General features: G+C 36.8%; 13 protein-coding genes and 1 non-coding gene across 39 annotated transcripts; 4 read left to right on the forward strand and 10 right to left on the reverse strand.

Annotated features, from left to right (window-relative positions):
• The first annotated feature begins 8,586 nt into the window (after positions 1-8,586).
• On the forward strand, positions 8,587-19,636 carry LOC138706749 (uncharacterized). Its single transcript, XM_069836392.1, has 3 exons — positions 8,587-8,711; positions 14,163-14,251; positions 19,118-19,636. Exons 1-3 carry the CDS (start codon positions 8,598-8,600, stop codon positions 19,260-19,262), a joined length of 348 nt encoding a protein of 115 aa, XP_069692493.1. The 5' UTR covers positions 8,587-8,597; the 3' UTR covers positions 19,263-19,636.
• A 6,609-nt stretch (positions 19,637-26,245) lies between these two features.
• Positions 26,246-63,533, reverse strand: prtp (thioredoxin domain-containing protein pretaporter). Of its 2 annotated transcripts, none has more exons than XM_069836390.1 (8): positions 63,231-63,533; positions 54,369-54,518; positions 54,178-54,286; positions 52,296-52,433; positions 47,803-47,958; positions 47,392-47,582; positions 33,222-33,354; positions 26,246-30,194 (listed from the first exon to the last, which is right to left on the reverse strand). In XM_069836390.1, the coding sequence occupies exons 1-8, from the start codon at positions 63,374-63,376 to the stop codon at positions 30,069-30,071; spliced, it is 1,149 nt and encodes a 382-aa protein (XP_069692491.1). In that variant the 5' UTR covers positions 63,377-63,533; the 3' UTR covers positions 26,246-30,068. The 2 variants fall into 2 exon arrangements, with proteins under 2 accessions (XP_069692491.1, XP_069692492.1); XM_069836391.1 differs by having other exon boundaries at positions 47,392-47,578; positions 47,799-47,958; positions 63,231-63,519.
• A 22,311-nt stretch (positions 63,534-85,844) lies between these two features.
• Positions 85,845-98,737, forward strand: Dnali1 (Putative inner dynein arm light chain, axonemal Dnali1). Its single transcript, XM_069834280.1, has 6 exons — positions 85,845-85,989; positions 86,608-86,757; positions 89,104-89,236; positions 90,907-91,052; positions 95,110-95,307; positions 98,450-98,737. Exons 1-6 carry the CDS (start codon positions 85,894-85,896, stop codon positions 98,483-98,485), a joined length of 759 nt encoding a protein of 252 aa, XP_069690381.1. The 5' UTR covers positions 85,845-85,893; the 3' UTR covers positions 98,486-98,737.
• Positions 98,738-104,433: 5,696 nt separating this feature from the next.
• On the reverse strand, positions 104,434-413,012 carry scrib (scribble planar cell polarity protein). Of its 6 annotated transcripts, none has more exons than XM_069836394.1 (37): positions 412,643-413,012; positions 412,298-412,415; positions 303,843-303,921; positions 298,705-298,794; positions 298,158-298,278; positions 295,666-295,740; positions 294,923-295,140; positions 293,294-293,427; positions 292,753-292,864; positions 289,537-289,712; positions 268,884-268,987; positions 264,653-264,766; positions 264,464-264,580; positions 261,064-261,384; positions 254,690-254,777; positions 243,428-243,609; positions 241,785-241,931; positions 237,857-238,063; positions 235,952-236,110; positions 233,320-233,400; positions 226,591-227,379; positions 203,724-203,834; positions 201,344-201,523; positions 188,644-188,802; positions 188,438-188,552; positions 188,232-188,356; positions 185,710-185,847; positions 183,640-183,795; positions 140,929-141,834; positions 138,061-138,163; positions 137,904-137,960; positions 133,508-133,607; positions 133,343-133,430; positions 127,506-127,619; positions 121,518-121,640; positions 113,853-114,053; positions 104,434-105,933 (listed from the first exon to the last, which is right to left on the reverse strand). In XM_069836394.1, exons 1-37 carry the CDS (start codon positions 412,802-412,804, stop codon positions 105,730-105,732), a joined length of 6,474 nt encoding a protein of 2,157 aa, XP_069692495.1. In that variant the 5' UTR covers positions 412,805-413,012; the 3' UTR covers positions 104,434-105,729. The 6 variants fall into 6 exon arrangements, with proteins under 6 accessions (XP_069692495.1, XP_069692497.1, XP_069692494.1 ...); XM_069836396.1 differs by having other exon boundaries at positions 226,858-227,379; positions 268,884-269,095; XM_069836393.1 differs by having other exon boundaries at positions 268,884-269,095.
• TRNAN-GUU (transfer RNA asparagine (anticodon GUU)) lies at positions 381,571-381,642 on the forward strand. Its single transcript has one exon. It is a non-coding gene; the product is annotated as a tRNA-Asn (tRNA).
• A 14,456-nt stretch (positions 413,013-427,468) lies between the features above and the next one.
• Positions 427,469-681,997, reverse strand: LOC138706753 (diacylglycerol kinase theta). 12 transcript variants are annotated; one of them, XM_069836403.1, is made up of 21 exons: positions 681,618-681,997; positions 593,956-594,035; positions 545,359-545,461; positions 520,993-521,213; positions 517,864-518,020; positions 511,457-511,564; positions 484,152-484,259; positions 475,537-475,569; positions 466,004-466,138; positions 463,042-463,174; positions 460,925-461,118; positions 455,986-456,198; positions 451,272-451,406; positions 449,155-449,329; positions 445,640-445,788; positions 440,168-440,344; positions 437,364-437,499; positions 435,310-435,465; positions 432,780-432,936; positions 430,245-430,352; positions 427,469-429,731 (listed from the first exon to the last, which is right to left on the reverse strand). In XM_069836403.1, exons 1-21 carry the CDS (start codon positions 681,751-681,753, stop codon positions 429,600-429,602), a joined length of 2,946 nt encoding a protein of 981 aa, XP_069692504.1. In that variant the 5' UTR covers positions 681,754-681,997; the 3' UTR covers positions 427,469-429,599. The 12 variants fall into 12 exon arrangements, with proteins under 12 accessions (XP_069692504.1, XP_069692503.1, XP_069692507.1 ...); XM_069836402.1 differs by having other exon boundaries at positions 437,364-437,496; positions 517,849-518,020; XM_069836406.1 differs by having other exon boundaries at positions 427,469-430,062; positions 437,364-437,496; positions 517,849-518,020.
• A 36,302-nt stretch (positions 681,998-718,299) lies between these two features.
• Positions 718,300-773,919, reverse strand: trus (programmed cell death 2 like trus). 3 transcript variants are annotated; one of them, XR_011334070.1, is made up of 6 exons: positions 773,707-773,919; positions 742,904-743,064; positions 739,948-740,305; positions 737,254-737,645; positions 720,598-729,701; positions 718,300-720,539 (listed from the first exon to the last, which is right to left on the reverse strand). XR_011334070.1 is itself a non-coding variant. In XM_069836415.1 (6 exons), exons 1-5 carry the CDS (start codon positions 773,812-773,814, stop codon positions 729,437-729,439), a joined length of 1,284 nt encoding a protein of 427 aa, XP_069692516.1. In that variant the 5' UTR covers positions 773,815-773,919; the 3' UTR covers positions 718,300-727,094; positions 729,392-729,436. The 3 variants fall into 3 exon arrangements, 2 of the variants coding, with proteins under 2 accessions (XP_069692516.1, XP_069692515.1); XM_069836415.1 differs by having other exon boundaries at positions 718,300-727,094; positions 729,392-729,701; XM_069836414.1 differs by having other exon boundaries at positions 718,300-729,701.
• A 2,950-nt stretch (positions 773,920-776,869) lies between these two features.
• Ubc7 (ubiquitin conjugating enzyme 7) lies at positions 776,870-778,874 on the forward strand. The gene is made up of 4 exons (XM_069836416.1): positions 776,870-776,944; positions 777,696-777,777; positions 778,346-778,464; positions 778,541-778,874. The coding sequence occupies exons 1-4, from the start codon at positions 776,902-776,904 to the stop codon at positions 778,801-778,803; spliced, it is 507 nt and encodes a 168-aa protein (XP_069692517.1). The 5' UTR covers positions 776,870-776,901; the 3' UTR covers positions 778,804-778,874.
• Positions 778,875-790,901: 12,027 nt separating this feature from the next.
• Positions 790,902-827,813, reverse strand: Socs16D (Suppressor of Cytokine Signaling at 16D). 3 transcript variants are annotated; one of them, XR_011334071.1, is made up of 6 exons: positions 827,532-827,774; positions 826,152-826,326; positions 803,429-804,973; positions 803,182-803,350; positions 799,521-799,945; positions 790,902-791,235 (listed from the first exon to the last, which is right to left on the reverse strand). XR_011334071.1 is itself a non-coding variant. In XM_069836417.1 (5 exons), the coding sequence occupies exons 1-5, from the start codon at positions 827,561-827,563 to the stop codon at positions 799,578-799,580; spliced, it is 2,289 nt and encodes a 762-aa protein (XP_069692518.1). In that variant the 5' UTR covers positions 827,564-827,813; the 3' UTR covers positions 792,013-799,577. The 3 variants fall into 3 exon arrangements, 2 of the variants coding, with proteins under 2 accessions (XP_069692518.1, XP_069692519.1); XM_069836417.1 differs by lacking the exon at positions 790,902-791,235 and having other exon boundaries at positions 792,013-799,945; positions 827,532-827,813; XM_069836418.1 differs by lacking the exons at positions 790,902-791,235; positions 827,532-827,774 and adding an exon at positions 826,811-827,209 and having other exon boundaries at positions 792,013-799,945.
• A 2,921-nt stretch (positions 827,814-830,734) lies between these two features.
• Positions 830,735-866,630, reverse strand: LOC138706758 (probable cytochrome P450 4aa1). The gene is made up of 7 exons (XM_069836419.1): positions 866,433-866,630; positions 851,701-851,861; positions 851,480-851,586; positions 849,025-849,304; positions 843,645-843,693; positions 843,447-843,573; positions 830,735-838,550 (listed from the first exon to the last, which is right to left on the reverse strand). The coding sequence occupies exons 1-7, from the start codon at positions 866,594-866,596 to the stop codon at positions 837,825-837,827; spliced, it is 1,614 nt and encodes a 537-aa protein (XP_069692520.1). The 5' UTR covers positions 866,597-866,630; the 3' UTR covers positions 830,735-837,824.
• Positions 866,631-880,885: 14,255 nt separating this feature from the next.
• Positions 880,886-907,392, reverse strand: Cyp4aa1 (Probable cytochrome P450 4aa1). Its single transcript, XM_069836420.1, has 7 exons — positions 907,235-907,392; positions 895,008-895,168; positions 894,783-894,889; positions 885,844-886,123; positions 881,993-882,041; positions 881,795-881,921; positions 880,886-881,611 (listed from the first exon to the last, which is right to left on the reverse strand). Exons 2-7 carry the CDS (start codon positions 895,153-895,155, stop codon positions 880,886-880,888), a joined length of 1,437 nt encoding a protein of 478 aa, XP_069692521.1. The 5' UTR covers positions 895,156-895,168; positions 907,235-907,392.
• Positions 907,393-920,141: 12,749 nt separating this feature from the next.
• qsm (Zona pelucida superfamily protein qsm) lies at positions 920,142-987,130 on the reverse strand. Its single transcript, XM_069836421.1, has 7 exons — positions 986,875-987,130; positions 939,681-939,782; positions 933,710-933,813; positions 927,875-928,008; positions 926,455-926,836; positions 924,562-924,706; positions 920,142-922,643 (listed from the first exon to the last, which is right to left on the reverse strand). Exons 1-7 carry the CDS (start codon positions 986,933-986,935, stop codon positions 922,426-922,428), a joined length of 1,146 nt encoding a protein of 381 aa, XP_069692522.1. The 5' UTR covers positions 986,936-987,130; the 3' UTR covers positions 920,142-922,425.
• Positions 987,131-1,002,363: 15,233 nt separating this feature from the next.
• Positions 1,002,364-1,045,915, reverse strand: LOC138706762 (chaoptin-like). 3 transcript variants are annotated; one of them, XM_069836424.1, is made up of 10 exons: positions 1,045,763-1,045,807; positions 1,035,650-1,035,788; positions 1,025,166-1,025,406; positions 1,020,391-1,020,916; positions 1,018,141-1,018,387; positions 1,015,225-1,016,278; positions 1,012,463-1,012,563; positions 1,010,418-1,010,613; positions 1,008,049-1,008,529; positions 1,002,370-1,002,936 (listed from the first exon to the last, which is right to left on the reverse strand). In XM_069836424.1, exons 3-10 carry the CDS (start codon positions 1,025,404-1,025,406, stop codon positions 1,002,603-1,002,605), a joined length of 3,180 nt encoding a protein of 1,059 aa, XP_069692525.1. In that variant the 5' UTR covers positions 1,035,650-1,035,788; positions 1,045,763-1,045,807; the 3' UTR covers positions 1,002,370-1,002,602. The 3 variants fall into 3 exon arrangements, with proteins under 3 accessions (XP_069692523.1, XP_069692525.1, XP_069692524.1); XM_069836422.1 differs by lacking the exons at positions 1,035,650-1,035,788; positions 1,045,763-1,045,807 and adding an exon at positions 1,032,627-1,032,780 and having other exon boundaries at positions 1,002,364-1,002,936; XM_069836423.1 differs by lacking the exon at positions 1,035,650-1,035,788 and having other exon boundaries at positions 1,002,372-1,002,936; positions 1,045,763-1,045,915.
• A 16,956-nt stretch (positions 1,045,916-1,062,871) lies between these two features.
• Positions 1,062,872-1,136,300, reverse strand: LOC138706763 (uncharacterized). Of its 3 annotated transcripts, none has more exons than XM_069836427.1 (10): positions 1,135,980-1,136,300; positions 1,083,458-1,083,497; positions 1,079,379-1,079,504; positions 1,076,219-1,076,581; positions 1,074,808-1,074,944; positions 1,070,849-1,071,003; positions 1,068,371-1,068,612; positions 1,066,916-1,067,084; positions 1,066,726-1,066,785; positions 1,062,872-1,066,488 (listed from the first exon to the last, which is right to left on the reverse strand). In XM_069836427.1, the coding sequence occupies exons 3-10, from the start codon at positions 1,079,430-1,079,432 to the stop codon at positions 1,066,319-1,066,321; spliced, it is 1,350 nt and encodes a 449-aa protein (XP_069692528.1). In that variant the 5' UTR covers positions 1,079,433-1,079,504; positions 1,083,458-1,083,497; positions 1,135,980-1,136,300; the 3' UTR covers positions 1,062,872-1,066,318. The 3 variants fall into 3 exon arrangements, with proteins under 3 accessions (XP_069692528.1, XP_069692527.1, XP_069692529.1); XM_069836426.1 differs by lacking the exon at positions 1,135,980-1,136,300 and adding an exon at positions 1,114,094-1,114,124; XM_069836428.1 differs by lacking the exon at positions 1,083,458-1,083,497.
• Positions 1,136,301-1,139,518: the final 3,218 nt, after the last annotated feature.

Here is a 1,139,518-nt window from a genome sequence, read left to right on the forward strand (position 1 = left end):
CTGACAACAGAGTGCTTAGTGCTGTGAGGACAAAAAGTCAGGGGTGAAAAAAGTAATAGAATAAGCACAAGGAGAGAAGAAAGTTAGTGGAGTGAGACGGATATGGAAACAAAGAACTAAAGTAGATAAGATATAATAGTAGGCGAGGAAGAAATGATAGTGGATAAGTGATGAAATATAAAGATGAACGGGACAATAAAAAGAGATAAAAGCTTAGGATGGAGGAAGTAGTAAAGTGGTTGTTAAGGGAAATAGTAACAATAGGAAAATTAGTGTGTAGATACTGAATAGGAATGATGGCAGTGACGTAGCATCAATGTATGCTAAAAAGCTCAGCTTCCCCAGTTAATAATAATTTCATATCAAACTTGCAGTTTATGAACAAAATTATTTATTAATTTTAATACAATTTATGCGGCAGCTCAGGATGACTTGTGATGCAGCAGTAAACATGAAGTCTGCACACACCAGCTTCCAATACCCTCATTCTTCTGTGTAACCCACCCCGTAGATTTTCCATCTCTTTCTAACAAAACTACCCTGGTCGCAAGATTCGCAAAAAGCTAGCTTTAACATTGAAAAGAATTTAGTTTCCGAGTTATCCCTTTCGTGAGTTGTGTTCAGTTGAAGTGTTAGTGTGCATTGTGGCTGATATAATAAATAATGAGTGAAATAATAGTTCCTGACACTAATTTACTTGAATTTTTAGGACAGTTCTATTATCAACACTGACTTATGAACAAAAGTGTGATTTAAAAAACAAACGACCGACTCCCTTGCTGTCAGTGAAGAACACAACCAAGACAGACGCATACTTATGTAATTACTAATACTGTATTTATTGACCGTTAATATTGTGATTTCTCTAAATATGACAGAGAGTGAGCTAATGTTAAATTATACGTATACGTGTCTTTTTGTTAGAGATATGTATAAACCATGAAATCATATTTTACTACGTACCATTTGAGGTGATGCCTTATTGGTGTTACTTACGAGGTTCCAGCCAATCTTCGGACCACTGACTTGACATTGACTACTATTTACTTTAAGGCTACATGTTTCCAATACGTTATCTCATATGTAGGCTTACATGGAAGACAATTTGAATTAGCTTCCCCTGCTCAAAATTTCATGCTACGCCACTGAATGATAGGAAGTAGTATGCAAATTGTAATAAAGTAGGAAGTATAGAATAGTATTAGAACAAAGATTAGAGAGAGGAGGTTAAAGAGTATGAGTATAGACTCTGAAATGATAGTAGGGGTTAGAGTTGAGAAACTATAAGGGAAGAGGATATAAATGTAATAGGGGAAATACAAATGAAGTGTTAAAATGATAGCAATGTCAATGTAAATAAATGTGATGATGGGATCATATACAGAAATGTGAGAGCCATCACTACATGTAGATAGATAGATAGATGTAACAGCTGTTGACAGTAAATATTCATATGTATTAAATTGTTTTACATTGTGTAAAATTTCATTTAATTATTTTTAATAGTATTCAAAATATAAAGGTTTGAAATATTCTAATTCACAAGTGCCTGAAGCACCCTCTAACTACGCAATGTCTTTAAACATGGTTTGTTGCTTGCTGGTACTGGCACCTTCGAATATCGTCCTAATCTACCAAAGTAAACACTTTCGTTTCTTGAGTGGGCCATTCATAAAGTGGAATTCATTACCCATGATCGCCGGATGTCAACTAGTAGAACTGAATGGTCTCCTTAAGAGGTGCCATGAGGTCTGCAGAGTTGAATACATTTTATGTCGATTAAAGGTAAGCGTTCACTACATTGTATCGCACTCATCGGACGAATCGCACGGATCGGAAAAAGACTATCTTTGCTGTAATTGTTATGTAACCGCGTTCACTACATCGTATCGCATGCATTGCCTCTCAGCAAATCCGTCCACGTTTTCGGATGAGCAACTTTTCCGATGCGTGCGATCATGGCCTTCTTTAATAAATCAATTTTAGTTGGTCAACTGTTACTATTATGTTGTGCCATGTTCAGTATCGCGCCAAAATGGCAGACGGAAAACTTATTTCGCTTTTAGAAAATTGCAAAGAATTATATAATTTGAGGCATTCCATTTACAGTAATCAAGTCATTTCTTGCATATATATTATGTAACCAATATTTCTTTCGTTTCTTCCTCTTCAATTAAGACGCATGAAGCTATTACAAATTCTTATTCGCTAACAGACGTAATTAATAGACCTAACCTCAACTCCTCTGCTTTCAGCAATGTCAATATCGTACGACGTCATGTTTTAAACAGCTGATAGGGGAATCCGATGAGGCAATGAGGTGGAGCATTACAGTGAACGCACTGCACTTAAAATATCCGTTGCGTGCGATTCGTACGAGGAGTGCGATATGATGTAGTGAACGCTTACATTAACAGAGTACACTTAAATTTCAATTCATAGCTGGAATGAGAGTTTTTATGTAGGTATTTCTTATGCATGATAGAAGTAAGCTCAATTCCAGTTACTTTCAACAAGTTCAATCATAAAGAAGAAAGTGTGAGAAATTCGATACATTTACTTGTCCTTTATTCCTTGTACTTCTTTGTCTATTCAGATTTTATTAACAACAAAATTTATGCTTACTTTGAAAGTAATGATGTGAATTCCTGGTGTGCTACAGAGAGTCAGATCGTTTTTATTTTTCCAGAATCATAATGAAAACAATCTGCAACCTTACCCCATGCAACAGCCACAGCAACCTCCCGTGCCCCACCAACACAAGACAGTGGAGGTGCAGGTGTTTGCAGACAAGAACTGCGACTTCCAGCCCGTGCCAGGGCCCCCGCAGGCGGACGTCGTCAAGAGCATCGAGGTGCACAGCTACGAAGACAATCGCGTGGATGCTTCAAGTGTCAGCAACAAGACAGCCGAAAGCAGCTCGCCACCTAGTGATAAGGACAATGAAATCAGGAGGGCCAAGAGAGACGTGGGTAGTAAGCCAGTGGCGGACAGGTACAAGTTAAGGCAGTGGAAGACCCTGAGGAACCGGGCATACAAGACGAGCAAGCTGGCATCCGGATACAAGACTAAGATAAACCCAAGCATCCCACCACTCGAGAGATGGCGACGCAGCGTCTCGGGGGTGGAGGAGAAAGAAGCAATCGAAATAGGGCTGGATTATGAAGAAATGCACCATGCAGCATTACCTGCTGACAGTAATAGGGACAAGACAAAAGAAAAATTTACAGGGCTTAAAATTAATAAAATGACATCACAATCCGATGAAAGCTACAAAGATATGACTGAACGTAATAAAAATAATAGAGGCCGGAAGCCAGTGGAAAGAGGCAGCAGTGAAAAAATAGATTTCTTAGAATCCTATGGATATGATAATGATGACAAGATACCAGAAAAATCTGTTACACTTGCAAGAAATAGAACAATAACAGAATCTGATAAAAACTATGAAGTTGGAGCTGAAAATAATGCAATGAAAACTAATCAGAACAGAAGCAGAAACCCAGTGGATCTAGGCAGTGGCAAAGAAACTGATTCTTCGGAATTATATGATGACAAGATACCAGAAGAATTCATTAAACTTGGGAGAAATGGAAAACCTAAGGAAAGCTATGAAGTAGTAGCTGAGAATAATACAAAGGAAAGTAATCAGAACAGAGGCAGAAACCCAGTGGATCGAAGCAGTGGCGAAGAAACTGATTCTTCAGAATTATATGATTATGTTAACAATGACAAGATACCAGAAGAATCCATTAAACTTGGAAGAAATGGAAAACCTAAGGAAAGCTATGAAGTAGTAGCTGAGAATAATACAAAGGAAACTAATCAGAACAGAGACAGAAACCCAGTGGATCGAAGCAGTGGCGAAGAAACTGATTCTTCAGAATTATATGATTATGTTAACAATGACAGGATACCAGAAGAATCCATGAAACTTGGAAGAAATAGAAAACCTGATAAAAGCTATGAAGTAGTAGCTGAGAATAATACAAAGGAAACTAATCAGAACAGAGGCAGAAGCCCAGTGGATCAAAGCAGTGGCGAAGAAACTGATTCTTCAGAATTATATGATTATGTTAACAATGACAAGATACCAGAAGAATCCATTAAACTTGGAAGAAATGGAAAACCTAAGGAAATCTATGAAGTAGTAGCTGAGAATAATACAAAGGAAACTAATCAGAACAGAGACAGAAACCCAGTGGATCGAAGCAGTGGCGAAGAAACTGATTCTTCAGAATTATATGATTATGTTAACAATGACAAGATACCAGAAGAATCCATGAAACTTGGAAGAAATAGAAAACCTGATGAAAGCTATGAAATAGTAACTGAGACTAACACAAAAGAAACTAATCAGAACAGAGACAGGGGTCCAATGAAAAGAGAGCAGTGGTCAGACAGTCAGGAAGAAATTGACCCTTCAGAATTTTATGGTTATGTTAATTATGGCAAAAAGGCAGAAAAATCCATTAAACTTAAAATAAATCCAACAGTAACGGGACTTGATGAAATATATAAAGAAAACGTTTCTGAAAGAAGACCTACTAACGACTATATTAATCAAGATGAAAGAGGAAAACCAGAAAACTCAGAGAAGTCACCTGAAAATCAGAAAGAAACTGATCTTGAAGGGATATCCGAGTACCACAGCAAGGCAGTGAAGAAAGCAGAAACCCTCACTAAACCTAATAAAAATAACAGAACAAGGGGAAGGAAGAACGTCAAGATGTACCAAGTGTATGAGGAGAGTGATGACGAGCCTAGAGCAGCTTACGTGGTTAGGAGAAGGAACGTCCACAGTGCAGGCGATGAGGCACACTATGACGATGGGGAGACCGAGGAGGGACAAGCCAGGCTGCTTGCTTCACCTGAGGGAGAAGCTTTGGAGAAGGTGGAGACTACAACTGGACACAACAGTTCAGAAGAAACAGGAACACAAAGTGATGAGGAAACAGATGCTGTAGGCACTCACAACGATCACCAACCAGAGACCAAGGACGAGAGGGAGGGGAGAGAAGAGGATGAAGAAACAGGGGTGTACGAAACAATCAGCAAAATTCTGCAAAAGAAGGACGCGATTTCCAGAGACGAAGAGGTGGTTGGAAGAGGAGGCAACAAAAATAAGGACGCCAAAGAAGCGGACAGGTACCGCAACTTCTGGGTGCTCGAGTACTCCCATCCTACAACAAAGGATTAATCCCAAAATTTTAGTTCCTGATCGTATTGTGTAGATAAATTTTTCATATTGAAAATTTTATTGGCTACATTGGTTGGTAATGTAATATACGCAATTTGGATTTTAAATGACTCCTGAAAGAGTAAGTTCTATCGAGTTGGAATGAATAGTAACATTTCACTGCAAACAGCCAATGCTGTTTTATTGAAAGTTATTTGATTCATGTATATTTTATAATTATTATTGAAGACATTGCATATCGTCGGCCAACAGGTGAAACACACTAACAATAAGTCAGTTTTTTAAATAATTGATTACATGGCGATCTTACTCATGTTAATTATGTAAGCGTGTGGCTTACAGCTGTTTCGGTGCTATTCGACACCATCCTCAGAGCCTACTAGATCTCGGCGCTATCTCAACTTCGCTGCCTGTTGTGTGGGTGCATTCGTGTGATGAAGAGTTATGTCAAATAGTGTGTGTGTTCTGAAACACAACAGGCAGCGAAGTTGAGATAGCGGCGAGATCTAGTAGGCTCTGAGGATGGTGTCGAATAGCACCGAAACAGCTGTAAGCCGCACATGCTTACATAATTAACACGAGTAAGATCGCCATTTAATCAATTATTTATATTCAAGTGTTAAAAGTAGTGTATGAAAGATTCAACATGGATTATCAGTTTTTTAGTAATTTCAGGTTTTGGATATTCCTTATCCCAGATTATCCTGACCTCCTTCCAGAAGGACGGAATGCTGGGCTTAAGAAATAGTTCAGGAACATCTGGGTTATGTAAAATTTCGTGGTCTTTCGTCTGGTGAAGTCCATTATGTCGTATCTATAATTCTTTATGAGATAATCAGTAATTTGAATTTCCACTAAGTGCCAAATGAACGAAAATAAACACGTGCAACATGCTACGTCCATTAGTCAATTGTTCAATTTCCGTCTTGTTTTATGCAGTTGAAATCAAACCTTACATTTAACACTTGACTTAATGTTTTTCATGTAAATATTATTGATTATCTTGAAAAGTTTTGGGTTGCGAAAGTGGAGATTTGCATCAAATATTTTATTATTTATGTCCATTTTCATTTATGAGTTGTACTAAAAACATGCCTGTGCATATTATTTTACTGTTTATTGGATAATAACTCGATTTGCAGTGGTTTAAAGAGACAAGAAGATGATAATGTTGTTTCAAGACTATTTGAATACCTCTGACTGAGGTTCTGGCTGATATGTACATCTATTATCAGGCAGCACATCTCACTTGACGATATGTGTCAGAGGAAGAACAATTGTTTGTATGCATCTGAAGTCTGACTAGTGTAATATGTAGCTAGTCAGCGATGTATGCATTAAGTCTCAACAGCTCTTATTAATTTAATATCAATAGCACAAAATAATTAACAATTAGTAATTTTTTCCTGCAAATTATAACTAACATAGATGTATGGCGATACCTACAAAGAAAATTTGTTGAAATGTTCGTAAATATAGCGGCAAATACAGTTTACATATTAAAGAACTACTCAATCGCCTTTACCTCAAAACTATGATTTTCGACTCAGTGTGTTTCACCTGTAGGCCGACGAGATGTTAAACAGCAATTCGATTTTGAAAACTGTTTTAATTATTATGGAATGTTCCGTAACAGGGTGTCAAAATTTAATAACCTCTTGTTGAATGTAATATCTGTTGAAATAAAAATTAATGTATAAATATGAGTCATTCATTCAATGTTCTGCCCAAGGGCAGGCCTTTCACTGCAAACCCACCTTTCTCCAATCTTTCCTATTTTCTGCCTTCCTCTTTGTCTCCTCATATGATCCATATATCTTAACGTCGTCTATCATCTGATATCTTCTTCTGCTCCGAACTCTTCTCCCGTTCACCATTCCTTCCAGTGCATCCTTCAGTAGGCAGTTTCTTCTCAGCCAGTCACGCAACCAATTCCTTTTCCTCTTCCTGATCAGTTTCAGCATCATTCTTTCTTCACCCATTCTTTCCAACACAGCTTCATTTCTTATTCTGTCTGCCCACTTCACACATTCCATTCTTCTCCATACCCACTTTTCAAATGCTTCTATTTGCTTCTCTTCACTTCGTCGTAACGTCCATGTTTCTGCCCCCTACAATACCACACTCCGTAGAAAGCACTTCACTAGTCTCTTCCTTATTCCTTTTTCCAGAGGTCTGCAGAAGATGCTCCTTTTTCTATTAAAAGCTTCCTTTGCCATTGCTATCCTCCTTTTGACTTCCTGGCAGCAGCTCATGTTACTGCTTATAGTACACCCCAATTATTTGAAGCTGTCCACTTGCTCTACTGCCTCATTTAGAATTCGCAAGTTTACTTTCTTTATTTTCCTTCCCATCATTCTTCTATACTGTCCATCCATAAACCACAAAAGAAGTAAATTAAAATCATCAGTACCAGTTGCAGAAGACACAGTCCTGCAGTATATATTGACTACACCCCAACTCTGGCTACTAGCAACAGGCGTCTATAATGAACACCGATCAAAATACCCCTCATTTCTCGTGAAAAACAACAACTGAAAAGATTACAGTGGACTATAGTGGACTTTATGTTGTCAGCAAACAGCTGGATACATTAAGATGATTGATTGATTGATTTTCCTTCCTATGACCATGGTCTTCGTCTCATTTGTATTTATCTTCATCCCATACTGCTCACAGCTGTCATTTAGCTCCAGTAGCATATCCCTTAGTATCATCTCCTCTTCTGCTAACAACGCCACTATCATCAGCAATCTTATGCATTTGACAAAGATAAACTTTTGGATATAAAGTAATTTCTTTATTGTATTAATGCTACTTGAAATAAGGTCAGTGGTTTTACTGAAGACTACTTTTCAATAATTAGCTCATACAGGCAGAATTGAGGACCGTTTTTGCAAAACTTGCTAACTGCAAAATTGAGATTTTGATGGATTCGTTAACATAAGGCAGGCCTCTACATGATGTTCAAAGCATCTTAGTAAAATTGGGTTATTTCTCTTCATTGTAGTGTGTCAAAGTGTGATCGTTTTTTCAAAACTTGCTTTCTCCTATAAGTGAGAGATACAGCAAATCTTGCTTACTATATTGTTTTGTCTCTCCTGTAACATTCAATTTTTTCAGTTAGCAAGTTTTGCAAAAACGGTTCTCAATTAGAACTGAGAGCAGAAGCTCTCGAGTTGCTTTTGCTTAATATGTGCCTACGCCAATACAATTTCCTACACAGGTTAGGATACGTCACCAGCACTGATATAAGGAAACCTACAAATGCATCATTAAATTCGTTTATATACACGGACGTGTAGCAATTAAATTACGTATAGAAGACAGCAAACGAGTCACTATTGTATTCTTCTGCAGACATCAATTTTGCGAAACCCAACAAGTTCAAGCAGAGATGAAGTCTCTTCTCTATATAAGACACGCAACTTTATTTATAAGGCGACAAAGTGCTGAACAGAGCCTTCACCCAGAACCACAGACGACTGCTCTGCCACAAGTTCCTGACATGGTAAGTTGAGCTGAAGGTGGCAGGGTTATCCCTGAAGTACTGGTTTGTCCTTATCCCACGAGAATATGTTTCAGAATCAGTAGAAATAGAGCCGTCTTTGAACGAAAAGTTCCTATGGGTTCTTCCTTGTCCTTTGGTGGCAACTCTCCTCTACATTTTAAATAAATTTATAGACTAATTGTTGCATAGCATATCTTAAACACAGTTCCAAATCGACGTTTTCACGAACCAGAATACTCTGTTCTCTTCGTGGGCATTGTGGCATTGATGACGACGACGGAATTGAACAGTGAGATGAGGTCGAGAATTACCATGCTAAATAATTATACATATATATCTTATGTAATATTAATATTGAAATATTTATATACCTTTACTCACAAATGGCTTTTAGAGAACCCGGAGGTTCATTGCCGTCCTCACATAAGCCCGCCATTGGTCCCTATCCTGAGCAAGATTAATCCATTCTCTACCATCATATTCCACCTCCCTCAAATCCATTTTAATATTATCCTCCCATCTACGTCTCGGCCTCCCCAAAGTCTTTTTCCCTCAGGTCTTTCAACTAACAATCTATATGCATTTCTGGATTCGCCCATACATGCTACATGCCCTGCCCATCTCAAACGTCTGGATTTAATGTTCCTAATTATGTTAAATGAAGAATACAATGTGTGAAGTTCTGAGTTGTGTAACTGTCTCCATTCTCCTGTAACTTCATCCCTCTCAGCCCCAAATATTTCCCTACGCACCTTATTCTCAAACACCCTTAACCTCTGAACAATATCAAGGGAAAAATTGTTCTGGGGCCAGGTATTGATCCTATGACTGTTGGCTGAATGCACCAATGCTCTACTGACTGAGCTACCCAGGAACTTGAGATGGTGTTGGGTGAAATTCCTGGGTAGCTCAGTCGGTAAAGCATTGCTTCATTCTGCCAAAGGTCCCGGAATCGATACCCAGCCCCAAAACAATTTTTTCCCTTGAAATTGTTCAAGTGTTTTTCACAGGGCACTTTACCTGAAATCTAGATTTGCACCCTTAACCTCTGTTCCTCTCTCAAAGTGAGAGTCCAAGTTTCACAACCATACAGAACAACTGGTAATATAACTGTTTTATAAATTCTAACTTTCAGCTTTTTTTGAGAGCAAACTGGATGACAAAAGCTTGTCAACTGAATAACAACAGGTATTTCCCCTTATTTTTTCTGCATTTAATTTCCTCCCGTGTGTAATTTATATTTGTTACTGTTGCTCCAAGATATTTGATTTTTCCCAACTTTTCAAACAATAAATCTCCATTTTTTATACTTTCATTTTATACTATGTTCTGGAGAAGAGACATAATCATATACCGGTACTTTCTCCTTTCGAGATTTACTTTCAAAACTATCTCTTTACTTGCTTCAAGTAAAATTCCCATGTTTTCCCTAATCATTTGTGGATTTTCTCCTAACATGTTCACGTCATCCACATAGACAAGCAGCTGATGTAACCCATTCAATTCCAAACCCTCACTGTTATCCTGGACTTTCCTAATGACATATTCTAGAGCGAAGTTAAAAAGTAAAGGTGATAGTGCATCTCCTTGCTTTAGCCCACAGTGAATTGGAAAAGCATCCAACAAAAACTGGCCTATACGGACCCTACTGTAGCCTCTCATTCAATCCTGAACAAATGGAAAAACTATTTTTGGCAACTACTAAATGTACATAGGCCAAATAGAAATGATAGCGACGAAAAATTCAAATACAAAACCATTTATAATCGAACCCACACTTTCTAAAGTCGAAATTGCGATAGAAAATCTGAAAAAGTACAAGTCTGCAGATGAAGAAAAACAGACGAAATTGCGCTATAATTTGAGTATTCTCCAAAGAAATCTATTGGGTTGATGCAAAAGTTCCTAGTGTTTTTTTTTTTTCGCTGTGACAAAAGTTTTTATTTGAGATAAAGAGAAAACATAAATTAATGAGTAATATATTCCCCTACATTATCTATGACTCTCTGCCAATACTGGGGTAGTTTTTCGATTCCACATCTGAAGAAATCTGCTGGTTTGAGGTTAAAGAAGTCGTCAAGGCAAGTTTGTGAAGTATCTTCGTTATCAAAGAAGTTTCCCTGAAAATTGTTTAATAGAGAATGGAAGGCGGTAATCTGAGGGCGCAAGATCGGGAGAATATGGTAGATGTGGAATCATCTTCCAACCAATAGCTACTTTCGTCATGTTACTGGAGTGTGGGCATGCATTGTCATGTTGCAGCAGCACTTGCTGCAGTCTTCGCAGTCGTTTTTCTTCTATTGCGGCTGAAAGGCATCTGATTTGTTGGCAATTAATGTCAGCAGTTATGGTTACATTCCTGGGAAGCAATTCGTAGTACACCATGCCTACTTTATTCCACCAGACACATAACATAACTTTTATACAGAGTGTTGCATGTTGAAATGACAGAACCATTTTCTTGCAGCGCTTTCTCCGATGGCATTCTCCCCATACATGGCACAAATGTTTCGAGCCGCCTCCGCTGCCTTTGCTCCTCTATTAAACTCAAACAGAAGAATATATCAGAAGTGTTCTTTTTTTTTCACTTTACACTCCATCTTCATTAGTCTAGTCAACAAATAGCACAAACTTTCTTCAAATCAGCAAAATTCAAGACAACATTCCAAATGACAAATGATAAACAATTTCCTAACAATGCACTATTGTAACGACAAACAAAAACACTACAAACTTATGCATCAACATAATACAGAGTCCAGTGAAAAGCTCTGACATTTTTAGGTTGGCAGTAACTAGTAACTGTGGCTAAGACAGCCGTGCTGGAGTGGGAGGAACGCCATTATTGATGCCTTTCAGTTGGAATGGATTTGTGGAATGCATCGCTTCAGGCATTTGCTTGGAGATGTTTTTCAAAACAAATGATTCAGCAGTTCTTACGCAGCGTAGGTTCTGACAATATTTCAATGTGGGTCGACATGGGCGAGTTCCAAGCAGTAACACAATTTTATTGTGGATAAACAACATTAGAACAACTTCTTCAGCATCAAGACGTAAGCCAACAGAAAGGTCAAGGACCGCCCGTACGCCAGACACGTGGTAGGCAGGGCAGTGCTGGACTTGAGTCAGGCTCCACGAGTGCATTAGAAAAATGGACGTCATTTGGAGGGTGTAATTTTCAAAATCTAATTTTGTTCTTTTGCATCAGTAAATGACAATAATGCCTCTTTTCCATAAAAGAATAAAAACCAACTTACATTAAAATGCAAATGTGTTGTCTCATTTCAAAAAAATGTCAGATCTGTTTGCTGGACCCTGTACATGCCATGTCTCACAGGAAGTTCAGTCCATAAAGCTGTTAAACTGTTACATTTGAAACCTACAGAGTGGCTGTAGTCCAAGAATTAAACCACAAGACGATGTAAGTGGTGTGAATTTCTGTAACTGGGTTTCACAGAATATCACTGACGGTGCTGTTGATCCATACTTCATAATTTTCTCGGATGATGCTTGATTTAATTTAAATGGCTGTGTGTGTTCACAAAACTACAGGCACTGGAGTGCAGACAATCCTTGGTTAATTCACGAAGTTCCTTTGCATGATGAAAAAGTTGGGGTGTGATATGCTGTAATTGCAAGGTGAATAAAAGGCCCATATTTTTCCAAGACACTGTAAATTCAAAGAAGTACTTACTTACTTACTGGCTTTCAAGGAACCCGGAGGTTCATTGCCGCCCTCACATAAGCCCGCCATTGGTCCCTATCCTGAGCAAGATTAATCCATTCTCTATCATCATATCCCACCTCCCTCAAATTCATTTTAATATTATCCTCCCATCTACGTCTCGGCCTCCCCAAAGGTCTTTTCCCCTCTGGCCTCCCAACTAACACTCTATATGCATTTCTGGATTCGCCTATACGTGCTACATGCCCTGCCCATCTCAAACGTCTGGATTTAATGTTCCTAAATATGTCAGGTGAAGAATACAATGCGTGCAGTTCTGCGTTGTGTAGCTTTCTCCATTCTCCTGTAACTTCATCCCTCTTAGCCCCAAATATTTTCCTAAGAACCTTATTCTCAAAAACTCTCAATCTCTGTTCCTCTCTCAAAGTGAGAGTCCAAGTTCCACAGCCATACAGAACAACCAGTAATATAACTGTTTTATAAATTCTAACTTTCAGATTTTTTGACAGCAGACTGGATGATAAAAGCTTCTCTACCGAATAATAACAGGCATTTCCCATATTTATTCTGCATTTAATTTCCTCCCGAGTGCCATTTATATTTGTTACTGTTGCTCCAAGATATTTTAATTTTTCCACCTCTTCGAAGGATAAATCGTCAACTTTTATAGTTCCATTTCGTACAATATTCTGATCACGCAACATAATCATATACTTTGTCTTTTCGGGATTTACTTCCAACCCTATCGCTTTACTTGCTTCAACTAGAATTTCCGCGTTTTTCCTAATCGTTTGTGGATTTTCTCCTAACATATTCACGTCATCCGCATAGACAAGAAGCTGATGTAACCCGTTCGATTCAAAACTCTGTGTTATCCTGAACTTTCCTAATGACATATTCTAGAGCGAAGTTAAAAAGTAAAGGTGATAGTGCATCTCCTTGCTTTAGCCCACAGTGAATTGGAAAAGCATCAGATAGAAACTGGTCTATATGGACTCTGCTGTAAGTTTCACTAAGACACCTTTTAATTAATCGAACTAGTTTCTTGGGGATACCAAATTCAATAAGAATATTATATAAAACTTCTCTCTTAACCGAGTCATATGCCTTTTTGAAATCTATGAATAACTGATGTATGTACCCTTATACTCCCATTTTTTCTCCAATATCTGTTGAATACAAAAAATCTGATCAATAGTCGATCTATTACGCCTGAAACCACACTGATGATCCCCAATAACTTTATCTACATATGGAGTTAATCTTCTCGAAAGGATATTCGACAAAATTTTGTACGACGTCAACAAAAGTGATATTCCTCGAAATTTACTACAGTTAGTCTTGTCCCCCTTCTTAAAAATTGGTACGATTATGGACTCCTTCCATTGTTCTGGTACAATTTCCTTTTCCCAAATTGCAAGTACAAGTTTATAAATTTCGCTAGATAATACGCTTCCACCCTCTTGTATTAATTCTGCTGGAATTTTATCGATACCTGGAGACTTGTACTTTATCAGATTTTCTATCGCAATTTCGACTTCAGAAAGTGTGGGTTCCGGTATAAATGGCTCAGCAGAAGTGCCACACCCAAATACTGCCATTGTTTTAGCAATTAACCGATAATGAAAGACAATACGGATATTTCCAACAGGATTCTGCCACAGCCCACACTGCTAGTGATACTTTGCAAGATTCCTAACCGAGCCACTTTCTGATAAAATATCTCAGGCAGGAACTACCATGTGGCGTTCCATGACTGCTTGCAGGTGAGCCACTATGTGCTGCTCTGCCTGGCCTCTGCGATCTTGCTGTGGGCCAATGATAGCTGGGCCGGCAACGTGGGCGTCTGCATCACGTGAGCAATACTCTAAATAAATGTCTTGTTACCTAACCTGTGTGAAGTCATTACTGAGCAACCTTACTGGTACGACCAGAACTCTAATTCCAAAGCAAGGGCCATGGTATGACAACGAAAACTCTATATAATTTTCTGTGCAGCAGTGGCGGCTGATTGACTGAGGCAAGTGAGGCCGGGCCTCAGTCACTTGGCTTAACTGAAATCAAATTTTGTGTTTTTATACAATGTATTAGTTATTTGAATGAAGCATATATCACTGTAGAAGCATTTGAAAACTTTGTGATGTATATAGACCTGTTTTGCAGTAAAATTTGCTCCTGAGGCCAGGATCGCTTGTACCGGGTTTGGCTTCTGAATTTCCTGTATTTTCGCGGGCTTTGAGCTTGCGCTTAAAACGTTGTAGCCGAGGCACAATTCGTCTGGCCTCGTGGCCTGGTCAGGTTTCACTTCTCTCATCCATGGGCTGGCCTCAAGAGTAGTGTGGGGTGGGAATAGCAATGGTGACTTGTCTTCCTAAATAGGCCATAAATAACACAAATTCCAGCTCTTTGGCAGGCAGAGACCCACACTATTCCCTGCCCTTATGTCTTAGTTTATGACTTAAGCTAGGGTGTTGTACTATTGTAATTCGTAATACAGTAGTGAATCCGGGCCAATGTTATGTATTTCGAGAAAATATAAACAGAAACAAATGCGAGAAATAATGCTGGTGTAGTTAATTCATTGTTAGAGTGTCCTTTTTCGAGAAGAAATAATATTGAAAGAAAGAAGTTCTAAATAAAGAGAGAGTCTACCGAGATACCTACGACATCGCTGACAATTTTTCTGACAGATAATCTTAAAATGCAAGTTTCAAAAGTATTGGAAAGCACGACTGCTAATGGCTTCATTGCCACATGCAAGGCACTAGACAACAACAACAACAACAACAACAGTTTCTATTGCATCTGGGTATGGGCAACATAAATGGTTAAGTGGTAATGTGGTGCAAAATAAATTTCTCTGTTGGCCTTGTTCATTGCTGTCAAAGGAAAAAAAAAAATTAAAGAAAAGAAAGAAAGAAAGAAAGGGAAATTTCAACATATAATGTGGGTTGCTTCATCACACTGAAACAATCATTGAAACTCACAGAATAACAGCTTATTTGGTGAGTGAAATTATTATTTTTCATTAATAGTAGGCTAATAATAATAATAATAATAATAATAATAATAATAATAATAATAATACAGTAATAATTATATTAATAATATAATAACAATAATAATTAATATCATAAATAAAAATTTCCTATCGGAGGCACTTAAACTAGTTGCATCTGGCCTCACCGAGGATTTCGATCACCAGCTGCTACTGCTGTGCAGTGGCAAAAACATTTTCTTCTCTGGAGTCAATTTGCTATAGTAAGCTTATTCTGAATGTCGTTTGTAAATATCACCTAAAGTTCAACATAAAAAAAATAGATATCCTTTAATATAATAATAGTATATTTAAACATTTTAGACTGTTCTTTTTTATAATTATGTCAGAAATACTATACGTTCATTGTTTTCATAAACATTTGTTGCTATTGTTATTTCGTAATGCGATTTTGTAACTGCTTTGTGAATTATCTAGTACTTATTAAGTTATAACGTAGAATAGAGAGAGTTCTCATAGTACACTGATGTCGATACAAAATTATATCGTTTTCCAAGAACTTTAGTAAACATGGATGGCGCAGTGGAAAGCTATTTTCCTGAGATTAGTTATTTAAAACATCTAAATACGACTTTTATAAGAAGTTCACGTTATTATTTAATGTGAATTGATTTTAAATTATTCATTCTACTTTTATTTTAGAACATGAAAATAGTGAAAGTGCAGTTTATATTGTATTCCACAGCCTTCCTTATTATTCATGGATGTTGTCATTGTTACAATCAATACATACGGTCAGTTACATTTCATATTGTGCACCAATATACCTGGTTAAATCCCAAATCTCTCCGCAGTGCATATGAAGGGAAGGCATATGTCACTGTTGATAGTGATTCATCTGTCAGATGGGGACATTAAGCCTTGCGACCCCCTTGGTGCTCTTCGACAGGAGTAGGCTATGTGCCAGCACTGGGTTTCCCCTTCTCCCTTATCACCTTTATCATCATTCTTACCCATTTCCTACATTACACTTACACGAACACTTAATATACATTCACCCTAGTACACAACATTACTCTTCACAAATACACATCATGTTAAGAAGTGCCTTCTAGCTATATGTGACAATTTATTTTCTAAATTTTGCTAATTCAGAACAGATTACAGGTGAAATAAAACAACAAATAAACCTGCTTGTATTGATAATATGAGGTGCATCCAGAAAGTAAGTTTCCCGATTTTTTCCCCTTTAAAGTAAACGTTATTTGCCGTGTCAATTGCGCATGCATAACAGATCTATGACGTATCAATCATATGCCAGCTGGACAGGTCCCGCTTGGTGCCAGTAGCGTGGCAGCAGTGGTCCGAAATGGAAGCTCTTATTCCTGTTCCTTCTCCCGCCACCTGCGAGGTTCGGTCGGTGATAAAGTTCTTTAATGCACAAAGCATTGCGCCAATTGAAATTCATCGGCAGCTCTGTCAGGTCTATGGGCCGAACATCATGAGTAAGCACATGGTGCGTTGCTGGTGTAGGCAGTTTTCCGAAGGTCGTCAAAGTGTCCATGATGAAGAGTGCAGTGGGCGACTGTCCCTCATCAATGATGATCGTATTGAGCTGGTGCGGGAGCTGAGCAGCCATTTTTCGCAGATATCGCGATCCTTGTTGCATGAGATTGTCACTAAGCATCTGCTGTTCAAAAAAGTGTGTGCCAGGTGGGTGCCAAAAAACCTGACACCTGAACACAAAATGCAACATTTAGGAGCAGCACTGACATTTCTGCAACGGTATCACGATGATGGCGACGAGTTCCTCGACAGGATCGTTACGGGCGATGAGACTTGGATTTCGCACTTCACCCCGGAAACCAAGCAGCAGTCAATGCATTGGCGGCATAGTGGATCTCTGGTCAGGACGAAATTCAAACAGCCGCTGTCGGTACGGAAAGTGATGTGCACGGTGTTCTGGGACAGGAAGGGCATTCTGCTCATTGACTTCCTTCCAAGAGGTGAAACAGTGAACGCTGACCGTTACTGTGAAACACTGCGAAAATTGTGCCATTCAAAACAAGAGGTGTGGAATGCTTACTGCAGGTGTTGTGCTCCTCCATGACAATGCTCGTCCACATACGGCTCGGCGCACAGCAGCTGTTTTGACGGAATTTGGCTGGGAGTTGTTTCATCATCCACCCTACAGTCCTGATCTTGCTCCCAGCGATTTTCACGTTTTCTTGCACCTCAAGAAATTCCTGTCCTCCGGTGAGCATTTTGGCAACGACGAAGAGCTGAAGACGTCTGTCACACGCTGATTCCATTCACAGGCGGCAGAGTTCTATGACAGAGGGATACAAAAGTTGATCCCAAGATACGACAAGTGTCTCAATTCTGATGGTGGCTATGTTGAAAAAAGCTGAAACATTGCTGTACCTGTTGCCAATAAATGTTTTCCTGAAAGTGTGCGTTCTTTTTTTTTTTAAATAGGGAAACTTACTTTCTGGATGCGCTTCGTATATATAATCATATTATGATTTTGTAGAAGAGTAAGAGTTCGCCCTTCAACTTCAAAATACCAGTAATACGTGTTAGTTCTGTTACTTTACATTGAAATAATAATAATAATAATAATACTAATAATAATAATAATAATAATAATAATAATAATAATAATAATATACCAAATAATTTAATAAGTAATAATCGTTAAGCTTCAATACTGTAAAATGCATTGTGACTCTCAGTAAATTACTACTGTATTTCTCACTTTTGGACCTCCTCTAATTTCTAGTGAATACCACTCATTTAGACTGTGTTGCAGAGTGTTTTATTGTCAACTTCTTAAAAGTAATTTCCATGTTTAAGTTCAAACATTTTCGTAATGATTTACATGTTTAAGTAGGTACAAACTGTTTTCACGACTTACATATTATAATAACGATTTTTATTTCACGAATTATAGTAGTTTCACTTACCAACTTCCATGTATTTTTTTCCTCGTTTTATGGTATCCCTAATCATAACATACTCGGTTTTAAAGTTATTGTTATAAAGTTGTATATTATTATTGTTTTTGATAATGCACATTTTAATTACCGTGGCACCTAACACGGTATTTTGAATTTCTGGTACCATGATAACTTTTTCTACCCTAACTTATAACTTAATAGGTACTAGATAATTCACAAATCAATTACAAAATCGTTTTATGAAATAACAATAGCAACAGAGGTTTATGAAAAACGAAGTTGAAGTATTGGTGGCATAGATCATAAAAAAGATCTAAAAAAGGTCTAAATTGTTTAAATATATTATTTTTATATTAAAGGATAACTTTTTTATGTTTAAATTTAGACGATATTTACAAACAAAATTCAGAATAAGCTCACTATAGCAAATTCACTCTAGAGAAAAATATGTTCTTCTGACCACCACACAGAAAATAAAAGCAAGTTTTCGTAAATATAATTTCAGGAAAAATTCCGCTATTTAGGCCAGAGTGGTACTAATAACATCCAAACAAGTCTATTCAGAGAGGGACATTTTCTTTCCATAGTTGGCAATGAACACAGGAACGCTGAAGTTGGGGGAAAAAAATCCATAAGGGCTTCCTCCCTCCCAATTCTAACACTGATTATAGTAATCTCAGATATTTGACTTATTATTTAATTTTTAGTTCCTATCTGAAGCTTTGTGTATTTTCAGCATTTTTAAATGTAACTTATGTTGCAGGAACTGTGGACAATGCAAGCAAATGTACGGCCACTACTTCCAGGGCCAGCTGTGTGCCGAGGCATGCCTGGAGAGCAACGGCAGGCTACTGCCTGACTGCAACAACCCCAACACCCTCCGCGGCTTCCTCAAGCGACTCTACTGACAATCTCAGTAGGAGGGGCCTCCTCCAACACCTCAACCTGTACTGTAGCGTTCTGTCTCTGAAATATCAGAGCATTCACACTGCGTACATTCTTCTCTTATTTCTGCAATTGTAGAAAATTAATGTCTTCAAATGATTATAGGTGACGTCAAAACTACTATGCTATGCAGTTACTAATAAAACAAGCTCTCAATGAACATGAAATAGAAGCTGCTTTAATTCAATATGGAAAATTAAGATTTCCAAAGTTTTCGACATTAAAAAAAGATTACCCTCCCATATCCAAATAGGATTTAATTCCTAAAATCGTCCTAAGTTAATTATGTAGACCATTACTTAAATCTTTCTTATGAAGTAATAAAATCTGATACATCAACAAATGTGTTGAAATCATTAGCTTTAGAAACCTTTAATACAAGATTTCCTACTCATGCATGCTTCGTATTTTTTCTGACGGATCTCCTTTATCTACTCAAAATGGTGTTGGTACTGTAGCTACGTGTAAGTGTTTTTCATTCTACAGTTCTGTGGGATAGTATTTAGTATTATTATTTATTTATTTAACCTGGTAGAGATATGGCCATCAGGCCTTCTCTGCCCCTCTACCAGGAGATTACAACTATAATATGAAGAATAAAATTATAATTAATATTAAATTTACAATTAAAATTACAATAAAAATTAAAGTACGACAAGATTACCTGATTAATGAAAGCTAGACAATTTATCATAGAAGTTAAGAACAAAGAATATTTTTGTATTTACTGAATTACAAATTAAACCTAGAACAACAAGGTTCTATAGTGATAAAATTACCGGATATTGAAATATTGTGTGACAGATTAAGAGAACTATTTACAAGAAACCAGTCTGAACGAGTCTCAATTCCTGACCAAGTGCCTAGTAAGTTTGCGTTTGAATTCAATTTTATTTCGACAGTCCCTGATGCTAGCAGGTAGCGAATTCCAGAGTTTTGGCAGGGCTATTGTGAAAGAGGATGAGTATGAGGAGGTGCGATGGGATGGTATTGTTAGTATTGTTTCATGGCGAGAGCGTGTGTTCAGATTGTGGTGGGAAGAAAGGTAAGTGAAGCGAGACGACAGGTATGAAGGAATAGAAGAGTTCAAGATTTCGAAGAGAAGGAGAAGTGAATGTAAATTTCTTTTCTTATCTAGTTTAAGCCAACCTATTGTTTCCAGGGATGGGGTAATTTGATCATATTTACGAACATTGCTTACAAAATGTACACACAAATTATGAGCACGTTGAAGTTTCGTTTTGTTGTCGCTGGAGAGGTCAGTCAGTAAAATGTCCGCATAGTCGAAATAGGGAAATACAAGCGTCTGCACAAGGGACTTTTTTAAGCAAGAGGGAAGATGAACATTTATCCTTTTTAGCACATGGATAATAGAATATACTTTTCTGCAGGATATGAAGCTATATGTGTAGCACTACTATCATACAGGGGCAGGGGCGTATTTTGCGGGCTACCGGCGGTAGCCCAAGGAAATTACAAAAGAAAAAGTTTATAATATAACATAATGTAATAATTTTGTATTATTAGTTTTACCATAGTAATTAAAATTAAAGTAATTGTTAGATATATTTTGTGTAATAATAGGGTCAGCGGTAGCCCAAACCCTTTAACCAGTATACGCCACTGTACACGGGCGATTTCTCAGGGCATGCTATGCTTGCTGCGCAAGCCCAATATTTATTTCTCAAAATGGGATTACGTACATTAAAATTTATTTTGATTTTTGGAATATTGTATAGGCGTAATACCATCCGCAGGTTGCACACTGCAAGTATTGAAACGCTTGCTCGTTTCTCAGAGCTACAGAAAAGACGTAGAAACAGCGAGAATATGATGCGCGCGCAAGTGCCTTCCTCCTTGCGCACATGCTTCTGTTATGTGTTGTTTGAAGCTCTGGTCCGAGAGCTACACCAACGACTATTTAACGTTACACAGAGCAGTATTGACAGCGGGAATGTGCTGTGATTTGCGAGTGCAATGTAATTGTATGAGCGGAATGCATGTATTAGCTGCTCCATGTATTATTAATTCTTAATCATTAATTTGAAGTGTTGCAATGAGTTCGGAATTGTGTGTTATTGAAACCTTATTATTAAATCCATTTTCCCGAAGGACTATTCAAGAGAAGACAGACATTATAGAGAATATGTGCTCAATACAACAATGTGCATTGGTTGGTAGGGTCGAAAAAAACTAAATAAACTGTTTTGTTGGCCATGTTTGTTATATCATATCGAACTTCTACATCTGATAAGCGAATATGATCCATGACTCATAATGATTTCATAATTATAAAATAAATTATTTATGCGGGTCTGATTATTTTTATTAATTATGAATTATATCCTCCCATCTTCCTCTATGAATAAAAGAGCAAGCCTAACTTTCGTGACTAGCATTCGCCCCTGCTATCATATTACCCTGTTCGATCAAGCAGCTATTCTGCAGGATTCAAGAACAGCAATTATAGCCACAACATCAAAATTAGCTCCTAAAAGTAAAAATATTCTTAAGTGTTCGAAAATTATACACCACTTAAAAACATTAAATAAAAGAATACTTATTCAGTGGATACCTTCACACTGTGGAATTGCTGGCAATGAGACAGCTGATCTTCTTGGAAGCAACATCACGCAAAAGAAAGTAACATATTTACCTTTCCACTCCGTTAAAAAATTAATTAATTAGTTCAAAATTCACAACAATGAATTCTGAATATTACTCCAAATGAGCTATAAATTCCTTGCAAGAATCAAGCTGACCAGCCTGTCACTCAGATTACTTGCAAGTCACGACTGTTTGGTGAAGCATCTACACAGAAATGAATTATATTTTCCGTCTCGAAGCCCACCTTGTAACCTTCAACAAGAAATGGATCAAGATCACCTTCTCCAATGTCTGGCAGTTGCTACAAAACATCTGTACTGTACATGAAAAATATTTGCGTGCTAGAGAACTATTGGCTCTAGTATTAGTAACAACACTATTCTTCTGTAAGCACTTTAGTACCTCTTACAGGCTTTACTTTTACAGAATCCCCTAATGTGTGTCAGCATGGTACCTAGCCAAGACAACACAGGATGTCACTGTGACATCAAACATCATTGCCATACAGTTGGCGTGGTATAGCGGTAGTGACTGAGTTCGAGTCCCACTGGGGATGTTTACCTTCTTGGGTTTTTCCAAATTTTTCACCAACTGTAAGAAAAATGTCAGGTAATCAATGGCGAATTCTCAGACTTATCTCACTTATCACTAGAGCTAGGATTCGTATGTACAAAGCGTGTTCTTAAAGTAAGTTCCAAAAGGGTGTAGTAAGTAAATGGGAAGATATTTTTGCAAACCATTTTTGTTGCATTATATTCCCCACAATTCAATTACTTCTCAACATAATCTCCACCATTATTGAGGCATTTATCGAGTCGTGGCACAAGTCTTTCTATCCCCTCATTGCAGAATTCGCCCGCCTGCGATGCGAACCACTCCCGCACTGCTGTTTTCACTTCGTCGCCATCAAAAGTTGACCATTGAGGAACTTCTTGAGGTGCAGGAAGAGATGAAAGTCACTTGGAGCCAAATCCGGGCTGTAGGGGGGATGGTCACTTTGTTCCCAGCCAAATTTCGAGATGAGATTTTGGGTATCGTCGCCATCAAAACGTTGACCACAGAGGAACTTCTTGAGGTGCAGGAAGAGATCAAAGTCACTCAGAGCCAAATCCGGGCTGTAGGGGGGATGGTCAATTTTTTCCTGTCCCCATGGATTTTTTCATCGACAACACGCACCAAATCGTCATTGATCAAAGATGGCCGACCGGTATGCTGCTTGTCATGCACAGAGACGCGGCCCTCGTTGAACTTCCTAACCATCTCCTGACCATTCCACCACTGATGGCATCATCACCATACACCTCACAAAGTTGACGATGAATGTCAGCTGGTTTGATGTTTCTCGCATTCAAGAAACAGATAACAGACTGCATCTCACAGTTGGCGGGGTGCTCGATCACTTTAATCATTTCAACTGATCACAACTAACCACACACACGGACTGAAGCTCTGGAACTGCATGCACAGCTTGCCTGAGGACTGAAGAAGAAAACAAGCATGCGCAAAATAACGATTGCAGCGATGTGACGGTATAATTGAAAACGGAACTTACTTTAAGAACACGCCTTGTAGTAGAAGCTAAAATTTTTAGTCGGTATAGTTTATAAAAATGCAACTCATGCCCCCCACTCCTTATACTTGTTACTCAGTACTTCCATTAGTTAGCGCTAAGGGTCTTTAATCCTCTTAACCACCATTACAAAACAGCGAGGGGTTTAAAGGCTGTATTGTCTAGTCCTTGTGTCTTTTCTTGCATTTCGAGTCTTGTCAACCAGGCTTAAAACCTTCTGAACCGGCATCACATCGACTCAACTAACTCGAAGTCATTCTTAACTCTTACTACATATAAATCCTAGCTCCACTTATCACCAATTCCACTGATACTACATATCAGTTCCCAGATTCTTATGTACTAAAAGTTAATAATGACACTGAGTATACCAGGGAGGATGTGATGTCGGTTAGAACTGTTTTGAGGTCTTGTGTACAACACACTGAAATCTAACAGACAGTTGGGTCACAAAAAGAGAAGAATGCATCTCGTGAAGTGACCTTGTCACTTTGTAACAAACAGTTCAGACCAGTGGTGGCTCGTGGGTATTGAATTAAGGGGGGGCTGCATACAAAAATATGCGAGCTTAGTGGTTGAGTGGAAGAGAAGGCCTGATGGCCTTAACTCTGCCAGGGAAAATAAAACTATTATTACTAAAACTATTATTAGTAGGCTATTTTGTTTAGTGGCTCTTCCCATTGTGAGATTCAACTGATGGGCACTTAATTTCACATTTATCCTGAATTGTTAAGGTACTGAACTGAATAGACTGTAAATATTGTACAGAATTAAACATTGTTACACTTGTTATACTCACAACGTTAAAGAAAATGTATTTAAAACTGCGCGCTACTGACAAACTGCTGCAAATTTTGCAGCGCCTGGAAACTCTGGATTCATGGCGAGGGGCTAGCAGGGGGAGGGGTAAAACTAACGCGCAAAGTTTCTGAGACGAGACTGGCAGCTCCAGGGGAGGAAGTGGCTTCACCCTATAGTCTTTGTCTTTGGTTTCGCTCTGGCAGCACCAGGGGAGGAAGTACTTCATTAACGATTGCGTGCATGTCAATGAGAGAGAAATTTTTTAAAAAAATTCGAGCCGCTAAATAAGACTGTATAATAAATATATTTCACAACATAAAACGAGACAAGAACCACAAATGTCTGGAGGTGCTGCAGCTCCGCAGCCCCCCTTCGAAAGCCACCCCTGGTTCAGACCATTCTATTGAACTTGAATATGAAAAGCTAGAACCACACACTAAAACCACCCAACAAGTCTAGGTCACGTGGAAACTGTAGTCAATTCCACAGCAAAGACAAACTCACTACTTCTTTCAAACACGGTGGCATTTATAAACATTCTTTGGTGAATACACACGCCCACATACAGCTCATCGCGTGTTTGTTACTCACAGAGCTTACTTATGCCATGATGCTGATTCCTAGAAGAGTGATAGACATAATTAAATATCTATCAGCTCGAGATGGGGAACATTAGAAATCGCCAAGAATCATCCAACCACAAAAATCACACTGTGACAAAACCACAACTTTCTGTCACGGTGATTTTTACAGAGCTGTTGCATCCCACCTCTATTTTACATAATATGAAACATTACAAGGGTAATACAATGTTAAAATTGAAATATACCGTCTATACTTATCTAGTTTTTAATATAATTGATTATAACATAAACGTTTTCGGCACTAATGTGCCATTTTCAAATGTATGAAAATCTGCCTAATTACATATTCAAATAGATGCACATGAACTGTGTAAATGAAACATATAATGTGTACCCTTGATGATCTCATATCACATATAAAACAATCTATATGTAGATGATTAAATAATTAAAAATTAAAAACACACACTTATTACTAACATTTAAAATCTGTTTTGATTTTCTGCTGCAGTTATCCATCATTTGGTGGAACACTGCGGTTATCTTGACGTATTATGTAGTCAAATGCAGTTATTCAATTACTTAAAATGTTAAAAAATTGCACTGAGATACTAACTGTTAAAATATTAAAAATCCTTTATGTTAATTTATTGTTATTGCACCAAGATTCCTTGTTTTTTTGTTCACTTTCACATATTGAAGCACTTTACCATGATTGAATGTGGTGCGTAATATAAGTTACATTGATACCTGGCTATTGTTTTCCTTCGGTTTGCCGTGGTTGGATTATTACATATTCATGGTTGTCACCGTCCGATTATCAGTCAAGCCTTTACACTGCGAACATAAAATATTGTTGTTACGTATTTGAATATGCTGATGGTTAAATGCATTGAATTGAGCTAGTGACTTACGTACAATGGCTGGACATGTTGCGTGCTCGACGTTGGCCAGGCTACGACTGAGAGTCGTTCGATGCTCACAATGGTTCTTATCTTAATGAACATCTGGCGGAACCAGAAGTAATGTTAGTAATAAGTGTGTGTTTTTAATTTTTAATTATTTAATCATCTACATACAGATTGTTTTATATGTGATATGAGATCACCAGGGTACACATTATATTTTTCATTCACACAGTTCATGTGCACCTATTTGAATATGTAATTAGGCAAATTTTCATACATTTGAAAATGGCACATTAGTGCCGAAAACGTTTATGTTATAATTAATTATATTAAAAACTAGATAAGTATATACGGTATATTTCAATTTTAACATTGTATTACAACTTGCTTATCGGATAAACCATACAACATGAAATTATTACAAGGGTAGTTTGGATGGAGGAAGCAGGCTTTTGTATAAAATAAAATAAAATATAAACATAGCAAATTCGGTCAACTTCATTATTCTGGCATCTTTACTTTTACACTCGTGCTAATTATAAAAAAAAAAAAAAACAAACTTACAGAGTAGTTCAATTCATAGAAACGTTCACACATTCAAGTTACTGTATCAGTCCGCTGTGAAGATTTACAAACTATTCTGACAGCAAAGGTTAGCGTACTTGTAACTTCTAACGACAACGAGGTCTGTATCAAATAGAATGTCGCACTTGCTCAGTAAAGGGGAAACACTTCAACAGTTAGAACATTCATTCATATCGAAACAATAATTCTTAACAGACATTGACTGACATGTACTTTCATTAATTGGTTATGTCTCTAAAAAATCTCGTCAACACAGTCCATCAATCAAAATTGTTATATTTCAGAAGACACACAGATGAACAAAATCTCCCAAAGGAACTGAGTCCAACAATACTACTAATATTTTAGTTAGCTTATGAAGAACAACCTAGTCCAATCAACTGTGAAAAGTGATATGTACTAGCTATTGTCAGTTTATTACGTATTAGTAAGATTAGTGCATCATGGGAAAAAATTTTAACCACAACAGAAAATTAAGATAAATCATTACGTGAAAGAAGACAGAAGATACTTATTCTGAAAATATCAACACTTATTCAACGTTACAATGAATATCTATGTCGAGCAAATCTACTGATAATTCAGAATTAAAACATAAAAATATTTCAAATGCATGCTTTAGAGCAAATAAGTTCGTTGAGTTTGTATACAACTGCAGCCTATACTGAGAGACTGTTGTTATTTTGTTGAAAAATAACATAATATAGTATTGTATATGGCACCGTAACATACCACACTGACACTGAAGTTCACTAGGACACATTTCAACTGTAAATTGAGAAACAAAAAACCTTATTTCCAAAAATATACATATGTTTTTTATATATCTTGATTACACAACTTTTAACACTGTATCACTTCGGAATATTTATGATAAGAACTTTCTTGTGTTAAATATTATTAACGTACCTTGTTAACATGTTTCGACCTATTTTCGGTCATCTTCGGAACTGGTCGTTGTTGGTCTTGGCGCCTCTTGTTTTCTGTGAGGGTGCGTTCGTAGTGTAGAGTCAAAGAGTGTATGTGTTTTGAAGTTGAGTTGTGTGTTGAGAATATCGTTGGGTGTGTTTTCGTGTGTCTGTATATTTCATATTGTTCTAGTGTGTTTAGTTTCTGGCTTTTTGGTTGGATGTGCAATATTTCCATGTCTGTGTTGGTGTCTTTGTAGGTGTGGTTGGAATTTGTGATGTGTTCTGCATATGTGGAGGTGTTTTGTAATTTTGTTATGGCTGTGATGTATTCTTCGTAACGTGTTTGAAATGATCTGCCTATGTAGAAGTTGTTGCAGGTGTTACATTTGAGTTTGTATACGCCTGTATAACAAACAAACAAATACAACCACACAGGCGTATACAAACTCAAATGTAACACCTGCAACAACTTCCACATAGGACAGACAGGCAGATCGTTTCAAACTCGTTACAAAGAACACATCACAGCCATAGCAAAATTACAAAACACCTCCACATATGCAGAACACATCACAAATGCCAACCACACCTACAGAGACATCTACACAGACATGGAAATACTACACATCCAACCAAAAAGCCAGAAACTCAACACACTAGAACAATATGAAATATACAGACACACGAAAACACACCCCAACGATATTCTCAACACACAACTCAATTTCAAAACACATACACTCTTTGACTCTACACTACGAACGCACCCTCACAGGAAACAAGAGGTGCCAAGACCAACAACGACCAGTTCCGAAGATGACCCAAAATAGGTCGAAAAATGTTAACAAGGTACGTTAAAACTTAACACAAGAAAGTTCTTATCATAAATATTCCGATATGTTTTTTACGATATACTGCATATTACACAGAAATTACGATATTAAGACTGACCGAAGATGATAACATGCAGATAAACTTAAGTACTCTGCCAAAACTGATCAACATGAAAGTCTGTTCACAGATTACCTGTAGGCATCGAGTACCACACTCCGTGTAGGTATGTATATTACTAATAACATCATACATACAGTAACTCTTAAACAAGCACTTACTGGTATGCCATGGCATCTATCAGTGAAATAACGTAAAGTAATTTTAGATTACTAGTAAAATATTGGATTAAATGTATAAAAATATGCCAACAAAATAAAATATACTGTATACAAAATTGATTCGAAAAAAATGTCATATTTAAAAGAAATCAAACCTATGCACTTTTCAAACTCTGAATGAGTGAATATCCGCAAATTAATATTCAGTTCAGAAATCGTAAAAAAAAATGCATTTGTATATTAAAGACAGAAAAACTGGAGAGAGGAGGAGAAACTCTCAAGTAATGTGAACTTTAGGTTTGTGGAATCGGATGATAAAAATGATATCAAGTCCTATGAAATTAGACGCAGTGTTACACCGAACTTGAAGACATATGTCAGTATATGGTGAAACTTTATTCAGAAATAGGCTGCCTCCAACTACCTGAGTACGAACCATTACAACTGTGCTATGTATCGCTCACATCAGGAATTGATGCTAAAAACCAGAATATTATTAGTGTAATCTAATACAGTATGTACTTATTTCCTCAAACCATCTTCCACGAATCAAACTCATCTTATGGAAATGGACAACGTGAGACAGCTTGAACTATACAAATTTGTATCAAATCGACAATCAATTCATCAGTTACAAAATCAACCTCGTGACTATGTTGATGCAATGTGCCTACTGTCACGTCTACAAAGGATCAGATACTGACAATCAAATACTCCCTGTTATTCAGCCAAGTGTGCTGTGGAATCAAGTTGTACACAGCTGTATAAACGTACTATAGTACTCAAACTAGGACCAGGAATGTAACATGTGGAAAGCTGTGGTCCCAGTTCCTTTATGCCAGTCTACACCTGTCCCCCATACTTGTACTACTAAGCAGTCCGTTAAAAATAGTATGCGGTCTAACTAGTTACGATTCGACAGAACTCGTAACAATGTAACCCACATTAAAATTACGGTCACTATTCTCTTATCACATTTAGTTGGGGAGAGGGGGAGGCTGTGAACACTACAATGTCATTTCAAAAATTAGAAAGAGAAAATTGAGCAAGAAGATGATCTACGAACACACATCTGTACACTTTCTAAGGAAACTTCTAAATCCATACCCACAGTAATAATTTGGAATACAGGATGTGTTTGGAAAGTGTCAAACATTTCATAAAGGAATCACGTTTCATCGACTACAACATGAAACAACAAACTGAGAGATGTAATAAACCGACAACAATTTATATAATTTGACTAAAAAAAAAATAAAATAAAATCCTTAACAACAAACAACACAAGAAATATTGTTTCATTCCTGTTGACCTTCAAGAACACTCAAACCAAGGTGAAGTACTCCAAGTACCGATGAATATTCAAACAAGAAACTCCATACGAAAATTTTCTTTGATCTGTGTTGTTTTTTAAAAAACATCTTTGTACTGGGAAATTTGAGATCAAAGACATGAAGATACATCCCAAAAAGTGTTCAAATGATCTATTCCCATTTTACTATGTACTGAAACTGTTCCATCGATGAAGAGAGATTTTTTAGATTGTGGAATCACCCAAACTTTTGCTTGGTAAAGTATCAGGTGCACATTTTAAAACTATTTTTCTTAATCGAAAATCAAGGTGCAGCATTACAGCTTCCAGTCTGTGGAGTCCAGCTCTACAGCGTAACTGTCAAGCCAGTGCAGTCAGTCTACAGCTCGTCGTGGGGCAGATGCTTGGCAACGAACTCGTACAGGTCGTCCAGATTGCGGGAGCCAGTGTACTCCGCCACCTTGGACCCATCTTTGTAGAGGTACAATGAAGGAAAACCGTCCACCTGAAATTTAAAGCACATTCTACTCAGCTCTTATGCGCCTCCCACAACCCTCTTATGGCGAAGTGTATCAACATCGGTTAAAAACGCAGGAATCGTAGATTATGAAACGACGGTTAAACAGTAGCCGTGGTTAAAATGTAATTTGTGTGCACCATTCATAATCACAGATTACTTAAACATGGCTAGCTGACACCTCATTTAACCAGAGTAAAGTCTATGCTGGTGTACTGTTTCTACAAAATGACTAAAGGAAAGCATCCATACCGCTGCAAAGATAATAGTCAACGTGTAAAAATGACTGTGCTCACTCCGTTCTATATCGAAATGAACGTGTCCTACATTTTCGCTTTGCATTTGTTTGCCTTTGGGCGCTGTTATATTTGCGAGTTGCATTTCTTTGCTGTTAGGTTAAAATCGTACAAAATAGAAAATTGAATGCAAAAATGATTATATCCCAATGTGTGGTTGAAGTGTCGCTAGACTTAATTACTAGAATTTAAATATATTATATAAAAAGATGGAATATCTATAAAGGAAAAGTATGCAGATGATTAATAGCAATGTGTATACGATCAAGGACCTCATTTACACGAGGTAACTGTTCATTATCCTAAGATCCATAAATAACCTCTCTTTGTTCAGCCAGTGATATAGAGAAAGAGATATTCGAGTATTCCCTCTTAAAATACAGAAAATATCAGTTACATAGAATCGTAATAAAAGCAGCCGAACCATAGGAGAAATATGACTTTTTGTGTTATTTCAAGTGATCCATTTGTAGATTTTGATAAACGAAATCCCTCCTGAAATTTTCTGTCACCTAATTCCTCGTAAGAATTCTCTCTTTCCACTAAAGAAACTTCACGCTCACGCTCTATCCAAGTAATTCAAGTACTGTATAATAATAATCGTCTTCGAAATAAACATCTGTGGCTCTGGCCGCCATTTTGCTTTACTTGCTCTACTAATCACTGGTTATCTCTTTTAACCGCTCGAATATGGCCAATTAGAGATTACTGTGGTTAATCTCCTATTTAAGTCGTAACCGAGGTCGATCCACTGTAAAAATGCTTAACCAGAGGTTAGGTGACAATTTTAACCGGTGGTTAAACTAACCGACGTTGATGCACGTGGGCATTAGTATTACAAAGCAACTGTAACATGTTCGAATCAAAATGCTATATTGGTTTCTCTTAGTTCTACTAATTTGCTTCAGTCACCTGCATATTCTTTATACAAACTTCTACACAGCCGCACATTCTGTGAAAACAGTAATCGTATTCACATTGTAGGGAGCAAGCAGTGTGCAACCCAGCAGTATTCCTCACTGATGCCTTATTTCATAAGAATGAACATTTCTTAAATGCTACAAAGATTCGTAACCTTCTGAGGAACAGAGAATTTGATATTTGGTGTCGTCATCCACAGAAAGGGAAAGGCGTAGTTTTATTTAAACAATATCGTGGTCCCAACAAATGGATTTGTAAACACGAAGGACTCTCCAACAGCGAATGGCGCGATGGCAATAAAATGGTTGGAAATGTTGCTGCAGTATGTGCTGTGCCGGGAAGATCTCAGGACAACCATTGTAGGCATTGCCACAACGAGGCTGAAACTCTTGCACACGTCCTGGGATCCTGTCCGCACGGCGAAGCTCTGCGAAACGCTAGACACCACCAAGTACAATCAATTATAGCCACTGCCCTTAAAGATGCCGATTACAAACCTTTGAAGAAGTACATGGTCTCTCCATCACTGGCAGTACACGGCGCATAGATATAGTAGCTTTCAAGGAATCTACCAGATCTGGATACATAATTGATCCCACTGTGCGTTTCGAAACGGATGAGGAACAGCCAGCAGAAGTGGATAAGGAAAAAAAGAATATCTACAATCCTACCATTCCATATTACCTCCAAAAGTACCAGTTAAAAGATCTTGAAGTAATCGGACTTCTGGTTGGAGCAAGAGGTACCGCTACTCTCTTCATGAAAGATGTCTTTAAGAGGCTTGGAATACCTACATCTATTATTCCGATTGTAACTTTAGCTGCATTGAAAGAATCACCTATATTCGAAATCAAACTAAGTTCAGTAGCATTCTTTACTTTTTTGTAACACTTACCTCTCTAAAAATAGGTATATTTCCTCTAATCTCACAAAAATTATTTGCAGCTATGTACTTGTAGGAATTTCATTGTCAAAACAAAATCAATGCTTCAATGAACTTGTAAAAATTTCTGTGGTTAAGTACTCTTTGTCCCTTGTAGCAGCTCACGAATGGTGAGAAGATTTATAAATATAATACACCAGCGATATTGTAAATAATGTACTGCAAAATGAGATCAACACTTTGCACATGTATTATAAATGGTTGTGCTTTCAACTATAACACCATAAGTACTTATAAATGAAAGAACATAACACATAATTAAAATTTATCAGTACAACCAAACCTAACATAGGTGCTTACTCCATTAGCATTTTAAAACGAACAAGAAAGTGTCTAATATCAACTGGTGTCAACTTTCTTGGTAACCACATAAAATGCAGTGTTGCCTATTTTCAATTAAGAAATTACCCACTCTGGAGGTATAGGAATTACATGCCTAAACTAACAGGTTACATCTTTGTTATTTTAGTTTGTTATTTAACAACGCTGTATCAAGTACTAGGTTATTTAGCATCAATGAGATTGGTGATAGCGAGATGATATTTGGAGAGATAAGGCCGAGGATTCGCCATAAATTACCTTGCATTCACATTACGGTTGGGGAAAACTTCGGAAAAAACCCAACCAGGTAATCAGCCCAAGCGGGGATCGAACCCATGCCCGAATGCAACTTCAGACCGGCAGGCAAGCACCTTAACCAACTGAGCCACACCAGTGGTTCTGTACATCTTCCATGCATATTAAAAGGATAGACTTATCCTCAGAAATTCCAACACACTTCGTTAATTAATACTGCTGGTCACAGCCATGCTACAAGAACAGGGTTAGTACAAAGGCTCAGCTCCCTGACCTCACCTCTTGCTCACTGCAGAGCTCTTTGTTCATGTCCAATGTGCAATCCACCTTTGCGATCTTGACAAAAGGATTCCCAATGAATTTTTTACCCAACTCTTCCCATATGGGCGCCAGTCTCTTGCAGTGGCCACACCTACACCAAGAAAACACTGTGTAATTACGTCATACTCTATTAATTGAACACAGAATTAAGTATAGTGGTTTCCAGATGGTAGCCTGTAAGTTCACACACACTCTTGAAAAATCCAACAACATGAACTGTAACCAAAGTGTATGAAAATTAATTTAAGACCTTTGTAAACACTCAACTGAGATGCACTGACAAGTTAGATAGTTACTAACAGAGAAGTCTGCCAAGTCACACTGGCTCTAGCCAACACTTCGTAGTGTTCTGTAAAAATCGTGATGGTGATGTGGTCGAGATGAAATATTGTGGATTACACAGGATTCAAATATACTGTATATAGATATCGTCCTAACATGTCCTGAGAACTATATAGCATGTGTATGTTTCACTGAAATGTGTAATTTGTTTATTACTTCCTTCACATATGAAGTCCAGGATAACAGAGAGAGTTTGGAATTGAACGGGTTACATCAGCTGCTTGTCAATGCGGATGACGTGTATATGTTAGGAGAAAATCCACAAACAATTAGAGAAAACACGGGAATTTTACTGGAAGCAAGTAAAGAGATAGGTTTGGAAGAAAATCCTGAAAAGACAAAGTATATGATTATGTCTCGTGACGAGAATATTGTACGAAATGGAAATATAAAAATTGGAAATTTATCTTTTGAAGAGGTGGAGAAGTTCAAATATATTGGAGCAACAGTAACAAATATAAATGATACTTGGGAGGAAATTAAACACAGAATAAATATGGGAAATGCCTGTTATTATTCGGTTGAGAAGCTTTTATCATCCAGTCTGCTGTCAAAAAATCTGAAAGTTAGAATTTATAAAACAGTTATATTACCGGTTGTTGTTTATGGTTGTGAAACTTGGACTCTCACTTTGAGAGAGGAACACAGGTTAAGGGTGTTTGAGAATAAGGTGCTTAGGAAAATATTTGGGGCTAAAAGGGATGAAGTTACAGGAGAATGGAGAAAGTTACACAACACAGAACTGCACGCATTGTATTCTTTACCTGACATAATTAGGAACATTAAATCCAGACGTTTGAGATGGGCAGGGCATGTAGCACATATGGGCGAATCCAGAAATGCATACAGAGTGTTAGTTGGGAGGCTGGAGGGAAAAAGACCTTTAGGGAGGCAGAGACGTAGATGGTAAGATAATATTAAAATGGATTTGAGGGAGGTGGGATATGATGATAGAGAATGGATTAATCTTGCTCAGGATAGGGACCAATGGCGGGCTTACGTGAGGGCGGCAATGAACCTCCAGGTTCCTTAAAAGCCAGTAAGTAAGTAAGTCACATATGAAGAAACTAGGTCACAACATAGAAAGTTCAACATTAAGCATCATGCACATTGAACATTAATAAGTAAAATGTTCTAGGTTATAAAGCAACACAAGTATAATAAAATTAAAACAATTCTCTGTTCCCATGGCGGCACACCAGCTAGCTGAAACAACAGGCTGTATTTTGAAACAGTACAGTAATAAAACAGTCATGAAGTCATACACCATTACTCTTAAATAGTTTCGCGTCTTATTCATACACCAGAAAAGTTAATGAACTGTGACACATTACTTCATTTTCTTACAACAAGCAACATAAAAATATGCTCTTCTATAACTGCCACAAACAAGCTGAGAGAAATCGATGTCAGAAATTCTGCAGAAAGAAACGTATTCACTCAAAGGACCTTCCTAGCACATTACGTCACTGAGTTAACACAGTTCCTTGCAAACTGATGACTGTGATATGGTGAACTTCACAATTTTAAGTAGCAGTCATGTGAAACATGAGGCAGAAGTGCAAATTCTACCTGGCACTGAAATCATGATCTAAGTCGGTCAATTATAATCTTTTTTTTTAAATAATGATGTGAGAAACATGTAGAGGTAAGTCTCCAAACTGACGGTGTCAGCTTCCTCCTGAATACACCGAGTATTATTCTCACTGTGACATATGCTACATCAGTTAGGTTAACAACTTCATGTTGGCCCATGCAGGGCACACAAGACCAGGTTTTTCTCTATAAATTCATTTTCGTCTGTCACTTGTATTCTGTCATTCATCCATGGCAGATGTTAAAAACTATTATTTTATTTATTTTTACCATTGTCTCATTTTCTTCATATTATGCCCAACGAAATCAATGACTCGAAAGTTAAAAAATATTGTTGAACAAAAGTGTTGTAATAACAAAATAAAATAATACCTGGGTGAACACTGTGTGTATATTATATAACTATATTCAGCGCATTTCGAACTGGCAGATCAAGATCACATACAAACCACGCACAAGTCACTGAACTGAAAACTGTAAACTGAAGCACTGGTAATTTCGGATGTCCCAGATGACTTTAGCTATTATTATTATAATAATTTATTTAATCTGGCAGAGCTAAGGCCAGTAGGCCTTCTCTTCCGCCCAGCCAGACTCTAATTCTAATTAAATACATTTGCTTACATAGTTATTACATTAATATCTAGACCATAAAACAACATGAAAGTAAATAATGAAAACTGGATAACTAATGTTAGTGTGACAATAATAAACACTGGTAAGAAATAGTTATAACAATAATGATGATAATAATAATAATAATAATAATAATAATAGTAATAATAATAATGGTAATAATAATAATAATAATAATAATGATGATGAGATAATTTAGATATTTATCTGTGATATATATAACTATTAAACATTGAGAAACCTGAAACAGCTATTATTGTTGACAATAATTGTTAGAAAAATATCTTGTTAGCCTATTCTTAAATTGATTTGATGTCTGACAGTCCCTGACATTACTATGGAGAATGGTTCAGGAATGGGGTAAGCAAGTGTGGCAAATCACATGATCTGGGTGACCATTCTGTTGTGCCACGATGGTCTATCTTGCTAGTGCAAGAAATCCCCACTCCTAGACTAAAATGAGTTCGTGCTCCATCCTGCATATCATCAAAACGAGGGCTGTTGACGCATGAACATGGTTGCCAACCCATCACTTTTTACCACTGGCTATTCGTTTATTCAAGTTATGACATCTATATGTATGTACCAGTATGGAACCTAAGAACGAATATTGGGGAAAGCAACTTTTGACCACCTTGTATATCCCATACTGAACTTTATTATATTTTAAAATACAAAATATATTAACTTCAATTAGCATATCACGAAAAAGTATGAATAGTCTGAAGTACAAAATATAGGATTTGGCAGAGAAATGGGTTTTTGGTATGATCCTGTTCCATGGAAGGCTTGGACTCTTGAATTTATACAATCAGATAACTCAATTGGAATGACTAGGATGATTCGATTGGTCTGAGATGCTGCTCCCATCACACATGCCACTATTCTGTCTTTCTATTTCTTAAATCACAATCTTTTTTCTGTTTTACCTCGATCACCTTTACTTCTGGTACACGCGACCTCAGAGCAGGTTCTGCTCAGGGATAACTCAGTCTCGCTTGCAGATCACCTTTTGCTTCAATATCTTGACACAAATCCAGCTGGATTTATTGCATTACTCAGATAACGTTGATTAAGATGGCATGTACAAGGTCCAACAACAACAAAGGGCTGGACTTTATTCCCTGCATTGTGACTGACCACCATATCTCAACCTCAGCAACATACTTGGGCTGTTTTCATCCAGAACAATTCTGAGGCCCAGGAGCCAGTGAGAAGTTAATGCCATGTGACGATACAGAAAACTTGGAAAACACTATTTTGCACATGCCTCCATGCAGTTATACACAGCTATCATAATGGAATTAATATATAGTGATTGCCTTTGAGAAGTACCACACAAAGGTTATGTACTGTAACCTCCTATAATGTGTGTACACTTCCAATCCTGTCATTTTAAGTACATACAAAGCATAGCATTTAATGTAGTGTAAGCTTAACTGCATATTCAAAACGTACTTTTCTTTAATCAACTTCTTATGCCTGCATTTTCTTTACAAAATACTTAGGACCCTGAAAAATGGTGAATAAATTCATGCAAGAGTGGTGTAAAAATGTTGGTCATAGCAAGTTAAATAAATGCTGTAAATTTACAAAACATCAGCACAATAGACTATATATCTAACCTGCACAATAGTCTCTCGTTAATCTGAATTCCAAAGACCTCAAAAAGAGTCAGTCCGGTTTAATGAAGTTCGACCTAACAAGGTTTTAGTAAAAATAGGTCCCCATTATCTAAAATGGCAAAATAAGTCTGTTGAGTTGATTTCCGTCACTGTGGGTAGTCAGCACTCAACTGTTTCATAAACACGGTGCAGCGTACTCTATCAATAAATGAATACTTACACAATATTTATTTCTGCCCTTTTTTTTTTTTATTAATTAACTTTCCTAGAAATCATACTGCCTACAGTAAATATCCTCCTGATCATCATTTCAATAATACAATTTAGTGATAGTAGGCTTACTTACTGAATAAGTGCAACACAATCAAATCAAATCAATCTTCTTAATGTATCCAGCTGTTTGCTGACAACATAAAGTCCACTATAGTCCACTGTAGTCTATTCAGTTCTTTTTCACGAGAAATGAGGGGTATTTTGATTGGTGTTCATTATAGATGCCTGTTGCTAGTAGCCAGAGGTGGGGTGTAGTCAATATATACTGCAGGGCTGTGTCTTCTGCAACTGGTACTGATGAGTTTACTTTACTTCTTTTGTGGTTTATGGATGGACAGTACAGAAGAATGTGTTCCAGATCTTCATCAGGATTATTGCACCACAGACAAGTAAGATTATCAGAAATGTGAAATAGGTGTAGGTACAATTGAGTGACAATGTGACCTGTTCTGGCTCTTGTTAAAAATGTTTGAACATGTCTGGGCAAGTTTTTGTACATTTCCAGGTCATTTGGTTTCTTTTGTACAGACTGTAAAATTTTTCCTTTGTCAGAAGAGAGCCAATTGTTGATCCATAGGTTTGTAAAATGAGACTTTACTGAAGCAAAAGCACTGGATAGAGATATCACTTGAAGAGGTGCAAATATGTTGCCTGTTTTGCAATATTATCGACTTTCTCGTTTCCAGGTATACCACAATGACTAGGTATCCATTGAAATGTTATTTCCTTTTGGAGTTCTTTTAGTTTACTTAGTTGTTTCTGAATCGGAATAATTCTATGTGCATATAGGTTTGGTACATATTTAATTATATTAAATATAGCCCCTTGGAATCGATAAGTATGCAAATAGATTTTTCAGAAATTAGAGTAACACACTGAAGAGCAGCATCAATAGCTAGCAATTCAGTGTCAAGACTGGAGGAGGATGAACATGGTATGAAATAACTTTCTTGATATTTTGGAATATAATACCCTGCTCCTGATGTCCCATTATTAGGATCTAGAGATCCATCTGTATAAATTTGAAGGTGATCCTTATATGTGCTACAGATTAGTACCATGGCATCTAACTTAAGAATGTATGGAGGATCATTTTTGGAATGATTTCCTGGAAAGTGGAATACAATACTACAGTACATTTTAAAGGTACTGCAACAGACTGAAGTTTCAATCAGAATTAAGGTATTTCAAGCTATGGAATTTGCAACAAAGAATAATGAATACGTACAGCAGAAAACTAATTAGTACATTATTTTCTTATCACTAAAAATCAGTAATTGCCGTTTGACTACTACTGCCCTCAACATGACAGTATTCTCTGAAGAGACCAAATCCAGAGCTGCCGTGCAGATGGTAGGAGGATCTCACATCACCAGTCAAAGTCTACAAGAACAAGATTTTATTTATACTGTATTAGAAATTATAATAACTGAAATACATATTACCCTACATCAGTGGTGGGCAAAATGAACGCAACCCACAAGACAGGATTTAAATGGCAACTACATACTGTGGGAGGGGTTGCACTCTACAGTGCAGTGACGGATTTACAGACAGTTGCGCCACTACACTCCTACCTACCATATGTAATTCACGTGATATTTAATTAATCATTTTTCAAAGCAATTTCTTGGAAATTGGGATTCATATCTGTGCATGCTATTTTCAGTTGTGCAAGGAGATGAGCATTGCTTAAGCGGGATCTCTGGCTGGACTTCATAAATTTCATTTTAGAAAACAGCCGTTCGCACTGGTAGGTTGATGAATACATACTGTCATTTCCCATAACTATGGTCCTGGAACACAACTATGGTCCACGATACAACCATTCAAAGATCATTGTAGAAGTAACATAGACCGTTTGTAGATAGCTGCAGTGACTTGAATTCAAACTACAGTACAGAAAGAATATAGATAAATGACGTAGGCCTACTACGTTATGAAGTACAAAATTTAAATAGTTGTATCGTGGACAATAGTTATGTTCCAGGACCATAGTTATGGGAAATGACGGGACTCATTATTTTTGAAGCAAACTGTCTAAGCAGTGGATATGTAGTACAGGAAATCTTTTAAAAAATTTTAGCCCCCAGTAGACCTTCACATTCTGCTTTCAAGAAGCCATCATTCTGCAAATCCAGTACCTCTAACTGCAATTCTGGGATAACATTTTCAATTTAAACATGAAAAGGAGTGAAAAAATATCGAAATCTTTCTCCATCCTTTGAAAATCACTGAATCTGTGTTCTTTGAACTCGTATAACAGGTGATCTATTTTAAGAATGTACATATTTAAGTTCAGGCAGCCAGGTAGCTCAGTTGGTAGAGCAGCTGGCTACGGACTGGAAGGTCCGGGGTTCGATCCCAGGTGGTGACAGGATTTTTTCTCGTTGCCAAACTTTCAGAACGGCCCCGAGGTTCACTCAGCCTCCTATAAAATTGAGTACCGGGTCCTTTCCGGGGGTAAAAGGCGGTCAGAGCGTGGTGCCGACCACACCACCTCATTCTAGTGCCGAGGTCATGGAAAGCATGGGGCTCTACCTCCATGCCCCCCCAAGTGCCTTCATGGCATGTTACGGGGATACCTTTACCTTTTTTTTACATATTTAAGTTCGAGTCCTGAATAGTTGTAACTTATCCTAAACATGAGAAATTAAAGAACCGCCTTTCTTGTAAGAGTGATATCCTCTCGATTCATATGATTCTGCGAAAGACATTGTGTCACTAATGAAGCTCCGAAGTACAGCAATCCAGTATAATCCGCCAGATACACACGCAGTATTTTCATGGAGTGGGGGAAGGGGAAAGTAGGGGGGCTTCGCTGAGGTCTGACATCACTGCGGCAATGCCGCAGGAATGCCCACCATTGCCCTACATTAAATAAATATCAATACAGCTAAGCCCTGAAAGCCCCGAAGGACGAAATACTTCTGTACGCTATACAGTACGTTCAGTTTAGCCAAGGAATAACTTGTGGAATATCCACTGAGGGGACAAAATTTCAACTCATAGTACGGTTTATCCAAAATTCGGTTTAAACGGTGGGTTTTTCTTTATTAATTCAGCTGGGACCAAACAGTTTGTTCGATTTATCTGGTTTCAAATTAACGAGGATCTACTGTAGTTGCAAAAATTACCGAGTAGCTTATGTTTATTACACCAGGAATTACGCATTTAACACAACCATTCAAGTTCTAACTTGACAATCCTAACCTAATCTTAAAATTAACAACTATTTAGACTTAGACCCATGCAGATATACGGGGAGGGGGGTGCATAAGTTGGTTAGACCATAGTAGATCCATTATGGACTCATGCCAGCATTTTCGTGGTCTTCCCAAATTTCTCCTTCCTCTTGGTACATAGGCAAGAATTTGTCTAGGCCATCTAGTGTGATCCATCCCTTCGACATGTTTCTTCCACTGAAGTCTATATTGTTGAACAAAATGAACTAAAGGACCTATTTTTAGTTCTTCAGTATGTCTTCATTTTCACAGTGTTCGAGCAATGAGCAGCCTGTTGTCCGTCTCATAAACCTCATTTCAGCTGCTGTTAGTCTTTCCTCATCAGCTTTTCTGATTGTCCATGCCTCACTGACAGAAGTCAGAACTGGTCCAGCTAATGTTTTATAGACTTTTAGCGTAATATGTTTTTGAATTTGGGAGGGTTTGAAGACAGTGAGATTACTCCAGTGATTTTTATAAATTGAGATCCTTTGCTTGCCACATCTTCATCAGTAATATAAGATAATGCATAAGTAGGAATACAGCAATAAAATATAGTTTTATGAAGTACAAATGAGGATTACATATCACTTGTAGTTACATGACATCAATCAACATCAATTTAACTGCCTGATCGTTCCATTATCGATTGTAATCCTTATTTGTGCTTAATAAAACTATATTGTATTACGGTCTTACTAATAAAAACTCTATATACAGACGTTTAACTGTCTTATACTTATACAATGAGTAGCTCGTTTATAAGTCGTGTGTAAATTCCTTACTAATAATCACTACATACGTCGTGTATAACAGTACAACTGTTACACAGCTACGTCATAGTCTCGTCATTACTTCGTTACGAAAGGTATTAGAATATCTGAGATTCTCTATTGCATCCGGTAGAGTGCTCTAGTGTGCCGTGTTAAGAATCGATAGTACAACTGGCTCTGATCGATTACAGACTGTATTTTGGACAAAGAGTACAGCTACAGCAATAATATTCTACTTATTCTGTGCTCTTTGGTGTGTTTTTCTATGGTTACAAGCATCCATCATCATAAAATGACAGTCGATATGAACAGCTGTTAGAGGGGCAGCCATTTTTTCTCTATATACAACGCTTAAACAAGGGGTTTCGTGTATGTAACTACTGCAAAGCAATTCCCATGTATAGTTACAGCCTGTTTATACATCCATCGCTTATTCACGGTTTATTAATAACGTTTTCTTTCTCAATGCTGCATAAGTCTCGAATAAAAACTATACACGGTTTATTAGTAAGACCGTTACTGTATACCTACTTATGCACCATCTTGTATTGTAATCTTCATGACGCTACTACATGAGTCATAATAAAGTCAATATAGTGACTGCCTTCATAATGCTACTATGAAAGCCATAATAAAATCTTATAAAATTATATTTCGGGCGAAATATTATGCGAAATCACGAAAAAAATCTTATTTCACTTAAAGAGGCCTATCATATAAAAAACTAAAAAGTTCAAAATTTCGCGAACATAAAATACATTTTACAATGACATCTTACTACATCAAACGAGCAACTTTTCTGCCTTAAAAAAAATTCGTGCCAGAATCCATTCACAAAATACCAGGATTCCTAATAATACTTCAATGGAACAAAAACCAGCAACGAATTTAATTACTGCCAGGTTATGACACTAATTTATTTACATTATATTTTCTGCGTGTTTTTAGGACTGCGAAAATACACTAAAACAGACAAAAAAAAAATGTGTACTATTCCACACAACACAATGAGATTGCTTTGCACTCACCTTTCAGAGCAGATCTCGGTCTCAGATGCATAAATAATCTTTATTGATATATTATTGATTTCTAAAATTTTACATGCAGCATAGCAGCAATCACCTTCTCTAACAAACATGCAGATGACATACATTTAATACGTTCTTGAGAATTTTTTTATCCAAAACATAACAAATGCTGGAGTCGCCTTAATACACAGGAGTAGAGTAAAACCTGGTACATGAAGCAAGACATATCTCAGACACAAAGTATGTCTACCAACAAGCCAATACGTATGGAATAATTTTCAGAATTCAGATACAGTAGTCAATTCAAGCAATTCAAGTTCAATCACAATTCCCTCAGTGGCGGGGTGAAATTACCATTTCATGCAAACATACAAAAAAATGTAGCAGGCTATGAATGTCAGATAAACATGATGGCTTATCTACGTTAACATGTAACGCACGAACATTATCATGTGAGCAGGAAATAAGCAGCTCTGCAAGTCAGCAGAATTCGATGTATTGTTGGACCATCGGATCTGTGCCCCTTCAGCGCTGTCGTCGTTCTTGAAAAAGTTAACGCCTGTACTCACTCCATTCCACCGCTTTCCTCCCACCACGTTAAACAGCAGGCCACGAACCTTGCCGAATAGGGAAGTTGCCAAACTTCCGTCAAACAGTGTCATGCTACAATATCGTTTCTTTCAATCAAAATACATCTTGTATTTCTACATTTTTTAAACCTAAATGCCATGTCTCGAATCACTTTCCGTAGCGTTTCTCTCCAACCTTGAAAATTGTTGCTTCTCTCGCAACCTTCAGTAATTTCTTCAATGTTGGAACTTTTTTCTGCATGGTATAAAATTCTTGTAGACTTATTGAGAGATGATAGTATTAAATGGCTTTATGAATGTCGCATAAAGGAATATCTTCAAAAAAACAAAATCTCGGATAATATAGAGGAAGAATGGAACAACTTCACAGATATTTTAAAAAAGGCTGCATTTGAAAGTATTGGCGTAAAAAATATTAAGCAGAAGAGAAAAAGAGGCATACTGAAATGGGATGAGGATATCAAGAAGGTGATATGTGATAAGCGAGAAGCATACCTCCGATTTTTGCAAACAAAAAAACTTGAAGATGAAATTGAATATAAAAGAAAGAGAGCAATTGCAAAACGGGAAACAAGAAAGCGACACAGAGAGAAATGGAGTGATTTCGTCTCAAGATTAGAAAGAGATTTAACATTACCAAGACCCAAAACTTTCAAAATTTTAAAGAAAATAAATTCGGAGATAAAAGAAAATGTTGTTATAAACCCTATTCCTAACGAATCTCTACTTGCTTACTTTAAAAATATATGGTTTCACAAAAACATCTCTCTTACATTAAAGAATTCCAACAACAACACAACAGATATTATTACTTATGATGAACTCATTGAAGTATATAAACGTTTAAAAAACGGGAAAGCCCCAGGCGAAGATAATTTAAATTTCGAGCTTTTTAAATACGCTGGAGAAGAATTTACCTATCGATTTTTATATTTCTTAAACAATATATGGGCAGGATTAAACCCCCCAGAAAGTTGGCAAAAAGCCATTGTAGTACCCATTTATAAGAAAGGAAACAAAAAACTATGTGAAAATTACAGGGGTATAAGTCTTCTCAATTCTGGATATAAGATCTATACAGCCATAATCAAAAATAAACTATCACATCTTTACGAAGACAAAATCACTGAAGAACAGAACGGATTCCGAAAAGGAAGATCATGTTGTGACAGCTATTTCACCATGAAGATTTTAATCGAAAAGCACAGAGAATTTAATATTCCAACCCACTTAGCTTTTATTGATTTCATAAAAGCTTTTGATAGAGTTGATAGAAATAAACTTTTAGAGATTTTACGCTATGATAATGTGCCAAACCAAATCATTCTCTCCATTTATAATTTATATCAACAAAATGAAATTGCCATAAGAACTGAACGCAGAACTACTAGCTGGACTTCCATCAACCAAGGTGTTAGACAAGGGTGCGGTCTTTCCCCTCTGTTGTTTATTATATATATGAACCATATTTTATACATCTGGAGGCAAAGTCATCATGCTGGAATTCAAATTAATCGAAACACAGTTCTCGATACACTAATGTTTGCCGACGATCAGGTTATTATCGCTAAAACAGAGGATGCTTTACAAAGAGCCATTTATAATTTGCAAATAATCGCCTCTGATTTCAATATGGAAATCTCAAAAGAGAAAACAAAAGTCATGGCATTTTCGGGAGAGAACCCAATTCCAAGTAAGATCATGATAAATAATACTTTAATTGAACGTGTTAACTCATTTAACTATTTAGGTTATAACCTCTCTTACATCACTGATGAAGATATGTCAAACAAAATATCTAAATTTATAAAAATCACTGGCGTCATTAACGCCGTCTTCAAATCCTCCCATGTTCAGAAACATACAAGGCTAAAGGTATATAAAACACTAGCTCGACCGGTCCTCACTTACGGTAGCGAGGCATGGACAATCAGAAAAGCTGATGAGCAAAGGCTGACAACAGCTGAAATGAGGTTCATGCGACGAACAGCGGGATGCTCTTTGTTGGAACACCGTAAAAATGTGGACATATTGCAGGAACTCAAAATGGATCCTATAGTTAATTTTGTTCAACAATATCGACTTCAGTGGGAAAAACATGTTGAAAGGATGGATCGCACTAGATGGCCTAAACAGATTCTTACTTATGTACCAAGAGGAAAGAGGAAATTGGGAAGACCACGCAAGCGCTGGCATGAGACCGTAACAGATCCTGTAGGGTCTAATACGTGAGGGATATGATGATGATAAAATTCTTGTATATTTCTTCTTAAAATACATCGGTTCATATCATCTACAAGAATTAAAAGTTCCCTTGGTCTGTTCTTCCCTTGTGATTCTAGCTTTTCATCTCCTGCACAGACTCCCTCTCTCCTGATTTTCTTTATTAAGAGCTCTGACCTGTCTATATAAATTATATAAAATGTTGTATTATTAGTATTAGTTAAGTAAGTAATTTTAACACATAATCAATTGAAATAAAATAAGCCTCACCTGTGATAGGAGCTGCTCTTTTCGTTGCCTGATTTATAGGAAACAGATATTGACCTGTTTGTTTCTCTTCATCACAAAATGCTATTACGTACTTGCTTAATAATATTTGTTTCGCCACTCCGTGCTACAGTATTCATGTTGAGTTGACAACACTGGACTGCAAGTGCAAATATTGTAAACTGTCCCGCAAGAAGGCCAAAATTGTGAGTAGTGGGGGACAGAAAGGGAGAGAGATAGGAATGCAGGAAGAGAAATGAATTACCGAGGCTGAGAAGGAATTAGAGTTCAGTTCGCATATCTTATGGGGGCACAGATCCGATGGTCCAACAATACCAATCACAGCAGTTTCATTGAGACTAAGCCAAATATGGTCTAAACTTTTTTTTTGCTGCATGTTTCACAATTTATACCAGTATGTATTTACCAAAGTTCTACTATTTTAAATTAATTTAATCTAATCTACTTCTCTCTAATATGATCTAATGCAACACACATTTATTAGCATATATGTCTAAGAGTCTCATGCTCAAGAAGATAAAGTTACAAGATGGCTCTTAGAGTCCGGGCAACAGATTCTTCTTGCAAAGCATCTAAACAATGTGACAAAAGAAAAAACTGTAATTAGAACACAAAACAATCGAAGAATCAACCTCTTCACCTCACAGCTGTCCGTCCATTCATCCTCCAGAATTAAGCTTCAGTTTGTTTGTCTCGAGTTGGTACAACACTTTGAACTACCTATACTACAGATACATTCATGACTGTTTAAATCATCAAAATGAAATTAGTGTCCTCAAGATGATACACTTTACGCATTTTGCAACAATGTCATTCTTTCCTTAAACATTATGATGCAAATTACATTCCTATAGTTTCTTTTCTTGAACTAACATTTCAAAAACACATACAAAAGGAAACATTTACTGATCATCTACTCTTTTCATTTTCTGGACTGCATACAAAAGGCTATTGTATGTCCTGTTTAAATGTAAGACATCAATTCTGTTCAATTTCACATCAAACAGCTTTCATATATCATAATCACTTCCAATATCACTTTCGTAATTGAAAGTAATAGCAATATTAAAAGGTAACCACAGGTAACCCAACATCGTGGATTGCAACCAATGCTACAATGTATAGCTTGTCTTTAGAGGTTGTGTCTAGTTGCCTGTATATCCTAAGCTCTTCAGGCTAGTGTCATATTGTTTGGTTATTGTTCTATTAGCTTGTATGTTATCATTTTATACAATTTGTTATTATATTAAAGCTTTTTTATTTTTTATTAATTATTATTATATTTATATCAATTTATTGTTATTAAATTATTTAGTGAATAGTATCCATTATTTTTATCTTGTTATGAGACAACCTTGATCTTGCCACTATTAGATCCAACAGTCCTTTATTTTAGGGTGGTCTCACCCCAGTAAGCACATTTCCTAAAAAATTAAAAGCTAAAATTGTGTTTTAAGAGCCATAAGAGTTCAAATAGTGTAAATTTCGGGTTTCAGTTATGAATATAATGACCAGATCTTCAAATCTTACCATGGGGCGAAGAATTTTGTAAATGCAATGCCCTTAGCAATGCCGTGGTCGAAGTTTTCCCCTGAATAGGAAACAACTGGTCCGGGCTCCGAGCCACTCTCTTCATCGGCAGCCGGCTCGCTTGCACCCAGCTTCTCTGCCACAAATGCCTTCAAGCCATCCTGTGTTCGCTGTCCTTGGTATTTCTCTACCTGCAAGAAAAAGAAAATGTTCAAAGTGCAACCAGAAAGAAATAACACATACTTCCCATTTATATGTTCTCAAGATGATTTCTTCACACACGTAGTTTAGTCCTAAATATTACTTTCAACTCATTTACATCTTTAAAAATTTCCAGTCTACAAACGAGTTGAAAACTTGACTTACTGATTTTCACCATGACCTACAGTAAACGTTACATGAGGCACTTGCCTTCTTCCCATCCTCGATCCACAGCAAGGTCGGGTACCCCTTGATGTCGAAGGTGTTGCAGACTGTCTTGTGGACAGTGCAGTCTACTTTCGCAATGGTGACTGTGGTGTCGTGCTCCAGAGCCTTGGCAAGGGAGTCCCATGTGGGCGACAGTTTCTGCAAAAATTCAAGCTACAAAGTTAACACCTGGAAATCTACTTCCATAGCAGCTGAACTTTATCTTCGTCAGTAGCAATGCCCAGCTCTTCACAACTTCCTGACACTCAGATTCAATTCACACAAAGAACGTTATGCACCAGCGATGTTCCATTCTTTTTCCAATGACAGGCTTTTATTCTCCAACAAAGGGATATTCTACATGCGGTAAAACTGTCAACAGTTATTTTCTCATGGGGCAGAAGAGAGACATATTACCATTATGGTAGTGAACATTCCCACAACCATTATGGTAGTTGTTGTTTTCTAATGCCAGGCATTTGACAATAAAGTCATTTGACCTCTTGCACTCCAATATTTTTCAAAGATGTTGTCATGGTCAGCCACTGGAGCACAGATTTTGAGGTGTTCCAAATACATTTCTAGATTTGAATTGCACAATGGGCAGCTACGCGATTGATATATGAATATTAAATTTTGTCTTTATTCATTTCATTTATTATACTATATTCTTGCAGGATGATTTATTTGGCAAATAATAATAATATCATAGTTAGTATTGTAGCTCTGAGATGAAGAACAAGTAAAATATTATTTTAAAAAATATAATACATAGCAAGCATATTAGTTCAATTTACAAACATAAACAATACATCAGTTGAGTAGAAGATATGAGTATGCAGAAATTTTGTTAATTCTGTTCTGAACCTTTTCTTTTGTCCCTTCAAAGCTTTCAAATATCAGGCAAATGCATTGAAGACCGTAATACAGTGAACTTCATTTTATAACAGCTGAGACTTACAGAGAGTTGATGAAGATCTGATTTGTGTATTGTATTAAGATTATGAATGTTTTGATTAGTACAAAATGTTGTTGTTGTTGTTTTCTAATGCCAGGCGTTTGGCAATTAAGTCATTTGACTTCTTGCACTCCAATATTTTTCAAAGATATTAGTACCAAATGTATCTTGGTTTTTAATATGAAACATTATCAGGAAAAAAATGTACTCACAATGTAATGTCAATATTTAAATTTTGAAATACGAGAAACATTTTACACATACTTTTACGCGCAACTGTCGTTATTCTTAGAGCTTTCTTTTATAAAACAAAAGTATGTTCAATTTGGGAAATGCGTGTTATTATTCGGTTGAGAAGCTCTTATCATCCAATCTGCTGTCCAAAAATCTGAAAGTTAGAATTTATAAAACAGTTATATTACCGGTTCTTCTGTATGGTTGTGAAACTTGGACTCTCACTCTGAGAGAGGAACATAGGTTCAGGGTGTTTGAGAATAAGGTGCTAAGGAAAATATTTGGGGCTAAGCGGGATGAAGTTACAGGAGAATGGAGAAAGTTACACAACACAGAACTGCACGCATTGTATTCTTCACCTGACATAATTAGGAACTTAAAATCCAGACGTTTGAGATGGACAGGGCATGTAGCACGTATGGGCGAATCCAGAAATGCATATAGAGTGTTAGTTGGGAGACCAGAGGGAAAAAGACCTTTAGGGAGGCCGAGACGTAGATGGGAGGATAATATTAAAATGGATTTGAGGGAGGTGGGGTATGGTGATAGAGACTGGATTGATCTTGCACAGGATAGGGACCGCTGGCAGGCTTATGTGAGGGCGGCAATGAACCTTCGGGTTCCTTAAAAGCCATTTGTAAGTAAGTAAGTATGTTCAATTTCAGACAAGTTGCCCGAGAATATTAATTCAGATTTCATTATAGAATGAAAATATGCAAAGTATGCCATTGTAAGGTGTTTATATGTCCACAGACGATAAGGGTCTTAATATATAATAGACACAGCTCAATTTAGGAGTAATGTATTCTATGTATGATTTCCAGTTCAAGTAATTAACAAATTCCAAACTAAGAAACTTTGTATATACCAACATAAAAGCTGTATTCTATGTCGATATTTGTTTTCTGAACCAGACTATTTAAAATATACAGTATTGTTGCATTTCAAATAGTGATATAATATATTATATATAACTTTCTCGAACACTTCTAAACGTGTTCTTAGTAACAAGGGTCTATAATGTGCAATAGTAGATTTCACTCTCTTCTGGTACATCATACTGCATTGACAAATTACATAAATTATTTAGGAGGAGAAAGTATTTCAGAATGACTTTTATAACTTTATGTGATATACAGTGCGCCAGGGAAGTCTCTCTGCACTGGAGACAGTGGGACGTATGCGCTAGCAACTGCAGTTATGTTGGCAGCAGCTGGAACTTACGCTAGGAACAAAACGTAAACTGTGTACTCACCACAATCATAACAGATGCTGGAAGTGTTTCCCTCGTTCTTGAAAGCACAGTTCGACTCTTTAACACTGATTTTCAAACACTTTCACTAATTTTTCTTTCGTAATTGACTGCACTGTTTATGGATTATTACCATATACCGAAGATTTTTCCGCACTCCAATGGGTAATCTTTTCGTAATCACTTTCTCTTAATTCATGAACCACTGTAATTTTACAGGGGTATAACTGAAGTTAGCTTCTTACAGCCTTATGTGCACATTAGAGAGATCCCAGCCTCTTGTGTTAATTTGCGCATTGATTTTGTAGTACTCCACAACATTATATCCGAGATTTCATTAAGTTTTTCTGTCGTTAAAATTGTAGGCCGGCCACTTCTTGGTGCATCAGGAACTGACCCCACTCTACGGAATTTACTGATCAAATCACGTATAGTATCGTGATTTGGAATTAGGAAAACGCATACGATTTCTGTTTCACATTTTCCATAAACTTATCACCTTCGCAAAAAACATTTTCCACCAAAAACGCTCTTTCTTCAATAGAAAGCATTGTCACCAGTAGTCTTTAGCCACCACTCACTCACAATTAGACTGCAGTACACCTCATCTGCCCTCAACCCCCCCTCACCCCCACTCAAGAACGTGGCAATGACCCGGCCCAGCTGATCCTACCAACATAATTGCAGTTGTGAGAGCATACACTCCGCTGTCTCCAGTGTGGACAAATTTCTCTGGAACGCTGTACAGTGAAACCTCTCCTTACGGACACCTCTCAGATACGGACACTCCTCAAATACGGACAGATTTTTATGTCCCAACTGAAATAATACAGAAATAATGATAAATTTAACTCTCGTTTACGGACACTCTCAGACACGGACACGGACAGCTGTTTCACAGTCCTAAAGCTTGCTTTACCTCCTGACTGTGAACAGAACTTGGATTTCAAGACCTAATGTGTTACAAAAATGGAAAATTTAGTTTGAGAACTGTACAGAAATTCCTTAACATGAAAGAAGACAATAAGGGTCTCATAGGCTACCACTAGCCCAGCCAGCTATCCCTTGTTAGATGGAAGCGGGTGGATAAACAAAATCATAAAATCTAACCTGTCTGATGGGTCCAAGGTTTTCGCGATCGTGAAATTGTATTCGACACATGATGGGGTTAGTAGGATTATTCTCTTCACTTCAATCAGTTGTACTGTTTCGAGAGACATGGCACCTGAACGTAAAGGTTAAGTTGAAAACTGTAAATTACAGTAATGCATAACTGTAGACCTAGAATAAAACTCGCATGGCACAGTACTGTATTTTCCTTTTTCGGTCTTATCCAAAGTTGCAAAGAATTTACTGTAGTACAGTAGACTGTATTTAGAATTAATCTACAGTAATACATTTCATTTAAAGCGTGAAGGGATACATATAAATTTACTGTTAGATTGGGGAGTCTCCCTCCCAATTAAGGACACCTCCCAGATGCGGACAGATTGTTACGTCCCTTCAATGTCCGTAAATGAGAGGTTTTACTGTATTATCTATCCAGAGGAATTTTTGCTTTTAGACATTTTATCTCGAAATAAATTTGAGACCTGGAAATTCAGTGTCAAATGTATCTGTTAATTAACGAATTGCACTTCTACACAAAGTTAAACGTTTAAGTTGTCATTTGTCAATGACATTTGTTCATGAAGAAAGGTATCTTTACATATGGTAAATCTACTAAATGGGGCCAACAGATTCACTTCCTCATTTGATGGAAGCCGGACATGTTCCCACCCTTCTCAACAATCATTACAGTGTGATCAGAGAACAGAGTAATGGCGGCCTGGACATAGAATTTTGTATTTATGCAGGTCAATGGCTTTACATCCCCATTCATTGTATTCATCTCCCTTGTCAAGGTCTGAAGTCACAATACTCGAGTCCAGAAGCAAACACTAGATCAGTGAGGGCAATGTTAAGCAAAGAGAAAGGGCGAAGTTACGTAAGAAGGAATAAAATAAAAAACACTAAAAAATGAGTTTCTTTAAACCAGTGAATTCTCTGTACCTGACAATGTCCGCACCACGGAGCATAGAACTTCACGAAGTGCTTTCCCTGCTCGACGTGCTTTGAGAATGTGTCTTCAGTCAGTTCCACCAAGCCATTCACCGGCTCAGGAATTTTGGGTTTGCTTTCTGCTGGTTCCTACAATAAGCAAACAATTCATTTCAGTTCAGTAGGCAACTTATATTACCAAACAAAGTTCCACGTATCTACACAGAGTAATGAAGTAACGCGATACCAATCAATCCAGCTGTTTGCTGACAACATAACGTCCACTGAAAAGACTACAGGGATATTTTGAAGTAACGTGATACGAATATAAAAATAACACTTTCACTGAACAGACAGCATTAAATACAAACTGATTTAACTGCTAAATAAAATGCATAAGTTCATGGTAACGCTGTTACTGCTTACAAAAATGTCCACAACGTAAGAAATAAATAACAACATAAAACCTGATGATATTTACCCATACAACAGAAAAATAATTTTCAACAATTAAACCTGTACGTAAATTAAAACAAAAATGTCTTTATGCTCGACCATGCCGAAATGTAGTAATTATACACCTGGTAGTAGCCCTTTAACGCACCTCATTAAAGTATACCTATTCATTATAATTCAGTTGTTCAGCAAATGAGAAATCACCATTGTACCATTATGAAACCGCAAGTATCGATTATTCTCGGATATGCAATCGAAAGACAACTAGCAAAAAGTCACGGAGGCTGGAAATCCAATACTGTCGCAGAAGGTTATGTTCTGTTACTATAATAATTAGCGTTAATTGTAAATAATATTCAAATAAATTCAATTTGTCATCTCGTTTTTCAATTCTAAATCAATTTCCAGGTTATATCAAGCCTAATGTTCATGTTATTCTCTAGATTATATCAAGGTCAATGACACATTCGTTCCTCGGAAAAAATCAATTCTTTCGAGTCTGCGCACATCTCACAATTCAGGTCAGTTCTGCTCCTCACTTACATAACCATAACATGAATACTTACGAATAATTTCAAGTTAGAAATATGGTCGAGCATAAAAAGTCGTATGAAACTTGCCTATAATGGTAGTAATTAAGACGCTCGTATGAAAATTATGAAACGAGCGCAAGCGAGTTTCATAAACGAACATACTCGCGTCTTAATTACTACCATTATAGGCTCGTTGCATAATGTACTATTCTGACATTGTATGCCAGTAGACAATTCATTTGCCTAGGGAAATTAAAGACATCCTTGCATAGATTTAAAAGAAATATTAAAGGGATTTTAATTGACAAACACTTTGATTCCATCAGTAGCTTTTCAATGGTCGTACCCACAGTTGTTCAGATGTAGCTTATGTAGTCTGGAGAGGTCACTCATTCTCTCGTGAAACCAAATGCATGTGTGCACCATAGCTCATAGTAAAAACCGTATGGTTTGCTAGCTAGCTGCAAATGGAGGTGTAGCGAAGGAGGAAAGCTTCCCAATCCACTTTCTTCTTCCCTTCACGCACAAGTTGGTTTCACGAGATAAAGAATGGCCTGTATATGTATATATCTTATGCTTTTAATGATATTTTGATGCATCCATCCAGTTGTATGGCACTGTATGAAAAATAGTCTGAAACTAAAAGGAACTCAGTTCCTTGAAATAAGCCATTAGCCAAACAGATGTTGGTCTGTTATAGTTAAGTAACTAGAAACCTCACAACCCAGGATTCCCAGGTGAATCTAACTGATTTGAACACTACAGTACCCTGGTTTCTGAACAAAATACATTTTAATCTGTACTCTCACATAGACATATCGATCCCCCCTTTTGTATGTGCTAACCTATAATCCATTTAGCTAAACTTATCGTGTATTTGAAATGTCACTGAAGTAAAAATTTACCTCCTGAACATTTCCAAGTTGTTCATTTATAAACACAGTAAGTGAAGATATGTCACGGGCCCCACGAAACTTGACTGCTTCAGATTCACCAGCTTTGAAGAATTTCAGTCTGGAAGCCAATACAAGATTACTAGCAACCCTCCTGTACAGTGGATAACAATGAATGCGGTCAGCCTGATGTAGTCACTCACGTGGGGTAGCCTGTGACGTCATGGTCGGAGCACAGGGATGTGTCAGCAGTGCAGTCCACCTTGGCTATCTTCACCTGGCTCCCCTCGTCCTTGTTGAAGGTCTCAGCAAGCTGCTCCCATGTGGGTGCCAAGCGATTACAATGGCCACACCTGCAACATTACATGATCTCTACTACCGCAGCTCGCTGTCTCCTGTTTTTATCTGTTGTCTCATGAGAGATCTTGCAATCTCAACTAAGACCATAGACACATCAGTCATCAAAACAAGAAACAATAGGCAGGAATTTTACCTGACAAGAAGTTTGTGACCTGGAAGTGAAATATTTTAAATAAATACTAGGCTGTACAGTTAAAGAGCAGCCTATACTCCAACATACATAAATTACAGGCATACAAGATCCGCAATTCTTCCAAAGAAACTAATCCCCATTTCAGTTTGGTTGATAGGCTTTCTCCTCTACTCACACTCTTTACCATCCGTGAAGGGGAAGATGCTACTGGCTATCTTACTAACGTTCCACTAATTGACTTTGAACATAGTGAAAATCCTTATTATTGAAAAGGTTTACTGATAATATATATTTCGAAAATCTATACTAAGCATTTATATTTCATTATATTGCTATTTATATCAACTGGTACATTAAAAAGCTGCTGACAAGAGAAGATAAAAGTTTTCTTCACCACTAGTTGCTACTCTACAGCATACACAATGGGACAATCTACACTGTGTCACTCCCCCTGACTTCATAATAATACAAACTGACATTTCTTAATTTAATTAATTATTAGTTGAAAATATTGAAAGAACGACACTAAAATATACTCAAACATGTAATTGTCAAACATCTGTGTCACTGTATTTTATATCCATTTATGTACTTTATTTAATATTTTATTTTCTTGTGTGTACAACTTAGGGGGTGCAGGTATAAGAGGTAACAGCTACCAGTCTGTTACAGACGGACTCAGGGACAGTAGAAGGGGAAAGAAATGCCTTAGCATCCTCTCAACTTGCATGAAATGTCGTTTAGGTGCTATTGAAACCAGCATGTGTCCTTGGGCGATTTGTCTCTACTAATTCAGCAGATGCAACTCAGCTTAAATTAATGTTTAATTCCTGTAACATGACAATACTACCCTTCCTACCAACACATCACACTGAGACGCTACTTGACCTAATTGTGACCACTCACTCACAGAGGATCCCAAGACACGGACAACTACCAGTGCCCAGTATCTCAGCACATAACTTAATTTACTTAGAATACTCGCTTCAGTGTCTTTTTTTTTTAGTTATTTTATGACGCTTTATCAACATCTTAGGTAAATTAGCGTCTGAATGAGATGAAGGTGATAATGCCGGTGAAATGAATCCGGGGTCCAGCATCGAAAGTTACCCAGCATTTACTCATATTGGGTTGAGGGAAAACCCCGGAAAAAACTTCAACCAGGTAACTTGCCCCAACCGGGAATCGAAACTGGGCCACCTGGTTTTGCGGCCAGACGCGCTAACCGTTACTCCACAGGTGTGGAGTGTCCTAAACGGAAATTCAAGATAATATCTTATAGGGACATGAATGACATTGGCGAAACTCAACTTACAGCTGGCCCTTTAGAAATGCCTTGGAATTCTATTTGGAACTTACATACTGTTAATGAGAAAGTGGAGGTTTCAATGATATGATACTACAACTATACGACAAACATGCACCCTTAAAGACTAGACGAGTATCCAGACTTCCTGCCCCGAGGAGACAGACACAATAAGATGGCGAAAATGGACGCGGTTTTTCGTACTTTTAAGATTCATAAAACCCAGTGGCGATTTCTCTTAAGGAGCAAAGGAGCAGTGCACCACCTCTTCAAATAACGCATGTTTTTAAATTTATATCAATGAGCTGCAGTAGACTATGTGGGCGACATGATTCTTTATTATAATACTATGTAAAAATAACACTGCACGTGTACTGGTCTTGTTGACGCCTGGGACTTACGTTTCCCGCTCGACACTTACGGCACACTGTTCCATTGGAGCATGCGCAGTAGTGCTGTTTCACTGGCAGGCTTTGGAGCATGGTAGGGAGGCAATACAATGTGCATAAGAGGGGTTAGGAGCACTTTCAGATGTGTTCTCAAGCTGTCTGCAGTAGTCGTTAGATCGTTACATCACAAATGTTACAATGAATAGTGTGCAAAATCTTTTAAATATGTAATTTTCTGTAAGACCTTTACACGAAAAGATCAAAATAAAGAAGATGGGTACACCTGCACATGAATTAAAATTAAAAGTGGCGAAGCATAGTAATAGAGAAGAGAAAAGAAAATTGAACATTCAGACTTACGAAAAGCAATATGCGGCTACAATATAAAAGACGCTGTATTTTGTTTTGCTTGCCAATTGTTCGACGGCGATAATTTATTGACAAAAACAAGTACGTTTTATGAATTTTATTTATTTTTCTGTTTGAATTTAGGACTGTGCTTAGTAACTAAATAATTTTGATTATCGTTCTGCAGGTATGATTGATTTGAATCACATGAATGAAAGAATTAAAAAACACGATTCTACAGCTGCACACATCAACAATAATGTTAAAGTAGCAGTATTGGTTCAAACAAACATACAGACACAATTGGATTTTTAATATTGGATTGCTGAACTTCACAATGATAAAGTTACCAGATTTTGTGGAGCTTTTGAGTTGGCTTCAAGAGGTCACGATGTCGGAGACTCATCTTTAAACGCTAGTATTTTTCTTGACCTCATCAATTTAAAAGTTCTGAATTAGACGCACTCTTAAGGAACATTTGGAAAGAGCAAAAGTGTTTAAGGACACATCAAACACTATACAGAACGAAGCCCTTCAAGCCATTTTGCATGTATGCCATGATGAGATTTCAAAGAAATAAAGAATGCTGTTGACTTTTTAGCAGTTAAGGCTGATGATGAACTTTGTTATAAAACGCAATATAGCTAAAACAATATTATTTACGGTGTGTTGCAATAGAAGTTCAACATTTTACTTTGCTATTAATGGACCTACATAGGAAACTAATTAACTGCAATTTCTTGACTAACAAAATTATGTAAATCTATACCTATATAACATATATTAATAGTTATGGAGTAGTTAGTACAAATAATGATAATGATAATAATAAAAATAATAATGATAATTACGATAATAATAATAGGGTGTAATAATAATAATATGATAATCATAATAAATATTTGTGCACCACCAGGATTATTTATCACCACACGCCACTGATAAAACCACTAATAACTTGCAATATTAGAAAAGCCCGAGAAACAGAATGACGCAAATAATACGTAATGCCAAAATCCAGCATAGCTACAGACTTATCGAACCTGACACCACAGCAAAGAACTTATGGAAAAACCTATGGACAATGCGGCTAGGTAAACAAAAACCACAGACGGGGACTATTAGCATTTCACTCGACGAACTAAATGACCACTATACTTATTTTTTTTTTATTTTAGTAGATTATTTCACGACGCTTTATCAACATCTTAGGTTATTTAGCGTCTGAATGAGATGAAAGTGATAATGCCCGTGAAATGAGTCCGGGGTCCAACACTGAAAGTTACCCAGCATTTGCTCATATTGGGTTGAGGGAAAACCCCGGAAAAAACCTCAACCAGGTAAGTTCCCCGACCAGGAATCGAACCTGGGCCACCTGGTTTCGCGGCTAGACTCGCTAACCGTTACTCCACAGGTGTGGACACTTATACGTCATCACCACCCATTTGTCCTGACAGTGTCACAAAACAACAAGTTATAAACGAACTCACCTCCGCCTATACGTGAGAATATTTAGGCTAGTATTAATAGAAATTTGCTATCATTTTTCAAAACTTATATAGCCTAAGTTAACATATACTATTTTTCAAATACTCAGAAATTTCTGTTTTTTTAGATCCTTGTGGTCTGCCAATTTTATTGTTCTGATGTTACTCAAATAAAAAATACTGCAGTTTTTATAGTTAGCAGTGCTAGTTTCCAAATTAGTACAGTTTACATGTTAATTAGTTAAAATTCAATTCCTGTATGTCTGTAATCTGGATCTGAATGGTCACCTGGCAGATCTTTCCCTTTCTTTGTGAGAAACTATTATTATTCAAGCCAGAGACTGGATAGTTACGATTTATTCACAACTGTCTGCATTGCTTAACTTGCTTCACTGTATTATTCTATGACAAAATCTAGTAATGTTTATGCTCAAAGACAGTGAATTTTGCACTTCCAAGGACACAGTCATTTATTCAATAGCAAAGAAATTGTGGCGTAACTATTAATATATTCCATGGAATAAATTTAAAATGTTCTTGAGGGTGAAAAATTCACTATCTTTGAACTTTAAACAACAATATTATTTACTAAATTTTAAAAGTTATATTGAGTTCAGATAAATTTGTGAAATAATATCATTTTGGCACATGGTACGCCAAGATGAGAAGGCCACATCATCTGAAAACCTCCACTGTACATCTTTCATATTATGCCTCTCACCACGGCGAATAGACCAAGATTTTCTTTTACATCCACTTCACTACAGTCTTCCAATATATTGAACGTCATAAAGAACAAGCCTTAGCCTTCAGTTTTACATAATAATAATTTTAAACACTTTAATTTTACAACTCTGGCACACTGTGTGCCCTTTTTAATATATTGTATAAATTATAATTATATCCACTGGAAGGTTTTCTATCTGAATGTTAATTTAATACCATGTACACCATTTAACCACTTTCAGAAAAGTATGCATGGTTATACTATTTATTTGTGTTTTATAGATGTGTTTAAATATTTTTCACCATGTTCAAATGTTTGTTTTGTTAGTAAACTATCACTTGAAGATGACTTGAAAGTAAGTCGAAAATATTCGTGACGTATATTAATACTGTATCTTGATGTAACAGAATCCATTTCTGTCATCTTAACATGAGAAGTGATTGACTGAAAATAAAAACTAATTTATATGATAATATTATTTACGGTTGAAATTTTAATGACTGCCACACAATAGAGTTACAAGTAGTTATGTTTGATTTTATCATAATTATTCCTCTATGTGTAACAAAGTTTTGTTATAAATTATCGTTTTCTTTCACTCCTTCCACATTAATGTTTTATACGCTCAATTAATAATTCCTTATAGACCACAAAGAAATTATTACAATAACAGCATAACAGTTTTCAAGTTACGACACTTGCCATTGTTGATCACTATGCATGCAAATACGGAGTAAAATAGCTACTATAATGTACAGAAGGTCTAATTAAAATACAGCACTTACAACAATTAAGAACGTGGGTTACAGATATCTGTAATTTTTTCTGTTTCCGTTTTGTAAAACAGTTCATCTCTAAATCATTCACAATTCTCCTGATCCAAACCAAATTCACGGCACACATCAGCTTTCTTTTTACCACACCATATATTGTTTTACTCCATCCTCCACACATAAAACGTTTCTTCTATTGCACCTTGCTCCTCTGTACATGTACATCTGTCTGCAAGTATTATAGGCAAAGTAACGTTCAATTTTTAACCTCCATACTTAAAACTTTTCTGCTAAAATGGAGAATTAGGTACAGCAGCTTTCAACCGTGCTGTTACGATGACAGACTATTACAACTAATTAAGTATTGGCGTTACTAGCATTTGATTATTGGGGGGAGCAAGCAACTGGTTTCAACCAGACCCTTATCTGAGAGACCCGGCAGTCATCCTCATCAGACGTGCATACTTTTTTGTTCTGCATTACAATTAATGGAAATCATAATACAGTGAACTCTGGATATAGTGAACATTCGGCTATAGTGAACCTAAATCGTTGGTCCTGACCCACATATATTAAAAAGTACCTTAATATTTCCGTAAGATGAAAGAGTAGTGGAACGGAGAAAAATTCTCTCCGGCACCGGGATTTGAACCCGGGTGTTCAGCTCTACGTGCTGATGCTTTATCCACTAAGCCACACCGGATTCCCATCCCAGTGCCGGATCGAATCCTCTCAGTTTAAGTTCCACCTCTTGGGTTCCCCTGGGAATCCGGTGTGGCTTAGTGGTTAAAGCATCAGCACGTAGAGCTGAAAACCCGGGTTCAAATCCCGGTGCCAGAAAGAATTTTTCTCCATTCCACTACTCTTTCATCTTACGATGACGCAGAAAATCTACAAGAAAACATCATATGTACTTCGGTACATTAAAATAATATAAAAAATAATAATATACATTAATATTTCTGTTTATAAAGAACCCTCACTTCGGTTATAGTGAACCTTGTATCCTGACTAATTCTTATTTGAAGTCAGACCTTCTCGTATAAAATTGAAAGAATGTGTTGAGAACAACATTCTAAGTTTCTTACTCCTTTAGTCAAAGACAAAGGTAGGATTAGTGATTCCTAGACAATGAGCTGTACTGTACTGTAAATCCAGGCAACCCGTGACGACCATTCCTCACTTCACCGTCGAAGGGTTGACATTCTGTTCTCAGACTACTCTACTCTACTGTTATTTCTAATCCTCCACCGTCAAAGGGTTACCTTTTGTTCTCAGAAACATTTCCATTATGACAGATTGCATCGAAACAACGGAAAATGAAATTGCCTTCTTTTATTAAAGGGGGATGGACATTATGTCCAGAGCATAAATGAAGGTAAGATTTCGATGGCTTTCAAACTCTATCAACCTTCTCCCAGTTTCTTTTAAATGACCTGGGAAATTCCAAGTCACACCATAACAGCGTTTGTCATTTCTACCTAATCATCTGTTTCTAGTGTTCCAACAGTGAATGTACTGTATAAAAATGTCGAATCGTAAAGTGTTTTCTTTGGAAGATAAGGCGAATATTATAAGTAACATTGAACGTGGTCTTTCGCAAGCAGATGTGGGTCGACAGCATAGTTTAAGTAAATCAACTGAGTAACAGTATGCAGTGTAATCCATTCCACAAAAATGGAATATTTTATTTTCTTGTTCACAATTTCATTCATTTCTGTCATTTAAGGTTAGGGGAGAGACACTTCAGATATAGTGAACCTCGGATATGGTGAACGAAATATGCAAGTCCGCATATATTCCCGTAAGTATTTTTCAGCCCTTGTTCATCTAAACTGGGATTCGGATTTAGCTTTACAATAAAGATAATTGATAACCTTCTTAATATTACTGAGAGATAGCGCCACTGTTTGTGACAAGGTTAGGTAGGGTTTGATGAGGTAATATATTAGTGTCAATTAGATGCACTGCTACTGTCAAAGTTAGATAGAGTTTGATGAGGGGATACATTAGTGACAAGTAGGCCTACTGTCAGTGAGAAGATTATGGTACACAACTTGGCCGCCTATTATTTGTACAGTGGCACGACAGAAGAAAGAGTTTGGTCTATCCCACACTACACCCTCTTTTCTTAGAATTTCAATAACTGAAAACGGTATTGATTACAGATCTCGTATTATATCTCTGCCTCTATGCTGTGAGGAGGAAGAGAGATAGCAAAAGGTTGTATTAATCTGTGAGAAAAACTGTGTCTAAATTCTCACCTTAAACTCAAACAAGCGGTGACTGGAGCATTGGTATGAGGGCAACCAGATAACTTTTGTTTTATTTTTTTAGTACTCTGATGCCCACGATCAAGATAAACCACTTCAAACGCAACCGTCAGTCACCCGCTCAGATATAACATTAAAGGTCATTGCCAAATAACACCCAAAAGGGTAGGCCTGATTCTCCAGAAAAGCCACACTGATAAAATCACAATTTTCTTTTGTTTCACTGGTTCGTGTGTGATGTAAGCCCCTAATAATAATAAACACATGGCTTTAGTTAACACCCACAAATACTTTCAACATAAAAATCGTTTTGTTGTACTGTATTGCACCTCCCCCCCTACTTGTTACAAATATAACACTCCGATGGTACAGGACGCAATACTAGGGAAATATTTCCCTAGTAATTCGTCCTGGACCTCTCGCATGTTACTTCGATAATTAGTAAGTGGGGGAGGGGGCTACAACTGTGCATTTAGAATATTCAGGTAAGTATCAAACGATTTTTATGTAGAAAGTAATTGTGGGTGCAAACTAAAACCATGTATTTATCGCTATATAAGTTACATTTCACAAAAACGAATGAAACAAAATAGGTAAATGTCTTCTTCAGTGTAGCTTTTCTGGAGAATTACCTCCAAAAGTAGACCCACTGTCAGTGATAAAGTCAAGTTGAGTTTGATTGAAAGATTAGTAACAAGGGGCGGCATGACTTCATTGTCAGTGATAAGGTTAGACAGAGTTTCATGAGAAGAGAGAACAGACACGTGATTCGAGCAAAAAGGACGCAAGTGAATGACAGGCCCATTATCTACCTTGATCTAAATGTTTTTGCATTACCCATTTCAAATTGATACATGAATCGGTATACCCATGAATCTTTCAACATAATAAAAATTAATCTTGCACTATAAACATATCTGCAATTAATTATACCTACCTAATTTTATCCATAAATAGCAAAACTAATTCAAACATAGGACTTAATAAGTGAAATTCTGGGCAGGTGGGGGATGACATAAAAATTCGAAGACAATCTCAGGCCTATATTACACAATAGGCTACTTACTATGTATGAAGCACAAAATCACGTGCTAATAATGACTGGATTATTATACCTATAATTAATATTCTTTATATCATCTTGTTGGGTTCAAAGGTTAATTTTTTTACATAAAATTATTGCTGATGATAAATATTTTTACTTGAATAGTTATTATATACAGTAAAATATTTCACATCGCTCTAGTATACAAAACAGAGGTTACTTACCATGGTGCAAAGAACATTACAAAGTGATTTTTTTTAGGCACTTCTGTAGAAAAGGTATCACTTGTGTACTGGACAGTGTGAATGTCATTATCATGTGCTGAACTAAGAGCAACACAGCTTATAAAACACAACCAAATCTTCCACATTTTGCTACAGGAAGGATATAAGTATGATAAATAACCTATATTACACTGACGAATCACTTTCAGCAACACCACCGGCTTCTACGAGTATAACGTATAACCTACACGCCGAATAATGAACTTTCAGCTGAGCATATATATATAACCTATGAGCGTTCTGCTTTGCGCTGTTGTTCGTATTTCGATAACATATGATCGGTCAACATCGGTTATACTCGGTCCTGATTCCTTTTCTTCGAATAGATTGTGCCCGTGATAGGGATTATCATTATGCGAACACGCGAACATTCTTGCAATGTTCATTATTAATATTTCACAAAATATGAGTGTCATTCTTCTATTGAATATGTTCATATTCTTATAGTTTAATCAGAATATTATGAAAATATATTTCTCCAACAAGACCTATATTTGACAACTTGTGATTCGTATGTCGGAAAAACATGTATGTAACCGCATATTTATTATGTATTCACTCTGACGATGCTATGAAATCATTGTATTTCCTAAGGCTAATAAATATCTATCTATCTATCTATCTATCTATCTATCTATCTATCTATCTATCTATCTATCTATCTATCTATCTATCTATCTATCTATCTATCTATCAATCTATCTATCTATCTATCTATCTATCTATCTATCTATCTATCTATTGTTGCGAATCATATGTTCACTATTTCCATACTTCTGGAGAAAGTAAAGTAGGCCTAATAGCAACAAATTCTAATTTTTTTCATATTTCTACCGAAATATACGTTTCAAGGCATCCAAACCGTATAATATGCACAGAAAAAAATGTGTGTGTGCTTGTGAGTGTATGTGGGCGCGTGAGTGAAATCAGACGATTTTTTTCCTGGGTTATTTAACGACACTGTATCAACTACTAGGTTATTTAACGTCGATGGTATTGATGATGGCGAGATGAGGCCGAGGATTCGCCATAGATTACCTGACATGAAATGAGACGATTTCAGACTGTTTTCCCTGGAGGATGAAATATGAATTAGCGGGGAAATGAAGGGGGGGGGGGCGGATTAGGGTGACCAGAAATTTCTTGACAAAAAAAAAGTATACTTTATGCCTGGATGAAGGGGAATCGAGTCATCTTCCTGTGCGTGATGAAACAGTTGAGCGTGTAAGCCAGTTTCGCGTTTGCATTCATGATTTCTTAAACACCAGATTTTGAAATCCATCACGAACTGCTATCACGGCCTCCACGCTCTCCCAACTTAGCCCCTTTGTGACCTTTATTGTGTAGGAGTATGTGAAGGATTCAGTGTTTGTGACATCATTTCCGGCTGATCTGCTTGCATCATTAACGCCTGTGCAGTTTGCTGAAATTGATAAACATGCTACACAGAGTGTGAGACGAACTCTATTACAGAGTTGATGTGTGCAGTCACTAGAGGGGCAGATATCGAGCACCTGTAACATGACAAAAAAAACCTTCGTGATTTTTCTATGTACAGTATACCTGTGCAGGTTTGTGATTACGGTATATGTTAAATAATATACCTACAGCGATTCTTTGAAACCGATTCAGTCAATTGTAAATACCCCGTACGTAAGACTGACTAACGAATGAGAGCGCAGGAGAATAAATTGGTTTAATGTTAAAATTAACTGAATGGCTTATACTTAAGTACTTAAATAAGCTTAAATTAGATTGTTATTAGCTTTTAACTGCACTTTTTGCATTTGGATTCGGAATTTAAAAATGACAAGACATTCAATTACAAAATAAGTTAGAAGTTTCACAAGATAAAGAAAAGAGTATAAGGACATAGAAAAGAGTAATAGTGTATTTGGACCTCTAGAAGAGTATAATACTCTTAAAAAGAGAATCTCTGGTCACTCTAGACTCGATAGAGTTAAAATATTAGCCAAAAGTATATTTTTGTGACAGCGCTTTGTATTTTCATTAATTTATTTTCTGCCCAATGGCACGTCCTTCACTACAAACCCAGCATTCTCCAATCTTCCCTCTATGAATGATTTTCTCCAGAAGTAAAGATCCAGCTCTTTGCTTTTGTAGTAAGCATTGCCGCCCTCACATAAGCCCGCCATAGGTCCCTATCCTGAGCAAGATTCCATTCCCTACCATCATATCCCACCTTCCTCAAATCCATTTTAATATTATCCTCTCATTTATGTCTCGGCCTCCGCAAAGGTCTTTTTTTCCCTCTGGCCTCCCAACTAACACTCTATATGCATTCCTGGATTCGCCCATACACGGTAAGGGCGAAGGGCTAACAACCCATCGCCGCAAAAAAGAGCTTGTTACGAAACCCCAAAATAATACAAGCAATATGTGCAATAATAAAACATATTTTGTGCAGTAATAAAAAATACAACAGAATACGTGAAAGTGAAAATTTGCTTTATATATTATTAAGTTACTTGATACAATTACAAAAGTAAATGTAATATAAACAATTATAACAGAATTATGTAGAAGTAATGTAAAAAATTATCTTGTAAGAGTCATTAATATCTTATAATTTCTTGTTGTATTGTATTGTATTTATTAACATTCCATTGTATTCACACATTGCTTACAGCTAGAATATGGAACAAGTCAAAAAACTTAATCTATACTAATAATAAATCTGTAGACGAAATTTTTCTGGTAATTTTCGATTTTCCAAAAATAATTGGTCCTAACATATATAATTAACCACCCTGAAACCAAAAATCGCATTTTTGAAATTTTTGTTTGTATGTGAACAGTTCCGATTTAGTGAACAGTTCCGATCAGTGATAATTTATAGCGTCAATGAAATGTGTTCTATAGTGTCAGTGAAATGTGTGCTAAAGTGTCAGTGAAATGCGTCATAGTGCCACTACAGGGAATGAGACGAGAGTAAAGTGAAAGACTATTGAAAGTTATGTAGGTGTTTTTTTATGTTTTATTATTATTGTGTTAAATTGTATTGTGTATTCTTATTGTATTGTGTATAAAATTGTATATGTGATGTAAATTGTATTATGTATTGTAAATTTGATTGTGTATTGCTTATCATTTTAACTGTGTATTGTTAATATTGTATATACCACTGCCACCGGGTGCTTGCCCACTTGCAGTGTAAATAAATACATACATACATACATGTCCGTCTGTATGTTTGTTATCTTTTCACGCGATAATGGCTGAACCGATTTATATAAAAATTGGAATATAAATTAAGTTCGTTGTAACTTAGATTTTAGGCTATATGGCATTCAAAATACTTTATTTAAAAGGGGGGTTATAAGGGGGCCTGAATTAAATAAATCGAAATATCTCGCTTATTATTGATTTTTGTGAAAAATGTTACATAACAAAAGTTTCTTTAAACATGATTTCCGATAAGTTTTATTCTTTATAAAATTTTGGTAGGACTGATATTTAATGAGATAAATGAGTTTTAAAATTAAAATAACGCCATCTAAGATGGTGCAATGAAATAACAAATGACTTCGTCTATAAGGGGCCTTGGGCAACAACAATCGAAAAAGGGGCCTTGGATAGCAACAATCGAAAGCTATTAAACTATTCCTATGCACAGAAAATTTGATAGGCTTTTTTGTACATTCGTTTTCTGTATTTCTTAAAATAATATTTATGTACACACTCATTTTAATCTCAGAGAATTAATGAACAACGAGAGTGTATTGATTTAGTATGCAGTAATAGTACGTTAGCTTAGCAATCCATTATTTTATAATTCAAATTTTAACTATGCTCAATAGAATCGTGTTAAAATACATAAAATAGACTATATATGCAATAAATGCAATGCAAAAAAAAAATGGGTAATGAGCCAAGCAGATTATGTTGCGCTGTTGTAAAGGTTGTTGCTTCTGAGATTCAAGAGCCCCCACAACAAATTAAAAACTTTCTTATCGGAGTACATCCGTTATCAACGCAATTTTTATATAATATAATATAATATAATAATAAATATGTAGCCGAAAATTTTCTGGTAATTTTCCCTTTTCCAAAAATAATTGGTGTTAACATGTATAATTATTCATCCTGAGACCGAAAATCGCTTTTTTGAAATTTTTGTTTGTATGTCTGTCTGTCTGTCTGTTTGTTACCTTTTCACGCGATAATGGCTGAACGGATTTCGATGAAAATTGAAATATAAGTTAAGTTCGTTGTAATTTAGATTTGAGGCTATATGGCATTCAAAATACTTCATTTAACGGGGCCTGAATTAAATCGAAATATCTCGCTTATTATTGTTTTTTTGTGAAAAATGTTACATAACAAAAGTTTCTTCAAAAATGATTTCCGATAAGTTTTATTCTATGCAAAATTTGATAGGTCTGATAGACTTTTAAAATAATAATACAATACGTTTTCACCGCCGCCTCAGATTGTAGCGTTGTTGTTCCTGCAGTAATTCCCATGTGCAAAATATAAAATTTTTGAGTAGGAAGAAAAATCACATTCATTCATTCCATGGCAATGGTACATAGGAGATCGTGAATTCTTACATTTTCGAAAGAAAGAAATATAATTACATATCACTGTTTATGCTGTATCACTATTTAAGTTATTTGAAGGGTTCAGAACCATAGTGGGCCAAGCGCCATTTACTGAAGACGTAGAAAACAAGGGTTAAAATTAAGTTATTACCATAATTCAATGGAAACCTATAACAAGTAAAATAAAATATACACATTAAATCTAAATGATGTCAATCTTCATTAAACTATGGTTGCGTGTAATAACAAATAAGAAACATGTTAAAGGAATTGTCATTGCACCAAATGAGTGTCTCTGGACCAAAATGATCGCAATTTAATTATTTAAATACAATTTCAATTAAGTAACATATTAAACGATTTATCCTTCTAACAAACACGAATGTTCCCTGGATCAAACGTCCTATTTTAATTATGTAATTACTTTATATTTATTTCTAACAGATGCAGCGGAGCGCACGGGTACGGCTAGTACTATTATAAAGTCTTAATTTATAGTCACAGTTTAGATGAAATATATACAGACGAGATTTACAATATAGTCTACTAGTACAACACATAGTTTTAGTATCAATTTCATGGAGTGTTATTGAATGTCATGAATTCACCTACAGAATAGAAGGCGTGAGAAATTAGGTACTTCTTTAATTTGGCCCTAAATAATCTTATGTTTTGAGTTTCATTTTTTATATCGATAGGGAGGCTATTAAAAATGTTTACTGCCATATAACGCTCTCCTTTTTGATAGCACGATAGACTTGCATAAGGAGTATGACTGTTGTGGCGTTATCCTCCTGCGAGCTGTCTTCTAGACATTCCTCGGCACGGCTGTGTACGCCAGTGAAGCGTGCTCATTCAGAATCACCAGACATTAAACATTAAACTAACTCACCAAGTTGGCAACCCTGACCATTGTTGTTAACGCGTTCACTAGCCACTCGATTTTTAAAGAATAGTTTATATTATGCAGTTGAACTCTACAAATGTTGTCGTTTTTACGTATTATTTCCGGAGTCTGGCGTTTTATGAAATGAGTTCCATTTAATATTTGAAATAACAATAACAATAATATTAACAATCAAAGTCATTCCGTCAATTTCGGTGCCGATTTGTGCAATAATAAAAAATTCTTTAAAAACACCTATGGATACTGATGACACTTCATGCTCAACAGGCATTTTTTTAGACAAGAAATTATAGGAAAGTCTGTCCATTATGCTTTTGTTATCTTATCGCTTGCTTCTAGACTAAGAGAACTGTTGTACCGACATTAACATGTTTTCCTAGAAACTTCGTCACTTCGGAATCAGTTTCGAATTGCATACTTTCTTTTTATGCAGTTCGTCACTCATTTACATAATAAAAGTACATTAAAAGTATTTTACTACTTTTATTTTGATACATAAAACCGGAATAGGACGATACATTACGGAACCAGTCTTCTCCGACCATTGTAATATTGTTTCCTTTTAATTTGATATTATTTTATGTCGCATTTCGACATTTGGGTAATAATGTGACCACAAACATGGTATGTACAGGGTTTTAGGGGCTTTGTTTGTTTAGTAAATTGTCCGAAGAGAGGTTTGAATCCCATAAGTGACACCAATAAGGCATCATTCATGAGACAAGTAAGCCAGGAAAATTATTAAAATAAAAAGAAGCTTTTATAAACAATATATATATTTTTAATTTTATTGGGTTATTTTACGACGCTGTATCAACATCTAGGTTATTTAGAGTCTGAATGAAATGAAGGTGATAATGCCGGTGAAATGAGTCCGGGATCCAGCACCGAAAGTTACCCAGCATTTGCTCGCATTGGGTTGAGGGAAAACCCCGAAAAAAAACCTCAACCAGGTAACTTGCCCCGACCGGGATTCGAACCCGGGCCACCTGGTTTCGCGGTCAGACGCGCTGACCGTTACTCCACAGATACGGATTAAATAATATCACATTCACTTCTAAGGAATCACGAAATAAAATAATCTCACAATTTATTATTAAAAGTTAATACCTTTTATTTTTTTAAACTACCGGTAGTGTGCAAACATACATACATACATACATACATACATATATATATATATATATATATATATATATATATATATATATATATATATACTGTATTTACGTTCCACGATTGCAGATTCTCCTGCTGTTACGTACATTAAATGAATATCGGCTAATTCAGCATCAGTGAATCCTTCCATTACGTCAAGTGAACTTCTGCAAAGTTAATGACCCGTAACTGACTTAGAAGTGTTTATACTGGAGTACAAGTGATCGAAAGACGTGCATATAGTCTAAACTGACAGGCGTTTCATATTACGATCGTTCAAGAAACGTCATACCCTACCGTGAAACACGTGACATTTATGGAAAAACTATTAGGGCAAGGGAAGAGGCAAACAGGGTGTTGTTTTACATGCATTTTTCTTAAACAAATATCAAAACATTTGCACTATACCCCCAACATCCTGTATTAGCATTAAAATACCGGCAGTTCGTTTATATACATAATTGTGGGCCATTGAGAGCCTCCACCAACCTTCGGGGTGTCGCATGATGAGGGAGAATGCGTGAAAACAACCCGAATAATGCTGAGATCTTACATTGAGCTATTGAAGCCACCATTCCATTATCTCCTGGCTTCGTTGCCTCATAAGTGATGCCTTATTGGTGTCATGAGGTTCCAACCAGTCTTCGGAATGTTAACTAAACATACATACAAACTAATAAAAATATTTCACTACCATTTTATATACATAACTATAGCCTAGTATTTAATATATAATTGTTTTCATGCTCGACCATGCCGAAATGTAGTAATTACACACCTGGTAGAAGACCTTTAATGGACCTCGTTAAAGTACACCTATTCATTAAAGTTCAGGTGTTCCACCAATCAGAAAATACCATTGTACCAATATGAAAGCGCAAGTAACGATTATTCTCTGATATGCAATCGAAAGACAACAATAAATCAATAAATCACCTATATTTGAAATAAAGTCAGTTCTGTTACTATAATAATTAGCGTTAATTGTAAATAATATTCAAATAAATTCAATTTGTCATCTCGTTTTCCAATGTCTAATTCAATTTCAAGGTTATATCAAGATTAATGTTTATTTCACTTTCTAGATTATATCAAGGTCAATGTCGACATTTGTTTCTCGGAAAAAATCAATACTTTCGCGTCTGCGCACATCTCACAATTTACGAGGTATTGCACAAGGTCAGTTCCGCTCCTCAGTCAGATAAGAATAACATGAATACTTATGAATAATTTCAAGTTATAAATATGGTCGAGCATAAAAAGTCGTATGGAACTTGACTATAATGGTAATTAAGACGCTCGTATGAAAATTATGAAACTCGCTTGCGCTCGTTTCATAAACATACTCGCGTCTTAATTACTACCATTATAGGCTCGTTGCATAATGTACTATTAATATTCGGGGACATTTAATAATGTAACAACCCGAAGTTAGCGATTGCACTGATTTCAAAACTTTGTTCTGTACAGTAGTGGCAAGAAAACCGGACCGATCCTTGTAGCTGATTTCAGAGCCTTGGCAGCACGATAGACTGGTAACTAAGACTTTCGTGGTTCGAATCGTGCCTGGGAAGGAAACTTTTTTTTGTTCCTTATTCAAATTTATTCCCAATGCTTTTCGATTGCAGCGATATTTTACTACTTAATTAACTTATTATTCCCAGAACATGAATTTTACCAGCTTATTTTATAATGGCTTTCATTTACCAAACCGTTAACCAATATACTTACCAACTCCAAATCATATAAGTATTTCATGTCATTCTTGAATAGAATGTTCATGAAACTGTAAAATGTGAAATTATTCCGGGTAAAAAAAATCGTATTAGTTCTAATCAACTATAATGAAACTGTAAGTCTTCAATTTCGCTACTATAATATTGTACTATTGGTTTTAATTTTTATTTTAATTAGGCATTTGATTTCTAATTTTGAGCCATTTCTTGTAATACCTGATTATTGCCAATTGTTGTTACTAAATAATGTATTTAATTCGTAAATTTTAAGCCATCTCTTAGTATAGCTATTTATTGCTTCTAAAATAACATGTTTAATAGCTATTATATACATATATATATATATATATATATTTCTTCCTATAACCATTAGATATAAATATAGAGACATGCCTTGAGGCTTTATGAAACGATCCATTCTTTCATTAAGGTGCATTCTTGTACATAATTCATGTGAATTGTAACCTTGACCACAATTTTGTATTATAATTTTATTATTGTTTATTGCTTATAAATATGTATTTTGATACCAACTATAACCCTAACTAATATACCTCAGGGTGAAATAGGGTTTATTAAATTGGATTAAAAAAAAAAAAGAAATGGGCTACGTCAGCAGTCGAAACTACAACAATTTCAATAGATTACTCGCTATCTTCTGAATGCGGGCGTGGCATGCGCAGTGGCTCATTTCGGGGACTTTGATTATTCCGTCGGTCCGGTTTTTTTGCTACTACTGCACGTACAGTATTTTGTGTTCAGAGTAGCCATCTGGTGAAGTGCCGTAACATGAGAGGGGAGGCGGGTTCACGTTATCAGTCTGACACAGATATTCCAATCCGAGGAGGACAGTACAGGGTGGGCACGAAGCCCGCTATAAATATACACATCCTTCATGTAATTCCGGTCGTAATGCAGACATAAGTTACATCCACTTTACGCTAAATGTGTGTCCGAAGAGTTAGTATGTCTCTCATAATAATCTCCTCACACAAAATAATGAGTCGCCAGATTCTGTGTGACGTCCGCCTCAGCATTGCTGGCGTAATCTGCTGGAAAGCGCGTCGCACGGCGTCCTTCAATTCATCAACGGTGTCGTACCGTTCCTGCGCAACATTGCTCTTGATGAAACCCCACAGCGCATTGTCACAGGTTGTGAGGTCAGGGCTGCGAGGTAGCCAATCGAGAGGAGCTGGTGAGATGGGTGACACATGGCCAATCCAGTGTTGTGGAAACACCTCAGTCAGGTACTTATGAAAGGAAATGGCGTAATGTGCAGGTGCACCCAGCGAATAGGGATTATAAAGAATGGACACTTCGCGTCGGTACCTTTGATGTAGCCGGACCGATTTCAATGACCTTCAAGCCAGCTAGAGCGTGAGATTCTGCTTTCTCCCTGGAGTTGGCGCTGACATCACACCAGCTAGCAGTCGACACAGCGGAAATATAACACATACAATTAATACATGTAGGTACATTATGTACTCAAATAAAATAAATTGGATCCATAAAATAATAAATCCTTCATTAACTGTAATGTCTAGACTCTAGAGTTCCTTTATAATGAGAGTTCAGACGTTGACCCCAACAACAATTAAAATACTGTATGTAATGATTTGATAGCGCTGAAAATGGAAAAACAAAACTCTTACGAGAAGTAAAACCATATACCTATATTATATTATATACAAATATTAAACGAATTCGATACTTAATTTTATAATGTATTATATTATTTTATAATATAATTTATGATATCTGAAATATAAAATATTATTATTACAACTAGTTTGTCACTGAGAAATAAGGAAAAGCTGTTAACTTGAATTTATTTGAAGCAAAGCGTTACTGGATTATGCAATAAGGTAGGCGATGTTTGGATCCTGTGCCTTAATTCTATTCTCAATTATTATCTTAGCGTATGCTCGATTACACTACCTCTAGCGCTTGAAAGTGGAACTAGCCACTGGCGCACAGAGAAACAAAACACAGGAAAATTCGCCAGTGTCCATTCTTTATAATCCCTATTCGCTGGTGCACCTCTCGACTGGCCATCTCGCAGCCCTGACCTCACAACCTGTGACAATGCGTTGTGGGGTTTCATCAAGAGCATTGTTGCACAGGAACGGTATTTACACGACACCTTTGATGAACTGATGGACGCCGTGCGACGCGCTTTCCAACAGATCACACCAGCAATGCTGAGCCGAATGTCACACCGAACCTGGCGACGCATTGTTTTGTGTGAGGAGAATGAAGGGGGACGTACTGACCCTTTGGATACTTATGATACACAGTTAGTGTAGAGTGGATGTATGTCTGCGTGTATATTTGAGGTATTTATATGGGGTAAGGGACTTTTTGCCCACTCTGTACAATAAACTGTTTGTCGTGTTGGTATTATGCAAATACAATGAAATGAACTTTGTCCAGCTGTTGCATTAGTGTGCCAAGTATACTATAAAAAAAAACAATAAGTACTAACATACTATTGGTCGGATCTTGTTCGTATTCAGCAGCCTATCTGCGAGTAAATTTGTTTGGAAATGATGCATATAAAATATTATTAAAAATTAATTTGCTGAATTTTAAATGAGAAAAACACAATAACGATCCCGCTCAAATCAAAGCAAGCCTTTTTTTTTGTTTTTTCGTAATTTTTCGTATTCTGTAGAATAAATTTAAATTCAGCGGCTACCGAACGAAAACCACTGGTCTATGAGAAATTGTTGCGCACAGCATTATGTCTTACTTACTTGTTTACTTACTGGCTTTTAAGGAACCCGGAGGTTCATTGCCGCCCTCACATAAGCCCGCCATTGGTCCCTATCCTGACCAAGATTAATCCATTCTCTATCATCATATCCCACCTCCCTCAAATCCATTTTAATATTATCTTCCCATCTATGTTTCGGCCTCCCTAAAGGTCTTCTTCCCTCCGGCCTCCCAACTAACACTCTATATGCATTTCTGGATTCGCCCATACGTGCTACATGCCCTGCCCATCTCAAATGTCTGGATTTAATGTTCCTAATTATGTCAGGTGAAGAATACAATGCGTGCAGTTCTGTGTTGTGTAACTTTCTCCATTCTCCTGTAACTTCATCCCTCTTAGCCCCAAATATTTTCCCAAGCACCTTATTCTCAAACACCCTTAACCTATGTTTCTCTCTCAAAGTGAGAGTCCAAGTTTCACAACCATAAAGAACAACATTATGTCTACTTGTCGTAATATACTATTTATTTTACTCCTCCTGACCACACGCAGATAATTTTATTTAGGGCCACACGTTGTTAAAAGATTACTGGTCATACTTGTAAACCACTCTGTTATACTGGTTGAAGCGAAGTTTTAGAATGTGAAGAGGGAGCTACCCTTCGGGTCGCATTATAACCTACTGATACAGAGTGTCCGGGCGAACACTACCGATAAGAAAGTTTTATAACTCAAGGACCAACAAATTTATCCAAATGCCGTTTGCTGCAAAAGGCAGATAAACTCACCAAGTTTTTATGATGATCAATTAGTCTCCATATTGTGCACCTCGTGTGGCTCCGCAGACTGAACAAATGAACGTATCAACGTGGAAATGTCAGCAACAATGGATGGAATAACATGAAACTTATCAAGAATTGAACACATAGTGGAAATGACAAGGAATGGGATTATGGTGTTGCCAGCATAAAAACTTGGCGAGTTTCTCTATCCTCTGCAGCAAATAGCATTTACATAAATTTATTAGTTACTGAGTTATACAGTTGTTATCGGTAATGTTCCTGTAGCCTATATTTATCATTCAGATCACATTTAAATCCCTCTTTTGAGGGGCGACAGAGAGACCTCTTCCCATTACAACGTTTTTCAAGATAGCCTTTATACTATACTATACTATATTATATTACCTATACTATATTATATAGTATATACTATACTATATTATATTAACTATACTATATTAATGCTATAAACTTTGAACAATTGTAAATATATGTCTCAGTTTTGTAACATGCGTATAACCACTCAATAAGCAAAATATTATAATCACTATAATTATAATTACTAAAAGTGTATATATGTAAACAGCGTAAATAGAACTAGTATCATTAACTGAAAGATAGTGATAGTGAACAATCAACAGTGAATAACATAAAATAACATAATAACATAATGAATATAAAAAAATCACGAAACAGTGATGCAAAAGACAATGGGACACCAATGAACACATAAGTGATAAACAAGTTTCTATAAACCATGTAATATGACTATACGTTATGGGGCATGGTGATAATTAAACGAAATTAAAAAAAAAGATAGCCTTTGGACATCATGTAATAAAAATTACAGACAAATATGCTTCCAAGTTGAAAAATTACGAACGCTGAGTTCAGATTTGCTCATTTAAATCGCAGCATTGAAAAATATGCTCGTAAATGGGATTTAAGAGTTACAAGTAGGCCTATCAAATGAAAAGACGGCACTGTGTTTAATTCTATAGTTACGAGAAAGAAAATGAAGGCTCTATGGAATCACTAGCCTATATAGAAACATAAATAGACATAAAAAATATAACGACAGTAAAACTATTATTAAACATTTATTTTTGAATTCCCGAAGTAGCTAAATAGGCTACAACTGTATGACTGCATTATCATCTATTCCTTTTTAAAGAATCTGTTACATTGACTATTTTATAAACATACTTTGCTATTTCCATCTCATCAATTAATTAAAACAGTCAATCATGATCTTATCAACCTAATTGATGTAAATCCTTGACTTGTTTCCCATCTTGCCTAATTGAAGAATTTTAGATAACACACTATTGTGAACAGCTGATGTCCTGGTTGGTGCGTCGCTGTAGTTTGTACAGCCCCTGACTTGACGTGATTTCCATATTTTATATTCATTCCTGCGAGCTCAGTTAACAAACTCCGAATTTCTATCTAGCATTCCTAAACTTTCTCTCATCTACTCTCTATTGTCCAATTGTTTCCTTGATGACCCGTTGTGCGTCGGGTTTACTGATCGCTGGGCTCGGTAAATATAGTGCATAAATTTTATCTTTCCACGCCTGCGGATGTAGAACGGACCCGGCAGTGCACGGCACAGCTTCATACATGCGAGCGTGGAAAGATAAAATGTATGCATTGTAGATCAAAACACAGGATGTAACGTTCAGACTCACCTGGAAATGCTGTCCGTAAACAATTACAAAATCGAGAAAAAAATGTTCATTCAACGGAGCTTATCATTTGAAAGTGATACTATATCCTTCCCAATGTCCCGCGCCGTGGCGTCGTGGTCTAAGGCATCCTGCCTAGGACTCGCGTTACGGAATGCGCGCTGGTTCGAGTCCTCATGGGGGAAGAAATTTTCTCATGAAATTTCGGCCAGTGTATGGGACCGGTGCCCACCCAGCATCGTGATGCACTTGGGGAGCTACGATAGGTAGCGAAATCCGGTTGCGAATACCAGCTATAACGGCTGGGGGGATCATCGTGCTAACCACACGATACCTCCATTCTGGTTGGATGATCGTCCACCTCTGCTTCGGCATGTGGGCGTGAGGCCAGCAGCCGGCTGATCGGTCTAGGCCCTTCACGGGCTGTAGCGCCACGGATTATTATTATTATCCTTCCCAATAGTTCCTCCAATGCGTGTGACTGCTTTTGTAAGTCTTACATTTAACTATGATTCTCTCAAAATAAAAAAAAAAGAACTCAGGTCAAGTAGGGGGAGTGTGGCGGCCATAATCCAATATTGATAACTCATAACTAGACTTAGTTGACTTGCCACACACAGCATGGAATCAGGTTGCCGATGTACGGTAGTATAGAGGAGGTGAGCGACCGCTCGGTCTCGTAGTATAAGCAGTTCATGTTAAGAGTTGTGACCGGTCCAAATAGATAGAGCAGCTACAGCTAATGTATACCTATGTAAGCACAAGTTTTTGCATTACTGTGGTTGGAATAGTCAAAGCTTAATATTTGTTCAGTGCAGACAAGAATTCAATCAAACATACTACAATGAGTGTGTTTCTGTTCCAAATAATTGCCCCTGGAATACCCTTACCCCCGCAGGCAGTCTTGACCCGTTGGGGAACGTGGTTAGATGCTGTTAATTATTATGCACAATATTACGACAAAATAATGGAGGTAATTGATGCATTGGATAGCACAGACAGTTCCGCTGTTGCAGCTGTAAAATCATTGCCTTCTGAACAGTTATTAGAAGATATTCTGTTCATTGAGTCTAATTTTAAAATCGTGTCCAAAAGCATTATCGTGTTAGAATCGTCTAAACTACAACTCTCAGAAGCCCTTAATATAGTGGATAAAGTATCACAAACCGTTATCCAAAATAACAATTCACTAATTTCGGAAAAAGTGAAATGTAAGTTGAGAAACATTATTGCTAAAAATTCTGCCTATTCACACCTTCCTATTATAAATGATGTACCATCAGGTCACGACAAGACATCTGAAGTTGGTGACTAAAAAGTGGTGACTTTCCGTTCTTCAAATATGCACGTATTACATCGTGCGATCTTGAACGTACATTTTCCCAAAATAAAAACTATTTTGAGTGACCATCGGAGGAGCTTACTTTGCAGTCGCTCAAAATGTAAGTAACTCTTCACTGCAATGCACATATTCAAGTATGATGTGAGTATCTTACATTAAATTTTAAGAGTTAATATATCTCACTATAAAATAATTGTGTATTTACATGTTTAGACATTTCCTACTTCAAAGTTCATTCATTATATTTCTTGAATGCAGGATACAGGTTTTATTGTAACCGCAGTATACTCTTCAGTGTTTACATTAGAGGCATACTCCATCCTTTGCACGCCCCCTACTCATACAGTCTATACCGCGTGCGTAGTAAACCTTGCGATTCTCGTGGCAATTCCACGAAGTCTACTCATAGCCTTATCTTCAAACACAGTTCATCTTATTTGACTCACCGAAGCCGCTGCAGTATGAACAGTGGCGGATGACGACATGTCGGCGTTTGTAATCAATGAAATGTTCGTCCCGGATATTTTATTTTTCTGGTATCCGCCATATCTGGTTAGATGGGAACAGAACCTCCAGACGAGAGGTGAGAAACAGAATAAATAATATTTGTGCATTATTTCATAAGTTGGTTTAGATCAGGGAAAGACAGCATTATGCTCTGTCTTATTGGCATGAACGAGTTAAAGCTTTGTAAGGGTGGAGACAAGATGGGATAAAGTCAAGCAAGACGCACGAATGTAATGGGTACACCGCGGAAGTTTATGTACTAAAAACCTGAAAACATGCTTGCAACTGTGCAGTAAAAACTGTTGAAATATGCGCTAAAAATTGAAATATATATGCAGTGAAAATACACTTTACATATTTATTTGGTTTAATAATATAATGTGAATGAAAATAATTTAAAGTAATAATTGTCATCAAGCCATCATCATTTTTATTAAAACTATTTTTTTCTATAAATGTATTAATTACTTAATTTCTATACATATTTGAACTGGTACATTTTAAACTAACTTTACAACTATTTTTTTTAATTTCTTTGTCTTTTACATAATTAGGCCTATGTCTTCAGAAACCCATTTCTTCAATAAAATTGTTTTTTTCTGCTCCTTTTTCTTTCGGCATGTCGTCGGATAGACTTGTAAGCAGATCGATCATGCACGGTTCTTCGCTTGGTTGTGGAGTAAAGCTTGTTCAAATAACAATCTAAAGTACACATGACGTGACTTCATCGCAGCTGTTTAAATACATTCAGTTTTATTTCTATGAAATCAGAGCAGCATTGTAGTCGTAACAATTTCTTGACCTCAACAATACGTGACTTTATTGTCGCAGGTGTCTAAATACATTCATTTTTGGATCCACGAAATCAGAGTAAAAGTCTGAATGAGAACCAGGCGACGCGTATTTTCGCCCTGCCTCCTGAAACACTAGCCTACATTTACACGGCTAGTATGTAGAGCCCGATTGCAAACTCGTGGCACCTGCGCGAAAGACGAATTGGCATCCACTTACATGGACTGGCCCAAGAGTCTTGCTGGGGGGTGTTTGAACAGTACGCTCTATGTGTAAGCAGTTGCTCGCTCACACATAACCCCCACTTCATGGACCAGGCGTCAGGCCTGGTCCGGTCTTACAGCAAATCTTTGGTCTTTCGATATCTCTCTTGCCTATAGGATTATAGGTACGTATGTATCAGCCTGGGAAGCGCAGTCGGTATAGCGCTGGTCTCTATGCTCGAGGTTGCGGGTTCGATCCCGGCCCAGGTCGATGGCATTAAGTGCGCTTCAAAGCGACAGGCTCATGTCAGTAGATTTACTGGCATATAAAAGAACTCCTGCGAGACAAAATTCTGGCATACCGGCGACGCTGATATACTGTAACCTCGGCAGTTGCGAGCGTCATTAAATAAACCATACTTTTTTTATAGGTATGCATTCTTTTAGGTAATCTTGTCAATTCCATTCTTCCCAATATCTCTATATTCTTGAATCGGGTTACTTATTGCGTAAACATTCAGTTCAGTTATAATGTGTTCATTCCTAATTAAATCTAATCTAGTACATCCTTTTGTTCTACTCAAGAATCTCATTTCAGTACTCTGTATTCTAGATTGAATTTTTGTTGTAGGGACATAAGATTCACTACCATACAAGAGGACAGGTGTGGCCATTGTTTTATAAAATTTTTTCAATACTCCGAATCAATAAAAACATGCAATCACATGAAGTCTCGTGTCTAGTAATGAGAATAAGACAGTAGAATTAAATTATAATAAAACAAAAGATCAAAATAAAAATAAAATCATTAACCTCTCGGAATCAAAATGAACATTTATTTTCTGTTTCAAGAAAGTGTGATCATTAAACATTAGCACCCCAGATGAACTTTATTGTGATAATTTGCTGGATTTTTTTTATTCTCATTTTTGCGCCCAGTTTTCGATATTCGAATGCAGTGACTGGGCGACATTCATCCAGAGCCTGTGCGTCTACGTGTCTGATATTGAATGCATTTTGATATTACTATTTTCATTATCGTTCGCACATGTATGTACACAACATAGTGCAGGAAGTCTTAACAATCTAGTAGGCCTATGCGGAAAGTCACAAGCTCTTTCTTGTTATATTATCTTTCAACGTGTCGTCACACTGAGCTCCAATTAGTCCATTGCTGCACAATAGTAACGTCGTTTGCTTTTGAGATTAAACACTTCTCGCTCAAAGATTTTTCTGGTGTAATAGCATTGATTTCCCCCTACTGTACCGCAACCTGCTACACTAGTACAAGTCTCGTGCTCGTCATAAGCAGCTAGCTTAAAGCACTTCTATGTCCCGAAAGAATAATGTGATTGCTTACGAATCTCGTCTGTACACCTCCAAAACTGCCAGGAATGTGAAGAATCGCCTAAACATTAGCACCAGATAATCTCTACACCGGACAAATAATGTGCCAGGGTTGTCATATTTAAAAAGCGAACTTTACTTTCACCTTTAAAATGTGCAGAATGAAGAAGGGGCAAAAATACATTAACTTCCTCGCATTAGATGATGTAATAAAATAATAACGTAAAACTCTTCAACAATCAAAATACTTAGTTAATCAAAAAAGTAAAAGGCTTGGTATAATATGCTACATTGTTATAAATAAATAGAAACTCATATTACTAAAATGTTATTGCTCCCTTTTCATCACGTAAGCAAATATAACTACTCTGCAAGTAAATATGGTTATCAGTACCTTAAAAATCATGTAGGTAGCCTATTTACGTTCAACACTCAACGTCTGATTAATATCTACTTACTTACGAGGTTGCCAAATCTTTCCTGGCAGAGGAACCAACGGAAAGACATGGCTATTGTTGCGTATAGGGAAGTTAAATCATTTTCAAACAAAATTATTTATACTGATATACAGTATAAATTTATCGTAGCATATATTCAAAATACACTTCCACCTTATGATTTTTTTTTTCAACATTCACCATTGTTGCATATCCGGTATAACTGGTAATAGGCTACTAGCACAGTCTAGTATATACAGTCACGAAGCTCAATACGTAGGGAATATGCATCCATAGATAGATAGTTGCTAACCACTAGGATTGCTACTATCGCCTTATCACAGACAATGCGAAATAGTCTATTGTTCATAGTATTCTCATCACCTCAAGCTTCGTGACTGCATATACTAGACTGTGCTATTAGTATTAATAGTAATAACAGGCTTGCCAATAAAAAAATCTGCAGACATGTTTGTGGACTGAAGTTCTTCAGTCACCAAGGAGGCAAGGAATTTAGTGCAAGGCAGTATTGTTACATAAAACGAACTTCAAATACCAAACTCTGAAGCAAAGGCAGATGGGAACAAAATGCAATACATACTAGATTGAGCGAAACGCTTCGTCCCTGACATAGCCTACGATGAAACAGATGCTTCATTCAATATCAAACTAGCCGAACTGTAAACTTAAACCCATTTTTGTATAATATTCAATTGTTTTATTTTTAACCCGTTGAGCTGCGGTACCCATCAATTGAAGAGAATAAAACCGCATGAGAGAAAAGAAAACGATAATATTTTTTTTTTTTTTTTGTTCGCTAAAAACAGGGACATTAATGCGTCCCAGAAATCGAAAATTATTTTCGGGACGCCGGGACACATTTGGATTTCAGTACGGTTCTGGAAATTCCAGGAAGTATGTATGGCAAGCTTATGTACTCAGTCTCTTATACACTACAATCTATTCCAGCTATATTTCTCTCAGATATAACACTTGAAGAGTCCACTGCAAGAAGATGGATGTCACTTTCTTGTCGAAAATGAACCAAGACTATCAATGCATAGCTTAAGACATATAGAATGTACATACAGAGTTATATGGCATTAACACTGATAGTCATTGTCCAGGAATGATTGGAAAATCACAGTTAAGCTTTGAGCGCTAAGCATTTCAAACTTTCAATCGCTTCTCCTGCAAAATGTATTCCAAATGACATCCATCATTCTTGCAGTGGACTCTTCACTTGTTTTCCTCGGTATCTTGCCATAGTTACAGCCCCTCCAGAGTAATCATGTATCGACCAACTCATCGACCTCGACAATCCTCTACTCCAACCAAGGCCGCCGAGCCATAACAATACCGGCAAGATTCGTAAGTAACGCGACAAAATAAAATATATTACGTAGATGTACACTCGCCGGAAAAAAAAAGTGGATCACTTTGAAAAATTTTGTTTTCGTTAAAATTTTAAGGGAATGTTTAATTGTGAGTGTTCACATTTAAATACTGCATTTTAACCATTTTCCCCGGTTTATTGTGAACGAGTTTAAACTCTTCCCAGAATGAAAACCCTACTGGCGTACTCAAGTACAATCAGATTATTGGTTGTGTGGATTTCTGCATCCATTAATGTTGTTACTGCATGCTTGGAAATTAGTGACAAAGAGCACAGCTCCATGATCATTGTGGTGGCACGGAATTACAGAATTGTTTGTTGTGCCGTCACCTAGTTTCCTATCTGACGAAAGTTTTTAATCCTGATTGATCACTGGAAGCACAACTTGTGAAATATCTGAAGCCGCAGGATGAGCGGATTATAGGCTATGATAAGATAAGAAGAAACAGTTCAGATCTTAAGTAGGGCTAAGCCCGCGTTCAAGAAAATGTAAGTGCGAAATGTTTGGTGCTTGCAGAAAGCTGCTTTATAACATAATCTACAAGTAGACCTACTTAACGACTTCATAATCGGGGAAATAGATAAACGGTGACCATCTGTTGCAAACTGGAGATTGGATTTTGAAAGCACATTCAACAGATACTTTCGCCTTTCTTGTCTTCCTGACAATGAACTCGATACGATCTCAGGGACATTGGTTTTATCTACATCAGTGATTCACAAAGTGGGGGTCGTGTAAGGAGCTGAGGGTGGTTACGAGATGATTTATAAATAGTAATAGTCAACAATTTCTTATTAACAAACTTTGAACACGGAGAATTGCTCCGAATCAACAGACATAATACGGTTCGTTCTCTCATCGCATCTTCAATCCGTGAGAATGCTTCCTATGAGGTTTATGAGGAGGTTGGTTGCGTCTCTTCTGATGGCTCTACTAGACGTGATGATATCATCATAATTGATCGGCAGAAGGATAAGGGTGTCATTCTTGATCCCACAATCCGTTTCGAGATACACGAGCAACAGCCACAAGAGGTGTGTCGTGAAAAACAAGCCTTGTCAGCATCTTGGAGCACAATACCACATCACACATTGGACAGTTTTTGGGCTCATGTTCGGTGCCCGTGGCACAATCCCACGAGAAACTTTAAATCAACTTAAACACTTTAAAATTTCTGATGCAATGATTGATGCCATAGTATCTCATGTGTTAAAATCATCCTTAGCTATAATTAGTTATCATTTGTACCCAACAAACTTTTATTGTAAATGATTTCCTATGTTTTCATATCATTTATCTTAATGTTTTCTTTTTCGTTTCAAACTGTCACACAATTGGTTTTAATGATTATTCTTTAAGAATTGATTAGTAGGCCGATCTATTCGAACCCTTATTTAGGACGGCTTTTTTATTAAATTAGTTTGTAAATAGAAACATAAACAACGTTGAAGATAAGATTAAAAATGTTTCAGTTGTTATAAAATAAATAATAAACTAATTAATACAATTAATGTGCCTGTTTTCCAGAAAGTTGCTTTTCAAATCTGGACTCAGCATTCCATACACACAGTTCAAGGAAATTTCTTACTTCTGTTTTGATGGTGATCATAGACGAGAAACTTATTTTGCATAAATACGAGGTTGCAAATATTAAAAAAAAAAATAATTACGTTTTTTGCAAGCTCGAGGTATTCTTGCATTCTTTTGATTCAAAATCGATCTACGCTCTGCAACAAAAAAAAAGTCGAATGTAAACATTCCATCAGTAGGTACGTAGCCTATTTAAATGAGATTTTCCTTATATTTTCCGGAATTTCAGTCAGTTGAACGCAACTGTCTAAAAGCGGATTCAGTATCCATCTGTGACTGTCGTAGTTGTTTTCAGTTTCTACCGGATTGTTGATTAAAATTGTGGAAGCTTAGTTAGCCCTACATGTTCGCGAAAAACCATCCTACCATCATATCCACCTTCCTCAAATCTATTTTAATATTATCCCCCATCTACGTCTCGGCCTCCCCAAAGGTCTTTTTCCTTCCGGCTCCCCAACTAACACTCTATATGCAATTCTGGATTCGCCCATACGTGCTACATGCCCTGCCCATCTCAAACGTCTGGATTTAATGTTCCTAATTATGTCAGGTGAAGAATACAATGCGTGCAGTTCTGCGTTGTGGAACTTTCTCCATTCTCCTGTAACTTCATCCCTCTTAGCCCCAAATATTTTCTTAAGCACCTCATTCTCGAACACTCTTAACCTCTATTCCTCTCTCAAAGTGAGAATTCAACTGGTGCAAAAACGCAACGCTAGGATAAAATAGGTTTTGACTTTTTTTAAAGAGTTTATTTACCGCCGCTTTAACCAATTTTGTTGGTCTTAGCGCGACATCAGAATTTTTACAAAATAATAAATTATAAAATACGATGTTACCTATGTATGTGCATATCATTGTACATAACAACATTACAAGAGATAGGATATCAACAAAGCAGAATGGTTCGAATTACAATATTACTACTGCATACATATGAGGAAAATGATTAAATATACGGTAGGCTACAAGTTTCAACTTTTAAAGAGGTTATCGATTAGGCCTAAATAACGGTAGGACTACTCATGCAATACATATTCCGTGCCGTGTTCATGATTAGATAAGTCTACATAATTACCACCGTGGATAAATGTATTATATAAATATATTATTATATTTATTCATGTTACCACTACTGTCTTCATACTATCATTTGTCTTGGCAAAATCTTTACTAATAATCATAATCATCATCATTACTGTTAGATCAAGATTTTCCTCTAACGCTTATTTCATTGAAAATGATCGATCTATTCTCTCTTCTTATCGCTAAAACCAATAATTTTGTCCATGTCTAGAAAACACGTCTAGTATGGTCGAAAAAAAAATTATATGATTATTTCTCATTACTGTCGTCATAGCAACGTTGCCAACAAACAAGATGGCGACTGGAAACTGTACTAAACCGTCTTTAAGTTGATATTTATTGTTTGCACGATGTCGGAACGGTTAGTGCCGCCCGCGAATACACTTGTGAAGTATGACAACCCTGTTTTGGTGTCGAAGCATCCAGAAAAGAAGCCAGTACTTAAGGTAACTGTAAGTTATGCAGCCCAATTCGTTCATGCCATTGTTATTTTTATCTTGTCAAAAAGACGGGTTCATATTATTTTATTTCCTATTACCAGTCTTGAATGAAACAAACGTGACACCATCTATGGCTATAAACTATGACTTCAATTACTTAGCGATACATTGAAACAGAATAGTCTAACAAGAGAAGCAGGGTGTTTAAATGAGTGGAAGTACGGTACGCTGAACCCCGCACTCTCGTAGTGTAGGAAAAGGCGTCGTAAGACGTGTAACGCGGTTTCGACTCCGTGCGGGGCAAAAGTTACCTCTCTTCGTCAGAATTGCTGGAAGGACTTCGAAGTCCAGATTTTACCGCGAAGGCAGAGAGATCCGAGCCTGCCGTAGCTGCTCAGCGGATAATTTATACCAGTAGGATCTGAGTTCGATCCCTGATAGAATGTTTCGGTTCGCTCGCCAAATTCAGCTTGCACGTATTCGTCTTTACGGTTCAAAAGACACAAAACAAGATATTAAGTAGGACCACGTCGTACGTCGCACAAAAATATAACAGCCCTGCTTCATTTCGTGGTTTTGAAGCTGTGTTAGCTTTATTCTCCATTGAGGACTGTTTTCCCGCAGTCATTGGCTGACAGGGGGGACTCTCCTCTCGCGAAGCCGTCGAAGTCTCCGCCGCTTACTGCCGAGGCCCGCAGGGAGACCGAGGACATACTCAACTCCATCCTGCCGCCGCGGGAATGGGAAGAGGAAGGCCAGCTCTGGAGGCAGCAGGTAAGCATACGGGCTTATAGGCTTTGACGGTAACAACTTTTGTCAGCAAATTAAGCTCTCAGGAATAACTCCCTGTAAAGTTAATTTGAATAATTTCGAGGGAAAAATTGTTCCGGGGCCGGGTATCGAACCCGGGACCTTTGGTTAAACGTACGTACGTACGTACGTACGTTTAACCAAAGGTCCCGGGTTCGATTTTCCCTCGAAATTATTCAACTTTTGTCAGGTTTACTATGCTGCCATCTAGTTGTTACATAAGAAGTCACGTCATAACTCCCATTTAACCAACCAACCAACATCTTGTTGCACTGAAAGTCTATATGAACGGAGATCAAGCTGACTTGCTTTTGACTCCTTCTTTAATTTATAATCGCTTTGAAATTGTTCATTCTAGTTTTTCAGTCCTTGATGTTAACCCATGATGCATTTATAAAAGATATGGCTGGTATAACTTGGGCTTTATTCTTTATGCTTGATGATTAAACTTCTGTAGCAGAGGATTTGGATGATTTTTCAATGTTTGTATAAATTTGAGCTTTAAATTTTCCGAAAACTCTTCAATTGATGCTATGTCCAAAACTTCATGTAAAAATTTATTGGATGTTGTGTAATCAGCTCCAGCAATTGTGCGCAGAACTGTTCTTTGTACACCACGCAGTCTTCTCAGTAGAGACCCATTGACAGATGACCAAGCTGGATATGCATATAGGAGGCTAGCTCTGATTATTGTTATATAGAAAGTTTTCTTAGTCCACAAACTCAGCGATGGCGACTTGAATAAAGGATACAAACGTTGAAACATAGCATATCCTTTGGCAGCAATTTTATTCATGTGAGGCTTAAAAGAAAGTCTATGGTCCAAAAGTATTCCCAAACAAGTTGTTTCTTTTTGATTTGGAATTACTACATCAAAAAGTTTCAGTTCAAATGGTTCTTGCGGTCTTCTTTTAGTGAAAATTACTACGGAACTCTTAGAGGCACTGATTATTTTCCAATTTATGAGCCAATTTTCTATCTTGTTTATTAGCGACTATACTGCCATCTCGTGTTCGTTTACGGTGGACGTGTGGCGATCCTGGTGGTTGTTCTCTTCGAAGTGCTACCGATTTTAACACAGGGATGATCAATCTGTTATATATGTAATCTGGGGCATAACACAGAAGTAACTACTTGTATGGCTTGGGCACCTTTGCGGGCGAATGGGGAGGGAGAGATCTTTATGTCCGTCGTCCCCACGAAACAATTCAGCTTCCAAAGGGTTGGATTTAATTTATAATTAGGCCTACTTAGCACTTCACAAACATTTATGAACAACATCCAAGTTGGGTCGAAGCATTCAATTATTTCACCCATAGACCGCTCGAAACTTTTCTTAATGTCGTACACTCGTACGCATGCGCGATGAATTCGCTCAAGCTGCAGCTACGCAGTTCAATTTTCCATGCGTACGCATGCAACCTGAGGAGAATATTGAAAGAATCAAGTTTAAAACGCACATTCAATTAAGATGCATGCAAATTTTGTGTCTACATGGTGTGCCGTGAGCCTTGTAGATTTCCAGAGCGAATAGCTCATGTTGTATGTAACAAAAAACTATAACATCATATTGGTGGAAAGTTCATAGTTTTTTTTTCCAAATGTTTAACACTCTCTTATTCAGTAACTATTGCGAGTAGGATCGCTAATTTTTCCATATCGATAGAAAATCTGAATTTATCCCTTTGGCTTATTATTTTCAATAGCATGAACGGTTTTCGTGTAAATTTAATTTTAAAAACCTCTAAATTCAAGCCACTGCACGAAGCGAGCAAGTGGCAACGTCTTGGCAGACAGCAGCTCACCTATCGAGACACACCGAGTTCGTTGACCTCTTACATCTGTATCACGAGTAGTGTGTGTTAGCGGCGATGTTACCGGACTGCTGAAACTTCAAACTCAATTTTCTAAATAACCGTGCATTTAATCACAAAACGTAATATAGGTTTTCTATTCTTTTACGTGCACCACAGCGTCCCTTTCAATCTTCAGAGTTATTTCACTTCCATTCTGTATATAAATTCATAAATATTAAATATCAATCCAATACTTATGTCTAGTTGATTGGCAAAATTGTGGTCCAAGATTTTCTGAATTTTTTATTTAACATTTTACGTCTGCATATGAAAAACTTACTGATAGCTAAAGTATCTTAAATATATGATTGGTTCGTTAATTCAGTAAAGCACTGAAGGAAAATGTGATGGTAAAAAGCCAATAATTCATGCTCTAGGAAGATTAATATTCGCACTTTTCTACGAGTGTACGTTTTTAGAAAATAAACATATTTCATGTGGCCATGTACTGCAGGTATCCAGCACACCTGCCACCCGCCTGGACGTCATCAACCTGCAGGAGCAGCTGGACATGAGGCTGCAGCAGAGACAGGCCCGTGAGACAGGCATCTGCCCTGTACGCCGCGAACTTTACACTCAGTGCTTCGGTGAGCTACGAGAAATGACATGGTGCACAAGTAGCTAGATTCCTACCTACAAATCCAGGACGCAAAATTCGATTCCCACAAATAAATGTAATTTCATCTGATTCCGTTTAGGAATGTGTATGTTTCTTGCATTGTCATCATGAGGCCAGAGCAATGGCGTAGCTTGGGGGGAGGGGTACAGGGGTAGTTGCCCCAGACACAAAATATTCGTAAAACTTTTTTGTTATTTACAAGAAAGAAGATAATTGATTAAATGGCGATCTTACTCGTGTTAATTGTGTAAGCATGTGCGGCTTACAGCTGTTTCGGTGCTTCTTCACACCATCCTCAGAGCCTACTAGATCTCGGCGTCATCTCGAACTTCGCTGCCTGTTGTGTGGGTGCGTTCGATTGTTGAAAAGTGTTGAAATGTGGTGTCAAATACTGTGTGTGTTCTGAAATTGATGTGTGTTGAGAATTTGATCAGGGTGTGTTTTAGTGTGTCTGCATATTTCATATTGTTCTACTGTGTTGAGGTTTTGGTTTCTGGGTTGTATGTGTAGGATTTCCATGCCTGTATTTATGTTATCGTATGTGTGGTTAGCATTAGTTATGTGTTCGGCATATGTAGATGTATTGTGTCCTCTGGTTATTGCTTTAATGTGTTCTTTGCATCGAGTTTGGAATGATCTGCCTGTCTGTCCAATGTAGAAACTGTCGCATGTGAGTTTGTATACGCCTGTGTGGTTGTATTTATTTGTTTGTGTGTTGAGATGTCTTTGTAGTGTGTTTTCTGTTCTGTATGCTATGTTGTATTTCTGTTTTCTGAATGAGGATGCGATCTTGTGTGTGTTTTTGTTTTCGTATGTTAGTGTGATGTATTTCTTGTGTTCTTGTGTTTGTATTGTGTTTTGTGTGTTTGTTGAGTTTTTGTTTTGTCTTCCTTATGATATTGTCTATTATGTTTGGATTGTAGCCGTTTTCTTGTGCTATGTATTTGATCGTGTTCACTTCTTCATTGTAGTGTTGTTGGCTCATGGGTATGTTGAGTAGTCTGTGTACCATTGTCCTGAATGCAGCATGTTTGTGTTGTGTGGGGTGATTAGATGTGTTGTGTATGTGTGTGGTGGTGGTGGTTGGTTTTCTGTATATTTTGAAGGTGTGTTTGTTGTCAACTTTTGTTATGGTGATGTCTAGGAAGCCGCACATGCTTACATAATTAACACGAGTAAGATCGCCATTTAATCAATTATTTATATTCAAGTGTTAAAAGTAGTGTACGAAAGATTCAACATGGATGAAAGAAGAATTTTGTTAAATACATATTGAAAGAGTAATTATGTTTTCAACAATTTTAAGAAGTACGCAACTATTGAAGGGTTATTTCCATCTTTTTGGAGATATTGTAATACAGTTTCCTTAGTAGTGTTGGAATTTCAACATTCATTGAAATATTGGCGAGGGAGGAGGACCCTGACAAATGTTTGTGGTAGGGCCCATGGGTGGCCTTGTACAAGGTCATACCAACAATGACAAGTGACAAACTCTGAACCAAATGCACCTATAGCAAGGAGATAAATCTTATCTGGCATTCTTCACACCAGAAATTGAACCTTCTGCCTCCAGATTTTGCAATCACAGCAGATAATGAAATTTTCTAAAGCTTCAAAACTGAAAAACCTTTGCCGCAGATGAAGTGATACGCCAAGTGACAATCAACTGTGCAGAGCGCGGACTGTTGCTGCTGCGAGTCAGGGACGAGATCCGCATGACCATTGCGGCCTACCAGATCCTGTACGAGAGCAGCGTGGCCTTCGGCATCAGGAAGGCGCTTATGGTGAGCTCTTACTTTGAAGAATGAAGGCATGTTGCAGCAGAAATGCATTTTATAATAATAGACAATATCATAAACTGATATCATGAATATGACATATACTTTCTCAAACCAAACTCTGCCATTAGTACTGGTACTACACTTGTAAGAAAAAAGAGAGATTCTTCGAATTTTATCTTTTAATGTGTTTAATCAATTTTTAAATATACTGTTGATATAAATTTATTATCCACTATTTTTCACTGATATGTGATTACGAATTTCGTAATTTTAGCTTGCAGAGGATCTGACATTCATGTCTACTGAAGGCTGCATATGGATACTTGATAAGAAGTTTGTACCAGACAGGTCACAATAGGCAGCAATTCATTTTAGGAAATAAAAACTGAATTTACCTCTCAATATATATATATATATATATATATATATATATATATATACAGTAACAATAATAATCCGTGGTGCTACAGCCCGTGAAGGGCCTAGACCGACCAGCTGGCTGCTGGCTTCACGCCCACGTGTCGATGCAGAGGTGGACGATCATCCAACCAGAATGGAGGTATCGTGTGGTTAGCACGATGATCTCCCCAGTTGTTATAGCTGGTATTCGTAACCGGATTTTGCTACCTATCGTAGCTCCCCAAGTGCATCACGATGCTGGGTGGGCACCGGTCCCATATACTGGCCGAAATTTCATGAGAAAATTTCTTCCCCCATGAGGACTCGAACCAGCGCGTATTTCGTAACGCGAGTCCTAGGCAGGATGCCTTAGACCGCGACGCCACGGTGCGGGACATATATATACAATAGAAAATATAAATATAAAATGTACAAATACACACATGCATACACACATAGATAGATACACTTTAAGTTTAATTCCCTTACAAAAAGAGGTTATTCATTTCTTCATGGACTTTAACACAAAGCTTATAATTCGGATATTTTTCACTGAAACGTTCGAGAATCACAAATAGCTTGAACTTGTTCGCTCAGTGTATACGTCAGAGATGTCATTCTTTTCAGACCAATTTAAAGGTGTGCCATCCACCCTCTTAGCTAGGTAAATTTCTCAGGTGGAATGTTTGTAATAAAGGAATGTACGGTATTTAGAAAAATCACACCCTGTTCTATAAAATGCATTAAAACTTCAATACGATCAAATGCTTCAGATTCTTATTAAAATATCACCTCGGAATATGTATGATAAGACTTTCTTGTGTTAAATTCTAACGTACTTTGGCCAAGACCAACAACGACCAGTTCTGAGGATGACCCATAAATAGGTCGAAACATGTAAAAAAAGGTGTGTTAAAAGATGTGTAATCAAGATGTATAAAATATCACCTTTGGCACTTTTAATTTAGCAAGTGTTTGTACTTCTGGAAGTGTGTTTGATTCTTTCAGTAATCATTATTTCATAACTATGGTGCTCATAAATTAACATTACAATGACTTTAACATTTCACTCCTCAAATTATAAATATAAAACTTAAGGCTTTCTGAAATTGAAGATAAAATTGTGATTACTCTCGGCTCCACAAGTAAAGAACCCTGGCCTCATACCACTTCTACACAGATGACAGTGATTGACAGGTCAGTTAGGGGAAGTTGTCTTGCTAAAACTTTCAGCTGTTGCCATGTTTGCTCTTGGCTGGACTCTAAATGTATTTTCTTTTGCAACTGATTGGATTCTTTTCAATGTACTTTCTATTTACGGATAAATTAAATCAGTTGCATAATAATAATAATAATAATAATAATAATAATAATAATAATAATATAGTGTATTATTATTACTACTACTACTACTACAACAGGTCATCACCGATCGAGTGGTTAGCATGTCTGTCATTAGATTAAGAAAAGTGAACAATACGTATCTGTTTTTGTGCCATCGTGCATTGAAATGTTTATATTTAGTCTACTGTATAGGCTATAGGCTAGGCCAAACTAATTTAGTAAACAAGATTAGGTTCTATTAAAAGTTATTTGCTACACAAAAGTAACACTGAAAACTGTGATAAGGTGCATTGTCATATACTATTACAGAGGGCTCCTGTAGCATTTTCAGGACACTCTTCGAAAACTGCAGAGTTCATTGTGCCAAACCGAACCCCCCAGTGCACAATAACAATTCTGTCATCCTTTGCACCTAATATCGGTACCACATAGTTTTCGGAGTCGTCTGTTCAGTTTTTCATGTCGTACCAGGTTTCGTCTACAAACACATCATTGTAGCCTTGTAAACGCAAGTCTTATCTGTTCGAGATACGAGTGCCACCAGGCAATGATGTTACTGGCTTCAGCTCTAGTGGATTTTCTTTGCACTGTCTTATATAAAAACCCCATACTTAGGAGTAATCTACGAACAGTTATTTTCCCATAAAGAAATTCGTAGTCAGTGCCACTACTTTTCTCATGCATAGCATGCATTATGGACTCTACTGTCGGTCTCTTGTAGCACTCGTACACTGTTTGTCACACAAGATCATGTGTAAAATCGATTCTTAACATTTTGTACTATAAGTACGCTTAGTCGGAGTAATTTCAGAAGAAGGCCCTGGTTGTGGCTGTGGAGGCACTTCACTATTATTATTGTAGTTATCCACGGCCAAAAGAAATTAAACATTGTAAATTCACCAGCGTACTGCTGACAACCACAGCGCGCTGTTACTAAGATACAACTTAAACCGTAATGCAGTGGCAGGGATATTCTTTCAAAAATGGAAAATTCACAACACAGCATTCTCGGCAGTCTCCTGGCGGTATCTTTATTCACGGTTTCAATAATTGGGGGAGCATGCCAGTCAGATTTATGGCTTGCTGAACCCAACCCTGGAACGAAGGTTCTTTACTTGTGACACCAAGAGTACGTAGATAATTTTGTAACTTTTGATTCTTTTTCCTTTCGCATGAAAGACTGAGTGAGTTTTAAATTACTGAGAAGAGATACGAACAGGAATTCTTAGAGTACAATATCTACAGAAAAGTAGCAGTCTATTTTGTTCTATTCCGTACTGCTCAGCATTATATCAATAACCCAAGCCCCACAATTTGTTTCATTGCAAGCGTAAGTATGTCATCAGTGACCAGTCTTCAGTTCAAGTAAATACACATTACATTTTTAGCAAATTTAGATTCTGATCGTCATTTCAAAATTAACTTTTTGATATTGCATGATAAGAAAACCTGAGTATTATGTAGGAGAAATTGTTTAACACAGAGGACATGCACAAACCCACTTTTCTTGGCCTTAGGGATGCTGAAAACTATGCATTTTCACGAAAATTTCGAAACATTTTTTTTGCAGCACCACAAAACATTCTGTAATGAGAAATTAAAACCTATAGAAAACATTTTAAACAAAACGACTATTTGATTTATCAGTGCTTCTAATGAAATTGAATTTCTGGAGGGGGGGCCACTATGACCCAGCACTGCGACCTTTCAAGATCTATTGTGCTTACCCTCAAGCTAGGCGCATTCCCAAACCCACACTGGCTGACTATACTAAGGTTTGCTGTGTACCCATTTGTGTCTAAGCCAGCCCCCTCCGTGCATCGCCAGTAGGTGTTTAGAGAATGTTATGAAATGACGTAGCTGCGTAATAAGGGGAAAAGGAAGAATTCTGAGGAAAACTCCAACTACGACCTTGTATACGTCATAAGTGTCACTATGGATTTTTCAATGACAAATCCCAGGCCTGACTGAGACTCAAACCTGGACCACCTCTAAGACAGGTCAAAGGTCTGACCATTCAGGGAATGTTTTGTAACCGAAACTGAACAACATATGATCTACAGTGTGGATCATAATGGTAGTTTTAATTACTATCATAAACATTGACTGCATTTTGATCAGCCATAAATGTACAAAACAGGAACCCCATTTCTATTCCTCTCTAAGAAAGTCATGCTAAGGATCTGTATTGACCTTGGCCGGGTTCGAACACACAAATCTTGGGAGTTAACAGCAGGCAGAAAACTTTATTACGTCATAATTTTGTGATCTGTGGATAGGGTCTGAGCTAATATATTTTTGATTTTGTCATTAACAGACTGAGGAAGGTAAACAAGAACTGGAAGAGGCAGTGACGTCACTTCGATCAGAAAAGTTTGAGCTGGAAAAGCAAGTTGTGGAGCTGCGGTCGCGTGCCGAGATGATAGAGCGCCGGGCCAACGAGCAGAAGCTGGCGGAAGATAAGAAGCACGTCGAAGAGATCACGTACCTCAAGAAGACCAACCAGCAGCTAAAGGTATTGCAGCAGCCAAATTACATTTTCGTGCACCTCTTCATCAGAGATTGTGTTGTTTAACATCGATTGTTAGCTCTCAGTGGCTTAGTTTCTTTCGGTCTCATCAATGCCTATTATTGCCAAGGTGGTGGTGTTTTGGGTTCAGAATCAGGGGTCGAAGTCAAGTTTGAGTTTGTGCAGGCGGAAGTAGTATAGAATCTCTTTCCTATCCTATTTTTACTGAATGATTAAATGCAACAGTCTTATAGCCTTATGATGATTGTTCTATCTGATATATTCACGTCCACATCTGTGGAGTAACGGTCAAACCATCTGGCCGCGAAACCAGGTGGCCCGGGTTCGAATCCCGGTCAGGGCAAGTTACCTGGTTGAGGTTTTTTCCAGGGTTTTCCCCTCAACCCAATATGAGCAAATGCTGGGTAACTTTCGGTGCTGGACCCCGGACTCATTTCACCGGCATTATCACCTTCATTTCATTCAGATGCTAAATGACCTAGATGTTGATACAGCATCGTAAAATAACCCAATAAAATAAAAAAAAATATATTCACAGTTGTTTTTACAACGTTTCCTAATTTGTACATTATGATATTTTTGGATGGAACTGAAGTCTCTATTACCGTCACTGTCTCAAAATGAACTTCATGTGTTTTGTTGCAGATATCTCATTTTTACTCTCAAATCTTCCCTGTCAATGTGATTTTCGTTGCAATTTTGTTCTTGAATGCTAGCCATGTTTTGTTTGTTGTTCATGTGGACTTCCATATATTTGCTTTTGATTCTGTGGTCTATAGTCATTATCGATGATATTGATAGTTGATATATCCAGTATTATATAACTATTTATCATATCGATTGAAGAATTAAAAACAAAATAAAATAAGAACTTACTTACTTACTGGCTTTTAAGGAACCCGGAGGTTCATTGCTGTCCTCATATAAGCCCGCCATTGGTCCCTATCCTGAGCAAGATTAATCCATTCTCTATCATCATATCCCACCTCCCTTAAATCCATTTTAATATTATATTCCCATCTACGTCTCCACCTCCCTAAAGGTCTTTTTCCCTCCAGCCTCCCAACTAACACTCTATATGCATTTCTGGATTCGCCCATTCGTGCTACATGTCCTGCCCATCTCAAAGTCTGGATTTAATGTTTCTTATTATGTCAGGTGAAGAATACAATGTGTGCAGTTCTGTGTTTTGTAACTTTCTCCATTCTCTTGTAACTTCAACCCTCTTAGCCCCAAATATTTTCCTAAGCACCTTATTCTCAAACACCCTTAACCTATGTTCCTCTCTCAAATTGAGAGCCTATGTTTCACAACCATAAAGAACAACCGGTAATATAACTGTTTTATAAATTCTAACTTTCAGATTTTTTGACAGCAGACTGGATGATAAAAGCTTCTCAACCGAATAATAACACGCATTTCCCATATTTATTCTGTGTTTAATTTCCTCCCGAGTATCATTTATATTTTTTACTGTTGCTCAAGATATTTGAACGTCTCCACCTCTTCAAAAGATAAATTTATAATTTTTATATTTCCATTTCGTACAATATTCTCGTCACGAGACATAATCATATACTTTGTCTTTTCGGGATTTACTTCCAGTAAAATTCCCGTTTTTTCCCTAATCGTTTTTGGATTTTCTCCTAACATATTCACGTCATCCACATAGACAAGCAGCTGATGTAACCCGTTCAATTCCAAACCCTCCCTGTTATCCTGAACTTTCCTAATGGCATACTCTAGAGCAAAGTTAAAAAGTAAAGGTAATAGTGCATCTCCTTGCTTTAGTCCACAGTGGTTGTGCCAGAGAATCAGTCCCATTCCGAGGCTTATTTGAAGGATTTGTAACAAGCTGTTTTCTATGGTGATGGGTTGTTAGCCCTTCGCCCAACCCCCAAGCTGACCACCCCTCATCAGTTGTCCGTGACTGCTTAGTCACAGCTACACTCCATAAAATAAGAACTGTATTACTTATTTAAACAATATGACATTGTAGCACGAATTACGGACAAATGAACCAGTCATATTATTATATCCTTCAGAGCGACATAGGGACTTCGATGGATGAAGAACATCCAGGAGAAAGAAACACACAAAATATGTTTGAAAGTTTTGAGATTGATTAAAAAAATTTTTTTTTGATGTTCATAAATATTTATTTATGTATCACATTGTTCCATGAGGAACCAAAAGATTCTCAAATTCTTAAATGCTCCAATGATTGTTACTGGAGGAACTCAAAAATCTATATATAATTATCAACCACTTTATCGATTTCTAGAAAGCATTTTAAGCTGATCTGACATATGGACAAGTAGGGTTGAATACTTTCATAATATATATTTTATGCTCGACCATGTCGAAATGTAGTAATTATACACCTGGTATCAGCCCTTTAATGGACCTCATTAAAGTACACCTATTCATTAAAGTTCAAGTGTTCCACCAATCAGAAAACACCATTGTAACAATATGAAAGCGCAAGTATCGATTATTCTCGGATATGCAATCGAAAGACAACTAGCGAAACGTTACAGAGGCTGGAAATCCAATACTGTCACAGAAGGTTATGTTCTATTACTATAATAATTAGCGTTAATTGTAAATAATATACAAATAAATTCAATTGTCATCTCGTTTTTCAATGTCTAAATCAATTTCAAGGTTATATCAAGATTAATGTTTATTTTACTCTCTAGATTATATCAAGATCAATGACATCTGTTTCTCGGAAAAAATCAATACTTTCGCGTCTGCGCACATCTCACAATTTACGAGATATTGCACAAGGTCAGTTCCGCTCCCCAGTCAGATAAGAATAACATGAATACCTATGAATAATTTCAAGTTAGAAATATGGTCGAGCATAAAAAGTCGTATGAAACTTGCCTATAATGGTAATTAAGATGCTGGTATGAAAATTATGAAATGAGTGCAAGCGATAATTTTCATAAGAGCTTCTTAATTACTACCATTATAGGCTCGTTGCGTAATGTACTATTGTAGATAAGGTACGGCCAATATTAATTTGAATACTTTCGATATCTTGTTTAATACTGACCCCTCCCACAATTCACGAGCATTGCTGTTTACACATAACTGACTCAGTTTTGGCTTGTTTCAGTCGCAGCTTGAAGGGATAATTGCACCCAAGAAGTGATGATTCCAGCTGTCAAGGTAAGCCACCACCAAGCTGGTGCAGCGCCATGTCTCAGATGCAAAGTATTTAAATTGACAAATTACACAGGACTAATACTTTAAAGACAGGGAATCAATAGATCAGGCTTGCTATTCAGATTTCAACTTTTCGTGAGGTAATGCACAGAAACTATAATCAGGTGTGAATGAAGATGTCGATGCATTAATATTCTTATTTATTCTGTGTGAAGAATTTGTGGATGTTTGTGGCTTCTTGTTATAAATATATTCATTATTAGCGCTTTCTTATTTCATTCCCCTCGAAGCAGCGAGCAGCAAGAAGATGGACACCAGTTGCTATAAGCTTTTTCAAATTCAGATTTTACATTTATGAAATAAAAAAAATATTCACAAAGTGAATGTCTTGAATCTGTGCAGCAGTCCGTTATTACAGCAAATGCTGGCTGACGTTGCTCAAACCTTGCCGAATTGCATTAATATGGAGACTTCAAATTAGGACAACCTTCAATCATGTTAGTGCAGGTTGTCAATAGACACCAGCAAAAGTCGACCAGGAAATATTACCTTCAAGTAGTTTCTCTGTAAGTGAGCTTAATATAAAATGTAATCCATTTTGAATCTTGCGTACACTGCTTTTAACACTTGAATATAATTAAATGATTAACTAGTGGACTTACTCGTGTTAATTATGTAAGATTTGTGTGGCTTATAGCTGTTTCAGTGCTTCAAGCACCATCCTCAGAGCCTACTAGATCACGGCGTCATCTCGAACTTCTCTGCCTGTTATGTGGGTGTGTTTGATTGTTGAAAGGAAATTTAATGTCAATTCATACTCTCTGCATCATAATCCACAGTTAATTCCCGATTTACCACGAAAGTCGTCTGTAGCTGCATTCAGATTGGCAACAGGTCATGATTGTTTGGCCAAACACCTGCATAGAATTGGAATATATCAGTCCCCTAACTGCCCATTGTGCAACTCAAACCAAGAAATGGATTCTGAACACCTCAAAATCTGTGCTTCAGTGGCTGACCATGATAATATCTTTGAAAAATATTGGAGTGCAAGAGGTCAAATGACTTTATTGTCAAATGCCTGGCATTAGAAAACAACAACAACACGTCATGCTGTAAGGATTTGTTGTACTTCAACTTATTTAAACAGTAACACAAAAAATGTTAACTCAGAACATCGATGATGACTAAGCAACATTTTGCCATGTTTCTTTGAGATACAATCCACATGCAAGCTGTCATGGCAGTCTAGTGGACAGAGTGCAGGACTCATAATCCTGATGACCCTGGTTCAATCCCTGGTGAACTCCTGATTTATGACCTCCATGGTCGAGGTAGCACACCGGTTCCCTGTGGCATTCCAACAAATCTCCATCATTATCTTATCGGGTGTAGCGTAGATCAGCCTCCTATGGCGCATCTGGGCAATGACTGTCGGTAAATTGGTCTGCACAACTACCAGTTCATATGGGGGAATGACGAACAGTCATGTACCCGCTAATAGTTATATATACTCGTATATAAAAATCCAAATGTTCAGCTTCAAATTATCCCCGAATTTATGCTGTAAGAAAACATGCAAAACACTTCAGATCAAGCTGACAACTCGCTCTATTTTACTATCACTCACTCCTTTATTCTGCATACCTGTAAGAAGAGAGAGCTTGATATATATACATACATACTGAAATCAAACATGTAGTACTTTGTAGTACTGTTTATGCACGTATTTAAACATATATGCTTTTGGTAATGTTTAATTTTATATTACAGACCTTAGTACAGTTGATAATGGTTAGATAGAAAAACCAACTTTTTACACATACACTGCTAAATATACACACAAGTGCACACGACCCTTTACTTAATGGCTTGAAATAAGTGAATGCTATTGTCATCTCCTATATTTTATGGGTCTAACTTCTTCTAGTTCATAATACAAAGAGTTAAAGTGGAGAATTTCATGGATGTTTTAAGAAGAACAAATGCACAACTTCAAGAGAATTAATCTTCTCATGCAGTCCAACGCTATTTCCTACACTTACTTACTGGCTTTTAAGGAACCCAGAGGTTCATTGCCGCCCTCACATAAGCCCGCCATTGGTCCTTATCCTGAGCAAGATTAATCCAGTCTCTATCATCATATCCCACCTCCCTCAAATCCATTTTAATATTATCTTCCCATCTACGTCTCGGCCTCCCCAAAGGTCTTTTCCCCTTTGGCCTCCCAACTAACACTCTATATGCATTTCTGGATTCGCCCATACGTGCTACATGCCCTGCCCATCTCAAACTTCTGGATTTAATGTTCCTAATTATGTCAGGTGAAGAATACAATACGTGCAGTTCTGTGTTGTGTAACTTTCTCCATTCTCCTGTAACTTCATCCCTCTTAGCCCCAAATATTTTCCTAAGCACCTTATTCTCAAACACCCTTAACCTATGTTCCTCTCTCAAAGTGAGAGTCCAAGTTTCACAACCACAAAGAACAACCAGTAATATAACTGTTTTATAAATTCTAACTTCAGATTTTTTGACAGCAGACTGGATGATAAAAGCTTCTCAACAGAATAATAACAGGGATTTCCCATATTTATTGTGTGTTTAATTTCCTCCCGAATATCAGTTATATTTGTTACTGTTGCTCCCAGGTATTTGAATTTTCCTCCTCTTCAAAGGATAAATTTCCAATTCTTATATTTCCATTTCGTACAATATTCTCATCACGAGACATAATCATATACTTTGTCTTTTCGGGATTTACTTCCAAACCTATCTTTTTACTTGCTTCCAGTAAAATTCCCGTGTTTTCCCTAATCGTTTGTGGATTTTCTCCTAACGTATTCACATCATCCGCATATACAAGCAGCTGATGTAACCCGTTCAATTCCGAACCTTCTCTGTTATCCTGGACTTTCTTAATGGCATACTCTAGAGCAAAGTTAAAAAGTAAAGGTGACAGTGCATCTCCCTGCTTTAACCCACAGTGAATTGGAAACGCATGACAGAAACTGACCTATACAGACTCTGCTGAACGTTTCACTGAGACACATTTTAATTAATCGAACTAGTTTCTTGGCAATACCAAATTCGTTAAGAATATCATATAAAACTTTTCTCTTAACCGAGTCATATGCCTTTTTGAAATCTATGAATAACTGATGCACTGTACCCTTATACTCCCATTTTTTCTCCATGATCCATTGAATACAAAATATCTGATCAATGGTTTGAACAAGAATTACAGCTTGAATAGCTTAAAATTCACAACTTCATTAACAAACACGGTATGAAAAAGATACATGTACAAACTTACACAATAATGAAGTACAATTTTAAGGTTTCCACAGGTGTCGAATACTTGTGACATTCTTTGGGTAATAGATGCAGTATGTTAGATCTGTTCTTGAGGATTGAATGTGAAGTGAGTGTGTGTAATGGAGAAAAAGGGCTGGTCTGTAAGAATAGTTGTCATTGGTCACCATCCAGAACAAGTGATAAGGGTGAGGAAATATAGAGAAAAGGAAAAGATCATACTGAAATCTATGGTCAGCTCTTTCCAAGGGCCAAGAAATTTATGCGAAAATGGGAACAGACGGAGTACCATGGGTTACCATTGGCATTGTCCAAATAATAATTTCTTGGCATTCAAGAACGCATAGTTATGATTAATAAGGTTTTCTCGTTAATAAACAATGACAGTTCTTCTTTTTCTACAGGGTGCATCTAAATTCAACCAACAAACATCTAGGAGTTGTAAAGGACACCCAACTAAACAATTGTAGTTAGGAAACTAATGGTCTGAAACCAATTACTCACAAGATACAGGGTGTTAATTATTTTTATTTGAAAACTAATTTATGCTTTATCACCTTATTTTTAACTTTACTTGTAACACAATCATAATTAGTTTAACAAATCCTAATAATTAGTTAACAAAAAATATATTTAATACCGTAGAATTGTACATACAAAAAAAAAATTGCACAATATTCCAGCAAAAATAAATTACTGCAGATTTTGTTCAAACTGTGATCCTCTTCATGTGGTAACATCTCTGCACCTTCTAATTATGGGCTGTCAGGGATTTCTCTTAACTCTTGTGCTGCAGCAATGACTTGTGCCACAAGCAACTGGAGCACAATGTACATCAATCTTCACATAACCCCACACAAAAAAAGTCTAACGGGCTTAGATCACGTGTCCTAGCAGGCTGGGATACTGAACCACCACACCCAATTCATCTATCACAAAAAGCATCATCAAGGTATCTGTGTATATACGTCAGCCCGAAAATGTGATGCGCTGTTTGGGTAGTGGACAGAGTTGAGGTACAGTGCGAACACATTATGTCCTACAGGAAATAATTTTATTCTCGAATTCTTCCTTGGACACTTTCATCCTCTGTTGCAAAGTAACAAAGGGTTTCTGGCATGAGGTTTACTACCTCAAAATAATTTAAATGATGTCTCCTATCAGCCAACACAGTTTGTCGGTTGAATTTAAATTCACCCTGTAGGCCTATAATTCCAAATAAAGGGTGCGGCAAAACATCCTCCCTAATTTAAAGTTGAAATAAAAAATAGATGGACCAAAATAAGGAAACTTTATTAATATGAATGGTATCTTACAGTGGGAATTTTTCATTTTTTGAATAACGTGTCTCTCAAGTAGTCTCCTTCACTATCAATGAATTGTTAAATGCGACTTCGGAAATTCTGCATCACTCTAACTAGCATTTCTTGAGGAATAAGACCGATTTTTTTCCTGTATTGCATTTCTTAGGTCTGGCGAAGTCCTCGGCCGATGTTTGAACACCTCAGCCTTAAGATGCCCCCGCAGGGTGCAAGGTCTGGTGATCGTGCTGGACAGGGGACGTCGCCACGTGAAGAAATTAAGCAGCCAGGAAACATCTGTCTCAGGACTTGAGAGAAATCTGAGCTATGTGAGAGGTGGCTCCGTCCTGCCGAAACCATACCTGGTCAATCTGCAGCGCACTGAGTCTTGGTGCCAAAAAATTGTTGATCATAAAAGTGTACCGCTGAGAGTTCACTGTCACAGTAGCACCATCCTCTTCAAAAAAGTAAGGACCAAGTATCCCAACCGCGCACCATACAGTAACACGGTGTTATGTAGAGGTTTTCCATGAAGTTCACGAGGGTTCTGTCCACTCCAATATCGGAAATTTTGATGATTCATGCATCCCGATAAGTGAAAATGTGTAATGCAGATGCTGAAGATGCTGTGATTCTTTTTAGTGATGAAGCACGATCACCGGACCTTGCACCCTGCGATTTTTTTCTATGGGGGCATCTTAAGGCTGAGGTGTTCAAACATCGGCCGAGGACTTTGCCAGACCTAAGAAATGCAATACAGGAAGGAATTGGTCTTATTCCTCAAGAAATGCTAACTTAGAGTGATGCATAATTTCCGAAGTCACATTCAACAATGCATTGATAATGAAGGACACCACTTGAGAGACATGCTATTAAAAAAATGGAAAATTCCCACTGTAAAGATACCATCCATATTAATAAAGTTTCCTTATTTTGATCCATCTGTTTTTTTATTTCAACTTTAAATTAGGGAGGATGTTTTGCCACACCCTTTACTTCACAGAACATGTAGTGTCAGATGATAAGCATCGTGTTCCTTTTACTTTTACAATAAATTTCAGTATTTCTTCTGGCTGATACATAACACACCTCTTTCCTTCCTCTCTTCCCCATATTTATGTGATTCTCTTCTATAGACACCCCCCCTCCCCACCCACATTGCATTTCACGACAGGATCATCCTCCCCTTCTGCAGCTCTGCATCAAATATCCAATTCACACCAGCACGGAGATCAGGAAGGGGAAGCATGAGCTCTGCTGGGAACTTTGAGGAGGTTGTTTTGAAAGAGTACAAGCCTCACTGTGAATCTGTGAAAGCTTGTCTTGTATGTTATAGTCATTTTATTCATTATAAATAGCACCAAGGTTGACACAAACTGCAGCAGCTGGCAAAGAAACCAGTTGAAGGAATCCATTTGAAATGTACAATCAAGTAACAGCTGCTCCTTTTACAACACAATATAGCTGCACAAAACATCTAAATTAATCCATCTTCCCTGAAATGTCTGCCATCTTCTTCACTTGCACTGCCCGAATTCAGTATCGTCCTTCAACCTTAAAAGTGAAGAATTCCGAAGACCAAGGAGGCCGCCATGTTACGATGCACTAATAGGGAGGCTAATGAGGAGATTTCATCGTCAATAAAAACTTTATCTCGATATCACTGTAAATATATTTTTAAACAATCTGTCTTTAAAATCTGTAAATACATATGTCCAACTAATAAAACACCAGGAAATGAAGTGTCTCTACATCAACATCACAGAAAATGAAATCAAAATGTTCAATTTATATACTGGTATGGGACTGACACAACAAAATTTACACTGTACATGCAATCCCCACACACCCGAAGCTGCAGCACTCAACACTTCGCTCTCACAGAACTGAAGCAATACTGTATGTAGTACCAGCGGTATCGGCTCTTCCACTCCACGGTACTTGGTCATCCCGAAAGTTCATTAAATAATGTCTCTATCAATGCTATACTTTGTACAATTGTTTTGTATTATGAGATAGATAGATATATATGAAATATGAATATGTTGGGTTAAATATTTACTTCTAGAAGAATGTGTTAAAATCATTTGTTAATTAAATTATAAGGTTTCAAATTCCCATACCATTAAAATTTGTGATGTGTTCAACAGATCATCCTCGTAAAAAAACATTCTTTTCCATCAAAAATATTATTTGGGTCAAATATAATAAAAACATATAAAATACTTTTGTTACAAAAAATGAGAGTTATGTAGGGGGGCCAATCACTGCAACTAACCTGCTGATGTGAGTGGAACAATCGTCTTCGATGATTCAGATACGAAGGAAGTTCATTTTAAAATATATTATCGCTTAATACAGTAAAGTTTTATATAATATATGAGATATAAAAGATTATTTTTGGTCATTTCTAATCGGTTGATGTAAATCAAGGTGATGTATTAGTTTCTCACAGGTCGACTGATTGGACCCATTACATAGCATCAGCTCAGTCACATTGTTCTACTCCCACACCGACCACCGTTAAAACACAAAACTAAGAGCGTGATATGCCTATCACATTGTTGTGACATTCAAAGTGATGACTTGTGTGATACAATGATGTGAGTTTAAGTTAGTGTTTTCCTCTTTTGGAACGTTTGCGTCTGCGCTTCTTGCTGCCTGCGGGTTCCTCTGAAGGAGTCGGGGACACGGGAGAGACAGGCGGCTCCCCGTCCCCTTCTTCGTCGTCGCCTCCATTCACTTCGCCGTCGCCTTCCTTCTCGCTCTCTGCATTTGATAATTCTAGTGAAATTATCTTCTCCTTTAATGTCTCCACCTTTTAAAAGAATAATACAGGAATTACAAATTACTGCATAAAACAGTACATTATGTACGAAAATTACAGCTGTACGACATGAACTGGAATGATGAAGAGAAGCATGAAGTCACAACTTCATAAAAAGCCGCAGTATAGAGTGATTAGGCTAGAAGTAGAAAAAGATGCAGAGACAATCAATCACGTGAAACAACTGGATACATGTGTATGACTGAATGCTATTACAAACATTTTTTTAAAATAAATCAGAACTGCTGAAAAATAAATATACAGGCACCAAATGAGGCTATCAAATGCAAAACTCACCTTATCCAGGTAAAGTGATTTGTCAGAAAACACGAAAAACCGTTATAGATATGGACAGTTTTGCATTTGAGCCGTTCAGAGCAAAGGTGGTGTAAGTCAAAATTGGGTAATGAGGTTTAAAGTAAAAATTCTGTAAAATACAGCGCAAAGTAGCAAATAATATGGCCTTCTTGCTATCCACTGACTACTAACAGTTTTAAACAAATTGAATATTAATTGCTACTTTGCGATGTATTTTACAGAATGTTTACTTTAACACTTATTACCCATTTTTGACTTACACCACTTCTGCTCTGAACGGCTCATTTAATAGTAGTTTTCTGAGCTCTATGGAAGAGGAATTAGACAAGATTTGCACAAACCGACTGTATCAGTAGATAGAGAGCTGCAAGAAGTACAACATCCCACACGTAATTCATTTTTTTTTAAATTCTGGATAAGGCGAGTTTTGCACTTGATAGCCTCAATTAATATTGAGCACACACATAGTGCAAAAGGAACTAACTGTGGAGACCCCAACCACAGAGAAATCTTTGCAATGCTGAAGCAGACTTTGAACTTAATGTCGGCAACATTTCAAACATTCAAACTACATACAAGTTTGTCATCAGATCGTATCTACTTGTCCTAATGATGGAACCTGTACATAATTCAGAAACATTGAAAATATAAGTTCCAGCTAAAAGTCTACTTATCTCCACAACAGTTTCTTCAGCGAATAGGCATTGTAAAGAATGGACAATGAGTGAATTTCTTCTGCACTCATGCGTTCCATTAGCATATAATTCCACTTTCAAATGCTAGAGGTCAGTGTAATCGAGCACCCACGAATGGTGCAACACCAATCCTGATTCGCTGGCAAGTCTGCTGAAAAGTATTTCTGCTGTCGACTGCCAGTGAAATATCAGCACCAACTCTAGGGAAAAAGGAACGCAGAACCTCCGGATGACAAACATACACTGTAAGATTATCTGTTTAGAGATAACAAACACACTGAAAAGGAGAACCTTAACTGAAAGATGTACTATTACTATTTAATACGAGAAAAATTCGTACAGGCACCGGGAATCGAACCCAGGACCTCTCAGCTCTGCGCGCTGAGCGCTCTTTCCAACTGAGCTATGCCGGGACACGATACACGGCGCCGGCCGAACCCCTCTCGTAATGCTTTTTCTCGTATTATATAGTAATAATACACATTGGCTACTTCATAGTAGTCATGTAATATTCAATGAGGTGGGCGAGACCTCATACATAATGAATATGCGATGTATTAACTGTTAGCAGTTGTCACAAACTGATGTTGAATATGGCCATAAAGTCATTTAAATATGCGCTCCTGCATATATGACTTGTATAGTCTCAAATGCAGGTAGTAAGGCCGTAAAAAAACATTACGAGAGGGGTTCAGCCAGAGCCGTGTATCATGTCCCGGCATAGCTCAGTTGGAAAGAGCGCTCAGCACGCTGAGCTGAGAGGTCCTGGGTTCGATTCCCGGTGCCGGTACGAATTTTTCTCGTATTAAATAGTAATAATACACATTGGCTACTTCATAGTAGTCGTGTAATATTCTATGAGGTGGGCGAGACCTCATACATAATGAATATGTGATGAAACACGTACATTGGAAAGTAATAGGACGTCTGCCCATGGTCAAATTTTAACAATCAAAATCAACAAAGAAGACACAGGCGTGCTTTTTTCATACATTTTGGGGAACTTTATATGAAAGTCTCTAGTATGTGAAAACCTTCGTTACCAGAAGAAAACAGAAAGGAAGCTGTTCAGATTAATAATCAGCAGAGCTTCCATGAAACAAATGAATATGCTGAAGAATAATGGCATGCCAGTTCTTTAGTAACAGTAGCAGTAGCAGTAGTAGTAGCACAGTCTAGTATACAGTCACGAAGCTTGAGTTGTTGAGGGTACTAGGAACAATAGACTGTGCAGGTACTATTTCGCATTGTCTGTAATGAGACAATAGTAGCGATCCTAGTGGTTAGCAACTATCTATGGATGCATATTTACTATGTATTGAGCTTCGTGACTGTATATACTAGACTGTGGTAGTACTATAATGTGTTTCACGAATAGAGAGGGTTGACCTTAATAGCATTAGAGGCTACTTGACCATATTCCTGGAAAACCTGCACGTTACTGTTTGTGATGCAGATATAGGGAGGGTTGAAATAAAAGTCGCTGATGTTTCTGTACTTCCTATTGCGTACAGATGCTACAGATGTTTTTTGTTTTCCCACAAATATGGTTTCATGAAAATATCGACACGTTCATTTATATCAAAGATAGTGTTTACTGATGAAGGAAACTTTTATATTAATGGAGAAGTAAACCGACAAAATGCTAGCAAAGTAATGGCTTTATGTGGCATTTAGAAGATCTGCATTGTTTCGCTGTTATTCATTGATTAAAAAAAAAAACATCTACGAATATGCATTAACGAAAACAGACATTATAAAGTGAAGTACACTTGTTGTTGACAGTTAACATTTCATGAAAATGGTTAAAAGTATCTCAGTCACGTCACATAATTTAAAGAGGCCCAGTTGAAATTTCAAAGTCGCATCTAAGATATTATGGCTTTCAACATTGTGCAGGGTTAGGATTATTGCCTCTCGGTTTACTCTCCTAGCTTCACATCATAATCGTAATACACGTTCACAGCACAATCTGTTGCTATCAATATCATGTCATCAGACATCTCTGTACTCAAGTTCTTTCTCAATAGCCATGGCCCGCTCATGGAATTCGCTGCCGCTGGAAATCAGGGGTAGTCTTAGTCCTCAGTTGTTTAAAATTAGGTTGTTTAGAAATATTTTAAATGCACAGAACTAGTTTTTTAGGTATAATTTTTATTTATTATTATTATTATTATTATTATTATTATTATTACTACTACTATTATTATTATTATTATTTTTTTAACTACTACTACTATTATTATTATTATTACTACTACTACTATTATTATTATTATTTTTTTAACTACTACTACTACTATTATTATTATTATTATTATTATTATTATTATTATTATTATTATTATTATTATTATTATTATTTTACACAGTCATTACTTTATTTTTCCATTAACACTAATATCTAGGTAATTGTCATTGTCTCAATGTAACCCGTGCTGTGCTGATCATACTAATTCTACTATTCCTTTAGTTGTGAGATTATATTCATATATATTAATTCTTTTTTTTTTTTAAGTTAATACTTGTATACTAGAATGTATTTTCCTGTTTGTGATTATGTATTCAGTCTCTTTTTTTTATTATATATATTTTTTATTCTTGTTATTTTAAAGTTAATACTGATTGTGTATATGTATTCAATCTCTCTTTTTTACTTAATTAGGTTTATTATTATTTTTAAGTTAATATTTGTATACCGGTATGTATTTTTCTGTATGTGATTTGATCCTGGTTGAGTGGAAGAGAAGGCCTGATGGCCTTAACTCTGCCAGGGAAAATAAAACTATTATTATTATCGATTCTTTGGTCTTATAACTAATGGTAACATCTGTATTAGCCTAACAAAGTGTAAGGTGGTTACATATTTCTGGTCCATTCTGTGGCTCCATTCCCATAGCAGAGAACTGAGCTCAACAGAAAACAGGATCAGTCACACACCGCTACTCTTGCTGCAGCTGCACAAGTTGTGTGTTGTGTTCACAAACAAGCCGGAAGTAGCATGCAGTGCACTCCGCAACCCAGGGCAGCAGCTGTGTGATCATCAGCTACACGTGGAACTAGGAAGCTGGAGTGATTACTGAACTTAGATAATTATGTGCTTAAAATTCCATAAATATGTTTTTTACGAGTTTAAAAATGAAAAAAATATACGCTTATGAAATTTCTCAAGTGGAAATATACATTCTTTTATGCACAATACATGCACTTACAGCTTACAAAATATATTTTTAAATTAAAAAAAAAAAAAAGTAAATATTTCTGTCATTGCCAATTTGAAAATAAATTAACGATGAATATTGGTGAAAACCTCTGCCCTGTTGTTCATAGAAAGCTTACATGAATCAGTTCCGTGGTATATACCAGAGTTAGAATATTTTCTACTCTTAGGTTTAAATTAATAAGACACATGAAACATGACAAAAAAAAAACTACAAACTACAAAACACTGACGTTTGTTTTAAAAATAAAAAATGTATTTACTTAAGTACACATGCTAAAATATGTATTTAAGTTTTCAGAATGCCAAAATACGTAAAAATACGTGTTTAAAACATCTACCAGAGTAATTACCTAATTTTCAAATAATTTTAAATAACCATACGTTTCACTAGTAAACTAAAAATATACAGATCTATTTACATAATTATCCGAGTCCTTAGAAATAAATAATGTGTACGAAATTTGGCAAAATCAGCAATAGATGTCGGCCAGATTTAATTCGATGGTGTTTAGGCAAAGGGAGATACAAAAATGAGTACGGAAATAAAAGAAAATTAAACATCGGACCCATATTGCAAACAATTTCCTACACAAATAAAACATATAAAATGCTAATATTGTTGAGTTTTTTGCACACCCACTTGTAGAATTTAACTTCAGTATTCACCTGGGGAACAAAACTCCATTTGTCCAAAAAATGACACCTGAACACCATCGAATTTACTTTCTTACTTTTAACTGTTCTTTACTGTATTGGGCCAAAAGATAGTATATTTTCTCAACATCGTCTTTCAACATTTTCATTTCATTTTTCGCTGTGGTGATTGGCACTTAGCAAATTCACATCCATTCCCTAGCATGTACTACCTGCGTATTTATTTTTCTGTGCTAATTGATATTTAAGGTCGATATTTTTACTACAAAGTCAGCAATAACAACCCAAAATACTTCAGTAAGAACCAACAGCACTGTTCTCGTAAACTCACCTGTTTGAAACTTTGCTATAAAATGTTAAATACCATCTTCACATATATAGGTATACTCTATGTACATTATATATTTAGCACCAGCCACAAAGCCTTTATTTTCATCGCTTCAAACACTAAAATACAGAGTGTCCAAAAATTTAAACATCGATTTTGTAGAACTAGAATGTTTAGAGGTAAGATGTGTATGGTAGAGAATTGCAGGTACATTACATATGTACAATGTGTAGTTGCAGCTGGAGTCCGTGCATTGGTTTTGTGACAACAGCTAAACATGTGTTCTGTTCAGCATACTAGAGAAGGTGCTATTGTGATGTGAAGGGGTCGTCGTATGGTGACATTCTGATGAAATTTCAACACAGATTCCATTAAACTGAACCCACAGACAAAACAATTCACACCAGAGGTCTGCATCGGACATTTTCGCTTGAGCGCCAAGTAGTTCATAGCATAATCCGATAGGTGGCGTACATGCATGATGGGTAAAATTGTCACGAGCGATAAATCCTCAAACGGTATAAGCCGAGCGTTAGACATTCGTTCTTGTTACAGTGATGAACTGTGTAGTAACATCATAGATGTTTATCATTTCAAAACTTTGCAGTGTTTAACTAACCTCTCCATAGTACAACTACAAAACTTCCTTTAAAATGTAATATAAATGTTGTAGGTAAATGTGTTTTTTTTTTTTTTTTTTACACAGGAGTGATTTTGTTTTTGCCACATCTGATAGATGTTATTGGATGTGAATGTAATTATTATAAACGGAGAACACAATCACGATAATGCAAGAACAGTATCAAGTTTTCTAGTAATAATAATAATAATAAATAGTGTATCAATCTTTGCGTCTCTAACAGTTCTGCAGCATGATTATTCGTTTTATTATATTTTCTGTGACGTTATCTCTGTACTAATATTGTTATTAATCTACTGCTATATCTATAATATTTTGTAAAACGTTTCTACATTGTCGCAGTATATAGGCGGAACACTATGTATGGACCTATCATATTATATATGTGGTAAATCAAATATTGAATAATTATTAATTAGCAATAATAACTGTATATCGAAGTTTTTCATACTATTTTATTTATAACTTCATGTTCCTGTTTTGGTACGTTCCATTCAACGTTTGTCATAAACGCAGAAAATAAAGCCTTATTTTTACCGTGTGAGCAAAACATAAGTGTATCTTATCTGTCGCCTTCCATACAAGATAAGACATGTCGGTGAGATGACCTTGTACTGTGCTTCTATTTATTACGAGCGTATCATGACCGATCTTACCTCACTCGAGGGTGCGACACTCGACAGAGTTCAAGTGAGCGATTAAATCCAATGCAGCACTCTGGTGTAAAGTGACCCATCCAATGGCTTCAACGTCATTGTCGCGGCCATTCCAGCACAAACTCGTTCACTATGGTTTTGTCCGTGAGTCCAGTTCAATGGAATCAGTGATGAATTTTCACCATACAACGACCTCTTCATCATCCACATCACAACAGCCACCCTCTCTGGTATGCTGAACAGTTACGACGTTGTCACAAAGTCCAGCAGTAATACACAATGCACTACCATACACATCTTATGCCCTGTTTTCACAAAATCGATACTTAAGTTTTGGACACACTGTATATAAAAACAATATTTATATCTTTTATGCTCGACCATTAAAGTACACCTATTCATTAAAGTTCAGGTGTTCCACCTATCAGAAAATACCATTGTAGCAATATGAAAGTGCAAGTATCGATTATTCTCGGATATGCAATCGAAAGACAACAATAAATCAATAAATCACCTATATTTGAAATAAAGTCAGTTCTGTTACTATAATAATTAGCGTTAATTGTAAATAATATTCAAATAAATTCAATTTGTCATCTCGTTTTTCAGTGTCTAAATCAATTTCAAGGTTATATCAAGATTAAGATTTATTTTACTCTCTAGATTATATCAAGGTCAATGTCGACATTTGTTTCTCGGAAAAAATCAATACTTTCGCGTCTGCGCACATCTCACAATTTACGAGGTATTGCACAAGGTCAGTTCCGCTCCTCAGTCAGATAAGAATAACATGAATACTTATGAATAATTTCAAGTTAGAAATATGGTCGAGCATAAAAAGTCGTATGAAACTTGACTATAATGGTAATTAAGACGCTCGTATGAAAATTATGAAACTCGCACTCGTTTCATAAACATACTCGCGTCTTAATTACTACCATTATAGGCTCGTTGCATAATGTACTATAATGTTACATTTGGGTGAAACATTTCTCCTAACTTTTGCAAGAGTTTCAATAAAACCAACATCAAAAGTGCTGTGGTTGTAACCCTGGAAGCTGTTCACAAATCACTACTGAAGCTGGCTCAGTAGCTAGTGCAGTGGAGAAGGAAATGCATCAAGAACACACTTACCATGAGGTGACCAGAACAGAAAGCACAGTACCTATTGCAACATGATGATTGATATCATTTACAAACTCACTCAAGTTCCTTGTATACCGAAGAAATGGTGTTGCAATTTAATCTAACAAGACAAATGCTTATGCAATCCTAAGTCAAAAAGCAATCAAGATAAAAGACATGCCGAGTGCGCACCCATGCACTAACTACTCTGCTGTTAGTGTGCCGTGCATGCACTAACTACTGTTATGTGTACAGCCACAATGTTATGTACCTCTCGCTCAATCAGCTTTTCGACATACTCTATGGTGCGGACTTTGATTTCCCCTGTTTGCTCGTCTACGTACTCCTCTGTTCGCTGTGTCACCGTTTCCCCGACAACCCTCTCCGACTCGCGCACCTTAGTTGCGCCCTCTTTGGCACGCAGGGAGAGCTTGGGGAAATCGTCACTAGAGGGCCGCAAAGGGGTGCGCAACTATCGGGCAAACACGGGTATGGACTGGTTAGTGGTGGGAGGTTAACATCTACATCAAGAAACATTTCACTCATCTATATTAGTAAACTCAACATTAGATAAAAGAACCTCTTTCTTTTTCATACATTAAGAACTCTGTGTGCAATGCAAGATGTCTGACTTGCTCTTAACTCACACATTAAAACTTACTGCCAATGAATACAGGGCGATATTACAAGGACATTCCTATCAATTTTGTTTTCAAACAACAAACTGCTCCTGCTGGTGAACTCACTTTACGACAGTGAAAAAATGTCAATACAATAATCTGCAGCTGAGCTACTGGAAATAGTTATTTATGGTACTTGTGAGGTAAGTCCATCTTTATTGCGTGAGTGGAAAGATTTAAGCATGAGGCATAAGCCTCGTGCTTAAATTACACGAGCTCAATAAAGATCACGCTCACAAGTACCATACGTAATTTTATCCATGACCATAACGAAAAATTCTGTTTTATAAAGAAAATATGTTGAAAATAAGTCCTCATATAATCACATTTATCATGGCATGGATTTTAGAATCGATACGTGTACTAGGTAGGTTATGATGTAGGAGGCCATGATTAGTGAAGAATGGTATCTAAGGTGTTAGATAAATAACAAATTATAATTAATTATATAATTTTAATATATATATTTTTTTCATTTTAAACGTGTATTTTCATCTTTTTGAAGTTTCTGGGATTATTTAGAAGTGTTCACGGGACTAATGTGGTTAAAATAATTTCACATTTTACTTCTGTAAACTTAAGAGGAATATTAAAACTTAATTAATCGTCGTGTCTGTTTAGCTCAGTTGGCTAACACGTGTTGTTTTAAAATCCTATAAACCCAACTTTGCAGGTTCAAGTCTCCTCACATCCCAAAAGGTAAAAAAAAAAAAAAAAAAAAAAACACGCACGCACACATACACACACAAATATTAGATATGGATGCAATGCACAAATTACGACGTAGTTCGGTGCCCGTGGCACGATCCCACGTGAAACTTTAAATCAACTTAAACAATATAAAATTTCTGATGCAACGATTGATGCCATAGGATCTCACGTGTTAAAATCATCCTTAGTTATAATTAGTAATCATTTGTACCCAACAAAATTTTTATTGTAAATGATTTCCCACGTTTTCTTATCTAATGTTTTTTCTTTTTCTTTCCAAGTGTCACAAAATTGTTTTGTTTACTTATTATTCTTTATGAATTGGTTAGTAGGCCGATCTATCGAACCCTTATTTAGGGCGGCTTTTGTTTAAACAAATTATCTATATTAATAAAGAAGTAGAGGTAGTGACATCTAGTAACTAATATATTAACTTCTTGAGTAATAGTTGAATGGAAAAGTATACGTGTGTACCCGGGTACTAGGAAAATACTAATGAACTGTGAGATAAAGTTCAAACTGTGAGGTAAAGTCTTTATCTCACTAGTGAAATAAAGTAATGTTGAATAAAAGCCTACTTTACAAACGCAAAAGTATTTAGTAAAGGCATGTTTTTCATTATGGTCATGGATAAATATTTTAATATATTAAAAAATAAATGCATTAGGAATTGGGCATTTATTCACAATTACGACATAATCCTAGAAGTTGGGTTTTGTCAGACCTTACAGCTACAGCTGCAGAGCGAAGTGCAGTCACTCAGCACCCTGCGAAGTGAGCTACACTGCTACACCTACCTGCCAGTCTTGACTCCGTCAGCATTATCAATTAAATGACATTTGTTCCAACACCCGGCAATTTATTACATACACGCACAAAAAGCTACTCACTAAACAAATTAATCCAGGAATGAACGCATTCTTCCTACCACTTGTCCCTGTGATGAACTTGGGCACAATGATGTGTTGGGATGGATTTCGGGAATTTTATTCCTATAAATTATTTCATCAACTTCACGAACAGAAAAAATATGCGCAGAGTATTTGCATATATACTGTATTTTGGAATACTTCTCATTTTAAGTAATATATGGGGAAAATAACAACTAACTATAGACACCTTTCTTAAAATCATACCCTTATTTTATGATAATTTGGTAGGAGAAACATCCTGTCTCATTCCTGAGTGGTTATGCCACTGCACTTGTTCCAGTCAGATTACATTACTGCAGCACAAAGAAAATCACGTGATTTGGGAAGCTGAACCACAGTCTACTATATACAGTCGCGAAGCTTGAGGTGATTTTTTGCAAATCTCGTGATAAAGCGTTCCAAGCGGTTAGCAACTAGAAACAATAGACTGTCCACGTCGACTTTGGACTATGTCGTATTTCCATCGAGTGCTAGCTCGTTGCGTATTTCACATTGATACTTGTGAAATGTTCGTTATTGGTTGTAATGAAAATGTTAATGGCTAAAATACAACAATTGGAATAATATTTTACTAGAGACGTAGAAAAATTAAGTTTGTTTTAATGAAATTTATTGATCATGTTTTATTTTCAATTCTGTTGGGATTATTATTGCTTAGGCCTACTTTTTTTTTCAAAGGATATGTTTTTAATTATAGTTGTTAATTTTGTTGTTATTTTTATTTGTTACTTTACTAGAGACGTAGAAAAAGTCTGTTGCAATAAGATTTATTGATCACTTTTTATTTCCAATTCTGGTGTGATTATTATTGCTTAACCTCATCCCACTTTGTTAACTACGTAAGCCTACACTACAAGTACCGGTACACGTAAGTTACTCCATTAATTCATATTTCCATTATTATTGTTGTAAAGGGAAATGCAAATTAATATTTATTGGTTTCATAGTTAATTATCGCTATAATCTTGAATGAGTGAAGCGATTATAGTAAATTTCAGTTAGTTTTGCACAAACAAAAATAATATTAACCTATTTCTTGCAGGTATCTTCGAGTTTATGGTGGAATTTAATATGCTTCATTAAAATAATAAATTAACTTTATGCATTTAATATTTCAATAATGGAAGGAAGGTGTTAATTTTTCCAAAAGAACACAACGAAAGTGTAACATATTTTGTCGTCTACTAGGAGAGAGATCTGTGATGATGAGGCGATAGTAGCGATCCTAGTGGTGGGCAACTACCCATGTTTGCATTTTTACTACATATTGAGCTTCGCGACTGTATATAGTAGACTGTGGCTGAACCACGTTGCTCATGTTGCAAGACGGAGTTTATCAAGAACTCTGCGAAATTAGCTGCAATTATTAAATTCAATTGAACTTTGTATATAAATTAATATGTTTAACAAAATGCAATATATTTCTGAAGGCATAACAAATTATCGAGGTTTGTAATACATGCCAGTGTAAACTGTTTCATGGAGAAAGACACAGACACTGCTGGTCTTCAGTAGACTACATTTCAATAAAAACTTGAATTCTTTCTCTCTTCCCCAACCTCAATAAAGGATATGGTACAAGCCACATCTAGGATTTGACAGAGTCACTCAACTTCCAGGAAAGAAGTCTGACTTCCAATTGGCACTGTACATTGATAACACAAAACTGTGAAGTTACTTCCATCACCACAACAACAACACTGTTAAGTTTACATGGATGCTACAGTATAAGACTACAAAAACATCCGCCTGTACAGGAGCTGCAATGTAACTGGTAATTATTATGTTACAAGGAACAACACCTGACGTCAGGGAGTTAGTTTGGTAGTTCACAACAGAGGAAAATGGACAGGTGCGACATTCTTAAACACAAAACTTCTGTGGCATGTCAACACAATACTCACCACAACTTGCAAGATGTCAAAGGATTCACAAGATTTATGAGAATATAAATAAAAATACATTTAAAAAGCTAAATTATTTGTGGAAATTTATAACAAAGTTTTTTAATTACCAGAGCAAAATTTTTAACTGTGGTGAGCATGCAATTTATTCCACTACACACAAATAAGTTTGGGCATTATTTAGAGCTTCGAAACAAAAGAAAGCAATTCGTTTCAATAACTGTCCTTTATCCTCACAGAAACTCACATTAGTCTTCAGTACATTTCTGTTACTGTTATTAATTGAACATTCACCAGTATCAAGTTTCCTGGGACAAAACAGATTAATTCAGTTAGAAATGATGCACATTGCAAACATGAACCTGTAGTGGCTATTAATACCCAAGATGCATTATTCTAGATCATTTCAGTAGTTTTGGCAAAGGTAAGAAAGTATACAACAACTTCACCAATTACATATCCCTGCTCTTTAGACATCTTCCCTACACACGTGCCAGTATTCACTCCACACAGCAAACACTGTAGTGCTCTTCACACTACCAACGTCTGGCTCTGACTGGACAATTTAATTGGTGTGTTGCACAAAAGGCGACGTCATTAGCCAAATGGTTGGTGTGTTGCCCTTCTACACTGTGGTCTCAAGTTCAAATCTCGCATGTGATTAAATTGAGGACCGTTTTTGCAAAACTTGCTAACTGTAAAATTTGCAAAATTGAGATTTTGATAAATTCGTTAACATAAGGCAGGTCTCTATATGATGTTCAAAGCGTCTTAGTAATATTGGTTTATTTCTCTTCATTGTAGTGTGTCAAAGTGTGATCGTTTTTTCAAAACTTGCTTTCTGCTATAAGTGAGAGATACAGCAAAACTTGCTTACTATAGTGTTTTGTCTCTCCTGTAAAATGTAGTATTTTTCAGTTAGCAAGTTTTGCAAAAACTGTCCTCAATTACAGTTATTCACACTTTAATGAGTCACAACTGATTAAATGTGTACAATAACAACACTGAATGCAGAGTGGTCTGTTTGCACACGACGATCTCACATCTAAACAACAACCATGAGTTCACTGTTCTTTCAAAAAATGGGTCCATTTTTTAACAAATATGCAGCCCCTAAGTTGCTAAAAATAGTAAAATTTGTCTTGTCCATTCCTGTCAGTAATGTGCATGTAGAAAGAGTGTTTTCTTTAATAAAAAACTTCACGTAAAATCGGTGGAAAGTTTTTTTTTATTTTATTGGGTTATTTTACGACGCTCTATCAACATCTAGGTTATTTAGTGTCTGAATGATATGAAGGTGATAATGGCGGTGAAATGAGTCCAGGGTCCAGCACCGAAAGTTACCCAGCATTTGCTCATATTGGGTTGAGGGAAAACCCCGGGAAAAAAACCTCAACCAGATAACTTGGCCTGACCGGGAATCGAACCCGGGCCACCTGGTTTCGCGGCCATATGCGCCGACCGTTACTCCACAGGTGTGGACTCCGTGGAAAGTGAACTTGGTTAAAATACACTATGATATGAGTTATGCAAGTCTAGTTTTTCAGGTAAAGCTCCCAGTGAAGCAGACTTGAGTAATATATAAGTTACTGTAGGTACATTAACAGAAAACCACAATTTCAAGTCACACAGAGTTTGTGTGCACTTGATGTGGGTCTCTGGCATCTTGTCAGCTCACTCGAGTTGTGTGGATATAAGGGGAAAAATTGAGACAGTGTTGGGTGAAGTTCCTGGGTAGCTCAGTTGATAGTGCGCTGGTACGTTCAAATAGAGGTCTCGGGATTGATACCCAGCCTCGGAACAATTTTTCCCTTGAAATTATGATAGGAGTTATTCCGAATTTTATCAATATGCTGTACATGAGAAACAACTTCTAAAGGCCGCTGCATCAGATAGGAATTAGGTCTTTAAGTTCCAGCCTTCGCCTCAGCCCCGTGATTTGTACAAGGCATCATGTTCATACTAAGGTAAACATAATTAATTTCAATACCTTTACAAATGTTTAATACAGTATTTGTACTTTATTTTGAATTTAAAGTACAGTAGAACTTGGTTATAGCGACCTCGTTTTGTGCGACACCTCGCCTATAACGTCAAATATTCTGTGGTCCCAACTAATTCCCCATAAGACATATGCTTTCCTACCTTGCTTAATACGACAAATGCATATGCGTCTACCTCGCATATAACGTCATTTTCAACCTCAGTTTGGAATAAGATTTTCTAAGAACCAAAGTATTTTAAGAAATATTTTGTTGAAATCTGATCCTGACAAATTCTTTACAGTCTCCTTCTGTCACAGACCTCTGGAATGCAGGCGGATTCCCCACCCCATTGTAACCTGCCCGAATTCATGCGGTATTAGATCAGTTTCGACAGAAAGTTGTCACTAGGTACACGCATTTTAACGCAGTATGGCCACTAAAAGAAGTGAGTGACGCTTTAGAAGTCATTAGAATTATGAACATGTTCTATGAAGCTAGGGAAGGGAGCAGTGAAATTGCAACTGAAATTATGAACACAGAACGTAATTTAGTCCTAGAAAGTGTGTATTGGGCAAGTAGAAGACAACAGAGTAAAATGACTGATTACTTCACTTCTAAGTAAAGTAGTTTGGTGAGTACTGAACAAACTGTTTTAATACAGAATACTGTATTTATAATTGTAGGCCTACGTGTATTTTATTATGTTCACTTTAAGCTTAAAAGTCAATACATAAATCTAAAATAAGTCTAAGTTTGTTATTTTTCATTTCCACCTCACTAGATTGATAATGTGAATCTCGGTTACTACAACACTCGTTTATAACAACATAATTTTTAAGGTCCCATGGATGTCGTTATAACCAAGTTCTACTGCATTTAATATTCAAAGATAAACCACACATGTTGGGCCAATTATACAGTGTTCATAGATTTGATAAGAAACGTAAAAAATTATATATTACAGTTATATGAACACTAATAAATATAATTATTAAAAAATTAGTAAAAGTCAGACATGTTTCGGAGATGCTTCTCCATCCTCAGTGACTTTACCATGATGGCTGGTTCAGGTGATCAAACCGCATTGTTGCTTGGCAGGTCAGTCTCCTTTAAGCCAAGCAACAACGCGGTTCGATCACCTGAACCAGCAGTCGTGGTAAAGTCACTGAGGATGGAGAAGCATCTCCGAAACATGTCTGACTTTTACTAATTTTTTAATAATTATATTTATTAGTGTTCATATAACTGTAATATATAATTTTTTTACGTTTCTTATAAAGTATTTAAAGTTTAATTTGTAAAATGGAATACTGCTTGCTTTAATCCTGACTTTTGACTTCTTCAAGGTGACAATCCTAGACATCAAGACGACGTATAAACACAAGCCAGACACGGAATGGGGTTTACGGGTACCAGACACAGCAATTTGAAATCTGATCTACAGAAAGGAATTGAAACAAACATTGACTGACTCTTATTCTTAACAGTAGTGATGTGTGCAAATGTAACACTGTAACAATTCTTGGTCTATTCTTTTCTGAAACATAATTATCATGTCGTCAGTAAACTAAAACCAAACAATGACATTATTAATGTGAGTTCACAACTGATTATTGGTATTGTTATTGTTTAGTAATTCGATTTTTTTAAATACTTATTGGACGATTTGTTACAAGCTAGCTCAGCTACCACACTGCCGACCTATATTACAGAATGGCACTCACCTCCACGTTGTTCTCCTTGTCTGGAATCATCCCATTGTTGTTGGACAGGCTGTCTTGACCGGCAGGTTTAGCATCTATCATCTCGCTCATCTTCTTTATCACCATCTGTGCTTGCAAAGCATCCTGCACATAGGAACATACCAGTCAATAATTACCTGCTAACTTTGCTATCTTCTTAATTATTTCTGCCGTACGTTTGTATTTTCAAGTAAAAAATGACTTCACACTGTTCCCTGCATATTCCTGCTGCTACTGTCTGGAATTTTGGATTGGTCAAATTGCCATGGAACCATATTTTTCAATGAAGACAGATAATCCAAACGAGATTGCTGCCCATTCTAGAGTACCGTAAAATGGGGTAACTTTGCACCATTTTCTAGTTAAAAATTTGTTTTCAGGCTGTATGTATTCTTTAAGTGTCTGATTTTGAGATGGGCATTTATTTTATACATTCCAGGGGCATGCGGGAATGTATTTAGCCAGTCATATCTTCGAAAATAAATGTCTTTTGAAATTTATAATCTGCCAAAAAATTGGTGCAAAGTTACCCATAGTTGGGGGGTTACTTTGCACCGCCAGAGTTTTAAGAGGGGTGGTGCAAAGTTTGCCACTGCTGGTGTTATATTGCACCATACACATATTAAAAAATAAAATATACTGTATCAGGAACAGAGAAAATGGAAACACAGATTAAAAAACTGTTATAAATAGTAACACGGACCAAAAAAAAAAAAACTACACAAAATTTCAATACAAGTGGTCACATTCTTCTAAAATGTTGTTTCAAAAATATTTTCAGTTCTTTCGAATGACAAGTAGAGGCAACAGCACGTGAATAACTGTAAAAAATTATATGTATTATTTTGTGTCAAGTTCTGGAATGGAATATAAGCAAGCCCTTTCTTGATACTTTCTTGGGTGGATTTAGTCTCCCAATTACATCCTCCCATTCATATTCCATAATATCCTCCCTTTCAGGTCATTTGCACTTGTATCCTTCTCAGCATTTTCCTTTGGCATATTTGCAGATTGTTACCAAGTTTGCCAGTGAGAGACCATGTATGACTTTAGTATGTAATAAAAAGAAAAACAGATTCAAGTAATTTAGCTGTAATACAAAGTGTGAATTATAGTAAGCGTTTTTAAACTTCATGCAATTAAAATTTAAAAAATCTTAGTTTGTGTTATGGTGCAAAGTAACCCCAATTTAGTCTCAAATTCACCTTGATTAGAAAATTATTCTGCAACACCATTTGCCAACAAAACAGCTGCACAAACGAAACTAGAAAGTCTAAATGGATGAATAAGGAACAGATACACATATAACTTATCTTGAGATTGTGCACACCATCTGTGATGAAAGATAATTAATTTGATCTACATTTCAATCAAATTATGCACACGTTCTGTTGTTAAGGTACAGAAATACCATAAACAAATTCTGTTACCATGAACAGTGGAAAAATACTGTACACACATACCATCTATTGGCGGAAGTGATGAACAGATAAATTCGGTTCACATAAACATCCCTAGACCTATATAAAAAGTTTTTCATAGATGGTGCAAAGTTACCCTGGAGGTGCAAAGTTACCCCATGTTACGGTACCTAAAAGATTCATGGCCGGTTTCACCAAGCTTCTTTAAATCAGCACAAACGACTTGTCAACAAATGGATCGTTTAATTTTAACGGAATCTTTAAAAGTTGACTATTTCACCAAGCCTCGTATCTTTAAAATTAACAGGCGTTTACTAACGAGGGGATTTTGTACTTGTATCTTGCATGTTTTGTTTTTCATACGACCATGGCTTCGAAATCGCGAATTTCATTGGTTACATATGATCATGGCTGACTTTGTTTGGCATGAAGAAACAATCATAGGCAAACGGGTAAGAGGCAGTAATTTTAAGAACATCTTCCTAAATACAGTATGTTGTCATACCGCAATTAAAAAAAAAAGACAGCTGCTTCCAAATGTAAATAATAGGAATGTAGAGCAGTTAAATTGTAGCTTCTAAAGGAAATCTGAGAAAATTTAGCTGACTACAAGGTCGACAGCTTAAAAATTGATGCCACAATTAATTATATACAAAGCATTCTAAGCAGTTATATTAGGCCTAAATTTAGGACGGGAAATCGCCTCTTCCATAAATTGCATACTACTTTTCCACTGTATTTCATGCAGATTTATTAGTACCCTGTAACAGTTTTGCCATGCTTGTGTGGCAGGATTCAGGAGAGATGTCATTAAATTGGATTTTAAAGGGTATCCATTGTCTCCTAAAAGAAAATCTCTTTGCACCCTTTTCATTTAAAAGGCATCCTCCTTTGGAATGTTGTGCTATCCGTGTAGACCGTAACATTATCTTAAACCGAGAAGAATCTGTTGGAGAGGCGTTAAGTGGGTGATTCCTATCTGTCGTATTCTAACCTATTACAATTTCAATAAACTAGCGCTGAGGTAGTTCTGAGGTAAAAGTGAAAATCGTTGAACTTATAAGGGATTTTTTTGTGGTAATGCAGTTGATCGTATATGCAAGGCATAACAAAAAATTAAACTAATCAAACATAACCTGTCACAGATTCGTATGTGCAAGGTGTATAAGCAGAGTACGAAGGAAACTACCTCAGCGCTAGTTTATCCACAAATTTTCTATGCGGAGCGTTACATAGGCCTATGAAATTGTTTGCATATTGAAGGAAAAATAGGATCTTCTATTGCAGAATCTTTTGGCTATATTACTGCTAGGATATACGATTGGAACATGTACACAATCTATGTTGTCTATGACAACATAAAATTTAGCTATAAGCTTATTAGGCCTATAGAAATAATGACTATTGTAATGTTGGTAGTACGTCTGATAATTTATTCACATATCTAGACAATACAGCTTTTGATACCCCGTTCATATCATCAATTACTATTTCAAAACTTCCCGCAACATTATTTTAAAACGAGAAGAATCTGTTGAAGAGGCGTTAAGTGGGCGATTTCTATCTGTCGTATTCTAACCTATACAGTATACCGGTATTCAGTTTCTTTTAGAATCATTCTTACTACTTATTTCCTTAATGTGTAGCTTTCGTGGAATTCTTCATCACTTAAATCTTCAAAATGATTATTCCGAGTGTTATTACAACATATAAGTTCGTCGTTGTGTTGAAGTTCTAAATAAAGAACTTCATCATCGAATAATTATGTCCGCCATGTTGTTGACTTCTTAACGCATCGTTACTGTTTTAACGCGACGAATAGGTCCTAATAAATTAACGATGAATTTAAAGATGCGTTAGCAATAATGATACTTGGTGAAACACAAAAACTGACTAACGTGTCATTAAATTATTTAACGAGACGTTATAATGATAACGAAGGTTGGTGAAACCGGCCATCAGCCTACTTATAAATACAAAAGAACCATTTAACAATCAACGGATTAAAAATAGTAATTGAATAAAAATTATAATTATATGTATAAATAATTTATAAACATATAATAAACTTATGTTGCATCAGTGGGCAGCTACCGCCTTGTTATTAAAGAAGAACGAAATGCATTAACTAGAACTGCACAAATCACTATGTAAAATTGTCAGCAAGTCTTTAAGAACTTACAAGCCCATCTGATGTTAAGTTCAAATCTTCCGAACACTGAGATAGCAAAGCTGGGAATCATTCCATGAGCATCAAAAAGAATTCCGATGACTTCCCAGGATTGAACGCTGTATTTTTCTGCCATGTAAGTGCAGCAAAATTGGTATTGTTGTTTCTTTTCTATATCAACGTCCTTTACTGGTTAACAGATTTTTTTTTTGAGGGCCAATAATATAGCCTTTTTCTTGCACTTGTTGGTTACTATTTTTATAGAATCTGTATCTGAAGCACAAACTACTTCTCCAGGTACCTACCTCATAATTTTCCATGTTGAATCTTTCGTACACTACTTTAACACTTGAATATAAATAATTGATTAAATGGCGATCTTACTCGTGTTAATTATGTAAGCATGTGCGGCTTACAGCTGTTTCGGTGTTTCTTCACACCATCCTCAGAGCCTACTAGATCGCGGCGTCATCTCGAACTTCGCTGCCTATTGTGTGGGTGCGTTCGATTGTTGAAAAGTGTTGAAATGTGGTGTCAAATAGTGTGAGTGTTCTGAAATTTATCTGTGTGTTGAGAATTTGATCAGGGTGTGTTTTAGTGTGTCTGTATATTTCATATTACATCTACATGTGACGAACACATAACTAATACTAACCACATATACAATAACATAAATACAGACATGGAAATACTACACATACAACCCAAAAACCAAAAACTCAACACACTGCAACAATATGAAATATACAGACACACTAAAACATGCCCTGATCAAATTCTCAACACACAGATCAATTTCAGAACACACACACTATTTGACACCACATTTCAACACTTTTCAACAATCGAACGCACCCACACAACAGGCAGCGAAGTTCGAGATGACGCCGAGATCTAGTAGGCTCTGAGGATGGTGTGAAGAGGCACCGAAACAGCTGTAAGCCGCACATGCTTACACAATTAACACGAGTAAGATCGCCATTTAATCAATTATTCATAATTTTCAGTATTTCTAAAACCGTTTGCAATGGATTGTTTGAGGAATTTTTTTCTACCATTCTGCTAGTATGTGATGTCCCAGTCTAGCCTTCATAGAGGGATTGAAGAACGAATTTATCGTGGAACTAATAAAAAGAACACTGAAAATAACTGACTGCTTACAATGAAACAAAACACTTGGAAATGGTCGCATGGCATATTTAAGGAACAACACTTTTTTAAAATATATTTCATACTGTATTATGAAGTTCTAAATTTTTTTAAGTTTGAAACTTTTATTTATTTATCTTTTGTTAAGTTTAAAAACATAAAATTGCTTAATCACACGTTAATAAGTGTTAAAATTAAAAAAAAAGGTGTAATATACCTTCAACAGACGGCCTGTTTCGACGTGATGTTACGTCTTCATCAGTGTCTCTTGAACTACTGGTGATCTTGAATTCTGCGATGTGCATTTGTCGATTGTAGGGGTGGGGGTGTGTTGTTCTTATGGTGGGGGCTGGTTGTTTGTGTGTTATGACGTATTTTGCACATCACACCAAAAAGTTCACAGTTAAACATCTTAGAACAATACGAAATATATAAACATACAATAACATACCCACAACATATACTTAATACACAATTACAGTTCAATACCCACACATTAATCGACGTCATGATACGTCATAACACACAAACAACCAGCCCCCACCATAATAGCAACACACCACCACCCCTAGAACTGACGAATGCACATCGCAGAATTCAAGATCACCAGTAGTTCAGGAGACACTGATGAAGACATGACATCACGTCTGTCCAAGGTATATACCTTTTTTAAAAATTTTAACATTTATTAACGTGTGACTAAACAATTTTATGTTTTTAACAAACAAAGTGTTAACGTGAACTTTAATCAATGAATATTAAGTTTACTTATACATACTTTACCATCTGTGGTTATATCACGTATTAGGATCTGTGTGTAGCTAGTAGACCATTTTTACTATTGTTGAGTTCTTGTTTCTATTGTGTATTGCAGATAGCTTGTGTTCATGTAACTGATTTTAGATTTTTGATTAATGTTTATGATGTTGGTGATCGAAGCGGAGATGAATCATGGTATAGGCCTACAAATTTCCAATCCGGCATTTGCCTTTATGACAGAAGGAAACCATGAAAAACACCAGTCAGATTGGTCGGCCGCAGGGTTTGAACCCAGAACCTTCTGAATGTGAATCTCATTTAATTTATTTATATATTGAAAGGGTTACAAAGTGAATTGAAATCTCTGTTATAGACATATGTAACATTTTAGCAAATTAGATGGTTCCATAAAAAATCCACTGACAATAATCTGAGGAAATAGCTCCACCTACAGTATGGCAGATTGCATACCTGCTCAAGTGACTTCAGCCTTGCTTGCCGCCATGCTGCCCGCTTCTCAGCCTTCAGCGCCCGCTGCTCTGCTGGCGACAGCTCTTTGTCGTCGTCCTCATCGGTTAACAATCCCTGCATAACACGAGATTCAGCTAAAAGCATTACATTTTAATCACCTGCTGATTTTGGGAAAAGTGAGTAGTGCTAAGAATTCCTGGCAAAATGACTTTATTTTCTAACCTACTGTTTGTAGTAGTCATGGAAGAGAAGGCCTTAACTCTACCAGATGAACAAATACATGAATGGAAATGAAAGAATAAATGAATAATAATACATAAAAATAAAAAATAAACATAAGTAAAGGAATAATTTTCTAGAAGCAAACTTAGTTCATTAGCTGGCTGGTTACTACTGTGATCAACTAAGACTCTTCTGAAAGTTCGAATAAAATTGCATTTCGGAAATGACGCCATCTGTGTGGTAAAATTCATTATCCATAAAAAAATTAATCCGTGACATGACAGCCTATGAAGGGCCAAGGCCAACCAGATGACTCCTGGCATCATATCCACATGACTCAGCAGAGATGAACGATCATCCAACCGGAACAGAGGTATTGTGTGGTTAGCATGATGATTCTCCCAGCCATTATAGCTGGTTTTCGTAACTGGATTTTGCTACCTATCGTAACTAATAATAATAATAATCCGTGGTGCTACAGCCCGTGAAGGGCCCAGACCGACCAGCCGGCTACTGGCCTCACGCCCACATGCCGAAGCAGAGGTGGGAGATCATCCAATCAAAATGGAGGTATCATGTGGTTAGCACAATGATCCCCCCAGCCGTTATAGCTGGCTTTCGCAACCGGATTTTGCTACCTATCGTAGTTCCCCAAGTGCATCACGATGCTGGGTGGGCAACGGCCCCATACACTGGCCGAAATTTCATGAGAAAAATTATTCCCCCATGAGGACTCGAACCAGCACGCAATCTGTAACGCAAGTCCTAAGCAGTATGCCTTAGACCACGACGCGGGACACCTGTCATAACTACTGGCCGAAACTTCATGAGAAAAATTCCTCCCCCATGAGGACTTGAACCAACGTGCAATCTGTAACACTGGTCCTAGACATCATGCCTTAGAACACAATGCTATGACTATTAGCCATAATAAAACAAAGGCTAGAAGGCACCAACAGAACTATCTGCGTCTGAAAGAGGGATGATGCTGTAGTCGTTTTGAGAGAGTTGCTAATGACAATCAGTCAAGTGTCGTATCTCTCCACTGGCAGCTCACACCTACACGCTGCAATGTATTTAAATGAGAGTCAGCGGAACAACACACCACGGCATGGCGTGATCAGTATTCATTGTGAAGAATAATTGTGATGGCGCACCAGGCAGATGCTCAGGTTTTTCTGTTTGGGCTGAACTGTTGAAAATAACAACAGTCAGGTGTCTTTTTATCTCTTATATTTGTGCATCTTAACTTCTTATAGCTTAATAATCAAAATAGACAGTGAAGAACTCATTAATTTTGCGGAGAAATATACATTTTTATGGCAAAAGCCACAAATACTATTGCAATACTAAAAGTAAACTGTATGTCAATGATTACCAATCACCACGAAATGGTCATGTAATAGAAATGCAACCCGCAAATCACTATTGCAGAGAGAGGGGTGGAGTGGGTATCTTCTAAGATAATGCTGTGAATATCATTTATATCTGTACATTCGTCCAGAGGCGGAAGATATGTTATTAACTGAGAAACTTTTATTTCTATTTCATTTACAATTGATTTGTAAATATTACCTACCCTTTTCTTCACAGTGTTGGAGACAAGTGAATCTTAATGAAATTATTAACCTGCTCTGGACATGTTATTTCAGTGGCACCACGCAAACACGACTTAACAAATCGACCACATGTTCCAAGTTTCATAGATTTTGCAATTTTGCAGGCAATAAAACTGCTAACAGCTAGGTAGAAGTTGTTTGTTTATTTATTTATTTTTTGCTTCATTGTCGGGATTGTGATAATTTCGTCATTAATGTTGCACATGAAATGTCTTTTTTCAAATCTTAGTGTTTTATTACTAGGGACCAGATTTTTATGTAATTACATATTATATTCCTCTCAACCTAACCGTATATAAATAACAAATCTTTGCGAATCTTGTAATTACTATTAATATATTAAAATTTGATACTACGTATTTTTACATATTTACCCCACATTACATATTATGGCTTGGTATTACATAAATCTACGTAGTTGGGGGTTTTATTCATTTTTACTTCTCTGAAAGGAAAAAAAAAACTTCTGCTGGGAAAGTTTACAAATCGAAATACACAGATTTAAAAAGCCTTTTTACCTACCCAAGAAAGGATATATTTCGGGACGAAACATAACGTCCTTAGTTCCAGGAAGTAATAGGGCACTCACCCCATACCACCCACTGTAAAGATGAGTGAACAAAAGGCAACCTTTCTCATACAACTACCTTGTATTGTAAAAAAATCTCTCAGAAAGTAGCGTTGCCTTCGTGTGGTGGATGGGACGAGGACGACATGATTTATCTCGAACTATAATTCTTCCACGGAAAACCCGTGTCAAGTGTGACATGAGACTTCAGGTTATTGCTCGACCTCTTTATTTTAAATTTAGTAGACCTATATGAAAATGGGATTTTCCGAGCAATTAGAAAGTATGGTTCTCGGCTGGAATAATCCTACCCTTCTGAATGAGACAGGATGTCACTTTTCAAACGACAGTTTGTAAATACCTATAGTTTGAGATTTTAGTAGGTACTTTGTTTCTTACAGGGAGCAGCTAAAATGCACATGTCCCACATCTCCTCTTATTTTCTCCTAATCCAGTAAAGCGAAACAGTGCTTGCAGTTCTGTTGTGTCATTCATTTCACTCAGTTCTCTAGTTTTAGTACTTACAGTATAAAGTGCAAGTGAGTTTATCTACTGCTTTTAACAAACTAAAATGGCCCCTGTATCTTCAACCCTAACGACAAAAATAAAATCATGAATTGCAATCTTTCATTACAGATGGAAAAATAGTAATGTGTCAAGTGTGCATTAAAAAAAGTCGGGTTCTCTATGAAATCACAACTGGAGAGTCTTAGCTATCCTATACCTGACAGATATTGATATTAAATATTTTCATGATTTTACATATTTTGGTATATATTCAGCTTATTTTTCTTACATAAATATGTACATATTTCACATTCTGATATTACATAAAAATTCGGTCCCTATTTATTACTGAAATAAGAAAAACGAATTTGAAAATACCCACAATATTGGAACAACGTAACTGAGCACAGGCACTTCCATATTTTTATGTAACAAGACCGTTAACAAATAACACTGAAGGTTGCCCCTATTTATAAGGCAACACGTTTGTCAAGGAAGTATTTAACTTACAGGTAATCTTTATGTCAAGAAGAATAATAACGACACACATTTTACAACAAATTAAGCACAAACGAAAAACTGTTCCTCATGTGCTTCTTGAAATATGCATCTTTGTTTTCTGTTCTGAAGGAAACATTTTGAGACGCAGTATCCTACACACAAGCAATATTACAAGCATACGTCTGCTGGATATCTGTCTGCTTACTTGTAGCGAAGTGAAGAGGGTGTGGGGTATGATGTCGTTATGCTTGAGTAGAGGCAGGGACATACGTCACGGCAATGATAATAAGTAGGGCTAGGATTTTGATGACCTATAAATCATGAAAAAATGTCCTAAAAACAATGCATTCATGACCTAAAAATCTTAAAAAAAAAATGCCCTTAAAATTGATCTTTGCTTAGTAGGAAAAGAGGTTTTGTACTACTTAATATTTAGACTAGTAATTAAATTAAATTTTACATAATTTTTTCTAAGTAGTACACTTTAATTAATTATTTTACATGATGTAGTTTCCATGTATGATCATTCACCTCTGTGTCGGCATGTGGACGTGAGGTCAGCAGTCAGCTGGTCGGCCTTGGCCCTTCATGGGCTGTAGCACCATGGATTTACTTTACTTTTAGTTTCCGTGTAGTCTACCACAAGGCCACTCTTATCCGGAATTAGCAGGTATAGAGGAATCTATATTGAAAGGGTGGTTGGACTGATCCATTACATGGGATGTACTACGTTAAAATGGCAATATTTGTGTAGAAAAACGATTAAAATATTATACAAAATAATGGGTATTAATGGACAAAATATGTAAAGAAAATATCAAAGGAAATATACATTATTTTACATTAATAATGGGATTTATGGCCAAAATTAAATGAAAATGCCTAAAAAATGATCGAATAAAACAAAAAATGCTCTTATGAGTTGAAACAAGCAAAAGAATGCAAAAAAAAAAATGCCCTAACAAATATGTCTTAAAACACTCAGTTTATCACATCTATATATATATATATATATATATATATATATATATATATAATTTGAACTGGTAATGGAAAGTACGGGAAAACGGCTGAACGGATTTTAATGAGTGATCCTTCATTTTCATGCCTGGCCTCCAAAGTTTTTCGGAAAAGTAGTAGTTTTCAGTGAAATGTCAATTTTCCTACATAATTTTCCTATTTTCCAAAATCCATCTGTTGTCAGTTTTGAGAACTAATTTTAATGAATCACGGCCGACTTGATTGAATTTCAGAACAAAACACACACTACAATCAACAATAGGCTATTACACGAAGGCCATGACCTGCAGGATTGCCGACATATTTAGAGCTCAATTCAATTTGTTATTAAAAACTGATTCTGCAGTGTATAATTTTCTGAGTACAGCTGTGTATTGGATATTCAAATCTACGAAACTTGAGGTGGTTTGATGACATTATTACCATTAGAAATTAAATATTATAATAGTTAATATCATGATGTGACTATTTTTCATTAATTATACATATTAATGCTATGTTGATGATATGAAAGTGAAACGTTTTGAGGTTATGTAAGTAAATGTAGAGAATATCTTAATTTAGATCTTCATTTCTATAATTTACTGAGTGACTACTATATATAACTACAAAACTTAAGTAAGATAATAATATTGTTATTAAAAATCAAATATTTTTATACTTATTAAACCCGTGGGGTTGGGTCTTTTTCATATACTTAATGGCGGTGTAGTGTAGATATTGATATGTGTAATTGTCTTCAGTATTGGCTCGAGAGATAAAAAGGTATTACTTACTGATAAAATAAGAGGCCTAGAAAATTTTGTAGTCTCCAGATAATTTCAGCAAGATCTCTTAGTAGGATAAAATGATTTTACACTCTACATTTCAAGTTCTACATGCAGCAGCTATACGAAAATGCTATTGTTCGAAAGCTTAACAAACCTGACATTCCACAATGACCTGAAATAGCTACTGCTATCGTCCTGACATTGATACTTGCATTTTCGCGTTGAAACTCAAAAACTGAAGTTGGATAGGTTCAAGAAAAAGTATTTGGCCTAAAAAAATCCATTCAGAGGGAGTATGTTTCATTATTATGGAAGCAAATAACTATCAAAAAGACAAGTATTCTTCATTGAAAATAAATCTGAAAAATTTTTATTTGAACGTCTAATGAACTTAGTTTGCAGCATTTGCTGCACAAGCCACTAGTAACATATAAATACTAAAGCAGCTATGTTTCTGGCTTACTAGAAAAAAGATGCAATTTCATCAAAATCCTAGCCCTAATAATAAGTAGCATACTAGGGACACTACAGGGAGAAACAATCATGTTTAGCAGTGCAGCACGACGCATAGGTGTGAGCTTCGATTCTATCCTATAGTTCTTTAGTTGTCAGGGTAGGAAGGCAGGTTACCTCCTGCTGCAGCCTCTCCTTCATCCTGCGCTCAGCCTTGGCGGTGCGGATGCTGCCCATGCTCACCAGGCCACTCAGCGAGCTGGACCTGCAACAGATGCGCGTGTCAGCACAGCAGCTGTCACCGTCACTGACACTACACACGGGTGACACAACCTCACTTACTTGTTCGTAACATTCTCAGCATCTTCGTCATCGTCGTAGGCTTCATCCAGTTGTGTCCAGTTCTTCAGTTCGTCTTTCGAGAGGGCAGCTATCTTCTTTTCTAAAAATCCAAGAACAACAAAAGGTTAAGTTTTATCATAAATGTGACTGATTTATAGAAGTAAATTTGTCGCGAGTTTTCGCGAAAATCGGCTGTTTCCGAGATAAACACGAAAAAAGGGCATTTCTTTTTCAACTATTTTAAAGAAATACAACATATTAGTTTTCAAGACGTTAGCTACAAAACAATAGCATTATTGGGAAATTATTTGGGAATTCTATTACTATCTTTAATGATCTACAGTACCATTGATGACAAGGTTTCTGTATAAAACTTAGTTAAGCAACAATAAGGCTGATTTACAAAGGATTATTATTATTATTATTATTGTTGCAAATACAATGCTGCATACAAGATGATAACTAATTAAGATTTTGTATGAATGCATAACATTACATGGTGAAAAAAATAATAATCACGGAATTTTCACGAAATTACTGTCATATTTTTAACTGTAAGTACGATATTTTATTCATTTTTCACGAAAATTTTGAAAATGTTCACCAGAAAAACCTGGTGCTGCTTATGTATAGCAAAGCTGCTGCCTCTTTGCCTTCTTCCAACTTCTGCTTAGACGTGACTAGTAATTGAAAGGTCCATGTTCAACACATATTCAATCATTCTGTGTATGTTTTCTTATTAATTAATATGTTTATAGACGCTTTTTCCCATGTTTAAAATACTGTGCCATCTTTGTGAGTGAAAGTTCGGTGATTTTCGACAAATGAATAATAATGAAACACTAAAGGTCTTCATTAAGAAAAAAAAAAAACAATATCGCTCTCCCTTTACATTTTAAACATACGAGAAACACACCCATAAATGAGCTACTGAAATTATTTCTAAACACAGAATAACATTGCAAAACAAAAAAATATCTGGAATTCAGGATAACAGGTTAAATAAGAAGGCAGTAGACTGAAACTTTTGCTGCCAATAAATTGGGAATGCCTGAGAGTTATACAATTTGGATCTGCTATATTTTGTTTAAGAAAATTAATTTTCAACCCAGATAGCCTCTTCAATCCAACTCTTCATGCTGTTAAAGGTTTGTTCCAGCAAGTAACTCAGAATGCATTCCGAACTTTTTTCGATGCATGCGCCAGTTGTGTACAGTGTCAGAACTAGTTCAGGATTTTACGTTCTTGGAACATTTCTTGAACTCTTCTTTCACGGCCTTCGGAATTTCTTCTCATATTAAAATTATATTCCTCTTCCGAACTTAATTCTTCGTAAAATATATCGCTATCACCTTCCAAATCACTCATGATCAGAATTTTGTTAAGGGAGGGGGGGGGTCATTATTAAAAGTGTTTACAATTTACATTATCAGTATTTTAAATTTTGTGTATAATAATGATTATTATTTTTATGTTACAGTATATTTATTAATATTCTATTATCCTACCTACTTGTAATCTAATACCAATATGTATTCCAATGTGTTTATTTTTATTTTTTACTGTGTACATTTTTTATTGAATTATCGGCTTCTGCTTTTGTGTGATTCATATTTGATTTTAACAACATTAATATGTAGGCTATTCCACTATGTTTATTTTTATTTTATGAGGTAAATTTTTATGTAACTACCTCTTTTGATCTCATTATGTACCTAAATCGTATCAGTATGTAATTACTTAATTCCGATTCAGTTGTATGTTCAACTATGTAAGCAAGTTTTAATCCTGGTTGAGTGTAACAGACGGCCTTATGGCCTTAACTCTGCCAAGTTAAATAAGGCCATAAGGGGGTAAATCGTATCCCCTCATCATCCCGTTGTTGTGCCACTGGAAATATAATTAATTATTGTTTCATCTTAAAAAGTTCCATTGTTCAAGTGAGCATGTTAATAGGCTACTCTTTCTTATAATTAATTGAAAAAGGGACGAGGGTGTTGATCTTTACAATATCAACCAATTAAATTACCTCACACTTTCTGCGATATTTTCTTCTTACACTGTGAGTAACATTACGATGAAAAGTGAAAATCTTACCATAGCCTACATTCGCCTGCGAGTGTAGAATTTTCCTTTTGCGTGTAACAGACGAAACACTAGATCCACTTGAATCCTTTCAAGAGACATTGCTACTGTACGTAATTATTATTGTTCAATACAGGCTCTTCAGTAAACACAGAAAAAATCCACGTCTGAACTTAAATCAAATCTATCTCTGTTTACAGCGAGAGACTTCACAGTATATGGTGTTAAGGCTTGGATGTAATCATTGTTTAGTCTTCGATAACATGCGATCCAGTTTAAGCGATAACATGCGAACCAGGAGAGTAAGAATTTCGTTCTTGTACCATCAGATTCAGATTTCGAAGCTCTATGGAATGACAGAGCTTAAAATACAATCCTGAGTATAAATATTGTGCGCGCAAGAAAGAAAGTAAGACGTGACGCATCAGCGAGACTTCACGACGATTTAACTAGGCAACCCACCAATCTGAACTAGCTCTGCCTTATATGCCTTCTTATTCTGAAAGCGTTCTAGCCACGATATGCTGGCTGGACATATCTTGTGCGCCTTAAACCGCTCGGCTAACGAACCCAATACCATGGATAAATATGTAACAGGATGCAAAACTGCGGTCAGCACCATCTGGCGGCGGGGGGCTGAAATAAGATGATCAGCACCCAACGTCGTAGGTGGTGAACATTAGAACTACATGTTGGGTACATTACCCAGAGTTCTCTATTTATCCGTTCGAGATATTGCTCGAGGAAACGAGATGGCAGACAGAAACTTGCTAATAAGTGAACATAAAGTGATACGTGTGTGTATAAGCAGTGTATGTTAAACAGTGATGTTTATGGACGTTGTAAAAATAGTGTTGTTGAATGTATTGTAAAGTAATAGTAATATAATAAATCGAACTATGTAAGCAGTTCTTACACACTTTTCCATTGCACTGTACAATAAATACCCAAAGAATATAATCCCAATTATCTAACCTTCTGCTTTATTTTTTTTTTGTCTCTGTCTGGTTATACTTTAATCGTGTAGTGTAAAATAGATCGTCTCTTTTATCTTTCTGTTGGCTCCGGTAAGAATTTTCAGTAGAAGATGCTGTGAGGAATAAAAATGTAAATGTTTTATTTTAAATTGGGTTAGTTTTGAATATTGATGAGGGTGGGAGTGAATACTTTCTGCTCAGTTTAACATTTTCGTCACTAGGTGCGCTGCTAAATGCATGGAGTAATTACTCTTTTCGCCACTTGGTGCGCTGCTAGATGTAATAACGCCCCTCCCCCCAACACGTGGCAGCAAGCTCAATTTTTACAACAGCGCCTCTAGTATGTGTTATGGGAAACTCAGTAAGTTTCGCATCCTATTATATATTCATCCATCCCAATACTGTCGATGACACAGCTCATCTGCGCCGAACCTTGGGGAAGTTAGGGGTGTGAGGCTAACTTTGGAGCAAGCGGCTGGCTAACGGTACTTTTGGTGTGAATACACTCTGCTTAATCCCCTTTCTATTTTCTCCAAAAAACATTTCTCTCTCTTCATTTGTACTTGGAAGACGAAGGTGAACATTTGCTTAATAGAATTGCTGGTAAATATATATATATATATATATATATATATATATATATATATATATATATATATATACAGAAGTTAAGACGTAGCAATATAACTTTCATGTGTAGTGTACTCCATAGTAATGTGGCGCGGAATTGGTAAATCAATGTTTTTATAATGCATGCTACATTGTATTTCTAACTTTCTCTCCATCCACTACTAGTGCGAAACTACTACCCCAACCCCGCAGTCCTTCCAGGGCAGATGAACTGTGTCACTGACAGTACAACTTTACCCGATTATGCAGGTATACGAACTCCAAGTTCAAACTTAGAAACTTGCATGGAACAGTGGTTTAAGTCTTCTGGACTCGAAGTGTTAAGACACCATCCCACCACAATATATTTTTAAATATTCTGTATTGTTCCGTCTTTCACGCCAGTCACATATCATGACATCACAGGTTGTGTTGTGACTTCGTCCTCACATAATACCAAAATGTCTCATTAGGGAAATGATTTTCCTATCTTACAAAATGATAGCCTAGACCCAACCTATCACCCCTAAAAATTCTATACTTATCCATTTTTGTTCTCTATTGTTTTCTTGTGATACCTTTTGTTGTCAGTAGTAATGTAGCGCCTGGACAAAGAATTTTTCCTTCACTAATCTTCCTCCAAAATAATCTACTTTCCTGCCTTCACTCACTCACTCACTCACGCGCACACACACACAAAATTTGATATGTTGAACATATTATACCTTCTTCCTGCTTCATCCGTTCCACTTCATCCTGGCTCAGAAAGCTGAAAACTTTCTCTGCAAATAAGAAGTCAATAGAAATCATGTATTAAAACTTTTCCAATAATTTTAAAAGTAACCTCCGAGTTCTCCTGTTACTACAGACATTGGACCTCACCTGGCTTTGGAGAAGGTTGGTGCTGCTCTTCCATGGCTTTCTCGAAGAACTTCATCTTGTCACTCACTGACATCTTCTTCACTACTTCTGCATTGTTCACGCCCTGTGTGATGACATCAATGGTCTTGTATACAAGAAGAAGTGGACATATTCTAATAATTCCAACACACTGCTATTAATCTGGCTGAGATACAAAAGAACAATAACTCTAATTTCCAACAAAGCTTTCATACTGTACTCGAAAATCAAATTAATAATTTTTCCTTTGATTTAAAAATAAAAAGTAATTTCGGTTTGTTTCTGAATGTAACAAGCACAAATATAAGCGAGGGAAAGGTGTTTATTGACTGACCATTACAAGTAACATTTCTTTGTTTATAGGCATCCACCTACTCCACTGATTCTTCTACTAGCTACAGGAGGATGGCACGGCCTCAAGCAAAGAACTGCAGGTCAAAACATGTCAGTACGAACTCAGTAACAACAATAATTGGAGCTACTGTCTACTAACAATGCATGTGGTCGCCAATTTTCTTTGTTGTTTGCACTCAATGAATAATCCCATCCATGACAGCCTGCCTTTGCAATGGAGCAGTTCAACAGTTCAATTAATTGTCACTCTGTAATTTTCTGAAGTACATATAATTTAATTCTACCTAGTCTCATGTTCTTTGGTATTAGCCATATAAACAATTCACAAAATAGAACTATAAAACTTTAAGTTAAAACGTTAAAAATCTTAAAAAGGTGATATATCTTAATGACAGGGGGGCCCATTTCAACACTATTTTGGTGTCATCAAAATCAATGAATCATAAAATAGTAAGAACAATGACTGTTACAATGAACACCAGCATAATTTTCCCCAGATAGGCCAACATATACTTTTTCAATAGATCAATTATGTTTTCTTAACCTCCCTGATATTATGGCGAAACTCACGATGATTCCAAGTCTGCTGGCTGATGACTCAATAAAGTGCAGCAGGGGCTGCAGTATCAGGCGCTTCCTTGTAACTCTTAATATTCATCTTTAACTGTCAATTTTGTTCTGCCCTCTACAGCAGCATTCTCAAGTTTAGCTTTTTAAAGAAGTTGGTAATGTCCATCACAAAACAATATTAGAGTAACAACTTTAAATACTAAACATAACATTACTTGCACAACTGGGGTTTGAGTCCAAAAGTCCCTTGTGTCACAACACATGAGAAATCTCACCCATAGTTGTAGTCATGATTTACAGTTTTAATTACATATTTTACTTTTTCTACAGGCAGGTACTTGACTTTGCATCCCTATCTATGAGTGACATGCCACAGCAGGCATTCATCCTGGTGCACCTTGGAAGTACCCCACAAAAACCTACCACCAAGCACCATCTTTGTTCAACACAAATTCCACTTGGACCGGCTGGGATTCGAATCCAGGTTACCAACATGGAAAACTGCTGCTGCTTGGTTAACAGTGCACACTATTTTCAATTACAAACTAGCATAAAAACAGAATGTGCTTATGTGCAATAGTAATGACGCTAATATGAATCTTAAAGCAGTCTTCTCCCGTAGTTACATTCACTGATTCAAACATAGGTAGGGAAATTATAATTATATATGCATCTTTCATTTGTAAAGCAGAAGCAAAGTAGCATAAATTTACAACACAGAAGCAAAACATTGTAATACATAAAGTAATTTAATATATTCTAATAAATTTAAAAATGTAAATGCTGTTTCAAATATTAATGGCAATAGTCACTCCATTGTGAAACTTTTTGGTACCTTGTAAATTCTCTCTATTCATTAAGCTTCCAGGCAGAGGCATTTTATACAGCATTTGAAAAAAAAAGTTTGAGTCAACTGACATCCCTTACCACCCCACTACAGGCATCCACGATGTTTACTTTATCTCACCAAACTCACAAGTCGGCAGTACAGGGAAAATAGCAATACTCTTAATATGCATTATCTGCAGTGTTGCAACGTCTACTGATTTTAGTGTGCTGTTTTTCAAATAATGTAGCCAAATAATGTAGCCCTGAATGAACTTGATATTTAGTCATTTCATGGCCAACCTAACCAAATTCAATAAAGATAAAATTATCTGCATCCTATTATGAATATTCTTTAAGAATGTGGTGGCCAAAGACCTTGGATAATATAATAAAATCTGGTAGAATACTTGTTAATGTAGCCTATCAGACCTACAAGAAAGTCATAAAATGGACAGAGAATCCAACATTTTTTCACGTTTTGTTTCGATAAGAACTTTAACATCAAAGTGTGTATTTGTTTTGCACTACTCAGCAAGAAACACAAAATTAGTTCATAATTAAATGAGGTTACATTCAACACAATAATTTGTCGTATCTACTATTAGACTGAAGTAAGAATAACGAGGGTTGGAGTTATTAAACTGTGCTTTTTATGTAATGAGTGCAAACACCGTGACCTGTTGACCTGGCTGTTTAATTATGAACTAAACAGCACGTGAAATATTTTATATTTTGAAGAACAAAGGAACTTATCCACACAGACACCAACGATAAATTCCTGCTCTGTGTTCTGAAATATTTACAATTAAATTTACTCTTGCAGAACAATGAAGGATATCCAATTGCAAGAATGGGCTGAAAACAAAAAAATTAAAAAAGACTGAATTTTAAAGCAGACAGTAAGTACCAAACTCAACTAACACTTTTTTATTTCGAAGTAACGAAACTGGTAAGACTGGACTGCTGATTTGTCTGTCATGTGATGGCATTTAGTTTCTTTGTCCAACACAGCTGCATGCACAAGATCCCGTCACCTGAGAAGTATATCATTTGCTGCCTACGCTTCACCACCACCTTACACATTAATCATAGACCCACCTCCATCGGGTTGATCTTCTTTCCAGAAAGTCGAGCATTTGGTATGCGGCTGCGAGCAATGGGATCCAACAAGTCGTCGGTGGAGGAGTATAGTTCTTCCTCGTCGGACATATTGGTGGGATGAGGAAGGATGGCAGCACTTGTCATATTGGATAGAGGTTGGTTCGTGTTGTCCTGACTAGGGAAGGTGGAATAGTTGGGAATGGGGGGGGCATGTCCCTCACCAACTACAGGGATCCCAAGGGGAAGGGTGCTGTCAGGTGCGGGGGGCATACCGTAACTCGGAACCTGAACAGCATAGTGTACAGTGGCGGGAACTGTGGCCGGGTAAGAGCCTTGATTTATGAGGGTGGACTGTGCATAGGGAGGTACTGAAGCATGTGCAGGCAGAGCTGTGTACTGATGGGGTGCTGGGCCAGTCTGGTATAAGGTGGAAGGGAGTGTGTGCTGCTGGGAGGCTAGATTAGCCTGGAAGGGAGTTGTTGCAGGTGTCTGTGGTGCATTTGCTTGAGATGCTAGATTAGCCTGGAAGGGAGGTGGCTTTGGCACACTTGCTTGAGGTGCTAGATTAGCCTGGAAGGGAGGTGGCTTTGGCACACTTGCTTGAGGTGCTAGATTAGCCTGGAAGGGAGGTGGCTTTGGCACACTTGCTTGAGGTGCTAGATTAGCCTGGAAGGGAGGTGGCTTTGGCACACTTGCTTGAGTAAGTGTTGTAGCATATTGTTGGGGCACTGAGCTAGCTGCGTGTGAATTTGGCAGGGGTGGTTTGGGGCCACTTGCTTGTGGAGTGGAAGGCAGTGTTCCATAGTGCTGGGACGCCGGTTTAGTTGGGCAGGGGGCTGTGCGGGGTAGCGTAGCAGAGGGGGGAACAGGTGGTTGAGCAGGCTTCGGCCCACCAGAAACAGGCTGCATGGCAAATCAAGGAGAAAGAAAACAAGGAGTAAATAACTTGCGTTCAAGAAAGTAAAAAAATTAAAAAAAAAAACAAAAATAAAGAGGCATTCATAAGATATCCTGGCAGCACTACAAAACTATAAGTGAAGAAGTTAAAAATTAAACAACAGAATACTGCAAGGCACAGGAATATTAAAACATAAAATATAATATGGGCACCTGCATGCACCCACACGTACGTGCAAGTTGCTGAAAACTCAGGATTTTAATTGGAAATAATAGGCACTGCATCATCCACTGACAAAAACTGGCATTACTGTGAAACTCTAAACAGTTCATAAATCTTGTTAATTACAAAGCAGGGATGTGCAACACATGGCCAAGCAAGAAACAAAATGAGCAGGTTTCAGTTATAAATAATTCCTTACGAAAACAACTGAACAATGCATGGGCACTTCAGCGTAGTGGGACTGCGCCAGATAGTACAGAAATGTGATTTAAATATTCATTCATTTCATCATACACTGTTCAAAACTATTTTACTGCAGTGAGAGTTTTTGGCACATTCACAGAGTAATGGTCGGTTTTTCCGAGTATTGTTAGAAAATTTAACAATTGTAAAACTCTAAACAGTTTGTTAATTAATAAAATTGTATGTTTTCAACACCAGTTTGGTTTAACAGATTGCTAATTTTAAGTGTAGGATTTCGGGCAGTTAACTCGTTTAACAGTTAGTTAAATATGGCCGATGTCTCCACAGCTGTTCGAACAGAAGTTGCAAAATTAATATTTTGTGTCTCTCTGTAGGGAATGTTTAGCATATGACTGGTAATATAACATTTAAAAAAATAGTTTGGATTGTTTAAATATATCAGTGTTATTTTATTTCTTTCGTATTTCGTATCCATAATAGCAATGAGGAAATATAACCTTACTTTGTAATTATTATTCAGCACGTCACCCACAACTTTCATTTGTCAACTGTTTGTTTATGGAGCATGGTATACTATAACAGGTTGCCATTTTATGTAAGTTTCATGACTCACTCTATAATATAGAATTTAAAGATTAATTTTAGCCAATCAAAAATTGTCTTACATGTGTAGAATCATTACCAACTGCTCTTAAAATAGTGCTAACAGACGTTATAGTTAAGTGTTGGTTATCTTAAACAAAATTATGTTGAACAAATGGAAAATACATTAACAAAGCGTTAAAAATAAACAGACTGTTAATTTAACATTCGTTAAGCAAAATTAAACATTACTTGGACAAACTGGCCATAAGTGTTTTAGATGAAGTACGACTTCAAATTTCTTAAGTGGTCACATTGTACATCCCTGCTATAAACAGACTTCTGCGAAAAATAAAACATTTAGTAACCTAATGGAACTAAAATATGCATGGATTATTCGTTTCAATTCATATTATGTAGTCATGCTTTTGTCTGTAACCTCAAACCAAAAGTGAAAGATATGAAACTGAAGAACAACCAAATACCATGCGGTGCATGCACACACATCTGCTTTCTGTCTGTTGGTGTAAGTAGCAAAGATTGAGGTTAGGGTTAGGAACCTCTGCAGCACAAGAGCTCGTCATTGTCATGTATTGGTGGCAGCAACAGCAGTCATATAATTGAAGTAAAATAAATAATAATAATAATAAATATATTTTTACATTTTCAGGTAATATACAAATAACAAATAAGACAAGAGGCTCCATTTTTTCCATCATAAAATAATTCATAGAGAAGTAACTAGAACATTTATCAAAATACTATACAGTTTTTTTTTTTCTGGGCTACCAGCATTCAATTGATACTCTGTTTCAACAATAACAATTCCTACTCTATGCAAGAGACACCCCACCCCACACTTGATATTTGTTTGTGTAAGATCAGTTCATACATCCGACTGCAGCAAAGTGATTCCTTGCTTATGAAGATGTACTTTGCTTATCCAAATTAGATTACAGTTGTATGAGAAAAAAGGCGCTTGAATTGGTCATGACTTGTTTGGATTTAGGAAAAACTATTAACTACTAGATTAAAAGGATTCTTCGCAAAGTGCATTTCCTCATAACAAACAAGGAATTTCAAGAATACGGACAACTAGATTACACAATCCATGGAGACTCTACAAATTAAGGTCAAGATAAGAAGAATGACTAATTCAGCAACACACTCAAGTCTGATAAAACCAAGCAAGACCTAACTCCACCACATTTATTTATTCATTAATCATCTATTGCACTTGAATGTACTCATTCCTCACGAGTTTCCTGAATTTCTTTAACAATCATCATAATAAAAAAATCTCTCGCCATGATATCACAGTGAGAGATTTTTAATTTTTGCAATATTTCATGGATGTAGTGAATAAGATTCCCATTTAAATAATTCTTTTGATGTTATATTCATTTATGTATAGTGATGACAATCACCATACCAACTTCATACTTTAAAGTTGATGTTACTTGTATTTGGCAGGGACACAATGAAAACAGAATATTATAATATTCCATGCCTATCGGTCTGCAATATGATCCTAAGAGATACACAACAACAGACCAAGTCATCACCTGTATATGGAATTGATCTGGTGAGTGTGAGATGATTGAATCTACTCTTAAGTGCAACAGCAGACGCGAATCATACAGCCACATTTGTTCTTTGCCGTTGTGTAATGTCACGATTTTCTAAATAGTACACTATGCAACGAGCCTATAATGGTAGTAATTAAGACGCAAGTATGTTTATGAAACGAGCACAAGCGAGTTTCATAATTTTCATTCGAGCGTCTTAATTACCATTATAGGCAAGTTTCATACGACTTTTTATGCTCGACCATATTTCTAACTTGAAATTATTCATAAGTATTCATGTTATTATTATCTGACTGGGGAGCGGAACTGACCTTGTGCAATATCTCGTAAATTGTGAGATGTGCGCAGATGCAAAAGTATTGATTTTCTCCTAGAAACAAATGTCATTGACCTTGATATAATCTAGAGAGTAAAATAAAGATTAATCTTGATATAACCTTGAAATTGATTTAGACATTAAAAAACGAGATGACAAATTAAATTTATTTGTATATTATTTACAATTAACGCTAATTATTATAGTAACAGAACATAACCTTCTGCAACAGTATTGGATTTCCAGCCTCCGTGATGTTTCGCTAGTTGTTTTTCAATTGCATATCCGAGAATAATCGATACTTGCGCTTTAATATTGCTACAATGGTGTCTTTTGATTGGTGGAACACCTGAACTTTAATGAATAGGTGTACTTTAAAGGGCTGCTACCAGGTGTATAATTACTACATTTCGGCATGGTCGAGCATAAAATATTGATTAGATGATCAGCTGGTGTAATACTGAAAATCAAACAAGATACGTTGAAGAATAATGAAGAGAAGCTGTTTGTAAGGATGAAATGAATCCATAAAACAGTCAATCTCTTATCAGTGCCATCGATTGCGATCATTCCTAATCCGAAGAAGCAGGCAGATGCATGAACCGCACTTGCATCTTGTAAACAGATCTTACACTCTGGTCTGAGTACGAAGAGAGGATACATAGACAAGAATCTGTGATTTAGGTCAACACATAAAATGAAACCATTCGCAAGTCTGCATCCGTAACTACAAAAATGATGTTCTATATTTTCCTTTAAGCAAAGCATGGCTAAAAATGAGTGGACCTACCGAGCTGTAAATTTTGCTGAAAACTTCAAAATCAAATTACATTAAGGGTAAGACACGATTAAAGGGCTTGTTTCAAGCCACTTCGCGATGTTAGGCACTTGGGACTGGGTCAAGTGTCTGGAGGTTAGTCCATCTCATTTTTTCATTTTGAAAAATACAAAACACTTTTTGTATCTGTCCAATTCCTCTAGTCAAACAGAATCACACTAAAGACATTTACATCATCATAAGTCAGCCTAACTGTAGGGGAGAAGTAACCAGAACGCCAGCCAGATGCTATTTACAAGACTCCGCTCCATTTTGTTTGATAGCTCCTCTGGTACATATAAACACACATACAGTATAATATGCTCACCACACAACTAATGAAATAATTAAAAAGTAACAGGTAACACAGACTGCACCCCAGTCAAGCATGGCACGTAGCACCTCTCTAGGAAGTACAGGGCAACTTAATTAAATGCAAAAGTTTTGTACATGTACACGAAAAATAACGCGAGCCCATCTCCAAATGGAAGAGGAGAAACGTCTTCATCATTTAAGAAAGTGTCCGATTTTCAACTGTGTTCAATGCTTTCAGAAGTGTTCTCGCTTCTAGAGATGGGCCGCCATTCTTGCTTCGACAAACTGAAATCTCCACAATGGTCTTTGTACTATTTTCGCAGTAAAAATAAAGTAAAGAAACAAGTAGTCCAGGAATAGGTTCCATGTCTTCATGCAAAGAGGGTGTGATACGAAGTCGCTTATGACACTCTTGTTTGCAACTTAGAATGATAATATGTTTCCAGAAACATGACAAAATAATGATAAGAAATTTCGAATAGATATAAATCTTTTAAAATCTTCCGCAGTGACTTCGTTGATCAACCCTCAACAGGTGCAATCGACCACATTTGACGTCCCTTCATATCTGCTTGCATGACAGATAAGTTTTCAGCAAAGATGGTGGAAGGCTGAAAGTCTTTCTGCTCAGTTTGGTTTTAATTCATTCCAATCTGTGAGGTACAGCTTGCCCACATAACCAAATGCAGGAAAATTTTTATATATGGGTAAATGGGTACTGTCAAAGATTACAGTTAAAAAGTAGAGAGTAATTGTATAGAAACACTACGAATGCAGCATGCTCCTCTTGAACAATCAGGTGCTAACTAGTAGCAGTGTGCAGTGTCAAACACATGCATCATTGTGACAATGAATTCACCCAGATCTCTGCTGTTGGAGTGCGATGAGTAGGGCTAGGATTTTGATGAAATTGCATCTTTTTTCTAGTAAGCCAGAAACATAGCTGCTTTAGTATTTATATGTTATGTGATAAACTGTTTGCATTTTTTGCCTGTTTCAACTCATATTATTAATATAAAATAATGTTTATTTCCTTTTATATTTATCTACATATTTTGTCCATTAATACCCATTATTTTTTTACTTGGTTATTTAACGACACTGTATCAACTACGAGGTTATTTAGTGTCGATGGAATTGGTGATGGCGATATATTTGGCGAGATGAGGCAGAGGATTCGCCATAGATTACCTGACATTTGTCTTACAGTTGGAAAAATCCAGGTAATCAGCCCAAGCGGGAGTCGAACCTGCGACCGAGTGCAACTCCGGATCGGCAGGCAAGCACCTTAACCGACCAAGCTACGTCTATGGTTAATACCCATTATTTTGTATAATATTTCAATCGTTTTTCTACACAAATATTGCCATTTTAACATAGTACACTCCAACCACCCCTTCTAGATTCCTCTATACCTGCTAATTCCGAGTAAGAGTGGCCTTGTGGTGAGCTACATGGAAATTACATCAGGTAAAATAATTAATTAAAGTGTACCACTTAGAAAACAATTATGTAAAATTAAATAAACTTATATGTTGGTACTACTTGTAGAATTTAATTTAATTACCGGTCTAAGTATTAAGTAGTACAAAACCTCTTTTCCTACTAAGCCAATTATGTTAAGATCAATTTTTAGGGCATTTTAAGGGCATTTTTGAAAGATTTTTAGGTCATAAATGCATTGTTTTAGGACATTTTTTCATGATTTATAGGTCATCAAAATCCTAGCCCTAGTGATGAGTCATTCTCAGATTTTCTACATCTCTCCCTGAACTACATTTTATTCAATACTACTCGCATCTCACACTGCAACAAATACGATTGTCACATTTATGGGAATGTTACAAAATTGATTTCAATTTTGCTTTCAATTATTTTAAATAAAATAATGCTTTTAAGAAATCAGAGCTTTAGAAGGAAAAAATCCATTACAATATGCATTTACATGCACAATCATGAACATTTTAAAATTGAATATTCCCTGAAATAAGGGCTAACTCAATGGTGGAAACATATTCCTTTAATCTGAACAGACATCCCATTTTCATACCTTCTTCCTGGCGTACCAACAGTTCTTGGTGGGATGTATATTAGTCCTGAACAATTTGAATAATTTCAAGAAAAAAAATTGTTCCGGGGCCAGGTATAGAACCCAGGACCTTTGGCTGAGGACGTCAATGTTCTATCGATTGAGCTACTCAGGAACTGTACCAGATACAAACTCAATTTTCCCTTTATATCCACATACCTCAAATGGGTTGACAGGCTATCAAGACCTAACATTGAGGCATGTGGATATGAAGGAAAAAATTGAGTTGGTGTCTGGTACAGTTCCTGGATCAGTCGGTAGAGCATTGGCACACCCAGCCAAAAGTCCCGGGTTCGATACCCGGCCCTGGAACAATTTTTGCCTTGAAATTATTCAGATCAGCTTCACAGGGAGCTAGCTATAACTGAAAGCCAGATTTGCACAAAATTAGTCCTGTTTTCGTTCGAAAGATTCCCAAAATGGAATGATGTTGAAATCTGTATAGATATCATTACAAACGTTTTTTGGAGATTCCAACATTGATGACAAAGCTACATCAATGAATTTATGTGAAGTAATTTGCTTGTGCAAAGTCACACAATGGAATAGAGAAACGAAAGAAGTCTGTATGAGGTGCGTAGAAATATTCAGCATTTCTCCTTTCAATATTGCTAACATTGTAGAATTTGGCTTATCCTTGCCTGGAACCACTACTCTTATAGAAAGTTTTTTTGCCAGAAAAAAAAAATGGAAATCGGGTAAAATACAATTCAAGGTTTTGTTAATTATCAAGGTTAATTTCAAAACACTTTCTTTGATTTCTTCAATTTCTTGAAGGAGAATAAGAAACTTCATATGGTAATACATTCACCAGAAAAATACGTCCAATATGAGTTTTATGATTATACCGGCTTTTTTCTAAACATGAGACATGACATTAGTTCTGTGATCGGAAAAACAACTGAATATCACATAGTTTGAGATGCCTGTTGCTATGGTAACAACGGTTGAGTTGCCAAAGTTACAGTTTCCACGTGGTGAGCATACCTCTCTTGGCAACATTTGCTGTGCACACTTCAGCATTAATGTGTTTCGTGTTTCCGACTCCGTCGATTTTTTTTATACCTTGGCCAGAATGAATAATGTTAGGTATCCTAAAACGGTCTGGCAAGCAAGAATACAAGGAAAGAAACCCAAAGGAAGACACCAACAAACTTGGGAAGTCCTCATGAGAGAAAGGAGAAATGAATGCTCTGGATAGAACACGATGAAGGTCTCTCTGTAAACCCTCTACACCAGGGCTTGCCAAACTTTTCATAGTGAGGGCCACATTAACCATCCAAGAAAGAATCGCGGGCCAAGTCACGCAAGTTTAAATTAAGTCTAATAAACAAAGCTCATAAACAACATTAGTATTCAAATTTTGTGTTTTATTGACCTAAAACCTACACTTTCAAACTGTTTCCTTATTTCATTCAACTGGCAAGTTATGTTTTTGGCAATATCTTCCACTCTGCGAGCAACTGTGTGTAGGCTACTGAAAGGCTAATTTTCTTATATAAATCTACTTTCTCAGGACAAATCTCCTTTGCCGCCATTATCACGCACGATTTAATAATTCACCATCACTAAAAGATTTTACCCTTTTCGCCAGTTCATGCGAAACTAGCCGCTGTTGCTGCTTCATTGCCTGATCTCTGTTTCTTGAAAATATCCTGTTAAGATGATAGTCCATGCTTCATTGTTTCAAATTTATCATCAAGCAACTTCCTCGTAAATTGTGAAAATTTTGAAAAATGTTTGATTTCATAATGCCTGCGAATATTACATTCTTTAAAGACAGCAACTGATTCGTTACAAATCAGGCATAATTACTTTATTACCAGTTTGAATCATAAAATAGTTCCAACTCCATTGTTGTTTAAACACAGAACATTCACTGTCCATTTTCTCTTTTTTCTTCTTTCCCTGCCATAATTGAAGTTAAGTTATGCTGTAAGAACTACTAGTACCGGTAAATGCTTGTAGATTAACTCAGAGTGCCAATACTATTCTTAACTGGATAATATTTATCACTTCACATTTCTGCTGCTCTAATATGTGTGAGCGTGTACTGAAAGAAGTCGCTGTTGTCAGCTTACAGCAGTGCAATCTCTGGTTGCTCTGTTGCCACACTTCGTGCTTGGGCTGGACAACCCACGGTTGCCTGGCGGCTGACCGCTTGCACCAGTAACCTATATTGTAGCAACATCATTGTTACCGCAATATATGAGCAATTTGTTTAACAATCTGGGCCTCTGATTTGATTTCATCAATCAAAGTTCGTCAATAAATTAATATTCTTTTTATTCTTTTATTGACTTTTAATTTTTTTTCAAGTTAGTAAATGGGCCGAACAAAAGTACCTCATGGGCCTGATCCAGCCCGCAGGCCATAGTTTGGCAAGCCCTGCTCTACACCATTAGGTAGAAGAGGATCGACTAAGTAAGTATACCTTCTCATCAGTTTGCATTGAAATTTTAACATTAGCCAACAAACATTGACTGTTAGCTCACTTCAGCTAATCTCGTGGTCGTCCATATTGGCAACATAGTGCTGTAATTCCAAGCTCAACCTCTTCACTGTCATGTCCCATCTTTAAAAAAAAAAACAGGTATAGGCTGGTGTTACGAGTAATGTATTTTTCTTCTTTTTTTTTTTATTTTGTTACATATACGATAGATCTTAAATAGTTAATGTGTACATTGTGTTCATATTATTTCAAATTAGACTTAAATTTTTATTTGCGGTTCTGAAAGTTGTATGGCAATTACAGACAATTTTCTGCGAAGCTGTACAGTAAGTGCTTCGTTTTGAACTTCAGAAATTCTCGTTCACATTAATTCCTTCGACCCTCATTCTGGAGGGGAGTATTCAATTATCGACCCAGGTATTTATTTTAGTAGATTATTTTATGACGCTTTATCAACAGCTTAGGTTATTTAGCGTCTGAATGAGATGAAGGTGATAATGCCGGTGAAATGAGTCCGGGGTCCAACACCGAAAGTTACCCAGCATTTGCTCTTATTGGGTTGAGGGAAAACCTCTGAAAAAACCTCAACCAGGTAACTTGCCCCGACCGGAAATCGAACCCGGGCCACCTGGTTTCGCGGCTAGACGCACTAACCGTTACTCCACAGGTGTGGACTCGACCCAGATATAATTTCTCTTTATGCACATGCAACATGCATATCAACACAGACCACAAAACATTTGCAAATGGTTTCGTTTGAAATGGTCACCTTGTAGATTTACATAAGAAAGTTCTGAATTCTTCCCGACATAGTTTGACTTATGTGTAACAGTCAATCACATGACAAAGGCAAAGCAAGAGATTAATTCTAATGGCTTCAATCAGCAATGTGATAAATGAAAACCTGATTTGTAGACTAATGTAGAGACATGAATTTTTCTAACAGATGCTGCTGGAATACAGATTGAGCTTCTTCAGACGAGGCCACTTTGTCGCTTGTGAATAATGGATTTAAGTAGAGGCCTTCAGTCACAAAATAGTCCTGCTACAAATGCTCTGAGTGGTTGGCTTCCCATCGCGATACATGAAATTAAATTGTAGGTTTCAGATGGGACCACAGCGAGGCCACTATTTTAGTGGCACATCTGTGGCGCTGTTAACGGACGACTATTGCGCCACCAATTCCTTACACCGCTACAACAGTATACAGCCTACTGTGTCATAGTGTCTTTTTTTTCGAAGTTAATTAGTAATTCCTACTAGAAGCTTTTGAAATGATTTCTTAAGCATGCGAAAATACGGGGAAAAAAAAACTGATGTAAATCATCAAACAAAGTACGAAATAGTCCTCGATCCTGTATTTCCAAAACCAATCAATGGACCCAGACTCTTCTTCTATCTTTAAGTCTCCATATGAGCAAAGTTTCCAAAAGAATATCTATCTCTTTCTATGTCGATGTTCACCAGAAGATTGAAAAATTTTCTACAAAAATTTAGTGTACCCTTTGCGGTCGGATTTAAATACCGCAATCAGTCTGTGCGAGAAATGTGTCGGATGCTGCCAGCCGTGGGACTGCAACGTGGATATTGCAGTGGCGGATGTCACCCGACATGGGACACGGATTTGAATATCGCAGTCACTTTGCGCGAGAAATGTGTCGGATGCTGCCTGCCGTGGGACTGCAACGTGGATATTGCAGTGGCGGATGTCTCCCGACATGCGACACGGATTTGAATACCGCAGTCAGTCTGCACGAGAAATGTGTCGGATGCTGCCCACCGTGGGACTGCAACATGGATATTGCAGTGGCGGATGTCACCCGACATGGGACACGGATTTGAATATCGCAGTCACTTTGCGCGAGAAATGTGTCGGATGCTGCCTGCCGTGGGACTGCAACGTGGATATTACAGTGGCGGATGTCACCCGACATGCGACACGGATTTGAATACCGCAGTCAGTCTGCACGAGAAATGTTTTGGATGCTGCCCACCATGGGAATGCAACATGGATATTGCAGTGGCAGATGTCACCCGACATGGGACACGGATTTGAATACCGCAGTCAGTCTGCGCGAGAAATATGTCGGATGCTGCCCACCGTGGGAATGCAACATGGATATTGCAGTGGCGGATGTCACCCGACATGGGACACGGATTTGAATACCGCAGTCAGTCTGCGCGAGAAATGTGTCGGATGCTGCCCGCCGTGGGAATGCAACATGGATATTGCAGTAGCGGATGTCACCCGACATGGGACACAGATTTGAATACCGCAGTCAGTCTGCGCGAGAAATGTGTCGGATGCTGCCCGCCGTGGGACTGCAACGCGGATATCGCAGTGGCGGATGTCACCCGACATGGGACCCAAAAGGGTTAAGCAGAGCCACGACGCACCTTCAAAGCATAACTAATGCGCGTTCACAGCATCACTAACTGTGGCCTGGTCTGAAGGGACCCTTGTTACTTGATCAACATGGCTGTACAAGAAAATCCTAACCCAAAATGCAGATAAAGGAACAATTTCACCTTTAATTTATTAGTCTACAAAATGGTCAGGCGAAAATTGCTCTGTAGTATATTTCGTGCAGCATGAACTCCGAGCTCTGTAATAGTGCATATTGTTCTGACAGAACTAAAACATTTCAAAATATGCATGCCAGTAGTCTGCAGCTGTTCTGAGTTCAACACTTACCTTCACCTTTTCCTTTCCACTAGGAAAAATTGTGATCTGAAGTCCAAATATTTGTGATTCCCATTTACAGAAACTACACATTTTTATCAAATGATGGCCACTAATTTTTTCATATAAAAATGACTATGAGAATTTTTTAGGATACACAGCAGAAAGTCTCTCTTCTCGAGAACTTAGTTTTAAAATACTGATAAAACACATCATTACCATTTTTACGTCACATTTTATGTCTAAAATTAGATGTGACACCATTCTTATTTGTATGTAATACTAAGTTATCTGAAGTAAATAAAAAATAAATAAATAAACACTGTAGCTGTTATGCATGCAGATATGGTACGAATAATGTTGCTTAATCACAGTCTCAGAGAAGTGTCTGTTCACCTGGACACTGACTGCATGACCACTGTGAGTAATTTAACCACATAGTATGTACAAGACTCCATTCCCGCTGTTCTACAGAATTCATATGAAACACTGCCACCCACACATCTGTACCACATGAAATGCACACAATGTATTCATTAAGAACAACCATGTAATAATGACACAGATAATAATTGATTGGTTCTCAATTTCCATTTCAAAATTCAATATTTATACCAAAATTATATTTCATTTCTATCAATTCATATGCATGGCAAATAATAATAATAATAATAATAATAATAATAATAATAATAATAATACGATGAAAGAGTAATGAAACGGAGAAAAATTCTCTCCGGCACCAGGATTTGAACCCGGGTTTTCAGCTCTACATGTGATGCTTTATCCACTAAGCCACACCGAATCCCGGCCAACAAGTCACTCATAACGAGTGCACCTCAGCACATGTGTGGACTTCAGTCCTACGTTCATAGACATCTATGACGTGGTGCAGAGGGCAGCCACTAGAGGGAACCCAAGAGTTGGAACTTAAACTGAGACAATTTTGTCTGACACCGGGATGGGTATCCGGTGTGGGTTAGTGGATAAAGCATCAGAACGTAGAGCTGAAAACCCAGGTTCAAATCCCGGTGCCGGAGAGAATTTTTCTCCGTTCCATTACTCTTTCATCGTATTATGATGCAAAATATCTGCATGGAAATATCATATGTACTTCGGTACATTAAAATATAAATAATAATAATAATAATAATAATAATAATAATAATAATAATAATAAGCTACAAGTCTCGTGCAGCATAGAGGTTTTTGAAATGAAATGAAGCTGCTTATAGTAATTTCACTGAACCCAGTCTTGCATGCATTTCATATAATCCCGCTAAACCCCTTGTTACAACCCCTTCTTGCCTGCGAACTTCAAGTACATACAATATGCATCCTAACAGTGCCAAAGCATCTTATGAGCTTGAAGGCTAAACCTATTCACTTAAAAAAGAAACAAATATGAAATATCCCTGAAGTCGAGGCTTTTCTGTATTAGCCCTTTTTCAGTTCTGTTAGGAAGATAAGAAGTTACAAAACTCGTCTCAGATTTACTTTTTACACTGGGGAGATAACAGACCATGTGACGCATTCCCAGCAAATGCCATGATTGAGATCAGCGGTTATGGCCAATCAAGAGCTTTTAAACTAATCACTTGTAAGTCTGCAAGCATAGAGGCTAGTTTCACACTACAAGAAGTGGCACAGCAGTGTCTTGAGAATTAGACCAAACATGAGCGTCACATCGCAACAGTGCCTGCTACTACCATGATATGTGCTGCAGAAGCAGACTGGCCCATTGCTAACAGTCATGTTTGATCTCGCACCAAGTGATCCCTTTTAAGACGGACAACAGTATATAACACTCTCAGTCACTGTTTTTGATAATGTTCTAGGCTATGACGTGGCAGTAAATATGGCACCTTATAAAACAACTCGTCTTTTACACCTCATTAATAGTAGTACAATGTTATTACTGGAAAGCGAACATAGAAAATGCAGCTGTTTCCTTATTTGCCGCATGATTTCACTGAAGCAGCTTTTCCTTCATGGAGGCTGATTTGTGATAGTCATTTGTAAACAATTATCTTTACAAACATTAAAATTCAGTTGCAATGCAACATGACAGTGGTTCAGACTTACTGCAAGTCTGGGTAGAAGAAAATTCATCCAAGTGAAGAGGGTGCCACTTGCCTCAAGCATGGGCACTGTTACTGGAATGCTTCGGCTGAAATCTTTGCATTCTGTCACCCTCAGTACAATTTAAACTTGCGCTTTTTATTCATAAATTCCTGTGAAATTTATAAAGTGGCTCCTAAATTAGTTTTAAGTGTGGCGGAAACAAAATATAATTTCGGAAAATGGACATGTAATTGAAAAAAAAAAGGTGTCTATTTTTAACCAAATAGATGCCTAATAATACTACTCAATACATTTAGTTCATTTTGCCGAGATTGTGAAGATCATGAAACCCTCAAGATTTACATTGAAAATAATTGTGTATACTTAATTAATGGGAATGTAAACGTGATGTGGGCAAGACAAACCTTCAGCAGTTTCTGTTGTCATTAGGGTCCAACGAATTGAAAAGAGTAAGACAAATCAAATGGTGAAATGGCGTGATCCTCGTGTAACATTAAATTCTCCTAGTTTGAAAAGAACTGAAAGTCATGTGTCAAATTTCAGGCACTGGAACAAATTCCGGAAATTCATACTGCTTAACTGTCCAGTTGCATCATACTGGACAGTGACTCAGTACAGACAGCAGCAAAGTGCGGAAACTATCCATGTAAAAATGACAGATTTGAATCCAGGTCTTAGTGACGAAATTTGATATGCAAGCTAGCACTTGCTAACAGTGTCCCCAGGAAACCAACAGAAATTGTTATCCTACTACATGGGTTACCAGATACAGAGTGATTTATATAGAACTGACACATTTCTTTCTTTAATTATTCCGTTGGAAATTCATTCAATGACCCAATTTTAGCACCAAATTAAGCAGAATGTTCTGGAGTTTCGACTCCTTGTCACTAGATGCGCAGATGTTTATGTTTTATTCCTATTGCTGGCAGCACTGACCCAATTTTAGCACCAAATTAAGCAGAATGTTCTGGAGTTTCGATTCCTTGTCACTAGATGAGCAGATGTTTATGTTTTATTCCTATTGTTGGCAGCACTGACCCAATTTTTGCACCAAATTAAGCAGAATGTTCTGGAGTTTCGATTCCTTGTCACTAGATGCGCAGATGTTTATGTTTTATTCCTATTGTTGGCAGCACTAGATGTGCAGATGTTTATATTTTATTCCTATTGTTGGCAGCTGTTTTCGACATTTTGTGTCAACGTGAAAATGCAGTACACATTAAATCAACGACTCTTCCTTGTGAAGCAATACTGGATTACGAATTCAATTACAGCTACTCAAAGGGCATACCAGAGAGAATTTGGTGTTCGCAATCCTCCCAAAAGAAACACAATACTGGGACTGGTAAACAAATTGGAAACAACTGGATCTCTGGTGAGTGAAAAGGGCAAGCATCGTTCATCTAGGCTTCCCACGGTTGTTGTTGACGTAAGAGCACGACTGGAGCAGTCACCCAAAAAATCATTAAGACGTTTGTCGCAGGAGACAGGGTACACCTACTCAATGTGTCAGAGAGCTGCGAAAAGTGCAGGCCTAAAACCAAGTTTCTTTGACGACCGAATAATTTCCAGGAACCTGTGGCCACCGAGATCTCCGGATTTGACAACGCCGGACTTCTTTCTATGGGGTTACTTAAAAGACAGGGTTTACGCCACACGTCCCCAGACATTGGACGATCTGAAGCACAACATCACACAGGAGATTCAAGCTATTGACAACAGAGTCCTCCAACGAGTGTCCAGTAACATGGAACGACATGTTGAGTTGTGCCTTATGCAGGATGGAGGACATTTTCAACATTTGCTATAGAGGTAAATAATCTCCCAAAATTCCTCTACATTTTAGGTATAATAAGTTGTCGCTAGCACAATTCGTTTTGAAACAATTAATGAAAGAAATGTGTCAGTTCTATATAAATCACTCTGTATAAAGTCCAGGATTATAATGTCCATACGTCAAAATGTCCATGGGATTATGTCCACGTTGAAAATGTCCATGTTAAACCGTCCAGAGTCAAAATGTCCATAGTTCTGTAATGTCCACTTCACTCTGATGTCCAGAGTCATGTCCATAGCTCTATAATGTACACTATATCCATTGCCCATGGTAGTTATAGTAACCTATGTAAAAATTTTTAAATGCAGAACTAATCAGAACTGAATTTTTTTAAAACAGAACGAAATCCTCAGTTAGTGCCATCACAGAAGGGTAAGCCACTTCTTTCTCTTCGTGGATACCTGTACCAACATTATGACTTTAATAGAGATAGGACAAAAATATATTGGCGATACAGGAACATGAACCTCCCAAGCCAGAAAGGTATGCAGCACACAAACAACGCGGTAGAAGACTGGCACAATCTTCTTCAATGCGTGATGGCTGTACATCCATCCACTTGGCAATTTATAGTGCCTAAAGCGCGAAGAAAATGGAATTTGGACACAAATATTGCAAGCAAGAGGGGGCCATACACAAATTAAAGAGCCGGGAATGAAACGTATTTGACGAATCAAAGACAAATTCTCCAGATTGTGAGAAACTACAACAGGTACAAAGAAAAAGGAGAAATTCTCTTAAATCTTAAAAGTGTTAGTTACCATCTTAAAAGTGAGGCTCTGGTTCCCGATGATTAATAACTTATTTGTACGAGTTATGGAATAAAATGTATTGTGTTCTATTCAAGCAGAATTTTCCTTTGAACTTGGACATTATGGACATTTTCACCATATGGACATTTTGACCTAACGGACGTTTTATCATATAGCCTTTCTGTCGTATGGACATTTAGTACATGGACATTTTCACCGTATGGACATTTTGACCTTATGGACATTTTATCATATGGACAATCCGTAGTATTGACTATATACGGTGGAAGCACTACATGTATTGTTTAGATCACGTTGCACTCTATCTACCAAAACAAACTGGAGTCATACACATAATCCTCATTTCACACAAGAAGACTTCACATGTAAACCTGTCCAAAGCCCATCCTATAGGCTGCAGAACAAAGAACCTCCTATGGCAATTAGTTCCATGTCTGAAAATATAACCTGTTGTATATTCTGGAAGACTTGGTAGGAAAAACATTTTTTTTTATAAATATGAAAAGGAAGTAAGATATTGTAGCCATTGGAAAGGTAATAAAGGCTGTCAAGAAGTAATTCGATTTGTAGGCACTGAAAGCAATGACCAATGGCAATGGGGCATGATAATGCATACATCACAACCCAAGCTTAATCAGTTTCTGTATGCTCCTTGTACAGTATCAATGCGTGTTGTTAGCGTCCTGTGACACATGATAATGTAGGCTACAATGGTTGAGACAGTTGTAGGTAATTCAAGGCTCAAACATCATCAGGGGAAGCCGTTTAGAAGCGGTTCTTTACCTGATGTGAATGCTTCATAATGTAAGTACTGTACATTCTTGTAAAAATCCCGCACACATTCGATGCTTATGTTAGACTGTTAGTTTAAAATAACAGTCTGTTATGTTACCTCTGACTGAGGTTCTGACTGATATGTACTTCTATTACACTGGTCTACAAAAAAACTTCTTGTCTGCTACTGAGGAAATTTCAAGTGTTCTATACTGAAATTGATGCGCTGATTCTAGATCTGTATTTAGATTTATCATAGCACGTCAGGTTTTTGAGTTATGGGACTGTAACATTAATTCTAAATCTTACTATTCAGTACATACCTGTACCGTGAAGTCAGCGATATAAATTGAGCTTAGTTTATATATTCTTTGTAAATTGTTATATTATATTACTTCAAATACATTTACACGAAGATACACACTTACAACATGTAAAAACTGTGTTAAAAGTGCTTGAGATCTTTGATTTTCTGCTTATGTTGGCATGTGGTAGCAACCAGCAGTAATCACCCATCATGCTCGGACCATATTGACTCTGGTACCTGGATTCCATCGTTGATATGTCCTGATGGAACCTCACAGTACCCGAGATTTCATGGAAAAAAAGTCAAGGTGTGAATGAAGAACGTGCATTTTTAAAGAGATGTGACAACCTACAATCCCGTCGCTCTAATTTCCGGCAGCCAATCACATTGCAGGTCGGCTACATTTAAACGTGTGCGTCTTGTGATTCGCTGATGAAGACGTTATTCATTTCTTAAGGCTCGATAAATACTTAATATAATCGCCCGCCATTTTGGCTTTTTCGTTGGCATTCACAGAAAGCACACGAAGACATTATTTGCTGCTCAATTATTTGCTGAATTACAGTGCGTTTGATTTATTACCATAGAAGCTACGACACAATAATGTTTAATAGTGTGGCAAATAGATTCCTCTTATGGTAGCTCGGCAACGAAAGAACAAAAATGGCGAACGATACTACCTACCTAGACTTTATAGAGCCTTCACTTCCTAAGACGTAAGCAAAGAGGAGGAGTCACGCCGGGAATAACAGCTTCGCGACTATAGATTCTGAAATGTTCTAAGCATGTTATATACTAGCTGAGCATAATTATTAGCTCGATATTTTCCTAAAAACCTAGCTGACACTACTACAAATGTGTCTCAAGCTTCCAGTTCAAGAGCACTCAATTTTGATCTGAATGTAGTGTCACATATCATAATTAAAAATGTTATTTAAAAATTGTTACGTGATAGAAAAAACGGACTTCAGATCTGTAATCAACATACTCAAATTAGAGTTGGTACACTTGTTTATGTTCAGTAACAAAATCACAATAAAATAAATAAAATGAATCTAAATGTATTAAAAATTTAAAAATTAACAATTTTATTATTTTAAAATTGTGACGTGATAGAAAAAAAAGGACTTCAAATCTGTAATCAGCACATTCAAATTAGGGTTGGCACACTTGTTTTTGTTCAGTAGCTAAATCACTGTGGACCAGTGTATCAGGCAGTACATCTCACTTGACGATATGTGTCAGAGGAAGAACAATTGTTTGTATGGGCTATTCCATCTCAAATCGACCGAATTATAGAGAAAATTGACCTTGCAATTTTTAAATACAATGAAACTTTTTCCGTCCGTTGACAACTGTGACACAATGCTTTGTGCAAAGTTTGAGGCATCAGAACTTCATAGTGTTTAAATTAAAAATATTTAAATTTATCGCATTTTCATTAAATTAGCAACTTTAAACTGTTGTGGCTCCGAAATCCTTTCACCCAGTGGTCAAAATCATGGTTTATTTTGATGCTGAGAAGTTAAAGTTTATATTGACATGTAAACAGTTTTTCTTACTTTTTATGGAAATGAAGAAATTTAGATTTTTCTTCATTAAGACGCCTTTGCCCACGAAAAAATATTTATGGTTAGATTCCGCATTCAAAGTACAAATAAACACATTTTTTACTGGTGCACTGTTGATAAGAAAGTATTGAAAATATCAAATAAAGAAAATAAATAGTATGCGCGTGATGTTTCGTCTAGTAGCACATAGCTGGACTAGCTTTATCACAGGTTTTCATAAACACAGGAGTAAAATGACGCCCAACACTCACTTATCTTCAGCTCTCGGCCAGTGCGTGCGGTACTGCGCCGTTCAAGTCTAGGCGTGTGAAAATAATCTATTTAATACCCTCGAAACTTATTGCCGTACCACTAAGCAAACAATGCCGAATCCCTCTTAATAATGCAAGGTTTTTTCTCAATATTTTTTACATTTTTACAAATGGGCAAAAAGCCTGAAAGTAAGTAAAATCAGATTATATGTCTCTCTGTATACAATAAAAGTAAGGATTACTTCTTAACATAACCTACTAAATGTCAGGTTCAAAATGAGCTCTTGTTCAATGTTCTGCAGTAAATGGTTCCAGAGTTCTGAGTGCTGAAAGAGGCTTGTTTTTATAAAATACGCTAAATTTGTCATTCAGTAGTACGAAAACCGTTTGACTATCGATAGTATATTTTTGAAAATGCACTCTCCTCAGCACCTTGTACAAATAGGGAAAAAATTTGAGTATAAAAAAAATGCGAGGTTTTTTACTGATCGATTTAATATGGAATAGCCCGTATGCATCTGAAGTCTGACTAGTGTAATATGTAGTTAGTCAGTGATGTATGCAATGGAAGGGGAAAGGAACTGGCCATCCTACCCCATCATCTCCTGGCCTAGTTGTTGGTATAATTTGTGAGGTTCATACCTGTCTTCAGACAGTTGACTAAATAACAACAACAACATCTGTTATGTCACGTCATCTGTCATTGCTCCACACGTGCCGATGCATGCCTCTATGAACACAGGACCCAGACCATACGGGTCTGGCCACAGAAGAATTTTGCATTATGCTTCTTGATATGTGGAGTCTTCTTACATGGAATGAAGATTAAATACAATGACATTCTCAAACATCAATGGAAAATCTTGAGAACCACTAAACAACATAATGACGGTATCAATTTTTTTTAATTCTTATCTCATAAAAATTTAAATCAAGTTTAATTTGTTATCCGAAGAGTAAAATGAACTCTAATAATTACAAACTTGTGCTGGAAAAGTGAAATCAATTTATGAATAAATTGTAAGACTTAAAATGATTGATACAATCATGGACAAAATGAGAGATTCAGTGAATGGAGGAAAAACATCACATTTCTTAACAAAATCACATGATTAATGTGCAACCAATAATCCATTCTCTCTTCCAGCAAACAAGTCAAAGCACATCAATATTAATTCATTTTTTAATAATTATAATGCCTGCTTTTTATTTCCCATTTTTCTTTCCATTCCTCTCCAATTCGTTAATTCCTCTGTATGCCAAGATGGAACTCTCTGAATTTGATTAGAACTTGCTGTTTCCAGCCTGATCACAGAGTTTTCAGAACGGCTGTCATGTTGCACTGCATTTACACAGAACAAGGTTGTAGTATGATTCAACACGTAGATTGCTTGAAGACAGTCTTGCTGCACTTCACTCCTGGCGCACATATGCACTCACTCACACACAGATTTAAAAAGGATTGCACAAAACAGTCGGAGCAGTATAAGCACCAAGGATGTTGAATGTCTTTTATAAACAGATAACTATGTCCACCGTTAAGGATGAGAAGAGTTCTGGAAAGATTGCAAGTAGAAGCCAATCTGTTACACTACAAGAAACAACCTTCCTCACTCCACAGCTCTAATCAAAATGAAATGAGCCGGTGTCTCCTGTGTAAGAAATTCTTCACACCACCTTTCCCAACACTGATGACATGAATTTTAATCCCATTTAAAGTGAATAAGCAAAATGCTAACCTCAACACACACAAAACAAAATATTTTTTTTTTTTAATTTTATAATATGTATTTCTTACACAAAGATAAATGGTGTGAATACAAATAGCCTCATTACAGTCAGCCTTATAAGTTTCTTCACAATATGTGGTAACACTGAAGCTACTTCCTAACAGCAATCATACGTCCCTGTTATACACAGCACAGAGGTGCTGCAAAAGTCAACATCAGATTTTCACGAATATACATGCTTTCCGCATATCTGATACCGATGAAGCAGTGTTGGGAATGACCTGTTCATTATGTTCAGCAATTACTCTGAAGCTAAAGGCGAATTTTATTCATATTCAGTGTGTACAAGTCATTTATTTATTTTGTTATTTTACGACACTGTATCAACTTCTAGGTTATTTAGCATCTGAATGAGATGAAGGTGATAATGCCGGTGAAATGAGTCGGGGGTCCAGTACCAAAAGTTACCCAGCATTTGCTCGTATTGGGTTGAGGGAAAACTCCGGAAAAAACCTCAACCAGGTAACTTGCCCCGACCGGGATTCGAACCCAGGCCACCTGGTTTCGCAGCCAGACGTGCTGACCGTTACTCCACAGGTGTGGACACAAGTCAATTATACGGAGTACATGAAATGTAGCAAATTTTACTATGAAAATTAATTGGTATTCATAAAAAAAAAACTAATGCAAAATGGTGAAATGCAGACCTGCACAAACGACTTCTTTTATGGAGTGGATTTGTTAACAAATACCAGCTAAGGACAAATAACAGATTTTTTTTTTTGGTGCAATGATGGGGCCCTTACGTTGTTGTCATTCACTGCAAATGTACAAGTGTACATTGTATTATCGTCCCACTCATTCGGTTAACGTCGGCGTAGACTTGTTTTGATTATCACTCGCCACCGTGCCCCCAATAATGTATAAGTTAATTGATTGATTATTGTTTGGGACCGTAAGACTCCTCGTGCAATAAGTTCGATGTTGTAATATCTATGTAGTATTCTGTCATTTCTTCAAGAGATAACGTACTATTATCCTACATAAATGTACAGAACCCTGTTAGGCTATATAATTCGGCATATTATAAGTGAAGTGAATGAAAGTGTTAGTGCATTCATCATACAAGTATATTATATTCATATTATTTATATTTGTGTTTTATTATTACATTACGTTTTAACTAATGTAAGTACTGTTGCGTATTAAAATAATTTATAAAGCATATGCAGTATATAATACTATTACTATACAGGATATCTAAAATATTCCTCCTGATTATCTCGAAAATGACTTGTTTGCAACACAGGTAATAACACTCGTGACTTTTTAACCAGTGCGGATTTCAATGTCATTTCAAAGTCAACTTGATATTTTTTTTATTGGATCACAAAATGTTCATTATATTAAGGATTTAATAGGAAACATGTTTCAGATTAAAGTTTTTTTCGCGTAAAATCAGAAATAATGAATAAAGTTAAGGTTCCCCCCTCCCCCGCAAAAAAAAAAAACATTATGTAGCCCTATGCATTCAGAAGCAACTGAACAATTTAATATTCTGAGTGAATGTAATTTTGTGAAATTAATTTTATAATGATATAATACTATATTATAATAGGCCTAATATAATACTTACTGGCTTTTAAGGAACCCGGAGGTTCATTGCCGCCCTCACATAAGCCCGCCATCGGTCCCTATCCTGAGCAAGATTAATCCAGTCTCTATCATCATGTCCTGCCTCCCTCAAATCCATTTTAATATTATCTTCCCATCTACGTCTCGGCCTCCCCAAAAGTCTTTTTCCCTCCGGCCTCCCAACTAACACTCTATATGCATTTCTGGATTCGCCCATACGTGCTACATGCCCTGCCCATCTCAAACGTCTGGATTTAATGTCCCTAATTATGTCAGGTGAAGAATACAATGCGTGCAGTTCTGTGTTATGTAACTTTCTCCATTCTCCAGTAACTTCATCCCTCTTAGCCCCAAATATTTTTCTAAGCACCTTATTCTCAAACACCCTTAACTTATGTTCCTCTCTCAAAGTGAGAGTCCAAGTTTCACAACCATAAAGAACAACCGGTAATATAACTGTTTTATAAATTCTAACTTTCAGCTTTTTTGACAACAGACTGGATGATAAAAGCTTCTCAACCGAATAATAACAGGCATTTCCCATATTTATTCTGTGTTTAATTTCCTCCCAAGTATCGTTTATATTTGTTACTGTTGCTCCCAGGTATTTGAATTTTTCCACCTATTCAAAGGATAAATTTCCAATTTTTATATTTCCATTTCGTACAATATTCTCGTCACGAGACATAAGCCTAATATAATTATAATATAAATTATTATATAGTTTTAAACAATATATATACGTAATAGGCCTATCAATTCAGCTATTACAGTCCCCCCGTTTCACTGCCGCTTAAACATGACAGCAGTGCTTCCTCATTTCCGAGTTACAGATGCAATTAAACTTTGCACTGTTTATGTTGGCGACGAGTAATAACAAAGACAGACTCTTCATGTCTGACAAGCCAATGTTAACCTAATGAATGGGATGAGAAACAGAGATCACAGGCAATCCCAGAGCACCACAGACAGCGGGTCTACACTGCATTAATATTGATGTGTCATCAGCTACATCACATGTACGAAGTACCCTATTTCTAGTCATTATCTTTCCCTGAAGATATGAAAGAATATTTTTACGTTTCTGAAAGGATAATTACAATGTTTTATACTACTACTACTACTCATATAAATTTGTTTTTATTCAATGATCTGGCATTTTACATGTCAGTTTTGAACAGGGTTACACGCTAAGGCTAATGCCTGATCAGAGTTTTTCAAATATTTTATTTTAACGCGCAACTGGCAAACTTTTCAGAACAATGCAGGATTTTGTAATTTTGTACATTCACATTAGAACAGGAACACAAACCTATATTTATATGGGGTCAATTTGAAATACTGAAATTACAGCAAACATCTCAACTCTATCCAAAACCAGTCAACAACGTCGTCATTCGAGTTATGAAATCATCTATGATAAATGTTAATGAAAATTAATCAGGCAATTTTTAAGGTTGTCAAATCTGTGTCACAAAAATGGTACATTCTTTCTCAATATGCATCTCGATGTATCGCAACAATTCAGTTCTTCTGTCATTGATACTCACTTCTCTTCCTTCAGCTATCACTCAAAATACATTACATGAAACTGTTTCGAGTTCATATAATAAGATAAAAATCTCGTCTCCTACATTGCACACAAAATGCTTTCCCGTAGAGTACGCTATCTCACTTCACTTATGCATAACAGGTGCATTCCTCTTCTGATATTATTCTGCTCCTTACAAACTCTGACAGCAATTTAAAAAGGCATCACAGATTTATTGTGAAAAGCTGTAGCACTGTGTAAGTACATTACAGGGGAGTGTTCAGAAGTAGTAACAGCCATTTCTTTTAAGAAAAGGCAACTACAAATGCACTTACTGCCCCACCTGACTTTTAAATTATTTGCTATTACATCTGTGATTTAGTTTTCAAAGAAGTCAAGTTTTCACAGAAAGTACAATTTTCCCACTCTGTTCCAGTTCTGTAATGACCAGAGTTAGGTTAATTTCAAAAAATAATTCGTGTATACATTTATCTATAAGTCCTAATAGTTTTGTTTAGAAAAGTTTTCAACTCAGGACCTGAGAATAACTTTTCTACAGAAAAATAAGTACCAGTATCTTCCTTTCCCTCAATTTCTGTAAACACCACGAAGGAAACATTAATACTGAGAACATATTCTTATAATAACTATTTTTTTTTTTTCAGAATAAGTTTTCAATTGCAGGTGTTATTATATGGACAATATCAGACAAAAATATTTTCTGGAGATATGTTGTCTATGCTACTTCATTAATCACATTAACTTAAGTAAAAATTACATCAGATTGCCATTTTGTATTAATTTTTAAAATAAGAATCATTAATACTGCCATGAAAATGACTATTTACTTTGAACAAAATATGATTGAGTTTCAGAGGAATCACCGTACAAAGATACTTTTTGATACCAGAGATGTTGACATCATGTATCTCAGTGAAAATCTCTTTGTGTAATGAGGAAGTACAAGTGAGCTTCTTAAGTGTAAAGGGCACGGGGGAGCAGTTTATTACTTTAACCAGATAGAAAATCCGCAAATTATACATCAGAAATAACACTGGAACAATATCCTCTGCATTGGTAGGACATAAGGATCGGCAACAGACTGTGACTTCAATGGTAACTGTTGTTTCAATTATTTATAAAGCTGACATATAATGAGAACTGTCTGGGAAATATACTGAAAAAAAAAATGTATTTACAAACATAACCATAAAATTAGTTTATAAAACACCATTTTCTCTTCTTAAGAACACTAAGCAATGATGTGGGCAAAGAAAAAGGAGCAGAGCTACAAGGTGGAAACAAACGAGTGTGAATACATCAATGTGGTGTTCTCAACTTCATCACAGTTGACAAAACCACCCGATTATGGCTCCAGAGTTTTATGATGATCAACACTGTGTGAAGTTTTTGGGTATTTGCACCATATCTCAGGCACAGACACATCCAATGTTTCGGAGCTACATTTTGCCTCCATCGTCAGTGAAACTTATCCATTGGACTCACTATCCCAAATACCCAAAAACTTTGCACGAAGACTTTTGCTAAACACATGCCTGAACTTGGCTCTGCAGGTCAACAACACGAGTACATCTGAGGAAACAGGTGAGCAGTCCAACCAAGCAAGTTGGTAATCCAGTGGGTAGACAATCACATGTTTCCACAGGGTAGCTACGCCTTTCTCAGGAACTACTGTACGTCACATGCACATCCTACATACGACTTGTTCAAACACGAAAAGCAAGTCATACAGCGGCAATGGGTCTGTCTCTATACATGCTAGAACTCAGGTACATGCAGTCAGTATCCAGCACATGCTGTCAGCAACTACTACACTTCCTCATCATCGTCATCGTGTACCATGCACTTAATACCCAAAATCTCGTTACGTGGAAGTTTATACCTCTAGTTCTTGTTTTATAGCACGCAGGCTTGGCATTAACACTGATGTAACTTATATCACTGCAACTCTAACACAGAGAAGATGTTACGCATTTTAGATCACCAATTTTGATGATGCAGTTTAGGCTGGAAGTTAATGACGTAAAACGAAGTGTGGCAAAGCAAAATTGTACAACACTCAAAGGTTGCAGAGTTATTGGCAACAGAAATTTATATATATTATTTTAATGCACCGAAGTACATATGACATTTCCATGCAGATATTCTGCGTCATCATACGATGAAAGAGTAATGGAACGGAGAAAAATTCTCTCCGGCGCCGGGATTTGAACCCAGGTTTTCAGCTCTACGTGCTGATGCTTTATCCACTAAGCCACACCAGATACCCACCGCGGCGTTGGACAGAATCGTCTCCCAGCGCCGGAGAGAATTTTTCTCCATTCCATTACTCTTTCATCATATGATGACGCAGAATATCTGCATGGAAATATCATATGTACTTCGGTACATTAAAATAATATATATGATATGCGTAAATCACTTCGTGATTTAAGACGGCGCTTATTCCGTCGGATCCCGGCCAACTAGTCACTCATAACGAGTGCACCTCAGCACATGTGTACTTCAGTCCTACGTTCATAGACATCTATGACGTAGTGCAGAGGGCAGCCACTAGAGGGAACCCAAGAGTTGGAACTTAAACTGAGACGATTCTGTCCGACGCCAGGGTGGGCATCCGGTGTGGCTTAGTGGATAAAGCATCAGCACGTAGAGCTGAAAACCCGGGTTCAAATCCCGGCGCCAGAGAGAATTTTTCTCCGTTCCATTACTCTTTCATCGCAACAGAAATTTAGGTGTGCTGCCTTTTTACTTCATGTACCAGACGACCAAGTAATGGAGAACTTCTGAATTCGAAACCTGTTCAGGTTATCATTTCTTTACAGTACAAAGAGAATGCATTGTGTTATTCTTCACTGTAATTCACTTACAGGCATGTTTCTGATGTATTGCTACTATCACATTCACATTTACATCTTCGGAGTTTTCAGTGACTCAGTAGGTTTCTCTGCCCACAGAAGCATCTGCACTATCAGAACCCCTAGGCTTCGAATGCTCTAATGCCGTCGGGGTCGAAGAAAGTAAGAGTTCAGTCAGAGGACTGGATAGGAAAGGGTAAAGAGGGAATTGGGTATTGAATAGAGGAAAATTATACCAAATTCAGTCATTAACTCATCAAGCTAACCAGTGCTAATTGATGAGTAGCCTCTCCCTTTAGTTCAGCTTTCTTTCTGATAATGCAGATGCTTCTGGGAAACGAGAATGCGGATGCTTTAGCAAAGAAGGGCAGCACTGCTATTTACAGACCTGTTACTAAATCTACGTAAAAGATTGAAAAGATTTATTAAATCTACATACTTAGACTTCAACAAACAAAATTTGATAACACCAAGGGAAAAAATGGAACTCTCTGCATCATAATCCACAGTTATTTCCCGATTTACCACGAAAATCGTCTGTAGCTGCATTTAGATTGGCAACAGGCCATGATTGTTTGGCCAAACACCTGCACAGAATTGGAATATACCAGTCCCCTAACTGCCCATTGTGCAACTCAAACCAAGAAATGGATTCGGAACACCTCAATATCTGTGCTTCAGTGGCTGGCCATGATAATATCTTTGAAAAATATTGGAGTGCAAGAGGTCAAATGACTTTACTGTCAAACGCCTGGCATTAGAAAACAACAACAACAACATTATCAGAAAGAGATTATTACCAAGTTACTCTATCGTAAGAAAAAAAATGTATGTGACACAATCTTCAAATGGTAGTGGTGACCACTTAGCAGACATCAGTGAAGTTCAGTGACTTTTGATGATCAAATAATGTTTGAACAGTAAGGAAACAAGCAGGACTCTCCACTACATAATTTGCGAGAACATGTTCACACAGTATACTGTAGTACTTCCTAAAAGGCTAATTTGGACGTCTCTTCAGTGTTGCCAATTAATACCAGATATCACCAAAGAGGGTAAAGCAGCAGCATTATATTAACAATAACAATGTCTTACTTATTTACCACATCTCATCTTTACATTGGGAGATATTTTTCTAAAAGGTTCAATAATTTGTGAAAAAGTATACTTTCCTCCTGTTGGTAATTAGTATGATCTAATATTAAAATGTATTTTGTCTAGCAGCATGAAATTCATTAGTTTGACTAAACAGTTCATGATGCACGAGACCTAATCTAAAAATGTATTTTGTTTGATCACGTGAAATGATTAACACGAATTCCGAAAATAGAATACCACTTTGAAATGTATACCCTAAACTTAGAAAAATGGAGTTATAAGGTTTTCGCAGAAACCCCACGATATAATCCACTAGTATATGTAGTAATAGGGAAAATTGGTTACGTTTCACCCTTAGGGTATGAAGTAACCTGACCTGGACTATAGAATAAAGTGGTGTGCTTGGCATTACAATCTGAACTATTATCTGTGCATTTTGAACTGATGAATAAAGGTAATGTACAAACCATGCACGAGTCACTGAACTAAAACTGTGAATTGAACCACTGGTAATCCCAGCTGTCCCAGCTGACTTTAGTTAAGAAGAATGGTCCAAGATTGGGGTAAGCACACATGGCAAATGCAGTCAGTCCATTGCTTGACCTTGAGCGCCAATTCGAAATACACAGATAATAGTCTTGCAGTTATGGATGGCTAGGTGAAAGGAATGGGGACGATGGCAGAGCACAACATTCACTGCCAATAACTCTGAAGCATTTCACTGCTGTACAATTGTATCTTACTTTTACATCATCAACTTACATTCATCAAAATCAGTGTAAGTAGAAACAGTTCCATCTCTGTGACATCATACTCAATCCCTTATACAAATTTAACCCCTCAGGCCCCAGTTCGCACTTGATATTCATTTTGAACCAAGCAGAATGAGAAGTCCCCACAGGTGCATATAGCTGGTAGTCTTTAGCAATTTTAATGTATAACCTAATCTTGCCTTCACTGCAGAGCTTCAGGTCACTCAGAACCTAATCTGCACACCAAATGGTATCGTTATTCTGGCTGGCAGAGGTGGGGGGAGGCCGATCATTTTTAACCGATTCTCTTCAATCTATCCTCGCCACGTTATTTCCAAGAACTGCTGTTGTAGATATCCTCATATCATTGCACACCTCTGTCTGCAGTCTTCGCCACAGTACGTTTATTTCAGTTTGTGTTTACCAGTAATAGAGATTCGTTGTAGGAATTGCACTGTGCGTTAATTATGATAATTAAAATCAGTTTCCGTTATATTTTAAAAGTTACAATTTTAGGATGTTCCAGCCATGGTTAGTCAAGACCCAAACTAAAAAACGACCTCGTGGTGACACATAATCTCCTGCAACAAGTGCACCAGGTGATGGAACAAAAACACAAGGGTGCAAAGTGAAACTGAGACAACTTCCACAGAGAAGACTTCAACTAAGAAAAGACCTGTAGTACAAAACCAGGAGTCTTGCCACACAAAAAATATCAATAAATCAGTGTCAGAAGCAACAGCAGTTGGCATGACAGCTACAAACTATATTTAAGACTTAGAATCCAGATATTTACCAAACTCTAACGAAGAAACACTTTGTATGATTTGAGGCTTTCTCGGCGTTGGTTCACTAATATGTTTTTGCGGGATATCAGCCGAGTTAAAATTTTGGAATGTTCCAAGCTTTCAACTGCTATCTCTGCAGCCATCTTTATGGAAGTTGTGTCTGGACAGAAAGTCGTAGGTTATATAGATGTTAGGCTGTCTCAGGTGATACGGGATTGGTTGGCGGATCGGCCAATCCGGGGCTGGGAATTATCTTTCCTCGTAAGTTCAGCCCCTCCCGGGATTCTTGTGTGAAGTTTGGCAGGCAGCGAGTCCTGTTCCGCCAGTTGGAATCAGTTACTGTCCTCGGTCCGTGATCTTCGTGACCTTGATTGTAAGCTAAATATCAAAACCATACATAAACCACAGAGTAAAATCCGGAGTCATCTAAGTCAGGTTAAAGATAGTCAGGGCCTAAGGACACCAGGGATTTACAAGATTCCATGTGAGTGTGGCGAAGTATATATAGGGGAGCCTGGAAGCACAATAGAAGACAGAATCAAAGAGCATAAGAGGAACCTGAGGCTCTATTACCCGGAAAAATCTGCAGTGGCGCAACACAGCATAGACAAGGAGCATAAAATACTATTTGACCACACCAAGGTCATTAACAAATCAAGCCACTACTGGGAACGTACAATCAAGGATGCCATAGAGATTAAGCTGCAGAAAAACAACTTTAACAGGGACGGTGGACTGCAGCTCAGTCAGGCATGGACACCGGCCTCGGACCAGCTTAGGCCCTCTTACAATCAAGGTCACGAAGATCACAGACCGAGGACAGCAACCGATTCCAACCAGCGGAACAGGACTCGCCGCCCACCAAACTTCACACAAGAATCCCGGGAAGGGCGGAGCTTACGAGGAAAGACAATTCCTGGCCCCGGATTGGCCGATCCACCAACCAATCCCGTATCACCTGAGACAGCCTAACATCTATATAACCTACGACTTTCTGTCCAGACACAACTTCTCTGAAGATGGCTGCAGAGATAGCAGTTGAAAGCTTGGAACATTCCAAAATTTTAACTCGGCTGATATCCCGCAAAAACATATTAGCGAAGAAATACTTTAGTTTCTCAGTATCTACTCCCTATATTTTATGAGAAAGTAAATGTAATGCCATATTTTATTTTTGTGCTAAACCATTTTATGGATTGATTACCCCTGCCACTGTCCCATGGTCAGTTCAGATTTTGGGAACAACTGAAGAATGCTACATATTGTGTTATGCTGCAGAAACTGATGGCATGGGGAGAGGTTGTCTTAGTATTTAACTACCCTGTTCTCTTATTCAAGCTGATGACAGCTAAAAATGTGAAGTCACTGGTCGTGGTTAAGATTCTCAATTTGTCAAGCTTGCTTATTTCTCAGTCCTCTCCAAAGACCAATCAACTGCTGCAACACATTGACTTCCAGCAACCCTCTTCCAAGTCCTCTCCAAAGACCAATTAACTGCTGCAACACATTGACTTCCAGCAACCCTTTCTGTTTTGTCTATCAGAGGCCTCAATTGAGATGATGTCTCACAAAGCAGGGAACTTGGTGGGACAAGGAACAACTTTGTGTAGAGCCGTGTCTTTCTTTTACCCACAATCTTCGACTTTAGTTTCCCTTCCAAAGGACGTCATGCTAAGATTCTGAGCTCTTAAGAATCCATCAGCTGGGTTGGACCCACAGACTTGGGATCTAATGAGAATCATACTACAACTCTAAATATTCTACAGGACAGAGACTAAATGTCCTATCTTACAACAAAGTCACATAAAGTTGCACTCACAAGAATAAAATCCTCCTCACCAAAAAAGAGCTAAAATCCTCCCCACCAAAATGAATCACAAGTAGTTTTCCAGAAATTGCTTCATGAAAACTTCGTATGAATGATATTCAAAAGTTAAGTAATACTTTATTTGTCTCTGTAGTGTAAAGATAGTTTAATGTAAGGGAAATATCATCCAATTATGTCTTTATGGCAATGAGAGCAAACTAACACATCAGTCTACATGTATAGACCCAGAAACAAACTTTGTTTCTGGATCTGTTCTGTGTGACAGGGTAGTCGATAAATATGCCAATACGACATTTGCTGTGATTTAAATCTGAAGCTTGTACTCAAATGGAATAACAATGTGAACTACACTGTCTTGGACACATTGCTAGACACATCAAAATTCTAAATCATACTCTTGTTATTTTGCTTAGAGAAAATTGTGGTTCCCAAAATATATGCAACAAACTGCATTACAAAGCTTGTATTATGGGCGAGGGGGTGGAGGGGGGAAGGATCAGGAGGACAGAATAATGAATTACTATGGATATAAATAAGTTTCAAGAGTGAAAACCTCAATTTTCTCAGTCTAAACTTTCTGCTTTTTTGGTCTATGAAAATTAGAGAAAATCTAAATATGTCATCATGCCAGATCGGATTTCTGAAAATATGGGTCATATAAGGAGGGAAGGAGAGTGGAGGGGGAGGCGTCAGTCAGATAATTATTCAGTATTGATTCTTCTTATAAAAAACAAAGTGAACACGATGGAATTAAGCTGCAGAGTGCATACTGCATGGATATGGCAACAATGCTTATTGGTCCCCTGTATGACTTTGTAGATCTCTGATAACCCAACATGTAAGAAAACATTTTGTGTAGTGCAATAAATTGCGGAACGGAACATCACTTCTCTATTTGGCTTTTATAAAACTTTCTGGTGTACTCTGATTCCTGCATGAATCTTAAGATTACAGTAAGTCTATTCTTGTAGCCTAACAGAATAAGGACTTAAACTCTGTATACAGACTGACCTTTCTAGCCCTACAGTGTCAAATTCCATTTCTGAGATGGAGCACCCACCTATAATTCATTACCCCTATGACATCACTGGTTAGATTTTACTTGAAGCTCGCTCATTCAGGGACAGGGTTCTTTCACGTGCACAAGTCTGACATAGGACTACAAGCTTTACTTCCTTTCTGAAGGAAGCCATGCTAAATAATTATATAGCTGTTAAAATTCACTGCTCTTGGCTAGGTGTGAACCCGCAAAACTAATACAGTAAACTTCATTTATACATTTTTATGGGGTCTGAAGAAAAAAACGCATAATTGAAATGACACTTAATAACATCTGAAAACTCTATGGGAAGAACGAGTTAAGTAAATTTAGTAAAATTTAGGGGCCATATTCATAGACATTTTTAGCGCAGGCTTCCGGTGGATGATCAGTGAAACTAACGTTTTTCATATTAATAAACCAATGTTAGTGATATGAATAATTCGTCCCTCCTCTGGCAAAGTCGGGGCTAGTTTAGCACGCTCGTAGCGGGGCTAGCGAAATGTCTATGAATAGCAACCTAGAAGTTTAAAGTTAAGCCATCTTAGAGTCTATAACACAGTACTCAAATTTGTAACACATATTTGTTATAAATGTAAGATTATTTGTAGGAAATCTTAGCTGCTTAGATCCAAAGCTGGCTGATACATTACATTTCAAACTCCAGTCCAGAAAATTTTACGAAATTGATTTACTTGGTTCTTCCCACAAAATCTTCATTTAATACCATGTGATTATTTTATATAACAGTCTGATATTTTCAACTGCTTGATCCTAAGAAATAAATACCTTCCAATTGTGATAACTGTTCCATAATTTGTTCAGTTACATCACAATGTGTTAACGTTTCATTTCTAAGGCAAGAACAGCGTCATTAAATTACAAGATTGTTGGAAGCTGACTCATCATGAGCCTTACACAACTTCTGCTGAATGTCTTCAACAGTTTGGAAGACTGTCATGGCTTCATTGGTGCCGGCGTTTGCATCAAATGAAGCCCGATCTCTCACTTACCACAAACAAACACATCACTGTCTTCATCAGCATCACAATAATGTGCTGTATTTTCGCGTTCTCACATTTTCACTACAAATCTAATTTCAAGCAAAATTGATTTAGAACATATAAATGACGTTCCATATCTCCTGGGGTTTAAAATACGATCGTGTGAGAATAAAAAATACGGAAACGAAAAACGTATAATCAAAATAATTTAACACGTGAAGTGTAGGAATGTGTGGAAAATGTGTAAGTGGGAAACATATAAAAGAAGTTTTACTGTATCTACTGCAAAAAAAAAAAAAAGTGACCAATGAGAGCACAGAAAACCTGCGCAGTATTTATATTATACGACTATAATGAGTAAGGAAGATGCAATGTGAAATTATCTCCCCCTCCCCACAACAAGTTAAAACATTCTGTATTCCACATCAATCCTTCCGTACTGATTAGTAGGTATAAAATGCATTCACTGCCTGTTATCTCAGACATGCAGGGCAGTGTCCACGCCAAGCCACAAACAAAGAGACAACAGAACAAACCTTCATGGTACCAGAGACGCCAGCAATCATGACACCTAGCGGAGGAATCCACAACACCAATCGAAAAGAAGAATTACCGTAATTAGATCCCTTTTATTACACTGAGATAGGATGGTGAAGTTTTATGTCCTCTAAGGGAGGGAGATCTACATCTTACAACAAGACATTGCACACAATCAAGACCTGTATGTATTGCTACTTGGGGGAACTCCAAGAAAAATCCTCATAAAGAGATCTAACATATGGGTAAAGAAAAAAAACAAGTAAGGAAATATCAGTCAGTTTTCAAGGGTGGAAGCTATGGTGCTCACTTTTTATGCTACAATTTCCCTCCATCAACACACAGTTTCTGAACTTGCAACACTGATGGAGGATATGAAATGCTATGATACAAAAACTGAACACTAATAAACTAAGCTTCAGTTTCCCTATATAGCTATGAACAAAGTTCAACAAAATTAGTACAAACTTTTCTATTTGCCAATGTTCTGCAAGTCATCTATACTGAGCAAGCAAAGCCTGCCACAGAAGTCAATAAATAATTACCTATATAGTCTACTAAGAAAATATATATAACAAAAAGTAAGATATCTAGACAATATACTGCGCTTGTGTACATTTAATGATTTTAAATAAGAACTTCTATTTGGGAAGCAAAAGCTTGGACATCAATAATTGATGATAGGCTGCCAAAGCTGTAAAGTATTGAAGTTGCTTGTGCAGCACTGGGAGCAAGTGACGTTGCTTGCAAAGCACTGGCAGTTCCTGCATGCAGCGCAATATACCCATCCCGCCTTACAAGTGCAAATTGGATCAAAGATAAAGTGGAGCATTTCTCTTCTTGTCAGAACTCTGAAGATACGCAACAAGTCCATAATGTGGTCTGTACATTAACGACTTCTTGTAATATCATGATACTTAGATATTTGATAGTAACTAACAGAAGTTCTTAAGTGAACAGCAATTAAGAAATATGGATGTGGTTGTTTTTACTATACTGATTAGATATTTGATATTAACTAACAGAAGTTCTTAAGTGAACAACAATTAAGAAATATGGATGTGGTTTTTTTTACTATACTGATTAGATATTTGATAGTAACTAACAGAAGTTCTTAAGTGAACAACAATTAAGAAATATGGATGTGGTTGTTTTTACTATACTGATTAGATATTTGATAGTAACTAACAGAAGTTCTTAAGTGAACAACAATTAAGAAATATGGATGTGTTTTTTTTTACTATACTGATTAGATATTTGATAGTAACTAACAGAAGTTCTTAAGTGAACAACAATTAAGAAATATGGATGTGGTTGTTTTACTATGCTGATTAGATATTTGATAGTAACTAACAGAAGTTCTTAAGTGAACAACAATTAAGAAATATGGATGTGGTTTTTTTACTATGCTGATTAGATATTTGATAGTAACTAACAGAAGTTCTTAATTGGACAACAATTAAGAAATATGGATGTGGTTTTTTTACTATGCTGATTAGATATTTGATAGTAACTAACAGAAGTCCTTAATTGAACAACAATTAAGAAATATGGATGTGGTTGTTTTTACTATGCTGATTAGATATTTGATAGTAACTAACAGAAGTTCTTAAGTGAACAACAATTAAGAAATATGGATGTGGTTGTTTTTACTATACTGATTAGATATTTGATAGTAACTAACAGAAGTTCTTAAGTGAACAACAATTAAGAAATATGGATGTGATTGTTTTTACTATACTGGTTAGATATTTGATAGTAACTAACAGAAGTTCTTAAGTGAACAACAATTAAGAAATATGGATGTGGTTTTTTTACTATGCTGATTAGATATTTGATAGTAACTAGAACAGAGGTCCTTAAGTGAACAACAATTAAGAAATACGGATGTGGTTGTTTTTACTATGCTGACAACACTGTTATACGGTACAAGATTCATAAATAGTCGAGAATGAACTGAGCTATCCCCCACTTTAATATTAATTATATTATAACGTAGGTTTCCTTTATTTTTTATATTACGAAAACTTAGAAGAAGAATGCCAATAAATTATTGAAGTCAAAATAGCATAAATCTGTAGATTGTTGTCAGTGACATGATGTAGTTTCATATAATATGATAATCTTTTGCTGCAGATGTGATGACACTATCAGAGAAACTCTATGGACTAGAAAAATAGATACAGCCATCGTGAAAAAGAATAAGAGAAATTAAAATAACAAACTTCTTTACAGAAATATAACTATACTACAACCTGAGTTATACGTAACCCAGTTATATTGACGGTCTAGTTCAAAAGGGAATCAACTAAAAATTTTAAGTTTTGAGAAACCTGAATTTTAAAGCTTCATGTTGCTGTGAAAAAACCAATTAATACTCATTAATTTGAAAATTATAGTATATATAAAACATCATTAACAGAATATGGAGTAATTTCAACAATCCTTTGATTTTTCATAGCAACAAAAAGCTTTAAAATGCATGTTTCTCAAAACTTTAATTTTAAAATAGAGTTTCAATTGTACGTATGTTTGTTTGATTTGGTACATAATACAGTTTCAATTTAACTTCACTTGATTTGTCTTATGACTCTGAATACATTTTAATAATTTTCCACAATCCTCGAAGTCAATCAGCTGTGGGATATGGGGAACATATAAGCCATGTAACAGTTAAGACCGCCACCTCTTTAATCAGCGATCTCAAGGTTACGGGACTAGTACTGATAAAACAGCAAACTCACACAGCCCAGGCGAATACAGAGCCAGTATGCTTAGTCTTTATATGCTAGCTTATCTTCTTTCTCATGGGACATGTTCCAAACACTTGAAAACAGTTGCAGGTCACTCAATATCTATCTAGCAATCATGTGTGACAGTAAAGAAGTTGAGGCAAATCCCAACAAAAATAAAAACTGAAATTGCAAGAGGTTTGTAAAAAACATATGTAACATAAAAAATTAATAATTAAAATATCTTGAAGTTTGAGTTCATGATTGAAGAAACAATTTCATAGTAAATGTATGTACTGCACTTACAGTAAACATTTTTATTGATTAAAACACATTTGGAATAGTTAAAAGAATCCTTAAGCACTGCTCTGTTAAACTGGTTCCTAGTCATTGTAAAAGATCTTATATTCAGACCTTATTTACTAGTTCTGAGTTGTGTGTGATTTAAATCATTCCCCTTTAGTTACGTACAACTCAGGTTTAACATAGTAAATGAATGTTAATTTTATTCGTTGGGGGGGGTTTTTATGATATTTGTGTGTTACTGCAGTTTTGTACTATAAACTGTTTCTCTCAATTTACACTTTTGCTTAGTCTGCACCAGTTTTCCCTTGGTCCCTTGAAAAATGTAAAAGCGAGATTCTACTGTGAGATATACAGGTATTTCTTCCTAATGGCTACTGTTTGGACATAATCACTGAAGTTGTTAGCAGCTAATTACTTAATTAATGCAACTGTTAAAAATTTCTTCACATAAGGGAGCCGTGAAACAAAATTGCACAGACAATGAAGTTTGGGGATCTCTATCTCAATTCAAGCCTGTAAGAACTTCAACTGGAGTGGCTCACAATAGAAGATAATGTACAGGCTAGCTCTGTATCTTCAGCAAGTGTAACTGCACAAGGCACAGCTTGCTTGCAGTAACAGAACAAGTCACTATCTGACTTGGAACATAAATCAAACATTTATTCTGTTGGCAATAACACACAAAATCACAATGCTACTCGAAAATTAGTACAACGCATTACTACTACTAGGTTAATGGTTTCCAATCTAGAAGTCCTGAATGATTTGTCTACTATTATGTTCACGTTCAGTGGGCATGTGAATGAGATTCTGCTAAATGTACCGCATTTACTCGCGTATTTTTCACACTTTTTGCGGGAAAAATTCGTTCCAAAGTAGGGGTGCATAAATTACGGGAGGAAATAAAAAATGAAATGACATTAATAAGAACAGCATTTATTTCAAAGAAGTGCATCGGAATAGCAACAGATCCCATTTGTCTGCTAATTCCAGCACTTTAGGAGAACCAATCAGGTTGAGGAAAGGAACAAACCTGATGCAAACTGGGTGTTTGGTGACCTTGGCAACAAATAAACCCTTTATACAAATCTGGCTTTCAGGTAGAATCATTTCAAGGAAAAATTGTTCCTGAAAGCCAGATTTGTATAATACATTCATTACTGGAGGTACGTTAACAGAAAGGCACAATTTAAAGTCACACAGTAATTGTGTGCACTCACAGTTGAGTTCTGGCGTCTTGTCAGCTCATGTGAGTTGTGTGGATATAAAAGGAAAAATTGTAACGGTGTTGTGTATAGTTCCTGGGATAGCTCAGTTGGTAGAGCATTCGCACGCTAAGCAAAGGGTCCCGGGATCGATACCCGGCCCCAGAACAATTTTTCCTTGAAATTATTCAAACCTGCTTTACAGGGAGCTACTACCTGAAAGCCAGATTTGTATAATACATTCGTTACTGGAGGTACGTTAACAGAAAGCCACAATTTAAGTCACACAGTATTGTGTGCACTCACAGTTGAGTTCTGGCGTCTTGTCAGCTCATGTGAGTTGTGTGGATATAAAAGGAAAAATTGTAACAGTGTTGTGTATAGTTCCTGGGATAGCTCAGTCGGTAGAGCATTCGCCCGCTAAGCAAAGGGTCCCGGGATCGATAGCCGGCCCCGGAACAATTTTTCCTTGAAATTATTCAAACCTGCTTTACAGGGAGCTACTACCTGAAAGCCAGGTTTGTATAATACATTTGTTACTGGAGGTACGTTAACAGAAAGCCACAATTTAAGTCACACAATATTGTGTGCACTCACAGTTGAGTTCTGGCATCTTGTCAGCTCATTTGAGTTGTGTGGATATAAAAGGAAAAATTATGATGGTGTCGTTTATAGTTCCTGGGGTAGCTCTGTCAGTAGAGCATTCGCGCGCTAAGCGAAGGGTCCTGGGATCGATACCCAGCCCCGGAACAATTTTTCCTTGAAATTATTCAAATAAACCCTTTGTCACAACTGATCAAGGATGGCAAGCCATGGGGTGTGCTGTACTTTCGCATTTTAACTAACCAGTTAACATGAAAATAAAAAGAAAATTTAAATTGGAATTTAAACATTTGGGTGTGAAAATTATGCGGGGAAAAAAACTAAAGTTCAAAACTGATGTTTAAGAATTGGGGTACGAAAATTACGCGAGTAAATATGGTCCTGTCTTAGTTCTCAAATTATTTTAAATCACACATTGGTGTCTGCAGCAAGTCTCAAGTGTGCTGCATTTGCGCCTTTAGTTATGGCCTATTTGTGTAGTAGTGTTTATTTATTAAACTAATATTACAAAATATAACAAAACTTCATTTATACGTTTTTATGAGGATCTGAAGAAAAAACCGCGAAAGTTATTTCGGACTATTTGCCTCTGAGGAATTAATGATGCCCTCAAATTGTGATAACTGTTCCACAATTTGTTCAGTTACATCATGGTTTGTTACGAAAGGTTTCTAAATCAGTAACGGCATGGGCAACTTCAAATTACCGCGAATTTCAAAGTGGGTCACATCTTGACAATGGACAGATCCTGCATTTTCGAGTCCTTAAATTTTTACAGCAAACCTAATGTCAAGCAAAACTGATTTAGGATGTATAAATTAAATTACATTTAGTATATCTTGGTGTTTAAAATACTATTCTATTGTATAAGTGTAAAAAAAAACGCATAAACAAAACACGTATAACCAAAATTAATTAACATGGAAAGTACAGGAATTTTGACAGGGCTTCGGATCGGGGGAGCAGGGATGACGAATAAGTGTGAAAAATGCGTAGTGCAGAACATATAAAAGAAGTTTTACTGTATCTGTCTCTCAAATTTCAAAAATCAAAATCAGACAAAAGGAATCCATATTAGAGTAAGTACAGTACCTATTTTCCTTGCCTGATATTCTAGTCCTTTCTTTCTTTCTTACAGTCCAATTTGCACAATGTTTTCTGTTACTGTCTTTCACAGAATCATGTGAAGAACAATGGATACATGACTATCTGTTTGGACATTTTATTTCAGTAGCATACATGAAACTACACTGTTATGGGTTTGATGAAGGTAACGTCCAGGAAAACTGAAAGGTTTTATGAAATATTTTAGAATAAGCAACAAGATAATATAATTATTTTAAAAACACTAACTCAACATTCTGCTAAATAAAACCATGTTTGAAATATCTGCTACAAAACAAGGTAATCAACATCCAATATGGGTTCTGACCCACAGCTGGGTGCAGGGTAGAAGAAGGGCAAATACATTTCATCAAAATACAGACACAAGAAAATATCAAACAACATCAATAAATAATCAGAGCGACAAACTTGCAGTGAAGAGAACAATGGTTTTGAAATGGAGGTAATGACATGTTATTCAACACCTAGCAAATTCATTTATATAGCAAGCCAATGGAAGTTTGAAGCATTATGAGATTTATACATATGATGATATCCTGTACAGGCAGGTCTGTCACTGGCCCACGATTATGAGATATCTGTACAATATTAACAACAGACTGTAAGCGCACTGCTAGCAGAGGATCACGGTATTGCTTCTCGGGTGAGAAATTCATTTGAAGACTGTATGGATATTGATTATGCAAAATGCTTTCTTTAATTCGTTGAGTACAGAAAACCAAGACACTGAAGGATAAATGCAGATTATGTGCTTTGAAAGATTTAAAACTGGCTTTATTTCTTCAATACAATTTACTGGAATATAAATAAAAATGTTATTTCACCTTCATATTGGGGCTCGTGGACTGAACAAGATAAATTTTGTGTATACAGTAAAACCCCGATAAGATGCTGTTCAAGGGACCGGGTGTAAACCGCGTATTAGACGGGTATACTAATTTTGACTTGTATACAGTATCTATTACCATTTTTCTTTATTGAAATACATGATTCATGAAAGGTAATAAAGTTTATGTAATTACTGTACTGTACGTCAAAGACATTTACAATATGTAGCCTACTGTACTTAATTCTTTCGGAAAAAAAAAAGTCATTTATAGTTGTTTGCTGTGTGCGTGTTCTCCAAGTCCTCATGTTTACCACACTTCAGTTTCCTGCAATATATCCTCCCGACGACGTCGCAACTGTAGTGATTGAGTCGCGATTTTTTATTATCGTCCTTAATGTCGATGATGGGATTCCTAATGAATCAGAGAGTTGTTTCTGAGTAAGAGTACTGTTCTCATCGTACTTTCGTAAGATTTCCAATTTTTCCGACACAGAAAGCGCTTTTCGTTTAACACTCATTGTAATCACATTCACAGACACTTCAATATACTAAAGGACAACAAACTGCCCAGCAAAAATTTCCAGAATTTTATTACGGTCGAGTGAGGAATGCTGTTTGAGAGAGAGGGTTAGCAAGAGGGTGAGGTATTGTAACTGTATGTAGGCTTTAACCACGCAGATAAAGAGTCGAATAAGAGAATGTAACAAGAGGGTGGGGTATACTAAGGTATGAAGTATGGAGGTTTAAATGTGCAGGTAAAGAGTCGAATACCAATACTTTTCAGGTTAATGGGACCAGTGAGTTCAGTGACCAATATGTTTCATTGCTGTTACAGTACATTGCTGAAAATTACATCGAAAATATTCCACAAAAACAGTGTATTATGTGGGACTTGAGCACAACAAACGGGGTATTTTATAAAGGCATTATATATGAAATGTACAGGGACCGGACAAAAAAAAGTGTATTACACGGGATAGCGTAATAAGCAGGCGTGTCTTATCGAGGTTTTACTGTACAAGAATCCCATATAGATCAGTTTTGAATGAAATTAAGGGGCGCACACAGCAGACTGAGTATCATACAAATACTAATACTGTCACATATAGTGTCTTGCTTCCCTAATCATTCTCAGATCGACAATAAAAGTCAAATAAAAAGATTCCTTATATTCCAAGGAAATTCGGAATACTCAAGAATGCATCTTGCACAATCCTTCTCTTCTAGAAAAGATGGTAACCAGAGAGAAAATAATACTGCAGAGGGTCGACTTTACAGTTTCGTAGCAATGCATTTTTGTGAATCAAGAGGGCACTCACCGAGCTGGTCTGGGGGGCGAGGGTATGCTTGCTCATCACGATGGTCGTCGTCTTCAGATCTGTCTTAGGACCTCCTGGAGACTTGGGCACTGTCATCTCTGTCGGACTGGAGGGCTTGTTGACCAGAAGCTCAGCAGCTCTCACCACATCCAGCACCTGCAGTCACACTTCGAAAGTAGGGACACCCGATTTTCACGAACTTATGCTGTGTCAGAGAGTTAACCCTTACTGCATAGGACAGTTTTGCACACACTGGCTTAATACTGAAATAACATAAGTAGTTCTCTCTTTCTCAACTGATGTCACATATGGTCAAATCCAGTTATTCTTCCAGTGCCATATCTGTCCCAGTATGCAGTTTGAAATATTATATGCTTATATTATAAGTTATTGGAAATTTATCTTTTGAAGAGGTGGAGAAGTTCAAATATCTGGGAGCAACAGTAACAAATATAAATGATACTCGGGAGGGAATTAAACACAGAATAAATATGGGAAATGCCTGTTATTATTCGGTTGAGAAGCTTTTATCATCCAGTCTGCTGCCAAAAAATCTGAAAGTTAGAATTTATAGAACAGTTATATTACTGGTTGTTCTGTATGGTTGTGAAACTTGGACTTTCACCTTGAGAGAGGAACAGAGATTATGGGTGTTTGAGAATAAGATTCTTAGGAAAATATTTGGGGCTAAGAGGGATGAAGTTACAGGAGAATGGAGAAAGTTACACAACACAGAACTGCACGCATTGTATCCTTCACCTGACATAATTAGGAACATTAAATCCAGACGTTTGAGATGGGCAGGGCATGTAGCAGGTATGGGCGAATCCAGAAATGCATATAGAGTGTTAGTTGGGAGGCCGGAGAGAAAAAGACCTTTAGGGAGGCCGAGACGTAGATGGGAAGATAATATTAAAATGGATTTGAGGGAGGTGGGATATGATGATAGAGAATGAATTAATTTTGCTCAGGATAGGGACCAATGGCGGGCTTATGTGAGGGCGGCAATGAACCTCCGGGTTCCTTAAAAGCAAGTAAGTAAGTATATTATAAGTTATATGAATATAAAACCGGTATGTGCCATATCTGTCCCAGTATGTGGAAAGGGGTTAAAATTTGTACAGACATGAATGACAATCGTTCTGTAAACACATTTTACAATCGTGGTTAGTCGTGAATTTTTTTTTGTCCGAATTTGACTTTTTTTGTGCTAAACACGATTTATTACGAGCATCTTTAAACTGTATGTTCATCAGCCATGAAATTTCATTATTTTATTTTCGACAAGGAAACATTCAAAGGAAGCATGAAATTAATAGGTTTGTCTTTCATGTTTTATTAATATGTGGAAAGCATGGTTGTTCAGCTGTGATATACTGTATATACAAGTTTTATACATCTACTTTCACAGGACCATGGACCAATAACTAATGGCGGGTACTCACCCATATGGAGCCTGTTATGTAGACCAATTTACCGAAAGAGTCGTTGTCCAGGGTGCACCATAGGAAGCTGGCCTATACTACACCCTTGATGACATGATAATGGAGATTTGTTGGGATGCCATAGGGGGGAAACCCCTGTGTTACCTGGACCACAGATTTGCCCAACACAAGTTATAAATTGGGGTACCCCAGGGATCGAACCCGGGTCCACAAGATTATAAGTCCAGTGGTCTAGCCACTAGACCACCGTGGTGGCTAGACCAATTTCTTGATGGCTGGATTACCATTACTTTCACGTTCGAACTATATATGCAGACTACCATTATATAATTTTGACTGCTGACCACTTTTCACACATGTTGCAAAGATCTGTATTCTGAGTATAGCTGTTTTCCTACCTTTCTGTCATAATTGGATAAAACGCGTTTTGGCTTAGCATGCACAATGCAAGAGTGTTCGCGCGCTAAGCGAAGGGTCCCGGGATCGATATCCGGCCCCGGAACAATTTTTCCTCGAAATTATTCAAATGGAGGCAGTGTTCGCAATTCCGTCTACCATATCATTTCCGTGAATTTAACAGTTGCTGGGAACTCAATGTATGTAACATATCAGTTTGTATACATACCCTTTCTGGAGTTGACTTTTCTCTCGCAGCTTCAGCCAGAGACACTGTCTGCTGTCCTTGATGAATCGCCAGCTCCTGATCCTTCCTGTCTTGCTCCTCCTTCTCCCACTCCACCAGTTCCTGCTTCATTTCCTGTTCCTGTAAGTTTTTTTTTTTTTTTAATCCAATGCCACCAAGTTGTCTTTTCGACATTTCTGATCGTCTCTCCTGGCCGTGGCTTAGTTGTAACCCACTTCTGAGGTTGGGGCGCCTGGAAGGCGGAGTTACATTACCCCGATGATGTGATAGGATGATTATGATAATGTGGTGCCAGGAGAGGTCTTCAATCTAAACTTAACCTAAATTCCAGACCATGGACGAACACAGGAATAATCCCCTTTAAGGAAAAATTCCTGTGCTCTAACCGGGAATCAAACCCAGGACCTCATGAACTATAGCCAGAAGCTCTGACCACTAGACCATGAGGCTGGTCTGTAAGTATGCACAACAGTCAACACTGGGGAAGCTGCACTCGAAACCAGTTTTACGTCGTATCACACACTGTTGAAACCCATTCTGAATAACTTTATGGCCCACAACCTCACTACCGGAACTGCTCTCAGATATTATTTTGCAGGCCAAGAAAATTTACAATTCATTTCGTTTTTCAGACAAGTCAGATATGCAAATTTATAAAATAATCTAGTTTTTCAATCATATTTATCTAGGTTTAATATTCATTAACACTATTAATATATTGATCGCGTGTTAAATATATACTGCTACTATATTTATATACATTGCTTCAATTCAACCACAACATAAATCATCACAATGATACACAGTCAAATCATAAAATATGGAAACTTAACGATACTACATAAAATAGTGATACAAAGTTTTAACTCACAGCTTTAGAACATATAAGATAAACATATACAACCACATGTTAATAAATTGTATGGGTTTTGTACATGTTTTAGATATTTTAACAAATTTTATGCTCGACCATGCCGAAATGTAGTAATTATACACCTGGTAGCAGTCCTTTAATGCATGTCATTAAAGTACACCTATTCATTAAAGTTCAGGTTTTCGATTATTCTCGGATATGCAATCGAAAGACAACGAGGGAAACGTCACGGAGGCTGGAAATCCAATACTGTCGCAGAAGGTTATGTTCTGTTACTATAATAATTAGCGTTAATTGTAAATAATATTCAAATAAATTCAATCTGTCATCTCGTTTTTCAATTCTAAATCAATTTCCAGGTTATATCAAAATTAGTTCATGTTACATTACATCAAGGTCAATGACATTATTGTTCCTCGGAAAAAAATCAATACTTTCGCGTCTGCGCACATCTCACAATATATAGTATCGAAAGTCAAACGGTTTTCGTATTATTGAGCGACAAATTTAGCGTATTTTATAAAAACAAGTCTCTTTCAGAGCTCAGAACTCTGGAACCATTTACTGCAGAACATTCAAAGGGAGCTCATTTTGAAGCTGACATTTGGTAGGTTACGTTAAGAAGTAATCCTTATTTTTATTGTACACAGAGAGACAGATAATCTGATTTTACTTGCTTTTAGGCTTTTTGGCCATTTGTAAAAATGTAAAAAAATATTGAGAAAAAACCTTGCATTATTAAGAGGGATTCGGCATTGTTTGCTTAGTGGTACGGCAATAAGTTTCGAGGGTATTAAACAGATTATTTTCACACGCCTGGACTTGAACGGCGCATTACCACACGCACTTGCCAAGAGCTGACGATAAGCGAGCGTTGGGCGTCATTTTACTCCTGTTTTTATGAAAACCTGTGATAAAGCTAACACAGCCATGACTGCAAGTCAACACATCACGTGTCTGTCTCCTGGCCTTGCTTGTCTCGGCTAACTCCCGCCTCACAGTCAGATGGTTAGTTCACGCACGTACTATTTATTTTCTTTATTTGATATTTTCAATACTTTTTTATCAACATACCATCAGTAAAAAATATGTTTATTTGTAGTTTCAATGTGGAATCTAACCATATATTTTTAAAATATTTTTTCCTACGCAAAGGCGTCTTAATGAGGAAAAATCTAAATTTCTCCATTTCCATAAAAAGTAAGAAAATCTGTTTATATGTCAATATAAACTTTAATTTCTCAGCATCAAAATAAACCATGATTTTAATCATTGGGTGAAAGGGTTTCGGAGCTACAACAGTTTAAAGTTCCTAATTTTATGAAAATACGATAAATTTAAATATTTTTAATTTAAACACTATGAAGTTCTGATGCCTCAAACTTTGCACAAAGCATTGTGTCACAGTTGTCAACCGACAGAAAAAGTTTCATTGTATTTAGAAATTGTAAGGTCAATTTTCTCTATATTTCAGTCGATTTGAGATGGAATAGCTCATGTGTGTCACGACACACGCAGACAGACAGAACTGCTTTACGACATTTATTATATCCATTCACTAGTCGAAAGCTCTTTCTTGTTAGCTGTCACCCTCTAGATTGCAAACATTCACGCTGAGTGACAGCCTTACCTGTCTCAATGTGACCGTGTCGTCGTCGTCCCGGTCCAGGCTGGACACACTCTGAGACACGGACTTGGACTCCTTACTCAGCTTTCCTTCAGCCAGCAATCTGTCAACTTCCGCTTTATCATAGCCTGAAAACAGCAAGTTGACACAAGCAATATAATGAAGGCTGAACTCTCAAGCAAAAGTAATATTCTGACAGTAACTCCTACCCTTGCAGACAACTAGCGTTATCTCGTTCCCTGAATTACGAAGCACGTTCACAGCTTCCTGGTGTGAAGCCCCTAGCAGTGAAACACCATTCACTTCCAGAAGCCTCATCCCCACCTGAAACAATCACAAGCAGTTTGCAGCATGACTCCACAGCTTCACGTTACATTATCTTCCTCAACAAGGTTTATGCCTGATGTATCTTAACCTTCAGTCTGCCATCCCTCTTTGCAGCTCCACCAGAGTTGATTTTTGAAATGAAGACACCCTCATCAGCCCGGTCTAGTGGATTACCTCGGTGACCTCTAAGGCCACCCTTGATATGCATTCCCAGCTTCTCTCCTTCTGTCTTCACTATCTTCAGCTCCTACAACAAACAAATATACGTCAATCATATGCTGAACAGTCTTACTGCATGGAATTCACGAGATATTTGGAGAGAAAGAATAGATATTACTGATGTCACAGTACAGCATACTTAACTACCGTAAACTGGGGTTACTTTGAACACAGAGGAAACTTTGAACATTTTTTCAGAAAATCATATTTATGTTTCTACATGCTGCACTTGTTATACATAGATGGAGGTAAATTTGATATGAGAATGATTTTTATGATAATTTACCTCCATCTATAACAAGTGTAGCATGTAGAAACTTAAATATGATTTTCAGAAAAAATGTTCAAAGTTTCCTCTGTGTTCAAAGTAACCCCAGTTTACGGTACGTAATTATTTAGTCAGGTAATGATATGTAACGGCAAAGTCAGAATCACAGAAAATCTGCATGAAGTCAGGAGACACCTTCAATAAACTCTGCCCAGCGGGAGTGATAGATGAGGATCAACCATGACCAGACAGCAAGGGTCACAAAGAGGATGGGGAAGAGGGGCCGGGAACCTCGTAGAATGTAAGAAGAATACAAAAATAACATGATGAATGTGATAAAGAAGGCGACAAGAGTAGTACCAATTATAAAGACACAGGATTCATGTGGTGATGCTGTGGAGACAATCAAAACAGCCGCGGTATTTATTACTATAACTAGGGTTACCATATCATACCAATCAGACCTTTCCAAGCCCCAAATAACATAATTGATTAAATGGCGATCTTAGTCGTGTTAATTGTGTAAGCAGGTGTGACTTCACACCATTCTCAGAGTCTACTAGATCTCGGCACCATCTCGAACTTCGCTGCCTGTTGTGTGGGTGCGTTCGATTGTTGAAAAGTGTTGAAATGTGGTGTCAAATAGTGTGTGTGTTCTGAAATTGATCTGTGTGTTGAGAATTTGATTGGGGTGTGTTTTAGTGTGTCTGTATATTTCATATTGTTCTAGTGTGTTGAGTTTTTGGTTTTTGGGTTGTATGTGTAGGATTTCCATGTCTGTATTTATGTTATTGTATGTGTGGTTAGCATTAGTTATGTGTTCGGCATATGTAGATGTATTGTGTCCTCTGGTTATTGCTTTAATGTGTTCTTTGTATCGAGTTTGGAATGATCTGCTGTCTGTCCAATGTAGAAACTGTCGCAACTATTGCATGTGAGCTTGTATACGCCTGTGTGGTTGTATTTATTTGTTTTTGTTGTTTGTGTGTTTTCTGTTCTGTATGCTGTGTTGTATTTCTGTTTTCTGAATGAGGATGCGATCTTGTGTGTGTTTTTGTTTTCGTATGTTAGTGTGATGTATTTCTTGTGTTCTTGTGTTTGTGTTGTGTTTTGTGTGTTTTTATGTTTGTTGAGTTTTTGTTTTGTCTTCCTAAGTTCGAGATGACGCCGAGATCTAGTAGGCTATGAGGATGATGTGAAGAAGCACCGAAACAGCTGTAAGCCGCACATGCTTACACAATTAACACGAGTAAGATCGCCATTTAATCAATTATTTATATTCAAGTGTTAAAAGTAGTGTACGAAAGATTCAACTCAAATAACATCTTACAGATACAAATTCGCACAATGAGGCAAAGTCGTTCAATTTCAAACAATTAAAATGAACTAAAATATTTAATACGCTGCGTGTTTTGATACCTGATTCCTAATTATTACAATCTGAGTATGCATATAAAATGCAAGCATGAACTTCAAATTCCTGTCATTCATGTCATGTTCCAATAGAGGATAACTTCATGCGAATAGTTGATATTTCTGTGTTGATGTGGTTTTCTTTGAAGTATCAGAAATTTACAGCAAGTATGAATGAAATGCTACAGAAGTGAAATAACGAAACTTGTACTCCCTTTCACAATGATTCATCTCCTTAAACAACTGCATTTGAATTAAAGGAATGGAAAAATGCTCAGTGAGCATGACAAAGAACTCGCAAACATCAACTAGAAGCTTGACTGAACCAACTGTGTACCGGTATGCAAACTGAGATAACAGGACAAACAGAACCTCGCGTGAGTTGTGAGCAAACCAACCAGTAAAGCGGTAAGAATTAGGAAATGGAGGTGAAATGGTCTAAATCTTCATAGAGTCGAATGCCATTCTGAGCTTCTGACTCTTGGTGAAACGAAGATCCAAGGTATGTTGAGAATCTTAGCTTCCGTTGTTTAAAAGTACAGCATTATTAAAAATTAAATCCACAGATACAATATCTGGACATTTGCATTTATTTTAAAAATTCTTCCCATACAGTAATTTAACACTTGAAAATGAGGATGTATGGTAACCCTAACTATAACACACTAAGAGATATGCCAATTTATTTCTGAACAACAAACTAGGATACTGCCAACTCTCAGCATGCCAGCAAGCTAAGCCACACAAAGCAAGCCAGTTAGTCTACTGGAGTATTGTGCTACTTACTGTGATGGAAATATATTCAACCTCGACCAGCTTGCAACAAGCACAACACAATCCATTACACACAAGTTGCATTTTACAAACTAGCAGTTCTACTCTGATCTCTTTGTAAACGTTCCAATTCCTTACAGTATTACTAAATGACTAAAAAATTCTTATGTGAAAAAAATTACAGTAGAATCCCTCTTAACTGGCATCACAGGGACCAGGCTAGTTCCAGATTCGATATTTTGCCGGATAATTCAATAAATGAATAATTTCAAGGGAAAAATTGTTCCGGGGCCGGATATCGATCCCAGGACCTCTGGATGAACTGAGCTACCCGGGAACTCTACCCGACACCATCCCAACTTTTCCCTTTATATCCACACAACTCGCATGGGCTGACAAAACGCCAGAGACCCACATCGAGTGCACACAATCTCTGTGTGACTTGGAATTGTGGTTTTCTATTAACGTACACTGTGACGTATATATTATGTAAATCTAGTCTTTCAGGTAAGGCTCCCTGTAAAGCAGATTTGAATAATTTCAAGGGAAAAATTGTTCCGGGATCGATACCCGGCCCCGGAACAATTTTTCCCTTGAAAATATTCAAATCTGCTTTACAGGGAGCCTTACCTGAAAGACTAGATTTGAATTCAATAAATATTGGTATGTTTTTTTTTTATCCAATGCCACCAGGTTGTCTTTTCGACAAAAAATTAGTATGTACAAAATAAAGTTCGTATTTCATGGTGCCAGACGTTGAAACTGCAGCCATATAAAGCTTATTTCTCTATCACTTGCGCATAACTGAATAAACATAAAAATTGTGTGGATTTCCCTTATTAAAACACATCACACAACACAAATAATACACTAATTTTAGGAACACTTACAGCCCGAACATAACTAAATAAACATAAAAACTGTGTAGATTTTCTTTATTAAAACACATCACACAACACAAATAATACACTAATTTTAGGATAGAATTTTCACTGAAAATGAAAGTTCGTGCGAACTTCCTAATGTGGCAAAACTGACGGCCCAGACTGTGGAAATATGGCAGATTTAAACTTTTATTTTTGTCTAGCCAAAAATACCGTTGTTTTGGTATTGCCGGTTATGAGGGATTTTACTTTACATTAGAAAAAGAGAAATAGTATTTATAAATCACTTCATGCCACAGCTTACATCATCTTTCAGCAGACGGCCTGTAATGTGGCACAGAGTCCAGGTAAGTAGTAATCAGTCTACAGATATGATTTCCAGTTGTTAGGGATGATATTTACTTACAATAATACAGAGTGTTCGCCTACGGGTGGGGCCAGGAAAGCGGCCTGCCTGCGGTGTCGCTTGCGGGAATCGTCTATCCGTAAGCTTCCGCTTTCTATACTATACTCTGTAGGGTTTTAATTTTAAAAGTTTAGCAGCAGTAAAGACTGATGTTTTTGAAACACTAACTTCCTGTGAAACACGTCTTAGAGATTTATTAGGAGAGAGTGTAAATGATACACTGATTTCATCAATTTTTTCTCCCGTCAATACTCTTCGTTTTCGCTTAGGAATTGTAGCATTTATCGACCCTGTTGTCCTTCATTTGTTAACAAGACGTCTAACAGTTTCTCTACCCTGAATTGGAGCACCCAAATATTTCACTTCAAATTGCCTACCCACCTCTCTACATGACTGTTTTCACATATGCATCATACATAAAAACTCTTTGTTCAAGCGTGAACTTTGCGTTTTGCATTGTTAACAAATTTTACACACACGCTGAATATTTAAGCAACTGTGTCAAGAAACTGCACTGTACGTGTTAAATACTGCAACATCTGGCTCACAACTGATAACTTGTCGACCTTGATTGTCGAGCGTGTCTCAACAACTGCGCGCATAAAGCGGCGTATCAGTACATGCCGCTTTCCTGGCCTCACTTGTAGGCTAACGCTCTGTATAATTGTACTATCAAATGCATCAGTTATTGAATAAAGTGAATGACTTGGATTGGCAGCTGTCAAAGGAAAGTATGACAATGACTACACCTGCATTCATGAATTAAGAACTGTACCTGTATTCACTAGCTTGTCTGACTATTAACTCCATCGCTCTGCTCCAGATCTATACATGAATAATGTTAGGGGACGTGAATATGTTTTCAGCCCACCATAAATATAAATATCAGGATTTAATCGACACTATTTATTAATTCGATATACTAATTGGTATGATCTACAAGCCTTCTTATCCCTGTCAAACACGATTGAGGATTTCTCCTAAAACTAGTCCTTCAATGCATACATCGTATCATCATTGCATTCGAATTTCCTTGCTGTCAAGTCCTGTTTGATGTTTGGAAATAAAAAACAGCATGATGGAGCAAAATCTGGTGAACATGGTGGATGACATCTTTGCTTAACTTCTCTCACCTCTTCAGCTTCAGTTCTTTTAGTCAATATGGTGGATGACACAACAGTTCAAAGCCACAGTCTTACAATTTCACTAGAGTTACAAAAGCTCTGATGAAGGATGACTCTTGCTCAGCTTCCCTTGTCTCCTGAGCTTCAGTTCTTCGCAGGACAGAACAATATTCAGCGTGGCAGTGACACATGTCCCAAGAAATCAACCGTGATAATTCATTGCTCATTCCCAAAAAAATTAGGCTTTTTGTACTCGAAACTTTCTTCCGGCAGGAGAGGTAACTTCACTACAGTAGAACCCCGATTATCTGTCGCTCTATTAACCGATTGACGGATTATCCGACTGTCTTTCTCTCGCCTTTTTTCTACAGAAACTATGAAGTACTACTGTAAGTTATATTTGTACGTATTCTTTCTAGAGAGTGTTACTACAAGCCTTTACACTTACATTTTAGTCTACTGTTCGAATTGTCGTACTGTACAACTTCAAGATAAAATGGATTTCATAAGTGTAAAAAGAAAACTTATTGGTGCCAAGTATCGAAAAAAGTGCAAATAATTGAGTGGTTTGGGGAAAGAGAAACTGTGGCTCATCTCACATCAGAATACGAGACTAATGTTACACTGTGCGCGATTTAATAAAAATCAAGGATAAAGTGTATAGAGTATGTAAATCTACAACATGAGACCTCTACTATTCCCATTTTTCCACTGACCGCCAATACAAGGAGTTTCCTTCCCCCTTAAAAGCACGTCGTTAACAACCGAACTTAAATTAGTGAACTTCTGATCCACTACCTAGCGTGTTAAACAAGACTACGGAGGAAGTTACGAAAGTTCAAGTATTATTCACTTAATTTATTAAAATATTTCATGGTACGGATTATCCGATGTTTTCGATTAACCGTTCGTTCCACCCCCTTCATTACCACGGATAGTAGAGATTCTACTGTATTTTGATTTTTTGTTTCAGGGTTAAGTAGCGAACCCATGTCCACCCACAGCAACACACCTCATCTCTCTGGAAACACTGTAGACAATCTCTCGACAACTCAACATTTCCTGCTTCTGATCAGCATTCAGTGCATTACAATAAAGTAACAGAGTTAAAACTTCAACAGTCAAAGATAGGAAAAGATAACATAAAAGATTGAAGATAATATTGGCCATTCACTGAGTTTAAATATACCAAAACCTCCCTCTGTCATATAATAATTAAACATGCCAAGGGTACATGAGTAATCCTGACAGTGATCTGACTATTGCAATCTGGTCGTCTACACTCACCATGAATGAACAGAATATCACACATTCGATGTTTCAAATTTTTCTATTAATGCCAATATGATAATTGCAAGCATTAACACACATTTTCTCTCTGGATCCTTGATCTCCAGAGAACAAGATGCCGGTGCAGGTGTTACGTGCTGTCTCTTCTCACTTTACATATCTCTTGGGTATGGAACAACAAGTTTTGATGGAGAAATCATTGCAATAAGTGAAAGTCTCAGGAATCTTCTATGCCACATCAATAAATTTAGGAATGCAGTTATATTGTCAGACTCCAAGGCAGCTATTCTATCAATAGTCTCTAAACTCACACCTTCATCTCAAACAGCAGAAATAACTAAAATGCTCTCTCAATTAATATCACTCAATAAAAGAATTGTATTCCAATGGATACCATCCCATTGTGGAATCCTGGGAAACGAGAATGCGGATGCTTTAGCAAAGAAGGGCAGTACTGCTACTTACAGACCTGTTACTAAATCTACATACTTAGACTTCAACAAACAAAATTTGATAACTCAATCCCAAGGGAAAAAATGGAACTCTCTGCATCATAATCCACAGTTAATTCCCGATTTACCACGAAAATCGTCTGTAGCTGCATTTAGATTGGTAACAGGCCATGATTGTTTGGCCAAACACCTGCATAGAATTGGAATATATCAGTCCCCTAACTGCACATTGTGCAACTCAAACCAAGAAATGGATTCGGAACACCTCAAAATCTGTGCTTCAGTGGCTGGCCATGATAATATCTTTGAAAAATATTGGAGTGCAAGAGGTCAAATGACTTTATTGTCAAATGCCTGGTATTAGAAAACGAAAATAACAACAACAACATTTTCTCTTTTTTCATTTTAATTCGTGAACAACAGCTGTAAACAAACCCCATGCATGAACCCAGGTCTGGACTAGACTAGACCAATAAAGACAATACAATACTGTGAGATAACTATTGATCCAAAGTCGTAAATCTCATGTGATCTTCGGTATCATGACAGGGATTTGCCAGAAAAAGGTCTACATTTCCTTTTTCCGGGAAACACTTGAAATGTAGTGAAAATCCCATTTTTTGTTATATTAAAGTCCTATTTGCATCACTTTCCCTAGAAAGCACAGCACACGCTATAGTCCAACAGCCCTACCCAGTATTATCAAGAGTTCGCGGTGAGTGTGTAAAGAAAATGATGGGCAGAAAGCAGCCAGAGATTGATAATAAGGCAAACGAAAAGAAAATAAATGTTTCTGGAAAGTCAGCACATCATGATAGAAGCATTCTGAAACTATAGTCCCGTCGCTCTAATTTCCAGCAGCCAATCACGTTGCAGGTCGGCTACATTTAAACGTGTCTCTCTTGTGATTCGCTTATGAAGACGTTATTCATTTCTTAAGGCTCGATAAATACTTAATATAATCGCCCGCCATTTGGCTCTTTCATTGGCGTTCACAGAAAACACACGAAGACGTTATTTGCCGCTGAATTATAGTGCGTTTGATTTATTATCATAGTACATGATAATGTTTAACGGTGTGACAAATAGATTCCTCATATGGTAGCTCGGCAACGAAAGAACAAAAATGGCGAACGATACTACCTACCTAGACTTTATAGAGCCTTCACTTTCTAAGGCGTAAGCAAAGAGGAGGAGTCACGCTGGGAATAATAGCGTCGCGACTATAGAGACAAATCTGTGCATGAAGTGAATTAGCGAGTGTAAAATATAAGGTGACAGAAACAATACAATGGTGAGTTTGGTTCTTGGCTTGCAGAAAGATACAACTATAGATATCACAAACGTATTCTCTGTGCATGACCACTCTTTTGGCCTATGTGTTCGCAACTTTGACCTCTCAAAAGGTAAAATTAAGAAAATAGCAACTGCATTCAAAGCAAAGCAAAGCAAAGCCACACTGGGAATCAACTGTCATGTGCTGAAGCAATCCAACACCATCTGACTTAACTGTGGATAGAAGTATTATTAAAGACTGGAATGAAGTAATTCTTCCTCTTTATTTCTAGTGAAACCTACCACAAAAGGCATCCAGAAATACTAACATACAAACAAGATGGAGGAATGCTGTGTTCCAATAGCTACAAGCTAGTCAACTATATTCTGTGTCGAGTCTGAGGTAACATCTGTTACTACCTCATGTACATATGAATCCTCAAAAGGGGGCTGTGTGAAGACATGTTCGAGTTCTTCAATAACATTTTGAAGAAAGTAGTTCATAATCCTTAATTTGTGCCGAAAAAATGTAATTTAATTTGTCTTCAATTCTTTAATTTATTCAAAACGTTCTGGGGCTTCCAGCCAGGTAACAAATTGGTGATCCAGCGACGTTTCGAGGATGTTCATCTTCCTCGTCTTCAGGGTTAACTGACAATTAGTGGGATATCTTGCTCCTTATTTATAGTGCAGGGGGGAGTAGTCAGCCGAGGAGCTGGGCGTTGATTGGCTGTCCGTGTTTCATGCGTTGCGGACTGCAGCATGAATACGGCCGACGTGTCGCCTTGTGTTGTGCAGGGCGGCCGACTGATCACGGGTCTCTCGGAAGACCCAGCGGACATGTTCTCATGTGTCCTCTGTTGATCACGAGTTGCCGTCTGGGTGTTGAGAATTTTCTTAACCCTCCTATCCCAGTAGCCTGAACACTTCACCAGGACCTCGGTTTTATTGAAATTAGCTCTATGGCCTTTTTCAATATAGATCTATACTGTTTTCGCTGTAAGAAAAATCCTAATGTAAATATAAGCACGTGGCTGTCATACCCGTGATTGGCTCCCAGTCGAAACACTCACATGACACAGGAAAATATAGTTCGTATTTGGAAACCACAATTTGTATTATTTGAAAATAAAAAATTGAATTCTAGTTGTTAAATACGATGAAACATTTCACTTCACTCATATGTAAAATGCTATGTGAAAGAAAAGCTACTTTTATATTTTGTTATGTACCATGAACGCGGATGAATACCAACAGCAATACCAAGGTAGTCTGTTCTTGTAACAAGCTGGCGTCACTTGAGCTCGTAGTTGTTCACGTAAGCAAGTTGTACTAAAGTATGGCTTCTGCATTCTCAAATATCCATTGTCAAAGCATAAGACTTAAAAATAATTTAATTACAGTAATTATAAATTAAATGTTTCCTAAGCAAAGCAATGCATAGTAGTGAGGTTAGGCCTACTTGAGTAACGGGAAATGTTTAACATGAAACAGAATGTACAACAGTAGGCGGGAACACGTACTGAGAATCTATGGCGCCAAACAGCGGCCAATGAAGCCTCACTTCAGTCACGTGCTATTGTTTATATTAGGATTTTTCTTACTGCGAAAACATTATAGATAGTCTTTTATTGATCTGACCCTGTTCCTAATTTTAGGTGGAGGTTTATGGATTGTTTTTATTCCATGCTTGTGGAGTAGCCTGCTTATCTTTCCCGACAACTTCCCCGTGAATGGTAGGCATGCTTGTGTGGTGGGCTGCTGCTTCTTCTTCTTGTGTCTTGCTTTTTTCAGAGCGACTGCAATGTTTTTAGCCATTCTGCTGGAGAGTGAGTTTCAGATGTTGAAATTCGGTGTCCAATAGCTCCAGGAGTGATACAGAGAGCACTCTATGGGTCAGTGTGTTTAGTATGCCCATCCATTAAGATTTGTGATGGAAACTATTAGCATTTAGATACAAGTTAGTGTGTGTGGGTTTACGGTATACCGCATGGCCAAGAGTTCTGTTATGATTTCTGGAGATAAGGATATCCAGAAAGGGGAGTTTACCATCCGTTTCCATCTCCATAGTGAATTAAATCTGGTGTTGTAGACTGTTTAAACGCCTAAAGAAATCTGGTAATGTGTTTTGTCCATGAAGCCAGATGACAAACGTATCGTCTACATATCTGAAAAAGTGTTCAGGCTTCAATGGCGCTGTAGCTAATATTTCATGCTCCATGTAGTAGTAGAATTAGTAGTCTCTGAAACCACACAACTGCTTTCCAATCAATTTCCACTGGATATCACTGAAATATTTCGTCACTCTCTCACTTCCATATATTTTCTGCAGAACAACACATACTATGAACAGATAGAAGGAGTCGCCATGGGTTCTCCACTTTCACCAGCCATTGTCAACTACATCGCATCATGCTTAAAGGTAAGGTCACATGTCGCTACTTTTGCTGCGCAACTTTTGTACTGTGGCTGCGAAAGTTGCGTGTCGTGTTCACACATAAGCCAGAAGTAGCACGTTGCATGTTATTTTTTGTGCTGCACAATCCAAGCACTGCAAAAGTTGCGACTGGATGTTACAAGGCGCTACGTTTACAGCTGCTTACTTATCACTTCTTTTAATTAGAAAATGAGAACAAAACATTAAACTATAAAAGCAAAAGACGTTGGGACAAAGAAAAAGTAGAAATACAGAACAATTTGAACTTACGATCTTCTTCGAAAACTACGATAAAGGGGATAAATAAACCCAAATGTTACGAACTTTTTGCGAGTATGAGGGTTATTATTTTTTAACCCTTCTTTATTGTGTTGGTTCCGAATACAGTGCGTTTTTTAAACATCACCTTCTGAAATTTGCATTGTACTAGCAATTTCTGCTTAAGTTTTTTACTTTTTGATGGAAATCGGCATTTGTAAATTCCATAAGCACTCTCTTGGTTCAAGTAGGTTTATTATTTATTTTTCTGTTCTAAATAGCATTTAGAAATTTACATTATTTTTATTATAGAGCTATAATTAGAAAAAACGCCTATATAATATACTTCATGAAAACAAATAGCTATATTCTCGTAAGCAATGTTGGCAACCATCCTGTTTGAAACTATGCTTATTTACTTACTGGCTTTTAAGGAACCCGGAGGTTCATTGTGGCCCTCACATAAGCCCGCCACCGGTCCCTATCCTGAGGAAGATTAATCCAGTCTCTATCATCATATCCCACTTCCCTCAAATCCATTTTAATATTATCTTCCCATCTACGTCTCGGCCTCCTCAAAGGTCTTTTTCCCTCCAGCCTCCCAACTAACACTCTATATGCATTTCTGGATTCGCTCATACGTGCTACATGCCCCGCCCATCTCAAACGTCTGGATTTAATGTTCCTAATTATGTCAGGTGAAGAATACAATGTGTGCACTTCTGTGTTGTGTAACTTTCTCCATTCTCCTGTAACTTCATCCCTCTTAGCCCCAAATATTTTCCTAAGCACCTTATTCTCAAACACCATTAACCTATGTTCCTCTCTCAAAGTGAGAGTCCAAGTTTCACAACCATAAAGAGCAACCGGTGATATAACTGTTTTATAAATTCTTACTTTCAGATTTTTTGACAGCAGACTGGATGATAAGAGCTTCTCAACCGAATAATAACAGGCATTTCCCATATTTATTCTGCGTTTAATTTCCTCCCGAGTATCATTTATATTTGTTACTGTTGCTCCCAGATATTTGAACTTCTCCACCTCTTCAAAAGATAAATTTCCAATTTTTATATTTCCATTTCGCACAATATTCTGGTCACGAGACATAATCATATACTTCATCTTTTCGGGATTTACTTCCAAACCTATCGCTTTACTTGCTTCCAGTAAAATTCCTGTGTTTTCCCTAATCATTTGTGGATTTTCTCTTGAAACTATGCTACGGAAAATTAAAAAAAAAATTACTTATATAATCAGCAAATATGTACTGACTGTGTTGTACTGTACATTTAGTAACTGTTACAAGTTATTTATTTTCATCACATCAAACATTAAGATGTATCCAAACAACACAAAATATCATTGGCACATGATGCAACAATGTTTGCAACTGATGCAAAAGTTTCAACAAAACTGATATAAAAAATGGTGCGACTGCAACTCTGAGAACCCTGTTCACACGTCGCTACTTTTAAGTTGTGTGCAGCACGACAAAGTAGCAAGCACTGGTATGGAAGCCGCTACTTTTCGGGTTGCACCATTGTTCACACGTCGCAGTACGAGAGCTGAGCAGTATTTTGTACTGCAGCGCTGCAAAAGTAGCGACGTGTGACCGTACCTTTAGGGATGACTCATTGTATATGCAGCTATATTTGGAAAGCTTATTTTCTACTTCCCTCAGGTGCCAAAGTCATTCACAACTACTGCTAGTGAAAACATCAGCAGTTTAAAATCGAATGATTAGAATATTTCTCACCCAAAACTGCATGCATACTGTTCACAGACAGCCTAAATTTGTGCTCATATAATGACGTACTACACATTTCATCATACCATCCACCCTAACTCCAGCAACCACTCATGACAGAAATAACAATCCTCTTATTATTAAACAGAAGCAAGAAAAATTCGTAAATAAGATTAAGACAAACTGCTAGAGAAAGTCTACGAAATTGGATGGTTCTCTTACGAAATAGAGTACCAACCTCATACCCCTCAGGCAAGGGGTCATGCTGGACGGTGAGCACAATCTCGTCCCCTGGCTTCAGAAGCTTCATCACTGCTTCCTGGTGACTTGATTTCGTCACGTCCTCGTCATTCACCTTCAGAATCCGATCGCCCATCCGCAACTTCCCTGAACGAGCAGCAATGCCTCCCGGAACCACCTGCACAGTGACAAAGAAGTTAGCCTGCTACTCACAACATAGCAACAACAGAAACACTTCAGTACTTTGAAAAAAAAAAAAAATCTCTGAAGCTGTTCCTCTATCACACAGCCCACAATGACTGCCAATATGTTATCATAACTTAGTGGCTTTTGTAACAAACTACTAACAAACTGAAATTTTGTCCCTTGTCACAAAAGGACTTACTCTGTCTCCAGTCTCATCGAATTTAAGCAGTTTATTGAATGCATCTGTTCAAAATTGTGCAGGTTCACTGTCTTAACGTGACAAACTTGGAGTGCTTAAGCAGGTTAAATTTACAGAGCGTGTTAATCACACAATGCTGTATTGTATTGCATTGTATTTATTAACATTCCATGGTATTCATACATTGCTTACAGCTAGAATATGGAACAAGTCAAAAAACTTAATACTATTATAAAGTCTTAATTTATAGTCACAGTCTAGATGAAATATATACAGACGAGATTTACAATATAGTCTACTAGTACAACACAAAGTTTTAGTATCAATTTCATGAAGTGTTATTGAATGTCATGAATTCACCTACAAAATAGAAGGCGTGAGAAATTAGGTACTTCTTTAATTTGGCCCTAAATAATTTTAGGTTTTGAGTTTCATTTTTTATATCGATAGGGAGGCTATTAAAAGTTTTTACTGTCATATAACGCACTCCTTTTTGATAGCACGATAGACTTGCCGATGGAGTATGAAAGTCATTTTTTTGACATGTATTTATGCTATGAACTGTTGAATTAGTTACAAAGTTTTCACGATTACATACGAGGAAGATTATTAATGAAAAGATATACTGACAAGCCATGGGCATTATTTGTAATAATGAATGGAAAAGGTCTCAAAACGGGCACAGAGTCACGGTTTTGTTATAGGTAACATCCAAAGTCGAAGTATTACTATATATATGTGAGCTCGTAACTTCACACAAGTATGTTCTTATGATTCTGTGTAAACTTGAGGGAAAGGGAGTCTAAGTGTAACTAGAAATGTAACTTTATAAAAACTGTCATAAGAAGACACCTATTTGTAAAACTGTAGTGTACTTGTGTGTAAAATTGTAGTGTACTTTGTAAATTTGTAGTGTTTTTGTAATGCAGTTTTTACTCCTAGTTGAGTGTTAGAGAAGGCCGTATGGCCTTAACTCTGAAAGGTTAAATAAATCATTATTATTATTATTTCCTTTTACAACTGTGCATTTCACAACAAATTATCAGTACAAATGATGATGTTCTGTTTGAATAAGCATTCAATATAAAATTACTTACTGAAGTGTACATGAATAATACGATTAACCTTTATTTCCACTCATTTCATCAAAAAGATATGTTTTTACAATCTCAGAAAATAACATGAATTGTATAGTTTAAATAGATGTACTGGTAATTAATTTTGCTGAAATGCACATATGATAGTACCAACATTTTGTATATTGCAATCACTTCCAAATATTATTCTGCCCTTTACGAAAATCTGTATTTAATAAACAGAAACATGAAAAGGTGTCAGTAGTTTGTATGCCCACAGTAAGCATATAGCGAAAGGACATTCCAACTTTCCCTTTCCAAACAACAGTTTATCATGAATAGGGCTCGGATAATTATGCAAATACATGTTTTTAGTTTACAAGTGAAAAGTATGCCCGTTAAATCTTATTTTTGAAGAGAACTTCGGCATTTGTGAATTTTCATAGTCATACACAGACTCAATAACCAAATCCAGTAAACCCCCCACCCTCTCCCTTGGGTACGCCCCTGAATTGAGTCAGTATCTTTTTCCTTCAAATGAAGGACAATTCATTTTTCACTTCAGGTGCGTCACAGTATGAATTTACATGCATTAAATTCCTGCAGTAGTTTGTAAGAAATCGCTGTGTACAGACAGACCACTAGCCAAAAACTTTTTTTTTATAAAGGAGATGCTGAAAGTGTGTATTTATGAGAAAATTGGGAATATGATTTTTCTGTACTACCACAGCATTATAAGACTTAAAATCCATTACAGAAGCTGACTAACAAGTAAGTACGAATTCTTTTGTTCCTCAAGTTTTTATGAACTATGGAATTAACTGGCAGAGCAGTTAAATGTTGTTACGGTGACCTCAATTTACAATCGATATCTAGTTTAAGTCAGCAGCAACACACAGAAAGATACAGGTACTCACATGTGATATGAAAATGCCTGGTTCAGTTGCTCCGAAAGGCATACATGAGTGGTCCGTGCCTCCAATGATGCTGAACCCTAGTGACCCTCCTTCTTTAACAAGTGTCACCTCCTGTGAAGCAGCAACTATATCAGAGAAATATTCACTGCATTGTGTACTATGTAAGACATACAACTTTTCTCTGTCACTGTCTTTATGTCGAATCTAGCAGTCTCTCTCTCCAAGGAATTCAACACCACTCAGTTCTTTTGTGTAGTCACAGAGGTCAAGTGGCCGGCCAAGGTCTCGTTATTATCTGACACAGCAGCTGGTAGTTCACAACCTACGCATAGTGGAGATCCTCCGAGTTTTACTCACCTTCCAGAGAAAAACTGAAGACAGTGTTGTAAAAATTCCAGCCCCTCCTTCAGTCCCCTTCTTGTTATATTTATAATACAGGGTATTTCGTAAGTGATTGATCAATCCGAAAACTGACAAATTTTGATGATTTTTGGTTGTGTTATACATCTCTGTTAGTAGGAACCTTTCCTGATGCCATACAATAGATTCGGTTGCAAGTGTGCCCACCAGAAGCCACTTTTCCTTGTAGTGACGAATGAAACAACCATTACTGAATTCAAAACTTAGAGTAATTGTTATGAAAACATAAACAGATTATGCAGAGATTACAGTAATTATGGCTCATAGTTTTCAACATGTCTGTCACCCTGAAGGATATACAAGTGCAAATGGCGGATCATCTCCTCAGGCACTCTCCGAAGCACGTCAGGAGTGATCATCAGTATTGAGTGCACAATCCATTCAGGGGTAGTTCGTGGTTTAGTTGCATACATACGATCCTTAACAAATCCCCATTAAAAAAATCCACGGGAGTTAAGTCTGGAGATCACAGAGGCCAAGGGATTGGCGATTTTTCTTCTTTGTAGCAGAGTTAAATGCTTGCGTGATATTTTGTGTTCTATTTTATGCCAACAATGTGTCGATACTCTGAATGCTAACTCACCAGATATACCAATGGCATGCATGGAAAAGTGGTGCTTCTTTACTAGGCACATTTGTGACTAGATTGGCTGTATGGCTCCAGGAAATACCTTCATTGGAAAGATATGCAGTATAACATGTTCAAGAATCATTCCTGTCAGTGATCAGTTACTTATGAAAGCCACTGAATATAACTCTCACTGTTCCACTACAGCAACATTACATAAAACTCAGTGAACTGGACACACTTTAGTACTAACAAAAGAAATATGTTCAAGTGTAGAGGTTTACATAAACCCGACTTCAAGATTAAGATTACATCTTGAAATACTTCAATAAGCCGACCTGGTTGGCAAGTTGGTATAGTGCTGGCCTTCTATGCCCAAGGTTGCGGGTTCGATCCCGGCCCAGGTCGATGGCATTTAAGTGTGCTTAAATGCGATAGGCTCATGTCAGTAGATTTACTGGCATGTAAAAGAACTCCTGCGGGACAAAATTCTGGAACATCCGGCGACACTGATATAACCTCTGCAGTTGCGAGCGTCGTTAAATAAAACATAACATTTAACATTTACTTCAATAATTTTATGTTATCAGACCAACAACTGATGTGGTTTTGATTAAGAGATTTTATTTTTTAAGGATTAGGTTGTAAGAATGATGTATGGATGCAAAACATACATATTTCTGCTAAATCCTCAATTTATGATGGTCAAATGTAACAAATGATAATCTGTCGAGGGTAACCAACAAGAAACCAATTGGTGAAGAAATTAACAAGAGAACAAAGACTGGAACCCACAAGGTGACAGAAGACGAGATATGAAGTGAGAATGGTGGCTGGCAATCTAACAGGATGCAAGTCTTTCACTGCTACCCTGTGCTCCAATTGGAGTCACAGAGACTGATGTTGATGTTTACACCAATAATCTGGGTGTTTCATTATAATATCACGTTTATCCGGCACTGAAAAGCTAGGCCATTTAACATCATGAACATGAAAATCGAAAGTGAATTTAAAGCAGGATGCGATTATGTAAAGTTTTCCACAATCTAACTTGGAGGACAATGGCTATGATGCCACTAGTCTTCATTTACAACAAGAGATACATTTTTAGTAGGTTATTTTACGATGCTCTATCAACATCTGAATGAGATGGTGATAATGCCGGTGAAGTGAGTCCGGGGTCCAGCACTGAAAGTTACCCAGCATTTGCTCATCTTGGGTTGAGGGAAAACCCCGGAGAAAACCTCAACCAAGTAACTTGCCCCAATCGGGAATCGAACCCGGGCCACCTGGTTTCGCGGCCAGATGCGCTAATTGTTACTGCACACGTGTGGACCGCAAGAGATACAGGCTGAACTGTTAACATATAAGGAATTCGCTGCATTTACGATATTGTCTCTATCTTTGTCTATAGGCGAAAAACCGAGGTGAAAAGGGACTCCTACTCATTAGGGTCGTTATAAACAACTATTCTGCTTGACTGGTCTGAGATAAGTAGGTAGCCATTTCACTTCCCAAATAAATCTGACAGACTCACTCACCTCAGCCAATGCCGTCCATGCAGACCACATAATCACAAACCACGAATGGTGTCTGCATCAAAATTGTTACAAATAAGCAAGGAAGAAAATATGATCAATGCCAAAGTAAAGTGCTTGCTTCCAGATCCAGCTCTGCACATATGTTTCAGTTGTCATTTCAATGCGATGTTATTCACAGACGTCTGCAGTGTTGCACAATCCCAAAAAATCTCTAGTATGACAATGAAAATCACGTCATAAAGAAAGGGATAATAACCCCTTTGCCTGGAATGTAATCCCTTTAATGTGCATCGTGCAGTGTTGGCCTTGATTGCCACAAATCAAGTGCGGAAGGAGGACTTCAGCTGCTAAGAAAGCAACACGAAAACAGCACATGAAGGTTCCTAGCCTGTGAGAAATGTTCCATTGCCATACAAGCACTAAAACAATACAATGTGCAGCGGGTTCCCTATATCGTCAATTTCAAATCCTTCAGATCAGTGTTTTTCAACCTTCTTGATGACGAGGCCCTCTTTTCCACACTTTACTTTAGTGCGGCCCGCCGTCCTAACAGTAATTCTCATCCGGGGGACAGCAACCCTTTGGGAGTCCAAAGAGCAATTAAAGAATGAATGGCTTAAATTTCTATTCGTCACACTTTTCAAACTAGAGATTTAATAGCTTCATTAGTATCAATTTAATACTTTTTGAGTTATTACATATCGATCGTCCAGTTCAAAAGTGCGACAACTCAAAAATTGCCATTTTTTAGTAATTTATACTACTGAAAGCCCCTTTTGGAGCTCTTTCCGATTCAATATTGAGATAAGTCATATTTACAACCAAAAAGAAAAAAAAAAAAAACTAAATAAACTGCTTTAGAAATAATTATAACTATGGACTTTACTAATTCATTATCAGTACATTTCGAAATGTATCAATAATGAACTGAAAGATTGTGATAAACTCGTCCTGAATACTGACTCATTTTTAATTGCCGTGGTTATGAACCAGAACTCTGTTCCTTTCTAAGTGATTTATTTGAAACTTTCAACTGAAGATATCTCAAAACTTGTTGTTTTGAGTTATTGCACTTTTGAACTAGATGATCGATATTTATTTAATTTTTTTTTTTTTTTTTTTTACTTTTCAAAACATAACTTTTAAATTTATATTGTCTTCGGACTGCTGTGTAAACATACAACATTCTTTAATAATTACATGATTAACAAATTAAAATACATTACCAGTTACTTCAGACCCAACATAATCCTAATCCATTTAGATCGTTGTAATATTTTTTAAATAAGCCACATTTCACATTACTATGTTCTACATTCTACACTTTAGCCAGGGGCTGCACTAAAGTAATGTGAGGGAAAGGGCAGTCTTATCCAAAAGGCCGAGAAACACTGGAGCAAAATGTGTAACAGAGTAATATGAAATTTCGTTATCAGTTTAAATAGAAAACAATCAAATTATGTCTTATTATTAATTTCTTTACAGTTCTCCATTAACTGCTCTTCTAAACTCCTAGAGGCCAAAAATTACTTGCCATGACCACATCTACTATTACAAAATCTGTTGATCGAATTTTTCTACTCCCTGTATATACACGAAAATATGTGGAGAATTCAAGGAAATTGTGCAGGAGTAATGGAGTTAATGAAGAGAATGTGCCACAATACATTTCAAATTCCACAATGGACTCACCAGGAGTTTAATACTGGCCTGCTGTATGGTTGCCTTACATAAATTATTATTATATTGGGTTATTTTACGACGCTGTATCAACATCTAGGTTATTTAGCATCTGAATGAAATGAAGGTGATAATGCCAGTGAAATAAGTCCGGGGTCCAGCACCGTAAGTTACCCAGCATTTGCTCGTATTGGGTTGAGGGAAAACCCCAGAAAAAACCTCAATCAGGTAACTTCCCCCGACCGGGATTCGAAACCGGACCACCTGGTTTCAAGGCCAGACGCGCTGACCGTTACTCCACAGGTGTGGACCGCCTTACATAAAAAGCACACTGCCTTAAATTATCAAGAATTTTGAAGGACATTACAATTTGCATTTTTAAAACAACGCACTGCTGAAGTTAGGGTCCTGCACCCAAGCTTCTGGATCATGCGCGAACAAGCAGGATATCTGCTGCATCATGCTCGTGTTCTAAGTGACAGCTACAAGAAGAACAGCTCTACTTTGTACAGGGCTCAACCATTTGCTTCACATTTCACTACGACCACTTCTGTTGCATCACCATAACAGCAACCAGAACAGCATGAATACAGTATTACATCAGTTGCAGTAAATATCAAGAGAAACCTGGAAAAAAGTGGCGGGACATTACTGCTCTGCATCTCTTTCAATAACAGCAGAACAGCCAAAAGGCTCTGTACCAAAGCTTTCTACACATCAGAGGTTTGCATCAGTTAGGTTTAGTCAGGTTTGATTTCGTGTGCTAGCAAGCAGCATGAGAGTACAGACACGCTTTGACAGCATGCAGTAGGGTCTTGGCCAGAACTAGACAATTACTTTTCGACACTACTGTAACCATGTTTAGCCAAGCTGAGATTCCACCTTTTGAACATCACACCTAACCCCAGTTTTAGCACAGACTTCGGTCAATTGTACCACTCTTCTCCACAAATACAGTTCATGTGTATAAACAAACTTTGGGATCAGTTTTAAGCCAAAACTGTTGTCCAGGGTTCACTGCATTACAACTCCAAGTTGGTAAACAGAAATTTGAGGTAGAATATAGGAAGACTGGCTTCCACCATATATAGTCCATACTACAGAATGTCCATATGTTAAAACGTCCATAAGGTCAAAATGTCCATACAGTGAAAATGTCCATGTACTAAACGTCCATACGGCAGAAAGCCCATATGATAAAACATCCATAAGGTCAAAATGTCCATAACGTCAAACGTCCATAATGTCCAAGTTCAAAGAAAAACACTGCTTGAATAGAACACAGTAAATTTTATTCCATAACTCATACAAATAAGTTATTAATCATAGGGAACCGGAGCCTCACTTTTAAGATGGTAACCAATACTTTTAAGATATATGATAATTTCTCCATTTTCTTTGTACCTGTTGTAGTTTCTCACAATCTGGAGAATTTGTCTTTGATTCGTCAAATACGTTTTATTCACCTGCTCTTTAATTTGTGTATGGCCCCCTCTTGCTTGCAATATTTGTGTCCAAATTCCATTTTCTTCGCGCTTTAGGCACTGTATAAATCGCCAAGTGGATGGATGTACAGCCATCACGCGTTGAAGATGATTGTGCCAGCCTCCTACCGCGTTGTTTGTGAGCTGCATGCCTTCCAGGCTTGGGAGATGCACGTTCCAAATATCTGCACGAAAGTGAAGTGATACACGTCTTCATCTCCTCTCCGTACCTCTGATGTAATTTACTTCTAAATGTGTGACTATATCATCAATACGCTCATCCATTTCTTCACTCACCTCTGCAAAGACTTCTTGTATATCACCGAGCGTAATGAAAGGGAGTGCCATTAATGTGGTGACATCTTTACTATGGACATTTTGACTCTGGACATCAGAGTAAAGTGGGCATTATAGAACTATGGACATTCTGACTGGACGATTTAACATGGACATTTTCAATGTGGACATTATTTCATGGACATTTTGACGTATGGACATTATAATCCTGGACTTTATGTCTGGTAACCGAAGACTGATACTACCGTAAACTGAGGTGAAGTTGGCTGCCCAGATTGAAATTGCTCAAAAATACAGATAGTTATTTTGTACTGTTGTACAATTAAAATTTTTCTTTTGAGAATTTTTACAGGAAAGATTTGGTAGACTGTAACTGTTCATCAGACTACAACCTGTGAGGATGATGATTATAATTGTTAATAAAACATTTACAACACTTGGGGGAAAGATCATTAAATTAATACAATCTTAATGCAGAAATGTGAAATAATTTTTCAGCATTCAGGCACTATCACTGCTCACAGAATGCAGCACTGCTGAGTCAGATATCAGAATTTGGACAGGTTCAGGCAGGTGCACACCCAGCTTAGCAGGGGCTTCATTTTAGTTCACTAAATCCCGCCAATGCAGACCTCTGCTACACATTAGATCTAATTATCGAGGTAAAAGCTAATTTGCATTTTGTACCAATTCCATGCATTCCTCCCATTTCTTAGCAATTTCGGCATGTCACTCTCTTACAGTAATCGTCTTCTATCTACATTCTTAACAAAAAAACTGTCTTATAAAAATTATATTGAAAACATGAATACGCCATATTATTTCAAATATAATTTTTATGCCTAACTTCGAAATTAGATTTATACTCTCAACATATTTATTAGAGTACGTATTTTGCATTATTTTCCATTTGTGAGTTTTTAGCATTTTTGGAAGAGTTTACCATATAGGCTACTAAGGGAATGGGATTTTAAGATTTAAATACATTTACTACAAATCCAGGGGAAAACTTAAAATGTAGCAATTTTGTTGCACTGATGTTCTGACAAAAATCAGACAATTATGTGGTCAGCCATTTTGTGCAGTTTGTTTAAAGGAATTCTCATACATAACTCATCCTTGTTAAATACTTTACTATTCCAAAATGCTATCCTTGAAGATTTTCATGTCTTAGGCATTGTGCGACGTTTTGGTTGTTGTTTTTTTTCTGCATTGCAGCCGCAAGAAACGTACCCTACTATGTATAGATGACATCATACATGGTTTCACATTTCTGATGATGGAGTCAAAATGTCGGATGTTTCTTGTACGTATTATGATGCAGTGAAAAAGTAAATATCTCACACCTACTCCAAATTTAGTCTGTATCTAACCCAATTAATTATATATTATTTTACTCGTGATAAGAACAACTGTGGGAGGGGGGAGGGTGTAACTACACTGTTTGTGCTGAAGATGCTATCTTAACTTTTGTAAGACAGAATTTATATCTAAACATACAAGATGCCAGTCGTTCAAGGCAAATATAAAAAAGTTGAGCCCTGGTTTATGGACCAATGTATTCATGGGAATACGAAACGTGCTGTCTTGTTTGTAAGCAACTGAAAACCACAAATTCATTTACACTTGAATCTCCAACTCAAAAAAAGTGAAAGAAGAAATTCATGTTCTTCAGTTTTTTAAATATTTCCAGGAATAAACAGATTTCTAAACACAGTTCTGCTTTAACATGTTTGCTATAGTGATACACTATCTCAATGCTGATAAATTCACAATCTAATCAAATGGCACCACTGTGCAAGATTCCTTACCCTAAAAGATCCAAAAAGAAGAAAATACAAAGCACTGTAACTTCTGCTTAACAAAAGAAGGAGGAAGAAGAGGACTGCACAACACATATGTGTTAGTGGTTTTAGAATTATATATTTTCACAAGTAAATACAGTTGACTCAGCTGCAAACTTCCTTCCTATAGCAGTGGAAATTTGTTAAGCAGAGGTTAAGCACAGCTCCTACCTTGTAGATGTCATCCTGAAGTCTCCCTCTCTCTCATATTACAGCATTTAGCAAAGCTTTATAAATCAGACAGATTGACAACTACATTTCACATGTTGGCAGACTCTCTGAAAATTTAATGTAACATCCGAGAACGTTTACCATGCCACAATGTTCAAAATGCTAAGAGTACCCCTAGAAGAGGGATTCTGCTTCGAAAACAAAAGAAGTACTAGCCTGCCAGACATGCTGAATGGAAATGTCTGGAACTGCACCCAAAGTACCACTACATGCATCACGTTAGCAGGCGGACAAGCTGTAGCATGCAAAGGCTCCCATTCTCCCTCATTTATTTCCACCCTCTGGAAGGGTGGGAGTATGATAATTCCAGGTGCAAAAAATCGGTAACCATTTTTAACGTTGGCCATTTCAGAACACAATATGGTGCATAAACTGCCATCGTACATAACTGAGGAAGTGTGTCTGTCACATACAAAATCTTACAGTGCATGATGTGTGCACCTCATAACACTCTGCTCTTCTCATCAATTTAGTACGAACTTCAAAGGCCTCATGACTATTCTGAGAATCCGCTCATCATTATTCAAACAACAGCTGGATTACCGTATTTCTTAGCATATATTTTTTTTTGCACGTCCCCCCGCATTTTTGCCCAAGAAAATCGAGGTGCGTAAAATACAAGATTTTTTTTTTTTTTTTCAAAGGAAGTACCTCTAACCCTAGCTACTTAGCTTCTCGTTTTCAAAATTTGTCCTCATATCACGAAATAGATACTCGCTCACAACACCATATCACACTCTCCATTCCTAAACACAGAACATCCTTCTACTCTTCATCTTTCACTGTCTCTGCAGCTCATCTCTGGAACCTCTACCACAACATGTCAGAGACTGTCGGACATTGTCTAGTTTCAAAAATAAATTAAAACTGCACTTTTTGAATTAGAGTCCTTTCAGTTATAAGCCCTTTTCTCTGCGATAGTTTTGTAAAAATATAGGCTATATATTTCTTTTCTTCCTTTCCCCTTTTTGTTCTCTTTACCAATCGATGAATTTATTATCTTACCCTTTTCATTGTGAATTTTATTTAATTTTTATATTTCTTTTCTTTTTTATCATTACATTCCATTTTGTTATATTCTTCCTTACGTTTTTCCATATTAACTATTTCTACTAAATGAGTTGCTTTCACTATATTCCAATGTATTTTACTTTCTTTTTTCTATTATGGTATTATTTTCATGTTGTTTAGTGTCGATTTTATTATGCTATTATTGTTATTATTTTTTTGTATTATGTTAGTATTCTGTTCTTTAAATTTTTGTTAAATTTTAACTGCTTGTATACTTTGTGACCTGGTAGAGTGTAAGAGAAGGCCCTATGGCCTTACTCTGCCAGTATAAATAAAGAATTATTAGGTTATTAGGAAGTACCATTAATTCTTCCTTGGTTCCAAAATGTGCCTATGGAAAGAGACTATCTGATCTGTGAAATGTGCAGGCAATCTTTGGCGCAATGTTGTTCCTCTACTCAGCCATCCTTGAGTAGCCTAAACTCGACAAAAGTAATGTTTTTTGAAGGAACAATATCGGAATTGTGTAACTAACATTTCTCGCGTCGAAAAACAGCCATTGTTCTGCATTTCTTCCACGTACTGCAGTAGTGCGTCCAAGTCCGGGATATTTTCCCATCTTAAGGCCACAAAATGCCCAAATGTTGCTTCTTGCATTGTTCAGTGCGCCTTTTTGCTTATGCAGTAAAAAAAATAAGCTTCCCTCACACCAAATGCTCTTCCTGTCACTCTATTCCCGTTTTGTTCCGCAAAACTGATCATTTTAAGTCTATAATCAGTGGTAAACTATTGTTTTTTCTTCCCATATTCACATATTTCACACGTACTACTACACAGCTCACTTCAACACTAAGAAGCCTACTGAAGTGTCCACACTCCACAACAACCCTCAATTTCTCCCCAATAGCATTGACCAGGTAGCATGTTAACAAAGGACTGGTGGAAAATCCAGACTGACTGACTCAATGCAGTGTTGCCTCCTTCCCAATACTACCTACTACAGAATACATAATTTCCATAAGAAAAATACATGGGGAATTTTTAATTCCCTAAACACATTTTCCTAATACATGGTACGAAAAATATGCCGGAAAGTACAGTATTTCACATTGCTACTTTGAAAAAGAATTTGCGTATGTAATAATTAAACCATACAACTGTAATAATTTTGTATGCTTTTAAAAGTATCTGAACAGAATTTTCACTTTCATGAGAAAACTTACGAGATTACGGTATTTATTACTTCTTGCCTGTGACTTATTGGAATTTCACTTTGCAATATGATGATGCCTATGATATGATTACCTTTAAAATTAGCAAGTAAAACTGTCACAGTATGCATGACTGCCATTAAACCGAACTATCAAAACAAGCACCTAATTTAGCTATTACACTGCAGTGATCAGTTATTTTGTCGTGTTTTACAAACACGAAAACCATACAAAACCTTTATCTAAAAAAAATTATTCTTTATGAACAAAAAATTAAACTCCAGAAATGGCTCGATGTTGAATCTGTCTTGGTCAAGACAATATCAGGTGCACCATTAGCTTAGTTGGCTTTCAAATCCCAGCAAGTCCATCATCTTACATTCCTCCACAAGCCATCAACTTCAAATGAACATTCCAACACACCAAGTGAGTGAATACAACATGCAGCACTGAAAGCAACTATAAAGTATTCTTATGCTGAGCCCAAATGTATGTTCTTGGTTTTATAGAAATACTATTACAACATTCTCTCTAATCTCAAGATATCCACCATGAGGTAATGAAGCCAACTGTAACTGAAGGTCTGTTTTGTTTAAGATATCTGGCATTAGACAATTCTGCAATGCAACATATGCAGCAAACGTGGTGAAAACCCAATCACCATTAATAAACACCAATACAGGAGAGGCAACATTATATTTGTTGCTGCTGTTTGGTCATCTGTCCAAAGACAGGTTGGAACCTCATAACTGACACCAAAAAGGCATCACTCATGAGGTATGGTGGTAAGTTCATTATACAGTGTGTCTCTGCCATTATGGCCGTGGCTCTGCGGCTGAGATGGTGCAACTTACTCATTAAAACTTAATGCATTATGTGACGTCACGTGGCCATGTAGATGAAACCAAGCCTCATCAATAAAAAAATCTATTGGGGATCAAGTTCTTCATTATTTACTTTTTTTAACATCCAATTACAAAAATTAAGCCTGCAATTGTAATACTGGGGCTGTAATTCATGAGATGATGGAATTCTGTATGGTTTTAGTTTCAATAATTTTATTGCCACTCCTGCAGATCCTTCAGAAATTCCTGTCTGGTGGGCTAAACATCTCAGAGACTTGCATGGGCTATGCTCTAATGCCGCATCAATTTCTGTAAGAACACGGCGCTTTTGTTGTCTTTTCCTGTCATTTACAGAACCTGTTCCATTGAACCTATTTAATAACCTTAATATTGTTTTTTTTTTTTAGACACTACTGGATTTTCAGGAAATTTAAGTCTGAATTTTCGCCTCATTGAAGCACACGATTTTCTATTCTTTATGTACGTGTTGTATATGTAATACCCTTAATGAATATCTGTTTACCATGACAAAACGATCTGTTCTCCATCTCATCTAAACGCATACTGCCAGAGGCCAAGTTATAGATAACCTGTTTTATTTATAGATGTCATAGTGTTGGCATGAATGGGAATGGTCTTACTGTGTCAGCATACATGTTGTCTTAGCGACAGAAGCACAGCCTCCCACTGAGCACGCGGCTGGTGAATCATCGTGGACATATGACAAAAACGCATTGTATTTAAGGTCAGGATGGATCATGGCTTGCTGTTGTCGCCGCAGTCCGCATCGGTGGTCGAAGTGTTATGACTGGCTACAGTCATGTTTGGCTCTTGGATGTTACAACACTGAAATGGCTCTTCTCAGGGAACGGATACAGTAGCGTGCAAATTAATCCGAACAACGTAATTACTTATGCAAAAACACTCAAACGGGATAAAAAGGATCTAAGACATACCTCAGTAATCTATGTGGCCTCCCTTGTTCCTAATAACAGCTCTGAGACGATTTGGCATGGATTCCACTAATTTCCCACAAATATTCTTCATTTCTTCATCGCGAAAACATACACCAATGAGGGCAGAAATCATCTTCTCCTTTGTAGAACAATCCATTTTTTGCATTCTTCTTTTGCAAGTTGACCACAAGTTCTCAATGGGGTTGATGTCAGGTGAGTTGCCTGGCCAGGGGAGTACCTGAATATTCTTCTTGTTGAAGAATTCTGTAGTTTTTCGAGACGTATGGCATGGTACCAGGTCTTGTTGGAACACACCTCTGCCATCCAGAAATGATTTTTGCAGCTGGGGTACGATTCTGGTTTCCAATAAGTGAATATATTTGTCAGAATTCATCATTCCCTTGATAGGTATTAATGCTCCAGGCCCTTCATGTGTAAAACAACCCCAAAACGTTACTTTATTTGGGTGCTTGTTGGAGATGAGCTGCTGTTACTTTTTCGGATCCTTTCCGTATGTAAGAAACACGGTGGCTGTGGACCTCGAAATGAGACTCATCGGAAAAAAGTACATTCTTCCAGTCATTCATTATCCAGTGTTGATGTAATTTTGCCCACATTAAGCGTTTTTTGCACATAACAGGGGTTAGCAGTTGTTTCTTAATAGGCTTACGAGCCCTTCGTCCAGCTTCCAAAAGCCTACGCCGCACTGTTGTGACGTGAATATTCGCCCCAGTGGCAGCCATTAACTCGCGGGTTAAGTTGACAGCAGTTAGTCTAGGATTTAATTTACTTTTCCTGACAATTAAACGATCATCTGCAGGTGAAGTCTTCCTTTTCCAGCCACAGTTTCCTTTTTTCTGGGGTGTGATGGAGCCAGTCTCCCTGTATCGTTTTATGATCGAATTAACAGTAGCCAAACCGATGTGACATTCTGCAGCAATTTGCCTCTGTGTCATAGAAGAATGCTCTGCTAATGTTATAATTTTAGACCGTTTTCGTGGAGTTGTATCCATTTGTGAAGACGACAGAATGTACACAGGATTGCAGTATTAAGTCTTCAACACAACTGAAATGCTTATAAGTACAAAACGACAGGCAAAATGTCACATATTATAAAAAAAAATAACGACAGACCTTCAACAATGGAATTACACGTACTACAGACGTCAATTAAAGCAGTATGAGCAGCTGTGAGGCCAACAATGACAGAAAATGTAAAAATATGTCTTGTTCGGATTAATTTGCATGCTACTGTACACCAAACGTGGTACCTGACCCTGAGAAACACACGGATTAAACCGTTCATCCAACAGCTGAACACGACAGTAGCCAATCATAATACTTCGACCACCAGTGCGGACTGTGGCGACAATGGCAAGCCACGATCCATCCAGACCTTAAATACCGTAATGCAATTAGACACAGTCCCAGTCGTTCCTAGCACACTAAGGAGATCTTGTGCCACACCACCGATGATGTCTGCCGGAGTATCAGAAGAAACGTATGGTAACAACAGTTCCAACAGACCACGGCACTTCAGCCCGGATAACATTGATCCCAACTGATGCTGGCCATAAAAGTCTACATTCCAATTGCGTTTAACCTTTATTTTACACTGCCTACCCATGTACAAAATTTCGAAGGAGGTTCCAACATGTTTCTGAAATGTTCCCCTGCTAGGAGTGGGAAACAGCTCGTGGTACGACGTTGTAAGGCCTCACAACATCGCACCCATCTCGAAAAATGATTTTCTCTTTGTACATTCGAGAAATTTCTTAAATGTAATAATGTTCTCTCGGCATTGGTGTTCATTACTGATTAATCGATTTTTACCAATTTATACACCCTTAGCAGCCAATGTTGTAATTCAATGAAGAGACTGAATTCTGGACTGAAGCATACTAACATAAAATTAATCTCAACGCAAATTCATGCAAAATTTGCAACAAGGCAGATATGCAAGGCAGGAAGACAGACATCTTCAAGTGAAATAAGGCGCAAATATTTGTAGAATCATAACAGTCCATAGAAGTAATTTCAAAACAATTACAAAATCTGCTAAAATACAAAAATCTTTGCTGTAAAACACACAAAAAATATTTTAAAATGCCACAGGTAAATATTAACTGTTATCTTAGTAAAAGGAACATTGCACAAAAATTCATGCCAGGAACACACAATGGAGATCATATAATATAAAATCAAAGACAAAGGCAACAACTGTAAAACCAATGCCATGCTCGGTTGTGTGTCCACAGAAGTCCCTGACCTAAAATACTTATTCTAAAATAATTCTACCTCATTCTTTTCTTCTCCTTTGCACAAATTCTTCCCACTCATGAGAGTCAGATCATTTATTGGGTTCATGGCATTACCACAATGCTTGCAATCATGTGCTCTCTTTGTATTTCGCTCAGAATTTTATTTACTATTGGCTATGTTGATCTGTTTCATTATTTTAGAATAGTAACATACTGTCTTTGCAGGCTCTTCTTCTTCACTCATCATTATCATCATCATCATCATCATCATTATTTATACATCCCATCTGTTCCAACTCCAATAAAAACGGATTCTATCAATTTTTTCTGCAGTTTGTCTGTATGTATATCTACTCTCATAATGTTTGCATCTGGCATTCGTTATGAAATGGACGTGCAAAATCGCACATGTTGCCTGAGTTAAAGTGGACTTAATCTTCAACACACCACAACTTTCAATTCAAAGTATGGATTCCTTGAGATGGTAAAGTGATGTGCATTTTCAAAATAATGCACATTTATATACATTGCACAAAATGAGAACCTAATCTGAGTGAATAGATGTGCCATTTTATAATGTTGTGCAGATGAATAACGTGTAGAAAAGAGGACATCTTTGATACACAATGTATATGAAATATACGGAGAGGACACAATTAGCTGCTTTTCCTGTTAGTGCGATCTTTGTTGTTACAAGCTGTGAAACAGGGATTTTTATGCAGCATAAAAACACGCAGGTATTCTGTAGCAATAAAAAATTCATATTGGAAATATTAAATTTTGTTACGAAGTAATGAAGGGGTCTCACAGAACACTAAAGGGAGGTAGGCTATATCTCATTTCGTCAAAAAACCTGACTGAACAATTTCCCAGTTCTGGGGAGTGTGATAGGGGGATGAGGGCATGTCAAGATATAAAAGAGAGAATGTTTAGGAATCCTGGATTTATTCAAATATAATGTTTATAAGAACAGACTGTATAACGAGAATTGAGAGACCTTAAATGTATAATAACATATATCAAAATATAATTAATTATTTATTCCGTCTTATGGCTTAAGCATTGAATTACATATGAAAGGAAAACATTGACGTGTTACATCATATTTAGTCTTAAGTATTAAGACTAAATATCGTCGCCTGAATGCAAGAACTAGGTAACTTGATTTTTCATATTTTGTGACATTGCCTATTTAGTTATTTATTGCACCAAGGAAAATGTCTCGTTTTCTTGTACCTATTTGTTATATTGGAAAATAGATGTCGCTGGTATCGTTTGATCAGTTACCTAGATCTTGCATTACATTTTGTGCGATTTTTGCTATGCTATAAAAGAGGTACCGGTAACTAAAAAACGCAAATTCCGAGTTACCTAGTTCTTGCATTCACGTGACGATATGATGTAAGACATCAATGTTTTACTTTCATATGTAATTCAATGCTTAAGCCATAAGACGGAATAAATAATTAATTATATTTTGATGTTATTAACACGAGGCTTAGCTGACTATTCCCAACATGCATTGTAAATTATTAAATGAATAAGCAGACGCAAAACAACATGCACTTTGCATTGCTTATAGCTTGTGTTTATTTTAAATAATACTTTAATAATGAGCTAGAGAGAGTATGTAGTGATGTAACACTTGATATATTTGCAACATTTTGAGGGAGTGAGAGTCATCTAAGCTGTGGTACCACTCCTCTTCTCTTCTCAAAAGCGATTGTCATGTCCAATTTTTAGTTCAAAGCATCACAGTCATTTTAGCTCAAATTCTACTTCAATTTTTAATGGCGATTTTTTTTCTAAGATCCCAGATTTTCTGCACCCTGTGCCATGAGAGGCAATGAAAAAGGAATATAAGAAAAGTGATTTCAAGACTTATGAATACGTGTGTGAAGAGTACCTTGGTTAGTGCCTTGCCTTATGATTTTATATTAATACCATTAGTTAGTAGCATAAACCACTTCCACAGTTAATGTGCCAGGCTCTTCAGCACTGGCAATTGTTAATATGATGCAAAAACACGAACAATTAACAGCTTGGTAACATGCACCATGTCGCTTGTCAGATTAATTAATAACATGTTACGTACACAATTCAAAGTTCTGAATGTAAATGTCTCATAATTTGGGAGTTGTGGGAAAATTATGTTGTTCGAAAAAAGTTGAGTGAGTGGAACATAAGAACATTTTTTTTCTTAATAGAAAAATCGTCCCAAATGAAAGCTCTGAGCAATAACTTTTGTGATGTTGGAGCTTTGTATTGTCTGCATTTTGCCAAAAGCAAGTATTGTTTTCGTAAATGTAGTAGGAACTTAATTATCATCAAAATAATACAGCAAAGAGCAACAATGGCTAATAAAAAATATGAATAATTTGTAAGCATATGATTACTTCATTTTTTAAATGAGGTCTCTTAAATTATTTAGAAAAAAAACTTCTATAACTTTTTCTGCACTTCAGCACCAGCAATTATTTTGTGATGTCGATTTTTACTAGGTTACACTATTATTACCTTCCCTGCAACTTCAGAAGGGAATATCTGAGTACAGAATGCATGCAGGAGGTCACCTAGATTGTCGGGAGGAAGATTCTTTCTATATAACAAATCAAATAAGATAACAATAATGATTCGCCGAAATCTATACTAATAATAAGTCTGTAGCCGAAATTTTTCTGGTAATTTTTGCTTTCCCAAAAATAATTGGTCCTAACATGTATAATTAACCACCCTGAAACCGAAAATCGTTTTTTTTTTAATTTTTGTTTGTATGTCTGTCTGTCTGGATGTTTGTTACCTTTTCACACGATAATGGCTGAACCGATTTATATGAAAATTGGAATATAAATTAAGTTCGTTGTAACTTAGATTTTAAGATATATATATATATATATATATATATATATATATATATATATATATATATATCGAATCCAGAAATGCATATAGAGTGTTAGTTGGGAGACCGGAGGGAAAAAGACCTTTAGGGAGGCCGAGACGTAGATGGGAGGATAATATTAAAATGGATTTGAGGGAGGTGGGGTATGATGATAGAGACTGGATTAATCTTGCTCAGGATAGGGACCGCTGGCGGGCTTATGTGAGGGCGGCAATGAACCTTCGGGTTCCTTAAAAGCCATTTGTAAGTAAGTAAGTATATATATATATATATATATATATATATATATATATATATATATATATAGCATTCAAAATACCTTATTTAAAAGGGGAGTTATAAGGGGGGTTGAATTATATAAATCGAAATATCTCCCTTATTATTAATTTTCATGAAAAATGTTGCGTAAGAAAAGTTTCTTTAAAAATGATTTTCCGATAAGTTTTATTCTGTACAAAATTTTGATAGGACTGATATTTAATGAGATAAATGGGTTTTAAAATGAAGATAACAACGCCATCTAAGGCGCTGTAATGAAATAAAAACAAGTGACTTTGTCTATAAGGGGCCTTGGACAACAACAATCGAAAGCTATTAAACATAGCCTACTGAGAATGTTTCTGTGTTTGTATGAAGTAATATCGGAAGCTAATTAATTACTAAATGATATGTCAGTCTTCATTAAACTATGGTTGCATGTAATAACAATTAAGGAACATGTTAAAGGAATTGTCATTGCACCAAATGAGCGGTCTCTGGACCAAAATGATCGCATTTTAGTTATTTAAATACAATTTAAGTTAAGTAACATATTAAACGATTTATCCTTCTATCATACATGAATGTTCCCTGGACCAGATGTCCTATTTTAATTATGTAATTACTTTATATTTATTTCTAACAAGTGCAGCGGAGCGCACGGGTACAGCTAGTTGTAAATAAAATGGATAATCTGAATATTGATTAACAGAGGTTCTACCGTGCCTGCCTCTCAGCATTACTGCCCATTTATTGCTGCATGGTTTAAGACCTTCCTCACTTTTTAATCAATTAAAAAGTTGATACTCAAGTTAGTCTCACTGTCCAAGTGTGTGGAAACATCAGTGGTGCGTTATGAAACTATTCCTAGAGGCTACATAGCAAAGATACTTGCTTTGAGCAGTATAAAAGGAGCTCAATGTGTACACTTTCTTTGTACTGTACAGTACAATATGTAAAAACTTTCAACATTTTATTTTAGATAATTACGTTTCGACATTTCATATTACTTATACTAGCTCATGGCAATATCATAACTGGTAGGAAGGGGTAGAAACAACAATGTGTGCTCAACAAGGGACATTAGACTTCAGCTGTTATTCTTGTGTAATGTGTATGGAGTTACAGATAATTACCCAAGTTACAATTCATTAGTTTACCAAGGAACAACAGATCCCCTCTACTACATGTTAAGACTTTAAGTGGACTGGGTATTCTGAGCATATGGCTGTTGTGTACGAGTGAAGAGATTTTGCTATTAGTCTTCAAGTTTTTAATCTATTAATTTACAATTTTTACAACATACACATATTATTTGTAGGTATATTTTGATTTTTAGATTGTCTTTCTATGTCTTTTACTTGATTTTATAAAAAAATTTTAAACCTGAAAAATATGAATTAAATTTAAGTTAAAACATAGATATTTCAGGAACATTTTTTCCCAGAAAATATTTTCATTACAGGTTCCTAAAAATTCAAGCATATTTCCAATGCAGTTGACTATATTTTCAACCATTTTAATCACATTATATATATTCGTTCAATTAAAAAAAAAATATTTTTCATACTGAAAAAAAAATTATTTAAAAATTTTCATATTCTTTAATACTTTTCTGGCTGTGAAATTCATAATAATTTTGATAACCATATGAATTAGGGCTATACCAAATTTCGGCCTGCTAGACCCAGTAGTTTTTGAGAAAAATGTTCCTAAATTATCTATGTTTTTAACTTAAATTTAATTAATATTTTTCGGGTTTAAAATTGTTTATAAAACCAAGTATATGAGATAAAAAGATAATCTAAAAACTGAAGTATACCTGTAATTATTGTGTGTATACTGTGAAAATTGTAAATTGATAGATTCAAAAGTTGAAGAATAACAGCAAAATTTCTTCACTTATTTCACTTACACACAACAGTCATATGCTCAGACTACCTAGTTCCCATAACAAAGTAATGCTGTGCATGCACTTCAATGCATCTCCATTCCATCTTATTGAGAAGGACACGTTGCCAAGTTACTCTCTGATTTTCAACAAATGTGCTATGTTTTCCAGAAGACACAATTAGCAGCACAGTACCGTCTATCAACTCGAGCAAGTGAACGCTCGAAATCTCAAAGAGAACGGCTTGCTCAGGTGATTATGCTGAATCAGGAATACTGTGCATGCAACCTTTATGCTGAAAGTAACGAGTAAAGTACAGTTCAAATAGTATTTACCAAGCTGTTAATACAAAAAGCAAAAACTCTTTGGATGCAGTTTATATATTAAAATGTTGCAGGAGAGATTGAAACCTTTGTGAACATATCAAATTCATTAAGAATACACTGTAAAACAAAATGTCATTACAGAACCAATTACTACAGTCCTTAGTGCTGAAAGATATACACACGTTATTTAAATTATTGTTTGTATGCCTGGAAACATAATTACAAACTGAAATTCGAACCATATAGGCTACACACGGTTATGAGACAAGGACTAGTTATACAAATTTTGAAGAGCATACACTGAACAAAGACAGAAGCACATACAAACAATTGAATCTATTATAAAGACGGGACAAGCCAGAACAATAAGTGTATGTAACAGAATAAGGACATACTGAGGACATTCAGAGACAAGACACAATACAGTTCTTACACGAGACATCTGTGCCAATCACAATCAAACCTCTTGTAGGAATCTGTATTTCCATGTAGCAATGCAATACTTTAAAGTTACACAGAAAATTACGCAAATGTAAATTCCCATTGCAGAATTAACTCTGGTTAAGAACCAATCCTGCTACAGAGTTTATTTTGTAACTTATGTTGTAAAAACGAGGAACATGCCTTCATTTTATTTTCTGCTAAACATGAGTTCTTTAAGGCAAACATAATGCAACCTGATAATATGTACCCTATTTGTTCACGTAAATTGAGCACTTTTTTACTCTATTTGGCCACTGAAAAATTGGGGTGCGTAAAATACGCATTTTTTCATTATATTTTCTTTTTTTTATTTTCGCGCACGCACACACGCACACACACGCACACACACATTTTTTTCAATTTTTTAACAATAAAAGGTTTTCATAATCTTCATTTACCAATCATAATGAACATAATGTGTAATAATAATATCTGTTAAATAGTCCAGAATGAATGATACCATGATAGGTAATCAATTGTCAGTTTATCGATGCAACAACATGATGTAATGCCAACTGCCCAGCTACTTAGGTACTGAAAACAGCAAAATCAATACTTACAAAACCAAAATTCATACCGTACTTAATGCTGGTGCGTAAATTACTAGCAAAATAAAATCCAAAATAATCATTAAGAAAATTAGGATGTGCAAAATATGTGGGAGCAGGGGGGATGAACTACACAAGCAAATTCGATATTGAACTCTACAGGAAAGTTTTCTATCTTTTTTCCTTCATTAAAGTGAGATCAGAGGCCCTCTATTACAAATGTTAACTTAATTACAGTACCTTTATCTCAGAAAGTTCTATACAAAGATATCTCTATGAACATTTTAGTGTGTTTTCTTTATTACTTTAATGTGCCGAGCTCTTGTTTACAAGGTGTATTTTAAGGTATTATTTTTATTTTGTTGGTTATTTTTGTTATAGTTGGCGATGCTTTTTTGACTTTATTAGAGCGTAAAGTTCTTGGATATATTCATATTCGTAAAGGTCCTAATTTTAAGTTTGTTAAAATTTTATTTTTTTAGGTTTTGATTTATTAATATTTAATTGTTTTATTGAAATTTTTTATTAAATTATTATTTATTGGAAATTGCCTTATTATTACCAATAACAATTATTATATACACATCAAGAATTATAATATGAGCAATTATCAGAACAACATTTTTATTAATTCTACTGGCCGGATTATACCATGATAATAAGTTTTTATTTTCATTTTTTGTAACCAACTACTTTTTAAGAAAAATGATATTACATTAATATTCATGCACAACAAAATTTGTATCCAAATGACCTGAAATTAGAGCTTAGCAATCAATGTAACACTATAGGTAAGGTGTAAAAATGTCATGCTTCTACCTGCCTTAGGTTCCAAGAGAAAGGTGTAGGCCTATATAATATGATGTGAAAGTAAATGACAAACTAAACACTAGAAAAACTTACATTTTTAAAAACATAACATTTGTTTTGAAAATTTACAATGTCTATTACTAAAGTCATAAACAGTACCGCCAACTTATGAAATAAATATTCAGCTACAAACAAGCTTTAAACCAGAACCTTAGCAAAATTTTTCAGAGATATATATATATATATATATATATATATATATATATATATATTTATGCAATAGAGCGAGATGAGAAAAAAAGTAGTTTGACACAAACGTATTACGTAATTAAAAGAACTTACAATTAGAAATTTTCAATAAATTACATAACAAATTAAGCAGGAACGTCCAAATAATTATTTTGAACAAAAAACTAAATAAATCTTGATTCCCCTACCAAGATTTTGACCTCTGATCTCACCTTAATAATAATAATAATAATAATAATAATAATAATAATAATAATAATAATAAAGGATATTAAATATCACAACATTTAATTGGTGTGAAGTTACTACTACAGCATCATTTTTTTCAAATCAAGCAACGTGAAACTTTTTATCTACATCCCTAGTCGTTGCTTGTTTGTCTGTTGTAAAAAAAAAAGTTTATATAATTTCTATTCTTAATGAAAAGAAGCACACGACGAAATCTTATGTCTGGTGTATTGTGCAAGTCGCTCTCTTCACTGTTCAGGTTACATTTTGTTTGCCACTTTCACAAATTATTTACATGTCCTGCAATAATATCTGCATAATTTCCAATATTAAAAACAGAGAAAAGCGAGTTTTTATAACTGTCTCGTATAATTAAAACGAATGCAATTAGTAATCAAAGAAGAGTCCATGCCAGTTTTTGCTTTGTGGCCTTGATACTGTGAATTCTGTCCAACAAAAAGCTTATGAATTCACACCTTCCTGAATCCTTCATCAACTACATTTTCGTTTTAGAGACAAGAATAATGCATGCAGCTCACACGCTTTGAGCAGAGCATTACCTCAACAACGGCCATCCAGAACCTGATGCCTAAATGTGTAGACCTACTATCGCAGGAAGAGAAGTGAACTACATTATTATTTGCAATAGAGAAGTGTTTTAATTTAACATAATTAGGGTTCACAGAACTTGGTAAATAAAATGCAGTGCATGTTCCTCATTGGTGTCATTGCAGCAACAAGTGGTATTTGCCCTTATTCTGTTAGACTGACTGGACTGTGCAGGTTTCAATCTGACCAGGCGGAGGCTCAGAACTCAACTAACCTCGATGATGACGGGGAAGACATGCTTGTTCTCCGTGACCCGCGTCACAACCGTTTCGGTGAAGGTGCTCTTTGTGATGGTCTCTGTCACTTTACCGAGAGCCGTTGGGGCAGGAGGGAACTTGATGTCGCCCACAGCATGCTCGGGCTGCTTGATGGTCACCGTCACTGTGGGTCCGGGGGTCTCCTGTGCGGGGTCAGAGGGTTGAAGGAACCGAGCGGGGATCATGGCTTGGAAGTCCTCATTGGTGATGGGCTTGGGCAGTACCTGAACGGGCTCTGCTGAGGGCGTCCTTTCCACCGTGGTGTCCGACGCCACTGTGGCCTGCGAGATGCGGCGGGGCGCGGGTCGTGGGGGCTCTACTCGTGCACCGTCGGCAGTGTTCGTGTGCTGGGGGTCTGGCACCGCACTAACTGTTTTCTTATCACCGTTTGTTACAGTTCCGGACACCTGCGATGTTTCGTTCCTGAGACCCGGCAACTTGCCATAGTTCGCACTGCCGGTTCTTTCACTCTGCTGGTCAGATGTCGGACGCCTATACCCGGTGTACCCGGGCCGATTCGCCATGTAGCTATTGGCACTATACAATCCAGTATAAGGTTTGGGGACACCGAACACACGAGGGGACTTCTCCGAGCCCGGGCTAGGCGAGGGAGACGGGCTGCTACACAAGGACTCACGGGGAACCAACACCTCTCGCTCCACAACCAGACGCACAAATCTCTCGAGACCAGTGAGCATGGACACGGCCTGGTCGTGCCGCGCACCCTCCATGTCAACGCCATTGATCTGCAGGACAAACACACCATGTTGGTTGGATGGCTACATAGACCATGGCAGCTTTATGAACAAAGGGATCTTTTACACGCGATAAACCTACCACCTGGGAGAACAAACTACTTTAAACACTATGCCAATGGTTCAGGCATCTGAAATGGTTGTACATGTACTGAAAGCTTCAATGCAAGTTCCAAGTGCATTATCAATACTAATGTTTTTGTTTTGGTTTGTAGCCAATTGTACAGTATAGGCACTTCTACATATTGAAAATCATAAGCAAAGTGTGTTGCATCTAAATGTAAATTTGAGGTGTAGGAAATATAAACTGTCTCAATTTATTATTACTATTTAATAGAGAAAAATTCGTACTGGCACTGGGAATCGAACCCAGGACCTCTCAGCTCTGCATGCTGAGCGCTCTTTCCAACTGAGCTATGCTGGGACACGATCCACGGCGCCGGCCGAACCTCTCTTGTAATGCTTTTACGGTCTTACTACCTGCATTTGAGACGATACAAGTCATATATGCAGGAGCGCATATTTAAATGACTTTGTGGCCATATTCAACATCAGTTCGTGACAACTGCTAACAGTTATACATCACATATTAATTTTGTATGAGGTCTCGCCCACCTCATTGAGTACTACACGGTTATTATGAAATAGCCAATATGTATTATTACTATTTAATACGAGAAAAATTCGTACCGGGAATCGAACCCAGGACCTCTCAGCTCTGCGCGCTGAGCGCTCTTTCCAACTGAGCTATGCCGGGACACGATCATATTAAATAGTAATAATACATATTGGCTACTTCATAATAGCCGTGTAGTATTCAGTGAGGTGGGCGAGACCTCATACAAAATGAATATGTGATGTGTCTCAATTTACTTTAGTAAAAGAACTATTGATAGTCATAAAAATTAATCATCTTGCATTCCTGACACGTCTTCAACTTCAGTAGAACACTATTACCGTTTTTATACCTCTGAAGATAGGTCAGGTAATGCTCTTGTGTGTGTTGGGTCTCTATTAGATTTTGTTCCTTCTCCCATTTAAAACTAATAAAGATTTTTGATGATTCTTCTCAACATTATGTCTGTTCTTAGGTTTTCCTGACGAATGCATTCAGAAGCACACCAGGCCCAGGTCCTCAAACTCAACTGTTACATTTCAGAACTGCAAGCAGTTCCTTCATCAGAGTAACTAGTCTGCAGGGACTGTTACATGTGGCTGCTCCAAATAACAGTCTATCTGGCTTGCGGATGGAACCAGCATGTAGTTCCAAAACGCTGAAGATGTCAATGAAAACGGTCAAAAATTTTATTCCTTAACTATACAGAAGAACTTGGTTATAACGACATCCAAGGGACCTTAAAAATTATGTTGTTATAAACGAGTGTCGTAGTAACCGAGATCCATATTATCAGTCTAGTGATATGGAAAATGAAAAATAAAAAAACTTAATTAGACTTATTTTAGATTTATGTATTGACTTTTAAGCCTACCATGAACATAAAATACACGTAGGCCTACAATTATAAATACAGTATTCTGTATTAAAACAGTTTGGTCAGTACTCATCAAACTACTTTACTTAGAAGTGAAGTAATCAGTCATTTTACTCTGTTGTCTTCTACTTGCCCAATACACACTTTCTAGGGCTAAATTACGTTCTATGTTCATAATTTCAGTTGCAATTTCACTGCTCCCTTCCCTAGCTTCATAGAACATGTTCATAATTCTAATGACTTCTAAAGCGTCACTCACTTCTTTTAGTGCCCATACTGCGTTAAAATGCGTGCATTTAGTAAAAACTTCCTGTCGAAACTGATCTAATACCGCATGAATTCGGGCAGGTTACAATGGGGTGGGGAATTCGCCTGCATTACAGAGGTCTATGACAGAAGGAGACTGTAAAGAATTTGTCACGGTCAGATTTCAACAAAATATTTCTTAAAATACTTTGGTTCTCAGAAAATCTTATTCCAAACTGAGGTTGCAAGTGACATTATATGCGAGGTAGACGCATATGCGTTTGTCGTATTAAGCAAGGTAGGAAAGCATATGTCTTATGGGGAATTATTTGGACCACAGAATATTTGACGTTATAGGTGAGGTGTCGCAGAAAACAAGGTCGCTATAACCAAGTTCTACTGTATTTTCATTTTATTCTCTGGTGTTTAAAGATTAGCTTGCCAATAATTATTAAATGTCATGGTGTCACACCACTTTTCTTTTCATTTCCCGAAAATTAGAATTTTTTAAAATTTTATTTTTATTTTATTTTCTGATGTATAAAGATTAGGTTGCCAAAAGTTTATTTCGAAATTTCATCAGAAAGTGTTCCAAAATAATAATTATTAAATACAATGCTGCCACACCACTCTTCTTTATAATTCTAAACTTTACGCTTCATTTTCTGAAAGTTACTTTTTTTTTAAATGTACCCATAACTCCAACTGGTGAATTTTACTGGAATTCTGTGCACTGCTTAACTTTGCATATGCTTTATTTCAATGTCAAACAAATCTTCACAGCTGGTATAATTTTTAACTAGCATAAAATCTACTATTGCAAAAGAAAATAAATTTTGGAAAACTCAAGGAAAATCTTAAAAGCTAATCCAAATATCGTAGAAAAAAAAACCGACAATCAATTACTTGACTATAATTGATGTATGAGTGCAAAAAATGTAATTTAGTTTTCTTTTGTTGGTTTTTTTTTCTAATGGTATATAAGTAAAATGAAAATTACTAAAATCCCTTAAGCCATTCTTGCCCAAAACACTGGTTCAATTTTCACGAAAATGGTCATACTTGCTTCATATGTTGTTATAACATCATATCCAAATTTCATAATGTTGTGGCACAGCAATGTACTGCCCTTTCATTGACATCTCCCTTAAGTACCAGGACAAGGTGCAATACTGAAAAATCTACTTCTAATTAACAGTTAATGCTTTTCTTTTTTTTTTTTTTGTTTAGTTTTCTAACAACAATCGCTTTATGTGCAGCATACAAAACAGGAATGTACACATGTATGCAAACACAGACACACACAACCTGAACATGATTTTTTCAACTGCATGATCCAGACATACTAATATACATAAACTAAAACCAGACGGTTGCCTTGTTTTCTCAAAACTACTGACAAGTAATGTTTGGAGTGCAACAATGGGAGCAGCACAGCTTGCATAAGTGATGGAAAAAAACCACCAATATTGGTGGCACTTTCTTATACTTTTCCATCAAATGAAGTTGTCTTCAGGATATTTTTGTCTAAAAGTCCATTGCCAGGTGTGAACCTACTTACTTCAATCTCAAGTATTGCCTGTCGAAATGTCAATAAGTATAAATTTAGATATCAAAGGATGACACTATGAAAACATTTTCTAGTTTACTTTAGGATGAAATTGTGTTTCGTCATCTAGTCGTTTCTGCACTTGCCACTGGAGCCAAGTATTACAGAGTATACGTGCAAACATTTTGATGGAAATGCATACCGTACCATGTTTACTTTCCCCTTGCCCTAACAGTTCTTCTATAAATGTGTGACACAGGCTATTTTACAGTCTAATGTTTTATGAATAGGGACACTCGATTTTCGCAAATGATTTTTTCACGAATTTCTGCCAATTGAGTCATAGTTAAAAGTTTTGTAGGTATGAACAAGACTTGTTCTGTAGACACGTTTTATGATGGCGATTTGTAGCGAATTTTGCTCGTTTTTTTCCCCCATGTTCTGCGAATCTGGCAATTTTCTTAGTTAAATGTTTTTTTTATTTATGGCTATCACTGAATAGTACATTCATCGGTCACGAAATTCCATTATTTTATTTTCGACAATGAAATATTAAAAATAAATGCGAAAATGGGTTTGTTTTTCATGTTTTATTATGTGGAAGCATGGCTGCTCAGCTATAAAAAATGAAAATCTGTGTATCACACATATGCCATACTAGGTTCGTTACACACTAACACAGTAAGAAAAATCGTGTAAAAGATATTTACCACATTTTGAGCAAGAATATGCAACTAAGATTAAGGAATAATATATTTTGGTAATTTGGCAGCCAAGCAGCCTGACATAGTGTGCAAGTGAACATAAGCTTAATGTTTTTGATATTCATGTGACTCTTTTCTGCATCTAGTGTGTAACCAGCCTTATTAATACTGGGGACCCTTGTAGGGGAATGAGTGTTTTATTGGCATTTTTTGAAAGTGATTTCCAGGTTTAAATTCAATATTTCTCACGATTTACATACTACAATAACGACTTATTTGACGAATTACAGTAACTTTATTCACCGCCTTACGGTGTACCTCCTTACTGGCATTAATCGAGGTATATTTCAATAAATCTGTGAGTCAGGACATCTTTTTCTACAGTCTACACTGCTACGTCTTCTGGATGACATTCCACCACAGAAATGTGAAGAGATGCGATTTATGATGGAGCTCCTTCAGTACAGAAGCTCACCAACATCTAGATCATCATTTTCTGAACTGGTGGACTGAATGGGGAAGTTGTGTGGTTGGCCAGCAATTTAAATCTGTTGGATTTCTATTTGTGGAGACATCTCATAGAGTTAGTTCATCAACTGGAAACTACTGATGAAGCAACACTCGGCAAACAATCTGGGATGTCGCTACAACATTCAGCGGTGACACAGACGTGCGGGGAAGGTGAGAGCTTCTTGGTATTGGCACATGCTGTCGAGTTGAGGGAAGATATTTCGAACACTTTCTCTGATTCTTTTTGGAATATGATGATATAATTTTTCTAATAATTTTGTAAACTAGATACAGGATTACTACTTTCTATTAGTAATTCAGAGATTATTGTACTTTCGTATTCTTCTTGCACTTTAATATCTTTATTTTTTTCGGATAGTTTCAACCATAAAAAAATGTAACAGTGCTAGAATTTAGAACACCTTACAATACAAAATTAATGAATCTAATCCCATATATGAATGTAAAAATATATCACAAAACCTATTTGTGTTAGGTTGGATACACACACAATACCTCCACAAGCCTGGGTCTCTACATAACTGGCAGGCTCTTGTAGGAAAAACAAATCGGCTGGAAGTATTAATGAACCTAAAAACATGGTATTTTTTAATGTCTAAAAATAATTTAGAGAACTGAGAAATTTTTACACAATGTGATTCAGTATATTAATCACCAACATCTTTAAAAATATTTGCACGTATACCCCTTACATCCTGCATATTAGGGATTTAACGACAGGCAAAAAACTTCAAGCAGAGTTTTCACTGGAAGGAAATAATCAGGGGATTCTATATCACACCAAGTTTGTGGCACTTCACAGCATTCATCCGAATGTCATAAGTAGAACTGTAAACTAACTGTATTGTTTTACAATTTCTACTTCGAACTTGATGTGGCATCACTGACTAACGCCAATAGAGCCCTCTGGTATTTAAGAAAAGAAACAATGCGAAAATCCACTACTGAAATATATGGGAAGTCGAAGGGGGGAAAAAAATCATGCCCACGCATACATGCACACTCACTCACTCACTCACTCACTCACTCACTCACTCACTCATCCCCGCCCCAAGTACATATCCTTAATATGGTGTATTTGTGAAACGTAACCTGATGGCCTGAGAAGGTTCTTTCCCACAAAATCCTATTCTGCTCTGACAGTTAACATCATGCCAGCAGAGGGAGAAATGGAATTACTCAGCAACCGTAGTTGGAGTCATTAGTAACCATCCAACCAACAGTTCCTTGTTGGGCAGTCACTATATAAAGATTTTATGACAGCATCTTTTTCACAAACATACAATTACCACAAGTCCTGATAAATGGAAATAATAGGCATTCTTCAACACGGACAAGGAAGTCTGAAGCACCAAGCATGAAACAGAGGTTCAATACAGACAAGTATATAGAAATCAGCAGTACATACAGATGTCACTCTGTCTCCCACTTGTAACTTGCCATCCTTCTCTGCAGCTCCACCTTCCGTGATTCGAGAAATATAGATTGCCTGCAAGAAATTAACACAATGCGAGTTATAATTAGTATTTAAAAGAAAGTAGCTTATGTACAAAGTATCATCAAACAAACAAGGACATTACAGCCAATGCTTGAGGCAATACAGATTTTGTCCCTGTAAGCTCCTGATTCTACTAAATTTATTAAATGCTGCTGTGAAATTATCCTCAGGCATACAAGTCGTATTTTTTTAATCACGAACAACAACACGTACATTTCGCAGATTGGACAAGTTTAGGTGGATCAGAAAGTAACACACAATAATTAAAAAAAAAAAAAAAAAAGTTTAATAGGTAAACAAAAATAAAAACTACACAAATAAACTCACATCTTTTAGCTACTTTTCTACATAGGCACGAAGTTTCTCAACATATTTCTCCCATCGTGGTACCAGTTTCAGTGTACCCTGTTCATAGAAGTCCGTTCGGTTGGAGTATAGCCATATGTGGACAGTTGATTGCACTTCTGCATCGGTTGCAAAGAGATGGCCGGACAGAAAATTTCTTCATGGGACCAAACAGATGAAAGTCCGATGGTGCAAGATCTGGACTGTATGGTGATTGCTGCAGCACCTCCCAACCAAATGTATCGATTTTCTCACGAACAGAAGCCGCAACATGCGGACGAGCATTGTCATGAAGTAGTTTGACATCGTCAACATTAATGTTACGGCGTTTGTCAAGACGGGCACGACACAACTTTACCAATGTTTAAATGTTGTTGTTGTTTTCTAATGCCAGGCGTTTGACAATGAAGTCATCTGACCTCTTGCACTCCAATATTTTTCAAAGATATGATCATGGTCAGCCAATGAAGCACAGATTTTGAGGTGTTCAAATTACCTTAATGGTACTCATTTCATATTGGAGTGAAAATGGCAAGTTGTAGCCGATTTAAGTGAACACCATATTTTAACGTTTTGGTGGCTACTTCATTCACACACAACTCCCAGAATGTCTGGAGGACCACACCTGCTGTTGGTCGACGGGTCCATTGGACCTAGCTGGGAGATCTTGTTGATCACCAGCTTTCCCTCCTTAAGCCACTGGAGGACGATTTTAGTGCCATAGCAGGTCAGCACTAGGAACAGAAAAGTAGAAAGAGGAGGAAGGAAAGGGAAATGAACCCCTAGGCCTCGAATGCTCTAATGCCGTCGAGGTCGAAGAAAGTAAGAGTTCAGTCAGAGGACTGGATAGGAAAGGGTAAAGAGGGAATTAGGTATTGAATAGAGGAAAATTATACCAAATTCAGTCATTAACTCATCAAGCTGACCAGTGCTAATTGATGAGTAGCCCCTCCCTTGTAAAATTATGCTTACAACAGCTGCATCACGGGAAGATAGGGATGGGACATTGGGTATTTGTCCAGGTTGGTTCCTTAAAGCCTTCAATGGGAAGGATTAATGGCTCTCCCCCCTGTATCCGACAGATACCCTTTTGCAGCCAAATGTTTAAATGTAGGCTGCAGCAATCACAGTGGTCTCGTGTTCAGCAAAGTCCACCAACAAAACACCATGCATATCCCAAAACATTGTCACAAGCACTTTCTTAGCAGATTGCGTCACTCTGAATTGTTTCTTTGCTGGGGAAGCAGCATGTTTCCACTCCACAGAGGCCTGCTTTGTTTTGGGCGTGTAGTGGTATGCCCAGGACTCGTCACCAGTGACAATTCCTTCCAGAAAGTCACGCTCTTCTGCAGCGTAACGCCTTAAGTGGTCCAAGCATGTCATCATTCACTGGCCCTTGTGGTCGTCTGTCAAGTTCTTAGGCACCCAGCGGGCACTAACTTTATGAAATTTCAATGTGTCATGCACGATATCGTACACCACACCGTATGAAATGTTGAACTGCTGAGATAAGGTTCGTAGTTGAATCTGCCACCTCAATGCCTGTGATATTCCGCTGGGTTGCAGCAGTTATCAGCCTTCTGGAACGTGGCGAATCACAAAGGTTCTCATGGCCATCTGCAAAGAATGCACACCACCTGGAGATGTTGCTACGGTCCATACAGTCTTCCCTGTACACCCCACACATGTCCCTGTCAATTTCACTCGGATTATGTCCTTTAGTCCAAAAAAATTGCATAACACTTTGCTGCTCTTCACAAGTTGACGTCAATAACATGCGCGCCATCTTTGTTGCGTAGTTCACACTTCTCTCGCTAGAACTGCACATGCAAAACAAATTGTGTCTGTAGTGAAAACTTCAAACTATATCTCAGTGAAATGTCAACATCCCAGCTGCAATACCAATGCAGAAAAAAATTATTGTGCATTACTTTCCTATTCACCCTCGTATATTCTTAAGGTTCTCCTGCATTTATTGTTTACAATGCAGTTCTTTTAGATATTTTGAATCTTTACTAAAATTTCTACACTGTAACTAAATATTCATTCTATAACTAGAAAGTCAAATAATTATTCATGAAAGAACCTGACAATTGTGAACTCTTTCAAAAGAACTCATAATAAAGAAGAATTTACATTTGAATTTGCTTTAAAAATTAGAGGACACCTAATCTGGTGTATAGCCAAGTATGCTTACATCTGAGCTGTCCTTGTAGGACGGAGATCCCTTGCCACCAGATATGCTGAAGCCCAAGCCATTCTGGTCTCTGATCAGAGTGGTGTGCACGGTCTGCTTGCGGATCTCCACATCTTTTGTTGTTTTGATTGGCTCTGGTATCTTCTTGGCTGGAGGAGGCTGTTGGAACATTAAAATATTTTTCATCAGCTTCTATTTTATCCAGAATAATACAGAACCTTCTTAACAAAGGACATCTACAGTTGCAATGCTGGGTACTGACTCTCATAAGGACTGTCTCCCTAACAATTCTCTGAACTGTTCACTGTTTGGTTTGATCATCCCCTATCATTACTTTCTTTCTAACACAAAGTTTCGTCTTTCTCTCTACTTCAAAGGAGTTCTTTTATAAGATCTTCCAAATGAAACGCAGATCCAGACTTACACTGAAGAACAGCCTGTATCATTATACATGTGGTTACTATTTGTGTGAAGCTGCAGCCAGTCGAGCCAAGTGCTTTTATTTACTGAGAATTATTCTAACAGCGAAACCATTGTAAAGTTCAGATTATGGACAATATCACTGTTATCCAGGTGACAGTTTAGTTCAGTGAGTGAACGTTTTGCTCTGTGGTGACATTTGCTTCACCAGGTCTGGGGAGGTTAACTGTTACTACATGGCCACATTGGAATTCCTTCCATCACTTGTACACTATGCTCCTCTTAAATTCGCTTCGCCATACATTATCAGTATTCTTCACACACTGACAGATGTCCACTGAATTTATGTCTCGCTTACAGAAAAAAATCACAGCCCTTTTTGTCTACTTGGATGTATCCATGAGCCATCTTAACTGTACATGCTTGTTCTTAGCATGCAGGCTTTCACGGCCGGTGTCTAGTTGAAACAGAGGTTTCGGGCTAAGATGTCATGGTCTACTGGTGCAGATGTTACCAGATGTTTCGTCTACTACTGTGGCAGACATCTTCTTCCCCCGTCTATTCTGGGAAGTGATTGAAATCCATAAACATACCAACAATTTCAACCGTAAAGAAGAGGGCCTGAAACTTAACAACTGCTGGCAACCTGTCCTGAAACGGACTCGTATTAAACCTGTGCGCAGCGACGGTATGACAGATGGAAACCGAAATCCTGCGAGTGCAGTCCGCCACGACAATGGAACACAACAACCAGTCCAAGGCCACCGCAATCCAGCGAGCGAGGACCGCCGCGACAACGGTACGCCACGACCAGCCCAAGGCTACCGGGATCTAGCAGGTAAGGACTGCCACGGCCAGTCCAAGGTCACAAAGATCCGACGGGTGCGGACTGCCGCGACAACGGAACACCAAGTCCAATCCCCGGCTCTATAAATAAGGACAAGCAACCAGTCAAGTTATCAGTTGCTACAGGTATCCCTAGCAGAAGATAGGATACCTAACCAGTGAAGATGTCTGCCGCAGTAGTAGACGAAACGTCTGGTAACATCTGCACCAGTAGACCATGGCATCTTAGCTCGAAAGCTCCGTTTCAACTGTACATGCTCGTCTTCCAACCTCTCACGTCAGGAGCACCGAACAACTTGCACAACAGTACAGCACTACATGGACTTCTGCAGTGGTGTTGAGAAGTCAGACTATTTAGAACAAGTGACAGAGTTACAGCGCCAATCTACGTTTCATTTGAAAGTACATTATATCTTTATGTGAAGAATATTGCCTTTCTTCTCCTCTTTCAATTAAGAAATATTTTTAGAAAAAAAGAAAAAATGAACAAACAGTAATTTAGACAACAATATAAGTTTAAAATTCACACAAGATACCAATCTTATGACGAAACACAGATTGGTGAGAAAGACACAGTCAACACAGTGATTGTGCATCTGACTCCAGCAATAGATGGAATTACACTGTGTTCAACTGTACCTTTGCTTTGTGTTCGTGGTTGTGATCCCCGGCAAGCTGGCCGTTCTCTCCTTTACTGGCACTTTCGAATCCCGACGTGGTGGCGGACACGTGAGACGTGGCACTTGGCGCTCGACTGGTGCCCAGGCTGGAGCAGGCGGAGTCCAGTGCGGGCTGCCTGAAGGTGGGAGTCGAGCCAGGGGACGGAGACGATGTGATGTCAGGAAGCTGTCAGCAATGGATTGTGGGTTTACAGAGTCTATTCATATAGGGACAAAAGTACATATGCCAGTGGTGTCTTGTCTAGTTAGATCAGTCCCGTCATGCAATTGGGATAAAAACCCAATCAGTCACTACCATCTGAGCTCTCTTAACTGCAAACAGTGCCATTAATAAGGAACGGATTCCTATGTAATTAAATATTATTTTTGCATGTGATAAAACACAATTAACAAAGTTAAAAATTCCGAACATGAAGTTTCAAGTTTTATTTCACATAAAAACACATATTTTCACAAAAAAATTAAGTAAATACATATTTTCAGGAAATCTATTATAAAGACATAAATCTTGGAATTTTTTACTTAAATATTTTTTTACAAGAACTTTTAAATATTTTAAAACTAAATCAGCTATATCACTCACAAGTACGTTATCTTTTTTTAGGAATTCTTGGTTGCTTTGTGTTTCTACGTGCTGTGTGGTGTTTCCGTGATACATTTTCGTAATAGTATCGCCTCAAGTTCTGAGAACTGCTAGCCAGCATATCAGTGTTATTATTAGAGAATAAATTAACATGGACAAGGAGGAGAGATCTTGCAAAACATAATTAGGAATGTTTATTGTTGCTGAAGATGATTTCATTCCACGCTTTGTTTGTGAAACACAACAGATAAGAGCTCGGGTATGAACATTATTAAATTTAAACAAATCTCTCGCCTCTCGCTCATGTCTATCAAGTAAGGCAATATATCTTGTTGTGATTTCCTGTTATTGGGCTTCGTCAATCGATATCCATCAAGATATACTGAAAGATGGTTATTGAAAAAACGATTTGTCTTTCCTATCAGCAAATCTAAGCTTTTGTGTGACACCATAAAAAAAACTCGAAACATCCAAAAACCTGTTGTCTGAAACAGTTAGGGAGGTGCGTGCCGTGGGAATTAAACTAGACTTGCTACCAGGTTCAGAAGTACAAGTACTAAGGGACAAATTCCGGAATGTGTTTGGGAAAAACAGCGAATATAAAAAAATGTGTAAAGTTGCTCAAGTATTGGAGGATGTGCCTGTAGGTGAAATTGCCGGTGTATGTGTTTGTGACATTCCTCTCTTTAAATATGCACGTCTGATGTCCTGTGATGTGGAAAGATCGTTTTCACAGTATAAGTCGTTGTTCAGAGATAATCGGCATGCATTTGGAGATGACCTTTGTTGTTCACTGCAATTCTCGGCCAACTAGTAGCACTCAAGTGTGGTTGATGAGTACCTAGTAACATTTTTTTTCCCAAGCTAAGTAAAGTATTTTTGTCATATTAAAAAAATATATTTATTTTTTATTTCTAGCAAATATTTTCATATTTTTAGCACATAAAAAATAAATATATTTAAATTTTTAGCACATAAAAATCCGCTCCCTAGCCATTAAATTAGAAAAAGAACCAGTTGTAAATAGTCATCACAATTAATATCTGTTCCACATTTGTTGCTACATATACAGTACCTACATTTTAATATACTGGAGCTACATTTAATACACTGAAATATCATTGTAAGGCATTTGTGCAGTATTAGTACACTGCAATTTCACTACTGAAGCTGTGCGGTTATCAAAAAACTAGTTCACGAAAATTTCTCTTTATTCCATCACATTTGCTGTCATTCCATACATTTCAATGATATACGATACTACACCAGAACTGACACACAAATAACACCTGGGCACAGTATAGAGACCTAAATCATTTCGTGGGAACAAATTCTGAGTGCGCATGTCATGAAGCAGGGTGTATTATCTGGAACCTCCACCAGATGGATCTCCATCTACGACAGGCTGGCATAATTTAATATTAACTGAAAACATTCATTACTCATCTTTTAATAATTTTAAAGACATGAGGCAAAGGAATGGCAATATAAATATAATAATAATTACTTCCGTATGCAATCATCATGAAAATATTCACTAATTGACGCTAACGCTCAAGTCACTGTTTGAGGCTTATGTTGGTAAAATTGATCCAAGTACAACATAATACATCATGGTGTTCGTTGCGGTGAAGTGCGAACACAAACGTCAACAATGGATATACTAAGTATTTTGACTTCCTAGCGACATAATATTAATGATAGATAATATACATGCAAGATTATTCATATTACTGACCAATAAAATAAATAAATATTTTACTATCACTGAGAACTAGACCTTACTGAGCTTGAATTTAGTACCAACAACATCAAAGGTGCCGACAAGAGTTGTCCCTACTGATTGTTCTTATACTGTGACCTGGGTGTGAATTACAATTAATTCTTCTATTACAATATTAGTTATACAATATGAACAAAGTCTGCCTATGATGACTGTAACAGAAGAGAGTTAATTTTATGTATTAAAAAAAGTGACACACTGAAAATCTGTTTGCGATTGTTATTTTGAGCACGGTTGGAATTGTAAGGAAGTTGGGAATTTGAAATATAAGTTTGATATTTATTTTAATTTGTCTTCATACTCCCCGCATTTACTTCATAATCGCTTCCTCATTCCATGAGGCCTAGTCTGCAGACAACAATGCAGTTGATACTCGAAACGTTTCACAAAACAATATGACACCAATGAGTTGTTTGGAAATACAATGAATTATAAATAACATTATGTCATTATAGAGAAATTAATACCAGAATAAAGAGGTTTAGAATTAGACAATATTAAATTAACTTTGCCTTTATACTCTCTGCATTTATTAAACATCCCCAATTTGTGTATGGATAATTATTTTTGGTGAACTTAAAATTAAGTTGAATATTTCGTTAAGCTTTTACATTTGCTGTTCATATTCAAAGCCTGAGCACAACAGCTCAGCTCTTATCACGGACTGCTTGGCTGACGTCTTCGTGTTAACAGAAAGCTGACAAGATTCCTCAAGTGTTGAGCACATAAGCATCTGAATACAAGGATAGCTACAACTGACTCATGTTCGGGAGCCATGAACTATTCATATTAATTAAATGTGGTTATTATTTTAACACTACGTGTTGAATAAAAACTAAAATGCTACTGATGTTCAAAGTCACCTCAAATAATCCTAGGTCTGTCGCACTCTGCTTTCTATGACATCACACTTCAACTCGCACCTCTTAACGTTAATTGAGCCAGTCAGAGCAGAAGTGGAGTAAGTCAATTTTGACTTACACCACTTTTGCTCTGAACGGCTCAAATAAATAATATACAAAATACAATTCCTACTTTCTCTTTGTTTTTTTTTCTCTCTCTCAATCTCTCTGTTCTTCGTATATACATTTACAGGCAAAATATTCATGTAATTTAAATTTGTATAATAATGACCGAATCATTAGCCCAGTTTATTTTATTTTTTTTTTAGTGGATTATTTTACGACGCTTTATCAACATCTTTGGTTATTTAGCGTCTGAATGAGATGAAGGTGATAATGCAGGTGAAATGAGTCCGGGGTCCAGCACCGAAAGTTACCCAGCATTTGCTCATATATGGTTGAGGGAAAACCCTGGGAAAAAAATCAACCAGGTAACTTGCCCCGACCGGGAATCGAACCCGGGCCACCTGGTTTCGCGGCCAGACGCGCTGACCATTACTCCACAGCCTAGTTTATATGAGCTGTTCAGAGCAAAAGTGGTGTAAGTCAAAATTGACCTACACCACTTCTGCTCTGAACGGCTCAATTAATATGTAGGGGCAATGAACAATGAATTCACCTTTGTTGTAACAGGAACAAGTCTTGGGACCTCTCTGGTCACCACGAGCACCAGCTTGTAGCCTGATCTCTTCAGCACTTCCACAGCTTCGTAATGGTCGACATCCACCACAGCATGGCCATTCACTGACAGCACCTTGTCACCAACCTGGACACAAGTTGTCAACCATCACTATTTTATGAACAATATTTCTACTTGAATAAGTTCAAGGAAAAAATTATTTCGGGGCTGGGTTTCAATCCTGGGTCCCCTCGCTTTAGCACACCAATGCTCTACCGACTGAACTATCCAGGAACTACACCTGAAACTGTCCCAATTTTTCCCTTTGTATCCACACACCTCAAGTGGGCTGACAAGGAGCCAGAAACCCAACTTTGAGTGCACACAAACTCTGTCTGACTTGAACTGTGGTTTTCTGTTAACATATATATATATATATATATATATATATATATATATATATATAATGCAAATCTGGCTTTCAGGTAAAGCTCCCTGTGAAGCAGATTTGTGAAATATGTAGCTTATCAGCGGTATATGCATTGGAGGGGGAAGGGAACTGGACACCCTACCCCATTATCTCCTGGCCTAGTTGCCTCATGAGTGATGCCTTATTGGTGTTACTTATGAGGTTCAAACCTGTCTTCGGACAGTTGGCTAAACAACAACAACGATTTGCAGTCAGAATGAAGTTAAGGACTTCTGAATTTAGATCAGGGGCGATTTCTCAGGGCATGCTATGCTTGCTGCACAAGCCCAATATTTTCGTAGAATGTGTATTTCTCAAAATGGGATTACGTACATTAAAATTTATTTTGATTTTTAGAATATTGTATAGGCATAATACCATCTGCAGGTTGCACACCGCAAGTATCGCAACGCTTGCTCGTTTCTCGGAGCTACAGGGAAGACGTAGAAACAGCGAGAATATGATGCGCGCGCAAGTGCCTTCCTCCTTAGTCCGTCCTAGGCGCACATGCTTCTGTTATCTGTTGTTTGAAGCTCTGGTCCGAGAGCTACACCAACGACTATTTAACGTTACACAGAGCAGTATTGACAGCAGGAATGTGCTGTGATTTGCGAGTGCAATGTAATTGTATGAGCGGAATGCATGTGTTAGCTGCTGCATGTATTATTAATTCTTAAACATTAATTTGAAGTATTGCAATGAGTTCGGAATTGTGTGTTATTGAAACTTTATTGTTAAATCCATTTTCCCGAAGGACTATTCAAGAGAAGACAGACATTATAGAGAATATGTGCTCAATACAACAATGTGCATTGGTTGGCAGGGTCGAAAAAAACTAAATAAATTGTTTCGTTGGCCATGTTTGTTATATCATATCGAACTTCTACATCTGATAAGCGAATATGATCCAGGACTCATAATGATTTCATAATTATAAAATAAATTATTTAGGCTATGTGGGTCTGATTATTTTTATTAATTATGAATTATTATATCCTCCCATCTTTCCCTATGAATAAAAGAGCAAGCCTAACTTTTGTGACTAGCATTCGCCCTTGATTTAGATTAATGATTTTTTTTACTTATTCTCTTGCAGATTGCTATTTTCATAAAGACTAGAATAGTTCATAAACCATCAAACAAAGAAAATAAAAATTCGCAGCAATGCACGTACTCTGAGATCTGCCAAGTCTGCGGGACCACCCTCTGTCACCCTGGAGATGAAGATTCCCTCGTCATCCCCTTTGAAAGGAGTGGAGCCACGGCCCCCTGCGATGGAGAGCCCCAGTCCAGCAGCCGTCCGCTCAATCTGGATCTCATACTGCTCCTCTCTCACCTCTATGTTCGTGTCTAAGTCTGGAACAGCAGCAGCAGCAGCATTACTGAACTGCAGCTAAGACTTTGACAACATTCAAAGGATTATGTACAAAATAAAGACGTGAGTGTTTGAGTCATTTGAAATATTTATACAATAAAAATAAACGATATACATAGTGGCTAAAAAATATGCATACACTGTTTAAATGCCCATAACTTTCAAACTAATTGACGGAAATGCCTCATTTTTGGTACGTAGTTTAATAGTTTAATGTCCTCTCGTTAGGTAGCAGTTGACACATATGCGTTGTTTTGTTTTGTTGTAGTTAGATAGCAACTGCTGCCATTATTGGTTACGTGAGATGGCTGGTGCAAGGCTGACATTCGATGGAAGGAACACAGTTTTGAGGTGGTACATTAAGTACGAAAATATCAATGAGGTTCAACGCAAATGGCGAAATGAGTTCCCAACACAGCCACAGACACGTCTAAAAACTATGCGTATTCGAGACAAATTTGATGGCACAATTACAGATGAGATGTACCTGGAGAAGCTTGAGACATCCATTTTATCTGCCATCCGAGAGCTGTATGAGAACGAAAGGTATTACTTTCAACAAGATGGTGTCCCACTCCACTACCATAATCTTGTCAGGAGTATCTCAACGAAAATCTACCTGCATGATGGACAGATCGAAGAGGTGCTGTCGAGTATCCACCACGTTCCCCAGACAAACACCTCATGGGGGACATTAAAGGACGTCGTTTATCGGCAAAAACCACGCACATTGCAAGAGCTACGAGAATCCATGGTACGTTCCTGTGCAGATATCACGTTACAGTCGACAGTTCGGTGGCATCGCCTGGGTATGGATGTTAATGGTGACCACTTCGAACACCTACACCGATTTCAATACTTTGGACATTAAGCTATACTTTCACCGAAGATGAGACGTTTTCGTCAATTAATTAATTGTGAATTACAGGAACGCCACTTCTTACTTATTTCAAAATCGCTGAAATAAACTATAAAATGAAAGTATTGATTGTAATTGTGAATTAAAAACAAAAAAAATCGTGTTAGAAGATTGAATTTGTGTATTTTTGGTCCAGGGAGCATCCGTTTTTTGGTGCAAAGACAATTCGTTTGGCGTGTTTCTTAATTGAAATTATGAAATGGCATTCCTATGCTTCACATTTAATTAATAATAACAATAATAATAATAATAATAATAATAATAATAATAACCACGTGTTTACCAATGTATATAATAGATCTAGCAACAACAGTTAAAAGATTAATCAACTCAATATAATATCCCACCCACCATTTCCACGAAATTTAAAGTAATAAAAGATGGAAGTGTCTCAATGTACAACAAAATATAATCCCTGAATATCCAAGAAAAAGTGTACTTGCATCCTTTCGATTACTCACAGAGCATGACTGTTTGTCAAAACACTTGAACAAAATTGAAATCTTTTCTTCATCATTTTGTTTTGCAGTCTTGAGCACTGTACAGCCCTTTCCTCTAAACCCACTGTGTGAGAAATATTGGAGAGCAAAGAGTTAGTGGTTTTATTGCCAAGAACTCAGCATTACTTATGCCTCCTTTGGTTCACTTCATCTCGAGAATTACCACGCTGTTTATAATATACAATAGCCATGTTTAAGTGGAAATACTCTTATCTCGAAATGGTAAAAATGTCACAGTTAACAGTATCCAGCATCTGTCTTTGAGATCATTCCCTATGAGAGTATTCAAATATTCCCCATAATATTTGAAAAGAAGTTTGTGTGCACCAATGCTGAAAAATTAGCGTGACAGCTAGCAGGACGAAAGTGGAGAGGTGGGCTCTACAAAGAAGTGGGCTTGGATTTTTAAATTATGACCAGTTTCAATTAATCTTAATGTTACACTACCAAGTGGGTAATTTGCTAGGAGACGTCATTGCACTTAGATCAGTTTTACACTAAACTACGTGTATACAAGGTATACTAAAATCTTGAACTAACCTAACTTGTCACAGATTCAGGAAAGATCAGGTTTGGTTAGTTTAGGATTTTAGTATAACTTGCATAGGGGACATAAAGTTTAAGTTTAGTGTAAAAGTGGTCTATGTGCAACGTCTGCTAGCAAATTACTATAATTTTAGGTATTAGTGTAATTTATTGAGAAGCTTAACTTATAACGAACACGCACTTTGAAGGCAAATGTCAGATCTGCAACTTATCAAATTATGACCTTTTTTAACACGAACTACATAGTGTACCTACAAATGAAATTGTATCTACTTAACCTGTGACGATCATACTTGCTGCATAACGTCATCAAGTGTAGCACTTCTGTTAAACATTCTTTATAATAAAATATGCTGCCAATTCAATCGATATTGACTTCAAATTCTCCTTCTGCTACTTTCACTGGAGAAGTAGGTCAACAATGAGCACTGAATAACGTCGTCAACTGTTCCTATTGTACACACAGTATGAGCTCCTCACTACGGCAATGATGTCACACAACCCACTGTTTGACATCTGCCAGGGTCCCTCCCGCGTACGTGCTTGTGCAATCACAACCTCTGACCAAAACAAGCGATGACTCAGCCATGGTCACGCCTTTGAACTTCACGTGTCCACTTTCACTACTCCAGTAAACAAGCGCTGGAACTGGACGCAGTTTATACTGCCAGTAAGGCATGTCAGACATCATACGGAACTTAATCAGTCCCTCTGTCTCACCTCTATTCATTTTAGAGGCCCACACAAAAGGGTATTAAAAAAAATGTGAATTTCCAAATATAGAAGTAACTCCTAAAGAATTTGCGTAACACGCGGTCTTATGAGATATCACAGACGTGAATTATAAATTTAGGTAGGTATAGCTCGCGCAAGAAACGATTACCGAAAACAAATGGTGGCGTTGCTGTCTGTTATGACGTGTGTATATAGCCACGCCGAGGGAGGAGAGGTACGAGCCGATGGAAGTACTGTCTCTTCCAAGAAGATGAACAAATGAGGACATCGCTGTGGAAATAAAGAACGTAGCAAGAGAAAAATTCGAAGCTAATTAAACGCGCAACATATGTTTACGAATGAAATAATAATACCGTGCGATACAAGACACGCATTGACATGCATTGGAACAAATAAAGACGTAATGTAACGATCACAACGCAAGACTGATTCTATCGATGTCATTTTCTCTTCCGACTGTACTCTTGAATATCATTCAAGTTATATCGTGACCTTTCCTTTCGCCCGCTCTTCCTTATCGCAGTGTTTGATTCGCATTCCTCCCGTCGGTAATCCATGCTTGCGACACCTATACTAATTACTGAATTTCTACAACCTGCAAGGTGCGCGCGCACACACACAATGTACATATAGACAGACTTACACACAGTATCATAGAACTGATATAGTGACATACGTAAATATGATATTGTAGTAAATATCTGAAGCAAGGAGATGCACCATCACCTTTACTTTTTAACTTTGCTCTAGAGTATGTCATTAGGAAAGTCCAGGATAACAGAGAGGGTTTGGAATTGAACGGGTTACATCAGCTGCTTGTCTATGCGGATGACATGAATACGTTAGGAGAAAATCCACAAACGATTAGGGAAAACACGGAAATTTTACTGGAAGCAAGTAAAGAGGTAGGTTTGGAAGTAAATCCCGAAAAGACAAAGTATATGATTATGTCTCGTGACCAGAATATTGTACGAAATGGAAATATAAAAATTGGAAATTTATCTTTTGAAGAGGTGGAAAAATTCAAATATCTGGGCGCAACAGTAACAAATATAAATGATACTCTGGAAGAAATTAAACACAGAATAAATATGGGGAATGCCTGTTATTATTCGGTTGAGAAGCTTTTATCATCTAGTCTGCTGTCAAAAAATCTGAAAGTTAGAATTTATAAAACAGTTATATTATCGGTTGTTCTTTATGGTTGTGAAACTTGGACTCTCACTTTGAGAGAGGAACATAGGTTAAGGGTGTTTGAGAATAAGGTGCTTAGAAAAATATTTGGGGCTAAGAGGGATGACGTTACAGGAGAATGGAGAAAGTTACACAACACAGAACTGCACGCATTGTATTCTTCACCTGACATAATCAGGAACATTAAATCCAGACGTTTGAGATGGGCAGGGCATGTAGCACGTATGGGCGAATCCAGAAATGCATATAGAGTGTTAGTTGGGAGGCGGAGACGTAGATAGGAAGATAATATTAAAATGGATTTGAGGGAGGTGGGATATGATGATAGAGACTGGATTAATCTTGCTCAGGATAGGGACCAATGGCGGGCTTATGTGAGGGCGGCAATGAACCTCCGGGTTCCTTAAAAGCCAGTAAGTAAGTAAGTAAGTAAAAACAACATAGTCATATAACGAGAGTCTTCTCTCTCTCTCTCTCGCTCTCTCTCTCACACACACAGAAACGCACGCGTGCGCACACATTCTTTTTCATCGAACTGACTCTGGTGAGGTATGTAAGATAATAAATATTATTCATGCACTCATTCATAGTTTTCTACCCAAGGGTAGGTCTTCTACTGCAAACCCGACATTCTCAAATCTTCTCTCTTTTCCACCTTCCTCTGAAGGTAGGCACTCACTCACTAGAACAGATTCGATCGGCGTGTTCGGATTTTAATTCTTTGCATTATTTTAAATGGAGCATCGCCCACTTGGCCGTACCGCCTCTGTCCGCTTGACCGGATTCCATCCAGAATTCTGGCTAGAGAACTCCGTAGGGTCCAAGATCGAAATAAGAAAGATCCAGCATATAGTTATGAGATGGAACTCCAAACTTTAGATGATGAGCCGCTTACTTGAAATGAAAGCTGAACTGGTGTTGTCAGAAATGCTAAATACTCCTAGGACGCTAACAGGTCCGTATTTGGAAATCTCTTTACATGGATCAGGTTAGAAAGATTCGCTGGGTAGGTCTCAATTTTAAAATGTATGTAATGTTTAACATTAAGAGCCGCGGATGTGATACTTTTACTTGCTGTCAACAATAAATTGTTACCATTCAAATACACATTGACGATAATCAGCGATGCCATTGTTTTCGTAGTATTAAAATTACGCAAAACATTTGATACGATTTCTTTTTAACTGTTTTAGTGCTATTGTTCTATAAAAAAAAGTCTTGAAATTTCTATACAACGTAAAAAAAACATGCACGCACACGCACACGCACACGCACACACACAACCCCCCCCCCCCGCGCGTAATATTTAAAAGACCACTTGAGTTATATTTTACTGTTTAGATCAAAATATTGAGTTTCAGAATGAAACTAAAGAATCGTGTGGTAATAATATAATTACAACTATCCTTAAGTTTATATCAGCTTACATTTTTATTACAGGGGAAGAGTGGCGCGTTTTTGAAGAGGCAGTTCAAATACTGACACCCTTTAACACAATGATCACAATCCTGTCCGGTGAAGAATCTGAATAAATTATTTTTGACAGTAAACTTTAACCCAGTGATACCACACGTTTCGTTTGTTCCATTCTGAAACTCTCTTAATATATTTTACTTTAAACTAAATCGATTAGAATAATAAATGACAAAAACTGTTTGCGAATGAACGAGTGTTTCCAGGAGAACTATAAATGTTTACATTAACTACTGAAAAGCTTTACTTCTGTATTAGTTGTGGAGTTAGTTTTAACGCTATTAATTTGATCAATGACATAAAACTAATACGTCTTTCCACACATATTATGAATTTCAAAACTAGAAAAAAATCTGTCAGCTAAAGTAGCACTTCAAGCAACACAAGAAAAAATGAGCCGAAGAAAGAGAGAGAGATTAACATAAAGGAGAGAATACACAACAAATTACAACTTATTTTAAAAGATACGCGGACATCAGCGGACTCGAATCACTACCTGATCTGATTAAAGGAATGCTCAAAGGGAAGTGTATGTCTGCGCCACAGCACATATACAACCTGCGCGGCATCAATCGGAGTAAACCGGAGTTCTCTGATTGAAAGCATGCAAACAACTGCTCTGGAGAAAACCTAATCATAAGCAGCACTACATTGTGGGCAGTAATTGTGTGAAGTTTGTGTTATTTTTACATTTTCAAGTAGCCTACATCAATTTCAGTTTTCAGCACAGAAGAAGTTCAGTGGAATGCAGAAACAAAACCTGTCTAAAGCATTCTTATAAAAGCAGTGGATTAAAGAATAAAACCTGTCTAAAGCATTCTTATACAAGCAATGGATTAAGGAATAAAACCTGTGTAAAGCATTCTTATAGAAGCAGTGGATTAAGGAATTTCAGTGGAATGCAGAAACAAAACCTGTCTAAAGCATTCTTATAAAAGCAGTGGATTAAGGAATAAAATCTGTCTAAACCATTCTTATACAAGCAGTGGATTTAAGGAATTTCAGTGGAATGCAGAAACAAAACCTGTCTAAAGCATTCTTATAAAAGCAGTGGATTAAAGAATAAAACCTGTCTAAAGCATTCTTATAAAAGCAGTGGATTAAGGAATAAAACCTGTCTAAAGCATTCTTATAAAAACAGTGGATTAAGGAATAAAATCTGTCTAAACCATTCTTATACAAGCAGTGGATTTAAGGAATTTCAGTGGAATGCAGAAACAAAACCTGTCTAAAGCATTCTTATACAAGCAGTAGATTAAGGAATTTCAGTGGAATGCAGAAACAAAACCTGTCTAAAGCATTCTTATAAAAGCAGTGGATTAAGGAATAAAACCTCTCTAAACCATTCTTATACAAGCAATGGATTAAGGAATAAAACCTCTCTAAACCATTCTTATACAAGCAATGGATTAAGGAATAAAACCTCTCTAAACCATTCTTATACAAGCAATGGATTAAGGAATAAAACCTCTCTAAACCATTCTTATACAAGCAATGGATTAAGGAATAAAACCTCTCTAAACCATTCTTATACAAGCAGTGGATTAAGGAATTTCTGTGCTACAGCCACAGGTGACACCAGCAGATATAACTTCTTTCATATACTGTCCCATTACCTCATGCGAGGTTGAGATGTTTTTCTCTCAGTTGACTGAGACAAGGCATCAATTCACGACAGAAAATTTGGATGAATACCTACACTGTAATACATTGTAACATGCCTGCAGAGTTAATTTAGGATGTCAAGGTTTAGTACCGGTATGATTTTTAATGGTTCCATTTAAAATTTTTTTTTGCGATGTTAAGAGGGGTATTGTATTGTATTGTATTTATTAACATTCCATGGTATTCATACATTGCTTACAGCTAGAATATGGAACAAGTCAAAAAACTTAAAACTATTATAAAATCTTAATTTATAGTCACAGTCTAGATGAAATATATACACACGAGATTTACAATATAGTCTACTAGTACAACACATAGTTTTAGTATCAATTTCATGAAGTGTTATTGAATGTCATGAATTCACCTACAGAATAGAAGGCGTGAGAAATTAGGTACTTCTTTAATTTGGCCCTAAATAATTTTATGTTTTGAGTTTCATTTTTTATATCGATGATATCGGGGTCATGGGTGAAATTTCTATTTTCTACAATTTTTAAGATAGAGAGACTTCATATGTTGTACACTTCATCCACTTGCTATAAGTATTCGTGCACATAAGTTTCATTATGATCAGATGAATGGTTTTTAAGTTATTCAAATTTAAAGAAAAGAAATTTGCATATTTTCAAAATCTATCTGCTCTTACAAAAATCAAGTTTCATAGAGAATCTTTTTTTTTTTTATTTGCAACATCTCTGATGAGATTACAAAAGAACTAAGCATCCAGAATTTTAAATTTACATCTACAAAGGAGAGAAAAATTTTTAAGTACCTATATGCAACTACAATTTTTGGTGTCCACTAAATATGTTCTACTTTTTAATCTCGAAAATATTTAGTTTATCAGAGAAATGATATTGCATTTCGTTAAATATAGTACAAATAACAAGCAGTAAACATTTCATGCTACTAGCATCAAAATTGTAAGAGCTTTTACACTTTGAATATGACGAAATGTGCTGAAAAAAAGTGTGAGAAAACAGCTTATAAAGTTTGCATGGAATTCAAATTCAAGAATGCACCCATTTAAATATTACGTAATTTTTATGCTTCCAAGCACCGTAGAGCACTGAAACTGTTCAACATACAAATAAGAGATTGCTGATGCACTAAAGAGAGAGACAGGAAAACGAAAATGCGATTTTGGCTGAAAATGGCCAAAATTTCACCCGTTTCCCTCCAAAAGAAATTTAGCATCAAAACCTAGACTGCCTATTAAAGTGTCTATTTTTACATTTGTAATGCTTTTTCAGGCTATTTCCGATTCTCGAAAGTTCTAAACTTCGTAATGTTCAACATAATGGCTATGGTATTTGTTTTCAAGTGCTTTAAAAATATAGAGAAAAAAATCTCTCTCTCTCTCCCCCCCCTCTCTCTCTCCATTCACTCACACATGTACACATGGCTGCAAAAGGGTATCTGTCGGATACAGTGGGGGAGAGCCATTAATCCTTCCCATTGAAGGCCTTAAGGAACCAACATGGACAAATACCCAATGTCCCATCCCTACCTTCCCATGGTGCAGCTGTTAGTAAGCATAATTTTACGAGCTGAACTAAAGGGAGGGGCTACTCATCAATTAGCACTGGTCAGCTTGATGAGTTAATGACCGAATTTGGTATAATTTTCCTCTATTCAATACCTAATTCCCTCTTTACCCTTTCCTATCCAGTCCTCTGACTGAACTCTTACTTTCTTCGACCCTGACGGCATTAGAGCATTCGAGGCCTAGGGGTTCATTTCCCTTTCCTTCCTCCTCTTTCTACTTTTCTGTTCCTAGTGCTGACCTGCTATGGCACTAAAATCGTCCTCCAGTGGCTTAAGGAGGGAAAGCTGGTGATCAACAAGATCTCCCAGCTAGGTCCAATGGACCCGTCGACCAACAGCAGGTGTGGTCCTCCAGACATTCTGGGGGTTGTGTGTGAATGAAGTAGCCACCAAAACGTTAAAATATGGTGTTCACTTAAATCGGCTACAACTTGCCATTTTCACTCCAATATGAAATGAGTACCATTAAGGTAAAATTATCCGGAGGTAAAATAGTCCCCCAATTGGATCTCCAGGCGGGGACTACTTTAATGGTACAGAATCAACTAAACATCTTACAATGGAATGCTGGCGGTGTAACCAAGAAATGGATTCGGAACACCTCAAAATCTGTGCTTCAGTCGCTGACGATGATAATACTTACTTACTTACTGGCTTTTAAGGAACCCGGAGGTTCATTGCCACCCTCACATAAGCCCGCCATTGGTCCCTATCCTGAGCAAGATTAATCCATTCTCTATCATCATATCCCACCTCCCTCAAATCCATTTTAATATTATCTTCCCATCTACGTCTCGGCCTCCCTAAAGGTCTTTTTCCCTCCGGCCTCACAACTAACACTCTATATGCATTTCTGGATTCGCCCATACGTGCTACATGCCCTGCCCATCTCAAACGTCTGGATTTAATGTTCCTTATTATGTCAGGTGAAGAATACAATGCGTGCAGTTCTGTGTTGTGTAACTTTCTCCATTCTCCTGCAACTTCATCCCTCTTAGCCCCAAATATTTTCCTAAGCACCTTATTCTCAAACACCCTAACCTATGTTCCTCTCTCAAAGTAAGAGTCCAAGTTTCACAACCATAAAGAACAACCGGTAATATAACTGTTTTATAAATTCTAACTTTCAGATTTTTTGACAGCAGACTAGATGATAAAAGCTTCTCAACCGAATAATAACAGGCATTTCCCATATTTATTCTGTGTTTAATCTCCTCCCGAGTATCATTTATATTTGTTACTGTTGCTCCAAGATATTTGAATTTTTCTACCTCTTCAAAAGATAAATTTCTAATTTTTATATTTCCATTTCGTACAATATTCTGGTCACGAGACATAATCGTATACTTTGTCTTTTCGGGATTTATTTCCAAACCTATCTCTTTACTTGCTTCCAGTAAAATTCCCGTGTTTTCCCTAATCGTTTGTGGATTTTCTCCTAACATATTCACGTCATCCGCATAGACAAGTAGTTGATGTAACCCGTTCAATTCCAAACCCTCTCTGTTATCCTGGACTTTCCTAATGGCATACTCTAGATATCTTTGAAAAATATTGGAGTGCAAGAGGTCAAATGACTTTACTGTCAAACGCCTGGCATTAGAGAACAACAACAACACATGTACACAGAACATGCAGTAACTACATGCTAGCTTGCTTACACACAAAAAGGAATGGGAAGAAATATATCTTTTTTTTTTAAACGTCAAATTAAATTTTACCAAAGACTTTTATCACAGTTCCTCAGACTCACCATCCCAGATGCGAACTCTCTTCGGTGTTGTGGGAGCAGAACTTCCTCGTCCAGTAAGGCAACTGGAATTCCTAGCCCGGTTCCTGTCAAGACTTGCTGCCTGGTCGGCACTCCCCCTCATGGATTTATACGGCACGAAACCTACATTCCGGTGTTTCACCTGACTTGCCACTTTGTTCTCCTGCACCCACACACCTTCATCTTGATGTGATGGTGTATAATCCACCCTGTCTTCATTATGGAGGTTTGCCTCATCTGTTCCTCTCTCAACCAGTGGATCATCCTCTGCAAATTGCTTCTGGTGTGTTTTCACATTATCTGCATCTCCACCAACTGGCTCATTCTGTGCCACTCCTGCCCCCTTCTCCACAGACTCAGTAAGTTTGTCGATGTTCACAGCCTTCAGAGCATCAAAACTATCATTAAGAGTGCTGAAACTTCCAGCCTGCGACCAGTCATCATCAGACGAATAGTTTCCACCTTCTTTCGCCTTTTTCCTACCACTTCCTTTGCTCGTTCCTGACGCACTTGCTGCCTGTGGAGATGCGAGTTTGCTTCTCTTTGAACGCTCAAAGTGCTTTTTAAACAATGACTTCATGCCGACTGTGTACTGAACTTATATAAACGAATTTACGACATGTACGCAAGGTTCAGAATCTGTAAACAATTTGTAAGGTTGTTTTACTTAACACTGTGTGACCTTCAGCGCGATGCACAATGCATACCTTGACTCTGCTCTCCTATGGACTCAGGTGGGGTGGGGTAGAAGCTGCCTTTATCCACATCATCCTCCTTCTTCTTACTATTGATAGCCTGCAACAACAGAGATAAGCAGCTTGTAGATAAAGCAAACTGAGATAACAGGCCGTGCATCTCACAGCTTAATGTTAGTGTGAAGACCACGCACATTTTATCAATAATGCGATCTCATAAAGTAACATACAATTTGCTTCATAATTCAGAACATTAACAATAATAATTATTAAGAACACAGGAAATGTATCTTCAAATTTTCATTCTAAGAGCCAAAAAAAAAAAAAAAAAAGTAAGCAGTAATACTTCTTGGAAACAATCTCAAGTTGTGACACTGTTCACTGTAATATGTAACTGGTAGGTATTCTTTGTCAATAACGGATGTACTTACACAACTCCCTGGCGGCCATAATTCTGAATTTGTAACAATTTCGAAACTAAAAAGAGAAGGTTGCCAATGGGAAAGACAGTACTTTAATGAAATCTGTACCGAATGAATGAATTAATAATTTAACTATGAATAAATTTTCACCCAGTGGCAGTTACAGATAACAAAAAGAAAAACAAGATAAGTATAAAAAATAACAGGGCAATACAACATTTAAGTTACAGGAAGAAGTGCTATGTCATTTTTTTAAAACTGTTTTTTTTTTCTCTCTCTTCCAAATGGTGAAAAGTTAATTTCTTGACTACACATACATTTTCAGCTGTGTGACTTACATTACAGATTAGTACGAACGAAATCCTAGGATCGAATCTTCCTTTCTTCTTCCACTATTTTGTTTGGGTTTTACCCTTCCATAATTCTTACACAGTAATTCCCCCTTATCTCTGGAATCTGTATCCACAGTTAACCTTGGTGACAATTATTATACGTAATTCAGAACCTAGCATCTTAATTTGAAGAGTTTAAAAATCAAGATGGCAAGCACACAGGCATTAACTTTACCCCTGCCTCCCTCTCACACAAATCTTACTGCAACTCTTCCCACAGGACGAATTTATAAATTACGAATTTCTATTGATATACTGTTTCCCCTACTTCTAGAACCAAAGGAAAATATCTAACCTTTTTTCTTGATGTTAATAAACAAATATTTTTTAAAACGAACTTTCCTTATCTTCATCATTATCTCGCATCTTACCCCCTTAAGCTTAGGCAGTGGCAGTTCCTCGGGGGAGGGAAGGGAGGAACGTCTTCCTCACATTTTCTTCTTTTGAAAGTAAATACCAAATAAAATATGTGCCTTGAAATTCGAGGAAGATTCGATAATTTTTAAGTTCACAGCTATAAGAAAAACTCGGTTGATCGAGTTTTAAACGACGCGCGCTCATGTGCTGTAGAAAACTGTGAGAAAGATGCGAGATTGTCTGTGTGGAGGAAAGGCACTCCATTCCTCCTTTACTGCAGCTAACACACACAGACAACAGCACACTAGTGGCCAGAGAAAGAAGCAGAGTTTTAAAGCAAGTAAATGAACGGAGAGGGAGGAGATCCTCCTCTGAATCAGTCATGGGTGGGAAATAGAAACCGACTGGTCGTGCAGCAAGCTCGCTACCGCTGCCACCTAACAATGTTGCATTCAACCGGCCTATAACACATCTAGGAGGAGGCACAATAAAAACAGTTTTAACACAACGCTATGAAAGACACCATGTAAACTTTTTTTAAATTATAAGTCAAAAATATTATTCATTGCATTTGATATAGGCTACTATTCATGGTTTGAAACTTTCGTGGATATTTGAAAGTTAAAGTAGGGTTTATGTAAAACAAAGAGGAAGTAGTTTTACGTAGTTGGCCCCTGAAATTCACTTCTATTCATTGTTTACTAGACAGGGCAACAGCCAAGTTGTCAGTTTTGTACAAATATATTTGAAACTGAAAGTAGGTACTCCAAACTACATCATTTTTAACATAAAAAATTAATCAGCCATCGGCAGCTTTGAACAATAATGATAGTATGACTTTACAAGAACTGACATTCTTCAAAAGTATGTGATACTGAACTTGTAAAATGTACATGTGGCAACACAGACCACGTGGGTGGGTGCAGTGTTCTCGCTTTCCTCAGATTATTTCTCATTCCCATTTCCATTTTTCCGTAAAACGGTTCCGGTTATGAGTTAGTAGCTGGTCTCTTCCAACACGTGTGATGCTGTAGTGTGCTCGAAAAATGCTACGAGGTTGTGAATTTCCTTGTAATTGTTAATTTGTGCAATTATTCAACAATGAATGGAAGTGAAATCATAATATATTTTGGACAATTTAGGAAACTCAGTTTACAAGAACAGATTATTGCTATACAGAAGGGAAGGCCAACCCCAACACTACCTGGTCTTACATGTATGCATGTAGGTTAATTTGTAGCATGTTTCATTCAAGAAGGTGTCATTTCGTGCTGTTAATTTCTTTCCTCCTCTTAAGAAATATGCAGGAGCCGCCACTGAGCTTAGGTCCTGTTGTCCCGTCACTGTTTCCCCTCTCTTCAGCCACACTGACATGCCAGAGGGACGTCGGCGGAGACCAGTGCATGACAATTGTTGCATCATCACCCCACCCCCCAACAACTTTGTCCCATCACTCCACCTGTGACCACAGCAAGAAAAGCCGCACAACAGGGTAGTTGTACACATTTATTTACATTTTGAAGTCCCATGCACGGCTAATCCTTGTTTACCATTACGTAGTAGCCTCATACAGGGTTTCTTGCAAGATCCTTTATATTCTATGGTGCAGATAGAATTTTAGCTCACTTCTCGTGATTAATTGGAGCGTAAAAAGCAGGAAAACTGTAGGATAACCTGATAGATTCTACTGTATACATAATGTTAAAGCCTTGTATTATATCTCTTCCTCTGTGCAACATCACGTTTGCAGTAGGGGGATGAGAGAGGAAGAAAAGTTCACATTGTTTTTAATGCTCTGACGCCCATGACTAAGATAAACCAGAGATATAATAAAACAACTGTACACATTGATTTTATATATCGTTATCATCTAGCCAAGCCTGTTCTTCTTCTCGATTAAGAATGTAGGCTTTTACTATAAAACTTGAGCACAAATGGCCCAATGCGACACCAGCCTTGTGATGCTACTGGGTTTAATTTCCTGAATTCCTCGGGAGACAAAATGTGTTTCCCAAAATACTGATGCCTGATTTAGCTTAGACCTGGGTGATGTCTAAGGACCGGATTTTTATGTAATTACATATTATATTCCTTTCAACCTAACTGTATATAAATAACAAATTTTTGCGAATCTTGTAATTACCATTAATATATTAAAATTTTATACTACATATTTTTACATATTTACCCCACATTACTTATTATGGCTTGGTATTAGATAAATCTACATATTTAGGGGTTTTATTCATTTTTACTCCTTTAAAATGAAAAAGAAAACTTCTGCTGGGGAAGTTGGCAATTTGAAATACAGATTTAAAAAGCCGTTTTACCTACCCGAGAAAGGATATATTTCGGGACGAAACATAACATCTTAGTTCCAGGAAGTAAAAGAAGCACTCATCCCTTACCGCTCACTGTAAATATGAGGCAACCTTTCTCATACAACTACTTTGTATTGTAAAAATCAAGGAGGGAATAATCTCATACGTATAAGCGGACGACATAGTAGTAGAGTCTAAAGACCTTACAAAATTAACAAGAAACAATAAACATTATAGTAAAATGGTGCAATAAAAACAAATTTGATATAAATGTGGACAAGACAGAAATGATGATACTCAGAAACGGCGAAAGAGCACCAGAAACATTAGAAATCGTCATGAACAACAGAAAATTAAAAATTGCACCAGACTACAAATATCTAGGCTTAACAATACAATTAATATTTGCGGAGAAAAATTCGCTCTGGCACCTTGGATCGAACCCGGATCCTTGGTTCTACGTACCAAGCGCTCTGACCACTGAGCTACACCGAATTCAATCTACAGCATTGGATCGAATTCTCCTCCTTCAATGTTTCCCTTTATGGCCTGACTCCATGTTAGGCATATATGTTGACGTATATGTCCAATGTCAACTGCCATTATACTAGGGACGCACTCAGCTGAGTGACTTGTTTGGCCGGGACTCCATAGTTAAGTGCACAGTAATCTGCACTGAAGCTATGAGAATATTATAGATTTATTAATTTGTCATACAGAATAATATCTGTAATATTGACAATTAATATCTGAGGAGAATTCGGCATAGCTCAGTGGTCAGAGCGCTTGGTACGTAGAACCAAGGACCCGGGTTCGATACCTGGCGCCCGAGCGAATTTTTCTCCTCAAATGTTAATTGTCAATATTACATATATTATTCTGTATGATAAATTAATAAAACTATAATATTAACAATACAAACCAGCGCAGATGCTGATATGAAATATTTTCATAATTTTACATTTTTGGTACATATTCAGCTTATTTTTCTTACATACATCCTTCCCCAGCATTTCTGTGCTACAAAATACAATGACAGTACTTCCAAATTCCGACAAATAAAAATGGGCCTCCCACAAGGTGCAGTACTGAGCACAACCTTGTTTAACATCTACATCAACGATCCCCCCCCCCGGCTGTTTCAAGCGCAGAAATAAAGACAGCTCTTTTTGCAGACGACATGGTCATGTGGACATCTTCCCCTCAAATAGTCAAATCCAAAACTTCAATGCAAAAGGCTCTGATCGTATTAGAAAAGTGGACTGACAACAATTTGATGGCCATAAATACTGATAAAACAACGTTTCAAATATTTAGCTTGAAGAAAAAAATCCCAAAACTAAATCTACAGTTCAAGAAAACAAACCTGAGACAAACAAATGAAACGAAATATTTAGGGACAATTTTTGATTCAAAATTATCTTGGAGAAATCATATTGAAGCAGTAGTAGACAAATCAACAAAAAGACTTCCAATTTTAAAGAGATTAGCTAAATGGAGTAGTAATCGGCAGACTTTGAACATCACGTACAAAACATTCATCAAGCCAATACTTCTCTACAATGCGGAGGTATTAATTACGGCAAATAATTTCAACCTGAATCGACTAGAAGTATGCCAAAATCAGGCCCTGCGACTAATAACTGGTGCAGCAAAATCAACCCCAATCACGGCAATGCAAGCCCTAACCCAGAACCCTCCAATATATCTCACTCTAGAGGAGCAGGCACTAACACACCATGAAAAAATGCTACGTTTAACAACAACAAAATGGGAAAAAATAAAGTTACAACCAACCAAGTTGAAAACACAAACAAGTTTCCTGTCCAAAGTCACGGAAATAAAAACAGAATTGAATCTCCCTAAATCTAAAGAAAACATTTTAAGCAGAGAAAAACCTCTAACCTTCGAACCAATTAACATTCAACTAGATTTAGAAGAACCAGTTACAAAATCTGAAACTTCCAAACCTGTACTAAAAGCGCTGGCATTAGAAGCTGTGAACAATAGATACCCACCAGAAGAATGGTTACATATCTACACAGATGGGTCTACTATCGATAACAACTCAGGATCAGGAATTACGTGTGCGTTATTCTCATTTTATCAGCCAGCAGGACATCATACAACAAATTTTGATGCGGAAATAATAGATATTCATATCTCACTCCAACACCTACTATACAGAATAGATAAATTTCAAAATGCTGTCATTCTCTCTGATTCTAAAGCAGCATTATATGCAATAAATTCATATAAAATGATGTCAATCCAAATTAAAGAATGTCACAAAATGATCCAACAACTTCAAAAACTACAGAAAAGAATTCAATTGCAATGGATACCTGCACATTGCGGAATTGCTGGAAATGAAACTGCTGACTTTCTTGCCAAAAAAGGATCCAATTTAATTCAGAATACAAATACAAGCCTACCTTTTACATCCATCAAAAGACTAATTAAAAATGAATATAAAATCAAGCAAAACTAAGCATTATGTACCAAAGCCAAAGATAAAAAATGGAGCATTTTAATAAAAAAAACCAGAAATTATTCCAGAAATCCCACATAAATCTGCAGTAGCAAAATTCAGACTGCTTACAGAACACGATTATTTGGCCAAACACTTGAATAAAATAGGAATTTACACAAATCCAAATTGCCCTCTATGCAACAAAGAAGAAGAAATGACTGAAGATCATCTCATAACCTGTGACGTTCTACCTGATGGATCCACCACAGAGAAATATTGGAGAGCAAGAACGCTAATGGCTTCGTTGCCAAAGCCCAGCATTAGATGATAACAACAACTTTTTACATAAATATGTACATATTTCACACCTTGATATTACATAAAAATCCGGTCCCTAGTGATGACTAGCAAGTGCTCTGACCTGGGCGATGATGGAGGCCACCTTGTTGTGGTCCAGGTTGACGTTGATGCGCTTGTTCTTGAGGTGGTGCGGGGTGTCGCGGCGGTGCAGCCTGTTGGGTCTGGCACCCGGGTCCTCCTCGTCCTCCACCTCGAAGCCCACGTGCTTCTCCATCTCCTCCTGGTCCTCGTCCACTTCCATCTCACTCGCGTCTTTGCCCTCCCCCTCCTCGCTGCCGGACTCCTGTGCCTCGCTCGCTACTTCATTCTCTGGCTCTGGAGAGATCACCATAGCTGAGGCTTCGCTCACCACAACTTGCTTCGCTGGAGTCTTATTGGCCACCTGAAAACAAACTATTACACTGAACAACAAATTTTTACTTTTTGTCTTGCTCCGAAATATAAATAGGTGAATATTACTAATATGTGTGCCCTAAATCTGAATTTCAAATCCAAATTGCCCCATCACGTACCATTTTTATGACAAAACTTATTTGTTTTTAATTTTTCGCTGCTATTGATAAAATTACAACACACTAGGGATTCAAAATTCCTCATAATACTTGAAAAATGTGTACTGGATATAAAAATGATGTAGCATAGTTTAAAACACAACAACAATAAAAATATTTCATGCATATAATGAGAAAAATCTCGGAATTTGAACTTCCATTTAAAATAATTTTCTGGATGACTTCTGTTTATAACTAGATCCGGGACTGTATTTTACAAGGAACCAACAATAGTCTGCAAGCATGCTGGATGATGATCTTCCTTTATATCGCCTTTTCGTTTCAGATATTTCTTGATGAAATCTTTCCCCGTGTTCGTCGCTTACCGCTCCAAAGTTAGGAGGAAAGAAATCCGAATGAGAATGTAAAAGTGTATTTTGAGAGGCATATTACACTTCATTTTGTGATATGCACTTAACATGGTTTCCACAGCAAGTTCTATGTAGTTGTCTGCCCTAGAATTTCCAAGGAAATTTGAAAGTGCGCCATGCCATTCTTTCTGTAATGGAAAGTTTTTCCTCAAACAAAAGGTCAGCCATAACTTTGTGAACTTTTGGACCGATGAAAATGCCCTCTTTTAATTTTCCTTCACTCAAACTGGAAAACGTTTCCTTTAAATACTGAAAACCACACCCTTCTTCGTTCATTGCATAGACCTCACTTTGAACTGTTATCAAATTTACTTAATAGAAGGGGGACCAATATCTGTTTATTTATTAGAACATGCCAACAACCATAATAAACCGTAAATAAGTCATCATAAAATACATTAGCCTTTGTTTTGGTTTACACCCCCAACCAGCGCCAGATGTTTCCTGGGGGAGCGCTTATCGAAAAGTGAAATCATAGTATATCTTAAAAACCTTACGTGACACGAAGAAAAGAGATGCATTTTCGGATTCAGCGCACATCAAACCATAAGGAACACATTGTTTTAAGTCGGAGCAAAATTCTTGTTGTTCAGTGTTATTAGTATTCCAAACACTGCATTCAAAATTATTTACACATATCTCAACCAATGTTCCATTAACAAATAACAATGCAATTATACAGAAACCTAAAGGGATCTGCGCTAGATCACTCCATCCAGTAACTGAAATACAGTAATGCATACTATTAAGCTATACCAGTCAGCCACAGGGAGCCAAGGCTCACAAGTCTCACTAGAGGTGAACGATCATCCAGCCACGAGTGGGTAGCATGATGATCATTGCAACTACAAGCCATACATGTAAGGAGTATTCTTAATGAACATTCTTACCAGCGCTTCTCTACAGCAATAGCTGCTAATGGTTTAGGAGATGCCATGAAATCGAAGTCCATTCATGTCAAGAATAAAGAAGTAAAATATTACTCAATAAATTCTAAACCAAATGACACATATTTATTTATTTATTATTTTGCTAATAATTGTAACATAAAATATAATATATACAGAAAAACTTTAGCTCGCCCCTGAAAGAGTAGAACTCAATTGAGTATATTGTATATTCCGCAGTTTGTAAATTTAAGGGGAGTCATCAAGACTCAAAATGAAAAAAAATTGGCATTTTTATTTTTTGTACACTTTATAAAAGTATGGTTCATTCTGCTTAATTTGGTGTTTGGTTCATTAAAATATTCGAATATTTACTATAGTTACTTACTTACTGGCTTTAAGGAACCCAGAGGTTCATTGCCGCCCTCACATAAGCCCGCCATTGGTCCCTATCCTGAGAAAAATTAATCCAGTCTCTACCATCATATCCCACCTCCCTCAAATCCATTTTAATATTATCTTCCCACCTACATCTCGGCCTCCCCAAAGGTCTTTTTCCTCCCAACTAATACTCTATATGCATTTCTGGATTCGCCCATACGTGCTACGTGTCCTGCCCATCTCAAATGTCTGGATTTAATGTTCCTAATTATGTCAGGTGAAGAATACAATGTGTGCAGTTCTGCGTTGTGTAATTTTCTCCATTCTCCTGTAACTTCATCCCTCTTAGCCCCAAATATTTTCCTAAGAACCTTATTCTCAAACACCCTTAATCTCTGTTCCTCTCTCAAAGTGAGAGTCCAAGTTTCACGACCATAAATAACAACCAGGAATATAACCGTTTTATTAATTCTAACTCTCAGATTTTTTGACAGAAGACTAGATGACAAAAGCTTCTCAACCGAATAATAACACGCATTTCCCATATTTACTCTGTGTTTAATTTCCTCCCGAGTGTCATTTATATTTGTTACTGTTGCTCCAAGATATTTAAATTTTTCCACCTCTTCGAAAGATAAATCTCCAATTTTTATACGAATATTTACTATTTCAAATATATTTAAAAAAAAATAGGCTATTAGTGTATTAATGTTTTAGCGAAAAAAATTTACTACTTTTCACAAAAAAATTATTTTCTCGGCAACCAATTGTCTTAGAAAACTGTGGTTCGGCTTGTTTTGTAGTAAAATTAATGCTTCATAAAGGCTGTATTGCAAGATCTTGCCCATCTTGATGTACTAAAATAAATGTTAAGGATGAATAACTTAGAATATTAATGAATTGTCCAATAACTTGTTCTTATGAAGGAAGAGGACTATAGTAGTATCCATTACACTATTGATATTTCTGCAGCAGATGATCATTTATTAAGGAGCTCAGCCACAACACACGCACACAGGGAGGAGTGGCCCACATAAAATGTGTCTGGTGTGCTGCATTTAGCAATGACTTTGGACTTTTGAATTTTAAATAGATTGATAATATAAGTAATTTTCTGACATTATGATTTTTTCTCAGAAACTTGCAACTTTCATCTAAAACATTTTTCTCTCAAACAGAGTAAGAAGTAACAGGCATTTGAAATTTCTAAGCCATATTTGGTAATGATACCACACAAGTAACAATTACAAAGCTGTTAGTTTATTAAGCACCTCTTTTGTGTCATCAGCATCCTTGTGAGGTTCCTCTGTCTGCAAACTGTGGTCACCGGGAGGAGGTTCTGGTTCAGAGACCTGTTCTTCTGACTGGAACTGCACTTTGCTGGGCTCCTGAAATTAAACTATATTTAAGTACCACTGCCAACATCACTGAAGCTGCAATGCATGTTGCAAGTTGCTTACCGTCTGGTCTGCAGGGGCGGGTTTTCCATCTGCAGTTTTTCCTTTGCCAAACAGTTTGTGGGCCTTTGCCTTTAGTTCCTTCGGATGAGGTGTGTTCTGACGAACAAACGGGGTCTGGAAAACAAAGGATGGTTAAGATTAATATTATGTAAATAAAATAAATAATTCATTGTCACGAAACGCAAAAATAAACGAGAGTTGAATGTCTTCTTAAAACATACACAAGCCAACAACATTGGGAGTGTACTAATTCAAACCATCACAAAGTAAGTATCTCAATGTGCCTGACGAAGTCCGCCAAGTTAGCTCTGTGGTAACGTGTCTGCCTCTAGACTAGCTGGCCCGGGTTCGATTCCCGGCGGGGTCAGAAATTTTTCAGGAGTAGGAGAGATAGTGGTGCACAATTTCTAATCACTAAATTATGCACCAATATGCCTGGATTAAATCCCAAATCTCTCCGCCGTGCATATGAAGAGAAGGCATATGTCACTGTTGATAGTGATTCGTCCGTCGGATGGGGACGTTAAGAGGAGAGGATGGTATTTTTTTGGCGAAAAATGAGTAAATTAAAAAAAAAAAAAAAATCTTTAAAATACCCTGTGATATATGTGGAATGCATAGCATAACATTTTGTGGGTATTTGTGCCCTTATCGGATGTTGAGTCGCCATTTTTAAACTTCCTGCGTTATGGATTTTTAAATCACTCGCCCACTTTTATTGTAGTTTCCGGTAAAATAAATTTTCAAAAAAAAAATTTTTTTTTTCTTTAAAATACCCTTTGATATGTGTGGAATGCATAGCATAACTTTTGTGGGTATTTGTGCCCTTATCGGATGTTGAGACGTCATTTTTAAACTTCCTGCGCTATGGATTTTTAAATCACACGCCCACTTTTATCGGTTTCCAGTAACTTCATTTTTTTTGCTACATTGCCAGACAAAATGGATATAATTTCTGAACTATTAAAGATACATGCATGAAATTTAGAACACACATTCTTTAGACTATTAGGAAACGTTTCTCTGTAACAGAATTTTGTTATTAAATTTTAACTGTTTATTTTACAAACATAGGGACTAATATCAAAATTCTGTTACAGACAGTTTGTAGAACATGCTTTTGCCAATACATTGCAAAAAAAAAGTTTGAATCTATCTTTAAAAACAGTTTAGATATATCGGTTTTAGTACAATCCTGCATTGGATATATTTTTTTTCAAATTTGGGCCCCCAAATAGTTTTTTTTTTCCAAAATATTTATATTTGGTTGAGTTCCCATAGCTATGAGCTCTCTACATACGAAAAATTAATATTTTTCACCAAATAGGAAAAAAGTTAAAAAAAATACCATCCTATCCCCTTAAGTCTGGCAACCCCTTGGTGCTATTCAACAGGAGTAGGCTACATGCCGCACCTGGTTCTCCCTTCTCCATCATCATCCTCACCCATTCCCTACACTACACTTACACGAACACTCATCCTAGTACAAGACATAACTCTTTACAGCTACACATCATGCATAACGTGGTCCATCAAAGTGGTGTGCAACTTGAAAATGAGTCACAGTCCTGCCATTTATCCGCAGTATATGCGGAACCCGAATCACGCAAAGTGAAGTGGGTAGGCATTAGACAAACACACATGTGGCTGACGAAATGACTGTAATAATAGTATGTTTAAATTCACATAGGGGAGAAGTGGGTACAGTGAGACAGGGAGAACAGTGAGACATTTTTTATTAGATAGTAAATTTTGATGTTGAGATGTTGGTAACAGTGGAGTTGTATGTTGCATGAGTAAAGTAACAGTATTTTCATACTCGATTTGATTATAGTTATAAAAGTGAGTGATGAAAAAATAATTCGTAATTTTTCACTCTAGAAGTAAAATTTTGGCTTGTATTTAATGAAGGTTATATTGGATATACAAATGAGATATAAATATGAGTGTTTTGTTACCTAATACTATGGTATTTGAGATTGTGTTCGGCAAAGTTTCGTCTTTCTTGTTTTAATTTTGAAGTGATGGCGTCATTTTTAAATGAACTATGCGTAAAAGGAACAGTGAGACATGCCATTGAAGGGTACACCAAGACGTCTCACTGTTCCCATGTACCAATGATTTGCAAAAACAAGCTGTAATTATATTACATTTACCAGTAACTAACATTAAAAATGAACATACTAGTAACCAATTTAGGAACTGTTGCTTAAAATAATGGATACATTACGTTTTAATGATTTCATAAATAAAAAATTCACAAAATTTAAGAAAATGTTAAAAAATAATAAAGAATTACATTAAATTCTTATAATTATAAGCTTTGTTGTCACCAAAAATTCATTTCATTTTTTTCGCAAAAGCTTGAAATGTCAGGAAAAATTCACTTTTCCAAATGTTCCTGATGTTTCAATGGTTTCGAAGTCAGACATCAAAATGATTCTAAATAAGCCTACAGAACATGGCAAGATAAAGAGACAGCAAGTTTTCCTTTCATTTGAAATAAATGTAAATCATTTCAATGTCTGTTAATAGACACTGTGGTGTCTCACTGTACCCTCCTGAATGGGAACAGTGAGACATTTGCATTTTTTTGACAAACACGTATTGTATATTATGTCCCTTATCTATTAACATTTTTGTTTATGTATTATTATACTCCATGTTTTAATGTCTATTTCTATTGCACTTGATTTTTAAAATACTTGAATTATCACTTGCATACATATGTCTTAATATTTTGTGTCTCACTGTACCCACTACTCCCCTACAATATTAGAGTCCCCAGAGGTAAAATGATAGCTACACAAAATGTGAGGTATATAAAAGACAATCTTACAGAAATGAAATAACTCTAGGAAGAGTGTATTCAGATTTATGCGCAAGTTTTCATTCAGTATGTAAACACTCTCAAATAAAAGTGAACGTCAAAAAATTATGTAATAATATAAAAAGAAAAAATGCATACATGGTTAGTAATTTTAACAAAAACTTTCAAATTTTCCATCTGAACTCCCGTGTGGTCTGATGCAGTACTATCTAGTTTAGCTTTAAATGTTTTAAAACAGCTTTTGTTTGTTCTGCTTCATCCTATTTAACATTTACACATTATTTTCTATAAAAACAAGCTTTACTGAAAACTAAACTAATGTCCAGCATAGCATATCCAGAAATGGCTGTTATGTCTTATTTTTAAAGTGTCACTAAATCAGAAAATAGTACACCATTACAGGAACAGTGTATATTGAGCATATTATGACATTTCAAGATTACAGAATTATTCAATGCTGAGAATTAAATATTGAAGGTCACCAATTTTTCAATACTCAAACCCAAACTCTGAATACTTCCCAAACATTTTCATGTGGAAACCTTCAAATGGAATTCTATAGCTTGACAAGGCTGCTATGGTCACTTCCACAACAGAGTATCACAAGTGCAAATAATATATTGTGACAGCCGGGATTCGATCTCGCGACCGGCAGGAGGGCGAGGTCAGCAGTGGCTGGGCGCGGCAAATGAAGTTGCGCACGCATCTACTGCCAGGGCAAAGCTGTGGGGTGCTTTGCTGTGAAGGGGGGGAGACGAAACCTCCCGAACAGAATCGTGCGGAAACAGGTCCAAGACACTCGAAATCGTCAGTTCTCGAAACTATGGTCTAGTTATAAATAGAGACGCAAGTGAGCTGAGGAGTTGTTGCAGTCATGGCTAGTTTTTGGTGAGCAAGCCAGTCAATCTTGTACAGCAGTGAAGCCAGCTTCGAGGCCGGAGTTCGATTTGAGTGGGTGCCCGCAACTGTCCGAGAGTCCAAGCGGAAGCAACGCAGTTGGAAGACTTGAGTTCGAGTGCAGTGGACTGTCCCCGGAAGTCCTGAGTTCGAATGCAGTGGACTGTCTCTAGAAGGCTTGGGTTCGATATACTGTGAACTTTAGTGACTGAGCTAGAAGAACTAGCCAAGGCAAACGAACTGTGAACTGAGAACTGACAGTTTTGTGTTGTAAATAGTGCTTTGTGGACATTAGTTGAGATTAGAAGTACACTGTTGTTCGCAATAATCCAAGTGAATTGTCTGTCGTCTGTGGAGTGCAATAACGAATACTGTGTTACTGTGTGGCGTGGAAATCCCATTGTTGACGGAAGTGTTTAAATTAAATTGTAGGAAGTGATTATTGTTGTGAGAATAAAATTACATTATTGTTTTGTATTAAAAGTTACAATATGAATAACCTACCTCCTTGTTGAGGTCTTGGTCCAGATCATCGGTGAACTTGACGGAGTGTGTCCTGGAGGCTTCACGCTCCTCCCAGTCTTCGTCCTCGCTTTCCTGCTGACAATCTGGCGACGAGACAGAAGCTACGTTAGCTTCACCGTCACTTGCCTCGTTAAGATCCTCGCCACTAAACTTAATACCATAACGATATAACCGCCCATCATAAAAAGCGTCTAAAACAGAAAAGAGAGAAAGACCAAGGAACACAAACATGACCAAGCCTTGCACAAGCTTTCAGGAACAACATGCAAAGCCACAGAGCTGCGTGGAAAGAGGCAACCTCACAACACACAGTGCAACCTCGGGGGGGTTGTATAGGTACATTCAATGGAAGGGGCAAATCTTCAACCACAAGAACGTGTCCATTTAATACATATTGCATTATCACACCATACAATGACCCAAGGTGTCTGCTAGGAGGAGTAATGATCGAGGAAAACTTTACAATCAAACATTAAAGTTGTTCCATCATCTACATAAAAGTTTGATGGGGCCTACAAGAATCCAGCCTTCCAATTCGAAGCCCTTTGTTGCTGTAATTGCTAGTTTGAATGGTCTGCACAGTGAGTAGTTAAAGTAGTTCGTATAATATTTGTAAGGTCAACTGGAGAAGTGCGAGGTTAGAGTTTTTAAATCTTTTACAAGCTCATGTAAAATCAGGTACAGTATTCACAATAAAAGCATGAATAACTTTCCAAGTCTACTTCTGCTGCAAAATAGCTTTGTGCGAGATCGTGCGTATTTGCTTGTTTTCCGCACAGAACCAATACGCGATAAATGTGAAATACCACATTCAGCATTCCCAACGTAACACACATAACAATTTCCCTCTTCTTACCGCTTAAGCGCGACATTCATTTTACTGCTTTAGGCTTTTAACATATTATTTTTAGAGACATTTAACATAGTAATAATTATAAATTGGAAACTTACCACTGCAATTTCACCTAAATTGCAATGTTAATTATTGTTTTTAAATATTTGCAAAAATTAAGTAAAGTCTACTACTCCACGAAACTTATTGCATTCCTGATACAAGTAACATTAAGGAAGCCGTGAAAAAATCAACGAGATTCGAGATGACGATGATATTACTGCAATATGTTATATAAATAATGTTGTTAAAATATTAAAATGAAAAATAAATCATTACTAGACATCGGATTTTTAGGCACTAAAAATTGCAGTTTTAGGCGCCTAAAATAAGCTCAAAATTTGTAAAATTAGGCTCTATTTTAATGAAAATAGGCATTTTAGGCATATCAAGGTATCATACTTATTTCTTTCACTGAAATTTTTAGTTATACACTAAAATACGCACAAAAAAGTATGTTTAAACATTAAAAAAGAATACTATATTTATAAACAGAGCTGCACAAATTTAATATATTGAAACGAATGAAATAATGATTATTGATATCAAGATTACTCATTTTAAGTTATTGAAATTCAGTTCCATGCTCGACTTTATTATAATTATCTGCACAGTACACCACCAGAATTTTTTCTAAATTCTCCACAGTTAACCTTTGACTTTTGTCACTGAGAATCATTTTGAAAGAAGAAAAACTTCTTTCAACCTAAACTGATGTGAGAGGCGCAAATTTTAAATTAGGTACAATAGAAACATCAATACTTACTTGAACATTTACACCTAATCCTAATTGTTGTATTGCCGTATTTCTATCACAAAGTTAGTGGGTTCGAACAATCAAAATTTTAATGACCTGCAAATACTTTAACTATCGGAATTTAAAAGGTTAAAGTGTAGTGGTCTTAAAAAGAATTATACCTCAGGATAGCTCAGTCAATGTATAAATATTATAGGCCTACTCGTTAAAATTAATAGAATTTATATATTTCAACTATTGTTACATACCTGTTTGCTACAAATCTTGCAGAATATTATTTTTCCATCATAAGTGAATTCTGAATATTCTGTTAGCCATTGCCGGATCAATGTAGATTTTGCACTTATATTTTTCGGTATTATCGCGTTAAACTTCACAGGAAAACGCCCTACCACTCAAAACTTCTCAACACAAATAAGGTGAGGGAAAGAGAAACTGTTAACGAGCATTCAAATGAACCGTTGTTATTGAGATTCAATTGGACAAAAATACAAAGTTCCACTTATTGTTGCATTTCCTGGTAGTGTTAACACTAGGAGGGCCATTCTTTTAAATATTTTGTAACGGTTTACCCTACTAATTCGCAGTTTTACGACTTTTCATAAATATTTCAAAAACACTCTTCCTCCAAAAATTGTGATTTTATGACACTCTGAAGGGCAGTACAGCTAATCGGTTTCAGACCGAAAACAGTCATTTTTATAGTATAGTATATCTCTGAATCGGTAGCAGCACATGTTGTGATTGTTGCCTGCTTCAAAACTAAGGTTGGTTCTTTGTCGGCATTTATGCCTCCAAACATGTTAAATTCGGTGAAATCTATTGCGAATGTCGTGAGATTCAAAACATTTTGTTTCCTTTATCAATGGTTTCATGGCCGGTGTGAAGCAAACTTTCCACTTTTTTAAATGCCTTAAATTTCGCAGTGAATGCATGTATAAATTATAAAAAGTAAGAGTAAAATGCGAAACTTTACAGTGAGTTAGGCATTTTAGGCGAATATTAACAAATTAGGCTCTAATAACCGTTTTAGGGCATTTTAGGGCACTATAAAACTCTTTGAATACCTTTCAATTTCCATGAAACACAAATATTAATAATTATTTTTACTTTTCTCCTAAAGAAACAAAATAGGCATTTGCCCTAGAATCCGATGTCTGATCATTACATAACCTTACCGTTTGTTTTAAGTTCCCATTTATAGACTGGGGGGGAAAAAAAAAGACAGACGTATATCACGGCCTGCTGGAGTATAGTAAACACAGAAACATTTTATAGCAACAATGTTGAAGAAAGATATTTTGGTTTTCCGAAGTTGCCGTCATTAAACAGAAACCAACATGGAGATTTCATTGCAACTAATTAGAAATTCGTCTTTCAGGTATGTAATAAACGATCTTCGCACAAAATAATGTACGATACACGAGCGGTATGTTTGTTTTCATGTTCTCGGAAATTAAAAAAGCACAACTACGTTTCGCTTTTTCAATCTTTTCCTCGACCAAGAAAACGTCAACATACCGCTCTTGTAACGTATATTACTATTCATCTCTGTCATAAAGTTATTTTACACACAAACAGTTGCACAACTATTGACATATTCAATCAACTCTCGTGTGTCACGTACATCTTTGACTGCATACTTATACGAGATGGAAGTTGCACAATGTTCCTGACCTTCACAACTTCCACAGCAAATCGGAGGATCATGGCAACCACAAACCACGACTTGCTATTTGAAAGACATGAATGGCAGTCACTGAAAGATTCGACATATGTGCAGTAGCATAATACTCCTTATTCCTTTCTTCCTCTTCAGCTCAATAAAATATGGGATCAATATTAACCTTACTATCTTTCTTTTTGAGTTTGTCGTATCATAAAATAAAATTGCTCCAACTATCCTGAGAGGACTGATCGTATACCACACCCCAATTTATTTTTAAGTCACGGTGAGGAATTTCAAGTGTTTGACGCAGGTTTTCAACACTCTATTGACGACTAATCTGGCTGTTAATCTATCCAACAAGGTGAAAGCAAGACTCGTCATGAACGGATTATTGAAACCTACTTACAAATGGCTTTTAGAGAACCTGCCATCCTCACATAAGCCCGTCATCAGTCCCTATCCTGAACAAGATTAATTCAGTCTATACCATCATATCCCACCTCCTTCAAATACATTTTAATATTATCCTCCCATCTACGTCTCGGTCTCCCAAAAGGTTTTTTCCCCTCCGGCCTCCCAACTAACACTCTATATGCATTTGGATTCGCCTATACGTGCTACATGCCCTGCCCATCTCTAACATCTGGATTTAATGTTCCTTATTATGTCAGGTGAAGAATACAATGCGTGCAGTTCTGTGTTGTGTAACTTTTTGCATTCGCCTGTAACTTCATCCCTCTTAGCCCCAAATATTTTCCTAAGCACCTTATTCTCAAACACCCTTAACCTCTATTCCTTTCTCAAAGTGAGAGTCCATGTTTCACAACCATACAGAACAGCTGGTAATATAACCGTTTTATAAAATCTAACTTTCAGCTTTTTTGACAGCAGACTGGATGATAAAAGCTTCTCAACCGAATAATAACACGCATTTCCCATATTTATTCTGTGTTTAATTTCCTCCCGAGTGTCATTTATATTTGTTACTGTTGCTCCAAGATATTTGAGCTTTTCCACCTCTTCAAAAGATAAAGTTTTAATTTTTATATTTCCATTTCGTACTATGTTTTGATCACCTTTGGGGAGGCCGAACGTAGATGGGAAGATAATATTAAAATGGATTTGAGGGAGGTGGGATATGATGACAGACACTGGATTGATCTAGCTCAGGATAGGGACCAATGGCGGGCTTATGTGAGGGCGGCAATGAACCTTCGGGTTCCTTAAACGCCAGTAAGTAAGTAAGTAAGTAAGTACTATGTTTTGATAACGAGACATAATCATATACTTTGTCTTTCCGGGATTTAGTTCGAAATCTATCTCTTTACTTGCTTCCAGTAAAATTCCCGTGTTTTCCCTAATCGTTTGTGGATTTTCTCCTAACATATTCACATCATCCGCATAGACAAGCAGCTGATGTAACCCGTTCAATTCCAAACCCTCTCTGTTATCTTGAACTTTCCTAATGGCATATTCTAGAGCAAAGTTAAAAAGTAAAATTATTGAAACCAAATAAAAAATCTCATTTTTTCTTCAAAGTCTGGTGGTGTCAAGTCTGTGCACTACATAAATGTTATACGGTTTTAATGAAAGAAGCTATGTTGCATCATGAACTGAAGTGTTTGACACACTCACCTGTTGTGCTGAATGCCGCAATGACTTTCTAGGTCTAACCACAAATCCAGTACCAATGTCATCTAACTTCTCCTCAGTTAAAATTAAAATGCAGTTTTCTATTTCGCTCTTTTTTTTTTTTTTTTTTACCTAAGACATATTCCGTGGTTTAAATTTCGCACTAATGTGTATACTGTCCTCTTAGTACGGACTGGAGAATCTGAGAATTTTCTATGAAATTTTAGGTGGCGACTTTTAATACATGCATAACAAATAAAAACTCTTTCTTCGAAGACGGTATAGCTCACTGCCAAAACTGTTTAAACTGCACTCAAATTAGTACAAAACAATATATGGCTTACTGAAAATATGGTACTGTGCTGCACCTGATTACAGGAGTTCGCAGATTCTCACTTCTCTCTCTTTTCACATATGCACACAATTCAACTGAATTCACACGCAAGTACAACAGCTTGGAACGAACAAGGGCATATTAAGTGATGTGGAGGGAAGCTGGTCCCAGTCGGGGATGCTTAATGCATTTGGGCAGGGACAAAAAAACAAGACATGCTTTATAATGCACCTCCCTGCAGTACAAAGTGTTAAATACACCTTAATTTGATCTTTATGGACACTATTGTATAGTGAATCTTCTGAAATAACTACATACTTTCACCATAATGCATGAGTAGGCTTCCTCTTTCTGAGATTTCTTTTACAGCAGACAATTGTATTACATTAAAATAAACATTTTTCCCTTTCTACAGTGTGATTCTTACAGTTTTACATGCAGTTCCTACATGTCGATTCCCAGCAAGTGACCTACCAAGCACTCACACAACTTCACGATGTGCAGCTAACGTGAGGCTCCATGCAATAACAGCAAGCAGGTGACTGATAGCTAGTTTATTATTAGAGATGATAAATTAGCAACTTAAAATAAAGAAACTGAGCACTTCAAAACTGATATTTAGCATTTCATAATACTTTTAATATCATAATTTAGCATTTTGCACCTTTCTGGAAAGGAAGATTTGGTGACAGAAATTCAATGCCATCAATGTGTTGACAGGTGAATTTTCTAGAATTTACATTTAAAATTCTTGAAAATAATAAATAAGAGAGGAACATACAAAATTGCAGTGAAGTTGTGAATATTAAGAAGCATGCCAGAAGATATTGTGTAATTTTTTCTTGATCCATCTTATTACTCAATCAAAATCATCTGCTACCACATACAGTACGATTTGTTTGCGAGTGAATGCTGGGCTAGAGAGATCAATATTCTACCACCAGTACCAAACAGATCAGTTCTAAACTCGAGATAACTGTACAGATAACAACGAAGAATAGGTCATATTCCAGTGCTATGCATACTGTAAAAGCTAACATGGAGGGGTGACCAAACTATTTTAAAAAGTGTAAGAATCTGTATGGGGCAGTCTTTAGATAGATTCTGATTTATTTTACAGTAGCACAGAAAGTCTCATAAATTGTAATTTTGCTCTTATTTCGCATTTTATCGCAGATTTAAAAACTATAATATACTTAACATGCTCTTACACGTAAAATTACTTATTTTGACAGCATTTGGGCACATTTCACATTTATCGTTATTGCGAAAATCTACCATCTCTATTTATTACTGCAAGTGAGTGTCTATTATTTTGATATCTTAGCGAAATCCGTCTTTGCACACTGAGCAATTCTTGGCATTCATCAGTGTTTGTATGTTTGTTTTTCATAACATATACGTGTATTCTTGTTGTGATTAAAGGTTTTTCGTGTAACTACTGAACAAATCTGCAGGAAGAGAGTATGAATTCCAATGCATTCCGTGATTCACAAATTAGTGAATAAATTCAAAACGACAAATCCGGTACTGAATAAAAAGGTCGAAAAAATCGTACGCTATTAACACATGAAAGATTCAATTAGCAGAGAAATTGTAAGAATTCCCGAGGATGAACAGCCTCACACTAGAATGCTTGTGTCCACACTAATGGAGAACATTTTGGTACGTCAGATTAATTTTTTTTTTACATTCTATTTACTGATAATTAAGGAGCGGATTCCTATGTAATTAAATATTCTTTTTGCGTATGATAAAACACAATTAACGAAGTTCAAAATTCCGAACATGAAGTTTCAAGTTTAAAACCCGAATTTTATTTCACATAAAAACACATATTTTCACAAATAAATTGTGTAAATACATATTTTCAGGAAATCTATTACAAACACATAAATCTTGGAATTTTTTTACTTAAATAATTTTTTTACAAGAACTTTTAAACATTTTAAAACTAAATCAATTATATCACTCAAAAGTACGTTATCTTTTTTAAGAATTCTTGGTTGCTTCGTGTTTCTAAGTGCTGTGTGGTGTATCCGTGATCCATTTTCGTAATAGTATCGCCTCAAGTTCTGAGAACTGCTAGGCAGCATATCAGTGTTATTATTAGAGAATAAATTAACATGGACAAGGAGGAGAGATCTTGCAACACATAATTAGGAATGTTTATTGTTGATGAAGATGATTTCATTCCACGCTTTGTTTGTGAAACACAACAGATAAGAGCTAGGGTACGAACATTATTTAATTTAAACAAATCTCTCGCCTCTCGCTCATGTCTATCAAGTAAGGCAATATATTTTGTTGTGATTGCCTGTTATCGGGCTTCGTCAATCGATATCCATCAAGATATACTGACAGATGGTTGTTTAAAAACGATTTGGCTTTCCTATTAGCAAATCTAAGTTTTTTTTTGTGACACCATAAAAAACTCGAAACATCCAAAAACTTGTTGTCTGAAACAGGGAGGTGCGTGCCATGGAAATTAAACTAGACTCGCTACCAGGTTCAGAATAATTACTAAGGGACAAATTCCAGAATGTGTTTGGGAAAAACAGTGGATATAAAAAAATGTGTAAAGTGATCTTTGTTGTTGTTGTTGTTCACTGCAATTCTCGGCCAACTACAGCACTACTAGTACTCAAGTGTGGTTGGTGAGTACCTAGTAACATTTTTTTTCCAAGCTAAGTAAGCTATTTTTGTCATATTAAAAAAATATATATTTTTTTTATATTTAGCAAATATTTTCGTACTTTTTAGCACATAAAAAATAAATATATTTAAATTTTTTAGCACATAAAAATCCGCTTCCTACTGATAATAGCTATTCTTTTGTTCCATGCATGCACATTATGCCACTTCTCCATGTGAGTGCATGACACAGTCCCAGATCCCACACTATCACTTGCCTGGAGCCAGTGTGCAGGAACCATGTGTCCATCCGTAAGAATCACACTATGTAGTCCAGAATCATATCAGCTCTCACTGATTTCTTACAGAACTTTCTACTTCATCTGGGTAGACGAAACAATTAAATCACTCACTTGTTATAAATGTCTTTTGATTGTCTGCTGTTTCTGCTAGCAACTCTGTTTGAACTCCTCCATGTTCAATAATGTATTAGGCCTACTAGATGTTTACTTCGTAAAGTCGATTGAATCATACAGAATTTTCAATAAAATGTCCACATTCATTGTATGTAGCATTCAAATTATGAAATATGATCCCTTTTTAGTATAAACGCCATAAATGTACATACATCTAAAGGCTCAAATGCATTTGTTTTACTTGATGGAGGAATTCACACTTCAACCGATGTACAATACAGTGTAAGCTATGTACACACAAACATGGCTTTCTTACAGAAGTAACACTTTGTGCTCAGCCACCGCTATTGCTAGTGGCCCTCCAAACTGCTGTGCTTGTAAGAATACAGATTCAAATGAAACGTGCTGAAGCAATATTGCACTTTAAAATGTGGAGAAAGCTGACCAGAATCACCTAGAACAAAGTGAACAGTGCTACCAAGCAAATAAATCCAACACAGAGACAGTGAATTTATCTTTCTTTGCAACACCGGTGCTATGAAAGCTATAATCGCACTTCTACAATGCAAAGAAAAGTTCGGAAATGAAGTGTCTTGCACAAGACAGCTAAGAGATGCAAATTAAGAATGATCTGGTTCTAAATACCTGATGAACAGATAATCTGCTTACGATCACAAATTTATGTAATCGTAAAAATTTTGCTACACTAGTTGAAATCTGACAAATGCAAATAAAACTGTAAAACATAAATAATAATAATAATAATAATAATAATAATAATAATAATAATAATAATAATAATAATAATAATAATAATAATAATAAAAATAAAATAGTGAACACTAAGCACCCAAAGTGTATAAAAATAATTATCATTTCAAATTAACATCCCTCCTCAAAACTCTATCAAGTAAAAATATACAGAATGTACCTAAATTCAATATCCAAACTTCTAGGGATGATAGAAGAGACCAAAACAAACGTCTTTTGTTAAATGACCATGGGTCTGAAACTAACTGAAGGACCTGACGCAACATAGTGATAAGCCACACTCAAATTTTACAGGAAAACAACTATTAAGGATTTAAGATTTAAGAGTTGGTTTCCTGTAAAATTATTGAATGACAAAACCAGAAACTCTTCTGTACTGTAAGGAATAAGGGCTACAGTTGTAATGTTATTCATGCTTCAAAACCATCAATATTTACATTAATCAGTAAACACGCCGTGATGTCAGAGTGCAATGTTTGTGCTGTGAGCACGCAGTACGTTACTGTTCATTGAAAGTAGAGAGATGGAACAGTTCACTTCCTCCAAGACGTTCCTCTTGATTGTGGTTTCAACATGATGGTGCAACTCCTCATTTCTCTCGTGAAGTCTGAGAACATTTGAACCACAGATTCGGTGAGCAGTGGATTGGCCGCGGTGGGCCCATTGGATGGCCTGCTCGTTCTCCTGACCTCACCCCACTTGACTTGAAGAGCCTTTTGTACCAGACTCCAATTGGATCCAAGGACGAGCTCTGGCTCGGGTGCTTGCAGCTGCTGACACTCTACAGCACATGCCTGGAGTCTTTCAACATGTACGATAGACAATGATACGTCATTGCAGAGTTTGTATTGAAACAGGACACCGCACTTTTGAACAGTTTTTTAAATGGTTTTGAAGCATGGGTGTCATAAGTAACGTTACAACTGTAGTATGTTTATTCTGTACAGTATAGTACTGTTCCTGGTTTTGTCATTCAATAATTAGTTTCAGATCCATGGTCATTTAACAAAAAAAAAAGTTTTGATCTCTTCTATTATTCCTAGAAGTTTGGGTATTGAGTTTTGTTACACTCTGTATTACCATCTACAGCTTAAAAAATTATGGTCATAGTTTTTGGTTTACTGAAAATTTTCTACATAATATCTTTCACTTCATTCAAAATTATATGTACAAGAATCTTCACAGAACCAGCAATTTAATTTCAAAGGTAATTTTAATGCTCACTACTCTCTCATTCTGTAGCAATTTAAATTTATAACTGAACTGCTACTGAAGCTCTGCCATACAATAATGTAAGCAACTTCTGCACACAGAGAAAGGATAGCAAAGAACATTTTTAAGAATTCCTTATATTTACAGCATTGTTTAAATAGCAAAAACATGATCATGATTTTCATTATTGATATCAAAATAAATGACAGCAATAAATCTGTTACAGAGAACCAGAACATGAATAAATTTTACAATAGGAACATTTGCCATTAATATGTAATTTTTTTTATAAAACTAATATTCAAAAAAGATAAATTCTCATTACTTTTAACTGAATGGTGAAAACGGATGACTCTGTTCAAGACATATTTAATTGAAACCCTGTTACAACGACAAGAGAGATTCTTTAAAAATGGACAAACTTTGAATTTGGTGTCAGGCAAGTTCAGGAGCTTGTAACTTGGTTTTACTTGACATATTTTCTTAAACATTCGACTGTGTACATGGCACAACATAAGACCAACATTTTTGTGTATTCAATTTTTAAATCTCGTGGAATTCCTCTAAGAATTTAAAAAAATTACCTGAAACAAAAACATTAACAATTTTCAAAACACAGTCAATCTCAGCATTAAGATGCTAATTCGCCGTTAGTACTCATGAAACAATGAATAAAAGTAACTTACAATTATTATCGAAAGCATTGTTACAGATCTTGTTACTGTATGTATCTCCAGGCATGCGCGATCTGAATTAAGCTACTGTCTTGCTTTTCAGCAGTTGCTTCTAACGCTCTTTCCTCTCGACAGAGGGAAACAGTCAACCAGCTGCAATAATTCTCGAACAGATGTAAATTCTATTTTCATTTTAAAGATAACTCACCACATTTTGGATATGTTTATTAAATAAAATACGGAGAAAATTTAATGATAATTGTAATTGATTCTGTATAGGCATAACATAAAGCACTACTTGAACCAAGAAAACAATATTTTATTCAGAAATTTTATGAGACAGAATACACTGTATCTGCTCCATTACCTATTGTAAAGAGTCAGTGTGTAAGTGAAAAATATCTAAACCAATTTGGCTGCTTGGAGAATACGTAACATCAGGATACACACATCCATAATCAAGAAAGAAAGATTATGGTTTATTTAACAACGCTTGCAACTGCTGAGGTTATGCCAGTGTGCCAGAATTTTGTCCCGGAGGAGTTCTTTTACATGCCAGTAAATCTACTGACATGAGCCTGTCACATTTAAACACATTTAAATGCCATCGACCTGGGACGGGATCGAACCCGCAACCTCGAGCATAGAAGGCCAGCGCTATACCATGGATAAATATATAATAGGCTGCGAAACTGCGGTCAGCACCATCTGGCGGCGGGGGCTGAAATTAAGATGATCAGTGCCTAACGTTGTAGGTGGTGAACATTAGAACTACGTGTTGGGTACATCACCCAGAGTTCTCTATTTATCCGTTCGAGATATTGCTCGAAGAGTCGAGATGGCAGACAGAAACTTGCTAATAAGTGAACATAAAGTGATACGTGTGTGTATAAGCAGTGTATGTGAAACAGTGATGTTTATGGACGTTGTAAAAATAGTGTTGTTGAATGTATTGTAAAGTAATAGTAATATAATAAATTGAACTATCTAAGTAGTTCGTGCAGACTTCTCCATTGCGCTGTACAATAAATATCCAAAGAATACAATCCCAATTATCTAACCTTTTGCTTTATTTTTTTTCTGTCTCTGTCTGGTTATATTTTAATTGGGAAGTGTAAAATATATCGTCTCTTTTATCTTCCTCGTGGCTCCGGTAAAAATTTTCAGTAGTAGATGCTGTGAGGAATAAAAATGTAAATGTTTTATTTTAAATTGCGTTAGTTTTGAATATCGATGAGGGTGGGAGGGAATACTTTCTGCACAGTTTTCGTCACCAGGTGTGCTGGTAAATGCATGGAGTAATTAGTTACTCTTTTCGCTACTTGGTGCGCTGCTCGATATAATAACGCCCCTCCTCCCAACAGGTGGCAGCAAGATAAATTTCTACAACAGCGCCTCTAGTATGTGTTACAGGAAACTCAGTAAGTTTCCCATCCTATTATATATTCATCCATGACTATACCCACTGCGCTACCGAGGCCGACATCAAGAAAGATCCGAAGTTTCTCTGTAAGACAAAAAATCTGCAACACTATCAAGAAAATCCTCCCAACGAGATAATGAGGAATTGCGAGAAAAAATTATGGGTTTCCACACTTTCAAGAGAAAACTACCAAAACTATTTGCAGAGCAGATATATGCTGATATACAGAGTGATTTATATAGAACTGACACATTTCTTTCTTTAATTATTTCGTTGGAAATTCATTCAATGACCCAATTTTAGCACCAAATTAAGCAGAATGTTCTGGAGTTTCGATTCCTTGTCATTAGATGCGCAGATGTTTATGTTTTATTCCTATTGTTGGCAGCACTGACCCAATTTTAGCACCAAATTAAGCAGAATGTTCTGGAGTTTCGATTCCTTGTCACTAGATGCGCAGATGTTTATGTTTTATTCCTATTGTTGGCAGCACTAGATGCGCAGATGTTTATGTTTTATTCCTATTGTTGGCAGCTGTTTTCGACATTTTGTGTCAACGTGAAAATGCAGTACACATTAAATCAACGACTCTTCCTTGTGAAGCAATACTGGATTACAAGTTCAATTACAGCTACTCAAAGGGCATACCAGAGAGAATTTGGTGTTCGCAATCCTCCCAGAAGAAACACAATACTGGGACTGGTAAACAAATTGGAAACAACTGGATCTCTGGTGAGTGAAAAGGGCAAGCATCGTTCATCTAGGGGTTGTTGTTGACGTAAGAACACGACTGGAGCAGTCACCCAAAAAATCATTAAGACGTTTGTCGCAGGAAACAGGGTACACCTACTCAATGTGTCAGAGAGCTGCGAAAAGTGCAGGCCTAAAACCAAGTTTCTTTGACGATCGAATAATTTCCAGGAACCTGTGGCCACCAAGATCTCCGGATTTGACAACGCCGGACTTCTTTCTATGGGGTTACTTGAAAGACAGGGTTTACGCCACATGTCCCCAGACATTGGACGATCTGAAGCACAACATCACACAGGAGATTCAAGCTATTGACAACAGAGTCCTCCAACGAGTGGCCAGTAACATGGAACAATGTGTTGAGTTGTGCCTTATGCAGGATGGAGGACATTTTCAACATTTGCTATAGAGGTAAATAATCTCCCAGAATTCCTCTACATTTTAGGTATAATAAGTTGTCGGTAGCACAATTCGTTTTGAAACAATTAATGAAAGAAATGTGTCAGTTCTATATAAATCACTCTGTATAATGAAGCAAAGTCAGTAACTTAATGTAAATTAGTATACCAAGTTATTTCTTGAGAGCCTAGCAGCCTGAATACAAAAGAAACCTGCTACATTTGTTGCATAACAGGCATGTCTATTTACAAGCACAAGTTATAAGAGAATAATATACATGCATTCGCCATGAAGCTTTTGATTAGTAGTACACACTACGTAACATAGTTCAAGAAAGTAACTGCGTTCCTAAGTCTGCATTCTGCCATGTACACTTTCGTGTAACATTATTTGTCCTGTATCAATACTGGAATGCACAGTTAACATTATGTGTAAGCAGAGAAACATTATCACTAGTAATGGAAACAATCTCCTAAGTCTGAAAACATTAGTAAACACAAAATACTATCGTTATTCATTTAAACAATACTCAAAGTGCTCCAGTATGTAACCTCTGCTTTCACCCTCATGCTTCTTCCTACGATTTCTAGTTTGAAGCTATCTCAGCTTTTCTCCAGTTCGTTAATTTTTAAGCTAAAATCGAGTAATTATTCCCTACTGATACAGTCTGTATTGTGGCACATTACAGAATTTATTGTTCATCTGTTTTCATATTGAATACTGACATACAAAATTAAAGACATTTAGCAAGGATTTATATATCTAGATAATATGACGAACTAGAAGAAAAAGTATGTAAGTAATAAAAATGCACCATGCATTCTTGGTACCAGGTACAGGAAGTATTTGGAAGGGGTTTACTTTGAATTATATAATGATAAAAATACATCATGCATTCTCGATATCAGATGCTTTCACAGCTAAAGAAAGTAATTGGATGGGGTTCATTTTTAATTATTTCTTTTATTCTAAACTAAGTTTGAAAATCATAATGTTTCAAAGTTGCACTTATCCTCGGAATTACAAGCTAAGTAAGCATCAAGCATAAGCATCAAATGTTAAATGCATGCGGTCTATGTCAAAATAAGAGTTACAACTCCTAGCAAGCTTGGCAAGCAACATAATATGATGAGAAAGCAGTTCAATAAAAGGAGGAAAAAGCTATGTACCAGACGCAACTAAGGAACCAATTTACAGTACCAAGAAAAATATGCTATTAGTTAAATCATAAACTGCAAGGAATGTATTTAAACGGAGTTTTCCAAACTGTGACACAGTAGACTTTTACTGGTTCAAAAATAAAATTAAATCCTTGAATGATGATTCTCATGTATTACATTATAAAGCAACCTCAACCTCGAGTTTAGCCAAGAGGAGTGAAACTTACATGAAGGATTAAATGTTAATTACGAAACATACCAACACAAATGCGGTTCCAGGCAATTGGCCACAGAAAATTGGTAACTGGGATAATTGGCCACAGAAAATTGGTAATAGGGACAATTCGCCACAGACAGACAATTTGCCACATTGTCCATTATCCAAAAATAGGACCGTAACAATTTATTTAAATGTGAATTAGTGGCAAATATGATAAGGTTCACATTGTCCTCTGGTTCAAAATACAAATATTTACATTAATAAAATAAAAACTAAAAAGATAGAAATATAAATAATAATATATGAATTAAATTTATTTCTTGAAAAACCAGAAACCATTGAAGCCGAATAACATTTCCAAAATACAACAACCACCTTTCTCCTTGTACGGTCTTGGTGTATCTGTCGGCTATAACATTCAGTTGGTTAATATTCCTTGGTTCAGGTGGTAGGTGCAGCTTCCTGGCACGGCGCACAGTTTTTCTAATAGAGAGTTTCTTCGGTAGATTCACACTGGCTTTGCTTGCAATACGCTGTAACTCATTTTGAATAATGACAGATGTTGGTTCTCGGGAAGTCCTCGCCCTTGCCTTCATGTTCTCTACACATTCCTTTGCCTTAATCCTTCCCCAGTCTGCAGAATGATTCTTGTGTTCAGACGGTTCTTTGACGACACTGCTGCCATCTTCTGATAACGTGACTGTTGCATTACAGCATGTCACAGCGCCAAACAACTCCATTCTTATTTTCTCTAAGTCTCGTGTACATGTAGCCAAGATATATTTATTTGTCAAAGCCTCTTTCTGATTTTGTGAAGCGAATTTCTTCCGCCACAGTTCCTATTTAGTTCACAGCTTCTAGATTTGTCTTGTGTTACCATAGAAATATATTATAAATTGTTGCGAATTTGAGTATTGCCTTGAATTTTAATGTGTGGCTAATTGTCTTTGATACGAATTCAATTATGTGGCGAGTTGCCTCTGTGGCCAATTTTCTGTGGCCAGTTGTCCCCAACCCACACAAATGCAGGTCAAATTAATCTAAGATGTTGGAGGAGTTAAAAAAAAAAAGAACACAAACTTGGTAATCAGTCAACAATGTGAGTATATTGAATGGCAGTGAGACAAGGCACATGTTATGACCTAAATGGAAATAGAAGAATTACTTAAAAAAAATGATATGATAACGACCTGCTGACCAAATTAATAAATATACCGCATATCAAATTTTCATTGTATCTTGATAAATAAAATAGACTTCTAAACGTCAGAGAAAAACTATAAGTTCACCCTGTTGAAGCAGATGGTAAGAAATTCCATTCCCTACAAAGAAAAGAAGCAATAGAAACATTTACAATGTTAAAACACAAGATTATTTAGCAGACCATATGCATTGTCTTGGCATATTAAATTCCAGTAAATGTGAGATAACCAGAAACCCAAATTCTGTTAAAAACACATAACATTTATTGGTAGGTGGAAGTTTAAACAAGATTAAAAGACACACACAGCTTGTACTTGAAAGCAAGGAGATGGTGTGAAAGTCAAATCCTGCCACTGAAATAGACAAACAGTAAAAAAAAAATGAGAAAGTATAAGAAGGAACACTTCGATCCCAGGACCTGATGCCTACTATTCTGTTACGTCAGCCACGACATTGGCACAATGATATAGTTCACACTGCAATTAGTGTGCAAGGTGGCCCATTTTAAAAAAATCAGATTTTACTTTCTTATTATTAGTGAGCTGAAATTTCGCATTTGCGAAATTCGCGAATTTTTAAATTGTGGGATAGAAAATATTTTCCATCATCTGTAAGGTGATTTAGCATGATTTTATAGCAGAATTTGAAGTGTGAAAAAAATGCGAATTTTCTATCAATTGCGAAATCAGAGAAAAATGCTATTTAATAGCAATTTATCAGTAAAATGATGTTTTTCTTTCAAGTTGTACTCTTGCAATTGTCTTTGTATATTCCCTGTTTGTTTTGCTATTTGGTCATTGTAAGGTTAATGACATTTGTCAACTACCTCTGCATTAAACAAATAAATAAATAATATTTGTCAAGCGAAAAGCACATTATATGTATACAAAAATTAAAGGCACTTTTTGAATACTCAAAACATATCAATCAATATTATATTTCTATTAATTACAGTCTGCTCAATTCGATAAATTTGAAAAATGAAGATCCAATAATTGATATACATAACATAATATTGGTTATCAAGTTCTATATTCAATATGGGCTTGGCTAAAATGTGTTGCGTCGGTTTACTCAGCCATTTGCTTTTGAGATCGCAGCAGAGTTGGATAGTTATTCTAGTTATATTGGCAGAGTTTGTTGAATTTGTGAGACACGTGCTCCTTCATAAAATGGGGCCAACAACTACCACTGCTCATAAAAGAGCCCAGCAGTAGTTTTCTGTCAATTCTGCAATTGCCGCACTGAATGGACAAAGAAAGATAGCATTGATGAACAGAAGCACTTGGCAGCATGATGAGACAGCACTAAATTTCAACATCAGCTTCTTCATCAAAACAAACTTCAGTTACTGAAATGTTCGACAGGGCCAAGCAAAGGAGGTGAATATTCCTCTCGAAAAGCTGGAAAATGAAACACTGAGGAAGTAGATAAATAGATGTTAATTTGGAAAAAAGTAGATGCTAATTTCAGGAAAACAGATGCTAAAAATTCAGGTCCCTACTTCATTATACACAGTACAAAGAGGCCCTGCTAAAACAGATTTCAAGATATTCGCATCCTGGCTGCAGAATTGTACTTCTGAGTATGTGTACAGCAATTTCTCTGGGAATGATAAACATGGGTCTTCTTTTGAAAAGCACAAAGATACTCAACGTAAAGGATAAGCCAACAAATGGGGCAAACAAGTTACTATCACAAGAAAAATGTTCTATTGAGAGAAATTATTATTATTATTATTATTATTATTATTATTATTATTATTTATGATTTTCAGTAGGAATTTATGTAAGCAAGACCGCTCAGTACATAAAGACTACTTTTTGCCTCTGTATTGTTAAAGGGTTACACCTGCATGTAGTGAAAACATTTGTTACACGTGAATATGTCAGTAAAGTAAAGTAAGAGGCTGGGTTTTTTCAGATATTCATATTATAAACTACTAACATATTTCTATAAAACAAGGTTTTACGCATTGTAACCAGTTCTTCTTATGAGTTTCATTGCAGGCCTTTATTTAGTAGAGAAAAATATATTGATAATTATAAATGTATATATATATTCAATTGTTTTATTAAAGTGAAAAAAAATAATTGAGTAGTAACTATTCTAAATCCCAGGTTCATAATACTATCAAACAAGGCACAACAATTTATTTGAGAGACCCAATATCAGGTTGCACAAATAAAAACCTTGGCTCAATTTAATAGCTGTGAATATTTTCCCAGGCGATACCATTCTGATGATTTTACTAGATTTAATGTAATTTTAAAGAGTTGGCTTGTAAAATTTTGACTTATTCCACATTTTAAAGCTTCAGTACTACTGTAAGCTCTATGAAATACAATAATTGGGGAAATTTTTTAATAGTATAACTCATTTGGTTTTTAATAAGTTTTAACTGTTTTTTTTTACGTATTATACCTACTACGTGCTTGACGCTATCCTAGTATTTGTTTTATACTGATGACATAAAAAATAAACAATTCAACATACATGATCTTCTGTTAGAAAGTTTGGAAAACCCAGTGCTGAAACAAAGGCTGTATAATTATCAAGTGGACCACTACCAACTACTTCAAACTCTCCAATACGATGCAGCATGTATCTAGAGTGCTTCAATTTGACACTAATCATTACCAACATAAAATTGAGGAAAATCTGAAGACGACCTCCATTGTACCTCCTGAAACGTATACATACACAATATTGTAAGATTAATCACTTTAGCTCTACCTGAAACTACGACACAATTTCGTGGTGTACTCTGAAGAATTCTCCCCCAATCCTGCGACTATTATAAGCACCATCGTGAATATTTTTCCATTGTTCTTGAAGATCAGTCTTGTCAATATGTCTGTACTGTTCTTCATTACAATTTGTTACACAAACGATAAAAATGTTTTTCAAACGAAGAAACATCACATCTTTAAAGACATGTTTTTCCTCAGAAGCCACTCTCTAACTTAGAGAGCAATAAGACACATTCCTAATGACAAGTAATCAAGCAATCTTGTACAAAATGCAACCTACAATATCTACTGCAGGCGGCACTATTTATACCATAACATCAATTTCAAAGAAGTCAAAACAGCACTAAGTTATACCTTATTTTATTTCAAGGAGTGCAGTTCGGTGGCTCCTTTGAACACCCACTTACAGATTTATGACTTCCTACACAAACACCTCTGACAATTCCATACTGTCTCCTCATCCCAACATTGCACAGTTGCCATAATCCTGGTGACCCTGAAATGAGACTGATGGGATTCTTGGAATTCGGAAAAGATGCAGCAACTCTGCCTCCACGTGGATTCGACGAGAGCCTGTCAATTCTTCTGAACAAGGGTTGTGATTGGTTACTGACAAGAGAAGATAAGATTTCCGTCACCGTAAGGAATATATTTATTTATGACAAGCAATTAGTAGGGGGCAGTAGAAGGTCTGTCGGCGAAGTCCATTCTATGAAACTGCACTCCATGAAAAAAAATTGAGTATACACGAAGAACATCACATACTGCTTAGTTTTGTACAGATGAGTGAATTAATGAACATATTTAAGTATATGTGCATGTTCTTGAAATCAAAATAAGAATAATGTTCTTATCAATATGGGGTCGCAAATGCATCTTTATCAGATAATAAGTATTCCAAAACGTCCAGTCAGGATAATTTTGACTTCATACCAGATCACCTGACATCCATTCTGCACACGTTCATCACAGACAAGAGAGTAGTGCATCCAAAGCAATGCCGACGTGAGGTGGTGTGTGAACATCCTCAAGTGTGCACCGATGAAACTTGCTATTATTCCGCCCAAGAAACATTTGCGACCTACTCCACTCTCCCCGAATGGCCCAGAAGAGAAGCTGTTGCGACGTTCATGACTGCCTGGCTAATCACCTCCACCGCCTGGTGTATTATCCAGCCCCACTGCATGCTCTGTGGATGTTCCGACACCATGGACTCAAACCACATCAAGACTTGTCCAGCACTTTCATCTGTCAGCTTTGTGGATAGGTACTGGGAGGCCAGAGACAGAACGCAGCAGTGCTGACATCCTCTCCTTCATAGTTTCACTTGCACATTGTTCACTTTATTTCGTTTTCTTTCCTTTTAGTTTTTATCGCCATTGTACGGCCAATGACTTTAGTCAAGTGCCACTGCATTGAATAAAAAATAGATAAATAAAAAAATATATTTAAAAAAAAACATTTGCGACCTCGTGTCCACATAAACATCTTTTTCATATTTTTCATCCATGAACAGCATACAAAATGTCGTGACTCACAGAGGGATGTCTTGGGAGACAAAGACACGAACTTAGGAGACTCAGAGCCCCACCTTGCAATAGAAGTTCTGCATTGCAAGTAGAAACTTCACAGAGATCGTAACAAAAGCAACAAATTGCAGAATCTGAACATTGCAACAAATATTCTCATAATAAAAACGTATTGCCCAGTGAACATTGTCGCATATCACTTACCAGCTGTGTTCTCTGGGTGGTACTCCAGCTGGGGCAACAAGAAGCACGTCAGCACCTGCTCTCCTGTCTCCTCATCCAGATCAGTCTGGAACTTCAGCATCGGCTGTGCCTGGTTCTCAGACAGCCACACGGCCTTGAGGTTCAGGTTGGTCAGTGAGAAGGGCAGGTACTGTAACCTGGCAAACACCTCCCCATTATTATGCATGCACAACAACTTCAAATTTCTGGTGCCGTATCTATTATCTGTTTTCTGCCGCAACACATTATCGTCATAAATGAGAGAAATTTGAAAATCTGAAACTATTCACCCAATCCTTTTGAAATTTCTACCACACATTCTTATAAATTACAATTAAAAACTGACAAAATTTGAAATCTCTAGGCTAAATAAATAGTTTCTGAGTTACAAAATAATCAATTTTTTTTCTAATTATATATTAGGACACAAACGGCAAACCGACGCTGTAAAACACCTCGACATTTCCCCCCTTAAAGTAGGTACAGTGCATACCCCTTTCAGTTCTTCAGTAAAAAATCTTGGCATTCACATGGATAATAATCTCAATTGGGACTTGCAAATCACAGAAACCTGCAGAAAGGTGTATTCTATTATCCATGTGCTAAAAAGGATAAATGTTCATCTCCCCTCTTGCTTAAAAAAGTCCCTTGTGCAGACGCTTGTATTTCCCTATTTTGACTATGCTGACATTTTACTGACTGACCTCTCCAGCGACAACAAAACGAAACTTCAACGTGCTCATAATTTGTGTGTACGTTTTGTAAGCAATGTTCGTAAATATGATCATATTACCCCATCCCTGGAAACAATAGGTTGGCTTAAACTAGATAAGGAAAGAAATTTACATTCACTTCTCTTTCTCTTCGAAATCTTGAACTCTTCTATTTCTTCGTACCTGTCGTTTCACTTACCTTTCTTCCCACCATAATCTGAACACACGCTCTCGTCATGAAACAATACTAACAATACCATCCCATCGCACCTCGTCATACTCATCCTCTTTCACAATAGCCCTGCCAAGACTCGAATTCGCTACCTGCTAGCATCAGGGACTGTCGAAATAAAATTGAATTCAAACGCAAACTTACTAGGCACTTGGTCAGTAATTGATTTCTTCTAAATAGTTTCCTTAATCTATCACAAATTATTTCAATATCCAGTAATTTCATCACTATACAATTTTGTTATTCTAGGTTTAATTTGTAATTCAGTAAATATAAAATATTCTTTGTTTTTCTATGATAAATTATCTAGCTGTAATTAGTCAGGTAATCTTTTCGTACTTTGATTTTTATTATAATTGTAATTGTAAATTTAATACTAATTGTAATTTTATTGTTCATATTATAGTTGGAATTCCCTGGTAGAGGGGCAGAGAAGGCCTGACGGCCTTATCTCTACCAGGTTAAATAAATACTAATACTAACGACAAAAAATATCCGCTCAGTGTCATAATTTTTTTAATGTGCTGTGGGCTGTGAAGACATTTCCCAGGGATACAGTTTTCAAATTCTTTCTCTCTCTTCATTAGTTTGGAATGTAGTATTTTTTTCTTGTCGGATTTTTCATAATCAAATAAAAATAATCATAATACAAACTTAAACATCTCAAATGTGTACTTCATTAATCTTTGCGTCAAAACACAATACGTACCGTATTCTTGTTCCTCACACTTTTCTTAAGTTACTTGCAAAATTGTGTCTCAACAGGACTAAAAGTACAACACCTAGAACTGTTTACACGATGCAAAACTTGTTCAAAACTGCCCTGCTCCATATGTTGCTCTCTCAGACTTCTTCTTAAATTTTTCTTAGATTTGAAATAAAGAATTGAATTTTCGATCAAATTTGCTCCACAATTCACTCACAGCTTACCTTGAAAGATAGTACAGTAAAAATTCTTTTATACATTTCGAACTTACTTTTTCTGAGATCCCAGCAGAATTCTTATACTTTCCATGTCCATTTATTTCAGTTACACTTACATGATTGTACTTAAAATACGGATCATCATTTACACGTTCTAAATCAAATATTCTCGAAATTAGGCTTGCTATTAAAATGTAAGAATGCGAAAATACAGCACATGTTCACTGTTAAGATGCAGCCCACTCTGAAATTCGTAGAAATTTAAATTCGCCCATGCTTGCCTCTAACAATCTTGGGTCCTTTAATGATTCTATTACAGCTTTAAAAACAGTGAAAAGTTTTGCAACACATCATGATGTAAATGAATAAATTATAGGAGAGTTTCCACAATTTGAGGGCATGGTTTATTCCTTAGAAGCAAACAGTCCAAAACAACTGACTTTTTCTTTTGTAAAATAATCACATGTTATTAAATGAAGATCACAGTATGAAAAAGATAATTCAGTTTCATAAAATTTTCTGGATTGAAGTTTGAAATGTAATATATCAGCCAGTACTGGCTCTAAGCAGCTAAGATTTCCTACAAATCATCTTACATTCTTCAAGAATGTGTTATAAATTTGCAGTACTGTATTGCAGACTCAAAAATGGCTTAACTGTAAAGTTCTAAATTTCTCTTGTGAACATTAGAAGTTCAAAGAGAACCATAAACTATAAAAATAAAAAATTAATTGCGCAAAAGTAAAACACATTAATAAGAGGAAAACACAGTGAATGAAGGAATGTAGAGTATAAGCAGTGGGGCGTTGTACTTTGACAGACGTTTAAGTTTTGTTTTATGACAAAAGTTCCGGAATTTTACAGACAGACCGTGTGCTCTTCAGAACTGAGCAGCTATGCAGATGGTCAGTGCTACACCTACTTTGGTTTATCTTGTCTCAGTAGCAATAAAATCAAGTCCCTTCAAATGAGGGTGGAGATTATAGGAGGGTTGTAAATTTTCAGAATTCCTTTCAAAACCTTGTTATTGTACAGGCTGCCGGAACTCAGTTTCTTGAAAGACAAGCTCAGTGACGGAACTACACAGTACGAAGAGAGATATTTTGTTATTTTATTTTGTGCTACTGAATGTATCAACTAGTCCCTTCCGCCACTGGATGGATGGACGGCATTGCTCCACTCCCCCTATCGCCATAACAACACAGACAAAGTAAGACATACCTCCTTCCTCTCTCTTTTCACAGTGAGACAAGATACATCACACAGGCTTTAATTGTACCGTAATGTTCTGCAGTATAGAAGAGAAGCTTACAAGGACAAGATGCTTACCGATTGCCAGATACATCAAGCACATGTAGTTCCAAACAGTTGCCCACTTCTGAAGGCAGATATTGCAGTTTATTGTCCCTCAGAGAAAGAACTCCGAGCTGTGACAAATTGCCTGTAAAGAATTCAACATTACAAAAAAACTTCAGCATAAAACCACCCATATGGCCATCACACCAATGTTATACAATTCAAGACACTTTCAACATAAACAATAATTTTCAAATTTCACATCTTTTATTAATATTTAAACTAAATGCCAAAATATACGAAAAGAACTAATTTTTCTAATAGAATTTGAATGTTCCCCTTCATTTGTTTAGAAAACAAGATTTAATCAAGATTAAACACCGCAGAAACAAAATCTCTCAGAAAAACATCTGGACACACTTTCTAAGAACACAAAAGAAGCATTTTCTATGGGATCTACAACTCACATTCACCCTTGACTATACTGATGAATACAAACAGCTGGATGTTACAAGAATGGATGCATTCAGGTTATCTCTAAAACACCAATTGGTAAGGAATATGTATTACAAACCTATCTCCTCTGGTAAGCTCTGCAAGTTGTTCCTGTCGACGTTGAGGTTGGTCAGTTTCACCAGGGTCCCTATTGATATTGGCAGTTCCATGAGAAAGTTCTCCGTCAATATTAATTCCTGTAAGTTCTCACACCTAAGCAAACAAATTGACTGAGCTGAACTCACACAAACATACAACATACTTTTTTAATACTAGACAATATCAAAAGGCGGAATTTGTGATTTTATTCACACTACTGATATACATCTAAATACGGACTCATCCATAAAAAAACATTAACACCTTAGCCAGGTTTTATAAAACTTATGCTTTAGCTGAATGTGTGTTGATTTGTGTATTACTAAAAGCTCCCATGACTATATAAACCTGACAAAAAGCATTATGCAACACTATTTTAACTGTCAAAGATTTAATCCTCACAAACACTTCCCTACAGTTACACATTATTCTTTGTGGCTTCTATCTCATTCTTTTCGTTCTTGGACATTTAACATTCTAAAATTAACTTTCTCTTTTCTTTTAAATATTAACAGAATGTGAAATAATAGATATTATTCTACTTGGGAGTGTTAAAATGGCAGCAAAGAACTGAGGGAGAATGTACTTATAGTCGGACCATCGGATCTCTGCCCCCATAAGATATGCGAACTGAACTCTAATTCCTTCTCAGTCTCAGTAATTCATTTCTCTCCCTGCATTCCTATCTCTCTCCCTTTCTATCCCCCACTACTCACAATTTTGGCCTTCTTGCGGGACAGTTTACAATATTTGCACTTGCAGTCCAGTGTTGTCAACTCAACATGAATACTGTAGCACGGAGTGGCGAAAGAAATATTATTAAGTACGTAGTAGCATTTTGCGGTGAAGAGAAATAAATAGGTCAATATCTGTTTCCTATAAATCAGGCAACGAAAAGAGCAGCTGACATCACAGGTGAGGCTTATTTTATTTCAATTGATTATGTATTAAAATTTTTTACTTAACTAATACTAATAATACAACATTTTATGTACTGTAATTTATATAGACAGGTCAAAACTCCTAATAAAGAAAATCAGGAGAGAGGGAGTCTGTGCAGGAGATGAAAAGCTAGAATCACCAGAGAAGAACAGACCAAGGGAACTTTTAATTGTTGTAGATGATATGAACCGATGTATTTTAAGAAGAAAGATACAAGAATTTTATGCCGTTCAGAAAGAAGTTTCAACATTGAATAAATTACTGAAAAGTAATAATTTCCAACATTGGAGAGAAAAACTACGGAAAGTGATTCGAGACATGGGATTTAGGTTTAAAAAATGTAGACGTACAAGATGTATTTTGATTGAAAGAAATGATATTGTAGCATGGAGGACCAGTTATTTATGACACTGTTTGATGGAAGTTTGGCAACATCCCTATTCGGCAAGGTTCATGGCCTGCAGTTTGACGTGGTGGGAGGAAAGCAGGTGGAATGGAGTGAGTAGAGGCGTTAATTTTTCCAAGAACGACGACAGCGCTGAAGGGGCACAGATCCGATGGTCCGACAATATTTGTCGTCATGGTAGTAACAAATGAAGCTCTTCAATAACATCACTATACAAGCTATTTCTTAGGGTACAGAAAAAATTAAAATGTGTTCACTTACTTTCCTATGTTTGGGTTCAGCATTGCCAGCCTATTTTGATCAACTTTAAGAATTGTTAATTTTTGTAAGTTTCCCAATCCATCGGGCAAAGATTCTATTACATTCTGTGACAAATGAAGATCAGTGAGGTTCACAAGCCCTCCAATTTCTTCTGGAAGATCTTCTAACCGATTCTCAGAGATGTCAAGGCAAGCTAACTTTTTGAGCCTTCCAATTTCCTGAAACAACAACAACTCCTGTTAACACGAACATACATACATTACAGTGCATCTCTTGGTGCACTGATACTAGTCAACATTCACATACCAATACATCATTCATAGTTTTCTGTCCAAAGGCAGGTCTTTCACTGCAAACCCAGCATTATCCACATAATACAGCAACACAATTTCATTATTGGTAATGAAATGCTTCATTACTTGAATGAGGTTAAATATTCTTTGTAAGAAAAACTAAATGAACTGTTAAACCAGTACGAAAAAAAAGTTAATATAAGTTAAACAAAGTCTTAAACAGGCGTAAGCAATGGTGGCTCATTATCCCATTTTTTCATTATAAAAGAAACATAGGTAAAAAGTTAATTCTACTTGTTGGGACAATTACGAATGACTAAATCCAGTGACTCCAACTACTAAAATAGTTGTGTTCTATATTTCACTAGCAATAAAAAATTGCAATGCACATTCTCTATCAGGAAACAGTTTATGACACAGTACAACAAGACTGCTTGTGCCGATACTTACAGGAGGTAGATGCTGGAGTTGATTGTGGTCAAGCCAAAGTTCTTGTAGAGAAGGAAGATTCCCAATATGATGAGGCTGCCGAAATAAGCAATGCTAATTTGAATTGTAAATATTTTCAATTTATAGGCATGAAAAAACTTGAAAAAATATTCATCTTAATATATCTCTAAGACAAATGAACTTGATGCAGTCCCAGTTTAATGTAACTACTTAAGAAAATATTCATTTTAATATGTCTGTAGGGCAAGTGAACTAAAAATCATTCCTCATTTTAGAAAAAATATTCATCTCAATACATCTTTAGACAAGTCAGCTTGTAGCAGTCCTGGCTGGTTCTATGTAACTACTTAAAAAAGTTCACCTTGATATACAGAGTGTTTGAAACTTCTTTGGTAAAAAATAATACAGATGATGGAGGAGTCTAAACTGAGTATTTTGACATAGAACCAATGTCTATTTCAGGCACCTCAAGATTTTGAACGAGAAATTGTTTGAGGTACGTTTTTGTAAGCTAACAAACACCTGTCTAACACGTTGAAGTTTGATGGTGCTAGCTTGCTTAACAGTAACACAATCGCCGCAGGTAATATGGACCAGTCAAATGGGTCAACTTGCCCACGAAATGCATGCTGTGTGACGAGTACTGAGGGAGCAACGATTACACCCCTATAACCTGCAAGCACTGGGCCAAATGATTTCACACCCAGAGTTCAGCTCTGTCAATGGTAGTGTACCGAACTCCCTACAATTTGTACTGTTCACAGGTGAAGCCTGTTTCAATAGGGATATCTTATGCGAAGTTTTACTGTTAGATGGCAGGAGCGTTCCATGCAGTGCAACTTGTTGTAGGGTTATATTATGTCATATGCTACCTTTCCCGCTTGTTGGTTTCCTGTGCGTGTCAAAATTATATTTACAATTATTTTGCATAACCTAGTATAATTGAATATGGATTTGAGGGAGGTGGGATATGATGGTAGGGACTGGATTAATCTTTCTCAGGATAGGGACCAATGGCGGGCTTATGTGAGGGCGGCAATGAACCTCCGGGTTCCTTAAAAGCCAGTAAGTAAGTATAATTGAATATAATTCAGTATTTTCTTACCTCATAATTTAATTTCATTTACAATAAATAATAGCATAGGCCTAAACCTGTATAATATTGAGAGATTCCCCGAGATGGGTGGTGAAATCTGCAGTATGCAGAATATAGATACGAGTAAATTGAATGTTCATGAACCTAAACGAGAACTTTGAGAATGAAATGCACAAATAAAAAAAATAGGAACTATGTCGTAGGTGAATATTGCCTTCTTTAATCATTGGTATTTAAGTACCGTAGGTACTCTATAAAGAAGATATGCAGCCACTGATGTGTTTTTTTTATATAGGGAAGGGACTATCGAGATTGAATTCCTCTTATTTTTTTCTATGTTGCAGTAAGATGAAGTGCAATGTTCGATAGGTTGATGTAATATGATCGCAGTAGTATCATGATTTTTCGTGTATTTTGTAGGTTAAGGACATGCAGTTTTGAATACTATGTAGGATGATTTTGAAAATTTGAAGTTAAAACATGGCTTTAATAATTAGGGTACAGTACATTAAAAACATTATTCACGAAATGGATTTCACTATGGATCGTCCTGGATAATAAACATCCCAGTTAATCGAGAGTTTACTGCAGGCGTAAACTTCGGAGACTCCTACAACTACTGCATATAATATAAGCTAACATAGCTCGCTATCGAGGTTGCAAATGTTTTTATTGATTTTTCTTTTCTCTTCTCCAAAATGAAATTGTAGCCAGCAATTCATTACTTGAAGTAGTTACTTTTGTTTAATAGCTAGCACTTTCAATTCGTTATTTTTTTAAGGTTTAAAGCATATATTCACAATATTTCGGGACCTGAATTAAGACAAAAAGCTTTCCCTGGTCTTTACATGTAGGAATATAACAAAAATTTGGCATTTTGAGTTGTTTTTAACAGTGTTTAATATACTAATACACTACTTATATCCTCAATGTTTATATACCGAAAAACAAATGCACACGCAAAGCGCATCCCTCAAAGTACACGTGTGCTATCTGTTGGTGCTAGTTCAGGATATCCCTATAGAGGCAATAGCCATGTCTGGAGTGACGAAAATCCATTTGCCATCCTCGTGTCTAGTCATCAGCAACGAATCTCTATCAACATGCGGGCTGGAATTGTAGAGGATCAACTAATAGGATCTCATCTCCTGCCACTCGGTTTGAGTGATGATTGTGTTACTGTTTTGCAAGCTAGTGCCACCAAATGTTGACACGGTAGGCAATCGTTTGTTATGAAAACTAAAGCAGCTTACAAAATCATTCCTCAAACGTTATTTCTCTCTCAAGATCTCATTTTCGACAATTATTTTCCTATCTCTGTATTATTCTGCATTTGCGTATCTGTAGACAAATGAGCTTGTTGCAACCCTAACTCTCCTCATCTCCCTGCTCTTACCAGTTCTTCAATCTCATTGTCGCCGAGGTCAAGCCTCTCGAGTTTTGAGAGTTGTGATAGTGATTCTGGAAGAGACTTCAGAAGGTTTTCCCTTAGTTCCAGGGATTGAAGGCTTACAAGACTGCAACATAAAAATGAATGATTACAGTACATTACAACAATTCAATTCAAATGCATATAAAACAAATTGATGTACTCCAGCATCTTAGATCACTTTAGAACAGGGATCAAAAGTCTGAAACGACTACACAAAACAGAGCATAAAAAGTGATCTGTCACACAATGCACACACAGTCTTCTCAAAGCTTGTTTCTACTAATTTATGGCCAGGGAAGTATAAGCAAGTTTTATGTGACTGATTTATGACAGTAAATTTGTCGCGAATTATCGCAACAATTGGCTGTTTCCGAGAAAAAAAGAGAATTTTTAAGATTATATTAAAGAAATACAGTACCTATATTAATTTCGAAGATGTTAGCTGCAAAACAATAGGGCTGCTGTGGCTAAAATGTGAGACAGTATTAGGTAATACTGCAGTGCTACTCACCTCCCGAAATCCGGTGGCAGGTTGGTCAGTGACATGTCATTAAGGCCCAGCACTGTCAGGTTCCGAAGCTGCACAAAGCCTGGTGGTAACCTGCAACACATTTCATGCATTATTAATGTTTGTCTATTTAGGACGTAGACGCCAGGCATGAATGCTTAGTCAACAAAACTGGTCGGAACCTCATAAATGACACCAATCAGGTATCAGCAATAGTGGAATGAATCAGTGGCGGCTGATTGCCTGAGGCAAGTGAGGCCGGGCCTCAGTCACTTGGCTTAACAGAAATCAAATTTTGTGTTTTTATATAATGTATTAGTTATTTGAATGAAGCATCGCTGTGGAAGCATTTTAAAACTTTGTGATGTATATAGACCTGTTTTGCAGTAAAATTTGTTCCTGAGGCCAGAATCGTTCGTGCCGGGTCTGTCTTCTGAATTTCCTGTATTTTCGCGGGGTTTGAGCTTGCGCTAAAAACGTTGTAGCCGAGGCACAATTCGTCTGGCCTCGTGGCCTGGTCAGGTTTCACTCCTCACATCCATGGGACGGCCTCAAGGGTAGAGTGGGGTGGGAATAGCAATGGTGACTTGTCTTCCTAAATAGGTCATAAATAACACAAATTCCAGCTCTTTGGCAGGCAGAGACCCACACTATTCCCTCCTCTTATGTCTCAGAGTTATGACTTAAGCGAGGGTGTTGTACTATTGTACTTCGTAGTACAGTCAGGGCGGGTACAGTAGTGAATCCGGGCCAATGTTATGTATTTCGGGAAAATATAAACAGAAACAAATGCGAGAAATAATGCTGGTGCAGTTAATTCATTGTTAGAGTGTCCTTTTTCGAGAAGAAATAATATTGAAAGGAAGGAAGTTTTAAATAAAGAGAGACTCTACCGAGATACCTACGACATCGCTGACAATTCTTCTGACAGATAATCTTAAAACGCGAGTTTCTATTGCATCCTGGTATGGACAACATAAAATTAAGTGGTAATGGGGTGTAAAATAAACTTCTCTGTTGGCCTTGTTCGTTGCTGTCAAGGGAAAAAAATAAAAAGAACAGAAAGGAGAGGATTTTCAACACATAATGTGGGTTGCTTCATCACACTGAAACAATCACTGAAACTCACAGCATAACAGCTTATTTGGTGAGTGACATTATTTTTCATCAATAGTAGTTTAATAATAATAGACTAATAATAATAATAATAATAATAATAATAATAATAATAATAATAATAATAATAATACATTAATCATGACATTAATAATATAACAATAATTAATATCATAAATAAACATTTCCTATCGGAGGCACTTAAACTAGTTGCATCTGGCCTCACCGAGGATTTCGATCACTCACCCGCTACTGGAATGAATATGAAAACAATGAAGCACCATCAAGGGGGGCGAGTTTTCGGACAATTCTATTATTCTCTCTTCTATGACAATCAGCTGACACTACAGCGTGAGTTTGTGATCCCTGCACTTAACAGATGCTGCAAGGAACATGTGCTTCCTGTTTTCTCCGAGTGGTTTTGTTTGGAAAGCTTATTTTGGACCTTTTAAATTTTAGAACGTAATAGCTGAGATTTTTACAATGTGGATACTTGAACAGTTGTAGACAGGGATATATAAGAAAAGCACTGGTTGTGCATTTCACAGTTCCTGGAAGTGTTTTGAAACTACAGTTCAGTTTGCATTATTAAGGTTTTATTAATATCCTTGTAGTAAGCATATTTGTAATTAATGAAACGGTGTAGGGTGATTTCGGGCAATGCCATGCGAATATAAAAGTAAGCCGGGTGTTAGGCAAAGAGGTAATTTTGACCTGAAGAAGCTTGAAAAATTCATTAAAAAAAGTATCGTATAGGAAGGTGTCTGACCTTTATAGAATTCCTAGATCAACACTGGAAAACAAAGTTAATGTGGCAAACCCAGAATCATCTGTGGTCAATCTGTGTTAACGAAAAAGAAGATAATTTGATCCATGGAATTTTGAGAGCATCACACTGGGGATTTCCGTTTTATAATAGTGTGCTCCAGTTTTAACATTGTGTAAAGAGTTTTACGAATTTTATTATCAACATCACTTCCATCAGTTTTTAGTGTTCATTATCAATTTCTACGAATTTTTTATCGTTGAGAATTTATGTGATCTATTCAAAGCTGATTATGTGAAGCTTACGGAGAAAATTTTTAATGTCAGGAAAAGTCTTATCTTGATATAAATTCAATGAACAGGATTCAGACACATTCTGTTTTCTTCATCACCCTGAGTGCTTTAAGCTCAAATAGAGATGCCTAGAGAAAAATCATCTGGCTTCTGGAATTCCCAGGGTTGAGTTATGATGGGGAAAATAATTTTTTGCCAGCAGGTATGTACCTTCGTACTAAATTGTACGAATTATCTCTAGCTAGATGCCTTCTTCTAACAATACATTGTTATGAATATTATCTATGGCTTAATGCATTTTGTTTTTATAAAGATGATTACTTTTACATTCATTATCTATTTAAACTATTTCTAAGTACTCAGAAAGTAGCTGTCCAATAATATTTGCCATTAAGTTTATTTCTCAGTGGTTTTAAAACTCGTCATATCGGACTACTTTTTTCTGTTTGGCTATATTTTCAGTTTTATAAAAATATTGGACACGAAATGAAAATGACTGACAAAAGACACAAGCTTGAGCATGGACAAGTTGGAGAACATCACTGTTATGTACTACGGAGAAAATTATGACCAGTGAAAGTGTTGTAATTTTTTTTATGCCATAATTTTTGTTTCTTAGAAACAAAATTTTGAGGGTCTACTATAGCATTTTATCGTTTTATAAGTTTATTTTAGGTGCCTAAACAAACACTTTTTAGTGACGTAAAATTCTAGGTGTAGCTGTAACAATATAGATTATTAAACTTCGCAATTAAAAGTGAATGTAGCAAGTGTCATGTTCTTGATGCAGGAAAGATACACTGAGCTATCCACATGCAGTTCTGAAGAGCAAGCTTGCATCTTAAGTTCTACTCCTCTTTCTTCTCGCTCCATCACTTGCACTAAAGACTTACTTACTTACTTACTTACTTACTGGCTTTTAACGAACCCGGAGGTTCATTGCCGCCCTCACATAAGCCCGCCATCGGTCCCTATCCTGAGCAAGATTAATCCATTCTCTATCATCATATCCCACCTCCCTCAAATCCATTTTAATATTATCTTCCCATCTACGTCTCGGCATCCCTAAAGGTCTTTTTCCCTCCAGCCTCCCAATTAACACTCTATATGCATTTCTGGATTCGCCCATACGTGCTACATGCCCTGCCCATCTCAAACGTCTGGATTTAATGTTCCTAATTATGTCAGGTGAAGAATACAATGCGTGCAGTTCTGTGTTGTGTAACTTTCTCCATTCTCCTGTAACTTCATCCCTCTTAGCCCCAAATATTTTTCCTAAGCACCTTATTCTCAAACACCATTAATCTCTGTTCCTGTCTCAAAGTGTGAGTCCAAGTTTCACAACCATACAGAACAACCGGTAATATAACTGTTTTATAAATTCTAACTTTCAGATTTTTCGACAGCAGACTGGATGATAAAAGTTTCTCAACCGAATAATAACAGGCATTTCCCATATTTATTCCTCCCGAGTATCATTTATATATCTTACTGTTGCTCCCAGATATTTGAACTTCTCCACCTCTTCGAAAGATAAATTTCCAATTTTTATATTTCCATTTCGTACAATATTCTGGTCACGAGGCATAATCATATACTTTGTCTTTTCGGGATTTACTTCCAAACCTATCTCTTTACTTGCTCCCAGTAAAATTCCCGTGTTTTCCCTAATCGTTTGCACTAAAGACTATCGACCAATTAATGGAGTTCTAGGAAAACTACTTTACGTGTGCCCATCGAACTTATCCTGCCTCACTCTAGCTTTCTTATGAAATCATTTCACAGACTACTTTACAGCAGAGCAAAAGACCTGAACATAAGACATCCAGTGACTCCAGCAGCGACCTGATCAATGCTGCTTCAAAGGCTTTAAGAAAATATTATCTGTAATTAGCATGATCTTCTGGAATAATCCTTTGCAGTTTACGCCTCCACAGAAAGTCAACAGAAGAGATTGCAAATCGACCTCCATCTGCAGCAAATACTGATAAGATACAAAACCTACTCCATGAGGAAAATATGTACGTGTGAGGATAGAGTTACTCCAAGCAGCCACGAGCGAGTTTCCTACTAACAAAAAGCTACTACACGTTTCAAGTGTAAAGCATACACAACTAAACAGTCTGAAGGACATTAATATCCAGCACAGCAACCATTCAATTAGACACAATCTCATCTCTCTTTGAACAAATAGTATGTATAGATGTCCATTCTTTCATAATTTTCTGCCAGAGAGCAGGTTCTTCACTGCAAACACAGCATTCTCTAATCTACCCTCTTTTCCACCTTCCCCTTAGTCTCCACATACGATCATATATCTTAATGTTGTCTATCATCTGATATATTCTTCTGCCACGAACTCTTCTCCCGTTCACCATTCCTTTCACTGTATCTTTCAAATGCTTCTAATCGTTTTTCTTCATTTCATCATAATGTCCATGTTTCTGCACCATACAATGCCACACTCCATACAAAGCACTTCACTAGTATATTACCTTGTTCTTTCTTCAGAGATCCACAGGAAGATGCTCCTCTATTAAAATAAATTTAAAAGCAACAAATTCTAATATGCCCTCCCATAAAAAAAATAATAGTAAATAACTCAATGACAATGGAAGTACCACGTGTCACAATATTCCCCTCTCTCACACTTCACATATGGGATCACGTTTCACATTCTGTAACTCTGTTTCACGATGTATAATGCTATTTTCTACTAACTACTAGTTTTAATTAAACATGAAGGTACAAACGAAAAGAATGAAACTATATTTTAAAAACTGTCTAAGGGAAACTTATAAATTAATATGAATCAAGTGAGCAATCTGAAGCTGTTGATATTTCTTCACAAAATGAAAAGAAAGTAAACTAAAACCTACACAGAGGACTAAAATTTAATAATACTTGCAAACTAATGAAGAAAGTTAAATACATCCGCCCGTCCCTCACACAACACAAGTTCGTACCTAGGGATGGGGTTGCTGCTAAAATCTGCCACTTGCAGTGATCGTAGGTTCTTGATATTCTCTGGAATGTCAGGAATGTCTGAAACAAAGAAACAACATATGTTAAAATTTATCATTTCACAGTGGAACACACAATGGTTAATTGTGCACATCTGCATAGCAGTAGTATCACTCTCATGGGCGGGTTCTCTAAACACGAGATTATTCATTAGCCAACAGTGCTTAGAGTTACTAATTCTGTAATTTTACTGCTCGGTTTATCCAAAGTTTACTGTTAACTGAGGACGTAGTTCTACTAGATTCAGGTAGATGGAACTAGTGACGCATAACATTAATTTGTGAATGTCGACATTAACACTTTCTTATTATTACTTGATTAACTAGGACTTACTCGTGTTAATTATGTAGGATTTGTGCGGCTTACAGCTGTTTCAGTGCTTCTCAGAGCCTACTAGATCACGGCGTCATCTCGAACTTCTCTGCCTGTTATGTGGGTGTGTTTGATTGTTGAAAGGTGTTGAAGAGTGGAGTCAAATAGTGTGTGTGTACTGAAATTGATCTGTGTGTTGAGAATTTGATCGGGGTGTGTTTTAGTGTGTCTGTATATTTCGTATTGTTGTGTGTGTAGAGTTTTTGGTTCTTGGGTTGTATGTGTAGGATTTCCATGTCCGTATTTATGTTACTGTATGTATGGTTAGCATTGGTTATGTGATCGGCGTATGTAGATGTATTGTGTCCTCTGGTTATTGCTTTAATGTGTTCTTTGTAGCGTGTTTGGAATGATCTGCCTGTCTGTCCAATGTAGAACTTGTCGCAACTATTACATGTGAGTTTGTATACACCTTTGTGGTCGTATTTATTTGTTTGTGTTCTTTGTGTGTTGACATGTCTTTGTACTGTGTTTTCTGTTTTCTGAATGAAGATGCGATCTTATGTGTGCTTTTGTTTTCGTATGTTAGTGTGATGTATTTCTTGTGTTATTGTGTTCGTGTTGTGTTTTGTGTGTTTGTTAAGTTTTTGTTTTGTCTTTGTTATGATGTCTATTATGTTTGGATTGTATCATTCAAAATGGACTTTCTTATTCACAATATAAAAGTTGTATAAAAATCTAGAAATTATTAGTGTATGGTCAATTGCCTCAAAGGATAACTCTTTTGTGTAATACACGATAAGCTGTCTTGTATCTAACTTCATTCATGAGAAAACGTTCCTGGAACTCTTCTTCGCTATAATTTTGAGGACTTAATTATAAGGTCTACAAAACGTCAGAGACACTCATTTATAGTACGTACGGACTCGTTTTCTTTAATGAAACAGACTATTGACGCCACGAGACCGAACTATCGGCCCACATGTTTCGTTATGCATATATTATCACCGGCCACGGTTTTTATGCTTGCTTAAATTTTGTGATGTCAGCAAAAGTGATATTAACTTACGGAGGTAAGTCTCTACATCCATCAGAGGTCGATATTTAGCACGATAAACCATAGACTTTTTCTAGTGCATAAGTGTTATAATATATAACAAGTGTAAAGAGTGCAATGTTTTTGTAAAATTTACGTAATGACTTTTTTTTTTTACTAAACACTACCAAAATTCGTATTATTGTCCACAAATGAGTGTTTTTTTTAATTGTGCTCTATAGGCTATATATTTTCAAGACTCAGAATTAGCATGGGCCAAATAATGACAATTTGAAATTAAAACAAAAACAATGCGAATGCAGTACCTTCACTCCTAATAGAGAGGTCTCCTCAACCAATTAGGGAATGATAAAAGAACGCCTGGATCTGTAGGCAATATGCAAAGTTCTTTCGCCTTGCTAGCTGCCTCAGTGTTCGGGTTAATTGAGGATTGGCCAGCTCTGGGACATAAAAGGCCAATCACATAGCGCTATCAATGCTTCTCCCATTTCCCCATTCGTTTATTCCGTTCGTTCATTTGTTTACATTTGAGTACTGTTAAGAACAACAACACGTGGTTTGAAACTACAATTAGAAATATGAAAATACTTTTCTGTTTTGTTAAAAATAGCATTCTATCTTCTTAAAATGATTTCTTAGCGAAATATCAATGCATCTGCTTACAGTAGTTACAACGCATGTATGAACTAATTTTTTTAGGTACAGGCCTACATTTTGAGTTTGAAGTGTGAACGTTACAATGAAATGTAAGCACTTATTCGATCCTTTATTTAATAATTAATAAGTAATTCTATGTTTGCATATTTATTTACATATATTTCACACTACGCATTAACAAGCAAAACACATTAATGTAATATAATCTAATAATATTTTATTTAGAGTTCAGTCTAATTGGCATATCGCAGTTTAAAATCAATAACACTTACAAATGTAAATGATCATTGCATATTATAAAATTGAAATGCAAACGTTTTCACCCTTGGGCATCATCAGGCATTTGACTCACAATATCTTATACAATTTTTCATATCTTTGCTGTGAAATGCGTACCAGATAATTGAAATTTACAATCTCGTACATATTAATAAACAACTATTTACATGGTTAACTCTATGATAAATAACAATCTGAAATTTAAATGAGAACAAGTATTAAAATTATATATGATAAAATTGTGACTAAAATGTTGTATTGATCTTATGTCTCAAATTGTAAAATTGTGTTCATTAAAACAACATGATGAAAAACCATATGATTCCTCATAATGATCACAATTTTATAATTTGAAATTTAAGATCAATACAACATTTTAGTCGCAATTTTATCATACCAGTATATAATTTTAATACCTGTACTCATTTAAATTTCAGATTGTTATTTATCATAGAGTTAACCATGTAAATAGTTGCAAATCAAGATTTCAGGTATAACTCCCTGTAAAGTTGATTTGAATAATTTCGAGGAAAAAATTGTTCAGGGGCCGGGCATCGAACCCGGGACCTTTGGTTTAACGTATCAACACCCGGGACCTTTGGTTTAACGTACAAACGTTGGTACGTTAAACCAAAGGTCCCAGGTTCGATGCCCGGCCCCGGAACAATTTTTCCCTCGAAATTATGTAAATAGTTGTTTATTAATATGTACAAGATTGTAAATTTCAATTATCTGGTACGCATTTCACAGCAAAGATATGAAAAATTGTATAAGATATTGTGAATCAAATGCCTGATGATGCCCAAGAGCGAAAACGTTTGCATTTCAATTTTATAATTTGCAATGATCATTTACATTTGTAAGTGTTATTGATTTTAAACTGATATTTCAATTAGACTGAACTCTAAATAAAATATTATTAGATTATATTACATTATATTGACTATCGGAATATCTCTATCATCATGCTTTCTAAAACACATTAAGTCAAAAATATTATTCCTGAAAAAAAAAGGCGCATATAACGTACTGTACATAATGTGTGTATAAACTTAGAATTGGAAAAGGGAATGCGCTTAAACAGAAACAAATTACTAAAATAATAATATTTTCAGGATTCATTTTTGTCAGAACAAAAGCGTCTTTTTCTCAGAAGTAATATTTTTTTTTTTTACTTAATGTGCTTTGCTTGTAAACCAGCTCACTTCCTTTGCTGTCATCGATGTTCATTTGCTCATTTGTGTTATAGTTAGAAACTACTTCAAGTTCAAACCAATAAGAGAGATAAATTAATGTTTTAAAGTGTCGCATCAACTGTAGCCCATTTCAAGCAAACACATTTTATAATTAGACAAAGTAAATTTTCTTCAACGTATAGAAACATGTCGATTGAAACACGTCCCTGTCAAGGCAGCTAAACTGTTTGAACTAGCAGCTCATATTATTATTATTATTATTATTATTATTATTATTATTATTATTATTATTATTATTAAGTTTTGCAGGGAGTCGCGAATTATTATTATTATTATTATTATTATTATTATTATTATTATTATTATTATTACTGCACAGGATAGGGACCGATGGCGGGCTTAAATGAGGGCGGCCGTAAGTATTATTATTATTATTATTATTATTATTATTATTATTATTATTCAGTCGTTTGAGATGGCAGGGCATGTAGCACATATGGGTGAACCCATAAATGCATATACATTAGTGTTTGTTGGGAGATCTGAGGGAAAAAGATCTTTGGGGAGGCAGAGACGTAGATGAGAGGATATTAAAATGGATTTGAGGGAATTGAGGATTAATCTTGCTCAGAATAGGAACCGATGGCCGGCTTATATGAGGGCAGTAATGAACCTCCGCGTTTTTAAAAGTCATTTGTATTATTATTATTATTATTATTATTATTATTATTATTATTATTTACTTACAAATGGCTTTTAAGAAACCCGCAGATTCATTGCCGCTCTCACATAAGCCCGCCATTATTATTATTATTATTATTATTATTATTATTATTATTATTATTATGGCTAGGATTTTGATGGCCTATAAAACATGAAAAAAGTCCTAAAAACAATGCATTTATGACCAAAAAATCTTTCAAAAATGTCCTTAAAAATTCCCTAAAAATTTATCTTACATTCTAAAACTGGCTTAGTAGGAAAAGAAGTTTTGTGCTGCTTAATATTTAGACTAGTAATTAAATTAAATTTTAGTACCAACATTCAAGTTTATTTAATTTTACATAATTTTTTCTAAGTAGTACACTTTAATTAATTATTTTACCTGATGTAGTTTCCAAGTAGTCTACCACAAGGCCACTCTTATCCGGAACTAGCAGGCATAGAGATGTCTATATTGAAGGGGTGGTTGGACTGATCCATTACATGGGAGGTATTACCACAGTCGTATTACGTTAAAATGGCAATATTTGTGTAGAAAAACGATTAAAATATTATACAAAATACTGAGTATTAATGGACAAAATATGTAGAGAAAATATCGAAGGAAATAAACATTATTTCACATTAAACTTAAGTACTTGCGTCAGGTCTATATGACTCGAGTGTTTTTTCTTTCCTCTGTTTTCTTTGCTGGAAGGTACTATGAAGAGTGCCGATGGTGTGTAATTTCTTCTATTGTTGAAATCTTTGAAACGGTCTGGCTGTAGTCATTTATCATTTAGCGCCAACAGCTGTTTATATATTGTGATTTGACCCGATGCGAGTACTTAAGGGTTAATAATAGGGATTTATGGCCAAAATTAAATGAAAATGCCTCAAAAATGACCGAATAAAACAAAAAATGCTCTTATGAGTTGAAACAGGCAAAACTGCAAAAAAAAAATGCCCTAACAATAGTAATATGCGTTACAAGAGCGGTATGTTGACGTTTTCATGTTCGAGGAAAAGATTGAAAAAGCGAAACGTAGTTGAGCTTTTTTAATTTCCGAGAACATGAAAACAAACATACCGCTCGTGTATCGTACATTATTTTGTGCGAAGATCGTTTATTACATACCTGAAAGAGGAATTTCTAATTAGTTGCAATGAAATCTCCATCTTGGTTTCTGTTCAATGACGGCAACTTCGGAAAACAAATATATCTATCTTCAACATTGTTCCTATAAAATGTTTTCTGTGTTTACTATACTGCAGCAGGCAGTGATATACGTCTGTCTTTTTTTTCCCCCAGTCTATGATGAGTCTGGAATCTTGTTGATTTTTTCACGGCTTCCTTAATGTTACTTGCATTACAAATGCAGTAACTTTTGTGGTGTTGTAGAGTTTACTTAATTTTTGCAAATATTAAAAACAATAATTAACATTGCAATTTAGGTAAAATTGCAGTGGTAAGTTTCCAATTTATAATTATTACTATATTGAACGTCTTTAAAAATAATATGTTAAAAGCCTAAAGCAGTAAAATGAATATGACGCTTAAGCGGTAAGAATAGGGAAATTGTTATGTGAGTTACGTTGGGAATACTGAATGTGGTATTTCACACTTACCGCGTATTGGTTCTGTGCGGAAAGCAAGCAAATACGCACGATCTCGCACAGTAGTAATATGCGTTACAAGAGCGGTATGTTGACGTTTTCATGGTCGAGGAAAAGATTGAAAAAGCAAAACGTAGTTGAGCTTTTTTAATTTCCGAGAACATGAAAACAAACATACCGCTCGTATATCGTACATTATTTTGTGCGAAGATCGTTTATTACATACCTGAAAGACGAATTTCTAATTAGTTGCAATGAAATCTCCATGTTGGTTTCTATTTAATGACGCCAACTTCGGAACACCAAAATATCTTTCTTCAACATTGTTGCTGTAAAATGTTTTCTGTGTTTACTATACTCCAGCAGGCCGTGATTTACGTCTGTCTTCCCCCCCCTCCCAGTCTATAAATGCGAACTTAAAACAAACGGTAAGGTTATGTAATGATTTATTTTTCATTTTAATATTTTAACAATATTATTTATATAACATATTGCAGTAATAACATCGGCATCAGGAATCTCGTTGATTTTTTCACGGCTTCCTTAATGTTACTTGTATCAGGAATGCAATAAGTTTCGTGGAGTAGTAGACTTTACTTAATTTTTGCAAATATTTAAAAACAATAATTAACATTGCAATTTAGGTGAAATTGCAGTGGTAAGTTTCCAATTTATAATTATTACTATGTTAAACGTCTCTAAAAAATAATATGTTAAAAGCCTAAAGCAGTAAAATGAATGTCGCGCTTAAGCGGTAAGAAGAGGGAAATTGTTATGTGTGTTACGTTGGGAATACTGAATGTGGTATTTCACACTTACCCCGTATTGGTTCTGTGCGGAAAACAAGCAAATACGCATGATCTCGCACAAATATGTTTTTTAAACACTCAGTTTATCACATTACTAAAGCAGCTATGTTTCTGGCTTACTAGAAAAAAGATGCAATTTCATCAAAATCCTAGCCCTAATTATTATTATATTTCTAATTTACGTTTCGGGGCTTTGCGAGAAGCACTAGTGTATACAAAGCAACAATTCTCGCATTGATGCAGCAGACAAAACATGCAAAAAGTAACGCAACAAAAATACTAGAATGCTAGCTGAAAGAGCTGACTCATAAAATTCCGATCATACTAATCACAATAATTCAAACCGCCGACACAGAAGAAAGGGCCAATCATAATAGTTGGAACTGTTAACCTTGCGCCTTCTTCACGTCAGCAGGAAAATGTTACTGGATATCAATTATATCGTCACCGTCAATGGGGGTGGCCTTGACATACAAACTACGCCATATTGCAATATTCATCGCAGAATTTTCAAAACATTATCTTCATTGTGATAGTAGCGCTAATCGTTCAAGGACAGTCCAGGACTACGGCAGTAAATTCCCAACTAGAGCCCTCAGTCCTCCTGTACTCTGGATTACTTAATAGCCAGTTCCAGTTCACATCTTTCCACTACATCCAATTATAATTTCCGAAAGTAATCTGCGCGTAGGTAGGCTACTAGGCTGTGTGTCACACACATACTTATTTACATATTCATAGCTCTAATGACTAAACGCATTTTCTTGTATTAACAGCATTCGAAGTTGATCAAAACTCTACAGCACATTTCTTGTTCTTATGCTGCTTATCACAGGCCAGGCATCAACGACGTAACCTAGATGTTGATACAGCGTCGTAAAATAACCCAATAAAATTAAAAAAAAAAAATCAACGACGTTTCTATCTCCTAATGTTCATTTATGTATTTGACAAATACCAATACAATGCAGAAATAAAGATTTTTTTATTGAATCTTTTAACACAATTTGATATAAAAATAGTTACATCCATGCTGATCTTCAAAAAAATGAACTATAATCTATCAAGAAATATCAGTACGTAAAAAATAAGGAAGTTATTGACACGGTTTTCATTAAAAATTGATTTTAATGAGTTTTAGGAATGAGTTTATCGAAAATTACCATGACTGACTACAGTGCTTTTTTGTGTGCAATAATAAAAACCCAACAGAATACATGAAAAGTAGTCTAATATTCATGATCCAAGTTCCCTCAAACACCTTTTACCACACTACAACATGCTTTAACTCACCTTTGCACCCTTCAATACTTTTGATAACCGTGAATCACTTCATAACTTCCTTATGGCTTTTAGGGAACCCGGAGGTTCATTGCCGCCCTCACATAAGCCCGCCATTGGTCCCTATCCTGAGCAAGATTAATCCAGTCTCTACCATCATATCCCACCTCTCTCAAATTAATTTTAATATTATCCTCCCATCTACGTCTCGGCCTCCCCAAAGGTCTTTTTCCCTCCGGCCTTCCAACTAACACGCTATATACATTTCTGGATTCGCCCATACGTGCTACATGCCCTGCCCATCTCAAACGTCTGGATTTAATGTTTCTAATTGTTAGGTGAAGAATACAATGCGTGCAGTCTACGTTGTGTAACGTTCTTTCTCCATTCTCCTGTAACTTCATCCCTCTTACCAACAAATATTTTCCTAACCACCTTATTCTCGAACACCCTTAGCCCCTGTTCCTCTCTCAAAGTGAGAGTCGAAGTTTCACAACCATACAGAACAACCGGTAATATAACTGTTTTATAAATTATAACTTTCAGCTTTTTTTATAGCACACTGGATAACAAAAGCTTAATAACCGAATAATAACAGGCATTTCCCATATTTATTCTGCGTTTAATTTCCTCTCGAGTGTCATTTATATTTGTTATTGTTGCTCCAAATATATTTAAAATTTCTCCACCCTTTCAAAGAATAAATTTCCAATTTTTACATTTCCATTTCTTACTATGTTCTGGTCACGAGACATAATTGAATCAGTCGGAGCTAAAAGGAACTAAGTCACTTTTCACAACTTTTCTGGAGAAGCAAAAAACATTACACTAATAACACAAATGTATGTATTTTTATGTTATAGAAGACAAAAGAATGTTTAAAAGTCTTAGTTCTTTCTTCCACCGTTCAATGTACATGACATCTCTTGTTCAAATTGTTGCATAATCCAAAACTGCATATTTTGACTTAGTTCCTTTTAGCTCCGACCGATTCAATTATAGACTTTGTCTTTTCAGGATTTACTTCCAAACCTATTTCTTTACTTGCTTCCAGTAAAATTCCCGTGTTTTCCCTAATCGTTTGTGGATTTTCTCCTAACATATTCACGTCATCCGCATAGACAAGCAGCTGATGTAACCCGTTCAATTCCAAACCCCCTCTGTTATCCTGGACTTTCCTAATGGTATATTCTAGAGCAAAGTTAAAAAGTAAAGGTGATAGTGCATCTCCTTGCTTTAGCCCTCAGTGAATGGAAAAGCGTTCGACAGAAACTGTCCTATTCGGACTCTGCTGTACGTTTCACTGAGACGCATTTTAATTAATCGCACTATGTACATCTCACTTGATAATTTCATCTCAAAATAATTCATTACAGTTCTTTCCTTAGAATCTGCGTTAATGTCGTATAGGCCTATATTATATCCATCTTATTTCACAAGCTTCTTTATCACACTTTGTATCTTTCGTGGGTAGTCACTGGTATCTCCATTATTCACATACAGTATGATCGGTCCCTTCCTTAGTTTTTGCATTATAATTAATTCCGGTATCACATTAATAATAGAGCCACCCTACTTATACACTTTCGACTTCGCCATTTATTAATCTCTGAGCGTGATCCGGCATTACGTGTTTATGAAATGTATTTCGTAGTATTTGTTCGTGAGCCATCACTCCCCCCGACACAACTTTTCAGCTTCATTAAACGATAATTTTAATCAGTGTCACATATGAACCAATCAATGAGAAATTAACGAGCTAGTGGTATAAGCATGCAGCTGTAATCAAGATTAGTACTATTACTGGCCTCACACAATTTAGTCTCGCTACATAATCAAGTTGTCGCAAGACTGACATAAAACGGGATTCGTTAAAGACACAGCAATGTGGTCAACATGGTGCCGCCAATACCAAGGACATCATAAACAGTAATCATAATTATTAACCCTCACAGGAGCTATGCTTACTAGTAGGATGCCGTCGAAACTATTTCTATTGCATCCTTCAGCATTTGGAAACTCAAATCACGTGACAATGTGTACACTTGGTCAAAATGACCGGCGTCTGAGAGACTAAGTTCGAATCGGGTATTTCCGTGAGCGCTCGGGACAGCCAGACTTTGTTTAAAAGATTGCGTATATTCTTCTAGTAGTTATAATGGGGAACACAACTATTAATCACTAAAATCTTCCGAGAAAATAATTCATATACGAGATTTAAAACACAAAGATCGTTCAGAGTGTTTAAACAGTGAATATTGCAACACAAACATTATATACTGTATAACAGGTTCTCGAGTGAAGTATGACCATAGCTCGTTACAATGCCATTCAGACTGCAGTAAAACTCAGCGTTGTTGTTAGAGCGTTAGCTCAGAGTTAGTGAGGTTGCAAGTTCAAATCTTCGTGGAGTTACTAAACTTCTTTTGTTGCCTTTTAAATGCATCAGTGGAAATATAACAAGTTTTCATCCTTTTTTATCCTTAGAATACTTTTCGCTTTATTATTTTTTTCGTGTTAATAGAAACTTTTGACGCTAGATGGAAGTAACACTAAAGACGACAATTAGGAGCTTTCATATTAAAATGCTGTGTTAATTATTTTATTAATCCCTGCTGCTTTACACTCTATTGCCTAAGGAACATTCAGTAAATATATGTGACGGTTAAATAATTTACAATATTAATTTGCAAGTTGTGCTACAGAGAATATTATTATTATACCAATCTAAATCCGTGATCATCAGGGCCTAAACGTAGTAATTGTAAGCAAAAAGAAAAACCATAATTCTGATGACAAAATATATCCTGATTTCCTGGAATTATAACCACAAATTTTCACCAATTTTGTAATTATCTGTAAGTAACATGAATTAACATAAACAAAATTATTTGATTATATTACACTAAAAGGAGATGTAAAAAATAAAAGAAAGGAAAAAAACAAAAAATTCACTACGGAGATTCGAAGCATGCTGTGGAGGTAGCCCAAATCAGCGCCTTGTATTATGGAGTTACACGCTGTCAAATATTTCATAGAGTGCATGAAAAGCACAAAACCAACTACGATTTTTACCCTTTAATTATAAATATAAAAAGAAAGTATTTCATGCTGCAAATAATAAAAGTGAGACATAAGTCAAATGTAAGCTTACAATTTCTTAATTTGCTTTAGGCTCCTGAACACAGTATGTTAAAACTGTTTTTTGATTCTTCCTTCCATATTATGATAAAGGGCTCAAATCGGAAAGTTTTCAAATCGTGTTCTGCGGAGTTGTAAAGGAGGGGTACAAATGAAGGGCTCCCTGCAAGAAGGAGGTAGCTCCACTTGTACAAAGTTGCGAAAAAACAACAAAAACATTCCTTTGAATCGTACATATTACGCACGGTTAATTAAATGACCTTGTGGGATATTTGAAACTTCCAAAAGCCAAGGCACAGCTATCAGCTCTTAGAGAAGTTACATACACCTGCTCGGGAAACAAAAATAAAATGGCCAAAAACTCGAAATATATCTAAATGATTTTTTTTCTTTCATAAGATGAACTGATATGAAATTAAGGCCAGTAATGGTTTGGAACCACGGTTTAAGCCACAGTCGCATTTGTCCCATTTTGCTACTAGACTTCTAAAAATGCAACAAACTTTCAATGTACGAGTAAATGTGCAAAAATGTGACAACCATATTGGACTTCAGAAACGAAGATGGTAATGGAGAAAATGAAATCAGAGATGTGTTTGAACTGATTTTAAATTAAATGAAATGCTAATGGCACAGGCAATGTTCAAAAAGGTATTGAGCAATAGATGTTCAGGAATGAATTTCAAAGAGTTGGTGCAATTCATGTAAGTTAAGTGAACAATGTCTTGTAATTGATTTATATAATTTCATTGCGTATTGTGAATTGTGAACGAGAATTTAGTTCCATGAATCTTGTAAAAATTGGAATAAAATTGGAAACTGCCTTTCAGTAAAAAGAGTGAGCACCCTGCTAACAATAAATTTTGAAGGGCCTTCTCGTAAAAATTTCAATGTTTAGAGTGGCCATAAAATAACGTATTTTAATGTGATGTAAATTAAGCAGTAGCCTAATTGATTGTAAACATACCTACCTTTAATGATTTACTTAGATAAGCATATTTAGAACGTAGTAAGATTGATTGAATAAAACTCCAAGAAACATATTACATAACTTATGTTTATGCATACTTTGTTAATTTTATCATTTTGTAGGACTATTTATAATATTGCATAAGCTTTTTGCAATTTGCACATATATAATTTTACATTTCTACATTTTTGCAACAATTATTTATTTTATACCTCAAACCCTGGTTGGAACTAATATTTAAATCACGTACGACCTGTAATGCATTCTCCTGATCAGGGGACCACTCCCCCTCCCCCCCCAAAAAAAACACGAGAACTAACTGAAATTATAAGAGAGAACGAGATTCACTTACTAGGTATTAAGTAGGCTTTCTGCTGGAAATATGGGTATGGACCTGATAGCATTAAACACGACATTTTTTTGCAATGCACAAAATGTAATAATACCATAGGTATAACGTGACAAAAGGACTGATTTTTTTTTCAATACACCAAAGTACGGTACAATGTGTCATCTTTATGACGCTGTTTACTTTTGTAATCATAACAAAGTTGTGTCATCCAGATGTTTACAAACTGCTGCTGGTACAAATTCAAGCTTTCCTAACACAGTTGCACTGTTGGGTAAACTATCTGCGTGACGACAACAGAGCGTGTCTTCCTTGTTACGTGAAACACGGCTTGTTTACAACGACGCTCCAGCCAAGGACTGCCAGCAAGAGAGCTTCAGTTTTGTTTTGTGGTTTAGAAAATTGCAAAATATTTAGTGACGCCAAGAATCAATCAGACGGTGGAGGACACGGCAAAGTTCACAACAGTCGTCCTTGTAATTTGCCCGTTCCAATTTATTTAATGAAAAATCAACTGCTTAACCACACCTTTCTTGTAGAGCAGGGATGTCGAACAGCGCTCTCCAGCTGTGAACTGCAGAGCCTACACTACGCCCTTACCGTGCAACGGTTGAACACAGATAGCAGGCAGACCGGGCGAATGATCGTAAACAAAAGCGAAACTGCGGCGGCTGGTACTTTGATAACTTTTATACATCTTACTAATTGATTAGGAACTCAGTTTAGATTTGCACTTGAACTCTGATAAACAAAGAATGTAGCCTACATGAGGTTGAATTATGATGATGACGATGATGATGATGATTATGATGATGATGATGATAATAATAATAATAATAATAATAATAATAATAATAATAATAATAATAATAGAGTTTTATCTACTGGGTCATTCCATGAATGTTGTTCGTTAGTGACGGAAAGAGGTAAATCATAATAATAATGTTGTTAAAATCATGTTTAAAATATCAACTTTGTGTGTATGTTTTGTAGCAGTGCAACTTCAAGTTCAGAAACGTAAACAGTTTTGATGTATAAAATTAATTGCTTTTAGCGTGACTTGAAATTTGTTCATAGTTTTTGTTACAGATTCAAAAATATCTCCTCCTCGAGTTCGATCCTTTAGTGAAATGACATCTACAAGGTCTCCATGAACATTAACATCTGAGTCGACACTCCTTATGAATATACTGTAGCTAGCTGCGCCGTATCTTTCCGGTCGGTACTTTCATCAAGAGCTATAGTGAGTAATAAGTGAAAGTTTTCATTCTTGTTATCAGTTGTTCCTCTCCTCCAAGTTATCTCCCATTTATGACACGCGCTCTGCAACAATATTACGAGACAAACATATAGATTTAAAATCATTAACGTATTCCGGACATATCCCTTTTGCAACAGCTATGAGACAGCCTTTCACAAATTCTCCGTCAGTAAATAGCTTTGAAGCCGTTGCAATAATTTCACAAATTTTGTAGCTAGCACGAACCAAGCTTATTCTACTAACACCCGATGATGATGATGGAAGGTTTCCTGAATTCAATCTTGATTTTAATTCTTCTATAGCCTTTCCACGAGTGAAACCGGGTAACTTTTCTGGTCCATAAGCTTCAGCATAAGCTTCAGCAGAATTAGAATTAAAATACCTTTTAATACTATGATGGCTAATGTATCCAAGTTCTTTTCTACATATTAAGCAATGTGTCTTTCCGTCTTTTAAGATAAATAAATATTTATCTGTCCACTCACTATTGAATCGTCGTTCCATATCCATACCAGCCGCCAGAGTTGATAAACACACTGCGTACAGAACACTGCTACAGCGAGCTGACTGACGCTCAGCTACGGTAGGAAACAGTATTAATCGTTTCACAGTTTGAGAGCGCTGTTCGACATCCCTGTTGTAGAGCATGTGAACAGGATCTTTTTCGTCACTAAATTGTGGCAATGACAATGAGTACACAAACTTGAACATGTGTTCCAGTGCCGCATTTACTCGCGTAGTGTTCCCCACAAAGATTTTTAGGGCATTTTTCAGACTTTCATTTTCCTCGCATAATTTCACTCTCTTATATATTATAAAAATGAACATACTCCTTCCCTTCAAGAGCGTCCGTGATAATTCAAGGTACAGGTATCGTAAGAACAAGCATAGAAAACCCAAAATTATATTAAATTATTCTACAGTGAAAAACGCCGATAAATTTCTCTGACGTCACGGAAGATAATCTGGACATGCTCTCTTATTGAAGTAGCAGAGTGTAAAATATATGTACGTTTATTATCTTGACGTATTTCGTAAGTTAATTTTCATACAAATACTTCACGAGAGAAGTTGACCGTAATCCGAGGTTGGCACGCTCAGGCTGTCTGCAGATGCCAGTATTAAACATTAATTTGATTAGTAAGTACATGACTGTTTGACATTATTTGTGACCAGTTATGTTCCAATATCTTGAGCTCAGCGTAATTTCCCTTCCTCGGTTTTTCACCTTGGAAGAAAAGGAGAAAATTACGCGATTAAATACGGTAATATCGAAGCAGGTGCATTTCAAAGGAATACACTTATACAGACCAAGACCATGGTCATAGGAAGAAAAGTAAAAAAGTAAACTAGAAGAATTCTAAATGAGGCAGTAGAGCAAGTGGACAGCTTCAAATACTTGGGGTGTACTATAAGCAGTAACATGAGCTGCTGCCAGGAAGTCAGAAGGAGGATAGCAATGGCCAAGGAAGCTTTTAATAGAAAAATAAGCATCTTCTGCGGACCTCTGGAGAAAGAACTAAGGAAGAGACTAGTGAAGTGCTTTGTGTGGAGTGTAGCATTGTATGATGCAGAAACATGGACATTACGACGAAGTGAAGAGAAGCGAATAGAAGCATTTGAAATGTGGATATGGGGAAGAATTGAGCGTGTGAAATGGACAGACAGAATAAGAAATGAAGCTGTGTTGGAATGCGTGGGAGAAGAAATAATGATGCTGAAACTGATCAGAAAGAGAAAAAAATTGGCTGGATCATTGGCTGAGAAAAAACTACCTACTGAAGGATGCACTGGAAGGAATGGTGAATAGGAAAAGAGTTCGGGGCAGAAGAAGATACCAAATAATAATAATAATAATAATAATAATAATAATAATAATAATAATAATTTATTTAATCTGGCAGAGCTAAGGCCAGTAGGCCTTCTCTTTCGCCCAGCCAGACTCTAATTCTAAAGGAGGCTAAGAGAAAGGCAGAAAACTATGAATGAATGGAATGGATGAATGCTTATGCACTGATTCCATCACACGTCCAGTCTGACTATAGGAAATTAATAATACCAATAACAAAAATACCAATGAATAATAAAAATGGAAGGAATTCCATAGTTATACAAGTTTTGTTTCCAATTCATAGCCACTTATAGAATCAGTTCGGAGCTAAGGTTCATGCTGATTCAATTATTTGCCCTTGTAAAATGAAGCGATTGAAGTAGGGCGTTATTCAACATTCGAGCGCTTTTGAAATCGTTGAGAAAATAAGAATTATATGCCTATACAAATAAAGTTACAATTCCATTTACAAAAAAAAAATTATCATCGTCACCATCATCATCATAATCATCATCAATAACTTCATGGTTTAGGCCGATGGCCTGTTCCGTCTCCAGAATTTTATCGGTCAAACTGGTCTCTCCAACGTCTCTTTGATCTCCCCACTCGTCTTCTTCGTGTAGGTCTGTAACACCATGTTCTAAAACATACCTGCACAAACAGCGCTCGACGAGCGCGCGCGCTCCTTCGGAGCGGGAGAGTGGTGTTTACCGCTCGCCGAAACGGAGAGGAAGATACGTCAGAATGACACAGACTTGCTATGGTAGAGGAGAGGGAAACGACCACTCAGTTATCTAGTGGAGTGCAGTGTGTAGGCCTATTCTCAGTAATTGTTTCACGTTGCTTACCTACTGCTACAGTACAGTATGGAGGAATCTAAAAGACGGAACATAACATTTAACGATTTACAGCTCGAACTTATTGATCTTCATTATGACCTAAGAGCTAAAGATCATTTGAATAATACTACTAGCCTGGTTGAGTTTTACAAGACTAAACATTAGCAATAATATCCACGACTACACAGGCTGGCTGTGAAAATGATTGCTATGTTTGCTCAACATTTATATTTGTGAGCAACTGTTTTCTATAATCAACTTTAATAAAGGTAGACATCAAACATCTGTAACTGATGTTTCATTAAGATCGGTAGGCTACCGTTCCTTTCAGCTGCCAACAGCATAAAATCTCGTTTTGATGTGCTGATAAATAAAAATATAACAAAATGATATTGTACATTTAAGTAGCTATAGAATTTCTATTATTTCTGTAAAATAAACATTTCTTTATTAATTAATAATAGTCCAAGATAGTTTTCCAAACACTGAACGGGAATTCATGTCATAAACACTCGTAACAGTACTTCCTTTTGTGTACATTTTGTACGAGATCACCCCTTCTTCCAGTCCACCCTTATACAGAGCGCAGCTAATATCTGCATTCCGCTCATGAGCTGTGAGCCGGCTCGGAGAGCGCAAACCTTGTGCAGACCTGTTCTAAAAGGTATCCCATGGTTGGGCATTCTTGTTACATGGTCGTAGCAATCATTTCTATATTCTGCAGTTATAGTTGTTATACTCTCGATATTCAGTTCTTGAGGTATATGTTCATTTCTCTTATGGTCCTGTAGTCTAAATCCTGCTAAATTATTTATGGACAAATTCATTTATATAAAATTTAAATATGATCGCCATTTTCTTATTCTCTCTCCCCCTCTCCCCTTGGCTTTATACAATATTCAGGAGGAACTTGCAAAATGGTGTAAATCTTTGCTGAATGCTAGAAAATTATCCATACTGCAATCATGCTAAAACTAGTACGGTTACTCGTCCATTATGCCGAGACAAAGGCAATAATCCACACAAGAATATCTGACGGCTTTCATTTGTTACATTCCGAAATAAATGTCGTCTAATCGAAATGAAAGAATGAAAACCACAACCATTTCTGTAAATTCAGGAAGGGAATGAGTGAAATTTTGCTAATTTTAAATAAAAAGTAGCTCTTTTTTTATGAATATTCAATTTCTTATTTATATGTTGACCAAGTTTCAGTGCACTGCGGTGCTTGGAAGCATACAAGTTACGTCATACCTAAATGGTTGCGATCTTCCATTTCAATGACAACACATTTTGAACGCTTGTTTTCTCACACTTTTTTTTTCAGATCATCGTCTCAAATTTAAAGTGGAAAGGCTCTCACAATCTTGATGTCACATACTAAGTGTTCTAACCCAGGGCAGGTCTTTCACTGCAAACCCAGCATTTTCCTATCTTATTTTCTGCCTTCTCAGTCTCCGCATATTATGATCTATATACCTTAATGTCGTCTACCATCTGATGTTAGGAACTTGACAGCATGTTCTACAAACTGTGGTTAACAAACCACAATAACATTGTGTTGATAAATAGTTTCGGAAATAAAACATTATCAGTCTTACTAATAAACCGTGTATAGTTTTTATACGAGACTTATGCAGAGTTGAGACAGAAAACGTTACTAATAAACCATGCATAAGCGTTGAATGTATAGATAGTCTGTAACTATACAATGAGAATTGCTTTGCAATAGTTATATACACGAAAACCCTTGTTTAAGCGTTATATATAGAGAAAAAATGGCCGCCCCTGTAACAGCTGTTCGTATCGACTGTCATTTTATGATGATGGTTGCCTTGTAACCACAGAAGAACAAACCAAAGAGCACAGAATAATTAGAATAATATTGCTGTAGCTTGTACTCTTTGACCAAAATATAGTGTGGTAATCGATTAGAGCCAGTTGTACTATCGATACTTAACACGCCACACTAGAGCGCTCTACCGGATGAAATAGAGAACCTCAGATATTCTATTACCTTTCGTAATGAAGTAATGACGAAACTATGACGCAGCTGTGTAACAGTTATACTGTTATACACGACGTATGTAGTGATTATTATTAGTAGGGAATTTACACACGACTTATAAACGAGCTGCTCATTGTATAAGTTTAAGGCAGTTAAACGTCTGTATATACAGTTTTTATTAGTAAGGCCGTAAACATATTGAGTCGACAATACAAATCTAAATGTCGAATGTGAATATATTTTAAAATGTGCTCTTCATTTATGTGTTCAAATTTAAAATTCAGACCATCCAGTTCTTTTCTATACATACCATAGATGCAAAAAAAAAAACCCTCAAACTTAAATTCTGTAAGAAAGAGATAATTACCGAAATATGCCAATTTTTATTTAAAACATTTTAATAACTCGAAAACCATTCATCTGAACACAGCGAGAATACTTGCAGGAAGGGGATGAGGTGTGGAAGATAATTATGAAGTCTTTACCTTAAAAACTGTGAAAAATAGAAATTTCAACCATCAACCGCCTTAATTCAACGGTATGTAAGAATCTTCAATAGGGGCTATTCCATATGAAATCGATCATTAAAAAAACTTGCATTTTTTATACTCTAATTTTTTCCCTATTTATACAAGGTGCTGAGGGGAGTGCATTTTCAAAAATATACTATCGAAAGTCAAACGGTTTTCGTATTATTGAGAGACAAATTCAGCGTTTTTTATAAAAACAAGCCTCTTTCAGCGCTCAGAACTCTGGAACCGTTTACTGCAGAACATTGAACGAAAGCTTATTTTGAAGCTGACATTTGGTAGGTTATGTTAAGAAGTAATCCTTATTTTTATTGTATACAGAGAGAGACAGATTATCTGATTTTATTTGCTTTTAGGCCATTTGTAAAAATGTAAAAAAATATTGAGAAAAAACCTTGCATTATTAAGAGGGATTCGGCATTGTTTGCTTAGTGGTACGGCAATAAGTTTCGAGGATATTAAATAATTATTTTCACACGCCTAGACTTGAACGGCGCAGTACCGCACGCACTGGCCGAGAACTAAGCGAGCGTTGGGCGTCATTTTACTCCTGTGTTTATGAAAACTTGTGATAAAGCTAGCCCAGCCATGACTGCTACACGACACATAACGTGTTTGTCTCCTGGCCTTGCTTGTCTCGACTACCTCCCGTCTCACAGTCAGCTGGTTAGATATTTGATATTTTCAATACTTTCTTATCAACGTACCACCAGTAAAAAAATATGTGTTTATTTGTACTTTCAATGCGGAATCTAACCGTATGTTTTAAAAATATTTTTTCGTGGGCAAAGGCGTCTTAATGAAGAAAAATCTAAATTTCTCCATTTCCATAAAAAGGAAAACTGTTTACATGTCAATGTAAACTTTAACTTCTCAGCATCAAAATAAACTATGATTTTGATCATTGGATGAAAGGGTTTCGGAGCCACAACAGTTTAAAGTTGCTAATTTTATGAAAATACGATAAATTTAAATATTGTTAATTTAAACACTATGAAGTTCTGATGCCTCAAACTTTGCACAAAGCATTGTATCACAGTTGTCTACGGACAGAAAAAGTTGTATTTTATTTAGAAATTGCAAAGTCAATTTTCTCTATATTTCGGACTATTTGAGTAGAATAGCCCATAGATTCAATTCTGAACAACTGCAGGTCGGTTGAAGATGAGACTCTGGAGGACGACTTCGTGTCCAGTAAGATTTGGACAATTTTCGCTGTTCGGGAGGCAGCGTGGGAAGAGGTCGGGTGAATGCCCCCGCAGTCAACGTTCGCTGAGAAGAGCCAGCGCATCCTACCCAACCGGTTCGCAGGAGGCTTCCTGTACCCAGCTGCCGCTTCCGCTGTCCCGCGTCCGAATCTCGCTCGATGCACGGCTGGGATGGCTCTATCATTTCTTACCACTGCAGAGTACGTCCACCTCTGTGGAGTAACGGTTAGCAAATCTGATCGTGAAACGAGGGGCCCGAGTTCAAATCCTGATTGGGACAAGTTAGTAGACTCGAATTCCAAGCCATTGATTTAGCGACAATGGAAATTCCTTTGTGTTCTGGTCAGCTATCACGGTGCGATTAAGACATAGACATCGTTGTCACGTCTACCCTCTTCTCATTGCATACTTAGATATTAAATACATACATTCCGGCAACATTTACTCCGCGTGTTCTGCAAGAATAGCTAAAGAAGTCATCACTACAACGGCCCCAGTTAAGTTCAAGGTACAAGTGCAAGAGCGCGGCCATTCGGCGACAAAATCATTCACAGAACAGGAGTGGCTGGTTCACAATAAACCGGGAACGAGAACCGGAACGAAAATGAAAACGGTATAATTATTAAAATGTGTACATTTAAGGTGAGCATTCACAATTAACGAAAAGCTTGCCGGAGCCCGAGATCGGGAACGGAGAGTTGGCCAAGTTTCAACTTTTGCGTTCACGTTCCCGATCACAGCCCACTAGATTCATTCTATTGCCATCTAAAAGCTATTTTGTCGTCGTATATTTTGTAGCAAGAAGATCGTGATATAACCTATGCATTATTTTGTTCTGTGCTGTGCATCATGGAGCAAGTTTTATTTGATGAGATTCTAATATTGAGTGTTGAGTAAAATCCTCACGTTTACGATAAGCGGCGCGCCTCGTATAAAGATGAGAAAATGAAGGAGAATACGTGGCTTTCAATAGCTGCATCTTTGAACACCGATCGGAAGTGAATCATATTTTATTACTGTATTAGTTGTATTATACACTACATATTCATGCTTCAATTCAATAACTACTGTTGTGTTCATTTTTGTTCTATTACAAAGTTTCTTCTCTAATTATTTTACGTTATGGTAGACTTTAAAATAGGTTGTGATAATAAAGATGCATGGGCATATTTACAGTACCTAAATGTTTCAGTTGAAATTTCGAAGTTGGTTAACCTGTGTTTATGTTGGCTGCCTTGTACTCATGAGAGAACGCCATCAGTCAATTATACACAAATAACATCAGAATGCGTAATATCGACTTTACATATCGTTATTGACATACATATCGATATGCATAGTCGTCTGCGTTCTCGGTTTATTGTGAATCAAAAATTTTCTTATTCACGTTCTCTGCTTCTCGTTTTCATTCTGGTTCTCGTTCCCGGTTTATTGTGAACCAGCCTTAACTCTCGGGCTGAGGTGCAAGTCTTCGGTCCCTCCCCCCGCCACCGGCAAAAAAAACTGAGGGTGCAAACCGAGAAAGAAATTAAAGGATTAATCATATTTATTAGCAAACATTAAACCATATGTAAGCATGAGTACAATTTTTATAACACGAGTATTTCTTTCAATTTATTTATTTATTCATTCATAGTTTTCTGCTCAAGAGGTCTTTCACTGCAAACTCGGCATTCTCCAGTATTTCCTATTATCTTCTTAATCTCCGTATAATACCCATGTATCTTAATATTTTCTCTCCAGTTTTTCTTATTATCCGCCTTCCTCTTAATCTCCGTATAATACCCATGTATCTTAATATTTTCTCTCCAGTTTTTCTTATTATCCGCCTTCCTCTTAATCTCCGTATAATACCCATGTATCTTAATATTTTCTCTCCAGTTTTTCTTATTATCCGCCTTCCTCTTAATCTCCGTATAAGACCCATGTATCTTAATATTTTCTCTCCAGTTTTTCTTATTATTCGCCTTCCTCTTAATCTCCGTATAATACCCATGTATCTTAATATTTTCTCTCCAGTTTTTCTTATTATCCGCCTTCCTCTTAATCTCCGTATAATACCCATGTATCTTAATATTTTCTCTCCAGTTTTTCTTATTATTCGCCTTCCTCTTAATCTCCGTATAATACCCATGTATCTTAATATTTTCTCTCCAGTTTTTCTTATTATCCGCCTTCCTCTTAATCTCCGTATAATACCCATGTATCTTAATATTTTCTCTCCAGTTTTTCTTATTATCCGCCTTCCTCTTAATCTCCGTATAATACCCATGTATCTTAATATTTTCTCTCCAGTTTTTTCTTATTATCCGCCTTCCTCTTAATCTCCGTATAAGACCCATGTATCTTAATATTTTCTCTCCAGTTTTTCTTATTATCCGCCTTCCTCTTAATCTCCGTATAAGACCCATGTATCTTAATATTTTCTCTCCAGTTTTTCTTATTATCCGCCTTCCTCTTAATCTCCGTATAATACCCATGTATCTTAATATTTTCTCTCCAGTTTTTCTTATTATTCGCCTTCCTCTTAATCTCCGTTTAATACCCATGTATCTTAATATTTTCTCTCCAGTTTTTCTTATTATCCGCCTTCCTCTTAATCTCCGTATAATACCCATGTATCTTAATATTTTCTCTCCAGTTTTTCTTATTATCCACCTTCCTATTAATCTCCGTTTAATACCCATGTATCTTAATATTTTCTCTCCAGTTTTTCTTATTATCCGCCTTCCTCTTAATCTCCGTTTAATACCCATGTATCTTAATATTTTCTCTCCAGTTTTTCTTATTATCCGCCTTCCTCTTAATCTCCGTATAATACCCATGTATCTTAATATTTTCTCTCCAGTTTTTCTTATTATCCGCCTTCCTCTTAATCTCCGTATAATACCCATGTATCTTAATATTTTCTCTCCAGTTTTTCTTATTATCCGCCTTCCTCTTAATCTCCGTATAATACCCATGTATCTTAATATTTTCTCTCCAGTTTTTCTTATTATCCGCCTTCCTCTTAATCTCCGTATAATGCCCATGTATCTTAATATTTTCTCTCCAGTTTTTCTTACTATCCGCCTTCCTCTTAATCTCCGTATAATGCCCATGTATCTTAATATTTTCTCTCCAGTTTTTCTTATTATCCGCCTTCCTCTTAATCTCCGTATAATGCCCATGTATCTTAATATTTTCTCTCCAGTTTTTCTTATTATCCGCCTTCCTCTTAATCTCCGTATAATGCCCATGTATCTTAATATTTTCTCTCCAGTTTTTCTTATTATCCGCCTTCCTCTTAATCTCCGTATAAGACCCATGTATCTTAATATTTTCTCTCCAGTTTTTTCTTATTATCCGCCTTCCTCTTAATCTCCGTATACGCCCATGTATCTTAATATTTTCTAACTTACTTCTTCTGCCCCAAACTCTTCTCCCGTTCACCATTCCTTCCAGTCCATCCTTCGGCACGCAGTTTCTTCTCAGTCAGTGACCCAGCCAATTGTTTCTTTTTCTGTTCCTGATCAGTTTCAAGATTATTTTTTCTTCACCCACTCTTTCCAACACAGCTTCATTTATTATTCTGTCTGTCCATTTCACACGCTCCATCCTTCTCCATATCCACATTTCAAATGCTTCTAGTCTCGTTTCTCTTCACTTCGTCGTAAATTTCATGTTTCTGTGACATACAATTACTACATTCCACACGAAGCACTTCACTAGTCTCTTCTTCAGTTCTCTTTCCAAAGGTCCGCAATTTTTTCTATTGTATCATAGTACTATATCAATTTAGTTTTTTTTTTTTTTTACGTAGACCTACGTCGTTGTATCAGGCACGATAGATCGCCAACCGCTCGGTAACGATGTCCAAAAACAGTGTTACGTTACGTTCCCTTATAACTTTTGAATAAACATTGCGAAATGAAACCGTGTAGACCAGTCATGTCAATTGATACCCATAGGCGCAAGCACGCGCTTTAGAGCTCAGGAAAGGAAAGAGACAGACGAAAGAGGTGGTATATGCCGCTTGGTCGAGCTATATTCAGAGATGGCCAGCACTGATTCAATAGATAAAGGGAAGAGAACTTATTAAAACTGTATCCATGGTAATTTTTAGATTTGCCTGAGAAGTATACGTGCATTATAAGAATGTAAGTTTTAATTCTAATGCTCTTTTTCACAAGTTTGTTTTTTTTTATTCAAAAGGAATATTTTCTCAACTTATTTTATAGAAAAGTGAAATTTTCAGATATAGCCCATTTATTTAGTACCCTTATAGGTACTGAAACAATGTTTTCGTAAATCTAATATACCGTAAATACGTAGGCCTATTACTGAAGATAGTGTATTACAAATTTTGAAAATATTCGGATGAAAAATGTTTGTAGCTCTATAGCTTCAGCAGGTTTCGAGAAAATAATTTAATATTCTGATGATAGGAAGTTGATCACCAATATCACCTTAAAATCATAATGTGATAAGAGTTGTTATGGAATATTAGTTACACTTAAAACATATACAGTACCTAGGTAACTTTGCTTTGTGCTGTAATATTGTTTTGATTAGTTTATTGATTACTTTTGTAAGGCTAAAGATACCATCAATATAAATTCCAACTTATCATGTCATACTCAATCTCTTTCTTTGGAATATCACTTTGTTTATGAATGATGTGTTTCATCCACTTAATACAGTATAATATTATACTACTATGGAATTTAAGTGAATATTCCTTCTTAACTCTCTATTATGTTATTAAGATTTAAAACACAAGTGCAATATTAAGAAATCAGTGTTAGTACTTTTGTTTTACAGACAATATAGATAATATTAAACAGAAAGAAGCCATATAAAAATAACGACATAAAATTTCACGTTCCGTTTGAAGTTTGTGCACCACTGTTTTCTTAATCCAACAGGCTGCCCATTCATATACACAACCCTTCCTCCTTCCATACCTAGAACTTGATGCCCGCGCACGACGTCAAGGTCGGAAAAATGCGCTTGCTTTGATATCACTGGTGTAGACAAAAGAGTCTCGTAACAATGAACATACGCACGAAACCGGTCGGATTCTCAAGGCCGGCAAAACATGACTCGAAAACTGCGTTCCAATTGCAATTTCATGGGAGTACTTCCATGAGAACTGAACTGATCCGGACGTTTGAGGTGTCCATCGATCGAGAGCGACGTGATCGGCTAAATATACGGGGAAAAAAATGATCGGGGTAAATTAGCTATTAGCCTTGAGCCAGTGCAACAATCAACAGTACCAACAGTGTGCCTTATCGAAACTTCCACAATTCCTCAACCTATCAGCGCAAAATGCATGACGAAATCAGAGACAGCTATCTTAGCTATTCTGCTTGTAGCAGCACAACAATCAGCGTGTCTTATCGAAACTTCCACAGTTCCTCAACCTATCAGCGCAAAATGCATGACGAAATCAGAGACAGCTATCTTAGCTATTCTGCTTGTGGCAGCACAACAATCAGCGTGTCTTATCGAAACTTCCACAGTTCCTCAACCTATCAGCGCAAAATGCATGACGAAATCAGAGACAGCTATCTTAGCTATTCTGCTTGTAGCAGCACAACAATCAGCGTGTCTTATCGAAACTTCCACAGTTCCTCAACCTATCAGCGCAAAATGCATGACGAAATCAGAGACAGCTATCTTAGCTATTCTGCTTGTGGCAGCACAACAATCAGCGTGTCTTATCGAAACTTCCACAGTTCCTCAACCTACCAGCGCAAAATATATATCGATGGCTGAGAACGAAACTGTTACAACTCAAAAATAGACATTTTTCAGTAGATCCATTTAAAGTGTTCCATTCTATATGGCAAATCAGAGAATCATGGCACAACAATGTGCATTTATGTCCCACTAGGAAATTTTTAGAGTTTTAACACTTTCACATAGCATAGTTCTCAATTCAAGTGTTCGAATGATGGTAATAACTCAAAAAGTGAATTTTTTGAGTTGTAACAGTCTCGTTCTGAGCCATCGATATTAATATCACAGATACCTTAAATGTTGTATAAAATAAAAACTATTTCTTTTGTAGTAACTCTGTATTCATTGCTGGGACTAGTTTGCCAAGTACAATAACAAAAGATGACCCTTTCAAAAGATGACTATGTTAATGTTTCATAACATCAAGTGGCCGACGGTAGAACGTACTTTGTAATGAAAAAAAAATTAACAAAATGGAATGATTCACTTAATTATTTCATCACTCTTCAGTACGATGAATACGAAATATGTTGAAAAATCTACGGTAAACAAGTTTTCCATAATTTTATACTAGGTGGTATGGCCCGCACACAGCCAATAAAGAAGCGGCTACAGGTACAAATGCTATTTGCACAAAATATCCTCACCAATATTGTTAACATGCTCGGGAATGCCTATCACTTGTTCCATCTTGGCTATTTCCCCCTTAATTCTTGAGTGCTGTGTCAATAGAGACATCAATTAGGGCTAACGGTAATGAATTCAGTGGCCACTCAGATCACACTGCTGATAGATCATAAAGGCTAGCACACACCGTAGAGATGGCGGGCGCGGTCAGATATTTCCCGCTGAACTACAGACAGGCAGCGTTCTATAGTGAGGATCACTGTAATAAGAGCAGTTCCTAAAAGGCAGTCTCTTCAGTGCTGCCAACTAATACCAGATATCACTAAAGAGGGTAAAGTCACAAAATACTGAAATTAATAATAATAATAATAATAATAATAATAATAATAATAATAATAATAATAATAATGTCTTGCATATTTTAATATTTCGCTTCCAATAGCTCTTAGTTTCATGTCACATTTCACCATGCCTATCCTCTTAATGTTCTTAAACGAACTGATTGTAAATAAGCAGACTCTAAAGTAAAATATATTTACCACATTAACTATTATCCCAGCTAACACTATAGTGTTTTCTACTAACAGCCATTCTCTATTTTCTTATATTTAGGCCATAATGGGTTATTTTACGACGATTTATCAACATCTAGGTTATTTAGCGTCTGAATGAAATGAAGATGATAATGCCGGTGAAATGAGTCCGGGGTCCAGCACCGAAAGTTACCCAGCATTTGCTCGTATTGGGTTGAGGGAAAACCCCGGAAAAAACCTCAACCAGGTAAAGGCTGGTTCACAATAAACCGGAAACGAGAATCGGAACAAAAACGAAAACAGTAAAATTGTTCAAATGTGTACATTTATATGTGAGCATTCACAATTAACGAAAAGCTTGCTGGAGCCCGGGATCGGGAACGGACAGTTGGCCAAGTTTCAACTTTGGCGTTCACGTTTCCGATCAGAGCCCACTAGATTCATTCTATTGCCATCTAAAAGCTATTTTGTCGTCGTATATTTTGTAGCAAGAAGACCGTGACATAACCTATGCATTATTTTGTTCTGTGCTATGTATCATGGAGCAAGTTTTATTTGATGAGATTCTAATATTGAATGTTGAGGAAAATCCTCACGTTTACGATAAGCGGCGCGCCTCGTATAAAGATGAGAAAATGAAGGAGAATACGTGGCTTTCAATAGCTGCATCTTTGAACACCGATCGGAAGCGAATCATATTTTATTACTGTATTGATTGTATTACACACTACATATTCATGCTTCAATTCAATAACTACTGTTGTGTTCATTTTTGTTCTATTACAAATGTTTCTTCTCTAATTATTTTACGTTATGGTAGACTTAAAATAGGTTGTGATAATAAAGATGCATGGGCATATTTATACTCCCGTACCTAATGAAATGTTTCAGTTGAAATTTCGAAGTTGGTTAACCTGTGTTTATGTTCGCTGCCTTGTACTCATGAGAGAACGCCATCAGTCAATTATACACAAATAACATCAGAATGCGTAATATCGACTTTACATATCGTTATTGACATACATATCGATATGCATAGTCGTCTACGTTCTCGGTTTATTGTGAAACAAAAATTTTCATATTGACGTCCTCTGCTTCTCGTTTTCATTCTGGTTCTCGTTCCCGGTTTATGTGAACCAGCCTTAACTTGCCCCGACCGGGAATCGAACCCAGGCCATCTGGTTTCGCGGCCAGACGCGCTGACAGTTACTCCACAGGTGTGGACTCGTCCTATATTTATTCATATTAAATTGTAACCACAAGTAAATGACGTTCTGTTTCGATTTTAAATTTTCACGTGTTCATCCTCGTCCGAGATATTTGGATACTTGCACGTGTGGGCTTAGAGATATCGAACTTCTCTGACGTACAATGCTTATCTGCTTCATCACCAGGGGAGATTGTACCTGTTGGCTCCGTTGCCCTGCCTTCCGTGACGGAGCCGAACGTTACGACACGGTGCAAATAGCCAAACCCTCGCTTCACCGCTACAATACTGCAGATGACAATGCCACGCGTTCCCAACGGTGCTTCTCGTCACTTCCTGCTGGGAGTTTATTTTCTTTCGTCTCTTTTGTGCCGTTCTACCGCTTCCTACATCTTGCTCTCACTGGAACACAAATATTTATGGTCCAAAACACAAAACGCGCGAGAATATCGTTAGAGCAAGGTCGTACTACTGTGCGAGCTATTGATAGAAAATGGGTCAATTTGCAGACAGACGTGCGCAGGGCTATGACACCACGACCAGAAGCACTATCGTCTTCACGCAGAGCGGAGTGGCCCAGCGCTGGTTATTATGTAATGATTGCACGCACTTCCTCGTTCTCGTGCGTATTGCCCATTACGAGAAGACCCGATTGCAATGAACATATCACCTATTTTGTTGAGTGTTTCGGATATAAGTCAATGATGTAGAACGAAGAACCACATAACACTCAAAGAGACTGCCGAAATATTAATAACGAAATTTAACGTCTGCAGCTCCATTCGTCAATACTCCAATGTATTTTCTTATCTCTTAGATATAGCATATCTTCGACAGTGGACCATCCTCCCTCAGCCCTCACAGAGTCAGACAAGTACTGTCTGACCATCGGATCTGTGCCCCTTCAGCGCTGTCGTCGTTCTTAGAAAAGTTAACGTCTCTACTCACTCCATTCCACCAGCTTTCCTCCCACCACGTCAAACTGCAGGCCACGAACCTTGCCGAATAGGGGTGTTGCCAAACTTCCGTCAAACAGTGTTATGTCTCTTGAATATTTGTTATTAATGATGTGAGGTTAATTATTACGTATTCATAATTTAATTTAAGTAGATCTAATGACGCTGATTGACTTCTACGATTAATTGGAGATAATTATATGATTACAGTGGATATTTGTTGGTTAAATGGAATTTACGTGAAGGGAATCTATTTCGTTTCTAAAAAGAAATGTTTTCGTCATAAATACTTTTCCTTCACTTTATTATATTATTTTGTTAGGTTTGGAACGTGATCTTGAAGTCCTAATAAAATTATAAAATTGTAGGAATGAATGAACACATAGTCATGTACCCTCTTTCTTTCTCATCCGGGCTAAGAACCGGCTATGGCGAAGTTAATACATACTACGATCTCATTTACATACTATATAACATAACATACTGATAATATGCAGGAGTTCTAATTTATTCTTACGAAAATAATTTACATATTTACAAAAGACCAAGACTTGTTTTATGCATGAAATTACAGAGGGCATATCCCGGACATATCTGAATCTGAGTCACTACTATTGCTGCTGCTGTCTTCACCCAAGTTGATAACAAATCTAGCTACTTCCTCTTCTATTAATCCGTAACGTTTCTTTTACATCTTGGAAATTTATTGCCTTCCTAGCAACCTTCAATAATTTCTTCAAAGTCGGAACTTCTTTCTGCATGGTATAACATTCTTGTATCTTTCTTCTTAAAATGCATCTGTCCATATCATCTACCAGAATTAAAGGTTCTCATGGTCTGTCCCCCCCCCCCCCCCTGGTGATTCTAGCTTTTCATCTCCTGCACAGACTCCCTCTCGCCTGATTTTCTTTATTAGGCGCTCTGACCCGCCTTTATAAATTACATAAAAATGTTGTATTATATCAGTGTTAGTTAAGCAAATAATTTTGTGCGAGATCGTGCGTATTTGCTTCTTTTCCGCACAGAACCAATACGCGGTAAGTGTGAAATACCACATTCAGTATTCCCAACCTAACACACATAACAATTCCCCTCTTCTTACCGCTTAAGCTCGACATTCATTTTACTGCTTTAGGCTTTTAACATATTGTTTTTAGAGACGTTTTACATAGTAATAATTATAAATTGGAAACTTATCACTGCAATTTCACCTAAATTGCAATGTTAATTATTGTTTTTAAATATTTGCAAAAATTAAGTAAAGTCTACTACTCCACGAAACTTATTGCATTCCTGATACAAGTAACATTAAGGAAGCCGTGAAAAAATCAACAAGATTCCAGATGCCGATGTTATTACTGCAATATGTTATATAAATAGTATTGTTAAAATATTAAAATGAAAAATAAATCATTACATAACCTTACCGTTTGTTTTAAGTTCGCATTTATAGACTGGGGGAAAAAAAAGACAGACGTATATCACGGCCTGCTGGAGTATAGTAAACACAGAAAACATTTTACAGCAACAATGTTGAAGAAAGATATTTTGGTGTTCCGAAGTTGGCGTCATTAAACAGAAACCAACATGGAGATTTCATTGCAACAAATTAGAAATTCGTCTTTCAGGTGTGTAATAAACGATCTTCGCACAAAATAATGTACGATACACGAGCGGTATATTTGTTTTCATGTTCTCGGAAATTAGAAAAGCTCAACTACGTTTCGCTTTTTCAATCTTTTCCTCGAACATGAAAACGTCAACATACCGCTCTTGTAACGTATATTACTATTAATACGTAATCAATTGAAATAAAATAAGCCTCATCTGTGATCGCAGCTGCTCTTATCGTTGCCTGATTTAGAGGAAACAGATATTGACCTGTTTGTTTCTCTTCATCGCAAAATTCTATTACGTACTAGCTTAATAATATTTTTTTTCATCACTCCGTGCTACAGTATTCATGTTGAGTTGACAACACTGGACTGCAAGTGCAAATAAACTGAAGAAGGTTCAAAATTGTGAGTAGTGGGGGAGAGAAAGAGATAGAGAAAAGAGAGAGATAGGAATGCAAGGAGGGAAATGAATTACCGAGGCTGAGAAGGAATTAGGGTTCAGTTCGCATATCTTACGGGGGCACAGATCCGATGGTCCGGCTGATATACCTGATAACCTCCAAGGTCCGGAGCCCCGAGTTCTTCTTGCACCATCATCGGAAACCCGTTCTGATCCAACCTATGTTTAACTACTACAGATGAAATGAGGGGGAGAAAACTGGAGTATTCCGACGAAAACCCTCGGCAACTTCTGCTTTGTCCTCCACGAGTTACATCACCGAACCCTGTATGGAAGACCGAAGACGCGACCGAGTGAGTCAAGCTTGTGAGTCATCCTTATTATGGGCAGATGTTGATTTCTTTTAACTTTAAAACCATGCCCTTTAATACAGTACTTCATTTTATGTTAAAACAAAATATGTAATTTTTAAGTCGCATTTTTGTTGCTCGATCACCTGACCCAAATCCTTTGGATTTCTGGCTATGGGGACATTTAAATACACTGGTGAATGCCACGCCCATCGACAACGTACAAACGTTACAGCAGCGTGTATCCAATGCATGTGAGCAAATCCGACAACAGCCAGGTGTGGTCGCAAGAGTTCGTGATTCATTGAGAAGAAGGGCTGAAGCCTGGTGATCGCATATGAGGACCTTCTGTAGTGTCTACATAACAGACAGGTGGGTATCGTAGGCCACAGTACAGCTTGGCCCATATCTCAACAGATATTTGTTTCTGGACAATGTTTATAGGAACTTTTTTGTAGTTTCGACCAATGCTACCTCCTGTAAATATATGCAACACTTTTTTTTTAAACACTTTGTATAGTTTTATTTGAAAAAAAAGAAATATCCAAGTCCTTTTCTATAAGCCACATCACAGGCATTTCCAACTGCTGGCTCTGTGACGTCACACGTCTCTGCTCTTCGAGAAGGGAAGCACAGGTGAAAGAATAAAGGAAGGGGAATGGCATTGGAAGGGATGGGAGACATTACCCTCCCTCACGTACTACACTAAATCTGCTCCGAGAGGGAAACGTGTTCCGACGTCACAGATTGGCCAGTTGGAAATAGGTAACTGAGCTACAACATATCACGACACACAAGTAAATGTATTTGGCGGTCAACGGTGGTGTGTGAACAGTCGTTTCACAAATCTGTTTCTTCAGGCATGCGGGCGCTTCCACTTCACTTGCCTCAATGGCGATCAGTTCTAGTACCTGACGTTCATTTATAGGGAAGGAAAGCAATTGCACATTCTCGCCGCCAGAAATAGCCGTCGGAAGGAAGGAAGCAGCGGCTCGGGCCGCACGCACGTTTTATTTTGATCCGCATTGCGTGACGTATGACCTTTCTTCCACAACAATCCAGCCGGGGTTCGATTGTGGGAACTTCAACACCCATTTCGAAGACATTAATGACTCTTTAATGATGAATTCAGACACTTTCTCACGGGGGGGGGGGGGGGGGGACCGACAGACAGCAAGAAAAAAAAAAATCAGAGCTAACCTAACAACAGAGGCGGTCTGTGTGAAAGAGAACACGGAAAAATGAGGTAAATAAATAAATGTATATATTTTGTTTTAAACACTACTAATGTTAATACAGGCATTAACTTTAAAATGTTAATATTTTTATGTAAAACATGGCGAATATGAACTACCCTTCTGTGTAAAATTGTCCCATAAACCTGACGCTGACTATCACCATCATCTCTTTTAGTAGTAGGCCTAGTGGCCTGTTACGGTCCCTAACCATCTCTTGTGAGGTCTTCCAATAAGTTTTTTCCCTCGTCGTGTGTACTGAAGCATCTGTCTAGGTAGTCCGATAAGCTCCATTCTTTGCACATGCTGAACCAGTCCTGTCTGTTCAATAGGTGTCACATTTCTAATTCGTCTGCAATGTCAGTGTTACTAGTCAACCGATTTCTAGGACACTACGTTACTTTCAATTCCGCCTAAATTTAGTACAAGTAGTAATGATTACTCGCATATTAAATTACTCGATAACTCTGACTGAGGTTCTCGCTGATATGTACAAGGTGGGCCATGGAACCAAGTGTTTTTGGAATGGCTTGTACTCGGCCATTATGAAAGGGAGAGACGTGCGGCATGTGACAGTCCATTCCGTGGCTCATAGCATTTCACCTGCAGTCGGCATCATGGAGCAGTGGACGCATGTTTGCATAGGATTATTTTGTTAGGATTGTCGAGTCGGCATGAGTTTTGCTACAGATACAATATTATTCGCAATGATTCTGTTCCCGTGCGTGACACAACCTTATGTTGGGTCAACAAAAGGCGCAATACTGAAGAATAAACTGCAGAGTGCGTACTCCAGAAAATGTTGAAAGTCAGACAAACGATACTGCGCAGCCCAGGACGCTCTGCTCGAAGACATTAGCTGCACTTGGAATCAGCAATCGTACGGTTTAACGGATTTTGCATGACGATTTACATTTACACCCATAGAAGAAGGGTCGTTGTGTAGAAATTCAATGTAAGGGATTACCCCCAACGATTCAATTTCGCACTCCACGAGCAGTATGAAAACATGATGGTTGCAATGAATGATGAAGCCCATTTCCACCTTAATGGAGCCGTTAACAGACAAATTTTTCGGTATTGGCTACTGAAAATCCGTGACACTTACACGAAAAACCTCTGCATAGCCCTAAAGTAACAGTTTGGTGTGCGATGGGACAGTTTGGCGTCATCGGTCCCTAATTTTTTTCAAGAAAATGGGGTTACAGTTACTGTGAACTCTGTGCGTTACATTGAGATAATTAAAACCTTTTTCATCCCTGAGTTACAAAGAAGAGGTACTGATCGTCAACGTTTGTGGTTTCAGCAAGATGGGGCCACGGCGCACACATCCAGGGCGCGTCAATGGCAATTCTTTGCCCTCTGTTTTCCAATCGTCTCATTTCAGATTTGGTGATGTTTCATGGCCCCCTCGGTCCCCTGACCTGTCCACATGTGACTTGTTCTATGGGGTACCTAAAGACACGTGTTTACCAGGATAAGTCCCGAATATTAGATGGATTAAAGGACGCAATACGTCAACACCACCCAAATCAACAGAGATCTCCCGGAAAGAGTAGAGATCAATTTTCGTCAGCGCCTTCAACAATGCGTCAACGCAAACGGACATCACATGCCAGATGTAATTTTCTGCTCATAATTGAAATGGTATGTTCCCACAAATGTTGTTCTACCAATAAATTGTTTTGAAAACAAAAACTAATTATTTTATGATTATTTTAAAAATACTTGGTTCTTACGCCCCACCCTGTACAATACATCTATTATCAGGCAGTACATCTCACTTGATATGTCAGAGGAAGAACAATTGTTTGTATGCACCTGAAGTATGATTAGTGTAATATGTAGTTAATCAGCGACGTATGCAATGGAGGGGGAAAGAAGCTGGCCACCCTATCCCATTATCTCCTGGCCCAGTTGCCTCATAAGTGGTGCTATGTTCGTATCACTTGTGGGATTCAAACCTGTCTTCGGACAGTTGACTAAACAACAAATTAGACGAATGCGTCTTCGAGTGGCTTTTCTAAAGCTTTCAAATGGCACTGATATGAATGCTGCACCTGTTTTTGAAGAGCTTCAAGATCATATTAAGTGCATTTCACACAATTTACAAACTGCACTCACTACTAACAACATTGGATGAAGGTAACGCAGATGGAATTATCGGTTCAAAGATTTCACATCTACTTAAAGCCAAGTGATAATTTTCTTCGTTAAATGCAACTAATGCACTTTCCATTGATTCTTCAATGTCTTATCTTTTTAAGAAAAGTAAACAGTGTCACTTGTTCTGTCATCGTACTCTGAAATATTTTTTCTGCATAATGATATATCTATTTTAGCAAAAAAAAAATTGTATTTGCTAAACAAATCTAACACTGAAAACTACGCAAATAAAAACACAGCACACTTTACTTCTTAACTACAACGATCAAGGAAACAACTACCTGAAAATCTACCTAACTACAGAATTTACTTCAGTTATTGAAAAGTCATATCAAATTTAAAATGTCTGAAATCTCCGTGAGGGCATCCTGGAATCCAGGGGGAGGGGGAATGGATTCATCACCAAGGAGCGGATTCCTATGTAATTAAATATTATTTTTACGTGTGATAAAACACAAGTAACAAAGTTAAAAATTCCGAACATAAAGTTTCAAGTTTAAAACCGGAATTTTATTTCACATAAAAACACATATTTTTCACAAAAAAATTATTTAAATACATATTTTCAGGAAATCTATTATAAACACATAAATCTTGGAGTTTTTTTTACTTAATTTTTTCACAAGAACTATTAAAATTTTAAAATTAAATCAATTATGTCACTCAGAAGTACGTTATCTCTTTAAGAAAACTTGGTTGCTTCGTGTTTCTAAGCGCTGTGTGGTGTATCCGTGATCCATTTCTGTAATAGTATCGCCTCAAGTTCTGAGAACTGCTAGGCAGCATATCAGTGTTATTATTAGAGAATAAATTAACATGGACAAGGAGGAGAGATCTTGCAACACATAATTAGGAATGTTTATTGTTGCTGAAGATGATTTCATCCAACGCTTTGTTTGTGAAACACAACAGATAAGAGCTAGGGTATGAACATTATTTAATTTAAACAAATCTCTCGCCTCTCGCTCATGCCCATCAAGTAAGGCAATACGTCTTGTGATTCCCTGTTATCGGCTTCGTCAATCGATATTCTTCATACTGAAAGATGGTTGTTTAAAAAACGATTTGGCTTTCCTATTAGCAAATCTAAGCTTTTGTGTGACACCATAAAAAAAAACTCGAAACATCCAAAAACCTGTTGTCTGAAACAGAGAGGTGCGTGCCGTGAAAATTAAACTAGACTCGCTACCAGGTTCAGAAGTACAACTACTAAGGAACAAATTCCAGAATGTGTTTGGGAAAAACAGTGGATGTAAAAAAATGTGTAAAGTTGCTCAAGTATTGGAGGGTGTGCCTGTAGGTGAAATTGACGGTGTCTGTGTTTGTGACATTCATCTCTTTAAATATGCACGTTTGACATCCTGTGATGTGGAAAGATCTTTTTCACAGTATAAGTCGTTTGTTCAGAGATAATCGGCAGACATTTATGATGGAGAATTTGGAGATGATCTCTGTTGTTCACTGCAATTCTCGGCCAACTACTAGCACTCAAGTGTGGTTGGTGAGTACCTAGTAACTTTTTTTTTCGAGCTAAGTAAGGTATTTTTGTCATATTTAAAAAATATATTTTTTTATTTTTAGCAAATATTTTCATACTTTTTAGCACATAAAAATAAATATATTTAAATTTTTAGAACATAACAATCCGCTCCCTATTCATCACTGTTCGAGATTATTATTTCGATAAACGACCGTTTGACTTGAAAGTATGCGATGTACTGTTTGCCTTCATAGCGACAGTTCGAAACAAATGTAACTAGGTACGATCACTGTTAAAATCTAACTTAAAATGAACTGAGTCTACACACGTCTTCATGGCAGGTGAAGGCGAAGTGGCTCGTGTGTCAGGAGAGCAAGTGACGTCACCCAAAACAAAGACTGCTTAATTGGCAGTAGGGATTTAACCCGTAACACATCAACAATGAAATCCGTCACCATTATAAAATGTATGAGTAAGCAAGTCGATTCACCGACACCCTGTGGCGTCACCGCGAGACCACATCTGCTCATTACGTACACTGTACATATTTTAATGACGTCATTATAGTGGTTCCATAGTTTTAACATTCCAACAGAAAAGAGGAAATTAATACATTTAAAATGAAATTAAGATACTTATAGTGGCAACGAGTGGTGAATTGGGTGGCAACTTCGACTTGGAAGTCCGTGGAGCAGGCATTCCGTAATGCACCAGACATGCTTACAAAATAAAAGCAGAGCTTCATGACTTAGCTCAAATGAAAACAAGGCGCTTTGATACATGACTGGTTTTAACCTATTGTAGATAAAAGTAGATCGTTTCTGCTGTAAGATTAAAATTTCTTTATCAATAAAACTGTGTGTTTACTTGTTCGCACCTTACTTACAAATGGCTTTTAGAGAACTCGGAGGTTCATTGCCACCCTCACATAAGCCCGCCATCGGTCCTTATTCTGAGCAAGATTAATCCAGTCCCTATATTTATATCTCACCTCCCTCAAATCCATTTTAATATTATCCTCTCTTCTATAAAAATATGTCTCGGCCTCCCCAAAGGTCTTTTCCCCTCAAATCTCCCAACTAACACTCTATATACATTTCTGGATTCGCCCATACGTGCTACATGCCCTCCTCATCTCAAACATCTGGATTTAATGTTCCTAATACAATGCGTGCAGTTCTGCGTTGTGTAACTTTCTCCATTCTCCTGTAACTTCATCCCTCTTAGCCTCAAATATTTTCCTAAGAACCTTATTCTCAAACACCCTTAACCTCTGTTCCTCTCTCAAAGTGAGAGTCCAAGTTTCACAACCATACAGAAAATCGGTAGTGTAACTGTTTTATAAATTCTAACTTTCAACTTTTTTGAGAGAAGACTGGATGACATAGCTTCTCAACCGAATAATAACAGGCATTTCCCATAATATTCTGCGTTTTATTTTCTCCCTAATGTCATTTATATTTGTTAATGTTGTTCGAAGTCATTTGAATTTTTCCACCTCTTCAAAGGATAAATTTCCAATTTTTATATTTCCATTTCGTACTGTGTTCTGGTCACGAGACATAATCATATACGAGTACTTTGTTTTTTAGGATTTACTTCCAAACCTACTTTTTAGTTGCTTGAACTAAAATTCCCGTGCTTTCGCTAATACTCTGTGGACCTTGTACTAACATATTCACGTCATGAAGAAGGACACCTTACTCGAAAATATTTATTTTACAAATAACAATGTCTCTGATAAACGCTACGCCACTGCTCGTCGGTTGGAATACGACGATGAGTTGTTTCAATCACAAAGCAGGTCACGACTCAGGCACCGCGGTGTCTGCTGTTTCTGGAATCCCCATGCGACCTTGTAGATAGCAACAAGCTGAGCTGGGTAGAAAATGGATCCTAAAATGACACAAGCGTAACTACAAACTAGTTCAGCTTCTGGTCAACCCTAGCCTTGAATCTGATTCGGTCCGTGGATTCCAACAGTTTATCTCCGAGTACTTCCATCGGGGCTTCATAACCAGTGTTGCCAACTGGACGGATATTCCGTCAAAACTGACGGAATTTCAATGTAGCGGACGGGAAAAAAAATGGCTTTGACGGGTGACGGATTATCTGGCGGAAATTACGATTTATATCGTCTTTTGACTTTTTTAGTTACTGTCATTTTTAATTGTTTAAATTTTGGGGAAGCGTAGACCAAACCAGTACAACAAATGCAGATCTAGAGGCAGATGATGTGGATTATTATTATAATTTTAATCAAGATTGGCAAGGAAGTTGCGTTAATATTTGCTTTTATTTGTATATAGATATATTCAGTGGGCCTTTTTTTTTTTTTTTTTTTTTTTTTTTTTTTTTTTTTTTTTTTTTGACGGATTCTGACAGATTTCCAGGTGTTAGAATGACGGGGATACGATTTATGTGTTGGCAACACTGTTCATAACCCAATCTGGTCCAGTCATTTCTCGTGATTAGAGACGGTAGAGTTTCGCAATAACGATAAATGCGAATATGTCCAAATGCTGTCAAAATAAGTTAGGCCGTGTCTCAAAGCTACATTTTCAGCTGATGTGAACTAGATTGTTGACTAAATAGCCGGAATGTGACGTCAGAAGTTATGATCCAAAGCTACATAGTGCATAGCATTCAAGTCCGTAGTAGCTAGTAAACGAAAATGCTTGCTCGATTGTTGACTTGTTCACTAAACAAATATGGAGACCTCATCAGCAATTGGGGTTATGAAATCTGAAAATGCTTTGGAAGTGAAATAATGTAAATATAATGTAGAATAACACATTAATTTTGAACACTGACATTGTTAGTACTTTCTGTACAATGTTTTAAACATCACTGTCATATATATTAAGCCCTTATCTTTTCCACATAACTCGTAATGAAACTGCATTAGGACACTGCCTTCTTAATTCAGTGCTGCACCGTGATGTCATGGTATAAAAAAAATAGTCTATGAAGAAGGCCATGGTTCCAGCATACATGTCCAAAGCTCCCTAGAGTGTAGTTTACAAGTCACCTAGTTGCTAGTCACTAGTAAACTAGATAGCCTAGTTGTCTAAAAAGTCGGAAGTGACGTCAGAAGTCATGATCCAAAGCTACATAGTGCATAGCAATCAAATCTGTAGTAGCTAGTAAACGAGAATGCTTGTTTCATTGATGACTTGTTCACTAAACAAACATGGACATATCATCAGCAATTGAGAATAGTTTTTGCAAAATTTGCAAAATTGAGATTTTGGTAGATTCAGTAAATATATGTGACGGTTAAATAATTGGCAATAATTAATTTGCAAATTGTGCTATAGGGATTATTATCATTATTATTATTATTATTATTATTATTATTATTATTATTATTATTATACTAATCCAAATCCGTGAGCATCAGGACCTAAATGTAGTAATTGTAAGCAAAAAGAAAAAACATAATTCTGATGACAAAATATATCCTGATTTCCTTGAATTATAACCACAAATTTTCACCAATTTTGTAATTATCTGTAAGCAACATGGATAAAATTATGTTCTTGTTTTCTAATGCCAGGCGTTTGACAATAAAGTCATTTGACCTCTTGCACTCCAATATTTTTCAAAGATATTATCATGGCCAGCCACTGAAGCACAGATTTTGAGGTGTTCCGAATCCATTTCTTGGTTTGAGTTGCACAATGTGCAGTTAGGGGACTCATATATTCCAATTCTATGCAGGTGTTTGGCCAAACAATCATGGCCTGTTGCCAATCTAAATGCAGCTACAGACGATTTTCGTGGTAAATCGGGAATTAACTGTGGATTAAGATGCAGAGAGTTCCATTTTTTCCCTTGAGATTCTGTTATCAAATTTTGTTTGTTGAATAAAATTATTTCATTATATTACACTAAAACGAATTGTAAAAAATAAAAGAAAGGACAAAACAAAAAATTCACTACGGAGATTCGAAGCATGCTGTGGAGATAGCCCAAATCAGCGCCTTGTATTATGGAGTTAACTAAAGCGGCGCACGGAGGTTTACGGTTGTCAACTGCGCGCTCATCCAAAGGGACTTGCAAAAATTTTCGCTGCTCAAGAGTCCGGCCACTTTCATTTTGACCAAGTATTCATAATCACAGGGTCTGTCTGTCTACGAGATGTATTTACTGATAGGCGAACTAAATTTAGCCCAGGAGATACGAACCCTAGATGAGGATGTTCAGCAGACTGCAGTGGTATGTGGAAAATTAGACTATTCATTCTACTTTCTATTGCCAAGTATCCATCCCTTTACAAGCTTCCACAGTTCCGATATGGACGACCACAAAATAGGGTCACCAATTGTCTTGCAGCTGTATGCCGCGGTCGTGGCTTCGAAAGACGTCTACGGTATACGCTACTATAAAGGGTGATTCAGTAAAAGCGTGCAAAAATTAAACTTTTATCGTATCTAGATACATGGATATTGTCAGAAGAGAGAAAATATCAGATACTAAAAACAATATTCAAAGGACTTTCATAAAACTATTTCAAACTATAAAAAGAATTAGCAACTAAACATTAATCCTTTGCGTGTTTGTTTTTTTAAATAATGTGTTTAATCTGTAACTACAGTCAGTGTATTGTTATTAGTATCTCTTTGTTGTTACCTATTGCTTTAAAAAGAATGTGTTTAATTTGTAATCCTATCATTTTTTTCTACTATTCCTTTACTGTTTACATTTGTTTTTAAATCTTTTGTATTGCCTCTACCATTATATATTGCCCTTCAAGAATTTCGGTATTCGTTAGTTGTAAGTCATTACTTGTGTTATATTTTAATTATTGTAATTGTTCCTGAATCACGTATGTAACTTGTAACCGTAAGTCATTGCTTGTAATATCTTTTTATTACTCTTCACTGTTTCATTGTTAATGAATTAAGTATTAATTTGAAAGTGAAAGTGAAACTTTGTTTTATTAATCTACTATTGATTATCTTTTTAAGATCGTGATTTACTCTGAAACGGTTAGACATTCTTGTATATCTTTTATATTGATTATTCCTCAAACATCTCATTAATCTTTAACAGGATCCATTCTTTCACTAATGTAAATTCTTCTACATAATTCATGTGAATTGTATCTGTGACCACTATTTTATATTATCACTTTACTATAGTTTATTGCTTATAAAATATGTATCTTGATGCCAACTATAACCCTAATATACCTCAGGGTGAAATAAGGTTTATTAAATTGGATAATAAAAAAAAACTAAACATTTGAGAATAATACTCCTAAATCTAACTAATCTAACATAATGAGCCTCAACAGGGAGGTTATTAATCATATCCAAAGCAAGTGTGTTAAAATGCATCTCTGATGTAGTCAAACATACTCGTAAGTAATTATAACGTACAGCGTAATGATGAATACCTGTTCTGTTAGAGCACAGACCAAACTTTTAATAGGTTAGTAAAAATAAACACGTTAATAACTGTAAGCATCCCTTCATGTAAAAACAATGGCTTACAATGTGCGTCAGGCGCCGAACTGGTTAAAATATGAATAACCTTTTTCTTTACAATCAAAACTTTCGTAATACTACTACAGTTACCCGATATGTGAATGTAAACTATGAAAAATGCACAATAAGAAAATCTTTGGGAAGCAGACACTTGACACGTCTTAATAAATAAATAATTGATACAGAGTGAGTGGGTACGGGGTTCCCAGGTTAATCTCCTATCAACAGTAATGCCTAAAAATTTAACGTTAGAAACAATATTTTGACATGAAGAAAACAGTACATTGTGAGTTTTACTTGCATTCAAACTGAGGAGTTAACAACGTACTGTGAGTAACTCTTCGAATGCTATGAAATGACTCCTATCACGTTTTGTAATGTAGATATATTCCTGTTGATATCAGTAATGATGTGTTTATGTTTCTGTAGTTTAAGGCTATTTAAATTTGAAAAAAAAAAAGGGCAATTAGCATATTTTGACAATTTTTCATCTCCACCAAATTTTAAGCACCACGTCTGAATTTTCTTTTTTGACAATACCTTTGATCTCTTTAAAAAGTTAATATGTTCTCACATTTTTTAGTTTTACCGTGTAAAAATGGGGGGGGGGGATTAAACCTACATATTCATATTGAAATTTATAATATTTACAGAGTGCAAACACTTAATTTTTTTAAATTCCAATATAGCTTTCTTAAGTATAGTTTAAGGTACAGGCAGCATGAAATTCGTGCAATCCTTAGCAATGTGAATGCAGAGAAGTGGACAAATAAAAAAGAAGTACGGGAAAAAGGAGTTTAAAAGTTTGCGTGTATTTTAAACTTAATGAATGCAGCTTTATTGAAGATGGTGTAATTAATGACAAGACATTGAATTTTTAGGCACTAAAAATTGCAGTTTTAGGCGCCTAAAATAAGCTCAAAATTTGTAAAATTAGGCTCTATTTTAATTAAAATAGGCATTTTAGGTACATCAAGGTATCATACTTATTTCTTTCACTGAAATTTTTAGTTATACACTAAAATACGCACAAAAAAGTATGTTTAAACATTAAAAAAGAATACTATATTATATTTATAAACAGAGCTGCACAAATTTAATATATTGAAACTAATGAAATAATGATTATTGATATCAAGATTACTCATTTTAAGTTATTGAAATTCAGTTCCATGCTCAGACTTTATTATAATTATCTGCACAGTACACCACCAGAATTTTTTCTAAATTCTCCACAGTTAACCTTTGCCTTTTGTCACTGAGAATCATTTTGAAAGCAGGCGCAAAAATACAAAGTTCCACTTATTGTTGCATTTCCTGGTAGTGTTAACACTAGGAGGGCCATTCTTTTAAATATTTTGTAACGGTTTACCCTACTAATTCGCGTTTTACGACTTTTCATAAATATTTCAAAAACACTCTTTCTCCAAAAATTGTGATTTTATGACACTCTGAAGGGCAGTACAGCTAATCGGTTTGAGACCGAAAACAGTCATTTTTATAATATAGTATATCTCTGAATCGGTAGCAGCACATGTTGTGATTGTTGCCTGCTTCAAAACTAAGGTTGGTTCTTTGTCGGCATTTATGCCTCCAAACATGTTAAATTTGGTGAAATCTATTGCGAGTGTCGTGAGATTCAAAACATTTTGTTTCCTTTATCAATGGTTTCATGGCCGATGCAAAGCAAACTTTCCACTTTTTAAATGCCTTAAATTTCGCAGTGAATGCATGTATAGATTATAAAAAGTAAGAGTAAAATGCGAAACTTTACAGTGAGTTAGGCATTTTTAGGCGAATATTAACAAATTAGGCTCTAATAACCGTTTTAGGGCATTTTAGGGCACTATAAAACTCTTTGAATACCTTTCAATTTCCATGAAACACAAATATTAATAATTATTTTTACTTTTCTCCTAAAGAAACAAAATAGGCATTTGCCCTAGAATCCGATGTCTGTTAATGACACAACTGCCGTAGGGTTCTAAAACTTCGTCAAAATGTAAATCATGTATAATAGATTCATTTTCTTTTTTACGTGATTTTTGACCAAAAATTACCAAATTTTTATTCGTCTCCTCCCTTATTCTGACTTCCCAGCAAACAACTTCCCTGCCTCAAATTGCTCTGTACAGCATCCCCAATTTCCCGTTTAATTCTTGCACACTTTTGTCCGTAAGTCGTCGTGAGTTCCTTCATTGTCACATTGAAAACGGGAGGAGGGGGTGGTGAAGTAAAGCTGATGTACTGTACAAAGCTACATTAAACTGCATGTAAACACGGCCGGCCGGACACGTCATACACCCGCAACTCTGGAATGCGGCGCGGCGGTGACTCAGGCGACAGTCACTGCGAACCTCCACGCACTTCTGGAATCCATGCGCCTCCACGCCCACTTCGGAGATCTGACACCTGTGTGAGGCCCGTAACACACTTGCAGAGTTTTCTGCCAGCGAGAAATGTGTTGCGAGAAAATAAAAAAAATTGATAACATGGATTCAAATGGACGTCCACACACTGGAAGAGATTCTCTCTCGCTCAAGCCAAAAACCTCGCGCGAGTTTCTCGCTGGAATCCGTAGCTCAGCGATTTTTCTTGACACATTTATCAAAGATGTTTGACATTTATACTCTTTATTACGATTGAATGTAGAGAAAGATATCACAGGTGGCGATGAATTGTATTGTTTTTATTTGAAAATGAGGAAAGATGGCTGACAATTGCAGTCAGAAACTTATCGAACTTGTACGATGTCACCCGTAGGCCTATTCATATGATACACGGGATGAAAACTATAAAAACACGAAACTTAAAGAAGAAATCTGGAGACAAATATCAGATTATCTGAAAATAAATAGGGCTATATTTTATTTTGATGACATTTAATAGTAATTATTAATTAAACATATGAAATAATGTATCTTTATATCTTAAAGGCGGCCGGGTAGCTCAATTGGTAGAGCAGCTGGCTACGGACTGGAAGGTCCGGGGTTCGATCCCAGGTGGTGACAGGATTTTTTCTCGTTGCCAAACTTTCAGAACGGCCCCGAGGTTCACTCAGTCTCCTATAAAATTGAGTACCGGGTCTTTCCCGGGGGTAAAAGGCGGTCAGAGCGTGGTGCCGACCACACCGCCTCATTCTAGTGGCGAGGTCATGGAAAGCATGGGGCTCTACCTCCATGCCCCCCCAAGTGCCTTCATGGCATGTTACGGGGATACCTTTACCTTTTTTATATGTCTTAACAGTTTACATAATTTTAATCTATCATATCATGAATGGCAAAAAACTGTGGTCCATTCAACCTGAAATAATGTCTAAACGTATCATCATTCAAATCGAAACCAGTGTCCAAAACTCGCCCTTATTTTCGTAAGATACAATGTGATTTTCAGATATTTCTGGCTTTAATTTTAGGCCTACTTCTTCTTTTCATTAACAAAATATGTTCATGTAACTCCATTTCCGCATCATCTGAATACTCAGATTCAACATAGCGTTCGTACGTAATTTGTAAAGTACGACAATATACTTACAGGTTTTATATTTAAATATAATATACGTAAATACATAATCTATAATATTTCTCCGAACGAGTCATTACTATAATCAGAAAAATGCTTTCTGCATGAAGGCAGTGCATAGATGATCATAGCGAGGTGTGATCTGTGATAGCGAGAACTCGCCAAGTATGTGGAGGAAGGCTCTTCGCCTCTTTCTCGCTAGCGAAAACTCTTCAAGTGTGTTGCGGGCCTGAACTGGGTCGGCATGCGATAGGATTCTTGTGGCTGGCTTTGACAGAAAATACTGAGTGCATGCATGATCCACATCTTCACATTTTAACGTACACTAAATTGTCCCTGTCCAGAGGTCGAACATTTTTCCAAAAATCCTGGATTATCTTTCATTCATTCATAGTTTTCTGCCCAAGAACAGGTCATTCACTGCAAAGTCAGCATTCTCCAATCTTCCACATTTTCCTGCTTCCTCCTAAATACAACCCATATAAATCTTAATACCTATCATCTGCCATCTTCTTCTGCCCCAAATTTTTCACCCGTTCACCATTCCTTCCAGTGCATCCTTCAATAGGCAGTTTCATCTTAGCCAATTTCTTTTTGTCTTCCTCATCAGCTTCAGTATTAATCTTTCCTCGGTCACTCTATCACAGCTTCGTTTCTTATTCTGTCTATCCATTTTCCCAAGCTCCATTCTTCTCCGTATCCACATTTCAAATGTTTGTAATCGTTTCTCTTCACTTCGTCGTAATGTCCATGTTTCTGTCCCATACAATGCCACACTCCATACAAAGCACTTCACTATTCTCTTCCTTAGTTTTTTTGCAGAGGTCCCTATTATGAGCAAGATTAATCTTTTTTCCCTACGGCCTCCCAACTAACACTCTATATGCATTTCTGGATTCGCCCATACGTGCTACATGCCCTAAAACGTCTGGATTTAATGTTCCTAATTATGTCAGGTGAAGAATACAATGCGTGCAGTTCTGTGTTGTGTAACTTTCTCCATTCTCCTGTAACTTCATCCCTCTTAGCCCCAAATATTTTCCTAAGAACCTTATTCTCGAACTTCCGTAAGGCTCATTCACAATGAAAATTAAACATAACGTAAGCGTTAACTTAAAAATGTAAACGTTACGGTAAAATCAAGATCATTCACGATGGGAACATAAACATAACCGCAAAGATACTTGGTAACCATGGAAACAACAACGACGCCATTTCCTCATATTCTGTCGTATACCTCAGCGCTCCACGATTGTGTTCTGTTTGCAAATCACGTAAGCATAAGCATGAAAGTTTGGAGTTTGCAAACTTTCATGTTAACGTCTTACGGCAATGTTAATGTCGGTGTTTATGTGAATCATTGTGAATGATCTCATTTAGTAACTGGACGCAAACTTCTGTGTTTATGTTACGGTTATGTCTAATTTTCATTGTGAATGGGCCTTTAACCTCTGTTCCTCTCTCAAAAGTGATAATGGTTATTCAGTTACTCAGAGGAATATGGACTATGATGAAACTAAAATAAAGTGTATTCAAATGATGAACAGACGGAACCATAATGGTAGTCATTCACAAGATATGCTTCCCTGTACGAGATTAAAATCTGGATATCTCTGTAACCAAGATACTGCTCGACTCGTATTGATACATCAAATTCCGGGATTGTGAGGAGAGTTTCTCCTTCGCAAAACAAGAATGACGTTTAGAAAAAAGTTCGTTTGACACTGCCCAGTTTGTGCCATAAACTTGGTTGCTCGGCTGGACATCAAAACAATGATACTCACACTGCAATGAGCACAGTCCTCATCAGTAAGTAAGTCCTACAGTGTTTCGCTTATATAAAATATAGAAATGCCGACGTGCAGAGAACTGTGTTCAGTGAACATGATTTAGTGAGGCGCTCACTAACCAAGCCAGGGGTGTAATCCAACACTTCACAGCCGTAGTGGAATTGCTTCAAATGTACAGGGACATCATTTTATTTTTACTTCAATTTTTATTGTACCTGAGTTTTTTAATGTACTTCACTCCCACCCCTTCTACTAGTAAACTTCCAATCGTCCTCCACACAGAACCAAAGCCGCGTATAGTAAACAGCACTGAGTAAGTATAGTACGTTCCAGAAATATGTTCGCGTTTTCCAGTGACGAAAGAGCTTTCAATATTGAATCATTTTCGCACAGATACTATTCGTTTGCCTACGTCGCATCCCGATTTCCCCCACCTGCTTCTGCACGCCCCTCTGTAAAATCTGGACTGTCTTAGCTCTTTTCTGAAAACATTAATTTCTGTTAGGAATTGGACGTTTACGTAATATTATACAACTGTTTAAAATAACTTAAATAAGAGGGCCTCGTTAAGTAATTAACTGTCACGTGATTTCCCCCCTTTCTACAATCCTGCGACGTAACCACTTGGAAGGACAGTAGATAGCATGTCTGAGTAATTTTATCTTTTCGGATCGGGCAGAAGTGAAGATTGAATTTACAATACGTAAGGTACTCTTTTATAGAGTAGGTACAGAATTATTTCAACATGAGTTACTAGTACGAAGGACGAAACTGGTAATTCAAATTAGATGCAATAGTCTATAGTGCGATAATATGCACAAAAGAACTGAAGCCTGTATCGAAATGAAGTGCCACCATTTTCAAATATGTGTTTGAATATCCATATTATGATTATTTTTCAATTTAACTTCATTCTCTAAATTGTACGCTAATATGCTGTAGACAGTATAATATACACTGCATAATGAATACGTTCGCATGGATAACTCAGTTCGTGAGTAAAAACACTTATTGTTAATACAGTACTGCATTTTGATTAAATAAAAACCTAATGAAAATTATCGAACTCAAAATCGCGATATTTCCTAGTTTACGTAAATGGATGAAGTACTTTTCTTCCCTCCTATACCTAGTAAAGGGATTTGTTTGTGTTTTACGCCAGTATCATCGAACTCCAGTCGTGAAGGGGGTAGCGAACGGTGTTTCCGGTTCTCTAAAGGTATAGCCAGGTTAATATTAAAAATGTTAGTAAAAATAAAATGACGTCCCTGTATATGCATGTAAGTTACAGGGGTTTTCAAAAGTAACGAATAACTGCAATTAAAATTGAATGAGGTGGCAGATAAATTAATACATAAATAAGCAAATATATATATATATATATATATATATATATATATATATATATATATATGGGAGACTGTTGTACCTTTAGCATAGTGTACCTTTGAACATTTTTTGTTTTTTAAGTTTTGCTGCTACCTAGAGGGCTCAAAATGAAGTAGATTGTAGAGAAAGCCGCTAAGTAGCTCTGGTCGTAGTTTCAGTTTGATTTACTGCAAAGTGTGAGTTCCGTGGACAAAATATTTTTTTTTAGTACCAAAAGTAAACATTTCGTTCATTGATGTATGTTTTCTAACACAAAACCAGATTGCATTTGTTAATATCTTTCAAGTACGGTGTGTTCCCTATCATCTGGTGAGTAATAACATATTTTAATTTCCATGATTTATTTGACTCTCTAGTTTTCGGAGCCATATTTGTTTAAACGTGCACCCTCTTGTACCTTTGAACACAAAACATCTTGTACCATGGAACATGTTCCAAATTACACGATACTATCGGTTTTCGTTTTTCTTTTATTTTAAGATCATGTCACGAAGTAAGTCTGGAGTTAAGAGGTCCCCAATTGATCCGGATGCCTTGAAGAAAGCTGTTGAAGCAGTTAGTGCTTCTCCAGGAAATAAAATCTCAATCAGAGAAGCCTGCTCTGGTTTATGATTGCAAATACATTTTAGATATGATTGTCAGTTTTTACAGCTATATTCCAAGTGTTCCAACTTACAAGAGGGTATGTTCCAAGGTACATGAACCTGTTGTACCTTTGAACACATTAGATATCCCTTCATTTTATTTTTTTCATCCTTAATAGATCTGTAAAACAGGAAAATACATACAGGAAGTTGTAAAGGAATCTTCAATAATTATTTCAAGCATTTTTCATTTAAAAAATTTCATTTCCCAAAATTAAAAAAAAAATAAAATGTGAAAAGTGTTTAAAGGTACAACAGTCTCCCCTATATATATATATACAGAATGTAACAGAATATCTATTCCTAATTTTCTGATTGATAGAGGACATTAAAATAAACATTTTTTCATAATAGAGTCCGAAAATGCTTCGTATAAAAGACAGAGCTCATCACTCACATTATGGCTGCATTTGTTTCAGCTGTTCTTGTTACCATGGAAATAATAATTTAAGTAATTTTGTTGTATGTAACAAAATATCGTATGTGAGATGTGTTTATTTAATTTCATGGTATTAAAATGCATCGGTATACAAAATATATTGAACTTCCAGACATGCATAAGGCATTTGGAGCAGCTTCCGGCAATGATTTGGCAAAGCGAATCTATGAGGAACAACACTCTCAGCGCCATATTCCGAGCTACTTGAAGATGTCCCGATTAATATTCGGGGAAACATGATCTTTCAACACGACGATGCACCCGCACATTTCGGCTTACATTCTCGAAATTATTTAAAGATACATTTTTCCGAATCGTCGGGTAGGGAAAGCAGGTCCACTTGCTTGACTAGCACGCTCCCCAGATATGACTCCAGTTGATTCTTGTGTTTGGGGTCATATTAAATCAATTGTTTATGAAACACCCATCGACACAGCAGAAGAATTAGTTGCTAGAATTATTCTTGCGTTTGACGATCTACGTAACCAACCACAGATATTTCGAAGGATTTGTCGTTCGATCATACGGCGTTACACTTTGTGTGTCAACATTGGCGGTCGCAATTTTGAACAGTTCCTATAAATCTGTCAATACCATTTTGTTAATATCTGGTATTATATAAAAAAAATTACTGTGTAACCATATAAAATAAATAAAGTAACTTTCCAAGTTGAGATCCTTTAAGTTTTTTCTTCGTACAATTATCGTTAGAAAACGAAGCATTTCTGGACATTATTTTATTACGAAAAAAATGTTTAATTTCGTGCCCTCTATCACATCAGAAAATTAGGAATAGTTATTCTGTTACACCCTGTATAAATAAATTAATATCCCCCGAAATAAGAGTCTAAGTACATAGGGAAACCATGCACCATATACCCTTACTGAATCAATAGTTTATTGTTGTAAAATAAAATACTTTTGACTGCATATTTTCAAGTTTTGATGCATAATTTCTTAATTTTTTTTAGCATAATTGCATGCATATTTTCACGATTTTTAGTGCATATAAATCCGCAGCCTAGACTTATGACAAGGGAAGAGAATCCTATTACAATGAGACAGTCTTCATTCAGGGCAGCGATTATGTGGCTTGGTCTGGGACATTTGTCCACAAACAAGTAGAAATAATATCATCATTATCATATTTCACGACATGGATGAAGTCAAGGTTGTCTCGGTTTTAAAGTGCTTTAGTATTTGTCTGATAAGCGTTTTTTTGGGCGTCCTATGTGTCTCTTTTCAACTGGTTTGTAATGAAGCAGTTTATATGGTATTCCAGGTAGTTCTACTCATTCTACGTGTTCTCTCTATTTAGTATTGTAGCCTTCTGTTTATTGAGATATTTAATTGTAATTTCCCCCGTGTAGCATGGCTATACTTACATAAAAATACCGCACACAATTATTAATTTCTGCGAAGTGTAAGAGTCTGGAAATATTATTATTATTACTATTATTATTATTATTATTATTATTATTATTATTATTATTATTATTATATTAAATTTATAAAACAGTTATATTACCGGTTGTTCTTTATGGTTATGAAACTTGGACTCTCACTTCGAGAAAGGAACATAAGTTAAGGGTGTTTGAGAATAAGGTGTTTCGGAAAATATTTGGGGCTAAGAGGGATGAAGTTACAGGAGAATGGAGAAAGTTACACAACACAGAACTGCACGCATTGTATTCTTCACCTGACATAATTAGGAACATTAAATCCAGACGTTTGAGATGGGAAGGGCATATAGCACGTATGGTCTAATCCAGAAATGCATATAGAGTGTTAGTTGGAAGGCCGGAGGGAAAAAGACCTTTGGAGAGGCCGAGACGTAGATGGGAGGAAAATATTAAAATGGATTTGAGGGAGGTGGGATATGATGGTAGAGACTGGATTAATCTTCCTCAGGATAGGGCCCGATGGCGGGCTTATGTGAGGGCGGGAATGAATCTCCGGGTTCCTTAAGGCTGGTTGAGTGGAAGAGAAGGCCTTATGGCCTTAACTCTGCCAGCGAAAATAAAACATTATTATTATTATTATTATTATTATTATTATTATTATTATTATTAAAAGCCAGTAAGTATTATTATTATTATTATTATTATTATTATTATTAAAAGGTGCTATGGTGAACACATGAAACGGACTATAAATTCTGTTTACTTATATTTGATGTGCTTCTGATTTTCGAGAAAGCAAACTAGGTATACAGGCCAGGTCGTGCCTGATAATAGCCCACGAATGATGGGCTGTAACATATTTGCAAGACTTGCATGACCAAGTTTATTAACAAATTCCACTAACACTTGTCATTAAAAATATAAAATAATACAATAAAAAAATCAACGCTGCCAAGAAGCGAACTTACAACCTCTGGTTCCGAAATCACAATCCTTACCCCTGCGCTACAGTACCTCGTTGCATTTGCTGTATTGTAGGCTGATCACTATCGAAGAATCAACTGGAACAAACGTCACGGCATCATTGCCTCGAACGCAGTGAGTTTACTCGTGTGAACCTGACTTACAAATTTTACTTTTAAGCTACCAAGAGTCGGCCCATTTGGGATCCCTATAGAATATATCAGGTAAATTCCTTAGAAATAATCCAGTATAGGGCAGCTAAATTTGTTAAAGGTAAAAGAGAAGATGGAAACGATACGATAAAAGAACTTAAATGGGAAACTTTGGAAAACAGACGTAGGAAAACTAGAATAACATCATTGTATAGAGCACATCTAGGTCAGAAAGCATGGGTAGACATAACGGCTCAGTTATAAAAGCCAACGTACTATGGTAGGAACGATCATGATTTTAAAATCAAATGCAGGAAACAGAAAACGGATGTAGGTAAATTCTCATTTTTAAATAGAACTATAAATGATTGGAATGGCCTACCTGCAGCGGTCTTTGAGGGCTGTCCTTCCTTAAGGAGATTCAAGAATAACTTAAAACGTTGTGTATAAAGTGCAAATTAAAATTAAGGTGACATTTAACATTTAATTTTTTTAAGGTGACATGTATTTATTTAGCCTGACGAGTTACTCCCTTGGTTTGAATTGTAAATTATTTAAAAATAGCATGTAAGAGGGTCTTAGACTAGAAATGTTTAGCTTTAATGTAGTTCTGTTTATAAGTATGCATAAGGGTGTAATTATTTGACTTATTTGAACTGTTGTATCAGTGAAGCGAGGTGAGTCAGTGAAGTTATGGTTTTACAGTGCAGTGAATAGTTCCGATCAGTGATAATTTATAGCGTCAATGAAATGTGTTCTATAGTGTCAGTGAAATGTGTCCTAAAGTGTCAGTGAAATGCGTCATAGTGCCACTACAGTGAGTGAGATGAGAGTAAAGTGAAAGACTATTGAAACTTATGTAGGGCCTATAAATATGTAAGTTGTATTGTAAAATTAGGTTATTTTATGTTTTATTATTAATTGTAATTATTGTGTTAAATTGTATTGTGTATATAATTGTATTGTGTAATGTAATTTTATTGTGTATTGTTTATATTGTGTATACCACTGCCACCGGGTGCTTGCCCACTTGCAGTGTAAATAAATACATACAGTACAAACTGTACATTCTTTTTGAACCCAATTGTACATGCTTACTGTGGGAATTAAATCACTCAAATGGCGATTCAAAGATGCTCCACGTTTTACATCGTCCATTGTAATCGAGATAAAAGAGTTTTGTTCCGATCTTGTTCGGCGTTTGTACACCCAGAAGGCCGGGCTTCATAACAAAGTATTGCACAATGAGGCCGGCTTACTTCCATGCCACACACACACAGGAAGAGGAAGCAAGCATCGCTAACTGTACGGCTTCTTCCACAGGAAAGCGCTGGAATCGTAATTACGGCGGAGTTATCGATTCAGGTGCGAGGCTCACGTATGACAAAATCACGACCACGTCGCATTAACTCCGGCATTAGGATGCAAGAGACCGTTTACGCGAATTTTCAATACGAAAATGCATGCCAATACAAAAATCTTAAGGGGAGAAGATGGTATTTTTAATTTTTTTTTCCTATTTGGTGTAAAATATTAATTTTTTGTATGTAGAGAGCTCATCTGTATGGCTGTGAAACTTGGATTCTCACTTTGAGAGAGGAACAGAGATTAAGGGTGTTTGAGAATAAGGTTCTTAGGAAAATATTTGAGGCTAAGAGGGATGAAGTTACAGGAGAATGGAGAAAGTTACACAACACAGAACTGCACGCATTGTATTCTTCACCTGACATAATTAGGAACATTAAATCCAGACGTTTGAGATGGGCAGGGCATGTAGCACGTATGGGCGAATCTAGAAATGCATATAGAGTGTTAGTTGGGAGACCGGAGGGAAAAAGACCTTTAGGGAGACCGAGATGTAGGTGGGAGGATAATATTAAAATGGATTTGAGGGAGGTGGGATATGATGGTAGAGACTGGATTAATCTTGCTCAGGATAGGGATCAATGGCGGGCTTATGTGAGGACGGCAATAAATCTCCGGGTTCCTTAAAAGCCAGTAAGTAAGTAGGCCTAAGTAAGTAAGAGAGCTCATAGCTGTAGCAACTCAACCAAAAATAAATATTTTGAAAAAAAAATTATTTGGGGGCCCAGATTTGAAAAAAATATAACCAATACAGGATTTTACTAAAACCGACAGGTATATCTAAACCATTTTTGAAGGTAAATTCATCCAGTTTTTTGCAATGTACTTGCAAAAGCATGCTCTACAAACTATCTGTAACAGAATTTTGATATTAATTCCTACGTTTGTAAAATAAACAATTAAAATTTAATAACACTTTTCTGAATTCCTTTCTTGCAAACAAACGGACGTAGTAGTTTTAAAATGAAATCAATTAACAAAATTCTGTTACAGAGAAAAGTTTCCTAATAGCCTAAAGAATGTGTGTTCTAAATGTCATGCATGTATCTTTAACAGTTCAGAAGTTATATCCATTTTTGTCTGGCAATGTAGCAAAAATATGAAGTTACCGTAAACCGATAAAAGGGGGCGTGTGATTTAAAAATCCATAGCGCAGGAAGTATAAAAATGACGTCTCAACATCCGATAAGGGCACAAATACCCACGAAATGTTATGCAATGCATTCCACACATATCAAGGAGTATTTTAAAGATTTTTTTAAATTCAATTTACCGGAAACAACAATAAAAGGAGGCAAGTGATTTAAAAATCCATAGCGCAGGAAGTTTAACAATGGCGTCTCAACATCTGATAAGGGCATAAATACCCACAAAATGTTATGCTATGCATTCCACACATATCACAGAGTATTTTAAAGAACACTGTTTTTAATTTACTCATTTTTCACCAAAAAATACCATCCTCTCCCCTTAATAAATGGCACATTAATGCCCTGCCACGTCATTTGTCTGAAAATGTTCTGGGCTCTGCAAGGAATGAAAATAAATCATTCGACCTAACCTCTGGGAAAAGACTGTTTGGAAGATTTCACATAATATGGACAATTCATCTAATAATCTATACTAATAATAAATCTGTAGCCGAAATTTTTCTGGTAATGTTCGATTTTCCAAAAATAATTGGTCCTAATATATATAATTAACCACCCTGAAACCGAACATCGCTTTTTTGAAATTTTTGTTTGTATGTCTGTCTGTATGTTTGTTACCTTTTCACACGATAATGGCTGAACGGATTTCGATGAAAATTGGAATATAAATTAAGTTCGTTGTAACTTAGATTTTAGGGTATATGGCATTCGAAATACATTATTTAAAAGAGGGGTTATAAGGGGGCCTGAATTAAATAAATCGAAATATCTCGCTTATTAATGATGTTTGTGAAAAATGTTACATAACAAAAGTTTCTTTAAAAATAATTTCCGATAAGTTTTATTCCTTGAAAAATTTTGACAGGACTGATATTTAATGAGATAAATGAGTTTTAAAATTAAAATAACTGCCATCTAAGGACGTGTAATGAATTAAAAAACAAATGACTTCGTCTATAAGGGGCCTTGGACAGCAACAATCGAAAGCTATGAAAGATAGCCTACAGATAATGTTTCTGTGTTTGTATGAAGTAATATCGGAAGCTAAATTAACAGATTTGTATAATTAATTATTAATTCACCATTGGAGAGTGTAGTTTCTCTAGATGGACATATTACAGTAACTTCTGAGTGAATCGAGGACAGGTAAGATTAAAATAGATTCTTATGCACAGAAAACTTGATAGGCTATTCTGTACATTCGTTTCCTGTATTTCCTAAACTAATTTTTATGACCAAATGAGTGGTCTCTGGATCAAAATGATCGCATTTTAATTTTTTAAATACAATTTAAATTAAGTAACATATTAAACGATTTATCCTTCTATCAAACACGAATGTTCCCTGGATCAAACGTCCTATTTTAATTATGTAATTACTTTATATTTATTTCTAACGGGTGCAGCGGAGCGCACGGGTACGGCTAGTTATTAATATAAAAAAGAAGATTCTGAAAAACATGCAACTTCAAGGTAAAGCATACTGTACCGCTACATTCGATAGAGAACGTGCATACTGTGTAGAAGTTTGGAAAGAAGCTGCGTAGAAACCGGTTTCAACAAGTAAATACCGCGGTGTAAAATCCGACAATTATGTCGCCACGAAGTGAACTGCTGCGGTACTCCCTGCAATTCCAGTGGCGACCAATAATAGATTTCCAGCCACCAAGGACGGACTTGAAGTTGTTATTCCATTTCCGAAGTGCAAAAACAATGAGAGCGCGCCTTTCGCTCCACAGACTTTCCCCACAAATGTAATAAAATTCTGTGTTTGCGTAACACTTTCTTTAACTGAGTTCGATTCAGTGCCATGTGAAGCCTTCAGCGCTGTGAATTGCTAGCCTAATAATTTAAGACACTTCTATGCTTTTCCATCTTGTTTGACGGTTTCCGCGCCAGTAACAGGGCAGTTCGAGCTTATGAGAGGTAGGGACGTCCCGAGGAACATCAGTCTTAAACGGGATTCGAAGTAACGACCCTAGCTACGCTACAGCTGTGGGTCCTATGTCGCTGTCAATGCATGCATACATACACACATACCAAACGTTCACAAAAACTATAAATTTTGACATTTTGTAAATAGAAAATTCAAGCATATTAGGACAGACTTGTCAATATATACACCGGGCTTTCATTTCATAACTTCCCAATCTAAGTAACTATTTATTTCATTTTAATTTATTTAAAAAAACACGTCAATTTAGATATGGAGGGGGGAGTTTAAAACCAGTGTTTATTGCATTTTAAGTTTCACCCTCTCACCCTTCCTTCATCCCCCCACCCCATTTGAAATTTCAAATGGCAACCCATATTATACTATTGTTCTCACATCTTTTGTTCTCTATCGTCGCCTGGCAACCCGGATTGTTGTTATTGTGAATTGATTGTAGGATGAAAATAGTTTATATATGCTAAAAATGACTGCGATGGTGGCACCAGTACGTTCTCTCCCTGGTCGCTCTACAGGCACAACCCACTGTAGGCACTGCAGTGAGTATGAAACTTTACCACATGTGCTTGGGAGTTGCCCACAGGGAGAAGTACTCAGAATAAAACGTCATAACACCATACGTTCTATGATCGGAGATGCACTTCGATCCAAAAATCTAGACGTTCACGAGAAAGTTCATTGTATTGCTGATGGTGGAAGCAATCGTAGGATCGATACCATAGCTATAAATAGGAATAAACAGACAGCCGAAATAATTGATCCTACAATCAGATTTAAAATCTCAGCCACTCAACCATCTGAAGTGGACGGAGAGAAAAAGAAAATCTACGAGCCCACGATTCAGTACCTATCAGCGAAATACAACATTGAAAAAAATCACAGTTACCGGTCTCTTCTTCGGAGCGAGAGGCACCATTCCGAAAGCCTTTGTAAAGTGGAGGGAAAAATACAAGCTGACGAGAGATCTTCAAGATGCCATCGTCACCACCATAATAAAATTTTCTGTAGCGATATTTCGTCAGCATCTTTATCGTGTACATTCAATTTAAATTATATTTGGTTCTATTTTTTTCTTATGTCTTAATCAATTTAGTCTGAAACCTGTTTATATAATTTTTCATTTTAAATTTTATTGTGAGCTATTCTCTGTCGCAGGGCAAACCCAAAATATTGGGTCAGACCAATAAATTAAATTGGCAATTTCCTAAATTCACTTCACTAAATTTACTAAATTAAATGTTCAAAATGTGCCTCACTGTTGGCTAGACAGTAATACAGCCTATTTCGGAACTCCTGTACATAGCGTTGCCATGGTATCAAAACCATACATAAATAACGTAAATCCAAATTTCAGCTTTCATTATCCTCTGTCCATCATATTTAACTTTTTAAGAATAGGTTTATAACACACAATCAAAATATTCCTTAGTATTAGTTTGTGTCAGTAGTAGGCCTACTTGAAATAACCTGTAATCAAGAATAGTCAGTCTGTGCAGTTTTATTCTCCTCAGCTCTGAGTAACAATAATAGCAATACAGGATCTCGCTTTGATTACTCATTTACAGTTGACCTCTAATCAATACAAAGAATTAAGGGACATGTAAAATCTTGTAACAGTTAATTTACATCCACTCTTTTATTTATTGCGAAACATTGAAGATAGGATAGATTCAGGCAGGAAAGGGGACTACCTGTTGACATGATAAAACAAAAGTGTCCTGTTTCCTATCGTCGCCTGGCAACCTGTATTGTTATGGACAGGTCACGTATGATGGACACTATTATACCTATTGGTTAACTATCTGACGAAGCCCAGGAAAAGAGGAATAAATACCCTACTATATTAGACTTTTCTGAGAAGTCTTCGCAAGAAAAACATCAAGAAAGACACAAATACCGATATTTCACTCAGGCTACTTATTTCTTTGGACCCTTACATCACCAGCTTAAATAAATTAAGAGAAAATGGCGGTCGATTTTAAATCTAGTGCTGCAGTTCTCTCCGAGATTCCATTGTCCGGTGCTGCCGAAGGAGAGACTAGCAGCGAAGATACAGATTCTGATGGGGACGCATCTGACATCTGAACGAGTAAGATATGTAGCAATATTCCTTCGTCTTAGGCTTTAAATTTTAAGCGCATTCCTCATATGAACAATAATTTTTTTTTTCACTCAAATCAAAATTGTTTACAATAATACTAATTTTATTTTCAGTAAAAATAGTTGCTATTTTTATTTTCACTATTAAAAACTTATCCACTTCAATAATTGACGGTAAATACGAAATTTTATGAAAATTGAGCGATTAGTTTTCGAGATATGATTTTTTGGCCGGCTAGACTCGCTAAATAATGTGCGACGCCATAATTTTATTCAATCTGATGGACGCCGCGGCGTAGACTAGCGATCCCACGGCCATTGTGCAGCTTGAAAATGCTTACGCCTTTCAACTGAACATATCATCACAATACAGTGGGGTTCACGTAAAAAGCTAATATGGCCGTTTTTTAATGTTGCCAACTGTTACCAGGTATCACCAAAGCAGGTAAAATCACATTGCTGTCTACTGAAATAATAATAATAATAATAATAATAATAACAATAATAATTATGATGATGTTTCTTTATTTTTCAACTTTTTTACGGGTAAAGTTTTCTTTTTGTTTCTTTTTTCTGTTTTCCGGTTTCTTAAACTAGTATGTACACAACACCCATGCCTGAGACGGGACTCGAACCCACAACACTTCGGTCCAAGCGATAGAGACATGCCGTGCCTCTACCTCTTGCACCACCCAATCTATTAATATTGTGACAGAGCTGGGATACGATCTCGCGACCGGCAGAGGGATTGCAAGGTCGGCCGTGGTTCGGAGCGGAAGTGCGCGCGCATCTGCTTCCTGGGGCATGTGCTATGGCGTAGAGAAGAGAAGTAAAGCAGCTGGTGACTGAGGAGAGAAATCCAGAGAAGCCTAGATAGGCGCCATCTTCTGGAAATTTCGAGCGATCGTAGCTTCTCGTACTATGGTGTGGTTATAAATTACGACAAGCGAGTGAACTTGACCAGTTCTTGTTGTAGATTTGGACAGCAAGCCAGCCAGTCTTGTGTAGCAGTGAAGCCAGCTTCGAGGCCGGAGTTCGACTTGAGTGTCCGTAACTGTGGGAGCCGGAAGTCCTGAGTTTGAGTGCAGTGGAACGCAGTTGGGGGACCTGAGTTCGAAGTTCAGCGGATTGTCTCTGAAGGTCTGGGGTTCGAGATACTGTGAACTCAAGTAACTGAGCTAGCCAAGGCAAACGAACTGTGAACTGAGAACTGACAGTTCTGATTTGTAAATAGTGCTTTGTGAACATTAGTTAAGATTAACACTTTAGTTGTTCTCAATAATCCAAGTAAATTGTCACTGTTGTCTGTGAAGCGTAGTAACGAATACTATGTCGTCTGTGGAGTGCAAATCCCATTGTTGACGGGAGTAGAATTAAATTGTAGAAAGTGATTATTGTTGAAATATTAAAGTTACATTCTTATTTTGTATAAAAGTTACAATATTAATTCAATTATTTATTTAATGTATTTATTTATGATTGATCTAATATTAAAATGTATTTTGTCTGGCAACTTGAAATTCATATTTTTTAGTTATTTAAATTTATTTATTTATTTTATTTAGGCTATTTGTTAATAACTGTAACATAAAATATAATATAAACAGATACTTTAGCTCACCACTGAAAGAGTATTACTCGTGCTCAGGGGCGGATTCCTGAATTGAAATTAAGAAGTTATAATATGATTTGCCTTATGTCTACTACACAATAAGAACTAATAAGGACTAATCATAGGAGCCCGTGGGACCATACCCCGGTTCCTAGTCGACTTCTGTAAATCTTTTCGCATGCATAAAGATATTTTAAGAGATCTAACAATAGGATCAATAGCTATTTTCAGCCATCATACATATGGACCATGACTTTAATTCGCATCTCCTTGACGTTACTTCGTTTATTATCATGTGTTTCAATCTAATTAAATTATTTTTCACTTTAACAACAATGTATCACTAAGCCTCAAGGCATTTACTTTATTTATTGTATCATGGTACTCTTTGTCAATGGCAACCTGTAGTGGTTACAGGAAGAAATAAATAAATAAATTTAAATTTACAATATTTTTCATTATTTGTAAAATCCATACGCAACTTTTTAAATTTATTACTAAAAGTATTAGAATTGACAAGATTGGGATATTTAAATATAAATTTGTTATAATTCTTGGGCCTAAATTACTACTATGATTAAATACTGTTCAATAACACAACAAATTTAAAATACCGACAATGTAAATTGTAAATAATTTTAATAATGGCCCCTTGACAAAATTCTACGTAGGGGAGAAATGGGTACAGTGAGACAGGGAGAACAGTGAGACTTTTTTATTAGATGGTAAATTTTGATGTTGAAATGTTTGTAACAGTGGAGCTGTATGTTGCATGAGTAAAGTAACAGTATTTTCATACTCTAGTTATAAAGGTTGATTCTAGTTATAAAGGTGAGTGATGAAAAAATAATTCGTAATTTTTCACTCTAGAAGTAAAATTTTGGCTTGTGTTTAATGAAGGTTATATTGGATATACAAATGAAATAGAAATATGAATGTTTTGTTACCTAATACTATGGTATTTGACGTTATGTTTGGCAAAGTTTCGTCTTTCTTGTTCTGATTTTGAAGTGATGGCGCCATTTTTAAACGAACTATGCGTAAAGGGAACAGTGAGACATGCCATTGAAGGGTACACTGAGACGTCTCACTGTTCCCATTTACCAATGATTTGCAAAAATAAACTGTAATTATATTACATTTACCAGTAACTAACATTAAAAATGAACATACTAGTAACCAATTTAGGAACTATAGCTTAAAATAATGCATACATTACATTTTAATGGTTTCTTAAATAAATTATTCACAAAATGTAAGAAAATATTTTAGAATATTAAAGAATTACATTAAATTATTATAATTATAAGCTTTGTTGTCACCAAAAATTCACTTTTCCAAATGTTCCAGATGTTTCAATGGTTTCGAAGTCATACATCAAAATGAGTCTAAATAAGCCAACAGAACATGTCAAGATAAAGAGACAGCAAGCTTTCTTTTCTTTTGAAATAAAAGTAAATCATTTCAATGTCCGTTAATAGACACTGTGGTGTCTCACTGTACCCTCCTGAATGGGAACAGTGAGACATTTGCATTTTTTTTTTACAAAGACGCATTGTCCTTTATCTATTAACATTTCTGTTTATGTATTATTGTTTTAATGCATATTTCTATTGCACTTGATTTTAAAAATACTTGAAATTTCACTTGCATATGTTTTAATATTTTGTGTCTCACTGTACCCACTACTCCCCTACGTCCCTGCCCATCAGTATTATATTAATAACATTCTGTAAAACACGTTAGTATTGTTTTCAGAAAGAAAGAGTTACAATATTGTCTTGAATACGAATATTTGCGTTGCACGAGGGAGTTGCTTGTATTTACACTACCACACTCGTCCAGGCTACATAGCGTGTACAGTATTTTCGCCGGATCCTCCGCTCGTAGCTGGAATACTTCCTGCCGCTGTACCGTTGGCCATTGTGTGCGCTGGAATTCAGCTCTGCACGCACACCGGAAGGCACGGGACGACGCCTGACCAGATGAGTGAGTGCGTCTGCTTCTATTTTAATCACGGCTGTGGACGCACCACGAGCCCTGACAGCCGCCCTTGTCTGGGCGGGGCAGCCACCGACATCGCCCTTGTTCTGCACAACACTCGGCCAGGTAATCGCAAGATTATACAAGATCGACTGGACTGTTTTCATAACGACGCGACGCAAGAAGCCTTGTACAGGGACATCATTTTATTTTTCCTTCAATTTTTATTGTACCTGAGTTTTTGAATGTACTTCACTCCCACCCCTTCTACTAATGAAGTTCAACCGTCCTGCACACAGATCCAAGACCGCATATACAGTCACAGTAGCCTTACGGTCATAGTAAACAGTACGTTCCAAAAATATGCTCGCGTTTTCCAGTGATTTATTTTTATTTTATTGGGTTATTTTACGACGCTGTATCAACATCTAGGTTATTTAGAGTGTGAATGATATGAAGGTGATAATGCCGGTGAAATGAGTCCGGGGTCCAGCACCGAAAGTTACCCAGCATTTGCTCGTATTGGGTTGAGGGAAAACCCCGGATAAAACCTGAACCAGGTAACTTGCCCCGACCGGGATTCGAACCCGGGCCACCTGGTTTCGCGGCCAGACGCGCTGACCGTTACTCCACAGGTGTGGACGTTTTCCAGTGATGAAAGAGCTTTCAATATTGAATCATTTTCGCACAGGTACTGTCGTCCATTTGCCTACGTCGTATCCCGGTTTCCCCCACCAGCTTTTATTCGCCAGCTAGTAGCTGGGGTGTCTTAGCTCTTTTCTGAGAACATTAATTTCTGTTAGGAATTGGACGTCTACGTAATATTATACAACTGTTTAAATAACTTAAATAAAAGCCTCGTTAAGTAATTAACTGTCACGTGATTTCCTCCCTTTCTACGACCCTACGAAATAACCACTTGCACGGACAGTAGATAGCATGTCTGAGTAATTTTATCTTTTCGGGTCGGGCAGAAGTGAAGATTGAATTCACAGTACGTAAGGTACTCTTTTATAGAGCAGGTATAGAATTATTTCAACATGAGTTGCTCGTACGAAGAACGAAACTGGTAATTGGGATTAGGTACAATAGTCTATAGTGCGATAATATGCACATTAGAACTGAAGCCTGTATCGAAATGAACGGCCACCATTTCAAAAATGTGTTTAAATATCCATATTATGATTATTTTTCAATTTAACTTCATTCTCTATATTGTACGCTAATGTGCTGTAGACAGTATAATATACGCTGCATAATGAATACGTCCACATGGACAGCTCAGTTCGTGAGTAAAAACACTCATTGTTAATAATGTACTGTATTTTGATTAAACAAAAACCTAATGAAAATGATCAAACTCAAAAGCGCAATATTTCCTAGTTTACGTAAATGGATGAACTACTTTTCTTCCGTCCTATACCTAGTAAAGTGATTTGTTTGTATATTACGCCAGTATCATCAAATTCCAGTCGTGGCGTTGATCCAGAGGTATAGGCAAGTTAATATTAAAAATGTTACTAAAAATAAAATGATGTCCCTGTATAATAACATACGACGAAACACTTGAAATGAAGAAAGCGAGAGAGAGACACGTACAAAAATAAATGCATATTTTGTACTCCAGCATTATAAACAGTCTCCATCGTTAGTGAAAATCGTGTATAATATGCCACATTATATTACCACGGCAACTAAAACGTCATGACTTCTATTATGACGGCATAACTTATCTCATAAAGTTAATATTTAGAAACGATTTGTCGTGCTATCCTGTGTTCATTTTCAAAAGGAATCTGTTTTTGTGTCCATGAGGCCATGACTAAAAGAAAGAGTTTAATCCTCATTTGTTTTCGTTGTATGTTAATACACAAAACAATAACGTACTATGTTAGAATGCTTTAGTTAGGCTCGACAAATAGATCAATGATGTTATCAACGAGAAACAAGTCCCGGACGCTCTCGTTTGAAAATGAACACACGATATAATGTTTAATCGTAGTTATCATAGCAACTATAGATCATGCTATCAAACTACCCACTATTACAAATATGACGTTATTTCTTTATTGTTTTATAATGCTGTCGTACAAAAAGTAACGTATGCAACACGTTTATAATGTTATACAGTTATTGTAGGCTACTCGTCAAAATTAGGAAGTGCGAACTTGTTTCGTAATAAACTATTACGACATAATTTTAAATCATAATCCTGCGAACAATCGGCGAAAAATACCTACAGAACAATAAAGAAGTGTATATAGTATTTGTAGACCTAGAAAAGGCGTCTGACATAGTGGATTGGAATAAACTGAGGGGATCCTAAAGAAAATTGGCATGGATTGGAAAGAGAGGAGGCTGTTCAATAACCTTGATATGAAACGAGAAGAAATGTCAGAAGGAAGTGAAATAGGGAGAAGAGTACGACAAGGATGTCCTGTTCAACATGTACTTGGAGGATTTAGTGAAGAATTCTTTTCACAATATAGGAGGAGTGATAGTAGGAGGAAGAAGAATAAAGTGTATAAGATTTGCTGATGATATGGCATTGTTAGCAGAAGCGATGATACTAAGGGATATGCTACTGGAGCTAAATAACAGCTGTGAGAAGTATGGAATGAAGATATATGCTAACAAGACGAAGACCATGGTCATAGGAAGAAAAGTAAAGAAGGAAACTTGCGAATTATAAATGAGGCAGTAGAGCAAGTGGACAGCTTCAAATACTTGGGGTGTACTATAAGCAGTAACATGAGCTGCTGCCAGAAAGTCAAAAGGAGGATAGCAATGGCAAAGAAAGCTTTTAATAGAAAAAGGAGCATCTTCTGCGGACCTCTGGAAAAAGAAATAAGGAAGTGACTAGTGAAGTGCTTTCTACGGAGTGTGGTATTGTAGGGAGCAGAAACATGGACATTACGACGAAGTGAAGAGAAGCGACTAGAAGCATTTGAAATGTGGATATGGAGAAGAATGGAGCGTGTGAAATGGACAGACAGAATAAGAAACAAAGCTGTGCTAGAAAGAGTGGGTGAAGAAAGAATGATGCTGAAACTGATCAGGAAGAGAAAAAGGAATTGGCTGGGTCACTGGTTGAGAAGAAACTGCCTTCTGAAGGATGCACTGGAAGGAATGGTGAACGGGAGAAGAGTTCGAGGCAGAAGAAGATATCAGATGATAGACGACATTAAGATATATGGGTCATATGAAGAGACAAAGAGGAAGGTAGAAAATAGGAAAGACTGGATAATGCTGGGTTTGCAGTGAAACACCTGCCCTTGGGCAGAACACTATGGATGAATGAATCATCGATGGACAAGCTGTTCCATTTGATAATGAAATGAACTTACACAACTCCCAATGCCTGCCAGAAGGTTACGTTTAACTTGCACTTTCTTCCCTCGTGACATCACTGCCACTGTTCCAACTACAGAGGTTACTCAACGTGCCACCCGAAAGGAAGCGATGCTAAGCATCCTACCGTCCTTCAAATTCCACCAGTGACTTTCCTGTCCATGTTATTAGTTTTCTTCAGTTTGATGACCTACTCTATGAACACACCTACCTACTTATTTTGTGTAAAGTTTTAAGGCAACTGGCATACATTTACTTACAAGGATATTCCAAAGAATAGATATATTTTTAATGAATGATTTTGGATATACACGCAGAGATGAGATCAGTAACCTTACTTACTTACTGGCTTTTAAGGAACCCGGAGGTTCATTGCCGCCCTCACATAAGCCCGCCATTCGTCCCTATCCTGAGCAAGACCAATCCAGTCTCTATCATCATATCCCACCTCCCTCAAATCCATTTTAATATTATCTTCCCATCTACGTCTCGGCCTCCCCAAAGATCTTTTTCCCTCCGGCCTTCCAACTAACACTCTATATGCATTTCTGGATTCGCCCATATACGTGCTACATGCCCTGCCCATCTCAAACGTCTGGATTTAATGTTCCCAATTATGTCAGGTGAAGAATACAATGCGTGCAGTTCTGTGTTGTGTTACTTTCTCCATTCTCCTGTAACTTCATCCCTCTTAGCCCAAATATTTTCCTAAGCACCTCATTCTCAAACACCCTTAACCTCTGTTCCTCTCTCAAAGTGAGAGTCCAAGTTCCACATCCATAAAGAACAACCGGTAAAATAACTGTTTTATAAATTCTAACTTTCAGATTTTTTGACAGCAGACTGGATGATAAAAGCTTCTCAACCGAATAATAACAGGCATTTCCCATATTTATTCTGTGTTTAATTTCCTCCCGTCAGCAACCTTACAATCTGAAATTAATTATAAATTTTTAGCCAGACTGAAACAAATAACAAAGAAATAATGGCATAAGCACATCCAAAGAACGAAGACGGAATAGCTAAAGGTCCAAGAGATGTAGGGAGATGGGCGGCGACGCAGACATACAAATTCCTGTTTGAGAGGAATGGACTATACGGGAGTGAAGTATAAGAAAGCCTGAATATAATCATTTCACAAAAATATGTAAAAAAAATTGGACATAGTGGCAGTTCATTTCATTTTTTAAAAGGAAATGTTCTATTTCAAATAAAAACCTATTAATATACTATAGTCGCGACGCTGTTATTTCCGGCGTGACTCCTCCTCTTTGCTTATGTCTTAGGAAGTCAAGGCTCTATAAAGTCTAGGTAGGTAGTATCGTTCGCCATTTTTGTTCTTTCGTTGCCGAGCTACCAGACGAGGGATCTATTTGCCACACCATTAAACATTATCATGTCGTAGCTCTTATGATAATAAATCAAACGCACTGTAATTCAGCAAATAACTGAGCGGCAAATAACGTCCTCGTGTGCTTTCTGCGAACCCCAACGAAAGAGCCAAAATGGCGGGCGATTATATATTAAGTATTTATCCAGCCTTAGGAAATGCTTAACATCTTCATCAGCGAATCACAAGACGCACACGTTTAAATGTAGCCGACCTGCAACGTGATTGGCTGCCGGAAATTAGAGCGACGGGACTATAACAACAATTTTCTCCTCTAATAACCATTGTTACCGGCGGCCGGGCAGCTCAGTTGGTAGAGCATCTGGCTACGGACTGAAAGGTCCGGGGTTCTATCCCAGGTGGTGACAGGATTTTTTCTCGTTGCCAAACTTTCAGAACGCCCCGAGGTTCACTCAGCCTCCTATAAAATTGAGTACCGGGTCTTTCCCGGGGGTAAAAGGCGGTCAGAGCGTGGTGCCGACCACACCACCTCATTCTAGTGCCGAGGTGGAGGCTCTACCTCCATGTGCCCCAAATGCCTTCATGGCATGTTACGGGGATACCTTTACCTTCTTTTTTTTAACCATTGTTACCATAACAGTTAAATTCTGTAGGATTACGTAATAACAATTGTCATATTTCACGTGCATATAATAGCAGTGGATAACAAAATCCGTTCGGTAGTTCAGCAATGTACACATAAGTACTTACTTACTTACAAATGGCTTTTAAGGAACCCGAAGGTTCATTGCCGCCCTCACATAAGCCCGCCATCGGTCCCTATCCTGTGCAAGATCAATCCAGTCTCTATCATCACACCCCACCTCCCTCAAATCCATTTTAATATTATCCTCCCATCTACGTCTCGGCCTCCCTAAAGGTCTTTTTCCCTCCGGTCTCCCAACTAACACTCTATATGCATTTCTGGATTCGCCCATACGTGCTACATGCCCTGCCCATCTCAAACGCCTGGATTTTAAGTTCCTAATTATGTTAGGTGAAGAATACAATGCGTGCAGTTCTGCGTTGTGTAACTTTCTCCATTCTCCTGTAACTTCATCCCGCTTAGCCTCAAATATTTTCCTAAGCACCGTATTCTCAAACACCCTTAACCTATGTTCCTCTCTCAGAGTGAGAGTCCAAGTTTCACAACCATACAGAACAACCGGTAATATAACTGTTTTATAAATTCTAACTTTCAGATTTTTGGACAGCAGACTGGATGATAAAAGCTTCTCAACCGAATAATAACACGCCATAAGACAAGTCCAAAACCATTTCTTCGATGTAAGTGATGCATTTCCGCGAAAATCTGTGAATTATGTTTACAGTATGACACACTTTATGTATTAATTGAAAGAGTCATCCCTACTACAACACAATGCCACACGCTGGCTGCAGAGCCCGCAACCTTGCTAATTTTATTACCCCATTTCTAGCAAGCATTTATGGTTTCCTCTGCTCTCGCATCACGCGCATGTTCTCATTTGATAGGCGCTGCAAAACACGCGGTTTCATCATCCTTGATACGGAAGAGTTGTGCATGCCGTCTGAATTGTCACACTGATGGCTCATAGTCAGTCAGGAGACAGATTACAATAAAATGTTGCTACACAGCACTATGGCATAAAAATCACAGAAAATGACCTTCAATTTCTAAAATATGACGTTGAAATTTAAAAAAGGCCAAGATTTTAATAATGATAACAATAGTTATTATTATTTCTTTGCTGTGATCGTGCCAGAGAATCAGTTCCATTCCGAGGCTTATTTTGAAGTTTTCTACGGTGGTGGGTTGTTAGCCCTTCGCCCAACCCCCAAGCTGAAGGACCACCCCTATCGGCTGTCCGCGACTGCTTATTCAATATATATTCGCAGCTGCCCTTCATATCTAAGGGCCTCCTCTATCCGCAATCTGAGGACGCGCCATACCGTGGTTCCTTAAAAGCCGTAAGTATTATTAGGTATTATTGAATGTCTCCGAAATCACGTCAATGCATATTTCAATATTAGGAGGAACTGAAATTCCCAGAAAATAGGTAAGATTGGAGAATGCTGGGTTTGCAATGAAAGATCTGCCCATGGACAGAACACTTATGTATGTAAGTTTTTTAATCCATTCAGTTACGATTTATGAAAGAACATACAAGGAAAAATGTACTATTTTACTATATATATATATATATATATATATATATATATATATATATATATATACAGATAATGGAGAAAAAATGGGAGCATAAAGGTACAGTGCATCAGTTATTCATAGATTTCAAAAAGGCATATGACTCGGTTAAGAGAGAAGTTTTATATGATATATTCTTATTGAATTTGGTATTCCCAAGAAACTAGTTCGATTAATTAAAATGTGTCTCAGTGAAACGTACAGCAGAGTTCGTATAGGTCAGTTTCTGTCAGATGCGTTTCCAATTCACTGTGGGCTAAAGCAAGGAGATGCACTATCACCTTTACTTTTTAACTTTGCTCTAGAATATGCCATTAGGAAAGTTCAGGATAACAGAGAGGGTTTGGAATTGAACGGGTTACATCAGCTGCTTGTCTATGCGGATGACGTGAATATGTTTGGAGAAAATCCACAAACGATTAGGGAAAACACGGGAATTTTACTGGAAGCAAGTAAAGAGATAGGTTTGGAACTAAATCCCGAAAAGACAAAGTATATGATTATGTCTCGTGACCAGAATATTGTATGAAATGGAAATATAAAAATTGGAAATTTATCTTTTGAAGAGGTGAAGTTCAAATATCTTGGAGCAACAGTAACAAATATAAATTATACTCGGGAGGAAATTAAACACAGAATAAATATGGGAAACGCCTGTTATTATTCGGTTGAGAAGCTTTTATCATCCGGTCTGCTGTCAAAAAATCTGAAAGTTAGAATTTATAAAACAGTTATATTACCGGTTGTTCTTTATGGTTGTGAAACTTGGACTCTCACTTTGAGAGAGGAACATAGGTTAAGGGTGTTTGAGAATAAGGTGATTAGGAAAATATTTGGGGCTAAAAGGGATGAAGTTACAGGAGAATGGAGAGAAAGTTGCACAACACAGGACTGCACGCATTGTATTCTTCACCTGACATAATTAGAAACATTAAATCCAGACGTTTGAGATGGGCAGGGCATGTAGCACGTATGGGCGAATCCAGAAATGCATATAGAGTGTTAGTTGGGAGGCCGGAGGGAAAAAGACCTTTGGGGAGGCCGAGACGTAGATGGGAAGATAATATTAAAATGGATTTGAGGGAGGTGGGATATGATGATAGAGACTGGATTAATCTATCTCAGGATAGGAACCAATGGCGGGCTTATGTGAGGGCAGCAATGAACCTCCGGGTTCAAAACTTACTTTCAATATATCTGAGGCATGGCTTTAAAAAAAAAAGACGGGTCGCTGGGACCCATCTGCTCCAGTTGTGTGTCAATATTGTTGATGCTGCAGTTAAAGGTTAAACGTGCAAGTTACACGAACGTGTGCGTTCGAATGTGCCAGCACATTAGTAGTAGTAAAACGTGAAGTTTTCATACAAGGACCAAAGAAAAGGAGCAAGAAAAATGTAGGAAGACAATGATATGGGCCGATGACGAGGAAGTCGCGGCGCGGCGTGGCCTCTTATTGCGGCAATACGCATTCTGTTCACGCATCGCGGGACGCAGGTCTAACGATTTCGCAACCCATCACACCTGCGTCACAACTCGGGCGACCGAGCGACAGCGCGAGTGTCCATGCTGGCGACGTCAACATGTGACGCGGGGTTTGAACGTGGTTACCGTGCTCAACCCGGCCGGAAGAGATGCCGTTTACATCGGCACGCAACAATAGCGATATCCTGAACTAGCACCTACAGATAGCGCGCGCGTACCTTGAGGGATGCGCTTTGCGTTTGCATTTGTTTTCCGGTATATAAACATTGAGGAGTTACGTAGTGTATTAGTACATTAAATACTCTTTAAAACAACTCAAAATGCCAAATTTTTGTTGTGTTCCTATATGTAAAAACCAGGGAAAGCCTTTTGTCTTCATTCAGGTCCCGAAATATTCAGAATATATATAATTTGAACTGGTAATGGAAATTACGGGAAAACGGCTGAGCGGATTTTAATGAATGGCCCCTCATTTTGAAGCTTGGAACCTGAAGTTTTTCGGAAAAATAGTCCTTTTCAGTGAAATGTCAATTTTCCTACATAATTTTCCTATTTTCCAAAATCCATCCGTCGTCAGCTTTGAGAACTAGCTAATTGCATTCAGGAGAAGCGACGCGAGCATCAAGTCGGCCGTGTTGCATTTCAGAATAACACAAAACACACACTACAGTAAACAATATTACACGAAGGCCATGATCTGCAAGAATGCTGACATATTTAGAGCTCAAATTAAATTGGTTATTAAAAACTTAACTTACTAAAAACAATTTACAGGTTCGATTCTGTGGTGTGTAATTTTCTGGGTATTAAAAACTACAAAACTTGAGGTGATTTGATGACATTATTACCATTAGAAATGAAATATGATTGTAGTTAATTCCGTGATGTGACTATTTTTCATTAATTATACATATTAATACTATATTGATGATATGAAAGTGAAACGTTTTGTGGTTATGTAAGTAGATGTAGTAAATTAGATTTTGATTTCTATATTTTACTGATTGGCGACTATGTAGTATATAAAGTATATGTTACTGAAAGCTATAAACCTTACGTGAGATAACAATATTATTAAAAATCAAATATTTTTATAGTTATTAATCAAGTGGGGTTGGGTCTTTTTCATATATTTAATGGCGGTGTGGTGTAGATATTTATATGCGTGGTTCTCTTCAGTACTGGCTCGAGAGAGAGTATCTTTCATTATTATGGAAGCAAATAACTTTCAGAATGTCTGGTATTCTTCATTGAAAATAAATCTGAAAAATGTTTATTTTAACGTCTAATGAACTTAGTTTGCAGCATTTGCTGCACAAGCCACTAGTATGCTTTAAACCTTAAAAAAAATTAACTAATTAAATTGCACCTAAAAATGCTACCTAATAAACAAAAAGAACTACTTCAAATAAGAAACTGTTGGCTATAGTTTCATTTTGGAAGAGGGAAAAGAAAAATTAATAAAAACATATTGAACCTCGACAGCGAGCTATGTTAGCTTAGATTATATTTAGTACTTCTAGGAGTCTCCGAAGCTTACACCTGCAGTAAACTCTCGATTAATAATTGGGATATTTAATATCCAGGACGATTCATAGTTGAAATCCATTTCGTGAATAATCTTTTTAATGTGCTGTAGACTAATTGTTTTTACTTCAAATTTTCAAAATCATCCTACATAATGTTCAAAACTCCATGTCCTTAACCTACAAAACGCAGGAATAACCGTGCGATTATATATCATCTTATCAAACATTGCATTAAAGAAACACATTGGTGGCTGCATATCCTGTTTTTAGCGTACGATACAATAATAATTATCACCTTCGACAAAATTCCTATTTTATTTATTTATTTTATTCGTGCACCTCGTTCTCAAAGTTCTCGTTTAGCTTCATGAATATTCAATTCACTCGTATCTATATTCTGCATACTGCAGATTTCCCCATCCATCTCTTAAGGGGAATCGTTCAGTATTATACAAGCTTACGCTGTTATTTACTGTAAATTAAATTAAATTAAATTATGAGGTAAGAAAATACTGAATTATATTAAATTATACCAGGTTATACAAAATAATTATAAATATAATTTTGACACGCACAGAAAACGAACAAGCGGGAGAACGTAATCAACTGTAGCATGACATAATACAGCCCAACAACACGTTATGCCGCATGGAACGCTCCTGCCATCTAAAGGTAAAGCTTCGCATAAGATATCCCTATTCCTTCCCTGCTTGATGAACCTGAAGAAGGACAAGTCGTCATGCCGTTCTAGCATTTGTATCGAGCCAAGTCGAGAAGGTTCAGCCCTCCTATCAACCGAAGTGGCTGTGATAAACTATTCAGAAATGTCATTCCGTCGCTTCACATTAGAAATTAGAACTCGAATCTAAAGTTTAAATATTAGAGAAGTCACTTTCCACGCCTGTGACTCGAGATCAAACCGTCACGAACATTTTTTTCCCCTTTATCGGTTTAACCTCTTCGTTTCTGGGGATCTCACAGGATACAGGGACACTGGAGGAACCCCTCTGGTGAAGGATCAGGACCATGTCCTAAGGACAACGTACAGAACGTTCGGGGTAGATGGAAAGTAAATTCCAATCCGGCATTCGTACTTGCGAGTGGGGAAAGCGTGAAAAAAAACTCCATACTCATATTGACCGGCCTCGGGATTTGAACCCGGGCATCCCGAATGGGAGACAGAGACGATACTGCCTCGACCAGCCCGCTCGGTGCGACCAGACATGCTGTCTCGAATTTCTTCGCCTTCCCTTGCAGTAATACAAAAATCTTGGTTAAAACCTCGGCACAGAAAGTCCTCGATGACAAAGTTACAAGCCAACATTTCCTTCGCAAGGAAAGGGCGTCGCCACGGCAACAGACAGAGGATACTGTTTTGGAACCAGACATCAGTTTAGTTGAGCACTTTTGCCATGTTATGGTACGTTTAAAATAAGAGAGGAAGAAGGTTCTATGCTGATAACTGGTTTCATTACGCCCACATTTGGTACCTTCCTCTGCTATCAATTACGTCTCATATTCAGTTGTGCGAAATGATAACAGCATGCAGGGGGTCTGCGTCAGCTATTGCGCAGCTTCTAGCAGTCTGCTAAAGCCTCGTTCACACTTTTCAAGTAACTTGAATTCAAGTCACTTGAAAAGACGAACTTGAAAAGTGCGAACTATGTTTCAAATTGACTTGAAATCAATTAACGGCTTGAATTCAAGTTTCAAGTGAAGTTGGATCCCTTTCTACTTTTTACTTGACTTGAAAGGACACTTGAAAAGTGTGAACGTCACTTGATAACTTGAATTCAAGGAGAAAAGAGCGGGAATTTAAATTAACAGCTGTTTTAAGAGCGTTAAATTAACAGCTGATTGTTTTTCAGTTCTACTGGGAACGTAAAAATAATAGCAAACAGCAGTAAGTGAAATAATGACCAAATATTTGAGTTTCTGAAGTTGTATAAAATTCACGAAGGCCTGCGGATTATAGAAACTGCAAAGTTTCGTAATAGAAATGCAAAGGAAGCTCCAAAGAAAGGAAGAGTTAATTGAAGAATTGAACAGCAGAGATTTTAACGTGGACACAGATGAGACAGCCTATGAAAAATAATAAAAAACCATTAAACTGTAGATAGAAAAGAAGTGAGGAAGATAAGAGGGATTAAGAAGAGAAGAGCGTTGCTTGAAGGGATGATATTTATCGCCGAAACTGGCATGGTTCAATATGGTTGATAGATTTTTGTGGGGGAACTGTAACAGCTTCAAGATAATCATTTTCAATTATAGTAAATCAGACTCGCTTGTATTTTATTACATTTGCTTGAAGATTTCACTTATTCTATTTGTAACAGTCAGTGGTCGTGTATTTCTCTTACTAATCTAATTCCTAACCAGTAGCGGCTGGTGGTCAAAATAATGAGTGTGCTACAATCTTCATATCGGCCTACTGTATACACTTATATGCATTTATCTTAATTTGAGTCTCGCCTAGTGACGAAATATGGAGTTCCTTCCTACTGCAGAACTTGTCAATTACCCTGGTGTTAAACGTTAAATCCCTCCATCCTGGACATTATACTCTTTTCTATTGACAGTATTGCAAGAGCAGTAAGGCGATCCTGGGACATAGTGTTCCTTAAAAACGTTTTTATGCGTTTCAAGCAAGAAAAACATCTTTCTGGCTCAGCAGTGGTCATTGGTGTTGTAACCAAAATATTTAACAAATTCGTTACTTCACAGAATGGATCCCGTGAATTGTTGGAGACTGTTTTGTAACAATTGAACAGCCATCTATATTTCGGAAGTCGGATCTTCCGTATAGAACTCCAAGTTGTGTCTTTAACATTCTTTTGTTCAGTACAGTATAGCTGTTGACAGCAACTTCAAGTTCGCGTTCAGGAAAATTATGCAAAAAATTCACTGTTTAGCAATTTTGTTGCGTCTAGGTAGCTTAAAGATTGGAAACGATGAGTAGTTTCCTGAATTATACGGTTACATACCTCCTTGGCATCTATTTTCTGGGATTCAATTTTCCGTCGCTTGCCGATTGATTCAGGAGGAACCTCAAAAAACTGGTAGATGGCAGCAGCAGTCGAACATTTGAATTACCAAATACATTGTACATAATTCCGAGTTCCTCCACAAACAAGCATTCTTTCCTTACGCTTTACTTTTGCAATCTCCAAGCTGTGTTGTGCTGAAGCTGACTACAGCACTTCCCCGCGTAAAAATAGCCAATCAGAGCAGTTATTTCAGCTTCGCACATGCGCATTAACTGTCTACATTCTCATGTAAGTTTTGAGTAGCACAACGAACCCCCTGAGGCACCAAAGAGCGAAGACTAAACACTCTATAACGCGTCATGAACATAACAACGGGAAATTGTCAAATGGCAGATCAAATACTATGGTATTGCAAACACTTTATTTGAGCAAAAATTATCATTGTGCTGTAGCACATAAGGACGGGCCGCCCCTGTTCCTAACCCATACTGAACAACGCGTTTTCCATTTCTTCAATATATTTATCACTTGCTACTACAGAAATTCCTAATTGCACAACATCCATGGACTCCATTTTATCCTACTTGAAAACAAAATAACTTGAATATGTCTGAACGGCGACTTGAATTCAGGTACTTGAAATCACGTGACTTGAATTCAAGTTACTTGAAAAATGTGAACGAGGCTTAAAGCGCGCAGACAATCTGTACAACTGGTCTGCAAGGTTCGTTTTGCCTTTACATTCCGACTTCAACCAAGCTTTCGCACAATCTTGAATCAAGTACATAAATTTGTTTACAAGCTGAATCTTGTCTTGCGCTATTAACAACAGAAAGAAATCAAAACAGACAAGATGGACTAAAGACTAGCTTCTAAAACAAAGCCCTCTCGCGTTAAACTTTAAGAGAGTTCAAATTTGAAAATGATGACTGGTTTAACTATCTAAAAATGGATAAAGAGGCATTCCTAGAAGTCTTGCAATATTTCCAATCGTTTATAAGAATACAGGATGCTATAATGAGGAAATCGATAAATGCTTATGAAAGACTACAATGTCACGATCCTCATTAGTTTCAACTTCCTTCAGTTTGGAGAATAATTCTCTGGTGGGTGGGCAAAAGAACTTAAGTCACTACGCAAAATTTACAGGTGGAATTTTCAAAGATCTCTTTTAGGAAACGGGTTTAATAAAGGAAATCTTACATTACAAAAATAATGACTTGTAGCCCTTTTGCCCGCCCACAGAAGAATTAGTCGTACGCCGCGTTTTTCTTATTCCGGTCACCATACTCTTTACAGCTAGCAATATTGTAGCCTATACAATTCTATGACTTCACTCATGAATTCACGGGTATAAATTCCTGAATCCAGAGCAGAATCATCCATTGTCTTATTTGGAATATGCAACACATCGTCAGGGTACAAGGCTGAAAAGGCGATATAACGTTTGCAAGGTAACCCATTCCGACACCCTAAGTTCTTGATTAGTAATACGAAATGCTGTCTCTATCGATCGGGTATTACTACGATGTGAGCATGACGTAAAGTTGGCGCTGCGCATGTGCGATGCATGGGTGGGGGCCCGTGGCGACTGGCAGCCATTTTGGGCGTCGACGAAAATTTCTGGGCATCATATCTCGCGACTCCGATGTGCTAGCGCCCTGATTTTGGTGCCAAGCGAAAGATCTCGTCTAGATCTGCCGATTTAAGCCGGCAGTATTCACGGAACACCCACGGCCGTGTTCCTGACATCCACACCCTATTGCTTCATTATTGCTGACTGTCCGCATCTCAGCGAGTTTCAAAGTAACTTACCGCCTTTCCACATCGGGACCACGCGAGTGGTAAGCTCGTAACACCCGTCGACTTCGAGGTTGGTAGACTATCGAATTGGCTACTTCAAATTTGCAAACGATCTGGTGACACCGCGAGGGGTGCCTGACGGACACTTGACCAATCGATCCTTCTCCGTCGAGCGGGATTGCATCAGTGAGCGCTGTGGCTCACTGGATTGCATACGGGTGCGGCTGCTTGCGAAATGCGCGGCCGAAATTGCAAACGAACTTTTACGAGTATTAAAATGTGTCTCACCATTATCATTATATTACTGATGTTCAGGAGAATGTATACTATTGCAAAGAGTGAGAAAACCTAGTGAAGTGTTTTGGCCATCATTTTTTTTGCCTTCTTTGGTAAAAAAGCATTTCATATTATGCAAATCAAGATTTCAGGTATAACTCCCTGTAAAGTTGATTTGAATAATTTCGATAATATACCTGAAATCTTGATTTGCATAATACACGTCACTGTTCGTTAACAGAAAACCACAATTTAAGTCACACGGAGTTAGTGTGCACTCGAAGTTGGTTGCTTGACGGTTGTCAGCCCACTTTGAGGTCTGTGGATATAGAGGGAAAAATTGGATCGGTGTCGGTTAGAGTTCCAGGGTAGCTCAGTGGTAGAGCGTTGGTACGTTAAACCAAAGGTCCCGGGTTCGACACCCGGCTCCGGAACAATTTTTCCCTCGAAATTATTCAAATCAACTTTACAGGGAGTTATACCTGAAATCTTGATTTGCATAATATACGTCACTGTTCGTTAACAGAAAACCACAATTTAAGTCACAAGGAGTTAGTGTGCACTCGAAGTTGGTTGCTTGACGGTTGTCAGCCCACTTTGAGGTCTGTGGATATAGAGGGAAAAATTGGATCGGTGTCGGTTAGAGTTCCAGGGTAGCTCAGTGGTAGAGCGTTGGTAAGTTAAACCAAATGTCCCGGGTTCGATACCCGGCTCCGGAACAATTTTTCCCTCGAAATTATTCAAATCAACTTTACAGGGAGTTATACCTGAAATCTTGATTTGCATAATACACGTCACTGTTCGTTAACAGAAAACCACAATTTAAGTCACACGGAGTTAGTGTGCACTCGAAGTTGGTTGCTTGACGGTTGTCAGCCCACTTTGAGGTCTGTGGATATAGAGGGAAAAATTGGATCGGTGTCGGTTAGAGTTCCCGGGTAGCTCAGTGGTAGAGCGTTGGTACGTTAAACCAAAGGTCCCGGGTTCGACACCCGGCTCCGGAACAATTTTTCCCTCGAAATTATGCATTTCATATTGTTATTTCTATTTAAAATGAATGTTTAAATTATCAGTATAAGAAAGTTATTCTCCTTCCTCCAAACCCAGAATGTGAGACCACTCAAAAATGACTCAGCACGTACTTTTAGACATGACAACGATATAGGGTCAACCGTATGATTGTTTAAACACTTTCGGATAGTGTTCCCAAATTTCGCATACTACGTAATCTTATAACAGAGCTTGCTATTTAGTAGTAATGTAAAAAAAAATGGGTGTTATTATTCGGTTGAGAAGCTCTTATCATCCAGTTTTGCTGTCCAAAAATCTGAAAGTTAGGATTTATAAAACAGTTATATTACCGGTTGTTCTGTATGGTTGTGAAACTTGGACTCTACTTTGAGAGAGGAACATAGGTTAAGGGTGTTTGAGAATAAGGTTCTTAGGAAAATATTTGGGGCTAAGCGGGATGAAGTTACAGGAGAATTGAGAAAGTTACACAACACAGAACTGCACGCATTGTATTCTTCACCTGACATAATTAGGAACATTAAATCCAGACGTTTGAGATGGGCAGGGCATGTAGCACGTATGGGCGAATCCAGAAATGCATATAGAGTGTTAGCTGGGAGAACGGAGGGAAAAAGACCTTTGGGGAGGCCGTGACGTAGATGGGAGGATAATATTAAAATGGATTTGAGAGAGGTGGGGAGTGATGACAGAGACTGGATTAATCTTGCTCAGGATAGGGACCGATGGCGGGCTTATATGAGGGCGGCAATGAACCTTCGGGTTCCTTAAAAGCCATTTGTAAGTAAGTAAAAAATTCACTATTTTATTTCATCAGTCATTAAAATATTATTATGGTTACAGGTGGGTCTCACGAGCCAATATCACAATTTAGTGATTGTACTATAATATATTCTCGAGAGTACAGTAACTTACACCCTCCCTAGATGCCGAATTTTGTTAGTATCCACATTGCAGGATGAAACTGCTTCAAAATGAATTCCGTAAAAGTAACTACGGGGTGAAAAGACAGTCATGGGTGTAACGGGTCTGTTAAGTTCCATGTAATTTATTTGTATTTTATTGGGTTATTTTACGACGCTGTATCAACATCTAGGTTATTTAGCGTCTGAATGAAATGAAGGTGATAATGCCGGTGAAATGAGTCGAGGTCCAGCACCGAAAGTTACCCACCATTTGCTCGTTCCATGCAATTTATATAGTCATTAAAATGTTTTCAAAGACATTATGATTACATTCAGGTTATTTATAAATTCGCTTGAAAATCATGTGATAATTTCATCCTCGGTTAGTGTAATCTGCACATGACCTGCTTTTAATCCCAACACCCACACTTTTCCAAATTTCTTAAGGTAACTTAGTTACAATAAGTGCACATCAATATCTTCTGTGGAAGAGATAGTGGGAAGCAAGGCAGTTCATGCAAGCGGGCAGATGAAATCTAAAATGCAATTAACACTGGTATTAAACTACCTCCTGAATATCTCAATTGACGGGTTTTTTTTTTTTTTTTTTTTTGTTTAAATTAAACTTAATTGTAAGAGGCCTAAATAAGAGCCCTGTATAGCCTACAACTACAGCCTTAAACCAGTTTGCCGTGTACAAATCATAATACCTTTGTGAAGTGTTAGCTATTTGTTCCTTCTGAACAAATGCTACCTTTCCAGTAGTAATAATGCATGTGAACAAATACTAACAATTAATATTTTAGGAGAAAAATTCGCTCCGGCGCCGGGGATCGAACCCGGGTCCTTGGTTCTACGTACCAAGCGCTCTGAGTGTCAATATTACAGATAAATTCTGTAGGACAAATTAATAACATCTATAATATTCTCTCAGTTAGCAGTGCATAATAACTGCGGAATCCCGGCCAACAAGTCACTCAGCTGAGTGCGCTCCTAGTATAATGGCAGTTGACATTGGATACACGTCAACATATATGCCTAACTTGGAGTCAGGCCACAAAGGGAAACATTCAAGGAGGAAGGTTCGGTCCGGTGCTGTGGATTGAATTCGGCGTAGCTCAGTGGTCAGAGCGCTTGGTACGTAGAACCAAGGACCCGGGTTCGATCCCCGGCGCCGGAGCGAATTTTTCTCCTAAAATATTAAGTGTCAATATTACAGATAAATTCTGTAGGGCAAATTAATAATATGTATAATAAATACTAACAAGCAAGTGAGAAGAATGTAAAAAAAAAATAAATAAATAATTACACAGAAAGTTTATAATACCAAAGGGAGGCGCGATAAACAAAATGTTAGGAAACAACATGAATTCTATGCCTTACAACCTGAAAGTTCCCAATGAATCGATGCAACAGCCACAAATTGAGAATTCAGTACAGTTACAACACTTAAAATGTAGGCGTTGTGAATTTGAAAAGCTTGCCTTTTAATTCATGCAGTCTTCATCCCTGCGGACATCTGCACTCACATGGACGGACGTTTTAAACCAGATATGGGCATCGTGCCTCACTGACCTTCACAGAGCTTATCGCTCTGAGTGACATCATCTTCACAGTCCCCGTTCCTCCCTCACGCAGCTCCTAGGCGTGGGCAGGTTCTATATCAGTTTCATAAGCAATATCAGTGGTGGCATAATGGCATTATCAACGCAGTGTGTACGCGTTAGAAAACGATTATTTCGTGAGAAATGGGAGGAAGAGTTTTTTTGCTGTTTTGAAGGGGAGAACATACGAAGTATGTTATGCTCGAAAATACTATTAGGCATTAATAAATTTAATATACAACGACATTACTCCTTATGTCATAAAGAACATGCTGAATTAGAAGGTAAGACAAATTAAATGTTATTTTTCGTACTATTCCGAAGAAAATTTATGACCTTAACATTTGCATACCGGTAGTATACTAAATACGACATTATACCTTAAACACGCTGCATTAAAAGGTATGAGGAATTAAATGTTGTTTATAGGTATTATTTCCAAAAGAAATTTATTTAAAAAAAATATACATCAAATGTGCGTAGAAAACGAAATATGATTTTCTGAAATTATTTTAGGTCGAGAACGTGCAAATCTATTAAGTAATCTTGAGAAACGCCAGAATATTCAAGAAAATAAACGTAGACAACGTGATGGAATATTATTGGCTAGTTACACAATTTCTCGCCTGTGATTTAAATCAATTCAATGATGGAGAAATAGTAAAGCGGTTTATGATTAAAGCTGCCGAATTAATTTGCCAAATTGAATAACAGTTTTCGAGTCTCTCACGTTAACCAAGAGTTTTCCTAATAATTCGCCACTGACCGACTTAGCGATTACGATAAGGTGACGCAGGTCACAGCAGCTTATATTTCCCATCCCACTCTGCAGTCTCTTCTCCTAGTAAACAAACTATTTCAAATCGAGTGCCTCACGTAACCGAAAATTGTGCCCATGTATGTTTTAAACAGTACACGATACATTAATGTTACAAGCGACTCTCTTACCAGTGAACGCTCCACTCTTTTTCCCGGGATTGCAAGCACAATGGATCGTAGGGACTCGCAGTACCACGTAGGCGGCGGCTGCTGTACCTCTCAGAGATATCAACAAGTCGCAAGAGCACCACGCTTGGCTTGCGTAGGGGCGCCCAAAACATTCCACCCGGAAGGACCGTCTCAGTCGGCATTTTATACAGGGCATTTTATACAGAGTGTTTCAGAATCAAGCGCAGAATTTTTTTGGGATGATAGGCTGGGTCTAGGCGATTACTTTAAGGGCTTTCATACAGTAGCGGTTTGCATTTTCTACAAAACATTACACAACTTGACTACCACTTTTAAGTATTTTCTTCAAATTTTGCACACTTATTCTACAGGTTTTCAGCTTAAATTTGATATACCTGTAATACATCTAGTAATCATGAATATTGTTCAAAGTTTGAATTTTTCAGAAAAAAAATTGTCTTACGAAAAACATGATTTAACCTAAACTGAGAAAATAATAACCACTTACTACACTCAGGGACAAAAAAAACCGGACACTTTAATATTTGCTGGTATTTTGCAAAACATTATCTTGTCATACAATATTATGGTAGCCATCTGTTGTTATGGAGACGTATATACATTGTTGATTGTTTTTTGTTTTATAAACAAGCCATTACAAACAAATATTCCAATTTTGCTTTCGGAGTCTCAGCTATAACAATTTTGTCTCAACCATTTTGTGCTTCATTATCGTTATCTTCGTTATTTCTTTATTTTTACATTTTCTGAGTTTAAGTGGGGTTGTAACATTTGTCTTAAAACAAGATGCGACCTGAAGATGTGGCTCGAGCTGTAGCCCTTTACGATGATGGACGCAGTGTACGTTACATTGCAAATGTTATGAATATGGCTAGAAGCACAACCCATGATGCCATAAAACGGTATAGAGAGACCCTAGAATATACCAGAAGACCAGGTTCGGATCGTCCAAGAGCTACAAATCCAAATGAAGACAGGTATATGGTGTTGAGAGTTCTTAGGGAGCGCAACCTGCCAGCTACTAGTGTAGCCCAGCAATTTGTTAACATGCATGGACGCCCAATTTCGGCCAAAACAGTTAGAAGGAGGTTGAAAGCAAGTGGACTGATATCAAGTAGACCTGCAACTGGTCCCAGACTTCTCAGGATGCATCGAGTTGAACGACTGCGTTTTGCAAATGATCACAGGGATTGGAGAAATGGACAGTGGAGCTGTGTTCTGTTCACCGATGAGTCCCGTTTCAATCTGTGCTCACCTGATGGACGTGAAAGAGTTTGGAGAAGGAGGGGAGAACGATTTTCACAGTGTTGCATTTCCGAAAATGTGCCGTATGGAGGTGGTGGAGTGATGGTTTGGGCAGGAGTGTGTACGGATGCTCGTACAGAGTTGGTTGTTGTTGAAAATGGAAGACTAACAGCTGATAGGTATATAAATGAATGTTTGGCTGATCATGTTGTGCCATTTGGCCAATTTGTAGGCGATAATTTTGTTTTAATGCATGATAATGCACGGCCGCATATTGCCCATGTGGTCGGAGATTATCTCCAAGAAGTGGGAACCCATGTTCTTCCATGGCCAGCAAGGAGTCCAGACATGAACCCAATTGAACACGTGTGGGACATGCTGGGACGGTGTGTTGAGAATAGACGACCGAGACCAGAATCGTTACAAGAGTTGAGGCGAGCACTTGGCGAAGAATGGGAACTTATTCCTCAAGAAGACATTGCTAACCAAATTGAGAGCATGCCAAGACGTATGGATGCAGTTATTCAAGCCAGAGGGGGTAATACCCGTTACTAAAAAGAGTTTTTAATGTTTAAGGCACCATAAAATGAAAAAACAGACCAAACGATGCCATAGTTATATGCCCTTTGTAATTTTTTTGTAAATTTTCTCATCAGAGATTTTTTTTTCAAATGTTGTCGTATAAGGTGCTAAATGAAACATTATTTTGTTTAAATGGGTTTTGTTTCATTTTGAAATAATTGGCAACAAAATACAAGCAAATATAGAAATGTCCGGTTTTTTTGTCCCTGAGTGTATTTCTTTCCTTAAACCTGAGATAATAATCTAAAGATTGGTCTTCAATGAGTATCACAGCTGACTTCATACTAAATTTATAGATTTTAACATTTTAATTTAAAAAAATTTATTTCTTTTTTAAATGTATTTTTACTAGTAAATTGTTCATTTTTTCATTAAAATTTAACCATTGTGGTCCAATCTCTAGAGATTATTACAAAGGACAAATGTACAACATTTGAAAAATTGTGTGCGTAAAATTTCTTGATTCTAGTTCCAGTAATTTTGGAGAAAAATGTACTTGAAACATTTAACATTTCGATAAAATTACTTTAAAGTCTACTTACTATAGCCTATACGTAAGTCTTGTTTGCATGTGCTGGTATTTAAATTTTAAATAGCACTTCTAGGCGGGTTAAAGACTCGAGACTTTGGGAGGTTATGATTTTATTTAGTTTAAATATACCCTCTGTAAATTGTCTTCGGAGATTGCAACTAATACTTGGTCGTCCGCGAAAAGAACTGTGTTTAGTCTTATGGAACTTGAAATTTGAATTCCTAATTTGTACTCCTCGCACCAAAGGCGTATTATTTCATCCATGTATATATTAAAAATTATTTAAATTCACTAATTCCGATGGTATGTCGTGTGTATACTTTATATCGCGACTACAACAGACCTATAACATATGAATGTAATGTAGTTTTACGGAAAAAAAAAAAAAAAAAAAACTTTTTAAGCCACGGACATTTATTATATTTAGCGCTTTACGTTCAAGGTTAGTATCACTGAAGTGCTAGCCATCTTTGATTCTTGATACCTCTGCATAAATACTGTTTTCAGTATAGTAGCAGTAGCAGTACTGGTGACGAATTGATACAAAGTTGTTAATGAGATACTTGGTCTCTTGCACTGTAATGCATGGCAGGTCGGCAGGATGTAAGAAGGAAATTTTCGGGTTCAAAATAACGTGACGTTCAATGGACGCGGACGCTGCAGGCAAGTCGAGTAGACCCTGCAATTACGAACCCGAGAAATCCGCCACGATGCAACATTTCTCACACTGGTATACTTGTACGACGAAAAAAAAAAATGCATCGATTACTGCACTATTCACTACCTCAGTAATAGACCACGGATTTTTACGTTCTAAAAATTTTACTTTAAGCACCTAAAATAAGCTGTATTCCAATACAAAATAGGTTCCGAAATGGCGAAATAAGTTTTTTTTATAAATTATCAATTAAAATCAAATACAGTGAAACCTCTCATTTACGGATATCGAAGGGACGTAACAATCTGTCCGCATCCGGGAGGTGTCCTTAATTGGGAGGGAGGCTCCCCAATTTAACAGTAAATTTATAATATATTTTATGTATCCCTTCACGCTTTAAATTAAATTTATTACTGTAGTTTAATTCTAAATACAGTCTGCTGTATTACATTAAATTCTTTGAAATTTTGAACTACAGTAGATAAGGCTGAAAATGGAGAATACAGTACTGTGCAAGACAATTTTCAGGTATCAGATGATATATGGATCATATGAGGAGAAAAAGAGGAAGGCAGAAAATAGGAAAGACTGGAGAATGCTGGGTTTGCAGTGAAAGACCTGCCCTTGGTCAGAATACGAAATGAATGAATATCGCTTTTAAACACCGATTATCGCAATACACAGAAGTGATTAGCGACTTTATGTATATTATAAACAACGTCGGTTGTGTGCAATCGACAAAACGATGTCCATCTTATTTAGGTGCAAAGTAATTAGCTAGGACGAAACTTCAAGTAAAAAGAAACAAATGTGTAAAACTTACTTACTGTATGAGAAGCCAGCGTAACCTTCTTTTCTTTTACAATTTGTTGACAATTTTTTACGATTTAACATCATTTTACAAATCGATTAGTTGGTAACTGTTTAGCAGTGATTAATTCAGAGGTTGGCCCGGGGGGGGGGAACTCCCCTCCCCCAAATTCTAGAATGTCCGTCCTCCTCCTCCCCTCGGAGATTTCAGACTTGTTGTAATTTACTCGTAGACTATATGCAGTGAAAAAGAGAATCTTGAGATCCATTATGGAGGTTATGAGTAGGGACCGGGAAAGAAAAAAAAACTTCTGCTGGGGAAGTTTACAAATTGAAATACACAGATTTAAAAAGCCCTTTTACCTACTCAAGAAAGGATATATTTCGGGACGAAACATAACTCCTTAGTTCCAGGAAGTAATAGAGGCACTCACCCCATACCGCCCACTGTAAATATGAGTGAACAAAAGGCAACCTTTCTCATACAACTACCTGGTATTGCAAAAATCACTCAGAAAGTAGCGTTGCCTTCATGCGGTGGATGGGACGAGAACGACATGATTTGTCTCGAACAATAATTGTTCTGCACACGTCTTAACAAGTCGTTCCCATGCAATTTGCAACCTTACCCACCCTCTTCCTAATTTTTCCAGGGAAAACCTGTGTCAAGTCTGGCATGAGACTTTCAGGTTATTGCTCGACCTCTTTATTTTAAATTTAGTAGACCTATACGGAAATGGGATTTTCCGAGCAATTAGAAAATATGGTTCTCGGCTGGAATAATCCTACCCTTCTGAATAAGACAGGAATGTCACTTTTCAAACGACAGTTTGTAAATGCCTATAGTTTGAGGTTTTAGTAGGTACTTTGTTTCTTACAGGGAGCAGCTAAAATGCATGTGTCCCACATCTCCTCTTATTTTCTCCTAATGCAGTAAAGCGAAACAGTGCTTGCAGTACTGTTGTGTCATTCACTTCACTCAGTTCTCTAGTTTTAATTCTTACAGTATAAAGTGCAAGTGAGTTTATCTACTGCTTTTAACCAACTAAAATGGCCCCCTGTATCTTCAACCCTAACGACAAAAATAAAATCATGAATTGCAATCTTTCATTACAGATGGAAAAATAGTAATGTGTCAAGGGTGCGGTAAAAAAGTCGGGTGCTCTATGAAATCACAACTGGAGAGTCTTAGCTATCCTATACCTGCCAGATATTGATATTAAATATTTTCATGATTTTACATATTTTGTACATATTCAGCTTATTTTTCTTACATAAATTTGTACATATTCCACACCTTGATATTACATAAAAATCCGGTCCGTAGTTATGAGTAATGACGAACTAGAAGATGAATATTTACGTCCAACGATAAAACAGCCGTGTATGAAGAGGCAGCCCTAGTTACAGCTGAAGCAGATTCTTAACAACGACAGGACCCGAGTCTTCAAAAGCTAAATTGTGACTCGTGCACAGCAACTTGTTGAGCTGTCATGCGTGAGACTGGCTCCGTGCGCGGTCGCTCGCACACGATTGAGTTCCCTGCCGGCCGGCCAGCTCCCCTCCACATATTTGTCCACATTCCACACACGTTCTGCACTGGTCAATAATTAGGAGTGATGCGATAATAGAGGGGTGCACAAACAGGCGCTGATAACGGCGCCTTCATCCACCTTCTGTTTCACCTTGGCCTGAATATGGCTTGTCGTCAATTATTTTTCCCACTAAACCAAATAAAAAGAAAGATCCCCCATGCTGAAATAAATCAAAATGAAGATATTCGTGTAAATACACATTTTCGGCTAACCTAACCTAACCTTATTAAGCCACTGTTCAAGAATCTATACATATAATTTGAACTGGTAATGGAAATTACGAAAAAACGGCTGAACGGATTTTAATAAATGATCCCTCATTCCGAAGCTTGGAACTCAAAGTTCTTCAGAAAAATAGTAGTTTTCAGTGAAATGTCAAAATTCAACATAATTTTCCTATTTTCCAAAATCCATCTGTCGTCAGTTTTGAGAACTAGCTAATTGCATTTCAGAATAAAACAAAACACTCACTACAGTAAACGATATTACACGAAGGCCATGATCTGCAAGAATGCTGACATATTTAGAGCTCAAATTAAATTGGTTATTAAAAACTTAAGTTACTAAAAATAATTTACAGGTTCGATTCTGTGGTGTGTAATTTTCTGGGTACAGCTGTGTATTGGATATTAAAAACTACAAAACTTGAGGTGGTTTGATGACATTATTACCATTAGAAATGAAATATTATTGTAGTTAATGCCATGATGTGACTATTTCTTCATTAATTATACATATTAATCCTATATTGATGAATATGAAAGTGAAACGTGTTGGGGTTATATAAGTAGATGTAGAGAATAACTTAAATTAAATTTTGATTTCTATATTTTACTGAGTGGCGGCTATATAGTATATGTTACTGAGAGCTATAAAACTTACATAAGATAATAATATTATTAAAAATCAACAATTTGTATATATATATATATATATATATATATATATATTAATCAAGTGAGGTTGGGTCTTTTTCATATATTTAATGGCGGTGTGGTGTAGATATTTATATGCGTGGTTCTCTTCAGTATTGGCTCGAGAGAGAGTATCTTTCATTATTATGGAAGCAAATAACTTTCAGAATGTCTGGTATTCTTCATTGAAAATAAGTCTGAAAAATGTTTATTTGAACGTCTAATGAACTTAGTTTGCAGCATTTGCTGCACAAGCCACTAGTTTATTTAGGAAGAAAATTAAATAATATTCTGGAACCCGCTTCAAGAGAAGAATAACATACCTTCCGAAGTGGGAGATACGCTATATTTTGATTTTTTGTATCTGGCAACTCATTGAGAAGTGTTGGGGAAGAGGACGTGCGTTACGTAATGTTTTTCATATATTCTGAGAAAGCACACGACAGTGTACAACTGGAGAAGATATGGGAAGCACTACAAAATTTTAAAATTAGACAGGAATTAATCCAAAGAATACAAAAAACATATTATGACAAAGTGTGAAAATTATGTAAAAACACCACCAGCACGGACTAAATACATGGGTGTTAAGCAATGTTATGATGAATGAGATTGTAAAAACAACAGGCAAATAAACTGAACCTAAAGTCTTTCATTTATGCGGACAATATAACACAGAGATTCAGTAAGAAAAATGTAGAACAATTTTTAAAAATTTGGAAATATATAGCAGAGGAAAACAGCTGCAATGAAAATATCGAGAGATGCAGACAATAAGTGGAATATAGTCAGACGGAAGGAATTTTGTAAACTTTTTTGTTATTTTACGAAACTTAATCAACTGCTATGTTTATCTAGCGTCTGAATGAGATTAAGATAATGCCAGCCAAATGAGTCAGGGTATAGCGCCGAAAGTTACCCAGCATTTGCTCTTAAAGAAAACTCCGGAAAAAACCTCAACAGGTAACTCGTCCCAACCAGGATTTGAACCCGGGCCCGCTCGTTTCAGTCAGACATGCTAACCATTACTCAGCGGTGGACATTATTATTATTATTATTATTATTATTATTATTCTCCTCTCCTACTCCTTTCCTCCCCTTCTTTCGTCTTCCTTTTGGTTGGAATTTTTAAAGATAAATTATCGAAATTTACGATTTTCCTTTTTTTTTTACAATTTATAATGAAAAATTTCAGCGACATACACAAGAAGTTGGGTCTGTGATTTAAATTCACAATTACGTACGTAGTTTAAATGCAACATTAATTTATTCCAGTGAATTTACTTTCTTCATTAGGAATGAGCACACGTGCCAATTACGATCCGACTGTACTGTATGTTAGTGTTACTTTACGTAACCAGGAACTAACTGCAATGATCATGTTATTTTTCCTCTTCACTTTTAATCTGTATTGAGATCAAACAACTGATCATAGGCATATATGAAATCCTACTACAGCATGTTTCAGAGGTTATGTTTAATGCGCACTTAACTTACAGTATATGACAGAAAAGATGAACGTCCGTAGTTTAACACCCGTGCATTAATAAAAGTAACTGTGGGAACATGAGTGCGTCGCGTGCAATGCATCACAAGGTAAAGTATTTACGAAGCCTAAATTGCGGTAAAAATCCCACTAACTTCCTCATACATCCCACGTGAATCCTACTGACAGTAGTGCGGAGTTGAGTAGAAATGTCTTAACAAATCACAACACAACATAACTGAATTGAGCAGAGTACAAAACACAGGGTGGTGTAGAGTGGAGTAGGCAAAGAAGAACTGAGCACCGGTAATGTAAAATGGAACAAAACAGAGTATGGAAGAAGTGAGTAGAACAGAACAGAGTAGATAAGGATATGGAAGAACTGAGTAGAGAAGAATGGAACAAAATAGAGTAAAGTAAGATAAGGAAAAATTAACTTAAGTAGAATGGGACAGAAAAGAAAATACCATTGTAGTATAAAAGAGTACTGAATAAAACAGAATGTAGCAGAAACAGTGCTGCGAGTAGAGAGTGAGACCCGTACCACAGTCTAGTATATACAGTCACGAAGCTTAATATTTACTAAATATGCAAACGTAAACAGTTGAAATATGCATCCATAGATAGTTGCTCACCACCAGGATCGCTACTATCCCCTCATCACAGACTCTTTCCCTAGCAGACCATAAAATGTATTGTACTTTCGATATCGTGTTCTTTTGAAAAAATTAACACCTTCCTTCCACTACTGAAATATGAAATACATAAGGTTCATATATTATTTTCATGAAGTATATATTATATTCTATAAACTCACCTTCCTGGATCTTTCGGAAGGATAACTCTAACCTATTTTTCTTACAATTTATAGTACTACAAACGTCTCCTTGTCCCATATTATTATGAAAATTATTGTATTTTAGCCATTTACAGTTATTACAACCGATAATGAACTTTTCACAAAAATGCGAAATACGGCACAGTCAATGCTTTTTCGATCTAGACCAGGCCGTAATGTTTGTTCGGATTTTCTATTTCAGTGTATGGAGCTCAGTGAATTATTATATTATAACTTTATTGCTTATCATTGCTAAGCTTTATTTAGTGTAATGTGTTATAAGTTCCGTTTACTTCTTGTTGCATAACATGTTGCAAAAATAATTACAAAACTGTGTTACGTTAATGTGAAGAGAATTTTACATGTTAACATAATCTGTTCGCGTCAACATTTAAGTTTAGAATGGAAGCTATTTTGAGGTTTAATAAAAAAGAATTTAGCACATCTACCTTCCTTAATTTTAGACAAAATTTACCACACCACTCCAATGAAATTAGTGTATGTACAATTGTGTTACCTCATCTCTTAAGTAGTAGATAAATACAATAATTCAGTACTCAATTTTAATATTAAAATACAGACAAATTGAATGTCCGGGGTATCATACATGACATTATGCTTAAATATAATGTATGATTGCGAATTTAGGAATATAAGTTAAATATAGTAAACATAACCTACTGTATAATTTTCATATGAATGGCAAGGCATTGGAGATCACTAAATTTAGACAGAAAGGGGCAACTGGTACAATAAACATAACCAATAATTTCAACATATCTAAATATCCGTGCTGTGCAATTGAAAATTATTCAATCGTGCATAAATTAATGTACAAGAATTTCGCAATATTTAATCGAAATAAAGGCAGGTATTACACATACGAACAACGTAATTTTCACACCATAAATAATGCACTCAGGGACAAAAAAAACCGGACACTTTAATATTTGCTGGTATTTTGCGAAACATTATCTTCTCATACAATATTATGGTAGCCATCTGTTGTTATGGAGACGTGTATACATTGTTGATTGTTTTTTGTTTTATAAACAAGCCATTACAACCAAATATTCCAATTTTGCTTTCGGAGTCCCAGCTATAACAATTTTGTCTCAACCATTTTGTGCTTCATTATCGTTATCATTCGTTATTTATTTTTACATTTTCTGAGTTTAAGTGGGGTTGTAACATTTGTCTTAAAACAAGATGCGACCTGAAGATGTGGCTCGAGCTGTAGCCCTTTACGATGATGGACGCAGTGTACGTTACATTGCAAATGTTATGAATATGGCTAGAAGCACAACCCATGATGCCATAAAACTGTATAGAGAGACCCTAGAATATACCAGAAGACCAGGTTCGGGTCGTCCAAGAGCTACAAATCCAAATGAAGACAGGTATATGGTGTTGAGAGTTCTTAGGGAGCGCAACCTGCCATCTACTAGTGTAGCCCAGCAATTTGTTAACATGCATGGACGCCCAATTTCGGCCAAAACAGTTAGAAGGAGGTTGAAAGCAAGTGGACTGATATCAAGTAGACCTGCAACTGGTCCCAGACTTCTCAGGATGCATCGAGTTGAACGACTGCGTTTTGCAAATGATCACAGGGATTGGAGAATTGGATAGTGGAGCTGTGTTCTGTTCACCGACGAGTCCCGTTTCAATCTGTGCTCACCTGATAGACGTGAAAGAGTTTGGACAAGGAGGGGAGAACAATTTTCCAATTTGTAGGTGATAATTTTGTTTTAATGCATGATAATGCACGGCCGCATATTGCCCATGCGGTCGGAGATTATCTCCAAGAAGTGGGAATCCATGTTCTTCCATGGCCAGCAAGGAGTCCAGACATGAACCCAATTGAACACGTGTGGGACATGCTGGGACGGCGTGTTAAGAATAGACGACCGAGACCAGAATCGTTACAAGAGTTGAGGCGAGCACTTGGCGAAGAATGGGAACTTATTCCTCAAGAAGACATTGCTAACCAAATTGAGAGCATACCAAGATGTATGGATGCAGTTATTCAAGCCAGAGGGGGTAATACCCGTTACTAAAAAGCGTTTTTAATGTTTAAGGCACCATAAAATGAAAAAACAGCTAGACCAAACGATGCCATAGTTATACGCCCTTTGTAATTTTTTGTAAATTTTCTCATCAGAGATTTTTTTTTTCAAATGTTGTATAAGGTGCTAAATGAAACATTATTTTGTTTAAATGGGTTTTGTTTCATTTTGAAATAATTGGCAACAAAATACAAGCAAATATAGAAGTGTCCGGTTTTTTTTTTTTTTTGTCCCTGAGTGTATTACATCTTAACTCGCAAGTAAATTATGTCTGAAGTGTCTCCTAATCATTGTTTTAAATTTTATTAATGGAATTACACTACATTTCAGAGAAAAATATGTTACTGTTTATGCATTCCAATTAATTTATATGGTTGAAATGCCGCCCTTCGTGATCGGGTTAAGCGAGTTACATGGCCTGCCTTACGGCCTGTATTAGATCACGATGGCTGTGGCAAAGTCTATTGTTCCTAGTACTCACAGCGCTCCAAGCGGCTAGCAACTATCGCGAGATTTGCAAAAAATCACCCCAAGCTTCGTGACTGTATATAGTAGACTATGCCCGTACTGTGAGGATGTGTCCAGGTTTCGAATCCTGTTTTGGCTGATCAGTTGAGTATTTTGCTTTCCCCTGTGAATGTCAGGCAATTTCTTGGTGAATACTAGGGCTCATCTCGTTACCAGCAATTCAATCGACGCTATATAACATACGGTACCGCATTTCTCATAACTACAGTCTTGGAACACAACTATGGTTCATTCAAACTTTGTACTCCATAACGTAGTACCTCGTTTATTTATATTTTTTCTGTACTGTAGTTTGAATTCAAGTCACTGCAGCTATCTACAAACAGTGTATGTTACTTCTTCAATGTTCTTTAAATAGTTGTATCGTGAACCATAGTTGTGTTCCAAGACCACAGTTATGGGAAATGACGGTATCATTAAATAACTGAATGAAGTACAACAGAAAATTGTAGAAATCATACAAAACGTACCTCTGATTGAGATTCTGGCTGATATGTACATCTATTATCAGGCAGTACATCTCACTTGACGATATGTGTCAGAGGAAGAACAATCTGGGGGTGGAAAAATTCGCGTACCTACGTGGAACTTGACTGTAGGCTTGATGTGTGCCAAGGGGGACACAGTGAACATCTTTAAGGTAAGGAACTAAATTTTTTGAGTTTCTCTTTCCACTGGTACTATTTTCATCCATCTCAAATTCATAGAACGTAAATTACATGTGTTCGAACTGGAAAGGTCTTTTGTAGGAGCCCTGTATAACGATATCAAATCAGTAACACTGTGCAACCCGTCACAGTATTGCATGCAACTCACTAGACAATCGCACAGAGAATCCCTGTGACCACCCATTGGTGTGTGATAAAATTTAACAAGATTGTAAACTTTCATAAATAGGTATTCGGATAGAAATAGCCAAATCCAAGGCACTGTCATTTCATCTGCCAAGATTCCACCGGTCCTCCACTATCAAATCATCCTTACTTTTTTTTAAGTAGGTTATTTTACGACGCTTTATCAACATCTTGGGTTATTTGGCGTCTGAATGAGATGCCAGTGAAATGAGTCCGGGGTTCAGCACCGGAATTATCCAGCATTTGCTCATATTGGGCTGAGGGAAAACCCCAGAAAAAACCTCAACCAGGTAACTTGCCCCGACCGGGAATCGAACCCGGGCCACCTGGTTTCGCGGCCAGACGCGCTAACCGTTACTCCACAGATGTGGACTCATCCTTACTGATAATGCTTTTGTGATGATATGTATGATGAGCCGAATATCGGATCCTCAGAGTTGTTTATGTTCCCAATAGGTCATGAACACAATATGTTAACCAACAAATTCAAGCAAGACGAATTTCTGGCAATTCCTAAATAGGCCTACATAGGTTGGATAAAAAGTAATGGCAACACTGCTGTCACGTGACGATGGTGTGTTCGAGAGCTGCCAGCTGTGTGGACATGAACAAGGACTGTTAGATGAGTTAGTGCAGCCAGCGACGACAGTACTCTGTCAATCTACTGCAGTGTGTAGAACGTTGACTTTGATAGGGATAGTGCGAGCGCCCTAAGATCATGTTTACAAAACTAGAGCAACGTTCCTGGATCAAAATTGAAGTGGCACGAGGTCGTAGTGCACAAGAATGTTTTCAGGGACTGCGTGAAGAATGTGGCAATGCAGCGTTGCCATATCGCACAGTGGCACAATGGGTTAAAGCATTTCGGGAAGGCCTTGTTGGAAGTGCTGTGAAGGTGATGTTCATTGTGGCATATGACTTGATGGGGTAATACTGCACCATGCTCTACCTCCAAGGCAGACGGTAAATGCGGACTACTACTGCAGGTTCCTGCAGCACCACCTTCGTCCAGCCCTCAGGAGAAAACGACGACACTTGGTGGTACAGAACCCCATCATTCTTCATGATAATGCAAGGAGTCACACCACTGCTGCTGTCAAGGACCTCTTGTGTCGCTGGCAATGGGAGATTCTGGAACATCCTCCGTACTCACCCGATATGAGTCCATGCGATTACGATCTCTTTGCCCAAGTGAAAGAACCACTGCGAGGGACCCGGTACAATACCAGAGATGAACTTATCCGTGCTATAGGGCGGTCAATACGGAACATCAACAAAGATGGGTGCGCTGATGGTGTACAACGCCTTCCAAACATGTTGTACCCTTGTGAATAAAGCCATGTCAGAAATATCGAACTGTTGCCATTACTTTTTATCCAATCCATGTATTTAATTCAGTACTACACTTGCAAACAGGAAATGAGCAATTTATTCGGTGGTTTAGCTGGTTACCTCAGATACGATCAAAGAAGAACTTCTTGGAATATGACACATGTCAGGCAGAACTCACTGTCCCTGACAACAGGGTGATAGGAGAATGATCACTAGCAGATGAATGTGCCTGGATCTAACCAAGTTCTTGTGCTGTGAAGTTACCAGCAACACTTCTTTCTTCAAGAAAGCCAAACTAGAGAGATTCATCAATTAAAAATCTATTGTGCCCAGGTTTCAATCTGTAAGAATCACATTCTCTTTCTGTTGTTATATTAACAAACTATGTTCTTGAAAAGATGAATTTACAATGTTCCATTACATACCGGTATGTATGCATTATGGTAATATAACTGTTTTATAAATTCTAACTTTCAGCTTTTCCGACAGCAGACTGGATGATAAAAACTTCTCAACCGAATAATAAAAGGCATTTCCCATATTTATTCTGTGTTTAATTTCCTCCAAAGTGCCATTTAATTTCCACAAATACTTTTTCGGAGAAGAAGATATTTTTCTTCAAGTAACACAGAAAATCAAATTTTGTTATTAAGTCTTTACCAAATTTCTGAAGTGAATTGTCTTGTAATTATTCTCTTATTAAAGCAATAGCACTTTGGATACTGTTACCTTTCTCCACTTCTCACCTTTGCAAAATTGGTTTTTCAGCTGCAGCTGCTTTAAAATGTAAATACAGCCTAGAAACAAACTTCAAACAGAAAATGGGCTCAGAGTGACTATCTCGAATATAACACCAAACCTGGACAGGCTGCGTACTTCAAAACAGGCACATATTAGACATTACATCCGTTGTTGTTGTTCAGTAAACTGTCTAAAGACAGATATATTATTTTAATGTACCAAAGTACATATGATATTTCCATGCAGATATTCTGCGTCATCATACGATGTAAGAGTAATGGAAGGGAGAAAAATTCTCTCCGGCGCCGGGATTTGAACCCGGGTTTTCAGCTCTACGTGCTGATACTTTATCCACTAAGCCGCATCGGATACCAGCCCGGCGTCGGACAGAATCGTCTCAGATTAAGCTCCAACTCTTGGGTTCCCTCTAGTGGCCGCCCTCTGCACTACGTCATAGATGTCTATGAACGTAGGACCGAACTCCACACATGTGCTGAGGTGCACTCGTTATGAGTGAGTAGTTGGCCGGAATCCGACGGAATAAGCGCCATCTTAAATCACGCATATCATATCTCCGTTCCATTACTCTTACATCGTATGTCCAAAGACAGGTCTGAATGTCACAAGTGATACCAAGAAGCCACTACTCATGAGGCAACTAAGCCAGGAAATGAGGTAAGGTGGCCAGTTCCTTTCCCCATCCAATGCATATATCGCCAACTAGTTACATATTGCATTTGTCAGTCGGACTTCAGATTCATACAAACTGTTCTTCCTCTAACACACAGATGTCCAATTGTAACTCATACGTGGTATTCTTTAAGGTCGTTTTTCCTATTTTATATGGAAAGTTATTGACCTTAGCAGAGCATGCTTGACGTGCAATATCTCCTGGTTCTATAGGCGTTTGGACACCCATACTGACACATATCGCCAAGCGAGATGTACTGCCTGATAATAGATGTACATATCAGCCAGAGGAAAACATTAGACCTATGGCTTAGAAATGTTTTATTGAAATGCTTTCGTTCTGATTATATAATTTAAATCTGAAATGGGGGGGAAAAAAAAAAAGAATCTTATCTTGTTCATTTATTTGACCCCCCCCCCCTCAAGCTATGGCACTCCACAGTTTGAGATCCGCTGATCTAGGTCATCATCTTTCAATGGTTTTAGGTCGACGCAGGATGTAGCACTTGCAAACAGATGGCATCAACCTAAGGAAGCTGCAAAAGTCCTGAGGGATGGAGGACTCTGCCGGAGCTGGGTGATGTGTAGCTGAACCAACAGGTGGCGCCAAATAGTGAATTACGATACCTACAGCAACTCAGTCTTGAGGATGTAATACCATAACTTGCATACAAATGTCAATAATCTGAGGACGCTGCAGGAGTTCTGGAATAATGGAGGAGCTCTCGTAATGGAATCTGTCAGAACTAGGTGATGTGTAGCTGAACCAATAGGTGGCACCAAATAGTGAATCACGATACCTACAGCAACTGTCTTAAGGATGTAATACCATAACTGGCATACACATGTCAATAATCTGAGGACGCTGCAGGAGTTCCGGAATAATGGAGGAGCTCTCGTAGTGGAATCTGTCAGAACTAAGTGATGTGTAGCTGAACCAATAGGTGGCACCAAATAGTGAATCACGATACCTACAGCAACTCAGTCTTCAGTATGCAATACCAAAACTTGCATACAGATGTCAATAATCTGAGGACGCTGCAGGGGTTCCAGAATAATGGAGGAGCTCTCGTAGTGGAATCTGTCAGAACTAGGTGATGTGTAGCTGAACCAATAGGTGGCACCAAATAGTGAATCACGATACCTACAGCAACTCAGTCTTCAGTATGCAATACCAAAACTTGCATACAAATGTCAATAATCTGAGGACGCTGCAGGGGTTCCAGAATAATGGAGGAGCTCTCGTAGTGGAATCTGTCAGAACTAGGTGATGTGTTGCTGAACCAATAGCTGGCACCAAATAGTGAATCACGATACCTACAGAAATGCAGTCCTACAGACTTACACCAATCATCTCTATCAAAGGAGATCAGCACAATAAATCTGAGACTGTGGTCCAAGCCTTCAGCCCCTCTTTTGTAATGGGGGGAGGGGGAGATCTAGAAATTCAGAACAAAACTATAGAATAGGCAGATAGACTACAAGGTTCTAACTATTTATGTGTAAGCCTAATTACTACAACAAAGAAGACATCAGGATGATTAAACCATTTCATATGAGAAAACAAATATAGCACCAGCACCAGAACTCTAAATCAATCAGAATTAACATATCATGGGCCCAGTTCCAGAACTAGCTACTAACTGTAAATCTAATGTTTTGATATAATTAGGAAATAGTTTTTGTGCATCAAACATATTGCCTCCCTGAATAGTAATGCTATCTAGTGGACTTTTTTTAAATAAATTCAGTTTAAGAAACTGTAATGGATCTCCAATGTTCATCACTATGGAATAACAGAAATGAACGGATCCAGATTCAAATTCTGATTGGGGTATTCCCCAGATTTCCCCCATCAACCACTTGAAGCAGAATTGCTGGGTACCTTCCAGCACTGACCTCAGACTCATTTCGCCATCATTAATTTCAACTTTACGTATCATCTTCAATAGTTCCAGTTCGACCAGGAGATCCAGTAGACGTGACACCGTGATTCGCCTACAGATGCCAATCTATCTGGGGGAGTTGCATAGATCTGAAGGAGGTGAAGAGGCTTTCACAGTGGACTACGACAAGCCAAGGAGTGTAAGCCCCTTGGACAGATGACGCCTTGGTGAATTACAGGAATGCGAAGATAATGATCTCAGCGGGTGTAATGTTCCTTAATCAACCTGATTCTGGCTTCCTTTGAACAGTACGCATTTCCATGAATTAGAAATGGCATTTTGACTTACACATTAACTCGCTACATATCACTGTGATTTTCTTGAAGTAAAGTAACGCCTCTACCATCTTCTCCACTATCAATTGCCTATTTAGGTTGTTCTGCACTCGATCACGTCCTGCCATGGCTATGCAACTCTGTACTGTATGCTTCCAAACGTAAACCTAATGCACACCCACTCTGATTTGCACGCTGCTCATTTCAACATGTGAAAGTTTACAAAGGTAGAAATTATTTAAACTTACCATAAAAGAAATAAAACCAGTTCATCAAGGAAAAGAAAAGCGCTGTGATACAATTAGTATTTTGTAAAGGTCGAGCATTAATATTAGTGACAACTTTTTTTATTTCGAGAAATGTATAAAACAATCTCGGTGACAACTTTTTTATTTTGAATGAGAGTAAATGCGCACAAATGTGCATAAGGTGAGTTAATTAGTCTGAGCAAAACTTATTAAGCGATGAGCATCTTTCAGCGCCCTTTTCGACGTGGTATCGTTCACATAGGTTTTTGCACAATTCGCACACGCATTCTTGGTTCGGCTCATGGAAACTCTTCGTGCTGCATACCTTGTGATGAAAACCATGGATTGTGTATCGTGTTAGGATGTGCCTCATCTCGTAGTTGCGGCATGTCCACTCTCTCGTACACATGGCCTCTGTCGTGTAGAATTCGCTGCGGATGTCTGTCCTCTTCTCCTGCAGTCCTTGGAGCGTAGTCTCATATGAGCTGGTGCTCGGTAGCAGTAGCTGTCGTCTGATGTCTTTGATGAAGAAGGTCTCTCTCATTACATCATTCTCGATGGTACCGTTTTCCAACTCCTAGCTCTCTTTTCATGAAGCGTGCTTTCACTGTTTCTATTTGTGCTATGTCTCTGCTTGTAAGTTTTTCCCAAATTATGTTCATTCCATATGTTGCTATGGAGGTTATGACTGTCTTGAAAAGCGTCATTGCTGTTTCTGTTGATAGTTGCTGGAGGTGGTTGATGCTGTATATTGCTCTAATTGCTGCTGACACTTTTTGTTGTATGTGTATTCTGAAGGATTTTACGGTTGTTTGCAGGGTGATGCCTATGTAGGAGAATTGCGATACGACTTCTAGTGGCTCGCCGAGAAACGTTAATCTGTCATTTAACTTTTTCATTTTGAGAAGTATAAAATAATCTCAATTTCTTACTGAAAGTCTGCAGCCAAACTTCAAGAAATTTATTCTACTGTACTCAACAGGAGCTATTTAGTATGGTAACACTGTCATAAGTCATCAGCAAGTCATGGGTAGCACTGATGAGGAAGTACAAGGAAACTTCCTCTCATCCTGACTTAAATGGAGTCGAATTGGAAGTTCTATTCTATCACTTCTGAAAATTTGAAGGCGTTTGATCCAAGTACACTCATGCAAATTTATTCTTGCTTTTGTGTTGCCTGTGGAAGGTGTGCACTATGGGTGAACAGCACACCACAGCGCTTCTAACCAATTCCAAGAGAAAAAGAACAGTGATGCCATGCTAAATATCTCACGCTACCTGAATGAGAATTGAACCATGTTCTATCTTTAATCCAGTGTTATTATTTATCCCATATACTACCCACAACATGGATGGGACATCGAACTTTTCTTCTTTTCTGAAGGAGATCAAACAACAGACTACCTTGGCTTCAGGACAAGAACAATACATTGATAAGGTTTTATCGGGAAACTTTAAACGTTCTCTCAGCTCATATGAATGAACCAAGTAGAGCCTTTCACTAAATTTCATATCAATTTGAGAGAATAACATCATACAAACATTTTGCACGATTTAACAGAACTTACATAGGCCTACACACAGTTTAGTCTGAAACCTGCAAGGTAAATTGAGACACTGACGGAAATACACCAAGCAGTAATCTGCATCGACATGGGGAACTATTAATAATGGAATTCCTCAAGGATCAATATAAGGTCCCCTACTTTTTCTAGTGTTCATAAATGATCTTGCCCCCCTAATAAAAGCTGTAGGTCATCCCATATTACTTGCAGATGACACAAGTATAGTAATTACAGCCAATAACTCCAACACATTCCAATCTTCAACAGAGGAAATTCTCTTCAAAATATCTGACTGGTTCTCAGTCAATAAATTAATATTAAATTGTAACAAAACTAACATAATTCAATTTAAATCCTGTCCAAATTCAACGTCGCAAAATTCTAGTGCAATAGTTAATAATAGATCCCTATTAGAAACAACAATAACCAAATTTCTTGGCTTAAAAATCGATAATGTGTTAAATTGGAAAAATCATATTAAAGAAATTACCCCCAAACTAAATTCAGCACGTTTTGCTATTACTATGCAAAAGATAGTAAATATCAATACCTTAAAAACAATATTCTTTGCATACTTCCATTCAGTAATGAGTTTTGGAATAATATTCTGGGGAAATTCCACAGATAGGAACAATATATTTCTATTACAAAAAAGAGTAATTAGAATAATAGGAGGTGCCAAATCTAGGGAATCGTGTAGGGCTATTTTAAAAAAACTACAAATAATGCCCATGGCTTGTCAGTATATCTTTTCATTAATAACCTTCCTCGTATGTAATCGTGAAAACTTTGTAACTAATTCAACAGTTCATAGCATAAATACACGTCAAAAAAATTACTTTCACACTCCATCGGCTAGTCTATCGTGCTATCAAAAAGGAGTGCGTTATATGGCAGTAAAAATTTTTAATAGCCTCCCTATCGATATAAAAAATGAAACTCAAAACATAAAATTATTTAGGGCCAAATTAAAGAAGTACCTAATTTCTCACGCCTTCTATTCTGTAGATGAATTCATGATATTCAATAACACTTCATGAAATTGATACTAAAACTTTGTGTTGTACTAGTAGACTATATTGTAAATCTCGTCTATATATATATTTCATCTAGACTGTGACTATAAATTAAGATTTTATAATAGTATTAAGTTTTTTGACTTGTTCCATATTCTAGCTGTAAGCATGTATGAATACCATGGAATGTTAATAAATATAATACAATACAAAAGAGAAGCCTAGAAGCATCATTCAGCACACAGGTCTGGATCACATCCATATGTCTTGAATAAGAAAAGTGAATAGTTCATGCTCGAACAGAGATGACATGACCACTACACCTACCATCTTCTGACATTATTTTAACTAAAATTAACTTACAGCATTCAACAACATACGACTTTGAAGGGAGAACATAATTATCCGTCATCGATAAGATGATGTTCTCTTTCCACATTTTCTGTTTTGGCTGATATCTCTCTCACAAAACATATATGTATGTCATGCTGAAGATATGAACCATCCCATCTTTAACTTCACGCAAGGAGAAAGAAACATATCACCACTTACAATGGTCACAACAGTAGATTCTCTTCTCCTCAACTGATGATGAAGATAGGTGCTACCCTGGAAAGGGGTCGAGTTTTGAGATAAATGATACCAGTTTTCAAAAACGCTAATCTTGAGAGTCCACTAACCAGAAGATGGACTATACAGCATTCAGATAATAAACAGATACCGTCCCTTGATGAAGTTTTCAGGGTCAGTAACTCCGTGAGATATGATTTAAAATAAAAGGCAGAGAAAAAATATCAACAAAATAGCTTATTTCAAAAAGGAAGCAATGTTAGGCATGACCAATAATGATGAGTAGGCCTACTAAGTTAGCCTTGTCCGTTCATCTGATTATGTTGGTGTATAAGAATGTGTGTGCACTGCATCGGTCCAATGACAACACAGGGACTGGAGTGTCGGCAGGTGAGCGGAGAGTGCCTGTGGCCACAGAGCCACTGAAAAGATACCACATAAAATGATGGCCCTGGATATACAATTTGCAGACATACAGCTGTGTAAACTAGATACAATTTTACACACGCACATGCTAATAAAAAATATACACGAAATTCAAAATCAGACTTTCCTACAGGTCTACACACTGTCCACGAAATACAGACACATCTTCAGTTGCTCATTGGTCAGCCATTTACAAATAAGACCTGTCCTACTCCCTAGCTATAGCCTATTTCACATTTTATTTATATTTTTCTACAAAATGTTTAATATACGAAAATCTTTACCATCAAATATAAGGCAATGGCAATGTATGCGAAAAACATAAAAATTAAAAAAGAAAACATAACAAGTACACGGTGTCTGTGACAAACACTAGCCCTACCTATAACATAACAAGTACACGGTGTCTGTGACAAACACTAGCCCTACCGATAACATAACAAGTACACGGTGTCTGTGACAAACACTAGCCCTACCGATAACATAACAAGTACACGGTGTCTGTGACAAACACTAGCCCTACCGATAACATAACAAGTACACGGTGTCTGTGACAAACACTAGCCCTACCGATAACATAACAAGTACACGGTGTCTGTGACAAACAGTAGCCCTACCCATAACATAACAAGTACACGGTGTCTGTGACAAACACTAGCCCTACCGATAACATAACAAGTACACGGTGTCTGTGACAAACACTAGCCCTACCGATAACATAACAAGTACACGGTGTCTGTGACAAACAGTAGCCCTACCCATAACATAACAAGTACACGGTGTCTGTGACAAACACTAGCCCTACCGATAACATAACAAGTACACGGTGTCTGTGACAAACACTAGCCCTACCCATAACATAACAAGTACACGGTGTCTGTGACAAATACTAGCCCTACCGATAACATAACAAGTACACGGTGTCTGTGACAAACACTAGCCCTACCGATAACATAACAAGTACACGGTGTCTGTGACAAACACTAGCCCTACCGATAACATAACAAGTACACGGTGTCTGTGACAAACAGTAGCCCTACCCATAACATAACAAGTACACGGTGTCTGTGACAAACACTAGCCCTACCGATAACATAACAAGTACACGGTGTCTGTGACAAACACTAGCCCTACCCATAACATAACAAGTACACGGTGTCTGTGACAAACACTAGCCCTACCGATAACATAACAAGTACACGGTGTCTGTGACAAACACTAGCCCTACCCATAACATAAGTACACGGTGTCTGTGACAAACACTAGCCCTACCGATAACATAACAAGTACACGGTGTCTGTGACAAACACTAGCCCTACCCATAACATAACAAGTACACGGTGTCTGTGACAAACACTAGCCCTACCTATAACATAACAAGTACACAGTGTCTGTGACAAACACTAGCCCTACCCATAACATAAGTACACGGTGTCTGTGACAAACACTAGCCCTACCGATAACATAACAAGTACACGGTGTCTGTGACAAACACTAGCCCTACCGATAACATAACAAGTACACGGTGTCTGTGACAAACACTAGCCCTACCCATAACATAACAAGTACACGGTGTCTGTGACAAACACTAGGCCTACCCATAACATAACAAGTACACGGTGTCTGTGACAAACACTAGCCCTACCGATAACATAACAAGTACACGGTGTCTGTGACAAACACTAGCCCTACCCATAACATAACAAGTACACGGTGTCTGTGACAAACACTAGCCCTACCAATAACATAACAAGTACATGGTGTCTGTGACAAATACTAGCCCTACCGATAACATAACAAGTACACGGTGTCTGTGACAAACACTAGCCCTACCCATAACATAACAAGTACACGGTGTCTGTGACAAACACTAGCCCTACCCATAACATAACAAGTACACGGTGTCTGTGACAAACACTAGCCCTACCGATAACATAACAAGTACACGGTGTCTGTGACAAACACTAGCCCTACCGATAACATAAGTACACGGTGTCTGTGACAAACACTAGCCCTACCCATAACATAACAAGTACATGGTGTCTGTGACAAACACTAGGCCTACCCATAACAGAACAAGTACACGGTGTCTGTGACAAACACTAGGCCTACCCATAACATAACAAGTACACGGTGTCTGTGACAAACACTAGCCCTACCGATAACATAACAAGTACACGGTGTCTGTGACAAACACTAGCCCTACCCATAACATAACAAGTACATGGTGTCTGTGACAAACACTAGGCCTACCCATAACAGAACAAGTACACGGTGTCTGTGACAAACACTAGCCCTACCGATAACATAACAAGTACACGGTGTCTGTGACAAACACTAGGCCTACCAATAAGAAAGTTTTATAACTCAGTACCCACCTAATAGGCCTAAATTTTTCTAAATGCTATTTGCTCCAAAGGACAGAGGAACTCTTAAAGTTTTTATGGTCACCATAATTTCGTCATTCCCACTTATAAGTGGTCGGCATTTTATACCTTCAGCCATTGCACAGTGATCGTAGCAAACACAGGCTATCTACTGTCATCCTCTAAGGAGTTTAGTGCTGAGAGGAATGCGGTTCCGACTAGTCTAGCGCGGTACTGGAGTGGGAGGGGACAGTGACAGCGGCAGTCTGGAAGGAAGTACAATCATACTGAAAACATTCGCCCAATTTACGAGAGCAGTATGTCTATTAGTTTTCTAACGAATTTTTGGCGAGATAGAGATACAACCATTCGTACTTACGTGTTCAGAGAAGGAAAGTATTGTAGAAAATTGTATTTATTTATTTACTTATTTATTTATTATTCATTTATTTATTTACTACTTATTCATTATTTATTTTGGTGAAGTTAAGGCCATCACACCACCAGAAATACAAATACCAGTACAATAAAATAAATAAAAACAAAAATCATAATACAACTACAATAATATAAATGAAAAGAAGAATCATACTATAAAATTTAGTGACTAGTAGAATTGAATTAAATTTTTAAAGTAACCAATTTAAATATACTGTACTAAACTCACTTGAGAAGTATAACTACTTGATTTTGTATTTTAAGATATCACCAACAAATGATTTTCGCATGACATTTTAGGAATCTGTTTTTCATGATACCAATCACACATATTCTAAAATTCCAATAGAATAAAACCAAAAATTTTCCACACCATGTTTCCTTAAAAATGACTTGTAACGGTGAAATATTTAATGAGTAATTCATATAATATTAACATAGCTAACATCAGGGAGAAGACTGAAGACTGCATATTTTTGGACAATTAATACTTCCCACTCCGCTCAGCTCAGCTTGGCTGTAGCAACAAAAGAATCTACCTGCAGCCCCCCGCACCGATGGCAATAATACCTCAGTTCCAGCGCTAAACTCGGAGGAAGACAGTAGCTCATTCTTCTCGTATGCTATGATGGGGGGGAAAAATGTTTGAAGTTGCATGTTAGTACCTCATGATATATTGCGTTCACTACAGACGTCAACCAATCCTGCCGGTACAGGTAAACTAGAAGATGGGGTTTAAGAATTTTCGTTCTACAAGTACTAATATGTACTACAATTGTCGACTGCTGCACTAGATGTTCAATTATTGTTTAGTTTTATATCACTCCATTCACTATTGCTGATATTTCCACATTGATGTATTCATTAGTTTGGTGGTGGAATGCTATGCAGTATGTCGAAATAAAACACGTCACTATTATTGCACCAAACACAATGTAAGGACCATAGAAACGATTATAGGTGAGGAAGAAAACGTGAAGAATACTAGAAAGTGTGAAATTTCTGCAATAAAGGCAGTCCACATGGCCACTTCAGGCTTATGCGGCAACCATTATGGTGGACAGTGCTATTTATGGTTTCAACTTCATCTATCGTAACTTGACATTAGGCCAAAGGGTTCAATTATAGAAATACCTACAAGACATTTTCTTTAACGCGAGTTTTCACAAGGTCGAATATCAGTGACAATTACATTTGCTCAGTTAGAGGCTTTGGTAGGCTATGCCCTGCATATTCCTGTACAAATGAATGTGCCCTGGACCAAATAATTTAAAACCTATAGTAGCCTACTTAATGCCAACTCTGAAGATGGCACCACGAACTTCCTTTACTTTCCATTCGTTGACAACACGAGTATGAACTTTATATAGCCTACCCTTCCTGGTTGCTCATATTCAAGATCTACTGAGTAACTTACATATAGGAATAAGCTACCTTTACTAACATAAATTCAAACAACCTACTCCATCTTTGACGGTCTTATTAATCAATTTTCTTCAATATAACCTACCTATTTATATTTCAATTTGTATAATCATATTTTTGTAAAAGACAAGGGTCCAAGAGACCTGGTACTTTTAATAAAAAAACATCTAAAAAAACACGAGTATCGTAGATCGATCACTAGTATTTTACTACACTTACAGTTCCGGTAATCTTATGGGTGGGGGTTGGTGAGGGCGGAAGTGAAGAAATAGTGCATAATTTTCCATTGAAGTACTTTGCAAAAGGAATACCTAGTGCACTATTTCTCACATAGGATCGGGTACTTCAATTATACAATTGAAAAGGATCCTAAAGAGCCAAAAAAACATCAAACTATTTTATTCCCCCTAGAATTTTGGTAAAATGCAGAATCCGAGGCAATGGCATAAGAAAAATTCCATTTCATTAGATTTAAGTTATTTTATTTTATTTTTTTTATTTATTTATTTATTTTTTTTTTTTTGCAAGGGACAACACGTCATAATTTTTAATGTAGATTTTAGTGTAGGAAAAATACTCATCTTCATATGTTTTGTTTCCTTGGTTACTTTAGAGCAGGAGGCCGTGAAACCTGTTCTGCTCTATACTGTTCACCCTGACACCTCTGATTGTGCACTTCAACCAATAATTTTAAGAGGTACTTATACATGATTATTGTAAGCTTGAATTAACATATAAGCAGACAATGGCACACAGGACGCGAAAAAATAGCAGATTATACCTATAAATCCAATGAGCACTCTTACTGTTTCTCAAATCTGAGCTCGGTATATGTTGAGCTCTCTGTCATATGTTCGAATACCTATAATACTAATGATCCTCTATCTAAGAACCTTCAACTCTTGTTACTGATACCGTTAAGGGAATATCGTTACAAACGTAAAAGGAAAAACTTAGTATCTCCTGCTTCTGTGTTATTTTACTAGATATCGAATGTGCATTAATATTTGTGGGCGACTATAGGGGAACTGCTAGCAGCAACAGATATTGAATTTTAGCGAACATAAGTTTTTAACTGTATATTATTGCTGAATTTGTATTACATCATTCGGAAGCCCAAAAATTTAATGAAAGAAAACGCACAACACGCCCTCTAACTCATACACCGCTTACAAAAAGAAATTCAACCATTAAAAACAAGGGCAATTATAATTTCTGCGAACCGACATTTTCACACAATTCTCCTGCAAACTATGAACCACCACCCATAATAATGAAGTGACTCATTAATTGATTTATAGAGCTGATTCGCAATGATCAACACAAATATTTCATAATATGTAATTGCTGTACATAGATAATACCCTAGGCCTGAATGAGACATTATTTACACATACGTACATCTAGATGTGTGCACATATGTTATATTCTCTTACCATTTCTTGATACATCCAATTCTACCAAATTTTCAAAATTCTGGATGTCTGGTGGTAAACGATGAATTTCATTATCACTTAATCCCAATCTTCTTAACCGATGTAAACGGAAGAAGTTCTGAAAGACACCAGAATATGTATTAAAACGTACACAATCACTTATGCAACACAAAAAAATAAATACACTGTCAACTCCATCGTTCACTGACATTAAATTGTTCTCAGCAGGCATGTTACTGCTATTCCTACGTTTAGAAAGTGTTGTATAGGTTAACGTTGTAAATTACATTTACAATTATGTATACTGTAACTGATAGTATTTATTAAATTTAATTGCAACACTACCTTCGGAAGGTCTCGAATATGATTAGCATCTAGTAAGAGTTCTTCCAGACTTCGCGAATATCTCAAGATGTCTTCGGGAACAGTCGGTAGTGAACAGTGACGCTTGTCAACATATTCAACTTGCCGATTACAACCTTTAAAAATTGGAATACAACGAAACATGACGTCTCACGAATATATAACACTACACATTATAATTATCTCCACTCGCTTCACTAACACAACACTCGAAATGACTTTTTGGAAACAGTTAACATCCGTATCACCGTACAACACCCATCCCAGGTTTGAACACGAAAACTAGTGTATGCATGAATATGACGTCATCACGCCGGGGTACACAATCAACTCCGAACATGGCAGCTCACTCTATGCCATCTACCGACTACCTCGTAACAGTATGCTGCGCAGCAGTTGAACAGTTTGAGTTTTCTGCAAGAGAAGGTGCTCAAGTACAGCGATGACACATCTACATCTAGTGCACATCTATGAAACTAAACCACATTGGCGCTGATTATGAACTATTTTCAATATTCATGTAGTTTGTGTCAAAATGCCCTAAACTTAATATAACTGTCAACTAAATGAAAACAGATATTAAAACATCAACGGTAAAAATAGACTGCATAGATTTACTATGCTGCATATCATTACACAGTGACCTACATGTGAGAGAAGTCTCAAGTCATGCCCCTTTCCTCAAAGCGGACTAATATACTACCATTACACAGTGATTTAGTTGGAGAAAGATAATTATAGGGAACTCACCTTATCAATTTATTAGCAATCACCACATGAACTCATACTGGGTATCAAGTTTGGCATCCTCATGTTTCCAACCCATACATTTTATTTTTCGGAACAGTGTTCCGGTGTGTTCTAGTCCAACTAAACCACTGTCTTTACACAGAACTACGTATGAATGCGACCACCTGTCACCAGTTGCATAGCTTCACTATGCTGCATATTTGGCAACATTGTCAGATTGCTCAGACTCAATCAGCAGAGACCATTCGTATCTAGTTCGATGCGGTAGCCTATTCCTTCCTCTATCCAAAGCTAAGTGCATTCATTATCTCTGTGTCTTCCCATTTGCAAGCAATAGCATCGAGAGGGTGTTGTATCAATTCCCAAGTTATTTCCTCCCCCTCACACCTACTGGGGAGAAACTTGCAGTTCTACGTCAAACGGAATACAATAAGACCAAGGGAAAGACGAGGAAATGGCAAGAAGAAGAAGAAGTACTCTTATCAGTAATTTTGATGTCGATTTGTGCAGTGACAAACATTTCTTAAAAAACCTCTGCTTTCTCACTCTCATTTTTTGTACCTGAAGATGCAGATAGAGCCAATCTTCAAAAACATTGACAATTCCTTAGTCATTAACAGCAATGGAAAGAATCCAATCTGTATTTCTTCCTAAGTTATGAGAATTTATTCAAACATATCACGTAGAAAATCACAGGACAATAACTGAGGCCTTGAAATAACAAAGATGCTTAGGTCAAAAATGAGGAGCAGAGTTATTCGAGAAAAACTAATACCGTACTAAAAGGCCTGTGGAGTATTGTCCAGCATCGTGTACCCATCATGGATTGAACTGCTTAGAGATACCATAGCAATTGCCCCAGTTAATAGGTAATCTGAAATGGTACATAGCACAGATCTCAATTTCGAAAAAAAAATGGCACTTAGCATCTTTGATATTTCAAGGCCTCAACTAGTTAAAAAAAAAATTCTGTATTAATTATACAACAAAATGCAGGCAACGGTTTAACAACATAAATTCTTTAAGTGATAGAATGTAATTGCCTTTAATAGTCTGTCTCTTCTTTGTGGAGGAACATCTTAATTGGTACACCTGTTCACTAATAGAGCCTAGTAGGATGAGTGTACTGTCTTTGTTATCCATCCTGTTCAGTTGTGCTGTGGAATATCGACAGTGACATATTGAAATGGAGCATAAGAGAAAAAGTGCAGTCTTTGTTCAAGAACTTATTTTTCATTATGCAAAGAGGCATTTTCAAAATAGAGTTTAAAATTGTTAAATATAAGCAGAATACTGTAAGAGAAAAGGAAGACAAAATTTATTGTGTGTTCCGAAACAGGCCACAAAGAAAACTGTGACAGGAGAAGATGACTAGTGAACAGAAAAATTAAGTAGAAACCGAAATTCGCAGCTGAGCTTTTAGATGAATGAAGAAAGTGTTCCAACAGTTATCAGAAATGAAGAATATCACGGAAGAGTTGGGAGAAAATGCTGTATTAGTAAAGTGAACGTCATGGGAATTCAGTTTGCTAGAACATACTTGAATTAGAAAGAAGTTTGAAGGGTTAAAATTAAAAGTAAGTTCAATTTGTTTGTCAGATGGGAAAGTATAGGCAGCATACGCCAAATGAAGAGTGAAAAATGAACATTTTCAGCCAATTATGAAAAACTGAGATAATAGTGGCATGGTTCATATTGAAAGTTGCAGTGTGACAAATTACTGTTATTGACGAAAACATGAAGAACAAAGATTGTCTTACGATTCTTGAAATAAATTTACGCACAAGTGCCAAAAAATTAGGAATATTCCATAAGTTTATTTTTTTTTCAACATCAGCATTAGAGGAGTACATTGTAAAGATAAAGTCACAGAGACAGCAACCCAAACCCATGACTTCAGTTCAATAAAAAATCTTCAGGATGAACTTCATAGGAGAATAAGAACACCAATAAGTTTCAAAGAAGAATCGAAAAGAACATTAAAGAGAGAATGGGGCAGAACATTGGCTTCATGTATACAAAAAAGAAAATTGTAATATATAGTCATATGCTTACAGAAAATACACTTACTGAATTTTGTTTTTATTTTATTTTTTTGTGACTGATAGTAAAATAACTTTGACAATATGATAAAACTGGAAGTGTTATTTATTTTATTAAGATATTCATGTACCAAGAGAGAACTGTAGGACCAATAACACATTTAATATAAACTATGCCAGGACATGTTATTATAAGTACTCTGCACTTCTTAGAATCTGTTCCTTCTATAATAAACTGAGCAATATTGACATCTTTCAGGATAGAACCACACTCTTGAGAGAAATAAATACCGGTAGCGTTCAAAACACTCCATAAGTATTTTGCTAATAAATAGGTCTTAACTGGTTTGCATATTGTATTTTTGGTCTTCTTTCTTAAATTATTTCATATCAATTATCATTACGAACTCACTCCTAATTCTGACAACGTAGGTCTAGTCCCTCATCAGTTATTGTATTATTGTTACCAGGACGAATAGAAGAAAAAGTGTACACACTCCTATGCTTTGCCATTGTCAGTGGTGGACCTGACAAGTAGTGGCGCTTCAATCGCTTAGCTCCAACTGTTGTCTGAAGTCAGACACCTCGAAAATATGTTTCTCGCACGTTAATGATGAAAGTTGCTAGGGATTGTTAATATGCTTTGTTGTTGAGTTTTGTAGATGTATTGAATTAAACCAGTGACAAAAGAATATTGTGTGGTGGTTTACAAAATAATTACAAAAATTCCGTACTGTTTCGTTCCGGGTTATAGATCGGAATACAGTAGAAATAGTGTAACAAGACATTTCTTTTCATCTCCTAAAGAAAAAGATGAGTTTGGAAAGTGGGCCAGAGCGATTCCGCGGAAAGATAGCTTTCGGTAAATAACCGATCAGACTGTTTTAATATAAAACATCATAAAACAGAAATACTGTGAGTGCGTTGAAAATTACAACCAAGAGTTGTAACTCACATTTTCCCCAATTTACCGAAATTATGAAATATATGAAAATAAATGTTGCGGAGCGGTAATATTCGATGAGGTCAAATTCAGAGAAGAAATTCAACCCTTACAGTGGACGTATTTGTTGATTTCGGAGATCTCACATCTGATGTCCAAAAGAATCAATTAGCAAATCATGCATTAGTATTTATGCAAGATTGGATTCAACCAATTGCTATTTACGCTAGCAGAAACGCTACTCTAGGTGATATTCTCGTTAAAATTCTTATTCAAGTTATACTACAATTAGAAGCAGTTGGGGCGAGAGTAGTCGGTTTCACTTGTGATGGCAGTCAAACAAATAAAATGGCCTGAAAATCTTTAGAAATCAATGCAAAAAAATTCCAGCACAATGCTATATTCCTAATCCATCTGACGAAAAAAGGAAGATATGGGCATTCTCAGATTTTGTGCACATATTGAAATGCATAATAAATTATTTCTATGATAAAGTCGAACTCTCTTACATGGAGAAAAACATCAATTTCAGTTTTTATAGGAGACTTTTTGAGGAAGATTTATCTGGATGTGCCGGTCTTAGGGTTTTTCTCAAGTTGACAACAGCTCATTTAGATCCTTCGTCCTTTCAGAGAATGAATGCCAGACTTGCTTTCCAACTCTTCAGTGACAGTGTCGCCAAATGTCTCAAATTTTATCGTGAAGTAGGGTCATCGGGTTTCGAGGGCAGTGAGGACACTGAAGAATTTACAAGGCATTTCAACTGCATTTCCGACGCATTAAATTCACACACTCCTGCTAAGGCTCTTTATAAAGACTCTTCTAACCACAAATTCCTTATTGATTTTCTTCAATGTCTCAGAACTACAACCAACACATTTGCTTCTGCTATAACAATGGAGTCTGCAGTAGTAACCTTGCAGAGTACCTTAGAAATGAGTGAATGGCTCTGGAGCGAAGGATACAAATATGTCCTAACAGGGAAACTCACCCAAGACCCCTTGGAACGTCATTTCGGAATTTTACATTCACTCAGTTCAGATGACCATGCTTCGACGATAGATTTCCTCCATAAGCATTTATTATAATGTATTTATGTCCCTGCAAAGCAGGTCCTTAACATTGCAGGAAACTGTGAACCGAAAAGTGATGATGACCTACTCACATCTTTTGTGAACCAAATGCGAACATTAGCGCGAAATGCGGAATTACGTAACAAGGCAGTTAAGAAGTCTGTAGAAATTTGCATAAAAGAAAAAATTGTTCTTTGTGAAGAAATGTATGGTCAAGGCTGGGAAAGTGCTGTGCCCGAGTTGGTAAATACCACTCCTGCCGTGTTAATTGACATGTGGCAGGTTATGTCGTAAATCATTCCTCTAAGTTTATTGCGTGTACCCTCTGTGTCCATTTCCTTCGACAGAAAAGTAATGTGTCTAAACATTGTGCAGCTCTCACCCAAATCAAGGACTACGGATCCGGTAGGAACGTCAGTTTTTTAACCCATCCCTCCCAAGCTGTGTACGACGTACTTCTTCAAACAGAAATGAAAATTAAAGAAAAGATTAGCTCAGCGAGTGCAATGTGGGGTGATATCTTCTATGACTGTCTTGACACTATTGACGCTCGTACGATCCAGTCTTCGGGAGAAGTTGTTGCAGAGAACACATCATGGATATTATTCCTAAATTGGTTTACCACTACTTAAAGTGCCGATTCTTCTAAAGGAGAAAGGAAATCCGAAGAGAATTGCAAGCTCGTAAATCCGCCAAGTCATCTTGCAAACTCTCGAAGGTAGCAGGCAACTAATAATTCATATGGTGAGTAATTTAATTAATTTATAAGCACGTAAAATATCTTTCAACTCTGGTTTTATTTAACATTTTGTAAAATTTTCTGTCTCTGAATTCGCAACTTGTTAAATACTGAACTTATTGCTTTCATAGCGTTTCAGATCCCATTGTATTTTCTGTTACGAACGTTCATAATAGTATTAACTGAATAAGGGACTATGCAGGTATTCCTAAAGTTACGAATAGACGGGTTAAATGGTAGAAATTTGCTTTTAAAAAGGACTACGTTTAGTGTAACAAGAACTGTGAACTTCCTCCAAGTCAGGAGCCTAGCAATAGAAGTGCCGCGTTGCGGCGGACCCGTGCAAACTTGCTGAGTGCGTACACTATTCCTTCTATTCGTCCTGTTGTTACTAATCTGTGACTAGTTACTTGTATTTCATGTTTTCTTCATACTGTAAATACTTTTGTTTTTGTTTACCGAGATTTACATGTAATATTTGCTTAATATCTTTCATTGAGTAGTATTGGATTGTAACTGTTTAAGTTTAAATACCATTATTATATGTATTACCACTGTTATTTTCATTTTATCTACTCTGTAATTACATTGTTGAGTGGATTAAATAAATAAATAAATAAATAAATAAATAAATAAATAAATAAAATTAAAATTTTTAGAAAAAAATTTAAAATTAACTGCTGACAAATTTTACATGGAAATCTCCACTGACAATACTAAAGTAATTATTCAAGTAAAATATTCAATTATCTTGCTTTAAACTATAATTTTTAGAAGATTTAGATATTACTGCAAACATTTTAAAATGTAATAAAGCTATGGACATCATTAACAGTGTAATGAAACTTTTCCTACTCCAAAAACGTACCCGCTGTTGTCTGTACAAAATCCTTTGTTATGGCAGTGAAGCTTCGACTTTAAGAAAGAATGACGAAAAAAGAATTACTGCTAGTGAAATGAAGTTCATGTGCCGAACAGCTGACTATTCCAAATGGTATCACAAAAGAAATGAAGACATCCTACAATAATTCAAAATGGAATCGGTACTGGTACGGTACTGCAGTATATACATGATATCAAGATAACTGGCACCGTCATGTCAAGCTAGGGTTGCCAGGTTTTCAAACTGAAAATACGGGAGGTTTTGGAAATAATTGCCAAAATAGTTCCATCAGGACATTATCAACATGCTTTACCTTTAGGAGCATGTTAAATACAGTATAACACAAAAGTAATTTTAAATGGATCTCACAGCACTATTAATTACTTACGATTAATAATAGGATGTCATATCAAGACCGTGTACACTGGTTTTTGACAAATAATAATAATAATAATAATAATAATAATAATAATAATAATCATAATATATTATTATTGTTATTATTATTATTATTATTATTATTATTATTATTATTATTATTATTATTATTATCATTATTATCACTTGTTTTGTATCCATTCAGAAACTTTTAAAATTGAAATTTCCCTTATTAAAATAGGTTGAAAAATAATGAAAATTTGTCAATGTAGATTATACTTAAAAATATGTAATTAGAATAACTTTTACAGTTTCATTGCACTATTCATGTTTACTATTTTAATTAATTAATTAATTAAGGGAGAAAATATTATCAAATCCGTGAGATGAGAGAATGGCGAAAATGTGGGTAAAATAAGGGAGACTTGGCAACCCTATGTCAAATATATGCCTAGAACAAGGATCCCTCGAGCAGTCTCTTGAATTACAGACCAGCAGAAAGAAGATGACTAGGACGCCTTATGAAGAGATGGAAGGAAAATTTTGTAGACCGGAACAGTTCTTTTGAGGATTATTACCTATTAGGAAGAAGATGATGATGATGATGATACGATAACAGATATTCTTTTTGAATTCGTTATACGTCTGCATCTTCCATTCTTCGAAACCTCTGCGTGAAACGTCAGTGGAGAGGTAGCAAATATGCACAGCATCCTACTAATCAAGCTGAAGTGGATGCTCTCCTTCGTACACTAGACAGATAGAATATGTTCCTTTGAAATAGTAACTAGACATTAAACATTCCATCAGCCATGAGTCCAGTTTCACATGGAAAAACCTGCCTGTGCCTCTCCCTCCAGCTGCATTAGAGAACACAGCAGATGATGATGTTGAAGGGACTGAAGTCTGCAAAGACGAGAATGATGTCAACAGGACTGAAGATGAGTTTACTCCACCAAGTTACTCTAAAGATCTCGTTGACACACGAATTTGTCTAAGGAATCTACTGAACTGGGTTCCCTGCTTTACAGCAAAAATCTTCTGGTACCAGGACCAAATTTTTCATGGTACAGACACAAAGAAACTGATAAATCTTGATTACACAACTTTTAACACTATATCACTTTGGAAAACGTATTATATATCTTTCACGTGTTAAATTTTATGTTACTTTGTTAACATGTTTCGGCCTGTTATCAGTCATCATCAGAACTGGTTGTTGCTGGTCTTGGCGCCTTTTGTTTTGTTTCAACTAGCAACAACCAGTTCTGATGATGACCGAAACATGTTAACAAGGTAACATAAAATTTAACACGTGAAAGACATATAATACATTTTCCAAAAAAAATTGAATTAGCATCCTTATTCCTGAGAAAGGTTCCCTGGTTCACTGCAATAATATAATTTGTAGATCCCCAAAAATGCTGTTTCCGTAATTGCACATAAAACTGAGCTTAATGAAGCAATTTGTACAGTCCTGCAGCAAGAGGGGCCTTGTTTCAAGCAGGCCTACCTTTCAATTAAATTTCTGTATATCATACAAGACAAGTCGAAAGCTGAAAATTTTGTAGGTTATAAAAGACAAATTGATCAAGGACGAACAGTTTGAGAAAACTTTCCAGGGAACAACTAAGATCCAAATTACAAAAACACATTATAGAAAATATATTGGAAAACTTCTCGGAGTGCATCTTGAGAGTAAAGGTTCACGTTTCACACTCCCATGTCGAAAATATAAGATGTTTCAATAAAAGCAGGGAGAAAGATTTCAGCAGGACATTAAGGAGAAGGAGCAGGGCTTTTTTTAGTGTGCAGTCATACACAATTTGTGCAGTAATAAAACCAATATATGCAGTAATGAAACATATTTTGTGCAGTAGGTAATAAAAATACAACAGAATATTTGAAAGCAATGTAACATTCATGAAAATTTACATTGTATAAGTTACTTGATATAATTAAAATTAATTTACATTGCATAAGTTACTTGATACAATTAAAATAAAAAATTATGTGAACAATTACAGCAGAATTATGTATTTTTTAGTATTTATTTATTGAACCTGGTAAAGATAAGACCATCAGGCATTCTCTTCCCCTCTGCCAAAGGGTCATGTAGAAGTCATGTGAAAAATTATCTTCTAAGTGTCATCAGCATCTTACAACTTTTTTCTTAGTCGCTGTGTTGTTTAGTCTCCTGCAAGCTGTCTTCTAGATATTCCTCGGCATGGCTGAATATGCCAATGTACTCAATAATGATAATAATAATAATAATAATAATAATAATAATAATAATAATAATAATAATAATAATAATAATAATAATAATAATTTATTTTATTTTACCTGGCAGAGTGAAGGCGTTAAAGCCTTCTCTTCCACTCAATCAATCTACAATTAACACAAATGCATAAGTAATAATAATAATAATAATAATAATAATAATAATAATAATAGTAATAATAATAATAATAATAATGTGAAATTCTATTATTGAAACTTACTTAAGTTACCAGTTAATCAGAATCACCAGACTTTAAAAATTAAACTCTCTACAGATAGTAGCTCACCAAGTTGGCAACTCTGACCATTGTTGTTAACGAGCTCGAAAAGTAGACCATATTGTATAAGAGTAAAAGTTTGTAAAAAAAGAAACACTGTAGAAAAAATTCGTACTAATATAATGTACAGCACATCATATATTTTCTGCAGCAAAAAAGAGAGAGAGACAGGCAGACAGTTGGATAATCCACCAATCGGTTAATAGGGTGACGGAAAATCGGGGTTCTACTGTATTATTATTATTATTATTATTATTATTATTGTAATCTATGAGGAATTTCTCATAAATTGTTATTAAGTTAATTATCGTGTTATTATATGTAAACAGACACTATCAAATATTATTTGGGATCAGTAAGTTATAATTTTCATCTAGATGATATAAGCCTATCTTGATTATTTTTACTCTCGATTGTAAAGTCTAAGGAGTGTTTGGGATCAGTTTGTTTTGTCTTTAGTGGTGTATGTAACAGAATATTTTATATTTCAGTGCGATAATCTTACACTTGTATTTTGACAATGTCAATAGCTTTTGCTGTAACGACAGCTAATTAATACCATACTATACTATTCATTACTTAAAGACTGAGTAAAATATAGGAAGGATGTTACAGATTACAAAGAGAATCTGGACATCTATAACAGTAACCATTTTTACTTTATATGACATACTAGAATATAATTACAGTACTGTACCATTCATTCATTAACTGTTACTTTGAAGTTTCGCTTCAATGGAAAACTCACACATTAATATTTGTATTGTGTAGAATAAATATAACTTACTCAGTAATACTGAATTCTGTAAAAGTAGAGTGCAATATAAAACAGTATGAAAACTGAGAAAGATATGTATAAACTCTGTATGAGCTTGCTGCACTGAAATTCATTCCTATTCATGGAGTGACCATTATTATTGGTCAACTGCTCGAAAGAATAGATAGTAGCTAGAATTACGAGATTTCAAACTCTTGAAAGAGAAGAAGTGAATCCAACTTGCAAATTAATTCTTTACGAAATAATGTATTGGTGCTTTGAACTATTAGTTTTAACCTAAATAATAAAATAATTTTTAAAAAGTGACAGTGAAACCATGGTTAGACGTAAGTACGTCTTTGTGTTAGAATTAGTTTTAGAAAATGAATAACATCAAATGCATCCATTTTCTTATCTATACATGCAATGAGAATGACGCAACCATAGACAAATACAATGTAGTGTATGAGAAATAAGAATGTGATTGGCACTGCGTGGGCAAACGTGCATATATGGAAGGTCGCCATCACCTTGCCCAATCACAATCATGACCCAGGGATGATGTAAGAGATCAAGCACTCAGCATTGTCACAATTCATATTGAATCGTGTGCCTGCATTCCACGTCCAGGTTAGAGTGCAGTGCTCAGTGCTCCGTTTTGTTTATGATTCAGCAACGTAATACATTAATTGACTAAGTTTTAAACATACTCCACATATTCATGCCATCCAGTAGTTATCCGATGGCAGTGAAAACAGTGATAGTGACAAAAAAGAAAGGATTTAGGTGTTGTGCAATTGGAGACCAAGAGAAAGTATGACAACACTGTGCCACGAGGTGGCAAGTAACGTCAATCACAACCTTATTTCTCATGCACTGTAGGATGTAACACTTACCAGTATAGCAGGACAACAAACACTCCGGAGTGCGCAGAAACCAAGTGCTTGTATCCGTCAGACTGGAGTGGGGGTAAGTTATTTGTCTTCAGTCTGTTGAAGAGTGTGGATTTCCTTCTGTGAAGTACGGTTTACACTAGATAGTGTAATACCGGTATAGCACTGTTCTATTCCTACTACTTTCAGTGTATTTTAGAGTAACCTTAAGTGTAAAATGGCCTATCTCTCAGTTGCGCCTCACATTAGCAGTTATTGGGTGTGATAGAATGATATTAATAATGGAATTCCTCAAGGATCAATATTAGGTCCCCTACTTTTTCTAGTGTTTATAAATGATCTTGCCCCCCTTATAAAAGATGTAGGTCATCCCATATTATTTGCAGATGACACAAGTGTAGTAATTATAGCCAATAACTCCAACACATTCCAATCTTCAACAGAGGAAATTCTCTTCAAAATATGTGGCTGGTTCTCAGTCAATAAATTAATATTAAATTGTAACAAAACTAACATAATTCAATTTAAATCCTGTCCAAATTCAACGTCGCAAATTTCTAGCGCAATAATTAACAATAGATCCCTATTAGAAACAACAACAACCAAATTTCTTGGCTTAAAAATCGATAATGTGTTAAATTGGAAAAATCATATTAAAGAAATTACCCCCTAACTAAATTCAGCTTGTTTTGCTATTAGATCTATGCAAAAGATAGTAAATATCAATACCTTAAAAACAATATACTTTGCATACTTCCACTCGGTAATGAGTTTTGGAATAATATTCTGGGGAAATTCCACAGATAGTAACAATATATTTCTATTACAAAAAAGAGTAATTAGAATAATAGTAGGTGCCAAATCTAGGGAATCGTGTAGGACTATTTTAAAAAAACTACAAATAATGCCCATGGCTTGTCAGTATATCTTTTCATTAATAGTCTTCCTCGTATGTAATCGTGAAAACTTTGTAACTAATTCAACAGTTCATAGCATAAATACACGTCAAAAAATGACTTTCATACTCCATCGGCAAGTCTATCGTGCTATCAAAAAGGAGTGCGTTATATGGCAGTAAAAATTTTTAATAGCCTCCCTATCGATATAAAAAATGAAACTCAAAACATAAAATTATTTAGGGCCAAATTAAAGAAGTACCGGTATCTAATTTCTCACGCCTTCTATTCTGTAGGTGAATTCATGACATTCAATAACACTTCATGAAATTGATACTAAAACTATGTGTTGTACTAGTAGACTATATTGTAAATCTCGTCTGTATATATTTCATCTAGACTGTGACTATAAATTAAGATTTTATAATAGTATTAAGTTTTTTGACTTGTTCCATATTCTAGCTGTAAAAATGTATGAATACCATGGAATGTTAATAAATACAATACAATACAATACAATATCATGCGCTATGCAAGAATGGAAGCACTGTGTTTTGTCTTCTCTGACACTATAGCATCAAGTGTGTATAGCCTTTATAAGTTTCACAAAAACTGCTTGTATTTACTAAACCATTACTGGTCGATTAAATTTGAAAACGGATTTGGAAAGCTGGGAGTCGAATATGTACTTCATATGCAATATGTCCACAACTCCAGATACATCTCTTATTTTTTGAGTGACAAGAGTTTAACATTCACTATACATAAAACAATTACAGACATTTTTTTATTAATGTCAAAATACATGGAGAACTGTAGTAATTACAATAAAATACAGTATATATTATTCAAAATCTTTATTATGTGATTATTTTATATACAAGTTACATTACCCTTCCCCTTCCCCTCACCATCAGTGGCCAATTGGCGTTGAAGTTGAATCTTAGTCTTATGCAGTTTTTGTCGATAATAAAATAAAACAGTTTGTATTGACCTGTATATATAATAAAAAGATGCAATACAACAAATCGATCTTTCATTATGGATAGTTTTTCTGTAAGAAACCAGATTTACTTTATATCAGTTTGCAATTTTACAAAACCACCAACGCTATTTTAATTTAAAGCAGCTAGTAGCTCAGTTGGTAGGGCAACTAGCCCTGGGTCCTGGGTTCAATCCTGGGTGGTGGCAGGATTTTTCTCATTGCTGTAACTTCAGGTTCACTCAGCCTGCTGTCATATTGAGTACCGATACTGGATCGTTCCTAGTCTGAGTGTGGTGCCAACTTAAAACACCTCATTGTCACTATTATGGAGCTCTATGTCTATGTCTTCATGGCATGTAACCGGGATAAAATAATTCAGTTTAAAATTACTACAAATATATATATATATATATATATTATTCAAATAGAAAATCTATAGTCATATTATTAACAATGAAACAATTTCAGCAAATGAAATAAATTTACAATTTGTTAAAGAAAATAAGGTCAACTTGAACGAGCTTAAGAATGGTAGTATAAATCAGATGAAGATCGAAAGTGGGATATTTTGTGTCCATCATCATTCAGTGTGGGATGCGGGAGATTTCATGAAAAAAGATGTGAGAACATGTGACAAACCTAGTGAAAAACACTAACTTCACTGTAATCAGAGCAGGAAATTTCCTTTTTCCTAATTGTACATTTGTTGAAAGCCAATCTTTGTAAACATTTTCTTCCTCTAAATAAATAACAAGACCAATTCAGATTTCAGATATAACTCCTTGTAAAGTTGATTTGAATAATTTCGAGGGAAAAATTGTTCCGGGGCCGGGCATCGAACCCGGGACCTTTGGTTTAACGTACCAATGCTCTACCAACTGAGCTACTCGGGAACTCTACCCGACACCGATCCAATTTTTCCCTCTATATTCACAGACCTCAAACTGGGCTGACAACCATCAAGCAACCAACTTCGAGTGCACACTAACTCCGTGTGACTTAAATTGTGGTTTTCTGTTAACGAACAGTGACGTGTATTATGCAAATCAAGATTTCAGGTATAACTCCCTGTAAAGTTGAATGATGTCGGGTAGAGTTCCCGGGTACCTCAGTTGGTAGAGCGTTGGTACGTTAAACCAAAGGTCCCGGGTTCAATGCCCGGCCCCGGAACAATTTTTCCCTCGAAATTATTCAAGACTAATAAATTCAATCTCAAACATAAATAATAAGATACTAACTATGCTTTATTAAAATACAATTGTGACTCGTTGGTTTCATGCGGAAGAAAGGGGATAATAACGACATATTTTCACACTTCTTCAGTAATCAAAATTTTTACTCTTCTAAAAATTTTAAACGTTAGAAAGAATATTTTCTGCCACATTTAATGAAGCTATACTTTGAATTTAAAATCACATCTTTCCATTTTCTTGAGGACCACCTACCTCCAGCATAGTCCTAAAGCAATGCAGAGTGCAACTGAAGGATATCTCGCATTACACTTTCGTCGTTTGTTATCTTCTATTGAAGAACGGCACCATTATTACTGTAAAGTATTGGTTGTCTACAATTGCTGAGTTGAAGTGGTACAAAAATCCAATGGCTGACAGATTCAACAGGAGAATTACCTTTCTTTGCTCACTAGAAAGAAGCCCTGAAAATTTCTTTCTGAATAGGAACAGGATTGACGGGGTGAGAGGAACCCCAATTATATGTACAGCACACACTTCTCTTCCTGCTAAATTAGAGATGCACAGCACACCTAGTTGGATACGAACTACTGTCGCAACCACTTTCCATATTGGCGGATAATGTGACCAATATCCTAGGCAGACCGACATTTTCTAATTCGTTCGGCGGATGGATACACGGTGTGGAAGGACGGGCCTCAAGGAAAATGACAGAGCGTGCTTTCGGAAGTTACATTTAATGTTTTTCTATTTTCACAAGTTATGATATAATCTATATTACCATCTCACATCATATACATATATGTCATGTATGTAGAATGACCTTATTGCAATAGACTCATTAAAATACTTTCCATCTGTTGAACCGTTCCAGGAAGATGAAGTAATGTGTAGACGCCAACACCGTTCATAGTGATATTGCGTTTTCCGGGAATGGTCCAAATATAGTGAGTGGTGAAAAGTTCTCAATCACACACCGAGAAGCCCGTTCTGAGTCTATGCAATGCAATACCCGATTGTATTTGAGACTTTCCACCATTTCGGTTGGACATACTGACGACAGAAAACATAGCACATTGAGTTTTATTATAGATTAGCTAGTATAATGTAATGCAACAGCAACTTTATCGAATCTTAACACTCAGCTTCGCCAATCCGCCAGACATGCGTATTGTTCAAGAGGTAAGCCCCGGAACGGCAACTCGTGAACAACTGAGCCCCATACACCCCTGGCGGATTAGGAATCGGGAGACTGCAAGTCCGCTTCCGGCGAGGAGCCAGACTCCCATCAAATTTTGTATTTTTATTTATTTTTTAATTATTTTAGCACTTTAAAACTGGAAATGAATATGAGAGAACAGACATGAATGGTTTGACATCCAGCATGAGGGAGTCTACAGGGTGGGTATTGACTAGATGCGACTACCAAGCGCCATAGTGGCATCAGCCGGCCGCGGCTTGGTCCTGCCAGGTCCTGGCACCTGCTTTCAAGGGACGCTCGCTGCTTCTGCATTGCTTCATCCGTCAGACTCACACCAGCAGAACACTTTCCAGTGACAGACACTTGCACTCTCCGTTCGCTTCTACCCGGTCGGTATCTGAGTAGTCCTTCCCACACGGGATGATACCAACCAACAATTTGTACATTCCGTCGCTTATCGAGCTACCAAACAACTGGACTGCCGACTGCAGTCTGCATTTCTTACAGCATCACATATCCGGGCTCTGAGAGAACTGGCCAAGAATCAATCGTGATCGACTTTGTAGATACCGCATATCCTCGGCTCCCCTACAAGAGCACGTGCACAGAGAAACTGGGTGGATTAACTGACGTAAACTCGAGATTCCCAAGATATTTACCGATGGGAGCACAGTGTTAACCTCCGCCACAAAGGCCTCGGATGGCCTGAGACGTCTGGGAGGTTCCTTTCCTCTCGTTCGAGTGGATGGGGAGAGGAGGTGGAGTTGCAACATTCAGTTGTCCATCGTTCGACGTGCTCGTGGAATGTGTCGTTCTAGCCCTCCTCTACCCAAGGGTTTGTGTCATGACCGGGTTATTATGTACACTTCACATCTAGAATAATGTGCGAGTGGCAGTTTGCAAGCAAGCCACGACATGGTAAGCATAAGGCCGATCCAGCAGGATAATGTTACCACCTGTCTAGCCCCATGAGCGGGGTTGTTTCGTTGTGAGCGCACATCCTCAATGGCCAGTTTTATAAAATCCTGCTTCCATGCAAGATTTATGACTAGAAATATGCCAATACAAGTCAGAAGAGAAACGTCTTTCCGAAGAGAAAAAACTGCGTCCGGGGACGCGACGGCACCCCGGAAGACAGCTACGTGGCGACGTGACTCTCTAATGACTAAGTTACGTACAGACCGCGGTAAGATCTGACAATACTATGACCAACAACAAAATAGATCTATATATAATATATTGTAACAATGCTCCGTTGTGCTCCCTACACTGTTCACGACAGCAGGAACCTGTTGTCTTGCTCAAGTCCATTGGTAAAATACCATACTCTTAGCGTAATAGTTACCATTACAGTAGGAAACATAAATGCAAAACTTAAGCGTACATGACTGTTGTGAAAACACATGCCCAGAACAACACACATTGAATCGTGTGGGGCGGGCGCCCCGACTGTCCCGTCGAGATGTGGGTCCTCTCCTCGGGGCACAGAAATGAGATCTACCTTAACCTACTAACTGGCAATCACAAGGAAAAATTAAATTAATAACAACAAAAATTGCATTGTTAAACAACAATGGCACAGTTTCACCGTGTTCTTGTTCACAGCATACGCGCGGCAAGGGTCATAATGACAAGAGCGAGCTCCTCTTCAGAACGCCGTGTTGTTGTGGTTCGCAGACGCGTCTTGGGGCACCGCGAACTGGGCGCCCGGCGACACCAGCATGAGCGGCTCCGTGTTGCGCCGTTTCATCTTGCCCTTCATCTTCTTCAACATTGTGGCCTACGGGGGAGGGGGAGGTCGACGGGGGGGAGCAAAAAAAAAACAGTGCAAAGGAAAGAGAAGAATTTGACGTCAATACTCAAAAAAGTGGATCTCACACTCACACACACAAAATTTTGAGGAAACTACTGTCTGAAGAAATGAAGCTGCGATAAGATTAAATGGATGCAGGCAGGGTGCCGACGCATGCCACACCGAGAAATAAAACAGAGGTCAGCCCCAGGGTGGGTCGGGTCTAGTCCTCACTGCTCTTGCCCCCCTCCCCGTTTGCTGGCAAGATGGAAGGTTCAGTGTTCCGGCGCTTGATCTTATTTTTCTTCAGCATGGTCGCCTGCGGTCAAGAGGAATGGGGGAGCATTAGTCAGGATCGGGCGGAAGACAGGCACATGCAGACAAGGTGCGCTCTACGCCACTACAGTTGTTAATGAGTTCTAGACTAGTAATCCATTCAACCCACTGCATGTACTGTATGTATATCACCAGTCTTCACAGACTCTATCAACTCATAGTTACCTTGAGAGCGGATTTAAGTACGACAACGTCGCCCGGACTCTGCACCCAGGGCTCTCCGTCCACTTGCACCGGGATGTCGGAGTTGAGGTGTATCTTAATATGGCCACCCTGCGGGCACACAGGACAAGATTTGGAACGCTCATTCCTCTTCCTTCCATTGCAATTTTGCGTCGAACCTCCAAACCTTTGATACATACTTGTGTAGAAACATGAATGTAACGCTTCTTCCAAGTATTAGAACACCATAACAGATATATACTGTACATATGTACCAGGTCAGTTGCACTGGCTTAGAGTATGCTATGGCCAAAATATTTTTAAATGATTACTTTTTGACATCTTGATTAGTAACTTGATTTATTGGACCGTCGTGGTCTAAGGCATCATACCTGAATTTGCGATATGAAATGAGCACTGGTTCGAGTCCACATGGGGGAATAAATTTTCTAATTTGCAGTGTATGGGACCAGTGCCCACTGGCATCGTGATGAATTTGGGGAGCTACAATACGTAGTGAAATATAGTTCAGAAAACCAGCTATAATGGCTGGGGGATCATCGTACTGAGCATATGTTATCCTCGTACTTGTTGGATGATCGTTCACCTCTGCTGAGGCATGTGTACGTGAGGCCAGCAGCTGGCTGTCGGCTGACACGCCACTCATTACATATTACAATGATCCAAACAATTCTGACTCAGTACCTATTAAAAATAACTACAGCATTACATTATGTTAAATTGGAAAAATCATATTAAAGAAATTACCCCCAACCTAAACGTTTTGCTATTAGAGCTATGCAAGAGATAGTAGGGTAAATATCAATACATTAAAAACAATATACATCAACTCGAAATTAAGTTTTGGAATAATATTCTAGGGAAATTCTACAGATAGTAACAGTTTATTACTACTACAAAAAAAGAGTAATTAGAATAATAGTAGGTGCCAAATCTAGGGAATCGTGTAGGACCATTTTAAAAAAACTACAAATAATGCCAATGGCTTGTCAGTGCCGGTATATCTTTTCATTAATAATCTTCCTCGTATGTAATCGTGAAAACTTTGTACCATAACTAATTCAACAGTTCATAGCATAAACACGAGTCAAAAAATGAATTTCTATCGTGCTATCAAAAAGGAGCGTGTTATATGGCAATAAAAATTTTTAATAGCCTCTCTATAGATATAAAAAATCTAACTCAAAAAACAAGATTATTTAGGCCAAATTAAAGAAGTATCTAATTTCTCACGTATTCTATTCTGTATGTTAATTTATGATATGCATAAATATTTCTGTCTTGTATTAATTATCGACACAAACCCCTTATCTTGTATTAGTACATTGTAAAACTCTTCTGTATATATTTCAACTGGACTGTGACTATAATTAAGACTTTGTAGTACTATTAAGATTTTTTTGACGTTCCATATTCTAGCTGTGAAGCAATGTGTGAATACCATGAAATGTAAATAAATAATTTTCATCTGAGCAATAATTCCTGGATCCTAAACTACTCAAAAATTAATAGAGATTTGCAATATGAAATACTACCAGAAAATTTTTTCATATAAATTATGTAGTATCATTTTCATAGCTATGAAAACAATTGAATGTTGCATAACAACAAGAATTTTAAACATAATTTAATTGTTTATTTCGTAAAACATGAAACTGTGCTACACCAGATTTCATATATCCAAGTTTTAATTTCATTTTTAATTGTATTTTAACAACAAGACTGCTGTTTCTCATCAATCTTCTTCAATTCAACATGCAGAGGCATCATCTTTCAAGGGACCAGATTGAAATTGCGGTTCGATTACAATAGTGACATGAACATCAGTCGATACAGCAGATTTAATGGGTACATCTGAGAGTGTGATTACCAGGACACTTTCTCGTTTTCGAGAGATAGATTCGGTAACCGAATGACCTAGTAGTGGATCAAATTATAAGAGTACTTCTCGACAAGACCGTAACATCATTTAATCAAGAAGAGCCAGACTACAAGACTTTCAGAATGCCAGTGGTTTTTTGGTAGCAGATCAGACAATTAGAAACAGACTCTGGGAAGAAGGTTTGACCTCCTACAGACCATTATGACATCTAGCACTTACACCAGCCCATTGGCGAGGAAGATTAGCTTGGGCTAGACAGAGCACGACTTTCTGTCACAAGGGACATTTCAAATATGTGAACTTACCACAGAGCGTCATTAAAAATGTTTTAAAACCCTGTACACTTGAATATATGTGTTCTCTAAAACACTGACATGGTATTTATGACTTGAATTATTTGCATACAACACTTCACGATGAAAGTTACTAGTAATATTTCATATTTTCCTCACAGTTGGCGTTTTTCACCAGGAACTAATATTGCTTCTAATTTACTTAAAGTTGTGTCAAATGTGAACTGCTTCTGGCTCCCTTCTTCCAGGATATTTTGCATTCGAAAATTTACAGCTACGGTAACAGCCAAATAATATAGGTCTCTCGCTCCTTCTCACAATACAAGAGGGAAGCATAGTTACCTGAGCAATTCTCATGGCAGACCGAAGACCTGATTGTATCTGCCCAAGATGCACTACCCCTGTCACACCGACCACCTCGAGCATGCCGTCCCAGTGATTGGGCTTCGAAAACTGATCTTCCTTCTCTGGACCCCATGGATTAGCGCCAGAACCCCAGCTGGAAACACGTAACAAACAAATGCTCGTCACAACGATTTCCTTTATGTTATGTTACTTATTGAGCTGTCATCTGTCCTGTCGGGCAGAATTTCTGATAATGTTCATTGATCCTCACTCTGCTCCCATTATATCCAAAAAAGAGATGAATTCCAGTGTCTAGCAATATAATTATTAGACCTACATTTTTTAAATTGAAATAGTACATTATGCAATGAGCTTATAATGGTAGTAATTAAGACGCGAGAATATTTATGAAACAAGCACAAGCGGGTTTCATAATTTTCATACGAGCGTCTTAATTACCATTATAGTCAAGTTTCATACGACTTTTTATGCTCGACCATATTGAATTTTTTCCGGCAATTGGTGAAATGAATTTGCGGGAATGTGCTTTGTGAAAGGCTGGAAGATGACGGTGAATTGATGTTAATTTGTGTGTTGTTTTTTCCGGCTGAGTTTAATATTGTCTAATCTCGCGCTAATTGTCTTTCGATTCCATATCCGAGAATAATCGATACTTGCGCTTTCATATTGCTACAATGACATTTTTTGATTGGTGGAACACCTGAATTTTAAAGAATAGGTGTACTTTAATGAGGTCCATTAAAGGGCTGCTACCAGGTGTATAATTACTACATTTCGTCATGGTCGAGCATAAACTCTTCTAATAAGCATAATGTGAAACTGCAATTATTTGTGTTTGTAGCAGAAGCAGTAAAAATTGTATTATTAATACTTTTTGCATTTTTGGAATTTTCATAATGTGTAACTTTTATAAATTTATTTTATTATTTTATTTATGCTGTATGAAACATTCTACGCAATTTTATAGTCGCTAGAAAAATCTTCTCATCTTATTCGTAAAAAACTGTCTGAATTCGCAAATTGAACACAGTGTGCATAATAACTTACAAATTGATCATTCATTCCAGACTATGTAAGGCAGAGAAATTTTTTCAACAAGAAAATGAAAGTGAACAATAAGCAAAGCAGAAGAGCAACAAGAATAAAGTGGAAGAAGTGAAGAGCAAGAACAAGGAGGAGAAACACGGGTGGAAGGACATGAAAGAGAACAAAAAAGAGGTATAGATGGAAGAAGAAAGAGAAGATAAACGACGAAAAAGGTGAAGGAGAGATGGGATTCCAACAAATAGGAGACTGGGGATGGAAACGAAAGACTATGAGAAAGAAGGTGACAAAATTATAGGAGCCAGGAAGAGACGAAAGGAATGAAAGGGGAAGAACTGATTCTCTCAGTCCGAATAATGCTTTGTGTTCAAACACAGGTGTTGGTAGTTATGTTGTAAATCAGTATTATTTTCTCTTTTCCGTCATTGTTGTTGCTGTTGTTGTTTTCTAATGCCAGGCGTTTGACAATAAAGTTATTTGACCTCTTGCACTCCAATATTTTTCAAAGACACTATCATGGCCAGCCACTGAAGCACAGATTTTGAGGTGTTCCGAATCCATTTCTTGGTTTGAGTTGCACAATGGGCAGTTAGGGGACTGATATATTCCAATTCTATGCAGGTGTTTGGCCAAACAATCATGGCCTGTTGCCAATCTAAATGCAGCTACAGACGATTTGCGTGGTAAATCGGGAATTAATGTGGGTTATGCTGCAGAGAGTTCCATTTTTTCCCTTGAGATTGTGTTATCAAATTTTGTTTGTTGAAGTCTAAGTATGTAGATTTAATAAATCTTTTCACAGAGCAATACATAGATTTAGTAGCAGGTCTGTAAGTAGCAGTGCTGCCCTTCTTTGCCAAAGCATCCGCATTCTCGTTTCCCAGGATTCCACAATGGGATGGTATCCATTGGAATACAATTCTTTTATTGAGTGATATTAATTGAGAGAGCATTTTAGTTATTTCTGCTGTTTGAGAGGAAGGTTTGTGTTTAGAGACTATTGATAGAATAGCTTCTTTGGAGTCTGACAATATAACTGCATTCCTAAATTTATTGATGTGGCATAGAAGATTCCTGAGACTTTCACTGATTGCAATGATTTCTCCATCAAAACTTGTTGTTCCATATCCAAGAGATCTATAAAGTGAGAAGAGACAGCACGTAACACCTGCACCGGCACCTTGTTCTCTGGAGATCAAGGATCCGTCAGTGTATAAATGAAGCCAGTTTTGTGGAGGGTACCTAATATTGTCTCTAAAGACAGTTGTTTTAGTATTTCAGTGTTTACTTCTGATTTCAGTATTTCTTCTGTTAAATTTAGATTATATTCTATGTCAATGTTAATAACTGAATCGCAGATGACTTGTCAATGCCTAATGATGGATGGGTAATAGGAGAGGAGGAATGGAAGGATCTTTTTTGAGAGTGTCTATGTACTACAATAACCTTAAACAAGCAATACCTGAGGATGTTAAGAATGATGATTCCTTCCACTTGTGGTAACTCCACTAATTTCCCATCGACTTCCAGACGGATCTCTTTGTGCAGATCCTTACACATCTTGCGTCCAACCATCTTACGTAGACCCATTTTAACATAGACGCCTTTGTTATGCAACCTGGAAGAGAGCATGTGCAGCTACTTTCAGTTCCAACGCAAATGTCAATTCGCAGTGAAATGGAATGTGAAAAATTGAAACGTTCAGGCTTCGAAGAAGCTGCCACATGTAAGCTTTCAAATTCATTTACTACAACACACACTCCAACATATGTATTTCATTTCTAGAATCGAAACTTGGCCATGCAATAAAACATGTTGTTAAGCTGCTGTTGGAGAGTGAAGCTAATCCTGTTGGATTAAATCATTTCGTTTGAATATGAAATTAATTAATCAAATATTGAATTACTAGTAAGTACTACGGTATTCGAAAATTAATAGCAACACAATAATTTTGAAGTTCAATTTAATTATAAGTTAAATATTTTAACATTCCAGATTTCAAATTTAGTTCGTAGAAATAGAGTATAGATCGCTGTGAATGACGAGAATAGTAGACCTTACAGCTCCTGAAATATGCATTTCCGACCACTGGCTCCTGATGTCAAAATGCTCGGTTTAGAGTCCTCTATCATCCTAAAGGTTGGAGACATCCTGTGTAGTACGAATGTGACGGTATTTATTGTCGTATTTATGTTGTTGTTGTTTTCTAATGCCAGGCGTTTGACAATAAAGTCATTTGACCTCTTGCACTCCAATATTTTTCAAAGATATTATCATGGCCAGCCACTGAAGCACAGATTTTGAGGTGTTCCGAATCCATTTCTTGGTTTGAGTTGCACAATGGGCAGTTAGGGGACTGATATATTCCAATTTTATGTAGGTCGTCGGTTTCTTGGTAAAAGTGACCAAGTCCAAATTGAAAAATTGTTGGGAAAAGGCATTTAAAGTTTTAATGACCATCCAAAGATAACTGTACTTCTTTAGATGTTAGTAATGAGTTATTTTTTAAGGTAAATGTGCTATATTATTAGTTTTTAATATAAAATTATGTCTTAAATTTTCATAATGCTTGGAAGCCTTGGAATGTGACTTGATCACTTTTACCAAGAAACCGACGAGGTGTTTGGCCAAACAATCATGGCCTGTTGCCAATCTAAATGATTGTCGTATTTATTTATAGTTCTAATACCTATTATATATTCTTATATTTTTAATTTATGTAAAAAATAAAGGTCAATCACTTTACACCAAAATCAATATAACTTAAATTCAGCATAGCCAGGCTCTTTTAAAATACATTTCACTACACAATTCTTGAAACTCAATTTAGAAAATATTTATGTTTCTATGTGCTAGAGTCAGAGTTTTACAGACAACATTTCCTTGAAACCCAATCACCTAGTTTGATGAGTTGTGGTCGCGCGAGATTTACAGCACCAAAATATCTTACTAAGATATCTTAATCAGTAAGTAGGCCTACATACTTTCGGCATAGCCTCTGATAAATTCTGCATTAAAAATCTTGGATAGTTATTTTTTATCAATTCTTTTACATCATCCCCAACCTGGACATTACATCCGACCACAGGGAATTTAAATCATTTAATTAGGAGTCCACTGGATTAAAATCAACAAAACTTCGCACTAACAGAACGACACCAGTTAGGATGTCTATGTCTTTCTGTTCATCACATGTTGTCATTCAGTTATCACTAGTAGAAAACGAATGATGAAGGTGATTTCAAGCAAAATCAAGAGCTTTCCCACTATGTCACCTACCTGCTATTGAACTTGCTGGGATTTTCCTCTTGCACGTTGTGGAAATTCAGGCACAAGTCTGCATTGATTCCCATTCCCAAGTAGTTATCATTACAAATATCTGAATGCTGTCACCTACCTGCTATTGAATTTGTTGCGGTGCTCCTCTGGAGCATTGTGGAAGTGCAAGAACAAGTCTGCATCGATTCCCATTTTCAAGTAAATATTCATTACAAATATCTGAGTGTTGTCACCTACCTGCTATTGAACTTGTTGGGGTTTTCCTCTCGCGCGTTGTGGAAGTCCAAGCACAAGTCTGCATCGATTCCAATTCCGAAGTAGTTATTCATTACAAATATCTGAGTGTTGTCCTCACTCGTGGAGCCAGCTGCTGCTATCAAAGGTTAAGGCTATATTAGCATCACAAAAAAGTAAGAAGTGCACATGTATGAAGTAAAACAATTCTGATAGTCTTGTAAGGTCTTCACTGCATTTTATGGTTGTGTCAAATAAGCCTTTAAATTACCAGTAAGTTTGAGAGATGTCAGCGGAGGCACGTGGCCTTGAGAAGAAGAAGTTAATTTCAAGTGAACTGAATCATTAACAATGCAAACATTAAACATGTTGCACAGATACTTTAAGTAAGCTGTTTGCTACTTTCGGCAGTATTAAATTCAGTAATATTCAAGCCAAGTTGTATTCAGTACAGAAAACTTACTACCAATGATAATAACTTCTCTTGACAAAGTGGATAGTAATTATATTTCCATCACTTTTAATTTTGAAAAATATGTTCATGCTTAAGCGACTGTTAATGGAATTCAACCAAATTATTACCTATTACACATTTTATCTGAACTTTTAGGTGCAGTCGTGACACACATTCTTATTGATTGATTAAAGCTCTCGTTAACACTTTGTTAAAAACATAAAATTTACTTAGTCTTACGTTAAAAAGTGTTAAAATTGTTAAAAAAGGTATGTACCTTCGACAGACGGTCCGTTTCGACCTATGTCACGTCATCCTCAGTGTCTCCTGAACCACTGGTGATCTTGACTCTGCGATATGAATTTATCGATGGTAGGAGTGGGAGTGTGTTGTTCATATGGTGGGGGCTGGTTGTTTGTGTGTTATGACGTATCATGACGTCGAATAATGTGTGCGTATTGAATTGCAATTGTTGTTAAGTATATATTGTGGGTAAGCTATTGTATTCTTATATATGTCGTACTGTTCTAGGATGTTTGTTTAACTGTGAACTTTTTGGTGTGATGTGTAAAATTTCCATATCTGTTTCTATATTATTGTAGTCATGATTATTGTTGATAATGTGGTCTGCATAATTTTACATAGGACAGACAGGAAGATCCTTTCACACAAGATATAATAAACATATTAAAGCTATAACCAAACCCTACATCACATCAAATTATGCAGACCACATTATCAACAATAATCATGACTACAATAATATAGAAACAGATATGGAAATTTTACACATCACACCAAAAAGTTCACAGTTAAACATCCTAGAACAGTACGAAATATATAAGAATACAATAGCACACCCACAATATATACTTAACACACAATTGCAGTTCAATACGCACACATTATTCAACGTCATAATACATCATAACACACAAACAGCCAACCCCCACCATAGGAACAACACACCCCCACCCCTACCATCGATAAATGCATATCACAGAGTCAAGATCACCAGTGGTTCAAGAGACACTGAGGATGATGTGACATAGCGTCGAAACAGGCCATCTGTCGAAGGTATACACCTTTTTTAACAATTTTAACACTTTTTAACACTTTCTTAATTCCTTGAACAATACTTCTCCATTTTAATTACAATCATTATCAGGTTGCAAAACTGTATTAGTTCGTAATCAGTCTTCTCCATTAGAGATGAAATACTGTAAAGAAATTATGCCAATCCCAGCAAAATCCCATTTTGATCAATAATTCAAAGACAGATTACTTTACATACAGTAGCTGTATAAAAAAATATAATTTGGGAACAGGGGAAGTAGAAGGTTTCCTAAAGAGAATGCCGCATCTTAAAAATATTGATAGTTTTTGGGTGAAGGAAGTTACAATGTTGCATTGAAACCGCCAAATCAAAGAGTTTATGCATACGCAATTTCACATTTGGTTGTTAAGCTAGTCATGCAGCAACCAGAAAAGACTGGTTGTGTACCAGATGACGACGGGCGCAGCAGATGAAGGGATAATTTAAAACAATCTCTCTCTTTTTCTCGCTCGTAAAGAAATACATATATATCAATAAAACTATGTAACGGTGCTAACAGAAACTTTTTATATTAAGCTTTCCTGAAGAATCATATGAAATGTAAACTCTAATTTCTTTAATCTCGTCTTTAACTTTACACATTATACCGGGATCACTTTTCTTTTTTCTGCATTGTCGTGCAGTATGTTATTCATATTTCTCCAAGTGGCGGCCTGAACACCTGCAGATTTCTAACAATGAGTACAGGTTGTTACAAAAGAAACTTTACAGTGCTTCCAATTCTCAAATGAGGTATAAAAATTCTTACACAGTCAAAAAATTTAAAATAAATATTACAGTCCAGACACATGATCTGAAGACATTATTTCGTCAATTTAAGCACAGAAACTTAATCATAAACAAAAGAAAAAAAAAAGAGCTTTTGAATTCAATATTTTCTAACGTTAATAAACAAAAAGAGTTTAGACAAGTTTGGGGCACCAGTGCTCCCCCATAACTCCGCCTATGCCCTTCGCTCATATAATTTAACTGCCTTTGACTTGTTCGTCTGAAGTTAAATAAAAGATGAAGTATACAATGAGAAAGTAAACATATTGCAAGAAATGAAGGAAAGGACATTACTCTTGGCAAGAGGAAGATACATCTTCACCATACAGTATGCTGGCTAATCTGGAAGAGTTACATAACCTGTTTCTTGCAACTCTTCTGCTTAAAAATAAATTACCTATTTTAAAAATACTTCCAGGCATTCTTTTTAGGAAATGTGTACAAGTGCTTGCGTGCTTAGGCACTTACCTGACAGGTTGAGAGGCTGCTGCCCTTTGTCTTCAGCCTTGTCTTCGGGATGAAATACGACAGTCCAACGATCAAGGCGAATTTCCTCGGCATCAATAACATCTCTCAAAAGGTTCAGAGGGTCTTCACCCCCTGTGTAACCTGGCCCCCATCTTAACACACGTGCCAAATCATTCCCTGTAAATTACGTCACTTCGTGTGAGACATACATAAATATCCTATGTACTGGTATTAAAAAAATAAAAGAATTGCAAGTACAGTACCTACGCAAAAAAAAAAAAAAAATCGATTGCATTGAGTGTACATTTAAGTTCGTGAGACTGATACCAAGTTGTCTGTAGGAAGATCGATTATATGAAATTTTAAATTTTAGTTTATGGTTCCCTCTCTTTTGGAGAGATACTTTCCTTGTCATTAATTGGAAACACTTTGACAGAATGGCAAATGTTGTAAGCTTTGTGCATGAGATTGGGACACTCAACAATATGACCCATAGTCATCTATGTTTTTCTGGTATACCAATCAAAATTCAAGAAAAAAAAGCAGCAACCAGTCTGCAAAAATATTAACTTGCCCTTTTCGGTATCTCTGATATTATAATGAGTATCTATCCACAGAGACTATGCATGTTCTGAGGTTAAGTAGGAGGTATCACTTACAGCTCTCAGAACGAGAAAAATATTTAACCTCAAAACAGGAGAAGTGATATCGTAGTAAAATACTACCTGAAACTATGGCAAGGCAGAAAACATACTATTGGCGGACATGATGTCATAAACATATGAATTCAACCATTCATTTTTAAGGTAGAATGGTAAAATTTATTTATGCACTTTGATTATGTAATGTAGACTTTACATCACTAATAAAAATGTAAACACATTCATTACGCAACTAGTTAGGTAATGATACTTGTATTACCTAACTGGTTGCATAATGTAAACCACATATTAAATTAAATAAAATGGAACTGGTTTCACTTATCATAAACATTCATATCTTATGTGGAATTTCAATGGTATTAAACATTCAACTGCAGATTTTGCAACATTTTTAATATCTGAATTCTCGTTTGAAGTTTTTTTAACAATGTTTGTTGATTTCTTCTAGTTCTGTTCTTCTTCTGTTATAAATAAAAATCTATTGTGTTCAAAACTAATCATCATCATATTTTTATTCTCATAGTTCACAAAAATGATTATTAATTTAAAATAAATTTAATTAGAGAAGCCTTTACAGCCAACCTCAGCATGATATTCTGTATGGGATATTCCATAATTTAACAGTGGTCTGTATAGAAAGTTTGCTGGTCCACCAAAAATAAATAATACAAAAAAAAACAAATAAAATAAATATAAACGAATCGACTCTCACAGGAAGAAACTAGTAATAATACAATTGCCTCTCCACAAAATACATGCTCAAAATCAATAAAAAATAATACAAATACTTTTTATTAAAAAATTAAACCTATCGTAACTTCATATTACAATAGTCGATTGGAATCAAACTTGTATTGTAATATGAAATGTTATGATACTCATATCGTAAATAACTGTTACATGCAGGTCAGATCATCAGCGTCACTGTTAACCCAACTGCAATTCTTTGTTGAAGTGCTGTAAGCCATGCTTGCGCTTCACTATAATCCCCACACCTTCTGACGAGCTCAGTCATTTCGTTGATAGTAAAGAACACTTCAATTCTGCCTCTTCACACATCCTTAGTGGTAAACAATTCTTTCTTTTCCTTCTTCGGTCAAAAGCTTCCAGAATCATGTACAGCCATTTCTCTCTTTGCCACCTCCCCCCCCCCCCCCACAGTCTGCTAGTACTGTCTTACTTACTATGAAATCCCAGTTCCAACCCAGACGCAACAGATTTTCCCAACACTAACCTTTTCTTGTACCTGAGTCCTTCACCCTCTGTGGTTGTCTACTGTAGAATCAGTCTCGCCTATGCATTGATAATAGAGATTATTCCTTCCCTCCTGTGGCAGCCATCACAGGCTTAGCCTCAATTTGAGAGTCATAACAGAAGTGCCCCTGCATCTTCTGTTCTATTTCTCGACAGCTTTGCCCTCCTCCATAGGGTATCTCTACATTCCCGTTTATCCAGTAAATAAATATTCATCTGAAGTCAAGTTCCCACCTTTCGTGTCTCCTCAACTACCTAAGAAGTGTTTATTTTGCTTTTTTTCATAGCATATTGAAGTATGGAATCCTGGTGTGGGGAACAGCAATAAACTTATTGAAGTCCTGCTGATGCAGAAGAAAGCAATAAGAATTATCACAGAAGTACCAAGCAAAGCACATTGTAAACCACAGGAGTCCATCTTAACAGTTGTGAATGAATATATTCTGGAACTCCTTCTTTACATCAAGAAAAATCTTTATGGCTTCACCAGTAGGATGGATAAACATGAGTATAATACTCGGAATAAAGGAAAACTGGACATACCATTTTACAGACTATCCAAAGTTAAAAGTAGTGCTAATATGTTGGGCTGTAGGATGTTCAACATGTCACCACAAGAAGCACAGGAAGTGTCACTTGACATATTCAAAGTCAAAGTGAAAACGTAGCTTCTTAGAAACCCATTCTATTCTGTGCAAGAATATTTTGAATCCGAAAATCAAGCTGTAGATATTTTTTAGGTTTCTTTCTCTGAATTGTATTATTATTTTGTAATATATTAGGAAATTCTCATAAATTGTTAAGTTAATTCTTGTTTTATTGTATATAAACGGAGCAAATCAAATAACATTTGTGATCAGTGTGTTACAATTTTCATCTAGATATTAGCCTAATTTTGATAATATTGACTCTCAATTGTAAACTCTAAGGAGTATTTGTGATCATTTTGTTTTATGTTTAGTGTTGTAATAGAATAATTTTCATTTTTGCACGATAATTTCACACGTGTAATTTGACAATGTCATTAGCTTTTGCTATAACGACAGCTAATAAATACTATACTATACTATACCCTGGAGGAATACATGGCAGAGTTACAGAACAAGTTTTTACGATTTCTAGAAGTCTTCAGAACCTTCGTAACGATGCTATGAATCAATCTTTCTCTCTGTTTGTGTCTCTGTCTTTCTTTCTATTTTCCGAATTCCAACATCAGAGACAGGACCTGTAGAAACTAACCAGGTAGGGTTGCCAGACGAAGAGTTTTACCCAGAAGAGTACAGAAATTGTCTGTTTTGTTCCACGTATGGTGCAAATCTTCAACTGTATGCCAAATGTCCTGTTTTTGAACATGAAGCATGAAGACTTGGAGCATAGGATATGTGACATTTCATTTGTTATAATTTTTTTATATATACAGCGCAATAGTTAGATAAATTGGACGACATCTTTCCAAGTTTCGTTCTTAAATGAATTTCATGTCCCTTGGAAAAAACCTCAGTTTCAAAAGATTTTAGATTAGCTGAGACACTTTCTATTGTATTAAAATGATCACTTTAACATAGACAATAAGTATTTAGAGATCATTATGGTTTCTGACTTGTTTTGTGGAGAAGAAAATGAACAGTTGAAAGCAAAGTTGGGTACTATGACAGAACAGGAAATGATTGGTGCTCCAACACTGGGTAATATTTCAGTTTTAGTTAAATTTGTTTTGAGTATATTTCTGTAAAATGTATTCACAGAGAGTGCAACAGATCTAAAGCCGATATAATAGAAAAGTTTCAGACATATTTCAATTCAGTATGGTAACGTTGCAGTGCTTTTATAATACAGCAAGAAAGGGTTGAGACTTAATGATGAACTGAAAGGTAGTTAAATTAGTGTTGAATATATTTCTATTCATTACTAGTTTAAATATAAAATTTATCAATCACTGTGCTAATGAGTATGTCTCAATATGGGAAGTAAAGAAGGAAATTCACACTGGTGACTAAAGTTGAATGTCGATTCATGTGTTCCTATTTCTCCTCCCCAGGGCTGGGCAGTATTTGAAATACATTTGTATTTTATATTTTATAATTTGTAAGGATTTTAGAAAGTATTTTGTATTTAAATACATAAAATTGATGTATTTTGTATTTCAAATACTCAAAATACTTTCTTCTTCTTGGCCAAGTTTTGGATTTGGATTTGAAGAATGAGCTTTTGTATTATTTCCCTACCCATTTCAGATGTGCTAGCCACACACTTAGTTTTCTTGCCACAACTGATTTCCTTAATGCCATAAAGAAATTTCCAACAGCATCAAGGATCCATCACCCAACACTTGCTAAATGTTCAATATTAATGAAAGTGTCTAGGAGACCCAAATCCTCAGAAATTATATCAGATGTCTTGAAATATTCATTAAAGTTTCCTTGCCCAATTCGATGGAATTCCCTTTATGACTCAATCTCTCAAATATTGCAATTCAAACATGATATAAACAGTATATGTGAAATCTGGGATTGCCAACCTTCAAAGATGTTGAATTTCAGTACCTTGAAGAATATTGTGCAGTCCTGAAACCCATTGTCATAGCCTTTGATTTAATGCAAAATGAGAAGACCTGCTATTATGGCCAACTTTTGCCCACATTAATTTCTCTCCAAAACAGATTACATATTCTGTTATCTAGTAATCTACGCCATCTATTCCAAGTAACTCCAATCCTAATAAGTTCGCTTTCATAAAGATTTAAAGTGATGTTTGATCTGACCCCAGAAGCAAATTGAGCTATTTTGGCAGTTTGTTTCCACCCATCATTTAAGATGGATGGCTACCTGACGCTGCCTCACCAAATGATAAGAAGAGGACACAGAATATGTGCGTGAAATCAACTGGGCAGTTCTCTGCTACACCTTTGGTCAGTTCAGACGATGAAGACGATCAAAACAATTCTTATGTTTTCAACTCAAGTACAACAGACTTTGAAAACCAAAAAGAAAAGAACTTGTCTACTGCGGAGTATGAGCTCACAAAATTCTTCAATTGCAAAGGGACAACCTTGTGCACTCTACAGAATTATCCAACAATGACACAAGCTTTTATAGAGTATAATACAAGTTGTGGTCTTCTGCGCCTGTGGAAAGACTGTTCTGTTTTGCAGGATTTATTCATTCACAAGCAAGGGGATCCTAATCTGATAAACTTTTGGAGAGAGTGGTTTTTTTGAAAGGGAACAGTAATTATTCATATATGGCGTAATTTCATTGCTGACTAGGAAAAGGAAAAATGTTCAGTTACAGTGTTTATATAAAACTTCTAGGTAAAAATATTTAGATTTTCAGTAATATTCTTATTTCTTTATATATTGTATCGAGTATTTGAAATACAAATGTATTTTGGTTAATTTTTAAAAAGTATTTTGTATTTGTATTTCAAATACTATTCTTTGAAGTATTTTGTATTTGTATTTGAAATACTTGGATGTCAGTATTTTGCCCAGCCCTGCTCCTTCCCGACATCTGGGAAGGGAAATTGTCGACAACTTGCTCATGGCTGTACGGCGTACCTGTTCCCAGCGGCACTATGGCACAGGCTGGTGAGGAGCACTCGCTGTCCTGCCCCACGTTGTCCAGGCACTGGAGCACCCAGCCGATCGTGCCGTCTCCTCCACACACCAGGATCTTGTAATCTTTAATGTGGCGGAACACGTATAACCTGAAACACACCCCCCCCTCCTCAGGTTTAAGACCAGAAGTCTTCTGGGTACTTACAATATTAATGATTTTTTTAAGTTAATGAATTAAAACTTGCCACAGACACCGATTACTTGTTACTCTAAGTTCTTATTCGATTCTAAAGCAGTTTAAAAATTAAAAGTAATAGCAGCAGCCCTCCTCTCTCCCAGTAAGTTGCATTATTGTTCTGTGGCCGGGAGGAAAAAGGTCTTAAGTCAATTTTTTGTGAAAATGAGATTTTTATAATATAAAAAGGAATAAAGTACCGGTATTAAAATAAATATTCTTAAGTCCTTTATTCGATTCAAAAAGTACTTAGACATTTGGTAGCGATCTATAAATCCAGTTAGGAGTCTTATTTGACTTTAACCGTTTTACCAGATTGTAGATAATTGTTTCCGCTTTCAGAATATATAAAATTCTCATTTTCACAAAAAATTGACTTAAGACCTTTTTCCTCCCGGCCACAGGTTTATATCCTAGATTCATGTTAACAATATTGATTTTGTAGGCTGCAACTGATAACAGAGTCACCTGCAAGGAACTGCCAATGACTGCAAATGCAGTACCTGAGAACTGAGATTCTTAAATACAATATTTGTCTTTTTTTTCTAACCTAACTAATTTATTGACATCACTGACTTAATGATTTATAATGATAATTCATAATGCTACCGGTACATCGTATGAAAAAAAGGCAAATGAAGCAAATCTTCAGTGTCTGGCATTAGAAACCAACCAACATCTTGTGCAAATGCGAAGTATTTTTAATGCTAGTCTGGTATTTTCGTAAGATACCATGCCTTATCTTGATTCAATAATAACATCAGTGTAGGAAAGATTTTCAAATGGCAAATGAAAATATTTTTCATTATTTCTCTTGCATCCTAAAAGATGACTACTCCATGCATTTTTATAAACCTGTGAGGTCTATGGAAGTATACTGGATAACGATAACTTCTGACAAGAGTCTCAGTCATGGTACCAGATTTGGCAGAGGAAATCAAATACAGAGGCAGAAGGCCTCACTCAATGAGTAGCAATGAATGTAGTGACTTATTTACATTCGTAGCCACAACAATTAGAAGTGTCTTCACTCTTCAGCAATTTCTTGTTCAGCAGAACGATTATTTAAGGTGAGTAAATAGAAGAATCCATGATTATTCATGTCACAGAAAGAAAATCAGAATAACATATTAGGCTATTTATAATATTGCATTACTATTCACGTTGTAGTGATTGCATTGTTAGTAATATTACTAGAGTCCGGATTTTTAAGTCATATTGATCCTAAAAATATGTACCGGTAACTAAATATGTATTAAATACCAGTATATAATATCAAAGTTGCACAGGGACTTGAAAATTGTTATTTACTTAAGAAAATAGTTTTGTTTTAAATAAAGATAAATTAGAACAATCATTTCATACAAATTACGCATTTAGGCCTATATATGTCACGATAATATTATATTTTGCTGCGATTCTAAAGTTAATCAAGGCATGAAGCACAATGTACCACAAGGTATTTCTCCATATTTTCAGGAGTTATGTTCTGTCGGTGATCGGACATTATGTGCTTGGTACACCAAAAATGATCTCTCGACAATTTAAACAAATGGATGTGCTGCCAGCAATATCTTCTGGAGGGTTACACGTTTTTCCGCTGAGGATATGGTTCTGGCAGTGATGTAGCATGTAGTCATTATACAGCGAGACCTGCCAATCACCTAGGTTTTTAGAATAAAGTACAAGACGGCAGGATTAGCAGGGAGATACCAGGTTATATCTGAGCGGCTTTCCTACCCTGCATGGTGAAATGTGTATCCCATTACTTACTGACAGCTTTGAGTTTGAAAGTATATAAATATTTTTATACCTAATTTTGTTTTAGTTTGAGCTGAAATATTCATAATTTTCTTTACAAGGTGTTTAATTGAACAATTTTGGTATGGATGTTAATTTTATGTAAAAATATGTAATTATCTTAAAAACATGTAGTATTAAAATTAAATATAATGATCTCAGTACCTTAATTCGCGAACATTTCGAGTTTTCAGACAGATACATATCGGTACTAAGGAAAAAATATGTAATTACATAAAAAACCGGACTCTAATTATTATCGATTATGTTCTCTTACAAAAAATCTTATTGCTATTTTTACAGTACACTTTGGCGACTGAAAACCTGGCAAAGAAGTTCTATTGGCCACAGCGGGCTCAACAACTTGGTGTTATTAAATGTGCACAAACAGGAGTTCAAAGGCAGTGATTACGAAAAAAAAAAAAAAGTATAAAACTTGCCATAAATGACTTTGGATTGCAACCCAAGAGACTAGTGTTTTATTTTCACGGAAAGGAAATTAGGTAGCTGAATGTTAGATAAGTAAGCGATTACATTCACATTATCAAGAAAAAAATAATTGAAGACCCTGAATCTGGCCATAGAATCATCATTGCTTCTATCCATCTCCACCAAAACCGAAGAAAAGAACCCTACAATAATAAAACAACACGGAACTTTAAGAAAGCGGATTGGAAACTATTTACTACAGAACTAGATGAACACCTCAAGCTCAACACACAAAAATATAAGAATTGTATTCCAATGGATACCATCCCATTGTGGAATCCTGGGACACGAGAATGCGGATGCACTAGCAAAGAAGGGCAGCACTGCTACTTACAGACCTGTTACTAAATCTACGTATTACTCTGTGAAGAGATTTATTAAATCTACATACTTAGACTTCAACAAACAAAATTTGATAGCACAATCCAAAGGGAAAAAATGGAACTCTCTGCATCATAATCCACAGTTAATTCCCGATTTACCACGAAAATCGTCTGTAGCTGCATTTAGATTGGCAACAGGCCATGATTGTCTGGTCAAACACTTGCATAGAATTGGAATATATCAGTCCCCTAACTGCCCATTGTGCAACTCAAACCAAGAAATGGATTCGGAACACCTCAAAATCTGTGCTTCAGTGGCTGACCATGATAATATCTTTGAAAAATATTGGAGTGCAAGAGGTCAAATGACTTTATTGTCAAACGCCTGGCATTAGAAAACAACAACAACAAGAACAACAACAACAACATTCCCATTATTAAGAATCACTGATTATATCAATTAACATCTGCCTTTTATACATTCTTATCAGATCACTGATTGGCTGTTGTGGTCACTGACAATTTTATCTGCGGACGGCCCGTGGTGGTGGTGGTGGTGGTGGTGGTGGTGGTGGTGGTGGTGGTGGTGGTGGTGGTGGTGGTGGTGGTGGTGGTGGTGGTGGTGGTGATGATGATGATGATGATGATGTAGAAAAGTAAACACTCACCCAGGGAGAGGTCCCCCATTATCAAGATCGAACACTTGATAGGGGTTGAGCAGTTTTCGAAAGCTGGAGATGAGTTCCAAACCTTGGCACCCTCCAGACTTGACGTTGACAAACACGAGCAGCGGCTGCACTCCGGGCGGCACCATGCTTGGCTCGATGTTGGGTAGCAGCATCACTGCAACCACCAGTAATGTATGCAAGAATCGCTTCCCATTTTCTTTTCGTAACACATTCATAATTATCCACCCGATTTTGAGTAAGCATCCACTTAGTGTTGTGTTTGCCACAGCATTTCAAATAAAGTACCGTTTTTTTCCCCGAATATAAGCTTTAGTAAGTCACGCGTTCAATTCCTGGTTAAACTGAGCTATATCTGTATTAAAGTAAGTTCAATTCAACAACCAATAATTTATTAAATGGCGATCTTACTCGTGTTAATTGTGTAAGCATGTGCGGCTTACAGCTGTTTCGGTGCTTCTTCACACCATCCTTAGAGTCTACTAGATCTCGGCGTCATCTCATTTAATCAATTATTTACATTCAAGTGTTAAAATCGCCATTTAATCAATTATTTCTATTCAAGTGTTAAAAGTAGTGTACCTACGAAAGATTCAACATGGATCAACAACCAAGGTGCAGATACCAGTACACAGAAAGAAAGATACAGAGTCAATTTCAAAGATGCGTCTACTGAATGTAAATCGGGATCTCCTATCTGTGCCTTAAGCTAATAGGACGGATCTCGCCTCTTAATGTGACCAATCCTAGAACTATGTTGCAATACAAGAAGGAAATCACGTAATAGTCATGTTAATTGTCAGGAACAGCAAATGTACCCAACAGCCAGGGCGGATCTAGTTCCGTTCCAACTCAAGGTCATGTTGGATACATTTATCCTTTATCTGTCGATTGCCATTTACTTCATTGGAATATGTCGTGTAGTTTAGAAATTATAGGCGCGACAAAACTGACCTGAAAATGTGTCGGTCAACTTTTCTGGGATGGCATCCTAGTACTGGACCAAATTTACAGGCATATTCAACGTCAAAAGAGAAAAATGTATTTTTAAGAAACTACTTCTGTATAAAAAAAAAATAAACCTACACAGCTTAGTGTTAGAATATCGAAATAGTGCAGTCCAATGTGCTGTCTTCATCAATTGGCTACACATGTTATGATCGGGGCGATTTCTCAGGGCATGCTATGCTTCCTGCACAAGCCCAATATTTTCGTAGAATGTGTATTTCTCAAAATGGGATTACGTATATTAAAATTTATTTTGATTTTTGGAACGCTGTATAGGCGTAATACCATCCGCAGGTTGCACACCGCAAGTATCGCAACGCTTGCTCGTTTCTCGGAGCTACAGTGAAGACGTAGAAACAGCGAGAATATGATGCGCGCGCAAGTGCCTTCCTCCTTGGTCCGTCCTAGGCGCACATGCTTCTGTTATGTGTTGTTTGAAGCTCTGGTCCGAGAGCTACACCAACGACTATTTAACGTTACACAGAGCAGTATTGACAGCGGGAATGTGCTGTGATTTGCGAGTGCAATGTAATTGTATGAGCGGAATGCATGTGTTAGCTGCTGCATGTATTATTAATTCTTAAACATTAATTTGAAGTATTGCAATGAGTTCGGAATTGTGTGTTATTGAAACATTATTAAATCCATTTTCCCGAAGGACTATTCAAGAGAAGACAGACATTATAGAGAATATGTGCGCTCGTTCAGTGCATCTCAACACAGCAATATGCATTGGTTGGCAGGGTCGAAAGAAACTAAATAAACTGTTTTGTTGACCAGGTTTGTTATATTATATCGAACTTCTACATCTCATAAGCGAATATGATTTCATAATTATAAAATAAATTATTTATGTGGGTCTGATTATTTTTATTAATTATGAATTATTATATTCTCCCATCTTCCCCTATGAATAAAAGAGCAAGCCTAACTTTCGTGACTAGCATTCGCCCCTCGTTATGATTCATATGCACTGCTGAATATTGCAGGTTGCAAGGATGCAGCTCACTTCCACGGATAAACAGAACATGATCAGATTACCAACTGGATAGAAATGGCAGTGATAATGTAAATGCATAAGATGTGCTCACCCAGAAGATGTTTGTCCTCGTAGCGAGACTCCCTCAGACAGTACAGTGCTCGTACGGCCTTGTTGGAATCTTCATAGATGATGACCATCGAACCATATTCATAATAAATTGGTCCAATGGAGGAAAACTTGTTTTCTAGAAGGAAAAACAAAATAAACAATACGTTCAAGTTGGCTCTTCAATGAACTCAGAAGAATTAAAATTGGTTTGGTTTACATACAGTATCTATACATTTGAATATTAAATATAATTAGTTTATGAAAGTACGTATCTATATGGCTTATTGAGCACAATATAGCCATCTCTAGTAGAATTTCCAGAAGAATGGGCTTCTTATCACAGTGAATTCTGGCCAACTACTGCAGCCAGTTTATTATAAATAAGATTGTCAGATTGCATTTATTTTCAACATGGAGTCTAATAGGCTTATATGCAGAGATAAAATCCAATATTGTGACTTCGAAGTTGCTGTCGCACTCTTTTATTTCTAGAATGTTGTTAACTATGATGAATTGTTTGAATTCAATTTAAATCCTGTCCAAATTCAACCTCGCAAATTTCTAGCGCAATAATTAACAATAGATCCCTATTAGAAACAACAACAACAACCAAATTTCTTGGCTTAAAAGTCGATAATGTGTTAAATTGGAAAAATCATATTAAAGAAATTACCCCCAAACTAAATTCAGCTTATTTTGCTATTACATCTATGCAAAAGATAGTAAATATCAATACCTTAAAAACAATATACTTTGCATACTTACACTCGGTAATGAGTTTTGGAATAATATTCTGGGGAAATTCCACAGATAGTAATAGTACATTTCTATTACAAAAAAGAGTAATTAGAATAATAGTAGGTGCCAAGTCTAGGGAATCATGTAGGGCTGTTTTAAAAAAAACAACAAATAATGCCCATGGCTTGTCAGTATATCTTCTCATTAATAATCTTCCTCGTATGTAATCGTGAAAACTTTGTAACTAATTCAACAGTTCATATCATAAATACACGTAAAAAAAATGACTTTTATACTCCATCGGCAAGTCTATCGTGCTATCAAAAAGGAGTGCGTTATATGGCAGTAAAAATTTTTAATAGCCTCCCTATCGATATAAAAAATGAAACTCAAAACATAAAATTATTTAGGGCCAAATTAAAGAAGTACCTAATTTCTCACGCCTTCTATTCTGTAGGTGAATTCATGACATTCAATAACACTTCATGAAATTGATACCGTACTAAAACTTTGTGTTGTACTAGTAGACTATATTGTAAATCTCGTCTGTATATATTTCATTTAGACTGTGACTATAAATTAAGACTTTATAATAGTATTAGGTTTTTTGACTTGTTCCATATTCTAGCTGTAAGCAATGTATGAATACCATGGAATGTTAATAAATACAATACAATACAATACAACACAAGAGGTTTGTGAATCAAGAGAATAATTACATAGCTACATGGAGAAGAACAGCAGTCTTGTTAAAAAGAAGGTTGACTATTTTTCAGAAGTAAATGTAATAAAAGTTCCAAATATTGCCAAGGTACCATAATTGATTTTCTGTTCAGTATATCAGGCTCTAATGCCTATGTTTTCTTTAATGAAGTTTATGAGGTCAGATGCAAGGAATAAGTGTTCTGTGGACTTGATAATGTCTGAACCGGAACTACAAGCATTTCAATCAGTCACGCAGAGCATTTATCTTGGAGAATAAAAATAATACAACATTACTTCAGGCTGCCAAATCATGTGTGAAATATGAGTGCTGTCAGCAAGGCTTCGTGTTTTCCTACGTAGGTATGAATGTTTTTATTACGCTTATATGTAGGGCCTACTAGCAGACCTAACATACAGGTTCTGTAAATGTATTATATAATGTTAAATGTCTGAAACAGAGTTGAGAACGATCATGTTCTTACAGCTTAAACAATGACCAATTAATGAGATGCTACTAAATCCCTGAAAGTTCGCACACATCTTCCTTACTTTTTGTGAAAAATCTTCTTTTTTTCTGAAACAAATCTGGCATCCCTAATTATAAGCTTCCCGATTATAAGTTTTGAGTAAAATACACTACCTAGCTGAAATTCTTCAAGAATAACTAATTACCAATACTGAGTCCAGAAATATGAATAGCTATGCTGATATAGCTTCATACAGTTGAACAGTACGTTGCAATAATAAATTAAGGAAACATTAAAAATTGTTTAATTATCCATATTATAAAATTTATTCTGAATTGAAATCAAAACCATTAATTTCAACTGGCTGCAAATCATGCTGAGGTGCATATTTTTCAAAAAGTGGAACTGAACCCTCTCAGTAACATGGTCCACAAGTAGAATAGGGATTCTTTTCGGAAGAAGTAAATAGTAAGTAGGTAGGATGGCCACAACAAGCTTTAACTATTTTAAACAGGGGCGGCTTTCGAAGAGGGGCTGCAGAGCTGCAGCACCCCAGACATTTGTGGCTCTTGTCTCGTTTTATGTTGTGAAAAACATTATACAGTCTCTATTTAGCAGCTCGAATTTTAAAAAAAATTTCGCTCTCAATGACATGCACGCAATCATTAGTGAAGTCACTTCCTCCCCTGGTGCTGCCAGAGCGAAACCAGAGACAAGGACTATAAGGTGAAGCCACTTCCTCCCCTGGAGCTGCCAGTCTCGTCTCGGATGCTTTGTGCGTTAGTTTTACCTCTCCTCCCTGCTGCCCCTTGCCATGAATCCAGAGTTTCCAGATGCTGCAAAATTTGCAGCAGTTTGTCAGTAGCGCGCAGTTTTAAATAGGCCTACATTTTCTTTAATGTTGTGAATATAACAAGTGCAACAATGTTTAATTCTGTACAATATTTACAGTCTATTCAGTTCAGTACCTTAACAATTCAGGAGAAATGTGAAATTAAGTGCCCATCAGTTGAATCTCATAACGGAAAGAGCCGCTAAACAAAATACAAAGGCTCGCATATTTTTTGATAATTTATCCAGTATTCCTGCTTTCTTCTCTCGATCTGTATTAGATTAATGTGTTTCAAAGACAATTCCATCAGCTGGGGCAACAAGTTGGATTTAAAATAAGAACAGTAAATGTTGTTCATGAGAAGAAGGAGCCATTGCTAGAATGTTTTCAAACCATAATGGAATCTAAAACATCTAACATCACAATAAATGAGGCAAGCGCCCTGGTGCGTACTTTTGAAGATCCTGAATTCAATTTCTGGCTCAGTTATTTTTTTCATTTATTGATATATCATGTAGCCTATATATATTATACAACCAACTACAACATCGCCAGTTAGATATTTCTAAGGTTCAAATCTGCATACAGTAGAACCCCGATTATCCGTCACTCCATTAACCGATTAGTGGATTATCCGACTGTCTTTCGCTTCTTTTTTTCTACAGAAATACAGTATATGAAGTACTATGACACTTTATATTAGTACGTATTTTTTTTGTAGAAGGTGTTATTAATTTATTAGTCATTACAAGTCCTAACCCTTACACAATATGGTCTACTGTTCGAATTGCTGTACTGTAGGCTACAACTTCTATATAAAATGTCTTCCACGGATGTTAAAACAAAACGTGTTGTGGTAAGTATTGAAAAAAGTGCAAATAATTGAGTGATTTGGAAAGAGAAACTGTGGCTCATTCCGCATCAGAATACGAGATTAGAGTTGTTCTGTGCTCGAGAATAATCAAGAATAAAGTGTTCAAAGTACATAAATTCACAATATGAGAACTCCACTATTCCTATCTTACCACAAACAACCATAACAAGGATTTTGTTTGGCCTTTGACAATCAGATTTACTTTGAAGAACTTCTGATCCACTAACTAGTGTGTTAAATACAAGACCACGGAGAAAATTACGAAAGTGTAAGTATTATTGACTTAATTCACGAAAATCTTTTATGGTACGGATTATCCGATTTTTCCGATTAACCGTTCAATTCATCCCCTTCATTATCACGGATAATAGAGGTTCTACTGTATAAAAAATTAAATTATGGTTTATTTAACGACACTCGCAACTGCAGGGGTTATATCAGCATCGCCCGTGTGCCAGAATTTTGTCCCGCAGGATTCTTTTAAATGCCAGTAAATCTACTAACATGAGCCTGTCTCATTTAAACACAACTTACAAGATAAGGCGCATGGAACTAATCTTTAAATAAAGTAAGTTGCTTGGTTTATTTTTGTATGCAGCCCCCCTTAATTCAATACCCATGAGCCGCCACTGATTTTAAAGTTATATCATTGCTACAACACTTCACACAAATGGATCTGGAATGAATGCGAAATTTTTCTCAATTTTTTTTACAAAAGTTGTAAGCAAAATAAAAGAAACAATATAAAGTAATTAATACACAGTACCATAGAACATACTTCCTGTTATCAATTTAAAGAAACACAAACACTGGGTAATGACATACAGTACACATCAAGTGTCAGAGTACCGGTACTGTTTTCGACTTCTCTTACTGGACTTCAGATGAAACTAAATGGACATTAGGGCCTACAGGCCGTAATGAAATCTATGTATTTCTCGTAAGTAAACGTCTCTACCAGTGTGTGGTGTGCCTTTTTCATCTTAACCTGAAGGGAATCGAAACACGTGAAGACCCATCAAAGAAAGTCATCTAATGACATCAGTTACAATGCAAGATTTTTAAATGAATCTGAGATTATCAGATGCTAACTACTCACCTTTCCCCAGAAACTCGGTGAGCATGTTTTCATAGTTGCGCTGGTTAAGGTTTGGAGGTAGATTGCCAACAAAGAGGGCAAGGTTTGGACCATGAGGATCTTGCTTTAGTTGCAGGTAAAACCTCATAAGCTCCATCTGCCGGATGGATTCTTTGCCCAGCTGCTTCACTATTTCCCAAGGACGCTCATCCCACGTCAACACTCGTTCAGTTACTTCAAAGTGAGAAAACACACACCAGCAATTACAATTTCGTTTCACTCAATTGAAATGTTTACTATATTATACCCTAAAGGAGCAATTTCCAAATGACTACGATGTAATAATAATAATAATAATAATAATAATAATAATAATAATAATAATAATAATAATAATAATTCCCCTCCTTGGCTATTATTATTATTGCCAAACTATCTCCCTAAAATTTAACTATTCTCTCAGTAATGTCCTAATTACTAGGAAAGATTGTATTAGAGATCTTGGTGTCCTACTTGATTCAAAATTATATTTCCATGATCATGTGCAATATATTTATACCCATTCGTTAAGAATGCTTGGTCTAATTAGGTCTATAACTTATTCTTTTTCCACTCCTATGTGTTTATTAATTTTATACTATACGTTGGTTAGATCCAAGCTTGAATATGCATCTGTTGTATGGAACTCCATTACTTCCACTGACTCAGCTAAATTGGAGAATATTCAAAGAAAATTTATTTCCTTGTGTTCTTATAGATTTTTACCAAATTCCGATTATAACTATGAGATTAAATGCAAATATTTTAATTGCGGTAGTTTGTTCACCAGACGTCAGGATCTTGATTATTTATTTTTTTGTAAAGTCATTAAGGGTGATATTGATTGTGAATCTTTCATAAGCAATATCAGTCTTCGTATTCCAGCTAATGGTTTAAGATTTCATAAATTGTTTTATAATAAGAATCCTAAATCTCTCTCTCCAGTCTGCAGATGCATTAAATATGCTAATTTGCATGGATTCAACTTGGATCCATTTAATGTGTAGTATATCTGAGTATTTTTCTCACTGATCTAATTTTAATAATTATTTGTCCATTTTTTTTTCTCTTGCATTTGGTATTAAGGTAGACTATTCCATTATTTCAATTATCTTATTGTACTAATTTATGATTTTATAATTTTTATTTGATCTATGATTGATGTAGACTATTATATTGTTTGTATTTCATCTCATTGCCATTTTCTAACATTCATTCTCATCATCATTTGTTGTTTTGTTCTGTTTTTGTATCGTGCTAAACTTTAATTGGCCTTGTGCTGTTGTTTTGCACGTTAATATTCTAAATAAATAAATAAATAAATTATCATCATCATCATCATCATAATTATCATTATCATCATTATGTCCACTGACCATGGTATATATCAGCCAAATAAAATCATATACTGTTCTCCAACCAGGAGATAAACCGTGAAAGGAATGTGCTTATTATTGCGTCATCTATTGGAGCGAAGTAGCTAGATAATATTAGAGTTATAACGACAGTTCAAAAATCATGTGCTCTCCTGCATATGTTATTTCCTGTATGGAGGGATTAAAAGACCAGGAGATTAACAGTGATCTAATTTTGTAACTAGGGTAGTATAAAAATGTGTTATGGTTTGTGCTTTGAGAGATAGCCAATAGAGATATGAGTACCCACGTGTGTGACCTTATGACATCTTATGACATCAACATTCATTCACAGCATCACACCGCTTCCCTTCATTCCCTGGAGACTTTCTCGTGGTTGGAGTACAGTACAGCCAAATTACAATTACCGTAGTCTACATTTCTGTAATAATGTATATATCCGTATTAAATATGTTGTTGTTATTGTTGGTCCAGTGCCTAGGCACTTGACAATGAAGCCACTCGCCATCTTGCACTTCAGTATTTTTTGTACGATGTCATCTTGTAGCAATGCTGTGCATCTTTTGATGTGTCCTTGTTCACCTCTTCATCTGCATCACACAATACACAGGTGGATGTATGGGAAATTTCCATTCTGTGCAGGTGGCTTGCCAAATAATCATGACCCGTTAGCAACCTGAACATCGCAACAACAGATTTACGTGGCCCTTGAGGGGTTATCTCGGGGTTAATCAATAAAATTTCCCAGGTTTTATCTTTTGCTCCATCCGAATTTTGTTCTTGGGCAGATCCGAATTTACTTTTGATTAGTTGCTTTACACAATTAATTGAAAATCCGTTACTAGACGGTTCTAAATTTCAGTGCTCTGTTAGCAAAAATGTATAATGTCTTACTTACTTACTTATTGGCTTTTAAGGAACCCGGAGGTTCATTGCCGCCCTCACATAAGCCCGCCATTGGTCCCTATCCTGAGGAAGATTAATCCAGTCCCTACCATCATATCCCGCCTCCCTCAAATCCATTTTAATATTATCTTCCCATCTACGTCTCGGCCTCCCCAAAGGTCTTTTTCCCGCTGGCCTTCCAACTAACACTCTATAAGCATTTCTGGATTCGCCCATACGTGCTACATGCCCTGCCCATCTCAAACGTCTGGATTTAATGTTCCTAATTATGTCAGGTGAAGAATACAATGCGTGCAGCTCTGTGTTGTGTAACTTTCTCCATTCTCCTGTAACTTCATCCCTCTTAGCCCCAAATATTTTCCTAAGAACCTTATTCTCAAACACCCTTAATCTCTGTTCCTCTCTCAGAGTGAGAGTCCAAGTTTCACAACCATATAGAACAACTGGTAATATATCTGTTTTATAAATTCTAACTTTAAGATTTTTTGACAGCAGACTAGATGATAAAAGCTTCTCAACTGAATAATAACAGGCATTTCCCATATTTATTCTGCGTTTAATTTCCTCCTGAGTGGCATTTATATTTGTATAATGTCTTACCTATTAATATTAAAGAAGACTTTTTTTGTGAGCAGTTAGGTAAATAATTGCACATTCGAAGTCCATTATGTTTGCAAGTGTTATTGCATAAAGCAATATCACATGCTGTAATGAAAAGATATTGTTTCTTATGTTATGTGAATGGACAACTGAATTTGTTATAAAATTAGTACCTACTTCAATAATTTGTTTTTATAAATATTAACATTAAATAAATACATAAACCCAAACAAATGTTTTTTGTTTTTAAATGGCTGGAGCTTGGTTTCAACCATCAGTCCTTGTGCTTCCGAGTAGATCTTGCTAGGACTTGGTCTAGTCGTCTGCGTTTGTCCCTGTCTGAAGCTACATCCTCTTCACACAGGAGCACCCTGTTCCTGAGACTACTCCCATTCTTTGAAGCAGTCACGATCCGTTTCTAATCTGTAAAGTGCTATTCTGTATGTGAATTCGTGACATTCAATAACGCCTCATGAATATTTGTGTCTTGTATTAAGTACTGATACTACTAAAATTTACCTCTGATTGTGGTTCTGGCTGATATGTACATCTATTACCAGGCAGTACATCTCACTTGACGATATGTGTCAGAGGAAGAACAATAGTTTGTATGCATCTGAAGTCTGACTAGTGGAATATGTAGCTAGTCAGCGATGTATGCATTGAAGTGGGAAAGGAACTAGACATCCTACCCCATTATCTCCTGGCCTAGTTGCCTCATAAGTGATGCCTCATTGGTTTTACTTATGAGGTTCAAACCTGTTTTCGGACAGTTGACTAAACAACAACAACTACTAAAACTTGTGTTGTACTAGTAGACTATATTGTAAAACTCTTCGGTATATATATTTCAACTAGACTGTGACTATAATTAAGACTTTATAGTACATTAAGATATGGAACAACAAGTTTTGATGGTGAAATCATTGCAATAAGTGAATGTCTCAGGAATCTTCTATGCCACATCAATAAATTTAAGAATGCAGTTATATTGTCAGACTCCAAAGCAGCTATTCTATCAATAGTCTCTAAACACACACCTTCATCTCAAACAGCAGAAATAACTAAAATGCTCTCTCAATTAATATCACTCAATAAAAGAGTTGTGTTCCAATGGATACCATCCCATTGTGGAATCCTGGGCAACGAGAATGCGGATGCTTTAGCAAAGAAGGCAGCACTGCTACTTACAGACCTGTTACTAAATCTATGTATTACTCTGTGAAGAGATTTATTAAATCTACATACTTAGACTTCAACAAACAAAATTTGATAACTCAATCCCAAGGGAAAAAATGGAACTCTCTGCATCAAAATCCACAGTTAATTCCCAATTTACCACGAAAATCGTCTGTAGCTGCATTTAGATTGGCAACAGGCCATGATTGTTTGGCCAAACACCTGCATAGAATTGGAATATATCAGTCCCCTAACTGCCCATTGTGCAACTAAAACCAAAAAATGGATTCGGAACACCTCAAAATCTGTGCTTCAGTGGCTAGTCATGATAATATCTTTGAAAAATATTGGAGTGCAAGAGGTCAAATGACTCTATTGTCAAACGCCTGGCATTAGAAAACAACAACAACATATTTATTATTTCAAAAGTTCCTCCTATTCTATTCTCCATTACGGTAAATCTTTTGTTTTACTTCCTGTAGCCTTCTTTGTAGCAAAATCTCACATACACACACACTCTTCATCTGGAACCAGCTTGACTGTCTTCACGTAGCCAACCGTTTAGTGAGTGGTCAACAAAGATTACGTCATATAAAACACAGCCCGCAAAACACAACACAGGGAAAGATAGGAAGGGGAAGTGTAAGAGGAGAAGCCGGAGAACACCTTCAATATTGCAAGTTTCCAGTGCAGAGACGGACAGTAAACTGCTTAACTTTGAATGAACAAGTGATGGCTAAGGGAGGGAGATCATGCCTTACCTCTCCACCCTGCTTGTGTATTAAGAGGTTGACTCGTGATCACTGGTCTAGTGTCTAGTGCAATGGTCTTAATGTTACGTTCCTACATGCGACTCTTACCTCCTCTGTCTAGAAGAATCTCACTCAGACGATAATCTTCACATTTAAAATTTTCGAGCCCAAAACGAATCAGCGATTCACGAATCAGATCTGCTATTGTTGTATCCCCGTTAACAGGGACAGTACAGTAGGCCTCGGATACTTGCAGCTTTCCTGGGTACACACGCACCTCACCACTGTCGTTGTCACGATCCCTGCAGTTGAACAGACCAAAAACCATGCACACTGCAAATTAAGCAACACTGACCAGTATTCATTTCTTAATCTCAGTTTGAACATTGCCCGTCAAATAAGGTCCACAACCAAATGAATTAATTATTCATTACGTTACGAATGAGAAGATGCCCTTTGGTATCGTTGATACAGCGGACAAGAGAACAACCATATCTTACACAAAAAAAGAAATACAAAACATAACATAAAGAACACAACAAAATACAAATACGAAACAAAACAGTAAAAAACACGCCAGTACAAATCAAACAACATAATTACAAAACACTAACACAAATACAGTACAAATATTTGAATTGAAATTATAAATATCTGAACATTCTTTGAAGTACTACAGAACATGGTGTACCTACAAAGAATGACGCATGTAAAAAAGCAAAATATGTACGGTACCGGTACTATAACCTAACCTATATTGAAGTTAGACAACTAAAATAAATTAGCCGGTTTATATAATCATCAAGGAAGAATGTACGGACAGATTATGAGAAAGATAAACCAAAATTTCATATTTTGACACAGTGAAGTACAGTAAAAGATTCATCATTACAAGAATGTTTCTTTGAATTGTTAAATCAGTAGCAAAAACTTCCAAGTTTAGCAACAATAAAAATAACCAGTATCAGAATTATACACCTCATAATCTACTTTCCTTCCTCTCATCATCATCATCATCATCATCATCAACAACAACGACACAATTATATCTGTAGGTTGCTCTTTTGGAATACATGGAAAATCTTTGCATTCTTGTAGTATGGACAGTCTTCAACAGTTCACATGATTATAGGTTAAAAGTAATGTCAGTTTACGATCTATTCATTTACAGAACCTTGATATTCCTTAGATCCAACATAGATCTTTATATCAGACTAGATCAGATATACATTCCTTTAACACAATAAAATGAAGATAAATTAGATTACACAAGGTGCAGATTGAGTGTGAGCTCAAATACCTGCTTTTTTAATGGCATAAATATATTTAATAAGCTACCATTGGAGGCGAGAAAGTTACCAATAAATAGGTTTAAGTCCTGCATACATGGATGGTTGCTGAACAGACCTTTCTATTCAGTGAGTGAATTCATGGAGTGTGATGTAAATATTGTATTTTAGAAATGTAACCCTTTCTTTATATTTTAATTTGTCTCTTTGTATTTTAATTATACCTTTTGTCCTTATATAAATGTGTTAACCTACAGCATACTCTGTTTATCTCTCAGTGTATGTTTATTTGCTTATAATTATTTGTTTATTTGTCTATATTTATTTGTACTAAGTTTATTTGTTTGTGTATGTGTGCGTGTGTATATTATCAAACCTGACTATGTCATATCCAGGCCTTGTACACTGGTTTCTGACAAATAAATAAATATTATTATTATTATTATTATTATTATTATTATATATTTATTTTCTCCTTTTTGAATCATTGCTATGTTAAAAATTTCTATTTCTTTTCTTACTCCGATTTTATTAATTTTGTCTACTTGACAATTAGTACCTTAATTTATTGTTCATAATTTTTCTTACTTGATTATTAAATTTAACGTCGCTGTATCAACTACTAGGTTATTTAGCATCGATGAAATTGGTAATAGCAAGATGAGACCAAGGATTCGACATAGATTACCTGAGATTTGACTTATAGTTGGGTAAAATCTCGGAAAAAAATAAACCAGGTAATCAACCCAAGCAGGAATCGAACCCATGCCCGGGAGCAACTCCGAATCAGTAGGCAAACATGCTATTGCCTGAGCTACACTGGTGGCCTATTGTTCATATTGAACCCTTGTCTTTGTAGTGGTGATGTATCAAATAATAAATGACATAAAATTAAATTGAAATGCTATTGGCAGTATTCTACTGCATTCAACTTACCTGAAGCGTAAGAAGACTGCGGGCCTCTTGCCCTCCTTGCGGTGAAGGTTCATTACAGGTAACGGATCAGATAATCTTACTTCAGCAAGTCTCGGATCTTCGCTTGCATACACATCAGTTAAGTAAAAGGTCCCTGGAATTTCAGAATGTTAGATTACTGTGGATCATAGAATAAGAGTGAGTTTACTTTTTGGTTTGACAAAAAGCAGAATATAACATTAACTAGAACAACGTCACACAAACTCGTTATTCCTAAGTAACCAGCTAGATGGTGTTCTGTAAAACATGAGAAGTATTTTGGGTTTTCCAACAAAGTAGCATTAACTATAACTATAATTTTATTTAACCTTGGTACACGGATTACTTTATTTTGTATCGAATACAAATGTTGACTTGGATGACATTAGATATCACTTGGAAAATTCCTCTAAAAATTGCTTTCTCATGTTTTGCTGGAAACGGCTAGGTCTTACAATTCTGTACGAAATGCTACAAATCTGCTGACGTTAAAACCTTACAAATTTACAGTGATGTACAGTCATTCTGTAATCAGACGCGAATTTTTTTTTTTATGTATTCCTCATATTTAATGGATTGAAGTTAAGCCATGAGTTTTCCGATTAGACAGAATTACAAACGAAGAAATAAGGAGAATAATACACGCTGAGGAAAGTGTTCTGGATAGGACTCAGAAAAGAGGACGAAAATGGTACCGACATCTTTTAATAATGAATAATGACAACTGGCTAAGAACTTTTATATATATTGTTCAGATTAAAGTGAAGGCTAAAATGTATAAATAGGTTGAGATTGGTACTAATCAGAATAAGGAAAGGACTAGAATAATCTTATGCAGGCCTACGCAGTGCAGTGACCAATGATTACCAACGAAAGATTTAAAGAGTGTGAAAAAGTGTGATAAAGGAGAGTACCGGTATATAATAAGATTGATATAATATAAATGTCATTAAAACAGATATTAAGGTAAGGTTACCAGACGTCCTCATTTTCTGGAGACATTCCCCGAATTTTTCTTTTTGTCCCCGGACAAAATTGTTCTCAGGAATGTCTCCTGTTTCCAGCCATCCCCAGACTTTCCGTGTTAATTATTAATATGGTTTAATGATCTTACACATTGCTAGGGATAAATTTTATTGATGCAAATTTGACTCTTTTATCATGACGTCATAATCAAAACTGAAAGTGAGATCGTAACTGCAGTCGAGTCTTCATATTGTTATCAAGGTTAATAGAAAAACTGAACACTGGGTAGAAAGAGAAATTTATTACAACATCAATTAAGTAACTTATCTTTAGAAAAAGTGACTTTTATTCCACAACTGAATTCTCAATGTCTCTTGTAAATTTTATGAAAATGCTGTTGAATATGTCACTGCTTGTATTATTCATTCATAAGATCTATGAATTAAATATTTCTGCGATTTCCTTCAGAAAGAGACAAAATTGAAGAGACAGTCCATTACTTTTCTTCAACTGTAGATGGACTTGACCTGGATGAAGATAATTTATTTAATGAAGTTCCTTGCTGGAAGAAATATGTAACTTCACAGAAAATAGCAAAGTGGAATGAAGAAAATGCTACCGATAATTACTCTTTGATCAAACTGGAGTGACATTTTTTAATTTTTTCTGAGAAAATGGTTCCCTGTCCACAACTTCAGAAATGTACTGAATTATTTCTGTCTCTTCCTGGAAGTAACGCTTCAATGGAGAGAATATTTTCTTCAATGAACATGACGTAGACATTCCAGAATTTCAGAATGAATTTAGAAACTGTTAGAGCCAATTTATAGGATAAAATTACAAAAAAAAATAATAACAAAAGAAACATTCGTTTTAAGGGTAAACTGAAACGAAACTGTGACAAAAATGGACATTTTTTATTGCTTTAATAAATAGTACACACTTCTCTGTATTGAATACTGAAATATTTTGCTTGTCTGAAGGACCTAAGTGGTCTTCAAAATTTAAATACCACAACGTGGCGCAATGTGCTACTCTCCCTTTCGTAGCCATTTTGGACTTTCTGTGGTATAGAAATTTTCTTGGAATCTAAACAGGCTAATTATCTCACCACTGCTAGGAAGACTGTGGCTTATGGATATAGAGAACATTGAGTGCACTGTATGAGGTGAGATAGCAGTTAAATAATACTATAACAGTAAACATCATTTTCCGTAACTTACATTTTTCAATGCTTATGCATGCAATCATTAGGAGTAAAAATATGCAATTTTGCACACAAGCTTAAACTGTATTATCTATAATTCCCTTCAACAAAATTTTGATTTGTTAATATTTTTGAGTTTTATACATTACAAAACTTAATAAAAAAAATTTAAAAAAGCGTTTCATACCTAAAATTAAAATATATATATATATAAAGCCTAAATAAAATATTTTGTTGCAGGGAAATGTTACTTTAGGTATTGGTAACACGTGTGCAAAGTTTTAGATTTATTGGTTTAGTAAATTTTTAGAAAAAAAGTACATCATTTTTTAATTATTTTAACGAAAAATTTGAAAAATAAAAACTATTATTCATAAAATTCTGAAAAAAGTTGGTGGTAAAGAAAACTCTGTGTTAAAGTAATATTTCAAATTTCAAAGTCCTAGGTCCAAAAATGAGAAAGTAATAGGCAATTCAGTAACAATATTATTTCTCATCTGTCCCCCTCCCCCCCAAGGCTAAAATGGAGTTAATATAGTAGTGCAGCTACTAGTGATAAATCGGATAAAATTGGACTATGCTGATGCAGTTAGAAAGGTAATGTATATAAAAATTCTACTTTAAGGTGTGATTATTAATAGCTAATAAGGATAATCAGGTGTTACTGTAAATTATAGTTATGGTGGGATCTCAATACAGAAATGTTTAAGTCCACCATAACGTATATTGTATGTGTTAAATATCAATATCTCCATTCTCCTGACGACATACCTGGATCTTTAGTGATATGGAAAGCTCGCAACGCAGAGGTGAGTAACTGCTCAGTTGTCGCTTGTCTTGACACGCTGATCACGCGAAAAATTCGGCGCTGGAAAGAACTGTTGCCATCGTAGACTTTGATCATCTCTGAAAACGGAAACAAGCAGATAAGCCGCATCCATCCCTCCAACAGGTGAAAGAAGCTGGTGTAGTGTGTTAATGTTAAGGAACAAGGCACACTTTGTACAACCATGAGGGAACTGTCAAAAACTCCAGATATATATGTATATCCAAGTGCAAAATGAGAACAAAAAGAGGAGCTATGGAGTGGTGCAGTAGCAATATGTCGTGAATATCCGAGAAAGAGAAAAGCTGCGGTGTTCTTGAGCCAGCAAAAATGAAAGGAAAATATTCTTTAAATTACCGTAATTCTCCTTCAGAGTCTGACCATACGTGATTTCTGTCACCTTCAATGTTTTCAATGTCAACACAAAGATTTGTATTTATAGTTAGTATATATTTTACTTTGGAGATCACTTTCTTGGTTTCTGAAAAAAATTATGAGTCTTATACTCAATTATTCTTCAAGTAATAGTGATTTCATTTTAGTTATTTATCTTACATCAGCATTGTAACCAAGCAGCGTGGGATAAGTAAAAATCTATACAATAAATGTAATACATACCGGTAGTAAGCAGATCAATTTTATTTTATTTAAATTAATTTTTAAATACTGTAAATGAACAAGGACTCTATTTCATAATGAAAATAGTGAAAAATACTTTGATGATTGCAGTGCTACGACAGACTACCACATTGGTTTTTTTGTTAAAATGTATGATGACAACAGAACTGATCACTTTTTTTTTTTTTTTTTCAAAGAAAATTGAACATATGTGTCCTTAAATATTCATAAACTTTAGAGTTACAGAATTATAACAGAGCTTTAGAAACAACTGAAACTTGAAAGGTGTGTGTGTATCTAATGCTCTGGATTTAACAATGAAGTCATCATCCTTCTTGCTTCCCAATATTTTGATGGAAGGTCCACAAATGTCCTAAGAGTTTCACAATTAGCCAGGTGCTCCATCTCCATGTCCTCTTCTCTGGTGCACAGTAAGCATTTAGGTGAATTCAGTACTCCAATACGATGGAGGTGTTTACTGAGACAATCATGACCAGTAATCAATCTAAACATGGCCACGGCAGATTTTCGAGGTAGATCAGAATTAGTTTTGGATCTTTGAATGATTCTTTCCATTTTGAATTTTGATGTTTTGCCTGTTCGCTGTTACTTATTCTTTTTATGACTCGTTTTATTGATTCATATGAGAACTTGAAATTTGTTTTTAAGTTAATTTTAGTTCCTTTCTTTGTAACATATCTGCTTTATCGTTACTGTTCAGTCCGCAGTGGGCCGGGATCCATTGGAAGACCACTTTTTTATTTAGCATTTGAATTTGTTTTACTATGCAATGAAATTTCTTTTACTTTTTCCATTTTAGGGGATGTAGTTGAGCTGATGGACTGGATTACAGCTTTGGAGTCAGACAGGATGACTATGTTTTTGCACTGGTTTAGCTAAACAAATACATTTTGAAGTGATGTATAAATGGCTTCAACTTCGCCATCAAAATTTGTTATGTACTTGCCAACATTTTTATAAAGAGAAAAGTACTGACAAGTAGCTCCTGCTCCAGCTCCAGCTCCTTCATTTTGATCCATGAGAGATCCATCAGTGTAAATGTACAACCAGTCCTTTTGTGGATATTTTCTATTAATTGTTTGTAGGGCAATGGCTTGAAAGGTAAAATTCCCATTCCCTGAAAATTGATCTGTAATTCAAGCAAGATTCATCGTCATGATCATTACCGATATAGGATATATTAGAAAATTTCTTTTCATTTTGTATGATGCAATTTCACGATATATTTGGGACAATAGGATGTCTCTTTAAAGCATAAACGTTAACACACAGAATTTTCTTTCAATATTTTTAAATTTTCACAAGCAATCTCTATGTTGTTGTTGTTGTTGTTCTCCAATGACACTGGGTATTATTTGATCTGCATCATTTTCCCCCTAGCTTCCCAATATAATGAAGTCAGACCATTGCCCGTCAGTCATTTTCAATTTTCCAGGTGGTGCATCTTCACTTGGGTGAAGAAAGGCAGTGTATCTTGTGAGGCAGTCATGTCCAACTTCCATTCTAAATAGGGCCACTGCATTCTTCTGTGGCATACTTTGGACGTCTATCCTGGCCTTCATGGTCTTATACTCCTTGTCTTTTAGTAGATCCCCTTCCATTTGTCTTTGCTGCATTTGGAAATTGGTCTTAATATTACTGAGTTGCTTGTGTATTTCGATTTGCCCCGATGGTTTAAATTCTTCTGTTGCTCCCTTCTTTGCTAGTTGGTCAGCATCTCGTTGCCCAATATGCCACCGAGTGCTGGGATCCATTGGACAATGATTTGTTTATTTATTTCTATTGTTTTTACATCTTGATTACACAACTTTTAACACTGTATCACTTCGGAATATGTATAAGAACTTTCTTGTGTTAAATATTATTAACGTACCTTGTTAACATGTTCCGACCTATTTTTGGTCATCTTCGGAACTGGTCGTTGTTTGTCTTGGCGCCTCTTGTTTCCTGTGTAGGTGCGTTCGTAATGTAGAGTCAAAGAGTGTGTGTGTTTTGAAATTGAGTTGTATGTTGAGAATGTCGTTGGAGTGTGTTTTCGTGTGTCTGTATATTTCGTATTGTTCTAGTGTGTTGAGTTTCTGGCTTTTTGGTTGGATGTGCAGTATTTCCATGTTTGTGTTGATGTCTCTGTAGGTGTGGTTGGCATTTGTGATGTGTTGTGCATATGTGGAGGTGTTTTGTAATTTTGCTATGGCTGTGATGTGTTCTTTGTAACGTATTTGAAATGATCTGCCTGTCTGCCCTATGTAGTTGTTGCAGGTGTTACATTTGAGTTTGTATACGCCTGTGTGGTTGTATTTGTTTGTTTGTGTGTTGAGATGTTTTTGTAGAATGTTGTTTGTTCTATATGCGATGTTGTAGTTTAATTTCTTGAATGAGGTTGTAATTTTATGTGTGTTTTTGTTTTCGTATGTTAGTATGATGTATTTTTTGTGTTCTTGTGTTTGTGTTGTATTCTTCTGTTTTTTGTGGTTTTGTTTTCTCTTACGTATTATGTTGTCTATTATGTTGGGGTTATATCCGTTTTCTTGTGTTATGTATTCGATTGTGTTTAGTTCTTCGTTGTGATCCTGTTGGTTCATTGGTATGTTGAGTAGTCTGTGTAAAATAGGTCGAAACATGTTAACAAGGTACGTTAATAATATTTAACACAAGGAAGTTCTTATCATACATATTCTTTTTGTTTTTATTAGTTTTCTTATTTCCTGGATGTTATTTGTTGTTCTGTTGCTGTAGTTAATTATGCCTTCTATTGCTGATTTGGAGTCTCTTAGTATTACGGTACTATTTTTGGTGTGTGTGGTCTGTATAGGATGTTTTGGAGTGCTGCTTTTATTGCCACTATTTCTCATCGTAATTATTGTAGTTTCTGCCTAAAGCTATATATTGTGAGAAACACTTGCAAAATATGCCTGCTCCTGCATCTTCTTTATTGATGAAGGACCCATCCGAGCATATTTGTAACCATTCTACATCTGGGTACCTTTCATTTATCGTGGCTAGTGATATTGCCTTCATTTCTTCCAGTGTATTGTTTTGTTCATGTATTGGATATATTAGGTCAGTTCTGAATTCGATGTCAACATAATCTGTTGGGGATGTTAGAATAGGTGCTGTGATGTCAGATGCTATCATGTTTTTGTACTATGAGTTGTTGATATATGATTTAAAGTTTACTTGTGTTTTCCAGTTATTTCCAGTGCTGGCTTTGTTATACCATGTATGTTTGTTTTTATCGGTCTGTAATTTTTGTGCTAAAAGATTGCTTTCAGTTCATGTTCATATTTTATTGGTATGTTTTTTGTGAAGCTTTGTAATGCAGCTATTGGTGTAGTTGCTACGGCTCCAGTAATTATTCTAAGTGGTTTATTTTGTGTAGTTCTAGTTTGTTTTTAAGTGTACTGTTTATTGTTGTCAATAATTCACCGCCATATAATAGATTGGGCTTCATATATGTTTTATAGGTTTTATTAAGAAGACTCATATTGCCTCCCCATTTTACTCCTGCCAATCTCTTTAGAATATTATTCTTGTTATTTATTTTCCCTGTTAGATTGTTGTTGTTGTTTTCTAATGCCAGGCGTTTGACAATAAAGTCATTTGACCTCTTGCACTCCAATATTTTTCAAAGATATTATCATGGTCAGCCACTGAAGCACAGATTTTGAGGTGTTCCGAATCCATTTCTTGGTTTGAGTTGCACAATGGGCAGTTAGGGGACTGATATATTCCAATTCTATGCAGGTGTTTGGCCAAACAATCATGGCCTGTTGCCAATCTAAATGCAGCTACGGACGATTTTCGTGGTAAATCGGGAATTAACTGTGGATTATGATGCAGAGAGTTCCATTTTTTCCCTTGACATTGTGCTATTAAATTTTGTTTGTTGAAGTCTAAGTATGTAGATTTAATAAATCTTTTCACAGAGTAATACTTAGATTTAGTAACAGGTCTGTAAGTAGCAGTGCTGTCCTTCTTTGCTATAGCATCTGCATTCTCGTTTCCCAGGATTCCACAATGGGATGGCATCCATTGGAATACAATTCTTTTATTGAGTGATATTAATTGAGAGAGCATTTTATTTATTTCTGCTGTTTGAGAGGAAGGTGTGTGTTTAGAGACTATTGATAGAATAGCTGTTTTGGAGTCTGACAATATAACTGCATTCTTAAATTTATTGATGTGAAATAGAAGATTCCTGAGACTTTCACTGTTAGATTGTTCACATGGTCTTTCATTGTTAGTTTTTGATCCAGTTCTATTCCCAAGTAGGTTGTTGTATTGGTTTCCTGTAGCATTTGTTGTTGTTTTGTAGGTTTATATCTTCTGTTTTATGTTGCATTGTGAATATCTGAGATTGTGCAATCTCTATGTACTGTTTGGAATACCGTAATTAAAAGTCTCTCAAACTATGTATGAAATTTCATTATGAAAAAGAAAACACAACTATCGATATTTAAGACAGGGTTTCATATTATCAGCAGCGACTATTGTTAGAATGTTTATGTATAACTGAATCACAATGGCTTTTCATTGTACATAGTGATCTTTCATCAAAGACAAATGTCAGTCTGGTGAACTGATTAATATTCTGGAATAATTCTTCACAGGTTCTCAGCCAGGTGAGTTGGATTGTTCCTTCCAAGCTTTCGATGACTAGCTCTGCTATCTTCTTGAGGGATTGAAGTGCCGTGGACCATGTCTATCCAGTATATAAACTGTCAGCAGGGCTTCCCGCTGCAGACCACTCAAGAGCCAGTCCTGACGGCCTGCCGTGTCCTGGTTGATTGAAGTGTGTTTACTGCAGGTTTCCACACTGTACTCAGCTGTCTCAGTTGATATTATTGCCATCTAGCTGCATTTAATATATTTATTGCAGCCAAATGGCCATTTAGATTACATTTAATTTACTTTTGTTTTTGCGTACTCGCTTATTGATTTTGTTCTTTTGGCGCATAGTTCAATATGATAGCATTCACATTTCTTGCTGCACAATGTACACATGCATGAGTCACTCAGGTCGTGGTATGTTCTTGTCTTGCAGATAAGGTGATGGAATCCGTGGACTGCCAGTCTTATTACATGCCTGAGTTCAAAGTTTTCCTTCGTCCATTCTCGGTCTATCATGGCTCCTGGGGCGTAGAATTCTATTGGAGTGGCTTCTCTTTTCTCTCTTAGTGTTGACAATAGTCGTTCCGAAGCGCTCGTCTTGGGCAGCATCATGTTTGTCCTTAGGTCTTCAGTAAGGAAGGTCTCCCTTGCGAGTAAATATACAAATCTCGAGCGTGTGTACTTGGAGACTCCCATCGCCTTCTTTAAGTAGGTTGCCTTTACTCCTTCTAGTGTTTCTAGGTTAGTCATTGTTAGATGCTCTCCAATTATTTCAATGCCGTATGTTAGTATTGGCAATATTTTGGTTTTAAACAGTGCCATTGCTGTTTCTAGGCTCAGAGATTTGATATTTTTTACGTCATGCATCGCTGTCATTGCTTGTGTGGCTCTTTCTGTTATGTGCTTTGTGTAGCATTTCGCACTGGTTTGTAATGTCATGCTTACAGTAGATATCTGTAGTCTGACACTATCTTTAGTTTCCTGTTTTGAATGGATATTTCTGCTGCTTCCGGTGTTCTTCCGCCATTTCTGAATATCATCATTTCAGTTTTTTCCACATTTATCTCAAATTTGTGCTTAGTACACCATTCCACCATGGCGTTCATAGTTTCCTGTAATTTCGTAAGATCTTTTGACCCCACTACTATGTCGTCCGCATATGCGTATGAGCTTATTTCCTCTCTCTGCGTTATTCTCATTAGTTCTTCTGCTGCCAGGATGAACAGTAGAGGGCTGCATTTCGATGGCTTTCTTGATGACCAGGTCCCAATAACCCAATGTCTTATCCGAGATGGTGGTGGCATCGAAATCTACCTTGTGGCCCGTTTCCAGGCTGTGTTGAGCTACTGCAGACTTATCGGGGTAATATAGTCTTATGCTGTGTTGGTGTCCTTGCAGCGTTCCATAATGGTGCGTCCCGTCTGGCCAATGTAGCATTTTCCACATTCACAAGATATTTTGTAGATACTAGATATCCTCAGAGCAACGTCGTCCTTAACAGATCTCAGTAAGTTCTGAATCTTTGTGGGAGGCTTATGGATAGTCTTAATCCCATGTGGGATCATAAAATGGGATGTATGCCATGCCTTCATCTCCTCTTGTTCCTCGATGGGTGGTTTGTCAGAAAAGGCTCTTTTGAGAGCCATGCTTATATACCAGCTAGACACAGTCCCATGGCACTTCAATCCCTGAAGAAGATGGCAGAGCTAGTCATTGAAAGCTTGGAAGGAACAATCCAACTCACCTGGTTGAGAACCCGAGAAGAATTTACTCCATATCCAACTCCGAGAAAGCCTCAAGTCCTATATGGTTAATATTCTCATTTGTTTCCGAAAAGACTTGGAAAAAAAATGCGAAAAATACTGTCAACGGCATTTAAACTAGTTCATTCATGCAGTTTATATAAGATGGAACGAAATATAAAATATGTTTACTGGTGTATGGTAAAACCAGAACATTGGGCACGATTAATTACACAGCAATTATACGAGGTACACTGTTTATATTAACACAAAATAATGCAGAACAGGACGTGGAAAGAGGGACTCTAATTGCGTCAATAGCAAAAGTTGGGATTAAATAAAACTACAGGATATTTCATCAGACACGACATAAAAATTTAAAATTTAAACACTGACTACTATATTTCACGTACTGAAATGTCAAGTGTCTCAAGTTGTAGTAGAAAATACAGGGGGATCACAAGGAAAACACGTCTTTATACTTTATTGTAAGCTAGGGTTCATTGGTTACTAATATCTCCCTCACTGCATTTCGGAGTCATGCTACTATTACAGCGAATGCAAGATACAGAAGCCTTCCGTGTAAACGACATCATGCACTCTTAAATTTATATGCGTTAATGTCGTTAAGATGTTGTTTTGTATTATATACTCGAGAAGGAGCATATAATTCACTTTAACGTTACAGATATATAAAATTCCTGAAAGTAAGGTGTGCAGATGTTGCCATTTCAACGAAGCTAAGAAAGATTCGTAAGATGTCGTTGTTCAGTGAGAAGCTCCTACTTGGATATCCAGTGCTTTACAACATGTATATATGAATTTAAAAAAATCAGTGCCGATGGGATTAAACTGTGTTCTAAAAGGTTTTGGGTAAAATGGGATAGGGCTGCTTCAATCACGTAGTTTGACATGAGAGTGAGACAAGCTGCCTGGTCGCTGAATGCCCATAGAAAAAGCAGGATAAAGTAACTTACTGTCACTGATAAATAAGATAACTGTCAGATTTTCTATTTTCATGTCTTTGAGAAACACAATGACTCTAAAGGCGCGTCTCCACTATTAAACATTTAACAACAACATGTTGAATTTAACATGTACATGGACATTTCAAGTCTCAATTGACTTAACATGTTAACTAAGTATGTTGAATTTAACACTTTTAACATGTTGGCGTGTTTTCCAGCAGAAATGGAAAACATGTCAAGTCAATTCATTTGCTCGTGCAGTGTCGGTACAGTTCGGCAAAGTTCGTACAGTTTCCATAGCAACGTCACCAAACATCGTAAGATGAAGATTATATAAGTTCCGATTTTGTGGCGCGTATCTTGATCATTTTTATACTATCATTGGTCCCTGGTGTTGGCTGTAAGTTGTTCGAAGCAATGGAGTGGACGAAAGAAAATACATTAGAATAAAATTAATGCACTGATGGAAAGGCCTTATTTGTGGGATGTGTCTGCAAAAGAATACACGGGCAAAACTAAGAAGGCCGACTGTTTTAGAGAACTGGAATTATTATTTAATTGTTCTCGAGAATACAATAGAGAGTTTTCGCACTCTCGTCGTACGCTAAACGTTAATGCTATGTTGACGTCAGTAATAGTCGTTTTTGGTGATGTATGTTAACGTTCGTAAAACTTCGGAAAGAATAATTATACGATATTACCCACTCCTTTAACATCTATCGTGTCGTAGGTCCTATGATAATCAATCACGCTGTAATTTCTTTAATTGAGATGAAATGGCTGCTCTTAAATTGTGTATTTCTTTGATGTAACAGGAAATATTTTTGCAGCACTATATTAAAATCGTGTTCCGACATTCTCAGCAAGTTTTTGAATCCAGATCGATACTGTATTCAACTTTAAGCCCGTTTAAAATGTATCCTGCATAGTGTCTTTTACTAAGATATTGCCGCATCCACATTCTCATTTTCTTCCTTTTCAAAGCCTTGTAACAAGCAATAGAGGCAATTACAAAAGTCAGATCTTCATCTGAGTCCGTTGTCCAAGATTTGAAAATAAAACAATATCTACATTAAAATTTCATAGACTATATTTATGGTGGACTACGCAAAGAAAGTCAAGTTTAACATGTTTAACAGTGTGGACAAAGTGTTAGATGAAATTAGCATTAACATGTTCAATCAATGTTGGGATGTTGACGGTAAACAATTTAACATGTTGTTGTTAAATGTTTAATAGTGGAGACGCGCCTTAACAATGATGTCATTTTATAACAATGGACTCTTCCCTTTAAAACACATTGTATCACAGATAATATTCCAGGAACAGGTACAGCATGTCTTTTCTCTCTCTGATATATATGTCAAGGTAACATTCTAGGAATTCATTTTGTAGAGTTGGAAAGGAAGCAACTTGTGGTCCGAAGGTCTGTCACACGGAGAGGAGAGGCTTGCCGTGCTGGTGTTGTGTGAGACACAAGCAGAATTCTACCCTTCGTAATCAACTGCCTATACACACCTTCACAAGGAAGACCAGTGTTTTTGCCAGGATCTGAAAAATGGAGGGATGATCCATTATTGACAGGGTTCAGAAGGGGAGTAGTTCATAATAAACCAGTGTTAAGTTATACATATCTATGTTGGTTAATCAAGAGTAGGAGAGAGCTTCTAGTTTGCATCTTAAAAGTTTTCTCCTACCAATGTAAAGTAAAAGCCCAGTTAGATGGAATATAAACTAAGACAGCTTTATCAGAAATTAGTGTAGTCAATGGTCACCAACAGTAGTTATCGCAATAAATCAAAAGAACAATAATTAGAAAGGAAAAATTATTTTCAAATTACTGATTATATTTTAAATAAAAAGATATAAATAACGTAAAAAATTATTAACAGATTACACATGAACAGACATCTTACAAGGATTAAAGTTTTAGTTGTGTGTTTCGTATCACAACGGGATACATTGACTTTTATCCTCAGATTGTGAACAAATGTCACTCAGCTTGTGACTTCCTATCCTGCTCAGATTGCGATCGTACTTACATGCATTTCTCAAGAGTGAATAACAAATGTACTCGTTTGAATGCAATTAACAACTGTAAAAATCATTATAATATTTAAAGAGAGAGATTTACAAAATATTAAGGGAAAGGGCACTTAAAGCCCTCTCTCGTTTCGTCTACAGAATTCTTCTGTAAATTAAACAATTCACTAAACTGCTTTAAATTAATTAAAAGGAGACGCAACTGAGCTTGACTGAATGCAAGATATGCCATTACATAATGTTTAGGAGAAACCACTTGTGTTGCAAGAATTTGGAATAAAATTAATTCATAACCAACGTTTAATGGCTAGGTGTAGCAACTCCAACTGTAAAAGATAATAATAAATAAATAAATAAATAAATAGGTAGACAGATGGACAGATGGATAGATAGATAGATAGATAGATAGATAGATAGATAGATAGATAGATAGATAGATAGATAGATAGATAGATAGATAGATAGATAGATAGATAGATAGGTAGATAGGTAGATAGGTAGATAGGTAGATAGATAGATAGATAGATAGATAGATAGATAGATAGATAGATAGATAGATAGATAGATAGATAGATAGATAGATAGATAGATAGATAGATATAGATAGATATAGATATAGATATATATATAGATATAGATATAGATAGATAGATAGATAGATAGATAGATAGATAGATAGATAGATAGATAGATAGATAGATAGATAGATAGATAGATAGATAGATAGATAGATAGATAGATAGATAGAGATAGATAGAGATAGATAGGTAGATAGGTAGGTAGGTAGGTAGGTAGGTAGATAGATAGACAGACAGACAGACAGACAGACAGACAGACAGACAGACAGACAGACAGACAGACAGACAGACAGACAGACAGATAGATAGATAGATAGATATATAGATAGATAGATAGATAGATAGATAGATAGATAGATAGATAGATAGATAGATAGATAGATAGATAGATAGATAGATAGATAGATAGATAGATAGATAGATAGATAGATAGAGAGATAGATAGATAAACAAACAAACATATGTGTGAGATTTAGTACAACATTCTATTTAATCGAAAAACTTAAAAATAATTCATATTTATTTTCGTGATTCACAAGAATGACGATGTAGTCTATTAACAATACTGTAGTTACTAAAGTAATACAGGAGTATTGGTAGGCTAAATAATCTTCCCGATTATGAACATGTTTTACATTTAATAGATATGAAATGTACAAAATTGGTACAGAGGTAGAATGGGAAGCTCTCTAAGTTTTGTTTCAATATATCACAGGTGTTGAATGTGACTGCACCCAGCCTGCAGCATAGCATGATCAATGGTTACTGTGATATGTGCGCACAGATCAAGCATGGACTGTGGTAATGGCAGCACATAGACTCGATCTTTGAAGAACTCCAAAGTAAAAATAACAGGACATCAGGTCCGGTGAACATGAGATCATCATCAGGAGCAGCGCGGATAATTCATGCTTGGTGGTCGGTCACTGAGGCGACTTCTTAGATGAAACCAGACCGTCCTCTTCTAGTGGTGGCAGCAGGAGTCACTGCTGTAACGTCAAGGCTGTACACCTCCTCACGGGTTATTGTGCACGATCCATTTATTGTAAGGGAGTCACGCACGTGCTCAATGTTCATATGGGTTTTCCACTCCCCAAATCCTGATGTAATGTCCATTAACTTTACCTGAAAGTTAGCAGATGGTTTCGTCACTGAATATTAACGATTCCACAAAACCGTTGGTTTTCATTAGAGTTTCCACACTCACAAAAAGAATGTCAGGACACATCAGTGGCGGTTCCTCGGGGGAGGGAAGGGAGGAACGTCCTCCTCACATTTTCTTCTTTTGAAAGTAAATACCAAATAAAATATGTGCCTTGAAATTCGAGGAAGATTCGATAATTTTTAAGTTCACAGCTATAAGAAAAACTCGGTTGATCGAGTTTTAAACGCGCGCTCATGTGCTGCTAGAAAACTGTGAGAAAGATGCGAGATTGTTTGCGTGGAGGAAAGGCACTCCATTCCTCCTCTACTGCAGTTAACACACATAGACAACAGCGCACTAGTGGCCAGAGAAAGAAGCAGAGTTTTGAAGCAAGTCAATGAACGGAGAGGGAGGAGATCCTCCTCTGAATCAGTCATGGGCAGGAAATAGAAACCGACTGGTCGTGCAGCAAGCTCGCTACTGCTGCCACCTAACGATGCTGCATTCAACCGGACTATAACACATCTAGGAGGAGACACAACAAAAACAGTTTTAACGCAACGTTATGAAAGACACCATGTAAACTTTTTCTTAATTATAAGTCACTTTATATAGGTTACTATTAATGGTTTGAAACTTGCGTGGATATTTGAAAGTTAAAGTCGGGTTTATGTAAAACAAAGAGGAAGTAGTTCTACGTAGTTGGCCCCTGAAATTCACTTCCATTCATTGTTTACTAGACAGGGCAACAGCCAAGTTGTCAGTTTTGTACAAATATATTTGAAACTGAAAGTAGGTACTCCAAACTACATCATTTTTAACATAAAAAATTAATCGGCCACCGGCAGCTTTGAACAATAATGATAGTATGACTTTAAAAGAACTGACATTCTTCAAAAGCATGTGATACTGAACTTGTAAAATGTACATGTGGCAACACAGACCACGTGGGTGGGTGCAGTGTTCTCGCTTTCCTCAGATTATTTCCCATTCCCATTTCCGTAAAACGGTTCCGGTTACGAGTTAGTAGCTAGTCTCTTCCAACACGTGTGATGCTGTAGTGTGCTCGAAAAATGCTACGAGGTTGTGAATTTCCTTGTAATTGTTAATTTGCGCAATTATTCAACAAAGAATGGAAGTGAAAACATGATATATTTTGGACAATTTAGGAAACTCAGTTTACAAGAACAGATTACTGCTACAGTATACAGAAGGGAAGGCCAACCCCAACACTACCTGGTCTTACATGTATGCATGTAGGCTAATTTGTAGCATGTTTCATTCAAGAAGATGTCATTTCGTGCTGTTAACTTTTTTCCTCCTCTTAAGAAATATGCAGGAGCCGCCACTGGAACACATTATCGTCTGAATTCAGGGCCAGCAGCAATGGTAGTCAGTAGGGATGAAAGCACACAGTCTTTTACAGATACCAAGCACCATGATGTATCTGAAGGTGGATCGTCGTGGGCTATGTGTAAGGTTTCCTTGGATCCACTTCACTTACTGCTGACAGCTGACTTACTTTCTCTTACAGATGTACCGGTGCCGGTAGCCTCTTCCCTTAAATTAGGAATAGCATGCTATCTGGGCGGATCTGGCGCAGACTTGTTTCTGCACACGAAAAAATGTGACGTGGAAATCCAGAACATAAAAAAACTCTCCTGTCTTCGATGGCAGCTATGTTTTTCATATCACCTTCGCTGCAAACAGTACATACCAGTACACTTTGAGAATCTCTCTTTCCAACGGTACCAACTCTGTACACTCCATTTAATTTGAGATACACATGTTTATAATTATTGGGGAGATCATTTAGTCTAACCCTGTACATTACGTACCATTAGTTTCTTAAAAAATAGTTAATAATAATAATATTATGATTATAACCATAATAAAATTATAGCAAGAAAACACAACAATAATAAAAAAAAGTCTTATATTTAGACTGTTATATCTTAATTTACAATTCATGTTTAAGTTTGAGAGTATAAAATGGGAACATATGAAACGAATGCCATTTACATTTGCTAACATACATCTTTCAAAAAGGTTTTCAAATGTACATCAATAATTCTGAATCATCCTACTTCATTTTGTAAATTTCAGAGCAAGGGAAAATGGTTACTGGACATGATTAGTAATGAAGGAAGATTCAAGGAAGCAAAGAATTATCGTTCACTGATACAGGAGTCGAAGTACGGCACAATTTCTGATTTATTTATTTATTGTGATAAAGATCTGAGTAGAAGATGGAAAATCCATTCCATAACTGAGGCTGGAGAGACTGGTGGACTCTGAAATTGAGCACATACTGGTATGCAATGAAATTAAATATGCATGTCATGAAGATGTTGCTTTCCAGCCTACAAACAAATTATCACCGAATACAGCAGATAGTAGGGCTTACGTTTTAAAAATTAAGTTAAACCTATGGTCGGATGACCAGACATCCAGTTTTTAAAGTGACTGCACTGTTTCCGAATGAGACTTCCAGTTCACTCAGTAAAAATAAAATGGAAAATATATGTTTATACAGACCCATTATATATTGCGTACATTTTATCCTTCCACACTCACATGTGTGCAGCTGGGCTGTGCACTGCTGAGTCCCCTTCCTACTTTAATAACTCGAGATGTTATTGTTGTAGCTTTATTACTGTTATTATTGAGGAGTGAAGATTGAACTGTGGTTGCAATGATGTTACGAATGATACGGTATACTATCAATTGATTCTGATGCGTTTTGTAAGAAATAAAACATGTTTAATTCAATTACATTTGGTGCAATGTAACCAAATTACACAAGGAAATATAATAATTTCAAATTAAATTTTGCAGGTATGTTGGTAAAATTATTAAAATACATTACAAAGTTTGTGAAATCATAAATCTGATATTGAAATTTATAAGTGTTGTTAAAATTATTAAAATAGACCTAGGCCTACATCACAACATGAAGTGAAATAATTTGTTTTAAATTAGTTTTTATGTGTTGGTGAAATTATTGAAATATATCACAGTAATCATCATCTTACGATGTTTGTATATACGTCCGTTGATGTGACATATTAATGAATTTAAATATTATTATAGTCACAATCATGCCATGGTATGAAAGAAAAATTACACAACCTCGAGCGGGAATCGAACCTGCGACTTCCTGTTCTCCGGTCAGGCGCTCTACCACTGAGCTATCGAGTTCGTCTCACGCCAACGGCTTGGAATTATCCTTTCATTAAAAAAAAAAAGTTTCTTCACACTCATAAGCAGTGCTGACTAGATCAGACGATAACAGAGGTTGTGTAATTTTTCTTTCATACCATGGCATGATTGTGACTATAATAGTATTTAAATTCACATATATCACAGTGTTTGTGAAATAATCAATTTTAAATTACATTTTATAAGTGTTGAGTAAAATTATTGAAATGCATCACAACATTTGTGAAATTATAAACTTTAAATTAATTTTCATAAATGTCGGTTGAATTATTAAAATATGCCTCAACCTTTCTGAAATCATTAATTTTAAATTAAATTTTATGAGTGCACATGAAATTAATGAAATACAACACACCATATGTGAAACTATCTGTTGCTAATTACGCATATGTTACTGCTAAAACATTACTGATACGTTGCTTGTTTTAAAGCCTAACTGTAGTAGAAATAAGAATATAGCGTGCGAGTAGGTAAATCTGTTAGGTGGGTCTTGTGATAATGCACACTTTACTCTTTTTGAACACTTGTATCCAACCTCAACTCTCTCTGATCAACACCACTAAAAAGAACAGGATCTCCACAACTAGATACGAGCAAAATTATTCATTTTTAAAAACATAATTACATATATGTAGGCCTACGCATTTACCACACAGGCTTCCTTTGATTAATCTCATTTCGATTAACACCGATATAATTTATTTCCTTACAAGGCACACTTCCCCCTGTACCAGACATCAGTAAATATCATAATGCAGACTCGTGAACTGCATTTCTTGAAAACAAATAAGGTGAATTTATGTAGCAGAAAATATGTCCATACGGTACCTATCTGAAGTCATTATGATTTTAAGTACAGGTATTATAAAAAATAAACATTTCATCATTTATAGTGCGGGATATTTCCCTAAAATAAGGAAATATTAACTTCCGGAATTATACAACACTGTTTGGTTCTAAAATAATGGCTATCATAACATTTGAATTATACATACAAGTTTGTCCTAATTTTCTGCTGCCTTGTTACAGAAGGGTAAGGCTTAACTAAGGTCCTACTCTCGAAAACTGGCATGTGAGGCAAAATCAATTACCTCTGACCATAAAATGACAAAGGTGATGAATATATGATAAAACTATGGTACAGGTTTATATGATATTAATTTTAAGCAGCCTACAAAATTCTCTATTGTCGTTATTATTTATTATTAAACGAGAAAAATTCGTCTTGGCACTGGGGATCGAACCCAGGACCTTCAGTTATACGTACTGAAGCTGCCGGACCTCCATTCTCAGCACCGGATCGAACTCCTCTCTTTAGTTTTTCCCCTTATTGGCCCACTCCATGTTTCGACATTACAGTACCGGTATGTCATTAATAAATTATACAGGAGCACACTCATATACTAAGTGACTTGGCAGTCTGGGAACAGTTAGACAATTAGATCTATATGATGATCTAGAGCAGCAGTCATCAGAACAGTGCACTCTCTGGCTAGCATCTCTTAGAGCACCAGTGTGCATCCAGGGCTGCTGGCAAGTATGCTTCCTCCTGCCCGAAGTGCATACTGCTTACCCGTAAACGAGTGCTGATGACCACTGATCTACAGCATTCAGTACGTATAACTGAAGGTCCTTTAATAATAAGTATGGTACAGGTTGCCTGGCTTTTTTCCCTTCCAAAGTAAGTCGTACTAATAACTTCTGCCACTCCCGGCTAAAATTTTAAGTAATTGATTAACTAGCGGACTTACTCATGTTAACTATTTAAGTCTGTGCGGCTTACAGCTGTTTCGGTGCTTCATCACACCATCCTCAGAGCCTACTAGATCTCGGCGTCATCTCGAACTTCTCTGCCTGTTGTGTGGGTGCGTTTGATTGTTGAAAAGTGTTGAAGAGTGGAGTCAAATAGTGTGTGTGTACTGAAATTGATCTGTGTGTTGAGAATTTGATCGGGGTGTGTTTTAGTGTGTTTGTATATTTCGTATTGTTCTAGTGTGTTGAGTTTTTGGTTCTTGGGTTGTATGTGTAGGATTTCCATGTCCGCATTTATGTTATTGTATGTATGGTTAGCATTGGTTATGTGATCGGTGTATGTAGATGTATTGTGTCCTCTGGTTATTGCTTTAATTTATTCTTTGTAGTGTGTTTGGAATGATCTGCCTGTCTGTCCAATGTAGAACTTGTCGCAACTATTACATGTGAGTTTGTTTGTATACACCTGTGTGGTCGTATTTATTTGTTTGTGTTTTTTGTGTGTTCAGATGTCTTTGTAGTGTGTTTTCTGTTCTGTATGTTATGTTGTATTTCTGCTTTCTGAATGAAGATGCGATCTTATGTGTGTTTTTGTTTTCATATGTTAGTGTGATGTATTTCTTGTGTTCTTGTGTTTGTGTTGTGTTTTGCGTGTTTTTGTGTTTGTTAAGTTTTTGTTTTGTCTTTCTTATGATGTTGTCTATTATGTTTGGATTGTAATCGTTTTCTTGTGCTATGTATTTGATTGTGTTCACTTCTTCATTGTAGTATTTTTGGCTCAATTTTAATGCATGAGCCTCGTACTGGACATAATATATGCTATTGGTACCGGTAACTTAAGATTTTCACACAAATAAAACAAGTATTAAAGATGTAAAGGAAATTGTTCATATATCATCCATCTGTACTGTAATTCGGAACATTGTAACAAGAGATATTGTGTAATGCTCTGTGAATATAATGCACAGTAAGGAAAGAGATGGCTCTCTAAGCTCGTCTTAATAGCATTAACAGATTTCTGACAACTAACTTTGTCTATACAAGCTGTTATTATTATTATTATTATTATTATTATTATTATTATTATTTTATTACTATTATTACTATTACCATTATTATTATTATTATTATTATTATTATTATTATTATTATTATTTTATTACTATTATTACTATTACCATTATTATTATTATTATTATTATTATTATTATTATTATCTCTCCTAAATATTTCATTCTGACACATATGCACGTCACTATTAGGTCACAAGCCGCACTCCTCTTGAAATTGTTGCTTTCATCTATTTCTTCGTCCAAATACAACCTAAGATCTCTATAAGCATACACCTCGTACAAGATGAAGAGCTAGTGAAGGTACAATTCAAGTCTGCTTACCTTCATCCCGGTCCTCCTTTTCCTTGCCCTTGTCCCGAGTGTGTGGGTAATCATCGTTGTCACGGGAGCGTGTGTCACCACTGCTGAACTCCTCCGAGATGCTGCGGGCTAACATCAATCACAAACTCAAATAATTACTGACTTGTGCGGATAAATCAACGCAGCATTCACTGATGCATAAGCAGGCCAAGTTACGTTTAGATAACATGTATTTGATAAAACAGGGGCGTTCCAAAATTCGACAAGAACTGTTTCTTGAGATACAAAAAAATAGATTAACATCTGGCTTTATGGTACCCCTCCAACAAATTAAGTAATTGGCTTATCTTCGTGCTGAGCGTAGAAATTAATTTAAAACTTAGAGGTGCTTCAATTTGTTATTGTTCGTCATCTTTGTCATTCTTTAACATTAGAGGCAATTGGGAAAATTGGTTACAATGCTAAATACAAACCTGGTGTGTTCTTTGCAAACACTGATTACTACAGTCTTTTGGAATAAAAAACACCACAGTAATACGTTCCTGAAAAGACATAGTAATGGTTTTAATTACAAATGGCTTTTAAGGAACCCGAAGGTTCATTACCACCGTCACATAAGCCCGCCATTGGTCCCTATCTGGAGCAAAATTAATCCAGTCCCTACCATCATATCCCACCTCCATCAAATCCATTTTAATATTATCCTCCCATCTATGCCTTGGCCTCTACAAAGCTGTTTTCTCCTTAGGACTTCCAACTAACACTCTATACGCATTTCTAGACTCGCCCATACGTGCTACATGCCCTGCCCATCTAAAACGTCTGGATTTAATGTTCCTCATTATGTTAGGTGAAGAATACATTGCGTGCAGTTCTGCATTGTGTAACTTTCTCCATTCTCCTGTAACTTCATCCCTCTTAGCACCAAATATTTTCCTAAGCACCTTATTTTCGAACACCCTTATCCTCTGTTCTTCTCTCAAAGTGAGAGTCCAAGTTTCACAACCATACAGAACAACCAGTAATACAACTGTTTGATAAATTCTAACTTTCAGATTTTTCGAGAGTACACTGGATAATAAAAACTTATCAACAGAATAATAACAAGTATTTTCCATATTTATTCTGCATTTAATTTCCTCCCGAGTGTCATTTATATTTGTTACTGTTGCTCCAAGATATTTGAATTTTTCTACCTCTTCGAAGGATAAATCTCCAATTTTTATGTTTCCATTTCGTACAAAATTCTGGTCACGAGACATAATCATATACTTTGTCTTTTCGGGCTTTAATTCCAAACCTATCTCTTTACTTGCTTCAAGTAAAATTTCCGTGTTTTCCCAATCGTTTGTGGATTTTCTCCTACCATATTCACGTCATCCACATAGACAAGAAGCTGATGTAACTCGTTCAATTCCAATTCCATGGCATATTCCAGAGCGAGGTTAAAAAGTAAAGGTGATAGTGCATCTCCTTGCTTTACCCAGCAGTGAATTGGAAATGCTTCAGATAGAAACTGGCCTATACGGACTCTGCTGTAAGTTTCACTGAGACACATTTTAATTAATCGAGCTAGTTTCTTGGGAATACCAAATTCAATAAGAATATTATACAAAACTTCTCTCATAACCGAGTCATGTGCCTTTTTGAAATCTATACTCCCATTTTTTCTCCAATATCTGTCGAATACAAACATTCTGATCAATAAGCGATCTATTGCGCCTAAAATCACACTGATGATCCCCAATAATTTCATCTACATATGGAGTTAATCTTCTCAAAAGATTATTGGACAAAATTTTGTACGACGTCAATAAAAGTGATATTCCTCGAAAGTTACTACAGTTAGTCTTTCCCCCCCTTCTTAATTCATATTAATTCATTTACCGGTACATATTAAATATAAGCACGTAACGTTAGCAAAACAACATTTCCTCCCCCCCCCCCCCCGGTGCAGGATCCTCGAGTCGCCCTATTAAAGTGCAATATCTCACATTAACATCTTTAAAATTTCATTATTCACTACAGGATTTGGATCTTTCAATCGTATCGTAATATTCACAAAACATGCACTTTGAATTACCGGTACTATGTGAAATTACAATCGTAAGTCGCAAATATATTAATTCATTTTAACTATATGACTCCTCACAGCAAGCTTCATTGAATGATGATGCAGTTCTCCAAAATATGTTTTTTCCCGCAATTGTTACGAATTTAGTGAATTCCTATCTTTAAAAAATGCTCAATGTAAAATATTAATTACAGGTCTGAATTATTTGATTAAAATACTAATACATGTGAACTTACATTGCCAAAGACTCATTGAATGCTATCCTACAAGTTAATTCTTTTCATACGAATTTCAATGAAAGTGTTTGTAAGAAGGAAGCTAAATTACTTACTATAACAACGTGTTCAATCACTGTAATGACACTATCAATAAACAAAGAATATTTAATACATTAGTTACTGGTATTATAAGACATATTTTAAAGAGCGCTAAAAATGATTGCCATACAAAGGTAAATACATTCTGAAGCAACCTGGATTTCTCTGTACCCAATTCTTAATGCATCAGTGCAATGCTCTTCTTAAAATCTAGTACAACAACTTGCCACTTTTAACTTAAATAGTGATAATATCTTATCAGCCTGATCTCAAACATATAAACATTTCAATTTCAAAATCTGCACTCTATCAGTTCTGCAAACCTAACCCACCTTAGGTTTATAGCATATGAGAATTTTTTATTAACACTATAACCATTAGAACTTCAGTTAAAATTTAATTATAGTTTGTAATGTATTAAACAAAGTCAAATGAATTACCAGGCTGATAGGCTAGAATCTATCATGTGGAGGGTAAGATAAATGTTGCCGTGACTGGATCTGTGATCCCCTGTGTTCAAGTCCACACAACTGACTCTACAATGACAAACATAAAAGCGTAAGAATACTTGTATTTGAATTTGTGTGATAGATATAGACGCAAGTAAACTGTATTAAAACTGCAAAGTAATAAAATTGAACAAGAATGTCGATACGATTCCAGGTTGGGGCGAAAAAAAGAGAAGGAGAACAGAAACTGTGACTTAAAGACATTAATTAAATTTCAAATTCTATCAACTACAAATTGTTCATGGAAATCTCATTGTTTAATTTTTATATTAGAATATCCGTATCTATGCTATACACAAGTATGATACAACCATATACGATATGGTACGAAATATGTTGTTCACATCTTTAGAAAAACAGACAGGCAGACAGCCATGCAAGTAATGTTCCACAAACATTCCTTTAGAATCAGAAACAAATAATGTTTTGGGTTTGTTTGGATACTATTTCGAACTGCACTAGTATTCCAAACATCAAATCCTATTGCTTTTTTATTCATCACTCACGCTAATATGAAATATTTTCGACTATTTTGAGATTTATTTTTTAACTGGTTATTTAACGACGCTGTATCAGCTGCTGAGTTAATTAGCGTGGATGGAATTAGAGATAGCGAGATGAGACCGAGAATTCACCATGAATTACCTGGCATTCACCTTACAGTTGGGAAAAACCTCGGAAAAACCCAACCAGGTAATCAGCCTAAGCGGGGATCGAACCCACATCAAGATCAGCAGGCAAACACGCCAGCTGCCTGAATTGCTGGGGTTTTAAGAGGCATTAAATAAATGACAGGGATTATACAAAGCTAAAATGCAGTTGTAAATATTGGTAACCTTGGCAACAATCAAGGTACTCTGCTTCCATCCACAACTAAGTGAAAGGCTCTTTACTTTCAATATACAAGTCTTAGCAGCTTATCTTGGAGAACATAATATCATCATATACCGGTAATAAATTCCTTCAAATATTTTGCAGAAGAGCGATACAAGAATTCTACACATTTAAATGCATCAACAGGCCTGCATGTCATAAGGGCAACATTTCTGTGTATCCCTCCACATTTTGATGTCATATCACACAAAACACTTACAACATCACGTTATGCTTATATAAAATAAGAATTGTAGCTGAGTGAAACCCAAGTTATACGCTTTCCTTAAATGTATTCTGTTTTTGGTTGAGTAGGTATTATTTCGTGGTTTAGGTATCATTTTATTTCACATTGACTTCACGATATTCATAGATCAAATCACTCAGTTTTAAAAATAATAGTAAGAAAGAGTACATTGGAAGGTAACTCAGGTTTCACTGTGTATTGTGAGTTCTTCAATTTATTTTTAAGATTACCACAAGACTCAGGATTATTGTCATTATTTATTAACTTTATTGCATCCATGAAAACAAATGCACTAACACTTACACTATGTAATCCAAGTCTGATCCATTAGCCTACTAGGCGGGTTATTAAATTAGGCGTTACATAATTGTTCTTACCATTTGTTTAGGTTCATTTTTGTATTGTTTATACACAGTCATGCATGATCAACTCAAGATGATCAGCTTTGCTGTGGCCACAAGCAACATAAAAGCAGCAAAGCCTGCAACACTGACACGAAGCAAGTGCGCCATGCGGCGACATGCACTACCAACCTACAACAAATACATACATACATACATACATTTTTATTTTAGTTTACATTATCATCATTATTATTATTAAACTATTAATAGCTTCCTTTTCCATCTTGATGGCTTATAAACAACTCCTGAAACCCCGTGCTCAAACATCTCAGAGCGCTCTGCAAAAGAGTTTCCAACATAAATGAGAACTAAGTGGTTCGAGCACTAATGGTGGTGCGAACAGAAACAACGAATAATAATCAACGAATGTTTCGTGGAAACTGACTGCTTACCAGTATAGAAAAGGAACAGGACGAAGATTATCCTATACACAGAAGGTATTTAAAATGAGTTTCCCAAATTTCCACTTGTATACTCGTGCTTATTTTCGACTTTATTAGTCTCGTGTGAATGTCTATTGCTCATGGAATACAATCCAATTATAATCTTTTGAATACTGGTACTTATTAAAAGCTGGCACTGACCTGTGGAAATTTAATCTCCTGTACATGAAATATTTTGATGTGGCATTTTGGGAAACCCTACAGCTTCCAGCCAACACTTCAACAGCTTAGACCTCCCCTGACGAGGTTCGTATCACAAACATACGAATGTGCCATTGCACCTATAAATATACAAAATTAAATTATGTTTTATTTAACGACGCTCGCAACTGCCGAGGTTATATCAGCGTCGCCGGTGTGCCGGAATTTTGTCCCGCAGGAGTTCTTTTACATGCCACTAAATCTAGTGACATGAGTCTGTTGCATTTAAGCACACTTAAATGCATCGACCTGGGCCGGGATCGAACCCGCAACCTCGGGCACAGAAGGACAGTGCTATACCAACTGCGCCACCCAGGACGACTAAATATATGATCTGACCATGTATGTGTCTGTTTTGTTGTCCTCCATTTTCCATTTTTTATGCAATCTAGTGATATGCATTATGTACAAGGAGAGGATACACAGGGATTCTTCCAAGGCTCGACTATGTGTCTATGCTAATACCCATCATTCCGACAGTCCCAATGATTCAGCTGCTTTGAATAATATCATACCTTATATTTCATTTTCTTACATTATTATTCACAAGACTGACAACATCAGTGAATTCATTTACTACCCGCCCAAGTAACACGAACTCACTTTTCTGCCTTCATTTATAAATAGTATGGTTTCAGTAGATGCTTACACAAATTTACATAAAACAGCAATAAGTAGCCTATATTCTAATTTATTTTTCTACTTACAAAAATTGGTGTTTAAAAGTAATATAGACTTCAAACGATATTACTGGTTAATAATAAGATTTTAAGCATAAACATATATTTTTTTTCTTTTAAAATTCTGTATTACCAGTATCTTCAATCAAATATTTATAACGTAATTCCTTTGTGCATATTTCTGCACTAATAATATTATGGGTTTACAATTACAACGAGAATGAAACTCTCCCTCAAGTCTTTGGTTTCTGTTCCAAAAGGGAGCTATGTGTATTATGAAATAATAGACACCACATGGACAAGAGGAACATAGACAAATGCTTTAGGACAGGATAGGGTCACTCAGACCCCAGGACCAGAAAGCCTACATCATAATGTCACATGTCTTGTTTCTCCCTCCACTATGATCTAGTAGAGGATAATCAACACTAGTAGATATAATGGCCGAAATTCAGTAACATTATGCAATACTTCAGCATGATGGATAAAAAAGAAACAAGGACATTATTATAATGAACAAAGGGACTGAATTATTTTGTTGCTTACAAAGACAAGACTATATTTTGCACAATTTGCAATAAAATACTTTCCTCCATAAAGGTATATGATGATCGAATGCATTTTACTAAAAAAACCGAAGAAAAAGAAAAAAATATATATGAAGAGTTTGCATCATTAAAAGCTAGCTTTGTTATTGCATGATTATTATTAATGTTATGTTATTACGATTACTATTAATTACCGGTATTATAAGTATAACAATAAACTACTAAAAGTGAGGGAACTGCTATATTTATATATCGAATTACTATCTACGGACCTGTATGCGTGCAAGGGGAATGGAGAAGTAGATATAATAACGAACTATACTCCTTGTATGGAGAGCTACCCTTGTCACGTGTTATTTGGATTAAGAGACTCAAATGGGCAGGCCATCTAATTAGGATAGAAGAACATCGAGTCCCAAAAAAAGTATTTTCAGAAGATTTCGGAAGAGGAAGGCCGACGGGAAGACCACGTAAGCGATGGGAAGATGGTGTATGTCAGGATGCACTACAAATCCTCAAAATCCGGAATTGGAGAGTCGCAGCACAGGATCGACAAGTTTGGTGGAGTGCAACTGGGGAGGCCATGACCCGAAAAAGGGCCGATGCGCCATAGAAGAAGAATATCTAATTACTTAAAAGAGATGGAATGTGGTCAATCTCAATATATTAATCGAATGATTAATGTACTATAAATACATAAAAGTAAAGAATTTGTTTAATTTTTGACGTTATGATCCTCAAAGAAAATATCGAAGAATTCCAAAAAGAATAAATGCCAATATTAAGATATTTCAAGGACTGTTTCACAATTATGAGAACTAAAATTCTATAAATGTTTGTTTAAATATGAAGTGTGATATTAGCTATAATTAATCTTTAAAAATGATTTTTAAATACTACGTGGGTACTTTTAAATGTTTTAGGCATTAGTTGTGTTACCAATAGTAACAGCAGAAGTTCCGGAAACAGAATTTGGGGAAGTAGTATTACTAGTATCTACTATTAATTAGCAGTAGAAGTAGTGGAAGAAATATTACTAGTACCTATTAACAATGGTGCACACTAGTAAGGTTTTGAGGACACCATTTGGGAAAAATTAAAAAAGGCTACTAACTAAATTAATTAAAAACTAGTAATGTTTGAGAGAAAAATAGTGAAAGAATTAGAAAGTTAGAGAAAATAAGAAAGAATTTTTTCAGATTATAATTTTATTTCGATCTATTCCATCATCGTAGTCCAGTGACTAGAATTCTGTACGATACTCACAAGGTGATGAGCGCGGGTTCGATTTATGTCTTGTGTTGGGCAAGCCAGTGGTCCAGGTAGGACAGAGGCTTTCTTCGGGAACTCTGATCCCATGTGGCATCCCAACAAATCTCCTTCATCATCTCAACTCATTGCGAGTGTAGCATAGTCGAGCCTTGGGCAATGACTGTCGGAAAATTTGGTCGACACAACTGATTTATATGAGTGGATGAACAGTTAAGCAGTGGCGTAGCATGAAATTTTGAGCAGGGGAAGCTAACTCAAGTTGTCTTTCATGCAATATGAGAAAACGTATTACAAAAATACAGTTTTTAAATAAATAGTAGTCAATGTCAAGTCAGCAGTCGAAGATTGGTTGGGACATCGTAAGTAACACCAATAAGGCATGACCTCAAATGAGACGTAATAAAATACGATTTCACGGTTTACACATATCTCTAACAAATAGACACGTATACGTATAACATTAGCTCACTCCCTGTCATACTTAGAGAAATCACAATATTAATATCATTACGTAAGTATGAGTCTGTCTTTTGGTTGCGTCCTTCATTGACAGCAAGGGAGTCGGTCATTTGGTTTTTAAGTCACACTTTTGTTCGTAAGTCAGTCTTGATAATACAATTGTCCTAAAAAATTCAAGTAAATTATTGTCAGGAACTGTTATTTCGCTCATTATTTATTATATCAGCCACAATGCACACTAACACTTCAACTGAACACAACTGACGAATAGGGATAACTCGGAAACTACTCGTACTTATTTTGAATGTTAAAGCTAGCTTCTTTTCGAGTCTTGCGGCTAGGATAGTTTAAAAGGGATGGAAAATCTGCGGGGTGGATTACACAGAAGAAACCGGTCTGCTTGGAAGCTGGTGTGTGCAGGCTTCTTGTTTACTGCTGCATCACAAATAATCCTGAGCTGCCGCATCACAATATTTAACGCGTAAATATAAATTCTATTAAAATTAATAAATAATTTTATCCATAAACTGCAGGTTTATTGTGAAATTATTATTAACTGGGGAAGCTAAGCTTTTTAGCTTACATTGACGCTACGCCACTGCAGTTAAGTACATGCCATTAGAGTAACAAAAGAAAAAAAAACTTTCTACCTATTCTCTATTAACTCCCCAAAATTTGTGCACGGAATTGACAGTAATAGTTATGGTGTTAGTAGCTATAGAAGTGAAATAATAGCAGTAGAACCAATAGTATTAGTAGTACTGGTACCAGTAGTAGTAGTAATGTAAAAATATAATAGTGGTATAAGGTAGTAATTGTAGTAGTAGTAGTAGCAACAGCAGTAGTAAAAGAAGTAGTAGTAGTAGTAGTAGTAGTAGTAGTAGTAGTAGTAGTAGTAGTAGTAGTAATGGCAGTAGTAGTATCGATTCTAAGATGCAAACCTGAACTAGCACCTTCATCTACAAATCAAAGCAACATAATATTTACTTTGCATAATACAGAAATTTAATATGAATATTATGCTGGATTATCAAAAGTAATTAATTATTGGATAACAATGACCTATTCACATACTACAAGGCGCATTTAAGATGGCGGGCTTTCTGGGAAGCAAACTCGATGATGGAATCTGGTTCACACTGTAGCGGTTACTTTTCTATTACCGGTACTTGATTGACTGTACTCACTGGAAGAAGCAGTGTAACTTTAAATACGTATATGACTCATCTCTTTCAAACACTCTTCCATTTTGTTCATTTTTAGAGAACTATAAGTGCACTTTCACTACTTTGTACATAATTTTTACAAGACACACTGACTATTTAAAAGAGCAATGCTTCATCATATCTTTTATGTATTAGCAAAGTTACAGAGAATTTTCGAGTTCATAAATAAGTTTGAGGAAGGAACACAGACAGACACGGCATGAAGTAGGACATAACTGCAATTTCAGAGAATCTGTTACCGGGTACCCATTTCCTACAAAATAATATCTATTATCAAAAAAGTGGCCCTCAATCTATTTCGAATTCTTTTTTCTCTATGGAATTTCTTACAAAATAATCTTCCAAGTTAATGTTCACATTGTATTTAGCCTTCGAGAATGAATTCTAATATTCCGTATTCATTTGCTGAATTCACTGCTTCATTGTACTTACTTACTTACTGGCTTTTAAGGAACCCGGAGGTTCATTGCCACCCTCGCATAAGCCCGCCATTGGTCCCTATCCTGAGCAAGATTAATCCAGTCTCTATCATCATATCTCACCTTCCTCAAATCCATTTTAATATTATCCTCCCATCTACATCTAGGCCTCCCCAAAGGTCTTTTTCCCTCCGGCCTCCCAACCAACACTCTATATGCATTTCTGGATTCGCCCATACTTGCTACATGCCCTGCCCATCTCAAACGTCTGGATTTAATGTTCCTAATTATGTCAGGTGAGGAATACAATGCGTGCAGCTCTGCGTTGTGTAACTTTCTGCATTCTCCTGAAACTTCGATCCTCTTAGCTCCAAATATTTTCCTAAAATGCTTATTCTCAAACACTCTTAGCCTCTGTTCCTCTCTCAAAGTGAGAGTAAAGTTTCACAACCGGTAGTATAAATGTTTTATAAATTCTAACTTCCAGATTTTTTGACAGCAGACTAGATGACGAAAGCTTCTCAACTGAATAATAACAGGCATTTCCCATATTTATTCTGTGTTTAATTTCCTGTCGAGTGTTAATTATATTTGTTACTGTTGCTCCAAGATATTTGAATTTTTCCACCTCTTCGAAGGATAAATTTCCAATTTTTATATTTCCACTTCATACAATATTCTGGTCATGAGACATAGCTTCGTCGTACACTTAATTTAAATTCAACTGCATTCGTTATATATTTCTTATTGATATTATTATGTCATCTAAGAGTTTTATGCATTGCCAATATTCTATTTCTGAAGACAGTAATATACTCAGAAACTACAAGTTATCAAGACACAATAACGTGAAGTGAACTAGATTGAGCAAGAAGACCTCTAGCTTCCACTGCTTCTCTATTTTTCATACTATTGGAGTATTCTTCGAGTGCTTCAGTCATACAAGCAAATCACATTTTGAAAAAGTGTAACCTTTATGTTTTGAAACCCATTTAGAATCATAATCATTATGATACCAGTGTGGTAAGCTGAACATCTGGACGTCAGCAAGCTCTTAATATTAATAAAGCTTAATTTCAGATCACTCAAGTGGATTGGAGTAGGCCTGCTTAAATAGTTTCTGAATGTGTCATGACTTCATCTACAAACTTAATCTTTTTGCAAACATCCAAAAGCACTAAATTACAACAGTGAACAAAAGCACAAGGGCTTTCCGACGTCTTTGTAATCAAGGATTATGTACCGTAGAAGGTACCTGATATAACAGATGCACTGTCCTGGGATTCGCTCAAATGATTCTTGATGTCTAATCCAACTGAACCTAAGAAATTATTTCCAAAGCTAAAACAGGTCATTCAGTTCTTCCAATTCAATAAAATCTAATTTCTTACACACAAACACAGCGAACACAAACACTCTCTTGTTCTTTGTGCCCTTCAGCTCTTGCCTCATCAACAATAATATTGAATACGTTTCTGTGATCACTGAGTTCTTTAATAATATCCCCAACAGTAATATTGACCGCAGACTATAACATTCAATTTTGGATTTTTTTCCAATGCTTTTTTGTATTTTGAAGATTGCACAGAGAAACTTAATTAGTGTCCTAAAATTCCCTTGATTACTGTATTAAGCACTTCACGGCAAATTTCACTTCATCAGTTTCACTTACAAGCTACCGGTACATTCCTTAAGGTCTCTCAAACTAGGTTTCGTCTCACATAATGAAAAGCACATCTTACTAGAGACTTTAATATTTGTCTGTTTTTCTCTCTCATGTCAGCCGAATGTAGCAACAAAGCCTGTGTTTTTAGCTTCCAGCCATCCTTCGTGTCTTGATAATGAAACCTTATGGGCATTTGAGTTTTCATGTTTAACTGTATGGTACTTAATTAACTAGCGGACTTACTCGTGTTAATTACATAGGATTTGTGCGACTTACAGCTGTTTCAGTGCTTCACGCACCATCCTCAGAGCCTACTAGATCTCAGCGTCATCTCGAACTTCTCTGCCTGTTATGTGGGTGTGTTTGATTGTTGAAAGGTGTTGAAGAGTGGAGTCAAATAGTGTGTGTGTACTGAAATTGATCTGTGTGTTGAGAATTTGATCGGGGTGTGTTTTAGTGTGTTTGTATATTTCATATTGTTCTAGTGTGTTGAGTTTTTGGTTCTTGGGTTGTATGTGTAGGATTTCCATGTCCGCATTTATGTTATTGTATGTATGGTTAGCATTGGTTATGTGATCGGCGTATGTAGATGTATTGTGTCCTCTGGTTATTGCTTTAATGTGTTCTTTGTAGCTTGTTTGGAATGATCTGCCTGTCTGTCCTATGTAGAACTTATCACAACTATTACATGTGAGTTTGTGTATGGTACTGATACCCATATGTATTATATAAATTATATAGGTACTACTTTATCGTGTTATTTGTTTAGAAGCGTTTGAAAATAAAACCGAAAATGGCATAATTTGTAACTGAATATTCTATTCAAGAGAATTTATCATACTAATTAATTTTCAAACATATATATATATATATATATATATATATATATATAATGTGTGTGAGTGTGTTTAGTTGGCCTGGATAGAACAATCGGTATAGTGCTGGCCTTCTGTTCTCGAGGTTGCAGGTTTGATCCCGGCCCAGGTTGATGGCATTTAAATGTGCTAAAATGCAACAGACTCATGTCAGTAGATTTATTGGCAAGTAAAAGAACTCCTACGGGATAAAATTCCAGCACACCGCGACGCTGATATAATCTCAGCAGTTGCGGCGTCGTTAAATAAACCATAATTTTTTTTATCTATATGTATATATAAAGCTTGGTTTGCAGTGAAAGACCTGCCCTTGGGCAGAACACAATGAATGAATGAATGAATATTTTTTTAGTTGGTTATTTAACGACGCTGTATCAACTACTAGGTTATTTAGCATCGATGGGATTAATGATAGCGAGATAGTATTTGGCGAGATGAGGCTGTAGATTACCTGACATTCGCCTCGGAAAACCACGGAAAAAACGCAACCAGGTAATCACGCCCAGTGGGAATCGAACTCACGCCCGAGTGCAACTCCGGATCGTCGGGCAAACCGATTCAGCTACGCTGGTGGTGTATAGCCTATATTTTTACAGGAAATTAGTTTTCTAGGAAAATTTATTTTTTGGGTTTGTGAACTTATTTTCACAATTTGGACTTAAAGCAAGAGGTTTTTAAATTTCAGTTTGCAGGGTTTTAGAATCGTGCTTACTAATGGAAGAGGAAAACTCATTTTGTTCGATTCTTGTTATTTTATTGCTACGAACATTAGTGTGATCTTCAGCAACACCACACAGCCCTACTGGTACTGTTTCTGTTTTTTCTTTATGTGGAAGTTTAATTAAACATCTATCTATTACTCTCTATGTAAGTTTACTGTAAAATAGTTGATAAATAACAGAATTAACTTGAACTATTATCACTTCGAATAGGTTGCAGCATTAACACAATTAATCGTGAACAAGGTACTATTTATCGCTTCACACTATCTTGACCACTGCAATCCAAAAACTGAACTCTCAAGTTATTTTATCATGCTCAACGTAGGGTCGACCATAGAAATTGTGGGCGCCCCCACAAACATATTTTGTGAGGGTCCTTCCTTCTCGCCACTATTTTAATGAATGTTGAAATACAATACTAAGAGAACAAGCTATAGAAATGTTATTACAATCTGTGGCAACACTGTCTAACATTACTGAAGTTGAAATATTACTTTGGCAAGAGAAGTAAAGAAACCCTCAGTTTATAAACATGTCTAATAATCAGTCTTACAATCAGTAAAGAAAATTAGATGTAATTTTAAAAAATAAGTACAGGTATATTTGAGTAATAATTTTAAAAACAATTCTGTTTGCTTGATTCCATTATTTCAAAATTAAAAACAAATCTAGGAATTTTGGGTGGGTTCTGCCCACCTGGCCCATCCGCTGGATAGTAATAGCAGTAATTAAAGTAGCAGAAGTAATAGTAAGGTTAGCAGAAGGAATGGTAGTAGTGATAAAGTAATAGTACCGGTACAGAGCCTTCACACACATGTTCATCTGTGAGTGTAGAGTCATATGTAGAGTTACCACATATCAGCATTTATGTGGACATGTCTGCTTTTCGATAATAAAAAAAAGGCGTCCACATACATTTTTGGAAATCCTCTAATTTGTCCGCGTTTTTCATATTGAAATCTTATTGTTTCGTTTGATCTCATGTTGCTGTTGCAGTGTAAGTGATTGTTAAATGTGTAAATGCGGTTTATCCAGATATATCTTTCATTTTGTTAATTGTAAATAGCAGTGAACTTATTAAGCAAATTATTAAATTCCATGGATTAGACTTACCATCGATTCTGTGAAAACTTATTTCAGTAAAATTTAATTTCCAACATTTTACATGCAAACGCATGTTTGAGTGTTTGTATAGTAAGTAACATGGAATTTAAATAACTGATTAAATGGCGATCTTACTCGTGTTAATTATGTAAGCATGTGCGGCTTACAGCTGTTTCGGTGCTATTCGACACCATCCTCAGAGCCTACTAGATCTCAGCGCTATCTCAACTTCGCTGTCTGTTGTGTGGGTGCGTTCGTGTGATGAAGAGTTGTGTCAAATAGTGTGTGTGTTCTGAAATTGATCTGTGTGTTGAGAATTTGACTGGGGTGAGTTTTAGTGTGTCTGTATATTTCATATTGTTCTAGTGTGTTGAGTTTTTGGTTTTTGGGTTGTATGTGTAGGATTTCCATGTCTGTATTTATGTTATTGTATGTGTGGTTAGCATTAGTTATGTGTTCGGCATATGTAGATGTGTATGTAGGATGGTGTCGAATAGCACCGAAACAGCTGTAAGCCACACATGCTTACATAATTAACACGAGTAAGATCTCCATTTAATCAATTATTTATATTCAAGTGTTAAAAGTAGTGTACGAAAGATTCAACATGGAACATGGAATTGTTAAAAAAAATTAGATCCAGTGATAAATATGTAGAAGCTGCAGAAGTCATATAAATGATGAAGTTCGTTGGTGAAAGGAATGTGCCAGATTTCAGAATGTGGTAACCCTAGCCATGTGGTGGCTGGAAACACGTTGTTTGCTGGCAGAGTCAGATATTCATACCCCTTAAGCCAAGCACACAGATTGCTCATGCAAATTACAATTACAATTACAATAACCAGCTACCTTTGTCATAGAAGATGTTGCAAATGATGTCGTGCTGCCACACATCTCTCACACCTTTTAAGAAAATTTGCATTAACAAACATTAGTTCTTCTTCTGAAATTGCTGCAATTTCCCTTCTTTTAATGTATTTCTGTTCTTCCAACGTATGGGGTTATTCCAATACACTTTATTTTATTTATTGTTTAAGTTCACCATAATTAGAAGTCACATACGATAATACAAGAACATCCACTGTAAGATCTCGAAATTAATGTGTCTAATAAAAAATAGCCATGTACCACTTTATTTGTTCAGGAATTGCAGTCCATCATAAAGTGAGAAGAGTAAATTTCTGCATCTGGATGTTGGATAATGTTAATAAAGGCTCTATTGATCGCATTTAATTTTTTTTACAGATAAAGCATAGTTTTATTTTACATGTTTATGTAGTGACATAGAACAATAGATACTGGAGTCCACGATCTTGTACACGAAATGCCAAAAATTGATGTATGGCGCGTAGTGAATGTTTACAGAATTATATTCTTGAAAATACCGTGAATGCGCAGAAGTGCCATTCTTAGAAGAATTATTTGACATTTAATGTACACAGGCATCTTTTCAACAAGACTCCACTGCAGTGCATAACCTGATCTCTCGTTTCTAGGCCTATCAACTGCGGAATTTTTTTTAGACAGGATCATCAGTAAGGGAATATGCCAACGCCCAGTGCAATCCCTACATCATACCGTAAGAATTATCACAGAAGTACCAAGCAAATCACATTGTAAACCACTGTTCATACAGGAGTCCATCTTAACAGTTGTTAATGAATATATTCTGGAACTCCTCCTTTACATCAAGAAAAATCTTTATGGCTTCACCAGTAGGATGGATAAACATGAGTATGATACTCGTAATAAAGAAAAATTGGGCATACCATTTTGCAGACTATCCAAAGTTAAAAGTAGTGCTAACATGTTGGGCTGTAGGATGTTCAACATGTTACCACAGGAAGCACAGGAAGTGTCACTAGACATATTCAAAGTCAAAGTGAAAACGTGGCTTTTTAGAAACCCATTCTATTCTGTGCAAGAATATTTTGAATCAGAAAATCAAGCTGTAGATATTTTTTAGGTTTCTTTCTCTGAATTGTATTATTATTTTGTAATATATTAGGAAATTCTCATAAATTGTTAAGTTAATTCTTGTTTTATTGTATATAAATGGAGCATATGAAATAATATTTGTGATCAGTGTGTTACAATTTTCATCTAGATATTAGCCTATTTTTGATGATCTTGACTCTCAATTGTAAACTCTAAGGACTATTTGTGATCATTTTGTTTTATGTTTAGTGTTGTAATAGAATAATTTTCATTTTTGCACGATAATTTCACACGTGTAATTTGACAATGTCATTAGCTTCTGCTATAACGACAGCTAATAAATACTATACTATGCGATTTCTATTTATGAGGGAACTTAAAGTAAAGTGTACCGGTATTGGTATAACCCACACATGTTGGAAGAACTGAAAGATAATATAAGAAGAAAAATTGCAGCAATTTCAGAAGAAGAACTAATATGTGTTAATGTACATTTTCATAAAATGTGTAAGAGATGTGTGGCAGCAAAAGGACTTCTTCTGTGACAAAGGTCGGTGGTTATTGTAATTGTAATTTACATGAGTAATCTATGCGGTTAAGTTAGTGTGGTATGAATAACCGAGTCTGCCAGCAAACAGTGTGCTTCCAGCCGCCATGAACGTCTGCTCTGTAGAATTAGTAGCAGCAGTAGGCTAATAGTTGTAGTAGTAGGCCTACTTGCAGTACTGGTAGTACCATAATAGTAGTAATAGCAAAAGTGGTACCGTACCGGTAATAGGAGAGAAGTAGACAGTCTTTATTCGTAATGAAATATGAAGTGTAATGTACCGGTAACACACAAAGTGAACAGTAAGTTATATCATTAATTTCAAGAGGTTTTTCTTTGAGATATTTCAAACAAAAAAGTTTAATACAATTTTGTTCGTTTTTGCTTCCTTTTTGAGATAAAATTGTTTTGTATGAAACATTTCGTAGCGTGTTGTGGGAAAGCCATTGATTTAATTTCCAATATGCAGAGCCAGTTTAATAGAGCAGTATATTATGATAATAAATGATTAAAAGGATTTTAGGTTTGTCCTTTAAATGTGCATAAATTTGATTCGAAGAAATGTAATATTTTAAAATTCCTTTTGAGAACGAAAAGTTACATTTGTTCAGATCAAATTTCTGCACATTTAAAGGACAAAACTAAAATTCTTTCAATCATTTATTATCATAATACACTGCTCTCTTAAATTGGCTGCGCATATTGGGAACTAAATCAATAGCTTTCCCAAAACTCTCTATGAAATGTTTCATATAAAACAATTTTTATCCTGGAAGGAAGCAAAAACGAGTAACATTTTATTAAAATTTTTTTTGAAATATCTTGAAGAATGTCCCCCTGAAATTGATGATGATATTACTTACGGTTCACCCTGTAGACGCTAATGAAATTCGAGTACCTAGACTATTAGTTCTTCAAAACCATTCAAATTTACTGAAAATCGAGACTCTCTTCCTATGTCAGTAAATTACTTTTATGAAATGTAGCGTTTGTATCGAGATAAAGTTATGCTCAAGAATTTTTATTTTGTTGTTCAGAATTGTGAGACATTTTTATATTCTAGCATGTACGTATAATATCACTAGCTGAGGTGGATAATTCAATAAACAGGTCCATGGATTCCTATTAGAAGGATAAATAGCATATGAACTTCAGACAAACCCACGGCAAAGACTTCGAACTTTTATAGGTATTTTTACTTCTGATATTTAAACACACTCTCGCAGTTTATTGTTGGTGTTGCAATGCTGGCTAACTTCACTAATTGATACACAGGACAACCGTCACAAAAGACCAGAAATATACACAAAATAAGTACAATAGGCTTACTTCATTTATGGTAAACTTAGACAAAAGTTTTGTGCTTGAAAATAATACTTATAAAAACACTAATCTCAAAATTATTAATAAGAGACATTGTTGTTTTATGTATTTCAAACTCAAATAATTTTGGTAGATGAACTGATGTTCAATAAAGAGCCAGAGACGGGAAGGTAATAGGAACTGCGAGCAATGTTGTGAACTGATATGGGCAAAGTGCTCAATTGTTGGGGATATTACTCCTCATGTAAAACAAGTGGTCTGTGATTTGTCCTAACACAATAAATTACGCAAATTAATACAAATTTGATTGATGGGAGCCAAGTTTTTCATGCGGATAAACAGATTTCAAGTACATATGTGCCAGTAGCACGGCTTGTTAATCTACGACATCATTGCTGTCAGTGAATAAAGACTTCACGGTTCGAAGATTGGCTCTATTAACGATTATATGTGTTTTTAAGCTTGACATGGAGGAGGGTCCAAAAGCTCGTACCACATATTGAATTGAATTGAAAGAGGAGAATTGGGAGGACAAATTTAAAAGGTACGTAAAACGCGTCCTTGCAAGGGGTTCGGGGCTGCAAGAAACTAAATATGTGAGCTCCAAGCCTGTTGGCCACTAGTCTCACTCCGGGTTACGCTGCTCCACTGAAGGAGCTCTAGAAAATTTTGAAGGGGAAAAACCGAAAATGGACGTAACCTCTTAGGTACCACATACGCGAGGGGACGGAAATGTAATCAAGTGATCACAGGACTGGACGAGGAAGAAATGGCTGGTGTAATCTGCACATTGAAGTGAACTGTGTCATATCGCAGTGCAGGAAGAGTCGAGAAGACTCATTTGTTTGCCATTAGGATGGCAGGTGTTATCTTAGAATAACTCTTCTCGGGTTCTCAGCCAGGTGAGTTGGAGATTAGATTCCAAGCTTTCGACGCCTAGCTCTGCCATCTGAAGAAGAGCTAGCCATCGAAAGCTTGGAATCTAATCTCCAACTCACCTGGCTGAGAACCCGAGAAGAATTATTCTATATCAAACGCCGGGAAAGCCTCAGGTCATACAGGTTTTATCTTGCGCACTGAAAGGAGCTTTGCCATTTCGCAGTGCAAGTGGAGTCGTGAAGACTCTGTCATCTGTTGTTCGATGACAAGGCAGGTGAAGGCCGTCAGAAGAAACGTCGTGAATTCTGAATCTGCAATTTGAAAGATTCCCTGTCCTTTCGCATTGCGACTAAATGAGTGACCTCGCACATTTAATAGACAATTTATAGGTTCTGAACTAGGGCATTACGTCGTCTGCTAGAAAAGGGGTAATATATTTGGGGAAGGGCATATAGGTCCGTGGCCCATTTCTTTTAGGGCTCATCCCAACATTTGTCTTAAGCATTAGGAAACTTCACATATTGTGCTTGCCACTCCTTTAAGTGGAAATGGTTGTTGGAGTCCTAATAGTGGCTTGATGTCATGCTGCTCAAGGGCCAGTGAAGTCCTTCCACTCCCCGAGCAGTGCACTACGCCTCCTCAGAGTGATGTCAGTCACGCCGCAACACTTGGGTGAATATTATTGAAATGATAATGATGGATACTGAGATGAAGACGACACTTCTAATAATTCGGGATGGACATGATTCATATAGGTAACAGAAAATAGCTGTGAGTCAGTCTGCTAAGTTAAATGTTAACAATACAAGTTGCAGGGTCTTCGTTTGAACCAACATTTCTCAGTATTGCATCAAAGTGAGATCAGAATATGTTTCAAATTGTATTAAACTACACAAGGATGTGTCCAACACGAGGGGGAAAAAAATAAATGTGAGAAACTGCAGCATCTGTCGTCAGTTTTGGATAACAACGTGAACTGTGTTTTACCTTTTAAATAAATGTTGTAAGATATGAATAACTTTCTACTACTGTAATTTTTTAATTATGTTGCATGCTAAGAGGTTATTTGTAATTTTTTTATAATTGAAGTTCTTAAATGGCTCCTATGTTAAATCGTATTCCATTTCGAAGTTAATTTTTCTAAGCGATTACTGATTCTTTTGAAATCTTCGCCATAACTCTTCCTGCAGTGCCTGCTCATATTAGTTGCATACCGTCACCTTCTTTAAGCACTAGATACAATAAATACCGCACAGTGCACGAAGTCTACAGAAGAATTTAGGATTTTAACTGAATATATTCAACGTCCTCTGATTGAGGTTCTGGCTGATGTGTACATCTATTATCAGGTAGTACATCTCACTTGACGATATGTGTCAGAGGAAGAACAATTGTTTGTACGCATGTGAAGTCTGGTTAGTGTAACATGTAGCTAGTCAGCGATATATGCAATGGAAGGGGAAAGGAACTGGCCACTCTACCCAGTTACTTCCTGGCTAAGTTGCCTCATGTGTGATGCCTTATTGGTGTCATTTATGAGGTTCCAATCTGTCTTCGAACAGTTGACTGAATAACAACATTCTCAATGTTTCGGATTCAGCATCAAAGAGTCGTGTAGCCTGCTAACGACAGATTGCAAACCAAACACAATAGACTAGGCATTTTGATGACAGAACTGGATCTGCAATATCAAGCCTTAATAAGCAGAGTGCGAATTGAATATTTTCTCCAGGGGGACATTAACATTTTTAAATTGCCGTTAAAAAAAACTGTCCATAATAACAGAAGTGTTGTTGTCGTGCTCAACTTTTATTAAACAAGAAATGAGATCATCATTGATTAGTAGGTATATACCTAAAATATACAATATGGAAACTATAAACTATGTACCTAAAGGGGATAAACGTTGTCCCTGGCAGGGACATACCAAGTTCTCCAGGGGGGACGATCCCCTGCATCCCCCCCCCCCATTAATTCGCACTGTTGATACTTCTTTACAATTTAATAACCACGAAAGAGCTAAATCTCAAGTATTGGAATTCAAGAATGTCTCAAATGGATTTGTGATGATTTGATGAGTATGATAAATTTCATTTAATGTGGGTTTGCAAAATCTACTTTTCCTCCTCTTCCTTCTTCATCATTATTTTGACATTCATAAAGGGTCCACTCTTTGTGGTTTCCTTTTTGCAGTTAATTCTTTAATTCGAAGTATATTCCAGTTTCTATTGTTTTCACGCATCTCCATTCCGTTGGTAGTCCAACAGCAGAAGATATCGTTGCGTGTGTAGAAAACATCCGTTACAGTATATGAAGGAGTGTTAATGGAACATTATTTTGTTTTGCTACGAAATGTTGAATGCACAAAAATGTAAAGCTAAAGTAACTGTGAAAACACAAATAAAATATTAAGTCCTTGTATTCGTACTACATACATAGGCATACATACATACATACATACATACATACATACATACATACATACATACATACATACATACATACATACATACATACATGTTCTGCCCAAGGGCAGGTCTTTCACTTCAAACCTAGCATTCTCCAATCTTTCCTATTTTTTTGCCTTCCTCTTAGTCTCCGAATATAATCCATATATCTTAATGTCTCTATTATTTGACATCTTCTTCTGCCCCGAACTCTTCTCCCGTTCACCATTCCATCCCGTGCATCCTTCAGTAAGCAGTTTCTCTTCAGCCAGTGACCTAACCAATTCCTTTTTCTCTTTCTGATCAGTTTCAGCATCATTCTTTCTTCACCCACTCTTTCCAACACAGCTTCGTTTTGTATTCTGTCTATCCACTTCACATGCTCCATTCTTCTCCATATCCACATTTCAAATGGTTCTAGTCGCTTCTCTTCACTTCTTCGTAATGCCCATGTTTCTGCCCCATACAATGCCACACTCCACACAAAGCACTTCACTAGTCTCTTCCTTAGTTCTTTTTCTAGAGGTTCGCAGTAGATGCTCTTTTTCTATTAAAAGCTTTCTTAGCCATTGCTTTCCTCCTTTTGACTTCCTGGCAGCAGCTCATGTTACTGCTTATAGTACATCCCATGTATTTGAAGCTGTCCACTTGGTCTACTGTTTCATTTAGAATTCGCAAGTTTACCTTCTTTATTTTTCTTCTGACAACATGTCTTCGTCTTGTTTGCATTTATCTTCATCCATACTGCTCACAGCTGTCATTTACCTCCAGTAGCATATTCCTTAGTATCGGGATATGCTGCTGGAGCTGTGTTCTATGAATTATATGAGCAATTTTTATCTTCTTCTTTATCCCGTCACTGTCACTAAAATACTCTGAACGTAAAAACCAAAATGCTTCTAGTTACTGGCAGTGACAAATCAAGGAACATAGTGCAAAGCTACGTACACCGTATTAATCAGTTCTGCTTAATTTGAAAAGAGTGAAATGGACAAATACAGAAGTCATAGCTGGAAAAACAAATACTGTACGTAAATAATTTCGGCTCAAAAAATTAACAACAAAATTAATTACGGACCGAGTTAGGAAGAAGTGTCCAATTAGGATTGTTATTGTATCATAAAGGGAGGTACACTCTTCTTTTTAGGTTAGTCACTACCGTATCTCCAAAATTAGTGGCACTTTTGTCTTTGATCATGCTGATGTTGACGTAACAATGTAGCACTCACTGTTGATTGTCAGATTAAAGTCGGAAATCTCCCCTTTCAATGTCGATAAATTTTTACATAATACTCTAAAATGTTAACACTCGGTATAGAGTATTACAAGCATCTGCTCTGCGTACATGCAAGAGCTGTATGTACTACATTCTTAGGAAAAGGAAATCCAAATCTTTTAGCTGGATGAATGTGAACTTAGAGCTAGTCCGAAATTCAGAATTATCTTTTGTCCGACATGATTAAAATGTAAAATTAAAACAACTAAACAATGCATTTCTTTTAATCAGTATATACCAGACGTGGGCATTTAAAGAGATGAGCCGTACTACTCTGATTGCTGCAACACGCATCACCTGTTAACATAATATTCAGCGGTGGATCGCGTGAAGTATTGAAACACGGAACGTTAAGCAATTAACCGGGACAAAAAGATACACAGTTTTTTTAATGTTATTTTTATGAATGATGACAATGAAAGAAAACAAATTTTCCAAAACAAATGCAAACTATTTTACAAAAAGCTGAAACATAACTGTATTTCTAATTTAAACAATTACTGTAAAAACCTTATAAAATTATATAAAACGTATAATTCCACAACAGTTAAAATGTAATGCCATAATGTGAACCTATTTGTTCTGAAAGGGCATCAATCACTGATTTGCATCACTAGAAAATAAAATTAAGAAACTTTTGAAAAACAGATTAACAAAATATCAAGCACATTACTAAGAAATAGAAAAAACAACAATTAGGCTATGTTTAAACCTATTACTGTAGTTCTTTGTTGTTGTCAATTTACGTCAATTGACTCATGCCCTTAAAAGAAGGGAGTCATTTATTCTTCTTCGTCACGTAAATCAGCAAGTGTTTCAAAATTTGAAGTTATGTCAGACATTGCAATTGTGAGCTGATGGAATAAATTTTCGTCTGAAATGCGTGATCTTGATTTGGATTTTACAATGGCCAACTGAGAAAACAACTGTTCACAAGTATAGGTTGAGCCAAACATAGAAGCAATTTTCATAACAAAACTCCGAAGATGTGGATATTTTACTTTTGAACGTTGCTCTTCTTCACTGCTAGTAAAATTTTGTAGCATAATAAGCACCTAACACTTTCCCCTTCTTCGCAACAAAAGAATCCATTTTTCCATTCTTTGTGGAAGTAATATTTTTCGACTTTTTTACTTCAGGAGCTTCCTTAGAGAGAGAAATTTTTTTACTGAAATCCACCACTGACTGCCAGTACCTCAACCGGTCTGACAGGTACCCCGGTATGGTGAACAGCTAGGGGTGTGGAGGGAGGGAGATCACGTAGTTGTGTTCGACTCCGTGCGACATGTACTACTGATGCCCACGTCTGGTATATACATTATGAGCTTTAGGTAAGCAAATGATGGTACCGGTATGATTTTTATATATTTACTTGGCAACAAACTCTATGTAATTATAAACCTTTTTCCCCTTTCTCGACCCAGCAAGTTTTCCATGTGTATGAATGTGGTGTGTGTTTGTGAATCCTCAGAAGTCTCTATGTGCATGAACCACATTCTGCACCCACACATGAAGTATGCCTCAATGACGTACGTCCGAATGTTTAAATTTGAATCCAAGACGAAAGAAAATTTTAATAAACGAGAAGATTACACCTCACACAATTCAAATCATTCCTTACTCCATTAACGAAATTTGTGATACCTTACATGTAGTGATGATTTTTCCTCACACTTTGGGACGAAGTTAATAATCCATAGGATATTTTATATGGCACTACTTTGTACCACTGGCACCATCATCATCATCATCCGTGTCATATGTATACATGCCTGAAGAACACATCATGCTATACTAGGTACACTATTTCATTACTGGTATCGATACTCGATTTAAAGTTAAACAATTATGTAAAATAAAAGTTCGCAGCTATACTTTATATTAGTACACTATTTTTAAAGTATTTGTGTGGGAGAGCCACTGTTGTTTAGGATGATCTGTATTTAACTGAAAACAAGGGATTCATTAATTTCTTAATTCAGTTTCTGACAAAAGATGGTTTCTTGGACTATTTCCATTGCTACACATGTACTGTAGACTTGCCAGACGTCCCATATTATATGGGATTTCCCATATTTGGGAGGAAGAAAACGTATCTACTATGACGGTTGTATGGGACATTAAAAAATCCCGTATTTCGTCTTCTGATTTTTAAGCATTCCAAGCTCAAGTGCCTATGTAGAATATTTTCAATTTTGAATATAATCCATTTTGAATCTTGCGTACACTACTTTTAACACTTGAATATAATTAATTAATTAACTAGTGGACTTACTCGTGTTAATTATGTAAGTTTGTGCGACTTACAGCTGTTTCGGTGCTTCACACACCATTGTCAGAGCCTACTAGATCTCGGCGTCATCTCGAACTTCTCTGCCTGTTATGTGGGTGCGTTTGATTGTTGAAAGGTGTTGAAAAGTGGAGTCAAATAGTGTGTGTGTTGAAATTGATCTGTGTGTTGAGAATTTGATCAGGGTGTGTTTTAGTGTTTTAGTGTGATCAAATTCTCAACACACAGATCAATTTCAGTACACACACACTATTTGACTACACTTTTCAACACCTTTCAATAATCAAACGCACCCACATAACAGGCAGAGAAGTTCGAGATGATTCCGAGATCTAGTAGGCTCTGACGATGGTGTGTGAAGCACCGAAACAGCTGTAAGCCGCACAAACTTACATAATTAACACGAGTAAGTCCGCTAGTTAATTATTAATTTGAATATAAAATGGAACAATAGAAGAATTAAAACATGTTTGTGCGTGATAGAGAGTGAAATTCAAATTACATAGAATTATACTGTGACTTGCCGCAGTTTTTATGCCTTATTAAGAATGTTGTAATTTTTTACCAATGCTAAGAAAGGTTGTAAATCTGTGTGTTCTGTAGAAATCACAGATGACTGATTTTGTTATTTCATGTGTTCTATTTGACGTAATTTCCTATGACGGAAAGAAAATAGGCAAATAAATTTCACATTAAAATGTAATAATTTTTTATTACACACACTTGAGAACAAAAACTGTCTAGACCTACACAAAATTGAGGTCCTTCCTCAGAAATAAGTGAACTTTAACTCGTAGTATAAATAAATCTCTTGCATTAATTCGAATATAGACTCAGGTCATTTTTCAACCGATGCTTACAGAATCCTCTCTGACTGTAGCAGAAGTGCATAAGGAAAAAAAGAATATCTACAATCCTACCATTCCATATTACCTCCAAAAGTACCAGCTAGAAGAGCTTGAAGTAATCGGACTTCTGGTTGGACCAAGAGGTACCGCTACTCTCTCCATGAAAGATGTGTTTAAGAGGCTTGGAATACCTACATCTATTATTCCGATTGTAACTTTAGCTGCATTGAAAGGATCAATTGCTCTCCTGAAGCATCACCTATATTCGAAATGAAACCAAGTTCATTAGCATTCTTTACTTTTCTGTAACACTTGCCTCTCTCAAACTAGGTATATTTCCACCAATCACAAAATGTATTTGCAGCTATGTACTTGTAGGAGTTTCATTGTCAAAACAAAATTAATGGTTCACTGAACTTTTAAACATTTATATGGAGCGTATTCCGAATCTCACCGGTGAGCAATCTGATGGCATCACGCTGTTCCGAATTCCACTGATGACGTCATTGATGCTCCACCGGTGTCGCACTGGTGCCATCAACTTGTAGAGGTGGTGGCAATCTCCATCAGCCACCATCAGTGACTCTGATTGGTTCTTGTATAGGGTGGGAATTAGCAGACGAATGACATCGTGCACTGTTGTGTCATGGCGGTGTGTTCTGCTGTATTGTTTGTAATGAGCACAACGTACAAAAATATGTTAATGGCTTGTGCGCAAACATGTCAACGGACCCGTTATTACTACCAGTTCAAGAAATAAATTGTTTATGCTATCTTTTCTTTGAACGAGATGGCAGTACGAAAATTTCGCAAAATTTTGTTAGTGTAGCACAGACAACAACTTGTACAGTCGCCATGACAGCCATCGATTCTTCCAGAAGTTTTGTTCCTTATTTCGCTGCAACGTGACGTCATTGATGCCACCAGACCGGTGAGATTCGGAATACGCTGATGGTTAAGTACTCTTTGTCCCTTGTGGCAGCTCACGAATAGTGAGAAGATTTCTAAATTCTCAGTTTTCACTCCTACGTTCTCTCGATAGTAAAAATATTTAGTGTCCCTTATTGACATTTTGAAAATCTGGCAAGTCTACATGTACGGTACACAAAAAATCGCAGTTTTTCCAAAGTTGTGTCTACCTTCGTCCTCAGTTGAGGACATCCTGCTTGTTGGAATCGTTTTCCTGAAGTCGAACATAATATTATGTACTGTATATCCAACCTTCGTGTACAATAAAAAAAGTGCAAGCTAGATCTCAGAACAGTTTTTGAAGCTTAAAATTAAACTGAACTCCTCCTGGGCCACCTGCTGAATTCATTATTGCTTGCATGAATCTTCATGCCTTACCAACGAGTTGATGTGGTATGGTACAGGAAGTTTTATGTTGGTAGTCCCGGCCTGAAGCTTGTTAACACCTGATCTGATGTGCAGACATTTACGTAGATTTCGTTTACACTCATTATTAGTTACAGCGCTACTTCATTTTGCGTGCAGAGAAATCGAAACAATAATTTTACCTGTAGGCTTTATTAATCATGATGAAGCCCCATAACCTCAAACATACAAACAGTTGGGTGCAAGAGTGAAGCGGTTCATCGAGCACACGAGGAGCTGAGGAAGCACACCACACCCACGCCTGAGCAGTGTTTAGAGTGGGAACACCACGACACTCATGCAGCACGTCTTGTAACGCTAGCCAGCGCAATGCAACAAGGTATCATGGATGGGGAGTCATGTACCTCTCATGTAAGGAGGTGAGGTGTGGCAATTGCCCTTGCAGCTGCGAGGCAAAACAAGAGACAGTCGCTTCATGACAGCTGAAACTCGGCTCCCACTATCATCGCAGCCTGCAAAATGGCAAAATTCTGCAAAAGTTAAACTATAGTAACCAAGGGTAATGGTCTAGCAATCTAAATGCGGGGACAGATGCAGGGAACAGATATCTGGGAAAGCAAACAGATACATTCACAAATGTGGAAGCAATAACATGGCTTTGAAAACTTCAGTCATCGTGAACAAACCGAGGGTTTCTTCTGCCTCTGGGTCAATTTCTTCTATCTGTTATTGCCCATTGAGTTCAATTATTTTATAAGATTCTTTGTCTTTCATCTTTTTCCTATCATTTGTTATATCAAACAACGCAGCTTTCTTTAAAAATCTATTTTGAAGGAACATAACACTCATGATCTGTGTGTAAAACAATATGTTTACCTGTATTCATTTACGTATAGGAAAATTTGAAATTAAGTGAAAGAAACATTCGAACCGCAATAACTTTCTGGAGAAAAATTTTAAAAATAATTACAGAACTTATACTCTTCTTCTTCTTTCCTACTAGTATTACGATTCCCTGTCGAGTTAGAATCTATAATTTAAAGACAAAATGTGGCAAATTCACATTAACACACATATCAGAACAATTTACAATAAAGCAGAATAACATGGCATCATCTGGCGGTCATGTATTGAGGAATGAAGGAGACCCACGTAAAAAAAGATCATTGGGACAGCCTCAAGTTCGTTGACAGGTGCCCCAGCATCTCCAACATGTAAACAGCAACTGCTTGTAAGTGGGTCTCCCATAGGTATAGATGTAATTGTAACATATTGCAATGTTGGGAACCCTAATATTTGTCTCCGGGGTCTCATCCAGTTTCTGGATATCCCTGCCTTATTTTTCTTTTAACTGGTGAATCATGGTATGCAAGGGAATATTCCCTCAACATCGACAATGGAAGAATAATTCAGAATTGGTCGAATGGCGGTAGGGGAAAGTAGTACACCTGCTCAAATGCAGCAATTTCCAACTTTTAATCACGAGGACTTGAACCTAGGGCTTTGACGTGGAAAGCCAACAACTCTATATCTGAAGTATCCCACACCGTGAAATGCAAATGCAGGGTTATGCAACTCGAAAAGCAGCAAGTTTCGTTTTATAGCATTTTGAATGTAAATAATTGATTAAATGGCGATCTTACTCGTGTTAATTGTGTAAGCATGTGCGGCTTACAGCTGTTTCGGTGCTTCTTCACACCATCCTCAGAGCCTACTAGATCTCGGCGTCATCTCGAACTTCGCTGCCTGTTGTGTGGGTGCGTTCGATTGTTGAAGAGTGTTGAAATGTGGTGTCGAATAGTGTGTGTGTTCTGAAATTGATCTGTGTGTTGAGAATTTGATCAGGGTGTGTTTTAGTGTGTCTGTATATTTCATATTGTTCTAGTGTGTTGAGTTTTTGCTTTTGGGTTGTGTGTGTAGGATTTCCATGTCCGTTATTACTTTAATGTGTCCTTTGTATCGAGTTTGGAATGATCTGCCTGCCTGTCTGTCCAATGTAGAAACTGTCGCAACTATTGCATTTGAGTTTGTATACGCCTGTGTGGTCGTATTTATTTGTTTGTGTTGTTTGTGTGTTGAGATGTCTTTGTAGTGTGTTTTCTGTTCTGTACGCTATGTTGTATTTCTGTTTTCTGAATGAGGATGCGATCTTGTGTGTGTTTTTGTTTTCGTATGTTAGTGTGATATATTTCTTGTGTTCTTGTGTTTGTGTTGTTTTTGTGTTTGTTGAGTTTTTTGTTTTGTCTTCCTTATGATGTTGTCTATTATGTTTGGGTTGTAATCATTTTCTTGTGCTATGTATTTAATTGTGTTCACTTCTTCATTGTAGTGTTGTTGGCTCACGGGTATGTTGAGTAATCTGTGTACCATTGTCCTGAATGCAGCATGTTTGTGTTATGTGGGGTGATTAGATGTGTTGTGTATGTGTGAAGGATGGTGTGATGAAGCACCGAAACAGCTGTAAGCGGCACATGCTTACACAATTAACACGAGTAAGATCGCCATTTAATCAATTATTTATATTCAAGTGTTAAAAGTAGTGTACGAAAGATTCAACATGAATGTAAATGTCAAGATTTTAAATTCTGCGAGCTTTTTTGCGTTTTACATAATTCAGAGTTAGGTCAAACTAAACATTAAACTATTTCAGCTTCGAATTCAGATACAATGCATATAAGTTGCAAATTAACCTATTTTTACAATATACCAGTACTTCAACATTTTTTACATTTATACTTTTGCCAACATCATAAACTGCACAGTTTACTGTCATGATTTTACAGTAATTTTAAAATTGATTTAATGTTACACGTGTTATACTTACCTAATAGCATTTCTGTAGCATGTGATATGGGAGTGGCCATTAATACGTGTAATGAAATTATCAATGTTTTCTTTAGTGTAAATTATACTCCTGAATATGTAACAGAGCCAAAATTCTTCTGCTTTATTAAAATTGCTCTCTTCTGTAACTTGATTTATTGACCACCAGCAGAATTACCTCAGAGAATGTTCCATACAGTAAAAGAAAGCATAATAAGCATTACGTTCTAAAATTAGAGGCAACACACGGCTAGTATTCAGCTCTCCTAGCAGTGACTAATGTAAGCTGGTAGTATGAGATGGAGTGTTGCCTGATATGTGTTATCTGTAAGTTATAAGTAATAATCTCGGTCATACTCTATATACAGTGATTGTAATAATGAGACTTTTATCTGAAACATCCTAAGCAAATGTTTAGCAAATACAAACACAAATTCATTAAAGTACCGGTACAGATTACAAGTGATAAAAATGCTAAATAATGCCATAAAGCATTATAAGAAGCATTTAGGAGTTGAGCATCATGATCCAAAAGACCATCAATTATTGGGGTTGCTTGAGATATAGCTGTTCCTTCTTTTCTGATAAATATGCTGTCTACTGCAATAGCTGAATCCCCTTGTAATCTGGTCGGAAAATTTACTACCGGTATGTAAATCAAATTGAAAGATGCTAGCAATGGATTTAGTTGATTTTTCCTATTGTTTTGTGTTACATAATCGACATTGATGTCTCCGCAAATAATGCATTCACGTTTCAGTTTCTTAAGTATTCCAGCGTCTTTTCCAATAAATGAATAAAATTTTCGTAGTCTCCAGATGGTGCTCTATATAGACATATAATGAAATTATATGTTTCATTTTCTAATTCAACAGCACAAATTTCCAAATCCCTGTCTTTGCAAAAATGTGAAAGATCAATATTTCTGAAATTAAGGTCAGGTCTGAGAAATACACTCACGCCTCCATCCTCAAGAGTTTGTTTGCAGTAACTAGCACCCAATTTATATTCTTCCAGTGAGAGAGACAATATTTCCTGTTGTTTCATAGCTGTTCGGTAATACAAAGCACATTCGTATTCACTTCGGACCAAGATGTATAATTTTCTTAAGAACAAAATTTGCAAAGCATAGCATTTTTTGCTTTAAAAATTTTTGTAGTTGGCAATAAAATTTATAATACTTGCAGGTTGAATTCAATCCCATTGAAGATTTCTTATTACCGGTATTATATTATTATTATTATTATTATTATTATTATTATTATTATTATTATTATTATTATTATTATTATTATTTTTATTATTACTATTATTATTATTACAATTTTGTTATTTTGGAAAGAGTAGAATGTTAGAATTGACATGATTATTAACCCCAGAAACGCAACTATCTCAACATGAACTACCTATGTTTAAGTACTTATGTACCACTTTTAATAAAAAAGATCTTACTGAACATGAGTGATGAAGTTGGTGTGAGTTCTTTCCCTCTGTATTTCTTTATTAATATGAGTGACTGATCAAACTCACACAGTTTTAATTTTTCTACTCATGTCTGTGATCCAAATGATGAGCATGACAGCTGTTATTGCAGTGCACAAGTTGAGCTTGCACATAGCATTCGAGGAAGCCAGAGCGCCACTTTCAAGTGTCCACCCAGTCACTACAGTGGGTTTGTCAGGAATGGAATGGATGACAATGGAATTTTTTTCATAGTGACACTGTCATCACAAATTACTAGACTGTAATACCCAGAAATTAATATGAAATACAGTCAGCCTGGGTGGCGCAGTGGTAGAGTGCTGGCCTTCTATGTCCGAGGTTGGGTTCGATCCCGGCCCAGGTCGATGGCATTTAATTGTGCTTAAATGCTACAGGCTCATGTCAGTAGATTTACTGGCATGTAAAAGAACTCCTGAGGGAAAAAATTCCAGCACACCAACGATGCTGATATAACCCCAGCAGTTGTGAGCATTGCTAAATAAAATATAATTTTTTTGTGCGAGATCGTGCGTATTTGCTTGGTTTCTGCACAAAACCAATCCGCGGAAAGTCTAAAATTCCACATTCAGTATTCCCAACCTAACAAACGTAACAATTTCCCTCTTCTTACCGCTTAAGTGACATATTGATTTTACTACTTTAGGCTTTTAACATATTATTTTTAGAGACGTTCAATATAGTAATAATTATAAATTGGAAACTTACCACTGCAATTTCACCTAAATTGCACTGTTAATTATTGTTTTTAAATATTTGCAAAAATTAAGTAAACTCTACAACTCCACTAAAGTTACTGCATTCGTGATGCAAGTAACATTAAGGAAGCCGTGAAAAAATCAACAAGCTTCCAGACTCATCATAGACTGGGGGAAAAAAAGACAGACGTATATCACAGCCTGCTGGAGTATAGTAAACACAGAAAACATTTTAAAGCAACAATGTTGAAGATAGATATTTTTGTTTTGCAAATTTGCCGTCATTGAACAGAAACCAAGATGGAGATTTCATTGCAACTAATTAGAAATTCCTCTTTCAGGTATGTAATAAACGATCTTCGCACAAAATAATGTACGATACACGAGCGGTATGTTTTCTTTCAATTCTCGGAAATTAAAAAAGCTCAAGTACGTTTCGCTTTTTCAAACTTTTCCTCGAACATGAAAACTTCAGCATACCGCTCTTGTAACGCATATTACTATCATTTTATATGAAATGTAGTCCTATAAAACATCAAAATAACATTAATAGCTTAAAAATCAGATTTAATGTGCATCACCACTGAAAATGTACAAAGTATTCCCAACATAAAAGATAGTGACAAGCATTGTTTTCATAATGGACGTAGATTCTTAATTTTTTCTCGCACTAATTAGTACAGTAACATTATATCTTGCAGATGAAATCTTGTAGTGTTTATTGCTGCTTCTGCTCTATCAATCGGTTTGAAAAGTAGACAATGTGTCTGAGAAAAATTAAAAATATACAAAAATATTTCGAGTGTAAGTCTGACGAGAAGCATTAATGATACCGAATTCCTTGCTTTATAGCAATGTTAGACTTTCCTTCCTAAGTTCTCCGACAAAGTCAGAGCTTCCACATGAAGAATGTCGGGAGTAGGTGGGATGCTACCATAAGTGCACATTTGGAGTCTCAGTACGACTAAAAAAAATGCATCAAATGAGAGAAAGAATCCCAGTAGAAACTAGTCAGTTTCCAGTGGGAGCAACCATGCACTGTAGCAGCATATCGCCACTTTAAAAGGAGAATAATTTCTCGTGCAACTATAGTAGTGAGGTAGGAGAGACCATTCACAGAAACTATACATATCACAGCTGAAGCCTAACTCGAAACATAAAAATGAACGCAACAGAAGATGACACATGCGTGGAAAGATGGACACACAGACAGACAGCAATGCACGTGTGAATCGAAGCATGCACGTTGGCCTATCTGTGGAGTCACTGCTGCTGATCAGATGAGTTATGTACTGACTGTCCGCCGCAGTAGCCACAGTGATCTGCCTGCCTGCCTGCCTGCCTGCCTGCCTCGTTTTATTTTATTGCTGTTTATTAGGTAGGCATCATTATCCGGTAATCAAGACATCATCTAACAGAACAATGAGTAATCAATACAGCGATTACTGCAACAGTGATAATCACATCTAATTAATTAACATGGAGATTGAATTCAAGAAATGCGTTAAATGTTAAACACGAACATATGGGATACGAATAAAGTATTTTTCATTACTTGTACAACTTATTCGCGTGAAAAACAATTAAGAACGTTTTCTTTGTAATAAGCCAAAAATAGTATACTTCAAAGGAACCAACTTTGACGGTACATGTCCAGACATAGTATTTGTATAACATTCAAACAAATGAAAAGAATTGTGTTACAAAATCACTGTGGCCACTTCTATTTAATAAGATGTTACGCCATCTAGATGTTAGATGAAGGCAACACTTACGGCACGAATACTCACGGGACATCGTCTCTTTTCGCCGGACCTGCACCCCAATGATGGCCTCCATGGGCACCTCAGTACGAGGTATGCTGACGGCATGGGGGGGCAGGTAGATAGGCTCCAAGTTTCCGAACGTGCAATCTCCTGTGATCTGCTTGTGGCACACCGCGTGGGACTGCAACAGCAAGTCATGCCCATGTTACCTCTGCGGCATACTTCCTCAGTTGGATTTACTTCACTTAGTAATCTTACAGGTCCTATTTTCTCGTTTGTGTTTGGTCAAGGGTTTAACCCAGGAGGGGTCACTATTGTTTGGGTGATCGCATGCTGTGACTAGCGCAGCATTGTATTTTTCCTGTTACAAGTTTTGAGAGATGTGAAATATTGAGCTGAAGTGAGAACATGTCGATGGCTCAGAACGAGACTGTTACAACTCAAAAAATTCACTTTTTGAGTTATTACCATCATTTGAACACTTGAATTGAGAACTATGCTATGTGAAAATGTTAAAACTCTAAAAATTTCCTAGTGGGACATAAATGCACATTGTTGTGCCATGATTCTCTGATTTGCCATATAGAATGGAACACTTTAAATGGCTCTACTGAAAAATGTCTATTTTTGAGTTGTAACAGTCTCATTCTGCAAATTAAGCTTTCAGGAATAACTCCCTGTAAAGTTAATTTGAATAATTTCGAGGGAAAAATTGTTCCGGGGCCGGGTATCGAACCCGGGACCTTTGGTTAAACGTACCAACGCTCTCCCACTGAGCTACCCGGGAACTCTACCCAACACCGATCCAATTTTTCCCTCTATATCCACAGACCTCAAAGTTGGCTGACAACCGTCAAGCAACCAACATTTGAGTGCACACTAACTCTGTGTGACTTTAAATTGTGGATATAGAGGGAAAAATTGGATCGGTGTCGGGTAGAGTTCCCGGGTAGCTCAGTGGGAGAGCGTTGGTACGTTTAACCAAAGGTCCCGGGTTCGATACCCGGCCGCGGAAAAATTTTTCCCTCGAAATTATTCAGTCTCGTTCTGAGCCATCGATGTGCTTTCTTAAGACTCGGGGCTTTCTTTTGATATTTCACAGTATATAGTTTTTAGGAAAAGAACTCCCATACCTGCTTTAATACTTTCGAGTCCTATTACGTTGAACTGGTACCCTGTTAAGTAGACAAGGATGGGAAAAATTATTCTCTATTTAAATGGCTTTAATGTAAACTTGCAGTTTTGTTAATACACCCTTCTGGTATGATGCCCTCGATATTAAGTACCAAACATGAAAATTAATTTAAGAATAGCTAAAATCATTTAAATGAAATTGATACCTGAATGAACAGTCAGATATGTATTCAGAGTAAAATCTCGAGATATCTCGCCTAACAACATTTTACATTATTATTATTATTATTATTATTATTATTATTATTATTATTATTATTATTATTATTATTATTATTAATACTAAACAAATGACAAGTACCCAGTTTACACATCTTGTCAAATTGCATTCAAGTAAAAGCCCACGTAATGGAACTCTATTTTTTAAACATGGTGATGGGGATACCAGACTAAGTACCTGTATGTTTCAAATTATGTTACTGTGTCTATAGCTGCATAAAAACAATTTTATCTTAGTGACGTAATGTACTATTTATCGAACTGTTAACAAATGTGAGAAATGGCTCATTACTTCCCATGTGAATTAATGGTAGGCATATATTAGATAGGTACCATTATTTCATTCTGTGAAAAAAAATTTTTGATTAGAAACAAACATTTCATATTTTATGTCCGATCACTAACTAGTAACAAATGAATTTTCACATCATGCTAGGGCTTTAAACAATTCATTATGGCTAACTAATACCGGCACTCTATATGAGAAGGAAAATAATTATTATAATAGGCTACCGTCATTTCCCATAACTATGGTCCTGGAACACAACTATGGTCCATGATACAACCATTCAAATTTTGTACTCCACAGTACTTCGTTTATCTATATTTTTGCTGTACTGCAGTATGAAGTCAAGTCACTGCAGCTATCTGCGGATGGTCTATGTTACTTCTACAATTTCTACCTATCTCACTCTAGGCAACAACCATACACCTTTTGATGGAGAAGTAAGAGCCATATGCATTGCTGTGAAACACCTGTTGTGCAGGTCCTTCCCATTTCCAAACATTGTCCTCCTCAGTGACTCAAAAGCAGCGATATCTGCAATTGGAAACTACTTACTACAACCACCTAATGATGACATTCAACAATGCAGAGAAGACATCAAGAAACTAAATAAAATTGTACATCTGCAATGGATACCTTCTCCCTGCGGTATTGCCGGGAATGAAGCAGCAGACTTTCTAGCAAAGAAAGGAACAACTATTCCTCTTTCATATTCTAACATGCTGCCATTCCATAGAGCATCTACAAATATAAGCAGTCGAGTGAGACAATGTTTCCATAAGAGTTTGGAGGAACAAATTAAAGATAAACACTGGAAGGACGCACTAAACTCCACCCTCTCCGAATGGCCCAGAAGAGAAGCTGTTGCGACGTTCATGACTGTCTGGCTAATCACCTCCACCGCCTGGGTGTATTATCCAGCCCCCACTGCATGCTCTGTTGATGTTCCGACACCATGGACTCAAACCACATTAAGACTTGTCCAGCTCTTTCATCTGTCAGCTTTGTGGATAGGTACTGGGAGGCCAGAGACAGAATGCAGCAGTGCTGCAATCCTCTCCTTCATAGTTTCACTTGCACAATGTTCACTTTATTTCGTTTTCTTTCCTTTTAGTTTTTATCGCCATTGTACGGCCAATGACTCTAGTCAAGTGCCACTGCATTGGAAAAAAAAAACTTCTTACAATTTTCTTTGAACGGTTGTATCGTGGACCATAGTTGTGTTCCAGGACCATAGTCATGGTACTCTATGACGGTACTAGACTAGGATAAAACGTATATTACACGTGGCTAGAAGCCACATCTCATTCACAAATAATGGTCAATTTAAGCTACTTATAAGATAAACAACTACGGTATTCTAATTTTCCTCAATGTCGTAGTTTACTGTAAGTTAAGCACAGAAAGGAAAGGAAATGCTTCGGCTCACACATGACTAACTCGCCACTTCTTACCGTCATGCCACACCACTCGCAACGGAATCCTGCCAAGCACTCGGCCGACCAGCAGTTCTTCTTGCACACGGCGCATTTCGAGTTGTTGGGGAGGTTGCCTTCGCGCCAATGATGCTGGTGGTGCACTAGTGACAGTTCCTTGCCTGGCAGGTACGTCGCGTTCTCCTTGCAGTCAGCTACCGCAAAATCCTGGCAATCTGCGTGTACGAAGTACTCACAAACTGTAACGAAAGGCAGACAATCAAGCTCATAGCATTAGATGTTAATATAAACCGAAATGGATCAATCAATCAACCAACCAACCAACCAATCAATCAATCAATCAATCAATCAATCAATCAAAGGACATTATGGAGCATATCGACTCCATGTTGATTTCACAAAACGCTTCCATTCTGTTCTGTCTTTTGCTAGTTCCTCCCAGTTGGTAATTCCCATTTCCATGCATTCCTTCTGAATTTCATCTTTCCATCTACTTAGAGGTCTTCACAGTGGCCATGTGTTGTTAAAGGTGTTCAACAAATTCCACAATTTGGGACATCTGGCCGAAATCTACGGCTCACCACTAGGATCCAGAATAAAAAGCAGAGGTTAAATGAAAAATATAATATGATTGTGGAGAGAATACGGAACAATGATATATTTAAAAATAAAGTACAATTTGATTTCGGAGTAATGAAATGAAGTGAAAAAAAAAATTACATAGTATTATACAAGTGATTGTGTAAAATGGATAATGAATCTCTCAATACCATTAGACATATTTTGTTAATGTCCTCATTGGAAAATTTAAGAGAAAGGAGAATGGTTTTGGTTAACTTAAATGAAGTTCCCCTAGCGCCAAAAAGAAGTCCTTTCACTTCCCATGTATTAATATTCATTTTGTACCTCTCACTGAAGTGAGGAATACATGGGTTGTAAATAGACTTCTTTTCATTGTTAACGTTATTGGCTTGTTGATCATCCTTCTCAAAACGGACAGTGGGGTCAAGAATGAGGCTTCTTTGATTCCGGCGATCAATGGCTATAATGTCCGCTCTTCTCGTTGACCCATTCTCAGCCAAGCAGTGCACTTCTTCGTAAACCTCCCACTTTGCCTTCCAAAGAGTGGTTGCGATGGAGCTTCTCACTTTATGGTGGCGATTGTTCCTCAGTAGTTCTCTTTTAGGGCAATAACCCAAAACATGCCCAAGGGTTTCTACTTCGCTGCATCCTGGATGACGACAGTTTTGATCTTGAAAGGAACAACCTGGCACCAATCGTACTGCTGCAATGTTTGTGGACATCTTTATGGCATTGGTCCACTCTGAGGATGATATCCCTCTTCTATTACTAATCCATTACATTCGTTTTGCGCTGCTGGAGTCATCCATACATATAACATGTCCTGCTCAATTCAATCTTCTGGTCCGTATTACATCTAAAATTGACGGCTGATTATAAAGTTTGTGAATATCATTATTATGTCGAATTTTCTACTTGTTTTCAAGTGGGTCAAAAATTGGACCAAAAACTTTCCTCAACACTTTGTTTTCAAAAATCATTAATTTGTGTTTTTCCTTTTTAGTTAAGCTCCATGTTACCGATTCATATAATAGTACAGGTTGGATTAGTGTTTTGTACAAAATGATTTTTTAATTTCTCGTTAAAAAAAGGGAAGATAATAATTTATTTTGTTTGCATTATGTAGTCTGTTAAGTATTTCATATTTTTTGTCATTAGAATTGCCTATCAAAACATCAAGACACTTGAACTGGTTGACTGTTTCAAAAGTATAATTTTTTATTTTAAGGCTATTGGAGATCCTTTCTGTTTTAGTCATTACCATATATTTTGTTTTACTCTAGTGAATATTTAATCCAATGTATGGTGTTTTTTCCATTAATTCAATAAATTGAATCAGGAGTCGAAATTACTGCCCAAACCAAATATCACGAGAAATCTAGTTTATCAGCATGTAGAACTTATTATTGTATACGTCACCAAACATCGTAATGATGAAGATTACACTTGTAAAAGTTTCTTTCAACCCATAAGCAGTGCTGAATAGATCAGACGCTATGGACAGTACTCTATAACAGAATCGCCAGTATGAAAGGATAATTCCAAGCCTTTGGCGTGAGACGAACTCGATAGCTCAGTGGTAGAGCGCCTGACCGGAGAACAGGAAGTCGCAGGTTCGATTCCCGCTCGAGGTTGTGAAATTTTTCTTTCATACCATGGAATGATTGTGACTATAATAGTATTTAAATTCATTATTATACAACGTTACAGAACAGAATGAAACTAAACATCTGGATCTTCTTAAAGGAAAAATAAAAATGTTGACTGATTAAATTTCCAACTTCTTTACAGTGTTAATACGAGGCGCATCCAGAAAGTAAGTTTCCCTATTAAAAAAAAAAGAACGCACATTTTCAGGAAAACATTTATTGGGAACAGGTACAGCAATGTTTCAGCTATTTTTCAACATAGCCACCATCAGAATTGAGACACTTGTCGTATCGTGGGATCAACTTTTGTATCCCTCTGTCGTAGAACTCTGCTGCCTGTGAATGGAACCAGCGTGTGACAGACGTCTTCAGTTCTTCGTCATTGCCAAAATGCTCACCGGAGGACAGGAATTTCTTGAGGTGCAAGAAAACGTGAAAATCGCTGGGAACAAGATCAGGACTGTAGGGTGGATGATCAAACAACTCCCAGCCAAATTCCGTCAAAAAAGCTGCTGTGCGCCGAGCCATATGTGGACGAGCATTGTCATGGAGGAGCACAACACCTGCAGTAAGCATTCCACGCCTCTTGTTTTGAATGGTACGTGGCAATTTTCGCAGTGTTTTACAGTAACGGTCAGCATTCACTGTTTCACCTCTTGGAAGGAAGTCAATGAGCAGAATGCCCTTCCTGTCCCAGAACACTGTGCACATCACTTTCTGTACCGACAGCGTCTGTTTGAATTTCGTCCTGACCTGAGATCCACTATGCCGCCAATGCATTGACTGCTGCTTGGTTTCCGGGGTGAAGTGCGAAATCCAAGTCTTCATCCCCCGTGACGATCCTGTCGAGGAACTCGTCGCCGTCATCGTGATACCGTTGCAGAAATGTCAGTGCTGCTTCTAAACGTTGCATTTTGTGTTCGGGTGTCAGGTTTTTCGGCACCCACCTGGCACCCACTTTTTTGAACAGCAGGTGCTTAGTGACAATCTCATGCAACAAGGATCGCGATATCTGCGGAAAATGGCTGCTCAGCTCTGTAATCGTGAAGCGACAGTTCTCCATGATGCACTGCCGCACCAGCTAAACACGATCATCATTGATGAGGGACGGTCGCCCACTGCACTCTTCATCATGGACACTTTGACGACCTTCGGAAAACTGCCTACACCAGCGACGCACCATCTGCTTACTCATGATGTTCGGCCCATAGACCTGATAGAGCTGCCGATGAATTTCAATTGGCACAATGCTTTGTGGATTAAAGAACTTTATCACCGACCGAACCTCGCAGGCGGCGGGAGAAGGAATAAGAGCTTCCATTTCGGACCACTGCTGCCACACTACTGGCACCAGGCGGGACCTGTCCGGCTGGCATATGATTGATACGTCATAGATCTGTTACGCATGCGCAATTTACACGGCTAATTACGTTTACTTTCAAGGGGAAAAATCGGGAAACTTACTTTCTGGATGCGCCTCATATTTAGGATTTACCTTGCTTCACTAGTTTCGAAGTCTTGCGCCTTATTGTCCAAAGCCAGTGAAGCACAAGACTTCGAAACTAGTCAAGCAAGGTAAATGCTAAATATTAACACGGTAAAGAAGTTGGAAATTTAATTAGTGATATGTAAATGTTAAAAATGTATATAGAAAAATGAACAAACTTTGATTTCATACCCATCTTCAATTTGTGCATTCGTACTAGTATGTTGGTGGAATCATTATACTCTACCTATACTCTGTGGTGTAACTTGTCTCAGAGGCAATAAAACAGAAGACTCAGAGAGCGGGTGGAGGTTGCGCAAGGCGGTTTAGTTGAAAACACAAGTGGTCCCTTTTAAATGGTGACTTCTTATTGTGTAGCCGTAGAGAAGGTGAGTACTGTATCTCTTTCTCTTCAGGCAGGGAAAGATACAGCAAACAGAGTATCAGTGTATTTCGAACTGGCGGATCAAGGTCACGTACAAACATACAAACCACGCACGAGTCACTGAACTGAAAGCTGTGAACTGAAGCACTGGTAATCCCAACTGTCCCAGCTGACTTTAGTTGAGGAGAATGGTCCAGGAATGAGGTAAGCACGCGTGGCAAATGCAGTCCATTGCTTGACCTTGGTCCACAAGTTCGAAATGCGCTGACAATAGTGCCTACTGAGTACTGCATATCTAAGTCATCGGTTTCTCTTAACAGGTTTCGGTTTAACTGATTTGTGCTCCTCGCATCAGTAAAGCAACAGGTACACAACACACAGATAGCTCTTTTAGTCAGCATCATAGTCCTTGGAGTGTTCAAAGATAGTAATCAAGCTGTCGCTATTATTTTTTGATTCCATTTTGTCAGCATTAAAAAAGTTCAAGTTCCACTAAAATCACGTTCATTTAAGGTATAATTTGGTAGCTACTGGAAGAACTGTGAATGTTCCCTGATATATTTATAGCTACTGGAAGAACTGTGAATGTTCCCTGATATATTTATGACTATAGTTGGAGTAATTTTTGTTTATTTGTAGAACTGATATTAGATGAGAAATTATTCCATGTTGAATCTTTCGTACACTACTTTTAACACTTGAATATAAATAACTGATTAAATGGCGATCTTACTCATGTTAATTATGTAAGCATATGTGGCTTCAAGCATATGTGACGAAGCCATGATTTGTAAAGATCTTTATGGTGAATAAATTACTACTACTACAACTGTTTCGGTGTTACTTGACACCATCCTCAGAGCCTACTAGATCTCGGCGCTATTTCAACTTTGCTGCCTGTTGTGTGGGTGCGTTCGTGTGATGAAGAATTGTGTCAAATAGTGTGTGTGTTCTGAAATTGATCTGTGTGTTGAGAATTTGATTAGGGTGTGTTTTAGTGTGTCTGTATATTTCATATTGTTCCAGTGTGTTGAGTTTTTGGTTTTTGGGTTGTATGTGTAGGATTTCCATGTCTGTATTTTTGTTACTGTATGTGTGGTTAGCATGGTTATGTGTTCGGCATATGTAGATGTATTGTGTCCTCTGGTTATTGCTTTAATGTGTTCTTTGTATCGAGTTTGGAATGATCTGCCTGTCTGTTCAATGTAGAAACTGTCGCAACTATTGCATGTGAGTTTGTATACGCCTGTGTGGTTGTATTTATTTATTTGTGTTGTTTGTGTGTTGAGATGTCTTTGTAATGTGTTTTCTGTTCTGTATGCTATGTTGTATTTCTATTTTCTGAATGAGGATGCGATCTTGCGTGTGTTTTTGTTTTCGTAAGTTAGTGTGATGTATTTCTTGTGTTCTTGTGTTTGTGTTGTGTTTTGTGTGTTTTTGTGTTTGTTGAGTTTTTGTTTTGTCTTCCTTATGATGTTGTCTGTTATGTTTGGGTTGTAACCATTTTCTTGTGCTATGTATTTGATTGTGTTCACTTCTTCATTGTAGTGTTGTTGGCTCATGGGTATGTTGAGTAATCTGTGTACCATTGTCCTGAATGGAGCATGTTTGTGTTGTGTGGGGTGATTAGATGTGTTGTGTATGTGTGTGGTGGTGGTGGTGGTTGGTTTTCTGTATATTTTGAAGGTGTGTTTGTTGTTTACTTTTGTTATGGTGATGTCTAGGAAATTTATGGAGTTATTGTTTTCAAGTTCCAGTGTATTTTGGAGTTTTGGGTGTATTTTGTTTATGTATTGGTGTAGTTTGTGTATTTGTCGTTTGTTTCCTTTGTTATCACACAATTGGGTACCTAATTTTTTTCGGAAAGCTAGAACTGTTCTTATATATAAAGGTGGAGAAAAAAAGGACCCAAATAATTATCGACCTATAACCATTTGTTCAGTAATTCGAAGAGTTTTGGAGAGGTGTCTTTGTTCAAGAATGCAACAATACGTAGAATTTAATGAAAACCAACGAGGATTTGTATCTACTGCTGGTGCACAGATTAATGCCTCTATATTAAATTCAGTTCTTCGTAAGGCCAAAATCGAAAAAGAAGATGTCACCATCTTGTTTCTTGATGTGCATAAAGCTTATGATACTGTTGGACATCGGCATTTGGAATCTGTCATTCACAATTCTGCCCTTCCCCAAAAATTACAGGATTTAATTATAAATTTACAGTGTGGAAATGAAACCCAGATAGAGGTTGGAATCCATAAAACAAAACCCATACCGTTTAAACAAGGGGTTATGCAAGGCGCTCCTCTTTCCCCAATGCTTTTTAATCTCAGCATAGACCACATTTTTGATGAATTATCCGAGCCTAGTGTGGCTGAAGAATTTGGATATGACCTTGTATCGGATCTAAATAATGTAGTAACATTAGGATTTGCGGATGATATTGCACTTGTTGCTAAAAGTACAATTGCTGCATCTGAAATATTTACCATGACAAAACGGTCATTACAGCAGATCGGATTAAGTCTAAATGAATCTAAAACTCAAACCATCGTTATCGAGAAAGGAAAATTAAGTAGTACGACATTGAATCTTGGAGGATCAATTGTTAATAGTATTGATGGAGATGAACGAATCAAATACCTTGGGATTAATTTTTCTGATGAAATTAAGTTTGACATTGCCAAAGTAATCAATAATTTAAATAATAAGATCCAAGCTTTAACATCTACTTATCTTCTGAAACCAGAACAAAAACTCAATGTTTTAAATATGTATATTTGGCCTATACTTGTTTATCCTCTTCAAAATGCTCCCCTTCACCAGCTTTCTGACCGGTTTCTCGAAGATGTGGATAAGTTAATTAAAAGTTCGGTGAAGGAAATTTTATGTTTGCCAGGAGACACGCCCGACGCGATGTTGTACACCGAACGTAAATATAAGGGTCTCAGCCTTTTCAAAGCTCAATGGGAAGCATATTTACATCATCTCAATATTTGCAACACATTATTGAGAACCTCGAATCCTCTTGTCGTTTCTACAAGGAACATAGCAGCAGAAAAGAAACTATGTTCCAGGAAGTTAAAAATTCCACCTGAAGATCTGGATATAAGTAACATCAATGTCCATAAACTACGACAAAATCTTAGGAAACAAGAGTACGACAAATGGTGTGCGCTTCCACATAAAGGAAAAGGTGTTATTTTATTTCAAGAATATACTCCCGGAAATAAATGGATTTTTTCTAAGGAGGGTCTATCTTCCTCTGAATGGCGGGACGCAATTAAGATTAATGCTAACGTAGCACCAGTGAGAAGTCTTCATGGGAGATCCTTGGACGGTTTCCGTTGCAGATACTGCAACGAGATTGAAACCTTAGCACACGTCCTAGGATCCTGTCAGCATGGAGAACTCCTGAGAAATTCACGCCATCATAACATCCGAAAACTAATAGCACAAGCCCTTAGAAACAAATCCTTCGAGGTCCATGAAGAGGTGCACTGCGTTGCGTCTGAAGGCGGCGGAATTAGAAGAGCGGACATCGTGGCTCTAGACAAGACTAATAGTAAAGGCTTTATACTGGACCCAACTGTTAGATTTGAGATGAGCCAGACCCAACCATCCGAGGTCAACAAAGAAAAACAACAAATTTATGAGCCTACTATTCCGTATTTTCGAGAAAAATATCAGATGGAAGGCACCTGGGAAGTACATGGTTTAATGATCGGAGCGAGGGGCACCATCCCACGATCAACTGTAAACACTATCAAAACATTTGGAATCCATGACATCATTCCAAAAATAATTACTTCAACCATTAAAGGGTCTGTGGCAATTCTGAAAAATCATTTATACGGAATATCATAATACCCCCCCTTTTCTATTCGTTAGTGTGTGATTGTTACAAATATATGTACAAATTTATTATTTCTTAAACTTAAGCTCCTAGTTCACATTTAAATTTGGCTCATCTATCTTACTGTAATCATTACTATTCTTATATGTGTGTTATTCTGTGTTTTTGGCAACCCAGGATGCCTGGGCAGACTATTTCTTGAAATAAATTATATTATATATGAGTATGTCGACTAGGTATCTGTGCCAGTATATTATGTTGTCTGCATATTTGTTGTGTTCATTGTTGAGTATGTATGTTTGTTCTATGTTGTGTAAAAATATCTCTGCTAGTATGCTAGGTATGGGTGATCTCATTGGCAATCCTTCTGTTTGGGTGTAGTATTTGTTGCTGTGTGTGAAATAGTTTTGCTTTGTTATGATGTCTGTGATTTGCAGAGGCGTATACTGGTTAAAGGGTTTGGGCTACCGCTGACCCAATTATTACACAAAATATATCTAACAATTACTTTAATTTTAATTACTATGGTAAAACTAATAATACAAAATTATTACATTATGTTATATTATAAACTTTTTCTTTTGTAATTTCCTTGGGCTACAGCCGGTAGCCACGGTAGCCCGCAAAATACGCCCCTGGTGATTTGGATGATTTCTTCGATGTGTTATCGTTGAAAGTGCTTGGTGTTGTTTATATTATGATGTATTCTGTTGTTTCAATGTAATGGATTTCATGGAAGAAACAATTTGATGCTACATAGTCTGTTTTAGTGATAGTTCTTAAAATTATTGTTCTATGTATTCCTCGCCGTTCATCCCCAACCTGGTTAAGCTTACAGAATTATTGATTTAATACTATCTGCTCCCAAAAGAATATAAAACTACATGCAAACATCACTCATCCCACAGAGGTAAACAGCCAAACATTGGTTTGATGCAGTGTGTTGTGAAAAGAAACAATTAAACTTCTGCACAGAGCACGCACAGACATCATCAAGGCAAGTCTAAATCTTTATGCGGAGGAAAGGAAATCATATAAAAACTGTTGAAGACCAAAGAAACTAATTTCATAGAAAAGTCCAAGCTGAAGGGGCAGTAATGTGTCGACCAGCACTGCCACGGAGATTCCCATGGGATCTTGGGAAACACTTCTCCCTTCCCTTCTACAGAGATAATCTAACAACCGCATGTCAAGCCAACAGACCTGATAAGCACAGCGGAAGTAAAAACAGCCATCCTCAAGGTAAAAGACAAGGAAGCAGACTGGACTGGATGGAATTACCATCTCAAGCACACAGCAGGTCAAACTGACTCCCTTCTGGACCGATTTATTCAACATATGCAATCCTCATCTTAGGATGTTGGTGACGTATAAACTTCCGTTGATGCGACATATTAAATTATTATTTAAATTATGAAGATTTCAAAACCAGGGTAAAAACTATTCTGCTCCAGTCCATGCCGTTCAAAATCACTGATTTCTTGCATTAAAGCTATAAAGCAAAATACCTACCTTCATTACTGGAGCACATAATTTTTTTTTCTCCAAACAATATTAATAATAATGTAGGACTATCTTGTTTCTACCTAATCTCTCTTAATTTATTTATTTAATGTCTTGTAAACGGAAAATGTATTATATATATTGTTATTTATTGTGTCTTTGGTAGTTTTACTATTCTTTGGAAAACTTAAGAGTGTTAAAATTAAATTCATACTAGAAATCTTATTTGTGTGTGTATTTTGTGCGTTTGTATCTAATGACGAACCTATAATCTGTAATAGATAGTACAGGGAATGAATAAATACAATACAATACAATTAATGAATTTAAATACTATTATAGTCACAATCATGCCAAAGCAGTGCTGACTAGATCAGACGCTATGGACAGTACTCTATAACAGAGTCGCCAGTATGAAAGGATAATTCCAAGCCTTTGGCGTGAGACGATCTCGATAGCTCAGTGGTAGAGCGCCTGACCGGAGTACAGGAAGTCGCAGGTTCGCATTCCGCTCGAGGTTGAGAAATTTTTCTTTCATACCATGGCATGATTGTGACTATAATAGTATTTAAATTCATATGCAATCCATTTTAATATAGTATAGTATAGTATTTATTAGCTGTCGTTATAGCAGAAGCTAATGACATTGTCAAATTACACGTGTGAAATTATCGTGCAAAAATGAAAAATATTCTATTACAACACTAAAGATAAAACAAAATGATCACAAATACTCCTTAGAGTTTATAATTGAGAGTCAAGATTATCAAAAATAGGCTAATATCTAGATGAAAATTGTAACACACTGACCACAAATATTATTTGATTTGCTCCGTTTATATACAATAAAACAAGAATTAACTTAACAATTTATGAGAATTTCCTAATATACCGGTATTACAAAGTAATAATAAAATTCAGAAAAAGAAACCTAAAAAATATTTACAGCTTGATTGTCTGATTCAAAATATTCTTGCACAGAATAGAATGGGTTTCTAAGAAGCCACATTTTCACTTTGACTTTGAATATGTCAAGTGACACTTCCTGTGCTTCCTGTGGTAACATGTTGAACATCCTACAGCCCAACATGTTAGGACTACTTTTAACTTTGGATAGTCTGCAAAATGGTATGTCCAGTTTTTGTTTATTCCGAGTATTATACTCATGTGTATCCATCCTACTAGTGAAGCCAAAGATTTTTCTTGATGTAAAGAAGGAGTTCCAGAATATATTCATTAACAACTATTAAGAAGACCAATGGAACACAAGACCCTATTCAAATTCAACAATCACCACTTGAGTATGTGCAGCAGTACGTGTACCTCGGGCAAAGTATCTCCCTAAACAAGAACACAGAGAATGAAATCAAACGCAGAATAGGACTGGCATGGAACAAATTTTGGTCGCTCAAATTCCTACTCATGGACAAATGGCAAAAAGCAAGTACAAAAGCTGAAATCCTAGACAAATGTGTCATGCCGACATTACTCTATGGCTGTCAAACGTGGTTCTTGATAGAAAAGCAGAAAAAACAGCTATATGTTTGTCAAAGGAGAATGGAAAGGAAGATCCTAAATGTTTCACTAAGAGACAGACTCAGAAACGAGGAAATAAGAAGAAGGACAAAAATGCGCGATGCGGCAGAAAGGGCAGAAAACCTAAAATGGAAATGGGGCGGCCACGTAGCACGTATGGATCACCAGAAATGGACGAATCGCATCACAATGTGGGACCCGAGAGAAGGACGACGGCACATGGGACGACAAAAAACCAGATGGGCGGACTACTTCAGAACCAGAGCTGGAAGTCAATGGTCGAGAGTGGCACGAAACAGAGAAGTATGGAGGCAGTTGGCACCAAACATGAATCAACAAGCACCAGATAGGACAGGGAGTGTAATTCGTGTGAAGTGATATGAGGAAGTGTGGGAGATGAGTATGGTAGAAATGATCGAAGAGGGAAGTCAGGAACAGTGAAACGAAGAAATATCAGTAATAGGACCAAGCTCCCAAGGACTCGCTCACCTTAGGAGTCTACTTATGAGCAATTCCCTGTGACAACAGGAGGCCCTTGCCCTTACAGGATGAGTACGAGCTAAATTTATTATATTATACAAGATGGACTCCTGTGGTTTACAATGTGCTTTGCTTGGTACTTCTGTGATAATTCTTATTGCTTCTTCTGAATCAGCAGGACTTCAATAAGTTTATAGCTGTTTCCCCACACCAGGATTCCATACTTCAATATGCTATGAAAAAAAGCAAAATAAACACTTCTTAGGTACTGCCCGGGTATTTTATCTCTAATTACTCTTAAGAGGTACAGGACTCTGGACAGTCTCCGAGAGATATATTCAATGTGGCAATCCTAGGTTAGTTTTGTATCAAGATGGATACCAAGTAATTTTACTGCCTTTTCTTCAGACCCTTCTTCTTTTTTCAATGTCAAAATTAATTTTTGAGTCTTCTCCTCATTTAAAATTAATGTGGATAATATGTTATTTTTTAGTTTTTACGTTACCGTACTGTATTCAAGAACAGTAATGTAGTGTTTTTATCATGTTTGTTTATTTTTAATGCGTATTTATATTGCTCATGTAAATTTACATAGAAAATTCACCATTAATTTACTATCCCCACTTTACAAGGTGGGACTTGGCCACCTTATCTAGTAGTCACTCTAACAACTGAGAATCTCGGCTGTGTCCGCAAGTGAAGCTCTCCCCCATGACTATGAACCAAACAGAGCAAGATGCTGAGCTTCGTGCATTTTTAACATCAGCACAGTTCCAAATGCCTTGCTCTGAGCACCGATTTGAGAGCATCTCAGAACCGTTCTGCAAATGGTCACCACAAGAGGATATTTATTTTTGCTATGGACTGTGCTTACAATACATAGCCGGTTGGCAATATCCCCATATTGCCAACATTGCAATAAATTACATGAAAACAGACAGACAGCTGGGTAGCTGGATTGGTAGGTGGAGAGGTGGACAGAGAGACAGACCGATTGACAAATGGATAGATGGGTGGATGGACAGACATAAAACAAGGTGTCGCAGAGAAAGGGAAAATTTCAAACGAATTTTAAGGCATGAAAGAGTAAGTGAATACTTGAATTTAATAACAAAAATTGTTGTACAGACCAGTGGCGGCTGATTGACTGAGGCAAATGAGGCGGGGTCTCAGTCACTTGGCTTAAATGAAATCAAATTTTGTGTTTTTATATAATGTATTAGTTATTGGAATGAAGCATATATCGCTGTAGAAGCATCTGAAAACTTTGTGATGCATATAGACCTGTTTTGCAGTAAAATTTGTTCCTGAGGCCAGAATCGCTTGTGCCGGGTCTGCTTCTGCATTTCATGTGTCTTCACGGGCTTTTGAGGCTGCGCTTAAAACGTTGTAGCTGAGGCACAATTCGTCTGGCCTGGTCAGGTTTCACTCCTCCCATCCATGGGCCGGCCTCAAGGGTAGAGTGGGGTGGGAATAGGATGACTTGTCTTCCTAAATAGGCCATAAATAACAAAAATTCCAGCTCTTTGGCAGGCAGAGACCCACACTATTCTCTCCCCTTATGCCTTAGTTTACGACTTAAGCAAGGGTGTTGTACTATTGCACTTCGTAGTACAGTAGTGAATCTGGGCCAATGTTATTATGTATTTCGGGAAAATATAAACAGAAACAAATGAGAGAAATAATGCTGGTGTAGTTAATTCATTGTTAGAGTGTCCTTTTTCGAGAAGAAATAATATTGAAAGAAAAGAAGTTTTAAATAAAGAGAGAGTCTACCGAGATACCTACGACATCGCTGACAATTTTTCCAACAGATAATCTTAAAACGCGAGTTTCTATTGCACCCTGGTATGGGCAACATAAATGGTTAAGTGTTAATGTATAAACTTCACTGTTGGCCTTGTTTGTTGCTGTCAAAGGAAAAAAATAAATAAATAAATAAATAAAAGGAAAAGAAAGAAAGGGAAATTTCAACACATAATATGGGTTTCTTCATCACAGTGAAACAATCATTGAAACTCACAGCATAACAGCTTATTTGGTGAGTGAAATTATTATTTTTCATTAATAGTAATAATAACAGAATAATAATAATAACAGAATAATAATAATAATAATAATAATAATAATAATATAATGATATTAATAATATAATAACAATAATAATTAATATCACAAACAAACATTTCCTATCGGAGGCACTTAAACTAGTTGCATCTGGCCTCACCGAGGATTTCGATCACCGGCCACTACTGGTACCTACAGACTCAGAAACAAAATATGAGCCACCTAAATTTTTCAAGTTCCAGTTATACTGTGCATGCTCAGTAAGCATTGAGTATGCGCAGTATGTTATAACTGGAACTTGAAAAAGTCAGGTGGCCTAAATTCTGTACATGTTCTGCCATTATGAAATGATGTTGAGGTGTAGCTCATTTCTCCTGGCATATTCCGTCAATCTGTTCTGAAAATTCTGCACAGCACAATCTTATACTTCAGGAGGAGCGTTGGTCATTTCCTCTTCAATCCCTCTTTTCAGTTTGTCGGTGGTTGCAGGACAAGTGCAGTACAAAAACTCTGGAGACATCCCCACACAAAATAACCACACACTCTGACGACAGGAGACCTCGGAGGCCATTGTATTGTATTGTATTGTATTTATTAACATTCCATGGTATTCATACATTGCTTACAGCTAGAATATGGAACAAGTCAAAAAACTTAATACTATTATAAAGTCTTAATTTATAGTTACAGTCTAGATGAAATATATATAGACGAGATTTACAATATAGTCTACTAGTACAACACAAAGTTTTAGTATCAATTTCATGAAGCGTTATTGAATGTCATGAATTCACCTACAGAATAGAAGGCGTGAGAAATTAGGTACTTCTTTAATTTGGCTCTAAATAATTTTATGTTTTGAGTTTCATTTTTTATATCGATAGGGAGACTATTAAAAATTTTTACTGCCATATAACGCACTCCTTTTTGATAGCACGATAGACTTGCCGATGGAGTATGAAAGTAATTTTTTTACGTGTATTTATGCTATGAACTGTTGAATTAGTTACAAAGTTTTCACGATTACATACGAGGAAGATTTATTAATGAAAAGATATACTGACAAGCCATGGGCATTATTTGCAGTTTTTTGAAAATAGTCTTACAAGATTCCCTGGATTTGGCACCTACTATTATTCTAATTACTCTTTTTTGTAATAGAAATATACTGTTAATCTGTGGAATTTCCCCAGAATATTATTCCAAAACTCATTACCGAGTGGAAGTATGCAAAGTATATTGTTTTTAAGATATTGATATTTACTACGTTTTGCATAGATCTAATAGCAAAACAAGTTGAATTTAGTTTGGGGGTAATTTCTTTAATATGATTTTTCCAATTTAACACATTATCGATTTTTAAGCCAAGAAATTTGGTTGTTGTTGTTTCTAATAGGGATCTATTGTTAATTATTGCGCTAGAAATTTGAGACGTCGAATTTGGACAGGATTTAAACTGAATTATGTTATTTTTGTTACAATTAAATACCAATTTATTAACTGAGAACCAGTCACATATTTTGAAGAGAATTTCCTCTGTTGAAGATTGGAATGTGTTAGAGTTATTGGCTGTAATTACTATACTTGTGTCATCTGCAAATAATATGGGATGGCCTACATCTAATGTTGCCATCCCTTGCAATGATGTGACTGCCAAACAATCTCCGCAAAGCTGCCAATGACTGAATGTTCCACAGCTCAGTCCTGTTCAAACCAGGAGTCTTCAATGTCAGCTCCTGCGAAATTTGCAGTCTGCGCTCTAAAAGCATTTCCACCATGGCAACATACCGAGTGCATGATACAGTGGTACCAATGCCCTTGTCAGTTAAAAAAAAAAAGCAAAGGTTTACGACATCATGTGAAGATACAGAGCACTTGCAGTAACTTCGGCGCTGTGTAATAGACGCTAGTGTAGTTGCTTAGGATTTTCCTGTACTCAATAATGGAAATTTTGTTCCCGTTGAGATGGAAATGGACTTCATCTGACATCAGTATGTTGTCATTTGTATGAATGTGAGTGTGATTGTGAATGTCCCGGGTTAATATTAATTAACCAATCATCAGAAATATAAAAATACATCAGGACTGTCGCTGGGCAGTAACCTGAACATAGGTTTCAGCGTCACATTGTTGACAAGTAACTCCATCTGTTAGCAAAACCATAAAGCATCTAATAGATGCTATAGAGTTACCAACAACGAAAAAAAAAATCAGTATGTTGTTGATGAAATCGAAGTCTTCGTTTATCTTCGCCAACATTGCTTCACAGAATGTCTACGCAACAAACGGTCAATGATTTTCATTTCTTGGACTATCTGCAACTTCATCTTATGCTCCTACAGCTCACCTTTATAGACGATACATGATGTCGAACTGAGCAGCGAGGGCTTGTATATTCTCTGGTGTACGGGAAGTTCGGACCACACCTGGTGGTTTCTTCAAAATTACGAACCCACGTTATAATTACGTGACAAGGCGGACACATTCACCGCGTCCTATACGGTACTTGTTTTTTTGAAAGATGGGACATGACAGGAGCGTTGCGATCGGAAAAACAACTGAATGTCACATAGCGTGGTAGGCCTGTTGCTATGGTAACAATGGTTGAGTTGCCAAACTTACCGTTCCCACGTGGTGAGAGCTTAATAGCTCTCTTGGCGACATTTATTGTGCACACAGTTTTAGCATTGGTACGTTTCGTCTTTGATTCTCTGTCGATTTTTGTATTGTTTTCTTACCTTCATGTCAATTGTCAATGAATGTTTCAACGTCAGCCATCTTAATGACAATTCCTAGCTTCCATCAGCTGGCAGCGTGGTAGTCCATGTTGGCAACATGACACTGTAGTTCCAAGCTCGGCCGCTTAACTGTCATGTCCCAACTTAAAAAAAAAAAAACAAGTATAGCTGGTAATGTGTGGCTGTTACACTGTCAAAATTCTTATGAAGTGCTTCCAGGCAACAGAACATTGCACTCCAGTCCAATGCTCCATAATTTCTAAATGGCAAGAGGTTCTAAATGAGCTCACACCTGTCTCACAGGTTTGCCACGCTGTCACCACCATTCCCAAAATTTTCCATTTCTCTGCACCACCTTGTATAACAGCAATTTTACTGCAGAATACTAATTCATCCTTCAATTATTACTACTGCAAAACAAAGACACTGTATAGAAGGAAGTATCATAATCTCCAGCAGAAGCACCACACAAACACATCACATGAAATTCTTTAGTTCTCATGTTCTTCTCAGTCGCCATAAGCATCTTCACCTAGCATCGAAGTGCGAGTACTGTACCTATTTCCGATTCCATACGGTACCGGTATAGGCTAAGCATTTTTTAATTTCATTCTATAAGATCTTGAATTATAATAAAACTGTAATACAGTTTAGCAAGTAATTTCTCAACTGTCACTACCATTATACACTTTATCAAATACTGGTGTGTTACAAATGGACTGGAAGACAACAAAAATGTCGGAATATGTATGATAAGACTTTCCTGTGTTAAATTTCAACGTACCTCGTCTACATGTTTCGACCTATTTATGGGTCATCTTCAGAACTGGTCGTTGTTGGTCTTGGCGCCACTTGTTCTGTTTCCTGTGAGGGTGTGTTCCTGTGGTATAGTGTAGAGTCAAAGAGTGTGTGTGTTTTGAAGCTGAGTTGTGTGTTGAAAATTTCGTTGGGATGTGTTTTTGTGTGTCTGTATATTTCATATTGTTCTTGTGTGTTGAGTTTCTGGCTTTTTGGTTGGATGTGTAGTATTTCCATGTCTGTGTTGATGTCTCTGTGGGTGTGGTTAGCATTTGTGATGTGTTCCGCATATGTAGAGGTGTGGAGGGAAACAGAACAAGTGGCGCCAAAACCAACAACGACCAGTTCTGAAGATGACCCATAAATAAGTCAAACATGTAAACGAGGTACGTTGAAATTTAACACAGGAAAGTCTTACCATACATATCCCGAAGTGATACAGTGTTAAAAGTTGTGTAATCAAGATGTATAACAAAAATGTGTAGGTATATTTCTTGACTTGCCAAAAGCTCCAATTGTCAGACTGAGTTATCAAATGCTGTTGAACAGGCTTGACAAGCGCAGGATAAGAAGTGCATAAAGTAGGCCTACACTCATTAGATCATACAGTAGCTATATAAAAATTGAGTCCACTATTCTCAATGGAGAGAGATAAAATTAAGTCAAAGAAGAAAATTTTAAAACTTGGTGACCAGAAAGGTTTGCTTTAGATCCTCCATTAGTAATAGTGAATGTAAAGAATACTGTACACGCAACATAAGTAGGCCTAATCTTAAAATTGTATTCTATCATCATCATCATACATATACACGGACAATACGTCATTTACATGTTAGAAAAATACTAACAATATTCTTATTCTGTAAGTGAATTCATGACATTCAATAACACTTCATGAAATTGATACTAAAACTTTGTGTTCTACTGTAAACCTCGTCTGTATATATTTCATTTAGACTGTGACTATAAATTAAGACTTTATAATAGTATTAAGTTTTTTGACTTGTTCCATATTCTACCTGTAAGCAATGTATGAATACCGTGGAATGTTAATAAAAACTGATGATAGCGAAAGAGGTAGTAGGTTATTCAAAGTAAGTTAGTACATTTTGACGTCGCCATAACCTTTTTAAGAATTACGATATAAGTTACACAAAACAATAACACACTTAGGCTATACTCATAAAGATATGGGGTTTATTGCATTCAATTTAAATGTCAAATATGTCCGCTATTTTGTTCTTCAACAAGCAACAATCTTATGTTGTGAACAGCATTTAATAATAGATCTAGTGGAATATATTAAATTTGTTGTGAAATTACATATTCGTCAGTAGTCGTAGGATTAGTTTAAAAATCTCGGGCTTTTAAATAATCCCACAGCCAAAAATATGCTGGATTGATATCAGGGGAACGTGCTGGACAGGTGTTAGGTAAATTATGTTTTGTTCTGAATTTTCGTATGCCGTTTGTTAAACTTCTTTTACATTCATAATAATACTGAACAAGACTAATTCGATCTTGTAAAGTCAAAACCATTTTTAAAAAGTCAATGATAGTGATTTAAAAGTTTAATAAAAAGTAAATTTAGGACTTTTGACACATTATAAACAAAACCTGTTACCGTATTAACCAAAACAAATGAGTGTGATAAATGAACAAATCCCGTTGTTCGATACATACAAACTTGTACGATTTTGTGTATACGTTAATTTTTAAAAATGTTATACCTACCTATTTCAAAATGTAACTTACTTTTGAACAACTCTATACTTAGTAATTATTTTAAATCCAATATTATATTTTGTAATGCAAACAAAGGAAGGTTATTAAATTTGAAATCATACTCTGGAGTACAGGAAGACATTAGCAATGGAAATATTAGCACTTCTGGATATCTATTTAGATAAATAATGTAGCTATTTAGGTACCTCTCTTTCCACATGCACTTATTGAGTTACCTGTATAAGAAAACGACACTTTCTGGAAGAGTCACAATACATCCTTGAGATCTGAATCTCAAGATGTGTGATCCATAATGATGTAGACAAGCCAAGTGTCCTTGAAGACTCTACATTCTCAAGTGATTGCGACACTTCTGACTGATATAGCACATTTACTGGCATAGACCAACAAAATACTTCACTGCATTTTAAAATAAATAATTAAATACACAAACAAACAAATATCATCACCACCAATAATCACAAAATAAGTCATATGTAAATCTAACCAGATGGTATTGTCAAGGATTCTCCTGTAATTTTTGGTTTGTAATCTACTGATATTTTTGACAGTCTGTTTGTTTTGTTTTTACTTCCAATCCCTCTAGCATTTCTTTATTTTTCTTTCATTACAACAGTGTTTTGGTTCATATTCATCATCACTGCACGTCTATTCCTTGCAGCAATTCCCATCAAGGCAGTCACGATGAATCTTCAACCTGTGCTCTTCTGCGTACTATATGTTAAATATCCCTGACGTACGTATATCTCATTTTAAACAACTATTAATGTGTTCTTGTCTTCTGTGATGTACTATATGCCTTTCTTAAATGGATATGGCCGTATTCAAAGCAACAGATTTTGTTTTGGTGGTTTTTGCCGTGTTTCAGAGTCTTGTTTTGCTAGATCTGCTTCTTCGTTAGGCACTGTAATAACTAGAGCCCGGATGTTTAGGCATTTATAAAAGTTAAAATAGGAGGCAAAAAAAGACAATAAAAACGTAAAAAAGGTATAATAATCTTTGAAAAAGGCATTATACATTTTAAAAAGGCATAATATATTTTAGCAATAAATTTAAATTATATCAACATAAACTCACATATTTACTTCGTAGGTGACACATGTTAAAAGACTTTTTTTCGTAATTAACTATCTTTTCACAAACCTTACATAACAAAGCTGTTCCATCGGTTGAAAACACACGAGCACCAAATTCACTAACGTAAGCATGAACTTTACTTTGCAGTGGTTTACTGAATTTAGGCATTCTAACTAACCGATCTTATGCTTTCTGTCACCGGACAATAACTGACTGTTCCTCATTCAAATTTCTTTCTCCTACAATAATAACACGTGTAGCACAAAATTGTAACAGCAATATTTGAAAATCTGAAAGGAAACAATTATTATTGGAAATGCTACGTGACAAGTTATATGAGAACGAGCTTAATATTTAAAATTATAAAGCTGATGGTTGGTATCGTGAAGACATGACAGTATTATATTTGTAACTGTGGATTGCCGATCATTATTTATACTACACCAATAGTATTAAAGCACGATTATTAGTAGATTAAGCACCGAAATAAATTACTTTTATTTACTATTGTTAGTACAGTGAGTCATTGTTTCATATATTTAAATGCCATACACATTATATCACAATTACTTAGAAAATTGGAAATAAACAAGAAATATTGCTTTAAAATGAAAAAAAAAGGCATTTATTATTGAATTAGTAGGAAACACCTTAAAAGGGCAAAATAGGCAAAATAAAAATTGAACCTATCACTTTGATTTACTCCAAATCACATTTATGGATCTATGCAAATGATTTACTTCCACCCAGTAAAAAAGACATTTTGCCAAACATCCGGGCTCTAGAGATGGCCATCTTCAAAGCAACAGATTTTGTATTGTATTGTATTGTATTGTATTGTATTTATTAACATTCCATGGTATTCATACATGCTTACAGCTAGAATATGGAACAAGTCAAAAAACTTAATACTATTATAAAATCTTAATTTATAGTCACAGTCTAGATGAAATATATATACAGACGAGATTTATAATATAGTCTACTAGTACAACACAAAATTTTAGTATCAATTTCATGAAGTGTTCTTGAATGTCATGAATTCACCTACAGAATAGAAGGCGTGAGAAATTAGGTACTTCTTTAATTTGGCCCTAAATAATTTTATGTTTTGAGTTTCATTTTTTATATCGATAGGGACGCTATTAAAAATTTTTACTGCCATATAACGCACTCCTTTTTGATAGCATGATAGACTTGCTGACGGAGTGTGAAAGTCATTTTTGACGTGTATTTATGCTATGAACTGTTGAATTAGTTACAAAGTTTTCACGATTACATACGAGGAAGACTATTAATGAAAAGATATACTGACAAGCCATGGGCATTATTTGTAGTTTTTTGAAAATAGTCCTACAAGACTCCCTAGATTTCGCATCTACTATTATTCTAATTACTCTTTTTTGTAATAGAAATATACTGTTACTATCAGTGGAATTTCCCCAGAATATTATTCCAAAACTTATTGCGGAGTGGAAGTATGCAAAGTATATTGTTTTTAAGGTATTGATATTTACTATCTTTTGCATAGATCTAATAGCAAAACAAGCTGAATTTAGTTTGGGGGTAATTTCTTTAATATGATTTTTCCAATTTAACACATTATCGATTTTTAAGCCAAGAAATTTGGTTGTTGTTGTTTCTAATAGGGATCTATTGTTAATTATTGCGCTATAAATTTGCGACGTTGAATTTGGACAGGATTTAAATTGAATTATGTTAGTTTTGTTACAATTTAATACTAATTTATTGACTGAGAACCAGTCACATATTTTGAAGAGAATTTCCTCTGTTGGTGGTTTTTATCGTATTTCAGAGTCTTGGTTTGTTAGCAGATCTGCTTGTTCGTTCATTACTAATTCTATAGGCACTGTTATAACTTTTTCCTGTGTTATTAGGAGTTCGCACAAGGATACAGTTTAGTGCACAATTACTGCAACGCCTGTCTATGTGATGTCGCTACGATCCAGAGTCCACTCATAATGCAATTTTATATTTCATTTTGGAACTGAATATTACAGTTCGTAAGGTAGTTGCTGTTGCTAATAGTTCTGCTCCAGCGCTCTTTCTTTGTTTCTTCTGTTACCAGTCCTCTTATATTTGTCGTTTCCAAAGATATTTGCACCATTTTAGTTGGTAGACTTACATACATGTTAACTTTTCTATCAGTTGTGTCCCAGGAGTGCTTTCTGGGCAATAGGAAATACAACACTGCTGTAAGAGAGCTGGAGATTGGTCTAACCACAGAGGACTTGTAGGCCTAATTTTTAGTTGCATAGCCTAAATTATTTCACTACAGGATATTTATAAAATACGACGGAGGCTGTCACAATACCGGAATGCGACAGGGCCCAGTCTTTGCTGGAAGAAAAGTGACCTTTCTGCATAATATTCTGGTGTGAGGAATGCGTCTGTCCGTCCTATCAAACTTTCGCATAGAATAAAACTTATCGGAAATCATTTTTAAAGAAACGTTTGTTATGTAACATTTTTCATGAAAATCAATAATAAGGGAGATATTTCGATTTATTTAATTCAAGCCCCCTTATAACCCCGCTTTTAAATGAAGTATTTTGAATGTCATATAGCCTAAAATCTAAGTTACAACGAACTTAATTTATATTCCAATTTTCATATAAATCGGTTCAGCCATTATCGCGTGAAAAGGTAACAAACATCCAGACAGACATACAAACATAAGTTTCAAAAAACCGATTTTCGGTTTCAGGATGGTTAATTACACAATGTTAACACCAATTATTTTTGGAAAATCGAAAATTACCAGAAAAATTTCGGTTACAAATTTATTATTAGACAGGTTATTGCTGTTGTTGACATTACTGTTGAAGTTATCCCTGGCAGGGATGTTAATATGAATTCATGAGAGGAGGATACTTTCCAACGGGAGGAGGGGCAAATCCCCTCCATCCCCTCCGTTAATTCGCACCCTGCGCATGTGTAATCCTTGACCACCGACCAAATCAGCTCAGACAGCAGTCCAAGGTTCGATAAGTGAAACAACAATATGCGTAATTTTGTTACCCACGACCGTTAGAGTCTTTTAAATTCATTACATTTCGTTACCAATTGCTTAAATTAGTCGCTTTTCGGTTACTTTCGTTAACAGTAGACACTATGAATAAATATTTTATGTAAGGATAAGACAAATTCTGGTAGAAATTCAATTTAAACTAGTGGCTTGTGCAGCAAGTGCTACAAACTAAGTTCATCACAATTTAAATTAAAAATTTTCAAATTTATTTCCAATGAAGAATACCGGACATTTTGGAAGTCCCTATCCTAAGCAAGATTAATCCATACGATGAAAGAGTAATGGAACGGAGAAAAATTCTCTTCGGCGCCGGGATTTGAACCCGGGTTTTCAGCTCTACGTGCTGACGCTTTATCCAATAAGCCACACCGGATTCCACCCCGGCGTCGGAAGAATCGTCTCAGTTTTAAGTTCCAACTCTTGGGTTCCCTCTAGTGGCCGCCCTCTGCACTACGTCATAGATGTCTATGAACCTAGGACCGAAGTCCACACATGTGCACTCGTAATGAGAGAATTTTTCTCCGTTCCATTACTCTTTCATCGTATGATGATGCAGAATATCTGCATGGAAATAGCATATGTACTTCGGTACATTAAAATAATATATAATATTAATCCAGTCTGTATCATCATATCCCACCTTTCTCAAATCCATTTTAATATTATCCTCCCATCTACGTCTGCCTCCCTCAAGGTCTTTTCCCTTCAGGGCTTCCAACTAACACTCTATACCATTTCTAGATTAACCCATACGTGCTACATGCGCTGCCATCTCAAACGTCAGGATTTAATGTTCCTAATTATGTTAGGTGAAGAATACAATGCGTGTAATTCTGCGTTGTGTAATTTTTTCCATTCTTCTATAACTTCATCCCTCTTAGCCCCAAATATTTTCCTAAGGATCTTATTTTCGAACACCCTTAATCTCTGTTCCTCTCTCAAAGTGAAAATCCAAGTTCCACAACATAAAGTACAACCAGTAGCATAACTGTTTTATAAATTCTAACTTTCAGCTTTAAATATCTATACCATACCGCCATTAAATATATGGAAAAGACCCATACCACTTGACTAATAGCTATACAAATATTTCACTTTAATAACAATATTGTTATCTTACGTAAGTTTTGTATAGACTACTATATAGCTGTCACACAGTAAATATTATAGAAATGAAGATCTAACTTCAGATATTCTCTACGCCTACTTATATAACCCCAAAATATTTTTCTGAAAAACTTTGGGTTCCAAGCTTCGAAATGAGGGGTCATTTATTAAAATCCGTTTAGCCGTTTTCCCGTAATTTCCACTACCAGTTCAAATTATATATATATATATATATATATATATATATATATATATATATATATAAGATTCGTACGGTAGGCCTACTCCTTAATCTGAAGTCTATGAATAGTAGGCTACTTACTCTCACAGTGGATGGATAAACTGTCTTCCAGTCTTTTGCGGCAAACGTTGCAGAATCTGCGCTTGTGGTGTGTCTGCTCGGACCAGCAATGCGCCACAGGGTTCTGAAACAAGTGCAGCCTCGTTACTACATGGCCATGTGAGCCTGAAAACTTACAGCTTTGGTGTGCAACTCATTGTAAATTAGATCCACCGACTTGTCCCAAGTATGTAATTTCGTAACCTCGATTATCTGTCTCTTGATAAACCGATCATTGGCTTATCCGACGGTCTTCCTGCTGCAGACCATTCTTCAAAAAATTACATATCTTGCCATTACCCTGTATTTATATTTATGAAACCTTACATTTTATCAACTATAATTTGCATAGCTTTCCTACAAATTCACACACACATCAGTACAATACAAGAAATAAAGATAATATTTTTATTGAAAGTTTTAACACAACTCTATATAAAAAACAGTTTCATTCATGCTGGTCTTCTTATGTACAACAGCCTACCTAATTATCTTAAAGAAATATTTGCACATCAGAAATTTAAGAAAGCTCTTTATAAAATTTTAATCAAAAACTGCTTTTACAGTATGAATGAATTTATTGAAAATTGTCATAACTGAATAGAAAGAACGCCTTACTTCAAAAAACTTTACTTCCTCTTTTCCAGATCCTGACTATGAGAAGTATGTCTTCTCATGAAAGACGCGATGGTTGAAATTGACTCCTGACTTCAAGAAATACTGCAAACAGGACTTACAGCCGAAATCGACGGACCTGTGCCTTCTTCAATCAAGTTCCAAGCTTTTTATATTTGTATTTGTGTTGCATTTAATTATAGTTATTACTTTTATGTTTATTATGTAATTAATTATTAGTTTGTAAATATGACATGTCCCATATCATGTATATGATCAGTGGATGTAATAAATGATTATGATTATGATTTTTTTTCCGTAATTAATCACGAAAATCCAGCCACAATTCGATCTACACGCTTGAATATAAAGGATCGAGCAAGAGATCCTGCGCGAGGCCATAGTCCGGGCCAGCTTACTTAATACCCTAAGGGTGAAACCTAATCATTTTTCTACTATTACTAAATATGCTAGTGGATTATAGTGATTTTCTAGGTCTCAGGTTGAATTTTCTTTTACCAACTTTGTTTCGAATTTGGGGTACTGACAAATACTACAACTGGCAGTTATTTTCTAACTGTTATGTTGGCAGCATTGATTTCAGTTTACAGTAAAGCAAACTGATGAAAATGCAAGTAAGTAAATACATTTTTAGGTTAGGTCTCATGAATCGTAAACTCTTCATCAAAGCAATGAATTTCATGTTGCCTGACGAAATAAATTGTAATATTGCATCATACTAATTCTAATTACCAACATAATATGCGAGAAGTCCAGGAGGAAAATATACTGCTTCATAAATGAATTATTGAACTATTTAGGCCCAATTGTATAAAACTCCCTGACTAAAGATCAACTTTGAACAAAGATCGAAAAGTGAACAGAGTTCAGACACTTCTTCTATTGTATAAAACTTTTCTGCGATCAAATTACCTTGGTTCAAATGCAATCTAAGTTTACGTGAAAAGGATTTGGCAACATCGCATAAACAGGTGAAATATGTGATGCGCGGACCAGTGTTGTACAAGTTTGTTCAGTGTTGCCAATCTATCGACTTTAACTCTTTTTCAATAACAATTTCTTTTAACTTTTGTATTGCTTAAATAGGGATTTAGCAAACTTTTTAGCACCCCATAGTCACAAAATTTAATCTTTCTTTGTTGATAATGAGAAATCTAGCAACTTTACAACTACTTTTTGGCGACTTTCCGTACACACTGTTGGAGACATGGTTTATTTGTGCAATGTAAATAAAGGCGGACAATAAGAAGAAGGTTGACTGTTCTCCAAATTGTTATCATGTTATGGTGTTTGATACTGCTAAACATAATAAAGCTTTATAAAACGACAAATTGAAAATTTATGAATGTACCTATCACAATCATTAATAATTAATTGTTGTTATAAACATAATATAATTATAGGTTATGTTATTTGATACTGCTGTACACGATGGAGCATTATAAAATATAAGATTGTTTGTGTCTTAAGGCAAGAAATTGAATATATATATATATATTTGCACAGTCTGCCACTCGTATATTTCAAACAGAAAAGAAATAACTGAACTTGGATCATCTAACTTAATCGGAGAAATTTCTTCAGCCAAAGTTGACTTTAGTTTGAGACAAATTAATCTCAGATTAGACTTTATACAACACAAAATTCCAAGTTCAGCTGAAACAAGGATCCATTTAACCTCTGATCTAAGATTAAATGGTTTATACAATCGACCCTTAGGAAACACCTCGCAACATAAAGATGAGATGTGGTAAATAAGTAAGACATTGTTATTGCTAACACTATATTATTATTATTATTATTATTATTATTATTATTATTATTATTATTATTTCAGTACGTAGCATTGTCATTTTACCCTCTTCGGTGATATCCGGTATTAGTTGGCAACACTGAAGAGACTGTCAAATTAGATTTTCAGGAACTACTCTTACGTGATTCTCACTATAGTAGGCGAACACAGGGTTGGCCGTGCGCCGGGCTTCACAATCGAAGCGCAGGCTATAGCCACTCCTTTCTTCAGCACGTTAGACGTTCCATTGCTTCAGTTATTGAAGATATAAACACAATTAAATGCGAAAATATTACATAAGATGATGGAGGAAGCTGTATTCCGACATTGAGCAACTTGCAGACAATTTCCAAGGGTTTGAAGAGAAATGAAACAACGAGTCAAAGTCAGGATAGGAGAAGAAATGTCAAGTTGGGAGAGGAGTACGTCAAGGATGTCCTTTATCACCTACCTTGTTCAACATCTACTTGGAGGATTTAGTAAAGAACTGTTTTCAGAGCATGGGAGGAGTGATAGTAGGAGGAAGAATAAGAAAGTGCATAAGGTTTGCTGATGATATGGCGTTGTTAGTAGAAGAGGAAATGATACTAAAGGATATGATACTGGAGCTAAATGACAACTGTGAGCAGTATGGGATGAAGATAAATGCAAATAAGACGAAGAGCATGGTCATAGGAAGAAACATAAAGATAAATTTGCGAATTGCAAATGAGGCAGTAGAGCAAGTGGACAGCTTCAAATACTTGGGGTGTACTGTAAGCAGTAACATGAGCTGCTGCCAGGAAGTCAAAAGGAGGATAGCAATGACAAAGGAAGCTTTTAATAGAAAAAGGAGCATCTACTGCGGACCTCTGGAAAAAGAACTAAGGAAAAGACTAGTGAAGTGTTTTGAATGGAGTGTGGCATTGTATGAGGCAGAAACATGGACATTGCGACGAAGTGAAGAGAAGAGAATAGAAGCATTTAAAATGTGGATACGGAGAAGAATGGAACGTGTGAAGTGGACAGACAGGATAAGAAATGAAGCTGTGTTGGAAAGAGTGGATGAAGAAAGAATGATGCTGAAACTGATCAGGAAGAGGAAAAGGAATTGGTTGGGTCACTGGTTGAGAAGAAACTGCCTACTGAAGGATGCACTGGAAGGAATGATGAACGGGAGAGGAGTTCGGAGCAGAGGAAGATATCAGATGATAGACGACATTAAGATATGTGGATCATATGAAAAGACAAAGAGGAAGGCACAAAATAGGAAAAACTGGAGAAAGACCTGCCCTTGGGCAGAACACTGAATGAATGAACGAATGAATGAATGAATGAATGAATGAATGAATGAATGAATGACAGTAGAAGAATACGGAACTCATTAAAAAGTTGGAGGAAAATGATCAATTCTCCGATGTGAATGAAGAAAACATTAATCAGTGACCGGATACAAACTTGGCGCATGACATGAACAGAGATGACGACATTATTGGTGATCCTGCATGTGGAGCTGCCAATGGTGGAGAGGAAGGGCAGATAGTGCCTGAATCTCAACTGTAGACCTACTTGAATCAGTGGAGAACCTCATGAGGCTTTGGAGGAGGAAATGACACTTCGTTCCTGGACATTGTTTTACTTCAGGGAATTAGAATGTTTGTTTGTTCAGTTAATGTCCGAAGACAGGTCTGAACCTCACAAGTGATACCAACAAGGCACTGCTTATGAGGCAACCAGGCCAGGAGATAATGGGGTAGGTCAATTCCTTTCCCCCCTCCATTGCATACATAGCTGACTAGCTACATATTATACTAGTCAAACTTCAAATGCATACAAACAACTAGTCAAACTTCAGATGCATACAAACAATGGAGACCAGGAAAAATATTGCTGGAAGTGAAGTTCATAAAAAGGTGACAAACTTCTTGAAAAGAATAAGAAGATAAGGTGAGAACATACAGAACTGATTATCGGTTTTTTGGATTAACCTTTCCTCTCCTTACCTTCATTAAGACGGATAATCGAGGTTTTGCTGTATATTGTTAAGAGACAAAATTGTAATCAAGTTCGATTTATCTCTACCAACGGAATATAGCAATTAGTGAGCATCAGTTGTTCTGAAATGTTCAATTTGTTTGCAGTATACGCAAATATTTTACTATAATAAAACCGGACAGCTAGCAGTTTAACGTGCGAACGACGATGGTGCTGCTACCTACCTGCCGGGATGGAGATACTCGCGAAACAAGCTGTAATCAACTGCAATGTATATTGTTGCTGGGCTATTTAATTTGTTAATTACTTACTTACTTACTTACTGGCTTTTAAGAAACCCGGAGGTTCATTGCCATCCTCACATAAGCCCGCCATCGGTCCCTATCCTGAGCAAGATTAATCCAGTCTCTATCATCATATCCCACCTCCTTCAAATCCAGTTGTATATTATCTTCCCATCTACGTCTCGGCCTCCCTAGAGGTCTTTTTCTCTCCGGCCTCCCAACTAACACTCTATATGCATTTCTGGATTCGCCCATACGTGCTACTTGCCCTGCCCATCTCAAACGTCTGGATTTAATGTTCCTAATTATGTCAGGTGAAGAATACAATGCGTGCAGTTCTGTGTTGTGTAACTTTCTCCATTCTCCTGTAACTTCATCCCTCTTAGCCCCAAATATTTTCCTGAGAACCTTATTCTCAAACACCCTTAACCTCTGTTCCTCTGTCAAAGTGAGAGTCCAAGTTTCATAACCATAAAGAACAACCGGTAATATAACTGTTTTGTAAATTCTGACTTTCAGATTTTTTGACAGCAGATTAAATGACAAAAACTTCTTAACCGAATAATAACACGCATTTCCCATATTTATTCTGCGTTTAATTTCCTCCCGAGTGTCATTTATATTTGTTACTGTTGCTCCAAGATATTTCAATTTTTCTATCTCTTAGAACGATAAATCTCCAATTTCTATATTTCTATTTCGTACAATATTCTGGTCACGAGACATAATCATACACTTCTTCTTTTCGGGGTTTACTTCCAAACCTATCGCTTTACTTTCTTCAAGTACAATTCCCGTGTTTTCCCTAATCGTTTGTGGATTTTCTCCTAACATATTCACGTCATCAGCATGGCTGTATATTGTTAAGAGACAAAATTGTAATCAAGTTCGATTTGTCTCTACCAACAGAATATAGCAATTAGTGAGCCTCAGTTGTTCTGAAATGTCCAATTTGTTTGCAGTATACCTACCGATATAACACGCACTTACAGTATACGCACATAAGAGGACAACGAAAAGCGTGACGATAACTCAAAAGCTGGAAGACAAAAATTAACGTGAAAGGAAATGGTAAGAGTGTGAATATAGCCGACCTTACTCAGGATATGTGATAATGAACTTCGTACACAAGACTAACTATCTTGTTAATTAAGTCTTTCACTTATGGTCGATGAGGCTTTCCTGAACTCTATTAGTGTGGAACTGTGGAGAATTCTATTTATATGATGAAGGCAGCTGTAACGTGCAACGTGAACTTATTTTCCTCCTGCAATAAGATAACAGGCCGAGTTTAATTTTAACATAGGCGAAAGATTTTCAGTAAATAATGCCTGAAGCCCTTACATTCGAGGACGGGCTTCTTGCAGCCCTTCTGCAGTAGACCAAGCAAACCATTTTTATCTCTTTTAATACTGAATCCAAGAAGGTCGAATGCGATGGCCCCTAGAACATTAGCATAGCTTAGGGCAGTGATGTCAAAGCAAGCGCATTTTTCTGACCTTGACGTCGTGCGCGGGCAGCAAGCGCTAAGAATGGAAAGAGGAAGGGTTGTGTATATGAATAAGCAACCTGTTGGATTAAGAAAACAGTGGTGCACAATCTTCAAACGGAACGTGAAATTTTATGTCGTTATTTTTATATGGCTTCTTTCTGTTTAATATTATCTATATTGTCTGTAGAACAAAAGTACTAACACTGATTTCTTAATATTGCACTTGTGTTTTAAATCTTAATAACATAATAGAGAGTTAAGAAGGAATATTCACTTAAATTTCATAGTAGTATAATATTATACTGTATTAAGTGGATGAAACACATCATTCATAAAGAAAGTGATGTTCCAAAGAAAGAGATTGAGTATGACATGATAAGTTGGAATTGATATTGATGGTATCTTTAGCCTTACAAAAGCAATCAATAAACTAATCAAAACAATATTACAGCACAAAGCAAAGTTACCTAGGTACTGTATCTGTTTTAAGTGTAACTAATATTACATAACAAAACTCTTATCGCATTATGCTTTTAAGGAGATATTTGTGAGCAACTTCCTATCATCAGAATATTAAATTATTTTCTCGAAATCTGCTGAAGCTATAGAGCTGACATTTTTACAACACATGGGTACGTATCTTTTGCTTATGATGTAACAGTAGTTGCTTTGTTAATTCATTTCCTTACAAACAATTTCCATGCGAATATTTTCAAAATTTTCAATACACTATCTTCAGTAATACGTATATACGGTATATTAGATTTACGAAAACATTCTGTAAGGCTACTAAATAAATAGGCCTATATCTGAAAATTTCACTTTTCTATAACAAAAGTTGAGAAAATATTTCTTTTCAATAAAAAAAAAAATCAAACTTGTGAAAAATGAGCATTAAAATTAAAACTTACATTCTTATAATGCACTTATACTTCTCAGGCAAATCTAAAAATTAACATGGATACAGTTTTAATAAGTCCTCTTCCCTTTATCTATTGAATCAGTGCTGGCCATCCCTGAATATAGCTCGACCAAGCGGCATATACCACCTCTTTCGTCTGTCTCTTTCCTTTCCGCTGTAAAGCGCTCAGGCTCTCCAGAGCTCTAAAGCGCGCGCTTGCTCCTATGGGCATCAATTGACATGCCTGGCTTAGGGGATAGGCGGGTTTGCATACTGATCGGGAGTTGCGCTCGGATATGGGTTCCATTTCCGCTTGGGCAGTTCACCGTAAAGCTAATATCAGGTAAACACGTGGCGAATCCTCGGCCTAATCTCGTCAAATACCATGTCGCTATCACTAATAACATAGATACTAAATAACGTTTGTAGTTGATACAGTACAACGCCGTTAAATAACTTAAAAATATAGGGAACATAAGTCGGCATTGAAATATGATCTCATTTTATCAATCAGGCTTTCGTTGAGTTCTCAAAGCTAATAGAATAAATTAAATAACTCGGGACGTAAGTGCAAGTCCGAATGGCCTACAGTTTTACATAGGGTAGTACCATCTTTACGATTACTACATTTAATAGATGAAATTAATACGATATTTAATCTCGTTCTTTGAGTTATCCGCGTGAATATTTATTACTATTTTAGGAAAGGTATTTTCGTGATATTTTTAATATTTTGGGAATAATACTATATTTTTCTATTTCTGTGGCGTTATTGTAACAAAATATATAACAGAAAGGTGTACTTTCTATTTTTTAAATTTTAATTATTAATAGAAAATAGGATTGAAAATGTGCGTGTTTGGTAGGTAATTCTGTGAGAGGGGTATCTAATTTCGTGATAGAGGTAAGGCAATTTCGTGAATGAAAGGAATACATAGTTATTTTATATTAGGCCTACTTTACGTTTATATACATTCACAACAGTGTTTTTAAAACACTAAACTATTTGAAGACCTCTTAGTAGTAGTATTTATTTAGTAGTATGTATTTATTTAACCTGGTAGAGATAAGGCTGTCAGGCCTTCTCTGCCCCTCTACCAGGATTCATGCAAGCCTATAAATGTAGTTCAATGATATGGAATATTTCATCAGTTTTAACAGTTCATAGGATAGTTCATGAAAAAAAAAAATCTTCTAGACTACAGTCTTTGAAATATATAAGGCTCAATAAAGAACAACACATGAAGCAAAGAATAAAATATGAAACATAAAAACATTTATGACTGTTATGTAGAGATAGGCTTATTTTGATTGATTTGAACATTTTACAGAGACTGTTGATGTAAAAATAAGAGATCGTTTGAATATTTTACAGGGGCTGTTGATGTAAAAATAAGAGATCGTTTGAACATTTTACAGGGATTGTTGATGTAAAAATAAGAGATCGTTTGAACATTTTACAGGGATTATTGATGTAAAAATAAGAAATCGTTTGAACATTTTACAGGGATTGTTGATGTAAAAATAAGAGATCGTTTGAACATTTTACAGGGATTGTTGATGTAAAAATAAGAGATCGTTTGAACATTTTACAGGGATTGTTGATGTAAAAATAAGACATCGTTTGAACATTTTACAGGGATTGTTGATGTGAAAATAGGAGATCGTTTGAACATTTTACAGGGATTGTTGATGTGAAAATAGGAGATCGTTTGAACATTTTACAGGGATTGTTGATGTATTTTTAGTAGGTTATTTTACGACGCTTTATCAACATCTTCGGTTATTTAGCGTCTGAATGATATGAAGGTGATAATGCCGGTGAAATGAGTCCAGGGTCCAGCATTTACTCATATTGGGTTGAGGGAAAACCTCAACCAGGTAACTTGCCCCGACCGGGAATCGAACCCGGGCCACCTGGTTTCGCAGCCAGACGCGCTGACCGTTACTCCACAGGTGTGGACTTGTTGATGTAAAAATAAGAGATCGTTTGAACATTTTACAAGGACTGTTGATGTAAAAATAAGAGATCGTTTGAACATTTTACAGGGATTGTTGATGTAAAAATAAGAGATCGTTTGAACATTTCACAGGGACTGTTGATGTAAAAATAGGAGATCGTCCGGACAACAGTCTCTCAAACATTTTACAGCCAATAAAGTTAAAAACATTAAACAAAGAACAAAAAATGAATCATAAACACATTTACGACTCTTGTGAGTTCTTGGCGGCAAGATTTTTAGGGGCCCTTATTGTGAGATTGTAGCCATCTCTGTTTAAAATTATACCACCATCATTCACTGACACTTTCGCTATCTGCATTCAACAAATATTCTCGCCCGAAACCCCTGGCCATCTGGTGTGCCACTTTCATAATTGGCACCGTCAAGCCAAATCCCAACTCTTGCATTTCTATAATACGAGGGTGGATCGGAAAGTAACGCAGAATATTTTTTTTCTGCGTTGGTATTACGGCTGGGATGTTGACATTTCACCGAGATAGAGTTTGAAGTTTTCACTATAGACACAAACTGTTTTGCATGTGCAGCTCTAGCGAGAGAAGCGTGAACTACGCAACAAAGATGGCGCGCATGTTACTGTCGTCAACTTGTGAAGACCAGCGAGGTGTGCGAATTTGTGGGCTAAAGGACATAACCCGAGTGAAATTCACACGGACATGTGTGGCTGTATGGGGAAGACTGTATGGACTGCAGCAATATCTCCAGGTGGTGCGGATTCTTCTCACACGGCGTGAAAAACCTTTGTGATTCGCCAAGTTCCGGGCGGCCGGTAACTGCTGCAACCCAGCGGAATGTCACAGGAAGTGAGGTGGCAATTTTGAACGACCGGCGGATCCAACTGCGAACCTTATCTCAGCAGTTCAACATTTCATACGGTGTGCTGTACGATATCGTGCATGACACATTGAAATTTCATAGTTAGTGCCCGCTGGGTGCCTAAGAACCTAAGAGACGACCACAAGCGCCAGCGAATGATGACATGCTTGGACCACTTAAGGCGTTACGCTGCAGAAGGGCATGACTTTCTGGAAGAAGTTATCACTGCTGATAAGTCCTTGGCGTACCACTATAAGCCCGAAACAAAGCAGGCCTCCATGGAGTGGAAACATGCTGCTTCCCCAGTAAAGAAAAAATTCAAAGTGACGCAATCTACAAAGAAAGTGACAATGTTCTGGGATATGCATGGTGTTTTGTTGATAGACTTTGCTAAACACGAGACCACTGTGAATGCTGCAGCCTACATTCAAACGTTGGTATGAAGGTATGAAAAATTGAAAAATCAATCACACAGATTTTTAACTGTATGAAAATTAATTCAATCAAACTCTACTGTCAAATTGTAATTGTTATTATACGAAAAATATATAAAATTGACAGAATGTGACGGATTGGCACTAGCAAAACTGCACTTCCGATTTAAAGAAAGGGTGCTTCCGGTCAATACAAACTCAGCTAATTAAATAACCAAACATCATAGAGGCAAAACTGAAATATTTTTTACAACTAGAAAGTTAAAGCTTTCAAATGACATAAAAATAAAAAAAAATCAACATTTTTAAGGAAAATTAAAAAGTAAGGATAGATGAGTAGTTTACCTTGACTGACCGGGAGATATAGGCCTATACTTCTTACCCCAGAATAATTGTATTAAGGGTAGATGAGTAGTTTACCTTAACTGACCGGCAGATATAGGCCTATACTTCTTAAACCAGAATAATTGTATTAAGGGTAGATGAGTAGTCTACCTTAACAGCCCTGGAGATATAGGCCTATACTTCTTAAACCAGAATAACTGTATTAAAGGTAGATGAGTAGTCTACCTTAACAGACCGGCAGATATAGGCCTATACTTCTTAAACCAGAATAATTGCATTAAGGGTAGATGAATAGTCTACCTTAACAGTCCGGCAGATATAGGCCTATACTTCTTAAACCAAAATAATTGCATTAAGGCTAGATGAGTAGTCTACCTTAACAGACCGGCAGATATAGGCCCATACGTCTTAAACCAGAATAATTGTATTAAGGGTAGATGAATAGTCTACCTTAACAGACCGGCAGATATAGGCCTATACTTCTTAAATCAGAATAATTGTATTAAGAGTAGATGAGTAGTCTACCTTAACAGTCCGACAGATATAGGCCTATACTTCTTAAACCAGAATAACTGTATTAAGGGTAGATGAATAGTCTGCCTTAACAGTCCGGCAGATATAGGCCTATACTTCTTAAACCAGAATAATTGCATTAAGGCTAGATGAGTAGTCTACCATAACAGACCGGCAGATATAGGCCCATACGTCTTAAACCAGAATAATTGTATTAAGGGTAGATGAATAGTCTACCTTAACAGACCGGCAGATATAGGCCCATACTTCTTAAATCAGAATAATTGTATTAAGAGTAGATGAGTAGTCTACCTTAACAGTCCGACAGATATAGGCCTATACTTCTTAAATCAGAATAATTGTATTAAGAGTAGATGAGTAGTCTACCTTAACAGACCGGCAGATATAGGCCTATACTTATTAAACCAGAATAATTGTATTAAGGTTAGATGAGTAGTCTACCTTAACAGTCCGGCAGATATAGGCTTATAGACTACTTCTTAAACCAGAATAATTGCATTAAGGCTAGATGAGTAGTCTACCTTAACAGACCGGCAGATATAGGCCCATACGTCTTAAACCAGAATAATTGTATTAAGGGTAGATGAATACTCTACCTTAACAGACCGGCAGATATAGTCCTATACTTCTTAAACCAGAATAATTGTATTAAGGGTAGATGAACAGTCTACCTCAACAGACCGGCAGATATAGGCCTATACTTCTTAAATCAGAATAATTGTATTAAGGGTAGATGAGTAGTTTACCTTAACAGACCGGCAGATATAGGCCTATACTTCTTAAATCAGAATAATTGTATTAAGGGTAGATGAATAGTCTACCTTAACAGACCGGCAGATATAGGCCTATACTTCTTAAACCAGAATAATTGTATTAAGGGTAGATGAGTAGTCTACCTTAACAGACCGGAAGATAGAGGCCTATATTTCTTAAATCAGAATAATTGTATTAGGGTAGATGAATAGTCTACCTTAACCGACCGGCAGATATAGGCCTATACGTTTTGAACCAGAATAATTGTATTAAGGGTAGATGAATAGTCTACCTTAACAGACCGGCAGATATAGGCCTATTCCTCTTAAACCAGAATAATTGTATTAAGGGTAGATGAGTAGTCTACCTTAACAGTCCGACAGATATAGGCCTATACTTCTTAAATCAGAATAATTGTATTAAGAGTAGATGAGTAGTCTACCTTAACAGACCGGCAGATATAGGCCTATACTTCTTAAATCAGAATAATTGTATTAAGAGTAGATGAGTAGTCTACCTTAACAGACCGGCAGATATAGGCCTATACTTCTTAAATCAGAATAATTGTATTAAGAGTAGATGAGTAGTCTACCTTAACAGTCCGACAGATATAGGCCTATACTTCTTAAATCAGAATAATTGTATTAAGGGTAGATGAGTAGTTTACCTTAACAGACCGGCAGATATAGGCCTATACTTCTTAAATCAGAATAATTGTATTAAGGGTAGATGAATAGTCTACCTTAACAGACCGGCAGATATAGGCCTATACTTCTTAAACCAGAATAATTGTATTAAGGGTAGATGAGTAGTCTACCTTAACAGACCGGAAGATATAGGCCTATACTTCTTAAATCAGAATAATTGTATTAGGGTAGATGAATAGTCTACCTTAACCGACCGGCAGATATAGGCCTATACGTCTTAAACCAGAATAATTGTATTAAGGGTAGATGAATAGTCTACCTTAACAGACCGGCAGATATAGGCCTATTCCTCTTAAACCAGAATAATTGTATTAAAGGTAGATGAGTAGTCTACCTTAACAGTCCGACAGATATAGGCCTATACTTCTTAAATCAGAATAATTGTATTAAGAGTAGATGAGTAGTCTACCTTAACAGTCCGACAGATATAGGCCTATACTTCTTAAATCAGAATAATTGTATTAAGAGTAGATGAGTAGTCTACCTTAACAGACCGGCAGATATAGGCCTATACTTCTTAAATCAGAATAATTGTATTAAGAGTAGATGAGTAGTCTACCTTAACAGTCCGACAGATATAGGCCTATAGTTCTTAAATCAGAATAATTGTATTAAGGGTAGATGAGTAGTCTACCTTAACAGACCGGCAGATATAGGCCTATACTTCGGATAACACGCCTAGAAACAGTTCCTAAGTAGCGACATTACAATTATTGATCTAAGCTCAAAAGAAAAAAAAATATGTTCGGCATTTAAGAATGCAAGACATGTATATTTTGGGCCACTAGTTGCGATGCTGTATTGAGAAAACGCCTACAGCTGCTCTATCTATCAGGGATCGGCATACAGCTAGTGTTGCCAACCCCACAATCATCCACCAGATTTGTTTCGAAAAATCGCTAGGCTTTCGCCAGCATATCGATTAGGTCACACAGGTTATTACAACTTGACTCAAAACCATATTCATAAATGAAAGCTCGCGGTAATTGCAAGGCAGAAGGTCGCAGGTTCGATTTTCGATGATCTCATGGATTCCCTCCAATGATCTAATTCTTCCAGCCGTGCTACGGCCCTGGTGTCTACTCAGCCTCTAACAGAGATGAGTACCAGGGACATTTCCTTGGATGTAAAGGCAGTGGCATGTAGAAGTGTCACCCCTACTGCTATTAATGCCAATTGTTTGTACAGTGCCCTGTGAGTCTTGCTGGCTGTAAACAAATAAATAGATAATGAAACATTAAATGGAAAAGGATGTGAGGCAGTCTAAGCGCACAGCGAACAAGCATTACATAAGTTTAATATTTCGCTCCCCCTCATTGAACCAAAATGTAAGACTGAAGCAGGTCCAAGGCACAGTTCTAATTACGGTCCAAGATTATATAATGATTTTATAAAGAGGAATTCTAAATTAAAATTACTGTATTAAACGATACATTATTCAAAAAACAAGTGCTTGAATTGTTTTTAAAATTATAATCATGTAAAATTCTTATTCTTTATTTATTTTTTTCTGTCACTTTAACAATGTTGTATTCTTAACTTAGTATGTTCATGTATAGGCTATGGTACGTTTTGTTTGTTTGTTTTTGTGTTTTTCTTATTCTTTTTAAACTTTAACAGTTTTAATCAGATTATTATTATTATTGTTATTATTTTATTTATTATTATTATTTTATTATTATTATTTTTATCTTCTATCCAGTTTTCATTATTGGTCACACCCGACCTCAAGCATCTTGCTTTTTCGGGTGTGACCCAGTTACCTTGTACAGTATTTATACAATAATTTGTAATATGTAGACTATTTGACTATGAGATTTGTAATAAATTTCAAATTTTGAAGAATAAAAAAAATTACAATGATCTCAAAAAAAAAAAAAAGTGAAGTAACAGAGTAAATGTTTCGAATGTTACGTTCTTCATTTGTTTCTTTTCAGGTTCCTGATTTAAGCAAATCTTTCATAATGTTCAGAAGAAATAGAACAAGTGGTTTCTAAAAACGTTATGACGAAAGTGAACAATCAATAGATAGGCCCATATACTAGTGGGATCACAAAACATTGCTGCATACTTGATTTCAACCAGCTCCACGGTATGAAAACTGATTGCACTCATGTTAACTATTAAATGCTCTAGTTCTGGTTGGTCGAACCTTCCTTTCGTTCTTATCTTCCTTGTAACAAAACTAGAGTTCGTTTCCTACAGCTATTTAATGACGTTGTATCAACTACGCAGTTACTGGCATCGTTAGAATCGATGACGGCATGATGACTAGCGTATGTTCCCGAATTAGCAATAAAAATGGTGAAATGTGAACCCGTCAGGAAGCTACAAATGAGAGTAAACCCGTGTCACAATCCTAGTCTGAAAAGTGGCGGGCTTTGGGATTTCATCCCGTGCCGGAAGACGGCTCAGCTCTCGCCGGCACGGGTCGAACACTGCGGTATCCCGTCCCTATGGCAACAACGCATCAGCTTTTGGATCGATGGGGCGAAGAGGGAGACAGCGAGCGCGGGAGGGGTGGAGTCTCCTGTTGCATCCAGCGAGTCGGTCAGTCGTCGCTCATCGCGCTTCCCAAGACACTCCGAGCCGATCTGATCGCGCTACGTACGGCACTTGTACCAGCCTCTTCTTCTTCTCCTCCTCCTCATTTTGGTACAATTCTCATGACGCGAAAAATTAACTGAAGACATTTTTACGAAAGAATGTTTCTTCCATCTCTGGTACAGAGAACTGCAGCATGTGCCATGTTTAAAAACTCTCGCTTACAATAAGCAACTCTTCTTTCAGAGATGTCATTTAGGGGGTGGGGGACAACTCTTTCCTTCCCTCTGAATTTAAGATAAAAATAAATAAGAATTGAGTAGTACTTAGTGCTTGAAGCGGCTTTAAAGAAGGTATGCAAATAATACGAGTCAATACTGGAAGAGTGATGGCGATAATTTCAAAAGAATCAATAACTTAATCATTCAGAAAAATTAACTTCAGAATAAAATACGATATAACACAGAGCCCATTCAAAAACTTCAATTATATAAACTAGAAATAACCTAATTAAAATGTGTCTCAGTGAAACGTACAGCAGAGTTCGTATAGGTCAGTTTCTGTCAGATGCGTTTTCAATTCACTGTGGGCTAAAGCAAGGAGATGCACTATCACCTTTATTTTTTAACTTTGCTCTAGAGTATGCCATTAGGAAAGTCCAGGATAACAGAGAGGGTTTGGAATTGAACGGGTTACATCAGCTGTTTGTCTATGCGGATGACGTGAATATGTTAGGAGAAAATCCACAAACGATTAGGGAAGCAAGTAAAGTGATAGGTTTGGAAGTATGCTAAATCCCGAAAAGACAAAGTATATGATTATGTCTCGTGACGGGAATATTGTACGAAATGGAAATATAAAAATTGGAAATTTATCTTTTGAAGAGGTGGAAAAGTTCAAATATCTTGGAGCAACAGTAACAAATATAAATGACACTCGGGAGGAAATTAAACGCAGAATAAATATGGGAAATGCCTGTTATTATTCGGTTGAAAAGCTTTTATCATCCAGTCTGCTGTCAAAAAATCTGAAAGTTAGAATTTATAAAACAGTTACATTACCGGTTGTTCTGTATGGTTGTGAAACTTGGACTCTCACTTTGAGAGAGGAACATAGGTTAAGGGTGTTTGAGAATAAGGTCCTTAGGAAAATATTTGGGGCTAAGAGGGATGAAGTTACAGGAGAATGGAGAAAGTTACACAATACGGAACTGCACGCATTGTATTCTTCACCTGACATAATTAGGAACATTAAATCCAGACGTTTGAGATGGGTAGGGCATGTAGCACGTATGAGCGAATCCAGAAATGCATATAGAGTGTTAGTTGGGAGGCCGGAGGGAAAAAGACCTTTGGGGAGGCCGAGACGTAGATGGGAAGATAATATTAAAATGGATTTGAGGAAGGTGGGATATGATGATAGAGACTGGATTAATCTTGCTCAGGATAGGGACCAATGGCGGGCTTATGTGAGGGCGGCAATGAACCTCCGGGTTCCTTAAAAGCCAGTAAGTAAGTAAGTAAGTACGTAAGTAAGTAAGTAAGTAAGTAAGTAAGTAAGTAAGTAAGTAAGTAAGTAAGTGAGTGAGTGAGTGAGTGAGTGAGTGAGTGAGTGAGTCAGTAAGTAAGTAAGTAAGTAAGTAAGTAAGTAAGTGAGTGAGTGAGTGAGTGAGTGAGTGAGTGAGTAAGTAAGTAATAACCTCCTAGCATGCAACAGAACTTGAAAATAACACTAATAGAAAGTATTCATAAATTACATTCATTTAAAGGGCAAGACAGAGTTAACGTTGAGTCCAAAACTCACAGCAAGAGCCACAGTTTTCTGCCGCGTGTTGGACACGCTGTATAGCTACATGTAGGCCTACATGTTCCCCGCTGAGTAACACATTAAACTCGGATAGGATTACCCGCTTTCAAATGGTCGTAATCTTATTTCTATATATTCAATATTAGTGCAAATATACTATTATGTACGGGTAATCGTGCAATAATTTGTGGACACGGTGTAGTTTGGGAGGAATCCGTAGGGCAGCAGGTAGCCCAAAATCACTCTTTTGTAAAAGAGACTCAAAACATGTATTTCCGTCAAAATCTGGAAATCCATTTTTGCAGTTTGCAGGGGCAAAATACTTTCCCTTACACTTCGCACAATGAGAAAGAGGAAAGGAATTCTGTGACGTCCCAACTGTCCCAGAAAGTCAAACATTAAGGGGGTACCCTTTGTAAAAAAAAAATACTTGCTTGTCAGCTATATTGAAGAGAGATAGTACGTGAAGCGCTTCGTAGTCTTTCGACAAATACTAGAGTTAGGATCACGCTGTAGCTTTTAATATTAATATTAATCTTAAATCTGAATTATCATAACAATATTAGAAAGAAATGAACATCGGGATAAAAATAATTTGTATCTAAAGATCAAACATTTTTGTTACAATGAAGTGACAATTCAGTTAAATTTACGAGTCTATGTAAAAAAAAATTATAAAATTAGTTTTTATATAAAATAACTACCAAATTTATTATCCTAGTGAAATTGTATTCACATTGATATGTATAGGACTACTATAATAAAATACAAATAAATTGAATAATTAAAGGAAGAAAATCTCATCTAAATAAGAGGACTCGGGGAAGGAAGCAAGAATACTTGTAGCATTGCCGCGCTGAATGGCGATACCAATGCGCTGAGGTAGATATTGACTGCTTTGAGGGTCCCCAGAAAGCTGCACTAAACTTCTGCCTATGGTGGAGATGAGAGCTTTGGCTTCACTACACCATGATCCAAACGTTTCAACCGCAAAAGGGACAAAAATATAATTATCTGCAAGATGTTTATATTTATGGTGTTTACTAACAGCGGCACTTTCTGCTGCAGATCCTGGTGTCTTGGAGGTTGAAGGGGCCAGTGTATCCACACATGTGGAATCCCAAATTAAGGATTTGCCTACACGCCACGGGACTAGAGTCAGACCATCGGGTCTCTTGCCGTCTGAACGGCTGATCCCGGAAGGTTCTAAGATGGATGGAACCCCCGAGGATGTTAATGCTCTTTTAATGATGTCATTGAGCGATGAATGACGAGAGAGACGCCCCTTACTCATGACACAACTTAAGGCATGATGGCCATAAGAATCTACAATATTGCCACAGATACATTTATGAATGTGACAGATTTTGCAACCGAGGCGTAAAGCCACGGAAACTTTAAAGGATCTGGGATCCATAAGGGTACCGATGTTAGGGGAAGGAATTGCATGAATCATTTTGTTGGAGAGCCAAAAAAACGAGCACGATCTAAAGAAAAAGATGACTGAATATTAAAGTAGCGTCAAAAAATCATAAGCGAATACAACGCACGAAAGACTGTATCAAATGCATCTGTAATTGGAGACTGAAATAGATGTGCTTAAACTGTTATTTTACGACGCTTTATCAACAGCTTTGGTTATTTAGCGTCTGAATGAGATGAAGGTGATAATGCCGGTGAAATGAGTCCGGGGCCCAACACCGTAAATTACCCAGCATTTGCTCATATTGGGTTAAGGGAAAACCCCGGAAAAAACCTCAATCAGGTAACTTGTCCCGACCGGGAATCGAACCCGGGCCACCTGGTTTCGCGGCTAGACGCGCTGACCGTTACTCCACAGGTGTGGACAAATACATAAATAGTACATATCCTATCCTATTAGTCTACGATACAAGGCTGGGAAGTGCTTTTTGAGGAAAAGTTTCAAAACGAGTTTCTCACTTTTCGACATTTTGTAATGCACTTCACAAACGTGTAGGTTGTTGTACAACTTTTTTTTTGCACGATCATATTTTTAAAATTGCAAATACAATATATTCTGCATTGAAAATTTAGAGCAATATTATTCCAAAGTCTTCGCAATACTGCACTGTAACAAGTAACACTAAGTAACAATAAGTGCACTGTAATGGAAACTAAGTAACAATAAGTGCACAGTAATGGAAACTAAGTAACAATAAGTGCACTGTAATGGAAACTAAGTAACAATAAGTGCACAGTAATGGAAACTAAGTAACAATAAGTGCACAGTAATGGAAACTAAGTAACAATAAGTGCACTGTAATGGAAACTAAGTAACAATAAGTGCACTGTAATGGTAACTAAGTAACAATAAGTGCACTATAATGGTAACTAAGTAACAATAAGTGCACTGTAATGGTAACTAAGTAACAATAAGTGCACTGTAATGGTAACTAAGTAACAATAAGTGCACTGCAATGGTAACTAAGTAACAATAAGTGCACTGCAATGGTAACTAAGTAACAATAAGTGCACTGTAATGGTAACTGAGTAACAATAAGTGCACTGTAATGGTAACTAAGTAACAATAAGTGCACTGTAATGGATCTATTTCAGTATAGTTTCACGTTATGAAGAATGGTTTTTCTTAGCAACAAGTTTCAGTGTGGGAATTCTAACTTTCGAGGCCTAGCAACAATAGCTGTAAATACAGCAAAAACACGTACGTGCAAAAATATATAGGATATTGTGCGTGGCGCACAAAATGCAGTTCTATCTGTAATGTGGATGCACAGTAAATGACATCATTTTCGTATGTCCTGTAAAGGGCATCTCAAGAAAACAACCTAGAAATTGTAATATAGTTGGAACATGATGAACTGATTTCTTGCAAAACGTACGAGAAACTACGTGTAGGCTAATCGTCATAACATGAATGGTGAGAGTAATGTCAGGAAGAAATTACTAAATACAGCAAACAAGCAAGGAACCAGTTGCAACGCAACATACAGAATTTATAGAAAATCAAAAACGTTATTTTTGTGCTCCTTCGGCTACTGCGTACATCCCAAGCCACTTTCATCCTGCTCATTCAACTAGTTCTCTAGATTTCTAAATGAGAGAGAGACTGAGTATAACTATATTGGGAAGGGGTTTTTTTTTTTATTTTTACAAAATCGAGAAAAAAATTTAAAAAACGAGCAGAGTGAATTTTTCAATTCCCGAGATTTTGTAATGCACTTCACAAACGTGTAGGCCTATAGTACAGTATTTTTTTGCACGATAGTATATTTTCAAATAATATTTTAAAAAATCTTAATATACAGTACCTACGTAGGGCTATATTACACTATGAACGACTGACTGAAGGTTAGCAGTCTGACCAACGTAGAAACTTCACCATCAACTTCAATGTGAAGGAGTAAAAATGATTCAGGTACTTGTAATATTTCGTGTTGAATTGGAGTAATTTTTATTTCTATTTGTTAAGTGAAATTTGAATTGTTTAAATGAAGTTCAGTACATTTCAATGCAGTGATTTGTTTCGTACAATGTATATTAATTAACGTTGCCTCTTGCGTATGAATTTTACATGCATACATAGAAGGCAGTGATTTTTATTACAACTCTATGGTAGTTATTTGTAATATTTCAACATGTTGGTCTAGGTTGGCAACTCTGAATTCAGTAAAATCAACTTTCAATCATGGCGGCCGTTTGCTGTGACGACGAGAAAATACACTATCGTGCAAAAAATTATCAAGTGCTAGTTTAATAAGTGTTAATAATAATAACAATAATAATAATAATAATAATAATAATAATAATAATAATAATAAATAAGCACCACCATCACAATCATATCAACTCGAAGGTGTACGGCATTTCACTTTCTATAAGAAATCGTCAATTGTTATATTATAAAAAACCAAACACTTCAGCACATAAAAATTCAGCAGTGTTAAAAATATGTTCAAATTTCAATGAAATATGTAAAACATGGGATCTATATTTCTGCATTTCTTACATGGAATACAAACATTTTCTTATCAATATACTGAAGGTAGTTGATTTTATATAATTTTGCTATTTGTTACTCTGCAATTTGCCAATTATAGCTACATTTTACATTTTTTGACTATGATATCTATACTTAACTATTTTTCATTTATTTTATTTTGTATTTTTCAATTATATCTATATGTGTGTCTTTTATTTAGGTAGTATCCACTTGTCTGTTCTTTTTTTTTTTCCTTTTCTCATTTTCCATTTTAATTTGTATTTACACTTGTATCCTGCATTTGTATCTGTTTCATCTCTTTTTTTAATGTTATATGCAATTCTATGTTTTTTTAAACGAATATCTGTACTGTCTATTGTAATTGGGGCTTTGCCCTGTTATAAATGAATGAATGAATGAATGAATGAATGAATGAATGAATGAATGAATGAATGAAGGAAGGAACGAACGAACGAACGAATAAATAAATAAATAAGTAAATAAGTAAATAAATAAATAAATAAAACAAACAAACAAATAAATAAATAAGTATGCAAATCAAGCTTTCAGGTGTAACTCCCTGTAAAGTTAATTTGAATAATTTCGAGGGAAAAATTGTTCCGGCCGGAAGAATTTTTCCCTCGAAATTATTCAAATTAACTTTACAGGGAGTTACACCTGAAAGCTTGATTTGCATAATACACGTCACTGTTCGTTAACAGAAAACCACAATTTAAGTCACACAGAGTTAGTGTGCACTCAATGTTGGTAGCTTGACGGTTGTCAGCCCACTTTGAGGTCTGTGGATATAGAGGGAAAAATTGGATCGGTGTCGGGTAGAGTTCCCGGGTAGTTCAGTTGAGAGAGCGTTGGTACGTTTAACCAAAGGTCCCGGGTTCGATACCCGGCCCCGGAACAATTTTAAGTAAATAAATAAGTAAATAAACAAACAAACAAATAAGTAAGTAAGTAAATAAATAAGTAAATAAATAAATAAGTAAATAAATAAGTAAATAAATAAATAAACAAGCAAATAAATAAATAAGTAAGTAAATAAGTAAATAAACAAATAAATAAATAAATAATTTTCACAATTTCCTTCAGGGTTCAGTTCCTATGGTTTGTTTCCTACATCTGTCAACATTTCTATTTAACTCTTCTATTACCAGAATTATCTGTTACATTGATACCACTGGGGTCATTCGTGCCCCAAGTAAATTAAGCGCGATAAACATTTGTTTTGTGAACTAAATTTATTTAGGCCTATATGGCTACACTGATATACCGGCACATTTACAACAACATTATGTTGACAAAACGGAGTATTCGCACAGTATTTTAATAACTTAACTGTAACTTGATCATTTTTACACTTCACACAAGATAGGTTTGGATGTTTCTTACGCACAAAAGAAAACCTGTACATCATCTGCCTTGATATCTGTGTCCACAGAACGTTCACACAAGTGACAGTCCGCATTTCGTTCCCCTCTGCACGATATTAGGGCTACTGGAACTTTACTTCGTCGACTTTTGTTTTACTATGTTAGAGATATTCCCAACTAGATGAGAAATTATCTTGTTTTATTATTACTGTTTTGTTTCCACTCAGAATTTATGTGCATCCAAATTATGAAAGCATTCAGCGCAATGATATCCGATACACGCCATACTGTAGAAAATAACCATAGGCCATAGTCTTGGTACCCGTTTTGTGGTGTAAGTTCTGACTAGATTATCCATACTGTCTACATCTGACTTCATAGAATCGTAGTCGAGTAGCAGGTTATGAATTACCGCTTCACTGTTTTCTGCTCGGTACTTAGCAACGTTATCACCTCTAGTAAGTCATTCTTGGAATGCAAAGAGGTTATTCCGGTTGTCAAGGCTATTAATGAATGAACAATGTTTTGTTATTACATCAATAAATTCAGATTCCATTTATAAAGTAACATATGCGTGTTGCAATTTCTTTACTTACATGTTATACGTATATAAATTATTAACGAATTGTGCTTAGGCACACATGAAAAAATTGTTTATTCTCGACCATGCCGAAATGTAGTAATTATACACCTGGTAGTAGCCCTTTAATGCACCTTATTAAAGTACACCTATTCATTATAGTTCAGTTGTTCAGCCAATGGGAAATCACCATTGTACCATTATAAAACCGCAAGTATCGATTATTCTCGGATATGCAATCGAAAGACAATTAGCGAAACGTCACGGAGGCTGGAAATCCAATACTGTCGCAGAAGGTTATGTTCTGTTACTATAATAATTAGCGTTGATTGTAAATATTATTCAAATAAATTCAATTTGTCATCTCGTTTTTCAATTCTAAATCAATTTCCAGGTTATATCAAGATTAATGTTCGTGTTATTCTCTAGATTATATGAAGGTCAATAGCATTCGTGCCTCGGAAAAAATCAATACTTTCGCGTCTGCGCACATCTCACAATTTAGAAGGTCAGTTCCGCTCTTCACTTAGATAACCATAACATGAATACATATGAATAATTTCAAGTTAGAAATATGGTCAAGCATAAAAAGTCGTATGAAACTTGCCTATAATGGTAATTCAGACGCTCGTATGAAAATTATGAAACTCGCTTGCGCTCGTTTCATAAACAAACATACTCGCGTCTTAATTACTACCATTATAGGCTCGTTGCATAATGTACTATTAAAAAACTATACATAAAATGTTTCAGGAATGGAGATCCTCGGTTCCTCTGCCTGTTAGTTATGTCCCAATCATACACACTCTTATGCAAGCTTTGAATTTCCTCTTCATTAGCTAAGTATCCTGCAATTTTCTCAAATCCCTTCCGTACTTTATGTTGAGTTACTGGAAGACTGCAAATACACTCTTTCTTCCAGCATCATAGTGGCTGCCGTTACACTGATACAAAAGAGTGGTTTTTATTATCTTTTCTTTTTAACGGGCTTACTGTCCGCTGTAGACATGTTGCAGAACGAATACTGTAATAAACTGAACACAACTTGTTTTCCTATGAGTGACATGCAGCTAACGCACTCTAGCGGTGAAACATTGTGAAGTTGGGACTTACGGAGTTTCAAAACCAAAGCATGTCCTCACGGCCTTCTATACACCCGACTTGCGGTGTTTCAACATAGGACGTAGCGTCTAGACTGCGTCTTTAAATTTTTACCATGAAACGAAAATTACAAAATGAGTAATTTAGGGGTTTTAAAACTAACAGATTCAATTAAGACTCTTTCGCCTCGCTCTCAATGCACAACACCGCTACCGAGGACACTCTTTGCGTGACAACAGACACCATCGTGCCCGTAAAGCATGGCCGGCAGATGCTGCAGTTGTGACGTAAGAGCCAGTCAGATCGCAAGAGCTTGGGAGAGCGAGCAGTTGAGTCTGTCTACAGTATGTCACCCAATTACAGACACGAATAAGTATGTACAAATATTAGAAGAACTGAGTCAGGAATTTGATTGCAGATTTCAAGAGTTTGCAAATCTTCAATCTGATATTTCCATATTTGCGACAACATTTTCAGTGTTCCATCATCATTGCAACTGGAAGTCATTGATTTGCAAAATGATATTGAAATGAAAGACCGCTTTGAAAACAAAAAGGATCTATCTACATTTTATAGAAGATTTCCCCAGGCAAGATTCCCTCGATTGCATAGATTTGCTGCTAGGATGTTGAGCATATTCGGATCTACGTATGTATGTGAACAGTTCTTTTCTGTATGAAGATCTGCAAACCACAACATAGAAACCACCTGTCTGATCTGAACTTGAAACATATTCTTCGCTTGTGTGTTAGCCAGGCTATGACTCCAAATATTGCAAAATTAGTGCGCGAAAAAAGAGGAAAAAAATCTCGACAAAGCGTTTAGCTTGGGCACGGTAGTGACACAAAGTGATAGTGTGTTTCAAAAGTTGAAATATACTTTGCATACTACTCACCAAGATAGGGCCTAAGTAGTTTAATCTGTATATTATGTAGAGAAATGTGTGTTAAAAAACGAACTGTTTTGAAGTTTCCGAGTAGACAAAGTGTTGCAGTACTACTTAAAGTATTTATTTATATGCTTGTATGTTTATAGCAGTTTCGGAATTTCATTTATATATGCAAACGCTTCTGCAAGTGGCTGTATTATGAGTTTCATATTATTGTAAGTACATTAAATTTGATTACAAACCAAAATATTTTGTTACATTGATTTATCACGGTTGTACAGTTTTGTTTTCGTACAAATATATTGTAATTGTGCTGTTCCCATACTACCTCAGAAGAATGGATCGCGCTCTGTCAGTGCATAGACGCCGCACCACCACTGTTCAGATGAACCTTCTCTCCACGCTGTGCTCAGTATGCAGAGATTGCCGAGCAAAGAGCAAAGTGGCTACGTCGTATGACGTCACAGAGCACGGAACATGCCGGTCACTGCCGTAAAGCAATTGCCAACCTGCTAAGAATCAGAGGATGGGAAGTACATGAGGAGATTCATTGTGTGTCTGAAGATGATTCTCATAGAAGAGTCGATATAATTGCCATCAATAGAAGATCCCAGAAAGCGATGGTCTTAGATCGTACGATTTGCTTTGAACGAGACACATATCAAGCACTGCAGATAAATGATGATAAGCGAGCTAAATATGTACCTTTTCTTCCATACCTCAGTGAAAAATATGGCATTTCGCTTTACAACTGGGATGTTACAGGCTTACTATTTGGAGCGAGGGGTAGTTTACCAAAATTTACATGTAATATCCTTAAATCCTTTCAAATTCCCTTTTATGAGGTTCAGAAGATTGTGATGGAAATTCTGAAGGCCTCTCTTCAAATTCTACACTATCATCTATATGTTAACACGTAAATTTTTGTTTTAATGTACAAATCGAATCATTATTTTGCTCGTTTCACTTCCCTTTATCTTTTATGTTTGTTAATTCCGGATCCCAGTGGTCAATCTCACTTGAGGACGGATGATTTTAAATAAATCTTAGTAGTAGCAGGAAGATATTTATCGGCCAATTCCACTCTCTCAATAGCTCATGGCGTTCCTTACTTAGCTACTCCGAAGAACTATACAAAGAAGTGACAGTTACAACAGTGTGACCTCAAGGCGTCATCACTATGACTTTATCGGTACTTCTGCCCAGCGACGGACCTCCTGTAGCGGATACCAGAAGTTGCCACTGTTAAGCCTTGCCTCTACAGCGGAGAGATAGGCCGGTACTTTTAACTTTGAAGAAACTTTGTAACTCGAGATGAATACACTCGTACAGGAGTCGAGGTATACATTTCTATAGCTGAATATAAAAATCATTTATATAATAATTTTTAGAGGTAACACTTAAATGTTATTTTAATCCTCTGATTTAATATAATTTAATATTTTTTCAACATTATTGTAGGCTATGTATCCTTAAATCCTCTCAGTTATTATTCATGTTTGTTTACCTTGTCTTTCTCGGCAACCTGTAAATTCAGGAGATTGTTTTATAATAAACTATATATTATAATAATAATAATTTCTCACAAAGAAATGGAGACATCTGCCTGGCAGACCGGATGACCATTCAGGTCCACATTACACACATACAAGAATGTAATTTAAATAACATGAAAACTGTACTAATTTGGAAACTAGCATTCCCAAGCATAAAGACTGCTATAACATTTTGATACAATCAGATTAATATGTAGAATACAAATGAGTATTTAGTATAAGTATACAGTCCTTAAGAATTTGTAGACAAATACTTTCTATATCATGCTACAGTATATCTAGAGATTTCAAATAATAATTCGTATATTTAAAACAATTTCCACGAGCTTCGAAAAGAAAACCCTTTACCTCCCATGCATGTAGAGGTGTATTATAACTCTCACTGAAGTGAGGGATGCATGGACGATAAATTGCCTCCTTTTCGTCGCTCACTTGTGTTTACATACATATACATACATACATACAATAAATGCATAAGTACATACATACAATAAATGCATACATACATACAATACATACATACAATAAATGCATACATACAATACAATACATACGTACGTAAAATAAATGCATACATACATATAATACACACATACAATAAATGCATACATACATACTATATAATACAATACATACATACATACATACATATAATACACACATACAATAAATGCATACATACAATACAATACATACGTACGTAAAATAAATGCATACATACATACAATACAATAAAATACATACATACAATAAATGCATACATACATACTATATAATACAATACATACATACATACATACATATAATACACAAATACAATAAATGCATACATACAATACAATACATACGTACATACAATAAATACATACATACACACAATACATACATACATGCAATAATACATACATACAATACAATACAATACATACAATACAATACAATACATACATATAATACAATACAATACATACATATAATACAATACAATACATACATACAAACATACATATAATAAATGCATACATACAATACAATAAAATACAATACAATACAATACAATACATACACACATATAATAAATGCATACATACATACAATACAATACAATACAATACATACATACATACATACATACATACATACATACATACATACATACATATAATAAATAGACACATACATACATACAATACAATGCATACATATAATAAATGCATACATACATACAATACAATACATACATAAAATACATACAATACATACATACAATATAATACATGCAATAAATGCATACATACATACATACAATACATACAATACAATACAATACATATATACATATAATACATACAATACAATACATACATACATAAGCCTACATACATACAATAAATACAATACATACATACATACATACATACATACATACATACATACATACATACATACATACATACATACATACATACATATATTCGTATATTGATCTGATTGTATACTCTCTTGAACAAGCATGGTGGTATAACAAACTTTGAGATACTTCCTGTTAAGTTAGAATGTTAAATTAAATTTTCCAGCCTAATTAAACGACAAGATCGCGATTACTAAAGACTTTGCTAGTTCCATACGGCAGTGAAAAAAGATAAGACGGAACAAAGATTTGTCAGAAGAGTAACCGGATACGTACAATTTATTAAGTTACAGAATAAATTAAAAAATTCTACAGTAACTAGAAATCACACATACCGTACGCAAGCATAATTTGATACGTTTTACAACAACGGATTACTACAAACTGTCTCTAAATTAGGAAAATGTCAGAAACATTCCAATCAGATCAACTGGTTTATATTCGCCACGGATGTTGGTGAAGTTGACGATCGTGTAGTGAGATAGGCTAGCATATCCCGAGAGTATCTGTGAAAAGACAAGTTAAATATGCGCCTCATCTTACTGACAGACTTTTAATCAATACAATAAGAAACTTGTCACGTTCCGCTCACAAAATCCATCCATAGCCCCTTGTGCATTGGGCAACTTCTTCACCATGTTTACTGTGCGTGTAGCCTAAACGATTATCATCAGGGGCTTTTTTAGTGAAATTCGAATCTGGCAATACTGGAAAGCAGAAAATAATAACAATAAACGTGGAAGTCAACCGGTCCTCGTCTGATGACGGTTCGTTCCATTTATCAGCGATCTACACTTCACATGGCAGCAGACTGCAACTCCAGTAATGAGGCAATAGGCCTATCGATATGAGTACATACATACATATCATACATACATACATCGTCAACCTGGATAGTGCAGTCGCTATAGCGCTGGCCTTCTGTACTCGAGGTCGTGGGTTTGATCCCGGCCGAGGTCGATGGCATTTAAGTATGCTTAAATGCAACAGGCTCATTTCAGTAAATTTACTGGCATGTAAAAGAACTTCTGCGGGACAAAATTCCAGCACATCCGGCGACGCTGATATAACCACTGCAGTTGCAAGCGTCGTTAAATAAACAATAATTAAAAAATTTTGACATATCCTCCTGTGTCCTGAGAGTATAGTATATTATACTTCATACATTATTGTGATATAAGACGTATGTACAGAGATCCTAAGTATAGTATAACATACCTGCATTTGCGCCCGAACTGTAACCTGCAGAATTTTTTCAGCTTTTTCATGTCAGTGACTCTTTTCTTTGAAGTGTAGAATTACATTGAACTTTAAAAATAAAAGAACAAATGTCTCAGAACTCAGGAGGATACATACATACATACATACATACATACATACATACATACATACATACATACAGTACATACATACATACCTACATACATACATACAGTCCACACCTGTGGAGTAACGGTTAGCGCGTCTGGCCGCGAAACCAGGTGGCCCGGGTTCGAATCCCGGTCAGGGCAAGTTACCTGGTTGAGCTTTTTTCCGGGGTTTTGCCTGTACCCAATATGAGCAAACTTTCGGTGCTGGACCCCGGACTCATTTCACTGGCATTATCACCTTCATTTCATTAAGACGCTAAATAACCTAGATGTTGATACAGCGTCGTAAAATAACCCAATAAAAATACATACATACATGCATACATACCGGTACATGCATAAATAAATAAATAAATAAATATCTAGGTTGGCAACTCTGAATTCAGTAAAATCAATTTTCAATCATGGCGACCGTTTGCTGTAACGACAAGAAAACACACTATCGTCCACAAATACACACCGGTAAATTAATTTCAGAAAATGACTTCATTTGTTGAATTATTAGGGTAACTGTTTTCAAACAACACAAGTTATGTGAATAAACATGCCGATTCGATGAAGAGACAGTCCAACACAGAACATATTTATGAATACACTAAGATATGCAAATGTAAGTTATAACTGAATAGATTTTTGTTCATTTTACTTCTCTGTAACAGGACTGTTTTTCTTTTGTTTGTATAGTAATTAGGCAACGTGAGGTGTTGTCAACTTACAACACATGTAAACAGCATCGGTAGTTATTTTTACGACGCTTTATCAACAGCTTAGGTTATTTAGCGTCTGAATGAGATGAAGGTGATAATGCTGGTGAAATGAGTCCGGGGTCCAGCACCGAAAGTTACCCAGCATTTGCTCATATTGGGTTGAGGGAAAACCCCGGAAAAAACCTCAACCAGGTAACTTGCCCCGACCGGGAATCGAACCCGGGCCACCTAGTTTCGCGGCTAGACGTGCTAACCGTTACTCCACAGGTGTGGACGAAAAACAGTATTGGTAAGTACAACAAAGAGTACGAGGGGTCTAAGAAGTTAATTACATACAGTAGCCTATATCTGCAAACGAGATCATAGAGCAGCCGTGGTGAAAATGTGATCGTGCGCCGAGCCACTGTGTAACCTGCAACGTGCATAGCACCTATGGAGGGAGGCGAACACCCGAAGGGGAAGTGAAGCAACTGTCTGACTTATTAACGGATTTTCATTTTCCTTATGCCAAGCACTTAAATATAATTTTATACAGTATAAGGTTACAAACTGATGTTTAGTACGTGCAACGAAGAAAGAAATGAATAAGAAAACATAGGACACATTATCACAACCTAAAATTAACTGTCTTCAGAATGTCTCTGCGACAGAGTTTCAAAATCAGAAATTATGTCACTTACTGCCAATCGTAGTTGATCACGAAGGTATTTGTCTGTCAGTCGTGATCTAAATTTGGTTTTCATTATTTTCATTGTTGAAAATAATTTTTCTCAAACGTAAGTTGTAGCGAACATGGCTTCAACAGAGCAAGCGAAAGAACGAAGCTTCAGGTATTTGTTTTTTGGCAAAGATTTGAAAGTTCAACATTTGTCAAGTCCTTACATATAGCTTTCATTTAACATCACATAGTAAATCAGCGAGTTCAAATTGAAGAGCTAACCGCATTATTCGTACATCTGCTGAAAAGGTATCGAAATAATAATAATAATAATAATAATAATAATAATAATAATAATAATAATAATAATAACAACATTTAACGTTTTAATGTTTCATCAGTAACATGTAGTATAATGTTTTATGTTATACAACCGTTTCCTCGTAATACTTGTGAACAAATCATACATTTAATATTCTCATCATACTGGCAGCAAAAAAATGCGTCCTCCCATCCTACTTGGAACTTTCGTACATGGTTTCGAGAGAGACATACGCCACTCGCAGGTCAGAGACAAATACAAATGGAAGGGATGTATGATTTGAGGCTTTCTCGGCGTTGGTTCGCTAATATGTTTTCGCGGGATATCAGCCGAGTTAAGATTTTGAAATGCTCCAAGCTTTCGACTGCTATCTCTGCAGCCATCTTCAGGGAAGTGATGTCCGAACAGAAAGTCGAAAGGTAATATAGATGTTAGGCTGTCTCAGGTGAAACGGGATTGGTTGGCGGATCGGCCAATCCGGGGCCGGGAATTGTCATCTTTCGTAAGCTCCGCCCCTCCCGGGATTCCTGTGTGAAGTTTGGCGGGCGGCGAGCCCTGTTCCGCTGGTTGGAATCGGTTGCCGTCCTCGGTCCGTGATCTTCATGACCTTGATTGTAAGAGGGCCTCAGCTGGTCCAAGGCCGGTGTCCATGCCTGACTGAGCTGCAGTCCACCGTCCCTGTTAAAGTTGTTTTTCTCCAGCTTAATCTCTATGGCCTCCTTGATTGTACGTTCCCAGTAGTGGCTTGATTTGTTAATGACCTTGGTGTGGTCAAACAGTATTTTATGCTCCTTTTCTATGCTGTTTTGCGCCACTGCAGATTTTTCCGGGTAATACAGCCTCAGGTTCCTCTTATGTTCTTTGATTCTGTCTTCTATTGTGCGGTCAGTCTGCCCTATGTATACTTCGCCGCACTCGCATGGAATCTTGTAAATCCCTGGAGTCCTTAAGCCCTGACTGTCTTTAACCTGACGTAGATGACTCCGGAGCTTGGAGCATTCCAAAATCTTAACTCGGCTGATATCCCGCGAAAACATATTAGCGAAATGGAACGGAGTTTGACTCCAGTGAGTGAGAGGGTGGGAGTTGGGGGAGTTAGGGAGCAAGAGAAATACACAGCTATCATTGCGAGCGACAATGTGCTCGTGAGTCGCATTTTCGCCACGGCTGTCATAGAGAATGTATGTCGTGTGCAGTACAGAACACACACACTCCGACTAACAGTGACATCGTCCGCAGCGATTGTGAGGATCCGCGCATCGCCTTCCTGGCACTCTGCTCCTCTCTTGACGACTTCGTGCCACTGTATACATGCTAATTTGTCATGGCAATGCAGTCCAACTCCCGTGCAACGAAAATCGATATAACGATAAACTCTGTTGCAACGATAAATTTGATTGGTCCCGGCGTATTTCCTATATTTTCAATATGGTTTGTCCATCATTACAGCGAAAGTCAAATTTTGGAGAAACTCTGACGTAATGATAAAAACACTGAAGAGTGTGCGCAAAAACGGTCTAGCCCTCAAAAAGGAAAGTTTCCTGATTAGTGCTGCCATTACTGTTCGCTGCAAAGTATGTAAACTATTTACGGGTAACAAGTCTGTTGAGTTTTAGTACAGGGACATCATTTTATTTTTACTTCAATTTTTATTGTACCTGAGTTTTTGAATGTACTTCACTCCCACCCCTTCTACTAAGGAAGTTCCAACTCCACACAGAACCAAGACCGCAGATAGTAAGCAGTACTGAGTTACTGGGTATAGTACGTTCCAGAAATATGTTCGCGTTTTCCAGTGACGAAAGAGCTTTCAATATTGAATCATATTTTCGCACAGGTACTGTCCGTTTGCCTACATCGCATCCCGATTTCCCCCACCTGCTTCTGCTCGCCCCTCTGTAAAAGCTGGGCTGTCTTAGCTCTTTTCTGAAAACATTAATTTCTCTTAGGAATTGGACGTTTACGTAATATTTAATTTAACTTAAATAAAAGGGCCTCGTTAAGTGATTAACTGTCACGTGATTTCCTCCCTTTCTACAATCTGCGGCATAACCACTTGGACGGACAGTAGATAGCATGTCTGAGTAATTTTATATTTTCGGGTCGGGCAGAAGTGAAGATTGAATTCACAGTACGTAGAGTAGGTACAGAATTATTTCAACATGAGTTACTAGTACGAAGGACGAAACTGGCAATTGGAATTAGATGCAGTAGTCTATAGTGCGATAATATGCACAAAAGAACTGAAGCCTGTATCGAAATGAACGGCCACCATTTTCAAAATTGTGTTTAAATATTCATATTATGATTATTTTTCAATTTAACTTCTTTCTCTATATTGTACGCTAATGTGATGTAGACAGTATACACTGCATAATGAATACGTTCGCATGGATAACTCACTTCGTGAGTAAAAACACTTATTCTTAATACAGTACTGTACTTTGATTAAAGAAAAACCTAATGAAAATTATCAAACTCAAAATCGCGATATTTCCTAGTTCAAGTAAAAGGATGAACTACTTTTCTTCCCTCCTATACCTAGTAGAGTGATTTGTGTTTTACGCCAGTATCATCGAACTCCAGTCTTGGAGGGGGGAGCAAGCGGTGTTTCCGGTTCTCTAAAGGTATAGACAGGTTAATATTAAAAATGTTAGTAAAAATAAAATGATGTCCCTGTACATTATGCAACGAGCCTGTAATGGTAGTAATTAAGACGCGAGTATGTTTATGAAACGAGCGCAAGCGAGTTTCATAATTTTCATACGAGCGTCTTAATTACCATTATAGGCAAGTTTCATACGACTTTTTATGCTCGACCATATTTCTAACTTGAAATTATTCATAAGTATGCATGTTATGGTTATCGAAGTAAGGAGCGGAACTGACCTTCTAAATTGTGAGATGTGCGCAGACGCGAAAGTATTGATTTTTTCTGAGGAAGGAATGTCATTGACCTTGATATAATCTAGAGAATAACATGAACATTAATCTTGATATAACCTGGAAATTGATTTAGAATTGAAAAACGAGATGACAAATTGAATTTATTTGAATATTATTTACAATTAACGCTAATTATTATAGTAACAGAACGTAACCTTCTGCGACAGTATTGGATTTCCAGCCTCCGTGACGTTTTGCTAGTTGTCTTTCGATTGCATATCCGAGAACAATCGATACTTGCGGTTTTATAATGCTACAATGGTGATTTCTCATTGGCTGAACAACTGAACTATAATGAATAGGTGTACTTTAATGAGGTGCATTAAAGGGCTACTACCAGGTGTATAATTACTACATTTCGGTATGGTCGATCATAAAAGTATGTTCGATCGAAGTTCTTGTGTTTATTACTTTGGTCTTCCTGTAAAGAGCATAAATGAAAAGTAGCCAAACAGGACAGCCAACTTGCATATTAAAACACGATTTGTGATGAAGTTTATGAATATTAAGAAATGCTTCTAAACTCTATTTTAGATTATAGGCTTATCAGAATAGATTAAGTTAAAATTATAAAAATATACAAAGTTATATGTTAACATACCAACGCTCTACCAACTGAGCTATCCGGGAACTCTACCAGACACCGATACAATTTTTCCCTCTATATCCACAGACCTCAAAGTGGGCTGACAACCGTCAAGCAACCAACATTGAGTGCACACTAAATGCGTGTGACTTAAATTGTGGTTTTCTGTTAACGAACAGTGGCGTGTATTATGCAAATCAAGCTTTCAGGTATAAGTCCCTGTAAAGTTGATTTCCCTCGAAATTATTCAAATCAACCTTACAGGGAGTTATACCTGAAAGCTTGATTTGCTTATATGTTAACAATTCGTCCTGACAACTTCACTGAGCACTGAGGAATAATGTTGTCAATGTTGGTGACCATGGCAATCTTCGTAAACAAAAAAGTGGCGAACTGTGCAGTTCAAACATAAATATTTGTTATCAAGGCACACATAGCCTACTTCCCTGCGACCATTATTTCGGTTTAATTTAGAAGAAAACAGACAGAAATCTAGTATATATGTACCAGATGAGTGAATGGATTTGGTTCGAGAAACTAAGGTGAAAAATCCTTTCACTGTTGTAAAAATAACAATTAACATGCTTTTTGATTGTACAACCATTATTTCAGAAGATATCTTGCAATTTTTTTGTTACAATACTACTCTAACAGCTTCAAGGGCACGTGACACTTAACAGGATTTGCCTTTATATTTCTTGCCACTGGCGCCTTTCACATTCGAGTGTTAATTGTTAATGATGGGAGGTGTAACACGAAAACAAATCAGTTTGGAGACTAAATTAGCTGCATTTAGTGACTGGGGCAGACTGAAGTGGCTACAAGTGTAGGTTTGCGCAGTGAACATCCATAAAGAAGTGCAAGGAAATGCAGGACAGTGTGGCAAGCGGCAAGAGCTAAATTAATCCTCGACGTGAGCGATTAAAACCTGCGGCAGCAGAAAACGCTGACATTGTTACCTTAAAGTGGTTCAGTGTCTCTAGTATACCACCAGACCATCTGATTGTGCTCGAAGCAATAAGAAACACATTTGTTTTTAAAACCTTAAGGGAAGACTCCACTGAAAATCGTGAAAATTTTTCCAAATTTTTTTAGCTATTTCACTTATTCATAATTTATATTTTCATACCCCAAATGGATTCAGCTCAATTCTGATTACAAATACTCGTATGTTTACACTTTTTAAATTAAGGCTGGAAGGGGGCGTGAAATTTAAAGAGTTGTCAAAATTGTTTTTCATCTTTTTTAAAATTTCTGATTACAAATCTAGTAACTTTTTGTTGGCTCCCTGAAGTTACTAGATGAATGTAGCGGAGGAGAATATTAATTTACATAAATATTCATTTTATTTTCAAATCTATTTTTCTGTGTTCATTTTTGTTGATTCAACACCAACTTTCTTATGCCAAATATTAATCATTCTGGATGAAATTTTTACTGCAAGTATTTATGAGGTAGCTGCATTCTATGTATTTATTTTGTAAGAAATGCTGCTAGTTTATTTTATTAATATTTTTCTTAAGAAAAATATTAATAAAATAAACTAGCAGCATTAAGAAAAATATTAATAAAATAAACTAGGAGCATTTCTCACAAAATAAATGCATAGAAACATGCAGCTACCTCATAAATACTTGCAGTAAAAATTTCATCCAGATTGATTAATATTTGGCATAAGAAAGTTGGTGTTGAACCGACAAAAATGAACACAGAAAAACAGATTTGAAAATAAAATGAATATTGATATAAATTAATATTCTCCTCCGCTACATTCATCTAGTAACTTCAGGGAGCCAACAAAAAGTTACTAGATTTGTAATCAGAAATTTTAAAAAAGAATTCTTCGATGAAAAACAATTTTTACAGGTCTTTAAATTTCACGCCCCCTTCCAGCCTTAATTTAAAAAGTGTAAACATACGAGTATTTGTAATCATAATTGAACTGAATCCATTTCGGGTATGAAAATATAAATTCTGAATAAGTGAAATAGCTAAAACAAATTTGGAAAAATTTTCATTATTTTCAGTGGAGTCTTCCCTTAAAACCAAAAGACCTAATTAAGGATTAAAAATGCCTGATCGTTCAAGGAATTTGTAAGTTAAGTAAGGTAATAAAATGATGAGTGAGTGTCATTTCATAGTATGTAACGTTGTTTTATACTCATTTCCATCATATTCTCATTCAGAACATAAACACGTGAAAAATTTCTTCAGCCCTCAGTACAGAAACAACCCTGATATAACGATACAATTTTCCTAGTTATCAGAACATTGCTGCATCGAGGTTCGACTGTATAAAGGTACGGTCACACGTCGCTACTTTTGCTGCGCAACTTTTGTACTGCAGCTGCAAAAGTTCGAATGCACAACCCGAGTGCAGCAAAAGGTGCAACTGGAGGTTGCGAGTCTGTTCACACGCAAGGCGCTACTTTTGCAGCCGCAGTCATGCTGCAGGTTTCCATCTGCGTGTTGACTTCTCAATATACATTTTGTGGTTATGTTCGCATTATTAAGAAACTTATGCGAAAGCTTACTTATCTATTATTTGCTTTTCTGTTCTAACTAGTATTCAGAAATTGGCATTATTTTTACTATAAAGCTTTTAAAAACGCCTATATACTTAAATGATAACCAACAGCATATTCACGTAATCAATGTTGGCAACCCTCCTGTTTGAAACTACGCTACAGAAAATTAAAAAAGTGAATTATATCGTCAGCAAATATGCTCAGACTGTGTTGTGCATTTAATAATTGTTAGAAATAATTTATTTTCATCGCATCTAACATTAAAATACATCCAAACAATAAAAGTATCATTGGCACATTTGGGTGGCAACACTGGTCGCAACCGCAGCAAAAGTTTCAACAAAACCGATATCAAAAATGCTGCGGCTGCAACCCTGAGAACCCTGTTCACACGTCGCTACTTTTAAGCTGCGCGCAGCATGGAAAAGTAGCGGGCAGCAGGTTCGGCAGCGCTACTTTTCGGGTTGCACCGTTGTGCACACGTCGCAGTATGAGAGTTGCGCAGTTTTTTGTACTGCAGCGCTGCAAAAGTAGCGACGTGTGACCGTACCTTTAGGCAGTAGCGCTAATTTTAACCTTTTAGGCTCAATTGTATAAAGCTCTCTGACTAAAGATCGAAGATCGGAAAGTGAACCGAGTTCAGACACTTCTTCTATTGCATAAAACTTTTCCGCGATCAAATTACCTTGGTTCAAATGCAATCTAAGTTCACGTGAAAAGGATTTGGCAACATCGCATAAACAGGTGAAGTATGTAATGCGCTGGCCATGTTGTACAGGTTTGTTCAGTGTTGCCAATTTAGCGACTTTAACTCTTTTTCAACGACAATTTCTTTTAACTTTTATATTGCTTAAACAGGGATTTAGCGACCTTTTTAGCACCCCATAGTGACAAAATTTAACCTTTCTTTGTTGATAATGAGAAATCTAGCGACTTTCCAACTACTTTTTGGCGACTTTCCGTACACTCTGTTGGAGACACTGGTTTGTTTTGTGCATTGTAAATAATGGTGGACAATAAGAAGATTGACCGTTTTCCAAATTGTTATCATGTTATGGTGTTTGATACTGCTAAACATAATAAAGCTTTATAAGACGACAATTTTCGTTTTGTAATACAGTTAATTGAAAATTTATGAATGTACCTATCATATCCATTAATAATTAATGGTTGTTATAAACATAATATAATTATAGGTTATGTTATTTGATACTGCTGAACACGATAAAGCCTTATAAAATATAAGAATGTTTGTGTATTAAGGCAAGAAATTGAAAACATATATACCATATGTATTAATATTAATAATAATGGTTATTCTTTTTGCACAATCTGCCACTAGTATATTTCAAACAGAAAAGAAATAACTGAACTTGGATCACCTAATTTAATCGGAGAAATTTCTTCAGTCAAAGTTGACTTAATTTAAGACAAAATTAACCTCAGATTAGACTTTATACAACACAAAATTCCAAGTTCAGCTAGAACGAGGATCAATTTAACTTCTGATCTAAGATTAAATGGTTTATACAATCGGCCCTTAATCTTTTTTGCCACAGCCTGTAAAAATCAACGAGAAGGATGACAATCAAAACAATTAAGATTTCTGAAAATGTAAAACTATACATGGAAGAAGTCGAGCGACTACACTTGGGTCGTGCACTATATTACAAATGTTGTATTTCTTTTGAAATTTGTGTCCAACTCATAAAAATGCCATCGTACGCGACCACTGTGAACAGAACGTGACTGTACCGGAGCTATAACTGTTGCTCCACACGGTTTTAAATTAATCGTAAATTAATGAGCTGAATTGCCTCAATAATGCCGCCGCACAATGCTAGCACTACACTTGCGGTCGAACAAGCGGACAGCTTCATGTACTTGGGGTGCAGCATGAGCTGCCAGGAAGTCAAAAGGAGGACAGCAATGGCAAAGGAAGCTTTTAGTAGGAAAAGGAGCATCTCTGGAGAAAGAACTAAGGAAGTGCTTTGTGTGGAGTGTGACATTGTATTGGGACAGGAACATGGACATTAGGAGGAAATGAAGAGAAACGAATAGAAGCATTTGAAATGTGGAAAAAAAAAAATGTTATGTTTTATTTAACGACGCTCGCAACTGCAGAGGTTATATCAGCGCCGCCGGATGTGCCGGAATTTTGTCCCGCAGGAGTTCTTTTACATGCCAGTAAATCTACTCACATGAGCCTGTCGCATTTAAGCACATTTAAATGCCATCGACCTGGCCCGGGATCGAACCCGTTGCATAGAAGGCCAGCGCTATACCAACTCGCCAACCAGATCGACTGAAATGTGGATATGGAGAAGAATGAAGCATGTGATATGGACAGACAATAAGAAACGAAGCTGTGTTGGGAAGAGTGGGTGAAGAAAAAATAACGTTGAAACTGATAGAAAGAGAAAGTCGAATTGGTTGGGTCACTGGCTGAGAAGAAACTGCCTACTGAAGGATGAAGTGGAAGGAATGGTGAACGGGAGAAGAGTTATGGGGGAGAAGAAGATATCAGATGATAGACGACATTAAGATATATGCATCATATGCGGAGACTAAGAGAAAGGCAGAAAATAGGAAAGATTGGAGAATGCTGGGTTTGCAGTGAAAGACCTGCCCTTGGGCAGAACATGTGTGTGTGCGTGCGTGCGTGTAACCACCGGTATGTGCCGGAATAACAGTTTAGTACAAACAAGTTTACAAAACTTCTATGTATACAGTATATCCTAACAAAGATTTTAAGGACAACCATCTCATATCACTTGTTTACATGGACAGGTACTCCAAAAATTATATAATTACATCAGAGCGAAAAGATATTACGGAATAAGGAATCAGGAGTGTGAAAACCTACAGCTTACGTAATGAAGGCATTCCAACTATATTCCTTGGCATTTAAAACTATATGTTATCTAAGTTAAGTCATTAAATGTTCTAACAAAATTGCACTGAAGTATATAATTTTAACACCTGCTGGAAAAGTGTTTATTTCAACGTAGACAACAAATTTTACTGAAAGTTATGACACTGATATTATTTTGCCATTTATTCATAAATTAAAAGAAGCATCAAGTTTCTAAATAATCTTCCAAACGCTTGGACCATATATAAATGAATCATGTATTTGAAAAATAATAATAATAATAATAATAATAATGATTTATTTTAGCTGGCAGAGTTAAGGCCGTAAGGCCTTCTCTTCCACACAACCAGCAAAAAGTGTATATACATATGCATGAACTTACAAAGAATTCAACAATTTGATTTAGATGAGAGTTACATGTATACAAGAGTTATTTACGAATTAAACAACAAAATACTATGAACTATTAATTAAACACTGAAATAAACTGTGTAGCAGAATTAAACTAAAATACATAGAATGTTAATATATTTCAAATTATATTAGATAATAGAAAGAGATTATTATGAGACAATTTTGAAAATGCAGCACAATCAGGATGATGTCTAAAGAAAAAAAGCAACAGTGTAGTCTGTAATATTTTAAATCAGTATGATTGGAGTGAAATGCTAAGAAGGTTATCTTTTAAGCTGTTCTTAAAGGTGTTTGTTGTCTTGCAGCCCCTAATACTAAGGAACTGAGCCAAAAATATCATTTTTGTTTTTCATCTCAATTAATTACTACGGGCAAACCCGATCATTTGGTATAGAAGGGAATTAAGTCACCCTTCTCTTTGCAGGAGAAATAAGACATAGCTATCGAGAGTGTTCCGAAGAAACGCACTAAATCTATTCTCTGCAATACGTAATGAGCAATAACACTATGATAAGAATGTGTCTAGGTCTGATAGCATCAAAACGATTTGAAGATACTACACACTACTCTCCTGGGAGGAAGGGGTCATTCTATTCTACTCTTCGACAGGGACTTTGGAATCTTTAACCACTTCCCTGATTAACCCGAGTTAACTCGGGTTGCTAAGTTGTGTCAAAATTTATTAACCCAAGTTAACTCGTTTCAGTCCCATTTTCGCTGCTAAGGATTACATCCCGAATATATACGTTTCCATTCTTTCATTAACCTTTTCCTCACTAGATGGCTACAGAAGTTAGTGATATTGCTATATCTGGTGGTGTTTTTTGTACTTCTTCCTTGCGAGTGGAATTCTATGCTCATATAGCATTCACACACAGTAGTGAGTAGATGCTAGTTAGTTTTGGCGGTTTCTGTTTGTGTTTAGTGTTTTTTGTGCTGTTTTGTGTAAAGATAGATCAAGTTAGTGATTCCGAAACTTTTGATCTGCAATATATTCCTGTAGAAGATTAGGAAATGAAATATCGGCATCAGAAGACGAAGTTATAGACAACAAACAAATTCATATCAGTTGATGTCGCCTCTTTTCGACAGTGATTTGAATAGAAGACATCTGGCACCATTTCTTCTGCACCTCCGAGGTCCCCATTCCCTGAAATTTTAACATTGTTTCTGATAACGATAATTCTCAATTTTTAAAATTATTCTTTGATAATGACCTCATCAACATTATATTCGAGAACGCGATTCTGCATGCTAATAAGTGTTCACAGAATGCTGAAAATAATTCGTGGCGGCCTGCTACAGACTCAAAATACAACCCACTTCGGCTCACAGGTAGACATTCTCCAGAAGTTATTCCACGAACTCTGAAGAAGAACAACCCAACCAGACAGGATTTCATGTGTAGTATTGCGAGAGACTCAAAATACAATCAAATTCGACACAAGAGCAGATACTACTACCCGGAACGCAATGTGCCACTGTGCGTAATACCCTGCTTTCGAGTCTATCACACGACAAGCAACATTTAACGCCTTGATAACAGCACTGGTATTGTACCTCATAAATTAATCCATAAAAAACATAAGTTGGTAAAAAGTTCAGGAGAAAATCAAAGTGGGACAACTACCAGAGCTGGGATCAAGGTGCACGAGATAACTCGGGATAATAATTCAGGTATGAATGTATGTCTATTTCATAGTGATTTTTTAGGTATGTAAGAAAATTAGTGATGTACAGTGATTCTGCAATATTAAATGATCTCTATACGAAAGTAAAAAAATATGACACTTTTTTTCACAAAACTGGTAAAATATATAGTAAGGGAAGAGGTTAAGAAGATAGAAAGGTAGATCGAGTTTACTACATGCAGAGTACATGGCGGTAATTGTCAATAGGAAAGAAGGTGATAAATGTAAGCTAGTAGACTCCACTGTGATATTAAATTTTGACAAATGGTAGCACACATTTTTTTAAGTTTACCGTAACAGATGAAACATCAACAAACAGCACTCCTCGTGATGGAAAGATTAAATATGCCTCTTCTTCATTCAAGGAATTCAGACGCAGTGCAGATAAAATTGATGTTGTTGAAGCTTGTCCCTTCATTAATAGTATTATGAACCATACATTTCATCTTGGAGAGGTAATTTACTCAAGCTATCCATGAAGCAAATGCAAGCATACCCAGAAGGTAGAGTTTCTTTAAGTTCCAAGAAGAATGGTGACATATAGAAGCTACTGAAGTACGTTGTGAACGAATATGTTTTAATATTTTACGCTGATATAGTATTACAGCCACAGCAGAGTCCGTATAGGTCAGTTTCTATCTGATGCGTTTCCAATTCACTGCGGGCTAAAGCAAGGAGATGCACTATCACCTTTACTTTTTAACTTTGCTCTAGAGTATGCCATTAGGAAAGTCCAGGATAACAGAGAGGGTTTGGAATTGAACGGGTTACATCAGCTTCTTGTCTATGCGGATGACGTGAATATGTTAGGAGAAAATCCACAAACGATTAGGGAAAACACGGGAATTTTACTTGAAGAAAGTAAAGCGATAGGTTTGGAAGTAAACCCCGAAAAGAAGAAGTATATGATTATGACCAGAATATTGTACGAAATGGAAATATAGAAATTGGAGATTTATCCTTCGAAGAGGTGGAAAAATTCAAATATCTTGGAACAACAGTAACACATATAAATGACACTCGGGAGGAAATTAAACGCAGAATAAATATGAGAAATGCCTGTTATTATTCGGTTGAGAAGCTTTTGTCATCCAGTCTGCTGTCAAAAAATCTGAAGGTCAGAATTTATAAAACATTTATATTACCGATTGTTCTTTATGGCTATGAAACTTGGACTCTCACTTTGACAGGGGAAGAGGTTAAGGGTGTTTGAGAATAAGGTTCTTAGGAAAATATTTGGGGCTAAAAGGAATGAAGTTACAGGAGAATGGAGAAAGTTACACAACGCAAAACTGCACGCATTGTATTGTTCACGTGACATAATTAGGAACATTAAATCCAGACGTTTGAGATGGGCAGGGCATGTAGCACGTATGGGAAAATCCATAAATGCATATAGAGTGTTAGTAGGGAGGCAGGAGGGGAAAAGACCTTTGGGGAGGCCGAGACGTATATGGGAGGATAATATTAAAATGGATTTGAGGGAGGTGGGATATGATGATAGAGACTAGATTAATCTTGCACAGGATAGGGACCAATGGCGGGCTTATGTGAGAGCGGCAATGAACCTGCAGGCTCCTTAAAGCCAATTGTAAGTAAGTACAGTTTCACAGCCAATACTTTCTTGTTCGACTAATGATCATGAATAAAAACAGGACTGCAGAATGCTTTCTTGTGCATAATGATGCAATGATACTTATGTAAGCTTATGTATGTAACAAAATGTTTTTTTAACAAAATCATTAATATTTGGTTTAATATATTTAATATAAACTTCTACTTTAGTTAGTGTTTTAATGTAATTTGTACTTTAGTAGGCCTATTTGATCATTTGTTTAAGCTGTAAACAATGACTAGGCATAGAAGTGCTTCAAATGCCAAGTGACGTGATTAAGCACAGTAAATAGCATCATTTGATATGAAAAATATTACACAGGGCTTTCATTTAAAAACTTCCCAGTCTAAATAACTAATTATTTAAAGTGAATTCAATATAAACAAAAAACACGTCAATTTAAATATTGAAGGGGAAGTCTGAAATCAGACTTAATTGCATTTTAGATTTCACCCTCCACCCCCAGCCTCCCTCACTTTGAAGTTTCAAATGGCATCCATTTTTATACTTAAATATGACTGAGCATTCAATTGTTTATACACCTCATTCACTTATTTCACATCTTTTGTTTTATATCGTTGCCTGGCAACCTCGATTGTTGTTACTGTTGATTAGAGCTGAAGCTACAAATACCATTCAACATCTCTTGTATTAAATTATTGTAAAATGGTGTATACACTTCAAGAGAGAACAGAAATCATTTATGAAGCTGAAAACCGTTGTGCTCGTAGAACTGCTAGAGCTTTCAACGAGAGGCATGCTGAGAAAAACGTAAGTCACCGATATGTCATAGATCTAATGTGAAAATTTGAAGAAACTGGTTCTGTGTGCAATAAAGCAAATGGCCAACCTAGGAAACTCGATGAAACTTCGTAGATTGAAATACTAGTTCATTTCCAAATTTGACACAAAATATTAGCTTTAGTATTAAAATGGATTTGAGGGAGGTGAGATATGATGATAGAGATTGGATTAATCTTGCTCAGGATAGGGACCAATGGCGGGCTTATGTGAGGGCGGCAATGAACCTCCGGGTTCCTTAAAAGCCAGTAAGTAAGTAAGTAAGTAAGTAAGTATATTAGCTTTAGTGATGAAGCGACTTTATTCTTAAATGGGTTTGTCAACAAACAATAATTATTGTAGGTACTGGGACGTTGAAAATCCTCATGTGTTTCGTGAAAATAATATCCAGTTTCCTAAGATCAGCGTTTGGGCTGGAATTTTTGGGGATGATATCGTTGGACCAATTTTCACTGAAGAAACCCTGACTGGAGAATTGTATCTGAACATATTAGAAAATGAAGAGTCAACTGCAAGAATGATGGATGTCACTTTCTTGTCGAAAATGAACCAAGACTGTCAATGCATAGCTTAAGACATATAGAATGTACATACAGAGTTATATGGCATTAACACTGACAGTCATTGTCCAGTAATGATCGGAAAATCACAGTTAAGCTTTGAGCGCTAAGCATTTCAAACATTCAATTGCTTCTCCTGAAAAATGTATTCCAAATGACATCCATCATTCTTGCAGTGGACTCTTCAAATGTAATTGATTCACTTATCACACTGTCGCTAGAGAACCAAGCCAGTGAAGGAAACCTGATGTTGGACGAACAAAATTTGCATTTTCAATAGACGGAGCTCCCCCACACTATCTGTGCAACAATGTTGGATAGAAGATTTCCTGGAAAATGGATTGGTAGGAGAGGTGTTGTAGAATGGCCGGCGAGATCTCCAGACCTAACGCCGCTTGACTTCTTCCTATGGGGTCATTTGAAATCTCCGCCTGAGAATATTCAAGAACTAAAAAAATAGAATAACCCAAGAACATAATCGGATTAGTAAGGAAACACACCACACGTAGTAAAAGTGCAACAGTTTATACTCGTAACTGCACAGCTGTAGCTACAAATGAGCAGGTCTCAATACGTGGTGATTGTTGTATGTTGCACATTCCAAATTGCCACTATTTTCTGACCTTGTTGCAAAGCAACCTTGCATTTACATTGTATTATACACATTTTGGACTACCAGAATTTTCTTTTATTTTGTTCGGAACTATAATAGGGATATCTATGCGAAGTTTTACCGTCAGATAGCAGGAGCGTTCCATGCGGCGCAACATGTTGTAGGGCTATGTTTTGTCATATGCTACAATTGATTACGTTTTCCCGCTTGTTGGTTTTCTGTGCGTGTCAAAATTATATTTACAATTATTTTGCATAACCTAGTATAATTTAATATGGATTTGAGGGAGGTGGGATATGATGGTAGGGACTGGATTAATCTTTCTCAGGATAGGGACCAATGGCGGGCTTATGTGAGGGCGGCAATGAACCTCCGGGTTCCTTAAAAGCCAGTAAGTAAGTATAATTGAATATAATTCAGTATTTTCTTACCTCATAATTTAATTTCATTTACAATAAATAATAGCATAGGCCTAAACCTGTATAATATTGAGAGATTCCCCGATATGGGTGGGGAAATCTGCAGTATGCAGAATATAGATACGAGTGAATTGAATGTTCATGAACCTAAACGAGAACTTTGAGAACGAGGTGCATGAATAAAAAAAAATAGGAACTATGTCGAAGGTGAATATTGCCCTCTTTAATCATTAGTATTTAAGAACCGTACGCTAAAAACAGGATATGCAGCCACCAATGTGTTTTTTTTTATAGGGACGAGACTATCGAGATTGAATTCCTTGTATTTTTTCTGTAGTTGCAGAAAGATCAAATGCAATTTTTAATAGGATGATATAATATGATCGCAACAGTATCACGATTAGTCGTGCGTTTTGTAGGTTAAGGACATGCAGTTTTGAATAATGTGTGGGATGATTTTGAAAATTTGAACTTAAAACATGGCTTTAATAATTAGGGTACAGTACATTAAAAACATTATTCACGAAATGGATTTCACTACGGATTGTCCTGGATAATAAACATCCCAGTTTATCGAGAGTTTACTGCAGGTGTAAAATTCGGAGACCCCTACAACTACTGCATATAATCTAAGCTAACACGGCTCGCTGTCGAGGTTGCATATGTTTTTATTAATTTTTATTTTTCCTCTTCCAAAATGAAACTATAGTCAACAATTCCTTACTTGAAGTAGTTACTGTTATTTAATAGCTAGCACTTTCGAGGACCAATTTTATTACTTATATTTTTAAGGTTTAAAGCATATATTCAGAATATTTCGGGACCTGATTGAAGACAAAAAGCTTTCCCTGGTTTTTACATATAGGAACATAACAAAAATTTGCCATTATTAGTTGTTTTTAAGAATATTTAATATACTAATACAATACGTATATCCTCAATGTTTATATACCGAAAAACAAATGCACACGCAAAGCGCATCCCTCATAGTACACGTGCGCTATCTGTTGGTGCTAGTTCAGGATATCCCTATTTTCTTTAAATTTTCGTAAAAGCTTCCGGAACAAAAAAATGCAGGGTTCACACATAAAAATTGTACAATTATTCTACATTTCCTCAGGCATTTACTAAGTTCTCTATTACATTCCTAACAACAGTGAACAAAAAATTGAGCAAATATATAAACATGCAGTACTAATTTATTTTCATAAAAATCGAATGAATTTTGTAACTGAAAAACATATACATAACACCAGAAGAAATGTCCCAACTCTTTTGGCAGAACCTAAATGCCACACTACAGCTGGATTAAGACACAGTAGGAATTATGGACCAAGACTATACAATTCAGTATTGAAAAATAATCCAGACCTAAGCAAGTTACACATTCTTAAGTTTAAAAATAAAGTGAAAATGTTTTTATGATATTTGATAAATTTTATTATTATTTTAAGTGTTACTAGCATTATATGTTACTAACATTTATTGTATTTATCTGATGCATGTAACCTATAAGATAAAACATTGTAATAATTATATATAGATCATTTTCTTAATTAATAACAGTGTATATCTCCAATAAATGATTTCTTAGCATCGCCACAGATACACAGATATGATACCTCTTGCACAAAAGGGGAGATCTATAACTGAAACTTGATTAATATATTTCAGTATTATTTGTATTTATCCTGGTAATAATGAACAGTTTGACTCGTAGACATTTTCTTTTTCAGCATTAACTTCCCATGATTGTACGAGAAGATTCGAAGAGAACGGCAGTTACGTAGACTTTCGGTCATTAATGCACAACACAATGTCAATACGGCGGTTGCTGTCGTCTGCGATACAACGAACTTTTCTGTTGATTTTCGTGTTCGTCATTTTTTTCCGGTTATTATAAGCTTATGCTTATTTAAGTTGTGTTAACTCTCACTAGTGGTTTTATATTTTATTTTATCCGTCTTAGTATTTATTTTATTATTGTAAATATTTTTGTTTAATCATTATTATTATTATTATTATTATTATTATTATTAATTAATTATTTTGTATTACTATCTTTGTATCATCTCAGTCACGATTATTCTATTATTATTATTATTATTATTATTATTATTATTGTTACTATTATTTCTATCATCAGCATTATTATTTGATCCCTGTAAAAGTTATGTAGACTACTGGACTGTACCCGAGCACGAGCATATGCTCATTTCGGGTATCTATTCATATGTATTCATTTCAAATGTAAATTGTAAATAAATTTGAATTTGAAAAAAAAAGTCCAAATGCAGCCTGCACAAAGTCGTCAATTCAGAAATAAACACGCGGGAGACGCACGAAATAACCTGTCTGAAAGGAAAGTTGAACTGACACAAACGTTGCCAGCAAAGATGTTTCCATCGATCTTAAAAGTGCCCTCCCTGACTTCTAATCAGGGCTTATTTATTGGTCAATGATAGCACGATCTTTTGTTAAGCAAATGTGGCCTAACTGCACTCGTTCACAGGACCAAATCTTGGCAACCTTAACATGGTTAGTGTACCGACCTTGATGAGGCTGGCAGCGATGCTGGAGCAGGGCGACACCACGGTCTTGAGACAGCGGTCGTGCACCACGAAGTTGCACACTGGAATACAACACAACACACAACACTATTAGTAACAGTGACTAGAAAGAAGCATGGGCCCTACTGTAGTACCCACCCATTTCAAAACTTCCTAATCTTGTTTCCAGCGCAGCTTTAGAAAGACTCTAATCTCAAACTTTGGAGCTTACTACCTCCATTTTATATTATTTGTATTAAAAATTGACGATTGAGGCTATCAAATGCAAAACTCGTCTTATCCAGGTAAAGTGATTTGTCAGGAAACAGGAAAAACCTCTGCAAGACAAACCGTAAAGATTTTGAAATGTATTTTAAAGCTATCATTTCCTTACAAGGCCCTAAATCTAACATGCATCATATGAAAATCAGACACCAATATTGCGACAGTGAAACACAATCTAATTTTGGATAAGGCGAGTTTTGCACTGTACTGTTGTGGATAAGACAAGTTTTGGTTGTTAAAACATGTGCTTTTATAAAAAAATACCTTTAATTTTCTCATTTACAATTCACTATCTTTGCTTCATAACATAAATGAATAACTTCTTATAATTTAGTGCAAATACACAAACTATTTTTTATACAGAATGTCCCATTTATCTTGTGCGCCTATTATAACTTTTTTGTTTGGATAGGTATTGGAATTTTTGTTTTTGAGAGTTATGTTAGAACGAGGGCCTAATATGAGTGTAGAGATTTTGTGCATGTAACTACATTGTGGTACAAGATACACGTGACGTCATACATTTTTCAAATAGAACTACATACTTTAATCATGTTACATTGATTACACACATTAAGACGAGTTCAAAAATTTATCACGATGTCACCTTCCCAATCAATAACAACAACAAAATGCAAAATGAATGCCATCAGAATGTGCCGTTTGTTGTGGTATCCCATTTATCTCTTTCGAATTCTGCACACCTTAACACCAAATTACCTTTCGCCTCGTTTCTCTTATCTATACTCTAGCCACGACGTAAATACCAGATCACTTATCTGTGGCACGCTAAATATACCTCTTCATAGAACATCTTGTTATTCATCATCTTTTACAGTGTCCACCTCGCGTCAATGGAATTCCTTGTCACAAAGTATTAGGGGCTGCAAGACAATAAACACCTTTAAGAACAGCTTAAAAGATAACCTTCTTAGCATTTCACTCCAATCATACTGATTTAAACTATCACTGACTACATTGTTACTTCTTTCTTTAGACATCATCCTGATAGTGCTGTATTTTCAAAATTGTCTCATAATAATCTCTTTCTATTATCTAATATCATTTGAAATATATTAACATTCTGTGTATTTTAGCTTAATTCTGCTACACAGTTTATTTCAGTGTTTAATTAATAGTTCATATTATTTTGTTGTTTAATTCGTATATAACTCTTGTATACATGTAACTCTCATCTAAATCAAATTGTTGAATTCCTTGTAAGTTCATGCATATGTATATATACCTTTTGCTGGTTGATTGGAAGAGAAGGCCTTACGGCCTTAACTCTGCCAGCTAAAATAAATCATTATTATTATTATTATTATTATTATTATTATTATTATTATTATCTTGTGCATTGATTTATTACACAAAACGAAAGACGACTGACGTCCGTACACGTCATGTGTTGTGTGTTTCCTGTCTTAACATGTAAACAAACCACAACAACTGTCGACGCCACAATCCACGTACAGTGACCTGCACGTTCTCCGGACCTATCGCCACTTCACTTCTTCGTGTGAGGAACTGTAAAGGACAGTGTGTACCAGGACATTCTGACAACACCAGACGACATGCAGCAACGCATTCGACAGGCTTGCGTGTCCATTCAGCTAGCAACATGCCGGGCAGTCATACGGTCTTTCGGGGAACGCCTTCGAATGTGCATTAATGTGAATGGTCACCATTTGGAACATTTTCTGTGGGTCTAAAGCATAATATTATCACATTGGAAGTACGTTTATGTTTCATTTTGTTGTTATTGATTAGGAAGGTGACATTGTGATACATTTTTGAACTCGTCTTAATGTGTGTAATCAATGTAAAATGATTAAAGTAATGTAGTGCTTTTTGAAAAATTGATGTCACTGTATCTTACACCAGAATGTAGTTACATACACCAAATCTCCACACTCATGTTAGCCCCTCGTTCTAACATAACGCTCAAAAACAAAAATCCCAATACTTATCCAAAAAAAAAAGTTATATTAGGTGTACAAGATAAATGGGACACTCTGTATGTTAACACTTTCACAATATAAAAAGATAAATGAAAACTCTCTGTATTCACATATGTAGTTTTTTTTTCAATATTTCATTTCAAATTCCGAGTTGTTCTCCTTCAACGTCCATGAAACTATTGCAAAACACATCCTCCTCTTCATTGCGATCTGCTGTAGTGTTCTGAGAAATTACATTTTTGTAATAGACAAGATTTTCATTGTCCTCCTAGTTCTCATCAAAATGTTTCTTTAATAAATTAACTACAGCTTTCAATTTTTCTTCCTTTGTTGCAATACCTATATTCAGATTCCTTGCAGAAAGCATTTCTAAGTTTTTTCCACGTTTTAAAATGGTCTTGCCCACACACAGATCTGATCTACTGTTATTCTTTTGTGACACTATGTCTCCACCTCTAAGCTCTTTCGATGCAGGGTTGCCAAAATAATATTATCGAGCATAGAAATTTGTGTTTTTCTTAACGTTGGATAAAACGAGTTTTGCTCCTCATATTTCTTAATGATAGTACAGCAAACATTGGATAAGAAGAGTTTTGCTCTAAATTGTTAGATGGATCAGACTTGGTTTTGCACGTACCACTGTTATGGATATGGACAGTTTTGCATTTTATAGTAGTTTTCTGAGCTATATGGAAGAGGAATTAGACAAGATTTGTACAAACCGACTATATCAGTAGATAGAAAGCTGCAAGTAGTACAACATCCCATATGTAACTCATTTTTGTGCGAGATCGTGCGTATTTGCTTGGTTTCCGCACAAAACCAACCCGCGGAAAGTCTAAAATTCCACATTCAGTATTCCCAACCGAACACACATAACAATTTCCCTCTTCTTACCGCTTAAGTGACATATTGATTTTACTGTTTTAGGCTTTTAACATATTATTTTTAGAGACGTTCAATATAGTAATAATTATAAATTGGAAACTTACCACAGCAATTTCACCTAAATTGCACTGTTAATTATTGTTTTTAAATATTTGCAAAAATTAAGTAAACTCTACAACTCCACTAAAGTTACTGCATTCGTGATGCAAGTAACATTAAGGAAGCCGTTTGTTTTAAGTTCGCATTTATAGACTGGAGGAAAAAAAAGACAGACGTATATCACGGCCTGCTGGAGTAATTATAGTAAACACAGAAAACATTTTACAGCAACAAGTTGAAGATAGATATTTTTGTTTTCCAAAATTGCCGTCATTGAACAGAAACCAAGATGGAGATTTCATTGCAACTAATTAGAAATTCCTCTTTCAGGTATGTATTAAACGATCTTCGCACAAAATAATGTACGATACACGAGCGGTATGTTTTCTTTCAATTCTCGGCAATTAAAAAAGCTCAACTACGTTTCGCTTCTTCAAACTTTTCCTCGAACATGAAAACTTCAACATACCGCTCTTGTAACGCATATTACTATTTTTTTAATTTTGGATAAGGCGAGTTTTGCACTTGATAGCCTCAATTGTCACATGCTTACGATACACAACAATAACCATAGCGGCCTGTAAATTGCGTTGTCCAGCTACAGAGAATCATTAAAATCTCACAAAACACCAAACTCATTGCTTATGGGTAGACTTGGAATTGTCTGTTTTGTTCCTTTACCATTGAGTTTATTTCTCAGTGGTTTTAATTTCGTCATATTGGGCGAATTTTCTATTGAGCTATACATTTTTATATTTCAGTATGACTATTAATACTGTATTACTATTTTTGTCATTGTTTCACTTCTGATAGTGTGCAAGAGAAGGGCTCGTGTCCTAAATAAGTAAACTGTAAACATTTTCACTTTTATTAAGGTATGGGACCGACTTGCATCTTCAACAGCAATTATTGGTGACGTAGTATTTATTGAATAACAAAAAAGTAATCTCTATGATGATATCAATGGAAAACGTGAATGGATTTGATTTGATTTTCCATCGAAAGTGAGGTTTTTTTGTGGTGAATATCCACCTTTCATTTGGAACAAAGGCATTTCGTTCACTTTTTGTTCACTTTGTTCAGTTCACATATTTACGTACTTCTTCTAAAGCCCATTTATTCGCTCGTTTTCATACTCTCTCTCGCTATCATAATATTAATACTCGATCACAACGCGATAACACGCTAGAAATTCCACTTCACACATCATCTCTGTATTCCTCATCTTTCACTGTTGCTACCTCTCGTCACTGGAACTCTCTGCCGCCTGAAGTCAAGGGCTGCCGAACATTGAAATCTTTCAAATCCAAGTTAGAAAATTATCTTATGACGAGTTGCCAAACTAACTTACTATTATGACAAGTGTTATATTGCATGTTTCCACGTATTCACATTTTTTTTATGTTCTAGTGATATTTAACCTATTTTATATTTTTGTTTTCATATTTTCCGATAATGGTATATCTCTAATGTGATAAGTTGAGCTATATATAAACATAATTTTCCTTACTGTGTATACTTAAAAATATTGTATTCATTGTATGCTTTGTACTGCACTATTTTATTACTACTATTAGTATTATTATTACTATTAGGCCTGTTATTATTATTTTATTTATTATTATTATTATCATTATTATTATCATTACTATTCTTATTTATTATTATTATTATTATTATTATTATTATCAATAATTGTCTTATTTTTTATATTTTTAGGCCTCATTTATTTTTGACCTGCTGTTCACATTTTATTATGCTTTTTTCTTTCTTTCTGTATGTTATATATTATGTCTGATTTCTTCTTACTTGTTGTTTACATTTTATTATTATTATCTTATTCAGCTTTGTGTGTACTTTGTAAATTTGTAGTGTTTCTATAACGCAGTTTTTACTCCTGGTTGAGTGTTAGAGAAGGCCGTATGGCCTTAACTCTGCCAGGTTAAATAAATTATTATTATTATTATTATTATTATTATTATTATTATTATTATTTACAGTTTTGTTTACACACATTTTCCCAAAAAGCTAACTACTGTACATACTTGAACAAATTCGTTATTAAATATACTTTATTTTGGTCTCCACGGCAACAGAATTCAATGTATGCAATGTGCCAGGACTTTGAAGGAGGAATAAAGATGTGGCGTTAATAATCAGAATAAATTCCTCACTTAATCATACAGCAACAATGACGCATTTCCTACCTTCATCCTAAGGCAGGATAAAATAACTTACATTAACTATAGGCTCATTCAGTAGCGATGTGAAAAGCATGTATAGGCCTACTGTACTGCAGCATTCGGTAAGTAATGGCAACAGTGCTGTAAACCAGCGCTCCTAGCGGTGACCACTGAAATCTTGTACTACGTAACAGTGCAGCGATTGTTTCATAAATATGCAATATTGAAAGTCTCGAAGTAGCCATATTTTGTAAATACAATGGCTGTTTCTGATTTGAGTAAACAATACAGCCCTCAAGGTACGAACAAAGGTGCTTCATAAAGATCCAAGTTGTAAGAGAAAAACATGCAACTCAGTGCTTTAGGGCATTACAAGAAGCCTGTGGGAGAGAAGTCCTACCATACTGAACTATTGCAAGTTGGGTGGAAGCGAGGCATTCGCTTTCAATCAAGAGTTGACATCCGAACAGCTTTAGATCGATCAGTGAAAGAGATATCCAGAAATGCTGCTGCAGATGGAGTCCGCCGTCTTCCAAGAATTTGGCAACGTATTGTTTACATGGCAGGAGACTATATTTGTAGTACATATGTAATGTCAAAAGTAACCTAAATAAATTTAGTGTGAAACAGTAACTATGTTGCCATTACTTTTCGAATGCCCTAGTATAATGTCCGTTGTGTCATAATTCGGGATATGCACGTTCGTAACCATGCATTTAAGAAAGGTGAACAACAGTGTGAAGTCGCTGCGAAAACTTTGATAGCAGGAATCAAAAGGGCTGAAAACCCCAAATGAAGTCTCTGCTGACGTAATAAGGGGAGAAATTGTGCGTATTCAAGATCAGAATGTACTAATAAAGTTATAACAAAGAAATTCATTATTACGTACTGCCAACAGATCATAAAATGCAAGTAGATCTCCACAGCCTCGATGTCTTTAAGAATGCACGATAAGGCCGCCATGTGAGGTCAGCTTAAAGGGACAGCGGGAATAATGACGAAAGGCGATTCGTTATCTTATATATATAAAAGTCAATGTGGCTATGTATGTATGTGTGTATATATGTATGTACTCTATACAAATCTACACGCTTTGACCGATACTTGCCAAAGTTTGCACAGTTAACCTTCATAACCAGGAGAAGAACATAGGCTACATTAAAATCGAACAAATGGATGTTAAATTGATTAAAAAGATAAAAAAATAAAAATAAATACGATCAAACATTGATGTATAATATTAAAATGCAATTTTATACAGTCAATTGTTCTTTATTATTGTCTGCTGTATTCAACATCCACTTCCATGAGGCCATGGAAAAATAACACGACATGAAATAACATTGTTGAAACATCATGAAGACCAAAATCTAGACAATCTAGGTTGTGTGACTGTAGCCTGTATATATTTTCGTTTGGTTTTACTTTGTTTACAGTTTCATTTTCTATTATTTTATTCTTATTTCTGGCGGTTTGGAAGAAGGCCTAATGGCCTTAACTACGTCCGAATAAATAAATAAATACATAAATAAATAAATAAATAAATAAATAAATGAGTGAATGAATGAATGAATGAATGAGTGAGTGAGTGAGTGAATGAATAAATAAATAAATAAATAAATAAATAGCCTAAATAAATAAATAAATAGTCTACATAAATAAATAAATAGCCTAAATAAATAAATAAATTAATTAAATAAATAGTCTACATAAATAAATAAATAAATAGCCTAAATAAATATACATAAAGGAAAGTGCCCTAAACCGGACTCCTCCCCCTAAAGTGGACCGCCGGTCTCCTGGCTCTGCATTCTCTTGAAATCTAGCAGAAGTAAGTGTAAATAGTAGTTTAGGCTTCTACCACTCTGTAGCGCAGCACACACGTCGCCCTCTTCACTTGTTGCTTATCAGTCCGCAATTACGTGTTTTGACAGTGGAAAAAGTTTTTACATTGTACTACATTTTTCGTTATTTCTCCTAGATATTGGCAGGTAAGCCTTTCGATCTATATATATCCTTAAATGGTAAGGTTTAAGGTTACTGCTTGTCATTAAACCGTTTAATTTAGATGTTTGGTTAAAAATCTATTGAGTTAACAAAATGTTGGCTATAGTCGCGTAAACCGGACCCCCTTCAGTTGGCTAAACCGGACCCTTTATTTTTTTTATGTTTAAAGTCTACCTGTATTTGTATACACTCTTATTCTCTTGGAATTCTGTTCCAAATTTCAAAAGAATAATGGGGAAGGAAGGAACAGTCTTTACAGCGTACCATTCAGGGTGGATCCAAATGAACTCCTTCACTCAGTGGTTTCGACACAATCGAGTTTTCCAATCCTACAAGGAAAAACCTGTGTTGTTGCTCTTGGATGGCCACTCTAGCCACACACAGAATATTTATCTGATCAACTTGGAAAAACAAATCATGTTACAATTGTGTCGCTGCCACCTCACTCTTCACACAAACTACAACCTTTGGACAAAACTTTCATGGTCCCCTGAAAGTTCACTACAGCAAGGAAATCAGGCAGTGGTTAAGGCACAATGAACGTGCTGTCAGTGCTTTTGATGCAATGGACCTGTTTGGCAAAGCCTATATTAGATCCCAAACAGCTGAAATAGCAATCAGTGGATTTAAAGCAACCCTTGAACAAGAAGCTGTTTTTAGATGCCGAATACATTGAAGAGGCAAACAAAAAAAAAACAGATTTCTCTTTCTATGAATCTGTGTTAAAGAAGCGAACAGCAGAATATCAGAGCTTTCCAGAGAACGGAGAAGAATGTGATGTGAACGAACCACAAGTTATTGTAGAGTTTGACCCAAATCAACCATCAACATCTTCGGCAGGTCAAGGTGTTCCTCTGTCTTCAGCTACACTTGAGGATCTTCAGGGTTCCACATCTTCTAAGACATGCCCGTTTGACATCACTCCCATTCCAAAATTTAAATAAGAGCTTCTCGAATAGGGGGCGAAAGATCTGCAGTTCTACGATCATCACATCTACGTCTTATGAAGCCCGATTGGTGGAAGCTAAGGAAGCTAAAGAAGCAATGGAAGCTGAACACAAGCACGGAATCGTGCTCAAGGACGCAAAAGCAATCGCGGCCAGGGACGTGGTTCGGAAGTACAGCCTTCAAGAAAAGGGAAAGGACTCGTGAAAAAGCGTCTAAATTTTGTGAAAAATGTGAGAATCAAGCACTGAAGATGAAAACAACGTGACCTCTGGAATATCTGAATTGGCTCTTTTCTCGAAAGTTTCCCCATCCAAAGATGATGCTTGGTATGTGTGTTTTGTGACAGAAAACTTTCGGAGGATTCTAAAGGGGAACTTTGGGTCATGTGCGTTATGTGCTGGGACTGAAAAGGACACGAACATCTGCGATTTTTGTCGCTAAACGATTTAATTCTGTTGTACGTTTGTGGATTTTTTTTAATACATCCTATGTCTCTTTTTAAAAACTAAAACCTGTAATTGTAATATTATACTTATACTTTGAAACTAGATTATGTTTTCTCTTATTTAATACCTTTTTCAAAATTTGCTTAGTGTTATTTTGATTATTTTAACAAGGGGTCCGATTTCGGCAACTATTTTTCAAATCGCCAAAGTGTAAGGTTATTGAAAATAATTTTTTTTTCATACCAATTTTTAATTATATTTTCTAAAAGTAAAATGTAAATGGTGCATAACATTATAAAGTAAATATTACATGCTTTTAAAACATAATTTTTTACTGTTTTAAATTTTTTAAATCAAAAACAAAATGGGGGTCCGGTTTTGGGCACTTTCCTCTATTTAAAACAGTTGAACGTAAGGCACGTGACGAAATGTTTTCTTTTCGATGCCTGATCTACAGGTGATTAAATTGAGTTAACCCTGGCAGGCATTTGGCTAAGAAGTTCATTAATTCATGTACGTGAACGCTATAGAAAGATTTATCTTTTAGGGATGAGGAAAGCTTAGTAAAGACAATTCGTTTTGGTCGTCTGTAGTTGGATTTCCGAGGTTTTCGAAAAGCCTAATAACCAGTTTAACTTAAAATAGAAGCAGAAAGGAAAACACAGGCAACGACGGGTTATTTCAGCTAGTATTTTATATATCAGACGGATAGAGCCATCTGTGTAGAATCAAGACTATCCTTTGTGATGGATGGAACCATTAAGACTGTTGCAAGATCTGCTATTAGGTATGCACATTTCGTGGGTTAATCTCAGGTCTCTTCTTCTAGACATTAGTCTAGCGTAGTAGAGAAGACGGAGCAACTTCCACAGCACAAAGAGTAAATATGGACATGTCTCCTCGGTTTATTGTCACCGACTCAGAAACAAGCGCAATTAGATCCGTTTCATTTCTCACAAGGAATTTGGCGGCATATTGTGAACTTAGGTTTAAGCATTTATGAACTGATGCTCAACACAACATAGACAACTAATAATTTTGTTGATAGATGGAACTCAACATTCTAAAAGTTGATCCTGAGTTCCAGAGTTAATAGGTGATTAAATAAGCTAATTTAATTTTGGCGCATTGGTGATCGGAATTTAATCTTCCCTGAAAAAAGGACTCCATCGATAGTTAAGACAAAATTGTAATACAGCATCGTGTAAATTGAGTAGATTATACAAAAGGTCAATTTAAAGAGACCAGTGTAGGCCTACCATGACAAATTATTGAATGAAAATTGTTCCGAACAAATGTAACTTTTCGTTCTGCAAAGAAATGTTACTATGTTACATTTGTTCGGATCAAATTTCTGCACATTTAAAGGTCAAAACTAAAATTTCTTTTAATAATTATTATCATAATACATAACTTTCTTACAATGACTGAGCATATTGGGAATTAAATCAATGGCTTCCCTAAAACACGCTATGAAATGTTGCATATAAAATCATTTTTATCTCGAAAAGGAAGCAAAAACGAGCAAATGTGTATTTAACTCTTTTGTTTGAAATATCTCAACGAAAAACCCCCTGAAATTAATAATTTTTTTACGGTTCACCCGGTATACTGGGTAGGCAGTAAAAATCTGCTTACCTTATATATTTTTATACAGCAGATATTTCTAAGCTTTTCTATCAATTTTTTGTTGTGACAAAACCCAACAAGAAGATGATGACCTCTCACTTCACCCTCAAACAGAATACAGGTAAAACAATACAACTTATTTGTATCAGAACATCCTGTTAGCCAAGCATAGGCTAATATTTTGTCTTCCTCCATTCATTATTTTAATACGTAAATGTAGTGTCGATCCCCTAACTCCGTAAGCACATTTTGTTTCATACGTTCATCTTGAAAACGTTTCTCTCTTAATTCTACAAATAACGATCTCAATGTTCTCTCAGTATGAGTCATTTTACACAAAATTAATGTCTCACACACACATACGCATGCATATTTGATTAAACTAATACGGAACAACGCAGCGCATTCAGAAAACACCAAAATAGCGGGACGTATCATTGTGACGGAAAGCTAGCCTCGTTTCGTACGGAGATGTAGCGAATCTATATCCCTCTCCGTCCCCCCCCCCTCAAACTTGCGAGTCAAGATCGTAGCAATGTCTTTAGAGGCTTTTGCCATAAGCCTCGCACTGAACTCTGCATCATGGAATGAATGTCAACAGTGAATTTAATATATGGAAAGATCGGAGTGAAACCAAGTGTTACGATACATCGTTATTACGAACTTATAGGCCTACTGTTATTAGGTATAATAGCTCAATTTTTTTTTTGAGTAGGCTAAGCTTCAAATGTCTCTTACGAGTTTCGCTATTCCTTAATACCATATACATATAATCGAAAGTTACAGGCCTATAGAACTTTAAAGTAGTAGTAGTAACTTACTTATGGCTTTTAAGGAGCCAGGAGGTTGATTTCCGCCCTCATATAAGTCCGCTATCGGTCTCTATCCTGAGCAAGATTAATCCAATCTCTACCATCATATCCCACCTCTCTCAAATCCATTTTAATATTGTCCTCCCATCTACGCCTCGGCCTCTCCAAACGTCTTATTCCCTCCGGTCTCCCAACTAACACTCTATATGCATTTCTGGATTCGCCCATACGTGCCACATGCCCTGCCCATCTCAAACGTCTGGATTTGATGTTCCTAATTATGTCAGGTGAAGAATACAATGCGTGCAGTTCTGCGTTGTGTAACTTTTTCCATTCTCCTGTAACTTCATCCCTCTTAGCTCCAAATATTTTCCTAAGAACCTCATTCTCAAACACCCTTAATCTCTGTTCCTTTCTCGAAGTGAGAGTCCAAGTTTCACAACCATACAGAACAACCGGTAATATAACTGGTTTATAAATTCTAACTTTCAGATTTTTTGACAGCAGACTGGATGATAAAAGCTTCTCAACCGAATAATAATAAAATAATAATAATAATAATAATAATAATAATAATAATAATAATAATAATAATAACAAAAAATAACAATAATAACAATAATAATAACAACACTTACTTACAAATGGCTTTTAAGGAGCCCGGAGGTTCATTGCCGCCCTCACATAAGCCCGCCATTGGTCCCTATCCTGTGCAAAATTAATTCATTCTCTATCATCATATTCCACCTCCGCCAAATCCATTTTAATATTATCCTCCCATCTACGTTTCGGTCTTCCCAAAGGTCTTTTTCCCGCCGATCTCCCAACTAACACACTATATGCATTTCTGTATTCGCCCATACGTGCTACATGTCCCGCCCATCTCAAACGTCTGGATTTTATGTTCCTAATTATGTCAGGTGAAGAATACAATGCGTGCAGTTCTGTGTTGTGTAACTTTCTCCATTCTCCTGTAACTTCATCTCTCTTAGCCCCAAATATTTTCGTAGGAACCTTGTTCTCAAACACCTTTAACCTCTATTCTTCTCTCAAAGTGAGAGTCCAAGTTTTACAACCATACAGAACAGAATAATAATAATAATAATAATAATAATAATAATAATAATAATAATAATAATAATAATAATAACAGTAATAATAATTTATGTTATGGCATGCATATCACTGTACAATTCATCTAAAAATCACTTAATCAAGGAAATGGACAGATAGAGTTCATGTTTATGTAAACCACGACATTCAAGACTGTGTGTTAATAACTTAGTCATCATGTACCGAGAGACAACTGCGGCCCAGAGATACTGTTCCTGCGCAGACTTTAAGGGATGAGAGGAGGGATGCAGGTTAATGGAACCTATGTGGTCAACAATGAACGAAACAATTCCACCAACACCCAAATTTTGGTCTGCATTCTAAATGCATGATCTGTAACCGACTTTCTGATGATGTCATTGCTGACACTGCAGGTTTGGTAAGCACTACTCTCACAGGAGGAGAGGCCATAAGGTTCAGGTCCGAGGAGAACGACACCACTATCGGCGGCGTGAAGAGAGCAGGAACTAGCATCGGCGCGCCATGACCATCATGCATGGACAGTCTCGGCAACCCACACTGACATTAGGAGGGCAAGATCGCCTTACTTACCTTCTCTTCCGAAAAAAATGTGCAATTTTAATCCAATTTCTAAAAACTCTTTCTTTCCCTGATTACTTGACACAAAATTAAGGATTTTCACACAAAGAACCTCCTCAAATATTTTGGGCAAGGGTGAAAAGTTTTAAAGCGAAAACTGAAATTTGTTTGTTTTATCCCTTGGCACATAGTTTTTACGTTGTTGTTGTTTAGTCAACTGTCCGAAGACAGGTCTGAACCTCACCAGTGATACCAACTTATATAGGTACCAAATCTAGGGAATCGTGTAGGACTATATAAAAAAAACTACAAATAATGCCCATGGCTTGTCAGTATATCTTTTCATTAATAATCTTCCTCGTATGTAATCGTGAAAACTTTGTAACTAATTCAACAGTTCATAGCATAAATACACGTCAAAAAATGACTTTCATACTCCATCGGCAAGTCTATCGTGCTATCAAAAAGGAGTGCGTTATATGGCAGTAAAAAATTTTAGTAGCCTCCCTACCAATATAAAAAATGAAACTCAAAACATAAAATTATTTAGGGCCAAATTAAAGAAGTACCTAATTTCTCATGCCTTCTATTCTGTAGGTGAATTCATGACATTCAATAACACTTCATGAATTGATACTAAAACTTTGTGTTGTACTAGTAGACTATATTGTAAATCTCGTCTGTACATATTTCATCTAGACTGTGACTATAAATTAAGATTTTATAATAGTATTAAGTTTTTTGACTTGTTCCATATTCTAGCTGTAAGCATGTACAGTATGAATACCATGGAATGTTAATAAATACAATACAATACCACCTATGAGGCTACTAAGCCAGGAGCTAATGGGAAATGGTGGCCAGTTCCTTTCCCCCTCCATTGCAAACATCGCCGACTGGCTATATATTACACTAGTCAGACTTCAGATGTATACAAACAATTGTTCTTCCTCTGACACATATCGTCAAGTGAGATGCACTGCCTGATAATAATAGATTCACATATCAGCCAGAACGTCAATCAGAGGATACTTTTTATGTCAGAAAAAAATTTCTTTCACTGTCTTACTCCTAAAAGAATACCGGTACACAATAGGTTATGAAAACATTTTTCTCCAATTTTATCCCATTAAAGAAAAATGTCAACTATTTTTTTTTTTAATTTCAAACATAGAAATAAAAATTTAAGATCTTGGAGTTTTAAATCAACTCTCTTAAACAGTAGGACACTGTTTGTAGTTTGATAGCAATAAGCTTCATTTTGGTGCAAGAATAATGAAAAATATATCTAAATTCTATGTGAACTTTGTGTTAACATTATTGTTGTAAAATGCTGTAAAAGTGAACATAGATAAAAAATCATCTACATCCTGAGGGTATGAAAAATTGTGAAACCAAATCACACAGCTTCCTGACTATAAAAAATAATACAGTCAAACTCCACAGTCAAATTCGAATTGTTATTACACGAAAAATATATAAAACTGACAAAATGTGACGAAATGACATCTGCAGAACTGTTTAAAAAGAGTGTTTCCGGTCAATAAAAACTCAGCTAATTAATTAACCAAACATAATAGAGACAAAACTGAAATATTTTTGAAAACTAGAAAGTTCAAACTTTCACATGAAATAAAAATAAAACGAAAAACAAATTTTTGAAGGAAAATTAAAAATTAACTGTAGATGAGTACCTTAAATTGTTAAACTGCAACGAGTAGGTTCGATGATGACGGCAAGTTCGTATTTCAACGCAGTCAAAACTGTCATTTGCAACCCACAAGGCGAGATGAAGAAGAAGACAAACAAAAATCGTGGGAAATCCGTCAATAATTTATAGTAAGCAGACAAACATTTCATTTTTATCATTATTCCAAGTGCACGGAAGATTTCATTAGAAAATCCGAAGTGAAATGGAAACGGAGAAAGAAGAACCGACCAGTGCATCTGCAGGCATCGATCTCACTCCGCGGCTGCAGCGGCCTGACTTGTTGCCCGCGCACAGTGTTACAATGGCCATGAAAATTTAACATCAAACTGCACGCGTTGCCATGACGGCGGGCGAAGGAAGATCCAGCCAATCAACCAACTCGTTAAGATCCTTCCTGAGGTCTATTCCACAGCACTGAGCTATACTGTTACACAATGCCGTGTTTGTTACATCTGATATCGTAACAACATTGGAGGTCAAAATACAGATAGGTTAGTAATTTTTAAAGTTGGTTATTTAACGAGACGCTGTATCAACTACGAGATTATTTAGCGTCGATGAGATTGGTGATAGTGAGATGGTATTTGGCGAGATGAGGCCGAGGATTCGTCATAGATTACCTGGCATTCACCTTAAGGTTGGGGAAAACCTCCCTCAACCCAATACGAGCAAATGCTGGGTAACTTTCGGTGCTGGACCCCGGACTCATTTCACCGGCATTATCACCTTCATTTCATTCAGACGCTAAATAACCTAGATGTTGATAAAGCGTCGTAAAATAAAAAATAAATAAATATCGGACAGTGAGTTTCTTTCATCTATAACCAAATTATAGTACCTGAATGACATGGTTACGTTTCTGTGATGTCGCATACAGAAACGTAACCATGTCATTCAGGTACTACCATCTGGTTGTAAATTAAAGAAACGCACTGTCCGATATTACCCGATGTCCGATACTACCCAACTCTCCCCTAAATACCGATACCAACGGAAAGGAGCAAAAGTATAAAAAATGCGTATGCCTAGGCATCAAGTGTTACAAGCATTACATTTTTCTACCGGTAGGCATTGCACGAAATTTCGTCTAAAAAGATTTGTTCAAAATATTTATCAGCTGGCAATGTCGATGATTATGATTGAAAAAACTTCTTGTCCACAAAACATTGAAGTGCAATATGATTTATTTGTCCGGAATTGTTTATTAATGCTTAGGCGGAAACGCAAAAATATTTTTTTAACAGTGAGTTCAACATTTTAAATGAGTATGTCTCCAAAGACATTAATGCGCCACGCCCATGCTGGCTTATGAAAAATCTTCCTATCATCACCATTTGTAGAACCGCTTCACGAGTAATGCAACATTGACGAGGTTAACAATCCTGTACAAGTACGATCTCGCCTTAAGGGAATCGGGTAGTGAGTAGGGGTAAAAAATTCGAATTTTTACTTTCTGTTTTTTTTATAAGTACGAAACTTGCTCTTTAAAACAATATATAGATTGTGGGAGTATCTCTGCAGATAAGTCCTTTAAATGGCCTCTTTAAATTTGGCGGTACATGTAATTCATATATTCTTCTTTTTTTAAATGTAGTTTTCCGTAAGTACATATTTTTCAAACTTAAGAGCATTTTTCTCTGAATCTATTGAATCAATTTACATGAAATTTTTACAGTGTTTTCTGCAACCTGTGTTCTACAAAGTAGACCTATGAGTATCATATATATAACACGAGAAAAAAATATATGTGCATTTAAAAATGGCAAAAATTGTTAATCAAAGTTCAATATTTTTTTCTGTTTCACTAAGGGTGAAATATTTAACTGAATTTTGCTTTAGAATTTACTATATATATTACTTGGTAACTTAAAAAAATATAAGGCACATGAGTGAAGATTGTACAAAGTTATGTGCACCTGAAGAATGAGGTACATTTAGCAAAGTGGGAAAATAGGTTTTCAGTTAGGGCCTTTCTTTTGCACTTGGATACAAAACTAATTAGTTGTCTTTTATACCGCTGAATTCAGATTGTATAACCATGAAAACTTTTATTCCACTCCGAACACTAAAAATCTATAAATATTGAACTAAACTTTTGTACTGAAATTCTTTTATCACACGGGCATCACCATCCAGTCCCCTTAACCTTCCGGAAGGTGCAGGAAAATTGTTCATAGAGTCGAGATCACAAAAACTGCTCACAGTGGTATCTTGAGACAAAATACAGAAGATGCCAATTTAATAGCGCAGAGGCACTGGTAAAATTGCCAGACATAAATTCAATTAAACATACAATAAACTAAAAACAAAACCGAACGGAGCAGCCCCACCAAAGCTATGGATTAATCACTCTTACAATGCGACTACATCAAGCAACAGACAGTGAACCGGATGATCCTGAAATAACTTCAATAGTACGTTACAAAACATGACTTCACTCGCTGCAAGTGACACAACATTCCGTACCGTCTCAAGACAGTCTTCGTACTTCTGTACTTACATTTACTTGAACCACGTGCTCTCTTTAGGTTCATGCAGTGTCAGTCCTCAAAGATGAAAGAACGTACACGACCATCTACCAACAACTCAGAAACTTTGCAGCATATGTATATCCTTTAACGAGTGAAGCAGAGAGAATTGCTGTTTGAAACCAGGAAAATCTCCTGCAAGTCGAGGAGATCAGGTACCAATCTTCCTGTCACACAATAAATACATTCTCATTTTACTTTCATTTTTAGTTCAGATTGGGTGGGTGGATGGAGCTGGTCCCTAACAGACTGGATTCCTTTTCTTAAGGGCAGCGGGCTATGGATGTATACAAAAATTATGGAAAAACATGCACCGACATTTTTGACAATATCTACCACAATATTTATGATAGACCTACATGAATTTTATCACTGAATCTCGAAAGTAAGCTAAATTGAATGACATATAATTAATTTAATTTAGATTATTCGCCTGCCCTAAATAATTTGTTTAATTGTTGCAACAAATCGAAAATATACTGAAACATAAGATCACATAGGTACAAATTTCTGGTAACCTAATGATCTCATTGGTCCAAAATTTTTATCAGATCTTATATATGCATACAGCTATAAGAAATTCATTTTTTTTACTTAATCTTAGAAAGGTCTGTCGGTTTTGTGATATTTTAAAACAGAGTTTGGAACAAATAATTTTCACAACATGTATAAATTTAGTCCACACCTGTGGAGTAACGGTCTGCGCGTCTGGCCGCGAAATCAGGTGGCCCGGGTTCGAATCCCGGTCGGGGCAAGTTACCTGGTTGAGGTTTTTTCCGGGGTTTTCCCTCAACCCAATATGAGCAAATGCTGGGTAACTTTCGGTGCTGGACCCCGGACTCATTTCACCGGCATTATCACCTTCATTCCATTCAGACGCTAAATAACCTAGATGTTGATAAAGCGTCGTAAAATAACCCTAAAATAAAATGTATAAATTTATGAAACTAACTTAATTTTCAAGTTATAAGAATAAAAACTGAGTTTCACTATCGCAAGGCAATATGTAGGCTAAGATCTGGTACAAGTTTGGGAACAATGACATCATTAGTTTACCAAGAAAATGTACTATTATGTATCTTATGTTTAAGTATATTTTCGATTTGTTGCAACAATTAAACAAATTGTAAAGGACAAATGTAAAACCTGGGGCTAACACACAGCATTGTGAAGGAAATATCCATTAGTGCCCTCAAAGGATCGGTTCAGATATTGAGAAATCATTTGTATGGGAGTGATAATGGAAATTTCAAGTTATCTTAACCGATGGCTGTTGAATGGTTTAGATATCAATGCCAATCAATCCGTACTATTATTTTTCTAGCGGTATATGGCATTCAAATCACTCTAACCTATCTGATGGTTTTTTTTTCCCTTTTCTTAACTGTAAATGAGCACAAACGCTACTTAGGTGCAAATTTTTCTGACATTTTGTATATTCGAATCCCTAACCGTTTCAAATGTATATCATTTTACCTTTTAGATGTGTTTCCAAATTATATGTAATAGGGTAAACTAGGGTCTGTTGGACAGTCGGGCATGTTGGACACTCCGTAATTTAACGTGTTACCACGCCACTTGTGGGCTCCACATTCTGCTAGAAGTCAATGACTGAAGTAGCCACGAGTGGGGCTACTTCCGTCATTGACTTCTAGCAGAATGTGGTGCCCACAAGTCAGTAGCCCCACAAGTCAGTAGCCCCACTCGTGGCTACTTCCGTCATTGACTTCTAGCTGAATGTGGTGCCCACAAGTGGCGTGGTAACACGTTAAAGTACGGAGTGTCCAACAGACCCTAGTTTACCCTACGCTTTGTCAAATCTGGCAACCTTTTCATAAGGGAAGCTAAATTTATTTATTTATTAATAATCTAAATTAAGTAAACTACAAGCCATTCAATTGAGCATTCTTTCAAGATTCAGTGGTAAAATTTATGTTTGGCTATCTTAAATCTTGTGGTAGATATTGTCAAAAGTGTTATTGCATGTTTTGCCATAATTTTTGTATGTCTTCGTAACCCTCTATCCTTAAGAGGACATTTCCCCTAACCCACTAAATTACATGTTGGGTTCACAACAGTCGGAGCGTAGAGCTGACAAAGAAGTCTCATTGTGTCGGAGTGTCTCTTACACACATCACAGCTTCAGCTGCTGACGTATGTCACGTTTCACGATGCCACGCAATGCCAGCTCTCAACATGGTACGTTTAGGTCACAGGTTTGAGCACGATAACATTTTCCAAGTGCAAAACATCCTAATTATACGAACTATGTATGCTTTCCCAGTCTAAATAACTGCTTTTTCAATTAAATTTAATTCAAACAAAAAACACATCCATTTACATATTGAGGAAGAAGTTTAAAACCAGTGTTAATTTGCATTTCAGGTTTGACTCCTCAACCTACAACCCCTTTTGAAACTTCAAATTAAACACCTATATTTTTATACTTAAATTTGAAAGAATATTCAATCTTTTATACATCTCATTATTTTTGTTCTGACATCTTTTATTTTCTATCGTCGCCTGGCAATCTGGATTGTTGTTATGTCAGGTGGCTGTAGAATGAAAACCTTGTTCACTTGTGTAATTTTCTAAACTTAATTTACTCAAGGATCAATATCAGGTCCCCTACTTTATCCAGTGTTTATAAATGATCTTGCCCCCTAATAAAATATGTAGGTCATCCCATATTATTTGCAGATAACACAAGTATAGTAATTACAGCCAATAATTCCAACACATTCCAATCTTCAACAGAGGAAATTCTCTTCAAAATATGTGACTGGTTCTCAGTCAATAAATTGGTATTAAATTGTAACAAAACTAACATAATTCAGTTTAAATCCTGTCCAAATTCAACGTCGCAAATTTCTAGCGCAATAATTAACAATAGATTCCTATTACAAACAACAACAACCAAATTTCTTGGCTTAAAAATCGATAATGTGTTAAATTGGAAAAATCATATTAAAGAAATTATCCCCAAACTAAATTCATCTTGTTTTGCTATTCGATCTATGCAAAAGATATTGAACATCAATACCTTAAAAACAATAACTTTGCATAATTCCACTCGGTAATGAGTTTTGGAATAATATTCTGGGGAAATTCCACAGATAGTAACAGTATATTCCTAATATAGTAGGTGCCAAATCTAGGGAATCTTGTAGGACTATTTTCAAAAAACTACAAATAATGCCCATAGCTTGTCAGTATATCTTTTCATTAATAATCTTCCTTGTATGTAATCGTGAAAACTTTGTAACTAATTCAACAGTTCATAACATAAATACGCGTCAAAAAATGACTTTCATACTCCATCGGCAAGTCTATCGTGCTATCAAAAAGGAGTGCGTTATATGGCAGTAAAATTTTTTAATAGCCTCCCTATCGATATAAAAAAATGAAACTCAAAACATAAAATTATTTAGGGCCAAATTAAAGAAGTACCTAATTTCTCACGCCTTCTATTCTGTAGGTGAATTCATGACATTCAACAACGCTTCATGAAATTGATACTAAAACTTTGTGTTGTAGTAGTAGACTATATTGTAAATCTCATCTGTATATATTTCATCTAAACTGTGACTATAAATTAAGATTTTATAATAGTATTAAGTTTTTTGACTTGTTCCATATTCTAGCTGTAAGCATGTATGAATACCATGGAATGTTAATAAATACTATACTATACTATTATACTATACTAAATTAAATGTTCAAAATGTGCTCCATTATTGGCTAGACAGTAATACAGCCTATTTCGGAACTCCTGTACATAGCGGTGCCATGGTATCAAAGCCATACATAAATAACGTAAATCCAGACTTCAGCTTTTATTATCCTCCATTCTGTTTTGAATTTTTAAAGAATAGATTTATAATATACAACCAAAATATTCCTTAATATTAGTTTGTGTCAGTAGAACTTGACAAAACCTGTAATCAAGAATAGTCTGTGCAGTTTTATTTTCTTCAGCCCTGAGCAACAATAACAACAATCCAGGTTGCCAGGAACGACAGAAAACAAAATATGAGAACAAATTTGAATACTTTTTCACATTTAATAATCATAATATAGGTGTGTCTTGGTTTAAATTAAATTTAACTGAAAAAAAAAATAGTTATTTGGACTGGAAGGTTTGAAATGAAAGCCCTGTAATGTACGTACAGACCCAGACACAAAATTTGGACACATAATTTTACTGATACAACGCATTGCGCATGTGCAGCAAACACGGGCGCCTAAAATAATGTATGCTACTTTGGACAGTCTTGGAAGCTTGTTCCCTACATAGAGGAGGGCTGCTGCCAAGACTCTGTTCATTTTTATTATTATCAAGCTGCGGATTTTTAGGCACTGAAACAGTTGAAATAGGCAGGCAAAATAGGCATTCAAAATTCTAAAATAGGCATTTAAAAAGGCACTAACAAATTTCTAATTCTCAACGGCTTACACGACCATAGCGTAGCATTGTACACTACTTTCTATAGGAATGTCATTATGGCAATGAATAATTAATATTCGTTCAAATGTTGTAATGAGAACTGATGTCTATTGTCTGTAAGAATGTTCTTAAATTGGGAGAAACTCCCTTCCACGTCACATGAAGTGATGGGGCAATACTTCAATCAGCTGGGGACCAAACCAGTGGGAACGCAGTAACGTCAATGTATTTACCAATCAGTGCTTCTGACGACTTTTGCTTTAGCATATCTCCACGGTATACTTCACGTATTACAGCAGAAAACTCAACTCCATACTCAATTCACAAACTCACAAAACGGATACACAGTTTAAAACAACTAACCTAGTCAACTACCACAATGATTCATGCGGCTTTCGAAACACATTTTTTCTTATTGGTTGATTTTAAATTATTCGAATTTCTCCGCGCTCTGCTGGCAGTAAAACGTAACACACAGAATTATCGATAGTTCCATATCACTTCCCTCTTACTTACTTACAAATGGCTTTTAAGGAACCCGAAGGTTCATTGCCGCCCTCACATATGCCCGCCATCGGTCCCTATCCTGTGCAAGATTAATCCAGTCTCTATCATCATACCCCACCTCTCTCAAATCCATTTTAATATTATCCTCCCATCTACGTCTCGGCCTCCCTAAAGGTATTTTTCCTCCGGTCTCCTAACTAACACTCTATCACTTCCCTCTGCTAGATAAAAAAGAAACATATTACAGATTCAAAAAATATCGATAGAATGGTCAGTAAATTCAAGTATAATATATAATACGGATATTTAGGCAACTTTTAGGCATTTATAAGCAAATAGGCATTTACTAGTGAAAAAGGCAATTATAGGCACTATAGAATTCGCATATAATACTCACAAAGTCTTAAAATGGATATGTAACCTAAAATCTTCCGCCTTCAGGTTAAGGATTAAAATAGGGATATAGACATAAATCCGCAGCTTAGTTATTGTTATTAATTTATTTATTTATTCTGGCGATGTATGTATAACTTATATGTTATGCATGCATGCATGTATGCATGTATGCATGTATGTATGTATGTATGTATGTATGTATGTATGTATGTATGTATGAATGTACGTATGTATGTACGTACCTACGTTAATGAACGTATGTATAACTTATATGTTATGCATGCATGCATGCATGCATGTATGCATGTATGTATGTATGTATGTATGTATGTATGTATGTATGTATGTATGTATGTATGTATGTATGAATGTACGTATGTATGTACGTACCTACGTTAATGAACGTATGTATGTGCATATATACCAAGTGACATGGAATCTACTGGAATTCATACCAGACAAATACACACACGTGCATACGTTCATACATGGAATCGTATAATTCTAGCAGTTTACATCGTTTACTCCTGTATGTATTGTAGGCTATGTGTATGCTGATCCCACGGCACCTCATCAGGATTTTAAACGAAATATCTGGAAAGAAAATTGGAACAATAGTCGTGTATGAATTGCATGGTCCCATGCTAAGAAGGTATCAAAAATGTTGAACGTTTTCGGAAGAGATCCATTCGTGCACAGTATTTATCACCTGCACAGGACCACTGTAATCGTAGCCTACCCCCAAATGGAACCGACTGTAATTCTCAGTGAAAACGTTTATTTTCTGTAGACGCAAATGTACTGTAAAGAAACGCTGACTGCCATAAATAATTTAAAATTCAACATTTCAAGTGACTCTGAGTCGAAGCCTCTGGGACACGACGGCGAATGTCCGAAAAGACAGCTACGTGCCTCTTCGAAGTCTTGCTGGTTATTTGACAAGAGAAGCCTTTAAAATCCCACCAAGACTACCGATGACTTAATATTTCCATCACCCTTAAGAAATGTGTAAGTAACATTATGCCTGGGAGATATATTCGCAGGTCACTACTTCAGCTGTTCAATGAAGTCTGATATCTATTTCTTTCATACTGGCTGTCTCAATGAGATTAAAATTTTAACAGTAAACAATAGGCCTATTCTCTACACATTAAATAGAGAAAATAATATATGAAATTAATGTCAATAGTACGCTATTTCATTTTATAAGGAAAACTAGTGGCTTGAGCAGCAAATGCTGCAAACTAAGTTCATTACACGTTCAAATAATTTTTTTTCAGATTTATTTTCAATGAAGAATACCAGACATTCTGAAAGTTATTTGCTTCCGTAATAATGAAACATACTCTCTCTTAATGGTTTTTTTATGCCAAATACTTTTTCTTGAACCTATCCACCTTCAGTTTTTGAGTTTCAACGCGAAAACGCAAGAAACAATGTTAGGGCGATCAGTGGGTTTTTCATGTGGGAGTAAAGCAATAGCTATTTCAGGTCATTGTGGATTGTAGGTGAAAGTTAAAAAAATGTCAGGTTTGCTATGCTTTCGAACAATAGACATAGCATCTTGGTATAGCTGCTGCATGTTTCGTGAAATACCTTGAAATGTAGAGGGTAAAATCATTTTATCCTGCTAAGAGATCTTGCTGAAATGATCGGAAAGCTACAAAATCTTGTAGGTCTCTTATTTTATCAATAAGTAATAGATTGGTCTTTCCTTAGGAACTCTAATTTTTGCGCTCTCTGGAGCCAATACTGAAGAGAATCACGCATATAAATATCTACACCACACCGCCATTAAATATATGAAAAAGACCCAACCCCACTTGCTTAATATAAATACTATATAAAATATTTTATTTTTAATAACAGTATTATTATCTTACGAAAGTTTTATAGTTTTCAGTAACATATAGGCTACTATAAATACTATATAGCCGCCACCTAGTAAATTATAGAAATGAAGATCTAATTTCATATATTCTCTACATATACTTATATAACCCCAAAACGTTTCACTTTCATATCATCAATATAGCATTAATACGTATAATTAATGAAAAATAGTCACAGCATGGCATTAACTATAATAATATTTCATTTCTAATGGTAATAATGTCATCAAACCATCTCAAGTTTTATAGTTTTTAATATCCAATACACAGCTGTACTCATAAAATTACACACCGCAGAATCAGACCTGTAAATTATTTTTAGTAAGCCTTCAAGTTTTTAATAACCAATTGACTTTGAGCTCTAAATATGTCAGCATTATTGCAGGTCATGGCCTTCGTGTAATATCGTTTACTGTAGTGTGCTTTTTGTTTTATTCGGAAATGCAATTAGTGACGACAGATGGAAAATAGGAAAATTATGTTGAAAAATTGACATTTCACTGAAAACTACTATTTTTCTGAAAAACTTTGGGTTGCAAGCTTCAAAATGAGGGTCATTTATTAAAATCCGTTCAGCCGTTTTCCCGTAATTTCCATTACCAGTTCAAATTATATATATAGATTACTTTATTTTTTGGTAAACAGAACAACTTGCATATAGAGTGTTAGGTGGGAGACCTGAGAGGAAAAATACCTTTCGGGAAGGCGAGGCGTAGATGGGAGGACAATATTAAAATGGATTTTGAGGCAGGTGGGATATGACGGTAGAGACTGGATTAATCTTGCTCAGGATAGGAACCGATGGTGAGCTTATGTGAGGGCGAGTTTTTTTTTTTTTTTTTTGTAAGTAAGCGTATTTTGAATGGAAATATTATTCGCGGCATTAGAGTAGGCGTATGCTAGTCAAGTGTGCGTACGGACCAGATAGCCTGCTCGAGATCTGCCGGCGCGGCCTTGAGAATCGAAGGAAGCGGGTCTGCGCGTCCAACGTATGGCCAGTCTTTCCTCCACGATAAGAACACAATGCCCATTCATCTCTATTGCAGATTGCTAATTACGGGAAGCCACTTTGATTGGCCATTACTAATCCAGTTTATAACAAAAATCACCGAGAGCGGCAGCCTGGCAGGCAGTCAACCCGCTCGACTCGCGATCAATACGAAAGCCTCCGCCCGTCCTGACCGCGCGCAGACTACAGCGCGCCTTGTCCTTCCGCATTCCTGCCCCGCACGCGTGCCCGACTCCCTCGTTTTTTTGTTTACGCCATCACTCCGATGTCTTCTTCACTATCCCAAGTAAAGACCTGCTCACGCAGCAGTCCGGGGTTCGAATCTTGCGGTTACCGATCTAGATCTGGATAATATCGCAAGACGTTCAGTAGCGTCGGGTGCGGCCTCTAGAAAATCGCATCACGGAACACGGCTTCAAATCCTAAAACTTTTATTGTAAGATTTTTCACGAAAAACTCTCTGATTTTACTCTCTCCTGCCATTGATATTTCAGACGAGGTTTGGACAGGTAATTTTTCTTTAAAAAATAGTCAAACATTCGCAACGTTTCCAAGGTTCAATCTACCGAGGTCTGCACACGAAAAGTCAAGGCCTTCGAAACGTTGTAAACTTCACTTGTCTTCTGCCGCCCCATTGATCTACTCTAGCCACTCCGTTATCAAGCCGGCGTTATCTTTTTTATTAATTTAACGAGCCTTTTGAACTCCCGAAGTTGCCCGCGCTGTTAGATGACACGAGGGTGAGAACGGATCAATAATGGAATGACACCGGTCGGGGCCGCCGGCGGAGTCAGTAGGCGTCGAACCACGGCGTGCGCTCCACAATTCGGAGTGGAGATGATCGCGTGGCGGCCATGTTCCGATTTCCTCATCAAATTTCTTCACGATGCACTCACTCGACACGAGCAATCGAACATACAGCGTTGCAACATAGTGTCGTCGAGCGGAGGAGAACTCGTTCACCATGTGCTTCCTCCAGCATCGCACAGTTAGGCTGCCATGAAACATTCGTGTATTGGGAGGAAAGTTTCGATTTGTTGCGACAGAGCAGCTTGTTCTGCGATATGGAGTTTCATGGGTTCAGAATACAGCAACACGAGGTCCCATTAGCAATTTACAAGTAAAAATAGTCATTTATATAAGTGTTTAAAGAGTGTTTTTACGAGCAGGTTAAATTAAGCATGAACGTAGCGAGTAAAATTATGTAAAATAGTATATTATTTTGTTTTATTGAGGAATTACTTGTCAATAAGTTTATTACGCACAATATATTTAACTTTATTTCAATCGGTAATTATGTATGGAATTATAGGATAGGGTAGCTCATTTAAATCCAATTTTAATCCACTTTATTTATTACAGAAGAAAATAATTAAAATATGTCTTCATAAACCTATTGATTTTCCATCTCAAAATTTGTTTTTAGATTTTAATGTACTTAACGTAAGACAAATTTATTATATTGTATTAATAAAATTCATACATAAAAATCGAAATAATTTTGAATTGTATTCTCATACTTATGAAACAAAAGGTATGAATTCTTTAATATTGTTTGAACCAAAATGCAACAGTGTTACAGTATTTAATCATAGTAGTAATTTAGGCCCAAGAATATATAACAAATTTATATTTAAATATCCTAATCTTGCCAATTCTAATAGTTCTAGTATTAAATTTAAAAAGTTATGTATGGATTTTATAAAAAATGAAAAATTGTAAATTTAAATTTATATGCTATAATTACATAGTAGACATAAGACAAATTGTATTGTATAATTATTAATTTGAATTCAGGAATCCGCCCCTGAGCACGAGTTCTACTCTTTCAGGGGCGAGATAAAGTTTTTTTCTATATATAATATATGTTATGTTATAATTATTAGCAAAATAATAAATAAATACTCCAACTCATCTCCACAAAAAAAAACACCGTTTTTTCACGACATTGTTCTTCTAATAATTGTAACTGTCCTATTCTAAATGAATCTTCTCAAGTTAAACATCTCGGAATAACAATCAACCAAAATTTACTTACTTACTTACTTACTGGCTTTTAAGGAACCCGGAGGTTCATTGCCGCCCTCACATAAGCCCGCCATTGGTCCCTATCCTGAGCAAGATTAATCCATTCTCTATCATCATATCCCACCTCCCTCAAATCCATTTTGATATTATCTTCCCATCTACGTCTCGGCCATTTACGTTGGGATAAACATGTTCTTTTTCTGTGCAATACATTAAGAAAAATTATTCACTATTTTGTTATCCTACGAAATTACTTGACTGTCCACACTATACCTTGCATTAGTACAATCTATATTACAATATGGTATTACATAGGATGGGGTAGTGCTTACAGTACATTCCTCATGCCCTCAGAAAAGAATAATAAAAATGTCTTAATAAATCTCTTGATTATCCTTCAGATCTGTTCAGGATTTACAGAATTTGATATTCATTAAATTTATAACAATGTCTTACTGAATTTTGTTAATAAAAACCGAAATATATTTAATTTGCATTCACATAAACATAAAACCAAAACATCAGTCAACATATGCTTGACAGAATCTACATGCACAACTGCAGCTTATGATCACAGTAGGAACTTCGGTCCAACGCTCTATAACAAGATAACAGCTAAATTACCAAACATTCAATTTGCTAATGTTCCTTATTTTAAAAAATCAATTTGAAATACTGTGTAAAGAGAAAATTTAAAGTTCCAATTATTATGACATCTGTGTTTTTCTTTTTCTTTTTTTTTTTTTTTTACTTTTTATTCTATCATTTTATTAAATATTTTAAAATTATCTGGAATGCCCTCTGAACACGACTATCTAACTTGCTATTTCTAGGGGTGCTATAGTGATTTATATATAAAAAACAATATGTATCTTCGTTCTAGCAATAAATTATTATTATTATTATTATTATTATTATTATTATTAATGATACCTGAATATTTCTCCACTCAACATTTTGGAACATTTAAAACCGATGTTCTTTACAGAGATTTATGTTTGTGAAGGAGGAAATCTGAATGAAGAGATTTTTGGAGCCTCTCAATCAGGGATATTATTCTTTTATGTTTTCTAAATCTACGACATGGAATTCCCTGCACTTTTCTTGCAAGGGAAGACATGGTAAGAATTTTTATAACCGTTAAAGATTCATTGCCTTCGGCCAGGTTTGATGTAGCATACCTCCATCCAATGGCAACCATTAAACTTCAGAGGATAACATTCAATTTAAGGAAACTGGATAGTATAGATGACCACTAGAATTGTCTTTTAATACGTCGTGTTAGGAAAGAAATTTTAAGTTACAGTTATTATTTATTTTTTTTTTTTGCTTAATATTTTAGAAACATACAGTATGCCTGTAGCGGCCCGGTAGCTCAGTTGGTAGAGCAGCTGGCTATGGACTGGAAGGTCCGGGGTTCGATCCCAGGTGGCGACAGGATTTTTTCTCAAAAACTTTCAGAACGGCCCCAAGGTTCACTCAGGCTTCTATAAAATTGAGTACCGGGTCTTTCCCGGGGGTAAAAGGCGGCCAGAGCGTGGTGCTCACCACACCACCTCATTCTAGTCCCGAGGTCATGGAAAGCATGGGGATCTACGTCCATGCCCCCCCAAGTGCCTTCATGGCATGTTACGGGGATACCTTTTACCTTTACCTTCTTTTTTATTATTATTATTACTTACTGGCTTTTAACGAACCCGGAGGTTCATTGCCGCCCTCACATAAGCCCGCCATTGGTCCCTATCCTCAGCAAGATTAATCCATTCTCTATCATCATATCCCACCTCCCTCAAATCCATTTTAATATTATCCTCCCATCTATGTCTCGACCTCCCTAAAGGTCTTTTTCCCTCCGGCCTCCCAACTAACACTCCATATGCATTTCTGGATTTGCTCATACGTGCTACATGCCCTGCCCATCTCAAACGTCTGGATTTGATGTTCCTAATTATGTCACGTGAAGAATACAATGCGTGCAGTTCTGTGTTGTGTAACTTTCTCCATTCTCCTGTAACTTCATCCCTCTTAGCCCCAAATATTTTCCTAAGCACTTTATTCCCAAACACCCTTAACCTAGGTTCCTCTCTCAAAGTGAGAGTCCAAGTTTCACAACCATAAAGAACAACCGGTAATATAACTGTTTTATAAATTCTAACTTTCAGATTTTTTGACAGCAGACTGGGTGATAAAAGCTTCTCAACCGAATAATAACAGGCACTGAACAATTTTTCCCTTGAAATTATTCAAATCTGCTTTACAGGGACCTTTACCTGAAAGACTAGATTTGCATAATAACAGGCACTTCCCATATTTATTGTGTTTAATTTCCTCCCGAGTATCATTTATATTTGTTACTGTTGCTCCAAGATATTTGAACTTCTCCACCTCTTCAAAAGATAAATTTCCAATTTTTATATTTCCATTTCGTACAATATTCCCGTCACGAGTCATAACCATATACTTTGTCTTTTCGGGATTTACTTCCAAACCTATCTCTTTACTTGCTTCCAGTAAAATTTATTATTAAATTATTATTATTATTATTATTATTATTATTATTATTATTATTATTATTATTATCGTGTTGAGGCTGATATGGGTATGAATTTTAAGCTCCAATATTTACCTCAGGCAAATCTTTTTTTTTTCCTTCATTTTCGTGATGACATTATCGAAAGAGGAAAGAATTGATATCATTCTTCATTCTGGTAGGTTGGACCAGTAGAATGGCCGACCAGGTCTCCACATTTAACACCCCGTGACTTTTTTCTTTTGGGGTTACATAAAGAGGTTGGTAGGATGAAGAGAAAATTGAGAATTTGGAACAGTTAAAGAACCGTATCATTGAAGCCTGTGCTGAAGTCACCCCGGAAATGCTACAAAATGTTCTATCCACATTCCCAATTTTCTCTTCTTATATCAAGCTCTTTACTTAACCCCAAAAGAAAAAAATCAAGCGGTGTTAAATCTGGAGACCTGGCCGGCCATTCTACTGGTCCACGCCGACCAATCCAATGTCCAGGGAACTGTTCGTACAGTCTGCTAAAACATTTCTGTGACTTAATCAACCAGAATGAAGAATGATATCAATTCTTCCCTCTTTCGATAATGTCATCACGAAAATAAAGAAATTTGTTATAGGAAAGCTTCAAATAATCACAACAATGCATTGAAATTATCACAGGTTAACCAAACAGTAAAGCAGGGAAAGTTAATTACCAGAATTGCATAAAAACACCTTTTCCAAAGCCTTCTTAGTACTGTACCTTGTTACAAAATATCTGTAGATGCAGTAACGAATGTTTGTGTCATTATGACAGTTATCTTTAAATAACTTGAAAACGATTAGAGATATCTCAAAACGGATTGCACCATTGTTTTTCTCAGAACATTCTACATGATTTTGAGTATCTACATGACCCCCTTTCCATTTAAAATTTCAAAATTGCATTCAAAATGGCGGCTTTTGAGATAGCTGAGGGCTAGAATCGGATGTGTCACTGGTAGAAAAATTGGTCTTACAAATACTGGTAACATCATTAGTAATCGAAAATCAAGCATATGGAAGATATTTATATGGTTCCAGACTTTTGATTCACCCTGTATTTACTTAATGCGTCGAAATCACACCGTAAATCTACCTCATTAAGTCCACAGACTGAACAACTGGGATGTTGATCCGGAATTGATAGTTCACAACAGATGACTTGTGTACTAATGTAGGAAAAACTGAAATCACAGAACTGCAATGCCGCTACTGTGAGAGATAACAACAAAAAAAAACAGTTTTTAAGCCAGATTTCCGGACATTTTGGAAAGAATGTGGTAAAGAACATGACAGATAGGTTCATGCTTCAAAAGCGAAGGTCAAATTACCGAAAATGTTATGTGCACTAAAAGCTAAGTCCAATGCAGGAAGACCAACGACATCGTTTTCTGTAATCTATGGCTAAAGTATGTGTGTTTCGCGAGTCAACTTTTACAGAAGAGTGCAGGTAAAAAGAATGCTGCGTCTGTAATAACATAACTCGCAGAAAACCACCCGGAGAGGGCAGGAAATACTAAGTATACCATAAAATACAGTAGGCCTACCTATATTACTGCGTCATGGTGGTTAATGATTCAGCTATGATGTATTACATTTCTTCATCATTATAAATTTATTGTTCCTTCGTTTTTTTTTTCAAAATGATAGAGTTATGTCATAATTAAAATAGCATTGTTTCAGTAGGTTATTAAACCACGCTTGATCAACTACTGCAGTGATGTCAAAGCAAGCGCATTTTTCTAACCTTGACGTCGTGCGCGGGCAGCAAGCGCTAAGTATGGAAAGAGGAAGGGTTGTGTATATGAATAAGCAACCTGTTGGATTAAGAAAACAGTGGTGCACAAACTTTAAAAGGAACGTGAAATTTTATTTCGTTAGTTTTATATGGCTTCTTTCTGTTTAATATTATCTATATTGTCTGTAGAACAAAAGTACTAACACTGATTTCTTAATATTGCACTTGTGTTTTAAATCTTAATAACATAATAGAGAGTTAAGAAGGAATATTCCCTTAAATTCCATAGTAGTATAATATTATACTGTATTAAGTGAATCAAACACATCATTCATAAAGAAAGTAATATTCCAAAGAAAGAGATTGAGTATGACATGATAAGTTGGAATTTATATTGATGGTATCTTTAGCCTTACAAAAATAATCAATAAACTAATCAAAACAATATTACAGTACAAAGCAAAGTTACCTAGGTACTGTATCTGTTTTAAGATATTAAATAACAAACCTCTTATCGCATTATGCTTTTAAGGTGATATTTGTGAGCAACTTCCTATCATCAGAATATTAAATTATTTTCTCGAAATCTGCTAAAGCTATAGAGCTGACATTTTTACAACACATGGGCACGTATCTTTTGCTTATGATGTAACAGTAGTTGCTTTGTTAATTCATATCCTTATAAACAATTTCCATGCGAAAATTTTCAACACATTAAAATTAAAACTTACATTCTTATAATGCACTTATACTTCTCAGGCAAATCTAAAAATTAACATGGATACAGTTTTAATAAGTTCTCTTCCCTTTATCTATTGAATCAGTGCTGGCCACCCCTGAATATAGCTCGACCAAGCGGCATATACCACCTCTTTCGTCTGTCTCTTTCCTTTCCGCTGTAAAGCGCTCAGGCTGTCCTGGGCTCTAAAGCGCACGCTTGCTCCTGTGGGCATCAATTGACATGCCTGAACTACCGGGTTATTTAACGTCAATGGAATTATGATAGATAAGGCTGATTCGCTACAGGTCTAGATTGCCTGACATTCCCATTAGTTGGAGAAAACCTCGGAAAAAATCCAGCCAGCTAATCAGCTCAAGCGGGAATCGAACCCACACCTGAGCGCAACTCCGAATCAGCATGCAGCGTTCTACCGCCTAAGCTACGCCGGTGGCTAGCCGTCTTAAAAACCAACATACAGCTTCACTGCCGTGGGTACTGACTGCTGAATCGCACTCGGGGCCGCCGCGCACAGGCGAGTGGCAGCACAGCACTTGCTCTGTTGTTTACACAGCTGTTGTTTTGGAAGGTTTGTACCAACTCTGTAGCCATCTTCCACACCCACTAGGTATTTGTTGCAATAGGCTAAATTGCGTGGAACTATCTGCTATCGAGGCAGCTCTTGCCTTCAGTTGTACTGTGACTTATTGGCTTGAAGTTCAATTTCCAGAGGACGCAGTGCAATTCACACAGCTTTCATTGTTTCTCCCTTTACTGCAGAGATCTCCACGGCTTCACGAGTCACGGATTTTGACTTGAGCCTTGAAACCCAAAGCTTTACTTCCTTTCTGAATCAAGTCGTTCCATATATTCTACCTCCACTTAAAAAACGCTCCCATCGACGGGGCTTGAACAACTTACAGCTTTGGGATCCATATCAGTCATGGAAAGCAGACGATATCATGAAGTTGTTCAACAAATGCTTTCACTTCTCCGTCTGCTGTAATAACATCCATAGGCTATATAATCGGTAACAATCGTTTTTCTCTTGCAATATACAATTCTTCGAAATATACTTCATTAAAGTAACAAATGCCATAAATCCTCAGGCCAACTACACATGGCTGTCATCTGAATTGCTTTCTCTGCAATCAAAAAAGTAGGCCTAAGTCGCTTCACTTCACTTATACAGGGACATCATTTTATTTTTACTTCAATTTTTATTGTACCTGAGTTTTTGAATGTACTTCACTCCCACCCCTTCTACTAATGAAGTTCAACCGTCCTCCACACAGAACCACGGCCGCATATACAGTCATAGTAGCCTTACGGTCATAGTAAACAGTACGTTTCAAGAATATGTTCGCGTTTTCCAGTGATGACAGAGCTTTCAATATTGAATCATATTTTCGCACAGGTATACTGTCGTCCATTTACTTTCGTCGCATCCCGGTTTCCCCCACCTGATTCTATTCACCTCTCTGTAAAGGCTAGTGTCTGGGCTGCCTTTATTCTTTTCTGAGAACATTAATTTCTGTTAGGAGTTAATTGGACGTCTACGTAATATTATACAACTTTAAAATAACTTAAATAAAAAGGCCTCGTTAAGTAATTAACTGTCACGTGATTTCCTCCCTTTCTACGACCCTGCTAATAACCACTTGGACGGACAGTAGATAGCATGCCTGAGTAATTTTATCTTTTCGGATCGGGCAGAGGTGAAAATTGAATTTACAGTACGTAAGGTACTCTTTTATAGAGTAGGTACAGAATTATTTCAACATGAGTTACTAGTACGAAGGACGAAACTGGCAATTGGAATTGTACAATCGTCTATAGTACGATAATATGCACAAAAGAACTGAAGCCTGTATCAAAATGAACGGCCACCATTTTAAGAATGTGTTTAAATATCCATATTATGATTATTTTTCAATTTAACTTCATTCCTTATAGTGTACGCTAATGTACTGTAGACAGTATAATATACACTGCATAATGCATACGTCCGCATAGACAGATCAGTTCCTGAGTAAAAACACTCATTGTTAATACTGTACTGTATTTTGATTAAACAAAAACCTAATGAAAATTATCAAACTCAAAATCGCGATATTTCCTAGTTTACGTAAATGGATGAACTACTTTTCTTCCCTCCTATACCTAGTAAAGTGATTTGTTTGCATTTTACGCCAGTATCATTGAACTCCAGTCGTGGAAGGGGGTAGCAAACGGTATTTCCGGTTCTCAACTGTTGATCCAAAGGTGTAGCCAGGTTAATATTAGAAATGTTAGTAAAAATAAAATGATGTCCCCGTACATAGCAAGCATTTCTAATACTATTTTCCCTACTTATGAAAATCGACATTACAAAATAATATGAAATATATTCGATGTCCTTCACACTTTTGAACAAAGTTTCAAATGTTTTCTTCTTCAGAATGAAGTGCACTCGATCCAAAGCTCTTATGTCGCTCCGCTGGTGCAAAAAGAAGTCCTCTTACCTGAACATCTTTCTTTATCATATGAGGGGCACTTTAGTTACTTTTGATAAAATGTGATTGAAAGTTACTAAGCTTTCGTAAATTCCGTGAAGTTTTAATTTTAAATGTTAATGTTTGGTGTGGTTAAAAGATAACCTATCCCTTTGCCACTAAAATTTTATAGACTTTAGCTTATCCTGGATGAACTTAACTTAGAAATGTCACTTGTACTCCTCTCATAACATCTAAAACTCTGTTGATTCCAAATTTGTTTTACGAAGTTACACCACAATATGAAAATAAAATATGAGAACGAAATATTGTTACTATAAATAACACACCTCTTAAACTATTATTTGCAGACGATCAAATCATTCTAGCCAACGTACAAGATAATTTACAAGTGCGCTCTTCGGCTTAAATGACACAGTAACATATTTTAATTTTGAAATATCTGGCCTATAAATAAAACGAAAGATATATGTTCCATGAGAACTATGCTTCTAAGAACAAAAACAATCACTAACAACAAACCAATGGGGCAGATAAATCAGTACAATTATAGAATAACTCTTCTCGGGTTCTCAGCCAGGTGAGTTGGAGATTAGCTTCCAAGCTTTCGACGGCTAGCTGAAGAAGATGGCAGAGCTAGCCGTCCCTGAAGAAGATGGCAGAGCTAGCCGTCGAAAGCTTGGAAGCTAATCTCCAACTCACCTGGCTGAGAACCCGAGAAGAGTTATTCTACATCAAACGCCGGGAAAGTCATACAGTACAATTATCTTCAGTTTTTTTTTTAATTTTACGTCATTATTTTATCATAAACATATTTCAATATTATCGGAGCTAAAAATAAGCATAAATACTAGTCAAAATCAGAAGTTTCACTCATTTATCGAATTGAGAAATAGGAATAACTTTGAAAAAAAACCGAATTGCTAAAAGAGCTAATTTGAGAAGGGGTTACTTGGTGCGGAAAGGATAGCTATTGTCACAGAGTAGATTATTTTGGATGGAAAGAGCAACTGCAATGGATGGTAGAGTTAAAGTTCATATTGTAATGCTTTGAACTGTCCTCGTGTGTGACACATTCTACTCCTACTCAGCATGGGGAAGACAAAAGCTCATTTCTGAATTCGGAGAGAAAATTTTTTCTACATCATCGCATACTAGACATTACGCGGATACAGTAAATTTTTACTATTTAAATGAGTAAATACATTAAGATTTTATGCTCCACCATGCCGAACTGTAGTAATTATACACCTGGTAGTAGCCCTTTAATGCACCTCATTAAAGTACGAATATTCATTATAATTCAGTTGTTCAGCCAATGAGAAATCACCATTGTACCATTATAAAACCGCAAGTATCGATTATTCTCGGATATGCAATCGAAAGACAACGAGGGAAACGTCACGGAGGCTGGAAATCCAATACTGTCGCAGAAGGTTATGTTCTGTTACTATAATAATTAGCGTTAATTGTAAATAATATTCAAATAAATTCAATTTGTCATCTCGTTTTTCAATGCTAAATCAATTTCCAGGTTATATCAATATTAATGTTCATGTTATTCTCTAGATTATATGAAGGTCAATGACATTCGTCCCTCGGAAAAAATCAATACTTTCGCGTCTGCGCACATCTCACAATTTAGATCACTTCCGCTCTTCACTTACATAACCATAACATGAATACTTATGTATAATTTCAAGTTAGAAATATGGTCGAGCATAAAAAGTCGTATGAAACTTGCCTATAATGGTAATTAAGACGCTCGATGAAAATTATGAAACTCGCTTGCGCTCGTTTCATAAACAAACATACTCGCGTCTTAATTATTACCATTATAGGCTCGTTGCATAATGTACTATTTTGGTCTTTTTCTTACAATTTTCATGTCATTTTACTGGTTTTTTCATCATTTTTTTTATGTTTAGGTCATCAAAATCCGAGTCCTGGTTATGGACAATGAAGTAAATTGGAGAAATGACGTCAATGGCCGGTCTTTAACGTAATAGCTAACTATGATGGGAAATAACGTTAATTTATTATCATTAACGAAAAATCCCTAAATAGCTGTGCGATGTTGATAATAACATCACAATTATGTAATTTTCCAACCTCCTTGGCCAACGTTGCAAAGGAGTGCTGTGTTTCGTTCATGCAACTGATTTTAGTACAGGAATACACAGTGATAAAATGAGTTCTAGGGGATCTCCAAACAGATGCAAATTGTTGCACTGCATCGTAGACGTGAGTATAACAGCATAATTCACGTGTCGCCATTGAATGAATATGTTATGCACAATGAAGTACCCTGAAGAAATGACGTCAATGGCTAGACCTTTATTGCAATATACAACTGCATTGTGAAATAACAATAACTGTCGGCAGTGGCGGCTCGTGATAAGATATTCTGTGTGTTCACAATTTTCTGTTCCAAAATCGGAGTTTGAAATCATACGTTTAGCCTAATATGAAATCCCATGATTCCAATATTTCACTATTGAAAAAACCATATATAAATTGAAAACAACATATAATAATAATAATAATAATAATAATAATAATAATAATAATAATAATAAAACCCAGTTTTTTTATTTCCAATTTTTCTTGGTAAGCCAGTTTACCTAGTTTTTTACTGTTCAAAATTACTTTAACAGAGTTCATTGTTTACGTTTGTTAAAAATTAATACATACCACAATGCTGTTATTTACAAAAGCGTGTGTTCAGTAATATATTTTGGTTCACAACACACTGATACACTATAGCCTATACCAGTACTGTAATCCTATTCGCATAGATTGATTACTATAAATACATGCCAGTAAATATTATTCTTAAATAATACACACTACCATACAGATACTTAAATTAATACTACTATCACATTCAGCCAGCACGTGTTTGAAAGCCAAACTATGCTATTATGCGAACACTGATGTATAGTAATTCACAAGCTACACTCTCGTGGCAGCACTGTACACACATCCACATAAAGTAAACGTTCCGATAGTGAGATGCTGACACCTGCAGGCTAAAATACAGACTTATTAAATGTTCTGCTCGAGATATAGCACGTGAACGATAGGCATCGATGCACCTGACATCTGTAGGATAGATTCACTGTTCACTTAACGCTTTGTGCTCTTGACGAGTCATAAGCAGCCAGCGAAAGACAATTTTCTCTCGCGCATGCGTGAAATTCCTGTAACCTTCTTGAAAAGAGCACGGCTTGTACGTGAACGGATGTTGCCAAGTTTACATAAGAAGTTTATGCAAGATGCGGGAAGTTTAAAATACTCGATTCTGATATTATACATCCTCACTACGTCAATACGGTATCAAATAATAAAACTAGTCGTGCATTAATGGAAACAAGGTGTTCACGTGCTCTTGTGCTCTTATTGACGCACCGCCACTGACTGTCGGTCATTAACGACAATTCCCTAGATAATTGGGCGATTTTGATAACAATATTGTCCGAGGAATAATGCAATTTTCCAAGCCTCCTTGGCGAACTTTGTAAGAAGTGCTGAACTCGGCGAGCGGAAAGTTAACAAATGACAGAAACCCTGGAATCGGCAAGATATAGAGAAATACGTCAGAGGTGTCAATGTAGAAGCAATAGGGATATCCTGAACTAGCACCAACAGATAACGCACGTGTACTTTGAGGGATGCGCTTTGCGTGTGCATTTGTTTTTCGGTATATAAACATTCAGGATGTAAGTAGTGTATTAGTATATTAAATTCTCTTACAAACAATTAAAAATGGCAAATTTTTGTTATGTTCCTATATGTAAAAACCAGGGAAAGCTTTTTGTCTTCAATCAGGTCCCGAAATATTCTGAATATATGCTTTAAATCTTAAAAATATAAATAATAAAATTGGACCTCGAAATTAAATAAAAGTAACACTTCAAGTAAGGAACTGTTGACTACAGTTTCATTTTGGAAGGGGAAAAAGAAAAATTAATAAAAACATATGCAACCTCGACAGCGAGCTATGTTAGCTTAGATTATATGCAGTAGTTGTAGGAGTCTCCGAAGTTTACGCCTGCAGTAAACTCTCGATAAACTGGGATGTTTATTATCCAGGACGATCCGTAGTGAAATCCATTTCGTGGATAATGTTTTTAATGTACTGTACCCTAATTATTAAAGCCATGTTTTAAGTTCAAATTTTCAAAATCATCCCACACAGTATTCAAAACTGCATGTCCTTAACCTACAAAACGCACGACTAATCGTGATACTGTTGCGATCATATTATATCATCCTATTAAAAATTGCATTTGATCTTTCTGCAACTACAGAAAAGACACATGGAATTCAATCTCGACAGTCCCTTCCCTATAAAAAAACACACTGGTGGCTGCATATCCTGTTTTTAGCGTACGGTTCTTAAATACAAATGATTAAAGAGGGCAATATTCACCTTCGACATCCCGGTAGTTCCTATTTTTTTATTCGTGCACCTCGTTCTCAGAGTTCTCGTTTAGGTTCATGAACATTCAATTTACTCGTATTTATATTCTGCGTACTGCAGATTTCCCCACTCATCTCGGGGAATCGCTCAATATTATACAGGTTTACGTTATTATTTATTGTAAATTAAATTAAATTGTGAGGTAAGAAAATATTGAATTATATTAAATTATACTAGGTTATACAAAATAATTGTAAATATAATTTTGACAAGCAAAGAACACCAACAAGCGGGAAAACGTAATCAACTGTAGCATATGACATAACATAGCCCTACAACATGTTGCGCCGCATGGAACGCTCCTGCCAACTAGCGGTAGAACTTCGCATAAGATATCCCAATAGGTCTAAGTGTACGCGTCGTTCGCTCAACAAACTGTGTAATTCGAAGTTGTGAAAACAAATTATAATATAGGCCCACTACTGTTCAGTGATAGACGACACACATAGCTACATCTAAGATGATGGTGAGCTTATTTTATTAATATAATATATGAACTTTTTCAATTATATCTGGCCATTAATGCCATAGTTTACTACAATGCTCAACGGATTCTCGTTTTAGTCGTAAATCCCTGGCCACTGACGTCACTGGCAGCTAATGGGAAATAACATTAATAAAAAGACAATAAGACGAAATATATAGAGAAGCCAGAAGGAAGGAGAAAGAGAGGTAGCTCACAACCCACATGGAAAAAGATTATGCAGAAAAGAAACCTCACAGATGAAGATTGGCTAGATCGAGAGAACTGGAGAAAGAAAATATCTTTTGGTTGAGGAAACCTGTGTTATACAGAATAACCATTTCACATACTAGTTATTGAGTTTTTTTTTTTTAATTTCGTCCGTAATAAAATAGAACATGTTGCCAGGATGCCAAAGTGAATCCTATTATACGTTCCAAGAAACTTGGGAAGACCACATAGACTAGGCCTAATACAATAATAATAATAATAATAATAATAATAATAATAATAATAATAATAATAATGGCTTTATTTAACCTGGCAGAGTTAAGGCCGTAAGGCCTTCTCTTACACTCAACCAGGATTAAAACTTGCTTACATAGTTGAACATAAAACTGGATCGGAATTAAGTAATTACATACTGATACAATTTAGGTACATAATGAGATCAAAAGAGGTAGTTACATAAAAATTTACCTCAAAGATACAATGATGATGACGAAATTGAAAAGCGTAAATTAACAATACTAAGTACGAACTTAGTTCAAATTCTGAAGCTATTACAGTGCAACCAGCTGAAGTGGTCATGTTCTAGACCAGGGCTGGGCACCAAGAGCGAATTCTACTCTCTCACGTGGAGCCATATGACTTCTCTTTAACCCCTTTCTTCCCCGCCGAACACCGCGCAGCGTTGATGCTGTGACGGATGAATATTAAGCGTCTCCGTTTAGAGTCTGGATTCGCTCCCGGTGCCCAGGCCTGTTCTAGTAGGTAGACTTGTACGTGTATATGGCTTCCTTGTGTTCTGCTTCTCTATGCTTTCCACCTCAGAACTTCACTGGCTCTTCAACACTCCTATAATATGACGTCGTCGAGTTTACATAAGAATGGAATAGATACCGGCGTAGCTCAAGCGGTAGCGCGTTTTCCTATTGACCGGGAGCAGCGGTTGGGCATGGGTTCGATTCTCGCTCGGACTGGTTTTCTGGTGGTGTGTTGGAGAAGGCCTCAATGGCCTTATCTTTACCAGGTTAAATAAATAAGTAAATAAATTAATTAACTAACCGTAAGATCGGTCGCATCTCGCCAAATACCAATTCCATCGACGCTAAACAACTAGTAGTTGATACACGTCGTTAAATAACCAAATAAAAAAAAATGGAACGGAACAAGTGGTAGTCTGCACATACAGATTTTCTTTTAGTAATCCTTATTCAGGTTCTGCATGCAGTAAACCAACTACAACAGACGAACACCTTCATTACTTCATCCGACGGACGACAAATTTGTCAGCATTGATTCATAATAATTGTCAACAGAACTTGAAGGAGCTGATTACAACAACGTTTAGGTTTGATACAGCATCAAGCATAGCCCGGTCATATAGCATGCACTGCTTATCACACGTTTCGTGACACACAGTGTTGCCAATATCGAAGGAAAATAATGTAAGTAACCAGTTCAGAACAGGATTATCAGCCTGATATCGCACTCGGCAAAGATTCTTCTGCAAATACTGAATCGACGTTTATTTTTTATTTTATTTTTAGTAGGTTATTTTACGACGCTTTATCAACATCTTAGGTTATTTAGCGTCTGAATGAGATGAAGGTGATAATGCCGGTGAAATGAGTACGGGGTCCAACACCTAAAGTTAAGAATGGTTCACAATAAACCGGGAACGGAAAAGATAACGAGAACGAGAACAGAAATAATGTTAAAATGATGTGCTCCAACCACGAGAAAGTCTCCGCCGGATGAGACGAAGGGGGGTAATGCTGTGAATGAATGTTGATGTCATAAGATGTCATAAGGTCACACACGTGGGTACTCTTATCTCTATTGACTAGCTCTCACAGCACAAACCATAACATTGATACAGACATATTGATACTACCCTAGTTACAAAATTAGATCACAGTTAATCTCCTGGTCTTTTAATCTCTTCATACAGGAAATAACAAATGCAGGAGAGCGCATGGTTTTTAAACTGGCGTTATAACGGTAATATTATTTATCTACTTCGTTCCAATAGATGAGGCAATAGTAAGCACATTCCTTTCACGGTTGATCTCCTGGTTGGAGAACAGTATGTGTTTTTGAATGTGAGCACTCACAATATTTAATTATGAATGCTCACATTTAAATACACATATTTTAACATTATTTCCGTTCTCGTTCTCGTTGTCGTTTCCGTTCCCGGTTTATTGTGAACCAGTCTTTACCCAGCATTTGCTCATATTTGGGTTGAGGGAAAACCCCGGGAAAAAAAACTTCAAACCCGACCGGGAATCGAACCCGGGCCACCTGGTTTCGCGGTTAGACGCGCTAACCGTTACTACACAGGTGTGGACTCGAGTTTTATATTCTAAGATGGAAGGAGGGTTGGGAGAAGAGCAGTTTAACTTCAGGAAGGGAAAAGGTTACGAGAGATGCAATTGGACTGCTGACAACAATCGGCGAACGATACTTCTTCCTTCTCCTCCACAAGCGGTAACCTAACATCGATGTGCAGCACATCAGGAGATGTGCAGCCTGCTAGGTATCACAAGGACGTCACTTCGAACATGAATTGTGAATTCAGCAAGTACATCATTACGCAATACTAACCGCAAAAGCGCGGAACGGATCCTCCGCATATGGAAGCGTCGTTACGTATGAATCAGCCGCAGTGAGTGCGGTCAGGAGTCTAGCCTTGGCTGGTTCACCCTGTCAACACTGCTAGTATTCAGCTCTCCTAGCGGTGACTAATGTAAGCTGTCAGTATGAGATGGCATGGTGCCTGATATGCTTTATCTGTAAGTTATAAGGTAATAATCTTATATATACAGTGAAACCTGTTCAAGACGGAAGTGACATGGTCCTAATTTTTTCCGTTGTGGACAGGTTTCCGTATTATTCAGGTGTTTTATTAAAATGGAATATTTTATCATTCGTATCTATGAAAAACAACATAACATGCCGCAAACTGCAAGAAGTACAAAATATTCCGTTTATTACTAATCACGTTAAATCAGCTTTCTGTCGCTTATTCCGTTGGTGAATCATCTTGATTAAAATCTCTTTTTCTGTATAAATTTTATCGTAACTCACTCATCAGTCATTAAACACTGCTAAAGTTTACTAATCTCATTCAGTTTAATATCTAACACTATATTATAATAATGTTCAGTATATCATTGCACATTATTAATTACCGTGATTAGACTAGGAGCCATCCATTAGAAGCCTTGAATTCTGGTTTATGTAATTTCTTTCTCAGTTCAATGGCTTGCTTTGCAGAATAGATCCAGAAATTGGCATGTTCTCCGAAAGATCATGAAGAACTCACTTCCACAACAGTTCATTTATTTCCACATAAACAGTTGCTTCCTGGTTTCTTTTAAGTCACCAATATTGGCCCCAAGCCACTCACTCGTTATGATCTTTACCTTTAAAGTGTCACACCTGAGTTTTCCACAACTGAACTTCAATGTTATTTCACATACACTTCGTTTCTAATTTTCCTTTAAGTTGATAACTTTTACTTCGTCACTTAATGTTAATGCCACATTTTACGCAACTTTTTTTACCAGGAAATCACTACACTTGCGCTCTGTCTAGCTACGACAATATAAGGATGTGAAGCATTGACAACCTTTGAAGGGACTCGTCTCCCTAGTCAACAGGATAATAAAATTTATAACCAACAGGCCAACACACCCTCGTACCCTCTAAATTTTGCAAAGAATACTTGTTTTTTTTTCTTAGTGACCTGCATATTTCGTATATTCCTTGAAATTACACGCTGTTTCAAAATATAATTTACATTAAAGCAGTGAGCCCAAAATATTATTTCCGTTTTGAACAGAAGCAGGCAGTTTCCGTTTCCGCGTTGGACAGTTTCCGTTTTATTCAGGAAAAATTACACATAATACATACGAATTTCGTTGGGACTAATAAATTGTTCCGAAATAGACAGGATTCCGGATTATTCAGGTTCCGATTTGACCAGATTTCACTGTAGTAATTGTAATAATAAGACATCTGCAATGCCCTAAGAGCAAAAAAAGAAAAGTATACAAGAGCAAGACCCACTCAAAGTTATGTTTATGAAGGTGTATTATCCACTCATTCTATTCTATTGGAAAGCTCCTAGATGTTACATAATCATTTTTGAAACAACATTTACGACCAGCTCTGGAAGCGCCAAAATCTCTTGAATACCCATCCCATTGTGCTTCACAATGGTGCTCGTTGTCATGTGATTGCCTAAGTGGTTAATTTACTTAACAGGTGGAACTGGGAAATTCTGGAGCATCCTTCGTATTTTGTATGATAATAGAATGCAATTCTATAGGAGTAAATTAATTACTAAGGCTTAAAGAAGTTTAATCTTTATTTATAGCTTTGAAGGATATTAGTTTAAAATTAACTTAAAGCCTTTTAAAAGATATTTATAATTAGTGCACATAATATTAAGCCTAATATGGAAATTGAAGATAAAATTATTCTCTGGAAGAGTCCCTGCGACTACGACATTTCCCTGTGGATGATGCGGCATACTGGAGGAGATTACTGTTAAGAACTGTAAGTATGTCAATTGAGAATAAATAAGGTTTTGCTTTTAACATATTACCACTAATTTTCGAATAGCCCATATATCAGAACAATGAACATTACTCCATAAAACTTTTGCTACATAATTCTCTTAAAACAATAAAAATAAAGTGACTGAATAGAGGACTACCGTGATAGGATAAATAAAGTAATCAAAATTACCTTTATTACATTTAATAGAATTTAAAAAAATTGCACAATACACCAAAATGTACAGTAGTGGCAAAAAACCGGACCGACCCTTGTAGCTGATTTCAGAGCCTTGTTCACTATAGAGCACGATAGACTGGTAACTAATACTTTCGTGGTTCCAATCCTGCCTGGGAAGGAAACTTTTTTTTGTTCCTTATTCAAATTTATTCCCAATACTTTTCGATTGCTGGTAAAATTCATGTTCTGGGAATAATAAGTTAATTAAGTAGTACCTGTCGTCTCGCTTCACTTACCTTTCTTCCCACCACAATCTGAACACACGCTCTCGCCATGAAACAATACTAACAATACCATCCCATCGCACCTCCTCATACTCATCTTCTTTCACAATAGCCCTGCCAAGACTCTGGAATTCGTTACCTGCTAGCATCAGGGACTGTCGAAGTAAAATTGAATTCAAACGCAAACTTATTAGGCACTTGGTCAGTAATTGAGACTCGTTCAGACATGGTTTCTTGTAAACAGTTCTCTTAATCTATCACAAAATATCTCAATATATGGTAATTTCATCACTATAGAATTTTGTTATTCTAGGTTTAATTTGTAATTCAGTAAATACAAAAATATTCTTTGTTCTAAACTTCTATGATAACATGTCTAGCTTTCATTAATCAGGTAATCTTGTCGTACTTTAATTGTAATTGTTATTGTAAATTTAATATTAATTGTAATAAAATTTTATTCTTAATATTATAGTTGTAATCCCCCGGTAGAGGGGCAGAGAAGGCCTGATGGCCTTATCTGTACCAGGTTAAATACATAAATACTAAATAAATAAAATATCGCTGCAATCGAAAAGTATTGGGAATAAGGAACAAAAAAAAAAGTTTCCTTCCCAGGCAGGATTCGAACCACGAAAGTCTTAGTTATCAGTCTATCGTGCTCTGGAGTGAACAAGGCTCTGAAATCAGCTACAAGGGTCGGTCCGGTTTTTTTTTTACCACTACTGTATTTGAAACAAAATAGCCGTTAATGCCTGACTTTACAAACCTAAATGAAGACAGCCCGGCTGAGGCAGGCAATCCAGAACAAGCGAACAACGCTTTACACGTGATCAGTTTACTATACATAAGTGGCCAATTACAAAAAGTGGACTTTTGAAATAATTCTTTAAAAACTGATAAATGTGGAACTTAAATAAAATGTGAAATCCCTAAGACGAGTTTTCGCACGCTGTTTATTGATTCCGGGCGCCGAGAGGCGTGGGATGCCAACTATAGCAACAATCAAGAGCGCAGATAACGCGGGAAGCGCTTTTAATTAACATCAATTCGTGGTTCGTCACCGTTTTCACAAAAGTTCGTGGCATTTGAAGCCGATGACGTCCCAGACATGTCTGCTATTACACCTCGCCGAGCCTATATACATTCCTCTCCGTGACGTCATTGTGCAGCCACTAATTTTCCTACCAACAGTCAATACGAACTGGAAACATTGGGCCGTTCAGGAATTTGTCATGAAGTGATAAAATCAGAGCCCTCAACGTCTCACCCATACCTTGCGCATGTCCCGCAGCAATTATCTGCAGGTTAGTTTCATTCACAAATGTATAAGTTACTCACAGAAGGAGACAAGTTTCATTTATTCACTGCGTACAAAACGTCTGACTTCCAATGCTGAAAATACGATTTAAGTACACTGTGCACAAGTTACCGTACTACAGTCCTCTCCTCACATCACATTGTTTCTACTTAAAGTCAATAATAATATCATAAGGTATTGCTGCTTTATACCGAGCAATACGGATGCAAAACATAAACTTCGGAATATGTATGCTAAGACTTTCCTGTGTTAAATTTCAACGTACCTCGTTTACATGTTTCGACCTATTTATGTGTCATCTTCAGAACTGGTCGTTGTTAGTCTTGGCGCCACTAGTTCTGTTTCCTGTGAGGGTGTGTTCCTGTGGTATAGTGTAGAGTCAAAGAGTGTGTGTGTTTTTAAGTTGAGTTGTGTGTTGAGAATTTCGTTGGGGTGTGTTTTTGCGTGTCTGTATATTTCATATTGTTCTAGTGTGTTTAGTTTCTGGCTTTTTGGTTGGATGTGTAGTATTTCCATGTCTGTGTTGATGTCTCTGTGGGTGTGGTTAGCATTTGTGATGTGTTCTGCATATGTGGAGGTGTTTTGTAATTTTGTTATGGCTGTGATGTGTTCTTTGTAACGTGTTTGAAACGATCTGCCTGTCTGTCCTATGTAGAAGTTGTTGCAGGTGTTACATTTGAGTTTGTATACGCCTGTGTGGTTGTATTTGTTTGTGTTGTTTGTGTGTTGAGATGGTTTTGTATGTATGCGATGTTGTAATTTAATTTCTTGAATTAGGTTGCAATTTTGTGTGTGTTTTTGTTTTCGTATGTTAGTGTAACGTATTTTTTGTGTTCTTGTGTTCATGTTGTATTCTTATGTTTTTTGTGATTATGTTTTGTCTTACGTATTATATTGTCTATTATGTTAAGGTTGTAACCGTTCTCTTGTGCTAGGTATTTGATTGTGTTTAGCTCTTCGTTGTAATCCTGTTGGCTCATTGGTGAGTAGTCTGTGTACCATTGTTCGGAATGCAGCTTGTTTGTGTTGTGTGGGGTGGTTGGTTGTGTTGTGTATGTGTGTTTTTGTTGTTGTGGGTTTTCTGTATACTTTGAATGTGTGTTTGTTGTCTACTTTTGTTATTGTGTAATCAAGATGTATAAATTTAGGCTATTGCATGGTCAAGAGTAGTGGTCTGTAACAGTAATTATCAATTGGGGGCCGCGGCCCCAGGGAACCGCAAATAAAATAGTAATAACATATTGTTTATTATTATTATTATTATTATTATTATTATTATTATTATTATTATTATTATTATTATTATTATTATTATTTTCTTCCGGTCCCAATTAAGAAAGGAGATGGGTGAAAGTACGGTAATTTTTCGAGAAACAAACACATTTTCGATTTTCACAGATAAATAATCATTGAACTTTCGTTTATATGTTGCCCAGTATTGTATACAGTAATCTCACTAGTGGTTTTGATTTATCTAGAGAAAATCAAACCTCTAGTGGGATTTTAATTGACTATTACACAATTAGGAGAAAGCATATAAAGATTAGAAGAAATAAAGTACTTTAATGCTATAAAATATTAACAAAATACTAAACTGTCTTGAAAATTTATTATTGTACCATCTCATCATTACAAATATTCCGCTAGATGGCAGTAGTGTTATGATGAGCTGTTCTCTTGTTACCAGTTGTCCCAACTATACAATATTCATTGAACTCCATGGACGATTACTAGTCAAGAAGGCTTTGTTGATTCAGTTTCAATTTTATTAAAACAGTTGCATCCCACTTCAATTATCAATATATATTAAACAATCTCTGATACGTGACTATCCATAATCTCATAGAGCAGAAGCTATAACATAACCTAAATAATATAAACAAGATCAATGACAGAAAAGTTTTAATTAATGACGATGAAATAAACATGAATCATTTTAAAAGGTACAATAATTATTGAAAGTACAATGTTGGCAAACAAAGAAACAAATGCTAGGAAGGTGATACAAACAAACAAATGCTACGGAGGTGATAAAAACAAACAAATGCTAGGGAGGTGATAAAAACAAACAAATGCTAGGGAGGTAATAAAAACAAACAAATGCTAGGGAGGTGATAAAAACAAACAAATGCTAGGGAGGTGATAAAACCCAAATGCTAAGGAATTGATACAATTTGTAGCATAAGCAGCCATGATTGGTTGAAATACGTTGTTTCGTACCGTTTTATTGGTCAAAAGCAGTATAACATAGTAAAAGTGCAACAGTCAACATAATCGTCCTCAGAATTAATGCTTTACTTATATTTCACAATTAAAAACAGGTTATAGTGACGGGAAATCTACATTTTAAAGTCATTTTTTCACGCTTCTATCTTTGCTGCATTTACTCACATTTAAATAGTTACTACATCATAGGCAAATTTAATGCTAAGAAGTTGACAATTTTAACGCATGCTTTGAAAAGTTAAATGTTATGTTTTATTTAACGACGCTCGCAACTGCAGAGGTTATATCAGCGTCGCCGGATGTGCCGGAATTTTGTCCCGCAGGAGTTCTTTTACATGCCAGTAAATCTACTGACATGAGCCTGTCGCATTTAAGCACACTTAAATGCCATCGACCTGGCCCGGGATCGAACCCGCAACCTTGGGCATAGAAGGCCAGTTTGAAAAGTATGGTTAACAAAATTACAGAGCTATTTTTTTTTTTGAATAAAATAAATATTTTGAAAAGTAAAAAATAATAGGCTATCTATTATTCGGCAACTAAAGAAATTAACGTTTTTAACTGATTTTAAAGTCACTAAAATATACCAAATTCAAATTATGACTCTATTGTTAAATTATATGCATGTAAAAAATGCCATAAATTTTATTTCCATGCCTGTAGCTTATATTTTATGGGAGTACATTCATTTTCAAAAACGTCGATAATTAAAAGATATGCAATGACTAAAGAAAAAGTACTAAACCTTGGGGGATAATAACAAGAGGTTTCTGCATACTTACTTGCAAATGCTCTTTAAGGAACTTAGAAGTTCATTGCAGCCCTCACATAAGCCCGCCATCAGTCCCTATACTGAGGAAGATTAATACAATCCCTACTATCATATCCCACCTCCCTCAAATTCATTTTAATATTATCCTGCCATCTACGTCTAGGCCTTACCAAAGGTCTTTTTTCTCTCAGGTATTCCAAGTAACACAGTACACTATATATCGGTATGTAATTCCTGGATACACCCACACGCGCTACTGCTACATGCCCTGCCCATCTCAAACGTCTGGATTTAATGTTCTTAATTATGTCAGGTGGAGAATAGAATGCGTGCAGTTCTGTGTTGTGTAACTTTATCCATTCTCCTGTAACTTCATCCCTCTTAGCTCCAAATATTTTCCTAAGTACCTTATTCTCAACACCCTTAACCTCTGTTCCTCTCAAAGTGAGAGTCCATACAGAACAGCCGGTAATATAACTCTTATATATATATATATATATATATATATATATATATATATATATATATTCTTTCAGTTTTTCTATTCTTTTCAGACTGGATGACAAAAGCTTCTCAACCGAATAATAACAGGAATTTACCATATTTATTCTGCGTTTAATTTCCTCCTGAGTATCATTTATATTTCTTACTGTTGCTCAAAGATACTTGAATTTTTATATTTCCATTTCGTACTGTGTTCTGGTCACGAGACATGATCATATACTTTATCTTTGCTGTGGTCCTGCCAGAGAATCCGTTCCATTCCGAGGCTTATGTTGGGGTTTCGTAACAAGCTGTTTTTTTACGGTGATGGTTGCTAGCCCTTCGCCCAACCCCCAAGCTGGAGCACCACCCCTTATCGGCAGTCCGCGACTGCTTATTCGATACATTCCTCCATATCTGGAGGCCGTCTCTATCTGCAATCCGAGGACGCGAAATGCCGTGGTGATAGGGACCCACAATACATCAAGCCAACATCATTAATTAATTTATCCTACAGACGTGGACAAATTATTAGCAAAATTGAACATTTTTATTATATATTTTTACAAAATATAATTCTTCAATTTAGACTACAGTTGACATTTTTGTGTATTTCCAAATTATTAGCAAAATTGAAGATTAGTGTTGCATATTTTTCAAAATTTAACTCCTCAATTTGGACTACATTTGATATTTTTGCATATTTACAAATTATTAGCAAAACTGAAGATTTTTATTGTATATTTTTACAAAATTCGATTCTTCAATTTGGACTACAGCTGACATTTTGGATATTTCCAAATTATTAGCAAAACTGAAGATTTTTGTTTTATATTTTTACAAAATTTGACTCTTCAATGCAGTTGACATTTTTGCTAATTTACAAATTATTAGCAAAATTGAAGATTTTTATTATATATTTTTACAAAACTTGACTCCTCAATTTAAACTACAGTTGACATTTTTGCATATTTCTCTCTAATGTAATGATGGAAATATCCAAAATTGTCAACTGTAGTCTAAATTGAAAAGTCAAATTTTGTAAACAAAATATCATAAAAATCGATAATTTTGTTAATAATTTGTCCACGTCTGTATTATCCCTTTCTGACCACCAAATCTTATAAAATTTATAACACTGATCATTGTATTATTAAATTGATTTTAACCAATCTCACTGGATCCGATCGATTGTCAATGTAGGCATGGAATTTCTTTCTTACGCGTGTCGTAATCCAAACGAATACACTGACTCATGTAGTTCATGTTCTGGGCTGAACTACACAGACAGGAGCGCTCCATTAGTAATCTAAAATATCGGGCACATTTTTGAGCACCAAAGAACTCAGTTCGCAGAGCAGCGGGATCTTCCTCGTTGCCAAAACGGTTCCGGAGTCCTGTCAAATAATGTATCATTTGCATGTAGGCTGTATTCATTAGCCGTCCGACAAGCAGCAAACATATTTGCAGGGCTGGGTAGTATTTGAAATATTATGTGTATTGTCCAATATTCTTTTGAGAAGATTAACTCCGTACGTAGATGAAATTATTGGGGATCATCAGTGTGGTTTGAGGCGTAATAGATCAACTATTGACCAGATATTTTGTATTCGACAGATAATGGAGAAAAAATGGAAGTATAAGGGTACAGTGCATCAGTTATTCATAGATTTCAAAAAGGCATATGACTCGGTTAAGGGAGAGGTTTTACATGATATTCTTATTGAATTTGGTATTCCCAAGAAACTAGTTCGATTAATTAAAATGTGTCTCAGTGAAACGTACAGCAGAGTTCGTATAGGTCAGTTTCTGTCAGATGCGTTTCCAATTCACTGTGGGCTAAAGCAAGGAGATGCACTATCACCTATCTTACTTTTTAACTTTGCTCTAGAGTATGCCATTAGGAAAGTCCAGGATAACACAGAGGGTTTGGCATTGAACGGGTTACATCAGCTTCTTGTCTATGCGGATGACGTGAATATGTTAGGAGAAAATCCACAAACGATTAGGGAAAACACGGGAATTTTACTGGAAGCAAGTAAAGAGATAGGTTTGGAAGTAAATCCCGAAAAGACAAAGTATATGATTATGTCTCGTGACAAGAATATTGTACGAAATGGAAATATAAAAATTGGAAATTTATCTTTTGAAGAGGTGGAGAAGTTCAAATATCTGGGAGCAACAGTAACAAATATAAAGGATACTCCGGAGGAAATTAAACACAGAATAAATATGGGAAATGCCTGTTATTATTCGGTTGAGAAGCTTTTATCATCTAGTCTGCTGTCAAAAAATTTGAAAGTTAGAATTTATAAAACAGTTATATTACCGGTTGTTCTGTATGGTTGTGAAACTTGGACTCTCACTCTGAGAGAGGAACATAGGTTAAGGGTGTTTTGAGAATAAGGTGCTTAGGAAAATATTTGGGGCTAAGAGGGATGAAGTTACAGGAGAATGGAGAAAGTTACACAACACAGAACTGCACGCATTGTATTCTTCACCTGACATAATTAGGAACATTAAATCCAGACGTTTGAGATGGGCAGGACATGTAGCACGTATGGGCGAATACAGAAATGCATATAGTGTTAGTTGGGAGACCGGAGGGAAAAATACCTTTAGGGAGGTCGAGACGTAGATGGGAGGATAATATTAAAATGGATTTGAGGGAGGTGGGATATTATGGTTGAGACTGGATTAATCTTGCACAGGATAGAGACTGATGGCGGGCTTATGTGAGGGCGGCAATGAACCTTCGGGTTCCTTAAAAGCCATTTGTAAGTAAGTAAGTAAGTAAGTAAGTAAGAAACCACAACACCTTATCCTAGTGCATGTAGTATTACCTCGCGCCCTTATGCTCCTATAGGGAACACCTTCACCATAACATAGCATATTCAGAATGGTAAGGCAGCCTAAGAGAGGGCTAACGAGAAAATGAAAATCATACAGCTGCCGACCGCTAGAGTGCAGGCTGTTGCTTCTTACGAAGGCGGCAACCCCCACCCCTCGTGGCGCGCGCGACGGCTGACGTCACGGGCTGGTGTGGGCCCAGTCCAGCGCCGAGTACGGATCAATGTGTGAGTGTCGTCCACCGGAACTGGGGCGGCCGCCGCCGCGGACTACCCGCTGCAGAAATTCGGTTTCGTATCGCGGAAATTAGCCCATGACCTTCCGCGCCTACTAGTTGAGCAACCTGTAAGAATGGTATTCAGAGCCCGTCCAGCATGGCTCTACAACTGCAGATCTCACGAAAACGACGCCCCACGTGCCTCATTATTCAGCTTAATTATAATCAGATTACTTAGTTACTTACTTACTTACTTACTGGCTTTTAAGGAACCCGAAAGTTCATTGCCGCCCTCACATAAGCCCGCCAGCGGTCCCTATCCTGAGCAACATTAATCCAGTCTCTACCATCATATCCCGCCTCCCTCAAATCCATTTTAATATTATCCTCCCATCTACGTCTCGGCCTCCCTAAAGGTCTTTTTCCCTCCGGTCTCCCAACTAACACTCTATATGCATTTCTGGATTCGCCCATACGTGCTACATGTCCTGCCCATCTCAAACGTCTGGATTTAATGTTCCTAATTATGTCAGGTGAAGAATACAATGCGTGCAGTTCTGCGTTGTGTAAAACTTTCTCCATTCTCCTGTAGCTTCATCCCGCTTATCCCCAAATATTTTCCTAAGCACCTTATTCTCAAACACCCTTAACCTATGTTCCTCTCTCAGAGTGAGAGTCCAAGTTTCACAACCATACAGAACAACCGGTAATATAACTGCTTTATAAATTCTAACTTTCAGATTTTTTGACAGCAGACTAGATGATAAAAGCTTCTCAACCGAATAATAACAGGCATTTCCCATATTTATTCTGCGTTTAATTTGCTCCCGAGTGTCATTTATATTTGTTACCGTTGCTCCAAGATATTTTAATTATTCCACCCCTTCGAAGGATAAATCTCCAATTTCTATATTTCCATTTCGTACAATATTTTCGTCACGAGACATAATCATATACTTTGTCTTTTCGGGATTTACTTCCAAACCGATCGCTTTACTTGCTTCAAGTAAAATTTCCGTGTTTTCCCTAATCGTTTGAGGGTTTTCTCCTAACATATTCACGTCATCCGCATAGACAAGAAGCTGATGTAACCCGTTCAATTCCAAACCCTCTCTGTTATCCTCAACTTTCCTAATGGCATATTCTAAAGCAAAGTTAAAAAGTAAAGGTGATAGTGCATCTTCTTGCTTTAGCCCGCAGTGAATTGGAAAAGCATCTGACAGAAACTGACCTATACGAACTCTGCTGTATGTTTCACTGAGACACATTTTAATTAATCGGACTAGTATCTTGGGAATACCAAATTCAATAACAATATCATATAATACTTCCCTCCTAACCGAGTCATACGCCTTTTTGAAATCTATGAATAACTGATGTACTGCCCTTATACTCCCATTTTTCTCCATTATCTGTCGAATACAAAAAATGTGATCAATAGTCGATCTATTACGCCTAAAACCGCACTGATGATCCCCAATAATTTCATCTACATACGGAGTTAATCTTCTCAAAAGAATATTGGACAAAATTTTGTACGCCGTCAACAAAAGTGATATTCCTAGAAAGTTACTACAGTTAAATTATAATCAGATTAGCGATTTTAAAGTATCGCTGACAACTACGTTTATGCACGGAGACGCAAATCCCACATCATGGTTATTATTGTAGAAGTTTCCTTTCAATTACATCGATAAGTCAAGATATTTGTATATTGCCCAATTTAACAACTCAATTCGCAAAACACCAGCAGATAAAGTTTTAATTCCTCATCTTAGACAGAGTCAAAACAATGGCCGTTCCAACTTTGCTATATGGATCAGAAACTTGGACTCTAACAACGAGTCAACTGAAAAGAATAGAAGCAGCTGAGATGAGATTACTAAGACCGCTAGCAGGCTACACTCTCTATGACCATAAATATAATGAAGACATCCGACAAGAACTAAATATCGCAGCCATTACAGAGACAATCCACAAGTATCGGAGCAACTGGGATGAGCATGTTCTACGGATGCCGAATGATAGACTACCCAGGAGATTATTAAATTACAGACCCCTTGGATACAGAGATCGTGGACGGCCGAAGAAGCGATGGAGAGACCAGCTTTTCACCTGAGACGGAACAGGCCAAATGGCCTAATCCCTGATGATGATGATGATGATGATGATGATGATGATGATGATGATATGATGATGATAATGATCTTAGACATATTGGTCAGACCTTCAACCTGTCATAGTGACACATGGCAGAGTCGGGGTTCTCTAGTTTACCATTAGGTATCTACATCATAGTGACACTTGGCAGAGTTGGGGTTCTCTAGTGCACCATTAGGTATCTACATCATAGAGTGACACTTGGCAGAGTTGGGGTTCTCTAGTGCACCATTAGGTATCTACATCATAGTGACACTTGGCAGAGTTGGGGTTCTCTAGTTTACCATTAAGTATCTACATCATAGTGACACTTGGCAGAGTTGGGGTTCTCTAGTTCACCATTAGGTATCTACATCATAGTGACACTTGGCAGAGTTGGGGTTCTCTAGTTCACCATTAGGTATCTACATCATTCGATCAACATTTCTGTATTTCTTCAACATTCCATAGCATTTCTCGAAAGCAGGGAAGCAGCAGCCTGGAGACGAGTGGTGAGACGAGTGGTAAACCTGGTACGTGAGGGTTTTCAGTAGGGCACGATGGATTTGGCTGAAAGTGTTCACGTAGACTTATTTAAGGTTCCTGAAAATGTTGGTGAAGGTCTCTCGTTTCGGAATTGCATATTTATGAAAATACAGCAATTTTTAAAAATCTGAATTGCATGTGTTTCTTGCTTGCAGCTTGCAGAGAGCACTAGAGGCGAGGAAACTACTTTCTTTCATCCCTGTTTAAAATCTAGAAGTGGAATATGTAACTTTATGCTCGACCATGCCGAAATGTAGTCATTATTATACACCTGGTAGCAGTCCTTTAATGCATGTCATTAAAGTACACCTATTCATTAAAGTTCAGGTTTTAGATTATTCAGGGATATGCAATCGAAAGACGAGGGAAACGTCACGGAGGCTGGAAATCCAATACTGTCGCAGAAGGTTATATTCTGTTACTATAATAATTAGCGTTAATTGTAAATAATATTCAAATGAATTCAATTTGTCATCTCGTTTTTCAATTCTAAATCAATTTCCAGGTTATACATTCTCTGCATTACATCAAGGTTAATGACATTATTGTTCCTCGGAAAAAAAATCAATACTTTCGCGTCTGCGCACATCTCATAATTTCGAGCTATGAACAAGGTCACTTCCGATCTTATTTCAGATACAAATAAAATGAATATTTCTGAATAATTTCAAGTTAGAAATATGGTCGAACATAAAAAGTCATATGAAACTTGCCTATAACTATCATTATAGGCTCGTTGCATAATGTACTATTTCGTTCTGCAAAGGAATTTTTAAATGTTACATTTGTTCGGATCAAATTTCTGCACATTTAAAGGACAAAACTGAAATTCTTTCCATCATTTATTATCGTTATACACTGCTCTCTTAAATTGACTGAGAATATTAGGAATTAAATCAATGGCTTTCCCAAAACACGTTATGAAATGTTCCATATAAAAGAATTTTTATCTCGAAAAGGAAGCAAAAACGAGAAAAATTGTAGATGACTTTTTTTTTTGTTTGAAGTATCTCAAAGAATATCCCCCTGAAATTAATGACATTGCTTACGGTTCAGCCTGTAAGTCTTCTTGGCGAACGCTCTCCCTCTGTGTAATTGTAACTAAAATACTGTAAGTTATTTCTAATGTAATATAAAATAACAGAAGTAAATCTATTGAAAATACAAATAAACTAGTTAGTTATAAGTCATATGTGCAGCCCATTTATAAGCAATATAAAGCGTTTATATTTCAAGCAATATTTAGATTTAGTAAATAATTTATTTAGTTACACCATAATGAGGAAGGATATCCGCTAAGAAGCGCTCAAGATATATCCAAACGGAATTCTCTTGGAGAAATATTATGCTGTATGTAATCTTCTCGAGTCTGAAGGACCTCAAGCTGCCTGAAGGCGAGGTCAAGTTTTGGCAGATACAGATACCTCGTGCCACTTCAATTTTGATCCAGGAACGTTGCTCTAGTTTTGTAAACATGATCTTAGGGCGCTCGCACTATCCCTATCAAAGTCAACGTTCTACACACTGCAGTAGATTGACAGAGTACTGTCGCAGCTGGCTACACTAACTCATCTATCAGTCCTTGTTCATGTCCACACAGCTGGCAACTCTCGAACGCACCATCGTCACGTGACAGCAGTGTTGCCATTACTTTTTATCCAACCTATGTACTAATAGATGCTCTTCAACTATTCAGCGTGTTTTCTGAATGGGTCAAATTCACCCGCTCTGAGCACCGGTTAAATTTTAATAAATTCGCAGAGCTCTATACTACATAAAACTTCATCAAGTCACATCATTTGTTAAACAGTGGCGTATAATCCGAAATTTCGCGAAACAAGTGCCACCTTAGTGCAGGTTCATTTGAAAAATTTTACTGTAGTAATGTCACGCGAGGTCTGAGATTTCCCGATAAATCCAAGAGCGAAGCGCGTGGCTTTATCTGAGAAATCTCAGACCCCGAGTGACATTTATTAGGACTATTTCGTGAATAAAATAAAAATATAAATAATATATCCCAAAATTCGCTCACAAATTGTTAATAATTGTATATTTACGAATACTTAACCTATTCAGACATTGTGAAGTTGAGATAGATTGAATATCGATTATTGCAATAAAGAAATTGGATGTTATTCAGTAATGCCAATTGCGAAAAGCGAAATACAGGTTTAACAATGTTAATCACATGTACTGCGCTTTTCTCTTATTATTATAACAGAAATACGTTTTCATTATCTCGTGAAATCATAATATAATTTAAACATTTTATAATAGAATTACAAATAACCTGATTAATACATTAATTAAATGAAGAATTGTTGAAAACGCAGTTATCAAATCTGAATGATGTAGTGTATTTTTTTTTCAGATAGCCTACAATGGACATAGAATTAGAAGATGAAGATGTGGAAGTAGAATTTCACACTTTATTTAGTACTTCGTCGTTACATTTCACACTACACCGAGAACTAAGAACTAATTATGTAATATGTGTGTGGAGACAGCTATATAGCAATGCTTATGTATTCACACTACAGCGAGACATATGTTGCTAAACAGTGAAGCCATCTCTGTATAGATAATTAAAACACTATTTTATTACGCCATACTGAAGGCAGTTCGATCAAAGACCTTGTATATAATATTATACAAGGTCTTCGGGTTTGATATGCGCTGATGTTACATAAATTTGAATATCTGACTTTCTATTAATTGTTTAATTTAATTCACGTAATACAGATTTTATAGGTTACAATTAGGTTAGTTACCTGTGGGCGCGGGACCATGTGTCAGCTGTGCCTTATTTCGACCGTTACTCCGTGCTACAAGAAGGCATTTTCCATAGATCGACAAACTCATTCTCGTTATAGTGTGTAACGGGACTGAAGCTGCATCTAGACAGTTCAATTTTCCATGCGCGTATGCATGCAGTCTGGGAAGAATATTGAAATTATCAAGTTTAAAACGTACGTTCAATTAAGATGTATGAAGATTTTGTGTCTACATGGTGCACCGTTTTGAACATCGTCTTCACTGCGTAAATATATTAATTAATATTAGCAATCAATCTTACATTCATTGCTTGAATGCGTAAACTTGAAAGAACAGTTTAACTGTGTATATGCATCTTGATGGATTCATGCTCATCAATTTACGGGGAAACAGTTGGCGACATCGACTAAACAAAAGAACGACCATGCGATAAATTGATAGCGATAAATCTAGCTGCAAAAATTATCGCGATGTTTGATTGTAATTGGTTGAAATTCAAAATTTCATTACACTTCAATGGTCGAAAATGGAATGATGTCATATAAACGAAATAGTCACTTAAATTTCATGATTTCGTATTAGCAGTGTATTTATTTTATTCCTTTCACATGCCATGGAGGCACGAAGGTAGAGCACCATGCTTTCTTGACCCCGGCACTAGAATGAAGTGGTGTGGTCGGCACACGCTCCGACTCAGTTTGATAGGAGGCCGTGCTGGGAGTTTGGGCACGATCACACCGGAATGGACAAATTGCCGTACTACTCAGCTGTCTCGTGTTAGCTATAGGAATTTATTTTGGAAACTAATGTAACCCTAGCCGTTGTATAAATAGAACAACGAGAATGATTAAATAAAAAAATAAAATTGGATTCGTTCCTCGCCAAAAATCCAGAGAAACGAACTTAGGTCGCCTTTTGTACTGGAGGAAAAGTGATTTGTAAATATGTGCTTTCCTATTCGAAAGGAAATCATTCTGAAGTAATAGAATTCCATTACGCCTATAAAAGAAAAAGATCTTTCTTTATTTCTATCAATTTTAAATACCGGTATTTGTAGAAAAAACTGACACCAGAAGCGAATACAATTGGAGTAGTCTATGGATGAAATTACAAACTATATATAGGTCGAACAGTTCATAAATTACGAATGAATTACTGCGTTGCAAGCGCAAACCAGAAAGAATAATAATAATAATAATAATAATAATAATAATAATAATAATAATAATAATAATAATAGTAGTAATAATAATAATAATAATAATAATAATACTAATAATAATAGTGTCAGAGGCATACTCCGTAATGTCATGCACACCTAACGCATTTTCTTGAAATATGTGTGTTATTCCTCGTAATAGGTCTATTACCTCAGTCTTCGTTTGACTGCACGTTTCATCTTTCTATCAACGAAAATAAAACCATAATTATTCTATTCTCATTATCTGAAAAATGTAACAAACCTCTTACATCTATATTAAGTATTAAATTACATAATTCTGATTGTTGTATTATACAGTGTAAATGTCCGATTATTAAAGAGTCCTCTGAAGTTAAGTATTTGGGCATAATTTTCGATAATCATTTAAAATGGAACCAACACATTACTTACCTTTGTAATAAATTACGTAAAATAGTATATTATTTTGTTTTATTGAGGAATTACTTGTCAATAAGTTTATTACGCACAATATATTTAACTTTATTTCAATCGGTAATTATGTAGCTCATTTAAATCCAATTTTAATCCACTTTATTTATTACAGAAGAAAATAATTAAAATATGTCTTTATAAACCTATTGATTTTCCATCTCAGAATTTGTTTCTAGACTTTAATGTACTTAACGTAAGACAAATTTATTATATTGTATTACTAAAACTCATACATAAAAATCGAAATAATTTTGAACTGTATTCTCATAGTTATGAAACAAAAGGTATGAATTCTTTAAGATTATTTGAACCAAAATGCAACACTGTTACAGTATTTAATCATAGTAGTAATTTAGACCCAAGAATATATAACAAATTTATATTTAAATATCCTAATATTGTCAATTCTAATAGTTCTAGTATTAAATTTAAAAAGTTATGTATGGATTTTATAAAAATTGAAAAATTGTAAATTTAAATTATATACTATAATTGCATAGTAGACATAAGACAAATTGTATTGTATAATTATTAACTTCAATTCAGGAATCCGCCCCTGAGCACGAGTTCTACTCTTTCAGGGGCGAGCTAAAGTTTTTCTGTATATATTATATTTTATGTTACAATTATTAGCAAAATAATAAATAAATAAATAAATAAATAAATAAATAAATAAATAAATAAATAAATAAATAAATAAATAAATCTCGAGTAGTTGATACTTATTGTAAATAAGATTGTTTCAGTATGCAGACGCTCGAATTTAGTGCAGGCCTGGGCGTAAATACCTCAATTGAGGTATGCAGACTCCCCACTCCACATTCCCTGGCAGAGACAGTTATGTATCGGAGGGATACGAGCAGACCTGAAGGCAAGCATTGCTGAGTGACGGATTGCATCATAGCTTTCGGCTCTCGTGGTCGCCTAAATCCACCACTGACGCACAGTGCTTTACTGTGTGTTCGTTTCTAAAGCGGTGAAGCGGAAAGGACATGGGCGAGGGTCTCTCCTTCCCCTTTATGCCCAGGACTGCTTTAGTCATTCGATGACTCTCTTGTCTTTAAAATTCATATCATGAAAGAAATTCAAAATGGTATTGTACCAATACGCACAAGGCTTTCTTGTTGTTTAGGTACGTTAATCTTCCTTACATTGCAACATATGGCTCCTAAAAATGTGAAAAAAAAAAAATACTCACATTCTAGCTTATCAAAGTTTCTGAGAAAAGATACATTACAAACCAATTTCCCGAGAAAAACGCAATTCAAAGAACTCCTCGACGTAGGTAAACAATCAGGATGACATTCATGTAGCTTATGCAAGACACAGATATACGGATTTTTTTTTTAATTTTGTCATTATTGGTACAGTATTTTCCAAGATAAAAAATAAATAGTATTGTGTCAGTTTTGATCATTTCAGTCTTCAAGCTCCCTTAAACATCCTGGATATCTATTTACTTTATATATAAATTTTATATAATTAAAATAAAGTGGCAGTGATGGAATTAAAATGGACATGCGAAGAAGGCGAGGGCTTCGTTTGATTATAACGAAACGATAACGTGCAACCATAAGCAATCACCTTCTTTTGAAATTTTGGAAAGCGCAGCAGTAGCACTGGTAATAATAATAATAATAATAATAATAATAATAATAATAATAATAATAATAATAATAATAATAATAAAAGGCAAAGGTAAAGGTATCCCCGTAACATGCCATGAAGACACTTGGGGGGCATGGAGGTAGAGCCCCATGCTTTCCATGACCTCGGCACTAGAATGAGGTGGTGTGGTCGGCACCACGCTCTGACCGCCTTTTACCCCCGGGAAAGACCCGGTACTCAATTTTATAGGAGGCTGAGTGAACCTCGGGGCCGTTCTGAAAGTTTGGCAACGAGAAAAAAAATCCTGTCACCACCTGGGATCGAACCCCAGACCTTCCAGTCCGTAGCCAGCTGCTCTACCAACTGAGCTACCCGGGCGCCCAATAATAATAATAATAATAATAATAATAATAATAATAATAATAATAATAATAATAATGATAATAATACTGATCAGCAATGAAAAGGAAGCAATGAACCCATTACCCAGGTAGATATGCGCGTTCTTTATCACCTACAGACACGCCACTTCAAGACAGAAAGTAACATAAGAGTGGGCCTGCTGCAAGTGATTTTATTTGAAATACATATGCCAAAATATAATTTTCTCATGATCAATATCGTAAGACCAGAATTATACTTTTGGGTATTCCTTCGTGTTCTGGACACAAAGAATTATTTATTTTATTTATTTTATTTTAGTAGGTTATTTTACGACGCTTTATCAACAGCTTAGTTATTTAGAATCTGAATGAGATGAAGGAGATAATTCCGGTGAAATGAATCCGGGGTCCAGGACCGAAAGTTACCCAGCATTTTCTCGTATTGGGTTGAGGGAAAACCCCGGAAAAAACCTCAACCAGGTAACTTGCCCCGACCGGGAATCGAACCCGGGCCACCTGGTTTCGCGGCCAGACGCGCTAACCGTTATTCCACAGGTGTGGACGACACAAGAAGTCTACTTCCGAACACATTCACCGTAAAAGCCTAAAAGCTCGCAAATCATAAAATGATTACAAATATCTATTTGTCTGCTGAATCTAACATTAAAAACAAACAAAATCGTGACTTTCTGCCAAATGAGATCCAAAAAATAAAAACAATTATTGGCAAGCTACAAATATTTAATTACACGTCAGTTTAAATGAATATGGCTAAAATTAAATCCAAAAGTTGCACAAATTTCAAAGCATTTGCAGTAGTTTCAAACGATCATTAATATTAATGATACAATGCAATCTATGAGGAAAAACACTAGGCCTATAAACATATTCTACAATCCTTACGAGCAATTAGGCACAAAAGTACAAGACTGATTAAAATACCGCTTTATTGCAGAAAAATAAATCTCAAAGCGGACGTAACGTCATAGCACAAGATCTCTATAGTATATTTAATTGGCCGGGGTTCATATTATGCATTGTTAGCTCCATGCCGATTGTACCTCAGTCTTAATCGTGTATAATATGCCACATTACCAGGGTGCGAATTAAAGGGATTCCCCCTGTTGAAAAGTTACCCCCCCCTCTCATAAATTCATCCCCCTCACAAAATATAATTGTTTTAATAAGAGTATAGCTACTTCATAATGGAAGGAGTCCATTATCGTACCTATCTTTAAGAAGGGGGACAAGACTAACTGTAGTAACTTTCGAGGAATATCACTTTTATTGACGTCGTACAAAATTTTGTCCAATATTCTTTTGAGAAGATTAACTCCATATGTAGATGAAATTATTGGGGATCATCAGTGTGGTTTTAGGCGTAATAGATCAACTATTGACCAGATATTTTGTATTCGACAGATAATGGAGAAAAAATGGGAGTATAAGGGTACAGTGCATCAGTTATTCATAGATTTCAAAAAGGCATATGACTCAGTTAAGAGAGAAGTTTTATATGATATTCCTAATTAATTTGGTATTCCCAAGAAACTAGTTCGATTAATTAAAATGTGTCTCAGTGAAAAAAACAGCAGAGTTCGTATAGGTAGTTTCTGTCAGATGCGTTTCCAATTCACTGTGGGCTAAAGCAAGGAGATGCACTATCACCTTTACTTTTTAACTTTGTTCTAGAATATGCCATTAGGAAAGTCCAGGATAACAGAGAGGGTTTGGAATTGAACGGGTTGCATCAGTTGATTATCTATGCGGATGACGTGAATATGTTAGGAGAAAATCCACAAACGATTAGGGAAAACACGGGAATTTTACTGGAAGCAAGTAAAGAGATAGGTTTGGAAGTAAATCCCGAAAAGACAAAGTATATGATTATGTCTCGTGACGAGAATATTGTACAAAATGGAAATATAAAATTGGAAATTTATCTTTTGAAGAGGTGGAGAAGTTCAAATATCTTGGAGCAACAGTAACAAATGTAAGTGATACTCGGGAGGAAATTAAACACAGAATAAATATGGGAAATGCGTGTTATTATTCGGTTGAGAAGCTTCTATCATCCAGTCTGCTGTCAAAAAATCTGAAAGTTAGAATTTATAAAACAGTTACATTACCAGTTGTTTTGTATGGTTGTGAAACTTAGACTCTCACTTTGAGAGAGGAACATAGGTTAAGGTGTTTGAGAATAAGGTGCACAGGAAAATATTTGGGGCTAAGAGGGATGAAGTTGAAGGAGAATGGAGAAAATTACACAACACAGAACTGCACGTATTGTATTCTTCAACTGACATAATTAGGAACATTAAGTGCAGACGTTTGAGATGGACTGGGCATGTAGCACGTATGGACGAATCCAGAAATGCATATAGAGTGTTAGTTGGGAGGCCGGAGGGAAAAAGACCTTTAGGGATGCCGAGACGTAGATGGGAAGATAATATTAAAATGGATTTGAGGGAGGTGGGATATGATGATAGAGAATGGATTAAACTTGATCAGGATAGGGACCAATTGCGGGCTTATGTGAGGGCGGCAATGAACCTCCGGGTTCCTTAAAAGCCAGTCAGTAAGTAAACAAAAATCACATCAACAATAAAAACTGACTGCACAGCAAATTAGGCTACTTCTAAACATCGATTAGGCCTCTCAGGAAATTCCATAACATCATCAAAATCTCCAGTAGTCCTAGACGTCACAAACATATAAAGACACGGACTGGGCTATTTCTTGTCGGTGGAAGGTGGCACTGCCTTAGCAGAGCTGCTAGTATCTGAAAAATCTCAATTTCGTGAAAGAGGTGACTTGGGCTGTTGTTTTATTTATTACACGATGCGAGTTTCCTAATTTTGACAAATTAAATAACTGTGTAACATTACAAACGTGCTTCACATGCTATTTTTCTTTGTAAGAAAGCATTATAAAATAAATAATAAAAAATAACATAGGCCTATTAAATTTCTAATAGTGGTTACTTTGATATCGTGGTCTATGAAGAAAGGGGTTGCTATGGCAACAATGATGTATTATATTACTGCACTGTAAATCGTTTCAAAATATTAACTTTATGGCATAATACGATGTAAGAGTAATGGAACGGAGAAAAATTCTCTCCGGCGCCGGGATTTGAACCCGGGTTTTCAGCTCTACGTGCTGATGCTTTATCCACTAAGCCATACCGGATACCACCCCGGCGTCGGACAGAATCGTCTCAGATTAAGCTCTAACTCTTGGGTTCCCTCTAGTGGCCGCCCTCTGCACTACGTCATAGATGTCTATGAACGTAGGACCGAAGTCCACACATGTGCTGAGGTGCACTCGTTATGAGTGACTAGTTGGCCGGGATCCGACGGAATGAGCGCCGTCTTAAATCACGAAGTGATTTACGCATATCATATATATTATTTTATATAATATATATAAAATAATATATAAATATTTATGGCATAAGTTATGCCGTCATACTAGAAGCCATGACGTTTTAGTTGCCATGGTAATACTTTACGCTCTGGTACAATAATGTGGCATATTATGCACGGTTTTCACTAACAAAAAGACTGTTTATAATGCTAGGATTGCATAAAATAATACAGAGACATTTGAAGAGTCCACTGCAAGGATGATGGGTGTCACTTTCTTGTCGAAAATGAACCAAGTCTGTCAATGCATAGCTTAAGACATATAGAATGTACATACAGAGTTATATGGCATTAACACTGATAGTCATTGTCCAGGAATGATCGGAAAACCACAGTTAAGCTTTGAGCGCTAAGCATTTCAAACTTTCAATTGCTTCTCCTGCAAAATGTATTCCAAACGACATCCATCATTCTTGCAGTGGACTCTTCAATTATATAGAACTAACAAATTTCTTTCTTTCTTTATTTCAAAACGAATGATGCTAGCCACAATTTGTTATATCTCAAATGTAGAGTATCTTTGGGAGATTACCAACCTCTACAGCAAATGTTGAAAATTCTTTACTTATTCGGCTGGAAATTCACTTAATGACCAGTTTTTAACGTCAAATTAAGCAGGAGTTTTGATTCCCTGTCACGAGATGTGCAAATGTTTATTCTTTATTCTGTATATTTATTGTAATCAAAATTACTATTCGTTTAGAGATCCACTTGTTTCCAATTTGTTTACCAGTCCCAGTATTGTGTTTCTTGGCGGGGGGGGGGGGAATTACGAACACCAAATTTTCTCTGGTATGCCCTTTGAGTAGCTGTAATTGAATTCGTAATCCAGTATTGCTTCACAAGGAAGAGCCGTTGATTTAATGTGTACTGCATTTTCAGTGAGTAAAACAAAATGTCGAAAACAGCTGTCAACAATAACAGCTGTTCCGATCCCAAGTGGCAGACTTCTACGACACAGGGATACAAAAGCTGATCCCTCGTTATCACAAATATCTCAATTCCGGTGGGGAATATGTTGAAAAATAGCTCAACAATTGCTGTATCTGTTCCAATAAATATTTCTATGAAATTATGTTTTCTTTCTGTAAACGGTCCCAGGAATTCTTATTTTTTACGGCTCTCGTAATTGCGCTCGAGTGGACAAAATTTGTATAAGCACTTGTTTTGACATCATTAACATGGTGCAAGAAAAAAAAATAACTTTTTTATCTGCCACCATGAAAATGTTTGTTTGTGAGTTGTTGGCAATAAATGTCAGCAGTTACGGTTACATTCCTGGGAAAAATTCGTACTACACGACCCCTTCTTTATTCCACCAGACGCATACCATCATCTTCTGTGGACGGACACTAACTTTTGTACGGAGTGCTGCGTGTTGAAACGACAGAACCATATTCTTGCAGCGCTTTCTCCGATGGCATTCTCCCCGTACACGGCACAAATGTTTCGAGCCGCCTCCGCTGCCTTTGCTCCTCTATTAAACTCAAACAGAAGAATATGTCCGAAGTGTTCGTTTTTTTTTCCGCTTGACACTCCATCTTCTTTAGCCCACAAATAGCACAAACGTTCTTCAAATACGCAAAATTCAAGGAGTATTTACAAGCACAACGCTCCGAATAACAAATGACAGTCTCCTAACAACGCAGTGTTGTGATGCTACGAACCAAATAGCTTGCTACTACAATAGTGGAAAGTGACAATAAAAATTGGCGACATACTCCACGACTGCCACCTAGCGGTTCGATAAGATAACTAACACAGCGTCCATGGCAGTTGATATGTTTTGGTAAAAACTATGTTTTTCTCTTTTTATTTCTTATGTCCTGTAATTTAAGGAAATGGTTGAAGAGGTGTTATTTGTGCCATATAAGACTGTTTTAATTACCAGATTCAAATGAACGGAAATAATTGTCAGGTTTCCCAAAAACAAGGAATTGTAAGGACCAGTAATGAGGTTATGATTGATTTGAGTATTGTAGCTAATGATGGGAGGAATAGATAAACTCTCTCATCCATTAAAGCTATTGTTGACATTCAGTATAACATGGCCTATGTAAGTTGTACTGAATTGTACAAATTTATGTGCAGTGAAAAGGAATCAATGTATCTTGACCAAGTAAAGTGAAAAGTGGAAATAAATTGTCCCGAAATGTCAGAAATATTTGAAAATGATTTTCACAAATTTCTGTGAGAAAGTCCTCATGGACTTAGAAATAAGATAACTAATTGCTTTCTAAAACACAATAGAAATGTGAAAGTTCTTAGTAATGTTTGTATGAGATTGCTGGTGGACAAGTATTTCAGTATCCTTAAAAAAACACATGTAAAAAAATTAAACAATTCATTTGTGACTTTCAGAGGCTACAAAAATATAAAATGAAAGAAGGTAGCACACAGCTAATACATTAAAGAAATCGTTTCTTTCAAATGACTATATAATCATTATTTTTATTTTTCTAGTAATTTTCCTTCCTCTCATTTCCTTATTAAAATTCAGATTTTATTTTACAATTCATATAGATGACAAGGGTACAAAAACAAAAAGAAAGAGCTTTGAATTTATTTAGTTATTACGTTTCTTAAATATCAAACTAACACTTTTCTCTTTAAGTTTAAATATAAGGAGTGGATCAGGACAGCACGTTTGCACATCTCCTTTTTATGTTATGTTAGGTTAGGTTAGGTTAGGTTAGAGTAATTTTAACTGTACGCTTCACTCGTCATTTCAGTTTGAAAAGAACTTAACCTAACATAAAAAGGAGATGTGCAAACGTGCTGTCCTGATCCACTCCTTAAATATAGCCTATGTACTTCTTCTCATAGCGAGTCGCTAGATGGCATTGGCGACGCTGTCGCTAACCACATGCTTGTTATTTATTTTTTTATTTTAGTAGGTTATTTTACGACGCTTTATCAATATCTAAGGTTATTTAGCGTCTGAATGAAATGAAGGTGATAATGCCGGTGACATGAGTCCGGGGTCCAACACCGAAAGTTACCCAGCATTTGCTCGTATTGGGTTGAGGAAAAAACCTCAACCAGGTAACTTGCCCCGACCGGGAATCGAACCCGGGCCACCTGGTTTCGCGGCCACACGCACTGACCGTTACTCCACAGATGTGGACTGCGTGTTATTAATCATTACTTTCCGCTATTGTAGTAGCAAGCTATTTGTACGAACTTACGCAGCAGCCTAATAATTTCAACGCACATTTTTCTTTGGGCATTCTAAATTATTCAATATTTGCGGAAAACAGCTTGATATAATGGTAACACTTTTAATAGACTGCAAGGAAACCAATCCTTTAAAACAAAGCTGTTACAAACCAGAGAACGATAAGAAACAAGGAAAACAGTCCAATTCTCATCTTGTAACAACAGAAGAATAACAGGAAGTTGATATGCGTCATCATTGTCTCACGGAGGTATTAGGCCTACTCAACCGAGGCGCGTGGAGCAGCGGGCGTAATGCGAACTATCGCGATGCAGTATTACGAACGCAGGAGCAGTAGCGCCACGGCTCCGGGCTGCAGGACTCCACTGGCCTTGGTGGAGTAATACCTATAAATATTGCAGAAATGCTGTATATGCAGGAGTTTCAAGTGGATTAAATCCTGTTTTCCTAGGCAGGTAAATAAAAACGGCGCATGCGGTCGAATAAGGGTCTATGTCACAATCCGTTTAATGTTCAGTTTATAAAGGAATTGTTGTACTTCTATCTTTTACCATATTATTTTAAAAAATAATCTCACCAGGTGCCAGCGCAACATCGTAAAAGACGGGAACATTCGTTGGAATAAAGGTCACACAGTGTAAAGCACGTGCAGAGACGCAGCAGTGGGGTAAACATGAACACAAGGAGGGCTTCATTTCAGTTTTTGTTTGTTAGGGAAGACTTTATAAGATACATCGCGTGGCATACTCTCTCTCTCTCTTTCCTCTGAAATGAACTGTTTTCCATGCCATAAGCTGGAGTGAATTTGGCCATGAAACAAACAAACCAATTCGTATCAGATGCACTACTCAACATATTTTTAAAGTTCATTATTTTTTTTCCGTTTCTTAAGCAATTTTATTATTATTTTAAGTCACTAATAGGGCTGATATTAACTTGTTTCGTTTTATGGTGGACTTTACCTCAACTTACATTATATCTCCAGCTTCCACACGTAGGCCTAGTTTTAAATTCTTATTCTACTTACAGTCTGATATGTAATTTACATACAGCTGCTGTTAATATGACGTAGGTGCGAACAAATGAATACACATAATTTTACTGACAGAGAAATTTTTAATACATAAGAATTCTTGTCACTTTGAAATCTGTACATGTCTGCCAATTGTGTTCATTATAGCGCACTTTTTCTAAGAACAACTTTGTTTTAAGTTTCTTTCATATACACTGCACCACATATTCTTATTGATGGTTGCGTTTTTCCATTATTAAACACAGATTTTGAATTTAATTTTGAAGGGTCTACGAACAGCCTCCATTCATCTGGCATATGTGTTCTTACGCTGTATGTATAGTCTACATATATCTGGTGGCGTGGAAGAGAAGGCCTGGTGGCCTTAACACCATCAGAATAAATAAATGTATTATTATTATTATTATTATTATTATTATTATTACTATTATTATTTTATTACACATCTTGATTACACAACTTTTAACACTGTATCACTTCGGAATATTAATGATAAGAACTTTCTTGTGTTAAATTTTAACGTACCTTCTGAACATGTTTCGACCTATTTTGGGTCATCTTCAGAACTTGTCGTTGGTCTTGGCGCCTCTTGTTTCCTGTGAGGGTGCGTTCGTAGTGTAGAGTCAAAGAGTGCATGTGTTTTTAAATTGAGTTGTGTGTTGAGAATATCGTTCGGTTGTGTTTTTGTGTGTCTGTATATTTCATATTGTTCTAGTGTGTTGAGTTTCTGGCTTTTTGGTTGGATGTGCAGTATTTCCATGTTTGTGTTGATGTCTCTGTAGGTGTGGTTGGCATTTGTGATGTGTTCTGCATATATGGAGGTGTTTTGTAATTTTGTTATGGCTGTGATGTGTTCTTTGTAACGTGTTTGAAATGATCTGCCTGTCTGTTCTATGTAGAAGTTGTTTCAGATGTTGCATTTGAGTTTGTATACGCCTGTGTGGTTGTATTTGTTTCTTTGTGTTGTTTGTGTGTTGAGATGTTTTTGTAGAGTGTTATTTGTTCTGTATGCGATACAAGAAAGTTCTTATCATACATATTCCGAAATTATCTTATTATTATCCATTTCTTCCATTAACCCAACAATATTGTTACAATAAGAGCGCAACTAACTTCGTAATAACTGCTGTTCTCATATTTTAGTGTCTTTATTCAATAAATTTCATTCCCATAGGCTCGATCCTAACAGTTCTGTTTTGGTATTTAGTTTCCCTTGTTTTATAAGGTGGATGTATAACGATCTAGCTTCGAACTGGGACTCAGAGCTTGAATAAAAGATTGGTTCTAATCGTTAACACTTCATTCTTTATACGTCTTCTAACATCCACGTTGAAACTTGATGCAATTTTCGGGAGGTGGGCGCTATAACCCAGCACTGCGACCTTTTATGATCTATTGCACTAACCCTCAAGCTAGGCGCATTCCCAAACCCACACCGGCTGACTGCACTAAGGTTCGCTGCGTACCCAAGTTTAGAACAAGCCACCCACTCGTCCCTAGGCCAGCCCCCTCCGTGCGTCGTCAGTCGGCGTTATGGGAATGCTATGGAATGATGACGAAATAGAGAAACGTTGACGGAATGATGTAGATGTTTAATGTGGGGAAACGGGAGAACCACGAGAAAAACCCCAACTACGATTTTGTCCGCCACAAACACGGGCCTAACCGGGCTCAATCCGGACCATTTGCGTGACAGACTGAAGGCCTGACCGCAGGGACTAAGGAGGAACAGGAATATGTCGACCGGTTTAATTGCGATGTTCCCAACAAAGTGCTTCCTATTTAGTTTATGACAGAGGAGAATGTGCTGTTTGTTCAAAATTGCATTCTTATTACAGTTCGCGTCACCGTTTTTGGCGTGTGAAATAAGTGATGGGAACGTTAAGTGCCAGTGTTTTATATTTTCCGCAGTCAGTCTGACAACTGAAGGGTACACGGGAAAAACGAACAATGTCGCAATTCCTTTAAGGGTGATGTCGTTATCTAATTCACTATATTACTACAAACTTTAGTGTTATTTTTACCAAAAGTGGTCAAGGAGAATTAAAACCACGGATATACTCATCATTTCCTTCATTTCAAGAAGAAACATCAATAAATTTTGCAGTAATATACTGAAATAGATCATTATCTCACCCTTAATGGAAATGTGACGCTGTTCGTTTTTCCCGTGTACCCTTCAACTGTGTTTGGCAAATGCCTGATGTGACGTGTATAGGAAGTGGTACCATTCTCAGTTGCACTATCAACATGCTCACAAACGGGCATTACATATCTACGACACACGCCAAAAACGCTGGCGCCAGCTGTACGTATTGGACTGTTTGTTATTGTTGGTAAGTTCAGTTTGTTGAGATGCTCAATAAGACAATCTTGCCCTATAAACAATCGCAAATTTGATACTTCTTGCCTTGGAGGTGTTCTTTCATACAGTTTGCCTTACGTTCTGTGGACAAGTCCTTATTACCAAGTTGTTTTAATATTTGGTGTCTGTACTTAATGTACCGAGGTATGGTGCTTCATTCGGCAAAAAACTGCGAGTAATTTGAAAATGTTTCTAAAGTGTGTCAATTCTCCTGACAGTTTTTGTTATATGTGCGAGGTGTACAATAAAATCGCGTGTGTAGCACCGTTGGGTATATCAGAGGCCGCGGTCTATTGTTGAGATTCTGTTTCTATTGTCGTGTTACATATGAGCCGTTCACAGCAGAAGTGGTGTAAGTAAAAAATGTGTAATGAGGGTTAAAGTAAACATTCTATAAAATACAGCGCAAAGTAGCAATTAATATTCAATTTATTTAAACTATTAGTAGTCAGTGGATAGCAAGAAGGACATATTAATTGCTACTTTGCGCTGTATTTTACATAATTTTTACTTTAAACCTCATTACCCAATTATGATTTACACCACTTTTGCTCTAAACGGCTCATATTATGATTTAAATTCATTTAATTGATTGAATTTTATTAATTATTATGATAATGGTGATTAAGGCGGTGATGAATCATGGTATGTAAATATCCAATCCGGCATTTTACTTTGTGACTGAAGAGAACCATTAAAAACCCGTCAGATCGGCCGGGATGGGGTTCGCACCCCGAGGAAATCCCTAGTGTCCGCCTTGTCCTTCGCAACCCAGACGGGGATAGAACCCGGATCGCCACGGTGGAAGGCAGCCTCGGGCGAGTTTGCAATTAATTATCATCAATTTTAAGAGGCTTTGCTCGCCCCATCTTCATTTTAGTGGACCTTTGTGAATGAGTGTTAGCTGGTGCCCAGTAACCCGCACCAGGCTCCAGCGAATGGCGGTGGCCACAGTTCGAAACCCGAACGATGCATTTCAGGTACGGTGTTGTCTTCGTCCATTTCTCTACCCATCGCCCTTCTCTTTTAATTTTAGATTCGATCGTCACAAAACATTAATAATTTCAAGGGAAAAATTGTTCCGGGGCCGGGTATCGATCCCGGGACCTCTGGTTGAACGTACCAGCGCTCTACCCCTGAGTTACCCGGGAACTCCACCCGACACCGTCTCAACTTTTCCCTTTATATCCACACAATTCGCGTGGGCTGACGAAACGCCAGAGACCCACAACGAGTGCACACAATCTCTGTGTGACCTGAAATTGTGGTTTTCTGTTAACGTACACAGTGACGTATATATTATGCAAATCTAGTCTTTCAGGTAAAGCTCCCTGTTCAACCAGAGGTCCCGGGATCGATACCCGGCCCCGGAACAATTTTTTTTTATTTATTTTTTTATTTTTTAGGTTATTTTACGACGCTTTATCAACATCTAGGTTATTTAGCGTCTGAATTAAATTAAGGTGATAATGCCGGTGAAATGAGTCCGGGGTCCAGCACCGAAAGTTACCCAGCATTTGCTCGTATTGGGTTGAGGGAAAACCCCGGAAAAAACCTCAACCAGGTAACTTGCCCCGACCGGGATTCGAACCCGGGCCACCTGGTTTCGCGGCCAGACGCGCTGACCGTTACTCCACAGGTGTGGACGGAACAATTTTTCCCTTGAAATTATTCAAATCTGCTTTACAGGGAGCTTCACCTGAAAGATTAGATTTGCCACAAAACATGTCTGCAGTGACATGGGATACTACAGTAACATGTCGTTTCACGGATGACAAAAAAATTAAGAAACGAGATGTCACCATGTCAATATAATGGACCGTTCCAGACTCCCAAGACAAATTCTCCGCTATATACCACATGGAAGACGATCTTTGGGACGCCCCCTGAAAAGATGGACGGAGACCGTAACAGGCCACTAGGCCTAATACCTGCAAGGACGATGATGATGATGATGATGATGATGATTGATTGATTGATGGATGATGATGATGATGATGTTGGTAACACCGCCTATTTTCGTCACGAATTACAATTGGACTCGTCCAGACTTGAACCCAGAACTCCGGCATCAACTGACTGTTCAACTGTAAGGTCTGTAGCGGGACAGGTTTCCTTCGCCAAGATGAAGGAAGCCACTGAAGTGATCACATTTTCCTTCCGGTACAGAATACTGAAAACCACATCCGGCTTTCAAAACGACGAATTTAATTTAATGTCAGTTAAGTGTGGAAATGTTTTCTGTGCCTCCACGTAGGATAACAGAACTTCAAGGAGTCACGGATTGTCTGTCTTGACAATAATATGCAATGAAACGGGCGATTGTCGGATTCGTGTCTTTTCGGCTGTTGTCGGGTATTGTAATTGTTATATGCAACAATCTATTCTTCATTCCCTAGCATTTGTTTATAATGCATCGCTGGACGGGTGGACAACGTGCTTTTGCTATTAAGGCATATTACAAAAATAATGAGTTTCATTGCTATACAATATCATCCATCGCAATGATCCGATACCATCGGCCCTTGCAATAAGAATCTGGATTTGGAACTTTGAAGTAACTGGTTCTGCGTTAAAGAAGAAGTCTCCAGGCAAGCACGTACCCCGGAAAACATCAACGCCGTAAGAGTTGCTATGGTCCGTAGTCCTAACCCTTCGCTTGTCGAACACCACTAAGGACTTACACATACACCCATACAAAATTCAAGTAGTGCGAACATTAAAAGATGCTCATAAAGTAAACCGCATGACTTTTTTTTCCAACAATTCTTGAACCTAAGTGTTAACGAAGACATTGTCCACAATATGCTGATGAGTAGACTTCGTTGAATTGCCACACGCAGCATGCAATCAGGTTGCCGATGTACGGTAGTATAGAGGAGGTGAGCGATCGCCCGGTCTCGTAGTATAAGCAGTTCATGTTAAGAGTTGTGACCGGTCCAAATAGATAGAGCAGCTACAGCTAATGTATACCTACAGTATGTAAGCACTTGTTTTTGCATTACTGTGGTTGGAGTAGTCAAAGCTTAACATTTGTTCAGTGCAGACAAGAATTCAATCAAACATACTACAATGAGAGTGTTGCTGTTCCAAACAATTGCCCCTGGAATACCCTTACCCCCGCAGCCAATCTTGACCCGTTGGAAAACGTGGTTGGATGCTGTTAATTATTATGCAGAACATTACGGCAAAATAATGGAGGTAATTGATGCATTGGATAGCACAGACAGTTCCGCTGTTGCAGCTGTAAAATCATTGCCTTCTGAACAGCTACTGGAAGATATTCTGTTCGTTGATCCTAATTTTAAAATCGTGTCCAAAAGCATCACCCTATTAGAATCGTCTAAACTACAACTCTCAGAAGCCCTTAATATAGTGTATAAAGTATCACAAACCGTTATCCAAAATAACAATTCACAAATTTCAGAAAAAGTGAAATGTAAGTTGAGAAACATTATTGCTGAAAATTCTGCCTATTCACAACTTCGTATTATAAATGATGTAATGTCAGGTCACGACAAGACGTCTGAAGTTGGTGTACTAAAAAGTAGTGACTTTCCGTTCTTCAAATATGCACCCATTGCATCGTGTGTTCTTGAACGTACATTTACTCAAAATAAAAATTGTTTAAGTGACCATCGGAGGAGGTTAACTTTGCAGTCACTCTAAATGTACGTAACTCTTCACTGCAATGCACATATTCAAGGATGATGTGAGTAAATTACATTAAATTTTAAGAGTTAATATATCTCACTGTAAAATAATTGTGTATTTACATATTTAGACGTTTCCTACTTCAATCATCATTCATTATATTTCTTGACTGCAGGATACAGGTTTTATTGTAACCGTAGTATACTGCTCAGTGTTTACATCAGAGGCATACTCCATCCGTTGCATGTCCCCTTCTCATACAGTCTATACCGCGTTCGTAGTAAACCTTGTGATTCTCGTGGCAATTCCACGAAGTCTACTGATGAGTGATGAACAGGCTTCGAGACTTTGAACCCGATACAATAAGTTTACTGTGCATGTACTATAGGTTGTTGACTCGCTGCAGATAGTGAAAGGTAGAGATGTGTTGAGGTAACAACGTTGCTATTTAGAGTAAAGTACGGTAGTATGGGGAAACGCACACATATGGACATTCTGAAAGTAAATATACATTACACAATGACAATGTCAAAAGAATGTGAAAAGCATTTATTCTCCTGTCTTTTATAAGCATTTGTGTTTAATTATACACAGTGTTAGTGGTGGAAATAGGCATGTAGCAATTTTAATTTTCTTCATTTATCCTATTGGTCGTCTTTAGGAAGTGCAGTTACAGTACCGAATTGCAATGTGCTACAAGATACTTTCCAGTGTCTCAAACGTAAATCTTTTTCTGTTATCTGTCAAATACAGTTTGTACTGTGAAAAGCTGCGCTCTACGTCGCATGACGTGATAGGAGCAAAACGAAAAAACCTAACATCTTTGCAGTCGCTAAGAGACAGGACTTCATTCTCGGGTGACTCTATGTCCACTAATTTGCTGTTTATGTTACACTATGTTCCATATCAGTTATTTTTACATAAAATTGATTTCCACTTTTGTTTCACACGTTCAGTAACCGGTGTACTTGGTGTCTCATTAATTCTCTATGTCATTTCCTCGACTAATCTCAGGGCTTCCGGCATCTCTTGCTCTGACTTTTCTAACCGTGTAATAGTTTCAGACACAGTTTAAAAATATGTTTGTATGAAAACCAAATTATTCGTCAGAACCTTCAAATCCAGAGCGTTCTTTTTTTTTTTTTTTTTTTTGCGTAGGCTATTTGTTGGTATTCATTCCATAGTACCCCCATTCAATGTACGCTTTATAACTATAGGCCTACTCAGTACGCCGTTATGCAAATTTCCCACTGAACTGCTCTATTGGGTCCAAAGTCTCGAAGTCTGGTGATGAAGCTCATTTCATCTCTCTGGATACGTCAATAAACAAAACTTTCGATACTGGTCACCAACTAACCTTTATGAAACGCATGAGGAACCATTACACAGTTTGGTGTGCAATAGCGTCATTTGGAATCATCGGTTCTTATTTCTTTGAGGACGATAATGGGACATCTGTTACTGTAAATCACAGCGATATGTCCGAATGATTCAAGAATCTTTATCTCCACAAATTGCCAATATTCCTGTCATCAATAGAGACACGTGGTTTCAAGAGGGTGGTTCGACCAGTCACATGGCTAAACTAAACACAATGAAACACAATGAAAATTAAACATAACCGTAACATAAACACAGAAGTTTGCGTCCAGGCTACCAAATGGGATCATTCACAATGATTCACATAAGCATTGACATAAACATTACCGTAAGACGTTAACATGAAAGTTTGCAAACTCCAAACTTTCATGCTTATGCTCACGTGATTTTCAAACAGAACACAATCGTGGAACGCTGAAGTATACGACAGAATATGAGGAAATGGCGTCGTTGTTATGTTTCCATGGTTACCAAGTAGGCCTATGTTTGCTGTTATGTTTATGTTCCCATTGTGAATGATCTTGATTTTACCGTAACGTTTATATTCTTAAGTTAACGCTTACGTTATGTTTAATTTTCATTGTGAGTGAGCCTTTAGACTTTAAGAATGCGTGCAACGAAATGGGTCCCGCCTGTGGGATGTAGTGTTCAGAAAATAAGAATTTCATGAGGTACAGGCACATGTTATTGTGTATACTTTAAATGTAAAGTGAAAGTTTCGTTTCAAAGTAATCAGTGCAATTATTATTATTATTATTATTATTATTATTATTATTATTATTATTATTATTATTATTATTAAAGTCTTAAAACCGCCCGTTTCATTAGCTCACCTTGTATAAGGAACTTTTTCTAAAAAAAAACTGTTGAAGTTGGACAGTCGATTTTCCTTATTGTCCATGAACACATAACTCGATTTTATACTGAAACCGTAGTTTTCTTCAATTTACGTCCTTACTGAGGAATAATTTTTCCCTATTCGTAGGCCTACATTTTTTCCAATAATCTTTATTACAATACTCACTGCAACATCTCTAAATTTAAAAAATTCCAAAAACATTGTTTCAGTACATGGAGGCCTACAACATAAAAATAAATGGTTCCTGAAAATTTCAGCTTTCTAGCTGAAAAACTAAACTTACGGAAAATCAAAAGTTGAAATAAAACTCATAGCCTATACACATATCATGTTCCTTCTTAGAAAAACGAAAAACTAACATGGGTATAATTTCAGTAGACTCTTATGTAATAAGTTATACCATTTTAGAGGCGAAACTTCAAAGAATAAATTGGAAAAATAAAAACTTTCCGCTCAAAATTGGTAAATGTATGAAGAATGAGCATTACAATTAAACTTCTACACCCCTTCTCAGAAAATCGACATTTTGAAATGGATACAATTTGAGTATAGTCATATGTAATATGCAGGGACATCATTTTATTTTTAATAACATTTCTGATGTTAACCTGGCCATACCTTTGGATTAACTCACCCCCTTCCACGACTGGAGTTCGATGATATTGGCGTAAAATGTAAGCAAATCACTTTACTAGGTATAGGAGGGAAGAAAAGTAGTTCATCCATTTACGTAAACTAGGAAATATCGCGATTTTGAGTTTGATAATTTTCATTAGGTTTTTTTAATCAAAATACAGTACAGTATTAACAATGAGTGTTTTTACTCAGGAACTGAGCTATCCATTCGGACGTATTCATTATGCAGTGTATATTATACTGTCTACAGCACATTAGCGTACAATATAGAGAATGAAGTTAAATTGAAAAATAATCATAATATGGATATTTAAACACATTTTTGAAAATGGTGGCCGTTCATTTCGATACAGGCTTCAGTTCTTTTTTTGCATATTATCGCACTACAGATTATTGTATCTAATTCCAATTACCAGTTTCGTCCTTCGTACTAGTAACTCATATTGAAATAATTCTATACCTGCTCTATAAAAGAGTACCTTACGTACTGTAAATTCAATCTTCACTTCTGCTCGATCCGAAAAGAAAAATTACTCAGAGATGCTATCTACTGTCCATCTAAGTGGTTTTGTCGCAGGGTCGTAGAAAGAGGGAAAATCATGTGACAGTTAATTATTTAACGACGTTCTTTTATTTAAGTTATTATTAAACAGTTGTATAGGCCTAATATTACGTAGACATCCAATTCCTAACAGAAATTAATGTTTTCAGAAAAGAGCTAAGACTTCCCAGCTACTAGTCTTTACAGAGGGGCGAGCAGAAGCGGGTGGGGGAAATCGGGATGCGACGTAGGCAAACGGACGACAGTACCTGTGCGAAAATGATGCAATATTGAAAGCTCTTTCGTCACTGGAAAACGCGAACATATTTCTGGAACGTACTATACTCACTAACTCAGTACTGTTTACTGATTTTGCATACGCGGCCTCGGTTCTGTGTGGAGAAAGGTTATAAGTTTACTAGTAGAGGGGGTGGGAGTGAAGTACATTCAAAAACTTAGGTACAATAAAAATTGAAGTAAAAATAAAATGCTGTCCCTGTACCATTTTAAAGAGGGAAGACCAAATAATATACTGGAAAAATAACAAACCAAAATTTTCATCCAAAATCCAATTCCGTGTTAAAGTTTCGAACCCTTATAAAATTGTAATGCTTCCTAACTGGAATGTAAATGTAATGAGTTTCAAGGAATAAAACTTATCGGAAATTATTTTTAAAGAAACTTTTGTCATGTAATATTCTTCACAAAAATCAATAAGAAGCGAGATATTTCGATTTATTTAATTCAGGCCCCTTATAACCCCCCTTTTAAATAATGTATTTTGAATGCCATATAGCCTAAAATCTAAGTTACAACGAACTTAATTTATATTATAATTTTCATCGAAATCCGTTCAGCCATTATCGCGTGAAAAGGTAACAAACCGACAGAGACAGACATACAAACAAAAATAAAAAAAAAAGCGATTTTCGGTTTCTGGGTGGTTAATTGTATATGTTAGGACCAATTATTTTTGGAAAATCGAAAATTACCAGAAAAATTTCGGCTACAGATTTCTTATTAGTATAGATACAGTACTGTATTTTGATGAAACAAAAACCTAATGAAAATTATCAAACTCAAAATCGCGATATTTCCTACTTTACGTAAATGGATGAACTACTTTTCTTCCCTCCTATACCTAGTAAAGTGATTTGTTTGTATTTTACGCCAGTATCATCGAACTTCAGTCGATGAAGGGGGTAGCAAGCGGCGTTTCCGGTTTTTGATGTGTTAATTCAAAGGTATAGCCAGGTTAATATTAAAAATGTTAGTAAAAATAAAATGATGTCCTGTACATACACTGCATTGGCATCTTATTCCTGCTGAAATCACCTAGGCTGTCCCTCGCTACCCGTGCTCCACAGCAATGTGTACCAGTGGCGTAGCATGAAATTTTGAGCAGGGGAAGCTAACTCAAGTTGTCTTTCATGCAATATGAGAAAACGTATTACAAAAATACAGTCTTAAAATAAATAGTAGTCAATGTCAAGTCAGCAGTCGAGATTGGTTGGAACATCGTAAGTAACACCAATAAGGCATGACCTCAAATGATACGCAGTAAAATATGATTTCACGGTTTACACATATCTCTAACAAATAGACACGTATACGTATAACATTAGCTCATTCCCTGTCATACTTAGAGAAATCACAATATTAGTATCATTACGTAAGTATGCGTCTGTCTTTTGGTTGTGTCCTTCATTGACAGCAAGGGAGTCGGTCATTTGTTTTTTAAGTCACACTTTTGTTCGTAAGTCAGTCTTGATAATACAATTGTCCTAAAAAAAATTCAAGTAAACTAGTGTCAGGAACTGTTATTTCGCTCATTATTTAATTTATCAGCCACAATGCACACTAACACTTCAACTGAACACAACTGACGAAAAGGGATAACTCGGAAACTACTTATTTTAAATGTTAAAGCTAGCTTCTTGCGAGCCTTGCGACTAGGATAGTTTAGTTAGAAAGGAATGGAAATCTGCGGGGTGGATTATACAGAAGAAACCAGTCTGCTTGGAAGCTGGTGTGTGCAGGCTTCTTGTTTACTGCTGCATCACAAATCATCCTGAGCTGCCGCATCACAATATTTAACGCGTAAATATAAATTCTATTAAAATTAATAAATAATTTTCTCCATAAACTGCAGGTTTATTATGAAATTATTATTAACTGGGGAAGCTAAGCTTTTTAGCTTACATTGACGCTACGCCACTGATGTGTACAGAACTACTTGAGAGCAGTTCTTACAAACTAAGAAACAGAATAATTCATTGTCTTAAAGAATCCCTGCTTAGTTCATGGTTAGACCTCGGGTTTTAAAGTTCTATAGGAAAGGAATTGGCCACCCTACCCCGTTATCTCCTGGCCTAGTTGCCTCATAGGTTCAGACCTGTCTTCGTACAGTTGATTAAACAACAACGCTTAAAGATTGAAGAGGCCGGATATTTCTATTAACCCCGCGCCTTAGCTCCCTAGTTCAAATTAAGCTAACACAGACCATTTTCCCCTTTTTAACGAGTAGCTAGCTACCAATGAGGCGCACCGCTACAGCCTCTGTTGTTCTGATTTAGCTACATTGTGGTCAATATCCATTTTTCAATTTCATTAATAAAAGAGGCAGAATCATATTTTGTTTCATGATTTTCTCTAATGTTGACGTCACTGGTTTTAGGATCTCTTTTAGGAAACGGCTTTAATGAAGGGAATCTTATATCGCAAAAATAATGACTTAAGCTCTTTTGCCCGCCCACCGGAGAATTGGGATCAAAATAATTGAAGACCTCCCAGGAAAAAAGATGTAGGCCTACGCCTAATTGTGACATAGCAGGAAAAAGTAATTTATAACAATGCATCCAATAGCTGAATAAGCTTCTATCCTTGATCAGTCAAATGGTTCCGATAGTAAATATGCCCCTGATAGCATTTGTCTTTGTCCTGACACAGATTTGTTGGTTAGACTCTTATTCCAGGGAGGTCTTCAATGATAGGCTCTGTACAAAATCACTTTAGCTATCTTCAAACACAAATAAAAAGCCTACACATTTATCTCTTAAGACCCATTCACAATGAAAATTAAACATAACCGTAACATAAACACAGAAGTTTGCGCCCAGGCTACCAAATGGGATCATTCACAATGATTCACATAAACATTGACATAAACATTACCGTAAGACGTTAACATGAAAGTTTGCAAACTCCAAACTTTCATGCTTATGCTTACGTGATTTGCAAACAGAACACAATCGTGCAGCGCTGAAGTATACGACAGAATACGAGGAAATGGCGTCGTTGTTATGTTTCCATGGTTACCAAGTATGTTTGCTGTTATGTTTATGTTCCCATCGTGAATGATAGTATGAATTCTTGATTTTACCGCAACGTTTATATTCTTAAGTTAACGCTTACGTTGTTTAATTTTAATTGTGAATGAACCTTTACTGTATTACAGGCGAGTTTCTCCAGTCGCAAGGTGCAATTTCCATCTACTAAAAACTTCGTTCACGGAAGATCCTTATCGCCAATGCACACATCACACCGATATTCATGTAATCTGATTTTCAGTCTGAAGGACAGCAACGGTCACCAATAAGCAGCTTACCATTCTGCGGACTGGGTTCGAATCCCGAGATTGACTGGAATGACGTTTGTTGTAAACAAGATCGAATGGGTCTAATCAGATTTTTACCCAGGGCTCTCAATAATACAATATTGTGTTCCAATGACACTCCTCCTCATCTCCTCTTATTTTATACAAGAAATAATAGGCTCAAAACAGAAAATATGGCTGTGACGTACAATCTCCACAGGGACCTGGCCACTTGTCAGTGAAACGCTCACGAGGACTGTGGGCGAGACCCGTTCACGTACTGGGAATGGACGCCCTGTTGGCGAGACCCATTAGCACAAGGAGTTTTTTTTTCCGGTAGGGCCTACTAGTCCATGGACGCCCTGACAGCGAAACTTGTTAACATAGGGAGAAAATTAAAAATTAAATTATGGTTTATTTAACGACGCTCGCAACTACAGAGGTTATATCAGCGTCGCAGGTGTGCCGGAATTTTTGTCCCGCAGGAGTTCTTTTACATGCCAGTAAATCTACTGACATGAGCCTGTCACATTTAAACACACTTAAATGCCATCGACCTCGGCCGGGATCGAACCCGCAATCTCGAGCATAGAAGGCCAGCGCTATACCAACTACGCTACCGAGGGCAACACACACAGGGAGATGTTCACGGTGTCAGTCGGAGTGCGCCTAATGGCGAGACCCACTAGCACCGGTAGTGTTTCTGGTGCTAGTCGATGGACGCCCAATAGGCGGGCTAAAAATCCATCCATAGAGACTCGACCCATGGTTCTCTAGCCTTACGCACAATGAGTAAAGTAACTGTATTAGTTAGAATTCAATGTTTAGTAACAACATTGGAGTAGTGGACAATATTACTTAATTCAGTGATTACTTTGAATGTTATAGGCTATTTAGAGCATGCGGGATGTGAAATGGAGGTGGAAGAAAATATAAACGTTTTGAAGAAATCTGCCCCGCAACCTGTCTTCTATGACAGATCCCTCATATTTTGTCGGATATGAGCCGATCTCATTGTTATGATCAACATGTCGCAAAGCAGTCAGAAATAAGAACTACATTGATAATTACTTATTAATTACCGTTTAAATGATTGAGCAATACCTGAAACATCCACTAGTTTTGTCAAATATTCATAGCCTACCGGTATCGACCACATCTCGTCGCCCTTACACGGAACGTACACAGTTCATATAGCCTACTCCCCATCTAGCGAATTGAAAGCAGTCTACTGTTTATTTTACTTGACATATTATTTCGATTAGGCCTAAATGTAAGAAAACAGATTCGAATTTGAAATTGTCAATTTCATGTAGCCTACTTTCTGCTTGCGTATGAGTGACACTTGCATCTGTGCTGCTTGCATAATCACAGTCAAGAAGAGTCGAGAGAAGTTCGATGTGCAGATCTTTGTCCAATGTCAAACAAAATGGAGCTCTTGTTCGAGCCTTTGATCATAATCAGGCTTCGAGACTTTGGACCCGATACAATAAGTTTACTGTGCATGTACTATAGGTTGTTGACTCGCTGCAGGTAGTGAAAGGTAAAGATATGTTGAGGTAACAACGTTGCTATTTAGAATAGAGTACGGTAGTATGGGGAAACATATACATATGGACATTCTGAAAGTAAATATACGTTACACAATGACAATGTCAAAAGAATGTGAAAAGCATTTTATTCTCCTGTCTTTTATAAGCATTTGTGTTTAATTATACACAGTGTTAATGGTGGAAATAAACATGTAGCAACTTTAATTTGTTCATTTATCCTATTGGTCGTCTTTAGGAATTGCAGTGACAGTACCGAATTGCAATGTAGCTACTACAAGATACATTCTCAGTGTCTCAAACGTAAATCTTTTTCGGTACTTTGCAAAGCTATATTCTACATCGCATGACGTCATAGGAGCAAAACGAAAAAACCTAACATCATTGCAGTCTCTAAGAGACATTCCTTTCTTCTCGGGTGACTCTATGTCCACTAATTTGCTGTTTATGTTACACAATGTTCCACATCCTTTATTTTTACATAATATTGATTTCCACTTCTGTTTTACACGTTTAGTAACCGGTGTACTTGGTGTCTCATTAATTCTCTGCATTATTTTCTAAATTAATTTGAGGGCTTCCGGCATCTTTTGCTCTGACTTTTCTAACCGTGTTATAGTTTCAGACACAGTTTAACAATGGATTTGTATGAAAACCAAATTATTCGTCAGAACCTTCAAATTCAGAGCGTTTTTCTTTACGTATTTGTTGGCATTCATTCTACACTACCCCCACCCACTGTACGCTTTACCACTATACTCAGTACGCCGTTATGCGGATTTCCCATTGAACTGCTCTATTGGGTCCGAAGTCTCGAAGCCTGTTCATAATTAATTTAAGAATAAGTTATGCTATAAAAAGAAAATGATCCACAACAGGTCTAAATGTCCAATATCAAATGCAATGGACCACTTATTTACGTTTTCGAACGGTCTTAGACGACAGGTTTGCGTAAAAGGGCTCATCGTGGCAATTCAGACGTCCATGGCTCTTTGCTTCTTGTGGCACGACGACTTGCTGAATCGCGCATAGACACTGCAAGTTATCGCTCCAGATGTGTGTCATGCTGACCACATAGTGCCGATCGCTCCCCTTTAAAGCGGCTTTGAAAGGGAAGTATCTGAAACAACTTACTGAAAAGTAGTAGCCTGTACTGTCTGAATTTGTGCAACACTATAAAAATTACTTAGATCGATCACTCCAACCGCAAACAACTTTCGAAAACAAGTGACTTTGAGACGCAGCGAAAACCTACCTTGTGACGGGTCGCTAATATAACTTCAGTAGGTAGTGCGATGCACTAACACAATGCCCTGTATTCTGTACCGTTCCAGATCAATGATGCAATCTAATGTAGATTAATGTAGGTTTGGATTGAACTTCTTCCATTGCTAAAAATGTAGCTATAACAAAAAGTTCACAACCTACTCGTACTTTCTTCTTCAGGCGAAAACGAAATGATGTGAGAGGAAAAAGATGTCACACTCGGTACTTTTCACTTGAACACGAAGGTAGGGTCAATCTTCCACTTCATTTACACCAAAAATGAAAGAAATTCCAAACAAAACCTTTTCTGAACGAGTAGGTCTAATATTGTTCACACTCCTACGGATACGGATGATGATGATGATGATGATGATGATGATGATGATGATGATGATGATGATGATGATTCACTGACTGTAGACTAGAAGATGCAGGTTGTCTCAAGTAAAAGTACAGAATTGCTCTGTCAGGCATCTTTCTAGAAATGTGACTGCAAGTGTCCTCTTGCATCAATAAGTTAAATGGGGCATGTGATCATAAATGAAGCAATCTCATGTGCATTTATTATGCGTACGAAATAAATACCGTACATTAATCAAAATAAAAGATCACAGTTTTAAAAGAAATGTGTTACTACTATCATCATCATCATCATCATCATCATCATCATCATCATCACCAACTTTAGTCGATGGTTTAGGTCCATGAAAACAGATGGTGTCCGAGATATCAGTGTCCCAAGCGTTTAATTGGGCGAATCAGTTCGAGATAAAAGACGAAAGTTGTCAATACACTTTAATAACATGACACAATTTGAACAATTAGACCTAAATAGTTCACCGACAGAAGTAACTCGAAAAATAATTTTATTTCTGACTGTTATAATTAATAAGGCTTATAGGCGTGTTATTTAAACCTGCACTCTGCAGAGGTGGAATTGAAACCAGTTTTTTGTAAGGAAATCTAGTCCATGAATATCTCCTGGCGTCTTGGAAATTAACTTCATAAATTTGCATTCGAAAACATGATTTATTAGGAGGTTTTGTACTCTATAACTGAAGGGTAAATGTTGATACATGATTTACACTAAATATAGGCCACACACACATCGATTTTCTTTTCTCATTGCACAGAAACAGACAGGCCTATCAACTAAAATGTTAGGTTCCTATGCTTGTAGGAACAACTAGGTAATGTACATCTGTGCGTCAGTTTGATGTTACAGATCATTGCTATCTTTATAACCGAGGTTCGCAGCCCTCATTTTCTTGAGGGGTTCTCTCCTTACCCCCAGTTTAGTCTATCAGTTGCCCTAGGACCCGAAATACAGGGACTGTTCTAACTCTCTACTTCCATGAAAGAATCAGTTACAATTTCCTGTTTAACTTCCAAAATCCTAAATTTCCTGGCTTTCCATTCATTGTCAACGCCAACACAATTATCAGTGTTTCAAAATGAATCGCTGTTTTTGCTACAGTTTGGAGTAGTCCATTGCACGTTGCACGGTTGCCCTATTTTACGGATTAATTATTCAGTTTCTTAAGTAACAAAATACGACGCAAGATGATTCGTGGCTCTACAACTGCGATTCCCCACCACTTAGCTAGGCTGTTCAAGTAAGCTATGTTGTTATTGTTTAATATAGGCTAATATTTACTTTATCAACCCCCTGTTTTTTTTTACCTGCGCAAAATAAAGACAACTGTCTCCATTCCCACACATAGTGATCCTAGTAGATGTCCCCAACAAGTATAATAAACATCAGCGAGCCAGGTGGACGTCATGTCACAGGCCACTATTTCGGTGGCATCAGTGTATTTAGAGGACAGTTGCTGGGACTTCCATCTCTGCCATCGGGACATCGAACACAATTTCCCGAGCGGGCAGTACGGAGGAGTCCACCAGACTCGCGATTCGCAATAATTTCTCGTCCACACCGTCATACAAGGAACATAAATCCGTGCGGTCCATCGCGGGGGGTGGGGGGTGGAACAAAACAGCCCGGGCCCGGGCTGCAGCGGCACCCCCACCCACCCCCGCGCAGTGGCCGGCCCCAGCACCCAAATGCACTCACCTTCGCAGATGTACCCCTGCTGGATGAGCCCCCACAGCATGTCCGTGCAGTGGTGGCAGTAGGTGGGCTTGTGGAACGTTTTCTTGCTGAAGCTGTGCCCGTGGCCGGCAGGGGTCTCGGCCGAGACCGACGCCATGATCCCAGACCCGCCGCGGGACCGTTCACGCCAGATTCTCACCGTGAATTCACACTAGGCACACGCATATTACATGTCTACGTGACCTCGGAGCCGCACACGCACATTGCGCTGCCGTAGGGCGTCCCTGAAGTTCAGAGTTACATGCCTAAGGCGCATTTCCGGAGGCCTTTCCCGTCACAGCTGACCATCACTGGCAAGATATCTGCGCGCACCCGCAAGGACGAGGCGCCTGAGCCGTACAGGAGAAGTGCTGCACGTTCGAGCCTCTCCGGGAGGGTTCGGCTACTCCCGGCGCCGCGTTCAGCAAGCGCTCGGGTCAGGCGCGGTAACGAGAGCGCTCATCGCGGACAACCAAATTGCACGATTACTTTCGTTTTCCGCATCACCTCAAAATAGTACGTTTTACTTAACGTATGTGCACATCAATTCATTATGTACAAATCCTATATTATAGGCCTAGGGCCTATTCTAATCATTCCTAAAGTCATTATTATATTGACGAAAATCAACAATTAGAAGTTCTACAAATGGTAAAATACATTACACCTTCCTTCAGTGGTTCATTCACAAGCAACAAACAGATTCATTCCTTCAACAATGAGATGCTTCTTCACTACACTTCACTGAGTTTTGGAATAATATTCTAGGGAAATTCCATAGATAGTAACAGTATATTCCTATTAAAAAAAAAGAGTAATTAGAATAGTAGTATGTGCCAAATCTAGGGAATCGTGTAGGACTATTTTCAAAAAACTACAAGTAATGCCCATGGCTTGTCAGTATATCTTTTCATTAATAATCTTCCTCGTATGTAGGCCTAATCGTGAAAACTTTGTAACTAATTCAACAGTTCATAGCATAAATACACGTCAAAAAAATGACTTTCATACTCCTTCGGCGAGTCTATCGTGCTATCAAAAAGGAGTGTGTTATATGGCAGTAAAAATTTTTAATAGCCTCCCTATCGTTATAAAAAATGAAACTCAAAACGTAAGATTATTTAGGGCCAAATTAAAGAAGTACCTAATTTCTCACGCCTTCTATTCTGTAGGTGAATTCATGACATTCAATAACGCTTCATGAAATTGATACTAAAACTTTGTGTTGTACTAGTAGAATATATTGTAAATCTCGTCTATATATATTTCATCTAGACTGTGACTATAAATTAAGACTTTATAATAGTATAAAGTTTTTTGACTTGTTCCATATTCTAGCTGTAAGCATGTATGAATACCATGGAATGTTAATAAATACAATACAATACAATACAATACAATATCTGGCCTAGCAGTAGTGCTGGAACAATTCATGCATATCCTAGTCGTACAGCCTGTAGGAGAGAAAATTAAAACATAACTGTTCCTTTTTATACTATTAAGTACGAGAGGTGGGCGAGAACCTCATTCATATTTGATACATAACTGTTCCTGGAATTTATATCTTTGCTTTCCTGATTTTTACAAGAGAAAATGTGGATAAATATTGTAGTAGATCAATCAACCATTTATGATTACGGCACTAGGTCACGTGATGATTTGAGTTTTAAATATTATCGCATTTCCAAAGCACTGAAAAGTTGGGAAAATATGGGAATAAAATTTCTTAACGCCTTACCTATTAATGCCAAATGTGTTGCTCTTTCCCATTTTAAAAAAGTTATCTTAAAGTGGTTAACTGATCTTATCTTTTAATGTATAATTAACTTAGTTTCTAATTTGTAATGTTTCCTTTTAACGAAGCCTATTGTAATATTAATTATTTTCTTAATGACCAATAATAATAATAATAATAATAATAATAATAATAATAATAATAATAATAATAATAATAATAATATTATTATTATTATTATTATTATTATTATTATTATTATTATTATTATTATTATTATTATTATGTAAATAGTTTGTTAGAGCCGATTTCGAGTAAACAGTCAATTCTCGTTATTTTATTTCGGGGAAGGGAAGACTGATTCTGTATTAAAACTATCTTATTTAATTCCTCGACAAATACAGAATGTGAATAGCTTAGAGTAAATCGCTGTAAACAGGGAGTCCAAAATGATTCCTTGGCTATTAAGAAGGCTGAAAACGCAGGCCTGCATTTCCGTGAAAGTCTCGGAACAGACATTTTCCAGCAGCACGTTAGGCATATTCGTATAGTTAACGATAGGCCTAAAGTACTTGTAGAAAAGTGAGGGGACAAAATTATTTAATATTTGGGACAGCTCTGTAAGCAAACCTGGAAGGTAAGTAAGTTACTATAATGTGAATAGAGACTTCGATAACAATATCATGGAAAAAAAAAAAATGTTAGGCCTAGATGGATTTCAAGAATAATATGAGGAGAAGGGTTAGAAAATGGAGACTGCAGTGCACCAGTAGTCTATGGAATTAGGAATGCGTATAGAAATATGGGCCTACATATTTTTCTAGACTGGCCATTTGAATATGCAATAGTCCTAGTTTATACGCTATAGGCCTAATCGAAGGCGATGAAGAAAATTCTCTTCTACACAGCAATTAGTAGGCTAGTACGATCAAAATAGCTTCGTAATATGAACAGAGTCTGAAGTCACACGTTTAAGTAAGCTAGGCTGTACCGCATAGAAGACTTGATATTCTGATAATAAATTACCAAAATAAATCATCCTATTTCAATCCTACACATCACCACCAAAATTTGCATGCTATTTTACACATCTCTATTACGACCTCTACTGCTTTATGCCTGTCCTGTCTGGGGAGGAGCTGCAATAAGTGAAATTAAACACATCCAGTCATTTCAAAATAAAGTCCAACGAATTTCACTCAATTCTCCTTGGTTCGCCGTAACAACCAACTACACAGAGAAACTGGTATTGACACAATAAAACAGTTTATTCATTCACAAGCTAAGAAGTTCTATAACAACCTAGAAAATGTTCCAGGCGCCATCCATTACTCTCTCGGAAGGAAGTCCACATTTCCCACCAGAATCAAGAGCCGACTTCCAATGGACCTCATATTATAATCAAAATTTATCATCACTCCAACCTATGTAAATAATTATTTATTAACAATTATTTTTGTTCATTGAGGAGCCCAATCTAGGCTGCCCTCAATTCAGTGTCATGTATTGTATTTATATTTTTTTAGAAATGATCTGTATAGCGCTAAATGCACTGATCGATCAATAAATTGTTTTTAAAAAATCCTACACAGATATGAGATCACGATAAGTGGACCTGCTATGGTTCCAATGTCAATTGCAACATCTGTTCTTCTTTAAGAGTGCAATTGCTATTCTGCATTAAGTTATGCTACACGCACATTGGCGTTACTATTAATATTCGGTCTCACGTGGTGTCGAAATTTTTCTGTTGCCGAAACTTCCAAAACGGTCCTGGGGTTCACTCATCCTCTTATCAAATCAAATCATACATCTTGATTACACAACTTTTAACACTGTATCACTTCGGAATAACTTATGTATGGTAAGACTTTCCTGTGTTAAATTTCAACGTACCTCGTTTACATGTTTGACCTATTTATGGGTCATCTTCAGAGCTGGTCGTTGTTGGTCTTGGCGCCACTTGTTCTGTTTCCTGTGAGGGTGTGTTCCTGTGGTATAGTGTAGAGTCAAAGAGTGTGTGTGTTTTGAAGTTGAGTTGTGTGAAGATGGCCCATAAATAGGTCGAAACATGTAAATGAGGTACGTTGAAATTTAACAGGGGAAAGTCTTACCATAAGTTACATATTCCAAATCAAATTGAACAGCCTATCGAGTCTTTCGGGGAGGGGGGGGAGTAAAAGGCGGTCGGAGCGTGGTGCCGATCACACAAAAAAGCATGGAGCTTTACTTTATGCCACCCAAGCGTCTTCGTGACGTATAGCCTTAGATTTATCAATATTGTCCTATTAATTTCACGGGAGTCGTAAAAGCTGTGTCTATTTTTATTATAAGAGGCACATCTGTGCAAGCAATAATCGCTGTGGAACTCTCAGAGGTTCAAAACCGTGTGTCCAGTGCGCTAGTCGGCCAATAGGCCTATTATTAGTCTAACAGAGCTGCCTACAGCCCAGTCAGGCTGGCATGAAGCAGCAGTATAGGCAAACATTCAGAGGAGTACATAGTAGCCTACACGAAGTATAGTTTTTACCCTCTTAAAATATTATCACGTTTTCAGTTGATATAGAATACTTGTAGGTATATGCCAATAAATATTCTTAAAAATAAACAGAAATACGCTGAAAAAAAAGTAAATACAATTTGTTAATGACGACAATTATCTATAGGCCTAATTCCTTGCTGCCTTCTTTCAAGTCACTGAATTTATAGCTTTAAGCTAGTTCATAATATAGCATAGTTAAACTCCTTACAAGAATGTTGATAAAATTTATTGTAATGAAAATTGCACATGACAAAATTCTTATCTCCCTCAAAATAATTACGTTGTTGTGCCACTATCTAAAGATAGACCTATTTAAGAACCATAACAGATTTAATGATTTTCGAGATACAATAAAAAAAAAGCAAAATTCAAATTATGGTTTATTTAACGACGCTCGCAACTGCAGAGGTTATATCAGCGTCGCCGGTGTGCCGAAATTTTGTCCCACAGGAGTTCTTTTACATGCCAGTAAATCTACTGACATGAGCCTGTCGCATTTAAACAAACTTAAATGCCATCGACCTCGGCCGGAATCAAACCTGCAACCTCGAGCATAGAATGCCAGCGCTATACCAACTACTCTACTCAGGGCGACAAGAAAAAAGCAAATATATCAGAGTAATTACAGATAGTCCCAATTTCTTACATATGCTGCTGGATGTCCACAGCAAAAGAAAAGGGATGTTTAAGATGAGTTCCAGCCAAGATGAAAAAGTACAAAACGGGAAATTAATCATGCTATTATTAATTATGCGCAGCACCCACATGGCAACCTAGGTTCAATCCAATCAACGGACGCACACGCAGAGAAGGCGATTGGCTAACGCGCAAGTATTACGTCCATTGTTGTTTGGTTTAATATTCCGGAGCGGTCCAGCAGTCTGTCCCGTCATTGGCTCCTTCTTCTCTCCTCCAAACACCTGAGGACCACGACTTGGCCACTCCTCCGAGGTTCTGGTAAATCCCGTTGACCAGGAGAATCTCCAATAAGAGGACAGAAGGCTTTCTTACACCCAGTGCTTCAAACCGGTCTTTCCCCCTCCCCGCCACTTCCCTGACCATGCAATCACAGTCCACTTCGAAGACGTAAACCTATAGGAGGAGGGTCTAGAAAAGAGAATGTAGACAGAAATGCACGTTGACAAAATACCAAGTCTCGTGAATTGTTAAGGCCCATTCACAATGACAATTAAACATAACCGTAACATAAACACAGAAGTTTGCGCCCAGGCTACCAAATGGAATCATTCACAATGATTCACATAAGCATTGACATAAACAATACAGTAAGACGTTAACATGAAAGTTTGCAAACTCCAAACTTTCATGCTTATGCTTACGTGATTTGCAAACAGAACACAATCGTGGAGCGCTGAAGTATACGACAGAATATGAGGAAATGGCGTCGTTGTTATGTTTCCATGGTTACCAAGTATGTTTGCTGTTATGTTTATGTTCCCATCGTGAATGATGGTATGACTTCTTGATTTTACTGTAACGTCAAGTTAACGCTTACGTTATAATTTTCATTGTGAAGGAGCCTTTATTTTTAAGAGGTATGCCATCTAGGCCTATCATTTTTACAGAGGATGTATCTTAGAAGTGACAGAACCAAAACCCATAACCTGCAGACATTTATGATGTTTTATTGTTCTATAATAAAACATTATAAAGTTATTTTTATAATACATTTCGCAACTTCCTTCTTCTCTTTGTAAATTTTGATTAAGGTGTTTGTGTGTGCATGAACTTAGCGTTCATTTTTTTTTTTTTTTTACTTGGTTACCTGTTTCAGAAGTGTTTGCTTTGAGTGATTTTTTGTTTGTTTGTAAGTTTAGCAAGCAATTTAAGGATAATTATAAATAGGCTAATAATTGATAAGAGAGAGAGAGACTATAGGCTATTTAAGTAGGCCTAAATAGCCTATGCCTGCACCTAGACAGGATTTTTTTCTTTTACAGACGTTTCTCGGCATTTCATTTTTCTCCGTATGACATTATCACGTTATGTTTCAGAATAATACTTTATTGTAATCTTATGCCTATTCATCATTACTACTAGGCCTCCTTATTGCTATTATATTAATTAGGCCTAAGCATTAATAGACCTAATATTAAAAAAAATTCATTCATTCATAGAGTTCTTCCCAGGGGCAGGTCTTTCACTGCAAACCCAGTAAACCCAATCTCTCCTATTTTCTGCCTTCCTCTTAGTCTCCGCATATGACAAAAATAATAGTCTAATCAAACATATTTTCCTAGATATATGTCAAACTTCGTTTTCATGCCCTATACGTTATCTGGGATCTCATCTCATAATAATATAGCTTAGCAAATTTTTTAAAGAAATTAAGTTTCACATTTCTACGCACTCAACACAGGTTTGACAGTACGCAGTCCTCACTTCTTCCTATTTCAGAACTGTAGGCCTAATGCTTAGATCTGCCTGAAGTAAGCTTACATATTCATCGCAAGTGACAAAACTGCAGTGTTAATGAAGCAGAATTCTTCTATTCATCACAAATAACTTAAATAGCGTAGGCCTACTCGTGAAGTTTGGATAGGGGCCTACTTAAGAAGTTCCTTCAACTTTATAATGTTCCGGATTGTCTCAAATTCTGCACTCCAGAGTTAAATTAGCAATGTTTTATACGTAGTTAGGGTTGCCAACTTTTTAGAGGAAATACGGGAGACTAGGGAATCGACAAAATTTGACATGGAAAACTGGCAAATTATTCGGTTCAGTTACTAAAAAACGACTTTATTCTACACTTCGGCAGCTAGGCTTAAATTAAGTGTAATTATTTCGAGACATTTTATTTCGCGTACCTAATAGCTGAAGTGCAGTGCACTTTGCAGCTCTGATTTCGTGCTATTTCGAACATCTGTCCAATTATCGTTCACGAGATGCAACGCCATCCTTGAGCAATACTACTTGGTAGGCTTATGCTTAGAACAAACTAGTCAGTTTTTCCAAATTTATAATATCGATATTGTTTGATTTTAAACAGTGAGCATTAAAACGCTCTCGCCATGAAACAATACTAACAATACCATCCCATCGCACCTCGTCATACTCATCCTCTTTCACAATAGCCCTGCCAAGACTCTGGAATTCGTTACCTGCTAGCATCAGGGACTGTCGAAATAAAATTGAATTCAAACGCAAACTTACTAGGCACTTGGTCAGTAATTGAGACTCGTTCAGACATGGTTTCTTGTAAATAGTTCCCTTAATCTGTCACAAAATATCTCAATATATGCTAATTTCATCACTATAGAATTTTGTTATTCTAGGTTTAATTTATAATTCAGTAAATACAAAAATATTCTTTGTTCTTAACTTCTATGATAAATTGTCTAGCTTTCATTAATCAGGTAATCTTGTTGTACTTTAATTCTTATTGTAATTGTAATTGTAAATGTAATGTTAATTGTAATTTTATTGTTCATATTATAGTTGTAATCCCCTGGTAGAGGGGCAGATTAAATAAATAACTTTACTACTAATGCTAATACTAAAACCCATTTCTGGAATTGCATTACCAAGACTGCACATTTTAAACATCTCTTGAAAACCAAATTCATCATAGAGCATAAACGACCATCATTCGAAAATAAGGGAGAAAAATACTCCAAGAGAAGAAAAATACGGGAGCCGGGAGAATGTAAAAAATTAGAGGAACATACGGGAGATCCTGGGAAATACGGCAACCCTATTTATATTACACTTTAAGGCTATTAGGCTATAGCCTAGAATAGTGAACGAACTTTAAAACGCATAAGCCTACCCGTGGGAAACTGATCCCAGTAACATTGCAGTGTAGATTCTGTATTTATTAGTTTATTTACAAAATCGCGCGCTACTAAGCTACATTAACATTTATGAATAATGGGGTAATTAGTCTAATTTTCTTTTTTAAAAATATTCGTCTACTTTCAACGTTTGCGCCATTATTTCACAAGCCCCTGCCAAACACACGCGGATCTTTCCTATCAAAAGTGAAAAAAAAATATTAGCAGCAAATTAAACTTCTTGTTGTTGTTTAGTCAACTGAACCTCACGAGTGATACCAACAAAACACCACTCATGAGGTAACTAGGCTAGGAGATAGGCTAATGGTGTAAGGTGGTCAGTTCCTTTCCCTCTCATCTAATAGAAAAAGCGCATTATTATTAAATTAGATTTTACCGAATTGCAGTCCGGAAGACGTTTCAATGCAAATTCCTATCTAGCAACGAGTTCCCCTGTTAATGAAATACATCATGGAGCCTGGCAAAGAAATCTGATTTGTAACCAAGCTGAAAACTGCAAACTGCGCGTATAGAACGAGACCGCAATGGCGTGCGATTTGCAGCGGTTTGGGCCCTCGCTTAGAAACTCTACCTGTGGCGCTCGCAGCGATATCTAGCGGAAGCCCTGGAAAACAGGCGTTGCGGCTCGAACTGCTGCCGCTGCGATCTTGTAACAAGGAAGCGCACCAAATTCAGTTGTCGGTAACCAAGTGCAGTAATTGCGACTATACCAGGCATGTTAATCACCCAATAGAATAACAGTTCGCATTATTTCACGTGTACAGAAGAAGGCTATTTTTGTGGACTCCAAAGCAGCGGGATTTGCGATGAGGACTTCGAAGAACGAATTTGCAGAAAGCTTGTTCAGCATGGATCGGCAGTAGCCTACCGTTTCTGCGGACGTCAAGGAAATAAGAGGCTGATGAATTGATGGACCAACCAAATCTATCTCTGCGCTTTGATTCGGCTCTTGCAAGGAAGGACCGGCCAATTGGTACAATCAATCAATCAATCAATCAATCAATCAATCAATCAATAAAACTCCTGTATCTGCTCATGAGGAGCATAGGGCATTCACAAAGTGCCTCCATCGGACCCTATTTGTAGCCAACTTCTTCACTTCGCTCCATGTTTTCCCCTCCCTAGCAATTTCCTCCAAAACTGTTCTCTTCCATGTATTTTTCGGCATTCCTCTTGTTCTACTACCCTGGGGGTTCCAATCCAAAGCCATTCTTTCTACTGCTCCATCTTCTTTCCTGATTGTGTGCCCTATCCAATTCCACTTCCGTCTTTTGATTTCTATTGTGATTTCTTTCTGATTTGTTATCTTCCATAGTTCTGAGTTTGTGATTATATCTGGCCATCTAATTTTTAAGATTCTTCGTAAACATCTATTAACAAATGTTTGCAGTTTATTTTGCATAATTTTACTTGTTTTCCATGTCTCACAGCCATATAATAAGACTGATTTCACATTACTGTTAAAGATTTTAATTTTTGTAGATCTAGATATAATATAAGATTTCCATATTGGGTACAACTGGACAAATGCACTAGCGAAATGATATTAGGCAGGGGAATTTTGAGTGACGATGGACCACTTGCAAGAAAACGAAATTATATTGGAGTTGCAAGGGAACGAGAAGTGTCAAGGACAGTTCAGGAAGTAGGCCTGATTAGCCTACTGATAGCCCTATCTTAAGTTGAATATAGGCCTACGTAAAATATCTCTAGAGCGTTAATAATAATAATAATAATAATGATTTATTTTAGCTGGCAGAGTTAAGGCCGTAAGGCCTTCTCTTCCACACAACCAGCAAAAAGTGTATATACATATGCATGAACTTACAAAGAATTCAACGTTCGGTGTTAAGAAAACACCACTGGGTAGACTATAATTTAGGCATCTTCAGGGCCGGGTATTTATAGAGATCGCGAAAATCACGACATAATAGATAGACCTACACAATAAATTTTTACTAATCTTTACTAATTAAGTGATTCTGATTAATAATATGTGGATAAAACAATTGCGACAAATCGCGAAATAGAGTTATAACAGCGAGATATATATACTGGGTGTTCAGTTCAAAATGTGTCATGGCTCGCTGTATGCCGTCATGTGGCTAGCCGATGAGCCTAGAGAATTCAATCTTCCTACACTTCCGCAGAGGTAGAGGTAGAGAAGTTGCCTAGCAAGTACGGCGTTCTTCTTCTTCGTTCTCTTTCTTGGCCTCGGGTTCAATTCAATGATCCCATGTAGCCAGCTAAATTCTCTAATATAAAATTGTATTCTCTTATGTACTGAATAAATAGCACCGAAGTACCGCACCGACCGGTGATTAACTATTTTAAAAAACCATGAATGAGTTGTGGATGATAAACGATGACAGTGAACACGCCTGCACTTCACGGAGACAGACCGATGACTACTCTCAGTACGGCGTTCATTCTAAAGAGTACGTGCCGATACGTACGGTAACGCCGGTAGTGGCAGGAATGTGAACTGTTTGGAAATACGTACTGTTGGGATATGGGGAGAGGGTCAAGACGATTACTTACGTATTTGTTGACATTAACTTCGACGGTCAACATGGACACGGAGCATTTGATTTGTGTTGTGGAATGTTACCGTACGCAACCGATGATAACGAATACCCTGCGTACGACTTGCCGGCGCAAAACGCAGTTCGAAAGAGATTATGGTAGCACACAGACCGTACAGACCGCCATCTGTTGCTACGACGTTCAAGTTATACCGTACACGTTCTCAAGTTCAGATTGAAGAACGCCTTAAATAATAGGCAACTTCTCTAACATATAAGCTGAAACTCGCTTCAAATCGGTGACCCAACAACAGTGACGTCATGACACACTTTGAAATGAACACCCAGTAGTAGTGGCAAAAAAACCGGACCGATCCTTGTAGCAGATTTCAGAGCACGATAGACTGGTAACTAAGACTTTCGTGGTTCGAATCCTGCCTGGAAAGGAAATTTTATTTTTTTCCTTATTCAAATTAAATTTGGGAATAAATTTTATTCCCAAACCTTTTCCATTGCTGGTAAAATTCATGTTCTGGGAATAATAAGTTAATAAAGTAATAAAATATCGCTGCAATCGAAAAGTATTGGGAATAAATTTGAATAAGGAACAAAAAAAAGTTTCCTTCCCAGGCAGGATTCGAACCACGGAAGTCTTAGTTACCAGTCTATCGTGCTCTGGAGTGAAAAAAGGCTCTGAAATCAGCTACAAAGGTCGGTCCGTTTTTTTTTTTTGCCACTACTGTACACATTCGCGAATTATTACACTATTGCGTCGTTTTATGGCGAATTTAATATTCTGAGTTTTTTCGGCTTTTTTTTTCACTTTAATTTGTTGTATATCCAAGTAGGCTACATTACATGGTATTCCAGGTGTTCTGATTACACTAGTGAACTCAAAAGACGGAGAATTCAACATTTCACTAATAATTTGAAGGCTGCAAGTTTTTTTTTTTTAAATTAATGTGTGGTAAACACAGTCTCAATCCTACAAATATTGTCTATTGGCCAACGAATCCAACGAGCCTTTAATGTTACTTATTTGGAAAGTAGACTAATACTTATACTGAGTTAATAAGTTACTCCAGTTCCAAAATAATTGTATTTTCCAAAATTTCCATTAATCTCCGCGAAGAGTACAAATCAATCTCCAACAATCTCCGCCGACACCAACATAAAAAAACACAAATGATAAAATTAATCTCCATAAATACCTGCCCCTGGGCATCTTCTTAGAGAACAGTTTCCTCTTTGTAATGTAACTAAAATAACTTATTTACGTATTTTCTAACTCATAGATTACATGTAGCCTATGATGCCTAACAGAAGTAAATCTATTCCATTTAATAGGTTATTGGAAATACAAATAAATTAATGAGCATATAGGCCTAAGTAGGCTATATCTATAAGTAAGCGCCCTATAAAGCGTTTATAACTTATTTCAATCAATGCTTATTTACAGACGTTCTTTTTTCTCTTGTACGTAGGAGAGACCCGAAGGCTTACACTGCAGCCTGAGGCTTATTGTGCTTACCACTCCTATTTTGTGAATGATTGGGTAGAGAAACGGTCGCGCTCTTGTACAAGCACAGCACGCCGCCCGCACCGTTAACTTAACCCGGGCTATTGTATGGATGATGATGACGATATATGAATTAATGATCGCGAAATGAGTCCGAGGTCCAACGCCGAAAGTTACCCAGCAATTCTGCTTTAATTAGTTGAGGGAAAACTCCGAAAAAAAAAACACCAGGTAGGCTCTAACTTGTCCCAACCAGGATTTGAACCCGGGCCCACTCGTTTCGCGGTCAGACGCACTAATCGTTACTCCACATCGGTGGACTGGTTACAGACATTACAGTAGGGCAGACTTGGCTAATTTCGTGATGGGCCTATTTCTTTTTAAATTTACCACGAAATTATAGGCCTACCAGCGATAATGTAACTTTGATGGCATAGTAGACTATAGGCCTAAATGGCAAAAGAAGTACCTACTATAGCACAGATTTTGTTCACTGCGCTCTTGCAGTGACGTGAGTGTTTTTTTTTTTTTTTTTTTTTTTGGAAATTACTTGAAGAGTTGTGAGATCTATAGCTTTGAATACACCAGAGCCATCTTCAGTTACAAGCCGGAGCATGGGTAGGTGTTTGGCAACGCTGAGTGGAGGCGGACGGAGGCGAAATAAGGCATGACGTTTGACTTTTAGTGCTTTGGTTTCGTTGTCAGTGTACATTTTCGACATTCATTTATACAAAAGTGCATATGATCAAGATTCAGAGTATTGATGTAAGTAATTTAGGCCTATTATGGAATTCGAAATAGGCTAGTATTTTATTTGAGTTTCAGAATACCGCGTAAGCACTTGCATACAGCCACTTATAACTTAAAAAATTAAAAGCATACTGTTTTTTATTGATGGCACAAGGGAAAATAAATAAATACTTAAACAAATGTTACTTGTACCAAAAATAAATAAAATAACGACATACTTTCGCAATACCAATCAATTAACCATTATGTAGCTAGTAAATTGAAGATGTTTTGCCGCTTTATGTTGTTTCACCTCTGACGTGAAAGGTCTAGGATAGCATATAGGCCTACATTTTAATCTCATGTGATTATCTATCGTGCTTTTCTATAAATATTTCAGATTCTCAGGGAGCCAGTTATATTTCGAACCTGGCCAGTCAACATAACAATACTGTTATCCTGAATTATTTGTTATAAACTCTTTCAAATGTTATTTTAAATAAATATAACTACATAAAATAAGCTAAGAATGTGAATTATGCAAACAGAATAAAAATATGAACAGAGGAAACTATTGACATATTGTAATAAAGTATGAGGATGTAAATACAGCTAGGCCAAGTATAAAAATCTATGAAAAAATGAAGAAACATACCTTCAACATAATACGTAACAAAACACATTATCTATTACGTATGTGCCAATTAGCGTAAACTCAGTGAACTTTAAATCCTGTAAATACTAAGTGAAAAAAAAAACATGTCTATAACTAATTTATTACAATAAATAATATTAATAAACAAATCTTGAAAACTAACAAAGCGAGTGTATGCATCCACACATTATAGGTAGTTCTGACGTATAGCAGGCATTCCGAATCTTCAACAAAACTGCAACATTAATTATGGGATCACAAAACAGCTGTTTACAATGAACTTGAAAATCAACGGTGTAGCCTAACTTTATTGATAGGCCTATATGTAGCAGGCGGGATCCAACAATTTGGCTAGAATTCTGATACACCACAAACCACAAGTAAGGTGTTAAAAATTTAGTTTATACAATATTTAATATCTAGAAGAATTGTCAATGACTTTGTCATCATTCACCGTAAAAATTGCCAAAGACTGCAATCATTTTATTTTCATTTATTGTCTTGCTTTCATCGCCAATACGCATTTAGTTTTAATACATAAACAATGAACGTTTGATACGACCGCGAACGTAGTTTCATCGACACACACTTCTTGTTATAACATTCATTTGCATTGTTGAAAACAGACATTAACACAAACACGTGCTTTTGTATCGTAGGCCTCCGCTTGACAGTTAATTTAGTGTTGCCGACCCAATGCTCCGGCTTTGTATATAGATGGCTCTGTAAGTACTGACATTGTATACTGATTGGTGAAAAATATATGCCTATCAATGCACTGATTAGGCTATGTAACAGCCTTATCTTGGGAAGTTATTTTCTTAGCGTTTTTCTCTTTCAATTTTTTCTATGCTATAAGAACACTCACTAGTGGAAGAAATATCAAATACATGAAACATAAAATATTTGTCTATGTCCTATTCATAGCATCTCTGATATGTTGTGCTCGTCTTTTTCTTGGCAAGTTCGACGAGAACCAGAAGAAACCAAAGCAGCAGTCAATGAATAAAGAATATAATTACAAACAAACAAGAGAAATAGAAATAAAATAATACAAACAATATAAAACAGGAGATACTGTAGTATTAACAAAATTTGAGACCGAATGAGCAGCGCTCGTGTTCGGTATGACATTTTCAGCCTCTCAAGTGATTTGAAAGAGGCAGAAAACGAAACAGCATCATCTTCAGGAGCCAAGCAAAGAAGATCTGTGCTTAAAGAAAAGTCGAATGATAAGCCTAATGCAAATTAAGCTTTCAGGAATAACTCCCTGTAAAGTTAATTTGAATAATTTCGAGGGAAAAATTGTTCCGGGGCCGGGTATCGAACCCGGGACCTTTGGTTAAACGTACCAACGCTCTCCCACTGAGCTACCCGGGAACTCTACCCGACACCGATCCAATTTTTCCGTCTATATCCACAGACCTCAAAGTGGGCTGACAACAGTCAAGCAACCAACATTTGAGTGCACACTACCTCTGTGTGACTTTAAAAGCCTAATGATTTGTGCGGATCTTGCTCAGAAAATTTCGAGGACGACAAGCATGGCGAAAGTGCGTCATTTGTGATCAGTGGTTTCATGAAGCATGCCAAGGCCTTTCAAAATACCGAAAGAACTTTAATTGTCTGGGTTGCAGCCATGTACGTGATGGCTTCTGAATGGTGAGTCAAAACGGGAAACGTCTCATCTTCGTTGGCGGCTACAAATTCCGACGGAAATATAAAAGTAAAGATGGTTGGTGCAGATGGTGCTGTGTAAATAAAATGTATAACAGTAATATATATATATATATATATATATATATATATATATATATATATTCGGCTTCCATTTTTGCAAATTAACGAAGTTGACGATTGTTTTACTGACAACTTCATAGCTGAAACCCCTAAAAATAATAACGTCACTAAATTCTGTGACTAAGCTTACGTATTTGACAACTAACTTATATCTCTGCAGACGTCCAGTTTTCACCCAAACTATGGGAAAATGAACAATTCACTGAATACAAAGAAACAACTAGGCTAATCCCATGTTTCACCACGCCTCTCCCAACATTTCACTTTTCTTAGATGTAGCCTACTTCTCCAATTCCAAATAAGTGCCTACATAAAAGTAAGCAGTATTCAACAAGAAATAGCTTACCTGTAAGAAGACCAGCTAAAATAAATGACAAATATTCTCGCCTATATACAAGTGGAGACACCAATACATAAACAATGAAATATCCCGTTTAGATTTGATTAAGGCGGCGTCATACGAAAGCAAAGTGCTCATGAAAAAGAAATGAAGGAATTAGAAATGTCTGTAAGAGCGAATTGATAAGGAATATTACAACAGGTGAGTGAGAAGGGAAATACTGACTTCTTACCATTGTCCACAACGGTCTCACATTGAAAGATACGCTACATATGTAGGAAAATAATTGTTTTCGTTTCAATTCCTTCGTTTTACCACAAGTTACATCATTCTTAAGCCACCACGGTAGTCTAATGGCTAGAGCGCTGGACTTATAATCCTGTGGACCCGGCTCGATCCCTGGCGTAGGGTAAGGCTGCCTATATCGCACCACTTTAGCATTTATAATTTTTATTGAACAATACAGTTTTTATTTTCTCCATTCCTTTACAGAGATACATTCCCAGAACATTTACCTTTGATGTAAAAAAGAATCCTTGAATTTGATTTAATATTTTTTAATTAAAATGGCATTTTAGAAACATATGTCAGTGGTGCCATTTAGGCAACTAGCTTCCTAAATAGCACCTGCGGTTTCTTAAATCGCACAGGTGCGAATTAGGCACCTACAAAGTGGTGCGAATTGAGAAACTACGTCATAAGTTATTATTTCCTTCATTCTAGCCTATAATCACCACATGTTCGAAAATCCTACTAAGTTAAATGTTCTTTAATATTTCTTTAAACGAATAACATCTTAAGATTAGGCTATGGATTCCTTACCATACAAATCCGTTATTTAGTTACAAAATGTTAGCTAAATATACATCCACCTGAGCGATTATATTAGATACTCTATCACCACGCTGCTGACACAAAGAAGTGGCAGAAATCAAGTGACATGGTGGAAGTTCATACGGTAGATTGTAACAATACCACTAGATGCCACACTGCTACAGTAACTTGTTTTAAACTAGCAGTGGTGCGATTTAGGAAGCGGTGCGATTTATGCTACTCTACCCTACCCCCGATTTATAACTTGTACTGGGCAAGCGTGTGATCAAGATAACACAGGGGTTTTCTTCGGGAACTCCGGTTCCCCTGTGGCAGCCCAACAAATCTTCAACATCTCATCTAACGCGCGTGTAGCGTAGACCAGCCTTCTACGGCGCACCCTGGGCAACGACTCTGTCGGTAAATTAGTCTATGCAACTGGCTTCATAGGCTATGGATCAATTATGTAAGTTAAGTACCCGCCATTAGTTAAACAAATTAGGGCTATCATTCTCATTTAGGATAAGCCTATCTGAATTCTTCGAAGTCGCATGTCGTTGTTTAAACATTTTTTGTCTAGCTTTTTTTCGTTTTTCTACCAAGACCCATCTTAGCTAAAGTATCAGTACAGAACTGTAGCGAATCGTCATTCACTATTCATTCATTCATTCATTCATTCATTTTTATTTATTTACTTATTTATTTATGTATTTATTTACTTATTTACTTATGTATTTATTTATTTACTTATTTAATTATTTATTTATTTATTTACTTATTTATTGATTTATTGATTCATTTTTTCATTCATTTATTGATTCATTCATTTAATGATTCATTCATTAATTCATTTATTGATTGATTCATTCATTGATTGATTCATTAATTCATTGATCTGTCTGTCTGTCTGTCTGTCTGTCTGTCTGTCTATCTATCTATCTATCTATCTATCTATCTATCTATCTATCTATTTATTTATTTATTTATTTATAGCTTTTCTTTCACATCACCTCACTCATTTACTTTTATGTAAAATGACAAAATTGCACAAAATCCCACTTAGTTTTAAAGAATTCTCTATACCTATTTACACAGTCACATCAAACACGAAAAAAAAATAACACATTTCCTTATTTCATTGCACTCAATATCTTCTATAATCATGTAGGTTATCCCAATTTCCAAAGCCTTCCCCACAACAATAGATAAAAACAAGAGACAACCTATTAATTCAGATTTACAATTTTTATATTAAAATTTCGCATAATTTGTTCACCTTTTACTTGGAACTACGATAATGTACAACCCTCAGGCCATTAGGGGCCCACGCATTATGCATAGAGTCCAAATTTACTCGATTCAGTCAATTTGGACCGATGTTATGGCCAACATCGCTCAAATACATGTTCCGCCTAACTTCGATCCAAATTGACCGCACGAAGTAAATTTGAGCTCAATCGAAATGTGTTACGTCCTGAGACTTCTAAACTCAAGCAGGCCTGTATTAGATCCGAGATAGCCTATTTCAGTTTAAGCATAAGGTGAACAGATTTGTCAATTATTTTAATATATAGGTAAGGGTCCGAAGTTTAATTTTCATTTATATTAAAACTAATTTTTATGACATCTCCCTTTATCCAAACACCATCGACTTACACTCAACCTTTTAGCAATAAGTTCTAACGCAAGAATAACGCCGGCTGTCGGTGATGGTTTTCAAGGTCACATCACAGCCAGCGACGGCAGAATTTCCCCTTGAAATGTAATGCCCAGCACTGCGACCTTTTACGATCTATTGCGCTAACCCTCATTCCCAAACCCACACCGACTGACTGCACTAAGGTTCGCTGCGTACCCAGGTTTCGAGCAAGCCATCCCATTTGTACCTGCGCCAACCCTCTCCGTGCGTCGCCAGCCGGCATTCGGGGAATGCTATGGAATGATGACGAAATGGAGAAATGTTGACGGAATGATGTAGAGCAGAGGTCTCCAAAAAGCGTATTGTCATTCGTGCTCTCGATGCTGCCCGCCGAACACAGTGTGCTGTAAGGCTAGAGAAGGGGGAGATACTCGTACCTCAACAGATGGAAGCGATCAGTGGGGGATCGCGGCAACGATCTGCTTATGTTTACAAATAATAACATCAAAAGAATAAGAAATATCATACATTTGTATATTATTTTGACATACTATGAAGCTGGAGCCCCGTCTGCTGCTATTGACACAAGCCATTGCAAATTCAACCTCTTCTGTTCTATGGTGCCTTTCAGTGCCTGGAAAAGGTCTTCTCCAGTTGTATTTTGTGATTACATCTAGAAGACATTCAGACACAGTAAAATGTTCATTAACTCCTCGGATGAAAATGGCTAGGTGAGCTTTGTCATTTCTATCTGTGCTTTCGTCCAATGCAAGTGAGTAAGCAACAAACTGGTTAATTGTGGTTTCGACTTCAGATTCAATTACGTTTACAATCTTGAAATTCCTTCTCTGAACTGTAATTGGAAACAATTTCATTTTCTTAAACTTTGACTTTGTTGTGGACACAGTATTTTAGTAACGTCCTGTATGCACGATTTTACAAATGATGCTTCTGTAAAGGGCTTCATTGATTTTCCAATATTCCAAGCTAGAACATAGCTAGCAAGAAGCTTTTTTGTTTAAGACTGAGGACACGTGTGTGATTTGTGTTTGTTTTCTTTTTTATATTTATCAAAATATTTGTAGGCCTACGCATTTCACCTAAAATTAAACGAAAAACTACATGTTTGATATTCTTTGTGAAGAGTCGAGTAGTGTCGTCGCAAGTTGAATTTTAACACACCCTTAAAAATCTCGAACAAATTAAGCATTTCACATTCTCCCCACAAACACAAAAAAAAGTCTCTTCCTATTCACCCTTGAATGTACTATGTCCATGATTAGAAGACATTGTGAAACGGTGGAACACTCCGACCAATACAATGATAATGGCAGTCCGCCACTGCTCTTCGTTTGCGCATAAACATTGAGTACAGTACAGATGGGGATGGGTGAGGCGGAGCGCTCTCATTACGTACTGGCTTCGGTTCCGTTCAGGGGCTTACTCGCGAGTATGCTTTTGGAGACGTCTGATGTAGAGAAAAACCCCAAACTGCGATCTTGTTCGCCACAGGTATCACTTTGAAAATTAAAAAAGCCTGACCGGAACTCGAACTCGGGCCGCCTGCGTGAGAGGCTGAAGGTCTGATCATCAGCCACCCTTACAGGGACATGGTTTAAGTCATATCTCCACGGACAAGTGAAGATTTATGTCCCATTCATAGCGACTGGGTGTGCCACTTGTCCTATGTAATCTCAGCCAGAAAGTCTCGATAAGTTAAGAACCATGCTGCAGCTGTTGCTGCTGATGATGATGATGATGATGATGATGATGATGATGATGATGATGATGAGATGATGATGAATATGAATATGATGGTGATCAAACTATGACAACCATGAGAACAAAAATGTTAGAATGCAAAGGCACGGCTGACAATGTAATTTACTTGGTGTAGCAAACCAGTTCTTTCTATCGTATAGTAGACTATAGGCCTAATATAAAAAACCACTTTAATTATATTTCATTGCCTCCTGCAGTATGAAATTCATGGGTAAACATTAATTTGATAATATAGGCTTATTGCTGCCACGGTGGTCTAGTGGCTAGAGCGAAGGACTTACAATCCCATGAGAGAATGATATAAAAAAAAAACAAAGAGACAAAAAGTGAGCTAGTGAAATGTTGAGAATAAACCATTCTAAAAGGTCGGGATTTGAACCTGTGGCTTTTACTCTGAGCGACTGAGCACCAACCGATCACATTCATTAAAGATAACTTCTTATTTAGTCTAGTCTAATAACTGACATTGTTGAGTTATATGAATATTTATCTTAGAAATCCAATGCCATATTAGGAAACTATCGCCCCATATTAGGCACTACCCCGTATTAGGAACCAATTTTGATATATTGAATCATTTTCGCACAGGTACTGTCGTCCATTTGCCTACGTCGTAATTATCCCAGTTTCATCCACCAGCTTTTAATTGCCAGCTAGTGGCTGGGCTGTCTTAGCTCTTTTCTGAGAACATTAATTTCTGTTAGGAGTTAATTGGACGTCTACGTAATATTATACTACTATTTAAAATAACTTAAATAAAAGGGCCTCGTTAAGTAATTAACTGTCACATGATTTCCTCCCTTTCTACGACCCTACGACATAACCACTTGGACGGACAGTAGACAGTATGTCTGAGTAATTTTATCTTTTCGGATCGGGCAGAAGTGAAGATTGAATTTACAGTACGTAAGGTACTCTTTTATAGAGTAGGTAGTCCACACCTGTGGAGTAACGGTCAGCGCGTCTGGCCACGAAACCAGGTGGCCCGGGTTCGAATCCCGGTCGGGGCAAGTTACCTGGTTGAGGTTTTTTCCGGGGTTTTCCCTCAACCCAATACGAGCAAATGCTGGGTAACTTTCGGTGCTGGATCCCGGACTCATTTCACCGGCATTATCACCTTCATTTCATTCAGACGCTAAATAACCTAGATGTTGATACAGCGTCGTAAAATAACCCAATAAAATAAATAAATTATAGAGTAGGTACAGAATTATTTCAACATGAGTTACTAGTACGAAGGACGAAACTGGTAATTGGAATCAGGTACAATAGTCTATAGTGCGATAATATACACATTAGAACTGAAGCCTGTATCGAAATGAACGGCCACCGTTTTCAAAAATGTGTTTAAATATCCATATTATGATTATTTTTCAATTTAACTTCATTCTCTATATTGTACGCTAATGTGCTGTAGATAGTATAATATACACTGCATAATGAATACGTCCACATGAATAGCTCAGTTCGTGAGTAAAAACACTCGTTGTTAATACTGTACTGTATTTTGATTAAACAAAAACCTAATGAAAATGATCAATATTTCCTAGTTTACGTAAATGGATGAACTACTTTTCTTCCCTCCTATACCTAGTAAAGTGATTTGTTTGTGCAGTACATTACGCCAGTATCATCGAATTCCAGTCGTGGAAGTGGGTAGCAAACGGCGTTGATCCAAAGGTATAGGCAGGTTAATATTAAAAATGTTAGTAAAAATAAAATGATGTCCCTGTATAAAGGCAAATACAAGCTAACCGAGATACAGATGTTCGGATTGATGGTAGGAGCACCCGGCACTATACCACGCTATTTTGTGGAAATTTGAAAAAGTCTCGGACTACCCATTAACAAAATTAAAAACATTGTTATAATTGTAACTAGGTAGTCCTTGCATATATTAAAATATCATTTATATAACAATTTTTAGAGGTAACACTTAAATGGTATTTTGATTTCTGATTTCATATTAATTTAGCATATTTTCCTTCAACATTTATTGTATGTAGGCGTACACTTAAATCCTAAGTTTTTTAATCCCAATATTATTGTATTTTATTACCTTGTCTTTTTCAGCAACCTGTAAATTCAGGACGTCGTTTTATGAACTATTCTGCACGAAATCAAACATCAGCTTACAGGATCATCCCTCTCTGTGTGGATGCCTGAATAATATTACGGAACTTTTTAATTCTCTCTTACGTACCTTAATTCTCCTTCAATAGCCTTTAATCAGTTGGATTAACAAAAGTAGTCTTCAGTTTTTGTTCAGAATCTCGCAAGTGCACCATGTATCAACCTGAGGCCGCCCAAACTGAGGTAAAAATGTAATTTTCCCTAAAATGCTTACAGGGATACCACTTTGTAAAGCAGTTGTAATGCGCATGCGCTACTCTCCCCTCCCGCAATTCTTGTTCATGACGAACGCTGAATTCGTAGGGAGTTGCGCCAAAGTGAAGTATAAAATTAATTAATCAATTAATACTAGTAATAGTACTAAGTTTAAGTTGTAACCAAAGTATTGGCATGTCTTTACGTGAGAAGTAGTGTTTGATCATAAACTAATGGATGAATATTCCTCCGACAAATGAGGAAATTATGTGGCCATGTGCAGAAAATAGAGAACAAATATTTTGACCAGAAGTGTACGGTTGAAGCAGAAGTAAACAATGTAATCCAATGAGAGTGACTATAATAGCGGCCTACTACCGCCAACTTGGCTTAAGACACAGATTCTGATTGGTGATCGACGTCGGAGAATGCACGAGTGTTGGAGAAGGTTTCCACCATAGCTGCATTTTCTAAATGGTCTAGCTATAGCATTGTAATGCGCAAATCATAATTTTTTTTTTTCCTTTCGAGATGAAACATTATTTCAATACTCAACTTGGCGAAGGGCTAACAACCCATCACCGTGAAAACAGCTTGTTACGAATCCTTCAAATAAGCCTCGGAATGCGGATGACGTGAATATGTTAGGAGAAAATCCACAAACGATTAGGGAAAACACGGGAATTTTACTGGAAGCAAGTAAAGAGATAGGTTTGGAAGTAAATCCCGAAAAGACAAAGTATATGATTATGTCTCGTGATCAGAATATTATACGAAATGGAAATATAAAGATTGGAAATTTATCTTTTGAAGAGGTGGAGAAGTTCATATATATATTGGAGAAACAATAACAAATACAAATAATACTCGGGAGGAAATTAAACACAGAATAAATCAGTGGGGTATACTGGTTAAAGGGTTTGGGCTACCACTGACCCTATTATTACAAAAAATATATTTTAAAATCCCTACAATAAAATTCCTTACATATTTATGTGAATTCCAGACGTCTTGATTGGGACTAAAATACGTTGATGACTTCGTCCTTGAAATTACAGTTGGGTCACTTGCAAAGTTTCTGTAGAAATGACTTTTCAATGGATATTAGTGCCAAGCCGGATAAACGTTCTTGTGTACGAGTTGATCTACAGTAGGATTTTATTCTCTTCAACGCAGAAAATGTTCTTTCTACCGATGCTGACGTAGCTGGTATTGTCACAATTAATGTTGCCAATTTAAGGACTTCAGGAATAACTTGGTTCAGCTGGTTTTCATATATGGCAGATAATATTTCATGGATAGGTTTGTTCGAAAAATCAAAGACTTCTGCTGAATATATTACACTTAATTCATTTTTCAAACGTACTTGATCAGAGTGACTGTTATAGGACTGAAATAATTTGTTTAGTGCCTCATTCGGGAAGTTTTCTCTATAAGCAGAAAATTTTTGAGAATCTAAAATATGTGTGAACTGAAGCTTTCCATAATCAGAAAATCTGTCAGTAATTTCCATGTGCATACGATCTAGTATGCTGTAGTACAGCTGCCTTTATTTCAATTCATCATCTCCTTTTCTTCGCTTTAATGGTGGTTCCATTGTATTGGCTGAAGAATTTTCATTTTCCATATTACTCCATATGGACGGAAACCCACTACGTAACTCGGATATGGTATTTTTTTTAACTTTGATACCTCTTGCAAGTAGTATGCTATGTCTAGACTTTTTGTCTGAAGAATATTGTAGAGCACATCTGTATGTGCGAACACTCTAGCATAGACTTCAAGAAGAAATATATTCTGAAACTGTGTGAAAAAATTCAAATATCCTTGAGCCTGCACATTTACAGCATCATCCCAGTTTTCTTCAGAATCATTACAAATGATATTTTTAAAGAAAGCAGTCTGTTTTTCTCTGTATTCCTTTACTATATTTACAAGCCGAGATGTAAAATTCAATCTAGTTGGTGCTACTTTTGGGAGTTTCTTGTTCATAAATTCCTTGAGTTTTCTGATCTTTTAGGAGATGATGAGAAAAATGCTGCTAAACCCGACAGTGTTTTGAAAAAAAAAAAGCGGCATTCTGGAATGGATAAAGTAGTTTGTTGCAAAACTAAATTGAGAACATGGCTGTAACAATGGACGAATAGTGCTTGAGGATACTTTTCTTGAACTTTTGTTTTTAAGCCATTAATATTTCCCGCCATAACTGAAGCACCATCGTATGTCTGTGCAATTAACTTATTGCCGACATTGTATTCTGCTATAACACCTTCCACATCCTGAAACAAAGCAGCAGCAGTTTTGTCCGAACTGACATTTGTGAATCCTATAAACCGTTCTTGAACATTGGCAGTACTGTCGACGTATCTTAAAACAGTGGACAATTGACTCTGATTAGAGCAGTAACTTGTTTCATCAACAAGGGCCACAAAAGGTTTTATGTTCTTTATCATAACCCCACTTATAGCAAATATTAAGTCATTCTGAATTGCGAGAGAAGTACCACGAAATACTGTTGAACTCTCAAGATGATTGGCCAGTAAATGGTCAAATTCACTTAAGGAACTTAAATATTCAATATAATTTCCTATATTGTCTGATTCCACACTCTCGTTATGACCCCGAAAAGCCAATTCTTGTTTTCCTAGAAAGCAGACTGCGTTAATAAGATGCAGTAAAATCTCCCGATTTTTTTTTCACAAGAGCATTGTGTTGGTTGATGTGTAGAGCTTTTTGCTTATCTAGCTGTAAATCAATTCTTGTCTTCCCAAAGTTTGCAAATTTCATGCTACTACAAATATGAGCTTTTGATTTGTCGTATTCTAGGACTGCCGTTCGAAGGGAGTTCATATTAGAAAACCCCTCTTTTGACCACACATTAGTTTCGCGGCTAAATAACAAACATGGCCAGCAAAATAGTTTACACAGTTTAGAAGTACCACACAACCAATTCCACTTACCATATGATGTTGAAGTGAAATGGCGTGTGTACTCTCGCTGTTTTTCTTTTACGTCCATGGACAAATTTAACTCAGGAGTTGGTCCTTCCATTTTCACAATTTCAACTTTCTCGTTGTATGTACGACGGTTAAAAGGCACTTTTAATAAACCTTCTATTACACAGTCATTTTCAACACAAACCTCTCCAGAAACTTGTTCTGCCATATTTTTCACAATATCACTTAATTGGGAAATTAAAAACTTAATAATTCACAATTAATATAACGCTTAGACACTCGAACAAATCACAGATTTAAAATAATGCACTGCAAGAATACAATCACATTCAATTGCTAGCGTACTAAGCGTATTGCTGCTTCGCGCCTGCGAAGAAACCGATCACGAGAGCGGCAACTCGCCCGCCTACAGTGCACGATGGAAACAGAAGGGAGTGGGGGGACGGGCAGTTGTGCGAAGGACAGCGTGAGCGAAACGGTCACAGGCTACCTCACGTAGCAAGCGGTTTCTCCAGCGATGCCGCCTTGACAACTTGTTTCTTTTCGAGAGCAGAGAGCGCATATAAATCTAACAATTACTTTAATTTTAATTACTATGGTAAAACTAATAATACAAAATTATTACATTATGTTATATTATAAACTTTTTCTTTTGTAATTTCCTTGGGTTACCGCCGGTAGCCCCGGTAGTCCGCAAAATACGCCCCTGGAATAAATATGGGAAATGCCTGTTATTATTCGGTTGAGAAGCTTTTATCATCCAGTCTGCTGTCAAAAATGTGAAAGTTAGAATTTATAAAACAGTTATATTACCGATTGTTCTTTAAGATTGTGAAAGTTGGACTCTCACTTTGAGAGAGGAACATAGGTTAAGGGTGTTTGAGAATAAGGTGCTTAGGAAAATATTTGGGGCTAAGAGGGATGAAGTTACAGGAGAATGGAGAAAGTTACACAACACAGAGCTGCACGCATTGTATTCTTCACCTGACATAATTAGGAACATTAAATCCAGACGTTTGAGATAGGCAGGACATGTAGCATGTATAGACGAATCCAGAAATGCGTATAGAGTGTTAGTTGGGAGGCCGGAGGGTAAAAGACCTTTAGGGAGGCCGAGACGTAGATGGGAAGATAATATTAAAATGGATTTGAGGGAGGTGGGATATGATGATAGAGACTGGATTAATCTTGCTCAGGATAGGGACCAATGGCGGGCTTATGTGAGGGCGGCAATGAACCTCCGGGTTCCTTAAAAGCCAGTAAGTAAGTACGTAAGTACTCAACTTGGCATGTAGGTAATGTCTGTTTTTGTCTGAATAATGGCTTTTCTTGGTGGAAAAAGGATTAAGTATGTTAACGAATCGACATTTTAACCTCAAACGGTTTTGTATTTGGAGTAACTTTTCCCTTCTTAAATCAATTGAAGTCTTGTCCGCCAGCAGAAATTCCCTCGGACGACGAACTGGCGAAGTCTTCCATCTGTGAAGTAACACTAAAAACAAAAGCCTTCTGCGCATGCAGCACAATCAATGGCTGGTCCAATGAGCAGTCAGGATGCGAAAGAAACTGCGTGGGAGAGGACACACAAATGTCTCGGAGAAACAGAAAGTGAAGGTAGCAGCAGGAGCTGTCAGGCTCCGCTAGTGTCTGTAGACACCGCCCTCTCCCGAGTGACGTCATGCGCGACCATAGCTACTTCACAGATTCAGCGGACGGTGTTTAGTAGACCGTGTAGATGAATGAATGCTTTTCGGCAGACTTCTGGGCCGTGACATAGTAGTTAAAACGGTGATTTGGAAAGATGAATCTGTTGGCATTTTAGAGGGACGCCTTCTCTAAGCAGCGGCGGCTCCTGCGTATTTCTTAAGAGGAGGAAAGAAGTTAACAGGACGAAATGATACCTTCGTGAATGAAACATGCTACAAATTAGCATACATTTAAGAACAGGTAGTGTTGGGGTTGGCCTTCCCTTCTGTATAGCAATAATCTGTTCTTGTAAACTGAGTTTCCTAAATTTTACAAAATATAATATGTTTTCACTTCCATTCATTATTGAATAATTGCACAAAATAACAATTACAAGGAAATTCACCTCGCAGCATTTTTCGAGCAAACTACAGCATCACACATGTTGGAAGAGACTAGCTACTAACACGAAATCGGAACCACGGAAATGGAATGGGAAATAATCTGAGGAAAGCGAGAACACTGCACCCACCCACGTGGTCTGTGTTGCCACATGCACATTTTACAAGTTCAGTATCACATGCTTTTGAAGAATGTCAGGTCTTGTGGCTGTTGCCCTGTCTAGTAGACAATGAACGGAAGTGAATTTCAGGGGCCAAAAGACCTGCGATACTAAAGTAGAACTAACTACTTCCTCTTTGTTTTATATAAAACCAACTTTAACTTTCAAATATCCTTGAAAGTTTCAAGCCATGAATAGTAGCTATATAAAGTGCAATGAATAATATTTGTTATTTATAATTTTAAAAGAAAGTTTATATGATATCTTTCATAGCTTTGCGTTAAAACTGTTTTTGTTGTGCCTCCTCCTAGATGTGTTATAGTCTGGATGAATGCAAAATCGTTAGGTGGCAGCGGTAGCGAGCTTGCTGCACGACCAGTCGATTTCTATTTCCCGCCCATGCGCTGATTCCGAGGAGGATCTCCTCCCTATCCGTTCATTTACTTGCTTTAAAATTCTGCTTCTTTCTCTGGCCGCTAGTGCGCTGTTGTCTATGTGTGTTAACTGCAGTAAAGGAGGAATGGATTGACTTTCCTCCACACAGACAATCTCGCATCTTTCTCACAGTTTTCTAGCAGCACATGAGCGCGCGTCGTTTAAAAATCGATCAACCGAGGTTTTCTTATAGGTGAGAACTTAAAAATTATCGAATCTTCTCGAATTTCAAGGCACATATTTTATTTGGTATTTACTTTCAAAAGAAAAAAATTGTGAGGACGTTCCTCCCTTCCCTCCCCCGAGGAACCGCCACTGTCTCTAAGTTATTCCACGGCTTTAAAGGTCGCGCTCGTCTTTGGTTTTGCAGTTGAAATGGTCAATAGACATACCGCGAGCCTATTTGTTGTTGCACATTTATGACAGGAAAATAATCTTTCTTACAGTTGCATTTAGGCCTTTTTACATTCTGGAATAGTTTCCCTTCTAGACCTGTATTATTTTTAGATCCTTTAAACGTGATTGTTTGATTGCTTCACTTTTACACATATTCTTGTTTTAGACTCCTCTCTTCCGCTTTCTCACATAAATTTAATTTTTTCCATTATTAATAAGAAATGTATCAGAACAATAAAATTGTCCACGATTCAGATTGTTTGGGGTACAAACGTGCAGAGGAATGTGAACAAAACAAGATCGTTTCAAAGGAACACGTAAAAACAGAACTGCCCACTGTTAACAACAGAAGTACCACAACAGTCCAGGAATTGCGTTGTTTCTGTTCTTAACCAGAGATTTTCAGTCACGACAGTAGTCTATATTGGAGTAACGTAGTTTCTATGCTCAACGATGCATTTATCCATATTAATGCTCTGACAAGACAAATTCGTTTTATGGGAAAATGTCAAATTACGTAGTTTCTGGAATAATAGTGATTGGAGTGTCTCAATCACTCGTTCATTTTCATTGTAATAGGCTACTGGTTCCTCTATATCAGCGGTGGCGAAAATGTAATCGTGCGCCGAGCCACTGTGTAACCTGCAACGTGCATAGCACCTATGGAGGGAGGCGTACACCTGAAGGGGAAGTGAAGCAACTGTCTGACTTATTAACGGATTTTCATTTTCCTTACGTCAAGCACTTAAATATAATTTTATACAGTACAAGGCTACAAACTAATGTTTAATACGTGTAACGAAGAAAGAAATGAACAATAAATAATAATAATAATAATAATAATAATAATAATTGTGGCGCTACAGCCCGTGAAGGGCCCAGGCCGACCAACGGCTGCTGGCCTCACGCCCACGTGCCGAAGCAGAGGTGGATGATCATCCAACCAGAATGGAGGTATCGTGTGGTTAGCATGATGATCCCCCCAGCCATTATAGCTGGCATTCGCAACCGGATTTCGCTACCTATCGTAGCTCCCCAAGTGCATCAGAAAGAAATGAACAATAAATGAACAATATCACAACATAAAATTAACTGTCTTCAGACAAAGTTTCAAAATCAGAAAATTATGTCACTTACTGCCAGTCGTAGTTGATCACGAAGGTATTTGTCTGTCAGTCGTGATCTAAATTTGGTTTTTACTATTTTAATTGTTGAAAATAATTTTTCACAAACGTAAGTTGTAGCGAACTTGGCTTCAACAGAGCAAGCGAAAAAACGAAGCTTCGGATATTTATTTTTTGGCAAAGATTTGAAAGTGCAAAATTTGTCGACTGCCTACGTGGTCTGTTGGTCAGCATGCTGGCTTCCAGATCAGGAGGTCCCGGGTTCGATTCCCGGGCTCGGCTCTCGGTGAATTTTGCTTGAAGAAGAATAATTCCCTGGGTGTCTAGAGTCTGAAAATTTGTATGAATGTGAGTGTGCATGGTTAATATTAATTAACCAATCAATACAAATATAAAAATACATCAGGACTGTCGCTGGGCAGTAACCTGAACACACGTTTCAGCGTCACATTGTTGACAAGTAACTCCATCTGTTAGGACAACCATAAAGCATCTACTAGATCCTATGGAGTTAACAACGGGGGGGGGGGAACATTTGTCAATTCCTTACATCGAGCTTTCATTTTACATCACATCTGTGAGTTCAAATTGAAGAGCTAACCGCATTATTCGTACATCTGCTGAAAAAGGGTCGACGTACAGAGATGATGGTGATAACAACAACACTTAACCTTTTAATGTTTCATCAGTAACATGTAGTATAATGCCGTTTTGTGTTATACAACCGTTTTCCTCGTAATACTTGTGAACAAATAATACATTTAATATTCTCATCATATTGACAGCAAAAAAAATGCATCCTCCCATCCTACTTGGAACTTTTGTACATGGTTTCGAGAGAGACATACGCCACTAGCAGGTCAGAGACAAATACAAATGGAACGGAGTTTGACTCCAGTGAGTGAGAGGGTGGGGGTTGGCGGAGGTTAGAAATGCACAGCTATCACTGCGAGCCACAATGTCTCGAGAGTCACGTTCTCGCCACGGCTGCTCTATATCAATAGCCTGCCACGCACCGCAATTCGCATATGACGAAACATTGCTCGCACCAGGATGGATAGCACATTCGCTTTCCCCTGCCCAGGGTTAGCCTACCACTGCTTGTTCTTTAGTACTAGATCTAGTAGATCTACTTTATGAACATTTCTACAACGCTAGTTTTTTTTAAATGGAAATCTAGTACCTTTCCGGAGACATGAGAAACTTATGAAATTGTATAGCTCTGTTTATGAATGAAAAATGCTATAGGCGAAAACATTTCCAAAAAAAGGAAAAAAAAAAAGAAAGTGAAGGCAATGCTGTGTATTGCACATTCTTCATCAACAAAGCGTATGTTTTCTGTTACCACAAACAAAAATAGCCTAAATTGAGGAACAAACTCCAAATCCCCATGATGGATGGACTCTTCCTAACGAAGGAAAAGCTAAAATATTAATTCACCCAAAATTGTCATATTTCCAAAAAAACTTCACTGTCTTGCAAAATCATTCAACGATTAGTATAAGTTGTGGATTTAAATTTAGGCTATAAATTATATTCAAATTCGAAGCGATAAATTTTGTTAATATTGTTTCAAAAAGTTAAACTGTCAAAGTACGGGGAGGGACATCATAATATTGTCAGTATTTTTTAAGTCACACTGCGCATATTAACAGACAATAACATTTAGGAACTCTAATTAATATGAAGCCATATGGAATGTTTAAAAATATAAAACATAATAAATCGTGTCGGGATTCGAACCGTCGATCCTGTACTCTAGATACATACGCTTTTACTACTCGACCACTTATTAGATATTTTCATAACATGTTCTGTTAATATGCGCATGATGACGCAACCCCTCATTTCTCCCTTCAAGTTCGAGAGCATTTACGTGGCACATTTGGTGAACACTGGATTGGCCGGGTGGGCTCACTGCACGGCCTGCTCGTTCTCCTGACCTTACCCCACTCGATTTTTTGTGTGGGGACATTCAAACGCCACTTGTGTGGGAGGAATACCTCGTTGCTCGGATTCCTGTAGCTGCCGATCACTTACAACATCAACATGGAGTATTTCAACGTAAGAGAGATGCATTATCACGTCGTTGTACATCATGTAGGCCTATTGAAGCAGGAGACCGCGCGTTTGAACAATATCTGTAAACGAAATGTCACCAAAACCATTTTAAATGGTTACCACACACTCAAGGTCTGCGTTCGAAGGTGACGACTGACGTAACTATTGAATAATTTCAAGGGAAAAATTGTTCCGGGGCCGGGTATCGATCCCGGGACCTCTGGTTGAACGTACCAGCGCTCTACCAACTGAGCTACCCGGGAACTCCACCCGACACCGTCTCAACTTTTCCCTTTGTATCCACACAACTCGCGTGGACTGACAAAACGCCAGAGACCCACATCGAGTGCACACAATCTCTGTGTGACTTGGAATTGTGGTTTTCTGTTAACGTACACAGTGACGTATATATTATGCAAATCTAGTCTTTCAGGTAATACCCGGCCCCGGAACAATTTTTCCCTTGAAATTATTCAAATCTGCTTTACAGGGAGCTTTACCTGAAAGACTAGATTTGCACGACGTAACTATTGCTTTCCGACCTATGGTCAATATAACAAAAAATCTTTGTTTTGGGCTCCTCTACCATCGGTAGAAGTTTGAGTGTGGAGTTTTGCAACATTCTGTATTACAAGTACGTATGTTAACTGTATGCATGTATGTAGATGTTACGAAATTATGACAAGAAAAGGTATTCACGAATTGTTTGCAATTACCATATAGAACATATACTGCATTATTAATAATCTCCTATGTTAGTGACCTGACTCAAAATAACTACAGTACATAAAACTTCCAATCCTGTATATTCTGCAGGCTTAGGGTTACGTATCTTCAAATAAGTAAAAATGAGGACACAATACCAATCGAACCCTTCTAACCTTTAAATAGCATCTTACAGATACAAATTCACACAATGAGGCCAAGTCGTTCAATTTCAAACAATTAAAATTAAATCAAATATTTAATATGATAATTATTAAATTATTTTGTGCGAGATCGTGCGTATTTGCTTGTTTTCCGCACAGAACCAATACGCGGTAAGTGTGAAATACCACATTCAGTATACCCAACGTAACACACACAACAATTTCCCTCTTCTTACCGCTTAAGCGCGACATTCATTTTACTGCTTTAGGCTTTTAATATATTATTTTTAGAGACATTTAACATAGTAATAATTATAAATTGGAAACTTACCACTGCAATTTCACCTAAATTGCAATGTTAATTATTGTTTTTAAATATTTGCAAAAATTAAGTAAAGTCTACTACTCCACGAAACTTATTGTATTCCTGATACAACTAATATTAAGGAAGCCGTGAAAAAATGAACAAGATTCCAGATGCCGATGTTATTACTGCAATATGTTATATAAATAATATTGTTAAAATATTAAAATGAAAAATAAATCATTACATAACTTACCGTTTGTTTTAAGTTCGCATTTATAGACTGGGGGGGGGGGGAAAGACAGACGTATATCACGGCCTGCTGGAGTATAGTAAACACAGAAAACATTTTATAGCAACAATGTTGAAGAAAGATATTTTGGTTTTCCGAAGTTGCCGTCATTAAACAGAAACCAACATGGAAATTTCATTGCAACTAATTAGAAATTCGTCTTTCAGGTATGTAATAAACGATCTTAGCACAAAATAATGTACGATACACGAGCGGTATGTTTGTTTTCATGTTCTCGGAAATTAAAAAAGCTCAACTACGTCTCGCTTTTTCAATCTTTTCCTCGACCATGAAAACGTCAACATACCGCTCTTGTAACGTATATTACTATTAATCTGAGTATGCATATAAAAATACATTTTTTTTTAATTTTATTTGGTTATTTTACGACGCTGTATCAACATCTAGGTTATTTAGCGTCTGAATGATATGAAGGTGATAATGCCGGTGAAATTAGTCCGGGGTCCAGCACCGAAAGTTATCCAGCATTTGCTCATATTGGGTTGAGGGAAAACCCCGGAAAAAACCTCAACCAGGTAACTTGCCCCGACCGGGATTCGAACCCGGGCCACCTGGTTTCGCGGCCAGACGCGCTGACCGTTACTCCACAGAAATACATAAAAACTACAAGAATGAACTTCACTGTTCATCAGATTTCAGTACCACAATTCATGTTCCAAACAGGCCGTGGATATTTCTCTGTTGATCAGTTTGCTTTGAAATGTTAGGATATTTCAGCAAGTACGACTGAAACGCTACGCAACTGAAATTACGGTTATACTTCACCATACCTGATCTTTTCACAGACTCCACAACATGGCGATTCCTTAGACCAGTGCATTTGAATTAAAGAAATGGCAAAATGCTTGGCGAGCATGGCGAAGAACTCGCGATCCTTATCTGAAAGTTCGTCTGACCCAATTTATTACGCAGACAAACTCAAGCTGAAGTAAGAGGACAAACAGAACCTTGTGCGAGTCGTGTGTGAACCCATCAGTATAGCAGTAAGGATAAGGAAACGAAAGTGAGATGGGCTCTGTACTTCAAATCTTAAAGAAAGTGTCAAGTGTCATTCTGAGCTCCTCACTTATGAGCAAAACAAACAAGATATGTCGACAGTCTTAGCTTACATTCTTAAAAAGTCAAGCATTTTTTTAAATTAAATCCACAGATCCAATTTCCGGACATTGACGTTGATTCTGATAATTCCTCCCAGAATGTAATTTAACCCTTAAAAATGAGGACATAAGCTAACTGTATGTAGGCTTACATTTAACACTTTACTTTTTACTTTGTCCATCACAGACATCTGCAGTCTTACGAGATTAAAATTAATACTAAAAATAATTTTTGCCATACACGCAAAGTGTGGGTTCTTCTGTAAGAAGCCGATCAACTGTTCTCTAAAGTGGAATCAGATTATACGTTTTAGAAGAAATCTGAACAGAGAATTCAAGAACTACTTTCATTTTTCTGGTTGTTAAACATCTACATTAAGCCCGGCACCTTATAGGAGAGGAGAAGAGGATGAAGGATGAGGACCTGAAACATTAACTGATTAGTAACACGCATGAAAGGCAAGTTCTCTCATGGATCAATCCACTCCAAAACTGCAATCCATCAGAGAATGTAATCATGTTCCTCCAACTTGGAGAATTCTGTTGTTGCTTCAACCGAGGGCATTCACTCAATTTCCTCCATTTCGGACAATACCAGTGAAAATGCTGATTATTATGATATCTAGTATTTTTCCATATTACTGCTTTATGACTGGTCATTTTCTCCAAGTCATGAACGATGCAAGTGAACAATCATTCTAGAAAACCTCACTAAAATCCTGTGAAACTTCTACTGCCTGTCCTAAACATCTATCACATTGTGAGTAGTGACTGCACGTGAAGTTAGCCATTTGAACATTGCCAGTGTGAGGAATACAAAGTTTAATTCAACTTAATTTGGTAGAACTGTTGACTTTATGCAATCATGATTAACTGTAATAACTGTTTACATCAGAGACTAAGTATTTTGGTCAAATCATAGTGAGGGAATAGTAATAAGCTAGTAAGAGAAATGGAAGTGCCTGTGAAAACCTGACTAAACGTCGTCTTTGTTCAACACAAATTTTGCTGATTTGAACCCAGGTTTCTAGCTTGATAAAGTGATGTGCTAGTCATGTAGTTAACACAATTGTAATATGCGTTACAAGAGCAGTATGTTGAAGTTTTCATGTTCGAGGAAAAGTTTGAAAAAGCGGAACGTAGTTGAGCTTTTTTAATTTCCGAGAATTGAAAGAAAACATACCGCTCGTGTATCGTACATTATTTTGTGCGAAGACCATTTATTACAGACAAGAAAGAGGAATTTCTAATTAGTTGCAATGAAATCTCCATCTTGGTTTCTGTTCAATGACGGCAAATTTGTAAAACAAAAATATCTATCTTCAACACTGTTGCTTTAAAATGTTTTCTGTGTTTACTATACTCCAGCAGGCTGTGATATACGTCTGTCTTTTTTTTCTCCCGGTCCATAAATGCGAACTTAAAACAAACGGTAAGGTTATGTAATGATTTATTTTTCATTTTAATATTTTAACAATATTATTTATATAACATATTGCAGTAATAACATCGGCATTTGGAATCTTGTTGATTTTTTTCACGGCTTCCTTAATGTTACATGCATCACGAAATGCAGTACCTTTAGTGGAGTTGTAGAGTTTACTTAATTTTTGCAAATATTTAAAAACAATAATTAACAGTGCAATTTAGGTGAAATTGCAGTGGTAAGTTTTCAATTTATAATTATTGCTATATTGAACGTCTCTAAAAATAATATGTTAGAAGCCTAAAGCAGTAAAATCAATATGTCACTTAAGCGGTAAGAAGAGGGAAATTGTTATATGTGTTAGGTTGGGAATACTGAATGTGGAATTTTGGACTTACCGCGGATTGGTTTTGTGCAGAAACCAAGCAAATATGCACGATCTCGCACAAACATTTTGTCCACTACAAACTGTCAACAAAATGAGCTACAGTACATCACGGTTCACGAGTTATGTTTGCCATTTCTGTGTTACAGGAAAAGGGGAAATAAAGGGCTGTACTGGAATTGGTTCCCAAATCTGTGAATTAGTTCCCAGTTCGTCCCAGAGCTATACTCGAGTTGGTTCCAGGTTGATTTCTCCTGTGTACTGCAATTGGTCCCCGCGCTAGATCAAGACAGAAAACATTTCCCTTCCCGTTTTATACAGACTTAGGACTGTCAACTACTGTATACAGTAGTAGGTAGTTTAAAAATGTTTTGTGGTTGGCGGACACACTGCGTCGAATAACTTCACAATTTTATTTCTGTACTGGTAAAAATTTGAAACAAACGTGTCGCAGGAATGCATATCTACTTACACTGCCATCAGAAAGCTTTTCCATCCAATCTTTCACAAAAGTTTCCTTTTGTTGCATTATCTTAGGCCTAGATTTACTTTTATTCCTAAGCTTAATGTAAGTATCGCACTGAACCTCCTTCAGAGCATCTGCAAATGCAAATATATTTGGGCGTGGAGCACAAAAGTGCGCATTAAGTTTACTGTGAAAAGATTCACAACAGTTGGTTGTTCGCTCTAAGGAAAAAGTAAACTCAGCCCATACAGAATCACAGCCTTGGATATTTGAACATGGGGAACCAACTCACGTTGTTGATATTTTGTTTGGGAACCAACTGCAGAACAGCGAAATAAAGTTACCTTGAAAGTTGCACACAGAGGGAGCCAAAACTATTTATTAACAACAGTACAGTCTCTGGACACAGGGTGGGGCTCTCAACATCCCACTGTAAACAGAGAACATTCAGTTCACTAGCACCACGCTACTGATGTTGCACTCAGCACAAAGTTGCAAGTGGAACCTTGATTCAACATATTGAGCAAAAATGTGTCTTACACACCATAAAGAGGAAGACACGAGATCCACAAAAAACAGATGTTCTGTCAAGAAAATGAATTTCCCAACCCCAAGTTACAGCAGACCCTGTAACACAGCACTATTTTCACTTCTCACTCTACTTCTTACTTATAATACAACACAATATCAAATTAATACAACAATTTTGCACCAAGTGCCAGTCCTGAAAATATTTCTCTTATTGCATCGAGGACATCATTGGGGAAAAAAACCACCGACCACATAAACAGATAATAATAATAAAACAACGTTCATTATACTGCAACACACAAATTACCACATGTAACTTACTATTTAATTAAGTAGCTGTTATCCTAATGTTTCTCAAACGTCTTTTGGACTTACTTGAGCTAGTCAGATTAGAGACACGCAATGGTTCCAGACAGTTGGCCACAGAAAATTGGTAATAGGGACAATTTGCCACAGATATAATTTGCCACACTGTCCATTATCGAAAAATGGGAATGTAACAATTTATTTAAATGTGAATTAGTGGCAAATATAAGTTTCACGTTGTCCTCCAGTTCAAAATACAACAACCACCTTTCTCCTTCTATGGTCTTATTGTATCTGTCGGCTATAACATTCAGTTCGTCAATATTCCTTGGTTCAGGTGGTAGGTGCAGCTTCCTGGCACGGTGCACAGTTTTTTAATATATGGTTTCTTCGGTAGATCACATTGGCTTCGCTTGCAATACGCTGTAACTCATTTTGAATAATGACAGACGTTGGATCTTGGGAAGTCCCCGCCCTTGCCTTCATGTTCTCTACACATTCCTTTGCCTTAATCCTTCCCCAGTCTGCAGAATGATTCTTGTGTTCAGACGGTTCTTTGACGACACTGCTTCCATCTTCTGATAACGTGACTGTTGCATTACACCCGCCACGCGTGTCACAGCGCCAAACAATTCCATTCTTATTTTCTCTAAGTCTCGTGTACATGTAGCCAAGATATATTAATTTGTCAGAGCCTCTTTCTGATTTTGTGAAGCGAATTTCTTCCGTCATAGTTCCTATTTAGTTCACAGCTTCTGGATTTGTCTTGTGTTACCATAGAAATATATTATAAATTGTTGCGAATTTGAGTATTGTCTTGAATTTTAATGTGTGGCTAATTGTCTTTGATACGAATTTAAATTATGTGGAGAGTTGCCTCTGTGGCCAGTTGTCCCCAACCCCTGAAATTAATATACTGGTAGCAATTAAAATACCCATAATACATCCAACTGAATTAAAGTTATTGCAGCCATGAATTCGCTTTCCATAGGCAACAAAGTGACAGTCAAGTCATCTACTTCAATCTCACGAGTTCCGGAACATTAAGCAGCTTCTTCTTCCACATGCAGTCAATTTCCCAAATCTCGCACACATAAGCATGAACTGCATTTCACCAGTAACCATGCTATCGAACATTTCTGTGCTTTCATTTTGGATACACAGACAAGGTTTATGGACATTTAACACACTACGCTTAGGTTGTAGTGGTTATAAGTTCCTTTAAACACACAAATTATACCGTATAGACATAAAAATTAATTGCAGTGCTTTCACATACAAGTAAGGTTCTAGTTTTTCCAAATGTTAAAAATTGCAGAATTAAGTTTCACAATGAATAGTAAATATAATAGTAACAAACAGAATTTCCTTCAAAATTTTGGCATTGGAAACAGCATGAAGTTCAACCACACTAGATAGAATATGTCATCACAACAACGACAAAATACGTTCTGTTTTAAACAACAAATAATTGAATATTCCCAGATAAATCCCATGTGCCAGCTCGCCATAGCACATACATTATTTTATATTGTGCATGAATTTTTATAGAGTTCAAAATTGTTGAAGACTTTGATTTCTTTATATGGTGCCTGAGTTTTTTTATCGAGTTCAAAATTGTTTAAAACTTAGTTTCTTTATATGGTGCCTGAGTTTTTATAGAGTTCAAAATTGTTTAAGACTTTGATTTTTTTTATATGGTGCTTGAGTTTTTATAGAGTTCAAAATTGTTTAAGACTTAGTTTCTTTATATGGTGTCCTTGTCTTTTTATCGAGTTCAAAATTGTTTAAGACTTTGATTTCTTTATGCGGTGCCTGAGACTTTTTAACCAGTCCAAAATTGTTTAAGACTTTAATTTATTTATGTGATGTCTGAGTCTTTTCATTGAGTTCAAAGTTGTCTAAGACTTTGATTTATTTATACAGTGCCTGAGTCTTTTTATTGAGTACAAAATTGTCTAAGACTTTAATTTCTTTATGTGGTGCCTGGGTCCTCTATTGAGTTCAAAATTGTCTAAGATTTCGATTTCTTTATAAGGTACCTGAATCTTTTTATCGAGCTGAAAATTGTTTAAGACTTTGATTTGTTTATGTGGTGCCCAAGTCTTTTTATCGAGTTCAAAATTGTTTAAGACTTTGGTTTCTTTATGTGGTGCCCAAGTCTTTTTATCGAGTTCAAAATTGTTTAAGACTTTGATTTCGTTATGTGGTGCCTGAGTATTTTTATCGAATTCATAATTGTCTAAGAAGATGATTTCTTTACGTGTTGCCTCAGTCTTTTTATCGAGTTCAAAAACTGTATAAAGCTTTGATTTCTTTACATGTTGTCTCAGTCTTTTTATCGAGTTCAAAAACTGTATAAAGCTTTGATTTCTTTACGTGTTGTCTCAGTCTTTTTATCGAGTTCAAAAACTGTATAAAGCTTTGATTTCTTTACATGTTGTCTCAGTCTTTTTATCGAGTTCAAAAACTGTATAAAGCTTTGATTTCTTTACGTGTTGTCTCAGTCTTTTTATTGAGTTCAAAAATTGTATAAAGCTTTGATTTCTTAACATGTTGTCTCAGTCTTTTTATCGAGTTCAAAAATTGTATAAAGCTTTGATTTCTTTACGTGTTGTCTCAGTCTTTTTATCGAGTTCAAAAATTGTATAAAGCTTTGATTTCTTTACGTGTTGTCTCAGTCTTTTTATCGAGTTCAAAAATTGTATAAAGCTTTGATTTCTTTACGTGTTGTCTCAGTCTTTTTATCGAGTTCAAAAATTGTATAAAGCTTTGATTTCTTTACATGTTGTCTCAGTCTTTTTATTGAGTTCAAAAATTGTATACAGCTTTGATTTCTTTACGTGTTGTCTCAGTCTTTTTATCGAGTTCAAAAATTGTATAAAGCTTTGATTTCTTTACATGTTGTCTCAGTCTTTTTATTGAGTTCAAAAATTGTATACAGCTTTGATTTCTTTACGTGTTGTCTCAGTCTTTTTATTGAGTTCAAAAATTGTATAAAGCTTTGATTTCTTTACGTGTTGTCTCAGTCTTTTTATCGAGTTCAAAAATTGTATAAAGCTTTGATTTCTTTACGTGTTGTCTCAGTCTTTTTATCAAGTTCAAAATTGTTTAAGACTTTGATTTCTTTATGTGGTGCCTGATTCTTTTTATAGAGTTCAAAATTGTTTAAGACTTTGATTTCTTTATGTGGTGCCTTAGTTTTCTTATCGAGTTCAAAACTGTTTAAGTCTTTTCGTCACAAAAATCAGATGAGTCACCTATTTATGTTTACCATTTTATGGAAGATGGTGCTAGAAAAGCTGGAATGACAAAGTTCTGAATGGACCCCTTGCAGATCGGGAAAGGCAAAGTTGCGAAGGAACACTTGGCAGAGCCTGTCACTTCATCATCACATGCCTCAGAGCCTGTTTCGGCATCGCCTCATGTCTTATTAGGCATGACAGCAAAGAGAACACTCGAGGAATTGAGTTGCAGATTCATAGCAATGGGGCCAGGGCCAATGAATATAGACAGGGAGAAATTGAAAGGGTTGCCTTTCATCCCAGTGCTACAAACAACAAATGGGGAGAAAGTGGTGAAAGTACACGAATGGCAGCAAAGGGATCGCAAACCAAAACAACAGCCAGGGAAGCAGAAACTGGTAATTATTGGTGATAGTCATGCTCGGGGACGTGCAGAGAATGTCAAACACTCCAGTAAAATACCTCTCAAAGTTGTAGTTATGTAAAACCCAATGCGGAAACTAGTGACATCATCAGTAGTGCAAAAACAGAAATCCAAGCACTAACAAGAAGCGACTGTGTTATTATATGGGGAGGAACAACGCAGCTAGTGGTATTAAGAATCTGACCCGTTTTGTTAAAGATTGTATTCATACAAATGTTGATGTGATTAGTGCACAACATAGGCATGATTTGATTGATTCATCATGTGTCAACACAGAAGTCAAATCATTTTAATTGTAACTAAAAAGGAGAATGGAAAAGTTTAGCAATGTCACAGTGTAAGATATAAACATGGACAGAGACAAATTCACGAGACATGGACTACACCTGAATGGATCAGAAAGAAACTGATGGCAGAAAACATAACCAATGTAATACAAGGTACAACTGAGATTGCAGAGAGGGATCCCATCATGTTGGAATGGACCAAACAACCGCAACAGGGAGACTCAACAGAAGATGTAGGATTTCGTAAATTACAGAAGACAAACAAACCAACAAAAAAAGCTAACTGGTAATTTTTTATAACTAGACCAAAGTGCAGTACAGATTATTTCTTCCAATAGTATAAATTATAGCTTAGCCACCCCTGGTAATCATAATACTTATAAAACTCTTAAATTATATCACCAAAATGTTCACAATTTAGGTAATAAGAAATTAAATCTTGAAATTTTACTAGCTGACCTTGATTTAGATATCTTATATCTTACTGAACATTGGCTGGGAGAAGACGAACTAGATTATTATGCATTCTCTAACTATACATTTATTTCAAAATTTTGTAGGAAAAGTAACAGAAATGGAGGATTATGCATCTTCATTAAATCTACTTTAGAAGCGATTCGATATTCAGAATTTGAAAATATGAATATCGAAGAACATTTTCAGACCAGTATGGTGGAGCTTCGACATTTAAAATTAATTATAATCTGTATTTACAGGACTCTTACTAATGACCATATTTTCATTAGAAACTTAGATATAATATTGAACAGCTTGCTAAATAAAGGAAAAGCTTAATTATTTTAAGTGATATAAATGTTGATTTCTTAATGGCAAACTAAACAGAGTTACAGTCATTGTTGAATTCATATGGTTAGATGTTCCAACAGGAGTAAGCACCACTAATCAGTCAGCTCTAGATCTGATGATATAAAATACTGCAATGAGGGAATACCAATTTACTGTGATAGAAACTGGTGTCTCTGACCATTTTGCCCAAATTTAAAATTGTATATTGATAAGGAAACTAGACAGTCAAGGAAATTTAATACATACTATAAAGAGGTTAGGATTAGTAATGAAGATCATATCCAATACTATTTACTTGGAAGGAAAACTGGGATACTGTTCTTCAGTAAATGCAGCACATAAAGAATTTTTTAAAATTTTCAATTGTTATTACCAAATTGCAATGCCTAAAATAAAATTACAATTTAAAAATAGAACTAATAACTGAATCTGGCATAAAGATATCGAGCAAGTGATTAAATTTTCCTAGTAAAATCATGAAAATGGATAGTATTTCATAAAATTTGAAAAACTATTATTATCAGTATAAGAAAATATATAACAAAGTAATTATCGAAGCCAAAAAAATGTACAATGAAAGCCACTTAAAATCCTCAAATAATAAATCAAGGACAATGTTGTTGTTGTCTAGTGCCTTGCATCTGGCAATGAAGCCATTAGCAGTCGTGCTTTCCAATACTTCTGAACTGTAGTTTCTTCTGATCTTAATGCTTCACAGGTCTTCATTCATTTCTGCTGGATCGTTACACAGGACACATATGGGTGAAGCTGAGATACCTATTCTGTAGAGATGACTTGCTAGACAGTCATGATTTGTCAATAGTCTGAAGGCTGCAACTGCTGTTTTCCTTGGTCTCTGGGGGATTATATCTGGGTTGGAAAGTAGTGTAATCCATTTTTTGTCTTTAGCATTTGATTCTATTTCTTGTAGGTATGAATGAGAAAATTTTGTAGTGATCAAGTGTTTTATTGAGGAATATGAGAAATTAAATTTAGGCTTTTGTTTTATTGTTGTGCCTTTCTTTGCAAGTGTGTCTGCGGTTTATCAAGGACAATGTGGTAACTAGCAAAAGAAGAATTGGGAAATTTTAAGAAAGATTTTTAAAATGTTCAAATTAGTAAAAATGGCGTAGACATACTGTGCATGATCCAAAACAAGTAGCTGATATGTTGAATGATTATTATACAAGCATTGCAAAAGACATCTTAAGCAGTAACTTATCAAACCAAAATAATAGTATCATTAGCAACAAAGATAACTTTAATACGGTAACAAATTGCAATAGTACATACTTAAGTCCAACTATTGAATTCAAGAATAAAAAGTCATCAGGCATGGATGAAATCTCAGATTATGTACCTAATTAAAAGATGCTGTATGCAAATGGCAAAAACCACTAACATACATACCATTATCATCAGGTTGTTTCTCAGATGAACTGAAAATAGCAAGATAAAGTCTTTGTACAAAAAGTGTGTAGAAACTCAAATTGAAAATTACAGCCCAATATCCTTGCTTTCTGTATTCTCAAAAATACTCGAAAGGGTTATGTATGTCAGATTAGAGTCATTTTTAAATACACAGAACATAATAACCAATCGTCAGCATGGGTTTTGCAAAGGAAAATCAACAAATAGTGCAATTGTAAATTTCTTAAAAAGTGTTTATGAATCTCTTGATAATAAAGAAGTAAATTCAGGGTTATTCCTTGATCTGTCCAAAGGATTTGATAAAGTAAATCACAGTATTTTGCTAGAAAGACTGGCAGTCATAGGAATAAGAGGAAGGGCATACAGCTGGTTTAAGAAGTACCAAGAAAATCGCGAACAAAAGTGGAGATAACCCACAAGAATCCAGACTCAAATGAAATTGTTGACAACCTATCTAACAAAAAAAGTACTGCTTTCGGGGTTCCACAAGGTTCAGTTCTTGGACCAATATTAATTCTTATTTATATAAACGACTTAGAAGCACACATAACCCATGGGAAACATTTTTAAACAGACGATACGAGTAGTTTCATAACAGGACAGAACATAACCAGTATAAATCAGAATGTAAAGGAAACATTAAACTTCATTGGTTTCAACAAAATCGGTTAATAATGAACAAAGAAAAGACAGTGGCATTAACATTTCGTCATGCACAAAATAGAGGCCCTGAACTATTAGTTATAGTGACAATACAAAATTCCTAGGGGTATGGTTGGATCAACATTTTAAACTGGTACAAGCATACAAAAATCATATAAAAAAAACTGAGCAAAATATATTTAGCTTTATGATTGCTGAAACAAGTTACATCATTAGAATCTACCTGTATTATTATATCATGCATACTTCCATTCAGTTATAACATATGGGGTATGTTTTGGGGTAATTCACCAAATGCCAAAATTTTTCAAATTACGGAAAAGAGCGATTAGGTCAATAGTACAAGTAGAGAGTATTTTAAAATTCTGGGCATACTATCCCTACAATGTACATATATTTTGGAAACTTCAGTATATATAAAAGCTAATTCAGATCAATTCCCAAAAAATGTAGATGTGCATTCTTATCATATAAGGAGGAAAAATAATATTCACAAAACTCTCTTTAATACCACATTATATAAAAATAGTTTTATTTATATTGGTCTTAAAATGTATAACTGCTTGTCTTGTTACTTGGAAGAAATATCTGTGCTCCGAAAATTTAAAAGGGTTTTGTTCACCTTGTTATTACACCACTGCTTCCATAGTGTTGATGAATTCTCTGAATTCTTCTGTTTCAGGTCCTGACTTCAAGACACACTGCAAACAGGCCTTATAGCTGAAATCGACCTCATCTGTAGTTTACTACAATTAAGTCCCAAGTTTTGTACATTCGTATTTGTGTTGCATTTAATTATGGTTATTAATTTTATGTGTATTATGTAATTAATTAAGTTTTGTAAATATGATATGTCCCATATCACGTATAAACTCAGTGGATGCAATAAATGATTATGATTAAGACTTTGATTTCTTTATGTGGTGCCCGAGTCTTCCACGTTCGATACTCGGTCCTGGAACAATTTCTGCATTGAAAATTATTCAAGTAATTTAAGATATTTGTTTCCAAATTTACTCCTACCACTGCAACCGAAAGTACATCATGATGCACTTTATGCATTCTGTTCAGAAAAGTAGTAATGAATTTGCTGGTGAAAGATGCGGTAGTTTTATTAACCTTAACCATTAACGGAATTAATGAAAAAGAATAAACAATTCAAGACCCAAAAGAAAACAAACTCAACTACTGATTCAAGATTCCACTGCAACAAGGATGTGACTGACATGAGCTCCAAGTTCATGTAACACTATTATCAGTTTGTGTGTAGACACAAACCATGAGTTCTGGGACAGTTTGCTCTAAGCAAACCACAAAGAAGTAAAATATGAAGAGCAATCCACATCAACCTCCATCATCACACTAACAATCTCAGAGAAAATACATCAACGCGAGCTGCTCAATTCCTGCTGCAGGTTCCCTCTTGCTGCCCTCTTCCAGACCCCTATCAGCAGGGTCCTCTCTATCAACAACAAAAATATGTTCACAATAACACCTCTTCACGCACACATTTCAATGGCACATAACATTATTCAGGTAGAAACACAAATTCATCAAGTTGGTATTACACATTTCAAAATGTCATCTTCCCACCATAAATAGAATCTAAATATGCTAATAAATTGAATAATATGAGATCCTTTTATGTAACCTTTTAAAGGTCATAATGTTAAGATAGTGGAATAAATTATGACTAGTATTCTATCTTATCAGTATAGTGGCTATGTCCAAATACTCGATTACTATTGTTCAAAATTACCGAACAATGAGAACTCAGCACACTGTCATGACAAGCAAGAAAATAGGAGAGAGGGGTAAGAACACGCACTAAACCGTAACTATGTAAGAGAGCTACTAGCCAAGACAGTGGCGGACGGTTCATCTACTGAACAAAAGAAGCTGTCACCACTAAATGTACACGTCAAGTAGTTACAGCACACAATCTACGAGTATCAGCTGTGAGGGCAAGGCAGTTCGTCACACGTCATTTGATTTTGGTTTTTTGATTATTTTCTGACACTGTAGCATCAGTTACAGCTTGCATAACGAAGGTGAAATGTTAACACAATACGAAATAGGATTCATTTCACATAACTTCTAATTGTTGATTTAATTTGCCATAATTTACTATTTTTTAAGAGTAAAAAAGTTATTGTAACATAAGTCTTACCATTCATATTCCTCAGTCATTCTGCAAAACTTCAGATTTTTCCCTCTTTAGATTTCTTTGTAAAATATTGCAATGGTCTTTCATTTCTATAAAACTGAAAGACAGTACAATGCATAACAAGAATTTTATTCGAGCATAATCTCAAAAAGACATGCGGCTCATTCTAAGAGCTAAAGAAAACTTCGAACGAAAGTTCCTCTGATTCAATTTTTATGATGAATGAGTCCGCACAGCACTCTAGGCCCCCCCATTTTCGAATGCTTATCTATATACAATAAGTCGAAAGATTACCTCTTGTCTCAATTTTCGTTACTTACGTCTGTTTCCCAAGTTGTTAAATAAAGTACTATTCTCTTCGTGACAAAGTTGATAAACAATTTACTGATTTTAACAAGACTAGATTTTAATTTATGAAGGTTCGTAAAACAGTCAAATAAAGGTAAGCTTTCACTACATCGTATCACATGCATCGGACGAATTGCACGGTTTGGAAAAAGACTATCTTTGCTGTAATTGTTATCTAACCGCGTTGACTACATCGTATCGGACGCATCGCCTCTCGGCAAATCCATCCACGTCTCGGATGGGCAACTTTTCCGATGAGTGTGATCATTGCCTTCTTTAATAAATCAATTTTAATTGATCAATTGTTACTATTACGTTGTGCCATGTTCAGTGTCGCGCCAAAATGGCAGACGGAAAACTTATTTCGCGTGTAGAAAATTACGAAGAATTATATAATTTGAGGCGTTCCCATTACAGTAATCAAGTCGTTTCTTGCAAATATATTATGTAACCAATATTTCTTTCGTTTCTTCTTCTTCAATTAAGACGCATGAAGCAATTACAAATTCTTATTCGCTAACAGACGTAATTAATAGACCTAACCTCAACTCCTCTGCTTTCAGTAATGTCAATATCGTACGACGTCATGTTTTAAATAGCTGATAGGGGAATCCGATGAGGCGATGAGGTGAAGCCGTTACAGTGAACAGACTGCACTTAAAATATCCGTTGCATACGATTTGTACGAGGAGTGTGATACGATGTAGTGAACGCTTACCTTAACAGTGCTTTAAAGCCAATGCAGAGTCCGAGTTGTTTCATGTAGATGGACAGATATGATGGCAACTGATTTTGCATATATGCATGCAACACACCTACAAAGAGAAAATTCTGTACAAAATATTAAAAAACTACTGGAATTGGAACATATTAAATGCAAGACAATCAGATAACTGCATGTGGATTAAACATGTGACCAGAAAATAAAGCAGGAGCATACAGCATCTTCTCTAATAAAACTCTCATTAGATCAAAGTGAATCCGACCACAAGGCAAATGAACATCCACATGTTGCTTGGATAAAGACGCCAAACCAAAGGCTTAACACCCGTCCACAATTTTCTCTTGTGACCCGAAGACTCCTAATGTTTTCTTAAACGAATATTACTCTCCAGAACAAGAGCCAAGTCAACTAACTAAAATATGCTGAGAAGTCCGAAGACAATAGAATCTGCTGTACATTAACATGGTCTACAATATATTACGTGTCAATGAGATAAGATAGAAGAAACACATGTAATTACTTATCATGCATTATTTGGACACAGCCAGAAAAGAAAGGTCACAGCCTAGATCCTCTCGGCCTGGACGACAACTCGCTCCTCTCTCCAAGTGTCTGCGCTCGCCCAGCAGCTCTGTCGGCAAGTGAACACTAGCACTGTCCCGAACTCGAGGTGCACCCCCTCCCCGCCCGGCCCCAGCAGTCGCAGCTTGGGGATCAATGTCGGAAGAACCTGCATCTCGAACAGCATCTTGTTGTGGCAGTGAGCACAAGTGGCTGGGAAATCCTGCAGCGGGTACAGCAGCAGCGGCACGATGCTCTCACGGCAGTACCTGCAAGCAATGTCAACACTTTGTTTTACTAGGAGAAAGACGGTATCGTAGATGAGGTGATAGATAATTTTATTATAAATTTAGAAGAATTGGACACATGAGTGTGAGTATGAACTCCAATGAGTTCTGCCAATGTATGGATGGATGGAATGGCTCCTCTTCTGCCTTCACCGTAGTCATAGAAAAGGTGAGTACTATATTTCTTTCTCTTTCTCTTCAGACAGGGAAAAGATACAGCAAACAGGGTATAGTTTTACTGACAACAACAGGGGCGGCTATTCAGGTGAAGTAGGTGAAGTGTCACTTCATCTATTTACGTGTAAGACACAATTTTATCTCGTATTAATAATTAATTCTAGTTATCACCGGTACCGTATTTCTATAATAAAAAAAAGTTTTCTTTTCAATCTTTCTGAACAGTGTTTAGTTGTGTAAATAGTACCTGTAACTGTCCGCTGAATAGAATAATGTCAACTGTTACTAACACCGAGCAGTGCTATTAGAACTTACAATACTGTAGAGGTGAAATTATTTGGGCTCCCATTCTCATACAGTACTTGGTTTCCATGGTAATGTGACGTCATGCACTGAAGAAAGATTGTATCAGTGAACTGCGTTTCTGAGTCTTTCAGTTAAGGAGAACTGTCAGACTTGTTGTAGGTGGAATAACCAGTTTGCAAATCTAACGGTACTAATAATAGAGAAGGGGTGAAGTCGGTCTCCAAGGCCAGGGGCTATTGTTTAAGGGCCGTGAAATTTTACAGTACGTACTACCTGACTTGAAAATAGTATTCTTATTCCTTGTGTCCAAGCAGCCACCCCTGCAGTGGTAAATTAGCTAGCTCTATGTTATTTCATCAAGAATACACCCCACATACATTTTCAAAGTTTAAAAGTTGTTTTCCGAGGCGGGTATTATTTTTCTCATGAACTTGCCAGTTTTGTTCCAGCTCTTATATTACATTTACGCGTGCGTAAATGTACACATGTAATTTAATAGTGTGTACATATATATTAACTTATTATTTAATGTATTTAGGTTGTATTAGTGATAAGTGTATATAGTGTATTCATCCTACATCATAGTGTATATTATATGTTCAATTACTTAGGTACAAATACACAGAAAATATTGATAAATGAGTGCGAAATATGTATCCCGAAAATGACACGGTTTGTAATCTATTAGAAATGCCGTTTTGTAGACTTAAATATGAGAATAAAAAAATGTTTTAAATTCTGAACGACCTACAGTTTCATTTGTTCTTTATTTTAAAACGTGCTAAGAAAATAGAGAAGTTGTATAAAATAACTTTCAAACATTTTTTCGATGAAAGAAGCTTTTTTGTTTGAAAATATTGAAAATTTCACTGGGAATGCTACATCACTGAGATAGGAGGGTTGACTTGGCATGCAAGAAATTGGATGAGTCCTGAAATAAATTAATTTTCCTGTTTGCATGTGTTCTAGAACTAGTAAAATTGTACGTAGTTTATGAATAGTAGGCCTACTCATATATTGGTAAAACTGTTCATGTATTTGGTATGTGAACAGTACTTCGCCTATTTTTTTTACGGCGAGCCGCTACTGCACAACAATTTATCATTCTGTTCCCATTCATTGCACTTTTATTTCGGGCAGTTTTTCTATATTAAGAATGTATTCATTACCAATAGTTACATCGCATTTATTGAACAAGCATATACCAATGATGCCGACCATCACAAAAAAACGATCACTAAAATTCAATGTTGATAATGGTTACTTTCAAATTTCGCAACAAATTTAATTCTTTATGAAAAAATGTCATTTTAAGGATTATACAAAAATACATTCGAATACAAGATGTTAATTCCATACTGTTATTTCAGCTTAGTAACATTTTTGACTGTTCGATCGCAATGGTTGATACATTTGAACTGAACTGAAAAAAAATGTGAATCATAGACAAAGAAGTGGAGTCACCATTGGATCATTTGTGGGGATTCAAATGCAAGAGGAGAGAAAAGGAGGGAGTATTGTGTGTTGTGTCACGAATATGGTTAATGTTATAAATTTGAAAAAAACTGGCTAGTTTTGTTCTAAGCACACCAATCCTCGTACAGAAAAAATGTTTTATCTCATGAACAATTGGACAGATGTAAAAAGGAGCACGACACATCTAATTAAATCAGAGCTGAATACTGCAGTCAAATTCAACTATTACGTGAGACAAAATCTGTCTCAAAATACTCTTAATTTAAGCCTAGCTGCCGAAGTACAGACTAAAGTTGTTTTTTAGTAACTGAGGCGGCCGGGTAGCCTAGTTGGTAGAGCAGCTGGTTACGGACTGGAAGGTCCGGAGTTCGATCCCAGGTGGTGGCAGGATTTTTTCTCATTGCCAAACTTTCAGAACGGCCCCGAGGTTCACTCAGCCTCCTATAAAATTGAGTACCGGGCCTTTCCCAGGGGTAAAAGACGGTCAGAGTGTGGTGCCGACCACACCACCTCATTCTAGTGCCGAGGTCATGGAAAGCATGGAGCTCTACTTCCATGCCCCCCCCAAGTGCCTTCATGGCATGTAACAGGGATACCTTTACCTTTAGTAACTGAACCGAATAATTTGTTTATTTTATATGTGAAATTTTGTCGAGTCCTTAGTCTCCCGTGTTTTCTTCAAAACAAGTTGGCAACCCTAGTCCTAGTTCTTCCTTCAAACTGATTTTTTTTAACTCAAGGAATCTCTCTTCGAATTATTTGGAGGGGCGTCGAGCCTCTATTAATTTTATTGGGGGGGGGGGACACCTCTGGCTTTATAAATTGAGGGTACAGAAAGTGCCTTGTCCTCCCCCTCCCACGTCAATGTCTATGCTGTATGTTTCAATTTCATTAAATACACTGCAATGTCTTTCACAAAAAGAACATTATACAGTAAAACTTCAATAATTTCAAGGGAAAAATTGTTCTGGGGCTGGGTATCGATCCCGGGACCCTTCGCTTAGTGCACGAATGCTCTACCGACTGAGCTACCCCAAGAACTATACACGACACCGTCACAATTCTTCCCTTTATATCCACACAACTCAAATGGGCTGACAAGATGCCAGAACAAATTTTGAGTGCACACAATTCTGTGTGACTTAACTTGTGGCTTTCTGTTAACGTAGACCTACGAATATATTATGCAAATCCGGCTTTCAGATAGAAGCTCCCTGTGAAGCTGGCTTGAATAATTTCAAGGGACAAATTGTTCTGGGGCCGGGTATCGAACCCGGGAACATCAATAGTTGCATTTAACACTAAAGCAAACGAAACTAATCTGGCCAAATCTAAGAGCATAAAATTCAATAAGACAAAACGTAACATTTAAGGCAATAGATTGATAACAATCTTCCCGCTCCTCCTACATCTACTCTTCATTCCCCCTCTTTTTTTCTTTCTTACCATAACTTTCATCATCTCTATTGCTTGCTACTTATGTCACCATTACCATCACAAAGACCACCTCAACCACCATTATCAGCAGCACAGCATCCGTTTTATTAACTGGCCCAGTTTCACCAACTCTTGTTAAATATTTAACATGTCGTTAAGGCAGTTTAACAGCAAACTTAACGGAAGAGATGTTTCATCAACTGTTGTTACTGCTATCATCATGTTAAACCCACTGTTAAATTAGCATAGCATACTCCCGCAGTTAAATCCTTAACATCCTGTTACAGCGTGAATCATGGCTGCCAGAGAACATATGTTACATGCCGCATTATTATATCGAGATATATTTGCAGTGAAAACAATTAGCTGCAATCACTACTTCAGCATTTTTAGTTATTCAGAATAGATATGTTCATAAATACTAAAATGATTCATATTAATATTAGCACTGCATCCACAGTAAAGAGAAGATATGTGCTTATTAACATAAGCATTTCTGTGATTATTATTTCGTATTAATACTCAGATATAATTTTGCAGATTTTCAAAAAGATATTTCTTTATTTCACTGATTTAACAGTTCACATGTAATTATGACCAATGATGTGAGAAGATTTGTTAGATACATAAGATATGAAAATAATGTTAACTCTTATTCAGCATCACAATTATTTTCATTTTCTATTGGTTCTATTTGATCCTGGATAATTGAAAGAATCTTCGTACAAATATCAACTTTGAGAGTGAAAGTACCACCGTCAGTTTTCAAATGTTCCACTGTATCTTGTGCATGACCCTCTTAGCATTTCTTTTAATATTTTCATAACATTGATTTGTTTCATAGTTTGCGTTCACATCCAAATGGCAATTGAAAATATTGGGTTAAAGAGACCCATGTTTGTTCCTTTTTCCTAATGAAAGTTCCATCACTACGTTTGAGTTCAATAATTACATTCATATAATTGCTAGATTTACTAAAATAATTATTTTCCCATATGAATCGGTCGGAGCTAAAAGGAACTAAGTCAAAATATGCCATTTTTGGGTTATGCAACCATTTGAATAAGTGATGTCATGTGCATCGAACGGTGGAAGAAGGAACTAAGTCAGACTTTTCCTCCTTGCCGAAACCATGCCTTGCTTCGTCACACGGAGGAAGAAAGAACTAAGTCATTGACTTGATTCCTTTTGGTACCGTATTCATAAGTTGGTATTGCCGAAAGCCGATTACGATGTTCATTTTTCCACTGTTGTTTGCGCACTTAAAAAACGTATTGTGATATCAGTTTCTTCCTGTGTTGAATGCAGTGTGCTTAGCAGTAATATTGGCCTCTTTGCAACGTCTCCGAAGTCCAAGAGGGAAGATCATACGCATAAAAAGAACATTATAAAAAATTCTATCGTGAAAGGATTATCCTACAGAAATCATGCTGGAAATATTGTAGCCGAAAAGAAAACAGGAGATGACTGCAGGTTAGTATGACAAAATATCTTATTGCAGACTAGTATGACAAAGTATTTTATGTATTGTTAGTAAGAATGAAATGATTGTTAGATTTATCTTACTGGTAACGAACAGAACACCGTAGGTCAACAGAACTAGTTATTTTACTAATTTTATTTACAGATGTCGGAAGCAGTGTTTCAAAAATATAAGTGAGGATCAGAAGATTCACATATTCACTAACTTTCACAATCTACCAGATAAAACCTCACAAGATATATATTTACAGGGCCTTATTGAAGCAGTAGATGTTAAGCAACGTCGACCTCGAATGCAAAATGACACGGAACAAAATAGTCGCATTTCGAGTTTCCATTATTTTGTTATGGACGGGTCTTGCAGGAAGTTGATCTGTCGCCAAGCATTTTGTAGTTTGCATGCTATAGGGACAAAAAGAGTGTTTAATGTTATCCGAAGTCTACTTCGTGGTGAACTGCCGATAGACAAGAGAGGTAGAAAGCCTGCTCCAAACAAGATGCCTGCAGACGTGACTGAAAGCATTGATCAGCACATCAGATCATTCCCGGTTAAATCTTCACATTATGCAGGAAAAGAGACGCATTACTTGGATGCTAGATTAAATATAAGGACCATGTATGAACTATACTGTAGTAAACATGAAGGAACAAAAGTGAAATATGATTTCTACAGGCAGTACTTGAGTGATAATTTTAATTATCGTTTCGGAAGACCAGAAATAGACACTTGCTGTATGTGTGAAGAACTTAACATTAAAATAAGGAATCCCCACCTGAAGGACGGTGTGAAATTACCTGCAAAAGCAGAGTTGGAAGTCCACCTTCGACGAAGCCGCAAATTTTACAATACTATGAAAAACATGAAGACATTATGTGACGAGAATGAAGAGATATGTGCTTTAGCATTCGACTTCATGCAGAATGCTCCCCTACCAAACATTCCGGTACAAGACATTTTTTATTTGAGGCAAATATGGCTAAATGTTTTCAATGTACATGATCTTATAACAGACAAGTCTGTAATTTACCTTTACCACGAAGGAGAAGGAAAGAAGGGTGCAAATGAAGTTTCTTCATTTTTGAATCATTACTTTGAAAATTATGTCTCAAAAAGTGTTAAACATGTTAACTTATTCTCTGATGGCTGTCCTGGTCAGAACAAGAACCGTACAATGATCAGAGTGTGCTTGGCCTTGACAGCTACTGGCAGATTCGAATCCATTGTTCATAGATTCCCTGAGCGAGGGCACTCATATTTGCCATGCGACAGAAATTTTCAGGCCTTCAAAAAGAAGCTTAAAAAGATAGATCGCATTTACATTCCCATGGAATATGTCGAAATATTGGCCAATAGTAAGAAAGGTGTTGAAGTACATGTAGTGAAAACAGAAGAAATTCTGAACTTCAATGAATGGTGGCCCATCTTCTTTAAGAAAACTGTGGTGTCTGAGGAAACTAAAGCTCTTGTGAGAAACCAAAAACAGCATTTCACACCAGGTACTTTTAAAGAGTTTTCATACGATAATGGCCAGAAAGGAGTGGCCGAAGCATCGTTATTCATAGGTTCTCTGGTAAAACAAACATTCCATTTAGGAAAGTCAAAACTCTTTCAAGAACTTACCATGCCACAAAACAAAGCTTACAACTATAAAATCCCCATTAAAGGAAAAATAATAACTGTAAGATATAAAAAAGATTGTGAAATATGTTAGCCATGAAGCTAGATTCTTCTATGATGAGATTTTGAAATGGCCCAGTGAGACATAAAAAGCAAAGGAATTCCAACACATATTTTTCAAAGTGTAACTTTTAAGATTGAAGTCCGTAATAGTGTACTAATATAGTATGTATACTGTTAAGACAACATAAAATGTAAAACAATATGACATTTGTATTAAATGACATGACTTACCTTCATCAACTTTTGAATACGGAGCTGAAAGGAACTAAGTCAGAAAACAAATAATTGTTATATTTAAATAATGTGTAAACATTTACTGTTGCCTTTCACAGAAATTAAATGTTCTTTGGTCTTCTATAACATAAAAATATGAATATAAAAATATATACATTTGTGTTATTAGTGGAATGTTTTTTGCTTCTCCTGAAAAGTTGTGAAAAGTGACTTAGTTCCTTTTAGCTCCGACTGATTCATATGGGGTAAAATTACTGCTCCTTACACTTTCTTTTTCTCGATTTCCGTTGTAATTATGTTAGTCTCCAATACTTCCATAATGTAAAAAATACAATTCTCCGCTAAAACAAATAACTACACCAACTAAAGGCACATTCAGTAAACTTTCATACAATCACTGCTGCTTTGATTCCTGTTACATTATTCTTAACATCATGTTACCTAACCAAAATACCTCAAATAGTTGGTGAAACACTATTACACTAACAGGATGTTTAATTTTTAACAACACGTTAGTTAACATGCTGTTAGCGTTATTTTAACGAAGTTTTGTGAAACTGGGCCTTAGTGTTTAACTAAACATAAGGTTTTTGAAATAAAACTTGTACACATCACAAGCTTACTAATGTCCATAATTGAATGCATCAATAAACATTAGCTAACTTAAAACTGAATTGACACAATGCTATATAATTCTTCACTACACCATTCAACTGTAACAGAGCTGTTTCTATGCGTTACCTAAGAATCTGTCCTGGGTGATGCTGTATTCGTGACACAAAGTGGTGGAACATCCTGTCTCCATGGGCAGGGATGCTCTTCTCGTACTTCTCCTGCGTGAGCTGCTCTCCCTGGTTCTTCTCCTGCTGCGGGTTTGTAGCATCGTCGCTGTTCTGCTGATACTCCTGCAGCAACTCGCGCACGTGCTCTGAGACGGGCGTGACGGAGGGAGAGCTGGGCAGATCTTCCTCGCCCACGCTAACGAATGAAGCTGCAAACTGGGGCGGTCCAGTGGGGAATGAGTAGTGCTGTCTGTTGCTGTCTACGCTGTGCAGCTCCATGGGCAGAGGTGCCACCTCCTGCAGCAGAGCTGTGAGGTCATGCTGCGGAGCTGTGGGCGTGTCAATGCTCACCTGTAACATGCCATAAAGGTGTCGTGACAATCGAGCACTACCTCGTACAACATGGCCACTCCACTGTTGACTTGCACCATAGAACAGCAACAAAGCGTTATTCGTTTTCTGTAATCTGCAGTGGCGAAGCTACATTCATGCAACTGGGTATTCTAAAGTCCATTCCTTATATTTTTTGTAAATAAACTCCAGTCGGCGTGTTTTTTCCTCTGCAAAGATGTCGATAATGCGTTCTTTGAAGATGTGACTATTTGATAAAAACGTTAAGTGGATAATGGATGATACACGATAATAATGAACACATCTGTACTTTACGGAAACAGACCGATGAAAAATGAATACTGCCCTATAATTTCTCACACACTGACAGACTGCAGCATTGCCAACTGTGGCAGAATTCGGCTAAACATAACTTTTAGCAGAACGGTCGTAGTCGAATGGCAAAATGTAGCCGAATGACCATTTGTGAATATTCAATTTTATGTGTAAACACGTTCTTCTATCAAATTTTATTTTCTCACACTCTAATAGCCATAAGAAGTTTCTCGCTTCCTCAAAATATTACGAAATCATAACACAAAATTTAAGGTAAGACTGAATTCCGGACACAGCAACCATTATTTATGGCAAGGAAAGCTTTGCTATTTTCTGTTTTCTTTTCCTGTTATGCGTTTAACGGTTAATTCCTGGATTCGTGAATTCGCCGACACATGACAGTGTCTTTATTGGGAGACGCCTATGCAACAAAAATGAACTGACCCTAAATTAATGAATGACATATCCAATACATCCGCCTTCCAACATTGTAATTATAGCATAGGTCGTGGATTCTGTTTATTACTCTCTGAATGTGTGTGGCTTCATTTTGGTATTTGTAGCTGAATTTCGGGACTTTGTAGCAGACTCACTAGTATTGAGGTTGGTAACGCTGAATGACATGCTCAGAGTCTAGGCTCTTCACAGAGCTGTCTAGCATTATGACGTATGCAAGCACTCCACTTGGCGCATGCGCTCATGCTTTCTCTAACTGCTGCAATGAGGCTGGTTTGAAGCAGTATCGTTCAGCGAGTAGCCACAATGCAGTTACGCACTGGTTCCACGCCAAGGAACTGGCGTCAATCCTTCCGTAACTAGACCCAAAACTAGATTTCATTTACCTGTACCAATGAAAACAGGAAAATGTTGTTGTTGTTTTCTAATGCCAGGCATTTGACAATAAAGTCATTTGACCTCTTGCACTCCAATATTTTTCAAAGATATTATCATGGTCAGCCACTGAAGCACAGATTTTGAGGTGTTCCGAATACATTTCTTGGTTTGAGTTGCACAATGGGCAGTTAGGGGACTGATATATTCCAATTCTATGCAGGTGTTTGGCCAAACAATCATGGCCTGTTGCCAATCTAAATGCAGCTACAGACGATTTTCGTGGTAAATTGGGAATTAACTGTGGATTATGATGCAGAGAGTTCCATTTTTTCCCTTGTGATTGTGTTATCATATTTTGTTTGTTGAAGTCTAAGTATGTAGATTTAATAAATCTTTTCACAGAGTAATACGTAGATTTAGTAACAGGTCTGTAAGTAGCAGTGCTGGCCTTCTTTGCTAATGCATCCGCATTCTCGTTTCCCAGGATTCCACAATGGGATGGTATCCATTGGAATACAATTCTTTTATTGAGTGATATTAATTGAGAGAGCATTTTAGTTATTTCTGCTGTTTGAGATGAAGGTGTGTGTTTAGAGACTATTGATAGAATAGCTGCTTTGGAGTCTGACAATATAACTGCATTCCTAAATTTATTGATGTGGCATACAAGATTCTTGGGACTTTCATAACAAAGAAATGGTACAACAGGTAAAATTAATATTTTGGTTATGTTCATAGTTCAGGTAAGCAAACATGCTTACCAAATTTGCAAATTTGAAGATGATCTGAGATGGTGGGCGAATTTTTGAAAGAATATTGGTTGAATTGACATAGAATAACCCCTATGCCAATTAAAAAAACTGGAATCCCATATAAGTATAACAGAACCTACTAGAATTTCCTGTAATTTTTTCCTCCCAAAGAGGATGTAGATGCTGGAGGCAGAAATGCCCAAGGCTTAAGGATGATGAGGATGTTGATAATGATAAAATAGACAAATTCTATTCATTAGAAAAGAAAACTATCTTCATATCAGTACTGAAAATGTGCACTTAGGGAATTCCCTACACTTCCAACCTGTTAATTATCTGCAATTAGGGCTTTCACTGCATTAGAAAGACACAAAACTCACTCATTCATATTCAGTACTCACCACTTCGCTCTCATCACCCTCGATCTCCGCAGTGGCTGCTGGGGAATGCAACCTGCCCACGGCGCCTGCCCCTGCGCCTGCAGTCACCCCCCTGCCTCCACCCCAGTTAGCATTGCGGTCGTCCACACTCAAGCTGCCAAGTCGCACCTGCACGTCGTCTTCAGTCTCATCCTCCTCATCTGAGAAATAGCTTTCTATTCGTCCAATGACGTTCCCATTCTCTTCATTGTTATTCCCATTGTTGTCCTCCTCCCAGTCGTCCGCATCGGCACACCAGTCAGATGTGCTCAGAGTCTTCACAGTGCTGCCTGATGTGTCACTGCCAGCTTCCAGGCTCTGGCTGCGGATGCACACCCAGCTGAAATGTTAACAACACAGACACTTGCAACTCAATATGCTTTCCTTGTTCAGGTGTGCTCAGAGTCTTCACAGTGCTGCCTGACGTATCACTGCCAGCTTGTTAATATATAACAAACATCTATATACACAAACATTGGCTACAGTTAATATATTCTCCATTGTAAACCTCCCTTATAAATAAAGGTTTATGGGCTTCACATTATAAGTTGGTTATTTTGTCTCATGGTACTTGTCTCCCATTGATTTCTAGTTATGTAGTGCACATAGTTTTGACGGCCACACACTGCCAATGCCACTCAAGAACTGTTGCGACATTTTCGGTGGGAGACCCACCATACAGCCCTGATCTCGCACCAAGTCATTATCATCTCTTCCCGGCCTTGAAAGAACATCTTGAAAAAGACAGATTCCAAAGTGACGAAGACGTCAAAACAGTGGTGAAATGCTGGCTCAACACAAAGGACACCACATTTTACGAGTGGCAATGACAAGCTCGTCCAACGGTTAGACAAATGCCTTAATTTCCATGGAGATTATGTCGAAAAATAAAGTGTTGAGCATAGAGCACAATGTACAGTATTTTATGTACAAAATAAAATAGAATATTAAAAAATATGCCTTAACTTACATTTGGGACACCCCTCGTATGATTCAGATATTTGAGTTGGACAAGGCATGTAGCACATGTGAGCAAATCGAGAAATGCATATAGAGTGTTAGTTGGGAGACAGGAGGGAGAAAGACTTTTGAGGAGGCCGAGACGTAGATGGGAGGATAATATGAAAATGGATTTGAGGGAGGTGGAATATGCTAGGGACAGGATTAATCTTGCTCAGGATAGGGACCAATGGCAGGCTTATGTGAGGACGGCAATGAACCTCTGGATTCTCTAAAAGCCGTAAGTAAGTATCCCATTGATTTTGTTGATTGTACATATTTGTGCTCACTGACTGCAATGATATTCAATAAATTCATTCTGAGAAATATTAGGCTGACTGGCATGTTACAGTCTTGTTTTCTATTAATAATAATAATAATAATAATAATAATAATAATAATAATAATAATAATAATAATAATAATAATAATATCATTGTTTTTTGTTGGGTTCTCTGCTTTGTTAATGTAATTGTTGATTCTACCAGTAGATGTTTCCTTAGAATGGTGGCTGCTGAGAATACTTGTATGGCTCATATGAAAATGCAAGCTTGTAACATCAGGCTAATATGCCAAGCAGAATGAAAATGCTAGGTCCTTAGCCAATCACATGGCCTATACCATATCTCCCAGCCCAACCACAGCACATTGGGATACTGGCATCACCAGTTCTTCTTATTGGCTACCATCCATATTCAATTCAATTTTGAAGCGAATGAGATACATATTGCCAACAGGCAAATGCCAACTGTAAAGTTCACAGCCCTTAAAAGTTAAAACATTACTATGAATGCAGAAAAATCTAAATTGCGATAAATCATGACATCTTGGCAAAATCCAGGACAATATGGCATCCTGAAATACCTTAAAAATCCAGAACAGGGGGGTCTAAATTGGGGACTGTCCCAGAAAAATCTGGATGGCTGGATGGATGGATGGTCACCTTATCTGACTCGCAAAATATGCAGCTAGTTGACACATACTGTACGAACTGGGTTATCTCTAATCCAGGACAATATGGCATCCTGAAATACCTTAAAAAATCCGGGACGGGGGGACTAAATTGGGGACTGTCCCAGAAAAATCTGGATGGATGGATGGATGGATGGATGGATGGATGGTCACCTTATCTGACTCACAAAATATGCAGCTAGTTCACACATACTGTACAAACTGGGTTATCTCTAATCCAGGACAATATGGCATCCTGAAATACCTTAAAAAAATCCGGGATGGGGGGACTAAATTGGGGACTGTCCCAGAAAATCTGGATGGATGGATGGATGCATGGTCACCTTATCTGACTCACAAAATATGCAGCTAATTCACACATACTGTACGACTGGGTTATCTCTAATCCAGGACAATATGGCATCCTGAAATACCTTAAAAAATCCGGGACAGGAGGGTCTAAATTGGGGACTGTCCCAGAAAAATCTGGATGGATGGATGGTCACCTTATCTGACTCACAAAATATGCAGCTAGTTCACACATACTGTACGAACTGGGTTATCTCTAATCCAGGACAATATGGCATCCTGAAATACCTTAAAAAATCCGGGACAGGAGGGTCTAAATTGGGGACTGTCCCAGAAAAATCTGGATGGATGGATGGTCACCTTATCTGACTCACAAAATATGCAGCTAGTTCACACATACTGTACGAACTGGGTTATCTCTAATCCAGGACAATATGGCATCCTGAAATACCTTAAAAAATCCGGGACAGGAGGGTCTAAATTGGGGACTGTCCCAGAAAAATCTGGATGGATGGATGGTCACCTTATCTGACTCACAAAATATGAAGCTAGTTCACACATACTGTACGAACTGGGTTATCTCTCAAAGTTTCCAAGCAATCGATAGTCTGAAAAGTTTCTGATAAAACCTCTTACAATGATCCTAGCAATGTCGATGAGCAAATAAACAGTCTCTCACCTTTCATTTTGGTTCCAGCAGTTAGGATTTATGCAACCAAACAAGTACAGAGTCCTGTGGTACGGGGAGTTTTCCAAGGGTGCGTATATCTGCAGAACCAAAGGCAGAGAGAGTCCACACAGCTGGCAGAGCGGTTGTGGGATACCATCTACAGGCCAGTCCTGAAACAAGACAAGATACATGGGTGGAAAGTAAGATGGATAGCAGGAACAGTGCTGGTGCTCTGGAGAGTGGAGTATGTTGCTCTACACCACACAGTGACGTTCATGCAGTGCAGTTCTAGGTGCGCTGACAGATACGGCAACTTCCCTGGATCTCTACAGATACATATGATGAAAGACTATTTTCACGTCCTATTCTTAACGCACTACAATATCAAAGATTATGAACAATTTGTACTGTACAGTTGAAAGTATTATCAATAAAAAATATTAAACTAATGACAAATAGGCTACATTCAATGTGCAGTTCTAGTATTTTACGTAGTGATACATATCACGGCTGTTAACTATTAAAAACAACTGCAGTAAAACACAAGTGCACAACGTGAGTCTGTCAGATTTATTTGTAAGCTATAGGGTCCGGTAAACGAATGGGTGATTTTAAGGAGTGTGTAACTAGTTCGATTAATTAAAATGTGTCTCAGTGAAACATATAGCAGACTTCGTATAGGTCAGTGTCTGTCAGATGCGTTTCCAATTCACTGTGGGCTAAAGCAAGGAGATGCACTATCACCTTTACTTTTTAACTTCGCTCTAGAGAAAGTCCAGGATAACAGAGAGGGTTTGGAATTGAACGGGTTACATCAGCTGCTTGTCTATGCGGATGACATGAATGTGTTAGGAGAAAATCCACAAACGATTAGGGAAAACACGGGAATTTTACTTGAAGCAAGTAAAGAGATAGGTTTGGAAGTAAATCCCGAAAAGATAAAGTATATGATTATGTCTCGTGACGAGAATATTGTACGAAATGGAAATATAAAAATTGGAAATTTATCTTTTGAAGAGGTGGAGAAGTTCAAATATCTTGGAGCAACAGTAACAAATATAAATGATACTCGGGAGGAAATTAAACACACAATAAATATGGGAAATGCCTGTTATTATTCGGTTGAGAAGCTTTTATCATCCAGTCTGCTGTCAAAAAATTTGAAAGTTAGAATTTATAAAACAGTTCTATTACCGGTTGTTCTTTATGGTTGTGAAACTTGGACTCTCACTTTGAGAGAGGAACATAGGTTAAGGGTGTTTGAGAATAAGGTGCTTAGGAAAATATTTGGGGCTAAGAGGGATGAAGTTACAGGCGAATGGAGAAAGTTACACAACATAGAACTGCACACATTGTATTCTTCACCTAACATAATTAGGAACATTAAATCCAGACGTTTGAGATGGGCAGGGCATGTAGCATGTATGGGCGAATCCAGAAATGCATATAGAGTGTTAGTTGGGAGGCCAGAGGGAAAAAGACCTTTAGGGAGACCGAGACGTAGGTGGGAGGATAATATTAAAATGGATTTGAGGGAGGTGGGATATGAGAATGGATTAATCTTGCTCAGGATAGGGACCAATGGCGGGCTTATGTAAGGGTGGCAATGAACCTCCGGGTTCCTTAAAAGCCAGTAAGTAAGTATCTCTCACACCACATTCTGTTGCCATTTAGTCATCATGGAAAGGTGAAGCAGTGCACAACGTTTTTTTGCAATTAAAAGCTTTTACAAGAAATACAGTTTTGAGGCTGCTAGGCATGAGTTTTAATTTATGAAGTCATAACCCCGTTACATCTGTTCATACGATTTAAACATGGGTTACCAACTCCGAGAGAAGTGGATCAGCACTGAAGAAAAAGACTCCAGCGAGAAGAGGGTGTGTAGCCTACTCCAGACAACATTGCTATGCTTCGGTTTGCTACACTGCTCTATTGACTATGTATGAAAGAAATGTGAAGAGAGTGTACGGGTGAATGGTAGTCACTTAGAGAATGTAGTTTTCAAGAAACAAATGGCAGCTATGAACTTTATGCTGTCATGTATTTCATTTGTTGAGCCAAAAGCCAATTATTTATGATCACCTGTTCCTCTGTCAGACCCTGTATTTATCTTTATACAAAGCATTATAACACTGCAACAAGTACATTTCGATATTTGGCGGAATTACAAAAATTTTCAACATTACGCATGCTGAAAAAGTGGTTTACAAAATAATCACTCTATGCACAATTTTTCTTTTAACAACTCAATATACAGGGTGGAAGTGAAATAGTCCTGCAGATTGAAAGGAACGATAGGGTACTCTTAAATGTATAGAAAACCTATATTACGTTTTGTGATTAAATGCACGGTTAATTAGAAAATTGAGTTGGAAGTTTCGGCAGTCCGACAACATCGCTGCTAACACACCCCTCTTCCTTCTTTCTGTATTGTATTGCATTGTATTTATTAACATTCCATGGTATTCATACATTGCTTACAGCTAGAATATGGAACAAGTCAAAAAACTTAATACTATTATAAAATCTTAATTCATAGTCACAGTCTAGATGAAATATATACAGAAGAGATTTACAATATAGTCTACTAGTACAACACAAAGTTTTAGCATCAATTTCATGAAGTGTTATTGAATGTCATGAATTCACTTACAGAATAGAAGGCGTGAGAAATTAGGTACTTCTTTAATTTGGCCCTAAATAATCTCATGTTTTGAGTTTAATTTTTTATATTGATAGGGAGGCTGTTAAAAATTTTTACTGCCATATAACACACTCCTTTTTGATAGCACGATAGACTTGCCGATGGAATATGAAAGTCATTTTTTTGACGTGTATTTATGCTATGAACTGTTGAATTAGTTACAAAGTTTTCACGATTACATACGAGGAAGATTATTAATGAAAAGATATACTGACAAGCCATGGGCATTATTTGTAGTTTTTTTTTTAAATAGTCCTACACGATTCCCTAGATTTGGCACCTACTACCATTCTAATTACTCTTTTTTGTAATAGAAATACATTGTTACTATCTGTGGAATTTCCCCAGAATATTATTCCAAAACTCATTACCGAGTGGAAGTATGCAAAGTATATTGTTTTTATTTTATTTACTATCTTTTGGATAGATCTAATAGCAAAATAAGCTGAATTTAGTTTGGGAGTAATTTCTTTAATATGATTTTTCCAATTTAACACATTATCGATTTTTAAGCCAAGAAATTTGGTTGTTGTTGTTTCTAATAGGGATCTATTATTAATTATTGCGCTAGAAATTTGCGAGGTTGAATTTGGACAGGATTTAAATTGAATTATGTTAGTTTTGTTACAATTTAATACCAATTTATTGACTGAGAACCAGTCACATATTTTGAAGAGAATTTCCTCTGTTGAAGATTGGAATGTGTTGGAGTTATTGGCTGTAATTATTATACTTGTGTCATCTGCAAATAATATGGAATGACTTACATCTTTTATTAAGGGGGCAAGATCATTTATAAACACTAGAAAAAGTAGGGGACCTAATATTGATCCTTGAGGAATTTCATTATTAATAGTTCCCCATGTAGATGAAGATTTCATAGTTGTATTGATTTCAACTTTCTGTTTCCTATCTATGAGATATGAGTGAAACCATTGGTGTGCAACACCTTCAATTTCATAATAATCTAATTTATCTAGCAGCATTCTGTATTGTAATACAGATGTAAGAGATCAACGAACTCAGATCTGTTTTCCAAGGTCAGGCATGTCAAAGTGAGCCATAGATGGCATTTGCTATAGCCACGATTCGTCTTTTCTACAGCAGCCAGATGACTGACAGCTCGGCTGAGAGTTTGATTTCTCGAAGTGAAGTTGTTAGTCTCTCGTCATAGTAAACATACTAAAAGCATAGGTTGTATTTTTTTGTTTTTATTTTACTATTGAGTTTACTTTTTTAAAGGTGTATCATTATTGTAGTTATATTACAGTTTTCTAGTAGCAAAAAGTACAACCTTGATAATTTGTGAATACCAAAAGGTTTTTTTAAGTACACCTACATACCTTACAATACTTAGGAACAAAGACATTTTCTTGTGCATTATTTGAAGTGTGATATAATTCAATTTCAGTGATTTCAAAAATAGAATTTTTATAAACCTGTTTTCCATACTTCATAATATTAAAAATAGCAACAGTTTAGAATGTATTATTCATTATATGAGGGGGAAAATAATATATTATGTAATTTATTAAATATTCTTCAATCAGCATGTTTAATATTACAGTTTCGGAGTAATCTGCTTGTATGAATCTATTTCAATATGAACATATAGTACACAGAGTTCTGGATTTTACGTATAATATCATAAATTTAATATTTAACGTAAGAACATTTTGACATTTGTAAGTATCCCAAGGTGGGCAGGGCATGTAGCACGTATGGGCGAATCCAGAAATGTATATAGTGTTAGTTGGGAGGCCGGAGAGAAAAAGACCTTTGGGGAGGCCGAGACGTAGATGGGAAGATAATATTAAAATGGATTTGAGGGAGGTGGGATATGATGGTAGAGACTGGATTAATCTTGCTCAGGATAGGGACCGATGGCAGGCTTATGTGAGGGCGGCAATGAACCTCCGGGTTCCTTAAAAGCCAGTAAGTAAGTAAGTAAGTATCCCAAGGTTGTAGTTCGTAGTAGATTATTTTTTATAGGAGACAGCTGCTACAATTGCCACAACCCTCTTGTAGTGGCGAGTGACCTTAACAAGACTGTCCTAGACGAACCTCTCCCTCACTGGCAATGTTGCAATCTATTTGCATCATTCAGTGGCTTAAAATTAGTAGTTTTTAAATTAAATTCACACGAAAACTGTCCACGCTATGGAAGTATACCAGAAGAATAAATGATTCTTTATCACATTTTCTATTGATATGGACAAAAATTACGATCCTACTCGCAATAGTTACCAAATAAGAGCGTGTTAACTTTGGAAAAAAAAAAAAAATCTAAAAAACTATGAACTTGCCACCAATATGGTATTCCACTTTATTATCACATACAACATGAGCCATTCGCTCTGAAAATCTACAGGGTTATTTCACTTCCACCCTATATTTTGTTCATGAACAAAAGCATATACAGTAGCGTGCAAATTAATCCGAACAACGTAATTACTTATGCAAAAACACTCAAATGGGATAAAAAAAGGATCTAAGACATACCTCAGTAATCTATGTGGCCTCCCTTGTTCCTAATAACAGCTCTGAGACGATTTGGCACGGATTCCACTAATTTCCCACAAATATTCTTCATTTCTTCATCGCGAAACCATACACCAATGAGGGCAGAAATCATCTTCTCCTTTGCAGAACAATCCATTTTTTGCATTCTTCTTTTGCAAATTGACCACAAGTTCTCAATGGGGTTGATGTCGGGTGAGTTGCCTGCCCAGGGGAGTACCTGAATATTCTTCTTGAAGAATTCTGTAGTTTTTCGAGACGTATGGCATGGTACCAGGTCTTGTTGGAACACACCTCTGCCATCCGGAAATGATTTTTGCAGCTGGGGTATGATTCTGGTTTCCAATAAGTGAATATATTTGTCAGAATTCATCATTCCCTTGATAGGTATTAATGCTCCAGGCCCTTCATGTGTAAAACAATCTCAAAACATTACTTTAGGGGGGTATTTGGGTGCTTGTTGGAGATGAGCTGCTGTTACTTTTTCGGATCCTTTCCGTACGTAAGAAACACGGTGGCCGTGGTCCTCGAAATGAGACTCATCGGAAAAAAGTACATTCTTCCAGTCATTCACTGTCCAGTGTTGATGTAATTTTACCCACATTAAGCGTTTTTTGCACATAACAGGGGTTAGCAGTTGCTTCTTAATAGGCTTACGAGCCCTTCGTCCAGCTTCCAAAAGCCTACGCAGCGGGTTAAGTTGACAGCAGTTAGTCTAGGATTTAATTTACTTTTCCTGACAATTAAACGATCATCTGCAGGTGAAGTCTTCCTTTTCAGGCCACAGTTTCCTTTCTTCTGGGGTGTGATGGATCCAGTCTCCCTGTATCGTTTTATGATCGAATTAACAGTAGCCAAACCGATGTGATATTCTGCAGCAATTTGCCTCTGTGTCATAGAAGAATGCTCTGCTAATGTTATAATTTTAGACCGTTTTCGTGGAGTTGTATCCATTTGTGAAGACGACAGAATGTACACAGGATTGCAGTATTAAGTCTTCAACACAACTGATATGCTTATAAGTACAAAACGACAGGCAAAATGTCACATATTATAAAAAAAATAATGACAGACCTTCAACAATGGAATTACACGTACTACAGATGTCAATTAAAGCGGTATGAGCAGCTGTGAGGCCAACAATGACAGAAAATGTAAAAAATATGTCGTGTTCGGATTAATTTGCACGCTACTGTAGGAAATATTCACACACAAAATTATAACATCTACTTTAACAGCAAACGCAATTATTCATAATGAGCAATATTGGTACTTAAAATTTTCACACAAAATGGAATGATTAACTCTGTCGATTTTCTTCTCAACATGTAACAGAAATAATTCTGAATGTGTTTCTAGATCTAAACGTGGAAGTTCCTAGTTCAAAGTAGTCCCATCTATCTATCCCCTGTAGAGGGGAAGAGAAGGCCTGATGGCCTTATCTCTACCAGGTTAAATAAATAAAATAAAAGTAATTACTTCAAATTATGAACTTCATTACGTTTTATATATTAATGGGGTACATACACCTTCGAGAGTCAAAGAAATTGATTTTTCGTATAGTAATTTAATAAGAACTTTAGCTTATATCGCATCTGTGGAAAGATTTTTAAAACCTCCATAAAACTGACCAGTTATGCAAACACAATACCAGCCAGCAATTTGCAATTTTATCGCTCATCTTCTCAAAACTGTTTAAATCACAGGCTATCTTCCACTATTTTTTAGATAACTGCATGAAATTTTGCATAGCCCTTTTTCTTAGTAAGATCAACAAACTGTAATAGCCCAATTTTTAACATATCTTTAACGTAAATTAAAAAAAAAAAAAAACCAATGAAGAAATTCTTAAAAATTAAAATATATGAAGAAAAAACTATTTCTTCCTCTTGCAGTGCAGATATTTTAACCATTACACTAGGCCTCATTAATGTGAATGTTATCTTTAACGCAAAAAAATTACTAACAAATATTCAAAATCTTGGGAGTAATTAAAACATTAAAATGTACATAATAATGTTAAAACAACAACTTCAACAACTCCAACATCTTCAAAAACTACAGAAAAGAATTCAATTGCAATGGATACCTGCACATTGCGGAATTGCTGGAAATGAAACTGCTGACTTTCTTGCCAAAAAAGGATCCAATTTAATTCAGAATACAAATACAAGCCTACCTTTTACATCCATCAAAAGACTAATTAAAAATAAATATAAAATCAAGCAAGACCAAGCACTATGTACCAAAGCCAAAGATAAAAAATGGAGCATTTATTAAAAAAAAAAAACAGAAATTATTCCAGAAATCCCACGTAAATCTGCAGTAGCAAAATTCAGACTGCTTACAGAACACGATTATTTGGCCAAACACTTGAATAAAATAGGAATTTACACAAATCCAAATTGCCCTCTATGCAACAAAGAAGAAGAAATGACTGAAGATCATCTCATAACCTGTGAAGTTCTACCTGATGGATCCACCACAGAGAAATATTGGAGAGCAAGAACGCTAATGGCTTCGTTGCCAAAGCCCTGCATTAGATAACAACAACACAACAACAACATGTTAAAATATAACAGTATTAAAAATATTTAACAAACAATTAAAATTAATTTAACTAGACATGTTACAGGACTTGCTGTTCTATCTGCAGTATCTTTTGAGTCAGATCAACATGAACAGCATGAACAACAGCTGATTTGACCCAAAAGCTACTGAAGACAGGACAGCAAGTCCTGAAATATGTCTAGCTAAATGAATTTTTTAATTGTTTGTTAAGCGTTTTTTAATACTGTTGTACTTTAACTTTATGTACTTTTAATGATTTAATGAAAAACACTGTTGATTTGTCATGTTGTCTTGGGAGTAACTTTTTAATAACAGTTTGGTACAAATCACAAAATGAAAAGTTCAAAAATTCACAATTCCAAAAACTTTTTATTTAGGCAAAAATGTTTTTCTTTTAGATCAAGGGCAATTTTCAGATATTAAGCACATAACATTTCATCAAAATAGGATATAGAGGAATAAAATGTATAAAATATATCTATGGCCGGGAGGAAAAAGGTCTTGAGTCAATTTTTTGTGAAAATGAGATTTTTATATATTCTGAAAGCAGAAACAATTCTCTACAATCTGGTAAAACGGCTAAAGTCAAATAAGACTCCTGACTGGATTTATAGAGCGTTACCAAAGGTCCTAAGTACTTTTTGAATCGAGCACTCACAAAATAAAGGACTTAAGAATATTTAATACTTTATTCCTCACAAACATCACATGTTTACTTTCCATGCTTCCCTATTAAAAAGGTCTACCTTGTATTTTAGCCATTTTATCACATACTGATGCCCTTTCCTTTTAAAACTTTAAGCACCAGGGTAAACAGTCCTATATTGTTTAAGGCCCATTTTGCATTCCTAATAATTTACATTTCTCATTTATTTTGACATGAAAAAGGTCTTATGTTTAATAGTCCCTTCTACTCAGTTTGGCTTCTAGTCTTAAAAGGGCTCAAGTTCGACTATTTTTGGAAATAATCAAGAAAATTGTTAAATGAGCAACATTACCTATTTTAGAAGAAATATAAACAAATAATATCCCGGAAAAATCTATTAATTAAAAAAACTCTATAATTGACACCAATTTCAATATTTCTACTGCTTTCCTGAAAAGTATAACATTTTTAAGTAATTGATTAACTAGTGGACTTACTCATGTTAATTATGTAAGTTTGTGCGGCTTACAGCTGTTTCAGTGCTTCATCACACCATGAAGCACCGAAAAAGCTGTAAGCCGCACAGACTTACATAATTAACACGAGTAAGTCCGCTAGTTAATCAATTACTTACATTCAAGTGTTAAAAGTAGTGTACGCAAGAGTCAAAATAGATAAAATTTTTACTTTAGATCTTTTTCCTCCCGACCACAGATATAATTTTTAAGGGTGGAAGGTGCATGTAACCCCTTAAATCAGAAACGTATTCAGACAAAAGTTATGGATATTAAAAACTGTACCTATTTTCAGACAAGAGTTGCAGGTTTCAATGCGATTTACAAACAGTGCTGGACACAAATTTCTACATTTTATTGACATGTTCTTTATTCTATGCTATAAAGCAAATGTACGAATATTATGGAACGAATAAATAAATAAATCCATTCCACCCACCTGCCTGCCTGTCTACACCTCTTAACAACTTAATATCCAATGCATAAAATGTAAGGCTCAGTCGTTACATGCGTAAATAATTAGGTGGACAAGGGTTCAATTCTCATGTGTGCAACCTCGCATTGTGCTCCCTAGACTGGATATTAACTGTGATATGAATTTGCACTGCACTACTTTTTTTTATCCTCTTACAGGTATAATGTGTTGCTTCATCATAGTAAATCATGCTAAACTTACACATCACACTACACTCTTGTGCAGCGTCATAAATGTTTGCAAGTTGTACTCACAGTAAGATCACAATTCCTACTACATATAAGTTGAATCAGTTCGAGTTCTGCTGAAAAACAAAGTGGACTTTGTGGACGACAATATTACGTTTCCACTATTCACTTCTTCCATTAGCATTCAATCCTATAAGGTATATATTTTTAGTTTTCTCAGATAAAGCATTCCAAGCTTTTCTATCTGTATTCATTACCATCTACAATTACTGGCATAGAAAGTAATCCAATGCCAGTTACCAAAACTTTCGGATTAATCTATAGGTGCTAATATTGTTAAAAAATGGCTTAATTCCAACTTCCTTTCTTTAAATATATCTAAATCAACTTTAGTTCCTTTTTCGTTAACAGCTGCCAGTGTTCAAAATTTAAAATTTAGCGATGAATATAGACTAATAATACACAGTGAAAATTGTTTAGATCCCAAAAGTTGTAAATGTCCACCATTGAAAGAAGCCACGTATGTGAAATATCTGGGTATCATTATTGATCAGAATTTAAAATGGCCTCATCACATTACTTATCTTTGTAAGAGGCTTCGTAAAACAATTTATAAATTCGTTAATCTTCGATGCTACTTACCAATTAGAGTTCTACGAAATGTTTATTTGGCCATTATTCAGTCTATCATTCAATATGGTATAATTGTTTGGGGTGGAAGTACAAAAATTAATCTTAGTCCGTTAAATTTACTTCAAAAACGAATAATTAAAATTTGTTTGAAGAAACGTTTCGATTATCCAACTAAATTAATTTATTCTGAATTTAATGTATTTAATATTGAACAAATTTATAGGTATACGCTGTTAAAATTTTATCATAAAAATCGTAATAATTTTATATTACAGACACATAATTATAACACAAGACGAAATATTAATTCAACATTAGTAGAACCTAAATGTCTCACATCTGCTGGTCTAAAGCATAGCATTAATTTTGGCCCTCGGTTGTACAATGCTTTAACTAAATTACACCCAGAACTTCTAACATGTAACCCACTAACATATAAAAAGAAAATTAGAAACGTGTTAATATCTTCAATTTGATTAAATAAATTTATAACCTATGTGTATGAATTAATCAACCTATATTATATTGTATTCTATAATTTTATATATATAAATTGTCCTACTTTTCACGTGCGATATTATTCTTCTCTAGTGTTAATATTATATTATATAATTCCATTGCCACTGTAATTTAAATTTTAGTTCCTATTTTATTTTATTTATTTATTTTTATTATTTTTTTTATTTTCTATATTTCTCTTATATTAATATTGTGATTATATAATTTCTGTAACTGTAATTTTAATTCTATTTCCTATTTTATTTTATTTTATATTCTCTTATAGGTTTATTAATATTATATCTGAACTGCGACCGAGCACGAGCGCTGCTCATTCGGTCTCAAATTTTGTTAATACTACTGTATCTTCTTTTTATATTGCTTGTATTATTTTATTTCTATTTCTCTTGTTTGTTTGTAATTATATTCTTTATTCTGTATATTTAAAAATAAAAATAAATTAAAAAAATAAATAAATAAATCTGATGGCGTCAAATATCAGAATGGCCTGCATCCAGAGAGTCGTCAGTGGTGACCAAGCTTATCACCGAATCCAAGTTTCCCCATCCCCAGCATGGATTCCTTTGAGAAGCTGCAAGTCTTTCTTGTAGATCTGTGGTAGGCCTATATGAGACAATTCGGTCCCTGAACTAGAGAACTCCAGGCAAAATTGCGGTCACTTCTTCGTCTACTTATGAAATATCCTCAGAGAGACTAAAGCAGTTTCTGATGTTCAAATCATGAAAATAAAAAAAATAAAAACATCACTTCTGGATACTACTAAAAGATGGTTAAAAACTTTTGGAAAAGGAACGAAACTGGGTTAACACTTATAAATTACAGACGTTAGAAAAAGATAGGCAAAATGAGACTGAAATTTTCACAGCTAACAGAACCTATCTTCGGTTATAAAGCTTACGAGCAACAATGTAAAAGTCAACTTCGCATTATATCTGTGCAAATAAAATCTTATGAAATGTAATCGGTAATTTATTCAGAAACTCCTGACGTTTGTTAGCTCAACTGGTAAAGTGACGAGCTGCTAGTTTATGGATTCAATCTCCAAGAATTCCAGATTCTCAGACAATGACCAATGACCTCACAGAAACACACCTGCACAGGCCTAGGTGCCAATACAGTGTGGTATTCATCTCATAGGAGTATACGACTTTTTTTACCTTGACCTTTAATGGAGTATTGACCTTTAAGTGCTTAAAGGTTAATCAATAATAAATGCATTCAGCTCTTCTTCCAATCTGCTAAATCAACATACCCTGAGAGATAGTAAGCTGTGAAAACAAAAAATTACCTATAATGAATGTGCAACTTCTACACATTCTGATTTGAGGGGAGAGGATGGTATTTTTTAAAACTTTTTTCCTATTTGGTGTAAAATATTAATTTTTTGTATGTAGAGAGCTCATAGCTGTGGCAACTCAACCAAATAAAAATATTTTGAAAAAAAAAATTGGGGGCCCAAATTTGAAAAAAAAATATACCCAATGCAGGATTGTACTAAAACCGATATATCTAAACCGTTTTTAAAGATAGATTCAAACAGTATTTTGCAACGTGTTTGGAAAAGCATGTTCTACAAACTGTCTGTAACAGAATTTTGACATTAGTCCCTATGTTTGTAAAATAAACAATTAAAATTTAATAACAATTTTCTGATTTCCTTTCTTGCAAACAAACGGACGTATTTTTAAAATGAAATCAATTAACAAAATTCTGTTACAGAGAAAAGTTTCCTAATAGTCTAAAGAATGTGTTCTAAATTTCATGCATGTATCTTTAATAGTTCAGAAATTATATCAACTTCTGTCCGGCAATGTAGCAAAAAAAAAAAAATGAAGTTACTGGAAACCGATAAAAGCGGGCGTGTGATTTAAAAATCCATAGCGTAGGAAGTTTAAAAATGACGTCTCAACATCCGATAAGGGCACAAATACCCACAAAATGTTATGCAATGCATTCCACACATATCACAGGGTATTCTAAAGAAAATTTTTTTTGAAATTTAATTTACCGGAAACAACAATAAAAGGGGACGAGTGATTTGAAAATCCATAACGCAGGAAGTTTAAAAATGACGTCTCAACATCCGATAAGGCACAAATACCCACAAAATGTTATGCAATGCATTCCACACATATCAAAGGGTATTTTAAAGAAAAAAATTTTTTTTGAAATTTAATTTACCGGAAACAACAATAAAAGTGGGAGAGTGATTTGAAAATCCATAGCGCAGGAAGTTTAAAAATGGCGATCCACACATATCACAGGGTATTTTAAAGAATATTTGTTTTATGAAAATTTAGTCATTTTTCATCAAAAATACCATCTTCTCCCCTTAAACAGATTGTAAAGCTATTGACTGGATATTGTAAAAGGTCATCTATGTAAGACTGTATCTTTCTTCTTCTGGATGATGTTTAACTACACAACTAACAACTAATAACAGGTTTCTCTAATTCTTTGTTTCATGTCTTCTTTCGTTGTTGGACAGACGCACCTGGTAGGCCATGTCTTTAATTCTCCCCCACAAGAAGGCTTGCCCATTACTTAGGATTGCACCATAATACAGTGTTTAGAATTCTGAAAGACAACAAATTTCATTCATACCATATCCTTCTCCATCAGGAACTCGGGGAACATGACTTCCAGACTCGTGTTGATTTCTGCAACTGGTTTTTAAACACGGACCGTGATTTCAAGCTCAGAATTCTGTGACCTTTCAAAAGTAATGGTCAGGTATATTAATCTGACGTGGTCATGATATAAAAAGCATTGTTATTTTAAAACATATACCTCGCCACATGGTAATGCAGAATTCCTGCAAGGAAATATGTACTTCGGTACATCATAGTAATATCAACCATATCAAAATTTTGCATAGAATAAAACTTATCGGAAATTTAAAAAAAAAAAAAAAACTTTTGTTATGTAACATTTTTCACAAAAATGAGTAATAAGCGATATATTTCGATTTATTTAATTCAGGTCCCCTTATAACCCCCCTTTTAAATAAAGTATTTTGAATGGCATATAGTCTAAAATCTAAGTTACAACGAACTTAATTTATATTCCAATTTCAGTCTTAAGCAAGCAGCTGAGTGTGGAGGTTCATGTGTGCAAGTCAGTGGAAGTAAGCGTAGCAGAGGCATTGACCTGTGTAATGAGTGAGAGAAGCCGGAGTGAAATGGAGTATATTGGAATAAAACAAGATTTAGTAGCATTGAAGGAGACCATAGTGGAGATGGGGAAGAAGATGGAAGTAATCCAACACGAAAATGAAGGTTTGAAAAGCAAATGGGAACACTTAGACGAGGAAAAGAGGAGAAAGAACTTGATATTTTTTGGAGTAGAAGAAATGGAAAAGGAACATAGCGGTGAAACATACGAGAAGATAATAGGAGTGTGCTGGGAGTGTTTGGAATGGATTTGAGCGACGGATAAATTGTGAATGTATTTAGAATAGGGAGAAGAAATCGAAATCGCAGTCCAGATCAAGTTAGGCCTATACTAGTGAAATTCAAGAGCATGACAACGAAGGATAAAATCGTGAGAAGCAGAAGGTTGCTAGGGAACACTTCCACCAGAATGGACAATGATTGGAGTTATGAAGTAAGGAGCAGAAGACGGGTTTTGGTCCCTTTCCTGAAAGAAGCTAGGAAAAGTGGTCAATTTGCAAGACTGTGTGGTGATAAATTAAAGATTAACAATTTGATCTTTATTGTTGAAGAATGTCTCGAAAGCATCAAGGAGCCGGTAGTAGGCTCGGAAGAAATGGAGAGGAATAGAAGAGTCCTGAAGGAGAAAATTAGGGGATTAGTGTCGAGGAGCATTGGAAATGATATCAGCTTGGACAAGTCATGAAAATAGCAAGGCAAGCACGACACAAAGGTCATCAGACAGACATGGAATGCGGAAAGAAGCAACTTCATGCGATCGAGTAAAGCCTATGACGTCATCTGAGGAGGAAATATCAACACGTAGCAGAAATCTACAAACGCGTCAAAATTCCTGCAATCAGCATTTTGAGGCGATTCCAAGGCGAGTACGTGAGTTGCGGAGTCAGGGGAAAACAACGACAAGATAAGTGAAGAAAAATGGAACGGATTCAGGTAGCAGTGATGAAGGAATAAAGGCGAATAGTAAAAAGAAACATTATGATTTAAGAAGTTGGTGTAGTGGGGAAGTAGTGGGGGAAAATACAAGAAAATAGTATGGGGGGGGGGGTCAAGATATCAATAGGAAGTGAAGTGAGGGGAGGGGAGGATATAAGTGTGGGGGTCAGCAATGGAGAAGTGGGGAAATACAGATGGATAGGCCGGTGAAGGAGAGGTGACAAGATACATTTAAAGAGAACATAAGTGGAAGAGACGGAAGTAAGTTATGACTTGCATAAATTTGCTATGTAATAAGGTGGATGGCACTGTATACAAATATGTGAAGTGCCATCTCACCGGAAGAAAGTGCTTAATGACATATCATATCAATTTATATTCCAATTTTCATCAAAATCCTTTCAGCCATTATCACGTGAAAAGGTAACAAACATCCAGACAGACAGACAAAAATTTCAAAAAAAGCGATTTTCGGTTTCAGGATGATTAATTATACATGTTAACACCAATTGTTATTGGAAAAGCGAAAATTACCAGAAAAATGTCGGTTACAGATTTATTATTAGTATAGATTTGATCATCTTGAATTAGTGAACAACGCTGACCAAGATCGCCACAAAGACCTTCATGGTAAGCCTGGATGATAGACAACCTCCACAAGTTGGACCTCCATGTAACTAGCCAGGCAGTCGAAGAGGAGATAAGTCGCCTGGAAGTATTTGAGTAACCTAAAAACATGGTGTTTTTCATGTTTAAAAATAACTTCGAAGATTGAGACTTTTTTACATAATGTAGTTCAGTATACTATGCCAATTACCTCAAATATTTGACGTATACCTCAGCAGCCTCTATATCATGTTCGACTGTTATCTTACAAATCTAAGAGTTTAGGTGGAATTTTAAATTATGTTTTATTTAATGACGCTCGCAACTGCAGAGGTTATATCAGCGTCGCTGGTATGCTGGAATTTTGTCCCACAGTAGTTCTTTTATATGCCAGTAAATCTACTGACATGAACCTGTCGCATTTGAACACAAGTAGTAAAGTTAATGAACGTGGTAATAATCAGAATCTTATATTATTTATTCGTGGGAAAGCTATATATGGGGCTCCTAATATTAATGGTACTAATCAATTACCAAACCCTCCAATTATAATCGGTATTACCATAAAGAAAATTATGATGAAGGCATGGGCGGTAACAATTACATTATAAATGACAATAGAAGAAAAAGCACTGATTCAATATGAAAAACTTATCAGATTACCAGGAAACAATTGCCATTCATACAGTCCTCTCTGTAGATTGAAAACTCAAAAAAGTTTCATATCCATTGTTCAAGAATTAAAACAGAAAATCAATATCCCGAATTTAAAAGAAAACTTACAAATTAAACCAAACTCTTTAACTCTATTAAATATAGAATATAATCTAAATTTAACAGAAGAAATACTGAAATCAGGAATAAACACTGAAATACTGAAACAATTGTCTTTAGAGACAATTAATATTAGGTACCCTCCACAAAACTGGCTTCATTTATACACTGACGGATCCTTGATCTCCAGAGAACAAGGTGCCGGTGCAGGTGTTACGTGCTGTCTCTTCTCACTTTATAGATCTCTTGGATATGGAACAACAAGTTTTGATGGTGAAATCATTGCCATAAGTGAATGTCTCAGGAACCTTCTATGCCACATCAATAAATTTAAGAATGCAGTTATATTGTCAGACTCCAAAGCAGCTATTCTATCAATCGTCTCTAAACACACACCTTCATCTCAAACAGCAGAAATAAATAAAATGCTCTCTCAATTAATATCACTCAATAAAAGAATTGTATTCGAATGGATACCATCCCATTGTGGAATCCTGGGAAACGAGAATGCGGATGCTTTAGCAAAGAAGGGCAGCACTGCTACTGCACCTGTTACTAAATCTACGTATTACTCTGTGAAGAGATTTATTAAATCTACGTACTTACACTTCAACAAACAAAATTTAATAACTCAATCCCCAGGGGAAAAAATGGAACTCTCTGCATCAAAATCCACAGTTAATTCCCGATTTACCACGAAAATCGTCTGTAGCTGCATTTAGATTGGCAACAGGCCATGATTGTATGGCCAAACACCTGCATAGAATTGGAATACATCAGTCCCCTAACTGCCCATTGTGCAACTCAAACCAAGAAATGGATTCGGAACACCTCAAAATCTGTGCTTCAGTGGCTGGTCATGATAATATCTTTGAAAAATATTGGAGTGCAAGAGGTCAAATGACTTTATTGTCAAACGCCTGGCATTAGAAAACAACAACAACATTATAAATTTGATCATCTCCAATTAGTGAACCTGGTTGTTTAAATGCCATCAATCTCGGCCGGGATCGAACCCAGAAGGTCAGCGCTACCGAGGACGACTGTTTAAGTGGATATTATTCTCCACCCACGAGTTACTAGGCTACTTCACATACTACTATGTTCATTTAATCCTTACAACATTCATCTAAAAATATAAATAAATTTTTAAGTAATATTACTCCATTAAGAAAATCTGTTGTATTTATGTACCGGTTTAATCTTTTGTTCCTGAGCTGTAAGAAGATATATTCTATTAATGTATTAATTTGGAAATAAATATTGGTATGGTCTCGGGAGAAGTACAGATGGCTGAATGGACATCACACAACACAGCCTTCTGCAGGTAAGCTCGAGTTGGAAAGACAAAAACACGAAATACAATAGGCCTATATTCAGAGTGGGTGAAGAGACATGGTTCAATCACTCCTTAAAAGTGATTGAAATGTTAAATCTATAAACAAATAATATTGTGTTATGGTATTATAACCCTTATGCAAACTGTATACGTAATATATACACAACGTAGTCAAAATTAATCTACTTTGATACAATATTTTATGTAGATAGATTATAGCATCGTTTCTCAAACTATGGTCCGCGGATCACCTGTGGTCCTCGAGGTCTGCCCTTGTGGTCCTCCAAAAAAGGCAGAAGAAAAAATAAAATTCAAACGAGTTGTGTATCACTCTATAGCTGAAAATTTCAGAGTTTGGACATGACACATGGCAATCGCCTTTCACTTTTTCTCCCAGTACTGACATTTTATGAAATTTATTACCCTGTACGTCTACCAACTTCCTACTCTACTTTCAACAACAAAAGAGAGATTTAAAGCACTATGAATATGGTGTTTCTCGCCACCTTTTCCCTCCACATCTGGCGCCGCACCTGTAACCCAGCCAGGGAACACCCAAATTCATAATAGAGGACCGAACCTTTTCATGTATTTATGACTTTCTTAATAGTTTTGCCGACACCCAGTCTGCACATTAAAATTGTCACGTACTGTACGTCGTACACCAATAATACAACTCTGAAGTCGCAATTTGAAACTTATTTTCCAAGTAAATATGACGAATTTTCATGGGTTCGTGATCACTTTCATTGCGATATTGAAACTAACAAACTTTCATTGAGTGAAAGAGAACAGTTAATTGAACTCTCAAATGAGATCTGACTTAAAAATGAAATTTCAAGCGGAAGGTATGGTTAATTTCTGGACCTCATCATAAGTGAAAAGAGAATATAGTGAACTGTACAATGGTGCTTTAGAGATTATAATTCAGTTTGCTTCTACGTATCTGTGTGAGAAAGGGTCCTCATCACTAATTCTAATAAAAACACAGTAGGCTACTGAAATCGACTCGATGTATGTGACGATCTCCGACTTAAACTTCCAGCATACGTCCAAATATAGAACAACAGTCCAAGAATCGGTAGGCTCATCCATTTCATTAATGTACCAACATTTTTTTTTTTTTTTTTTTTTTTTTTTTAGTTAACAAGTTAAAGATTATCCAAACTCTAATAGCCCTGAATTACTAAAGAAACAAAAATAAATTTTCTTCTATTAACATTAGCTTAATTAGTTAATACTAGTATAAAATTAATTTAATTTCATTAATTTTAATTAATTAATTCTATTTTAAAACATAAGTATACTGGTATTAAAATATGCTACAAATATGATAACTTTGTTCTCGAAGGAAACAAGAGTAAGGTGGTCCGCGGAACTGTTCTGACTTAAAAAAGTGTTCCCCACTTCAAAAAAGTTTGAGAAATGCTGGATTATAGTAATCGAAACTTGCACCTTTACCTGCTTTTACTTGAACAGCAGTTCCATTCTTCTTTCCTGCACAGTGTACTCCTCAATGACTGTTTAGGTTTAAAGTTGATCAACATTTCCTCTGACATTGACAACAAACTCAAGTCACTCAACCTCTCTTGTGTCTGAGTGCTTCGAAGCATAGGGCTGGCTTCAGGGGTGCTTTGCATTTTGAGCACCCCCAAAATAACTACTGTGAGTGTCGAGCACCCCCCGTATTATTTATATACAGACTTCCCGGTTCCCACAACCATAGATGGCAGTGCAAAAGTAAACGGCTTTTTAGTACAGTTGCAGTCGTTTAATTTTTTTTATCACTTAAGCCAGTGATGTCATCTGATGCTCATAGGAGCAAGCGCGCGCTTTAGAGCCCAGGAGAGCCTGAGCGCTTTACAGCGGAAAGGAAAGAGACAGACGAAAGAGGTGGTATATGCCGCTTGGTCGAGCTATATACAGGGATGGCCAGCACTGATTCAATAGATAAAGGGAAGAGAACTTATTAAAACTGCATCCATGTTAATTTTTAGATTTGTCTGAGAAGTTTAAGTGTATTATAAGATTGTAAGTTTTAATTTTAATGCTCATTTTTCACAAGTTTGCTTTTTTATTCAAAAGGAATATTTTCTCAACTTTTTTTACAGAAAAGTGAAATTTTCAGATATGTTTGTTTAGTAGCCTTACAGGTACTGAAACAATGTTTTGTAAATCTAATATATCGTAAATACATATTACTGAAGATAGTGTATTAAAATGTTTGAAAATATTCGCATGGAAAATGTTTATAAGAAAATGAATTAACAAAGCAAATACTGTCACATCACAAACAAAAGATATGTGCATATATGTTGGTACAACGTCAGGTCTATAGTTTCAGCAGATTTCGAGATAATTTAATATTCTGATAACAGGAAGTTGCGTACCAATATCACCTAAAAGCATAATGCGATAAGAGTTTTATTATGTAATATTAGTTACAGTTAAAACATATACCTAGACTACTTTGCTTTGTACTATAATATTGTTTTGATTACTTTTATAAGGCTGAAGATACCATCAATATCAATTTCAACTTATCATGTCATACTTAGTGTCTTTCTTTGGGATAACACTTTCTCTATGAATGATGTGTTTAATTCACTTAGTACAGTATAGTTGTAGTTATTATGGAATTTGTGTGAATATTCCTTCTTTACTCTTTATTATGTTATTAATGTTTAAAACACAACTGCAATATTAGGCTATGAAATAGGTGTTAGTACTTTTGTTTTACAGACAATATAGAAAATAACAAACAGAAAGAAGCCATATAAAATTAACGACATAAAATTTCCCGTGTTTGAAGTTTTTATGCACCACTGTTTTCTTAATCTAACAGGCTGCTTATTTCTCTTTCCATACCTAGTGCTTAATGCCCGCGCACGATGTCAAGGTCAGAAAAATGTGCTTGCTTTGACATCACTGACCTAAGCCTACTTGTGAAGGTATTTAGTCATGTTAATGCTGCCAATACTGCATTGCAAAATCGAACCTTGTCTTTCAAGAAAGCTGTGTGTAGTCTACAGTGCCTGTGTTCCACAACGCAATCTTCCTTACGTGATGGATTTCCACATTCTGGGGTGAAGTAACATATAAATCAACAACGGCATTACCTGAGCCAGAACTCCCACCTCGACATTTGGAACTGGATCCACGGCACATGTCCATCCATCTCTGGAAGATTTGAATTGTAAAGAATTTTACGAAGTTGTTGACAATATTGTGAACTGTTTGGATGATCGCACTGACACTTTTACTGCAGATTTTCTTGTTAAGATTGAGAAATTTCTAATTGGTGGTTTGAATGATGGTGATAAGGAACTGGAAGAAATTCTCTCATTTTATGGAGATGATTTACGGTCGTATTCATAGACGGGACTTTGGACCAAAATTGACTTTGGAAAGTACAAAGTCACCGTTTTCCTATTCACATTCGACACTTTGAGGAAAGTAAACTTCAATTGTGACTTTACTTCGAAGTCGCCAAAAATCTAGACTTTTACTTTGACTTACGTTCGTGAACAAAAGGAAAATGACTGATAGCTGGGAAATTGATGAATTTGCCGAGAATATTGAGGACATCCAGGAGATTATTAAAGCTGCCCATGTTCCTTAGCGTATTATTATAGATTATAAATTCAAATCAAGGTACAGATTTGATAAATAGACCGTATTAGATATCCTCATGTTTCAACTTTCATTGATGAATAATCAAAGAGGATTGTCTCTTCCACCAATAAATAATACAATTTATTTCATCGCGATTTTACGCTATAGATAAGGATTAATAGCTTAATATTGATTCGTATTATTTAATTCTATAGAGGATAGGTTGTGCAGTTGGAAATGCATATTAATTTATAATCCTTTCGGTCGTCATAAGAATGTTTTTTGCATATTCATTTCAGATAATTTTTAAGTAGTTTCTACAGACATGCAGGGAATAACTCTGCCAACTGTCAGCAGGATAATATGTCTCTTTCATAGTCTGTCATTGGTGGAATCTTATCTTCCATATCTTCACAACAAAATTATTTTACAATGAAATAATTTCAGGGCTTAATATGAAACATAACTACATGTTTTATTCACAACAAAATTCGGTTATTTACAAGAAGTCGTCGCTGAACGATTCACATTATTTCCAGGTTAGTTGAATCAACTCATCTAGTGAATGATATAAATCTTTAAAATACTAGGTGTCTCTATCCCTTCTCCTCTTGTTACTTGTGGGCTATCCCAAACCCCGACCTCCACCACTAAGAGCGCCGGTCTTTATATACCCGTCAGTCAAGGCCTTCTGACAAATAATAGCAATTGACAATAGATATCTCAGTCATGACAACCTCATAAAATATCCTATCAATTGAATAATCGATCTTGCTACGTACAACATAATTATATTATATTATTACCCATTTCAGCGAGTACTGACGACCACTGCAAAATACGATAATTTGGTCCAGGGAGCATTCTCTTTTGGCACAAGGATGATTTATGTAACATGTTTCTAAATTATTAGTCTTTTAAATACCGATACATTCTTTAATAAATCACTGAAAAACACATGTGAATATAGGAAGTGGAGTGAGTACGAAATTATTATTTTTGGCGCATCATTTCAAATAACGACAAATAAAAAGGGATTATTAGCAAGTACGTACACTGCGTTTGTCAAATGCGCATCACCATGCTTTCCAAAAGGCACTTTTAAGTGCCCGACACCCCGCTTTCTACGTCATGTGCTACACGTCGGATCATCATCGGGGCTTGCAGCCCCGATACCCCGCTTTTTACATCATGTGCTACACGTAGGATCATCATCGGGGCTTGGAGCCCCGATACTCCGCTTTTTACATCATGTGCTACACGTCGGATCATCATCGGGGCTTGCAGCCCCGATACCCTGCTTTTTACATCATGTGCTACACATCGGATCATCATCGGGGCTTGGAGCCCCGATATCCCGCTTTTTACATCATGTGCTACACATCGGATCATCATCGGGGCTTGGAGCCCCGATACCCCGCTTTTTACATCATGTGCTACACATCGGATCATCATCGGGGCTTGGAGCCCCGATACCCCGCTTTTTACATCATTGTGCTACACGTAGGATCATCATCGGGGCTTGGAGCCCTGATACCCCGCTTTTTACATCATGTGCTACACATCGGATCATCATCGGGGCTTGGAGCCCCGATATCCCGCTTTTTACATCATGTGCTACACATCGGATCATCATCGGGGCTTGGAGCCCCGATACCCCGCTTTTTACATCATGTGCTACACGTAGGATCATCATCGGGGCTTGGAGCCCCAATACCCCGCTTGCTACGTGCAAAACAATCATATTATATTATTACCCATTTCAGCGAGTACTGACGACCACTGCAAAATACGATAATTTGGTCCAGGGAGCATTCTCTTTTGACACAATGATGATTTATGTAACATGTTTCTAAATGCTACGTACAACATTATTTTATTATATAATTATTATCCATTTCAGCGAGTACTGACGACCACTGCAAGATACGACAGTTTGGTCCAGGGAGCATTCTCTTTTGGCACAAGGATGATTTATGTAACATGTTTCTAAATTATTAGTATTTTAAATACCAGTACATTCTTTAATAAATCACTGAAAAACTAATGTGAATAAATAGGATGTGGAGTGAGGACGAAATTATTATTATTTTTTATTTTTTGGCGCATCATTTTTACGTAAATAACGACAAATAAAAACTAACATGCCACATAACATTATTTTAAGAAATACAGGAAACAAGCATAAATAATATTCACCATTCTTAATGATCGGGGGATAGAAAAAAAACGTATGGAATAGAAATTACATAGAAATGTGCGTGTAATAAACAATAAGCAAACCATCTTCGATTAATCATTTCAAAACAACGTGAATATAGCGTGGATTGTGTAGGAAAATAATTTCTTATATGTTGCTCCCAATGTGCATCATTGTTAACTTATGAAACAAATGAAAATTAACATGGCATATAAACACTATTTGAAGAAAGATAGGAGATATTAATATTCATCGTTCTTAATGATCTTTGGATGGAAAATAACAATGAAATAAGTATAAAATAGAAATTACATACAGGTGAGCATATAAAAAACAGTAAGTAGAATTATTTATTTGATTAATAAGCTTAAATTACTCCAGGTTTAGTGTGTTGTGTAACAATAGAAAATGGAATCGTTCACAGAAGTGAACTATAAATGATGCGAATCGTTCAGTGCATCCATCTTGTTGTGTAACAATAGAAGTGAACTATAAACGATGTGAATCGTTCAGCGACGACTTCTTACAAATAACCCAAAATTCTTAACAGGCAATATTATTTCAGATAAACTATACCATCATGTTTTGTAGTTATGAATTGTGTTATATACAAAACTGTTCGAACTGAGTTACGATTTATTTGTAGCCAGATAGAAGAACAAATTATCGATTGGTTTAAAGACCTAAAAATATCAATTTTTGTACTTACGTACGTTAGTTTCACAATAAGCCCTCGAATAATATTATCCTTATATAAAACTGCAAGAACGGTTAACAATAATTGTTTAACATGTACCGATATTCAATTGTTTCATTTATTTGTGACTCAAAAGATGGCTTTGATTGTGTCAATGCCTACTCTATTTCAACTAGCTATTAATTTAATTCGTTTAGAAGGCAGTGATTTTGATTGCCAACATTAGAACAAGATCGTCAAATCTCGACTTACCGAAGTCAAAGTCAAATTCTCAGAAGTATTGTCTGTGAATAGGACTTTTAACAAAGTTAAACTTTACTACGAAATTCGACTTTGGGAAGTCTTCATCCAAAGTCTCGTTTATGAATACAGCCCTTAGACAAGGAGAGGCTACTTTTACACAGGAACATGTTATTAGTTACTGCAAGATCAGAACTGCACCACATCACAGATTTTCAGACTGTTTTTGATCTCCTTTCGAAAGAAGTTTTTCTCTGTGACATGCTACCAGAACTTGTTACGTTCGTGAAGCTACTTCTTACAATATGAGTGTCTGCCTCTACTGATCCTCTATCCTACACTAGGTCTACCATGGGTCAACAATGAATGAATGATGTACAGAAATCATCATTCATTCTCACAGAGAAGAAGCTCTGCATTTAGATTTGAATGAAATAGCAAATGAGTTCATCACTAGAAATGAAATTCGCAGGCAGACATTTGCTATGAAAACGTAATTCGCAAAGGGGCACATTTCTGTGGTAACAAGATGTTAAGATTTTATTAATCCTTATGAAAAATGGTAGTGTTGTTAATAATTAAATAATTATTGATTGAACAGAGTGTTTATGTTTACCAATTAATAATGTCGTTTGCTGTAATGAACAGTTCCAACATTCCTTTTCTGAGTGAGCACCCCCAATAAATTTTACAAGACGGCGCCTATGCTTCGAAGGTAAGTGATCTCCTCGGAGCAGAAAAAGAATGTTCAATGGAGCTTACAATACGAGGTAGAGTCAATACCAGCTTACCTAACAAGCTTCTATACTTACTGAATCCAGAAGAAACATAAAACTAAGAGTACATAAGAGTGTTTTTCATATAATTCTGGAGATAAGTAGAAAACAAAATCTGATAAGTAGTGGTCAAATAGGGATCTTTCGTATCATAATTTTCTGCCCAAGCACAGGTCTTTCACTGCAAACCCAGCATTCTCGTCCCTCTTTTCTGCCTTCCTCTTAGTCTCCACATACAATCCATATATGTTATGTTGACTGCCTCAAACTTTTCTCCCATTCAACATTCCTTCCAGTACAACCTTCAGTTTCTTCTCAGCCAGTGACCTAGCTAATTCCTTTTCCTCTTCCTGATCAGTTTCAGTATTATTCTTTCTTCACCCACTCTTTCTAGCACAGCTTCATTTCTTATTCAGTCACTTCTTGTGAAAGACTTATACACTCTGCCTACTGTTTTTATTATACAAAAAAACACTAATTACACTAAAATACACTTTTTAATTTAAAATATCCACGGTTGTTTACAACCATATGTGGTGATATTTCCTGTGTAATATCATGTGACGAACATACCAATATGTAAGCCATTTGTAGTACTTCCCTTCCTTGGACATCACAGACACTTTAAATTCTTCCCCACCACAAGCGTTTGTTGTTGTTGTTGTTGTTGTTGTTTTCTAATGCCAGGCGTTTAACAATAAAGTAATTTGACCTCTTGCACTGCAATATCTTCAAAGATATTAGCATGGTCAGCCACTGAGGCACATCTATACAGCTCGACCAAGTCAAGTCTGCGAGTGGGGATAACAGGATGGAATGTAGAGGAATGTAGAGGCAAAACACAGTTGCCACATAGGTCACTTGACGCTCAGATTTCAACGTGTGCACATCGTTTAAAATACACTACAGAGCGCATGCATTTGTTGTCCTTGTCTTCAGATAAAGGCAACAGTTACGCTGTCTCCCAGCCTCCCCCCTCATGCAACTTTCTCCACGCTGGCCAATCAGAACGCCAAACCTCACTGTCAAGCAGAAGTAGAAGTACAGTCTATTTCAAAGCATCTTAAATTGTTACCGCTCTATGAACTGAAGCACAGTAGGAAAACTTTGCTGTCATATGAGACTGTACTGGTCTCCTCTCGTTACCGCCTCCTTTCACTACAGAACCGCCTCCAACTTCCCCTCTCGGCTCGCAGACAACTTGGTCGAGCTGTAACTTCATCTGTATATTTGATGTCTTTTTTTTGTAATTGGTCATTTAATGACACTGTATCAACGACTAGGTTATTTAGTGTCAATAGGATTGGTAATAGCGAAATAATATTTGGCGAGATGAGGCCGAGGATTCGCCATAGATTACCTGAATTCGCCTTACGGTTGGAGAAAACCTCGGAAAAAACCAAGTAATCAGCCCAACTTAAATTCTTGAAAATACTATAAAAAATGTTCAATCTTTTAGAATTGCTAAATGATACCTAGGGTAAGTTAATTAATGTTATTAAATAAAACGGATTTTAAATGAATATAAGAAATTTAGTACCATTTACTTAATGTGCAAATAATTACACCAATTTATTTATACTTAGCCCTAGTATGGTGGCTACCTACTTACCATAAAAATGTACTGTATAAGCGTGTTTTTTATATGAAATAAATGAATATAAACCAAATTTTGTAAGTTTTTAATTCAAGGAATTAAAAAAAAAAAAATAAATATTTTATACGAACTTTGGGCATAAATTAAATGTTTTGTGCCAATTTTAGGCCTACACACTATATTTTTACAACATGTTGTTGTTTAGTCAACTGTCCAAAGACAGGTGTGAACCTCACAAGTGATACCAAGACGGCACCACTTATGAGGCAACTAGGCCAGGAGATAATGGGGTAGTGTGGTCAGTTCCTTTCCTCCTTACAACAGTTATGGAACACATATTTTCAAGAGTGTTTAACCTACAGTATATGTACATTGAAAAAAAAAACGCATAGGTGCGTGTGCACACACAATTATCTAAATCAACAATAAGTATTTGAAATCCCACTACTAATTATGTTTAGGTATAAAGACTTCCAATAACAACAAAAACTGTAACTGGCTTTGAGGATAAACTTTAGTGACACACGAACATAACATTTTTGTACATGTGTCAGTGTTTTTCTTGTAGAATTTGTACATAAGTCAAAATGTTTTTCCATATAAGAAGTTGATTGTTCTGTGATGTGTCTCACTTTTACATTTATGAAACATTAAAAAATGAAATGGTTTTGAAGAAATATAAACAAATGTCCATTTGAGCGTGACACACGGACTCTCAACCTTTCCTTGTAATAATTGTAACCAAGCACGAAATAATCATTGTATTACGGTTTCTATGCGTTATAATTATTAACAAAGGTCAGCACTTCATTATTAATTGAATTTAACATACAGAAGTAATGATTTATTTGCCTTAAATGTGCATTCAAATATGTGATTTCTAATAGATAATTTCGCGCTCTTAAACCACAGAATTCTTTGTGCTTTTTCTCCCACATACGTGTTCTTACACAATCAGTGTTGTCAGATTCAAAAAATTCGGACCATAACGAAAAAAATGACATATAACAAGCAGAGATTCGTGAGATTTTTATTTTTCGTGAAAATGTCGCATTTTCATGGAATGGCCCAAGTCAAATTCTACAATTTCAGATAAATTTTTGAATGGCAATTATTGGAAGGAGAAATGCTGGAACATTTCTACCCATCATATATCAACTTTCTCCTCTGTATTCCATTAAGTGATTGTCTGCACTGGCAACTAAAGGCCCATTCACAATGAAAATTAAACATAACCGTAACATAAATACAGAAGTTTGCGCCCAGGTTACCAAATGGGATCATTCACAATGATTCACATAAGCACTGACATAAACATTACCGTAAGACTTTAACATAAAAGTTTGCAAACTCCAAACTTTCATGCTTATGCTCACGTGATTTGCAAACAGAACACAATCGTGGAGTGCTGAAGTATACGACAGAATATGAGGAAATGGCGTCGTTGTTATGTTTCCATGGTTACCAAGTATGTTTGCGGTTATGTTTATGTTCCCATCGTGAATGATGGTATGATTTCTTGATTTTACCGTAACGTTTATATTCTTAAGTTAACACTTACGTTATGTTTAATTTTCATTGTGAATGATTCACTGAACATGGCACTGTCATTAACGTTTAAACCGCCAGAAAGGAGATATCTATATAGGCCTACATTTCAAAAGCATGCCACTTTGGGATTAAGTTCAGCAAGATTCTTTTTTCCATTTTCCAACAAAAAGGGTCTAACAGGTGTCCCAACAACAGCTGTTGGGACACTGGGATGGAAGATCTAAAAATAGGACTACCTCATTCAAAACGAGACTTCTGATAACATCATATAGGGTAAAAACACAACTTTTCATTTCAGGACTGTCACTGCAGAAAACAATCTGGCACTATCAGGTTATATGTATACAGAGTTGATACAGGTCTACAGTATATACAGTACATCTGGGCCATCTGTCTAAGATGATTGACCGGCCACGTGCCCGGTGGAAGGCTGCACTTCTGCAGCTGAGATGACACAGCTAGTCAAAACCATTCCTATTCATATCAACACTACGACGTTTATAAATAAAACAGTTTATCTGTAACTTGGACTCTGGCAGTATTCGTTTAGCTGAGATGGAGAACAGTTCGTTTCGTCATGGTAAACAGATATTCATTAAGGGAACGTATTTACATATACAACACAACATAAGGAATAGAAAATCGTGTGCTTCAACGAGGCGAAAATTCAGACGTAAATTTCTTGACAGGCCAGTACTCTCTAAAAAAAATCAAATTTATTTAATAGATTCAATGAAACAGATTCTCTAATGACAGAAAATGGCAACAAAAGCGCTGTGTTCGTACAGGAGAAAAACTGGATGAAATTGATGCGGCATTAGAGCATAGCTTATGCAAGTCTCTTGAAATGTTTAGCACAGCAGACTGGGAGGGCGCGCTTCCGTACAGGGGCAGTGGCATTTCTCTAAGGTTACAGCCCAGTTTAGGTGTGTGAGTATTAATCGAAAAAAATGTGATATAAACATGCATCCTATCCTCAATATTTTCTAGCCCCTAATTTTCGATTAATACACACACACCTAAACTGGACTCTAACCTTAGAGGAAATGCCACTGCCCCTGTACGGAAGCGCACCCGACTGAAATTTCTAAAACATCTGCGGGAGAGACAAAAAAATTATTGAAACTAAAACCATACAAAATTCCATCATGTCATGAATTACAGCTTCAAGATTAAACTCGCTGGCTTAATTTTTGCAACTGGGTGTTAGAAAAAGTAAATACTGAAGAACCTGAATGACAATTTCTTGAGAAGGTGTGAAATATGCGTACAAGAAAATGGACCTCACCTACAGCATCTTCTGTCGGCAGGGTGCGTACCAAATGATGATGTGTTATCTATACCTAAGTTTTAACGAGTTCAGTTGCACAATCACACTTGCCATCTCAGCAACAGAAGTGTGGCCTCCCACCGGGCACGCGCCCGGTCAGTCATAACAGATATGGCCTAGACACACTGTAGTAGAAGCAGGTGAAACTCACTAGAAAGTAGGTATAACAGAAATGTATTTCGCGCCCATCTCTGTTATTTTTATTACAGATGTCAATCTCAACTACTTTTATTGTAAACGCTATTGACCACCATATTATATTGATAGTGTAGGAATCTATGTATGTGCTGTGACAAAACATAATATATTAACATTGTGGTTCTTAAACATAATTAATCATCTCTTCGGAGAAATGTGCGTGAACATTATATTACGTTACTTACAATTTGACATTTCTATTAATTTATGATAGCCTAATGGTTATCTCCAAAATAACTTACTGTGAATTGAAAGGAGTAAGAATTAATATACTATGGAATCTGAAGTATCATCACTGTTACCAAAAGCTTGACCTTTCACTCAATCCTGAAACAACCAAATCCAATTCACATTTTTATTTTCTGGGTCTTTTGTAACTCAGCTGATTGCATTTTTTAACGTTTAGAAACACACATACAGTACTAATCAGAGCTAGCAAATTTATATATAGGCCTAAGCCTACATAATATCTTCACATATTTTATAGGCCTACACAAGTTATTCTATAATTATGATTACTGTTAAATATGTGAAAAGAATTCAATTGTTTCAAAAATATAATGAAATAATGTAGTATCATTAACAATAATGCAGATATACGAATAGGCCTATGTCATTTATGAGATCTAGCTTTTCAGAATGGAAGCATTATAGGCCTATAGATCTAACCAATATCATACAGCTAAAAGATAATTTTAACAATACAATTCAAATGCTCATACACAGGGAGATATGAAGTTCAGTAATGTACTAAGATGAGAAATAGTTCTTACATTTAGCAACACACGAAAAATTATTTGACCTTCAATTCTAACGGACACACATCACTTAATTTTGAAGAATACTAACCACTATCAAGGGGTTTAACAAACAAGAATAAATATAATACGACAGGATAATTATTAAATCATTGAATCAACAAAAAAACTGTTACTACATTATACATAAACGTATGACATTTACTGCCATTCCAGAACCGCACACAGAAATGTCAATAAACATTACTTACAGGCTTTCCTCCTACTTTATTAGTGGTGAAATTAACAAGTGATTTATGTTTCTCTGTAATACACTCATCTTCGAATCCCAATAGAACTTTTGGTCCCTTTCTTGCCATTCTTTAATTTTCAAAATAACAAGGGATGTCCCGGCAGAAAAAATTGCGAACAAAACAAACCGCAGACAGCTCCGACCGCCACTTTGATAATACACAACGCGCAAAGTACCTGCATACGAGCAAGTGGAACTTTCAATCGAGAAGGCCAAGAGACATCGATTACTCTGACACGATTATTGAATAAAGAAAACTGTAAAAAATTAATCAGTGGCGGCTCCGTTCGGAAGCGAGAAATGATTGAATATGATCTTAACCATGGAATTCCATTAAGAAATCTGACGCTTAGGGCAGATGACAGTTTATTATTTAACCGTCTTCTTAATAGCAATTCAAAATCGAGATGATCACAACGTCATAGTAGAGAAATTGTGATATGGGAATGACAAGGTACTGTCACATACGGTACCGCAAGTACTCGGTAAAAGTCTACTTCGTAGCTAAATGTTTTATGGATAAACTCCAGAACACGGATTGCACCCTCCCCCTCTATCCCCACCACTCCGACATGGCTTTTAAGGAATCTGGAAGTTCATTGCCGCCCTCACATTAGCCCACCATCGGTCCCTATCCTGAGCAAGATTAATCCAGTCTCTACAATCATATCCCACCTCCCTCAAATCCATTTTAATATTATCCTACCAGCTACGTCTCGGCCTCCCCAAAGGTCTTTTTCCCTCTGGCCTCCCAACTAGCACACTATATATGCATTTCCAAAACTTTTTAACACCTGTTTTATTTATATGTACATATCGTCGGAGAGGTAATCTATAGGCCTACTGTCTATATCACGTACAGTATATGATGGTTTACACCAGTGGTCACCAGCATCGCTAAAATGGGTAACGGGTAAGGAGTGTATCGCAATATGCACCGTCGTGCAGAAGGGAGAGGAAGAAAGCATACCCGCCAGCAGCCACGGGTAAGAGACGCTAGCCCGATGGTGCTCTGTGCTGATGACCGCTGGTTTAGACAATTCTTAGAATGTAGGCTTTCACGGCCGGCGTCAATAGGATTGGTATTTTCCGGGCTAGAGGGCCATGGTCTGCCGGTAATACAACCAAACGTTTCGTCCACTACTCCGGTAGACATTGGACGAAACGTTTGGTTGTATTACCGACAGACCACGGCCTTCTAGCCAGAAAAATACCAATACTATGGTTTAGACCATGTTATATCAGAATGTCCATTAAATAAGTAAAATATTAATAAATTCTTAGGAATACAACTAAAGAAAAATGTTCAACTAGGTACATCCACTGCATTTATATTACGTACATAGGCCTATGCCTAACAAGATTATTAAATATTTAATTAACCTCGCATTGCAGAGTAAAGATCATAATTCAGAATATAAATAACAGTAGTGACATCCACCAACAACATATTGTAGAAAGGCAAAACATACCTTGGCTTAGAACCTTCTAAATACTAAGGTCTTGCTTGGTTACGTATCACAAGCTCGAGGACCATCGATGTCACAAGCGTCTTAAAATAAAAACAAGTCCTTTAAATGCCAATGTCATTCAAATATTCTGCTACGATTCTGTGGTACAAAAAAAAAAAAAAAAGCTCGTAGTGGTGGAATAATGCGGTTACGCGAGGACCAGTTGAGAGTTTTATTTTGTGTTATAAATACGCTAGTTGGTTTATATTACGTAAACAGGGATGCAAATAATAGGAAGTAATATAGTAGTAGTAGTAGTAGTAGTAAACCGCAAGCGATCCTTGATGATCTACACTGGATATACAGCCTTTCTTTACAGCTCGAATTGTATTTTTCTTATGGTTGTCACGTTCTTGATTATCTTCCTCCATTGGTTTCTATCTCGGTCCAGGTTCATTAGTTCTGTTTATGGGAGGTTGGTTGCTTTCTTGACTTCATAATGCCATTTCATTCTTTCTCTTTTTCCCCTCAACTATTCCTAACACGATGTCCTTCTCCATCGCTGACGATCTTCTCACTATGTGTCCGAAATATGACAGCTTGAACACTTACACTGTGGCTTGAGCTTTGTGGCTATAGCTTCCACAGAACACCTAGTGGGATTAATTTCCTCCAGAATAGATGCGTGTATTCTTCTGTCAACCCATGTTACTTTTAACATCCTCTTCCATGACCACATCACAAAAGCATCTATTTTTCTCTTGTCTGCAATTTTTTGTGTCCAACTTTCGCACTCATACAATACTATTGGAAAGATCATCGCCTGGATTAGTTTCATTTTGGTTCTGGTTGATATTCCTGAACCATTTATAAATTTAGGACATTTCTTCATTGCTGCTTTTCCTAGAATTATTCGTCTTTTTATTTCTTCCATGCAGCTACTTACTTTTGATATCGTTACGCCCAGAAAATTAATTTTATCCACCACTTTCAGATCGTTACCATTTATTTTTATCAAAGATCCTGCACTGTAGTCATGATGGTCTTCTCGACGTTTGCTTTCCTCTGACACTCTTATTCATTTTTCTAGCTCTTCCTTATTTCCTGCAATGAGTGTGGTATTGTCAGCATATCTGATGTTATTGATTCTGCGACTACCGATCCTTATGTCTGCATTGATATCATCCAGTTCAGCAGCTCTTATTACGTATTCTGTATAGGAGAGAGGATGCACCCTTGCCTAACTCCTTTCTTGACAGGGAACCTGTAATACCTTTTGATAATTCATTACTACTAGGGACCAGGACAATCGTGTGTTACCCACTACCATCATATTGTTTGATACACAAAAGTTATCAATCGAATATTTATTATTTCATATGTTTCAGTTAAGTAAATGTTATTAAAAATCTTTCTTATGGTACCTTTAGAATTGTTTCATTGTTGACTCATTATCCTCGACTTGATACCACTACTGCTAGACTTTATATTCAGATCACGTTATTTCACTGATGCATAATATTTTGTCGTTTTATAAACATAGTTAACAGACATGATTTAAAATATGGTTACAATTACTGGAAACATTTAAATATACAATGTACTGAATGAAAATAGGGAACCGGTATGTCCATTGTTTTTAAATAGCCCGCTGAAAACAATAACGAAATCAAAATGCGTAATCTACATCAGCTGTTGCCAAGATGGCAGGCTCGGCATTAAGAAGGTTAATGGCAGAATATAAACGTAGGTGTTTTTACCTTCATTAATTAATTTTGGTGATAACATGTTGAAAAATGAAAGCTTTGTAATATTTATTGCAATTAATATAATCATTAACGTACTGACGTTTTATTTACAATATACCTTCAAGCGTGACTGGCATGTTGAACCAAGCTATATCGAAATGTATGGAAATTAATGGGCAAATAATTACATAGTAATTGTAAAAGTTTATTGTAACCGGTAAAATGAATTGATACACTTGTAGGGAAATGATGTGTGGCAATAAAAAAACAATTAGTAAACGTAATCACACACAAACCGGTTACGTATTATGCCTGCTGCGAAATCCGGCTGAGATGGTGACTTACGATATTCTAATATTTTCAACAAATACTGTACCTATTATAGTTCTACGCACTTACGTGTAGTCTACATAATTTCTGCTCTACTTTTAACTGGCAAATCTTTCTTTTATGTTGACCGTTTTCGCAACAGCTATAGGCTAATAAATAATTGATTTGTGTGAGTTTACCGTAATTTATTTTGGGCGATCCGTTATCGTGGGAAATGATTACACTTAGAATGTACATAAAGTTATTCTATGACACTGTAAATTACCGCCATAGAGATAGTTTCTTTCTTCCAGTAGCATTTGAGTGTAAAGAGATTTTAGGGAAATTTTTTAAGATAATCTTTCAAATTTTAGTAACCGCTATAAAAAAAAATACTATCTTGTTATAACACATGCTTAACCTCATCATGCCTGTTCCAGAACTAACTCTGAATCCACCAGAAGGCATCATTGCTGGTCCTATAAACGAAGAAAACTTTTTCGAATGGGAAGCACTAATAACGTAAGGAGAAAGTACATATGCATTCCTTATTAATACAGAAAGAATTAGGCTAGGCTTAGTGATAAACGAGGCTGTATTGTTTCTTGTACCTACAGTATTTCTCGAAAGTGTAATATTTATAAGCTCTTAAGCACCATCCTTCCCTTTGTTTATGTGTGCTGTCTTAACACCGAAATGACTAATAGTAAATGAAGATATTTCGTTTCTCGTACCTATTCCCCGAAGGCCTAGCCTTATATAGCTCTTGAGCACCAATTTCTCTCTCGTCTCAGCTGCACCACTGCCGGCACAATCAAGCTTAAATTGCGAAAACATTTGTAGTTTCTTTGTATCGTAGACGTAAGTTACAGACATCTAGAGAAAGAAGACTTTTTTAATTTGCATGTTCGTTAATGTGCTTGCCTTTCTTAAAAATGTAATCTCGCTTGCTAGTAGGGCCTACTGTAATCTCTATCACTTTTCACTTCCCACTATCTTAAAAATTCATAACATTTCAATAGCGTATGATATTACGTGATATAAAGTATCGTTTCTAGGTTGCCATATTAATAATTGTGTGACGTTTCAGGGGACCGGAAGGCACCTGTTTTGAAGGAGGCGTGTTCCCAGCAAAGTTGATATTCCCGCCGGACTACCCCCTAAGTCCACCAAAGATGCAGTTCACATGCGAGATGTTCCACCCCAACAGTAGGTATCTCAAGCAGCCCTATGGGGGCCGAGTGTCCAAAAGTTGTACTAAGCCCCTCCGTGTGATCTGTTGCAGTATATGCAGACGGGCGGGTGTGCATTTCCATCCTGCACGCGCCGGGGGACGACCCCATGGGTTATGAGTCGAGTGCCGAGCGCTGGAGCCCCGTGCAAAGCGTCGAGAAGATCTTGCTGTCGGTAGTGAGCATGCTGGCAGAGCCCAACGACGAGAGTGGCGCCAACGTGGATGCGGCCAAGATGTGGCGTGAGGACCGCGAGGAGTTCAACCGTATCGCTGAGAGAATAGTGCGCAAGACACTCGGACTGCCTCCTCCGTGAACATTCCACTTCTGTATGGCATCTCCCCTCACATGTAAATACTCCTAACAATAAATTAATATGTCAGACAATGCCTACATCTGTCCCAATGCGCACCTACCTCATGGAGAAACACAAATTATGTAATTTTAAAAGCAGGCTGTAAGTGTGCCAACTTTGATAGGCTATAAATTATTTGTATGGAAATACTACTTCAACACTTTTACTGTCAGGTTAGCTACGCTTTGAGCTACATGGTGTGAGAACAATGCTTCGTAAATATAGCTCTGATACTTCAAGAACTGATTTTTGTGGTAGCCAATATTAGATTTCCAATCTATATCTAAGTCTAAAAAGTAGCCTGATTATTCACATTCCAACATGTTCAACACTATTAGTACATATTAAGCCTTCGTGAAACAGTGGTACAACAGTGACGTCGAAGGAATCTGAAGTTACGTACAGCAGCTGATCCATCATTGCAGGATATACGACATCGTGTTTCTTTTCCACAAAAAGAAATTGTCTTAGTATTTTCCCAGCTTAGATGTCGCACTAGTAATAGGCATTGCTCTTGTCCTCAGTAAAATCAGCTGTGGAGACTTTGTGGAAATGTAAACATAGCAACTACTATTTGAAGACAAAATGCATCATTCAACAAATGCTGCTCCTGCCAAAATCTTTATCCCAATGTAATCAAACTGCTTATGAGATTACAGATACAACACTGCATGTTCAGTCCAAAGTGTGTCATGGCTCGCTGTATGCCGTCATGTGGCTAGTCGATGAGCCTAGAGAATTCAATCTTCCTACACTTCCGCAGAGGTGTATTACATATGTGCCAGAGAAGTTGCCTAGCGTTCATTCTGAAGAGTACTTACCGATGCGTACTACCAATAGTGGCAGGAATGTGAACTGTTTGGAAACATGTACTGAGGTGAGTTTTTTCTTACTGTCGGGATATGGGGAGAGGGTTAAGACGATTACTTAAGTATTTGTTGACATTAATTTCGACGGTCAACATGGACACGGAGCATTTGATTCGTATTGTGGAATGTTGCCGTACGCAACCGATGATAACAAATACCCTGCGTACGACTTGGCCGCGCAAAACACAGTTCGAAAGAGGTTATGGTAGCACAGAGATCATACAGACCGCCATCTGTTGCTACGACGTTCAAGTTATACCGTACACGTTCTCAAGTTCAGAATGAACACCTTGATTAATAGGCAACTTCTCTGACATAAAAGCTGAAACTCGCTTCAAATCGCTGACTCAACAGTGATGTAATGACACACTTTGAAATGAACACCCAGTAGACAGTCTATGTAAAAGGGAACGTAGAAAAATGGGGACAATTAAAGAAACAGAGCTTTCATTTCTTTTAAATAAATATTAATATAGGCATTAACTTAAAAATATTAATATTGCTATGTAAAGCATAGTTAATATGAACTATCCTTGTGTGTAAAATTTTCCCATAAAGCTGGTGTTATGTATCCTTGTCACATAAACTGCATAAATTTAGTACCCTATAAGTAATTACGCATTGACTAAATTAGACAACTGTGTCTTCCAGTAACTTTTCTAAAGTTTTTAAAGGGCTCTGGTATTAATACACCACCTGTTTTTGAAGAGCTTTGGGATTATTAAAAAATTAAATAAAAAATTATAGTTTATTTAACGACGCTCCCAACTGCAGAGGTTATATCAGCGTCGCCGGTGTGCCAGAATTTTGTCCCAAACTTTTACATACCAGTCAATCTACTGACATGAGCCTGTCGCATTTAAACACACTTAATTACCATCGACATAGGCCGGGATCGAACCAGCAACCTCAAGAATAGAAGGCCAGCGCTATATCAACTACGCTACTGAGGCTGACTTGGGATTATTTTTAAATGCATTTCACACTGTTTACAAAATGCACTACCCCTAGTACAATCGAAATATAATCAATCATATTTACTTTCCCCATGGCTTTTTATATTTCATTTTGCGTCCCACCATATTATTCACTGACTCACCACTAAAAGCACTAAATGAAGGTAACACAGATGAAATTACCGATTCATAGATTTCACTTTCACTTAAAACCAATTGAGAATTTTCTTCATTAAATGCAGTGGATACACTTTCAATTGACTCCTCAATACATCTTTCTTTTCTAGAAAAGTGAACAGTGTATCTTGTTTTGCCATTATACATTGAAATATTTATATTTATTGTATATGCTATAACAATTTTAGTAAATAAAAATTATTATATTTGCTAAATAAAACTAACACTGAAAACTACGCCAATAACAACACAGTACACCTGACTTCTTAGCTGTAACAATCAAGACTGTGTAAATATCAGTCAATCAAGAATGGCCGGCAGACCAGCAACCTTGAAGGAAATAACTACCTGAAAAGCTACATAATAGAATTTATTTTAGTTCTTGACTGAAAAGTCATATCAAATTGAAAATTAATATTGTATAAATTATATTTTTTAGTTAAAGAAGACTGAAATATCCTGGGGTGAACATCCTGGAACCGAATTCCTCCTCCTGAATTCATCACCCTACAATCATTAGCCAAAAGCTTGAAATTACTACCTGCTTCAAAGAAATTTGTTCGGCCACCAACAGAATGAATAGGCCTAATAAATTTTGACAGATGTGGGAGAGCCATGATAAAATTCAACTTGCAAGACATGTACTTACTTGCTTTTAAGAAACCCGGAGGTTCATTGCCGCCCTCACATAAGCCTGCCTTGGTCCCTATCCTGAGCAAGATTAATCCAGTCTCTATCATCACATCCCAACTCCCTCAAATCCATTTTAATATTATCTTCCCATCTACATCTCGGTCTCCCCAAAGGTCTTTTTCAAATGCAAGTTGAGGACACTGAGATACCATATGGTCGCAAGAAAAGGAAAAGGAACATAAATAAAGTAATTAATATTCGAGGAGAAAAATTCAGTCCGGCACCGGGGATCGAACCCAGGTCCTTGGTTCTACATTCCAAGTGCTCTGACCACTGAGCTACGCCGAATTCAATCCACAGCACTGGATCCAATCCTCCTCCTTGAATGTTTCCCTTTGTGGCCTGACTCCATGTTAGGCATATATGTTGACGTATTTGTCCAATGTCAGCTGCCATTATACTAGGAGCGCACTCAACTGAGTGACTTGTTTGGCCGGGATTCCGCAGTTAAGTGCACAGTAATCTGTACAGGAATATGCACTGCAGCTATGAGAATATTATAGATTAATTAATTTGTCCTACAGAATAATATTTGTAATATTGACAATTAATATTTGAGGAGAAAAATTCGCTCCGGCGCCGGGGATCAAACCCGGGTCCTTGGTTCTACATTCCAAGCGCTCTGACCACTGAGCTACGCCGAATTCAATCCACAGCACCTGATCGGAACATTGAAGGAGGAAGATTCGATCCGGTGCTGTGGATTGAATTCGGCATAGCTCAGTGGTCAGAGCGCTTGGTACGTAGAATCAAGGACCGGTTTCGATCCCCGGCGCCGGAGCGAATTTTTCTCCTCAAATATTGTCATTATTACAGATCTTATTCTGTAGGACAAATTAATTAATCTATAATATAAATAAAGTAGCTTGTGCTATCGAGTGTTGTAACATTATCATCAACCAGGCTGAAGAAAGATTTGGTACTAAACCTTTGGAGTGCTTCAGCTTGGTGGATCCTGCTAAATTCAATGACTTCAAATCACATTTCCCAGAAGATTCATATAGTTGTAAATATTATCCTTTCCTAGCAGAACAGAACCTGAGAAGTGAACTACGTATTCTTTACAATAGTGAAGAATTTAAGGATTTGCATTCCACCAGTGCCCTGTATTCTTTTTTTAGAGACACGTTTTCAGAAACAGTGAAAATGTTGTTGTTTTCTAATGCCAGGCGTTTGACAATAAAGTCATTTGACCTCTTGCACTCCAATATTTTTCAAAGATATTATCATGGTCAGCCACTGAAGCACAGATTTTGAGGTGTTCCGAATCCATTTCTTGGTTTGAGTTGCACAATGGGCAGTTAGGGAACTGAAGTGAAAATGACAAGTTGTAGCCGATTTAAGTGAACACCATATTTTAACATTTTGGTGGCTACTTCATTCACACACAACCCCCAGAATGTCTGGAGGACCACACCTGCTGTTGGTCGACGGGTCCATTGGACCTAGCTGGGAGATCTTGTTGATCACCAGCTTTCCCTCCTTAAGCCACTGGAGGACGATTTTAGTGCCATAGCAGGTCAGCACTAGGAACAGAAAGTAGAAAGAGGAGGAAGGAAAGGGAAATGAACCCCTAGGCCTCGAATGTTCTAATGCCGTCGGGGTCGAAGAAAGTAAGAGTTCAGTCAGACGACTGGATAGGAAAGGGTAAAGAGGGAATTAGGTATTGAATAGAGGAAAATTATACCAAATTCAGTCATTAACTCATCAAGCTGACCAGTGCTAATTGATGAGTAGCCCCTCCCTTTAGTTCAGCTTGTAAAATTATGCTTACTAACAGCTGCACCACGGGAAGGTAGGGATGGGACATTGGGTATTTGTCCAGGTTGGTTCCTTAAAGCCTTCAATGGGAAGGATTAATGGCTCTCCCCCCCTGTATCCGACAGATACCCTTTTGCAGCCACAGTGAAAATGTTAAATGTGGTTCTCACTTCTCCAGTTGTAACAGTCGAGTCCGAAAGGTGTTTCAGTACGTTGAGAGGAGTGAAAACGTGTTTAAGGAGCAGCATGGGACAGGACAGAATACATGCGGTGTCAGTACTTAGCACAGAGAAAGCCTACATGTCCACAATTGAAGAGTTCAACAAGGTTATCCAGAAGTTCGCTGAACAGAAAATAGGCGAGCAGAATTTTTATATAGTAAAGGTAATGCAATTTTATGAGCAATAATGAAATGACTTTTTAGTTTTAGTACCACGCATGACAAACTATATTTCAAATAGCCCTGAGACGCCACTGCTTTTCATAATATCCTAGTTTGGTGGCCAAGCAGCAGGAGATCCAGGTTAGGCTGACCAGATGTTCGGTTTTGGTCCACAGTTAATTTTTTTATATGATGCATCTACACTGGTGGCCATAATTCTGGAAACTTTTTGTTTTTGTACTGAATTATTGTAACATCTGCATTGATTCACAGATTTATACAATTGAAAATGTTACTCGTGAATGATTCGTTAATTATGGGGTTATAATAAAGGTATTATATTAAATCCTGAATATTTTAACAATAAATATCATTATTATATGGGAAATTATGTTCTTGTCGTTTAAGATCTAAATATTAATTTCAGATTTCATTATAATTTCCCAATATTTACTGTAATAAAAACTAGTCCATTGTTGATTTTAAGATTATTGTTGATCGGTAGAAGCATTGTTGAGCACTGGTAGCATAAAGTATGGACATTATTAATTTGTTTCTATCATTAGTCTGACTTAAGATTTCGTTCTGTGAACTTCCTATTTCTCTTTAGAAGATTTCCCTTCGATATTTCAATGCTAATCGACAAATCTATCTCACATCTCTTGGACTCACTTTAGGTTTTCCAGCAGTCCTAGGTGTTGTTTTACAAGATTCTGTGGATTTGTACCTCTGCCATACCTTCTGAACGCCAGACAATGTAGCACCATTGCCAAATTTTCTTGCAAATTTCTTGATTGTGTAGCCTTCTTGTCGAAGTATGACTGCCCTAGAAGGTGTTCAGCCCTTTCGTGGAGCCATTGTGATAAAAAAATCAATAAAGTTTGTTGTAAAGCAATCATATGTTCACCTAAGGAAACCTTAAGTCTGACCAATGATAGAAACAAATTAATAATGTCCTTACTTTATGCTACCCGTACTCAACAATGCTTCTACTGATCAACAATAATCTTAAACTCAACAATGGACCAGCTTTTATCACAGTAAATAATGGGAAATTATAATGAAATCTGAAATTAATATTTAGATCTTACACGACAAGAACATAATTTCCCACTTAGTAAAGATTATTCATTGTTAAAATATTCAGGATTCAATATAATACCTTTATCATAACCCCGTAAGTAACGGGTCAGTCACAAATAACATTTTCAATTGTATAAATCTGTGAATTAATACAAATGTTATAATAATTCAGTACAAAAACAAAAAGTTTCCAGAATTATGGCCACCAGTGTAGGTGTCTCCCATACGATATAAATACATAACAGTCATCTTATTACTCACAATGTCTGAGATTTTTTTCTCAAATGTAAGTTACAAACTACTGCTCATTAAGTACTGCTATTATTTCTATTTCTATAAGTCTTCTACTGCTCCCAACACTAAAGGTCGACAATTGAGGGAGATCTTGCGGAACAGAAGTTTTGAATCGTGTAAATTACCTCATAAGAGCAAAGGTGTTATCCTGTATTCAGAGTGCCCCAAGGCAAATTCCTGGATGTCATCGAAAGCAAATTTATCAATTTCAGAATATATTAATGCAATTAAAATGTCCAGCAATCTATCTGCGGTTAGATCTGTGCCCGGCAGAAGTTTCAACACAACCCGTTGTCGCCATCCTGGCTGCAACGAGACGGAAACTCTTGGTCACGTGTTGGGATTCTGTCGAAAAACGGAGCTGCTGCACAACAATCGACACCATAAGGCCAGGACCGGTATTGCTGATGTCCTCAAGCATCGCAGATGGGAGGTATACGAGGAAATCCACTGTGTTTCATCCTTAGATTCGAATAGAAGAGCAGATATTGTAGCCATCCACAGGACTCAATCTAAGGGAATAATTCTTGATCCTACAATCCGGTTTGAGAGGGATGCCCTGCAGGCACAAAAATTGATGAGGAGAAGAAATCCATTTATGAGTCCTGCATCCCTTATCTAAATGAGAAATATAACATTCCCACTAGTCAGTGGAGTGTTTCTGGTCTTTTGTTTGGTGCGCGTGGCACACTTCCTAAATTCACATGGAATATTTTAAAAGCACTCGGTCTCCGATTTTTTGAAATTCAAAAAAATTTATTGGATATTCTTAAGGATTCAATCCAAATATTACATTACCATTTATATTTTGGCCATTGACGATTCTATAGGGTTTGCATTTCTCTGGATGTTTTACTAAACAATTCCTGTATTTAATCTTTTTGTCTTTCTAAATTAGTCTGTGCTTTTATTCTGGATCTTTATGGTCACCCTCATTAAGGGCAGATTATTTTGTTAAAAATAGTTGTTTTGTGTTGTGTTGTTATTCTTTATTTTACGATGTATTAATAAAGTACATTAATTTAATTTTATTGCCCAGTCTATTTGGTGATGCATCACTAGTCTAATTCAATGACCGACTCAAAATGTCAAGACTTTGAAAATGTTAAGCCGTTATTTGGCAAGTCGAAACTAACGTGTTGTTCCTCTCTCCCTATCCACTGTACTATTTGCTTTAACCTCTTTCGAGGGATATCACAAATCTGAAATGGTGTTCATTAAATTTTCCCATTCCCAATATAAAGTTTTCACATGCTTACAGATCTTGATCCAGTTCTCGGTTTTTACAGAGGAGACAGCTGTATTCAAATCAGGTTTTATACTTCCCGTGGTAAATTCTATGAATTAACCCTTTAATGTTCTTCTTCCTCTTATCGACATTATAGATTTAGGCTTATTATGGCCTGTTCCCATCAAATTGTAGATGATATTGTTGGGTCCAACATTGTCTAGGCTTTCCTATGTCTCGACCACGAGGTAATTGAAAGCAATTTCAGATAATCTGGTGTCTGGCATTCTTGAGAGATTTTCTTGTATATCTGTATTTCGTATCCTGTCTCTCCGAGTGACACCTAGTAAGGACCTTAAGAATCTCATCTGTGCTGCTGTTACCTTTTGCTAATTTCTTATGAATCCTTTAATCTAGGTCGAAATTAGTTCAAAGTCTCTCAATGAAATTGATCCAGATGAGCCACACAACAGTATTCTTGGCATTTCTTCTAAGGACTTTTCAGTCTGTTTGATTTATTTTTGCAAAAAGCGCTTTCCGATATGCCCAAGGCTTTGGATTCACTTTCATTTTGAAAGTAAGCATAAATCTAACACACAATTTATTTCGTGTTTGAATTAATATCCTACCAAATACACTATGAATAGCAAACACACGAACACTAGTACATCCATCGTTGCAATACTAACAGCTTTCAAAGCATTTGCAAACAAGACAAAGGCAACGGGGGTGCTGATCTACAACAGTGGACAAGGAAGTGTCTTTAAGCCACCCTTTTAAGTTGGGTCCAAGAATTTGTAAGTGTCAATACCTAGCTGAATGGAAACTTAGCAGAAATTTGTTCTCTACATAAAAACAACACAGTCTTCTCTTTTTTTCATTCTTGGAATCTGGTCACCCTAGTCAAGGTATGATGCATAAAGAAGTCAAGATCATGATTTGAAACTAAAATATTACATACAGGGTGATTCAGACCACCTGTAACAGTAATTTATTTCGGAAACTAGTGCATGAAAATTTTCGAGACAAAAATATTTATAACTAAACCACACGTGAACTTTCACTTGAGCTTGATTTCATCAATCAGCTGTGTCAGTGGCGTATCACTTTAAAATTTCAAATGGCAGTCGGGGTCAAATAAGGTACCATTTGATAGAGCTCTTCAAAACAAACAACTTTCATAGGAAACGTTTTTATTAATTCCTACTCTTTCTATGAGAAAACTTACAAAAAGACAAAGGGTAACTTGGACTATCCATGTCATTTCGGAAACTAGTGCATGAAAATTTTCGAGACAAAAATATTTATAACTAAACCACATGTGAACTTTCACTTGAGCTTGATTTCATCAATCAGCCTTGACAGGAAGTAGGGTCAGTGGCGTATCACTTTAAAATTTCAAATGGGAGTCAGGTCAAATAGGGTACCATTTGTTAGAGCTCTTCAAAACAAACAACTTTCATAGGAAACGTTTTTATCAATTCCTACTCTTTCAGTGAGAAAACGTACAAAAGGCAATGTCATCAATATTGAGAAATGTTACAAGACGAAAATGTAAACAAGGCAATTATTAATGTTGACATGTTACTGAAAGGCTTGACAATTCAATTAATTTTTTATAAATGTTCAAACTGTCTGCCGTTCTGAGCAGCACACACCTGTACTCTTCTTCTAACACTGTCAGTGACTCCTAATACTTTGGCGTGGTCAAGTGACTGGCAGAGTAGGAATTAATAAAAACGTTTCCTATGAAAGTTGTTTGTTTTGAAGAGCTCTATCAAATGGTACCTTATTTGACCCTGGCTCCCATTTGAAATTTTAAAGTGGTACGCCACTGACTCTACTTCTTGTTAGAGCTGATTGATGAAATCCAGCTCAAGTGAAAGTTGACATGTGGTTTAGTTATAAATATTTTTTTTTTCGAAAATTTTCGTGCACTAGTTTCCGAAATAAATGACTGTTACGGGTGATCTGAATCACCCTGTATGTCTTCTGACACCTACCTCTTCAAAGGTTGTAATAAAGGCTCTCTCTCTCTGCACTAGTGTGGTGCTCATCCAGCGTCGTGATGAATTTGGGAAGCTAAGGTAAAGAAATTCAGTTCTGCAAACCAGCTATAAAGGTATGAGGGATCACTGTGCTGATCACACAATACCCCTGTACTGGTTGGATGATCGTTCACCTCTGCTGGTGCATGTGGACGTGAGGCCAGCAGCCAGCTGGGGGCCTTGGCCTCCAAGCAATATCCGAATGCACTGAACAGAATCCCTTCAGAAAAAACTAAAGAAATGGGTTAATTCCTGGGAAGAAAAGACTTCGCTGTAATCTTAACCAACCCAGAAAATACAAAGAGACATTGGCGCTAATTCAGCTATTCATTTTTGCTGAGTTACAGCAGCTGTGAGTTTCTGAACGACCATTGCAAAATGTCCGCTGTTTACAAAGAAACACGCTGCTATTGTTCCGTCTACTCCGGAATATATGATACCATTGGTTGTTGCCTACCCCCTCCACTTTTGCTGGCTAGCAGCAGGCTTGCAGCGAAAAAAAATTTTGCTACAAAAAATGGCGCCTGCTATTTCAGCGCTGTCGGCCAGCAAGGTGTTCAGTGCTGTCGCTATTTCAGCGCTACCTCAGCGCTGTCCGGCTGAAAGGAGCCATTGTGAAATACAGCACATCCTTTGTATGCTCGGCAATGGAAACATTGTAATAAGAAGTAAGCATGTGAGGAATTCCGGGAAAATAGTCTAACTTCACATTTGGTGGCAAAGAAAGGTAATGTACACACATTAGCAACACGGAAAATAATTTCAATACATCCACTGAAAAATGGTCCATGGGGAGAAACTCTGAATTGAATAGTGCAGAATAAAGCTATATTCCATATTGAATCGGTGTCGGGTAGAGTTCCTGGGTAGCTCAGTTGGGAGAGCGTTGGTACGTTTAACTAAAGGTCCCGGGTTCGATACCCGGCCCCGGAACAATTTTTCCCTCGAAATTATTCAAATTAACTTTACAGGGAGTTATACCTGGAAGCTTGATTTGCAACCTGCAAGTACTTCAAACATATAATGTAGTAAATATCGCACAAAAAAAATTGTCCATGCTTTTGTACATTTTAGTGATGACACAAACTTCTACTGCCAACAGATTTTTTTTTTTTCTCGGGAGGACCTGAAGGCAAGCACCTCAGCCTTAGACTTATTATGCAACCTCCTTATATTGGGATGATTGCTGGAGTATTTAGGACTACATTCCTGTGATTCATTGCTTGATGCCATTTTATCAATTCAGCTACAGCATCTATAGTCGCGACGCTGTTATTCCTGGCGTGACTCCTCCTCTTTGCTTACGTCTTAGGAAGTGAAGGCTCTATAAAGTCTAGGTAGGTAGTATCGTTCGCCATTTTTGTTCTTTCATCGCCGAGCTACCATACGAGGAATCTATTTGCCACACCGTTAAACATTATCATGTCGTAGCTCCTATGATAATAAATCAAACGCACTGTAATTCAGTAAATAATTGTGTGGCAAATAACGTCTTGGTGTGCTTTCTGTGAACGCCAACGAAAGAGACAAAATGGCGGGCGATTATATTAAGTATTTATCGAGCCTTAAGAAATGAATAACGTCTTCATGAGCGAATCACAAGATGCACACGTTTAAATGTAGCCGACCTGCAACGCGATTGGCTGCCGGAAATTAGAGTGACAGGACTATAGTTCTGATGTAGTGCGCGTGTACAGTAAACCCTCCTTAATACGAACTATTTTCCTGGTCCCAGCTCATATACAGTGTTTTTAACGGATTTTTATATGAACTTCGAAGAAATTTTCGGTCCCCAGATTTTTGTCCTCTCTTTTAATACAAACAAAAGACAACTTTTATGTACACCCTTTACAATTTTCTTTGCTCGCTCTCATAGTAAAGGCTTCAAATGTCCTTCAAGATATTGGTTAGAACACGCATAATAACATGTACTGCTGTATTTCTCGTGGGAACCAGAGTAGTAGCTTAAGTCTTCTGTGTGTCCTACCTCGAGAGGTGTCATCGAGTGCTACAGTGATTTAACTCTTGGTTTCTCACGGCCAGTGTTCGGGTTAACACCTCAATACGAGCAACATGGGTGAAAGAAGGAAAAAATCGATAGATATCAAAACTAAAGTAAATATTTTGACTGAAGTATGTCATGGTACTATGACCAAAACTCAAATCGCAAAACATTTTCAAATTATAAAATCTCCTTCAACCATAATAATAAAAAAAAAAACAAAGATAAAATTGACGCTGCTGCAGCTTCCGGTTCTTCATCAGAAAAAATTAAGCAAAATATTGGAGAAGTGGAATCTGAGGTTCTTGAACGTTTTAACAATATAAAGTGAGTTAAATTAAATTCACTGTGGCAATAAAAGTGATAATTTTTATAAACTGAATAACCCCTACATCTGGAAGATTGGGCCAACCAAGGAAAAGATGGAAAGAGGCCAGCTATGGAGACTTCTCTAAACCATACGTATTGATGATAAATTCTTCTAACACAGTATTCAGGAAGGTTCACAGATACGTAATTTGAAATTCATTATTACTAACTACAAACCGTGTGAAAGTGTTTTGAACTGAAAGAGTAATAGTGAATAAAATTTATTGCAACAAAAATCGATCAGAATTCGTTAATACGAACAGACGATTTTCCAGTCCCTTGAGGTTCGTCTTAACGAGAGTTTACTGCATGCAGGAACACCCCTTCGTCTTCCTGCCGCCTCCTCAGATGGATGGCATCTTCGCAATTCACATACTATGTCCTGCTGCATCCATTGACCTGAAGATCACGGCACTGTAGATACTGTGACTCCAGCTACACTCCCTGGCCTGCCTAGTCCGCTGATAAAACCTCTACCCCTCCCTACACATCTGTAGGCGAATCATGGTACCACATCTGGTCAATCTGAAACTATCAAAGATGATAAATAAAGTTGAATGAGTCCGAGGTCCAACGCGGAAAGTTACCCAGCAATTCTGCTTCAAATGTTTGAGGGGAAAACCTTGGACAAAACCCCAACCAGGATTTGAACCTGTGCCTGCTTATTTCACGATCAGGCATGCTGTCACTCCACAGTGGTGGACACTTGCAACACTTACTCTCACTCCTACTGCTTGACATAAATTATGGTTCTGGATTGTGACCACACTCTCTAGTTTGTATACCACGAGTGCTGATACAAGGGCAAGATTTAAGGGAATGGAAATACAGCTCGACCAAGTTAAGTCTGCGAGCCGAGAGGGGAAGTTGGAGGCAGTTCTGTAGTGAAAGGAGGCGGTAACGAGAGGAGACCAGTACAGTCTCATATGACAGCAAAGTTTTCCTACTGTGCTTCAGTTCATAGAGCGGTAACAATTTAAGGCGCTTTGAAATGGACTGTACTTCTACTTCTGCTTGACAGTGAGGTTTGGCGTTCTGATTGGCAAGTGTGGGTGTAGGAGAGAAAGTTGCATGAGGGCGGAGGCTGGGAGGCAGCGTAACTGTTGCCTTTATCTGAAGACAAGGACAAAAAATGTGTGCGCTCCATAGTGTATTTTAAACGATGTGCACACGTTGAAATCTGAGCGTCAAGTGACCTATGTGGCAACTGTGTTTTGCCTCTACATTCCATCCCGATATCCCCACTCGCAGACTTGACTTGGACAAGCTGTAATGATGGAGTGCAAGAGGGTAAGAAGGCACACAAAGTCAAAGTTTAAAAGTTTTATCTGGTCTGAGTTACACATGGATACACACACTGAGAAATAGTGGCACATTTAATGGCAGGAGGGCCTGTGCCCTCCAGGTAACAAAGCGATGACAAGCTGCCGGTGCGATGTCAAGCTGCTCAGGCACATTTCAAGTACAAAACACGCTCATCTCACACACCAAGTATAAATCATACAGTCCTCAATACCAACTGATGATATGTTAACTCAAATGTCCATGCAACATGAATCAGGGGTGCCAATTGATATCACAAGTAAAATATTGTTGCTATACTCTTAGTCACATAGTTACATTCACCTGACGTGCCGACTGTTGTGGGTTGTCTTCTGTTCGAGTCTCCGGGGGCCGTGCAGGCACACGTAAGGTCATCCACTCTGGCCGTTCAGGTCGGATGACACTTTCTGAATTTATACCAATTTTGAGACTTGGAATAATGCTTAAAATGGGGTACCAAGACATACTACTGGACGGATGCGACATTCTCCTCAGATTTTTGCAGTCGCGTTCTGAGCTAACTCTGAATCAGTACTTGCTCAAAATTCTGGATCAAGGGAACAAGCCCCACAGAGACCTCCCCTGCTCGTCACATAGAGCTGTAGTGGTGTAGGGCAATCTATTGTTATCTCTTTCCATTTCAATCCTGGTGTAAACAAAATGCATAACTGATTGACGAAAGACTGAATCACCTGAAAAAGAGAAGGCCTATGCAACAAAAAAGACTGCTATGTTGTAGAAACATTTTCACGGCCATTTTCCAAATTAATAGAATATCAAGGTCATGCTGTGCTTCCAAATTACACATGCAAAAGTTTGCTATGATGAAACCTGCGATCATTTTTAGAACAAAGCATTCATTTTCATTTAAGAAGGGGGATGAGAGGAACCTAGAAGGAAATTGTTAATAGCGAATTTCCTTAATAAAATTATCATTTTCTATTTGCTTAATTTTTCAAATAACGTAGAAATTTCGATATTTTGTGAGCATACTTATATAAATAAATATGATCTTGTTCACCAGCACAGTCCGTATTATCTGTAATTTGGGTGAATAACGCAGTTGTGAAGTGCCTCCCATTGGATAAATAAAAATAAAAATATTATCTACAATCTGCATTATAAAATCTATTTGAACATATCTCAGAATTGAAGTTATAAAAAAGAGTCACAAATATGACTTTTAACAATACAATATATAGTGGCCAGTAATAAAAAAATGTAGAAACCCCACCTAATTTAAAGACCAGTTTCTAAAGAGTTTTACTGATACTGCAGTCATGATGCTGCATGGCAACCAAATTTTCAGATTCGACTCTATTAGAACGAACAAGAGACTTTGTGTACGAAACTAGGTGCCACAGGATCTGACATTGCTTGGCTTTGAACAACCAACATATGCTGCGAAACACCTGACAAGAGACAACATTATCACTTGGAGATTTATTGAAAGTTCCCCAACTGTGAATAAAATAATCATAATTCTATGTTTATTAGGTCACGAATATTTAACTTTTCTATTGGCAGCACAACCTATATATTATCTGGAAATGTTTAAGTTAAGACATTCCATAATGAAGTTCTCAGTAACAATATGTTATATAAATGTACTACAGTTACAACGAATAATGAGTTCATAGCACTCAGAGAAGATGAAGCCCACCTTATATATCCAATCATATTATTTCACGAATGACATGGAAATTACTTTCAGTCTTATCTTAATATAATGTCTAGATGCTGTGAGTGAAATCGTGGCCCTATATATGTCTCTGTTGTTCTGATGTAATAATAATAATAATAATAATAATAATAATAATGATAATAATGATAGTAGTAGTAGCCGCAGTGACAACAAAAACAAATGAACACGCTTATCGAAAGGACTACAGATTGTTTTCAAAATAAACAGCTTTTCTTTGTTTTCACCTATAATAAATTAAAATCTGTGACTACTCCGCATAGCTAGGGCGCATGTCACCCAAATCACGTGCATTTCTTTATTCCAGGATTAAGACAGAAGGAATGGTTTGTTTAGTAATTTCAGTGGAGGCAGTCCTATGCACTTCATATAAACATATCCGTCTTTTTTTTTTTTCTCTCTCTGTGCTACAGCAATGACCTGGCACAACAACTTATGATTGTAAGGTCATACACAGTATAAAGTATACACACAGTCATTTGTGCAAGCACACCCAAAATTGAAATCATAAATGCTGACTTTGTTCTTTATATTTTAATTATTCCATTATAAACGTTCTCAATTTTGAATACAGTATTTGATAGACTCTGTTACAATATAAAGATTTCATTTGTTGACTGATTTAAAATCTTGGAAATTGCTAAGCTGGTTATTTCTCAATTGCTTTAACAATATACCGTATTTACTTGGGTATAGTATTATCGCCCTTACTTTTTAAAAATCAAAATACAAAATTTTTAATAATTTTGTTTTAGTTTAATATCAATATTATATGGCATAAAAATACTAAAACAGCGAATTTTTCAATCCCTTCCGAAACCAAGTGATTTTATGAAGTTTGCGCCTATAAGACCCTCCCCCAATTTTAGAAGTAAAAACGGAGGAAAAAAAGGAGTGTGTCATAGCCGAGTAAATTCGATATATCATAAATATGGTACCAAATTTCCATCTGCAACGAATATGGTATTAAACTTCAGTCTGCAAAGAACAATAGAACACTCACAAAAGAGGTTCTCCAAATGTGAACATTGAATTTTGATGAAAATGCTGTCATAATCTAATTTAGATCATTAATTAACACGATAATGGCGTCCATTTCTCTTTTGCGCCATTCAGTTGGTACATGCTGCTTCTATATGCAAGCTGCCACTGTGTGGAACTAATGGCCTTCTCTAAATTAAACACAATATGCAAGTAAATAACAAAAGACACATGACATACAAGCTGCAGTCTCTCCATTCAATTGATTTCAGTGACAGCAAGGAATAACGTCATTATGTTACAAAACTTCAGATATTTAATTCAATTTAAGTGAACAATCACCTCTAGACGCTCTCTGTGGCACTTTCTTCCTCATTTCATTTGTACTGAGTAAGTATTCAGAAACTGTAGCAGCACACACAGCCGGTTATGTAATGAAGAAAATTAGCAACAAGATAAATTATTCATAATGACGGATGCACGGGCTATCAGCCGAGTTAAAGTTGTGGAATACTCCAAGCTTTCAGCTACCGACTCTGTAGCCATCTTCGGGGAACTGATGATACCGATGACATATATATCTATACTAATAATAAATCTGTAGCCGAAATTTTTCTGGTAATTTTCTATTTTCCAAAATTAATTGGTCCTAACATATATAATTAACCACCCTGAAACCGAAAAACGCTTTTTTGAAATTTTTGTTTGTATGTCTGTCTGTTTGGATGTTTGTTACCTTTTCACGCGATAATGGCTGAACTGATTTATATGAAAATTGGAATATAAATTAAGTTCGTTGTAACTTAGATTTTAGGCTATATGACATTCAAAATACGTTATTTAAAAGGGGGGTTATAAGGGGGACTGAATTAAATAAATCGAAATAGCTTGCTTATTATTGGTTTTTGTAAAATATGTTGCATAACAAAAGTTTCTTTAAAAATGATTTCCGATAAGTTTTATTTTTTGCAAAATTTCGATAGGACTGATATTTAATGAGATAAATGAGTTTTAAAATTAAAATACAATCCCATCTAAGGCGGTGTAATGAAATGAAAACAAATGACTTCGTCTATAAGGCGTCTTGGCCAACAACAATCGAAAGGTATGAAACATAGCCTAAAGAGAATGTTTCTGTGTTTGTATGAAGTAATATCAAAAGCTAAATTAACTGATTTGTATAATTAATTATTATTTCACCATTGGAAAGTGTAGTTTCTCTAGATGGACATAATGCTATAATGTTATTACAGTAACTTCTGAGTGCTCTCTGGACCAAATGATCGCATTTTAATTATTTAAATACAATTTAAATTAAGTAACATATTAAACAATTTATCCTTCTATCAAACACGAATGTTCCCTGGATCAAACGTCCTATTTTAATTATGTAATTACTTTATATTTACTTCTAACAGGTGCAGCGGAGCACACGGGTATGGCTAGTATATATATATAAATTGGTTCGGTCAGATGATGCAGGATTGGCTAGCGGTGGGACCAATCCAGGGCTGGTTCTCGTGAGGGCTTTAGTCTGTTCAAGGCCAGGTCCATGCCTTGCCGAGTTGCAGGCCACCATCCCTATTGAAGTTGTTCTTTTCTAATCTAATTTCATTGGCCTCCAGGAACAGACTAAAGCCCTCACGAGAACTTACACCACGTGCCGAGGACCAGCACTTAGCTCAGCCGGCCGATCCAAGCTTGCCTTCCACCAACATCACAAGAGGAACCCCAGTAGCCAATCCCGCATCATCTGACCGAACCAATTTTTATATATATATATATATATATATATATATATATATGACATCAGTATCATCAATTCCCTGACGATGGCTACAGAGTCAGTAGCCAAAAGCTTGGAGTATTCCACAACTTTAACTTGGCTGATAGCCCGTGAATCCATCATTATGAATCAATGCCGAGAAAGCCTGAAGTCATACAGATAAATTACTGTACTTGTCAAGAATCTCTTCAAACTGAAAACCAGCAAAGGAATGTGCTATTCTTGTTAAGAAAAAATAATGGAGGGCTCCATATTCCTTCTGAAGATGCAATAACAGTATGTTGCTTGTGTGAAAAGATAGATAGATAGACAGCATCTCTCTAAATCAATAGGCGAGTGCTAAATAAATTTGTTTACGTATTTTCGTAAGTAGGTAAAGTTATAATATTTTGAAATTCTTGCACAAATTCGGTGTAATTATGGTAGTTGCTGCATTTCCTTCTTTACTGAAATATTTCAGTAATCCCATTATTTGACTAGGGCTTCAAAGCACCAGTCATCTGTGTTCTTGTAGTACAACCATGGTGTCTAGTGAAATTTCTGAGTGACTGGTGAATACAACAAAACATTTTTAAAGCCCTGAGTATGGTCCTATCATACAGATTTAATCAATTTATTGACGTATTGACGAATTATTTACAAAAATGACAAGGATTACTAGCTGACACTTTCAATTGTTTGTTGTTATGCTCCTACAGGAATGCAGGTGATTATACAGTGCATTTTACTATTACATTTGCTTTTATCCTTGTTACTCTTAACTCAGGTTTGGCTGTTTTCATGATTAACTAATAATAAATCATAGTGTGCTTTACGACTGCATTCCTTTCATCTGCTATTGCTTTGTCTTTGACCCCAATATGGCAGCAAGCAACCTCTTCTGTCTGAGTCTGGTGAGGGCTTGACACCATATACCGAAATGCAAACTAAGAACAATAGGGATATCTTATGCGAAGTTTTACCGCTAGATGGCAGGAGCGTTCCATGTGGCGCAACATGTTGTAGGGCTATGTTATGTTATATGCTACAGTTTTCCCGCTTGTGGTTTTCTGTGCATGTCAAAATTATATTTACAATTATTTTGTATAACCTAGTATAATTTAATATAATTCAGTATTTTCTTACCTCATAATTTAATTTAATTTACAATAAATAATAACGTAAACCTGTATAATATTGAGCGATTCCCCTTAAGAGATGGGTGGGCAAATCTGCAGTATGCAGAATATAGATTCGAGTAAATTGAATGTTCATGAACCTAAACGAGAACTTTGAGAACGAGGTGCACGAATAAAAAAATAGGAACTATGTCGAAGGTGAATATTGCCCTCTTTAATCATTAGTATTTAAGAACCGTATGCTAAAAACAGGATATGCAGCCACCAATGTGTTTTTTTTTATATAGGGAAGGGACTATCGAGATTGAATTCCTTCTATTTTTTTCTGTAGTTGCAGAAAGATCAAATGCAATTTTTAATAGGATGATATAATATGACCCCAGTAGTATCACGATTAGTAGTGCGTTTTGTAGATTAAGGACATGCAGTTTTGAATACTATGTAGGATGATTTTGAAAATTTGAAGTTAAAACATGGTTTTAATAATTAGGGTACAGTACATTAAAAGGCATAATTCACGAAATGGATTTAACTACGGATCGTCCTGATAATAAACATCCCAGTTTATCGAGAGTTTACTGCAGGCGTAAACTTCGGAGACTCCTATAACTACTGCATAATATAATCTAAGCTAACACAGCTTGCTGTCGAGGTTGCATATGTCTTTATTAATTTTTCTTTTTCCTCTTTCAAAATGAAACTGTAGTCAACAATTCCTTGCTTGAAGTAGTTACTTTTATTTAACAGCTAGCACTTTCGAGGTGCAATTTAATTACTTATATTTTTTAAGGTTTAAAGCATATATTCAGAATATTTCGGGACCTGATTGAAGACAAAAAGCTTTCCCTGGTTTATACATATAGAAACATAACAAAAATTTGCCATTTTTTAGTTGTTTTTAAGAGTAATATACTAATACACTACGTATGTTTATATACCGAAAAACAAATGCACACGCAAAGCGCATCCCTCAAAGTACACGTGTGCTATCTGTTGGTGCTAGTTCAGGATATCCCTATTCTGTGAAAATGAATCGTATCAACTTTACACAGAAACTTCTTCATATTATTATCATGCACTTGTGAATGACTTGTCCTAACATTGCTATATTTTATGGAAACTTCACTTTTCAAAATGTTCACTAGGGCAATGTTCAGGAACAGATAAGATCTAAAGCTGCCTTTCATACAACAAAATATAAAGGTTCTCATCATCGCATATACAGATAACTGATAGTTTCTGAATATGAAGTTAAGTTTGAATATATATGTTATTTTGCATGTTCATAATTGTATGTATAATTTTCGTGTGCAAGCTTGGTAGTTTCTTTCAGTGACTGCTACAGTAGGAGTCACCTCCTGCACGCATATGCAACACATCACACTTTGTTTTCATGTTAGCCAATCAACTAAAAAGCGAAATGAGTGACTATTACCATGATAATCAACAACACTAAACTAAATTATGACAACAATTTCACGTCAGGCATCTCTCTCATCAGTTGCTTGCTTTCATTTTATCCTTCTAAATTAAAGAAGTTACTCTCGATCAGTGAAAATACATGCCATTGGCTCTTGCCATCTTTTTAAGGAGCCATTATGGAAATTATGACTAGGCGAAAAATCTTAGTCTCTGCCTGGACTCTTTCAGCTGCTCTACTAATATGGCAGGGCTGTGGCTAGAGATGCCGCTTTGGCTCAGATATGTTTATATGAATTGGCATTTCTGCCGGTGTGGTTAAAAAATCAACTGGTAAAACAAATCAGAAGAATTTCCGGTGCGACATCCCACAACAGTTAACCCCCCACATTTCGCTCCAGACCTAGGCACACGCCTCGTAACATGTGTTATGGCATAGCAGAAGGGGCCTACAGTTACATGTGGAATCGAATGACAGAGAACTCACACAGATATGACCATAACAAATGTCAGCGCGACGGCGCCGGTCCAGGTGGGGCGTGCCTCAGGAGACGAAAGAAAACACGTCCACGTCGTCGGGCGAGGGGGCGGACTCCTCGTCCACCACCAGCTGCTCCGAGTAGTAGTGAGGGGTACTCAGGTAGTCGATGAGTCGACGGGGCAGCGGCAGGGTGGGGATCAGGTCCCGACGCACCAGCTTCAGTATCACGAACCGACACATGTGTTGCAGACTCTGCACCTGTTTGAAGCGTGACACCGGGTGCAGGAGCTGCACCCGCATGGGGCCCAGCACGGGGCGTCGATGCAGGAAGAACAGGTAGCGCCCGCTGCGTGAGTGCTCCACTGCGTTCTCGATGAAGTCCACGATTGTGTGGCTCTTGAACTTCGTGCAGCTGCCGAAGCTGAAATTACCTGCACAACACACATGCTCTTCACTGTAATGCATGGCATGACTAATAACATTAGAAAGGTTTGTCTCTTGGCAAACTAAGCAAAGACAAGACTCCAAGACAAAAATCTACTCTCCTATTGACTGAGCCTAAATGTCAATCAAGTGCAGCACTTAAACTTTATAATAAAAAGAAACGTAAGAAATTATATATTACAGTTATATGAACACTAATAAATATAATATAATTATTAAAAAATTAGTAAAAGTCAGACATGTTTCGGAGATGCTTCTCCATCCTCAGTGACTTTACCATGATGGCTGGTTCAGGTGATCGAACCGTGTTGTTACTTGGCCCAACATGTGTGGTTTATCTTTGAATATGAAAAAAGCTAGTGAAGAAAAATTGGTCAACTTTTACTATGACGTGCATCTTTAAAAAGTCTCCTTTAAGCCAAGCAACAACGCGGTTCGATCACCTGAACCAGCCATCGTGGTAAAGTCACTGAGGATGGAGAAGCATCTCCGAAACATGTCTGACTTTTACTAATTTTTTAATAATTATATTATATTTATTAGTGTTCATATAACTGTAATATATAATTTCTTACGTTTCTTATCAAATCTATGAACACTGTATAATTGGTCCAACATGTGTGGTTTATCTTTGAATACTTTATAATAAAATTACAAAATCATTTTCCAAATTTGAAATATTTTAAAACTGAACCTTTTAGAAAATAAAGTTATAAAATTATTCATGATATATAATATTAACAAATGGTGTACTTTTTGCCCTTTCATTTCTGTCGACTTATTCATGTTTTTATTGAATGTCATTGGTTTTTGTCTGATTGTCAAATTTATATAAATGTGTTTTTTCTCTTTGTTTTTTTTTCCTTGTGTGTTAGTTGTCGGTCTGAATTAAGTTAATTAGTGTATTTAGTAAACTGTCCCTGTAAATTTTATGTTGTATTATTGGCTAAGACCATACCGTACATAAGCCTGGCTCTTATGGTAGTGACTAGAAAAATTTTTATTCTACATTTTTTAATTTGTACTCGTTTTGCTAAATAATAATAATAATAAAAAAAAATAGTTCAGTGAGTGATAAGCAACTAACTCATGACGACCTTCTACGATTTTAAGCAATATGTTTGAAATATGATGAGAAAACATTCATTCTGCAATAATGACATGGCTATTAAATTTGTGTCATTGAAAGTCAAGAATTAAAATTGTAATTTCTTCAAGTTAAAATTTTTATGAATATATCTTTTAAGTAATTTCAATTTGTTTACTTTCATAACTGGTTCTAGTACAGTAGACCCTCGTTAATCTGAAATCGGATAAACCAAACACTTGGCTAAATCAAACAAACTGTTTGGTCCCAGCTGAATTCATAAAGAAAAACCCACTGTTTAAACCGAATTTTGGATAAACTGTACTACGAAGTGAAATTTTGTCCCCTCAGTGGATATTCCATAAGTTATTCCCTGGCCAAACCGAACATACTGTATAGCGTACAGGAGCATTCCGTCCTTCGGGGCTTTCAGGGCTTAGCTGTATTGATATTTATTTAATGTGTGGAATATGTATTTCAATTATAATTCTAATGCGCCAATACAGTATAAATAAAGTATCATTCTCTTTAGACTTTACTGCATTGATTATACGAAATCCTTCTAAAGACTGCACAGCAGCTCTGAACGTGGTCTGTTTGGAGAGTACCGTCATGTTGAGGGCAACAGTCCATCAATCAGCAATTACTGATTTTTTAAAGTATAAGAAAATAATGTTCCTATTTAGTTTTCTACTGTACGTGTTTATTATTCTTTGTCCCAAATACCTTAATTCTGACTGAAACTTCACTCTGTTACTGTGTCTTTAAAATGTCCTGTAGCCCATTGTATGGACTGTAGTATTGTATTGCACTTATTCATTACGTAATGAGTCACTGAATTGTATCATTTAAATGGAGATCAGAAGGATATTTACTGTATGCAGTATGATTTCTAGGAAAGTTTGTTTTTAATCATTAGAAAGTGGCAGAAATAAATATTGTATAAGCATTTATTTATTGATAGGGTATACTGCACTGTGCTTATGAAACTATCGAGTGCTGACTGCACACAGTGACAGAAATCAACTCAATAGACTTATTTTGCTGTTTTAGATAATAGGGACCAATTTTTACCAAAATCTCGTTAGGTCGAACTTCGTCAAACCGAACCGACTCTCGGATTAAGGCTGGTTCACAATAAACCGGAAACGAGAATCGGAACAAAAATGAAAACAGTAAAATTGTTAAAATGTACACTTTTTTTTTAATCCAATGCCACCAGGTTGTCTTTTCGACATTTCTGGTCTTCTCTCCTGGCTGTGGCTTAGTTGTAACCCACTTCTGAGGTTGGGGCGCCTGGAAGGCGGAGAATGTACACATTTAAATGTGAGCATTCACAAATAACGAAAAACTTGCTGCAGCCCGGGATCGGGAATGGAGAGTTGGCCAAGTTTCAACTTTGGCGTTCACGTTTCCGATCACAGCCCACTAGATTCATTCTATTGCCATCTAAAAGCTATTTTGTCGTCGTATATTTTGTAGCAAGAAGACCGTGACATAACCTATGAATTATTTTGTTCTGAGCTGTGCATCATGGAGCAAGTTTTATTTGATGAGATTCTAATATTGAGTGTTGAGGAAAATCCTCACGTTTACGATAAGCAGCGCGCCTCGTATAAAGATGAGAAAATGAAGGAGAATACGTGGCTTTCAATAGCTGCGTCTTTGAACACCGATCGGAAGCGAATCACGTTTTATTACTGTATTCACGCTTCAATTCAATAACTACTGTTGTGTTCATTTTTGTTCTATTACAAATGTTTCTTCTCTAATTATTTTACGTTATGGTAGACTTAAAATAGGTTGTGATAATAAAGATGCATGGGCATATTTATAGTACCGTACCTAATGAAATGTTTCAGTTGAAATTTCGAAGTTGTTTAACCTGTGTTTATGTTGGCTGCCTTGTACTCATGAGAGAACGCCATCAGAAATAACACAATGCGTAATATCAACTTTACATGTCGATATGCATAGTCGTCTACGTTCTCGGTTTAATGTGAATAAAAAATTTTATATTCACGTCCTCTGCTTCTCGTTTTCATTCTGGTTCTCGTTCCCGGTTTATTGTGAACCAGCCTTTAGCGAGAGTCTACTGTATTGGGGATTTGACTGCAAGTCCTGTTTCTAACTAACCCTGATCATGCTCAATCCGGACGTGACGAATACAGCCGTTCAACTTGAATGTTAGGGAGAAGATGTAGTGGTCGTCGCTGCTGTCCCGAACAATAAATGACCCATCAGGCTCGTTGGAGAGGATCTTCTCAGCAGCTTCCCCCGAAATGGGACCCCAATACCAGCCGTACTGAAACACCAAGCAGTGCTCATGACACACCAGTGGCAACGTGAAAAGCAAAGCGTAAGGACTGGTCACAATGCTTACATCCTTCACTTTCTCGATGCTTGAGGCGAAGTCCATGCTGGGTTCCTCTCCCAGGTCTTCCTCGTCCTCGGGTGAGGGCAGCGGCGTGGAGTCAAGTTCTCCTCCATCCGGGAGAGCGACAGAGGGCGGAAGAGGGGGCAGCGCACGCTTCAGGAATGGAGCCTTCCCACTGCCATCCACGTCATTAGTGGAGATGGTCCCATTCCCCACACACTCTGTCTTCGTGATGTGGTGGTCTGGTGACGGGAGCTTTCGGATGCGAAAGATGTTGCACAAAGTCTGTTTCAGGTTGGTCGAGAAACTGTGCCTTCCACTGGGAGACTTCTTGATCTTCTCTCTGTCCAGGGGGAACTCAGACTTCGCGGTATTGGTAGCCACCGGCTCACACGTATCTTTGGCTTTCTTGTTTTTTATGTTGATCACAAAGGTGTTCTTCTTGTTCTTCCTCGCATTATTCGTGCCATTCACACTCTTGTCCAGGTCGTCCACGATGCACCGGTGATGGTTGCGGTTGTTCTTGTGCTGGTGCTTGGGCGTGGCCAGTTCCAACTTGCTCTTGTTGTCCGACGAGTCGCTGGAGCTGGAGTACAAGTTCTGCAGGTACTGACGCACCTCGTGCAGAGTCATGTGAATGGGTTCGCCGACCACTCCTGGCGGACACTCTGTGCTTGCTGAACGGGTCTGTCGCACCGCCGATGTGCCAGGCACGCTGTGACGCTTGATGCCACCCAACTCGCCAGAGGTGTCGGCATGCGGCGACGGCTGCTTTGCCATCACGTGGATATGACTAGACTGAATGGCCTTACCCCTGAGATTTGTCTGTGGCCGACTGGAGCGATCCAGCTCCGACTGCGAGCCGGACGACGCATGTCTCCTCCGCTTACGGTGATGGTGGCGCTGCTGTCGCTTGGGGCGCTGCGGTGTGCGCGGAGGACGCACGACGTCGATGGGCACCGCATAGATGTCGCTGTCGAAGGGCACGTTGTACATATCACTGATCTCGCTGGCCGTGAGCACGTCGTGGGACATGGCGGACGTGATGAAGCTGGAGTCATCCACCTTGTTGGCCGCCGGCACAGACAGCGAGTTGTGGGAGCTGGACAGACGCGACGACGCCAGCGAGCTGCGCGACCCAGGCCGATTGCACGGGCTGCTGAACGGCAGCAGCTCTGGCGTCCAGCACAGTCGTGGCCCACTCCAGCGCCCCACACCACGCGGTGCCGTAGCTGCCGACGGTTGTTGGCTGGCAGCAGGATGACACTCCTGCGAGCACTGGATGGACCACGTCACTTTGCACGAGATGGCCAGTGCTTCCTCCAGCAGCGCTGCCACTAGCTTCGATGCAAACTTCTCCATCCACGGCCCCAGCGAGGGCACAGGGGAGCTGCCTCCATCACTGGGGGACGGCGGACTATCCTGGAACTCAGGGGGTGGGTCAATGCTGCCCGAGGGCCAGCCCGGTCCCTTCTTCAGCGTGTTGAAGTTCTCCCCATCCAGAGAATCATCCTGTGACAGCGACTTTTCATCGCCATCACTCTCCTGCAGCTGAGGAAAACAATTTAACCTATGAGACTTCTCACGTCAGGATGCGAAAAGTATGATGGGTGAAGAGATAGCGATTTCGTCACTACAAGGCAGTATTTTATCGTTGACAGGTACATTGAAGGGCCAAAAAAAGTTACAATCTTAGAAGTTGGTGCATGAGCGGTAAAAAATAAAAGTTCTGAATGAAATTACAACAGGAAGTTTGGTGATTTAATGTCGTAAATCGTGTTTTACTGTGATGAAAATGTGTTTAGGGGATCATAGATATAAAGATCAGGTAGGAAGTTATAAAATTGAAAAAAAAAAAAAAAAAAGGTTGGGAAATTAAAAAGGGGCTAGTTAATAATACCAATTGAAGTTTACTGTAAAGAAGTAAATCTTCGAAAGTGATGTAGTGAAGTTATGAAAGATGATCTTACTGATAGTATTTACAATTTTCTATGTTTTTTTTTTTTTTTTCTGAGTGCTAATTGTGGTTAAGAAATGAATGATCAAACTAAAGTGAACTAGATACTCATGTCAAGATTTAATCAGATTATAATGACGTGTATTAGGTAGAAAAAAGATCCCAATGAGTATAACCGTGTGAAGTGTTACGAGTTAGATGTAATGTACCCGTAGAAAGACGGAATTGTGTATAAATTTAGTTAGCAAGATTAGAATGCTGAAAGGAACGTAAGTGTGTAACGAACAGATGGTGGACATTTAAGATCATTAAGAAGAAATTGACTGTCTGGAGTTGGGTTAATAGCGAGAGTAGATGAGTTATGAGTTTAACAGCTGTCGGGATTGCATGCTAATTGTAGTAATATTAATAGAAAGTTATGGTGAAACCCGTATACATAAGTTGTGGTACACCATAACTAATATAAATGTTGATGACAAATAAATATCTATCTATCTATCTATGAGACTTCTCACGACCTAGCAGGCTGATGCAAAAAACAAGAAGTATTTGAGCATTTATTTCCTCATAACAAAGAATGAGTCAGACCTAAGTTACTGAGTGAGCAATGATTAGCACATTAAGTTTCCCTGCTTTAAGCCCAGCCCACAACAAAATACGTGAATTTTCTTTGTTGTTTGCATAAAGCTAGCGACAATTTGGCTGGCACTTTGCATTCTCAATCTCAGTCAATTATCTGAACTGTGCTGAGAAAGACATACCGTATTTTTAACTACAGATAGTTAAGATAGACAATACAACGCATTTTCCCTAGTGAAACTTATCTACTGAGGTCAGTCATGTGTGTTCTGTTCATGCAAGTTATGGTGGCATTTCCCAGAGGCCACACAATCATCGGAACAGTCTGTTAAATTATTCAGCAAGTGGTGGGAAGCAAATTCCTTTCTCGATGAGAAGTATGCTCTAACAGCATAAACACTTGAGGAAATGCGTGAGAGGCTGGAGGTGATCCCAAGAGAAAGTACCCATTGCCTAGCATAAGAAACGAATCCTTAGTTATGGTTTTCCAACCTTGATCTCACGATCACTGATTTGGAAGTGATGTAAGTAGGATTCTGTTACTGTGCAGTCTATTCTTGATTTTGCTATGAATGCTTTGTTTTTTCTATTGAGATTTTTCTATATTATGATATCTGTAGGAACTGTTTATATGGTGAAAATGCACTGGACATTAATCAATATTAATTTGTTGTTTATTTTGTTAACTTCAAGAGATATTGATACAAATGGATGTTGAGTTGCTAATGACAATATAGGACACACTGGTTTGCTGTCGTGTTAAAGACAGAGGACAGTTTCACTAATGTTATCTCTTGTACAGGACCGAAGCTACTGCTCTACGTCTTCTGCTGTAATATAAATCAAATGGGCACCTATGGCACATATTAACCCATATTTTATCGTTGCATGAGGAAACTGATATGTGATAAACGTTGCAATTATTATATATTTTTGTCTTATTATAATATTCAGTACTGTTTAGACTTTAAATTGAAGACTGGCAATCAATGCAATGCATCTTACTCGTTGTCGTTCATTGTAGCCCTGGTACAATACTATCATTTCAGTGAAACAATTTTCATTATTTCATGGCTTACCATAGGAGAATTTTGTTGTAATAAGTATGAAGGCCATTATGAAACAATAAATAATACTTATTCAAGATTTTGTATTACTTTTTTCATCCCACACTGTGATGCCATGGTCTATGGTATTCTGCCTAGAACTCCATTACTGAATGCCCACTGGTTCGAGTTCTCACGGGGGAAGAAGTTTTCGCATGAAATTTCGGCCAGTGTATGGGACCAGTGTATGCATCGTGAAGCATTAGGGATGGTAGCAGTAGTAGTTACGAAAACCAGCTATAATGGCTGGTGAGATCATTGTGCAAACCACATTCTGGTTGGATGATCAGCCAGCTCTGTTTTAGCATGAGGAAATGAGGTCAGCAGCCGGTTGGTTGGTTTGGGCCCTTAAAGGGCTGTAGCACCAAGAATTATTATTATTCATTCCTTTTCTTCTGTGGTTAACGATTCTTTTGTTTTTATTTAGGCAGAAACATTTGATAAAGAGCCTCAAATACTTTTCAATAAACATATTATTCATTCTGGGCAAATCTTTCCCATTCCTAACTTTTCCAATACATTTCCTTTGCTTTCAACTATTGCACTAGTAAAGTCACCATTCAATATATTTAAATTTATTTGATTGTTTGGAGGAACGTATATGTAAAAGAGGCCTCTCTCTATGTAACTATATTAGCACCAAGATCAGTTCTCCTGCAGAGACGAACTCATTTATCAAACTATAAAAATAGAGATACCAGTAATAGTAAAATTATATTATTTCAGTATCACAATTGTGTTTCAACAAAGTTGAAGTTAAATACTCGCATGGTTGCTCCTTTAGAAATCTAAAAAAAAAGACTTCGAACTGGTCTCATGCTGGTAATTCTTGCAAATATATATATATATTTTAATCCAATGCCACCAGGTTGTCTTTTCGACATTTCTGGTCTTCTCTCCTGGCCGTGGCTTAGTTGTAACCCACTTCTGAGGTTGGGGCACCTGGAAGGCGGAGTTACATTACCCCGATGATGTGATAGGATGATTATGATAATGTGATGCCAGGAGAGGTCTTAAATCTAAACTTAACCTAAATTCCAGACCATGGACGAACACAGGAATAATCCCCCTTGCAAAAATATAGAACACAAACTTGAACAACAACATACTTTTAATAGCAATATTTATTTATTTGTCTCTAAGAGGGCAAAGCCTCAATTACAATAGACAATAGAAAATTAGACCTATAGGCTAGTTAAAAAATGTGATCCCAAAATCCCCTCAGTCCATTTGGCCATTTACATATAATTTACACATATATATAATTTTTTAGACCTCTATCATTCATTATATTTTAAGTTTGTTTTCTTCCAAACAATGCCAATCCTTGCCTAAAAGTTTGTGTTATACTGCATGTCACTTGAAAACTCACTCAGTCCGTAGACCGGTGGATAAAAAAACTAGCCCAGTCCTTTCACAAAAATGGACTGAAGACATTTTGGGATCACAAACGTCTGGATTTAATGTTCCTAATTATGTCAGGTGAATACAATGCATGCAGTTCTGCGTTGTGTAACTTTCTCCATTCTCCTGTAGCTTCATCCCTCTTAGCCCCAAATATTTTCCAAAGCACCTTATTCACAAACACTCTTAACCTCTGTTCCTCTCTCAAAGTGAGAGTCCAAGTTTCACAACATAAAGGACAACCGGTAATATAACTGTTTTATAAATTCTAACTTTCAGCTTTTATGAGAGCAGACTGGATGATAAAAGCTTCTCAACCAAATAATAACACGCATTTCTCATATTTATTCTGCGTTTAATTTTCTCCCAAGTGTCATTTCTGTTTGTTACTGTTGCTCTAAGATATTTGAATTTTTCCACCTCTTCAAAGAATAAATTTCCAATTTTTATATTATTTCGTACAACATTCTGGTCACGAGACATAATCATATACTTTATCTTTTCGAGATTTACTTCTAAACCTACCTCTTTACTTACTTCAAGTAAAATTCTCGTGTTTTCTCTAATAGTTTGTGGATTTTCTCCTCACATATTCATGCCATCCGCACAGACAAGCAGCTGATGTAACCCGTTTAAATCCAAACCCTCTCTGTTATCTGGACTTTCTTAATGGCACACTCTACAGCAAAGTTAAAAAGTAAAGGTGATAGTGCACCTCCTTGCTTTAGGTTGCAGTGAACTGGAAAAACATCCGACAGAAACAGACCTATACGGACTCTGCTGTACATTTTCTTATTTTAAGGTTTCATAATAAGCTTTCTTTTATGGTGATGGGTTGTTAGTCCTTCGCCAAACCCCCAAGCTGGAGGACCACCCCTCATTGGCTGTCCGCAACTCCATTCTAGTGTTAGATATTATTATTATTATTATTATTATTATTATTATTATTGTATAACACAGAACTTAAGGAGCTTGATTTGTTTGCATATGCACTGTTGGGTTATGTTATTGTTCCTATAAAATACGACGATCCCTTCCTCAAAACATCCATTGAGGAGTTTCGTTTTGGTCACTTTGTTTGTTACAGCAACAGTCTAAGGTCTAAAATAATTACTCTGAAGTCTGATTAGTGTAATATGTAGGTATTCAGCAACATACGCAATGGAGGGGGAAAGGAACTGGCCACCCTACCTCTTATCTCCTGGCCTAGTTGCCTCATAAGTGGTGCCTTCTTGATATCACTTGTAAGATTCAGACCTGTCTACAGACAGTTGACTAAACAATTATCACTATTAATAAAGTTTTAAAAAGTATTTGAGAAAGTTATGTATAATAGATCATAACATTATTTGAAATCCAACAATACACACTACTGTTTGTGAAAAGTGCAACACTCAGAAAGAATGGCCTGAAAGATTCCAAACTCGAGAGATGTGTACAACAGTGTACCACCACGTTTTCAGAGAGACGGCGTGGCATACACATAGGCCCAACAGTGAGGTCTCTTGTGTCACCAGCAAGGTCAGTGTTATGCCTTGCTCAGTCAGTGCAGGGCTTCCAAACGAAGTGGAAACGTGAAAGCTAGTGCAGGTATGCCTCGTCGACGTGGAAGGGCGCAATATCAGCACATGAAGTGAGTTCGAACGGGGCAGAATGATTGGTCTTCGGGAAGCAGGTTTGTCATAGCGTGACATTTTGGCTCGTACAGGGCATGCTGCTACGACAGTGATGCATATGTGGAACCAGTGGATAGAAGACGGTCGCACGCAGAGATGAGCGGGTACTGGACCACGTAATGTGATGACTGCCATCTTGTCCATATGGCCGTAACGGACCATACAGCTTCATCCACAGTGTTAAGTCGATGTTGGAGTACTGCAATGGGTGTGAACCTGTCTGCGTCAACAGTTCATCGCCATCTTTTGACGGACTAGTGGCTTGCATGCCATTGCGTCGGCTTCCATTGTCCAGAAACCACCAACACCTCAGACTGCAATGGGCACGTGAACGCAGTTACTGGCGTGCTGAGTGGCAAAATGTAGTGTTTTCAGACGAGTCCCACTTCAACTTGTCCTACAATGATGACCGCATATGTGTTAGACGCTACTTTGGTGAAAGCAATCTGAGAACTTGCATTGTTGAGTGGCATAGCATAGCGTAGTGTGCTGGTTTGGGGCGCCAATATGCGATCTCTGCCTCCTACGTATTCAGGGCAATCTGAACAGCAACCGCTACGTTAGGGAGGTTTTAGAGCCTGAGGTACTGTCTCTCCTTCAGGCAACTCCACATGCCATATTTCAGCAGGACAATGTCCGGCCACATGTGGCGAGGATTGTGTAAGCCTTCTTCGAAGAACGACAAGTATCATGCTTCCCTGGCCTGTACGTTCGATAGACATGTCGCCCATTGAACTTGTCTGGGATATGGTTGGTCGGCAACTTGTTCGTCATGGTCCTCCAGCACCCATTCTTGACGCTTTGTGGACTCGCATACAAACTGCGTGGAGGGACATTCCCCGGGAACATATCCAGGCCCTTTTTGATTCCATGCCACGACGTTTAGAGGCTCTGATTGCAGTGCATGGAGGCTTCACACCATACTGAAATCTCACGGTCACAGATCACGTACAGTTCTGTAATTCTAATCATTTGTGTATTGTCATGTATCTAATCTGTGGTATCAATTTCATTTCAGTCACATGTATCCTTCTCGGTGTTGCAATTTTTACAAACATTAGTGTATTAGTTTTAGAGCAGTTTGGATTTGAAAAACAAAAATCGATATGGGATGCAGCTTTTAGGTTGTTGGGTGAAGTACTGAATTATTTAAATTCGAAATTACATTCGGAGGGATATTCTGTGATTTAACAAAAGCATTAATTGTGACTATGTACATCACAATTTACTGATAAACAAATTGAAGTTTTATGATATTAAATATGAATCTTAGCATGGTTTACATCTTATTTATCAAATAAAAACAAAAAATAAAAATGTATATTATACTAATCTAGTTTTATATGTCTGTCTCCGTGCAATGTAACAGTTAAAGGTGAGGGGGGAAAAGTAGAAGTTTGTACTAACTTGTGAGAAAAAGTATGCCTAAATGCTCAGGCATGCACTGACCAGAGCACTGGAATGAAGGCAAACAGATACCTTTTGTTTTGCTTCTTAGTACTCTGATACCCACAACCAAGATAACCCATTTGAAACACAACGGTCAGTCACTCACAAAGATATAATACAAAAAAATTACAAAGTTACTCAGAATTTAGAAATATTAAACATGGAGTTCCCCAGAGATCAATTTTAGAACCATTACCGTTTCTACTTTATATTAATAATAAAGAATTCATTCCAGGTAATCTTATTTGCAGTGATGCAAGTCTGATTATCTCAAGTAAACTATGTGACCCACTCCATAAACACTTCTAATACAGGGTTCAATCTAACGAATGTATGAAAGGTTTAGTATAAATAAACTAGCACTTAATGCTGATGAAACCAGTGTAATCAAATTTACTATACAAAATACTGCTCAGTTTTCCTACAATATTAGATTAAATGTAAATGATATTAAAGAATTTAAAGTTGTTTGGTTTGGAATTGAATGACCACGTGAACAGAAAAAAAAAAAAAGCAATATAATACTCCTAAATTATGTTCTGCCTGTTATGTAATAACATCCTTATCTTATACTATTGATATAAACTTACATACTTAAAATGACACCCTTGCATACTTTCATTCTATAATTAAATAGGGATTTTATACTTATATGAAGCTAAATATAGCTATTTTCGTTTTACAAAAGAAAGACCTAAAGACATCATGTAAAAATGTTCACTCTTCTTAAAATCTCCAAGTATTTTGAAAAGATTTTTCCAAAATTTGGAAATAATGACCTTACCTTAAGTACATTCTTCCGCGATGGTATTTTATGTTAGGAAAAACCAATATACGTTTAGTACTAATCAAAACATTAATAATTTTAATACAAGACACAAATCAGATCTGCAGCTAGCAGTTACCCTCTGTTAGTCTCAGCTGTTATAAAAAGGGAGTTCACTATTCATGTCTCCAATGCATTATCTAATGATCTTTGAGCCGTGCCCACAACCACGGCCGTTCACCTAGTACGTCACTTCATCCGTCAGAGCGCTCTCAGACATCACAGTATAGATAGCGCCATCAATCCCTTCATTTGTTCTTTCCAAATAACCTTATTGGCCGGTTCATTACGTCTCACGAGGATAGTGGGGGAGAGAGTTTACCTGTTTTAATGGAGATACATGGAGCGTCACTTGGGTTCCGGTTCGCGCCAGATACACTTAACAAGACTTAGGCTCTCGTACGCGGCAGATATAGACAACGTGACTCGGGCTTTGTACGTGCTGGAGATAGATCAGTGGAGTAGTTAAATTGCGTCGTGTGTGTTTGGGATTTTAGTGGATCGTAGTTTGAAATATCACTTGCTAGTGATACGTCTTGGGGGCAAGTTTTAGTATTTGCATCGAGTAACATATTTGTGAGATATATATATGTTTGAGGTAAATTGTATTTTGGGGATTATGTTACGAGATTGATTTGAAACGTGAGTTCATGTTCCGAGACAGTTAGAGTGATAGAGCAGCGGTTACGGTCTCACATATTGTTTTTAGTGTAGTCCCTGCTCCATTTGATTATTGGTTTCCTTCGCCGCTATTTTGTTATCATATGCGTCGAGTTTGTTGCTATTTAAATGATCGTTGAGATTGGAATTACCGTCCGTTTACTTATTACGTGTATCTGTCTCCATCCCTCTCTCTCTCTGTTGGGTGTTCATTTTGTAAAGTGCAGAGATTTGTGTTAGTGCAATTTGCACAGAGTATGTGAGCAATATGTGCAATGGGTAATGTATAGTGATCTGTCATGTAATGCCTTATGCTGGGTAGAGTTTCTCTCTTATTGAGTGTACATGTATTTATAGTTTGGTTACTCAGATTGAGTGGTATCTAGGGTCGAATAGATCATGTATTAAGTTAAAGTGCTGGCTGGGTGTTGTGTACAGATTCGTACTCAGTTAATATATATATATATATATATATATATATATATATAGTTAGAGAGTGGTTCATGAACATATGTTTAATAGGTTACTCTCTGATTGTCGAGAGACGGCCATGTAAGATTGTTTCATCACTTATAAGTGTGTTGGCCTCAGCCTTGTGATACTTACATGATTTACATATCCTGGGGATATCATTTCAGATTAGTTTGTCCTATTTTCACTCACCCATTTCATATTTATTGTTATTTCACTTTCCATTTATGTACATTGTTACTTATTATTGTCAATTATATTTGTTTTACAAATTCACACTATTCATTCTAAAAGTCTTCCACTGCGCACATCCAATCCTTCCAATGTGCCGTCCACCTGGCGAAAGCAGCCAATATAAGAAAGATAAAGAGGAGGAGTGGATGATCGTACCGCTGCCGCCGCCTCTTAACTTGTTCCACATATCTTAAAGCTTCAATGCTGATAGCTGATTTCATAGATGAAATTTAAAAAAATAGTTTAGAACATAATTAACAAAATTTCTGCATACTCATACCTTCTACGCAACTGATGAATTGTTTATGCTTGTAAATTGAATTAATATGTCTGCTATGTATTGTATATATTTTTGTATAGGCCCTAACTTTTAACTTGTTCCACATCTCACAATAATGCTGATGTACAATCTTTGGAATACAATAAATGAAATTTAAAAAAAAAAGTTCAAAACAGAATTAACAAAATTCCTGCATACTCATATCTTCTACACAACTGATCAATAATTTATGCTTGTAAATTGAATTTGCTTACTATGTATTATATCTCTTGTACAACATTGACTTGTTCCACAGTTCAAAGCTACAATGCCGATGTACAATCTGTGGAATACAATAAATGAAATGAAAATAAAACTGGATAATATCATGAACAAGTGATTCAGCTGACACTTCTGTTTGTTATTCCTGTTGATGACATTGTCCTTCATTACCTTGTACACAAGAATATGAAAATATAGTAGCCCTAATATTTTCTAGATCCTGTAAGTTCTAACAAAATTGAAAAGATATACAAAGTGTAACATTTTATTTTTATAACCTAATAATTTTAAAATGGTGACGTTCTTGCACTGCATTACAATCCCTGACATGAAAGATTACTCTGAAAAGACAGCAAGTAAAACTTGCAAAAAATAAATTCATTTTATTTACATGCAAAAAAAAGCTGAAGAAAATTTAATTACATTTCTGCTCTAGAATGGATTCATTATGTAGTGGACAAATGACACAGAATGTCAGCATGCGTCAATTCATAGAATTTACACAAGAACAGAGAACGCATTCGATTTAAAAGTAGTATAAAGGATAACGTGTATGTTTGTAATGTGATTCTAATTGAAGTTCAGGAATATCGTGCATAGATTTTAATAAAACAATACTGTTTGTAGTCATATCCATATTATACCTATGACTGGAATGACAGAATTACATGTTTTACGAGAAGTCTTATTGCTAGGACATGTATTACACAGTCAAAATCTGACTTAACTGTAAGATTACATTAGTGTCAGTACTGGAATACAGTGAAACCTGCCTCTGCGGTCACTTCATTTAAATGGCCACCTGGCCAAAAGGCCAATTTTCTCTGGAACCAATTGGATTTTCCATAAGATCAATACAAATTCTCTCTTTATTTAGCGGCCACCTCATGCGCCGGCCAGCGGCCGGGGTCTATTTGGATTGGAACCTGACTATAACGGTCACTGTCCAACAAAAAATCTTTTCATGGATAATGTCTGACCTATTTTTTCGATGGTTAGAGGACAGGAAGTAACAGCTAATTGTACAACAGTACACCCTCCATATCTTGGGGTTAGTTGGTTAGTTTTATGACTCTTTTGTCACTTTCCACTCCGACTCTGCACAGCTATAAATTCTTACTCGTTTTTTAAGGATTGAAACACGGACATTTTCCATCGAAAATGTCACAGTATGTTTTAGGTAGTTAGCCATTCGAATTTTTTTTTAATTTTTTTTTCTCCTCTTTCTATCTTTCTCTATATGGACCAGCTTTTACGAATTTTTCTTCTTTTCATTCACTTGATTCAGAGGAATTGTGAAGTTAGTTTGAGAGAGAAATCATGTCTAACAATAAATTTAGAATGGTGTTAAGTTTAGAGGTGAGACGAAAAATGATTGAAGAAAGTGAGAAGGGAACATCTGCGAGAAATATTGCAGAAATATTCGAATGTGGAAGGACACAAATAAACGGTATAATTAAGAATAAAGATGAAATATTAAAAGAATGGGAGGAAGAGAGAATCTGTGTTTAGTAATGTGAATGATTTCATTTACGAATGGTTAAAGTGTGCGAGGGCAAAGAAATTGGCAATAAGTGGGCTTATGAGTCAAGAGAAAGCTCTTGAAATTGCCAAAGAACTCAATGTAAGAAATTTTGTTGCTAGTAATGGGTGGTTAGAGTGCTTTAGAAAACGGCTAACATTGCATTTCGTTCTGTGTCTGGTGAAGGAGGTGACATTGCAACCAATGTTATTGAAGAATGGAAAAAATAGACTGCCTTCAATTCTTGTGGAATATGAACTCAGAGACATTTACAATGTTGACGAAACAGTTTTTTCTTCAGGGCCCTCCCTAACAAAACTTAAGTTTTAAGAAAAAAGAGTATAAAGGGGGGAAGTTGGCAAAAGACAGAATAACCCTGCTCTTTTGTTTTAATGCTGCAGGAGAAAAAGAACCACTCTTAATGATAGGGAAATCATTAAAACCGAGATGTTTGAAAAATACTGACATGGGCTTATTGGAGGTGAAGTGGACTGCCAACAATAAAGCTTGGATGACATCATCATTGTGAGAATTAGCTATGCGATTTCAATTCTAAGATTAAACGACAAAATCGTAATGTGATCCGTCAAATTGGTGTTTCTTCCCCCAAATACATCACACCTCCAGTCACTTGATCAAGGTATTATTCAGTCATTTAAACTGAGGTACCGCAAGCGAGTTTTGAAAAGGCTGACATTAATATGCATGATTGTTGTACGCGTACAGTCCTAAGAAGTCAGTGAAATTCAGTATTTTCATGCTGATTCATAAAAAAACCCCAACCTTAATCCAGCGGCCACCTGATAAAACGGCCATTTTACAAGGTAACTTCAGATGGCCGCTTTAGACAGGTTTCACTGTATATAATTAGTTGTTTCGCATTGCATTATTCAGTTTCTTTATATCCTACTTGGAAGTCTTCCTAATCAGCAATAGTTTTCATGGCTTTCTTGAAAATCTAAGAATCTCTCAGATGAAGTTAACTACGACTAAAATTACCACGTATTTCAGACTATCTATGAATTTTCCAGCCACATGCTCTAATGGCAACTACAGAAGATAATTTACAATGTTGTTGTTGTTGTTTTCTAATGTCAGGCGTTTGACAATAAAGTCATTTGACCTCTTGCACTCCAATATTTTTCAAAGATATTATCATGACCAGCCACTGAAGCACAGATTTTGAGGTGTTCCGAATCCATTTCTTGGTTTGAGTTGCACAATGGGCAGTTAGGGGACTGATATATTCCAATTCTATGCAGGTGTTTGGCCAAACAATCATGGCCTGTTGCCAATCTAAATGCAGCTACAGACGGTTTTCGTGGTAGATCGGGAATTAACTGTGGATTTTGATGCAGAGAGTTCCATTTTTTCCCTTGGGATTGAGTTATCAAATTTTGTTTGCTGAAGTCTAAGTATGTAGATTTAATAAATCTCTTCACAGAGTAATACGTACATTTAGTAACAGGTCTGTAAGTAGCAGTGCTGCCCTTCTTTGCTAAAGCATCCGCATTCTCGTTTCCCAGGATTCCACAATGGGATGGTATCCATTGGAATACAATTCTTTTATTGAGTGATATTAATTGAGAGAACATTTTAGTTATTTCTGCTGTTTGAGATGAAGGTGTGTGTTTAGAGACGATTGATAGAATAGCTGCTTTGAAGTCCGAGAATATAACTGCATTCCTAAATTTATTGATGTGGCATAGAAGGTTCCTGAGATATTCACTTATTGCAATGATTTCACCATCAAAACTTGTTGTTCCATATCCAAGAGATCTATAAAGTGAGAAGAGACAGCACGTAACACCTGCACCGGCACCTTGTTCTCTGGAGATCAAGGATCCGTCGGTGTATAAATGAAGCCAGTTTTGTGGAGGGTACCTAATATTAATTGTCTCTAAAGACAATTGTTTCAGTATTTCAGTGTTTACTTCTGATTTCAGTATTTCTTCTGTTAAATTTAGATTATATTCTATATTTAATAGAGTTAAAGGGTTTGGTTTAATTTGTAAGTTTTCTTTTAAATTCGGGATATTGATTTTCTATTTTAATTCTTGAACAATGGATATGAAACTTTTTTGAGTTTTCAATCTACAGAGAGGACTGTATGGATGCCAATTGTTTCCTGGTAATCGGATAAGTTTTTCATATTGAATCAGTGCTTTTTCTTCTATTGTCATTTTGATGCTGTTAATATTAGTGAGGAATCTCATAGAATCTATTGGCGTTGTTTTGATTCCACCAGTAATGAGTCTGAGAGCTTGGTTTTGAACATATTCTATGTCGTTTATGAAAGGTGAAGTAATTAAAATTTCTCCGCAGTATGTCAGCACTGGCTGTATAAACATTTTGTATGTAGTGTTCAAAGTATTCCTAGAGCATCCCCATTTCTTTCCTGCTAGTCTTTTTAGAAGGGAGAATCTTTTACGAGCTTTTTCAGAAATGTATTTCAAATGGTTGCTCCATGTTGACTTACTATCGAAAATAACTCCAAGATATTTGGATTCATAAGTCCTAGGGAGGTGTTGGCCATTGTATTGGATATTGAATTCTCTTTCTTTTTTACCGAGTGAAAATATTTGGTAGTTACTTTTGCTTAAATTAAGTGTCATCAAATTTGATGTATTCCATTCATGTAGTTGATTTAGAGCTTTAAGAGCAGAATTTTGAATTTTGTCTCTATGTCGGTAAGATCCGGAAGTCCACAAAACTATATCATCTGCAAATAGTGCTGTTTTCATGTTTGATTCCTCTAATAGGGAGGGTAAGTCATTTATATAAATATTGAATAAGTTGTGCTGAGGATAGTGCCCTGAGGTAGACCTCGATATGTTTGTCTGTAACTAGAAAGTGAGTTATTGAATTTAGTGGCAATGAATCTTTGACTAAGGAATTCTGATATCCATCTGAACATATTGCTGGAGATATCTAATTTCTGGAGTTTTAGTAATAATTTATTTCTCCAAACAGAGTCATATGCTAACTGAAAGTCAATAAATATTGCCAAGGTATCTTCTTTCTTGTTAAAACTGTCTTTTATTTCTTGGCCGAGGCGTATGACTTGTTCATTGGTAGAGTGCAGTTGTCGAAAGCTGGCTTGTCTTGGTGATAAAAGATTTTGGGATTCTAAATACCAAGTTAATCTGTTGGAGATCATGGACTCCATGGTTTTTGCTATCATGCTTAATAGTGCTATTGGTCGATAACTATTAACATCATGAGCAAGTTTCCCTTTTTTGTGAATTGGTACAATGATTGCTTTTTTCCAAGCTGCAGAAATTGAGGTGTTCCATGATAAATTGAAAATGGATAAAAGTACAGACTTGGCTTTTTCCCCCAGATGTTTAAAAAATTCGGAATGAATGTTGTCGGGGCCAGGAGATTTCTTGGTTTTTAAATTTTGTATAGCTAGAGTTAATTCTTTGGAAGTAAAATTTTGATGAAATATTTCAAATTTTGTACTAGTAATATCGTTTTTATTATTTTTATGTAATTCTCTTTTGATAAATTTGTCAGTTTTTTTTTTTTGATATTGGGATGTAATCTGTGAGAGTTTGAGTAGTGTTTATTAAATGCGTTTGCTATATCTCTACTATCTGTTAGTGTTTTGTTATTATGAATAATAGGTTGGCTAGTATTTTCCTGTGTATTGGAAATATTCTTCAGAAATTTATGTTTTAGCGCTATCGGTTCTGTAATTAATATTTTCAAGAAATTTATTGAAACTGTTCTTTTTTGCTGTTATGATTGCTTTTTTAAGAATGGCAGTCTTCTTCCTCCAATCTTGAGTGTCTGTTGGTGTTTTGCTATGTTCTGCTTTGGTTCTTGCTTTATCTCTATCTTGTTTCAATAAATTCAGGTTTTCTGTCCAGAATGGGGTGTATTTTTTTGGTTTTCCTCGTGGAATGTGCTTTTTTGCAATTTTAAGAAGAGATTCACAGAAATATTTGTTCAATCTATCTGAGCTTGTATTTTCCATTAGTGGTGTGTTGAGCTTGAGGTGTTCGTCGAGTTCTGTTGTAAATAGTTTCCAATTCGCATTCTTAAAGTTCCATGTTGTTTTGTTATTGTAGGGTTCCTGTCTTCGGTTTTGGTGGAGATGGATAGAAGCAATGATGACTCCATGGCCAGATCCAGGGTCTTCAATTATTTTTTTCTTGGTTTCGTGATGGATATCTGATGTTACTAGTAATAAGTCTGGATTTGTACCAGAACCAGAATAATGAATGAAAGTAGGGGGATCTTCTTTTCTGTAGACAAGTTCTGCGGTTGTAGTATTTAGGAGGTCCATGATCATTTTTCCAGGTTGGTTTACATTATCGTAGCCCCAAAGTTGAGAGTGGGCGTTAAAGTCACCAATTATGATAGTTTTAGGTTGTATATCAAACAAAGTTAGATCAATGTTACAATGTTTGGTTTACAACTTTAATCAAATGGCAGAAAGTTTCAATATGGAAATTTGAACTGACAAATCAAAATTGATGGCTTTTTTAGGAAAGGAACCAGTTCGTAGCAAAATTTGCATCAATAATAAGATCATCAAACAAGTTAAAAATTTTAGTTATCTCGGTTATGTACCAAATTTCATATGAAGAAGAAAAGGATTTGAATGAGAAAATTATTAAATTCAACAGAGCAATGGGAATAATTAATCAGATATTCAAACCAACCTTAGTACAAAAACACACGCGCACCAGAATTTATAAAACTTTGGCCAGACCTATACTCTGTTTTGGTAGTGAAGCTTGGACGATTCGTAATATTGATTCACAAAGATTAACGGCGGCAGAAATGAGATTTATGCGTCGTACAGCGGGATACACGAGAATGGATCACATTAGAAATTTTGATATTATGAAAGAACTGCAGATTGAACCGATTACAGAATACCTACAGAAATACAGACAAAACTGGAGATCACATGTCATCAGAATGCCTCATTCTGGAATTCCACGCCAAATTTTAAATTACCATCCTGTGGGCAGGAGATCCTTGGGCAGACCATTCAAGCTTTGGCAAGAGACCGTAACGGGCCGCTAGGCCAATACATGTAAGGATGATGGTGATGATGCTCTAATTCCAGGCTTTTAATTTGTTTGCTACTCCTTCCCAGTAGGAAGATTACTGTCCAGCCAAGAGGTTATGTCACAGGGTCAATGAAATGGGGGTAATAATTTATGGGGTCGTTTTCTTTAAATTATTTCAAACAGATGTATAATATTACATAGACTTCCAATTACGGTACCTCTGATTGAGGTTCTGGTTGATATGTACATCTGTTTCAGCAGGGCACGGGTTCTGATGACGTCATCTTTTTTTCCTTGTGTTGGAGACATTGCTCGTTTGTTTATAAATCCCATTTGTGACATCCACATTCTAAAAATCCGTAATTTATAGGTCTTATTTTGTCATTTTTATTACTTTCTGGTTTTAGGTCTTTTTTTTTTTTTTTTTTTTTCAAATTTTGGGTCCAAATTTCAGTCATTAACGGGATTTCATAAACGCAATCTGTTTTCTGCATTATATTTTGTCGTATTTACATTGATCTACTGGAAGAGACATACAGTAATATATTATTATATCACATCGCGTCGAGTTTCTTCTGCTTGCTGCGAACGGAAACAAAGAACAAAAATGGCAAACGATTATAGCCAGTATTTATGGAGCCTTAGGAAGTGCATAATGTCTTCAGCAGCAAATGACAAGACACAGACGTTTAAATGTAGCCGATCTGCAATGTAATTGGCTGATGGAAATAAGAGCGATGCAACTATAACACACGAACTTGTCTCTTGTGCCAGACTTTGGAACAATGAAATTCATAATTTACAACAATGAGACTTATTCTTTGTTGCTGAATAAGGTATGGTTCATATGCTTATTTTTTTCATAAAACATTTAAATAAAATTACTCACCTACTGTAATCCAACATTTCAAGTACTAATTTTTTTTCTTTTTTTCTTTACAGAAGTTTTAAAGAGGAAAATGATGCTTTGAGACTGTACAGTTTTAATCATTCAAATTACCTAATTAATTCAATTAATTCGTTAATTCTGTCCTTGTTTTCTACTTTTCTAACTGTTAAAAATTAAGTATGTATGCTTACTAATTCAATAATCTTTATTCTACAACTTTCGTACAGTAGTTTAATATAAATAATTAAGTAATTATTAAAATAAAAATTCCAATTTTTTAGGTCATTTTATGTAATTATTATATCATTTTCATTAAATTTCAGAATCATTTTTCAAGAATTTTTAGGTCATCAAAATCCAGGTCCTGGTTATCAGGCAGTACGTCTCACTTGACGATATGTGTCAAAGGTAAAACAATTGTTTGTATGCATCTGAAGTCTGACTAGTGGAATATGTAGCTAGTTGGCGATTAATGCAATGGAGACCACCCTACCACATTATCTCCTGGTCTAGTTGCCTCATAAGTGGTGCCTTGTTGGTATCACTTGTGAGGTTCAGACCTGTCTTTGGACAGTTGACTAAACTACAACAACACAAATTCCAATTCCGAACAGCAAATATTTTCAGGAAAGAATCTAACAGCCCAGCCACTAGCCTTTAAAGAGAAACGGTTGGTGGGAAATTGAGATGTGACATAACCGCTCGGTCGGACAAGAGTGGCAGATTTAACCGGACTGAATTTTATTATTATTAAAAACAGATCTCACTAGTATACACTGTGATCGGTTACAATCAAATAATTCTTTGCTTGGACATTTTCATTCTTTTACTGTAATTCTCGCGAATTTTACTCCCATTTTATTTGCTAATAACTGTGTTTCAAAAATAATTCTGATGGTAATTCTACAGAAGAACTAGACCAAAGGATGCACCTTTTTTCTTCAACAATTGTGTACTACGAAGAGTATAGAGTACTCTGCAGCACCCAATACTTTCCAATTAGCCTATTAGCCTGTTGTATGTTGTAGTGAATGAATGTACCGCTAACATAACGGCATGCGCCAATGAGACACGTAATAGCCTATATTTAAATATGGTACTTAAGTTTGTTTGAGAGGTCCAAGTGCAAATTTCTGGACAATGAATGCTTGGAGGCCTGGACCGCACCAGCAAGAAAGGAGACAGACATCATTGTTGAAGGAGGTATTTCGACATAATTAACAATCGTGTTTCCTCACGAATATCATACGAGACAAAACTACAGTTTCTTTCTAAATACTCCCAAATACCACACAACTGCTGGATTAAAACACAGAAGAAATTTTGGACCCAAAATATATAATGAATTAGAGCTTACCCTGAGCTAAGTACACTAACACAGATAGATTTAAGAAACAAATCAGATTAATTATTTGATTGTTTAAGCTAATTGAGTTAAAAATTGATACTCTAATATTTATGTACTTTTGTATTTTCTATTTGTATATAGACCCTATTATTACATGCTGTATTATTTTACTACTTATTAATGTTATTGTGCTCAATGAACTCTCTTAATTTAGTGATATATTTTGTATAACTGATCTGAACTGCGCCCGAGCACGAGCTTCTGCTCTTTCGGGCTGCAATGCCTAATGTAGCTCAAGTGTAAAGTATTAAATAAAAAAAAAAATGGTGATCCGTTCACTCATGATATATGATGCCTTCATTGACCTAGCCTTTCTCTAGAATTACCAATTTTATATTGTACTTACTGGAGATCTCAGTGTGAGGCAGTGATTCATTCTAAGCATGTAACTCACAGAGCGACTTATAAAAGCTGACAATTTACTTTAAAAATTATGGACACCTCAGCTTTTGTAAAATCATCTTCCAACTTGCAGTCGGCATTTGAAAAGCTGAGCAAACATACCACAACTTGTCCAACCTTAAGGCATGCTCCCACTTAGCAGGATCGAATTTTTCTTCACAATATATTTAAATGACCATTTAAGTTATGGTGGGTCCCACAGAATGGCGCGTACTCAGGTTGCAGATAGAGGAGACGGCCTCTAGATATAGAGGGTAGCTGCGAATATATTGAATAAGCAGTCACGGGCAGCCGATAAGGGTGGGTGGTCCTCCAGCTTGGGGGTTGAGCAAAGGGCTAACAACCCATCACCATAAAAAAAAACAGCTTGTTACGAAATCACAACATAAGATCCAGACGCTTGAGATGGGCACGGCATGTAACATGTGTGGGCGAATCCAGAAATGCATATAGTGTGTTAGTGGGAAGGGTGAGACATAGATGGGAGGATAATATTAAAATGGATTTCAGGGAGGTGGAAATTGATAGAGACTCGATTAATCTTGCTCAGGATACAGACCGATAGCGGGCTTATGCGAGGGCGGCAATGAACCTCCGGATTCTCTAAAAGTCATTTGTAAGTAAGTAAGTAAGTAAGTAGGCCTACTGTATGTATTAAAATGGAAGCTAGCAGAAAGCAGCACATCGAATTGAATAGAACTTATGAGTTAGAATATTTATTTCAGAGCCGAACTTCTTGTTTCTGGTACAATCATGTGTTCTCTTGAAGCCTTCGTGAAAAAACAAATGAACCACAACCAATGTTGGTGGTGTAATTTATTTATTGAAAGTTATTGCTGAAATAGTATGTACAAAGAAAATTACAATTTAATATTATGAACGAAACATGAGTAACTCTTGTTTAGAGTCGGCTTCAATAACATAGTCGGTATAGTGCTGGTCTTCTGTCCTCGAGGTTGCGAGTTCGATCCCAGCCCAGGTCGATGGCATGTGAGTAGATTTACTGGCAAGTAAAAAAAAACTCCTACAAGACAAAATTCCGGCACATCGGCGACGCTGATATACCGTAACCTCTGCAGTTGCGAGTGTCGTTAAATAAACCATAATGTTGTTTATTTTTTCTTGTTCAGAATAATATCAGTTATTGTACGACAAAACAAAATTACTACTGTAATAAACTAATTATGCCAGTGATAAGGGTTCGAGCAAAATAAGCAAATTAATGGAAACATGTGGTAAACATCTATATATATAATTTGAACTGGTAATGGAAATTACGGGAAAACGGCTGGACGGATTTTAATAAATGACCTCTCATTTTGAAGCTTGGAACTCAAAGTTTTTCGGAAAAATAGTAGTTTTCAGTGAAATGTCAATTTTTAAACATAATTTTCCTATTTTCCAAAATCCATCTGTCGTCAGTTTTGAGAACTAGCTAACAGCATTTGCAGCTGACTTGATATACCCTTCGCTTTTTTGTAAAGGAGAAGCGAAGCGAGCATCAAGTCAGCCGTGTTGCATTTCAGAATAAAACAAATCACACACTACAGTAAACAATATTACACGAAGGCTATGATCTGCAAGAATGCTGACATATTTAGAGCTCAAATTAAACTGGTTATTAAAAACCTAACTTATTAAAAATAATTTACAGGTTCGATTCTGTGGTGTGTAATTTTCTGGGTACAACTGTACATTGAATATTAAAAACTACAAAACTTGAAGTGGTTTGATGACATTATTACCATTAGAAATGAAATATTATTGTAGTTAATGCCATGATGTGACTATTTTTAATTAATTATACATATTAATGCTGTATTGATGATATGAAAGTGAAACGTTTTGGTGTTATATAAGTAGATGTACAGAAGAACTTAAATTATATTTCGATTTCTACATTTTACTGAGTGGCGGCTATATAGTATATATAGTATATGTTACTGAAAGCTATAAAACTTACTGGTACGTAAGATAATAATATTATTAAAAATAAAATATTTTTATAGTTATTAATCAAGTGGAGTTGGATCTTTTTCATATATTTAATGGTGGTGTGGTGTAGATATTTATATGCGTGGTTCTCTTCAGTATTGGCTCGAGAGAGAGTATCTTTCATTATTATGGAAGCAAATAACTTTCAGAATGTCTGGTATTCTTCATTGAAAATAAATCTGAAAAATGTTTATTTGAACGTCTAATGAACTCAGTTTGCAGCATTTGCTGCACAAGCCACTAGTTAAACTTTATTTTCATAAGCAAATAAAATTTTGTTTCAATATCACGTAGACTTATATCTTGTTTTCGATATTTATTTCTTCTTTTTCCGCCTCTTTACATAACTGTGCTAACGCTATTATGCGATCCATTTTAAACTGCAACACGTTTCGGTTCTATTCTGCTAAGGAGCTATCTCAATCCCACTGCCATGCCAAAGCAACTCTATACCAGCGAAAACTGTAAAGACACGATTTTTTCAGACTCCATCTACAATGACCAATCTCATTACTCGAGTGTAGGCCTATGTCTTATTTAAGAGTAATTCTGGAGAAGTATCTTAAGAAGAGAAAAATACCTCCATGGTGAAGTGGCAGGCCCCACTCTCGCTGGAGATGGAACCGCTGGTAAGCAGCAGACCGCTGTCATCACTGGAAGGAAAAGCTTCCGACCAAGCAGAACATGTTGGTGGAGACTCCATGTAGCTGTGCGACTGCAGCTTCACGGCATGTTCGAACAAGCGGAAACGCAGACTGAAAATAAAAAATAATTAACAAGGGGGAGTTCAATATACATAGCCTATACATATAAAAATGTTAACAACATAAAAAGGGGGTAACGTTCAACTATGAATAAAATTAAATAGGCCCAGCCATATCATCCTACAATGTTTAGTTATTGCAATTACCTACATTACGCTTCAACTGGATAACTAAAGAAAACTCAAATATAAGTATATTTCTTAAGTATGAAGTTAGAGGCAAGCACATTAACAGTAATTTCGATAACCACGGAATGTAATTTACTTACGTACAAAACTTCTAACCAGAAAAATACAGGTACAAATTTTACTATACTTGAAGCTATTGTATTGTCCTCTCAACCTATGTCGAAATTTAATGTATGACTACCGAAGGGAACTATACACAAAGAACTAATAGTGAGATACGTAACGGCTGTTCATAAAATGTCAGGAACGAAAGTGGTATCCCTTTTATGTCATAATCAGAACATTACCTTCAATCACAGTTTATAGAACAGCTGTAAAGACTTATATTTCCCTGTATTGCCATAGTCTTGAAATACACTAAAATGTTTATGAGTATTACGACGAACATTGCATTGCAAACCTCAGATTAATAAATCAATAAAAATTATCGCTGGAGCAGTTATACCCACAGAATATCCGCCATGTTGATTTACTGTTTTACCCATCATGCTTATCTACATTAACATTTAAAAATGGAGGTGTGATGGACGGTTCAGTCCGTGTCTGTCTCAGTAGGAATGCTATGATAGGTGTTAGGATATATTGTTTACTCAGATTGCTTGACGAAGACCCGGAAACATTTAAATGTCATAATATGAATTCAGTTCTGGTTTTAAAAAACTGAAGATGTACATTCCACATTTATTTTTCTATTTGAATTTCTATACGCTATTAGTTTCGATTTTATTATTGTGTTATTCATGCTTGGAAATTCAGAATGTAGTGGTTTATGAATATATACATAAACACAGCAATTAAGTGGAATTTATGTCTCGGGAATGTAAGAGACTAATGTGAGCACAAAGCACAATAAATTAATTTAACCCTAAAGCAGTCACAGGGTTGCCAGATAAAGGAATCGGTGTTGCCAACACATAAATTGTATCCCCGACAGTATAACACCTGGAAATCCGTCAAAATAATAATAAAAAAAAAAACAATAAATAAATTTTAACACAACTTACTTACCAATCCTGATTAAAATAATAATTCGTCAACATCTAACTTCATTAGGAGGAAATCTGAAACAGGGAATTCTTAAACATAGTACGGAACAGGCAGGGCTGTTCAAATAAGTAAAATCTTCCAAAAATTAAACAATCAAAAATGACAACAGCTAAAAATGCCAAAAGGTGATGTAAATCGTAGTTTCCGCCAGAAAATCCGTTACCCGTCAAAGCCATTTTTTCTCGTCCGCTACGTTGAAATGCCGTCAGTTCTGACGGAATTTTCGTCCAGTTGACAACACTGAAAGGAGTCGCAATCGCAACCGTCGTCAGTGTTGCCAACTCAGAATTCCAATTATCGCTGCATAAGCTTAAAAAAACCGCTAAACTGTAGTTGAAAAACTCCAGATTTTTCTGAACACATCACTTCCAAATTTGAAATACAAACTATACAGCTTTAGGACTGGAGAATTTTATAAAAATGTAGACTAAATTATGAAGTGTGTATCACTTTGTAGGCTCTATGTTCTATGCAAAATCGTATGGACAATTAAATCTGAATATTTTGCATTCAATATATCACCTTACACTATTTAAACCGAGCTTTCCAACTATCACCGGCAGCTTCTTCCACCCTATCTTTCAACACATGTTTTTCACACGTATCTAAACTTTAAAACGTATGGAGTTTTACGCGGCATATTAAAAAAATGAATGAAATAGCTTAATATAGTGGTCACTTAGGAAACAATCACATTCACAATCATACCGGTCGGTTAGGAATTTGGTTTCACACTCAACTGGAGATGTGGCTGCAAACAGTGAGTTTGGTTTTAAGTTTTAAGTATGTCTGTATTACATAAACTATAATGAGGAATGATAAATTAAATAATATAAGTTATCATAAATGAAAATAATAATTCAGTTCTATTCTTTATGATTAGGCCCTACATATATCAATTCATTCACAAAAACAATGCATACATGATTAGACTAACAGTTTAACAAATGTGGCATACCTTATTTGTACAACAACAATTGATAAGCCAGGAAATGGACATGGCAAATCGAATTAACATAAAATGTTGATATTTTATACTCGCACAATGAAAAATTGTGATAATACCACATTAAACTCTGGTTTATGATTAACTAATATTGTTGTCCGCAAGTACATGTAAAAGCAATTGAGGGGTTTAGGGGAAAAACCAGGCAGCTCCAATTTTGTTCATTTTTGAGTTATTTATGCACAGAGGACAAAAAAATACGCTCTATCGTTTGGCCGAAGAACCAAGTAGTTGCAAGAATTACGTTCACAGTTATAATGCATTTTGGACGTGCCTCTCCTGTACATGCTTATTATTTGGCGGTAAGTTTTTCTTCATTATCTCGAAAAGTACTGAATTGGAACTGCCTGGTTTTTCCCCCAAACCCCTCAATTATATCTTTACAGAAAAAAAAAAACTTAAAAATATAGTCTCCTTCTGCCGGAATCATAAAAAAACTCCAAATAACTAGCTAGCCGCTGACGGTAAAATTCTGTAGCTGACCATAGTCCTGAAAACACCAGATTTAATTACAAAATTGCTGACTTGGCAATACAGACCGTCGTAGGTTAGGTTAGATTTCGTCATAGATTACCTTACATTTGCCTTACGGTTGGGAAAACCAGGTAATCAGCCCAACCTGGAATCGAACCCGCGCCCGAGCGCAACTCCGGATCGGCAGGCGCGCATCTTTGCCGACGGAGCTACGCGGATGGCTCTATACACATACTCTTCGAGGCAGTGTTGCAAAATTAAGTCCGCCACTGTGGGGTAACGGTTAGCAAGCCTGACCGTGACGAGCGGGTCCGGATTGGGACAAGTTACCTGGTTGAGGTTTTTTTTCCCGGGATTTTCCCTCAACGTTGAATAATTTTCCGTTCTGGACGTTGAACTCATTTCGCTACCATTATCACCTTCATTTCAATCACAAGCTAAACACGCATTTTGACTATGCTGACATTTTAATGACTGACCTTTCCAGCGACAACAAAACGAAACTTCAACGTGCTCATAACTTGTGTGTGCATTTTGTAAGCAATGTTCGTAAATATGATCATATTACCCCATCCCTGGAAACAATAGGTTGGCTTAAACTAGATGAGAAAAGATATTTACATTAACTTCTCCTTCTCTTCGAAATCTTGAACTCTTCTAGTCCTTCGTACCTGTCGTCTCGCTTCACTTACCTTTCTTCCCACCACAATCTGAACACACGCTCTCGCCATGAAACAATACTAACAATACCATCCCATCGCACCTCCTCATACTCATCCTCTTTCACAATAGCCCTGCCAAGACTCTGGAATTCGTTACCTGCTAGCATCAGGGACTGTCGAAATAAAATTGAATTCAAACGCAAACTTACTAGGCACTTGGTCAGTAATTGAGACTCGTTCAGACATGGTTTCTTGTAAATAGTTCTCTTAATCTACCACAAAATATTTCAAAATCCGGTAATTTCATTAGTATAGATTTTTGTTATTGTAGGTTTAATTTGTAATTCAGTAAATACAAACATATTCTTTGTTCTTAACTTCTATGATAAAATGTCTAGCTTTCATTAATCAGGTAATCTTGTCGTACTTTAATTTTTATTGTAATTGTAATTGTAAATTTAATGTTAATTGTAATTTTATTGTTCATATTATAGTTGTAATCCCCTGATAGAGGGGCAGAGAAGGCCTGACGGCCTTATCTCTACCAGGTTAAATAAATAAATAAATACTACTACTACTACTACATCATAGTTGATAAAGCGTTGTAAAATAAACCAATAATACAAAATTAAGTTACCTTACTTATACAGAGAATCACAGGAAAGCTAGACCGTCTTTAAATAGAGAATCAATGCACTACGAAAATATTCGAGTGTAGGCTTTCACGGCCGGCGTCAATTGGAGAAAAGTTTTCCGGGTTATCAAGCCATGGTCCGTTGGTTGTGTGACCAAACGTTTCATTCACTGCTGCGGTGAACATTTTCAGTGGTGTAGAGTAATGGTGCGGCTGGTTCTGCTGAAAAATACAAACAACGTAAATGGGAGGGAGACGACGTTATGAAGAAGCCTGTATGAACTTAAGGCGGGGGTGGGGATGTAGGGAACCATCTGGTGAGCGGGTGAGGAGTAATAATAATAATAATAATAATAATAATAATAATAATAATAATAATAATAATAATAATAATAATGATTTATTTTAGCTGGCAGAGTTAAGGCCGTAAGGCCTTCTCTTCCACTCAACCAGCAAAAAGTGTATATACATATACATGAACTTACAAAGAATTCAACAATTTGATTTAGGTGAGAGTTACATGTATACAAGAGTTATTTACGAATTAAACAACAAAATACTATGAACTATTAATTAAACACTGAAATACAAACTAAGTAACAGAATTAAGCTAAAATACATAGAATGTTAATATATTTCAAACAATATTAGATAATAGAAAGAGATTATTATAAGACAATTTTGAAAATACAGCACTATCAGGATGATGTCTAAAGAAAGAAGTAACAATGTAGTCAGTGATAGTTTAAATCAGTATGATTGGAGTGAAATGCTAATAAAGTTATCTTTTAAGCTGTTTTTAAAGGTGTTTATTGTCTTGCAGCCCCTAATACTTTATGACAAGGAATTCCATTGACGCGAGGTGGATACTGTAAAAGATGATGAATAACAAGATGTTCTATGAAGAGGTATACTTAGCGTGCCACAGATAAGTGATCTGGTATTTACGTCGTGGTTAGAGTATAGATAGGAGAAACGAGACGAAAGGTAATTTGGTGTTGAGGTGTGCAGAATTCGGAAGAGTAAAGACAAAGAGTGTAAAGTTCTCCGTTCTTTTAAGTCGGAGCCACGAAAGACTTGCGAAGGACGGTGATATGTGATCATATCGTCGGATGTTGCACACGTATCTGACGCACATATTCTGAGCTCGCTGTAACTTGACTGACAATTCAGAACTTAGGTCACTTAACAAAACGTCACAATAATCGAAGTGCGGCATTACTAGGGTTTGTACTAGGATAAGTTTTAGTTGCTGGGGCAAGAAGTTTCTCAAGCGACTCAAACAGTGAATGGAGAAACAGATTTTTTTTATCGTTTCTTTAAATTGAAAATTCCAACTTAGATTATTATCAAAAAAGAAGCCAAGATTTTTTTACGACAGATGAATAAGGGGTTAGCGTGTTGTTAAGGGTAACAACTGAAAGATTACTGTTATTACGGGAGTTAACTAAACGCTTATGTCCAATAATTATAGCTTCAGTCTTACTTGGGTCTCATGCGGCCGGTGGGCTGGTACACCTCATTCTCATTCATCCAATAATTCGGGGTGCACAATAGGCCACTGTCGAGCCGACGTGCTGAAGTGTCGTCCTTAATTCGCTCCTAGCCACTAACATCACGACCACATCCAAACACAATGTGTAGGACACGAGACAGATCCCAAGGACGTTAACGTTTAAAACAGCCTACTTTAACAAAAAGAAATGGAACATCGAATTCCTTATTCTGGTGTACGAGAATTTTTATTGCTGAAATAAATGAACATGTTCTTATGCAAATTACGTTATGTCTATCTTCAGATGTTAAAAAAAAAAGAAAAAAAAAACATACATGCTCGTACGCACATATAGCCTCGTTTAAATGAAACACATATCTTTAAATGGAGCAGATTTTTTGTCTTGCAATGTAAATCTTCTTACTGCATATCCGATATTAAAAAGTAAATTTTAAGCTAGAATGTGACAAGAAAAAAGGTCAGTTAAGAATAAAAATGTATTTATTTGTATAAGAAAAGAAGTACAATCATTAGATTGCTTCATTTCTGTGAATCGTATAAATGTAAGTTACTCACTTTCAATTTCTGAACATTTTCTTCAGTATGAGATGGATATACAATATTCTGACATCTTCATCTTCTTTTTGTCTCGTTTTCGACAACTATTACAGAAAATAAATACCAGCAAAGATGGACTTTCTTTCCGATGCGATATTGATAATACAAATAAGTAAATAACAACTTTAAGTTATTGGTTGGCCTAGGTACCATTTTTATCGCACTGCAACTCAACATGAATTGGTTAAGACTTGAGTTTTCTTCACTGTACATGAGCAATGTTAAGTAGATATTCTCCAGTCCCTTATTCCACTACAATTGGTGACACATTACAGATGCCTCAAACTATAATATTTTCGCTGTAAGAAAAATCGTAATGTAAACAATAGCACGTGACTGAAGTGAGGCTTCATTGGCCGCTGTTTGGCGCCATAGATTCTCAGTACTTGTTCCCGCCTACTGTTGTACATTCTGTTTCATGTTAAACATTTCCAGTTACTCGTCAAGTAGGCCTAACCTCACTACTATGCATTCGTTTGCTTAGAAAACATTTACTTTCTAATTACTGTAATTAAATTATTTTTAAGTCTTATGTCTTCACAATGGACAGTTGAGGATGCAGAAGCCATACTTAAGTATCACGTGCTTACGTGAACTACGAGCTCAAGTGACGCCAGCTTGTTACAAGAACAGACTACCGTTGTTTTACTGTTGGTATTCATCCGCGTTCATAGTGAATAACAAAATATAAAAGTAGCTTTTCTTTTACATAGCGTTTTACATATGAGTGAAGTTAAATGTTTCATCGTATTTAACAACTAGAATTCAATTTTTTATTTTCAAATAATACAAGATTATGGTTTCCAAATACGAACTATATTTTCCTGCGCCATGTGAGTGTTTCGACTGGGAGCCAATCACGGGTATGACAGCAACGTGCTTATGTTTACATTAGGATTTTTCTTACAGTGAAAACAGTATAGCTAGTTGTCTCGTTCGCGCAGGCGCATAGAGCACATCTCCCTTACCACTGTCCGCCTACTGCTATGCACTGTGGACTAGAACGGTACAGCTCAGTTCTAATAACAATATTGCGAAGGTTCTGTGTAAGAAGGTGTCTATCAGCGGCGGATTTTATGGGAGACAAGGGAGGCCGTGCCTCCCCTAATATTTTACCAGAACACAATAAGGCAGTAATAATTCCAGCTGAATTAAGATCACAGACAAGTTATAGCAAATGAACATTTTTCCTTTTATATTAATTTTACTATTCACTACGACTAAGATGTACAGTAAGTTAAGTAAAGTCGACCACATCCAGTTGGTGATGCCCGCTCGCTATACTGTAGATAGTACAAATAATTCGTACTGAAAAATAACAGATAGCGCTGTAACCTGCGTAGTCGACATCTAGCAGCCTGCAGTGTCTATGCGAGAGCGGGAGAGAGGAGTCGGCTACATGACGCTACTCCCCGGTAACCATGACAACAGCAGTTCAACCAATAAGATAGCTGGTTAGAAGAGTGTTTAAACTTGATAGAACGCGCGAGGGGAGCCGATTTGGAGACGTCCTACCCACCACTGACAACTGTACTGCTTATAGTCACGGCCGATTTCGGCTGTATTGGGAAGCTCTCTCTCTTTCTTTCTTCTTGGTTTTAGAAAATTGAGTCACGTGTTGTTAGTTTTCTCTCCCTGCGTAAAAGTTTTCATTTATGTTGCTAGATTTTCTCTCGTTTGCGGGTGTTCTTGTTATTTTATTCTTTTGTGTTACGAGATGTATATGATATATTTACTTATACAGTATTTTAAATATATCGAGAGTTTAGAAACAAATACAGATTTGTCTCTAGCTTCTTCTAGTAGCAATTATTCAGTATGCTGTGACCTATTTGATCGGTTTGCAAAGAAAGAGGAACGTCGAGTTAATTTGCTGTAAAATTAGACTATGTAATAGTAATGAGCAAGCCCCGGATTCTTAGGTTCGAATCAATTTTGTTGCTATCTCCTTACTGTCGAAATATTTCTTTTCTTATTCGTTTTATGTAGCAAAGCGTAACATTCTTAAATTCAATATGACCTAAAAAGACCTAATTCGTAGGTTAGGACTTGGAGTGTCCTAAAGACAGGCAATCTTTACCAAGCCGTTGTAATATATTAATAGTATGTTGTTCATTTTTATTTTTTCCCCCGTAAAATTATATAAATTCCTAAACATAAGATTTAAAATCCTAAAACATAAATTTGAAAACCTAATTTTAATTTCTTAAAACCTATAAATTCTGCGCTTGGTAATGAGGTACGTCAAAGGTTTTATATTTTTGTATTCTCACCATTCACGTCTTGGCCTCCCCAACTTTCAAACCCGCCGTCCGCTACTGGTGCCTATGTGTGGCTGTGGTTTGTGATAAAAGTATTTCTTCTATTATGATGAGTAGTACATTATCGGGCAAAGTTCTCCATAGTCAAACTCGCGAGGTGATTTATAATGTGATGGAATTCATGAAAGAAAGAAAGGGAAGCCGGGACATTTCTAATAGATGTTAAGAAGGTGCGGGAAAGAGTGGCAACAGCAGTAGGAATTTCTAAGATGACGCTAACTAGAATAAGTCGTGAGGCCAAGAGGGAAAGAAGTGAAGGTGAACCACTGTTCCAAACTCCTAATAAGAAAAAAGGAAAAGAAACAAACCAGTGACGGGTCTTGATAATTTTGACAAAGGTATTGTAAGGAGAGCGATCGACAACTTCTATCTTACGGAAAAATGTCTTCCAACAATACCTAAACTGCATGAAAAATTAATAATAATAATAATAATAGTAATAATAATAATAATAATAATAATAATAATAATGATTTATTTTAGCTGGCAAAGTTAAGGCCATAATGCCTTCTCTTCCACTCAACCAGCAGAAAGTGTATATACATATGCATGAACTTACAAAGAATTCAGCAATTTGATTTAGATGAGAGTTACATGTATACAAGAGTTATTTACGAATTAAACAACAAAATACTATGAACTATTAATTAAACACTGAAATAAACTGTGTAGCAGAATTAAACTAAAATACATAGAATGTTAATATATTTCAAATAATATTAGATAATAGAAAGAGATTATTATGAGACAATTTTGAAAATACAGCACTATCAGGATGCATGTCTAAAGAAAGAAGTAACAATGTAGTCAGTGATAGTTTAAATCAGTATGATTGGAGTGAAATGCTAATAAGGTTATCTTTTAAGCTGTTTTTAAAGGTGTTTATTGTCTTGCAGCCCCTAATACTTTGTGACAAGGAATTCCATTGACGCGAGGTGGACACTGTAAAAGATGATGAATAATAGATGTTCTATGAAGAGGTATACTCAGCGTGCCACAGATAAGTGATCTGCTATTTATGTCGTGTTTGGAGTATAGACAAGAGAAACGAGACGAAAGGTAATTTGGTGTTGTGTGCAGAATTCGAAAGAGTAAAGACAAATAGTGTAAAGTTCTGCGTTCTTTAAGTCGCCTGCGTTCTTGGTGAAGGACTTGGGGTTAAAAGATAGCAAAACAAGTCTAAGAACAATTCTCAAAGATTTGGGTTACAAGTGGAAGAAAATCAAGAACAGCAGGCACATTCTCGTTGAAAAACAACACATCGCTTTTCAAAGATACAATTACATACGAAATATAATGAAATATAGATCAGAGGGGCGTTCTGTGGTTTACATGGATGAGACGTATATTCTACCCATGTCACTTGCAAATCATGGTCAGATGAGTCAACTTAAGGTATGTTTACACCTATTTCTAAACGTGGGAGACTCATCATAATGCATGCAGGAGGGGAGATGGACTTCATAAAAAATTGTTTAACAATGTGGAAGTCAGCACAATCAACAGGGGATTACCATAACGAAATGAATTCTAAGAACTACATGAAGTGGGTCCAAGAAAACTAATCCCTAATCTCTCTGAAAAAAGTGTACTTGTGATAGATAACGCACCCTATCACAATGCAGAATTAAATAAATGTCCTCCTACTAGCTCCAAAAAGTTGTAGTGCAGGAATGGTCAAGAAGCCATAAAATACCATTTGCTGATAGCATGCTGAAAGTTGTGTTACTGGAGTTAGTGAGACTAAATAAACCACGACACAAAGAATATGTGATAGACTCTACTGCAACACCATGGTCACGTGGTTCTTAGATTATCACCATACCACCCACAGCTCAATCTTATAGAACTTGTTTGGGAAGAAGTAAAATACTGGGTTGCTGCAAACAACACTACATTCAAAATGGACGACGTCATAGCATTGACAAGGAAAAAATTTAACGAAATTACGGAAGATTCTTGGAAGAAAAACTGTGAAAAATCCATGAAATATGAAGAGGAACATGTGAAGCAAGTACCTCTAATAGAAGAAGCCGTGGAAAGTTGTATTATTCAATTAGGTGGGGAGTCGAGCGAAAAAGAAGAGGAAGAAGAAGAAGAAGTGAGCAGCGAATCAGATGGTGATTTATCGGGAATAGAAGAGATCCCTTTGGAATGACTAAAAAGAAACTCAAGTGTGTCTTCCTTCTATTGTTTTGTTTATATTGTGGAAATAAATAAGTGATCTGTATTCCTTGATCTATAGTGAAATATTACAGTTTAATGACAATAACTCTTGAAGTTCTAGGCAGACCTACCTCCACACTAATACACCCTAGGTAACGGTATAATCTACAATTTGGGCACATACAACTAGAAGAATGATGGAACATATAGGTCAATCATATAATATTATATAATGAATATACTTTTTTTAATTAGAAAATAGTTAACCATGTATTGTGGGTCCCTATCATCACGGCATGGCGCGTCCTCAGGTTGCGGATAGAGGAAACGGCCTCCAGATATGGAGGGTAGCTGCGAATATATTGAATAAGCAGTCGGGGACAGCAGATAAGGTATGGTCCTCCAGCTTGGAGGTTGGGCGAAGGGCTGACAACCCATCACCGTAAAAAATAGCTTGTTACGAAACCACATAGTAAAAGGCGGCAATGAACCTCCGGGTTCCTCAAAAGCCATAAATAAGTGAGTAATTAGAAAATAAATCATTAACACCCATAACATATAGGGAGGATGCAACATGAAAACATTGTCAAGAGGTCAACTTTTCAGATAGTATGACTGTACACGGGTATTGGAGCGGAGTTGGGCCCATTTCGTTAGCTGTACTACCTCCCCTCTCCAGGCAGCGTCCTAGCTTGAGTTACCTGTACCAGACATTTCTCCAGCGTCACATTGCACTACACTTACTAACACTTACAGTAAGTAATTTCTCCTGTACCACATGTCCACTATACTAACTGACACATTACCAGCAATGTCTCCAGTCCCATATTTCATTACACTTACTGACACATACATAATACCAAGAAATCTGCAATCGGTTAGTTTTCGCCTCTGTTGGCCAGCCTGGGCGTGAGGCGGACCCACACGCCGCCGTGCGCGCGCAACATGACACGGTAGGCAAGGTTGGCCGTGTCACGGCCTGGCACGGCTGACAGGCGGAAGGCCCGTAGCACAGCGCTCAGCACGGTCTTCAGCTCCAGCATGGCGAAGCGGTGCCCGATGCAGTTCCGCGGGCCCGCGCTGAAGGGCAAGAAGGCGAAGGGGTGGCGTTGAGCGCAGCGCTCGGGCAGGAAGCGGTCGGGGTCGAAGCGTTCCGGGTCGGGGTACACGTGGGGCAGGCGGTGTGTGGCGAAGGGCGTCACCATGATATAAGCCCCGGCGGGCAGCGTCAGCTTGCCCAGTGGCGTGTCCTCGCCCAGCGAGCGCAGCACGAAGGGCACGCTGGGGTACAGGCGCAGCGTCTCCTTCACGCACTGCTCCAGGTAGCGCATGCGCCGCAGGTCCTCCAGGCGGGGCGCGCGGTCGTGCCCGCCCAGCACGGCTTCCACCTCGAGGGCGGCTCGCTCCTGGACGTCGGGGTTCCGCGCCAGCTCCAGCAGCGCGAAGGCCAGCGCTGAGCCCACCGTGTCCTGCCCCGCCTGCATGAGGGTCATCAGTTCATGCACCGCGCTCTCCTCCGATAGGCCGCAGGCAAGCTGCGTCACGAAGTCCGCCAGAGACTGAGGCCCAGCAAGAGGCCCTGCCGACAGCTTCTGCCGCACCACCTTCAGGACACAAGAACACTGTCTGGTATTGCGAGAAGGCATATCTGCTCAGTGTTCGAAGTCCGCAAGAGACTGAGGCCCAGCACGAGGAATTGCCGCCAGCTTCTGCCGCACTACTTTCAGGATACAAGGACACTGTCTAGTATTGCGAGAAAGCATATATGCTCAGAGTTCAAAGTCCGCAAGAGCATGAGTCCTTGCCGTCAACTTCTGCTGCACCACCTTCAGGATACAAGGACCTGTCTAGTATTTCGAGAAGACATATATGCTCAGTGTTCGAAGTCCGCAAGAGACTGAGGCCCAGCACGAGGAATTGCCGCCAGCTTCTGCCGCACTACCTTCTAGATACAAGGACACTGTCTAGTATTGCGAGAAGGCATATCTGCTCAGAGTTCGAAGTCCGCAAGAGCACGAGACCTTGCCGTCAGCTTCTGCCGCACCACCTTCAGGATACGAGGATACTGTCTAGTATTGCGAGAAGGTATATCTGCTCAGAGTTCGAAGTCCGCAAGAGCACGAGACCTTGCCGTCAACTTCTGCCGCACCACCTTCAGGATACAAGGACACTGTCTAGTATTGCGAGAAAACATATATGCTCAGTAGATCTAGATTCATTTTCCGGGCTGAGAGGCCGTGGTCTATTGGCCAATAGACCACGGCCTCTCAGCCCGGAAAATGAATCTAGATCTATAGACTCCGGCCGTGAAAGCCTACACTGCAAGATATATGCTCAGTGTTCGAAATCCGCAAGAGACTGAGGCTCAGCACGAAGCCTTGCCGCCAGCTTCTGCCGCACCACCTTCAGGATACAAGAACACTGTCTAGTATTGCGAGAAGGCATATCAAGCTTTCGTCAAATTCAACACTTCAGAAAATTCTTCAAGACTTGTCAGTGCTTTAGAAGTTGTGATGATAAGACCTTTCGGAAAAATTTTCTCTTTCCATCACAATAATTTCCCTTTTTTCCATAATTTTTCTCCAAATTACTATTATCATTATTACATATAAATATTATTTCGTGATATTACTTATACAAATGAATCTCTTGCTGAAACAACCTTTCAATAATTGTTCCCGAAAATTTCCAAATCTCAATTCACTACACAGGAAATGCAATTTCCTAATTTAATGTTATTAGGCGGCATTTGCATAGATATTACCAATTATATATAAACTAAATTTAGTGAGCATAAAATTCATTATTGATTGAAGAATTTGATGCCACAACTCGCTCAGTCCATTTGGCAATTTTTATGGTTTGTACATAAAATATTGTGTTATTGTGCATGCCACTTGAAAACTAGCTCATTCCGTAGACCGATGGATAAAAAGAAACTATTCTAATCCTTTCATAAAAATGGACTGAACGCGTTTTGTTCAATTTGAAAATCCCTTTTGCCAACGTCAACGCTAGCCTAGCGAAATTTGAACTGTCAAAAAAAAAAAAAATAAATAAATAAATTTGTCGTTGGAATCATTCCTCCTACTTATTCACACTCAATGGTTTGAGATATTTCTAAGGTAATGTTCGAGACTGTGCATTGCACCATCAAGTACGTAACAGAAAGAAACGTAGCCGCTGATTTGGTGGATCAAAAGAAACTGAAAGTCAACAAAATTGTATTGTTTGCATGCAATAAACCAATCAGAAAGGATTTTTAATGCAGTGATATTTAAAATTTTGACTAAATGTTGAGCATCTTAGGAATTTCCCAAAAAATAACTATCATCTTTTAAAAAAAACTATCTTTTTTTTTTCTTAAAAAATGAAGTCGGAATATGCCCGAAAGGGGGAAATTTCCCTGGAATTACGAACAGTGTTTACGAATACAAGTATTATTGTAAAATCACTTAAAATAATGTGACGGCCACGTGAGGTTCGATCTCACGACCGACGGAGGAAGGGCTAAGTCGGCCGTGTTTTGGTCGGGTTGCGCGCGCATCTGCTTCCTGGGGCATGTGCTATGGTTGTGGGGAGAAAGGGGAAAGAGCGACTGCGGCAGAGAGGAGAGATATCCGGATGATTCGAGAATGGACACATGCGTGGAAATCTCTAGATCGCGAACTTTCTCGCAACTATGGTTTAGTTATAAATACAAGACGCAAGTGAACGTCATTCATTCAGTCAGTCAGTCAGTCAGTCAGTCAGTCAGTCAGTCAGTCAGTCAGTCAGTCAGTCAGTCAGTCAGTCAGTCAGTCAGTCAGAGAGTAAGTCAGTGGACAGCAAGCCAGTCTTGTGTACCAGAGTTCGACTTGAGTGTGTGTCCGCAACAGTGTGAGCATCCGAAGACCTGAGTTCGAGTGCAGTGGACCGCAGTTGGAGGGACCTGAGTTCGAGTACAGTGGACTGTCTCTGAAGGTCTGTGGTTCGAGATACTGTGTTCTCGAGTGACTGAGCTAGAAGAACTGTGACCTGAGAACTGACAGTTCTGATTTGTAAATAGTGCTTTGTGAACATTAGTTAAAATTAACAGTTCATTGTTGTTCTCAATATTCCAAGTAAATTGTCATTGTCGTCTGTGGAGTGCAATAACGAATACTCTGTTACTGTGTGGAGAGCAAATCCCATTGTTGACGGGAGCAGAATTAAATTGTAAAAAGTGAAGAGTAATTGTTGTGTTGGAAGAATAAACTACATTGTTCTTCAGTATATAAAATTTACAATAATTTAAAAGTCTTTCATTGTTGGTAAATAATAACATGTTCTAATCGTTCAATTATTAGAACATTCTTTGAAGGAATTGACCAATGACATTTTAAAATATTATGGCGCCAAGAACTAGAAACAATCCTAGCGTCCTGGCCGAGAAAAGTTGTTTGCGAGTTAATTCAACCAATATAAATTAAAATGCTTGTACGCCCTGGTTCTGAGCAAATCAAGAAAATGTGTATGAGGAAGGCAAGGCTGTTATGGGGCGATGCTATGCAATGCGTGTGTATGTCACAGTTGCCTCCATCCTGAAAAGTGTCTTAAACATCAAGACGTTAATTCTTTCAAAAATGTAATTTCAGCGTATGTGCATTAAATTAGACTGTCAGATCATTGAAATCCTAGACGAAAAGTTCACTCTAGCACAAACAATTTTTATCTATGACACACACGTGAGAACAAACTCATATGGAGACGTGTGCAGGCAAATTAGAGAGACATTGCCGGCGTTCCAGTTGCAGGTAGAAGACAACTTATTTGCAGATTATGAGGAAGGGAATTGATAAACGCTAGAATAAGCCAACAAAGGATTGTAACGGAACAAAAACTCGACGAAATTAGTGCATCATTGAAACGTTCTGCAAAGAAATCTATACGTCATGTTTCACAAGAAGTAGTAGTTTCAGAAAATCTCAGTACATACGGCTGCTAAACTTTTAAGAGTGACTGTAATCCGAGCATTTAGGTCGCATGACAACATAAATCAAGTTTTACAGAGCATTGTTGACGGTACTGTTGGTCTATATCTAATAATGTTTACTGATTAAGCAGGGTTTCATTTACAATACGATAGTAGACTACGGATAATCCCCAAGTAATATCCAATTTCCGCTGCATGATGACAAAATTGGTGTTGTCAGATGGTGACAGACGAAATGCATATTTTCAACAAGACTACCACAGCCAGGGGTGTGTGGTTACAGGGCCATGGATCCCACGTTCCCCAGGATCTAACCATGTCCGGCTATTAGCTGTGGGAACCCTACATAGACGACCTTAAAGTCAATATAAGAACAGAAATCAGAAGAATTACTGAATAACTTCTGTCAGTCAATTTTAATTTCATCGAAAGATGTCAGGAATGGATCCCAGGAATGTTACTTCTGTAACACAAGTTAGCACTGAATATGAAATTAAAATATATTTGTGTGTATAACATCAAGTTACAAATACTGAACTACAAGGGAAGTAGTTACCCATCGAAATTTCCGCTGCCTCCAAGCGTGTTCCGCTTTCTGTGCATGCATTCGCTCTATCGGCCCAAACCCGAGCAGAACGCTCTGTATAACTGAAGTAAAAACGAAACTGTCATATACGAATACAGTGCGTGTAGATTTTTAAAGGAACTGTAAGGGCCTGTAGAAGAAAAAAATACCTATAGCGCATTTTGTATGAATCAACACCCTGTAGGCTAACGCACTGTACCGTGACAAAGCAGTGACTCAGAAGAGGAGGATGACTATATGAAAGACGATGATGATGATGGTGATGATTATTGCAATGAATGGCCGCCGATTTCTCGTTCACGACCAGTTGATTTTGCTAACCTGTATTATAATACAGCGTGTCCCTGAAAAGATTATTAGGGTTTCAAAGTTGTTTAATTGCTCTTACTTATAAGAACAAACCTTATATGGGAATAAGTAGCAACTGTACGAATTTTCATACCATACCTTATAATTGTTCAATTGTAGCACAATTTATCACACGGCAGACATCCAGCCGTTAGACAGCATGTCTGGAGTGATAGACTCAACAGCAGCAACAGTCCTTCTTAACTCTGACAGGTACTCATGGTCCTTCACATATACCCACAGAAAGAAATCTTATGGTGTGAGTTCAGGGGACTACGTACAAAGGATGCTCTGACATTTTCGACTACTTCATTGGGCACACGTGAACGTCCTGCACTCTTCCGTTTACATATGCATTCAATCGTTTCGAACTGTCTATACCATCGACGAATGTTATTGACGGAAGATCAATTCTAAATTGCTGTCGAAAAGCTCGCTGTACAGAAAGTACAGCACCGTACTTCGCAAATGTCAACACTTAAGCGCAGCAGTCGTCATGTTGTAAATGTGACGCAGCAAAGATAATGCACGCGATACATAACTGTCATAGCTCTTCTTTCATGTAGGAAACACACGTTTGCAGTTAGGAACACGGTGTATCATGTTACTGACCTTCTGCGTGAAGTGGAAGAGCCGCCGCTGCTGATGCAGCTCGGTCTTGGCCAAGTCCGTGACGCGGTAGACCCAGTCGACGAGCAGCCAGGGGTTCAGCAAGCGGTAGGGCGCGACCAACTTGCCCCTGCACAGAGAACTGACTGCAGTCAAGCCTACGACAACTGGGCTGTGAACCCGCACCCCTACGCTACTTACTGTCTGAACGGGGAATCCTGAGGCATCTCCGCCAGGCCCAGCACCGCCTCTGCAACACGACAAACCAAGCTGGTGTAACAAACCGTCTTCAATTAATGCTTTAATTCCGTCGTGTTGGTAGGATGCGCCATCAGTGCTTCAACTGTCGCAGCTTATCCGATGACGTAATTTCGTATTGCTGTGTCCTACTATACTTCGTTCCATAATGTCTGACAGGAGAAGTAAACATTGTCGGCAGACGAGGAGAGAAGTATAATTGCTATCCAACCAATGGCAGAGGAGTCTATTCCACGCTTGTCTTGAAGTTGGGCGGTCTGAAGCGTTTTACCTCCACCCAACTCCATGATAAGCGTGGAATGAGACCTCTGCCATTGGTTGATTAGCAATTATATATCTCTCGTCCGCTGTCGACAATGTTTACTTCTCCTGTCATACATTTGGGACGAAGTATAGCATAGAGTTGCCAGGTTTTCAGAATGTAACTAAAGATCAGTTGCAACATTCAACGTGAGGAAACTATGAGTAGGGTTACCAACTGTTTTTGAAGAAAAGACGGGAGACTAAGCGATCTACAGTAATTCACAGTCCGCCGAGTTAGCTCTATGGTAGCGTGACTACCTCCAGACTAGCCGGCCCGGGTTCGATTATCTATCTCGGTACTAGGAGAGATAATAAAATAACCCTGCCATGAATCGTTACGATCGAGATGGAAATCTGCTTGTCAAGGTAGTTGAGTAACAACATACACATTCCCTCAATAAAACATTTATTGAGAATAAACACAAATAATAAGGTTCCAACTTCGTCCCATAGAAAATATCTTCGTTACTGAGAATATTCATTAATCAATAAACAGACGGTTACCTTACATTCGTAGGCACTTCACACTGTTGACATCCAACTCCTGATATAGCTCACTCATAACCAATACTGAAAACACACATGGAAACCGTTACAAACAGGTTGGTCACCCCTCACCCTCGACGCAACAATGTATTCCTTCCATTTTGATTTCTAGAACGTTCTCACAAACCATGTTCTGGTGCAATAACAAATAGAAATAAACTAAATCGCAAATCTCGTGGGTGTTTGCAGTTGGTTTAATGTCCCATCACGGCTTGTAACAAATACTGCACAAAACTAATATCCGCCGTTATACAATCCGAGTTGACTCCATACTTCCCAGAACAGATTCTCGAACCCAGTTCGATATCCGTGCTTTTCTGAGGCTCACTTTCCACACGTATTTCTTCCGCGATCCAATCGCAGGTTCACACAACCTGTTCGACTCCCGATCTACATCAGAGCCCGTGCCCTACGAAACATTCACAACTGCGATCCCAACGCGAATTCCCCACAACAATATTCTCGTAACTCAGCCTGCCGGCACACGTCCGACCTGAATGAGTCCCTTCACCAGACTGACCCTACTATAAACTCCACCTCGGTCTTAACCAATCAGCAAACGGAATTATAAAATACTAACTGGCCTCTTGCTAAATATTAACTTCTCCCCGTCTAATGAAAAATCACAACGGCTATCATTTGAATAAAAGGAAGGAAAGAAAAAAAAACTAAAGCAGAGGATACGGTAAGACAGAAAGGTGAGAGGAAATAAGCCATCTATGAGAAGAGAAAGGAACTGTTAGATGCAGCGTAAGAGAAAATCGCTGTTACTTTAATTTATTTTTACTATTAAGGCACAGTAATGATGACTGGAACTCAGGTTGGGAAGATGCCATTGTAAGGCTTGTGTTCATATAAATCAGAGGTCTCCAAAAAGCGTATCGTCATTCGTGCTCTCGATGCTGCCAGCCGAACACAGTGTGCTGTAAGGCTAGAGAAGGGGGAGAGACTCGTACCTCAACAGATGGGAGCGATCAGTGGGGGATCGCGGCAACGGTCTGCTTATGTTTACAAATAATAACATCAAAATAATAAGAAATATCATACGTTTGTATATTATTTTGACATACTATGAAGCTGGCGCCTCGTCTGTTGCTATTGACACAAGCCATTGCAAATTCAACATCTTCTGTTCTATGGTGCTTTTCAGGGCCTGGAAAAGATCTTCTCCGGTTGTATTTTGTGATTACATCTAGAAGACATTCAGACACAGTAAAATGTTCATTAACTCTTCGGATGAAAATGGCTAGGTGAGCTTTGTCATTTCTATCTGTGCTTTCGTCCAATGCAAGTGAGTAAGCTACAAACTGGTGAATTGTGGTTTCGACTTCAGATTCAATTACATTTATAATCTTGAAACGCCTTCTCTGAACTGTAATTGGAAACAATTTAATTTTCTTAAACTTTGACTTTGTTCTGGACACAGTATTTTAGTAGCGTTCTGTATGCACGATTTTACAAATGATGCTTCTGTAAAGGGCTTCATTGATTTTCCAATATTCCAAGCTAGAACATAGATAGTAAGAAGCCTTTTTTTTTTTTTTTTTTTTTTTTTTTTTTTTTTTTAAGACTGAGGACACGTGTGTGAATTGTGTTTATATTTTCTTGTTTTATATTTATCAAAATATTTGTAGGCCTTCGCATTTCACCTAAAATTAAACGAAAAACTATATATTTGTCAAGCGGAACTGAGTGTAAACGTATTGTAATATACTCATTATTATGTATAACCAACAGTTATACAGATAGCCTCAAAATAAATTATTTTCACATGTCCATCATGCCTGTAATTGTATGATATTCTTTGTGAAGTGTCGAGTATTGTCGTCGCATGTTGAATTTTAACACACCCTTAATAATTTTCGAACAAATTAAGCATTTCACATTCTCCCCACTAACACAAAAAAAAAAATGTCTTCTTCCCGTTCATCCTTGAATGTACTATGTCCATGATTAGAAGACATTGTGAAACGGCGGAACTCTCCGACCAACACAATGATAATGGCAGTCCGCCACTGCTCTTCGTTTGCTCATAAATATTGAGTACAGTACAGGTGGGGATGGGTGAGGCGGAGCGCGCTCATTACGTACTGGCTTCGGTTCCGTTCAGGGGCTTACTCGCGAGCAGGCTTTTGGAGAAGTCTGATATAAATTATTAAATGAATGTTCTGCTGTATGTTTCTAAATACAAACGTCGTCGTCTTTGTTTAAAGCGGAGGACAAGCATTCATTTGGATCTGAGACACTTTCCGCATTCTTACACAATCCAACAACAGTCAGTGGCGTATGCTGAACCTGGAGTTTGGGTGTTCTGTTAAAAATATACACTGTAGTTGGTCTATCTCGCACAATTATTATAGGCCTAAGTGAAATATCGGGTCAACATTAACTGTCATTTTCAATATATAATTTATTATTGTTTATATTTAATAACTAGACGGCGGACGTTGATGACCTGAAAATCTAATTAAAATGATCATTAAACTGCCCTTAAACTAATGGAAAAATGACATAAAATTAAAAGAAAATGGCATTTAAATATTATTCAAAGCACTCGCACCACAACTTCTTAAAAATTAATCACCTTGTTTCAATGACTGCCCTGCAAATGCCGGAGAAAGGAGGAAACTAGAAATAACGTTATTCAAAATTGCATTATTTATGATCAAACAATAAGCATGGCCAGCAAAATAACCTGTTTGAAGTTTCACAACCCGCTAACCATTCTACATTTTCATATTGTGAAATAGAAAAATGTCTAGTATATTGTTGGCTTTTTGTTTTATATTGTTGCACTAAATGCGGAAGTGGCGGGGTATCTACCCTTATTCACTATATATAATTTCTCTTCTAGTGGGCGAGAAGAGAATGGCTTTTGCAAAAGATATTTTACAGTACACATTTCCAAGTGCTATTATCATTAAATAAGTAATTTAAATTGTTCACCTACGCTGGCACACAGCTATGAACTCTAGTAAAACCTAAACATAGTAAATTCACTCACATAAACAGTAAACATCACTCACACAAACAGTAAACACACACGTCAAACACAATATTTTGTAACGCTACAGTTGACAAGTTGAGCTGCCTGTATACAGGACGACCTGCGAGCTTGAGAGAAGCGAGTATCCCCACCATGCCTCCTTGCGCGCGCAGACAATTACAGCAGTAACTCTCAGCAGGGGATGTTCTTTTGTACGGACAGGACAACCAGACCAGACCTCATCCCACTTCGTCAGGCAGAGCGTACGTTATGAAACGAAAGCCGTTCTGGGGATGGTGTGCACATTCAACAGCAGGCATTTAAAATATTTAAATGGTAATAAATTAAAATTAGTCTTGAACTATATACGTCAACTTCCAATGAGATTACCGCGCATTTAAATTGTGATAAATTAAAATTATTATTGTTGCATTATATAAAACAACTTAAAATAAAAAAATGAGATTACCGAATTTACAGGATGTCCAGCGCACACCTTGAACATCCGCAATATACGCCCCTGACAACAGTATCTCTGTACCACTAGCCTTGCGCAGCTATTGCCTGGGAATAAAAATACTTTTAGCTGAAAGAGGCAGCTAAATGTTTAAATTTATTTGCTTAGCCATCATGTTTGTAAAGGCATCGATGTTAATAAAAAAGTGATTGCTGTCATAATCCTACAACACGATATCCGTAAAACAGTAAAAGAAACGAATAAAAGAAAAAAAACCGTTGTCTGTCAAAGACATAATTTCCGTAAATACGGGATTTCTGGTTTTCCATATGCATTTCATAAGGGATAATTTTTCAGGTCTCAAATACGAGCGTAATCAGATGTTAGTAACATTGTTGATCCCATTTTCAAATATAAGTTACATTGGAGACAACACATCAACCGATTGGATCCAGAACGCCCTCCTCCCCGTTGGCTTTTCAGTATCGACCCAGTAGCAAGCGAGATTTGGGAAGACCAAGAAGAAGATGGCCAGACCAGGAACATATTTGTGATTTATAAGAAACAGAACAAAAATCTTATTGATGGTGATAGTGATTACATTTCATATGAACAAATCTCTCCAATAGCTCAGCAGAAGTCGCTGTACAAACAGAAAAACAAAAATATGTCATGTCCAAAACCAATAAAATTGTCAATTTAAAATATTCTGAAAACGCTTTTTCCTGGACCGATTCTCTGCAGCCACACACTATGTACTTTCTCTACACTTCGCATAACGAGAAAGCAAAGGAAATGTATGCTTATGCATTGTAGGCCTACATAGATAAACATGGTTTCGTTACAGAAGTCATTGGCCCGCCTAGGTCTGCTCTTATCCTCGGGAGGGCTTTGGATCACAGAGGCAAGTTCAAGTGACGGGATCTTCGGTTATGAACGACAGACCCCAGGTGAGCACAGACAGACAATACACACGGATAGATAGGTTAGATAAGGATTCGATTAGGCGGACGGGTTATTTCAAATCTCACCGTGCAGGATGCCGAGCACGCACTCGTTGACGGGACGCGTGACGTTGACGGCGACGTCTGCACCTGCGCATGCGCGCATGTTGACCACGAGGCGGGTGGCGCCGGCGTGGAACACTTTGAGGAAGTTCTCCAGGGCGCCCAGGTGCATTCCTGGCTCCAGGAGGTGGCGGTGTTCCTTCCACACACTTCCTCCATTCGTGACGAGACCGCGCCCTAGGAAGTTACTCAGCTTTCCATACAAGAAGGGCTTCTCCGTGTGCTTGGCGCTGCTGAGCACGACCTGCGGCAGGCCAAGCCCTCCATCACCAGTTGAAAGCAGTATGTACAGTTTCCCAAGAAAAGACTGAGACGATTGAATATTCTTAAGTCTCAGATGTAAGACACTGCGCATGATCAGAGACCAGAGCACTGATACACAAGATAACGAATATTGAGTTACTTAAATTCAGACTATTTGGTTTGTTACTAGCATCGTTCCGAAATTAACTTCAAAAACTGCAAAAAAAAAAAAAAAAAAAAAAAATGGTGGTATGACGTAAATAATAGATAAATATATAAATAAATCGTGTAGTTAAATCGACATTGGAACTTCATGACTAGATCGACACTCCGCACAGAAAAGAAAGCTTTCGTGTAATTTCAATAGCTCTGACGCTAAGACTTCAGCATGTTGTGTAAAAGAGTGCGAGTTCGATTGTTAGTCTACACAACGATTTTTTTGTCAAAATAACGTTGAAATAGTAAAATAACGTTGAAATAGAGTTTTACAAAGTTCTGAGATTAAGTGTTAATCGCAAACAATATAAAATTACAAATTATAATATTATAAACGTTAATCTAATGAATGCATTTACACCATTTATATATATATTAGTGTAAATGATATTAAAAACTAACGAGTAGAATGAAATTAAAAAAAAAATTCTAAGTCACACAGATAAACTTTTCCAAAGGTCTAGAGTCCTTAGGCCTATGCCATTTGTTGAGTAATTATTACAATATTTTATTAGTAGCTTTCCCATACTCGTATGTGTAAGAAATGCAGTCGCACAAAACAATTTTTGTTAAAAATGTGGCTTTGGACTATTTCATTCTCACTCCTTCAGTTGATTTTAACTATTTTATCTAAGTTACGTGTTTGCAATATACCTGCTTTTAAGGTGAAATAACTACGGTTCTGAAAATTGTTCCTTTGATATTCCGTGAATATATTCATATCATCCTAATTGTAGCCTATGACCTGACAGCTGAGAGGCTATCACACTTATAATTCGATTCAGAGTTCACTAGTTCAAATCCCGTTGAAGACGACAGATTTTTAGAGCGATTAACATTTTAACATGACTTCCTTCGGGTGATCCGTGTGTGTGAAAGCAAATCATTACGGCACTGGAGGTAACGCATTCATTACGACACCGGAGGTAACGCATTCATTACGGCACCGGAGGTAACGCATTCATTACGGCACCGGAGGTAACGCATTCATTACGGCACCGGAGGTAACGCATTCATTACGGCACCGGAGGTAATGCATTCATTACGGCACCGGAGGTAACGCATTCATTACGGCACCGAGGTAACGCATTCATTACGGCACCGGAGGTAACGCATTCATTACGGCACCGGAGGTAACGCATTCATTACGGCACCGGAGGTAACGCATTCATTACGGCACCGGAGGTAACGCATTCATTACGGCACCGGAGGTAACGCATTCATTACGGTACCCGAGGTAACACATTCATTGCGGCACCGGAGGTAACGCATTCATTGCGGCACCGGAGGTAACGCATTCATTACGGCACCGGAGGTAACGCATTCATTACGGTACCAGAGGTAACACATTCATTACGGCACCGGAGGTAACGCATTCATTGCGGCACCGGAGGTAACGCATTCATTACGGTACCAGAGGTAACACATTCATTACGGCACCGGAGGTAACGCATTCATTGCGGCACCGGAGGTAACGCATTCATTACGGCACCGGAGGTAACGCATTTATAACGGCACCGGAGGTAACGCATTCATTGCGGCACCGGAGGTAACGCATTCATTACGGTACCAGAGGTAACACATTCATTACGGCACCGGAGGTAACGCATTCATTGCGGCACCGGAGGTAACGCATTCATTACGGCACCGGAGGTAACGCATTTATAACGGCACCGGAGGTAACGCATTCATTGCGGCACCGGAGGTAACGCATTCATTCTACAGACGTCATCACTGATCTTTCCACCAAGGAAGTGTTTATTTTTACGCATTGTTTTATTTTCCTTCATAAGACGAGTTGTCGGATAATTTTATCATTTTACCATTTCTTTGATTGCTTTGTAATGTCAATAATTACTGAATTTACCACAACTTTCAACACCTTATACACATGGTAAGAATACAAAGAATTATAATAAAATAATTAGTTGTCAAATTTCAAAACTGATGTCTCTTTTACCTGGATGTGCTCCGGCTCAAGAAGCATGACAGTTGGCAGCACTGTGATCCAAATCCGTATCACGGGACCGTACCGTTGGAAGCCAGTGCATCCCATCTCTAGCATCTCTGAAATACAAAATGAGTTAAACCATTAAGATTCGAATGATCTTTTTTGTTTCCCAGTCTGTACAATCCGCCAAACTATCGAACCGAACTCAGGTCTCCAGTTACTCCACTCACGCTTATGGTTGATGGCGAGAAGGGCATTTCCTAGCAACGGCAGAGCAGGAGGCCCTGGCAGCTGCAAAGCGAGGATCGCCGTCCGGAACCATGACGACAAGTAGTAGCAGAGGGCGCTGAACAGAAACGCCAAGCAGTAGCTCCACATCCCGGCTGTAACACTGCAGACATGAAAGCGCTTTAACAGCTGAGAGATGCCCTTTATTAAGCACAAAGCAACGAGACAGCCACATAATGAGCGGTACTGTTTACTATGCACAATCGCTGCATCGATGTTCATATAGCCTATCCTACTTGTGATTGCGTTTGCAGATGTGATATCGATGAGCCGCCACTGATAACGTTAATCTTCTAAAGCAATTGATACACGAATTTGTAAGTTCAAAATGTCTTGATTAAAGAAGCTCTTGGTGGAGATGTAACTGCCAAACTGCTCTGAAGACGTGTTGTCTCTATTATTTCATTACTACTTTATCTTACAGGAATACGCAGAAGTTTAGAGCATTTTGAGTTACTTTTTCAAATAAAGGGGAACTATCTTTTAGTATTTAATTAATGCCATTCCCAGTTGAAATTACTCGGAAACAGTAAAAACAAAATCCGTCCAATAACTTAGGAGAACTCGCTGTACATGGATAGTTATGTAACAAGACACAAATTCTTTTGTGGCATTCAGGATACTTGAAAACTCGTATCTCCGTCAAAATGCCGAAATTGACTACTTGCAACATCATAACAAATTTCGTAAAATTATTTAAATAACTATGTGCATTCAATCTATAGCCGAGAACACTAATACGTTTCTGACAAAACACTAAATTGAATGTAGCTTATGTTAAGTAGGTTGTACCTGTGTGTGCAGATCGATAGCCCCTCCAGTAATTTGGGTTCAGATGTACACAGAATTAAACAAATCATTCAGTATTCTCTATTAATAGATTTACAATCTGTCTGTCGGATCTTACTGATAATAATAATAATAATAATAATAATAATAATAATAATAATAATAATAATAATGCTTAATTTATTCTGGCAGAGTTAAGGCCTTAAGGCCTTCTCTTCCTCTCAACCAGATATGAAAGGAAATATAATACATCATGACCACAGCAAAGAAACATTCTGTGATTATGAACTGCTATACGTATTACGAAATTCATACCGGTGTCGTTAAGAAGAACGGCTCAAAGAATTTCAGGGTATAGGCTATGTAATTGTAATTCTTGACGGCAAACAATAGATGGCACCATAAAAGAAGATGTTTTTCCCGCTCTTTCGCTTGTCATTGTGGCATTGTTGAATAGAAGAAAGTTGTGTTAAATGGTGTAAATGTTACATTTCAATTAACTGTGAATTCTGCAGCATTTAAAAAGTTATGGCGAACCCACAGGAACGTAGTTGGTGTATATGTGAATACCATAGCACCCGGAATGTAGTGAGGATTCAGCGTGCTTTCAAACGGGAGTTTCAACATAAGGCACCTACCGACAAGACGATTCTGAGGTGGTACAATATACATCAACTACGTTCCTGTGGGTTCGCCATAACTCTCTAAATCAGCGGTCTCAAACATGGGCTGATCGGGCAGACATTGCTCCTTCCGGAATAATGCTGCCCTCAGAGGGCAACTAGATAAGCGTTCGAGTATGTTCGTGCCAGTGACAAAAACAGCGTAATATGAGCAGATCGACTCGGTCATAGAGATGAGCTTAAACGATATATTCTAGTATCTGTGACAACTGTGACTGTAACAAATATCTGTGACTTTTATCGGTGATTTTGTCACACCGATAAAAATTAGCAGGAAATATTGAAGAGCAGTGAAATATGAATACGATTTCTCTATACACACCAGTCATCAGTGATTTATATGGAAAATCCAACAAAGAAATTATGTACATGGGTACCATTAACAAATGAATACATACCTAACTGAACAGTAACATGTCAAAAGTTAACCTCATGTACCAAGAGGTTATATTATAGATACTGAACCAGTTGATCATTTTTAAATGTAGTTGGGTATAGAGAAATTGAGTTTATATGATTATCCTAATCATTTTAAAAATTAATCCTTTTTATTGTATATAATATAATGGATAAATTATTTTAAGTCGTGCATTAACAGTGTAATATTGAGTCATAGAATAAAAATTAATGAAACATAAGTATTCGGAAAAACATTGGAAAATAATTGCAAAACAAAACAGTTGTTCAGACAGGATTTTACACAAGATTAAGTACTGGTAACCAATGGTGTTATTATTTAAATCGTGTAATAACTACAACATTTATAATAAGATGGAGAAACTACCACCAGATTGCTGTTATTGTATCATGCGCACGCGCAAACCTACGGCATAGAGAAGAAAATATCAGTCACAGAGTACTGAATACGGAGCAGATTTCGATAGCGATATTTTGTCACAGATATTTCGCGTCATCAGTCACAGGTTTATCTGTGACAAAAAAATACCTGTTACAAAATATCGGTTTGTGAAATATCGGCCATCTCTACTCGATCACCACATTGCTTTCCATTAGCGTCCGTAGAGGAATGGTTCACTGCTCATCTGAATTGTCTTAGTCAAAAGCCTACAAGGGAAAGAGAGCTTCATAACTGACATGTATGATAAAATCAAAGCTTTTATCATGAGGCTCACATTACGGGAAGCCCAGCTGAAACTTGGGAACGTTAAAGAGTTACCTGGTTTAAGAGAACAGCAACATCTTAGATACAGTGAAATTTTGAAAGAGCTTAGAATATCATTTATGCTTATATTCAAGGAGTTTCATCTTTTTAAAAAGGATTTTGAATTGTTTACAACTGCATTTTCGGTTCAGACACTCGAAGTTCCTGAAAAGTTACAGGTTGAAGTCATAGATATGCAATGTAATACCCTGTTGAAAAAAAAAGCTTTCACTCTATATAAATCAAATCATAGAGTTCTACAATCTTTTGGGTCGCTATAATTTCCCCCTTAAAGAAAAGCGGTCATTAAACTCATAGCCATGTTTGGTTCCACTTACGTGTGCGAAAGATTCTTCTCTTTAATAAAAGTGATTAAGACGCCACACAGAGGAAACTCCTTCCCACACGGCGTTTTATGTCGTCACAAAAGCTGACACCATGCATAGAGAGCATTCTTGGACGGAAAAAAGTTGAGAATTCCGAAAATATTGCTCCTACTTACTTACTTACTGGCTTTTAAGGAACCCGGAGGCTCATTGCCGCCCTCACATAAGCCCGCCATTGGTCCCTATCCTGGGCAAAATTAATCCATTCTCTATCATCATATTCCACCTCCCTTAAATCCATTTTAATATTATCTTCCCATCTACGTCTCGGCCTCCCTAAAGGTCTTTTTCCCTCCGGCCTCCCAACTAACACTCTATATGCATTTCTGGATTCGCCCATACATGCTACATGCCCTGCCCATCTCAAACGTCTGGATTTAATGTTCCTAATTATGTCAGGTGAAGAATACAATGCGTGCAGTTCTGTGTTGTGTAACTTTCTCCATTCTCCTGTAACTTCATCCCTCTTAGCCCCAAATATTTTCCTAAGCACCTTATTCTCAAACACCCTTAACCTATGTTCCTCTCTCAAAGTGAGAGTCCAAGTTTCACAACCATACAGAACAACCGGTAATATAACTGTTTTATAAATTCTAACTTTCAGATTTTTCGACAGCAGACTGGATAATAACAGTTTCTCAACCGAATAATAACAGGTATTTCACATATTTATTCTGTGTTTAATTTCCTCCCGAGTATCATTTATATTTGTTACTGTTGCTCCCAGATATTTGAACTTCTCCATCTCTTCAAAAGATAAATCTCCAATTTTTTATATTCCATTTCGTACAATATTCTGGTCACGAGACATAATCATAAAATATTGCTCCCAACGTTTAATAAATTTAATCATAGGAAAATTACGATTTCATTTTATACAAATAGATTGGTGCACATTATTTCTTTTTCATTCTTATAAATAGAATATTATATGTAAACTGTAGGCCTCTATGTTATGTACAGTGTGTGTATATATATTTGTGTATGTGTGTTCATTTATATAATTTTGTATAGTTGAGTAGCTTTCGTCATTTTTTATATTTTACACTTTTAATATTAATTTCAAGGCTCTTTAACATGAATATTACAATGTACAACCAATGAATATGAATGAATACGCATATATTATGGAAAACATACATTCAGAAAGCTTAGGCCTACTCTTATTTTCGTCACTCACAGTGTCACACGTTTACGGATTATGTACAGGGCCAACGTGAATTATAATACGTTAATATGTTATGACTGAATCAAAGGTGATGTGGGTGTACGTCTATCACAGAATCAGCGCTCTCAAGGTTACATCATTCTACGATCGGGTTCCTTCGGTTTCGCAGTGACTAATGACGGTTTGCGCAGTGCAGTTTTAACCTTGAGACCCCTGCTGCAGAATTCACACTGAGTTGAAGTCTAAACAATCACACTATTTAACACAATTTGCTTCTATTCAAGAATGCCACAATGACAAGTGAAGAATGCGAACAGCGTCTTTTTTTCTTATAGTGCTATCTATTGTTTTCCACCAACAATTACAATTACACATACTCTGAAATTCTTTGAGCCGTTCTTTCTAATGATACCGGCATGAATTTCGTAATACGTAGCCTACAATTACAAAATTGTAGCAGTTTATAATCACAGGATGTTTCTGTGGACGCAGTCTATAATGTTAACCAAAAGAGAGACGGTGTCGGGTGGAGTTCCCGGGTAGCTCAGTTGGTAGAGCGCTGGTACGTTCAACCAGAGGTCCCGGGATCGATACCCGGCCCCGGAACAATTTTTCCCTTGAAATTATTCAAATCTGCTTTGCAGGGAGCTTTACCTGAAAGACTAGATTTGCATAATATATACGTCACTGTGTACGTTAACAGAAAACCACAATTCCAAGTCACACAGAGATTGTGTGCACTCGATGTGGGTCTCTGGCGTTTCGTCAGCCCACACGAGTTGTGTGGATATAAAAGGGAAAAGTTGAGACGGTGTCGGGTGGAGTTCCCGGGTAGCTCAGTTGGTAGAGCGCTGGTACGTTCAACCAGAGGTCCCGGGATCGATACCCGGCCCCGGAACAAATTTTCCCTTGAAATTATTCAAATCTGCTTTACAGGGAGCTTTACCTGATAGACTAGATTTGCATAATATATACGTCACTGTGTACGTTAACAGAAAACCACAATTCCAAGTCACACAGAGATTGTGTGCACTCGATTTGGGTCTCTGGCGTTTCGCCAGCCCACACGAGTTGTGTGGATATAAAAGGGAAAAGTTGAGACGGTGCCGGGTGGAGTTCCCGGGTAGCTCAGTTGGTAGAGCGCTGGTACGTTCAACCAGAGGTCCCGGGATCGATATCCGGCCCCGGAACAATTTTTCCCTTGAAATTATTCAAATCTGCTTTACAGGGAGCTTTACCTGAAAGACTAGATTTGCATAATATATACGTCACTGTGTACGTTAACAGAAAACCACAATTCCAAGTCACACAGAAATTGTGTGCACTCGATGTGGGTCTCTGGCGTTTCGTCAGCCCACGCGAGTTGTGTGGATATAAAAGGGAAAAGTTGAGACTGTGTCGATTGGAGCTCTCTGGTAGCTCAGTTGGTAGAGCGCTGGTGCGTTCAACCAGAGGTTCGGGGATCGATACCCGGCCCCGGAACAATTTTTTTCCTTGAAATTATTCAAATCTGCTTTACAGGTAGCTTTACCTGAAAGACTAGATTTGCAAAAGAAAATTATATACCTAAAACAAAATCGAAGCAGAAAAATGTGTATAAGGCAGAAGAATATCGAACGTATATACCTACCTAAATTAGGTGACAAATTAAATTATCAAACTAGTTACACTTATAAATTATATATGATATAGTCTGAGACACTGTGGGATGTAAATTAAGATTTGTTTTTTTACTTTGGATTTGAAAGTGTTTAAGGTAGAGCAGCCTCTAACATCTGTAGGTAGGCTAATGAATTTCAGGAAAGGACAACGTCTATCGTATAATATGAATACACGGCCGTTGTGGAGAGGCACTAACAATAGAGGTCGTGTAATGATTAAATACAGATTATGAAATCGTGATGCTTGGTATTCAGGGGTTGATGTATGCAAAATCTGATTGAGAAGAGAAACGCAATGCGAACTGCGTCTGTCAGCCAGTCGGACAATTCATTGGAAGACGGTGAGATATGATCATAGAGACGAACACAGGCATTATGGACACGCTGTCAGGTCACAGCTGAGATCACTTAATGCGGCGTCGCACTAGTCGAGCTGCGGCATGATTTGTTTTTACATCTTGATTCAGTAGCGGCCGGTGATCGAAATCCTCGGTGAGGCCAGATGCAACTAGTTTAAGTGCCTCCGATAGGAAATGTTTGTTTATGATATTAATAATTATTGTTATTATATTATTAATATCATTATTACTGTATTATTATTATTATTAGTCTATTATTATTACTATTAATGAAAAATAATAATTTCACTCACCAAATAAGCTGTTATGCTCTGAGTTTCAGTGATTGTTTCAATGTGATGAAGCATCCCATATGTGTTGAAATTCTCCTTTCTTTCTTTTCTTTTTATTTTTTGCCTTTGACAGCAACAAACAAGGCCAAGAGAAGTTTATTTTGCATCACATTACCACTTAACCATTTATGTGGCCCATACCAGGATGCAATAGAAACTCGCGTTTTAAGATTATCTGTCAGAAAAATTGTCAACGATGTCAAGGTATCTCGGTAGTCTCTCTTTATTTAAAACTTCCTTTATTTCAGTATTATTTCTTCTCGAAAAAGGATACTCTAACAGTGAATTAACTGCACCAGCATTATTTCTCTCATTTGTTTCTGTTTATATTTTCCCGAAATATATAACAGCATTGGCCCAGATTCACTACTGTACTACGAAGTACAATAGTAGAACACCCTCGCGTATGTCATAAACTAAGACATTTAAAGGGAGAGAATTGAGTGGTCTCTGCCTGCCAAAGAACTGGGATTTTGTTATTTATGAACTATTTAGGAAGACAAGTCACCACTGCTATTCCCACCCCACTCTACCCTTGAGGCCGGCCCATGGATGCGAGAAGTGAAACCTGACCAGGCCAGCCGAATTGTGCCTCAGCTACAACGTTTTAAGCGTAAACTCAAAGCCCGCGAAAGGACATGAAATGCATTAAGCCAGACCCGGCACGAGCGATTCTAGCCTCAGGAACAAATTTTACTGCAAAACAGGTCTATATACATCACAACCCAGACCCGGCACGAGCGATCCTAGCCTCAGGAACAAATTTTACTGCAAAACAGATCTATATACATCACAACCCACACCCGGCACGAGCAATCCTGGCCTCAGGAACAAATTTTACTGCAAAACAGATCTATATACATCACAAGCCAGACCCGGCACGAGCGATCCTAGCCTCAGGAACAAATTTTACTGCAAAACAGATCTATATACATCACAACCCACACCCGGCACGAGCAATCCTGGCCTCAGGAACAAATTTTACTCCAAAACAGGCCTATATACATCACAAAGTTTTCAAATGCTTCTACAACGATATATGCTTCATTCAAATAACTAATACATTATACAGAAACACAAAATTTTATTTCAGTTAAGCCAAGTGACTGAAGCCCGGCCTCACTTGCCTCAGTCAATCAGCAGCCACTGTCTTGATTACACAAGTTTTAACACTGTATCACTTCGGAATATATATGACCGAAAAGATGTCGAAACATGTTAATAAGGTACGTTAATATTTAACACAAGAAAGTTCTTATCATACATATTCCGATTTGTTTTTATTTAGAAGGAAGGAAACTCGGTCTGGCTATTAGATATACGTAGACTACCCTTCATTAAATATGTAACATGCATCGAATGACGAGGCCGACTTTCAAGGAGAGCGACTCACATCCTGCGAGGTGCTTCCTCTTCCCTCCTCCTTTGCCAACTCTTCACTCTATAGGCTACTCCTTTGTATTTGCTTCTTCCTCTTGCACTCTTGTTTCCTCGGTCCTTGCAGTGCAAAGTCCTCAAGTATCTACATTTCACGTAAATCCCCAGAGGATTGCTATTTTTGTAGTCCGCCTATATTTTACTAAAAATGCTGCGTAGAAAATATAGAAAGAATCGGTGTCACATAAATGACATACTTTCTAGTTAAGCATTTCACATGGTGATGAGGGTTATCATATTTAAAAAGTGAAAATCGAGGACATTTTACTTTCACATTTAAAATGTGTAGAATGAAAAGGATTTTCGTCAATTTTGCGTAGGCTTAGAGGAAAAGTTAAACATTTTTCAATCAAAATTGCTTACTATAGTCGCGACGGTGTTATTCCCGGCGTGACTCCTCCTCTTTGCTTACGTCTTAGGAAGTGAAGGCTCTATAAAGTCTAGGTAGTTAGTACTTTTAGGAATCTAAAATGGACCCTGAATTTATTAAAATAGACACTAAAACATAGATTTAGACATCTAAAAATACAAATTCTCCTTCACTGCTACACGGAAATTAAAAAATATGGTCCGGTACGTAACAAATAGAAATAGGCAATTTTAGGCTCTAAACCCTTAAAATACCTCTCAATGGGCAAAATAGGCATTTTTAGGCACCATATAACCGCTTTCAAACGTTCACATTTTATATAAAATGTGAAGATATTTAAGAAGATTTTGTTTATCCCTACATAAAAAATAGGCATTTAACCTAAAATTCTAGATCTAATTATTCATTACAAGAAAGGGACTTAAGATTTGTCTACAGAATTATGTCTCCAATTAAAAACTTCACGAGTCAATGACGTCTACACAAGTTTTTTAACTATGGTAGCACTTCGTTATGGAGATATAGCAGACGAAAAGAGGGATGTGCTCCTGACGTCATGCTGTTGGTAAATTAAGAAATGAGCGGCGCGTTCAGCTATTATTTACGTAGAACAGGTCGAGTTGGCAAGAGAAGCATGATTATTTTTTAATAAATGATAATTTATTAGATTCGCTTGACTTCCATAGCGTTAATATTCATAGTTCCAAAAGCCCTGAAATACGTACTAAGAGCCTATAGAGTGGACGTCAGTTGCGAGGCCGCTAGAAGTGTCGCCGCCCAGCCAGTTTCTACCTTTATTTCTGTTGCTATTTTATTCAATGTATGATTTCATATTTCAAATTCCAACATTTTTCATAACCTAGTTCCTCTACGACTGAACTTTACGTGACGCCATTGCTCCCAACCATCTAGTACCTATCTTCTTATCTCGTTGCATTTGAAATTTCACCTCAGTGGTTGTTTTATCCTTTAATCATAATAATAGCATTATTGTTTACAACGCCGCAGGGTTGCATGCTCTATGTAACGCATAGGTCAACATGGCTATGACCCGAGAAGGCATGTCTTGAGGAGAGGGGAATTTTTGTGACTAGTACTTTTGAGCCGTGTTCCAGCTCTGGAAATTTGAGCAATTCAACATACTCGCGCATTTGACAGAATTTAAATATGTAAGTCGCTTAATTGTTACGTGACAGCCCATGTTCTTAGAAAAAAAAGCTGCTGTTGCAAACATTGGAAACTTATTGATTTAATGCCTCAAATTAAAGAAGTCTGTTTGGTTAGAAAATATTAATTATTCCACTTTGAAGTTAAGAATTTATTTATGTTCAATATATTTCTTCTTCATTGCCGAAGGGGTATTCTTTACAGTAATTTTGAAACCATCCTATTGTTGATTAACTTTCTGAGCTAACAATAGTGTGCAAGACTTATCATTTCATCTCACTGCATATTCCGATACAAGGTTGGGAAATGCTGTTTACAAAATCGAGGAAAAGTTTGATAAATGAGCAGGCCGAGTTTTCCAATTTCCGAGATTTTGTAATGCACTTCACAAACATGTATTATATATATTATGCTCGACCATGCCGAAATGTAGTAATTATACACCTGGTAGCAGTCCTTTAATGCATGTCATTAAAGTACACCTACTCATTAAAGTACAGGTGTCCAGCCAATGACAAGTCAGCTTTGTACCGTTATAAAGCCTCAGTCAATGACAAGTCAGTTTTGTGCCGTTATAAAACCGGAAGTATCGATTATTCTCGGATATGTAATCGAAAGAGAATTAGCGAAAAGTCACGGAGGCTGGAAATCCAATACTGTCGCTGAAGGTTATGTTCTGTTACTATAATAATTAGCGTTAATTGTAAATAATATTGTCATCTCGTTTTTCAATGTCTAATTTAATTTCAATGTTATATCAAAGTTAATATTTAGTTTACTCTGTAGGTTCTTATAGGCTATCAAGGTCAATGTGGACATCTCTTCCTCGGAAAAAATCAATACTTTCGCGTCTGCGCACATCTCACAATTTACGAGGTATTGCTCAAGGTCAGTTAGATACAAATAAAATGAATAATTTCAAGTTATAAATATGGTCGAGCATAAAAAGTCGTATGAAACTCGCCTATTATCCTTCGAAGAGGTGGAAAAATTCAAATATTTTGGAGCAACAGTAACAAATATAAATGACACTCGGGAGGAAATTAAACGCAGAATAAATATGGGAAATGCGTGCTATTATTCGGTTGAGAAGCTCTTATCATCCAGTCTGCTGTCCAAAAATCTGAAAGTTAGAATTTATAAAACAGTTATATTACCGGTTGTTCTGTATGGTTGTGAAACTTGGACTCTCACTCTGAGAGAGGAACATAGGTTCAGGGTGTTTGAGAATAAGGTGCTTAGGAAAATATTTGGGGCTAAGCGGGATGAAGTTACAGGAGAATGGAGAAAGTTACACAACACAGAACTGCACGCATTGTATTCTTCACCTGACGTATGGGCGAATCCAGAAATGCATATAGAGTGTTAGTTGGGAGACCGGAGAGAAAAAGACCTTTAGGGAGGCCGAGACGTAGATGGGAGGATAATATTAAAATGGATTTGAGGGAGGTGGGGTATGATGATAGAGACTGGATTAATCTTGCACAGGATAGGGACCGCTGGCGGGCTTATGTGAGGGCGGCAATGAACCTTCGGGTTCCTTAAAAGCCATTTGTAAGTAAGTAAGTAAGAAACTCGCCTATAATGGTAATTAAGAAGCTCGTATGAAAATTATGAAACTCGCTTGCGCTCGTTTCATAAACATCCATACTCGCTTCTTAATTACTATCATTGTAGGCTCGTTGCATAATGTACTATTTTGCACGATCATATTTTTAAAATTGCAAATACAATATATTTTGCATTGAAAATTTAAAGCAATATTATTTCAAAGCCTTCGCAAAACTGTAAAAATAAGTGCACCATAATGGGTTTGCTTCAGTATAGTTTTATGTTTTGAAGAATGATTTCCCTAGCAACAAGTTTCTGTATGGAAATTATAACTTTGAAGGCCTAACAACAATAGCTGTAAATAAAAAAAAAAAAAAAACACGATCGTTCGAAAATATGAATTACAAATATTGGCAGTAGTGTGGCTATGATCGCTATGCTAGATTATAACAGAATCAGATTATTAATTAATTATTATTAAGTTACGATGCGAGAAAGATAACAAACTAAATGCTACTAAATCAGAAATGTGGCACACAAAACATAACATTTTTTTTAATCCTGTCCAAATTCAACGTCGCAAATTTCTAGGGTAATAATTAATAATAGATCCCTATTAGAAACAACAACAACCAAATTTGTTGGCTTAGAAATCGATAATGTGTTAAATTGGAAAAATCATATTAAAGAAATTACCCCCAAACTAAATTCAGCTTGTTTTGCTATTAGATCTATGCAAAAGATAGTAAATATCAATACCTTAACAACAATATACTTTGCATACTTCCACTCGGTAATGAGTTTTGGAATAATATTCTGGGGAAATTCCACAGATAGTAACAATATATTTCTATTACAAAAAAGAGTAATTAGAATAATAGAAGGTGCCAAATCTAGGGAATCGTGTAGGACTATTTAAAAAAAAACTACAAATATTACCCATGGCTTGTCCGTATATCTATTCATTAATAATCTTCCTCGTATGTAATCGTGAAAACTTTGTAACTAGTTCAACAGTTCATAGCATAAATACACGTCAAAAAATGACTTTCATACTCCATCGGCAAGTCTATCGTGCTATCAAAAAGGAGTGCGTTATATGGCAGCAAAAATTTTTAATAGCCTCCCTATCGATATAAAAAATGAAACTCAAAACATAAAATTATTTAGAGCCAAATTAAAGAAGTACCTAATTTCTCACGCCTTCTATTCTGTAGGTGAATTCATGACATTCAATAACACTTCATGAAATTGATACTAAAACTTTGTGTTGTACTAGTAGACTATATTGTAAATCTCATCTGTATATATTTCATCTAGACTGTGACTATGAATTAAGATTTTATAATAGTATTAAGTTTTTTGACTTGTTCCAAATTGTAGCTGTAAGCAATGTATGACTACCATGGAATGTTAATAAATACAATACAATACAATACAATACAATACAATACAATACAATACATACAATGATATGGCCACCCTTGTTCCATGTTCTACAAATCGTGATTGTTTTCAGTTTGATAACGCAGTTGTGCTAAAATGTTGGTGTAAAATGAATAAACATGACACTTAATAATCTTTTTTATAATTCAAAAGTGTAGTCTAAACAGGTTTTTACATAAAAAATTAAGTTGTATTTCTTAAAATACAAAATTTTTGCGTAATCCCAGCTATAAGGCATGTAAATTAATTGTCAGGTGAAAAAATAAAAGTGAAATGAACTTGATATGACCATGGTGCATTTGATATGACCATATCAGGAGCAGGTAAGCTTTCACGAAAATCGCTTGATTATGAACAACTCGAAAAAGATACGCCATCAACGACAACACCAATCAACAGAACATTAAAAACTGAATGGAGTACTATGTTTTTCATGAAACAAGTCTTTGAAAAACATGCATAAAACAAAGGAGACTTACAAGAGAAAAATAAGAAGAGGTCACATGAAAACCTCAAAACGGGCAACTGACGCCATATTCCTCAACCTGACTGAATGGAAAAAGATCAAGTCACATACCAGGATGCCCTTTCACTGGATGCTGCTGCAATTTAGCGGATTTTTTTGTTAACTAACTCACAACCTTACTGCATTCTTGGCATTCAAAATTACGGTATATATTTAATTTAATTTTTTGTGTATTTTTATTACCTTCATTTTAATACTGATTATTCAACATGTCTCTGTTTCTATTAAATTTTAGTAGATCGTTATTTATATTGAGGTGGCAGCAAAAATGTCAAAATACAGCCCTGACGTAGCATGCAGCTTCGCAACGCGGTACAGAATATATATTAATAATAAATCTGTAGCCAAAATTTTTCTGGTAATTTTCGATTTTCCAAAAATAATTGGTCCTAACAGATATAATTAACCACCCTGAAACCGAAAATCGCTTTTTCGAAATTTTTGTTTGTATATATGTCTGTCTGTCTGTCTGTCTGTATGTTTGTTACCTTTTCACGCGATAATGGCTAAACGGATTTCGATGAAAATTAGAATATAAATTAAGTTCGTTGTAACTTAGATTTTAGGCTATATGGCATTCAAAATACATTATTTAAAAGGGGGGTTATAAGGGAGCCTGAATTAAATAAATCGAAATATCTCGCTTATTATTGATTTTTGTGAAAAATGTTACATAACAAAGGTTTCTTTAATAATAATTTTCGATAAGTTTTATTCCTTGAAAAATTTTGATAGGACTGATATTTAATGGGATAAATGAGTTTTAAAATTAAAATAACTGCCATTTAAGGCCGTGTAATGAATTAAAAAACAAATGACTTCGTCTATAAGGGGCCTTGGACAGCAACAATCGAAAGCTATGAAAGATAGCCGACAGAGAATGTTTCTGTGTTTGTATGAAGTAATATCGGAAGCTAAATTAACCGATTTGTATAATTAATTATTATTTCACCATTGGAAAGTGTAGTTTCTCTAGATGGACATAATGCTATAATGTTATTATAGCAACTTCTGATATAATATAATATAATATAATATAATATAATATAATATAATATAATATAATATTATATAATTTAAGTTATTTGAAGGGTTCAGAACCATAGTGCGCCAAGCGCCATTTACTGAATACGTAGAAAACAAGGGTTAAAATTAAGTTATTACCATAATTCAATGGAAACCTATAACAAGCAAAATAAAATATATACATTAAATCTAAATGATGTCAATCTTCATTAAGCTATGGTTGCATGTAATAAAAATTAAGAAACATGTTAAAGGAATTGTCATTGCACCAAATGAGTGTCTCTGGACCAAAATGATCGCATTTTAATTATTTGGATGCAATTTAAATTAAGTAATATATTAAACGATTTATCCTTCTATCAAACACGAATGTTCCCTGGATCAAACGTCCTATTTTAATTATGTAATTACTTTATATTTATTTCTAACGGGTGCAGCGGAGCGCACGGGTACGGCTAGTTCGTTAATAATAAGGAAGACCTGCTTGGCGAAGGCACCCCTCATCTAGGCAAAGCTTCCAAGACTCAAATCGCACTAAACATGCTGTAAACACACACTCACTTGCAGATCAGATCAGATCACTGTTTGGGCTGAAGCGTGCTATCCCTTACCTACAGCACTTCCGTCCAGAGCAGAGCTGACACAACGTCCAATGGGAAGTCCAGTCAGCATTCGAATGCGGGCGGCTGGTCGACCTGGGAACTTGGGAAGTGAGCAATTGACCCTGAATATATTTTACACATATATACAGGTTATAAGGGGGTATAAGTGCCATTATTTTAACTGATGATTATTCATGTCATAAGAAAGAAAAAAATCTCCTCACAATTTTTTTCTGATTGTAATATACTCATTACTAGACTTCGTTGAATTGCCACACGCAGCATGCAACCAGGTTGCCGATGTACGGTAGTATAGAGGGGGTGAGCGACCGCCCGGTCTCTTAGTATAAGCAGTTCATGTTAAGAGTTGTGAGCGGTCCAAGTAGATAGAGCAGCTACAGCTAATGTATTCCTATGTAAGCACTTGTTTTTGCATTACTGTCGTTGGAATAGTCAAAGCTTAACATTTGTTCAGTGCAGACAAGAATTCAATCAAACATACTACAATGAGAGTGTTGCTGTTTCAAATTGCCCCTGGAATACCCTTACTACCGCAGCCACAGACAGTTCCGCTGTTGCAGCTGTAAAATCAATGCCTTCTGAACAGCTACTGGAAGATATTCTGTTCATTGATTCTAATTTTAAAATCGTATCCAAAAGCATCACCTTGTTAGAATCGTCTAAACTACAACTCTCAGAAGCCCTTAATATAGTGAATAACGTATCACAAACCGTTATCCAATATAACAATTCACTAATTTCAGAAAAAGTGAAATGTAAGTTGGGAAACATTATTGATAAATATTCTGCCTAATCACAACTTCGTACAGGGTGCGCCAGAAAGAACGGATGGATTTCCCATGTCAAGAAAATTGTAAAGATTCATCAAATCAAAAATTTATTGTTATCAACATATTCACCAATACATGCAGTTTATTTATGTAAAACAACATTATCCATATGATGTCCTTGGCTTTCAATACAGGCATCGAGGCGTTTTCTGATGTTCGCTATCACTTTCACAGTCATAGCTGGTGCAATTGCCACGATTTCTTCACGAATCGCTGTCTTCAGTTCGTCCAGTGTATGTGATCGATGTTTACAAACTTACGCCTTCAAATGGTCCCAAAGAAAGAAGTCGCATGGCGCGAGATCTTACCGTAGCCTCGGACAATCTCAGTGCAATAGAATTTCGTCCAGGTGATTTCTTCTTTAATGTTGAACCTGTGATACAAAATGAAGCCTCCCACCGCAAAATTGTATTCCGAGTTGGAATCCTAGCGTGACATCCGATGTCGAAATGAGTCCTTAGTGGCGATCACAGACTCTTCATTTTTCAAAAAATGTCTCTACGATGAAAGCACGTTGTACACCAGACCAACACCATCTTCTCAACTGAAACTGCATTCTATGGCTGACCCAACAGTCGTGATCCCCCTCACTATATCTCTCTCCTCGTTGCGTATCGATAGTTTGAAATCCATCAGTTCTTTCTGACGCACCCTTTATTATAAATGATATGCTATCAGGTCATGACAAGACGTCTGAAGTTGGTGTACTAAAAAGTAGTGACTTTCCGTTCTTAAAATATGCACCTACTACATCGTATAATATTGAACGTACATTTTCCCAATATAAAAACTGTTTGAATGACCATCGGAGGAGGTTCACTTTGCAGTCGCTCAAAATGTACGTAACTCTTCACTGCAATGCACATATTCAAGGATTACATTAAATTTTAAGAGTTAATATATCTCACTGTAAAATAGTTGTGTACTTACATGTTTAGACATTTCCTACTTCAATGATCATTCATTATATTTCTTGAATGCAGGGTACAGGTTTTATTGTAACCGCAGTATACTGCTCAGTGTTTACATCAGAGGCATACTCCATCCGTTGCACGCCTCCTTCTCATACAGTCTATACCGCGTGCATAGTAAACCTTACGATTCTCGTAGCAATTCCACGAAGTCTACTAATTACTAAAGTTTACAATATTAGGCGTTTTGCTACATTGCTGGATAGAGAGGAGAGAGTTTACAAGTACACAGTACAGCTCAAGCGGATACAGACATACCGGCATACAACAGATGCAGGGGCGGATGAGGACATCTGCTGTTTACCTAAAACGAGCAGCAAATACAAACTTTCAATCTCATTAATAGAGCATTGTTAAATTTACATTTCAATTAAAAATATTGCTACAATTTTTATTCTATGTCTAAAAAAACAATAATGGTTTACTGCACAAAATCACACGAACTTTTTTTCCAATGCAAAATTTTAATCTTTCCCGCTTCCATAAAGCAGTATCGTTTTTAAAGAAATTTCTCGTTGTGTCATTTTCGAAACGGGGTAAGAAACGCCCAGTTTCTAATAATCGTTGAGAAACTGCTACAAAAGTTCGCCGAATAGGTAACCTTCTTTGCGGAAAGCGTTGACGGTACAGCCTTCTTGCCGCACTTGAAATACGACGACTTTCTCCATAAATTAATAACATATCATGATATTCCTGAACTGTGAATGACTTTGTAAGTTGTTTATCGAATACCTGTACTGAACTGCCATCCGCTCGGCAGGAGACCTATGGACAGGGAGCTTGAACTCAGCTGAGCCGTACGTTTATGCTGTCAGCAGCATGAATCCTGCTAAACATGTTGCCACGTCTGTAACGCTAGAATATTAACAAATTTAAGCATGGATTATTATTAAATTCAAGAAAACGCAATAGAACACATATTTATTTAAACTAATATTAACTCTTTGCTAGATATAGTTACTAATGTAATTGTTTTCGTAATTTTACTAACGATATAACCAGTATAACGCAAATAAAATAATAATAATAATAATAATAATAATAATAATAATAATTTATTTTAGCTGGCAGAGTTAAGGCCTTAAGGCTTTCTCTTCCACTCAACCAGCAAAACGTGTATATACATATGCATGAACTTACAAAGAATTCAACAATTTCATTTAGATGAGAATTACATGTATACAAGAGTTATTTACGAATTAAACAACAAAATACTATGAACTTTTAATTAAACACTGAGATAAATTGTGTAGCAGAATTACGCTAAAATACATAGAATGTTAATATATTTCAAATAATATTAGATAATAGAAAGAGATTATTTTAGACAATTTTGAAAATACAGCACTATCAGGATGATGTCTAAAGAAAGAAGTAACAATGTAGTCAGTGATAGTTTAAATCAGTATGATTGGAGTGAAATGCTAATAAGGTTATCTTTTAAGCTGTTCTTAAAGGTGTTTATTGTCTTGCAGCCCCTAATACTTTGTGACAAGGAATTCCATTGTCGCGAGGTGGATACTGTAAAAGATGATGAATAACAAGATGTTCTATGAAGAGGTATACTTAAGGCGCCACAGATATGTGATCTGGTATTTACGTCGTGGTTGGAGTATAGATAAGAGAACCGAGACGAAAGGTAATTTGGTGTTGAGGTGTGCAGAATTCGAAAGAGTAAAGACAAAGAGTGTAAAGTTCTGCTTTCTTTAAGTCGGAGCCACGAAAGACTTGCGAAGGACGGTGATATGTGATCATATTGTCGGATGTTGCACACGTATCTGACGCACATATTCTGAGCTCGCTGTAACTTGGCTGACAGTTCAGAACTTAGATCACTTAACAAAACGTCACAATAATCGAAGTGCGGCATTACTAGGGTTTGTACTAGGGTAAGTTTTAGTTGCTGGGGCAAGAAGTTTTTCAAGCGACTCAAATAGTGAATGGAGGAACAGATTTTTTTTTATCGTTTCTTTAACTTGAAAATTCCAACTTAGATTATTATCAAAAAAGAAGCCAAGATTTTTTATGACAGATGAATAAGGGATTAGCGTGTTGTTAAAGGTAACAACTGAAAGATTACTGTTATTAATGGAGTTAACTAAACGCTTATGTCCAATAAGAAAATAAATATTTTTTCTGGGAAAGCTATAAAGTTTTGACCGTATGTTGTATGAACATTTTTTGATCCTGTAGGCCAAGGATGCGATGCTTACTAGTAATTCCGAGCGCGATCTTTTTTAAGCTCTCTCGATAGGCATGAAGCTTTTCTGCCAGTAAGGAAGGGTGTACAGCACATACAACGTGGCAGACCATGACAGATCGCAAGCGAGATTACAATAAAGATTTTAATGATACTTTTTATATAATGAACATAGCGGTGAAATACAGTGTTTAATAAGTGTATATAAATAAATATATATATATATATATATATATATATATATATATATATATATATATATATACATTATTTGTAAAAGAATGTTAAATGTAAATCCGAAACACAACTCAAACACAGATATAGACATTATTCTGGAAAATAAAGAAATTGAGTTCAAGTACGCCATCACAGGTGAAACTATCATTTAAGAGGACGCTGTGTGAAATACTTACTGGCTTTTAAGGAACCCGGAGGTTCATTGCTGCCCTCACACAAGCCCGCCATTGGTCCCTATTCTGAGCAAGATTAATCCAGTCTCTATCATCATATCCCACCTCCCTGAAATCCATTTAAAATTATCTTCCCATCTAGTCTCGGCCTCCCCAAAGGTCTTTTACCCTCCAGCCTCCCAACTAACACTCTATATGCATTTCTGGATTCGCCCATAAGTGCTACATGCCCTGCCCATCTCAAAAGTCTGGATTTAATGTCCCTAATTATGTCAGGTGAAGAATACAATGCATGCAGTTCTGCGTTGTGTAACTTCCTCCATTCTCCTGTAACTTTATCCCTCTTAGCCCCAAATATTTTCCTAAGCACCTTATTCTCAAACACCCTTAACCTATGTTCCTCTCTCAAAGTGAGAGTCCAAGTTTCACAACCATAAAGAACTACTGGTAGGTAATATAACTGTTTTATAAATTCTAATTTTCAGATTTTTTGACAGCAGAGTGGATGATAAAAGCTTCTCAACCGAATAATAACACGCATTTTCCATATTTATTCTGTGTTTAATATCCTCCCAAGTATCATTTATATTTGTTACTCTTGCTACAAGGTATTTGAATTTTTCCACCTCTTCAAAGGATAAATTTCCAATATAGAACACAAACTTGAACAACGTACTTTTACTAGCAATATTTATTTATTTGTCTCTAAGAGGGCAAAGGCTCAATTACAATAGACATTAGAAAATTAGACCTATAATTGAAAAATGTGATCCCAAAATCCCCTCAGTCCATTTTTATGATTTAAACATATATATAATTTTTTAGACCTCTATCATTCATTATATTTTAAGCTAGTTTTCTTCCAAAACAACGCCAATCCTTGCCTAAAAGTCTGTGTTATTGTGCATGTCACTTGAAAACTCACTCAGTCCGTAGCCCTGTGGATAAAAAAAACTAGCTCAGTCCTTTCATAAAAATGGACTGAACACATTTTGGGATCACATTCTTCGATTACTTACCCATAAAAATTTAAAGCATGAAAAAAGGGAAATGCAGATATGAATACACATTAAAAAAAAAAGAGAACAAAAATAAAAAAAGAGATATAAATACAAGATACTGTCCGTGTCTCACGTCCTGAACCGAGGGCTCTCTAGTGCTTATAACCACGCCTCTTAGGTCTGCTCGGACCGGCACGGCAGCTACAGCGTGTGGCACGGCAGCATATTACATGTTCTGAAAACATTATCCTATGCCACTGCAGGGGTTTTTACTTTTTATAATACTGGATACTCTAATCGTGGTTACCACTATTGCTATTATCTCTGATGGCGATTTCCGAAAATGTATGTACACACTAGGCCACTCTTCGTTCAGTCTGGACAACTGCTGAATTACCATAGAGCAGTATTTCTCAGAGTATGTTCCGGGGTTCCGTGATCCCTATATGATTTTAAATTTTATTCCATACGTTTTTTTACTTGGTTATTTAAGAACATAGTATCAACTACTACGTTATTTTGCATCGATGGGATTGACGATAGCGAAATGGTATTTGGCGAGATGAAGTCAGGGATTCGCCAAACATTACATGACATTCGCATTAAGGTTGGGGAAAACCTCGGGAAGAAATCCAACTAGGTAATCAGCCTAGTGGGAATCGAACCCGTCCCCAAGCGCAACCCTGGATCGATAGGCAAGCGCCTTAGCCAACTGAGCTGCTCCGGTGGCTATTTTATACTTACCGTTAGTGGTTACCATAAAAATATATAAATATTACGAAAATATGAATCCATAATATCATGAAACCACCTATAATGATGATGATGATGATGATGATGATGATGATAATGATAATGATAATAATAATAATAATAATAATAATAATAATAATAATAATCCAATAATATGCCTAATGACAATATGTTTGATGAACATCTAAAACGGAAAATACCCATAATACTTATCACTTTCATCACTGGATTCTCTGCATATGTGTTCACTAAAACCAACAAACAAAATACCGAAAAGACAAAATGCAGAAGTACAGTAGAAATGAGACTACAACTTTCCGCCATAAAACCAGATTGCAGGCTTAAAAAGCAAATACATTCGTCCCACTGAACAATTATTGAGATACTAGCTTTCACTTGTCTGTTAATTATTAATTACTAATAAAATATTACAAGGATTCCGCAGTTACAAAGGAGTTTCGCGGTGGAAAACGTTTGAGAAACACTGCCATAGAGGAAAGAGTTTACTGATGTGTACACGTGATAACCGTAATCGCGATTAGGTCGATAATCTCAAGCAGAGACTGTAGTCTACCACTGGTACCAGTGTTTAGTGACAGGAATTGATGAGAAGGACATAATTCGTTTTGTGAGAGGATAGCCTATACATTCGCTTCTTCATGGCTGATCTTGCTCCATAGCTGACGAAAGCAATCCTGAGAAGGTCGATGTGTTGAACATAGGGTAGTAGGCACATGCGGTACCCAGGACAGCCCACTTTCCCCCTCTGCGTCTCGCCCCGCAAAGAAACAGCTCAGGAAGTGAGTCACGGGCAGTATAGGCCTATTGTACAATAAACACTGCTGAGAGGAGGATATTAATCTCCAATTAAAAGCGAAAGATGACTTCTGTTGCTTTGGGCCTGTTGGATAGGAGCACTAGTGTACTTGTTCCCCCTCAAAGCGAAAGTGTTGTGTGTTAGTCATAAAATGTATTAGGTTACAGGGAGCGTGCATGCACCTATAGTCCCGTCGCTCTTATTTCCGGCAGCCAATCACATTGCAGGTCGACTATATTTAAACCTGTGCGTCTTGTGATTCGCTGCTGATTACGTAATACACCTCTTAAGGCTCGATAAATGTTTAATATATCCGCCCGCCATTTTGGCTCTTTCGTTGGCGTTCGCAAGAAGCAAAATAGGACGTTATTTGCCGCTCAATTATTTGCTGAATTACAGTGCGTTTGATTTATTATCATAGGAGCTACGACATGATAATGTTTAACGGTGTGGCAAATAGATTCCTCGTCTGGTAGCTCGGCAACGAAAGAACAAAAATGCGACCTAGACTTATAGAGCCTTCACTTCTTAAGGCGGAAGCAAAGAGGAGGAGTCACGCCGGAAATAACAGCGACGTGACTGTAGGAACAGAGCGCTCTGGCAGGGCGTATGCTACACAGGGCGGAACACTTCCTTCTTTCAAATGTCGCATAATATCGTGAATATTATTATGTGTTTGTGTAATGGAATATGAGCGCGAGTGGATTGAATACACGTACAGCCACAAGTCAATGGGGGAAAATGCACAAAATTAAATGAGATTGGCCCTGAAAAAATATTCCTTATTAACAGGACTGAAATCAGTGGCGGCTCCTGCGTATTTCTTAAGAGGAGGAAAGAAGGTAACAGGACGAAATGACACCTTCTTGAATGAAACATGCTGCAAATTAGCCAACATGCACACATGTAAGACCAGGTAGTGTTGGGGTTGGCCTTCCCTTCTGTATAGCAATAATCTGTTCTTGTAAACTGAGTTTCCTAAATTTTTCATAATATAAATATAATGTTTTCACTTCCATTCATTGTTGAATAATTGCACAAATTAACAATTACAAGGAAATTCACTTCGCAGCATTTTTCGAGCACACTACAGCATCACATGTGTTGGAAGAGACTAGCTACTAACACGTAATCGGAACCACGGAAATGGAATGGGAAATAATCTGAGGAAAGCGAGAACACTGCACCCACGTGGTCTCTGTTGCCACATGCACATTTTACAAGTTCAGTATCACATGCTTTTGAAGAATATCAGTTCTTGTAAAGTCATACTATCATTATTGTTCAAAGTTGCCGGTGCCCAATTTTTTATGTTAAAAATAATGTAGTTTGGAGTACCTACTTTCAATTTCAAATATATTTGTACAAAACTGACAACTTGGCTGTTGCCCTGTCTAATAAGCAATGAACGGAAGTGAATTTCAGGGGCCAAAAAAGATCTGCGATACTAACGTAGAACTATTTCCTCTTTGTTTTATATAAACACGACTTTAACTTTCAAATATCCTTGAAAGTTTCAAACCATGAATAATAGCCTATATAAAGTGCAATGAATAAAATTTTTGATTTATAATTTAAAAAAAAAAGTTTATATGGTGTCTTTCATAGCATTGCGTTAAAACTGTTTTATTGTGCCTCCTTCCAGTTGTGTTGTAGTCTGGTTGAATGCAAGATCGTTAGATGGCAGCGGTAGCGAGCTTGCTGCACGACCAGTCGGTTTCTATTTCCCGCCCATGCGCTGATTCAGAGGAGGATCTCCTCCCTCTCCGTTCATTTATTTGCTTTAAAACTCTGCTTCTTTCTCTGGCCGCTAGTGCGCTGTTGTCTATGTGTGTTAACTGCAGTAAAGGAGGAACGGATTGGCTTTCCTCCACACAAACAATCTCGCATCTTTCTCACAGTTTTCTAGCAGCACATGAGCGCGCATCGTTTAAAACTCGATCAACCGAGTTTTTCTTATAGCTGTGAACTTAAAAATTATCGAATCTTCCTTGAATTTCAAGGCACATATTTTATTTGGTATTTACTTTCAAAAGAAGAAAAATGTGAGGAGGACGTTCCTCCCTTCCCTCCCCCAAGGAACCGCCACTGACTGGAATGTCTTTCCTTAGCGGTAATAATACATGAGATTGCGCTACTCCTGATGGTTTGGTTGTGAGGATGGGGCACTTCCAAGGTTTTAGAAAGAGTGTCCGATTTCATGCAAAGACAGGCCTATTACTGTACCTTCCAGTATCATTCAGGAACGAATTATGTTATAATCAGAACATTACCTTCAATCATAGTTTATAGAACAGCTGTAAAGACTTATATTTCCCTGTATTGCCATAGTCTTGAAATATACTAAAATGTTTGTGAGTATTACGACGAACATTGCATTGCAAACCTCAGATTAATAAATCAATAAAAATTATCGCTGGAGCAGTTATACCCACAGAATATCCGCCATGTTGATTTACTGTTTTACCCATCATGCTTATCTACATTAACATTTAAAAATGGAGGTGTGATGGACGTTTCAGTCCGTGTCTGTCTCAGGAAGAATACTATGATCAGTGGCGTAGCGTCAATGTAAGCTAAAAAGCTCAGCTTCCTCAGTTAATAATAATTTCATAATAAACCTGCAGTTTATGGAGAAAATTATTTATTAATTTTAATAGAATTTATATTTACGCGTTAAATATTGTGATGCGGCAGCTCAGGATGATTTGTGATGCAGCAGTAAACAAGAAGCCTGCATACACCAGCTTCCAAGCAGACTGATTTCTTCTGTGTAATCCACCCCGCAGATGTTCCATCCCTTTCTAACTAAACTACCCTAGTCGCAAGGCTCGCAAGAAGCTAGCTTTAACATTGAAAATAAGTAGTTTCCGAGTTATCCCTTTTCGTCAGTTGTGTTCAGTTGAAGTGTTAGTGTGCATTGTGGCTGATGTAATAAATAATGAGCGAAATAACAGTTCCTGACACTAATTTACTTGAATTTTTTTAGGACAATTGTATTATCAAGACTGACTTACGAAAAAAAGTGTGATTTAAAAAACAAATGACCGACTCCCTTGCTGTCAATGAAGGACACAACCAAAACACAGACGCATACTTACGTAATGATACTAATATTGCGATTTCTCTAAGTATGACAGGGAGTGAGCTAATGTTACACTTATACGTGTCTATATGTTAAGAGATATGTGTAAACCGTTAAATCATATTTTACTACGTATCATTTGAGGTCATGCCTTATTGGTGTTACTTACGAGGTTCCAACCAGTCTTCGACTGCTGACTTGACATTGACTACTATTTATTTTAAGACTGTATTTTTGTAATACGTTTTCTCATATCGCATGAAAGACAACTTGAGTTAGCTTCCCCTGCTCAAAATTTCATGCTACGTCACTGACTATGATAGGTGTGAGGATATATTGTTTACTCAGATTGCTTGACGAAGATCCGAAAACATTTAAATGTCATAATATGAATTCAGTTCGGGTTTTAAAAAACTGAAGATGTACATTCCACATCTATTTTTCTATTTGAATTTCTATACGCTATTAGTTTCAATTTTATTATTGTGTTCCTTAGTCTTGGAATTTCAGAATGTAGTGCTTTATGAATAAATATATATATATATATATATATATATATATATATATATATATATATATATATATATATATATATATATATATATACACACAGCAATTAAGTGGAATTTATGTCTCGGGAATGTGAGAGACTAATATGAGCACAAAGCACAATAAATTAATCTAAAGCACAGTCACAGTCTGTTTGTGATCTGTGGTCACAGGGTTGCCAGATAAAGGAATCAGTGTTGCCAACATATAAATTGTATCCCCGTCACCGCCGTCTGGTATAAAGGTAAGCGTTCACTACATCGAATCGCACGCAACGGATATTTTAAGTGCAGTGCGTTCACTGTAACGGCTCCACCTCATCGCCTCATTGGATGCCCCTATCAGCTGTTTAAAACATGACGTCGTACGATATTGACATTACTGAAAGCAGAGGAGTTGAGGTTAGGCCTATTAATTACGTCTGTTAGCGAATAAGAATTTGTAATTGCTTCATGCGTCTTAATTGAAGAGGAAGAAACGAAAGAAATATTGGTTACATAATATATTTGCAAGAAACGACTTGATTACTGTAATGGGAACGCCTCAAATTATATAATTCTTCGCAATTTTCTACAAGTGAAATAAGTTTTCCGCCTGCCATTTTGGCGCGACACTGAACATGGCACAACATAATAGTAAGAGTTGACCAATTAAAATTGATTTATTAAAGAAGGCCATGATCGCACGCATCGGAAAAGTTGCCCATCCGAGAAGCGTGGACGGATTTGCCGAGAGGCGATGCGTCCGATACGATGTAGTGAACGCGGTTACATAGCAATTACCTCAAAGATAGTCTTTTTCCGATCCGTGCGATTCGTCCGATGCGTGCGATACGATGTAGAGAACGCTTACCTTAAAGGTATGATTTGTTTACGGCAATCACGCCGGCGATTATGCGCTGGCGATGATCTTCAGGAAGTGATTTCTTTATCAGCTGTCAATTCTCATTTGTTTTGCTGCCGTAACTCGATTCAATATTTCTACATGGCCTTCTCTAAATATCGATTATTGAACATGTATGCGGCGATGTGCGTCCTGAATTTGCTTCATAGACTTACCGCGATTTGCTTCAGAAGCAACCTCCAGCGATCTGCGTTGGCGATCATCGCTGTAAAGAAACCGTGCGCATTCATTTTAACTGCTAGCAACTCCAGGTGACAATCGCCAACGATGTGCGCCCGGCGATGATCGCCGTAAACAAACCACAGCTTAACACCTGGAAATCCGTCAAAAAACAAAGACCCAAATAATAAATATATATAAAGCAAATTTTAACACAACTTACTTATCAATTCTGATTAAAATAATAATTCGTCAACATCTAACTTGATTACGAGGAAATCTGAAACAGGGGATTCTTAAGCATAGTACGGAACAGGCAGTGCTGTTCAAATAAAAAGTAAAATCATCTGGTGAGCGGGTGAGGAGCCACATGCGACCGGTGGGCTGGTACACCTCATTCTCATTCATCCCATAATTCGGGGTGCACAATAGGCCACTGTCGAGCCGACGTGCTGAAGTGTCGTCCCTAATTCGTCCCTAGCCACTCACATCACGACCACATCCAAACACAGAACAGGAGATAGATCCCCAAGGACGCTAACGTTTAACAAAAAGAAATGGAACAACGAATTCCTTATTCTGGTGTAAGAGAAATTTTATTGCTGAAATAAATAAACATGTTCTTATGCAAATTACGTTATGTCTATCTTCAGATGTTAAAAAAAGAAAGAAAATGCATGCTCGTAGCATCGTTTAAATGAAACACACATAAACGGAGCAGATTTTTGTCTCGCACTGTAAATCTTCTTACTGCATATCCGATATTAAAAAAGTAAATTTTAAGCTAGAATGTGAAAACAAAAAGGTCAGTTAAGAATAAAAATGTATTTACTCGTATAAGAAAAGAAGTATACTCATTAGATTTCTTCATTTCTGTGAATCGTGTAAATGTAAGTTACTTACTTTCAATTTCTAAAAATTTTCTTCAATATAAGATGGATATATAATCTTCTGAACATCTTCATCTTCTTTTTATCTCGTTTTTGATAACTATTACAGAAAATAAATACCAGCAAAGATGGACTTTCTTTCCGATGCGATATTAATAATACAAATAAGTAAATAACAACTTTAAGTTATTTTTTGGCCTAGGTACCATTTTTATCGCACTGCAACTCAACTTGCTTAAGACTTGAGTTTGTTCACTGTACATGAGCAATGTTAAGTAGATATTTATTCAGTCCCAGATATCCACTACACTTATTGACACATTACCAACCATTTCTCCAGTCTCACATTCCAATACAATTACTGACACATTACCAGTCATTTCTCCAGTCCCATATTCCACTTCAATTACTGACACATTACCAGCCATTTCTCCAGTCCCATATTCCACTTCAATTACTGACACATTACCAGCCATTTCTCCAGTCCCATATTCCACTTCAATTACTGACACATTACCAGCCATTTCTCCAGTCCCATATTCCACTTCAATTACTGACACATTACCAGCCATTTCTCCAGTCCCATATTCCACTTCAATTACTGACACATTACCAGCCATTTCTCCAGTCCCATATTCCACTACAATTACTGACACATTACCAGCCATTTCTCCAGTCCCATATTCCACTAAAATTACTGACACATTACCAACCATTTCTCCAGTCCCACATTCCACTAAAATTACTGGCACATTACCAGCCATTTCTCCAGTCCCATATTCCACTAAAATTACTGGCACATTACCAGTCATTTCTCCAGTCCCATATTCCACTTCAATTACTGACACATTACCAGCCATTTCTCCAGTCCCATATTCCACTACAATTACTGGCACATTACCAGCCATTTCTCCAGTCCCATATTCCACTACAATTACTGGCACATTACCAGCCATTTCTCCAGTCCCATATTCCACTACAATTACTGACACATTACCAGCCATTTCTCCAGTCCCATATTCCACTACAATTACTGACACATTACCAGCCATTTCTCCAGTCCCATATTCCACTACAATTACTGACACATTACCAGCCATTTCTCCAGTCCCATATTCCACTACAATTACTGACACATTACCAACCATTTCTCCAGTCCCACATTCCACTAAAATTACTGGCACATTACCAGCCATTTCTCCAGTCCCATATTCCACTACAATTACTGACACATTACCAGCCATTTCTCCAGTCCCATATTCCACTTCAATTACTGACACATTACCAGCCATTTCTCCAGTCCCATATTCCACTAAAATTACTGACACATTACCAGCCATTTCTCCAGTCCCATATTCCACTAAAATTACTAACACATTACCAGCCATTCCTCCAGTCCCATATTCCACTACAATTACTGACACATTACCAGCCATTTCTCCAGTCCCATATTCCACAACAATTACTGACACATTACCAGCCATTCCTCCAGTCCCACATTCCACTAAAATTACTGGCACATTACCAGCCATTTCTCCAGCCCCATATTCCACTAAAATTACTGACACATTACCAGCCATTTCTCCAGTCCCATATTCCACTACAATTACTGACACATTACCAGCCATTTCTCCAGTCCCACATTCCACTAAAGTTACTAACACATTAACAGCCATTTCTCCAGTCCCACATTCCACTAAAATTACTAACACATTACCAGCCATTTCTCCAGTCCCACATTCCACTACAATTACTGACACATTACCAGCCATTTCTTCAGTCCCATATTCTACCATACTCACTAACACATTAATTTATCCATATTCCACTACACTTACTGACACATACGTAATGCCAAGAAATCTGCAATCGGTTAGTTTTCACCTCTGTTGGCCAGCCTGGGCGTGAGGCGGACCCACACGCCGCCGTGCGCGCGCATCGTGATGCGGTAGGTAAGGTTGGCCGTGTCACGGCCTGGCACGGCTGACAGGCGGAAGGCCCGTAGCACAGCGCTCAGCACGGTCTTCAGCTCCAGCATGGCGAAGCGGTGCCCGATGCAGTTCCGCGGGCCCGCGCTGAAGGGCAAGAAGGCGTAGGGGTGGCGTCGAGCGCAGCGCTCGGGCAGGAAGCGGTCGGGGTCGAAGCGTTCCGGGTCGGGGTACACGTGGGGCAGGCGGTGTGTGGAGAAGGGCGCCACCATGATGCACGCTCCGGCGGGCAGCGTCAGCTTGCCCAGTGGCGTGTCCTCGCCCAGCGAGCGCAGCACGAAGGGCACGCTGGGGTAGAGGCGCAGCGCTTCCTTCACGCACTGCTCCAGGTAGCGCATGCGCCGCAGGTCCTCCAGGCGGGGCGCGCGGTCCAGGCCGCCCAGCACGGCTTCCACCTCGAGGGCGGCTCGCTCCTGGACGTCGGGGTTCCGCGCCAGCTCCAGCAGCGCGAAGGCCAGCGCTGAGCCCACCGAGTCCTGCCCCGCCAGCATGAAGGTCACCAGTTCGTGCACCGCGCCCTCCTCCGACAGGCCGCAGGCAGGCTGCGTCACGAAGTCCGCCAGACACTGAGGCCCAGCACGAGGCCCTGCCGCCAGCTTCTGCCTCACCACCTTCAGGACACAAGAACACTGTCTAGTATTGCGAGAAGCATATATGCTCAGTGTTCGAAGTCCGCAAGAGACTGAGGCTCAGCACGAGGCCCTGCCGCACCACCTTCAGGACACAAGAACACTGTCTAGTATTGCGAGAATGCATATCTGCTCAGTGCTCAGTACATGTATTATGTTACTGACCTTCTGCGTGAAGTGGAAGAGCCGCCGCTGCTGTTGCAGCTCGCTCTTAGCCACGTCCGTGAGGCGGTAGACCCAGTCGACGAGCAGCCAGGGGTGCAGCACGCGGTAGGGCGCGACCACCTTGCCCCTGCACAGAGAACTGACTGCAGTCAAGCCTACGACAACTGGGCTGTGAACCCGCACCCCTACGCTACTTACTGTCTGAACGGGGAATCCTGAGGCACCTCCGCCAGGCCCAGCACCGCCTCTGCAACACGACAGACCAAGTTGGTGTAACAAATCGTCTTCAATTAATGCTTTAATTCCGTCGTGTTGTTGAGCAGCACGGGATGCGCCATCAGTGCTTCAACTGTCGCAGCTTATCCGATGACGTCATTTCGTATTGCTGTGTACGGTATAACTTGAACGTCGTAGCAACAGATGTCGGTCTGTACTGTCTGTGTGCTACCATAACCTCTTTCGAACTGTGTTTTGCGCGGAAAAGTCGTACGCTGGGTATTTGTTATCATCGGTTGCGTATGGCAACATTCCACAATACAAATCAAATGCTCCGTGTCCATGTTGACCGTCGAAATTAATGTCAACAAATACGTAAGAAATCGTCTTAACCCTCTCCCCATATCCTGACAGTAAGAAAAAACCCACCTCAGTACATGTTTCCAAACAGTTCACATTCCTGCCACTACCGGCGTTACCGTATTATATCAGTAGGTACTCTTCAGAATGAACGCCGTACTTCTCTAACACATAGGTAATACACCTCTGCGGAAGTGTAGGAAGATTGAATTCTCTAAGCTCATCGACTAGCTATATGACGGCATACAGCGAGCCATGACACACTTTGAAATGAACACCCAGTATACTGTACTTCGTTCCATAATGTCTGGCAGGAGATGTAAACATTTCCCGGCAGAGGAGGAGAGAAGTATAATTGCTATTCAAAAGATTAACCTACATATGGAATGTACCGATTCAGCTATTTCAGGCTCATGACTTACAGTATGTCGACATCTGCTCACATATTTGAAATAATAAGTTATTATGTAAAATAAGACCTAAAAATTACAATTAAATTGTGAAAAGGAGCAGATAAATAAGGTTTTAAGTCTTAATGGTTATCACGATTGGTTTAAACATGCACTAAACCAGACGTAAGTGCAAGTTTGAACCAATAAATTATTGAGATATGAGATACATTTATTAGTTTAGCAAAATTGTATATTTATTATGTATAACTACTTTTGTATATAGATCTTTTTGTTAAATTATTAAGTTTTGTACTTTTGTGAACTAATATTAATAAATCTATCTATCTAATTGCTATTCAACCAATGACAGAGGTCTTAATCCGCGCTTGTCTTTCAGCTGGGCGGTCTGAAGCGTTTTACCTCCACCCAACTCCATGATATGCGTGGAATGAGACCTCTCCCATTGGTTGATTAGCAATTATATTTTTCTCCTCCGCTGTCGACAATGTTTACTTCTCCTGTCAGGCATTATGGGACGAAGTATAGAATAGCGTTGCCAGGTTTTCAGAATGTAACTAAAGATCAGTTGCAACATTCAACGTGAGGAAACTAGGAGGGACTTATAAGAGAGAGCTATGAGCGCAATTTCAGAGTAGCCTAACTGTTAAACGCAGCATAAGGGAAAATCGCTGTTACTTTAATTTATTTTTACTCCATTTTAACACTTGAATATAAGTAATTGATTAACTAGTGGACTTACTCGTGTTAATTACGTAAGTCTGTGCGGCTTACAGCTGTTTCGGTGTTTCATCACACCATCCTCAGAGCCTACTAGATCTCGGCGTCATCTCGAACTTCTCTGCCTGTTTTGTGGGTGCGTTTGATTGTTGAAAAGTGTTGAAAAGTGGAGTCAAATAGTGTGTGTGTACTGAAATTGATGTGTGTGTTGAGAATTTGATCGGGGTGTGTTTTAGTGTATTTGTTTATTTCATATTGTTCTAGTGTGTTGAGTTTTTGGTTCTTGGGTTGTATGTGTAGGATTATTTCGTTGGTGTGTGTTATGATTTCTTCAAGTTCTGTATGGTGACTGATGTGTGCTAGATGTAGGTAGATATATTTTGTATGCTTTTGTGTTATGTTTGTTTTTCATGTAATGTAGGGAAAAACTCAACACACTAGAACAATATGAAATATACAAACATACTAAAACACACCCTGATCAAATTCTCAGCACACAGATCAATTTCAGTACACACACACTATTTGACTCCACTTTTCAACACTTTTCAAAAATCAAACGCACCCACACAACAGGGGCAGAGAAGTTCGAGATGACGCCGAGATCTAGTAGGCTCTGAGGATGGTGTGATGAAGCACCGAAACAGCTGTAAGCAGCACAGACTTACATAATTAACACGAGTAAGTCCGCTAGTTAATCATTTACTCATTTTTACTATTAAGGCACATTAGTGATGACTGGAACTCAGGTGGGAAGATGCCATTGTAAGGCTTGTGTTCATATAAATTATTTATATATGTTTATAAATACAAACACGTCGTTTTTTTTTAAGCGGAGACAAGCATTCGTTTAACACTTTCTGCGTTCTTACACAATCCAGCAACAATATCTCTGTACCACTAGCCATGCGCAGCTATTGCCTGGGAATAAAAATACTTTTAGCTGAAAGAGGCAGCTAAATGTTTAAATTTATTTGCTTAGCCATCATGTTTGTAAAGGCATCGATGTTAATAAAAAAAGTGATTGTTGTCATAATCCTACAACACGATAACCGTAAAACAGTAAAGGAAACGAATAAAAGAAAAAAACCGTTGTCCGTCTATGACATAATTTCCGTAAATACGGGATTTTTTATTTTCCATATGCATTTCATAAGGGATAATTTTTCAGGTCTCAAATACGAGAATAATCAGGTGTTAGTAACATTGTTGATGCCATTTTCAAATATAAGTTACACTGGAGACAACACATCAATCGAATGGATCCAGAACGTTGGCTTTTCAGTATCGACCCAGAAGCAAGCGAGATTTGGGAAGACCAAGAAGAAGATGGCCAGACCAGGAACATATTTGTGATTTATAAGAAACAGAACAAAAATCTTATTGATGATGGTAGTGATTACATTTAATATGAACAAATCTGTCCAATAGCTCAGCAGAAGTCGATGTACACACAGAAAAACAAAAATATGTCATGTCCAAAACCAATAAAATTGTCAATTTAAAATATTCTGAAAACGCTTTTTCCTGGATCAGTTCTCTGCAGCAACACATTATGTACTTTCTCTACACTTCGCATAACGAGAAAGCAAAGGAAATGTTTGCTTATGCATTGTAGACCTGCATAGATAAACATGGTTTAGTCACAGAACTCATTGGCCAGCCTAGATCTGCTCTTATCTTCGTGAGGGCTTTGGATCACAGAGGCAAGTTCAAGTGACGGGGCATTCGGTTATGAACGACAGACCCCAGGTGAGCACAGACGGACAACATACGGATAAGTAGGTTAGGTTATGTTAGGTTTGGTTTGGTTTGGTTAGGTTAGGATAGATATGGATTAAATTAGGATAAATATTAGGTTAGAGTACATAAGGCTTAAGTTAGATTAGTAAAGGATTAGATTAGGATAAATATTATGTTAGAGGAGATAAGGATTAAGTTAGATTAGTAAATGATTAGATTAGGATAAATATTAGGTTAGAGGAGATAAGGATTAAGTTAGATTAGTAAAGGATTAGATTAGGATAAATATTAGGTTAGAGGAGATAAGGATTAAGTTAGATTAGTAAATGATTAGATTAGGATAAATATTAGGTTAGAGGAGATAAGGATTAAGTTAGATTAGTAAAGGATTAAATTAGGATAAATGTTAGGTTAGAGTAGATAAGGATTAAGTTAGATTAGTAAATGATTAGATTAGGATAAATATTAGGTTAGAGTAGATAAGGATTAAGTTAGCTTAGTAAAGGATTATATTGGGATAAATATTAGGTTAGAGTAGATAAGGATTAAGTTAGATTAGTTAAGGATTCGATTAGGCGGACGGGTTATTTCAAATCTCACCGTGCAGGATGCCGAGCACGCACTCGTTGACGGGACCCGTGACGTTGACGGCGACGTCTGCACCTGCGCATGCGCGCATGCTGACCACGAGGCGGGTGGCGCCGGCGTGGAACACTCTGAGGAAGTTCTCCAGCGCGCCCAGGTGCAGGCCTGGCTGTAGCATGTGGCGGTGTTCCTTCCACACACTTCCTCCATTCGTGATGAGACCGCGCCCCAGGAAGTTATGCAGCAGGCTGTACAGGAAGGGCTTCTCCGTGTGCTTGGCGCTGCTGAGCACGACCTGCGGCAGGCCAAGACCAGACAGACTGACTGACCTCCATCACCAGTGTGTACTGTACTTGTGGCACTTTTTCTGTTGCTGTCTGGTTTCCGATCATCTTAGGAAATACGTATTTCTGAAATACTATAATACCACAGTCAAGTATATATAGTCACGAAGCTTGAGTTGTTGAGGGCACTAGGAACAATAGAATGTGCCGGTACTATTTCGCATTGTCTGTGATTAGGCGATAGTAGCGATTCTAATGGTTAGCAACTACTATGGATGCATATTCCCTATGTATTGAGCTTCGTGACTATATACTAGACTGTGGTAATACGTCGGAAAAACGTCGAAAAGGGAACGCAAATAAGGTAGCTTATGTGAGAATCACTGACGACTGATGCAACTCATGTTCCAGATGCTGGTGCGTGGGATCGGCAGTACATCCGCGTCTTCAAGCATCGTCAAGATCGATCTATATGATCATTATATATACAGGTTGATTCACGAGGATTTATCGTCACTTACGGAGCTTATTTCAGAAGACATTCTGAGCAAAAAAGTCATATAATTTATATAGACTACTGGACTGTACCCGAGCATGAGCATATGCTCATTTCGGGTATCTATTCATATGTATTCATTTCAAATGTAAATTGTGAATAAATTTGAAATATATACACACACATTCGTCCTAATGTCAATATTTTCAGAGTTACACTAATTTGAAGTTGATTGTAAAATGCCGTTATTCTTGATACGATGAAAGAGTAATGGAACGGAGAAAAATTCTCTCCGGCGCCGGGATTTGAACCCGGGTTTTCAGCTCTACGTGCTGATGCTTTGTCCACTAAGCCACACCAGATACCACCCCGCGTCGGACAGAATTGTCTCTGATTAAGCTCCAACTCTTGGGTTCCCTCTAGTGGCCGCCCTCTGCACTACGTCATAGATGTCTACGAACATAGGACCGAAGTCCACACATGTGCTGAGGTGCCGTAGTGCAGAGGGCGGCCACTAGAGGGAACCCAAGAGTTGGAACTTAATCAGAGACAATTCTGTCCGACGCCGGGGTGGTATCCGGTGTGGCTTAGTGGATAAAGCATCAGCACGTAGAGCTGAAAACCCTGGTACAAATCCCGGCGCCGGAGAGAATGTTTCTCCGTCCCATTACTCTTTCATCGTATGATGACGCAGAATATCTGCATGGAAATATCATATGTACTTCGGTACATTAAAATAATACATTATTCTTCAGTTTTAAGGGTAAAAGAATATTACAGACAAAGAATCAATTATTCAGAAGTGTCATTTCTTTAATTGGCTAGTATAATGAAGCTAAAAATGTGTTGTGAATTCCACAGTTGTTTCGTACAGAATTTTTTTAAGATTTTTAACTACAAAATCACATTTTCTTACTCATTTATCACAACAATTGTTACAAATCACACCACTCTTGCAAATTCTTCAAGACTGTACATTAGGATGTATAATTAAACTGTAAAGAATCAAGTTCCTGAAGTCGTATGATTTGTAACAATTGCTGTGTTAAGTGCGTAAGAATGTTATAATTTTTAGTTAAAAATTGAAAAAAAAAAAAAATCTGTACAAAGCAACTAACAACACATTTTTAGCTTCAGAACACTAGCCAATTTAAAAAATGATACTTCTGAATAGTTTATTCTCTTTTTGTAACATTTTTTTACACTTAATAATACTCAAGAATAATGGTATTTTACTAACAACTTCAAATTAGTGTAACTATGAAAATATTGAGGTTAGGACAAATGTTTATATGACATTTTTGCTCAGAATGTCTTCGGAAATAAGCTCTGTGAGTGACGGCAAATCCTTGTGAATCATCCTGTGTGTATGGATGCATGCATGTATGTATGTATGCATGTATGCATGTATGCATGTGTGTATATATATATATATATATATATATATATATATATATATTTCAGCGTAGTCAAGATCCACCTATATGATCTCACACACACATACACTCAATCTCTCTCTCTCTCTCTCTCTCTCTCTCTCTCTCTATATGATTGATGACGAAATGTCACTATGTCTTCCGTGCTGAATTCCTTCAAATTAATTTAGGCTGTTCCTTTATCATTGTTGAAAACATCCGGATATAGTCTACTAATTTGCACTCAGAGTTAGGTATGAAGGAATTGCTATACATTCATTTGAAAGGAAACTTTTAAGACATAGGCCTATTTGAGGACATAAAATGAGGTCTGAAGAAAATAAAGCATAACAGGGAGCTTTATGATCTGTACAAACATAGTTCCCAGATAAAAAATTGAATATAAGCGTTGAGACACTGGATCCAAACATCACCTGCCATGTTGCATAATCCAATAAGCACTTACAACGGCTTCGTTTCTAGTAAAAAAAAAAATACAAGTTAACGGGTTCTCCTTATTCCTCATTGATAAACCAGCTGTAATATTAATTTTTATGTATTATACAGGATGAATCAAAATTAATAGTGAAAACTTAAACGGTTGAAAGTATACGGTAATAAAAGCAAAAAAGTTCCAGTAAACATGGGTCCACAAACGGTTGAGATAATTTGCGAATATTTGACTACAAGCCGCCACTGACTTCATTCATTGTAGATACCATATACATATGCTTTACTCGTTGCGCACAAGAAGCGGACTGCGATGTACTCTTGTTTACAAAACTGAACATTGCCGAGAGGTGGAACACCTCCTTTAACAGGTAAGAATGTAGCCTACAGTAAATTGTAACATTCGGTATTGTATTTCTTGTTAAGATAAGCCATGAGTGAAATCTGAGCCAAATGAGATGGGGAAGTAAACGAAAAGTCTACATTTCAAATAAATTTGTACTAACTAGGACGATATTTCATAATGAAGTCAGTGGCGGCTTGGAAACCAAATATTCGCAATTATCTCGCAAACGGCTCGCTTGCGGACCCATGTTCACTGGAATATTTTGCTTCTATTATCGACTTTCAACTGTATCAGTTTTCACTATTAATTTTGCCACACCCTGTTATAAAATTATGTGTTATATTATAAAATTACGTGTCAAATTTGTTTAATATTTATCTACAATATTTGTTTTTCATTTTCAGTGCTATAAAATCACTACACTTTTGAGGGAATCAATGTCTCATCTCTCATTATAAAGAGACTTTAAAAAGTATAAATTACAGATAATGATGGATTTATTATTTCATAGGCCCAGTTCACTTTTGAGTGCAAATGTGTACTTACTTACTTACTTACTGGCTTTTAAGGAACCCGGAGGTTCATTGCCGCTCTCACATAAGCCCGCCATTGGTCCCTACCCTGAGCAAGATTAATCCAGTCTCTTCCATCATATCCCACCTCCCTCAAATCCATTTTAATATTATATTCCCATCTACGTCTCGGCCTCCCCAAAGGTCTTTTTCCCTCCAGCCTCCCAACTAACACTCTATATGCATTTCTGGATTCGCCCATACGTACTACATGTCCTGCCCACCTCAAACGTCTGGATTTAATGTTCCTAATTATGTCAGGTGAAGAATACAATGCGTGCAGTTCTGTGTTATGTAACTTTCTCCATTCTCCTGTAACTTCATCCCTCTTAGCCCCAAATATTTTCCTAAGAAACTTATTCTCAAACACCCTTAATCTCTGTTCCTCTCTCAAAGTGAGAGTCCAAGTTTCACAACCATACAGAACAACCGGTAACATAACTGTTTTATAAATTCTAACTTTCAGATTTTTTGACAAAAGACTAGATGACAAAACTTCTCAACCGAATAATAACACACATTTCCCATATTTATTCTGCGTTTAATTTCCTCCCGAGTGTCATTTATATTTGTTACTGTTGCTCCAAGATATTTGAATTTTTCCGCCTCTTCGAAAGATAAATTTCCAATTTTTATAGTTCCATTTCGTACAATATTCTGGTCACGAGACATAATCATATACTTTGTTTTTTCGGGATTTACTTCCAAACCTATCGCTTTACTTGCTTCAACTAGAATTTCCGTGTTTTCCCTAATCCTTTGTGGATTTTCCCCTAACATATTCATGTCATCCGCATAGACAAGCAGCTGATGTAACCTATTCAACTCCAAACCCTGTCTGTTATCCTGAACTTTCCTAATGGCATATTCTAGAGCGAAGTTAAAAAGTAAAGGTGATAGTGCATCTCCCTGCTTTAGCCCGCAGTGAATTGGAAAAGCATCAGATAGAAACTGGCCTATACGGACTCTGCTGTAAGTTTCACTAAGACACATTTTAATTAATCGAACTAGTTTCTTGGGAATACCAAATTCAATAAAAATATTATATAAAACTTCTCTCTTAACCGAGTCATACGCCTTTTTGAAATCTATGAATAACTGATGTACTGTACCCCTATGCTCCCATTTTTCTCCAATATCTCTCGAATACAAAAAATCTGATCAATAGTCGATCTATTACGCCTAAAACCACACTGATGATCCCCAATAATTTCATCTACATATGGAGTTAATCTTCTCAAATGGATATTCGACAAAATTTTGTACGACGTCAAGTGCAAATGTGTACCTAGATTTATATTAAATGTGTGTTAATGGAAGTTATGGTTGGATCCAACCAATCAGAAGGAATATGGTCATTGTGTCCACTCTTATTTTCATTATTATTATCAAGGAACTCCATGTACGAAGAGCCGTGCATCTTCATAATGATTAAGTGAAAATACTACAGTGGGAGGACAAGTTCAGCTTATGGGAAAGGAACGAATTCCGAAGAAAATTGTATATACTCGTAGTAATATTGGAGGCGAACCAGAATGCCGTGGAGGCCGATGCTAGGAAGATATTGGGAGTAGGGAACCGGAAAAGGGTGTCGCAAGACAGATACATTTGGAGAGGCCAAGGTCCGACATCGGATTGTCGCGGGCATCGGTTCACTGACAAGACCACGACCTGGGATCGGTGAGTGGGGACTCCGCCCAGTCAACACGTGTTGCGTGTCCTACTTATCGGGGGGGCCTTGCTTGTGGTGTTTGGCACGCGGAACAACCAACTCTAAAGGTTACATTGCAATATAAATGCGGAAAGGAATACACTGCAAAATGAATTTTGCAATTGGCGTCTCCACAAGTGTATTCCACGCTATTTGTTCTGCGAAAGTGGCAGAAATAAACAGAACAGCGACAAATTTACACAAAACATCAAAATGACAGTCTTCATATTAAATCTCGAAAGATACTTTTCCAGAAGCTGTGATCTCGTATTAACAATACTGTATTATTGATGTAAACAGCAGTTCTCGTTTTGTAAGTAGACAATTTTAATTCTGTATTCACAGTTCCAATAATTTGCATAAAAATAATTGATTGCGATTATGAAAATGAAAGAAACGAATTTACTCGTAATATTGACAGATTTTCCGCACTCATTGCAGGAAAACTTACCTTCAGTACCAGTTTTCTTGTAAATAGTAGTTCATACTAATCGGTCTTTAATTGCATCGATGGAAAGGTGCCAGGCAGACCGCCGAATACTATGCAAGGGAAGGCAATTTGGCAACATTGCGGTTCTGTCCACTGTTACAGTCTTGAAACATGGGCATACCTACCTACCTATTTATTTATTTACTTACTTATTTATTTACGTATTTATTTATTTATTTATTTACTTATTTATTTATTTATTTATTTATTTATTTATTTATTTATTTATTTATTTATTTAACCTGGTAAAGATAAGGCCATCAGGCCTTCTCTTCCCCTATACCAGGGTATTACAACTACAATATTAAGAATATAATTACAATTATAATTACAATTAATATTAAATTTACAAAACAAATAAAAATCAAATTTATAAAAAATTAACTGATTAATAAAGGCTAGACAGTCTATTGTGGAAGTTAAGAAGAAAGACAATTTTTTATTAATTAAGTAAAAATTAAACCTACTCTACGCAGTAAGAAAATGCTCAATAAGTTTGTTTTTGAACGCTACTAAATTCCGACAGTCTCCGATGTCACTGGGTAGGGTATTCCACAAGCGCGAGAGCGAGATTGTGTATGATGATGAATACGATGATGTCTTATGTGTTGGTATGGCTAGTATGCGGCTATTTTGCGTGCGTGTGAAGAGATTATGATATGATGACAGGTAACTGAAACGGGAGGCAAGGTAGGTAGGTGTAGAGGTGTGAAGGACTTGGAAAAGGAGAACAAGAGAATGAAAATTTTTACGTTCGTTAAGCCGTAGCCAGTTCAGAGTTTGGAAGGGTGGGGTAATGTGGTCAGCGCGACGGACATCGCAGACGAAGCGAACACAAGAATTATGAACACGTTGTAATTTTTGCGACTGGTTGACATTGAGGTCAGTCAGTAGAAAATCACAATAATCGAAGTGGGGCATTACTAGTGTTTCCACTAATATTTTTTTGAGTGATAGCGGGAGAAAATTTTGAATGCTGTTTAAGGAATGTAGTATGGATTTTTAAATTTTTAATAGGTTATTTTACGACTCTTTATCAACATCTTAAGTTAGCCTATTTAGCGTCTGAATAAGATGAAGATGATAGTGCTGGTGAAATGATTCCGAGGTCCAACACCGAAAGTTACCCAGCATTTGCTCATATTGGGTTGAGGGAAAACTCCGGAAAAAACCTCAACAAGGTAACTTGCCCCGACCGGGAATCGAACCCGAGCCATCTGGTTTCGCGGCCAGACTCGCTAACCGTTACTCTACAGGTGTGGTCTATAGTATGGAAAGCACTTTTTTATGAGTTACTTAGTTATTCCAGTTTAAATGCGTATCGAAGTAAACTCAAAGGTTTTTAACAGAGGAAGCAAAAGGGATTATTGTGTCGTTTAACTTGACTGGAAGAGCAGGGGTAATGCTGCATAATAGACGTTGATGTCCCACTAGGATTGCTTGTGATTTTCTTGCATTGAGAGTCAAACCCAACTTTCTGGCCCATGCAGATATAGATTCAAGATCCTCGTTAAGATTGCGTGTTGCGTCATTGAGTGAGTCAGGGGTTGTATGGATATAGATTTGTAAATCGCCTGCGTAAAGGTGATGCTTACAGTGCTGTAGAGTCGAAGGGATGTCATTTACGTAAATAGTGAATAGTAGTGGTGATAGAACAGATCCCTGTGGGATTCCAGGATCAACGATACGCCATCAGGAAGTTCGACTTCCAATGCAAACACACTGCTGACGTTCGCTGAGATAAGAGGGGAACCAAGAAACCGCGCTTTCTGATCGTTGGATAGCTTTACCACATTTTTTTTTTTTGGCCGAAGAACACTCCTATTGTGTTAAATTAGTCGCAGACACGTCAGTGGTTGGCCACTGTGCCACTGCCAACGCGAAGAACTCCATTTATGACCCAGGCGTTGCTTACGAAGGAGCAAACCTTTTTAATATAGCACAACCTTCTTTTAAGGTGAAATAACAACGATTCCGAAAATTGTTCCTTTAATATTCCGTAAATATATTCATGTCATCTCGAATCACCCCAATTGTAGTCTATGAACTGACGGCTGAAAGGTTATCACACTTTTAATCCGATTCAGAGTTTACTAGTTCAAATCCTGTTGAAGACGACTGATTTTTAGAGCGATTAACATTTTAACATGGCTTCCTTCCTGGTTTTCCGTGCAAATCATCACGGCACTGGAGGTAACGAATTCATCACGGCACTGGAGGTAACGAATTCATCACGGCACTGGAGGTAACGAATTCATCACGGCACTGGAGGTAACGAATTCATCACGGCACTGGAGGTAACGAATTCATCACGGCACTGGAGGTAACGAATTCATTACGGCAGTGGAGGTAACGAATTCATCACGGCACTCGAGGTAACGAATTCATTACGGCACTGGAGGTAACGAATTCATTACGGCACTGGAGGTAACGAATTCATCACGGCACTGGAGGTAACGAATTCATCACGGCACTGGTGGTAACGAATTCATTACGGCACTGGAGGTAACGAATTCATTACGCCACTGGAGGTAACAAATTCATTACGCCACTGGAGGTAACGAATTCATTACACCACTGGAGGTAACGAATTCATCACGGCACTGGTGGTAACGAATTCATTACGGCACTGGAGGTAACGAATTCATTACGCCACTGAAGGTAACAAATTCATTACGCCACTGGAGGTAACGAATTCATTACACCACTGGAGGTAACGAATTCATCACGGCACTGGTGGTAACGAATTCATTACGCCACTAGAGGTAACGAATTCATTACGCCACTGGAGGTAACAAATTCATTACGCCACTGGAGGTAACGAATTCATTACACCACTGGAGGTAATGAATTCATCACGGCACTGGAGGTAACGAATTCTTCACGACACTGGGGGAAACGAATTCATCACGGCACTGGAGGTAACGAATTCACTCTACATGCGTCATCACTTATCTTTCCACTAAGGAAGTGTTTATTTTTACGCAGTGTTTTATTTTACTTCATAAGACAACCTGTCTGACAATTTTATCATTTTACCATTTCTTTGATTGTTGTTTAATGTCAGTAATTACTGAATTTACCACACCTTTCAACACCCTATACAGATGGTAAGAATACAAAGAATTATAATAAAATTTGATAAATAAAATAATTAGTTCTCAAACTTCAAAACTGATGTCTCTTTTACCTGGATGTGTTCCGGCTCAAACAGCACGATAGTTGGCAGCACTGTGATCCAGGCCCGCATCACGGGGCCGTAGCGTTGGAAGGCAGTGCGTCCCAGCTCCAGGAGCTCTGAAATACAAAACGAGTTAACCACGGGGAATGAACCAGTAGGATTCGAATGATCTTTTTCGTTCCCCAGTGTGTACAATCCGCCAAACTATGGAACCGAACTCAGGTCTCCACTCACGCTTATGGTTGGTGGCGAGAAGGGCATTTCCTAGCAACGGCACAGCAGGAGGCCCTGGCAGCTGCAAAGCGAGGATCGCCGTCCGGACCCATGACGACAAGCAGTAGCAGAGAGCGCATAACAGGAACGCCAAGCAGTAGCTCCACATCCCGGCTGTAACACTGCAGACGTGAAACCGCTTTAACAGCTGAGAGATGCCCTTTATTAAGCACAAAGCAACGAGACAGCCACATAATGAGCGGTACTGTTTACTATGCACAATCGCTGCATTGATGTTCATATATCCCACTTAATTATTGTTTGCAGGTGTGTTATCGATGAGCCGCCACTGATAACGTTAATCTTCTAAAGCAATTGATATACGAATCTGTAAGCTCAAAATGTCTTGATTAAAGAAGCTCTTGGTGGAGATGTAACTGCCAAACTGCTCTGAAGACGTGTTGTCTCTATTATTTCATTACTACTTTATCTTACAGGAATACGCAGAAGTTTAGAGCATTTTGAGTTACTTTTTAAAATAAAGGGAAACTATCTTTTAGTATTTAATTAATACCATTCCCAGTTGAAATTACTCGGAAACAGTAAAAACAATATCCGTCCAATAGCTTAGGAGAACTCGCTGTACATGGACAGTTATGTAACAAGACAGCCAGAGCCAAAACAATTCATTGGAAGATGGTGAGATATGATCCTAGAGACGGATATTACACATAAACCGAACACAGGCGTTATGGACACGCTGCCAGGTCACAGCTGAGATCACTAATAGAACGTCGCAATAGTCGAACAGCGCCATGATTTGTTTTTATTTAGAAGGAAGCAAACTCGGTTTGGCTATTAGATACTGTATACGCAGTCTACCCTTCATAAAATATGTGACATGCATCGAATGGCGAGGCAGACTTTCAAGGAGAGCGACTCACATCCTGCGAGGTGCTTCATCTTCCCTCCTTCCTTGCCAACTCTTAACTCTATAGCCACTTTGTATTTGCTTCTTCCTCTTGCATCTTTTTCCTCGGCCCTTGCAGTGCAAAGCCCTCAAGTATCTACATTTCACGTAAATCCCCAGAGGATTGCTATTTTTGTAGTCCGCGTCTATTTTACTAAAAATGCTGCATAGAAAATATAGAAAGAATCGGTGTCACATAAATGACATACTTTCTCGTTAAGCATTTCACATGAAGATGAGGGTTATCATATTTAAAAAGTGAAAATCGAGGACATTTTACTTTCATATTTAAAATGTGTAGAATGAAAAGGATTTTCGTCAATTTTTCGTAGGCTTACAGGAAAAGTTAAACATTTTTCAATCAAAATTGTTTACTATAGTCGCGACGTTGTTATTCCCGGCGTGACTACTCCTCTTTGCTTACGTCTTAGGAAGTAAAGCTCTATAAAGTCTAGATAGGTAGTATCGTTCGCCATTTTTGTTCTTTCGTTCCCGAGCTACCAGACGAGGAATCTATTTGCCGCACTGTTAAACATTATCATGTCGTAGCTCCTATGATAATAAATCAAACGCACTGTAATTGAGCGGCAAATAACGTCCTCGTGTGCTTTCTGCGATCGCCAACGAAAGAGCCAAAATGGCGGGCGATTATATTAAGTATTTATCCAGGCTTAGTAAATGCGTAGCGTCTTCATCAGCGAATCACAAGACGCATACGTTTAAATGTAGCCGACCTGCAACGTGATTGGCTGCCGGAAATTAGAGCGACGGGACTATAAGGTACAAATTTATGTGTAGTATTTAATTTAAATAAAATGCTCCCATCCCGTAAGCTCTATTTTGTCGCTATGTTTCAACATTTTCCATTGTTGCGTATTCGAAACAATAACAAGGCTTCCTAAACAAGAAAAGTAATTTTCTTCTCTGCATTGTTGTAAAATTACCAAGGAATGTAGTGGAAGGAACTACTGTTACATAATAGTATATGATGCAACGAGCCTATAATGATAGTAATTAAGACGCGAGTATGTTTGTTTATGAAACAAGCGCAAGCGAGTTTCATAATTTTGATACGAGCGACTTAATTACCATTATAGGCAAGTTTCATACGACTTTTTATGCTCGACCATATTTCTAACTTCAAATTATTCATAAGTGTTCATGTTATTCTTATCTGACTGGGGAGCGGAACTGACCTTGTGCAATATCTCGTAAAGTGTGAGATGTGCGCAGACGCGAAAGTATTGATTTTTTCCGAGAAAGAAATGTCATTGACCTTGATATAATCTAGAGAGTAAAATAAACATTAATCTTGATATAACCTTGAAATTGATTTAGACATTGAAAAACGAGATGACAAATTGAATTCATTTGAATATTATTTACAATTAACGCTAATTTATTATAGTAACAGAACATAACCTTCTGCGACAGTATTGGATTTCCAGCCTCCGTGACGTTTCCCTCGTTGTCTTTCGATTGTATATCCGAGAATAATCGAAAACCTGAACTTTAATGAATAGGTACAGTACTTTAATGACATGCATTAAAGGACTGCTACCAGGTGTATAATTACTACATTTCGGCATGGTCTAGCATAAAACTAATTTTTAATTCCGGCATAAAACTCTGAGGCATTGTACTTCATGTATTTGCCAGAACGTTTACATCGTTCAATTCTGGAAGAATGGTGAGTGGCATTTTTTGGATGCAAAGTAGACATTATACACGTTTTCTCGGGGCATACAGTTCACATCACCCTCACCATAAGACAGACTCCGAACTAGAGAGTTGGATTGCTCTCTCTACAAGGGATAGCCTATTGACTGAGGTTCTTCATACAGTGATGTTAGCAACTCCGTTTCTCTGTATTTCTGATATAAGTATCGGACATCTGGAAATGGCCGGTGATTTTGGTAGGAGCCCTGTCATTCTAAGGAAAACATGGTAAGCGTTTATTACTGCCCTCAGGCAGATTTGAATCCGCTAACCTGGAACCTAGGGGAAAAGGAATTGGCCATCGTACCCCATTACACTTTTTGCTGGTTGAGTGGAAGAGAAGGCCTTACGGCCTTAACTCTGCCAGCTAAAATAAATTATTATTATTATTATTATTATTATTATTATTATTATTATTATTAACTCCTGGCCTAGTTGCCTCATGAGTGAATCCTTAGTGATATCACTTATGAGGTTCAGACCTGTCTTCGGACATTTGACTAAACAACAACAACCTGTAACCCATTCAAAGTGAGTTCCACAGGAGCAGTATGGGCACTGTACGCGCATTCCAATCAAACGCAACGAGCAGCGTGGCCTTCGCGGTACGTGCTTCGAACCTCCCAGGCCTCACGTATCCGCAGTTACAATGCAAAGCGTTTATTACTCGCAGAAAGTTCAAACGTATGACATTTACTTGTCGCGATATAAGTTCCTTCATTTCAGAATGTTGTCAATGTACTGCTATGAGTTGGTAAGTTGGCCAGCGCCAGGAATGCAATTGGCAGTTATAGATAGATTTATACTAGAGTTATGGCCTAGTAGAATACTGTCCAGTAGTTTTGGTAGAATAGGAAATCTGGTACTCTAAAGTAGAAATGGTCGTAGATTTAGTAGTATTGGTCAGAAAAGAAACTTGAATGCATCATCATCATCATCCTTCATGAATTAGGCCTCTGTAGACCTGTTTCGACCCCATCTAGCAGTCTTCTAAAAGGTCTTCCTGGTCGACGATGTTCTCTAGGTTTATACTATATCATAATTTTTGGGATTCTTGAATTTTCAATTCTTCTTACATGATCTAGCCAATTGAATTTGTATCTGCTGATTTTTTCTTCTACTGACTCTACTTCTAATTGTTCTAAAATTTCTTCATTCCCTTTTCCGTCTAAAAGAGTATATTCTGCTGTCATCCTGAAAAATTTAATTTCCGTTGCTTTGATTCTGTTCACTTTTTTTTTTAATATCCAAATCTCGCTTCCGTATAAAAGGGAGGATAATGCTAGTGTATTATATATTTTTATTCTTGTAGATTTTTGTACTAATTTAGCTTTTAATGTATTGTTTATTATTCCTAGAATTTGTGTAAATTTGGTAATTTTCTTGTTCATATCTTTTTCATTTGGTAAGATATTTCACAACCCAGATAGTTGAAATTTTCTACTGGTACTTGAATGCATGAACAGGAAACGAAGTATTTGTTATTTAATTAATAATCACAGGCCTGTAAGCTGGTTACGAGGTGCTGTAAGATATCAAACAGGTATTTATTACAAGTTCCGGTACCAGATATGTGGAAAGAATTTGTGTTACTGCCCTTTAAAAATCACAAACGAGCAATCATGTGACGTCATCGTTGGGCATATTGTAGACACGTTGTGCTCTCGTGCAGACAGCCACTGCAATGGTGATCGATACGCAATGTTTGTATTTCGCTTCCTTGTTGTTGATGGCTTCTAGATCTTCATGAGTTCCAGAAACATCGTATTAATGAAAGTATTAAATAGTTTCTTCAAGGGCAAATTTCCATCCTAAGGGCGAGAATCGAACCCGGGATCTCATGATTTGTATTCACGAATGCTGGCCGCTATACCACAAAGCCGTATGTTACAGATTCTGCTTATTATATCGTCATTTCTAATAGCATTGATAGATAACATCGCCTGTCGTTTATGCAACTATCATAACCTTCATGTACCTAAAGTTGCATAATATTCTGTGAATGCTATTAGGAAAGCTGTCGTATTATAACTGCCATTTCGTTTTCTACCGCAGCTGGGCAACACTGGTGGAGACGCGTGGGCAATGAGGAAGATGCGGTGCTATTGCGCATTTCACAATTTAAACTTAGCACGAAGCCGAAATGAATGCGCTGAACATATTAGGAAATGCGTTACTATGATTTTTTTTCCACACCTGTGCACAGCTGTGGATTAACGGTTAGCGCGTCTGGTCGCGAAACCAGGTGGCCAGGGTTCGATTCCCGGTCGGGGCAAGTTACCTAGTTGAGGTTTTTTCAGGGTTTTCCCTCAACCCAATATGAGCAAATGGTGGGTAACTTTCGGTGCTGGACCCCGGACTCATTTCACCGGCATTATCACCTTCATCTCATTCAGATGCTAAATAACCTAAGATTTTGATAAAGCGTCGTAAAATAACCTACTAAAATTACTATGATTTTGTGCGATATTTGCTTTCTGCTCATTCACCGCCAGGTAGACGGTGCAACAATTTAATCACACTTACAATAGGGGCAGGTTGTTGTTGTTTAGTCAACTGTTCGAACACAGGTTTGAACCTCGTAAGTGACTTGACGTATTAAATCTATTAAGACAATTCAACTTCTATCCAGGAAATTACAGTCCAATGAAGGAAAAGCATGCCTCGACAACAGTTTCATAATTAGTCAGCGGGAATCATATACCATTCAGGTAAAAATTATTCCATATTCCGACCACTCAGCTTTATTAGTTACTTACTGGCTTTTAAGGAATCCGTAGGTTCATTGCCACCCTCACATAAGCCCGTCATTGGTCCCTATTCTGAGCAAGATTAATCCAGTCTCTTCCATCATATCCTACCTCCCTCAAATCCATTTTAATATTATCTTCCCATCTACGTCTCGGCCTCCCCAAAGGTCTTTTTCCCTCCGGCCTCCCATCTAACACTATATGCATTTGTGGATTCGCCCATACGTGCTACATGTCCTGCCCATCTCAAACGTCTGGATTTTATGTTCCTAATTATGTCAGGTGAAGTATATAATGCGTGCAGCTCTGCGTTGTGTAACTTTCTCCATTCTCCTGTAACTTCATCCCTCTTAGCCCCAAATATTTTCCTAAGAACCTTATTCTCAAACACCCTTAATCTCTGTTTCTCTTTCAAAGTGACAGTCCAAGTTTCACAACCATACAGAACAACCGGTAATGTAACTGTTTTATAAATTCTAACTTTCAGATTTTTTGACAGAAGACTAGATGACAAAAGCTTCTCAACCGAATAATAACAGGCATTTCCCATATTTATTCTGCGTTTAATTTCCTCCCGAGTGTCATTTATATTTGTTACTGTTGCTCCAAGATATTTGAATTTTTCCACCTCTTCGAAGGATAAATCTCCAATTTTTATAGTTTCATTTCGTACAATATTCTGGTCACGAGACATAATCATATACTTAGTCTTTTCGGGCTTTACTTGCTTCAACTAGAATTTCCGCTTTATTATTGCAATTAAATATTCACTTCAGAAGCGGATATAACTAACATCAAATTATTAAAAAGCGTTTATTTACCGCTGAAAGAGCAATGAATTTTTTTTTTGTTATATAAACAATATTTACTGGGAATCCATCTTCAATGTTCAAGAGCTCAAATCTTTAATAAATTTTTAAATTTAATTTTAGAATATTTTAATTTACCATTCGAAGTCAAGAAAGTAAAACTTAATATTACCAAAAAAAAAACCATAAAAACAAATGGTACTGTGAATAATTAAAACAGACGAAAACCCAATTACTAATGCTACATGTTATTTATAAAGAGACTGGTCTGCTCACAGTTAAAAATAAATTATATGAAATTAAGAAACAATACAGGAATCAATTAACTCAAGGGAAACTAGATTATAATATAAAATTAATTATCAACTCTGATAACAAATGTAAAACTGCCTGGAATCTGATAAATAGAGAAAGGTCTAGTTACTCTGAAATTCAAATAAACAATCATAATATATCGCCGGAAGAGTTCAATGAATTTTTCATTGATTCGGTGGACAAAATCAAATCCAAAATTCAATGCTCTGAACTATCCCCTATGGAAATACTAATCGAAAATGACAAAATCTCATGTACTTTTAAATGGAGAGAGGTCACCACTGAAGAAGTATGGAATATAATAAAAACTTTAAAAAAAATCAAATTCAAAAACGTTTATAATATTATGTCAAATGATTTTTTTAAAGTTCTAAATTCAATTTATATTCCTCTTACGAATACGATCACTATTTGTTTAAAACAAGGTCTATTTCCAGATCAACTAAAAATTTCGAAAGAGACTAATTCTAATTTATAAAAAAGGCAATAGATTAAATCCAAATAGTTTCAGACCAATCTCTATCATTCCAGCGCCATCTAAGATATTTGAATATGTAATTTTCAATCAAATTTATACTACTTTGAAAATTCAAATCCCTTTAGTACTAACCAATTTGGCTTTAGGAAAAGGAAATCAGCAAATGATGCAATTGAGCTTTTAATAACAGAAATTTTAAGAAATTTTGAAAATAGGTCACAAGTTAATGCTGTGTTTTGTGATCTCTCCAAAGCGTTCGATTGCGTTGATCACAAATAAACCCTTAAAATACCTCTCAATGGGCAAAATAGGCATTTTTAGGCACCATAAAACCGCATTCAAACGTTCATATTTTATATAAAATGTGAAGATATTTAACAAGTTTTAGTTTATCCCTACATAAAAAATAGGCATTTTTAGGCACCATGAATCCGCTTTCAAACGTTCATATTTTGTGTAAAATGTGAAGATATTTAACAAGTTTTAGTTTATCCCTACATAAAAATGGACATTTTTAGGCATCATAAACCACTTTCAAACGTTTTTTATACTGTATAAAATGTGAAGATATTTAACAAGTTCTAGTTTATCCCTACATAAAAAATAGGCATTTTAGGCACCATAAAACCGCTTTCAAACTTTCATATTTTATATAAAATGTGAAGATATTTAATAAGTTTTAGTTTGTCCCTACATAAAAAATAGACATTTTTAGGCACCATAAAACCGCATTCAAACATTCATATTTTATATAAATTGGTGAAGCTATTTAACAAGTTTTAGTTCATCCCTACATAAAAATAGGCATTTTTAGGCACCATAAAACCGCTTTCAAACGTTCATATCTTATATAAAATGTGAAGCTATTTAACAAGTTTTAGTTTATCTCTACATAAAAAATAGGCATTTAACCTAAAATCTAAGTCTAATTATTCATCACAAGGAAGGGACTTGAGATTTCTCTACAGAATTGTGTCTCCAATTAAAAACTTCACGACTCAATGACGTCTACACAAATTGTTTAACCATGGTAGCACTTCGTTATGAGGGATGTGCTCCTGGTGTCATGCTGTTCGTAAATTAAGAAACGCGCGGCGCTATTATTTACGTAGAACAGGTCGAGTTGGCACAGGGAAGCAGGAGTATTTAGGAGTTTCGCTTGGCTTCCATAGCGTTAATATTCATAGTTCCAAGAGCCGTGAAATACGTAGTAAGAGCTTATTGAGTGGGCGTCAGTTGTGAGGCCGCTAGAAGGGTCGCCGCCCAACCAGTTCCTACCTTTATTTCTGTTGCAATTTTATTCAATGTATGATTTTATATTTCAAATTCCAACATTTTTCATAACCCAGTTCCTCTATGACTGAACTTTACATGACGCCATTGCTCCCAACCATCTAGTACCTATCTTCTTATCTCGTTGCATTTGAAATTTCACCTCAGTGATTGTTTTATCCTTTAATCATAATAATAGCATTATTGTTTACAACGCCGCAGGGTTGCATGCGCTATGTAACGCATAGGTCAACATGGCTATGACCCGAAAGGGGAATTTTTGCGACTAGTATTTTTAAGCCGTGTTCCAGCTCTGGAAATTTGAGCAATTTAACATACTGACTCGCGCATATGACAGAATTAAAATATGTAAGTCGCTTAATTGTTACGTGACAGCCCATGGTCTTAGAAAAAAAAAGCTGCTGTTGCAAACATTGGAAACTTATTGATTTAATGCCTCAAATTAAAGAAGTCTGTTTGGTTAGAAAATATTAATTATTCGACTTTGAAGTTAAGAATTTATGTTCAATATATTTCTTCTTCTATTGCTGAAGGGGTATTCTTTACAGTAATTTTGAAACCATCCTATTGTTGATTAACTTTCTCAACTACCAATAGTGTGCAAGACTTATCATTTCATCTCACTGCATATTCCGATACAAGGTTGGGAAATTCTTTTTACAAAATCGAGGAAAAGTTTGAAAAATGAGCAGGCTGAGTTTTTCAATTTCCGAGATTTTGTAATGCACTTCACAAACGTGTATTATATAATATTTTTGAACGATCATATTTTTAAAATTTCAAATACAATATATTTTGCATTGAAAATTTAGAGCAATAATATTTCAAAGCCTTCGCAAAACTGTAAAAATAAGTGCACCATAATGGATCTGCTTCAGTATAGTTTTATGTTTTGAAGAATGATTTCCCTAGCAACAAGTTTCTGTATGGAAATTCTAACTTTGAAGGCCTAACAACAATAGCTGTAAATACAAGGAAAAAAGAACACGATCGTACAAAAATATGAATTACAAATATTGGCAGTAGTGTACAAGTTATGATGTGCTTAAAACTGGGCGGCTATGATCGCTATGCTAGATTATAACACCCTCAACTTATTAATTATTGTTAAGTTACGACGCGAGAAAGACAAAAGACTAAATGGTACTAAATTAGAAATGTGGCACACAAAATGTAACATTTTTTTTCTTGCTAAAATGAAACAGAGCACGTTCTTGTAGAAACCGATGCGAATAGGTACATCTTCAAGTGGTGTATAGAGTGACCAGACGTCCCGTTTTTAACGAAATTGCCCTTTTTCAGCCTCTCGTCCCCTGTCCCGAGAAAGGTATGCTCGGGACGCCAAATATCTCGTTTTTTAAATTGCGCCCCGTTTCCCTAAATTAATGTTACAAATTTTCTTTTATTTTATTAATAACCACGTAAAACATTGATTAATTCTATACTGTTTCCATCAGATGTCACCGTAATGAAACCAATAATAGCCATGTTTATCACAAAATGTAATTTCAAGAATATGTTTTGCATGGACTTCTATAGTTTTCTGCAGGAAAGACCAACACTTCTAGAGCAAATTCACTTATCAAAGAGATATGATGCTGATTGTACAGTTCATCTCCATGGAGAATGTTAAAATAGTTAGAAGTTAATATGAGGCAAAAAAATTTGTTATGAAACAAGTTCAGAATACAGTGACATGGATATGATGTAAGGTCCAATTAACCTGAAGTATTTTTAAACTGCTGTTAACCTAATTAATCCAGACTAGTTGCAATATAAACAACTGTTAACAATAACTTAAGCCAAGTATCCATGCTATTCTATTATGTACTTGCATAATTACTATAGCCTAGTTATTGTAAACAGTGTAGTATTTATTACTTTAAAACAAATAAAACTCGCCTTATTGCTCACTGACATTATATAAACGCAAGAAATAATGAACGTTTAGATAAAATGTTTATTCATGTCAACTTTAATAAGTTTACTATTTTTTTATTTTGGAAGTCTGGCTATCCTAGCGGTGTGTCATACGATAGTGGAAGTGACATTAATAGCAATATCAATCAGTGTCCATGATGAGTGTGAAATGAAATAAGTAAAATTACTGGTGGGTGATTCAGCAATAAACGAAGCAAAGAGCGATTATTTCACTAGTCGAGGGGTGAAATAAAATTGAAGATTTCAGATCCAGCAAAAAGCAGACCTGGAGCTACTGTACATGCCATTCGTTGTGTAGTGAAACGAAATGTATTCCTGGGCTGTAGCTCATAGTAAGAACCTTATAGTGGGGGTAAATGAGCTAGCTAGCTGCAAATAGAAGCGTAGCGAGGGAGGGAAGCTTCCCGGTCCACCTTTTTCCTTCCCCTACTGTACAGGTAGGTTTCATGAGATACCGACTCACCTATACTACGGTAGGTGTCCCTGATATGGCCATGCTAAGGTTTGAGAATTTTTCTAACCGCTATTTTGAAAAAAAAAAAAAACGTAAACCACTTTTTTCTTACTCGTTCTCAGTCTAATGAACTTTCTTAAAACAATTTCCTTTCCCCATAAAAATAGCTTTAATTGTCCAAAAAGTCCCAAATTCCAAAAGTATACCTAGTGGCCATATCAGGAACATGTGCACATGATATGGCCACCCTTGTTCCATGTTCTACAAATCGTGATTGTTTTCAGTTTGATAGCGCAGTTGTGCTAAAATAAAAAAAAATGTTGGTTTAAAATGAATAAATATGACACTTAATAATCTTTTTTATAATTCAAAAGTGTAGTCAAAACAGGTTTTTCCATTAAAAAAATTAAGTTGTTTTTCTTAAAATACAAAATTTTTGCGTAATCCCAGCTATAAGGCTTGTAAATTAATTATCAGGTGAAAAAATAAAAGTGAAATGAACTTGATATGGCCATGGTGCATTTGATGTGGCCATATCAGGAGCAGGTAAGCTTTCACGAAAATTGTTTGATTATGAACAACTCGTAAAAGATACGCCATCAACGACAACACCAATCAACAGAACATTAAAAACTGAATGGAGTACGATGGTAATAATATTATGTTTTATTTAACGACGCTCGCAACTGCAGTGGTTATATCAGCGTCGCCGGATGTGCCGGAATTTTGTCCCGCAGGAGTTCTTTTACATGCCAGTAAATCTACTGACATGAGCCTGTCACATTTAAGCACACTTAAATGCCATCGACCTGGACCGGGATCGAACCCGCAACCTTGGGCATAGAAGGCCAGCGCTATACCAACTTGCCAACCAGGTCGACTGTACGATGGTTTTCATGAAACAAATCTTTGAAAAACATGCATAAAACAAAGGAGACTTAACAGAGAAAAATATGAAGAGGTCACATGAAAACCGCAAAACAGGCAACTGACGCCATATTGCTCAACCTGACCGGATGGAAAACGATCAAGTGACATACCAGGATGCCCTTTCACTGGATGCTGCTGCAATGTTTTGGTTAACTAAGTCACAATAGGGGGATGGACATATCAGGATCATGGCCATAACAGGAGGACCCACCTTACTGCATTATTGGCACTCAAAGTTATATATTTAATTTAATTTAATTTTCTGTGTATTTTTATTACCTTCATTTTAATATTGATTATTCAACATGTCTCTGTTTCTATTAAATTTTAGTAGATCGTTATTTATGTTGAGGTGGCAGCAAATATGTCAAAACACAGCCCTGACGTAGCAAGTAACGTCGCAACGCGGTACAGAATTGGTTAATAATAAGGAAGACATTGCTTGGCGAGGGTGCCCCTCATCCGGGCGAGGTTCGATATTCACGGTCAAAGCTTCCAAGACTCAAATCGCACTAAACATGCTGTAAACACACACTCACTTGCAGATCAGATCAGATCACTGTTTGGGCTGAAGCGTGCTGTCCCTTACCTGCAGTACTTCCGTCAAGAGCTGAGCTGACACACTTCGCGACGTCTGATGGGAAGTCCAGTCGGCATTCGAATGCGCGCGGCTGGTCGACCTGGGAAGTGAAGCACTGACCCTGAAGGATCCGACTGGCTACGTGTCAGGGACGGCAGCTCGAAGGGCCTTCATCATTTAGTAGGAACCTGCACTAAATTAGTCACTGACATTGTTCACTTTCTTTCTATACTTTCATATATATATATATATATGCTATAGAGAGATAACTCGTCCGACCTTAATTAAGGATGACCACGTGAATCCGGAAATTAATAGCAAGCAAATATAATCAATTAAATATGAATATTGTTATAAAAATGAAATGTAATAATTAAGCACCAATGATTATCAATTATAAAATAAAATCTTAGAAGATGACTATAAAATTATCCATGCTGAATCTTTCGTACTCTACTTTTAACACTTGAATACAAATAATTGATTAAATGACGATCTTACTCGTGTTAATTATGTAAGCATGTGTGGCTTACAGCTGTTTCGGTGCTATTCGACACCATCCTCAGAGCCTACTAGATCTCGGCGCTATCTCAACTTTGCTGACACAATACATCTATATATGTCGAACACATAACTAATGCTAACTACACATACAATAACATAAATACAGACATGGAAATCCTACACATACAACCCAAAAACCAGAAAAAAAAACACACTAGAACAATATGAAATATACAGACACACTAAAACACACCCTAGTCAAATTCTCAACATACAGATCAATTTCAGAACACACACACTATTTGACACAACTCTTCATCACACGAACGCACCCACACAACAGGCAGCGAAGTTGAGATAACGCCGAGATCTAATAGGCTCTGAGGATGGTATCGAATAGCACCGAAACAGAAGCCGCACATGCTTACATAATTAACACGAGTAAGATCACCATTTAATCAACTATTTATATAAAATTATATTTATATACATATATACAGGGTGTAAGGGAATATAAGTGCCATTATTTCAACTGATGATTATTCATGTCATAAGAAAGAAAATATCTCCCCACAATTTTTTTCTGATTGTAATATTTAACTAATTACTAAAGTTTACAATATTAGACGTTTTGTTGCATTGCTGGATAGGGAGGACGGAGTTTACAAGTACACAGTACAGCTCAAGCGGGTATAGACATACCGGTATAGGCTACAACAGATGCTGTGTTCTAATGCAGGGGCGGATGAGGACAACTGCTGTTTACATAAAACGAGCAGCAAATACAAACTTTCAATCTCATTAATAGAACATTGTTAAATTTACATTTCAATTAACAATACTGCTCCAATTTTTATTCTATGTCTAAAAAAACAATAATGGTTTACTGCACAAAATCACACGAACTTTTTTTTCTAATGCAAAATTTTAATCTTTCCCGCTTCCATAAAGCAGTATCGTTTTTAAAGAAATTTCTCGTTGTGTCATTTTCGAAACGGGGTAAGAAACGCCCAGTTTCTAATAATCGTTGAGAAACTGCTACAAAAGTTTGCCGAATAGGTAACCTTCTTTGCGGAAAGCGTTGACGGTACAGCCTTCTTGCCGCACTTGAATTACGACGACTTTCTCCATAAATTAATAACATGTCATGATATACTTGAACTGTGAATGACTTTGTAAGTTGTTTATCGAATACCTGTACTGAACTGCCATCCGCTCGGCAGGAAACATGTAGTCAGGGACCTTGAACTCAGCTAAGTCGTACGTTTGTGCTGTCAGCAACATGAATCTTGCTAGACATGTTGCCATGTCTCTCACGCTAGAATATTAACAAATTTAAGCATGCATTATTATTTAATTTCAAGAAAACGTAATAGAAAACATATTTATTTAAACTAATATTAACTCTTTGCTAGATATACTTACTAATGTAATTCTTTCGTAATTTTACTAACGATATAAGCAGTATAATGCAAATAAAATAAGGAAAGAAATATATTTTTCTGGGAAAACTATAAAGTTTTGACCCTATGTTGTATGAACATTTTTTGACCCTGTAGGCCAGGGATGCGATGCTTACTAATAATTCCGAGCGCGGTCTTTTTTAAGCTCTCTCAATAGGCGCGGAGCTTTTCTGCCGGCAAGAAAGGGTGTACAGCACATACAACGTTGCAGACCATGACTGATCGCAAGCGAGATTATATTAAAGATTTTAATGATAGTTTTTTATATAATGAGCATAGCGGTGAAATACAGTGTTTAATAAGTATATATATGTAATTTGTAAAAGAATGTTAAACATCAATACGAAACACAACTCAAACACAGATCTAGACATTATTCTGGAAAATAAATAAATTGAGTTCAACTAAGACATCACAGGTGAAACTATCATTTAAGAGGACACTGTGGTGAAATACTTACTGGCTTTTAAGGAACCCGGAGGTTCATTGCCGCCCTCACATAAGCCCGCCATTGGTCCCTATCCTGAGCAAGATTAATCCAGTCTCTACCACAATATCCCATCTCCCTCAAATCCATTTTAATATTATCTTCCCATCTACGTCTCGGCCTCCCTAGAGGTCTTTTTTCCCTTCGCCCTCCCAACTAACACTCTATATGCATTTCTGGATTCGCCCATACGTGCTACAAGCCCTGCCCATCTCAAACGTCTGGATTTAATGTTCCTAATTATGTCAGGTGAAGAATACAATGCGCGCAGTTCTGTGTTGTGTAACTTTCTCCATTTTCCTGTAACTTCTTCCCTCTTAGCCCCAAATATTTTCCTAAGCACCTTATTCTCAAATACCCTTAACCTCTGTTCCTCTCTCAAAGTGAGAGTCCAAGTTTCACAACCATAAAGAATAACTGGTAATATAACTGTTTTATAAATTCTAACTTGCAAATTTTTTGGCAGCAGAGTGGATGATAAAAGCTTTTCAACCGAATTAAAACAGGCATTTCCCATATTTATTCTGTATTTAATTTCCTCCCGAGTATCATTTATATTTGTTACTGTTGCTCCAAGATATTTGAATTTTTTCCCCTCTTCAAAGGATAAATTTCCAATTTTTACGTTACCATTTCGCACAATATTCTAGTCACGAGACACAATCATATACTTTGTCTTTTCGGGATTTACTTCCAAACCTATTTCTTTACTTGCTTCAAGTAAAATTCCCGTGTTTTCCCTAATCGTCTGTGGATTTTCTCCTAACATATTGTGAATTTTATTAGTAGCAATAATGTAATTTTTTTTGCTCACAACAATAATTCCTTTCTACAATTCACCTTAACGCTCTCGTCAACAATTGGATCTTCACTCAACACAGTATTCGTTATAGCACTCCACCGACGACAATGACAATTTACTTGGACTATTACGCACAACAATGAACTGTTAATCTTAACTAATATTTACAAAGCACTATTTACAAATCACAACTACCAGTTCTCAGTTCACAGTTCTTCTATCTCAGTCACTCGAGTTCACAGTATCTCGAACCACAGACCTTCAGAGACAGTTCACTGTACTCGAACTCGGGTCCCTCCAACTGCGGTCCACTGCACTCGAACTCAGGTCCCTCCAACTGCGGTCCACTGCACTCGAACTCAGGCCTTCGGATGCTGACGCAGATGCGGACGCACACTCGAGTCGAACTCCGGCTAGCTTGCTTTTCTCACTGACTGAATAACTGAAAACTCTACAACAACTCTCTAGTTCGCTGGCGCCTGCTCTTTTATAGCAAAATCATAGTTGCGAGAACCTTCTACAGGTGTGTAGAGAATTATCTCAATATCTCTACATCGACATTTCTGGAAGGGCCGGGAAGGTCCGTTCCCCCTTCCCTCCGTAAGCAGCTGCGCGCGCGGACTCGTCGCGTGACGTAATACACCCTCTCTCTTCTCTCCACCGCGCGACGTCACTCAATGTTCCGTGGAGCCTGTGCGATCTGCTTTCTTGCGGGACGCTGGTCGTGAGTTCGAATCTCACGTCGCTGTCACAATATTCACGTCATCCAAATAGACAAGAAGCTGATGTAACCCTTTCAATTCCAAACCTTCTCTGTTATCCTGAACTTTTCTAATGGCATATTCTAGAGCGAAGTTAAAAGGTAAAGGTGATAGTGCATCTCCTTGCTTTAGCCCACAGTGAATTGGAAAAGCATCAGATAGAAACTGACCTATATGGACTCTGCTGTAAGTTTCACAGACACATTTTGATTAATCGAACTAGTTTCTTGGGAATACCAAATTCAATAAGAATGTCATATAAAACTTCTCTCTTAACCGAGTCATATGTCTTTTTGAAATCTATGAATAATTGCTGTACTGTACCTTTATACTCCCATTTTTTCTCCATTATTTGTCGAATAAAAAATATTTGATCAATAGTCGATGTATGACGCCTAAAACCACACTGATTATCCCCAATAATTTCATCTTTATACGGAGTTAATCTTATCAAAAGAATATTGGACAAAATTTTGTACGACATCAACAAAAGTGATATTCCTCGAAAGTTACTACAGTTAGTCTTGGCCCCCTTCTTAATGATAGGTACGATTATGGATTCCTTCCATTGTTCTGGTACAATTTCCTTTTCCCAAATAGGAAGTACAAGCTTATGAATTTCGTTAGATAATTCGCTTCCACCTTCTTGTATTAATTCTCCTGGAATTTGATCGATACCTGGAGACTTATAATTTTCCAGATTGTGTATCGCAATTTCGACTTCAGAAAGTGTTTTTTGTTTTTATGATAGTAATGTTATAATTGAGACTGTTTTAAATTATATATCCATATAATCAAGTGTGGCCAAACATACAGTGCGTGAGTTGAGATAATTTTTTTTTGTCTTTTTAATGCTGATTTCTCGACTTTAAAATTTTAACCAGTTTATTGTATATAAGAAGTCTTTGCACAACAGTTATTGTCATATTGATCTGAAACTTCTCACAGAGGTCAATTAAATGTTGATAAATAGAATTTAATTACCATTGTATGAAATATTAATATTAAGTTCCTTCGGGGAATATTCATATTGCACTTAGATTAAATATGCTGTAATGATAAATTCATAAAGTTAAAAAATTTATTGTGTCTCTCTATTTACACTGATCTCCAAAAGCTAATTAATTTTTATTCCCATAACTATTTTCAAGATTTTGAGCAAATATAAACTAAAAACTTTAATGCAAGGAGCCTTTTTAGGGACGCCAATATAAAATATATTTAAAAAATATGTAACTTCAAAACTATTAGATCTAATGGCACCAAATTAAGTACAGATGATAGTATTGTTGATCAGTTTATGTAGTTTAAATTTCACAAATTTTGGGTGAAAATCGTGGAAGTTTTAAAAGTCATACGTGTCCCCTTAAATTATTGACCCCAAAAATCGCAATGGTTCTTCAAGAGCATAATTTAATGAATTCGTTTTTCTGCATTAGGTGCATCTCACTGTAAGAAAACTCATTACATAATCACGACTGGAAAGTATGGACAACATTTTCACAATCGCATAATCAATATACTTTATTTCAATCAGTATTGTCCTTATTATATTTTAAACAAATGTCCAAAAGTATAATTAAAGATCCCACAAGACAAACAAGTAGACTCTATTAGTTCCTCCTAACCAATGAAGTGAAGTATTTACAGAATAGACAACTGCTTTTGACAAGAATATGGCATGATCATTTACAAAAATTAACTTCAAACTGGAATAGAATTTAACATGGATCCTATTTAAGGGCTTCAATTATAAAAAAAAAATTACAAATAACCTCTCAGCTTGCAACATAATTAGGAAATTACACTAGTAGAAAGTTATTCATATCTTACAACACTTTTTTAAAAGATAAAACACTTACAGTTCCCATTGTTATGCAAAACTGACAACAGGAGCTGCAGTTTCTCACTTCTTTTCTTCCTCCTGTTGGACACATCCCTGTAGCATAATAATCTATATATAATTTGAACTGGTAATGGAAATTATGGGAAAACGGCTGATGGGATTTTAATGAATGACTCCTCATTTTGACCCTTAGAACCCAAAGATTTTCAGAAAAATAATAGTTTTCAATGAAATGTCAATTTTCCTACATAATTTTCCTATTTTCCAAAATCCATCTGTCGCCAGTTTTGAGATACAATGATTTTTCAGAATAAAACAAAACACACACACTACAATAAACAATATTACACGAAGGCCATGCATGACCTGCAGGATTGCTGACATATTTAGAGCAAATCAGAGCAATTTCTGTGACATCATAATGACAAAAATATGTCGATCTTCATTTGTGTAATTTTTTTATAACGTCTCTATAATTGGTTATTAAAAACTTTTAAGACTTACTAAAAAACAAGTCACTATATACATATTAATAATATAGCCTATTGATGATACGAAACTAAAATCTTTTGGGGTTATATAAGTAGACGTAGAGAATATCTTAAATTAGATATTCATTTCTATAATTTACTGAATGACGGCTGTATAATATATACAGTATATGATACTGAAAACTACAAAACTTACGTAAGTTAAAATTATTGTTATTAAAAATGATATATTTTTATAGTTATTAATCAAGTGATGTGGGTCTTTTTAGTAGTGGTGTGGTGTGGATATTTATATGCGTGATTCTCTCCAGTATCGTCTGGAGACAAAGACCAAAAGGCCTACAAGATTTTGTAGTCTCCCGATCATTCAGCAAGATCTCTTAGCAGAATAAAATGATTCTACCCTCTACATTTCAAGGTAGTTCACGAAACATGCAGCAGCTATGCATGCTATGTCTATTGTTCGAAAGCATGGCAAATGTGACATTTTCTTACTCTCACCTACAATCCACAATGACCTGTACTACTGCTTTACTCCCACATGAAAAACCCACTGATCGTCCTGACATTGTTACTTGCGTTTCGCTTTTAAACTCAAAAACTGAAGATGGATAGATTCAAGAAAAAGTATTTGGTATAAAAAAGCCATTCAGAGAGCGTATGTTTCATTATTATGAAAGAAAATAACTTTTAAAATGACTGGTAAGCCTGTTCTTCATTGAAAATAAATCTGACAAATTTTTATTTGAACTTCTAATTAATTTAGTTTTCAGCATTTGCTGCACAAGGCACTAGTTGGAAATAGATATTGATCTGTGATCGCACACCTGCTGAGGCGTTTGGAGAATAAAATGGTTTTTATATTTGACGCTAGAATGAGAAATTACAGTTTAAACGACAAGGCCCTGCAGGCTGCATTGTTAACAGAGCAGACTGGCTCGTGTCACAGCTGCCTTCTGCTGTATGAATTGTGCCCATGTCGAATAGATTATATTGTTACAGCAATTTCAATATGATTATGTAGAAGAGCTTTCATCGTATTCATAATATGTAGTTAAATGTAAACTAAGTAAAATAAAATGTTTGGATGGATGATAACCTTACATAAAGGTATATTAAATTCACATTTTATTAGTCTTATTAACAGTATGTGTACCTGGCTCATACCGAGCCTCCTTAAGTACTGCATCCAAGAAATTATAGAATATTACACCAAATGAAGGCTAGCTCAATGATAAGGGTTGGTTCCCTAGTAAAAGACAAATTTCACTCAATAGAAGCACTTAATACGTTTTCTCATCAAATAAATATTAAAAAGAAATAGCCTACAACATAAAATATATTATCCGACCAATAATAATAATAATAATAATAATAATAATAATAATAATAATAATAATAATAATAATAATAATAATAATAATAATAATAGTAATAGTAATATTAATATTAATAATACTTTATTTATTCTGGCAGAGCTAAGGCTGTAAGGCCTTCTCTTCCACTTAACCGAAGGATGATTCTGTTCTTAAATTATATACATGTTAAAGATGATGTACAATTTTATTTTCAAGGCTGTAACTTATATTTTGCTGGAGTAAATACATTATGAAAAAGTGGAAAACTTAAAAAAATATGTAATAAGTAAAAAAGCATTAAATTGTTACTACTTATGCTTGGGACGTCAATACTATTAACAAGAGTTCACTGCATGAACAATTCTCCAACTCAGAAAGTGTAGAAAATAGAAATTTTACCCATTTCATCTCTTAGCTGCTCTTTGGCTCCCAAAGGGACGTGTTCCCTCAGTTAAGAATCACTGTTCTCCTCTACATTTTAGCACAGGGAGCCACACAAAAGTAAACGGAGAGAAGCGAGCCTTATCATCAAAAATGTTGAGAAACACTCCCTTCCCACGACACTGAATGGTAAATTAAGTTGTATCAGAAAACGATTTCACTAATTTAAGGTTCTCTACTAAGAAAAGAATAAGATGTTTCATTAGCAGACATTATAGAAAAATTGAAGAGTTCTTGCTTGAGATGAGCTTTCTCTGAAAGCAAATGGGAAAGGGTGATGTATCTTTCCCTGACATTAAAGATTCTGCACAAGTAGAAGAAGGGTCGATGGTTCGAAAGTTGGTGCAACAAATTTTGCGACGCTCAATGGTGGGAAGACACCTGTTTGACGCTAAAAAAAACTCATTTTATAAGACTTTTCTAATCAGTCCGATGTCCAAGGATGTAAAACATAACAAAAAAAAAAGTGAATCAAAATCTGTGCTCTGTGTGGCCCTTTATACTTTAAAACTCAGGTTTCTCCATGTCCATTTTTCTTACATATTACTTTACTAATAATGCTACTCCTTCTCCGAATGTTCATTCTTGCTGGTCTTCTTTGAAAGTGTGCTTAACAAAACTTACTATCAGGATTTTCCTTAAACCTCAAGATTTTTAGGAAAAATATTTATTCCTGCTAGACGTAACAATTTTTATCATACATCTTGATTACACAACTTTTAACACTGTATCACTTCGGAATATATATGATAAGAACTTTCTTGTGTTAAATGTTAACGTACCTTGTTAACATGTTTCGACCTATTTTCGGTCATCTTCGGAACTGCAGTTAACACAAGAAAGTTCTTATCATACATATTACGAATTTTTATCAGTTTTTATACCATGTGACATAGAAGTCAGTTGACAAATGGGAAACATTACTCTAATTGGAAATACAATTGAATCAGTCGAAGCTAAAAGGAACTAAGTCACTTTTCACAACCTTTCAGAAGAAGTAAAAAACATTCCACTAATAACACAAATATTATATTTTTATGTTATAGAAGACAAAAGAATATTTAAAAGTCTTAGTTCCTTCGTCCACCGTTCGATGCGCTTGGCATCTATTGTTCAAATTGTTGCCTAACCCAAAGCTGCATATTTTGACTTAGTTCCTTTTAGCTCTGATCAATTCAATTGTATACATAATGTTCACTACGCAAATGTTCAGAATGTGCTCTATTTACTTGAAGACAGTACCTCACTTGATCCTGACATTCTTCTGTCATGCTTAAAAGTGTTGCAGGTGGAATGTCCTGGATAACATGGGTGATCCTTTGTTTCAAGTCATCTATAGAAGTAGGCTGTCTGAAAAATGTGCTGTTTCACAAATCAAGGGGTGTGAGGTCCGGTGACCGTGGAGGCCAGACTGAGGTAAGTAGATTTCAATATTCTTCGAACAGATTCTCTACTGATACCACTTTCTCGAGTCACATAGCGCACTGACCTTTCAGGGCTGACCGTCATCTTTGCAATCATATATATTGAATGCTGTCCATAAGTAGCAGATTTGGGAGGACCAATTCGTTTCTTGTCGAGTACACTCAAAGTTATTTTAAATTTGTGCAATAATTTGGCTACATTTTGGTATGATGATTTTGGAATGTCAGGATGACAACGATTAAACTCGTCTGTAGCTTTTCTTGTCCTGTGATTGTCCCACAGAGCAGTACTAGCTCCACTCGCTGTTCATAAGTCAACATGATCTCTTCAACTCTCAATGAACATCAATATCACAACTGAAAACAATAAACAAAAATGTTATCTTCTTCAACTCTTACTCAATTCAAAATAATAACTCAAGAGCTTCAAACAATAAACGAAACAAAACATAAACTAACTGTAGCATTGTTGTTTACCATACCATGGCACACTTCAATTTATATACTGTATTCATTTTATGTATTCCACAGAAACTAATTCAGGAAAACTGATAAGGAGACAAAACATGGAAAATTCTAGAGGTATAAAAGGGGACTATGTACTGCCAACCTAACAGTACAAATGAAAAAGGTCACTCAGATTACGGACATCTTGGAGGGAACACATCATTATGTTATTTTGTACAATAATTATTTCAGTTTTACAATTAGTAATGTGTCTCATTTGTCAACTGACTTCTGTGTCACATGGTATTTGACGACAGTATATGAAATAATTTTTTCTTAGCACTTAAATAATAATCTGAAAAAAAAATAAATGAGATTAGCAAGGTAAGTTTTAGAGAGTCTGAAATGTATGTGGAGTAAATTTTAGGAAAAAAGTTTTGTTTTTGTAGAAGAAAGTGATTTTACAAAACACAGTAAAATTTAAATTTACAAAAATTTTAATAATACGTACAATCTTGGACCAAATGAGACGACATTTTGTACAGAGGCTATTTATATGCAGCATGATATGTGTTAAAGTTTTCAAAGTTCTAGCTCACAAGGTTAAGAAAATTCAAATTTCACATAAGTGTATCCTTAAAACACTCAGAAATGTGTGACAGTATTGAAAAAAATGAGTTATGTTTGGATCAAGCACGTTTAAAAACATCTGACAACACAGTTTAATCAAAATCAAAGATGTCCTCCTAATTCTTCACGTCAAATAGGTGTCTTTCAACTACTGTTGCTGCGTGGAAAATTGAATGTTCTTTAATATTTAAGACTACAATATTGAATAAGTTAAATTAAGAACTTGCAATGTCAATAATGTGTGATTTATTATATTGTTATATTTATGGTTTTGATATTCAGGTGCTACCAAAAGTCGAGAAAATATTATGTGCTAAAAATCGGAAAAATATGTGACAAAAGGAAAGATATTTAATTATGTTTCAGTTATTTTATGTGAATATAAACAATACGCAATACTCACGAGTATAAATTATGCTGTCTCACCAACTGCTCAAGAATTACAGTACACAGTGAGATCCATCCTCAAGTTGTCCATCACAAATGACTGACGATTATGGCTGAACACTGCCTGTTCATGAAATTATTATTTCTTCCTGAATCAGCATTGTGATAACTTACAAGACACTCCTAAATGACATCAATTTTTGTGTTAGTTACCGTACAATTTTTTTTAGTGGTAAATTAAAACACAATTATGAGTTTCTATTACAGTGCAAATAAAATATTTATTTAGCTAAGAATTCTACTCCTAGTTATAATTACATTTTGTTACAGCTCATAAATATTGAAATATTCTTTGTACTTAAAAAAATCAATTAGTGATTGTTTTTACACATTCAATTGTATTCCCTTTCAGATGATGAAAAATGTGTAATCGAATTCACCCTACCTGTTGAAGTGACACTGATCAACAATAAAAGTTTAAAAAATGAAGTTAAGGAACAATGGAGACTATTTACATTCCTTAGGCAAGATGTCGGAAAATAAAATAGAAGAATGCAAAATTAAATAGGAACTTTGCAGGGTGTAACTTTATATGGTTAATACTTGGAAACTGAAAATTTCACTCTGTGCTACAGTATACAGTTCGTACCTCGTCGTCTTTAATATTCCAAACAGTTTTAATGTGGATACTATCACATATTTCATTCTCTATGAACTTGTACTGTACATAATGTTGTTGTTGTTTTCTAATGCCAGGCGTTTGAGAATAAATCATTTGACCTCTTGCACTCCAATATTTTTCAAAGATATTATCATGGTCAGCCACTGAAGCACAGATTTTGAGGTGTTCCGAATCCATTTCTTGGTTTGAGTTGCACAATGGGCAGTTAGGGGACTGATATATTCCAATTCTATGCAGGTGTTTGGCCAAACAATCATGGCCTGTTATGGTGTTAAAATATGGTGTTCACATAAATAGGCTACAACTTGCCATTTCGTACCATTAAGGTAAAATTATCTGGAGGTAAAATAGTCCCCCAATTGGATTTCTGGGCGGGGACTACTTTAATGGTACAGAATCAACTGTACATAATGTAACTATCATCTTAATCCAGTAGGAAATTTATTTAAAACAATCTGTTATGGGTGTTTAATTTATAATTTTTTGCACTTTGTGTGTATTTATAAATGTGCTCTTTTTAAAGAACATACGAGTAATCTTTAAATGGTTAATGGTATCAAATTTTATTAGTTCTTTTTTTTTTTTTTTTTTTTTTTTAGTAGGTTATTTTACGACGCTTTATCAACATCTTTGGTTATTTAGCGTCTGAATGAGATGAAGGTGATAATCCTGGTGAAATGAGTCCGGGGTCCAGCACCGAAAGTTACCCAGCATTTGCTCATATTGGGTTGAGGGAAAACCTCGGAAAAACCTCAACCAGGTAACTTGCCCCGACCGGGAATCCCAGGCCACCTGGTTTCGCGGCCAGACACACTGCCTGTTACTCCACAGGTGTGGACTATTAGTTCTTTCTCAGTGTCATTTATTAGGTACCGGTAATATCAAAATTCTCTCATTATCTCTGGGATCGGCATTTTAAAAATGCTGGTATTGACATACAACTAAGTAATCTGCGCAATTATTCCTGACGAAACTCTGATGATGAACACAAAAGTACAGCAGTAAATAAAAGGTGTCACGAATGACACATGCAATCGTTGTAATGACCTCAGCAGTGTTACAGGTGGTCTCTCCTGACCTGTTCTCTCTAGACATGTGTGTGGCTGGGACCAGCACGTTCCTGGAACTCTAGAACAGTAGATGGGTATGATAGGAGAGTGGGATAGAGAGACCGGGAATCGTACACAAAGTAATAATTGTTAGAGTGTTTATTGACAGTGAAGCTTAAGTACAAGTTATTGTCAAAGATGTTTCGACTAGTTAGTACGAGAATCTGACACACCTGCCGTGCGCTCAGGTCCCTCAGAATTCGAGAAGTAACGAGTAGAGCCGAGAAGCCCTGCTCAATTTTGAGTACAAACAGAAGTACATACATAGTTGGAAGATACGACAAGTCTCAAAATCCAAGAAGTTGCCATCTCCGACCTCCACATGCAAAGCCTAATTTGCAGCTGTGTTTAAAAATAAAAAAATTAGTTCAATTAGAAGTTACATCATGGAGGCGTGCCCCTTCCACGACTGCCTGTCTGCGGCAGTGGGGTGGGCCTGTTACCGAAGCAGAAAACTAGCCACGAATTGAGCAGTGGGGCTATTTGAGCCACTCTTACACTTACTAGAAATAATTTCACCTCGCGCCGTGATGTCACACACTTCTGTAACCTCACACATTTGAAAGGAAGAGTATGTTCTGTAGTCTTTATTAGGGCTGTTGAGTCGTGGTCTGTTAATATGTAAAAATTAATCGATTAATTGAATTGTTAATCGAATTTTAACCAGTACTTTTTATACATTTATATAAGATAACTATGAAGGCTCTAGCTTCACACCCATGCATCAGGTGTCAGCATCCGCACTCAAGTGTCGAAGGCGTTCTCACACACACTTTTGTCTATGTTTTAATTTACAGAGGCTCCAAATCTCCTTCCAATTGCCCAAACTCCACTTCCATACAACAGAACTAACTCTGAAATAACATAAAAAAGAAGCCTTAGAGCAAACTAACGGTTCTTACACGAATTCGTAATCTTCACACCAGAAACGCATCCAACCCATGTGGAATTAACCGCTGACGACGTTGCTGATACAAATTTTCCCTCTGCCATTATTGCAGCAATTCTCCCCGACCATTAATCTACGAGCAACTTCCAGCCTTTTAGGTTTCCTACTCAGGGCTGGGCAGTATTTGAAATACATTTGTATTTTGTATTTTGTAATTTGTAAGGATTTTCAAAAGTATTTTGTATTTAAATACATAAATTTGATGTATTTTGTATTTCAAATACTTAAAATACTTTTTTTTCTTCTGGTCCTTCAAGTTTTGGATTTGGATTTGAAGAATGAACTTTTGTCTTATTTGCCTATCCATTTCAGATCTGCTAGTTTTCTTGCCACAACTGATTCCCTTAATGCCATAAAGAAATCTCCAACAACATCAAGGATCCATCACCCAACACTTGCTAAATGTTCAGCATTATGGAATGCGTCTAGGAGACCCACATCCTCAGAAATTATATCAGATATCTTGAAATATTCATCAAAGTTTCCTTGCCCAACTCGATGGATTTCTCTTTATGACTCAGTCTCTCAAATATTGCAATTCAAACATGTTATAAACAGGTGTAACAGAGAACTGGTCAGCTGGTTTCACACACATATTCTGTGTCCTCTTCTTATCATTTGGTGAGGCAGTGTCAGCCATCTCATCTTCAATGGCAAAGGGACAACCCTGTGCACTCTAGAGAATTACCCAACAGTGAAACAAGCTTTTACAAAGTATAATACAAGTTTGTGTACCTCTGCACCTGCAGAAAGACTGTTCTGTTTTGCAGGAATTATTTATTCACAAGCAAGGGGATCCTTATCTGATAAACTTCTTGAGAAACTGTTTTTTTTTTTTTTTAAGGGATCAGTAACTATTCATATGTAGCATAATTTCATTGCTGACTGGGAAAAGGAAGAATGTTCAGTTTCAGTGTTTATATAAAATTTCGAGGTAAAAATACTTTTAATGTTAATATAATATTTTAGATTTTCAGTAATATTCTTATTTCTTTAGGTCTATATATTGTATCGAGTATTTCAAATACAAATGTATTTTGGATAATTTTTTAAAAGTATTTTGTATTTGTATTTCAAATACAATTATTTGAAGTATTTTGTATTTGTATTTCAAATACTTGGATATCAGTATTTTGCCCAGCCCTGTTCCTACTTGTATTAAATACTTCATTGTACAGCGCAATCAGCATCAGCAAGGTTTCCAGTTCGAGATCTCCAGCCCAAACATTTACGCATCTCCTTTCACTGCGAGCAATAAAGAAAATCTACAACATATAAGATCATGAGTGACACTTGGCACATCTATCTCATCAGCAAGCCGTGTAGGAGGGAGGCAAGTAGTGTACTGACAGATGTGGTGAAGCTGGAGCCATCATAATGGTCATGGAAGTGTCTGTCACGGACGAGGCCCCTGGCACCTCACTGGAGGAGCAGGGCCAGCAGTGTGAGCACGGCGGCGAGTGCCCCGTAGCGAGTGGCAGCAGCCGCGTGGTTCTCGATCACCATGTAGCGCAGCTCCTCGCGAACCTCCTCGGTCTCCAGCTTGAGGTGGGCTTCAGGCTGCTCCTGAGTGCTCGTGGCGTTGATGCTGATCTGCTCTGCACGACGGGATTCGACCACAGAGCCACCCAGCTTGGCTGCAATGCAATAACATCACACCTCAACTACTGAGCTGCCGCTCAACACATTTCATTATTGTTCAGAAACTTCTCCTTAGTATCTGCTTCACAGCTGCTCCTATTGCTTTCACTTCGTTGAATATAAACATTTTTTTAATTCCCACTTCATGTTGTTCACTTTTGTTACTTGTCGAGGTGTTGGTCAAAGCAAAATTAATAGCAATAATAATAATAATAATAATAATAATAATAATAATAATAATAATAATAATAATAAAAAGAATAGTAATAATAATAAAAAGAATAGTAATAATAATAATAATAATAATAATAATAATAATAATAATAATAATAATAATAATAATAATAATAGTAATAAAATAGTGCAGTACAAAGCATACAATGAATACAATATTTTTAAGTACACACAGTAAGGAAAATTATGATTATATGCTCAACTTATCATATTAGAGATATAACATTATCGGAAAATATGAAAACAAAAATATAAAATAGGTTAAATATCACTAGAAAATAAAAAAAAATGTGAATACGTGGAAACATGCAATACAACACTTGTCATAATAGTAAGTTAGTTTGGCAACTCGTCAAAAGATAATTTTCTAACTTGGATTTGAAAGATTTCAATGTTCGGCAGCCCTTGACTTCAGGTGGCAGAGAGTTCCAGTGACGAGAGGTAGCAACAGTGAAAGATGAGGAATACAGAGATGATGTGTGAAGTGGAATTTCTAGCGTGTTATCGCGTTGTGATCAAGTATTAATATTATGATAGCGAGAGAGAGTATGAAAACAAGCGAATAAATAATATGCCAGTCAGTAAGTATTAAGGAAAACATTTATTTTGACTGTATAGAATTCTCAGTTAAATGCAGAATGTGAGTGGCAGTGCATATAATGAGAGAAGTGTTCATTTTCTGTAACTGATAATGCTATCAAAAGACATGGACAATAACAAAAATCCAAGGACAGTACATCTCAAGTAGGGTTTCCAACTCTCCTGTATTTCCTAGAATCTTCCGTATTTAGCCGAAACTTTTAACAGTCTCCCAACTCCTGTATTTTTCTTCTCTTCGAGCATTTTTCTCCCTTATTTTTGCACAATGCATAAATCCATTTGAAACATTAAATTTTTTCATGATCTAAGGTGATTTATATTGGAGATTCAATTGTTCTAGAGATGCACTGAACTGTGCAATCTCTGTATAAGGTAGTACTTTCCAGAAATAGTTTCAGGGTTCACAGTTTAAAATCAAACGATGTTAGAGTTAGAAATTCAGAAAAAAACTAACGAGTTGTGTTTTAAGCATACCAGGCAGCAAAGCTCATGCAGAGAGTGTTTCCTCTTATGAACAGTAAGTGAACAGATGTCGAAACAGGAGCACGACACATCTAATCAAATCAGAACTGCAAATCATAATCGACTTCAACTACTCATGCACAATTTGTTTGAAACTATTATGCAAGGCAAAATGTCTCAAATAATTTAAGCCTAACTGAATTGAATAATTTGATAATTTTCAATGTGAAGTATTGCAGATCGCTGTCTCTCCCATATTTTCTTAAAAAACAGGTGGTAACCCTAATATCAAGAGACATTTATGTAGATGTCAAATGTTGATTTCTCTTCCAATGAAAGAACTCAATCAGGGATGTTCACTTTAATGCATACCCATCCCAGACAAAAAATAAAACTTTTGTCTCATTGACAAATACAAATTCTGGCATTATATGCTTGCCAGTCAAATAATATTTATTACGTAACGTAATTCTTAAGGGAAAAAAATGTACAAAATGTACGCACTTCGTTTCGACAGAGTGCCCACAAAGTAGCAGTATATAGGGGTCCACAGTCTACTGTTAACTATCTATTCTATAGCAACTTATGTTCACCTAAGTGACCAGATTTAGAGCGCACCTTTCTCGAGCACTTCCTCGTCCTTGTAGTTCACCTTGATGTAGGTAGACATGGAGACCTCGAACACTTTGTTGGGGTCTGCCGGGATGGCCGCAACCTCTCTGCGTCTGCGCCCGTAACCAGTCTGTCCATTACTGCACTCCACCTGAGGACCAGACATCATCAGTCTACGTGGGTGACTGAGACCAAAGGGAAAGTATACAAAGTAGATGGCTGGTTCAAGACATCTGAACTGAATCAAATGTCAAAGATACTGTATCCATTTAATATGAAGTTTGTTATTCCTGACATTAAGTTTGACGAGCCAGAGGTATTACTCAATTCGCCATTTTCAGTACATTAGAAAAAAATTTAAAGTAAAATGGTAGATAGTTACAAACTATGCTGACATAGGGGAGAGTCGGGTAGTATCGGACATCGGGTAATATCAGACAGTGAGTTTCTTTCATCTACCACACGATGATAGTACCTCATTGACATGGTTACGTTTCTGTGATGTCGCATAGAGAAACGTAACCATGTCATTCAGGTACTACAATATGGTGGTAGATGAAAGAAACGCACTGCCCGATATTACCCAATGTCTGATACTACCTGACTCTCCCCTATCTGTAGCACCCAGAAATTACAATAATCGGGATATTCTTTATTGGAGCAAAATAATGAATAATATGTACTTCAGGATAATGACAAGTTAACTTAGATCATGAATTGTGTGTCAAAGCAAGCCATATTGCAAGTTTTTGACGAAACAGAATCAAAATTGTAAAATAACGGACCAATTACTAATTCACTGCGATAGAGGTAACAATGTTATACCATACAACAGATTAATAATTCCACTTTCTTACTTATGTTAAACATTTCCATGTTAAGTTTTTTAAATTTGGTGCTTTTTCCATCACATCTCTTCTTTTAAATTGTGTTCATGCTTTACAATTAAATTTATGAACTTTTTCCCCACCAGGCTTGAAATTACATCCCTCTTTTTCTAACTACTCCTGTTCAGAATCTCCCGTCATTCATTTTTACAAAATTTCTCGCAGTTACTTTCAACAAATGTTGATGCTCATTATTGCAGATATAACTTTTGCTTCTATGAAAGGAATGAGACCGACAATCCACAAATGAATGTGATGGCACTGATGAACTCAAACAGAAACAAAGAGATAGATGTGGGGCCGAAGTGAATTATAAGGACAGAGACAAGTAATTATCTCATGTCTCCATGTCACTTGAACAATCACTGCACTCATCAGAACCAAATGCCCAGATGCTGAAATCGTTAGCCCTGTGTACTAGCAGTTTATTTATTTTCTTTGTTAAAAATTTACGTAACACTATATGTAGAAGTAAAATCTTTAACAGTAACGTGAAATCAGTCTTATTATATGGCTGTGAGACATGGAAAACAAGTAAAATTATACAAAATAAACTGCAAACAATTGTTAATAGATGTTTACGAAGAATCTTAAAAATTAGATGGTCAGACATAATCACAAACTCAGAACTATGGAAGATAACAAATCAGAAAGAAATCACAATAGAAATCAAAAGACGGAAGTGGAATTGGATAGGGCACACAATCAGGAAAGAAGATGGAGCAGTAGAAAGAATGGCTTTGGATTGGAACCCCCAGGGTAGTAGAACAAGAGGAAGGCCAAAAAATACATGGAAGAGAACAGTTTTGGAGGAAATTGCTAGGGAGGGGAAAACATGGAGCGAAGTGAAGAAGTTGGCTACAAATAGGGTCCGATGGAGACACTTTGTGAATGCCCTATGCTCCTCATGAGGAGATACAGGAGTTCGATTGATTGATTGATTGATTGATATGTAGAAGACGATTTTTAAAAATATATGACTATATTATATCAAACTGTATTGTCAGCCTACCCCTCTGCACTTGTCCAGGCAGACGTTCACGGTGCCCTTGAACTGCACATATGTCGACTCTGGGAATTTGAATGCGCGGAACTTTGCAGACAGGAAGTCCCCGTCCACAGTGTTGAAGTTCTCAAAGAGGTAGGGGTCCACGGAACAGCCGTTGAAGATGATGGTCTCCTCCTGTGCCTTCGTGTCGCTGACCTGCATGTAGCTCACGAGTAGGCCGTACACGGGAGCGCTGCCCTTGTCTAGGAAGATCTCCATCTTGAGAGGTGTACCCGGGTTCACATTCAGTTCTCCCGTGACGAGCTGGCCACCTTGCCGCACCCCCACGCCCAGCACAGGCTCGGGGGCCGAGCCATTCACTTCGTGCAGCTCGAGCTCACGGAAACTGCAACATAACAATTAAATTATATGTGGCCACCACTGTCACCGGATTGTCTTGATTCAAGAATCTGATCAAATGCGAGGTTGTCTGTCCTCCATGCCACTTGTGACAGAAAAGACCACGAAGTTTATTTTGCAGCTGAGGAAAATTCTTACGAAACTATCTGGGCAATAAGTTCCAAAGCCACAAATGAACTTTATTCCTAATCCACACCAGATTGGCAGTCAAGAGAACGAACGTCACATATCTTGACTCTGAATGTTTTTTTTTTTTCAGTTGCTCAGCAATTCTGCTTCAATTGGTTAAGGGAGAAAACCTAAAAAGATCTGAACCAGGTAACTTGGCCCACTAGGACTTGAACCCGGGACCGCTAGTTTCATTACTCCACAGTGGTGGACGTACTCTCCACTGCATTAAAAAATATGAAGGTGCAAGCTTACGACAGTCGTGTTGGAGTAGAAACTACGGATGAAGATATTGTGAGGAGGTTTTATTTTTATTTTATTGGATTATTTTACGATGCTGTATCAACATCTAGGTTATTTAGCATCTGAATGAAATGAAGGTGATAATACCGGTGAAATGAGTCCGGGATCCAGCACCGAAAGTTACCCAGCATTTGCTCGTATTGGGTTGAGGGAAAATCCCGGAAAAAACCTCAACCAGGTAACTTTCCCCGACCGGGATTCGAACCCGGGCCACCTGGTTTCGCGGCCAGACGCGCTGACCGTTACTCCACAGGTGTGGACTTGTGAGGAGAGATTAACAAAGAGAAAAAGACGTGTTTTAATGAACTTAGACACTTTCCTTCGAAATTCAATGCAGGATTATCAGTTCGTACGAAGACACCCGTGCAAATTCATTGGGCGACATTTTAACTCTTAGTAGTAACTAAGTTAACATGGAAAAAAGCGTTTTCCTTATAAATGTCATTCCTTAGCACATAATATTGCTTTCTTCTCTTTTCTAACTAAGGGATGGCAGTTTAGCATTTATGAATTCGTCGACGTCAGGTGGGCCAATGTGGGAAGTGACACTCACTCGGGCTCCTGGAACCCCGCGGGCAGCACGTTGCGGCGCAAGCGGGTCGGGGAGGTGACGCACTTCACCAGCAGCACCTCCTTGGGCTCGCTGGCGTCCTCCACCACGATGCGGTGGTAGTAGACCGTGCGACCCTGCGGCACAGACCCACACTGTCAGTGGTTGTTGGTTCACTTCCACTATGTCTAACGTCGTCTTCATACTTTGTTTTTCATTCGGAACTTGATATGCAGTTTTATAACGTCATATTTAAGTTTCACAATGCTCAAATATAACAATTACTTACGTAACAACGTAACGCTGAACCCTTATGCGCCAAGACAAACAGTACAGAAATTATCGCCGATCTGCTGTCACGTTTCCCTAGCAACGAAGTATCTATCTATCTATAAATCTATCTATCTATCTATCTATCTATCTATCTATCTATCTATCTATCTATCTATCTATCTATCTATCTATCTATCTATCTATCTATCTATCTATCTATCTATCTATAAATCTATCTATAAATCTATCTATCTATAAATCTATCTATAAATCTATCTATCTATCTATAAATCTATCTATCTATCTATAAATCTATCTATAAATCTATCTATAAATCTATCTATAAATCTATCTATAAATCTATCTATAAATCTATCTATAAATCTATCTATAAATCTATCTATAAATCTATCTATCTATCTATAAATCTATCTATCTATAAATCTATCTATCTATCTATAAATCTATAAATCTATCTATCTATCTATAAATCTATAAATCTATAAATCTATCTATCTATCTATAAATCTATAAATCTATAAATCTATAAATCTATAAATCTATAAATCTATCTATAAATCTATAAATCTATAAATCTATAAATCTATAAATCTATCTATCTATCTATCTATCTATCTATCTATCTATCTATCTATCTATCTATCTATCTATCTATCTATCTATCTATCTATCTATCTATCTATCTATCTATCTATCTATCTATCTATCTATCTATCTATCTATCTATCTATCTATCTATCTATCTATCTATCTATCCATTCATTTATTCATCTATCTATGCATGTATTTATTCATCTATCTATCCATGTATTTATTCATCTATCTATCCATGTATTTATTCATCTATCTATCCATCTATTTATTCATCTATCTATCCATCTATTTATTCATCTATCTATCCATCTATTTATTCATCTATCTATCCATCTATTTATTCATCTATCTATCCATCTATTTATTCATCTATCTATCCATCTATTTATTCATCTATCTATCCATCTATTTATTCATCTATCTATCCATCCATTTATTCATCTATCTATCCATCCATTTATTCATCTATCTATCCATCCATTTATTCATCTATCTATCCATCCATTTATTCATCTATCTATCCATCCATCCATCCATCCATCTATCCATCTATTTTATTTTATTGGGTTATTTTACGACGCAGTATCAACATCTAGGTTATTTAGCGTCTGAATGATATGAAGGTGATAATGCCGGTGAAATGAGTCCGGGGTCCAGCACTGAAAGTTACCCAGCATTTGCTCGTATTGGGTTGAGGGAAAACCCCGGAAAAAACCTCAACCAGGTAACTTGCCCCGACCGGGATTCGAACCCGGGCCACCAGGTTTCGCAGCCAGACGCGCTGACCGTTACTCCACAGGTGTGGACTCTATCTATCTATCCATCCATCCATCCATCCATCCATCCATCCATCCATCCACCCACCCACCTACCTACCTATTGTATACAATAGTTCGACATATTGTGAATTCAGTGTTGTGTTGATTTCTGCAATTATGGTTCTCACAACAGAGGAGGTGTTTATTGTCGAGTATTATTTCCGGTCATACGGAGTACATCTACTGAAATTATAACATACTCTCCAAATCAAGATAAGTCATAACATGCAAGGCGACATGAGACATCCCGTACGACGGAACTTCTCGACGACAGCTAACATTGTTGTTATTTGGTGCAGCATTGTTAAATCGCTCCTGATACTGCTCTTTAACGCGGCGCAAGCTGGACCATTCTGACGTCCCACTCCGACATATTGCTAGACAATAAACACCTGCTCTGTTGTGAGAACCATAACTGCAGAAATCAACACAGCACTGAATATACAATATGTTAACATTTAGTTGCTAGGGAAGCAAGGACAGAGATAAGCGATAATTTCACTTACTGATTGTTTTGGCGTATATCGTAATATAACTGTGCAGGTTTTAACAGTTAATTTCCTTGGCTTTCTACAACACAAAATTATAAAAACATATTAGTCCGAAATAAATATTTTTCTCGGAAAATAAAAATAATTTTTCCCTAAGTGATAACATTATTTCACTCGATAAAATTCTGATTTTTATCTCATCATTAGTGAACCTGATAAGGAATGATATATACCTTTGGAGATTTTAAACGAAATCGACGGCTATCTTGCTAATTAAATAAAAGATTAACACGTAGGTATCGTTATTCCCTGCCATTAGGAAGTCCGGCAACCCTGCCGAGTTCGTGCATCCGTAAGTGAGCGGCGAAGCGTCTTGCCAAACTGAGCAGACTTTCAGCCTACTGCACTTAATTACAAAACCCACAACAGTTATTTTAATGCATTCTATTGCTCCATCCAAGCTGCACAGTTATATCACGTCCACCCTGTATCTCTTCACTTAACGACTACTGGGTGTTCAGTTCAAAGTGTGTCATGGCTCTCTGTATGCCGTCATGTGGCTAGTCGATGAGCCTAGAGAATTCAATCTTCCTACACTTCCGCAGAGGTGTATTACATATGTGCCAGAGAAGTTGCCTAGCAAGTACGGCGTTCATTCAGAAGAGTACTTACCGATATGTACGGTAACGCCTGTAGTGGCAGGAATGTGAACTGTTTCGAAACATGTACTGAGGTGAGTTTTTTCTTACTGTCAGGATATGTGGAGAGGGTTAAAACGATTACTTACGTATTTGTTGACATTAATTTCGACGGTCAACATGGACACGGAGCATTTGATTTGTGTTGTGGAATGTTGCCGTACGCAACCGATGATAACAAATACCCTGCGTATGACTTGGCCGCGCAAAACACAGTTCGAAAGAGGTTATGGTAGCACACAGACCGTACAGACCGCCATCTGTTGCTACGACGTTCAAGTTATACCGTACACGTTCTCAAGTTCAGATTGAACACCTTGATTAATAGGCAACAACATCACGATATCGGACAACTTAAATCACTCCCACCCAGTGAGACAAACGAACGGAGTCCTCCAGGGTGACCCCATGAGTCCCCTGCTATTCAACTTAGCAGCAGGATACCTCATTAAAGAAGCGAAAGAAAACGAAGACATATCAATCTTCGCGTATGCAGATGACATCGCAGTTGCAGCACATGACATCAAGACACTGCAACAAACCCTTGACAGAATGGCAACATGGTGCGAAAGGCATGGATTTCAAATTAACCCTAACAAATCAGAGCTCATGGTATTCAGATAGGGTGGCAGAATCTCAAACGACCTGGACATCAAGATTAACAATGGAAGTATAAGAATACCTCGGGAAGTGAAGTACCTAGGAGTCATACTCCAACCGACGGAGAAAAGTTTCACAAGACACGTCACAAAAAGAGCAGCGCTGCAACAAGAGGAATAAACGAAATATTGCACATCAGACTGCTCTCACTAGAAGCGGCAATAAAGCTTTTTCACGCAAAAATACTGCCCATGCTGTGTTACGGAATCGAAATCATAAGGTCAAACCTTAATGTAGCAAACCTGGCCACGCTGGAAAAAGTGAAGGCAAGATTTCTAAAGAAGGCACTAGGAGCGGCAACGACAACACCATCCCGACTCACGTATGAATTAACAAGAGAACCATTCCTCATTGAAGAACTGAGGACCAACTTCGTCCTGCCATCCACTGCAGAGACTGAGAAACTAACGAACTTGCTATATGCAAAGAAGTCTGAAATCTGGAGAGACTTTTACCACAGTCTACTATATACAGTCGCGAAGCTTGAGGTGTTTTTTTGCAAATCTCGTGATAAAGCGCTCCAAGCGGTTAGCAACTATAAACAATAGATTGTCCATGGTCGACTTTGGACTGTGTCGTATTTCTATCGAGTGGTAGCTCGTTGCGTATTTCACATTGATGCTTGTGAATGTTCGTTATTGGTTGTAATGATAATGTTAATGGCTAAAATATAATAATTGGAATAATAATATGGGACGAGGAGGAGACGTTTGTAGTGCTATAAACTGTAGCAACAGTAAGAGAAAGAGGCCAGAGTTGTCCTTTGTCCGATTTCCGAAAGATTCAGAAAGGTTCCTGGGTTTCCACAAGAATGCTGTGCAGAAACAAAACTGTTAATTTGAAGTTCTTTGTGACTGTTAGAATACATTATATCCTTAAATTTCGCAATGAAATGTTTCAGTCTAACCGAAAGGACATTAGATACCGGTTAAAGTTCTGTCACTTAGGCTGCTAAATTTCCAGAGAAATAGAGGTTAGGTCTACTTTTTTTTTTAGAGGATATATTTTTAATTGTAGCTATTAATTTTGTTATTATTTTTATGTGTTATTTTACTAAAGACGTAGAAAAATTAAGTTTGTTTTAATGAAATTTATTGATCACGTTTTATTTTCAATTCTGGTGGGATTATTATTGCTTAGGCCTACTTTTTTCTTCAAAGGATATGTTTTTAATTATAGCTGTTAATTTTGTTGTTATTTTTATTTGTTGCTTTACTAGAGACGTAGAAAAAGTCTGTTACAATAAAATTTATTGATCACGTTTTATTTCCAATTCTGGTGTGATTATTATTGCTTAACCTCATCCCACTTTGTTAACTACGTAAGCCTACACTACAAGTACCGGTACACGTAAGTTACTCCATTAATTCATATTTCCATTATTATTGTTGTAAAGGGAACTGCAAATTAATATTTATTGGTTTCATAGTTAATTAACGCTATAATCTTGTATGAGTGAAGCTATTGTAGTAAATTTCAGTTAGTTTTGCACAAACAAAAATTATATTAACTTATTTCTTGCAGGTATCTTCGAGTTTATGGTGGAATTTAATATACTTCATTAAAATAATAAATTAACTTTATGCATTTAATATTTCAATAATGGAAGGAAGGTGTTAATTTTTCCAAAAGAACACGACAACGAAAGTGTTAACATATTTTGTCGGCTGCTAGGAGAGAGATCTGCGATGATGAGGCGATAGTAGCGATCCTAGTGGTGGGCAACTACCCATGTTTGCATTTTTACTACATATTGAGCTTCGCGACTGTATATAGTAGACTGTGCTTTTACTGCAGTGAAGCCATGACAAACCAAGAATGGACAGGACCAAACAGGACGGAAAGGTACATAATAACGAGACTAGAGGTACACGACTTCCACCATACCTTGTGCAGAACAAAAAAGTTCCACGACCCAGACGATTCGTGCATATGCGAACTCTGCGGTAATAAATGTGAACGATATCATATCGAAAGCTGCAAAAGAAGAACTAAATCTATCCCGCAGTACGCGGGCGCAGAATAAGCTAGCCGCAGATCACACGAGAGACTTCTTCCATGCACATACGTGCGCATTTCAGTGTTCATCATTAATAGGCAACTTCTCTGACACAAAAGCTGAGACTCGTTTCAAATCGCTGACTCATCAACAGTGACGTCATGACACACTTTCAAATGAACACCCAATATATTATAAACTTGCAGAAGCGTATCTTCGAACAGGTATTCATATTGGTGAAAACCCATGAATTGGCTTCTGCACGCTTACACCTAACTGCCTACCGTAGCGCTGTTGATGACCCGCGTCAGGCCGCAATGGAACACGTCCGTCAGGTTCAGCCGGAAAGTGGCCTTGCGGTGCTCCAAGCGGGGATGGCACGCCTCGTCTGCAACAGAACACGTTCCACCAATTTCCGCGTGTTCCTAGCTGGGGCTTGTTTCACGAACACTAAGGCTCATGGTCATAACGTTATTACTTGACTAAATTCTGTTTCACGAACATTCTACTCAACTCATAAAATACGCACACTAATATTATTAGATAACTATACTGTTTTCGCTGTAAGAAAAATCCTAATGTAAACACAAGCACGTGGCTGTCATTTCCGTGATTGGCTCCCAGTCGAAACACTCACACGACGCAGGAGAATATAGTTCCGTATTTGAAAACCATAATCTTGTATTACTTGAAAATAAAAAATTGAAATCTAGTTGATAAATACTATGTAACATATATATTCTTTTCAGAAGATTAACTCCATATGTAGATGAAATTATTGGGGAATATCAGTGTGGTTTTAGGCGTAATAGATCAACTACTGACCAGATATTTTGTATTCGACAGATAATGGAGAAAAAATGGGAGTATAAAGGTACTGTGCATCAGTTATTTATAGATTTCAAAAAGGCATATGGCTCGGTTAAGAGAGAAGTTTTATATGATATTCTTATTGAATTTGGTATTCCCAAGAAACTAGTTCGATTACTTAAAATGTGTCTCAGTGAAACATACAGCAGAGTTCGTATAGGTCAGTTTCTGTCAGATGCGTTTCCAATTCACTGTGGGCTAAAGCAAGGAGATGCACTATCACCTTTACTTTTTAACTTCGCTCTAGAATATACCATTAGGAAAGTCCAGGATAACAGAGAGGGTTTGGAATTGAACGGGTTACATCAGCTGCTTGTCCATGCGGATGACGTGAATATGTTAGGAGAAAATCCACAAACGATTACGGAAAACACGGGAATTTTACTTGAAGCAAATAGAGAGATAGGTTTGGAAGTAAATTCCGAAAAGACAACGTATATGATTATGTCTCATGACGAAAATATTGTAAGAAATGAAAATATAAAAATTAGAAGTTTATCCTTTGAAGAGGTGGAAAAATTCAAATACCTAGGAGCAACAGTAACAAATATAAATGATACTCGGGAGGAAATTAAACACAGAATAAATATGGGAAATGCCTGTTATTATTCGGTTGAGAAGCTTTTATCATCCAGTCTGCTGTCAAAAAATCTGAAAGTTAGAATTTATAAAACATTTATTTTACCGGTTGTTCTGTATGGTTGTGAAACTTGGACTCTCACTTTGAAAGAGGAACATAGGTTAAGGGTGTTTGAGAATAAGGTGCTTAGGAAAATATTTGGGGCTAAGAGGGATGAAGTTACAGGAGAATGGAGAAAGTTACACAACACAGAACTTCACGCATTGTATTCTTCACCTGACATAATTAGGAACATTAAATCCAGACGTTTGAGATGGGCAGGGCATGTAGCACATATGGGCGAATCCAGAAATGCATGTAGAGTGTTAGTTGGGAGGCCGGAGGGAAAAAGACCTTTAGGGAGGCCGAGCCGTAGATGGGAAGATAATATTAAAATGGATTTGAGGGAAGTGGGATATGATGATAGAGACTGGATTAATCTTGCTCAGGATAGGAACCAATGGCGGGCTTATGTGAGGGCGGCAATGAACCTCTGGGTTCCTTAAAAGCCAGTAAGTAAGTATATGTAAAACGCTATGTAAAAGAAAAGCTACTTTTATATTTCGTTATTTACTATGAATGCGGATGAATACCAAGAGTAATACCGAGGTAGTCTGTTCTTGTAACAAGCTCACTTGAGCTCGTAGTTGTTCACGTAAGCACGTGGTACTGTAGTATGGCTTCAGCATTCTGGAAGGAATAACTCCTTTGTCCGGCAGCGATTGATCTTACACGTTAAGTTTAAAATAATGTAATTACAGTAATTATAAAGTAAATGTTTCCTAAGCAAAGTAATGAACAGTGTGAGATTAGGCCTACTTGACGAGTAACAGGATATGTTTAACATGAAACAGAATGTACAACAGTAGGCGGGAACACGTACTGAGAATCTATGGCGCCAAACAGTGGCCAATGAAGCCTCACTTCAGTCACGTGCTATTGTTTACATTAGGATTTTTCTTACAGCGTGAGCTGGTTCAGTATGATGTTAACCAAGTGGGCGTAGTGGTCCTCTGCTGGTTTTTAAGATATCCTCTCTGTAATACTAGAAAAAGTCCTTTTACAATTTGTATTACTAAACATAGTTCTAATAGTGATTCAAACTTACATCAAGTTCTAACATTTAATGGAACAGGTGAATCAATTATTGCAATGTTTCCAATTTTGAATAAAGGGTGTCTAATTCGTACGAGTTTATTCATTAATTTATTTGTCACAAACAGTGGCTCCCAAACTTTTTGAAGGCGTGACCCATTTTTGGGCGAGACTTCAGTTTTTGCCCTCCCACTACTGTACCGGTTCTCGACTCAATTCCAATCCCTGTAAATTCGTGAACAGGTGTAACTTTACTCAAAACCAGCGGATATCACCCGAATTACGATTTTAAACAATTTTCTGAGTATTTTCTGAAGGAAACTGAAAACAAGTACGACAGATGGATACTGAACCCGCTGCGTTCAACTGGCTGAAATTCCAGAAATATGGAGGAAGAACTCGTTGGAATAAGTGCCCGTTGATATAATGTTGAAATTGAACCTTTTTTTCGCAGAGTGTTGATCACTTTTGCATCAAAAAAGTATCTCGAGCTTGCAAAAGGAGCTCTTAAATCTTTGACAACATTTTGAAACCTCGTATTCATGTTTTTCTCGTCTATGATTACCATGAAAACGAAAGCGACAAGTCTCGAACTTGAAAATGATATCACTATGTGTGTATCGAATACTTACTCCAGATCGGAGAGCTGCACTTACCACAGTTATTATTTTTTACTTTGCAACTGTTGAAAGATTTCTTATTTATATGTTCACCGTTATTTATGTTTCTGAGTGTAAAGTAAAAGTATGTTAATAAAAAGGTTTTGTTCTACTTTGTAAATCATTTCGCGACCTCCTCAGATTTTTACACGACCCTCCAGGAGATCCCGACCCCCACTTTGGGAACCACTGGTCGTAAAGATTCTTTTCAAATGTTTATACTTCAACTAGTATTAAAAGAAGCTATTAAGATAATATGTTGGTTGATTGTATACTTTTATTAATTTATTTATTATTTTATTTTCCGTTAGATAAATATTTTCATAATAATATAAAACTTTCTTAAAAATTAAAATTTTCGAAGACAATATCGGTGTAGTGTCATCACCAGTCCCTCTCGTTTATTATCATTTTTAATATTGTTAACACTTTTAGGATGCTATACATAGACATTTCGCTAGCCCGCGCTATGAGCGTGCTAAACTAGCCCCGGCTATCGACTGGTTACTTGTATAGGATTCATATCATATCATATCGCTAACACTGGTTTATGAATACGAACGTTAGTTGGCTGATTATCCACCGGAAGCCCGCGCTAAGAATGTCTATGAATATGGCCCATAATGTTTTAATTTTTAAGAAAGTTTTGTATTTTCATAAGAAGTATTAAGGTGAACAACAAAGACATTTTCATAACTATAGTTTCTATATTAATTAACTAGCCGTAGCCGTTCGCTCCGCTGCACCCGTTACAAATAAATATAAAGTAATTACATAATTAAAATAGTACATTTGATCCAGGGAACATTCGTGTTTCATAGAAGAATAAATCATTCAGTATGTTACTTAATTTAAATTCTATTTAAAAAATCAAAATGCGATCATTTTGATCCAGAGACATAAACATTATTTTAGGAAATGCAGGAAAGGAATGTACAGAATAGCCTATCAAGTTTTCTGTGCATAAGAAGCTATTTTAATCTTACCTGTCCTCGATTCACTCAGAAGTTACTGTAATAACATTATAGCATTATGACCATCTAGAGAAACTACACTTTCAAATGGTGAATTAATAATTAATTATACAAATCGGTTAATTTAGCTTCCGATATTACTTCATACAAACACAGAAACATTCTCTGTAGGCTATGTTTCATAGCTTCGATTGTTGTTGTCCAAGGCCCCTTATAGACGAAGTCATTTGTTTTTTATTTCATTACACGGCCTTAGATGGCGTTGTCATTAAATATCAGTCCTATCAAAATTTTGCATAGCATAAAACTTATCAGAAATTAATTTTAAAGAAGCTTTTGTTATGTAACTTTTTCATGAAAATTAATAATAAGGGAGAAATTTCGATTTATTTAATTCGAGCCCCCTTATAACCCCCCTTTTAAATAAAATATTTTGAATGCCATATAGCCTAAATTCTAAGTTACGACGAACTTAATTTATATTCCAATTTTCATATAAATCGGTTTAGCCATTATCGCGTGAAAAAGTAACAAACATCCAGACAGGCAGACAGACAGACAGACAGAGAGACATACAAACAAAAATGTCAAAAAAGCGATTTTCGGTTTCAGGGTGGTTAATTATATATGTTAGGAGCAATTATTTTTGGAAAATCGAAAATTACCAGAAACATTTCGGCTACAGATTTATTATTAGTATAGATTAATTTATCATCATTAAACTACTTCATGCAGTGGTTTCCTCACAAATCTTATATGTAGTACGACCACTACATTTAGTTACATTTACCTTAGTCTCAGTTCATCACTTCCTAATTTATTCCCCTTGTACCCTTTACCCCCTCTTATCTTCTAATAAATAAAGTTAATCCCTACTACAATCTTATTTTTTGTCATCCATCCTTTGTTAGTTACCTTTAAATTATACGTACCTCATTTTCTTCTCTCTTTCCCTTCCTGACTACTAAATAGCGTATTTTTCTACATTACGCTGTTTTAGAATAATTAATCCCTGTTATATTCCACTAAGGCCGTGTCTCAAAGCTACGTTTTCAGCTGAAGTGAACTAGATGGTTCTCTAAAAAGCCAGATGTGACGTCAGAAATCATGATCCAAAGCTACATAGTGCATAGCCATCAAGTCCGTGGTAGCTAGTAAACGAAAATGCTTGCTCAATTTATTGATTGATTGATTGATGACTTGTTTACTAAACAAACATGGATAACTCATCAGCAATTGGGATTATATCTGAAGATGCTTTGGACGTGATGTCACGGTCTTTAGAAAAATAGTCTATGAAGAAGCATAGATGTCAAAAGCTCCCTATGGACTGGAGCTACGAGACACGGCCTTCGCATCCATTTCACAGACTTTGCGAAACAATGGTTCCAATCGTAAATATAGGACTGGAAATGGAAATAATTATCTTTCGCTAGTAATAACATACGCGCAGAAATAAAAATAATGAAGATGTTTTCATTTTATTCCATATATATCTTTTCTCTTTTCCGCTGATTGAAGCGGATATTGTACGTGATTTCCGTCTGTGTAAATATGATAAAGGGACGAACATTTCCAAAGACATGTGTCCTAATTTTTCTATATCAATTCTGCAGTGCCTGGGAAAAGCGACAAAAGTCAGTTCCCACAAACCTTTTTTGATAATTTATTGACAACTTACGGAACATCTGTTCGCTTGGAAAAAGAGACATAAATATTTCTCCCATTACAATAATTCATACATAAAAAAATCAAATCGACATAAACCGGTGTAAGTTATCAATAAATTATCAAAAAAGGTTTGTGGAAACTGACTTGTGTCACTTTTCCCAAGCACTGCAGAATTGATACGTAGGGAAATATTCAGCTAGCTAATACTCATCAACAGCACTGTCCACGAAAAGAACAAGGCGTTCCGGTTCGTGAAAACGTTGACTTCGAGCCCTGTATACATAATAACCTCAACTCCACGTCTAGCCTCATAGTTTTAGAGCACTGTCTGTCTCAATTCGCCGAAACAGCACTCGAGATCTCTTACCTGGAAAGTCTTTCAGCTGCTCCAAGTAGATGTCAGTAGAGCTGTCCGCGCGTACCAGTTCCACCAACATGGTGTCCGGTGAGCATTTCACCTTGTATTGCACTGAAATCATAACAGATGGCAGGGATGTCACGAACAGGTGTAAGAATTGCAACAGTAGAATGCACTCCATCAATCGTTGATGACAACACTTTTCCAATCTTGTCATAAATTATACATAGTACGGCAAGATTAAAGTATCGGTAATTTATACCCGTTTCTTTTTAAAGATGGGGCACGACAATTAAGTGGCCGAGCTTGAAACTACAGCGCTATGTTGCCAATATGGACTACCACCACAGTCTACTATATACAGTCGCGAAGCTTGAGGTGATTTTTTGCAAATCTCGTGATAAAGCGCTCCAAGCGGTTAGCAACTAGAAACAATAGACTGTCCACGGTCGACTTTGCACTGTGTCGTATTTCCATCGAGTGCTAGCTCGTTGCGTATTTCACATTGATGCTTGTGAAATGTTCGTTATTGGTTGTAATGAAAATGTTAATGGCTAAAATACAATAATTGGAATAATAATATTTTACTAGAGACGTAGAAAAATTAAGTTTGTTTTAATGAAATTTATCGATCACGTTTTATTTTCAATTCTGGTGTGATTATTATTGCTTAACCTCATCCCACTTTGTTAACTACGTAAGCCTACACTACAAGTACCGGTACACGTAAGTTACTCCATTAATTCATATTTCCATTATTATTGCTGTAAAGGGAAATGCAAATTAATATTTATTGGTTTCATAGTTAATTATCGCTATAATCTTGAATGAGTGAACCTATTATAGTAAATTTCAGTTCGTTTTGCACAAACAAAAATAATATTAACCTATTTCTTGCAGGTATATTCGAGTTTATGGTGGAATTTAATATACTTCATTAAAATAATAAATTAACTTTATGCATTTAATATTTCAATAATGGAAGGAAGGTGTTAATTTTTCCAAAAGAACGCAACGAAAGTGTAACATATTTTGTCGTCTACTAGGAGAGAGATCTGCGATGATGAGGCGATAGTAGCGATCCTAGTGGTGGGCAACTACCCATGTTTGCATTTTTACTACATATTGAGCTTCGCGACTGTATATAGTAGACTGTGCTACCACGCTGTCAGCTGATGGGATTGACGTTAAAAAAATACATTCACAATTTATGCAAAGGTAAGAAAACAACACAAAAATCGACAGAGAATGAAAGACGAAACGTACCAATGTTAACATTGTGTGCACAATAAATGTCGCTATTGAGCATTCACCACGTGGGAACTGTAAAGGCTGGTTCACAATAAACCGGAAATGGAAAAGACAACGAGAACGGAAATACATTTTAACAATATTTCCGTTCTCGTTCTCGTCGTTTCCGTTCTCGGTTTATTGTCAACCAGCCTTAACATTGACAACTCAACCGTTGTTATCATAGCAACCGGCCTACCACGCTATGTGTCATTCAGTTGTTTTTTCCGATCGCAGCGCTAATGTCATGTCCCATCTTAAAAAAAGAAACAAGTGAATGGGTGATTTATGAAAGGGCCTAAGTCTTGAATACTAAATTGTTAACAATTTAAGAAAAACTGCTTACAGGCCGAAATTTTTCAATTAAGGTTGAAATAAAAATTGTATCATAAATAATTCTACTAAGCATTATAGTGTGAGACTTAGTCCTCTTCATGTCTAAATCGATGTATCTAGACCCAAAGAGCAGTTATTACATTCAAACTCATTTTCAAAGAATAATGACTTAGGCCCTTTCATAAATAACCCATTCAAGTATAATCCAGTATATGTTCTGTTCACAATAGACTCTAGAAAATTTAGTCGATTACCATCATGAAAATGTGCACTGACAATATAATAGGTTATTCACAAATGTTCCATCATGAACCGGGAGAACAAAGAGGGACAGTAATGCATTTTCCACCACTATACATCTTTCTGCAGTATCTATATGAGAATTTTTGGAAGTCTGTCTTGAGATAATGTTTTCATTTTAGGACAAAATGTTGGCATTGTCATGGACTCATTGTTGTCCTCTCTGGCCAGCAACATCTGTAAGGACATTTTTAGGAAATGGTCTTATCCTCTACCAACCATAAATCTTGATCGCTGTGCGTGAAGGACACTGTCATTATCTGGCCTCACGGCGCTCATCTATTAAAGTGTTTTCTGAACTCGCTGAAAATATCTAATTCACGGTACAAGTGGAACACAACAAATTATTCCATTCTTACATGTACTGGTCACCTAAGGCCAAGAAAATCTCTGTACAAATACATTCGGAAAATAAAACAAAACACTTCTACATGCATGCACAGGAAGACAGCTCCATCTCCACGCCGCACGGAGAGCAAAATATAAATACTGTATGAGCTTAGGCCTGGAACTCAAAACGTATACTTTCGAGAGAGTATTGAAGCGATGTTGAACCCAAGCAGAAGGTGAAAAAAATCGGTATTACAGGTATGCATTATGCAAACAATATTGTTACTAGTATTTTCCATATTACTCTCCAAAGAGCGTAATAGTTTTATGAGTTTAAATGAAATGTTCAGCCATAAAATGCGTACTAGATAGTCTATTGTTTTTGGTGTAAAATTATGGATATAAATATAATGGTCGGACATAAAACTGAAAACCAGATAACACATTCCCTCCCCTACAGATCTGGCTTTGACCCCTAATCACATAAAACAGATTGTTCAGTCTAACGGACTTGCAAGGTAACCACTTCTATGAATTCCACTATGTTGCCATCTAGCGACTACAAAAGAAGTCACGTTATAACCCTTATGAAATTGCATGGACCAACTGAACTTCTATCTAGTGGTCGTTACCAAAAAATGCTTTTTCGATGGTGATGGCTCTGAGGGTTGTTGTCATTTCACAACATGGGAATGGCCGATCTAATGTAATGTGATCAGGACGTTAATGTTCAAATGTGACACGTAGTCACTGACCGACTGAACAAATGTGGCTATTTTGTCTTCGAAAGTGAACCAAAAATATAGATACCTTAATAAAATGCTACAATTATACATAAATAACATAAATTATTACTATAAAATTATCCACCAATAAAGGAATATACTATAATATACTAGAGAATTATAAATATAAAACATAGCAACTAATGAAGGAAGAGGAGCCAATACCTACAGAATAAAATGATACATAGTAAGTTAACAGATATTAAATTTTATTTATATTCAACATTTATAGTTGCTATATGATTTATACCTTATACTTCTACTTATGGTATATCTAATATACCTTTAGGTTAGCTTATAGATAATTTAAAGTATTTGATTCTGGTTGGAGAGACCATTTTGGTGGTCAAGGTACATATTATATAAAGTTTAATACAATTTGGTCGTATTTGCTTCCTTTGAGAAACAAAAATTATTCTTTATTAAACAGTTTATAGCGTGTTTTGGGAAAGCCACCGGTTCAATTCCCAATATGCTCAGTCAATTTAAGAGAGCAGTGTATTATGATAATAAATGATTGAAAGAATTTAAATTTCCTCTTTTAAATCTGTAGAAATTTGATCCGAACAAATGTAACATTTTAAAATTCCTTTTTATTCGAATCAAATTTCTGCACATTTAAAGAACAAAACTAAAATTATTTTAATCATGTATTACCATAATACACTACTATTTTAAATTGACTGGGCATATTGGGAATTAAATAAATGGCATTCCCAGAACACGCTATCAAATGTTTTACATAAAACAGTTTTTATCTCGAAAAGGAAGCAAAAACGAGCGGAATTGTATTAAACTTTTTTGTTTGAAATACCTCAAAGAGTACCCCCTGAAATTAATGGCTTTACTTACGGTTCACCCAGTATATAGGAAAAATTAATCAGTAATGGCAATATATTTTTTTCTGGAATTGTAATTCGGCTATACAGAAGGAAGATTTTATATATCTGATTGGCAACGTTTACAACAAATTTCGTTTCATCATTCCCATCGAAACACAGCGACTCAATGCGGCAAACTAAGGAACTTCCATCATAAGAGTTAAATCCTCTGTAAAACTTTCTTGTATCATCGGTGACACACTATCGCTGATGTAAGCACATTATTCTCAGGCACCTTGCAATGGCGTGTTCTGTCATTATGAGTCTGGATGGCCTTGTATTTAATTCCCGTCATCGAACTTATTACTAAACAGCATTGTCAAGTATGAGAGAGATGGGAAGGTAAGCCTTCACAGCGGGAAGCAAATCTTTAAATTATCAATTTCGGGTAGAAATATTAGATCATCAGTGAGTAGCTCGGGGACCTACGCTTGCAACAGCTGCTGAACATAGATATTGTTGAGTGTCTGACGTCACATCTTGTAGTTGTCTAGTATCGAGGAACCCGCGCTCCAGATGTGGTGCAGCGAAAACAAAGAGTGAAAGTTTTCCGGGAGCACAATATTACAGCAATTCAATGTCCACCGCCTCCGGTATCACCACATTGTTGTGACGTCACGAAGCACGTTCACAAAGCACGCAGAAGTTCAACGATCGCATCCAGCTCACGGATTTCCTCCATGCCCGCCATGCATCTCGAGTAAAGGAGTGACAGCTCGACTCTCCCACTGACCTCAATATAGAGTCGACGTTAAGAATGCGTGGAACTTTATTTCCACGTCCCACAGTCAGCTGCGGTCGATCACGGACCCGTGGGCGCGGTGAAGCTGTACAGTTACCCGCCAGAGGTCAGGTAGGTGCGGCGCGGTGACTCAGAGGTGGGCGATGGAGGAGGCAGGCAAGCAGGAGAAAGGGGATAGGAGAGAAGAGCTGGACAATGACAGACGTGAAGAAGATTAAGAAGAGGACAAACGCGGAGAAGGTTAAATGTCAAGGAGGTCAAATAATGAGGAAAGAGGAAAAATCCGAAGGACAAATGAAAAAAAATACGAATAAGAAATGTGAAAATAAATTGTGATAAGAGGTAAAAAAAATTGAATAGGAATATAAATAGAAAATATATAAAAAGAAGAAATGCCGAAGAGTGAAGACTGTAATACAGGGACATAATTTTATTTTTACTTCAATTTTTATTGTACCTGAGTTTTTTAATGTACTTCACTCCCACTTCCTCTACTAGTGAACTTCCAACTGTTCTCCTCACAGAACCAAGCGTATACAGTCAAAGTCGCCTTAAGGTCGTAGTAAACACAAACAGTATTGAGTTAGTGAGTATAGTACGTTCCAGAAATATGTTCGCGTTTTCCAGTGACGAAAGACCTTTCAATATTGAATCATATTTTCGCACAGGTACTGTCCGTTTGCCTACGTCGCATCCCGATTTCCCTCACCTGCAACTGTTTAAAATAACTTTAATAAAAGTAATTAACTGTCACGTGATTTCCCCCCTTTCTATGATTCTGCAACATAACCACTTGGACGGACAGTAGATAGCATGTCTGAGTAATTTTATCTGTGCAGGTCGGGCAGAAGTGAAGATTGAATTTACAGTACGTAAGGTACTCTTTTATATAATGGGTATAGAATTATTTCAACATCAGTTACTAGTACGAAGGCGAAAGTGGTAATTGGAATTAGATGCAACAGTTTATAGTGCGATAATATGCACATTAGAACTGAAGCCTATATTTAAATGAACGGCCACCATTTTCAAAATTGTGTTTAAATATCCATATTATGATTATTTTGCAATTTAACTTCATTCTCTACATTGTACGCTAATGTGCTGTAGACAGTATAATATACACTGCATAATGAATATGGCCGCATGGAAAGCTCAGTTCGTGAGTAAAAACACTCATTGTTAATACTGTACTGTATTTTGATTAAACAAAAACCTAATGAAAACTATCAAATTCAAAATTACGGTACTTCCCAGTTTACGTAAATGGATGAACTACTTTTCTTCCCTCCTATACTTAGTAAAGTGATTTGTTTGTATTTTACGCCAGAATCATGAACTTCAATCGTGGAAGGGGGTAGCAATCGGTGTTTCCGGCTCTGAACCATTAATCCAAAGGTATAGCCAGGTTAATATTAAAAATGTTAGTAAAAATAAAATGATGTCCCTGTATTAAACAGAATTGAAGGCACGATAACGAGGATAGAAATGCGATGAAGTGAACGTTCCTTTTACGTATTGCTGGCAAGGTGGTGACGTCAGCAGCGTGTAAATCGGGGCCGAGGCTTCACGCTTCATCGATTGTCCCACTGCTGAAGGTTGGTGGTGGCCATGGATGTTGTGACGTAACGATGAGCAAGTGTTGGTGGTCTGCCCCAGCGTTGAAGTCCCCGACATGAGCTCTCGTCCCGGAAGTGCTTGTGGAGATTCGTGTCTTGATATTAATTTATTCACTTGTTTCGCCGTCTGTGGCGCTGACATCACTACGCTATGTCATGTGAAGGACGCAAGATGAATTCATCGGCGCAGTGTTGCCACCTATGCGGATCGCCCTCGACTACTTTATTGTAAAGGTGTCCATTCATGTAAGTGGTGAAGGTGCTGTCCATCCACGCATTTGGTAAGGGCTCATGCACTACCAATCAGAGCTATTACAAGAGAGAGAAGTCATCATACCGGGGATCCAAACTCAACTCCAGTATAGGGTTACCAGAAAAAAAAATGTTGGGATAGACTGTGTCAATGACACACCCGCAGGGCTTTACGTACGTGGATCCGTGTTGAACAGTACTGGGTTTGATGCAGAAGTTGCTTATGAAATTAAAGATAAGTTAACTATAGTAGAATTTTATTTATTAAAGGTCATTTACAATATGATACTCGGAAGGAAATTAATCACAGAATAAATATGGGAAATGCCTGTTATTATTCGGTTGAGAAGCTTTTATCATCCAGTCTGCTGTCGAAAAATCTGAAAGTTAGAATTTATAAAACAGTTATATTACCGGTTGTTCTGTATGGTTGTGAAACTTGGACTCTCACTTTGAGAGAGGAACAGAGATTAAGAGTGTTTGAGAATAAGGTTCTTAGGAAAATATTTGGGGCTAAGAGGGATGTAGTTACAGGAGAATGGAGAAAGTTACACAATACAGAACTGCACGCATTGTATTCTTCACCTGACATAATTAGGAACATTAAATCCAGACGTTTGAGATGGGCAGGGCATGTAGCACGTATGGGCGAATCCAGAAATGCATATAGAGTATTAGTTGGGAGACCGGAGGGAAAAAGACCTTTAGGGAGGCCGAGACGTAGGTGGGAAGATATTAAAATGGATTTGAGGGAGGTGGGATATGATGATAGAGAATGGATTAATCTTTCTCAGGTTAGGGACCAATGGCGGGCTTATGTGAGGGCGGCAATGAACCTCCGGGTTCTTTAAAAGCCAGTAAGTAAGTAAGTAAAGGCCATTTATATTTAGTTCGTTCGTGTTATATTTTTTCGAGATCGAACCCCGTTTACTGGCTCGATAGTGTTTGCTTCTATCCACTGGTCCGCATGTGCTCGGTTAGACCTCTCCGATTGCGCCGCGCCGCTTCGAATTTCTTTTTCTCTCTGTAAGTCATGCACTGTTCGGCTTGGGTCATTTTGGGTTTAACCGATTTCCTTCGAGCTCTTTTTTTATCAGATATGAGTTTCTTGTATTTTGACTTTAAATTCAGCTGTAAATATTTCGACATTTCAATTTTAGTCACTTATTTTTGGGGGATTCTACCCTTTCAGATGCTTCAGGTGCCTATAAATTTATAATTTAGCTCTTTATGGTGAGATTTCGTCCATACGAATCGTTGAGACCCATGTCACCGTTCTATCAAGTTGCAGTCTAAAATCTACTGCCTTGACGCGTGACTAAGAATGAAAGAAAAAAAAAATGGCGGGTGTTCACTCTGTTTCCTACGCATGCGCGTGACTTTGAAGTAACTATTGTTAGGTACTTCTATCGGAAGTCAGTTTTCATATTTTGGCTATCGGTTATACTTTGAGATATTTGCTGAAGTTCTATACTTTTTTTTTTTTTTTTGCTCGCCCAACTTTTCCTAGAGGGTACCTATTAAAGATGTATCCGCGTCAAGAATGAAATGCGGAACACATGATCTGGAAAAGTGGGGTTTTAAAAATGCGTTAAGAGAAAATAAACAACAATGTTCTAATTATAGAATGTCCCATTTATCTTGACCACCCAAAATAACTTTGTACGCAAGCACCAAATGAAAAATTGTTTCATACAAAAGGTGTGCAACTGAAAGGAGGAAATAATATTGATGGGGAGGCAACCTTGTAGCGTTATTTATGAATGAGATACGAATACTAACATTGTTTCTTTAAGTGACACTATGTATTCATTATCTATTTTAATTAAGCCCATCAAGACCTGCCTAAAGATGCATCACAGTGGGTCATTCTAATAAACAGAACGTTATTTGATGCCTTGACAGCATGGTTCCCGTGTATAATATATACAAAGAAAGTTGGTGTAAACAATATGTAGTAACCCTACACTGCAAGTACCCTGGGTCGCGTAACCCATTCCACGTAGCTTTGGTTTACAGTAACCACATAAAACCAAATGTAGCACAAACCACTCAGTCAATCGTCAGTGTTCAGCGGAATAAAACCAAAGCTACGTGTAATGGTTACACGACCCGGAGTATCATCTGCAATGTACTGCGTACTGTTTACATAAACTCGAAGTCAAACCACTTCAAACTACGTACAGGAACCATGCCGGCAAGGCACCAGTAACGGTCCGTTTATCAGAATGACCCACTGTGACACATTTTTGAAAAAGTCTTGACGAGCTTAATTGAAATATTGGATAGCAAATACATAGTGCCATTTAAATAAACAATATTACTACTCGTATCTCAATAAAAAACGCTGCAAGGTTGCCTCCTCATCAGTATTATTTCCACCTTTCAGTTGTACACCTTTTGTATAAAACAATTTTTTTTCCATTTGGTGCTTGCGTACAAAGTTATTTTGGGTGGTCAAGATAAATGGTACATACTGTGTGTGTGTGTGTGTGTGTGTGTGTGTGTGTGTGTGTGTGTGTATATATATATATATATATATATATATATATATAGTTTATATTATATCTAACAAATTTTAAGAAATAAATTACTCCATGTTGAATCTTTCGTACACTACTTTTAACACTTGAATATAAATAATTGATTAAATGGCGATCTTACTCGTGTTAATTATGTAAGCATGTGCGGCTTACAGCTGTTTCGGTGCTTCTTCACACCATCCTCAGAGCCTACTAGATCTCGGCGTCATCTCCAACTTCGCTGCTTATTGTGTAGGTGTGTTCGATTGTTGAAAAGTGTTGAAATGTGGTGTCAAATAGTGTGTGTGTGTTCTGAAATTGATGTGTGTGTTGAGAATTTGATCAGGGTGTGTTTTAGTGTGTCTGTATATTTCATATTGTTCTAGTGTGTTGAGTTTTTGGTTTTTGGGTTGTATGTGTAGGATTTCCATGTCTGTATTTATGTTAACCACACATACAATAACATAGGATTTCCATGTCTGTATTTATGTTAACCACACATACAATAACATAGGATTTCCATGTCTGTATTTATGTTAACCACAATACAATAACATAGGATTTCCACGTCTGTATTTATGTTAACCACACATACAATAACATAGGATTTCCATGTCTGTATTTATGTTAACCACACAATACAATAACATAGGATTTCCATGTCTGTATTTATGTTAACCACAATACAATAACATAGGATTTCCATGTCTGTATTTATGTTAACCACACATACAATAACATAGGATTTCCATGTCTGTATTTATGTTAACCACACATACAATAACATAGGATTTCCATGTCTGTATTTATGTTAACCACACATACAATAACATAGGATTTCCATGTCTGTATTTATGTTAACCACACATACAATAACATAGGATTTCCATGTCTGTATTTATGTTAACCACACATACAATAACATAGGATTTCCATGTCTGTATTTATGTTAACCACAATACAATAACATAGGATTTCCATGTCTGTATTTATGTTAACCACACATACAATAACATAGGATTTCCATGCCTGTATTTATGTTAACCACATATACAATAACATAGGATTTCCATGTCTGTATTTATGTTAACCACATATACAATAACATAGGATTTCCATGTCTGTATTTATGTTAACCACACAATACAATGATATAGGATTTCCATGTCTGTATTTAGGTTAACCACATATACAATAACATAGGATTTCCATGTCTGTATTTATGTTAACCACATATACAATAACATAGGATTTCCATGTCTGTATTTATGTTAACCACACATACAATAACATAAATACAGACATGGAAATCCTGCACATACAACCCAAAAACCAAGATCTAGTAGGTTCTGAGGATGGTGTGAAGAAGCACCGAAACAGCCGTAAGCCGCACATGCTTACACAATTAACACGAGTAAGATCGTCATTTAATCAATTATTAATAAAATACTATAACAAACTGCAAGAAACAATAACAAAAAAGGAAACAATGAACATCGAGAAAAAGTACGGACTTCAGCTGTTGTCCAAGACGGAAACAAATATAGAAAAATACGAACGTCTAAGGTAACTCAGTTGCTGACCAGACGGGACACATACTTTTGGTAATCGCAATTTCACAATTTTCATGCTGATGCATTAGCAAGGAACCGGAAGTATACATTGATTGATAATCAAGCAAAAGGTGCTTCCGCTAGATCACGCATATCAGCGGTCGCGTCGGTGTACGCACGCGTTACCCTATGGTGTAGGAAGTCTGAAATATCGCCAAGAGGTACCACGTCACGATCGTAGGCAAATATTGTGTATTTATGTCCGATATCAATACGAAAGCAGGAAAATTACTGATTTTCTAAAATGCCAGGTCGAACGCAGGACATGTCCGGCGAATTCCAGACATCTGGTAACCCTAGCCTACTAGGGTGACCAAAATGGGACAGAGGTGTGCTGGAAACTCCATCCTGCATCCCCTGATGTTACTCCATTATGTTCCCCTAATTTAACCTAATGCAGAAAATAACGGGGAATTAACACCTAGCATTATGGGATTCCTGAATTACATCCGTGAGACTGTGTTAATTGACACCACTAATTAGCAGAGTTCCCAGGAGCTGGGAACGGTGCCGCATTGCTCAATGGCACGGAGTTCAGAAATAACCAGCAGGACATGAGTCGCTTTGTTGTTCAGTTTTCAGGAAACGCTCCCACGTCACACATTCGAACGATGACAAACTACAACACGAGCATCAAGCCGAGATACCTCTGCATAGGCGAGGCGTCTTGGATTATCTGTAACATTTCAGTTGACAGCTAGAATCGTCGATACCATTAGTATCAAGCATGTCGCGTACAATATTATCGTCCTATGGTGAAGTGCATCAACCGAGCTTAAAAACGCAGTAATCACAGGTTACGAAACTACGATTAAACAATAACCGTGTTTGAAATGTAATTCCTGTGCACCATTCATAATAATAGATTACAGTGGAACTCTACAAATAGACGAGATGAGGTACGAACGCTGTCTTTCTACGGAGTACTGAGGACATTGGTAAACATAAGGGCTGTACAATGTTTTTATGGCATGCGGACCGAAACATAAATAATTAACGTACATAATTTTAAATAATATATTGTAGTATATGCAAAATATATAACAAAACAAATCCGTGATTAAGTATAATATATACGTGATACATTTGAAACATAAAACGAACTCTCTAAATATATCTACATACGGGGCTATCATTTCAAAACTTCCCACTGTAAATAACTAGTTAATTAATTGAATTCAATTTAAACCAAAAAAAAAAAAAAAAAAAAAAAAGCACGTAAATTTAGATATCAATAGGGAAGTCTTAAATAAGGCTTAATTGCATTTTAGATTTTACCTCCCACCCCAGCCACTCCCACTTCGAAATTTCAAATGGCATCCCTATATTTTTATACTTGAATATGAAAGAGCATTCAATTGTTTATACGCCACATTAATTTCTTTTCGCATCTTTTCTTTTTTATCGTTGCCTGGTAACCTGCATTTTTGTTATTGTTGATTAGAGCCGAAGAGAATAAAGCTACAAAAACTTATTGATCATTTCTTGTAATAGTTGTGTTTGTGTATTAAATTATTTTAAAATGGTGTATACCCTTCAAGAGAGAACATAAATCATCCCTATTGATTAAATTTAGGAAATACACAAAATAAGCTGTGTTTTCATCCTACAATCAACTGATAATAACAAAGCTTCTTATAATCACTACAGAATGCCTCGTAATTAGATGAATTTTGTTTTATCCCATGTATTGTTCTGATCGAAATGTCAAATTCTTGACGGATGGCTCTGATTGATTCACCTTTTTAAACCGTTCCAATATTTGTAACTTCTGCTTCAACATAAGTACACATTTTCTGTTCCCTGCCAACGTGTACGAGTATCTGCACACTACTGCACTGGTTCAACTGGTTAGCCCTGTGCAGCGCGGGACAGGATGCGTTGACTTACCTTGTATCGTGAAGGATACGAGAGTGAGCGTCTATTTGTGGAGTTCCACTGCACTTAAACATAGTTAGCTGACATCTCCATTTAATCAGAGTGAAGTCTATGATGGTACACTGTTTCTACAAAATGACTAAGGAAAAACATCCATTCCTCTGAAAAGATAATAGTCAACGTCTAAATACTGTATGATTGCGCTTACTCCGTTCTACATCTAAACGAACATGTCCTATATTTTCGCGTTGCATTTGTTTGCTTTCAGGCGCTGTTATGTTTGCGAGTTTTATTTCTTTGTTTTTCAGTGCTGTTAGATTAAAATCGTCAAAATGGAAAATTAAATGCAAAAATGAATATATCCCAATGTGAGTTTGAAGTACTGATAGACTTAATTACTGTATCTAAATATATTATATATGAAAAAGATGGAATATTAATAAAGGAAACGGATGCAGAAGATTAGTACGAATGTGTGTACGATCCAGGACCCCATTTATACTAGGGAACTGTGCATTATCACAGCCTACTATATACAGTCACGAAGCTTCAGTTTTGAGGGTGCTAGAAACAATAGACTGTGACGGTACTATTTTGCATTGCCTGTAATGAGGCGATATTAGCGATCCTAGTGGTGAGCAACTATCTAATGTTTGCATATTTACTACGTATTGAGCTTCGCGACTGTATATACTTGACTGTGGCATTATCCTAAGATCCATCCATAACCTCTCTTCGTTCAGTCAGTGACGTAGAGAAAGATACACTCGAGCATTCCCTCTTAAAATATAGAAAATATCAGTTGCATAGAAGCGTAACACAAGCGGCCAATCCATAGGAGAAATACGCCTGTATCTAGTCATTTCTGTGATTTTGATGAACGAAATTCCTCCTGAAATTTTCTGTCACCTAATTCCTCCTAAGATTTCTCTTTTTCCACTAAAGAAACTCCACGCTCACCATCAACTCTATCCAAGCATTGCACAATAATAATCTTCGAAACAATCACCTCTTGGTCTGGCCGCCATTTTGTTTTACTTGGCCTGTTAATCGCTTGTAATCGCCTTTAACCGCTGCAATATGGCCGGTTAGAGATTACCTGCTATTTAAGTCCTAACCGTGGTCGATGTACCGTAAAAATGCTTAACCAGGGGTTAGGTGGCAATTTTAACCGGTTGATGCACGTGGGCACTAAAGCTGCAGTAAACTACCATACGGTACGAAATGGCACTGTAGAAAGAATGCTATGCAACCCTAGATACACTAGGGTTCTGCCACTTGCATATACAACAGGCGATCTTATCCATCAATGCTTTTGAAATGATACAAGTAGATTCTGCAGTATACGGCATTCCTGACTACAAATAACGACTTGGTTTGCTTCCCATTCTGAGTATATAAATATGTCTTTGAAGGGACTATTTATTGCTTTCATTTGAAGAAGATTTTTCTGGAATACGATCTACATAAATGACATATCACAATCTATACACTGTAGACATATCCCATTTGCTGACAATTTACAAATATATATCTCTGCACCTACATCGGCACTAAATTATGCAATAAATGAAGTTAGCGATGACCTAAAATCAATTATTCCATTGACGAACAAATTTGGACTAAAATTGAACTCTAAGAAATCACAGGCAATTTTATTATAATGGGACATCAACGACTGTTAAGTAAATTAAACACAGGTGACATATCTCCTGTTAAAATGAATGAAACTATTATCCCTTACAGTGATAGAATAAAAAAAATCTAGGAATTTATATGGACAAAAACTTAAGTTGGAATAAATCACACACACATATGTAAAATAATTTTTATGAAAATCCAAATACTAAAAAGAATCCGAATTTCCTTCAGTTGATTCTCAAGAAGACTTTAGTGCAGTCGCTCTTGATGCCTCATTTTGAATACTGTGACACACTCTACACTGACCTTAACATGAGACTGACAGACAGACTACAGCGTGTTCATAATACATAATATAGAAATAATGATAAATTCAACTCTCGTTTACGGACACTCTCAGACACGGATACGGACAGCGGTTTCACAGTCCTAAAGCTTGCTTTACCTCCTGACTGTGGACAGAACTTGGATTTCAAGACCTAATGTGTTACAAAAATGGAAAATTTAGTTTTGAGAACTGTACAGAAATTCCTTAACATGAAACATAACATAAGGGTCTCGTAGGCTACACTAGCCCAGCCGGCTACCCCTTGTTAGCTGGATAAACAGAGCCATAAAATTTAACCTGTCTGATGGGTCCAAGGTTCCCGCGATCGTGAAATTGTATTCGACACAAGATAGGGTTAGTAGGATTATTCTCTTCACTTCAATCAGTTGTTCTGTTTCGAGAGACATGGCACCTGAATGTAAAGGTTAAGTTGAAAACTGTAAATTACAGTACTGCATAACTGTAGACCTAGAATAAAGTTGCATGGCACAGTACTGTATTTTCCTTTTTCGGCCTTATCTACTGTAGTTCAAAGTTGCAAAGAATTTAATGTAATACAGTAGACTGTATTTAGAATTAAACTACAGTAATACATTTCATTTGAAGCGTGAAGGGATACATAATGCATATTATAAATTTACTGTTAGATTGGGGAGCCTCCCTCCCAATAAAGGACACCTCCCAGATGCGGACAGATTGTTACGTCCCTTCGATGTCCGTAAATGAGAGGTTTCACTGTATATGAAAACAGAGGAGACGCAGTGTGTGGCCACAAGCTGCCACAAGAAAGTCCAAGATGAAAGTTGCAGCAGTCCCAAGGCTCCGGAAGAGGAACCGGACCTGAACAGACTCCCAATGCACGTACGGCACATTTCTTTGTGGTTAAACACAGCAACCTAAAATTCCATTGACTTTTCATTATAATTTCAGTTAAATACGTATAGGAGGTAGGTTATAATAACGGCTGCTATTTTAAGGAGCTGTCTCTCTCACAGCACAGTTGAGGGCGATAGACTACGTGCACGTTCTGTTGCCAAACTATCATTTAGTCACCATGGAAAGGTGGATAGGTGCACAAAGTGATCTTGCAATTAAAAGTTTTTACAACAACGGCAGTTTTGAGACTATTAGACGTGCATTTCATCATTTTAATTTATGAAGCCGGCCCATCTACTCATGCGACTTGCATTTTCATCTGTACGAAATTCAGGCGTAGTGTAGGATTTAAGGATCTTGTCTGGGGATGAGACCTGCCTGTCAGGACTGAAGGAGGATGGCCTGTCTGTCAGCTTCGCATTCACGAATACTACGCAGGCCAACTGTCGAACCCCGAACACGATGGGCTGGTGCATAAACCCGCCGAAGACGAATCGAGTACAATAGTTTGTCGGAGTGCTTCAATCTCCAACATTTTTTGCAATTCGTAACATTATTAAATGGAATGCCGTGCGCTCAGAGCTTAGCAGCCATCACAGACGTCATTCACAGTAATGCCAATACGTGTCGAAAGAATAATCGTATGAATTAGTATCCATTTCAACTTCTCTTCAGTTGGCATGTAACTACTTTAATTTTCTTCTTCTTCTTCCTCTGTTTTTCTCTTCAGCGAGTGTGACCATTGGTGCTCAGAGAAACGGCAGAGCTGTGTGTCTAAAACTGCAATTAAGGTTGTGAAACAAGTCCGTGTTGTAACACGGGCAAATCGCTCACACGAGGTCAGTCCTACTTTCCACGTTGAAAGTTCTGCTAAGCCAACATTTGCTATTTAATAATCATAATTCATTTCGACATTTAAAGCCTATTTTCGGATACACCTTCGAAAGTTTTAGTCAATCAACTTTGAATTCCATTTATGAATATGATTGATGTCAGATTCTACAACTATTTTGATAATCCCATGTGGGCTAGACTGCCCATTGAGAATCGAAATTCACCGATATAATTGAAAGCATGCTGCTCGAAATTAGTAAGTGATAATTTTTTCCTCCTATATTAATTTGTTTTATTTGTATCTTTTCTGTTTCGATGTATCAGCAATCAAATGATTACTACCTATGCCAGACTCGCAATCTCAGCATGCAACAATCAATTATTAATTACAATAATTGCACAATTATTACAAGTAAAATGGTTTATAATAAAATTAAACATGTTCAAAATTATAGATAAGGAACGTTAAAGAAGTTCAAAAGAAAGTGTTGTTATAACCTCAAATGTTCACTTGATTTTATTCCAAGCAACTTTTCATTCCAATCATCTCTGCGTCGATTCAATTGTTTTCCCGGATCTTATTATTATAACCTCGAATGTTTAGTTCAGAATTACAGCTGTTGAGATTACCTTGTCGTGTACAATTCGTGATAATAGTTACCCTCAGAGAGGCTTACTTTAATTCCGCTTTTTAAACTCATGTTTGTTATCATTAGATAATTATATCTCCACCTCCAGTCTCCATATAATTATCAGGAGAACAAACATTCGTTAAGCTCAATTAAATTAGTGGACAATTATCAGCACATATTAGCAAAATTGGTTTATTAAGATCACTGCCTGCTGGATCGCATCCTATGCCATAGGGTGTGATCCCAGACATTAATTAGTAGGGCTAGGATTTTGATGACCTATAAATCATGAAAAAATGACCTAAAAACAAAGCATTTATGACCTAAAAATCTTAAAAAAAAATGCCCTTAAAATGCCCTAAAAATTGATCTTACATAATTACCTTAGTGGGAAAAGAGGTTTTGTACTACTTAACATTTAGACTAGTAATTAAATTAAATTTTACATAATTTTTTCTAAGTAGTACACTTTAATTATTTTATCTGATGTAGTTTCCATGTATGATCGTTCACCTCTGCGTCGGCATGTGGACGTGAGGTTAGCAGTCGGCTGGTCGGTCTTGGCCCTTCATGGGCTGTAGCACCATGGATTTACTTTACTTTTAGTTTCCGTGTAGTCTACCATAAGGCCACTCTTATCTGGAATTAGCAAGTATAGAGGAGTCTATGTTGAAGGGGTGGTTGGACTGATCCATTACGTGGTGTACTACGTTAAAATGGCAATATTTGTGTAGAAAAACGATTAAAATATTATACAAAATAATGAGTATTAATGGACAAAATATGTAAAGAAAATATAAAAGGAAATAGACATTATTTTACATTAATAATGGGGATTTATGACCAAAATTAAATGAAAATGCCTAAAAAATGACTGAATAAAACAAAAGATACTCTTATGAGTTGAAACAGGCAAAAAATACAAAAAAAAAATGCCCTAACAAATATGTCTTGAAACACTCAGTTTATCACATAACATATAAATACTAAAGCAGCTATGTTTCTGGCTTACTAGAAAAAGGATGCAATTTCATTAAAATCCTAGCCCTAGTGATTAGGATCTACTAACAATCAGCAATGACTATGTAGTGTTGAGAATGATCGAATGATAATTCATTGTGGGATTAAATCATTCGAATGGGGCATGTCCATCACTCACCATCTTATCGCCTGAGAGCTTCACTCGAATGATATCTTTCAAATATCATCACATCATATCGCTCGATTCGTCAGATGAGCGTTTCGTTCCAATGAGAGTCAGGGTCAGATGCTGGAGACGTTCCAGCGTTGGCACCCAACATCCACACACAAGAAGATTTACTGGCGGGACAAAACTCCGGCACACCGGCGACGCTGATATAACCTCGGCAGTTGCGAGCGTCGTTAAATAAAACATAACATTTCCACACACAACATACAAAGCGCACCCTTTGTCCGAATCTGAAGCTCTAATCACATGCAATAAAACATGCGATTTTTCTCAGTTCTGACGAAACTCTGTGGAGAATTGGAATAATGTTTCGGAGACCAATTCTTCACCATTACTTTACACTTGTTACGACATGGCTTAACCGACTAAAAATTAATTTTTTCGACTTTGAATTCGACCGACAAAGAACCAAACTCTGCTAATTCTTTAAATGGATTTGTGTCACTGACATCACGATAATTAAATACCTGGTAACAAAATCCAATAGAACTGTTATTTTAAAGACAGACACAAAAAAAACTAGATATGAAATAGACAACATTTTAAAAGGACTAATATTTCCCCAAGGAAGTAAAGGCTATTTCCCCAGCTAAACTGTTATTCAGAAAGACCAGATTTGGTTGAAAAACAACCAAGTTGGCAACAATTATCACAGTTTGATCTGATATAGACATATAATAATAGCAACAGTAATATGTTGTGAATCGTAATATATGCAAGAAAACTAGAGGATTCAGATTTATCGCTTGTGGATTGATAGTATCAACAATGACCATGAAAAGCTGGTCCTGCAGCGTTGCCATGAGATTTTTATTATATAATTCCCACAAGGGTAGCTGCCCTTCAGTAAGGGTTGCCAAAAGACACAGCATACTCAACAAATAAAAATTAATAATAATAATAATAATAATAATAATAATAATAATAATGATAATAATAATGATGATAATAATAATGATAATAATAATAATAATAATAATAATAATAATGATAATAATAATAACAATGATTTATTTTAGCTGGCAGAGTTAAGGCCGTAAGGCCTTCTCTTTCACTCAACCAGCAAAAAGTATACATACATATGTATCAACTTACAAAGAATTCAACAATTTGATTTAGATAAGAGCTACATGTATACAAGAGTTATTTACGAATTAAACAACAAAATACTATGAACTATTAATTAAACACTGAAATAAACTGTGTAGCAGAATTAAACTAAAATACATAGAATGTTAATATATTCCAAATAATGTTAGATAATAGAAAGAGATTATTATGAGACAATTTTGAAAATACAGCACAATCAGGATGATGTCTAAAGAATGAAGTAACAATGTAGTCAGTGATAGTTTAAGTCAGTATGATTGGAGTGAAATGCTAAGAAGGTTATCTTTTAAGCTGTTTTTAAAAGTGTTTAGTGTCTTGCAGCCCCTAATACTTTGTGACAGGGAATTCCATTGTCGCGAGGTGGATACTGTAAAAGATGATGAATAACGAGATGTTCTATGAAGAGGTATACTTAACGCACCACAGATAAGTGATCTGGTATTTACGTCGTGGTTAGAGTATAGATAAGAGAAACGAGACGAAAGGTAATTTGGTGTTGAAGTGTGCAGAATTCGAAAGAGCAATGACAAGGAGTGTAAAGTTCTACGTTCTTTAAATCGGAGCCACGAAAGACTTGCGAAGGACGGTGATATGTGATCATATCGTCGGATGTTGCATACGTATCTGATGCACATATTCTGAGCTCGCTGTAACTTGACTGACAGTTCAGAACTTAGGTCAAAGTAAACATTTGTATTATAATTATTATTTTCAAATGGAAGCTACCCTTGGGAAAGTACTTTTATTTAATAATTATTAGTAATCAAATAGAATATAAGGAAATTTAGGTGTACAAGTGATTACGTAAAATCTGAACAGAATATTTCATTACGTCTACAGCAATAATTTTCAAAATATTTAAAGGAATTCCAAAAGACTTAAAACATTCAACTGACAATTTTGGAATTGTTCCCCTTGCTCCGAACAATAATCCCTGTCCTTGTATATGATAACAATCCCTAAAGTATTCAATTGTAGGGTTATTCTTTCCATTCCGTCAGTCACCTGTGTTTCAACTTCAGTATTGTCAATTTTGATATTTCAGTTCCCTGCAGACAATACTACAATAGGTTCATCCTGTAATTCGGTTCGATTCTCCAACTCCTACTGCGTCACTCTTATCCTACGTTTGGTTCAATTGTTCGTTTCGATTTGGAGCTACTAAGTTCCTAATCTCACGTCGCTACTACACGAAGGCTTAGTGATTTGTGAATTGTCTTATGAAGGTAGACGTCACTTACCGGAACGGATTCGTTCGGCGCGTTCGGATTTTTATTCTTTGCATTATTTTAAATGGAGCATCGCCCACTTGGCCGTATCGCCTGTCCTCATGACCGGATTCCGTCCAGAATTCTAAACGGATTTCCGTACGGGTCAAGATGAAAATAAAGACGGCCATGACAATTATATCGAGTGCAAGGCCTCCAATCGCGGTAATATTAAAGAAATGAAATGGATGACGCGAAGCTTATTTTGTTGGTTCAACAATCAACAGTCTTAAAAGCTTCAAGATTGGGATTACAGCAATGAATCAACCAGGTTACAGAGCTATTTTTATTTTATTTCCAGCTTCAGTCCAGAACACTTCAATGAAATAATGAGCTCTAGCGGTAAACAACAACACTATTTGATGATCAGTTCGGAAATGCGGACAAGTGGCTATACTATAATAAAAATCCGAACTTTTTCCGGTAAGTGAGCGCCTGGCTTCGGCCCGTAACACACTTGAAGAGATTTCGCTAGCGAGAAATTTGTTGCGAGAAAATTGAAAGAGTGATAATATGGATTCAAATGGACGTCCACACACTGGAAGAGATTCTCGTTCGAGGCAAAAACCTCGCGCGAGTTTCTCGCTGGAATCAGTAGCTCAGCGAATTTTCTTGACACATTTATCAAAGATGTTTGACATTTATACTTTTTATGACGACTGAATGTAGAAAAACATCACAGGTGGCGATGAATTTTATTGTATTGTTTTTATTTGAAAATGAGGAAAGATGGCTGATAACTGCAGTCAGAAACTTATCGAACTTGTACGATGTCACCCGTAGGCCTATTTATATGATACACGGGATGAAAACTATAAAAACACGAAACTTAAAGAAGAAATCTGGAGAAAAATATCAGATTATCTGAAAATAAATAGGGCTATATTTTATTTTGATGAGATTTAATTAATTAATTAATTAAACATTTGAAATACTGTATATGTCTTAACAGTTTACATAATTTTAATCACAACATAGCAAAGAATCCTCTATCAGATTATGAATGGCAAAAAACTGAGGTCCATTCAACCTGAAATAACGCCTAAACGTATCATCTTTCAAATCGAAACCAGTGTCCAAAACTCGCCCTTATTTTCGTAAGATACAATGTGATTTTCAGATATTTCTGGCTTTAATTTTAGACCTACTTTTTCTTTTCATTAACAAATATGTTCATGTAACTCCATTTCCTCATCATCTGAATACTCAGATTCAACATAGCGTTCGTACGTAATTTGTAAAGTACGACAAGGTTATATATCTAAGTACGACAATATACGTAAATACATAACCTATAATATTTCCCCCAACGAGTGATTACTATAATCAGAAAAATGCTTTCTGCATGAAGGCAGTGCATAGATGATCATAGCAAGGTGTGATCTGTGATAGCGAGAACTCGCCAAGTGTGTGGAGGAAGGCTCTTCGCCTCTTTCTCGCAACACATTCCTCGCAACTCTGCAAGTGTGTTACGGGCCCTAATCCCAGCCTTCCTGTCAGCGTCCTGTTGGACAAAATAGCGCATAAACAAACAAACGGATGCCTATTTCATTTTTAAGGATGAACGACCTGAATAATACGTGTATGCCACGAGCACGGATGTGCTATTTAACCCAACGTGACCAGCACAATCACTGAAGCTTTTGTAACAAACTGAGCAAGAAAGAAACAACTGGCATCGCACTAACGAGATCTTTTACTCCATCGGCGACGACGCGTCCAACTCCCACCAATTAAAATTGCGCAATTTTCACGCTCGATCGTTCGCGGCGCAACTTTCCATATTCTCCACGAGGCCAGGTACAGCCCCGGGCCTGCTCGCCAGGCACTTTCACCGATGACGCAACTCTGACGTCACACTCCGCTGCTGCAACAATGTGAAGGGATGCAACATGTAGGAGCACGATGACGCGAGGAACTGGACTGCGCCTGCTGAAAATTCGGCTAATATGAAACGCCGTGCAGCGTGTCGCTCTCCTTCCATGGTCCACAGCTCGCATCTAGGCGGTAGTTACGGTAACCCCAAAGGCACATGTTTCAATTCCTGTTCTCGTTGTTATGTTTTTACATTCAATATGACCGCCACGGTGGTCTAGTGGCTAGAACTAGTGTGCTGGACTTACAATCCTGTGGACCAGAGTTCGATCCCCGGTGTACCCCCGACTTATACCTTGTGTTGAGCAAGTGCATGGTCCAGAGATTTTCTTCGGGAGCTCTAGTTCCCCTTTGGCATCCCAAAAGATCATCTCCTCTCTTCGCGAGTGTAAGGTAGACCAGCCTCCTATGGCGCCCCCTGGACAAAGGTTCCGTCGGTAAATTGGTCTACACAACTGGCTTCAAATGGGTGAATGGCCAACAATCAAGTAATCGGCATTAGTAAAAAACAAAACACACACACACATACACATTCAATATTGCTAAGTTAATGGAAGAAGGAATTAGTTGTGACTTTACCCGATCGTCAGTAAACCGTCGCCATCTAGGATGCGTTGCGCACACATTAAAAGTTTCCAGCATGAGACTTTATTACTTACTTTCAACAATTCCATCAGCGATGTAGTGGAGGCGGAGCGACGCTCCGGCACTGTGTTGGAATTTTAAAATCTGCTTTGACATCACAATACTTTCCCAGCTAACGATATCTTATTTAATGTCAGAATATTTAGTGATTATATTTTCTGTGCTTCCTGTAGAAAATCGGAACAAGTTCGGAAGTAGAGGGTCGTGAGACCACTAGGAGCATAGACTGCGTGTGTGGTGAGAAATGGGGGAAGAATCAGTGACAGAACAACCACAAAACTAAACTTTAGTGCGCCTGCGCGAAATGATCACATTCCTAATTCACTTTCGTTTCGTATCTTATTTCGTTAGTTTTCGCATCTTTGTGCGATACAGGAGATTGTCTCTGGTGCTACTTACCGAAATGTGTTGTGTCTGTTGCCCAGTTATTTTACGAAGTGAATTTTAAACAGTTAATTTACTGCCTATAACGTGACTAAAAGACTGCTTGAAACTTTTGTTTTTATCTATTCCCCTTCAGTAAATACGGAACAAAATAAATATAGACAAAAAACGTTCACTTCTTTGTTTTCTCGTTCCATTGCTGTTACTAGTGGAGTTACAAAAGCTTTCTCTCCTGATATTGTTGATATCTTAAGCCCATCGCTTCTACTTGATGAATCTACTAATTCAACCAGAGATACTGTTATAAAAGATACAGTTCCAGTATGACTGCGAAGAATATTCAACGTCGTAATGTTCAAATTAGTGGAAGCCAAAAAGTCGGCCTGCAAAGTAAGTGGAATTAAGAAAATATGTGGCCAATAAAAAAAAAGAAGCTTATCCGCGGATTGAGTGTAAGCAATGTAAGCTAGGCTGTAAATTGTGTCGTGAAGTAACTACGTTAGGTGCATTAAAAAAGAGTGTACCTATTTCTGTATCTAATGAATGGCGCTCATATTCAGTAAATTGCTACAGTCTTACAGATCAGCTCAGCTTAAGTCACTACGAAAAGAATCATTGAAGACAAAAACCAATGCTCATAATATAGCACAAAAATATTGATACGTCTGAAAAGCAATCAATTGAAAATGTTGGCGAATAAACGAGTGCAGCCCACCGTGAAGCAACAAAAGCGAAATCTATATCGGCGTATTACACTGCGCAGAATGATCACCCTTAAGCCTTGGTTTCTCTGAACCGACACATGTGACGTGCGGGATGCGAGGCCCGCCTCGCACAAATCCGAACTGCACAAGAGTGGTTTGCGCACCTCGCAAGTATAGAAACCACTCACTCTCTCTCGTGCAGTCCGGATTTGTGCGAAGCGGGTCTCGCACCTGGCACGTCGCATGCGTCGGTTCAGAAAAACCAAGGCTTTACAGTGACCATTTCGGTTTACTTGAGCTTCAGAAGCTAACTGCAGTAGGTATTGATTGGTGTTGCCTTGCATTCCCCTTACAGTCTTACTTTATGGAATTTCTTTCGTCTTTTTTTTTTTCATTCAAACCTTCCCCCTTCCCCAAAGCTTAAAAAACATAAAGAGCTCCGGCACTGTGAAGTTTAGGACTACAACCCTGAATTCCATGTGTCGGATACCCGCTTTGGTGCCGTTTTATCCCACTCAACTATCGCCAGTCCCGCCAGTGTCGGTCGGTCACCCTTGAGAACTTCGTCCTTCGATTGTCGCTTCCTTCCGAATTTCCGCATCCCTTCGTACACCCCCCCTCTCCCTACGGCAGTACCGGAGATCACCGGAGGAAAGTTTTACTCGAACCTCAGACTTCTCCGCCGGTTATAGTCGCTCCACTGAGCAGCACTCGTATTAATCCTGGAGAGAAGTTCCTAATAATGTTCATCGCTGTTTGAAGTACTTCAATATTCGTTAAATAGTAGCTTAAACTTTATTTGGAGTCCAGGTAGTGGGCATACTATGTCAGAGCGTATTCCAAATCTCACTGGACTGGTGGACAACAATGACGTCACGCTGCAGCGAATTAGGAACAAAACTGCTGGAAGGATCGATGGCTGTCATGGCGACTGTGTAAGTTGTTGTCTGTGCTACGCTAGCAAGGTTTTGCGAAATTTCCGTACTGCCATCTCGTTCAAAGAAAAGAGCATAAACAATTTATTTCTTGAACCGATAGTAATAACTGGTCCGTTGACATGTTCGCTCATAAGCCATTAACATATTGTTTTTACGTTGTGCTCATTACAAACAATACAGCGGAACACACCGCCATGACACAACAGTGCACGTTGTCATTCGTCTGCTAATTCCCGCCCTATACAAGAACCAATCAGATTCACTGATGGCGGCTGATGGAGACTGCCACCACCTCTGCAAGCTGGCGACACCGGTGGAGCATCAGTGACTCCATCGGTGAAATTCCGAACACCGTGATGCCATCGGATTGCTCACCGCTGAGATTGGGAATACGCTCACTTCTTTTTGAGAAAAAGATGGTGGAAATCTCTGTAGGACGGAGAGATGATTACTGTGCAAGGGAATTTTGTCGTTTTCAACCTCCTTCTGATCCAACTAAAAGACTTTCAAGGTCTGGAATTCAAAGAAAAATTACGTTAAAACACATTTATTCACACAATTCTTGTTTCCATGATGAAAAGTGCAACAAAAAGGTGCCGGAACGCCGTTGCAGCATGTTCCACCGGAAAAAAGCACGGTAAGTATTACTATTTAAACATAATGCTGTAAATTTACTTGCAAGATTTTAGTGGTGTGGGAACAAGGAAGGAGTTGTCGATCTTGAAGCCCTGCTCACTCGAAAGTCCCTGTTAATGACTGCCACTGATTGTCGTCACGGTGAAGCGAGACTGCTCGCTCTAGTGTAAAAATCAACGTACGCATCTGAATTGTGTTTTACAGTTGCTGTGCGAATATGAAGGCGTGGGAAATGCAACAAAATAAGACTGCGTTGGGCTTTTTCGCTTATTGTAGCGGCCCGTAGCGCAGCGCGCCAGTGCTTTGTTTCTCGCACGCGACGCAAACAAAAAGCCGTGAACGGTAGAAAGCGACGCGGCGCCAGTCGCAGGAAGGGGCATTTCCCGTCACGGCACTCTGCGTGTGGCACAGATCGCAGGGAAGTAGTGCGTGCTGCGAGGTTCGAACTGGGGTAGGCACCGAGACCCCGGGGCACGTGGCCCGTTACCACAAACCCTCCGAACCTCTGGAGCAGGAACTCGTGGCGCTGTCCTCGTGTGACGTCAGTTTTATTTCCAAGACACGTTGTTACATCACGTGGCCTTGTTGGATGCAGGCGAGCTGCACGAAGGACACTCTGCGCCATCTCACCGCGACGGCTGTCTAGCAACATCCATTTGCAGTCGCACACAGCTTATATGCAAGAAGCGCAGTTCAACAATGACGCTGATGATTAAATTTGTTCAGTAAGGATGGAAACATATATGAAAATCAACCTGCTGAGATACATCAAGAAAAATGCGACATATACGACCCCACTATACCATATTACAGTAGAACCTCTATTATCCGTGGTAATGAAGGGGATGGACTGAGCGGTTAATTAGAAAAATCGGATAATCCGTACCATGGAAGATTTTGTAATTTCCTTCATGGTCTTGTATTTAACTCGCTAGGTAGTGGATCAGAAGTTCAGTAATTTAGGTCTGGTTGTCAACGACGGGATTTTAAGCGGAAAAGAAAGCCCTTGTAATGGCTGTCTCAGGAAAGAAAGGAATAATGAATGTCGTATGTTGTAGATTTACATATTTTTTACACTTTATCCTCGTTTCATTTTATTCAATTCGCGCAGTTATAACTCCAATCTCAAATTCTGATGTGATATGAGCCACAGTTTCTCTTTCCCAAAACATTCAGTTATTTGCACTTTTTTCGATACGTAGCAAAACACGTTTTCTGTTGACAGCCGTGAAAGACATTTTTTTATAGAAGTTACGAGTATATAGAACGGCAATTCGAACAGTACACAATATTATGTAAAGATAAAGGCTTGTAATAACACTCTCTAGAAAACAAATACATACGACCTACTAAAATAATGTACAAAACAGTACTCCATATAAGTTATATTATTTCTGAAGCAAAAAAAGGGGGGGGCGAGAAATAGACAGTCGGATAATCCACCAATCGGTTAATAGGGTGACGAATAATCGAGGTTCTACTGTATAAGGAAAAATATCATCTAACGTCCATCGACGTTATTGTATTACTGATTGGGGCTAGAGGAGCCATCACAAAAAGATTCGCGCATTTTTGCAAGTAGTTTGGTCTAGGACAAACTCTTGTGACTGAAGTACAGGGACATCACTTTATTTTTACTTCAATTTTTAGTGTATCTGAGTTTCTGAATGTACTTCACTCCCACCCCTTCTACTAATGAAGTTCAACCGTCCACACAGATCCAAGACCGCATATACAGTCATAGTAGCCTTACGGTCATAGTAAACAGTACGTTCCAAAAATATGTTCGCGTTTTCCAGTGACGAAAGAGCTTTCAATATTGAATCATTTTCGCACAGGTACTGTCGTCCATTTGCCTACGTCGCATCCTGGTTTCCCCTCACGAGCTTCTATTCGCCCATATCTGTGGGGGCTGACTGAGCTCTATTCTGAAAACATTAATTTCTGTTAGGAATTGGACGTTTACGTAATATTATACAACTGTTTAAACTAACTTAAATAAAAGTGCCTCGTTAAGTAATTAACTGTCACGTGATTTCCCCCCTTTCTACGACCCTGCGACAGAACCACTTGGACGGACAGTAGATAGCATGTCTGAGTAATTTTATCAGTGCGGGTCGGACAGAAGTGAATATTGAATTTGCAGTACGTAAGGTACTCTTTTATAGAGTAGGTACAGAACTATTTCAACATGAGTTACTAGTACGAAGGACGAACCTGGTAATTGGAATTATGTACAATTGTCTATAGTGCGATAATATGCACATTAGAACTGAAGCCTGTATCGAAATTACCGGCCACCATTTTAAAAAATGTGTTTAAATATCCTTATTACGATTATTTTTCAATTTAACTTCATTCTCTATATTGTACGCCAATGTGCTGTAGACAGTATGATATACACTGCATAATGAATACGTCCACATGGACAGCTCAGTTCGTGAGTAAAAACACTCATTGTTAATACTGAACTGTATTTTGATTAAACAAAAACCTAATGAAAATTATTAAACTCAAAATCGTGATATTTCCTAGTTTACGTAAATGGATGAACTACTTTTCTTCTCTCCTATACCTAGTAAAGTGATTTGTTTGTATATTACGCCAGTATCATCGAACTCTAGTCGTGGAATGGGGTACCAAACCGTTGATCCAAAGATATAGCCAGGTTAATATTAGAAATGTTAGTAAAAATAAAATGATGTCCCTGTATCTCTGTCTGCAGTGAAGGGATCTATAAAAATCCTAAGAAACCATCTCTACACGTAAACAGATTGATCTCTTTCCTAAGGCGATCTGCTCACTTAAGTTGGGTCTTGCAACTAGTGCTAAATAGACGACTGTGATCACCTGATAGCAAATAGATACCGTACTAGGAAATTTTATGTTTTTTTCTGGAATTAATGATCTTTTGTTTAGTCGTCTTCAATTATTTATAATTGCGTTATTTCTTTTTCTTTTCCTTCTCCATTGTTTTTTTCATTATAATTGTGTACCTACCATTTTTACTCAAAAAACAACAATTTTATGGTAAGCTTTGTCTTCTAGGCAGCCTTAACTTGGAGGAAGCTGAATAAAATTCATTTTTTTAACAAGCATTAATAGCAAATAAGGCAAGGTAAGCGCTTAGGTGGGTACTACACCCCTGATGATTTCTTCATGGAGCAGTGATGAATTCAGTCCCTCGAAAAATTTCACACTTTTTTTTTTTTACTAAAAAATGTATTTATAGAATATTTTACTTCAATTTGACATGACATTTCAGTAATAAATTCTGTTATATACATTTTCAGGCAGTTGTTTCCTTGAAGCCCTGATCAGATATAGGGGAGAGTCGGGTAGTATCGGACATCGGGTAATATCGGACAGTGCGTTTCTTTCATCTACCACCATATGGTAGTACCTGAATGACATGGTTACGTTTCTCTATGCGACATCACAGAACGTAACCATGTCAATCAGGTACTATCATCGTGTGGTAGATGAAAGAAACTCACTGTCCGATAGTACCCGATGTCCGATACTACCCTAACAGATTGATCAACCAAATGGACTTTATTAAAGATATATTAATTTGTCCTACAGAATTTATCTGTAATACAATTTATCGATCAACAAGTCACTCAGCTGAGTGCGCTTCTAGTATAATGGCAGTTGAAATTGGACATAAACGTCAACATATATGCCTAACTTGGAGTCAGGCCACAAAGGGGAACATCGAAGGAGGAAGGTTCGGTCCGGTGCTGTGGATTGAATTCGGCGCAGCTCAGTGGTCAGAGCGCTTGGTACGTAGAACCAAGGATCCGGGTTCGATCACCGGCGCCGGAGCGAATTTTCCTCCTAAAATATTAAGTGTCAAATGGACTTTGAAAGAAATAGCTTTTATCAATTTCACTATGCTGCCATCTAGCGACTGCAAAAGAAGTCACGTTATAATTCTTACGGAATTGCATGGAGTAATAACTTGCAACTGTACGTTCATCTACTGGTCGTTAGGAAAAAATGCTTTTTCGACTATGGAGGTTGCCATTTCATAACATGGGAATGACCCATCTGATGTAGCCTACACTGTATGTGACCAGAACTTGAAGGCTGATGGTCTGCCGGTCGATCTTGATTGGTTGAAATTTAAACCGTCTGAATTTTCAGTCTTGATTGTTACAGTTACGTGTGCTGTGTTGTTATTGGAGTAGTTTTCAGTGTTCGTTTTGTTTAGCAAATATAATATTTTGTTTACCAAAATAGTTATGGCATATAACTTACAGTAAATATAAATATTTCAGTGTACGATGGCAAAACAAGAGACATTGTTTACTTTTCTTAAAAAGGAAAGCCTTATTGAGGAGTCAATGGAAAGTGCATCCGTTGCATTAATTAATAAAATTATCAATTGGCTTCAACTGAAATTGAAATTTGTGAACCGGTAATTCCATCTAGAGTGGTGAGTCAATGAATAAAATGGTTGGGCACGAAATCAAATATCAAGACGATGGGAAACTAAATGTGATTGATTGTATTTCGATCGTCCTTGGGGTGGTGCATTTTGAAAACTGAGTCAAATCCATTTTAAAGATGACGTTAAAGCGCTTTAAAACCAGGTGGAGTATTCGTATCAGCACCCTTAAAAGCTACTAGAAGGCGCAATCATCTAGGTTAGTAATTACTATTTGTACTAAATGTAGGCGGTACCGTCTAAAATAAAAACTCGCCGTTACCGTACCGGAAAAAATATAGACTCGAAAATATAGTAATTATGTTTAAATTAACTTTAATATGCTTTTAAATGGAGGATGTTCGCTATTTCAAAAACATTTTGATTTTTATATCTAGCATAAAAGTAGCGGCTGGCATCTCATATCCTTTCCTTAAACGCTAGTCCATTCATTGTTTTATCGAAAACCGTGGTCTGATACTTCAGGCGTAGTTGTGATTTGTTAATTTCAATTTGCTTGCATAACGCCGCGGTATTTCTATTAACACTAACTTTATGGCATGGTGCCTCAAGAAATCTGCTACAGTGATTCACTAATTTCAAAACTTGCGTAGATGCCTTCGCATAACACTAATTTCATGATGTGGCGCCTCAAGAATTCTGCTGCAGTGATTCGCTAATTTTAAAACTCGCTCAGGCGTAATGCTACCAGATTGCTAGAGGGAAATATTGTTACTTTTCGTGTGTTCACGAATCTTGAGTCCAGTTACATATTATAGATTTTATTCAAGTTTAAACTAAGGAACGTGAATAAGCATTAGTGCACTAAGAAAATAAATACTCTTCTAGTAAAAGAGTTCCTAGGCTTTTGTGTTGGCCACTAATGCCAGCGTTTACTTCTTCAATTGTGGCTGCGATCTCGAAGAAGACAGCATGACGAAGAAGTAACTTGGGAAACGAAGTGCAGCCTAGTCTGATCAAGGATATGTTAACAGTGCCCCTAAAATTTGTTTCCAACTACAGCACTGTATAAAGGATACTGAACACAGACTTTGTGACAATTTTACACAGAAGAATAGTTCGTATTCACCATGTTTATTTAACAATATTAACAATTCTAAGTTAATGTTTGTATTAAAATTTAATAGTAGGCTATTTAAAGCAATAAAACGAATGAAAGCTGTATTTATTTAATTGAGCGCATTTTTCTGTGTTCCCTTATACAGGGACATCATTTTAGTTTTACTAACATTTCTAATATTAACCTGGCTATACCTTTGGACCAACGATTAAGAACCGGAAACACCATTTGCTACCCCCTTCCACGACTGGAGTTCGATGATACTGACATAATACACAAACAAATCACTTTACTAGGTATAGGAGCGAAGAAAAGTAGTTCATCCATTTACGTAAACTAGGAAATATCGCGATTTTGAGTTTTATAATTTTCATTACGTTTTTGTTCAATCAAAATACAGTACAGAATTAACAATCAGTGTTTTTACTCACGAAATGAGCTATCCATGCCCACATAGGCTATCCATTATGCAGTGTATATTATACTGTTAACAGCACATTAGCGTACAATATAGAGAATGAAGTTAAATTGAAAAATAATCATAATATGGATATTTAAACACATTTTTGAAAATGGTGGCCGTTCATTTCGATACAGGCTTCAGTTCTAATGTGCATATTATCGCACTATAGACTATTGTACCTAATTCCAATTACCAGTTTCGTCCTTCATGTTGAAATAATTCTGTACCTACTCTATAAAAGAGTACCTAATGTACTGTAAATTCAATCTTCACTTCTGCCCGATCCGAAAAGATAAAATTACTCAGACATGCTATCTACTGTCCGTCCAAGTGGTTATGTCGTAGGGTCGTAGAAAGGGGGGAAATGACGTGACAATTAATTACTTAACGAGGCCCTTTTATTTAAGTTATTTTAAACAGTTGTATAATATTACGTAGACGTCCAATTCCTAATAGAAATTAATGTTCTCAGAAAAGAGCTAAGACAGCCCAGCCACTAGATGGCGAATGGAAGCTGGTGGGGGAAACCGGGATACGAAGTAGGCAAATGAACGACAGTACCTGTGCGAAAATGATTCAATATTGAAAGCTCTTTCGTCACTGGAAAACGCGAACATATTTTTGGAACGTACTGTTCACTATGACCGTAAGGCTACTATGACTGTATAATGCGGTCTTGGATCTGTGTGGAGGACGGTTGAACTTCATTAGTAGAAGGGGTGGGAGTGAAGTACATTCAAAAACTCAGGTACAATAAAAATTGAAGTGAAAATAAAATGATGTCCCTGTATATAACTGTCTCCAAGTTAATATTTTTATAATGTTGTAGGCTATGTTCAGTCAACAGTTCCGACCGAAATCTGCTCTGAATCTCATAAGTGGTACTAATACCTTGTTTCACATGAAAGAATTTTTACCACTTAGTGCAAAGAGAATCTTATTCAGACGCTTGTAATGCCCCATTTTGATTATTGCGATTCCTAGCTAACTAATGTAAGTTCACTCTTAGCTGAGAGACAACGTGTTCATAATGTGTGCATACGATTCATCTGCAATACTCGTAAATTTGACCATATAACACCTTCCCTCCAGTTACTTTCATGGGTGCGTCTGAAGGAACGAAGAACAATACATTCACTGTCTCTTCTGTTTAGAATCATGCATACTTCTACTCCGAATTATCTGTTATCGCGCTTTCAATTTCTTACAGCTCTTCGAAACCGACATCAAGCACTTCTTTCTATCCCTCATCATAGAACGTCTTCATGCCCATCCTCCTCGCCTCTGGAATTCGTTACCTAATGACGTCAGGGACTGCCGGTCTTTATCACATTTCAAAATTAAATTGAAAAATTTGAAGAATTGCTAGAAGTGTTGATTTGTGTTTTTTACTGTAGACTAAAATTGCAAGTTTCTTGTTTATGTTAGTTAATTAGGATATAATTAATTACGATACTTAATCACTCATTTAAAGTTTGTGTGACTGCAACCTGCGTATATTTTTTGTGTGGCTTTACTTTGTTTATAGTGTGATTTTTCTTTTTATTTATATTATTGTATTCGTATGGAGAAAGTTACACAACGCAGAACTGCACGCATTGTATTCTTCACCTGACATAATTGGGAACATTAAATCCAGACGTTTGAAATGGGCAGGGCATGTAGCACGTATGGGTGAATCCAGAAATGCATATAGAGTGTTATTTGGGAGGCCGGAGGGAAAAAGACCTTTAGGGATACAGAGACGTAGGTGGGAGGATAATATTAAAATGGATTTGAGGAAGGTGGGATATGATGATAGAGACTGGATTAATCTTGCTCAGGATAGGGACCAATGGTGGGCTTATGTGAGGGCGGCAATGAACCTTCGGGTTCCTTAAAAGCCAGTAAGTAAGTATTGTATTCGTATTTCTGGTGGTTTGGAGGAGAAGGCTTGATGGTCTTAACTACACCAGAATAAATAAATAAATAAATAAATAAATAAATAAATCGATAAATAAATAAATAAATAAATAAGGATCAACAATGAAACAACAACTAAGGCAGGAGATACTGGGATAGGGTGGCCAGTTCCCTTTCCCTTCCATTGCACTAACTTAGTTCACTAAATAGACTGAGATGTAGCCTGTGCAACATCACTAACACTGTTACCGTCCGTCAAGTGACATGTACATACATCTGCCTACGCGGGACTCACACCTTCGCAAACTCAATGACCTTCTGAGCAGCCCACATTGCACTCGCTCCCACATGAGGCTGTGGTATTGTGACGTCACGCAGCCTTATAAGGTCCCGCCGAGACCAGCAAGTGACCTCACACACTTCTTGTTGCCGAGTGCCCCGTAGGCGAGGCGAGGTTCGAACCCGAAGCTGTGATTTCGTCCGACTCTATCGTGAGTAAGTTTCCCTATGATTCGGTTTCAAACGTACCCAGTCTATGTATTAACAACAACAAATGTATGTCTTGCAAATCTGGCTTGCAGGTAGAAGCTCCCTGCGAAGTCCCGGAACAATTTTTCCCTTGAAATGAGTCAAATGTGATACCGTATCTGTCTGCTCAAAAACTCGATGGTAATAAAATAATGGATACATGGCATTAGGAAAGTCGGTACTCGACTCTGAATTGCTGGGTCTGCTGCTAATTCCGACGTTTACGATATTGCGATTGCTCTGGTAATATGACGATAAATAAAACTCAAATTCTACGCCTGCAGATTCCCCTGTGGCTGTGCTCGTTTCTCCAAGTATTGTTAAAACATTTAATGAGAAACTCTAAACAATTTGTTAAATATAGTTTTTTACGCATCACTAGTTTACTTTAACAGATTAACTACGCTTTTGTTAACGTTAAATGTAGGATTTCAGGTAGTTAACACATCTGACAATAGTTAAATATGGCAGAAGACACCACAGCTGTTCAAGTGATAGTAACTTGTGAACGTGCTTTAGGGAACGATTAATAAATACATCAATGTTAGTATAAGGAAGATAATCTTTAAAAGTAAACTCATTATTACCACATTGGCTGCTTATTTTATGTTGATAAGTTTAATATTAGGAAATGTGGGACCTGCACGTGGCATGTTAACTAGGAATTACGATTTATAAACTATGCATGACACTGAAATTTGTGACACGATATACATTTCCAAAACAAGTAGGTCTGAAAATTTTGCAAGATATGAACCCAAACTTTTACGAGTATATCTTACAAACAGAAATAGGCCACTTACTCCAATTCAGCATCTACTATTATACCTGGTAAGGTTTATCTTGTCTCAGTAGCAATAAAACGAAGTCCCTTCAAATGAGGGTGGAGATAATAATAATAATAATAATTAGAATTAAGCAAAATATGCATGAAGCTAGAATCACTTGCTGCAAAATATAGGAGGGTTGTAAATTTTCAGGATTCCTTTCAAAACCTTGTTATTGTACAGGCTACCGGAACTCAGTTTCTTGAAAGACAAGCTCAGTGACGGAACTACACAGTACGAAGAGAGATATTTTGTTACTTTATTTTGCGCTACAGAATGTATCAACTAGCCCCTTCCGCCACTGGATGGATGGACGGCATCGCTCCATTCCCCCATCACCATAACAACACAGACGAAGTAAGACATATCTCCTTTCTCTCTCTTTTTACAGTGAGACAAGATACATCACACAGACTTTAACTCTAGATTCTATGCTCAACTAATTATAGCAGATGTCAAAATACATGAGTAAAATAACATCAATACAAATGCTTCCTTGAACCGAAATTGCATAAAATTTTCATTTGGACCGAAGCAGAAAGAGTGATTAGAGTTATTTTATATGATACGGAATTTTCCTGCGGTTTTTGTTACAGGTGACTAAACCCCACATCTCTATATTATCATCTGATGGTCACAAAAAACTGATTTTTCTAAAGATGAAGTCATATTTTAGCACTGGAACCTTACTTTATAATTGAATACTTGCGGGCGAAAAGGTTTTAACATGCAGATGCTATATTTTAAAGAACTGAAAAAAAATCCAATTCCTGCTAGAATTTTATTTAGAAATGTTTTCTATTTTTTTTATTTTCGTTCCATAGTACATGTATAACAATATGATGAATAGAAAAAAGAACATGAGAAAGTGCTTCATTTTGTAAAATGAAGCAAACAGTCTGTTTTCCCGTGTATAAGCTTGCTTGCAACATTCTGACCGTCATCCAGCGTTTGGGGAATGCTATGCAATGATGATGCGATTGAGATCGGAACGAATGATGATTCGTAATACGAGGAAAACCCGGCAAAACCATAATTGCAACCTTGTCCCAGACTAGAACCTGGGCCGCCTGCATATGATTTCGACCTTCCTGCTCCCGCACAACTATTGACTGAAATGCGACTAGAAAAACATCAGATTTTCCAACATCAACTCAATAGACACGCATAATCGTGCTGCATAAAGAATACTTTTGTGCGAGATCGTGCGTATTTGCTTGTTTTCCGCACAGAACCAATACGCGGTAAGTGTGAAATACCACATTCAGTATTCCCAACGTAACACGCATAACAATATCTCTCTTCTTACCGCTTAAGCGCCACATTCATTTTACTGCTTTAGGCTTTTAACATATTATTTTTAGAGACGTTTAACATAGTAATAATTATAAATTGGAAACTTACTACTGCAATTTCACCTAAATTGCAATGTTAATTATTGTTTTTAAATATTTGCAAAAATTAAGTAAAGTCTACTACTTCACGAAACTTATTGCATTCCTGATACAAGTGACATTAAGGAAGCCGTGAAAAAATCAACTAGATTCCAGTTGCCGATGTTATTACTGCAATATGTTATATAAATAATATTGTTAAAATATTAAAATGAAAAATAAATCATTACATAACCTTACAGTTTGTTTTAAGTCCGCATTTATAGACTGGGGGAAAAAAAAAAGACAAACGTATATCACGGCCTGCTGGAGTATAGTAAACACAGAAAACATTTTATAGCAACAATGTTGAAGAAAGATAGTTTGGTGTTCTGAAGTTGCCGTCATTGAACAGAAACCAACATGGAGATTTCATTGCAACTAATTAGAAATTCGTCTTTCAGGTATGTAATAAACGATCTTCGCACAAAATAATGTACGATACACGAGCGGTATGTTTGTTTTCATGTTCTCGGAAATTAAGAAAGCTCAACTACGTTTCGCTTTTTCAATCTTTTTCTCGACCATGAAAACGTCAACATACCGCTCTTGTAACGTGTATTACTATTTCAATAAAAATGCGTTTTACAATTTTTTGTCAAACGATATTAAATTATTATTCAACACAAGTTACCTACAACTTTGATGATGACTGCTATAATAGATCGTGAGCTTATACAGGTTCCGTGGTTTACTCTACAATACAGAACTTCAAGAATAATATCAACCGATGAAAAGAATCGGGACAGTCTCTATCGAAGATACAGCCGCAAGTTTTTTTTCTTGAACACGTCGCTGACAGGACTGCTGTTAAGGCAAACGTCAGCAGTGCCAACGCCTTAATGTCTACATCAGGCACAACATTGCACTCGCTCGCGCCGTGCGCACCTTGCTCTGCTTTCAGACGTGCCCTATACCCTCTACAACGTTGAGCATTGCTTTTAGACACACCAATCGATTCGTCTCGATGTTCCTTATCATCCTGATGCTCCATCAATTTCGTCTTGGTTTTTTGAGCGACTATCTTCGACATTTTGAAATTCTGTCGTCTATTTTCATTTTACTGGCACACGATTCGCTTGTTTTAAATGTCACTGTTCAGCAGTATATTATGCCTTTAAAAATTCTTCATTCTCTTTCAAATGACACCTCGATCATCGAAATACGTCCAGTCAGTCTGAAGTTGCAGCAAATACTAAAATAAAATGGCTTTGAAATCGACATCATTTTGTTTTCCCTTGCTGCGCTGTGACGTCATCAGCGGATATTATTGTCATCTGGTGCATAATTAAGTCCTCTAAAAAATTAAGATAAAGATAGTCTATTGGTCCCGTGAAGGGCAAAGGCCTCCTGCTAGAGGGAAAGCTTTAACTTTTCTAACACGGTGAGCTTTTTTTTTTTTGTAGGTTATTTTACGACGCTTTATCAACATCTTAGGTTATTTAGCGTCTGAATGAGATGAAGTGATAATGCGGTGAAATGAGTCCGGAGTCCATCACTGAAAGTTACCCAGCATTTCCTCATATTGGGTTCAGGGAAAACCCCGGAAAAAACCTCAACCAGGTAACTTGTCTCGATCGGGAATCGTACCCGGGCCACCTGGTTTCGCAGCGAGAAGTTTTACTTGATTTTGTATTGAACTTTATTTTTGGTTCATGATTGTCTTTGTTTCTCCACACTGCACAATGGTATATGCCACTTAGGGCTGGGTTGTATAGTTTCAGGGGTGGCTGACCGGTCAGACCTCCAGCCTGTCGCGCAGGTGGCCCGAGTTCGAGTCTCGGTCAGGCCTGCGATTTATGACAAGGTCGCAGTTACGGTTTTTCTCCCACATTAGTCATCTACATCATTCCGTTACCAATCATTCCGTAGCATTCCCCGAATGCCGACTGGCGACGCACGGAGGGGGCTGGCCTAGAGACGAGGGATGGGTACGCAGCGAACCTTAGTGGGTTGGGAATGCCTAGCTAGAGGTCAGCGCAATAGTGCTGGGCATTCAGCGTATTCCGAATCTCACCGGACCGGTGGACAACAATGACGTCACGCTGCAGCGAATTAGGAACAAAACTGCTGGAAGGATTGATGGCTGTCATGGCGACTGTATAAGTTATCTGTGCTACGCTGGCAAAATTTTGCGAAATTTCCGTACTGCCATCTCGTTCAAAGAAAAGAGAGCATAAACAATTTATTTCTTGAACCGGTAGTAATAACTGGTCCGTTGACATGTTCGCTCATAAGCCATTAACATATTGTTTTTACGTTGTGCTCAATACAGCAGAACACACCGCCATGACACAACAGTGCACGATGTCATTCGTCTGCTAATTCCCGCCCTATACAAGAACCAATCAGATTCACTGATGGCGGCTGATTGAGACTGCCACCACCTCTGCAAACTGATGGCACCGCTGCGACACCGGTGGATCATCAATGACGTTATCGGTGGAATTCGGAACACCGTGATGCCATCGGATTGCTCACCGGTGAGATTCGGAATACGCTCATAGTGTCCCCTCCAGAAAATTTCATTCCATTCCATTCTGTGATAGAAGCGTCGACCACTGTTCATCGAAAAGTGTTGCGTGTCATTTCCATACCTTAGCCTACACCGAAAGAATAGACGAGAAACAGTCTTACATGTGTAAAAACATTATTAACTGCCATTGAGTAGCTGAAATAGTGCTGAAAAATGTTGCGGTTAAGCGTTGGTTGTTTTAAACAAAATTATCTTGAAGAAATCGTCAACATATTAAAAAAGTGTTAAAAATAAACAGGCTATTAATTGAACATTTAAGCCAAATTAAGCATTAGTGTTGACAGTTATTACATTTATTCTTACAAAAGTAAGGTTCATTTTTTCAATTCATGTCAGATTTTTCTTCTAAAACAAATATATAGCTATTACACATCTATAAACTTTTTGAGAGATAAAAATACATTCTCTATTAAAAGAGCATAAATATGGATTTATAAGCACAATAAAATTCGTTCAGAACACTAGAAAATTCGTAATTCGTACAAATAATTTATCAGCATATCAATAACCACCTCATAAAAATTACTTACAAAAAACACTCCCAAAAATAATACACACTTATGAAAACAAAATTAGTTGGAGAAACTGGTCATTAATCTTATCTCTCCTAACCGTGGCACACAAGGAATGCAGGCACTGTTAATGCTTCACCTGTTGGGTACCGCGACTCTGCAAATATGCCGAGATTTTACGGCAGCATTCCGACAAGGAAGAAGAGGCTTTGCTACGTCACGTACTATCAGGGTAGTTGTTTTAATTTACGGCGTGTGGAAGTGCAGCGATTATTGCAGATCACAGCAGAGAGGAAGCGTTACTGCTGGACGCGGTGAAAGTGAAATTGAAGTATCAATTTCATATCAGGACGCAGACCGCGCATGCCCACTGCACAGCCAGGAATCTGCACGTCACTTCAACTCTGTGTGCACCGATCTTTCAGTCACTATTGGACGCACTCAGTATCTATGAAGTAATTTTTCCCGGAATGATTCACAAGAAATATTAATGGTCCTTATTTTATATTTAAAAAAGTGACGGGGATTAGTCCTCAATTTTCTGTCTTCATTCATAGTTTTCTGCCCAAGGGCAGGTTCTTCATTGCAAACCCAGCATTCCCCAATCTTCCCTATGTTCCGCCCATTCTGTGTCCGCATATGATCCATATATCTTAATGTCATCCATCATCTGATATCTTCTTCTGCCTCAAACTTTTCTCCCGTTCACCATTCCTTCCAGTGCATCCTTCAGTAGGCAGTTTCTTCTCAGCCAGTGACCCGATCAATTCCTTTTTCTCTTCCTGATCAGTTTCAGCATCATTCTTTCTTCACCCAATCTTTCTAACGCAGCTTCATTTCTTATTCTGTCTGTCCACTTCACACGCTCCATTCTTCTCCATATCCACATTTCAAATGTTTCTAGTCGCTTCTCTTCACTTCGTCGTAATGTCCATGTTTCTGCCCCATACAATGTAACAGTCCACACGAAGCACTTCAATAGTCCCTTCCTTAGTTCCCCCCCCCCCCCAAAGGTCCACAGAAGATGCTCCTTTTTCTATTAAAAGCCTCTTTGCCATTGCTATCCTCCTTTTGACTTCCTGACAGCAGCTCATGTTACTGTTCATAGTACACCCCCAAGTATTTGAAGCTGTCCACTTGCTCTACTGCCTCATTTAGAATCGCACGTTTACTTTCTTTAGTTTTCTTCTGATAATCATGGCCTTCGTCTTGTTGGCATTTATCTTCATTCATACTGCTCACAGCTGTCATTTAGTTCCAGTAGCATATCCCTCAGTATCATCTTCTTTTCCGCGATAAGTTATCAGCAAATCTTATGCACTTTATTCTTCTTTCCCCTACTATCACTCTTGCCATTTTCTGAAAACAGTTCTTCACTAAATCCTCCAAGTAGACGTTGAACAGGGTACGAGGTGAAGGGCATCTTCTCCCTATTCGAATTTCCCCTGACATTTCTTCTATCATGAAATATCGGAATTACAGCGAAAGGACTTGCAAATGAACCAAGAAAACCACCACATCTTTCAACGATTTCTCTTTTTGAAACACCAATTACCGTAAAGAAATGACATTGGAAATTATTACTACAAAACGTATTATCTATAGATTAAATCAAATATCCTGCTTCTTTGGTTTGTATTTATATTTTACTATCACAAGATGTTCTTTCCCTCATTAAGGTGCATAGTGAATCATTTCCTTTGAACACTACAGCAAGAAGCATCTATGTATTGTTAAGGATAACATTGCTCCCAATATGGGAAATGAAGTGGTTGTTATGAAACACGTGTATGCGTGAAGATGAGAAATATGTTACATACAGTTCGATCATACGTAAAATATTATTATTATTATTATTATTATTATTATTATTATTATTATTATTATTAGTACTACTTACAAATGGCTTTTAAGGAACCCGCAGGTTCATTGCCGCCCTCACATAAGCCCGCTATCGGTCCCTATCCTGAGCAAGATTAATACATTATTATTATTACTATTATTATTATTTTATTTTAATTTAATTAATTTTATTTATTTATTTATTTAACACTTTACACTTGAGCTACATTAGGCATTGAAGCCCGAAAAAGCAGAAGCTCGTGCTCGGGCGCAGTTCAGATCAGTTATACAAAATATATCACAAAATTAATAGAGTTCATTGAGCACAATAACATTAATAAATGGTAAAATACATACAGCATGTAATAATAGGGTCTGTATACAAGTAGAAAATACAAAAGTACATGAATATTAGAGTATCAATTTTAACTCAATTAGCTTAAACATTAAATAATTAATCTTATTTGTTTCTTAAATCTATGTGTGTTAAGTGTACTTAGCTCAGGGTAAGCTCTAATTAATGTATTATATATTTTGGGTCCAAAATTCATGCTGGGTTTTAATCCAGCAGTTGTGTGGCATTTGGGAGTATTCAGAAAGAAACTGTAGTTTTGTCTCTTTTGGTATTCGTGAGGATCAAATTTAAATTTATTGTGGTTTTTATGGAAGTAAATCAGCAATGTTTGTTTATAAATTTGTTCTAGATTTGATACACCAAATTCCTGAAAAATTATTTTTTTTTGGGTAATGAAAAGGTTTATATAGACAAATTTTGATAATTCTTTTTTGGAGCAAATTTAAGGATGGAGAGTCGATCTTGCCATTCCTCCCCAACCTAAAATACCATACTGAATTATAATACCATACCGAATTATAAATTATTACTGAATTATTATTATTATTATTATTATTATTATTATTATTATTATTATTACTGGTTACTTATGAGATACAGTAGGCCTATATTATACTTCCGACGACAAAATCTGACCGATTCTGATAGCTGAAACTGCTGTAATTCGTTTCATGTCTATTGTAATATCATTCCTTGTACACGTCTCTGCAAGCTACAATTAAGCACGTATGACTGCTCCATCATGTAACTATTCCTTCCGATATCTCTAAATGACGTTTTGAACAGGGACACGAAAGTTTAACATGAAAAATACACTTCGAAGCGCATGAAAGATTTATGAATATACAGTATTCCCACATGTAAAAAAATACAAAAGTAAGAAGTAGCCCTCAGGGCGAATTACTGCGAATTGACAGACATAACACAGTCCGCTCAGTAATTGCTAACAGATTAATGGAACATGGTGAATACGAAGTATATGAGGAAGTTCAATGGAAGGATCTACACGGCGTGCTGACGTCATAATAATTGACCGAGATAAAAAAAACTGGTCTCATTCTTGACCCCACTGTAAGGTTCGAAATTAATGAAGATCAACCAAAGCAGGTACATGAAGAGAAACGCGCTATTTACCTTCCATGCTGTGATGATCTCAGTCATAAATATAATATTCAAGATTGGAATGTCATTGGACTTATGTTTGGTGCGCGAGGAACAATTCCCAAATTTACATTGGAGATCCTCAGAAAATTAAAGGTTCCTGAAAAGACTCTTCAGACAATTGCATCAACCATTTTAAAACTTTCATTGAACATCATCAATCACCATCTCTATTCATATTTATAATATTCATTGTATAATATTTATTTTCAATAAATTTGTATCGTTTTGATAGCTACTAGGCCTACATCTTGTCGCAGAATATTCTTTTTTTAAAATTTCGTTATGTATTTTTGAACATTCATTTACATTTTCTTTTTTGTTCATTTGAACTGATTAGGATGCCGATATTTTAAATCCAAGATCTGGACGGCTATCATTTCGATTTGATTGATTGATTTGTGGGTGATACTAGGCGACAGTCATTTTTTCGATGTCCATTGTTTTCTTCAATTTTTTAAAATTACAAATGACAATGGAATGAACGCCATAGTTTTCTTTACATAGATAATAATAATAATAATAATAATAATAATAATAATAATAATAATAATAATAATAATAATAATAATAACTTAATAATACCTTGTGGAAATGTGCCGTTTTATTAGTCGCTGAATTTTAGTAAATGCCGATATTTGAAATATTAACGCTGTCCATATTTTTCAATATGTCTTGATCAGCCGTGTCAGCACATTGATGACGTAATGCACATGAAGTGTGCAGTCTTTACCGGCGCGTACAGACAGTCGACAGTATCTGATACGCAACTGAAGCACACATTCCTTCTCCACTATTCACTTTATGTTTCGGAGAATCAGGGGCCAAAGCCAGTTTCGAAAGTAGCTTATTTTCAGGTATGGCAAAACAAAACATACACGTCTAATCCTAATGACCTGGGATGGACACTGGAAATTCTCCTGTGCCGTTTTTCCACAATTTGCAAGCAATATCAAGTATCTCTTGTAGCCACTATGACAGGCGTTCTTGTCAAACTGGGCAATGTGTACAATTAAAATGAACCAAACCTGTTCCTGCATTCGCATTTTACTAGAACTTTTAGAGAAGAAAATGTTATTTTATAATCTCTTTGGAGATATACACCGCTCTTTAATTAAGATGAATTTAAGCGCATAATAATCATATCAAAGATACATTTTAAATAATTTTACGATAAATATATTTAACTTATTTTTAAAAACTGAATCAATATTTCCTGATCGAATGAGGTTGCTTCCATCCATTTAATAAACTGCAATGAACGACTAATTCAGTAATAGAACCGAGAAAAAGATCATGGGTTTGGGAATACTTCGAAAAAATTAGTCCAGCTAGGCCAAAATGTATACTTCAAAGACATGTCAGTTTTAAATGGCCGACAGAACTAGTCTAAGATCTCATGTTTAGAACCCAGCTACTGCAGGCAATTAAAACCTGTGGTAAACCTGTCCATGTAAAATAATCTATGTATGTCACGCAAGGAAGCTGACGGGTTGCATTTCTGGACTCGATATGCTGTGTATAAATACATCATCATCATCATCATCATCATCATCATCATAAATTTCTTTCTCAAAATGGTCTCCGCACTTCTCCGGAAAAAAGGATGCAACCTCAAAATCTTTAAATGTCTGATGTAGGTGGAAATAGTAATACGCGTTACAAGAGCGGTATGTTGACGTTTTCATGTTCGAGGAAAAGATTGAAAAAGCGAAACGTAGTTGAGCTTTTTTAATTTCCGAGAACATGAAAACAAACATACCGCTCGTGTATCGTACATTATTTTGTGCGAAGATCGTTTATTATATACCTGAAAGACGAATTTCTAATTAGTTGCAATGAAATCTCCATCTTGGTTTCTGTCCAATGACGGCAACTTTGGAAAACAAATATATCTTCAACATTGTTCCTATAAAATGTTTTCTGTGTTTGCTATACTGCAGCAGGTTGTGATATACGTCTGTCTTTCCCCCCCCCCCCCAGTCTATGTTGAGTCTGGAATCTTGTTGATTTTTTCACGGCTTCCTTAATGTTACTTGCATTACAAATGCAGTAACTTTTGTGGTGTTGTAGAGTTTACTTAATTTTTGCAAATATTTAAAAACAATAATTAACAGTGCAATTTAAGTGAAATTGCAGTGGTAAGTTTCCAATTTATAATTATTACTATATTGAACGTCTTTAAAAATAATATGTTAAAAGCCTAAAGCAGTAAAATGAATATGACGCTTAAGCGGTAAGAATAGGGAAATTGTTATGTGTGTTACGTTGGGAATACTGAATGTAGTATTTCACACTTACCGCGTATTGGTTGTGTGCGGAAAACAAGCAAATACGCACGATCTCGCACAAAAGTAATTTTAAAGCGTTTATTTATAACAATATACGTTATGCTACTGAAGGATGTACTGGAAAAAATGGTGAACGACAATATTTCGGGGCAGAAGAAGATATCATATGATAGAAAACATTAAGATATAGGATGAATCATATGCGGATACTAAAAAGCAGAACATACGAAAAACTGGAGAATACTGGGTTTGCAGTGAAAGACCTGCCCTTAGGCAGAACACTATGAATGAATGAATGAATGAATGAATAGCGTGTCTGGCCGCGAAACCGGTTGGCCCAGGTTCGATTCCCGGTCGGGGCAAGTTACCTGGTTGAGGTTTTTTCCGGGGTTTTCCCTCAACGCAATATGAGCAAGTGCTGGGTAACTTTCGGTGCTGGACCTCGAACTCATTTCACCGGCATTATCACCTTCATCTCATTCAGACGCTAAATAACCTGAGTGATTTATACAGCGTCGTAAAATAACCTACTAAAATAAAAAAAATAGCAAATGTAGGCCTAATGAAATATGCCCCTGAAATAATTTTCCTTTCTCCTGAAACACGAATTACAGTTTTGTTGGTTATGTCCTTGTTCCGGGGAGGTCTATAATTTTAGAATAATAACAAGGTTGACATTTCCTTATTAAGCAAACAAAACGCCGCGATAAATTTACCCGAGGAAGAAAATCTGGTACGTTTGTAGAAGCTAGGGTTAGAATGTGGCACATTAATTGTAAGTAAAGAGCGTGACCAAAGTCAGATGAGTGGTCAGCAGCACATGAACAAATGCACATCGCTAGCGGCCATCACACCGGAAGTGCTGCGTGCAAGGGCCATGACACAGGAAGTGAAGTCACTCACGGCTACTTGAGCGATCAGCAGCAACAGCATAAGATCCGAACAACCCCAGCTACATGCTCGTGATGTCGCGCGAATTATGTAAGGAGCCAGGAGTCGAAACGAGGACAGCAGGTCAGAGAGACGGACTAGCACCGGAATCGAACCGTGGAATGTTGTTACTTCATTTAATAGACACAATCGTTAGTTGATGACAAATGAAATGGAAAATGGCCGGCTGAGATTTGCAAAGAAAGTAAGCTACTCGCAGGAACTAGAATAGGAGAGAAAGCAGTAATGGATTTGTCAGGTTGTCTTCAATATCCCACATTAACTGGAAGTACTTCAGGACTATTGAGATATGATTCCCGGCTTCTGCAGTCAATCTGCAGCTGACAGAGCAAACAGCGAGTAAAAAACCTTAGCCTAAGGTTCAGAGGAGAACTTTCCTTAATCATGATCATTATAATTTCAACAACATTTCCACAGCTGGAGATTCGTAACGAACAAAGAAATTCTTAGAACAGGTTTTCCTCTACTGATTCTTTACCATCCTACAGAGTCTGTCAACACACGATCAAATAGTTGATGTAATGAGGAAAACATACGATGGCAACAACGTAAAGATCATATTTATTATCTCGCTTTGACGACCGAAATTGGGCATCGTCTGAGGCAAAGGGCTGTGTCAACGACTCTGCGTTCTCGGAAGTGTCTTTGTAGCGCATTCAAATTCCTGAAGCATAAAACAAATTTTCTCTGAATACGAGACCGGTTCGCAAGTCTCATCGGTTGTTAACAACATGCGACAGTTTGCTTTTCCCACACCATGTCTGCCGCCCCTCCACCCACTTGCTAAGTGACAATACAGGCCTCAAGTACAGTGTGGCTAAAAAACTAAGTGCCGTACATACAAACTTAGGGTAGCGATAACTTGATGTCAGGAGGGCATATAAAGAACCAATCTTACAGCTAGGCCTAATATTCAGTTGAGCCAACCATTAGACGAGTTCATATCTGCAGAACTGCAACTGATTCTGTAAGATTATTTTCGACTGATATGGAAATGGCTCAATATTATTCTGTTTTTACTAAGATTAAAGTGCGACTACTATTTTATTAGACTCAATTTTGTGTTTTGGAATTACGATTGTTCACAGTATACGACTAATTTCACAAACTTAAAAACAAAAACAAATTATATGGTGTATATTCAATGTTGCAGATACTTATACATGTCTATTAAAATAGCGAACGCCAACAACTGGCTCCTCACAAGGATATATATTGAGTTCGCTGCCAGTAGACAGCAATGTTAACTGTATTGCTTACCTTTGGCTTGACTAGCTGTGGCGCCCAGCGCCAGTACAACCAGCAGCAAGGCCTGACCCATCACTCCACGAGTTCGCTCTCACTGCCAGACACAAACTGCAGCCTCGCGGCCCTGACTGCCTGACCGGACCGAAGAAAGACGGCAGTGTTGCCAACAGCTGTTACTGCGTTGCCAACCGCGCATAACTATGTTATTATATTACGCACATATCCTTAGAAATTAGCCTGCAATTTGTATTGGGAAGAGCAGCAGTGGAGTTAATGATGTTGGAAGGAACATTTTACCATTTAACATAATTCGCTCATTATCAGAAAGTGCAAAATACTACACAGAGCAAGGGCGCGACTCTGGTGGGAGGCCAGGCACTTTCTGCCCCCTCAACTCACACAGCCAGGGATGTCCACTCCCCCCACCACGCAATTAATAGCAGAGGGGCCTCGACCCTCATATAATTCTCAGAGAGACAGCTCGTGTTAAGAAGGAACAGATGGAAAAACTAAAGTCCAATTCAAATTCTTGTAACTTCAAAAGTTTTAGAAGTAGGTGCTTCAAACTTGGTATATTCACTCAAAACGACTTACTTTAGTGTCCTTAATTTTTATAATTCATAACGAAGGAAATCCCATTTTATTACCAGACTACCTAACGTAAAAATGACTTTCATTTAAACCAAAATTTTCCAAAAACCACAGTCCACATCAATGTGGTACCTCACAGTCTAGTATATATAGTCGCGAAGCTCAATACGTAGTAAATATGCAAACATTAGATAGTTGCTCACCACTAGGATCGCTAATATCGCCTCATTACAGGCAATGCAAAATAGTACCGTCACAGTCTATTGTTTCTAGCACCCTCAAAACTCAAGCTTCGTGACTGTATATAGTAGACTGTGTGGTACCTTTACAGTTATTTCCAACACATTACTAATTATTATGTTATTTCTTCATATATTATATATATAATACAGATATTAAACAAATTTGATACACAACACAAACACAAGAACACAAGAAATACAGCACACTAACATACGAAAACAAAAACATACACAAGATCTCATCCTCATTCAGAAAACAGAAATACAACATAGCATACAGAACAGAAAACACACTGCAAAGACATCTCAACACACAAACAACACAAACAATAAATATAACCACACAGGCGTATACAAACTCACATGCAATAGTTGCGACAGTTTCTACATTGGACAGACAGGCAGATTATTCCAAACTTGATACAAAGAACACATTAAAGCAATAACCAGAGGACACAATACATCTACATATGCCGAACACATAACTAATGCTAACCATACATACAATAACATAAATACAGACATGGAAATCCTACACATACAACCCGAAAACCAAAAACTCAACACACTAGAACAATATGAAATATACAGACACACTAAAACACACCCCAATGAAATTCTCAACACACAGATCAATTACAGAACACAGACACTATTTGACAAAACTATTCATCACACGAACGCAGCGAAGTTGAGATGGCGCCGAGACACAGAGGCTCTGAGCAAGGTGTCAAGTAGCACCGAAACAGCTGTAAGCCGCACATACTTACATAATTAACACGAGTAAGATCGCCATTTAATCAATTATTTCTATTCAAGTGTTAAAAGTCTTGTACGAAAGATTCAACATGTAATTTTGTAGATAAAAATTGAAAAAAAAAAAAATATATATATACGAAGTAACTATGGAATTAACAACACATTTTTAACTACACAATAGTAGCCAAGTAAAGAAATGATACTTCTGAATGCTTCATTGTGTAATTGTAACATTATTTTACCCTTAAAACTGAAGAAAAAGAAGTATTTTAACAACTTAAAATTATTGTAACTCCGAAAATATTGAGAACAGGACCCATGTTTACATGACACTTTATGCTCAAAATGTCTTCGGGAATATGCTCCGTAAGTGGCGGAGACTCCTCGTGAATCACCCTGTATAGTAAAAGGAGGAAAATTGTTAGGTTTCACGCTTAGGGTACAAGGAAAGAAGACCCGGACTCTATATGCTTAATTGATAACGGCAATTAAATAGAATACACTGCAGTTTTAAAGAGAGTGCATAAGGTATTTTATTAATTTAACTCGGGTACAGAGATTCACATAATCATTGGGATTTCCTTAATCCTCTGTCAATTTGTGTACTTCGGTGTTACAATGCTTCTGTACGGAACATCTGTTTTGTCTGCTTTCATTTCAGAACGACGCAACTGGTATTTACCCCATTCACCCAATGCTAAACTTTTCTATCAGTACTGGGGAACTTTCGATGCTGGGCCCCGGACTCATTTCATCGGCATTATCACCTTCATCTCATTCAGATGCTAAATATCCTAAGATGTTGATACAGCGTCGTAAAATAACCTACTTTAAAACATTCTATCAGTAAATCAACCTCCACACGATACGGATTTCGTCATTTAGGTTTCGTAACTATTTTACTCGCTGACCTGATGTTAAGTCCTCCCAAATGACGAAAGTAGATACTAACAAAACAAGGCAGCGAGAAGGAAGATCTACAGCTCTGTTTGACGTATCGTTTAGTGGTTTGGGAAAAAAATTCGATTTCTAATCGCGACCGGTGCAACTTTCACCATCTGCAACAGTCGTTTCCGGACAAAACCACATCGTGTAAACGTGTGTTCGTACTAGGCGTAGACTGCAAACTAACATTCTCAGTGCACTGAAATAAAACATACTCAAAAGACGTTACATATTTTTTTCTAATAAAATTATCCGCTCCCATCATCTCTTACAGCAACCCACGCCACCTGAAGCTGATACTGGTGGGGAACTCGTCTTTAGGATAGATCTGTCCTCCCATTCATCTACCTCCACTCACAATTGGCGATTATCTTGTCTACATGTCCATCAATCAATCAATCAATCAATCAATCCATTCACCCACCCACTCATTCATCTTGTCTTTAAGTAGGCCCTACAGTTCTAGATCATAATATACCCAGATTGCTAGGCCTTACAGGCTTTGATGGTAACAACTTTTGTCAGATTTACTATTCTGCCTTCTAGTTATTACATAAGTTGGTTATTTAACGACGCTGTATCAACTACTTGGTTATTTAGCGTCGATGAGATTGGTGATAGCGAGATGGTATTTGGCGAGATGAGGCCGAGGATTCGCCATAGATTACCTTGCATTCACATTACGGTTGGGGAAAACCTCGGAAAAAACCCAACCAGGTAATCAGCCCAAGCGGGGATCGAACCCGCGCCCGAACGCAACTTCAGACCAGCAAGCAAGCGCCTTAACCGACTGAGCCACGCCGGCGGCTTATTGCATAAGAAGTCACGTCATAACTCCCATTTGAATTGAATTAGTGACTGTATACTCTATTTTATTTCAAGAAGTGCAGTTCGGTGGCTCCTTTGAACACCCACTTAAGATTTATGACTTCCTACACAAACAACTCTGACAATTCCATCCTGTCCCCACGTCCCAACATTGCACAGTTGCCACAATCCTGGGGACCCTCGAAATGAAACTGACGGCATTCTTCGAATTCGGAGAAGATGAGACAACTCTCCCTCCACGTGGATTTGACGGGAGCCTGTCAATTCTTCTGAACAAGGGTTGTGATTGGTTACTGACAGGAGAAGACAAGATTTCCGTCACTGTAAGGAAGACATTTATTTATGACAACCAATTAGTAGGGGGCAGTAGAAGTTCTGTTGGCAAAGTCCTTTCTATGAAACTGCACTCCATAAAAAAAAATAGAGTATACTGCCATCTCGTGTTCTTTTACGGCGGACGGGTGGCGATCCTGACGGTTGTTCTCTTCAAAGTGCTAGTTATGAGCAATCTGTTATATATGTGATATGGAGTACAGCATACCTCTATCATTCTTCTTCTTCTTCTTCTTCTTCTTCAATAGCACAACAGCAGCCTCTTCAATAGCTCGTCTCTTGTCTTTTCCAAATTGCTCGGCTATCTCTACTAACGTCGTCTTCCGATATCATTCTTGGTCTTCCGACAGGTCTTTTTCCGTGAAATATATCATTTAAAATCACGTTTGGAATTCTTTTGTCCTCCAACGCATTATACGCCCTACTCACTGCAGTCCTTTTAACGTAATATGAGTTATTATACCAGGCTCCCTAAATACATAACAATTCTTCACCCTCTTTTGTTATGTAATGTCAAAGTTTATGACAATTATAAAAAAGTAATAGTGTGATAAAGTGAAGCACACGTTGAAATACGTGTTGTCGACTCTCCCCCATTGTTAAACCTATTAAAACGTCAACATTTTAGATTCATGATGGGTAATGAAATAATAGTGAAGTTCAAATATGATCAAAGTTGTGCGACACACGCATCGTGACACATTACTAAGCTCGACGTGTTGTCGAACTTCTTTTCTGCCTAGTTTGGCAATTTTCCCATCTCGTACTGTGATATCTTAATTGCATCGTAAATACTGGACCTATTATTACACATAACTTGATTTCCACCCCTTGCTGACATCTGTATGACTTCGAATATTCTTAATATTTTCCGCATGACTGGTACATGTTTAATGTTTTTCTCTCATGTGAGAGGATGGTTGATTTGATGCTTTACACCAGGCCTGCACAAACAGCGCTCAACGAGCGCGCGCGCTCCTTCGCAGCGGGAGAGCGGTGTTTACCGCTCGCCGAAACGGAGAGGAAGATACGTCAGAATGACATAGACTTGCTATAGGTAGAGGAGAGGGAAACGACCACTCAGTTATCTAGTGGAGTGCAGTGTGTAGGCCTATTCTCAGTAACTGTTTCACGTTGCTTACCTACTGCTACAGTACAGTATGGAGGAATCTAAAAGACGGAACATAACATTTAACATTTAACGATTTACAGCTCGAACTTATTGATCTTCAATGTGACCTAAGGGCTAAAGATCGTTTCAATAATACTACTAGCCTGGTTGAGTTTTACAAGACTAAACATTAGCAATAATATCCACGACTACACAGGCTTGCTGTGAAAATGATTGCTATGTTTGGCTCAACACTTATATTTGTGAGCAACTGTTTTCTATAATCAACTTTAATAAAAGCAGACATCGAACATCTGTAACTGATGTTTCATTATGATCAGTAGGCTACTGTTCCTTTCAGCTGCCAACAGCATAAAACCTCGTTTTGATGTACTGATAAATAAAAATATAACAAAATGATATTGTACATTTAAGTAGCTATAGAATTTCTATTACTTCTGTAAAATAAATATTTCTTTATTAATTAATAACAGTCCAAGATAGTTTTGCAAACACTGAACGGGAATTCATTTCATAAGCACTCGTAATAGTGCTTCCTTTAATGTTTATTTTGTACGAGATCACCCCTTCTTCCAGTCCAGCCTATACAGAGCGCAGCTAATATCCGCATTCCGCTCATGAGCTGTGAGCCGGCTCGGAGAGCACAAACCTTGTGCAGGCCTGGTTTACACAGTACATTCTGGCTTATCTTTCCAGTAAGCCAGCTTACATTTTATGATGGGGAGTGAGGAAATATGCTTTGCTGACTCTTGTCTTTATTTCCACTCCAAGGTTATCAGTGTTGAGTTCCGCTCTTAAGCAGCAAGCTGTTCCCAGATCCTGTATTATTTCCTACACTCTTCCTAAATGGCATACAGCTTCACCTCAGTGCTGAATTTGCAGCTGCCCTATCCTATGATAAATTAATCGCAACGCTACGTTAGACTGGTTCTCAGTCAATAAATTGGTATTAAATTGTAACAAAACTAACATAATTCAATTTAAATCCTGTCCAAATTCAACCTCGCAAATTTCTAGCGCAATAATTAACAATTAATCCCTATTAGAAACAACAACAATCAAATTTCTTGGCTTAAAAATCGATAATGTGTTAAATTGGAAATATCATATTAAAGAAATTACCCCCAAACTAAATTCAGCTTGTTTTGCTATTAGATCTATGCAAAAGATAGTAAATATCAATACGGTACCTTAAAAACAATGTACTTTGCATACTTCCACTCGGTAATGAGTTTTGGAATAATATTCTGGGGAAATTCCAGAGATAGTAACAGTAGGCCTATATTCCTATTACAAAAAAGGGTAATTAGAATAATAGTAGGTGCCAAAACTAGGGAATCGTGTAGGACTATTTTAAAAAAACTACAAATAATGCCCTTGGCTTGTCAGTATATATTTTCATTAATAATCTTCCTCGTATGCAATCGTGAAAACTTTGTAAGTAATTCAACAGTTCATAGCATAAATACACGTCAAAAAATGACTTTCATACTCCATCGGCAAGTCTATCGTGCTATCAAAAAGGAGTACGTTATATGGCAGTAAACATTTTTAATAGCCTTCCTATCGATATAAAAAATGAAACTCAAAACATAAAATTATTTAGGGCCAAATTAAAGAAGTACCTAATTTCTCACGCCTTCTATTCTATAGGTGAATTCATGACATTCAATAACGCTTCATGAAATTGATACTAAAACTTTGTGTTGTACTAGTAGACTATATTGTAAATCTCGTCTATATATATATTTCATCTAGACTGTGACTATAAATTAAGACTTTATAATAGTATTAAGTTTTTGACTTGTTCCATATTCCAGCTGTAAGCATGTATGAATACCATGGAATGTTAATAAATACAATACAATACAATACAATACAATACAATACAAGAGTGGAGCCAGCCTATCTCCTTGATAATAATCAGTCACAGTAAAGCATATTCTTTATTTTAACACAAGCTTGTATTTGTACCATAGTTGTCTGTGCTAGTTTGATAATCTTGGGTGCAATATTAAAGTGGTGCATTATTTCGGACAGTTTATACTTATTGTCATAAGCTCTACAAACATCCCTTTTACTCTGACTTTATATAAGTGGTCTGCCGGTTTGATTTCTCTATATAGGGTAGGTCCTATGGCCTTAATCCCGTCAGAATGAATGAATAAGTTGTTATTGTTGTTTTTGTTTAGTCAACTGTCCGAAGACAGGTCTGAACCTCACAAGTGATACCAAGAAGGCACCACTTATGAGGCAACTAGGCCAGGAGATAATGGGTAGGGTGGCCAATTCCTTTCCCCCTCCATTGTATACATCGCTGACTAGCTACATATTACACTAGTCAGACTTCAGTTGCATACAAACAATTGTTCTTCCTCTGACACATATCGTCAAGTGAGATGTACTGCCTGATAATAGATGTACATATCAGCCAGAACCTCAATCAGAGGATATGAATAAGTTAGTAAGTAAAAAATAAATACGTATAAATATAGACCGGCATAAAATTAAGTAAATAAAAAATTAAGTACACAAAAAAGAAAGTAAATAAAAAATTAGGCAAACAAAAATTAAATAAAAATTGAATAAATGAAGAATAAATAAATATTTAACAAATATGATATTTAAAAAATTAAAGAAAAAAGTAAAAGAATAAAAAATTGAATAAACGAATTAATTAATTTGTTAATTAAATTAAATTTAAATAAATAAATAAATATTCTCTGTAGGAGTATTTTATAAGCTGCGCAAAGACGAGAAATACCGCGATAGTTTTTTTTATTTTAGTAGGTTATTTTACGACGCTTGATCAAATCTTAGGTTATTTAGCGTCTAAATGAGATGAAAGTGATAATGCCGGTGAAATGAGTCCGGGATCCAACACCGAAAGTTACCCAGCATTTGCTCATATTGGGTTGAGGGAAAACCCCGGAAAAAACCTCAACCAGATAACTTGCCCCAACCAGGAATCGAACCCGGGTCACCTGGTTTCATGGCCAGACGCGCTAACCGTTACTCCACAGGTGTGGACACCGCGGTAGTTTCTGCACTAGTTCATACAGGAGGAAAGGGCCATATGTTGAAGCGAGATGCTATGAGCAACTCTAAAGAAAAACATTACATAAAGACCGAGAAACTACTACTTGGAAATAACAGGCATGAGTCTCCTCTCCTTTCTCAGCATATTGATGCAGACCCAACCAAAAGGACATTCGGTTGTACTATTGCCACTGGCATGTGTGCATGCATTACCAGAATACTTGGAGGATGTTTCTTTGGCAACACTGGCTAATATAAAATGGGGTCTCTGCATATTCCAGTTAGTCAGTGATCCAATACCTCAGGGAAACCTATCCTGGGTGTTGTATCGGTCTCGGTGGTGTCATATCGTGGCCATCGAGGTCACCAGATCTTAAACTTTTAGATTATTGTCGTGGGGTTGACTAAAGAGCGAAGTCTACAAGCGCGAAGTGGAAACAAGGGACCAATTCCTTGACCGCGTTTTAAATGCTTGTGATCACATCAACGAATCCTAACGAACTCAAATTATCAACACAGCATCTGGCCACACGAGCTGCAAAGTGCATAGAGGTTACGGAGGTATTTTTGAACTTATGTAAAAAGAAGTGGATAATTAAACACAACATAAGGTAACGAACTTTTAATTTACTATTATCTGCACTGTTCCCTGTTCTCATTTTTCGATTCGCTTCCTCCGATACAGCTTACAATAATAAGTCATTTTTATGTAATGTTTTTACTTTACAATCGCACCCGTCAACATATGATTCTCTCTACTGAATCACCCTGTATACTGGGCAGATAACGTTGAGTGCCTATCTTCAAGTCTGCATTCTTTGGTCGTTTCGTATTCATTCTTGTGGGCCACAGGAGACACGCGCGCGCACGCACACACACATCCCCCCCCCAGTTGGCTACAATACAGCTCGAATCACGGCGGATTGATTCTCTGCCTATGCTCCTTGGTAGCCAGCAGACCAGACTGAAGGAAATTAAATGGCCGTAATATAAGCTAGAAAAATTCAAATCGAGATGAAGTCAAAATAAAATGGATCCCAATAAACAAGCGACATAATATTATTTTGTGTGAGATCGTGCATATTTGCTTGGTTTCCCCACAAAACCAATCCGCGGAAAGTCTAAAATTCCATATTCAGTATTCCCAACCTAACACACATAACAATTTCCCTCTTCTTACCGCTGAAGTGACCTATTGATTTTACTGCTTTAGGCTTTTAACATATTATTTTAGAGACGTTCAATATAGTATAATAATTATAAATTGGAAACTTACCACTGCAATTTCACCTAAATTGCACTGTTAATTATTGTTTTTAAATATTTGCAAAAATTAAGTAAACTCTACAACTCCACTAAAGTTACTGCATTCGTGATGCAAGTAACATTAAGGAAGCCGTGAAAAAATCAACAAGATTTCAGACTCATCATAGACTGGGGGAAAAAAAAGTCAGACGTATAGCACGGCCTCCTGGATTATAGCAAACACAGAAAACATTTTAAAGCAACAATGTTGAAGATAGATATTTTTGTTTTGCAAATTTTCCGTCATTGAACAGAAACCAAGATGGAGATTTCATTGCAACTAATTAGAAATTCCTCTTTCAGGTATGTAATAAACGATCTTCGCACAAAATAATGTACGATACACGAGCGTTATGTTTTCTTTCAATTCTCGGAAATTAAAAAAGCTCAACTACGTTTCGCTTTTTCAAACTTTTCCTCGGACATTAAAACGTCAACATACTTCTCTTGTAATGCATATTACTATTGTGTAGTGTGAGTTTCAACTATAGAAATCATTCATATTTTATTTTCTCACAAGTCACCAGAGAACTTTCGCGATGCTGCGAAGACTTGCTTATTTCGAGATGATGACGGCAGTTCAACTTTGCTGCACCCTGTATTGGGAAGTCGTGCACGGCTCGCGATTTCTCCTGGATCGCCGGACACATTGTGCATAACCTGGAATGGTGCACGTTTATAAACTCATTTTTACGCAAATAAATATTGACGATTTTTTCCTCGAAACAAAAAATACGTAATAACGACTTTCTTATTAATTTGTGTCTTATACTTACTTACTTACTGGCTTTTAAGGAACCCGGAGGTTCATTGCCGCCCTCACATAAGCCCGCCATTGGTCCCTATCCTGAGCAAGATTAATCCATTCTCTATCATCATATCCCGCCTCCCTCAAATACATTTTAATATTATCTTCCCATCTACGTCTCGGCCTCCCCAAAGGTCTCTTTTCCCTCCGGTCTTCCAACTAACACTCTATGTGCATTTCTGGATTCGCCCATACGTGCTACATGCCCTGTCCATCTCAAACGTCTGGATTTAATGTTCCTAATTATGTCAGGTGAAGAATACAATGCGTGCAGTTCTGTATTGTGTAACTTTCTCCATTCTCCTGTAACTTCATCCCTCTTAGCCCCAAATATTTTCCTAAGCACCTTATTCTCAAACACCCTTAACCTCTGTTCCTCTCTCAAAGTGAGAGTCCAAGTTTCACAACCATAAATAACAACCGGTAATATAACTGTTTTATAAATTCTAACTTTCAGATTTTTCGACAGCAGACTGGATGATAAAAGCTTCTCAACCGAATAATAACAGGCTTTTCCCATATTTATTCTGTGTTTAATTTCCTCCTCCATGAATTGTGGGTCCCTATCACCACGGCATGGCGCGTCCTCAGGTTGCGGATCGAGGAGACGTCCTCCAGATATGGAGGGTAGCTGCGAATATATTGAATAAGCAGTCGCGGACAGCCGATGAGGAGTGAGCCTCCAGCTTGGGGGTTGGGCGAAGGGCTAACAACCCATCACCGTAAAAAAAAAACAGCTTGTTACGAATCCTTCAAATAAGCCTCGGAATGGGACTGATTCTCTGGCACGACCACGGCAAAGGAATTTGTGTCTTACAATAAGATGAAATTACATATCGGTATATCCCCAGAATGTTCATTTCAAAGTAATATATCATCACCTGCATAATTAGATCTTCCATATAAAATTTTTCTTCGGATAAAAAAAATTGCGATTTTGAAACATGCAACTATTGGAGTTATATTTATAACGTAGTCCACACCTGGGGAGTAACGGTCAGCGCGTCTGGCCGCGGAACTAAGTGACCCGGGTTCGAATCCCGGTCGGGGCAAGTTACCTGGTTGAGGTTTTTTCCAGGGTTTTCCCTCAACCCAATACGAGCAAATGCTGGGTAACTTTCGGTGCTGGACCCCGGACTCATTTCACCGGCATTATCACCTTCATTTCATTCAGACGCTAAATAACCTTAGATGTTAATACAGCGTCGTAAAATAACCCAATAAAATAAAATAAAAATTTATAACGTAATTCCATCCATCACAAAAATGGAGCCAAGCATTTTAAATCATTATTCAGAACTTTTTCAGTAAACAAAATTAGAGCTTTGAGATAAGTACACGAATTCGTCCCTCCCCATACAAGACATGGAAACGGAATTTGGGTCGCCATTTTTATTGGCTTCTGCTTTGTATTGGGGGGGGGGGGATAGTTAAAGCCCGTACACTTTACACCATGAAGGCGCTGGGGGGCATGGAGGTATAGTTCGTCCTGGAATGAAGTGGTGTGGTTTGTACCACGCTCCGACCGTCTTTACTTAGGGATCGTTCTGAAAGTCTTGGCAATAAGAAAAACCTCGTCATCACCTAGAATTAAACCAGGACCTTCCAGTCCATACGCAGTTGCGTTACCAATTGAGTTACCGGGCGAGGGGCTGTCCATAAATTAATTTCATTTGAAAGGGTTTGCCTTCATAGCGCTGTTGATTGCCTTCGTGTCCGTCAATATTCGTAAGCAAAATGAATTAGTATACAAGAAGCTTAGCAAGAGGATTTGTGCAGAATTAATTAGACATGTCTGCTTAATAACAGTCATAGTTTTAGTCGGATATCTTACATTTTGGAATTAGTCCTTTTTTTCTAACGCAGAAAATGAAAGTTGTACCTTATTACTAGGGCTAGGATTTTGATGACCTATAAATCATAAAAAAATGTCCTAAAAACAATGCATTTATGATCTAATAATCTTTCAAAATGTCCTTAAAAATGCCTTAAAAATTGATCTTACATTCCAAAATTGGCTTAGTAGGAAAAGGAGTTTTATGCTACTTAATATTTAGACTAGTAATTAAATTAAATTCTAGTACCAACATTTAAATTTATTTAATTTTACATAATTTTTTCTAAGTGGTACACTTCAATTAATTATTTTGCCTCATGTAATTTCCATGTAGCCCATCACAAGGCCACTCTTATACGGAATTAGCAGGTATAGAGGAGTCTATATTGAAGGGGTGGTTGGACTGATCCATTACATGGGGTGTACTACGTTAAAAGGGCAATACTTGTGTAGAAAAACGATTAAAATATTATACAAAATAATGGGCATTAGCCACTGGCATAGCTCGGTCGGTTAAGGCGCTTTTCTGCCGATCCGGAGTTGCGCTCGGGCGCGGGTTCGATTCCCGCTTGGGCTAATTATCTGGTTGGATTTTTTCCAACCATAAGGCAAATGTCAGGTAATCTATGGCGAATCCTCGGCCTCATCTCGCCAAATATCATATCACTATCACCAACTCCATCGACTCTAAATAACCTCGTAGTTGGTACAGCATCGTTAAATAACCAAGTAAAAATAAAGGGCATTAATGGACAAAATATGTAGACAAAATATCAAAGGAAATAAATATTATTTTATATTAATAATGGGGATTTGTGGCCAAAATTAAATAAAAATGCCTAAAAAATGTCTGAATAACATAAAAGAAGCTCTTATGAGTTGTAAGAGGTAAAAAATGCAAAAATAATGCTCTAAGAAATGTGTCTTAAAACACTCAGTTTATCACATAACATATGAATATTAAAGCGGCTATGTTTCTGGTTTACTAGAAAAAAGATGCAATTTCATCAAAATCCTAGCCCTACTTATTACTTTGTAAACGATATTTCGAATGAAAAGGACAAACGGGAATATACGAATAGTGACGTAATAAGGAACTGAATTGCAAAACATCCAGCATTTGTGACAAAGAATACCTTCGCAACGCAATGTTATTGTGTGCTTACAGATACAATGTAAGCAGCTATCCGCGGTCGCCTGTTTAGATCTCCCTCCTAGCAATCAGGTGACGACACGCAGTGAAAGTGCAGTGCAGGCAACGCGTTCACAAGGAAGCGCCATTGTGCAGTTCGTTGTAGAATTAAAACATTACTGACGTATTAAGGGGAGAGGATGGTATTTTGTAAAAAATTTTTCCTATTTGGTATAAAATATTAATTTTTTGTATGTAGACAGCTCATAGTTGTGGCAACTCAACCAAGTAAAAATATTTTGAAAAAAAAAAATTTTCGGGCCTAAATTTGAAAAAAATATACTCAATGCATAATTGTACTAAACCGATATATCTAAACTATTTTTAAATATAGATTCAAACAGTTTTTTGCAATGTGTTTGGAAAAGCATGTTCTACAAACTGTCAGTAACAGAATTTTAATATTAGTCCCTACGTTTGTAAAATAAACAATTAAATTTTAATAACAATTTTCTGATTTCCTTTCTTGCAAACAAACGATGTATTTTTTAAATGAAATCAATTAACAAAATTCTGTTACAGAGAAAAGTTTCCTAATAGTCTAAAGAATGTGTGTTCTTAATTTTGTGCATGTATCTTTAACAGTTCAGAAATTATATCCATTTTTGTATGGCAATGTAGCAAAAAAAAAAATGAAGTTACTGGAAACCGATAAAAGCGGGCGAGTGATTTAAAAATCCATAGCGCAGGAAGTTTAAAAATGACGTGTCAACATCCGAGAAGGGCACAAATACCCACAAAATGTTATGCAATGCATTCCACACATATCAAAGCGTTTTTCTATAGAATTTTTTTTTTGAAAATTTAATTTACCGGAAACAACAATAAAAGTGGGCGAGTGATTTAAAAATCCATAACGCAGGAAGTTTAAAAATGGCGACTCAACATCCGATAAGGGCACAAAAATCCACAAAATGTTATGCAATGCATTCCACACATATAAAAGTTTTTTTTATAGAATTTTTTTTTTTTTGAAAATTTAATTTACCGGAAACAACAATAAAAGTGGGCGAGTGATTTAAAAATCCATAACGCAGGAAGTTTAAAAATGACGTCTCAATATCCGATAAGGGCACAAATACCCACAAAATGTTATGCAATGCATTCCACACATATAAAATTGTTTTTCTATAGAAACAATAATATCTTCAAGAATAGGAAAAGCGAGGGTGCTTACAATATTCTGTAAACCGCCATCTGATTGACAGTGAAATAAAATTTAAAAGTTATTTTAGAGTCTCAAGGGACCTTTTCTATAGAATTTTGAATTTAATTTACCCATTAAAGCCCAAATTATTTTTATTTAAAAAAACGAAAAGACTATCTATTTCATAAATACAGAATACAGATAATAATGCACGCTTACTTATGTACATAACAAGAAAGTTAATAACAACAGTTGTAACTCAAGCATTCTCGGAAGTTGTATAATGTTCTGTTGATTGGCGCTACCAGACATGACGAAACTAATTCCAATGTCTTTGGAAGACAAATAAGTTTCAGTGTGGAATTAAACCATTGCTTAAGGGTCTCTGTTTTCAAGATGATCTCTAAAATAATATAAAACGAATTTTTCCCAATTATACTTGAGGAAATGGTGCCCATGTGTATTTTTCATGGGGGCTAATGAAGGTCTCAGCTACCAGAGAGAGCAGCTACTATCTTCCGTCTCTGTCGGAGTATTTGGCAACAGTGTGCCTCCAACAGCATTCAATTGGTGTATCTCATGTTTCGCGTTCACTGTAAAGGCTGGTTCACAATAAACCGGGAACGAGAATCGAAACGAAAACGAAAACGGTAGGCTAAAATTGTTAAAATATGTACATTTAAATGCGAGCATTCACAATTAACGAAAAGCTTGCCGGAGCCCGGCATCAGAAACGGAGAGTTGGCCAAGTTTCAACTTTGGCGTTCACGTTTCTGATCACAATCCACTAGATTCATTCTATTGCCATCCAAAAGCTATTTTGTCGTCTTATATTTTGTAGCAAGAAGACCGTGACATAACCTATGCATTATTTTGTTCTGTGCTGTGCATCATGGATCAAGTTTTATTTGATGAGATTCTAATATCGAGTGTTGAGGAAAATCCTCACGTTTACGATAAGCGGAGCGTCTCGTATAAAGATGAGAAATAGCTGCATCTTTGAACACCGATCGTAAAATGAATGATATTTTATTACTGTATTGGTTGTATTACACAGTGCATATCCACGTTTCAATTCAGTAACTACTGTTGTGTTCATTTTTGTTCTATTACAAATGTTTCTTCTCTAATTATTTTACGCTATGGTAGACTTAAAATAGGTTGTGATAATAAAGATGCATGGGCATATTTATAGTACCGTACCTAATGAAATGTTTCAGTTGAAATTTCGAAGTTGGTTAACCTGTGTTTATGTTGGCTGCCTTGTACTCATGAGAGAACGCCAACATAACACCAGAATGCGTAATATCGACTTTACATATCGTTATTGACATGCATATCGATATGCATAGTCGTCTACGTTCTCGGTTTATTCTGAATCAAAAATTTTCATATTCACGTCCTCTGCTTCTCGTTTTCACTCTGGTTCTCGTTCCCGGTTTATCGTGAACCAGCCTTAACACTGCAGACACGTGATCGACTTGGGACTTGGAAGGCGGGACAGATCAAACAAGACTCATACGTGCGCATCTTTTAATAAACATTCGTAAACTCTGAGTAGTCTGTACAGAACATGAGGCGCTCAGAGGAGCGCGACGACGAGCAACAACAAACAGAGAGGCGGGGCGAGTGGGGCGGCGGACGACCCGGGGGTGTAGTAGGCTCCTCCAGCGCCGGGGGTCAGCATGGCGCACTGGTTGGCCCGCCAGCGCCGCACGTTGCCCACGCTGTCCCTGGTCAGCAGGCACAGTTCCAGGCGGGGCCCGGAGGGCAGCTTGGCGATGGCGGCGCTGCGGGCGCTGTAGGGCAGGTCGCGCTCCAGCACCACGGCCTGCCCCTCGCGCACCACCAGCCGGAAGTCCGCCACGTCGCTGCGCGTCGACACGAACCACGTGACAGCGACGCCGCTCCCCGTCCTGGAGTGAGACCCAAGATTGAATTTCTGAACCAATGTCAAGAACTTCTGGCTCTTTCAAAACGATCTCAAGATGGTTCAAGGAAAAGGAAAATCAAAAGTGTGGAAATAATAGACCTTACACCAGAGCAATTACCAACTGTCAGTCACATGCGCAGCTTCAATACGTAACAATTAAGGGTGTTATGCCAATCTGGCTTTCAGGTATAAGCTCCCTGTGAAGCAGACTTCAATAATTTCAAGGGAAAAGTTGTTACGGGGTCGGGTATCGATCCCGAGACCCTTCGCTTAGCGCACGAATGCTCTACCATTCTGAATGAATTAGAGAAGTGTAAGAGGAAGTTAAGTATAACGAGAGAGATAATTGAAAATAGGTGAGGATTCTGGCGGAGGAGGCTAGCTAGGATAGTAAGTGTAATATGTAGAAAATTAATGAGATCTGAAAAAGGAAATGCACACAACAAACATACATAATAATGAACTTATTGGACAATGGGGTAGTATGTTTTAGTAACAAGTATTATCAGAAACAGTATGTGTTCGAAATAAGTGTATTGAAAATCAAGAATAAAGCCGTAAACGTGGCAATTTAGAATGTTCTAAATCAAGTTGTTAAGTTCTTAAAGGTGAGAATTTTTTAATGATCTAAATCAAGTTGTTAGGTCTTTTTTTAAAGATGGAAATAATGATCAATTTAAATGGAGTCTAAAGTCAAATTGTAAGAGCGCCTATAGCCTAAGGTATATTTGTAATGAACGTAACTGGGCACCGGATACTAAAATTGTGAGGTCCACATTACATGGACGTAAATGTTGGCAATCAAATACAATACAACACAATGCTCTACCGACGAGCTACCCAGGAACTACACCCGACCCGTCCCAATTTTTCCCTTTATATCCACACAACCCAAGTGGGCTGACAAGACGCCAGAAACCCAAGCTGAGTGCACACAAACTCTGTGCGACTTGAATTGTGGCTTTCTGTTAACGTATCATAGTAACGTATATATATTATGCAAATCTGGGTTTCAGGTAGAAGCTCCCTGTGAAGCAGACTTGAATAATTTCAATTAGCCTATTCAATTAAGGATGTGTTTTATTCTAAAAATTTTCAGTACGTATAAACAAAGATGCTTCATAAAAATACAAGTTGCAACAGGAAAAAATGCAACCCATGCTTTACGGCATTACAAGAAGCTTGTGATAGAGAAGTTCTACCATACTGAACTATTGCAAGTTGGGTGGAAGCGAAGGATTCGCTTTCAATCAAGAGTTGACATCCGAAGAGCTTTAGATCGATCAGTGAAAAACAGATCCAGAAATGATGCTGCAGATGGAGTCCGCCGTCTTCCAAGAATTTTGCAACATATTGTTGACATTGTAGGAGACTATATTTGAAGTATGTAATGCCAAAAGTAACCTAAATAAATGTAGTGTGAAACAGTAACTATGTTGCCATTACTTTTCGAATGCCCCAGTCCATCCAGAGGTGCAGGGACTAGCCACACAAGGAAGTGTTCGGCGAATTGTTATCATTGCCATTGAGAAAAACTCGGCATACATTCTCGATCCCACCATCAGATTTGAGACTCATGCAGATCAACCGCATGAGGTGGACAGTGAAAAGAAACGGATCTATGAACCAACAATCCCATTCTATAGCCTGTCCCACATTGATGTAATAGGTCTGATGGTGGGAGCACGAGGTACCATACCCTCCTTCTTTGCCAACAAATGTAAAAACCTGGGGCTAACACACAGCATTGTGAAGGAAATAGCCATTAGTGCCCTCAAAGGAACGGTTCAGATATTGAGAAATCATTTGTATGGGAGTGATAATGGAAATTTAAAGTTACCTTAACCGATGGCTGTTCATTGGTTTCGATATCAATGCCAGTAAATCAGTACTATTATTTTTCTCGCGGTATATGGCATTCAAATCATTCTAACCTATCTGATGATATCCCCCCCCCCTTTCTTAACTGTAAATGGCAGAAACGCTACTTAGGTGTAAATTTTTCTGACATTTTGTATATTCGATTCCCTAACCGTTTCAAATGTATATCATTTTACCTTTTAGGTGTGTTTCCAAATTATATGTAATACGCTTTGTCAAATCTGCCAACCTTTTCATAAGGGAAGCTAAATTTATATATTATATAATAATTTCACTACGCACCATTATTGTCACTATTCAAACACTAATATTAGGCACATCACTGTTTTAAACACTGAACACTAGTCACTAATTGAGTAAGTGCTGGCCAGAATTAGTGCTTTCCACAACTGCTAAAGTGAACTGAAAACTGGAATTTGAAACGTGATGTTAGAAGAATAGAAGCGAGTCTACAGTGACACAGCCATGCCACCCACACTACAGCTTCGTATACATTGTTCTTTTTTATTGCGGGCATTTCGAAACTAGTTCGTAGCTTTACATTTTAAACCGTAGGCCTATTTGAATTGAAATTTGCTCTCCCTCAAAGATTCTCTGACCTCCAAACAGTCATAGTCAGTCGTAGCAATGTAGTAATTTTCTATCATACTGGTTGAGTGGAAGAGAAGGCCGAATGGTCTTAACTCTGCCAGTTAAAATAAACCATTATTATTATTATTATTATTATTATTATTATTATTATTAACAGTACCAACTTTTGCTGTGAGACTGCGAGTCAATTAATCCTCGTATCAGGATACAAAACCTGTAACACTATCACACTTGAATTTTCGCTTATCATAATGACTTCAGAATAACGGGACTGAGATATAAGCTGTTTTCATTAAATTAATTATCAAAAATATAAATAATGTGATAATTATAAACTCCTATGTCCAAAAATCTGATGGGGCTATGCCCTTTTAGTTCTTAGTGGTGACGAACCGCCCGTGATAATTTTTCCCCAAGGACTACCCCTGGTACTTATTTGTGCTGAGTGAACCCTGAGGCCAAAGGATTAGATCAATGGTTAAAATCCACGACCCCCATCGGGAATCGAACACACAACCTTTCGGCCTGCAGCGCATCGCCTTAACTGCGACGCTACATCGCTACTGGAGTGGCAGACCGTCGACCAAATACTCGTGTTTTAAATCATTAGGGATTACTGAAATGTATATCGGCACTTCAACACAAGTAAATGTGTGAGTAATACAGATGTATACAGTACAACCCCGATATTCCGTCACCCTGTTAATCGATTGGTGGATTATCCAACTGTCTTTCTCTCTCGCCTTTTTTATGTAGTAAATATGAAGTACTGTGCATTGTATTAGTAAGAAATTTTTCTACAGAGTATTTTCTTTACAAACCTTTACCCTTATACATTATGGTCTACTCTTAAAGGTGCCGTACTGTCTAACTTCTATGCAAAATATCTTCTACAGGTATCAAATCAAATGAAAACGTGTTGTGCTATGAAAAATAGCACAAGTAATTGAATGGTTTGGAAAAAGAGAAACTGTGGTTCATCTCGCATCAGAATACGAAATAGGAATTACAACTGTGCACGATTTAATGAAAAACAAATATAAAGTGTACAAAGTGTGTAAATCTACAACATGAGACCTGTACGACTACTATTCCTATCTTTTCACAGACAGCCGTCATAAGGAGTTTTGTCGTTGAAAATCAGACTTAAGTTAGTGAACGTCTGATCTGTTATCTAGAATGTTAAAGCAGAAGACCACGGAGGAAATTACGAATCTGTATTAATCTATGCACTTAATTTATGAAAACCTTATATGGTACGGATTATCCTATTTTTTCGATTAACCGTTCACTCCACCCCCTTCATTACCACGGATAATAGAGGTTCTGCTGCATCACATAATCACACAATTAATATGTTTACAGACATTGCTATAGAAGACCGTCCCATAATTTAATGTAATATTGGACAGATGCCTTTACACATTATCATGCCCTTTGCAGACGATCAGGTAGCTTTTGCTGATCTTGGAAGTACAACATCCCTCTGTTAAATGGAGTAAGTGCGGCAGAATCAATTGAAAATATCAACAATAAAAAACAACAAAATGCCAGATTTCAAATGTAAGAAATATCTCAGAACTAAAATAATTCGAAATCATCACATGTATTTCTCATATTATGAAATACTGTACATAATGTTGTTGTTGTTTAGTGAATTGTCCAAAGACAGGCTCGAACCTCTTTCAATAAGGCATCGCTCATGAGGTAACTAAGTCAGGAGATAACGGGGTAGGGAGGTCAATTCGAAGTAAAATTATTAACCGGCACTATGACGGCACTAGGAGGAAAGGGTTGCGTTCTGAAACTAAGGAGCGCCACACAAAGAAGCTTGATGGGGACGAGCATGGCAATGACTGAGGATCTGCAATACTGTTCACACTGCTGTGACGTTGTTCAATAACAAACACGGCCAATCATTACAGAATACGGAATTAGCTTGAATGTGACACTGCCAGACTGAGTGCTCCATGTCACAATATTGAATGCTTCAAGCAGGAACTGCGGGCTCTCATCGAAATGTTTCTGTTATTAAATGCATATTTTCAGTTCAGGATGCTAATGGAGGTGGTACAGAAGTCACATTTCACGTTTCAATAAACTTAATAAAAATGTTTCAATAATACAATTTGTAAGGATAGCTCAACATTACAATCGGGTGTATACTTGCAATATTTCCATCAGTGGCGTACGCAGGATTTTGTCAAGGGGGGAGGTCATTATTAAAATTGATTACAATTTACATTATCGGTATTTTAAATTTTGTATATTGTTGTTATTATTATAAGTATGAACTCCCCCTTGCGTACGCCCCTGACTCCCATTAATAACAATATTAACAAAGGACAGCCAATATTTTGGCACACTGGCGCTGATGTAAGCTTTCCCTTCATGGAAAAATACCTTTTAATTTTCAGACAACTGACTAAACTAAATCTGGTATAGGCCTAGCATGAAGTATGCAAGGATTTAAAGAAATCTGCCTCCCTATCTTACATCTTAAATGAGTGATTTCTGCGGAACCTCTATCAATTTCCTCTAGGACGGTGCATGTGCCCCAGACACAGGGTCCTGACCTGTTCAAAATGAACAAAGTCAGTCTACTTAATGCCATGGTGCTCACCTTTGTATCTCACGAAACTTGACATCTGGGTTGATCTCGAACTGGGGGCTGCGCTGTGCTTTGTCACATGTAAGACGGTCCTCAGGGACGCTGGCAAGGGCCTGTCCCTGCAGGAAGGGAGGTGCCGAACAGATCAGCGCGCCCCACTCAGGGTCGGGGGCCACCTGGGAGGCGAGCCACTGGTGCAGGGGGCGGCCCTCGCAGTCGCACGTCACCGGGTTGCCCCCGTAGCGCACGCGGGTGCCGTTCTCCACCAGGGGCATCAGCGCGTGGTGCCAGCGAGGCAGGCGGTTGTCCCGCACGTCCAGCACGCGCAGGCGCGCCTTGGCCAGCTGCTCCAGGGGTAGCGCCCCCAGCAGGTTGTGCTGCAGGTACAGGGCGCTCAGGTTGCGCGGCGGCCTGAACACGGAGGCGGGCAGCTGCGTCAGCTCGTTGTGCGACAGGTCCAGCACGCGCACCGCCGTCAGATTGCCCAGCACGTCTGCGGCAGATAATAGTAATTACACCACAGTAGAACACCGATTATCCGTCACCCTGTTAACCGATTGGTGGATTATCCGACTGTCTTCCTCGCTCGCAGAAAAAATATGAAGTACTGTACATTATGTTTAGTTTAAATGTAGTTCTGTTTATAAGTATGTATAAGGGTGTAATTATTTGACTTATTTGAACTGTTGTATCAGTGAAGCGAGGTAAGTCAGTGAAGTTATGGTTTTACAGTGCAGTGAACAGTTCCGATCAGTGATAATTTATAGCGTCAATGAAATGTGTTCTATAGTGTCAGTGAAATGTGTTACAGAGTGTCAGTGAAATGTGTGCTAAAGTGTCAGTGAAATGTGTTACAGAGTGTCAGCGAAATGTGTTACAGAGTGTCAGTGAAATGTGTGCTAAAGTGTCAGTGAAATGTGTTACAGAGTGTCAGTGAAATGTGTGCTAAAGTGTCAGTGAAATGCGTCATAGTGCCACTTCAGTGAGTGAGATGAGAGTAAAGTGAAAGACTATTGAAACTTATGTAGGGCCTATACATAATTATGTAGGTTGTATTGTAAAATTAGGTATTTTATTTATGTTTTATTATTACTGTGTTAAATTGTATTGTGTATTCTTATTGTATTGTGTATAAAATTGTATATGTATTGCAAATTTTATTGTGTATTATTTATCATTTTATTGTGTATTGTTTATATTGTGTATGCCACTGCCACCGGGTGCTTGCCCACTTGCAGTGTAAATAAATACATACATACATATTAGTACGAATGTTTTCTACAGAGTGTTTTTATAAACCTTGACCCTTACGCATTATGGCCTACTCTTCGAGTGGCCGTACTGTTTAACTTCTAGGCAAAATGTCTTCTACAAGTGTCGAAAGGAAACATGTTGTACTATGGAAAAAATTGCAAGTAATTGAGAGGTTTGGGAAAAGAGAAAATGTAGTTCATCTCACATCACAATACAAGATATGAATTACAACTGTAAGCGATTTAGGCTAATGAAAAACAGAATATATAAACTGTATAAAATTTGTAAATCTACAACATGAGACCTGTGCTATTTCTATCTTTCTACAGACAGTGGTCATAAGGAGTTTTCTTGGCCATTAAAAAGCCGTCGTTTAAAACCAGACATAAGTACAATAAATAATGTTTTAATAACTGACTTATCGGAAAATCAAACATGAATTGTAAAAAAAAAAAAACAGGCTTAAATTAGTGCACTTCTGATCCACTACCTAGCGTATTAAAAGAAAAGACCTCGGAGGAAATTACGAAAATATTATGTACTTAGTTTATGAAAACTTTTTATGGTGCAGATTACCAGATTTTTTCGATTAACCGTTCACTCCACCCCCTTCCACTCTACTGTATTTAACATTTCCATTAAGTGCCACACATGCATATATATATATATATATATATATATATATATATATATATATACTTCACAAAAATATCCGTAGGTCTACAATCGAATCAATTATTGCATTCAAGGTCATTTTAGGCCCATTGTACGCTATGTATTAGATTACTGTCTAAGTCCGAATAATGGTCTAGGTGCCATTTGTCAATCTAATGCTGACAGGTCAGCCACTCTCATGGGTCCTGCAGGTAATATCCTATCGGCTAGTGACGAACCTGAACCTACAGTCCGGCTGGAGTCCCAAGGCCTTAGAACCTAGATGAGCATAGCAAAACCCATAGGCCTACTACCCCCAGACATCACACCAGCTTACTTTTACTCCTGAAGATGATAGATGAAATGAGCAGGTGGCGTGAAAGAGGGAAACGGGAGTACCCCGAGTATTGGACTTAGAAGAAAGATGAGGCAGAAGAAGGTAATGGAGAGAAGGGATGTCGCCTGCCACTTACTGTTGCGGATTTCGTTGAGCAGGTTGTGGCTGACGTTGAGGACCTCGACGCGCTGCGTGCCGACGGTGATGTCGTAGGTGAGCACGGGCATCACGTTGTAGCTCAGGTCCACCTCCCGCAGGCGGTACGGCACCCAGGGCGAGCTGGGGAATGTGTGGCGCGTCACGAACGAGATTTTGTTGTGGCTCAGGTTCACCTGTGTGCATACACAACATGCGACATACATAATCTATATATATAATTTGAACTGGTAATGGAAATTACGGGAAAACGGCTGAACGGATTTTAATAAATGACCCCTCATTTTGAAGCTTGGAACTCAAAGTTTTTCAGAAAAATAGTAGTTTTCAGTGAAATGTCAATTTTTCAACATAATTTTCCTATTTTCCAAAATCCATCTGTCGTCAGTTTTGAGAACTAGCTAAACTAGCTAATTGCATTTCAGAATAAAACAAAACACACACTACAGTAAACAATATTACACGAAGGCCATGATCTGCAAGAATGCTGACATATTTAGAGCTCAAATTAAATTGGTTATTAAAAACTTAACTTACTAAAAATAATTTACAGGTTCGATTCTGTGGTGTGTAATTTTCTGGGTACAGCTGTGTAATGGATATTAAAAACTACAAAACTTGAGGTAGTTTGAGGACATTATTACCATTAGAAATGAAATATTATTGTAGTTAATGCCATGATGTGACTATTTTTCATTAATTATACATATTAATGCTATATTGATGATATGAAAGTGAAACGTTTTGGGGTTATTTAAGTAGATGTAGAGAATAACTTAAATTAGATTTTGATTTCTATATTTTACTGAGTGGCGGCTATATAGTATATATAGTATATGGTACTGAAAGCTATAAAACTTACGTAAGATAATAATATTATTAAAAATCAAATATTTTTATAGTTATTAATCAAGTAGGGTTGGGTCTTTTTCATATATTTAATGGCGGTGTGGTGTAGATATTTATATGCGTGGTTCTCGTCAGTATTGGCTCGAGAGAGAGAGTATCTTTCATTATTATGGAAGCAAATAACTTTCAGAATGTCTGGTATTCTTCATTGAAAATAAATCTTAAAAATTTTTATTTGAACGTTTAATGAACTTAGTTTGCAGAATTTGCTGCACAAGCCACTAGTATTATGGAATATGCAATTCACCTGCACATTAAGAACATACTCATCTGCAAACTGAACTCAGTATCACAAACATAGTATGGAACATGCATCACACCTGCACATTAAGCTTAGCATCACTTAGAACTGAACTCAGTTTCAAAAACTCAGTACGGTACGGAATAAGGCCCATTCACAATGAAAATTGAACATAACCGTAACATAAACACAGAAGTTTGCGCCCAGGCTACCAAATGGGATCATTCACAATGATTCACATAAGCATTGACATAAACATTACCGTAAGACGTTAACATGGAAGTCTGCAAACTCCAAACTTTCATGTTTATGCTTATGTGATTTGCAAACAGAACACAATCGCGGAGCGCTGAAGTAGACGACAGAATATGAGGAAATGGCGTCGTTGTTATGTTTCCATGGTTACCAAGTATGTTTGCTGTTATGTTTATGTTCCCATCGTGAATAATGGTATGACTTCTTGATTTTACCGTAACGTTTATATTCTTAAGTTAACACTTACGTTATGTTTAATTTTCATTGTGAATGAGCCTATAGGCATCATACCTGCACATTAAGTTCATTATCATCTGCATATATACATAACTTATGGAACATTTTGTGCATTAAGCTTGGATGGACTTGTGTACAGTAGAAGAGACAAGACCTGTCTTGTGATCTTGGCTGTATCACCAATAGGTATGAAGGGAGAACATAGGTTTTATTCTATGAATTTCCGTGTCTGTAGATTCGTATAACATTAACCATCATGAAACAAACTCTGTTTCTGATAGTTCATTCTTTCCCCTATCACATGCTCACATGCCAGGTCTCGCCTCCTCATCTGAACTTACAAACTATGGAACATGTAGGCGCACCCCGTAGCTTGTACTTACGCGTTCCAGTGACAGGCAGTCGTCCAGCAGACCATGAGTCTTGTTGTCTAACTTTTCCAGCCGATTGTGGGACAAGTCAAGAGTTCGTAGTGAAACCAATCCTAAAAAAAACATTGCAGATTCAGTACAGATATAGTTGAAAGCATGACTTACCCTGACTGATATACGACTGTGTCAGTGACATATAGTGATATGGTAATGCACGGACAGTACAATAACACTGCAGTGGAAGTATGCTGTATCCAGTCTGCACTCACAAGAAAATTCAATGCAGGTTCATTTTCTGAAGAATTAATAATGAAAGTAAGACCTACAATTCAAATAATTTACGAAATTCTCTGGACGCGACAGTTACCATTTCTAAAGGCTTGGTTTTTAAGAACAGACAAATGCAAGGTGTGAGAGTGAGCAGAAGGCGCACCTCGCAGCCACATCTCTCGTGTAGTGCGGACTTGTTCACACAAATCAAGCTTTATAGTTAGGTGATTAACAAATACAACAGACAATGAACGGACAAAAAAATTTCATTCGAGCCAAAAAGTCACTGACGATCACACAATGGAGGACGTTTCCATTAAGCTCTGCCTGTGGTTTCCTTTATTGTAAACTTCACCATATCCTGATATCTACATTAGTACTGCTTTGGGTTCATAACCAGGTGAGTTCAATTGAAATATGTGGTAGTCAAATATGCTCAAGCATGGGAAAACACACTGGTTTAGTTCATACACGAGGAGGTTACCTATCTGATGGTATTGATTACGTCCATAATGATGAAAGGAAAATCTATTTTCATGGGGACCACTCGTAATTTTACAGGGGAGGCGTATCCAGGTAATACTTCCAAACCTCAAATATTCTGAATATATGCCCAACCTTTTAGATCAGAGACTTTCAACGTCTTGATATTCGCGGACCGACATATCACAGGGAAACATTTTTCCGACGAGAAAAACAGAAAAATGTAAGAAAGGTAATCTTGAACGTTTATTTTTAACATTCATTAGTAAAATAAACTATTTTTAAATTTAAAATTTTACAATCACATCTGCGATCACTATGATAATCTTTTTCTCAATGCTGTATCTGATGTGGTTTATTTGCCAAAATGTTTCGTTTCGTGAATCCAACTGCAAGACTTATGCGGCATCGACGTCCATTCGAATCCTGCATTTTGTCTTAATCGCAGAGACAGGTGAAAATTATGTTTCGCATATGTAAGTAGTTGAAATTTTCTCTGAAGTTAGTTTAGTTGAATGTGGGGTTCCGCAAGGCTCTGTCTTGGGGCCTTATTGTTCCTAATAGCGATAAATGATTTCCCCAATAAGGTTTCCAATGAATGTGTTTTGTTTGCTGATTATACATCTTTATATTGTTCAAACAATGATTTGTTTTTGCTCACCAATTCTATGACTGAATCTTTAAATAAAGCCATTCTTGGTTACAGGCGAATGGATTTAGATTCAATGTTAATAAAACACAGAAAATAATTTTTCTTTAAAAGAAACAATGAATGTTCAATTTCAGACTCATTTTAAATTGCTTGGTTTGACTCTTGATACCAAATTGAATTGGAATCGTCATATAGATTTACTTTGTATTAAATTATCTAGTTGTTTTTCTATTAAGGCAATTGAAATCTTTGGTGTCCAAATCTTATCTTAGAATATCATACTATGCCTTTTTAATAGCTTATTATTGCATGGGATTCGTATTTGGGGTAATAGCTCTGGTATATTAAAATTACCTATCTTGCAAAAAAGGCCTTGCATATCATTACTGCTGCCTCTTTTAATGCTCATTGCAGACCGTTATTTAAACAAGAGAAAACACTGACTTTACTGAATCTTTATATATTTGAATGATTACTTAGGGTAAAAAGGGAATAAATAACTACAGTAAATATACATAATTATAACACCAGGCCCAGTTGTCTCCTACTTGAATCGGCAGTTAGATTGAATAAATCAAAGTGAGGCTTGATTCAATGTCTCTATAATTTATTCAACAAACTATCTTATGAGGCTCATAGTATTACTTTATCTAGATTTAGAAACGTTTCACCGAAATGGCTTTTTGATAATCCTTTTTATAACGTGAGTGAATATTCTGAACAATCAGAAAATCTTCACTTCTAATTTTAATTTAATTTTTATTTTTAATCTGAACTTGTGTTTTTGTATGACCGACTGTGCCCATAGTATTTGTTTATGTTTATGGCTGTAATTAAATTAAAATTAAATTAAATAATGGTTTCAAAACTATTCTACTAATAGCCATACACGAGTATTCTTCATTCTTAAATAACCAAAAAATGATTCAGTGATTTGTCTCGAAACTGGAGTTCAGAGTTACGAGTACATCACGAGGAATCTCAGTTAAACTTTACTTTTTCTGAAGAGTGAGTGTATGGCAGTACACCTCCAGTCCAGTCCTGTCTGACAAAGGATGAATTATCCAATGATTCTCTTGCCAAATATACTCTTCATGAGAAATATATCGATTAAAGTTTTTAATATGTTGGCATAAAATGATTAGTAACTGTAAAAATTTGTGATGACGAGGAAACATTTCCAAGTGTTTTCCCTGCAAGCGCAGTTTCCAAAGTGTTACTTTTAAGTATGCAAGGGTAGCTTGCCATTCTTCATTAAGTAAGAGCTGTATCAGGATTAAGTTTTGACGCTCTGAAAGTGCAAGGTCTAGAATTGAAATGACAGTCAAGGAGTTTGAAGTTAAGTTCCAGACAGTCAAAAGTAACTGACCTTGAAAGGCTCCGTTGGGAATGTACGTGAGGTTGTTGGCCGTGAGGTTGAGCGTCAACAGCTGAAGAAGCCCCTCGAAAGCCCGGGTCGTAACGTTGCTTATCCGGTTGTGAGCGAGGTTGAGATCGAACACGACGGGCAGGCGACCGAAGGCGCCCCGTTCCAGCTTGCTGAGGCCGTTGTGCTGCATGTTGAGGAACTGCAGCGTGGAGAGCTCGGCAAGGCTCTCCCAGGGCACGGTCGTCATGTTGTTAGCCTCCAGGTTCAGACGCTGCAGCGTCAGCAGGTTAGCAAAAGCACCCCGCTCCAGGGAGTCGCCCAGTGCGTTGTGACTCAAGTCGAGTGACAGAAGCGAGTTCATAGTGGGCCACGTCTCGAGGGGCGGGATGCTGGCGATGCTGTTGTGAGACAGGTCCAGGTGGCTGAGTGAGATGGGCAGCTGGAACACGCGGCTCAGCGAGTTGTTGCGCAGCGTCAGACTGCGCAGCGAGGCGCAGCGGGCCAGTGCGGCCCTGTTCACGTCGCCCAGCACGTTGTGGCTGAGGTCCAGCTCCAGCAGCGTGTGGAGGGCGCCGAAGGTGGAGCCCTTGACGGCGGCGAGGGCGTTGTGACTGAGATTGAGGAAGCGAAGGCTGAAGAGCGACTGGAACACCGAGTTCCAGATGTCGCGGATGCGGTTGTGGCTCAGGTCCACCGTGTGCAGCTCGTACAACTTGGGGAACGTGTTGCGGGGCACCTTCTCGATCAGGTTGTGACTCACGTTCAGGATCTTGAGCCCCGTCATGTTGTGCAGCGGAACCTGCGACAGGTCTGTCAGCAGGTTGTGTGTCAGCGTCAATTCCAGAGCGTACGTGGTGCTATCGAACGCCGTTCGAGGAATGCTGCTGATGTTGTTGTGGGATAGATCCAACAGTGTGATGTTGGCGCAGTTCTCGAACGCACCCGATTCTATGCGTTCGATCGCGTTGTGTGACAGGTTGATGCGCACCAGGTACAGGTCCTTGAAGGACAGCTTCTGCACCTCCGTCACCTGGTTCTCCGACACGTCAATCAACTGCAACATTAAAACTCGTGCAGAAACTGAAAATACTCAAGTACACAACAGTCGGTTAATTTCTTTACATTTCATTTCCCTTCCTCAAAATCCAGTGTGTGTGTGTGTGTGTGTGTGTGTGTGTGTGTGTGTGTGTGTAATATTGGACAGCAAGAGAATTAATGGCTTTATTGCCAAGAATTCGGGATTAAGTACCAACAATATAATTATCATATTTCACACTATGCATTACGTTTATTTCCTTGCATATTACCGGTCCAAGTTCATTTACATATTAGTTATGAAATTAATGCAAATTGAAATTATAGATAGAAAAGATAAATGTATTAAAGTATCCTATCAAAAGTAGGCCTATTTCAGGCAAACAATTTTGTTTTAATCAAATTAAATTTCCTTCAATCGTTACTCCAATGTGCGCTTAGTTTCCTGTCTAGTCAGCAATAAATGAGGGGTAACCGCTTGAAGTTCTAACATTCCACTTGACGGATGTTCTTGATCGGTTGAATATAAACCGGTTCTAAGCCCTGTTCTGCAGCTCTGTAAATTCTACCCTTATTATTTAACCACACACAAAGATCTGTCAAACATATTCATTCTCAAACGAAATCGGAACATAATCACAGGACCTTAAAATGGAGTTGAATTAGTGATATGGAAGCACCATCTTACCTCCACGAGTTCAATTAGTGATATGGAAACACCATCTTACCGACACGAGTTGAATTACTGATATGGAAACACCATCTTACCTCCGCGAGTTGAATTAGTGATATGGAAACACCATCTTACCTCCACGAGTTGAATTATTAATATGGAGACACCATATTACCTCCAGGAGTTGAATTATTAATATGGAAACACCATCTTACCTCAACGAGTTGAATTAGTCATATGGAAACACCATCTTACCTCCACGAGTTGAATTATTGATATGGAAACACCATCTTACCTCCAGGAGTTGAATTATTAATATGGAAACACCATATTACCTTCACGAGTTTAATTAGAGATATGGAAACACCATCTTACCTCAACGAGTTGAATTATTGATATGGAAACACCATCTTACATCCACGAGTTGAATTAGTGATATGGACACACCATCTTACCTCAACGAGTTGAAATATTAATATGGAAACACCATTTTACCTCCACGAGTTGAATTAGTGATATGGAAACACCATATTACCTCCACGAGTTGAATTAATGTTATAGAAACACCCCTCCACGAGTTGAATTATGATATGGAAACACCATCTTACCTCCACGAGTTGAATTAGTGTTATAGAAACACCATATTACCCCCAAGAGTTGAATTATTGATATGGAAACACCATCTTACCTCCACGAGTTGAATTAGTGTTATAGAAACACCATATTACCTCCACGAGTTGAATTATTGATATGGAAACACCATCTTACCTCCACGAGTTGAATTAGTGGTATGGAAACACCATCTTACCTCCACGAGTTGAATTAGTGGTATGGAAACACCATCTTACCTCCACGAGTTGAATTAGTGGTATGGAAACACCATCTTACCTCCACGAGTTGAATTAGTGGTATGGAAACACCATCTTACCTCCAGGAGTTGAATTATTAATATGGAAACACCATATTACCTCCAGGAGTTGAATTATTAATATGGAAACACCATCTTACCTCAACGAGTTGAATTAGTGATATGGAAACACCATCTTACCTCCACGAGTTGAATTAGTGGTATGGAAACACCATCTTACCTCCACGAGTTGAATTAGTGGTATGGAAACACCATCTTACCTCCACGAGTTGAATTATTGATATGGAAACACCATTTTACCTCCACGAGTTGAATTAGTGTTATGGAAACACCATCTTACCTCCACGAGTTGCAGCTGGTGGAACATCTGGAAGTCTATCTTCTTGATAAGATTCCTGGCCAGGTCGATGGTGCCCACACGAGTCACGGAGCCGAACGTACCCCTGCCCACGTCGGTGATCTGGTTGTCGCTGAAGTAGAGGCGTCGGATGAACCGCATGCCACGGAACGAGTTGGAGTCCAGGCGCCTCAGCCGGTTGTGGGACATGTGCAGCACCCGCAGAACTGTGTTGCGGGCGAACGTCCCCCTGTGGAGCACACAGCAGTTACCAACAGGCAGGCAAACTGCTTACATGCTTGCGTCTATCGCTACAGAAAAACTATCAGCTGATCGGTCGAGTTGCGTCCAGTCAGGTTTTCGCCAGTTATTAAACGAACGAATCCCGCTCAAGGCGCCCGGCTGGGACAATCCTGGCCTGGACGCTCTGTAGACTACTGATCAGGTAGTCTTGGTGCAGTGTGAAAAATGGTGCTGGAATGGTGTCCGCCTGGGAGACCTCGAAATTCATTATTACAAGAGATCAGAACAGGGATGAGAGACTGCAGACAGAAGAAGATGGATTGGATGGACAGAAAAGAGTGGAGAACAAGAATGAAACGAAGATTTTATGCACAGAAAGATGTGTAAACGTTAGAAATCTATATATAAATAAAAAATGAAAATTGGGTACTCTACAGTATGAATTGTCCTAGATTTGATAGTATTTGTCAGAAAAGAAACTTGAATGCATGTATAGAAGTGAAGTACTTCTTTTATTTACAGTTTACATAATTATAGTAATCAACGAAATGTCTTTGTGGGATACTTAAATAGGGCTCTCAACTGATTGTGACAGTTATAATTGGTGTTAATGGTAATTTGCACCTATGTGTAAGGTAGCAAACAGCTATTTCTAAAAGATCCGTTAAGTCTGGAAAGAATTTAATGTTTTTTTTTTTCTTAAATAAATCACAAACTGCAAACATTTTTCTATCAGTAATAATTATTAATTTAGTGACAGAATGACAAAACAAAGTTAAAGTAATCCTGCACTAATTTAAGTTATCACTTCAAAAATATAAGTAAATTAATTGACACAATTTTTGACGACCCTACAACATAACTTCCAGAAATTTAAATTTTTAAAACGATATTTCTAATAAAATCTATTTCTAATAAGGGAACAATATGCGTAATGCGGTACCTACTGCAATTGAGTCGATCGTCATGCAGAATAGATATGACCCGATTGGTTTTATAGTGGGCATGTCCAATTGTCATGACTTATGCCCAAATCGTAATAACAATAATAATAATAATAATAATAATAATAATAATAATAATAATAATAATGATAATACTTATTTACAAATGGCTTTTAAGGAATCCAAAAGTTCATTGCCGTCTTCACATAAGCCCGCCATCGGTCCCTATTCTGAACAAGATTAATCCAGTCCTTAGCATCATATCCCACCTCCTTCAAATCAATTTTTATATCATCCTCCCATCTACGTCCTGGTCTCCACAGAGGTCTTCCAACTAACACTCTATATGCATTTCTGGATTCGCCCATACGTGCTACATGCCCTGCCCATCTCAAACGTCTGGATTTAATGTCCCTAATTATGTCAGGTGAAGAATACAATGCGTGCAGTTCTGTGTTGTGTAACTTTCTCCATTCTCCTGTAACTTCATCCCTCTTAGCCCCAAATATTTTCCTAAGCACCTTATTCTCAAACACCCTTAATCTATGTTCCTCTCTCAAAGTGAGAGTCCAAGTTTCACAACCATAAAGAACAACCGGTAATATAACTGTTTTATAAATTCTAACTTTCAGATTTTTTGACAACAGACTGGATGATAAAAGCTTCTCAACCGAATAATAACAGGCATTTCCCATATTTATTCTGCGTTTAATTTCCTCCCGAGTATCATTTATATTTGTTACTGTTGCTCCAAAATATTTAAACTTCTCCACCTCTTCAAAAGATAAATTTCCAATTTTTATATTTCCGTTTCGTACAATATTCCCGTCACGAGACATAATCATATACTTTGTCTTTTCGGGATTTACTTCCAAACCTATCTCTTTACTTGCTTCCAGTAAAATTCCCGTGTTTTCTCTGATCGTTTGTGAATGTGAATAATAATAATAATAATAATAATAATAATAATAATAATAATAATAATAATAATAATAATAATAATAATAACAACTCTCATCATCAATTAATCGCAATAGTCGTGTAAAATTGTACGACTCTCTTGCACCTGGTGAGCTCGGCGATGGCGTTGTGCGACAGGTTGCACCAGGACATCTTGTTGAGGTCGGCGAGGTGCGACGAGTCCACGCGGCTCAGGTTGTTGTGCGACAGGTCCAGCACCTCGGTGTCCCGCAGCCCGCGGAACTGGTTGCGCCGCAGCTCCGCCAGGGCGTTGCCATGGAGATCCAGCGTCTTCAGTTTGCGGAGGGGCAGGAAGACGTCGGGCGGCAGCGCCTCCAGCAGGCCGTGCGTGAGGTGCAGGCGCTCCAGGCGGGTGGCGAGCAGCCCGGCGCTGAAGGCGTCGGCCGGCAGGGCGCTGAAGGCGTGCCCCTCGATGCGCAGCGTGCTGAGGTTGCCGAGCACGTGCAGAGCGCGCGCGGGGAACTCCTGCAGCTCGGTGCGCAGCAGGTGCAGCTCCTGCAGCGTGCGGTTCACCCCCAGTAAGCTGTGCTCCTCCACCCGCTGCAGCGGCGTGTCGCGGATCTCCAGCACGCGCGCGTGCAGCGGGTACAGCAGGCTGCCGTACAGCCGACCTGCACACCGAGCAACGCTGTATGTGGCAGACTGGACGTAAAAACCCTACAAACAGGGCGTTCCTATGCACCTAGTAATGTAATACAATATTTTGCACAGTTAGATTTATACTAATAATAAATCTGTAGCCAAAATGTTTCTGATAATTTTCGATTTTCCAAAAATAATTGATGTTAACATGTATAATTAACCATCCTGTAACCGGAAATCGCTTTTTTGAAATTTTTGTTTGTATGTCTGTCTGTCTGTCTGTCTGTCTTATCTGTCTGTCTGGATGTTTGTTACCTTTTCACGCGATAATGGCTGAACCGATTTATATGAAAATTGGAATATAAATCAAGTTCGTTGTAACTTAGATTTTAGGCTATATGGCATTCAAAATACTCTATTTAAAAGGGAGGTTATAAGGGGGCCTGAATTAAATAAATCGAATTATCTCGCTTATTATTGATTTTCATGAAAAATATTACATAACAAAAGTTTCTTTAAAAATAATTTCCGATACATTTTATTCTGTACAAAATTTTGATAGGGCTGATATTTAATGAGATAAATGAGTTTTAAAATTACAATAACAACGCCATCCAAGGCGCTGTACTGAAATAAAAACAAATGACTTCGTCTATAAGGGGCCTTGGACAACAGTAATCGAAAGCTATTAAACATAGCCTACAGAGAATGTTTCCGTGTTTGTATGAAGTAATATCGGAAGCTAATTAATTGTTTAATTATTATTTCATCATTGGAAACTGTACTTTCTCTAGATAGACATAATTCTACAATGTTATTACAGTAACTTCTGAAACATATAGTAAGTAACAAAGTATACACATTAAAACTAAATGATATGTCAATGTTCATTAAACTATGGTTGCATGTAATAATTAAGAAACATGTTAAAGGAATTGCCATTGCACCAAATGATTGCTCTCTGGACCAAAATGACGCATTTTAAATATTCAAATACAATTTAAATTAAGTAACATATTAAACGATTTATCCTTCTATCAACCACGAATGTTCCCTGGATCAAACGTCCTATTTTAATTATGTAATTACTTTATATTTAGTTCTAACGGGTGCAGCGGAGCGCACGGGTACGCTAGTTCTAAATAAAATTTCAATGGGACTTATCCTCTTTTCTTACTGTATTGAGCCATGGACGGACTTTTTTTGGAACACTAATTTTCAAACATATTGGCGTTTACAGCCTTTTTTTATGTTCAGTCTCCAATTGTTAACACAAAGAACATAAATTGGAGGTGGTAAAGTTTGAGATTAAGAGTCTTACAAAGCACTACTGGAAACAAGATTATATGACTGCTGTCGTGGATCGAAGAATGTATGAAGTCTAGGGTTAAGGTGTCGTTAGTAAGGTTGTAAAACAACGATGGTTCCAGCGTTTCAACTAATGAAAAAAAGATACATTAAAGATTCACAACGTCCTAAAAGACCTAAGGTATTGAATACTGAGAATATACGTAGAGCTTTGGAAGAAAATCCACAAAGAAGTTGTCGCAGGTTGTCAGAAGAATTTGGTCCTTCAAAAGGTAAAATACGATGCCACATTGAGATACTAGGAAAGTATACAGAAGTTTTATATCTGTACCTCATGAATTAACACAGGAACAGGCTCAACGCTGAGAGGATATCTGTCGTCAGCTTTTTCGTTAATCCCATAGATGATAGATTTATCAGGATAATTGATAGGTATATCACTGGTAGGTATATCACTGGTAGTTTATTCTAAACGGAAGTGTAGTCGATAAAGATCTTTATTCTCAATAACTCGAACGAGTTCAAGAAGTTTTGAGAAAGAGGTACCCGGAATTAATAGGAAAAGAAAGGTGACTCAAGACCATAGAATGCAATGACTTTTACTTTGAAGTTTAGATCAATTTATTTTATGTCATAACACACTGCAACTACTGTTTTGCTTCAAAACCAACATTACTTACGAGTAGACCTCGGATTTTAGGTAAAAACCTATTTTGTTCCTCATGATATATACAAAAGAAAAGTTTTTTATATATATATATATATATATATATATATATATATATATATATATATATATATATATATATACGAATTATGGAAATATATGTTCGAAAATGGTGGTTCTATACAACCTAAAAATATCTAATTTCACGTTAGAAACTATTTTTACCTAATTTTACATTTTCCAATTTCTACAGTTGGTAATATGGAAACGCTGTGTAATTCTGTATGCCAGTCGTGCCTTGACAATAATCATTCATCAAATCACATTATGTATTTCTGGTCCCCATTATTAATGCTCTAGAGTCTTCAGGCAAACCGGTCTACACGCAACTGGGATTGATAAGAGGTGACAGAAAAAATCAACTTGGTTCCTGGTTATGTTGGTGAAAACGTTTCTGAAAAACTCAAATCAGTGCTTCAAAAACATCCAGGACTGACAGTTCTCTGCACAGTTGCTGACATCTTGGCTGGCAAAACACCTGAACATGCATGTGCTGTTCCCTCGCATCTAATACCAACATTTAAATATGCTTTGGTGTCATCAGTTGATGTGGAACGCTCATTTTCGGCATATAAGATGGTGTTATCTGAGAAGCGATGCAGTTTCTCAATGGAAAACTTAGAAAAGGTGTTAGTTGTTTACTCGGGCTCTAATTATGGACATGTACAATATAATGTCAAATGTTTCGGCTAATTTGTAATGGGAAATGAAAACATGCCATTTTTTGTTCACCTACTTTTGTCATTTTAGAACCTATTTTGATTTGTGATAGAACCTATTTTAGGTACCTAATTTAAGATTTTTAGGACCTAAAAGTCCGAGGTCTACTTATGAGACTTTATCTGTAATAATAATAATAATAATAATAATAATAATAATAATAATAATAATAACAATAATCTATTAAGCTATTTTATAGATATTTAAAATCAAATGATTTAAAATGAACTCACTCTCAAAAAAGCCAAAGCTTGTGCTTGGAGTGTTCTTGAGAAGCCAAAACTAAGAACACACATTAAGATAATATAAAAAATATAAACAAGGTACATTAGAAAATGAAATAAGATTGATTATAATATAAAAATGTAGGCAATATTATTAAGGGGAGAGGATGGTATTTTTTAAAACTTTTTTCCTATTTGACGTAAATTATTAATTTTTTGTATGTAGAGAGCTCATAGCTGTGGCTACTCAACCAAATAAAAATATTTTGGAAAAAAAAATTATTTGGGGGTCCAAATTTTAAAAAATATACCCAATGCAGGATTGTACTAAAACCAATATATCTAAACCGTTTTTAAAGATAGATTGAAACAGTTTTTGCAATGTATTTGCAAAATTATGTTCTACAAACTGCCTGTAACAGAATTTTGATATTAGTCCCTACGTTTGTAAAATAAACAATTAAAATTTAGTAACAATTTTCTGATTTCCTTTCTTGCAAACAAACGGACGTATTTTTAAAATGAAATCAATTAACAAAATTCTGTTACAGAGAAAATTTTCCTAATAGTCTAAAGAATGTGTGTTCTAAATTTCATGCATGTAGCTTTAATAGTTCAGAAATTATATTCATTTTGTCTGGCAATGTAGCAAAAAAAATGAAGTTACTGGAAACCGGTAAAAGCGGGCGTGTGATTTAAAAATCCATAGCGCAGGAAGTTTAAAAATCACGTCTCAACATCCGATAAGGGTACAAATACCCATAAAATGTTATGCAATGCATTCCACACATATCAAAGGGTATTTTAAAGAAAAAAAATTTTTGAAAATTTAATTTACCGGAAACAATAAAAGTGGGCGAATGATTTTAAAATCCATAATGCAGGAAGTTTAAAATGGCGATCCACACATATCACAGAGTATTTTAAAGAGTTTTTTTTTAATTTAGTCATTTTTCATCAAAAATACCATCCTCTCCCCTTAAGAGTCAATTTTTGTGTTACAGAAAGCTTCACAAAAATAATTTGTACATTTCCTTTTTGAAATCGAAATCATTCAATAATTTTAGGTATGGATAATTATATTATTAATAAAATAATAATTGTATAGCCTCGAGCCCAAAATTACACCCATGTCTCAGACCAGATTCGGTATTACAGTTAGGTTCAATTAGTGGAAGAGAAATAGCGTGACTCCTTACAGAATAAGGGAAACATGGCAATTGGATGGAAGGTAAAGTTGTGGCAAAACATTCTAGTGCCGCTGGATTTAATTAACAATTCCAGGGTCCCAGTACTCACGGAAGTGGCACTTGGAGAGCACGAGGCGCTCCACGGGCGTGTCCAGCGAGGCTAGATTGGCCAGCCCCACGGACAACGAGGCCAGGTTCGAGTTCTCGCAGAGCACGTTCAGCCCCACGTCACTTCCGGAGACGCACTCGCAGGGGTAGAGCAGGAGCGGCTTGTCGGGGCAGCGGTACAGGGGTCCCGGGGGTACGTAGCCCGACAGCACCAGGGTCGGTACCAGGAGGAGCAGCAGCATCTGCGACACACATTACAGTAGTCTGTTTTCATTTATCCGACATTTCCAAACTACTGCAACAGAACCGCCCATAGGATCCCCTAAACATTTGTTGGGGCCCTCACCAACGATTCAATTAATTTTTAAAATCGAATCTAAATACAGTGCAAAGACAACGAGCTAAAGATCTTTTATCACAATGCCTGCCTATCTTGTCTGTTACTGAAATTTAAATGATATTTGGGCTTACTCACTGACTTGTGGCTTTTAAGATACCCGGAGGTTCACACACTGCCGCCACAAGTAAGCCCGCCATCAGTCCTTATACTGAGCAAGATTAATCCAAATAATTAATTAAATGGCGATCTTACTCGTGTTAATTATGTAAGCATGTGTGGCTTACAGCTGTTTCGGTGCTATTCGACACCATTCTCAGAGCCTTCTAGATCTCGGCGCTATCTCAACTTCGCTGCCTGTTGTGTGGGTGCGTTCGTGTGGTGAAGAGTTGTGTCAAATAGTGTGTGTGTTCTGAAATTGATCTGTGTGTTGAGAATTTGTTTAGGGTGTGTTTTAGTATGTATGTAGGCCTATATTTCATATTGTTCTAGTGTGTTGAATTTTTTGGTTTTTGGGTTGTATGTGGTAGGATTTCCATGTCTGTATTTATGTTATTGTATGTGTGGTTAGCATTAGTTATGTGTTCGGCATATGTAGATGTATTGTGTCCTCTGGTTATTGCTTTAATGTGTTCTTTGTATCGAGTTTGCAATGATCTGCCCGTCTGTCGAATGTAGAAACTGTCACAACTATTGCATGTGAGTTTGTATACGCCTGTGTGGTTGTATTTATTTGTTTGTGTGTTGAGATGTCTTTGTAGTGTGTTTTCTGTTCTGTATGCTATATTGTATTTCTGTTTTCTGAATGAGGACGCGATTTTGTGTGTGTTTTTGTTTCCGTATGTTAGTGTGATGTATTTCTTGTGTTCTTGTGTTTGTGTTGTGTTTTGTGTGTTTTTGTGTTTGATGAGTTTTTGTTTTGTCTATCTTATTTATATTCAAGTGTTAAAAGTAGTGTACGAAAGATTCAACAGAGATTAATCGATTCTCTACCATCATATTTCACCTCCCTCAAATCCGTTTAATATTATCCTCCCATCTACGTCTCGGCCTCCCCAAAGGTCTCATTCCCTCCGGCCTGACAACTAACACTCTATATACATTTCTGGATTCGCCCATACGTGCTACATGCCCTGCACATCTCAAACGTCTGGATTTAATGTCCCTAATTATGCCAAGTGAAGAGCTATATCTAGAGAAATGAAAAAAAAAACATCAGTTTATAAATATGTTTAATAACATCAGCCTTACAATCAATGAAAAGAAAAATGCAATTTTTTTAATATATATGCAGGCATGGGCTACTTTAGTGGAAATATTAGGCTGCTTCAGTCAGAATCTAATTAATGCAGATATAACAAAGTCAGTGTAGTGAAGTCTAATTAATTGTTGTACAGTAGCATCCTAACTGAAACATCACATTTATAGAAGCTTTGAGAAGTAGGCTGCTTTAGTCAGAATCGAATTAATATGCAGATATAACTAAGTCAGTGTAGTGAAGTCTAATTAATTGTTGTACAGTAGCATCCTAACTGAAACATCACATTTATAGAAGCTTTGAGAAGTAGGCTGCTTTAGTCAGAATCTAATTAATATGCAGATATAACTAAGTCAGTGTAGAGTAGTCTAATTAATTGTTGTGCAGTAGAATCCTAACTGAAACATCACATTTATAGAAGCCTTGAGAAGTAGGCTGCTTTAGTCAGAATCTAATTAATATGCAGATATAACTAAGTCAGTGTAGAATAGTCTAATTAATTGTTGTACAGTTGCATCCTAACTGAAACATCACATTTACAGAAGCTTTGAGAAGTAGGCTGCTTTAGTCAGAATCTAATTAATATGCAGATATAACTAAGTCAGTGTAGTGAAGTCTAATTACTTGTTGTACAGTAGCATCCTAACTGAAACATCACATTTATAGAAGCTTTGAGAAGTAGGCTGCTTTAGTCAGAATCTAATTAATATGCAGATATAACTAAGTCAGTGTAGAGTAGTCTAATTAATTGCTGTACAGTAGCATCCTAACTGAAACATCACATTTATAGAAGCTTTGAGAAGTAGGCTGCTTTAGTCAGAATCTAATTAATATGCAGATATAACTAAGTCAGTGTAGTGAAGTCTAATTAATTGTTGTACAGTAGCATCCTAACTGAAACATCACATTTATAGAAGCTTTGAGAAGTAGGCTGCTTTAGTCAGAATCTAATTAATATGCAGATATAACTAAGTCAGTGTAGTGAAGTCTAATTAATTGTTGTACAGTAGCATCCTAACTGAAACATCACATTTATAGAAGCTTTGAGAAGTAGGCTGCTTTAGTCAGAATCTAATTAATATGCAGATATAACTAAGCCAGTGTAGAGTAGTCTAATTAATTGTTGTACAGTAGCATCCTAACTGAAACATCACATTTATAGAAGCTTTGAGAAGTAGGCTGCTTTAGTCAGAATCTAATTAATATGCAGATATAACTAAGCCAGTGTAGAGTAGTCTAATTAATTGTTGTACAGTAGCATCCTAACTGAAACATCACATTTATAGAAGCTTTGAGAAGTAGGCTGCTTTAGTCAGAATCTAATTAATATGCAGATATAACTAAGCCAGTGTAGAGTAGTCTAATTAATTGTTGTACAGTAGCATCCTAACTGAAACATCACATTTATAGAAGCTTTGAGAAGTAGGCTGCTTTAGTCAGAATCTAATTAATATGCAGATATAACTAAGTCAGTGTAGAGTAGTCTAATTGTTGTACAGTAGCATCCTAACTGAAACATCACATTTATAGAAGCTTTGAGAAGTAGGCTGCTTTAGTCAGAATCTAATTAATATGCAGATATAACTAAGCCAGTGTAGAGTAGTCTAATTAATTGTTGTACAGTAGCATCCTAACTGAAACATCACATTTATAGAAGCTTTGAGAAGTAGGCTGCTTTAGTCAGAATCTAATTAATATGCAGATATAACTAAGCCAGTGTAGAGTAGTCTAATTAATTGTTGTACAGTAGCATCCTAACTGAAACATCACATTTATAGAAGCTTTGAGAAGTAGGCTGCTTTAGTCAGAATCTAATTAATATGCAGATATAACTAAGTCAGTGTAGAGTAGTCTAATTGTTGTACAGTAGCATCCTAACTGAAACATCACATTTATAGAAGCTTTGAGAAGTAGGCTGCTTTAGTCAGAATCTAATTAATATGCAGATATAACTAAGTCAGTGTAGAGTAGTCTAATTAATTGTTGTACAGTAGCATCCTAACTGAAACATCACATTTATAGAAGCTTTGAGAAGTAGGCTGCTTTAGTCAGAATCTAATTAATATGCAGATATAATTAAGTCAGTGTAGAGTAGTCTAATTAATTGTTGTACAGTAGCATCCTAACTGAAACATCACTTTTATAGAAGCTTTGAGAAGTAGGCTGCTTTAGTCAGAATCTAATTAATATGCAATCTCGAAGCCTGGAATAGTCCTACTGGGCAGTGGTGGAGCAGTGGTGCATTAGATTCCAAGGTTGAGTTACGCCGGCTGTACCTTACCGTCACTACCTGCAGGAATGAACGTGTTGAGTAATAACAACATCTACCTGTCTGACTGGACCACACATTAGAAAGTAGAGCAGGTGCGCTAAGGCTTGTCGCCAAGGCAACAGCCGTAGGCTTGAGGTACATGTTTGTCCGAGAAGGAGGCCTTCAGGAGAAACTGCACATGGCCAAGGCGCAAGACTGCTTCGTTACTGTTTCCATTTCATTCTTAAACTATATGATGAGCATATTCAAAAACAAGGAGACCTTGATACCTGCCTTCATAATGTACAGGCTTGGGACGGGCCTTATTATTATTAACATGATTTATTTTTAACTAATTTGAAATTGCTTAACGATACGTTAAAAGTGTCAAATTTTTAAAAAAAGGTTATGTATCTTAGACAGACGGCCCGTTTCGACACCGGTTCTACGTCATCTTCAGTGTCCTACGAACTACTGATGTTCTGTTGATCTTGCATACTGCTATTTGCATTCGTCAGTTGTAGGGGTGGGGGTGTGTTCCTGTGGTGGGGGCTGGCTGTTTGTGTGCTATGTATCATGATATCGAATAATGTGTGGGTATTGAACTATAATTGTGTATTAAGTATATGTTGTGGGTGTGTTATTGTATATTTGTATATTGTATGTCTGTCTAAGGTACATAACCTTTTTTAAAAATGTTAACACTTTTAACGTGTCGTTAAACAATCTTAAGTTTTTTAAACAAAGTGTTAACGTGAACTAGAATCAATGAATTATTTACCTGGTTATTTTACAACGCTTTATCAACTTCTTTAGCTATCTAGCGTCTGAAGGGGATTAAGGTTATAATGCCGGCGAAATGAGTCCAGGGTCCAGCGTCGAGGAAGTTACCCATCATTTGCTCTTAATGGGTTGAGGGAATACCCCGGGAAAAACCTCAACCTGGTAAGTTGTCCCAATCAGGGTTTAAACCCGGGTACACTCGTGCTAACCGTTACTGCACAGCAGTGGACATTATTGTTATTATTATTATTATTATTATTATTATTATTATTATTATTATTATTATTCTGATTATAACTATTATTATTAGTATTATTATTATTATATTAATTCAATTTCGCGATGGTCTGTTGAAAATAGAATGAAAATTAATCTATCCAAAACTTTTATCATTTCCTTCTCACGGAAAAGTACTTCCCTAAAATTTAATTATTCTCTTAGTAATGTCATAATTACTAAGAGAAATAGTATTAGAGATCTTGGTGTCTTACTTGATTCAAAATTATATTTCCATGATCATGTGCAATATATTTATACCCATTCATTAAAAATGCTTGGTCTAATTAGAATCTTGGTGTCTTACTTGATTCAAAATTATATTTCCATGATCATGTGCAATATATTTATACCCATTCATTAAAAATGCTTGGTCTAATTAGAATCTTGGTGTCTTACTTGATTCAAAATTATATTTCCATGATCATGTGCAATATATTTATACCCATTCATTAAAAATGCTTGGTCTAATTAGAATCTTGGTGTCTTACTTGATTCAAAATTATATTTCCATGATCATGTGCAATATATTTATACCCATTCATTAAAAATGCTTGGTCTAATTAGAATCTTGGTGTCTTACTTGATTCAAAATTATATTTCCATGATCATGTGCAATATATTTATACCCATTCATTAAAAATGCTTGGTCTAATTAGAATCTTGGTGTCTTACTTGATTCAAAATTATATTTCCATGATCATGTGCAATATATTTATACCCATTCATTAAAAATGCTTGGTCTAATTAGAATCTTGGTGTCTTACTTGATTCAAAATTATATTTCCATGATCATGTGCAATATATTTATACCCATTCATTAAAAATGCTTGGTCTAATTAGATCTATAACTTATTCTTTTTCTACTCCGATGTGTCTATTAATTTTATACTATACATACGTTGGTTACATCCAAGCTTGAATATGTATATGTTGTATGGAACTCCATTACTTCCACTGACTCGGCTAAATTGGAGAATATCCAAAGAAAATTTATTTCCTTGTGTTCTTATAGATTTTTACCAAATTCCGATGACTATAGATTAACTGTAAATATTTTAACTGCTGCAGTTTATTTGCCAGACGTCAAGATCTTGATTGTTAATTTTTTTTAAGTCATTAAGAGTGATATTGATTGTGAATCATTCATAAGCAATATCAGTCTTCGTATTCCTGCTAAGGGCTTAAGATTTCATAACATTTTTTTATAATAGAAATTCAAAATTTCTCTGACCGGTCTGCAGATGTATAAAATATGCTAATTTGCATGGATTAAGCTAAGATCCATTTAATGTGTAGTATACATCTTTTGAGTTTATCATGATATATTCTTACTTGCTCTTATTGTCAGATATTGCTATTTATTTTGTTGCATTTGGTCAAAGATTATTGATAACTATTATATTGATTGTATTACACTCACTGCCATTTCTATCATTCATTCTCATCATCATTTCTTCTGTTTTGTTTTGTATCTTGTGCTAAACTGTAATTGGCCTTGCGCTGTTGTTTTGCAACTTTAATATTCGAAATAAATAAATAAGCAAGCAAGCAAATAAATAAATAATTATAACTATTATTATTTCTATTATATTATTATTATTATTATTATTATTATTATTATTGTTGTTGTTGTTTGCTTGTGATATTTTCCTTGTGCCTTCTTGAAAGTTATGAATCCATTGTTCAACATTATTAATCTCTGTAAAATGTATGTAGACTATTGGACTATACCCGAGCACGAGCATATGCTCATTTCGGGTATCAATTCATATGTATAATTTCAAATGTAAATTGTGAATAAATTAGAATTAGAATTAGAATATTAGGTGGCGGATTTCAGCATATTTGCATGTCTTAGTCCTTAGTTCCAAATATATGCAACCATTATATAAATCCGTTTAAAGTTTTTTTTTTTTTTTTTTTTTAATTTTAGTCCATAAATGCTAGTTTTAAGTGCATACGTGGTTGCATATTTTATCGTTTTTAGTGCATAGATATTATATAAGACAAATACCGACAGAGAAGGTTCATCCGTTACAAGATACTCATCCTAAACTTATCTATTTATAGACCAAAGGAAAAAAAGACAATTTAAAAGATGCGATGAACAGCTTTAAAGTCAAATGTTGAAGACAGAACAGGCCTTACAGAGCCTAAAGGCCCATTCACAATGAAAATTAAACATAACCGTAACATAACACAGAAGTTTGCGCCCAGACTACCAAATGGGATCATTCACAATGATTCACATAAGCATTGACATAAACATTACCGTAAGACGTTAACATGAAAGTTTGCAAACTCCAAACGTGATTTGCAAACAGAACACAATCGTGGAGCGCTGAAGTATACGACAGAATATGAGGAAATGGCGTCGTTGTTATGTTTCCATGGTTACCATGTATGTTTGCGGTTATGTTTATGTTCCCATCGTGAATGATGGTATGACTTCTTGATTTTACCGTAACGTTTATATTCTTAAGTTAACGCTTACGTTATGTTTAATTTTCATTGTAATGAGTCTTAACTCTTGCTGTGATCATGACGGTGCTACCTTCATTAATGCTGCTACTGCACATTGCGCCCAGATATCTGCGGCGAATCTCAAGAGCACGGAGGATGTTGCTGCCGTTTTCTTACGGTATTTCCGTTTCCCCTGCCATGTATTCACCATACCAAGATTCTGACGAAACAACTAATTACTCATCTGTGACAAGCAAGAAACTGAAACCTCTGGAACCAGCGCCAAGGCTGCAGGTCAGCATTAAGAGCTGCCTGTGTTACAAGGACGAGCAACAAAACAGCTGGAACCGGGAGACAAAAAGAGCTGGATTAAAGGTTAGATCGCAAGTGACGGAATGTGGATATTGTGTGCCGCGCCTTGGATTCAAGGGCGCCGAGCCTTTCCCTCCAACGGGACCGAATGTGCTGCATTGCGACTACTGACCATGAAAAATCCTTTCATTCTCATATCTCTTACATTCAGAATTTGTTTGAAGTTAAATAATAATAATAATAAAAAAGAATTTCACGAAAATGCTCTCTCATTACAAGTTTCGTATCCATTCAGTTCATACGCCATTTCCTTGAACAGTTATTCTAAGACCAGACATGTCAATTGATGCCCACAGGAGCAAGAGCGCGCTTTAGAGCTCAGGAGAGCCTGAGTGCTTTACAGCGGAAAGGAAAGAGACAGACGAAAGAGGTGTTATATGCCGCTTGGTCGAGCTATATTCAGGGATGGCCAGCACTGATTCAATGGATAAAGGGAAGAGAACTTCTTAAAACTGTATCCATGGTAATTTTTAGATTTGCTGAGAAGTATAAGTGCATTATAAGAATGTAAGTTTTAATTTTAATGCTCATTTTTCAAAAGTTTGATTTTTTTTATTCAAAAGAAATATTTTCTCAACTTTTCGTATAGAAAAGTGAAATTTTCAGGTATAGGTCTATTTATTTAGTAGCCTTACAGAATGTTTTCGTAAATCTAATATACCGTATATACGTATTACTGAAGATAGTGTATTGAAAATTTAGAAAATATTCGCATGGAAATTGTTTGTAAGGAAATGAATTAACAAAGCAACTACCGTTACATCATAAGCAAAAGATATGTGCCCATGTATTGTAAAAATGTCAGCTCTGTAGCTCCAGCAGATTCGAGAAAATAATTTAATATTCTGATGATAGGAAGTTGCTCACAAATATCACCTTAACAGCATAATGCGATAAGAATTTTGTTATGTAATATTAGTTACACTTAAAACAGATACAGTACCTAGGTAACTTTGCTTTGTACTGTAATATTGTTTTGATTAGTTTATTGATTACTTTTGTAAGGCTAAAGATACCATCAATATAAATTCCAACTTATCATGTCATACTCAATCTCTTTCTTTGGAACATCACTTTCTTTATGAATGATGTGTTTCATCCACTTAATACAGTATAATATTATACTACTATGAAATTTAAGTGAATATTCCTTCTTAACTCTCTATTATGTTATTAAGATTTAAAACACAAGTGCAATATTAAGAAATCAGTGTTAGTACTTTTGTTTTACAGACAATATAGATAATATTAAACAGAAAAAAAGCCATATAAAAATAACGACATAAAATTTCACGTTCCGTTTGAAGTTTGTGCACCACTGTTTTCTTAATCCAACAGGTTGCTTATTCATATACACAACCCTTCCTCTTTCCATACTTAGCGCTTGCTGTCCGCGCACGACGTCAAGGTCAGAAAAATTTGCTTGCTTTGACATCACTGGTCTAGACACTCAAACGGCATCGTGGCATTATTACCTTAACTTCACAGTGGACCCATGGACCGCGCAAGTTGATCTCTTAGTCGTTTTTGGGTCTTGACCAATAAGGGTTATGAACCCCGTGTTATGCATTCACAGATCCCGGACTAGATTTATGTGACGAGCGTGGAATGTAATATTCGTTTCAATACTAATATTAACACATTACAGCTCGTCTATTGGTGTATTAAACTTACTTTAATAGGCTATTTGCAGAATACAAAAAAAAAAGGCTTATATTAGGCCTATGCAGGATGTTAGAGATATACTTTGAACTATTTCGATATACATTTAAGAAAAATGCGTATAAAACAACTGCATATTAATTTTTACCTTTTCTTTAACAGCTTTTCCATAAACGTATCGCGTATTTTACATCGAATGTTTTATTAATGATCGTACTAAGAAACGCCTGTCAGTTTATGCTATTCGCACGTCTTTCTATCACATATAAAAATAAGGAAAAGTACACCCGAGTGGCATTCTGGTTGGATCATCGTCTACCTCTGCTTCGGCATGTGGACGTGAGGCCAGCAGCCGGCTAGTCAGTCTTGGCCCTTCATGGGCTGTAGCGCCATGGATTTACTTTTTACACCCGAGTGGGCATTAAAGTTACCGCATTAGTTTTATTATATTCACCTAACACTTACGTACTCGCGAACTTTTTTGTGACATTAGTGGTCGCGTGGGGGTCAAAGTGACGCCCAAGCAAAAATACGAATTAAAATATAAAATTCACAGTTCCACGTAAACCTTCTAGCTCTATGGGTCATTGCTTGCCAAAATGTTCTTAAGTAATAATTTGCATGTATGTACTCCACAAAAGTAACACTGTAATACTTGTGGACCCCCAATTAAAACTCAAATTAAAATATGAATATCCTGGTACTAGGCTATGTAACTCCTCTAGCTCATATGCATCATCACTTGCCATAATCTTCTACAGTAAGAGATTTCACATATAGAATCACAAAAATAACACCATACTACTTGTGGACTAATTTATGACATTAGTAGTGCGTGGGGTCAACAGAACCCCCAGCCTGGAAAATTTAAATTAACGCAACAAATGACAGTGATAAACTGGAAGTTATCATGCAGTCGTATTGCCGACACCCTTTCAGGAAGGTACTGATAAGCTGGGCAATGTAGACAACAGCGTACAAACCAACATATAGCACTGGGGGTCAACACGACTACTTAAATGTTAATGATATTAGTCATTGCTCTATATACACTTTTAACAGTCATATAATCATGATTACCTTTGTAACTTCTTTACTTGTTGATGTGAGGAATTTACCCGGCTGACTAGTTTCGAGGTGGTGTTCTTCATTGTCCGACGCCCAGTGAAGATCCCGCGCTATCTTCTACACCAGTGATGTCGTGAACGGACATCGAGCGCTAAGTATGGAGAGAGGAAGGGTTGTGTATATGAATAAGCAGCCTGTTGGATTAAGAAAACAGTGGTGCACAAACTTCAAACGGAACGTGAAATTTTATGTCGTTATTTTTATATGGCTTCTTTCTGTTTAATATTATCTATATTGTCTGTAAAACAAAAGTACTAACACTGATTTCTTAATATTGCACTTGTGTTTTAAATCTTAATAACATAATAGAGAGTTAAGAAGGAATATTCACTTAAATTACATAGTAGTATAATATTATACTGCATTAAGTGGATGAAACACATCATTCATAAAGAAAGTGATATTCCCCCCCCTCCCCCCAAAAAAAGAGATTGAATATGACATGATAAGTTGGAATTGATATTGATGGTACCTTCAGCCTTATAAAAGTAATCAAAACTATATTACAGTACAAAGAAAAGTTACCTAGGTGCTGTATATGTTTTAAGTGTAACTAACATTACACAACAAAACTCTTATCGCATTATGCTTTTAAGGTGATACTGGTGAGCAACTTCCTATCATCAGAATGTTAAATTATTTTCTCGAAATCTGCTGAAGCTATAGAGTTGACATTTTTACAACACATGGGCACGTATCTTTTGCTTATGATGAAACAGTAGTTGCTTTGTTAATTCATTTCCTTACAAACAATTTCCATGCGAATATTTTCAAAATGTTGAATACATTATCTTCAGTAATACGTATATACGGTATATTAGATTTACGAAAACATTCTGTAAGTCTACTAAATAAATAGGCCTATACCTGAAAATTTCATTTTTCTATAAAAAAAATTGAGAAAATATTTCTTTTGAATAAAAAAATCAAACTTGTGAAAAATGAGCATTAAAATTAAAACTTACATTCTTATAATGCACTTATACTTCTCAGGCAAATCTAAAAATTAACATGGATAAAGTTTTTAATAAGTTCTCTTTCCTTTATCTATTGAATCAGTACTGGCCATCCCTGAATATAGCTCGACCAAGCGGCATATACTAGGCTACCTGTTTCGTCTGTCTCTTTCCTTTCCGCTGTAAAGCGCTCAGGCTCTCCTGAGCTCTAAAGCGTGCGCTTGCTCCTATGGGCTTCAATTGACATGACTGTTCTACACAGTAAAGAAGTTACAAAGTTAATCAGTAATATCATTAGTCTGTTTTGACACAATGTTGCGAGATATGTCACATCTCTGACCGCATAATTCACACACTCATCTATCACTGGGTTTCGATCGCATGTACGCCAGCATAAACGCACGTTTCCTGTCAGTTAAGGGTCATTAACCTTGCAGGAAGTTCACTCATCAATATTTGACTGATGCTGAATTAGCCGATATTCGTCTCACGTACGAGACAGCAAGAGAATCTGCAATCTTGGCAAGGGAGATCCATTGGCTACGATTTCCAAACGTCCGTTGTTGTGTACCAAATACTCGATCTCTTCGTCCTCGGATCGTGAACCGCAACATGACGTTGTTTCCTTCGTATAACGTTTATAAAACAGTCTCTACACTAGTTAAGAAAATATTAACTTTCGTTAACAATAAAATTGAAAGATCATTTTATTTCGTATGTTTCTCTTATTTCAATAACAATTTTGAAGTGTGAATTTATTTCAATTCTTTTATGATAGTTTAAAAGTGAATGCCATATTCATTAAAAACCGTTTCTTTCATCTTTATTATTTAGATAAAATTGCTTTAAATTATTTTGTTTTACTGCAGTCCACCATACTTACGAGAATAAAAAATGTAAGGCCCATCGCTGTGAAACGAGAGGTCCCAGGTTCAAGTCCTGGTTGAGTTTTCCCTGAATACATTAAGAGCAAATGCTGGATAACTTTCGGCGCTGGACCCAGGACTCATTTCGCTCGCATTATTACCTTCATCTCATTAAGACGATAGATAAATATAGTAGTTGATAAAGCGTCTTAAAATAACTAATTAAAAATAAAAATGCGGGCTTGTTTGATATTGAAACGTATTTACAGTACAAAATGAATAACGAATTTAACAGCGTGTGTTAATGTAAAAATGTGATTGTGTTTAGATTCACATTAAATTATTTCAAAGCTGTTACATCACAAAGACTTTCACGGTAAGCCTGGACGATAGACAACCCGCACAAGCTTGGACCTCTGCGTAACTAACCAGGCGCTCGCAGAGAAAACAAATCGCCTAATGCAGTGTTCTGCCCAAGGGCAGGACTTTCACTGCAAACCCATTTTCTCCAGTCTTTAGTATTTTCTGCCTTCCTCTTTGTCTCCGCATATGATCCATGTATCTTAATATCGTCTATTATCTGATATCTTCTTCTGCCCTGAACTCTTCTCCCGTTCACTATTCCTTCCAGTGCATCTTTCACTAGGCAGCTTTTTTCAGCCAGTGATTAACTAAAAAAAAAAAAAAAAAATGATATTTTTTCAGGTCTGAAAATAACTTCGAAGATTGAGACTTTTTTTTACATAATGTGGTTCAGTCTAGAATATCCTAGCATTCTGTATAGATACAGTATAAAGTCGGTTGAAATATGCTGCGTACACGCATATTTTATATTTGATAGCACCGGACACAGTCGCCAACTACGTCAGTTTTACTTGGAGTCACATGACCTGTCTTTTCACCATGACAACGAATGTCACAAACCGTAACAACAAGAACCTAAATCGGCACTGCTTCCCCCTTTGAAACGCGTCCGCTTTCTCTGCGGGCATACTTTCTCCCGCAGTTACGCCATATGCGGACTCTAAGACAGCAGTTCATTTTCCCCGCTGCGACACATACCTGAGAACTGTATGCACCGTGCCAACGTCAATCACAGGCAGCGCTGACGTGACGGATTCAGTTCATCACAATACTCACTGCCTATGCTACCGACGATCATTCAACTTCCTGATACACGTAAACCTCTGCACTGCGACTGTTACTCCCATTCCGACCGCCGCTATAATAATAATAATAATAATAATAATAATAATAATAATAATAATAATAATAATAATAATAAATACTGATAATTTATTAAACGTATTAAAACCTACAAACAACCAAGAAAGGGTTAGGGCAATGATGTCAACTAATGCTCATAGGAGCAAGTGCACGCTTTAGAGCTCAGGAGAGCCTGAGCGCTTTACAGCGGAAAGGAAAGAGACAGACGAAAGAGGTGGTATATGGCGCTTGGTCGAGCTATATTCAGGGATGGCCAGCACTGATTCAATAGATAAAGGGAAGAGAACTTATTAAAACTGTATCCATGTTAATTTTTAGATTTGTCTGAGAAGTATACGTGCATTATAAGAATGTAAGTTTTAATTTTAATGTTCATTTTTCACAAGTTTGCTTTTTTTTATTCAAAAGAAATATTTTCTCAACTTTTTTTTTACAGAAAAGTGAAATATTCAGATATGTTTGTTTAGTAGCCTACAGGTACTAAAACAATGTTTTCGTAAATCTAATATATCGTAAATACGTATTGCTGAAGATAGTGTATTAAAATGTTTGAAAATATTAGCATGAAAAATGTTTGTAAGTAAATGAATTAACAAAGCAAATACTATGCAAATCTAGTCTTTCAGATGAAGCTCCCTGTAAAGCAGATTTGAATAATTTCAAGGGAAAAATTGTTCCGGGGCCGGGTATCGATCCCGGGACCTCTGGTTGAACGTACCAGCGCTCTACCACTGAGCTACCCGGAACTCCACCCGACACGGTCTCAACTTTTCCCTTTATATCCACACAACTCGCGTGGGCTGACGAAACGACAGAGACCCACAACGAGTGCACACAATCTCTGTGTGACTTGGAATTGTGGTTTTCTGTTAACGTACACAGTGACGTATATATTATGCAAATCTAGTCTTTCAGATGAAGCTCCCTGTAAAGCAGATTTGAATAATTTCAAGGGAAAAATTGTTCCGGGGCCGGGTATCGATCCCGGGACCTCTGGTTGAACGTACCAGCGCTCTGCCACTGAGCTACCCGGAACTCCACCCGACACCGTCTCCGTGGATATAAAGGGAAAAGTTGAGACGGTGTCGGGTGGAGTTCCGGGTAGCTCTGTGGTACGTTCAACCAGAGGTCCCGGGATCGATACCCGGCCCCGGAACAATTTTTCCCTTGAAATTATTCAAAGCAAATACTGTTACATCACAAACAAAAGATATGTGCCTATGTGTTTGTAAAACGTCAGTTCTATAGCTTCAGCAGATTTCGAGAAAATAATTTAATATTCTGATTACAGAAAGTTGGGCACCAATATCACCTAAAAGCATAATGCGATAAGAGTTTTATTATGTAATATTAGTTACAGTCAAAGCATATACCTAGACAACTTTGCTTTGTACTATAATATTGTTTTGATTACTTTCATAAGGCTAAAGATACCATCAATATCAATTTCAACTTATCATGTCACATTCAGTGTCTTTCTTTGGGATAACACTTTCTTTATGAATGATGTGTTTAATTCACTTAGTATAGTATAGTTGTAGTTATTATGGAATTTGTGTGAATATTCCTTCTTTACTCTTTATTATGTTATTAACGTTTAAAACACAACTGCAATATTAGGCTAAGAAATAGGTGTTAGTATTTTTGTTTTACAGACAATATAGAAAATAACAAACAGAAAGAAGCCATATATAAATAACGACATAAAATTTCACGTTCCGTTTGAAGTTTGTGCACCACTGTTTTCTTAATCCAACAGGCTGCTTATTCCCCCTAGCATACCTAGCGCTTAATGCCCGCGCACGACGTCAAGGTTAGAAAAATGCGCTTGCTTTGACATCACTGGGTTAGGGCAATGATCCCCAAGCTTTTTAAAGGCGCAACTACTTTTGGGCAAGAATTCAGTTTGCGACCCTCCCCCCCCCCTTTTCCACTACCGCACCATTAGAAACAAACGAATCCCTGTAAACTATAATTTTACTCAAAATCAGTAGTACGAATTTAAACGACACCTTTTTGAGTATTTTATTTTCCGAAAGAGACTCAGAACAATTACGACAGTCAGAGATGGCACCGAGTGCATTGCGTTCAACTGGCTAAAATTCCAAAAATATATAAATGAGAAATTGACTGAGATATGTACCTACTGATGGAATGTTGAAACTACACCATTTCTTTTTTGCAGAGCGTTGGGCAGTTTTGCATCAAAAGAATACTTCAGTTTCGCAAAAGAGGTTCTTAAGTTTTTATGTAATATTTGCAACCTCTTATTCGTACAAAATAAATCTCTCGTCTATGATTTCCATCAAAACAAAAGCGAGAAATCCGGAATTTGAAAATGATATCGTTGTGAGTGTATCAGACTTGAGGGGCTACGGCCTAAAAACAGGCACTCATCATCAACATCATCATCATCATCACATTAATTAGTTTTACTTCATAAATGTTAAAATATATATATTTTTTGTTTTTATGTTCATCGCTGTGTGTCGACCTGGTTGGCAAGTTGGTATAGCGCTGGCCTTCTATGCCCAAGGTTGCGGGTTCGACCCCGGGCCAGGTCGATGACATTTAAGTGTGCTTAAATGCGACAGGCTCATGTCAGTAGATTTACTGGCATGTAAAAGAACTCCTGCGGGACAAAATTCCGGCACATCCGGCGACACTGATATAACCTCTGCAGTTGCGAGCGTCGTTAAATAAAACATAACATAACATTTTTCATCGCTGTGTATGTTTCTAAATACAAGGTACACAAAATGTTTGAAAGGCGTTTTTGTGTTATTTTGTATACCTCGCGACGCCCCGTTTGTTGCCAACCCCTGATCTATGTTATTTCCATTTGTCATGCACCATAGACACAAGTTCCTTCCCTAACACGTTCGTAGCGAGACAATCCGTTCGAATAGCGAGCGGTTCTATCCTCCTCATTCCAGACTTGACATATACTTCACCAAGTACAAATACAGTACTACAAGCAATAGTTTTATTTCCATATCTTATAAAATTTATAATTCTTTACCATTGCATATAAGAAACACATCATATTTTACTTTCAGAAGGATGGTGAGGAGGACAATGATGGCAAATCCAATCTACAGTGTCAATGATTTTAGCAATATTACGTTTTAGATACTATTTGTTTTAACCTCATGTAATTGACAAATCTGTACATTTAAACCTGATTTTATACTATTTCTTTTAAAACTTTTAACCTGTTTTTGTGATTATCTGGTGATTATATATTTATTTTTTATTTTTATTTGTACATTTATTCATATTGTATTAGCCATGCATATTATTTATATATATACTCTGACGTTGTCTATGGCTGTAAATCACTGAATAATATTAAATTCATCTATCCATCCATCCATCCATCCATCCATCCATCCATCCATCCATCCATGTTTTATTTTCAAATATCAATATAATTCTACACTTCAAAAAAAAAAGTCACCGACATGAGGAAAAATGCTGAAAAATGTCTGCAGGCTATCGTTAGAGCACAAATGCAGGTATATTGGGTTTCTGCACATACATGTTATATCATAAACATGTATCAAGTGAGACAGATCAGACGCTGTGCACGACCTGTCCCACTCGGGCCACTTCCCACACCAAACAAGAATGAAACGCTCACTTCAGAATTAAGAGAGTTTTATGTGAACTCGCTATCCACTGAATGTGTATACAGTTAGGGCAGGGTTACGAAAAGGTAGCAGCAGTATATTGAAGAGTAAAGCCGTGGGAAGAGGAATGAGGTAAATGTCCACTATAACTGTACGTAGAAGTGGTACAAAAATCTAAACAAAATCTAAATTATGGTTTATTTAACGACGCTCGCAACTGCGTGTTCACACCTGTGGAGTAACGGACAGCGCATCTGGCCGCGAAACCAGGTGGCCCGGGTTCGAATCCCGGTTGGGACAAGTTACCTGGTTGAGGTTTTTTCCTGGGTTTTCCCTCAACCCAATACGAGCAAATGTTGGGTAACTTTCGGTGCTGGACCCCGGACTCATTTCACCGGCATTATCACCTTCATATCATTCAGACGCTAAATAACCTAGATGTTGATACAGCGTCGTAAAGTAACCCAATAAAATAAATATATCAGCGTCGCCGACAAAAATAATTTAATATTCTGTAGATATGAAGTTGCGCACCAATATCACCTTAAAAGCATAATGCGATAAGAGTTTTGTTATGTAATATTAGTTACAGTTGAAACAGAGCCTGTACCTAGGTAACTTTGCTTTGTACTGTACTATAATATTGTTTGGATTAATTTATTGATTAATTTTATAAAGTTAAACATATCATCAAGTCCAACTTAACATGTCATACTCAATCTCTTTTTTTGGGATATCACTTTCTTTATGAATGATGTGTTTCATTCACTTAGTACAGTATAGTTGTACTACTATGGAATTAAAGTGAATATTCCTTCTAACTCTTTATTATGTTATTAACGTTCAAAACACAACTGCAATATTAAGAAATTGGCATTAGTATTTTTGTTTTAAAGACAATATAGATAATAACAAACAGAAAGGAGCCATGTAAAAATAACTACATAAATTTCAATTTCCGTTTGACGTTTGTGCATCACTTGTTTTCTTAATCCAACAGGCAGCTTATTCATACACATAATCCTTCTTCCTTCCATACCTAGCGCGTGATGTCCGAGCACGACGTCAAGGTCAGACATCACTGGTCTAGGGAAACGATTATTTAAAACGTGTACATAGACTAGTGGCAAGTACAAACTGGCCAGATTTATAAGATTCCTACTCAGAGACAAGAAACAAGTGACAACCAAATTAGGAATGAATATTATTAGTCTGCCCAGTGTTTTGTTTCTTGAAGAAATTAGCCGTCGCATTTGATTATAACTTTCAGGTTAACTTGACAACCGCATACAGTCAAACTTAAAGTCATCAAGTCTGAACGTTTGGAGCAGTGAAGAAGAAATAGTAGCCATTAATGTGGTAACAGCAGGGACATTAAGGCGAAGGGAAGAGAAGCGACTAGAAGCATTTGAAATGTGGATATGGAGAAGAATGGAGAGTGTGAAGTGGACAGACAGAATAAGAAATGAAGCTGTGTTGGAAAGAGTGGGTGAAGAAAGAATGATGCTGAAACTGATCAGGAAGAGGAAAAGGAATTGGCTGGGTCACTGGCTGAGAAGAAACGGCCTACTGAAGGATGCATTGGAAGGAATGGTGAACGGGAGAAGAGTTCGGGGCAGACAAAGATATCAGATGATAAACGACATTAAGATATATGGATCATATGAGGAGACAAAGAGGAAGGCAGAAAATAGGAAAGATTGGAGAATGCTGGGTTTGCAGTGAAAGACCTGCCCATGGGCAGAACACGTATGTATATATGTATGTGTGTGTGTGTGTGTGTGTGTGTGTGTGTGTGTGGTCAAGTGATTCAGAAAGAAACATACTGTAATACAAAACCCTAAGGACAAGAATATGCAGAAAAGGAGTTTTGTTCATTCTGGCACGGAAAAGGAAAGAGGGAAGACCAAGGAAAACCTAGATGGACGATATAAGAAGTGGAATAAAGGAGAGAGGCTTGGAAGAAAGGGATTGGGAGGCAAGAGAAGAATGGAGGAAGAAGATAAGAATTTAAACACTTCGGATACAGGAAGATGTAGTTTACATTGTAATCCTCTTAATAAATAAAAAATTATTATTATTATTATTATTATTATTATTATTATCATTATTATTACTATTATAGGAGATGCACTATCACCTTTACTTTTTAACTTTGCTCTAGAGTATGCCATTAGGAAAGTCCAGGATAACAGAGAGGGTTTGGTATTGAACGGGTTACATCAGCTGCTTGTCTATGCGGATGACGTGAATATGTTAGGAGAAAATCCACAAACTATTAGGGAAAACACGGGAATTTTACTGGAAGCAAGTAAAGAGATAGGTTTGGAAGTAAATCCCGAAAAGACAAAGTATATGATTATGTCTCGTGACGAGAATATTGTACGAAATGGAAATATAAAAATTGGAAATTTATCTTTTGAAGAGGCGAGAAGTTCAAACATCTTGGAGCAACAGTAACAAATATAAATTATACCCCGGAGGAAATTAAACGCAGAATAAATATGGGAAATGCCTGTTATTATTCGGTTGAGAAACTTTTATCATCCAGTCTGCTGTCGAAAAATCTGAAAGAATTTATAAAACAGTTATATTACCGGTTGTTCTGTATGGTTGTGAAACATGGACTCTCACTTTGAGAGAGGAACAGAGATTAAGGGTGTTTGAGAATAAGGTGCTTAGGAAAATATTTGGGGCTAAGAGGGATAAAGTTACACGAGAATGGAGAAAGTTACACAACACAGAACTCCACGCATTGTATTCTTCACCTGACATAATTAGGAACATTAAATCCAGACGTTTGAGATGGGCAGGGCATGTAGCACGTATGGGCGAATCCAGAAATGCATATAGAGTGTTAGTTGGTAGGCCGGAGGGAAAAAGGCCTTTAGGGAGGCCGAGACGTAGATGGGAAGATAATATTAAAATGGATTTGAGGGAGGTGGGATATGATGATAGAGAATGGATTAATCTTGCTCAGGATAGGGACCGATGGCGGGCTTATGTGAGGGCGGCAATGAACCTCCGGGTTCCTTAAAAGCCAGTAAGTAGGTAAGTATTATTATTATTATTATTATTATTATTATTATTATTATTATTATTATTATTATACTGATATAGGGCCTTGAATAGAGGTTTGCCTAGAGCATCGCAAATCCTAGCGCCGCCACTGCATATGACAACAGTTCCGAAAAATGATAAATCCCAGAAGCAACCAACATTATTCTCGGTAAACTCCAGTTTCCACTTCCACCTGTCATTCACTGCCAGCCCGTGGCATGCTATCGGACCTGGTAAATCACACAGGGATGCTGAAGGTGTTGATCATTCACATCACACACAAATCTCAGCAATGTTCTTATCAGACACGATGTTGCCACTCACCGTGTTCGCGACTCCATGGGCAGCAAGTCTTCACTTCTCCAGCGCGACCGACATTCTGCAGGAGAAAGTCGTCCAACTGTGACGCCAGGGCAGCCGCCAGGGAGCAGCACTGAGCGAAGCCAACGCACGGCCCACAATGCAGCGTGACTCACTGCCAGGTCCACCGACGCAACGAAGATGAACTCACATCGAACCACGGTCCTCTGAACACGCAGGAGGGTCCTGTTACACACCACACGGGGAGAGGTTTTCTCCAAATACAGTATATCGGCTTCACAGCGGTTATTCCACCGATCCCGTCGACAATAACTGAAATCACATCATTGAATGCATCCTAGTTCTCTTGCATTTACCATAATAAAACACAAGAGAGGTTTTATAAGAAATTTGTATTACTACACAAATCAACACCGAAATTGCCGGATTATTATTATTATTATTATTATTATTATTATTATTATTATTATTATTATTATTATTATTATTATTATTATATTTCCATGATCATGTGCAATATATTTATACCCATTCGTTAAGAATGCTTGGTCTAATTAGGTCTATAACTTATTCTTTTTCCACTCCTATGTGTTTATTAATTTTATACTGTACGTTGGTTAGATCCAAGCTTGAATATGCATCTGTTGTATGGAACTCCATTACTTCCACTGACTCGGCTAAATTGGAGAATATTCAAAGAAAATTTATTTCCTTGTGTTCTTATAGATTTTTACCAAATTCCGATTATAACTATGAGATTAAATGCAATTATTTTAATTGCGGTAGTTTGTTCACCAGACGTCAGGATCTTGATTACTTATTTTTTTGCAAAGTCATTAAGGGTGATATTGATTGTGAATCTTTCATAAGCAATATCAGTCTTCGTATTCCTGCTATAGGTTAATATTTCATAAATTGTTTTATAATAAGAATCCTAAATCTCTCTCTCCGGTCTGCAGATGTATTAAATATGCTAATTTGCATGGTTTCAACTTGGATCCATTTAATGTGTAGTATATCTTTGAGTTTTTAACTCACAGATCTAATTTTATAATTATTTGTCCATTTTATTTCTTGCATTTGGTCAATTGATTAATGTAGACTATCCCATTATTTCAATTATCTCATTGTAATAATTTTATAATTATTATTTGATCAATGATTGATGTAGACTATTATATTGTTTGTATTTCATCTCTTGCCATTTTCTATCATTCATTCTCATCATCATTTGTTGTTTTGTTCTGTTTTGTATCGTGCTAAATTGTAATTGGCCTTGTGCTGTTGTTTTTGCACGTTAATATTCTAAATAAATAAATAAATAAAATTATTATTATTCTCCCCCCCCCCAAATATTACAGGGAACTTACGAGATGAAACGCAGGATTCCGGAAATAATTTTAGCGGCAACAATAGATTTGAACTGCGTACAACTCTTGAGTCTGGGTTTGGTTTCACTGACTTATTATCCCCGCGCTCTCATGGTTAACATGCCGGCATCATACAGTAACGTGCGGTGTGCTTTTAAAACATAATTTTGCCGACCGATTGTTGCTCTGTAGGTTTCACTCTAAGCGTCACGTTGTCACGTCTACTTCCTCGATAAGAATAAGCACTAGTTTGTTACATTGTTAAATGGCTATTATTATTATTATTATTATTATTATTATTATTATTATTATTATTATTATTATTATTTCATATACGAGTACGTTGGCATTCTAAACTCTTAATAATAACTCTTTAATAATAATTTTTAATCACATACCTTAATGTTCGTCCTCAGCACAAGACATTGCAACCTCGGTTATAGTCCACGTGGATTAGACAAGTAGGAGTCATTTATAATGGAAGCAGTTTATTGGAAGCAGTTTATTGAAATTGGGGAGAGTGATTGGAGCGGCGACATAAGAAATTGAAAACAATAATGCAATTAAATTTCAAAGATCTGCCGAATGTTTACCATGAGAGCGCGACGATAATACAGACGTCTTGTTCAACCGATATGGTCCGAAATTTTAACGTTTATATCAATTCGAATTTGGAAATCAAAGTCACTATCAATATACAAAATATTACGCTAAAGGCTAACCTCTTAGAACACAGGTAAACAAACTGTTCCAGCATTAGTGATGGTGCCTTGTCGAGCCTCGAATCAAAGGAGAGGAGCAAACAAATGAAGATCAGTAAGATGGCTATTGAAATTTTAAAATGATGGTTTATTTAACGACGCTCGCAAATGCAGAGGTTATATCAGCGTCGCCGGTGTGCCGAAATTTTGTCCCGCAGGAGTTTTCTTACATGCTAATAAATCTACTGACATGAGCCTGTCTCATTTAAACACACTTAAATGCCATCGACCTGAGCGGGATCGAACCCGCAACTTCGAGCACAGCACAAAAAGTCAGCGCTATAGCGACTACGCTATCGAGGCAGACTGGCTATATAAATATCTGCCGAATAATTAGCCTATCCTTGGAACAAAGGCTTTTGCTTGCTTATTAGAAGTTATTACTAAATATCAAGTTAAAATGAGTACCTAATGTGTTTATTACCTGTATTCTAGAGTCGTTTCAAATATTACTGTGAATAATACGAATAATCATTTATAAATATTACTGGCATGTGATAATATCCATCACTAATATAATACAATACGTTATATAAGTAATTGCTGAGTCAGCACTTCACCGAAACGGACGCCATTACTAGTGTAGAATTGTTACTTAAAAATCGAGTGACTAGCGAGCGTGTTAACAATGGTCAGGGTTGCCAACTTGATGCGTTAGTATACGAAGATTAATTTTTGAAGTCTGGTAATTCTGACTGAGCAGGGGTCTACGTCACTGACGTGTTCAGTAGTGCCGAAAAAGGTCAAGAAGACAGTTCGCATGAATGTAACGCCACAACGACAAAAATTAAGAATTTGTTAACTATGATACTAGTGACTCTTACAAGAACATTTTTCACATTACTTCCACATAATACTGCTACAATTCTTTGTATTACTTTTACTTTGTAATTGTATGAGGAACTTATACAATATACATTTTCGTGAATAACGTATTTTGTATTTTTATTATTGCACTCGTAAATTTGTGGGTGCCGGTAATGTCATATTTTCACTGTATATAAGCATATATATATATATATATATATATATATATATATATATAAGTAGGATATTCAAACTTCCGAATTATTTTCTTTATATAGGCGTACAACAATATTATAACGAAGTGCACAACACTCCGGGATATTTAGCAGAACCGACTTCGACAAATAAACAACTAAGGTCAGCTTCTCCTCTCGTCGGAACCATTTTTAGTTGGTTATTTAGCGAAGCTACATCAACTACTAGGTTGTTTTGCGTCGATGTGATTGGTGATAACCAGATGGTATTTGGCGAGATGATGTCGAGGATTCGCCAGAGATTACCTGACATTCGCCTTGCTGTTGGGGAAAATCTAAAAAAAAAAACTCAAGTAATCAGCCCAAACGAGAATCCAACCTATGCCCGAGCTCAGCTCTTGATCAGTAAGCAAACGCCTCAGTCGACTGAGCTACACCGGTGACTTCCTCAACTAATGAACGATGTATGTTATTAGAAACTCCGCACACATTTACTATTAATGAATGTACTACAATTAAGCTGCTTGATCTTAGATGGCGCCCTGTTCCTTCCTGGACATATAATAAGGAAGAGAATGCAGAGTAAAATGGGAACATGCGTCCTCGCAAGGATCGTGGGAGTGTGTAACTCCAAGCCAGTTGGCCACTTGACTCAGACTGTTCCACTGAAGAAAATTAGAAACGAGGACGTAGTCTGTCAGGTTAAACCAGATGCCAGCATTTGAAGAGATGGACCGTACTACTCCTATTGCGGCAACACGCAAGATCTGTTGACGTCATACGCAGTGGCGGATCACGTGAATCTTTGAAACATGGAAAATGAAGTAATTTAAACAGACCAAAAACATAAGCCTACACAATTTTCTGCAATGTCAATTTTACCAATAACGACCATGGAAGAAAATAAAGTTTAAAAAATACAAACTATTTCACAAATAGCTGAAATATAACTGAATTAAAAATATTATTTCCGTTGTTTAGTCAACTGTCCGAACACAGGTCTGAACCTCACAAGTGATACCGATAAGTCACCACTTATGAGGCAACTAGGCCAGGAGATAATGGGATAGGGTGGCGAGTTATTTTCCCCCTCCATTGTAGACATCGCTGACTACCCACATATTCCACTAATCAGACTTCTGATATATACAAACAATAAAATTGTTCTTCCTCTGGCACATATCAAGTCAGACTGGTATCTAAACCAATCATATTTGTACATTTGCATTTCATAAAAGTGTCGTATTTTGGAGTCGAAAACTTCTAACTGAAGATCTATTCTTACCAGTGGCGGCTCGTGAACTTGTGGATTGGGAGAGCTGCAGTAGATTTTGGTACCGGTACATGCACTTCTTGACACCATTACTAATAAGCAGGGAAAGGATTTATATGTAAATACATATTTACTTATAAAGCTAATATAATTTATATTTTGCATTATCTTTATGTTTCACAATGTGTAGGGTTGAAAAATCCTACTTTTATTTTCCATATTTTTCCATATTTTAGAGTTTAGTACATATTTTCGTTAATTTCCATATATTTTCCATATTTCATATAAAACAGTCCATATTATATTAGGTTTAACAATAAAACAAAACAAAATTCCATTAACTTTTAAAAATACATTTCAACAATAGAGATTTAAACACATGTTCAGTAATCCCTTTAACATCAGAGTTATTTGAAAATTAGCAGTCCTATCAACAATGGGAAAGTAAGTTACAAAACTGTATTAATTTAATTTAAAATTTTTAACAGACTTCAGTTGTGCAGCTCAACAGTTAAATGCCAGTCAGAGTACACATAGGTTCAGTTTTGTAAATCATACTATAAAGACGGTAAATATGCCAAAAGTACGTCATTCAGTCAATTTAAAATCAAAACTAACAAGTTACATTTCAGAATTTAAAGAAGATGGTTTATCAACTGACAATAAAATATTATTTTGTAATTTGTGTCAGTGTGCAGTATCATCTACACAAAAGTTCCTGGTGCAACAACACATTACAACTAGTAAACATCAGGCCAACAAACAACTAAATTCCAAGCAGAGACAATTGTTTTTAACACAACCAACAACATCGAATGTAAGATCTGAGTTTAACATCGACCTGTGCCGTTCTCTCATCTCTGCTGATATTCCTCTCTACAAACTAAAGAATAAGGTCTTCAGGGAATTCCTTGAAAAATATACTCAACATACAATCCCGGATGAGTCAACACTTAGGAAGACGTATGCTCCATCCATCTACGATGAGACAATACAGAAGATAAGAGATGAAATTAAAGATAGTTCAATTTGGGTTTCCATTGATGAGACTCCCGACAAAGAAGGTAGACTTGTTGGTAATGTAGTTATCGGTTTGTTAAGTGAACAATATTCTGAACGAATTCTTTTACATTGTGATGTTCTAGAAAAGTGCAATAACAAAACTATAGTTAAACTGTTCAACGAAGCTATGGGTATCCTGTGGCCAAAGGGTATTATGTACGATAATGTGTTATTCTTTATTAGCGATGCTGCCCCTTATATGGTCAAAGCTGGACAAGCATTATCTGTTGTATATCCTAAATTGACTCATTTTACTTGTGTGGCGCATGCATTTCATCGTGTGGCAGAAGTGGTCAGAGACAATTTCCCTAAAGTAGATTTGTTGATTTCATCAGTGAAAAAAGTATTTCTCAAAGCTCCCAGTAGAGTTAACGTGTTGAAAGAAATGTACCCTGAAATTCCATTGCCACCAAAGCCAATTTTAACTAGATGGGGTACATGGCTAGAAGCAGTTGAATATTATGCCGAACATATAGACTCTATTAACAATGTTCTCCTTGCATTGGACTCTGAAGATGCAGTCTCAATTGATACTGCGAAAACAGTTACCTGTGACATAAGTGTGAAGAATGACTTAGCTCACATTCAGCATACATTTTCATGCATCATAAAAACGCTCAAAAGTCTCCAAAATAGGCACCTTTCACTATCTGAAAGTTTTGAAATTATAAATAGTACTGTGGAACAACTGAATCGTGGTAGAGGTAAAGTTGCAGATGCAGTAAGAGCTAAGGTGGACACTGTACTTTCAAAAAACCCTGGATATGAAGAACTACAAAAGGTTGTTGCTGTGATGAGTGGTGAATCAACAGTGAAGATTAACTTGGACTTATCCCCAGCAGACATTGTGAAATTGAATTATGTACCAGTTACTTCTTGTGACGTCGAACGCTCTTTTAGTCAGTATAAATCTATCCTCAGAGACAATAGAAGAAGATTCACTTTTCAGCACTTGAAAGAAATGTTTGTAACCTATTGTTATGGTAACAGACAATAAAAATTGTGTTTTGTTGAAACTACATTGGAAGATAAGGTACGTCCATTATATTTTTTGTTTAGTTTGATTAAAATGTACCAATATTTAACGTACATAGTCATTTTTTTATAATTTTAAGTCCATATTTAATTCCATATTTTGGTAAAAATCCATATTTAATTCCATATTTTGGTAAAAATAACTACATATATATTTACATATTTCATATATTTTTAGTCCATATAAATCCGTTCCCTGCTAATAAGTATAGGACAAAAATAAATGCACTACATATCGAAAAACCAATACTTTCTGACTTAGTTGGGAGATGTCTGTGGCATCATTTGCTAATCGCTATAAAAACTAATACCATCGATTTCAGTCTGAATTTCTGATCGGCAGACACTCAACTTGCAATCTACCAGTTCATTCTGAATTGTCTTAGAATTACCTTTAAACATTGGCATGTTCCAAATGATTTTTGAGAGGCTCGTTTAGATTACTCACGGACTGTAGCAACCCACGAAGTACACCAGGGTTCTTCGAATTGTTTTTTCATCATGTCCCCTAAGGGGAAGTTCATATTGGCCACAAAATTTGATACAATCAATATTTTTTTAAATAATTTCACGATTTTTTCTCACTTCTTGATTATGTTTGAGAATGTTTGTTCTGTTCGTTTCACTTAATTGCACAGCAATATTAGTTTTGCCTAACAAAGCCAATGAAACAACATTTTTCAGGCGAGATTGCGAAGATTCGTGCTTTTTAATTTTTAGGGGCAAATGTCCTAAATCTGTCACACCACTCCTAGTCTATGCAGTATCACCACCGAAGAGGAGGCAACCACAAATGCTCACCGTAAATTTCATTGTTATACTTCCTTACATATATGCACTATTTCGGCTGGATGAAGCTTGAGTAAGATTTAGGTCGCGTAACGAACGACCCTTTAATTTCACTTCATTACATCATTCTTCTCCGCAAGGGAAAGTTGAGAAAAATAAAATTAATATTCTGTAATTCACACACTCTCATGCTTGCACATTTGCACTGGTTAAATTACGGTACGGTACTAAAACGTCAACGTCAACGTACTAAAGCAACACTCAGATATACTGATGGTCAACAATTTTCTAAAACTGGAAAAGAAGTCTCTTTCATATTTTACGTGCTATATCAAAAGGATTATATTCGTGCAATCATTTTGAGTTAAGGCAAATATTAGGTTCTGCTGGAGACTGGATATATACGTGTTAATAAGGCAAAAGAGAATATTAATTTCGTTATATTAACTCGACTATTACACTCTTACTACGTCATACTACTTTTGACCAATAAAACGGTACGAAAGGACGTATTTCAACCAATCATGGCTGCTTATCGCACAATTTTATCGCGTCCCTAGCATTTGTTTAATTTTATCGCGTCCCTAGCATTTGTTTCTTTGTTTGCTAACATTTGAAACTGCACTGGTCTGGACGTCAAAAATATATATAAAATTACAAACCACTCCAGTCGATGCACAGCAGTTTCAAATATGACTCGCATTGGCATTCAAGAACAAGAATTAATAAAAATCACTGATCATACCTATGCATCTTCTGAAATCCGATTTACAAATAAATGAAGAGCACCATTCGGAAATCCTAAATAAGTTGAATACACCATGTAGGCCTAAATCAACGAGTTCCACTTCTATTATGCACAAGTCCAATATAACATCAATTGAACCACCAGCCACATTCAAATTTGAAAATTGTACATTCAATAATTATTCCTTTTAAAATTATTCATGTTTATTTTTTATGTCATCGTCGTTAATTAAAACTTTTCTAACACTTCTGTACATTAGTTAGGTTATGTTATAGCTTCTGCTCTGAGAGGATAAAAAGAACTTCTGCTATATGATATTATGGATAGTCACGTATCAGAGATTGTTTAATATTAAGATTTATTGAATAGTAATCATTACAGTGTCTGTATAAAGACACTACTGCCATCTAGCATGCATCTAGCGTAATATTTGTAATGTTGAGATGGTACAATAATACATTTGAAGACAGTTGTATTTTCGTAAGTCAATTAATATTTTATTGTATTGGAGTACTTCGTTACTTCTAATCTTTATATACTTTCTTCTAATCGTGTAATAGTCAATTAAATCCCACTCGAGTTTTGATTTTCTCTAGATAAATCAAAACGTCTAGTGAGATTACTGTTGATAAGATTCTACAATAATAAGTATGTGAAGAGAAAATAAAAATTTTGTAATTAAGTTTCAAGGGAATAGAGAATCCATTTGATGTAGCATTACAATAGCGGTGTGGGAGGGGAGGAAAGATCTTCCCTTGTCGCCTGGCTCTGCGAGCCACTGCAGCGAAATATGGGTTTTAAACAGCGGCAGTTTCCCCATGCAAGACACACTCTCTATGATCTGTCCCACCCTGCAGATCCCAGGATGACTTTGAATGCAGTGTCAATTCCAATACAGTCGACGCGCAAAAAGATTATGCATAAAATAATAGTACATATTCCCGGCCAGATGAAATATAAAGCAATTTACCAATAAAAGCTGTAACAATTCTTCTACAAATTAAAATAAATATTATTTTTATTTTCCTGTCAAAGCAGGGAGTGCTGCAGCTCCGCAGCTCTTATGGACGAGCCGTCCCTGATTCTCACATATTGATCATTAATGCAGACTGAATTGCAAATACTAGAAATTCATTCTCTAAATTCTTAAAATCACTGAATCTGTTCTCTATAAATTAATTTATCAAATTTTCCAATACTTAACTGAAGTAACTAATGTTAGGCCGTGTCCCAAGCTACATTTACAGCTGAAGTGAACTAGAAAGTCGACTAAATAGCCGGATGTGATGTCAGAAGTCATGATCCAAAACTACATAGTGCATAGCAATCAAGTCCGTAGTTGCTAGTAAACGAAAATGCTTTCTTGATTGATGACTTGTACACTAAACAAACATGGATGCCTTATCAAGCAATAGAGCTATGAAATCTGAAGATGCTTTGGAAGAAAAAATATAAGTACAATGTAATGTAGAATAACACTGTATCTTCAGCTTAAAAGATCCGCTATCATCAAACAAAAAAATGTTCAGTTTATTCAAGGCCACCTAGAATAATCAGCTGCTCACTACATGCTGCTGTTGAACAAGATACCCACCGGCAATGGGTAGCTTTCAATCGCCACATGCACTCTCATTTTTAGTGGAAAAAGGCATGCACAATTGAATGCGTTTCGTTCACTCTTGCATGCATTCCTTCAATGCATTAAGTAGAAAGAAAAGTTGAACCATGTAGATGCACCTTTATTGAGTTCTTAGGATATGGGTACAGCTATCCACACACACCGAGTTTCACATCACTGAACCACAGGCTTCAAAAGTTAGTTGAGTGGTGCAGGACTTTTAATTAACCCTGTTTAGAATACTGACATACATTTTGTTATTAAGTTGGGTGCTGGAAGTAACGCTAGATTCGTAGTTAGTGACGCTTTGTATCGTACAACCAGAATCAGACGTAGTGTAAAATCACGGAATGAAAGTTTGAGCATCACGAAGATGAACAACACACTATGCACATTTTGCCAGTTTTAAAGATGGCTGCCAGGTCTCTCTCTCTCTCTCTCTCTCTCTGTCTGTGTAGTCCAACAGTTAGGATAAGTTACAACACTTTGGTGAAATTAAAAATATGTTACCAACTCCACACATCACACTATTTTTATTGGACAAGGTTAACTGTGACTTATAAACATTTGTACAATGAAAATAACTGAATAGGCCTATATTTCTTCAGTGATCAGAAATATTTATGATTTCAATAAAACAACAAACACATTACATTAAGTGAAAGCATATTCCTCCTCAGAACAAGATTCTACACAGAAATATACAAATTACCAAACCTACTAAAAATGTTAGGGTTCGCTAAAGGAAATGATTGAAAGTCTGAGACTGTTGCATGATAGCACTTCAATATCTTTCTGGAAGAGGCTAATGACTGAAACAACGATCAATTTTAATAATACCGTACTTCATTATATTATAATACTGTCTATATTACGCATGTGTAGTTATTCTTTGGAACAGAATGTCTTCAGTCATTCTTTTCGGTGTCTGCATTATTTAAAATAGTATCTGTCATACTGTTCTCCACAAGACACACACACACACACACACCCACACCCAAACTTCCAGCACCACCCAACCCCACCATACATACACACACACATACACACATCTCACTTGACGAACAATTGTTTGTATGCATCTGAAATCCGACTAGTGTAATATGTAGCTAATCAGCGATGTATGCATTGGAGGGGGAAAGGAACTGGCCTAGTTGCCTCACAAGTGGTGCTTTCTTGGTATCATTTGTGAGGTTCAAACCTGTCTTCGGACAGTTGACTAAACAACAACAATATCATACCATTTCCAAGAAATTTCAAGTAACAGTAATAAAAGATGGGAGTGTCTCACTGTACAATAAAGCAGGTACTGTAACCAAGGAAAAGTGCATCTGCATCCTTGCGATTACTTACAGGCATGACTGCTTGTCAAAACAATTAAACAAAATTTGAATAATTTTTTCACATTTTGTCCACTATGCAGTCTTCAGGAAGAACTGGATCAGCATCATTTGTTCAGCCCACTCCTCTAAACCCACTGTGTGAGAAATACTGGCTTCATTGCCCAGAACTCAGCATTAGTTAACAACTACTTTGTTACTACCGATACTGAAACATTTTCTTAATTTTTATGTTGAAAGTTGTGTTTCTATACAGTTTATGAAATAGACGTTTATTAACAAAGCTTTTTTTATAATTATTCAGGATCCTAGTGGTCACCTGCAGGTGACAATCAGATTGCTGAAATGCTAAGACAATTCACAGGGCTCAATGCTTATGGGGCAATAGCAGCAATGGACTAAATTGTTTAATCTCGGAAGTTACAGATTACAACGATTTTGAATAATTTCACTTAGAAGCCTTAGAAGCATCCTCTACAGTTTTGCAGGACGAAAGTGATGTTATTCCCTATGGAAAATCTGGCAGTTCAGATCCGGTACTCATTCTTGTGTCATGAATGCTCGGAAGGAGACCTTCATAAACTTCTGTTCTAATATTGACGGTTGTATTTCTTTTTTAATATTTCCTAAATGATCCACTTCAACTCTGATTTTGTGTTTCTTTTTATTTAAATCCGCTCAATTGGAATTTTTTCCCACACAGTGATCTCTACCCAAAATAACTAAGTAAAACTAAATAATTGATTAAATAGCGATCTTACTCGTGTTAATTGTGTAACCATGTGTGGCTTACAGCTGTTTCGGTGCTATTCGACACCATCCTCAGAGCCTACTAGATCTCGGTGTTATCTCAACTTCGCTGCCTGTTGTGTGGGTGCGTTCGTGTGATGAAGAGTTGTGTCAAATAGTGTGTGTGTTCTGAAATTGATCTGTGTGTTGAGAATTTGATTAGGGTGTGTTTTAGTGTGTCCGTATATTTCATACTGTTCTAGTGTGTTGAGTTTTTGGTTCTTGGGTTGTATGTGTGGTTAGCATTAGTTATGTGTTCGGCATATGTAGATGTATTGTGTCCTCTGGTTATTGCTTTAATGTGTTCTTTGTATCGTGTTTGGAATGATCTGCCTGTCTGTCCAATGTAGAATCTGTCGCAACTATTGCATGTGAGTTTGTATACACCTGTGTGGTTGTATTTATTTGTTTGTGTTGTTTGTGTGTTGAGATGTCTTTGTAGTGTGTTTTCTGTTCTGCATGCTATGTTTTATTTCTGTTTTCTGAATGAGGATGCGATCTTGCGTGTGTTTTTGTTTTCGTATGTTAGTGTGATGTATTTCTTGTGTTCTTGTGTTTGTTTTGTGTGTTTGTTGAGTTTTTGTTTTGTCTTTCTTATGATGTTGTCTATTATGTTTGAATTGTAACTATTTTCTTGTGCTATGTATTTGATTGTGTTCACTTCTTCATTGTAGTGTTGTTGGCTCATAGGTATGTTGAGTAATCTGTGTACCATTGTCCTGAATGCAGCATGTTTGGTTGTGTGGGGTGATTAGATGTGTTGTGTATGTGTGTGGTGGTGGTGGTTGGTTTTTTGTATATTCTGAAGGTGTGTTTGTTGTTTACTTTTGTTATGGTGATGTCTAGGAAATTTATGGAGTTATTGTTTTCAAGTTCCAGTGTGTATTGGAGTTTTGGGTGTATTTTGTTTATGTATTGGTGTAGTTTGTGTATTTGTCGTTTGTTTCCTTTGTATAGTATGAGTATGTCGTCTACGTATCTGTGCCAGTATATTATGTTGTCTGCATATTTGTTGTGTTTATTGTTGAGTATGTATGTTTGTTCTATGTTGTGTAAAAATATCTCTGCTAGCATGCTAGATATGGGTGATCCCATTGGCAATCCTTCTGTTTGGGTGTAGTATTTGTTGTTGTTTTCTAATGCCAGGCGTTTGACAGTAAAGTCATTTGACCTCTTGCACTCCAATACTTTTCAAAGATATTATCATGGCCAGCCACTGAAGCACAGATTTTGAGGTGTTCCGAATCCATTTCTTGGTTTGAGTTGCACAATGGGCAGATAGGGGACTGATATATTCCAATTCTATGCAGGTGTTTGGCCAAACAATCACGGCCTGTTGCCAATCTAAATGCAGCTACAGACGATTTTCGTGGTAAATCGGGAATTGACTGTGGATTATGATGCAGAGAGTTCCATTTTTTCCCTTGGGATTGTGTTATCATATTTTGTTTGTTGAAGTCTAAGTATGTAGATTTAATAAATCTTTTCACAGAGTAATACGTAGATTTAGTAACAGGTCTGTAAGTTGCAGTGCTGCCCTTCTTTGCTAAAGCATCCGCATTCTCGTTTCCCAGGATTCCACAATGCGATGGTATCCATTGGAATACAATTCTTTTATTGAGTGATATTAATTGAGAGAGCATTTTAGTTATTTCTGCTGTTTGAGATGAAGGTGTGTGTTTAGAGACGATTGATAGAATAGCTGCTTTGGAGTCTGATAATATAACTGCATTTTTAAATTTGTTGATGTAGCATAGAAGATTCCTGAGACTTTCACTTATTGCAATGATTTCTCCATCAAAACTTGTTGTTCCATACCCAAGAGATCTATAAAGTGAGAAGAGACAGCACGTAACACCTGCACCGGCACCTTATTCTCTGGAGATCAAGGATCCGTCAGTGTATAAAGGAAGCCAGTTTTGTGTAGGGTACCTAATATTTATTGTCTCTAAAGACAACTGTTTTAGTATTTCAGTGTTTACTTCTGATTTCAGTATTTCTTCTGTTAAATTTAGATTATATTCTATATTCAATAGAGTTAAAGGGTTTGGTTTAATTTGTAAGTTTTTTTTTTTTAATTCGGGATATTGATTTTCTGTTTTAATTCTTGAACAGTGGATATGAAACTTTTTTGAGTTTTCAATCTACAGAGAGGACTGTATGAATGCCAATTGTTTCCTGGTAATCTGATAAGTTTTTCATATTGAATCAGTGCTTTTTCTTCTATTGTCATTTTGATGCTGTTAATATTAGTGAGGAATCTCATAGAATCTATTGGAGCTGTTTTGATTCCACCAGTAATGAGTCTGAGAGCTTGGTTTTGAACATATTGTATTTCGTTTATGAAAGGTGAAGTAATTAAAATTTCTCCGCAGTATGTCAGCACTGGCTGTATAAACATTTTGTGTGTAGTGTTCAAAGTATTCCTAGAGCATCCCCATTTCTTTCCTGCTAGTCTTTTTAGAAGGGAGAATCTTTTACGAGCTTTTTCAGAAATGTATTTCAAATGGTTGCTCCATGTTAACTTACTATCGAAAATAACTCCAAGATATTTGGATTCATAAGTCCTAGGGAGGTGTTGGCCATTGTATTGGATATTGAATTCTCTTTCTTTTTTACCGAGTGAAAATATTTGGTAGTTACTTTTGCTTAAATTAAGTGTCATCAAATTTGATGTATTCCATTCATGTAGTTGATTTAGAGCTTTAAGAGCAGAATTTTGAATTTTGTCTCTATGTCGGTAAGATCCGGAAGTCCACAAAACTATATCATCTGCAAATAGTGCTGTTTTCATGTTTGATTCCTCTAATAGGGAGGGTAAGTCATTTATATAAATATTGAATAAAGTTGTGCTGAGGATAGTGCCCTGAGGTAGACCTCGATATATTTGTCTGTAACTAGAAAGTTAGTTATTGAATTTAGTGGCAATGAATCTTTGACTAAGGAATTCTGATATCCATCTGAACATATTGCTGGAGATATCTAATTTCTGGAGTTTTAGTAATAATTTATTTCTCCAAACAGAGTCATATGCTAACTGAAAGTCAATAAATATTGCCAAGGTATCTTCTTTCTTGTTAAAACTGTCTTTTATTTCTTGGCCGAGGCGTATGACTTGTTCATTGGTAGAGTGTAGTTGTCGAAAGCCGGCTTGTCTTGGTGATAAAAGATTTTGGGATTCTAAATACCAAGTTAATCTGTTGGAGATCATGGACTCCATGGTTTTTGATATCATGCTTAATAGTGCTATTGGTCGATAACTATTAACATCATGAGCAGGTAGTATTTGTTGTTGTGTGTGAAATAGTTTTGCTTGTAAAACTACTACACAGCTCTGTACTTAAGAACTGATGATGCTGTTCTTTGAAACATCTATGCAAGTGATGCTTGGAGAAGTTCGAGCTGGTCATTCTGTTACTATTTTACAACAAATGCCTCTCACAGGAAGGAGGTTACTGCCTGTTGTTGTTCAGCATGTCCATTCTTGAATCAGACTGTAACATTTACCTTAGAATTTAAAGCGGGAAGAAATCAAAGGTTTGTCGCCTTCATATTCCAAGCCTCCTGATTATCTTTTTCTCAATTTTTGTCTTCAGTATTTTTCCTTTGTACAGCATCTCATAGGACTTGAGATCCTGGACTGTTGCTTACTTCACCCAACTGCTGTGACGCTGCTTTGTGAAATATTTGTAGATTTCACCGAAGACAAGATACTTGACGAGCAGATCTATGATTTAACCAGTTAAACACCTATAGAATGACGATATACAAGATGCTTTGAGACCATTCGTTATCTTGTGAAACCTACCTGCGCGTGAGGGGAAGAAGAAATTGGACTGAGAAGCTTTACCCCCTGACTATGCTGCTACTTGTATGGCCCATACCTGACTGATGCTGATGAGAACAACCCAATAGTATTGCTGATTAGAAGATAATGGACATCAGTAGAAAAGAAAAATGGGATCCATTGAGTCCTTTTCTATTCAATATGTCGATTGTGAACGTGGTTCCCCAGGAATCCAAATGTATGTAGGTACGACAATATGTTTCTGACTATAATACTAGGAGAAAATGTGATATAAGACGAGGATGCCGTAGAGCCCACAAAATAAAAAGGAAACTGATCCAGTAGCAACTGGGGAAAAATTATATAATAATAAACCAATACAACTTCAAATAATAAAAGATAGTAGATTTAAATCAGAATCAAAGAAACATCTAACAGAAAAGCCACTATACAAACTGAAAGAATTGTAATTTGAGAGATATAATTTATCTTTTCATCTAAATCACCGTAGTACACGACATAACTCTCCACAGATACACATCACGCCACTGAAGTGATGTGCAACTTGAAAATGGGTCTATCCGCAATATACAGAACCCGAATCATGCAAGTGAAGTGGGTACTAGTAGGCATTGGACACACACACTCTTTCTATCTGAAATAAAGAATTAGTCACAATTAATAATTGCATTATGACATTTTATCAAATTAAGATAGTAATCGTCTAAATTGTGATAGGGATTTGTTATCAATAAGTAAATCTAATACTGAAGATGGCTACAAATCAAGCCGAAACTAATCAACAAAGATAAATTAGCATCGAAGTTTCACAGGAAAGTTGTTTACGATATATAACAAATTTACCAAATCCTAAGTGATAAAATAATTATGTAGGTTTTTCTTCTGTTACTACTAATGGCTTCATTGCCAAATGAAAGGCACTAGACAACAACTTCCAGCTCAAACATAGGTTCTGTGTGTTTCTCCGAAGCACACAAAGTTTAGAATTGATGTGTTTTAAAATTGTAGGACTTGCAATAAGCAAGTGGAGTAAGGAGAGAATACTGACATCATGCTTAGATCTTATTCCAGGTGTATGTTAACCTCAACTCTTCGAATGATACCGGTACTATGAATATGTTGCTGTAATAGCATATTTGTGTTAACAGTAAATTCTCTGTCTGCTTTTCTTCTTTTTGTTTCATTGTTAACATTTCTGAAGCAATGTATGACTTGAGGCTTTCCCGGCGTTTGATGTAGAATAACTCTTCTCGGGTTCTCAGCCAGGTGAGTTGGAGATTAGCTTCCAAGCTTTCGACGGCTAGCTCTGCCAACTTCTTCGTCCCTGAAGAAGATGGCAGAGCTAGCCGTCAAAAGCTTGGAAGCTAATCTCCAACTCACCTGGCTGAGAACCCGAGAAGAGTTATTCTATTTCTGAAGCAATTAAAATAATAAATTATATATAGATATTTGTCAATATAATACTCTTATTTTAAAAATTAAATAAAATCACCATTACTTCCAAGAGGAGGTTCGGGTGGAAAAAGATCCTTGAGCGGGTTTTTTTAATAATGTTTCCATTATTATTCAGACATTTGTCTATATAAAATACTCCAGCATGTAGTAGATATAAATATATATTTTGTCAGCTACTCAAGCTGAACATAGATACATAAAATCCGACTGGTTCCTTTTGGCTTAACTTCCTGCACTCCATAGGGGAGTAATCGTCAAGATGGCGGCCATGCACTGCTCCATCTCGTTGTATGATTTTTTTAAGAATCTCACATGCACTTGAGGACTGGTGACAGGAAGCTGGCGACAATGCAGATACTTGACTAACACATTTTATTTTACATAGACATAAAGTTTACAAATATCAGTGGCACACACGGGAGGGGGAAGCGATCATGAGGTAGATAGCTGTACAGACGCAGCTCCTCCACTGGTCTGGGGAACAGTCAAGCCACAGGGTTCGCAGTCTGGCCTTCGGGTGTTGCTCTTCGCTGTTTGCATTCGCGTTTCCCTATCTCTTCATCAAAGAAAATAAATTTTAAAATAGCCTTCATCACAATCTTTCAATGCCAGAGTGTATTTGAAGAGACCCATTAATTTCTGGGCATTGACAAACTCGTCATATAGAGACAGGCAAAATACTAGCAATGTGGGAACAAAGATTCTCACGATTCGAGACGTGTAGAATGCAATTAGGATTTTACGATGCTGATTTATTGCATTTTATTTGGTGGCATATGAAATACAGTGAAACCTCTCCTTACCGACACCCCCCAAAGATACGGACGCTTCTCAAATACAGACAGATTTTTATGTCCCAACTGAAATGATATAGAAATAATGATAAATTTAACTCTCGTTTACGGACACTCTCAGACACGGACACGGACAGCTGTTTCACAGTCCTAAAGCTTGCTTTACCTCCTGACTGTGGACAGAACTTAGATTTCAAGACATAATGTGTTACAAAAATGGAAAATTTAGTTTTTAGAACTGTACAGAAGTTCCTTAACATGAAACATAACATAAGGGTCTCGTAGGCTACCACTAGCCCAGCCGACTACCCCTTGTTAGCTGGAAGCGGGTGGATAAACAAATTCATAAAATTTAACCTGTCTGATGGATCCAAGTTTTCCGCGATCCTGAAATTGTATTCGACACATGATAGGGTTAGTAGGATTATTCTCTTCACTGCAATCAGTTGTTCTGTTTCGAGAGACATGGCACCTGAATGTAAAGGTTAAGTTGAAAACTGTAAATTACAGTACTGCATAACTGTAGACCTAGAATAAAATACATGGCACAGTACTATATTTTCCTTTCTCGGTCTTATCTACTGTAGTTGAAAGTTGCAAAGAATTTACTGTAGTACAGTAGACTGTATTTAGAATTAAAACAGTAATACATTTCATTTAAAGCGTGAAGTGATACATAATGCATATTATAAATTTACTGTTAGATTGGGGAGCCTCCCTCCAAAATAAAGGACACCTCCCAGATGCGGACAGATTGTTACGTCCCTTCGATGTCCGTAAATGAAAGGTTTCACTGTATAGGCAAATGCAAACTTTTAATTTCTAAAGGCTTATTTGGAAGTAATGATGTAAACCTGCTCCAAATGTTTTAGGAACGAAGATATTTTAGCATTGAAATATTTATTTCATATTTTCATATTCAGCCAAAATAAATGTCATATTTTGACAAAAATTTGTTCATATTGTGCCGGTCTCTAGAAATCACATAATGAACTGGTAAATATTTCCCCAGCTTAAAAATTTCAATGACTTATGAGTCTTTTCAAAGAATGTAGAGCCCTACTCATTGTGACGTGAAGGTCCCACAAGTCCCACACCAGCGGCTGAACAGCAGTTCCCTTAATTGTACTTTTCGTTTCAAGACTAGTAAAATAAAGTTGATCAAGGCAAACGCATCGAAATAGTTCTCATGGTCGACCAGTGCAGTAAAAGGGAGATGATACAAATTCTGTCTCCTTCGACATTGAGAGCAATCATCTAAGGGTGTTATGAGAAATTGGTATTCACTTCAGGTGTTTGTCAGTGGCGTAGCGTCAATGTAAGCTAAAAAGCTCAGCTTCCCCACTTAATAATAATTTTATAACAAACCTGCAGTTTATGAACAAAATTATTTATTAATTGTAATACAATTTATATTTACGCATTAAATACTGTGATGTGGCAGCTCAGGATGACTTGTGATGCAGCAGTAAACATGAAGTCTGCACACACCAGCTTCCAATCCCCTCATTCTTCTGTGTAACCCACCCCGCAGATTTTCCATCTCTTTCTAACAAAACTACCCTGGTCACAAGGCTCGCAAGAAGCTAGCTGTAACATTGAAAAGAATTTAGTTTCCGAGTTATCCCTTTCGTGAGTTGTGTTTAGTTGAAGTGTTAGTGTCCATTGTGGCTGATATAATAAATAATGAGTGAAATAACTGTTGCTGGCACTAATTTACTTGAATTTTTAGGACAATTCCATTATCAAGGCTGACTTATGAACAAAAATGTGATTTAAAAAGAAACGACCAACTCCCTTGCTGTCAATGAAGGACACAACCAAGACAGATGCATACTTACGTAATTACTAATACTGTATTTATTGACCGTTAATGTTGTGATTTCTCTAAATATGACAGAGAGTGAGCTAGTGGTATACGTGTCTATTTGTCAGAGATATGTGTAAACCATGAAATCATAATTTACTAGGTACTATTTGAGGTGATGCCTTATTGGTGTAACTTATGACTGTTGACTTGACATTGATTACTATTTATTTTAAGACTATATTTTTGCAATACGTTTTCTCATATGTACATGGAAGACAATTTGAGTTAGCTTCCCCTGCTCAAAATTTTATGCTACGCCACTGGTGTTTGTGATGGAACTCGTATATCACCTCCATGTTACTGCACCATGAGGATGAGTCGACGTCATATCATCAGTCCTGAAACAAGAAGTGCAGTATAGCCTAAGGTGTGTCACTTCTGAGACACACTATAATATATTTCTAATAAGGCAAAAGGCAACAACCCGCAGGTGATGAGGATTCTGTGATGCGTTCCCCTAAGACGACCCACCGTGGTTTGACTACAGCAACATAAAGACCCACAACAACCCATGAGTGTAGAGAACACTTTCGAACAAATTCAGACAGGACAAAGACACCTCCATTAGGGTAAGAAAAGTCCCATGTGTGCTACCAGCTCTCTGAACCCTCCCACCATTAAATACAAGATAGCTTGGAGACCAGCTGGAGAAAGTCTGTCCTCCGAGCTTTTCTTCAAGCACAGCTGACAGGGGATGGTCCTCCACCAGTGTCTCGGTCGACACCTTCTCACGCAAAGACCCGACACCAATCACTGACTAATGGCCGATCATAATGCTCTGCCCCGACACGTGGTGGAAGTGAGTCTTTCAATGGTATCACAGTTGCACCGCAATCAGTAACATGTTCAGTTGATGCGACCCTTATGCGTCATGAAACTGGCGTGGTCGAAGAGGGACGGTGGGCCAGATGTAGAGAGGCCATCCTTCTCCAGAGCTGACAGTTTGAGGCGACGCAGACGGCAACAAAGAAGAACCACGCTGAGGCTCAATGCACAGAGCAGCATACAGCCCAGACCTGCGACATAGCATCACAAAACAACTTATATCTACTTACACACAACAGCTAGCAGTCCACACCTGTGACTTAATATCACAGACAAAGAAACTCACTGCATGCATCACAAAACATCTTATATCAACTTACACACACACAACAGCAAGCATTGCAGACCTGTGGCACAACATCACAAAAAAATATCGACAGAGACTCACTGCATGCAGCCCGAGAATGTTACATGAAGGCAGAACTCACCTAGCAGGGCAGAGAATGCTCCAGTCTTGAGGCAGACACTATTTAGGTCGGGCAACGAACCTGTAATAGTAATACTCACTACATATAGTGATTCAGTTTCGATTGCCAACAGGGAAGAACTAGGGTAAAGTTTCTAATTTAATTTCTATTTGAGGCTTGAAAGTTAATTTGCGGCGAAGTGTGTACTCACTGTTGCTGGGTGAGGCTCCCGCATCTGTGCTCTCGCCATCCTGCAGGACGCGCAGGGACTGGAACAGGCTGACGTTCTCTGACAGGGCCTGTGCAGAGGGCGCCAGCGTCGTTGGTGGCACAGAACGCTTGGACACAGCCTTGGCATTGCGCCAGTGACACGGCTGGCTCTGCAACAGACACAGAACGAAGTGTGTGACAATCTCCAGACAGCAAGCTGTTACAAGTACTTGTCCCTTTTAATGCCTGGTAGGTGCTGCTTAAGTCTTCATCGTGTAAATGTGAAATTGGTTCACACATGACACTTCCTGACATTGGCGTAGCCATTATTTTTAGTTTCGTGGTGGGGAGGGGAGAAATTCGAGTGGTCATAATTCAATCAAGTCAGCAACTTCACTTTGTGAATGTCTAAGAAAGCACATTTCCATCACAGTGGTAGTCACTTAAAGAACGTCTTTTTCAAAAAATAAATGACACATTATATAATGTACTTTATGTCTCACATATGTCATTCCGAAGAAAAATAATTCATATTGATTATTGAACGATTTTTAACATAGGAATCTCATATTAACTATATATACACTCGTATATAAAATTATCTAGGGTTGTTTTTATACTGAGAAAATTAATTAACTGTGTGCCTATAAAGTATGTACCAGTAAGAATTGCAAATTTTCCTTTCTTTCATAGTGTAATTATTTATGGTAATAACCAATCCTAAAAAATTTCATTTTAGCATTACTGTACATTTATCAAATGTCGTAAAAGGTAAACGTAAAGGTATCCCCTATATGGTACATGAATACAAAGAAAACGAAGACCATGGTTATCGATAGAAAAATAAAGAATTCTAAATGAGGCAGTAGAAGCAAGTGGACAGCTTCCAATACTTGGGGTGTACTATAAGCAGTAACATGAGCTGCTGCCAGGAAGTCAAAAGGAGGATAGCAATGGCAAAGGAAGCTTTTAATAGAAAAAGGAGCATCTTCTGCGGACTTCAGGAAAAAGAACTAAGGAAGAGACTAGTGAAGTGCTTTGTATGGAATGTGGCATTGCATGGGACAGAAACATGGACATTACGACAAAGTGAAGAGAAGCGAATAGAAGCATTTGAAATGTGGATATGGAGAAGAATGGAGCATGTGAAATGGACAGACAGAATAAGAAAAGAAGATGTGTTGGAAAGAGTGGGTGAAGAAAGAACGATGCTGAAACTGATCAGGAAGAGAAAAGGAAATTGGTTGGGTCACTGGCTGAGAAGAAACTACGTACTGAAGGATGCACTGGAAGTAATGGTGAACGGGAGAAAAGTTCGGGGCAGAAGATATAAAATAATAGACGACACTAAGATATATGTAAAGATCTAACACGTTGAAAGACGAAAACTGTCGGTTTATGCACAATACTGTAAGAACAAGTGAAATACTGCGTGGACTGTGAAGGGGTAACTCACCGGACAGCGTCCGTGGCACATACGCACGTCGCACTCGATGTAGAGGGCGGGCGAGCCAGTGAAGCGGAACGTCTTCATGTAAGCAAACACCTGAGTCTCGAAGACCCCGGTTTCGCTCCAGGACCCCCGGAAGCGACTGATGAGCTTGTCGTCCACGGGGCAGCCGTACTGGTCGATCAGCTGGATCTTCTTTGTCGCGCCATTGTGTGCGAAGCAGTCATTCACCACGATGTCGAATCCATCTGCGAAAACAACACTCATCAGCAGCGACGGTCAACAAGGGCTTTGCATTACACCATCAGGAGCACAATTCATTATATTACTGAATGGCGTTAGTTTCTTCTTTTCGTTCAAAACGTGTGATTTATTTAAATATTTATATATTTAAAATGTTAAAGAATAAGAATGTTTAAAAAATTTAAGCTACAATAATTACACAATATCATTTGTTTGAATTTAAAATGTTAAAGAATAAGAATGTTTAAAAAATTTAAGTTACAATAATTACACAATATCATTTGTTTGAATTTAAAATGTTAAAGAATATGAATGTTTAAAAAATTTAAGTTACAATAATTACACAATATCATTTGTTTGAATTTAAAATGTTAAAGAATAAGAATGTTTAAAAAATTTAAGTTACAATAATTACACAATATCATTTGTTTGAATTTAAATTGTTAAAGAATAAGAATGTTTAAAAAATGTAAGCTACAATAATTACACAATATCATTTGTTTGAATTTAAATTGTTAAAGAATAAGAATGCTTAAAAAATTTAAGCTACAATAATTACACAATATCATGTGTTTGAATATTTAAAACTGTTTAAAAATATTTTGAATTTGAGCTACAATAATTACACAATATCATTTGTTTGAATTTAAAATGTTAAAGAACATGAATTTTTTTTAAATTTAAGCTACAATAATTACACAATATCATTTGTTTGAATTTAAATTGTTAAAGAATAAGAATGTTTAAAAAATGTAAGCTACAATAATTACACAATATCATGTGTTTGAATATTTAAAATTGTTTAAACATATTTTGAATTTGAGCTACAATAATTACACAATATCATTTTTTGAATTTAAAATGTTAAAGAATATGAATGTTTAAAAAATTTTAGCTACAATAATTACACAATATCATTTGTTTGAATTTAAAATATTAAAGAATAAGAATGTTTAAAAAATTTAAACTACAATAATTACACAATATTATTTGTTTGAATATTTTAAATTGTTTAAAAATATTTTAAATTTAAGCTACAATAATTACACAATATTACTTCTTTGAATTTAAAAAATGTTAAAAAATGAGAATGTTTTAAATTTACAAGTAGTAACTGCTTATATAAAATTGAAACGAATTGTGATATGTTTCAATTATCGTAATAGTTAAAAACCATAAGATCATTTTACAAAAAAAAAAAAAAAGAAAAGAAAGAAGAAGAAGAAGAAGAAGAAGAAGAAGAAGAAGAATGAGTGAGCAAAAGTACAACTTGGTTGATTGACTCTTTTCTTTTTTGTAAAATGATATTGTGTGTTTTTAACTAGTACGATAATTCAAACATACCACAACATGTCAATTCAATTTTATATCAGCAGTTACTACTTGTAAATTTATAACATTCTCATTTTTTAACATTTTTTAAAATTCAAACAAATGATAATATGTAATTATTGTAGTTGGTAATTTTAAATATTTCCATTACAGTCTTCACATCACCAATTGGCTCTCTTCTGACAAAGGAAAAATTTTACAGTCTGTACAAAAGAAACCAAATGACCTGGAAATGTACAAAAACTTGCCCAGACATGTTCAAACATTTTTAACAAGAGCCAAAACAGGTCACATTTTCACACAATTGTACCTACACCGATTTCACATTTCTGATAATCCTACTTGTCTGTGGTGTAATAATCATGATGAAGATCTGGAACACATTCTTCTATACTGTCCATCCATAAACCACAAAAGAAGTAAATTAAACTCATCAGTACCAGTTGCAGAAGACACAGCCCTGCAGTATATATTGACTACACCCCACCTCTGGCTACTAGCAACAGGCATCTATAATGAACACCGATCAAAATACCCCTCATTTCTCGTGAAAAACAACAACTGAATAGACTACAGTGGACTTTATGTTGTCAGCAAACAGCTGGATACATTAAGAAGATTGATTGATTGATTGATTGATTGATCATCACTGATGATGGGGAAGCAATCCACGAAACTTGTCTGATATTAATAATTGAAGAAGCTCAACAAGCACACCTGTTCACAAAATTGTTTTTTTTTTTATTTTATTGCATTTTATGAACTTTAATGAACACTGTTGAAAATTGACCAAATATTGTATTTTATTTTCGAACCAAAGAATGGTGAAGTGAAAAAGCAAAAATTGGACCTAAGCAAGCTGCACAGACGTTTCATGTCAGAGCCTTCCTGGCTGCTGCTGTTACTGACCGTATTTGCTGCGCATGTAGATGATGAGAGTGAGCGGATCTCCCACCCGCACGGGGCCGCCCACGCGCGTGCCAGACGTGCCATAGCCGTGCCGGATCTCCATGTAGCACTCGGGAGGGGACAGCGTGAACACCACCGGGTTGCCCGTCGCCACCCTGCACACAATCCATACAGAAGGCTGATTAGGCCGTCTCTTCAGTGTTCTTTCTGCATATTACATTGTTATAATTCTAATTTGAAATTGTAAAGCGCTGTATATTCCTTAGATCCAACATAGATCTTTATCAGACTAGATCAGATATACATTCCTTCAACACTAGCAATAAAGATAAATTAGATTACACAAGGTGCAGATTGAGCGTGAGCTCAAATACCTGCCTGTTTAATAGCATAAATATATTTAATAAGCTACCATTGGAGGCGAGAAAGTTACCAATAAGTAGGTGTAAGTCCTGCATACATGGATGGTTGCTGAACAGACCTTTCTATTCAGTGAGTGAATTCATGGAGTGTGATGTAAATATTGTATTTTAGAAATGTGACCCTTTCTTTATATTTTAATTTCTCTCTTTGTATTTTAATTATACCTTTGTCCCTATATAAATATGTTAACCTACAGCATACTCTGTTTATTTCTCAGTGTATGTTTATTTGCTTATAATTATTTGTTTATTTGTCTATATTTATTTGTACTAAGTTTATTTGTTTGTGTATGTGTGTGTGTGTATATTATCAAACCTGACTATGTCATATCCAGGCCTTGTACACTGGTTTCTGACAAATAAATAAATATTATTATTATTATTATTATTATTATTATTATTATTATTATTATTATTATTATTACTGTTGGACTAACAAGACAACCTTCGCGTCATCAGTTTCATATTACTATTTCGATCTTGACCCGTACGGAAATCCGTTTAGAATTCTGATCGGAATCCGGTCATGTGGACAGAGGCGATACGGCCAAGTGGGCGATGCTCCATTTAAAATAATGCAATGAATAAAAATCCGAACGCGCCAAACGAATCCGTTCCGGTACGTAAGCGTCTACCTATATGCGCTACGTATGGGATAGTAGTAGAAGAAGAAGAAGAAGAAGAAGAAGAGGAAGATGAAGAAATTGGAAGATAGGAAGTCTCTTTAATAACCAATTTCATGTAATGTAATGAACAGAGCTCGGATTCCCATGCACTACAAAATCTTAAAACTTGCGCGCATTCATGCATTGTCATCTGACAGAACATACAGGATGAAGCAAAAAAACAATTGAGGATTGTTTTTGCAAAACTTGCTAACTGTAAAAACTAAATTTTATAGGAAACACAAAAAACTGAAATAACTGCAAATTTTGCTATAGCTCTCACATAGCAGAAAGCAAGTTTTGAAAAAAAAAAAACGATGACAGTTTGACACACTACTGTGAAGGAAATAATAAGATTTTCCTAAGAAGCCTTTAGCATCATGTAGAGGCCTGTCTTATGTTAACTAATCCACCAAAATCTCAATTCTGAAAATTTTGCAGTTAGCAAGTTTTGCAAAAATGGTCCTCAATTAAAATGTGCACTATCAGAATTGAGTTCTGCATTGCGCTGCATTTTTATTTCATTTTGAAACAACGTAGTACTAATTTCTCACATTTTCTTCACTTAAGCTCATGTAAGAACGTTCTTGAACACAGAAAATGATCTTTCTACGTCACAAGAAGTGACAGGTTCATACTTAAGCAAAGAAATTAGGGAAAAAGTGAGATCGAAATGCAAGTCTTTTGCATTTCCGCATGACCATGAGCCCGTCGAGAATTGAACCCGCGACCTTCCGACTTGGCAATGTTACAACGGAACCGCGCCCCAAAATACACAAGCACTTACGTCTGTATCACATCACCGCCCGTCTTTAGAAATTCCTTTCCCTCAATCCGTTTTGACACAGGATCTCTTCTTGCAGTTCTGACAGGAGCTACAGCAACACTTTACAATTCGACACAAAAGTATACTAAATTGCAGTTTGGGGGTTGGCAATCCAGTATAACAAAGGGAGGATTTAGTGGAAAGTCCAAAGATTAGTTATCAGGTACGATGCCACTAAACCATATTGCCGGTATACCTGGTAAGGTTTATCTTGTCTCAGTAGCAATAAAACCAAGTCCCTTCAAATGAGGGTGGAGATTATAGGAGGGTTGTAAATTTTCAGGATTCCTTTCAAAACCTTGTTATTGTACAGGCTACTGGCTCTCAATTTCTTGAAAGACAAGCTCAGTGACGGAACTACACAGTACGAAGAGAGATATTTTGTAATTTTATTTTGCGCTACAGAATGTATCAACTAGTCCCTTCCGCCACTGGATGGATGGACGGCATCGCTCCACTCCCCCCATCGCCATAACAATACAGACGAAGTAAGACATATCTCCTTTCTCTCTCTTTTCAGAGTGAGACAAGATACATCACACAGCCTTTAGCTTTCTTTTATTTTTTTTTCTCAACAGACAAATAACGTGGAAATATCAGATTCTATGAAACAACTTTCGTAAAAGACTCTATTATGCAAGTTAACGTAATACCATATATGCATTAAAGCAGAGAAAAGGTCATAATATGCAATATGAAAGTCTAAATATATGCTATTAAATCTAAAATCTTCAAAATATGTATTATGCACGAATTTAGTCCCAAAAAAAAAAAAAGGCCACAACATACACGGAAAAAGTAGGCCTACGACTATTTGGAATTGATGTCATAAAACGAATATTTGCATAGTTTGAGAAGTGTAGCAAGCTTATATACAAACATGCATTTGTATGGAAATCCAGGCTGTACTAATGAATAAAGAATTCTACGGAGCTCCCTTAACTGCAAGGCATGCACTTCAGATTTGGAGTTTTGATCATGCGAAATACTGTAGTTCAAGACTATTTCTCATACAATAAAATTAAAGCCATGGAGATGACACATGCTTTCAGATTAGATGTCATTGTAAAGGAAAATAGAATGGCGGCAGGCTTTTGAAGCTTCTCGAGAAAAAAAGATTCATTCTTTCTTAGTAATCCAATCATTGGTCTTCTAATACATCTAGCGTATCTGATAACACTTAGGCCCGGTTTTTTCAACCTTTGTTAAAATGCACCTAACATAGCGTTAATTAACTGTAAGTTAAAAGTATGAATTGCTGCTAAAAATACTGCGTTTCTTCAACTTTACATTTCACATTTTAAAATTCTGTTTGTTAACTCTCTGTTAGGACCAGAGATTCTAAAGTTTAACCATAACCTATAACCAAGTATAGGCTCACTTCTGTTTTCTGAACTCTGACAATTGCGATTCTCGCTTGTTTCCGTTGTTTGAATCAGAGAGGATAGAAGTCTTTCTATTTTCTCAGGTTTGATTTCTGCTTCTTTCCTCGTCTGTGTCACAATAGCGTGGAGCGGCGTATTGGTATTGCTGTTATGAAATGGAAAACACTGGAACAAAAAGAAATCGTGGGACTAATTTCTCTTCGTTCGAAAGAAATCAATTAATGAGAATAAACAAAACAAACTGATCTAAGTTGAAAGCAAAAAGTGAGACTTGGCAGAAAATAGCCCATACCTTTGTATGGACTTCTGTTCTGTCAAATCACAGAAATCATCCCCTCTGTTTATGTATTCATGGATATCATTTTCTAAATAATCCAGATATATAAGTTCAGCATCTAACGCACCAGCCATATTGGATACTTCTATGCTAACAGAGAATTAAATGATTTAACTGCATGAAATTGGGTAGTTAAATTAACATAGGTTTTAACAGCCTGTTAGTACTAACAGCAGTTGAAGAAATGCTTCAACTGTTAAGTTTACAGTTAAAATAGAATAACACACTGTTATAATTTAACAAAGGTTGAAGACACCGGGCCATAGTGAGTTATTACAACTTGAGACATAAATCGAAATCCCACTCGCTGGTGGTGTCACTCACTCGACGTCCAGGAAGGGGAAGGTGACGGTCTTCCAGAAGTCGTAGCCGTACTCGCAGGTGACTTTGAAGTGCTCGTCCCACTCCTCCTCGATGAGCGGGTTGTACTGGACCGTCACCGTGTTCCACATGAAGTTCTTCTGCAAAGCAGAGTGAGTGCTTGCTGTAGTCATGCACAATTTATGCAGCAATAAAACCTATAAGTTACTTGATAGAATCACACAGTAAAAGTTGTTTTTTTCTAATGCCAGATATTATCATGGTCAGCCACTGAAGCACAGATTTTGAGGTGTTCCGAATCCATTTCTTGGTTTGAGTTGCACAATGGGCAGTTATGGGACTGATATATCCCAATTCTATGCAGGTGTTTGGCCAAACAATCATGGCCTGTTGCCAATCTAAATGCAGCTACAGACGATTTTCGTGGCAAATCGGGAATTAACTGTGGATTATGATGCAGAGAGTTCCATAAATACTGTATAAACAGTTATTACAGAATTATGTAGAAGTAGATCATAATGTGAAAAATCTTGCAAAGTCAACACTCATCATTAGGCCACGAATTTTTAGGTCCTAAAAATGTGTTTTCGCTGCTAAAATAAACTCTTTCAACACATCATTTAGGCTCTATTAAACATAAAATAGGCTCTAAAGTATATAATGGGAAAAAGCTATAGATAGCGTGAAAAGTACTCACGAATCAAAACGCAAGCTTCTGGAAACAAGTGATAAACATAGAGGGGTATGGTCCGTGGCATATGGCTTCTATTATATCGAATCAACATCAAATTTGTAAAGCCCTTAAGAATTACATGGTTAGCACATTGCAAAATGAACATTTGAAACTCAAATCTAGACCAACACAAAGTTACACAAGATAGGTGTAAGTACCGTGGTGCGTGCTGCGTCCCAGCGGTTCAGCTGGATGTACAACTAACAAACGTACCGTGGGCAACTTGCGGCTGTCCTCGTGGTGCGTGCTGCGTCCCAGCGGTTCAGCTGGATGTACAACTAACAAACGTACCGTGGGCAACTTGCGGCTGTCCTCGTGGTGCGTGCTGCGTCCCAGCGGTTCAGCTGGATGTACAACTAACAAACGTACCGTGGGCAACTTGCGGCTGTCCTCGTGGTGCGTGCTGCGTCCCAGCGGTTCAGCTGGATGTACAACTAACAAACGTACCGTGGGCAACTTGCGGCTGTCCTCGTGGTGCGTGCTGCGTCCCAGCGGTTCAGCTGGATGTACAACTAACAAACGTACCGTGGGCAACTTGCGGCTGTCCTCGTGGTGCGTGCTGCGTCCCAGCGGTTCAGCTGGATGTACAACTAACAAACGTACCGTGGGCAACTTGTGGCTGTCCTCGTGGTGCGTGCTGCGTCCCAGCGGTTCAGCTGGATGTACAACTAACAAACGTACCGTGGGCAACTTGCGGCTGTCCTCGTGGTGCGTGTTGCGCCCCAGCGTGCCGCAGCGGTTCAGCTGGATGAGGAACTCGTAGTAGTCGCGCCCCGTGCCGTTCACGTACACGCAGTCCGGGTCGTAGGCGTAGCCCGACGAGTACAGCAGGCCGGCGAAGGAGCCGTTGAAGCCGATGCGGATCGTCATGTAGTCGTCCTGGCACTCGGCCTCGATGTGCTGCACGCGCGTCGTGTTGCCGCGGCGCCGCCCGTAGTCTCGGTCCCAGGTCTCCACAGGGCGGTAGTCCAGCTCGCCGCCGCCGGGGCGCGAACGCAGCTGCTCCAACGGCACGTAGCCCGCGCCATCCGCCACGAACACCACCTGCCACAGCACCAACCATCACATGACGTTAATAAATCTGTAAGTTCGATCTAGTACTAGGTGCCATCTCAGAATGTCGACCGACACATTCTCAGGCCAGCATGGTCGCGCCTATAATTTCTAAACTACACGACATATTCCAATGAAGTAAACGGCAATACACGTGACCTTGAGTTGGAACGGGTGACGTCACCTAGCGTTATTTAGGAGGGGAAAGTTGCACGAACTGGCGGATCGCGCGGCAGCCGAGGCAGTGTAATTCGAAAATACAAAGCGAAAGAACGTTCGCAGTGGTGTCTAACAGAAAAACGTAACGAACCAGGCTACAATCTCAATTGGGCAACTTTTCCTTCTGAAAAGGAATTATTTTAAAATGTTATATTTGTTCGGATCAAATTTCTGCATATTTAACGGGCAGAACTAAAATTGTTTCAATCATTTGTTATCATACTACACTGCTCTCTTAAACTGAATGAGTATATTGGGAATTAAATCAATGGCTTTCTCAAAACAAGCTATGAAATGTTCCATATAAAACAATTTTTATCTCGGAAAGGAAGCAAAAATGAGCAAAATTGTATTATTTTTTTTTAATCTCAGAGAATAGCTTCCTGGAATTAATGACATTACTTACCATTCACTCTGTGTAGGGGAGAGTCGGGTAGTATCGGACATCGGGTAATATCGGACAGTGCGTTTTTCTCATCTACCACCATATGGTAGTACCTGAATGACATGGTTACGTTTCTCTATGCGACATCACAGAAACGTAACCATATCAATCAGGTACTATCATGTGTGGTAGATGAAAGAAACTCACTGTCTGATATTACCCGATGTCCGATACTACCCGACTCTCCCCTATGTGATATTTAGTGCTTAAGTATCTAAGCATCTAAAGTCAAGTAACTCACTGCACAGTTTTCAAGAGAAATAAAACAGTAACGATTTCGAAGCTCTTAAATTGAAGTTAAAATTGTCAATTGAAAGAAATTATAATGATTAACTATGTATATATTTTCAGAGTCTCAAATGAAGAATTCCTCTTCCTTTGTATTGGATAATGTTTATATCTAGAAAACTTCTTTCATCCTCGAAAGAATTAATTGATGGAAAATAAAAATGTCGAATATCAGAAATGTCTACATTGTCACAATCCTGTCGTAATTCATCGAATTATTCCTTACGCTACAAATTACAGAATATCCAGGACTTTTGTTTAGAACACTAGACAACTTGTCCTTAATATTTTCAGTAGCAGACATTGCCTGCGCTTCCTTTATTTTTTTTTTTTTGCCAGGCTACCAAAGGTACTCTCATGCTTCACTATATTAATCAGAAACTGAGTGTACTAACCTTGCAGCGTGCTGTTGAGCTATACTCCGCTGTCGTGTGCCAAGGCGTCCTTCGTGTCACTCACCGAGTTCTGCTCGCTGCTGTCGTGTGCCAAGGCGTCCTTCGTGTCACTCACCGAGTTCTGCTCGCTGCTGTCGTGTGCCAAGGCGTCCTTCGTGTCACTCACCGAGTTCTGCTCGCTGCTGTCGTGTGTCAAGGCGTCCTTCGTGTCACTCACCGAGTTCTACTCGCTGCTGTCGTGTGCCAAGGCGTCCTTCGTGTCATTCACCGAGTTCTGCTCGCTGCTGTCGTGTGCCAAGGCGTCCTTCGTGTCACTCACCGAGTTCTGCTCGCTGCTGTCGTGTGCCAAGGCGTCCTTCGTGTCACTCACCGAGTTCTGCTCGCTGCTGTCGTGTGTCAAGGCGTCCTTCGTGTCACTCACCGAGTTCTACTCGCTGCTGTCGTGTGCCAAGGCGTCCTTCGTGTCATTCACCGAGTTCTGCTCGCTGCTGTCGTGTGCCAAGGCGTCCTTCGTGTCACTCACCGAGTTCTGCTCGCTGCTGTCGTGTGCCAAGGCGTCCTTCGTGTCACTCACCGAGTTCTGCTCGCTGCTGTCGTGTGCCAAGGCGTCCTTCGTGTCACTCACCGAGTTCTGCTCGCTGCTGTCGTGTGTCAAGGCGTCCTTCGTGTCACTCACCGAGTTCTACTCGCTGCTGTCGTGTGCCAAGGCGTCCTTCGTGTCATTCACCGAGTTCTGCTCGCTGCTGTCGTGTGCCAAGGCGTCCTTCGTGTCACTCACCGAGTTCTGCTCGCTGCTGTCGTGTGCCAAGGCATCCTTCGTGTCACTCACCGAGTTCTGCTCGCTGCTGTCGTGTGCCAAGGCGTCCTTCGTGTCACTCACCGAGTTCTGCTCGCTGCTGTCGTGTGCCAAGGCGTCCTTCGTGTCACTCGCCGGGTTCTGCTCGCTGCTGTCGTGTGCCAAGGCGTCCTTCGTGTCACTCACCGAGTTCTACTCGCTGCTGTCGTGTGCCAAGGCGTCCTTCGTGTCACTCACCGAGTTCTGCTCGCTGCTGTCGTGTGCCAAGGCGTCCTTCGTGTCACTCACCGAGTTCTACTCGCTGCTGTCGTGTGCCAAGGCGTTCTTCGTGTCACTCACCGAGTTCTGCTCGCTGCTGTCGTGTGCCAAGGCGTCCTTCGTGTCACTCACCGAGTTCTACTCGCTGCTGTCGTGTGCCAAGGCGTCCTTCGTGTCACTCACCGAGTTCTGCTCGCTGCTGTCGTGTGCCAAGGCGTCCTTCGTGTCACTCACCGAGTTCTACTCGCTGCTGTCGTGTGCCAAGGCGTCCTTCGTGTCACTCACCGAGTTCTGCTCGCTGCTGTCGTGTGCCAAGGCGTCCTTCGTGTCACTCACCGAGTTCTACTCGCTGCTGTCGTGTGCCAAGGCGTCCTTCGTGTCACTCACCGAGTTCTGCTCGCTGCTGTCGTGTGCCAAGGCGTCCGTCTCGTTGTCCGGCATGCCGCCCCCCGAGTTGTCGGGGTACCCGTACAGCTCGGTCACCGCTGAGGTCACATCCTGTCCGTCTGCGATCTGCAAACAGATTTCTATACTAACTTCGTATCTGAGGCGCCATCTTTAAAGTGGGCAAGAATCTGTGTTGGCTCAAGATATTTCTGTTATGTGTGATATACATACCGATCAAAATGCTGATGTCATGTGCAGAAACTGCTCTCACATGGGCAGTCCTTTACAGACAAAGTTGAAATGTGTGGCAGTCTCATCGTAATGAATGTTGTAAAATCTTTTCAGTGAATCAGTTTACTCACAGATATGAATTAATTGTGAAAATGTAGGGATTTTTTTTATGAGCCGTTTAACATCGTGAGTTGCAAGTACCCTAGTTGGAAATGAAGCTGTTTTCGTTTGCCAGCCTTGTATTTTAAAGGAAGTTATTAATCATAAAGTGCAAGCAGTAAATTTCACAAAATCATACTGCTCAAAAATACCTGAAGCTAATCTGCATTCTTATTGATGCAACTGACTTTTAGTTATAAAGGAAATGTAACCACATTAAACATTCAAATAAATATAATTCAACTGGAGTTTACAAATTAAAATGCAATAGTTGCCCACATTTTTACATAGGACAGACAGGAAGATCCTTTCACACAAGATATAATGAACATATTAAAGCTATAACCAAACCCTACATCACATCAAATTATGCAGATCACATTATCAACAATAATCATGACTACAATAATATAGGAACAGATATGGAAATTTTACACATCACACCAAAAAGTTCACAGTTAAACATCCTAGAACAGTACGAAATATATAAGAATACAATAGCATACCCACAATATATACTTAATACGCAACTGCAGTTCGATACGCACACATTATTCGAAGTCATAATACATCATAACATACAAACAGCCAACCCCCACCATAGGAGCAACACACCCCCACCCCTACCATCGACAACTGCACATCGCAGAGTCAAGATCACCAGTGGTTCAAGAGACACTGAGGACGACGACACATAGCGTCGAAACGGGCCGTCTGTCGAAGGTATATACCTTTTTTTAACAATTTTAACACTTTTAACGTACGACAAAGTAAATTTTATGTTTTTAACAAAGTGTTAACGAGAACTTTAATCAATGAATTTTATTTATTTATTTATTTATTTATTTATTTCAAATATACAGAATAAAGAAATATAATTACAAAACAAACAAAGAGAAATACAAAAATAATACAAGCAATATAAAAAGAAGATACAGTAGTATTAACAAAATTTGAGACCGAATGAGCAGCGCTCGTGCTCGGTCGCAGTTCAGATACAATATTAAAATAAAAAATAATAATATAAATAAATAAGTAAAATAAAATAGGAACTAAAATATAATTACAGCGGCAATGGAATTATATAATATAATATTAACACTATAATATATAATATATAATATAATATATAATATAATGTGACAAGATATTGCGTTTAATCTTTTATTTCTCTCATGTATTACAGCTAGCTAATTATGACTCATATTGTTTGTTATTGAGTTACCCTACGTACTGAAATCGATGAAAAAATATAAAATTACTTAAAAAATGTATATTATTATTATTATTATTATTATTATTATTATTATTATTATTATTATTATTATTATTATTATCGCCATCATCAAAACTTCCAGGTTCAGATGCTTGATTCAAATAGACTAACTGCATGTGGCAACGCCACTTGTTCACAATAAGTTTATTTTTATACTTGTTCATGCTTACATTGAACTTCAATGACTACACAGCCTTACATCATGTCAAGAAATGCAATTAATTTTATTCAGCCCCACATGTTTTATAACTTGGGGGCTGATATTGATAAAATGCCATTATTTTTCTTTTTACTTGAAAATGATGCCTTTTAATATAAGAAAACAAAATATGTAATTTCTACGTTGCACTGTTTGTATTGTTTTCAATTTTTGCCCCACAGGTCTTTTTTTGGAGTCATTAAAAATACTTTTCTCCAATATTGTGACTGATTTTTACAGAGTTTCTTTTTAAATTTTGGTTTATTTTCCAGCAACCAAGGAAACCAATCTTCAGTCTGTGTTCATAGTGATCCGGTAAGTTGACAATATGGCGAGGGTGGATTTCACCTGAAAAAATAGATTTCACTGCACCCTATTACTGTTCTTCAGCTTTCGACCATCAAAAGCGTAAGAACTTAGCGCGTTGAAATTTAGGTGGGCGGAACCAAACTAAGAATGATTTTTAATACGTTAATTTTTATCTCACCAACTGAAAATGGCCTATCTTAAAAATATAAGTACAGATAATAGAAACATTAATACATTACAAATGATACGAGATAATTATATGCTCCACATGCATTTATGCGATACAGTTTATATTCAAAAGGAAATACAGTAACTATTGGAACCATCAATGAAGTTCTATTTTATCCCACTGCAAACAATGGCACTCTACAGTTTAAATCAGGATTTGTGTAGCCTACATATCTTCAATCTTCATGCAGATTAATGTTATGTTTTATTTAACGACGCTCGCAACTGCAGAGGTTATATCAGCGTCGCCGGATGTGCCGGAATTTTGTCCCGCAGGAGTTCTTTTACATGCCAGTAAATGTACTGACATGAGTCTGTCGCATTTAAGCACACTTAAATGCCATCGACCTGGCCCGGGATCGAACCCGCAACCTTGGGAATAGAAGGCCAGCGCTATACCAAGTCGCCAACCACGTCGACTCATGCAGATTATGACCGACACAGTTCAAAAGAAGAGATAAAAAGTGTTATAGCGAGTTTTGCTATTTTCGTTGCTATAAATAAATGTTGGTTTCACTTTATTTAAAAAATCTTGCCTTTTTCTATGTTTCAGTATACAGCCATGGTCATCCGTGAATTTGAGTTAATTGAGAATTGCTTTTTAATACAAGAAAGACAAAATTCCTCCCGCTATCACTCAAGAAAATACTAGTGGAAACACTAGTAATGCCCCACTTCGATTATTGTGATTCTCTACTGACCGACCTCAATGTCAACCAGTCGCAAAGATTACAACGTGTTCATAATTCTTGTGTTCGCTTCGTCTGCGATGTCCGTCGCGCTGACCACATTACCCCATCCTTCCAAACTCTAAACTGGCTACGACTTAACGAACGTAGAAATTTTCATTCTCTTGTTCTCCTTTTCCAAGTCCTTCACACCTCTACACCTACCTACCTTGCCTCCCGTTTCAGTTACCTGTCATCATATCATAATCTCTTCACACGCACGCAAAATAGCCGCACACTAGCCATACCAACACATAAGACATCATCGTATTCATCATCATACACAATCTCGCTCTCGCGCTTGTGGAATACCCTACCCAGTGACATCGGAGACTGTCGGAATTTAGTAGCGTTCAAAAACAAACTTATTAAGCATTTTCTTACAGCATAGAGTGGGTTTAATTTTTACTTAGTTAATGAAAAAAATTTTTCTCTCTTCTTAATTTTTACAATGAACTGTCCAGCTTTTATTAGTCTGTTAATTCTTTTAGTACTTTGATTTTTATTGTATTTGTAAATTCAATATTAATTGTAATTATAATTGTAATTGTAGTCTTAATATTGTAGTTGTAATCCCCTGGTAGAGGGGAAGAGAAGGCCTGATGGCCTTATCTCTACCAGGTTAAATAAATAAATAAATAAATAAAAATAAGAGTGTAATTCTGATTTATTATAAAAACCATTCGCTCTTTTGTGTTGTTAGTTCAAACACGTTGGTACAGTCCCTTACCTTTCGTTTATTAATTTAAGGTATTCTTTTTTAACTTTTGGGGAATTTTAACGTAAATTTAGGGGCGTTTTATTGGTAATTTTCAGCTATTTTCAGATCCTCAACATCCACCCCTATTTAGCAGCTCTGTCCTTGGAGATGGCCAGTTAGCAGGTGGCCGGATCCGCCCCGGCGCGCGTGAAATCCGCCGCCAATGGAGCGATTTTCCGCCCCACTCACCTGTAACAGCAACTGCAGCAGCAGGAGCAGCGGCGGCAGCCTGCAACACAAGAGCGGCGCATCATTCGCTTCCTTCCTTCCTCGCCTGCGAGTTCGCCGGCCTGGCGTAGCGGTCCGTCACGCCTGGGCTCGGCCCCAGGGTCAACGAGAGCGCTTGCCCCGGCCCGCCATTACAGCGCTCGCGGCCTGGGAAAGCGGCTCAGTGGTTAGCATCGCCCCATTTCATGCATTGCCGCAAAAAGCTTCAATTTCGAGAAGAATGGATTTCAACTGTTGACCGAAGTTCTCATCGTTCGTTTCCAGACAACTCGATATCCGCTGCAGTAGCTGGGTTTTGAACACGCGGTCTTAAGCTAGTTATTCGTACATTGGGCATTATCTGATTGCCAAAGTGGGAGTCGCGACCTCTTGAGGTTGTGTAAAGAGCTGAGGGAAGCTGCGAGATGATTTACAAAATAAAATAAAAATTCCTTATTAATGGACATTTATATATATATTGTATTTAGAAACATAAACAATGTTTAACATAAAATAAAAAAAAAATGTTTCAGTAATACTTACTGGCTTTTAAGGAACCCGGAGGTTCATTGCCGCCCTCACATAAGCCCGCCATTGGTCCCTATCCTGAGCAAGATTAATCCATTCTCGATCATCATATCCCACCTCCCTCGAATACATTTTAATATTATCTTCCCATCTACGTCTCGGCCTCCCTAAGGGTCTTTTTCCCTCCGGCCTCCCAACTAACACTCTATATGCATTTGTGGATTCGTCCATACGTGCTACATGTCCTGCCCATCTCAAACGTCTGGATTTAATGTTCCTAATTATGTCAGGTGAAGAATATAATGCGTGCAGTTCTGTGTTGTGTAACTTTCTCCATTCTCCTGTAACTTCATCCCTCTTAGCCCCAAATATTTTCCTAAGCACCTTATTCTCAAACACCCTTAATCTCTGTTCCTCTCTCAAAGTGAGAGTCCAAGTTTCACAACCATAAAGAATAATCGGTAATATATAGTTTCAGTAATTACAAAGTAAAAAAGAAATCATGTGATAAATGTGCCTGTTTTTTCAGAAAGTAAATTCTAAACTCTGGATGCACACAGTGATACCATTTCCAAGTGAAGGAGATTTCTCGTCTTTGTTTCGATGACAATCATAAACTTGAACTTAGTTCTGCGCAAGTACGAGGTTGCAAATATTACAAAAAGTTTAAAAGCTTCTTTTGCAAGCTCGGGGTATTTTTTGATACACAACTGGTTTATGCTGTGCGGAAAAAAACATCTAGTTTCAACAATTCATCGGTAGGTACAGTAGTAGGCCTAGGTTATTTTACGACGCTTTATCAACATCTTAGGTTATTTAGCGTCTGAATGGGATGAAGATGATAATGCCGGTGAAATGAGTCCGGGGTCCAGCACCGAAAGTTACCCAGCATTTGCCCATATTGGGTTGAGGGAAAACCCCGAAAAAAACCTTAACTAGGTAACTTTCCCCGACCGGGAATCGAACCCGGGTCACCTGGTTTCGCGGCCAAACGCGCTAACCGTTACTCCACTGGTGTGGACCAGTAAGTACATATTTAACTGAGATTTCCTTCATTTTTTTTAATTTCAGCCAATTGAATGGACTTGTCTGGTGTCTACCTGCAACTATCATCGCTGTTTTGAGTTTCTTCCGGAAAACACTAAAAGAAAGTAGTTGTTTAAAATTGTACTTTGGGTGGTATCACTGGTTTTCGAGTAACATTATTATTGTTTGCAATTTCAAATAAATTTGTATTTTTTTCTAATGGGGTCAAGAACCGGTTGGTACTAGAGGGTCGCGCCTACAGAAAGACTGGAAACCACTGTCTTAGAAGTTTACATTTGGACTTCGCGGGGCTAGTTTTTGAAGCGTTCCCAAATTCATGATCTCTTCCTTGATTTCAAGCAGGCGTTCATTACAGTTTATTAAATGGATGGGAAGAAATCACACATAACTCAGAAAATATTAATCTAGTTTTTTTGATAAAGTAGGCTAAATATATTTATCGTAAAATTATTGAAAATGTCTCATTGCTAGGCCTATAATGATTTAAAATACATCTCCAAAGAGGTTCTAAATAACATGCAAGTTGTAGTCAGTCAGATTATTATCGCTCCGCATCCCCTAAGTCGCTTAGTTGCTACATGACAGGGCAGTCATGCAACTTATAGAGTGCTCGAAAGTTAAAGAGTCCGTTTGGGCCTATATTACACTATCAAATTTCTGTGTCACAGAATATGATAAAATTTTTTATCAACAGTAATCTCACTAGACGTTTTGATTTTATCGATAAATCTGCGAGTGGAACACGAGCAGATTTATCTAGAGAAAATCAAAACTCGAGTGGGATTTAATTGACTATTACCCGATTAGAAGAAAGTATATAAAGATTAGAAGTAACGAAGTACTCCAATACAATAAAATATTAATTGACTTACGAAAATACAATTGTCTTCAAATTTATTATTGTACCATCTCAACATTACAAATATTACGCTAGATGCATGCTAGATGGCAGTAGTGTCTTTATACAGACACTGTAATGATTACTATTCAATAAATCTTAATATTAAACAATCTCTGATACGTGACTATCCATAATATCATATAGCAGAAGTTCTTTTTATCCTCTCAGAGCAGAAGCTATAACATAACCTAACTAATGTACAGAAGTGTTAGAAAAGTTTTAATTAACGACGATGACATAAAAAATAAACATGAATAATTTTAAAAGGAATAATTATTGAATGTACAATTTTCAAATTTGAATGTGGTTGGTGGTTCAATTGATGTTATATTGGACTTGTGCGTAATAGAAGTGGAACTCGTTGATTTAGGCCTACATGGTGTATTCAACTTATTCAGAATTTCCGAATGAATAATTTTAAAAGGAATAATTATTGAATGTACAATTTTCAAATTTGAATGTGGTTGGTGGTTCAATTGATGTTATATGGGACGTGTGCATAATAAAAGTGGAACTCGTTGATTTAGGCCTACATGGTGTATTCAAGTTATTCAGGATTTCCGAATGGTGCTCTTCATTTATTTGTAAATCGGATTTCAGAAGATGCATAGGTATGATCAGTGATTTTTATTAATTCTTGTTCTTGAATGCCAATGCGAGTCATATTTGAAACTGCTGTGCATCGACTGGAGTGATTTGTAATTTTATATATTTCTTTGACGTCCAGACCAGCGCAGTTTCAAATGTTGGCAAACAAAGAAACAAATGCTAGGGACGCGATAAAATTAAACAAATGCTAGGGACGCGATAAAATTGTGCGATAAGCAGCCATGATTGGTTGAAATACGTCCTTTCGTGCCGTTTTATTGGTCAAAAGTAGTATGACGTAGTAAGAGTGTAATAGTCATATAAATATGATCAAATGTAAGATTTTGAGTATATTACACTATGTCAAAGCTTTTATCATATCTTTCATCACAGTTATAATAATGAATTCACAACATTTCTATGCCTGTTACAACTGTATATGCAGTGAAGGTTATCACATTACTAGGCCTACTAAAGAAGAAATCAAAGAAAAAACGTATTTCATCGGCTTAGAGTGTAAACCTGCTAGCAAAAAAGGAAATTTTACACTGGAAACAAAAACCTGAGTATAAATGAACTCTGAAATTTTAGGATCGAATCCAAAGCACAGGTGGTGAAGTTACAGTTAATTTATACTCAGTTTTCAGTTTCCCCTGTAAAATTTCCTTTTGTTAGTTAGCAGGTTTACACTCCAAGCCGACGATTTAGGTTAGAGATTGGGGTAGAGAGAACAGATACAAAATAAATCCATCAAATTCTACTGAGAGAACTTCAGTGTGAAGATGTGAAATCCTATATAAAGAATACTAAGTATTTTATAATGGATGGTGAAACATTACATGTGTCTCATAATCTAATATTAAAAATTTTGTGGTTTTCACAGACCATGTGTACTTAATGTCCGCCATTTTCTTTCTTCTCAGTCACAGATTTTATCAAAGGTATGATGATGACTATAACTTTTATCAAGAACTATGCCACAGCTAGATGTGATCAAAGATGATATATTACACTGTAAAAGATTTTATCATATATATTTTATCAAACTTCTGTGATACAGAAATGTGATAGTGTAATATAGGCCTAAGAAAAAGGTAATTGTCTGACTTCAAAGTAAAGAATTTATTTATGTTCAATTTTTCTTCTTCCATTGCTGATATGGTATTCTTTACAGTAATTTCATAACCAATCTGATCAACTGTTTGAACTTCCAGCAGTTTCCAACACATTTCGTTCCACTGGGTGACAAAATATAATTCGTTACTGATCTTGGCAGTTGAAATGAACTAGTATACAAGTTATGGTGTGCTTAAAAGTGGGCGTCTGTGATTGCTAGATTATTAAAATCGTTGAAGGTTAAATTGTCGAATGCGAAATGTCCATATGGAGAAATGCTCACACTATATTAATGTCCACTGGAAAGAATGTCCAATGTATTCCATGTCCACTTATTTTATTATATAAATGTCCAACGTAAAAAAGTGCAATGTATTTTTCATAATAATTACTCAATCTCTTCGTTCTGTGTATCCGGCTGTAATTTATACGAATTTCTAAATTGGTGTACGTTGCCTCAGAAAGGAAAGGGAGTCATTCTATATGAAGAATACACGCCTGTTAATAAATGGCTATCTAAACCGAATGGATTGACCAGCAGCGAATGGAAGGACGCTATTAAGATGACTGCCAATCTCTGCCCAGTACGTGCTCTACCAGGTAGGTCTCAGAATGGAACCCACTGCCGACATTGTCGGAGTGAGAAAGAAACACTTGCTCACATTCTGGGAGCCTGTCCTCATGGAGAACTACTGAGGAATAGCCGTCACCACAAGATTCGATCCCTCCTAGCATCGGCCCTACGAGGAAAAGACTACCGAGTAGAGGAGGAGGTCCAGGGTTTGTCCACAAATGGATCTACATTGACATCATCGCTATCCCGACAAGATCAACAAGCGGATTCATAATTGATCCAACTGTAAGGATGGAAACGTACGAAAATCAACCTGCTGAGGTACATCAGGAAAAATGCGACATATACGACCCCACTATACCATATTATAAGGAAAAATATCATCTAACGTCGATCGAAGTTATTGGATTATGATTGGGGCTAGAGGAACCATCACAAAAAGATTCGCGCATTTTTGCAAGCAGTTTGGTCTAGGACAAACTCTTGTCACTGAAGTATCTATGTCTGCAGTGAAGGGATCTATAAAAATCCTAAGAAACCATCTCTACAGTTATATAGATTGAGCTCTTTGCTATGGCGATCTGCTCACTTAAGTTGGGTCTTGCAACCAGTGCTAAATAGACGACTGTGATCACCCAGTAGCTAATAGATACTAGGAAATTTTATGTTTCTTCTGGAATTAATGATGTTTTGTTTAGTCTTTTCCAATTATTTCTAATTGTGCTATTTCTTATTCTTTTTCTTCTCCATTGTTTTCTTTTTTTTTTTTTTTTTTCATTATAACAACAATTTTATGGTAAGCTTTGTCTTCTAGGCACCCTTCACTTGGAGGAAGCTGAATAAAATTTATTCGAAATAAGAAACAATAGACTACGTAAATGGCGTTTGTACTCGTTATTACGTTTTCCATTCTCCTTTGGTTGATAATATCTCTATTCTGTTTCAGGAGGCCTAATGTTTACGTGGTCTGCTTCGATTTGGGTTGTAATTTTGTTCTCGCGTTCTTCTCTTATGTGCTGCAGAAACGTCCAGATACTGACGTGGTGAGCGCAACCATCTTTTGACAATAAAATTACAATGGAACGCTTCTACTGCGTTGGTGCCCAAGAAATATTTGTCAATATGTATTGTGGATAACTCCTCGGAATCCTTCGTGTGGCCTTTCTGCAGCTCTTCCCCTTAGTGTCCCATTGAATCGAACTTCAACTACATCAGGATTGCCTCGTGCAAATGTCGTCGTCTATATTTTAACAAAGTTATGTTAATCAGATCTGAGTTGCTTAGGCTACACATCTTGCATTACAAGTTTTCCTTCCACACAATGCCAATACAATTTATTGCCATCTCTATTTCTCTAGTGAGAGTGGCACATGCATACATCTCCTATTATTATTTGACGAGCGAATGATTTGAGGTATTATGCTAATTTAAGTTTTTAACACAAAATTTAGTAATTCTAATTTCTTTAACAACGACTATAAGGCAGTACAACTCATTAAAAAAATTAAGATATTTTTGCTCATGGGCATTCATCGATGGACATTTTCGCGACTGAACATTTTTGCCATGGAATTTAGCATTGGACATTTTTGCATGTGGACATCTTTTCCTGTGGACGTTTTAGACTGGACATTTTAACTTGGAAGCATAAGTAAGGATGCGAGAAAAGATAAGTGGGGCTGAAAATAGAAGACAACCAAAACTTAAATGAGAAAAGAATAAAATAGAACAATTATTATTATTCCAAGTTGCTAAGAATGAAACAGGGCGTTCTTTCAGAAACCGGGCGAGTTCGACTTAAGTTTTGTGTGTTACAACTAATTACGATAGTGAAAGTGAAATTAATGGCAATGAAAGTAATAACAACGATGAGTGTGGAAACGAAATGGATGATCCAGCATTCTGGGCAATAGACGAAGCAAAGAGGGACTGTTTCGCTGGCCAAGAGATGAAACAAAATTCTGATTTCAGATCTAGCAGGACGGTGATTGCTGGAGGTACTGTTCTACACCATTACTGACATTTAATTTTATTTGATATATACCTTTTTCTTACTTTCATTGGATTATCGATTATTAAATTCTCTGTCTTCGTTTCGATTGAATTTTCGTAGATCATTGTTTATACTAAGGGGGCAGCATTGTTTTAAAGACCCGAAGTACGCCGCTGAAAAGCAGCTGGACGTATTAATTGTACTGTATTTATTAACATTCCATGGTATTCATACATTGCTTTACAGCTAGAATATGGAACGAGTCAAAAAACTTAATCTATACTAATAATAAATCTGTAGCCGAAATTTTTCTGGTAATTTTCGATTTTCCAAAAATAATTGGTCCTTACATATATAATTAACCACCCTGAAACCGAAAATCGCTTTTTTGAATTTTTGTTTGTATGTCTATCTGTCTGTCTGTCTGTCTGTATGTTTGTTACCTTTTCACGCGATAATGGCTGAACCGATTTCGATGAAAACTGGAATATAAATTAAGTTCGTTGTAACTTAGATTATAGACTATATGGCATTCAAAATACATTATTTAAAAGGGGGGGGGTTATAAGGGGGCCTGAATTAAATAAATCGAAATATCTCGCTTATTATTGATTTTTGTGAAATATATTACATAACAAAAGTTTCTTTAAAAATGATTTCTGATAAGTTTTATTCTCTGAAAAATTTTGATAGGACTGATATTTAATGAGATAAATGAGTTTTAAAATTACAATAACTGCCATCTAAGGCGGTGTATTGAAATAAAAAACAAATGACTTCGTCTATAAGGGGCCTTGGACACAACAATCGAAAGCTATGAAACATAGCCTACAGACAATGTTTATGTGCTTGTATGAGGTAAAATATCGGAAGCTAAATTAACCGATTTGTATAATTAATTATTATTTCATCATTGGAAAGTGTAGTTTCTCTGGATGGACATAATGCTATAATGTTATTACAGTAACTTGTGAGTGAACTGAGGACAGGTAAGATTAAAATAGCTTCTTATGCACAGAAAACTTGATAGGTTATTCTGTATATTCATTTCCTGTATTTCTTATAATAATGTTTATGAACATATTCATTTTTATCTCAGAGAATTAACGAACAACGAGAGTGTATTGATTTAGTATGCAGTAATAGTACTTTAGCTTAGCAATCCATTATTTTATAACTCAAATTTTAACTATGCTCAATTGAATCGTGTTAAAATACATAAGCAATAAATGCAATGCAAAAAAATTGGGTAATGAGCCAAGCAGATTATGTTGCGCTGTTGTAAAAGTTGTTCCTCCTGAGATTCAAGAGCTCCCACAACAAATTAAAAACTTTCTAATTCGAGTACATCCGTTATCAACACACTTTTTCATAATATAATATAATATAATATAATATAATATAATATAATATAATATAATATAATATAATATAATATAATATAATATAATATAATATAATATAATATAATATAATATAATATAATATAATATAATATAATATAATATAATATAATATAATATAATATAACATAACTAGTAATATAATATAAACATAATAATAAATCTGTAGCCAAAATTTTTCTGTTAATTTTCGCTTTTCCAAAAATAATTGGTAATAATAATTAAGAAACATGTTAAAGGAATTTTCATTGCACCAAATGAGTGGTCTCTGGACCAAAATGATGGAATTTTAATATTTTAAATACAATTTAAATTAAGTAACATATTAAACGATTTATACTTCTATCAAACACGAATGTTCCCTGGATCAAATGTCCTATTTTAATTATGTAATTACTTTATATTTATTTCTAACGGGTGCAGCTGAGCGCACGGGTACTGCTAGTACTATTATAAAGTTTTAATTTATAGTCACAGTCTAGATGAAATATATACAGATGAGATTTACAATATAGTCTACTAGTACAACACAAAGTTTTAGTATCAATTTCATGAAGTGTTATTGAGTGTCATGAATTCACTTAAAGAATAGAAGACGTGAGAAATTAAATACTTCTTTAATTTGGCCCTAAATAATCTTATGTTTTGAGTTTCATTTTTTTATATCGATAGGGAGGCTATTAAAAAATTTTACTGCTATATAACACACTCCTTTTTGATAGCACGATAGACTTGCTGATGGAGTATGAATTGTAATCTTTTATTAACTGCCTCCAGAATTTTATCAGTTAAACTAAATGTTGCATTTTCTGTGCGTTTATTTTTCCTAAATCCACATTGTTCTGGACTAAAATGTTGTATCTTTCTAGATGATGATATAATCTTTTATACATTACTTTTTCAAAGATTTTGGAGAAGACTGGTAGAAGTGATATGGGTCTGTAATTTTCTGTTTGTCATTATCTCCGAAAATTGTTTACGAGTTTTGTAAAAATAGCCCATATATGTTTTTGTGCTTCTTTCAAATAATGCGTTCACGTCACGTTGTAACTCTGTACCAGCTTATTTTCAGAAGGGGAGGGGCGAACTGCTCAATAAGCTTTTGAACCAAAACACGATCGCACCTCACAATGAGGAGGGAACAGCCTGGGTGTCGCTCCGACGAGTGCGGAACACTGTGAAAGCTGTGGGCGTTTCCCAACTCCATGACGTCACTTCCTGCAGGCTTATCTCTCTCACGGCAGAGATGATGGACCCACTGACATTGCAACATGTATTTTGTAAAAGCACGGGGAGCCAGTTTCCGCAATTTTGAAGCTTTCTCCCCTGGCCTGTTGTGCAGTGTCTTCTGTCCCTCCAGTGGAGAACCTCCTTCAGAACTGCTGCACTACAATATATTTCCTGGTGGTGACACGCAACTCGGGAGTCTCTTGCCAAGGGTGTGTCGTCTCGGCATGCGTTATTCCAGTTAGACAAGTTTCCGTGCTGGTATTGACACTGTGACAGTTTCTCGTTCTAGTTGGTCATTTAGCAACTACTCGTTCATTTAGCGTTGATGGAATTGATGATTGCAAGATGGTATTTGACGAGATGAGTCGAGGACTCAACATAGATTACCTAACATTTGCCTTGGGAAAACCTCGGAAAAAACTAAACAAGGTAAACAGTCCAAGCAGGAATCGAACTCATGACCGAGCGCAACTCCGGCAGCAGGCTGAGTTACGCCGGTGCGGTGGCTAGTTCCTCGTTTGTCATTCGCTGACATGAGAAGACACACAAGAAGAAATGTTGTCTGGTCCATGTCAGAACACAGCAAGATCCGTGGACGGTCGATGGCTACAGTTCTCAAAGGTCTCGTCGTAACTCATAACTAGAGTCGAGAATCTTCTTTGGAGGTCATAAGCGAGACATTAAAGATGTGTGTCACAGTTGGCAATATTACGTCTATGATTTTACACAGTAGAACAATGCTGATGCAGTCAACTCCTTCAGCTTTTGTACTTATCCGTTTTATCGATGGTGAAGAATGTCAAATTTTGTCATTTCTGGGTTATGATACCAAACAATTGATAAAATATTCACGGATCGGATGCGGTAAGTTCCTATGTCATATCATACTACCAAAATTAATTATTAATTGTTTAAAGAATTTAATTATAATCAATTTAATTGATATATTGTGCATGTTTAGGAAATGTTTTCTCGCGCTCCTGAAAACTAACGATTTTTACATAGGAAGTTTCCATTCTTCATCATCGTTATAGCTTTCTTTACGTCTAAGTCTGTTACGCATGTGAAGAAAAATTTCTCACTCGTTTGACAGGCTGCTTGCAATAGTTCATGCATTGTCTGTTCTCTTCTTGGGGTCAATCGGTTGTGAGTGTATCGTGGTAAAATGGGTATTAAGAGAGTCCAGTGAAATAGAAAAGTCGTTTGCTTGTCATTCTGTCTCCCTATGCCCATTGTTTTCATAATACTGATGGGTTTGAAGATGGTCCAATAATGTCATGCATGTGTCGACTTTCGAATTTCTTATTTCTTGGGTAACTTTGTTACGTAATTGTTTGTACTCAGATTGTCCTCAGATCCGGTCCTCCTGTATTTGCTGTAAGCTGCGTCACGTTCAGTCATCATAGTACGTATTGAGGTGGTTAACCATGGGGCTGCTGGTCTTTGCACTCGTTTCGATTTCAGTGGTGCGTGTTTATCGTAAAGTTGTGTAATATTATTAGGCTATTATTAAATATCCGTGGAAAAGAACCCTAATTCACCAAGCGGTATGCTAGGGTTTTAGTTTTTGTTATACGGTATACTACTTATTTTTACACAGATAATGGTGAAATATATATCTACAGTCTTTTAAAGATAAAGTTTAGCAAGTCTATAAATTGTCTGTAGCAACAAGGCTTTTTGATCAGTTCACATAGTGGAGTCCCGTATTCGGTATTGCAGTCCAGAAGATGTGTCTTTATTTGAAATCTCTTTGCTTCAATAACAGGACAGTCAAACAGAAGTTGTTTCACACTGTGAAGGTCTTCGCGGCAGGAGCATGTAGAGTCGATGTCTGCTGGAATGTTGAATCTGTCGAAGCAAGTTCCAAATTTCCCATGTCCAGAAAGAAACTGCGTTGTCACGAAAGTAGGTTTGAAGTGATGGCTTTTGAGTCGGTCGTGGATTGTTGGGAAGTAGGTGTCTCTTGTTAGTGATTCGGTTATGCATGTCGTCCATCTAGTATTCCAGTTTTGATGAGTCTGTTGTCGTATTTGTTTCTTGATGTATGATATAGGTTGTAGACTGTAGGTCGGAGTTTCGCTGCTGGATGCTGCTGCTTTCGCTAGCTCATCGGCTCTTTCATTTCCTCTTACACCATTGTGTCCACGGACCCAAGTGAGGCATATGTGCTGTGCGTACTTTTCAAGTAATTCCCTTGCCTCTATCGCTAATGGGTAACGGTAGTACTTGTCAGCGATGCAGTGAAGGGCAGCTTGGGAGTCACTAAATATGCGCACTGTGTTTTCGTTCTTAATGTAATATAATCATTAAAAATCGAAACCTTGTCATTTAGAGTGGGGCAGTCCAAATTGTGTGCCAGAGAATCATGATTGCGTCTGATATTAAAGCTGTCTGGTCAATGCGTCTCAGGTCTCTATATGTCACTGTTTTACGAATGATTGGGGGCATTTGAGAGAACAGGCAAGGTAGACAATATCATGCGCCGAGATTCCCGGTGCAGGTATTTGTCCGTGCGTCAGTACTTAGTCCCGGTTTGTTGTAGCCATTACGCCCAGTAAGGTCTCAGAATGCGGAGTGTGGTGAGTAGGACTGAGGGGAAGGACTGTCAAAGTTGCATGCTGGGAACATTGTGAACAGTTGTGTCTGCAGTTCGATTGGGTGGCAAGCAGATTTGTATTTAGGTCGCCCATTATAATTGCGTATTGTGACGTGTAATTTTGTATGAAATTTATATACTTATTTATATTTATTTAAAATAAAATAATTTTTTAAATAACAATTTTTAACTCCCTGTGCAGATTTGATATTCCATATTTAGTACATATTTTTAGGGTTTTAATTACACATTTATATTTCTAAGATCAATATTACATAAAAATCCGGACTCTACTCATAAAATACGAGTGGTTCTGATTTATGATAGTGCATTCTCACGTGAACCTGTTTTATGAGGAGTACATTCACAATACATTTTGTTGGATTTATTCTTTTTAAGCACCGTCAACCGGGTAAGTTATACTTTACACAAGGGGGGTAACTTTACACATTTCTAGAAAAATGTTTAGAAGGCAGCACATTACAGACAATGTGTAGCAACTCCGTGAAACTGATTCTATGTGACAACAGCACATATTATGTGTGGTAGACTGAAGTGTGTGCCATTATTAAAACTGTTATACACCATTTTTCTAGAAATGTGTAAAGTATACCCGGTCGAAGGCACTTCATTTTCAAAAACAGTATTTAATTTTACTTAATTATAATACGTTCAAGACAATATGGATAAGCATGATAGAAACCTACACAAAAGCTCATCCTTTTAAATCATTGCTGAGTGTTCCATATTCTTTTTCTGCTGTTTCTGGGAATCCTATGAATGTGACAACGGAATGGAAGAATTGAAAAAATAAGAAATAATAAAGTAAGAAAGAAAGAAAGAAAGAAAGAAAGAAAGAAAGAAAGAAAGAAAGAACTAAGCAAACAAATCAACACAGAAAAGTCGTAAAAAAAAAGTAAAGAACACAATGAACAGGTGAACAGAGATGCGATAAATAAACAAAGTAGAAAGGACGTAATGGAAGAATTAAATAGCCAACCCTGGAAATAAACAAATAATCGCAAGTAATAAAGCAAGTAAGAAAGAAGGAAATAACAAAACAAATAAATGGACAAAGAAAGAGTCACGAAGAATGGAAGAAAGAGTTACTGTGCGTCGCAAGGAACCGCTCCGGTAAGTGCTCAGAACGGAACCAAGGGCCCACAGGAGACAAGGGCGGCTGCTTCCCCGTTCAATATGAAGCGATCACGCGAGGTCGTGTGCACGCAGCAGCTCACCCACTTCTGCAACGCCGCGATGTAAACAAGGCTCGTCATCCCGACAGCCCGGCTCGCGGAAGGAAAGGAACTGGATTTGCTAGCTATAAGTGTTGCCGACCCGCCCGAAAATGGGTTGGGAACAAATGCCAACTGTCCGGCTTTGTAAGGCCATCTAGCCCTATATTTACGTATACTAACTACTATAGCATACCTGCACAAACAGCGCTCAAAGAGCGCGCGCGCTCCTTCGGAGCGGGAGAGCCGTGTTTACCGCTCGCCGAAACGGAGAGGAAGATACGTCAGAATGACATAGACTTGATATAGGTAGAGGAGAGCGGAAACGACCACTCAGTTATCTAGTGGAGTGCAGTGTGTAGGCCTATTCTCAGTAACTGTTTCACGTTGCTTACCTACTGCTACAGTACAGTATGGAGGAATCTAAAAGACGGAACATAACATTTAACATTTAACGATTTACAGCTCGAACTTATTGATCTTCAACGTGACCTAAGGGCTAAAGACCGTTTGAATAATACTACTAGCCTGGTTGAGTTTTACAAGACTAAACCTTAGCAATAATATCCACGACTACACAGGCTGGCTGTGAAAATGATTGCTATGTTTGGCTCAACATATTTATTTGTGAGCAACTGTTTTCTATAATCAACTTTAATAAAGGCAGACATCGAACTGATGTTTCATTACGATCAGTAGGCTACTGTTCCTTTCAGCTGCCAACAGCATAAAACCTCGTTTTCATGTACTGATAAATAAAAATATAACAAAATGATATTGTACATTTAAGTAGCTATAGAATTTCTATTACTTCTGTAAAATAAATATTTATTTATTAATTAATAATAGTCCAAGATAGTTTTGCAAACACTGAACGGGAATTCATTTCATAAACACTCGTAATAGTACTTCCTTTTGTGTATATTTTGTACGAGATCACCCTTTCTTCCAGTCCACCCTTATACAGAGCGCAGCTAATATCTGCATTCCGCTCATAAGCTGTGAGCCAACTCGGAGAGCGCAAATCTTGTGCAGGCCTGTACTATAGTGTCCTGCAATGTTCGAACATGAGAGAGACACCAAAGCATTACAAACTTCGTCCTATTTCATATGAAAAACTAATCGCAAGATCTGTGCTAAAATCCTTAAGCTGTTAAAACATGAAGGGGTGGGAGAGGAGGACAGCGAATAAGTTGGAACAAACACGACAGACCTCCTTCTGCAGAGCGAACATCGGCGAATATCGAACTTGAACCGAACGTAATGTACGACGCTGCTACATCTATGGGCCCGAAAAAATGTTGCACTCTCCACCATCTTACTTATGCAAATTTTGGACATTTAGCTGTCAAACCGTAAAACAAGGTCGTGTGTAACAACAATTTAAGGGGAGGACAGGTGAAATTTTGGTCATTTTCTGCCAAAAATTGCGCTTTTTAATTTTATTTTTGTGAAAAATGTATCAGCGATCTCTTATTTAGGCCTATATGTTAAGCAAGTTTCTGCAGAGCTCGGAAGCATAAAAAATTACGTTATCTACACTTTTAGATTTGATTTCCATGCAGACTTTAGAAGCCGTTTTCTCACACTTTTTTTCAGCACATTTTCATGTTCAAAGTTTAAAGGTCTTACAATTTTTTACATTTTTACTGCATGTTCTATAAAATGCATACATAGAAATCGAAATAACTTTGAATTGTATTCTCATAGTTATGAAACAAAAGGTATCAGTTCTTTAAGATTATTGGAACCAAAATGCAACACTGCTACAGTATTTAATCATAGCAGTCATTTAGGCCCAAGAATATATAACAAATTTATATTTAAATATCCTAATCTTGTCAATTCAATTAGTTCTAGTATTAAATTTAAAAAGTTATGTAAGAATTTTATAAATAATGACCAATTTAAATTTATATACAGGATACTTATTGTGTAGTAGACATAAAACAAATTGTATTGTTTAAAATCAGGAATTCGACCCTAAGCACGAGTTCTACTCTTTCAGGAGTGAGCTAAAGTTTTATCCGTGTATGCTATATTTTATGTTACAAGTATTAGAAAAATAAAATACCAATAAATAAATAGATAAATATAGGCTTGGTGTGGTTAACAAAACACATAGCATTTTTTGATTAACTAAATACTTTCAAAATTAAAAATAAAAAAACATTATTTAGTTGACATTAAATTTTGAAACTTTTAAGTTGCATATATTTTTACAAAATTTTATTTCCATATATGAATGTAAATTTAAAATTCTGAATACTTATTTATTTTCTAATCGTATATCAGACATGTTGTAATAGCCTACATGAAATTTAAATTTTGTAAGAGGAGATAGATTTTGAAAATATGCAGTTTTAAAAATTGAAAAACTCAAAAACCAATTCATCTGTTGTTTGTTGTTTAGTCTAATGTCCGAAGACAGGTCTGAACCTCTTCGGAGAGTTGACTAAACAACAAAATTCATCTGATCTTAATTCATTCATTCATTTATTTTATTCCATAGATCTTACATGAGCAATGAAGCTTTAAGATGTGGAACAAGTCAAAATTTTACAATATTATAATTACAATTTTTACAAATTTTATAGTTTTACAATTTAGTAATTTTCTACAATTTTTTACAATATTTTGGCTAGATGTAGTGAGATGAGGTGAGGTCCGAGGATTCGCCAAAATATTACCCGGCATTTGCCTTTTGGTTGGAGAAAACCTCGCAAAAACCCAACCAGGTAATCAAATCAGAGGGGGGGTAATCAAATCAAAGGGGTTGATGCCAAGGACTCGCCATAGGCTCGCCATAGACCATCCGGCTTCAGTCCCACGGCTGTGGAAAACCTCGGAAGAAACCAAAGACCAAAGGGGGAACCAACCCAAACCCGAACACAGCTCCTGATCAGCAGCCCAGCGAGTCTGCCGACTGAGCTACATCGATGGCTCTACTAAAATTATATGCAAGAATAGTTACTAAAAGGAGATGAAGTACAACATATGTAGTCTCTACCTTAAAAATGGTAGAAAGCAAAAATTTCACCCCTCACCTCCCTTAACATATGCTAAAATAGTCATCTGCAAAGTCCGAAAATATCGAAAATTTATTTTCAGATCGATTTTACCTTTTCTCAAAATGTTTCCCTCCTTACGAATTCGCCCCGCCCATTTGACCAGCTACTTGAGTATACAGTTTCCCCTTTCAATCCAGCTGTGACAACATGCATATTGAGAAGTACAAGTGGTTAGGCACAAATTATACTAAACGTACACATCAAGTACAAAATACATTCATCCAAGAGAGAGACTTAAAACGTCAAGAAATCAATGTCTATGAAAGCATGAAATGCTGATATTATATGTACAGTAGTGGCAAAAAATCCCGGACCGACGGAATAATCAAACACGCAATGGGAGTGATGTTGAGATCTGAGGAATCTCCCATCTTTCAGTGTTGTATGCACAAAGTTTCAACAAATAAAGTTCAGTAGTAAATTCTTTACGGTGTTTTATTTTATCCATACCCAAACGGATCACCCTGTAGCCTATTTCAACATCATACCTAAATTTGTCTTTTATAAACTGAATATAATTAAAAATCATACATACATACACACATACTTACTTACTGGTTTTAAGGAATTCGGAAGTTCATTGCCGCCCTCACATAAGCCCGCCATTGGTCCCTATCCTGAGCAAGATTAATCCAGTCTCTATCATCATATCCCACCTCCCTCAAATCCATTTTAATATTATCTTCCCATCTACGTCTCGGCCTCCCTAAAGGTCTTTTTTCCCTCCGGCCTCCCAACTAACACTCTATATGCATTTCTGGATTCGCCCATACGTGCTACATGCCCTGTCCATCTCAAACGTCTGGATTTTAAGTTCCTAATTATGTTAGGTGAAGAATACAATGCGTGCAGTTCTGTGTTGTGTAACTTTCTCCATTTTCCTGTCACTTCATCCCTCTTAGGCCCAAATATTTTCCTAAGCACCTCATTCTCAAACACCCTTAACCTATGTTCCTCTCTCAAAGTGAGAGTCAAAGTTTCACAACCACAAAGAACAACCGGTAATATAACTGTTTTATAAATTCTAACTTTCAGATTTTTTTGACAGCAGACTGGATGATAAAAGCTTCTTAAGCGAATAATAACAGGCATTTCCCATATTTATTCTGTGTTTAATTTCCTCACGAACATACATACACATACACAAATATATAGCTCCTTTCAAATTTAAATATGTTTAAATATCGTACTTTGTTTATAATCATTTAAATACCGGTACTGAATTGAATACGACTGAAACTGCCCAGGAGGGAACGGGCTACACAGAAAGACAGCGTATTACAGCCTAACTATCTCTTTTAATGAGTTGAGAATTTCGAAATCGTCAAAATTTCGTAATTTGTCTCTGTAGCCTACATCACCACACGCAGAGGAAGGTGTCGTTATGAAGTGAAGGAAATGGCGGCCCCGTCACAAGGGGACTCTGGCAGAGCATGCCGCAACTCTCTTACTTTACGCCTAGCTAATGAGATCCACGCTCTCACAGTTCGCAACTTTGAAGAAGTGCTCATGTCGTGATGTTGCGCATTTGTTGGAATATTACTTGGCTTACGTTTAATACTGTCCAGATGAAGAGTTTAAAAATAAAAGAACCATAGTCCAAAAAATGCAAATTAAGATATTAGGCATATGATGGGTGCATTGTAGCGGCATCTACTGAATTGGTTGCTGGGAGAAAAACTTCATAGGTCTGTGTTATAGGAGTGGACCATAGTCCGAAGACTTTTTTTGTGAAAACAGTCATTATCCAGCCAGGACGATGGTAGTATTTACAAATACCCCATTAATATTGGTGTTCACTATTCTTATGCAGATGACACAGTTTTACTTTTTGGTGGAAAAACCTGGTATGATGCATATAGTAATTCAAATAATGGACTTAAATTAATATAAAAATTGGTTTGGCATAAATTATCTTTCTATCAACGAAAATAAAACCATAATTATTCCATTCTCATTATCTGAAAAATGTAACAAACCTCCTACATCTTTATTAATTATTAAATTACATAATTCTGATTGTTGTCTTATACAGTGTAAATGTCCGATTATTAAAGAGTCCTCTGAAGTTAAGACGTATTTAGGCATAATTTTCGATAATCATTTAAAATGGAACCAACACATTAATTACCTTTGTAATAAATTACGTAAAATAATGTATTATTTTGTTTTATTGAGGAATTACTTGTCAATAAGTTTATTACGCACAATATATTTAACTTTATTTCAATCGGTAATTATGTATGGAATTATAGGATGGGGTAGCTCATTTAAATCCAATTTTAATCCACTTTATTTATTACAGAAGAAAATAATTAAAATATGTCTTCATAAACCTATTGATTTTCCATCTCAAAATTTGGTTTTAGACTTTAATGTACTTAACATAAGACAAATTTATTATATTGTATTAATAAAATAAAATAAAAATCGAAATAATTTTGAATTGTATTGTCATAGTTATGAAAAAAAAAAAAAAGGCATGAATTCTTTAAGATTGTTTGAGCCAAAATGGAACACTGTTATAGTATTTAATCATAGTAGTAATTTAGGCCCAAGAATATATAACAAATTTATATTTAAATATCCTAATCTTGTCGATTCTAATAGTTCTAGTATTAAATTTAAAAAGTTATATATGGATTTTATAAAAATTGAAAAATTGTAAATTTAAATTTATATACTATAATTGCATAGTAGACATAAGACAAATTGTATTGTATACTTATTAATTTCAATTCAGGAATCAGCCCCTGAGCACGAGTTCTACTCTTTCAGGGGCGAGCTAAAGTTTTTCTGTATATATTATATTTTATGTTACAATTATTAGCAAAATAATAAATAAATAAATAAATAAATAAATAAATAAATAAATAAATATCACCTTGAAACGTTTGAACTGCAGTAGATTGGATTACTCCTTCTTTCGTAGGCGGCAAAAGCCTCCTCAGAGAAAAATAATTTGGTACGAATTGTTGCATTAGTTATGGAGTCATCTTCAGGTGCAGAAGTAACCCCATGGAAGAAACGGAAGCAATAAAAGCAGAAGAAACAGGATGTAATAAGAAAAAGTAGATTAAAGGAAAGGCACTCTTCAGCCACAACAGAGTATCTTTTTAAACAACCATTGTCCACAGTTACCTGCATTCACACATGTATTTCTATGAGGAATTTTAAGTTATAAATGTACTTAAGTTTTCCCAAGTTTCTACAACACCTTAAGAAATTCCATGATGAATTTCATACTTGAAGTGTCAAGAACACCCGTGCCGGATAGTTTTTTGTTTCTATTGAAAATTTATGTTATTGTACTATGTTTTTTTTAACCCTTCAATTATTTCACTGATAACTACCCGTGTCTGTTACGCCGTACAACATATCGTCCACGTTTGTTATTAGCAGGGTTGGCCACATAAATTTCATTATACATATTTTACGTAAATGACATGTAATTTATACGCGACATAATGAATTCATTTCATGGAAGTAAAGTAATAAGTTAGATCTCCTTCTGTGTGCTTGAAGCAGGGGCGGCTCTTGGGGTAGTGCCAGTGTGCCATGGCACCACCAATGAAAGAAACAAAAAATAATATACTAAAAAGCAGTTGTAATAGTTCATTTCTACACATTTTATTCGTATTTCATCTGAACGAGCGCGCGCACAGATCGGGACGCACTCTTGCAGCGTTTTTCCGAACGTTGGAGCCACTTCGCTGAGGCACTACCTACGTCCATATAACACTGTACAAAAGGCTACTGCTTCTAGTTTATATGCGTTTCTTATGGGAGACTTTGAGCTGAATTCAATTTGACTCAGTAGTAAATATTCCGCCCGCTAGAGCACAGTAATGCAGAAATTTCGCTAGATGGCAGAGTTGTTGGAGACGTTACGAAGGGAACCATCAACCCCAGGCTTGCACGAAAACACAAGTTAAAGTTCCGCGCCAAATGTTAATGTAATGTTGCCAATTCAAAACTAATGCACATAACTTGGATTTGAATGTGTAAAGTATTATCCGTTTAACTATATTGAATGCAGAGATAGTCATGGTTCTTTTTAGAAAGATAAATATTTTTTTCATATTATGTAACACTGTTTGTTAATGTTGTGTAATATTTGTATTATTTTGCGGCAACTAAATATCACTACACTGTTGCTATAGTATTAATGCTTTTGTTAACGATACATGAGATCTATGCAGGACATGAACATGTGTTATTCAGGCCGCTGCCTTGGATTCATCAGCCTGTTAAATAAAGTGCAAACGTGTTCGTTTATCTATATCACTGTTTATCTCGTGTGTTTTTGCCAGCAATTTTATTAGTTATTTATATATTTGACTAACAATACTGTGAAAGTTTTGCATTATCTGTATCTGTAAATTTCGTTATTAGTTTCGGAAAATTTTATTGTAACTGTTACTAGATGCATTATTAACTGTACACCTGGTTTAATTAATGTGTTTTATTTAACATAATGTAAACGTGAGTTGCGATTATCATTTTCACTAGCGTAATTTGCGTAAAACCTTTTTTCATTTTTGGCACCATCACCAGAAAGCCTTACCGGCCGCCACTGGCTTGAAGATGCTCTGTTTTTAATTATCGAACCATAAAACGTTCATTTTGAGCAGTTTTTAGTTTCAATTTTTTTAGTTGAATATTTAACGAAGCTATATCAACTACCGTCGCGCGGGGTGACTTTGTGCCATGAGGGTGACTTTGTGCCATTCGCGCATTTCATAAAAAAACGTAAGGAAGTAGACTTTGAAACCGTCAGAAGGTTTTAAAGACTACTAAACGTAAGGAAGTAGACTTTAAAACCTTGTCACGGTCTTAAAGAATACTTCCATACGTTTTTCACGAATGGCACAAAGTCACCCTCATGGCACAAAGTCATCCCGAGCGACGGTACTCGGTTATTTAGCTTCGATGACATTGGCGATAGCGAGATGGTACTAAGCGAGACGAGGCCGAGGAATGGCCCTACATTACCTGACTTTTTCATTAAGATGATTGTCCAAGACAGACAGGTGGTCCGGATGACACTCTAGAATCTGACGCTGACAGGTAAGCCATCCTGTCTCAGCCCCTGATAAAGCCAAATGTCATTTTCGGACGAGTAGCCTGATAAGCCCCAGGGGCCCTTAGCCCTGCCTATATTACCATCACACCTTTACCTAATGGTGACTTATGGTCCACTCTTTATAAAAAGTAAAGATAAGTAAATGCGTAATGGCTATCAATACAATAAGTTGATATCAATATTTTAAGCAGTTCTGGACTGACTGCGTAATCCTGCACATAATAAGAGCAATAATTATGTTATGCAAGGGAAGTACCGTTGGGTCTGAATAAATCGCTGTAGGTTATTATTTTAAAATCAAGATTGAATTATTGCATTTCACCTGAGGTTACATTAACTTGAAAATACCGAATATGAACAAAATCCGTCCAACAGCCGAAGCCTCAGTGCACTGGAAAAGCGTAGCTAGCTTCTGTCAAGTTCTTGAAATATCACTTCATACTTGGAGTGACGAGACAACTCTCATTACTATTCGTATTTCGATGCCGCAGGAGAGTTACATGCCCTTTATGCTGCATGCGGGATCCGAACTCAAGACCATAACCTACCTATAGGCCTATTTATATTTTTCGTAACTGAAAATGAGAAAGCATTAGCAATTCTGCCGTTAATGCCTTCTGTAGGACAGGCAGAGCCAACCGGCCTTATCTCTGAGGTAATCAGACAGAAGCCGCTGCAAATCGAACACGCGAAGGCCGGATTCCAGGAGGCCTTGGAACAGCTGAAGAATGGACAATAACTCAGCTGATGGCATTCACCGGGTTGCCGCACCTCCGGGCGCGTTTCAACACTGACTGACGACCAGCGCGTGCGTCTTACCACAGAGCATGGCTGACGTTGGCTTCGTACTGCAAAGGACCTGAACTCGAGCCTCGATACCGGCTATTCAGCCGGACAACACCGAGCGACCGCAGTAATAATAATCGCCCTCTCATAAGGGTGGGGGGTGATGGGTGAAATTTTTATTTTCTACAATTATTAAGGTACAGATTTCATATTTTCTACACTAGATTCCCTTTACACATCATATAAGTATTCTTGTGCATAAGCTCCATTATGATCAGATGAATGGTGTGTGAGTTATTAAAATTTAAAGGAATGCATATTTTCAAACTCTATCTCTTACAAAATATAAGTTTCATACATGATTAATATTTATATCATCTCTGATATGGTTAGAAAAGAACTAAGTATTCAGAATTTTAAGTTTAATTTTATAAATGGAGAGATTTCTTTTAATATATAGGTTACAACAAAATCTAAATATTTACCGTCCACCAAATATGTTTTATTTGTTATTTTTCAAAGTATTAAATTTATGCTTGTGTGTTTTCTTAACCACGGTACATAGAACATGCTGTAAAAATATGAGGGCCTTTACACTTTGGCATGATGAAATGTGCTCAAAAAAGGTATGAAAAAACAACTTACAAATTTGCACGGAATTCAAATTCAGAGTGCAGCCATTTAAATAAAAAGTAATTTTTACGCTTCCGAGCGCTGTAGAGCACTGAAACTTGCTCAACATATAAATAAGAGATTGCCGATTCACTTTCTACAAAAATGCGATTTTTTTCATTGAAAACAGCCAAAATTGCATTCGTTCCCCCTTAAAGGACGATGAAATCACTAGCGTGGCTTAGAAGTGAAGCTGTCGTACTGGCAGGGGTCTCTGGGCACGCTAATACATACACGGTGTTTACAAAATAACGCACAATTGCAAACATTTTTTTAAAGGAATATTTTTATGGAAACAAAATATTTTTGCGATTATTGTTGTGCGAGTTAATTTTTAAATGGAACCCTATAGTTTCTTTACTATCGTATGAAAGAGCATATTATTTTATTTGTATGCAGTACTTCATTTGTTTTATACAGAAGCACTATGGTTATGATTGCTATGGTAACAATTGTACTGTTGATACATTTTGGCGGTTTCTGTGTTATGAGAGTAATTTTATTGATGAAATCAACATGAAGCAAGAGAAAATGAGATAATTGATATCTGACGAAGATAGGATTGGCGACAGAAGACGTGCAGAACAAGAGGCGTGCACACTTTTTAAGATAGGCCTGCTCATCCAAATCGGCCACCTGTTTCTCAGTCAACTGTGAGAAGAACAAAAGCAAAATTCAGAGAACACGGACGTCAGACATAAAAAGATCATTTTTTATTAAAGACGTCTTGTTTCATGTTGATTTCTTCTGTAAAAGTGCTTCCATAATGCAGGGACTAACAAAATACATCAACACTAAAACTGTTACCATAGCAACCATAACCATAGTGCTTCTGTATAAAACAAGTGAAGTGTTACATTAAAAAGTATGCTCTTTCAGATGATAGTAATAAAACTACAAGGATGTCATTTTAAAATGTTTTCGATGAAGTTACAGTATAACTCACAAAATAGACACAAAAATATTTTGCTCTATAAAAATATTCCTTTCTAAGGATAAGGTTTGACGTGTTCAAAATCCTCTCATTCAATTTTAACTGCAATTAAGCGTCACTTCTGCAGTAGATGGACCCACAATACGACCCGGTAATAATTAAGCCCGGAAGCAGTTCCGAAGAGTAAATTACAAGACAGAGATTGGCAATAGCACTCACTCACTCTTCATAATCCATCATGCTGAATTATTTGTGTAGTGAGATCCGTGTGAGACGAGGTGATATCCGAATACAGCACGTGGGGTCCACATTTTCATGTAAAGTTACCTCGCTTCCAAGTTACAGTTACAATAACATGCGGTGTGCTTTCAAAACATAATTTTTCCGACCGATTGTTGCTCTGTAGGTTTCACTCTAAGCGTCACGTTGCCACGTCAACTTCCTCAATAAGAATAAACACTAGTTTGTTATATTGTTAAATGGCTATTATTATAATTATAATTATTATTTCATATACGAGTACGTTGACATTCTTAACTCTTAATAATAACTCTTTAATAATAATTTTTAATCACATACCTTAATGTTCGTCCTCAGCACAAGACATTGTAACCTCGGTTTTAGTCCACGTGGATTAGACAAGTAGGTGTCATTTAATAATGGAAGCAGCTTATTGGTTGCAATATTGAAATTGAGGCGAGTGATTGGAGCGGCGACATAAGAAATTGAAAACAATAATGCAATTAAACTTCAAAGACCTGCCGAATGTTAACCATGAGAGCGCGGCGATAATATCAAATTAATATGTTTTAAATGATAAGCAGCTGTCTCAAAACTTCTAAATTTATCAAATAACCAGTAGTACTGGTAGCTCATTTCGTAGAGTAACTGGCTACGGACTGGAAGGTCCGGGGTTCGATTCCGGATGATGACGGGGTTTTCGCGTTGCCAAACTTCCAGAACGGCCCCCGAGGTTCATTCAGTCTATCAAATTGAGTACCGGGTCTTTCCCGGGGGTAAATGATCACACCACTTCATTCTAGTGCCGCGGTCAAGGCTCTACTTCCATACTCTCAAGTGCCTTCATGGCATGTGAAGGGGCTATTTTTACTTTTTTTACTGGTTTTACTACAATGAACATAAAACTGTCAGGATCCAGACACATTTTGTTTTCTTCACTACCCTAATAGCCGGTTTCACCAAGCTTCACTATGTTTTTCATGATTCATTAATTTATTTAGTGGTTCATTAAATTATTTTTATAACCAGGCATGCTTAGCCCTAACGAACCAGTATTATTTTCATCAGCGTCTGTATTTCTTTTTTGTATTTATATGTGCTATCTGGTAGGATGGAAGAGAAGGCCTTATGGCCTTAATTCTGTCAGATTAAATAAATACATAAAATAAATAAATAAAATAAAGCTACCATTCGTTTAGTGATAGAAATTCCGTCTTTAAATTGTTAATGGTTCACTAGTTGCAATACAAAATGGCGGTCCGTTTCGACGCAGAATTGTTACATCTGGAACTGCACGAAAATCAAGAGCCAGATGGAGATAATGTTAACCATTTAAGAAACGATCATTTTGAACATTTGAACAACACAAAATTTCACGAAAGTACCGCGTCACGAAGATCTTGGAACTCAAAATTTTAGAAGAAACTGATCATAGGTTAGAATATCATCAGAACGGCTGAGACAAAGCTGAAACTAGTCAATAGGTAATATACAGTACAAGTTAGTTTTATTTTAACACATGAAAGTGATTATTATTATAATATATATATATATATATATATATATATATATATATATATATATATACACACACACACCTAAGAAATATTAGTAAATTAATAGGCTACACAATGTACATTCAAACTTAGCAAACCTTAAATGGTGTATTAACTTCCATTTATTAGAATTAAATTTACGCACACATTGAAAGTCTATTTTGAAAATAGTTATTTAACAAAGCATATTAGATATAAAGTTTCCAATTTCTTTCAGCTCTGCAGCTATACATTACAATACAATAAATTCGTAAGTCTTATTTTTTTCATTCTAGATATGATAATAGGTTTCAAGAATACTATTTATACCTAATTTGCAGTTATTGTATTATCACCCTCCTTCAAATGAGGTGACCACTGGGATCAGCAAAGTAATAATTGCAATAGCTATAATTATGATGATGATGATGATGATGATGATGATAATTGTGGTTTCATAAAAATGTTGTGATGTAGTTATGAAAAAATTATTGAACACATTTATCCATAATGAAGCATTACTTACGGTTCATTAAATCTGTTTGGTGAGCAGCTCACATTTTAATGAATTGATCAATATTTTAATGTTCACTTGATTGGTGAAACCGGCCATGAGTGCTTCAAGTTGAGAGCAGTGGTTCACAAATTTTTTGAAGGTGCGACCCACTATGGGTGAGACATTTGTTTGCGACCCCCCATTGCCATGCCAGTAATTAACCCCATTCGAAAAATACAAATGTTTGTAAGATCGTGAACAACGACAATTCTACTCAAAACCAGGAGATACCACTCAACTTCTAAAGTGTCGATACCTGCAACATGCAAACCTATTTTTTTACACTATTGTGTTTTTTTGCTATATTTACAGCTATTGTTGTTAGGCCTTGAAAGTTAGAATTCTCACACAGAAACTTGTTGCTAGGGAAACCATTCTTCATAACATAAAACTATACTGAAATAGACCCATTACAGTGCACTTGTTAATTAGTTACCATTACAGTGCGAAGACTTTGTAATAATATTGCTCTAAACTTTCAATGCAAAATAGGCCTAAGTTGTATTTGCAATTTTAAAAATGTGAACATGTAAAAAATGTTGTACAATACACGTTTGTGAAGTGCATTACAAAATGTCGGAAATTGACAAATTCGCGCTGTTCGTTTTTCAAACTTTCCTCGATTTTGTAACAGCACTTCCGACCTTGTATCATAATATACTATTTCAATTCTTTCTGGCTTCTTAGACTGACTTTCCTTTCTGATATATTTTTTCAAACACTTAGAACACTTGAAATAGTAGTTTGCGAAGCCAAGATGTTAACATAACAGCCAGAGATGAAATCGACGGATTTGTAAGGAAACTTGTTTTCTGGTAGACATTACTGGACAAGAAGAATATTTATACATTCCAGTGCATTAAAGAACTCACGGAAAATTTAGCTACATACGGCATCGTATGACACGACAAATTCTTAATTCGTTTTTGTGGACATACAATTTACTTTGCACAATTTTAAACAACAGCTTTTTTAATATTTTCCGGAAGAAACAATCATGGTAATGACAGATCTGAATCAATGTCTAACAGCTGCATTCAACTGACTGAAATTAAAAAAAAAATTAAGGATTATTAAAATGTGTGCTTATGATGGAAGGTTAAAAGTATAATTTTTTCACTGCCTAGATTAGTTTTAGATCAAAAGAATGTAAGAATATCTCGAGCTTTCAAAAGAAACTCTCAGAGTAGATTTCTAAAACACGGACGAAATCGTGGTTCCAAACCTCGGCTTTTAAGCCGCGATTGAGGTCTGAATCCTTGTGCGATTTCTAAAACTAAGTCGAGACGCGGCTTGAGAAGAAACCGAGGTTCGTGGGTTTTATATATGGCAACGCAGCTAAGAATCGATTTTTATTCCTGTAAACAGTCGATATTAGAAAGAAATGAACATCGGGATCAATATTTTTATTGAATTGCAGTAAGTCACGTTCTTTTGTTCTCAGCTAAGGTATTGTTATATTTAGGAATATACGTGAGTTTAAAATACTAGCATTAGGGCCTACCTAGTATTCAATAGCGAACGGATTTTAGGTAGGCTACCAGAATGATATTACCCAAATAATTACCACAAGTCGAGCGTTTATGTTGTAATTTATCGTTTGTTCATAACTACTACCAACATTAACAACCTGAAAACCCGGTTCTAAGGAATTAATAACCTAAATATTAACTGGATTAAAATTTCAATTGAAACTAAAATGTAGTATGGCTCTGTTTTTACATATAATAGGCTAGTACTACGTGGAAAGCCCCAGTAGCACAAAACTTAAAATAAGAAGACAAAATCACGTTTCCTTCATATTCTTGTAGGCCCACAACATTTTCGAGTATTAAATAAAATGTGCAAAGCTACTGTAAAGACTAAGAATTAAGATATATCGTCCTATAGGCATAAAGGTATATCTAATATAAAATATATATCTTACTTCCCTAAAAGCAACAAGGAGATGTAAAAAAAGTTGTCAACCTGTCGCCTCTTGCATTTCGTTGCAGATTATTATTTAGCATTCTTGCTCAATTTTGCGTTGATTTCTTCGAAAATCGAAATATTAGCCTGAAATTATCGTCGTTACATAGTTACAAAGGATTATCCCTGTCTCTGATCACTCTAATCCGGAGATTTAATACTGGTAGGCACAAATTTCCCTTTGATAATCATCCAGCTGATCTACTACCTCCATCTTGTATACATGAAACCGTGGTTTTAAACCAACCCCAGCCGTGGTCTCTGTTTCAGACCATGGTTTCGAGCCGTGGCTCAGAAAAATGAAAAAGATCTCGTTTTACAAATCCAAACGCGGCTTAAAGCCATGGTCGTGGTGTAGACCTCGTTTTATAAATCGTTTCGAAAGCATTTGAAAATTCGTATTTATGCAAAATAAGTTTCCAGTCTATGATTTCCATCAAAACAAAAGCGAGAAATCTCCTTGAAATTGTAAATGATACAATTGTGTGCATATTGAATACAGAGCGAAGATTTGAGAAGGTACTTTCTCAAAAACAAACACATTTATAGCATTATTTTAATTATTTTGTAGTTTAGCTATAACTTTTTTATTTTATATTTATGTTAAATTTTGTTTCTCAGTACAACATAAATATGTTAATAAGGCGTTTTTTGTCTTTTTTCTAAATCATCTCGCGACCCCTCAGCTCTTTATACGACCCCCAGGGGGTCTGGGAACGTTGGCCTGGAGAAAAGTCATCGAAGAGTAGGGGAGTAGTGGGTACAGTGAGACACAAAATATTAAGACATATGTATGCAAGTGATAATTCAAGTATTTTTAAAATCAAGTGCAATAGAAATAGACATTAAAACATGGAGTACAATAATACATAAACAAAAATGTTAATAGATAAAGGACATAATATACAATACATGTTTGTCAAAAAAAAAAATGCAAATGTCTCACTGTTCCCATTCAGGAGAGTACAGTGAGACACCACAGTGTCTATTAACGGACATGGAAATGATTTACATTTATTTCAAAAGAAAGGAAAGCTTGCTGTCTCTTTATCTGACCTTGCTTTGCACGCTTATTTAGATTCATTTTGATGTCTGACTTCGAAATCATTGAAACATCTGGAACATTTGGAAAAGTGAATTTTCCATGAGATTTCAAACTTTTGCGAAAAAATGAAAAGAATTTTTGGTGACAACAAAGCTTATAGCCTAATTATAAGAATTTAATGTAATTCTTTATTGCTTTTTAACATTTTCTTAAATTTTGTGAATAATTTTTTATTTATGAAACCATTAAAACGTAATGTATCCATTATTTTAAGCTACAGTTCCTAAATTGGTTATTAGTATGTTCATTTTTAATGTTAGTTACTGGTAAATGTAATATAATTACAGTTTGTTTTTGCGAATCATTGGTACATGGGAACAGTGAGACGTCTCAGTGTACCCTTCAATGGCATGTCTCACTGTTCCCTTTACGCATAGTTCATTTAAAAATGGCACCATCACTTCAAAATCAAAACAAGAAAGATGAAACTTTGCCAAACATAACCTCAAATACCATAGTATTAGGTAACAAAACATTCATATTTATATCTCATTTGTATATCCAATATAACCTTCATTAAACACAAGCCAAAATTTTACTTCTAGAGTAAAAAAATACGAATTTTTTCATCACTCACCTTTATAACTAGAATCAAATCAAGTATGAAAATACTGTTACTTTACTCATGCAGCATACAACTCCACTGTTACCAACATCTCAACATCAAAATTTACCATCTAATAAAATATGTCTCACTGTTCTCCCTGTCTCACTGTACCCACTTCTCCCCTACGCTTACACGACTGGGGATGAGTTATGAGAGGAAAATATTTGTTTGCCAACACTGCATCAACCACGCTAAATTGTATGAATTATCTCTAGCTAGATTATTTAAGGTGATGCCTTCTTCTACAATATATTGTTAATGCATACTGTCTGTGACTTAATGCATTTTGTTTTTATTGATAAAGATATTGAACATAAATTATAATGACTGACGAAACACACAGCTTGAGCATGGACAATTTGGGGAAGATTACTGTTATGCACTACGGAGCAAATTCTATGTGATGAGTGAAAGTGTTGTAAATCCTTATGCAATAACCTTTGCTTCTAAAAGAAATAAATAAGTTTGAGGGCTCATTGCAGCATGTGAAGTGGCTATTTTAGGAATTTATAATCTTATTTTAGGTGCCCAACATACATTTTAGCGCCCTAAAATCCCATGTCTACTTCTATGTCAAGGTTTGCTCTAGACAGACTCAAGATAAAACACGACAGTGGACAACTAATATCCATGCCTCACTACCACAACCCTCGCAACATCGCAGCAGTGGTAATCCAGCGGCGGGCGTTAATAAGGAAGCGGTCGACGGCACTTTTTGCTGGCGGTCACCACGTCCAAGCAGCGTGGCGAGTGACCAGCGCGGCGGACAGTTAGGCGGTCCGGGGTTCGAGCACGCACTCCACTGAGCCACTTACCGTCAGTACTCACTCACTCACACACACACCTGTTCACGGAGTTGGCCATGGCGGTTCTGGTGGCGGCCTAACACGGACTGAGGCTCGAGGCCCGTCGTCGACACATCCCGCCGCTGGACCAATCGGTGCTCGGGGAGGGGCGTCGGGCTCCGCTGCCCAAGCAAGGCGCCTCGCCGCGCCCCGACTTTTTGCAGACTTCGCGTTTCTGCCGCCAAATTTCGTACATTTCAACAGCTTGTGTTTGACGTCAACAAAAGGTCTTCCAAATAGACGACAACTATCGGGCGCAAACGGAGACATCTACATCTATCTATACTAATAATAAATCTGTAGCCAAAATTTTTCTGGTAATTCTCGATTTTCCAAAAATAATTGGTTAACATCTATAATTAACCATCCTCAAACCGAAAATCGCTTTTTTGAAATTTTTGTTTGTATGTCTGTCTGTCTGCCTGTCTGGATGTTTGTTACCTTTTCACGCGATAATGGTTGAACGGATTTCGATGAAAATTGGAATATAAATTAAGTTCGTTGTAACTTAGATTTTAGGCTATATGGCATTCAAAATACGTTATTTAAAGGGGGGGGGGTTATAAGGAGGCCTGAATTAAATCGAATTATCTCGCTTATTATTGCTTTTTGTGAAAAATGTTACATAGCAAAAGTTTCTTTAAAAATGATTTCCGATAAGTTTTATTCTACGCAAAATTTTGATAGGACTGATATTTAAGGATATACAAGACTTTTAAAATAACAATATAATACATTTTCACCGCCACCTCAGATTATAGCGTTGTTGTTCCTGCAGTAACTCCTATGTGCAAAATATAAAATTTTTAGTAAGAAAAAAACACATTTATTCATTCCATGGCAATGGTATAGGCTATAGGAGATCGTGAATTCTTACATTTTCGAAAGAAAGAAATATAATTAAATACCACTATATATTTAAATTATTTGAAGGGTTCAGAACCATAGTGGACTAAGCGCCATTTACTGAAGACGTAGAAAACAATGGTTAAAATTATTACCATAATTCAATGGAAACATATAGCAAGTAAAGTTTACACATTAAAAATAAATGATATGTCAATCTTCATTAAGGTATGTATTAACGTTTTGGAGGAAAATCTACATTTTTTAACCAACCTTTTTAAGATATTTATCAGACAACATATGAAAGTAGACTAACATAACCATATATCAGAAACTTCAATTTCACTTTTTGATTCCTTAAAAAAAAATAATTAATTAAAAATTATTCTATTTCTTCAAAATGCCATATATTTTCTAAAAATTACTCAATTTTGAAATTTCTTTCACTGAGTTATTGCTGTTTATGCGTACAATGCTCTGTACTAGGATTTTGCAGCTAACATTATTACAAAGAAAATTTTAGTCATAAAAACGCCATTTCAAACGTTAATACATACCTTAAACTACGGTTGCATATAATAACAAATAAGAAACATGTTAAAGGAATTGTCATTGCACCAAATGAGTGTCTCTGGACCAAAATGATCGCATTTTAATTATTTAAATACAATTTAAATTAAGTAACATATTAAACGATTTATCCTTCTATCAAATACGAATGTTCCCTGGATCAAATGTCCTATTTTAATTATGTAATTACTTTATATTTATTTCTAACAGGTGCAGCGGAGCGCACGGGTACGGCTAATAATAAAATAAAAGTATAGGCCACTCTTCCAGGGGTGACGGAGTTACCGGGTTTGAACCCCTCCCCTTAAACTAAAAAAATACGTATTTTAGATTTGAGTATTTTTTATCGATAATCGTTTTTCGTCCTCTAATTTTTCACTGTCAGAGTAACAAAATCTACATCGAGATAAGGCATAGTCCTCCTACCCCTCCTTCAATATAATCCCTGTGCTTGGTGCTGCGACACGTTCGAATTATAACAATGCTATGAGACCTACCGCCTAGTACCGACCTTGTAATAAAATTAAGCTGACACAATATGAAATTTAACTTGTTTGTTAAAAATGGGATGGCTGAGAAAAAATTACGTTTCAAAGATTTTATAAGGACATTCATGAATAGACTGTGTTCAATAAGAACATAATATAGCTTAATATTAAGTTGATAAATATACTATAAAATAATAATAATAATAATAATAATAATAATAATAATAATAATAATAACCAATGCCTCGAACAAGTACAAAATTTCAATTATCTGGGTTGTGAAATATCTTATCAAAATGAAAAAGATGTGAACAAGAAAATTACCAAATTTACACAAATTCTAGGAATAATAAACAATACATTAAAAGCTAAATTAGTACAAAAATCTACAAGAATAAAAATATATAATACACTAGCATTACCCTCCCTTTTATACGGAAGCGAGATTTGGACATTAAAGAAAAAAGACATGAACAGAATCAAAGCAACGGAAATGAAATTTTTCAGGAGGACAGCAGGATATACTCTTTTAGACCGAAAAAGGAATGAAGAAATTTTAGAACAATTAGAAGTAGAGTCAGTAGAAGAAAAAATCAACAGATACAAATTAAATTGACTAGATCATGTAAGAAGAATGGAAAATTCAAGAATCCCAAAAATTATGATACAGTATAAACCTAGAGGACATCGTCGACCAGGAAGACCTTTTAGAAGACTGCTAGATGGGGCCGAAACAGGTCTACAGAGGCCTAATTCGTGAAGGATGATGATGATGATGATGATGATAATAATAATAATAATAATAATAATAATAATAATAATAATAATACACAACATTTCAAATACCAATAATGTAAATTGTAAATAATTCTAATTATGACCCCTCTTGACAAAATTCTGCGTACGCTACTGCATTATTCGGAGATAGGGGTGTCTGGGATCGAACTCGCTCTGTTTAGCAGGAACCGTTCTGAAGGTGTAAAAACTTTTCAATCAAGATCAAATAGAATTGCTTTCCCAGGTCTTCCTCACAACCCGAAATCCGAAGTCTCACAACATTGACAGCCTCCTGATTCAAACCGTTAGTTTTCTACGACGGAGACCCAGGATCAAACACTGACGACTGCAATGTGGAATTTGCGGTAAGGAAAAAGAATGTTAACCAAAGTTTTTCAGAGCAATCCCGTTCACCGTGCCATACTTCCCTTGCTGCACTGCAACACGCACGGCTCCCAGTCACCCATTCATTCTCATATTCATGTGCCTGGTACATGAGAGAGATCCTGTGGAAGACGCTTATGTCCTGATCGCTCACCTTCAACAACGGCATGAACAAAGCAATGCAATATCTGACTGACCGAGATTTGAACTCTGGTTTCGGAGATGCAGTAGATGAGCAGATTGTGAAGCCAGTCCAACACGGAGCGAGCTCTTCGATCCGGTCCGTCTGCACCATAGCAACCCGGCTGTGAAACAGTGCACGAGTGGAATTTCCACCATTTTCGGTTAAATAATACTTTTTCGTTTTACTGCAATAATCTACGGATAATAGGGGAGAAGTGGGTACAGTAAGACAGGGAGAACAGTGAGACATTTTTATTAGATGGTAAATTTTGATGTTGAGATGTTGGTAACAGTGGAGTTGTGTGTTGCATGAGTAAAGTAACAGTATTTTCATACTCGATTTGATTGTATTTATAAAGATGAGTGATAAAAAATAATTCGTAATTTTTCACTCTAGAAGTAAAATTTTCGCTTGTGTTTAATGAGGGTTATATTGGATATACAAGTGAGATAGAAATATGAATGTTTTGTTACCTAATAATATGGCATTTGAGATTATGTTTGGCAAAGTTTCGTCTTTCTTGTTTTAATTTTGAAGTGATGGTGCCATTTTTAAATGAACTATGCGTAAAGGGAACAGTGAGACATGCCATTGAAGGGTACACTGAGACGTCTCACTGTTACCATGTACCAATGATTTGCAAAAACAAACTGTAATTATATTACATTTACCAATAACTAACATTAAAAATGAACATACTAGTAACCAATTTAGGAACTATTGCTTAAAATAATGGATACATTACATTCTAATGGTTTCATAAATAAAAAATTATTCACAAAATTTAAGAAAATGTTAAAAAATAATAAAGAATTAAATTAAATTCTTATAATTATAAGCTTTGTTGTTACCAAAAATTAATTTCATTTTTTCACAAAAATTTGAAATGTCATGGAAAATTCACTTTTCCAAATGTTCGAGATGTTTCAATGGTTTCGAAGTCAGACATCAAAATGATTCTAAATAAGTCTACAGAACATGCCAAGATAAAGAGACAGCAAATTTTTGTTTTCTTTTGAAATAAATGTAAATCATTTCAATGTCCGTTAATAGACACTGTGGTGTCTCACTGTACCCTCCTGAATGGGAACAGTGAGACATTTCATTTTTTGACAAACACGTATTGCATATTATGTCCTTTATCTATTAAAATTTTTGTTTATGTATTATTGTACTCCATGTTTTAATGTCTATTTCTATTGCACTTGATTTTAAAAATACTTGAATTATCACTTGCATACATATGTCTTAATATTTTGTGTCTCACTGTACCCACTACTCCCCTAATCAATGAGTCACCAAAGATTCTGGACACCACACTTAAAACTATCAGTAATGACGTCATACTGTATTTAAAACTTCGTTAGCACTTTAAATATGATCTTTCGACACTTCCATTTTTGCACATTTCTAAGTGTTCCAGTAATTCTGAAAGATTATACAGTTTTAAAGCTAACAAGCTCATTTTTTTCTGCATGCTTTATCAAATTTGGATTTCTGATAGAAAAAGTACCATCTATACAATAGATACTAGGAATCCTCAAAATTATATGTTGAGCAAGTAAATATTTTCTTTCTTTTTTCCCCCCCCCCCCAATATATCAGAGCCTACTATTCACACATTTCTAGATCACATAGGCTACACTTAGAAACAGTGCGATGAGATAGGTTTTGAAAATAGCCCATGATGAGGTCATAGTAAACATGAAACATATCAAACCAAGAGACATGAAACTTCAGTAACGAGGTAATAGCAAGAGTATTCTCATTACAGTACCTTGCACATGCGCACATTTTAAAAGTTAAAAAATGTTAAATATGCATACGCAACTTAGATTGGAATACTTACATGATCTAACTACAGGGACATCATTTTATTTTTACTCCAATTTTTATTGTACCTGAGTTTTTGATTGTACTTCACTCCCACCCCTTCTACTAATGAAGTTCAACCGTCCTCCACAGAGATCCAAGACCGCATATAGGCCTACAGTCATAGTAGCCTTACGGTTATAGTAAACAGTACGTTCCAAAAATATGTTCGCGTTTTCCAGTGACGAAAGAGCTTTCAATATTCCATCATTTTCCACTTGCCTACGTCGCATCCCCCCCCCCACCTGCTTCTATTCGCCTCTCTGTAAATGCTAGTGGCTGGACTCTTTTCTGACAACATTAATTTCTGTTAGGAATTGGACGTCTACGTAATATTATACCCATACAATTGTTTAAAATAACTTAAATAAAAGGGCCTCGTTAAGTAATTAACTGTCACGTGATTTCCTCCCTTCCTACGACGCTGCGACATAACCACTTGGACGGACAGTAGATAGCATGTCTGAGTAATTTTATCTTTTCGGATCGGGCAGAGGCGAAGATTGAATTTACAGTACGTAAGGTACTCTTTTATAAAGTAGGTACAGAATTATTTCAACATGAGTTACTGATACGAAGTACGAACCTGGTAACTGGAATTACGTGCAATAGTGTATAGTGCGATAATATGCACATTAGAACTGAAGCCTGTATCGAAATGAACGGTCCCATTTTCAGAAATGTGTTTAAATAGCCATATTATGATTATTTTTCAATTTAACTTCATTCTCTATATTGTACGCTAATGTGCTGTAGACAGTATAATATACACTGCATAATGAATACGTCCGCATGGAAAGCTCAGTTCGTGAATAAAAACACTCATTGTTAATACTGTACTGTATTTTGATTAAACAAGAACCTAATGAAAATTATCAAACTCAAAATTGCGATATTTCATAGTTTACGTAAATGGATGAACTACTTTTCTTCGCTCCTATACCTAGTAAAGTGATTTGTTTGTGTATTATGCCAGTATCATCGAACTCCAGTCGTGGAAGGGGGTAGCAAACGGTGTTTCCGGTTCTTAATCGTTGGTCCAAAGGTATAGCCAGGTTAATATTGGAAATGTTAGTAAAAATAAAATTATATCCCTGTACAACACAGACAGGTAAATCCACACTTTCCTTTTTGGAATCTGGATTTGTAACACTGCTGACTTTAGGATAGTTATACGAAGACGAATGTAAATGATTGCAATAAATGGCAGGCGCGTCGGAGTGCCACACTCGCGGCCGTGACAGGACCGGTGTCGCTGCCGTGCCCTCCTGCCCCGGTGCCCCTAGACAAAAAGCACAGCCGCGGCCTTGTCGCCTGTGAGGTCAAGCGAGGCGCCACGTGCTGGACATCCCTGGGGGCCGCGCAACGGACTGCAAGGCAAAAACAAACCGCAGCATGGAAATTCGGGAGCAGCAGCGGCGTGGGAATGCGCGAGGCGGAGTTCAGCATCTCTCGGCCCTGCGTCCACTGACATATTGGACCAACAGCGTGTGACTCCAATGAGCATTTCAGAACAAGAACACATTTCCAACCTCTGTTGAGCAGGAAATCGCTTCTATGCTGTTCTCCGCTGGAATTTGTTCCGGCGTTGTGAGCGGATTGGAGGTGCAGCGATAATGCACTACTTATTTACTTACTGCCTTTTAAGGAACCCGGAGGTTCATTGCCCGCCATTGGTCCCTATCCTGGGCAAGATTAATCCATTCTCTATCATCATCGAATACATTTTAATATTATCTTCCCATCTACGTCTCGGCCTCCCTAAAGGTTTTTTTTTTCCTCCGGCCTCCCAACTAACACTCTATATGCATTTCTGGATTCGCCCATACGTGCTACATGCCCTGCTCATCTCAAACGACTGGATTTAATATTCCTAATTATGTCAGGTGAAGAATACAATGCGTGCAGTTCTGTGTTGTGTAACTTTCTCCATTCTCCTGTAACTTCATCCCTCTTAGCCCCAAATATTTTCCTAAGCACCTTATTCTCAAACACCCTTAACCTATGTTCCTCTCTCAAAGTGAGAGTCCAAGTTTCACAACCATAAAGAACAACCGGTAATATAACTGTTTTATAAATTCTAACTTTCAGATTTTTTGACAGCAGACTGGATGATCAAAGCTTCTCAACCGAATAATAACAGGCATTTCCCATATTTATTCTGTGTTTAATTTCCTCCCGAGTATCATTTATATTTGTTACTGTTGCTCCAAGATATTTGAACTTCTCCACCTCTTCAAAAGATAAATTTCCAATTTTTATATTTCCATTTCGTACAATATTCTCGTCACAAGACATAATCATATACTTTGTCTTTTCGGGATTTACTTCCAAACCTATCTCTTTACTTGCTTCAAGTAAAATTCCCGTGTTTTCCCCTAATCTTTTGTGGATTTTCTCCTAACATGTTCACGTCATCCGCATAGATAAGCAATTCCAAACCCTCTCGTTATCCTGAACTTTCCTAATGGCATACTCTAGAACAAAGTTAAAAAGTAAAGGTGATAGTGTATCTCCTTGCTTTAGCCCACAGTGAATTGGAAACGCATCTGACAGAAAGTGACCTATACGAACTCTGCTGTACGTTTCACTGAGACACATTTTAATTAATCGAACTAGGATAATGCACTACACAAACTGAAAATGGCACTAACCCAGAGCTTTACGGATTGTGCAGAAATAGATCTATCCAACGTTTCCAAGCATAATCAGGAAACTGCAACCTATTTGCCGACTGATATGGTGCAAAAAGCCACAGATTTCGCACCTTTTTTTTTCAGTTGATGCACTTATCTTCACAAAAGGTTTAAACCTGACACTGAAGTGAATATTTTCGTCTAGTTCTAGCGTTGCAAGTTTATTCATTACAATCATAAGAAAGAGATATTTGACAAATTGTGTAGGCCTATAGTATTTTCTTTCTTTTTAATGTGTTGTTGCAGTAATTTCAACATAAACAATAATTAAAGACAGTAATATATAGGTGACATTTTTATAATTGTTTGTGTTATATTTATCTTCTTATTTTGTAACTTATCAATACATGATTAAACACAAGAAAACGGATACAACCCCAACATAACAGACAACATAATACGTAAGACAAAACAAAACCACAAAAAACAGAAGAATACAACACAAACACAAGAACACAAAAAATACATCACACTAACACACGAAAACAAAAACACACATAAAATTGCAACCTCATTCAAGAAATTAAACTACAACATCGCATACAGAACAAATAACACTCTACAAAAACATCTCAACACATAAACAACACAAACAAACAAATACAACCACACAGGCGTATACAAACTCAAATGCAACACCTGCAACAACTTCTACATAGGACAGACAGGCAGATCATTTCAAACACGTTACAAAGAACACATCACAGCCATAACAAAATTACAAAACACCTCCACATATGCAGAACACATCACAAATGCCAACCACACCTACAGAGACATCAACACAGACATGGAAATACTGCACATCGAACCAAAAAGCCAGAAACTCAACACACTAGAACAATATGAAATATACAGACACACAAAAACACACCCCAACGATATTCTCAACACACAACTCAATTTCAAAACACATACACTCTTTGACTCTACAGTACGAACGCACCACACAGGAAACAAGAGGCGCCAAGACCAACAACGACCAGTTCTAAAGATGACCCAAAATTGGTCGAAACATGTTAACAAGGTACGTTAATATTTAACACAACAAAGTACTTATCATACATATTCCGAACATGATTAAAATATACAGTCCCGTGTGAATTAATCGGAACAGCACAATAACACAACATTTTACATGCTTTCATGCATTTATTCATCAATTATTTACAATTTTCCTTTCTTAATAGTTAATATGTCCACTTTTCTGTTTATAAGTTCCATTACACGATTGGCATTGACTTCACGAGTTCGAAATATACATTTTTAAGTTGATCATCATCAAACCACACTCGAATTAAAGATTCTATCATCAGTTGTTTAGTGAAACAGTGTGCAAGTCTCTTTTTACAAATAACCCGCATATTTTCTATGGGATTAATATCAGGAGAGTTCCCTGGCCATTCAAGCACACGAACATTGTTATCACTAGTGAAAGAATTTTAAGGTGCAAATTATGGTCGGAAAAGGGGAGGAAGGTTCTGAAAATACATATAAAAAGATGCAAAAAAAGGTGTTGATAAAATGACTTTATTAAGGTTTAAACAAGTTACGTAAATTGATCATGAACATTATTTATCCCATTTACTGGGTTTTATTGAACTTGTTATATTGGATTACACACAACAGTTCAATGTTTTCCACTGTAAGTCGCTGGCACTTCAAGCTCAGGACATCCTTGTATGCAGAGACATCTACAGAAACCAATGGAGCATATTTCGTCAGCACTCGTAAAGGGAGTTCAGTCAAAATTGCAAAGGTTTCCACATTCTTCAAATTTAATTCGAATTAGACTTTGGCAAATCCGTCAAGGTAATGATAATTACTGAAGAATTTCTTCACTTTCTCTGAAGTGGTGCGGCAAGCAGCTAAATCTTCTGCAATATTCCGCCATCATCCGGAAACCTTTTCTACACTTCACAGAAGCTGTCTCCGGTACTCCGATGTACCGGTCACTTTTCACAGGAATTAGCTGCACATACTGAACCCTCTGTCCTGCACTTCGAAGTGTTTCTCATCTTATATTGTTCAATTCTGTTGAACACGCGCCCACAAGAGGCGTTTCTCGCTTCACAGGTTTTCGGGCTTTCCTTCCAGCTGCTAAAAGTCTACGAAGAACATTAATGTGTGTAGATTCACTCCCCTTTCCCAAATTCACGAGTTAATTCCACAGTAGTGATCCTGGGGTTTACTTTGCTTTTTGTATCGAGAAAACTACCATCATTTCATGTAGTTTCCCTTTTTCTTTGGTTCAATGGAGCCAATCTGTTTGTGCTACTGAATAATTATAATTAGCCTATATACAGTGGCCACAATAACACAAAATTTTCTAGCTATCCCTCTTTGCGCAATAGAAGTATTTCGCTCTAATGCCAGAATCGCAATTCGCTTCCGAAATTTACTAGTTTCACAAGAGAATTATAAAACTAGACCACATACAAATAAATGCACATTTGAACTAAAACAACTGTCACACACAACAATTACATTTGAATCAACAAGCAACAATGGACAGAGAGCACAGGATTTTACTATAAGTACATTGCTGACAATTGTTTAGGAAAATGAAGAAAAAATTACCTTGTTCCGATTAATTCGCATGAGACTGTAACATGCATTAAGGCCCATTCACAATGAAAATTAAACATAACCGTAACATAAACACAGAAGTTTGCGCCCAGGCTACCAAATGGGATTATTCACAATGATTCACATAAACATTGACATAAACATTACCGTAAGACGTTAACATGAAAGTTTGCAAAGTCCAAACTTTCATGCTTATGCTTACGTGATTTGCAAACTGTACACAATCGTGGAGCGCTGAAGTATACGACAGAATATGAGGAAATGGCGTCGTTGTTACGTTTCCATGGTTACCAAGTATGTTTGCGGTTATGTTTATGTTCCCATCGTGAATGATGGTATATGACTTCTTGATTTTACTGTAACGTTTATATTCTTAAGTTAACGCTTACGTTATGTTTAATTTTCATTGTGAATGGGCCTTTAGCCTGCAGCGCAAGCGACTTGGAATCTTTCTTACACAGAATTATAAGTTACATTTAGTCTGTAGTCGAGTGGATAGATTGAATACCATTGCTGCAATCCTAATACATTTATGCGAGTGGAAACTGAAATTTTTAGACAATAAGAGAATGTGCTCGTTGTGAACCTCCTCTTCTTATTGCCATCACATCGCTACTAACACCCATAATACATGGCGCATTTAGCAATAGAAAAGTTGTACTGTATCATACTTTAATAACGTTCTCAAGAACACAGTCATGTTGTTTCAGATACGACACAAGTAAATGAAATATGTAATGTAGCGGGGAACTGTTGACCGAAACAGCGACCAGATTCAGAAGGGAATAAATTAAGAAGTATTGAACCCGGGACTAGAATGAGGAAACGAGTCTCCTTGAATCGGAGATCCAGGAAACAATTAAACGTGACCTACAGATTCACTACAGACAGCTGCCGGCGGATGCTGGTATCTCTCTTCCGATCTGGTGGTGTGCAATCAGCACCGCCCAAGAATGTGCTACGAGTTACATTCATTTCACTGTTTGATCTCTTGGGTTTAATTTTACTATCGGGTTTACAGAAAACTAGGCCACCGCGGGTTGTTATGCTCGTTCAAAAAATCTCCAAGGTTTTTTATATGGCATCGCAATAGCCTATCTAACCACAAGGTTTTGTTAAGAAATGCTGAATCGAGTCAAACAGTTTTTTCACGTAAGTTACCGTACAACGCACTGCGTGTGCACTGCACCAGATCGTGAGAACAGTGGCGCTCACATCTGCCATATTTTGAAGCACTGACCAAGTAAAAGAACTTATGCACATGTAAATTACGATGCACTCCGCGCCACGATCAGGCCTGCTCGCTCGGATGAAGAGATACCGTGCCACGCTAGAAACAATTCGCACTCGGCTATAAGAAATATCTCTTCAACGGTACCAACTTCAAATACACATCGTCGGTGACCTCTGGTGTAAGGAAGTTATTTCCAGCGCCCACAAGATCGCTATCTGCATCTTGTTCGTTGATGGACGCGCGTTCAGGAAACACGCTTCCCTGGGCGCAAGGCAACGCAATCCAGAGTCGAACCAGGGTCGGCCGCAACTGTCTCGCAGTGTGTCACTGGCGCTTACAATTCGCATGGAAATTGCACAAGCTTCCAGGATGCCAGATGCTATCACACAACAATTAATCCTCGTGAAATAACTTAATTGCTGGACGTACATCACAAAGAACAATCACTCAGGTCGCCATTTTCAAATAACACAACATCGCAACTGCCACAAATAAAAATTAAATTATTTCCGGAAATCCGCACGTCATGTTTCACACTTCCCGCCGAATATTGTCCCAATAGAAAGCGCTTGTAATTAATTGCTGCATATTAGATATTATTATTATTTATTCGAAAATGTCACAAAACGTTACCTATGTATTTTGTAGAATTAATAGAATATTCGTAATTTTAACTGTATATCCAAAGAACTGGTAGCAGAGCGTTTCATCCTGAAATGCACAGTACATGCTTTGCGGAGCGCACTATGATTGGGGAGATACACAGGTCTGAGGGTCAAAAAAAGGTCATTTTTCAATTTATTTTTTCATATAAAAATTGGACATTTATCTTTATGTCAGTGAATGAATTTTTACGATACACACAATATTTTGGTAGATATGACCATAATCATGCCAGCGTGCGTTTATTAAAAAAAAAAAGTCGCGTCGCTGTTATTCCCGGCGTGACTCCTCCTCTTTGCTTACGTCTTAGGAAGTGAAAGCTCTATAAAGTCTAGGTAGGTAGTATCGTTAGCCATTTTTGTTCTTTCGTTGCCGAGCTACCAGACGAGGAATCTATTTGCCACACCGTTAAACATTATCATGTCGTAGCTCCTATGATAATAAATCAAACGCAATGTAATTCAGCAAATAATTGAGCGGCAAATAACGTCTTCGTGTGCTTTCTGCGAACGCCAACGAAAGAGCAAAATGGCGGGCGATTATATTAAGTATTTATCCAGCCTTAAGAAATGAATAACGTCTTCCTCAGCGAATCACAAGACGCACACGTTTAAATGTACCCGACAGGACTATAGCTTTCCACACAAAATATATGTTTAACGCTCATTTCCTCTAACTCTTATTTTTCAAACCGTTTTTGTGATAACTCGTAAGTTTTTTAACATACCCCAGTAACATTTTGCATGCAGCTGTCTTTTATACTTGTGAACAAGATGAACTACAATTTGCTGTAACTTTATACTTTTTTTTATTTTTAACCTAAAACATTAAAAATTATAAGAAATTAAAAAAAAAAGACTTCTATTATAGACCTTTCAAACATTGTAGCTCATATTGTTCATTAACATTCAGGAATAAATAAGAAAACGAATGGCACAAAAATATTCATTTTTGTGGACATGATCATATAAACGGCAGATCAGCGCACATAAAGGCCACTTTTTTGTTATGATAATTACTCAAAATAGTGAAACTTTTAATAAATCTTAAAACAGTCTATAAAATTGCAGAAGCAGCGCAGTGAATACTGAGCATGTGAAATTGCAAGGTGGACGAGTCAGTAGCCGCTGAGAAAAATAATTTCGCTGCTCAGATCTGCAGTCTGCATCCCCTAATGTGCAGGAACAATGACTGCTTCGCCAAGGAGTATTTGAGTCCCTGTTTTATTCTGTCCAAGTATAGCAGTATATTACGGAACTATTTTATAATATTAGTCTATATTTTGTTAGTTTTTTGAATGCGTAGTAGGCCTATTAAGAAAACTTCTCAAAATTTCCTATTAACCGGTCATTGGTCGACATGTCAGCGCTCAGGATTTGTCTCCTTCCCAACAAGAAGATGATGAACACTCATTTTCACCCCCAAATACAGAATACAGATAAAACAATAAAACTTATTTGTCTCAGAGAACCCTGTTAGCCAAGGATATTTCTTATACAATGAAAACTTAAATTTTCAATTATATATATATATATATATATATATATATATATATATATAATATACAATATATATATATATATATATATATATATATATATATTTTATAGTACTAGTACTATAGTACTTAACACTATATTGTACTTAGATAAGCAAATAGACGGTCTTCATATAATAATAATTATATATATATATATATATATATATATATATATATATATATATCAAAAATTCATTCTTGCTTGTCGGCCAACACCACATTTACATATTAAAATAGCGGTGATGAAAGACAAAATAGAAAATTTAATTTCATAACAACATCATTATGAAATTAAATTTTCTATTTTATCTTCCTCCATCCACTATTTTAATATGTAAATGTGGTGTCGATCTCCTGTCCTTGTAAGCTCATCTTGTTTCATACGTCCAACTTTAAAGCCGTTTCTCTTTTAATTCTGCAAATAATGACTTCAATGTTCTCTTAGTATGAGTCATTTTACACGAAATTAGTATGTAACACACACTTTTGATTTGTCTTCTAAGTACAACCAAACACCGCAAAGTTTCTCAATGACAAACTTTATCACTTTGATGTTGAATATTCTGCATATTGTATCAATAAGATCATAACCTCAAATGACAGTGCACTGCAATGAAATTATTTCTAAATACAAGAATAATCATTAACAAATTAAAATTCTAAAAAATCCAAACAGTTACAAGACAGCAAAGCCATCGGTATAATTAAAATATAACCCTAAGGAGGGATTTAACATACATTTGTTCCAAAAGGTCTTCAATATGTAATTTTATTAAATGGACTAATTATGTTATTTATTTATTTGTTTATACATTCATCCATTCATTTAGTGTACTGCCCAAGAGCAGGTCTTTCACAGCAAACTCAGATTTCTCCAGTCTTTCCTATTTTCTGTCTTCCTCTTTGTTTCCTCATAAGATCCATGTATTATCTTAATGTCATCTATCATCTGATAACTTCTTCTATGCCGAACTCTTCTCCCGTTCACCATTCTTTTCAGTGCATCCTTCAGTAGCCAGTTTCTTCTTAGCCAGTGACCCAACCAATTCCTTTTCCTCTTCCTGATCAGTTTCAACATCATTCTTTCTTCGCCCACTCTTTCCAACACAGCTTAGTTTCTTATTCTGTCTGTCCACTTCACATGTTCCATTCTTCTCCATATCCACATTTCAAATGCTTCTCTTTACTTCGTCGCAATGTCCATGTTTCTGCCCCATACAGTGCCACACTCCATACAAAGCACTTTACTAGTCTCTTCTTTAGTTCTTTTTTTCCTGAGTCCGCAGAAGCTGCTCCTTTTTCTATTAAAAGCTTCCTTGACCATAGGTATCCTCCTTTTGACTTCCTGGCAGCAGCTCATGTTACTGCTTATAGTACACCCCAAGTATTTGAAGCTGTCCACTTGCTCTACTGCCTCATTTAGAATTCGCAAGTTTATCTTCTGTATTTTTCTTCCTATGATCATGCTCTTCGTCTTATTTGCATTAATCTTCATCCCATACTGCTCACAGCTGTCATTTAGCTCCAGTAACATGTCATTTAGTATCATCTCCTCTTCTGCTAACAACGCCATATCATCAGCAAATCTTATGCACTTTATTCTTCTTCTTCCTCCTACTATCACTCCTTTCATGTTCTGAAAACAGTTCTTCACTAAATCCTTCAAGTAGATGTTGAACAGGGTAGGTGATAAAGGACATCCTTGATGCACTCCTCTCCCAATTTCACTTCCTTCTGACATTATTCTTCTCCTATCCTGACTTTCACTCGTTGTTCCATGTAAAGATTACTGAACAGTCTTCTCTCTTTCCAATCCACACCAATTTTCTTTAGGATTCCCATCAGTTTATTCCAATCCACTCTGTCAAAAGCCTTTTCTAGGTCCACAAATACTACATACACTTCTTTATTCTTCTCCAGGTATCTTCCGCCGATTGTTCACAGCAGTCCAATTGCATCTCTCATACCTTTTCCCTTCCTGAAGCCAAACTGCTCTTCTTCCAATTGTTCTTCCATCTTGGAATATAAACGTCGATTCAGTATTCGCAAGAGAATCTTCGCCGAGTGCGATATTAGACTGATAGTCCTGAACTTCTTACAGTTCTTGGCATTATTTTTCTTCGGTATTGGAATCAACACCGTCTCCGTAAAATCTTCAGGCCATTCGCCTTTCTCATGTAGTATGACTAATTATGTATGCAAATAAAATCCTGTAGGCATAATTAATCTCAGATAATCTGTCAAAACGATTTCTAGCTATAACGATTAAAATATAATTAAAAACAATGGACAAGGAGGAAGTCATGATTGGTTAGCATGATTCTATAATGGTACATTATGCAATGGTAGTAATTAAGACGCGAGTATGTTTATGAAACGAGCGCAAGCGAGTTTCATAATTTTCATACGAGCGTCTTAATTACCATTATAGTCAAGTTTCATACGACTTTTTATGCTCGACCATATTTCTAACTTGAAATTATTCAGAAGTATTCATTTTATTCCTAGGAAATAATATTTTGGGGAAATTCTGCAGATAGTAAAAATATATTCTTATTACAAAAAAGAGCCATTAGAATAATAGTTGGAGCAAAGGCTAGAGTATCATGTAGATTATTTTTAAAAAAATCAGAGATTCTAACCTTAACAAATCAATACATATACTCTACAATAAATTTCCTCTTATTTAATAAAGAAAATTTTCCAACTAACTCAGCCATACATAGTATAAATACCCGCAGAAGGAATGATTTTCATACGCATCATCAAATTTATCATGCTTTCAAAGGGGAGTACGTTACATGGCGATAAAAATGTTCAATAGTCTTCCTGAAGACATTAAGAATCATAGCCAAAACCCTGCATTATTTAAGGTAAAACTAAAAAATTACTTAATATCTCACACTTTCTATTCTGTAGATGAATTCTTGACATTTCACAGCACTGTGTAAATATTATAATACTATCAAATGGTAAACATATTACATTGTATAAAATATTATTGTTATTAAGGTATTAATTCTGTACATATTTCATATTTGCATTTTATATGTATTGCATTTTATTGTTAAACGTATGAATTGGACATGTTCTTTATTCTATGCTATAAAGCAAATGTAAGAATATTATGGAACGAATAAATTATCTATCTGTCTGCCTGCCTGTCTGTCTGTCTGTCTATCTATCTATTTACCTATCTATCTGTCTATCTATTCTTATGACTGAGGAGAGGAACTAACCTTGTGCAATAGCTCGTAAATTGTGAGATGTGCGCAGACGCGAAAGTATTGATTTTTTCCGAGGAACAAATGTCCACATTGACCTTGATATAATCTAGAGAGTAAAATAAACATTAACCTTAATATAACCTTCAAATTGGTTTAGACATTGAAAAACGAGATGAAAAATTGAATTTATTTGAATATTATTTACAATTAACGCTAATTATTATAGTAACAGAACATAACCTTCTGCGACAGTATTGGATTTCCAGCCTCCGTGACATTTCGCTAGTTGTCTTTCGATTGCATATCCGAGAATAATCGATACTTGCGCTTTCATATTGCTACAATGGTGTTTTCTGATTGGTGGAACACCTGAACTTTAATGAATAGATGTACTTTAATGAGGTCCATTAAAGGGCTGCTACCAGGTGTATAATTACTACATTTCGGCATGGTCGAGCATAAAAAATATTTCGGAAAAAAATCCGGATTTTGACTTAAGTCAAGATTCTTCAAAAACAAAAGACTGTAACTGAAGTTCAGATATGAACGCTGACCGCATTAAGGACAACGTTGGATGACATGAATAAGAATAATTTTTTGCCACGTTGCGATACTCCAAGTGTTTGTTAAACCTTGTGAGAATACATTCACACTGACACTGACGAATGAATAACTTGTGGGCCGGCACCGTGACAGTCTGAAGCGACAATCTCTGGAGGTGTGAGAATAAGAAGAGACTCCGTTACCTGCGGACTCTTCTTTGCGGCGTGACGAAAGAATCGAATCAATACAACAATGTGACCCGCAAATGCGATGACCCTGAAACTGGACAAGAGGAAGACGCTGAAGTCATGAGAAAGGTAGCATTACGCATTCCGGGTCTACACTAATCCACGAAACAGCGATTCCGTTCTGGGTAAGAAGAAAAATAAGCGAGACGAGGCAAATTAAATGTCTTACAATGTTCCAGAATTGGTAAATTTGGAAGAAAAACAATATGAGACGGATTGAAAACACACTAAAACAAAGGAAAGATTTATGAATATAGGGAGAAATAGAGACAAATACCTTACTATAATAATACCGGACAGCTAGCAGTTTTGCGTGCGAACGACGATGGTGCTGCTACCTACCTGCCGGTGTGGAGATACTCGCGAAACAAGCTGTAATCAACTGCAATGTATATTGTTGCTGGGCTAGTTAATAGTTTTATTAATTAGTGCTGTGTTAAAATTTCAGGGTGTACGTGTGCTGTTTATAATTGTGACAATTGCAGCATTACAAATTGCTTCAAATCGTATTTTCGATTTCCGACAGTTCATAAAACGTGAGTCAACAAAATTCGTTATTAGGCCTAATGCCTTTGTCTCTGTGTTGATAGAACAATAAAAATTAGCTTTTTTATTTAGGCCTAATAAATGAATAGAAATTAAAATATATTGGAAATTTTAAGGCTTTAGCAAATTAAGTTTTATTGTTGTCTACATGCCTTTACTAATAATTATTACAAGCATCGGAATACTACCATTTTTATTTTTGCAGTTGTCAGCAATGGGTATATAAAACATTATTGTAAATTTATTCCTAATGTCAGAACAGATTTTGTCTCACTATAAAGCAAAAGAAAAAATATGTAACAATTAATAATTACGGAAAGTAATATGAAGTATGTAATATTCTCATAATATGCAGCTCTGATATGAGGTAATAATTTTACATTAAATACTATTCAACATTTCTTAAGTGTTTCATAGCCTATATAATTCCACATTAGTAACTCGCATTTTAAACAATAGTCCGAATCCCGCTATGTTAATATTTGTATATGTGGACGTAATTCCATCCCGCTCCGCTAGATGTCAGGTCCGCGATATTTCGCACTCACGCCAATGCTACTAGTATACAGCTGTCCGGTATTATTATAGTAAGGTATTTCATAGGGATATACATTAATATATGTGAAGAAGGAAGGCATTAGGAATGAAGCACGAATACATCATTTTGGATATGCGGATAATTATAGGCTACAGTTTTGAGATTGCTGTGACGAGGACGCCTAATGTGCGGTAAATTCCAGAGGTCTTCGATGATTTAATAATAATACTCATCACTAGAGAGTCCAGCGTTCGGTCACTAAGCAGTGATAATTATGCTACGGAAAGCAGCGGACGGTGCCCTGTACTTTTGTGAATCAAATATGCAGGTACATAGTAAACTGTACACAACTATAAACAATGTTTTCAGCAAATTATAACATAACCAATATAGCCCGTATAACAGGCGTAACAAAAAAGCTTTATTATATAACAAATCCTAAACTAAAAGCTAGATTCAAAACGGACAGGGAACTGTAGCAGTTCAAGTCGGTCGGTGTCTATTCCAAATTCGGCGGAAGTCACTCAACCCTCGTTTCACCGAATTGTAAGTTACATAAAACGAAATTATATATTACACTTAGCGAGCAACTGTGGCAATCTTACTGTTTCTCTTTATTAGACAATACTTGTATCTACGAGTAGACAACTTCATACAGCCTCGAAGAAGTGACTGGTACCAACTGAAAACGTGGGATATCAAAAATGTCTACATCGTCCTACTATTAGGTGGAAATGTTCCGCGGTAACCTAACCTACGAATCTCTAAGTTACATCCTGCTTTTTCCTCTGGCGAAACCCTTATTCTCTTATCTGGATTTTGGAAAATAGGAAAATTAGCCTTACTTATTTACTTACTGGCTTCTAAGGAACCCGGAGGTTCATTGCCGCCCTCACATAAGCTCGTCATTGGTCCCTATCCTGAGATAGATTAATCCAGTCTATATCATCATATACCACCTCCCTCAAATCCATTTTAATATTATCTTCCCATCTACGTCTCGACCTCCCTAAAGGTCTTTTTCCCTCCGACCTCCCAACTAACACTCTATATGCATTTCTGGTTTCACCCATACGTGCTATATGCCCTGCCCATCTCAAACGTCTCGATTTAATGGTTCTAATTATGTCAGGTGAAGAATACAATGCGTGCAGTTGTGTTGTGTAACTTTCTCCATTCTCCTGTAACTTCATCCCTCTTATCCCCAAATATTTTCCTAAGCACCTGCACCTTATTCTCAAACATCCTTAATCTCTGTTCCTCTCTCAAAGTGAGAGTCCAAGTTTCACAACCATAAAGAACAACCGATAATATAGCTGTTTTATAAATTCTAACTTTCAGATTTTTTGACAGCACACTGGATGACAGAAGCTTTTCAACCGAATAATAACAGGCATTTCCCATATTTATTCTGTGTTTAATTTCCTCCCGAGTATCATTTATATTTGTTACTGTTGCTCCAAGATATTTGAACGTCTCCAGCTCTTCAAAAGATAAATTTCCAATTTTTATATTTCCATTTCGTACAATATTCTGGTCACGAGACATAATCATATACTTTGTCTTTTCGGGATTTACTTCCAAACCTATCTCTTTACTTGCTTCCAGTAAAATTCCCGTGTTTTCCCTAATCGTTTGTGGATTTTCTCCTAATATATTCACGTCATCCGCATAGACAAGCAGCTGATGTAACCCGTTCAATTCCAAACCCTCTCTGTTATCCTGGACTTTCCTAATGGTTTATGAAGTAATAGCACGATAAAATTCGTCATTGATATCAGCCTAAGAATCGGTTAACATTAGCATAAACGAGAAGCACTATTCGTGAGAGCGCAAATCTGCAATCAAAATACTCTCATGCCTCACCACATTAATCAGAAACTGACTGTACAACCCTGCAGCTTGCTGCACACGGCTGATCTGTTTCCAGTGGGCCGGAGCGGTGGTCAAACGCTGGGCTCTACTCATTACGGATATGGTTGATTCCTTCTAGTCTCAATTGTTTAATAGCAGTTTCAGAGCTGTATGTATCTTTCTGTCTTATTCCTCAGCGTTTTCCAACCTTTCTCAACATGTAGCATACTAAAGTTGTATTTAAAACCCCGCGGGACACTCATATAATCTAAATCTGGTTCATAAGTAGTTTTTGGTCCAGGGAGCATCCGTTTTTGATGCAAAGATAATTCGTTTGGCTTGTTCCTTAAATGAAATTACGAAATGGCGTTCCTATACTTAATATTTAATCACTATACAGTGTTGTGCTAGCTTCTCATTGGATATAATGCTGACGAATTTCTTGATCGTATGATCTAAGAAAACGAAGAATAACGTCTATTATTACCGCTCTATATTCCGCCAGAACTTTCAAATTTTCAAGTGCCTCATTTAAAGCAAGGAAATTTAGGTGGCCCAGAGATTAACCAACATGTTAACATGTCGTCAACATATTAAACTAACCCATCTACTTTTGCAAGTTTCGCTTCCATATTCAAATCGTTTTCAATACGTATCGAAATTACATGGAAACAAAATCGGAGGGATCGTATTCAATTAAAAAAAGTTTAAGATGTCCCATTTAAGCGCCATAAAAGAACACTGGGTGCATGGAAGTAGAGAATAAGGTGATGTTATTAGTAGCCATTTTATCCTGTGGAAACCCGATACTCAATTAGACAGGAGGCTGAATGGACTCCTGGAATTATAGTATACAGTACAGCAAAAAAGAAAGTCATCACAAAGGATTAAATCCGGAACCTCCCAATCCGTAGCCAATTGCAAAGGAACTGAGAACCCGGCCGCCAAGTTTGTAACATACGAGGATAATTCAATAAGTTAATGAACAGCCAATACAAAATAAATAATGTAGGCCTATTATAATTATACTGCTCTTCCGTTAGTTCACCTTCCGAAATACAAAATGAATGAATGGTACATACTTACAAAGTGATCACTAGGCGTGTTGTTCTCAGCTGGAAGACTAGAATGGATGTTGTTGCAATTGACTCTTCAACAGCAAAATCTGATCGTTCATATTTTTAACCGCTCTACCCACTTGTACACAGTTTTTAAGTTCACGCAAGATTTCCAGTATTCGAGCATTTCTATACGCAGAAAGTGAACATCTACAGCAAACAAAAATCGGATAACATTTCTTTCTTTTAAATTACAGTTTTCTGAGAGAAGAGATATCACTGAATTGTGAATTAACTGTTTTATAACCTATCAACACTGAACATGTGCGATACTCCTGTAATAATGCATTCAAGCAGACTAACGTAATGAAAACACTGCTACCAACGTACAAAATGACATCTTGTCACACTGAAATAACATCATCTTGGTTTTTTAACAAGTAGGCCTAATTTCGTAAGATTCTAGGATGAAGTGTTAAAAGAAACAATGTTCTGTATAAAGAAATTTCTACAAAATATAAATCTGCTAATGATATACCTACATTCATAAATAAATTGTAAATTTAAACCTTAATTCCATATGAACTTTTCTGCGTGATTTTTTAAGATATTTTACAATATTAATTTCCTCAATTTTAAACTAGCATACAAGAGAATGCGTTTACACTGAATCGTAATGGACGTTTTAGGCTTATATTAATTTGAACTTTAAGGGCCGTATTCAAAGACATTCTTAGCGCGGGCTTCCGGTGGATGATCAGCGAACTAACGTTTTTAGTATTCATAAACCAGTGTTAGCGATATGATATGAATCCTGTACAAGTAACCAGTTGATAGCCATGGCTAGTTTAGCACGCTCGTAGCGCGGGCTAGCGAAATGTCTACGAATAGCACCCTAAGCATTAACTTTTACGACTTCTTGCGCACAATTTTATTCTCAATTTGAACATCACAGCCAAAATAATCATAGTTACCTTCATGCACACGTATTTCAATGGAGTAGTTGTAGTGCAGAATTGCTTAACGCAGAATAGATTCCTTTTCAGAAGTAAAATATAATGCAGATTCACAACAGAATTATGTTTGTTGTTTAGTCAACTGTCCGAAGACAGGTCTGAACCTCACAAGCAATATCAAGAAGGCACCACTTATGAGGCAACTAGGACTATTTGTCTTCTATGACTAGGGCCAGGAAATAATGGGAAAGGATGGCCAGTTCCTTTCCTCCATTGCTTAGGCCTACCAGTGGCGGCTGAAGCAAGAGAACTATATAGTCCTCTTGCGCTGAAGCCACTTTGAGTAGTGCCAACATTCAAGTCAGAAACGAAAAGTAACGATAATGTATAGTTATTATAATAATAATAATAATAATAATACAGTAATAAATTAATATAATAAATTCACGGAACTTTGAAGTTTTCTAAACTGTTCTATACTTCAATTATTCTATTTTCCTGTAATTTTCAGTGAAGAGTTCAATGACTTTCTGGCTAAAATTGGGAATCTTGCTACTAAATGTGAACTAAATCCATCACACCTTTCTTAGACCAATGCCAGATACAATGAAAAAGAACACGAGAGCAACAGAAGAATTTTTAATATTACACCAACAAATCTATTCGTTTTTTTGCATAAACATTTTTGCACCTTTTATTTACATATTCATGTTCAAATCTAGAGTTAGTCTTTCCATCTGTATTTAATTTCTGTTTATCTTCATATGATTAAGAAAGTGTATTTTATAATGGAGTATTTATTTTATTCATAATGTATTATTTCTCATCAACATAGCACATTATAATATATGACGCCAGATACCGCACTGTTTTCCCTACGTTCGCACTCTTTTCAATAACGCATTTGCCGGGAAGAAAGTCAGTCCTGGTATGGAACAAATATTCCTTATTTAGTGCTGCCATCTCAAATCGAATTATCAACTGATTGGCACGGATAAGACCTTTCCCATTGCCTTTGCACCACCATGAAGCTCCATCGAATGAATTACATAACACTTCTGCATATGCCCATAGAGAGGTGGTTGGCAGCTGGCTCGAATGACAAAGGTATGTAGTACAGCTATACACCAGCGTATGAGTGGGCAAACGGCATTGTTACTCTGATATGGCGTGGTAGTTCAAATCGATGTTCCGCTGGAACCACTCCATGATAAACCCATATTTTTTATATTTTTGATCTTATAGCGTTCTGAATGTACAGTTAAAAATAAGATTTAATTATATTTTATTTAGGCAGTGCCATGGCACGAAGGCACTACCCCTAAAACCGTCCTTGTTGCATACATCGCCGACTAGTTACATATTACACAAATCAGACTTCAGGTGCATTCAAATTGTTCTTTCTCTCACACATATCATCAAGTGAGATATACTGCCTGATAATAGATGTACCTATCAGCTATAACCTCAATCAGAGGAGGTATATAAGATGTAAATATAATTTATTGTATGAGATTACTCGAGGCCTCTAAAAGCCAAAGATCTCGCGCCATGACATCGTGGTCTAAGGCATCCTGCCTAGAACTCGCGTTATCAGTGTCGGATTTAGCCCTAGGCAGTGTACATAACTTGCTGATGGTTATGTATCATAATAACTCGAGAAATGCCATTTAGTCCTACCTAGTCCATTGTATGCACGTCCTCATCATGACTCCCGGGCAACGTATATTACGGCTAAGCATGCAAGGGCGAGTTTCCGACGCTTTAATCGGAACCTATCAGCTAAGGGAGAGAACCCTGATAGAAAATCATCGGCCGCACAAGATTGCTGGGTGGTTGGGCTTAGGGCTGACGACCCTATCCCGGAAAACTAATTGTCACGAAATCCAAGGAAGTAATGAAAGCCGGACTGCTTTGTATACAAAGACCTGGAATACGTAATAGGGATATCCTGAACTAGCACCAACAGAGAGTGCACGTGTACTATGAGGGATGCGCTTTGTGTGTGCATTTGTTTTTCGGTATATAAACATTGAGGATATACGTCGTGTATTAGTATATTAAATACTCTTAAAAACAACAACTAAAAATGGCAAATGTTATGTTCCTATATGTAAAAACCAGGGCAAGCTTTCTGTCTTCAATCAGGTCCCGAAATATTATGAATATATGCTTTAAACCTTAAAAAATATAAGTAATAAAATTGGGTCTCGAAAGTCCAACTATTAAATAAAAGTAACTACTTCAAGTAAGGAATTGTTGACTACAGTTTCATTTTGGAAGAGGAAAAAGAAAAATTAATAAAAACATATGCAACGTCAACAGCAAGCTATGTTAGCTTAGATTATATGCAGTAGTTGTAGGAGTCTCCGAATTTTACGCCTGCAGTAAATTCTCGATAAACTGGAATGTTTATTATCTAGGACGATCCCTAATGAAATCTATTTCGTAAATAATGTTTTTAATGTACTGTACCCTAATTGTTAAAGTCATGTTTTAAGTTCAAATTTTTTAAATCATCCCACACAGTATTCAAAATTGCATGTCCTTAACCTACAAAACACACTACTAATCGTGATACTATTGCGATCATACTATATCATCCTATTAA

Source organism: Periplaneta americana, chromosome 9, assembly GCF_040183065.1.
Source record: "Periplaneta americana isolate PAMFEO1 chromosome 9, P.americana_PAMFEO1_priV1, whole genome shotgun sequence".
In the NCBI taxonomy this organism is placed as follows: domain Eukaryota; kingdom Metazoa; phylum Arthropoda; class Insecta; order Blattodea; family Blattidae; genus Periplaneta; species Periplaneta americana.

Excerpts from the sequence above, each read along its gene's own strand:
- Cyp4aa1 (XM_069836420.1), bottom strand. The coding sequence starts at position 895,155 with ATGTGGAGCTACTGCTTGGCGTTCCTGTTATGCGCTCTCTGCTACTGC. Across the intron at positions 882,042-885,843 it reads CGTGCTCGGCATCCTGCACG|AGGCGGTGCTGGGCCTGGCG; the intron begins GTGAGATTTGAA and ends GTCGTGTTGCAG. Across the intron at positions 881,612-881,794 it reads TCTTCCACTTCACGCAGAAG|GTGGTGAGGCAGAAGCTGGC; the intron begins GTCAGTAACATA and ends TGTGTCCTGAAG.
- Dnali1 (XM_069834280.1), top strand. The coding sequence starts at position 85,894 with ATGTCGGAACGGTTAGTGCCGCCCGCGAATACACTTGTGAAGTATGAC. Across the intron at positions 85,990-86,607 it reads AAAAGAAGCCAGTACTTAAG|TCATTGGCTGACAGGGGGGA; the intron begins GTAACTGTAAGT and ends GTTTTCCCGCAG. Across the intron at positions 89,237-90,906 it reads ACTTTACACTCAGTGCTTCG|ATGAAGTGATACGCCAAGTG; the intron begins GTGAGCTACGAG and ends CCTTTGCCGCAG.
- LOC138706749 (XM_069836392.1), top strand. The coding sequence starts at position 8,598 with ATGAAGTCTCTTCTCTATATAAGACACGCAACTTTATTTATAAGGCGA. Across the intron at positions 8,712-14,162 it reads TGCCACAAGTTCCTGACATG|GTGAGCCACTATGTGCTGCT; the intron begins GTAAGTTGAGCT and ends GACTGCTTGCAG. Across the intron at positions 14,252-19,117 it reads AACGTGGGCGTCTGCATCAC|GAACTGTGGACAATGCAAGC; the intron begins GTGAGCAATACT and ends CTTATGTTGCAG.
- Socs16D (XM_069836417.1), bottom strand. The coding sequence starts at position 827,563 with ATGTTGACGAATTATTATTTTAATCAGGATTG. Across the intron at positions 826,327-827,531 it reads TATTATTTTAATCAGGATTG|TCTGCGTTTCCGCTTGTTCG; the intron begins GTAAGTAAGTTG and ends TTTTATTTTCAG. Across the intron at positions 803,351-803,428 it reads GCATCGAGAAAGTGAAGGAT|TACGGCTGGTATTGGGGTCC; the intron begins GTAAGCATTGTG and ends TTGGTGTTTCAG.
- LOC138706758 (XM_069836419.1), bottom strand. The coding sequence starts at position 866,596 with ATGGCACTTATACCCCCTTATAACCTGTATATATGTGTAAAATATATT. Across the intron at positions 849,305-851,479 it reads TTGAGCCGGAGCACATCCAG|GTCGTGCTCAGCAGCGCCAA; the intron begins GTAAAAGAGACA and ends GGCCTGCCGCAG. Across the intron at positions 843,694-849,024 it reads CGTGCTCGGCATCCTGCACG|AGGCGGTGCTGGGCCTGGCG; the intron begins GTGAGATTTGAA and ends GTCGTGTTGCAG.
- scrib (XM_069836393.1), bottom strand. The coding sequence starts at position 412,804 with ATGTTTCGTTGTATTCCAATTTTTAAAGGTTGTAATCGGCAAGTTGAA. Across the intron at positions 183,796-185,709 it reads AAAAGTCAACTCCAGAAAGG|GTGCTGGATGTGGTGAGAGC; the intron begins GTATGTATACAA and ends GTGTGACTGCAG. Across the intron at positions 133,431-133,507 it reads GCTGAGAATGTTACGAACAA|GTCCAGCTCGCTGAGTGGCC; the intron begins GTAAGTGAGGTT and ends CATCTGTTGCAG.
- qsm (XM_069836421.1), bottom strand. The coding sequence starts at position 986,935 with ATGGGTCAGGCCTTGCTGCTGGTTGTACTGGCGCTGGGCGCCACAGCT. Across the intron at positions 928,009-933,709 it reads GGGTCATCAACAGCGCTACG|GGTCGCACGGTCTACTACCA; the intron begins GTAGGCAGTTAG and ends TCTGTGCCGCAG. Across the intron at positions 922,644-924,561 it reads CGAGGAAGTGCTCGAGAAAG|CCAAGCTGGGTGGCTCTGTG; the intron begins GTGCGCTCTAAA and ends ATTGCATTGCAG.
- prtp (XM_069836390.1), bottom strand. The coding sequence starts at position 63,376 with ATGTGGAAGATTTGGTTGTGTTTTATAAGCTGTGTTGCTCTTAGTTCA. Across the intron at positions 47,959-52,295 it reads CGTGGTGCGGACATTGTCAG|AAACTGTCGCCCACATGGGA; the intron begins GTACAGAGAATT and ends GAATTTTTGCAG. Across the intron at positions 33,355-47,391 it reads ACAAAATTCTTCGCCCCATG|GTGTGGCCACTGCAAGAGAC; the intron begins GTAAGATTTGAA and ends TTCTTGGTGTAG.
- trus (XM_069836415.1), bottom strand. The coding sequence starts at position 773,814 with ATGGCAAGAAAGGGACCAAAAGTTCTATTGGGATTCGAAGATGAGTGT. Across the intron at positions 740,306-742,903 it reads TGCTGGAACCAAAATGAAAG|CTGGGTGTGCATCCGCAGCC; the intron begins GTGAGAGACTGT and ends TTAACATTTCAG. Across the intron at positions 729,702-737,253 it reads CACCCAGGACAGATTCTTAG|GTACTGCCGTGAGAGCATCG; the intron begins GTAACGCATAGA and ends CATTGCTTGCAG.
- LOC138706753 (XM_069836401.1), bottom strand. The coding sequence starts at position 681,753 with ATGGCGTCGGTCTCGGCCGAGACCCCTGCCGGCCACGGGCACAGCTTC. Across the intron at positions 511,565-517,848 it reads GTCCCGTGAGTATTCGTGCC|GCTGCGATGATAGTGGGAGC; the intron begins GTAAGTGTTGCC and ends GCCATTTTGCAG. Across the intron at positions 435,466-437,363 it reads CCCAACAAGTTCAATAGCAG|GTTGCATAACAAAGGCGTCT; the intron begins GTAGGTGACAAC and ends GCTCTCTTCCAG.
- LOC138706763 (XM_069836426.1), bottom strand. The coding sequence starts at position 1,114,113 with ATGGCCAACTCCGTGAACAG. Across the intron at positions 1,083,498-1,114,093 it reads ATGGCCAACTCCGTGAACAG|GCTGCCGCCGCTGCTCCTGC; the intron begins GTGTGTGTGTGA and ends CTTGTGTTGCAG. Across the intron at positions 1,067,085-1,068,370 it reads TGTGCCACGGACGCTGTCCG|AGCCAGCCGTGTCACTGGCG; the intron begins GTGAGTTACCCC and ends TGTCTGTTGCAG.
- Ubc7 (XM_069836416.1), top strand. The coding sequence starts at position 776,902 with ATGGCAGGCTCGGCATTAAGAAGGTTAATGGCAGAATATAAAC. Across the intron at positions 777,778-778,345 it reads GAATGGGAAGCACTAATAAC|GGGACCGGAAGGCACCTGTT; the intron begins GTAAGGAGAAAG and ends GTGACGTTTCAG. Across the intron at positions 778,465-778,540 it reads CGAGATGTTCCACCCCAACA|TATATGCAGACGGGCGGGTG; the intron begins GTAGGTATCTCA and ends GATCTGTTGCAG.
- LOC138706762 (XM_069836422.1), bottom strand. The coding sequence starts at position 1,032,746 with ATGGTGAATACATGGCAGGGGAAACGGAAATACCGTAAGAAAACGGCA. Across the intron at positions 1,012,564-1,015,224 it reads TCCCAACGGAGCCTTTCAAG|GATTGGTTTCACTACGAACT; the intron begins GTCAGTTACTTT and ends TGTTTTTTTTAG. Across the intron at positions 1,002,937-1,008,048 it reads AAGTTTCGTGAGATACAAAG|GACGGGGAGCGGCGTCGCTG; the intron begins GTGAGCACCATG and ends GTCTCACTCCAG.